This window comes from Mobula hypostoma, chromosome 21 (assembly GCF_963921235.1).
Source record: "Mobula hypostoma chromosome 21, sMobHyp1.1, whole genome shotgun sequence".
Lineage (NCBI taxonomy): Eukaryota > Metazoa > Chordata > Chondrichthyes > Myliobatiformes > Myliobatidae > Mobula > Mobula hypostoma.
The window spans coordinates 58,390,754-59,295,492 of record NC_086117.1 but is presented as its reverse complement, the minus strand read 5'-3'; the positions used below and the strand labels follow the sequence as shown (position 1 = coordinate 59,295,492).

General features: G+C 43.2%; 8 protein-coding genes and 2 long non-coding RNA genes across 19 annotated transcripts; 6 read left to right on the top strand and 4 right to left on the bottom strand.

Moving 5' to 3' along the window:
* Positions 1-357: 357 nt before the first annotated feature.
* Positions 358-82,563, top strand: dgcr8 (DGCR8 microprocessor complex subunit). Its single transcript, XM_063074115.1, has 14 exons — positions 358-437; positions 4,673-5,680; positions 7,069-7,231; positions 12,071-12,213; positions 14,554-14,899; positions 18,631-18,828; positions 25,512-25,613; positions 27,517-27,615; positions 29,323-29,405; positions 51,706-51,806; positions 65,809-65,915; positions 68,425-68,552; positions 70,150-70,263; positions 79,413-82,563. Exons 2-14 carry the CDS (start codon positions 4,967-4,969, stop codon positions 79,494-79,496), a joined length of 2,382 nt encoding a protein of 793 aa, XP_062930185.1. The 5' UTR covers positions 358-437; positions 4,673-4,966; the 3' UTR covers positions 79,497-82,563.
* Positions 82,564-91,816: 9,253 nt separating this feature from the next.
* Positions 91,817-155,349, bottom strand: trmt2a (tRNA methyltransferase 2 homolog A). Its single transcript, XM_063074114.1, has 12 exons — positions 155,283-155,349; positions 149,110-149,738; positions 140,609-140,717; positions 139,078-139,259; positions 137,798-137,912; positions 117,332-117,447; positions 112,010-112,121; positions 111,346-111,468; positions 108,621-108,696; positions 106,604-106,720; positions 105,424-105,520; positions 91,817-96,725 (listed from the first exon to the last, which is right to left on the bottom strand). Exons 1-12 carry the CDS (start codon positions 155,316-155,318, stop codon positions 96,596-96,598), a joined length of 1,842 nt encoding a protein of 613 aa, XP_062930184.1. The 5' UTR covers positions 155,319-155,349; the 3' UTR covers positions 91,817-96,595.
* Positions 155,350-155,532: 183 nt separating this feature from the next.
* ranbp1 (RAN binding protein 1) lies at positions 155,533-175,194 on the top strand. The gene is made up of 6 exons (XM_063074113.1): positions 155,533-155,688; positions 159,423-159,559; positions 166,936-167,093; positions 168,801-168,929; positions 172,737-172,793; positions 174,639-175,194. Exons 1-6 carry the CDS (start codon positions 155,674-155,676, stop codon positions 174,770-174,772), a joined length of 630 nt encoding a protein of 209 aa, XP_062930183.1. The 5' UTR covers positions 155,533-155,673; the 3' UTR covers positions 174,773-175,194.
* Positions 175,195-183,786: 8,592 nt separating this feature from the next.
* LOC134360051 (uncharacterized) lies at positions 183,787-203,822 on the bottom strand. Its single transcript, XR_010021239.1, has 4 exons — positions 203,749-203,822; positions 188,055-188,171; positions 186,352-186,601; positions 183,787-185,010 (listed from the first exon to the last, which is right to left on the bottom strand). It is a non-coding gene; the product is annotated as an uncharacterized LOC134360051 (long non-coding RNA).
* A 310-nt stretch (positions 203,823-204,132) lies between these two features.
* Positions 204,133-487,513, top strand: zdhhc8b (zinc finger DHHC-type palmitoyltransferase 8b). 2 transcript variants are annotated; one of them, XR_010021238.1, is made up of 12 exons: positions 204,133-204,404; positions 399,376-399,497; positions 426,039-426,196; positions 435,415-435,587; positions 439,721-439,823; positions 440,026-440,117; positions 442,717-442,849; positions 444,453-444,576; positions 448,916-449,034; positions 455,021-456,048; positions 461,711-462,994; positions 486,611-487,513. XR_010021238.1 is itself a non-coding variant. In XM_063074112.1 (11 exons), the coding sequence occupies exons 1-11, from the start codon at positions 204,307-204,309 to the stop codon at positions 461,892-461,894; spliced, it is 2,334 nt and encodes a 777-aa protein (XP_062930182.1). In that variant the 5' UTR covers positions 204,133-204,306; the 3' UTR covers positions 461,895-466,807. The 2 variants fall into 2 exon arrangements, 1 of the variants encoding a protein (XP_062930182.1); XM_063074112.1 differs by lacking the exon at positions 486,611-487,513 and having other exon boundaries at positions 461,711-466,807.
* A 23,064-nt stretch (positions 487,514-510,577) lies between these two features.
* On the top strand, positions 510,578-550,356 carry pgam5 (PGAM family member 5, serine/threonine protein phosphatase, mitochondrial). 2 transcript variants are annotated; one of them, XM_063074110.1, is made up of 6 exons: positions 510,578-510,804; positions 513,378-513,553; positions 521,964-522,089; positions 526,449-526,537; positions 543,066-543,199; positions 548,956-550,356. In XM_063074110.1, the coding sequence occupies exons 1-6, from the start codon at positions 510,641-510,643 to the stop codon at positions 549,101-549,103; spliced, it is 837 nt and encodes a 278-aa protein (XP_062930180.1). In that variant the 5' UTR covers positions 510,578-510,640; the 3' UTR covers positions 549,104-550,356. The 2 variants fall into 2 exon arrangements, with proteins under 2 accessions (XP_062930180.1, XP_062930181.1); XM_063074111.1 differs by having other exon boundaries at positions 510,581-510,804; positions 543,069-543,199; positions 548,956-550,354.
* A 182-nt stretch (positions 550,357-550,538) lies between these two features.
* On the bottom strand, positions 550,539-618,109 carry ankle2 (ankyrin repeat and LEM domain containing 2). 3 transcript variants are annotated; one of them, XM_063074106.1, is made up of 13 exons: positions 618,027-618,109; positions 600,630-601,123; positions 592,237-592,431; positions 587,808-588,001; positions 584,519-584,707; positions 580,943-581,065; positions 580,785-580,851; positions 573,937-574,118; positions 572,167-572,264; positions 570,257-570,450; positions 562,239-563,169; positions 558,567-558,698; positions 550,539-554,092 (listed from the first exon to the last, which is right to left on the bottom strand). In XM_063074106.1, exons 2-13 carry the CDS (start codon positions 601,111-601,113, stop codon positions 553,864-553,866), a joined length of 3,018 nt encoding a protein of 1,005 aa, XP_062930176.1. In that variant the 5' UTR covers positions 601,114-601,123; positions 618,027-618,109; the 3' UTR covers positions 550,539-553,863. The 3 variants fall into 3 exon arrangements, with proteins under 3 accessions (XP_062930176.1, XP_062930178.1, XP_062930179.1); XM_063074108.1 differs by having other exon boundaries at positions 592,318-592,431; XM_063074109.1 differs by having other exon boundaries at positions 553,918-554,092; positions 558,567-558,631.
* Positions 591,678-593,543, top strand: LOC134360048 (uncharacterized). Its single transcript, XR_010021237.1, has 3 exons — positions 591,678-591,726; positions 592,544-592,593; positions 593,032-593,543. It is a non-coding gene; the product is annotated as an uncharacterized LOC134360048 (long non-coding RNA).
* A 21,046-nt stretch (positions 618,110-639,155) lies between the features above and the next one.
* On the bottom strand, positions 639,156-738,839 carry golga3 (golgin A3). 5 transcript variants are annotated; one of them, XM_063074102.1, is made up of 24 exons: positions 738,802-738,839; positions 728,752-729,095; positions 714,636-715,025; positions 704,165-704,277; positions 699,598-700,298; positions 693,626-693,737; positions 687,770-688,076; positions 684,829-685,031; positions 683,436-683,573; positions 682,283-682,444; positions 676,511-676,879; positions 673,937-674,014; positions 672,108-672,371; positions 671,632-671,726; positions 666,152-666,368; positions 659,445-659,588; positions 658,205-658,402; positions 655,915-656,031; positions 653,358-653,497; positions 650,905-651,037; positions 648,874-648,996; positions 646,666-646,830; positions 643,889-644,052; positions 639,156-642,646 (listed from the first exon to the last, which is right to left on the bottom strand). In XM_063074102.1, exons 2-24 carry the CDS (start codon positions 728,885-728,887, stop codon positions 642,439-642,441), a joined length of 4,677 nt encoding a protein of 1,558 aa, XP_062930172.1. In that variant the 5' UTR covers positions 728,888-729,095; positions 738,802-738,839; the 3' UTR covers positions 639,156-642,438. The 5 variants fall into 5 exon arrangements, with proteins under 5 accessions (XP_062930172.1, XP_062930173.1, XP_062930171.1 ...); XM_063074103.1 differs by lacking the exon at positions 738,802-738,839 and adding an exon at positions 738,735-738,754; XM_063074101.1 differs by lacking the exon at positions 738,802-738,839 and adding an exon at positions 738,579-738,666.
* A 33,931-nt stretch (positions 738,840-772,770) lies between these two features.
* si:dkey-112e17.1 (uncharacterized) lies at positions 772,771-862,739 on the top strand. Of its 2 annotated transcripts, XM_063073217.1 has the most exons (8): positions 772,807-772,909; positions 810,434-810,510; positions 823,568-824,505; positions 833,060-833,111; positions 834,709-834,820; positions 836,203-836,336; positions 849,461-849,697; positions 860,743-862,739. In XM_063073217.1, exons 1-8 carry the CDS (start codon positions 772,837-772,839, stop codon positions 861,301-861,303), a joined length of 2,184 nt encoding a protein of 727 aa, XP_062929287.1. In that variant the 5' UTR covers positions 772,807-772,836; the 3' UTR covers positions 861,304-862,739. The 2 variants fall into 2 exon arrangements, with proteins under 2 accessions (XP_062929288.1, XP_062929287.1); XM_063073218.1 differs by lacking the exon at positions 810,434-810,510 and having other exon boundaries at positions 772,771-772,905.
* The last annotated feature ends 42,000 nt before the right edge of the window (positions 862,740-904,739 follow it).

Here is a 904,739-nt window from a genome sequence, read left to right as displayed (position 1 = left end):
TGTTTCTTTGTTTTGTTGGTTACCTGCAAGAAGATAAATCTCAGGCTTGCAAATGGTGTACATATTTGATAATAAATGTACTTTGAACTTTTAAACTTTGGTGGAGCTGAAAATCCCCGATACGCACGGCAATTGGTGAAGCGAACTGTCCATCATTCTAGCGAGTGGCGCAGTCGGCAAGGGCGGGTTAGAGCGCGACACTTACCCGCCGGACGATTGGAGCAGGTAGACATCGATCATCCGTCCTGGGCGTCGATTGGTGAAACCGTGAGAACGTACCCTTTGAGCAGCGCGTTTATTGACGGAGATGGAAATCAATCGTCAATTGTGGGTGGGCCTGGGTTGGAGCCGAGGCTGCGGCCGGTGCCGGGGCTTTGGGGGGGATGAGGGGGAGGCGATGAAATTTAATCACGTTAATAGCTGCGGCGGACACCACGGTAGGTTGGCCATGAGGTGTATTTAGAGGGGCATCTTATTTACCGGTGGTTGTGGTCGTGAGGTGGGGGGCAAGATGAGTAGTCTCTGCCAGTGTGGGTGAGCGGCCTACGTCTGCACTAGGCCTCGGGCCCTCGCCTATATCTTCTCTCCGTGGGTCAGGCAGGGCCATGGATCGTCTCACCGGCTCGGGCCTGCAAATTATGTACCTTTTCCCCGTCTAGTTGTTGAAACCTTTCTCTTCCGGACTCCCTGGGGCCCGCAGCAGCCTTTGGGTGCAAACTGTTAGTTCCTACTGGGCAGAATAAACTAGAAATGCGACACTTACTGCTCTAAAACCGGAGAAAAACTTACTTTAAGAATTTTCTTTAAGCATTTGGCTTTGTTGATATACTAGTATTTATTCCGCTAAATGTTTAACAAATTCAGATAATCATTGGGACGTCCTCAGGTCCTTACACAAAACTACTGGTGCAAACCAATTTGGGAGAATCGTTCAGTGTTTTAAATAGATTCTCTTAATAGAAGGGAAGGGAATCTGATCATTCTGTAAAACTTTTTCTGCATGAATTATCACTATGATAATTGCAGTGAACACTTTCTTTATTGATTTGAGCCTTTGCAGTTTAATTCTTTATTCCTCATTTGAAAATGAAATGGGATAAATTACATGTTACACACACACACACACACAAATGCTGGAGGAATTTAGCAAGTCAGGCAGCATCTATGGAAAAGAGCAAACAGTCGATGTGGAGCCCCTTCTTCGGGACTTGTTGACTGTTTGTTCCTCTCTATAGATGCGTCTGAGTTCCTCCAGCATTTTGTGTATGTTGCTTTGGATTTCCAGCATCTGATTTTCTCGTGTTTGTAAATTACAAGTTGTAAGTGTGGGTGATGTTGAGAAAAGTGTTGCCCAAATGGTAATAAATTAATTTGTGGTGGGGCTTTGCCTTTTTTTGCTATAATTGTTAAAGTTAGTTTCAAATAAAATTGGAGAGCAGTAGTGGACAAGCAAGGTAACTGGAAACCAAAATGACGCCAGTGAAAATCGGAGAGAAAAGAAAATTAAGATCAGAATTGGGTTTAATTTTACTGGCATATGTGTGAAATTTGTTGTCTTTGTGGCAGCAGTACATTGCAATGCATAATAAAACTGAATTGCAGTAAGTATATATTACATAGTTAAATATGTAGTGCAAGAAAAGAAATAATAAAGTAGTGAGGTAGTGTTCATGGGTTCAATGTCCATTCAGAAATCGGATGTCAGAGGGGAAGAGGTTGTTCCTGAATCATTTGAGTGTGTGTCTTCAGGCTCCTGTACCTCCTCCCTGATGGTAGCAATGAGAACAGGACATGACCTTGGTGATTGTGGGGGGGTTCCTTAGCGAAGGATGCTGCCTTCTGAGCCATCGCTCCTTGAAGGTGTTCTGGATACTACGGAGGCTATTGCCCATGATGGAGCTGACTGAGTTTACAACTCTCTGCAGTTTATTTCAATCCTGTGCAGTAGCATTTTTCACCCCCCCCAATCGATACCAGCTGGTGAATGTAAGGTGATGCATGCTGCCCACAGTATATCTGTGAATGTCTTTGGTGACACACAGAATCTCCTCGAACTCCGAATGAAATATCAATAACACACAAAGGCAATGAGGGGCAGGCAGCAAAAAAAGACATTTTTGGTGGAAAGTTTTATCTCATCCTTTAGGACCTTGGTGTTCAGGGATGATAAAGCACAAACTACTGCTTGCAATAAAATTTAAAATGCTTTAAGTTAATTCTGCTAGAAGATTATTGATGTGAATCTTTAACTGTCCCATTTCTCATTGGTTAGTGTCACATTTTAGAGCACCTGCTATAAGATCAGGGTTCAAATCCAGCCACTGTCAATAAGGAGTTTGTGTGTTCTTCATGTGACTGTGAGTTTCCTCCAGGTGGCCTGGTTTCTTCCTGCATTCCAAAGCTGTATTGTTAGCATTAGCAAGTTGTGGGCATGCTATATTGGTGCCAGACATGTGACCACGCTTGTGGACTGCCCAGCACAATCCTTACTGATCTGATTTGATCCAAACGATGCATTTGACTGTATTTTCCAGTGTACATGTGACAATCTAAAACTCTTTAATTTCCACTAATGCTGTCTGTGAGTTATCCCAATTTTGGGTATTTGGCTCCTGTTCTCTGCATCAACACCATTTTTGTTTCTAGAATGCAAAGAGCATGAATGGGATTGGGCAAATTTGTCCCCTGTCTAATGCTGTCAACTACATTAATGCATTTGTTCAAAATTTTTACCTTTCCCATTAAATTATTGTCCCATCAGCCAGGTCATCCCCTCTTCTTTTTGCTGCCTTCAGGAAGGAGGTACAGGTGCCTCAGGACCCACACCACAGGTTCAGGAACAGTTACTACCCCTCAACCATTAGGAAGGAGGTACAGGTGCCTCAGGACCCACACCACCAGGTTCAGGAACAGTTACTACCCCTCAACCATCAGGAAGGAGGTACAGGTGCCTCAGGACCCACACCACAGGTTCAGGAACAGTTACTACCCCTCAACCATCAGAAAGGAGGTACAGGAGCCTCAGGACTCAAACCACCAGGTTCAGGAACAGTTACTACCCCTCAACCATCAGGCTCTTGAACCAGTAGGGATAACTTCACTTGACCCATCGTTGAAACATTCCAACAACCCGTGGAATCGCTGTCATGTGGAACCAGCTCATGTTCTCAGTATTTTTGCTTGCTTATTATTTCACTGTATTTGCACAGTGTGTGTCTTTTGCACGCTGGTTGAACACCCAAGTTGGTGCGATCTATCATTGATTCTTTCTATTGTTATTATTCTATTACAGATTTATTGAGTATGCCCACCAGAAATTGGATCTCATATATGGTGGCATATTTGGACTTTGATAATTTACTTTTAGCCTTAGGCAAGCTGTCATCTTCAAATGCATTGGATAGTTATTTTAAAACATAAAGAGTTGTATGGCTTTGCGGAAAGAGTGGGGAAATTGTATTTGCTGTTACTTAGATCCAGTAAGGACTTGGTGATGCAAGTGGTTCCCTCCTTCACTATAACATATAAATCCTGGGAGTCTTGAACAAAGGTGGAAGGCAAATTTTACACTTAAGTAACTTTAGAACATTGTCTCTTTTGCAATTTTGGAAGGCAACAGCAGGTTTAAGCATAGCGAATGGTAACATCAATGATAACAATCAGTGGTTGCCAACTATATTTGAATGAACTGTTGTACACTTGTGTACTGGAAATGACCTTAAGCAATCTCGAATCTTGTAAAGTGGGATAAGTTCAGTAATCAGTAAAGTACACTTTTCTTCGTAAATTCATTCGTCAGTAATGTCCACTTTCCTTCGTAAATTCAGTTGTCAGTAACGTCCACTCACCTTTCCTTCGTAAATTCAGTGGTCAGTAACGTCCACTCTCCTTTCCTTCGTAAATTCAGTTGTCAGTAATGTCCACTCTTCTTCGTAAATTCAGTCGTCAGTAACGTCCACTCCCCTTTCCTTCATAAATTCAGTCGTCAGTAACGTCCACTCCCCTTTCCTTCGTAAATTCAGTCATCAGTAACGTCCACTCTCCTTTCCTTCGTAAATTCAGTCGTCAGTAACGTCCACTCTCCTTTCCTTCGTAAATTCAGTCGTCAGTAATGTCCACTCTCCTTTCCTTTGTAAATTCAGTCGTCAGTGAAGTTCCCAACCTTTTTTATTCAATGGACCAATGCCATTAAGTAAGGATCCCAGGTTGGGAATAATGGCTTTCTTTTGTTGCTTGTAAACTTTTGAACTAAATTATCTCAATGTTGATGAAGACAAATGTGCAGTTGGTATTCTGGCTGAAGCTGGTTTTGGGGAGACACCGGTATAATGTAATTACCAGTGCACAAGTGTAAAGGAGAACAAAATAAATGTTACTCTGGATCTGAAGACAATGTATCTCGCCTATCATCAGTGGGGCCTTATGTACGTAGAAGAGCTTCCCTTCTCTGTTTCGTTGTGATCTAGGAGGGCAGGTGGATCACTGATTATGGCCTTTCATAAAAGCTAAGCAGCGCTCACAAGTTACTGCACGAAACTTTTGTCAGATGGTCTTCAAGTCTCTGGATTGGACCTGCAAAGAGTGGGCAGAGATTTCAATTGAAACGGCAGAGCTATAATGACCAAGATTTTTTGGTGGAAATGATTAAAAGTATTTTGTTTTACCTCCACAGGTGATCAGGAGTAGAAGATGGTCTTGAGGACTCAAGATGATGAACTCTGTTTAATCTGAGACGTTGATTAAGCTGAATACATTGTGATTTTCAATAATTGAGACAGTGGTTCTAAAAGCTGTCTACTTTAATGAAAAGAGTAATGTAGTCAGCTTAACTGAATCAACTGTAAATTTTGATTAGTACCATAACATTTAAATAATTCACTTGGACTGCTATATGTTTAATTCCCCCTTAACAGGGGATTAAGTAAGAAATTATTTATAGAATTAGAATTAGAATTATTTTTTTTAAATGGAGATGTTCAGAAGCGTACCTCCTCTGGCCGACGAGCCTTCATTGCCACTGAATGTGGAGAATCAGCCGTGTCCCCCACCTCTTCCTCCAAGCGTGCCGCCGCCTCCACCACCTCCCCTGCAAACGTCCAGTGACGCAGAAGTTATGGACGTTGGCTCTGGTGGTGATGGACTTTCAGACACTCCCGCTGCGGACTGTAACACGTCCAGCCAAGACCAGCACCTTGCGATGGAATCCACTGTCTTTAACAACCAGTTGACAGCAGCATCGGGAAGCTGTCCTCTCAATCCGAGAACAGCGCGTCATGCACCAGCTGTTCCTAAGTTTGCCCCTGATATTAAGTTGCTCAAAGATGTTAAAATCAGGGTGGTTTTTTCAGATAACAGTAAAAATAAAGACAGACAGGTAGTATATGCTGGTGTTGGATCTGGTGAGAAAGGTACTGAACTTAGCAATAGCACGAATGGAGGTTTGCATGGCACTCCTTTTGATGGGAAGGGTGCAGTAGGGCCAGGCGGTTTTTGTAGTAAAAGTACTGATAGGCAAGAAGTCGAAGACAATCAAGAGAAAAAAGTGGAATTTGCGGTACTCGACGAAATAGACTTCCCTGAAAACTTCGAAACCGATGACATAGAAGCAACGGGTTTCAAATCTGAAATGATTATTCAGCAGGATCGCATCGATGAAGAAGCTCTGAGTTACTCGTTCGAGGTATGTGAGCAGGGTTCAAAATACTCACGTGCATATGAGACTGCGCGTGGATATATCCTCGTAAATACCAATGCCTTCCTGTTTTTTTCCCTCATATTTTGTCTCTTACATCAACCTGGTGCATGTAAACCTCTGTTAATCATTTTAAAAAGAGAGAGAATCAATGTTTAAACAACTAAGATTTGCAGGTCATGGTGAATATATTTAAAGGCTGTTTGCTCAACGTTTACATGCATCAGGTACCATGTATAGTATTTTGAACCCTGTATTTTGTCCGGTCCTTTGAGCAGCTGATCTTGCCCATTTATGCAACTTTTAAAGAATAAAAAAAACTTCATTTCCATCCACAGTTCAAAATTGTGTGTGGGTCTAAATAGGTAAGGAGAAAAGATTTGCATTATTGGTAAATAATGCACTGTTTAGTATTTCAATGTCTGTGTATCCTTCCAATACTATTTTCTGTGTTTGCAACTGGTCCTTCAATCTATAGAATGGATGAACAGATAACGAACCCCTGCACAGTTCTGATGCCAGCCCCCTGTCTATGCATTGGTCAGTCGGAGTTGTGTCCACCCATCTGTTGGTGTGTATGGATGAACCAACTCTGCAGACTGACCGAACAATAGATAAAGCTCAGTACAATGACAGCTTCGACCACAGGTTGGAACTCTAAACACTAACACTGGAATTGTGAAACATGTATCTTTTATATCCTCGTTATGTCATTTGTAAGTGTTTTGATTGAAGTGACTTGCCCAATTTATCAGTATTAAACTATTTATTTATGTGTTAAGCTATTTTCAGTATTTGAAAAATCGTCATGACAGAGGCATCAAATTGCATCAGTGGTCTCCATGTGATGTTTTACAGATCATCCAGATGTTTAGACAAGTCAGACTATTCCTTCAGATGTGTTACATTAACATTTGTTTTAAGAAGCATTTTGTGAAGCAGAACTATTTCTGTAGAAACTAATATTGCTTTTAAAAATTAATAGCATTTTCAAACACAATTTTATTAAGATTGTTAAATATTGTCTTGTTAAAAATTAAAATTATTAGGATAATTAATTCATAGTATGAGCTGAAACCATTGTATTTTGGAGAACAACAGATTTATAGTTGAAATAGAAATGACCTGGCAGACATTAAACTTTTTAAAGATAAATATATTTCTGTCATGTGTGCCACAGGAGGCCTACTGTACCTGGGGCATGTGATCTGTATTGTGGCCGTTCCTGTAGAATTCAGTGGGATTTGGGATCAGTTGAATTAGAGGAAACAAGAAAGTTGATACAATAGCAAGGTGCTGAAGTCAATGTTTTTAAATGGCACGATTAGAAATATTCAGTGTTACAGTAGGATGGCCTTTGATACTGTATTTTACAGGAAGACTTTGATCATGATGTTGATGCGCTCCTGGAGGCAGTGCTGCCTCCTCCCAAAAAGAGGAAGCGGGTTGAAGAGGATGTTACCGGTGACAGTGACCACCAAACAGATGAAGAAACCAGTGTGCAGCCCATGATGACCAAAATTAAAACTGTGTTAAAAAGTAAGTGAATCGACGGTTATTTGACAATGCTCAAAATGAACATTCTTCCTCGTCTGCTCTATCCAATACGGATGATTCCAGTCATTTTTACCCAGCAAATACTTAAAAAAATAAATGGCCGGTTTGTTTCTTTCATCTGGAACAAAAAAAGACCCTGTATTAAAATGTCTAAGTTACAGTAGTCTAGGGGTTCTGGATTTTCCAGACATCAAAAAATATCAATGAAGTTCCTTTTTATCTTATGTGGTTGACTGGGTTTGCAGGGACCCCTCCTCAATTTGGCTAGACATTGAAGCTTCACAAGCAAAATGCCCTCTTATTAATTTGCTTTTCCTCAATAAGATGAAACTAGTTAAGTATTGTCGCAATCCAATAACAATTAATACAGTCAGGGCTTGGAGGGCGGTGTGAAATGCAGCGAAAATATCACCCTTCACTCCAATAACTGGCAGTCCAGATTTTCAGCCTGGCATAATGGATTCTGGATTTAAACTTTGGATTTCTAAGGGTATTTTCCATCTAGGAGATTTGTTTGATGAAGCAAGGATGACGACTTTTAGTCAAATAGTACAGAAATTTAACATACCCAACAAGGATCTTTTTCGTTTCTTTCTGATAAGAGATTATATACAGAAAAAAAATCATCGTTAACTGATTTCTATAGTTCTGACCTAGAAAAGAGGGTGTTTTGTTCTAAGGGTGAAGTTTCCATTAGTACTTTGACAGCATCCTGAGGGAATGTTGTTGTGGAGAGGCTGAGCTGATGGGAAGGGTCTGGGAGGAAGAGCTGGGAGTAGAAATTACAGCTGAAACATGGGAAGATAACTGTGATAATGCAAAGAAAATTTAAGTTTGTAATAGAACTAAAGCACTGCAACTCAAAGTTCTCCATCACTGGCATATGTCATGAAACTTGATGTTTTGTGGCAGTGGTACATTGCAATACGTAATAATAACAAGAAACTATAAATTACAGGAAAGTAAGTGAATCAGACAGTGTGGGACGTCAGAATTCGGAGTTTCATTCCGGCGTCCTCTGTAGGGGGTCTCTGGAATACATGAGTTTTCCTCAGTGCTAATGTTTTCTCCCAATATGCTAAAAAGGACTTTCGGACCCCTCATCTACCTCATTGTGACTTTGCACTTTGCTGAGTGCCTGCAAGCACTTTCTCTGTACTATAACACTATTCTGCACTCTGTTATTATTTTAACTTGACAGTACTGAAATGTACTATTGTAATAAGTTGGTCTATATGAACTGTATAGTACTGTGCAAAAGTTTAAAAAAAATATTTAAATGTATCTAGCGTATGAGTACTGTAGTAATTTTATGTATTGCAATGTACTGCTGCAAAATTTATTCATGATGTGGGTGATGATAAATCTGATTCTGATATGGGTCTCTGTTGTGGACTGAGTGAGAAGAGGACAGGGAGAGCTCCAATGTTTCCTTTATTCTGTGGGCATTTTGTTTCGTGGGTGTCTGTGAAGAGTAAGAGTTTAAGATTGTATGCTGTACACATAACTCTGATATTAAATGAATTTAAATGAACTGAATTATATTTCAATATAAATTGCTGATAGTATTTGATAGTGATTTTGAGAAGAAGGGATTAGAGAATAAGACACAATTGCCTAATTTTACCTCGGCAGAAAGGCTTTGTTCAGAGATCTTTTGATGCAAGGGTATTAGTGGTTTTTTTTTAAAGGAGACCTTAAAATCAATATCATGTTCTTGGCATGCATGGGTGTCCTGCATGTTTCATTCGTGTCTTAAGTAAAACATGAACATGATCAGAAATGAGAACCTTCCTAGAAATTAGTTTGCCAGTGAGCTCACTTTTCATGCTGGTTTCTTACACCTCTTCCGGGCCAGTCATCCTCATGATCTTGTGTCAGATTTTAATTCAGATTCCCAGTTCCACCCTGACATGTCAGTCCATGGTCTCCTCTTGTGCCAAGAGGAGGCCACCCTCAGGAGGGAGGAACAACACCTTATATTTCGTCTGGCCTTTCGTATAAGCATTAATAGCGATTTCTCCTAGTAAACAAATCCTCCCCTCCTCCCCTTATTCCCCACTCTGACCTATTACTACTTTTCACCTGCCTATTACTTCCCCTGGGTCCTCACCTCCTTCCCTATCTCCGATGGTCCACTCTCCTCCACTCTCATCCTATCAGATTCCTTCTGTTCCACACTTTTATCTTTCCTACCCACTTGCTTTGCCTATCACCTACTAGCCATCCTCCTACCCCTCCCCCCCACCTATTTATTCTGGCGTGTTCCCCTTCCTTCCTTCTCAGTCCTGAAGAAGGGTGTTGGCCCGAAATGTCAACTGTTTATTCATTTCCAAAGATGCTGCCTGATCTGCTGAGTTCCTCAAGCCTTTTATGTGTTTTGCTTTGGATTTCCAGCATCTGCAGGATTACTAGTGTTTATAACTTGTGTCGGATTGTGCTCGCAGAAATAAAACAACGGTCATAAACTGTATATCTTGTACTTTGTTGGAAGCAAGCCCGAATGCAGAAATGTCTTTTGTTGCTTCATTTTACCTCAAAGACATATTTTTCTGCTCAATGATCCACTCTAAATGTAAATACTGAACGATACACTAATTTGTTTTATATTGTGTCTACCCTCAAACTTTACCAAATCCTCCTTGGACCCACCTCCCACTCTCATTTTCAGGTGCGGAGTGAAAATTTTGAACCATTTTTATTGAGATACAAATATCTCAAATAGGCCCTTTTGGCCCTTTGAGTGGAACTGCCCAGCAACCCCTGATGTAATCCTAGCATAATCACAGGACAATTTACGATGACCACTTATCCTACCAACCAGTGCATCTTTGGATTGTGGAAAGAAACTAGAGCACCCGGAGGAACCCACATGGTCATGAGGAGGACATGGAAGCTCCTTGCAGACCGTGACAGGAATTGAACCCTTGTTGCTAGTTCTGTGAAGTGTTGTGCTAACCTTTAGGCTACCGTGCCTCTAGAAACAGTGCGGATCTACAAGTTCTTTGTTCGTGCTCGTTCATTATTGTGTTGTGTTGCTGCATTGATGTGAGCAAATATGGTTTTTCCATGGCTCTTGACAAATTTTTCTACAGAAGTGGTTTTCCATTGCCTTCTTCAGGGCAGTGTCTTTACAAGAGGAGTGACCTTGATCATCATCAATACTCTTCAGAGATTGTCTGGCATCAGTGGTCACATAACCGGGTCTTGTGATCTGCACCAGCTGCTCATACGACCATCCACCACCACCACCCATGGGTTCACGTGATCCTGATCTGTGGGGGGGGGGGGCAAAGCAGGTGCTACACCTTGCCCAAGAGAGACCTGCAGGCTGGTGGAATAAAGGAGCTTCTTACACCTCTTTTGACAAACCGCTACCCCATTTGTTAGTGATGAGGAAGCAGAAACCTTAATCACTGAAGCTGTTGATTTCTAACCATATGTAAATATGAATACACTCTTGCATCTGGAAAAGAGCAGTCTTATGCGAGGAGGCAGTAAACGAAATAAGATGCTTCATTAGTATTTTGAAATTTGTGTGTCCTAAATTGGGACCATGTTTGGCTACAGCTTAAAAATGATTATAGTTTACAGGTTAGCTCTGCTATAATTAAGGATGCTAGTAGCTTGGGACATTCTGGAGTTCTGAGTTCAATTCCGGCACCGTCTGTAAGGAGTTTGTATGTTCCTCCAGGTACTCCGGTTTCCTCCCACAGTCCAAAGATGTATCGGTTAATTGTTCATGGCAAATTGTCCTTTGATTACTTGCTGCCCGTTATGCTGCTGGCATTTTGGTCAGCATTAAAGGTCTTCCATCTCTGGCAGTGTTCGGGGCTTCCTTCGTCGTGTCAGTAGCTTCCTCCCAGTTTTCACTACTGTCAGTCATGCAAGTCCCGATGGAGACTAAGGAGTACTGTTGCACTCAGACGTAGGAGAATTCTTCACTGCTGTTTCCATGACAATTTTGTTTTACTAGTCAGGGTTGTTAGCCCTGAGCTGAACCCCTGAACCTGGAGGACCTGTGGACCAGTCTTGGTCTGCCCTCTATCTTTTGACATTTTTTGCATGGGTGACCCTACCAAGCATCAAAGCATAAGACCCTGACTCCAGCAAACATAGCTCTCCAGGTCATTGAGGCTTGCAAGCTTCCAAATCATGACAAGGTTGTGGTTCTGTTAGAGGTCTACTGTGATTAGGGTAATGGGAAATAGGTGGGTTGCTGGGTGGTGTGGCTCATTGGACTGGAAGGGACTGTTCTGCACTGTACCTCCTAAATAAATAAACCAACCAGCCCACCCACCCACTCACTGGAAATACTCAGCAGGTCATGCTGCTGTTTCAGAACAATGGTGTTTCATAGAATCCAGAGGATAGTAGTCTCCTTTGTTGGAAAGGAAGAGAGAGTATTGCAGACATATTGAAATAAATAACTTCATTATGTTTACAACAGCTAATTTTGTTTTGAGTTATTTGAAAGTGCTGTGTTTGGATCTGTTGGATAAGGAGCGTACTTTTACAGTGTTGGTGTTGATGACCCTTGGGCTTGTCAGTAAATGTTATTAAATCAACACACACAATATGTTGGAGGAACTCCGCAGGCCAGGCAGCATCTATGGAAAAGAGTAAATAGTTGAAGTTTTGGGTGGAGGACTGGAGAAAGTGATCCATAGATGCTGCCTGGCCGACTGAGTTCCTCCAGCATCTGCAGATTTTCTCTTGTTTGTAATGTTAATAAATTTCATCTCTTGGTTTTTACTGTGCCACGAAACAATTTAGACATCTTGAGTAATAATTGGCATTAAAATATTTTAATTCCTGTAGATCGTGGGCGTCCACCAACTGAACCCCTTCCTGATGGCTGGATCATGACATTCCATAATTCTGGTATTCCAGTTTACCTGCACAGAGAAACCAGGGTAGTTACCTGGTCACGACCTTATTTTTTAGGAACAGGAAGCATCAGGGTAAGACATGAATAAATTAATCTTGTTTTGCTCAGGACAGTGACTCAATTTAAAAATAGTTCCATGAATCCAGGGAGGCTTCTTGAATTTTATTCTTTCTTACAAGACTGGCATCATTAAGGGAAAATTGGTACTAATGAGGCAGTGTTGAAGGATATTGTTAAACAGCTGCAGACTACAAGCTTAATTATTGAGTTCATTTGATGAGTTTTTGTGAGCTGTTCTTGGATGTTATGACTTTTGGTCAGAGGTTTTATTAAGCTTAATTTGATCCCCAGTTTTCTCTTCATTAATATAAGAATGCAAACATTAGAAGAGCAAAGGAGAAGGTACAAGTCAAGTTTATTGTTATTCGACTATGTACACATATGCCGTCAAACGTGACATTTCCATTCTCCAGACCAGGGTGTAAAGCACATTTAGTACACATGACACACGTATAAACACACAATAACTTAGCAAAGTCAAAATTAAATCTGCAAATGAATTACACATAGATGAAGTAAAATACATAAATCTAATTTTGTAGGGTACAGTACAAATTATCTGGTGTCACTTTGAATGTGATGCGGCAGGGAGTTCAGAAGCCTAATGGCTTGAGGGAAGAAGCTGTTTCCATCCTGACTGTTCTTGTGCTTTGGAGTCTCCTCTCTGATGGTAAAAAGTCAAAGAGGATACAGGATGGATGGGTGGGATCCTTGATAATACCAAGGGCCCTGCTAATGCAGTGCTCCTGATAGATATCTACCATAGACGGAAGGGAGACTACTGTGATGCTCTCAGCTGTTCTCACAATCCTTTGTAGGGACCTCCGGTCCGATGCTCGGCTGCTCCCATACCAGATGGAGATGCAACTTGTCAGGATGCTCTCAGTGATGTTCCTATAAAATTCAATTGAGGTGGGAGGAGGAATCCTCATTTACCTCAATCTCCTTAGGAAATGGAGGCGCTGCTGTGCCTTCTTGTTCTGGAAGGTAATATCAAGGGACCAGGTGAGGTCATCCGTGATGTGAACTCCCAGGATCTTGGTGTACTTAACTTCCTCTACAGAAAGGGGTGCTTCCACTGTACCTTCCTGAAATCCATCAAACTCTCCCACCTTCGGGGTTCTGAAGTTTCTATCGTTCATTCTATAGGGTGTCTTGTTTTGGGGATGTCTGTGAAGAGTAAGAGTTTCAAGTTGTATACTGTATACATTCCCTGATATTAAATTGAACCATTTGGACTCTGTGCCTGTTCCATACCCATCTCCCTCACTTTTCCTCTTCCACAACTTTTGTTTTGGGTTGACTATTGCATATTTTTAATCTTCATATTTGATTCTGTTTCCTTATAAAGCTGTAGGAATTTAAGTTTTTTTTATACCAGGTTGTGATATTCACATGCCCCGAGCTCCAACACTGGTGTTATGATAAATCTGTGCTGGAGAAGATGGAGTATTTCTCTTGTTTTCCCACCCTGCTAATGTGTACAAAATAAACTATGCAGAAGACTTTAATGATATTTGTTTTGTAGAATGTGGATTGATCTGTCAACAGCTAGGTAGAATGTAATGTATGCGTGCATCTTTGCTGTAACACCCTATTATCCTGTGTGCATTTGCTCATATCTGCTGGAATAATAGATTATACACCATGCATTTTTTTTAAACGGACGTGTTCCCAATCCAACTTTTTGTTTATATATCTCCAACACATTATTTCTGCACACCCATGCTAATTTTGTTTCCTGTTCTCTTTTTTCATCATTTCAAAACACATAATCTGCATTCGAAATTCACTTGTTACTCCTCGTGCTGTTCTGTTATAATTTGTTCAGATGAATGCCAGAGAAAATGTGAGGTAACACGTTTTGTGTGAAATCTGTCTGCAGGTCTTGGCTGTTAGCTGGATGTTGATAGATGTGCTGTCAGGATAGAATTGAAATGATGCCCAGTCTTGCTGTCTTCTCGGTATTTGACACCCTTGTCACTTATGAAATATCTCTTTCATAGCTTGAATGTAGTTGTAAACACAAGATTCTGCAGATGCTGGAAATCCAGAGCAACGTGCACAAAGTGCTGGAGGAACTCAGCAGGTCAGGCAGCATCTATGGACAGGAATAAACAGTTGGTGTTTTGGGCCAAGACCCTTTATCAGTACTGGAAAGGAAGGGGGGAAATTTTGGCTCCTTCCCCTTTCCTTCCAGTGCAGCCTGAGATGTTTACTGTGTATTCTTCTCCATAGATGCTGCCTGGCCTGCTGAGTTCCTCCAGCATTTCGTGTGTGTTGCCTTTACTTGTGTTTACCACATTTTCCTCTGTCAGCCTTGCAAGTCAGTGTTTCTTTTTGTTCCGTGCAGAAACATGATCCTCCGCAGAGTAGCATTCCCTGTCTGCACTATCAAAAAATGAAAGACCAAGAGAGAGAGCAGAATATGGCAGCAATCAATGGTGAGGTAACCAAAGTGACCATGAATGGAGATATGTCCCCAGAAAAAAATCAGAATGTTTCTGTAGACGGAAGTGAGGAACCAGACTACAATGCCTCTGAGCAAAATCTTGTCACTAATTCAGTATCTCTTAGTAGCTCAGGGGCAGTGAACTCTAAATCCCCGGAGGAAAGAGAAACTTTGGGTGGAATCGTTGCAGCGGGAGCCCTGGGGCAAGTGAAGGCTAAAGTTGAAGTATGCAAAGAAGAATCTATTGGTAAGATGGTGATTCTTATCTGAAAGGGATTGTGCTCATTAGACCTAGCTGTATAACTTTTTGTGTTCTGTCATGTTGAATTTCGTGTGTGTGTTTCTCCATGGTAACGGGGATTTGCTGCCGGGCCTTTCCTCAGGTTGCCTTAGAGATTGGGTTAACTTGGCCACTTTTTTGCTGCATGTTTTCAGCCTCTCCTGTAAATATTTAGTCTATAGATATTTAGTGTTGTCATACTGAAGTTGTTTAAGACATTGGTGAGGCCTAATTTGGAGTATTGTGTGCAGTTTTGGTCACCTACGTACAGGAGAGATGTAAATAAGGTTGAAATAGAAAATTCATAAGGACGAATTCAAAATTCAAGGAGCAGATAGGGACACAGATTCTGGAAAGGAGTAATAATAACAGGGTTGTTGTGGTGGGAGATTTTAATTTTCCAAATATTGTTTGGCATCTCCCAAGGGTGAGGGGTTTAGATGGGGTGGAGTTTGTTAGGTGTATTCAGGAAGGTTTCTTGACACAATATGTAGATAAACCTACAAGAGGAGAGGCTGTACTTGATCTGGTATTGGAAAATGAACCTGGTCAGGTGTCAGGTCTCTCGGTGGGAGAGCATTTTGGAGATAGTGATCACAATTCTATCTCCTTTACCATAGCATTGGAGAGGGATAGGAACAGACAAGTTAGGGAAAGGTTTAATTGGAGTAAAGGGAAATATGAGGCTTTCAGGCATAAATTGGAAACAGATGTTCTCAGGGAAATGTATGGAAGAAATATGGCAAATGTCAGGGGATATTTGCGTGGGGTTCTACATTGGGGTTCCAGTGAGACGGGGAAAGGTTGGTAAGGTACAGGAACCGTGTTGTACAAAGGCTGTTGTAAATCTAGTCAAGAAGAGCTTACGAAAGGTTCGAAAAACTAGGTAATGATAGAGATATAGAAGATTATAAGGCTAGCAGGAAGGAGTTTAAGGATGAAATTAGGAGAGCCAGAAGGGGCCATGAGAAGACCTTGGTGGACAGGATTAAGAAAAAGCCCAAGGCCTTGTACAAGTATGTGAAGAGCAAAAGGATAAGACATGAGAGAATAAGACCAATCAAGTGTGACAGTGGAAAAGTGTGTATGGAACCGGAGGAGATGGCAGAGGTACTTAATGAATACTTTGCTTTAGTATTCATTTCGGAAGACGATCTTGGCGATTGTAGGGATGACTTGCAGCGGACTGAAAATCTTGAGTATGTAGATATTAAGGAAGAGGATGTGCTAGAGCTTTTGTAAAGCATCAAGTTGGATAAGTCACCGGGACTGGATGGGATGTACCCCAGGCTACGGTGGGAAGCAAGTGAGATTACTGAGCCTTTGGCGATGATCTTTGCATCATTAATGAGGACAGGAGAGGTTCCGGAGGATTGGAGGGTTGTGGATATTGTTCCCTTATTCAAGAAAGGGAGTAGGGATAGCCCAGGAAATTATAGACCAGTGAGTCTTACTTCAGTGGTTGGTAAGTTGATGGAGAAGATCCTGAGAGACAGGATTTATGAACATTTAGAGAGGTATATTATGGTTAGGAATAATCAGCATGGTTTTGTCAAAGGCAGGTCGTGCCTTATGAGCCTGATTGAATTTTTTGAGGATGTGACTAAACACATTGATGAAAGTAGAGCTGTAGATGAAGTGTATATGGATCTTAGCAAGGCATTTGATAAGGTGCCCCATGCAAGGCTTATTGAGAAAGTAAGGAGGCATGGGATCCAAGGGGATATTGCTTTGTGGATCCAGAACTGGCTTGCCCACAGAAGGCAAAGAGTGGCTGGAGAACGGTCATACTCTGCATGGTGTTTGGTGACCAGTGGTGTGCCTCAGGGATCTGTTTTGGGACCCTTACTCTTTGTGATATTTATAAATGACCTGGATGAGAGAGTGCAGGGATGGGTTAGTAAATTTGCTGATGACTCCAGGGTTGGGAGTGTTGTAGATAGTGCAGAGGGCTGTCAGAGGTTACAGCGGGACATTGATAGGTTGCAAAACGGAGCTGAGAAGTGGCAGATGGAGTTCAACCCAGATCAGTGTGAGGTGATTCATTTTGGTCAAATATGATGGCAGAATATAGCATAAGTGGAAAGATTCTTGGCAGTATGGAGGATCAAAGGGATCTTGGTGTCAGAGTCCATAGGACACTCAAAGCAGCTGCGCAGGTTGACTTTGTGATTAATAAGGCATATGGTGCATTAGCCTTCATCAATCATGGAATTGAGTTTAAGAGCTGGGAGTATTGTTGCAGCTATATAGGACCCTGGTCAGACCCCACTTGAAGTACTGTGCTCAGTTCTGGTCGCCTCACTACAGGAAGGATGCGGAACCCCTAGAAAGGGTGCAGAGGAGATTTACAAGGATGTTGCCTGGATTGGGAAGCATGCCTTCTGAGAATAGGTTGAGTGAACTTGATCGTCTTGGAGCAACAGAGGATTAGAGGTGTTCAAGATAATGAGAGGCATTGATCGTATGGATAGTCAGAGGCTTTTTCCCAGGGCTGAAATGGCTTGCACAAGAGAACATAGTATTAAGGCTCTTGGAAGTAGGTACGGGGAGATGTCGGTAAGTTTTATACGCAGACAGTGGTGAGTGCGTGGAATGGGCTGCTGGCGGTGGCGGAGGCGGAAATCATAGGCTCTTTTAAGAGATTCATGGATGGATACATGGAGCTGCGAAAAATAGACGGCTATGGGTAAGCCTTGGTCCTTCTAAGGTAAGCACATGTTTGGCATAGCTTTGTGGGCCAAAGGGCCTGTATTGTGCTGTAGGTTTTCTATGTTTCTATGTTACCAGGTCTGGAAGACCAGAGTTATATGGAAAGATTGTAGATTAGGACTTTATTGTAGATTTGAGAGAGCTATACAAATTTGAGGTGTATAGATAGGGTAAATGCAAGCAGGCTTTTTTCTACTGGGGTTGTGTGGAACTACAACCAGAGCTCATGGATTAGGTGTGAAAGGTGAGAAGTTTAAAGGGAGTATGAGGGAGAACTTCAGTTAGAGGGTGGTGAGAGTGTGGAATGAGATGCCATCTCGGTTTCAATGTTTAAGAGAAGTTTGGATAGGCACGTGGAAGGGATATGGAGGGCTATGCTCCCGGTGCAGGTTGATGGGAGTCGGCAGTTTAAATGGTTCAGCGTGGACTAGATGGGCTGTTTCTGTGCTGTACTTTTCTATGACCCTATCAGACAGGTAAATTTAACAATGTTTAGTAATAATTTTAAGATTTTGACCTGTCTTGTGTTGAAATTTGTGTATTACTGCTGCTATAGTTAGTGTAATATTCTCTAGCATTCCCTTTTGAATCTAAGTAATAACATGTAAATTGCTTGTGCTTGCAATTTAAGTGTAGAACTTCTGTTATCTGATTTAATCATGATAAAAGCATGAAAGGTGGTTATTGTGCTCTCACTTGTGAATTATGTTCTTGTTTCAATAAGTTAATGCTGATTTCTTAAAGATGCTACAAAGCCGTGTTCATGATGCATATAGATATGTCGGTTTTATTGCTTTGGAATATTATCTCTTTCCTATACCAAGCAATCTTTAATTATCTCATTCAGAATCTTGAGGAATTTTATATGGTTTTATATTTTATGTGTTTCAAAGTTTGCATCTGGGGAGCCAGCAGTTTAGTTAAGTACACTTCTATTTTTTTTTATTATTGTTAATCCAATAATATAAACTCAACCGAATTTCCAGCCATTGATGAATTTAAAAAATACTTGGAGAAACGCTTTGATTTTGAACAAGTCACGGTGAAGAAATTCAGGACCTGGGCAGAGCGTCGCCAGTTTAATCGGGAGATGAAACGGAAGCAGGCCGAAGTGGAGCGGCCTATTCTGCCAGCCAATCAGAAGCTCATTACCCTCTCAGTTCAGGATGCACCTACTAAAAAAGGTAAAATAAATATTTCTGTTTTGAACTTTGGATATCTGTGACAGTTTTCAGAAAGTAAACTTCTGCAATGCGTGGTTGCCTTTATCCTTATTTGTTGTCATATAATAGGCAAAATTGCACATTGTAAAATGAAAATTATCTTACCATCGACCTGTACCCAGGGGTGATAGCAAAGAAAAGTGGGCATGTCCTGTGTGGTGAGGGATGTAGCCTGGGATGGACTGGTTCAGGTATGTGGAGAGACGAAAAGGGCTGTCCTCCAGAACAGGGGTCCCCAACCTTTATTTGCACTGCGGACTGGTTTAATATTGACCGGCCAGCTGGGGGGGTGGGGGTGGTGTTCAAGTAGGGTTCAGCTCACCTCAACATATCTTTTACAGTTAGGATTGCCAACTTTCTCACTCCCAAATAAGGGACAAAAGTAGCAGTCAAATCCCGGGACACTTGTGTTTACCCCGAGAAAGGCTACCATGACCATGAAGCCTTGCGTGGGCACCTCTGTGCACATGTGTGATGTGCGCATGTACGTATGTGTCGATTTTTTTTTCCCCACAAATTGGATTTGGCTTGATCTTCCTGACTATACTGTACATACATTATTTCTACTTTATATAAGCTGTGTATTTATCATATCATTCCTGCTTTTACTATATTTTAGTGTTAGTTTAGGTTTTATGTGTTATTTGGTATGATTTGGTAGGTTATTTATTTGGTCTCAAAAAGTTTTCCCATATAAATTAATGGCAATTGTTTCTGAGCTTTACGCCATTTCGGCATGAAAGGTTTCATAGGGTTGAGGTTCTGAACTGGAAGAAGGCAAAATTGAAGAAATGAGAAAGGATCTAAAAAGCATGGATTGGGACAGGTTGTTCTCTGGCAAAGATGTGATTGGTAGGTGGGAAGCCTTCAAAGGGGAAATTTTGAGAGTGCAGTGTTTGTATGTTCCTGTCAGGATTAAAGGCAAATTGAATAGGAATAAGGAACCTTGGTTCTCAAGGGATATTGCAACTCTGATAAAGAAGAAGAGGGAGTTGTATGAAATGTATAGGAAACAGGGGGTAAATCAGGTGCTTGAGGAGTATAAGAAGTGCAAGAAAATACTTAAGAAAGAAATCAGGAGGGCAAAAAGAAGACATGAGGTTGCCTTGGCAGTCAAAGTGAAGGATAATCCAAAGAGCTTTTACAAGTATGTTAAGAGCAAAAGGATTGTAAGGGATAAAATTGGTCCTCTTGAAGATCAGAGTGGTCGGCTTTGTGCGGAACCAAAGGAAATGGGGGAGATCTTAAATAGGTTTTTTGCGTCTGTATTTACTAAGGAAGCTGGCATGAAATCTATGGAATTGAGGGAATCAAGTAGTGAGACCATGGAAATTGTATAGATTGAAAAGGAGGAGGTGCTTGCTGTCTTGAGGAAAATTAAAGTGGATAAATCCCCGGGACCTGACAGAGTGTTCCCTCGGACCTTGAAGGAGACTAATGTTGAAATTGTGGGGGCCCTGGCAGAAATATTTAAAATGTCGCTGTCTACGGGTAAAGTGACGGAGGATTGGAGAGTGGCTCATGTTGTTCCGTTGTTTAAAAAAGGATCGAAAAGTAATCCGGGAAATTATAGGCCGGTGAGTTTAACGTCAGTAGTAGGTAAGTTATTGGAGGGAGTACTAAGAGACAGAATCTACAAGCATTTGGATAGACAGGGGCTTATTAGGGAGAGTCAACATGGCTTTGTGCGTGGTAGGTCATGTTTGACCAATCTGTTGGAGTTTTTCAAGGAGGTTACCAAGAAAGTGGATGAAGGGAAGGCAGTGGATATTGTCTACATGGACTTCAGTAAGGCCTTTGACAAGGTCCCGCATGGGAGGTTAGTTAGGAAAATTCAGTCGCTAGCTATACATGGAGAGGTGGTAAATTGGATTAGATGTTGGCTCGATGGAAGAAGCCAGAGAGTGGTGGTAGAGAATTGCTTCTCTGAGTGGAGGCCTGTGACTAGTGGTGTGCCACAGGGATCAGTGCTGGGTCCATTGTTATTTGTCATCTATATCAATGATCTGGATGATAATGTGGTAAATTGGATCAGCAAGTTTGCTGATGATACAAAGATTGGAGGTGTAGTAGACAGTGAGGAAGGTTTTCAGAGCCTGCAGAGGGACTCGGACCAGCTGGAAAAATGGGCTGAAAAATGGCAGATGGAGTTTAATACAGACAAGTGTGAGGTATTGCACGTTGGAAGGACAAACCAAGGTAGAACATACAGGGTTAATGGTAAGGCACTGAGGAGTGCAGTGGAACAGAGGGATCTGGGAATACAGATACAAAATTCCCTATAAGTGTCGTCACGGCTAGATAGGATCGTAAAGAGAGCTTTTGGTACATTGACCTTTATTAATCAAAGTATTGAGTATAAGAGCTGGAATGTTATGATGACGTTGTATAAGGCATTGGTGAGGCCGAATCTGGAGTATTGTGTTCAGTTTTGGTCACCAAATTACAGGAAGGATATAAATAAGGTTGAAAGAGTGCAGAGAAGGTTTACAAGGATGTTGCCGGGACTTGAGAAACTCAGTTACACAGAGACAATGGTAGTAGGATTGGATGCTGAGAAACTTTTGATTCGGTTAGTTGGGCATTCCTATACAGAGTGTTAGGAAGATTCGGCTTTCAAGAAAAGTTTATTAAAGTAATTCAGATTCTATATGACAGCCCTACAGCCTGAATTAAGATAAATGGGGACCTTTCTGACTCCTTCATCTTAGAGAGAGGCACTAGACAGGGATGCCCAATTTCTCCTCTCCTTTTTGCGCGATATATTGAACCACTTGCCCAACTAATAAGACAGAGCGAAATCGTAAAAGGTATCAAGGTGGCAGGGATTGAATAGAAAGTGGCGTTATTCGCAGATGATGTTTTGGTCTATCTGAGTGAACCAGAAAAATCACTTATAGGATTGTTTACACTGTTGGATGACTTTGGGAAAATATCAGGTTATAAAATAAATGTAAAGAAAACGCAGGTTATGTCCCTAAATTATACACCATCCAAAAAATTGCAGGATACATACGATCTTAAGTGGGAAGCTAGATCATTAAAATATTTAGGAATGACCCTGCCGAAGGATCTTTCAACACTGTCACAGGTAAATTATGGGCCATTAATCTCAGAGATAAAAGCAGATATGCATAGATGGAATCTTATCCCCTTTTTAAGTTTAAATTCAAGGATAAATACTATAAAAATGAATATTCTTCCTCGGTTATTGTATCTTTTCCATACTTTACCGGTGGAGGTGGATGATAATCAATTCAGGGAATGGGACAAATGGATTTCCCGCTTCATTTGGCAAGGAAAGAAACCTAGAATTCGATATAACACCTTACAGTTAGGGAAGGAAGGAGGAGGTATGGTTCTTCCTTGCCTAAGAAATTATTTTTATGCCTCACAGATAACCCCTCTGTTATATTGGTGTAATAGGGAATATAAGGCTAGATGGAAGGAAATAGAATTTGGATTAGTTGACAGTTTTCCTCTACAGGCCTGGATAGCTGACAAAGGATTGATGGCCCAGTTGGAAAAATTTAAAAACAGTTGGATAAATCTTACATTAAAAGTATGGCAGAAGGTGGTTAATTCATGTGGAATTAATAACATGTTAAAACTCTTTAGATGGTGTGCATATGATACCGAATTCCTTCCCAACAGAGGAGATAAAAGATTTGAGCTATGGATAAAGAAAGGTCTTACAACCTATCTCTCATTTATAGATAAATCCAAATCCTGCAGGACAAACATGGCCTAGAACACAATGACTTTTTTAGGTACCTTCAAGTACGAAACTATGTTAACCAGAGTTGTAGATATATAGACCTATCAACAATAGAATTAGAATTTTTCAACATTCTGAATTCGGCTTGCAGTTCAATACCTAGTAAATCACTTTCTCGCCTATATAATACACTCTCCCATGCTAAAAATGTAAATACACTGTATATTAAAGAGAAGTGGGAGAAAGAAGCAGGGTTGGTACTTTCAGAGGAGGCTTGGGGGAAAATCTGCAGCTTTCAATGGTCCTCGACTAATTCTTTGACTTGGAGAGAACATTGTTGGAAAAACATTATAAGATACTTCAAGACCCCATATCAGGAAAAATATAAAGATACAAATGTGACGCGTTGGAGAAGGTGCGGCTCCAAGGAGGCAAATCATTTTCATATTTTCTGGGATTGCCCTAAATTAAGTCTATATTGGGAAGGTATTCATAGAACATTAGTTAAGGTACTTAGGTCCCAGATACCTCTGAACTTTGAGATGCTCTATTTGGGGCATGTATTGTTTCTTGAACAGAAGGAAGATATAAAGTTGCTGCAGGCCCTCTTAGCGGCAAGTAAGAAATCAGTCACTAGAAAGTGGCTAAATCCAATACCACCTACATTAGAAGATTGGCACGGAATTATCTTGGAAATATTTAAAATGGAAAAGTTGACTTACTCCCTGAGAATTCATAAAGAAAAATTTGCTCCAATCTGGAATAAATGGAATGAATATATAACCCCAATGCGAGCAGACTTTAGATGACTCTCCTAATGATTTATACTGCTCTTCTCATCAACACAGTAATATTGCTAACGTAAGCACCCCTAGTCTAAATGTCTTTTTTTTTGTTTTCTTTTGGAAAATAGAGAATTAACACAAGTAAAGGGAAAGATTTGGGAAAGGGATAAAAAAATGAAAAAATTAAGTAAATAAGTACATAGGGATTGGATAATTATGTCTGCGGGCAGGAGCAAGCATGAACAAATTAGGATATAAACACCTACAATAGTTGTTACATGGGCTTACATACAACATTTTGGTCCAGTGGAAATGGTCTGGAAGAGTTATATGGAAACTATTATTACTATTTTTCTTAACAACTAATACCATTACTTAGCCTAATAGATTAGAATTACCACAGTACATAATTATCTATTTAAGTGTCTAATTTCCTTTTATATCATCTCAATGTGTACTTAAGAACGTATAAATAATTATTTTTGTACATATAAAAAAATGGAAAAGGTTATATGTGTGAAAAAAGTACATGATATTTGTGAATTCCTTATCCAAATAAAAATAAAATTTAAAAATAAGAAAAAAGAGAAACTCAGTTACAGAGAAAGGTTGAATAGGTTAGGACTTTATTCCCTGGAGCGTAGAAGAATGAGGGGAGATTTCATAGAGGTATATAAAATTATGATGGGTATAGATAGAGTGAATGCAAGCAGGCTTTTTCCACTGAGGCAAGGGGAGAAAAAAACCAGAGGACATGGGTTAAGGGTGAGGGGGGAAAAGTTTAAAGGGAACATTAGGGGGGGCTTCTTCACACAGAGAGTGGTGGGAGTATGGAATGAGCTGCCAGACGAGGTGGTAAATGCGGGTTCTTTTTTAACATTTAAGAATAAATTGGACAGATACATGGATGGGAGGTGTATGGAGGGATATGGTCCGTGTGCAGGTCAGTGGGACTAGGCAGAAAATGGTTCGGCACAGCCAAGAAGGGCCAAAGGGCCTGTTTCTGTGCTGTAGTTTCTATGGTTCTATGGAACGCTCTACTTTAGCGGGGGAAATACGGGACAAGGGCGGTCCTGTATGGGAGAAACCAATTTAGCCCAATATATGGGATGTCCCGGCAAATACGGGACAGTTGGTAACCCTATGTTCAAGTTCAACAGTGCGTGACAGGGAATGAGGAAAGGTGCAGCTGACTCGTATTGTTTCCTCGCGGGCCGGTAGCACATGCTTTGCAGCCCGGTGGTTGGGGACCGCTGCTCCAGAAGAAAGAGGGAGAGGGGGTGGGTTTCTCATTGAAACCTCCTGAATATTGAAAAGTCTAGATGGAGAGGATTTAGAGAGGATAGAGAAGATGTTTCCTATAGTGGGAGGGTCTAGGACCAGAGAGTGCAGCCTCAGAATTGAAGGACACCCCTTTAGAATGGCGACGAAGAGGAAATTTTTTTAGCCAGAGGGTGGTGAATGTGTGGAATTCATTGCCACAGATGTCTGTGCAGGCCAAGTCATTGAGTATTTTTAAAGCAAAGGTTGATAGGTTCCTGATTAGTAAGGGCGTCAAAGGTTGTAGGGAGAATGGGGTTGAGGGGGAATAATAGATCAGCCATAATCAAATGAATGGCAGAGCAGAGTTGATGGGCCAAATGGCCCAATTCTGCTCCTGTGCCATATGGTCTTATGATTTGCTTTGTGTTTGATTATCCTCTAGCTGCATCACAACATTCAATTTACGCCATTGACTGTTGCTTCACTGTAATTCCATATTATTACAAAGTAAGAAAAGCTGTGATCTGGAACACGAGATGTAAAGGATGACCTTCGGTGATGCAGCCAGATAATATATAATGAACCATTTATTAAAAAATAATATATGTATAATGTATGTATTTATATATTGCATTAATCATCATAACTGGTTGACCATTTAATGAAAATTTGATTGAGCAAGTATGAGGCATTTTTCATCAAGTGTATGATTTATTTCACAAGGGATAAATGATTAATTTAGTGTTGGTAGTTAATCTGGATATTGTATTTCATTTAATGAAATTTTACTATTTAGTATTCTGAACATAATTCATGAGGGCTTAAAACAGCTTGTAACTGAAGCTTTTGATTCAATATTCTTGTCATTTCTTTGTCAGAGTTTGTCATTAATCCAAATGGGAAATCAGAAGTTTGTATACTACATGAATATATGCAACGGGTCTTAAAGGTTCGCCCTGTTTACAATTTTTTTGAATGTGGTAAGTTTCTCATGATAAGCGTATTTTCCAAATTTTTGTTAAACATTATGCTCCATTTGCCTCTGCAATCAAATTTATTTATTGTGATACAATGTGGAACAGGCCCTTCAATCCATGCCACCCAGCAGTACTCCCCCGATGTAACCCTAGCCTGATCACAGACCAATTTACATTGACCAGTTAACCTACCAACCAGTGTGTCTTTGTACTGTGGGAAGAAATCAGAGCACCCAGACGAAACCAACTGTTATGGGGAGAATGTAAAAACTCCTTACAGGCAGTGTGGTGGGAATTGAACCTGGATCGTCTATACTGTAAAGCATTGTGCTAACCACTATGCTACCTTGCTGCTGCTTAATGCTGTGGCAAGAACACTTTCTCTATTGGAGTTCTTCAATTTGGGTCTCCTGGCACACGTTGCAATAAAATGTTTGTGAACCCTTTACAATTACCTGGTTTTCAGGTCATCCAAGCAATGATGAGAGGAGTCAAGGCACCTCCTCTAATGGAGTGCTCTCTGTCAAGTGAGATTATGGGATGTGTGCTTCACTGCAGAGGTCCCCAGCCTGGGTCCACGGACCCCCCTCGGTTATTGGAAGTGGCCCATGGCATAAAAATAAAGTTGGGAACCCCTGGTTCGGTGAGACCTTGGGGACAGGCAGAGAGAGGACCTAATGGGTTCTTGGAAATAGTGTTGTGGTGGCCTTTGTCACAGTGAGACCTCAGGAAGAGGGATGAAGTGATTTTTCAGCCTGACTAGTAAAAGTTGCTTTAAATATTAAAGAATCATTATTAAAAACAATAACTATATATACACTGTAATTAAAAAGTACATGATTTTCTCTTTCCACTCTATAATGTCCCTTGAATCCTGAATATTATCAAAAACATTTATTGATCCTCTTTAAAAGCAAGTAATGCATAGAACTTAGCCATCTGTTCTGATGTGGGGATGGATTGCAATAGTTGTAGCCCAAGGCAATTTTAAATTTAGCTTCCCTGCAATTTAAAGCCATTTTCAATTGATTTTACAAGTAATTTATTTATTATCGACTTTTAAAAGCCCTTATTCCAAGTTTTCCCTGTAACTAAGACTGATATTTATGTTCAGAGGGTGTTGTAAAGCATAGGGTGGTTTTGTAGTCTTTACTGGGAGTACCACAAACACAAGAAAATCTGCAGATGCTGGAAATTCAGAGCAACACACACAAAATGCTAGAGGATCTCAGCAGGTCAGGCTGCACCTATGGAAAAGAGTAAACAGTTTTATGTTTCAGGCCATGACCTTTCTTCAGAACATCGTATTTCGGGCTCTTGGCCTGAAAAGTCGACTGTTCACTCTTTTCCATTGATGCTGCCTGACCTACTCAGTTCCTCCAGTATTTTGTGTGTGTTGCTTTACTGTGAGTACATTGTCTTTGCTGAGCTCCAGAAAAGAGAGCAAGGGGATAATTGCATGCTTAATGACTGTAAGTACTTGTATTAAAGTTCACAACCGCAATCCAGCCCAGGATGCAAGCGCCTAAGAGGTCGATCAGTTGTAAAGCCAAACTGGGAGAAGCAATAAATCCAACTTTGCTGATCTGGTCTTCGTCCTGAGAACCATTTCCTGAAAGCACATTAAAACAACTGGTTGTTTAAACTGCTCTGTCATACAACAATGGATGTTCCACCCAGCAAGACATATATGGTTGTATTTCTGAGATTTAAATTGCACATTTGATGGTGACTTAAATGATGTACCTTTTGTTACCTAGCCTGCTTATTTCCAAATATAATTAAACAACTTTACTGCATTCATTTAAATAAAGGAGTCTAAATTTAGGCTCCAACTTAAAATTATTCTCGGAAGTTCTTTGGTTCACTGGTATCTTTTAACTTCTAGTTGTTGCATTTATTTCAGAAAATCCAAGTGACCCTTTTGGAGCCTCAGTGGTAATTGATGGAGTCACCTATGGTACCGGAACTGCCAGTAGTAAAAAGCTTGCAAAGAATAAGGCTGGTAATGGTTGTTTTGTTATAATTTAACTGCCAGTGGTGAGAGTGGAGGTAGTGCTGAGAAAGCTGACTATGTTTCAGTAATGATGGATTGGTGCATCTTTCACACTTTCACAGTTATTCATATTAATTCCCCAATACATTTTCCCCACTCTGACCTTTCACCTCACCTGCTGATTAAATCTCCAAGTCCCCTCCCTCTTCCCTTTCTCCCCTTGTCCACTTCTACCTCCTATCAGATTCCTTCTTCTCCAGCCCTTGACCTTTCGCACCCACATGGCTTCACCTATCACTTTCCAGTTAGCCTCCTTCCCCTCACCCACCCAATTCTGGCATCTCACCTTTCCCTCTCAGTCCCAAAGAAGGTCTTGGTCTGAAATGGCAACTGTTTCCTCTTTTCCATAGATGCTGTCTGAGCTGCTGACTTCCTCCAGCGTTTTCTATGTGTGACATTTTAAATTAGGTTTTTTTTATGGTAGTGTAATAAATTCCGCTGTGAACCCGGTTAGTTTCAGGACGAGAGCATGGGAACCGGGGATCCAGTGAAGTTCTGGTGAGCCAACTGCCAAACCATTATGATTCTCAGGTGGCAAGTTAATAGAGTTTTGCTAAAACAACAGGAATTCTGCAGATGCTGGAAATTCAAGCAACATACATCAAAGTTGCTGGTGAACGCAGCAGGCCAGGCAGCATCTATAGGAAGAGGCGCAGTCGACGTTTCAGGCCGAGACCCTTCGTCCTGACGAAGGGTCTCGGCCTGAAACGTCGACTGCGCCCCTTCCTATAGATGCTGCCTGGCCTGCTGCGTTCACCAGCAACTTTGATGTATGTTGCTAGAGTTTTGCTGTAATGTTTGAAAGAAAAGAATTGGAAGTTAGACATAACTTACTTACTCACTGCCCATTACACTGCTGCCATTTAGGACAGCAATGAAGGTACTCCCTCTCTGTCTGTCCATACCATTGCACTCAGATGTAGAAGGATTCTTCATTGCTGTTTGCACAACAATTTTGTTTTACCAGTCAGGTAAACTGAATCTGGAGGACCGGTGGACCACTCTTGGTCTGGCCTCTACCCTTTGACCTATTTGGCCTTGGTGACTCAACCAAGAGCCAAAGCGTAAAGCCCTGGCTCCAGCCTCTGAGTCATTGAGGCATGACAAGCCTCCAAACTCAACAGCAAGGTTGTGGTCCTCTTCAAGGGAGACAGTCATTAGAATGTGGGTCATTGGGACTAGGATTAAGGATCAGCTTTATTTGCCATATACATCTACATGTATTAGGAAATTGCTGTGGCGTGTTGGTGCAACATGTAACATAAAATGGGAACATTCATCAAAGAAATATCTTTAAAAAAAAAGGTAGAAGTACAGATATGAAGTAAAATATGCATAAATACCAACATTAATTTGACTAGATGGATTCTTTTCATGTAGAGCCAGTATGGATGACTCTCTCCTCGGCTGTGATTAGTACAAGGATTTCATTCTTGAGGATGCAAGCTCTTTCAAGAGGGGCATTTTCTAAGTCAGTGGCCTAAATTAGATCAAACTACTCCTCTACAACCATACTGGAATTGTCCATGTACAATGGTTTAGTTATTATTGTTGTTTATTTGTAGAGAGTAAACAGGTTTTTTATTTTATGGAGGTGCAGTTTAAAGCCTACTGTGCATAATTTCTACATTTCATATTCTCCTTTATCTTTGCTAGCCCGTGCTACACTGGAAATCCTCATTCCTGACTTTATCAAACAGACCTCTGATGAGAAGCCCAAAGACAGCGACGAACTTGAGGTAAATACGATGTGGTTTAAATCTCGTTTTGTGTTTTTTAAATCTGATTTTCTGTTTGCATTCTCTGTTAATCAATGGTCTTAAAAGCAGGGCGTTGTAAATGGCAATAGGCCATGAGAGTGTTTCTTCGTAAATTAAAATTGTAACTGATCTATTCTTGGCTCTCCACTCTAGCCATATTAATAGTTTGCAGAATAGCACTGTCTAATATTTTTCTTTGTTTTCTTGGAAGTATCCCAAGTCCTACTGTTGTTAGTTTAATTTTATTTAGAAATGGAACAAAATAGAACTTTATTGTCATAGCTCAGAACAACGAGATTGTGGTGCTACTTCAGTCCATGCAAAATAGATATTTACAACGCATGCAGTATGGCATAATTTTTTTTAAAAACTCATTTACATGCAGAAACTGACTTTTATAGTCTATAAAGGCCATTGGCAAGCTGGAATTCAGCTAGACAGCAACCCTTGGAAGAAGCCGTTTTTCAGTCTTGCTGTCTTGGCTATGATGTTTCTGTATCTCCTACCAGATGACAGGAGATTGAACAGACAGTGTCCGGGATGGGGATGTGTCTTTAATGATGTTACTAGCAGGCATCGAAAGTTATAGATTGTTTCCAGGTCCGGTAGTTGAGTACAGCACAGTAACAGAATCTTCTGCCCCAGTGAGCCCACTTTGCCCAATTACATCCACATGTAATTAACCTACTAACCCATACTGCTTTGGAAATTAGGAGGAAACTGGAGCACATGGAGGAAACCCATGCGGTCATGGGGAGAATGTACAAAATCCTTACAGATAGCAGAGACAATTGAACCCCAGTTGCTGGTACCGTAAAGCAATGTGTTAACCACTGTGCTACTGTGCCCAATATCAAGGCTGAAACAAAAACTCAATGAGTAGGGTTTTTTAATTTAAACCATGCCAGTTTGGACAGAAATGCTCGTATTTTTATTTTTTCAATAGAGGGGAAGGATTTGTGTACATGGTGAAACAATGTCGTTCTTATTCCTATTGACAATCTGCAGATTGTAACATCTGTATAGATAGTTGTGAATGTGATCTAAATCGTATACATCTTCAAAAAGGAGAGGCAAATGTGACTAGTAGCTACAGAGAGGTCTCCCTGCTCTGTGCCGTGGGGAAGGGTATCACCAAGGTGCCCGTCACCTGCTTCCTGATTTTTAGCTGCTCTCCACCACATGACAAATGCAGGGAGCAGTGTCAGCCACTGGCATTTTTTTCTACCTTGAGTAATTGGAGCCTGCCAACCGTGCCCCTCAGATTTAATTGTCTACAGAAACTCATCACTCTTTGCAACTGCTTCATGACTGCAGGCAAGCAGTGATCTACAAAGCAGCCAACTGCAGTGAAGACCAGTGTCAAAGATTAAGGATTAGCTTTATTTGTCGTAACGTACATCAAAAAGTACAGTGAAATGTGTCGTTTTGCACCAATGGCAAACATCGAACAGTACAGCCTAAGCACAAGCAACTCAGAAACACCAAACACTAATCCCCCCCCCTTCCCAAACATTGTCCATATCCCTCCATCTTCCTTACATCCATGTGCCTTTTCAAATATCTTAAAAGCCTCTAATGTATTTGCCTCTACCACCATACCAGGGAGTGCATTCCAGGCATCCACCACTCTGAGTTAAAAAAAAAAACTTGCCGCTCACACCCCCCTTGAACCTACCCCCTCTCACCTTCAATGCATGCCCTCTGGTATTAGTCTGATAGTGCTGACAGCAGCCCACAACTCACTAACCCTAGCCGTACTTCTTCAGAATGTGGCAGGAAACCCAGACAGTCATGGGGAGAACATAGAAACTGCTTACAGACAGTGGTGGGAGCTAAGCCCCAATTGGAGATCACTAGTGGTGTAAAGTACACCACCCATTGTCGACCCTGTAACAAGCCAAGAGTTAATGCCGACTGCATGGGAGAGGATATGGGACCATGGAAGAAAGGGATGGGGAGAAGCACCAGAGGGAGGTAATGAGCAGGTAAGAAGATTAGGTGAAAGGAAAACAGGAATGGGGAATGGTGAAGGGGGGGCATTTTCCAGAAGTTAGAGAAATTGATGTTCATGCCATCAGGTTGGAGGCTATCTAAACAAAATAAAAGATGTAACTCTGTACCAACCTAAATCCACTGCTCACTGCCCTCTGTCAGTGAAGGACACTTGCAAATTTCTAAAGAAGTACCATGGTGAGCATTCTATCTGGCTGCATTGTATGGGGGTGGGGTGGGGAGTTGGTGGCTACTGCACAGGATCAGAAGTAGCTGCAGAAAGTTGTGAACTCAGTCAGCTCCATCATAGGCACCAACTTCCGTAGCATCCAGGACATCTTCAAGGAGCGGCGCCTCAAAAAGACAGTGTCCATTATTAAGGATGACCATCACCCAGGACATGGCCTCTTATTGCTACCATTGAGGAGGAGGTATAGGAGCCTGAAAGTGCACACACAATGATTCAGGAACAGTTTCTTTCCCTCTGCCATCTGATTTCTGAATGGACATTGAACTAACATTAACATACTTAGATTTTATTATTATGTATTGCATTGTACTGCTGCCACGTAACAAATTTCACAACGTATACCAGTGATATTAAACCTGATTCTGATGCTAAAATCTTCAAAACAGTACCCATGATCACTTATGTTTACTTGAATTGGTGAAAGAGCGTTCTGCTCCATGCTTTGAAGAACTTTTAGCAAGCCCTACATATCTAGGCCTCAAACCGCGGTGGCGTCTCTTTACAGCTACCCAGGAGAGAGGTCTCGGAGCTTTTGTGCTTCACTGAACGCATTGTGGTGTGGCGTCCAAGCTGGAGTTGTTGCTGCTCTCCAGTGTTCGCTTGGCAGAAGACAAGCTATATTATGTTCGACTATAGGCTCCAGCAAATTTCATGGGGCTCGAGGTTGTAAATGGTGACATATACAGTTGCAAGAAAAAGTTTGTGAACCCTTTGCAATTACCTGGTTTTCTTCATTAATTACTCATAAAATGTCTGATCTTCAGCGACGTTACAATAATAGACAAACACAATCTGCCTAAACAATCGTCCGTCCATCCGTCTGTCCCTCCTTCCCTCCTTCCCTCCCTCCTTCCCTTTATTAGTTTCAACAACAAACACAATGCAAAAAGTAAGTACATAGTAATTGGGATTATGTTAATTGATAATAATTATTGAAGTTTACAGTCAGGTAACACATAGTTAGAAACATCCCAAAATCACACAGATGAACAACAAAATATATAAAGAGTATACATAAAATATAAAATATCATAAAAAAAAGAAAAAAAATCCCCTAAAAAAAAAAACAACTAATCTACCAAAACTAAAGAAAAACTATGGAAAAAAAAAGAAAAGAAAGGGCTATGTTGATACCTCAGAACCAATAGTGTCGCCACTTCCGCTCCTCTCCCCATATATTGAGATCACAAAATAGATTGGCAAGGGTCAAATTACATCATGTGAAAGTATTGAATAAATGGTCTCCAAGTCTCATCAAATTTAATAGACGGGTCAAAAATAACACTTCTAATTTTTTTCTAGATTTAAACAAGATATAGTTTGAGAAAACCAATGAAATGTTGTAGGAGGATTCATCTCTTTCCGATTCAATAGTATAGACCTTCTAGCCATTAAAGTAACAAAAGCAATCATCCGACAAACTGAAGGGGTCAAATGATGTTTTTCTATCATTGACAAACCAAATATGGCAGTAATAGGGTGAGGTTGTAAATCAATGTTCAAGACAGTGGAAATAATATCAAAAATATCGTCCAATATTTCTTCAATAAAGGGCAAGACCAAAACATATGAGTTAATGAAGCTATCTCAGAATGACATCTATCACGTATAGAGTTTATATTGAGAGTAATAACGAGCTAATTTATCCTTAGACATATAAGCCCTATGTACAACTTTAAACTGTATCAACGCATATTTAGCACAAATAGAGGAAGAATTAACTAATTGAAAAATTTTCTGCCATTTCTCAGTAGGTAAGGTAAGCTTAAATTCCCTTTCCCAGTCATTCTTAATTGTATTGGAAACATCTGGATTTATTTTCCTTATCATATTAGAAATAATTGCTATTGAACCTTTCTGAAAAAGGTTTAAATCCAAAACTGTTTCCAATATGTCAGTGGAATATGAAATCGGAAAGGTAGTAAGAACAGTATTTAAAAAGTTTCTGATCTGTAAATATCTAAAAAAAATGTGATCTAGATAAATTATATTTATTAGATAATTGTTCAAAAGACATAAAACAATTATCTGAAAACAAATCAGAAAAAACGTATTATACCCTTTGTTTTCCAAACCAGATATGCTTGATCCAAAAAAGGTTGAAAAAGAAAGTTAGATATAATAGGGCTAGTTAAAATGAATTGATTCAGTCCAAAAAATTTTCGAAACTGAAACCATATTTGAAGAGTATATTTAACTATTGGGTGATCCATTTGTTTGTCCAGTTTAGAAAAGTCAAAAGGAAGTGGGGTCCCAGTGAAGATCCTGAAACTGAATTGCATTCAAGATTGACCCATTGTGGACTTGGAACTGTATCCCAATTCCATGTCCAAAATTTTAAATTACGAATATTAATCCCCCAGTAGTAGAATCTAAAGTTTGGCAATGCTGAGCCACCTTCCTTTTTGGGCTTCTGTAAGTGTCTCTTACCTAATCTAGGATTTTTATTCTGCCATATGTATGAGGAAATTTTTGAATCAACATTATCAAAGAAGGATTTTGGAATAAAAATTGGCAACGCTTGAAATAAATATAGAAACTTAGGTAAAATAATCATCTTAACAGCGTTGATCCGACCAATTAATGACAAAAACATTGGTGACCATTTAGTTATCAAACCTTTAATCTGATCAAGTAAGGGTAAAAAATTAACCTTAAATAAATCCTTGTGCTTCTTAATAATTTTAACTCCTAAATAAATAAATTGATCAGTAAGTAATCTAAATGATAAATATTTATAAATTGGAACCATCATATTTAACGGAAAAAGTTCACTCTTATTAAGATTCAGTTTGTAACCAGAAAATTTGCTGAACTTATCCAACAAGGATGAAGTTGCAGGAATGGATTTTTCTGGGTCAGACATATATAATAGTAAATCATCTGCATATAATGATAACTTATGTATCTCCTTCCCACGAGTAATACCAAAAATGTTTGGTGAATCTTGAATTGCAATTGCTAAAGGTTCTAAAGCAATATCAAATAATAAAGGACTCAAAGGACAACCCTGTCTAGTGCCACGAAATAATCGAAAAAAGGGAGATCTTTGATTATTAGTCAAAACCGAAGCTAAGGGAGTATGATATATCAATTTAATCCAGGATATAAATATCGGGCTAAAAATGAACTTCTCAAGTGTAGTAAATAAATATGGCCATTCAACGCTGTCAAAAGCTTTCTCAGCATCTAATGAGATAACACATTCTGGAGTTCTCAGTGAAGGAGTACAAATAATATTTATTAATCTCTTAATATTAAAAGATGAGTAGCGAATTTTGATAAATCCAGTTTGATCCCCGGAAATAATTTGAGGTAATACCTTTTCTAACCTAGATGCTAGTATTTTAGAAAAAATTTTGGAATCAACATTCAATAAAGCTATCAATCTATATGATGCACATTCAGTAGGATCCTTTTTTTTAAATTAAGGAAATGGAAGCTTCATAAAATGATTGTGGCAGTTTACCTATAATGATTGCATCTCTAAAAACTCTGCACAACTGGGGAGAAAGAATAGAAGAGAAAAACTTTAAAAATTCTGCTGTATAACCATCTGGGCTGGGTGATTTACCAGAATTCATTGAAGAAATAGCACCCATTATTTCTTCATCTGTAATAAGTGTTTCTAACTTTAAAGGTTCGTCGGGTGTTAATTTCAGAAAGTTCAACTTCCTAAAAAAAATCTTGCATCTCCCCGGGATCATGAGGAAATTCTGACTGATATAAAGATGTATAAAATTCTTGAAAAGATTTATTAATCTCATCATGATCAAAAGTAACACAGTACTCTAATTGTAAGGATATAAATGCAACAGGTTAGCAATGATAAAACACACATGTACACAGAACTAGGGTAATAGGAATCAACCAAACTCTATGGCAGTCTAGGGGTAAAATGATCAGTCTTAAGTGGCGCAGAGTTCAGTTCAGCTTAGTGCAGTTCGCAGTAATCGCTGTTGTGCCATTGGGGAGAGAGAGATGCAAATTTTGATTCAAGCAGACCTTTGATGTTCTTCGCAGTTGGCTTTCGGGCGGACCCTTTTATTTCTTCTATCCCGCTGCGGTCACTGACTGTGACCCCTCCGTTCTGGATACGACTGTTCTTCCGCGGTGAACCCGGCACCCAGGCAAGGGCGGACACACACACCAGGTTCCCGCCGATCGTACCTTTTCACCCTGTGAGTCTATGGTCGGTTCCCTCGAACCAGACCTCCAAACTCCCACCAACTTGTGGGGGCACACCACTTTTCCAGGGTCTCATTATCTCATGATCTCGTGTGTGTGGTGCCTTAGCGAACCTGTTCTTTTTATCCCCCTGCTGGGGTATCGCCTGTCCATCAGACTTCAAACAGTTCAGGTTCAAAGCAACCATGTCTGTCAATATCTGAATTGCGTTTCTTCCTCGTTAATCTCTCTCTTCTCTCTTATTAGCGTTTTGAATGTTTCTCCATTGTCTCCCTTATCTCTCTCTCTCATTAACATCAATCTTCTGATAACTTGGTTTGTCGTCACAAAGTAAGTTGGAATTAAAACACCATTGTCTAGTATTAGAAGGTATATCCCATAACTTAATAGAGAGATTCAATGGTGCATGATCAGATATAGCAATGATATCATAGTTACACTTAATTACAGATGGAATTAGATGAGAGTCTATAAAAGGATAGTCAATCCTAGAATAAGTATGATGTATGTGTGAAAAGAAGGAAAATTCTTTATCCTTGGAATGTAGAAATCTCCAAATCTCAGAGATTCCAGAATCGATCAAAAATGAATTGATGAGAGAGGCCGACTTATTCGGTAGTGCCTGAGTTGGTACAGATTTATCCATCGAAGGATTTAAGCAACAATTAAAGTCACCCCCCCATTATCAACATATTATCACTTAAATTAGGAAACGAGGTAAATAATTGTTTAAAAAATTCAGGGTAATCCACGTTCGGGGCATAAACATTAACCATAACAACTTTCTTATTAAAAAGTAGACCAGTAATTAACAAGAATCTACCATTCGGGTCGGAAAACGTGTTGTGATGTACAAATGCAATTGAAGAATCTATGAAAATTGAGACTCCTCTCACTTTAGCTTTGGAGTTTGAGTGATACTGTTATTCCTTCCGAAACTTAAAAAAAATGCTGATTATCCTCTTTCCTCACGTGAGTTTCTTCGGCAAAAATAATATGGGCATTCATTCTGTGGAATACTTTAAAAATCTTTTTCCTTTTAATCGGTTGGTTTAGTCCATTCGTATTCCAAGAAACAAAGTTAATCCTCTGAGCCATGTTAACCATAAATCAGTCTCTTGTTATATAAAGGGTTAACCAGAGTATAAACCCATATAACCGGAAGAGGAACCAGCATTCGGAAAGGAAACGGAAGTTGCGACAAAGCAGACATTGTTGTAGTTCAGAATTAGCCTGATGGGGAAAAAAAAGACAAAGCACCCCCACCCACCCACCGCCCAAGAACCCTAAAACTAAGCCAAGAGAGACCGGAAAGCTAACTAAGTCTAAATCTACCCCCATTTCTCCAGAAGGCAGCTCCCAAATATATGTTGGTAAAAAGACCACCTAAGAAAAAACTACACTATAGCAGCAAAAAAAACAATAAACTTCACAAATACAGTAAAACAAAATACTTTAGCATTATAATCACTAACGTGCTTATAAAATAAAAAGAAAAGAGATACCAATACATATTATTCAATGTAAAATATTTGTAAGGCAAAACAGTTAAATATAAAAAAAGGCGTATCTGGGAAGAAAAGTATTATGGAGAGAAGAACCCAAAAAGATGGCGCTGTAAAAAACAATAAAGGTATAATGGAAAGAAGAAAACAAAATGCCATCATGGTTATACCACGGGAAAAAAAACATAATATTCCCCCATACAATATTAAAAAAATATAGAAAATAAACGATAATAACGGTAAAATTAAGTATAAAGAATACCAACACGACTGATCAAAACTAAATGTCTTATACTTATAAAAGTCAATCTTCAAAAATGAATCGTATGATAAATAGAATTTGAAAAAAAAACGAAAAGCCAATATCACAAGGATCGTATATTAATTAAACCGTGGCGGCTGATTCAAGTTCTTCCAGAAAGCTTTGAGCAGCACTTGTAGAGTTGAAAAAAAAGTCGCGGGCTGTTCGGAGGAGAAATTCTTAAGCGAGCAGGATATAGTAACGCTGGTTTAAGATCTTTCTGGTAGCATTCCATCATCAGAGCTTTGAAAGCCAATCGCGCTCTCATTAATTCAGGGCTAAAGTCCTCATACAGCCGGAATTGATGGTTTTCAAATTTAATCATTCCCTGCCATTGGGCTACTCGTATGAGTTGCTCTTTAACATGAACATAATTAAATCGGATAATTACTGGTCTTGGTTTAGCTTGAGAATCTGAATTATTCCAAAAAATACCGTGAGCGAGCATGGTCAAGCAATGGAGGGTCATCCGGGAATTCAGAGCTAAACGCAGTCTTTAAAAGTTTTGAGAAGAATACTGGAGGGTCTCCAGTCTTAGCTCCCTCGGGGAGACCAAGTAAACATAAGTTCTTTCTTCTGGATCGGTTTTCTAAATCAGAAATCTTAAAAATTTAAGACTCTCCAGCTGTTTATCTGTCGAAGAAACTTTTTGTTCCAAACTCTCAATTTTTTTTTCATCTTTCATGCATCTCCCTTCAGTTCAGTGATAGTGTTTTGTTGCTGTTGAACTTGATGGTCAAGTGCACCAAAAGTTTGCAAAATTGCCGTAATCTCTTCTTTAAAGCTTCGGCTTATTTCATCAGCATGATCTCGAAACAAGTTCATCAACACTTCATAAGTTATCTCAGGATGTTTAGGATCAGGTTTCTTTTTTCCGTCGCCATCGGCGTCTTTTGCAGGTTTAGCGTCTCGAACTTTTGGTTTTGTAGCTGGTTCTCTACTCATCTCTTCGAAGTTCAAAATCCAAACTTAAAAGTAAAATTAAATAAAGGTGATCATAGATATAAAATGAATAAGTAACGAAGCGAAGCGGAGAAGTGACCTCAGTGCGTTAGCGCCATCTGGAGAATGAACTTCTTCTTGTCAGTAAACCATTTGAACAATCTAAGTCTCGGTTCCAAAAGGTATGTGAACCTCTGTAATGCCTTCTGCAGATGCTATTTGGGGTCGGGTGTTCTAATCAATGAGATGAGATTGGAGGTGTGGGTTGTAGAGGTGCCCTGCCCTATTTTTAAAAAAAAAAGACACATGAAGTCAGGTTACTGTTGACTCTACTCTTTTCAAGTGTAGTGGTCTGTCACCTGAAGCTTAATAGAAGTTGGATGTTGTAACAAGACAATGATCTGAAACACAGGAGTAAATCAGCAATAGACTGGTTTAAAAAGCAGAAAATTTGTATTTTGGAATGGAATGGCACAGTTCAAGTCCAGACCTTAACCTAATTGAGAGTCTGTGGCATGACCTAAAGAGGGCTCTACATGCAAGGTATCCCGGAAATATTGATGAGGTAAAACAGTTTTGTATGGAGGAGTGGTCTAAAATTCCTCCTCACTGTTGTATCTGCAACTGCAGGAAACGTTTGGTTGAGGTTATTGCTGCTAAAAGAGGTTCTACCAGTTATTAATCACAAGGGGCAGATACATTTTCCAGCTTAGACTGTGAATAATTAATGTGTTCACTAAAAACGTGTATAATTGTTTGTGTGTTATTAGTTTTGGCAGGTTGTGTTTTTCTATTGTGAATTAGATGAAGATGAGACCACATTTTATGAGAAATTAGTGCAGAAAACCAGGTAATTGTAAAGGATTCACAAACTTTTCATTGCAACTGTGTATTTTTGTGTGAAAGTATTTCACTTGACATTTTACATGTATTTTCTATCTTATACATGCTATGTGTGACTGTTGGTACTGTGTTTTGCACCTTGGACTTGGAACGCTCTTTTGTTTGGTTGTGTTCGTGTATGGGTGAATGACGTTTAAACTTGAACTTGATGTGTATCAGAAGGAGTGCTGCAGCTTACAAAGTATCCACCTCTGCCATCAGGTTCCACTTGTAGATAAGTCTGCAGTTCTTATACTTGGCCCTGTCAGCCACCTCAGGTCCCACAAAGATGAGAAAATCTGCAAATGTAGGAAATCCAAACAACACACAGAATGCTGGAGGAACTCAGCAGGCCAGGTAGCATCTATTGAAAAGAGTGAACAGTTGATGTTTTGGGCTGAGACTCTTCATCAGAGCACAGTTTCTGCAGCATTTTGTGTGTATTGCTCAGGTCTCACAAAGCTGGAGTGAAAACAAGTCCTGGATCCCAGTGAGCTGAACACTTGGTCACTGAAAATAATAAGCACAGATTTATCAAACTGTGCCTGACTATGTAACATCTGCTGACCTTTATGCATCTATTTATTAACACAAAACTTTCCTGAAGGATTCCAACTCCAGTAATGAGCACCGCAGTGAGTTCCTGAGATCAGCTGCACAGCTGGTAAAAATCTCTTTGTAATTCCACCAGAGATTACTCTTTTCAGAACGAATGGTGGTGTTAATTCCTTTTGGACCTGTGATGCTTTAATCATGTAATTTCCATATGTCTACAGTACAATTGTGTAATTTTGAAATAAGATATATTATGTACTTGCAAAAAATTAGTCTTCACAAGCCAAGTCATAAATCACTACATGAGGCGGGAGGAAGAGATAGCAGCGTGCCGCGCGCGCAACCCTCCGGTGAAAATGATATCGTATCCGTTAAATAGGGGCCGTGGACAATTCTGATTTGATGGAGACAGACGTGAAAGCACAGAGGAACATCTGGAGAAATTTCTGAAACGCAGGTTCACTGCTGTTGTTACTGCGCGATCGAGAATCTTCCGGAGAGAAGGCCTCAAAATCCCTGGCTTTGCCTGCTGTTGGCGACCGAGATTGAGGTCGAATCGTTCGGATAGAGATGGTGCTTGGTACTCGGTGTCGGAGAGCTGATCGGAGGCTCGACGTTTTTGGACGACTCGGAGTCGGACTGTGGTCGGGCATGGCAGGGAGAGTTTTTCTTCCTTCTCCCGTCTGCGTGAGATGTGGGACATTTGAGAGACTTTGAACTTTTTACTGTGCCATGGACTGTTCTTCATCAAGTTATGGTATTGTTGCACTGTTGTAATTATGTGGTTTTGTTAGTTTTTTTCAGTCTTGGTCTGTCCTGTGTTTTGTGATCACACCGGAGGAAATATTGTATCATTTCTTAATTTAATTTCTCCACTACTAAATGACAATAAAGGAGGACTGCATGTCTTCATAATCTAAACCACAGAAAGGGGCCCATCAGCTCATCTAGTCCATGCTGAATCATTCATCTGCCTAGTCCCATCGACTTGCAACTGGACCATAGCCGTCTGTATCCCTCCCATCCACAATCAGTCAGGCATAATATCACCGACATATGTCATGAAATTTGTTAACTTTGTGGCAACAGTACAATGCAATACATTAAAGAGAAAAAAAGAATTAAGTATATAAAATAGTTAAATCTGTACAGCAAAAAAAAGGAAAAATGTGAGGTAGTGTTCATGTGTTCAACATCCATTTAGAAATCAGATGGCAGAGGGGAAGCAAGCTGTTCCTGAATCGTTCAGTGTGTGCCTTCAGGTTTCTGTACCTCCTCCCCGACGGTAGCAGTGAGAAGAGAACATGTCCTGGGTGATGGCAATCTTTAATGATGGATGCCACTTTTCTGCGGTAACACTCCTTGAAGATGTGCTACTAGTGCCCATAATGGAGCTGACAAATTTTACAACTCTCCAGCTTACTACAGTCCTGTGCTGTAGCCCCCTCTCCACTGCCAGACAGTGATGCAGCCAGTTAGAATGCTCTCTACAGTACATGTGTAGAAATTTGGGAATGAAATACAACTTCCCCCGGGATCAATAAAGTATGACGACGACTACTACTACTACTACTACTACTACTACTACTACTACTACTACCACCACCACCACCTGCCGTGCCTTCTTTATACAATAGCTGCTTTGATATATTGGGTCCAGGTTGGGTCCTCAGAGATATTGACACCCAGGAGCTTGAAATTGCTCACTCTCTCCACTTCTGATCCCTCTATAAAGAATGGTGTGTGTTTCATCGTCTTACCCTTTCGAAGTCCACAATCAGTTCTTATCCATGTGCTTCTCTAAATATTTCTTAAGTGTTACAATTGAACCCGCATCCACTGCTTGCGCTGGCAGCTCGTTTCACCCTCTCACCACCTAAGTGAAGAATTTCTCCCTCCCATATTTCATGTTTCACCCATTAATAAGTTTTTTTTAAATGTTTTTGTTCATTATTCTTGTTTTTGATGGTTAGTATTTACTGTTTAAAACGAAGCACAGAAATCATTGTGGACTTCAGGATGGTGCAGATGAATCGTTCCCCTCTGCAAATACAGAGAGTGAAGTGCACCAAGTTCCTGAGAGTTCACATTACGGATGGCCTCACCTGATCCCTTAATATTTCCTCCCTGAACAAGGAGGCACAGAGATCCTCCACTTTCTAAGGAGATTGAGACAAGCGAGGCTGCCCCCCCATCCACCTTAACTGAGTTTTTTAGGAGCATCATTGAGAGCGAACTGACAAGATGTATCCTCACCTGGTATGGGGGCAGCCTAGCATCAGACTGGAAGTCCCTACAAAGGACTGTGAGAATAGCCAAGAAGATCATTGGGGTCTCTCTGCCATCCGTCAAGGATGTTTATCAGGAGCGCTGTGTATTATGGGCCCTTCAGTGTTATTTAGGATTCCATCCATCCACCTCGTATCCTCTTTGATTTTCTACCATCAGACAGGAGACTCCGATGCATAAAGACAAGAATGGCCAGGATGGGAAACAGTTTCTTCTCTCAGGCTATTGGCTTCTGAATTCCCTGCCACATCACATTCGAAATGTCACCAGATAATTTCTACTGTAGAAACCATAGGAAAAAACTACAGCACAGAAACAGGCCTTTTGGCCCTTCTTGGCTGTGCCGAACCATTTTCTGCCTAGTCCCACTGACCTGCACACGGACCATATCTCTCCATACACCTCCCATCCATGTATCTGTCCAATTTATTCTTAAATGTTAAAAAAGAACCCTCATTTACCACCTCGTCTGGCAGCTCATTCCATACTCCGACCACTGTCTGTGTGAAGAAGCACCCCCCCAATGTTCCCTTTAAACTTTTCCCCCCTCACCCTTAACCCATGTCCTCTGATTTTTTTCTCCCCTTGCCTCAGTGGAAAAAGCCTGCTTGCATTCACTCTATCTATACCCATCATAATTTTATATACCTCTATCAGATCTCCCCTCATTCTTCTACGCTCCAGGGAATCAAGTCCTAACCTATTCAACCTTCCTCTGTAACTGTTTCTCAAGTCCCAGCAGCATCCTTGTAAACCTTCTCTGCACTCTTTCAACCTTATTTATATCCTTCCTGTAATTTGGTGACCAAAACTGAACTCCAATACTCCAGATTCGGCCTCACCAATGCCTTATACAACCTGATCAAACATTCCAGCTCTTATACTCAATGCTTTGATTAATAAAGGCCAATGTACCAAAAGCTCTCTTTACGTCCCTATCTACCTGTGACGACACTTTTAGGGAATTTTGTATCTGTATTCCCAGATCCCTCTGTTCTACTGCACTCCTCAGTGCCTTACCATTAACCCTGTATGTTCTACCTTGGTTTGTCCTTCCAACGTGCAATACCTCACACTTATCTGTATTAAACTCCATCTGCCATTTTTCAGCCCATTTTTTGAGCTGGTCTAAGTCCCTCTGCAGGCTCTGAAAACCTTCCTCACTGTCTACTACACCTCCAATCTTTGTATCATCAGCAAATTTGCTGATCCAATTTACCACATTATCATCCAAATCATTGATATAGATGACAAATAACAATGGACCCAGCACTGATCCCTGTGGCACACCACTAGTCACAGGCCTCCACTCGGAGAAGCAATTCTCTACTACCACTCTTTGGCTTCTTCCATTGAGCCAATGTCTAATCCAATTTACCACCTCTCCATGTATACCTAGCGACTGAATTTTTAACTAACCTCCCATGCGGGACCTTGTCAAAGGCCTTACTGAAGTCCATGTAGACAATATCCACTGCCTTCCCTTCATCTACTTTCCTGGTAACCTCCTCGAAAAACTCCAATAGATTGGTCAAACATGACCTACCACACACAAAGCCATGTTGACTCTCCCTAATAACTCTATCCAAATGCTTGTAGATTCTATCCCTTAGTACTCCCTCCAATAACTTACCTACTACCGACATTAAACTTACTGGCCTATAATTTCCCGGATTACTTTTCGATCCTTTTTTAAACAACGGAACAACATGAGCCACTCTCCAATCCTCCAGCACCTTACCTGTAGACAGCGACATTTTAAATATTTCTGCCAGGGCCCCTGCAATTTCAACACTAGTCTCCTTCAAGGTCCGAGGGAACACCCTGTCAGGTCCTGGGGATTTATCCACTTTAATTTTACTCAAGACGGCAAGCACCTCCTCCTTTTCAATCTTTCCCTTAATTCAATAGACTTCATGCCAGTTTCCTTAGTAAATACAGACGCAAAAAACCTATTTAAGATCTCCCCCATTTCCTTTGGTTCCGCACATAGCCGACCACTCTGATCTTCAAGAGGACCAATTTTATCCCTTACAATCCTTTTGCTCTTAATATACCTGTAAAAGCTCTTTGGATTATCCTTCACTTTGACCGCCAAGGCAACCTCATGTCTTCTTTTAACCCTCCTGATTTCTTTCTTAAGTATTTTCTTGCACTTCTTATACTCCTCAAGCACCTTATTTACTCCCTGTTTCCTATACATGTCATACAACTCCCTCTTCTTCTTTATCAGAGTTGCAATATCCCTTGAGAACCAAGGTTCCATATTCCTATTCATTTTGCCTTTAATCCTGACAGGAACATACAAACTCTGCACTCTCAAAAAATTTCTCCTTTGAAGGCTTCCCACCTACCGATCACATCTTTGCCAGAGAACAACCTGTCCCAATCCACGCTTTTTAGATCCTTTCTCATTTCTTCAAATTTGGCCGCCTTCCAGTTCAGAACCTCAACCCTAGGACTAGATCTATCCTTGTCCATGATCAAGTTGAAACTAATGGTGTTATGATCACCAAAGTGCTCCCCTACACAGACTTCCGTCACTTGTCCTAACTCGTTTCCTAACAGCAGATCCAATATTGCATCCCCTCTAGTTGGTCCCTCTATATATTGATTTAGAAAACTTTCCTGAACACATTTTACAAACTCTAAACCATCTGGACCCCTAACAGTATGGGAGTCCCAATCAATATATGGAAAATTAAAATCCCCTACCACCACAACTTTGTGTTTCCTGCAGTTGCCTGCTATTTCTCTGCAGATTTGCTCTTCCAATTCTCGTTGACTATTGGGTGGTCTGTAATACAATCCCACTAATGTGGCCATACCCTTCCTGTTTCTCAGCTCCACCCATAAGGACTCAGTAGACAAGCCCTCTAATCTGTCCTGCCTGAGCACTGCTGTAATATTTTCCCTAACAAGCAATGCTTCTACCCCACCTTTCATTCCTCTGCCTTGATCACATCTGAAACATCGGAACCCTGGAATATTAAGCTGCCAGTCCTGCCCCTCCTGTAGCCAAGTTTCACTAATTCCTATAACGTCATAATTCTACGTGTCAATCCACGCCCTCAACTCATCCACCTTCCCCGCAATACTCCTAGCATTGAAATATATACACCTCAGAAGATTTTTACCACCACTCACAACCTTTCTATTAGCGGATTTGCTTGAACTTTTAACATCATTTATTTTCACCCCAGCCACACTGTCAGCTCTGGCACTGGTTCCCATCCCCCTGCAAATCTAGTTTAAAGCCTCCCCAATAGCACTAACAAACCTCCCTGAGAGGATATTGGTCCCCCTGTAGTTCAAGTGTAACCCGTCTCTCTGGTACAGGTCCCACCTGCCCCAGAAGAGGTCCCAATGATCCTGAAATCTGAAACACTGCCCCCTACACCAGTTCCTCAGCCACTTGTTCATCCTCCAGAGCATCCTATTCTTACCCTCACTGGCATGTAGCACAGGTAGCAATCCTGAGATTACCACCCTTGAGGTCCTGCTTTTCAACTTCCTACCAAGCTCTCTCTACTCACTCTCCAGGACCTCCTCACTCTTCCTTGCTATGTCATTGGGACCGATGTGCACCACGACATCTGGCTGATCACCCTCCCGCTTCAGAATGTCATGCAATCGATCAGAGACATCCTTGACCCTGGCACCCGGGAGGCAACAAACCATCCTGGATTCTCTGTCACAACCACAGAACCTCCTATCTGCACCTCTAACTATCGGTTCCCCTATCACTACTGCTCTCCTCTTTTTCCACCCTCCCTTCTGCACTGCAGAACCAGACTCAGTGCCAGAGATCCAGCTACTGCAGCTTGTCCCAGGTAAGTCATCCCCCCCAACAGTATCCAATGCGGTATACTTGTTGAGGGGAATGGCCACAGGGGAACCCTGCTCTGCCTGTCCTTTACTCTTCCCTCGCCTGACAGTGACCCGATTTCCTGTCCTCTGCTCCTTTGGCATAACTAACTCCCTGTAGCTACTATCTATAATCTCCTCATTCTCCCGAATGATCTGGAGGTCATCCAGCTCCTGCTCCAGTTCCCTAACGCGGTTTGTTAGGAGCTGTAGCTGGATGCACTTCTTGCAGGAGTCATTGTCAGGGACACCGGAGGGCTCCCTGACTTCCCACATCCTGCAAGAGGAGCATTCCAACATCCTGCCTGGCATTCTCTCTACTCTAAACAATCTGAACAAAATACTTACCGGAACCTACCCTGGCCTCTGCCTGTTCTCACCGAAGCCTGTTGAGCCAAAGCCGTCCCACTCTGACTCAGTCCACTCTGTCGATGGCCGCTGTATATGGTTGTCTGCTTTTAAACCTTGGCGCACTATGTCACGCGCCTGCGCAGTGCAGACCCTTCTCCCCGAGCAGTGTTTTAAAAAAAACCGACTTTTTCTGCCCGATTTCTTCACTCCCTTCTTCTCAGCTGCTTGCTTCGACCCTATGATATTTAATTTGTGCACTTTATGCGTAATTCATCTGTAGATTTTATCCTGACTTTCCTAAGTTATTGTGTATTATATGCGTGCCATGTGTACTACCGTGCTGTACACCCTGGTTCAGAGAAACGTTGCCTCATTTGATGGTATACATGTGTATTGTTAACTAACAATGGACTTGACTTGTACTTGGCCAATTGTAAGGATTTTACACAATGAGTCCAAGGAATCCTGGATGGTAGGGATATTGAGAAATGAAGAGCAAAAAGGTACTTAACATTTAAATTAAGAGGGCAAAGGAAGAACTGTCAAAGTAGTACAGGCAAAGTTAGATTAAGGAAAATGAATCTAATTATTGAAACAGGATTAATCTACACTCAAAGACACATTAATCAAGGATGGCTTTAATAAGGGGAGATCCTGTTACAAAGTAGATGTTATTCTGTGGGTGTTAATGAGGCTAGTTAAATGAAATCTGCATGAATTTTAGTGAAGCTTTTGACAAGGTCCTACATGGGGAACAATGTCCAGAAAACAAGAGACCATGGCATCCTAGAAAACTCGACATCTTGGCTGTGAAATTGACAGTGATAAGGAAGGGCTGTTTTTGCAATTGGAAGTCAGTGACGAGCTAGATACCTGCAGAGCTGGTACTTTTGGTGTTTAATGACACTGGTATGCATGTCCAAGGAAGGCAGAATAAATACAGATAAAGGTTATTTAGGTTTTTCAGATACTTCCCTTCATTTGTCAGCACATGGAATACAAGATGATATATGATTTACAGCATTAGTTTGGCCACAGTAATGGTCAGCGCATTTTAGAAGAACGGAGATTGCATTGGAAAGGGTCCAGAGGTGTATTATGAGGATGTTAGCTGGGATGAAATGTCTTAACCTTAAGGAGAGACTTGGTTTGTTTTTTTCCCCTATAAGCAGACAATGTTGAGAATAGATCTGACAGGAATGCCAAGTCAGGATTGGTATAGATGAGGGAGATCCCCAAGCCATTGCCAAGCTCAGATTTGTGGTCAGTGATTGGATATTTAGAGTGGATTTGGGAAAGAGTTTTTCGTCCGGAGGTTGGTTGAAACCTGGAAAGCTGGAAAACACTGTCTTAATGGATAATGGAGGCAGCTTCCTAGAAGCATTTAGGTGGGTACTTGAAGCGCCACGTAATGGAAGGCTGGAAAATAGTTTTACTGTACATGGACGTGATGAGTTGAAGGGTCTCTTCATGCTGCATGGTTCTATGCAAATTAACATTTGCTTTGTTAGAAGTCAATTTGACTGAGACTATGATTGATAACTAGCTCCTGAAAATTGTTAAAAAGCTTCCTTCAGTTTTTGGAAGAAGAATGCTTGAATCTGAAGTCCTCTTTATGAATTCCTTCATCATTCAGCTTCCCGTAACCTCTCAGATCTCTTACCTATCAAAATATCAGCCTGTGCCCTGTAGTGTTCTTACTCAATCCAAGTAATCTTGGCTTCCTCTACAGATTCTTTTTCTGTAAATACATCTGTATTGCAATTTTTTTCTTTATTCTAGCTGTCTTCTGTTAATACTCAGCATTTACTAAATGTCACCAAATGTCTATTAAGCTCCTAAATTAAATGGAGGCAGTTCTGTGGCCTTTTTATTCCTATGGTCCTTTATCCTTCATAGCTTCCGTGAATAACAATGAAATGAACTATTTGTTTGTGTGCAGAATTTATCTTGTCATCTGGACATCTGACTTAAAGTATGTGAGTTTGAGAAGTGTGTATGTGGCTCTGGAGAACAGTGTGTTCCATCCCTTAATATCACTGTGTTTGCTATTGATAATTTTGACTTTTGGTTTAAATACTGCCATACGCTCAGTGGTACCTTTATTAGGTACAGCATTGGAACCCAGTGTGGTCTTCTGCTGCTTCGTCCATCCACTTCAAAGTTTGACGTGTGTGCATTCAGAGATGCTCTTCTGCACACCACAGTTGTAATGCATGGTTATTTGAGTTACTGTCACTTGTCAGTCAGCTTGAACCAGAATGGCCATTCTCCACTGACCTCTCTCATCAACAAGGCATTTTTCCCCACAGAATTGCTCACTGGATGTTTTTTTTTTGCATCATTCTCTGTAAACTCTGTAGAAGGGGTTCCCATCCTGGGGTCCATTGGCCCCTTTGCTTAATGGTATTGGTCCAGGGCATAAGAACAGTTGGGAGCCCCTGATCTGGAGAATGTGTGTGAAAATCCCAGAATCAGCATTTTCTGAGATACTCAAACCACCCTGTCTGGCACCAGCAATTACTCCATGGTCAAAGTCACTTAGATCATATTTCTTCCCCATTCTGATGTTTGGCCTAAACAACAACTGATCCTCATGACTATGTCTGCATGCTTTTATGCACTGAGTTACTGCCACATGATTGCCTGACTAGATATTTGTATTAAAGAGCAGGTGTACAAGTGTACATTATAAAGTGGTCACTGTAAGCATAAGATTTCTACTGCTTCACTAATGAACTCTAATACTTTATATCTTTTTAAATATTGTATGATGTATATATGGTTGTTATTTTGCCAGTAGGGAAGAATGTATTTAGATATTATGGTTTTGAAATTTTGAAGTCTTTGCTTAACACAAGCCAATCATGTCTTTTGATGAAATGTTGTTGAAGGGTATTAGCCCAAAATGTTCCCCTCCATTGGTGCTGCCTGAGTTGTTGTGCTCCCCTGGCATTTTGTGTGTTTTGCTCAATATTTCCAGCATTTGCAGAATCTTCTGTTTATGATAATCAGTGTTACATTGCCAATTATGAACAGTATAACACCACAGTGGTGTAATGGTTAGCGTGACAATGTTACAACTTGGGAAGAGCAATGGGGAAGTTCATTTCCAGTATCCTATAAACAATTTTGTACATTTCTTCCCATGTGCACGTGGGTTTCCTTCGGGTTTCCCAAAAGTCCAAAGACTTATTGGTTAGTAGGTTCATAAGAACATAAGAAATCCAGCCCATCGAGCCTGCCCTGCCATTCAATAAAATCATGGCTGATCTGTCCGTAAACTCAGCTCCATCTACCTGCCTTTTCCCCATAGCCCTTAATTCCCCTACTCTGTAAAAATCTTTATAACTGTATCTTAAATATATTTAGTGAAGAAGCCTGAACTGCTTCCCTGGGCAGAGAATTCCACAGATTCACCACTTTCTGGGAAAAACAGTTTCTCCTCATCTCCGTCCTAAATCTTCTCCCCTGAATCTTGAGGCAATGTCCCCTAGTTCTAGTCTCACCTACCAATGGAAACAACTTCGTCGTTGTAACTTGTCTCCTGATTAGGCTAGTGTTAAATAGGTAGGCTGCTGGGTGGTGTGACTCGAGGGGCTGGAAGGGCCTGATCTGCACTGTATCTTTAAATAAATATTTGTCCCCCTCCTAAGTATTGGTATTGAGTATTGGTATTCCCGTGCTTGGAACTTAACCCAAAAAGTCATTCATATGGACAGCAATCCATTTGAACTTCCTGACAGAAGTCATGAGATTCCTGTCGAGTAGAACCTGGCAGATTTTTCTTCCTTTTTGCCCTTGTACATTTGGAAGTTTGATAATGAAGACATTGTGACTGCTTAGATAACCTTTCAGGGAACAACGCAGAACAGAACCAAAGCTTACTGTCTCAGTGGTATACAAAACGTTATTAACAAGTTCGCCTTTGGCTCATGATGTCTGTTAAGACAATGAGCTGGTGCACAGCTGAGGGGGTACACACAGTATAATTTGCCCTCACTTTTTCTCATTTGTTTTCACACTGTTCACTTTGTTTTCTGGTCTCCCCCAACACTGAACTTCATTTGCTTTTTGGTCAATTTTATTTGTACTCTTGACACAGCTAGATACTGCCATCTAGTGTTAATGCTTAATATTGCACCTGAACGGGACAATGCTTAATCGATATACCACTGGACAACAAACTTTTTCAAAGGTTTTTCTTCCTCAGAATTTTTATTTGTTTAGGAATGACCGCTTTGATGCTGAACACGTATAATTTCAGACTACTTGTGTCACGTAGGAATTCAGAGAAACAAGAAATTAACTTTTATTGAATATGTGTTTAATTGCATAATGGTGCCGGTGTTTTGCAATAGTTCAATTAAGCTAAAAATGTTTTGTTGAAGATTCTCATTTGTTCTTAGTGCCTGAGGTTTATTGCTTCAGTGCCCAACAATAATCAGCCAGCATTGATGGATTCCAGTCGCACTGATACTGTTTCTCCATGATTGCAGTGTCATGCTCATCACTGACAGCACCAAGTCTAAATGAGAATGCTAAAATGAGTCTTTAGTGATATGTTGCCCTTCAGGTTTTGTATGGTTGAAGCATGTTGTCAACCAGCTGCATGTGGTTTGGTGCTCTGTAGTTCCCAAGAAACATTCTTGAATGCCTTCCGTGTGATTTTCTCCGGTTCTGTTAGAAGTTCTTTGAATTGCCTTTCATTTATGACCTGTTTTGATTTGAGGACTAACAAATATCCCTTCCTTCATCTTGACATCAGTTATTCTGGGAAACATCTGTCTTAAATATTGAAATTCTGCACGAAAATTTATAGCCATTTTAAATCTTGCCATGCAGCATCTACCCTGCCCAGGCATGCCTGGACAAGATAGAAAACTTTTCAGCTTATGTTGTGGGCAACATTTTAACTGGCTTGAATTATGAATTGAAATAACAAATATAGGTGATTTCAAAGAAAATGGTGTACATTAGGGAAATTTTATGGTGATTTTCATGATCAGCAGCCCAAAATCCATAAGGTACATCCAAAAGATTCAGGAAGCAAAATCTTCGTTCTCCAGCGTATTCAAAGCAAAACTCAAAATGAAAACAAAATAGCGAGGTTGTGTTTTGTGTATTATTAATGTGAATTTTATTTCATCGTAGTACTTCAACCATATTAGTATTGAGGACTCGAGGGTGTATGAACTGACGAATAAAGCCGGACTATTGTCACCATATCAAATTCTCCATGAGTGCCTTAAGAGGTAAGCTGTAAAATTGTATTTATATTTATTAATTTGATTGTCCACAGAATGTTTGCTTTCCATGTGTCACATTGCTTTTAACTCTGTGGCTACATATTCATTGCAAGTTCTTTCATTTCCATGCAAATTGTGACATCAGAATCAGAATCTGGTTTGGTATCACCGGCATACGTCATGAAATTTGTTATATGTATTTTATAGTTGAATAAAATAAGTAGTGCAAAGCAGAAATAAAACAAAACAGTGGCGTAGTAGTGTTCAGGGTTCAATATCCATTCAGAAATCGGATAGCAGAGGGGAAGAGGCTGTTCCTGAATCTTTGAGCGTGTGTCCTCAGGCTCCTGTACCTCCTTCCTGATGCTGGCAATGAGAACAAGGCTCCTGAGTGATGGGGGTCCTTAATGATGGATGCTACCTTTTTGAGGCATCACTCCTTGAAGTGGTACTGAATATTGTGGAGGCTAGTACCCAACATGGAGCTGATTAATTTTACAATTCTCTGCAGCTTACTTTGACCCTGTGCATAATAGTGTTATAATAGAATTTCTTCCAGGTAATTTTGTGCTAAACTGCTGTGCTAATTTATTACAACCAATTACATCGAAATCAAACATGTTTTAGCCATGTTTTCAGACTATAGCTGAAGTAGTATTACATTTAACAAAGTATACAACATTGGCACATTCATTATTTGTTCCATATTTCCTTTTAGTATGTTGTGCAGTGTCACTGTGACATGACTTGGGGTCAATCCTTGAGTCAGAGATTGTGGTTTCAAGACTTAGACCATAAGACAAAAGAGCAGAAGTAGGCCATTCGGCCCATCGAGTCTGCTCCGCCATTTTATCATGAGCTGATCCATTTTATTCTATTTAGTCCCACTGCCCCGCCTTCTCACCATAACCTTTGATGCCCTGGCTACTCAGATACCTATCAATCTCTGCCTTAAATACACCCAATGACTTGGCCTCCACTGCTGCCCGTGGCAACAAATTCCATAGATTCACCACCCTCTGACTAAAAAAATTTTTTTGCATTTCTGTTCTGAAAGGGCGCCCTTCAATCCTGAAGTCATGCCCTCTCGTACTAGACTCCCCCATCATGGGAAACAACTTTGCCACATCCACTCTGTCCATGCCTTTTAACATTCGAAATGTTTCTATGAGGTCTCCCCTCATTCTTCTAAACTCCTAGGAATACAGTCCAAGAGCGGACAAACGTTCCTCATATGTTAAACCTCTCATTCCCGGAATCATTCTAGTGAATCTTCTCTGTACCCTCTCCAACGTCAGCACATCCTTTCTTAAATAAGGAGACCAAAACTGCCCACAGTACTCCAAGTGAGGTCTCATCAGCGCCTTATAGAGCCTCAACATCACATCCCTGCTCCTATACTCTATTCCTCTAGAAATGAATGCCAACATTGCATTCGCCTTCTTCACTACCGACTCAACCTGGAGGTTAACTTTAAGGGAATCCTGTACGAGAACTCCCAAGTCCCGTTGCATCTCAGAACTTTGAATTCTTTCCCCATTTAAATAATAGTCTGCCCGTTTATTTTTTCTGCCAAAGTGCATAACCATACACTTTCCAACATTGTACTTCATTTGCCACTTCTCTGCCGATTCTTCCAATCTATCCAAGTCTCTCTGCAGACTCTCAGTTTCCTCAGAGCTACCGGCCCCTCCACCTATCTTCGTATCGTCAGCAAACTTAGCCACAAAGCCCTCTATTCCATAATCCAAATCGTTGATGTACAATGTAAAAAGAAGCGGCCCCAACACTGATCCTTGTGGAACACCACTGGTAACCGGCAGCCAACCAGAATAGGATCCCTCTATTCCCACTCTCTGTTTCCTGCCAATCAGCCAATGCTCTATCCACGTATGTAACTTTCCTGTAATTCCATGGGCTCTTATCTTGTTAAGCAGCCTCATGTGTGGCACCTTGTCAAAGGCCTTCTGAAAATCCAAATATACAACATCCACTGCATCTCCCTTGTCTAGCCTACTGGTAATTTCCTCAAAAAATTGTAATAGGTTTGTCAAGCAGGATTTTCCTTTAAGGAATCCATGCTGAGTTCTGCCTATCTTGTCATATGCCTCCAGGTACTCTGTAATCTCATCCTTGACAATCGACTCCCAACAACTTCCCAACCACCAACGTCAAGCTAACAGGTCTATAATTTTCTTTTTGCTTCCTTGCCCCCTTCTTAAATAGAGGAGTGACATTTGCAATCTTCCAGTCCTGCGGAACCATGCCAGAATCTATCGACTTTTGAAAGATCATCGCTAATGCCTCCGCAATCTCCACAGCTACTTCCTTCAGAACACGAGGGTGCATTCCATCTTGTCCAGGAGATTTATTGACCTTTGGCCTATTCAGCTTCCTGAGTACTTTCTCTGTCGTAATTGTGACTGCGCACACTTCTCTTCCCTGCCACCCTTGAGTGTCCGGTATCCTGCTGTCTTCCTCAGTGAAGACTGATGCAAAATACTTTTCAGTTCCTCTGCCATCTCCTCATCTCCCATTACAATTTCTCCAGTATCATTTTCTATCGGTCCTATATCTACTCTCACCTGTCTTTTACTCTTTATGTACTTGAAAAAGGGCTAACAACCCTGACTAGTCAAACAAAATTGTTATGGAAACAACAATGAAAAATCCTCTCTATCTGAGCGCAACAGTATTCCTGAGTCTCTATCTGGGACTTGTATGACTGAAAACCGAGAGGAAGCTACTGGCACAAAAGCCTCCAAACCACAACAAGGTTCTGGTCGTCTCGAAGGTAAATGGTGTCAGTTAGTATAGAAATACGGGTAGAGGTGTATAAGATGATGAGAGGCATTGATCTTGTGGATAGTCAGAGGCTTTTTCCCAGGGCTGAAATGGCTAACACGAGAGAGTTTTAAGGTGCTTGGAAGTAGGTACAGAGGAGATGTCAGGGGTAAGTTTTTTACTCAGAGAGTGGTGAGTGCGTGGAATGGGTTGCCAGCGATGGTGGTGGAGGTGGATACGATAGGGTCTTTTAAGAGACTCCTGGACAGGTACATGGAGCTTAGAAAAATAGAGGGCTATGGGTAACCCTAGGTAATTTCTAAGCTAAGGACATGTTTGGCACAGGTTTGTGGGGCGAAGGACCTTTATTGTGCTGTAGGTTTTCTGTGTTTCTAAATATGTAATAAGGGAGAATGGTTACTAGAACTGCCTTCTTTACAAGTTTTCCGTGTTTGACCCAAACCATAAAAGCTGTGCTAATTTTGGTTTCTTTCTATATTTTTGTCTTGAGATCACACTTTGCTCATTGCAACGGGTGAGGCTTTGCTGCCCTCTTCTGGATATTATGGGACTGGTCTAACATCCTGGCATCTTGTTTACTTTTTAAATTTCCCTTATTTGCTCTTTAAACAAATAAATGTAAATAATACAAGTGGAAACAAATAATCCTTAATCCTAAAACAATAAGAGAGAGGTTGTGTTCAACAGAGAAGTACAACTAATTCAAAGTGTTGAGAGTACAAAGCCATGTTAAGAGGCTGCAAGTTTCAGCGAATGAGTTTTTGATCTGATTCAGGTTAAACTTTCCAGATACAGTTAACAGACATGGCTGTGCAGATTTAAGAACTTCCTTGACATTTGGAAAAATCTGCAGTGATCTCTGACATGCCACTTACAATGAATGGTAGTTCGGTCAAAGCTTTTCTGATTGGATTCAGCCAATGCTGAAATCCAGGTGGCGCAGTAACCTGGCACTCACTATTGTGTGCTTTCCCCATGCCCAGTTTTATTTCAGATTATAGGAAAGTGACAAATTAACTTCAACATATTTCTGAATGTATATGGGGAGGTAGTACAACTACCACTCCTGTCAGGCTGGGTAATGATTTCTTCCTCTAGGTTGTTAAGACTTCTTAACACACCGCTTTCTCCCAGCACACAAGTACATTTGTTCGTTGCATGATGTAAGTGATCATGGTCTCAAGATCATGATTGTTGTTGGCAAATTTTTTGACAGAAATGGTTTGCCTTTGCCCTGGACAGTGTTTTTACAAGATGGGTGACCCCAGCCATGATCAATTCTCTTCAGAGGTTGTCTGCTTGGTGCCAGTGGTCACATAACCAGGACTTGTGATATGCACCAGCTGCTCAAACGACCATCCACCACCTGCTCCCGTGGCTTCCCCCTCCTCGATAAGGGTCATGTGGAGGGCTAAACAGTGCAACCCCTTGCTCAAGGGTGACCTGCAGGCTAGCAGACGGAAGGCGTGCCTTATACCTCCACCCCACCACTCACATATACTCCCTGTCTGAGAGCCCTGCTGCACCCCATTCTACTGCTCCCCAACACACAAGCTCTCATCCTGTACTGGTATCTGTTTATAGCTGCTGTCTCGCATATTTATGTTGCTTGTTTTACTATAATATTGCCAGTAACGTTACACTGTTTTGCATAAGCAGAGCACTTGAAAGGCTTACCATCTGAGGAGCGTTTGATGGCTCATGATCTGTACACACCAGAATTCAGAAGAATCATGGGGGGATCTCATTGAAACCTATTGAATATTGAAAGCCCTTAATAGAGTGGAATCAGAGAGGATATTTCCTATGGTGGGGGACTCCAAGACCAAAGAGAACTGCCTCAGAACAGAGGACGTCCATTTAGAATGTAGAAAAGGAGAAATTTCTTCAGCCAGAGAGTGATGAATCTGTGGATTTCATTGCCACAGACGGATGTGGAGGCCAAGTCATTGGGTATATTTAAGGCAGAAGTTGATAAATTCTTGATTGGTCAGGGCATGAAGGGATACAGGGAGAAGGAAGGAGACTGGGGCTGAGAGGAAAATGGATCAGTCATGAAATGGTAGAGCAGACTCTGGGCCAAATGGCTTAATTCTGCTCCTATATCTTATGGTCTCATGCTAATATTATTTTTGTGACTATATGAGCTGGATTGTAAAAGGATATTAAAAAGTATCTCCCCCCCCTCCCCCGGAAGTTTTCATGTTTTATTGTTTTACAGCATTGAATCACAGTGGATTTAATTTGGCTTTTTTGACGCTGATCAACAGAAAAGACTTCTTTGTGTCAAAGTAAGACCAAATTTCTACAAATTGGTCTAAATGTATTACAATTATTAAACAAAATAATTGGCTGCATAATTACTCAGCCCTTTCAAGTCAATCGATGCACCTTTGGCAGCAATTACAGCCTTGAGTCTGTGTAGATAGGTTTGCCCATCTGGACACTGCAATTTTCCCCATTCTTTACAAAACTGCTCAAACTCTTTCAGATTGCACGAGGATCGTGGGTGAACAGCCGTTTTCAAGTCCAGCCGCAAATCCTCAATTGGATTTTCCAGGACATTAACTTTGCTGTTTTTAAGCTATTCCTGGGTAGCTTTGGCTTTATACTTGGGGTCATTGTCTTGCTGGAAAACGAATCGTCTCCTAAGTTGCAGTTCTCTTGCAGACTACATCAGGTTTTTCTCCAGGATTTCCCTGTATTTTGCTGCATTCATTTTACCCTCTACCTTCAGAAGCCTTCCAGGGCCTGCTGCAGTGAAGCATCCCCACAGCATGATGCAGCCACCACCAGGCTTCACAGTAGAGATGGTGTGTTTTTGATGATGTGCGATGTTTGGCTTATGCATGACATTGCATTTAGTCTGATGGTCAGAAAGCTCAATTTTCCCAGACCAACGCCCTTGACCTGTCTGCGTGCGGTTCCATAATTTCGGTGATAAGCAAAGAGTGATGGAGGCTTCGAGACACTGAGGGACTGATGCCCAGGCTTTCATATATAAGGGATCTAGGCTTATGTTTCTTTCAAGAAGCGCAAGGAATTCGACCAGGTAAAGAAGCGGCTGAGAGAATCCGGAATTCAGTACTTTATGCTATACCCATTGGCGCTGCAAATCACCTACAACGGGGCCACCAAGATATTTGATTCTCCTGACAAAGTTAAAACTTTTGTGGGCACGTTGGGCTAAAGAATGTATATATTGTGTAGCCCTGGTTATGGGCAATAACATGCTCAATGGTCGCTTTATTTTACCTTTTCATTACTGGATGGCAAGATACCTTATAGGATGCGTAACGTGTTTGTTTTAATACAGTTTCATTATTTGTTTAAATTAGCGGTGCTGCTCCAGCCTGAAAGACCTTTCAGTGGATTGATAAATTATGCCCTGTTTTCATTTTTGACTATGTTAAATGCCATATTGGCAGTGGCGCAGAATATGGGGTGCTAGAAGGTTCAGATATCCCCATTAAGTGTGGGGTAAGTCCCCTTGTTCAGCGCTGTTGGCGCTTTGTTTTTTTTTTCGTGTGTGTTTTTTAATTTACTTATTGCTGCTCAGTTGATCTTAAGTTGGGTTTCTTCTCCGGAGTCAAATGATTATTATAAAGGGTTATGACCAGTATTATATTAAAATTGTGCATTTGGAACATTAAAGGGAGTTATTCATCAATCAAGAGAAAGGAAATCCTACTAAACCTTTAAAAGGAAAGGGTGGACATAGCCTTATTGCAGGAGACACGTTTAAATGATAAAGAACATCTAAAACTGCAACAGAGTGGATTTGATCAAGTCTATCTTTCATCTTTTAAAACCAAGAGTGGGGGGGGGGGTGGTGGCCATTTTAATTAGGAAGAACTTACCTTTTAAGTTATTAGACTGCATTAAGGATAAGTATGGGAGATTTGTGATTGTTAAGGCTTCAATATATGGAGAGGAATATGGTATTCTCAATGTTTACTGCCCTCCAGCTCATCCTCTCAAATTCCTAATAGATGCTTTTTCCAAACTTAAGCTTTTCAATTCAAAACATTTAGGTGGGGATTTTAATTGTCTCATGGACCCATTGATGGACAGAGTGCCTAGTGGTCCCCCAGTACTCTCCTCACAGTCCAGACAAATCATGGGCTTGTGTGGAGAACTAGGACTTGTGGATGTCTGGAGGTTGTTAGATCCCTCAGACAAAGACTTCACATTTTTTTCTAATTCACACAAGTGTTACACCAGAATAGACTTTTTTCTAACCCCCAAAACGTTCCTAGATTTAGTTGTATCCTGCACAATTGGAAATATCGCTATTTCTGACCATGCAGCAGCATATTTAAATATTAAGCCCAAAGATCATTCAGCACGATCTAGACATTGGAGGCTGAATCCGTTTATTCTAAAACATAATAAATGTATAGACTACTTTACTTCCGAATTCAAAACTTTCCTATCTATTAATTCCAAATCAGCTAGTAGTCCATCGACGCTCTGGGAAACAGCTAAGGCCTATGCAAGGGGATTAAATATCTCCAACTTTACTAGTGAGAAGTGACAAGCTGCAGAACAGCAGCACCTAGTGGAAGCAAGGCTTGCGGCAGCTGAAAAGAATTATATTAATGTCTTCTGCAGCCAAGTTACAGAATATCACAGCCCTATGCTGTACACTAAACTCTACTTACACAAGCAGGCTTACTTAGCTAGAAAGAAAAATGCCTCGCAGACTATTGCTTCAATCAGGGATGGGACAGGAGCCCTTACTAGTAATTCTAAAATGATTAATGTTGTGTTTAAGAATTTTTATTCTAAACTATATCAATCTGAGCAATGTAATGTTGGACAATCTAGGATGGAGTTCTTTTTCAGGAATTTAGATCCCCTAGGCATTTCTCCTGAACAAGAGTTCCTCCTCAATGCTCCGTTATCTATACATGAGATACAGGAAGCTGTGAGACAGCTCCAAAGTGGGAAGGCCCCTGGTCCTGATGGACTCACTAGTGAATTCTATAAAGAGTTCACAGGGTTATTATCAGAGCCTATGCTAAACATGTTCAGTCATGCATTTAATTGTGGACTCCTCCCACCATCATTGAGAGAAGCTAATATCTCCCTAATTCTTAAAAAAGGAAAGAGTCCTGAAGATTGTGCCTCCTACGGGCCTATTTAATTGTTAAATGTTGACTTTAAAATCTTATCTAAAACCTTAGCGTTGCGATTAGAAACTGTTATCTTTTATCATAAAAGAGGATCATACGGGTTTTGTAAAAAGCCGTAGATCATCTAACAATATCAGAAGATTACTTAATGTGATTCAGGCATGTCAGCAACAGGCAGTGGACGGCTTGGTGGTTTCCTTAGATGCAGAAAAGGCCTTTGATCGTGTCGAATGGCCGTATCTTTTTTTCACTTTAGAACGATTTGGTTTGGTCAATAATTTTATTAAGTGGGTGAAGATTCTTTATAATGACCCTTTGGCTACGACTCTCACTAATGGTATTAGGTCGGATAATTTTAGTATTCTGAGGGGCAGCCAGCAGGGCTGCCCTTTATCACCACTACTTTTCACACTAGTGATCGAGCCATTGGCTGGGGCTGTTTGGTGAGACACCAAAATATCTGCTCCAGACATAGGACTAAAGTGACATAAAGTTACATTGTTTGTGGATGATGTTCTAATTTTCTTATCAAACCCTGCTGTATCAGTGCACCACCTTATACAATGCATCAACTCATTTAGCGCCTTTTCAGGTTATAAAATAAACTTTACTAAATCAGAGGCTATACCTCTGGGGAATCTGCAGCAGGTACCTGACATTCAGGGTGTTTTCCCCTTTAAATGGTCGCAGACAGGTTTTGTTTACTTCAGCATATTTATCACACCTATGTTTGATCAATTGTTCAAAGTTAACTTTACACAGTTATTTGACAAAATCAAACAGGATCTTGAGCGAAGGAGCACTCTTCCCATTTCTTGGCTTGACTGAATATCCTTGCTCAAAATAAACATTCTTCCTCGTCTGCTCTACCCAATACGAATGATTCCAGTCATTTTTACCCAACAAATACTTGAAAATATATATGGCTAGTTTGTTTCTTTCATCTGGAACAAAAGAAGACCCTGTATTAAAATATCTAAGTTACAGCTTCCTAGTAGTCTAGAGGGTCTGGATTTTCCAGACATCAGAAAATATCAATGAAGTTCCTTTTTATCTTATGTGGTTGACTGGGTTTGCAGGGACCCCTCAATTTGGCTGGACGTTGAAGCTTCACAACCAAAATGTCCTCTTGCTAATTTGCTTTTCCTCAATAAGGTGAAACTAGTTAAGGAATATTGTCGCAATCCAATAACAATTAATACAGTCAGGGCTTGGAGGGTGGTGCGACAAACTGAGGGCAACGCAGTGAAAATATCACCCTTCACTCCAATAACTAGCAGTCCTGATTTTCAGCCTGGCATAATGGATTCTGGATTTAAACTTTGGATTTCTGAGGATATTTTCCATCTAGGAGGTTTGTTTGATGAAGGAATGATGATGTTTTTTAGTCAAATAGTACAGAAATTTAACATACCCAACAAGGATCTTTTTCATTTCTTTCAGATAAGAGATTTTATACAGAAAAAAACATCAATGTTAACTGATTTCTGTAGTTCTGACACAGAAAAGGTGTTTTCTTCTTAGGGTGAAGTCTCCATTAGTACTTTTTACAGCATCCTGAGGGAATGTTCTTGTGAAGAGGCTGAGCTGATGGGAAGGGTCTGGGAGTAGAAGTTACAGCTGAAACATGGGAAGACATCTGTGATAATGCAAAGAAAATTTCAGCGTGTAATAGAACTAAAGCATTGCAACTCAAAATTCTGCATTGAGCCCATCTGACTCCAGATCGTCTCTTGAAATTTAAGATGGGGTTTCTCCAGTGTGTTCTAAATATAAAGTAAATACTGGAACTTTCATCCACTGTTTTTGGACTTGTCCCAAACTTCAGGCATACTGGAGTGATATTTTGGGTGAAATGGAAAAGATTCTGAAGATGGAGCTTGAACTGGACCCAGTGTCTTTTCCCTTGGGCTTACCCAGCGGTCGTATTATTAATGCACATCAGAAAAAAACTTCTTAACATCCTGACTTCTTGTGCAAGGAAGAACATTTTACTTCGTTGGATATCTGATAAGGCCCCTGGACTTCTTGGTTGGCGTAAATTAATCATGGAATACATTCCTTTGGACTTTTTGACATGTATGGTACACTCAAAAACAAACAGTTTTCATAAAACATGGCAACCTTATCTGCAGTATGTAGATGTAAACCTGTCTGCTATACTAATAAGGGCTTTTGTATAGAATGTTGTGATGTCTATATTTTGATGGAAGTGTTTGATAGCTTATACCTGTGAGGGGAAGAAATGTAAATGTATCTGAAAATTGAAAGTTTTGTTATGCTGAGCAAAAAAAAATTTTTTTAAAGCTCGAATTTAGTTTCATCATACCATAGAACCTTCTTCCAGCTGATTTCAGTCTCCCACATATCTTCTGCCTAACTCCAGCAGAGATTTCATGGGAGTTTTTTTTCAACAATGGCTTTCTCTTTGCCTCTCCCCCATAAAGCTGCAACTGGTGAAGCACCTGGGCAACAGTTGTTGTGTGTGCAGTCTCTCCCATCGCAGCCACCGAACCTCCTCAAGATGGCATGCAACTTGGACAGCATCCTCTTTTCAGACACCACCGTCAGAGAGTCCAGTTCCATCTCCACAACATCACTGGCCTTACGAATGAGTTTGTTGATTCTGTTGGTGTCTGCTACCCTCAGCCTGCTGCCGCAGCATACAACAGCAAACATGATCGCACTGCCCACCACAGACTCGTAGAACATCCTCAGCATCGTCCGACAGATGTTAAAGGACCTCAGTCTCCTCAGGAAATAGAGACAGTTCTGACCCTTCTTGTAGACAGCCTCAGTATTCTTTGACCAGTCCAGTTTATTGCCAATTCGTATCCCCAGGTATTTGTAATCCTCCACCATGTCCACACTGACCCCTTGGATGGAAACGGGTCACTGGTACCTTAGCTCTTCTCAGGTCTACCACCAGCTCCTTAGTCTTTTTCACATTAAGCTGCAGATAATTCTGCTCACACCATGTGACAACTGTGCCATATTCTTTCCATTTCCAGATCATTGACTTAACTGTACTCCAAGGGATATTTGGTGACTTAGAAATTTTCTTCTATCCATCTCCTGACTTGTGCTCTTCAATAACTTTTTCACAGAGTTTCTTGGAGTGTTCTTTTTGTCTTCATGGTGTAGTTTTTGCCAGAATACTGACTCACCGGCAGTTGGATGTTCCAGATACAGGTGTATTTTTACTACAATGAATTGAAACACCTTGACTGCACACAGGTCTCCAAAAACAGATCTCCATTTAACTAATTATGTAACTTCTAAAACCAGTTGCCTGCACCACTGATGATTTGGTGTGTCATACTTATGCAATCAATTATTTTGTGTTTTATATTTGTAATTAACTTAGGTCGCTTTGTAGAGATCTGTATTTACTTTGACAGGAAAGAGTCTTATTGTGTTGATCAGTGTCAAAAATGCCAAATTAAGTCCACTGTGATTCAATGCTGCGAACAATAAAACATGAAAACTTCCGGGGGGGGGGCGGGTGAATACTTTTTATAGGGGTTGTATATGTGCTGTGAGTGAATATATATGTACTGTGTTTTGCACCTTGGCCCCAGAGAAACGATATTATAGTTCGCTGTATACATGTATATCATTGAATGACGATGAACTTGAACTGAGGAGCCCTGGAAAATGCTTGAAAGCCACTAGCCTTGTAAATTAAAAACAATAGGATGGGTATCTGTCACCTCTTATTCAAATGAATCTAGTATGAATTATTATTTTTGAACTTCACATCCTCAGCGAAGCTAGGAATGTGCATTCAATTAGTGCCTTGCAACTGTCACCCATTAAACAAAAACCAGTGGAACTTCTGAGCATTTCCAGTATATATTACCAGATGAACTCAATGCCTTCTGTACCTGCTTTGAAAGGGAAAACATAACTATAGCTGTGAAGATCTCTGCTGCACCTGATGACCCTGTGATCTGTCTCAGAGGCTGATGTTAGTTTGTCTTTAAAGAGAGTGAACCCTTGCAAGGCGGAAATTCCAGATGGAGTACCTCGTAAAGGTCTGAAAACCTGTGCCAACCAACTAGTGGGAGTATTCAAGAACATTTTCAACCTCTCACTGCTACGGGCGGAAGTTCCCACTTGCTTCAAAAAGGCAACAGTTATACCAGTGCCTAAGGAGAATAATGTGAGTGGCCTAAATGACTATCACCCAGTAGCACTCACATCAACAGTGATGAAATGCTTTGAGAGCTTGGTCTTGACTAGACTGAACTCCTGCCTCAGCAAGTACCTGGACCCATTGCAATTTGCCTATTGCCACAATAGATCAACAGCAGATGCAGTCTCAATGGCTCTTCCCACGGCCTTGGATCACCTGGACCACACAAAACACCTATGTCAGGATGCTGTTCATCGACTGTAACTCAGCATTTAATGCCATCATTTCCATAATCCTGATTGAGAAGTTGCAGAACCTGGGCCTCTATACTTCCCTCAGCTTCCTAACCAGAAGACCACAATCTGTGCAGACTGGTGATAACATATCCTCCTCTCTGACGATCAACACTGACGCACCTCGGGTGCGTGCTTAGCCCACTGCTCTACTCTCTGTGTACACATGACTGTGTGGCTAGGCATAGCTCAAGTACCAGCTATAAATTTACTGATGATACCACCATTGTTGGTAGAATCTCAGGTGGTGACGAGAGGGTGAGATATGCCAACTAGTGGAGTGGTGCCACAGCAACAACCTGACACTCAGCATCAGTAGACGAAAGAGCTGATTGTGGACTTCAGGAAGGGTAAGACAAAGGAACACCTAGCAATCCTCACAGAGGGATTAGAAGTGGAGAGAGTGAGCAGTTTCAAGTTTCTGGGTGTCAAGATCTCTTGAGGGTCTAACCTGGTCCCAATATATTGATGTAGTTATTACAGATTTTTGTCCCATGCTTTTTGCCAAAATAAACACCATATTTAGAAGTATTTATGCTAATAGTGGAGATTTAGTGTTAAAGATGCCATTGACAAAAAAAGATAATAAAATTCTGGTCATTGAGGGACAGGCTGAATAAATTGCGCAACTTGGTGTTATCATTTCAGAGGGCCTGTCCTGGGCCCAGTATGGAAGTGCAATTGTAAAGAAAACTTGGCAGCCCCTCTACTGCCTTAGAAGTTTACAAAGGTTCAACGTGACATTGAAAACTTTGACAAGCTTCTATAAATGAGTATATTGACTGGCTACATCACAGCCTGGTATGTGAATACCAATGCCCTTGAACATAAGATCCTACAAAAAGTAGTGGATACGGCCCAGTCCATCATGGGTAAAGCCCACCTCATCATTGAGCTCATCTACATGAAGTGTTGTTGCAGGAAAGCAGCATCCACCATCAGGGATACCCACCGGCCAGGACATTCTCTGCTCTCGCTGCTGCCATCAGGAAGAAGGTACAAGAGTGTCAGGACTTGCACTTCTCAGTTCAGGAACAGTTGCTACCACTCAACCGTCAGGTTCTTGAACCAAAGAGGATAATTCCACTCCACTTCACTTGCCCATCATTGAAATGATCCCTCAACTTATGGACTCACTTCCAAGGACTCTTTATCTCATGTTCTCGATATTTGTTCTTATTCATTTATTATTTCTTTCTTCCTGTATTTGCACTGTTTGTTGTACTTTGCACACCTGAGCATCCACGTTGGTGTGGTCTTTAATTGATTCTGTTATGCTTTGTATTCTATGGATTTATCGAGCGTACCTGCAAGCAAATGTATCTCAGGTTATATATGGTGACATATATGTACTTTAGTGATAAATTTACTTTGAACTTTGTTTGCAGAGGTATCATGCAGATTTCATGTTTGTATAGGATTGAAGTATCTTGAATTTTTAATGAATGGTCTCAGCCTAAAACACAAACTGTTTATTTCCGTCCATAGATGCTGCCTGACCCACTGAGTTCCTCCAGCTCTTTGAGTATGTTGTTGAAGATTTGCAGAAACACGTTTTTTTTACTTAGTGTGAAGTTAGTAGAATCTGTTTTAACTTGATTCCTTGGTACAGACTAAAATATTTTCATTTTCAGAAATCATGGAATGGGCGACACAAGCATTAAGTTTGAGGTAATTCCTGGTAAAAACCAGAAGAGTGAATATGTCATGACCTGTGGCAAACACACAGTGAGGGGCTGGTGTAAGTATAGGAACAATTGTTGATGCTAGGTCTGCTGTTTTTTTTATATAATATTTCATCCACAAAGCTATTAAAGAGTGTCAGATGTCTTTGTGTAATTTTGATTATTGAAATATTTATCAAATGCATGTCCATAATGGGTGTCCAAGTCATGTTACTGCTCTGTAGCCTTGAAGCATTACTCCAGCTCATTGAAAGACAGGGTTGGGGGGGTGTGGTTTAGAAGTGCTCCTTAACATTTCACAATAAGGTTGGGCATAGTTGGAGATGAAGGTTCTATTCCTACCCATTGGCTCCTTGGTGCTTGACGTCAGCATGACATGTCGGACCTAGACAATAGCATTGTTGGTCGGGTAGCTGAATGAAAATTGATCTTCCTTGGGTTCTATATGGTTCAACCCACATGGAAGGTTGGTTAGGAAGGTTCAATCATTAGGTATTAATATTGAAATAGTAAAATGGATTCAGCAGTGGCTAGATGGGAGACGCCAGAGAGTGGTGGTGGATGACTGTTTGTCAGATTGGAGGTCGGTGACTAATAGTGTGCCTCAGGGATCTGTACTGGCTCCAATGTTATTTGTTATATACATTAATGATCTGGATGATGGGGTGGTAAATTGGATGAGTAAGTATGCAGATGATATTAAGATAGGTGGAGTTGTAGATCATGAAGTAGGTTTTCAATGCTTGCAGAGAGATTTAGGCCGGTTAGAAGAGTGGGCTGAAAGATGGCAGATGGAATTTAATGCTGATAAATGTGAGGTGTTACATTTTGGTAGGACTAATCAAGATAGGACATACATGGTAAATGGTAGGGCATTGAAGAATGCAGTAGAACAGAGGGATCTAGGAATAATGGTGCATAGTTCCCTGAAGGTGGAATCTTATGTGGATAGGGCGGTGAAGAAAGCTTTTGGTATGCTGGCCTTTATAAATCAGAGCATTGAGTATAGGAGTTGGGATGTAATGTTGAAATTGTACAAGGCATTGGTGAGGCCAAATTTGGAGTATTGTGTATAGTTTTGGTCACCGAATTATAGGCAAGATGTCAACAAAACAGAGTACAGAGAAGATTTACTAGAATGTTACCTGGGTTTCATCTCCTAAGTTACAGAGAAAGGTTGAACAAGTTGGGTCTTTATTCTTTGGAACGAAGAAGGTTGAGGGGGGACTTGATAAAGGTGTTTAAAATTGTGAGGGGAATAGACAGTTGACGTGGATAGGCTTTTTCCATTGAGAGTAGGGGAGACTCAAACAAGTTGACATGAGTTGAGAGTTAAAGGGCAAAAGTTTAAGGGTAACATGAGGGGGAACTTCTTTACTCAGAGAGTGGTAGCTGTGTGGGATGAGCTTCCAGCAGAAATGGTTGAGGCAGGTTCGATGTTGTCGTTTAAAGTTAAGTTGGACAAGTATATGGACAGGAAAGGAATGGAGGGTTATGGGTTGAGTGCAGGTCGGTGGGACTAGGTGAGGGTAAGAGTTCGGCACGGACTAGAAGGGCCGAGATGGCCTGTTTCCGTGCTGTAATTGTTATGTAGTTATTTATTAAAGACTGTGACAGCATAGTTGCAACAGTTTTCTTTGAAATAGTTTTATTTTAACTGAGGCTTTATGAATTTGATGTGAGTACTTGTACTCCCATGATAAATCTCCCTGAATCAAAAATTGTGAAATTTTAGTAATTCAGGACTTCGAAGTTTTTGGCTGTGTTGTTTCTTGACGGCCTCGGAATGATGTTAATGACTTTCAGTTCTTTGTTAATGAAGTGGAACTATACAGTGGTTGAACTACTTTGAAGGCCAATTTAAATTTGCTTTTCTGTGCCTCTGTGAAATTGAGCTACCCGTTAAGTCTAATATACTGATTCTGGCATTTTTGCTTTCTTCTTTTGCATTGGTTTCTATCTATTCATTGGTCATAGTTATAATCATAGACCACTACAACACACCAAAAGAGGCCCTTTGGTCCATCTAGTCCCTCCATACGTTGCCCTTACATGTATTGACCAACTTTTTCTTAAATGCTGAAATTGACCCTGCATCCATCACTTCCATTGGCAGCTCGCTGCACACTCTTGCTACCCTTTGAGAAGATCCCCCATTTTCTCTCTTAAATATTTCACCTTTCACCTCTAGTTCTAGTTTCTTGCAACCTCAGTAGAAAAAGGCCTGCTTGTATTTACCCTATCTTTACCCCTCATAATTGTGTATACCTCTATTAAGTCTTCCCTTGTTCTTGTATTCTACAGCGAATAAAGTCCAAACCTATTCAGCCTTTGTAATTATGGTCAAGTCCTGGCAACATCCTTGTAAATGTTCTTTGTAGTCTTTTAATTGATAATTTCTGTGTGCTAGCTCAATAGTTTACACGTCATACTGAGCATTTACTTGAAGCTTACATTTGTATGTTCACCTGTCTGACTTGAATTGGCCTTTGGTGGATGGAAAATGAAATTGGGAGATAATTCCAATTTTACAACACTAATAAAAGGAAAAATTTAATTTCTCAGGTAAAAATAAGCGAGTTGGCAAGCAGCTGGCATCTCAGAAAATCCTACAGTTACTGCATCCTCATGTGAAGAACTGGGGGTCACTATTACGCATGTATGGCAGGGAAAGCAATAAAATGGTCAAGCAGGTAAATATAGTCTGAAATTAATGTTTGATTGTGATCTAAATGCCTCCGTTCTGGTAGGTTGTGGAGGGCAAAAAAGTATAATATAAACATTTAAATTACAGGGCAGCACTGTAATGTAGAGTTGAAATCTTGCCACTTACTTTGCTGCCCTTTAGGGCATCATTGGAGGTTCTCCATCTCTGGCGGTGTTTAGGGCCTCCTCCTTCATCATGTCAGTAGCTTCTCTCGGTTTTCACTACTGTTAGTCATGCAAATCTCGTGTGGAGACTCAGGAATACTGTCACACTCAGATGTAGAAGGAACCTTCATTGCTGTTTCCATAACAATTTTGTTTGACCAGTCAGAGTTGTTAGCCCTGAACTGAACCCCCGAACTTGACCATTGGTGGACCTCTCAGTCTGGCCTCTACCCTTTGACCTGTTTGGCACGGGTGACAGCCTACAAGTATCACTACACTTCCAGTACCAGTGTAGCATTCCCACAATTCACTAACCTTAACTTGTTCTGATTTGGACCATGGGAGGAAACTGGAGCACCTCGCGGTCATGGGAAGAACATGGGGATGCAAACTCCTTGTAGACAGCAACGGGAATCGAACCCTGATTTTAGTACCGTAAAACGTTGCACTAAATGATACACATACGTCTGAATAGACCACAACTACGTCGTAGGTTTGGAGGCTTGCATGCTTCAGTGATCCGGAGAACTCTGTTGGCTGGAGTCAGGGCTTTATGCTTTGGCTGTTGGTGGAGTCACCCGTGCCAAACAGGTCAAAGGGTAGAGATCTGATTCTACACATTATAAAAACACACAAAATAAAATAAAGAACACAATTGAAAAAACAACACAATGTATACGATGACCTGGTATTGGTTCTTGTTCTTGAGGCCTTCGCTGATAAGTGTTGACCGTGGATGTTGTGTCCGAGTCGTCTAGATAGGTAAGCCTGGACGGTACATTATGGAGAACAAGCTGTGCCCATGTAGCAGACTCCCCTCCTCCACGCATCTGATGAACCCAAAGGAACAGCAGAAACCAATACGATTTGGCACCAACAGCATTGCAGGTGTTGCCAGTCAGTGTTGAACTCAACGTAAGACTGCCTTGGGGACTCCAACTCTGGATTTTTCTTCCTCGGAGTTTACTCCTGCAGCCTTGCCCATGAGTTGGGTATGGCTGCAAGGCAGTGAAGGTTTGAGATCAAGCATTTTCCGCCTTCTAGGTGCGCTGCCAACCACGGCTGACGAGCCCCGTCTGCTTGAAGCAGTTCGTTTTAAGGTGCCCTTCTGCCCTTTCTTCTGTCAGTAGAAACAGTTCCACCGGGTTTCGTAGCTAAGCCACACTTGAAGGCCAGGAGCAGGACTTGTTTGTCAGGGGCTATTTGAGATCCACGGCATAGGGAGCATTTAGTCGTTAGTAGGAGCTTGGCCCCATTACCACCCCTTGTTATAGCAACCTTAAGGAAGCTGTTTCTTTTTTGGATATGGCATTTTAAATGACTTGCTGTTTCTTTTTTATTCCTATTGTGATGCCTATAAAAACCTATGGTTTTTGTCTGCCATTTTAATATGCACATCTCTCTATTATTTTCATGCAGGAAATGTCTGATAAAAGTGTGATTGAACTGCAGCAGTACGCCAAAAAGAACAAACCAAATCTGCATATTTTGAATAAGTTACGAGATGAGATGAGGAAGCTGGCACGGGACAGGGTAATTTTTTTAATTTTCCTTTTTACAGGGACTTGGTTCCTATCCTGACTGCTGTAAAAATAATTGATTCCAACAAATCCTGTCACTTATTTTCTATCCTGTATAAGTTCTCTTGTGTTGGGACATAGAAAAGTACAGCACAGGAGCAGGCCATTTGGCCCACAGTGTTGTTGCTGAACCAGCTAAAAATCAAATCAGAAACACCCAGACACTAATCCCTCCTACTGACGCCATGTCCGTATCCATCCATCTTTCTCACTTCCGTGTGCCTGAAAAAAAAGTCTCTTTAAAGTCTCCAGTGCATTTGCCTCTACCACCATACCAGGCAGCGCATTCCAGACATCCACCACTGGGTTAAAAAAAACTTACCCCACATAACCCCTGTTGAGCCTATCCCCTCTGGTATTAGACATTTCAGCCTTGGGAAACAACTACAGTCTGTCCACTATTTATGCCTCTCATAATCATAGAAACATCGAAAATAGGTGCAGGAGTAGGCCATTCGGCCCTTCGAGCCTGCACCGCTATTTATTATGATCATGGCTGATCATCCAACTCAGAACCCTGCACCAGTCTTCCCTCCATACCCCCTGATCCCCATAGCCACAAGGGCTACGTATAAATCCCTCCTATAATTGGGTGACCAGAACTGTATGCAATACTCCAGATATGGCCTAACCAGAGTTAAGTAAAATCTTAAGATATAGGAGCAGAATTGGGCCATTTGGCCCATTGAGTCTGCTCCGCGATTTCATCGTGACTGATCCATTTTCCCTCTAAGCTCCAACCTTCTGCTTTCTCCTTTATTCCTTCATGCCCTGACGAATCAAGAATTTATCAATCTGCGCCTTAAATATCCTCAATGACTTGGTCTCCACAGCCGCCTGTGGCAACGAATTACACAGATTCACCACTCTGGCTAAAGAACTTTCTCCTCATCTCCATTTTAAAAGGATGTCCCTTTATTCTGGGGCTGTGCCCTCTGGTCTTGGGCTTCCCCACCATAGGAAACATTCTCTCCACGTCCACTCTGTCAAGGCCTTTCAACATTCAACAGGTTTCAATGAGGTCACCCCTCCTGAATTCCAGTGAATAGAGGCCCAGAGCCAGCAATCGCTCCTCATATGATGAGCTTTTCAATTCCTGAGTCATTGAATGGGACAGTTTGCATTATGTTTTAATGGCTAGTTCTTTGTTCACACACCTCTTCCCCACCACCGCTGTTCCTTATAGTACCACGGCTACAAGGCATGACCAGTTTGTCCATTTTCCCATTTGTTAAGTATGAACCATGATCAGGAAACTATAATCCTAAAATGTATCTCTTCCTCCTCTGACTTCAAAAGGAAATTTGAAGATAAAAAGACTTGTAGCACAGGAAGCTACACTATCTGGAGAGAATGTACTTAACTAATCTTTCCCGCTCTCTGTCTCCAGCCTTGCAGATTCCAAAGTGCCAAGTGTTCTACTTTTCTTCAACTTGATGGTGATTTCAGCCTCTTCCATACTTTCAGGAAGTTCACCCCCATCCACACTGCACTGGCTGAGAAACAGATATTTTAATCCTCTGCATTACCTGAAATGTGTCCTCTCTTGTTGTTGAACCAGCTGAGGAAAAATAGTTTCCTTAGAGCTGGCATTCCCAACATGGGGTCCATGGACCCCTGAGTTAATGTTAGGGGTCCATGGTATAATAAAGGTTGGGAACCCCTGCTTTAGATGTGCCATTAAGATCTTCCTTAATTTTATAACTTCAAATTGTCTTCCCTTTGGCTGCTAACTTCTAATAAAACGCACTCTCTAGCATTGTAAGTATTCTCTGAACCTGTAAGAATACCATATTTTCACCACAATGAGTGTTCAGAGCCATCTGTGGGATGCAGCTCAAGATCCACTTGTTCCTCAGCGTTTCCCAATGACCTTTCAACTTATATTTTCTCTGATTTTGTTTGCTCTCCCAAAATGGTTTACCTCACACTGATTGAATGTCATCGTCCTTTTATGCCTGACTAACTGTGCCAACTTCAATGCAAACTGAGGCATTTTGTGTCCATTGGCAACCACACGAACTTAATCCCTTCCTCTCCCCCACAGTAAGTCTCCCTGTACACAATAGAAACTGAAAGACCTAAAATTGCATTTTTTGCAGAGCTGTATTGGAAACATCCTTTCTGTTGAAAATACAACACTATGCAAAAGTCTTAGGTACCATAGCTATACAGTTGAAAGAAAAAAGTTTGTGAACCCTTTGCAATTACCTGGTTTTCTGCATTACTTACTCATAAAATGTGGTCTGATCTTCATCTCAGTCACAATCATAGACAAACACAATCTGCCTAAACTAATAACACCAAACAATTGTATTTTTCATGTCATGTGATTAAACACATTGTTTAATCATTCACAGTCCAGGCTGGAAAAGGTACTTGAACTCTTGTATTAATAACTGGTAAAACCTCCTTTAGCAGCAATAACCTCACAAAATGTTTCCTGTAGCTGCTGATCAGACTTGCACAATGGCAAGGAAAAATTTTAGACCATTCCGCCATATAAAACTGTTTCAGTTCATCAATATTTGTGAGGTACCTTGCATGAACAGCCCTCTTCAGGTCACGCCACAGCCTCTCAATTGGGTTAGGGTCTGGACTCAGATTTGGCTGTTCCAAATTGCAAATTTTCTTCTTTTTAAACCATTCTGTTGATTTACTCTGGTCTTTCAGATCATTCCCTTGTTGCATCATCCAACTTCAATGAAGCTTCAGGTGACAGACCACTACCTTGACATTCTCCTGTAAAATGTCTTGATATAATCTTGAATTTATTGTTCCCTCAACGATCGCAAACTGTCCAGGCCCTGAGGCGGCAAAGCAGCCCCAAACCGTAACGCTCCTTCCACTACCCTTCACAGTTTTGGTGTTGGTGTGCAGAGCCCTTTTACCCTCCAAAGCTAGGGGTGTACATTTCTGCCAAAAAGTTCATGTTTTGTCTCATCAGTCCACAGACCATTGTCCCAGAAGCATTGTGGAACATCTAAGTGCTCTTTAGCAAAGTTGAGATGTGTAGCAATATTTTTTTTTGGAGAACAACAGTGTCCTTCCACGAACACCGTTTTGTTCAGTGTTTTTAGTGGACAGATGAACAGAGAACTTAGCAAGTTCAAGGGATTTCTGCAGATCTTTTGCTGTTACCCTTGTTCTTTCTCGTCTCCTTCAGCATTCATTGATTGGAACACCTGACTCCAAATAGCTTCTGCAGAAAGCATTATCCCAGAGGTTTACAGTTTTAAACCTAGACTGTGATTGTATAAGTGGTGTACTCAGTATTGATGAGAACAATTGTTCGTGTTAGTAGTTTAGGCAGATTGTGTTTGTGGGCTAATGTAACCCCACTTTTTGGCTAATGTAACCCCACTTTTTTAAAAAGGAGGGAGAGAGAAACCAGGGAATTAAGGGAGTTAGCCTAACATCAGTGGTGGGGAAACTGCTAGAGTCAGTTATCAAAGATGTGATAACAGCACATTTGGAAAGCGGTGAAATCATCGGACAAAGTCAGCATGGATTTGTGAAAGGAAAATTATGTCCGACGAGTCTCAAAGAATTTTTTGAGGTTGTAACTAATAGAGTGGATAGGGGAGAACCAGTGGATGTGATATATTTGGATTTTCAAAAGACAAGGTCCCACACAGGCGATTAGTGTGCAAACTTAAAGCACACAGTATTGGGGGTAAGGTATTGATGTGGACAGAGAATTGGTTGGCAGACAGGAAGCAAAGAGTGGGAATAAACAGGACCTTTTCAGAATGGCAGGCGGTGACTAGTGGGGTACCACAAGGCTCAGTGCTGGGACCCCAGTTGTTTACAATATATATTAATGACTTGGATGAGGGAATTAAATGCGGCATCTCCAAGTTTGCGGATGATACAAAGCTGGGCGGCAGTGTTAGCTGTGAGGAGGATGCTAAGAGGATGCAGGGTGACTTGGATAGGTTAGGTGAGTGGGCAAATTCATGGCAGATGCAATTTAATGTGGATAAATGTGAGGTTATCCACTTTGGTGGCAAAAACAGGAAAACAGATTATTATCTGAATGGTGGCCGATTAGGAAAAGGAGAGGTGCAATGAGACCTGGGTGTCATTATACACCAGTCATTGAAAGTGGGCATGCAGGTACAGCAGGCGGTGAAAAAGGTGAATGGTATGCTGACATTTATAGCAAGAGGATTCAAGTACAGGAGCAGGGAGGTACTACTGCAGTTGTACAAGGCCTTGGTGAGACCACACCTGGAGTATTGTGTGTAGTTTTGATCCCCTAATCTGAGGAAAGACATCCTTGCCATAGAGGGAGTACAAAGAAGGTTCACCAGATTGATTCCTGGGATGACAGGACTTTCATATGATGAAAGACTGGATGAACTAGGCTTATACTCGTTGGAATTTAGAAGATTGAGGGGGATCTGATTGAAACGTATAAAATCCTAAAGGGATTGGACAGGCTAGATGCAGGAAGATTGTTCCAGATGTTGGGGAAGTCCAGAACGAGGGGTCACAGTTTGAGGATAAAGCGGAAGCCTTTTAGGACCGAGATGAGGAAAAACTTCTTCACACAGAGAGTGGTGAATCTGTGGAATTCTCTGCCACAGGAAACAGTTGAGGCCAGTTCATTGGCTATATTTAAGAGGGAGTTAGATATGGCCCTTGTGGCTAAAGGGATCAGGGGGTATGGAGGGAAGGCTGGTGCAGGGTTCTGAGTTGGATGATCAGCCATGATCATACTGAATGGTGGTACAGGCTCGAAGGGCCGAATGGCCTACTCCTGCACCTATTTTCTATGTTTCTATGTTTATTATTGTGACTTAGATGAAGATCAGACCACATTTTATGAGTAATTAATGCAGAAAACCAGGTAATTGCCAAAGGTTCACAAATTTTTTCTTGCAACTGTATAGCTCGGGTGCCTAAGACTTGCACAGTACAGCATTTGTCAACCTGGAGCAGAGACAGTATTTGTGAATCTGGTGAGCAAAGGATGTTGGTGAGGGTGGTGTGGCATGGGAGGGGTGTGGGACAGATAGCAGAGAAGGAGTGGCAGAGGTGGAGGAGGGAGTGGCGTGGGTACAGACACACCCAGCTCTGAGATTTGATTCCAAACAATCGGTGTATTGATCATTACAGAACGTCTCGCTGGTGCTTCCCTGTCCCTCCTCTCTCCCTTCCCCTTTTCCCAAACATGATTCCCCTCTCCCTGCCCCCTTCCCACTCTCAGTCCACAATAGAGACCCTGATCAGAATCAGGTTTATCATCACTCACATATGTCATGAAATTTGTTTTTTTGTCACAGCAGCACAGTGCAATACACAAATTACTACAGTACTGTGCAAAAGTCTTAGACACGCTAGCTGTATATATGTGCCAAAGACTTTTGCACAGTACTGTACATATTTAAAGATAACTCCTTGCTTGCTGTCACTGAGCCAGGCTTTGGTTCAGCTTGCCATTTTTCCTTGCATGCTGTGAAATTTAACTTTCCTAAAGATTTTCTTTGGTCTGTAATTTTATCAAATGCCTTGCTAAAATCTTTGTTCATTGATACTCCTTTACCTAACTTGCATTCAGCCATTCTTGGCTTAATGATTTTATATCATTTAATATCCTTAAAAGATAATGAACATCACAACATTATTTTTTAAAAAAGGATGTAGTTAAAACACAGGTAACTATAAGCCAGTTAACTTAATGCCTGTAGTTGGGAAAATGTTTGAAGCTATCATTAAGGCAAGGCATTTGGATAGAAGATGTTCCATCTGGCAGGCATGGCATGGATCCATGAAGGGCCAGGCCCTTTTGACAAGCTTACAGGAATTCTTTGAGGATATAATGAGCACAGTTGATAAAGGGGTACAATTGGATATTGTATACTCGGTTTTCCAAAATGCCTTTTTAAAAAAAACTACCCAAAAAAATAAGTATGTCTGGATGCAGGTAATAGGGCAGAGAGTTGGGATAAATGGGTTGGTAGTCTCTGGTGAATGCAGTGTCACAGTGGTCAGTGCTGGGCACACAACTGTTTGTGATGGTGCATTAACAATGTGGAAGAGGGGACCAAGGGTGGTGTTTCCTAAGTGTGCTGATGGCACTAAATTGAATCAAAAAGCAAATTGTGCAGAGAATGTGGAGATTCTACAGGAAAATATAGATTACAAGAGTGGACAGGGTCTAGCAGATGGAGTACAACATTGGTGAAAGAGAGATCACCTACTTTGGAAGAAAAGTTAGACAATCAGATTATTTAAATTGTGAAATATTGCAGCGTGCTGTTCTGCAAAGGGACTTGGAGTGCTTGTGCATGATTGGTTTGCAAGTGCAACAGGTTATAGAAGAGTACAGAAAAAGGCCATTCAGCCCACTATGTGCCAAACCAACTGTAAAGCAAATCAAAAACACCCAAACACTAATCCGTATCCCTCCATCTTCCTTACATCCATGTGCCTATCCAAGCGCTGCTGAAAAGTCTCCAACCTGTTTTCCTTCTGTCACCATACCAGGTAACGCATTCCAGGCACCCACTCTCTGAATAAAATACTTGCCCCTCACTTTCCCCCTTGAACCTACCCCTTCTCACCTTCAATGCATGGCCTCTGGTATTATTCATTCAACCCTGGGAAACAGATACTCTCTGTCCGCTCAATCTATGCCTCTCATAATCTTATAAACCTCTGTCAGATCTCCCTTCAGCTTCCGGCACTGCAGAGAAAGGACCCAAGTTGATCCAGCCTCTCATCGTACCACATGCCCTGAAAACGAAGGCCAGTGAAATGTTGCCTTCATTGCAGAAGGGATTGAACTTAAGAGCTTGGAGGTTACGCTGCAGATGTACAGAGTACTTGTGAGGTTGCAAGTGAGTCACTGCAGGCAGTTTGCATCTCCTCACTTGAATAAAGCTATATTGGCTTTGGAAGTGGTGCAGAGGAGGACCAACAAGATTGATTCCCAAGTTGAGGCGATTAACCTATGAGGAGAGATTGAATTACCTGGGACTGTACTCACTGGAATTCAGTAGAATGAGAGGGGATCCAGAAGAATCATATAAAATTATGAAATACAGTGGCATGCAAAAGTTTGGGCACCCCGGTCAAAATTTCCATTACTGTAAGTAGCGAAGCGAGTAAAAGATGACCTAATTTCCAAAAGGCATAAAGTTAAAGATGATACATTTCTTTAATATTTTAAGTAAAATTACTGTATTCTATCTTTTACAGTTTCAAAATAACAAAAAAGGAAAAGGGCCCGAAGCAAAAGTTTGGGAACCCTGCATGGTCAGTACTTAGTAACACCCCCTTTGGCAAGAATCACAGCTTGTCAACGCTTTCAGTGGCCAGCTAAGAATTGTTCAATTCTTGTTTGGGGGATTTTCGCCCATTCTTCCTTGCAAAAGGCTTCTAGTTCTGTGAGATTCTTGGGCTGTCTTGCATGCACTGCTCTTTTGAGGTCTATCCACAGATTCTCGATGACGTTTAGGTCGAGGGACTGTGAGGGCCATGGCAAAACCTTCAGCTTGCGCCTCTTGAGGTAGTCCATTGTGGATTTTGAGGTGTATTTAAGGATCATTATCCTGTTGTAGAAGCCATCCTCTTTTCATCTTCAGCTTTTTTACAGACGGTTTGTTGTTTGCTTCCAGAAGTTGCTGGTATTTAATTGAATTCATTCAATAGACAATAGGTGCAGGAGTAGGCCGTTCAGCCCTTCGAGCCAGCACTGGTATTCTTCCCTCTACCAGTGAAATGTTCCCCGTGCTTAACAGTTGGGGAGGTGTTCTTTTCATGAAGTTCTGCACCCTTTTTTCTCCAAACGTACCTTTGCTCATTGCGGCCAAAAAATTCTATTTTAACTTCATCAGTCCACAGGACTTGTTTCCAAAATGCAACAGGCTTTTTTAGATGTTCCTTTGCAAACTTCTGATGCTGAATTTTGTGGTGAGGACACAGTAAAGGTTTTCTTCTGATGACTCTTCCATGAAGGTCATATTTGTGCAGGAGTCACTGCACAGTAGAACAGTGTACCACCACTCCAGAGTCTGCTCAATCTTCCTGCAGGTCTTTTGCAGTCAAACGGGGGTTTTGATTTACCTTTCTAGCAATCCTAAAGCAGTTCTCTCGGAAAGTTTTCTTGGTCGTTCAGACCTCGACTTGACCTCCACCATTCCTGTTAACTGCCATTTCTTAATTACATTAGGAACTGAGGAAACAGCTACCTGAAAACGCTTTGCTATCTTCTTATAGCCTTCTCCTGCTTTGTGGGCATCATTTATTTTAATTTTCAGAGTGCTAGACAGCTGCTTAGAGGAGCCCATGGCTGCTGATTGTTGGGACAAGGTTTGAGGAGTCAGGGTATTTATAAAGCTTTGAAATTTGCATAACCTGGCCTTTCCTAACAATGACTGTGAACAAGCCATAGCCTTAACAAGCTAATTAAGGTCTGAGAGCTTTGTAAAAGTTATCTGAGAGATCAAATCTCTTGGGGTGCCCAAACTTCTGCATGGTGCTCCTTTCCTTTTTTTCACTCTGAAATTGTACAAAACAAAAATAATACACTAATCTTGCTTAAAATGTTGAAAAGAATGTTTCATCTTTAACTTTATGACTGTTGGAGATCAGTTCATCTTCTACTCACTTAACTATTCACAGTAGCAGAAATTTTGACCGGGGTGCCCAAACTTTTGCATGCCACTGTTGATAGATAAAATAGAGGCAGGGAAGTTGTTTCCACTGGTAAGTGAGACTAGAAGTACGGGATATTGCCTCAAGATTCAAGGTAGTCAATTTAAGATGGAGATGAAGTGAAAATGTTTTTCCCAAAGAGCAGTGAATCTGTGGAATTCTCTGCCCAGGGAAGCAGTAGCGGCTATCTTGTTTAAGTATATTTAGGACTTGGAAAGATCGATATTTACATTGCAGGGGACTCGAGGGTTATGGGGAAAAGGCAGTTGGGTAGAGCTGAGTCTGCACCCAAATCACCCAAATGACGGAGCAGGCTCCATGAGCCCGATGGCCGACCTCTTCTTCTATTTTTAATGTCAAAGATTTGAAAATAATTTCAAGTAATTTTTTTTTCTTTCCATTTGTCTCCTCCACTGTTATCTCATCTCCATAAAGGAGGAAACGCGTAAGAAGCCGAAAATGACAATAATGGAATCAGCGCAGCCAGGCAGCGAACCTCTTTGTACTGTTGATGTGTAAAGCACTGCGATGTGGACAGCAATAACGCACTGGACAAATTCATCCTCGACAATTATCGCTGTAACCTTATTTTAAAAAAACTTTGGTTGCAAAATTTGTACAATTTTCAAAGTCTCCCCATCATAGGTTAACAGTGTATTCATTTACTTATGCATCACCATTACAACAGGCAATATATTATTGAACTTGAATCTTTACCTCTGTGATAGGAAAGGAAATGAGACTAAAGGTAGATTCAGAGAATGTTGGATATTACCTCAGAAAAGAACCTTTAGACCAGTGGATTTATAATTTGATTAATTAAATTGTAGGGGTCTTTTGAATTTCCTGCATTGGCCAGCTTTAGAATGGCGACTGAAATATTATGCACTGAGCTGTTGGTCAATTAACCCTTCTTATACTGAGGGGTAACTTACTGGAAGAAGTACTTTTCATTGTTTACATGTAACCTGGTGCCAGTGTGAGGTGGCTTTCAGTAGACACAATCTTAAGTTATTTCTTTTAATATGAACTACTTATTTTTGTTAGCAGGTTTTAAGCAACTTTATGAGTAAACTACATTTTGAAATGAAGTGACACTTAGCCATTACTGAAGAAACACAGTTTATACGTGAGATCGTTTGAGGAAAATGTTGTGGAGAAAATTGGGGGGTATTTTTTGGAAATATTAGAGCTTAAGGTACTGGCATTTTGACTAAATGGTTTTAATGGTGGCCTTTGTAGGATGTAATCATTCACAAATGGTTCTTAAATTGGAAAATAGTAACTACCGTGGTCTCTACTACATGGATACAATGGCATTTTCAACACATTTTGTAGCATTTGTGTTTTTGATTTCAATCTGTTAATATGCATTGTTTTTTAAATCTGGAAATGGTCATAAATCACATATAAGTAGCTATAATGCATGGTGAGACTGCAAGATACAGTTGAAGAGCTTGCGATGTTTGTCTTTCACTTACAACTCCTGTCGTTCGGGCATATAGAAAATGTGTCATTTTTGTGGCAGTACGTTAGTGCCATCAGCTTCGGAGTTTAGTATTAGAGCTGGAGTTACAGTTATGTGTCTTTATTTAAAGACCCTGTTTCTGATTTGCAGTATTGTTTTAAGCCCAGATCTTGCAAGTTTTAAATTCTAACTCACTCGCTCAATATCTTTTGTTGTCGATTTTTGTTTGTATTTGTGTTAGTGTGGCACTCTGTTTTAGTTGGAACAGATTATTAACATATGAGTGAATAGATTTGATTTGCCTACTGGCTGGAGAGTAGGTTATAAAATGTATCGTTTCTCCAACTACAATTTACATTATAACCAGGTATGCAAATTTGAGGTTTGAAATAGATGCTTGAAATAGTTCTCATTGTCTTATATTTAGTTTTCTTTAACAATTTAGCTTTTCTACTTCACTTGAACACAAACTAATAACCGGAAGGATACAAAGTACCATGACAAAGCTCCTGTGTACTCTTGGAAACGTGAACCAAAGCTTTATAATTGTGTCTTATGCAAACTGACAAGACTAATACATTTTTAATGCTTGCTGCAGGCTTCAACAGTGCCGTGGGGGTGGGGGGGAAGAAAAATGCAGTAACTGCTGGAACAAAACTTAGGTTGTGCACTGTTTTGTCAAGTTTTTTTGTGTGTTTTAAATGTTTACTACACTTGTGTTCATGCAACGTTTCTTGCCTTTGCACATAAGCACAAGAGCTGCTGTGAGAGAGTACTGACTGTGGTTTAGCAGAATAGCATTTGTGTGATCAACTTTATGAATCCTAAACAAATACAGTTGTCTTACCTTCCTAATTAATTTGTACGTTTAAACTTGGTATTTGTGTGAATGGATTGTGATTTGTAAGTACATATTCAATGTAGATGTTTCTTTTTAATTAAACACGTCGATTTATTTCTGTCTCAAAGGTAATCATGAAGTAAAGGATTGTAATTTGACCACCTTTTTTAATACATTGGAAACAAGACTTGTGATTATGGGTGTCTTTTGATTGGCTATAGTGCATTTTTCTGTTTTTTAAAAGCATGTCTTGTTGGTGTATTATTGTGTACATGCTGTTATAGGAAGGAATAACCAATTGGCCTGAAAGTATGTTAAACTTGTATCGAATGATAAAGATTTTTATGCACAACAAGGACTTAAAATTAAGAGGTCATTCAAAAATGGGAAAGCACTAACACTCCAAGAACAGTATTGAAGTCTTAACATTATGAAATTCGGGGTTTTTTTTTGTAAAATTGCATTTGATTTGTCCAGAAATTTGAAGACAACTTTATATGTGACTATTAATCAACTGTAGTTATTACTGGTATTGATGTCTGAATTTATTCCAGCAAAGCTTCTAATAACTAATCTATTGTATGTTCAAGAAGTTTTTAAATGTGATTCTTTACGAACTGTCAAGGAGCAAATGAATTCCAGTGAACAAAGAAAGCATTCATGGAAATCTGTATTCTGACATGAGTGCAAAGACAAATTCTTGGAAATTTGATATGTTTTTCTTGTGTTTACTTCCGGAATTGTACGAAACAAAGAAGACTGCAGATTCCCCAGCTTTATAAACTGGTTCTTTTTATAGTGACTTGGTCTTCATTCACTACCATGGTCCACACACTATTACCCTTCCCCAGTGACTGATTAATGAAGATTCTGGAATTGAAATTAATTTCTTTTAACTAAAGGAATGAAGACATTAGTAGAATTTTAAAGGACAAAGTTAGTTACCAGTGTTTTTATGTTTTTTTTCTCTGATTTAGCAAGAAATAATTATGAAGTTTTAAGAATCTGGTCTGTTGAACCCTTTAAAAAATAATATTTTGTGTCTGATGGGAACCTGAAGTACAAGTATGATACCGCACCTATGAATTATGTGCAGTTACTACAAGTGCTATTTTAAGTGGCTAATTTTAAAGGTTCACGTACATGTCCTTTTAGCCTATGCTTGCTGCACTGCAGAGCCATCTGGAAATTTGTGTGGTCCTTTTCAAATGTAATTTTTTTTGCGCTGTAGTTTGAAGCAATAAAGTTTGATAACTCATTATAAAATGTCTTGTCTGTATATAAGCACCCCTGAAACATCAACTGTTTATTCATTTCCATAGATGCTGCTTGACCTGCTAGGTTCCTTCAGCATTTTGTGTGTGTTACTGTAATTCCTTTCTGCTACCTTGTCGTGGTTTGGAGGCCTGTGTGCCTCAGTGACCTGGAGATCCATGTTGCCTGGAGTCGGGGCTTTATGCTTTGGCTCTTGGTAGGGTCAGCCATGTATAACAGGTCAAAGGGTAGAGGCCAGATTAAAAGTGATCCACTGGTCCTTCAAATTCAGGGGGTTCAACTCAGGGCTAACAACCCTGACTGGTAAAACAAAACTGCTACGGAAACAGCAATGAAGAATACTTCCACATCTGAATGTTTATCGTAGGGGAGGGGAGATCTGATGAGATCTATTGGAGGTTTATAGGATTGAAAGGCATTGAGTAGACAGAGTACCTGTTTCCCAGGGTAGAAATATCTAATACCAGAGGGCATGAATTGCAGGTGAGAGGAGTAAGTTCTAGGGAGATGTGAGGAGTAAGTATTTTACTAAGAGTGGTGGATGCCTGGAATGCTCCACCAGGTATGGTGGTAGAGGTAAAATATTAGAGGCTTTTAAGAGACATTTATTAGGCACATGGATGTGAGGAAGATGAGAAATATAAATGTGTAGGTAGGAGGGAGTAGTGTTCAGTGTTTTATGGTTTTGCTTTTTAGCTGGTTCAGCACAACATAGTGGGCTGAATGGCCTGTTTCTACACTGTACTTTTCTAAGTTTGGTGTTCTGTAAAATGGGAATTGTCCAAGGAGATGAAGTCTTAGGGATATAGGCAGGGTGAGTGTATAGACAAAAATGTGATAGGTGGGGGAAAATGTGGAGCGCAAAACAACAGAATATTTTAAAATGAAGCAAATTGTCTGAAATTGTTGAATTCAACATTGTGTGGAGAAAGCTGCAATGTGCCTCGATGGAAGATGAGGAACACTTTCTCGCGGGAAGCTGCAAAACGAAACTGATGGGCAACTCAACACCCAGTGGTCTGTAAGGTGGTCACTTAATCTAGATTGCCTAAGTGTGGAAATGTGGCTGAATCTTGTTCCAGGAAGTTGCTATAAACCTTGTACACAGTTGTAATGATATCTTTTAGGAATCTCTAGTCTTCCATTAACAAAAGAAACCCTATTGTCCAAACGAACTGATTTGTGCAATTCTTTGACAAGAGCTGAAGTGCTTTATATTTTACACTTCAATACTTGACTTTCCTAAATATATTGGGTAACAACAGGATCCTACTGAAGTGGTGGCAAGGTTTTTACAGTCTAATAATTGAATGGCTGGAATGTCAAACTATCAGAGAATTATAAATAATAATAATTTGTTGGTGTGTGGAATGCATTGCCTGAGTCAGTGGTGGAGGCAGATACATTAGTGAAATTTAATAGACTACTGGACAGGTATATGGAGGAATTTAAGGTGGGGGGGTATATGGGTGGCAGGGTTTAAGGGTGGACACAACATTGGGCCGAAGGGCCTGTACTGTGCTGTACTATTCTATGTTCTATAAGACGTAGGAGCAGAATTAGGCCATCTGGCCCATCGAGTCTGCTTTGCCATTCAATTTTGGCTTTTTTCCCCTCCTCAGCCCCAGTTCCTGGCTTTCTCCCCGAAAACCTTTGATGCCATGTCCAAACAAGAACCTATCAATCTCTGCCTTAAATATGCCCAATGACCTGGCCTCTACGGCTGCATGTGGCAACAAATTCACCACCCTTTGAAATTTCTCTGAAAGGGCGCCTCTATCCTGAGGCTGTGCCCTCTTGTCCTGGACTCTCCCACCATGGGAAACATCCTTTCTACATCTACTCTGTCTAGGCCTTTCAACATTCAAAAGGTTTCAATGAGATTCCCTCCTCATCCTTCTGAATTCCAGGGAGTACAGACCCAGAGCCATCAAACGTTCCTCATATGATGACACTTTCATTCCTGAAATCATCCTTGTGAACCTCCTGAACTTTCTCCAATGACAGCACACCCTTTCCAAGATGAGGGGCCCAAAACTGTTCACAATACTCGAGGTGAGGCCTCACTAGTGCCTTAAAGCCTCAGCATCACATCCTTGCTCTTGTATTCTAGACCTCTTGAAATGAATGCTAACATGGCATTTGCCTTCCTCACCACTGACTCAACCTGCAAGTTAACCTTTAGGGGGTTCTGTACAAGGACTCCCAAGTCCCTCTGCATCTCAGATTTTTGGATTTTCTCCCCACTTACAAAATAGTTTGCACATTTATTTCTACTATCAAAGTACATGACCATGCATTTTCCAACATTGGATTTATCTCATTTGCCACTTTCTTACCCATTCTCCTAATCTGTCTCAGTCCTTCTGCATCCTACCTTTTTCCTCAGCACTACCTGCCCCTCCAACAATCTTCATATCATCTGCAAGCTTGGCAACAAAGCTATCTATTCCATCATGTAAATCATTTATATACAGTCATAAGTTTAAACATTAAGTGAATTGGAAGAAAGTGATATATGGTTTGATAATGTTCCTCAGCCAGATTGGTAGGAAGCACCAGCTGCTGAGTGTTGAAGTTGTGGTTTAAGCAAGGATAGCCTGGGGTAATTGTGGTTAAGTATCAGACTGCCGGAGACTCCTCTGCTTACGGCAGATAAGATGGGCTGGGTTGTCTGCGGCAGTGTGTACTCAAGCCTAACAGGTGAGACTTAGGGGGTGCTGGAGACAGATAGCAGAAGGATGTGAAACATACCCAACAGCTAAGGCTCTATTGTCTTTACTAACTTCAAAATATTATTGACAGTCTCCTCAAAGTTTCAATTGACACCTCTTGTGAATGGAAACTGATCTTGCGAGTAAGGAATCCAAACATATATAATTTACAATGATGAATATCTGTAAGCGATTAGTACAGCCAATTCTGTACAAAAGTAGCAGTTTTCTGTTTAGACTTCAGAACAGTGTGGGTGACAGGCCCATGCTGTCCTCCTTGTGCAAAAGTAAAATAAAACTAATGCCTGAGACATAAAGTACAGGTGTTCTAGGCCCAGTTATCTTATTATCGGCGACAACAGTTACTTTCACTCTGAATCGTCTCCATGGACTCGAGTTCCATGACCACAGCTGGCATGCATTTCGATATGTTAAAGATCATCTAAATCTAAATAAAAAGACCCTATTCACTATTTAGAAAGCAAGGAAGATCTTCCAATGAGTTGGCTAACAAGTATTGCAAATTCTAATGTCGAGGCTTTAAGGCACTGGTGAGGCCTCACTTGAAAGTATCGTGAGCAGTTTTGTTCCCCTTACCTAAGAAAGGATGTGCTGGCATTGGAGAGAGCCCAAAGGAGATTCACGAAAATGATTCCAGGATTGAGGAGCATTTGCTGGTTCTGGGCCTGCACTTACTGGAATTCAGAAGAATGAAGGTGGATCTCATTGAAACCTATCAAATATTGAAACCCTCAAGAGTGGATATGTAGAGTGTGTTTCCTATGGTGGGGGAGTCTAGGACTAGAAGATGCAGCCTAATAGAGGGATGTTCAGTTAGAACAGAGATGATGAATTTCTTTAGCCAGAGAGTGGTGAATCTGTGGAATTTGTGACACAATGTAGCCCCCTGGTAAGCCTCAGACTTGCTCAGCTCGCTTTCATCTATGGGGAGCAGCCTTTGGCCCTGCCAAACTGGGTTAGATTAGATTAGATTATGAGGACACGCGGTCCTCTTTTATTGTCATTTAGTAATGCATGCATTAAGAAATGGTACAATTTGTTCCTCCAGAAAGATATCACAGAAACACAAGATAAACCAAGACTAAAAAAAACTGTCAAAAACCACATAATTATAACATATAATTACAACAGTGCGAAGTTACAACAAACCGTAATTTGATGAAGGAAAAAAAGTCTCAAAGTCTCTCGAAAGTCCCATCATCTCACGCAGACGGTTGAAGAGAGAAACTTTCCCTGCCATGAGCTTCCAGCACTGCAAACTTGCTGATGCAGCATCCTGGAAGCACCTGATCAGAGTCCGACTCTGAGTCCACCCGAAAACTTCGAGCCTCCGACACCGAGCACCATCGTTGCTGAACACTTCGACCCTGGCCCCGGCAACAGGCAATATGCAAAGCCATGGATTTGGGGCTTTCCCCTCCGGAGACTCTCGATTGCACAGTAGCAGCGGCAGCGAAGCGGGCATTTCAGAAGTTTCTCCAGATGTTCCTCTGTGCTTCTCACGTCCACTTCCATCAAATCAGGATTGTGCACGGCCCCTATTTAACAAATACGATTTCAGTTTGGAGCGGCCGCGTGTGCTGCGTTGCGCCGCCATCTTCTCCTCCCCTCCTTAGGTAAGCAAGTTTGTGTGGATGCTGTATGATGTACCCCACCCCGCCAAATAACAGACAATACACCATATGTGATTAAATGATTGCATTTTATAGATCTTACTGGAACTATGTAATTAATAGAGATAAAATATAAAAGGAAAGTAAAAGGCGCCAAGCTTATCAAAGTTTAACCACTTCATGCACAACAGTTGGAGCTCTAGTAATGGGGGTCATCTTTCCACCATTTGATCTCCTCCGACCAACTCGACCCACCGCCTAGGACCAACCACGGTGGTCGACCAGATGCTCCACACGAGTCTGTCTTCATCTCCCTTCCTCGCCGAAGACCCTTCAGACTCCTGCCCAGGGTCACAGCATCGTGTCTCCTCTTTCTGTCCCCATCATGCCTTCCACGCCAAAATCTTTGAAACACAATAGCTTACAGACACAGAAGAAAGAATAACATCTATCCCAATTGACGCAAACAACAGGAATTCTGCAGATGCTGGAAATTCAAGCAACATACATCAAAGTTGCTGGTGAACGCAGCAGGCCAGGCAGCATCTATAGGAAGAGGCGCAGTCAACATTTCAGGCCGAGACCCTTCGTCAGGACTAACTGAAGGAAGAGTGAGTAAGGGATTTGAAAGCTGGAGGGGGAGATGCAAAATGATAGGAGAAGACAGGAGGGGGAGGGATGGAGCCGAGAGCTGGACCAGTGATAGGCAGAAGGGGATACGAGAGGATCATGGGACAGGAGGTCCGGGAAGAAAGACGGGGGGGGGGGTGACCCAGAGGATGGGCAAGAGGTATATTCAGAGGGACAGAGGGAGAAAAAGGAGAGTGAGAGAAAGAATGTGTGCATTAAAAAGAGTAACAGATGGGGTACGAGGGGGAGGTGGGGCCTAGCGGAAGTTAGAGAAGTCAATGTTCATGCCATCAGGTTGGAGGCTACCCAGACGGAATATAAGGTGTTGTTCCTCCAACCTGAGTGTGGCTTCATCTTTACAGTAGAGGAGGCCGTGGATAGACATGTCAGAATGGGAATGGGATGTGGAATTAAAATGTGTGGCCACTGGGAGATCCTGCTTTCTCTGGCGGACAGAGCGTAGATGTTCAGCAAAGCGGTCTCCCAGTCTGCGTCGGGTCTCACCAATATATAAAAGGCCACATCGGGAGCACCGGACGCAGTATATCACCCCAGTCGACTCACAAGTGAAGTGATGCCTCACCTGGAAGGACTGTTTGGGGCCCTGAATGGTGGTAAGGGAGGAAGTGTAAGGGCATGTGTAGCACTTGTTCCGCTTACACGGATAAGTGCCAGGAGGGAGATCAGTGGGGAGGGATGGGGGGGACGAATGGACAAGGGAGTTGTGTAGGGAGCGATCCCTGCGGAATGCAGAGAGAGGCGGGGAGGGAAAGATATGCTTAGTGGTGGGATCCCGTTGGAGGTGGCGGAAGTTACGGAGAATAATATGTTGGACCCGGAGGCTGGTGGGGTGGTAGGTGAGGACCAGGGGAACCCTATTCCTAGTGGGGTGGTGGGAGGATGGAGTGAGAGCAGATGTACGTGAAATGGGGGAGATGCGTTTAAGAGCAGAGTTGATAGTGGAGGAAGGGAAGCCCCTTTCTTTAAAAAATGAAGACATCTCCCTCGTCCTAGAATGAAAAGCCTCATCCTGAGAGCAGATGCGGCGGAGACGGAGGAATTGCGAGAAGGGGATGGCGTTTTTGCAAGAGATAGGGTGAGAAGAGGAATAGTCCAGATAGTTGTGAGAGTCAGTAGGCTTATAGTAGACATCAGTGGATAAGCTGTCTCCAGAGACAGAGACAGAAAGATCTAGAAAGGGGAGGGAGGTGTCAGAAATGGACCAGGTAAACTTGAGGGCAGGGTGAAAGTTGGAGGCAAAGTTAATAAAGTTAACGAGTTCTGCATGCGTGCAGGAAGCAGCGCCAATGCAGTCGTCGATGTAGCGAAGGAAAAGTGGGGGACAGATACCAGAATAGGCACGGAACATAGATTGTTCCACAAACCCAACAAAAAGGCAGGCATAGCTAGGACTCATACGGGTGCCCATAGCTACACCTTTAGTTTAGAGGAAATGGGAGGAGCAAAAGGAGAAATTATTAAGAGTAAGGACTAATTCTGCTAGACGGAGCAGAGTGGTGGTAGAGGGGAACTGATTAGGTCTGGAATCCAAAAAGAAGCGTAGAGCTTTGAGCTTTGGTTCGTTCCTTCTCAATAATATAACCCAAACAAGCAGAGAGAGAGAGAACTCCTTACACACTCCCCCCACCAAATAAAGTCATGTCCTCATAACTTCTAAATAACCGCCAACCATTCGTGCAGACACAAAAACCCAATCCAGGTACAAACAGTCACATTGCTCCCCAAACAGTAGACCTTCTACATAGTTCCCCGGGCGCTATATAGGCCAACCTATCTGGGAGTTTCCTAATCCTCCGAGACCTCCATACCCCCTCACCTAAACCCTTCAGGCTCGGACACTACTGGGGATACCTCGGGTCTGTTTGCCAACTCCTCTCTCAATCTCTCACTCATGCCCCCACTGCACTTTGGAGCCCCGTGTCCCGTGTCTGGGGCCCCGCTTCTTTTCCCTCAGGGCCCTGCAGTAACCCAGGCTGCCCACAGCTAGCCCTCCCCACTACACCTGACTCAGTGGGAGAAGGGCCAAAAGTCTCTTCCTCAATCAAGGGGAAGTTAGCAAAAGGCAGCAGGTACCACACATCCTGCACATCATCCTTCGAATCCATATTCTTCCTCATTCCCTCGATCGGTAGCTGCTGTTTGATTTTCTCTAAACTGAAGCACTTGGCCTGGGCTGCTTCTTCAGCCTCCTGCAGTCGAGACGTCAGCTTCTCCTCTGACTCCTCCAACTCTCCCCGCAGTCTCAGCAGTTCTGACTCACGCTTCACGTCCATCTCCACCTGGGATGCAATTACACCACCAGCTTCTTCCGATCTGTTCTGGATCGATTTCTTGAGTTTCTGCTGATCCTTTCGAAGGTTGGTCATGGTTTCGTCTCTCTGGATTAATTCATCAGTACAAGACCGCAGTTTCAGCTCGGAATTACATTTTCCCGTCTCCACTTTGGTGAGCGTGAACTCCAATTCTTCAATGGTTGTCCCGGGCTCCGGCACACGTCTCACATCATCGTCCCCCAAGGCGAATCCAAACCCTAGGCGATCATCCACGTACGTCAAAACTCCAAACACCTCCACATCCCCCATGGTCTTCCCCCTGCCCCATGGGAAGGTTGCAGGGGCTCCGGATATGCCCTGTGGCATCTTTTCAGATCGGAAGAATCCTAGGGGACCTATAACGGCTGTCTTCTCCTTGTTGGCCTCACTCATTGGGATCTGGCAACATCCACTCCTCAGATCCAGCACATTAAACCATGTCTCACCATACAAACAGACCATAGCGTCTCCAGCCCTCAGGACCGTATTCTGGTCAATGACAGTGCCCTTGTTAAGAGTCCTATAATCCACACACACACTGCTATCGTCTTCCACAGCTACAGGGTCCAGTCGCCGCGACCTCTCTCTCTCACCGAGGTGTCTTCAGTGGTCAACTCCCCTCCCTCATGGTATTTCGGACCGTCTACTAAGAGGGTCTCACCCTCAGATACTTTCCCCAGGCCGTACCACAATCGGCTCTCGTTTAAATTCGGTACTGGCCCAAGGCTGCTACACACGTCCTCACAAGCAGCTCGAAACACTGGGTGCACAGACAATGTCCCCATCAACTCCAGTTTCACTGACAAATAATCATCTTCTGGATAATCACTGGCACTGGTACCCCAAAGCTCCAGTGCCCTTAATGTTGTCAAGGGTAAATGCTTCAGAAACCGGTTGTAAAACGAACTGTACAACAACTTGACCTGCGCCCCGGTGTCGAGGATGGCTTTAGCATAGCTTCCATCTATCCGTAACGATACACAGGGGTGTGGTCCCTCTAAGCCTTCAGGAATAGGGTCTTTTCCTTTCGGAAGTTCTTTGGAACATTGCTGGGAACGTGCTCCCCCAGAGACCCCAAGCCGTTCCCCCACTGGGCCTCCGCTAAGTTTCCCGACACCTCTCTGATCAGCTGAACAACTGAAGGAGGGGCTGATCCCCTGAAATGATCCCCCTGGCACTGCAAGCAATTTAGCTGCCCTCCTAGCCAGAGAAGATACACTGAAAGCTTTTCCCCAATCTCCTGACACAGGTATGGAAAGCCCCCCAGGCGCTGCATTTTACTTCCAGTCGAACCAGACCCATTCTTCCTTGCTTTCAGATAACTGGCAGCTGTCACTATGGGTAATTGACGCTGACATTTCTAACACCGTCAACAGCCCGCCTACTCAAACTTTCAACCAATCCCTGTCGCTCTCCCTCAACCGAGCACTGCCACTCATCTAACAACTGAGAGATCCGCTCCGCCCACATCTCATACGCCTCCGCTCCTTTAGGGGTGGACAATATCCCAAAAGCCAGGCGGAGCCTGCTACAGCTGGAACATTTATTCGCAGACACTACCTCCGAATCAGACCACTCTTTCCTCTCTCTCCCAACAGTATGGACAGCCCATGGTCCCGCCTCACCTGGGGCACCAATAGACACTGGCAGTCCCACCACCAACTCGTCAGCGCTATTCTGAACTTGAACAAATACCTCAGGGGTACCAACATCCACCCCACCCAACATGCATGCAGTAATAACCAGCAATCCCAGGTGAGCCCCCAGATGTAGCTCCCGGTAGGCCTCAGGCTCGCTCAACTCGCTTCCGTCTAGGGGGAGCAACCTTCGGCCCTGCCAAACTGGGTAATCAAGTTTGTGTGGATGTTGTGTGATGTACCCACCACGCCAAATAACAGACAATACACCATATGTGATTAAATGATTACACTTTATAGATCTTACTGGAACCATGTAATTAATAGAGATAAAATATAAAAGAAAAGTAAAAGTCGCCAAACTTATCAAAGTTCAACTACTTCGTGCACAACCGTTGGAGCTCAATTAACGGAGTCTTCTTTCCACCATTCGATCCCCTCCGACCACCTCGATCCCCCGCCTGGGACCAACCACGGTGGAGGGAGGAAGGGAGAGAGAGGGGGGGAGAGGGAGAGGGAGAGTGAGAGAGGGGAGGGGAGAGAGAGAGAGAGAGACAGACACATACACACACTCCTTACACAGGCAGCTGTCATTGGGTATATTTGAGGCTGAGGTTGATAGATTCTTGAATAGTCAGGGCATGAAGAGATACAGGGAGAAGTCAGGAGATTGGGGCAGAGAGGGAAATTGATTAGTCATGATGAAATCTATATCTTATGGTCTTGTGTTTTACTTCCATTTCATTATATATAGAGGGAGACAGAGTAGGAAGGCTTTGGCTCAACAGGACTTAGGCATTAACGGGTCGAGGTGAGGTAGGTTGCCTGTGTAGAAAACAGACAGGAAGAATGTGTATGAGGCCGGTTTTCTGTACTTGGTGTCAGATGTGGGCGGTCTGGGAGAATCCCAGCCTCCTGGAAGGCCATATTTGCGCCAGGTGCGTCGAGCTGTAGCTCCTTAGGGACCGTGTTGGAGAACTGGAGATACAGCACGATAACCTTCATCTGGTCAGGGTGAATGAGGATGTGATAGAGAGTGGCTATAGGTAGGTAGTCACACCGGCGCCTGGGGAGACAGGTAAGTGGGTAACAGTCAGGAGAGGGAAGGGCAGGAATCAGACACCAGAGAGTTCCCCTGTGGTTGTACCCCTTGACGATAAGTACTCCTGCTTGAGTACTGTAGGGGGGGGAACGGCCTACCTGAGGAAACAACAGTGGCTGCGCCTCTGGCACAGAGTCTGGCCCTGTGGCTCAGAAGGGTAGGGAAAGGAAGAGAGAATGGCAGTATTAGGGGACTCTAATAGTTAGGGGGTCAGACAGCAAAAGAAGCTCGGATGGTAGTTTGCCTCCCAGGTGCCAGGGTCTGGGAGGTTTCTGATCGCGTCCAAGATATCCTGAAGTGGGAAGGAAGACAGCCAGAGGTCGTGGTACATATTGGTACCAATGACATTGGCAGAAAAAGAGAGGAGGTCCTGAAAGAAGACCTGTTCAACACAACTTTGTGGGCCGAAGGGCCTGTATTGTGCTATAGGTTTTCTATGTTTCTATGTTTAAGACTACAAGGAGTTAGGAAGGAAGTTGAGAAGCAAAGGTAGTCATCTCGGGATTACTGCTTGTGCTACGCGACAGTGAGTATAGGAACAGAGTGAGGTGGAGGATAAATGCGTGGCTGAGAGATTGGAGCAGGGGGCAGGGATTCAGATTTCTCGATCATTGGGATCTTTTCTGGGGCAGGTGTGACCTGTACAAAAAGGGTCCTGGTGGGGAGGTTTGCTAATGCTATTGGGGAGAGTTTAAACTAGGATTGCTGGAAGGGGTGGGAATCAAAATGAAGAAACTGAGGAAGAGGCAAGTTGGCTCATAAATAGAGAAAGCTTGGAGACAGTGCAAGAGGGAGGATATGCAGGTGATCGAGAAGGGATGGGCTCGGACCAATGGTTTGATATATGTGTCTATTTTAATGCTAGGAGCATTATCAACAAAGCAGATGAGCTTAAAGCGTGGATCAGTACTTGTAGCTATGATGTTGTGGCCATTACAGAGACTTGGATGGCTCAGGGGCAGGAATGGTTACTTCGAGTGCCAGGCTTTTGATGTTTCAGAAAGGACAGGGAGAGAGGCAAAAGACGTGGGGGTGTGGCACTGTTGATCAGAGATAGTGTCACGGTCGTAAAGGAGGAAGACATGGAGGGATTGTCTACAGAGTTTCTGTGGGTGGAAGTTAGGAACAGGAAGGGGTCAATAACTCTACTGAGTATTTTTTATAGACCATCCAATAGTAACAGGGACATCAAGGAGCAGATAGAGAGACAGATTCTGCAAAGATGTAATAATAACAGGGTTGCCGTGGTGGGAGATTTTAATTTCCAAATTTTGATTGGCATGTCCCTGGAGCGAGGGGTTTAGATGGGGTGGAGTTTGTTAGGTGTGTTCAGGAAGGTTTCTTGACACAATATGTAGATACGCCTACAAGAGGAGAGGCTGTACTTGATCTGGTATTGGGAAATGAACCTGGTCAGGTGTCAGATCTCTCAGTGGAGGAGCATTTTGGAGATAGTGATCACAATTCTATCTCCTTTACCATAACATTGGAGAGGGATAGGAACAGACAAGTTAGGAAAGCATTTAATTGGAATAAGGGGAAATATGAGGCTATCAAGCAAGAACTTGGAAGCATTAATTGGAAACAGATATTCTCAGGGAAATGTACAGAAGAAATGTGGCAAATGTTCAGGCGATAGTTGCATGGAGTTCTGCATAGGTACATTGCAATGAGACAGGGAAAAGATGGTATGGTACAGGAACCGTGGTGCACAAAGGCTGTTATAAATCTAGTCAAGAAGAAAAGAAGAGCTTATGAAAGGTTCAAAAAGCTAGGTAATGATAGAAAGCTAGAAAATTATAATGCTAACAGGAAGGAGTTCAAGAAAGAAATTAGGAGGGCCAGAATGGGCCATGAGAAGGCCTTGGATTAAGGAAAACCCCAAGGCATTCTACAAGTATGTTAAGAGCCAGAGGATCAGACGTGAGAGACTAGGACCAATCAAGTGTGACAGTGGAAAAGTGTGTATGGAACTGGAGGAGATAGCACAGATACTTAGTGAGTACTTTACTTCAGTATTCACTATGGAAAAGGATCTTGGTGATTGTAGGGATGACTTACAGTGGACTGAGAAGCTTGAGCATGTAGATATTAAGAAAGAGGATGTGCAGGAGCTTTTGGAAAGCATCAAGTTGGCTAAGTCACCGGGACTGGACGAGATGTACCCCAGGCTACAGGCGAGGGAGTAGATTGCTGAGCCTCTGGCGATGATCTTTGTACCATCAATGGGAACGGGAGAGGTTCCAGTGGATTAGAAGGTTGCAGATGTTGTTCCATTATTCAAGAAAGGGAGTAGACATAGCCCAGGAAATTATAGACCAGTGAGTCTTACTTCAGTGGTTGGTAAGTTGATGGAGAAGATCCTGAGAAGCAGGATTTATGAACATTTGGAGAGGCATATGATTAGGAATAATCAGCATGGCTTTGTGAAAGGCGGGTCATGCCTTACGAGCCTCACTGAATTTCTTGAGGATGTGACTAGACACATTGATGAAGGTAGAGCTGTAGATGAAGTGTATATGGATTTCAGCAAGGCATTTGACAAGGTACCCCATTGTAAGGCTTATTGAGAAAGTAAGGAGGCATGGTATCCAAGGAGAAATTGCTTTGTGGATCCAGAACTGGCTTGCCCACAGAAGGCACAGAGTGGTTGTAAACAGGTCATATTCTGCATGGAGACCGGTGACCAGTGGTGTGCCTCAGGGATCTGTTCTGGGACCCCTACTCTTTGTGATTTTTATAAACAACCTGGATGAAGGAGTGAAGGGATGGGTTAGTAAATTTGCTGGTGACACAAAGGTTGGAGGTGTTGTGGATGGTGTGGAGGGCTGTTAAGAGGTTACAGTGGGACATCGATAGGATGCCAAACTGGATGAGAAGTGGTAGACAGAGTTCAACTCAGATAAGTGTGAGGTGGTTCATTTTGGTAGGTCAAATATGATGAAAGAATATAGTATTAATGGTAAGACTCTTGGCAGTATGGATGATCAGCGGGATCTTGGGGTCCAAGTCCATAGGTCACTCAAAGCTGCTGCATAGGTTGACTCTGTGGTTGAGAAAGCATACGATGCATTGCCCTTCATCAATCATGGGATTGAGTTTAGGAGCCAAGAGGTAATGTTGCAGCTATGTAGGACCCCAGTCAGACCCCACTTGAGTACTGTGCTCAGTTCTGGTCGCCTCACCACAGGAAGGATGTGGCAACCATAGAAAGGGTGCAGAGGAGATTTACAAGGATGTTGCCTGGATCGGGGAGCAGGCCTTATGAGAATAGGCTGGGTGAACTCGGCCTTATTTCCTTGGAGCGATGGAAGATGAGAGGTGACCTGATAGAGGTGTATAAGATGATGAGAGGCATTGATCGTGTGGATAGTCAGAGGCTTTTTCCCAGGGCGGAAATTTCTAGCACAAGAGGGCACAGTTTTAAGGTGCTTACAAGTAGGTACAGAGGAGATATCAGGGGTGAGTTTTTTTTTTCCGTAGAGAGTGGTGAGTGCATGGAATTGGCTGCTGGCGATGGTGGTGGAGGCGGATACGATAGGGTCTTTTAAGAGACTCCTGGATAGGTATATGGAGCTCAGAAAAATAGAGGGCTATGGGTAACCCTAGGTAATTTCTCATGTAAGGACATGTTCAGCACAGCTTTGTGGGCCGAAGGGCCTGTATTGTACTGTAAGATTTCTATGTTTCTAGGTCTATAATAGAAAACAAATTAAAATACAATCAAAACCGTGAAATACTGACCAGGCTTTATTGAGCTCCAATAAATTCACATGAGGAGGGAAATACATACCAAACAATTCCGAGAAAAATCCTAATTTGTTTTTTAATGATTGCAGTCACGTTACTGTTTTAGTTAAAACATTATGCACAATAAGTAATTAAAATACCAATACAAGAAATGCCATTTGAAATAATTCATACAATTCCCTGATTGTAGGGCTAAAACTACTGAATTCATATGAGCTTTAGCCTTGATCAGTTCTAACACACCACTCTCTCAAACAATATTAACAGCTCATAATACATTGTATGTGGAAAGAGATCGACAGCTAAGGCCTTAACAGGATGGAAAGGAGATCCCTTCACTCTGTGAGATGGGGCACGGCAAAGGCTGTGAGAAAAAAGCAAAAAAAATTCATAAAATATATTGGTCCTATTTATTAAAAACTTTGTTCATTTAGCCTGCAATATTGGAGCCAGAATCCCCAATCCCTGAGAAGGTAAAGATCCACTATTATTGAGTAGGTTAGCAACAGCAGAACAAAGGTCCAGATCAAGAAGTCAGTAGTGTAGCATAATGCTTTACAGTACAGGTGACCGGGTTCAATTCCCGCCATTGCCTGTGACTGCCTGTGTTTCCTCCAGCTCCGGTTTCCTCCCACAGTCCAAAGATGTACCGATTCGAGGGTTAATTGGTCATTGTAAATTGTTCCGTGATTAGTCTAGGGTTAAAGCAGGGGTTGCTGGGTGCCGCAGCTCAGAAGGCCGTAAGGGCCTGTTCTGCACTGCATCTCAATCAATCAATAAAATAAACAGAACACTTACATTTTTATCATAGCATCACAATTACTATTCTGCATTTTCAAAGAGCATGTGCTGATGAAATTATTACAATTATTTTAAATAACTTTACTATTTGTAAAACTCATGAACGCACAGATCCACATTTTCAAATAATCTGATTTCCTCCTACATTCGAAAGAGGTTAGTGAGATGCGGGCATGCTCTGTTGGTGCCAGAGCATGGTGACACTTGTAGGCTGCTGAGCACATCCTCACCGATTTGATGCAACCAATGCATTTCACTGTATGTTTTGATGTGCATGTGACAAAATAAAGCTAAACTCTTTAATCCCTGGACTGATTTGGATATTTTAATTGAATGTAATGTTCCCATTTTCATGATTTTTATGCCAGCATTTTCATAAGTCAGTGCATCAAATCTATCCAAATCCCTAGTTTTTAATCCTATTATATGAAGTATCACACTTCTATCCTGTTAACTGCGCTCTTCCTTCTGGGACACACTTCTTAATTACAAATCGAGCTTTGCAAAAAACTCAGCAACACCCTACAGCCATGAATAAATACCAACATGTGCAGATTGCATGTCCCCAGTCACACTGTGAGCTAGGTTTCAAGTTGTGGCGTATTCTGGAGATATGGGTTATAGCAAATATTAATTTCAACAGCAACCAGACTTCAGATCTGAATGTGGATTGTAGATTGAATTTAAAATGCAGCGCAGAATAACGGTCTTCCTGGAGCTGCAGACTGTAGTCAGATTGCAAACCGGGAAATACCTCATTGACCTGAAAGCAGACTACAGGGAGTCAGGAAGGAAGTTAAGAAGCAGAACTTCAAAGGGAGTAATCTCGGGATTAATGCCTGTGCCACGTGACTGTGAGTATAGGAATAGATTGAGGTGGAGGATAAATGCATGTCTGAGGAATTGGAACAGGGGACAGGGGTTCAGATTTCTGGATCACTGGGACCTCTTCTGGGGCAAGTGTGACCTGTACAAAAAGAACGGGTTGCACTTGAATCTGAGGGGGACCAATATCCTGGTGGGGAGGTTTGCAAAGGCTACTGGGGAGAGTTTAAACTAGAATTGCTGGGGGGCGGGAACCGAACTAAAGTGACAGAGGAAAGGGAGGTCGGCTCACAAATAGAGAAAGCTTGGAGGCAGTGCGAAAGGGAGGATAGACAGGTGATAGAGAAGGAATGCACTCAGACCGATGGTTTGAGATGGGTCTATTTTAATGTGAGGAGCATTATGAACAAAGTGGATGAGCTTAAAGCATCGATCAGCACTCGGAGCTATGATGTTCTGGCCATTACAGGATGGTGCAGGGGCAGGAATGGCTACTTCAAGTGCCAGGCTTTAAATGTTTCAGGAAGGACAGGGAGGGAGGCAAAAGAGGTGGGGGTGTGGCAGTGTTGATCAGAGGTAGTGTCATGACTGCAGAAAAGGAAGAAGTCATGGAGGGGTTGTCTAGGGAGTCTCTGTGGGTGGAATTTAGGAATAGAAGGGGCTTAATAACTCGACTGGGTGTTTTTTTTTTGTAGATCATCCAGTACCAACAGGGATATCAGGGAGCAGATAGGGAGACAGATTCTGGAAAGGAGTAATAATAACAGGGTTGTTGAGGTGGGAGATTTTAATTTCCCAAATATTGATTGGTATCTCCCTAGAGTGAGGGGTTTAGATGGGGTGGAGTTTGTTAGGTGTGTTCAGGAAGGTTTCTTGACACAATATGTTGATACGTCTACAAGAGGAGAGGCTGTACTTGATCTGGTATTGGGAAATGATCCTGGTTAGGTGTTAGGTCTCTCAGTGGGAGAGCATTTTGGAGATAGTGATCACAATTCTATCTCTTTTACCATAGCATTGGAGAGGGATAGGAACAGACAAATTAGGGAAACATTTAATTGGGGTAAAGGGAAATATGAGGCTATCAGGCAATCAGGCAGGAACTTGGAAGCATAAATTGGAAACGGATGTTCTCAAGGAAACATACAGAAGAAATGTGGCAAATGTTCAGGGGTTATTTGCGTGGGGTTCTGCATAGATACATTCCAATGAGACAAGGAAAGGATGGAAGGGTACAGGAACCATGGTGTACAAAGGCTGTTGCAAATCTAGTCAAGAAGAAGAGATTACAAAAGCTTCAAAAAACTAAGTAATGATAAAGATCTAGAAGATTATAAGGCTAGCAGGAAAGAGCTTAAGAATGAAATTAGGAGAGCCAGAAAGGGCCATGAGAAGGCCTTGGCGAGCAGAATTAAGGAAAACCCCAAGTATGTGAAAAGCAAGAGGAGAAGATGTGAGAGAAAGGACCAATCAAATGTGACAGTGGAAAAGTGTGTATGGAACCGGAGGAGATGGCAGAGGTACTTAATGAATACTTTGCTTCAGTATTCACTAGGGAAAAGGATCCTGGCGATTGTAGGGGATGACTTGCAGCGGACTGAAAAGCTTGATCATGTAGATATTAACAAAGAGGATGTGCTGCAGGTTTTGAAAAGCATCAGGTTGGATAAGTCATGGGGACCAGATGGGACGTACCCCAGGCTACTGTGGGAAGCAAATGAGGAGATTGCTGAGCCTCTGGCGATGATCTTTGCATCATCAAAGAGGACAGGAGAGGTTCTGGAGGATTGGAGGGTTGCGGATGTTGTTCCCTTATTCAAGAAAGAGAGCGGAGATAGCCCAGGAAATTAAAGACCAGTGGAGTCTTACTTCAGTGGTTGGTAACTGATGGAGAAGATTCTGAGAGGCAGGATTTATGAACATTTGGAGAGGCATAATATGATTAGGAGTAGTCAGCATGGCTTTGTCAAAGGCAGGTCATGCCTTACGAGCCTGATTGAATTTTTTGAGGATGTGACTAAACACATTGATGATGGTAGGGCAGGAGATGTAGTGTACAGGTGTCCCCCGCTTTTCGAACGTTCGCTTTAAGAAACCTCACTGTTATGAAAGACCTACATTAGTTCCCTGTTTTTGCTAACAGAAAGTGTTTTCACTGTTACGAAAAAAGGCAGCGCGCAGAAAAAGCAGCGTGCGAAAAAAAAACAGTGTGCGCTCCGAGCAGCAACTTTCCCCCGGATTCGGAACGGCATTCTCAGCGGCATTGCTTAAACACGTGCCTGTGGGCAGCCGTTAGCAAAATGAGTTCTAAGGTATCGGAAAAGCCTAAAAGAGCTCGTAAGGGTGTTACACTTAGCGTAAAACTAGACATAATTAAGTGTTTCGATCGTGGTGAATGAAGTAATGACAAAGTGAGTTTGGCTTGTGGAAGATGACGAAGATGATGTTGAAGAGGTTTTGGTATCCCATAACCAAGAACTGATAGATGAAGAGCTGATGCAATTGGAAGAGGAAAGGATAACAATCGAAACCGAATGAGTAATGATAAAGTACAACTTTAATTTTGGAAGGGTACGTCGGTTTAGGGCATATTTACAAGATGGTTTGAGACCTTACAAAGAACTGCATGATAGAAAAATGCGCGAGGCTCAGCAGTCAAGCAAGCCTTCCACATCAGCCACATCAGACGACGAACCTCGACCTTCGACATCGAGGCAGGCAGAGATAGGAGAAGATGAGCTGCCTGCCCTAATGGAAACAGACAACGATGAGATAACACCCCAGTGTTCCACCACCCCAAACCCCAGGCCGTGGACAGATACCGATTCGCGGAGTACAGCCGAAATAAACATGCTAATTAATTAGGTGCCGCCTGGCACGTAATTAATTAGCATGTTTGTTTCGGCTTTTTTCTTAAAGATGTGCTGTGTGCCTCCCGGCTACCGCTGTACCACTGCATGCTTCGCGGTTCGGTATCTGTCAGCGGCCCGGAGGGTGGGGGCCACTGCAGCACCCAAACTCCGACGACTCAGTCTAACACACCATCATCAGTGTGCTCAGCAAGCTGTCTTCCCAATTCCAGTAAGTGATACTACACTGTACATACATTATTTCTACTTCATATCGGCTGTGTATTTTTACGTTATTTGGTATGATTTGGCAGCTTCATAGCTTAAAGGTTACTGGAGAGCGCCTACGCCGTGTTTCTACAGAGAGCGCTTGCGTGAAATTTTTTCTACGGAGAACAGTTCAGTAATGATTGTGGAAAAGTATTTCCACTTTATATAGGCTGTGTATTTATCATATCATTCCTGCTTTTACTATATGTTACTGTTATTTTAGGTTTTATTTGTTATTTGGCATGATTTAGTAGGTTATTTTTGGGTCTGTGAACACTCAGAAAATTTTCCCATAAAAATAAATGGTAATTGCTTCTTCACTTTACGACATTCCGGCTTACGAACCGTTTCATTGGAATGTTCTTCCTTTAGATGGCGGGGGAAACCTGTATATGGATTTCAGCAAGGCTTATGGAGAAAGTAAGGAGGCTTGGGATCCAAGTGGATATTGTTTTGTGGATCCAAAACTGGCTTGCCCACAGAAGGCAAAGAGTGGCTGTAGACGGGTCATATTCTGCATGGAGGTCGGTCACCAGTGGTGTGCCTCAGGGATCTGTTCTGCGACCCTTACTCTTTGTGATTTTTATAAATGACCTGGATGAGGAAGTGGAGGGATGGGTTAGTAAATTTGCTGATAACACAAAGGTTGGTGGTGTTGTGGATAGTGTGGAGGGCTGTCAGAGGTTACAGTGGGACATTGATAGGATGCAAAGCTGGGCTGAGAAGTGGCAGATAGAGTTCAACCCAGATAAGTGTAAGGTGGTTCATTTTGGTAGGTCAAACATGATGGCAGAATATAGCATTAATGGTAAGACTCTTGGCGGTGTGGAGGATCAGAGGGATCTTGGGGTCTGAGTCCATAGGACACTCAAAGCTGCTACTCAGGTGGACTCTGTGGTTAAGGTGGCATACAGTGCACTGGCCTTCATCAATTGTGGGATTGAATTCAGGAGCCTAGAGGTAATGTTGCAGCTAATAAGGACCGTGGTCAGACCCCACTTGGAGTACTGTGCTCAATTCTGGTCACCTTACGACAGGAAGGATGTGGAAACCACAGAAAGGGTGCAAAGGAGATTTACGCAGATGTTGCCTGGATTGGAGAGCATGCCTTATGAGAATAGGTTGAGTGAACTCGGTCTTTTCTGCTTGGAGTGACGGAGGATAAGAGCTGACCTGATAGAGGTGTACAAGGTAATGAGAGGCATTAATCGTGCAGATAGTCAGAGGCTTTTTCCCAGGGCTGAAATGGCTAGCAAGAGAGGGCACAGTTTTAAGGTGCTTAGAAGTAGGTACAGGAGATGTCAGGGGTAAAGTTTTTCACAGAGAGTGGTGCGTGCATGGAATGGGCTGCTGGCGGCAGTGGTGGAGGCGGAAACGATAGGGTCTTTTAAGAGACTCCTGGACGGATACCTGGAGCTTAGAAAAATAGAGGGCTATGGGTAAGCCTAGGTAGTTCTAAGGTAAGGACATGTTTGGCACAGCTTTGTGGGCTGAAGGGCCTGTATTGTGCTGTAGGTTTTCTAATTTCTATGACCTGAGAGGTTTGCATTTGCATGAATCCAGCTAAGAGACAATGGTGATTGAATAACATTCAATCTAGGGTGGCTGGAGTGTTGGTGTGAAGATCTAAGTGCTTGAAAATTACATGTAACTCGAAATACATATCAAACTCACTGTCAACCGAAAGTATTGAAGCAAATGTCATCGTAACCATTGAAACAAGTTTAAGGGTATAAAAATGCGATATACTTGGAGTTTATGAGCCTCTTGCAAAAGAGTCTCCAAGTATGATGCCTGTTTTTTTTGGCTGAATAAAGATTTCAATATCCACAGATTCAGTGTCTCTCTGGTGACTTCGTTCACAGTCACAACACACTTTTTGAAACCATAATAGCAGAATTAGAGACTGAGCGATACGGCATGAAGACAGGCCCGCTGAATCCACACCTATTTTACTCAGAAGTAGGGTTATAATGATGTGATATTTGTTGTAGCAGCAGCACAGTGCAAACATGTAAAATTCCTTCAAATTACAAAGTGAATATATAGTGCAAAACAATAACAAAGTAGTGTACATGGGTTCATGAACCGTTCAGAATTCCGATGGTGGAGGGGAAGAGGCTGTTTTTGAATTGCTGAATGTGGGTTTTAAGGCTCCTGTACCTCCTCCCTGATGGCAGTAATGAGAAGAGAACATATTCTGGATGGTGAGGATCCTTAGTGATGGATCCTACCCTAACCCAGTTTGTATATTACTGTACAACATTTTTTTTAATATGGTGCCTAAGAATTTTGCACAGTTCTGTAGTAATTTTATGTATTGCACTGTACCACAGATGCAAAAAAAAATTAATGACATATAGGAGTGATGATAAACCTGACGCTGATATGGGTCCCAATTGTGGACTGAGAGTGGGAAGCACCAGAGAGACATTCTGTAATGATCAATAAACCAATAGGTTGGAATCAAATGGCCTTGCCTGGTGTCTCAGGGCTGGGTGTGTCTGCACCAGCGTCACCACCCACCCCTAGCACTCTGCCACCTGTCCCACACCCCTCCCACGGCTCTCCACCCTCACTTGTCCCAATTTCCTTTGCTCCCACCAGATTTATAAACTCCCTCTCTGTTCCACGTTGACAAACAGAGTGCTATGCAAAAAAGTCTTAGGCACCTAAGCTATATAAATGTGTCTAAGATTTTTGCAAAGTACTGTACATTTACACCTACACATGAGACAATTTGCAATGACCAATTAACTTACTAACCTTCCCATTGTTTGGGATGTGGTCATAGAGAATGTGCAAACACTACAGAGCAAGCAGAGAGCTCAGAACTGTATCTTGGTTACTCCAGTACCTGTGGCACTGTATGTAAATAGCTGTGAATTTAACCCCACCTTATGACGTTGCAGGCAACAGCTGATGCTATCTATCTGGTGTAAATGTAATGCTTAAGAATGCACACTCTGCAACAAGCCCTTTCTGACTGTCGTCAAAGACTCGAGCAGATTTGGACAGATATACTGTGGTGAGCATTCCGACTGGTTGCATCACTGAATGGTTTGGAGGGGCCAATGCACGGGATCACAAATAAGTAACAGAGGGTTGTAGACTCAGCCAGATCTATCATGGGCTCTAGCTTCCCCATCATAGACAACATCTTCAAAGGATGATATCTGAAGAAGGTGGCATCTATCATTATGCGCCCACGCCATCCAGGACATGCCCTTCTTCTCAATATTACCATCAGGGAGGACATACAGGCACATGAAGACACATACTTAAAGATTCAGAAACAGCTTCTCCCCCTCCACCATTACATTTCTGAATGGTCCATGGACCTTACCTGTTATTTTGTTCATTTTTACACTACTTATATATTTTACACATTTCTTACTGTAACTTAACAGTAATTTATTCTGTATTGCACTATACACCTGTCACAAATTTCACGACATGTCAGTGATAATGAACCTGATTCTGATTCTGAACCATGGGGAAATGAGGTGATGCCTAGCCCCATGTTGCAGTGCGAGTCGGTGGTGAGGAAGGAGGTGAAAAGTTAGCATTCATTTCGACAGGACTAGAAAATAAAAGCAAGAATATAATACTGAGGCTTTAGAAGGTACTGGTGAGGCATCACTTTTCTGTGAGCAGTTTTGGACCCCTATCCAGGAAAGGATGACTTTGGAGAGAGTTCAGATGAGGTTCATGAGAAAGATTCCAGGAATGAAAGCGTTATCACACGAGGAACGTTTGATGGCTTTGGAATTCAGAAGAATGAGGAACATCTCATTGAAACCTATCGAATGTTGAAAGGACCGGATGGAATGGATGTGGGTTAGATGTTTCCTATAGTGGGGGAGCTTAAGACCAAGAGGACACAGCCTCAGAACAGAGGGACATCCATTTAGAAGAGAGAGGAGGAACTTCTTTATGCAGAGGGTAGCAAAACTGTTGAACTTGTTGCCACAGGCGGCTGTGGAGGCTGAGTCAGTGTGTGTTCTTAAGGCAGAGGTTGAGAAGATTCTGATTAGCCAGGGCATGAGAGGTTACAGGGAGAAGGCAGAAGGCAGAGGATGAGGTTGAGGGGGAAATGGATCAGCCATGATGAAATGGTGAAGCAGATTCGACAGGCCGAATGGCCTAATTCTCCTATCTCTTATGGACTGATGTTAAGGATCTGTACAACATGCTCATGAGTGAGAAACTAATATGGCGAAAGGCCCAACCACAAAAGGCAGAGGGTACGTGAATTTCTTTAAAATTTTCACAACTGTATTTCTCTATTTAAAAAAACTAAAGTGCATAACTTACTCCACAAAATTGTTCATTGCCGCTCGAGCATTGCAAGCAACATAAATTAGCCGCTTCAAGTGTTCTGCTCTTCTTATTGCTAGCACGACTCTGGAATCTGCAAATGAGAAAAATCACTCAGTATCCACGTTATTAGGTATACCTGTATGCGTGCTCATTAATGTAAATATCTAATCAGCCAATTGTGGCAGAAACTCAATGCACAAAAGCACGCAGACATGGTCAAGAGGTTCAGTTGTTGTTCAGACCAAACATCAGAACGGGGAAGAAATATAATCTAAGTGACTTTGACCATGGAATGATTGTTGGTGCCAGACAGGGTGGTTTGAGTGTCTCAGAAACTGCTGATCTCCTGGGATTTTCATGCACAACATTCTCTCAAGCAGGGTTTCCCAACCTGGGGTAAATGGACCCCTTGCTTAATAGTATCGGTCAATGCATAAAAAAAGTCTACAGTTTAGTGAATGGTGCAAGAAACAAAAAAAAATCCAGTGACTTTCAGTTCTGTGGGCGAAAACACCTTGTTAGTGAGAAAGGTCAGAGTAGAATAGCCAGACTTGTTCAACCTGACAGGTAAGTGACAGTAACTCAAATAACCATGAGTTACAACAGTGGTGTGTAGAAGAGCATCTCTGAATGCACAACATGTGGAATCTTGATGTGTATGGGCTACAGCAGCGGAAGACCATGAATATAAACTCAGTGATCACTTTATCAGATAAAGCAGGTGGTCAATTTTGCATTGTACTCAATGGAAAAAAGAGAAATAGAAACATAGAAACCCTACAGCACAATAGAGGCCCTTCAGCCCATGATGCCGTGCTGAATATGCACTTATTTTAGAAATTAGTAGGGATACTCAGAGCCCTCTATTTTTCTAAGCTCCATGTACCTATCCAGGAGTCTTTTAAAAGACCCCATCATATCCACCTCTACCACTGTCACCGGCAGCCCATTCCATGCACTCACCACTCTCTGCATAAAAAAACTTGCCCCTGACATCTCCTCTGTACCTGCTTCCAAGCACCTTAAAACTTTGCCCTCTCATCTTAGCCATTTCAGCCCTGGGAAAAAGCCTCTGACTATCCACACGATCAATGCCTCTCATCATCTTATACACAGAAATCAGATAATCAGTCAGGAAAATTCATCAGAAGAGATCAGTGTCAGAAGTTCTTACGTAGTCCTGCTCTGGGTGGGTCCACAATAGCAACCAAGTTTTGTGACGTTAAAGAATTAATTACAGTCGGAAAGAGGTCTTCAGCTTTGCCACACAAGAATTCCACATTGGACAGACCTAAACAAAATCAAAGAATACACAGAACTTCAGCTAAATATATATCCAACTATCATTGAACAGGAACATAAAACAAATATTGGATTTCAGATTACACTGGTAATTCATTAATACTTGTTTCATTCAAGTCAGATCAGATCAGGAAGCTTTTCTAGAACCCAAGCACTGAGCACTTTCAGGTTGAAGACTCTTCATTAGTGTCAACAGTTTCACTTTCCAAAGTCAAAGTCCAAAGTAAATTTGTTATCAAAGTGCAGATATATCACCGTATACAACCCTGAGGTTTGTTTTCTTGTGGACATACACAATAAATACAAAGAAACACAATTGAATGAGTGAAAGACCACGCACAACAAGACAGACAACCAATATGCAAAAGACAACAAACCGTGAAAATACACAAAAAACAATAATAATTCTCGAGAATATGAGATGAAGAGTCCTTGAAAGTGAGCCCATACGTTGTTGGAACAGTTCAGTGTTGGGGAGAGTAAAGTTATCCACTCTGGGGGGAGGGGGTGGAAATCTCGGGGTGTGGATCCCGAAGCTTCTGAACCTTCTTCCCGATGGCAGCAGTGAGAAGAGAGCATGATCTGGGTAATGGGGGGTCCTTGATGATGGGTGCTGCTTTCCTGTGACAGCACTATGTGCAGATGTGCTCAACGGTGGGGAGGGCTTTGCCCATGATGGACGGCACATGCACATGTCTGTCCTGCAGAGTGTTTGCAGCATTTTCTCATGATCAAGCAGGAATCATTCTATCACTGGACGAGGCCATTTGCCTTATTTCCCCACTCTTTCACCAAGGACAGAAAGCTATTTTCCCTTATGTCCTTCTAATTCACTTTTGAAAAACCAGATTTTCCTTTCCAGCACACCTACAGACAGATTAATGGTTATATAAATCTCTCTACTTTGTTTCAAGGAAACAACTTCAGTTTTCCTGTCTAACCACGTTACTGAATTTCCTCAAACCTGGAGATTATTTTTATATTCAATAGGTTTCACTGTCTCTCTTTTCTGAGGCTATGTCCTCTACTCCTAGACTAAGTACAGGTAGCAGCCTCTCCACATCCACTTAACCCAGGCCTTTCAATATTCAACGTTTCAATAAGATACCCCACTCATTCTTCTAAATTCCAGCACGTACAGGCCCAGAGCTGTCAAACGCTCCTCACGTGTTGTATGAGTTGCTTGAAAACAAATCAAGATGGCTAAGAGACTGAGTACGGAAGTTGATACCGTATCATGCGTTTTCAAAGTAACTAAGTTCCAAGTAAAAAAAAATTGTTTCATCTTTTATTACGAAACCAGCAAAGACAAATGATCTTATAGCGATAAAAAAACTCACAAAACTAAATTAACCCTATAGCAAAAATAACAAGAAGTATCATTCACTGGTTGCCTCTCCATGAGATTAAACTAAACCAAGACAAAGGGCAAATACTCAATCACTTCTACCATGCCCCAACCCACATGACCAATTACCCATAATAAATGCACAACACAAAATACAATAGACAGAAAATAGATACATGACTCCTAAACACATTAACCCTTTCATAGCCTGGATTGTTCTTGTGAACCTAACACTTGTATCCTAAGAATTAATGACTGAGGAAGGTTTCTTGTAGTTTTGTTAATGGTAATTTTGAAAATATTCTTCATCTTCTCTACAACCATCCGTACCTTTCCTCAGGAGTGAATACTCCAGTTGTGATACAGCTTTGCCATCACCAGGGTCGGGGTGAGATCAAACTCTTGCTGTTCTGCTGGGGGCATCACAACAGAACAGAGTTTCAAATGAAACATGTGGACAGTAGGAAGAATTCGTGGTTGAGGGAGGAGGGCTCTGAACTCCACATTAATAGAACGTTCACCATAGATTATAAGTACTAACCATTTAGTCCTGTGTTCACTTTCGCATCCTCGATGGCTTCTTGGCACATCTCAATTCCAATGACTTTCTTCACATTCTGGGCAACATGATAAAGAAATCATCAATTTCAATCACGATATCTGATGCCAGAAGCCTTGCATCACTTGGCTGTCCCAACTAATTTTGGAATCAACCCCAACTCTTTACTTCACACCTTTCCCCTCTCCCCAGTTTCACCTCTCACCTGCCACCTTGTACTTCTTTCCCCCAAGTACATTGGAGGCTTTTAAGGGACATTTAGATAGGCACATGAATGTGAGGAAGATGGGAGGATATGGAGATGGTGTCGGTAGGAGGGATTAGTGTTAGGGTGTTTCTGATTTGCTTTTAGCTGGTATGGCACAACACTGTGGGCCAAAGGGCCTGTTCCTGTGCTGTACTCTTCTGTTCTATTATCATAAAATACAAATAGAAAGTGAATTTGACAGTGATAGGAATGCCAATTTATTTTATTTATTTAGAAATACAGCGTGGTTCAGACCTATCCAGCCCAGCGAGCACTTACCACTGAATTATACCCATGTGACCAATTCACCTACCAACTGGTATGTCTTTGGGATGTGGGAAAAAAAGAGCACCCGGGGGAAACCCACACAGCCCTGGGGACAATGTACAAACTCCTTACAGACGGCAGCAGGAATGGAATCTGGGTCGCTGGTACTGTAATAGCATTATGCAAACTACTATGCTACAGTGAACACATTATGCTTTATACTGAACTGTTGACTATATCAAGGTACAGGAGCTCCCAACATAAAACAAAATATTTTCAACTGGGGAAAGCAAATATATTGAGTTTGCAAGTATTAATAGGGCCATCAATGCAATTTTTGTGAATGCACTGCAAGTCATTGCTGTCCAAATTAATTGCTTGAGCTCTGGCTGGTACACTCTGAAACATACCCCACACCCCAAAATCCTCAAACATGGGAACTACTGAGTCTCCTCCTCCCGCTATTATCCAAAAACTAAACTTCACATCTTCCTATAATCTCCCAAATAATCTTCTCTTTGCAGCTCTTCGTTCTTAGTGGTGCTGAAAACTATCAAATATTGAAAGTCCTGAAGAAGGGTCTCAGCACAAAACATCAAATGTTTATTCTTTTCCATAGAGCTGCCTGACATGGTGAGTTCCTCCAGCATTTTGTGTGTCTGTTAATTTGGATTTCCAGCATCTGCAGACACTGTTAGTGAAAGACTGAGATAGAGTGGATGTGAAGATAGACCTAGGTCGAGTGGATGTGGAGACAGACCTAGGTCGAGTGGATGTGGAGATAACTTAGGTCGAGTGGATGTGGAGATAGACCTAGGTCGAGTGGATGTGGAGATAACCTAGGTCGAGTGGATGTGGAGAGAGACCTAGGTCGAGTGGATGTGGAGATAACTTAGGTCGAGTGGATGTGGAGATAACCTAGGTAGAGTGGATGTGGAGATAACCTAGGTCGAGTGGATGTGGAGATAACCTAGGTCGAGTGGATGTGGAGATAACCTAGGTCGAGTGGATGTGGAGATAGACCTAGGTCGAGTGGATGTGGAGAGAGACCTAGGTCGAGTGGATGTGGAGATAGACCTAGGTCGAGTGAATGTGGAGAGAGACCTAGGTCGAGTGGATGTGGAGATAACTTAGGTCGAGTGGATGTGGAGATAACCTAGGTCGAGTGGATGTGGAGACAGACCTAGGTCGAGTGGATGTGGAAACAGACCTAGGTCGAGTGGATGTGGAGATAACCTAGGTCGAGTGGATGTGGAGATAACCTAGGTAGAGTGGATGTGGAGACAGACCTAGGTCGAGTGGATATGGAGACAGACCTAGGTCGAGTGGATGTGGAGATAGACCTAGGTCGAGTAGATGTGGAGACAGACCTAGGTCGAGAGGATGTGGAGACAGACCGAGGTAGAGTGGATGTGGAGATAACCTAGGTCGAGTGGATGTGGAGATAACCTAGGTAGAGTGGATGTGGAGATAACCTAGGTAGAGTGGATGTGGAGACAGACCTAGGTCGAGTGGATGTGGAGACAGACCTAGGTCGAGTGGATGTGGAGACAGACCTAGGTCGAGTGGATGTGGAGACAGACCTAGGTCGAATGGATGTGGAGACAGACCTAGGTCGAGAGGATGTGGAGATAGACCTAGGTCGAGTGGATGTGGAGATAACCTAGGTCGAGTGGATGTGGAGATAACCTAGGTCGAGTGGATGTGGAGATAGACCTAGGTCGAGTGGATGTGGAGATAACCTAGGTCGAGTGGATGTGGAGATAACCTAGGTCGAGTGGATGTGGAGATAGACCTAGGTAGAGTGGATGTGGAGAAAGACCTAGGTAGAGTGGATGTGGAGAGCCTAGGACCATAGGGAACAGACTCAGAATACAATGACATCCCTTTAGAACAGAGATGAGGAAGAATTTCTTTAGCCAGAGGGTGGTGAATCTGTGGAATTCATTGTCACAGATGGCGGTAGAGGCCACGTCATTGGGTATATTTAAAGTGGAAGTTGATAGGCTCTTGATTAGTCAGGGCATCAAAACTACAAGAAGGCAGAAGAATAGGGTGGATAGGGATTATAAACAGTAATGATAGAATGTGGCAAAGGGCTGAATGGTCTTTTTCTGCTCTCACGTCTTAAGGTCTCTGTCCTACTGACTTTAGACCATTCAACATGTTTTCTCAACTTGACCTTTTACTTGCCTTTGCCAGAGAAAGCCCAATAGTTCCTGTGCCACAGCAAACATCCAACACGGTGCTGTCCTGATTAAGATCAGCCCAGTCTCCCACTGCGGAATAAAGCACTTCTGCAGCAAGGGTGTTCACCTAGATACAAAGATATTTATATTTAGAGAAATAATGTTTAATTATTTAACTACTTCAAAATAGTCCTTCCTGTATTTTGCAATGCAACTACATGTTTTTGTGATACTACTGAGAACTTATCCCGAACATCTGCAATCTGTCCTCCAAGAGAACCACAAACTTGTCACTGGGTTTAGAGGCTTGCGTGCCTCAATGACCCAGAGAGCTATGTTGGCTACAGTCAGGACTTTATGTTTTGGCTCTTGGTACGGTCACACAAAACTGTTACGGAAACAGTAATGAAGAATCCTTCTACATCTGAGTGAGACGGTATTCCTGAGACTCCACCCGGGACTTACATGACTGATAGTAGTGAAAACCGAAAGGAAGCTACTGACACAATGAAGGAAGCCCTGAACACCACCAGAGATGGAGGACTTTCTTTGCTGGCCTAAAGGTCAGTGGTGTAACAGGCAGTAAGTAAGTAAGTAATCTGCAATCTGCACAACAAAACAGTATGATTATATCCAGTTTTAAACTACTTAAGTACAATTCACTTCACCTGGAAAAATGCATGAGGGGAAATTCTGAAATTAAGTCCCAGGAGCTCTTCATATATGTACTTGTCTCCATGTACGTGGTCCAAAGGCAAATCTTCCAGGTTGGGGGATTTTCTGCAAATGTTCAAATCAAAGTTTATTAATTCAACAAATGCTCTTGACATCTGGTGTAACCTGAGAATGAAAGGGTTTCCAGATTTCTAAAATTCAAGTTGAAGTTTAATTGTCATTCAACCGTACATGAGTACGGCCTAATGTGGCAGCGTTTGTCCGGGGCTGAGGTGTAATGGTATGCTGGCATTTATAGCGAGAGGATTCGAGTACAGGAGCAGGGAGGTACTACTGCAGTTGTACAAGGCCTTGGTGAGACCACACCTGGAGTATTGTGTGCAGTTTTGATCCCCTAATCTGAGGAAAGACATCTTTGCCATAGAGGGAGTACAAAGAAGGTTCACCAGATTGATTCCTGGGATGGCAGGACTTTCATATGAAGAAAGACTGGATGAACTGGGCTTGTACTCGTTGGAATTTAGAAGATTGAGGGGGGATCTGATTGAAACGTATAAGATCCTAAAGGGATTGGACAGGCTAGATGCAGGAAGATTGTTCCTGATGTTGGGGAAGTCCAGAACGAGGGGTCACAGTTTAAGGATAGAGGGGAAGCCTTTTAGGACCGAGATTAGGAAAAACTTCTTCACACAGAGAGTGGTGAATCTGTGGAATTCTCTGCCACAGGAAACTGTTGAGGCCAGTTCATTGGCTATGTTTAAGAGGGAGTTAAATATGGCCCTTGTGGCTACGGGGGTCAGGGGGTATGGAGGGAAGGCTGGGGCGGGGTTCTGAGTTGGATGATCAGCCATGATCATAATAAATGGTGGTGCAGGCTCGAAGGGCCGAATGGCCTACTCCTGCACCTATTTTCTATGTTTCTATGTTTCTATGTAAAGCACTGCACTAACAGTCACACACAGCACAAGGCACATTTAAGATAACAGTAAACATACAGTTGCTGTACTTTTTTGCACCCTGTGGCGCATCAGGCAGTATGCCGGCTTGGTGCTCAACCCAGCATCAGGCAGCATTTTTGCCGTTTCCTTAGCATTTGCCTGTTTTTACAAGGCTGAGTTGCTAGCTCGATGCTCAACCCAGCATAGCAGGAAAGCGTCCAAGGAACCAACCAAATTTGCCTCCAAGTCCGGTGCTGATGCCACTACATCACCAGCTAGATAAACACAGTCACAAAAAAAGAAGTATAACACAAGTCCCTGAGTGTCAAGTCCTGTAGATTGATGGTTCGGCAAGAACAAGCATCATGCGCTAGTGCCGCAGATAAACACAATCCAGCCTGCATTCCTGGTGCGGCCTGACCCCAACTGCAGTGCACCCACTGCACTTCTCTCTCCCACGCCGCCTGTGGCGTCTCTCCCCAGGGCAGCTGCAACAGACGACCCTGCGGCATGAGGGCCTAGTCCACGCTACAACCAAGGCCACTCAGCTCCCCCTGCCATCAGTCAACAGATTCCCAGGGTGTCCCCTTGAAATGCAGCCTTCTGGGGAATTTGCAACCACATTATCCAAACGGCAATGGCTGCTTTCTGATGGAGTGGAGGAAGGTTAAATTTGACCAAGATAATTCAAGGTAAACACAGAGAGGGTGCATGAAGTTCTGTACCTACCTCATCCAGCTAACACTGATTTTATGTGATGTGGGCAGCACTGGCACGGCCAGTATTTGTTGTCCATCTCTATTTGCCCCTGAGGTTTCATAAGAATTGCCACTGGACTCCCTGGAATCCAGGACCAGAGGGTACCACTTCAGAATACATGGACGTCCATTCAGAACCAAGATGAGGAGGAATTTATTCAGCCAAAGGTGGTGAATCTGTAAAAATCTATTGCCACTGATGACTGTGGAGGCCAAGTCACTGGGTATATTTAAAGTGGAGGTAGATAGGTACTTAATTGGTAAGGGCAACAAAGCTTAAGGGGATAAGGCAGGAAAATGAGGTTGAGAGAGATCATAAATCAGGTATGATTGAATGATGAAGCAGACTCAATGGGTCAAATGGCCAAATTCTACTCCCACATCAGGAACCCAGCACATAAGTGCAATCACAAAGAGAGCACGGCAGCGCCTTTACCTAAGAGTCTGTGGATATTTGGCATGGTATCTTAAACTTTGATAAGCTACTATATTTGTGTCGTAGAAAGTACATTGACTGGCTGCATCACAGCCTGGTATGGAAACACCAATGCGTTTGAACGGAAAGTCTTACAAAAGCTAATGGATTCGGCCCTGTACATCACGGGTAAAGCCCTCACAACCATTTAGCAGGTCTATATGATTTGTTGCAGAAAGACAGTTTTCATCATCAGAGACCTTCACCACCCAGATTATGCTCTCCTCTCGTTACTGCCATCAGACAGAAGGTACAAGAGCCTCAGGACTCGCATCACCAGGTTGAAGAACAGTTACTACCCTTCAACTATCAGGCTCTTGAACAAAAGGGGATAACTATACTCACTTGCCTCATTATTGAAATGTTCCCACAACCAATGATCTCACTTTAAGAACTCTTTATCTCACATTCTTGTTATTTATTACTATTTACCTGTATTTGCATTTGCACAGTTTGTCTTCTGCACTCTGGTTGATCTTTCATTGATCATGTTATAGTTACAATTCTCTAGATATACTGAATATGCCCACAAGAAAATGAATCTCATTGTTGTATATGATGACATATAGATACTTTGACAATATTTACTTTGAAATTTACTTTGTACTTATGGCTTTAAAACAATGAAAAAACCAAGGTCGGCGAAACCCAGAATGATATCTGATTAAATCAGTTCCGTGAATAGGCTCCACAAAATAGCCACAGGAGAAATACCAGTGTAAGAGAGTCACGGACTCAGTCCACTGCATCGTGGACACGTCCTTCTCCATCATCAGCAGTAGCTGGAGGAGGCTCTGCCTCAAGAATGCAACATCAATCATCAAAGGTCCCCAACATCCAGGCACACCATCTTCTCCCAGCTACCGTCGGGCAGGAGATATAGAAGCCTTTAGTCTTGCATCACCAAAATGAAGAACAGCTACTTCCCTTCAACCATTCAGTTCTTGAAAGCACCCAGTACAACCCTAATCACTACAGTTCAGCAGCTACCACCATTTTCATCAGTTTGCACTAAATTTGACCTGTTTTGTTCTAATTGTGGTCATTCTTGTAAAGAATTGTGTACAAACTATGCTTGATTTAGGTTTTTCTTGTAAATGCTGCTTTTTAATTGTTCTGTGTGTGTGTGTGTGTGTGTGTGTGTGTGTGTGTGTTATAGGGGGTGGGGTGGGGAAGAGGATGGAGAGGGAAGGGGCAGGGGGAGGGAGAACGCTAGGGTGCCTGAGACTTCCACACAGTACTGTAGTAATTTGATGTATTGCACTGTACTACTGCCACAAAAATTTCATGACCTATGTGAGTGATGATAAACCTGATTCTGATATGGGTCTCTATTGTGGACTGAGAGCGGGAAGGGGGCAGGGAGAGGGGAATCATGGTTGGGAAAAGAGGAGGGAGAGGGGAGGGAGCGGGAAGCACTAGAGAGAGATTCTGTAATGATCGATAAATCAATTGTTTGGAATCATATCACCTTGCCTGGCACCTCTAAGCCTGGGTGTGTCTGCACCAGTGCCACCCCCCGCCCCCAACCCCAGCAGTCCTTCTCTGCTACGTGTCCCACACACCTCCCATGGGGCTCCACCCTTGCCATTCCCAACAGTTTTTGCTCCCGCCAGATTTACAAACTGGCTGTCCACTTCACATTGATGAATATAGTACTGTGCAAAAGTTTTAAGCACCCCAGCTATATATATAATACGCCTAAGACTTTTGCACAGTTCTGTACTAAGAGTCAGAATCAGGTTTAATATCACCATCATGTCATAAAATTTGCTGTTTTGCTGCAATACACAGTAATAAAAACTATAAATTATAATAACAAATAGATATTTTAAAAATAATTAAATTAAATAAATAGTGCAAAAAAAGAGGGGTTCATGGGTTCAATGTCCATTCAGAAATTAGATGGCAGAGGGGAAGAAGCTGTTCCATCATTGAGTGTGTGTCTTCAGACTTCTGTACCACCTCCCTGATGGTAACAATGAGAACAAGGCATGACCTGGGTGTTGGCGGTCCTTAAAGACCTAAAGGTACATAAGTTACGCGGACCAGATGAACTGTACCCTAGGATTCTGAAATAGGTAGTGGCATTAGAAATGATCTTTCAGAAATCACTGGACTCTGACATGGTGCCAGAGGACTGGAAAATTGCAAATGTCACGCCACTCTTTAAGAAAGTAGGAAGGCAGCAGGAAGGAAATTATAGACCAGTAAGCCTGACCTCATTGGTTGGGAAGATGTTAGAGTCAATTGTTAAGGTTGAAGTGATGGAGTACTTGGTGACACAGGACAAGACAATACAAAGTCAGCATGGTATCCTTCAGGAAAAATCCTGCCTGACAAACCTGTTGGAATTCTTTGAGGAGATGACAAGTAGGATAGATAAAAGGGATGAAGTGGATGTTGTATATTTGGACTTTTAGAAGGCTTTTGACAAGGTGCCACACATGAGGCTGCTTACCAAGTTAAGAGCCCATGGTATTACAGGAAAGTTACTAACAAGGTTAGAGCATTGGCTGACCGGTAGGAGCCAGTGAGTGGGAATAAAAGGATTCTTTTCTGGTTGGCTGCCAATGACCAGTGGAGTTCCGCAGAGGTCGGTGCTGTATATAAATGAATTAGATGATGGAATAGATGGCTTTGTTGCCAAGTTTGCAGGTGGTATGAAGATTGGTGGAGGAGCTGGCTGAGTCTGCAACTTTCTTCAGCTTTTTCTGATCCTGTGCAGTGGCCCCTCCATACCAAACACTGATATAACCAGTTAAAATGCTCTCTACAGTACATTTGTAGAAATTTGCTAGAGTCAAATACCAAAATACCAACTCTCCTCAAACTCCTAATGAAATATAGCCACTATTGTGCCTTCTTTGTAACTGCATCGATATGTTAGGCCCAGGATAGACCCTCAGAATTGCTGACACCCAGGAACTGTCAATATCCAGGAACTCAGTGACAATAAACTCAACTTTGCACTTTTGAAGTACTTTCCCTGTCTACAGGCAATTCTTCTATTGTAACTGAATGTAGACACAATCTGGTATTTATACCACTTGTAAAGGTCAGCCATCTTTTTAACTAACATTAAAAAGCTTAACAAACTTTAGAAACTAAAAGCACTTATAATCCCTTCCATGTATTCCTTACCTTTGACCTTCTTCTGCGAAGTAAAGTGATGTTACTCCACAATCTTTCCCTTCACCTTCTGTGAAATATTTGGCTAATTCGCCTTGCACCTCCATTAGTTCTGATTTCATTAATTTCTATAAATGGTGGAGAAGAAATTAAAAGTTGTAGAAAGTCACCAAATAATGAAGGAAGATACGTCAACCTGGGGACAAAGAGGCAAAAAATAACCCAGCTCCAAAAGCAAATATAATACACTATAAAATACGCTAGGTGGCCACTTTATTAGGTACCTCCAATGAGTGCAGGATTGTGATTTTCTGCCAGCTGGCACCAACTGTCAAAGTCACTTAGATCACATTTCTTCCCATTCTGATGTTTGGTCTAAACAACGACTGAACCTCTTGACCATGCCTGCATGTCTTTATGCATTGAGCTGCTGCCACGATTGGCTGATAAGGTATTTGTATTAGCAAGCAGGTGTAGAGGTGTACCTAATAAAGTAGCCACTGAGTGTATAGTTTTGGTTTTCTGGTGCTGTAGTCCATCCACTCAAGGTTCAACATGTTTGCTCAGAGATGCTCTTTTGCACACCACTGTTGTAATGCATGGCTATTTGAGTTACTGCCACCATCCTGTCAGCTTGAACCAGTCTGGCCATTCTCCTCTGACCTCTCTCACAACAAGCCCACAGAACTGCCACTCTGGATGTTTTTTGTTTTTGCACCATTTTCTGTAAACACTACACACTGTTGTGTGTGAAAATCCCAGGTTTCATCCCGAGCTTAGCTGCTTCATGTTGGAGTTTGTGAATTCTCTGTGACTGTGGGAGTTTCGTCCAGCTGATCTGGGGTCCTCACACACCCCAAAGCCATGTGATTTGGTGGTTGGCAGGAGAATGCTAAAGGGAATAGGTTCCAAGGATATAGGTGTGGGATTGGGCTAAGGTCATAGGAGCAGAATTGGGTCATTCAGCCCACTGAGTGCACTCTGACATTTCATCATGACTAATCCATTTTCCTCTCAACCCCAACTTTCTGCCTTCTCCCCAAACCTTTCCATGTCCTGACTAATCAAGAACCTATCAAACTTCGCCTTAATTACACCCATGACCTGGCCTCCACAGCCGCCTGTGGCAACAAATTCCACAGATTTACCACCTTACCATTTCGAGAGACTTTGAACTTTTTTACTGTGCCATGGCCTGTTCTTCATCAAGTTATGGTATTGTTGCACTGTTGTAACTATATGTTATAATTATGTGGTTTTTGTTAGTTTTTCAGTCTTGGTCTGTCTTGTGTTTCTGTGATATCACACTGGAGGAATATTGTATCATTTCTCAATGCATGCATTACTAAATGACAATAAAAGAGGACTGCGTGTCCTCATAATTTAATCTAATCCTGGCTAAAGAAATTCCTCCTCATCTCTGTCCAAAAAGGACTTCCACCTAATCTGAGGCTATGCTCTCTAGTCTTAGGCTCCCCTCTCACAGGAAACATTCTCTACACACCCACTCTATCTAAACCTTTCAACGTTTGATAGGTTTTAATGAAATCCCCCCTCATACTTCTGAATTCCAGCAAATAAAGGCCCAGAACCATCAATCATTCATCATACAATAAGCCCTTCATTCCCAGAATCACTCTCACGAACCTCTGCTGAACCCTCTCCAATGTCAGCACATAAGGGGCTTTTATATTCTAGTCCTCTTGAAATGAATGCTAACGTTGCATTTGCCTTCTTCACCACTGACTCAACCTGCAAACTAACCTTTAAGGCAGGAGTCCCCAATCTTTTTTGCTCCGCAGACCAGTTTAATATTGACAATATTCTTGTGGACCAACTGACCGGGGGGTGTTAATCACGACCGGAATATAGGTGTTAAGTGGCTAATACACTCAATTTCATTTCTAAAGGGGCTTATCTAACGAATTTAACATTAAACACACAGCGCATATTTTCCTCGCATGAATATAGTGATAAGTCAATTATAACAGTGGTCCCAAACCTCCGGGCTGTGGACTGATAATGGGCCACGAAGAATGTCGCCGTACAGCGGTAGCCAGAATGGACCCAGCACAGCTTTAAGAAAAAAGCTGAAATAAACAAGCTAATTAATTAGGTGCCGACTGGCACGTAAATGACGGCCCAGATCAGAGGCGACGCAATTGGCAATCGTCTCTGATCTGGGCCGACATTTATGTGCTGGGCGGCACCTAATTAATTAGCTTGTTTATTTCAGCTTTTTTCTTAAAGCTGTGCTGGGTCCGTTCCGGCTACCGCTGTACTGCTGCATTCCTCGCAGCCCAGAGGTTGGGGACCACTGAATTATAAGTCACTTATAAGTCAATAGCATCATAACATAATATCGCTGAATCAGTGGGAGCCCTGGGTTTGTTTTCCTGCAACAAGACGGTCCCATTGAGGGGTGATGGGAGACAGCGATATTCGAAGGGGGTTCCTTATGTCCAGTCTATTCCGCAATTTAGTTTTCCTTGCATTCATTGCAGAAAACTCCGCTTTGCAGCGATATGATGTTGGAAATGGAAGCAACGTTTTCAGTGCTTTCGTGGCTATCTCAGGATATTCAGCCTTGACTTTGATCCAGAATGCCGGCAGAGATGTTATGTCAAACATACTTTTCAGCCCACTGTCATTTGTAAGCTCGAGGAGTTGATCTTTTTCCCGCGCTGACATGGAAGATTCACCGGAAACATTCACAACTGGGTCACGGACCCATTCCTTTGCACATCTTGGGTCACTGATGACCTCACGTGTGTTAAAGTTCAACAGTGGGCGTGACAGGGAATGAGGAAAGGTGCAGCTGACTCATATCATTTCATATCGCCAAATCATATCGTTTCCTTGCGGCCCGGTAGCACATGTTTTGCAGCCCGGTGGTTGGGGACCACTGCTTTAAGGAATCCTGCACAAGGACTCCCAAGTCACTTTGCACCACGGATTTTTAAATTTTCTCCGTTTAGAAAATACTCTATGCTTTTATTCCTTCCCCAAACTGCATAACCATACACTTCCAAACACTGTATTCTGTGAATAAATTACTGTGAAAAAGGAGCATGTGATTCACAAATAAAAATTCCAAGTTAAATTGACCAAAATCACTGGTTGTAGTACTCATTTATCTGAGCAAAGGGTTGAGGGCTGAATACTTTTAGAAGACACTATATGTGAGCTTCACCAAAAGTGATAATGTTCCCAGCATCTCCCCAGGAATGGGACACTGTTTAGAGCAGGGATTCCCAACCTGGGACCATGGACCCCTCAGTTAATAGTGAGGCTCCATGGCATCAAAAAAGGTTGGGAATCCTTGGTGCTGATGGAAAGGACAAAGTTTGCAAGTGATCACTGAATGTAGTATGACATTTGTAAGTTGAGCGCTGTCATGCTGATGAAATGGACACTTACGAACTCACACTTGTCACTAAAACATATTTTATTTACTTATGCACAGCCCTTATCACCAAACTGTTCTGACAAATGTAATTTTTATATGGAATTGACCAGCAGTTATGGATATTGACCATTTGTCAAACGTGTATGTTCAAATTGCTGATTTGTAAGATCACCATTCACAATAGAAATATTAAAAGTCAATATTAACTACAAGCTTACAACCGATGATACTTTGAAGTTAGTAAAGTAATTGTCCCTTAGTTCATGTGTAGCTTGCATCCTTCAATCGCATCTTTATCTTGTCTCCTTATGCCACACACCGGGGCCATGGGAGGCAGACAAGTGGGTCACGGTTAGGAGGGGGAAGGGGAAGAGTCAGGTACTAGAGAGTACCCCCGTGGCTGTACCCCTTGACAATAAGTACTCCCATTTGAGTACTGTTGGGGGGGACTGCCTACCTGGGGGAAGCAACAGTGGCCGTGCCTCCAGCACAGAGTCTGGCCCTGTAGTTCAGAAGGGCAGGGAAAGGAAGAGGAGGGCAGTAGTAATAGGGAACTCGATAGTTAGGGGGTGAGACAGGTGATTCTGCGGACGCAGTCAGGAGACCCGGATGGTAGTTTGCCTCCCTGGTGCCAGGGTCCGGGATGTTTCTGATCGTGTCCAAGATATCCTGAAGCGGGAGAGTGAGGAGCCAGAGGTCGTGGTACATATAGGTACCAATGACATAGGTAGGAAAAGGGAAGAGGTCCTGAAAGGAGAATATAGGGAGTTAGGAAGGAAGTTGAGAAGAAGGACTGCAAAGGTAGTAATCTCGGGATTACTGCCTGTGCCACACGACAGTGAGAGTAGGAATGGAATGAGATGGAGGATAAATGAGTGGCTGAGGGATTGGAGTAGGGGGCAGGGATTCAAGTTTCTGGATCACTGGGACCTCTTTTGGGGCAGGTGTGACCTGTACAAAAAGGACGGGTTGCACTTGAATCCTAGGGGGACCAATATCCTGGCGGGGAGATTTGCAAAGGCTACTGGGGTAGAATTGTTGGGGGTAGGCATCAAATTGAAGAGACTAGGAGAGAGGAGGTTAGTTCACAAATACAGAAAGCTAGTAGACAGTGTGTGAAGGAGGATAGGCAGGTGACGGAGAAGGGGAGCGCTCAGACTGAAGATGTAGGGGAGAAGGAAGAAAAAGATAATAAAGTTGTTTGCACCATTAGGGATAAGCAGAGAGTAATAGGCGGAGAGTTTCTTAAATGCATCTATTTTAATGCTAGGAGCATTGTAAGAAAGATGGATGAGCTTTGAGCATGGATTGATACCTGGAAATATGATGTTGTAGCTATTAGTGAAACATGGTTGCAGGACCGGTGTGATTGGCAACTAAATATTCCTGGATTTCGTTGCTTGAGGTGTGATAGAATTGGAGGGGCAAGAGGGGGAGGTGTTGCATTGCTTGTCAGAGAAAATATTACAGCGGTGCTTTGGCAGGATAGATTAGAAGGCTTGTCTACGGAGGCTATTTGGGTGGAATTGAGGAATGGGAAAGGTGTAGTAATACTTATAGGGCTGTATTATAGACCACCTAATGGGAAGCGAGAATTGGAGGAGCAAGTTTGTAAGGAGATAGCAGATATTTGTAGTAAGTACAAGGTTGTGATTGCGGGAGATTTTAATTTTCCACACACAGACTGGGAAGCCCATTCTGTAAAAGGGCTGGATGGTTTGGAGTTTGTAAAATGTGTGCAAGATAGTTTTTTGCAGCAATACATAGAGGTACCAACTAGAGAAGGGGCAGTGTTGGATCTTCTGTTAGGGAATGAGATAGGTCAGGTAACAGAGGTATGTGTTGGGGAGCACTTCGGGTCCAGTGATCACAATGCCATTAGTTTCAATATAATTAAGGAGAACGATAGGACTGGACCCAGGGTTGAGATTTTTGATTGGAGAAAGGCTAACTTTCAGGAGATACGAAAGGATTTAGAAGGAGTGGATGGGACAATTTGTTTTATGGGAAGGATGTAATAGAGAAATGGAGGTCATTTAAAGGTGAAATTTTGAGGGTACAGTATCTTTATGTTCCTGTTAGGTTGAAAGGAAAGGTTAAAAGTTTGAGAGAGCCATGGTTTTCAAGGGATATTGGAAACTTGGCTCGGAAAAAGAGAGAGCTCTACAATGAATATAGGCAGCTTGGAGTAAATGAGGTTCTCGAGGAATATAAAGAATGTAAAAAGAATCTTAAGAAAGAAATTAGAAAAGCTAAAAGAAGATATGAGGTTGCTTTGGCAAGTAAGGTGAAAATAAATCCAAAGGGTTTCTACAGTTATATTAATAGCAAAAGGATAGTGAGGGATAAAATTGGTCCCTTAGAGAATTAGAGTGGACAGCTATGTGCACAGCCAAAAGAGATGGGGGGAGATTTTGATCAATTTCTTTTCTTCAGTATTCACTAAGGAGAAGGATATTAGATTAGATTAGATTATGAAGACACGCAGTCCTCTTTTATTGTCATTTAGTAATGCATGCATTAAGAAATGATACAATATTGAATTGTGTAAGGTAAGGACACAAGTAGGATAGTTATGGAAACTATGATGATTAAAGAAGAGGAAGTACTGGCACCTTTTAAGGAATATAAAAGTGGATAAGTCTCCGGGTCCTGACAGGATATTCCCTAGGACCTTGAAGGAAGTTAGTGTGGAAATAGCAGGGGCTCTGACAGAAATATTTCAAATGTCATTAGAAACGGGGATGGTGCCGGAGGATTGGTGTACTGCTCTTGTGGTTCCATTGTTTAGAAAGGGTTCTAAAGAGTAAACCTAGCAATTATCAGCCTGTAAGTTTGACGTCAGTGGTGGGTAAATTAAATGGAAAGTATTCTTAGAGATGGGATATATAATTATCTGGATAGACAGGGTCTGATTACGAACAGTCAACATGGATTTGTGCGTGGAAGGTCATGTTTGACAAACCTTATTGAGTTTTTTGAAGAGGTTACTAGGAAAATTGACGAGGGTAAAGCGGTGGATGTTGTCTATATGGACTTCAGTAAGGCCTTCGGCAAGGTTCCACACGGAAGATTAGTTAGGAAGGTTCAATCGTTAGGTTTTAATATTGAAGTAGTAAAATGGATTCAACAGTGGCTGGATGGGAGATGCCAGAGAGTAGTGGTGGATAACTATTTGTCAGGTTGGAGGCCGGTGACTAGTGGTGTGCCTCAGTGTTCTGTACTGGGTCCAATGTTGTTTGTCATATACAGTAATGATCTGGATGATGGGGTGGTAAATTGGATTAGTAAGTATGCAGATGATACTAAGATAGGTGGCGTTGTGGATAATGAAGTAGGTTTTCAAAGCTTGCAGAGAGATTTAGGCCAGATAGAAGAGTGGGCTGAAAGATGGCAGATGGAGTTTAATGCTAATAAATGTGAGGTGCTACATTTTGGTAGGACTAATCAAAATAGGGCATACATGGTAAATGGTAGGGCATTGAGGAATGTGGTGGAACAGAGTGATCTAGGAATAATGGTGCCTCGTTCCCTGAAGGTGGAATCTCATGTGGATAGGGTGGTGAAGAAAGCTTTTGGTATGCTGGTTTTTATAAATCAGAGCATTGAGTATAGGAGTTGGGATGTAATGTTGAAATTGTACAAGGCATTGGTGAGGCAAATTTGGAGTATTGTGTACAGTTCTGGTCACCGAATTATAGGAAAGATGTCAACAAAATAGAGAGTGTACAGAGGAGATTTACTAGAATGTTACCTGGGTTTCAGCACCTAAGTTACAGAGAAAGGTTGAACAAGTTAGGTCTTTATTCTTTGGAGCATAGAAGGTTGAGGGGGGGACTTGATAGAGGTATTTAAAATTATGAGGGGGATAGATAGAGTTGACGTGGATAGGCTTTTTCCATTGAGAGTATGGGAGATTCGAACAAGAGGACATGAGCTGAGAGTTAAGGGGCAAAAGTTTAGGGGTAACTTCTTTACTCAGAGAGTGGTAGCTGTGTGGAACGAGCTTCCAGTAGAAGTGGTTGAGGCAGGTTCGATTTTGTCATTTAAAAAGAAATTGGATAGGTATATAGACAGGAAAGGAATGGAGGGTTATGGACTGAGCGCAGGTAGATGGGACTAGGTGAGAGTAAGCGTTCGGCATGGACTAGAAGAGCCGAGATGGCCTGTTTCCGTGCTGTAATTGTTATATGGTTAAATGGTTCCATAATATCCAAAACACCTTCAAGGACTGATGCCTCAAAAAGGCGGTGTCCATTATTAAGGACCCTCATCACCCAGGACATGCCCCCTTCTCATTGTTACCATCAGGAAAGAGGTACAGAAGCCTAAAGGCACACACTCAACGATTCAGGAACAGCTTCTTTCCCTCTGCCATCTGATTTCTGAATGGATATTGAACCCATGAACTATTTTTTAATTTCTATTTTTGCACTACTTACTTAACGACTTACTGTAACTCAGTTTTTTTCTCTCTTTATTATTATGCATTGCATTTTTCTGCTGCCACTAAAGTAATAATTTTCACGACATAAGGCAGTGACAGTAAACCTGATTCTGATTCCCCCCCACCCTCGCCCTGTGCAAAGGGAAGCTGTGCTCTACAAAGACCTTTCTCGCCTGAACAGACTGCACTGCATCTATCCTTGCCTGGAGATTATGTTAACCCTTGCCTCATCTCAATTCCCACACTGGGACAGTGGGAGTGTTCGAGATAGGATGCCAGGAGCGGGATGTTGGTCACAGGAAAGGAAGCTGGTGACTAATATCAAAGAAGATAATAAAAACCTTTTTTTAAGTACATAAAGGGTAAAAAGGGAGTTGAGGGTAGATACAGGACCAATAGAAAATGACGCTGGAGAGACGCAGAGATGGTGTCATAAGGAGGTGGCTAGGAACGGACCCAAGTGCAAGACACAGACACTGAAGTACTAGGGACAGGACTAGGATACAGGGTGAGGGCAAGGACATGGACACGAAAACCAGGAACCCGGAACAGGACTGGACAAGAGAGCTAGGAACCCGGGCTTGGACTCCGAGCCAGAGACTGGACAAGGACCCAGTACCTGGGTCTTGCCTCTGGCTTGGACCCCAGAACTAGGCAAGGACAAGGCTTGGCTGGCAGGCAGGACGAGGCTGGAGTCTTAAGAGACTTGAGGTGAGGCTTGGCAGGAGGCTGGAGTCTTCAGGCTTGAGGCTAGGCAGGAGGCTGGAGTCTTCAGGCATGAGGCTAGGCAGGAGGCAGGAGGCTCCTCCTGGGCAGGGCGCGGTTCTCCTGGGCAGGGCGCGGTACTCCACCCGACGGAGGTAAGGGACAGGAAGGGACAGAACCAACTGCAGGTAATGGCAAGACGGCCTGACTTACCCAACGGAGGCTAGGGACAGGAAGGGACAGAACCAACCGTAGATAACGGCAATACGGCCTGGCTTACCCAATGGAGGTTAGGGACAGGAAGGGACAGAATCAACCACAGGGTAATGGCAAGACGGCCAGACTTACCCGGCAGAGGCAAGGGACAGGAAGGGAGCTAGCTATGGGATGGCTCCAGGACAAGGCTGCAGGCGAGAATTACCAGCAAGACCAGGCAAGGCTTCAGGCAATGTAAGGTGAAACGAGAACTTCAGGCGAGGCAACAGTGACCGGCAAGACAAGGCAAGGCTTCAGGCAATGCAAGGTGAAACGAGAACTTCAGGCGAGGCGAGAGTTACCGGCAAGTCTTCAGGCGAGGAAACAGAAGGCAGAGGAAGGGACACAAGGAGTAAGGACAAGAACAATCCAGCAGCCATGCCCTGGTCTCTGAAGGTATGTATGCAGCCAGCCCCAACGAGCATCAGCTGCCTCAATTAGAGCTCAACAAGAACAGAAACAGGGTAGACAGGAAAACCTGGAGCAAGGGTCCATGGACCGGACCATGAACCAGAATACGGACTTCACAGACTGGACCACGACAGATAGCAGAGGAACTGAATGCATATTTTGCATCAGTCTTCACAGTGAAAGACATCTGCAGTATACCGGATATTCAAGAATGTCAGGGAAGTGAAGTTTGTGCAGTGAAAATTACAACTGAGAAGGTGCTCAGGAAGCTGAATGGTCTGAGGGTGGATAAATCTCCTGGACCTGATGGAATGCACTCTCGGCTTCTGGAGGAAGTAGCTGGAAAGACTGCGGGGGCATTAACGATGATCTTTCAAGAATCGATAGATTCTGGCGTTGTACCGGATGGCTGGAAAATTGCAAATGTTACTCCGCTATTTAAGAAGGGTGGGAGGCAGCAGAAAAGGAAACTATAGACCTGTTAGCCTGACATCAGTGGTTGGGAAGTTGTTGGAATCGATTGTTAGGGAAGAGATTACGGTGTACCTGGAGGCACATAACAAGATAGGCCAAAGCCAGCATGGTTTCCTGAAAGGAAAATCCTGCCTCACTAACCTACTGCAATTTTTTGAGGAAATTACAAGCAGTGTAGACAAAGGAGATGCAGTAGATGTAGTGTACTTGGATTTTCAGAAAGCCTTTGACAAGGTGCTGCACATGAGGCTGCTTAGCAAGATAAGAACCCATGGAATTACAGTGGAATTACTAGCATGGGTGGAGCATTGGCTGATTGGCAGAAAACAGAAAGTGGGAATAAAGGGATCCTATTCTGGCTGACTGCCAGTTACCAGTGGAGTTCCACAGGAGTCGTTGTTGGGACCGCTGCTTTTTACAATGTATGTTAATGATTTGGACTATGGGATTAATGGATTTGTGGCGAAATTTGCCGATGGTACAAAGATAGGTGGAGGAGTGGGTAGTGTTGAGGAAACAGAGAGCCTGCCGAGAGACTTACATAGTTTAGGGGAATGGGCAAAGAAGTGGCAAATGAAATACAACGTTGTAAAGTGTATGGTCATGCACTTTGGTGGAAGAAATAAACGGGAAGACTATTACTTAGATGCAGAGAGAATTCAAAATGCAGAGATGCAAAGGCACTTGGGAGTCCTTATGTAGGATACCCTAAAGTTAACCTCCAGGTTGAGTCGGCGGTGAAGAAGGCAAATGCAATGTTGGCATTCATTTCTAGAGGTATAGTATATAAGAGCAGGGCTGTGATGTTGAGGCTCTATAAGGCACTCGTGAGACCACACTTGGAGTATTGTGTGCAGTTTTGGGCTCCTTATTTTAGAAAGGATATACTAACATTGGAGAGGGTTCAGAGAAGATTCACGAGAATGGTTCCAGGAATGAAAGGGTTACCGTATGAGGAACATCTGGCAGCTCTTGGGCTGTATTTCCCATGGTAGGGAGTCTAGGACAAGAGGGCATGACTTCAAGATTGAAGGATACCTATTTAGAACAGAGATGCAGAGAAATTTCTTTGGTCAGAGGGTGGTAAATCTGTGGAATTTGTTGCCATGAGCGACTGTGGAGGCCAAGTCATTGGATGCATTTAAGGCAGAGATAGATAGGTTCTTGATTAGCCAGGATATCAAAGGGTATAGGGGGAAGGCAGGGGAGTGAGGTGACTGGGAGAATTGGATCAGCCCATGATTGAATGGCGGAGCAGACTCGATGTGCTGAATGGCCCACCTCTGCTCCTATATCTTACCGTCTTATAGGAAGCTTCTGTGAGAATGTATTCAAGGATCCAGCAAGGAGTGGGGCAGTGTTCGCAGAAGGCTTTCAGTAACATCACTGTTTTCCAGGGGACGGCAGGCAATTCATACGTTATTTTCATGATTCATTTCTGTTTCTCCCTGCAATATTTCACTTTATTTCCCAATTCCTTCAAGTTAAATTAAACTGGAAAGAATAATTCAAAATATTTTGTGCAATGTCTTAGCCATTTCCTTGTTCCCAAGCAACATTTTAGCACTGTCACTCCCTTAACCCAGAGAGGGGCGCAGGGAGAATGCACAATCTCACCTCTACCATTCCCAAGGTCACCGATCCAGGGTTACCATGGAAACCAGTTACTCTTTCCATCTTCAGCATATCATTGTAACCCAGCCTATGACCAGGATTTTTACTAAATATGCAGATGTTGAGGTTTGATCACTCAGGGAGATGTCAAATCCTGGCACCACAAGGCCACTGTCAGACCAATGGGACATATCACAATGAGATGCAGCATCACATCAGATATCAAACTCTGGTCACCTGGACCCCAGATGCAAATCAACTCCTCAACACAGCTGGAGGCCAGTTTGCTGTTCTAAAGGCTGGTGTAGGCATGATACATTGAAATGCCTGGTTCTGGGCTGCAGATTTTGCTGATCCTCAGACAGCGATTTTGCAATTTGCCTGGTCTCCAAGTGACAAATCTGGTCATTGGATCTTCCTGCTTACTGGTGTTGCCAAGGAATGGCACAGATCAAATTGGGGCCTGATAAATATGAACTTACAACCTAGTAACACCACAATGGGCGAATGATCTCATCCTGGACACCAGAATGCTTATTTTAAGTGGGATTTCATTGTTACCTCAACTACTTTTCCCAAACCGCACCTTCCATATCAGAAGGCTAACACTGGAGTGGATGTGAGCGAACACTGTGTCGAGGCCCCTGAGAGAGGAAGAGATGGGAATGGGGAAGAAGAGAACAGAGGAGGACATGAAGGATCTGTGGAGCATTCTTTGTAACAGAACCAAAATAGGACCAAAGACCTCTCATTGAGATTCAGGATCCTGGTCCTTAGTGGAATTTCATCCATACCTTGATGGACTTTCCTAGACTAAATCTTCCACATTCAAGCTCTGAAGAAAAGAGAGATAGACGTGGATAATAGGGTAAGAAAGAAATGCACAAAATAGAGAGACTCCCCTAGAGAGAAAACTCCTGTAATAGTGAGACAAAGTACCTATTCCTTCCATTCCTTTGGGGGGAGGGGGCAATGATTCAAATGATTGTCTTTTGAAGGGTTGATAAATAAGTTGTTGTGGCTTGGGGGTCAGCACAGGGTAAATACAACTAATTACTGTTTTGGGTCAATAGTCCTTGTTGCTCCCAGGCTATTGCAAAGGAGCTGGTCCCAGGGTGATGTCAACAAAAGCCCTTCAGTGAATTCAAACACTCCCATTGGGCTGTCTGAAATTGGTACCCATTGTCCAATTGCAGACCAGGGAACTCATACATTTAATGGTCAGGCAGTGTTTCACCCTCCATCAGAATCAAAAAGTGAAAACTGTCCCGTAGTTGTCTTGCTTTAAACTGTTGTCACATATTAATCACTTGGAGGAGAATGTAGGTCAAACAATTAGAACATAAGAACATAAGAAATAGGAGCAGGAGCGGGCCATCTGGCCCATCGAGCCTACCCCGCCATTCAATAAGATCATGGCTGATCTGTCTGTAAACTCAGCTCCATCTACCTGCCTTATCCCCATAACCCTAAATTCCCTTACTATGTAAAAACTTATCTAATTGTTTCTTAAACATATTTAGTGAGGAAGTCTCAATTGCTTTCCCGGGCAGAGAATTCCACAGTTTCACTTCTCTCTGGGAAAAACAGTTTCTCCTCATCTCCGTCCTAAATCTTCTCCCCTGAATCTTCAGGCTATGTCCCCTACTCGTTCCAATGGAAACAACTTTCCTACTTCTATCTTATCTATCCCTTTCAAAATTTTACATATTTCTATAAGATCCCCTCTCATTCTTCTGAACTCCAGAGAGTATAGTCCCAGGCGATTCAACCTCTCAATTAATTAGTGAATTAATGGATGATATCAGAACTGATGAGTGGTAAAAGTGAGGGCTGTCTATGGTTACAAAGGGATGAAGACCAGCTGAGGAAGTGGACCAAGAAACGGCAGGTGTAACGCACTGTAAGGATTCACTGCTAATATAATGGCTTTTCTGTAATATTTCACTGCTAAGGCTAATGAAATGGCTTCTCTGTAACGTTCACTGCTGAGGTAACGGTTTCTCTATAGCAGTAATGTTTCGGTTATGGCTGGCGATAACAGGACTACGGTTATGCATGTTAGCCAATCAGGATTTTGCTTCTCTGTCTTGTGAATCCAGCAGATTTTTCACGGGCTTTTGGCGAGGAGAGCCCCTTTAGGTGATTCTGAAGGTCCTTCTGATCCCCTGGCGGGATCTATCATTTCCACCAACCATGCACCTCCTTTGCTGTCTTTACCAGTCCTTGCAGGTGGTTAAGCATGAACTCATACGCCTCCTGGTTGCTATTGGTTGTACAGCAGTGATGTTTTCACATTCATCCTCTGCTGCTTGTAGTGCTGTGAGCAATTCAATATTTCCAAAGTTGGTCCAAAGAGTCTCCTGGATTAGGCTTCTGACCTCCTTTAGTTTCAACTCACACTCCTTTGCCATCTTTGCCAGGTTGGCTTTTTGCTGTCCAGTTAACACAGCTACTTCCTCTGTGTTCAGCTCCACCTCCAGTTCTGCAATGAGTCCAGCCTCCACATCATCATTGGCTTCCATGACTTTCTCGGCTTCTGAGTTTATTGAAACTGACTCTGAGCTCCTCTCCAGACATGTCTTCATAGGTGCTGGTAATACTGTTGATCAGACGAGAAAATAATCTTTTTGCTGTTGTTCGCTCTACCTTGAGTTGCTCAACTGATTTCCCAATAGCTTGATCAGCCATGTTTGATTTCCTCTGCAGGCTGTTCACAGGTGAGAAGGTAAGTACAACTTTTTAATGATGCTTTGATGTTGTTTTATCTTAACTTGATTTTCTTCCTTTTTCAGGAATTGCTCCTGCTTTTTTAGTTCAAAGCCCAGATTTGTTTCCTGGTCCTCCAGTTTCCCGGTCAACCATTTTTCACTGTCAAGTCGGATTTCTTTTTGTTCTTTGAACATGTGCAGCTTTCCCACTTGAAAGGGATTGAATGCGTCTACCTGAAAGTTTTTTTAACTGGTTTCCACTCAATGACCAAACAACTTTTCCTTTTTCCTCCTTTTATTTTTCGCAAGTGCGGCAGTTTGATAATTCCGTTAGTTCCATCAACCATTTGCCATTAGACATTAGTCACTAGTCATTAGACATTAGTCACTAGACACTAGTCATAAGTCATAAGACAAGTCATTAGGTGAAAAACTGGCTACCTCTGCGGACTTTGTAGATGGATTCCGACCTGCACCCCTCCGCTCCCTCATACACCGTTATGTTTTCAAACCAGGCGGCCCTTCCCGAAGGTTCCCGAGCTCTTCTTAAATCTCGCGCCATTTCCCAGAAGCACCTGTGTGGGATCATCCCCGTGATGTGAAGCGAGCGCTAACCCAAAACGCAGTGACAGCAGTGCTCTTCTTTTCATGAAACAGTCTCTCAAGTTATTTAAAGTTCAGCATCTTACTGCAGATTCCAACGCTGCTCTCGGACTGCTGCCGTGATGCTGCCGGGTCCCCCCAATGTTCCAGGCAGAAGCAGCACTCAGGCAGTGGATTCTTGCTATTACTTTTAAATTTTATTTTCTTTTGCCTCTAGGTCCCAACACTTTCTAGAAACTCTAGTTTGACTTGACACCTATATTAAGCCACTAGCCAAAGCTTGAGTTACAATTGTGGGGGCTACATTCGGGATTGATTCCGTTGGATGCTGTGTGATTACCCTGAGCAATGAAACAGTGGGGCAGATGTTTGTACTCCAGATGGATTGTTAATCCCACTGTTAAGTACTGTTGAAGTTGCGATTGTGGACGGAGCTTTGATAAAATGGCTGGCACGGCTCTCATTTTAATGCAGACCAGCGCTGAGGTCGCGGTAGCTGGGGGCAGAGATTTCAAAGATAGGGGTTCTCTCGTTTCTGAGGAGTGAGGGGTAAGAGTGGTCAGATTTGGAATGTCTAATTAGACCACGTCCTCCGGTGAAGAAACTGGTGAATTCTAAGTTAGTATCCACCCTTACTTTTCTGGCGAATAAATGGAAAAATCAGGTTCGAAGTCCCAGCTATGGCAGGCTCTGCCTATTCTCTGGAATAATGCCCACCACTAAAGGGGAGGAGGAATATGAAACTTGGGCAGAGCGGACTCTCAGTTGTTAGATGAATGGCAGTGCTCTGATGATGAAAAGCAACAGAGATTGGTTGAAAGTTTGAATGGGTGGGCCGCTGATGTTGTGAGAACCGTCAAAGTGCAGTCTCCAGTAGCGACAGCTGCCAATTATCTGCAAGCACTGAATAATGCTTTTGGTCTGACTGGAAGCCCGATGGAGCTCATGGCGGGGTTTCAGAACATGCATCAGGAGAAGGGGGAGAAGGTTTCTGCTTTTATTTTTCGGCTAGAGAGGCAGCTAAATTGCTTGCAGCGCAGAGGGGTCATTCAGGCGGCTGAGGTGGATCAGTTAAGAATGGACCAGATAGCCAGGGGCGCCCAGCCCCATGACCTGATTACTTGGGGTCTCTGACAATCTCGTAAGATGTGCCCCCCTCCATCTTTTGTTGAGCTGATCAGAGAGGTATGGGGAGCAGAACGTGGCGGAGGCGCGGGAGGACTCTGTCAGCAGGGTACAGTCCTCAGTAGTAGTCCCCTGCGGTGAAGTGACCACAGATAGTCTACCCCAGGGAGCGGTAGAGGAGATTGTGATTGTGGCAGAGTTGAGAACAGAGATATGTCGGTTGTTATCAGCGGGTGGGACCCCCTCCCCCCGTATGATGGAGCTGATGTTGTGGGGGGGGGGCGGCTTCCCCAAGGGGACGAACAATGTGGAGGGCTGCTGGCAGCAGGTGTCACACCTAAAGGAGAGTGAGCCCCTGGGTACCTCAGCAGGGGAAGTCATTGGGAAAACCTAGAGAAGACCCAGTGAGGGAACAGCCTGGTGTCTCAGCAATGTACCAAGGAACCCCCGAAAGCGAAAGGCCCAGTTCCTGAAGGCTTAGTAGGTCCATGCTCCAGTGTGTTGCTATGAATAGAGGGTACTTATGCTAAAGCCGTACTCGACACCAGGTCGCAGGTCATATTGCTGTACCGTTTGTTTTATAACCGGTATCTGAAGCATTTACCATTGACACAATTCAGGGCACTGGAGATCTGGGGGCTTAGTGCTAGTGATTATCCACACGACAGTTTTTTGTCAGTGAAGTTGGAGTTCTTGGAGGCCGATGTGGGAGTGTCTGAGGTCCTTGATACATTGGTGCTGGTTTGTCCGGACTCTGTTGAGAAAGGCGGCGTTTCAATTCTGGTGGGGACCAACACCTCTCTTGAGAAGAGGCAAGAACGCTGGTGAGAGCTTTCTGGGAACATTGTCTGTGCACCTGGGGTTTTGAGTTACTTTTGAGGAAGTGCATGGCAGCATTGGGCCAGATACCGAATTTAAACGAGGGACTGTGTGGTTCACCCAGTCAAAGCCAATGGTGGTACAGCCCAGGGAAGTAGCAAGAGTGATGGGGACTCACAAATTTCCCAGAGTGCCTAAGGGCGAAGCCCCCGTAGTGGACGCTCCGGAAGACCACGAGGGGGAGTCAGAATTTCCTGCTGGGGTACTGGTGAGGCCCAAATTGCAGAAGCCCTCCATTGTACAGGAACACTACGAAGAGGGAGGTCACCTTCCAGCAGGGGATGCCCCTGGCGCATTTGTTCCCGGTGACTGTAATGTCTAATTTCCCTGTGAGACACACTGGGGAGAAACTACTGGAAAAGGGGGGGGGAAAGTTGACCGCTGAGTCATTCAACTTCGGGGATTCCCTGGTTCCTGCGGGTTGGAAGAGGAGGCTGGTAGAGAAGATGTTGAAGCTGGAAGATGTCTTTTCCACTGATGAGTTTGATGTGGGTTGTTCCAAGAGCACGCGTCACACTATCCAGGTGACTGAGGATACCCTGTTCAGAGAAAGGTTGCGGCGACTGGTCCCTGCAGAGGTGGAGGATGTTCGGCAGCATCTGTGTAAGCTGAAGGAAGCTGGGATCATCACCTGGTCCCGAAGCCCTTATGCGTCCCCAATAGTGGTAGCCCGAAAGAAAAATGGGAAGGTACGGATGTGTGTGGACTATAGGACTCTGAACAGGCACACCATCCCTGACCAGTATACTGTCCCAAGGATTGAAGTCGCACTGGCCTGCCTGAGTGGTGCAAAGTGGTTCAGTGTGCTGGACTTGAGAAGTGGATATTACCAGATCCCCATGAGTGAGGCCGACAAAGAGAAAATGGCATTTATACGTCCCCTGGGATTTCTCCAGTTCAAAAGGATGCCCCAGAGCATCTCGGGAGCTCCTGCAACCTCCTGGAGGCTGCTGAAGGTGCTGGGCTGCCTGAAAGCTGAAGGGTTAAAACTTTCCCTGGACAAGTGCCAGTTCTGCCAAATGTCTGTTAGCTATGTTGGGCACATAGTCTCATGGTGGGGTAGCTACAGACCCAGCTAAGATTGAGGCGGTTACCACTTGGCCAAGACCCCAGATTGTGAGCGCTTTGTGCTTGTTCCTCGGGTTCTGTGGTTACTATCGAGGGTTTGTGAAAGGCTACGCGAAAGTGAGTCACCCTTTGAATCAGCTTCTGTGCGGTTACCCTCCCTTGGGGTAGAAAGGACAGGAGGGTGGAGAGTATCTTAGCCCGTCGGAACCCTTTGGACTGAGGTGGGATGCAAAATGCGAGGAGGCCTTTCAGTCACTGAAGGAGCTGCTGACCCAGGCACAGGTGATGGCTTTTGCTGACCCCTGATTACCATACGTACTGCACACAGATGCCAGCCGAGAGGGTTTAGGGGGCGTCCTGTATCAGGATCAGGGCTCTGGATTGAGGCCCGTTGCGCTTGTCAGCTGGAGTCTGTCGCCTTCCGAGTAAAACTATCCCCCGCGCAAGTTGGAATTTCTGGCATTGAAATGGGCTGTGGTGGATAAACTGAATGACTACCTTTATGGGGCCAGGCTTGAGGTGAGGACAGACAACAACCTTCTAACTTACATCCTGGCCTCAGTGAAACTGGATGCCACAGGCGGCGGCGGCGTTGTCTATGATTTCAGCCTGACGTACTGGCCGGGAAGCAGGAAAGTTGATGCTGATGCTTTGTCCCGATGGGCGCATGAGGGACCGGTCAGGGATGAGGAGTGGGAGAGCGTTCCTGCCCTGTGTCAGTTTGCCATCACCTCTGTGTCAGAGGAAAAGGAGGGACAGGAGCGAGCGGTGGATCAACTAGGGGCTTCTGATGACGCCATCCCCCAAGTTTATTGTAACCTGACTGCTCTGAAGACAAATCAGCTGCCGGAATTGAGTTCTGGGGAAGTGGCTGCTGCTTAGCGAGATGACCCGGGCATTGGTACCCTTTGGCCAGTGGTTGAAAAGGGAGACATGGCTCAGGCGAAGAGGATGAAACATTGTTACATAACATTCACATGCACAAAAATAAAAAGCAAAATATTAGTATTGGTTGATTACTGTCACATGTACACGTACTAATGTCACGTAGGAGATTGGCTTATTTTCCAGTCGAAAGCCACTTCCACTGTGTCGGTCATTGATTGGCCCATTTTTAAAGTTGCAGCCACTCTTTCCTATAGGTTGGCTTGCACACCAGGGCACCAATATCCAGTTCCAAGCGCCTCAGGGGTTCTAAGAAAGGGGGGCGCAGTCACTTTCTTCCATCCCCACAGCCCACTTCAAGCTGAGGTCGCAAGCAGCGCTGAAGGACTATTAAGAAAGGGAATTGCAAACATAGACAGGCCCCCATGTTTGTTTAGTGAAGTATTCATTTGCAGCTGGCTTGGTTCTTCAGTTTTATAATTTGGGGAGATTTAACAGAGTACCCATTAAATTAAAGGGTAACTGAATGTCCAGCAGTGTACACAAACACTTGTTTAGCTAAATGCTCAGTTTAATGTTTTGCTGTTTATTTTTAACTAAATACTTAACGTGCCCATTTTAAATCTGTGTCTTCTGTTTCACTCTGGATCCTCAAAAATGCCTCCACATTATAACTATTACATTCGCTGGGCAACAGGAACTATGGCAGGCCCCGAAAGAGGTTCACAGACTGCATGAAACCTAATGCTGCACACGCTAGACTTCTACCAAAACGTCAGGAACAGTGTGCACAAGACCAGAGTGGCCAGCAAGCCTCACAACAACCTGGCGGAGAGATGCCAAGCAGCATTAATCGCTGCCTGACACAGAAAGAAAGCAATACCAGCGGCTCCAATTCCAGATCCAGACACACACAAATTTCTACAGATGTACCCTGGAGAGCATCCTAACTGGCTGCATCAGCGTCTGGTATAGGTCGACTGCTTATTCCCCCTCCATAGATGCTGCCTGACTTGCTGAGTTCCTCCAGCATTTTGTGAGTGCATTGCTCTGGATTTCCAACATCTACTGAATCTCTTGTGTTTATCATCTGCTGTTACATATTGCTTAATGAACAACTTATCAGCAGATTCCCAGAAGCAAAATTTTTTGTGACACCCTTTTTGATCGTGAGGTAGTGAATAGGACAAGACCCCTGGCTGGGAGTCTCGTTTCAAGATGCAGGCTACTGGAATCATTCCATCCAAATTTCCACTTCCTGGCCATCACAAACAAGCACATGGAAGACACAAACTCACAAAGGGGCAAAAAAAAACACTGTTGGATCTCTGTTTAATTTCTGATCCCTCAGGTTCGTCTGGGAGTCAAAAGGGCAAGCAGTCTTAGCTCCAAGATTTGTTTATTACAAACAAACATGCAAATACGAAGCAAACTAAATAAAGAGCCGAGAAATGATGCTAAAAGGAGAATTAATGCTAAGACTAAAGAATAAAAATGACTTTTCTGAAAAATCTATCACTTTTATGGATAAGGAAAATTCCTTAAATAGAAATGAATTGATTAATAGGCCACGTAATTAAACCAATTACATCACATGGGTAATGTGCTAATACTTAGCCAATGAAAAATGAAAAAGGTGATAAACCGTTAATTTAGTTGCTATACCACTTTCTGCGAGTGTGAAAACTACGTGTGCAAATAAGTACAAATCTTATGAAAAGTGTAATTAAAAATAAAACAGTGGTTTCCAGCACCACCATGTGCAAATAACTAAATCACTTTCCCATAACAACTTAGATAAACACAACATTATTAATTACAATAGGGCAGCCCTTGTGCCTTGACTGACACCAAAATACAAAATTACAAGAAGAGGAATTATCCAACAGTACCTGAGGGTTGAAGTAAACGATGGCCATAATTTGCTTGGCTCTGGAAATGCGTACAGTCAACTGCTTCCAGTGACCTTCATAAGTTTCTGGATTATACACACAATAAGGAGATGACCTGCAAACAAAAATAAAATCGGACTCAATAGGAGACAAGGTGAAGAACATGGCGGGGGGGTGGGGTTGCTTTTCTTTACTGGCGGCTTCAACATAATATTCCCCCCCCCCACCCCCATTTAGTCCAAACTTACCTTTTCAATGACATGGGTAACTAAACTAGCTAATAGGTTAACACCGGATGGTGCATATTTGGAATGAGTTTCTGTATCAGTTCTGTCTGTGTGTGGTATTAGCTGGAGAATATCCCTAACAAATTGTTTTTGTTCTTGTGTAGCCACATTAATCACTGTTCAAATACAACTACTAAACCATTTAAGAAGAAAGCTTTTGATGAATGTCTTTTAAACTGCATTGAGGCTTACAAGAAGAAGTGTTGCTTTGTAGCATCTTCCAAGTGGCACAAAAATGCTGGGCTGATACTACGATCAGCAGTAAGTAGGCACAAAAGTTGGAATCTTACCCTAGAATGTCTTTCCTTTGGCGGTATTTCATCAGAATGTCCGGAACAGGACCTGCCCTCACTAATGGCGGTTGTCCCATTGATAGGAAACCTGTGCGGGAGGATTTTTAAAGTGGAAAAGATGTTGCACTGGGGCAGTTCCACTCTCTCAACCTTATGTCTGGGTTCCCTAAAAACATACTTCAAACCAGAACTAATGGGCGTGGCCAGGTATGCTTGGACAGGCTAATTTCTAAGGCTGCATTACGTCGGGTATGGGATAGGGGAGGGGGCCGGATCAAAGTAAGCTGAAGAGATTGTAAGCTTAGTCAGTTACATCATGGGCACTAGCCTCTAGAGTATCTAGGATGTCTTCAAGGAGCGATGTCTCAAAAACATGGCATCTATCATTTAAGACCCCCATCACCCAGGTCATGTCTTAATCTCATTATTACCATCAGGGGGGAGGTACAGGAGCCTGAAGGCAAACACTCAACAATTCAGGAACAGCTTCCCTTCTCCCATCCAGTTTCTGAATGGACATTGAACCCATGAACACTACCTCGCTACTTTTTTATTTCCAATTTTTGACATAAGCCGATGATATTAAACCAGATTGAAATAGTAGACATCATTTCCATACAGAAGAATATAAGAGCTGATGTGAAAAAATGCAGCTAATAATACAATATAATCATCCATTGAAATAATGGCTTTTAATAACCTTAGGTACTTCTGAAATGCCTTGACAACTTCCTTTATTTGGGCTGGAATATGAACGGTATCAAACGGCTCTACAACAGCGCATGATCCTCCCTTGTATTTACCCAAGCGACATCCAACAGTTTTATCTTCTCCATTTGCTCCAACGCCAATTAGAAACTCACACTTGTTGCGGTATTCACTCTGAAACAGAAAATTGCAATGCTGGAAATCAGCTGGGGTGGCTGAACCCATAATTAAATACAAACACCAACTTTGCACTACTGTAGCTCCCATGTTTGACTGATTGAATTTGACTAATATCTCAGTAAGTATTCATGCAAGGTAAGTAACAATTCAGAAGATGTGAGGAGAGTGTATGTTCACATGTACAAGTTGAAATAAGGCAATCAGCCAAAACGGGAATCACTGAATCAGCTATAAATCACAGTAGATCCAAACCACTCCTCTTGCTGTGTTGAGGAGATTTACCAGGATGTTCCTTGGATTGGAGAACTTTGTCTTACGAGGATCGGTTGAGTGAGCTAGGACTTTTCTCTTTGGAGCGAAGGATGATGAGAAGTGACTTGACAGAGATGTACATGATGATATGAGACACAGATCAAGTGGACAGCATGAGACTTTTTCCCATGGCTAATACCAGGGGATACCTCCAAGAGCACCACAACCTTGTCACTGGTTTGGAGGCTTGCATGTCTCAAACACCTGGTGAGCTATGTTGGCTGGAGTCAGGGCCTTGTGATTTGGCTCCTGGTAGGGTCATCCAAGCCAAACAAGTCAAAGGGCACAGGCCAGACTCAGAGTAGTCCACTGGTCATCCAAGTTCAGGGGTTCAGCTCAGGGCTAATAACACTGACTGGTCAAATTTTGTTTTATTATTACGGAAACAGCAATGAAGAACCCTCCATCTGTGTGTGATGGTATGGACAAAGATGGAGGACCTTCATTGCTGCCCGAAACCCCAGTGGTGTAAAGGGCAGTTAGTAAGCAATATCACAGGAAATAGTTTTAAGATAATGGGAGGAAATGGCACATACATCAGGGCCATTTAAGAGGCTCTTAGATAGGCACATGGATGAAATAAAAAAGAAGGGCTACTTGACGGGAAGGGTTAGATTGAGAAGTTGGCATAACATCATAGGCCAAAGGTCCTGTACTATGCTGTAATGTTCTATATTGTTAAAGGCTGAGTTGTCAATTGTACATTTTCAATATGCATCATTACAACGCCTGTGTGAAAATATTTCCACACCCAAGACAAGTGATGAAAGAGTCTGTAGATCACTGTGGCATTTTGCTCTTCAATCTGCATCTACCAAACAGGATCTAATTGCATTCAGAAGTGGATATCAATTGCTCAAAGCCAATGCCAGAAGAACAGATATTCTGTACATTTACAGTTACATATTAGAACTTCACCTCAATCAGATTCACCATGGTTCTGCTCACTCAAGACTTAGGAAAGATTCTGACTCTGGGAAACAGATATAACAAACTGACAGAGTCACGTCAAATACGGAACATTAACATACCTGCACTGGCGATGGCTTCACTCCCTCTAAAGGGCAACAGATTCCACCATGCGTTTTTTTCTGTTGAAAAACCCACGGCACAAAAGCTCGATTGTGGGCTACTATTTCCCTAATAATTTGAAAAAAAGAGAGAAACAATTACTCTGAGGTAAATTATGTTAAGAACATAAATAGCAGCTGGAACAAGCCATACAGACCCTTGGGTCTGCTCTGCGACATGTGGATTTTTCAATGGTTCCATTTAATATCAGAAAATGTATACAGTATACAACCTGAAATTCTTATTCTTTGCAAACATCTACGAAAAAGAGAAAAAATCCCAAAGAATGAATGACAGAAAAATGTTAGAACCCAAAGCTCCTCCCTCCCGTGCACAAGCAGCAGCAAAGCATCATCGCTACATCCCATTTGTTCCAAACGGAAGCATCAGTGCCCACTCCCACCAAGCAAGCAATAGCAAAGCCCCCAAAGAGAGACCGTGATCTGGAGTCCAACAAAATCTATTGTTCACTTGATAATTGCACATGCCACGGGCTCTCTTGCTCACTAACAAGTGACAAAGAGGTGTCACCCCCTTCCACAGTGAGAGAGGAGATTAACAAATGGCTCACTGTTACAATATTACAGACTGAAACACTGCTTTTATTCTGAGTTTCTCCAACTTCAGAATCAGGGGAGAGGGGGAGGGAGGAAAGGGAGAGGGGGATAAGGGATCACCGAATACAGAGGCTTCCAACAGCCGCATCAGCTGTCACGATGTTCTGTTCTCCTGTGATGCCTCAGTGGGCAGCATTATCATGAAATCAGTTTATACACGGAGCCCGTAATATCTATCAATCAATCAATTCTGACTTGAATATATTTAGCACTGGAACCTCCACAACGTCTTGTGCAGGGAATTCTAATATTTCTTTCCCGCTTAGCTGAAAAAAAATTCTCCTCATTTGCTTCCCAAGTGAATAACGCTCAATTTCACATACCCTGGAGAGGGGAAGTGTTATCCTTGTATACACCCAGTCAAGCACAGAAAGTTTTTGAGCATTTCAATGGGATCACCTTTCATTCTTCTCGCTCTAAAGAGCATATGCCCAGTCTGCTTCAATTTGTAAGACAAATCCTCTATACTTCTTCACTTGGACCTCATACCTACCAATTTGGAAATTCTAAACATAAATATTCATGATATTTTTCTTTTGGCATAGGATCCAGGTTAGAAAAGTACACTCTGTTGGTTATCTTTAAATAAACTGCTTAACTTTCAGATTGAAATAAATGTTGCATGATTGATTTATTTTCCTTATGGCTCTTCTTGTCCTTGAGTTGATAACTGAAACTTACAGATCTGATATTGGGTAGCTCTCTTGACTGGTTCATGAGTTGAATGAACAACTTCTCTTCATTAAATTTCCTACTTTCTGAGTTAAATATTGTTTTCAAAATTGGAACACAAATAAAATGGATAACTGTTGCACCAAAATGAGCAAGTTTGTGTCAGACAAGAAGGTAAAAATTCACATATTTCAGTACCGAATCTGAGCTGCCTGAAAAGACATTATTCAGATTTTAATTTTTATTTTTACTCATAGTGTTGCAGGATAAATGATCTTATCTGTGTCCCAATGTTATCATTGGCAAGCTGGGTTACCCAGGCCTTGGTAAACAAGACAGTTAAAGTCAAGAATTTCTCAATGAAACCACCCTGGGCACACTCTCTTCTCGCTGCTACCATCAGAGTCTCAGGAACCACGCCACCAGGTTCAGGAACAGTTATTACCCCTCAACCATCAAGTTCTTGAACTAAAGCGGATAACCTAACTTGACTTGCCCTATCGCTGAACTGTTCCCACAACCCACAGACTCACTTTCAAGCACTCTTCACCTCATGTTCTCGATATTTATTGCTTATTATTGTTATTATTTCCTATTTTTCCCCTTTTGTATTTACACTCTTTGTTGTCTTCTGCACATTGGTTGTTTGTCCGCCCTGTTGGATGTGGTTTTTCATTGGAGTCTATTATGGTTCTTGGATTTACTGAGTACTGTACGCCCGCAAGAAAACAAATCTCAGGGTTGTATATGGTGACATATGTGTACTTCGATAATTATTTATAATCATAATTATGATTTTTTTAAATAGATAATTATAATTTAATTTCTTTGACTTTGAACTTCTCTACCCCAAAGGTAACACACACAAAATGATGGAGGAATTCAGCAGATCAAGCGGAATCAATGAACAGTAGAGTTTCAGACTGACACCCTTCATCAGGAATGGAAAGCAAGTGGGCAGAGGTCAGAATAAGAAGGTGGGGGGGTGGCAAAAGGGAGGAGAACAAGGTGGCAGGTGACAGATGAGACCAGGTGAGGGGTAAGTGGGGGAAGGAGGAATGAAGTAAGAAGCTGGGAGATGATAGGTGTAAAAGGTAAAAGGCTGAAGAAGAACGAATCTGATAGCAGAGGAGAGTGGTCTACGGGAGAAAGAGAAGGAGGAGGGGAACCAGAGGGAGGTGATCGGCAGATGAGAAGGTGTGAGAGATTAACCAGAATGGAGAATGGAAAAAGAAAGGAGTAAAAGGATGAAATTATCAGAAGTTGGAGAAATCAATGTTCATGCCATCAGGTTGGAGACTACCCAGGCAGAATATGAAGTGTTGCTCCTCTAACCTGAGTGAGGCCTCATAATAGCAGTTGAAGAAGCCGTGGAGAGACATGTCTCCTTTTCCATTCCCCAATCTGGCTCCCAGGACACCCAAATGCTTGATGCCTGGAAGCTGGGTGCTGGGAAATGTGCAGATGCCGTGCTGCCCTGCAACCCCTGATTTAACCCGAGCCTAATCACAGGACTATTTACAATGAATGGTTAACCTACTACGTCTTTGAACTGTGGGTGGAATCCAGAGCACCCAAAGGAAACCCACGCGGTCAGGGGGAGAGCGTACAAACCCCTTACAGGCAGCAGTAGGAATTTAACTTGGGTCGCTGGCACTGTAAAACATTGAGCTAATCACTACACTACCGTACTGCCGTGCATGTGTGGTGAGTCCTTTGATATTTTTTGTACCTGTCAACTTGAAAGCATTGCACTCATCGAAACCCCAATTTCCATCAGTTAATCAATCGTTGCATGATGCTCATCTATTGCCATTACTCCCTTGACCATCTACTTGCTAATAAAGGATTAAACACATTTTTTGACTTTGTGGAACATCATTATTATTGCATCAATTGGAGGAAGCGTCATACAAGGAAAACAATCCATGCTAGGTCGCCAGCCGTGGCAATTGGTTTGTTAGAATTAATTGGCTGCTGCACAATCCTTAACTTCTCTCGTGATCAAATAGGATATACTTCTACTGGGAAATATAATTCTGTCTACCACTGTAAGATTTTTAATAGAGGTGAAAGGGAGTGGAGTTGGAGAAAAGTAAAGCAATTCCAAAATACAAAGTGAAGTCAATTGGAAATATTTCAGTCAACAGTGGTCAATGTTTTAAAAAAATCAGAGGGGAAAAGATGTCATGGAATTGTGGTAGGTCATTGCCACTGACTGAACACAAACAAATGTTATATATTTCAGGTACTGAGGACAAGGAATCAGAAGAGGGTATCAAGAATAATAATAATAATAGTTGGAATGGAAGTTGGATAGTACCCAAATCTAACTGATAGTACTTACATTTGTTCTATATTCTATAAGGTTAGATCGATCCTGGAGCAGGTTTAAAAGATTGGCAAAACATTGTGAGCTGAAATGCCCATACAGTGCTGCACTATTCAATGTTCTATTTAATGAAAAAGTCAGCAAGACATTGCACACCACACATTTAGGGTATTATGGTCTATTGCACTTTCTATTTCAATGTACATGATAAATATATAATCGAAATCAAAACCAATTTGCTGACTTCATGAGATTTGAGGTAGCTACTGTGGAAATATAACTGTAACAATAGAACAATAGAAAGTTTTTGACAAGAAGAGGCCATTGGTCCAACAAAGTTAGCCAAATTCCCATTCATATAGTGTGTTGAAATAACTACTGAGTTCAGATTTGAAAGTCTCTAAGGTACCACTCTCATCTACACAACTAGGTAGTTTGTTCTATGTGTCCGCAACTTGCTGTGTAAAGACTTCCTGATGTTAGCCTGAAATCTCTCTTTAACCAGTCTCCATCTATGGCCCTGTGCCCTTGATGATGGATTAATTTTCAAGTAGTAGTTGACATCCACCTTACTTATACCCTTAATGATTTTGGACACTTCTCTCATGTCCCCTCTCATATGTCTACTTAGGCTAAAAAGATTTAATTCTTTCAATCTTTCTTTTTAACTCATACTCTGCAGACCTGGAATGAGTATAGTTGCCCTTCTCTAAATTCTCTTCAGTGCCTTCACATCCCTCACAAAATATGGAGACCAAAATTGTACACCATACTCAAGGTGTGGCCTCACAAGCGATTTATATAGCTTAAGGAGAATGTCTCTAGACTTGAACTCCACTGAGTGCCTTATATAGCCCAACATTCTATTAGCCTTCCTAATCACATTGTCTGGATGTTGAGAGTGATGAGTCTATTGGGCCACTCAAATCCTCATACAGCGCACTTTCTAACTCAAGACCTCCCCCCGCCCCCCATTGTATATTTGGATCTAATATTTTTACTTCCCATATGTAATACTTCACATTTACATTACATTAAATTTCATCTGCCATTTATCTGCCCACATCTGTATTGATTCTGCTGCCTGAATGTTATCAGCCACCCCCCCTCAATTTTGTGTCATCTACAAACATTACTAGTTTATTTGTAATGTGCTTAACCAAATCATTAATGTAAATTAAAAACAGCAGCGGCCCCAAAACTGATCCCTGCGGAATCCCACCTTTAACATCTACTAGGTGTGAAAGTGATCCTCTCACCATAACTCGTTGTTTTCTGTTTTTGAGCCAATTCTGCACCCATTCGCACACATTACCCTGAATCCCTACCTCTTGTAATCTGATTATTTACCTCTTGTGAGGTAACTTGTCGAAAGCCTTCTGAAAGTCCGAATAAATTATATCAACTGCTCTATTGCTATCATAAATTTAAGTTACCTCTTCACAGGGCTCCAGCATATTAGATAAACATCAATTTCCCTTTCTGAATCCATGCTGGCTTTCTGCTAACATGCCTGTTCTTATCAGCTGCTTTTCCATCTCATTCTTTATTATTGTTTCTGTTATCTTACCTATGATACACGTTCAGCTTACTGGTCTATTGTTACCAGGGTAAGTGTGGTCACCTTCTTGTATACCAGGACAATGTTAGCCCATTTCCAGTCCTTAGGGATTCCACTAGTCTTCAATGACTTATGAAATAATACATGCTAGGGGTTTGTATATATAATCACAGACCTCTTGGATATACGTTGTCTGGCCCTGAAGATTTATTAACTTCCAGCCTTTTCAGCTAAAGCAGGACTTCACTTCCTAAGATCTCTAAGTCACTTAAAACAACCTTATTTCCTCTACACTTACTGGCACATTGCTAACATCTTAGCAAGTGAATACTTCAGTAAAATATGAATATCCACTATGTCCTTCTCTACATAACTTAACACCTCACTATTAGTCCTAATACACTGATCCTCCTCCTTGACTTTTCTTTTACTAGTAAAGTATTGAAAAAATCTTTTGCAGTCAATCTTAGCATTATCAGCAATTTCCTTCTCAACCTGCCTTTTGGCAATTTGAATTTTCCTCTCCTATTTTCATATGCCCTACAGTTCTACTGTTTTTCTGCATTCCTTATAGCTCTCTTTTTTCCAGTAATTTTTTAGTATACCTTTATTCATCCGTGTAGTTGATCTGATGTTTTTATTGCTTCTCCCAACCTTGGGTATGAACATCCCCTGCACTGCATCCATTACCTCTTTAAATCAGCCTCATTGTTCCCCAACTGACTCAACATCAAGCAGTTCCTTCTAGTTTATCTTCTGAAGTCTTTGCCGTATCTGCACAAACTTTGCTTTTCTGAAATTCAATTTAATGGCTTTGATTTTAACTGATATTTCTCTCAAAAAACTTTGAGACTAACAATGTTATGATCAATTGTCCCTAAAGACTCAATATCTTCCATACCCAAAATTCTATCCCGATTATTAGGGAGTAACAAATCTAGACTGGCCTTCCCTGTTGTTGGTGCATTACCATGCTGGGTCAAAAAACAATCATTCAATAACTCAATGAATTCACTTTCCTGTAGTCCAATAGTCTCCCACTAAATATTTGGGAAATTAAAGTCATCCATAACTACAATATTACCCTAAGAATTGTTTTTTTAATATTCTAATGGAATTGTTGATTAAAATCACTATCTGCATTTGGGGGTCTAACATATGACTAATGTTCTTCCTTTATCCTTATAGCTTTCAATTCTCACCCAGATATCTTCACTAAGCCTTGATTTATCTCCTATCATCAGCAGCCTCACGTTTAACCCTGAAGTCTTTATCAACTTATAACTTTTGTGAAATGTAATTGGCAAAATGGAACCTATGTGATCCAGAGTACTTTGCTGGTTTAGGTGGAGACTTACAAGAAGTGTGTGTGTGTTCTATAACATAGGGTGTGTTTATAGCAGGGAATGTTCTGACAACCAAGAGAAACAAGACATAGCTGTCATGGGAGGAAGAAGCCTCAAAAGGCAAATGGACTGATTAAAGACAAATGTGATGGATACAGATAAACATGGAATACCATAATGGGATGAAATGACCTCAAAGACATGAAGTTGATGAATTACTGGTGTGGACTATGCCTGTAAAGAGGGAGAGGGCCAGGGAGAGGGAGAGGGAGAGGGAGAGACTGAATACAGCATTACGAAAAGCAGCTGTCTTCTACTGCTAACTGACTGAGTTGCTATAGAGAGAGAGGAGGAGTTACATGATGGACAGCTGGAGTTCAGCGTGTGTGTGTTCAGCAAGGTCAACAGTCTTTTTCGCAGCCGCACAGAGGCTGGTGACGAAAGAGTCTCTGAATGAGCTCTTCGAGTGCCCACGAGGGTGGGTTGAGGGTCGATTTCCAATTTCCCAATTTCTCCCGGGATCAATAAAGTATGACTATGACTATGATTAAGAGAGATCGATCAGTGGCTAACACAGTGCGTGTAAGGGTGACCCTGTGGAAATTACTGGTGTGTCTAACCCTTGCCTGGGTTGGTAGTTTTACCACTTGAAGAGGGTCCCCTTAGTGTAGTCACATTTGGCTCACTTGAAGGATTCAGGGGACAGCGGGAAGATCGACCACACCTGTTTATTTGGATCACAAATACCTCTCTCTCACCTCAATTCTGTGGATTGAACTGAACTTTCTTACATACCATCGTAAGACTGTAAATCTTGCCACCTGAGCTTGAATGAGTTTGGGAACTTTATTTATACTGATATATGCATAATACTGCTAACTCTTGGTTTACCTGGTTTAAGTTACTATATTACGTAGTTACTAATAAAGTAGTAGTTTTTAACATCAAAACCAGACTCCAGGTGTTGCTGCTGGTACTTTTACAGAGTTGTGTGTGCTTAACACTGGATAAAAATGGTTTGTCTTGTGCTGCAAGATTGAAGCTACCTTCCAGTGACTTAACGTATGGAGGAAGACTTTCCCTTAAAAGTAATAAAAGCGCTTATAATTTGATCCACTCTAATTTTTTGTAGTTTGTTACTGTATATTAGGAGACCTAGCTAAACGGTACACGACACTACCCACAGGCACTACTCTTGGGCCCCCTTTTGCACAAAGGGACACAAAATCCTTATCTGAGTAAAGATATAGAAGATGAGTCGATATAAGTAATTCTTGGAAATTTGTCTACATACTACTATTTATTCACACTGTTATTAGACTGAATATAGGACAGAGAACAGTACAGCATAGTACAGGTCCTTTTAATCTAGGGTGTATCTAACCTTTCCCTTCTAAATAGCTGTCCATTTTTCTATCATTCATGTGCCTATTGAAAAACTTCTTAAATACCCCTAATGTACCTGCCTCTCTACCATCACCCATAACACGGTGTTCCATGCAATTACCAAACTCTGTGGAACTTGTCTCTAATACCCCCCCCCCACCCTTCACTTTCCTCTAATCACCTTAAACTTATGCCTTTTCATTTTTGTCATTTCTGCCCTGGGAAAAAGTCACTGGCTATCCATTCGATCTATGCCTATTACCATCTATCAAGTCACCTCTCGTCCTCCTTTGCACCAAAGAGAAATGCCCTAGCTCACTCAATTTATCTTCATAAGACAAATTCATAAAAGCTAGTGCATATTACTGTACGACCGGATCAAGTTCAGTTTTTATACCTGCAGTTAATATTAGATTTTTTTTAAAACTACCCACTTGCAAATCCAGTGATGTCTGTGTTTGCATGTGGCTATTTATATACATAATAAAACTTAATACTTCTTGCTTTATCATCACATTCAGAATCCCAAGGGGGATAACGTACATACGTGGTCAACATTCCCAAGACTTGCAAGACATTTTGCTCTTTCTTTTTCAATTGCTCTTCGTATGGAATGTTCCACAAAGGTGTCACAACATCTGCAATCTGTTCACTTAACGGTCTATCTGAAACTTCCACTGGAGCAGGACGTTTCAGCTCAGGATCACCATTCTCAGTCCCCTCCTGCTTTCGTTTTTTGGCAATTGGATCTGCTTTTGGCTTAGCTAATCGGACATGCAAGTTCTTGTTTTTCCACACTTGACCCTGAAGAACTTCCATGGCTCGATCTCGATCTTTCTCTTCTTTAAAAGTCACAAATGCAAAAGGTTGTTTACCAAACAGTTTAATTTTATGAGGAACCAGATTATTTCTGCTGAGGAATTTTCGCAAATCACTGAAGCTTACAAACTTTGGGAGGTTTTGAATTTCTATCTTGTAAATCTCAGATGTAAAAAGATCACCCTTGATGTATCGATACACATCAGTCCCAGGCTCACCCGTTTCCACCTGAGTGTCAGTTGAGGGACTGGACTTTTCATTTTCCTCTGTCACACTTAAATCAGTTAGGTCACTCGTTTCTCTTTGATCAGCTCCAGGAGATACACTAGCTCCTTCTTCAGCCATGTTGCCAAGACTCTAAAACATGAACAACATCATCATTACTCTTCTGCCCAGCATACCTGGCTAACACATAATACTTCAGAATCAGAATCACTGATATCACTGGCATATGTCGTGAAATTTGTTGTCCTTGCAGCAGCAGTACAATGTAATATAGAATAATAGGAAAAAGACCATAGAAAAATAAAATTGTTAAATTACCATAAATTCCAGTGTACAAGCCGAGAATTTGGCACCAAACTTTGGTCCTAAAATTAGGGGGTTGGCTTATACAGAGGGTGTCAACTTTGGGAAAACGAATACACGGAAGACAGGTCGTATTTATTGGCTGTTTTTGAGTAAAATTCGTTCCACTGTCGACGCATGATTTCTTTGAATAGTTTGTTTAAACTCACATCTAGTGGCTGGAGCACGGACATCAAACCACTGGGGATGACTGCAATGTCCGTATTTTCAGCTTTCAATACTGCTTTTGTCTCACCTGACAAGTGCACTTTGAACATGTCCCAGACAAGTAGCGACTTTTCCTTCCCGAAACCTTCGGGACATCGACACCACACCTCTTTAACCCACTTCAAGCAACCTGCTTCGTCCACCCAGCAGCGTTTTTGGACGCAAACAACACCCTGCGGGTATTTTCTGAGCAATCTTTGCTTTTTGTCTCAACACAAGATCACGTCTATTCAAAAGTCGGGTGCAACTTCGTGTAGCTTTGAAATTTACGCTGACCTCATGGTGTTTTTTCGTTCCATTTCAACGCTTGAACTCGAATAATTTCTCTGGTAACAATGTATCCAGATGATCGCTGGTGATTCACCCACTCTAAAACTTTTTCTTCCAGTTCTGGCCACTGGCATGTTTTCTTGCGGTTTGCACAGTTCGTCTTTGGCATTTCCCTCAGCGTGTCCCCTGCCTTTCTCCACTCTCTCACTTGTTTCTCATTTACACTAAACTTCTTAGCAGCTGCAGAATTATTCATTCCTTTAGCAAAATCAACAACCTTCAGCCTGAAGCCAGCATCATATCACATTCATTTTAATCTTTTGTACATCGTGGTCGCAAACTCAATACTGAGTGCACGTCCTGATCCTGCCACCCCGTGTTATGTTTTAACGAGATTACGATGGGCGCTAAGTGGTTTCACGGGGGTTACATTCCAGAGGATTCTTTACCATTGGAGATCTAATGCAAAATTTCCCTCCCTGATTTATTTATTAAGAATTTGCTTATAACGCTCTACAATGTGTAGGCCTGTTTTCTTAGCAGGTACTGGTTCACAAAATTTCCTGGTTCCGGATCTGGCAAAGCTGAGTACCGGCACGTGAGATCTTCTGATCTTTTCTGGTTAAATCAAAAACCTCTACAAACGAGGTCAGCTTATACAAAGGTAACATGAAAAAGTCACTTTTTAAACCTTGAAAATGGAGGGGGGGGTCAGCTTATACTCCAGAATATACGCTAAATAAGGAGTGCAAAAAATAGAAATTAAATAATTGTGAGGTAGTGTTCACGAGTTCAATGTCCATTCAGAAATCAGACAGCAGAAGGGAAGAATCTGTTCCTGAATCATTGAGCTTGTGCCTTCAGGTTCTTGAATTTCTGATGGTGGCAATGAGAACAAGGCATGATCTGGGCCCTTAATGATGAATGCCCCTTTTTTGAGGTATTACTCCTTAAAGATATCCTGGATACTAGAGGCTAGTGCCCATGATGGAGCTGACTAGGTTTACAACTGTCTCCAGCTTATTCCAATTCTGTGCAGTAGCGACCTCCCCCACCTCCCATACCAGATGGTGATGTAGCCACTTAGAATGTTCTCCACAGTACATCTGCAGAAATTTGCTAGTGTCTTTGATGACGTTCCAAATCTTCTTAAATTCCTAATGAAATATAGTCTTCTTTATATAAGCATTAACACAAAACAGAACAAAGAACATTACAGCACAAGAACAGGTCATTCAGACCACAGTGCTGTGCCGAACCAGCCAAAAAGCAAATCAAAGACACCTAAACACTAATCAACCCTACCTACACAATGTCTACATCCCTCTATCTTCCTTAAATCAATGTGCCTATCCAAGCGTCTCTTAAAAGCCTCTAATGTATTTGCCTCTGCCACCATAGCAGGCAGCATATTCTAGGCACCTGAGTAAAAAACTTACCCTTCACATCCCCTTGAACTTACCCCCTCTCACCTTCAATGCATGCCCTCTGGTCTTAGACATTTTCACCCTGGGAAAGATATTTTCTGCCCACTCTATCTGTGCCTCTCATAATCTTGTAAACCTCTATCAGACCTCCCTCAGTCTCCAGCACTCCAGAGAAAACAACCTCCAGTTTATCCAGCCTCTCATGATAGCACATGCCCTCATGGCAAACCTCTTCTGCACCCTCTCCAAAGCCTCAACATCCTACCAATAGCGGGGCGACCAAGATTGTATGCAATGCTCTAGATGTGGCTTAACCAGTTTTATAAAGTTGCAACATACCCTCCTGACTTTTGAACTCAATGCCTTGACTAATAAAAGCAAGCATTCCATAAGCCTTCTTAACCTCCATATTGACCTGTGTAAGCACTTCCAAAGAGCTATGAACTCGGATTTGCTTTCTAGCTGGTTCAGCACAACACTTTTGTCTGAATGGCCTGTTTCTGTGCTGTACTCTTTTAATGTTCTATCTGTTAAAGAGCAAGGCCAGAGTGGTCACAGGGATGAGTTGACAGGACTCTCTAGCCAAATGGAGGCAGGTAGAAGGTGACAATAGAAAATATAATGGATTAGTAATATCAAAGCTGTGGAACTTGCTCAGCAGGACAGACTGTATTATTAGAGAAAGAAAGCTGAGACAATATGACAGATGGATGGCTTACAGCAAAAAGAGCAACTTCTTTATCTGTATTATCTTCCTCCAAGTGCCCTCATTAATCCACTTGACAGACAGACCAAAGGGAACAACATTAGCCGTATCCTATCACAGGAGGGTGGGAAGGTCTTCCCACTTCTTTTCTGGTCCCGAAGAAGAGTCTCAGCCTGTATCATTGAATGTTTGTTCATTTCCATGAATGCTCCCTGACCTGCTGAGTTCCTCCAGCAATTTGTGTGTTCCTATCATACTTATTCCATAGACACAAGAAAATCTGCAGCTGCTGGAAATCCAAAGCAACACACACATAATGCTGGAGGAACTCAGGCGGCCAGGCAGCATCTACAGAAAAGAGTAAGCAGTCAACATTTCAGGCCGAGACCTTTCATCAGGACTGGGAGGGAAGGGGGAAGGAGTCAGGGTAAGATGGAGGGAGAGGAGGAAGAAGTACAGGGTAGCAGGTAACAGGTGAAACCGGGAGAAGGGAAGGGGGGGGTGAAGTAAAGAACAGGGAAGGTGATTGGTGAAAGAGATAAAAGTCTGGAGAAGGGGGAAACTGATATTAGAGGACAGAAAACCATGGAATTATTCCATTGCTTCTACTCGTATCCTCACCACATTCTCAGAAAATTACACTTTTTTAAAACCATAAGAGCTAACTTTTCAGAGAGGCATTCCATCAGTTGAGTTTTTCCAACATTTTCTTTTTATTTTCGTATAATGGGGTCTTTTACATACTGCTGAGAGCTATCAGAGTGTGAGGATATCATTCAAAACTATAATGCTATTTGACGGGAAGAAGGGAAGGTCTTTGTAACCTTCATTTGCTTTTCAACCAATAAAAGAGGTTGAACATCCTGTAAGTTAAATTTCCACCTCTGTGGTGCCATCCCTACAAATTTGGAAATATAGTCTGCCTTCAGTTAGTCACAAAAATTTTGTAACTTCCATCTGTCATTCACTTTCAAACTTTACACTTTTAGAAGATGCCACAGAGATTTAATACAAAATAAAACAAAAAATGCATTAAATACGTAGCAATCAGGCAACTGAAAGGTTGGCATATTTACAGTTTTAACTCTTTACATACTTTATCAAAACAACACAAAGTGCTGGAGGAACTCAGTATGCCAGGCAGTATCTAAGTAAAAGAGTAAACAATCGACGTTTCAGGCCAAGACCCACCCTTCATCAGACTTTCTCATGTTTGCTCTCGTCAATTTATTAAATTAGGTTTTTATTTCTAAATGTTAAAATCCATGTTTAATTCTAACTGCATTCTCACTGGCTACATCACTACCTGGTATGGGCGGTGATGGGGCTTCAGCACAGGATTGAAGTAAGCTGCAGAGAGTTGTAAAATTAGTCAGCTTCATCACAGGCACTAGCCTCTGTAGTATCCAGGACATCTTTAAAGGACAGTGCCTCAAAAAGGCAGCGTCCATCATTAAGGACCCCCACCGCCCAGGTCATGCCCTCTTCTCATTGCTATCACCAGGGAGGAGGTACAGAAGCCTGAAGGCACACACTCAATGATTAAGGAACAACTTTTTCTCCCTCAGCTATCTGATTTCTGGACATTGAACCCATGAATACTACTTCGCTACTTATTTATTTCTGAATTTGCTTGTCTTAATTAATTTAACTAGTTAAAATAAGTATTCTTTCCCCTATAATTATACAGCATATGGTGGTGATAGTAAACCTAATTCTGAATAACTTGCCACTTAAATGACAAAATAATTCAGTATCCAATGCTCTACTACACAAGAGTTAAAAAGTATACTTCATTTCAAAAACAATACATATCAATAAACTGTTATACATTAGAATCCAAAGTTTACAACTGAGATGATCTGTATGGATGGCATCCACCAGAACAATTTTTACTGCATCTTTTGGTAGGTACATGACATTAATAAATCAATTACACAATGTATCCAGCTGTTTCTTATCTGCAATTACATTTGGGTGAAATATTAGGTAGCAATTACAGTTGAATAAGATGGGGGGGGAATCACCTGGGAATATTTGTATACTGTATTGTAGTCGGAGACATATTACATCTATTTAAATAAAAAGTGGATACTACAAGCTTTAAATGCAGTAATTAAAACATAGATTATTGCAAGAGTGGTTAAGGTCAGCAGTACAAAAACAGGATAAAAACTAAAAAGCGACATGAATTCTGAGGAGAAATAAAGACAGGAGAGTGTACAAATGAGGGAAATCTGGAAGAACGCACGCAAAATGCTGGAGGATCTCAGCGGCTCTGGTAACGTCTGTGGAGGTAAATGGAGCAGTTGATTTTTTTTCGGGCCGAGAAAATTAGGAATCAAGGGGTCTCAGACTGAAACGTCAACTGACTGTTCACTTCCCTCTACAGAGACTGTCTGAACCGGTGAGTTCCTCCAGCATTTTTGCGTGTATTGATTCTGACTCGGAGTCCCCGATTTCCTTCCACAGACTGTAACAAAAGAGGTTCGAAATAAACCACCGATATTCTTCTCACGATGAGAGTTAGAGAGATGTGAGGCAAACAAATGAGGGCATATGGGTGAGATTAGAACCTTGATCGGCGCGGGAACATTGGTCTGTTCCCATGCAATATGGACCTTATGAGTGAGAATACATAAATGCACAACTTTTACAACATAATCTTTACAACATAAAAGACACACTATCGAACCTACTCACACCTGACAAGAATTTAAGTGACTCTCTAAACACCATCTGCCGTCGAGGCCGCCGCCATTTAACAGAGGCAACCCCGCGGAGGATTGTGGGATTAACCAGTCCCATGCCTGAAAAACTGAGGTAATGCCTTCAGAAAAACAGTTTGTATTTTATATTTTCCACTGGCAAAAAAACAGAAAACAGATTTTTTGAATAGAAAAAAATGTGAATGTGTTTTGATTATGATGCTTTAAGTATGGCTTGCTTGTGATTTTTGGAGGCCAGCCTCCGGTTGCTAGGGAGGCCATATTGGACCGGGGTGAAGTGGGAGCAAAATCAAGCGCGAAAGTAAAAGAGCCGGAGCAGCTTTTTGTTGTTTGTCATCTACAATCTCACACCATCCTCCCTTAAAATGGCAGATGAGAGAGTAAGTATCCTCACCACTTCAAGCTCAGTGACTCCTTTTTTGATCCAAGTTATTATTTCTTTTATGCGCTTGACATCTTAACGTTTTTTTAAAAGTGTACCAAAGTCACGATTATGCTGGGGCTGCGGTTTTATTTATTGGAGAGGCCTCCGTTATTCGTATCGACGGTTAAGATTAATAGTACACTGGTATTTAGTCAATTACAATTTGCTCTAGTTAGTTTAAATATTTCTATACCTGTAAAATTATATATCTTGAGGCTCTTAATCTTTAATCTCGTCCAATCTCTGCAGTAAAATCCATTCCTGGTTTGGTCCACCGGTGGCCTAAATGAAGGTGAATCATTTAAAAGCCAATTAATTAAGTTTGTCGTGTCATTTTATTTTTTTTAAAAGTCATTTAGTTTTTTCCCCCGCATTTATGGAATTAGTGGGGGTCGAATACTATGCGACAGAGGTGATTTATAAGGTCTTTCTCTCCAGTTAGTCTTATAGCCCTGATGAGGTAACGTTTACTGTATGTATTAAGAGAAAAATGTGCTTCTCTCGACTTAAGAGGGCCTTTGAAAATTAAAAAATTGCAAATCTTCCCATGAGACCACACTGCCTTTTTATGTGGTGGTCTTTTTTTTAAAATAAGTGCACTTATCACTTGTGTATACGTAAAGTCGTTATGTCATCTGTGGCAGTTAAATTTCTTTCACCAGCTAATAAATAAATGTAATTTTTTAATGTAGTTAGTATCAGTGTTTTAATTTAGGGAGCTGTTGGTTTTACCAGATAATACTGAGAAATTTTCAAATCACTCTTTTTAAGCATTCTTGAATTTTGCATTTTTTTTTACCAAAGATATTGAGGGTGGTGGTACAAAACTGTGTGCATAAACTAATCTCGGCCTTGCTTCATTGAATGGGGGCATGAATTCAAAGATGTACATGCCTATTACTTCCTGTTGCTGCCTTTATATATTCCTGCCTCTTTTTTTAAAACATGTAACTTTCCGTTACATGTTTCTGCCTCATTCCATCCAGAGAAGGAAAACTACATCCTCATTAATGTTATGAGATAAGGAAGTTTAAAGGTTTTTCTTTCACTTTTTGTGTTCTTTACTACTGATGTACCTTTGTTCAAATAAAGGTCCCCTTTTAAATAGGCAGTTTTTAAGTTTCTGAATCAGGTTCACTGGCATATAGACCTTAAGACATAGGAGTAGAAGTAGGCCATTTGGCCCATCAAGTCTGCTCTGCCATTCAATCATGACTGATCCTTTCTCCCCCTCCTCAGCCCCAATCTCTGGCCTTCTCCCCTTAACGTTGATGCCGTGGCCAATCAAGAGCCTATCAATCTCTGCATTAACAAATTCCACAATTTCATCGCCCTCTGACTAAAGAAATTTCTCCACATTTCAGTTTTAAATGGACACCCCTCTATCCTGAGACTGTACCTTCTTGTCCTAGCCTCCCCCATGTTGGGAAACATCCTTTCCACATCTACTCTGTCAAAGCCTTTCACATTCAAAAGGTTGAGATGCCCCCCCCCCTAAATTTCAGTGAGTACGTGCCATTGGCCATCAAACGGTCTTCATGTGTTAACCCTTTCATTCCCAGAATGAACCTTGTGAACCTCCTCTGAATCCTTTCCAATGTCTTTCCTTTGATAAGGAGCTTAAAACTGCATACGATACTCAAGGTGAGGCCTTACCACTGCTTTATAAAGTCTCAGCATCACATCCATTGCTTTACCATGGACTCAAACTCAAACTGCTTGTTAACCTTTAAGGTTTTCCGTACAGTGACTGCACATACAGAACAATATAGCACAGGAACAGGCCCTTTGGCTCACAGTGTTGTGCTGAACCAGCTCAAAGACAAAACAAAAACACCCATTAATTCCTCCTCCATTCGCACAATATCCGTATCCCTCCATCTTCCTCACATCCATGTGCCTGCCTCTTAAAAGCTTCTAATGTATTTTGTTTCTACCACCGTACCAGGCAGCACATTCCATTCATCCATGATTCTGAGTAAAAAAAACTTGCCCGTCACATTCTCTAGGTCATGAAATTTGTTGTCTTTGCGGCAGTACAGTGCAATAATAATAAAAAAATAACAATTACACTATATTAAATAAGTAATGCAAAAAAGTAGCGAGGTAATGTTCATGGGGTTCAAATCAGAAATCGAGTGGCAGAGGGGCAGAATCATTAAGTGTGTGCCTTCAGGCTCCTGTATCTCCTTCCTGATGGTAACAATGAGAATATGGCACAACCTATTCTCCACTTAAGCCTCCTTTCCCCTGTAAATGATATTTTATTGTACAGTCTTTCTAGTAGCAAAAAGGTGTTTTTAAATTTTGGCCTTTTCAGTGCGTTCATAGATTGCTAGGTGCACCAGACTTTTTCTATGTTTTAATTGTGTTTAAGTTCCCAATCCTTGCCTAAATTGGTAGCGGTGTCATCCCATCAGTAGTTCGGAATGAGGGCAGTCTTTGTTTATTTGAACAGGTATAATGTTTGAAAATAAAACACAAATATTTGCGTACCTGGCTGTGCTCCTAAGTGATCAGAAAAGTAGTTGTTGATTCAAATTACATTTATTGTCAAAAGTATGTATGCAGTGTACAGCCCTGAGATTTGTCTTTCCACAGACAACCGTGAAACAAAGAAATACCATGGAATCTGTTCGAAGAAAACATCAAACACCCAACACGCAAAAGCAAAGAACAAATTGCGCAAACAGCAAAAAAAAGTGAAAAGCACACTGGGATTTTAAAAAGAGAAGGAAAGGTTCTGTGAAACAGCTGGTGGTAGACCAGCAATCCAGTGATCGGTGATGAGTGAAAATAAAAATTAGTCCTATAAGATCAACTGTAGAAGATCAGGGTTCAATACCCACTGCTGTCTGTAAGGGGTTTGTGCATTCTCCCCGTGATTGTGGGGGTTTTCTCTGAGTGCTCCACTTTCCTCCCACATTCCAGAGACTTGGAGTTGGTTGTGGGCATGCTATATTGGTGCTGGAAGCATCGCAACACTTGGCTGCCTCTAGCACATCCTTCGATTGTGATACAAAGCTGCATATTTCACTGAAGGTTTGGATGTACATGAGATAAAGTTCAAAGTACGTGTATGTCACCATATACAACCCTGAGATTAATTTTCTTGTGGGAATATTCAATAAATACTTGGAATAATAAACATTAAAGAATCAAGACCACACCATTCTTTAATAATGACTCCAACATTGGGAGAAATTGGTGCTTGCAGTTTTTCAAAATGTGGTAAATTGGCAGGAATCATGTGTTCTTGCCTACACATTACTGTTTTAACCGATATCAAAATTCCAAGATAGGAAGGTTGGAATTTACAACTTTTGTGTGTTATTCTTGGGATCATTACAAGGTAGTGTCCTGTAAATGTAGAGTTAAATGTTTCTGGCAACACCAGATTATTAATGCATTGTATAACAATAAATTGGATTAGATGATTAAAATTTAAAAACTGCAGATGCTTGGAGTTGCAAAATAAAAATGGAACAAGGCTGAAGAAGGGTGTCAGCCCAAACTTTCCACTGTTTATTTTTCATAGATGCTGCCTGACCTGCTGAGTTCCTCCAGTGTTTTATGTGTGTTGCTCTGGATTTCCAGCATCTGCAGACTTTCTATTGTTTATGACAAGGGTCTTTAAGTTTCGGTTTAGAAAAGAAGGCCTGTTTCAGTTATCCGTTGTATCTATTCCAGGAAGCAGGTGACCATGATGCTTCTACAGAGAACGTGAATGAAGATGCTAATCATGATCCCCACTTTGAACCAATTGTCTCTCTCCCTGAGCAAGAGGTGAAAACATTGGAAGAAGATGAAGAAGAACTTTTCAGGATGTAAGTAACTAAAACAGTAAGTTTGCATATTGTGCCTGCAACCACCTCAATATGATTTGTACAGGTAGCAGTTTCTTGCTTTCGTAGCATGGTGTCTTGTGCTGTGTAGGTGGTTTAATTTGCCTACTTCTGGACTTCATTGGAAAGGTAGATTCACTTCTTTTGTGCCCTACTTTTCTTCTAGTCTTGATTTCCAGGTGCCTTCCTGTTTTCCTCAGACAAGTGTTTGATCTTGAATCATAATTTTGGTTTGTGACAGTATGAAAATGGTAGCTTAAAATACTTGAACCACTTTTTGAAAATGTAATCACTGCTGTTTCTATTTTGAAACCTTAAAGGCCAATGTGTACATAGCAAGATCCTACAAAAACTGAGAAGAATAATTCATCAATTTGTTTTAATAGGATTTTTTAAAAATCAAATTGAATTTAATTCTAATCATTCAAACATTCATGAATACAGCCGAACAAAACTGTGTTCCTTTGGGGCCAAGGTGCAAAACATACACAGCACATACAAAATAGCGAGCAAAAAGAAATCAGATATACAGCCCAAGTCCCTGAGCGTTTGTACAGTTCTGGGCAGTGTGCAAAAGAGGGAAACAGGCCTGTGGTTTTATTATTATGGTTAATAAAGTACTTGGTAATAACGTGGTAAATATAATGGCCAAGGCCCTGGGTGAGCACCCTACTCTTTGTAGAGAGGACCTCACTTCATAGATCAACCAAACATTGGCATTGTTCGTTCACCTGTAGAGTGTATTAACTGTGTGCTGTTTGGCTCTAAATTGGATTATAGCTTTAAGCCAAAATCTACTTGATTTTCGGTGAAAGTTGCCACTGAGCTAAGGCAAAGGAGTAAAGGAAAATTCTTGAGGACTCACTGACTTTTTGATTTTTTTAGCTGGAGATTAGTCTTAATTTAAGACCACATCTCACTAATGCATTATCTAATTGTATTATAAATGTGAGAAAATCTGCAGTGCTGGAAATTCAAAATAGCACACACAAAGTGCTTGAGGAACTCAGCAGTTCGTGTAACATCTGTAGAAAAGAAGAAGGGTCTTGGCCTGAAGCATCTATTGTTTACTCTTTTCCAAAGATGCTGCCTGACCTGCTGAGGGTTCTTGCCTAACTGCATCCTGTGTACAGTTGTGAGTGCTTCTTAATAATACGTAAGGAACAGGTAATGCTACAACATATATTTCTGGATAAGTTTTGTGGGTATGTGGGTATCATAGTAGGTTAGACATTGCAGGGTGAGGGATGCATGCAAGTAGGTGAATTTTAAATGTAAAGACTGGTGAATCTTCCCAATGTTGGCTAACATGTAACATACTTATTAACTGTCCATTACGCTGCTGGCGTTTAGCACTGAAGGTAAAGGACCAGTGGACTCCTCTCAGTCTGGCCTCTACCCTTTGACCTGTTTGGCATGGGTGACCCTACCAAGAGCCAAAGCATAAAGCCCTAACTCGAGCCAACATAGCTCTCAGGGTCATTGAGGCACACAAGCCTCCAAATTGTACAACAAGCTTGTGGTCCTCTTGGAGGAACATATGACTGATGGGTAAATGAGTTGTTGGGGTTGGGATACGGGTAAGAGCTGAGAGCTTTGGATGATCTTCAGGATGTATAAATTGTTGAGTTACTGAGTAGCCAATGTCAGCAGCTGTCTTCAGGAAGGTGGTTTATGAGCTTAAAGAACATCATTCAGAATTGCAAAGAATGATGTGATTCCAAACTGTCTTGGGCAGTGGCTGAGAAAGAGGATGAAATCTGTGGATAGAGACAGATTTTGTTATGGTGGGGTGAGATCAAAGGTGACTGGTGGTCTGATGTAGCCGTTGGTCTTCCTAACATTTAAATGGAGGAAATTTTAAATTTGAATAAGCACAGGCGCCATTGAATCTCTGGATTTGTTGAATACAGATAGATTTGGGGTTGCATGATTTAGGATGATGCTGAGTCATTGGTTTAGGATAGTATTGTAAATCATCGGTAATGGAGCAGGAAGAGATAGCTTTTTATAATCTTCTCCAGCTGACTGGATAACATTCGAGCCATTTGAATGTTGGATAGGAGCTGTTGAAGGATAATGATGTCACTTTGCAGTAAAGGATGATCTGACATGTGAAGGGTCAAAATTTATTGGGGGCACAAAAGTTAGTGATTATATAAAGTTTAAAGAAAATAGATATAGGAACAGATGCTTAGTTCTTCTGATAGGTGATTTCCTATGTGACTGATACCTGAGTCCTGATGAAGGGTCTCTGCTTCAAACACCGGCTATTTACTCCCCTTTCTGTAGATGCTGTCTGCCCTGCTGAGTTCCTCCAGCATTTTGTGTGTTGCTCTGGATTTTCAGCACCTGTAGACTTTTTTCGTGCCCGCAAATTATTTTGAGGCACCGTTTTATTTGCATTTGTTGAATGATCCACGGGTGTATTCTTGTGCCTTAAACCTGAGTTTGGCTCTTTACATTTCCAATGATGTGTCATGTTAATGAAACAATGCTTCTCTTCCTTCAGAAGTGGAATAATTTGCTGCTGCTTTTGTTTTCTTGAGCTTTTTGTAAACGATTCTGTAATGTTCTTGACAGAACATTTGAATACACTGGGGGGGGGGCTTCTACACAAGATCGAAGTAAGTTGCAGAAACTTGTAAAGTTAGTCAGCTAGAATCTGCAGTATCCAAGACACCTTCAAGGAGTGGTGCCTTAGGAAGGCGTCCATCATCAAGGACCCCCACCACCCAGGAAAAGCCCTCTTCTCATTGTTACCATCGGGAACAAGGTACAGAAGTGTGAAGACACACTCAATGATTCAGGAACAGCTTCCTCCCTCTGCCATCTGATTTCCAAATGGAGATTGAACCCATGAACACTATTTATTTAGTTTAATAGATGTATGTTTTCTGTCATTCAGTTTTTTTCTCCTATTTATTATGTATTGCATTGTGTTGCTGCCGAAAGTTAACGAATTTCACATTGTATGTGAGTAATACTAAACCTGATTGGGTTGCAGTACCTAACAACAAATTATTATTGTACTGACTGGTTATGTAGATACAATGGATGCTGTAACTAAAGTTTAAAAGTACTCTGATTCTAAGTACTCATTTCTTATCAAGGCCTGTGTACAAATGTCAAATGTCATACAAATCTATTTTTGAGTAATTGTTTTCAATGTCTGCTGGATGAAAGGTCTCCTTTGCAGCTGAGAGCTATTGTTCTGAAGCACGAAAGAGATTGAGTCAAAAAGTGTAGGTCGTGATCACTTTGGTGGGGAAAGTGCTCTTAATATCAATTCGTGAACTGCTATGAATTTGACAAAAAGGTCCTGTTCAGTTTCAATGTTCCCATTATCTTTTGCAGTTCTGATTAGTGTAGTTACCAGTCTTGTTTGCTGTGGTATTGTCAAGCGGTTATACAGTATTTGCCTATTCCAAGTGGTTATCCAGAAAAATAAAGGACTGTGTCTGATGCAGTTGGCAATTGAGATTCTTCAGGAGAAACACTTCCATATAATAGCACAGGCCTTTGCAGTCATAAACTGGTACTTTCCTCTACACATCCAGTTAATAATTTGCTTTCAAGTTCCCATTTCCTCTGAAATATACAGTAACATTCCTGAATGTGTGGTTTTGTTCATGTTTGTTCCAGCCCACCAATAGTTTTGGTGCTGGTATAACTGGGAGAAACAAGCTGGACTTACACTTGTGTGATAGTTCTCAGGCTCAGAATCCTGATCTTCCACAGTTGATCTTGTGTGACTAGTTTTTAGGGGCACCGGCACGATAGCTTTACAGTACTGGCAACTCGGGTTCAATTCCCACTGCTGCCTGTAAGGAGTTTATATGTTCTCCCCATAATGCATGGGTTTCCTCCCAAAGACATAGCGGTTAGTAGATTGATTGATCATTGTAAATTGTCCTGTGATTAAGTTGGATTAAATCGGAGGATTGCTGTGTGGCATGGCTTGAAAGGCCAGAAGGCCTATTCTGTGCTGTATTTCAATAAATAAATAAAATTCCAAAGTACTTTACAGCCAATGGGGTACTTTTGAAGTTGGTGTTGTAATTTAGGAAGTTCAGCAAAGAGCTACGTCCAACTTTCTCCCAAGAACAGCAGTAATCATTTTCTTTTTGTGTTTTATTAGTTTATTGAGTAATATCAGTGATGATACCCGTGATAATTCTTTTAAAAAAAAAAGTCCCTTTCCACCTCCATTGAACCTGCCCTCGCCTACATCTGTTTCTCACGCCTCTGCCCTCATAACAGGGATAGGAATCCCCTTGTCCTTACCTACCATTCTACGAGCCTCCATATCCAGCATGTCATTCTGTGTAAAATCCACCATCTCCAACAGCATCCCACAGTTATGCCCATTTCCCCCACCCCCTCAAACTCTGCTTTCCATAGGGATTGCTCTCTGTGACTCCTTTGTCCACACGTCCCTTTCTACTGATCTCCCTCCTGGCACTTAGCCCTGTGACAAGTGCTATGTTTCCCCTATACCTCCTCTTCCACTAGCATTCAGCAACCCAAGCAGTCCTTCCAGGTGAAGTGACACTTCCCCTTCAAGTCACTCAGTTATCTATTATATCAGGTGCTCCCCGTGAAGCCTCTATGTCAGCGAGACCTGATGCAGATTGAGGGACCACTTTGAGTACCGTAGCTGTCTGCCACAAAAGCCAGGAACTCCAGGTGACTACCCATTTCAATTCAACTTCCAATTCCCATTCTGACATGTCTATCCATGGCCTCTTTTACTGTCATGATGAGGCCAAACACAGGCTGGGTGAGTAACATCTCATTCTGTCTGGGTAGTCTCCAATCTTATGGCATTTCTCTGACTTCTGATTGTTTCTCACCTCCCTCTGGTTCTCTTCCTCTTTCCCTTCCTTCCATAGTCCACTCCTATTGGATCCCTCCCTTTTCTTACATAAATTTTGCTTTGTGTGTTTATTTTTGTCTAATGCATTAGTGTCAACAGAAAGGAGCAAATTTTAAATTCCCAAACATTAATTTTCCCCCAAAAATTATATATTACAGAGAAATGTTTGTATTTAGAATAACATTAAGTAATAACCACTTTTCAAATAAAAACTTGATTACTTTGTAGATATGTAGCCTACTGCATGATTAAACAAAAATAACAAGCAGGATGCTAATAAACCAATGACATAACAGGTTGAATGAACTAAACTGGTTAACTGAAGCAGAAGCAGGTGTAGCAGGAAACAAACTGAGCAAAGGACAATAAAACTAAAAGGTGAAGGTGAGCCAGATGTGACAGTTTAACCTTCAAATGATCGATTCTTACACCATGACAAGAGTGAACACAGCAACAAGACACGAGGTGGTCATCCTGCATCAGCAAGGTCACTCCCAAGCAGAAATAATTCAGCAGATAGGGGTTTCAAGATATGCTGCCCAAGCTCAGAAGCACAAAGAAACAGGCAAGTTTGAGGACCAGAAGCGCAATGGTTGCCCACGGAAACTGAGTTCAAGACGAAAGGCACCAAACTAGTGTCCCTTCTAAAGGAAGAAGTCCAGCGCTACTGTCAGCTCTAAACTCACAGAAACCGGTGGAAGCCAAATACACTGCTCAGTCCGGAGAAATCTTGTCAGAAGTCATCTTCATGGAAGAGTTGCTGCAAAAAGCCATTCCTCAAGTGGAAACAAAGCCAAGAGACTTGCCTGTGCACAAAACACAGACTGGGGTGCTGAACAGTGGCAGCAGGTGCTCCGGACTGATGAGTCAAAATTTAGAATTTTTGCCTCAAACAGGTCTGTAGAAGAGCTGGAGGGTGCAACATAAATGAGTCTGCAGCCAACAGTGAAGCACAGCAGAGGTTCCGTGTAGGTTGAGAGCTGCATTTCTACATATGGAGTTGATCTGGTCAAAATTAATGGAATCGTAATTGCTGAGAAATACAAGCATTGCCATCAGGGAGGTGTCAGATGGTCCTATCTTCATTCTGCAGCAGGACAATGACCCTCAACACATGGCCAATGTCATAAAGAATTGTTCTGCATAGTGTGGTCTCCAGAGCCCTGATCTCAACATCATTAAAGCTGTCTGGGATTACCTGGAGAGGCAGAAGCAAGCAGGACTGCCAAAGTCTGCAGAAGAACTGTGGCTGGTTCTCCAGGATGCTTGGAACAGCCTACCAGCCAGTTTTCTTAAAAAACTGCACAACACTTTACTGAAAAGAATTGATGCGGTTTTAAATGCAAGGGGTGGTCACAATGTGCCCAAAGCTTTTACACAGTACTATATTCCCTCCCAACTTCTTACTTCAGATTCCCCACCTTATTATTTTGGCTTCTTCCCCCTTCCTTTCCAGTCCTGATGAAGGGTCACATGGACTGTATTCCCTCTCTAGATGCTGCCTGGCTTGCTGAGCTCCACCGTTTTGCATTTTATGTGTTGCTCATGATTTCCGGCATCTGCTGAATCTGTTGTGTCTGTGCCACCAGGGATCAACCTTCCTCATGGTCAAATATTTCCCTGCAACTCATGGACCTGACAGGGTAATTGATCTTATTTAGGTAGTGAGCTTCTGTATTGTTTCAGTACAGATTTTTCTAAAGTGCTGCTTAAATCCACAGCTATCTGATGAGGAGATATGGGCATTAACTCCTAATCATTTAAAGATTAAAATATATGTATTTAGATATTTGGGTTTTAAACTGTAAGACTTCTGGGCAAGCTATCCAAGTTTTATCTTTAATTGCCTTCAAATATTCTGTATCAAAATGGAAATAGTGTGAAACCAAGAAATTCAAATGCCTTGCGTTCCAAATATTCAAGTCAGCTATGTTGAACTGACCAAGACTTACTCCCTTTTGTCTTGGCATCCACCAAACATACATTTCCTTGGGAATTTTCTGTTCTTGTTTGTTAGGAGCCCATCAGACTCATTGCACTGAACACTTTTACCAAATTGCAGTCGATCTGGGGGGGCAATTTGCTGATGTTTTACTTGCGTTGTTGTGGCTGAAGTCACCAGGGGACACTGAAGCTGGTGATTGATACAAAGGTCTTTATTCTGCACAACAAGCAGGCCTGCTGATACAATATTACATCACATTTTATGTTAAAGAACAATGTTAAGAACGGGACAATTTCTAAGTTACAATGCATTCATAATGCTTCCTTTGAATTGCACATAATTTCAAACATCTTCACACCAACACACCCAAAGTGAGTGTTAATCACTGCTGTCACTGAGCTGCATTCATGCTATGTTGCATAACTCCAGAATATGCCCTAACAATGTCTTTCATGAAGTAGATGTGACTGCTAAGTGTTTGAAAAAGCTGGAAGCAGGATTTAAAATGTCCTAATTTTGTTTTTATTTCACCAGGCGTGCAAAACTCTTTAGATATGCCTCTGAGAATGACCCCCCTGAATGGAAAGAACGAGGAACTGGGGATGTGAAGTTGCTGAAGCACAAGGAAAGGGGAACAATACGCCTCCTCATGAGAAGAGATAAAACTCTCAAAATCTGTGCAAACCATTATCGTACGTTACACAAATTTCATGTGTTTGCCCTTAGCAGTTGTAAATCATTTAAATTTTTCTTGGAAATTTAGATTTCTTCCTATGCTAGTATTTCATCCTTGCAAATATTTGTTCAATGAGTTGATTAACCCTGTGAGGCACTCGTATCTTGTGCGTGTTGTGAATTTGAGGGGCTGTTTACTTTCGCTCTTGAAGAAGAGTTACTTCTCTTGTTGGTTTTACTTAGATAGTATTAATCACGTCCATGGATCCCACAAAGTTGCAGTGCAAATTGATATGGTGTGGTGTATTGACAAGGTCAACACTTAGCCAGATTTATGCAGTTTCCTATTGCCTTCTGATTGCACTTGAAAGCATGCATGACTCAAATGAAAACCAGATTATTTTAAACACAAAATACTCTGCAGATGCTGGGGTCAAAGCAACACTCACAACACGCTGGAGGAACTCAGCAGGTGGGGCAGCATCCGTGGAAACGATCAGTCGATGTTTCGGGCCGGAACCCTTTGTCAGGACTGAAGAGGGAAGGGGCAGAGGCCCTATAAAGAAGGTGGGGGGGAGAGGGGGGGAAGGAGAAGGCTGGTAGGTTCAACTATTCCTTCTTCACCTTTCCTGCCTATCACATCCCTGCTTCCCCTCCTCCACCCCTTTATCTTTCCCCTTACTGGTTTTTCACCCGGAACACACCAGCCTTCTCCTTCCCACCCTCCCCCCACCTTTATAGGGCCTCTGCCCCTTCCCTCTTCAGTCCTGACGAAGGGTTCGGGCCCGAAACATTGACTGATCGTTTCCACAGATGCTGCCTGACCCGCTGAGTTCCTCCAGCGTGTTGTGAGATTATTTTAAATTATGCTGGATTTAACAGTTGAACGTCTGCAAAGTTTTCCACATTGATACATTTTAAAATGGCGCACGCAATTGGGGCAATAAGATCTCTGGTGGAACAAAGCGCTGGCTCGAATTGAGAAGCCGTTATTTAAAAGTGGGTTATTTACCTCTTTACACTTTGCTGTCTAAAATTGAGGAATTCTCCTTTGGACTAAAATGAAGTCTGCTGCTCTGGCATGACTTATTTTTTATTTATTTTTAACATTTACAGCAAAAAAAAAATTGTTCAGCTAGTTCAAGTAGTGGCTCCCAGTTACGCCGTTGGTGCTTCGGGCAACAGTGAAGGTCCTCCATCTCTCTCTCTGTCCTTGGGCATCTTCTCTATTGTGCCCAGGTGTGGTTCAGCCTGTACAGTATGGCGCCAAATTGTCTTTTGTCTCCCACAATTCATCTGCCCTTCAGGAGTCCAATGAAGTGCTTTCTTGTTGGTTGAGTTGGCCTCTCTTCTCGTCACATGCCCAGTCCATCTCCACAGTTTCCTCATGATGATTGTGATGTGTCCTCTTGATGACACTGAAGGAGTAGGGCGTTGTTGGAGATTTTCCTTGGCCAGAAAATTACAGAGGATTTTTTGGAGGCTCATAGTATGGAATGACAATAGCTTGGCAAGGTCATTCTGTATCATGCGCCAGCATTCTGACCCATACAAGAGTGTGGACAGAACACAGTTCTGGTACATCTTCATCTTGGTGTAGACCCTTTAGTTGGTTGATCCCCATTTGTTGCCCGTGATAAGATAACTGCCAAATGAGGTTTTCTTTTTGTGTGTGTGAGACAAGCAAGTTGTTCTAATGTATTTTCATTGATTTTTATTCCTAGTTACACCTTCCATGGAGCTAAGGCCTAATGTTGGTAGTGACCGGGCATGGGTGTGGAATGCTCCCGCTGACTTTGCAGATGAGGAACCCAAACCTGAGCTTCTGGCAATCCGATTCTTGAATAAGGAAAGTAAGTATTAGATTTTACTGTCTCTATGAATTTTAAACCTGTAACACAACTGTTAATCAACAATGTAGATTCGGTTTTATTTATCACACATGCATCAAAACATGCCGTGATAGACATCTTTGTGTCAACAACCAAACATGGTCTGAATCTATGCTGGGGACAACTTGCAAAGTCGCCATGCTTCAGGCACCAACGTAACATGCCCACTACTTAGTAACCCATCTGTATTTGGAATGTGGGAGGAAACTGCAGCACACAGAGAAAGCCCATGTGATCTCAGGACAAATATCACCATCATTATGTGCTTTGTCGTATCAGGTGCGTGAACGTGGTCCATAACCATGATTTTTCTTGGCAAATTTTTTAACTGAAGTGGTTTGCCATTGCCGCCTCCTGGGCAGTGTATTTGCAAGATGGGTATTATCAATATTTATTGATAATTACCCAGCCATTATCAGTATTCTTAAGAGATTATTTGGCGTCTGTGGTCGCATAAGCAGGACTTGTGCTATGCACCAGCTGCTCATACGACCATCCAGCACCTGCTCCATGGCTTCACATGACCCTGATCCAGGAGGGTGGGGGTGGGGAGGGTGGCTAACCAGGTGCTACACCTTGCCCAAGGGTGACTTGTAGGCTAGGGGAGGGAAGAGGCACCTTATACCTCCTTTGGTAGAGATGCATTTCTACCCTGCCACTCGGCGAATATAGAAATTCCTCAAAGATGGCAGTGGGAATTGACCCCTAATCATTGGCACTGTAAAGCACAGCATTAACTGCTATGCCACCATGCCTTTCTTCTCCCCCCCGCCCCCCAAACAGAGAGAATGTGCTGGGGACAGACAGCCCACAAGTGTTACCACATATTATGGCTCCAACATAGCACACCCACAATGTTCCATAGAACAACAGAGATGGCAACGACAACAAATACAAAATAAAATGAAAACAACCCCCTTTCTCATCCCTCCTGCACACATTCAAGCAAGAAAATACGACCAGTCCTGCACACCGCTATACAGCACCAGTGGTGGTGCAGCATTTCCCTTACTGGGCTAGTAACTTAGAGTTCTGGACAAATAGTCCACAGAGTTTTGAGTTTACATTCTGTTGCTAAGTTTGGTTAATAATTATGAAGCTTTAAAAAATCAAATTGGTGATGATCTGAGGTGCAAAGGGACTTGGGAGACCAATGCAGGATACTTGTATATGGAACAATATAGGACAAAGCCAGCATGGTTTCCTTAAGGGAAAACCTTGCTTGAGAGGAGATTACAGGTAGGATGGATAAAGGGGATGCAGTGGATGTTGTATATTTGGACTTTCAGGAGACCTTTGACAAGTTGCCACACATGAGACTGCTTACCAAGTTAAGAACCCATGTCATTACAGGAAAGTTGCTGGCATAGTTAGAGCATTGGCTGATTAGTAGGAGACAGTGAGTGGGAATAAAAGGATCCTTTTCTGGTTGGCTGCCAGTGACTAGTGGTGTTCCACAGAGGTCAGTGTTGGGACCACTTCTTTATGATGGAATAGATGGCTTTGTTGCCAAGTTTACAGATGATACAAAGATTGGTGGAAGGGCAGGTATGTTGCAGAAGGACTCAACCAGATTAGGAGAATAGCAAATGAAATACAATGTTGGAAAATGCATGGTCATGCACTTCGGTAGTAGAAATAAATTATTTCTACTATTTTCTCAATGGGGGATCTCCAAAAATCTGGGATGCAGAGGGACTTGGGAGTCATTGTGCAGAACACCTTAAAGGTTAACTTGCAGATTGAGTCGGTGGTGAAGAAGGCAAATGCAATGTTAGCATTAATTTCAAGAGGTCTAGAATACGAGGGCAGGAGTGTGATGCTAAGGCTTTATAAGGTACTGGTGAGGCCTCACCTTGAGTATTGTGAATGGTTTTGGGCTCCTCATCTAAGGAAAGATGTGCTGCCATTGGAGAGAGTTCAGAGAAGGTTCACAAGGATGGCCCCAGGAACAAAAGGGTTATCGTACGAGGAACATTTGATGGCTCTCAGTCTATACCCACTGGAATTTAGAAGGGTGAGGAGTTTCTCGTTGAAACCTTTTGAATGTTGAAAGGCCTAGACAGAGTAGATGTGGAAGGATTATTCCGATGAGGGCGTCTAGGACAAGAGGGCACAGTCTCAGGATAGAGGGGCATCCATTTAAAACAGGTGCTGAGAAACTTCTTTTAGCCAGAGTGTGGTGAATTTGTGGAATTTATTACCACAGGTGGCTGTGGAGGCCAGGTCGTTGAGTATATTTGAGACAGCTTGATGGGTTCTTGACTGGACAAGGTATCAAAGATTATGGGGAGAAAGCTGAGGAGGGAAAAAAATTATCAGGCATGATTGAATGGCAGAACAGATTTGATGGGCCAGATGGCCTAATTCTGCTATGTCATATTGTGTTAAGTGATGTTCATATTGGTTTACTATTGTCACGTGTACCAAGGTACAGTGAAAAGCTTGTCAAAGTATCAGTCTGTATGCCATGCACAACCCAGAGTGTGTCTTCCCTACAGACAACCACGAAACAAAACCCTTCAGAGAAAATAATTAAATCCCATGCGCAAAAAGAACACATTGCGCAAACAGCAACAAAAAATGAGCAAATAACACAAAATCAAGAGTCCATGCATATTCAGTTCAGCTCGGTTCATATCTGCAGGCTACCCCCATCCAAAATACCCCATAATAGCAAAATAGTGTTGCATACCGTTTATGCAGATCAAATTATTAACAGTATTTTCAGCTGGAATAAGGTAAAACAATAACAATGCAGAGTAAGTGTCATTGTTACCTATACCATTTTAAGCAGCATGTCAATCTATAGATGTCAACAAAGCATGACTTGTGTTATGTGCTCAATCTTGGGCAGAAACACTGTTTATTAACTAATCATCACATTGTAAATATAAAGAAATTTAAAATGAGATTTCACTGAGCTGATGGTAAACAGTGGAAACAGAGAAAGCTGCAGACTTTGAAGTTCAAGCAGTTGGTCTTTGATCTGAGTAACTTCCTTAGGAAAATAGTTAATCACAAGACACAAGAGCAGAATTAGGGCCATCGAGTCTGCTCTGCCATTTCATCATGGCTGATCCATTTTCCCCCTCAGCCCCAGTCTCCTGCCTTCTCCCCGTGTCCCTTCATGCCCTGACTATTCAAGGGTCTGTTTGCATCTGCCTTAAATTATACCCAATGGCCTATCCACATCTGCTTATAGCAATGAATTCCACAGATTCACTGCCCTCTGGCTAAAGTTCTTCCTCATTTCTATTCTAAATGGATGCCCTTCTATTGAGGCTGTGTCCTCTCTCTGGTCTTAAACCCCCTCACTGTAGGAAACATCTCCACACCCACTCTATCGAGGCCTTTCAATATACGATAGGTTTCATTGAGGTCACCCATCATTCTTCTGAATTCCAGTGAGATGAGGCCCAGAGCCACCAAACACTTCTCAAAAGACAAGTCTTTCAATCCCTGAACCACTTTCATGAACCTCCTTTGAATCCTCTCCAGTGTCAGCACATCTTTTCTTGGAGAAGGAAGTTAACACCATCAAGATTTTTGAATTGACTGGAAACTTTCTGAATTCAGCAAATCAGTGGTGCTTTAAAAATTCTTACTTGGGTGTTGGTGAGTTTCCAGGAAGTGCTACTCGGTAATGAGACTCCTGCAGTACATTGTTAATCTTTATACTGTATATGTTACCTACTTAATATATTTCAAAAGTTTATTGCTTTAAACAAAAGCTTTGCACTGTAGATTTCTTTTTTCATTTATTAGATGCGCAGAAGTTTAAGGCAAAGTTTGAAGAATGCAAAGAGAAGATGAAACTAAAGGGTAATACACCTTTTTAATTGCAACATGTGCAATATATTTATTAGCCATAAATTATGCATTGAGAACTTAAAGATTTATTAAAAGTGTTGACAGTTTTCATTTAAATTGAACTTTCACAAAATCAAATGTTTAATCTTATTAATTTGTTTTGAAGTTGTGATTTATAACATTTATAAGCGTGAATGTATGGTTGGACAAGATTCCAAGGTCCCTTATCGTGTTGTATTTGTTGTAAATTTCATAATCTTGGAATGATCTGTCTGGGGAGCGGGGAGCAAAAGAAAACAGAAAATGGGAATCTAATATAAAAACCAAAAATACCCAGCAGATTGGCAGCATCTGTGGAAAGAGAAATGGTCCTAAAATTTCTGGTCATCTCTTTAAAATTGCCACACACTTTTCCGTGTCTGATCAGAAATGAATTAACTTTGAATCGTACTTTCTATCATTCTAGAACTTAAGTTAATGCACATTGTAATCTAAAAGGTAAATCTGGTTTTGAAAGTGTGTTGAGACTGTTACTAAGATAAAATTGAAATACACAGATATTATTCCAATTTGACTATTTGCAGGTTTCTGTCCTTATTGATATAAAGATAGTCTTTCAATGTTTCAAACAGTGCAATTTAAAGACTTTTAATTGGTCATTTTAAGTGACATACTTCACTAGCTCTTTATCCTTGTGCCAATTTTATAATCTGTAATTTCCTATGTGCTCATGGGGAGTGATATTTTTCTTCCTCTTCTGCACCCGCTCACACTTCGCCATTTTGTAAATTAAAATTGAAAACAATGAACTAGTGCTTTTTTAAGAAAATCCAGGCTTTTCTGTAGCCAAAAGAACAGTGACTGCTTACTGTATTCAGGGGTTTGGAATAAAGGAGCCAGTGGATCTGGGAGATGGGTATGCACAAGTTTGTTGAAGATTATCAACAAACCTGAGAAAGTCTGCAAATGCTGGAGGAACTCGGTAGGTCAGGCAGCACCTATGGAAAGGAATAAACAGTTGGTGCTGTGGGCTGAAACCCTGCATCAGTTTGCCCAGTGACTCATTTTGTCTGGGTAGCCTCCAACCTGGCAGCATGAACATCAATTTCTCTAACTTCCAGTGATTTATTGTCCGTCCCCCGTCCCCCCCATTCCCTATACTGGCTCCCCTCTTAATCCTTCTCTTTTCATATGCTCATCACCTCCCTCTAGTGTTTCTCTCCCTTCCCCTACCCCCCAGCTTATTCTGACTCCTGCCTTCTTCCTTTCCAGTCCTAATGAAGGATTTCAGCTCAAAACATCGACTGCTTATTCATTTCCATAGTTGCTGCCTGACCTGAGATCCTCCAGCATTTTGTATTTGTTGCTCTATCGAAATTACATCGTTCCTGTAGTCGTGATATCCATAAATGCTTCACAGCCTGTGAATGACTTGAAAAGTAGTTCATCTGTGAGCAAACAAGATAACCATTGGCCTTCCTCTCTGCTTTTGTGCTGTCTAGTTATGCAGAGGCACATACTTTCTGTTTAGTAATCTTACTGTATCCACCAGTTATTACCTCTCAACCATCAGGCTCTTGAACCAGAGGGGATAGCTTCACTCACCCCAACATTGAACTGCCACACAATGTATAGACTCTTCCTCTCATGTTCTCGATGGTTTTTTTTTTATTTGCAGTGTTATCTTTTACACATTGGTTATTTGTCCATCTTGAGAGCAGTCTTTCATTGATTCTCTGTGTTTATTTGTATTTACTGAATGCCCACAAGAAAAATTAATCTCTGGGTCGTATATGGTGATGTACCTGTACTTTTACTTTGAACTTTGAGCAACCAATTTTCATTGTTTCTTATTAGGTAACAATGAAAGTGCAGATAAAGTTGCTGAAAAGCTAGAAGAATTGTCCGTTAAGGAGGATAACAAAGAATCTACCAAAGAGGAAGAACGTGAGAAGAAGGAAGGGACCAGTGAAAAAACTGAAGCAAATTAATTAATCCTGGTCCTTGTTTTCCCTTTCCTTTTTTTTACAGCAGACTGTAATGAACTGGGTTTGGACACAGGTGAGCCCTTTACCAGGCTCTTGCCCTGTGGTCCCAAATTGGTTATGAAGACACAGTACCTTCAGAGAAAGTCATTCCTCAGTCATCAACCACCATTAATGTGCTAATGTATTCCTCGGTGAAAATTTTTGGAGTGTTAACTACTGCCTTATCTATTTACAGTCTTCTGAGAGGATAATTTAAATCTATTGCTTTAATTCCTGAAAATTGGTGACCATAACATGCTTTACAGTGTATGACTGACTTTAAAAAAAAAAAAATTTGTTTTGTGAATGAGACTTAATGTCAGAATTCCCGCATCGGGTAGCAGATGGTTTATAACCAAATAAAATTCAGTTAAGTTGTACATGGAAAAAAAAAGAACTCTTTAGGTTTTTTATTATTATTTTTACCCGGTAATGGTTCTGGGCCAAGTATGCCACCAATGCTGTAAGATTACATTTAAGATTTTTTTAAATTTTTACTCTTTTTGTTCCCCATCTAAATTGGTAACTGACAGATTACACAATAGAAAGATTAGTGGCAAGTTCATTTCGATATAGTTTTGTATCCTGAGAACTAGAGGAGAATCTTAGACATTTCCCTCGTAACTTAACCGTGCTTGGTTAGAGTATGCCAATGAGAGAGTGGTGAAGCTGCAGGAAACCATTACCGTGCCAACATCCATTGGTTGGATTTGGTTTTTTTGCCAGTGACATCCCAAGGTGTGTGGGGGGGTGGGGGAAGGAGTTGTAAACTAGTACAGGTCCAATGCTATCAGATCTTAAAAACTGACACCAAATCTTGTCTGATGGTAATAATATAATGCACAAGTAATGTAAGTGAAGAGGAGTGATGCTGGTAGTTTCAGTGGCCAACTTTTTATCTTCCTGCTGGCTACAGCTAAGCTGTTGGTACGTAGCAGAATCTATAATACTAGCCGTACAATTGGCATGCACATCGTTAGTAACACAGGCTTTACCTACAGAAAAGATTGTTCAATTTGAAAGAGCTTGTTCTGATAAGTATGCATTTGCTTGCCATGGACCACAAACATTTGTGTATAATCCTGTTACTGCTGGAATGAACAAACCATCTTAATCTACTGTTTTGTAATGGGGAAACTTATAAATTGTTGAAAATTGATACTCTCGTTAGGAAATTTGCAATAAAGGTTTTTGCGAACAGCATGCAGTGCAAAGATGTTTTATAGGTTGCTTCAGTTTTTTTGTTTGCTTCCACCATCAAGCTACATTTTCAGGGAGAGTTTTTCCCATTGCTCGTGATCTTTGGCTTTTTTAACATTTAAGCCTACTTGGGTTTTCCCAATATTGATTGATTGTATCTCACTGTCAGAGGACAAATCAGAGCTACACTCAGTGGCCACTTTATTAGGTACCGGAGTGCTGCTGTAGCCCACCCACTAGTTCGACATAGTGTGCATTCAGAGATGCTCTTCTACACACTGCTGTTGTAACGTGATTATTTGAGTTACTGTGAGTCAGCCTAGCCATTTTTCTCTGACCTCTTTCATTCACTAACAAGGCATTTTCACCCATAGAGTGGCCACTCACTGGATGACTTTTATTTATCGCACCTTTCTGTGTAAACTAAAGATTTGTGCATAGAAACCCCAGGAAGTCAGCAGTTTCTGGGATTCTCAAACCACCTCATTCGGCATCAACAATCATTGCGTGGTCAAAGTCATGTAGGCCACATTTCTTCCCCTTTCTGATGTTTGATCTGAATAACTGAACCTCTTAACCATGGCTGTATGCTTTTATGCATTGAGTTGCTGCAGTATAATTGGCTGATCAGATTTTACATTAACGAGCAGGTGTACCCAACAGTGACTATTGAATGCAGGTCTTCATTCTTCAGTCCTGCTGGTGAAAAGTAGGACCATTACCTGTTAATTTGTATATGTTTGCATAAAAATTTCTGTTGTTAACATTTTCAGCATTACTCAAATACATTGGCCTGCTTCGCACAGCTTCTCTGAAATATCTTCAGTTCTTAGTGGTGTCCAATCACCTGCATCTAAGTAGTAGATGGACTCCATTTAAAAGGAATGTGAAGAGCCAGCTGCATCCTGCTGGGAAATTAATTAAGGAGTTCTGTATGAATTTAAGAATGTCTTCAAGCTTTAGATGTTTAAACAGCATTATGGTTAGAGTTTCAGGCTACAGTGATCAGAATCAAGTTTAATATCACCAGCATATGTCATGAAATTTAACTTTGTGGCAGCAGTACAATGCAATACTTGATAAATGCTGAGCAAACTTGTGGGCCTGAAGATGGATAAGTCCCCTGGTCCTGATGGAATGTATTTCAGGGTACTGGAAAAAATGGCAGAAGTTATAGTTGAGGCTTCGGTGGTAACTTACCTGGATTTTGGGCAGGTCCCAGCAGATTGGAAGATGGCAAATGTTATGCCACTGTTCAAAAAGGATGTAGGCAAAAGGCAGGTAACTGCGCCAGTTAATTTAACATCTGTGTTGGGAAAATGCTTGAAGCGATCATTGAAGAAGAAATAGCATGGCATCTGGAAAGAAATGGATCCATCAGGCAGATGCAGCATGGGTTCAGCAAAGGTAAGTCCTGTTTGACAAACTTACTGGAGTTCTTTGAGGATATAACAAGCACAGCAGATAGAGGAGAACAGATAGATGTTATTTACTTGGATTTCCAGAGGGCATTCAATAAGGTGTTGTGTAAAAGACAACCATAAATATAAAGGTATATAGAGCATGGATAGAGGATTGGTTAACTAATAGAAAGTTGAGTTGGGATACATGGGTGTAATCAGTGGTGAGCGGAGTGCTGCAGGGGTCGATGCTGGGCAACTATTCATGACATGTTAACGATCTGGAAGAGGGGCCTGAGTGTAGTGTATCTAAAACAAACAACAGGAATTCTGCAGATGCTGGAAATTCAAGCAACATACATCAAAGTTGCTGGTGAACGCAGCAGGCCAAGCAGCATCTATAGAAAGAGGTGCAGTCGACGTTTCAGGCCAAGACCCTTCGTCAGGACTAACTGAAGGAAGAGTTAGTAAGAGATTTGAAAGTGGGAGGGGGAGGGGGAGATCCAAAATGATAGAAGACAGGAGGGGTAGGGATGGAGCCAAGAGCTGGACAGGTGATAGGCAAAAGGGGATAAGAGAGGATCATGGGACAGGAGGTCCAGGAAGAAAGACGGGGGGGGGGGGACCTAGAGGATGGGCAAGAGGTATATTCAGAGGGACAGAGGGAGAAAAAGAGTGAGAGAAAGAATGTGTGCATAAAAATGAGTAACAGATGGGGTACGAGGGGGAGGTGGGGCCTTAGCGGAAGTTAGAGAAGTTGATGTTCATGCCATCAGGTTGGAGGCTACCCAGACGGAATATAAGGTGTTGTTCCTCCAACCTGAGTGTGGCTTCATCTCCACAGTAGAGGAGGCCGTGGACAGACATGTCAGAATGGGAATGGGACGTGGAATTAAAATGTGTGGCTACTGGGAGATCCTGCTTTCTCTGGCGGACAGAGTGTAGATGTTCAGCAAAGCGGTCTCCCAGTCTGCGTCGGGTCTCACCAATATATAAAAGGCCACATCGGGAGCACCGGACGCAGTATATCACCCCAGTCGACTCACAGGTGAAGTGATGCCTCACCTGGAAGGACTGTTTGGGGCCCTGAATGGTGGTAAGGGCATGTGTAGCACTTGTTCCGCTTACACGGATAAGTGCCAGGAGGGAGATCAGTGGGGAGGGATGGGGGGACGAATGGACAAGGGAGTTGTGTAGGGAGCGATCCCAGTGGAATGCAGGGGGGGGGAGGGAAAGATGTGCTTAGTGGTGGGATCCCGTTGGAGGTGGCGGAAGTTACGGAGAATAATATGTTGGACCCAGAGGCTGGTGGGGCTCTCAGGATGAGGCTTTTCATTCTAGGACGAGGGAGGTGTCTTCCTTTTTTAAAGAAAGGGGCTTCCCTTCCTCCACTATCAACTCTGCTCTTAAACGTATCTCCCCCATTTCACGTACATCTGCTCTCACTCCATCCTCCCACCACCCCACTAGGAATAGGGTTCCCCTGGTCCTCACCTACCACCCCACCAGCCTCCGGGTCCAACATATTATTCTCCGTAACTTCCGCCACCTCCAACGGGATCCCACCACTAAGCACATCTTTCCCTCCCCCTCTCTCTCTGCATTCCGCAGGGATCGCTCCCTACACAACTCCCTTGTCCATTCGTCCCCCCCATCCCTCCCCACTGATCTCCCTCCTGGCACTTATCCGTGTAAGCGGAACAAGTGCTACACATGCCCTTACACTTCCTCCCTTACCACCATTCAGGGCCCCAAACAGTCCTTCCAGGTGAGGCATCACTTCACCTGTGAGTCGACTGGGGTGATATACTGCGTCCGGTGCTCCCGATGTGGCCTTTTATATATTGGTGAGACCCGACGCAGACTGGGAGACCGCTTTGCTGAACATCTACGCTCCGTCCGCCAGAGAAAGCAGGATCTCCCAGTGGCCACACATTTTAATTCCACATCCCATTCCCATTCTGACATGTCTGTCCACGGCCTCCTCTACTGTGGAGATGAAGCCACACTCAGGTTGGAGGAACAACACCTTATATTCCGTCTGGGTAGCCTCCAACCTGATGGCATGAACATCGACTTCTCTAACTTCCGCTAAGGCCCCACCTCCCCCTCGTACCCCATCTGTTACTCATTTTTATGCACACATTCTTTCTCTCACTCTCTTTCTCCCTCTGTCCCTCTGAATATACCTCTTGCCCATCCTCTGGGTCACCCCCCCCCTTGTCTTTCTTCCCAGACCTCCTGTCCCATGATCCTCTCGTATCCCCTTCTGCCGATCACCTGTCCAGCTCTCGGCTCTATCCCTCCCCCTCCTGTCTTCTCCTATCATTTTGCATCTCCCCCTCCCCCTCCAGCTTTCAAATCTCTTACTAGCTCTTCCTTCAGGTAGTCCTGACGAAGGGTCTCGGCCTGAAACGTCGACTGCACCTCTTTCTATAGATGCTGCTTGGCCTGCTGCGTTCACCAGCAACTTTGATGTATGTTGTAGTGTATCTAAGTTTCCTGATGATACTAAATTGAGTGGAAAAGCAAATTGTGCAGAAGATGCGGATAGTCTGCAGAGAGGTATAGATAGGTTAAGCGAGTGGGCGAGGGTCTGGCAGATGGAATACAATATTGGTAAATGCAAGGTCATCCACTTGGAAGGAAAAATGAAAAAGCAAAGTATTTAAATGGTAAAATTTTGCAGCATGATGCTGTGCAGAGGGACTTGGGAGCACATTGCATTAATCACAAAGGGTTGGTTTGTAGGTTTAGCAGGCTATCAAAAAGGCAAATAGAATGTTGGCCTTCGTTGCTAGATTGATTGAATTTAAGAGCAGGGAGGTTATGTTGCAACTGTACAGGACACTGGTAAGGCCACACCTGGAGTACTGAATGCAGTTCTGATCTCCTTACTTGAGGAAGGATATCCTGGCTTTGGAGGTGGTACAGAGTAGGTTCACCAGGTTGTTTCCAGAGATGAGGGGTTAGACTATGAGAAGAGATTGAATCGCCTGGGACTGTACTCACTGGAATTCAGAAGAATGAGAGATTTTATAGAAACAGATTATGAAAGGGATAAATAAGATAGAGGCAGAAAAGTTGTTTCCACTGGTAGGTGAGACTAGATCTAGGGGACATAATAGCCTCAAGATTCAGGGGAGTAGATTGAGGACAGAGATGAAGAGGAACTACTTTTCCCAGAGAGTGGTGTGTGGAATTCTCTGCCCCATGAAGCAGTGGAGGCTATCTCAGTAAATATATTTAAGACAAGTTTGGATAGATATTTGTGTAGTAGGGGAATTGAGGGTTTTGGGGAAAAGGCAGGTAGGTGGAGGTAAGCCCACGGCCAGATCAGCCAAGATATTATTGAATGGCAGAGCAAACTCGACAGGCCAAATATACCCTGCTCCTATTTCTTATATTCTTATTAATATAGGATAAAACAATTAGAGAAAACATACATGTATATTAAATAGATAAAATCAGTGGTGCAAAAACAAAATTAAAAAAAGATGGTGAAGTAGTGTTCAGGGTTCAATGTCCATTTAGAAATCTGATCACAGAGGGGAAGATTGGTAGCAGTGAGATGAAGGCACGTCCTGGGTGGTGGGGTCCTTAAAGACAGATGCTGCCTTTCTGAGGTACTGTTCCTTGACGATGTCTTGGATACTATGGAGGCTGGTATCCATGATGGAGCTGACTAATTATATAACTTTCTGCAGCTTGCTGCATTCCTGTGCAGTAACCCCTCCATACCAGATGGAGATGCAACCAGTCAGAATGCTCTCCATGGTACATCAGTAGAAGTTTGTCTGTTTTATGTGACAAACCAAATCTCAAACTTCTAATATTCTTTTTCTCTCTCTCCTTTTTCTCCCTCTGTCCCTCTCACTATACTCCTTGCCCATCCTCTGGGCTTCACCCCTCCCCCTTTCTTTCTCCTTAGGCCTCCCATCCTGTGATCCTCTCGTATCCCTTTTGCTAATCAACTGTCCAGCTCTTGGCTCCATCCCTCCCCCTCCTGTCTTCTATCATTTTGGATCTCCCCCTCCCCCTCCCACTTTCAAATCTCTTACTAACTCTTCCTTCAGTTAGTCCTGACGAATGGTCTCGGCCTGAAACGTCGACTGTACCTCTTCCTAGAGATGCTGCCTGGCCTGCTGCGTTCACCAGCAACTTTTATGTATGTTGCTCAATATGTTGGGACCAGGTTAGGTTATCCAAGATATTGACACGCAGGAACTCGAAATTGCTCACTCCACTTCTGAACCCTCGGAGGACTGGTTTTAACCTTTCTGCAGTCCACACTCAGCTCTTTGGTCTGACTAATGTCAAGTGCAAGGTTGTTGCTATGACACCACTCAACTAGCTGGGATATCTCACTTCTATACACCCTTTCTTCACCATCTGACATTCTGCCAGTGATGGTTGTATCATCAGCAAATTTATAGATGGTATTTGAGCTATGCCTAGCCACACATTCGTGGGTGTAGACAGAGTAGCACAGTGGGCTAAGCACAGCGCTCTGAGGTGTGTCAGTGTTGACTGTCAGTGATTGACTTTAACTAGCATTTGATGTCTATACCAGCTAGCTTGCAATATAATTATACAATGAAATGCTCCAAGGAGCAATGGGCCTCTACTCACTGGAATTCAGAAAAATGGTGGGGGAGGGGTTGACCTCACTAAAACCTATTGAGTGTTGAAAGGCTTCGATAGAGTGGACATGGAGAGGATGTCTCCTATGGTGGGGGAGTCTGACACCAAAAGGAACAGACAGCCTCAGAATAGAGGGATGTCCATTTAGAATAGAGATTAAGTGGAACTTCTTAAACCAGAGAGTGGTGAATCTGTGGAATTCATTACAGCAGGAATCTGGAGGCCAAGTTATTCAATATGTTTAAGGTAGAGGTTGATAGATTCCTATTTAGTCAGAGCATGAAGGGTGTGGAGAAGACTCGAGGGGCCAAATGGCCTAATTCTGTCTCTATACCTTATGGATATGTAGAGAAAGCAGGAGCTGAGAGGGAGAACGGATCGGCCTTGATGAAATGACAGAACAGACTAGATGGGCCAAATAGCCAAATTCCTACTCCTATATCTTATGGTATTAGGTGATCCTTAAGGTTCAATTACCTCTGGTGGCAACTGGATATGAAGACTTTACCTTCTGGGCATTGTAGGGCTGTTATCTCCAACCCTACATTTTTTTTCTGCACACTTCTAGTTTTTAATCACTTATCCAATTTCTCCCATTCATGTTTGCCTTTAGCTGTCTAATCTCAAAGGTTCAGTTATTATCAGAGTATGTATACAGTATACAACTGAGATTCATCTTCTCCAGATAGCCATGAAGAAGTCAGTCAAAGAGAAACACCAACCCCCACCCCCACACAAAAAGCTAACAAATTGAGGCAACTGGCGAAAAATAGCAACACAATTATCAACAGCTCCCCCACCATGCAAAAAAAAATTGCACAAGGCAACAAGAACATCAACCCCCCCATGCAGAAAAATAAATCATGCAAAGTGCAAGAACATCAAACCCCCACCCCCACACACAAAAAAATGGCTCAAAGAGCAACAAGAAAGAACGGATGAAAACACAGAAAATGAAACGTAAATCACAGAACTTTGGTTTACATTATCCAAAGGCCTCGAGGGAGAGCAGTAAGCCATCTCACAGAGACATCTGTTGAATTCCTCCCTTTAACCACTCCACCTCTGCTTTCAATTTGCTTCTTTTAATCCACAAACTGAAATCTGAGGGTGTTAATTCTATGAAGTGGTTGGGAATGTGCTGTGAAAATAATGAAAAGTTCAATTGTTATTTCCTTTTCGTTGTCCTGTTTCAACTATCTGATGCACATCAGAATCAGGTTTAATAGCATTGGTATATGTCATGAAACTTGTTGTTTTGCAGCGGCAGTACAATGCAATACATACCTATTTAAAAACTACAATATGACAGTGATTCAATTAGTTACGTGCTGTGTCTGTGACATGGGTGATCACAGTCTTTCCATGACCATGATTGTTCTTGGTAAATTTTCCTACGGAAGTGCTTTGCCATTGCTTTCTTCTGGGCAGTGTCTTTACAAGACGGGGTGACCCCAGCCATTATCAATACTCTTCAGAGATTGCCTGGAGTCAGTGGTCCCATAACCAGGACTTAACATATGCACCAGCTACTCAAACAAATATCCACCATCTGCTCTAATGGCTTCACATGACCCTGATTTGGTGGGGGTGGGGGGGAGGGACGGAGAGGGACTAAGAAGGTGCTACACTTTGCCAAGGGTGACCTGCAGGCTAGCGAAGGAAAGGAATGCCTTACACCTCCTTTAGTAAAAACATATCTCCACCTCACCACCCTTACAATAAGATTATATATATATATACTGTATATCAATATTAAATTAGTGGTGCAAAAAAAAATAGGAGTGAGATAGTGTACATGGGTTCAATGTCCTTTCAGAAATCAGGAGGAAGTTGTACCTGAAATGTTGACTGTGTGTCGTCATGCTCGTGTACCTCCTACCTGATGGTAACAATGAGAAGAGGGAATGACCTGGGTAATTTGGGTCCTTTATGATGGATGACACCTTTTGAAGATATCCTCGATGCAGGAGAGGCTGGTGCCCATGATGGAGCGGACTAAGTTTACAACTCTCTGCAGCTTATTTCAACCCTGTGCAGTAGTCCCCTGCCCCCCATACCAGATGGTGATGCAGCTACTTAGAATGCTCTCCATGGTACTCCTGTAGGAATTTGTGGGTGTTTGGATCTGAGAGAGGAGCTGCTGCTATTGGTACATCTCTAGAAATTTTCGAGCGTTTTCGGCAACAAACCTCAAACTCCTAATGAAATATAGATTTTAAGCAAATATGGCAACAAAAAAAAGCAAAGAGAGTTGCAAAGAACAAAAGATCTTGTGAGAATCAGAATGATCAAATGAAAAACAAGATATAGAAAACCTACAGCACAATACAGGCCCTTCGGCCCACAAAGCTGTGCCAAACATGTCCTTACCTTAGAACTTACCTAGGCTTTACCCATTGCCCTCTATTTTTCTAAGCTCCATGTACCCATCCAGGAGTCTCTTAAAAGACCCTATCGTTTCCACCGCTGCCGGCAGCCCATTCCACACACTCACCGCTTACCCCTGACATCTCCTCTGTACCTACTTCCAAGCACCTTAAAACTATGTCCTCTCATGCTAGCCATTTCAGCCCTGGGGAAAAGCCTCTGACTATCCACATGATCAATGCTTCTCATTATCTTGTACATGTCCCAGCATGTGAAGACAGACTCCAGTGGATTGAGCGGACAAGACCAATGGAAGGTCCAACGGTCAAGAAGGCGGTTTCTGCAAGCATCGTGGAACGTGTAGAGCAGGACAAGACACAGAAGATGTCCTGGTTATCCATTGCGCCTAGTCCCATCTCCAGCTGTCTCAACTCTGTCTTGCCACTGGATCCAGATGGGAATTGGGAAGAGAGAGTGAGGCTGACGCTGCGCAACTCTCCCTCACTTAAATCCAAATCATGCGCTAGTCTTGACACCATCAATGGTGTTGAGGTCTTCATCAATGACGGCGATGGACGAACCACACCTCTATCAAGTAGAAAGAAAATGGTATCAGCAAATAAAGAAACTGGGGTTCCCAATCTTTCCTACCCTTAACCAAGGAGTCTGTGGATCCCAGGTTGGGAATCCCTGAAAGAAACAAAAGATCTGTCTAAAGGCAGTATAAATCATCAGACCATGATTCACATCTATTGTACAGAATTACAGAGCAGACTCAATGGGCAAAATGGCCTAATTCTGCTGCTATATTTTATCTCTGATGGTCTTAAGCAGATTGATACTGCATTAAGGAATTAATTAGGTATTTCAGAAGAAAATGTTGCTGATCTCTTATTTTGACCACCCTCTCTGAATAAACAGCACAGGAATAGGCCCTTCTCAAAATGATGTGCTAAACTGATTAAATTCACAATCACAATAACGAAACGAATCCCTCCTGCCCATGTCCTGCACAGTTGTGTGCCTATCTAAGAGCCTCTTGAATCGTTATGCTTCCGCCACCATCCCAGGGAGTGCATTTTTGGAACCCACCATTCTGGAAAAAAAAACTCGCCCCACACATTTACTTTGAACTCACCCCCTCTGCAATTAGAACTTTCAGCCTGTATCTTTTCCCCAGATTCTCCATATACTGTATGCCTTTCATACTCTTAGATCTCTATCAGATCTCTCCTCAGTCTCCGCTGCTACAGAAAAGAGAATGCAAACTTGTCTGACCTCTCCTGATAGCACGTGCCCTCTCACCTAGGCAACTCTCTCCAAAGCTTCCATATCTTCCTGTACTGCGGTAACCAGAACTGAAAGCAATACTCCAGATGCAGCTGAGCTAGAGTTCTATAAAATAGCATCATAACTTCTGACTCTTGAACTGACTTCAATAGTTCAATAATTCCATTTAATATCAGAGAGTGCGTACAATACACAACCTGAAATTCTTGCTCTTGCAGTCATCCACGAAAACAGAAGACAGTAGAAAACATTAGAACTGCAAAGCCCCCCCACGCCCCCTCCCCCTCCCATGCACAAGCAGTAGCAAAGCATCAACCCTCCCCCTCCCTCACTTATCTCAGCAAAAAGCATCAGCCCCACCACCACCCACCAAGCCAGCAATAGCAAAGCCCCCAAAGGGAGACGGTGATCTGGAGTCCAACAAAAGTTAATTGTTCACCCGACAATTATACATGCCACAGGCTCCCCCTCTTCCCAATAAAAGGCAAGAGAGGTGTTACACAGTGAGACAGGAGATCAACAAACACAAACAACTTGCTGATTTATGGAGTTAAAGTTCTGAGTCCTCTGATTCAAAAATCGACTGCAACTCTTCCCCACCAATGAGAAGAGAGAGAGAGATTCAGTGAGTACAGAGACCTCTGACAGCTGATCCACTGTCCCTGATATTCCGTTTCCTCCTGTGTCACTTCAGTTGGTGGTTTAGAATAGGCTTGTCCACAGGGCTGCAAAGCCTCGGGACCCCAAAGGCATGCTCATCTTCTTGGCCGCGCCTTTGGGATATCCAAAAATGGCTAGTTGGTGAGTCCCGGGAACAGGAAATGTCACCATAATGAACCACAGATTGAGTGCAGCTGTAGATCAGGGACTCCGACAGAACCCCATCCACCTTGAAAAGGATAAAAAGAGACATCAAAGGACGAAAATGGTACCAAAAATAAAGAAACCAGGGGTTCACAACCTTTTTTATGCCACGGAGTCCTACCATTAGCCGAGGGATCTGTGGACCCCAGGTTGGGAAGCTCTGAAAGAAACAAAATCATCAGAGCCATTATTCACACCTATTGTTAAGCAGATTGATTCTGGATTAAGGAGTTAATTGGGCATCTTGGAAGAAAATGTTGCTGATCTCTTTTTTGACCAACCTCTCTCACCGTATATACTACAGCACAGAAACAGGCCCTTCACAAAATGACGTGCTGAACTGATTAAATTCATAAGCAAATGAATAACTAAATGAGTCCCTTCTGCCCAAACAATGTCCATTTCCTGCACAGTTATGTGCCTTTCTAAAAACCTTTTCAATCCCTCTGCTTCCACTATTCTGGGGGGAAAAAACTTGCCCTGCACACACCTCCTTTGAACTTGCCTCCAACATATACCTTCAATATATACCCTCTGGTATTAGGAATTTCAGCCAGTATCTTTTCCCCAGTTCTCCACCTACCGTATGTCTTTCTTAATTTTAAACCGCTATCAAATTTCCTCTCAGTCTTTGTTGCTGCAGAAAAAAAAAAGACAAGAATTTGTTCGACCTGTCCTGATAGCACATGCCCTCTCGTCCAAAGCTTCCACACCCTTCCTATACTGCGGTAACCAGAACTGAAAACAATACACCAGACACAGCTGAGATAGAGTTTTACAAATCTGCATCATAACCTCTGACTCTTGAACTCACTTCCTTAACTGCTGTATGCCTTCTTTACCACCCTACCTACCAATGTAGCTGCTGTCAGAGAGTTACGGTCTTGGATTCCAAGGTCCCCCTGCACATCAACACTGTTAAGGGTCTTGTCAGTAACAGCGTGCTCTTTACATCTGATCAAAGACAGAAAATGTTAGAACCCCAAAGACCCTCCCCCTCCCCCCACGCACAAGCAGCAGCAGAAACATCGCCCCTCCCCCCACCTGCTCCAGCGAAACCCTCAGCGCCCCCACCCACCATGCAAGTAATAGCAAAGCCCCCAGAGACCATGGTTTAGAGCCCATCAGAAGCCACTGTCCATCCCAACACTTCAACGTCTCAGACAGACTCCTTCTTACCAGTGAGGCAAGGAGAGAGAGATATCACTCCTGCACCAAAGAGAGGAGTAGCCAACAGCTCACTGTTCCGATTTTACAACCTTCCATGTCACCTGCTCGAATTCCTCAAGTCGAGGACCAACACTCTCACTCACCATCGAAAGAGAGAGAGAGAGAGAGAGAGAGACAGTGTGTGCTAGGGCCTCCTGACAGCAGCATACATCCCCTGCTGTCTCGATGTTACATCCCCCCACGATGCTTCGGTCACCAACATCGGCCAGGGCCGGGTTGTTCACCGGGCCACACCCTGCAGGACGCACCTGGAGATACTGAAACGCCAGGCCTCAGGGCAAGTCCGAGAACGAGCATGCACTGCTTGTGGAAAACTGTAGTTTGAGCTGCAGCTGTAGATCACAGGCTCCACAGGACCCCAGCTACTTTGAAAAGAAAAGAGAGACATGAAAAAAGAAGAAGAAGAAACTGTTTCGCAGGTGAACTGGAAGAAGTTGCCTTGCGTCTGCAAAGACCTCTGGGGCCATCTTTAGCTCCTCCCTCTCCATGTTGCCAATTGATCTATATCCTGCAATATTTTTTCCCAGTCTCCTATGCTGTCCACAACACCACCAATCTTTGTATTGTCTGCAGACTTGCCTACATTTTCATTGAGTTATCTCACAGATAGCAGAAGTCCCAGAACGGATCCCTGTGGATCAGCACTCGTCACAGACCTCCAGGCAGAGTAAGTCCCATCAAACCCCACCCTATCCCTCTCCATTACTACCTTGAAACTTACAAAATGATGGCAATTGATTCCAAAGAATCAGAATCAGAATCAAGTTGAATACCACTGCGATTTGTTGTGAAATTTGTTGTAACATGGCAGCAGTACATTGCAATACATAATAATGAAAACTGTAAAGTACGGTAAGTATTTAGAAGATTAAATAGGTAGTGCAAAAAGAGAAAAAAGAAGTAATGAAGTAGTGCTCATCGGTTCACTGTCCGTTCAGAAATCAGATGACAGAGGGAAGAAGCTGTTCCTGAATCGTTGAGAGTGTGTCTTCAGGCTCCTGTACCTCCTCCCTAGTGTCCACAATTGACGTTTTTGCCACCTGTCCAGTTTCATTTCCTAGGATAAGGCCAGGTACAGGCCCATCACTTGTTATTCCATCTACATATTGCCTCAAAAAACTAACTTGGATGTACTTAACAAGTTCCACCCCATCTATGCCTTTACACCAGGGTGATCCCAGTCAATATTGGGAAGACTGTTGGGTTGGAACCTGTGCAGGAACAGACAGTCTGGGAAATTCTCGCACAAAATTGGTGTTCTGAAGGGGTCAGTGTTGGGACCACTTCTTTTCACATTATATGTCAATGGTTTTGATGATGGAATTGATGGCTTTGTGGCCACTGTTTCAGATGATACAAAGATAGGTGGAGGACAGGTAATGTTGAGCAAGCAGGGAGGCTGGAGAAAGATCTAGACCGATTAGTAGAATGGGCAAAGAAGTAGCAGATGGAATACAATGTCAGGAAGTGTATGGCCAAGCACTTTGGTAGAAGGAAAAAAAGTGTAGACTATTTTCTAAATGGGCAGAAAATACAAAAATCTGAGGTGAAAAGGAACTTGTGAGTCCTCATGCAGGATTCCCTGAAGGTTAACTTGCAGGTTGAGTCAGTGGTGAGGAAGGTAAATGTGATGTTGGCATTCATTTTGAGAGGACTAGAATATAAAAGCAAGGACGAAATGCTGAGACTTTTTAAGACACTGGTGAGGTCTCACCTTGAGTATTGTGACCAGTTTTGAGCCCCTGAAAAGGATATGCTGAGATTGGAGAGGGTCCAGAGGAGATTCACGAGAATGATTCCAGGAATGAAAGGGTTATCCAGTGAGGAGCATTTGATAGCTCTGGGCCTGTACTAGTTGGGATTAAGGAAGAATGAGGGGGGATCTCATTGAAACCTATCGAATATTGAAAGGTCTAGATAGAATGGATGTGGGAGAGAATATTTCCTATGGTGGGAGAGTCTAGGACCAGAGGGCATGCCCTCAGGATAGAGGGGCGTCCATTGTATTGTAGATATGAGGAGTATTTCTTTAGCCAGAGGGTAGTGAATCCGTGGAATTTGTTAACACAGATGGCTGTGGAGGCCAGGTCATTGGGTGTATCCAAGCTGGAGATTGGTAGATTCATGATTAGTCGGAGCACAAAACATTCTGGTGAGAAGGCAGGAGAATGGAGTTGAGATGGAAAATGGATCAGCTCTGATGAAATGGTAGAACAGACTTGATGGGGCAAATTGCCTAATTGTGCTCCTATATCTTATGGTCTAATATCCATTTTAACTATCTGGATCACATGCAGCCTTGTTGCACTTTTCACAAATCTCATTGCTTTGTAATTTATTGTTTGAACAGCAGAGGACGCAAGAGGATTAATTTTCTGTTACACAGGAACTTCCACCCCAAGATTATTGAATAGCCAGTGTTATAATGAGCCAGAGTCCATACTCAGCGTTGTAGTGACGGTATGAGTTTATAACAGGGATTTGAGTGATGATGTGTACAGAAGCTCTTCCTATTTGGCAAAGGATCTCTGAACGGTCCATGAACACTAACTATGCTCCTCTTCTGCACTCTTCTGTGATATCGGAACAGTGAGTTGCTGGTCTCCCACTCTCCTCGTTCCAGGGGCACGACCTCTGTCTCCCCCTCGCTGGACAGAGAGAGCCTGTCTGAGATACTGAACTGCTGGGTTGTGGGGACTCTAGTTCTGATGGGCTGCAGATCAAGGTCTCTTTGTGGGGTAGGATGGGGGAGTGCTTTTGCTATTGCTTGCATGATGGAGGGGTGGGGGCTGGGGGCTTCTGCAGGTGCCTATTCGATAGAAGAGGGGAGGGGAGTTTGGGGGTTCTGATCTTTCCATTATTCACTGAATGGGGTTTCCCGTTTCATGGATGTCTGTGAAGAGTAGGAATTTCAGATTGTATACTGTATACATTCTCTGATATTAAATTGAAACATTTAGTTTTAGATCAACTTCACCTGTTGTATACATCAACATGTAGCAGGAATTTGCTGTGGTGTGTTGGTCGGGGTGTGACATGTGACATGCAACAAAAACAACAAGACTCAACAACTGCGTATGTAAAAAAAGGAATTATATAAAAATGTCAGAGGTTAAAGTACGGACATTGAATAAAATGTGTATAAGTACATAAATACCAGCACATACAATATTGTGCAGAAGTCCTTGGCACACATATATACAGGTTTCCCCCGCCATCCGAAGGTAGAGCGTACCTATGAAACGGTTCATAAGCCGGAATGTCGTAAAGTGAAGAAGCAATTACGTGGAACCACTGGCCTAGGAACCAATACATGGAAAGGAAGGAATTAATTGTTGCATGGAAGTGTCATGTCATGGAAGTGAGCCTTAATTAGAATTCTGAGTTCTTATCTCTAACTCTGTGATGAATACATCTATGATACCAACATTAAAAAGTTCAGGGACTCAAAAGATGCTGGAAATCTTGAGCACAGGCACACAAAAATTGCCGGAGGAACTCAGCGGGTCAGGCAGCATCTAGGAAGGGAAACGAACAGCAGAAGTTTTGGGCTGTGACCCTTCATCAGGATCATGAGTTCTGGTTCCTGGCATAGCTGGGACTTGATCTTCATATTAAGATGCACATAACAAACAACAGATTGTTATGTGCAAATTTTATAATGTGGTCTTGAAGTACTTAGTACAATAAAGTTCAAAGTTCGAAGTAAATTTATTATCACAGTACATAAATTTCACCAATACAACCCTGAGATTCATTTTCCTGTAGGCATACTCAATAAATGGTTCTTTAAGATTGTTATAGCCGGGGGTGGTAATGGGGACAAGCTCCCACTACCTATTAAATGCTCCCAATGGCATGTGTCTCCAAATAGCATCTGACAACCAAGTCCAGTTCCTGGCCTCCACATGTGGTTTAGCTAATAAGCCCAGTGGAATTGTTTCTGCTGTGAGGAGAAGGGACAAAGGTGGGTTACTGGCGTAAGACATGGTTGGCAGCTTGTCTAGGAGAAGGAAAACTTGGATCTCATACCTCTGCTTTACCCACTCATGGGGAAGGCTTTGGGAGTAAACCCTGAGGGAAAACCCAAAGCTGGAGTCCCTAAGGCAGTCCGACATTGAGTTCAACACTGACTGGCAACTCTTGTGGTGTCAAACTGTATTGGTCTTTGCTGTTCCATTCAGTTCATCAGATGCATGGAGAGGGGGAGCTTGCTACGTGGACATCAGCTTGCTCTCCAGGTTGGATAGGCCTGGCTTTGTGTATCTAGAAAGCTAAGATGCAACATCCAAGGTCAACCCTGATCCACGGAGGCCTCACTCAATAACTCCATACTAGAATAATAACCATAACTGAATCAATAAAAGACTGCACCAATTGGACGTATAACCAGTGTGCAAAAAGAAATAAATAATAATAATAAATAAGCAATAAATATCAGGAACATGAGATGAAGAGTCCTTGAGTCCATAGGTTTAAAGAACATTTCACTAAAAGGGCAAGTGAAGTTGTCCCATTTTGTTCAAGAACCTGATGGTTGAGGGGTAGTAACTGTTCCTGAACCTGATGCTGTGAGTCCTGAGACTCCTGTACCTTCTTCCTGATGGCAGCAGTGAGAAGAGAGCATGTCCTGGGTGGAGGGGGACCCTGATGTTGGAAGCTGCTTTCCTGCGACAACACTTTGTGTGGACGTGCTCAATGGAGGGGAGGGCTTTACTTACCCGCAATGGACTCGTTTATTGTTGCTGATTGTCTGATTATAGGATTTGATTCAAAGGTTAATTCCTTTGATCCCTCTTTAGATGCTGCTGTTGACAAAGACTGTCTGCATTTTCTGCAGCTTGTTTTACACACACTACAACAGAGTGCTGCCTGTGAAACCTACAGTAGGAGATGGACAACCAGAAACATTTTCCCTAGGGCAGAAATGGCTACTACGAGAGGACATCATTTTAACCCTATTGGGGAAAGTGTAGGGGGAATGTCTCACAACAGAGTGGTGAGGTGTACAGGAGCGAGACAGATCAGCTGGTTGAGTTGTGTTGCAGCAAAAACCTTCCACTCAATGTCAGTAAAACCAAAGAACTGATTGACTTCAGAAAGGGTAAGAGGAGGGAACACAAACCAGTCCTCTTAGTGGAAAGAGTGAGCAGTTCCTGGGTGTCAACGTCTCTGAGGATCTCACCTGGGTCCAAATATCGATGCAGTTACAAAGAAAGCACATCACCGGCTATATTTCATCTGGATTTTGAGGAGATTTTTGGTATGTCACCAAAGATACTCGGAAATTTCTACAGACAGCAAGCATTCTAACTGTTTGCATCACCATCAGTATGGGGGGGGGGCACTGCACAGGATCAAAGGAAGCTGCAGAGAGTTGTAAATTAGTCAGCTCCATCACAGGCACTAGCCTCCGTAGTATCCACGGCATCTTCAAAGAGTGGTGCCTCAAAAAGGGGGTATTCAGCATTAAGGACCCCCATCACCCAGGTCATGCCCTCTTCTCATTGCTACCATCAGGAAGGAGGTACAGAAGCCTGAAGACACACACTCAACAATTCAGGAACAGGTTCCTCCCCTCTGCCATCTGATTTCTGAATGGACACTGAACCCATAAACACTACCTCACTATTTTTTTAATCTTTTCATACAACTTAATTATATATATATATATTTTACTGTAGTTCACAGTTCTTATTATTATGCATTGCATTGTACTGCTGCCATGACGACAACATATGCTGGTGATATTAAACCCGATTCTGAATCTGTATGTGCTGCTGGGGTGATGGAACAGGCAGATACATTAGGGACATTTAAGAGACTCTTAGATTGGCACATGGTTGAAAAAAAATAGGTGTGGGCTATGGGAATGGGAAAGGTTAGTTTGATCTTAAACTAGGGTAAAAGATCGGCACATCATGGGCCAAACAGCCTGTAATGAAGATAATAATTCATTACAACTGCAGCAGCTGGTCAGGTTTTGTTCATTAAATAAATTTGGAAGTTCCAAAAATGAAATCTATAGAAGTACTTTTCCCTCTGTGGCCTATGTGTGACCCTAGTCCTAGAATCATTGTTGGATGTTCTGGTAGCCCACCTTTGCTGCTCACTTCCTATGGGTATTGCAAACTTTAAAATGCATCTCTGGTGATGATGAGCCATTTTCTTCAGGTTATGCAAGAAATTTGACTAAAAACATACCTAATAACTCCTTTCCTGAAGTAAATTGTGGTAAATCATCATCGCAAACAATGAAGGTGCGAGTGAATTCGATGGATGAACTGTCTGGAAAGATGTGCGAATGCAGCTGCCTCTCGGGGGCTAACCAAAGGTGCTTTTTTCTTTGTAAAATTATTTTTTTTACCATCCAAAGACAATTCTACTCCAGAAGATCGGGTACAGGTACTGCAGGGCTACTCATCAGTGAGCTGCTCATTGATCAGTGTCTGGACTGGTGTCGGCAGGGTAGCAGAGCTGGCTGAGGCTGGGATATCGGAGGAGCTGGATGAAGGGTCCAAGAGGTCAGCTGAGGTGTTGAAGGAGCCAACTGGGATGTCGAAGGAGCCTGTCGGGATATTGAAGCAGCCCACCAATCTGTCGGAGGAGCCAGTTTGGGTTCAGAGGGGCTGACCTGGCTGCGGACCATGTTGCTGCCTACGACACAGAAGCATCGGAGTTGGTGCAGTATAACCATGGGAGATTGTCTCAAACATTTCACTTGCAAATGCAATACTCTGTCGGACAGTGACCCCTGTCTGGTGGAAGGACAGCCGACATGGGAGCTGTGTAGACTCAGATCTAGCAAGAACTAGGCCTCAAGCCTTGGGCTTGCCTGCTGCTTCAGACCAGTGAGAGACGCAGAAGCGCTACAGTGTGGTTGAGCTTGGCTGGGGCCTGGCCTTTCCCATTGGTGCTGTCCTCCCATGTTCCAGCAGTGGAATAACAGGCTGAATTGTGTGCATTGTGTACTGCTAGACACAATGTAAAATCAATTGCTGGACATTGTCACTCAGGGTCCTGGACTATATGTTTTTTTTGTTCCAAGTGAATATGCTTCTTTGCTCAATATTTTGAATTATGTTACTTGCTGTTTTTGAAGGCTTGCTTGCAATTTTGAATGTTTTGCACCTTGGCCCCACAGAAACGCAGTCTTGTTCAGCTGTAAATATCTATGGTTTGAATGATTATTAAACTTGATTTGATTTGATTGCTGGTACATTGCACAATCAATGCAGGTGGAGTGAGCCATTCAGAGAAAAGTCCAGGCAGAGGAGTTTCAATGCCTGTACAACTGGCCCGGCTGCAAGGTTGGATCGCTCTGGGTACTGAGCTCATTTGCAGAAATCGAGAACTGGGTGGTGAAACCTGGGCCTGCAGCAAGTCACTGAGTGGTGTGTCTAGGCCCAAAGCCTTTTGCTGCAGTGGTGCCATATGCTGTTTGGACAATTTAAACATCGGCCCAGATAGACTGGAGAAACAGGGTGTTGGGATTGGAGCCAAGAGCCGATTTCGCTCACTCTCCTACGATGTTCACTCCTCTCTCCATAGCGCTGAGGCTGTAAAGACCGCCCCTGGCTGCTGTGCTCCGTGCCTGCTAATATGATACCGAGGCTTTGGGCCTACTCCGGGATTCGGAATGTTGCTGCTTCCTTCAGTTTTACTGCGTGACCTTCGCTTTTTCCTTTTCTCTGTGCATTGGGTGTTGGTCTTTATTTTGTTTATTCTAATTGTGTTCTTTCGGGTTTCTCGCTTTGTGGCTGCCTGTAAGTAAACAAATCTCACTGTTGACAACAAATGCACTTTGAAACTTTGAAATATAGGTGATTTAAAAAAATGGTGTGTGATAGCGAAATTTCAAGGCATTTTTCGTGATCCGCAGCCCAAAATCCATAAGGTACACTCAAAAGTACTCAGGAAGCAAAATCTTTGTTGTCCAGTGTAATTAATGAACCATTTGGGTTTTTAAATTTAACACACTACACATTGGCCACTGTTTTGTTGGCCCATCTTTGCCAAATTGATTCCATTGTATTTCTTTGTTCTATTGTGAATGCCTGCAAGAAAAATAAATCTCGGGGTTGTACATGCTGATGTATATGTACTTTGATAGTAAATTTATTTTGACCTTTCCATGCATTTCACCTTTGGAACTAATTTCTTAATTCCAAATGTATTTAATGAACAGAATCCTACCATCTACCACAGTGGATTTTGAATTCATATCTCCAGTGAACTACCTTTCATAATGAGAGAAGCAGAGAGGTTTACAGAGTCAATTTCAGAGCTGAGGGGCTGGGTTCTGATGATCACCAGCGGAAAGGTTTTGATACACAGTGATGCTCTAAAAGCCAAAATGATTGAACAGCAGGGAAGCTTTAGCAAAAAGGTAGATTAGGAATGAGGAAGGGATTTGAAGACGACACGACATAATAAATTATTGCAAAGGTTTAATCTTAGCATTTTTTCCAATCTAACTTCCCAATAATCCATCCTGGAGCAAATAATTAAAGCACGAAATAGAATGTTTGTAATGACTGTTCTTCATTCTAAGTCTGACTGTTGTTAACAAAATAATTACACCAGCACAGTAGCACAGTGGCTAGCACAACACCTTACAGTACAGGTGATCCGGGTTCAATTCCTACCACTGTCTGCAAGGAGTTTGCACATTCTCCCTTGACTCCAAAGAGTTAGGGTTAGTAAGTTGTGGGTACATTACATTGGTGCTAGAACCAAGGCGACACTTGCACATCAATTGCAGACTGCGTTGGTCTTTGACGCAAGTAATGTATTTCACTGTAGGTTTCAATGTCTTACTGTACATGTGATAATTAAAGCAAACCTTTAACTCACTCTTTAGTTTTATTCCTACCTGCTTTACCAAATTTCTTGGGAGTCCTCATGCAGGATTCGCGAAAGGTTAATTTGCAGGTTGAGTTGTAGGTGAGGAAGGCAAAGGTGATGTTAGCATTCATTTTGAGAAAACTAGAATACAGGCTGACCACCAATTTTCCAGAAACTGATGGTTTCGACGGTCTTTTAATTCAGATGAAATTACGACATGTAGTTTACTGGGCGGCCACCAGATGGCACTGTGTGCAGTGCATGCAGTGCCATCTGTGGCAAGACTCATTTTGACAAAAGCATGCTATTTTTATTATTTACATTACACCTGTTGGTGGTAGTCCCAATATTTTGTGCTAATTTTACATAAATTTAACCCTAGCTATGGATCCTAAGGTAAGTGCAAGCACCAGTGGTGGTGTCAAAAAGTAAACATCAGTCCATATCAATCCAAGAAAATGTTGAAATGTTGAAATGTTGAAATGTTGAAAAAACTGGACCAAGGTGTTTCTGTGCGTGAGCTGTGTGACTTATATGGCATTGGTTCGCTAACAAAACACCAAAGAGAAAATAATTTGCAATTTTATGCAAACAGTGATTCACTAAAACAAATGAGCATGAAAAAAGACTATGAAAGTTGGTAAGAGCACTGAGCATGAACGAGAGATGGTTTTGTCAGCGTCAGCGTGATGGGGTCGACTTGTTGGGCAGTATGATAATGAAGCAAGCTAAGCTGTTCCATAAAGAACTGAAATTAGAACATACATGTGACTATAGTGAAGGATGGCTTCAAACGTTTAAGAAGCACCATGCACAACGCGCGTGGAGAAAAACAGCCTGTCAACCATGAAGAAGCTATGGAGTCCATGGACGAATCTGCAAAGCTCATGGCTGACAAAACCCTCAGTCCTGAGCGGGTGCATAATGCAGATGAAACTGGCGATGCACACCTTGGAAAACATTAGCAACAGAAGATGAAGAAGATCCCACAGGATTCAAACAATCTAAGGACAGAGTTATCATTTTAGGGTGCTCCAACACAGCAGGTACTCACAGATGTAAACCACTGGTGATCAGAAATAGTAAGTGCCCTCGGGATTTGAAAGTTGATAAAATTTACCCAATAACATATGCAAATAGAAGTGGATGGATTATGTTAGAGTGGTTTGAAATATATTTTGTGCCAGAAGCCAGAGGATATTGCATACCTGTAGGGCTACCCGAAGATTGCAAAATTCTTCTGATTTTGGATAACTGTTCAGCTCACCCCAAAGCTGTGTAAGAATGATGTTTTACAGCATAATAACCACCAAATTGTACATCGCTTATCCAACCCCCAAGACCAAGGAATAGTGCGTTCTCTAAAGGCCAAATATTGCTCACTTTTCATGTTAGATGAGGTGAATGCTGGCAATTCTGTACAGACATTTACTAAAGAATTTAGCATGAAGAACGTTCTTTGGTTCATTGCTCAAAGGTACAAGTTGTGGCCTGCCTTGATGTTATGCCTGAGGAAAAGCTTGACAGTGACTTTACAGGATTTCATGTATCAAAGGAGAAAGTAGTTGTTCATGACTTACATGGGGTGGAGTTTGTTAGGTGTATTCAAGAAGGTTTCTTGACACAATATGTAGATAAACCTACAAGAGGAGAGGCTGTACTTGATCTGTTATTGGGAAATGAACCTGGTCAGGTGTCAGATCTCTCAGTGGCAGGTTTTGGAGATAGTGATCACAATTCTATCTCCTTTACCATAGCATTGGAGAGGGATGGGAACAGACAAGTTAGGAAAGCGTTTAATTGGAATAAGGGGAAATACGAGGCTATCAGGCAGGAACTTGGAAGCATAAATTGGGAACCGATGTTCTCAGGGAAATGTACAGAAGAAATGTGACAAATATTCAGGGGATATTTACCTGGAGTTCTGCATAGGTACATTCCAATGAGACAGGGAAAGGATGGTATGGTACAGGAATTGTGGTGGACAAAGGCTGTTGTAAATCTAGCCAAGAAAAAAAGAAGAGCTTATGACAGGTTCAAAAAACTAGGTAATGTTAGAGGTCTAGAAGATTATAAGGCTAGCAGGAAGGAGCTTAAGAAAGAAATTAGGAGAGCCAGAAGGGGCCATGAGAAGGCTTTAGCAGACAGGATTAAGGAAAACCCCAAGTATGTTAAGAACAAGAGGATAAGACGTGAGAGAATAGGACCAATCAAGTGTGACGGTGGAAAAGGATCTTGGCGATTGTAGGGATGACTTACAGCAGACTGAAAAGCTTGAGCATGTAGATATGAAGAAAGAGGATGTGCTGGAGCTTTAGGAAAGCATCAAGTTGGATAAGTCGCCGGGATCGGACGAGATGTACCCCAGGCTACTGTGGGAGGCGAGGGAGGAGATTGCTGAGCCTCTGGCGATGATCTTTGCATCATCAGTGGGGACGGGAGAGGTTCCAGAGGATTGGAGGGTTGTGGATGTTGTTCCATTATTCAGGAAAGGGAGTAGAGATAGCCCAGGAAATTATAGACCAGTGAATCTTACTTCAGTGGTTGGTAAATTAATGGAAAAGATCCTGAGAGGCAGGATTTATGAACACTTGGAGAGGTATAATATGATTAGGAATAGTCAGCACAGCTTTGTCAAAGGCAGGTCGTGCTTTACAAGCCTGATTGAATTTTTTGAGGATGTGACTAAACATATTGATGAAGGTAGAGCAGTAGATGTAGTGCATATGAATTTCAGCAAGGCATTTGACAAGGTACCCTATGCAAGGCTTATAGAGAAAGTAAGGAGGAATGGGATCCAAGGAGACATTGCTTTGCAGATCCAGAACTGGCTTGCCCACAGAAAGCAAAGAGTGGTTGTAAATGGGTCATATTCTGCATGGAGATCAGTCACCAGTGGAGTGCCTCAGGGATCTGTTCTGGGACCCCTGCTCTTCGTGATTTTTATAAATGACCTGGATGAAGAAGCAGGGGGATGGGTTAGTAAATTTGCTGATGAAACAAAGGTTGAGGGTGTTGTGGATAGTGTGGAGGGCTGTCAGAAATTACAGCGGGGCATTGATAGGATGCAAAATGGGGCTGAGAAGTGACAGATAGAGTTCAACCCAGATAAGTGTGAGGTGGTTCATTTTGGTCGGTCAAATATGATGGCAGAATATAGTCTTAATTGTAAGACCCTTGGTAGCGTGGAGGATCAGAGGGATCTTGGGGTCCGAGTCCATAGGACACTGAAAGCTGCTACGCAGGTTGACTCTGTGGTTAACAAAGCATACGGTGCATTGGCCTTCATCAATCACGGGATTGAGTTTAGGAGCTGAGAGGTAATGTTGCAGCTATAGAGGACCCTGGTCAGACCCCGCTTGGAGTACTGTGCTCAGAAGGATGTGGAAACCATAGAAAGGGTGCAGAGGAGATTTACGAGGATGTTGCCTGGATTGGGAAGCATGCCTTATGAGAATAGGTTGAGTGAACTTGGCCTTTTTTCCTTGGAGCAACGGAGGATGAGAGGTGACCTGATAGAGGTGTATAAGATTATGACAGGCATTGATCGTGTGGATAGTCAGAGGCTTTTTCCCAGGGTTGGAATGGCTAGCATGAGATGCCACAGTTTTAAGGTGCTTGGAAGTAGGTACAGAGGAGATGTCAGGGGTAAGTTTTTTTATGCAGAGATTGGTGAGTGCGGGAATGGGCTGCCGGCAATGGTGGTAGAGGCAGATACGATAGGGTCTTTTAAGAGATTCCTGAACAGGTATATGGAGCTCAGAAAAATAGAGGGCTATGGGTAACCCTAGGTAATTTCTAGACAGCTTTGTGGGCCAAAAGGCCTGTATTGTGCTGTAGGTTTTCTATGTTTCTATGATTTGCTTGTGTATGCAAAAGATGTTACTGGACATGCTTTCAAAGATATAGCTAGTAGTCTTAATGAAGAAAATCTACATGAGTGGATAGTTGTCGACGAGGAAACACCTGTTGTGCATCACCTTACAGACTTGGAAATTATAGACAGAGTTCTGAATGCTGATTAAAAACACCGTAACTGATTTAATCAACAGGTTAGAGAAATGTACCTTTGTGATGGAACAAGAGCTAATGAATTTTTATTTGATGCAAGAAAAATTAGACAGGGAGAGATCAAAACACATGAGACAACTTTGCTGGGATGGAATGTTTAAAAAGATAACTGAGAAGCAACGTTCTTTGTAAGCACAGTAATTAATAAATTTACATTTAAATTTTGTTTAGTAAAATAATCCTTTTCAAGATTCTACAGTCCATTTTTGCCATTAATATCGCATGACCTCTTTTAAGCTGGCAAGGCTCAGGAGCCAAGGGTGCTGGAAAATCAGTGGTCAACCTGTATAAGAGCAAGGATATAATGTTGAGGCTTTATAAAGCACTGGTGAGGTCTCACTTGGAGTATTGTGAACAGTTTTGGGTCCCTTGTCTAAGAAAAGATGTGATATTAAAAGGAGGTTCACAAAAATGATTCTGGGATTGAAAGGCTTGTCACATGAAGAGTGTTTGATGGCTCTGGGCCTGAACTCACTGGAATTCAGAAGAATGAGGGGTGGCCTCACTGAGACCTATGGATCGCTGAAAGTTCTCAATAGAGTGGATGTGGGAGGATATTTCCTGTGGGGGGGCAGGGGAATCTAAGACCAGAGAAAACAGCCTCAGAATAGAAGGGTGTGCTTTTAGAACAGAGATGAGGAGGAATTTCTTTAGCCACAGAGAAGTGAATCTGTGGAATTTGTTGCCAAAGGTGGCTGTGGAGGCCAAGTCATTGGATATACTTAAGGCAGAGGTTGATAGGTTCTTGATTAGTCAGGCAATGAAGGGGTACAGGGAGAAGGCAGGAGACTGGGGCTGAGAGGGAAATAGATCAGCTATAATGAAATAGTGGAGTAGATTCGATGGGCCAAATGGCCTAATTTTGCTCCTATATCTTATAATCTTATGGTCTTATATGTTGTGATAACTAAACGAGTTTCCCCTATAGAATATATTTGCACATTTTCTTTCTAAAATAACTTACTTACTGCCTGTAATGCACTGGCATTTAGGGCAGCAGTGAAGGACCTTCATCTCTGGCAGTGCTCCGGGCTTCCCTCATCAAGAGCTTCCTCTTGGTTTACGCCACTCTCAGTCATGCAAGTCCCAGGTGGAGACTCAGGAATAGCATCGCACTCAGGTGTAGAAGGATTCTTCATTGCTGTTTCTGTAACAACTTTGTTTTTGATCAGTTAGGGTTGCTAGCCCTGAGCTGAACCCTTGAACCTGGAGAACTGGTGGACCACTCTTTATCTGGCCTCTACCCTTTGACCTGTTTGGTACAGGTGACCCTACCAAAAGCCAAAGCATAAAGCCAACATAGCTCCCTGAGTCATCAAGGCACCATTAGTGCTGCCCTCCAGTGTTCGATTGGTGGAATGACAGACTGTATTGTGGGTGTCTGCACTCTGCTGCAGACCGTACCTTCAATTGGCAGGACATATTGCTCAGGGTCTTGGGCAATACATGGTTTTTTTTGCTCACTATTTTTAATGTGCTGTATATGTTTTACATCCTGCCCCCAGAGGAACTCTGTTTCATCTGGCTGTATTCATGTATGGTTGAATGATAATTAGACTTAAATTGGATTCAAAGTCTCCGAACCCAACAACAAGGTGTAGGTCCTCTCCGAGCGTCTAAAATAATTGGGTTAAGAAAATGGTTTGTATCCAACGCAGTACTCCTGAATAGCAGTTACAATCTAATGTATGGAGCACCAAAGACTAAGTTGCACAGAAAGGCCCAACAAATAGTTAGTCAAAGAGGAGATGAAAGTTGAAAGATAAATACTGGCCAGGTTCAAATGTTCATTTATCATCAAAGTATGTATGCACTATGAAATTCTGAGATTCATCTTCTCCAGATGGCCACGAAGCACAGAAAACCAAGTAAATCATTCAAAGAAAAATATCAAAACCAACCCCCCAGTGCAAAAACAATGGCAACATGACTGTCAAACCCCCCAACACCCTCCCCAGACCAAAAAAAATTGTGTCAAATGGCAACAAGAATGGGCAGAAGCACAGAATATAAAAATCATAAAACTGAAAGTTCACAGTTCAATGAGAGTGAGTGAATGAGAGAAACACAGAACTGAGGAAGAAGTGCCCAATCTTTCTGCCTAGAACAAAAAAAAGCAAAGTCCATTTTAGATCAAAGTGCTCATAGTTTTTGCTAAATTCTAGGGTTTGGGATTGAGCCGGTTCCATTGCTCCTCTTAATTGTGTCTCAGCACTGTGGTGGAAGATGCATTTGTTAGGGAGAATGTTGGGGTTAGGACTTACAGCAAACATTAACTTCAGCAACCAACCTTTAGATCTGAATATGGATCGTAGATTAAATTTAAAATGCAGCTCGGAACAGGAAACATCCGATTGACTGGTATATGTCTGCATATTCATGAATGCAATCAACAGACAACATAGAGTAAATTGTCCATACAGGAGACACTTGACTGAGATGTCTGCATATGCATGTATACAACAGTAATGAACATTTCTTTTGGGTGTGTTTGTGGGAAGATCTAGGCATTTGAAACCTATACCTTACTCAAAAGAAGTATTATGAGAGCATTATAACTACAGAAATCGTTCTGTTACCTTTATGCTTTTACTTATAAAAATGTACTGTAATGTTGGGATTAGGAAGTCTCTCCCTGAGCCTTTCACTCGAGTGACTCCAAAGACTGTCAGCTTATTTGTGTGTGTATCGATTACAAGACTACGTTATATAGTTACCAGCTGCGTCTCTCCGGTGATTTTGTTCACAACAGACAGACGGTTCTGCGGCAATCTGTTCATCTCCGTTGATGCTGCGTGGCCTAATGAGTTCTGTTTAAGCATTCACTGTTTAACTGTTTGCCCAGAAGGCGGCAATGGCAAACCACTTCGGTGGAAACTTTTGCCAAGAACAATCATGGTCATGGAAAGATCATGATCACCCACGGCATACAACGAATGAACTATTTCACTTAATCCAGGAAAAATACCTCAGACAAGGCAAAATCTCTAATAGCATAACGACTTTCAAAAGAAAACGAGATACCTGACTTGAATGGGAGAATTTGGAAGCGTTTTATGGGGAACAGACGCTTCCCTTCACATGAAGCTGCTGGTCCCACGCACTCCGCATGAATGGAACACGACGCGTGGGCGCGACCCGCCCCTCTCTTCAGCGCAGCCAATGAGAAAACAATCGCCCTGAAACCGAGCCACCAATTAGAGTGAGGGATCCTTGATCTATGCAAATTTCATGCAAACTAGGATGGGCTTCCCGGCAGGTGGGCGGAGGTTCCGTAGTGTCCAATGAAAAGGTGGTAGAGGGGGCGGAGCGGGAGTGACTGACGTCAGCCGCGCTGCCCCTCCTCCTCTCCGGCGGACCCCTCCTCCTGTTCGCGCTCGGGCTCGGTTGCTAGGGGGCTTCTTTCCCCGCCCCTCCCCCTCCCGGCCTCGGCCCTCGGCCCCTTAGTCCCCCGGTCCCCCGGTCCCCGTGCTCTGCCGGCCGGCTCATCTCGCCGTGCGAGTCCGTTCCGTAGTTGTCGGTTTTGCGCGCGGCTCGGCCCATCACTCTCCTTCCCTCTCGGGACTATGTGGGAATTACAGGATGCCCAGTGGAAAGAAATTTAAGCCGACCAAATACATCCCGGTCTCGACAGCCGCCGCCTTGCTGGTGGGAGCCACCACCTTGTTCTTCGCATTCACGTAAGTCCCGGGGGAAGAGGGGTGGGTATGCGGCGGCCAGAGGGGCGAGGTGGGACGAGAGTGGTGGGTTGACAGGAGCCGCAGGCCCCCGCTGCTGCTGATCCTGCTCCATTGTATTTATGCACCAAACAATATCACAGAGAAATCGGATTGCATTGCAAATTACATCTCAGGTTTCAATGTGCACTGGGCGTAATTTATTTCACAGATTTCCGATACTGATTATTATATGTGGTTTGCAAGTGTGTTGTACAGTATATCGATGCGTAGTGTATGATGACATGTACATGATAAATGTGTTTTCCTGCTACATGTCTGCATAGAGATATACTCGTCTTGCGTATGCACAAAGTGCGAGTGTTGTATGGTAAAAATATGCGATGTGTATGTTATCTCTGGTGGCTTATGCATATATTTAGATATACTGAGTGTGTGTCTGTGAATTATATGATACCTTGAGTTGAAGGACAGTACTCTGGATACCAGTTGTTGCAAATTGCTTTTTAAAATCTTTAGCAATACAGGCAGACACAAATATTACTGATGTATAAGAAGATATGACATTGGAGTTGTAATTCTTTTAATCACAGGAAAGGTGCCTTTAGTTGGTGAGAATTGGGAAGCTTTCTACTGGCTTTTAAATTGTTGCTAATATGATGAAAAGAATTTTCAGTGTTTAACAAAAATGGCAAACACGTTTATTTCTGCCTATTAAGATTTGGAAACCAGGATTTTTTTTATTACATGACTTTGGTTTTGTAAGTACTAATTCATGTTATAAAATTTGTATTGATCTAAATGTTTATGGATTTTTAATAACATGCTGGTTCTTAGGGAAATCAAATCTGAAATCTAATTTTGACAGTATTAACTTTGTGAAATACGAAGTATTGTATTAAAGTTTGTACTTCATTTAGCAAGGAGGTGCCAATCCAATATTAATGTAATTATATTTCTGCAATAATTATGCTGGAGGTTTTGATCAGTTTGGTTCTATACTTACTCCCCATTACGTTGTTGGCATTTAGGGCAGCAATGAAGGTGCTGGTCTCTGGTCCTGTTCGCAGCTTGCTTTGTCGTGTCAGTAGCTTCCTCTCGGTTTTCACTACTGCCAGTCGTGCAAGTCCCTGGTGGAGACTGATGAGGCTGAAATGGCTAATGTGAGAGGGCACAGTTTTAAGGTGGTTGGAAGTATTTACAGAGGAGATGTCAGGGGTGCGCGGAATGGGCTGCCGGCGATGGTACCGGAGGCGGATATGATGGGGTCTTTTAAGAGACTCTTGGATAGGCACATGGAGCCTAGAAAAATAGAGGGCTGTGGGTAACCCTAGGTAATTTCTAAAGTAAGTACATGTTTGGCACAACAGCATGGGTTGAAGGGCCTGTATTGTGCTGTAGGCTTTTCGATGTTTCTACAAGACTCAGGAATACTGTCACACACAGAATCGAAGGACTCTTCATTGCTGTTTTCGTAACAACTTTGAGCTGAGATCATTAACCTTGAGCTGAACCCCTGAACCTGGAGGACTAGTGGACCACTCTTTAGTCTGGCCTCTACCCTTTGCCCCTGTTTTATATGGGTGACCCTACCAAGAGCCAAAGTATAAAGCCCTGACTCCAGCCAACATAGCTCTCCGGGTCATTGAGGCACACAAACCTCCAAACCAGGAGTTGAATTTATAGTCTGTGCATTAGTATAAAATCAAGTTAACAATACAAACAATTATTTTGATTTCATTCAGGATTTTCTTTCTCAGATTGACAAGTGGCCTGTAGTTGAAAAGTTAACCCAAACTCTGTTTTCCCCTCAGTTTCCTTGTCACTGAAACTTCTTGTTCTGGTTTATGTTTGATTCTCTGCCGCCACTCTTTCTGTGCTACGAGAGGCAGCCTTTCCCATTTTGAGTGTGATTTTGCGTGCTTTAACCATCCCGGATGGCCTCACTATATGCGTCTCAATTTTAGAATAGATTTATTATTAATTTATCTATCTATTGAGATATGGCACAGAATAGGCTCTGTCCAGCCACCCTAGCCTAGTCACGGGGCAATTTACAATGACCAATTAACCTACCTGTCACTGCATCTTTGGACCGTGGGAAAAATCATTGTGTCATGGGGTGAACGTACAAACTGCTTATAGACAGTGGCAGGAATTGAACCCGGGTCACTGGGTACTGTAAACCGTTGTGCTAACCGCTACACTACCGTGTGATGGGAATTGAACCCGGGTCACTGGTACTGTAAAGTGTTGTGCTAACCACTACACTACCGTGCGATGGGAATTGAACCCGGGTCACTGGTACTGTAAAGCGTTGTGCTAACCACTACACTACCGTGTGATGGGAATTGAACCCGGGTCACTGGTACTGTAAAGCGTTGTGCTAACCACTACACTACCGTGCGATGGGAATTGAACCCGGGTCACTGGTACTGTAAAGTGTTGTGCTAACCACTACACTACCGTGCGATGGGAATTGAACCCGGGTCACTGGTACTGTAAAACGTTGTGCTAACCACTACACCACTGTGGATCACACCTCTTCAAGTTTTTGGAGGAAGTACAGTAGCCTGAAGAGAGATGGTTAACGATCACTTAACACTTTAGGAACAGCTTCTTCCCCACTGTCATCAGTTTTCTGAATGGTCTATACACCCTACAACACTAGCTTGCTCTCTTTAAGCACTATCTATTTTTTTATATTTCAAATTCAAGTTTAATTATCATTCAATTATACATGAATACTGCCAAACGAAACAACTCTTCTCCAGACCCAAGGTGAAAACCACAGTACTGATAGTCACCCACAGCACAGGGCACATAAGATAGCAGTTAACCTACAGTCACACCAAACAAAATGTAGCCCAAGTCCCTGAGAGTCATGTCCTGTAGATTGGTGCACGGATGTTGTTGATAAGACTAAGCCTTCAGCAGCCTGCAGACGAACACAATCTAGCTTGTCTTCCACTGAATGAACACTGTATAGAGAGGGGCCAGGCCCCAATCCAGCATGGATGACAAGCCACACTACTTCCGACATCTCCTCTCCTGGGTGGCTGCTACAGGTGACCCCGCGGCATGAGGCCCTGTCCGCACTAAAACTGAGGCCACACACCTCCTCTGCCTTCGGTCTTGCCAATGAACCAGTGAACCAGACGCAGTATTCTACATTACCAATGTCCCACAGGATCTTGCGATCACAAGAAAAAATGTCCAGGACGATCACAACCAAGAGAAAATCTGCAGATGCTGGAAATCCAAGCGACACACAAAATGCTGGAGAAACACGTTGGGTCAGGCAACATCTATGGAAAAAAGTAAATAGTCGATATTTTGGGCAGAGACCCTTCATCATTTTGTTTGTGTTTCCAAGACAATCATTCACTTTTAGACTGCTTTTTAAAAATTGTCTTGCTGTTATTTTAAAAATGTCCTTGCAATTGCACACAGAATTCTGCCCTGTACATTTACAGTACTTCAGTAATATGTCTGAACGGAAGAGTCCCAGTATTTAAATGTAGTTTGACAGGAAAAGGATTAATTGTGCTGTGGCTGCAAGAAATTCTGCTGCATGACATTTGAAATTGGGTTTGGAAAACCTGTTTGGCAGGTCATTCTGTCCACATCAATATTGTTTTCAGATATTGAAAGAAAATGCAATAGAAGTGGACAGATAGATTTTGTTGTTGTTTTTTGAAGTTACGATTGTCGACTAGAAGGTCTGTTGTCTGAGTCTGGGTCCAAGGACTCCAGCGGTGGACTGTCATGAGGTTGGAGGCCTGTCTGTGTGTATAAGTAAGCGAGAGGGAGGAAAGAGGCTCGTTTTGCTGCTTGAGTTGTTTTACTGAACATTGTGCGAATGCTACGTTGGCGACACTTGTGGGCTGCCCCCAGCTCATCCTTAGCTTGTGTTGGTTGTTAACACGAATGACGCATTTCATTGTATGTTTCGATGTTCATGTGGAGTCTGCAGAGATTCAGCAAGACATCTAAAATTTTGACAAACTTATATAGATGTGTAATGGAGAGTGTATTGACTGGCTGCATCACAGCCTGGTATGGGAACACCAATGCCTTTGAATGGAAAGTTCTACAAAAGGTAGTGGATTCGGCCCAGTGCATCATGGGTAAAGCCCTCCCAACTAATTGAGCACATCCCCATGAAACACTGTCGCAGAAAAGCAGCATCCATCATCAGAGATCCTCACCAGCCAGGCCATGCTCTTTTCTCACTGCTGCCATCAGGCAGAAGGTACAAGAGCCTCAGGACTCACACCACCAGCTTCAAGAACAGTACTACCCCTCAACCATCAGGCTCTTGAACAAAGGGGATAACTGCACTCACTTGCCCATCATTAAGATGTTTCTACAACTAATGATCTCACTTTAAGGACTCCTTATCGTATTATTTCATGTTCTCGATATTTATTGCTATTTATTTATATTTGCATTTGCACAGTTTGTTGTCTTCTGCACTCTGATTGATCTTTCAGTGATCCTGTTATAGTTACTATTCTATTGATTGGCTAAGTATGCCCACAGGAAAATGAATCTCAGGGTTGTACATGTGACAGATATGTACTTTGATAATAACATTTACTTTGAACTTTGTGATAAATAAATGAATTTGTTTCCTGTAAAGATTTTATTCTGGTGATGTAGGATGGTTTATATTGTGCAGTATTAACACTGGACATCGTCTGCTTCCTCTGAACTGTTTTTTTTTATGATAGACTGCATGAAGGTGAAAATAAATACAATTTCAGATTACTTGTATCACATTGGAATTTGGAGAAACAAGAACTTAACTTTTATTGAATATAATACCTTTAATTTCATAACAGTGCTGATGCTTTGCAATAGTTCAACTAAGCTAACATTGCTTTGTTGACTATTTTCGTTTGTTCTCAGTGTCTGAGGCTTCTTGCTTAAGTGTCCACAATAATCAACCAGCATAGATGGATTTCTGTTGCCCTGATACTGTTTCTTCATGAGCGCAATGTCTTGGTGAAACCTTTCATCAAACTCGTCATTGACAGCGCTAAGATTTGCAGGGAAGAGATCTAAATGGGAATGCTGAAGAATGAGTCTTTAGTGACTTGTACTTAATGGGTTTGTATGCATGAAGCATGTTGTCAACCAGCTGCATGTAGTTAGTTGCCAAGAAAAATTTTAGCAACATCATCAAATGCCTTCCATGTGATTTTCTCCGGTCCAACCAGAAGTTCTTCAAATTGCTGGTTGTTGATGACCTGTTTGGTTTGTGGACCAACAAAAATACCTTTCTTAATCTTGGAAACAACAGGAATTCTGCAGATGCTGGAAATTCAAGCAACACACATAAAAGTTGCTGGTGAACGCAGCAGGCCAAGCAGCATCTCTAGGAAGAGGTTTTCAGTTTTGAGTCCTGACGAAGGGTCTCGGCCTGAAACGTCGACTGCACCTCTTCCTAGAGATGCTGCCTGGCCTGCTGCGTTCACCAGCAACTTTTATGTGTGTTCCTTAATCTTGGCATCAGTTATTCTGACTTGAATAATGAATTAAAATTAATATGTGCGTTTTGGTTTTTTAAAAGGTGTGTTATGGGTAAATTTCATAGTGATTTTCATGACAGCAGCCCAAAATCCATAAGATGCACCTAAAAGTATTCAGGAAGCAAAATCTTTGTTGTCTAGTGCCATGCAAATTAGCTGCCATTTTTCCCTTTTTATCCTGTTATTTTAAATGTGGGATTCTAAGGCCGTAACATGTTTCCCGACCTTTCCCTGTACTTGTGTCAAATGCTCAGACTATGAAACTGGACACTAGGTCCCTTTCTTGATTGCTGCTTTCCAATTTAGTGCATGAGGTGTTTGCTTGCTGAAGGAAGAATTGAGTGGTAATACTACTGTGGCTGAAATAGGGGACTGCAAAATTTCAGCTTTAAAAACTTACTGCTGTGTTGGCCCAGCAATGTTTTGCATTTGTCTTGCTTTGAGTTGCATATGTGGATGGAAGTCTCTGATTCTGTGCCAAAGCAAAGGTCCTCTTTTTTTTTTCCAGTCCTGCTGAAGGATTTTGGCCGGAAGCATCAACTGTTCTTTTTTCCATAGATGCTGCTTGGCCTGCTGAGTTCCTCCAGCATATTGTGTGTTGAATTTATACTGGTGATGTCACAGCTAAAACTTCTAGAAGTAGATGGCGTGGAACTTCCAATATTTCAAATTTTAATTATTTTCTAACTCCCCTTCCGTAAAGCCTAATTTGTTTACCATAGTTGAAAATTCAACTCTCTCATTTAATAGAAGAAAACGCAGATCCCTGCATTAGGTCTTTGTATAACTGATGTTGCAATCATTTTTTTTTTATTCCTCTTGTGCACAAATAGAACATCTAAGTATTTGGTAGTTGTAATGGGCTTCATAGGTAATTTACCTCTCTTCCCTCTCATTCATGCTATTCAAACTGTGAGGTGGAATCTGGGAAAATGTCCACTTGGATCTTGGTCCCACACCACCAAGTTCAGGAACAGTTATTGCCCTTCAACCATCCGTCTCTTGAACCAGTGTGGATAACTTCACTCACCCCAACACTGAACTGATCACTGAACACAACCTATGGATTCACTTTCAAGGACTGTACAACTCCCGTTCTCAGGATTCTGTGCCTGTGCCTCTGTGTCTCTCTGTCTCCCTGTGTCTGTATTTGCATCGTTTGTTGTCATTTGCACATGGGTTGTTCGACAGTCTTTGTGTGTAGTTCTTCATTTATTCTGTTTTACTACTTTGTCCTTCTGTGAATGCCTGCAAGAAATGAATCTCAAAGTAGTATTGGGTGACATATACATAGTTTTATTATATGAATTTACTTCGAACTTTTCATTTGCCAGGGGTTCTCATCTGGGGGTCCACAGACCCCTTGCTGAAAGGTAATGGTCCATGGCATAAAAAAGTTGAGAACCTCTGGCAACTGTGAATCTTGATGAATTGTAAGCAGATGAGCAAAATTGCTGTTTGGGCAAATTTGGAACTTAAACCTTGTAATCTTTTTGGGTGCATGTTAGTTTTGAGGTAAAAGGCACTTTCGTATTACTGGAATTCAATGAAGGAATGATGTCTATACACTAAGTTCCCCGTTTGCTCTTGCTGCTGTTTTATAAAATTATAAATGTGGAAACCAACGACAGTCTGTGGGATCCACTTTAAAAAAAGGTACAGCTTTGATATTATGGGTCTGTCTCCAGAATATCAGTGAGGAAGACTGTGGATTGCATGAGTTGCCATCTGTGAGTTTATTTTATTCTAACATTGCCGGGGTTTGTCCTTGTTCAGTATGTTCATTGTAATATTTTCAGCTTTGAAGTCTATGACATATCTATACCCACCTCATTCTACAGGTGCGCAGTAGAGAGCATTCCAACAAGCTGCATCACTGCATGGTACGGAAACTGTACTGTGGGGCAGACAGGAAAGCTCTACAATGGGTACAAACTGCCTTGGGCATTACCAGCTCCAGCCTACTCGTTCTGAAGGACATTTACAGAAAAGGGCCAGTAACATCATGAAGGATGCCACCCACCCCGTTCATGGACCACCAGAATGAGGTGTAATGTCACTGGCATATGTCATGAAGTTTGCAGCAGCAGTACAATGCACTACATAATAATAGAGCAAAAACTGAATGACAGTGTGTATACACATATTAAATATGTGGTGCAAAATTAGAAAAAAAAGTAGTGATGTAGTGTTCGTGAGTTCAAAGTCCGTTGAGAAATCAGATGGCGGAGAGGAAGAAGCTGTTCCTGAATCACTGAGCGTGTGCCTTCAGGCTCCTGTACCTCCTCTCTGATGGTAGCAATGAGAAGAGGGCATGTCCTGGGTGATGGGAGCTACTTAATAATGGATGTCATCTTTCTGAGGCATCACTTCTTGATGTTCTAGATACTATGGAGGCTAGCGCCCATGATGTAGCTCAGGGGTCCCCAACCTTTTTTGTACTGTGGACCGGTTTAATATTAACAATATTCTTGCAGACCAGCCGCCCCGGGGGAGCGGGGGGAGTAGCGTTGCCAGCGGAAAAGAGTAGCAGTCAAATACGTTGAAAGACTACAATGACCATGAAGCCTTGCGCGGGCACCAGTGCGCATGCGTGTACGTGCCGATTTTTTTTCTGCAAATTGTTTTTGCCGATTCTGTTCGGGGTGGGGGGGGTGTTAATCACAACCGGAATATAGGTGATAAGCGGCTAATACACTCAGTTTCGTTTCTAAAAGGGTTTATCTAACGAATTTAATATTAAACACAGTGCATATTTTCCTCGCATGAATATAGTAATAAGTCAATTATCAGGGGAGTTCAGGGGAGCTTGAAGTAAGTGTTGAATGAACTTCCAGTAGAAGTGGCAGAAGCAGGTTCGATATTATCATTTAAAGAAAAATTGGATAGGTACATGGACAAGAAAGGAATGGAGGGTTACGGGCCGAGTGTAGGTCGGTGGGACTAAGTGAGAGTAGCGTTCGGCATGGACTAGAAGGGCAGAGATGGCCTGTTTCCGTGCTGTAATTGTTATATGTTTAAATAAGTAAGTCAATAGTATCATAACATTTTAAGTAACATTTGGATATTAAACACACAGCACATATTTTCCCCGTATGAACATATAAAATCATTGCAACACACCAATATTGCTGAATCAGTGGGAGCCCTGGGCTTGTTTTCCTGCAACAAGACGGTCCTATCGAGGGGTGGTGGGAGACAGCGATACTCGAAGGGGGTTCCTTATGTCCAGTTTATTCCGCAATTTAGTTTTCGTTGCATTCATTGCAGAAAATTCCGCTTCGCAGAAAAATGTTGGAAAAGGAAACAATGTTTTCAGTGCTTTCGTGGCTGTCTCAGGATATTGAGTCATGACTTTGATCCAGAATGCTGGCAGAGATGTTATGCCAAACATGCTTTTCAGCCCACCGTCATTTGCAAGCTCGAGGAGTTGATCTTCTTCCCGCGCTGACATGGCTGACGTGCGGGTAATGACCTCGTGTGCATTCAAGCTCAACGGTGACCGTGATAGGGAATGAGGAAAGGTGCAGCTGACTCATATCACCAAATCATATCGTTTCCTCGCGGCCCAGTAGCATGCTTTGCGGCCCGGCACCAGTCCGCAGCCTGGTGGTTGGGGACCGCTGATGTAGCTGACTAAGTGTACAACTGTCTGCAGCTTGCTTCGATCCTGTGCAGTAGCCTCCCATATCAGCCAGTTAGAATGCTGTCCAGCTACAGTCACTTTCCTCAAACAGTAAGGCTGATGGACACCTCCACCCACCAACCCACCCCTCCACAACCCCAACCACCACTATTTTATCATTTCCTGTCAGTCACCTTATGTACAGACACTCTTGTGCCTAGTGTCACTCTATGGATCAATCTATGTATATAAGCTATTTTATTTATATTTATTATGTTTTTATTATTTTCTTTATCTTTTTGTGTGTATTGGATCGGAGTAACAGTTATTTCGTTCTCCTTATACTGGGGTACTGGAAATTTCATTGAACAATCTTGAACAAATGCAGTGTGGTAGGCAAGTTTTCTGCATAAACATTTTTAAACTAAATCCCTCCTGATCTTTAGCTCATCTCCCAGCTATGGAAGGTTGTTGGCCAACTGCATTGTTTAATCAGTTGTAGGGAGGTTCCTTGTTCTATTCCTCCAACAAAAACAAATGTGCATTTTCATAGGAACTTTAACATGCTGAAAATCTGAAGGCACTCAGATGCTGACAACAAAACATTGGCAATGTGCCCCCTAAAGGAGGTACTGACCTGGGTGCCAAAGCTTGACAAGAGAAATCTTCAGCCATGAAAGTGGAGAGATTTAATGTTGCAAATTCCAGAGCAATTGAAATTAGAGATAAGACTTTGGGAACACAATTGGAGGAATGCAGATACCGAAGACAAGGATGTATCCAAAATAATGAGAAATGAGACCACAAAGAAATTTGAAAGCAAGTACTGTATGAGATTTATGGATAGTGTTGGACTAGCCAATATTGAATCAGCTGTTATCTATGTAATAAACCCTACAGATTGTATAAAGTGTCTGGACTGATTTGCAGAGAATGACCAGTTGCTGACATGGATTGGAAGTTTCATCTTTCCTTCAGTTTAATATAAAAACAAACAGGTCTACAGACAGCAGAAGTTTGAGGTCCACAGAAAAATCATGACATAAAGAACATGTTGGGTGGAAAGAGTGCCAGAGATTCATTAACTGCCATGCCTGTAAGCAGTTTTTATGTTCTCCTGTGACCACGTGGGTTTCCTCTGGATACTTCTGTGTCCTCCCACCATCCAATAGCAAACCAGTTGATAGGTTAATTCGTCATTCTAAATTGTCCCTTGTTTAGGCTAGGATTAAATCGGGGTGGGGGGGGAGGGAATTGCTGGGTGGTGTGGCTCAATAAATAAGGGAATAACTTGCCAACAATGGTGATGCATGGCACAAACATTCCAAAGGCCCCTACTGCTGAGAGCCAAGAATGGAGTGAGCTTATCAAGCTCAGAGAGGCACTTAGTACCAGTTGGAAGGGACAGTTTGAAGAGTTGCTTCTTCTGTTGATGTCAGTGCCCTTGACTCTCAATGTATAGCAAACTGCTTGGTGTAGCATCGCTGCTATCCCAGGCCAACAAAAGGCCATATGCTAGCTGAAAACAATGCTTCTTACTGATGTCCAAGTCTTAAGTTACAAATTCACAGCCTAATCTCCTACAATTTAGAGTACAATATGCCAGGCGGTTGGGCCCTGGCTGTTTGCCACTTGTTGGTGTCTGTTTTGTTGTGTTCTGTGTAGTTCTGCTGAGCATGGCGGGCATGATGACTCAAAGGTTGGAGGTGTCGTGGATAGTATGAAGGGCTGTCAGAGGTTGCAGCGGGACATTGATAGGATGCAAAAATGGGCTGAGAAGTGGAAAGTGGAGTTCAACCCAGCTAAATGTGAAGTGGTTCATTTTGGTAGGTCAAATATGATGGCTGAATATAGTATTAATGGTAAGACACTTGGCAGTGTGGAGGATCAGAGGGATCTTGGGGTCCAAGTCCATAGGACACTCAAAGCAGCTGCACGGGTTGACTCTGTGGTTAAGAAGGCATACGGTGTATTGGCCTTCATTAATCGTGGAATTGAATTTAGGAGCCGAGAGGTAATGTTGTAGCTATGTAGGACCCTGGTCAGACCCCACTTGGAGTACTGTGCTCAGTTCTGGTTGCCTCACTACAGGAAGGATGTGGAAATCATAGAAAGGATGCAGAGGAGATTTGCAAGGATGTTGTCTGGATTGGGGAGCATATCTTATGAAAACAGGTTGAGTGAACTTGGCCTTTTCGCCTTGGAGCGACGGAGGATGAGAGGTGACCTGATAGAGGTGTATAAGATGAATAGAGGCATTGATCGTGTGGATAGTCAGAGGCTTTTTCCCAGGGCTGAAGTGGCTGCCACAAGAGGGCACAGGTTTAAGGTGCTTGGAAGTAGGTACAGAGGAGATGTTGCGATAAGTTTTTTACGCAGAGAGTGGTGAGTGCGTGGAATGGGCTGCCGGCAACGGTGGTGGAGGTGGATATGATGGGGTATTTTAAGAGACTTTTGGATAGGTACATGGAGCTTAGAAAAATAGAGGGCTATGGGTAACCCTAGTAATTTGTAAGGTAGGGACATATTCGGCACAACTTTGTGGGCTGAAGGGCCTGTATTGTGCTGTAGGTTTTCTATGTTTCTGTTTCTACTATGTTGGCGTCGGAATGTGTGGTGCTGCTGGAGGGCTGTGTTCGGCACATCCCTGGAATGTGTTGGTCATTGATGTAAACGATGCCTTTCACTGTATGTTTTGATGTGGATATTATGAATAAAACTAATCTCTTTAAAAATCTTAATCTTTGCTTTCTCCCAAACTATCTACTTGTTCCACTGATTGGGCATCTCCTTCCTCACTGGTGGTAGTCTGCAAGTCCAGCATTAGTCTCATCAGTCAGCTCATAATCTACATGACTGGAGTGGAATAGGAGCAAAGTCATTGTAAACACTGAGAGACTGCCAAAGAATTTTTCAGTCTGTGGTGGGTGTATGAGGTGTACAGGGAGGGGTAGCACCTCTGGTGAAGGGGCTTATTATGTCCATTCTGGGGCAGCTCTCTCACCTTCGGTCCGCACTGGACACTTGGCTCTAACCTGCGGCTCTAGGTAGCTGTTTGCACGTGACAGCGACTACACTCCAGTACACAGCTTCGAAGGTCAGCCTAAACCAGATGAGGGTAGCTGGCAGCCTCACGCCCCAGTAAGATAGGGACACGCCTGTCCTAGCACGCAATATCAGTTCTGGTGTGCTGGTTAGATGAGATCTACTGTGAAATCCAATGGCCAGGAAGATGGCACTGCAATACGCTGTGGAGATCAAAGGGCATGACAAGGCACTGAAGATGTCATGGTTATCCATTGTAACCAAGGAAGACCCCGGTTTGTGATACTTGTTTGTAATAACTAAATTAGATAAGTAGTGCAAAAATAAAAAAAGTAGTGAGGTAGTGTTCATGGGTTCACTGCCCATGCAGAAATTGGATGGCAGAGGGGAAGAAGCTGTTCCTGAATCACTGAGTGTGTGTCTTCAGGCTCCTGTACCTCCTCCCTGATGGTAGCAATGAGAAGAGGTTTCCTGTCGTTGTCGACACAATGGACAACCACCACCACTGTGGCTGTTCAGTGAGTGCAGGGCTGATGCGTGAATGAACCTTGGTTTGGACAGCAAAATTATTGAAGCTATAAGGAGAGAGGTCAGTTAGGAAAGCATTGGAATAGTTTGCAAGTAATAATGACCTAGTTGAAGGTTATAGTAATGATGGAAAAAGGTGAGTCATGTTTGTGGAATTTGGCAGTATTGTGTTATGGAGGATACACTGTTGCTTTTCTTTTAACTCTTACTCTCCCTACTGACTGCAGCCGAGGTTTAGGAGCTTACCATATGGAGAATCGTGAACAGCAGTATATAAAATTTTCCCACTCTTTGTATCATACTTTAGGTATGATGTATGTTAAATATATTACTAACACCACGAGCTCTTCCAGCTTTTTGCAGCTTGCTAATTTTTCACAGGTTTTTAAATAGTACATGTTTTATCAGCAAATTTGTTCATTGCCTCTGGGCCACATACTGCGTACTTGGCTTATATAACTGTCTTTGATTTTTTAAAATCTCTTTTTGTTTATTGTTCTCTTGGAGTAGACTTGTAATTTGAACATTAGTTCTGGGGATATTGGATGAAATAAAAACAAAAGATGGTACTGGATGGACTCAGCAGGTTGGAGAGTAGCTGTGGAAGGAGAAACAGAGATAATAGTTCTGGTTAAAGATTTTCTGTATTTGGTTGAGATTAGTTTGTCCCAAGGCCCATTCATTAAGGCTAGGGTTAAATAAAGGGTTGCTGGCAGTGTGACTTAAAGTGCCAGAAGGGCCATTTTTAAAAATATTGCATTCATGCTAGCATGCCTCCTCGGCATTAGAATGCTAAATTTAACATTGCTATAATTCATTTTGTTGAAATTCTTTCATTTTTGCAGGAATGGGACTTTATACCACTACCTTGATATTTAATTTCATGGTACCTTTTGTTATTTGCTTGCAAGGTTTTGTAGTTATGACAGTATGACTTCTTGTCGGCAGAAGATTCCAATTTGCTGGTACATCTGTTCCCAGTTGTCCATTTTTCATGTCTCCTGTTGGCTATAAACACCTTTTCAATTCAGAATGTGTAAGGCTTCCGGAGCCTTGCTAAAAATGATGGCTTCCCAGGTGTCTCTGGAGATTGCAGCATTTGCAAGGGCAATGTTAATAGGATCCATACCTGGTGTTAAAAGCTGTATATAGCCTTCTGGCAGTTCTCAGCAACTCATTCTGCCCACGCAGACCAGAGAAGTACTTGGATGGTTTTAAAGTAATTCTACAATGTCTTTAGGCCCTTAACCTGGAGTTCTGCACGCCTGCCCGCCGTCATCTGGAGGTCCCATCGCTACAAGAACTGGAGGGGTTCACGGAGACGGGCTGTCATCACCACTTCTGGTTACTAAGAGATAGTCATTCTTGCCAATGTTGCTGATGTGCTGAGAACTAATATGAAACAAAATGGCCCATTGCCATTGGGATCTAAAACTATTCTGCAGCATAGGGAAGCCTTTGAATTTTCAGTTAAGTTCAGACTGTTCTGTTCAATAACTTAAGAAATGAAAGTACAAAATATACTTGGTATATTTAGGCTTTATATATTTTATACTTAGTTTTTAAGTAATTGTAAAATAAATGTATTATCAAAGTGCATATACATCACTATGTAAAACCTTGAAATTCATTTTTCTTGTGGACATACTGAATAAATCTATAGAATAATAACCATAACAGAATCAATGAAAGACTGTCCAACTTGAACATTCGACAAGAGTGCAGAAGACAACGAACTCCAAATAAACAAAGAATTATACATAAGCAATAAATATCGAGGTCAGGAAATGTAGAGTCTGTTGATTATGGGAACATTTCAATGATGGAGCAAGTGAAGTTGAGTTTGATTCAAGAGCTTGATGGTTGAGAGGTAACAACTTCCTGAACTTGGTGGTGTGAGTCCTGAGGCTCCTGTACCACCTTCCTGATGGCAGCAGTGAGAAGAGAGCATGTCCTGTGTGGTGGTGCTCGTTGTTGATGATGGATGCTGCTTTCCTGCGACAGCGTTTCATGTAGGTGTGCTTAGTGGTGGGGAGGGGTTTCCCCTTAATGGACTGGGCCGTATCTACTACCTTTTGTAAGATTTTCCATTGAATGGAATTGGTGTTTCCTATCAGGTTATGATGTAGCCAGTCAATTTACTCTCCACTACACATCTATAGAAGTTGTTAAACATCTGTTAACACATAGTATTTAGTGTTCAATATCTTCAAGGATAAATGTTTAATTTATATAAATGTGCCTGCATAGCCTCACTGTACACTTATAACACTTCTGCAGTATTTTGGTGTGTATAAAGGTGCTGTATAATTGGAAGTTGTTGATAGGCCTTCTAATTATCTTTGAAGTGAAATTAGATCTCACCCAAACAAAAGATTTTTAATGTATTTTCACTGTACATATGACAATACTAAACTAATACAGAACTATGAACATTATTGTCTGTATTCTATTGTTAATGTTATATCTTGCATTGAAGGGCCTGTTAAAAAGATGAAACTTTATTCTGTTAACAAAGATGCACCCTGTCGGTCAAGGGTGACCATGGATGTTGAGTCCAAGCTGTCTACGTGATACGTAAGCCAGGGCAGTGTAATTTGGAGAGCAAGCTGTTCCTCGTGTAGCAGTTTACCCCTCTCCACGTAGCTGATGAATCCAAAGGAACAGCAGAGACCGATGTAGTTTGGCACCAGCAGCGTCGGAGGAGTTGCCAGCCCACGTTTAACTCAACACAGGGATTGCCTTGGGGACCCCAACTCTGGATTTATCCTCTCGGTTTACTCCCGAAGCCTTCCCCATGTGTAGCTATAGCTGCAAGGCAAGGCAGCAGAGGTTTGAGGTCAGAGTTGTCCTTCTCCTAGATGAGCTGCCAGCCATGAGCTATAAGCCCCATCTGCCTGAAGCGACTGGTTTTACCCCTTCTGTCAGTAGAAACAGTTCCACTGGGCTTAGTAGCTAAGCCACATGTGAAGGCCAGGAACTTGATGTTTAACAATTTACGAATAAAAGCCTTTGATATGTATTTCTAGAGTTTATAAATATGGTCAGTTGTAATAATTGTTATGCCTGTTTTCTGATTATCTTGGAAACCTGTAATTCCCATGTTATACCGTACAAGATTGATATTTCATTTTTAAATGCATTCCTTATTTCTAGTTGTGTTCTGTTAGTTGGTCTAAGTAAGGCTTGGCTACAAATTTTCCTAATCAACCCTTTATTGGGGGGAGATTGAATAGGATTCAATTTGCTATAAAACTGTGGTAGTTGTCCATCCTGTCCAATGATATGATCTATGTGGCAGAGTTTTTAAAAGTGGAAAAACGATTGCACTGGGTCAGTTCCACTCTCTTGACCTCAGAAGTCTGGGTCCAGTGGTACGAACAAGCGTTGCAAACTGGGGTCTTCCTTGGTTGCAGTAGATGATCATAACACGCTGTCATGTGCTTCGCTCTCCATGGAATGTTGCAGTACTGCTTTCCTAGCCATTGGATCTTCTTGTAGATCTCATCTGCTCATGCTAAGACAGGTGCATCTCTGCCTCACTTCAACTGGTTTAGCCCACCCGTCAAAGTGGTGTACATTTATAGTATTGGACTATGTGTATGTGTGTGTATGGTGTTGACTTTTGAGTTGTGCTTAGAGGATTAAGGTATGATAAACTTAATAGAGTCAATTCTGACACAGCAGATTCGGTAGAAGCCAGCAGTTAGCTACCCAGCAGGCTGTATTTGCAAGGTTAATTGCCATTTCCAGCCCTGAAAAGGATAGATTTTTGGTAAATGTGGGTAAATAAAGTTGTCTTATTGAATAGACCTGGAAGTTTGAATGGGTACTTTTTTTCTGAAATGTGGACATATTGATCTGTGGCTTCCTCTTGTGTCAAGAAGAGGCTGCCGTCAGGGTGGAGGAGCAACATCTTGTATTCCGTTGGATACCCTCCAGCATGTTATCTCCTTCCGGTTTAAAAATACCCCCTTTCTCTATTTCCCACTCTGGCCTTTATCTCTTCTCACTTGCCTATCACCTCCCCCGGATCCCCTCCTCTTTCCCATTCTTCTATGGTCCACTCTGCTCTCCTATCGGATTCCATTTTCTCCAAACCTTTCTCTTTCTCACCCACCTAGCTTCACTTTTCACCTTCCAGCTATCCTCCTTCCCCCCGCCCTCCAGTTTTTCTTCCCCCTTCCTTTCTAGTCCTGAAGAAGGGTCTTGGGCCGAAATGACTGTTTATTCATTTCATAGAACATAGAATAGTACAGCACAGTACAGGCCCTTCGGCCCACAATGTTGTGCCGACCCTCAAACCCTGCCTTCCATATAAGCCCCCACCCTTAAATTCCTCCATATACTTGTCTAGTAGTCTCTTAAACTTCACTAGTGTATCTGCCTCCACTACTGACTCAGGCAGTGCATTCCACACACCAACCACTCTCTGAGTAAAAAACCTTCCTCTAATATCCCCCTTGAACTTCCCACCCCTTACCTTAAAGCCATGTCCTCTTGTATTGAGCAGTGATGCCCTGGGGAAGAGGCGCTGGCTATCCACTATCTATTCCTCTTATTGTACACCTCTATCATGTCTCCTCTCATCCTCCTTCTCTCCAAAGAGTAAAGCCCTAGCTCCCTTAATCTCTGATCATAATGCATACTCTCTAAACCAGGCAGCATCCTGGTAAATCTCCTCTGTACCCTTTCCAATGCTTCCACATCCTTCCTATAGTGAGGTGACCAGAACTGGACACAGTACTCCAAGTGTGGCCTAACCAGAGTTTTATAGAGCTGCATCATTACATCGCGACTCTTAAACTCTATCCCTCGACTTATGAAAGCTAACACTCCATAAGCTTTCTTAACTACCCTATCCACCTGTGAGGCAACTTGCAGGGATCTGTGGACATGTACCCCGAGATCCCTCTGCTCCTCCACACTACCAAGTATCCTGCCATTTACTTTGTACTCTGCCTTGGAGTTTGTCCTTCCAAAGTGTACCACCTCACACTTCTCCGGGTTAAACTCCATCTGCCACTTCTCAGCCCACTTTCCATAGATGTTGCCTGAGTTCTTCCAGCATTTTGTGTGTGTTTCTTTTTTCTATTGTCTATTGGGCAGAATTATTTTTTTCTTGTATGTGGTTCTTGCAGTTGAAAAGCCAAGCTGTCAAATTTTGGACCTACATAGTTGGAGAAAAGGTACCTGAAGAATACTGCTCTTAATGTTATTGTATTCTCCCCAGGATTTGATGGTTTCAGGGGTTTGAGGGAAAAAGTTAGCAGAGAAGGAACTTAAATCATCAAACCCATTGCTGTGCCTTTGGGAAAGGATGGAGAATATTGCTCTAAATGGAAAGCAAGAGAATCATCGGGATCATTTTTATTTTAAAACATCCCAATGGCTGCTTGCTCAGATTCAGTTTCATTTATCAAAACATACAGTAAAATGTGTTGTTTACATTAACCATCAAAATAATATGCTGCATCACTGCATGGCATGGGGACTGCACTACGGTGGACAGGAAAGTTCTACAATGGGTAGAAATTGCCCAATGCATCACCTGGCACCAGCCTCCTGATCATCAAGGATATATACACTTGTGTACTGGAAATGATATTAAGCAATCTTGAATCTTAAACCTAAGGATGTACTGGGGGCAGCACATCCCGGCCCTAACATAGCATAACCCATAATGTTATTTCTCTGATACCTGCAGAGAAGGGGTGACATTTTCCTCTTTGACTATCATTGCTGGGTTGTTGTCTGTAATAACAGAGGGGAAGATGCACTACTGAGTGAAAGCCAATGGCATTTCTCATGACATTTCCATTTTCCTATGGGCTAAAACAATCTAAACATGTTTTCAGTTTCAGAGTTAAAAGCAAAACTCTAATTTACTGTACTCATTGTGACTTGAGATTTGTGGGTGCAGTGCTTTTCCATAAGACAAAGGAGCAGAAGTCGGCCATTCGGCCCATCGAGCCTGCTCTGCCATTTTATCATGAGCTGATCCATTCTCCCATTTAATCCCACTCCCCGCCTTCTCACCATAACCTTTGATGCCCTGGCTACTCAGATACCTATCAATCTCTGCCTATTAAATACACCCAATGACTTAACCTCCACTGCCGCCAGTGGCAACAAATTCCATAGATTCACCACCCTCTGGATAAAAAAATTTCTTCGCATTTCTGTTCTGAATGGGCCCCCTTCAATCCTTAAGTCATTCCCTCTCGTACTAGACTCCCCCATCATGGGAAACAACTTTGCCACATCCACCCTGTCCATGCCTTTCAACATTCGAAATGTTTCTATATGAGGTCTCCCCTCATTCTTCTAAACTCCAAAGACTGTTCAAGACTGTTCTACAAAACATATTGAATCTGAGATAGTCATAGAGCACTACAGCATAGAAACGGGCCTTTCGGCCCATTTAGTCCATGTCAGCCTGATTTTCTGCCTAGTCGCATTGACCTGCCTCCAGACCACAGCCCTCCATGCCCCTCCTGTCATTGTACAAACCCAAGCTTCCCATAACTGCTGCAATTGTACCCTCAACCACCAGACTCTCACCACACCAGGTGAAGAAGTTTCCCCTTCAGTATTTCACCTTTCATCCTTAACCCATGATCTCAAGGTCTAGTCTCACTCAACCTTTGATCACTGGCGGAAGGCAGAGTGCAACAGAGGAGCTGGCAAAATAGATTAGGAGAAAGTGTTTGCAGGTAGAACGGATCTAACACATAGGAATCTTTTACAAGAGTTGAGAAGAGTTTAGAGCAAATGTGTTCCAGTAAGGGCGAAAGACAAAGAGGGCAACTCTGTGCAACCCTGTAACCCTGTACAACCCATGATAGAGTCACAGAAAAGTTCAGCACAGAAACAGGCCCTGTGGCCCATCTAGTCAGTGCTGAACCATTTAAATTGCCTAGTCCTGTCAACCTGCACCCGGACCATAGCCCTCCAAACCCCTTGCATCCATTTGCCCATTCAAACTTCTCTTAAAAGTTGGAATTGAACTCGCATGCACCACTTGCGTTGACAGTTCATTCCACTCTCTCACAACCCTCTGAGTGAAGGAGTTTCCCTTCAAGTTCCCCTTAAACTTTTCACCTTTCACCTTAACCTATGACCTCTAGTTGTAGTCCCACCTAACTTAAGTGGAAAAAGCCTTCTTGCGTTTACCCTATCTATAGCTCTCATTATTTGGTATACCTCTATCAAATCTCCTCTCAATCTTCTATGCTCCATCGAAAAAAATACTTTCCCTTTCACTCAGGTCCTGGCAACATCCTTGTAAGTTTTCACTATAGTCTTTCAATCATATGAATATCTTTCCTATAGGTACATTTACAAATAATATATATTTCTAGTTCTTGCTTGCTCTTCATCTAATTTATCCAGTCGATCCTTTTTACCTGGGTAAAGCCCCGGATAATAATTTCCAGAAAAATCGAGGTTGTCTCTCATTCTGCCATTGAGCCAGTTTTCACTTTTTGACACCTTGCTAGACTTCCTTGATCCAAACTGCACAATTATTTTCTAATTGCTGCAGGTTTCATAGAATAAAATAACAAATTAATGACTTATAATTTCATAGACAGTTTCATAACAATGGGCAAGTATTTTGCCCTTAGGTTATTCAACATTAAGTTGGAAGCTTGTTGTCCCAGCAATTGGCCACAGATGCACCAACCACTCCACTTGCAATCTGCTCCCTCTGCCACAATGCTGAGTTGCTGTGAAATCCAAATCCATCACGGGTAAAGCCCTCCCCAACATTGAGCACATCGACATGAAACACTGTTGGAGGAAAGCAGCATCCATCATCAGAGATCCTCACCATCCAGAACATGCTCTCTTCTCGCTGCTGCCATCAGGTAGAACGTACAGGAATCTCAAGACTCTCATCACCACGTTTAGGAACAGTTATTAGCTCCCAACCATCAGGCTCTTGAACCAAAGGGGATATCTTCACTTGGGCACTCTTCATCTCATTTTCTGAATATTTATTGCTTATTTATTATAGTTATTTCTTTTTGTATTTGTACAGTTTGATGTCTTTTGCACTCTAGTTGAATGCCCAAGTTGATGCAGTCTTTCATTGATTCTGTTATCAATTTATTGAGTATGCCCACAAGAAAAAGAATCTCACGGTTGTAAGTGGTGACTTTTATAATAAATTTACATTGAATTTTGAAATTTAATGATCATAGTTGATAGATGAAGTGTCTGGTACAGTTTTATTTTGTTTTGTATTCTCTGTAAAAATTGTGAATAATTTGTTTTTTTTGTGAATGCTGTTTATGAGCCTATTTGTCTTCTGACACAGCTGCAAGTAAGTTTTTCATTGTACGTATGCATATTGCAGTAAACTTTGGCTTAACAGTAATACTGCATTTTTAAAAACAAAACTTCGTACATTGTTTTAGAAAGCACAATGGATATATGCCTTGGTTATTTGAATTTTAAGTCTAATGAGTGCAGTGCTTCAATTACATTCCACCGAAGGTCTTTTTGTATTGTAGCTTGACTCACTGTGCCGGTTAAGCCACTGGCATTTAGGGCAGCAATGAAGGTCCTCCCTCTCTGGTGGTATTCAGGGCTTCCTTTCACAACGTCAGTAGATTCCTCTCGGTTTTCACTACTGTCAGCCAAGCAAGTCCCAGGTGGAGACTCAGGAATACTGTCGTACTCAGTAGAAGGATTCTTCATTGCTGTTTTCATAACAGATTTGTTTTACCAGTCAGGGTTGTTAACCCTGAGCTGAACGCCCAAACTTAGAGGACAGTGGACCGCTGTTAGTCTGTTCTCTACCTGTGGACCTGTTTGGCATGGGTGACCCTACCAAGAGCCAAAGCATAAGACGTTGACTCCAGCCAACATAGCTGTCTGGGTCATTGAGGCACACAAGCCTCCCAACCCAATGACAAGGTTATGGTCCTCTTGGAGGAACTTGACTAGCTTCCACTTCACAACTGTCAAATAACTCAATGGCTTGAATTTATAGAGATGTATATGGTGGTTCAGATTAATATGACTGAGGAATAAAGCTTGTTTAAAATTTTCACCTTCTATTCCATCTTCTGCTACTAACTCTGCTATAATAAGGAATGAGATTGGATCATTCTTGGCTCATACAGTAACTGGGAGGCATTAAAGTTCAGTTGCTCATGCCCGAACCATTTCTGTGTTCCTGCTTTTCTTCCACTGCTTCAGTCTGATTTCTGCTCTACATTTGGGGATATCTGTGTAAAAATGGAAAAAAGAAGTGCTGCCAGTTAAGAATTGCTAAATTTGACATTCAGTCTCATGAGTCCAAATTCTATTTTGCAGCACTTACGTAATTAGTTTTGCAAATTATAATCTCACTTTCAGTGTATTAATTGCAGCTTCTCTTCTTTCTGGTCGTTGAGGTATATCTGTGGGTGTGGAACATGGCTTCCCAACCTGGGGTCCACGGACACCTTGGTTAATGATAGGGGTCCGTGGCATAAAAAGAGTTGGAAACCCCTTGTATAGAAGGATGACTTACAATAGAGAAGGGATGGTGACAACTTTTTCATATTTACTAATTTCTTTCAGATGTGGGTGTCACTAGAATGTTTGTGTTTATTGTCCATCCCTCATTGCTCTTGAGAAGGTGGGGGGAATCCTACTTTCTTAGACTGGTGTAATCTGCTGAGGATATTCCTGCATCACCATCCTTGGATTTAGACGCAAAGGATGGTAGTAGACACCCGGATCAGGATAGGGTAGGACTTGCAAAATGGTGGTCCCATGTGCAGGCTCTCCTTCAAGGTGGTCTTGGTAGTAGAGGTCACTATGTTCTCAGAGTAGCCAGTGTGCTCACTTGCAGTGCATTTGGCAGGTTGTCCTGTCTTGAGCCATATTGGTAATGGAGAATACATTCCACCCTTGCTTGTCTTGTGAACTTGGAATCAATCAGGTTGAGACAATCCCTTCTTGCTGTTGACACCATTGTTAATTTTCACGTCATCAAACCAGCTACAGTGGTTGTTCTGAACATGTAGCCCAAGGGTTGCAGATAACCTGATCAGCACTCCACCTGAGCCAAGGCGACATGCCATTGATAATATGCATATTAAATAGGTGCCTGAGAAATACAATATGTGGGGGTGTCCTATTTTTACACCTCACAGACTGTAAAAGTTATAGCTCCTGAGTTGGAGACCAACAATTTGTAAGGTGGCACCTTTGAAGCCAGTGTGTTGCAATATCCAGGGTATTGCCTTTGAATATGTGTTGATATTCATGAGTGATATTTCTGTCTCCTTCACTGGTGAGAGAGAGCCTGTCTGAGATGTCGATGTGTTGCGATGGACAGTAGTTTTTGATGGACTCTAGATCGTGGTCTTTGGGGGGGCTTCACTTTTACTTGCATGGTGGGTGGTAGGGAGTTGATGCTGAAACAAATGGAGGAGGGTTGATGCTTTTGCTGGCTGTTTGTGAGGGGGAAGGGTTTTAACATTTTCTGTCATTCATTCTTTGGGGTTTTTTTCTGTTTCATGGATATCTGTGAAGAGTAAGAATTTCAGGTTGTATACTGTATACATACTCTAGCATTAAATTGAGCCATTGATTATCTTCTTTATCCTGAATTTCCACTCTAGAATTGCATTAGGGGTCTTTGGTGAAAGTACTATCTCTACACTCATGACTGTATGGCTAAGCACATCTTAGATGTCATATATAGATTTGCCGATAATATCCCTGTTGTTGACAGGATCTCAGATGTTGAGGAGGCTGTCAGAAGTGAGATAGATCAGCTGGTTGAGTAGTGCTGCAACAACATTCTCACACTTGAAGCTACCAAGTCAAAGGAACTAATTGTAGAGTTTCAGGAAAGGGAGTTGAGTTATTGATTGTGCAAAATGCAGTCATGTCCCAGCTAGATGGTGACAGAAGCTTCTTATAATGTGTATTTTGCACTGAAATATTGCAAATTTCCATAATCTATCTTCTGCATCAGTAATTGTATTATAATCTAGCTGCTTGATCATTTGAAATGTTGTTCTTTGTTTTGGTTGGACAACCTGCAGTTAATGGCACTGTAATTAGATCATGATGAAATGAAAACTCTGTGAGGGTGATTTTGAGGTTAGGACATGTAGCAACTAACTTCAGCCACAAATCTTCAGATCTGAATATGGACTGTAGATTAGTTTTAAAATGCAGCTCTGGACAAAGGACCCCTAGAGCTACGAAAGTAACAGTTGATTGAAGGACCAGACAATGTTGATTAACTTTGTCTGGAATGTGGGTGCGAAGAAGGTGATGTGAATGTTCTGTGTAATTCAAAGGAAACATTGTAAGTGCATTGTAAATATAGAATAGTCCTTTGATCTTTACCATATAAAATGTCATGTAGTGTTAGGTCAAACAGGCCTCTTCTTCTGAAAGGGTATCAATATGATGCCTGCTATGTCCCATTTTGTTGAATAAAGGCTGCTTCATATCTACCAGTGCTTCTCTTGGTGACTGTGTTCACGTGACAGCAGACTCCAGGGGTACAGTTTCAATTGTAATTTGCTTTTTATTTCAGTAGTAGGTGATTCAGGAATACTACAATACTACATTTTGGAGTGAGACATGTTTAACATTTTGCTTTAAAAAAATGCCTAGCTAGATAATCGACAGAATGATGGAAATTGATTGATAAGCTGTAACTTTGGCCAAGAGATTCTTGAGCAGAATATTACCAAAAATAATTTGATTTGGAATGGAAAAAGGTGGGAGTAAGGTCCTTGAAGCCTGAAGGCACACACTTACTGATTCAGCAACAGCTTCTTCTCCTCTGCCATCTGATTTCTGAATGGATACTGAACCCATGAACACCACCTCACTACTTTTTTTTGGCCCTACTTATTTAACTATTTAATATATGTGTATATAAATTTACTGTAATTCATGTTATTTCTTCTATTGTTATGTATTGCACTGCTGCAAAGACAACAAATTTGATGACATATGCCAGTAATATTAAATTTGATCCTGATTCTGATTATGGAGCACACATTTCAAATTCAGTCTGTTGGAAGACATTTCATATCTGTGCTCTAATTTTCCGATAATCTCATGGTGACCCATGAAAAGGGATATTTTTCTTTGCCTATCACATCCAATTAATTTTACACTGTGAGGTGCTCAAAGTATGAGCAGATAACTACAGTTTTGACAGGACTAAGTTTTCATCCTTAACTAATAGCATTTATGGATTTGAACGGTTCGGAAAACTATGTACTGGTAGTCACATCTGATTATTTAAATTGGTGAACTCAGCAGGTCAGGCTACATCTATGGAAATAAATAAACAGTCAATGTTTAGGGCCAAGGCCCTTCATCAGGGCTGGAAAGGAAGGGGGAAGAAGCCAGAATATTCTTTGGAACGTAGAAGGTTGAAGAGGGACTTGATAGAGGTATTTAAAATTATGAGGGGGATTGATAGAGTTGACGTGGATAGGCTTTTTCCATTGAGAGTGGGGGAGATTCAAGCAAGAGGACATGAGTTGAGAGTTAAAGGGCAAAAGTTTAGGGGTAACATGAGAGGGAACTTCTTTATTCAGAGAGTGGTAGCTGTGTGGAACGAGCTTCCAGCAGAAGTGGTTGAGACAGGTTCGATGTTGTCATTTAAAGTTAAATTGGACAGCTATGTGGACAGGAAAGGAATGGAGGGTTATGGGCTGAGTACAGGTCTGTGGCACTAGGTGAGAGTAAGAGTTCAGCAGAGACTAGAAGGGCCGAGATGGCCTGTTTCCGTGCTGTAATTGTTATATGGTTACTATTCAAACCATGTTTATAATTACATGCAGGAAAATGTATAGTTCTGAGTTTCCATACTTACAGAATATGACACCGTGACTATTATAAGACAATGTCATTAAGTCGTTAATTATCAGTCATTAATTATTTGCTAATTCATGGTGTTTGGGAACTGAAGGCAGCTGTAACCTTTATGGGAAAGTTATATGTCAATCAATTTTAATGGTCTTTTTGCAGAAGTGAAATTTCAGTTTTTAGATTGACTTCTGACAGTTCTGCCTTAATAACAGCAAAACAATCTGTTGGAAGAACTCAGCGGGTTGAGGAGCATCTTTGGGGGAAGAAGAACTTTATACGTTTTGGGTAGAATTCCGGCGTCAAGATCTGGGTGATGTAGGATTTCAACCTGAAACAACATTGGTATTCCTCTCTCCCCCAAAGTGCTGCTGAACCTATGAGTTCATATAGCAGATAGTTCTACAGATTCCGGTATCTTGTGTCTGTTTTTCTTACTAAACTTGGAAATATTTTTTGCTAATTTAAGCTCTTCTCCCCCCGCTTGCTACTTAATTTTTCTCAAATTGAGAGTGATTAATTGAAGTTTACATGTATAACATCTTGAATGCAATAGATCAAACTAAGTCATTTAAAAGAGTACATTTAAGTTTGACCTTCGACTATGTAGAGATATTAGGGCAACTGGCCAGAGAGGTAGGTAGTTGATTAATTTCTAGAAGGAGTAGGGAGCCTGAAGTTTTGCAGGTCTAGTGTCCTCGTAGCTGCTGAAAATGGAGCAATCAGAATTAGAGATGCTCCTTTAAAAACATACCTGGAACCTCACTGAACAACATTGACTCCCAAGTCCAGCAAAGTTTTCATTTTTAAAATCTTCATTTTTCTTTACAAATCTTTCTTTGCCTTGCCTTTCAGTTTCTGAACTTCAAGACCTAAATTCCTGTTCTGGGTTGCTGTTCTGAGGCCCCCGTTGGTCAGGGTTGACCAAGGATTCGGGTCCTAGCCATCTAGATGCACAAGCTCGGGCAGTACGATATGGAGAGCAAGCTGTTGCCCTTGTAGCAAGCTCCCCCTTTTCAAGCATCTGATGAACCCAAAGGAATAGCAGAGACTGATACTGTGTGGTATCAGCAGCGTAGCTGGAGTTGCTAGTCAGTGTTGAACTCAATGTAGGCATGCCCTAAGAATTCCAGTTCATTCATGGTTCATGAGCCCCATCTGCCCAATGTGACTGGTTTTAAGCAGCCAGTAATCCACCTTTGGCCCTTCTCCTGTTAGTAGAAACGGTTCTGCCAGGCTGAGTAGCTAAACCAGAGGTGAAGTCCAGGAGCTGTACTTGGTTGTCAGATGCTACTTGAGACGCATGCTGTTGGGAGCATTTAATAGGTAGTGGGAGCCTATCCTCATTACCACTCTTGGCTGTTACAACCCTAAGGAACCTGGGTTTCTGTATGTCCCTTAATTTTAGGTTGTGCCTTCAGCTGCAAAGACACTAGTTCACCAAAATCTCCTTGCTGGAGTATGAGCTCAGATAGTCACGAGGCATCAGCGTACTCCAGGAATATCCTGTACCCTTTTGCCAGTCTGTTTGTCTTCCAACAGAGGCCAGGCATATTGGTATTCTCTCCGTGTTCCTTATCTCATCATTACCTTTGTGACTGGGTGACTCAATAAAAACCAACCATCTCCTGCATATTTAGCTCAATGATAAACCATTTGACATTGGACAAACATTGTTTAATCTTGGTCAATTTTCCAAGTTTCAGTAGATTTTTGTTGATAATTAGATAAAACCGGTTTACTAGTTAGTTCATGTATAATTAAAATTGGAAGGAAAATTGAGCTTGTTAGATTCAAAAGTTCATTTATTACCCAAGTATGTATGTAGTGTACAATTCTGAGATTCCCCTTCTCCAGATATCCACAAAACAAAGAAAACCATGGAAGTCATTCAAAGAAAAGTATCAAACCCAACCCCCTAACAAAAAAGAACAGTAACATAATTATCAACGCCAACCCTCCACAAAAAGCCTAACAAATCACACCAAATGGCAGCAAGTACGTTACCCCCCCCCCCCGCCCAAACCCTCTCCCTTTGTATAAAGAAACTTAACAAATCATGTCAAATGGCAACAAGGACATCAATTCCCCTGTCCAAACCTCCTTTCCTCATAAAAACTAACAAGTCATGACAAATGACTAAAAGAACATCAAGCACCCTCCCCGTACAAAAAAAAACAAATTGTGCCAAAGGACAGCAAGAAAGAACGGGTAAAAGCACAGAATATAAAAACCATAAAACTGAAGGAGTCCATGGACCAATCCATAAATCACAGAACTTTGTGCGGGGGGGGCAGGGGAGGGGGCGAAGAACCTTGAATGCACAGGCCTTCCCTACGGAACTGCGAACAATAGGCTGCCACACAGACTCCTTCACTTTGTCTTATAAGCTGTTCTAACTGAAATACCATAGCTGTTTAATAATGTAACCAGGTTTATAATGTAAACTGGATGACTCCTCTGTGACAAGTAAGGTGTTTGCTTTCTCCAGTGTAAATACTGTAAAGTGCATGTGGATGAAAAGATGCTGAGAAGCAACCCTCTTGTACAAAGAGCCCTGTAAATGCACTCAGCTTGTACGTTGACTGTATCAAAAATAGAATGGCAACTTATCAGTACATTGAGGTGATTTTTAACTTTTGTTTTGGATAAGGTGGAATGACGGAGTTGGAGGTACGTCTCTACCAAAGAAGGTGTAAGGTGCTCCTTCCCTCCGCTAGTCTGCAGGTCAGCCTTAGGCAAGGTGTAGCACCTGCTCAGCTCCCTGATCAGGGTCAGGTAAAGCCATGGGAGCAGGTTGTATGAGCAGCTGATGTATATGACAGGTCCTGGATATGTGACCACTGATGCCAGGCAGGCAATCTCTGAAAAGTATAGATAATGGCTGGGGTTGCCCATCTTGTAAAGACACTGCCCAGAAGAAGTCAATGGCAAAACACTTGTGTAGAATAAAATATGACAACAGTCATGGTCATGAGACTATGATCGCCCATGTCATACAACATCGGCACATGATGAATATGGAATTATTAAAATGCTGTGGTAATTGTTGGATTTCTAAGACATTGCTAAGAGTTATATGTTGCCCTTGGGGAGTCATATTTAGCAGCTGTCTACTCAAATGGCTTGTGGACAGATTTGGTAGACGAGGGTGGGGAAGTTTCAAGTCTCGATATGCAGTGTGCTGCTTTGTTGTCTGTGGTTTTCATTGGTTCAACTGTGAATGCCTACTGCAAAACGAATCTCAAGGTAATATATGGTTCTTTGATAATAAATTTACTTTGAACTATGTATAAAGTTACTGCAAGCAAAATTGCATTTAAATCACATTTAGAGATTTTCTGCTGTGGTTATAAACCTGGGACTTAATCTGCCTCTTGGCATAATTTTGTAAAACTAGCAGATTTGAATAAAATTTTTAGCTTTTTTTGGATTATAGTTTGTCCCTGGATATGTTATAATCTTTACAAAGAATAGTAAACAATGTTCTCAAATATGATTTACTGATAGCTGTGAAGTCTGCTCTAGACAACCATGAACCATCTGAAATTATTCAACTTGTGGACATGATTATGCTTGAACGAGCTTATGCTTGGGATTGCTGTGCTCGTGGCCCTGAACAGCTGAATAAGTTATGTGTGTTTTGCGAACTACTGTGCTTTACACCCTGGTTTGGAGAAATTATCTAGTTTGACAGTATACATGTATATAGCTAAATGACAATAAATTTGACTAGACTTGACAGCTGATGTTGGAGAACTGGGAGACCAGAGTCTCCTGGAGAACTACATCTACATGAAGTGCATCCAGTTGCAGCTCCTTGAAGACAGTGGGGATCTGGAGCAGCATCTGGATGACCTTTGGCTTGTACAGGAGAGCAAGGATATAATTGATCAAAGTTACAGGGAAGTAGTCACCCCGAAGTTGCAGGACCCGAGTAGCTGGGTGACTGTCAGGAGAAATGGAAATGGGCAGTTAGACCCCTGTGGCCATTCCCCTCAAAAACAAGTATACCGCTTTGGATACTTTTGTGGGGGATGACCTCCCAGGAGAATGCCACAGTGACTGGGTTACAGGCACTGATCAGTTCCCTGTCACTACCACTCCGTTCTTCTCTCTCTTTCCTTTCTGCAACATTCTCAGTCCTGAAGTTAAGTCTCAGATGGAGGGACACCATTTACAACAGAGATGAGGAGGAATTTCTTTAGCCAGAGAGGGGTGAATCTGTGGAATTTGTTGCCATTGGTGGCTGTGATGGCCAAGACATTGGATATATTTAAGGCAGAAGTTGATGATGGATTCTTGATTAGTCAGGGCATGATGTGTTATGGGGCGAAGGCAGGAGATTGGGGCTGCGAGGGAAATGGATCAGCCATGATGAAATGGTACAAGAGACTCAGGGGACTCAATGGCCTAATTCTGCTCTTTTATCTTATGGTCTTATTAATGAAGTAGAAGATGATGCTTGGTTAGGTTAAGAGCCTCTATCCCATTTAAGTTTGAAATCCAACCGATTTTGGGTCTTGCGCCTAAACGTTTACTGTTTACTCTTGTTCCATAGATGCTGCCTCACCTGCTGCATTCCTCCAGTGTTTTCTGCAAGTTGCTTTTATTTTGAAGTTATCCCAAAGGTGTAAACTATTTGGATAAAGCTGTAGGAAGAGTTTTGATTTGATCAAATGTTTGACAGCAGAGCTTAACATAATAAATACTTGATGGAGCTCCATAAAACTTTTTTTAAAAAGTGAAAAATTCTGCTCTATTCAATATAGATTCTGTAAAATTCAGTGGTGGGGGTTGGGGGTGGAATCAGTTCTAGAATCCTGTAGTTCCTTAAGATTTTGTGCTACCATCAAATGGTTCAATACCAAGTGAGAGTTTGGAATCCATTTTGCGCTAGAACACTAAGATAACTGATGCATGCCACTTTTTGTGAAGAAAAGTATGAGCTGAGGAAGGATCTAGTGCTTCCCTGAAGAAGATGGCAGAGTTTGTCATCAGAACATTGGTTATAATCGATACCTGTACCAGGCTGAAAGCCTGAGAAGAGTTTATTTTTAAAAATTGCTTGATCTTGTGATTTATTCATCTGTGTTGCTGTGTTTCAAGCTGCCTGTGTGAATTAATTTATTCTGATTACGGCCAGTAAATGTTATGTAATTTAAATCAGTTAATTGCACCGCTTAGAAATTCTGTCAAAAGAATTTGCAAACACGTGTGAAAAATGACCTGGCAATAATCCTTTTTTTTTATGCTTTTGGTAACCAGCATCCTTGATTAGAAAGAAGGTAGCGATCCTCAGCGTACGCTTTCTTGTGTTGCTTTTCTTTATTGGTTTAATTGCCAATTTAAAATATATTTGTAAGTTTTTATTATCTGTGAGCTTGCTCTGCACTGTGTAAAACCAGTTGAGCTGGATTGCCTCCACTACCATATGGGTTAGAGAATACTAAGGCCATAGAGTCATAGGAAAGTACAGCACAGAAACAGACCCTTCAGCCCATCTAGCCCATGCCAAACCATTTAAATTCTGTACTGTTCTGCACTGATCTGCAGCAAGACCAAACCTCTACCATCCATGTACTTACCTAAACTTCTGTTAAACATTGAAATCGAGCTCACATGCTCCACTTGTGCTGGAAACTTGTTCCATACTCTCTCAACCCTCTGAGTAAAGACGTTTCTCCTCATGTTCTCCTTCAACTTTTACGTTTCATCCTTAACCCATGATCTCTGGTTGTAGTCCCCTCCCCCCCAAAAAAGAACCTCAGTGAAAAAAGCTTGCTCACATTTACCCTATCTATATCTCTCCAGAATTTTGTATATTCCTTTCAAATCTCCTCTTAACCTTTCAAATTCCAAGGAATAGAATCGTAACCTATTCAATCTTTCCTTTAACTCCGGTCCTTCAGACCTCATAAAACTTCCTCATAAATTTTCACTGTACTCTTTCAACCTTACTTACATCTTTCCTGTAGGTAGGTGACCAGAACTGCACGGAATACTTCAAAATAGGCCTCACCAGTGTAATGCGTTAGTGGGGGGGCATTATTTTGTCCCTGAATGGCTAACCACCTACCCTGTACCTCCTGCCATCTCTGGTCTGAAGAAATATATGATTAACATGTAAACATAGATGTCAAATGAAGGTGCCATCATCTCACAAATTTAATCTAATAGTAAAATATTCTTAAATATATTAATGCAATAAATCACCAACATAACCTTTAATCAAAAGAGAAAATCAAGTCAAGTCACGTTTTATTGTCATTTCAACCATAACTGCTGGTACAGTACATAATTAAAATGAGATGTTTTTCAGGACCATGCTGCTACATGAAACAATACAAAAACTACACTGAACTACGTAAAACAACACAAAAACTACACTCGACTACAGAACCTACCCAGGACTGCATAAAGTGCACAAAACAGTGCAGGCATTACAATAAATAATAAACAAGACAATAGGCACAGTAGAGGGCAGAAGGTTGGTGTCAGTCCAGGCTCTGGGTATTGAGGAGTCTGATGGCTTGGGGGAAGAAACTGTTACATAGTCTGGTTGTGAGAGCCTGAATGCTTCGGTGCCTTTTGCCAGATGGCAGGAGGGAGAAGAGTTTGTATGAGGGGTGCTTAGAGTCCTTCATAATGCTGTTTGCTCTACGGATGCAGCGTGTGGTGTAAATGTCTGTAATGGCGGGAAGAGAGACCCTGATGATCTTCTCAGCTACCTCACTATCCGCTGCAGGGTCTTGGATCCGAGATGGTGTAATTTCCGAACCAGGCAGTGATGAAGCTGCTCAGGATGCTCTCAATACAACCTCTGTAGCATGTGGTGAGGATGGGGGTGTGGGAGATGGACTTTTCTCAGCCTTCACAGAAAGTAGAGATGCTACTGGGCTTTCTTGGCTATGGAGCTGGTGTTGAGGGACCAGGTGAGATTCTCTGCCAGGTGAACACCAAGAAATTTGGTGCTCTTAATGACCTCTACAGAGGAGTCGTCGATGTTCAGCGGAGAGTGGTCGGTCCGTGTCCTCCTGAAGTCAACAACCATCTCTTTTGTTTTGTTCACATTCAGAGACAGGTTGTTGGCTCCGCACCAGTCCGCTAGCCACTGCACCTCCTGTATGCTGACTCGTCGTTCTTGCTGATGAGACCCACCATGGTGGTGTCATCGGTGAACTTGATGATGTGGTTTGAGCTGTGTGTTGCAGCACAGTCGTGGGTCAGCAGAGTGAACAGCAGTGGACTGAGCACACAGACCTGGGGGCCCCCCGATCAGTGTGATGGTCTTGGAGATGCTGCTTTCAATCGGGACTGACTGAGGTAATAAATGAGATAACTTAAAAACGATTCTTGAATGTTGTGTTTTTGAGCTGTTGCAATGCCAGCCCCTTCCTCCCGGTAAGTCCTTTATCTTGTATTTCCAGAATTAGAATTGGGTTTAGTATCACCGGCATATGTCGTGAAATTTGTTGTCTTTGTGGCCATAGTACAATTCAGTTTAATAATAGGAAAAAATCATGAATTACAGTAAGCATGTATGTGTGTGTATATATGTATATAAAATAGTTCAATTAAATAAGTAGTGCAAGAATAGAAAAGGTGTTTATGGGTTCAGTATCCATTCAGAAATTGAACAATGGAGGGGAAGAAGCTGTTCCTGAATCGTTGAGTGTGTGGCTTCAGGCTTCTGTACCCTCTTCCTGATGGTAGCAAAAAGAACAAGGCTAATTCTTCAGTAATTTTAATACTTGTTACAGTGCTAAACTTGGTGTTTAAATCGGAGGACTTGTTCATCTTGATCTGTCCAATTAGAGATGACTGGAACTTTTGCAAAGAGCAGATAACAAATAGTGAACTGAATAAAGCCTTACACTCAAGTCATCTCTTGCTGAACAATAGAGAAGACAAAGCCAGTGAGTAATACAAAGTGGCCCTGCTGTACTTCATTGCTGAATGATAATGTTTTAGCCTTCAACTGGATTACTACCTTCATTCCCATTGACTGAATGTTACATCTCCGTTCGTCTGCCAGGATGTCTGTTGGCTGCCTTTTATTTATTAAGAGATATTGCGAGGAACAGGTGCTTCTGGGGCAACTAGCTGCACTGCTCAACAACCGACCTATTTAACCCTAGCCTAATCATGGGGCAATTTACAATGACCAATTACCCTGCCAACCGATATGTCTTGAGAATGTGGGAGGAAGCAACAGTGTATGCTGTTGTTGAAGTAAGTGACTGTAACATTGAAATGGGCTATTGGCCTCCCCTCTCGCTGTGGCAGGAATGATACCTCTCCCTCCCTTGTTAGTGAGATGAACAGTTTGTAATGCACTCTAGATCATGGTCTCTTTGGGGTTTTGCTATTGCTTGCGTGGCAGGTGGTGGGGCTGATTCTTTTGCGAAGGCAGGTGGTGGAGGGGGTGCAGAGAGGGTTAATTCTTTTGCTGCTGTTTGTGCATGGGAGGGGGAGAGGGGCTTTGGGGTTCTAACGTTTTTCTGTCATTCAGTCTTTGGGGTTTTTCTTCTGTTTCATGGATGTCTGCCCCTGCCCATCCCCCACATGAGCCATCTGTTGTCGGCCCCCAACCAACACATATTCCACTCTCCCCTCCTACCCCTCCTCACAGTCCCCCACCCTACTCTCATGACTACACCCCTTCCCCACACGAAACCACTATGGTGGGCTTCACAGCTGAACAGGTGAGAAGACAGCTGAAACGACTCAACCCAAGCAAGGCTGCAGGACTGGATGGTGTCAGTACCAGGGTGCTCAAAGCCTGTGCCCCTCAGCTATGTGGAGTACTTCGCCATGTCTTCAACCTGAGCCTGAGGCTCCAGAGGGTTCCTGTATTGTGGAAGACGTCCTGCCTCGTCCCTGTGCCGAAGACGCCGTGCCCCAGTGGCCTCCATGACTACAGACCAGTGGCGTTGACCTCCCACATCATGAAGACCCTGGAGAGACTTGTTCTGGAACTGCTCCGGCCTATGATCAAGCCACACTTAGATCCCCTCCAGTTCGCCTACCAGCCCTGATTAGGAGTTGAGGATGCCATCGTCTACCTGCTGAGCCATGTCTACGCCCACCTGGTCAAGCCACCGAGCACTGTGAGGGTCATGTTTTTTGACTTCTCCAGTGTGTTCAACACCATCTGCTCTGCTGTGCTGGGGGAGAAGCTGACAGCGATGCAGGTGGATGCTTCCCTGGTATCATGGATTCTTGATTGCCTGACTGGCAGACCACAGTACGTGTGCTTGCAACACTGTGTGTCCGACAGAGTGATCAGCAACACTGGGGCTCCACAGGGGACTGTCTTGTCTCCCTTTCTCTTCACCATTTACACCTCGGACTTCAACTACTGTACAGAGTCTTGTCATCTTCAGAAGTTTTCTGATGACTCTGCCATAGTTGGATGCATCAGCAAGGGAGGTGAGGCTGAGTACAGGGCTATGATAGGAAACTTTGTCACATGATGTGAGCAGAATTATCTGCAGCTTAATGTGAAAAAGACTAAGGAGCTGGTGGTAGACCTGAGGAGAGCTAAGGTACCGGTGACTCCTGTTTCCATCCGGGGGGTCAGTGTGGACATGGTGGAGGATTACAAATACCTGGGGATACAAATTGACAATAAACTAGACTGATCTAAGAACACTGAGGCTGTCTACAAGAAGGGTCAGAGCCGTCTCTATTTCCTGAGGAGACTGAGGTCCTTTAACATCTGCCGGACGATGCTGAGGATGTTCTACGAGTCTGTGGTGGGCAGTGCGATCATGTTTGCTGTTGTGTGCTGGGGCAGCAGGCTGAGGGTAGCAGACACCAACGGGATCAACAAACTCATTCGTAAGGCCAGTGATGTTGTGGGGATGGAACTGGACTCTCTGACGGTGGTGTCTGAAAAGAGGATGCTGTCTAAGTTGCATGCCATCTTGGACAATGTCTCCCATCCACTACATAATGTACTGGGTGGGCACAGGAGTACATTCAGCCAGAGACTCATTCCACCGAGATGTAGCACAGAGCGTCATAGGAAGTCATTCCTCCCTGTGGCCATCAAACTTTACAACTCCTCCCTTGGAGGGTCAGACACTCTGAGCCAATAGGCTGGTCCTGGACTTGTTTCCTGGCATAATTTACATATTACTTTTTAACTGTTTATGGTTTTATTACTATTTATTATTTATGGTGCAACTGTAACGAAAACCAATTTCCCCCGGGATCAATAAAGTATGACTGTGACTATGACTATGTCTGTGAAGAGTAAGAACTTCAGGTTGTATACTTTATATATTCTCTGATATTAAATGGGACTATTGAAATGGAACACCCGGAAGAAGCCCACATGCTTACAGGAAGGAGGTACTGTACAAACTTAGAAACAGCATCAGAATTGTGAACTTCGAATTCCCAACACCCCGAGCTGTAAAAGCGTCTTGCTAGCCACTATACTACCGTGGTGCCATGAGCTTCTTAATACAATTGTTGCAAAATGTAGGTTGGAAATGTGCAGATCTAGAAGATCATTTAATATATGAATAAATATAATGCAATTTGTGTAGATTTTAGAACTTTTTGGCGGGAATGTTGAAATTATAATGGATGTTCCTTAAAGTTATGCCAGTTCTTGAATTATTGCTTCATTTAAGGGATGAATGATAATATTTTTAACTCTTGTTTTTAAATTTAATTCATTAATCCTTACAGTAATTTGCAAGGCCAGTTGGGGATTCGTATGGAAAATTATGCCTAGAGTTATTGTGATGTAAATGGATGTGTTGATCAAATATTTTCACTGGGTTTGGGCCTAAGAGATTAAAGTATACCTTTTATAAATTGGGAAAAAATGTACCATTATTGGTCTAGATATCACCACTGGAATTTTAGTGAAGGTGGTTCATTAATTATTCTCCCAACACCTCTAATCTTAACTGCACCCCTACCCCATCTTAACTTCTTAACTGTATTTTATAGGAACACCATTGTCACCGTCCTGACAATTTGCATCTCCATCTGGTATGGGAACAGCCGAGCTTCGGACAAGAAGATCCCACCTTGACTTGGAGGTGGGATCAGAGCATTGTTTTTTACTAGAAGTAAAACGTGCCTTGTTGGTTAAATTTAGCAGCACACTGCTGTTGCTATTCCAGTTTCGACTTGAAATTATGAAACTTCTATAGTAATAATTTGGAGAAATTGAAAAGAGAGAGTGCAAGTATCTTTGTGGTGTATTATGAAAGTTTTGAATCATTGTTTGTTTGCACCATTATCCTTTCTCACTCACTGCACCCTGAGACACGAGCGTGGAAAATATCATCATAGAACAGAAACAGAATGTGGGACTATGGAATGGACTCCCAACAGGAGGGAGAATGAAGGAGGTGCTGTCAAGATAGTACTGTGAGACACTGGGGTCATAATGAATATTGGTCACTAACCTATCCCTGAGATGAGATGGTGATGCTAAGGAAGGGAGGTCAGATACATTGTGTGTGAGAGCTGGGTAGAAATTAGCCTTTCTTCTTCCTTGTTACTCTCCCTGCTACCATTGTTCATAAGATTTCAGTCATGTCGCCACCATTTCCCACACGTGCTCTCCTTCCAGTCAGATCAAGAATACAGTTCCCTTTTCTTCAAGCTTGCGAGCCTTCACATTTAACAGTTGCTGCTACATGCAATGGGATTCTACCACCTGACAGATCTTCCTTTTGCAGAACTCCTCCATTCAATCCACTTGGGCGTTCAACCAGTGTGCAAAAGACAACAAACTCTGCAAATAAAAAAAGAAAGAAATAATAATAAAATAAATAAGCAATAAATATTGAGAGCGTGAGTTGAAGAGTCCTTGAAGGTGAGTTCATAGGTTTTGAGAACATTTCAATGATGCGGCCAATGAAGTTAAGTGAAGTTATTCCCTTTGGTTCAGTCAAGAACGTGATGGGTAAGGGGTAATAACTGTTCCTGAAACTGGTGGTGTGAGTCCTGAGGCTGCTGTACCTTTTTCCTGATGGCAACAGCGAGACGAGAGCATGACCTGGGTGTTTTGGGGTCTCTGATATAAGGATGCTGCTTTCCTGCAACAGTGTTTCATGTAGGTGTGCTCGATGGTAAAGAGGGTTTTACCTGTAATGTACTGGGCTGAATCCATTACTTTTTGTAGGATTTTTCGTTCACCGTTCAAGGGCATTGATGTTTCCACACCAGACTTTGATACAGACAGTCAATATACTGTCCACCGCACATCTATAGAAGTTTGTCAGAGTTTCACTGGTTATGCTGAATCTCTGCAAACTCGTAAAGAAGTAGAGTTGCTGCTTTGCTTTCTTTGTAATTGCGCCTATGTGCAGGGCCCAGGACAGGTCCCCTGAAATGATAACAGCAAGGCATTTAAAGTGGCTGACTCTGTCCACCTCCGATCCTCCAATGAAGACTGGGTCATGGACCTCTATGTCTCACTTAGGCCAGGTTGTCAAAACTTTATCCCATTTCATAAATCAGTTTTAATAGTGATGCCAATTCGGAACAACTATATTTAAAATAATACCACCAAGTGGATATACTTTTGTCTTTGTGACTTGACTGATTGACAACATTTTATTCCCAATTGTTTAGATCTGGAATTGTGCTGCTGAATTTATCCCATTCTTACTTTATTTTGTATCTGTTCTGGAATTGCCACATAGATTTTATGGTTGAATTAATGGCATTCTCTATATTGAGCTATCTCAAGAAACTGTCAGTCCATGGCCGCCTCTACTGCCAATATGAAGTCACACTCAGGCAATTTGGACTGTGGGAGGAATCCGGAGCACCCGGAGGAAACTCACGCAGTCACAAGGAGAACGTACATACTCCTTACAGACAGTGGCAGGAATTGAAACCAGTTCACTGGTACTATAAATTGTTGTACAAACCACTATGCTACTATAGCATAATGTCATAATCAAGAGGCTATAATTTTTTCTTGGGTGGTTACAAGGGCTTTTGTTTATTTGAGGCTCTGAAGTCAGTAATTTGATTGAAAGTGCTTGAAGAAGGCTTAACTCATTGTAAAAGTATCTGGGTGCAGGATTAGTTTGACTGTACATTATGCCCTGAGGGAGGTTGCTTTATACAGTGTTTTGTGAGTACGAAGTTGACTATTATATTTGATTAGTTCTCTGGTGTTTATGGTTTGTTTTGCTTTTGAGATGTGCAAAAGGATGGATAATGCAAATGGAGCTATGTCCTTCACTGAATAAAAGGAATGACTTCCAAGTTAATCCTTTCCAAATCCTGGCAAGTCGCACAGTACAGTTTGCTATGATCATTAACATTCTATTATCAGTTGTGCCACTGTAGAGACACGTGGACTGATTGCTTCCCACAGGAACAGTTTATTTTTCTTGGAAGTTGGACATTGACAGCAACGGTTCCCAACATGGGTGCAACGTTCATTAAGGGAGACTGGGTGTGGGGATGAGGAGGGAAGGTTTGGTGCCAAAGATCACAAGGGGTCTGTGAGTCTCTTAACAATATTGATATAGTGAGAAAGCTCACAAAAGAGTAAAAGTAAATAATGTACACTTGGAATGCTGACTGCCTAGGCTCTAGGCTGCCGGCAAACTCCTGAACTACTCCAAACTCCTTATAAGGATTGGCCAAAGGATTAAACATTTATCTTGGCAGTACAATTTACTGACTAAGGACAACAGGGGCTTTCATTCAAAAAAGACTAGAATCAATTAGGTTACAGTTAAAAGTTTTAAAGTTAATAAACCAGTATCAAGAGTAATGTCCATACAGTGGGTTTAGAGGACCCCAACCTTTTAGTAAGGTTTGGAGGCTTGTGTGCCTCAGTGACCCAGAGAGCTATGTTGCCTGGAGTTGGGGCTTTATGCTTTGGCTCTTGGTAGGGTCACCCATGCATAACAGGTCAAAGGGTTGAGGCCAGACTAAGAGTGGTCCACCGGCCCTCCAGGTTTGGGTGTTCAGCATAGGGCTAACAACCCTGACTGGTGAAACAAAATTGTTATGGAAACAGCAGTGAAGAATCCTTCTATATCTGAGTGTGACGGTATTCCTGAGTCTGCATCTCCGGGACTTGCATGACTGTCAACCGTGAAAACAGAGAGGAAGCTTTGACACCACCAGAGATGGAGGACCTTCATCGCTGCCCTAAATACGTCTAGGGGTTGAGGCTCAATGGTCAAAACATCTGGGTCAGCATGTCTGGAAGTTGGAGGCTCAATGCCTGCGAATCCGGCCTAGGGACTGGAAGTTGGAGCCCGAAGGCTGCCAGTGGGTGTGATGTGAGTGGATGGGAGGGAGGTAAGAACCTTGTTTTGCTGTTTTTTTTGTAGCTGCTGTTATTGCTGTTTGTGTTATCCTACTGAACATTGTAGGCATACTATTTTGGTGCCAGAATGTGTGGCAGCATTTGCAGGCTGCCCTCAATGCATCCTTTGTTATGTCACCAAAGACACTCAAATTTCTATAGGTGTACCATGGAGAGCGTTCTAACTGGCTGCATCACTGTCTGGTATTGGCGGGGGGGGGGGGGGTTCCTGTGCTGGATGGAAAGAAGTTGCAGAGAATTGTAAACTTTGTCTGCTCATTCATGGGTACTAGTCTCCAAAGTATCCAGGACATCTTCAAGGAGCAATGCCTTAATAAGGTGGCATCCATCATGAAGGACCCCCACCACCCAGGACATGCTCTCTTGTCCTTGTTACCATCAGGAAGGAGGTACAGGAGTCTGAAGGCACACACTCGGTGATTCAGGAACAGCTTCGTCCCTTTTGCCAACCGATTTCTAAATGAACACTGAACCCATGAACACTACCTCAATACTTTTTTATTTCTATTTTTGCACTACTTATTTAATTAAGTGTGTGTGTGTATGTATATATGTGTGTATTGGTGTTTATATGTATTTATATTTACTGTAATTCACAGTTTTTATTTCTATTATGCCTTGCATTGTGCTGCTGCTGCAAAGACAACAAATTTCACGATAAATGCTGATGATAAATCTGATTCTTACAAGCTCAAGACACACATTGATGTGGCCTAGCCAATGTAACATACAAAGAATAACGAGCTGAATGCTGCAAATGATTGCTTGGGACAGAGCACTGAAAGGATAATAAAAATTAATTCAGTGAATTTAGAAGGTTCCTGATGTCCCCCCCCCCCCGCCAGTATCTTAAGCTGCCTGTTTATATAGGAAGACTGGGTCATACATACAGAAGGGCAGGGATCACTGTTGCCAAATAGAACATGTTTTGTACCAGGTCTGATGTGACCCCACAGAAGTTGTCAAGGTCCATAAGGGAAGATGCAACGCACTCAAAATTGCAGTCTCATTTCATTTCTGTTTGCATTTTAGAGCTTTCTTCAACTGTTAATTTCATCAGAGCTATTGAGCAAGGCTGATGTCAAACAGTCCTCTCTTGGATCAATTATTACCAATACCATTCCCCGAAAAGTCAGAATCGGGTTTAATGTCTCTGGCATAAGTTGTGAAATTTGTTGTCATTGTAACAGTAGAGGAAAAAAAAACTGAATTACAGTAAGAATATATAGATATAGAGGGGGAGAGGAATCCTAGGTTCAGCGTCCATTCAGAAATTAGATGTCAGAGGGGAAGAAACTGTTCCTGAATTGTTGAATGTGTGCGTTCAGGCTCCTGTACCTCTTCCCTAATTGTGACAATGAGAAGAGGGCATGACATTGGTGATGGGGTTCTTAATGATGGACGCTACCTTTATGAGACATGTTAGAAGATGTCCTGGATACTACGGAGACTAGTGCCCATGATGGAGCTGACTGAGTTTACAATTCTCTGCAGTCTATTTCGATTCTGCAAGTAGCCACCCGCATCCCCAATACGGTAATCCAACCAGTTAGAATGTTCTGCACGGTACCTCTGCAGAAATTTGTGAGTGTTTTAGGTGACATACCAAATCTTCTCCAACTCCTAAGAGTATACAGCAGCTGTGTTGTCGCCTTTGTAGCTGCATTGATATGTTGGGTCCAGGATAGATCCTCAAAATATCTCGACCGATAACAGTAAAGAGTTACAAGAGTAAGCTTAAATGCATAGAGAACAGTATGGGCAGTCCAAATCAAAATAGTGTTAATGTAAACAATTAAAAATTAAACTAAAAGACTGCAGAATGAGTACATTGGATTGACCATGGATATTGTGTCCTAACTGTCTACTTGATACACAAGCCAAGGGAATACAATATAGAGGGCAAGCTGTTGCCCATGCTGCAGGCTCCCCCTCTTTGTGCAGCTGATGAATCAAAAGGAATGGCAGAGGCCAATACAGCTCGGACCAGCAGCATTGGAGGAGTTGCCAGTCAGCAGTAAACTCAATGTAGGACTGCCTTAGGCACTCCAGCTCCATATTTTTTCATCAGGATTTATTCACGAAACTGTCCCCATGAGTGTGGTTAGCTGTAAGGTAGCGGATGTTTCAGATCAGTGTTTTCCTTCTCCTGGATGAGCTGCCAACCACGGCTGACAAGTCCCATCTGCCTGAAGCGACAGGGTTTTAAGGTGCCAGTAGCCTGCTTTTGCCCCTTCTCCTGTCGTAGAAACAGTTCCGCCACATGTTAAGGCCAGGAGATGGACTTGGTTGTCAGAGGCTGTTTGAGGCACACACCATTGGGAGCACTTAATAGGTGGTTGCTTATCCCCACTACCTCCCTTGGCTATGACAACCTTATGAAGCATGATTGGAGTTGATCTGACTTAAATAGAGTACAGGAGGATGAGAATGCCAGTTGAGGTTAAATTACATGACCAGGAATAAAGAAGCAGTCAACACCCCACCCACCCACACTAGACATCATTCACATGTTCACAAATCTCCATCACCTTAGACATTCTCTTTTCTCCCCTCACCCATTGGGCAGAAGATTGAAAAACCTGAAAGTATGTACCATCTGTTTAAGGAAATATCGTATCCCACTGTTCCAAAGGTCTCAAAGGTACATTTAATGTCAGAGAAATGTATACAGTATACATCCTGAAATGCTTTTTCTTTGCAACCATCCACAAAAAGGTTGTTATAAATTTAAAAGTAAATTTTATTGTCAAAGTACTTATGTCATCACATATAACCCTGAGATTTTCCCGCGGGGATAGTCAGCAAATCTATAGAAAAGTAACTATAACACAATCAATGAAAGATCAACCAGAGTGCAGAAGACGACAAACTGTGCAAATGCAAATATAAATAAATAGCAATAAATAATGAGAACATGAGATGAAGAGGTAGAGTCCTTAAAGTGAGATCATCAGTTGTAGGACATCTTAATGGATGGGCAAGTGAGTATAATTATCACCTTTTGTTCAAGAGCCTGATGTCTGAGGGATAGTAACTGTTCTTGAACTTGATGATGTGAGTCCTGAGGCTCTTGTACCTTCTACCTGATGGCAGCAGCGAGAAAAGAGCATGGCCTGGGTGGTGGGGTGACTATTGAACCTGTTGAGCTCATTATAGCCTTGCACCTTATTGTCTGTCTGCACGTACTTTCTCTGTAACTCAGGGGTCCCCAACCTTTTTTGTACCGCAGACCGGTTTATTATTGACAATATTCTTGTGGACCGGCCGACCCGGGGCGGGGGTAGGGTTGCCAACGGACAAGAGCAGCAGTCAAATACGTTGTGTTTACCTCGAGAAACACTACAATGACCATGAAGCCTTGTGCGGGCACCTGTGTGTGCATGCGTGTATGTGTGGATTTTTTTTCTACAAATCGTTTTTGGCGATTCTGTTCCGGGGGGGCGGGGTGTTAATCACGACCAGAATATACTTGTTAAGTGGCTAATGCACTGAATTTCATTTCTAAAAGGGTTTATCTAATGAATTTAATATTAAACACACAGCACATATTTTCCTCGCATGAATATAGTGATAAGTCAATTATCAGGGGAGGACAGGGGAGCTTGAAGTAAGTGTTGGACGAACTTCCACTTGAAGTGGTACAGGCAGGTTCGATATTATCATTTAAAGAAAAATTAGATAGATATATGGACAGGAAAGGAATGGAGGGTTATGGGCTGAGTGCAGGTCGGTGGGACTAGGTGAGAGTAGCATTCGGCACGGACTAGAAGGGCAGAGATCGCCTGTTTCCGTGCTGTAATTGTTATATTGTTATGTAAGTCACTTATAAGTCAATAGCATCATAACATTTTAAGTAACGTTTGGATATTAAACACACAGCACATATTTTCCCCGTATGAACATATAAAATTATTGCAACACATCAATATCGCTGAATCAGTGGGAGCCCTGAGCTTGTTTTCCTGCAACAACACGGTGCCATCGAGGGTTGATGGGAGACAGCGATACTCGAAGGGGGTTCCTTATGTCCAGTCTATTCTGCAATTTAGTTTTTGTTGCATTCATTGCAGATATATGTTGGAAATGGAAGCAACATTTTCAGTGCTTCGTGGCTATCTCGGGATATTTAGCCCTGACTTTGATCCAGAATGCTGGCAGAGATGTTATGTCAAACATACTTTTCAGCCTGCCATTATTTGCAAGCTCGAGGAGTTGATCTCCTTCCCGCGCTGACATGGATGACGCGTGCGTAATGACCTCGCGTGCGTTCAAGCTCAACAGTGGGCGTGACAGGGAATGAGGAAAGGTGCAGCTGACTCATATCACCAAATCATATTGTTTCCTCGCGGCCCGGTAGAACATGCTTTGCGGCCCGGTAGTGGTCCGCGGCCTGGTGGTTGGGGACTGCTGCTGTAACTGTTAGCAATGTACCTCCCTCAACAGGACAATAATAAATCAATTTACCAATTTAACAAAATTGTCCACCAGTGCCCAAATTTTTGATGTACAGTGTGTTTGACCTTAATTTGGGGTAGAAGTTTGGATCTTTACAATTAACATATCCATGGAAATCTGCGCAATGATCCTATTATATTTATACAACAACTGGTTTTGTATAGCACCCTTGACACAACCAAGTTCCAAGAGGTTCTATAGCAGCTGAATCAAACAAAAGTGGACACTGTGCCACCTAATTATGACAGGAGACTGCTGCAGAATAGTTTCTAATTAGTGTCAGTCACATGCACTTGTGAAGGCTGTTAGACACTACACTATAATTGGGGCAAACAGTTTTTGAATAGCATCAGTTGAATGTGTAATGGTGTTCAAAAAGCAGTGATTTTTGTTATTGAGAGTTGGCAAGAAATAAGCAGTAAGACAATTCAGAACTATTTTGCTCACTGCGATTTCAAGCATTCAGGCTCAGTGATGCCAGAAACAGCTGGGAGTGAAAATGAAACTTTCTCACTGCTAAAACAGGTTAGGAACTATGAAGAATTTGAAGATATCGACAATCACCTTGAATGTTATAATGAAAATGAAGATTTTGAGGATGCAGTGGTTGATAGCTTGTATGAAAGTAGGCAGTTATCTGCACTGATTTTGTTAACTTAGTCTATCAAAAGAACACAGCGCATATGTACACTGAATTCCTCAAGTGAAAACAATTGTGAACTAATACACAATTTAATAGTATACAGTGTTCTAATTTGTTCTGTATTTCATTTCAATACATAATTTGTTGCTCAGTTTGTCTTATACTTAATGATTTCCACAAAAGTGGTTGTGTTGCAACTTTATAAAACTCTGGTTAGATAACATCTGGAGAACTGCATACAGTTCTGGTCACCCCACTATAGGAAGGATGTTGAGGCTTTGTAGAGGGTGCAGAAGAGGTTTACCAGGATACTGCCTGGTTTAGAGGGCATATGCTATCACAAGAGGCTGGATAAACTTGTGATGTTTTCTGTAGAGCGTTGGAGTCTGAGGGGAGATGGGATAGAGGTTTGTTTGATTATGAGAGGCATAGATAGAGTGGACAGAATCTGTTTCCCAGGGCTGATGTGTGTTAGAGTGAATTTTTTTGGATAGATGATTTGTTTACACTTAAATGACTTTGGCCACCAACTTCTATTTTAACTGTTTGACAATGCACTTCCTAAAAGGGTGTGAATACCAGATGCTTCTGGCGCCTGATGCTGTAGTTTCGAAGACAGTATTATCTATACATTATAAATATTAATTGTCTTCTATGTTAGCATGGGAAATGCCAAATAAATGTATTGTAGATTTAACTTACATTCCTAAAGGCTGTGGATACCAACCCAGACATGTTGGTGTCGGAAGGAAAGGATGGTGTGATATTTTGTATGTAGCTTCAATAGGAAGCATTGTCTATGACTTTTAAGTAGTCATTGCCTTTGTGCTTAGCATATAAATATCGAGCCCACATTGAGCTAAAGGACCTTTCTGCGGAAAGCGTCTCCGTCCGTAAGATGCCTGCTGTACCTTGTTGTGTCGAATAAAGAAGCTGCTTTGTACCTACCAGTGACTCTGTCTCTCCGGTAATGTGAGGGGTGAGTTTTTTACTCAGAGTGGTGGATGCAGGTACTGTGCCTGGTACGGTGGTCGAGGCAAATGCATTAGAGGCTTTTGAGAGATGCTTGAATAGACACATGGATTTAAAGAAGATGGAGGGATTATGGGCATTATTTAGATAGGAGGAGTGTTTGGGTGTTTTTGATTTGCTTTTTAGCTGGTTTGGCACAACATTGTGGGCCGAAGAGCCTGTTCCTGTGCTGTACTCTTCTATGTTCAATCAAACTTAAGCTAATTAGGGCAGAAGCTTAACTGGGCCAAAATATACTTGTCCCTATGCGTCTCAATTAACTGGAATCCATTGTTTATGCAAGTATGATATTTTGTAAAGATTCCATGCACATAAACAGCAAGTTTCCAATTGCTTTCTTTTGGCATCAAGTTGTGCTGCTGAGCTAAGATAGAGATATAAAATACAGCCTAAAATGTTCTGGCCCTTAATTTTAGTGGAAAGAAAATTATAGGCTGTGCACGCACAATTACTACATGTGCTTTGGCAAGAATGTACATTTGGGTGATTTACTCCATAGTTCCTACTGGTGTAGGTAATGATTCTGATTTAATGTGTTCCAGAAGATTGGACATGCTTGCTTTGTTTGCCTTAGAAATAACACAAAAAAGTGGTGTAAGAACACAGGTTGAACTAGGAATGAGTTTTTCAAAGTCAAAGTAAGCCACAGAGTTGTAAGCTCAGTCATCTCCATCATAGGCAGTAGCCTTTGTAGTATCCAGGAAATCTTCAAGGAACAGTTCCTTGAAAAGGTGGTGTCCATCATTAAGGACCCCCGTCACCTAGGACATGCCTCCTTCACTTTGCTGTCATCAGGAAGGAGGTACCCACTCAACAATCCAGAAACAGCTTCTTCCCCTCTGTTGTCAGATTTCTGAATGGACATTGAACCCATGAATAGTACCTTAATACCTTTTTACAAACAAATCTCATGATATATGCTGCTGATATTAAACTTGATTCTGATTCTCACATATATGTCACCATATACAACCCTGAGGTTCATTTTCCTGCAGGCGTACTCAGCAAATCTATAGAATATTAACTATGACAGAATCAATGAAAGATCAACCAGAGTGCAGAAGAAAACAAACTGCTCAAATACAAGTATAAAAACAAGAACAAGAGATAACAGTGAGATTGTTCATTGTGCGAACATCTCAATGGATGGGCAAGTGAGTGTAGTTATCCCCTTCTGTTCAAGAGCCTGATTGTTGTGGGGTTCTTGAACCTGGTGGTGTGAGAACTGGGGCTCTTTTACTTTCTACCTGATGGCAGCAACGAGAAAAGAGCATGTTCTGGGTGGTGGCGATCTCTAACGGATGCTGCTTTCCCACAAATGTGTCTTATGTAGATGTGCTCAGTGGTTGGAAGGGCTTTACTGGGACAAATCCACTACTCTTTTGTAGAATTTTCATTCAGCCTGATACATCTATTTCACTGTTCAATAAGGTGATGTCTGATCTTCTTTCTCAGCAACACTTTCCTGCACCATATCCCTCGATTCATTTATCATCTTAAAAAGCTATTGATTTGTATTTGAACGTACTCCATGATGCAATATCCATGCCTTGTGTAAAACAAAATGTCCAAAGCTTCCTGAATCTATTTCTTCCCAGTGCAGTCCTGATTAGAACAGAAAAACACAGGAACAGATCCTCGCTTGCTCTCTTTGTCAAGCACCTGGATCACTAAGGCACATTTTAACAAGATGCATCACGAGCCTCACCCAGGGGCGGTACACTTGGCGGCATAACCAAGTTCTCAGACAGCTGGCATCAATCTTGGAACAGAGGTGAATCACCACAAATGCTCTCCCACAAACATCGGCAGGAAATGACCACATCACACGATTTGTACCAGCAGGCCAACCTCCAGAGCACCATATAACATCAAAAGATGTAAGCATTCTGCAGGTTGCTTGGGATTGGAAAATGGACGTGGACTTGGAAAAAAGCTTGTGTTTCCCCCAGACATTGAGGCTACAACACTCCAGCCAGACATGGTCCTGTGGTCCACAACAGCCAAGCTGTCATATGTTGTGGAATTGACAGTACCATGGGAAGATGTTGTTGAAGAAGCTTATGAGAGGAAAAAGACCAAGTACTCTGAACTGGCAGCTGAAGCTGCCCAGAATGGCTGGAAGACCAAGATTTTCCCTGTAGAAGTGGGAGGCAGGGGATTCGTTGCTACATCTATGACCAGTCTATTGAAGAAGATGGGGGTGAGGGGTCACTCCCTCCAACAAGCAGTCAAGTCCTTGTCAAACGGAGCAGAAGAAAGTAGCAATTGGATTTGGATTAAAAGGAAAGACAACAACTGGGCTGCAAAATGAAGACAGGAGGGTATGGAACTGAGGGGGGTGTATCTGGGATGCCAGGTAGCACCGTTGAGCCCTCTGGAGATGTCGTGGGCTTATCCAAGAAACGTCAAAGAAGGAGGGTGCCCACCTGATGACCCCGATGATGTACCTACCCTCCCTCCTTGTCACCACTCCAAGCCCACTGCTAACGTCGAGAGTGCTGACTTACCATAGGGATTGAAACATTAAATTTTAGTAGCTTACCTACCTTTGGTTCAAGATGTCTGTGCTGAACATGATGCAAATTAAATTAATAGCTTCTGACCTAATAGCTAAATAACTGACCTTTTACTTTGAGACTGTGATCCTTTGTCCTGAGCAGATAAGCAGGAGAATAATTAGTCCTGCTCTTTCTTTGCCAAACGCAAGAATAATTTTGTATATTAATAAGATTATCTCTATTGTTCTACATAGTACTGTGCAAAAGTCTTGGGTACGTGTACATAGGGTGGGCACGTGTACATAGCGTGGGCACGTGTACATAGCGTGGGCACGTGTACATAGCGTGGGTACGTGTACATAGCATGGGTACCTAAGAGTTTTGCACAGTACTGTACTTCTCAACATGGAGAGAAAGTGAATTTGTAAATCTGGAGGGAGCAAAGGATGTTGGGAATGGCGAGGGTGGAGCACCATGGGTGGGGTGTGGGACAGGTGGCAGAGAAGGAGTGCTGGAGGAAGGGTGTGGGACAGCTGGCAGAGAAGGAGTGCTGGAGGAAGGGTGTGGGACAGCTGGCAGAAGAGCAGTGCTGGAGGAAGGGTGTGGGACAGCTGGCAGAGAAGGAGTGCCAGGGGTGGGGTGTGGGACAGGTGGCAGAGAAGTGCCAGGGGAGGAGTGTGGGACAGCTGGCAGAGAAGGAGTGCCATGGGAGGGGTGTGGGACAGCTGGCAGAGAAGGGGTGCCATGGGAGGGGTGTGGGACAGCTGGCAGAGAAGGGGTGCCATGGGAGGGGTGTTGGGACAGCTGGCAGAGGAGTGCCAGGGGAGGAGTGTGGGGCAGCTGGCAGAGAAGGAGTGCCAGGGGAGGGGTGTGCGACAGCTGGCAGAGGAGTGCCATGGGAAGGGTGTGGGACAGCTAGCAGAGGAGTGCCATGGGAAGGGTGTGGGACAGCTGGCAGAGTGCCATGGGAAGGGTGTGGGACAGCTGGCAGAGGAGTGCCAGGGGAGGGGTGTGCGACAGCTGGCAGAGGAGTGCCATGGGAAGGGTGTGGGACAGCTGGCAGAGAAGGAGTGCCATGGGAAGGGTGTGGGACAGCTGGCAGAGGAGTGTCAGGGGAGGGGTGTGCGACAGCTAGCAGAGAAGGAGTGCCATGGGAAGGGTGTGGGACAGCTGGCAGAGAAGGAGTGCCATGGGAAGGGTGTGGGACAGCTGGCAGAGAAGGGGTGCCATGGGGAGGGTGTGGGACAGCTGGCAGAGAAGGAGTGCCAGGGGTGGGATGGGATGGTGTGGCATGGGTGTAGACACACCCAGCCCTGAGACATCAGGCAAGGTAATTTGATTCTAAATAATTGGTTTATTGATCACTACAGAATGTCTCTCTGGGCCTTCCAGAGATGCTGCTTGACTTGCTGAATTCTTCCAGCTTTTTGTTTTTATTCTAGTTTCCAAGATTTGCAGGCTCATTGTTTTCTGTCTTGATTATATCAGTCTAAATAGTCTATAGTTCATTATGTATCATGTAGTTTGACGTGGCTGATTTCCATAACCATGATGGTTCTTGGCAAATTTTTCTACAGAAATAGTTTGCCACTGCCTTCTTCTGGGCAATGTCTTTACAAGACCAGTGACCCCAGCCGTTAGCAATACTCTTAAGAGCTTGCCTGCCTGGCATCAGTGGTCACATAACCAGAACTTGTGATATGTACCAGCTGCTCGTAGGACAAACACCACCTGCTCCCATGGCTTCACGTGACCCTAATCGGGGGGTGGGGCGAAGGCTAAGCAGGTGCTACACCTTGCCCAGAGGTATAGGCTCGTGGAGGGACGGAGTGTCTTACACCTCCTTTGATAGAGATGTATCTTTCCACTCTGCCATCCATATATAGTCTATAGTTTATTATAGATTATATAGACAAGATTATTACCATGTTACACAAACTCAGGCTGCATCTTCCAAAATCAGTCACAGGTCATCACAGGTCTCAACAGAATAATGGTAATCAGCTCGTGTTTTTGTGAGGAGCTGTATTTTTCAGGGCAATGAAAGATGTAAACAGAATTCTGAAAAAATCTAATAGTACTGCAACCTAATATTAAAATGTTATATGAGTTAGTTTTTAAAATTAGAACTGAAGCAAATAAAAAAAACAGATCTATATGTCCTTGTCTAAACTCAGACTCGATGTGCTGAATGGCCCAGTTCTGTTCCTATGTCTTGTGGTCTCAAAGTAAATGAGTTTGGTCTTATTTTCTTTTTTTTATATATTTTACATATCTTAATGGCATTAGGCTCGTACAGCCCTGCTCTGTTTTCTGCTTCCTGCAAGCTTATGTAACTTCATGGATTATTTAATTCAGATCATTTTATTTTTCCTTCTCCCCCTGAGCACAACTTATTCTGTCTTCATCTCCACAGTTTTCTGAAGTATTCTTTTGTTATTTGATATGTTCACAAGCTCATAATACTTCGGAAAAACTTGGAATTGTTGTGTTCTTGTTGTTAAATTTTATAAAACTAGGAGGAACAGGAGAAGGCTTAAGTATGGAGATCTGATGGAGGTTCATAAGCCTGAGACGTTCAGAAGGAGTAGAGAGGGAGTACCTTTTCCCAGGGTAGAAATGTCTAATTCCAGAGGACATGCATTGAAAGTGAGAAGGGGTTGGTTCAAAAAGGATGTGACTTACTGCCCAATACGTTGCTGGCATTTAGAGTAGCAATGAAGGTCCTTCATCTCTGGTGGAGTTCAGGTCTTCCTTTATCATGTCAGTAGTTTTCTCTTGGTTTTCGCTGCTGTCAGATATGCAGATCACAGGTGGAGACTCGGGAATAGCATCGCACTTGGGTGTATTGCATTGACATTATTTCTTGCATCCTTCACATACATGAGTAAAAACCTTTACGTTATGTCTGTGTGTGAATGTGCAATTTGCAATCATTGTGATTTATAATAAATAGAGTAGTCAATGTAACATAGAAATACACTCAGATCAGCGTGAGTTAATCAGTTTGATGGCCTGGTGGAAGAAGCTGTCCTGGAGCCTGTTGGTCTTGGCTTTTATGCTACAGTACCATTTCCTGGATGGTAGCAGCTGAAATAGATCGTGGTTGGGGTGACTCGGATCCCCTGTGATCCTTTGGGCCTTTTTTTCACACCTGTCTTTGCAAATGTTGTGAATCATGGGAAGTTCACAACTACAGATGCACTGGGCTGTCTGCACCACTCTCTGCAGAATCCTGCATTTAAGGGAGGTACAGTTCCACTCCTAGGCAGTGATACAGCCAGTCAGGATGCTCTTAATTGTGCCCCTGTAGAAAATTCTTAGGATTTGGGGGCCCATACCAAACTTCCTGAACTGTCTGAGGTGAAAGAGGCGCTGTTGTGCCTTTTTCACCACGCAGCCAATATGTACAGACCATGTGAGATCCTCGGTGATGTTTATGCTGAGGAACTTAAAGCTGTTTACCCTCTCAACCCCAGAATCATTGATGTCAATAGGAATCTTCATTCCAAAGAAGGAATCTTCATTGCTATTTCCATAAGAATTTTGTTTTACCAGTCAGGGTTGTTAGCCCTGAGCTGAACCTCCGAACCTGGAGGACCGGTGGACCACTCTTAGTGTGACCTCTACCCTTTGACCTGTTTGGCATGGGTGACCCTCCCAAGAGCCAAAAACCCTTTACCCTGAGACTACCACTATTTCTGACTCAAGTCAACATAGTTCTCTGGGTCACTGAGGCCTACAAGCCTCCAATCTCTGCAACAAGGTTGTGATCCTCTTGGAGGAAAGGGGATGTGAGGGGTAAGTTTTTTACTCAGAGTGGTGGATACCTTTAATGTGCTGCTTGGTATGGTGGTAGAGACAAATACATCAGAGGTTTTTAAGCAATGTTCAGATACGCACATGAACATGGGGAATATGGAGGGATATGGACACTGTATAACCAGGAGTGATTAGTTTCTTGGGTGGTTTTGATTTACTTTTTAACTGGTATGGCACAACATTGTGGGCCAAAGGGCCTGTTCCCGTGCTGTATTGTTCGATGTTCATGGAATAACATTCAAAAAGATCACAGCCAATTAACATTCCTGCCCTGTCTAATAATCTATCAACCTCAATTTGACCCTATGTTACAGAGTTACTCTGGAGCTCAAAAAAGTCACCTGGGCTGGATGGACTACACCCTAGAGTTCGAAAGAAGTAGCTGAAGGGATTGTGGAGGCATTAGTAGTGATATTACAAGAATCACTAGACTTGGAAATAGTTCCAGAGTAATGGAAAATCACTAATGTCAATCCACACATTAAGAAGTTGGAAGGCAAAAGACAAGAAACTATAGGCCTGTTAGCCTGACCTCAGTGATTGGGAAGATTTTAGAGTCCATTATTAAGGATGAGATTTTAGGGTACTTAGAGGCACATGGTAAAATTGTCCAAAATCAACATTGTTCTCTTCAGAGGAGATCTTGCCTGACAAATGTTTTGAATTCTTAGAGGAAATGACAGGCAGGATAGACAAAGGAGAGTCAGTATATGTTGTTTACTAAGATTTTCAGAAGGCCTTTGACATGGTTCCGGCTATGAGGCTTCTAAACGAGATAAAAGTCCATGATATTACAGAAAAGATGCTAGCATGAACAGAAGATTGGCTGACTGGAAGAAGGCAATGGCTGGAAATAAAGGGGATCTTTTTCTAGTTGGTTGACGGTGACTAGTGTTTTTCAGTAGGGATCGATGTTGGGTCTGCAACTTTTCACATTATATCCTAAGGATCTGGATGATGGAATAGATGGCCAAGTTTGTGGACTGTGGAAACTTAGGTGGGTATTTCAGGAAGTAGGAAGACTTCAGAAGGACTTGGATAGGTTGAGAGAATGGGCAAAGAAGTGGTTTATGGAATACCGTGTAGGGAATCTTATGTTCATGCACTTTGGTGGAAAGAATAAATGCATAGACTGTTTTATAAATGGGGAGAGAATTCAGTAATTGGAGGTACAAAGGGACTTAGGAGTTCTGGTGCAGAATTCTCTTAAGGGTTAACTTGCAGAAGGAATTGGTCATAAGGAATACAATGCTAGCGTTCATTTTGACAAGACCAGAATATAAAAGCTAGGATCTGAGAATTTTTAAGATGTTTGTCAGATCACATTTGGAATATTGTGAGCATTTTTCCTGACCACCATCAAAGGAAAGATTTATTGGCGTCGATGAAGGATTGAAAGAGTTTTGTATGTGAGGAATGTTTGTCTCTGGGCCTGTACTCGCTGAAGTTCAGAAGGCTGAGGGGAGATTTCATTGAAACCTACCTTATATTGAAAGATATTGGCTACAGTGGAAGTGGAGACCACGTGTAGTAATGGGAGAGTCTAGCACCAGAGACTGCAACCTCAATAAAAGGATGCCCCTTTAGAACGTAAGGAGGAATTTCTTCAGCCAGAGGGTGGTGCATCTGTGGAATTCGTTGCCACAGAGGGCTTGGGAACCCGAGTCATTGGGTATATTTAAAGCATAGGTTGATAAGTTCCTCATGAGCGAAGGTGTCAAAGGTTATGGGAGAGAAGGCAAGAGAATGGGGTTGAAAGGAAAAATTAAATCAGGCCTGATTGAATGGTGGAACTTCTCAGTGGGCTGAATGGCCTAATTCTTCTCCAATGTTTTGTGGTCTAATACACAAACTTCCACATTGCTTGCTAAAGAACCCACCTCCCCCCCAAAAAAAGTCACAATTCTCAAAAGATATCTGTAATTTCACTCTAAGAGCCCTTTATCTTGAAACTATCACCATGTCTAAATCATCTTGAGGAGGAAATGATCTCACATGATCTACCCTTTCAGTTCTTCTTAGAAGTACTGTTTTAATTCAAGCAGCTTTCATTTCTCAAAACTTCAGCATTGGTCTCTATTCTATCAACTCACTCTCTTCATAAGTCGCCCTTGTTAACTCCAGGAATAAATTGCTTTGAGTTTTCCTTGCTCTGTTTCGAAAGGGAAACAAATCATTTCCTGGGTACAGAAAACTATACAGGCACTCCAGATGCAAAAGCCTGAGAGCACATATCACCACCCTCAAGGAGTTGGAGCAAATTTGGAATGTCACTTAAAACACTTAAATTTCTACAGGTGTACCGTGGAGAGCACTTGAACTGGCTACACAGCTCTATCATAGGCACTAGTCTCCATGGTATTCAGGACGTTTTCAAGGACTGATGCCTCAAAAAGGGTGGTGTCCATCATTAAGGACCACCACCACCCAGGACATGCCCTCTTCTCGTTGCTACTGTCAGGAAGAAAATACAGAAGCCTGAACACACACACTCAATGATTCAGAAACAGTCAAGTCAAGTCACTTTTTATTGTCATTTTGACCATAACTGCTGGTACAGTACACGGTAAAAACGAGACAACATTTTTCAGGACCATGGTGCTACATGAAACAATACAAAAACTACACTGAACTACGTAAAACAACACAAAAACTACACTAAGCTACAGACCTACCCGGGACTGCATAAAGTACACAGAACAGTGCAGGCGTTACAATAAATAATAAACAAGACAATAGGCACAGCGGAGGGCAGTAGGTTGGTAGTCCGATGGCTTGGGGGAAAAACTGTTACATAAATAAACAGCTGAACGGCAGTGTCCGGGATCACGTCCGTTTCTGTACTTCCGCCAAGTATTTCGTTGGAGTCGGATGTAGTCCAGTTTAATGTCCATTGGAGAGCAGAATGGACGGGAGAGCCGGCCAGCTTGCTTTTTTCCTGGCATGGACTTCTGCCCGCTCGCCTCGCTTCTGCTTCCTCACACACTGCTTACGACGTCCCCACCTCCGGCCATTGGCATCAGGCGACTGCGGGCCCGATTTCCTCAGCAAGCAGACATTGGAGAGCAGAATGGATGGGAGAGCCGGCTGGCTCGGGCTTGCTTTTTTTCCTGGCACAGACTCCTGCCCGCTTCTTCCCCTCTGCCCTCAGATTTCTGAATGGACATTCAACTCATGAACACCACCTCACTACTTTTTTAAAAATTTCTGTTTTTGTGCTACTTAATTTAAAAAAATAGTATATTGTTATTTCATGTTCTGGTTATTTATTGCTATTTATTTGTGTTTGCATTTGCACTTCTGTACTTGATCTTTCATTGATCCTGTTATAGTTACTATTCTATAGATTTGCTGAGTAAACATAGAAAACCTACAGCACAATACAGGCCCAGTATTCCCACAGGAAAATGAATCTCAGGGTTGTATGTGGTGGCATATTTGTACTCTGATAACAAAATCTACTTTGTTTCTTTGTTTCAAACTACCTCATCATTGCCTTGTATCTTATTGTCTACCTGCACTGTACCTTTTTGTAGCTGTAATATTTAATCCTGCATTCTGCTATTGTTTTTCCTTGTCCTACTTCAATGCACCATTGAAATTATCCATATCAAACAGTTTTTTTACTGTATCGTGGAGAATTTGACAATAATGAACCAGTTCACCAATTTATGAGGTCAGAATCAGATTCAGGTTTAATATCACCAGCATATGTTGTGAAATTTGTCTTTGTGGCAGCAGCGCAAAGCAATACATAATAATAGCGAAAAGAAACTGAATTGCAGTAAGTGTGCATGTATACGTATGTGTGTATGAATAAATAAATATATTTATATAAATTAGTGAAGTTAAATAAGTATTGCAAAATAGGAAATAAAAAAGTAGTGTGGTAGCATTCATGGGTTCAATGTCCTTTCAGAAATCGGATGGCAGAAGGGAACAAGCTGTTCCTGAATCGCTGTGTGTGTGTGTGTGTGTGTGTGTGTGTGTGTGTGTGTGTCTGTCTGTCTGTCTGTCTGTCTGTCTGTCTGTCTTCAGGCTCCTGTACCTCCTCCCTGAGGGTAGCAATGAGAACAAGGCATGACCTGGGTGATGGGAATCTATGATGATGGATGCCCCCTTTTTGTTTTGAGACATCGCTCCTTGAAGATGTCCTGGATACTGCGGAGGCTAGTACTATTATGCTCAACTTGATGGAAAAGATGTTAGAATTTTGTTAAGTTTTTTAGAAAATGCAATTTCCGAAGTGCAGCTGATGGAATGCCTTTGACAAACAATCAAACGAGGAAGGCTTTTAACAAGTGATCTCCACAACAAAACACCCAAATGCTTATCTAGGCTGTGAAGTAATTATTAACTTGTTTTGATACGGTCAATAATGCTTCTAAACATAAATGGCATAGACCAAATTACGTTTCTATATGGTGTGCATAAATCAGGATATCCTTTTTCAGTGAGCTTCCCACATTTATTCTCTGCCCAAGATGATGAGATCTGAAATGTTGCCAAGCACGCTGTGCAACTTCCATGCAGTTTGACTGATTTATTGTTCCTATGAATGTGATTTTTATCGAACAACAATGTACCCTTTCATTAACAATATGTCAATTGATTCTCTTTGCTTTTCATCTGTGGAGATAATTTATTGAACTTGCATGTAGTTACAAGTAATGAAAAATGTAAGATTTAGATCTGAGCTTCGCCAGTTCTTTGAAGATTGGAGATGCCTTGCATTTTCTACTTATCTATTTTTTGGTTGTAAGATGCCACTTTACCATCCTGAATCTATAACATTTGTTAAATTTTAGTATAAGGCAATTGTACTAGGGTCTCAATCCTGTGCATGCCGCTGGAGCAGTGGGGTCCATAACCCACACCTCTTGATCCATATCCATCTAGTGGGTTGCTCAGCAGCCTCTGTGACGGTCCTGTTGACTGCCAAGGAGGGATTAAGATCTGTATAGCAAGCAGCCAGCAAAACCTCTACACACAACCCCTATAGGCTCGCATTGTGCTCTCCACTCTGTCTCTGGCGCTGCTCTACCTGCTTCTGGTATTTGGCTTTCTTGTGTTCAAATGCCTCCTCAATTTGGTCTTCCCAAGGAACTATCAGTTCTACCTTGACCACCTGCTTTGAGGATTTTGACAGACTGGCCACGTCAGGCCTCAGTGATGATGATGTGATAAAATCAGGGAACTTCAATTGCTTGCCAAGGTTGACTTTCATTTGCCAGTTAGATGCTTGTTCTGATGGTGATCTGGGCTGAGGCTGTAGTTGGTCTCCATCTTTGACAAAGGTTATGGGCTTTCAGGGTTGTTGGAGGTGCCTACTGTTGTGAATGGTCGAGAAGATGTTTTCTCCCTTTGGCACCTGGTTGTGGCACCAGTGGTAACAACCTTCTCCCAGGCTTTTGGGCAATACTGTCTGCCTGCACTGCACTTTTTCTGTAACTGTAACACCACTCTGCATTCAGTTATTGTTTTTTCTTGTGGTTGGCATGCAAAACCAAGTTTTTTTTTATTATACCTCACTACATATGACTATAATAAACTTAAGTTAAAGTCATTTGATATACGTTTACTCTGATTTCATTGTCTGAACTAATATTTTAATCAAGTGCAGTTTATTATAACTATATCAACGGCATTGTACTCTGTTACCCAAATTGTTCTGCACACAGGTGTCTCCTCCTTGCAGGTTTGTCTCCTATCTACCTATCAGATTCACGCAACATATTTACTTTCTCTGGTCTCAAGCTATATCCCTCTATTAATTTAACCTAAGATGCTGATGTATTTTTGTGGAATCAAATATATCACTTGAAATATTTCACACTATTCTTGAGTTATGTTTGACTGCGCAAGTGAGGTACTGTTTAGTTGTTGGTTTTTACTATATCATGAAGCTGGGCGAAGAACATATTTGGTCTGTTTTCTATTTCTGTTTGATTTATAGTTTTTATTGTGACAGAAATTATCACTCAGATCCTGCAGAGGTTTTTTTTCATTGTCTATATTTTTTTTAATTTAGAGGTACAGTACAGAATAGGCCCTTCCAGCCCATCAAGTTGCACTGCCCAGCAACTCACCCTAGCCGAATCACAGGACAATTAACCATGACCAATTAACCTACTAACCAATGCTTCTTTGGAATGTGGGAGGACACTGGAGCACCCACAGGTAGCCCACGAATTTACGAGGAGGTCATGCAAATTATTTACTGATGGCATTGGAAATGAACTTCGAACTCTAAGCCCAAGCTGTAATAGCATTGCACTAACTGGGGCACCCCAAAAATTATAGTTTCAGAGGTCAGGATTTTAATTTACAGATTGGGAGTTAAACTATGCTGGTTTGCAGAAAACTGGAAAAATTTCAGTCATGTTCCAGAATATTGAAAGTTTATAGCACTGTAATGAGTTATGCCTTGGAATCATGTCAGTATATTAAATTTAGTGTTTATTTATGCCGATAAGTATTTATAAAACTGATGAGGTATTTCTCCCTTGAGGTCTAATAGATCAGATACACATTGGCAAAAATTGGTGCATGGTATTTTGTATTTTTAAAGTAACCTGCTGTTTATGGACTGGATTAGGATTGTAGATCTTCTGCTTCTATTGATATATAGTAAACTTCTATAAATATGTCGTGGAAATTTTGTTGATTGCATCACTACCTGGTATGGAAACACCAATGGTCTTGAACAAAAATTCTTACAAAAAGTAGTGGGTAGGGCCCAGTCCATCGCGGGTAAATCCCACCCCACCTTTGAGCACACCTACATGAAACTTTGTCGCAGGAAAGCAGCATCCATTATCAAGGACCCCCATCACCCAGGTCATGCTCATGCTCTCGCTCTCCAGGTCAGGACTCACACAGCAGGTTCAGTAACAGTTATTACCCCTCAGCCATCAGGTTCAGTAACAGTTATTACCCCTCAGCCATCAGGTTCAGTAACAGTAATTACCCCTCAGCCATCAGGTTCAGTAACAGTTATTACCCCTCAGCCAACAGGCTCTTGAGCAAGTGGGAACAACTTCATTCAACTTCACGTGTCCCGTCACTGAATTGTTTCCACTCCCAATGGACTCACTTTCAAGCACACTTCATCTCATGTTCTTGATACTTATTGCTTTTTTCCCCTTTTGTATTTGCATATTTTGTTGTCTTTTGCACACTGGTTGCCACCTATTGGATGTGGTCTTTCATTGATCCTAATCTGGTTTTTGAATTTACTGAGTATGCCCGCAGGAAAATGAATCTGAGTTGTTTATGGGACATATCTGTACTTTGATAATAAATTTACTTTGAATGATTGTAGAATGATGTTCATTTCAGATCCCACCGACAGAAATTAAGAAACTGAATTTGCAAAGTTTATGTGATTATAGATCATATGTTCTTGACATTTATTGTTTATTCATTATTATTTCTTTCTTTTTGTATTTGCAAAGCCTCTTGCCTTTTGCACACTGGTTGAACACCCATTGCAGTCTTCAATTGATTCTTTTATGATTATTATACTTTGGTAATAAACTTACTTTGAACTTTGCCTGGAAAATATACATGAAAGCTGTAAGAATAGAGCTGTTTCATGAGCTTGCCTTCAGGTAACGAACTGAGCACCCCGTGAGCTCGACCCTGAGCTTTGGTGTTGGCCTTGTCCCAGTGATGATACTTAGCTAAATCGATGCTGTGTGTGTGTTTTATGAATGTTTGTGTTTGAAGTGCACAAGAGAGGTGGAGTTATAAATATGAGAAAGTCTGCAGATGCTGGAAATCCAGAGGAATGTGCACAAAATGCTGCAGAAACTCAGCAGGTCAGGCAGCATCTATGGAAATGAATAAACAGCCGACATTTTGGGTTGAGATCCTTCTTCAGGACTGAGAAGGAAGGGAGAGGGTGCCAGAATAAAAAGGTGGAGGTGGAGGGGAAAGAGGCTAGCTGGAAGGTGATAGGTGAAGCCAGGTGGGTGGGAAAGGTCAAGGGCTGGGGATGAAGGAATCAGATAAGAGAGGAATTTCAGATGGGATAAGACCCAGTTGGTGACATTAGTGTTTTACAAACACTGGTAGATTGCGACCAGTTGACTGAAGTGTAAAATAGTGGGTGACATTGTGGAATCAATTATAAATTTAAACCAACTTTTGAACATTGCTGAGCCATGTCTACATTGGAGTCAAAAAGTTTGAACAGGAGAATTTAGAACTAGTTGTGCAGATGATGTTTCTTTTGATCATGAACACACTTAGTCTCTATAGTATTTGTACTTCATCTCAAAAGTTCAAAGTACATTTTATTTTCAACATACATGCGTCACCATATACAGCCCCCAGATTCATTTTCCTAGAGGCATACTCAGCAAATCTATAGAAAAATAAATATAACAGGATCAATGAAAGATCACCCAGAGTGCAGAAGACAACAAACTGTGCAAATGCAAATATAAATAAATAGCAATAAATAATGAAAACATGAAATAACAAGATAAAGAATCCGTAAAGTGAGATTATTGGTTGTGGAAATATCTCAATTGATGGGCAAGTGAGTGTGGTTTTCCTCTTTATTTCAAGAGCCTGATGGTTGAGGGTGGTAATTGTTCTTGAACCTGGTGGTGCACGTCTTGAAGCTCTTGTATCTTCTGCCTGATGGCAGCAGTGAGAAAAGAGCATGGTCTGGGTGGTGGCGATCTCTGGCGATTCCTGCGACAGTGCTTCATACAGATGTGCTCAATGGTTGAGAAGGCTTTATCCATGATGTATTGGGCCTAATCCATTAAGAACTTGAATCCACATCACAGCACAGCAAGTGAGTATTCTGCAATCATTGCATTTGTTTACTTGCTTAAGTATATCTGCATATCTGGCATGAACATTGATTTCTTAAACTTCTGGTTAAGCCCCATCCTCTCCTTCACCATTCCCACTCCTGTTTCCCACTCTGCCCTTATCTCCTTATCTGCCCATCACTTCCCTCTGGTACTCCTTCTCTTTCCGCTTCTTCCATGGTTTATTTTACCCTCTCCTATCAGATTCCCCCTTCTCCAGCCTTTTATCTCTTCCACCAATCAACGTACCAGCTCTTCATCCCCTCCCCTCTCCCAGTTTCACTGATCAATTGCCACTTTGTACTTCTTCCTCCCCTCCCCCCACCTTCTTATTCTGACTTCTCCCCTAACTTTCCAGTTGTGATGAAGAGTCTTGACCCAAAACGTCAACTCTGTTCCATCGATCCTGCTTAGCCTGCTGAGTTCCTCCAGCATCTTCCGTGTGTGTTGGTCTGCGAAACCCTATCAGGAGGTTAAATTCGATGAGGCAGAATCCTATTAGCAGTCCAAAGTATCTTTAACAAGGTATCTCAAGGTATATAACCTTGAGATTCATCATCTTGCAGGCAGCCACAAACCAAAGAAACATCATAGAACCCATTTAAAGAAAACTCCCACACAAGAAGATCATCATATGCAAAAAAAGAACAAAAGTTCAAATGACAAAAAGCAAATAATACACAGACTGTTAAACATCAAATTGCAGAAATCCCCAAAAGTGAGTCCACAGCCACAAGCCACTAAGACAAGTGCAGCCAGTCTGGGAGCCAGTGGCCGTGGCTGCAGCCACTGAGTCATTCAGTTCCGTGCTGTGTCATTTTGCTTTTTCTATTTCAGGATCTCCTCGGCTTTTACACATTGACATTAACAGTTATCTAGAGGTGAATGTCACAGGAGCAAATGGAGGGCACATGCTTTCTGGTGTCTCTTCCACCAGTCAATTAGATCAGAGCTGCTCAATCGGATATCCAAATCCTGATGATAGTCACCAGTTTTCTTTCTGTATTGCTCTGTTTTGAAATGTGCATGTGTGATGTGAAATTTTCTTATCTTTTTACTGTGATCTACTTGTTTTATACTAAATGGTGCTTAGTATGAGACATTAGTATTAATATGAGACACCTATTGATACTTTCAGAGTTGGTTTTCTTAATTCAGTCAAAAGACATGTTTGTTGCCTATTTTAGCTTCTGTGATGAATTAACTCCTAGTTCCTTTGTTAATGTTTATGTTCATGGCCTCCTCTTGTGCCTAGATGAGGCCACTCTCAGGGTGGAAGAGCAACTCCTTATATTTCATCTGGATAATGTCCAACCTAATGACATGAATTTTGGCTTCTCCTTCCAGTTAAATATTCCCCACTCTGGCCTCTTGCCTCTTCTCACCTGCCTATCACCTCCCCTGGTCACCACTTCCTTCCCTTTCTCTTATGTTCCACTCTCCTCTCCTGTCAGATTCCTTCCTCTCCAGCCCTTCCTCTTTTCCACTCACCTGGCTTCACCTATCACCTCCTAGCTATCCTCCTTTCTCTCCCCCTATCTTTTTATTCTTTCCAGTACTGAAGAGAAGGGTTTTGGCCTGAAATATCAACTGTTTATTTATTTCCTTAGATGCTGCCTGACCTGCTGAGTTCCTCCAGCCTCTTTTGTGTGTTGCTCTGTATTTCCAGCATCTGCAGAATCTTGTGTTTATTCTTTATGTCAAGGTGCTTGGCAACTCTCTTGGGAACTCGCATGTTTTTTGTTTATGGATATAGTAACTTACTTTTTAACTATAACTGTTAATACTCTTGTTTCTTCCTATTTTTGAGATTGTTCTTTAAGTTTCCATTAGCAGTAGGTGTGGGTATCTCTTCAATATACTTGATTTTATTTTAGTTACTGATTTAACTTACTAAGTACTTTTGCAGCATTTTCACAACAAACACATCTTATGGTTGGTTTTTAATTGATTTGTAAATTCCAGATGAAAATCATACAAGAGAAACTAAAAAATTCTGACTTTTTCCTGGAACGTAGAAGATTGGTTCTAGATTTGATCAAGGTATACAAAATTATGAGGGGTATAGATAGGGTAAATGCAAGCAGGCCTTTTCCACTGAGGTTGTGTTAAGGGTGAAAGGTGAAAAGTTTAAGGGAAACAGGAGGGGAAACTCTTCTCTCATAGGGTTGTGAGAGTGTGGAATGAGTTGCTAGCGCAAGTGGTCCATGCGAGCTTGATTCCAACTTTTAAAGAGAAATTTGGATAGCTATGTGGATGGTAGAGGGATGGAGGGCTATGGTCTCGTTACAGGTCGATGGGAGAAGGAGGTTTAAATGGATCCACATGGACTGGATGGGCTGAAGGACCAGTTTCTGTGCTGTATTTTTCTATGACTCTGAGTTTGTTTATACTAGATTAGATTATGAGGACATGCAGTCCTCTTTTATTGTCATTTAGTAATGCATGCATTAAGAAATGATACAGTTTGCTCCTCCAGAATGATATCACAGAAACACAAGACAAACCAAGACTAAAAAAAAACTGACAAAAACCACATAATTATAACATATAGTTATCACAGTGCAAAGCAATACCGTAATTTGATGAAGAACAGACCATGGGCATGGTAAAAAAAAAAGTCTCAAAGTCTCTCGAAAGTCCAGTCATCTCACACAGACGGTTGAAGGGAGAAACTCTCCCTGCCATGAGCTTCCAGCGCCGCAAACTTGCCGATGTAGCATTCTGGAAGCACCCAATCACAGTCCGACTCTGAGTCCATCCGAAAACTTTGAGCCTCTGATCTGCCCTTCGACACTGAGACCATCGTTGCTGAGCGCTTTGACCCCGGCCCCAGCAACAGGCAGTAGGCAAAGCCATGGATTTGGGGCTTTCCCCTCTGGATCTCGATTGCACAGTAGCAGCGGCAGTGAAGCAGGCATTTCAGAAGTTTCTCCAGATGTTCCTCCGTGCTTCTCACGTCCATCTCCATCAAATCAGGATTGTGCACGACCCCTATTTAACAAATACAATATCAGTTTGGAGCGGCCGTGCATGTTGTGTCGCGTTGCCATCTTCTCCTCCCCGCCCATATTTAATTCAATATTAAATGTTACAGATGTGTTAAATACAAACTGTTTCAGAGATATATGGTACAGGGTCTCAAGAAATTAGACAATTTACTGCATTATCATAACAATGCTTGAACAATACTTTCACTGGTTGCATATTCAGCCCTAAGATGCTCCAATTGTTGCTATTTGAAACAGAGTTTGAGGCAATGGGCTGTTACAGGTTTGTTTGAAATTTTTTACCTAAGTTTAAATCCAATGTTGCCTTTTCAAGTCAAGTTTATTGTCATTTAACTCTATACATGTATGCTGTGAAACAAGACAACATCTTTCTGAACCACGGTGTAAAGCACAGTAAGTAGTACACATGACACGCAAATACCACAAAATAACTTGGGAAAGTAAGGATAAAATCCACAGATGGATTATGTATAAATAAGCAAAATAAGTGTTGGCGCATGACCAAGTGGTTAAGGCGTCGGTCTAGTGATCTGAAGGTCACTAGTTCGAGCCTCAGCTGAGGCAACATGTTGTGTCCTTGAGCAAGGCACTTAAGCACACATTGCTCTGCGACGACACCGGTGCCAAGCTGTATCGGCCCTAGTGCCCTTCCCTTGGACAACATCGGTGGCATGGAGAGGGGAGACTAATGCAGCATGGGTAACTGCCGGTCTTCCATACAACCTTGCCCAGGCCTGCGCCCTGGAAACCTTCCAAGGCGCAAATGCATGGTCCCACAAGTCTAACGGATGCCTATTAAAAAGCAAAGTAAAGTGCATAAGTTAAATGTAGCAGGGTACAGAACAGACTATCCAGTGACTTGAATGCAATGTGGCAGGGAGTTCAGAACCTAATGGCCTGAGGGAAGAATGCCGTGGGGATGGGACCCAAGTCTGAACACGGTCTACTCACATTACATATGCAGTTTATGTACAGCTGGTGTGAAGCACAGAGTGAGCAGTCCGCAGCCAGAGCACAATCTGGCATCACAGAGCTGGTTCTTCCACAGGCAGTAGGAGTTGAATGACCACTCCTGAATGCATCTATTACTGGTTTCCAGCACTGCGATTGGCTTCATATCCACCAATGACTTCAAACAGCTGCCCGTTCCACTGCAACCATGACAGGAGGTTGAGGGTTAGTTTTATATAATGTTTTTAATAATTTTGTACATGAAAGAATTATCTTCAATTTTCAGTTTGTTGTGATAGATCTTAGCTTGTTTTATGATGAGCATACTGTTAAATGGCAAAATTTCAGTCCAATGTTGACGAATCCACTCTTTCAGTATATGCTCGAGATCTTCATTTCTCGTTTTCTGAACTCTCTGTGGTGCACAGAGACCCGCACGTCACCTGGGAATTTTCTCAGGCGCCTTGTGGGATTTTCTGTTTGTCATGTTGGTGCTCAAAAAAAGTTCAGATTTCAAAAGGTTTTGGATTTTGCTATTTTATATAAGGGGTAGTCAACCTGTAGTGGTGAAGCTGAAAAGAACCCCAAAAGTGTCTGTATTTGTTCAGAATCAGTTTAATATTACCCACCTATGTCATGAAATTTGTTGTCTTTATGGCAGCAATACAATGCAAAACATAATCATAGAAAAAAACATGAATTACAGTTGATATAATATTTATACATAAAATAGTTAAAAGAGAAATAAAAGAAGTAGTGGGGTAGTGTCCAAAGATTCAATGTCCATTCAAAAATCGGATGGTAGAGGGGAAGAAGCTGTTCCTGAATTGTTAAGTGTGTGCCTTCAGGCTTCTGTACCTGCTTCCTGATGGCAGCAATGAGAAGAGGGTATGTCCTGGGTGATAAGGATACTTAATGATGGATGCCACTTTTTTGTGGCATTGCTCCTTGAAAATGTCCTGGCTACCATGGTAGCTAGTGTCTGTGTTGGAGCTTTCTAAGTTTACAACTCTCTACGGCTTACTTTGATCCCGTGCAGTAGCCCCCACCCCCATACCAGATGGTGATGCAGCCAGTTGGAATCCTCTCCACGGTACATCTGTAAAAATTTCCGAGTGTTTTTGATGATATACCAAGTTCACTCCTAATGAAATCTATCTGCTATCTTGCCTTCTTTGTAGATGTATCGATATGTTGGGTCCAGGATAGGTCCTTGGAGATGTTGACACCCAAGAACTTGAAGTTGCTCACTCTTTCCACATCTGATCTCTTTATGACTAGTGTGTATTTCTGTGTCTTACCCTTTCTGAAGTCTACAATCAGCTTTTTTTGTCATACTGATGTTGAGTGCAAGGCTCTGTAAGATTATCACACTTAACATCTTATTTAAATTACATCCTTGTCATGTTTTTGTGATCCCTTGTTGTTTACCTTTTCAATAAAATCATACAGTCAAGATTTGATGACTGTGTAATTTAAGTGATTTTATAGAGAGTACTTAAACTAATATCTTGAGCAAAAAGCCAACAGAAGTTTTCCTTTTGGAAAAACTATGAAGGCAGTAAATGTGATTGTGTGTGTGTGTGTATGTGTCTACGTTGCCTGAATATTTTTCTGTTGTGCTCAAACATTAAGCCTCTTGGAAGACCATTGAATGTTGCTTCTTCAGGAATACAAAAAAAAACTTTTTAGCCCACACTTTTAATACGGGTTTCACTTGAGCTACATTTTTAAAATATTTATTTCAGTATCAGATTTAATCTAGCTCAGTCCTGAAGGTCGACCGTTTATTCTTTTCCATAGATACTGTGTGACATACTGGATTCCTCCAGCATTTTGGGTGTTTTTGTAAAATTTGTTGTTTTGTAGCACAGTAGTAAAAACTGTTTTAAATAAATTCCAATTAGTGTTGCTGAGGAGAAAAACCGTGGGATCCAAGTTCACAGCTCCTTGAAAGTGGCTACACAGTTTCGATAAGGTGGTTAAGAAGGTTTATGAATGCTTACTTTTATTAGTCAAAGCATTAACTTCAAAAGTCAGGCGGTTATGTTGTAACTTTATAAAACTCTGGTTAGGCCATATTTGGAGTATTGTGTACAATTCTGGTCTATAGGAAGGATGACGGGGCTGTGGAGAGAGTGCAGAAGAGGCTTACCAGGATGTTGCCTGGATTTGAGGGCATGTGCTTTTGCGAGAGGCTGGGTAAATGGTTTCTTTGGAGCAGTGGAACCCGAGGGGAGATCTGATAAAGATTTGTAAGATTGAAAGGCATAGGTAGAGTGGACAGAAAATACCTGTTTTCCAGGGTAGAAACATCAAATACCAGAGGGCATGCATTGAAGGTGAGAGGGGTTGTGACGGGTAAGTATTTTATTCAGAGAGTGATGGATGCCTGGGATGCACTGCATGGTATGGTGGTAGAGGCAAATATGTTAGAGGCTTTTAAGAGACGCTTGGATAGGCACATGGGTGTAAGGAAGATGGCAGGATATGGACATTGTGTAGGTAGGAAAGATTAGTGTTTGGATGTTTTTGATTTGATTTTTAGCTGGTTTGGCACAACATTGTAGGCTGAAAGGACTGTTCCAGTTCTATGTTCTAATAAATTAAGAAAGTAGTGCAAAGAGAGGGGAAAATAATGAGGAAATGTTCTTGGGTTCATTGTCCATTCAGAGATCCGATGGTGGAAAGGAAGAAGCTATTCAGCATTAACTGTACTATTCAACAGTACTGGCAGGTTTCTTTCAACCATTCTTTGTGAGTGGGAAACCAACATACACTGCAGCAGGTGTAGAGGTGACTCTGATTTGAATTGAATTGTGCTTTTTCTTCTTTATTGGCCAGTGATTCCTCTATTTAAAAAATGTTAGGTCTCTTGTCAATGTTGTTGATCCCTTTAAACTGTCGGAGATGATATGAAAGTTTGGCAGAGTGAAATTTAAGATGACATTTAAATTGAATCTATAAATAAGATTGTTGCCAGGGGATTCCCGATCTCAAATTCCAAAGGAAGCAGCTGATGTAGTTTTGGGAAAATTGCTGTTGATGTTGAACTTTAATAATGTATGTTATTTCTCATATGATTTGAAAATTGAACAGAAGTTTTCTGTGTAGAAAAGCTAGGCAGGCAGTAATTGGGAGTGCGGCTTTTAGTTTCTGCAATGTTTGAGTTCTTCCTCTGCTGTGCTCGAACTTTATGCCTCTTGGAAGACCATCTAATGTTGTTTCAGGGACACAGTAAAATACATTCCTGGTGTTTACCATAGGCATTGCAACATCACTGTGGGCAAACCACAGTAGGTTCCAGTTATTTGGGACAAATTGGGACTTGTACATTTGGGTCCAATAAAGCAGCTGAAGTTTCACGGAAGTAGTTAAAAAGGTATTTGTAAAAAAACACAATCAACCATTTAACTGTGACAAATTATGTATTTAAATGAAATACAGAACAAATTAGAACACTACTAGTACCTCTACAATACTATAAAACTGTATTAGTTCCTAATAGTTATTGACAGTAGAGTGCATCCAGTGTATGGACTAGTGTGTTCTTCTGCTTGACTGTAAATGAACAAAATCAGTGCAGATAATGGACTGCCTTAATACAATGTTTTAGGCAATTGCATCCTCCAAATCTTCATTTTCTTTGTAACATTCAAGATGATTGTCAATACCTTCAGATTCTTCATAATGCCTAACTTGTTGAAGTAGTGAAATCATTTCATTTTTGCTTCCAGCCTTTCCTGGCATCTCTGAGCCTGAATGCTTGAAACCAAAGTGAGCAAAGCAGTTCTGAATTGTCCTTACTGGTTATTTATCACCAACTATCAGTGACAAAAGATAGCTGCTTTTTGAACGCAAACACAAGCAACTGAAGCTATTTAAAAACTGTTCACTCTGAGCACTGTGTAGTGTCTAACAGCCATGCAAGTGCATAAGTCTGATGCTAGTTAAAAACTGTTCAGCAACAGTCTCCTGACCTGATAAAGTGATGTTATGCCCTAAATAAACTAAGGGAATCTTGGCTATTTTGTTGATTCGTTTTTGTTCTTTAGGAGATGTCCCTAATAAATGGTTGCCCCAATTCACCTATGACCCAATTAACTGAAATCCACTGTATATGCTGTAACTTCTGAGGCAGCTGTTCTCAGCTATTATGAAGGGTGTGGTCATGACAATTTCAGTTATGTGGCAAAGTAATCTGAACTCTTGCATACTACACAATGATTTTGAGCAATATCAGGGAGATAGGAATCTGAAGCTACGAACCGATTTCTTTTGGGCTTTTTTTTTCAATTTTACACAAGCTTACAAAGTGCAATGACATTAGATGTTAAATGACAGCCCAGTTCAACTCTTACATGGTCTTAAATGATACTATGGTTCGTTTGTTCATTCATTATGTGTCATGTCATATGACGTGGGTGATTATGATCTTTCCATGACCATGATTGTTCTTGGCAAATTTTTCTACTGTAGTGGTCTGCTACTGTCTTCTGGTCAGTGTCTTTACAAGACAGGTGACCCCAGCCATTATCGATGCTCTTCAGAGATTGCCTGTCTGTTGCCAGTGGTCACGTAACCAGGACTTGTGATCTGCAACAGCTGCTCATACTTCCATGGCTTGACGTGACCCTGATCAAGAGCTAAGCATGTGTTACACCTTGCCCAAGGGTGACCTGCAGGCTAGCAGAGGGAAGGAGGGCCTTACACCTCCTTTGTTAGAGATGCATGTTATTTCCACCCTGTCATCCAGATACTGGAGTACTTTTTTAAAAGAAAAATGGAGCCCAGGCCAATATATAATCTTCAACTCTTATCATTTAATACAGATTTTCTGGCCATCCTTTTCTCTTGGTGGAATAGAATAGAACTTTATTGTCATTGCTCTAGACAACAAGATTGAGGAGATTGGTACATAAGAGGATCTCATTAAGTAATCTGAGCAGTTTCCCATGTAACAGTATGTAGTTGAATGTCTTAACATGTAGTTCAAGGTCATGACAGCTATTAATTTACTCTTTCCCAAACCCCCAGCCTCTTCCTCTCATTTCCTTTCTATTCCTAGTTATAATAAGACTTGTCAAAATAATGCCAGCACTATTTATGACCAGCGTCATATTCTGTTGGCACAACAGTAATCTCGTATTTATCCCAATCTCACCTTGATTGGGAAATAACACCGACAACCAAATATGATATTTGAAGTTTCAGTAATGACTCCTCCCCCAGTGAAGCAAAGACCAAAAGAAATGCTGCTTTGCTGTGAAAGGCCAGGCCAAGAGACAAGGGTTGGGAAGGTTCTGCTCGCTGCTCTGCACTGAACTGAGGCTGTGGCTGCTCCGGACTCTGTGTCTTAGGGGCCACAACATTTACTCAGCTCTACACTGAACTGAGGCTGTGGCCTGCTCTGGGCTTTGTGTCTATAGACTCACTTTTGTTCTGAATACTATTTGCCAACTTTTATTGTTTGCACAATTCGTTTTTTTTCTCTCTGCTCATTGCCCTTCTGTTCTAAGCGATGAATGAAACTAGTCTGTAACCAGTTAAAGATAATTGCCATCTAAAAGGAATATAAGTGAGTTTTGTAAAGGCAGTATAAAAGTAGAAATACACATTTGAAAGTTCACCTTGGTATTTTTAGTTACACTATCAGTGATGATATTGCCCTGAACAATGGAATCATTAGTAAATGAGCTTCTTTTCATTGTAGAGAGGATTTTTCAGTGGTGGGGGAGTCTAAGATCAGAGGACACAGCCTCAGAATAAAGAGACATCCACTTAGAATGGAGATGAGGAGGAATTTCATTTGCCAGAGTATGGTGAATCTGTTGTATATGATGGCTGTGGAAGCCAAGTCCTTGGGTATATTTAAGGCAGAGGTTGGTTTGTTCTTGCTGAGTCAGGGCATCAAGGGTTACGGGGAGAAGGCAAGAGATTGGGTCTGAGAGGGAAATGGATCAGCCATGACAGAATGGCAGAACTGACTAAATGGCCTAATGCTCCTCCGTCTTCTGGTCTTCTTCCCAAGTCCATCACCCCTTCTGGGCCATAGGCTGCCAACAAGCAGCTCACCAGACTCTGCCTGGGCCAGTCTTTCAGCCTTTTAAGGTGCAGCCCATCAAAGATCCTTTCTCTTCCATGGATGAGGTCTTTGGAGCCTATGACATTTCTATAGCACTCTTTTTTTAATATATGTATATACAGAATGGGGTTGCTTGCTCCATGTCCAACCCTCCTCATTTCACAGTGGGACTTGGGGCTGTCCATAGCAGAGTTAGTAAATGAGCTGATGTTGCAAAATGCTGTACTCTGTCCACATGATTGCTAAGGTGTAGGTCATACAGTCATAGAGTACTGCAACCCAGTAACAGGCCGCTCAGTCCATCTAGTATCTATTGAACTGTTATCCTGCCTAGTACCATCAGCCCATACCTCAACCATAGCCCTCCGTACCCCGCCCATCCATGTACTTAACCAAACTACTCAAGTTTTGCAGTCAAACCTACAAACATCATCTCCACTAGCAGCTTGTTCCGCACTCGCACCGCGCTGTGTGTGAAGAAGTTCCACCTCCGTTTCCCCTTCAATATTTTACATTTCACTTTAACCCGTGACCTCTAGTGCTGGTCTCACCCATCCTCAGTGAAAGAGCCCGCTTGCATTTACTCTACCTATATCTCTTGTAATTTTGTATACTTTAAATCTCCTCTCATTCTCCTATGCTTCCGGGGAAAAAAGCCCTAACCTATTCAACCTTTCCCTGTGACTCAGGTCCTATTCCACTATTCTGTTCCCATCACTGTCGTACTGAGATTAATCAGAGGTAAGATTGGCTTTATTTTGTCACATCCAGATTGAAAATTGAAACACAGGGTGAAATTTTGCTTCAATGACCAGCACAATCTAGGGATTGTATTGGGAGTAGCCTGCTGCTGTCACCGTACTTGCAATGCCAACATAGCATGCCCTCAACTTGTTAATCCTCACTGGTACATCTTTGGACTGTGGGAGGAAACTGGAGTACCTGGAGAAAATCCACACGGTCACGGGAAGAACGTGCAAACACCTTACAGAGTGAATGAGGAATTCCCTCAGTGGTGGGAATTGATCCCTGATTGGTGATCGCTGGTGCTGTAAGCGGTTGCACTAACCACTAGGCTATAGTGTCACACCTCTCCTTTCATGTCTTCCTCATCTAGGGACCCAATCAGTCTTTCCAGGTGAAGCAATGATTCTCTTCAACTCCTTGTAATCAAGTGCACTGTATTTAGTGTTCAAAATGTGGTCTTGTCTACGGTGGACCCATGCTAATTTTCTAGGTATGACTCCTGAGTTTTCTGGTTGGATGCCACATCAATTCTCCATCACAGTCCCAGTCTGTCCTATATATGTGTGGCCTCCTACACAGTAACTGGCTCAGTGCAAGTTTGAGGAACAACACCACATCTTTTGTCCAGGCATCCATTTGCAATTTAGTTCAATTTTTCCTCTGGTAACAAACCTGGCATATTGGGCAGGCCCATACAATTAGTGACACCAAACACAAACAAAGAGGAATTATCTGCATCTAACTCCCAGGTTTACCCATTTAGTTTCTTTGTATCAGTTACGTTTTTTGTAGAGATGATACTCTGGAAGGATTAAAGGATGGTGCTGAAGGAATCATCTTCATTAGTACTCTGTGCCTGGAAATTTGATGAAATTTATGACTGAATTTTGTATTCAGCAGTGAAATAAGAGTTGATAGCTATCTACAGAGTTTACAGTAGCTTTGAGGTGAATACCTGCTGTAATCCGGCTTTTGCTATCCTCAAGATTCAAATTTATTATCAAAGTATGTATGTCACCAAATAATACCTTGAGATTCATTTTCTTCAGACATTCACAGTAAAACAAAGAAGTTAAATAGAATCAATAAAAAACTACACACAAGACTGACAAACTATGCAAATACAAAAAGAAACAAGTGATAATAAGTAAGTAAATTAATATGGATATTAAGTGGGAGGGTGAGCATGTCGGTTCCAATGACTTAGCTGGGAGAAGTGACGGTGTCCTGCAAAGTGGGTTCAGGGAGTTAGGTGCTAAGTTAAAGGACGGGGCCTCCAGGGTAGTGACCTCAAGATTGCTGCCCATGCCATGTACCAGTGAGGCCAGAAATAGGAAGGTCATACAGTTTAATGTGTGGCCAAGGAGTGGTCCAATATCTACTCTCGCCTCTTTTAAGTGTTTATATATCTGAGAAAACTTCTGGTATCCTCTTTAATATTATTGGCTAGCTTACCTTCATATTTCATCTTTTCCCTCCTATAAGACCATAAGACAAAGGAGCAGAAGTAGGCCATTTGGCCCATCGAGTCTGCTCCACCATTTTATCATGAGCTGATCCATTCTCCTATTTAGTCCCACTCCTTCGCCTTCTCACCATAACCTTTGATGCCCTCGCTACTCAGATACCTATCAATCTCTGTCTTAAATACACCCAATGACTTGGCCTCCACTGCTGCCCGTGGCAACAAATTCCATAGATTCACCACCCTCTGACTAAAAAAATTTCTTCGCATTTCTGTTCTGAATGGGCACCCTTCAATCCTTAAGTCATGCCCTCTCGTTCTAGACTCCCCCATCATGGGAAACAACTTTGCCACATCCACTCTGTCCATGCCTTTTAACATTCGAAATGTTTCTGAGGTCTCCCCTCATTCTTCTAAACTCCAAGGAATACAGTCCAAGAGCGGACAAACGTTCCTCATATGTTAACCCTCTCATTCCCGGAATCATTCTAGTGAATCTTCTCTGTAACCTCTCCAGCGTCAGCACATCCTTTCTTAAATAAGGAGACCAAAACTGCCCACAGTACTCCAAGTGAGGTCTCACCAGCACCTTATAGAGCCTCAACATCACATCCCTGCTCCTATACTCTATTCCTCTAGAAATGAATGCCAACATTGCATTCGCCTTCTTCGCTACTGACTCAACCTGGAGGTTAACTTTAAGGGTATCCTGTATGAGGACTCCCAAGTCCTGTTGCATCTCAGAACTTTGAATTCTTTCCCCATTTAAATAATAGTCTGCCCATTTATTTTTTCTGCCAAAGTGCATAACCATACACTTTCCAACATTGTACTTCATTTGCCACTTCTCTGCCCATTCTTCCAATCTATCCAAGTCTCTCTGCAGACTCTCAGTTTCCTCAGAACTACCGGCCCCTCCACCTATCTTCGTATCGTCAGCAAACTTAGCCACAAAGCCCTCTATTCCATAATCCAAATCGTTGATGTACAATGTAAAAAGAAGCGGTCCTTATGGCTTTTTTGTTGTTGTTGCCTTCTATTGGTTTTTAAAAGCGTCCCAATCCTCTAACTTTCACTAATTTTTGCTCTATTACATGCCCTCTCATGATTTTTGTGTTGTTTTGACTTCACTTGTCGGCTACGGTGGTACCATCCTACCTTTAGAATACTCTTTGGAGCCACATATATACAAGTATTTGCATAGACAGGAACTGATGGGGATAGTCCATGTGGCTTTGTGTGTAGTAAGTTTTGCCTAAGCAATCTTATAGAACTTTTCTGAAGAAGTTGCCAGGAAAGCTGATGAAGGCAAGGGAGTGGATGTTCTCCACATGGACTTAAGTAAGTCCTTTGGCCAGGTCCTGTATAGGAGGTTGGTCAAGAAGGTTCAGTCACTTACCATTCAAGATGCGATTAGACACTGGCTTTATGGGAGAAGCTGGAGAGTGGTAATAGATGAGGCCTGTGACTTTTGATGTGCCGCAGGGATCAGTGCTGGGTCCTTTGTTGTCTGTCATCTTTATCAATGATCTAGATGATGATGTGATTAACTGGATCAGCAATTATGTGGATGACACCAAGATTGGGGGTGTAGTTGACAGTAAGGAAGACAAAGCTTGCAGTGGGATCTGGACCAGCAGGAACAATGAGCTGGAAAGTGGCATCGCAGGTAGGGAGGGTCATAAGGAAAGCTTTTGGCCCATTAGCCTTTATAAATCAAGGTTCTGAGTTCAGGAGTTGGGATGTTATATGAAATTGTATACAATGTTGGTGAGGCCTAACTTGGAGTATTGTGTGTAGTTTTGGTCACCTGCCTACAAGAAAGATGTAAATAAGATTGAAAGAGTACAGAGAAAATTTACAAGGATGTTGCTGGGTCTGGAAGACCCAAGTTATAAGGAAAGATTGAGTAGGTTAGGACTTTATTCCTTGGAACATAGAAGATTGAGGGGAGATTTGATAGAGGTGTTAAAAAATTATGAGGGGTGTAGATAGAGTAAAATACAAGCAGGCTTTATCCACTGAGGTTGGATGAGATGACAATTAGAGGTCATGGGTTAAGGGTTAAAGGTGAAATGTTTCAGGGAAACATGAGAGGGTGGTGAGAGTGTGGACCGAGCTGCCAGCAGAAGTTGTGGATGTGGGGCCGGTTTAAACATTTAAGACATTTTGTTAGGTACATGGTTGGGAAGGGCATGGGTGCAAGTCAATGGGACTAGGCAGATTAATGGTTTAGCAAGGACCAGATGGACCGAAGAGTCAGTTTCAGTGCTGTGGTGTTGTATGACTAAATTACTCTAACGTGTTTTTTGCCAGTCCTGTGTGGTTCTTTACAATGCTTCCTCATTTTCTTTTATTGATTCCTATTCTTCAGAAAGGGAAATTAAACTTATTACAGTGGCAGCAACCACAGATTGTGGTTCGATACGTGCCACTGTCTCTAAAGAATTTGCACGTTCTCCACCTGAATGTGTAGGTCTCCCCCCTCCCACATGCCAAAGATGTACTGTTAGGGTTAAAGTTAGTGAATTGTGGGCAACCAAGTATTGGTGCCAGAAGCGTGGCAACACTTGCAGGCTGACTCCCAACGAAATCCGCAGACTGTCGGTCATTGACGTAAATGACACATTTTCACTGTATGTTTCGACATTCATGTGACAAATAAAACTAATCTTTCTTTCATTTCTCAGTGTAGTGATCTTACAAGAACAGCGAAGTTATTTGAAAGGAGGAACAAACTATTGCAACTTAGATACAAAATGTGTGTTTTAGAGGATTGTTTTAGTGTTCTAATGATCACACATCTTGTTTAAAATGTCTCAATTTCTAATTAGCCATACAAATGTAAGTGAGTCATAATTTAACCTGTTAGTTTCCTCAACTGGTTTTCTAACATGAGTTTGAAAACTTGCTGACAAATCATTTCCTGCTCACATGCAACAAAACTTTGCCACTGTTAATGCCTCCAGTTGCTCTCTTCATGGTTATGGTGTTTAAAAGAATACTCATTCTGTAGCCAGCGAATGGTGAGTCTGTGGAATCCGTTGCCACAGATGGTTGTGGAGGCCAGGTCTCTGGGTATATTTAAGGCAGACGTTGATAGGTTCTTGATTAGTCAGGGCATGAGGGGATACGGGGAGAACACTATGCCATGGACCATTACCACTAAGCAAGAGTCTGTGGACCCCAGGTTGGGAACCTTCGATGTATGGTATCAGTATTAAGGGAGTTGCATTGGGGAGTGGGGTGGAATCTGAGCAAGTTGGAGCTAAATTTTTAGAAAAAGTTAGGATATAAGGAAATCCAGATAGAGATCTTGAAAACAGTATTATGAATAAAGTGATGGGAGATATAGAATCCTAAAGCTAGGATCTAATGATGGCAGATAATTTGTATTAAGTGTGATAGATCAAGATCACCTCAAGGTTACATCAGAACAAACCTTCTCACCATATATAGTCCCATGGTTGTTGCAAGGATCTTCTGACCTACATGAGTGGTTCTGTGAGGTGGCTGCGGAAGTCAAGTCATTGGGCATATTTAAGGCAGAGCTTGATAGATTCTTAATTAATCAGGGCATGAAGAGTTACAGGTTGAAAGCAGGAGATTGGGCCTGAGAGAAGTAGATTAGCCCTGATGAAATGACAGAGCAGACTCAATAGGCCAAATGGCCTAATTCTGCTCTGATGTCTTTTCGTCATTCGAGGATATAGGTTTTACAGGTTGAGTCATCGTTTACTTGTCTGTCTCCAGATGCCGTGTTGCCGCCTTAACCGCTGTAGTCCTTGAGATGTGGGTACACCCACAATGCTGTTTTGACACAGTTTTCACACCAAATGTAAAGGAATCTGAATCAGAATCACCGGCATATGTTGTGAAATTTGTCGCATAATTTATACATTCATTGATAATAAATGTACTTTAAATATCAAATAGCTAAATTAAGTTAGTAGTATAAAAATAGAAATAATTAAGTGTGAGGTAGTGTTCATGGGTTCGATGTCCATTCAGAAATTGGATGGTGGAGGGGAAGAAACTGTTCCTGAATCGTTGAGTGCGTGCCTTCAAGCTTCTGTATCTCCTTCCTGATGGTAACAATGAGAACAGGGCATGTCCTGGGTGATGGGAGTCCTTAATTGTTGAAGCTGACCTTTTTGAGGCATCGCTCCTTGAAGATGTCTTGTATACTTCGGAGTCTAGTGCCCATGATTTGTGCTAACCAAGTTTACAACTCTCTGCAACTTATTTTGATCATGTGTAGCAGCATTCTCCACCCCCCACCCCCCCATACCAGACAGTGATGCAACCAGTTAAAATGCTGTCCACGGTATATCTGTAGAAATCTGCAAGTGTTTTTGGTGACATACCAAATCTCCTCAAACACCTAATGAAATATAGCCACTGCTGTCCTTTCTTTGTAACTGCAAAGACATGTTGGGTCCAGGATAGATCCTCTGAGAAATTGACAGCCAGGAACTTGAAGTTGCTCACTCTATTAGTTATGTTGCATATCTTGAGATGCCTTGTATCAAATGCAGTTATCTAGATCAGAGCTATATGAGTGCATTTCCCTCTGTGCATTTAGGTAATTAGTAATAAATGGGAGTATTGGGTGTATGTAGTTAGGTTTTATTTTTGACCTTAAAAGGTATTCATCAGTGGGGCCCATGCTCTGATTGACACATCAGAATATGCAATTTCAGTGTGCTAAAATTATGAATTGAAATGGCTCCCAAGATATATCTGTGTATTTACTTATAGAGATACAACATGGAGCGGAACCTTCCGGCCCTTTGAGCCTCGTTCAGCGATCCCCCGATTTAATCCCAGCCTAATCACAGGACAATTTGCAATGATCAATTAATCTTTGGACTGTGGGAGGAGTCCAGAGCACCCGGAGGAAACCTGGGTCACGGGGGGAATGCACAAACTCTTTACGGACAGCAGAGGGAATTGAGCCTGGGTTGCTTGTGCTAACCATTATGCCACCATGTATGTGTGGCGAGTCTTTATCCCTCCACCTTCCTCTCCTTCAGTCTGCTCTTTAAAACTACCGCTTTCCTGTCTCTATACCACTGTATGTGATTTATTGCCAGTTGTTTGAAACCTATCGAGTGTTGAAAGGCTTACATAAATTATATAATAGAGGAGGATGTTTCCTATAGTGGGAGGGTCTAGGACCTGAGGGCACAGCCTCAGAATAGAGAAACTTCTATTTAGAACTGAGATGAGAAGAAATTTCTTTGGTCAGAGGGTAGTGAATCCGTGGAACTTACTGCCACAGGCTGCTCTGGCGGTGGGGGGGGTGCGGGTGGCTAGTCATTGGGTGTATTTACAGCAGAGGTGATGGGTTCTTGGGGATCTTGATTAATCAGGCTTAAAATATGATTGGAAGAAAGCAGGAGAATGGGGTTGAGAGGGATAATAAATCAATCAGCCATGATGAAATTGCACAGCAGACGCAAAGGGCTGAGTTGCCGAATTCTGCTGTGATGTCCTGTGGTCTTATATTTTGATATGTTGTTGTAAAACTAACTAGAGTGAGATTTATTTCTTTTGATTAGAAATAATCTATAATAAAATGCAGTTATTTCTTAATAGGTTCGTGAAAATTGAAGCCTGAGGGAACAAAGAGATATTGGCCTGGCTTTTGCCGGCAGTTGCAACAGGGACAGTTGGCTGATTAAATGAAAGTCATTGGAGGGAAATTTGTTTGGCAGGCAGGAGTAGGCATGATAAACTTAAAGGCACATCATTACAGAAAGTCGGGATGAAAAGCTGTGACCTGGTAGCGGCATACTGATACTGTTGGTAGCGTGGCAATTTCATAGCTCCAGCAACCTTGAATTTAATTCTGACCCCTTTGTGGAGTTTGCACCATCCCCTTGTCACTACCAGTTTCCTCAGATGCTCCTTGTCTCGTATACTGTATCTAGAAAGGCATGCTGGTGGTTACATTCAAAGTTCAAAGTAAATTTATTATCAAGTACATGTATTTTACCAGATTCAATCCTGAGATTCATTTTCTTGTGGGCATACTCAGCAAATCTATAAAATAATGACTATAACAAGATTAACGAAGATCAGCCAGAGGTCAGAAAACAACAAACTGTGCAAATGTAAATATAAATTATGAGATAGACCTTGAAAGTGAGATCACTGGTTGTGGGAACATCTCAATGATGGGGCAAGTGAATGTAGTTATCTGCTTTTATTAAAAAGCCTCATGGCTGGGGGGTAGCAACTGTGCTTGAACCTGGTATTGCAAGTTATTTATGTGAATTTACACTAAAACATTAAAGTTCATGTAGCGGCAAAATATTTATTCAAATTCAGACAAAACAATTGCCGCCAGCCTGTGACCTTACGGACTTGCTTGACACACCCACAGCTCTAGTGATTGCTCCAAAGAGTTGAATTCTTTATTTCGATCCTTTATTAGTAATTATCAAACATACAATTAAGCATTATTGAGCATTATCTCAGCAGCTGGCAAAGATATGACTCTGCGGGTCTCAAGCTGCAAACTGCCATGAAATGATCATGAATGCGTAACTTATTCCCTTTGCTTTTACCACACCCACACTGATGTGACTAGTTACCATTATACACATTATAAACCTGTAACACAATATACATGGCTCCTACGGTACACTTATTCTCAAAGTTTGTATACAGCCTGAGATTCATCATAACTATATTAACTCATAAAAAACTTCTTGTTTGAACTGTGTTGATGTTGATTACATGCAACTTTCTACAGCTTTCGACACGCTCAACTCTCTACAGCTGTACCATGGAGAGCATTCTAACTGACTAAATCGCCGTCTGGTATGGGGGGGGGGGCTACTGCACAGGATCGAAGTAAGCTCCAGAGATTTGAAAATTTAGTCAGCTCCATCATGGGATATACTTGCTGTAATTTGTTTTTTTTCTCTCTATTATGTATTGTGCTGCTATTGGAAAGTCAACAGATTTCACAACATATGCTGGTGATATTAAATCTGATTCTGATAATTTGTTGTATTTGATTACATTTCTGACACAATGTTTTGTGGACAGATGAGACAAAATTTGAACTTTTTGGCAGAAATGCACATTGCTACGTTTGGTGGACAAAGTTGCACACCAACACCAAAACCTCATCCCAACTTTGAAGCATGATGGAAGGAACAGCATGGTGTGGAGCTGCTTTGCTACTTCTGGGTCTGGACAACTTGCAACCATTGAGGGAGCAATGAATTCAAAATTGTAACGAGACATTTTACAGGAGAATGTCAGGGTAGTGGTCCATCACCTGAAGCTTAATGGAAGTTGATTCATGTAACAGGAATATGATCCGAAACACAAGAGTAAATCAACAACAGAATGGTTTACAGTGGTGCTAGAAAGTTTGTGAACCCTGTAGAATTTTCTGCATAGATATAACCTAAAATGTGATCAGATCTTCATGCAAGTCCTAAAACTAGATAAAGAAGTCCAGGTTCAGTGGTACAAACAAGCGTCACAAACTGGACCCTTCCTTGGTTGCAGTGAATGGCCAGGACATGTGCTTCACTCTCCACAGAGGGTTGCAGAGCTGACTTCCTAGCCATTGGATCTCGCTGTAGATCTCATCTGCCAAGTTTGCTGGAGCTGACTTCGCATACTAGGACAGGCCCTTTCTCACTGGAGTATGAGGCCCACCAGTTACCCTCACCTGGTTTAACCTGCCTGTTGAAACTGTGTACTGCTGTTGCATGCAGTTACTTGGAGCCACAGGTGAGAGCAGAGTGTCCAGTAAGGACCAAAGGTGAGTGAGCTGCCCTGGAATGGTCATGACAAACCCCTCCACCAGAGGTACTACATCTTTTCTGGACACCTCATCCACCTCATCACACTATGCTGCTGCAGCAAAATAACAAATATTGTGTCAAATGTCAATAACAATGACCCCAATTCTGATTCTAAAGGAGATATCGGGGCAGGTGACAGCGTTTGGTCATTTATGGACAAACTGAATCTGGCTAATCTGCCACATCAGAAAGTGAATCACTTCGTCAAGTCAAGTTTATTGTCATTTAACTATATACATGTATACTGTCAAATGAGACAACATTTCTCTGGACCAGGGTGTAAAGCACAAGGGTACACAAAACGCACAATAATTGAGGAAAGTGAGGATAGAATCTACAGATGAAGTAACGTGCATAAATTAAATATTGTAGGGTACAGAACAGACAAACTGCTGACACTTCGAATGTGATGTGGCAGGGAGTTCAGAAGTCTAATAGCCTGAGGAATGAAGCTGTTACCCATCCTGACTGTTCTTTATTTTATGCATCGGCATCTCCTGCCTGATGATAGAAAGTCAGAGGATGCTGGATGAATGAGTGGGATCCTTAATAATGCTAAGGGTCCTGCATATGCAGCACTCCTGATAAATGTCCCTCATAGGTGGTAGAGAGACATGTTTTGAGAATATGACTATGAAAATGGACATGGGAAAGCCAGTGGATGTAGTGTACCTGGACTTTCAGAAAGCCTTTGATAAGGTCCCACATAGGAGGTTAGTGTGCAACATTAGAGCAAATAGTATTGGGGGTAGGGTACTGACATGGCTAGAAAATTGGTTGGCAGACAGGAAACAAAGAGTAGGGATTAACGGGTCCTTTTCAGAATGGCAGGCAGTGACTAGTGGGGTAATGCAAGGCTCGGTGCTGGGACCGCAGCTATTTACAAAATACATTAATGATTTAGATGAAGGGATTAAAAGTAACATTAGCAAATTTGCGGATGACACAAAGCTGGGTGGCAGTGTGAAATGTGAGGAGGATGTTATGAGAATGCAGGGTGACTTGGACAGGTTGGGTGAGTGGGCAGATGCATGGCAGATGCAGTTTAATGTGGATAAATGTGAGGTTATCCACTTTGGTGGCAAGAATAGGAAGGCAGATTACTATCTGAATGGTGTCAAGTTAGGAAAAGGGGAAGTACAACGAGATCTAGGTGTCCTTGTTCATCAGTCACTGAAAGTAAGCATGCAGGTACAGCAGGCAGTGAAGAAAGCTAATGGCATGCTGGCCTTCATAACAAGGGGAATTGAGTATAGGAGCAAAGAGATCCTTCTGCAGTTGTACAGGGCCCTGGTGAGACCACACCTGGAATATTGTGTACAGTGTTGGTCTCCAAATTTGAGGAAGGACATTCTAGCTATTGAGGGAGTGCAGTGTAGGTTCACGAGGTTAATTCCCGGAATGGTGGGACTGTCATATGTTGAAGGATTGGAGCAACTGGGGTTGTATACACTGGAATTTAGAAGGATGAGAGGGGATCTGATTGAAACATTTAAGATTATTAGGGGATTGGACACGCTAGAGGCAGGAAACATGTTCCCGATGTTGGGGGAGTCCAGAACCAGAGGCCACAGTTTAAGAATAAGGGGTAGACAATTTAGAACGGAGTTAAGGAAAAACTTTTTTACACAGAGGGCTGTGGTTTTGTGGAATACTCTGCCTCAGAAGGCAGTGGAGGCCAATTCTCCGGATTCTTTCAAAAAAGAGTTAGATAGAGCTCTTAAAGATAGTGAAGTGAAGGGATATGGGGAGAAGGGAGGAAAAGGGTACTGATTGTGGATGATCAGCCATGATCACAGTGAATGGTGGTGCTGGCTTGAAGGGCTGAATGGCCTACTCCTGCACCTATTGTCTATTGTTTATTGAGACCCGTATGGTACTCTCCGCCATTCTCACAGTCCTTTATAGGGACTTCTGGTCCAATGCTTACCCTTGTTGTTTAATGGTATCAACTTCACTAAGTTGTCTCCCAGAATCGCTCTTGACCAAAAAACTCAACTATAAAATCACATTCAAATCAAAGATCAAATTATCGAAGGTTTATTTATTGTCAAAGTGTACAACTGAGATTCTTCTCCTCCGGATAGCCACAAAACCAAGAAAAAAAAGAACGACAACACAATCATCAACCCCAAAACCCGTCTCCCCCAGACAAAATGCAACAAGAACATCGGCCCCCAAATACTCCTCTCCCCACACAAAAGAAACAAATATGTAACAAGAACATTGACCCCCAAACCCCTTTCCCCCAAATGAAATGCAAAAAGAATATCAGCCTTCTATTTCAATTTTCCAGCGATTACTGCACCTTTATTCAGTTGTTGGGATGGAGCATTCTGGATCAGAATACATTGTATGTTTCAACTAATATGAACACATCCATCTGTGTTAAGCTTATTTCAACACTTCTTCATCCTGCTTGTTTTATACAGCCCAAAAGGCCAGAAGAAGAATTATTGAGCAATGTAGTTAAATATTGGCACAAATTCAAGTAAGTATAAAATTCTGTCTGGTTTTCCTACTGGCAAAATGAATCCTTTTGCTATCAGTGTTGTTGGTTAGACATGTCAAAAGATGAAGTGGAAAAACTAGCATTTTCATCTGCCTTTGGGTTTATATTAGTTCATGAGTCAAGAGCAATATTTTTCTTTGATTATAATAATTAGTTGGCACTTCACTAAATTGAGCTGTTGATGGATGATCACCAGTAGTGAACCATATCAACCATATCATGATCTTATAGAAACTCAAAAGAAAAACTCCTGATATTCCATCTGGATGGCCTCCAACCTGATGGCGTGAACATGAATTTCTTGGATTTCCAGTAATTGCTCTTTTCCCTCTTCCATAGATGCTGCTTGACCTGCTGAGTTTCTTCAGCATTTTCTGTGTGTTGCTTTGGATTTCCAGCATCTGCAGATTTTCTCATGTTTATTAATACTGATAAATACTGTAATTGGTTTGTGTGCCCCATATTTTTGCACTGAATGAGAATTACCACTGTGAATTGTGATTGAACTCTTCATCATATGATTTTCTAGCATCAATCTCCTGCCCCCACTTTCCCTCCTTTGATTTCACAACAAACGTGTCTATGCTTGCTGTGCCTGACTTCCCACAGCAGCTGGAAGGTGAAATAACTTGAGCAGATGATCTTTGATAGTCTTTTATCCTTGCATACAATAATTGTAAAATTAATACTGCAAGAAAATTTTAAAAGTCACTTATGGGGAAGACAATGAGATGCTCTGGTTTTCTTCTATAGTCCAAAGATGCACTGGTTAATTGGTCATTGTAAATGTCTTGTGATCAGGCTAGAGTTAAATCAATGGTTTGCCTGATCCTCACTGTATCTCTAAATAAATAAAATAAACATCTTCAGTGTTTTTGTGATTTTAACCCCCCCCCCCCACCGCCCCCGGATGCACAGAACAATGATGTGAAGATTAATTTTCAATATCTGGAAGCTCCAGGATAGTCTTTGAGGATTGGGAGCCCTACATGAAGTCCAGATTCTGTAAATGTTTCTCATTAATGCTAATTTAATTTTAATTAGTATCTGTCTCTTTGGCATACTTTATCAAAGGAGGTCATGTTGAAGTTGCTTGGATACCTTGATCTGTTTTAGAAATAATAAATAATTTGTGTTGTCCTTGTTAATGCTTTATGGAAGTCTTTTGTTCTGTATATGATGTCCAGCTGCCAAGTGAATTTCCAGATTTTCCTCCATGCAACATTTTTATCTGAACCTAGAAAACTCCTCAGCTATTTAGTGTGTTCCATCATCACCCATCTCTCCTATTGATTTACTATCATAGATTGAAATTTGCCTGGCACACAAAAGATAATTCTGTTTTCTGTTCATTGTCAATAAAATACAGATCGTAAGAATGACTTTTGCCTATTGTAAGAGCCATGCATCTGTTCTCTATCTGCTTTGTATTGTGTTGTGCTTTTATTATGGTAACTAGTAACATGGGTCTGGGCATGGTAAAAGCAAAGGGCACAAGTTATTTCTTCATGCTTATTTTGTTGCAGTTTGGAAGCTGGGGGTTGGCAGAGGTTGCATCTTTTGCTGACTGCTCAGTAAGGTTTAGCTTACACTTGGGTCTGCTTAAGTTTCATCGCTTCAAGATTGTATGTTTGCTAATTGCTAATAAAGGATCGAATGCATATTGACTTTTAGGGCGACAATTTTGGAGTGAGGGTGCATCATGTAAGTATAACAAATCTGTAGGATCGCTGGTAGCAGCAATTGTTTTGGTTTGGCCACAGCAAGTACATTAGCTAACTGGTTTGTTCAGTACATGTTTGAATATGAAAGATGTTTTTTTAAAAAATGACTTATTTTAATGGCAAGGCAGATTTACCATCAATGACAAGACACAAAATTTGTTTTGTGGCTGCAGTACAAGACAAAAACATAATGCATACCAGCTTAATTTCAACGTTTGAGAAGTTTGGATCGGTACATGGATGGTAGAGGTATGGAGGACTATGGGCCCAGTGCAGATCAATGGGAGCAGGCTGTTTAAATGGTTTGGCACAGACCAGGTGGGTGGAAGACTTGTTTCTGTGCTGTACTTTTCTATAACTATAAATCAATAAGTTACAAAAATAGTGCAAAAAAAAAGGAATAGCGAGGTAGTGTTCGTGGGTTCGTAGGTTGTTCAGAAATCTAATGATGGAGAAGAAGGTGAATAGATTAGAACTTTATTCCTTAGAACATAGAAGATTGAGAAGAGATTTGATGGAGGTACTCAAATTATGAGGAGCACATAGAGGGTAAATGTAAGCAGACATCTTTCACTGAGGTTGGGTGTGACTACAACTAGAAGACATGGGTTAGGGTGAAAAGTAAAAAGTAAAAAGTTTAAGAGGAAGCTGAGGGGGGAGTCACTTCCCTCAGAGTGTGGAACAAACAACCAGCACAAATGGTGGATGCAGTTTTGACTTCAACACTTAAGAGAAGTTTGTGTAGGTAGATGGTTGGGAGGGGTATGGAGGGCTGTGGTCCGGGTACGGGTCAATGGGACTACACAGCTTAAATGGTTCAGCATAGACTAGATGGGCCAAAGGTGCTGTGGTTATCAATGACTATTTAATTCTATAATGTTCCTAAGTTATTACGTATGGGGCTTCAGGCTCCTGCAGTCTTGCTCTGGCATCTTCAATTTTATTTTCCAGAGACAGTTCATTAACCAAGACAATGATTGGGGGAGGGAGTGGTGCTTTAGGACTTTCATTTCATTTTTCCCTGGTAGCCACAATTTCTGAGACAATAGAGATGTTCCTTGAGCTTTTGACTGCTGCACTTACTGCTGGATGGTCTGTAGCTCTTAAGATCACCAGTTCAAAGGTCAAGTTTTATGTCAGAGAAATGTATGCAATATGCATCCTGAAATGCTTTTACTTTGCAAAACATCCACGAAAACATGCTGCTGCAAAGTTAACAAATTTCCCTACATATGCTGGTGATATTAATTCTGATTCTGTATATACACATGCTGAGACATGCAAGCAGCAGAATAGGCAGACGAGCTACGTAAACATGCGGTCAGAGGCATGCATGTGTTGGTTAATGCGTAGATATGTTGACAGATTGATTGAGACAAATTGTTAATTGAAAGTGATATTTATCGTACCCAATAATTAGCTGAAGCATTGCTGTGCGAGTATCTCAGACATGAAAAAGTCCGCAGATGCTGAAAATCTGAAGCAACATGCAAAATGTTGGAGAAGCTCAGCGGGTCAAACAGCATCTGTGGAAAAAATAAATAGTTAAAGTTTCGAGCTGAGACCCTTTATCAGGACTGAAAAGAAAGGGGGAAAATGCCAGAATTAAAAGGTGAGGGGAGGGGAAAGAGGCTAGTTGGGAGATGATAGGTGAAGCCAGATGGGCGGAGAGAAGCGGAAGGAATCCAATAGGACAGTGGGCCTTAGGAGGTAGGGAAGGAGACAAATACAGGTGTCCCCCGCTTTTCGAACGTTCGCTTTACGAAACCTCACTGTTACGAAAGACCTACATTAGTACCCTGTTTTCGCTAACAGAAGGTGTTTTCACTGTTACGAAAAAATCAGCGCGTGCCCAGAGCAGCTGCTCTCCCCCGGATTCGGAACTGCATTCTCGCCGGCATTGCTTAAACGCGTGTCTGTGAGCAGCCGTTTGCAAGATGAGTTCTAAGGTATCGGAAAAGCCTGAAAGAGCTCGTAGGGGTAAAATTAGACATGATTAAGCGTTTCGATCGTGGTGAACGAAGTAAGGACTAAGTGAGTTTGGCTTGTGGAAATTGACGAAGATGATGTTGAAGAGGTTTTGGCATCCCATGACCAAGAACTGATAGATGAAGAGCTGATGCAATTGGAAGAGGAAAGGATAACAATCGAAACTGAATGCAGTAGCGAACGGACCGAAAGTGTCCAGGAACTGAACGTGAAGCAACTGCGTGAGATTTTCGCTGCAATTGACAACAATGATTGCAGAAAAGTACGACAGTGATGAAGCCTGCCAGAAAGCTCTCCACGGTACGTCTATAGAAGTTTTTGAGTGTTGACATGTCAAATCTCTTCAAACTCCTAACAAAGTATAGTCTTTGTCTTGCCTTCTTTATAGCTGCATCAATATGTTGGGACCAGGTTAGGTTCTCAGAGATCTTGACACCCAGGCATTAGGCGTTGACTGATGTTGAGTGCAAGGTTGTTGCTACAACACTGCTCCTGTACGCACTCTCGTCTCCATCTGAGATTCTACCAACAATGGTTGTATCATCAGAAAATTTGTAGATGGTATTCGAGCTATGCCTAGCCACACAGTCATAGGTATAGAGAAGGAGTAGAGCAGTGGGCTAAGCACACATCCCTGAGGTGCACCAGTGTTGATTGTCAGCAAGGAGGAGATATTATCACCAATCTGCACTGATTGTGGTCTTCTAGTTAGGAAGTTGAGGATCCAATTGCAGAGGGACGTACAGAGGCATAGGCTCTGTAACTTGTCTTATCAGGATTGTGGGAATGATGGTGTTAAATGCTGAGCTATATTCGATGAACAGCATCCTGACATAGCTGTTTGTATTGTCCAGGTGGTCTAAAGCTTTGTGGAGAGCCATTAAGATTGCGTCTGCTGTTGACCTTTTGTGGTGATAGGCAAATTGTAGTAAGTCCAGGTCTTTGCTGAGGCAGGAGTTCAGTCTAGTCATAACCAACCTCCAAAGCATTTCATCCTGTAGATGTGAGTGCTACTGGGCGATGGTCATTAAGGCAGCTCCCATTATTCTTCTTGGGCACTGGTTATAATTGTTGCCTTGTATACATATTTTGATAATAAAATTTACTTTGAACTTATGAACTTTGAAACATACAGTGACATCCATCGTTTGCCTCAAATCAAATCAACGAGGATTGTGCTAGGCAGCCTGCAAATCTTGTCACACTCCTGACACCAACATAGCAAACCCACAATGCGCTCACCCTAAACTTAACTGTACGTTTTTGGAAAGTGAGAGAAAATCGGAGCACCTGGAGAAATCCCAGGTGGTCATGGGGAAAACGTACAAACTTCTTACAGACAACAGCGGGAATCAAATCCAGATCGGTGATCACTGGTACTGTGAAGCAATTGTGCTAAACGCTACGCTGCCTTGGTTAGATCAAATTTGAGGTCTATAGGACCTCAGTCTGAAAATTGATCTTGTGCTGCTTTTCAACCCTGTAATCTTAACATCAGAATTGTTGAAGTTGTCTGATAGCAGCCAAGGTTGATTTTCCCTTCAATATTATTCATTCTCCTTTCCACCTCCTCTTCCCATTGGCCTACCCTACTAAAAACAACTGAGACAGCGAAACAGAGTTTCGGGTGCATTCTTCCAAGGTTGGCTGAAAATAACTCCTGAGTTACTGCATGACATTGTGTCAGCTTTTGTAGGACGACTTGTGGAATTAAAAATTGTACCAATGCAAGTAGAGCATTTACTTTATTATGAACTTCTGAATGGCTTTGTTCTGTTTGTGGAAGGAGACCAAATACCGGTCATTTAAACATTTTTCTGTCTTGTTCAGATGTTTGGATAGGGTAACAGTGGTTGATAATGGATAAGTCTGAAAGGCAAGATTCCAGGCATCAAGGGATCTGTCAGCAATGATTTTTATTTGATAGCTTTAACAACTAATTCATTCTTTGGGGATTTATTATCTTAGCTTTTAGCAGTGATCTTAAAATCAGATACAAGTTTAATATCACTATCATATGTCATGAAATTTGTTAACTTTGCGGCAGGTATACATAATGGCAAAAAAACTGAATTACAGTAAATATATATATTAGTTAAATTAAAATAAGTGGTGCAAAAATAGAAATAAAAAGTAGTGAGGTAGGGTTCAATGTCCATTTCGAAATTGGATGGCAGAGGGGAAGCAGGAGTTCCGGATCACTGAGTGTGTGCCTTCAGGCTTCTGTACCTGCTCCCTGATGGTAGCAGTGAGAAGGGGGCATGTCCTGGGTGATGGGGGTCTTTAATGATGGACACTGGATTTTTGAGGCATCAGGTTTTGAAGATGTCCTGGATACTACGGAGGCTAGTACCCATGATGAGCCGACTAATTTTACAACTCCCTGCAGCTTACTTTGATCCTGTGTAGTAGCCGCCCCCCCCCCCCCCGCCATACCAGATGGTGCTGCAGCCTTTTTTACGGTACATCTGTAAACATTTTCAAATGTTTTAGTTGATGTACCAAATGTCCTTCAGCTCCTAATGAAATATAGCTGCTGACTTGTTTTCTTTATAGCTGCATCGATATGTTGGGACACGTATTTGAATTTTGAAATCTTTGAATAACTATCAACCACATAAGTACTTCATAGAAGCTGTAATCAGACATTTGCTACTTTTTTCCTGAAATATTTGTTATTTAATTGAGTGACCTTAATATGATGAATTCTGTAATGGTGTATAGTTTGTCCAACTACAATATAGCATTTATTCGCTAATTATATTCATTTATCACTAATGTAAGTTCAAACTTCTTAAATTGTAATTGTAGTGTGTTCACTTGATGTGGAATTGCTTCTGATTCTGGACACACTGATCTGTAGGCTTACAGCATGAGTATTTTCAGATATTATAACAAGGGCAATTTAGCTGTAATAAACATGAGAAAGTCTGCAGATGCTGGAAATCCAGAACAACACACACAAAATACTGGAGAAACTAGCATGTCAGGCAGCATCGATGGAAGTTAATAAACAATCGATGTTTCGGACCAAAACCTTTCTTCAGGGTGGAGAAGGGAGTGAAAAGACACCAGAATAAGAAAAATGAGCAGAGGGGAGAAAGGCTATCTGGAAGGTCATAGGTGAAGCCAGGTGCATGGGAAAGGTTAAAGGCTGGAGAAAAGAGAATCTGATACGGCAGTAGAGTGGACCACAGGGGAAAAGGAAGGAAGAGGGGACCCAAGGGGAAGTATAAGGCAGAGGAGAGTGTGGAGGAAGGGGGGCGGGTGGGGGAGGGAAGAATTTGTTTCCTGTAAGGAGAGATGATCAATGTTCATGCCATCAGGTTGGAGGCTACCCAGACAGAATGAGGTGTTGCTCTTCCACACTGAGATTGGCCTCTTCTTGGCAAAAGAAGCCATGGACCAACACGTCGGAATGGGAATGGGAATTTAAATGACAGCTGTAATATTGGGGCAGCAGAAGTCCTCTGTGTGGAATGGGGCACATTGAGTTAATTTATCAGGACTTACTTTTTCCAGAAACATTCACTTCCTCATTGATACTGAGGTGTCCCTTGTATACCATGCGCTCATCATCATCATCATCATCATCATCAGGTGCCGTGCCCAGTTTGAGCTTTGACTGCCATGGCCCACACACTCCTGTTTCGGGTCAAGTGGATCAATTCATTGGTATTCATTTCCAGTTCTCTGGCTGCTGTCTCCATCATCATTTGTCTTTGTCTTCCTCTTGCTTTCTTCCCTTCAATCTTTCCTATAATTACGGTGCATTCTAACCCCTCTTTCCTAATCACATGTCCAATGAAGTTATGTTGCCTTTTCATGATCTCATACATTATTTCTCTTTTTGTGTTTGCTTTGTTCATGACATCCTCGTTAGATATTTGTTTTGTCCACGATACTCTTTGCATCCTCCTCAAAAACCACATCTCTGCTGCTACAATTCGTTTCCTCATGCTACTAGGTATTGTCCAACATTCTGAGCCATATAACATAACTGGATAAATGTAACATTTCAGTACTCTGAGGCGGGTTGTCATGCCTAGTTTGGTATTGGTTAGTATTCCCTTCATTCTCGTAAAGGTGTCTTTTGCCATCCTTATTCTTCTTTTAATGTCCAAGTCGCACCTGCCATCTGATGTCACCCAGCTTCCTAAGTACCAAAAGTTCTGTACTTGTTTTATGTCTTCCCCGTTTATTCTCAGCCTGCAGATAGGATTCTCCTTCTTTTTGGATATCACCATACATTCTGTCTTTTTGCAATTGATAACCCAATTTTTGCACTTTCTTCAACAATTATATCAATTAAGTTTTGTAGTTCTTCCTCTGTACTTGCAATTAACACAGTGTTTGCTACCATTTCCTAAAGCCATGATCCCTTTCATCTGGAAGGACAAGGCCAGCAGTCGGATGAGAAAAGGACCATACCCAACATCATATCTGAAACACATTGCATCTTGACTTGGAAGTACAGTGCATCACTATTCCTTCTTTGCCACTGCATGAAAATTCTGGAACTTCCTAACTCCGATATCATAGGAGTACCAAGGGCATATCATCATCATGTGGTGTGTCGGATGACATGCATGATCATGATCATGGTCTTGGTCTTGATCATGATTGTTCCTGGCAAATTTTTCATCGGATGGAAGTGGTTTGCCATTGCCTGCTTCTGGGAAGTGTCTACCCCAGCCATTATCAATATTCTTCAGAGATTGTCTGCCTGGCGTCAGTGGTCGTTTAACCAAGACTTATGATATCCACCACCTGCACCTATGGCTTCATGTGACCCTGATCTGGGGCAAATGGGGCTAAGTAGGTGCTACACCTTGCCCAAGGGTAACCTGCAAGGGTAAGGGAGGAGATCTGCACCTCCTTTGGTAGAGACTTATCTCCACCCTGCCACCCTGCAGGGAATGTAGTGTTTTAATGAATAAATGTACATTTATTAGCAAATTCTGTATGCTATTTATAAACTAGAGATTTGTCTCCCTGCAAAACCTGTGGTTTTAGGCAGCCACAGAACCAAGAAACCCAGTGGAACCCATTAAAAAAGAAACGTTTTGGCCTAAAACATCAGCTGTTTATTCTTTTCCATAGGTACTTCCTGACCTGCTATATCTTAAAAAAAACTGTACCCAAGTCTGTTTTTCATTAATATAATTTTCCAGCAGAATTCATTGGTAGTTGGTAACAGGGAGTCTCTCTGATGTCCTCTGTCCTTTCATTCTCTGAACACACTTTATTGTAAGTCACTTTACACCCCTAGTATAATTCTATTTTAAACCACATTAGGAACTGGGCCTGGTTTTATCTAACCAATTGGAATGAAATGGACTTTATTTTCTTAAAGCAAATACTGTTCTTTCTTGCAAAATATGTGTTTAATGCATTTATTTTTTTGCGAATGCTGCTTATCTGATGCTATGTGCCTTTGCTGCTGCAAGTAAACTGCACAATAAACCTGTGCATACAGTGGCATGTAAAAGTTTGGGCACCCCGGTCAAAACTTCTGTTACTGTGAATAGCTAAACGAGTAAAAGATGACCTGATTTCCAAAAGGCATAAAGTTAAAGATGACACATTTCTTCAATATTTTAAGCAAGATTACTTTTTTATTTCCATCTTTTACAGTTTCAAAATAGCAAAAAAGGAAAAGGGCCCAAAGCAAATGTTTGGGCACCCTGCATGGCAGTACCCAGTAACACCCCCTTTGGCAAGTATCACAGCTTGTAAATGCTTTCTGTAGCCAGCTAAGAGTCCTTCAATTCTTGTTTGGGGGATTTTCACCCATTCTTCCTTGCAAAAGGCTTCTAGTTCTGTGAGATTCTTTGGCCATCTTGCATGCACTGCTCTTTTGAGGCCTATCCACAGATATCTGATGATGTTTAGGTTGGGGGACTGTGAGGGCCATGGCAAAACCTTCAGCTTGCACCTCTTGAGGTAGTCCATTGTGGATTTTGAGGTGTGTTTAGGATCATTATCCTGTTGTAGAAGCCATCCTCTTTTCATCTTCAGCTTTTTTACAGATGGTGTGATGTTTGATCCAGAATTTGCTGGTATTTACTTGAATTCATTCTTCCCTCTACCAGTGAAATGTTCCCGGTGCCACTGGCTGCAACATAAGCCCAAAGCATGATCGATCCACCCCCGTGCTTAACAGTTGGAGAGGTGTTCTTTTCATGAAATTCTGCACCCTTTTTTCTCCAAACTCTCATTGCGGCCAAAAAGTTCTATTTTAATTTCGTCAGTCCACAGGACTTGTTTCCAAAATGCATCAGGCTTGTGTAGATGTTCCTTTGCAAACTTCTGATGCTGAATTTTGTGGTGAGGATGCAGGAAAGGTTTTCTTCTGATGACTCTTCCATGAAGGTCATATTTGTGCAGATGTTGCTGCACAGTAGAACAGTGCACCACCACTCTAGAGTCTGTTAAATCTTCCTGAAGGTCTTTTGCAGTCAAACGGGGGTTTTGATTTGCCTTTCTAGCAATTCTACGAGCAGTGCTCTCGGAAAGTTTTCTTGGTCTTCCAGGCCTCAACTTGACCACCACCGTTCCTGTTAACTGCCATTTCTTAATTACATTATGAACTGAGGAAACAGCTACCTGAAAACACTTTGCTATCTTCTTATAGCCTTCTCCTGCTTTGTGGGCATCATTTATTTTAATTTTCAGAGTGCTAGGCAGCTGCTTAGAGGAGCCCATGGCTGCTGACTGTTGAGACAAGGTTTGAGGAGTCAGGGTATTTATAAAGCTTTGAAATTTGCATCACCTGGCCTTTCCTAACGATGACTGTGAACAAGCCATAGCCCTAACAAGCTAACTAAGGTCTGAGACCTTGGTAAAAGCTCAAATCTCTTGGGGTGCCCAAACTTTTGCATGGTGCTTCTTTCCTTTTTTTTTTCACTCTAAAATTGTACAAAACAAAAATAATACACTAATCTTGCTTAAAATGTTGAAAATAATGTCTCATCTTTAACTTTATGACTTTTGGAGATCAGTTCATCTTCTATGCACTTAACTATTCACAGTAACAGAAATTTTGCATGCCACTGTACATGTATACAACATTTGGATAAATTTAGACAAACCCAATCCCCCACACATCTCCAACTTCATCTCTAACTCATTACTTATAAAAATTTTACAGCTCTGGAATGTATCTCCAGTTTCATTAATATAAAAGTGACTCCACATACCCTTCCCATTTCTGTTGCTCTTCATTATTTACATCTGTGTGAAGTGCATCCAGCTGCAACTCCTTGAAGACTGTGTTAGGGAACTGGAGCAGCAGGTGGATGACCTTCGGCTTGTACGAGGGAGTGAGAAGACAGTTGATGAGAGTTACAGGGAAGTAATCACCCCTAAGCTGCAGGTTGTGAGTAGCTGGGTGACTGTCAGGAGAAATGGAAATTTAAATAGCGCAGAGCACCCTGTGGCCATTCCCCTCAATAATAAGTATACCATTTTGGATACTGTTCTGGGAGGTGATCTCCCAGGGAAATGCCATGGAAGTTGGGTCACTGGCACTGAACTGGTGCAGAAGGGAACGGGGAGAAGCGGGGCGCAGTGCTGATAGGGGACTCTTATCAGGGGAATAGACAGGAGATTCTGTGGACGTGAATGGGACCTTGTATGTTGCCTCCCAGGTGCCAGGGTCAGGGACATCTCGGATCACAGCATTTTGGAGGGGGAGAGAGAGCAACCAGATGTCTTGGTACATACTGGTACCAATGATACAGTATAGGAAGGAAAAACAAAGGGGTCCTGAAGAGAGAATTTAGAGAGCTAGGCAGAAAGCGGAGAAGTAAGACCTTCCGGGTAGTAATTTCTGGATTGCTACCTGTGCCATGTGCCCGTGAGGGTAGAAACAGGATGATTTGGCAGATAAATGCGTGGTTGAGAAGCTGGTGCAGGGCACAGGGCTTCAGGTTCTTGGATCATTGAGATCTTTTCTGGGGGAGACTGGTTGCACCCGAACCTGAGGGGGACCAGTATTCTTGCGGGTAAGTTTGTTAGAGCTGTTGGGGAGGGTTTAAACTAATTTGGCAGGGGGAGGGGAACTGGAGTGAAGGGACTCAGGATAGGACAGGTGGTAAAAAAGCAAAGATAGCGTGCAGTCAGACTGTCAGGAAGGGCAGGCAGACGATAGGACGTAATTGCAGCCAGCAGTTGAGTATCCATGCATTAGTGATGCAGAGTCAAAAAGGGTAGCAAATACAGTATGCAAAGTGTTATATCTCAATACACGGAGTATAAGAAATAAGGTGGATAATCTTGTGTAGTATTACAGATTGTCAGGTATGATGTTGTGGCCATCACTGAATTGTGGCTGCAGGATGGTTGTAGTTGGGAGCTGAATGTTCAAGGTTACATGTTGTATCAGAGGGATAGGAAGGTAGGCAGAGGGGGTGGTGTGGCTCTGCTGGTAAAGAATGGCATCAAATCAGTAGAAAGATGTGACATAGGATTGGAAGAAGTTGAATCCTTGTGGGTGAGTTAAGAAATTGTAAGGGTAAAAGGATCCTGATGGCAGTAACATACAGGCCTCCCAACAATAGCTGGGATATAAATCACAGATTACAACAGGAAATAGAAAAGGCATGTTAAAAGGGCAATGTTATGATAGTCATGGGAGATTTCAACGTGCAGGTCGACTGAGAAAATCAGGTTGGTAATGGATCTCAAGAGAGTGAGTTTGTTGAATGCCTATGAGATGGCCTTTTAGAGCAATTTGTCATTGAGCCTACTAGGGGATCAGCTATACTGGATTGAGTGTTATGTAATGAACTGGAGATGATTAGGGGGGTGATTATTACTCCAGATCTGATGCAGCACAAAAATAAAGCACAATAACATGAAGAATTTAATTTTTTTTATCTTTTTGTACTACTTATTTAAATTAACATATATATTTACTGTAATTTAGTTTTTATTATATATTGCAAGGTACTGCCACGTAACAAATTTAACGACAGAGGCCAATGATATCAAACCTGATTCTAATTTTTAAAAAACACAATAAGTGTAAGTATATAAGATAGCTTATATACATTGATTGTATATGCATAAATTGACTCTAGGAGTGTCTGCACATGAGGTGAATAACAGGAAATGATAAAAAAAAGTGGTGCTAGGGGTCATGGAGGGGTGGGTTAGTGCAGCGGTCCCCAACCACCAGGCTGCGGACCAGTACCGGGCCGCAAAGCATGTGCTACCGGCCTGCGAGGAAACGATATGAGTCAGCTGCACCTTTCCTCATTCCCTGTCACGCAGTGTTGAACTTGAACATAGGATTTCCAACTGTCCCGTATTTGCCGGGACATCCCATATTTGGGCTAAATTGGTTTGTCCCATACAGGGCTGCCCTTGCCCCATATTTCCCCCACTAAGGTAGAGCATTCCTATGAAACCTTTCGTGCTGAAATGGCGTAAAGCGAAGAACCAATTACCATTAATTTATATGGGAAAAATTTTTGAGCATTCCCAGACCCAAAAAATAACCTACCAAATCATACCACATAACACATAAAACCTAAAATAACACTAACATATAGTAAAAGCATTAATGTTATGATAAATACACAGCGTATATAAAGTAGAAATAATGTATGTACAGTGTAGTCGGGAAGATTAAACTGAAACGGATTTGTGGGAAAAAAATCGGCACGTATGCGCATGCGCATGTCACATATGTGAATGTCACGCATGCGCACACAGGAGCCCGCGCAAGGCTTCATGGTAGTCTTTCTCGGAGTGAACACAAGTGTCTTGTCAACACGCACCAAAAATGCTGGTGAACGCAGCAAGCCAGGCAGCATCTATAGGAAGAGGTTTCGGGCTGGGACCCTTCGTCAGGATTTGACTGCTACTTTTGTCCCTTATTTGGGAGTGAGAAAGTTGGCAACCCTGACTGTAAAAGACATGTTGAGGTGAGTGTAACCCTACTTGAACACCCCCTCCCCCCCCCACCGGTCGGCCGGTCCGCGGTGCACCTGGGTTAGTGGGTGGAGGTGTTGATCAGCATTGTAGCTTGGGGAAAATAACTGTTTTTGAGTCTGCTGGTCCCAGTGTGGATGCTATGTAGCCTCCTCCCTGATGGGAGAGGGACAAACAGTCCATGAGCAGGCTGGGTGGGAGCCTTCATGATGTTACTGGCCCTTTTCTGGCACCTTTCTGTGTATAGGTCCTTGGTGGCAGGTGTGATGATGGTGTCAGTGATGTGTTGGCCAGTTTTGACTACCTGTTGTAGAGCCTCAGTGCAGTTTCCGTACCATGCAGTGATGCAGCTTGTTAGGATCTAAGTGAACAGGTCACTTGTTCAGCTCTGCAGTCTTAACAAATCCAGAAAAAATGATCAGAGTACAGGCATTTATTTTATGATTGTGAATTTGAAATTTATGTAAACTGATTAGATTGCGCAGAATGCATTATTTACTGCCTATTACACCCTGGTGTTTAGGACAGCATTGAAGGTTCTCCCCCTCTGGTGGTGTTCAGGGCTTCCTTCATCATGTCAGTTGCTTCCTCTTGGTTTTCGCTACTGTCAGCCATGAAAACGGGGTTGAGACTCAGGAATACAGTCGCACTTGGACGTAGAAGGATTCTTCATTGCTGTTTCCATTATAATTTTGTTTGACCAGCCCTGAGCTGAACCCCCAAGCCTGGAGGACCAGTGGACCACTCTAAGTCTGGCTTCTATCTTTGACCTGTTCCTGTTTGTCATGGGTAACCCTACCAAGAACCAAAACACAAAGCCCTGACTCCAGCCAACATAGTTCTCTTGATCATTGAGGCATGCAAGCCTCCAAACCTTACGTCACAAGGTTGTAGTTTTCTGTGTTCTGGCCATATTATTACATCAAGAGATGTAGAAGCATTCAGGAATATGCAAAAGCATTATGTAGCACAGGGGTTACCAACTTTTTTTTTATGCCATGGACCACTACCATTAAGCAAGGGGTCTATGGATCCCAGGTTGGAAACTCCTGATCTAGGGTATCAGTATTAAGAGAGCTGCATGGGTAGCGGGGGGTGGGGGGGGGCAGGTGTTGAATCTAAACAGGTTAGAGCTTTTTAGAAAAGTTAGGATATAAGGAAATCCGGATAGACATCTTGAAAACAGTATTATGAATAAAGTGATGGGAGATGAAGAATCCTAAAGCTAGGATGGCAAATAATTAGTATAAAGTGTGATATACCAAGATCACCACAAGTTACACCAGATCAAACCCAATCTCACTATAGTCCCATGATTGTTGCAAGGATCTTCTAACCTACGAGTAGGAGAATCTATCACCCTCTACCTTAAATATACCCAATGGCTTGGTCTCCACAGTTGTCTGTGGCAACGAATTCCACAGATTCACCACTCTCTGGCTAAAGAAATTCCTCCTCACCTCTATTCTAAATAGACGTCCCTCTATTTTGAGGCTGTGTCCTCTCGTCTTAGACTCCCCCACCATAGGAAACATACTCTCCACATCTACTCTAGCAGACCGGTGGTGTAGTGCCATCCACACTGGACTTTCAAGGTGAGTGGTCCTAGGTACGAATCCGACTGGCTGCTTGCATGCTTTCCGCCTGTGATGGGTTGAGCGTAGAGCTAGCAACGTCCTTGTAACAAAACAGAGCAATGCTAAAGAAACGATAAAGTTGCCACCTCATGTACCACAGGCATGGAGAAGAACAACATCATCCACTCTGTCAAGGCCTTTCAACATTTTATAGGTTTCAATGAGATCCCCTCTCATTCTTTTGAATTCCAGTGAGTACAGGCCCAGAGTCATCAAACGTTCTTAATATGATAAGCCTTTCAATCCTGGAATCATTTTCATGAACCCTCTCCAATGTCAGCACATCCCTTCTCAGATAATAGGCCAAAAACTGCTCACAATACTCCAAGTCAGGCCTCACCAGTGCCTGAAAATGATTAGTATTGTGAAATTTGTTTTTCAGCACATGTATTGTGTAAAGAAATAAAACTACTATAAATTACAAAATAAATTGTTTGGGGAAAAAAGGAATGATGAGGTAGTGTTCATGGTTCATGCACCGTTTCAAATTATGATTACAGAGGAAAAGAAGCTGTTATTCAATCATTGACTGGAAGTCTTCAGGCTCCTGTGCCATCTTTCTGGTGGTAGTGACAAAAATTCAAAATACATTTATTCTCAGAATATGTATAAATTATACAACCTTGAGATTCGTCTGCTTATAGATAACCACCAAGTAAGAAGCCCGAAGGAATTTTAAAGAAAAGCACCCAGCGCACAGAGAAAGAGGAAGAAAAACACAAATCGTGCAAACAATAAAAGCAAGCACCAGCATTCCGAACCAAATTGAGTCCATTGCCTGGAGCAGCTGGAGTAGGCCCAGAGTTTCAGTTCACCACGCCGTTGGGCAAATCGCTGCGAAGCTCACAGACACGAACCACGTGGCAGCCAGAGCAGCCTCAGCACCGCGGGGAGAGGAGTGAACATTGCAGAAGAGTGAGCGAAATTAGCCCGACCCCCTCCTCCAGTCCCAACATGCTGCCTTTCTAATCTATTTCAGTAGCGCCATCTTAAACTGCAAGGCCCTTAATGGTGGATGCCACCTTCTTGACGTACCATTTCTGAGTATTTGGCCTTACTAAGTCTAGCTCTGGAGATGCCAAGAACATCTTCAGTCATTATTTGGTAATAGTTCTAGGCAGTATCTATAGCAAACAAAATTCATGTCTTTGGTTTTAAAGCCCTCGCCTGCCCCTATGTAGCAGCAAAATTAAATCAAGATCAAAACAAAAAATTGCTGCTAGCCTGCATCTGCCACAGTTGTTATTTATACTTGCGTAATGCACCGTCAGCTCTAATGAGATGATTGTTCTAAAGAATCTAATCCTTTATTAGCAATTAGCAAACGTACAATTAAGCATTATTGAGCGTTATTTCAGTGATATTGTTATCTCAGTGATATTAAGTGGTCAGCAAAGATGTGGCTTTAACCAGTCCCTTAGCTTTTATCAGGCCTCCACTCAGAGTCTACTTACCAAAGTCAAAGCAAAGTAAAATTTGTTATCAGAGTACATGTCACCACATACAACCTTGAGATTCTTTTACTGCGGGCATGCCATAATAAATAAAATAAACGCACAACACAGAATATGTGGCTCCTACACCCTAATTATTGTAACTTTCTTTAGCCCTGCAGTCTAACAGGATCTTTGTGCTGCTGCAGTTGAGGTCATTGATACATTCCTGAATTTCATCGTTCCTCCATCTGCCAAGGCTTTTAGCTCTGAAACTTCTCCCTACACCACCCCCACACCTTTAAGTCACTTCTTTAAACCCACTTCAATGACCAGCTATCCTAAGGTGACTTTAATTTGTGTGGGGCAGGGGAACATTTTGCCAGAGAACACTCCTATTGCAATCTGTTGCAATATAAAAGGTGCTGTAGTTCTCTGTTCTTTGAACATTGCCTTCAATTTGTAAAGGCTTGGCAATACTTGGAAATCCAAAAATGTGACTGCACATTTTTGTAGTCTTTATTTATTAGATAATTACAATAATTTTATGTCTTTGCATTGTACTGCTGCTGCAAAACAACAAATGTCACGTCATATAAGACGGTGACAATAAGCCCACTTTTGATTCTGGAACTTTATGAAGGCTGATTCGTTGTTGTACATTGTAGTGGCTGCTGCTTCATTATGCCAGCCTTCACAGCTGCTGAGCAAGATTTTGAACTCCTGCTGTGACTGCTGGAGTCTGAAAAGAGTAGTTTATTCTAAGCTTGGTCCCAGTCCCAGACAGACTTTAGTTGCTAAGCTCCCTGAATAATTGAGTTTGTTTATCCAATCTATTTTTGTTGGTGAAGTACTATATAAAGATTGCTTTATTCTTCTGAGATGTCTACTGAGCACAGCCAATAAGGGGCAAATACTATGGGCTATCTGGGCACCAATTCTGATCACTAGAAAGAAACAACTTTTGGCTGTCCTAACAAATATGTGCCAATCGATTTAAACTTTCCTTCATATAACTCCTAAATTTCCATGGGTATATATTTTCAGCGCATGCACCCACAAGCTCTGTGGTTTTGCCATTATTCCTACTAGACACAAAGACCGACAAACAATGTGCAAAAGAAGACAAACTGCAAACATAAATAAATAATAGAGGACATGAGCTCCTGTATTAAGTGTTAACAAGGTTTATTTTTGTTTAACATAATATCCATCTATCCACAGTACAGCATGGAATAAGCCCTTCTGGAACTTCGAGCACCCCCCCCCACCCCAGATTTAATCCTAGCTTAATCAAGGAACAATTTACAATGATCAATTAATCTCCCATCCGGTACATCTTTGGTCTGTGGGAGGAAACCTGAGCACCTGGAGGAAACCCACAGGGTCAAATTCCTTACAGGCAGTAGTGGGATTTAAACCCAGGTTGCTGGTTCTGTAAAGCATGTACTAACTACTATACTACCATATTCAAATTTGTTTTCTGGATGCGGATATATTTTAAATTTCTGAGAGACTACCAGTATACCAGCCATGACAAGTCCATCTGCAATAAGCAGGATTTCCTGGTGGCCAGTCAACCATATTCCCATTCCAATATGTCCGTCCATGGCCTCCTCTACTGCCATGATGAGCCTACAGTCAGGCTGGAGAAGCATCACCTCATATTCTGTCTGGGTAGCCTCCAACCTGATGGCGTGGACCTTGATTACTCTAATTTCCAGTAATTTTACCCCTCCCTCCTTCCCTCTTCTTCCATTCCCCACTCTAGCTCCCCTCTTATCTCTTCCCTTGATCTAACTGTCACCTCCCCTGGTGCCCCTCTTCCTCCCCTTTCTCCCATGCTCCACTCTCCTCTCCTATCAGATTCCTCCTTCAGCTCTTTGCCTTTTCCACCTATCACCTCCCAGCTTCTTACTTCAACCCCCCTCTCTTACCCACCGAGCTTCATCTTTCACCTAACTTGTGTTCCTTCCCCCCTCCCCCACCCCCCACTACCTTATTCAGGCTTTTTTCCCCTTCCTTTCCGTCCTGGTGAAGCCAGGTGAAACTGTTTATTCCTATGCCATGGATGCTGCCTGACCTGCTGAGTTCCTCTGGCATTTTGTATGAGTTACTTACATAGTTGTTTATATTTGAGAATAAAATTACTCTTGTAAGATTTCATCTATCTAGAAATAATTACTTTGGTTTTAAAAATTGCAAGTTGAGTATCGCATTCTCTTTAATTCCCAGCTTCCGAGCTAAAGTTTGCTCTTCATTTGCACCACAGCTGAGAACAAGAGCAAATGTAATTTTTTGTGCCCAAGCTATTTGTAATGGTGCATATTTGTGAAGTAACATGTTCTTTAGAAAAAAGTAAACGTATTGTAGTGTGTGATTTAAAATTTTGGAGTTCTCTTTCATAATAAGTTTCCATCTAAGGAAGTTTGCTTGAACACAATCTGCATTCAAAAATGTTTCCTTTTATACACTGTGGAAATATTCCCATGGTGAGGAATGTTTATGCTTGGATAAAACTGGCAGCCCTTGAATACATTTTCAGACGCATAAAAATCTGAAGGTTTGTTTTACTTTGGGAGAGATGGAGTTGTGGAATGGTTTTGGAGGGAGAATGTTCCGTAATCCTAGCTGTTCTATTACATTGTAATATGTTTGACTGCTTTTGTGAAGATGTGTAAATGTGTGTATTGTCACAGACCTGTCAGTGGCACTGAAGATATCTTTTACTAAGTTCAAAAAAGATTTGTTTCCTTTCTGAAATAATTTAATGTATTGTAAACATTTCAGTTGCCAAATGATTTTTCTTACGATTCCTTAGCATTTTCTTAATGAAACTTTTGTGCTATTTAGCATAATGTGCTTATTATGATTCAAAGATTAAAAGTACATTTATTATCAAATTATGTATGCAGTATGCAACCTGAGCAAGAGAGAGAGAGACTCACACACAGACACTTTTTCCAGCAGCAGAGAGCAAGAGGCTGGTAGATGGTGCTGAACACCTACTCGCCTTGATTTCAATCTTCCTTGGCACTTTAATCAGCAAGTTTGGCATTAAATGGAGCTTGGCATCGAAGCCTCATGGAACCCTCTTCAAGACATCTGAAAAGGACGTGGTCTCTGCAGATGAATAGAAGCAGATTAAATAAGTTTGCTGTCTCTGAGAGGGTTCCGTGAGGCTTCGAGGTCAAGAAGCCTGGAGACAGACCACAAGCCCATGATCAACTCCATTTAATCAATACAGTTTGAGGTTTGGACTCTGTAGTTTATGTTATGATGTGCTTCTGGTTGGTCCTTGTTTTTTGCTATTTTGGGCAACTTTGAATCGTGGTGGCCAACCGATAGCAAACACTAGGCTGAACTGAATATGTTGAAATCTTGTTTTTGTGTTTTGTATTCTGTGTTTCCTGCTTGTTTTTTTTTTGCCATTTGCATGATTTGTTTTTTTGTACATGGGGTGGTTGATGTTTTTTCTTTGAAGGGATTCCATGGTTTTCTTTGTTTTGAGGCTGTCTGTGCGGAAGACGAACCTCAGGGTTGTACTCTGCAGACATACGTTGATTGTAAGTGTACTTTGAATCAGAATATGATTAATAAACTGCAATATAGGGAAATGTGAAGTCTTCATTTGAGGCAGAATACAAAAGAAAGTGAACATTTAAATAAAAGTGAAACTTCCTTTGAATGTTGGCATTTCAGCAAGACGACACAGTAGAGCAGCCATTATAGCACCAGAGACCAGAGATCAATCCTTCCCTCGGGTGCTGCCTGTGTGGAAGTTTGAGCGTACTCCCTGTGACTGTGTGGGTGTCCTCTGTGTGCTCTGGTTTCCTGACACGTCCCAGAGGTATGCAGAATCTTGGGTATAATTGATCACTGTAAAATTGCCTCCAGTATATAGGCAAGCTGCAGAATCTGAGAGGTGTTGATGAGAATGTGAGGAGTCCCATATCACATTAATTTTGAGAATGTGGCAGGTTTGCCTGTGACTGATTGGTCAAGTGTTGAATCAATTGGGAGGGTTCCCTTTTCACACGCGCTTTCAAATAGACATGTTTTTCGTGTTGGAGGCTCCCGCACTATAAGCTGCCCAGGGTGTACAGTAGCTAATGTGACTCAGTAAAAACATTTCATCCTTCTGCTCTGCTGTCATTCTTGCTCTGCGCATACATAACAAGGGGAATGAAAATAGGATTAATGGAGGATTGGTTTAAATATCCTCCAAGAGGACCACAACCTCGTTGCTGGGTTTGGAGGCTTGCGTGTCCCAATAATCAGGAGATCTATATTGGCTGCAGTTAGGCAGGGCTTTGTGCTTTGGCTCTTGGTAAGGTCACCCACGCCAAACAGGTCAAAGGGGAGAGGCTGGACTAAAACTGGTCCACTGGTCCTCCGGATTCGGGGGTTCAGCTCAGAGCTAACAACCCTGACTGGTCAAACAAAATTGTTATGGAAACAGCAATGAAGAATCCTTCTACATCTGAGTGCAACAGTATTCCTGAGTCTCCACTGGGGACTTGCATGACTGACACGATGAAGGAAACCCTGAACACCGCCAGAGATTGAGGACCTTTCACCATTTCCAACGGTGTGGTCACTCTCTTTGTTTGTCCTTTATGTTAACCTTTAATCTCATTTGACGACCCTTCTGAGAAAGCATTCTTCAATGCTGTGATTGTTTCTTTAACCAATGTATATTTATTTGGAGATACAGTGCAGAACAGGCCTTTCCAGCCCTTCGAGCCACACTGCCCAGCAATCCACCTATTTAATCCTGGTCTAATCACAGGGCAATTTACGATGACCAATTAATCAACTAACTGGTATGTCTTTGGGATGTGGGAGGAATTTGGAGACCCTGGAGGAAACCCACACGCTCATAGGAAGGATGTACAAAACTTCTTAGAGGATGCCGAAATTGAACTCCGAACTACAATGCCCCAAGCTATAATAGCGCCCCAGAAAATGTCAACAGCATTTGTGTCCCTGATGTGTTCCGAACATACACCTTCTGATCTGAAGTCATACACGCAAGCGTTGCATCGAGATCTGATAGAGTACCACTCTTCCCTCATTTTTAAAAAAATTCTTGCTCTAACTTATTGAAAAACCCTATAACCTCTGTAAAATTTACATGTACCTCTTGTGTCTGTTATATAAGTAATGATTTAGTTTGGGAAAGAGAAATGGTTAATCCTGGAACACACATTTAATGTCTCAAGTTCCTAATCCCTTAGAAAAGTCATGGAAGGAAATTATGTTCCTTCCAAATAAAGTCATGAGTTGTAGGGTAATGTCCACTAAACTGTTTTGATTGAGGTTTTGGACCTGATGGTACTTTAGGTTTAATGTACATTTATTGGAAAATGTAGCCACTGTGCTTTGACATGTTGTCACACTGTTAGTAACATGTGCTCCGTGCCATATGGCACTATGTCGTCATAGAAACTTGGTCCCCTGTATTAGCTGTGACATTCTCAGGCTATAAATAGGACCTTCAAATGTTCCAAGGTAGTCCTAGTGGTGCAGAATGTATACCAAGTTATTTTGGTATGTTGAAAATTCAGCTGTTCTGTACTGCTGGCACAACAAAAATACTCACATCATTTGTTCATTTTTGGGCAGTCGCTATTTATTCGATGTTACAGCAAGTACTTGCATTCTTTTAATTCTGAGCTGTAGCATTCTAATTTTGAAAAAGACTTGGACCATAAGATATTGAAGCAGAATTGGGCTATTCGGCCCATCAAGTGTACTCCAGCATTTCATCATGGCTGATCCATTTTCCCTCTCGGCCCCAATCTCTTGCCTTTCCCCGTATCCCTTCATGCCCTGACTAATTAAGAATCTATCAACCTCTGCTTTAAATACACTCAATGTCTTGGCTTCCAAGGCCGCCTGTGGCAACAAATTCCACAGATTCACCACTATCTGGTGAAAGAAATTCCTCCTCATCATCATTCTAAAGGACGCCCCTCTATTCTGAGACTGTGTACTCTGGTCTTAGACTTCCCAACTATAGGAAACATCCTTTCGAGGCCTTTCAACATTCGATAGGTTTCAGTGAGGCCACTCCTCATTCTTCTGAATTCCAGTGAGTTCAGGCCCAGAGCCATGAAGCACTCCTCATATGACAAGCCTTTCAATCCCTGAATCATTTTTGTGAACCTCCCTTGAATCCTCTCCACTTGTTAAAAGAATTGTGATGAGAAGTTTTGAACTGATAATACAGAGAATGCATGAGCTAAAACATTTTTTATTCTCTCTCACCATAAAACAAAGCATTTAGAACATGAAACACAATACAGGCCCTTTAACAAACAATGTTGTGTTGTCCCTTTAACCTGCTCTAAGATCAAAGTTTAGTCTGATTTATTCTTCCTAAGTGAAATAAGTATCTGTATTCTTAGTAGATGTGGTCTTGGACCGTTTCATTGAGCACCTCTGCTCCATCAGCCAAAAGTGTGACTTCCCGGTGGCCAAACATTTTAATTCTGATTCCCACTCCTGTTTCGATATGTTGGTCCATGGCTGCCTTTTGTGCCACAATGAGGCCACCCTCAAGGTGGAGGAACAACACCTTTTATTCCATCTGGATAGCCTCCAACTTGATGCCATGAATATCGATTTCTCCTTTGGTAAAAATTTTTCATTCTCCCTCCCCTCTTCTAATCTCCACTCTGGCCTCTTGCCTCTCGTCACCTGCCTATTGCCTCCCCCTGGGATCCTTTCTCCTACGGTCCTCTCTCCTCTCCTATCAGATTCTTTCCTCTCCAACCCTTTACCTTTCCCACCCACCTGGCTTCACCTGTCACCTAGCTATTCTCCTTCCCCTCCTCCAACCTTTTTATTCTGGTCTCTTCCCCCTTCCTTTCCATCCCTGAAGAAGGGTTTTGGCCCAAAACATTGACTGTTCATTATTTTCCATAGATAATGCCTGACGAGTTCCTCCAGTATTTTGTGTGTGTTATTCAGGATTTCTAGCATCTGCAGACTTTCTTGAGTTTGGGTATAGAACTATTTAGCTCTACAAGACTTGTACAGTAATTTCAATATTACGCGTGTTAGACCTGAGGCTAAATGTTGGTAACCAATAAATATGTCATTACTTTTTCTTCCATTGTATTTGTTTCATTTAATTGTACCATGTTTGCCTTTGAGGGTCTAAATATGTAATGTATAGCGTCAGAGCTTGTAAATATTGTAAATTTTCCCCGCCTGTATCACTTCATCTGGCCGCTCGTTCCACATACTCACTGCCCTCTCTGGAAAAGCCTACCCCTCTTATCCCCTGTGAATCAGAATCAGGTTTAATATCACCAGCATATGTTGTGAAATTTTGTAGCAAGAGTACAATGTAATACTTCATAATAGAGAGAAAAAATAAAATAATTACAGGAAGATATATATATATATATATCTTTAAATAAGTGCAAAAAATAGGAAATTTTAAAAAAGCAGTGAGATTCAATATCCATTCAGAAATCAGATGGCAGAAGGAAAGAAGCCGTTGCTGAGTGTGTGCCTTCAGGCTCCTGTATCTCCCTTCTGATGGTATTCTTGAGAAGAGGGCATCTCCTGGGTGGTACTTCCTCAATATCAAATGCTCCACTTCAGTTATTCTGTAATCAGAAAATGTTCAAAGGAGTGCTGAAAGTTTCCTTGAAATCTGCAACATCTGTACTGGCTCTTGAGAATCCCTGGCCCTTTCTGCTTGGAAATGGGGAAGTATTTGGGATGATGATCCCAACCATGCTTTGAGAAGCTCTGGGAAGGAAGAGCATACCACCTCACAAGCAATGCACCCACATATCCTACTGGACTCCTCTTGGCCCCGTCTGTGGTTCCCTCACCGGCCTCATCCCAGAATACACAGACATTCATGGAATGTCATATTCAAAGCCAGCGTTGCTTGAGAAGACTGCACCAATGTTACAAGTGAAATTTGTGTTTGAGATACTATCATCTGAGCCTGTGCTGTTATCTGTTAAGAAATCATGTCAAAGCTATTACACTGTTTATAAGTTCTTAATCTACTTTTGAAAGTATTTTCTTGGAGCTCATTATAGCATCCATTACCCAGTCAGAATCTAGTTAATTGATTCTCCACAATAGACTTTATTGTGTAACCTAGATGAAGACTTTAATGCACTGCTAAGATATTCCAGAATTGTTGTACCAAGGGTTCTGCAGAGCTGCAGTTAAACCAGATAAGTTCCCAGCAACCACAACTCACTGGATTTGTGGTTTGGATGGTTGCAAAAGATCTCTATCTGATCTGAGTTTTGATGCCAAGACCAACATTATTCAGATACTAAAAAGGGATTAACTGATCAATAACTTGATTGTCATTTGCCAGTCTTGCTGTGAATAAATTGGTAGCATTTTGTATTTATTGATGGCGGCAAAGGTGAAAAGTACTAACTTTCAAGCATTTAGCATGTGGCTGTGCATCATATAAATATAATTGCAAAGAAAGCACAACGGCGCCTCTACATCGGCATGACATTGAAAACTTTGACAAACTTCTGTAGATGTGTATTGACTGGCTCTATCACAGCCTGGTATGGAAACACCAATACCTTTGAACAGAAAATTGTGCAGAAGGGAGTGGATTCAGCCCAGTACATTACAGGTAAAGCCCTCCCAACCATTAAGCACATCTACGTGAAATGCTGTTGCAGGAAAGCAGCATCCATCATCAAAGATTCTTACCACCCAGGCCATGCTCTCTTCTCCCTGTTGCCATCAGGTAGAAGGTACGAGAGCCTCAGGACGTGCACCACCAGGTTCAAGTACCGTTACTACCTCTCAAGCATCAGGCTCTTGAACAAAAGCAGATAACTACACTCACTTGCCATCAATTGAGATGTACCCACAACTTGAAAGATTCTTTATATTGTTATTTCATGCTCTTGCTATTTATTTATATTTGCATTTGCACAGTTCGTTATCTCCTACACTCTACTTGATCTTTCATTCATCCTGTTATAATTACTATTCTATAGATTTGTTCAGTATGCCTACAGGAAAAAGAATCTCAGGGTTGTATGTGGTGACATATATATATACTCTGATAATAAATCTTACTTTGAACTTAAGGTTCTTTAAGGTTGTTATATATGGGTACATAAATGGGGGCAAGCTCCCACTACCTATTAAATATTCCCAATGGCATGCACCTCAAATAACCTCTGACAACCAAGTCCAGTTCCTGGCCTTCATGTGTGGCTTAGCTACTAAGCCTGGTGGAACTGTTTCTATTGACAGGAGAACAGGCAAAGACAGGTTACCAGCACCTTAAAACCAGTCTCTTCAGGCAGAAGGGGCTTGTCAGCTGTGGTTGACAGCTCACCTAGGAGAAGGAAAACTCTGCTCTCAAACCACCACTGTCTTGTGGTAACCGCTCATGGGGACGGCTTCTGGAGTAAATCCTTTGGAAAAAGTCTGGAGCTAGAGTCCCTAAGCCAGTCCTACATTGAGTTCAACGCTAACTGGCAACTCCTACAGCGCCACTGGCACCAAACTGTGATAGTCTGTGCTGTTTCTTTGGATTCATCAGCTATGTGGAGAAGGGGAGCCTTCCACATGGGCAACAGCTTGCTCTCCACATCATACTGCCCTGGCTTGCATATCCTGTAACTTCCATGGTTGACCCTGATTAACGGAGAGCCTCAAAGTGCATTAAGTTAAATATTTGTTTCTGTGCATTAAAAACTAAATTTACATCAGGGAGGACTGGCCCTGCAGCTGGCAGGCAACGAGTGACAGCGTTAAATTGAATTGAACTAAACTGAACATTCCTAGACTGTTTCAATGACTCTGTGGTTTGATGTTTTATATTCTATTCTTCTTGCTCATTTTTGTTGTTAGCGAGATTTTTTTCTTTTTTTTGGGCGTTGGGAGTTTGATGTTTTCCTTGAATGGGCTCCATGGTTTTCTTTGTTTCATGGCTGTCTGGGAAGATGAATCTCAGGGTTGTATACTGCATGCATACTTTGATAATAAAAGTACTTTAAAAAAGATTACTTTTCAAAAATTTTGGCATTTTCTCATTAATAATTTTCTTGCATTTTAATCTAGATATTTGACAATGTATTTTCTCTTTCATAACAAGTAAATAAGCAGATTATATTTACTAATCACGTACTTCCAAAAGAGTGGGAGGCCCAGCTCTCAGAGTCTCGATTGTTTTTTTTTATACCAAAGATGAATGGAACTCATTACAACTACACTGGGAGAATTGTTTTTAATTCTGTAACAATGTCAGTACATCTACCAAAAATTCCCGTAAGTGCCTAATAGGTCAGATAGCATCTATGGAAGGAGAAGTAGTTACTGTTTCCAGTCAATAATCTTTCATCAGTATATAAATGTGTATTTTCCAGTGCTAGAATAACTAATGTGCACATTCAATATTCAGAATAAATTTTGACAATTTTTTTTTACTATAACCTACTAGTCAACTTACTGCTTGTTATTCTGCTGGCATTTAGGGCAGCAATGAAGATCCTCCATCTCTGTCTGTCCATACCGTTGCAAATAGGAAAAGGAGGATTCTCCATTGCTGATTCTGTGATAATTGTTGTTTTTTACCATTCAGGGTTGTTAGCCCTGAGCTGAACCTCTAAACCTGGAGCATTCTCCAGGACCACTCCTGGTCTGGCCTCTACCCTTTGACCTGTTTGGCATGAGTGACCCTACCATGAGCCAAAGCACAAGGTCCTGACACCAGCCAACATAGTTCTCCGGGTCACTGAGGCACGCAAGCCTCCAAACCCTACAATAAGGTTGTGATCCTCTTGGAGGGTACTAGTCAAGGAAATCGTTTATTGGAGAAGGATCACTTCTGTGTGAATTTCACTTTATTCTTCAAATTTTGGACCATGGAAAGTATGAAAGGCAAATCTTATTTGTTTTAAACGCAAGACACTCCACAAATGCTGCAAATCCAGACTCCACCTCCACCTCCTGCGACACCAACACCTACAGGAATTTAGCAGGTCAGAGAGGAATAAGCAATTAACATTTTGGGTTGAGGCCGAGTGACAACAATGGGTTTCCAGCTTCAGGCTACGTCCAGACTACGCCATATAATTTTGAAAACAAGCTTTTTCTCTTCGTTTTGACTCTCTATCCACACTAAAACAGCGTTTTCATCCCCCGAAAATGGAGATTTTCAGAAACGGTCTCCAGAGTGAATAAATCTGAAAACGCCTAATATCCGTTGCAGTGTGTACAGGGTAACCGGAGCTTTTTAGAACCACTGTCATGACGTTCCCAAACAGATGGCAGCAGCCCGGCATTATTTCTTCTTCTCCTCCTCCTCCTTGTCCTCATCCTCGTCCTCCTCCTCCTCTTTATTGTCGCCAAACAATTGATACTAGGGCTATCAGAGCAATATTTGATTCTGCGCTTCGCAGAACCTAACAATTTCAGAACAGACGGCAACGAGACTGAAGCCAGAAAAGTTAGAAATGTATTCACCAAATACTTTGACCCATAGCTTACTGAATAAATAAATATTCTCACTTTGCCCTGTTTTCTGTCCTTGCTTGTATGAAGGTGGTTTACCTATTTATGCAAGTACCTCTCTGACAATAGATGTGTAACAGCCTAATGTAACATTGTATGGAAATACAAGATAACACTGATGAAGACATGTTTTATACATTTAACAAGGTGCTTTATTAATGCAACAGAGTTAGTCAGTTTTTCAGTGTTCGTCGTCAGCTGGATCATACTGTCCGTGAACTCCCTGTCGGTTGCCTCCATACGCTCCAGTATTTGTGTTTTTTTTCAGTTTTAAGTCCTCCTGCGCGACAGCTAAGAGCAATTCCTTTTAAGTTTTCCTACTCTGTAACTGGACAAATGCACACACCAAGTACTGTATATAGTTTCCTCTTCGCTTGTTTTCTGCATGTCCTGCACATGCCCAGTAGGAGGAGATTTGCCCAAATATCCGTCTAATATGGACAGAGATATTTTGAAAAGCGCTTAGTGTGTATGCCTGTCGTTTTTACTCGAAGCCGGCGTTTTCAAAATTATCCAGCATAGTGTGGACGTAGCCTCAGTTTCCTCCCATGGCCCAAAGGCGTACCAGTTAGGTTAATTGGTCATTGTTTAATTATTATTCAGAATGTAAGTCATTATTCAGAACAACACAGAAAATGCTGGAGGAACTCAAGGACAGGCAGCATCTATGGAGAGTCAACGTTTCAGGCTGCTGGCATTTTTCTGGTTTGTTTGTTGGGCTTTTTCAGCAATCCTTCAATTCATTCATTAATATCTATTGTCATTTAACCTCAATCAAATCTGAACAGCTGTAGAGGTAGAAAAGGAAGTAGAAGATCAGCTTAAGTAAAGAATTTAATTAAATTTTGGCATTTTGTGATGCAAGTAGCACTTGATTAATTAGAAAAGCTGAACCGAAGCTTTAGTTTTATTCTACAAGTACACTCTTTAGTGTTGGTGTCGAAATGTTGTCCACTTGGTGCAGGGGAGGGGAGTAGGGATAGAATTGGAAGACAGTAGAAGGTGAAAGATGGAGGCAAAGAGAGAGAGAAAGATGCATGGAAAGGCAGATCCGATTCAATTCAATTCTAATTTAATTTTGACATACAGCAATACCCATGAATACAGCCAAATGAGACAACATTACTATGGGGCCAAGGTGAAAAACACAGTACCAACAGTCACACACAGCACAAAGCACACATAGCACATACAAGATAACAGGCACATGTAAGGTATCAGTAAAATATAGTGATTAAAAAAAAATAGTCCAAACCCCAAGTCCATTAATGCCACAGAAATTTGCAGTCAACCACAGTACAGGTTGTGTTCTGCTGAGTGAACAATGGGCGGGTGCAACACCGACTCCAGCCTGAATGCTGTGCCACACCAGCCCTGGTGCAGCTCACTGGCTCTGAAGCCTCTCTCCTGGCAGCTGTAAACAGGCAACACTGTGGCTTGAGGCCTGGTCCTCACTACGACTGAGGCCATGCAGATGGAGGAGGGATGGGGAAAACAAAAAGCTACCGGTGCTGGGGTCCAATAAATATAAGACATAGGAGCAGAATTAGGCCATTCAGCCCATCGAGTCAACACCACCATTCCATCATGGCTGATCCCGGATCCCACTCAACCCCATAGACCTGCCTTTTCGCCATATCCTTTGATGCCCTGACCGATCGGGAAATGATCAACTTCTGCCTTAACTTTGTCAGTCCACAGGACTTGTTTCCAAAATGTATCAGGTATGTTTGGACACAAAAGTGTGCAGAATTTCCTGCAAAGAACTGCTCCCCAATTGTTAAACAGGGGGGTGGATTGATTATGCTTTGGGCTTGTGTTGTAGCCGGTGGCACGAGGAACATTTACTGGTAGAGGGAAGAATGAATTCAATTAAGTACCAGCAAATTCTGGAAGCAAGCATCACACTGTCTGTAAAAAAAAAAGCCAAAGATGAAAAGAGGATGGCTTCTACAACAGGGTAATGATCCGAAACACACCTCAAAATCCGCAATGGACTACCTCAAGAGGTGCAAGCTGAAGGTTTTGCCATGGCCCTCACAGTCCCCTGACCTAAACATCATCGAGAATCTGTGGATAGACCTCAAAAGAGCAGTGCATGCAAGACGGCCCAAGAATCTCACAGAACTAGAAGCCTTTTGCAAGGAAGAATGGGTGAAAATCCCCCCAAAAAAACTGAAAGACTCTTAGCGGGCTACAGAAAGCATTTACAAGCTGTGATACTGGCCAAAGGGGGTGTTACTACTGCCACTGTATTCATGCCATTGGGTTGTAGACTATCCAGACAGAATATGAGGTGTCATTTCTCTAGTTTGCATCAGGCCTCATCCTGGTAGTAGAGAAGGCAGAGGATTGGCAGGTCATTGTGGGAATGGAAAGAACTGAAATGGCATGGAACTGGAAGTTCGGGATGGCCACTGTGGACCAAGCGTAGATGCCCAGTCTGCACCTGGCTACGTTTGAAAGAGAAGGCCACATCAGGAGCACTAAATGCATTAGACAAGGTTGGAGGAGGTGCATCTGAACCTTTGTTCACCTAGAAAGGCAGCCTTGATCCCTGGATGGCGATGAGGTAGCTGGTGTAAGGATAGGGGGAAATGCCAGGGGTCAGGGAGGAAGTGATCCTTGCAGAAGGTGGCAGTGGGTAGGAGGAGATGTGGCTGGTGTGGGAATCTCATCGCAGCTGAAAGAAATGATGAAAGATCATATGTTGGACATGGACTTTCAGAAACTTTTCTTTAGAGATTCGGCATTTTATGTAAATCAGCACGGTTCAAGGTGGAATCATGTAGCTTGTGTATGTAGGGTTTAAATGGTTCTGTGCAGTCAGTGGCCACTTCATTAAATAGACCTGTACAACTCACTAATGCAAATACCCAGTTGGCTAATCATGTGGTAGCAACCCAGTGCATGAAAGCATGCAGACATAGTCGAGCGGTTCAGTTGTTGTTCAGACCAAACATCAGAATGGGGAGGAAAGTAATCTCAGTGACCTTGACCATGGAATGATTGTTGGTGCTAGACAGGGTGGTTTGAGTATCTCAGAAACTATTGATCTCTTGCAATTTTCACACACAGCAGTCTCTAGAGTAGGGTTTCTGAACCTGAGGTCCACGGACCCCTCTGTTAATGGTTGGTCCATGGCATAAAAAAGGTTGGGACCCCCTGCTCTGGAGTTTACAGAGAATTGTGTGAGAAACAAAAAAAAAATCCAGTGAGTGGCAGTTCTGTGGGCAAAAATGCCTTGTTAATGAGAATGGCCAGACTGGCTCAAATTGTTAGGAAAGCGACAGTAACTCAGATAACCATGTGTTTAACAGTGGTGTGCAGAAGAACATCTCTAAATGCACAACACATTGAACCTTGAAGTGTTTGGGCTACAGCAGCAGAAGATCACGAACATGCTGCTTTATTAGGTACGGGAGGTATGTATTGAAGAGGCCACTGAGTGTACTTTACCTGTTAAGATTAGTAGTTAGAAACTTGTTTGCCTTCATGATTTACAGACAGTGACCTAGTTTAGGTGTTAACTAAGATTTGGCGTAATTTCAGGACTGTAGACTTTTAACCTGAATGGTGTTTGAAAAGGACAAGTCTCATTCTTTAAAATAATCGTTCTTCATGTCTAATCTGTCTTCCCCAATCAGACCATTTTAAACAGCTCTTTTGCAGATGGGTACACATTTCCTTTCTGAGAGCTGAATTATCAATACTGCTTTCAGTACGTTCTGATGGGACGTTCCATGTCTTAAAAGTTGAACAAATAATAACTTTTAACTAATAACTTATTCTTTTAAAAAAAGGGTAAATTTATATTATTTTCTTCTATCAAACTCCTCAGGTGCCATAAGGTGCCACAGCACCTCTCATCTTTGTTTGTTCCTCATGTTGTCTTATATTAACATCATTTCTCCCATTTAGTTTTCCCTTGTTCTGTTTTTTTTTCCCAAGTGCTATTTATGGATGCAGTCTTCCAGTTTTAATATAAAAAAAAAGCTCCACACCCAAGATCATTTATTTTATAGTGACAGATGCTGTCTCAGTTGTGGATTTCTTCCAGTGTCATTTTTGTTCTATGGTTTCCAGAATAGGCAAGTTGTTTTTACACCTTGTTCATAAATGTATGTCCTTGGAGCTTCTTTCTCTCTTCCTCCCCCACAACCGTTGAGGGAGCAGGTCAGGTGGATACCCTCTCCTTGTCCACTGAACTTGTCCCCTTCTTTCTCTCACCAACCTAGTCAGTGTAATTTTGCCTGATGCTTGGATAATTTTTCATTTCCAAAAAGAGCTTCCTTTTGAGGTTTTTGTCAATTTCAACAATTCAAAGTACATTTATTATCACAGTATGTATGCAGTATACAACCCTGAGATTTGTCTTCCCACAGACAGCCATGAAACAAAGAAAACCTTGGAACCCGGTCAAAGAAAAGCATCATATCCCCAACGCGCAAAAGAGGAACAAATTGTACAAATGGCAAAAAGAATGAGCAAAAAACACAGAATATAAAACTTCAAACCACAAAGTCGTTGAAACAGTCCAGAAATGTTGACATTGAGGGTATCCTGATAGTTCAAACTAAAATTAGAACCGTCACTCAAGTTTTTAATGAAATAACTTTAGTTAATTTTCCTTTTGCAGCTTTAGATGTGGTTTTTATTTATTCCTCAGAAAACACTGGCATGTTGAAATGCTGCTGTCTTTGCTGCAGAGCTGCCAACATTACTACTAAGGGATAACGCCTGTACCCGTGTATTAATCTGCCTAGTCCCTTTGTTGGGTGGTGGGGAGAAGATACATCTCTACCATAGGAGGTGTAAGATGCTCCTTCCTTCTGCTAGTCTGCAGGTCACCCTTGGACAACATGTAGCACCTGCTTAGCACCCCCCACCCCCACCTCCGATCAGGGTCATGTGAAGCCACGGGAGCAGGTGATGGATGGTTGTATGAGCAGCTGTGCAGATCACAAGTTCTAGTTGTGTGACAGAATTGGTTTGACACCAGGCAGATAATCTCTAAAGAATATTGATAATGGCAGGGGTCACCCATCTTGTGAAGGCACTGCCCAGAAGAAAACAATGGTAAACCAATTCTATAGAAGAATTTGCCAAGAACAATCATGGTCATGGGTGGAGGTTGATGGAAGACCTTGATCAGCAATGTCTTACAACATGGGACATCGTAATGAGTCCCATTGACCTCACCTGGACCATTGCCCTTCATACCCCTACCATCCATGCCCTATCCCAACTTCTCTTAAATGTTGAAATTGAACGCATATCCACTATTAGATAATGTAAATACTTTCTGATTAGACGCAGCCTTAGGTAAGAAATATTCCTGAATTACTGGCCAAGAAAGATCTCCAACCATGCCCTACTCCTTCAGTGTCATCAAGATGACATGGCCACAATCATCATGAGGATACATTGGAGATGGATTGGGCAGATGATGAGAAGAGAGGCCAACTCCATCATCAAGATGATGCTTCATTGGACCCCTGAAGGGCGGAGGAAATGAAAGAGACCAAAGTCAAATTGCTCCATGCCATACCGTAGCGATAGTAATGAGGACCCTGGGCAATGAAGACAATAGAGAAGATGGCCAAGGACAGACAGATGGAGGACCATCATTGTTGCCCTAAATGCCAACAGAGTAACAGGCAATAAGTAAATTGTACCTAATTAAGGTGCCAGTCAGGTCATTTGTGCTGGGATTATGAATTACAAATTCTGTGTTTAAAATGATGCATCTGTGTCCCATTTTTATGGAACACAGTGCAAAGTGCAGTTTTTATTATCGTTGTTAATTTTCAGCAAGAATATGAGCTGCAGCAGAGGGTACACCAATATTAATGCCAAGCTTAACCGAGATGCGAGTTTGATCCATGACTTCAGATTTGGTATCAAAGTTAATTCTGCTATGATGTGTGTAATTTGAATGGCTTGCTGGTTTGACGTGGTAAAAAAAACTTGAGAAAAGAATTAATGAGCCTCAACGACCCATAATTCAAAAGCACTGCAGGCTTGGAGTGAGTTAATCTATTTCACACAGGTAACAGAATGGAGTCCCCCTCCTGTCTTCTCCTATCATTTTGGATCTCCCCTTCCCCCTCCCACTTTCAAATCTCTTACTAGCTCTTCCTTCAGTTAGTCCTCACGAAGGGTCTCGGCCCGAAGCGTCGACTGTACCTCTTCCTAGAGATGCTGCCTGGCCTGCTGCGTTCACCAGCAACTTTTATGTGTGTTGCTTGAAATTCCAGCATCAGCAGAATTCATTGTGTTGGAGTCCTTGTTCCACCTCTTTCCCCCTCGTTCCTTCCAGTCCTGATGAGGGGGTGAGACATCGACTGCCCATTTCAAAGTTCAAAGTACATTTATTATCAAAGTATTTATAAGTTATACAACCTTGAGACTTGTCAGCTTACAGACAACCACTAAACAAGAAACCTGAAAGAACCCAATTTTAAAAAAAGACAACACTCAGTATAAAGAGAGAGAGAAAAATAAATTATGCAAACAATAAAGCAAGCGTTTAGAATGAAATTGAGTTGATAAACCTGAAGCTGGGAGCAGCCGGAGCAGGCCTTTGGCCTCAGTTCATCACACAACAGGGCAAATCACCACAAAGCTCACAGACACTAAACCCGGAACAGCTGGAGCACGACCCAGTCTCAGCGCTGAGGGGGACAGAGTAAACGTCGTGGAGCAGAACTGTTCCCCACCTTTGCCCTCCAGTCCCAACACTCTGTGTTTTCAGTCTAGCTGGCCCAGCGTTTAAATTGTCCAAGCACAGGGTGGTACCCCGCAGTAGGATCGGGCCTGCCACAGCAGTACACTCTGGGGAGGTTCTGGTCTGTACTGGAACTTTCCAAATCAGCGTGGAGCTTCGATGGATCTAACCTTGCTCCTGGTTTAGTGAATGGACTCCAACAAAACAACTCTGCTCCGCTCTCTCCAATTCTGTCTCTGTCTCCATTTCACACTGAGTGCCTCAACCCTCTGATCAGCCTCGCCTTCACTTGCCTCTTCATTGCTTGGTGATTATTTACTACAATTTTTCGCCTAAGAAGTGTTATTTAGTCATACCTTTTGCTTTGAAAACCGCCACTAGCTCTGTCTGAAACAGGAAGTTTTGGAAGATCCCTCCCTCCGTAGATGCTGCCTTACTTACAGCACTCCTCAAGCCTTTTATTTTGTTGAGCTACAGCATGGAATAAGCGGGAGATTGGGGCTGAGAGGGAAATGGATCAGCCATGATGAAATGGTGGAGCAGACTCAATGGGCCAAATGGCCTAATGCTGCCCTTTTAATAGTCTTATGGGTCAGGCCCTTGTGGCCCAACGATCTGCACTGGCCAGTGACCCCTGATTTAACTCCAACCTAATCACAGGACAATTTACAATGACCAATGTAACCTACCAACTGTTAAGTCTTTGGACTGTGGGAGGAAACCGGAACACCCGGAGGAAACCCATGCGGGTATGGGGAGAATTACAAACTCCTTACAGGTAGCGGCAGGATTTGTGGGTGTTGCTGCAGAAGAAAATGAGTCTTTTGAAATCTGGAAGCATGTTTTTCTTATTTTAAGATAAGTCAGTTGTTCCAGATCGTCATGAAAAAAGCCCATCTGGTCTGTCAAATGGTAAACTGCCATACGTAACCAAAATGACCTCAGTGTGACTCCATACCCACGGATGTGGCTGACTCTCGATTGAAATGGTCTAGCAAGCCATTCAAGTTTAAAGGCAATTAGAAATGGTCAATAAATAACAAATATTTGATACTGAAAAAAATATATATATTTAAAAAGATGTATTGTAATTTATAAATATATATTCTACAGTTTCCACCCTAAAATAGCAGAAAAAGAGGCTAGATATAATACAGCAGCAAGTAAAGAGTTAATTTGAACAATAGGTCAAGTATTTAAAATTGGAAACTTGTACATGATAAATGTCATCGATTTCAGTAATTGTATGTTTGAAGAAATATTTGTTCTTTATACAGTACATGTTTATAACTGCAATCTAATGATATACAGACAACGGAGGAGACTTGTAATCTGTGAGCAGATCCAAGCATTAGAAGGGTTGTGGGGCAGAAAACAGCCAAAGTCATTAGTCGATATTTTACTGAAGGAGATGGAATTTCTGACATGAAGTGGAAACTTCTGGAAATACTGTGGATAGAGATACTGGAATTAATGTTTAGGCAGAGGATCTTACATCAGAACACAATAGAATCTTGCTGAAAATAGTGGAAAAATCTGCAGATATGAAACATGATCCTTGTAGCAGTTTAAAACGAACCAAAACAGCACAGAGACAAAGCACGGGGTGGGTTGGTTTTGCTGTATGGCGTGTTCCACAAGTAACAAAGTATTAAATCCAAGAAAGTACATTCAAGCCTTTACTGAGAAACCAGCAAAGACTAACAATCTTATAACGATAAAACTAATAAGACTAAACTAGCGATAAACTAAAGTGCATAAATTAAATTAAATATCGTACGGTACAGACTAGATTAACCAGTTCAAGTATATTCCAACAGACTAATGACAGAAGTATGAAACTGTAATTATACCCTTCACTTCTACCACGCCCCAACCCACGGGAGAAATTACCCATAATAAACACACAAATACAATACAGACAGAAAATAAATACATAAAGAAATTCTTAAATGACTTGACAGGTTCCGTGCGGGGAGGATATTTCCCAAAATTGAGTGTAGACTTGAGGGCAGAGTTTCAAGAAAGGTGTAGTAGTGTTTAGAATGGAAATGGGGTGACATTTCTTGACTCAAAGGGTGCAGGGTCTCTGCAGTTCTCTACCACATGAAGGCTTGGTCATTTGTAATTTAAAGCAGCTCTGTAGATTTCTAGACATTGAGGGAATCAATGAATATAAGGATAGAAGAAGAAAATGCAGCTGAGGTAGAAGTTCGGCCTTGAGCATATCAAGTCAAGTTTATTGTCATTTAACTATATACATGTATACCATCAAACGAGACATTTTTCTCTGTTCCAGGGTGTAAAGCACCATAGCATACATAGCACATATATAACAGACAATAACTTAAAGTCAGGATGAAATCTACTGATGGATTACACGCAAATAAACAAACTAAAGTGCATAAATTAAATAGTATAAGGTGCAGATTAGATTAACCAGTGATATTTTGAATGCAATGCAGCAGGGAGTTCAGAAGCCTATTTGCTTGAAGGAAGAAATTGTTTCCCATTCTGACCATTCTTGTTTTTATGCTTCAGAGTCTCCTGCCAGATGGTAGAAAGTCAAAGAGGATGCTGGATGGATGGGTGGGATCCTTGATAATACTAAGGGCCCTGCAGTCCTGATAGATATCCCTGTTGGTTAGTGGGGAGACCCCTATGATCCTCTCAGTCCTTTGTAGGGACTTGTGGTCCAATGCTCGGTAGCTCTTATACCAGATGGAGATGTAACTTGTCAGAATGCTCTCAATGGTGCTCCTATAAAATGCAGTTAAGATTTGGGGTGTGGGGGAAGTATAGCTTTCCTCAGTCTCCTTAGGAAGTGGAGACACTGCGGTGTCTTCTTGTTCAGGGAGGTGATATTATGTATTGTTCATTGGACTATATGGACCACTTTTGCTCCTCTTTCTATGTTCTTATTAGCAATAGGTTTAAGAGGGATTTCACATACTGAGTTCAGAGCTAGAAATAGTCATTAAAGAAAAAAAATGTGGCAGATACCTTCTCAAACTTTGAAAGAAAGATGAAGAGGAGCAAGATGCAAATCTTGTCAGAGAGAAGCACAGAAAGTGGGTATACCTGGAAGAAAAGATATGAATTCAGCATTAAATGCTGGAAACATGAAAAAAAAATGCCCAAATGCCTAGGACAACCTGGGGTCCATGGACACCTTGCTTGATGGTATTAGTCCATGGCATAAAGAAGGTTAAAAAATTTGTAATATGTTTTGGAAGGCAGTGGTTCAAATAATTCACCCACTTCTGTCGTTCGTCATTTTTAAATAATATTTTAATTCCACAGAAGTTAAGTGAAATTTATTTATTCTCTATTTACATCACAAAATTGATCCTTCCAGCCCTTCAAGCTGCGCCTCCCAACAATCCCCTGATTTAATATGAGCCTAACTGTGGTACATTTTTGGACTGTGGGAGGAAGTCAGAGCACCTGGAGGAAACCCATGTAGTCACAGACAGAACGTGCAAACTCCTTACAGGTGGTGGCGGGAATTGAACCTGGATCGGCTCTACTGTAAAGTGTAGTGCTAACCACTGTCGTGCCACCCCCATATGAGAAAGTAAAGATGTGGGAAGTGTCCAGATGCGGATAGTGGCATGATTTGTGGCTAGGGAATGGAGCCAAGCAATAAAATTACTTGTGGTCGCCTTTCATCCAAATCCACTAATATAATGAGGCAGGGTTCTTTAATGCATTTGTAAACCAGAATGGATAATCGTCAGAGGTCAAGAGAAGTGTGGAGTTGTTTGACTGTACGATTGGATTACAGCCTGTAGTGTAGCACATTGACTTGTTTTTTTTTAAGCCAAGAGTATCTTAATACTTTACCAATCTATGCAGAATTGTGAAATAATCATGAGTCTGCTGGTTCTTAGGAAGTCCCATGGCCAGCCCTCCCTTCACCCTTGCTGATTCACTAAAGGCGTGTCAATTTTCTTCAAGTATTTCTTCAGTTCTATTTGGAAAGTCCTGTTGCATATGCTTCATCATCCCCACAGGCTTCGGACTCTTGACATGTACAAGCAGAATTACTGTTAATCTCTTTTCAATGTACAGATGAACTGCAAAATTCCCAACAGGCTTACTCTGAATTCAGAGTTAATCTTAGCCAATTTCCCTATGAGGCCTAACATGTAGATTTTGCTTTCCTGTAGAATTTCTGCATTGAAACTTTTTTGGGGGATTAGGCACTCTGGAAAAGGTGACTACTCCTTCAATGATCATCTGGCAAATAACCTTTCAAAGTCAAAGCGAATTTATTATCAAAGTATATATATTTTACCATATAGACTTTGTGGTCACTTTTTTAGGTACAGGAGTGGAACTTGCTGTGATCTTCTACTGCTGTAACCCATGCTCTTCTGTACACCACTATTGTAATGTGTGGTTATTTGAATTAGTCGCCTTCCTATCAGTTTGAGCAGGTCTGGCTATTCTCCTCTGACCCCCCTCATTAACAAAGCGTTTTCGCCCACAGAACTGCCGCTCACTGGATCCTTTTTGTTTCTCGCACCATTCTCTGTAAACTCTAGAGACTGTTGTGCATGAAAATCTCAGGAGTTCAGCAGTTTCTGACGTGCACAAACCACGTGTCTGTATATGTTTTTTGCATTTAGTTGCTGCCACATGATTGGTTGATTAGGTATTTGAACGAGCAGCTGTGCAGGTAAAACAAAGAAAGTGACTACTGAGTGTACTGCCTTGAGATTCATTTTCTTGCATAAAAAGACCAACAAGCAACCAGTGTGAAAAAGGGGAAGATAATTTTACAAGTAAAAAGTAAATAATAATGAGAACATGAGTTGTAGAGTTCTTGAAAGTGAGTCTAAGTTGTGAAAATAGTTCAGAGTTGTGGTATCAATTATATCATTGCTAGGCAATGTACAGAGAGCAGGAGCTCCCGATTTAGGAATAGATGGGACAAACTCCTGTCTATGCCATTGAGTTGCATCAGGGCATTTAATTTATAAGACCATAAAATATGTGAGCAGAATTAGGCCATTTAGCCCATTGAGTCTGCTCCACAATTTCATCATGACTGGTCCATTTTCCCTCTCAGTGGCAGTCTCCCACCTTCTCACTGTATCCCTTCATGCCTTGACTAATCAAGAATCTATCAACCTCTACCTTAAACGTGCACAATGACTTGGCCTCCACAGCCGTCTGGGGCAACAGATTCCACAGATTCACGGTGCTGTGTCTCTTGATGGCCCGACAAACTGATGAAAATAACGCTCTCAAATGCTCTACATAACTCCAGCATCCACAGTAGAGAAAAATCCAAACTTGCATGATGAGAGAGTAATTGACCACTGTCTTGACAAAGGAATGTGCAGACTTTGTGTGCCTCTTTGCAATTCAAACTTAGTAGTCACCCAGCCTTGAATCTACACCTCTTTTTCCCCGTATAGCCTCAGCTGTTTTTTTTGACATCTCTAAATATGTTTGTCAGGTGTGTCATGGATATTTCTCCCATCCTCCTTCATCCTGGGCTTTGGTCTCTGCCTCCCTTCATTTTCTCTTGACAGTCACTTGCCTCTGATCTAGTTCTCAGGTTTCTGAAGTGGCCAGTGTTTGACTTGCTGCCTGTCCCACAGATCGAGCTTAGGGGTACCTGATTGCATGAGTAGATTGGGTTGATTAGTGGTGTGACTTCTGAGGTTTTGTACCTTCTTAATGGTGGCAGCAGCGAGGAGAGAGGATGTCCTTGGTGGTGGGGGTCCCTGATGATGGATGCTGCTTTCCTGTGATAGTATTTCATATATATGTGCTCAGTGGTGTAGAGGGCTTTACCCATGATGAAGTTCACTGTATCCACTAATTTTTGTACGATTTTCCATTCAGGGGCATTGGTGTTTCCATTCCAGGCTGTGAAGCAGCCAGTCGGTACACTCTATAGAAGTTATTCAAAGTTTTTAGATGTCATGCCGAATCTTTGTAAACTCCTAAATAGAGGTGCTGTCATATTTTCTTTGTAGTTGCACCTATGTGCTGGGCCTAGGACAGGTCCTCTGAAATAATAACACCAAGTTGCTGTGTGTAGTTTTTTTCATTGATCCCATTGGGTAAGAAAATGAATCTCAGGGTAGGTTGAGAACCCCTGCATCAGAGGATTTACCATGTGGCCGCACAATAGCGTAATGGTTAGTCCAGTGCTTTACAGTACCAGTCACTCAGGTTCAAATCCCACCACTGCCTGTAAGGAGTTTGTACATTCTCCCCGTGACCAAGTGGATTTCCTCCAGGTTCTTGTTTTTCTCTCACAGTTCAATGACAGTTAATTGGTTACTGTAAATTGTCCCGTGATTAGGTTAGGGTTAAATTGGAGGATTATTGGGTGGTGCCGGAAGGGGCTATTCCACATTGTAAGTCAATAAATAAATGTAGGGACTTTGCAATGATTGTATTTGAAGTAGTATCTTTCCTTTTGTTAATTTTCCTTTAAAGAATGCCATTTTTGTTTAAATAACATTTGTTAGAAGAGAGTGTGATAGTACAGTAGTGAGTTGTCAAATGTATAAAATTGCTCTATAATTACTATGTAATTCCCATTAAAATATTGAAAAGTTCCATATTAGAACCTAACTAGCCTATTATTAACATGTTAATGTATTTTAAATATTCATTAGTTAATAAGATGGTCCTTGAATTTCAAGGTCCATAAAAAAAGTTGGCTTTTACAGTTTTGGTGCTGTAACGATCTGTTAAAATTGATCTTGAATGGAACTGTGTAAAATAGTAAACAGTTTAGCAAATGTATCAGTTTAAACTAAATCAGGGCAATGGGCAAAAAGGAAATGCTTCACACTTGTCAAAGGCAAGTGCAGTACTGGTGTGAACAGAAATTTCTTGTAATGATTGATATGTCAAATAGAGTTGCCTTTTGGCAGTGGCAAGTAGCCAGGGATCACTTTATGGTTGACTGCCATAATGAGAATTGATGGATTTCTATCTGGAATGGACCTTGTAAAATGGATTAAATGGGTTTCATTCATCTTTTGAACATGTAAATGCTTTCTCTGTTGTCTCTTGAGAATGAAAGCTTGTGCTAAAATGTAGCTACTTGCTAGAGGAAACTAGCTCAAGTGGGTGTAAATATGTTAAGTGTCAATTTGGTGAGAGGTGTTAATTAACTCTGAAGACCATCGCAGCTTTGTTTTATGGTCTTTATCTACACCCACTTATGATCTTTCCAACGGCAATCCACAGTACTTAAAATAAGAATCAAAAAATGCTTCAAATTCGGCAGGTCCAGTAGCAACTGCTTCTTCTTAATTTGTTATCTATCCACAGTGGACTGCAAAAGTTTGGGCACCCCTGGTCAAAATTTCTGTTACTGTAAATAGTTAAATGAGAAGATGAACTGATCTCCAAAAGTAATAAAGTTAAAGAGGGAACATTCTTTTCAACATTTTAAGCAAGATTAGTGTATTATTTTTGTTTTGTACAATTTCAGAGTGAAAAAAAGGAAAGGAGCACCATGCAGAAGTTTGGGCACCCCAAGAGATTTGAGCTCTCAGATAACTTTTACCAAGGTCTCAGACCTTAATTAGCTTGTTAAGGCTATGGCTTGTTCACAGTCATCGTTAGGAAAGGCCAGGTTATGCAAATTTCAAAGCTTTATAAATACCCTGACTCCTCAAACCTTGTCCCAACAACCAGCAACCATGGGCTCCTCTAAGCAGCTGTCTAGCACTCTGAAAATTAAAATAAATGATGCCCACAAAGTAGGAGAAGGCTATAAGAAGATAGCAAAGTGTTTTCAGGTAGCTGTTTCCTCGGTTCATAATGTAATTAAGAAATGATAGTTAACAGGAACGGTGGAGGTCAAGTTGAGGCCTGGAAGACCAAGAAAACTTTCTGGGAGAACTGCTCATAAGATGTGCTAGAAAGGCAAATCAAAACCCCTGTTTGACTGCAAAAGACCTTCAGGAAGATTTAGCAGACACTGGAGTGGTGGTGCACTGTTCTACTGTGCAGCGACACCTGCACAAATATGACCTTCATGGAAGAGTCACCAGAAGAAAACCTTTCCTGCATCCTCATCACAAAATTCAGGGTCAGAAGTTTGCAGAGGAACATCAAAACAAGCCTGATGCATTTTGGGAACAAGTCCTGTGGACTGATGAAGTTAAAATAGAACTTTTTGACCGCAATGAGCAAAGGTATGTTTGGAGAAAAAAGGGTGCAGAATTTCATGAAAAGAACACCTCTCCAACTGCTAAGCACGGAGGTGGATCGATCATGCTTTGGGCTTGTGTTGCAGCCAGTGACACGGGGAACATTTCACTGGTAGAGGGAAGAATAAATTCAATTAAATACCAGCAAATTCTGGAAGCAGACATCACACCATATGTAAAGAAAGCTGAAGATGAAAAGAGGATGGCTTCTACAACAGGATAATGATCCTAAACACACCTCAAAATCCACAAGGGACTACCTCAAGAGACGCAAGCTGAAGGTTTTGCCGTGGCCCTCACAGTCCCTCGACCTAAACATCATCGAGAATCTGTTGATAGACCTCAAAAGAGCAGTGCTTGCAAGACAGTCCAAGAATCTCACAGAACTAGAAGCCTTTTGCAAGGAAGAATGGGCAGAAATCCCCCAAACAAGAATTGAAAGACTCTTAGCTGGCTACAGAAAGCGTTCACAAGCTGTGATACTTGCCAAAGGGGGTGTTACTAAGTACTGACCATGCGGGGTGCTCAAACTTTTGCTTTAGGCCCATCTCCTTTTTTGTTATTTTGAAACTGTAAAAGATGGAAATAAAAAAAAGTTTTCTTGCTTAAAATATTAAGGAAATGTGTCATCTTTAACTTTATGCCTTTTGGAAATCAGTTCATCTTTTACTCGCTTCGCTATTCACAGTAACAGAAATGTTGACCGGGGTGCCCAAACTTTTGTCTCCCTCTCCCTCTCCCTCTCCCTCGGCGCCCCCCCCACCTATAGAATAAGCTCTTCGAGCCCTCTAAGCAACCCTGGATTTAACCCTAGCCTAATCGCAGAACAATTTACAATGACCCATTAACCTACTACACGGTATCCCTTTGGACTGTGGGAAGAAAATTAATGCTTTCACTAAAGTTACTTTTTTTCTATTCTAATTGTGTTTCCTTTTTAAAAAAATGTGTAAGATGTTTAATTTGTGTTTTCTGATGAGGGTTCAAAGGAGGTTTACAAAAATGATTCTGGGATTGAAAGGTTTATCATATGAGAGCATTGGATGGCTTTGGGCAGGTACTCACTGGAATTGAGAAGAATGGGGGTGGGGAATCTCAATGAAACCTTTGGAATGTTGAAAGGACTTGAGGGAGTGGATATAAAGGGTGAGGGAGTCAGCACAACCTCAGAATAGAGGGATGTCCATTTAGGACAGAGATGAGGAATTTCTTTAGCCAGAGGGTGGTGAATCCATGGAATTCATTGCCATAGGCAACTGTGGAAGCCAAGTCAGTAGGTATATTTAAAGCAGAGGTTGATAGGTTCTTGATTAGTCAGGGCACGAAGGATACGGGGAGAAGGGAGGAGACTGGGGTTGAGAAGGAAAAATGATCAGCTGTAATGAAATGGCAGAGCAGAAGGGTTCCAGCCCGAAACGTTGACTGATCGTTTCCACGGATGCTGCCCGACCTGCTGAGTTCCTCCAGCGTGTTGTGAGTGTTGCTTTGACCCCGCATCTGCAGAGTATTTTGTGTTTTCCATGGGCCAAATGGGTTAATTCTTGCTCCTGTATCTGATGGTCTTGTGGTTCTCTCTGTGACCATGTGGGTTTCCTCTGGATACTGTGATTCCGCACCCACCCAAGTCCAAAGATGTACAGGTTAGTAGGTTAATTGGACAGTGCAGACTTATTCGCCAGAAGAGCCTGTTACTATGCTATAATATCTAATTAAATAAATACAATGTGATTTAAATGTTAAGCCTGTGTTGCACGACCTGGTCTTCGGAGCAGACTCAATGGGTCAAAAGGGTCTAAATCTGCTCCTATATCTTATGATCGTGTTGGACCTCCTTGTCATGATGCCATATTACAATGTAAGAATACTAAGGTAATGGGAAATGCGCAGTGATAGTGGTAAATGAACAGTTAAAGTAAGTATGCTGCCTCTAGACACCCTGAGCCAATAGACTGGTCCTGGACTTATTTTCCATCCGGCATAGTTAGCATTTTGGTGTTTAATTGTTGGGGTTTTTTTGTATTGCTATATTACACTCTATTCTTGGTTGGTGCGGCTGTAACGAAACCAAATTTCCCTCGGGATTAATAAAGTATATCTATCTATCTATCTATCTAAGTACTTCCTCCTCGACATGCTTGTATCCATTTCACTGGTAGGAGCCCTAAACACAAATTGTTTGAAATGTTCAATAGATCTGGTTGTATTTGTGGAAAGGGAAATAACATTCTTGGTTGCAGACATTGCATTACATTTCCAAAAAGTGAATTTTTATTTTTGAAAAATTAGTCGTGGATTCTGGTGGTAATGGCAGAAATATTAAATTAAGTCTGCTTTCTGGTTGACTTTAACAATTTGGCTTCATAATTGATCAATTATTTTGCAGACAAATTGGAAAGAAAATCTTTTGGCTCTCTTTACACACAAACATCCAAAGTAGAACCGGGATTGGGCTATTCGGCCCCTCAAATTGGTCTACCTTTCAGTCATTCATTCAAGCAGAGGGAGTTGTAAACTCAGTCAGCTCCATCATGGGCTCTTGCCTCTGCATTTTCTAGGACATCTTCAAAGAGCGGTGCCTCAAAAAGGGGGCATCCATCATTAAGGACCCCCAGCACCCAAGACGTGCCCTCTTCCCATTACTGCCATCAGGAAGGAGGTGTGAAGACACATACTCAACAATTCAGGAACAGCTTCTTCCCCTCTGGCATCTGATTTCTGAATGGACATTGAACCCCTGAATACTACCTCACTACTTTGATGAAGGGTCTTAATGAAGTGTCTAGGCCCGAAACATTGACCATTATCACTGTCCATAGATGATATCTGACCTGCTGAGCTCCTCCAGCATTTTATGTAAAAGATTCAAGATTTCCTCTTCATTAGGACCCTTTATCAAAATAATGAGGTAGTATTCATGGGTTCAGTGTCCATTCAGAAATCAGATGGTAGAATTTAGCTGTTTCTGAATTGTTGAATGTGTAAACCTCTTGTATCTATTCATTACTTTTTTATTTCTATTTTTTGCACTACTTAATTCAACTATTTTATTTATGTGTGTGTGTGTTATTTATTTATTTTTATGTATTTATTATATATATATACACATATATACACACACACACACACACACACACACACACACACACACACTAAATCAAGTTTTCTCTATTATGTATTGCATTGTACTGGTGCTGCAAAGACAACACATTTTACAACATATGCCAGTGATATTAAAACTGATCTGGTTCATTTCGTCACTGATCTGATTGTGTTCTTACTCCACATTCCTGCCTATCCCTAATACTTTTCACTCTCTTGCATATCAAGAGTCACTGACACTGCTCTAAATATTCAAGCATTTCCCTTTGAGGAAGTGAGTTGCAAAGGCTTTTGAAAGATAAAACCCTCAAGTACACAGGAGACTTTTTCCTTCCCATTTATTCCCCAATTCACAATGACACTTTTCCATCCACCATTCCAACCCACCAACTCTTTATCTCTGCTTGAATCAGTTTTCAAATGTCTCTGACATTCAGACATTTGCTTCAATTTTAATCAAAGGATTCAAAGTACATTTATTATCAAGGTATGTATGCAGTATTCAATTCTGAGAGTCATCTTCCCCACAGACAGCCATGAAACAAAGAACCATGGAACCAACCTGTTCAAAGAAGAACATCAAACATCAACCCCCCCCATGTGCAAAATAAATTGTGCAAGCAGCAACAAAAAAAAACAAGTGAAAACACAGAACATAAAAACACAAAATCAAAAGGCATATTTCAGTTCAGTTCAGCTCAGTGTTCATTATCTGCAGGCCACCCCAACTCAAAGATCATCTGCAAGTAGTAACAAAAAACGCAAATAGAACTTGAAACTAGAACACAGGAAAAATCTGAATTGGTGTTCAAATCTATAATCCGCGTCAATTATGTCTTGCTCCATCACCATCCGCTGACAGCATTGAGGGAGAGAGAGATCACTCAGATGCAAGGACCTTCCCTTGGGAGCAGTGAGCAAGAGGGAGAGAGAGACCGCCACACCCAGACACCTTCTCCAGCAGCTGCGAGTGAGAGGCTGGTAAATGGCGCTAAACTCTTGCCCTCCACACCCATCTGGATGATTTCAATCTTCCTCAGTGCTTTAACCGCCGAGAGATGGAGTCGATCATGGGCTCTACTTTAATCAGTTTAAGCACTGTTGGCCTCATGGCACACGGTTTGATGCAGCCATGTGGAATCCTCTCGGAGACAGCAAAGCGCCTGATTGTGTAATCAGCCAGAAATCACCCTGCTAGAATGTAGATAACAGGCTCTAACAGAACCATATCTGAAATACAAACCCCATTTCCAGAAAAGTTGGGATATTTTCCAAAATGCAATAAAAACATCTGAAATACAAACCCCATTTCCAGAAAAGTTGGGATATTTTCCAAAATGCAATAAAAACAAAAATCTGTGATATGTTAATTCACATGAACCTTTATTTAACTGACAAAAGTACAAAGAAAAAATTTTCAGTAGTTTTACTGACCAACTTAATTGTATTTTGTAAACATACACAAATTTAGAATTTGATGGCTGCAACACACTCAACAAAAGTTGGGACAGAGGCATGTTTACCATTGTGTTACATCACCTTTCCTCTTAGTAACACTTTTTAATCGTTTTGGAACTGAGGATACTAATTGTAGTAGATTTGCAATTGGAAATTTTGTCCATTCTTGCTTGATATAAGACTTGAGCTGCTTAACCGTCCGTGGTCTCCGTTGTCTGATTCTCCTCTTCATGATGCGCCATACATTTTCAATAGGAGATAGATCTGAACTGGCAGCAGGCCAGTCAAGCACACGCACTCTGTGTCTACAAAGCCACGCTGTTGTAGCCCATGCTGAATGTTGTCTGGCATTGTCCTGCTGAAATAAGCATGGACGTCCCGGGAAGAGACGTCACCCTGATGGCAACATATGTCTCTCTAAAATCCTAATATACGCCTCAGAGTCAATGGTACCTTCACATACATGTAACTCACCTATGCCGTGGGCACTGATGCACCCCCATACCATCACAGATGCTGGCTTTTGCACCTTTCACAGATAACAATCTGGATGGTCGTTTTCATCTTTGGCACGGAGAACTCGACGCCCGTTTTTTCCGAAAACTAGCTGAAATGTGGACTCATCTGATCACAGCACACGGTTCCACAGTCTTTCGGTCCATCTGAGATGAGCTCGGGCCCAGAGAACTCACCGGCGTTTCTGCATAGAGTTGATGTATGACTTCCTCCTTGCGTAATACAGTTTCAAGTTGCATTTCTGGATGCAGCGACGGACTGTGTTGAGTGACAATGGTTTTCCGAAGTACTCCCGAGCCCAGGTGGCTATAATTGTCACAGTAGCATAACGGTTTCTTAGGCAGTGCCGCCTGAGGGCTCGAAAATCATGCGCATTCAACAGTGGTTTCCGTCCTTGCCCTTTACGCACTGAGATGTCTCTGAATTCTCTGAATCTTTTCACAATATTATGTACTGTAGATATTGAAAGACCTAAATTCTCTACAATCTTACATTGAGAAATGTTCCTTTTGAACTGACTAACAATTCTCTCACGAATTTTGGCACAAAGGGGTGAGCCACTACCCATCCTTGCTTGCAAAGACTGAGCCTTTGATGGACGCTACTTTTATACCCAGTCATGATACCTCACCTGCTACCAATTAGCCTGCTTAATGTGGAGTCTTCCAAACCAGTGTTACTTGAATATTCTGTGCACTTTTCAATCTTATTTTAACTCTGTCCCAACTTTTGTTGAGTGTGTTGCAGCTGTCAAATTCTAAATTTGTGTATATTTACAAAATACAATTAAGTTGGTCAGTAAAACTATTGAAAATCTTTTCTTTGTACTTTTGTCAGTTAAATAATGGTTCACGTGAATTAACATATCACAGGTTTTTGTTTTTATTGCATTTTGGAAAATATCCCAACTTTTCTGGAAATGAGGTTTGTAAAAAGATGTAAAAGTGAAAGGAACCAACTTGAAGATGTTGCCTTTGGTACCATTGTTCACTGGTGCCATCTTCCAAAAATAATTTTAGTGTTTTTTAAAAAAAAATAAGAGCACAAAAACACTGAAATAATTTAAAAGCATTTAACTGAATAAAAATATGTAACTAACTTGCCTTCCAATTTGCTTGCTAATGTGCTAGTTTAGAATCCCAGGTGCAATAATTGAGGTTCTTGGAAATGAGAGCTGATTTTCCCCAATATTGATGCTGAGGAGTACCAGCAAGACTTGGTTCCCTGAAGCTGAAATTCCCTGGATCATAGGACAATGCATTAGTTAAGGTCTCACCTTTGCTTTAATGGCTGATTAACACTAGTGGCAGTTTGCAATGAGAAAATAGTCTGCCACATTACTCATGTTATGACATAGCTCCACTTCAGAAGCACCACATTGGCTTTTCAGTATTCTGAAGGAGTTCAAAAGATGCTCTAGATAGAATTATCATTTTTCAAGTCTTTCTTTCAAGTGAAAGGGTGCCTAATACTTTTGCACAGTACTATATTTGTCCATGTGGAGTAGAGGGTGAGTTTGTAAATCTGGCAGGATGATGGGAATGGTGAGGGTGGACCACCGCAGGAGGGGTGGGGGACAGGTGACAGTGAAGTAGTACCAGGGGCGGGTGGTGGCAGTGTGGGTGCAGACACACCCAGCCCCGAGACACCAGGCAAGGTCATTTGATTCCAAACAATTGGTTTACTGATCATTACAGAATGTCTCTCTGGTGCTTCCCATTCTCTCCCCACTCCCTTCCCCTTTTACCGAACCATGATTCCCCTCTCCCTGTCCCTTTCCCACTCTCATTCCACAAAAGAGACCCATATCAATATCAAGTTTATCAGCACTCAAATATGTCATGAATTTTGTTGCTTTTTTGTAGTAGTAATACAGTGCAATGCATAAAATTACTGCAGTACTGTGCAAAAGTCTTGGGATTCCTACCTGTATATACAGTATGTTCCTAAGACTTTTGCACAGTACTGTACAGATACTCCTTGCTGTAAAAGTGAGAGTGTGGAGATTGTTAAGTCATATTCTGGAGTTGGCGTATATGGCAAATACAAATTTCAAAAGCCACCAATCTTCAAATTTGAATGAGGATTGTAGATTGAATTTAAAATGCAGACTGGGGTTGATTACAAACCAGGAAACACCCATTTTCTTGACGTTGGCATATGCATAAATCCAGAGAGGGAGAGACAATGCTGATTTACATTCATTTTGGGTGTCTGGAGTGTGGGTGTGAAAAAGGGGGTGTTTGAAAATTATATGTATTTCAAAGGAAGCATTGTAGATATATTGCAACAAAAGAATTGTTCTGCTGTTACCGTTGATCTTTAACATATAAAAATGTCATGTAATATTGGGTCAGGCAGGCCTCTTCTTCCAAGTGTGTCTCGAATAGCTGCTTGTTTTACTGAAAGAACACTTCTATATTCACTAGCTTCAGTGTCTCTCTGGTGCCTTTGCTCACAGTAACAAGAGAGAGACCAGTTTTGAAATCAGTGTTCAGAACTCCTCCCCTTGCCTTGAGGGTTCTATAGAAACTGGGGCTTCCATTACAGATCCTGTGCCTCTGGCAAAAGTTGGGCCCAGCGCTAAGAAAAACATCAGCAAAAACACAGAGCAATTTCTTAACTAAATATTAAAATATAACCACAGCTGTCAAATTGTAGGATGAGGCATCAGAATAAAATGCTTGCAGTTATAATTTACAGCTAACTAGACTGCTACTCACAGCATTATTTTAGGCATGTTTTGAGGGAGTCATGAATGTGATGACGACTCATCTTTCTGCCTGGTAAGTCAATAATTGTGCATCCTTGCACTGAAAAGAAGAAAACAGATCAGTAATACTTAATCATACTAGGAATAGCCTTTATGTGGCGTCAATTAGTGCTCCTGACTCGCTGCTTAATCAGCCTAGATTCTAAGGTTAAGGGTTAGCTTTACTTGTCACATGTACATTGAAGCATACAGTGAAATGAGTTGTTTTGCATCAATGACCAACACAGTCTGAATATGTGCTGAGGGTCCCCGCAAGTGTTGCATTGTTTCCGGCCCCAGCACAGCATGCCCACAGTGTGCTCATTTGTACTGATCTGTACGTTTTTGGAATATTGAAGGAAGCAGGAGCACGCAGTCACGGAGAAACCGAACAGACCCCTTACAGACAGTGTCGGGAATTGAACCACAATTGCTGGCGCTGTAAAGCACAGTGTTAACCACTGCGCCTCCTGCTGCCCTTAATTTGATCCTGATATCCTGTGCTGTTTGGGTGGAGTTTGTTCTTGTGATGGTGGGAAGATGCTGTGGTTCCTCTCGCATCCAAAAGACATCCTGGTGCAATAATTGGCCATTGAAAACTAAACTGCTGTGAAGAGCGTCAAGAGAATTGGATTGAGAGCTGGAGTTGATGTACATGAGTTTGAGAATTACTTAAAAGAAAATGGCATCATGCTCTACAGCACTGGCAATGGGAATTCAATTCCCATCCCCTCTCAATAAATAGTTCGTATATTCTCGCCGTGACCGTGTGGGTTTCCTCTGGGAGCTCTGGTTTCTTCCCACATTCCAAAGATTAGAGTTAGTGAGTTGTGGGCATGCTAGGTTGGTGCTGGAAGCATGGCAACAGTTGTGGGCTGCTCTGGATTGTGTAGGTTGTAGAGGTAGATGATGCATTTCACTGCATGTTTTAATGTACATGTGACAAATAAAGCTGATCCTTCTTTAATCTAACCTTCAGAATGAGAGCCAGCAAATGGCCAAAGGGCTGAACGGCTGCCTCTTTGTCAGAAATATGAGGCCGTGTATTCACTGTTTCTTGACTTTCAAACTGTAGGTTTCACTTAGTCTCAAAGCTATCACACTGGGTACAGCTGTCATGTTACAGTAGAGGAGCGATCTCATTATGTCATGTAATTGTTTAAAGAAAATCAAGAGAAATATCAATGGTTCAAAGGTTCAATTTATAATATCAGAAAAGGTAGGCAATATACAAGCCGAAATTCTTACTCTTCGGACATCCACAAAGCAGGATTTTTAAAAAACCCAAAGAATGAATGACAGAAAACGTTAGAACCTCAAAGTCGCCGCTGCTCCCTCCCATGCACAAGCAGCAGCAAAGTGTCAACCCTCCTCCCACTTGCTCCAGCAAAGGTATCAACTGCCTCCCCACCATGCAAGTGAAAGCACGTCTCCAAAGAGACCACGATCTAGAGCCAATCAAAAACTACTGTCCATTCCAACACTTCGACATCTCAGACAAGCTCTCTCTCTGAATTTTGTGCAATTTAGTTACATTTATACAAGTCAACACTTGTTAAAAAGGATTTCCGAAAGCTGATGAAATCCAGAGTAACACACACAAAATGCTGGAGGAACTCAGCAGGTCGGGGCGCATCTATGGAGAGGAATAAACAGTCGAAGTTTCGGACTGAAACCCTTAATCAGGATTTTGTATATGTTCTACAGAATCTCTTGTGTTTTTGATGAAATGTATTGAGGGCTTGCTCCATTCTGCACTGGTGCATGTTGTACTGCATACACTCATTGTCAAACAATATGAGTAAAAACAGGCCAAATTAAAGATGTGATATCTATCTGCAAGAAACCACTCAGATGTCCTCAGTTCATTGCAGAGACAAACAAACGACACAGACCCCTCAGACATAAGCCGGTCACAACCTCAACCTCCGTTCAGTGAAGAGTGGAGTAAAAGTCGCAGAGCAGTGAGTAGAAATGGCCAGACCCTTGTCTTTTGTGCTGACACCCTGTCTTTTCAATCCATCTGGCCCGGGGTTTAAATCGTCCAAACATTGGGTCGTTGCTCGCACTAGGATCTGGTCTCATTGATAGCTCTGTGCTCGTACCTGACCTTTCCAAATCCTGGCCTGGTGCTGATTTAAGAAAAAAAGAACTTTCAAGTAGTAAATGTTTGCTTTGAACAATACTTAAAAAGAAAAGTAGTGAGGTAATTAGAACTTTGGTGCAGCACTGAACAATTAATCTGTCTGGCCTGTTTCTGAATGATGTAAACATGTTTTGGATTTCTTGTCAAGACATTAAGATGTGAGCCAAGCCAACTAATTTGCTTATGTAAGATATTGTCTTGCTGTCAGAGTACACTTTAAGATAAAGTCCCACTAAACCTTAAAAACTCTATCTCTAAACACATTATCAGTGGAAAAAATATCCAGTACCTAATTTTCAAAATGCTGTTTTGATGTTTAAGTAAATAGCAGTCAGCTTTCTACATAATTGGTGGAAAGGTTAAGATTCCGCTTCAGGATTCAGTTTTCCATGATGTTCTCTCTAGTGTGAGCATTGTTCTTGGACTTTTTCCAGAGAGGAGGAAAGGAAATCTCATGAGAAGGAATTTCTAAAACTTTTCCTAAAAGGAAACAATATTGTTTCATATGTGGACTTTGATACCTGTGTTTTTTTTTGTATTGGCTTGTTATGACTGAATGAAATCACCGGGAGACACTAAAGGTGGTGATATAGAAGTCTTCATTCGGCACACAAGGAGCCATATTAGTGGAGACACTCTAAGAAGAAGAGGCCGCCTGACCCAATATAACTTCACACTTGTTATATGTTAAAAAACAAAAGTAACAACAGGACAATTTCTATAGTTACAGTGCATTTACAATGCTTCCTTTGAGTTGCACATAATTTCAAGTATCTAGATTTCACAGCAACACACCCAAAATGATAGTTACCTCTGTCTCTCTAGTTGCATTCATGCATATGCGGATATCTCGGGTATATGAGGTGTTTCTCGGTTTGCAATCAGCCCCAATCTGCAGCTCCAGGAATACCGCTGTTCTGAGCTGCATTTTAAATTCCGTCTGCAATCTTCATTCAAATCTGAAGACTGGGTTGCTGTTGAAATTAATATCTACTATATACCCTAACTCCAGAATACGCCCTAACAGGCTCATGAATGCAAAACAGTAAATGTTGTTATTTAATACGTGCCCAGTCTTGGCAGTGTATAATGGAAAATGTACTATATTGTAGTTTAGTATAATTTAATATCCTAATTGTTAAGGAGTAGAGAGCTGCCATCAGAGGGTCTTTAATTTATATAGGAACCAATGATGTCAGCAAGAACCCGCCTTCAAGCTACTTACAAGCAGTGATCTATTTCTGAATCCCAAGGTTGTAGCTGTGGAAACAAAGATTGCTGTATATTAAATTAACAGCTGGAATGACACAAAGCAGATAGCTACTTATTAGAAATTATCTGTGATCAATGGTAACAACGATTGGCTTCTCCTTTGCAAATAAAATGTATAAAATTTGATTTTCAGGGAGATTCTTCCCCTTGATTTCAGAATCAGGTTCACCAGCATACGTCGTGAAATTTGTTAACTTTGCAGCAGCAGTACAATGCATACATGATAATAAAGAGAAAAACTGTGAATTACAGTCTTTATTTAAATATAAATAATGTATACATACAGCCAAAAGAAACAACGTTCCTCTGGACCACAGTATGCTCACAAAACTTGGATCACACACAGCACAGAAAATATTACCAGAAATAAATTCATAAAATATAATTCAAAATGCATGTAGTGCACAGTACTGTAAACAGCATGCTGTCCTTGTGACAATCTGGGTTTTAGGGGCATACGATCCAGTGATTTGATCTTGCCATCCAAGTTTTTCAACAAGCTATATGTATAAATTGTGAGAACCTGCTCTGCTGTTTGTAGCTGATGAATTTCTGGATTTTTGGTTTAACTGGATCAGTTAATCTTGAACAACATTCAGTTTCATTTAAACTGTCAGCAAGCCTTTGTAACCAAAATGCCTCTTGTTCCTGGAACCTTTGCTTCCTTCAGCAAATAGTCCATTTTGTGCTAGTAATTGAACTATGGCTGAAATTGAACAGGGTCAAATCCAGTGTACACCACCTGGGGCAGTGTGGTGCAGCATCCTGGCCGGGGCCAGTGTTGCCCCCTCCCCAGTATTTGCACTCCACCGGGGGTGGTGTGGCATGTTGTCCAGGCTGGAGTCAGTGATGCCCTCCAGTGTTCACTTGGCAGAAAACAAACTGTATTGCGGTTGACTGCAAATTTCTGCAGCATTCATGGACTCAGGGTCTGGACTATTTTTTTCTTACGAAGCTGTATTTTACTAATATCGCACACGTACTTGCTATCTTGTACGAGGGGTGATTGATAAGTTTGTGACCTAAGGTAGAAAGAGTCAGTTTTGGAAAACCTAGCACATTTATTTTTCAACATAGTCCCCTCCTACATGTACACACTTAGTCCAGCGGTCTTGGAGCATATCCCATCCCTTCTTTGCAGAAGTGGTCCACAGCAGGGGTGGTTGATAAGTTCGTGGCCTAAGGTAGAAGGAGATGAGTTATTAACCTCAAACTTTCTGCATTATCACTCAAAGAGTTGAACTGCACGTGCATGTAACAAGAGCATCTTGGACCTCCAGGTGGTCGACAGCAGGGGTGATTGATAAGTTTGTGGCCTACAGTAGAAGGAGATGAGTTATACAGCTCTCGTTACATGCACATGCAGTTCAACTCTGAGTGAAAATACAGAAAGCTTGAAGTTTCTCCTCATCTTCTACTTTAGGCCACAAACTTATCAATCACTGCTGCTGTGGACCACTTCTGGAGGTCCAAGATGCCGACTTCTACAAAGAAGGGATCCGTATGCTCCACGACCACTGGAATGTGTAAATGTAGAAAAAATAAATGTGTTGGGTTTTCTAAAATTGACTCCTTCTACTTTAGGCCACAAACTTATCAATCACCCCTCGTATGTGCTGTGTGTGACTGTTGGTAATGTGTTTTGCACCTTGGCCCAGGAGTAACACTGTCTCATTTGGCTGCTTTCATGTACGGTTGAATGACAAATAAACTTGAATTGATATTTCAGTCAATCAACCTGAATTGATACTTCAATCTGAACAGCGCCTGAACTGGTGCTTCAGTCTTCTTTGGTTTTATTTTCAGTAACAGTAAGAATTTTAGTACTTTACATTTGAGTTTGTTGTCCGTTTGTGGTTGATGAAATTGTACAGCAAAAAGGTCTAGTTATAATAATTGAGTTAAGTTTGTCATTGAAATCTCAATAACTGATCTGTTTGCATTGATTATAAAATCTCTAAACAGTAGTTCAGTACAGTCACGGGGTCTTTTATCTATGAAAGAAAACCTCATTATATATCCTGATTCTTCTGAAAACAGTAACCCGAGATTGTCAAAACTAAATCTCCAGTTCATTTCATATATAGTTGTGAATTGTTCTGATCTTATTATAGATTAATTGTTTTTTTTTATTATTAAAGTCTTGTTTTGGAAGACAAAATATTGACTATGCTAGAAAACTTTACCTAGTGCGGAAATAAAACCAATCTCTTCTAATATGCAACTTTGTTAATTAGATGGGCACAATTGCATTACTTAGTACATCTCTTACATAAATGTAAAGTTTGCAGCGAAACTATTCATTTCAAAATTGGGTGAAGACAGAGGATTACCAGCGCACTCAGATGTAGACAGATTTTTCATTACTGCTTCCATAACAGTTTTGTTTGACCAGTCAGGGTTGTTAGCCCGGAGCTGAACCCCCGAACCTGGAGCATCAGAGGACCACGCTTAGTCTGGCCTCTACCCTTTGACCTGTTTGGCATGTGCGACCCTACCAAGTGTCAAAGCACAAGGCCATGATTCCAGACGGCATAGCTCTCTGGGTCATTGAGGCACACAACCTTCCAAACTCTGGTCCTCTTGGAAGAATATTATACTTACTGGAATGTTATTGTGATGCAAAATATCTTGAAGGTTACCAAAGATGATGTCATTACAGTTATATTCCCAGAAGTATAGAGCAGAATTATTTCTAAAATAACAAATAAAAAAATTTTGATTAATGCAACACCCTTCGTGATCCCCAGGTGGTTCAGAGCAATTTGCAGTGAAGTACTTCTGAAATATAGATGCTGCTGTAATTCAGGAAACCTCTCAGTGTACCACATACAGCAGCAATATGATGATAGTTTGACTTTTTTTTGTTCGTGATTATAAATAAACCACAAAGAAAATTTGGGAGGCAAGTGAGGGTTCAGTGCCAGTCACCTGCATCTCACTGTGCTGTGACGGACCTCTGCCGGATAAGGTGTCTGTTTGTGACTGCCTATCTCCTCACTACCCTGCCTCTGCGTTTGAGTTGTCCCCCTCTCCCTCAAGGCTGTCGGAGGATGTTACCCAAGTTCTGCGATTTAGGCACTCTTTTTTGGTTTTGTGTTTGCATCCTTGTTGCCATCTTTGCAACTTAATTTTGGGGCTTTGTTCTCGCAGTTTGCCCAACTTGTTTTTCTGCGCGGGGTGGGAGGGATGACGCTCCTGTTGTTGCAATTTAAATTTGGGGTTATTTGTAAGTTTTTTTTCTGTGCGGGGGAGGGCTTTGAATGACTTCCTTGGTTTTTCTTTGCTTTGTGGCTATCTGAAGAAGCCAAATCAGATTTGTGTACTGTATACGTAGTTTGATAATAAATTAACCTTTGAAACCCACTCACTTATTCGAATTTCTTCAAAGATTCTTAGCACATTTATTATCAAAGAATGTGTGAGCTATACACCTTGAGATTTGTTTGCTTACAGGCAGACACAAAGCAAGAAACCCGAATAACCCAATTTGAAAAAAGGCCAAAAACTACTGCGTAGAGAAAGAGAGAGATGGAAAGAAAACACAAATCATGCAAACAATAGAATTCTGTAATGCTATGGAAACATTTGATATCTACGTACCTTATTTAATTATCTCCCTGGCAATCCAGCATTCTCTCAGTACTGCCCTGGAATACCAAATTTAGAAGTACTGGTGCATGATTTTTGGTTTAATGACTCATTGAGATTCAATCTCTAACTCTTCATTATGAGTGGAGGATGTTTTAAATGCAGAGATACTGCAATTAGGAATATTTGGTATTTCCTAAGCTGGCAGTTTTTTTCCCCATTCATTTTGTTAAAATATCTGATTCATCATGTAGATAAGAGTACATTCAGCCAGAGACTCATTCTTCTAAGATGCAGTACAGAGCGTCATAGGAAGTCATTCCTACCTGTGGCCATCAAACTTTACAACTCCTCCCTTGAAGGGTCAGACACCCTGTGCCGATAGGCTGGTCCTGGACTTATTTCATAATTTACTGGCATAATTTACATATTACTATTTAACTATTTATGGTTCTATTACTATTTATTATTTATGGTGCAACTGTAACGAAAACCAATTTCCCCCGGGATCAATAAAGTATGACTATGACTATGAAGAGGCACCCTCACATGGTTCTCAGTTTTTGTGTTATTACACACCATAGAGGTGCTGATTGAAGCTGCGAATGCTGGAGAGTACTGTGAATCTCCATCAATGAATGACTCCTCTGTCATCGGATTTCAGAATGGGCAATGAACACTACCTCATGATTTTTTTCCTTCTTTTTGCACTCATTCATTACGTGCCGTGTTGTATGACCATATCCAAAATCACATCCTCAGCATAAAGCACCCTGTCTTGGAAATACAGTACATCACTGTTCCTTCTTTACCTGAAAATTTGGGAACTTTCCAACTCCAATGTCATAGGAGTACACAGGGAGTGTCATCATCTTCATTATGTGCCATGTTGTATGGTCTTTCCATGATCATGGTTATTCTTGGCAAATTTTTCTACAGAAGTAGTTTGCCATTGCCGCCTTCTAGACATGTCTTTACAAGACAGGTGAGCCCAGCCATTACCGATACTCTTCAGAGATCTGGCGTCAGTGGTCGCATAAACAGGACTTGCGATATGCACCAGCTACTCAGATGACCATCCACCACCTGATCCCATGGTTTCACGTGACCCTGATTGGGGGCAGTGGGGCCCCCGGGGGTGAGCTAAGCAGATGCTACACCTTGCCCAAGAAGAGTGACCTGCAGGCTAGTGAATGGAAGCAGCACCTCGCACCTCCTTTGGTAGAGACGTATGCTACCCTTGCACTACCTTAATTTATTTTTGTATCTACTTATTGTAATTTATAGCTTTTTAAAAAGTTATTTTGTATTGCAATGTACTGCTGCCACAAAACAACAAATTTCACAACTTATGCCAGTGATATTAAACGTGATTCTGGTTCAACAACTAGAGAGAAAGTTTGTGTTAATATTTAAAATCGGTATCTTCCCTTAGTATTCTGGTTTCTGATGCTTGAAGAATATATGATTAGCAACACACAGAAAATGTCATATGAAGATCATTTGATGGCTCAAATTCAGAAGAATGAGGGGTGATCTCATAGAAATCTATCAAATGTTGAAAAGTCTCAAACATGGAGAGGTTGTTTCCTATGTTCAGAGAGTGTAGGACCAGAGGACGCTGTCTCAGAATAGAGGGGCATCCTATTAGAATAGAGATGAAATTACTCTCCTACTGTTTGTCTCACCAACATAGTAATAGTGTTAACGTAAGCACCCTTGGCTCGAATGTTTACTGTTCTTATTTTTTTTGAAAATGTGGAATTAACACAAGTGAAGAAAAGATCTGGAGAAAGTTTGGACCAGAAGAGATACATGGAAATTAGTATTCAACCACTATTACTCATATTTTTTATAACAACTATTATCATTATTTTGTTTAATAGAGTGGAATTACATTTGCACATGAACATCTATTAGAGTGCCTAATTATTTTCTATATTATCTTAATGTGCACTTGTAAATGTACAAATTAATATAGATTTACTCACATAAAAAATGGAAAAGGTTATATATGTAAAAAAAAGTTTGTGTATTACTTGTGAATACCTTTTCCAAATAAAAATAAAATAAAAAAAAATAGAGATGAAGAGGAATCTCTTTAGCTAGAGAGTGCTAAATCTGCAGAATTCGCTGCCACAGGTGGCTGTGGAGTCCAAGTCTTTACATATATATAAGGCAGAGGTTGATAGATTCTTGATTGGTCAGGACATGAAGGGACACGAGGAGAAGGCTGCAGATTGGAGCTGAGAGGGAAATTGGATCAGCTGTGATGAAATGGCAGAGCACGCTCGATGGGCTAAATGGCCTAATTCTGCTCCTATGTCTTATGGTCTAACTCAGCAGCTCAGGCAGTCTGTATGGAAGTGAATTAACAGATGACATTTCAGGCTGAGACTCTTCATTAGAACTGGAAAGGAAGGGGGAAGACACCAGAATAAAACGGGGGAAGAGGGAGAAGAAGGGAAGGAGGATAGCTGGAAGGTGATGTGAAACCAGATGGGTAGGAAAGAATCTGATTGGAGAGGGGAATGGACCATAGGAGAAAGGAGAGGAGGAAGAGAGCCAGGGAGAGGTGATAGGCAGGTGAGAAGAGGTAAGAGGACAGAGTGGGGAATAGAAGAAGAAGGGAGGAGGAGGGAATTTTTTTTTTAACTGGAAAGGGAAATCGATATTCATGCCATCATGTTGGAGGCTACCTAGATGAAATCCATGGACCAAATGGCCTAATTCTACTTCTATGTCTTATGGTTTTAAGTTTCCATAGTGTACAATGACTACTTTTTTAAAAAGTCATTTATGGTAGTGTGGTCACTATTATAGCTCAGGGAGTTCGGAGTTCAATTCCGGTGCTGTGTGTAACGAGTTTGTACGTTCTCCTCGTAACTGTGTGGGTTTCCTCCCAAATTTCAAAGATGTACCAATTAGTAGGTTAATTGGTCATTGTACATTGTCTTGTGATGAGGCTCAGGTTAAATAGGTGGGTTGCCAAGTGATGCAGGCTCGTTGGGCCTGTTGGGTCCCTGGAGTTCTTCCAGGAGTCAAAATGGTGAGCAGTCTTAATTCCAAGATTTCTGTTTATTTTAGAGTACAAACAAATATACAAATACTGAAGAACTGAGAGACGATGTTGAGAGGTGAATGCAAAGACAGAAGAATAAAGAACCAAAAGAAGCAAAAATGCGACTCTGAAAAATCCATCACTTTTATGAATAAGAAATTCCTTAGATAGGGATAAACTAGTTAATAGTTTACATAATTAAAATAATTACATCACTTGGGTAATGTGCTAAATCTTAACCAATGAAAAATGAGAAAAATGATAAACTGTTAATATAGCTGCTATACAGCTTTCTACCACCACACACTATGAAAAATATGAGTACAAATCTTGTAAAAAGTATTTTTTTTTTTTAAATAGTGGTTTCCAACAGGCCAGAAGGGCCTGTTCTGTGCTGTATCTCTAAATAAATAAAAAATTATCTATAAAAATGGGGCAGCACTGTAGTGTAGTGGTTAGCACTACACTTTACAGTACTAGTGACCTGGGTTCAATTCCTGCCACTGCCTGTAAGGAGTTTGTATGTTCTCCCTGTGACTTCATGGGTTTCCACAGGGTGTTCTGGTTTCTTCCCAGAGTCCAAAGACGTACTGTTGGTATATTAATTGGTCATTGTAAATTGTCCTGTGATTAGGCTGAGGTTAAATCAGGGATTGCTGGGTGCAGCTCAAAGGGCCGGAATGGCCTGTTGCATGCTATAAATCAATTAATAAGTGCATACGTAAATAAAAAATTGGCACATTTCAGGTTGAACAGTGGATATAGTCTATATGGATTTCAGGAAGGCATTTGATAAGATTTCCCATGACAGGTTCATTTAGAAAGTAAGGATCCAAGGAGATCTTGCTTTGTGGATCCAGAATGGAAGACTGGTTTGGTTGCCGTGGTCAGTCAAGTGCTTAATCCAGTACTTGTTCTTTCTTTCAGTGAATTTTAAAAGCTAATCAATACTGTTGCCTTTTACCACTGACAGTGAATAATGATTGTCAGTAATTCACAGGTATCTCCATCTTTAAGGAGGAGGCAGCCTGTAAAAATATATGGAACATAAATCCATTTTACAGTTATGCTTTATATCTATTTATCGCAATAGTGTTGGATTTTCCATTGTCTGAAGATAGCGTGAAAAAGAGATTGTTCTGTTGAATGAAGTCACCAGAGAAAAGTACTGATAGATATGAAGTCATTAGTTGACAATACGAGATACTGCAGGCATCATATTGAGACCCTTTCGGTGGAAAAGGTATGCTTGGGCCAGCCCTACAAAACATTTCATGTGTTAAAAATCAAAGAAAAATTCAGACAATTCAAACAAATCTCTATTTACAATTCTTCCTTTGAACTACACACCCACTTCACACCTCCCTCCTTCACACGCATACTACGGACATCCAAGTACACAGAAATAACATATTTAAATCAGTATTGTCTTCTAATTGTTCATAGTTGCATTTTAGATTTAATCTTCAATACATATTCAGATCTGAAGGTTGCTTGCTGAAGTCAATATTCGCTTTATGTCCTAACTTCAAAATGCCCTGAGATTTTTAGCTTTATTGGTCATATATACATCAAAACACACAGTGAAGTGAGTCGTTTGCATCATATCAGTGAGGATTGTGCTCCCCTTACCTGCCCTCCCTCCGGTGCTCCACCCCCCTTCCCTTTCTTCCATGGTCTTCTGTACTCGCCTATCAGATTACCCCCTCGCCAATCAACTTCCCAGCTCTTTACTTCACCTCCTCTCCTTCTCCCCGTTTCATCTATCACCTACCACCTGGTACTTCTTCCTTCTCTCCTTTCTTTGACTTCTGCTCTTCCTTTCCAGTCCTGAAGAAGGGTCTTGGTCCGAAATGTCAACTGTTTACTCTTTTCCATAGATGTTGCCTATGGAAAAGAGTTCCTCCAGCATTCCGTGTGTCTTGCTGAGGACTGTGCTGAGTAACCCGCAAGTTTCACCACGGTTCCAGCACCAATGTAGCATGTGCACAACTCACTAGCCCTAACCTGAAGGAAGGAAACCCCTGCGTGCAGGGGAAAGAACATACACACTCCTTACGATAGCAGCGTGAATCGAACCTCTAGTGGTGATTACTGGTGCTGTAATGCGACTGAGTTAACTGCTATGCTACCTTACCCCTGGGTGTCTTCTGAAGTTCTTGGTCGCACTGAAAATCATTGGATCAAACCTACTCTGAGATCTGAACACATTGATACTTCCATGTATTATTGAGGCGGAGTGTTGTGCTGGCAGACCTGTCATATTTTAGATAAATTGTTAAATTGAGATACTGCCCATCCAGTTAGATAGTTTCAAAAGAGCGCAGGAAAGTTTTCCCAGGAATCCTAGCTCATGGAATTAACTCAGAAAATGTGGAGCCCGGGTGGTTGATGGTTGAGTTGTGTTGCTCTCCGACCTTGGTAATTTGCTTGCAAATGCTTTGTCACCATGTGAGGAGACATTCTTTTAGTACATTGTTGATTGTGGTGTGTTCTCCAACTGCTTGGCCTTTATATACTTATCAATTAGCTGATTGGTCATCAATTTGGAAACTCAGTTGTGATGAGGGGAGGTTGGAAAGTGGCATGACCTAGTCTCTACCCATGAAGATCGAGAGAGACTGGGCATCAGTGAAAGTCATGGCGCAAGCAAACACGTGGCATGCAAGAAAATTTTTGGAAGTATGGTTTTCCACAAACAATTCTATAAACAAACACTGGACCTGGATCCTGTTTATGAGCTGATGCGGGCAAAATTCCAGACCACAATGCACGAAGTTCGCCGTGCAACCAGTCAGCGACGAGATTTCGTCTCCACATCATAGTTGAGTTTCTGAAATAACGATCAACCAACTGATTGATAAGTATATAAAGGCTGAGCATTTGGAGGACACACCGCAATCAACAGCACACTGACGATGTATCCTCACATGGGGATGAAACGTTTGCAAATAAATTGCCGGGATCGGACAATAACTCAACCCAACGATCCTGGCTAATATTTAACTGCCAGCCATCATAACTGAACACAGATGATCCCATTGTTATTCCTTTACTGTTTGTGAAAGTTCGCTGTATACAAAGTGGTAAGCCAGTTTGCTAAATTACTGCTGCGAGTGTCCTAAAGGAAAATACCAAGGAACTGCCTAATGTTGTGAAAGCTTGTTCTTTCTTGTGTAGAAGTTTAATCATTATCAAAACCACCATGTGCTGCTTACTTACCAAACTGGAAAATGTTCTGAAGTGCTCTCTGTATATTCTTGCATTTAATCTCTATGCCAAGTCACTGGGTATATTTAAAGCAGAGATTGATTGGTTCTTGATTAGGAAGGGCATCGAAGGTTATGAAGAGAAGGCAAGAGAATGGAGTTGAGAGGGAAAAGAAATCAGCTTTGATGGAATGGTGTAGCAGGCTCAATGAGCCAAATGGCCTACTGCTGCTATATCTTATAGTGTTAATATAATATAACATATAAAGAATTGAGCAATTTTTTGTTCCACTTTCCTGTATACAATTGCATAATTATTACTGAGGCTCCGAAGACCATACGATGTAGGAGCAGAATTAGACCGTATAGCCCATCTGGTTTGCTCCACCATTTCATCATGGCTGACCCATTTTCCTGTCAGTAGCAATCTCCTGTTTTGTCCCTGTATCCTTTCATTCCCTGACTAATCAAGAATCTATCAACCTCTTCCTTAAATATACCCAACAACTTGGCCTCCACAGCTGCCTGCGGCAATGAATTCCACAGATTTATCGTGCTCTAGCTAAAGAAGTTCCTCCTCGTCTCTATTCTAAATAGAAATCTCTCCATTCTGAGGATGTGTCCTTTGGTCATAGACTCCCCCACCATAGGAAATATCTTCTCCACATCCACCCTATCAAGGCCTTTTAACATTCGATTGGCTTCATTGAGATCACCCCCATTCTTCTGAATTCCAGTGAGTACAGGTCCAGAGCCATCAAATGCCCCTCATATAATAAGCCTTTCAATCCTGGAATCATTTTTGTGAACCTCATTTGAACCCTCTCCAATGTCAGCACATCCTTTCCGAGATAAGGGGCCCAAAACCGCTCACAAAACTCCAAGTGAGGCCTCCCTAGTGCCTTATTAAGCCTCACCATTAAATCTTTGCTTTTATATTCTAGTTAAGGGACTGCTTAGGCAATCCCTTCCACACTGTGACCTTTACCAGTGAGAAAAAACAAACACAGTCAAAGCAGGGGAACAACATCAGCTGGAAATTGCCCTCCAAGCCACATAGTGTCCTGACTTGAAAATAATCGTCTGCTCTTCACTTTTGCTGGGTCATAATCCTGCATCTTTTTCCTCCTCAGTAGTATGGGGTGTACCCACACCTCATGGACTGCATAGTTCAGAAAGGCAGGTTGCCGCCACCTTTTCAAGAGCAATTAGAAATAGGGAACATAGAACATGCAGCAGTATAGCACAGGAACGGGCCCTTTGGCCTACAATATTTTGTGCCAAACCAATGAAATTAGTAATCAAATGGCCAGCTATAAACTAATCTCTTATGCCCTTACAATGTGCATATCCTTCCATTTTCTTCACATTCCAAATGTTTCCTAAAAGTCCCTAATGTATCTGTCACTGGCAGTGCATTCTAGGCACCCACCACTCTCTGTGTAAAAATAAATCTTGTCCTATGAAATTACCCCCTCACCTTAAATTGAATTAGACGTTTCAACCCGAGGCAAAGGACACTATTTACTCTATCTATGCCTGTCATAATCTGATAAACCTCTGATAAACAAGTGCAGAAGACAGCAAACTGTGCAAATACAAAAGGAAGAATAATTTTCAATAAATAAACAATAAATATCATTAAGTTTATTTAAAATTACATTGCTTCGAGGGAAATTACATGCTGCAGAGTTCAAATTGAGAATATTTCGTAGAGGTATATCTAAAAGTATTGTCTCCACAGAATATCTTTTCCTTAGATGCTCCAGCATTTTTTTTTGTGTTCTTGGATTTCCAGCATCTGCAGATTTTCTCTTGTTTGTGACAGAATCTCGCCGTAGTTTGCCGGGGTCGTCATTATGTCCACTGACTCTACTCTGTCTAGCCTGCTTAGCATTTTCCCAAAGAATTCCTCCACTTTCCTCCACAGTCCACTGTTCTCTCCTATTAGATTCCTCCTTCAGCCTTTTCTACCTATCACTTTCCAAATTCTTATTTCATTCCCCTCACCTATTAACTACTAGCTTGTACTTCTCCCCCTCTCCTCACCACCTTATTCTGTCTTCTGCCCTCTTTCCAATCCCAATGAAAGGTCTTGGCCCAAACATCAACTGTTTATTTTCTTGCATAGGTGCCTGACCTGCTGATTTCCTCCAATATTTTATGTGCGTTGATGTATTTGCTTTTAACTTCATTAATTTTTATTAAATGTTAGTTATTCTATAAAGCAAGTTTAATTATTTTATCAGAGTATAATCCAATTGAATATTATCAGCACAGGATTAATCCCAGTTAATTGCACAGATTTTGATAATTTGGACCTCAGCCATTTTCTGTTTCCAACATGAGTTGGGTGAAAAGCCACATAACAACAATATGAAAATATTTGTGTAGCTGGCAGAAAAGCACATTAAAATTAAACCGGAATATGAAGAAGAAGGAAGCCCTTAACTCCGGGTGGAGTCATCGGGACGCTGTTATGACGGCGTTTTTTTAAGCAGGCTTTCTTATTTTAAGAGGCCAAGTTGCTAGCTCAACGCTCAACCCAGCACGGATGGAGAGTGTGCAAGGGAGCTGGCTGGATTCGAACTCAGGAACCTTCACTCCAAAGTCCGGCGCTGATGCCACTCTGCCACCAGCCAGTTAAACCAGAATATAGATTCCTGAAAATTACAAGCAGAGCTGTAAGTAGTGTGTAGTTGAGGTGGTTTAAATTTTTATGAAGAATCTGGACTGTGCAACACCGAATGAATAAATAAATAAATACAGAAATTAGTTTTGCAATTCAGAAGGGTCTCATAAAATTTGCATATTTTATAGAGTCTGGCCATTAGTTTCCTTCTCAGTTTAAATGTGCACATTGTGAGCTGGTTTAAGGTGGTGTCACTGAAAGGGGTGTCAGTTTACTGGTGGTTTTCAAAGCAAGAAATTTGACTAAATATTCTATTAATTAAACTTTTTATATGGAAAATTGTGGTAACGATCACTGCAAACAATGAAGAGGTGTTCGAAGGCGAGGCTGATCTGAGGGTTGGGGCTTGCAAGACGGAGTCAGAGAAAGGTCAGGACATTTTCCAGAAGTTGGAGTGACTGCAGTGGAGGCGAGTTGACACGGAGCTGTTTTGGAGGCTGGCCATCTGAACTGGGAGCGAGGTTTGATCCATCTAAGCGCTACGCCAATTTTGAAATATTGAGTGCGGGCCAGAAGTGGCTCAGAACGTATTGCTGCAGTGGGGCCCAGGTCCAAGTGCGAGGGTTGACCAGGTGCTTGGACGATTTAGATGCTGGGTCAGAGGGACTGAAAAGGCAGGGTGTTGGGACTGGAGGTGAAGGTCGAGCTGGTTCTGCTCTGCGACGTTTTACTTAGCTCTCTTTGGTGCTGTGTGCTGTCATGCACCAGCTGCTCTGGGCTTGGTGGTTGCGAGCTTCACACTGTTTTGCCCCACTGTCTGATGAACGGAGACTGAGGCTATGGGCCTGTTCCGGCTGCTTTGGACCCTGGACTTATGAACTCAACTTCATTCTGAATGCCATTGCTTGCTTTATTGTTTGCATGATTTGTCTTTCTCTCTCTCTCTTTCTCTGCATATTGGATGTTGGTCTTTATTTTTTAAAATTGGGTTCTTTGTGGCTAACAAATGTAATTTGAACTTGAATTTTGAACTAATCTCTTTGTTGAAAGAGAGGAGAAAATACAATTTAGAAAGAAAGGTTGTTTATTTGTCATGTGTACGTTGAAATATTGAAAAATAGTGGAATGCGTGGTCTTGCGTCAGTGACTAAAAGAGTCTGAGGGTTTTGCTGGAGCGGCCTGTAAGTGTTGTCATGCTTTCAGTGCCAATGTAGCATCACACAGAAATTTCCAGAGGAACTCAGCAGGTCAGACAACATCTATGAAAAAGAAAAGACAGACTGAGACCCTTCATCAGAACCAAGAAAGAGGGGGAAGATGCCAGAATAAAAAGGTGGGGGGGGAGGGGAAAGAGGGTAGCTGGAAGGTGAAGGGTGAAGCCAAGTGGGTGGGAAAGGTGAAGGGCTAGAGAGGAAGGAATCCAATAGAAAAGGAGATTAGACCAGAGGAGAAGAGGAAGAAAGGAAGGAGGAGGGGACCCAGGGAGGTTAGGCAGGTGAGAAGAAGTAAAAGGTCAGAGTGAAGAATAGAGGAAGTGGGGGGGGGGAGGATTTGTTTACTGAAAGTAGAAATCGATATTTATGCCATTAGGCTGATGAGTACCCAGATGGAGTATAAAGTGTTGCTCCTCCACCCTGAGGGTGGCTTCATCGTGGCACAAGAGGAGACCATGGACAGGTACATCAGAACAGGAATGGGAATCAGACTTAAATGCTGACAACTAAATTACGCTATACATACTTTTTGGAATGTGGGAGAAAAGCAAAGCCCACCGGGCAGTGGTGGGGGGGGGAGGGCACGGAGAATTGCAAACTCCTTACAGACAATGGAAATTGAACCCCAATATCTGACCATTGGTGCCGAAAAATGATCATGCCAACCGCAATGCTATTGTGCTGACTTCACGGTATGGGGTTATATGTTACTATTATTTCTTTCAGACTTACTGCCCATTATGACACTGCTGTTTAGGGCAGCAATGAAGATCTTCATCGAGATGAGAAGGATTCTTCATTGCTGTTTCCGTAACAATTTTGTTTAACCAGTCAGGATCGTTAGCCTTGAGTTGAACCTCCAAACCTAGAGAACCAGTGGACCACTCTTAGTTTGGCCTCTGCCCTTTGACATGTTTGGTATGGGTGATTCTACCAAGAGCCAAAGCATAAAGCCCGGATTCCAGTCAAGATACCTTTCCGGGTCACTGAGACATGCAAGCCTCCAAACTCAACAACAAAGTTGTCCCTTTGTAAATCAGAAATAATACTGTTTCCATCATCATTTCGCCTATGTACCATTTTTTTTAACCAAGGCACTAGCAAGAACTGAAGCAAACTAGACACCAGGCAAAAGCAAGGTTGATGCAAATAGAGAACTGAGAAGTGCCTTTCAGGGCCTGTACTGACAGGGGAAGAAGGCCCCAATGTCAACAGTTTGGTCCAGCCATCATCTCCATAGTCTAGTCGGTCTTTTCCAATCTGTCAGTTTATCAGCTTCATTCAAGGCTGAGATCAAAAGTCTTTTAAGCACAAAGATATCAAGGAATTCAGAAGGGATTTACAAAGATGTTGCTGGAGCTGGAAAGTGGTAACTGAGGAAAGGTTTGATAAGTTACAGTTAACAAACCACTTTTGTAGGAAAATTTGCCAAGAACAATCATGGTTACCATGATTGCCCACATCATACAACGTGATGTGTGATGAAATTTGAGGGGCCAGGAAGGCACTATTTCCCTTAGCAAGGTGAGTCAAACTATGTGGGAAGTGCTTTGCCTATCATGAATTGGGTTGTATCCTCAACTTTTTGTAGACTTTTCTGTTCAAGGGCATTGGCATTTCCATACCAGGCCGTGATGCAGCCAGTGAATATCCTTCATTGCACATCCATAGAAGTCTGTCAAAGTTTTAGATGTCATGACAAATCTTCGCAGACTCCTAAGAAAGTAGGAACACTGCTGTGCTTGTTAACATGTTGAAAAAATGCAGAAGCCTGGTCCTCATTGTTATGTCCAAACTTGTAATGTAACTGTAGGTGAGAACAAAGATCGATAGGTGAGATCTGTCATATCAATCCACGTCAGCTTATTAAAATATACCAATTCTCCAATGATTGAGAAGTGATTATTCAGCTAGTTGAAATGGGAATGGGCAAAATGTGCATATGTAGTTTGGGTTTGATTACACTGAATTCATTTGACTGCTTCCCCCCCCCCCCCCCGATTTGCAAGAAATCTGTATTTATTTATTTATTGGCATGCAGCACGGAATAGGCCCTTCTGGTCCTTCGAGCCATGCCGTGCAGCACCCCACCAATTTAATCCTCACTTAATCCCAGGGCAAATTACAATAACCAATTAACCTACCAATTGGTGCGTCTTTGGACTGTGAGAGGAAACCAGAGCACCTGGAGAAAACTAACATGGTCATGGGGAGAATGTACAAACTGGCAGCTGTGGGAATTGAACCCGGGTCGCTGGTACTGTAAAGCATTGTGCTGGCCGCACACCACCATGCCACCCCAACTTGTTGGCATATCTGAGTAAAACATCATAAATGCAGGAGATTCTGAAGATGCTGGAAATCCAAAACAGCACAGAAAAAATGCTGAAGGAACTCATCAGCTGATAAGGTCTCATTAGCATATATGGAAATGAGTAAATAGACAAAGTTTTGGGCAGAGACCCTTTTAAGCCCAGTAAAAGCTGTTTTCTTGTGAACATTTTTGCTTCAAGTACTTGTGTGAGGGAGAGATTTGGGAGTTTGGAGTTTGACGTTCTAGCTGCTGTTTTCCATGTAGAGTGATCTGCTAGTTTTTTGTGCAGGGGGTTGTCTTTAAACGATTCCAGGTTTGTCTTTGTTTTGTGGATACCTGGAGAAGACGTATCTCAGAGTTGTATACTGCATACATACTTTGATAATAAATGAACCTTTGAATCTTTTGAAACATCAGAGTATTTTAACATTAACATAGGCAACGTCTCAGTCTAAAAGAAAATTGCCATTGTATTTTCCTGTGGTCTGTGCTATACACGAATGCAATGGACACAAATGATTTCAATGCAAGCTGCAGGTTTTTCAATTCCCTTGACTCTTGTCCATTCATCCCTCCCCATTAATTTCCCTCCTGGCACTTACTACCTGCAAGCAGCCTAAGTGCTATACCTGCCCATTCACCTCCTCCCTCACCTCCATTCAGGGCCCCAAACAGACCTACACTTCACCTGTTAATCTGCTTGGGTCATCCACTGTGTCCAGTGCTCCTGGTGTGGCCCCCTCTACATTGGCGAGGCCCATCGTAAACTGGGGGACCACTTTGTTGAGCACCTCTGCATCACCTGCCACAAATGGTCTTTCCGGTGGCCATTCCCCTTCTGAAATGTTGGTCCATATCCTCCTCTTGTGCCAAGGTGAGACCACCATCAGGATGGAGGAGCAACACTTGATATTCTGTCAGTGTAGTCTCCAACCTGATAGCATGAATACGTATTTCTCCTTCTGGTTTAAAAAAAAAATTCCCTGTCCCCTCTTTTTCCACTCTCCACTCTGGCCTCTTACCTCTTCTCACCTGTCTATCACTTCCCTCTGGGTCCCCTCCTCCTTCCTTTTCTTCTATAGTCCACTCTCCTCTCCTGTCAGATTTCTTCTTCTCTGGCCCTTTATCTTTCCTACCTACTTGGCTTCTCCTATCACCTTCCAACTATCTTCCTTCCCCTCCGCCCCACCTTGTTATTCTGGTATCTTCCCCTTTCCTGTCCAGTCCTGAAGAGAAGGGTTCGGCACGAAATGTTGACTATTAATATATTTCCTTAAAATGCTGTCTGACCTAGTGTTGCTCTAGGTTTTTCAATTATTAGTTTGACTTCTACACTAACTCATGAACCAAGATGTGAGATAGGAAGGAAGAGTTCAGTGCTTGGCAGAACGAAACACAAGAATAGAGTATTTTAAAAGTAACAACCTCATTCTGTCTAGTGTAATTAACAGAATTAGACAAATTAAAAATAAATTGGGCACAAAGCGGTGCTTTAAAATTTAACATTGCACCGAAGCCAAGTTTCTGACTTTAGACAGGTATCATTTTGCATTTTAATTTGGAAAATGGTAAAATAATGAGTCCCTTTGAGTTCTCATTGGAAAGATGATGTCTGTTCTGGTGCACAAGTGGCGTGTGTTTGGGAGGGACTGCGAAAAATAAAATTATTTCCTTTGGGTAGGTGGATAGTTTATCAGCTTTCCTATTTTTTAAGGCCATTGAGATGTGAAGCAAAGAGCTTCAAACTCTGGAAGTTTGAATCAATTTGCAGAGTGAAAAGGAAAGAAGGTGAGGAGAGGACTGAAACAAAAAGAAAGCAATTATTTTGAGAAAGGAAGAACATGTTGATAAGGAAATTAAGTCATAGTATCCTTTTCTTTATAATAGAGGCATTTTACACAGCATCAGTTTACAGCTCAGGGCGTCAGAGTTCAGAGTTAATTCTGATGTTGTCTATAAGTGAGTTTGTCCATTCTTTCCACTGTGCACTTAGATTTCCTCCAGCTGCTCTGGATTCCTCCCAGACGTGCCAGTTAGTAGGTTAATTGGTCATTGTAAATTGTCCCATGATTAGGCTGGCGTTGAATTGAGGGATTGCTGGGTGGTGTGGCTGGAAGAGCCTATCTGAGCTGTATCTCTGAATAAAAATGGAAAAATAAGTAATGTGAAATTCAGTTGAGTTTCAAGTGAAGTAATTATGTAGAGAGACCAGAGAAACTGTGCATAATCTTAAGGGCAGAAGAGGTTAAGGGAAGATTTAATGAACCTATTAAAACTATGAAAATCAAGAAAATAGAATTGGTAACTGGAGGACACACGTATGTTGAGGGAAAACATTTGTTGAACTTGTAGCTGCATTGTACCCACTAGCTTCGTAGTTTGGTTTTACTATTTGCATTTTCATTCATCCCTCCCCACTAATCTCCCTCCCAGCACTTATCCCTGCAAGTGGCCTAAGTGCTATCTCTGTCCATCAGCACCTCCATCCCCTCCATTCAGGCCCCCAAACTCTCCTTCTCCTGCAAGTCTGCTGGGGTCACCCATTGTGTCCGGTGCTCCCGATGTGGCTTCCTCTACACTGGTGTGACCTGTTGTAAATTTAGGTACCGTTTCATCGAGCACCTCCGCACCATCCCCCACCAGTGGGACTTCCTGATGGCCAAACATTTTAATTCTGAGCCCCATTCCCATTTTGCATGTCAATACATGGCCTCTTGTTGTGCCAAGATGAGGCCACCCTTGGGGTGGAGGAGCAGCACACTATACTTCGTCTGGATAGCCTCCAACCTGATGGCATGAATATTGATTTCTCCTTCTGATTTAAAAAAAAATTCCCTCCCCATCCCTTCCTCGATTATCCATTCTGACCTTTCATTTCTTTTGACCTGCCTCCTACTTTCCCCTGGGTCCCCTCCTCCTTCCCTTTCTCCTATTGTCCACTCTCCTCTCCTATCAGATCCCTTTTTCGCTAGTCCTTGACCTTTCCCACCCACCTTCCAGCTAGCTTCCTTCCCCTCCCCCCACCTTTGAATTCAGGCATTACTCCCCTTATTACCTAGTACTGAAGAAGGGTCTCAGTTCAAAAGGTTGCCTGTTTACTCTTTTCCATGGGTGTTGTCTGACCTCCTGAGTTCCTTCAGCATTTTGTGTGTGTTGCTTTGCATTTTGATTGGTTTGCAAACAACTGGTGTCCACGGCTCAAGGAAAACTATTGTTCAGAGCTGCACTTTGATTATAATCTACAATCCACATTCATGTCTGAAGATTTGTTGCTCGTGAAACTTCAGAATATGCCCTAACACTGTGTTGGCGCCAGAACTGTGCCGACACTTGCGGGCTGCCCCAGCACATCCTTGGACTGTGTTGGTTGTTGACACAAACGACACATTTCACTGTATGTTTCAGTGTTTCGATGTACATGTGACCAATAAAGCTAATATTGAGCAACACACACAAAGTGTTCAAGGAACTCAGCAGGTCAGGCAATATCAATGGAAAGGAATAAACAGTCAAGGTTTCAGGGCGAGATCCTTCATCAGGACTGGAAAGGTAGGGTGGAGAACCCCCTTCCTTTCCAGTAACTTAATGGAATCTTGTTGATACCACACAGCAAAAGAAAAACTTCTTTTATCTATCATGTATCAGGGACTTTGCAGATGTGCCTTTCAACTGGAAAATGTTTCAGCTAGGAGAGAAAAGAACATTATAAATTGTTCTCGGAAAACTTTTAGTTTTACTGCTGGTGGGCAAGGAGAAGGAAGAAGGATTTGAAAATACGACAAAGTTTCTGTCAAGAAAGGAACTGCTTACATGTAAAGATTAACCTGATGAGGTGTGGTATATGTGGTGTTGACAATGGAGCATTATGAAATCCAGGATAGTTGAGTAGAGAGTGCATAGACTATGGAGCAGATTAATGTACATCTGAAATGAAATACTTTGTATTCTATTTAGATCTATGACCTTATTGCCTGTATTTTGGTTATTGTTTATAATATCACTTTCAGATTTTATTTTATTGAGTCATCATGGACTTCAGGAAGGTGCAGATAAACCATCCCCCTCTGCAAATATATGGCTCCTTTGTAAAAAGCCAAGTGCACCAAGTTCCGAGGAGTTCACATCACAGATGACCTCACCTAGTCCCTTTATATCATCTCCTTGAACAAGAAGGCACAGCAATGCCTCCAGTTGCGAAGAAGATGGAGGCAAGCAAGGCCCCTCCCCCCCACCATCATAACTGCGTTTTACAGGAGCACCATTGAGAGCGGCCTGACAAGCTGCATCTCCATCTGGTCTGGGAGCAGCCAAACATTGGACCAGAAGCCCTTACAAAGGTCTATCAGAACAGCTGAGAGGATCATAGGGGTCTCTCTACCATCCATTTACCAGGAGCACTGCTTACTCAGGGCCCTTAGTATTATCAAGGATCCCACCTATTCATCCAGCACTCTCTTTGACTTTCTACGATGAGGCAAGAGGCTCTGATGCAGAGAAACAAGAACAGTCAGAATGGGAAACAGCTTCTTCCCTCAGACCATTAGGCTTCCGAACAGCCTGCTGCATTGCATTCAAAGTGTCACTGGTTAATCTGTTCAGTACCTTACAATATTCAATTTATGCACTTTAGTTTGTTATTTGTGCATGATTCATCTGTAGATTTTATCCTTGCCTTCATAAGTTATCACGTGTTATGTGTACTACTATGCTTTACACCCTGGTTCAGAAAAATGTTGTCTAATTTCAATATACATTATATGGTTATATACATTATAGACATGTACTGTTTATAGTTAAATGGCAATAAACTTTACTTGACTTATTGCCCTTCCAAAGATAACATGTCCAAGCCTCCTGTTTGAAATGAGTTGATTAGGTACATAGCACTTGTGTTCAAAGTTCAAAATAAATTTATTATTGAAGTACATACCTGTCACCCTGAGATTTGTTTTCTTGCAGTCATTCACAGTAAATATAAAGGAACAAAACAGAAAAAAACTAATAATAAATAAATAGCAATAGATATTTCCAACTACGCCCTACTCCTTCAGTATCACCAAGAGGACATGGCCTCAATCATCATGAGGAAACTTTGGAGATGGATTGGGGACATGATGAGAAGAGAAGCCAACTCCATCATCAAAACAGCACTTCTTTGGATCTCTGAAAGGCGGAGGAAACTGGAGACCAAAGACAACTTGGTGCTGTACCATTGAAGCAGAAACGAGGACCCTGAACCACACCTGGGCACAATAGAGAAGATGGCCAAGGATAGACAGAGATGGAGGACCTTCACTGCCTCCCTAAGTGCCAGTGACGTAGCAGGTATTTGATGATGATGAAGTAATAAATATCGAGAACATGAGATGAAGAGTCCTTGAAAGTGAGTCCATTGGTTGTGGGAACAGTTCATTGTTGAGGTGAGTGAAGTTATCCCCTTTGGTTCAAGAGCCTGGTGGCTGAGGGTAATATCTGTTCCTGAACCTGGTGGTGTGGGTCATGAAGCTCCTGTACCCTCTTCCTGATGGCAGCAGTGAGAAGAGAGCGAAAAAATCCATAGAATAATAGCCATAACAGAATCAATGAAAGACCGCATCAACTTGGATGTTCAACCGGAGAGCAGAAGGCAGAAATAAATAAATAATATTAATCATTATTATTAAATAATAGTTATTGACAATTAACTGTTAATCATTAATAAGCACTCAGTGTCAAGAACATGAGATGAAGAATCCTTGAAAGTGAGTCCATAGGTTGTTGGAATGTTTCAGTGATGGGGCAAATGAACTCATTCTCTTTGGTTCAAGAGCCTGATGGTTGAGGGGTAGTCGCAGTTCCTGCGCCTGGCGGTGTGGGTCCCAAGACTTCTGCACTTGTACCTCTGCAGAGTTTCAAACTGTGTTCTCACTCACTCGTTTGGTTCTCATTTTTCTCAGGCCAGCAATTGTTAGTATTCTATCAACAATTCTATCACCAACTAGTATACCAAGACAGTAACTGCATTCAACATGCCTGTAAGATCATTAAAAGTGAACAGCACAAATGAGCAAATTCAAATACTGTATATTGCCCAAGTTGTCCACTGCTCGACTCTCCCTGTACACCCGTGACTGCGTGGCAAGGCACAGCTCAAGCGCCATCTAGAAATTGGCTGATGTTACAAGCGTTGTTGGCAGAATCTCAGATGACAATGATAGGGCATACATGAAGGAGGTATACCGGCTAGTTGGTGTCACAGCAACAATATTGCACTCAACATCGAAAAGATCAAAGTGCTGATTGTGGACTTCAGATGAGGGAACACGCATCAGACCTTATTGAGGGATCAGAAATGGGGAACATTCTAATTGGCTGCAACACAATCTGGTATGGTGGAGGAGGGGGGGATACTGCACAGGATCAAAGTAAGCTGCAGAGTTGTAAAATTAGTCAGCTCATCATGGGCACTAGCCTCTGTAGTATCTAAGACATCTTCAAGGAGTGATGCCTCAAAAAGGCAGTGTCCATCATTAAGGACCCCCATCACCCAGGACATGCCCTCTTCTCATTGCTACCATCAGGTAGGAGGTACAGAAGCCTGAAGGCACACAATGATTTAGGAACAGCTTCTTCCCCTCTGCCATCCAATTTCTGAATGGGCACTGAATCCATGAACACTACTTCAGTCCATTTGTAAAAAATCCTATTTATTTTGCACTACTTATTTAATTTAACAATTTAATATACAGGTTTCCCCCGCCATCCGAAGGTAGAGCGTTCCTATGAAACGGTTTGTAAGCCGAAATGTCGTAAAGCGAAGAAGCAATTACCATTTATTTATATGGGAAAATTTTGTGAGCGTTCGCAGACCCAAAAATAACCTACCAAATCATGCCAAATAACACATAAAACCTAAAATAACAGTAACATATAGTAAAAGCAGGAATGATATGATAAATACACAGCCTATATAAAGTAGAAATACTTTTCCACAAACATTGCTGGCACAGATCTCCGTAGCGAAAATCTCACGTAAGTGCAGTCGGCAGAAAACCTCACGCAAGCGCTGTTGGCAAAAACACGGCGCAAGCACTCTCCAGTAATCTTTAAATTATGAAGCTGCCAAATCTACCAAATAACACGAAAAAATACACAGCCGATATAAAGTAGAAATAATGTATGTACAGTGCAGTATCTCTTACCGGCATCGGGACAGGGCAGAGCACACTGATGATGGTGTGTTAGGCTGAGTCGTCGCAGGCTGGGTGGTGCAGTGGCCCCCACCCTCCGGGCCACCAACCGATATATTGCCGCGAAGCACGCAGGGGTCCAGCAGTAGCCTGGACGCATCCAGCACATCTTTAAGCAAAAAACCGAAATAAACATGCTAATTAATTATGTGTGGGGCGGCACCTAATTAATTAGCATGTTTATTTCGGCTTTTTTCTTAAAGATATGCTATGTGCCTCCCTGCTACTGCTGCATTCTCCGCGAATTGGTACAGTATCTGTCCGGGGCCCGGGTGTTGGGGTGGTGGGACACAGGGGTGTCACCTCATCGTCGGTCAGGGCAGGCAGCTCATCTTCTCCTATGACTGCCGGCCTCGATGTCGAAGGTCGAGGTTCGTCGTCTGCTGTGGCTGATGTGGAAGGCTTGCTTGACTGCTGAGCCTCGCGCATTTTTCTATCATACAGTTCTTTGTAAGGACTCAAAGAATCTTGCAAATATCCCCTAAACCTACGTACCCTTTCAAAATTAAAGTCGTACTTTATCATTACTCATTCGGTTTCGATTGTTATCCTTTCCTCTTCCAATTGCATCAGCTCTTCATCTATCAGTTCTTGGTCATGGGATGCCAAAACCTCTTCAACATCATCTTCGTCATCTTCCACAAGCCAAACTCATTTTGTCCTTGCTTCGTTCACCACGATCGAAGCGCTTAATTATGTCTAGTTTTACGCTAAGTGTAACACCCTTACGAACTCTTTCAGGCTTTTCTGACACCTTAGAACTCATCTTGCAAACAGCTGCTCACAGGCTCGTGTTAAAGCAATGCTGGCAAGAATGGCGTTCGGAATCCAGGGAGAGTGGCTGCTTGGGGCGCGCGCTGTTTTTTATCACGCACTGAATTTTTTTCGTAACAGTGAAAACACCTGAAAGTGAAAACAGGGTACTAATGTAGGTCTTTCGTAACAGTGAGGTTTCGTAAAGCGAACGTTCGAAAAGCGGGGGACACCTGTACTTACTGTAATTGAGTTTTTTCTCTCTCTGTCATGTGTTGCATTGTATGCTCTTCTATTTCAAGACATGCTGGTGGGCATCTAGTTCAACATCTTTCATCTAATGTAGACCTTCACTTTTTTTTAGTTTGACGTCTGTTATGCATTGACATGCATTTCATCTAATGAACCATTTAGACTTCAACAATAACTCAGATGCTTTGGCAACAGAAAGAATTGGTCCAATATGGTACAAATTAAATGGGACGTGTGGCCAAATGTCATGATTCCAAAATGTTTTTTCTCACCATATGTTGTTCCTTAAAGAAAAAATATTCAGACATTTTTAGATAGCACTGATTTCACTGTTTCTAAACAATATTTAAAGTTCAAGGTAACTTTATTATCAAAGTACATATTTGTCACCCTGAGAATCGTTTTCTTACGGGCATACTCAGAAATTCCAAGAAGCCCAATAGAATAAATGAAAGACCACACCCAACAGGACAGACAAACAATCAATGTGCAAAGGGCATCAAGCTGTGCAAATATAAAAGAGAAAAGAAATAATAAATAAATAAGCAATAGATATTGAGAACATGAGATGAAGAGTCCTTGAAAGTGAGTTCATAGGTTGTGGGAATGGTTCATGTTGGGGTGAGTGAAGTCATACCACTATTTCAAGAGCCTGATGGTTAAGGGGTATTCACTGTTCCTGAACCTAGTGAACCACCTTCCGGAAGGCAGCAGCGAGAAAAAGTGGTGTGGGTCCCTGATGATGGATGCTGCTTTCATGTGACACTCTTCCACGTAGATATGCTCAATTGTTGGTAGGGCTTTACTTGTGATGGACTGGGCCACATCCTCATATAATGCTGAAGGAATTCAGCAGGCCGGGCAGCATCTATGAAAAAAATAGTCGATGTTTTCGGCCACGATCCGCAGATTTTCTTGTGCTTGGGCCATATCCACTACTTTTTACAGGATTTTCCATTCAAGGGCCTTGGTGTTTTCATATCACGCCGTGATGCAACCAGTCAATAATTAATATTTGGGTGGCTTTTGAAGACTGACTTTATAATGTTTCTTAGATTTCCTGTAGTGGGGCTCACAATCTGTTCGAGAATTACAGAATCATAGCATCATTCATTCAGAAAGAAATCGTTTGACCCTAAATGCTTTTGCCATCTTTTTTAAAAGAGCTGTTTAATTAATCCCAATCTGCTGTTCTTCCTGATAGCTATCCAACTCCCTTTTGAAAATTGCTGCTGTATCTACTTCCACCACAATTCACTGTAATTTGTCACCCTGCTTGCCGTTGCCCTTCTAGTTGCTAACAAACACAAAGGCTCCAGTTTTCTGACACAGGGAAGGGCAGTTCGAGACACTCTCCCAGTCCTGAATCACATTGTAGATTCTTTCCAGCACGATGACGTAAATTTCACTGTAACATCTATCGAGATAGATGCAAGAAGCAGAAACAACACTGTGTGGTCTTATTGACTTCAAAAAGTCTTTCATGCATCAACTGAGATTATAAAGAATCCTCAATTTTGCCATCCAGTGACATCCAGGCTGTGATTTTAATCAAGGGTCCATCACTGACTCATTTCCTGAAGAGTATGGAGTCTTGTTAATCAATCTCCCTCAAACTGCCCACTTGAGTGGAATAATCTACAACACTTCGGCCTATATCATTTCCACTTCACATCCAAAATCTCTCCACCCTTGCTCATCGAGCTCCAGTGCACAGAAGGTATTCACATATGTACCCGTTCAAAGCTCTGGGTCATTTATGTAGGTACTTTATTGAGCTATGGTGCGGAGCAGGCCCCAAGAGCCATGCAACCCAGATTTAACCCCAGCCTAATCATGAGACAATGTACAATGAACAATTAACCTATAACTGGTACTTCTTTGGACTGTGGGAGGAAACTGGAGCACCCGGAAGAAGCCCACGTAGTCACATAGTCATAGTCATACTTTATTGATCCCAGGGGAAATTGGTTTTCGGGGAGAACGTTCAAACTCCTTACAGACAGTGGTGTAATTGACATCAAAGTTGCTGGTGAACGCAGCAAGCCAGGCAGCATCTCTAGGAAGAGGTACAGTCGACGTTTCAGGCCGAGACCCATTGTCAGGACCTCTTCCTAGAGATGCTGCCTGGCTTGCTGCGTTCACCAGCAACTTTGATGTGTGTTGCTTGACTTTCCAGCATCTGCAGAATTCCTGTTGTTAGTGGTGTAATTGAGCCCACTTTCCTTGTAATGTAACATGTTTTACTAACCATTATGCTACCATGCCACCATTGTGGATATTTTCTTGAAAGCATGCTATAAAAACTAAAATTAAAACATGCTGAAAAAATTCAGCAGGCAAAAAGAGAAGTGCTTCATATACACAAAAGATTCTGCAGATGCTGGAAATTTTGAGTACACATGCAGAAAATGCTGCAGGAACTGTGCTGGTCAGGCATCATATATGGAGAGGAATAAATAGTTGATGTTTCGGACCAGATCAGAACTAGCTTTTATTCCACGTCATTCTTGTTCAAAGTTCAGACTAAATTTATTATCTAAGTACATATATGTCACCTTGTACAGCCCTGAGATTCATTTTCTTTCGACCATTCACAGTAAGTTCAAGAAACACAATAGAATCAATGAAAGACTGCCCCCAGCTTGATTGGCCAATCAGTGAATGTACAAAAGACTGCAAACAAAAAGAAAAAAAAATATAGACTCACTTTCCTTGAAAGTGAGTGCATAGGTTGTGGGACAGTTCAGTGATGGGATAGTGAAGTTGACTGAAGTTGTCCTCTTTAGTTCAAGACCCTGATGGTTAAGGGGTAATAACTGTTCCTGAACCTGGTGGTAAGGGTCTTGAGGCTTCTGTATCTTTTTTATGACAGTAGTGAGAAGAGAGCATGGCCTGGATAGTGTGGGTCCTTGATGCTGCTTTCCTGCAACAGTGTAGACGTGCTCAGAGGTTTGTGGGGGCTTTACCATAATGGACTGGGCTGATTATCCTACTTATTGTAGGATTTTCCGTTCAAGTACTTCGGTGTTTCCTTACCAGGCTGTGATGCAACCAGTCAATATACTCTCCTCCACAAGTCTATAGGAGTTTGTCAGGGTTTTAGACATGCCGAATCTTTGCAAACTTGTAATAAGAAGAAAACAACTTCTAAGAGGTGCTACCATGCTGTCTTGGATATATGGAATGCTGTGCCCCAGAATGCTGTGGAGGCTAAGTCTCTGGATGCTTTCAAGAAAGAGATGGATAGAGCTCTTAAAGATAGCGGAATCAAAGGTTATGGGGATAAGGCAGGAACTGGATACTGATTGTGGATGATCAGCCATGATCACAGTGAATGGCGGTGCTGGCCTGAACCTATTGTCTATTGTCTTTGTAATGGCACTTGCGTATTGGACCCAAGACAGATTCTCTGAAATGAAAGCACCGAGGAATTTAACATTGCCAACATTTTCTACCTCTGATCTCCCAATGAAAACTGGCTCACAGACCTCCTGTTTTCTCCTGAAGTCAATAAGCAGCTCCTTGGTCTTGCTGACATTAAGTGAGAGATTGTTGTTATGATACCGGTCAGCCAGATTTTCTATCTCCCTCCTATATGCTAATTCATCACCACCTTTAATTTGGCCTAAGAGAGTGGTGTCATCAGCAAACTTAAAGATGGCATTGGAATTGTGCTTAGCTTCACAATTGGAGCATAGAAGGTTGAGGGGGAACTTAATAGAGGTGTTTAAAATTATGAGGAGGATAGATAGAGTTGACCTGGATAGGCCTTTTTCCATTGAGAGTGGGGGAGATTCAAACAAGAGGACATGAGTTGAGAGTTAAAGGGCAAAAGTTTAGAACATAGAACATAGAATAGTACAGCACAGTACAGGCCCTTCGGCCCACAATGTTGTGCCGACCCTCAAACCCGGCCTCCCATATAAGCCCCCACAAATTCCTCCATATACCTGTCTAGTAGTCTCTTAAACTTCACTAGTGTATCTGCCTCCACCACTGACTCAGGCAGTGCATTCCACGCACCAACCACTCTGAGTAGAAAACCTTCCTCTAATATCCCCCTTGAACTTCCCACCCCTTGCCTTAAAGCCATGTCCTCTTGTATTGAGCAGTGGTACCCTGGGGAAGAGGCACTGGCTATCCTCTTATTATCTTGTACACCTCTATCATGTCTCCTTTCATCCTCCTTCTCTCCAAGGAGTAAAGCCCTAGCTCCCTTAATCTCTGATCATAATGCATACTTTCTAAACCAGGCAGCATCCTGGAAAATCTCCTCTGTACCCTTTCCAATGCTTCCACATCCTTCCTATAGTGAGGTGACCAGAACTGGACACAGTACTCCAAGTGTGGCCTAACCAGAGTTTTATAGAGCTGCATCATTACATCGCGACTCTTAAACTCTATCCCTCGACTTATGAAAGCTAATACCCCATAAGCTTTCTTAACTACCCTATCCACCTGTGAGGCAACTTTCAGGGATCTGTGAACATGTACCCCCAGATCCCTCTGCTCCTCCACGCTACCAAGTATCCTGCCATTTACTTTGTACTCTGCCTTGGAGTTTGTCCTTCCAAAGTGTACCACCTCACACTTCTCCGGGTTGAACTCCATCTGCCACTTCTCAGCCCACTCCTGCATCCTATCAATGTCTCTCTGCAATCTTTGACAATCCTCTACACTATCTACAACACCACCAACCTTTGTGTCGTCTGCAAACTTGCCAACCCACCCTTCTACCCCCGCATCCAGGTCGTTAATAAAAATCACGAAAAGTAGAGGTCCCAGAACAGATCCTTGTGGGACACCACTAGTCACAATCCTCCAATCTGAATGTACTCCCTCCGCCACCACCTTCTGCCTTCTGCAGGCAAGCCAATTCTGAATCCACCTGGCCAAACTTCCCTGGATCCCATGCCTTCTAACTTTCTGAATAAGCCTACCGTGTGGAACCTTGTCAAATGCCTTACTAAAATCCATGTAGATCACATCCACTGCACTACCCTCATCTATATGCCTGGTCACCTCCTCAAAGAACTTTATCAGGCTTGTTAGACACGATCTGCCCTTCACAAAGCCATGCTGACTGTCACTGATCAGACCATGATTCTCTAAATGCCTATAGATCCTATCTCTAAAAATCTTTTCCAACAGCTTTCCCACCACAGACGTAAGGCTCACTGGTCTATAATTACCCAGACTATCCCTACTACCTTTTTTGAACAAGGGGACAAAATTTGCCTCCCTCCAATCCTCCGGTACCATTCCCGTGGACAACGAGGATATAAAGGTCCTAGCCAGAGGCTCAGCAATCTCTTCTCTCGCCTCGTGGAGCAGCCTGGGGAATATTCCGTCAGGCCCCGGGGACTTATCTGTCCTAATGTATTTTAACAACTCCAACACCTCCTCTCCCTTAATATCAACATGCTCCAGAACATCAACCTCACTCATATTGTCCTCACCATCATCAAGTTCCCTCTCATTGGTGAATACCGAAGAGAAGTATTTTTTGAGGACCTCGCTCACTTCCACAGCCTCCAGGCACATCTTCCCACCTTTATCTCTAATCGGTCCTACCTTCACTTCTGTCATCCTTTTTTTCTTCACATAATTGAAGAATGCCTTGGGGTTTACCTTTACCCTACTCGCCAAGGCCTTCTCATGCCCCCTTCTTGCTCTTCTCAACCCCTTCTTAAGCTCCTTTCTTGCTTCCCTATATTCCTCAATAGACCCATCTGATCCTTGCTTCCTAAACCTCATGTATGCTGCCTTCTTCCACCTGACTAGATTTTCCACCTCACTTGTCACCCATGGTTCCTTCACCCTACCAGTCTTTATCTTCCTTACCGGGACAAATTTATCCCTAACATCCTGCAAGAGATCTCTAAACATCGACCACATGTCCATAGTACATTTCCCTGCAAAAACATCATCCCAGTTCACACCCGCAAGTTCTTGCCTTATAGCCTCATAATTTGTCTTTCCCCAATTAAAAATTTTCCTGTCCTCTCTGATTTTATTCTTTTCCATGATAATGCTAAAGGCCAGGGAGCGGTGGTCACTGTCCCCCAGATGCTCACCCACTGAGAGATCTGTGACCTGACTCGGTTCATTACCTAGTACTAGATCTAGTATGGCATTCCCCCCTGGTCAGCCTGTCCACGTACTGTGACAGGAATCCGTCCTGGACACACTTAACAAAATCTGCCCCATCTAAACCCTTGGAACTAATCAGGTGCCAATCAATATTAGGGAAGTTAAAGTCACCCATGATAACAACCCTGTTATTTTTGCACCTTTCCAAAATCTGCCTCCCAATCTGCTCCTCTGTATCTCTGCTGCTACCAGGGGGCCTATAGAACACCCCCAATAGAGTAACTGCTCCCTTCCTGTTCCTGACTTCCACCCATATTGACTCAAAATAGGATCCTGCTACATTACCCACCCTTTCTGTAGCTGTAATAGTATCCCTGACCAGTAATGCCACCCCTCCTCCCCTTTTTCTGCCCTTTCTATCCGTTTTAAAGCACTGAAATCCAGGAATATTGAGAATCCATTCCTGCCCTGGTGCTAACCAAGTCTCTGTAATGGCCACTACATCATAATTCCATATATGTATCTAAGCTCTCAGTTCATCACCTTTGTTCCTGATGCTTCTTGCATTGAGGTACACACATTTCAGCCCTTCTACCTTACTGTCTTAACACCGTTTATTCTGCTTCTCTTTCCTCAAAGCTTCTCTGTATGTTAGATCTGGCTTTACTCCATGCACTTCTTTCACTGCTCTATCGCTCTGGGTCCCATCCCCCTCGCAAATTAGTTTAAACCCTCCCAAACCATGCTAGCAAACCTCCCTGCAAGGATATTGCTCCCCTTCGAGTTCAGATGCAACCCATCCAATCTGTACAGGTCCCACCTTCCCCAGAAGAGATCCCAATGATCTAAAAATCTAAAACCCTGCTCTCTGTACCAACTCCTCAGCCACGCATTCAACTGCCATCTCCTCCAATTCTTACCATCTCTGTCACATAGCACTGGCAGCAATCCTGAGAACGCCACCCTTAAGGCCCTGTTCTTCAGCCTTCTGCCTAGTTACCCAAACTCACACTTCAGGACCTCATCCCTCTTCCTGCCTATGTTGTTGGTCCCAAAATGTATCACGACTTCTGGTTGCTTTCCCTCTCATACCAGGATGTCGTGCACCTGGTCAGAGACATCCCGGACCCTGGCACCCGGGAGGCAACAAACCATGCAGGTATCCTTCTCACATCCACAAAATCTCCTGTCTGCTCCCCTGGCTATAGAGTCTCCAATGACGACAGCTCTCCTCTTCTCCGTCCCACCCTTCTGCACCACAGGATCAGACTCAGTGCCAGAGGCCCTGCCACCGTGGTTCACACCTGGTCGGTCGTCCCCGCCAGCAGTATCCAGGATGGTAAACTTATTATTCAGGGGAATGACTACAGGGGTGCTCTGCACTACCTGTCTGCTCACCTTCACTTCCCCCCTCTGACTGTCACCCAACGACCTGCTTCCGACAGCCTAGGTGTGACTACCTCCCTGTAGCTCTCATCTATGACTGCCTCATTCTCCCTTATGAGTCGAAGGTCATCCAGCTGCTGCTCCAGATTCCTTACACAGTCTTCCAGATCGCCAAGCCGTATACACTTCTGGCAGATGTGACTCTGCGGGAGAGGGGAGTTCCCCCAGGACTGCCACATCTCACATGAGAGGCACATCACCGTCTCAGGAGACATTGTAAAAACTAACTGCGGGGTTTAGGGGTAACATGAGGGGGAACTTCTTTACTCAGAGAGTGGTAGCTGTGTGGAAAGAGCTTCCAGCAGAAGTGGTTGAGGCAGGTTCGATATTGTTGTTTAAAGTTAAATTGGATGGATATATGGACATGAAAGGGATGGAGGGTTATGGGCTGAGTGCAGGTCGGTGGGACTAGGTGAGAGTAAGAGTTTGGCACAGATTAGAAGGGCCGAGATGGCCTGTTTCCATGCTGTAATTGTTATATGGTTATAAGTGCAAAGTGAGTAGATTAGGGGACTACTCAGCTTTGTGGTACAGCTATGCTCATGGAGATTGAGGTGGAGATGTTGCCAATCTGAACTGACTGGGGTCAACAAGTGAGAAAACCGAGGATCCAGTTGTACAAGGAGGTATTGAGGCTAAGGTATTGAAGCTTATTGATTAGTTTTAAGAGGATGGTAGTATTGAATGCTGAGCTGTAATCAATGAAAAGTATCCTGATGTATGCATCTTCATGTCCAGATGTTCCAGGATTGAGTGAAGAATCAATTAAATGGCATCTGCTGTGGACCTGTTGTGATGGTAGGCAAATTGGATCGGATCCAATTTCTCAGGCAGGGTTGATATGTTCACCAAAGCATAGAATATAAAGGACCTTACAATAAATATCCATGAAACAAAACCCTTTACTAACTTCTCCACAGCATCAGCTCCTGACAGTAAAGATCCTGAAGTCTTCATCTCCCATTCGGGCATGTTCCTGCATTATGAACTTAATAACATTCCAATAGTTTGTTTTCTCCATACCAGCCTGATAGGAACACCAATGCCTTGAGCAGAAAATCCTACAAAAGCTAGTGGTTTTGGCCCAACACGTCATTGGTAAAGCCCTCTCAACCATTGAGCACATCTAAATGAAACGCTGTTGTAGGAAAGCAACATACATAATTAAAGATCCTCACCACCCAGGTCATGCTCTTTGCTCACTGTTGCTATCAGGTAGAAGGTACAAGAGCCTCAGGACTCTCACCACCAGGTTCAAGAACAGTTACTGCCCCTCAACCATCAGGCTTTTGAACAAAAGAGCACTCATCTGCCTATCCATTGAGATGTTCCCATATCCAATGATCTCACTTTAAGGACTCTTTATCTTGTTATTTCATGCTCTCTTAATTTATTGCCATTTATTTATATTTACATTTGCACAGTTTGGTGTTTTCTATGCTCTTGCTCTGTCATGGATCCTGTTTACTGTTACTGTTTTTTTTGGCGTGTGCATCTGTGTGTCCATGCGTGCGTGTGTGATGTTGGTGGGACGATGTCTTTTTCATGCCTTTTACAAGGCGCGGAGCGAGAGAGAGAGAGACTGTGTGGAGTGCCTCTCCTCACACAGACATTTTGCAGTATTTTTCCCTTTATTTTACGAGGTCGAGTTGCGATCTCAACACTCAACCCGGCACGGTTGGAAGGCGTACTCAGGAGCGGATCCAACTGGGAACCTCCATTCCAGAGTCCGGCGCTGATGTCGTTGCACCACCAGCTGGCCCATACTGTAACTGTTCTATAGATTTACTGAGTATGCCTGCAGGAAAAAGAGTCCCATGGTTGCATGTGGTGATATGTATGTACTCTGATAATAACTTTGAGAAGTTTTGTTATGATAATGGCTGTTTTTATTTCCATTCCTACCAGTATACTGTATCTTGACTTGTTTTTTGTGAGATCTCACCCTTCTGTCATTAACAACCCAGCACAGACATCTTTGCAACACACATCAAAGTTGCTGGTGAACGCAGCATGTCTAGGAAGAGGTACAGTCGATGTTTCAGGCCGAGACCCTTCGTCAGACCCTTCGTTCGGCCTGCTGCGTTCACCAGCAACTTTGATGTGTGTTGCTTGAATTTCCAGCATCTACAGAATTCCTGTTGTTTACAGAAATCTTTGTCTTAACCTATCACGGGCTACATTCCTTGTCTTATTCATTCTCCTCCAACCCCCATCTTCTCCGCAAATTAGCAACTTGTAAATGACTCACTTCCTGTACTGCATGTGGCCATTGCTGAAAAATCCCCATTGGCCTCATTAACGACCTTAAAACTAGAGTGGAAGCAAATCATTTTTGACTAACTATTTCTAACTAGCTAGTACCCCAAATGCTGAGGTCTGACTTCTTGCATGGGAGTCTCACTGGCTAGTACCCCAAATGCTGCGGTCTGACCAGTGGAATTTTGGCAGTAATTTTGGATGCAAAGATTATGCAGAATCAGGGTGCCCATGGCCTCCAAGAGAACTACAACCTTGTCGTTGGGTTCAGAGGCCTCAATGACTGGAATCAGGGCTTTATGCTTTGGCTCTTGGCAGGCCCACCCATGCTAACTGGTCAAAGGATAGATGCCAGTCTCAGAGTGGTCCACTGGTCCTTCAGGTTCAGGGCTAACAACCCTGACTGGTAAAACAAAATTGTTAAGGAACTGGCAATAAGAATCCTTCTACATCTGTGTATCCCTGAGTCTCCACCTGGGACTTGACTGACGGTAGTGAGAACCGAGAGAAAGGTACTAACATGAAGGAAGGAATATCACCAGAGATAGAGGACGTTTATTGCTGTTTTAAATGCCAGCAGAGCAATGGGCAGTAAGTAAGTGCACCCACAGAAATAGATGTCATTAAGCTCATACCCTAAATGGTCCCGCTGGACCAAATTTTCCCTTTATTGGATGCAGTCCATTAAATAGATTGTTTTGTATATAAATACCTGACCTGATTATCACAAAATAGTTATAGTATAGTGTGATCACTGGACTCAAGTATGATGTTCTCCGAAGGGGTTGCCTGTTGTGGGTCCTCAGGTGGCTGTAGAGGCTGATTCGGCATCCACATATTCTGGTGTAGTGCAGGCAAAAGTCATGGTTCCATGGTTCTGACCACATACGGTGATCCCCCTGGACACTGTGACTTGGGGCTTCCAGACCTCACAATCCTGCCCCCTTCGCTTCTTGCTGATTGCCACGGGATTTAATCCGGGATGTCGAGGTGGATTCCCTTAAAGGAAACACCTGTGTATAACTTTGTTTAACATGGGAAGGTAGCCACCACGCGATCATTGACATATCAGGGTCAGGGTCCAGTGGCTTGGAGTGCAAGATGACTGGTGACCCTTCACAGCTGCAGTCTTCCTCCACCTTCACGGCCATTCTGATATATCATCGTCTTCCCTCAGCTCCACCGTTGAGGTCTTGGGATCACTTTTTGTCTGGAACCTCACCCTTGATCTTACCGCCATGAATGACCCTTCCAGGAGCCAAAAGCCCGTTGCTAAATTGCAAAAGGCATTATCTCAGGATCTCTGAAACTCACGAGCCTCTCCACCATGACAAGTTGACAATCCTTGGAGAAGACAAAGTAGATACATCCATAATAGATCTGAAGATAGCTTATTAAAGATGAAGATGTCTAGAAGAAGAGCCTTGACCCGAAATGGCAACTGTCAAGGTTTACAGTTCAGAGTAAATTTTATAATTGAAGTACTGTAGATGTATGTCACCGTATACAACCCTGAGCTTCATTTTCCTGCGGGCACACTCAGCAAATCTATAGAATGGTAACTATAACAGGATCAATGAAAGATCAACCAGAGTGCAGAAGGCAACAAACTGTGCAAATGTAAATAAATAGGAATAAATAACAGGAACATGAGATAATGAGGCGAGGAGTCCTTAAAGTGAGATCAGTGGTTGTGGGAACATCTCAATAGAAGGGTGAGTCTGTACCCATCTCATGAGTAAATACAGATGGAAAGAATTCATTTAAGATCTCCCCCCATCTGTTTTGGTTCTACACATGGATTATCGTTCTGGTCTTCTGGAGTACCATTTTTGTCCCTTGAAATCTTTTTGCTTTTAACATATCTGTAGGATCCCTTAGGATTCACCTTCACCTTGTTCGCTAGAATAAGTTAATGCTTTCTTTTAGCCTTCCTGATCTCTTTCTTAAGCATTTCATATGTTCCTACCTGCCTATACTTGCTATGCACCTTCTTTTTCTCTTAACGAGGGCCTGAATATCTCTTGAAAACCAAGGTTCCCTACACTTGTTATCATTACCTTTTATTCTGACAAGGTGTAGCCCATTTTTTAAGTGTATCCTTCCTCTTCCAGGGATGAGGTCTTTGGAGATTCTGTTGGCATTTCTGGTTTTGTGAGGTGGGGTTTCTAGCCTCTAACCTCTTTCGCAGCTGGGTTCAGGCCGTCTGTAGTGGAGTTGCTATGCTAACATGCTGTTCTATAAATCTGCTAATTTGTGGGTTTGTAGTGTGACAAAACTGGCAATGAATATTATTAGAGAAAATTTATTTATCGCGATATAGCATGGAACAGATCCTTCTGGTCCTTTGAGCCATGCTGCCCAGCAATCCCCAAATTTAACCATAGCCAAATCACAGGACAATTTACAATGACCAATCAACCTATCAACTGGTATGTCTTTGGACTGTGGGAGGAAACTGGAACACCCGGAGGAAACCCACGTGGTCAGGGGGAGAATGTACAAACTCCTTGCAGACAGCAGCAGGAATTGAACCTGGGTCACCTGTACTGTAAAGCGTTGTGCTAACCCTTGGCTTGGGATCTTTGACATCCACCTGAACTGATATTTGCCAGTGGTTTTGTTTGAAGAGTGGTGTATCCCATAATGCAGCAGTCCTTCAATGAAATAGCAATCTGCATCTCAAACCATACATTATGGCATACATTATTACTTCAATATATCATCGTTCACAGCGTACATCGATCTCGACGTTTATAATGCACAACACCAGCAGAGCCACTTGAAAATTTAAGAACACTTAACAAGGCACTTGCATTATTATTGATCTGGAAATTGTAGGAAGTGTTGTTATTTAAGGTCATTAAAGACCACTTACCTGCCAATCCCTACCTGACTCATAAATAGTCCTACAGCTGTACCAATAGTTAATGAGTCAACAACATCCATTTAGCGGTGGTGTTGAGAACGCTATTTTACCAAAATTTAATTGTTCTTAGTTCAAAGTAAATTTTATTATCAAACTACATATAAGTTACAATATACAACCCTGAAACTTATTTTCTTGTGGGAACACTCAATAAATCTATAGAATAATAACCATAACAGAATCAATGAAAAACCGCCCAGACATGGTGTTCAACCAGAGTGCAGAAGACACCAAACTCTGCAAATACAAAAAGAAAATAATAATAATAAATAAATAGACATTACATATTGAGAACTTGAGATGAAGAGTCCTTGAAAGCGAGTCCATTCGTTGTGGGAACATTTGAACTATGGGGCAAGTGAAGTTATCCCCTTTGGTTTCCAGGGCCTGATGGTTGAGGGATAATAACTGTTCCTAACATAGTGGTGCGAGTCCTGATGCTCATGTAGGTGGGAATGTATGAGAGAATGTTACAAGGGAATAAATGGGATAAAGTATTGAAGGGTCTGCTCTGACAACTGGCATAGACTTGTTGCTCTGAATTCTTTCCTATGTCATGAGTAAAGCCCACAAATTTGCAAGAGCTCTAAAGTTTTCTCCATTGTATCAAACATCTTAATTCTTTATCCTGAGACAATGCCCCCTCCTCCTAGACTCTCACACAATGGAAAGATTTCTCCATGGCCAATCTGAATTCTCATCAGACTATTCGTGTGTCTCAGTGAGATCATCTCTCATTCCTTTAAACCAGGGGTTCCCAACTTTTCTTATGCCTTGGACCAATGCCATTAAGCAAGGGGTCCATAGACCCCAGGTTGGGAATGCCTGCTTTAAACCAAAGAATAAATTTATTCTTCTCAGTCTTTCCATAAGACCATAGGACATATGAGCAGAATTAGGCCATTCAGCCCATCAGGCAGAAAATGTTGTTGGGTAAACTGATGGGACTGAAGGCTGATAAATCCCCAGGGCCTGATAGTCTGCATCCCAGGGTACTTAAGGAGGTGGCTCTAGAAATCGTGGACACATTGGTAATCATTTTCCAATGTTCTGTAGATTCAGGATCAGTTCCTGCGGATTGGAGGGTAGCTAATGTTATCTCACTTTTTAAGAAAGGAGGGAGGGAGAAAACAGGCAATTATAGACCAGTTAGTCTGACATCAGTGGTGGGGAAGATGCTGGAGTCAATTATAAAAGATGAAATAGCGGCACATTTGGATAGCAGAAACAGGATCGGTCCGAGTCAGCATGGATTTACGAAGGGGAAATTATGCTTGACTAATCTTATGGAATTTTTTGAGGATGTAACTGTGAAAATGGACATGGATAAGCCAGTGGATGTGGTGTACCTAGACTTTCAGAAAGCCTTTGGTAAGGTCCCACGTAGGAGATTAGTGGGCAAAATTAGAGCACATGGTATTGGGGGTAGGGTACTGACATGGATAGAAAATTGGTTGGCAGACAAGAAACAAAGAGTAGGGATTAACGAGTCCTTTTCAGAATGGCAGGCAGTGACTAGTGGGGTACCGCAAGGCTCGGTGCTGGGACCGCAGCTATTTACAATATACGTTAATGATTTAGATGAAGGGATTAAAAGTAACATTAGCAAATTTGCAGATGACACAAAGCTGGGTGACAGTGTGAAATGTGAAGAGGATGTTATGAGAATGCAGGGTGACTTGGACAGGTTGGGTGAGTGGGCAGATGCATGGCAGATGCAGTTTAATGTGGATAAATGTGAGGTTATCCACTTTGGCAAGAGCAGGAAAGCAGATTACTATCTGAATATTGTCAAGTAGTGAAAAGGGGAAGTACAACAAGATCTGGGTGTCCTCGTTCATCATTCACTGAAAGTAAGCATACAGGTACAGCAGGCAGTGAAGAAAGCGAATGGTATGTTGGCCTTCATAACAAGGGGAGTTGAGTATAGGAGCAAAGAGGTTCTTCTGCAGCTGTACAGGGTCCTGGTGAGACCCCACCTGGAGTATTGTGTGCAGTTCTGGTCTCCAAATTTGAGGAAGGACATTCTTGCTATTGAGGGAGTGCAACGTAGGTACACTGGGTTAATCCCAGGGACGGCGGGAATGTCATATGTTGAAAGATTGGAGCAACTGGGCTTGTATACACTGGAATTTAGAAGGATGAGAGGGGATCTGATTGAAACATATAAGATTATTAAGGGATTGGACATGCTAAAGGCAGGAATCATGTTCCCGATGTTGGGGGAGTCGAGAACAAGAGGCCACAGTTTAAGAATAAGGGGTAGATCATTTACAACGGAGTTGAGGAAAAACTTTTTCACACAGAGGGTTGTGGATCTCTGGACTGTTCTGCTTCAGAAGGCAGTGGAGGCTAATTCTCTGGATTCTTTCAAGAATGATTTAGAGTTCTTAAAAGATAGTGGAGTCAAGGGATATGGGGAGAAGGCAGGATCAGGGTACTGATTGTGGATGATCAGCCATGATCACAGTGAATGGCGATGCTGGCTCGAAGGGCTGAATGGCGTACTCCTGTACCTATTGTCTATTGTAGCCTTCTCCATGTAACTTTGATGCCCTGACTAAATCAAGAACCTATCAACCCCCATTTTAAATATACTCAATTATTTGTCCCCATAACTGTCTGTGGCAGTGACTTCCACTGATTCACCATATGTCTAAGGAAAATTCTCTTCACCTGTCTCAGGCGATAGCCTCTTCAACTCAGGACTTGATCCTGGAAGAGTTTGTTGCAGTCCCGACCCTCCAAGCAGACCATTGCCTTTGTCAGAGCTGGGGAGCAGCCAGTACCTGCCATAAGAACATCTGCAGGCATTCTGACCTCTGCAAGGGACTGACAGCTGTTGGTGGATCTCGAAGGGCAGCTGAAGTTCCCCAACCATATCGCAGCCACCACCCTGCGACCAGACATTGTCCTAGTGTCTGAGTCAACTAAGCAAGTGGTGCTGTTGGAGCTGACAGTCCCATGGGAAGATAGCTTGGAAGAGGACTTTGAAAGGAAGCTCTCCAAGTACGCAGGACTGGTCAGCAACTGTCAGCAGGCTGGATGGAGAGCGAGGTGTCTCCCAGTGGAGGCTGGTTGTAGGGGATTTGTAGCCCGTTCTTTAGTAAGAGCCTTCAGCATTTTGGGCATCAAGCGAGAGAGGAAGAGGAGAGCCATCCGCAGTACCACCGATGCGGCAGAGAGGGCCTCAAGATGGCTGTGGCTCAGAAGAGGGGAACCATGGAGTCATAAGTAGCTAGCCGTCTGGACACAAGCTGGGGTCTGATCAGCCCTGGCTGGTTCACCTGGAGGAGGTTGTATGATGTTGAAAGACCTTAAACACCCGATGATTCCAGGAGCATCACTGAAGATGTGTCCAGAATCATCAGTCGATGTATGTACTGTCAACATGGCAAATACTTTCTTCATGAAGTAAAGTGACGAAAGCTGTAAACTGGTCAAGGTGTGGTCTCACCAGAACCCTGTAAGATTCAGCAAGATCAGTATGTTCCTTGTCTTCCCGCCCCCTTACAATAAAGGAAAACATGGTGCTTGATTTCCTAATTGTATCAATGCAAGAGATTCTGCAGTTGCTGGAAATCCAGAGCAACACAAAAATGCTGGAGGAACTTAGAAGGTCAGGCATCATCTATGGAAATAGATAAATGGGCCAAGACCCTTCATCAGGAAAGAAATGGGGAAAACACCAGAATAAAAAGGTGGGGGGCAAGGGAAGGAAGACTAGCTAGAAGATGATATATGGGGAAGTTCAAGGACTGGAGAAGAATGAATCTGATAGGAGAGGAAAGTGGACCATGGGACAAAGAGAAAAAGGAGGGACACAAGGGGGAGGTTGATAAGCGGTCAGTCGAACACAGGGACCTGGGATCTTCAGTGGTTCCAAACTGGGAGGCCTGAAAATGGAGCTGGAGGCCATGTGAACAAGATGGCAGTTATGATGATGTTCCCAAACCCCTAGCTTCACCTATCATCTAGCTGTCCTCCTTCCCCTCCCTCTACCTTGTTATTCTGGCATCTTTGCCCTTCCTTTCCAGTCCTGAAAGAGTCTCTCTCTGAAATGTCGACTGTTAATTCATTTCCAGCTGCCTGACCTGTAGTGTTCCTCCAGTGTTTTGTATATGTTCCTAATTGTATGCTTTGTCTAAATTCTGTGACTTTTCATATGGGAACGAGTTTCTCCGATTTTGAATAGTGTTATTCCCCAACAATTACAGTAAGAAACTAAAAAGGTTAAAATATTCAAACATGAGGAATTCTGCAGATGCTGGAAATTCAAGCAACACATATCAAAGTTGCTGACGAAGGGTCTCGGCCTGAAACGTCGACTGTACGTCTTCCTAGAGATGCTGCCTGGCCTGCTGCGTTCACCAGCAACTTTGATGTAGGTTAAAATATTCCTTTTTTTGCTAGTTTTCCTGGCTTTAACAGTTAAAGATGATGAGCTATTTTTATATTTTTTAATTTGTTCTTTTCAATGCAGCATCATAAATCTTTCTCAAATTGAAGGAATTGTTACTTGTGGATTACAACATTTGTAACTAGCAGACGTCTTCAAAATGATAGCCTTAGAGCAGCCCTGGTCTTCACACCGGAGCTATTGAAGCTCAGGAATTATATGGCATGTATTTAAGAATGTAGGATATTACACTAACATAAATCTAACCTTTCCGTCACATGCTGGTGATAATAAACCTTTCTACATTGCTCTCCATTTTTCTATCATCCATGTGCCTATCCAAGAGTGTCTTAAATGTCCCTAATGTATCTGCCTCTACCCCCACCCTCACCCTCAGCAGCACATTCCATGCACTCACTACTCTCTGTCAAAAACCAACCTCTCATCCCACCTTACATTTTACTCCAGTTATCTTGCAATTATACCCATCCGCCCAATTAGCCATTTCTGCTCTGTGAAAAAGGTCTCTGGCTGTCCACGTGATCTATGCCTCTTATCCTCTTGTACACATCTATCAAATCAGCCTCGGATCATCAGCATAATATAACCAATGAGGGATTCAAGGGACTTTCCATTTCCCTGAAAACATGCAACTCATGGTAACACAGAGTTTGTGGTTTTATAGAAAGAATGTGCTTCAGGGGCAGGCTGAATTTGACACTAAATGGAGTATGGGATAGCATCGGATGACCAAACCTACTCTAAGATCAATCCCTACCACGGCGTCCTCCATTTTCTTCATTTTCTTTTATCATCAATGTGCCTATCTAAGAGTTTCTTAAATGCCCCTAATGTATCTGCCTTTACCACCACCCCTGCAGGGTATTCCACGCATCTTCCATTCTCTGTGTAAAGAACTTAGCCCCTCCCCCCCCCACAGTATACTTCCCTCCAATCACCTCAAAATTATGCCCCCGTGTTAGTCATTTCCGACCTGCAAAAAGGTCTCTGTCTGTCCACTCAACCTATGCCTTTTATCATCTTGAATACCTTTATCAAGTCACCTCTCATCCTCTGCTCCAAAGAGAAAAGCTCTAGCGCACTCAACCTATCTCCATCAATATATGTCCTTTAGTCCAGGCAGCATCCTAGTGAATCTCCTCTGTACCCTCTCTAAAGCTTACACATCATTCCTGTAATGAGATGACCAAAACTGAACATAATATTCCAGGTCTGGTCTGACCAGAGTTTTATAGAGCTATAACGTTCCTGGCTCTAACTTTAGAGAGTTTGTGCGTTCTTCCTGTGACCGTATGGACATCGAGACCCTTCATTAAATAAATAAATTACTGCATGGCTCTTGAATTCAATGCTGACGATGCATTTCATGCTCATTATATTGTTTTATTCATAACTTCTATTTTTGGACGTTTAATGGAAAGTTTTGTAACGGGAGAATAATTTTTGCCTGACAGGAACTGAGATATCTCTCTATGAATCAAAGCATTAAACTTTGAGTAGCATTCGCTCAAGAATTTGAGCTAAGCATCCAAATAGTTTGGAAAGATAAAAAGGTTAGATGTAGCTGATGTGTATGATCGTGAAATAATGAGAGGAGTACTGTGGAGTGAAACAAATTAAACTGGAACTAAAATAATACAATAGAATTTATGAAAAACTGACGAACAACCAACGTGCAAAAAATTAATTGAAAGTAATTCCACTGATTGTGGAATCAGTTCAGTATTGAGGTGAGTGAAGTTATCCACACTGGTTCAGGAACCTGATAGCTGCAGGGTAGTAACTGTTCCTGAAGCTGGTGATGTGGGACCAAGGCCTTCTGTACTCCCTGCCCAATGGTAGTAGCATGTTTGTTTGTAGGGATTTTCGCTGAGCCTGAAGGTTAGGTCACAAATATTTCATCACCAGTTGAGGTGACATCATCAGTTGCAATTGAGTGTTGTTTCTGCTGAGTGCTCATGTTTATATTGGTCCAACCCCTTGTTCTGAATGGTTGGCTATTGTGCTGATAGCGAGGCTCTGCTGGCCCATATCCCTGGTTATCGGTCGTTGTAATGACCCCTTGGCCCCGATCCCGCGGATGTACTGAAGATATCACCTCAGCTGGTGACAAAACATTTGCGAACTAACTTCCAGACTCAGCGAGCAACCCAACAAACAAGCAGCCAACCCAAGCTACCAATCTCCTCTTTCATTTCAAAGTAGCTTGTTTATTCCCCTCCACAGATGATGTGGAACTTACTGACTTCCTCCAGCATGTGCATGTTGCTTCTAATAAACAAGATGTTCAACTTATAATTAGCACATTTATAGAGCAATAGGGTGTACATTTAATGGGAGTATCCATTTTACTCCACACTGAACAAACAATTCCATGCCAATATGATAGAGGCTTCACTAGTGACCTAGTGCCCTCTTTATAGTTACAGGGTCTGGGCAGTCTCTCACAACTGTTACCCACCACATGTAAATCTCTGATGGTGCTGCAAGACTGGAATAGGATGGAACACACATACTTTTGCACAGTACAGTGATAATTTGAAACTCTGAAATTGCAGTCACTTGGAATCTGAAGTATGTACAGTACAGTACAAAAGTATTAGGCACCAAGTGACTGCAATTTCAGTACAACTGACTGTAACTACTAAAGCAACAGTGACAGACAACAGTTGGTTTGAGCCTACTTCTGGTATTTTTGTGCCTAAGACTTTTGCACAGTACTGTATTTGTCAACGTGGAGTGGAGAAACGAGTTTGTGAATTTTGCGGAGCAAAGGATGTTCGGAATGGCAAGAGTGGAGTGCTGTGGGAAGGGTATGGGACAGGTGGCAGATAAGGAGTGCCAGGGGTATTGGGGGGGGGGGGGGTGGTGATGGTGCAGGTGCAGACACACCCAGCCGTGAGACACCAGACAAAGTCATTTGATTCCAAACAATTGGTTTGTTGTTCATTACAGAATGTCTCCCTGGTGCTTCCCACTCCCTCCCTTCTCCTTTCCCCTTTGGTGTCTTCATGAGGATTCCGGGAGGCAGTGAGCACGAGCCTCAAGGCAAAGAGGCTGATGTTTGATTCCATTTTTCTGATTAAAGCTTCGATTGCTCTCTGATTAAAGCGACAAGGGAGAGGGTGAATAAGGAGGGTGGGCGCTGGCAGCCTCCTTCTGTTCACTGGTGGAACCGCTCTGCTGTCAGAGAGGAGAGCCTGTGTGGTCTGCTGGTGTGCCCAGAGAGTAGGCCTCTGGGTTCTCTGTCTTTTAAGATGTTGAAGAGTGTAACCAACGTTTTTTATGTTTATGCATTTGGTCTATGGATTATGGACTTCTTTCAGTCTTGAGAGTTTTTATATTCGGTGTTTTCATCCATTCTTTTTTATTCTGCATGGGGAGGGCGATTTGGGAGTTGAAGTTCTTGTGGCATTTTGTGTATGGGGGGGGTTTGATGTTTTTGCATTTTTGTTAGTTTTTGTGTGGGGAGGGGGTTTGGGAGTTCATGATTGTATTCCTGTTCTTTTTTGTGTGGGAAAGTGTGGGTTTGCTGTCTCTCTCTAAATGACTTCCCTAGTTTTTCTTTGTTTCGTGGCTATCTGGAGAAGAAGAATCTCAGTATTGTATGCTGCATGCATATTTTGATAATAAATGAACCTTTGCACATTTGATCATCTATGGAGGGGAATGAACATGCTACCTTGAAATGAAAATGAAGGTTGGTGGCTGCTTGTTTGTAGGGTTGTTCACCGAGCCTGGAGTTTAGGTCGCAAACGTTTCATTAGCAGTCAGGGTGACATCGTCAGTGCGCCTGCAGGATCAGGACCGAGGGGTGAGCCACGGACACTCGAGTGACCGACACTCACAGTGTCTGTAACCAGGTGTACTGGCCAGCAGCAATCAATCAGTTATCTGGTTAGCTGGGACCCAGCAGAGACTAGCAGCCAACCAATCAGAATAAGTCGAACCAATATAAACACAAGCACTCAGCAGAAGCAACACTCAACTGCATGCTGATGATGTCACCTTGACTGGTGACAAGATGTTTGCGACCTAACCTCCAGCCCCGGTGAACAACTGTACAAACATGCTGCTAACATTGGACGGGGAGTACAGGAGGGTTATGTCCCACATCACCAGCTTCAGGAACAGTTACTACCCTGCAGCTATTAGGTTCCTGAACCAGCATGGATAACTTCACTCACCTCAACACTGAACTGATTCCACAACGTATGGACTCACTTTCAAGGACTACTACTCATATTCTCAGTATTATTTGTTTACTTTTAATTTGCACAATTCATCTTTTTTTTGCATGTTGTTTGTTTGTCAGTCTTCGTTTAACTGCAGATTTTCATAAATTCCATTGTATTTCATTATTCTGTAAATGCCCACAAGAAAATGAATATCAAGGTAGTATATGGTGACATATATGTACCTTGTTAAATAGGTTTACTTTGACTCTAATTTTGAAATTGTCAATGTCTTAGGCGAAGATCCTTCATCAGGACTGCAGGTTTCGGCCTGAAACGTCAACTGTTTATTTCTCTACATAGATGTCCATCCATTGAGATACCACACAAAATAGTCTCTTCCAGCCTTTTGAACCATACTGCCCTGCAACCCCCAATTTTACCTGAGCCTAATCACAGGACAATTTAGAATGAACAATTACTCTACCAGCTGGTACATCTTTGGACTGTGGGAAAAAACCAGAGTCCCCGGAGAAAATCCACATGGTCACGAGGAGGAACGTACAAACTCCATACAGGCAGCGGCGGAAATTGCTGAGTTCCTTCAGTACTTTATGTGTGTGTTGATCAAGATTTTCAGCATCTGTCAAATCTCTTGTGTTCAGTTTATTAAAATAATCTGTTTTTATCTTATGTCGTTTGGATTATTTGCAAAGCTGTAAGCAAAGTAGAAGTTTGCATTGATTGTACAAAGATGCAGCTTTGGAAATTCTAGTAGCCTTCCAATTTTACCATGTAATTATATTGTTTCTGTGATACAAAGGATTTTTCTCAGGCTAAGCAAAAACAAATCCTGCAATGAGCTCACTATGTTAACAGCTTGCATTTAATTGCTAATGTTAATGTAGTAGAGGCCCCGAGGCACTTCACTGAAGATTCAAAATTCAAGATTGTTTAATGTTATTTCCAGTACACAAGTGTAAAGGAGAATTAAATTATTGTTACTCCGGATCCAGTGCCACATCAAAAACAGGATAAAGAACACAATAATAATTTTAAATAACACAATAATTATGAATATGTAAGATAGCAACACTGGCACAACACAGGGATGTGTGCTTAGCCCACTCTCTCTACACTCATGACTGTGAAGCTAGGCACAGCTCTAGTGCCATCTATAAATTTGCTGACGATACAAATACTGGTGGCAGGAGTTCAGATGATGATGAGAGAGTGTACAGGAGCGAAATATATCAACTATTTGAGTGGTGTCGCAGCAATGGCTTTGCAGTGAACACCAGTAAGACTAAAGATCTGATTGTGGACTTCAGGAAGAGTAAGACAAGGGAGCACACACCAGTCCTCATTGAGGGATCAGAAATGGAGAGAGTGAACAATTTCTACTTCCAGGGTTTCAATATCTCTGAAGATCTATCCTGGATCCAACATATCGATGTAGCTACAAAGAAGGCACGACTGTGACTGTGTTTCATTAAGAGTTTGAGGAGATTTGGCATGTCACCTAAAACATACTCAGATTTCTACAGATGTAACATAGAAAGCACACTAACTGGCTGCATCACCATCTGGTATGGATTGAAGGGGGTGCTACTGCACAGGATCAAAGTAAGCTGCAGAGAGTTTTAAGCTTATTCAGCTCCATCACGGGCACTAGCCTCCACTGTCTCCAAGACATTTACAAGGAGCAATGGCTCAAAAAGGCATCCATCATTAAGGACCCTATCACCCAGAAAATGCCTTGTTCTCATTGCTACCATCAGGAAGGAGGTACAGAAGCCTGAAGACACACGCTCGAAAGTTCAAATTTACGAATAAAATTTATTATCAGAGTACATACATGTCACCACATACAACCCTGAGATTCTTTTTTTGCAGGCATACTCAGCAAATCGATAGAACAGTAACTGTAGACATCAGGAACTATAAACTGTAAACAAACTGTGCAAATGCAGACATAAATAAATAGCAATAAATAATGAGAGCGAATAACAATATTACCCAGTCCTTAAATCCCCTTTTGTTCAAGAGTCTGATGGTTGAGGGGTAACTGTTCTTGAATGGACATGGAACCCATGAACAAGTGGTACAAGTCCCGATGACAGCAGCAGGAAAAGAGCATGGTCTGGGTGGTGAGTATCTTTGATGATGGATGCTGCTTGCCTGCAGCTTTGTTTCATGTAGATGTGCTTAATAATTAAGGAACATCATCTTCCCCTCTGCCATCCGATTTCTGAATGGTCATTGAACCCATGAACAATACCTCACTACTTTTTTATTTCCATTTTCGCACTACTTATTTAATTTAACTAATTATACACACACACTTACTGTAATTCACAGTTTTTATCTGTTTGTTATCATGTATTGCATTGTACTGCTGTTGCAAAGTCAACAAATTTCATGACATATGCCGGTAATACTAAACCTGATTCTGATTATATAATTTGATTGTATGTCCACAAAGTGACGCTGAGCACAGGAGTGTCTGTACATAAGATGACTGACAGGAAATGATAAAGTAGTGGTGGTTGGGGGTGTGGAGGGGTGGGTTCTTGGGTAGAGGTGTTGATCAGCCTTACTGGAAGATAACTGTTTTCGAGTCTAGTTGTCTTGGAGTGGATACTACCTAGCCTCCTCCATGATGGGAAAGAGGCAAATGATCTGTGGGATCCTTGGATAAAATAAAAGCAAGAAATGTTAGAAGCACAAGGAATTCTGTAGCTGTTGGAGATCTTGTGCAACATACACAAAATGCTGGAGGAACTCAGCAAGGTGGCAGCAGCTATGGAGAGGAATAAACAGTCAAAGTTCCAGGGCAAATCTTGGCCCAAAACTACAGTCTTTCCCTCCTATAAGTGCTGCCTTAAATGGTTGGAAACACTCTGCAAAAAAGACAACTACCTGGGAAAGAAAAATAATTAACATTTCAGTCCCAAAATCTTAAGAGTTCCAGAACTGCTAAGTGTTTCCAAAATTTTCTATTTTAATTTCAGATTTTTTGCATTACAATTTTCTTTATTCTTATTATCTGGCCAAAGGTGCATTAAAAAAATTCTGCATCTGAGGTGTAGGGATGAGCCACCATAAAGCATAGTCAAAGATGAAGGTTTTAAAAAAGGCCTTTTATGAAAAGAAAGATGTTTCATGAGGGAATTGAAAGGGCTATGACGATCAAAGCATGGCGGACAATGGATGAGCAACAGAAATTATGGTCTCACATTTTCCTGGAACAATCCCCAAATGTGTTATATGCTTCGGATCTTCATGTTATGTAGATGACATTAATTAAAGGTAGAATACTCAATCTTAATAAGTTCTTGAAAACACTTCAATCATCATGGAACACACATCAAAGTTGCTGGTGAACGCAGCAGGCCAGGCCGCATCTCTAGGAAGAGGTACAGTCGACGTTTCAGGCCGAGACCCTTCGTCAGGACTCAGCCCAAAACGTCGATTGTACCTCTTCCTAGAGATGCTGCCTGGCCTGCTGCGTTCACCAGCAACTTTGATGTGTGTTGCTTGAATTTCCAGCATCTGCAGAATTCCTCATGTTTGTGTTTTCAATCATCATGGTATGGATTCGTGAGAAGGAAGTAAAAAGGCTTCAGGCAGGGTATATAGGCAGAGTAAGTAAATGGATGAGGATACAGCTGATCAAATGCAGAATCAGGATTAATATGTGTTGTGAAATTTGTTAACTTCGCGGCAGCACTGCAATGCAATACATTATAATAGGGAAAAAATTGAATTACAGTATGTACAGTATAGGCGTATATATTAAATAGTTAATTAGTGCAAAAATAAAAATAAAAAAGTAGCGAGGCAGTGTTCATGGGTTCCATGTCCATTCAGAAATCAGATGGCAGAGGGGAAGAAGCTGTTACTGAATCGTTGAGTGTGTGTCTTCATTTTTCTGTACCTTCTTCCTGATGGTAGCAATGAGAACAAGGCAAGACTTAGGTGATAGGGGTCCTGATGATCTGAGCAATGGGATCTACATGGATGAAACAACGTACCCTAACGCCTTCACCATCATTTTGGGAGATTTTAACCAGGCCAGTCTGAAAAAATCACTAAGCAACTACCATCAACTGATCACTTGCAACACCAGAGGAAATAACTCACTGGACCATTGCTACACCACCATCAAGAATGCCTACTCTGCTATTCCACGCCCTCACTTCGGGAAGTCTGATTACCTAGCTGTATTTCTACTCCCTGAGTATAGGCAGACTGAAGACTGCAGCACCAGTAGTGAGGACCAAGAAGGTTTGGACAAGAAAAGCACAGAAGTGCTTACAGGACTGCTTTGTATCGGTGGACTGGACTGTATTTAGGGATTCATCTTTGAACCTGGATGGGTATGCTGCAGTTGTTACCAACTTCATTAAAACTGTGTGGATGAGTGTGTGCTCACAAAGACTTACTGTACATTCCCAAACCAAAAGCCATGGATGAATCAGGAGGTACGTCGTCTGCTGAAAGCTAGATCTTGGCTTTCAAGTCTGGCGACCCAGGTCTGTAGCAGAAAACCAGGTATGATTTGTGGAGGGCTATTTCAAGGGCGAAGAGACAATTTTGAACGAGGTTGGAGGTGACATCGGATGCACGGCAACCCTGGCAAGGTCTGCAAGACATTACTTCCTACAAAGCGAAACCCAATAGCATGTATGGCAGCGATGCTACTCTACCAGATGAATTCAATGCCTTCTATGCACGCTTTAAAAGGAAGAACACAACTGCAACTGTGAAGATCCCTGCTGCACCTGATCACCCTGTGATCTCCGTCTCAGAGGCCGATGTTAGACTGCCTTTAAAGAGAGTGAACCCTCGCAAGGCAGAAGGTCCTGATGGAGTACCTGGTAAGGCTCTGAAAATCTGTGCCAACCAACTAGCAGGAGTATTCAAGGACATTTTCAACCTCTCACTGCTATGGGTAGAAATTCCCACTTGCTTCTAAAAGGCAACAATTATACCAGTACCTAAGGAGAACAATGTGAGCTGCCTTAATGATTATCACCTAGTAGCACTCACATCTACAGTGATGAAATGCTTTGAGAGGTTGGTCATGACTAGACTGAACTCCTGCCTCAGCAAGGACCTGGACCCATGCAATTTGCCTATCGCCACAATAGGTCAATGGCTCTCCACACGGCTTTAGACCAACTGGACAACACAAACACCCACATCAGGATGCTGTTCCTTGACTACAGCTCAGCATTTAATACCATCATTCCCACAATCCTGATTGAGAAGTTGCAGAACCTGGGCCTCTGTACCTCCATCTGCAATTGGATCCTCGACTTCCTAACCAGAAGACCACAGTCTGTGCAGATTGGTGATAACATATCATATAACCATATAACAATTACAGCACGGAAACAGGCCATCTCAGCCCTTATAGTCCGTGCCAAACTCTTACTCTCACCTAGTCCCACTGACCTGCACTCAGTGTCCATTCCTTTCCTGTCCATATATCTATCCAATTTAACTTTAAACGACAACATCGAACCTGCCTCAACCACTTCTGCTGGAAGCTCGTTCCACACAGCTACCACTCTCTGAGTAAGGAAGTTCCCCCTCATGTTACCCCTAAACTTTTGCCCTTTAACTCTCAACTCGTCCTCTTGTTTGTATCTCCCCCATTCTCAATGGAAAAAGTCTATCCATGTCAACTCTATCAATCCCCCTCATAATTTTAAATACCTCTATCAAGTCCCCCCTCAACCTTCTACGCTCCAAAGAATAAAGACCTAACTTGTTCAACCTCTCTCTGTAACTTAGGAGATGAAACCCAGGCAACATTTTAGTAAATCTCCTCTGTACTCTCTCAATTTTATTGACATCTTTCGTATAATTCGGTGACCAGAACTGTACGCAATACTCCAAATTTGGCCTTACCAATGCCTTATACAATTTCAACATTAAAACCCAACTTCTATACTCAATGCTCTGATTAATAAAGGCCAGCATACCAAAAGCTTTCTTCACCACCCTATTCATGTGAGATTCCACCTTCAGGGAACTATGCACCATTATTCCTAGATCTCTCTGTTCTACAGCATTCTTCAATGCCCTACCATTTACCATATATGTCCTATTTTGATTAGTCCTTCCAAAATGTAGCAACTCACATTTTTCAGCATTAAGCTCCATCTGCCATCTTTCAGCCCACTCTTCTAATTGGCCTAAATCTCTCTGCAAGCTTAGAAAACCTACCTCATTATCCACAACGCCACCTATCTTAGTACATCTGCATACTTACTAATCCAATTTACCACCCCATCATCCAGATCATTAATATATATGACAAACAATATTGGACCCAGTACAGATCCCTGAGGCACACCGCTACACACCGTCCTCCAATCTGACACACAGTTATCCATCACTGCTCTCTGGCGTCTCCCATCCAGCCACTGCTGAATCCATTTTACTACTTCGATATTATGCCTAACGATTGAACCTTCCTAACTAACCTCCTCGCTGACTATCAACACTGGCTCATCGCAGGGGTGTGTGCTTAGCCCACTGCACTACTCTCTTTAGACGTTACTGTGTGGCTAGGCATAGCTCAAATACCATCTATAAATTTGCTGACGATACCACCATTGTTGGTAGACTCTTAGATGGTGATGAGACAGCATACAGGAGTGAGGTATGCCAACTAGTGGAGTGGTGCCACAGCAACAACCTGGCACTCAACGTCAGTAAGATGAAAGAGTTGGTTGTGGACTTCAGGAAGAATAAGATGAAGGAACACATACCAATCCTCATAGAGGGATCAGAAACGGAGAGAATGAGCAGTTTCAAGTTCCTGGGTGTCAAGATCTCTGAGGATCTAACCTGGTCCCAACATATCAATGTAGTTATAAAGAAGGCAAGACAGCGGCTACACTTTATTGGGAGTTTGAAGAGATTTGGCATGTCAACAAGTACACTCAAAAACTTCTATAGATGTACCGTGGAGAGCATTCTGACAGGCTGCATCACTGTCTGGTATGGAGGGGCTACTGCACAAGACCAAAAGAAACTGCAGAAGTTTGTAAATCTAGTCAGCTCCATCTTGGGTACTAGCCTACAAAGTACCCAGGACATCTTCAGGGAGTGTTGTCTCAGAAATGCAGCGTCCATTATTAAGAACCTCCAGCACCCAGGGCATTCCCTTTTCTCACTGTTACCATCGAGTAGGAGGTACAGAAGCCTGAAGACACACACTCAGCGATTCAGGAACAGCTTCTTCCCCTCTGTCATCCGATTCCTAAATGGACATTGAATCTTTGGACACTACCTCACTTTTTTTTAATATGCAGTATTTCTGTTTTTGCATGTTTTTTAAAATCTATTCAATATACTGTAATTGATTTACTTGTTTATTTATTATTTTTAAAATTTTATTTATTTTTTTTTCTCTCTGTGCTAGATTATGTATTGCATTGAACTGCTGCTGCTAAGTTAGCAAATTTCACGTCACATGCTGGCAATAATAAACCTGATTCTGATTCTGATTCTAATGATTGATGCTGCCTTTTTGAGAATCCTTGAAGATGCCCCAGATACTACGGAGGCTAGTACTCATGTTGGAGGTGACTAATTTTATAACGCTCTGCAGCATGCCTCGATCCTGTGCAGTATATAGTCAAGCAGTGATGCAGCCAGTTAGAATGCTTTCCACAGTACTATAGACATTTTTGAGTGTTTTTGGAGACAGACCAAATCTTCCCAACTGCTAATGAAATGTAGCTGCTGTTTTGCCTTCTTTGTAGCTTCATTGATATGTTAGGCCCAGGATAGCTCCTCAGAGATACTGACACCAGAAACTTGAAATTGCTCACTCTCTCCACTTCTGAACCCCAGATGAGGACTGGTGGATTCCAATTAATTGGGCCATTGGTTAATTGAAGCAGCTGCTTATTTTGGATGTGTCGCTTAATTGGGACAGGAGACTGATGCTGAACAGCTTTTAACTAGTGTCAGTTGCGTACACTTGTGTGGCCGTTAGATACTACACCGCGCTTAGAGCGAACAGTTTGTAAATAGAGTCTGTTGCGCATGTTTGCATTCAAAAGAGCAGCGAGTTTGGTCACTGATAGCTGGTGAGAAGTAAGCAGTAAGACAATTTCAGAATTGTTTTGCTCACTGCGGCATCAAGTATTCAGGCTTGGAGATGCTAGAAATGGCTGGGGGTGGAAATTAAATAATTTCACTCCTTAAACAAGTTAGGAACTATGAAGAATGTGAAGGTATCGACAATCATTTTGAATGTTATGAGAAAATGAAGGTTTGGAGGATGCAATCATTGAAACACTGAATGGAGGTAGTTCATTAAATGCAATAGGTATCTGCATTGATTTTGTTCATTTATAGTCAATCAAAAGAACATAACAACATACCATTGATAACTATTAGGAACTAATAGTTTTATAGTACTGTAGTGGTATTGATAATGTTCTAGTTTGTTCTATATTTCATTTAATACACAATTTGTTACTCAGTTGAATTGTAGTTTGTCTTTTTAAAATCTTTTTAACTATTTCCACAAAACTTCGGCTAATTGAGACAGCTGCTTAATTGGGCCAAAATGTACTGGTCCCGATGTGTCCCAATTAACCAAAATACACTGTAATGTGAAAAATGAGAGGTAAAACTAAAGCTAAGTACTTTTGTTTAAATGGTGAGAGTTCGAAGGGTAGTGATGTTCAGAGGGATCTGGGTATCCTTGTACACAAGTTACTGATGCTTAAGACCATAAGACAAGGGAGCAGATTTACGCCATTCAGTCCATGAAGTCTGCTCAGCCATTCAATCATGGCTGATTTATTATCACCCTTGACACCCTTATTGATCAAGAACCTATCAACCTCTGCTTTAAATATACCCAATGACTTGGCCTCCACAGCCATTTGTGGCAATGAATTCCACAGATTCACCACCCTCTGGCTAAAGAAATTCCTCCCAGTCTCTATTCCAAAGGAAGGTCCTTTTATTCTGAGGCCATGCCCTCTGGTCCTTGACTCTCCCTCTATTGGAAACTTCCCCTCCATGTCCACAGATCGATCTAGAGCTTTCAGTATTCAATAGATTTCAGTGACGTCCCCCTCATTCTTCTAAGCTCCACTGAGTACAGGCCCAGAGCCATCAAATGCTCCTCATACATTAACCCTTTCATTCCTGGGATCATCTTAATATGGAGTTACAGAAAGGAAGGCATTAAGACTTAGGAATACGTGATGCTAGAGATTGTATCATCAAAACAGCTAGCTGTTGGCCTCCCCCTTCGCAGAGGCAGGAGAGAATTCTCATTCATTCATTCTCTCTCACTCTTTCACTCACACTCACACACACTCTCACTCTCTCTCTCTCTCTCACACACACACAGACAGCCTGTTGAGGTGTTCGGATGGACAGTAGTTTTTGATGATCTATAGATCATGGTCTCTGGGGCTTGGTGGGGGAGGGGCTGATATTTCTGCTGGAACAAAGGGGGGAGCGGAGGGTTGATTTTGCTGCTACTTTGGGGTTCTAATGTTTTCTGAGATTCTTTGGGGTATTCTTCTGTGGATGTCTGCGAAGAGTAAAAATTTCAGGTTGTACACGGTATACATCCTTCGATATTAAGCTGAACCTTTGAATGGTATATCAGCTCTTGCTTCAAGATCATTTGAGTACAAGAAAATACTGTCGATATCTTACCAGAGGTATATGGGGATTTGCAAAATATTTGTAAATCTCTCGTAGATAAAGGGCATCATTCCATGATGGAATAAATTGATTTATAGGTTTATGGGCAAATGGAGAGCCAAGCCAAACACACCAATTTGTCCCAATTGTTAATATTGAATGTTATGTGGCACTTTCTTTCAGCATTCTTTTATTACACTGGATGGTAAAGATTTTGCTTCCTGAATACTTATGTGTGTATCTTATGGGTTTAGGGCTGCTGATCATGAAAATCGCCATGAAATATCTCTAACACAGACCATTTTTTTAAATGGCCTGTATTTGTCATTTCAGTTCATAATTTAAATCAGCATCACTGATACGAACTTTAATGAAGGAATTTTTGTTGATCCACAAATCAAACAGGTTATCAATGACAGACAATTTGAAGAACTTCTAGTGGGACTGGAGAAATCACGTGGAAGGCATTCAAGGGTGTTGTTGAAAGTTCTCTTGTCAACGACAGAGCACCAAACTACGTGCAGCTGGTTGACAACATGCTTCAAGCATACAAAACCATGAAGTGCAACATGTCACTAAAGATTCATTTTCTGCATTCCCATTTAGACTTCTTTCCTGCAAATGTTGGCACTGTCAGTGACGAGCATGGTGAAAGGTTTTACCAGGACATTGCAGTCATGGAGAAACGGAATCAAGGCAACTGGAATCCATCAATGCAGGCTGATCATTTATTTTTATTTATTGAAGTACAGCACAGAATAGGCCCTTCAAACCACACCACCATGCAATCTCCCAATTTAATCCTAGCGTAATCCTGAGACAATTTACGATGACCAATCAACCTATCAACCGGTCCCTCTTTGGACCATGGGAGGAAAGCGTAGCACCCAGAGGAAACCCATGTGGTCATGGGGAGAATGTACAAACTCCTTACAGGCAGCAACGGGACACATAAGCAAGAAGCTTCGGATACTGAGTAGGAACGAAAATCATCAACGAAACATTTTTAGCTTCGTAGTTCTGCATCATTCTGCAATCAAACACATTATATTCAATCGAAGTTAATTTCTTATTTCCCCAGTTTCCTATGTGATACAAGTAGTTTGAAGTTACGTTTGTGTTTAGCTTCAAACTGTCTATCTTAAACAAAAAAAAACTTATGAGGAAGCAACACTTATGAAAAAATTTGTTGTCCAGTGTTACTGTTTAGTGCAGTCAGACACTGTTGTTTTTGTCCCTCTGCTGTTTCTTGTGTTTCAGGACAAGCGTCATAATTATATTCATCAGCAGTAGTATTTGTAGCGCTCTGGCACGCACTTGATACAATGCAGTAAGTGCAGAAGGCCGGTTAATCACTCGAGTAGCAATGACTTTATTGAAATCTAGAGCAAAGAACCTTGGTTGACTCCTTCCCTAATCTGCATGTTTCTTACTTTCCAATAGGTGCCCTTGGTTAACGAAAGAGATCTCTCCGGCAATTCCAGTCTACAATGGCCTCGTGTTTCTATTTGTTTTGGCAAACTTCAGCATGGCGACATTTATGGACCCGGGAATCTTTCCACGAGGTTAGTGTGCCAAGATGACGTGACCACAGTTTTCAAAATTAGAGTCATATAGTCATAGAAAAGTACAGCATAGAAACACAGATATCCCACCTCTCCCAGAAGTTCCGGGAGTCTCCCGCATATCGATAGTTGGTCCCTGACGCCCAGAAATTATATACAATATCCCAGAAATAGATTTTTTGGAGAGGGAGAGGGAGAGCAAGCATCCTGACTGGTCTCTCTTCATGCTAAGAGTGGTTCCCAACCACCGGGCCACGAGGAAACAATATGATTTGGCGATGTGAGTCAGCTGCACCTTTCCTCATTCCCTGTCACGCACTGTTGAATTTTAATGCACGCGAGGTCATCAGTGACCCAAGATGTGCAAAGGAATGGGTCCGTGACCCAATTGTGAATATCCCCGGTGAATCATCCATGTCAGCATGGGAAGAAGATCAACTCCTCGAGCTTGCAAATGACGGTGGGCTGAAAAGTATGTTTGACATAACATCTCTGCCAGCATTCTGGATCAAAGTCAAGGCTGAATATCCTGAGATAGCCACGAAAGCACTGAAAATATTGCTTCCATTTCCAACATATCTCTGCAATGAATGCAACAAAAACTAAATTGCAGAATAGACTGGACATAAGGAACCCCCTTCGAGTATCGCTGTCTCCCACCACCCCTCGATGGCACCGTGTTGTTGCAGGAAAACAAGCTCAGGGCTCCCACTGATTCAGCGATATTGGTGTGTTGCAATGATTTTATATGTTCATACGACGAAAATATGCACTGTGTGTTTAACATCCAAACATTACTTAAAATGTTATGATGCCATTGACTTATAAGTGACTTATAATTCAGTCGTTCCCAGCCTCCAGGCCGCGAAGAATGCAGCGGTGGCCGGAACGCACCCAGCACATCTTTAAGAAAAAAGCCGAAATAAAAAAACTAATTAATTAGGTGCCGCCCGGCACGTAGATGACGGCCCAGATCAGAGGCAATTGCTGATTGCGTCGTCTCTGATCTGGGCCAACGTTTACGTGCCGGGCAGCACCTAATCAATTAGCTTGTTTATTTTGGCTTTTTTCTTAAAGATGTGCTGGGTGCGTTCTGGCTACCACTGTACCGCTGCATTCTTCGCGGCCTGGAGGTTTGGGACCACTGTTATAATTGACTTATCACTACATTCATGCGAGGAAAATATGCACTGTGTATTTAATATTAAATTCGTTAGATAAACCCCTTTAACCCTTTAGAAACGAAATTGAGTGTATTAGCCACTTACAAGTGACTTGTGACTTATAGTTGACTTATCACCTATATTCCAGTCACGTTTAACCCCCGCCCCCCCCCCCCCCGGGTCGGCCAGTCCGCAAGAATATTGTCAATATTAAACCGGTCCACGGTGCAAAAAAGGTTGGGGACCCCTGCATTAAACTAGCTGGCTAGCTGCCGAGGAGCTACGCTATTGATGTCCTACGTCAGTGGTCCCCAACCACCGGGCCGCAGACCGGTACCAGGCCGCAAGGCGAGCGCTACCGGGCCGCGAGGAAACGATATGAATGGGCGATAGGAATCAGCTGCACCTTTCCTCACTCCCTGTTACACCTACTGTTGAGCTTGAACGCACGCGAGGTCATTACGCATGCGTCATCCATTTCAGCGCGGGAAGGAGATCAACTCCTCGAGCTTGCAAATGACGGCAGGCTGAAAAGTATGTTTGACATAACATCTCTGCCGGCATTCTGGGTCAAAGTCAAGGCTAAATATCCTGAGATAGTCAGGAAAGCACTGAAAACGTTGCTTCCATTTCCAACATATCTCTGCAATGAATTCAACGAAAACAAAATTGCGGAATAGACTGGACATAAGGAACCCCCTTCGGGTATCGCTGTCTCCCATCACCCCTCGATAGGACTGTCTCGTTGCAGGAAAACAAGCCCTGGGCTCCCACTGATTCAGCGATATTGGTGCATTGCAATGATTTTATATGTTCATATGGGGAAAATATGCGCTGTGTGTTTGACATCCAAACGTTACTTAAAATGTTATGATGCTATTATAAGTGACTTATATAACCATGTAACAATTACGGCATGGAAACAGGCGATCTCTGCCCTTCTAGTCTGTGCCGAACGCTGGTCTCACCTAGTCCCACTGAGCTGCGCTCAGCCCATAACCCTCCATTCCTTTCCTGTCCATATACCCATCCAAATTTTCTTTAAATGATTATATCGAACCTGCCTCTACCACTTCTACTGGAAGTTCATTCAACACTTCAAGCTCCCCTGTCCTCCCCGATAATTGTCTTATCGCTATATTCATGCGAGGAAAATATGCGGTGTGTTTAATATTAAATTCGTTAGATAAACCCTTTTAGAAACGAAATTGAGTGTATTAGCCACTTATCACCTATATTCCGGTCGTGATTAACACACCCCTCCGCCGCCGCCAACAGAATTGGCAAAAACAATTTTTAAGAAATTGGCATGCAAACGCATGCGCAAGTTATGCATGCGCAATGGTGCCCGCGCAAGGCTTCATGGTCATTGTAGTCTTTCTGGGGGTAAACCCAACGTATTTGACTGCTACTCTTGTACGTTGGCAACCCTACCACCACCCCCCCACCCCACCCCCCCCAGTCAGCCGGTCCACAAGAATATTGTCAATGTGAAACCGGTCCGCAATACGAAAAAGGTTGGGGACCCCTGTCCTATGTGATGAGGCCAAACCCCCTGTAGACTTGCTTAAAGTTGTAATAGAATAAACACGATAATATAATATAATATAAGTACATATTTTAATGTCACATTTGCTGCATATACCCAACTTGGTTTACAGATTAGACAAAATCACTAAACAAAGTATTACATACACCCTTGGAGGTCGACGGGGGGGCGGGGGGGGGATATGGGGTTGCGGGGGGTGGGGGTGCTACCTCCCTGAAATGAGTTTTTGCAGGGTGGGATGTCTGGAAACAGGTCCTTCAGTCCATCTAGTCCATGCCAAATGATTTAACTGCCTACACTCATCGACCTGCACTGGAATCATAACTCTCCATATCCCTCTCATCCATGTATCTACACAGACTTCACTTAAGTATTGAAATTCAGCTGATATGCACTGTTTGCGCTGGCAACTCACTCCATAATCTCACAACCCTCTGAGTGAAGAAGTTTCCCCTCATGATCACCTTAAACTTTTCACCTTCATGACCTCTGGTTGTTGTCCCACCCAACCTCAGTGGAAAAAGCCTGCTTGCATTTACCCTGTCTATGCTCCTCATAATTTTGTATACTTCTATCAAATCTTCCCTCAATCTTCTACATTCCAAGGAATAAAGTCCTAACCTATTTAATCTTTCCATATAACTCATATCCTCCAATCCCAGCAAAATCCTTGTAAATTTTCGCCGTGTTCTTTCAATCTTATTTGCATGTTTCCTATAGAAAGGTGACTGAAACTGTACAGAATTCTCCAAATTAGGCCTCACTAACATCCTATACAACTTCAACATAACATCCCATCTCCTGTACTCAAAACATTGATTTATGAAGGCCAAAAACTTTCTTTACAGCCCTATCTACCTGTGATTTCTCAGCATTTTTAGAAGAGTAGTCAGTAAATGCAGAAGCTGTGAATAACCAGTCATGTTACTTGGTAAAGAGACCCAAGAGACTGCAGATGCTGGAATTTGGAGCAAAACAACAAACTACTGAAGGAACTCAGTAGATCAGGCAGCATCTGTTGTGGGATTGAAGAGGAACTATTGACGGATCAGAATCGGAATCAGGTTTAATATCATCGGCAAATATGGAGAAATTTGTTAACTTTGCAGCAGCAGTATGTTGAAATACATGATAAATAAATATAGATAAAATGAGTTACATCAAGTACATCCTGTAGATGTATATTAAACAGTTAAGTTAAAATGAGTACTGCATAAACAGGAATAAAACCAGTGAGGTGGTGTTCATGGGTTCAATGTCCATTCAGAAATCGGATGGCAGAGGGGAAGAATCTGTCCCTGAATTGCTGAGTGTGTGCCTTCAGGCTGCTGTACCTCCTTCCCAACAGTAACAGTGTGAAGAGGATATGCCCTGGGTGATGGGAATCCTTAAAGATGGACGCGGCCTTCCTGAGGCACTGCTCCTTAAAGATGTCTTGGATACTACAGAGGCTAGTACCCATGATGGAGCTGACTAATTTTACAAGTTTCTGCAACTTCAGTCTTGTGCATTCGCCCCTCCCCCAGACCAGACGGTGATGCAGCCAGTCAGAACGCTCTCCACGGTACACTTGTAGAAGTTTTTGAGTGATCAAGTAGCGTCATTTGCAGAAAAATCTGCAGATAGCTCAGTGGCGTAATATTCAATGATTCACAGTACATTTATTATCAAAATTTCACTAGTGATTTGAATTGATTAAGGAAAAAAATGTGTATGATTCCATTCCAGTGGAAACATGACATACATAAAACGCAGAAAATACTTGCTGTAACTTACTTAACTGGGACAAGAATAATAGTACAGCACAAAGATGTCCACTTTGAAAGAGGAGTTGACAGCTGGATATTCCTTTATCAAAGATTTACATGATAAGTGGAGTCATTATGTGCTTAAGTAGAAGTGAAAATACAGTATATTTTCCTTTTTTTAGGGTTAAATAAACTCATGCAAACATACAGTGCCTATAAAAAGTATTCATCCCCCTCCCCTTGGAAGCTTTCATATTTTATTGTTTTACAACATTGAATCACAGTGGATTTAGTTTGGCTGAACAACAGAAAAAAAGACTCTTTTGTGTCAAAGTGAAAGCAGGTCTCTATAAAGTGATCTAAATTAATTACAAATATAAAACACAAAATAATTGATTGCATAATTATTCACCCTCTTCAAGTCAGTATTAAGTAGATGCACCTTTGGCAGCAATTACAGCCCTGAGTCTGTGTGGATAGGTCTCTTATCAGCTCTGCGATTCTGGACACTGCAATTTCTTCCCATTCTTCTTTACAAAATTGCTCAAGTTCTGTCAGGTTGCCCGGGGATTGTGAGTCAACAGTCCTTTTCAAGTCCAGCCTCAAATTCCCAACTGAATTGAGATCTGCATTCCAGAACATTAACCTTGTTTTTAGCTTTGGCTTTATGCTTGGGGTCATCGTCTTGCTGGAAAAAAAATCTCCCATGTCACAGTTCTCTTGCAGACTGTATCAGGGTTTCCTCCAGGATTTCCCTGTATTTTGCTGCATTCATTTTATCCTCTACCTTCACAAGCCTTCCAGGGTCTGCTACAGTGAAGCATTCCCACAGCATGATGTAGCCAGCACTGTGCTTCACTGTAGGAACGGTGTGTTTTCAGTGATGTGCTCTGTTTGGCTTACACTAATCATAGCATTTAGTTTGATGGCCAAAAGCTCAATTTAGGTTTCATCAAACCATAGAACCTTCTTCCAGCTGACTTCAGAGTCTCCCACATGCCTTCTGGCAAACTCTAGCCAGGATTTCATGAGAGTTTTTTTTTCAACAGTGGCTTTCTCTTTGCCACTCTCCCATAAAGCTGCAACTGGTGAAGCATCTGGGCAACAGTTGTCGGATGTTCAGTCTCTCCTATCTCAGCCACTGAAGCTCGTAGCTCCTCCAGTGTCGTCATCAGTCTCCTGGTAGCCTACCTCAGTAACCTTCTTCTTGCACGGTCACTCAGTTTTTGAGGATGGCCTGCCATAGGCAGATTACAGCTGTGCCATGCTCTTTCCATTTGTTGATTGACTTAACTGTATTCCAAGGGATAATCAGTGGAAATTTTCTTGTATCCATCTCTGGACTTGTGCTTTTCAGTAACCTTTTTGCGTAGTTACTTGGAGTGTTCTTTTGTCTTCATGGTGTAGTTTTTGCCAGGATACTGACTCACCAGCAGTTGGACCTTCCAGATCTAGGTGTATTTTTACTGCAATCAATTGAAACACCTTGACTGCACACAGTGATCTCCTTTTAACTAATTATATGACTTTTCAAACTAATTGGCTGCACCAGTGATGATTTGATGTGCCATATTAAAGAGGGGTGAATACATATATAATCAATTATTTTGTGTTTTATATTTGTAATTAATTTAGATCACTTTGAAATCTGTTCTCACTTTGACATGAAAGAGTCTTTTTCTGTTGATCAGGGTCATAAAAACCAAATTAAATCCACTGTGATTCAATGTTGTAAAACAATAAAACATAAAAACTTCCGGGGGTGGGGGGGAGAGTGAATACTTTTTATAGGCACTGTATTTACAAGCACACACACAGAACACATTCCTGGAAATGTAGTTCAGCTGTGAAAGTCAATGCATTTTTCTCCCCTGGAGGTTTCTCTCTGGGCAATTCATACCATTTTCATCGGAGCGGATGGTGGTGGGGGTGGGGGTGGGGTGTGTGGGGCTCAAAGCCGTGTCGGGGTTAAGTAGAAAGGCAAAACACATGGAAGTGACCAGCAGGTCTGCATCTTCTCACACAAGGTTAGTGCTTTGGGTAGGAGCAGAAACCTCAGGAAATCCCAAAGTGCTTTACAGACAACAAAATACTTCTGAAGTATAGTCACTGTTGCATCGATGTAAATGTGACAGACAATTATTACCCTTCAATCGTCAGGCTGCTGAACCAGTGTGGATAACTTCACTCACTTCAACACTGAACTGGTTCCACAACCTACGGACTCTCTTTCATGTTCTCAGCTTGTTTGTTATTATTTCCTTTCCTTCTTTTTGTATTTGCACAATTTGACTTCTCTTGTTTGTCAGTCTTTATGAGTCATTTTTAATTGATTCTTTTGTGTTTCTTTGTTCTACTGTGAATATCTGCAAGGAAATGAAATCTCGAAGTAGTGGCATGTCGAGGATGTTTCCAGTCTCTAGAACCAGAGGGCACAGCCTCAGAATAGGGGGGCGTCCATTTAGAACAGAGATGAGGAGGAATTTCTTTAGCCAGAGTGTGCTGAGTCTATGGAATCCACTGCCATCAGAGGCTCTGGAGGCCAAGCCATTGGGTATATTTAAAGCGGAGATTGATAGGTTTTTGATTAGTAAGGCCATCAAAGGTTATGGGGGGGGGAGAAGGAAGGAGAATGAGGTAAGAGGTTCAGCCATGTTGGAATGGCAGAACTGACTCAATGGTCAGGTGGCCTAATTCTTCTCCTACGCCTTATTGTTTTATAAATATTTCCATTCTTTATACACTTGTTTCCACAACTTTGTCTAGCTCCTTCTCCCATATCTTCTCTCCAGAGATCTAAGTGACTTCATCATGGTTCCTTCCTTCCCCCTTTTGTCCTCACTTGTGAAAGAGCTTTCAGATAACGTGACTTTTACTGATCAGGTTATCATGCCTCATTTTCCCAGCCGCTTACCTACACGTTCAGCCCTGTTGACAAAGCGCCTTTCTCCTATTGCCTCTGCGTGTCTCTTTTACAAAGAATCTCACAACATGATCACTAAATTAAGGGCAAGGGATTGCTCATCTCTAGAGTAGTTCCTATCTGTTAAGATAAGATATAGGAACAAAATAGGCCATTCGGGCCATCGAGTCAGCTCCAATATTTCATCAGGGATGATCCATTTCCCCATCAGCCCCAGTCTCCTGCCTACTGCCCATATCTCTTCATGCCCGGACTAATTGAGAACCTATCAGCATCTCCCCTAAATATACCAAATGACTTGGCCTCCACAGCCATCTGTGGCAATGAATTCCACAAATTCACCACTCTCTCACTAAAGAAATTCCTCCTCATCTCCATTGTAAAAGGATGCCTCTCTGTTCTAAGGCTGTGTCCTCTGGTCATAGACCCCCCCCCCCCCACCATAGGAATCATCCTCTTCACATCCACTCTATTGAGGCTTTTCAACATTTGATTGGTTTCAGTGAGATCCCTCCTCATTCTTCTAAATTCCAGTGAGTACAGGCTCAGAGCCATCAAGCACTCCTCATATGACAAGCCGCTCAATCCCAGAATCATTTTCATGAACGTCCTCTGAACCCTCTCCAATTTCAGCACCTTTCTTAGATAAGGAGCCCAAAACTGCTCGCGATACTCCAAGTGAAGCCTCACCAAGTACCTTATAAAGCCTTTCCTGTTGTTATAGTGATTTGTAACAAGCCTGCTGAAGGCAATAATTTAAACTGACCCACTGTTCATTTGTAAGTGGGGACAGTATAACTGCAATTAATACTGAGGTAACTGCATGCCCCTTGAGCACACAGCAGATTTTTGTGACAGATTTTTTGAAGATGTTCTGTTCTTTGAATTGAAAGCAAACAAATCCCAAGGCTGCAAATACAAAACTTTTCATTTATTTTGATTAACATTGCTACTTCAATTCTTTGTTCCATTTGACTTTTTAATTCAGTATTTACATCCAGCTGGTGCTAAAATATCATCATTATTACATGCCATGTAATATGACGTGGGCAATCATGGTCTTCCATCTGTCTTTGCCTGTGGGGAATACCTCCTTCCCACTGTTTTTATTCTTTTCTCTATCCTTTGACCATGATTGCTCTTGGCAAGTTTTTTTACAGGAGTAGTTTTCCATTGCTGCTTCCTGGGCAGTGTCTTTACAAGACAGGTGACCCCAGCCATTATCAATACTCTTCAGAGATTGTCTGCCTGGTGACAGTGGTCGCATAAGCAGGACTTGATAAGTAGGGGCATCTGCTACCTGCTCTCATGGCTTCACCTGACCCTGAGCAGGGGGAAGGGCTAAGCAGATGCTATACCTTGCCCAAGGGTGACCTGCAGGCTAGCGGAGGGGAGGAACGCCTTACACCTCCTTTGTCACCAGCCCGCCACCCAGAAGGGTACTGCTTGAAATTTTGCAAGCAAATTAAACTGTCACTAACCATTTTTATATACATAAATTTTGTATGAGTTATTGAGAGGGCTAAGACTACCTTTGTTTCCGGTAAAGATGGCGTTGGCAAGACACAATGCCACTTAACAGAAAAGGCGTGTGTTTCCTCCAAGTGTTTCGGTTTCCTCACATAGTCCAAAGGCATATTAGTTGCTGGGTTAATTGGCCATTGTATATTGTCCTGTGATCAGGCTAGAATGGATTGCTGGGCGGCCCGGCTTGTAGGGCCTATTCCGCGATGTATCTGAATAAATAAATATTCAGAATAAGAATCAGGTTTAATATCATTGGCATATGTCATGAAACCTGTTAACTTTGTGGCAGCACTACATTGCAATACATTTGAAGTTCAAAGTAAAATTTATTATCATAGTACATACATGTCACCACCTGAGATTTTTTTTCCGGGCATACTTGGCAAATCTATAGAACAGTAACGGTAAGCAGGATCAATGGGCAACAAACTTGGCAAATTCAGGAATGAATAAATAGCAACAAATAATGAGCATGAAATAACAAGATAAAGAGTCATTAAAGAGAGACCATTGGTTGTAGAATGAGTGTAGTTATCCACTTTTGTTCAAAAGCCTGATGACTGAGGGGTAGTAACTGTTCCTGAACCTGATGGTGTGCGTCCTGAGGTTCTTGTACCTTCTACCTGATGGCAGCGGTGAGAACAGAGCATGGCCTGGGTGGTGGTATCTGTGATGATCGAAGCTGTTCCTGAATCATTTGTGTGCTTTCAGGCTTCTGTACTTCCTACCTGATGGTAGCAATGAGAAGAGGGCATGTCCTGGGTGGTGGGGCTCCTTAATGATGAATACTGCCTTTCTAAGGCATCTCTCCTTAAAGATGTCCTGGATACTGCAGAGACTAGTGCCCCTGGTGGAGCTGACTAAGTTAACAACTCCCTGCAGCTTACTTCGACCCTGTGCAGTAGCACATCCCTCCCCCCCCCACCATACCAGACGGTGATGGAGCCAGTTAGAATGCTCTCCATGGTACACATTCCAAAGACATACCAGTTGGTAGGTTAATCAGTCATTGTAAATCATCCCGTGATCAGGCTGGAGATAAATCGGTGTGGCTCGAAGGACCTATTCAAAGCTGCATCTCAATAAACAAACAAATAAATCAATAAATAGATAGGTTTACAGAAAGAACAAAGTGCTACTACTACTACTATCTACTCTCTCACCCTGGCCATATTGAAGCAGCAGGACCTGGGCCCAAGAGCAAAACAAAACAAGCCAATGTCCGGCTATTGCTGGAGTGGACTTCAAGTTCAAGTTTTTGTCATCTGACATTGCATATACGAGGGGTGATTGATAAGTTAGTGGCCTAATGTAGAAGGAGATGAGTTATACAGCTCTCGTTACATGCAGATGCAGTTCAACTCTTGAGTGATAATGCAGAAAGTTTGAAGTTAATAACTCATCTCCTTCCACCTTAGGCCACAAACTTATCAATCACCCCTGCTGTGGACCACTTCTACAAAGAACAGATCCATATGCTCCACGACCACTGGACTGAGTGTGTAAATGTAGGAGGGGACAATGTTGAAAAATAAATGTGCTAGGTTTTCTAAAATTGACTCTTTCTACCCTAGGCCACGAACTTATCAATCACCCCTCGTATACAAGCAAACGAAAGTATGTCCCTCTAGACCACAGTGCTCCCATATAACATATATCATACACAGTACATAAGCCAAAATATTATTATAAATAAGTTGATAAAATATAATTCAAAATGCATGTAGTAAATTAGCACTGGTAAACGGTAAACATCTGACTGTCCTCGTGGTGAAACCTCTGTGGTGCAGGGTATTCATTAAAGCCAAGAACACTACCTCACTACTTTTTAATCTCTTTTTGCACCATATATTTAATTTAACTTTTTAAATATATATATATATCTACAGTAATTTACAGTTTTTTATTATTTTGTATTGCAATGTACTGCCGCCACATAATAACAAATTTCACAACATACGTTGGTGATGTTGAACCTGAACCTGATTCTGATTGTGATTCATTCCTCTCACAGGCTGAGGTACGAAGCTGTTACCCAGTCGTACAGTCCTACTCCTGATGCTTCTGTACCTCCTTCCTGACAATGGTGGATCAGAGTTATTGAGAAATGGGTGGTAAGGGATCCTCAACAATGCTTGGGGCCAGATCGAAACGGCGGGGCAAAAACCACACCACTGTTTGGCTGATTTAAGCGCTGGGCCAGATTAAAAATATCAAAGCATCAAGGCTGAGGGTGAAGGATGGACTGGTGTTCAGCTCGCTACTCCACGAGGTTTACTCGCCTTAGGGTTAAACTCTGAAGCTGTGGCCGGCAGTAATCTGCACTCGCCTCAGTGCTGAACTGTCTCCGTGGCTGTGGCCTGTAGCTCCCTGGACCAGCTTCATTTGCCTCCTCCAAGGCAGCAGACTCACTTTCACGGACTCTGCAGTTAACATTTTGTGTGTTATTTGTTTATATTTTTTATTTACATGATTTGTTCTCATTTTCGCACATTGGGTGTTTGACGGTCTTTGTTGTGTGGGTCTTTTGATGGGCTCTGTTGTGTTTGTATTGTGACTGTCTGCAAGAAGATGAATGTCTTGTAGATTCAAAGCACACTTATTAACAAATTATGTGCACTGCATACAACTCTGAAACCAAGTGAATCGCTGAGCTGGGCCCAGGGCCCTTCACGGCAGCAGTGCCTGGCTCCTGTTTAGACAATTTAAGCACCGGCTCAAATCAGAGGGGCGACCTGACCTCACTTGCTCTCTGCCATCTTCACTCCTCTCTCCAGGGTGCCGGAGACTTTCATTGTTCCATTATTGGCTCAATTTAAACGCCAGCCCACATAGATTGAAAAGACAGGGTGTCGGTCGGGACAAGAGCCGATTTCGCTCGATCTCTGTGATGGTCATCTTCATGGCACTGAGACTATGAAGACTGCCCTGGCTGCTGTGCTCCATGCCCGCTAATATGATGAACTGATAAACGAGACTTTGAGGTTGGCGTTGTGGATAATGAAGTAGTGTTCAAAGCTTGCAGAGGGATTTAGGCCAGTTAGAAGATTGGGCTGAAAGATGGCAGATGGAGTTTAACGCTGAAAAATGTAAGATGCTGCATTTTGGTAAGACTAATCAAAATAGGACATACATGGTAAATGGTAGGGCATTGAAGAATGCAGTACAACAGAGGGATCTAGGAATAATGGTGCATAGTTCCCTGAAGGTGGAATCTCATGTGGATAGGGTGGTGAAGAAAGCTTTTGGTATGCTGGCCTTTATTAATCAGAACATTGAGTATAGGAGTTGGGATGTAATGTTGAAATTGTATAAGGCATTGGTAAGGCCAAATTTGGAGTATTATGTACAGTTCTGGTCACCGAATTATAGGAAAGATGTCAATAAAATTGGGAGAGTACAGAGGAGATTTACTAAAATATTGCCTGGATTTCATTTCCTAAGTTACAGAGAAAGGTGGAACAAGTTAGGTCTTTATTCTTTGGAGCGTAGAAGGTTGAGGGGGGACTTGATAGAGGTGTTTAAAATTATGAGGGGGATTGATAGAGTTGACGTGGATAGGCTTTTTCCATTGAGAGTGGGGGAGATTCAAACAAGAGGACCTGAGTTGAGAGTTAAAGGGCAAAAGTTTAGAGGTAACATGAGGGGGAACTTCTTTACTCAGAGAGTGGTAGCTGTGTGGAACGAGATTCCAGCAGAAGTGGTTGAGGCAGGTTCGATGTTGTCGTTTAAAGTTAAATTGAATAGATATATGGACAGGAAAGGAATGGAGGGTTATTGGCTGAGTGCAGGTCGGTGGGACTAGGTGAGAGTAAGAGTTCGGCACAAACTAGAAGGGCCAAGATGGCCTGTTTCCGTGCTGTAATTGTTATATGTTATATATATGTTGCTCCGGGGTTCAGATCTGAGGACTCCATTTTGGTTCGGAATGCTGTTGTTCGTTTCCAAATCTTGACCTTAACCTGTAACCTGTGGTTTGGAGCAGAGATGCAAAACTGCAGATTCTGGAATTTGAAACAAGAACCCAATGGCTATAGAGGCTTATTGTGTCGTGAGGCAACTCTGGGGAGTGGTGGGGGGAAGACCCTTGAATCAAGACAGGAGACCCCCTGAACCAAGGCAGGAGACCCCCCCCCCCCAACCAAGACAGCAGACCCCCCTGAACCAAGACAGCAGACCCCCCTGAACCAAGACAGCAGACCCCCCTGAACCAAGGCAGGAGACCCCCGAACCATGACAGAAGACTCAAAAACTTTATCATTTTCTTTGGCGGAATGGTGTAATTGGATTACAGTGAGCAATTTCAAGTTCTTGGGTATCAATATCAATACCTAACATGGACCCAACATATTGATGCAGCTATAAAGAAGGCTATATTTCATAAGGAGTTTGAGGAGATTTGGTATGTCACCAAAAACACTTACAAATTTCTACAGATGTATTGTGGAGAGCATTCTAACTGGCTGTGTCACCATCTGGTATGGAAGGGTGGTACCTACTGCACGAGATCGAAGGAAGCTGCAGAGGGTTGTAAACTTAGTCGGCTATCGTGGGTACTAGCCTGTGTAGTATCCAGGGCATCTTCAAGGAACGGTGCCTCAAAAAGGCAGTGTCCATCATTAAGGACCCCCATCACCCAGATCGTGCCCTCTTCTCATTGCTACCATCAGGGAGGAGGTACAGAAGCCTGAAGACACACACTCAGTGATTCAGGAACAGCTTCTTCCCCTCTGCCATCCGATTTCTGAATAGACGTTGAACCAGTGAACACCACCTCACTACTTTTTTATTTCCTATTTTTGTGCACTAGTTGAAATTAACTACTACATCTATCTAGCTCTATATATATATATATTTATACACACACACACAATACTTAATGTAATTCACAGTTTTCTTTTTCCTCTCTATTATCATCATGTATTGCTTTGTACTGCTGCCACAAAGTTAATAAATTTCACAACATGTGCCGGTTATATTAATTCTGATTCTGACAATCTTCTCGACGTCTGTGCAAAGGTTCCCAATCTTTTTTATGCTGTGGACCCCTACCATTAACTGAGGGGTATGTGGATGGGAACCACTGCATTAGAACTTGAACAAACCAAGTAAAAAGCAAGATCCACTTGGCAGAAATAAGAGAGAGAATAACAAGCTGAAGAAATATTTAAAATTTTAGTCCTGGCAATTCTCCAATGTAAGCAGTTTGGTCATGTGATCTCTGGTCCACTATTCTTTATTGATTGAATAATATGAAAGTATGGTTTCATTATAATAATTTAAATCTTTTTACAATGTCCTTTATCAGCCAAGTTTCTGTCACCAGGTATGCTGATCTTTTGCTTTTCATTAGTTAGAGTTCTCATTGCAAATAGTGGATGGAATTTGTACATTGTGAAGCTTTTATAAAGCAGGGGCTCCTAACCTTCTTTATGCCATGGACCCCTGCCATTAACTGAGGGGCTTGTGGACCCCAGGTTGGGAACCCCTGTTGTAAAATGAGGAGCTTCCACTAGTAATGTGCATAGAAACTTGAAGAAATTTAGTAAAAGTGCCAGAAGTCAGATAAAGAATATTTTTTGCCCCTTCAATGAATTATGATATGCATGATGATGCCCAGAGAGGTGATAGAAGCAACTGCAATGATAACTTTCAAAAAGGAGTCGATGAACACTTGAAGGAGAGAACATTACACAGTTATGGCGAAACCACAATTGGTTTGACTGCACTGTATACACTTCTGTTCAAAGTTCAAAGTACATTTATTATCAAAGTGTGTATACATTATACAACCTTGAAATTTGTCTCCTTGCAGGCAGCCACAAAACGAGAAACCTAAAAGAACCCATTTTTAAAAAATCCGGCAAACACCCAATGCACAGAGAGAGCAAGAGAAACAAATCATGCAAACAATAAAATCAAGCAAACAGCATTCAGGACAAAAGTGTGTCCATAGACACAAAGCCCGGAGCAGTCAGAGCAGGCCCACAACCTCAGCCTCAGTTCCTTACAGTGGAGTCCACAGACACAAAGCTCGTTACACTGAATCGAATTGACTTTATCACTTACATCCTCCACATAAAGGAAAGGTACGTCGCATCCGGTTAGCGGACGATTTCCCTCCACGCCTCTCTGACGTAGTGGGGAACCGCGTACGAGGCAAGTTACAACCTGGCCTTCTGCCAGGTGAGTTTCCAAAGAGATCACCAACTTGTAACCCTGCACGGATGGAAAGCGTGCAGGGGAGCCGGCTGGATTTGAACTCAGGACCTGTCGTCCATAAGTCCGACACTGATGCCACTACGCCACCAGCCGGGTCCATGTACATGAGTAAAAATCTTTTTTACATCTCTGTCTAAATGTGCAATGTGCAATTTATAGTAATTTATAATAGATATTATGTACAACAAGATAGTCAGTATAACATAGAAATACAGCTGTGTCAGCATGGATTAAGCAGTCTGATGTCATGGTGGAAGAAGCTGTCCCAGAGCATGTTAGTCTTGGCTTTTATGCTGCGGTACCATTTCCTGGATGGTTGCAGCTGGAACAGTTTGTGGATGAGGTGACTCAGGTTCCCAGTGATCCTTTGGGCCCTTTTTACACACCTGTCTTTGTAAATGTCCTGAATAGTGGGAAGTTCTTATCTACAGATGCACTGTATTATCAGATTGGAGCTGTGGGTGGGGACACAGTCATGGCTATACAGAGAGTAAAGAAGGGGACTTAGTACACAGCCCTGAGGGGCACGTGTTGAGGATCAGAGGGGCAGAGGTGAGGGAGCCCACTCGTACCACCTGCCGACGATGTGACAGGAAGTCCAGGATCCAGCTACACAAGAAGTGGATTAAACAAGGAGACCCCCATGTCTTTCTTTCTTTTTAAATCTTTTTATTGAATAAGTATACAAAAAGTTAAGCCATAAAGGCACTAATACACTGTTAGAATATAATAAAATTACAGGAGATGTTAATACAAAAAAAAGATACAAACAATGTAATTTAAACATAACATACTAAGGTAACATAATAGTATACTAATTTTTATATATATATATATCAATAGAGAAAAGGAAAAAAAACCCAAAAAAAAACCCACCGTGCAACTAACTAAAAGCAAAGCAAAGCAATGGGCTAACTTGGAACCAAGCAGAGTTAAAAAACTTAAAATCACATCCTCAATCCCGACCTCCATTAAAAACAGTAAAAAAAACAAGAAGGGTATATAAATATGGAGCAAAAAAAGAGGAGAAAAAAAAATTACATTAAATGAAAATATTGAATAAAAGATCTCCAGATCTGTTCAAAGTTAAGTGAGGAATCATAAAGATTGCTTCTAATTTTCTCCAAATTCAAGCATAATATCGTCTGAGAAAACCAAAAAAAGGTAGTTGGAGCATTAAGCTCTTTCCAATGTTGTAAGATACATCTTTTCGCCATTAAAATAAGAAATGCAATCGTTCTACGGGCTGAAAGGGAAAGATTACTGGAAATTTTAGGTAGTCCAAAGATAGCAGTAATAGGCTGAGGAGAGATATCTATATTCAATACCTTGGAGATAATATTAAAAATGTCTCTCCAAAAAGTTTCCAGAGTAGGACAAGACCAAAACATATGAGTTAAAGAGGCTATCTGCCCCGGACATCTATCACAAAAAGGATTAATATGAGAATAAAAGCGAGCTAATTTATCTTTGGACATATGTGCTCTATGAACAACTTTAAATTGAATTAGGGAATGTTTAGCACAGATAGAGGAAGTATTGACTAATTGTAAAATCTGCCCCCAGTCATCCACGGAAATGATAGACCCCAGTTCCTGTTCCCAATCTACTCTAATCTCATCAAATGGAGCTTTCCTAAGTTTCATAATAATATTATAAATCATAGCCGATGCACCTTTCTGACATGGATTAAGGTTAATTATAGTATCTAAAATGTATGTAGGAGGAAGCATTGGAAAGGAAGAAGGTATAATACTTAGGAAATTTCTAACTTGTAGATATCTAAAAAAAAATGTATTCTTGATAAATTATATTTATTAGATAATTGTTCAAAAGACATAAGGGAACCATCTAAAAATAAATCCAAAAACCGTGAAATACCCTTAGTCTTCCAAATTTGAAAAGCACGATCCGTAAAAGAGGGAGGAAAAAATATGTTACCTAAAATAGGAATCGCTAGCCCAAATTGGTTAAGATCAAAAAATTTTCTGAATTGAAACCAAATACGTAAGGTATATTTAACTATCGGGTTAGATACCTGTTTGAGGCGTTTCAAATCAAAAGCAAGAGAGGAACCTAAAATAGAGCCAAGTGTATAGCCCTGAACAGATTGTAATTCCAATGCTACCCATTTAGGAATGGATAGTATATCCTGGTCAAGTAACCAAAATTTCATATGTCGAATATTAATTGCCCAATAATAAAATCTAAAGTTGGGTAATGCTAAACCTCCATCTCTCTTAGCTTTCTGTAAATGTATTTTACCCAGTCTCGGGTTTTTATTTTGCCAAATAAATGAAGAAATTTTTGAGTCAACTTTATCAAAAAAAAATTTTGGAACAAAGATTGGTAATGCCTGAAATATATATAAAAATTTTGGCAAAAAAAACATCTTAACTGCATTAATATGACCAATCAAAGTTAAATATAAAGGAAACCATTAGATGAAAGTTGAGTAATATGGTCAATTAAGGGTAAAAAGTTAATCTTAAATAAATCTTTGTATTTACAAGTAATTTTAATCCCAAGATATGAAAAATAATTATTAATCAATTTAAATGGAAAGTTATGATGTATGGGAAGTTGTTTATTAATTGGGAAAAGTTCACTCTTACTAAGATTTAATTTATAACTTGAAAAGAGACTAAATTGTGCTAATAACTCTAAAACAGCAGGGATGGATTTTTCAGGATTAGAAATATATAAAAGTAAGTCATCAGCATAGAGTGATATTTTATGGGACTTTAAGCCCAGAGTTATCCCAGTAATATTTGGAGATTCTCAAATGGCAATTGCAAGAGGTTCTAGTGCAATATCAAATAATAAAGGACTAAGAGGACAACCTTGTCGAGTGCCTCGAAAAAGAGGGAAAAAAGGTGAGCTTAGAGAGTTAGTACGGACCGAGGCCACAGGAGAATGATATAACAGTTTGATCCAGGATATAAATTTCGAGCTAAAATTAAACATTTCAAGCACCTTAAATAAGTAAGGCCATTCTACTCTATCAAAAGCTTTCTCAGCATCTAAAGAGATAACACACTCAGGAACATTTTGTGAGGGGGTATAAACAATATTTAACAGTGTGCGAATGTTATAAAAAGAGTAACGACCTTTAATAAAACCCGTTTGGTCTTCTGAAATAATAAAAGGAAGTACTTTTTCTAATCTGTTTGCTAATAACTTAGAAAAAACTTTAGAATCAACATTTAATAAAGATATTGGTCTATAAGATGCACATTGAGCAGGATCTTTATCCTTCTTTAATATTAGAGAGATTGACGCTCTATTGAAAGATTCGGGAAGTTTACCAAGTTTTAATGAAGCCTCGAAAACCCTACAGAACCAAGGGATTAATGAAGGTGCAAAACATTTATAAAATTCTACGGTAAACCCATCAGGGCCAGGAGCTTTCCCCAAATTCATAGAGGAAATAACATTCTTAATCTCATCAGTGGTAATGGGAGTATCTAACATAGAAGACTGTGAAATCTCAGGGAAGTCTAGGTTACCTAAAAAAATCATTCATATATTTAGAGTCTCGAGGAGACTCTGATTGATATAAGGAAGAATAAAAATCACAGAAGGTTTGATTAATCCCCGCATGATCAAGTATCAGTCGATTATTTTGATTATAAATCTGATTAATTTGAGATTTAGCATAATTAGACTTCAATTGGTTAGCCAGCAGTTTGCCAATTTTGTCACTATGTACATAAAATTCACTTCTTGTTTTCTTTAATTGGTTTACAATCGAGGACGAGAGTAATAAACTGTGTTCCATTTGAAGTTCAGTTCTTTGTTTATATAACTCCTCAGAAGGAGCCATAACATATTTCTTATCAATTTCCTTAATCTTGTCCACAATTACCAACTCCTCCTGCTTCAGCTTCTTCCTCAAAGCAGCAGAATATGAGATAATCTGACCACGAATATAAGCTTTAAAAGTATCCCAAAGAATGTTCACAGAAATATCCTCTGTATAGTTGATTGTAAAAAAAAGATCAATCTGTTCATTCATAAAGTTAACAAAGTCCGTGTCCTGAAGCAACAGCGAATTAAAACGCCATTGTCTATTATTTTGTGTATTGGCCTGAATTTTAATAGAAAGCTTAAGTGGAGCATGATCCAAAATGGTTATAGAGTCATAATCACATTTAATCACTGAAGAAATAAGACGAGAGTCAATAAAGAAATAATCAATTCTTGAATAGGAATGGTGAACATGTGAAAAAAAAGAAATATCTTTTTCCTGAGGATGCAAAAAACGCCAAATGTCCGTTGACCCAGAATCAGAAAGGAATAAATTAATCAAAGTTGCAGATTTATTAGGTAAGGTCCGTAAAGGAGCCGAACGGTCCAAAGCTGGAGATAAACAGGTATTAAGATCTCTGCCCCAGATCAATGAAAACTCATTCAAATTTGGGAACTGATTGAATAATGATTTATAAAATTCCGGACAGTCCATATTAGGAGCATAAACATTAACCAAAACTACCTTTTTATTAAATAGTAGACCACTAACCAGTAGAAATCTACCATTCGGATCAGAAATAATACCATATTGTATAAAAGTAACTGAGGAGTCTATAAAAATAGAGACGCCTCGAATCTTAGTGTTGGAGTTCGAATGAAACTGTTGTTCCTTCCAGAATTTAAAAAAAACGTAGTCTGTCCCCCCTCCGCACACGGGTCTCTTGTAAAAATAAAATTTGTGCTTTAAGTCTCTGGAACACTTTAAAAACTTTTTTCCTTTTAATAGGATGATTAAGACCATTAGTATTCCAGGAGACAAAATTAATAATGGACTCCATAAACCCTAAAGTCAACCTGCAACAAGGAGGATTGACGATAGGCTCGACCCATGAACCCGGAAAGGGAACAGAACAAATAAGAGATACCGGGAAGGAGAACGCAACCAATACTTCAATAGTGTACATAGCCCAAGAAGAAAGAAACTAAAACGTGAAGCCCCCCCCCACCACCCCCCACCCCATGACCCCAAGGTTAAATCTAACACAGACCAGCCAGAAAGAAGCAAGCACTAAAACTACCCCCATGACTTCCGGTATACGCTCCCTAAAAAAAGTGTAAATATAAAAAAGATCAGCTAATTATAAACCAGTAAAAAAATAAAAAAAGGTAAATCAATTAAAACAAACACTTAATATAACAGAGAAAAAGCCAGAAAATATAAAAAAAAACCGCAACAAACCCCAGACCCTATGAGTAAACAAAAAAAGAAATGAAATTATTAACATAAACTAGTTATGAAAACCTACAAAAAGAAGTAGATTTAAAAACTACAAAATTTAAGGCCTCAAAGGAAATACGTAGAATGACGGTGAGGGAATAACCACCCAGAATCCCCTGGGAAAAAGAAAGGAATGACACAGATAAAAAGAAAGTTTAGCAACCATATTAATTAATCAAAAATAAACTTTTCTGCCCATATAGGGCAAAAAAAAATTAAGACTGACAAATTCACAACCTCCGATCAAACAGAGATAGTTAAAAATTACGATTAAGATGTTGAAGGTGAAAATTGATCCAGATAACTCTGGGCATCCGATGGAGATTCAAAAAAACCGAGGGCTCCATCCAACGTACGAATCCTGAAATGTGCAGAGTAAAGCAGCGCTGGTTTTAAATCCATCTTGTAGAGTTTCCGACATCACAGATCTGTAACGAACCCGTTGATCCCGAATTGGTTTACTGAAATCCTCCACGAATCGGAACTTAAGATCCAAAAAATCAATGTAACCTTTAGATCGAACGAAACGAAACAGTTTCTCCTTGTCTTGAAAGTAATGAAAGCGTAAGATGACATGTCGAGGTTTATCTGACTTAGACGAGTATGATGGAACTCTGTGAACGCGATCCAATAACGGTGGTTGGTCAGGAAATACAGTAGGAAATGCATCTTTTAAAAGTTGAGAAAAATACTTCATAGGGTTATCAGATTCAACAGCTTCACGCACTCCAATCATTCGAAGATTCTGCCGTCGCATTCTGGATTCTAAGTCAGAGTTTTTAAAGGTCAGAAAGTCAAGTTTCTTCTTCATTACATTAATTGTTTCTTCGATTTTCTCCATCTTAAGTTCATTTTGTTGCGTGGATTTTTGAAGATCAGATATAGCTGACTGATATTCCGTAATAGATGTTTGTATCTTATCGATTGAATCGGCAATTTTCTGGAAATTAATTGAAATTTCCGCACGAATCAGTTCCGTAACAGAGGTTGAGATTTCCACACGAATCAGCTCCGTAACGGAGGTTGAAATTTCCACACGAATCAGCTCCGTAACAGAGGTTGAAATTTCCCTTTGAATTAGCTCCGATATAGCTTTCAAAGTCAACGGTGGTTCAGTCGGAGGAAAATCGGTACCTTTCGGTCTAACCGGAGGTTTGCCATCCTTCCCGTTTTTTCCATTCTTAGACATAGCAGACCTTAAACGCATCCGATTATCAAAGAGCCCAATTTATTTCAAAATATTGTAAAAATCGATGCCTTAATGGTTAATTAAAATATAGCTGATCATAAGAAGAAAAACTCAGAGGTAATGGAGCGAGTCAAGAACACGACTTCACTCCATGAGCTCTACTGGAAGTCCCCGAGACCCCCATGTCACCCATTCTATTTAACATTGCAGTGGACCCCTCTAATAAGTACATTGGAACAACGAGGAGGAGGAGTAGAAATTAGTATGGCGGAAGGAAGATCCAGGTGGAAGGCACTAGCATTCACCGATGAAATAGCCCTCCTCAGTGGCTCTCATAACGGGATGGTTGAAAACCTGACCGTTCTAAACACCTTTTGCAAGGCAACCATGTTGGAAGTCAATGTGAGGACAAGGAAAGGTTTTCACTTTGCCATCAAGGGAAAAACTCATATTATAAGTAAAATGCTGGCACGGAATGGAGCCTGGACGGAAGGAATGTGCATTCATTCCTCCGGGCAAGATTGAGAAGTAGCTAGGCTCGAGGATAGACACATGGTGCAGAATATCGGATGAAGGACGGAAAAATAAACTGGCTAAGTGGTTTAAAGGCTTGAAGGCAGCAAAGCTGAAGCCACTGCAGAAGATCGAGCCAATGATGACTTTCATGATAGCGAGAGTCTACTATCACCTAACGAAGTCTCGCAGAACACCTTGAAGGACCTGGATAGACTGATTTGGTCTACAGCAAAAGAGATTCTCCATCTTCCCCACGATACCACTGATGGGGTGTTACATGCCCGAAGGAAAGATGCCTACTGAAGTTGGAGTTACAGATTCCAATTGTGATATTAGAAAGGGGCTGGCACAGGAACCCTCAGAGAACAGAACCATCAGGGACTCATTCTACATGGCCAATGAGAACAACCAGGCCACAACTGAGAGATTAGCAAATCTCAATGTGCCAAAGGAGATAATGGACAGGAAGCTCCACCCGTCAGCATTCCTCACGAAAGAGATGCCCTCTGAGTGGGTCCTATAGACCGAGGAACTAATGGAGATCGAAGAGAACGGGCCCTCAAAGTTCGCTCTGGACTGGAGGTCGCAAAAGTTCAATAAATGGGTCAGATTGAAGCTACAAGGATCAGGAATCAGAGTTTTAAGAACAATGAGCTCTCGAATGGATGGCTGAAGGAACACAAGGGCTGGAAGGGGTACCAGCTAGTGAATACTCTGCTGTTGAAATGCAGCCAGTATGCCACAAGGTGCACGAGGAATAAAGGAAGGCCAGACAGGGTGAAAACCTGCAGGAGGTGTGGTATAGCCAATGAGACTCTGGTGCACATCTCGGGGTGTTGCCTTTCAGTCAAGAGCTGCCGAATTAAAAGACACAATAAGATCGTCGGCAAATTGAAGGAAAAAACTGGGAAGTATGGCTGGGAAGCGTTTGTTGAACCACATTTAAGAGCAGAGGATGGATCGCTGTGGAAACCTGACCTTATCTTTCTGAAGAGAGGCAGAGCAGTCATGGTCGACGTAACAATCAGGTACGAGGACAACCAACAGTCCCTCAAAAAGACTTGGAAAGGGGAGGAGGAGAAGTACAGGTACCTGACCCAGCAAATTAAGTGGTAACCGGAGCGAGAACGGTGGGGTATTTTGGTTTTGTGGTAGGAGCAAGAGGTCTGCTGGAGGAAGAGAATAACAGACTGATGGTGTGCCTGGGAATTAAGGGGTTCAAGATGTTTGCAAGGGACATTTGTAGTCTTACAATACAACCGACAATGGACATCCTGCAAATATTTATGGACTTTTAGGTTGCTATAGATGCCAGTTATAATATACCAGGGATAAGAAATAGACTGGTCACCTGGATGTCTGTTAAATAGATTTCATACCTCCATGGTTCATCCGGGGAGGCAGACACGCAGAGTAAAATTTACGAGAAGGAAACATTACCGTGTTCTTAGTCATGGCAATGTTAAAAGATCTATCTAACGCTCACATTCCCTCGTCCCATTCTATTGGACACTGCTTCACAGCCCACAAGATCGGTGATATTACAGATTAATAGCCCTCAAGATCGGTGTTATTACAAATTAATAATCCACAAGATCGGTGATATTACAAATTAATAACCCACAGGATCGGTGATATTACAAATTACACCTGAACTCGTCACTGGCAGCGGTGGGAATCAAATCCTGGTTGCCTGGTTCCCTGGATGGAGCAAGTCTACAATCCTCTGCAGCCTCACTCGCCCATGCGGAGGGCAGTGAATACCTGGAATGAGCAGCCTGAGGAGGCCGTGGAGGCAGATACAATTCATCATTATCATGTGCTGTGTCATATGATGTAGGTGATCATGGTCAACGACCATCCACCACCTGCTCCCATGGCTTCACGTGACCCTGATCTGCTGATCTGGGGGTTTTGCTGAGCAGGTACTCCACCTTGCCCAAGAGAGACTTGCAGGCTAGTGGAGGGAAGGAGTGCGTTACACCTCCTTTGGTATATACATATCTCTTCCTTGGCACCCAAGGTAAAATTACAACATTTTAAAAGTGATTTGAACAGGTTCTTGGATAGAAAAGGGACAGACGGGCACTGGCCCAAAGCAGATAAAGGGAATTAGCATAGATAGGCATCACAGGCAGTGTGGTCAAAGAGGAGCAGAGAGGGATGAGTCCAGTGCTGCATGATATTATGAACAAGTAAATTGTAATTGACTGGATGTCTCCTTGTAAGAACTGAAAAGTAGAGAGTGGATAAATATTCTCTTACTCTGTGATTTTGTTTTTGTTATTTCTACTCAAGGTGTTTGCAAAATATTCTACAATTAAAATGTTTTAATGTTCGTATGTCAAAGGATTGCTGATCTTTTTCAGAATCAGGTTTAATATCACCAACATATGTTGTCCTTGTGGCAGCAGTACAATGCAATACATAATAATAGAGAAAAAAACTGAATTACAGTAAGTATATATATTTTAAATAGTTAAATAAATAGTGCAAAAATAAAAAAGTAATGAGGTAGTGTTCATGGGTTCAATGTCCATTCGGAAATTGGATGTCAGAGGGGAAGAAGCTGTTCCTGAATTGTTGAATGTGTGTACCTCCTTCCTGACGGTAACAATGAGAAGAGGGCATGTCCAGGGTGAAGTGGGTCTTTAATGATGGATGCCACCTCATTGAAGATGTCCTGGATATTACGGAGACTAGTGTCCATGATGAAGATGACTAAGTTTACAACTCTCTGCAGCTTACTTTGATCTCCCCACCCCCCCCCCCCGCCATATCAGACGGTGATACGGTGATGCAGCTATTTGGAATGCTCTCCACGGTACACCTGTTGAAATTTTTGAGTATTTCTGGAGATATACCAAATCTTCTCAAACTCGAAATGAAATATATCTGCTGCCATGCTTTCTTTACAGCTGCATTGATACGATGTGTCCTCGGAAATATTGACACCCGGGAACTTGAAATTGCTCACTCTCTGTTCCCTCAGTGCGGGACAAATGTTCAGCAAGTTCTGTCATTCATATTGCTTTAGAATATTTCAGTGTCACATTTCTTGAAGCTGATGCACTATTTTAATGAGAGAGCACAACACAAAAAGCCCAGTTGCCCAAGAGTAGGGTGGCATAGTGGTCAGCGCAACGCTTTACAGTACAGGCAATGTGTGTTCAATTCCCACTGTTCTCCATGAGGAGTTTATACGTTCTCCCCATGACAATATGCATTTCCTCCAGGTGCTCTGGTTTCCTCCCACAGTCCAAAGGTTGTTAAGTTAATTGGTCATAGTAAATTGTCCCATGATTAGGCTAGAGTTAAATTGGGGTTGCTGGGCAGTGTGGCTTAAAGGGCCGGAAGGATTTCCTCAGCACTGTGTCTCAAAAATTAAAATTTTAAAGAATCTCTGAAAGAGATCACTCAAAATAGGAAGCTGGTGTCAAGGCATAAGTCCATTACAATCAGAGAGCAACTATAATGAAAATAATTAAAATTAGAAAACAGGTGCAAGTTTTTTAGGGGTTCAATGATTGAATTTAATATCAGAGAATGTATCCAGTATACAACCTGAAATTCTTATTCTTCACTGACATCCACAAAACAGAAGAACCCAAAGAATGAGTGACAGAAAAAGGTTAGAACCCCAAAGACACCATGATTTTGAGTCCATCAAAAACTGCAGTCCAAAACCCAGCACTTCAACATGGCATAGACTCTTTCTCTCTCCCTCACTAGCAAAATAGAGGTATCACCCCTTCCACAGCGAGAGGAAGACGAACAGCTTTCAATGTTACAGTCAACAGCACCATTTTTATTTGGATTTCTTTGACTTGAGAATCTTCGGCAAACTCTATCTTGCCATTGTGAGAGAGAGGGTAGGCAATCACTTGAGTGCAGGGGCCTCCAACAGCTGCTCCTGCTGTCTCGATGTTCCATCTCACATGGACACCTTTTTAAAACAGAGAATTTTAAAACTACCCCTTTTATTCACTACACATGGCAGATTGATCATTTTGAGGATTATTGCCATGTTGAGGTAATTCATCATTGCAAAGGATTCAGATTTATTCAACAAAAAATATGCAGTTATACAGCCACTCAAGGTAACAACACAGTACGCAACAATTAGCACAATGATTTACAGCGCGAGCGACCTGGGTTCAGTTCTGCTGTTGTCTGGAAGGAGTTTGTAACCGCGTGGGTTTCCTGTGGGTGCTCTGGTTTCCTCCCACATTCCAAAGGCATATGGGTTAGTGAGTTGGGGCCAGAAGCATGGCGCCATTTGCAGGCTGCATCCCAGCACATCTTTGGACTGTGTTGAGCGTTGCTACGAGCAATGCATTTGAATGTACATGTGACAAATAAAATTAGTCTTGAGTTTGAAATCTGTGTGATAGAGAAGATATTTCAAATTCTAATGTGAGCTCTGTTGGTAAAAATAATTGATTTCTTTCAGCTCATGAGGATGAGGATAAGGATGATGACTTCCGGGCTCCACTCTACAAGAATGTGGAAATCAAAGGAATCCAAGTACGGATGAAATGGTGTGCGACATGTCATTTTTATCGGCCACCCAGATGTTCTCATTGCAGTGTGTGTGATAACTGTGTTGAGGTAAGAAATGTGGTTGTTACAATTGCTTATTAAGGTGCTAACACAACAGCACATTAAACATCTTCCTTATTTGCCTCACCAGTTATTTTCTCCACCAGTTATTTTCCCCTCTCCAAGATCACTGACACATCAATGATTCAATTTAAAATCACAGAATTATACAATATACAACCTGAAATTCTTATTCTTCGCAGACATTTGTGAACAATAAAAACCTCAAAGAATAAATGACAGAAACATCAGGATCCCAAAGCTCCTCCGTCATGCCTTCCACGCACAAGCAGCAGCAGAGCATCGACCTTCCCCCTTCCCTCACTAACCAGCAAAAACACCAACCCTCCCCCTTCCCCCACTCACCAGCAAAATAATCAACCATACCCCTTCCCCCACTCACCAGCAAAAACACCAACCCTCCCCCTTCCCCCACTCACCAACAAAATCACCAACCCTCCCCCTTCCCCCTCTCACCAGCAAAAACACCAACCCTCCCCCTTCCCCCACTCACCAGCAAATTCTCCAAACCTCCCCCTACCCCCACTCACCAGCAAAATCACCAACCCTCCCCCTACCCCCACTCACCAGCAAAATCACCAACTCTCCCCCTTCCCCCACTCACCAGCAAAATCACCAAACCTCCCCCTTCCCCCACTCACCAGCAAAAACACCAACCCTCCCCCTTCCCCCACTCACCAACAAAATCACCAACCCTCCCCCTTCCCCCTCTCACCAGCAAAAACACCAACCCTCCCCCTTCCCCCACTCACCAGCAAAATCACCAACCCTCCCCCTTCCCCCACTCACCAGCAAAAACACCAACCCTCCCCCTTCCCCCACTCACCAACAAAATCACCAACCCTCCCCCTTCCCCCTCTCACCAGCAAAAACACCAACCCTCCCCCTTCCCCCACTCACCAGCAAATTCTCCAACCCTCCCCCTTCCCCCACTCACCAGCAAAATCACCAAACCTCCCCCTACCCCCACTCACCAGCAAAATCACCAAACCTCCCCCTACCCCCACTCACCAGCAAAATCACCAAACCTCCCCTTACCCCACTCACCAGCAAAAACACCAACCCTCCCCCTTCCCCCACTCACCAGCAAATTCTCCAAACCTCCCCCTACCCCCACTCACCAGCAAAATCACCAAACCTCCCCCTACCCCCACTCACCAGCAAAATCACCAAACCTCCCCCTTCCCCCACACACCAGCAAAAACACCAAACCTCCCCTTCCCCCACTCACCAGCAAAAACACCAACCCTCCCCCTTCCCCCACTCACCAGCAAAATCACCAAACCTCCCCCTTCCCCCACTCACCAGCAAAATCACCAACCCTCCCCCTTCCCCCACTCACCAGCAAAATCACCAACCCTCCCCCTTCCCCCACTCACCAGCAAAATCAACAACCCTCCCCCTTCCCCCACTCACCAGCAAAATCACCAACCCTCCCCCTTCCCCCACTCACCAGCAAAAACACCAACCCTCCCCCTTCCCCCACTCACCAGCAAAATAAACAACCCTCCCCCTTCCCCCACTCACCAGCAAAATCACCAACCCTCCCCCTTCCCCCACTCACCAGCAAAAACACCAACCCTCCCCTTCCCCCACTCACCAGCAAAATCATCAAACCTCCCCCTTCCCCCACTCACCAGCAAAATCACCAACCCTCCCCCTTCCCCCACTCACCAGCAAAATCACCAACCCTCCCCCTTCCCCCAATCACCAGCAAAATCACCAACCTTCCCCCTTCCCCCACTCACCAGCAAAATCACCGATCCCCTTCCCCCACTCACCAGCAAAATCACCAACCCTCCCCCTTCCCCCAATCACCAGCAAAATCACCAACCCTCACCCTTCCCCAACTCACCAGCAAAAACACCAACCCTCCCGTTCCCCCATTCACCAGCAAAATCACCGATCCCCTTCCCCCACTCACCAGCAAAATCACCAACCATCCCCTTCCCCCACTCACCAGCAAAATCACCAACCATCCCCTTCCCCCACTCACCAGCAAAATCACCAACCCTCCCCTTCCCCCACTCACCAGCAAAATCACCGATCCCTGTCCCCCACTCACCAGCAAAATCACCAACCCTCCCCCTTCCCCCACTCACCAGCAAAATCACCAACCCTCCCCCTTCCCCCACTCACCAGCAAAATCACCAACCATCTCCCTTCCCCCACTCACCAGCAAAATCACCAACCCTCCCCTTCCTCGACTCACCAGCAAAATCACCAACCCTCCCGCTTCCCCCACTCACCAGCAAAATCACCAACCATCCCCCTTTCCCCACTCATCAGCAAAATCACCAACCCTCCCCCTTCACCCACTCACCAGCAAAATCACCAACCCTCCCCCTTCCCCCACTCACCAGCAAAATCACCGATCCCCTTCCCCCACTCACCAGCAAAATCACCAAACCTCCCCTTCCCCCACTCACCAGCAAAATCACCAACCCTCCCCCTTCCCCCACTCACCAGCAAAATCACCGATCCCCTTCCCCCACTCACCAGCAAAATCACCGATCCCCTTCCCCCACTCACCAGCAAAATCACCAACCTTCCCGCTTCCCCCACTCACCAGCAAAATCACCAACCCTCCCCCTTCCCCCAATCACCAGCAAAATCACCAACCCTCACCCTTCCCCCACTCACCAGCAAAATCACCAACCCTCCCTCTTCCCCCATTCACCAGCAAAATCACCAAACCTCCCCATTCCCCCACTCACCAGCAAAATCACCAAACCTCCCCCTTCCCCCACTCACCAGCAAAATCACCAACTCTCCCCCTTCCCCCACTCACCAGCAAAATCTCCAAACCTCCCCCTACCCCCACTCACCAGCAAAATCACCGATCCCCTTCCCCCACTCAGCAGCAAAATCACCAACCATCCCCCTTCCCCCACTCACCAGCAAAATCACCAACCATCCCCTTCCCCCACTCACCAGCAAAATCACCGATCCCCTTCCCCCACTCACCAGCAAAATCACCAACCATCCCCCTTCCCCCACTCACCAGCAAAATCACCGATCCCTGTCCCCCACTCACCAGCAAAATCACCAACCCTCCCCCTTCCCCACTCACCAGCAAAATCACCAACCCTCCCCCTTCCCCCACTCACCAGCAAAATCACCAACCATCTCCCTTCCCCCACTCACCAGCAAAAACACCAACCCTCCCCCTTCCCCCACTCACCAGCAAAATCACCAACCCTCCCCCTTCCCCCAATCACCAGCAAAATCACCAACCCTCCCCCTTCCCCCAATCACCAGCAAAATCATCAACCCTCCCCCTTCCCCCACTCACCAGCAAAATCACCAACCATCTCCCTTCCCCCACTCACCAGCAAAATCACCAACCATCTCCCTTCCCCCACTCACCAGCAAAATCACCAACCCTCCCCCTTCCCCCACTCACCAGCAAAATCACCAACCCTCCCCCTTCCCCCAATCACCAGCAAAATCATCAACCCTCCCCCTTCCCCCACTCACCAGCAAAATCACCAAACCTCCCCCTTCCCCCACACACCAGCAAAAACACCAACCCTCCCCTTCCCCCACTCACCAGCAAAATCACCAACCCTCCCCCTTCCCCCAATCACCAGCAAAATCATCAACCCTCCCCTTCCCCCACTCACCAGCAAAATCACCAACTCTCCCCCTTCCCCCACTCACCAGCAAAATCACCAACCCTCCCCCTTCCCCCACTCACCAGCAAAATCACCAACCCTCCCCCTTCCCCCACTCACCAGCAAAATCACCAACCATCTCCCTTCCCCCACTCACCAGCAAAATCACCAACCTTCCCCCTTCCCCCACTCACCAGCAAAAACACCAACCCTCCCCTTCCCCCACTCACCAGCAAAATCACCAACCCTCCCCCTTCCCCCACTCACCAGCAAAATCACCAACCATCTCCCTTCCCCCACTCACCAGCAAAATCACCAACCCTCCCCCTTCCCCCACTCACCAGCAAAATCACCAACCCTCCCCCTTCCCCCACTCACCAGCAAAATCACCAACCCTCCCCCTTCCCCCACTCACCAGCAAAATCACCAACCCTCCCCCTTCCCCCACTCACCAGCAAAATCACCAACCCTCCCCCTTCCCCCACTCACCAGCAAAATCACCAACCTTCCCCCTTCCCCCACTCACCAGCAAAATCACCAACCCTCCCCCTTCCCCCAATCACCAGCAAAATCACCAACCCTCACCCTTCCCCAACTCACCAGCAAAAACACCAACCCTCCCGTTCCCCCATTCACCAGCAAAATCACCGATCCCCTTCCCCCACTCACCAGCAAAATCACCAACCATCCCCTTCCCCCACTCACCAGCAAAATCACCAACCATCCCCTTCCCCCACTCACCAGCAAAATCACCAACCCTCCCCCTTCCCCCACTCACCAGCAAAATCACCAACCCTCCCCTTCCCCCACTCACCAGCAAAATCACCAACCCTCCCCCTTCCCCCACTCACCAGCAAAATCACCAACCCTCCCCCTTCCCCCACTCACCAGCAAAATCACCAACCCTCCCCCTTCCCCCAATCACCAGCAAAATCACCAACCATCTCCCTTCCCCCACTCACCAGCAAAATCACCAACCTTCCCCCTTCCCCCAATCACCAGCAAAATCATCAACCCTCCCCTTCCCCCACTCACCAGCAAAATCACCAACTCTCCCCCTTCCCCCACTCACCAGCAAAATCACCAACCATCTCCCTTCCCCCACTCACCAGCAAAATCACCAACCTTCCCCCTTCCCCCACTCACCAGCATAAACACCAACCCCCCCTTCCCCCACTCACCAGCAAAATCACCAACCATCTCCCTTCATCCACTCACCAGCAAAATCACCAACCCCCCCTTCCCCCACTCACCAGCAAAATCACCAACCTTCCCCCTTTCCCCACTCACCAGCAAAATCACCAACCATCCCCCTTCCTCCACTCACCAGCAAAATCACCAACCTTCCCCCTTCCCCCACTCACCAGCAAAAACACCAACCCCCCCTTCCCCCACTCACCAGCAAAATCACCAACCTTCCCCCTTCCCCCACTCACCAGCATAAACACCAACCCCCCCTTCCCCCACTCACCAGCAAAATCACCAACCCTCCCCCTTCCGCCAATCACCAGCAAAATCACCAACCCTCCCCCTTTCCCCACTCACCAGCAAAGTCACCAACCCTCACCCTTCCCCCACTCACCAGCAAAATCACCAACCATCTCCCTTCCCCCACTCACCAGCAAAATCACCAACCCTCCCCTTCCCCCAATCACCAGCAAAATCATCAACCCTCCCCCTTCCCCCACTCACCAGCAAAATCACCAACCATCTCCCTTCACCCACTCACCAGCAAAATCACCAACCCTCCCCTTCCCCCACTCACCAGCAAAAACACCAACCCTCCCCCTTCCCCCACTCACCAGCAAAATCACCAACCCTCCCCCTTCCCCCAATCACCAGCAAAATCACCAACCCTCCCCCTTCCCCCACTCACCAGCAAAATCACCAACCCTCCCCTTCCCCCACTCACCAGCAAAATCACCAACCCTCCCCCTTCCCCCAATCACCAGCAAAATCACCAACCCTCCCCCTTCCCCCACTCACCAGCAAAATCACCAACCTTCCCCCTTCCCCCACTCACCAGCAAAATCACCAACCCTCCCCTTCCCCCACTCACCAGCAAAATCACCAACCCTCCCCCTTCCCCCACTCACCAGCAAAATCACCAACCCTCCCCCTTCCCCCACTCACCAGCAAAATCACCAACCTTCCCCCTTCCCCCACTCACCAGCAAAAACACCAACCCTCCCCCTTCCCCCACTCACCAGCAAAATCACCAACCCTCCCCCTTCCCCCACTCACCAGCAAAATCACCAACCCTCCCCCTTCCCCCACTCACCAGCAAAATCACCAACCATCTCCCTTCCCCCACTCACCAGCAAAATCACCAACCCTCCCCCTTCCCCCACTCACCAGCAAAATCACCAACCCTCCCCCTTCCCCCACTCACCAGCAAAATCACCAACCATCTCCCTTCCCCCACTCACCAGCAAAATCACCAACCCTCCCCCTTCCCCCACTCACCAGCAAAATAAACAACCCTCCGCCTTCCCCCACTCACCAGCAAAATCACCAACCCTCCCCCTTCCCCCACTCACCAGCAAAATCACCAACCCTCCCCCTTCCCCCACTCACCAGCAAAATCACCAACCCTCCCCCTTCCCCCACTCACCAGCAAAATCACCAACCCTCCCCCTTTCCCCACTCACCAGCAAAATCACCAACCCTCTCCCTTCCCCCACTCACCAGCAAAATCACCAACCCTCCCCCTTCCCCCACTCACCAGCAAAATCACCAACCCTCCCCCTTCTCCCAATCACCAGCAAAATCATCAACCCTCTCCCTTCCCCCACTCACCAGCAAAATCACCAAACCTCCCCCTTCCCCCAATCACCAGCAAAATCACCGATCCCCTTCCCCACCATGCAAGCAATAGCAAAGCCCCCAGAGAGATCTTTATCTAGAATTCATCGAAAAGCTACAGTCCGTAACCCAGCACTTCAGTGTCTCAGACAGGCTCTCTCCCACTGGCGATGGAGAGACAGAGATCGCTCCTGCAGCAAATTAGCGCGGGAGACCAGCAGCTCACTGTTTCGATGTTACAGTCTATTGCGACGCTTTCCCGAGGCCCCCAAGTCGAGGACAGACAGGCTCTCACCTTCGAGAGAGGGGTTGCTCAAGTACAGAGGCTCTCTTCCAAAAGTAGCATACCCTGCCTGCTGCCCCGATGTTCCAGTCTCCCATGACACTTCAGTTGGCAGCATTGGCGAGGAGCCTTTGCCTTTTCCTCTACTGACGCTGGAAACTTGTGAATACCTTGTTCAGGTAGCCATTACTCGTGTGTAAGTCACGGTAAACTGGTCATGCTGGCAAGGTTTAATCCTTCATTAGTCTTGTGATTCCAGTGAGGTCTATGAACAGTGATTAGAAGCCAGACCCCTCCCCGACAGCTTTATCGGATCCACTTCCAAAGGCTAAATAAGTGGATCAGCAATGCAGAGATCTGAACTAATATTTCAGAAGCATTGGTTTAAATCTATTGACATTTTATGTAATTTAATTAATATAGTAAAAACCTAGTGTCAATAATTGTGATAATAAAACTTTTGAATTTTTAAAAAAAGACATCTAATTCACTAATATCCTTTAAGACCACACAAGTAGGCAGGTAAAGAAGGCATTTTGCATGCTGACAAACATGAGAAGTTCTACATATGCTGGAAATCCAGAGCAACACACACACAAAATGCTGGAGGAACGCAGCAGGTCAGGCAGCATCTATGGAAAAGAGTAAAACAGTTGTTGTTTTGGGGCCAAGACCCCTCTTCGGGCTGTGTCCAAAACATTGACCATTTTGCATGCTGGCCTTCATTAGTCAGCTGATCAAGATTGGGAGTTGGGACATTACGTCGCAGTGACGTAAGTCTCTGGTATGACCGCACTTTGGAATATCACAAACACGGGAAAATCTGCAGATGCTCGTATTCCAAAGCAAAACACACAAAATGCTGAAGGAACTCAGCAGGTCAGGCAGCCTCCATGGAGAGGAATAAACAGTCGACGTTTCAGGCCAAGACCCTTCATCAGGACTGGAGAAAAGTAGAATTGAAATGGGTAGCTTCCCAGTTCTTTAATTGAACCACCTCCCCGTCTCCCGGCTTTACCTATCACTTATCACCTTGTACTTCTTCCTCCCCTCCCCCTGCCTTCTTATACTGACTTCTCATCTTTTATTCCAGACCTGATAAAGAGTCTCAGCCCAAAACGTCAACTGCTTCTTCCTTTCCATAGTTGCTGCCTGGCCTGATGAGTTCCTCCTGCATTTTGTGTGTGGTACACTTTTGAGTATCGTGTACAGTTTTGGTCACCCCGAGATGGGAAAGATGTCAAGCAGGAGAGGGTTGAGAAGAAGGTGCTGCCCAGATTTGAGGGTCTGAGTTATCGGGAGAGGTTGGCCACGCTGGATCTTTACTCCCTCGAGTGGAGGAACATGAGGAGTAACCTCACAAAAGAGTATAAACTCATGAGGGGTATGGATAAGGTGTAGGCTCATAGCTTTCTAGTGGAATTGGAAGCTAAAAACTAGAGGGCACAGATACTAGATAAAAGGGGAGAGTTTTTAAAGAAACCTGAGAGGTAACATTGTTAAACAACGGGATGAGTACCTTCTGTAAAACCATTTGTACCGTCTCGGATAAAATCCAAGCAATCTGAAGAAAGTTTGCACAGTTAATAGAATTGTAAACTTAACATCTCAGATTACAATTAGTTGAAAGTGGGATGGGGTCCATAAAGTATTTGAGTTGTGCAGAAACTGCACTTGTAATCAGCTGACCTTAGTACTATTCTCTTGTTCACGTGCTGTCCCAAGATATTCTCATTTCTCACATGTCAGGCTATGCCTCCTCTTGTGCCAAGATGAGGTTACCCTCAGGGTGGAGGGCAACACCTCATATTCCATCCAGGTAGCCTCCAACCTAATGACATGAATATCGATTTCCCCTTCTTATTAAAAAAAATCCCTCCTCCTTCCCTTTCTCCTATGGTCCACTTTCCCCTCCAATCAGATTCCTTCATCTCAAGCCCCTTACCTTTCCCACCCACCTGGCTTCACCTATCACATTCTTGCTAGTCCTTCCCTTCCCACCACCATTTTATTCTGGTGTCCTCCCGCTTCCTTTCCAGTCCTGAAGAAGGATCTCAGACCTTCTTAATAAACGTCAACTATTGATTTATTTCCATAGATGCTGCCTGACCTGCTGAGTTCCTCCAGCAATTTTTGTGTGTTGTTTTCTCAGTTATAGTTAATATCACCACCAAGTAATTGTTGAACATTTGTGAAAACAGTACAGGCCATGTATCACAACCTTATCAACTAAATTGGATCTCTAAGAAATCAAGAAGCTTTCAGCACTGCTTTGGGACTGAAGAACGGGACACCAGAGAGTGATTGGTTTGCATTTCCCTCCATCAATTCTCAGAATAACAAGGAACATTGCCAGGTCATAAGCGAAGAACATCTGTATGAATTACTTAAAAAAAAATGCAGCCTGCAATGGAAAAAAGTTTATATATCAAATGTTGACAATCCTTCACAATGAGAAAAAGCTGTTCCTGACTTCTTTGTCTTGCTTATTTGGTTTCCAGGACTTTGATCATCACTGTCCATGGGTGAACAACTGCATAGGACGAAGAAATTACCGCTACTTTTTCCTCTTCCTGCTCTCCCTAAGCACGCACATGGTTGGAGTGTTTATTTTTGGGCTGATCTACGTTTTAAATCATATTGAAGAGCTTTCTGCCCCACGCACTGCCATCACGTATCCTTTGCTGTTCTAGTTAATCCTTCATTCAGTTTTCAGTGACCTGTATTCAATTTAGGGCCCCCACCCAAGAAAGGATGTGCTGGCTTTGGCAAGGGTCCAGAGAAGGTTTACAAGGATGATTCCAAAAACGAAAGGGTTAATGTACGAGGAGCATTTGATAGCTCTGTACTCGCTGAAGGGGGACCTCATTGAAACCTACCAAATACCAGCATGGTAGCATTTGATGCTGCGCAGTGGTTAGCACAATGCATTACAGTACAGGCCTGGTTTCAATTCCCACAGCTGCCTGTTAGGAGTTTGTACATTCTCCATGTGACTTTGTGGGTTTCCTCCAAATACACTAGTCTCTTCCCACAGTCCAAAGTTGTACCAGTTGGTCGGTTAATTGGCCTTTATAAATTGCCCTGTGATTGGGCTAGAATCAAATTGGGCATTTCCGTGCTGTAGCCCACTAAATAAATAAATATTTAAAAACCTACATAGAGTGGATGTTTTCTATGGTGGGGGAGCCTCTGACCAGAGAGCACAGCCTCAGGATACAAGGACGTCCCTTTAGAACAGAGATGAGAAATTTCTTTAATCTGTGAAATTCATTGCCACATTCGGCTATGGAGGCATGCCATTGGGTATGTTTAAAGCAGAGGTTGGTCGGTTCATGTTTTGTAAGGGTGTCAAAGGTTTTGCAAATAATTCAAAGGAATTGGACTGAGAGGGATAATAAACCAACTATGATGCAACGGTGGAGCAGACTCCATGAGCCAAGTGGCTTAATTCTGCCCTATTGCTTATGGTTTTATGGACTCCCCTAAGCTCACCATTCAGAGCTATAAACTCCTTTACCTGTTCCTTGTGACAAGACATAGTCTCCACACACTCTTGCTTCCTCCATGTTGCCCCTATTAAGGCTTCCTGAGAAGGGTTGTGAGTATAGTTGTGGGGAACTGAAGGTAGAACAAAGCTCATTCCAGGCTGTCGAGTTCCCATGATCAAATACCATCATAACAAATTGAAGAGTGCCACAACGTATTAGTACTGAACATTTGGGTCAGAGAATGTGTGGAGTTCACGGGGCCCATGCACTATTAAAAATCAACTCAGAATATATGGAAAAATTAGATCTGAAATATTTTACCTGAAGTGCCCATGAAATCTGTTTATCTGATGTGAGTGACAATTTCACTAATAGTCAAAGTCCAAATACACTTATGACACAGGACAACAATTTTTTTTGAAATTGTTGCTTCCTGAGAATTTTTTTTGTTTATGATTGACAGCTTAAAGCGGAACACAAATGTAATTTCAAACTACTTGTATCACGTAGGAATTTGAGACACAAAAAATTAACTTTTATTGAATGTAATGTGTTTTTTTAGATTTTAGATTATGAGGACACTCAGTCCTCGTTTTTTGTCATTTAGAAATGCATGCATTAAAAAATGATACAATGTTCCTCCAGTATGATATCACAGAAACACAAGACAGACCAAGACTAAAACTGACAAAAACCACATAATTGTATCATATAGTTACAACAGTGCAAAGCAATACTGTAATTTGATAAGAGCAGACCATGGGCACGGTAAAAAAAAAGTCTCAAAGTCCCGATAGCCCCATCATCTCACACAGACAGTAGAAGGAAGAAACTCTCCCTGCCATGAGCTTCCAGCACCGCAAACCTGCCGATGCAGCATCCTGGAAGCACCCGACCACAGTCCGACTCTTGAGTCCATCCGAAAACTCTAAGCCTCCGTCCAGCCCTCTGACACCGAGCACCGAGCACCATCTCTGCCGAGCGCTTTGACCCTGCCCCGGCCGCCGAGCAACAAGCAAAGCCGAGGATTTGGGGCCTTCCCCTCCGGAGATTCTGGATCACACAGTAGTGGCGGCAGCAAAACAGGCATTTCAGAAGTTTCACCAGATGTTCCTCCGTGCTCTCACGTCTGCCTCCATCAAATCAGAATTGTGTATAGCATCCTACTTGACAGATAAGAGATATCATCACCGGAGAGGCCACGCGCGCTGTGTCGTGCCGCCATCTTCTCCTCCATAATGCTGCTGATGCTTTGCAATAGTTCAACTAAGCTAAAAATGTTTTGTTGATGATTTGTGTTTGTTCTCAGAGCCTGAAGCTGCTCGCTTAAGTGTCCAACAATAATCAGCCAGCACTGATGGATTCCAGTTGCCCTGATACAGTTTCTCTATGACCACAATGTCCTGGCGAAATCTTTCACCGTGCTCATCACCGACAGCGCCAGGATTGGCAGGGAAGAAGTCTAAATGGGAATGCAGAAAATGAATCTTTAGTGACACGTTGCACTTCATGGTTTTGTATGTTTGAAGCATGTTGTCAACCAGCTGCACACAGTTGGTGCTCTGTAGTTGCCAACAAAATTTTCAACAACAACCTTGAATGCCTTGCATGCAATTTTCTCCAGTCCCACTAGAAGTTCTTCAAATTGCTTGTCATTGATGACCTGTTTGATTTGTGGACCAACAAAAGTGCCTTCCTTAATCTTGGCATCAGTTATTCTGACATGAATTATGAGTTGAAACAACAGATATAGGCCATTTTTTAAAATTGTGTGATAGGGAAATTTCATGGCAGTTTTCATGATCAGCAGCCCAAAATCCATAAGGTACACCTAAAAATTATTCAGGAAGCAAAATCTTTGCTGTGCACTGTTATCAAAGTAATCATTAGTCAAAAGGAGGAATTCCACCAATCACAGCAAATTGAATTTCAAGCCTTAAGCTTTTAAAATTATTTTTCAAAAAATTTGGAAGTTCTAAGTAAACTTATTATCAAAGTGAATATGTGTCACTGTGTACTACCATGAGGTTCATTTTCTTGTGGGCATTCACAGTAGATACAAAAAATTCAGAATCAGGTTTAATATCACTGGCATATATCATGAAATTTGTTATGCAGCAGCCATCGATTGCAATATATAATAATAAAAATTGTAAATTGCAGTAAATATATACATATAGATTGATAGATATATAAATTATAAAGTTATAAAGTTAAATTAAGTAGCACAAAAAGAGAAAATTTAAAAAATAGGTAATGTTCAGGGGTTCTGTGCCAATTCAGAAACTCAAAGAAACACGGCAGAATCAATGAAAAACTGCACACAAAGGACAAACAGCCAATGTGCAAAATGTAACAAGTTGTGTAAATACACAAAGAAAATACAAAATAATAAATAAATAAATTGACTTTTGAGAATATTAGTTTAGAGTCCTTGAAACTAAGTCCATAGGTTGTGGAATTAGTTTAGTATTGGGGTGAGTGAAGTTATCCACTTATGGTGGAAGGGTAATAACTGTTCCTGAACCTAGTGGTGTGAAACCTAAGACTCCTGTACCTCCTTCCTGATAACAGCAGTGAGAAGAGAAGAATACTGTTTTATATGAAGCCAAAAACTGAAACAGTGCTGATAAATTTACCAATTGTCGCCTTTGGTAAAAGCAACACATTGAGTACATCTACTTGAAGCACTGACACAGGAAAGCAGCATCCATCATCAGGAACCCCCACCAGGAAGGACATGCTCTCTTCTTGCTGCTGCCGCCAGGTAGGAGGTACAGGAGCCTCAGGACTCACACCACCTTATTCAGGAACACCATCAGGCTTTTGAACCAAAGGGGATAACTTCACTTGCTCCATCATTGAAATGTTCCCACAAACTACAAACTATGAAGATATATTTATTATTATTATATCTTTCTTTTTGTATTTACACAATGTGCTGTCTTCTGCACCACGAACTACGAAAATATATTTATTATTATTATTATCTTTCTTTTTGTATTTATGTTGTCTTCTGCACTCTGGGTGAATGCCCAAGTTGAGCAGTCTTTCATTGATTCTGTTATGGTTATTAATTCTATAGATTTATTGAGTATGCCTGCAAAACAATGAATTTTGGGGTTGTGTATGGTGACATATATGAACTTCGATAATAAATTTACTTTGAATTTTGAACTTTATGTTTGGTTCAGAGATTATTTTGAATTGAAGTTGAGAAAAATTACAAATTTTAATGTTGCTTGCTGATTCTAGTCATTACAGAGTGAAATAAATTGCTTTTTAAAGCTTTCCTTGACCTACATAAAAAAAAAAGCATGGCTGTCATGTGTGTAGCAGGTCTTTTCTTCATTCCTGTTGTGGGTCTTACAGGATTCCACATGGTTTTAGTTGCGAGAGGGAGGACAACGAATGAACAGGTATGGTGATTAGACACTGTATGTATAATAGAGTATACATGTCACTTTTGTTTTGTTCACTGGGTACAATTAACAATGTATGGATCCAAAATAAAATTCCTATGAACACCTGTAATATTTAATTTTCTCATTGCCACCCAGGCTCGACAGTACTGGACCAGTGAATTAACTGTATACTAAATCCACATTGTACCTCACACAGGTAACAGGCAAATTTCGAGGTGGTGTAAACCCATTCACCCGTGGATGCTGTGGTAATGTGGAATACGTACTTTGTAGTCCTTTAGCTCCCAGGTAAGTTTTCTGTGGCATTTCTTTTGCTCAGATTAATCATTTTTAATGTGACAAATCCAATATCTGGCTTCTATAAATGGCATATTTAATCTTTTTTTATATCCTTTTATAAATTTTAAATGTTTGAAAAATGTGATGCAATAGGAGAAATATCTAAATTAAATTAGTAGGATAGTTCAAAGTAAATTTATTACCACAGTGCCTATATGTCGCTTTGTACTGCCTTGAGATTCATTTTCTTGTGGGCATTCATAGCAAATAGAAAGTGCCACAATACAATCGAAAAACTCCACACGACAGACAACAAGCTGTGCAAATGCAAAAATAAAATAATAAATAAGCAATAAATACCAAAAACACACATTGTAGTCCTTAAAAATGAGTCCATAGGTTGTGGACCAGGCTGGGTCTAAAAGCGTTCACCAGCAACTTTGATGTATGTTGCTTGAATTTCCAGCATCTGCAGAATTCCTGTTGTTTGCGTTAAATCCATAGGTTGTGGAATCAGTTCAGTATTCAAATAAGTGAAGTTAAAGTAAAGGTTTTACAATTACCACCAAGTTTATAATAAGGTTCCTCAACATTAAAGGCTGGCATCTTAAATTATAAAATATCCAACAGTGCTTCAACTTACACCAATTTATAGTTAATCCTGTTAATGTCTGGTTAGGATTCAAAACAAATTACTGTTCTGAATTCCTCACCTTAGACCTTTGCAAATCTGTATGGCTGTGATCATTTATATCTAATGCAGTACTCTCTTTTCCCTTCTGTAAAAAGTCCAATTCAATTCAGATTATTTGAGTTAACTTTAATATAACCATATAATTAATGTTTTATCAAGAAAAGCATTTAATTTGAAGTCTGCTTTTGTTTTGGCCAAGGTATATGAGAGGCATAGAGTAGACAGGGATGATCTTATTCCCAGCGTGGAAATGTCTAATACCAGAGGACGTGTATTGAAGGTGAGAGGGGGAGTAGGTTCAAAGGGGACATGAGGGGTAAGTTTTTTATTCAGAGAGTGGTAGATGCCTGGTCTGGTGGTAGAGGCAAATACATTAGAGGCTTTTAAGAGACATTTAGATAGGCACATGGAAGTGAGGAAGATGGAGGAGTATGAACATGGTGTAGGCAGGAGGGATTATTTTCTGGGTTTTTTAATTTATTTTTTAGCTGATTTGGCATAACATTGCGGGCAGAAGGGCTTATTCCTGTGCGGTACTGTTCTATATTCTATATAAAGGGATTATTGCTTTCTCCGTACTGTTAACAAATGGCTGAAGTTCTAGAAACTTTGCCAATGGGACAAGGCAGTTTAAATGGTTTGGCATGGACTAAATGGGCTGAAGGGCCTGTTCCTGTGCTGTACTTTTCCATGACTCTTATGAGCAGAATATAAACTCTGCTGGAACAGCTGAATAGATCAATCAATATCTGTGGGGGAAGCTGGGGGGGTGGGGGGGAGTGCACGGGGCTGAAGTTCTCCTAGCAGTTTATTTTTGCTCCAGATTCCAGAGCAAGGGCTCCAAACCCCTACCATTAACTGAGGTGTCCGTGGACCCCAGGTTGGGAACCCCTGAGAGTGTCTCCTCAAAATTTCTGAATCAGCTTGCAGTGGGACATCGTTAAGTCCTTTAGTCTGAAACAAACCCATCAATCCAGCAGTTCTATAAGTTGACTTAAAATTCCCTGCTTAGAAGTTGGAAGATGATACTGCTAAAGTACGAAGTGCAAATACATTCATGGACTTTTAAGACTATTTGATTTATCTTTTCTGTATATTGCATAATTTCAAAAGTTCAAAGTATGTTTATTATCGAAGTGCTGAGTGTATACATTATACAGCTTTGAGATTCATCTCCTAACAGGTAGCCACAAAGCCAAGAAACTCAAAAAGACCCATTTAAAAAAAAGAAGAGAAATAAAGCAAATCATACAAACAACAAACGCAAGCAAATAGTGTTCTGAACTCAAGTCCATAAAGTGTTCATCCACAGACCCTTAGCTCAGCACAGAGCTGAGCAACAAGCTGAACCAGCCTGACCTTCGCCTCCAGTCCTGACACTTTGACCTTTTCAGTCTGGCCCAGCGTCCAAACATCGGGGTCTGCCGCTTCAATACACTCTGGGCCTGAACCCCGCCACTTCCTTCAGCCTGTACCCGACCTTTCCAATTCGTCCCGGCTCTTAAGTCAATTGAGCCTTGGGTCTTCCTTGCTCTCGACCATGCCTCGGCTCTTCCTCGTCAAACTGCATCCAAGTCCAAAGGGAAGTTACAGATTATTGCTTGTGATGATTGTTTGCCAGGAGAAGTGTGATTAACAAATTGTTTAGTTGTTTTCCTTGTTTCGTTAGCCACCAGCCAGAAGTTGCTGAGATTCACCAGCACCATGTTAAATCTTCCTTGGGAAGAATTTCTTAATGAAATTTATCCATTGCTATATTTATGATAGTTATTGAACTTTTTGGTTTAAGTTATATAGTTGTTTTCCATCAGTATGTTTCAATAATAGTGATAATGATCTATTGTAATTTGAACTCTTCTCGGCATCATGTAAGTAATTACCCTCAGTACAATTCTATTTCAATCCTGCCTCTAGGTACATAGTTGACTACAAAAAGAAAGAATTGGTCATGGTGAAATCTCCTTTTGTTAGACTTCAGTTGTCTGAGAAACAAATTACACTCAAAATAAACGACAATGGAATTCAGGGCAGTTTGAATAGGACCAAGGTAAGAGACAGAAATTGTGATTTTAAAAAACATTTACATTTGTGTTACTATATCCATTTATTTAAATGATGATCTTTAAAACCTTTTAATACATTTGCACTTTGAGTTGACTGCCTAGGTTTCTAATATCATAACAAAAGAGTGCATTTGAATTTGTGTTTTTTAGTTCTAGATGTTCCCAGCATGTAGACCACATGTAAATCCAAGATTCCCGAGTCTTGTAGGTGGTTATGCAATCAGATTTTTAGGGTTGTAAATTGGTTCATTGCATAAACACAAGAAATTCTGCAGATGCTTGTGGAAATATATCTATAACCCTGAAGTCTTTATGAATTTATAATTTTTGTAAAATCTAATGTGTCAAAATGTGTGATCCCAGAATACTTTGCTGGTTTGCAAGCATGTATGTTTTATGTCAGGTAGTGTTTTGACAACAGAGAAAAACAGAATAGATGGGGGGGGTGTGGCAGGAGAAGTATTAAAAGACAAATGGACTAATTAAAGACAAGTTCAGATGGATACAAATAAGAAAGAAATGCAAATGTAGGAATGACCTCAAAAGCATGAAGCTGATGAATTACTGGGCTCTGTAAATGTATAAAATGGGTTGTTTTGAGCTGTGAGATTGAAGCTATCTACCATAGATTTAGCACATGGAGGTAGACTTTCCCTTGCAAGTAATAAACGTACTTATAATTTGTGTTGCTTTGGTTCATCTCATGCTTGGTACCTCAAGCATTCAGAGGTTGAGAACTTGCGAAATTTATCTGTTTCACCACTGAGGATATTATCCTCGTTTTGTCTTTTCTCAACTCTTTTGGTGAGAAGACAGAAGTTTGTAGCACATTTCTCTAATTTCCTTTGTGTATGTGTTAATATGCGGGTGTCTTAAATCATTTTTATTGATTAAAGTAGACATGATAGTTAAGATCCTGACAAAGGGTCTCGGCCCGAAACGTCAACTGTACTTCTTCCTATAGATGCTGTCTGGCCTGCTGTGTTCCACCAGCATTTTATGTGTGTTGCATGATAGTTAAGAGTTTGGGGATAGGGAGGTGGGAAAATTATAATTAAACAAGCTTGTCCAATTAAAAAGTTTAGTATAGTTATCAAAAGAATCCCATAAGCAAAGGGTGTTTTTTTTTGTTATGTTACCTGTTGCTTAAAGCAGGAATTCTAGCCTGATAAATGAATTTAAATGGGGGTATTAAGTAAAGCATTGTGAGCAGTCTAAACAAATTTTGATCGGTACACAGCCAATTTACATGCTGTCCCATAATGATCATTCTGTTGATCTTTCTTTGATGGCTTTGCACTGACTAGTATGATTTCCTATTGGAGGTTTGTTAATAGTGGACCAAATGCACATTTTCTTCGATCTTTTCACATTTGACTGTGAAAAACTCTCTTCTCTCCTTCATAAAATATACAAAGATTGTCATTTCTGATCTGAATCTGAGATTCAAAGTTACACGTTTTCAATAAAGTGCGTGTAAATATGATACAAAGAGAAATTTCTGATCTTGAAAATCCAGGAGTTAGAATGGTGACTGTGATGTTCCAAAATAAAACTTACCTTTTCTTTTCTGAATCATTCTTTTAGTCCAAAGGAAGTTTGGAGACTTTGGATGTTCAATCAACAGAAGTTGAGCCCCCTCTCCCACCCAAACTATGTCCAAGCAAATATGCAAACCTTAAAAACCAACTCGGTACTTCAGCTAACGAAGGTAATGCACTGAGGTGAAACACAACAAAATAATTCTGATAGAGAACGTACTTAACTAGACTATTATTTTCTTGATGCACAGACCTGTCCTTAAGAAATATTGTTATTTGATTCTGATATGTTTTAAGTGGACAATGCAGAGGGGCTTTCATAAGGATTTTACTTTCTTGAAATCACATACTTTTATTTCTTGCCATCCATGTGATGCAACTTATTTTAATTGTCTGAAAAGCAGAATGCTAGAAACGTTTGAAAAATCAGGTAGCATCTGTAGAGGGGGAAACATAATGCAGAGAAAATAAGCTGTGGAGCCCATTTAGCCTTTTGTGTTCCCTCTATGGTTGTTTACTTCATTTTCTGCTCTAATCTCATATTTCTTGATTCACTTACGGTAAGATTGATAAGATTAGTTTTGATTTGTCACATGTACAGTACTGTGTAAAAGTCTTAGTCACATATATTGTATATAGCTAGGGAGCCGAAGACTTTTGCACAGTACTGTCTTTGTCAACGTAGAGCGGAGAGCATGCCTTATAAATCTGGCCGGAGCAAAGGATATTGGGAATGACAAGGGTGGAGCACTGCGGGAGGGGTGTGGGTCAGGTGGCAGAGAAGGAATGCCAGGGCAGGGGAGGGAGTGGTTTTGGTGCAGACTCACCCTGCCCTGAGACACCAGGCAAGGTTATATGATTCCAAACAATTGGTATATTGATCATTACAGAATGTCTTTCTGGTGCTTCCCGCTCCCTCCCCTCTCCCTTCCCCTTTTCCCAACCATGACTCCCCTCTCCCTGTCCCCTTCCCACTCTCAGTCCACAACAGAGACCCATATCAGAATCAGGTTTATCATCACTCACATATGTCATGAAAATTTTTTTTTGTTTGCGGCAGCAGTACAGTGCAATAAAATTGCAACAGTATTGTGCAAAAGTCTTAAACACTCTAGCTCTATATATATATATATGCCTAAGACTTTTGCACAATACTGTATATCAAAACATTGGAACATACCATGAAATGCGTCATTTCAACCAATGCCCAGCATAGTCTGAGCATGTTTGGGGACAGTTAGCAAGTGTTGCCATGCTTCCAGTGCCATCATAGTATGCCCACAACTCACTAACCCTAACCTATACATCTTTAGCATGTGGGAAGAAGCTGAAGCATCCAGAGTGAAGAAGTTTATCTTCATATTCCTGTTAAACATTTTACCTTTCACCCTTCTAGTTGTAGTCCCACCCAACCTCAGTGGGAAAAAGACTTTGAGTGGAAAGCAAGAAATTGCTGAGTGAAGTTGTCCCATCAGACAGTTTATCTGGCCCATTTTGATCCTGATAATCAGCTCTAGTTGGAGTGAACTAAGACTTTCAGATGTGTGACACAGTAGACTTGAAAAAGATATTTTTAATTTTCAGCTAAATTTCAAGCATGGGGTAGCGGTATAAACAAGACTGGTTCAAGATGCTGGGAAATGATATTTGTTGTTCTGAATAGGGGTGACTGGTGAAATGCTTCATGGTGAAGTATTCTATTGAGAGAGATCCTGATCCATGAAAGTGTAGCTAGAAGGAAGTTAGAATAAAACCATGATTGAAATTCAACTGTTGTGAAATGTATTTTAGATTATATAAAATAAAAGTGATTAATTATAATAAAAACCAGTTTACACAGGATAAAAGTATTTCTGCCAAGTTCGGAGTGGCGGGGTGGAGAAACGTCTCTGCCATAGGAGATGTAGGCACTCCTTCCTTCCATGATCCTGCAGGTCACCCTTGGATAAGGTGTAGCACTTGATTAGCCCCAAGATCAGGATCACGTGCATGGCCGTCTGAGCAGCTGGTGTATATCACAAATCCTGATTATGTGACCATTGATGCCAGGCAGATAATCTCTGAGGAGTATTGGTAATGTCTGTGGGATTGCCCATCTTGTTAAGACACTGCCCAGTAGAAGGCAATGGCAAACCACTTCTGTAGGAAAATTTGCCAAGAACAATCACGGACATGTAGATCAGGTTCGCCCATGTCATACAACACGGCACATAATGATTATGACCAAGTTCGTCTAGCCTTGGCATCTGGTACATTGTTCTAATGGCTATAATAGTTTTGCAGGACGATTCACCAATGTACCTTACGTGAGTTATAATTAAAGCTCTGCTTCCAATTTGAAAATTTTTATTTATTATCTCCTCTTCTCCATTTCTTATCTGTCCCCACAAGGAAATGATTACTGATATCTTGGATAGTTCCATAGTTAGCATGGTAGCGTAGTGGTTAGCACAACGCTTTACGGTACCAGTGACCACTGCTGTCTGTAAAGAGTTTGTACGTTTTCCTCGTGACCACTAGGTGCTCTGGGTGCTGCTGTTTCCTCCCACAATCCAAAAACATACTGGTTAGTAGATTAATTGGTCATTGTAAATTGTCCCATGATTAGGCTGGGGTTTGCTGGGTGGTGCAGCTCGAAGGGCTGGAAGGGCCTATTCTGTACTGTACCTCAATAAATTTTAAAAAATAACTACATGAATTGCTATTTTACTCATTGGACATTCTTCAGCAAGTCCGAAGAGTGAATGTTAGGTAGAGCATAAGGAATTCATTGAAGCCAAACCTGTTCAACTTATATGTGAAAATCTACACATGATCACCAGCTGTTGATCATGACCAGGAATCCTGGTTGATTGTTCTCTGTCCCTCAGAACAGTGGTCAGAATCATAATCAGGTTTAATATCACCAGCATGTGTCATGAAATTTGTTGTCTTTGCAGCAGCAGTACAATGCAATACATAACAACAAAAAATGTGAATTACAGTAAGTATATACATTAAATAATTAAATTAAACAGGTAATGCAAAAATAGAAATAAAAAAGCAGTGAGGTAGTGTTCATGGGTTCAATGTCCATTCAGAAATCGATGGCAGAGGGGAAGAAGCTGTTCCTGAATCATTGAAGGAGTGTACCTCCTCCCTGATGGTAGCAATGAGAAGAGGGCATGACCTGGTTGATGGGGGTCCTTATTGATGGATGCACCTTTTTTGAGGCACTGCTCCTTGAAGATGTCCTGGATACTGCGGAGGCTGGTGCCCATGATGGACCTGACTCTCTGCAGCTTACTTTGATCCTGTGCAGCAGCCCCACACCCCCATTCCAGATGGTGATGCATCCAGTTAGAATGCTCTCCATGGTACATCTGTAGAAAATTGTGAGTGTCATACCAAATCTCCTCAAACTCCCGATGAAATACAGCAGCTGCCCATAATAAACCATAAGGATTACGTCATGACCCTGACTGAAATCATGTAGCCTAACTTCAATCCTGATGTACTCAACCTTGCTGCAAATTATGAATTCTCTGCCATAGGTGGCTGCTGCGGCCAAGTCTTTACATATATTTAAGGCAGAGGTTGATAGATTCTTCACTAGTCAGGGCATGAAGGATGCAGGGAGAAGGCAGGAGATTAGGGCTGAGAGGGAAAATGGATCAGCTATGATGAAATAGCAGAGCAGACTCGATGGGCCAAATGGCCTCATTCTGCTCCAATATCTGATGGTCTTAAGGTCTTATAATAAGTGTATTCTTCCATTCCAGTCGTATACTTTTAAAGTTTTAGAGTGCTTGAAGTAGGGTTAACTAAGTGTGTTTATTTTAAAACAATCGTGGTGAAAAGATTTACAGAAAAGGGAAGTCCACTTAAGTGTCTTTGTGCTGATGACGTGTTTGTAATTATCCGTAGACAATCTTACTTACTGTAAGTGTAAAAATGTTTATGCGGAAAGCTGAATCCATTGTGAAACATCTTACAGTTCAATTTACATAATAAACTCTTCGAATACTGAATTTTTACACACTATGAAAATGTTAACTTGCTGGGAGCAATAAATAATGTACTCAACTAGAGGCCTTTGTGGTGTAATATAGAAAAAAATTACAGACTGGCTAATATACCTTTACATTGGTGAAAATTTTCAATTGCTTGGTTACTTATTTACATTCTCTTAAACAAAACATAAATGATACCTCAGTATACAAAGGGTTTATTATTGTCTACCAATTTCCTCAGTACACTCCACCCTCATTATATTCCGATCTGTCATAAAGTTACGGCAGTTTTGCCTTCAATTTTCATGTTTATGCTCGGATTGGGATCAAAATGGGAGTTAAAATGCACATCTGGTTCGAAGGTGCTTAAACTCCTCAAGACTTTATAATAAGGATGGTGTGAATCCTAGATTCCTCGGCCGTTCCCGTTCCCCTCCTGTTTTTTTCAGTAGTTAGAGTGTACCTTTGTGTCTGAGTGTACTGCTGCCTGTACTACATTGTCATTGTCTTATTACAGATAGTGATCTCTCATCCAAGCCCATCAACCCACCCACTCCTGCCATGTTTAAGTATCGACCAGCACTCAGCAGTTCAGGTGCAAACCCCAAAGTTCTCTACCATGCTGCTAGTGAGAAGGTGAGGAAATGTAGGAATCGGTGCTAGACAAATAATCCTTGGTTATTGCTTTTTGTTGGGGCATTGTAGGTAACTTTGGTTAGGATGGAAAGACTTGAGTGGAGATGTAACTACAGTACTGTGTAAAAGTCTTAGGCACCCTAGATTTTTTATATGGTTAGATGGTATGGCCTTCAGAGCTTTGATCTCTACAACATAGAAGCTGTCTGAGATTACTTGGAGAGATAGAAGCAAGCGAGACAGCCAAAGTCTGAAGAAGAACTGTGGCAAGTTCTCCATGATGCTTGGAACAACCAGTCAGCTGATTTTCTTACAAAACTGCACGACCGTGTACCTAAGAGAATTGATGCAGTTTTAAAGGCAAACAGTGGCCACACCAAATATTAATTCGATTTAGTTTTAAACAGTTTACTGGTCTTTATAGTATTTAGAAACTTTGCATTTCATTATTTTTAAAAGCATCTTCATTTTACAGTATTTTTTTTACATGTGCCTAGGCCTTTTGCACCGTACTGTAAAAATTCTGAAGGAATACATCCATCACCCTCTACAAGCCATTACATTACTTCTCTGTGGAATGTCAAGAAGATTACCATTTATAGTTTTTAACAACTGATCTTTGATTGTTATAGCATGTGTATGTCATATTTAGATGAAGTAACTAAGTGAACCAGAGGGAACCATATTCTGTTTGCTCTCAAATTTCTTCTGACACTGAGTGTTTGAAAATATTTCAGAACTAGGGATATTTCTGTAACTGGACTCGATTCAGAATGTTCAGATATTCTTTTCAAAGAAAACTTGGTTCATCTTATAAGAGTATCATGTTGATTCAGTAATTTCACACGTTACATATGCGGATCATGCAGAATAAATGTCAATTAACACGTTGATGAAGGGAAAATATTGGAAAGAAGGAATCATTCAGTTGTTGCTGTTAATGGGGGGAGGGGACAAATTACCATAAAATATGGTGCACTAATTTGATCTTGAAGTGGAATTTTGGCGTAGATCGATTCTTGCTGAGCTTTTAAAGGTTCATTTATTATCAAAGTATGTATGCACTCTGCAACTCTGAGATTCATCTTCTCCAGATAGCCACAAAACACAGAAAACCATGGTAGTCATTCAAAGAGAAACATCAAACCCACCCCCTTGCACAAAAAAAAGGCAACACAATCATCAACTCCGAAACCCCCACACCTGCACAAAAAACTAACAAAACAACAAGAACATCAACCTCAAAACCCCCTCCTCATACAAAAAAAGAGAGAAAGGTTGGGCAAAAACACAGAATATAAAAGCCATAATAATATATAAGTCCACAGTCCATTGTCCAATCCATAAATACAGAACCTCAGTAATATCCCCCAACGTCATAAAAAGAGAGAAATGCTACTTGAATGTAGGGGCCTACCCTCCTGGCACAGCTGCCACACAGACTCCTGCTCTGGCAACAGTCTTGGTATCAAATATTATCTGTCTTGAAATGACCAGGCCCCTCAAAAAAAACCTTGACTAATATTCCGATGATTGGACAGAATGGCAACTTTCAATATTTCTGTGAAAGATAAGACAATATTGCAGTGTGGTCCATCTTTGGATAATGCTTGATTGCATTGGTGTTACATGCACAACCCTGCATATTGAATCAGACAACAGAGGCACATCCAACCAAAGTTCAAAGTAAATTCATTATCAAAATATATATACATTTGCAAGAAAAAGTTTGTGAACTCTTTGCATTTACCTGGTTTTCTGCATTAATTACTCAAAATGTGGTCTGATAGTCATCAAAGTTACAATAATAGACAAACACAATCTGCCTAAACTAATATCACACAAACAATTGTACTTCTTGTCAACACCATTTAAACAATCACAGTTTGGGTTCAAAAGGTGAACCTCTGGGGTAATGACTTCTGCAAAAGCTATTTGGAGTCAAGTGTTGCAGTCAATGAGATGAGATCAGAGGTGCGGGTTGTAGAGGTGCCCTGCCCTATAAAAAAGACACACAAAGTCAGGTTACCGACAGAGCCCGTTCTTCTCAAGAAAGATCTGTTTATGTGCACCATGCCCCCATCGAAACAACTTTCAGAGGACCTTAGAAGAAGAATTGTAGAGATGCATGATGCTGGAAAAGGCTGAAGCATTTCTAAAGACCTGACTGTTCAGTCCACAGTAAGAGAAGTTGTCTCCAAATGGAGTAAATTCAGTACTGTTACTACTCTCCCTAGGATCGGGTGTCGTGCAGAGACCTCACCAAAAACACAATGTGCAGTGCTGAAGGAGGTGAAAAAGAACCCCTAAAGGTAACAGCAGAAGACTTGCAGAAGTCTCTAGAACTTGCTAAAATTTCAGTTCATGTGTCCACTATGAGAAAAGCACTCAACAAGAATCGTGTTCATGGAGGAACACCATGGAGGAAACCACTGCTCTCCAACAAAAAAACACTGCTGCACGTCCAAGTTTGCAAAAGACCACCTGGATGTTCTACAGTGCTTCTGGTACAATGTTCTGCAGACGAATGAAACAAAAGTTGAACTTTTTACCAGAAATGTTCATTGCTATGCTTGGAGGGAAAGAGGCTCTGCACACCAACACCAAAACCTCATCTCAGCTGTGAAGAATAGTGGAAGGAGCATCATGGTTTGGGGCTGCTTTGCTGCCTCAGGGCCTGGACAACTTGCAGTCGTTGAGGGAACAATGAATTCAAATTGTAACAGGACATCTTACTGGAGAATGTCAGAGTAGCAGTCCGTCACCTGAAGTTTAATAGAAGTTGGATAATGCAGCAAGACAAAGATCCAAAAGACTAGTAGATTAACAACAGAACAGTACAAAAAGAAGAAAATTTTAGTTTTGGAATGGCCAACTCAGAGTGCAGATCTTAACCCAATTGAGATGCTGTGGCATGACCAGAAGAGGGCTGTTCATGCAATGTATCCCAGAAACATTGATGAACTGAAACAGTTTTGTGTGGAGGAATAATGTAAAATTCCTCCTCGCCATTGTACAACTCTGATCAGCAGCTACAGGAAACGTTTGGTGGAGGTTATTGCTGCTAAAAGAGGTTTTACCAGTTATTAAATACAAGGGCTCACATACTATTTCCAGCCTGGACTGTGAATGATTAAACAAAGTGTTCAATAAAGACCTGAAAAGTATAATTATTTGTGTGTTATTAGTTTAGGCAGATTGTGTTTGTCTATTATTGTGTCTTAGTTGAAGATCAGACCATATTTTATGAGTAATTAATGCAGAAAACCGAGTAATTGCAAAAAGTTTATAAACTTTTTCTTGCAGCTGTATGTCACCATATACAACCTTGAGATTCGTTCTCTTGTGGGCATCCTCAATAAATCTATGGAATAATAACCGTAACAGAATCAGAATCAGAATCAAGTTTAGTATCACCTGTTAACTTTGCGGCAGCAGTACTATGCAATACATAATAGTAGAAAATAAAACATGAATTACAATAAGTAGACATGAATCATTGAGTGTGAAGCATGGGCATTCAATTGCAGAAGACAATAAACTGTGCAAGTACAAAAAGAAAAGTAATAATAATCAATATGAACACATGGAAGTCTTGAGCGACACACACAAAATGCTGGGGGAGCTCAGTAAGTCCGGCAGCATCTATGGAAGGGAATAACCAGTTAATACTTTTAACCGATACCCTTCTTCGACTGTTTATTCCCCTCCATAGGTGCTGCCTGACTTGCTGAGTTCTTCCAGTGTTTTGTGTTGTTGTAATTAATATAACTGCATTTGTGTTGTGATTTTGCTATAAAGCAAGAGACATCATCAGAGAGAGCAATATTTTAGTCACATGACAGTCTTGAGTCACGTGACAGTCCATTTGCTAAATTTAAATGATTCTGTATCGCCTTTATGTGAAAAGATGAAAGACAGGTTAATGGAATGAGCCCTTCAACACAACACGTTCATGCCTACCATTGCTATGTGAACAAAGTCACTGCAGAGATACTGAAGCCAGTGGGTGTAGAAGTATTTCATTCAACAAAAATGAACATCAGACACCGTATTGAGACATTCTTAGACGAAGAGGCCTGCCAACCCAATATTAATGACATTTTTGTATGCTAAAAATCAAAGGTAACAGCAGCTTCCTTGAATTACATATAGTTTTCAGATGCCTCCTTCTTCACACCCACACTCCAGACACCCAAAATGAATATTAATCCTCCACTGACTCTAGGCTGCATTTATGCATATGCAGGCATCTGAGGTCTAATAGTTTAGAGCTGCATTTTTAATTCAATCTACATCCACATTCAAATCTGAAGATTGGTTACTGGTGAAATTAATGTGGGCTGTATACCCTAACTCCACAATACCCCCTAACAGCTACCATCAACAGCCATCACATTTTTATTCTTCCCTCATTCCCATGAACTCCTGCCAAATACCACCACTTATCTACACACTAGTGGCAATTTACAGTAGTTAATCAACCCACCAACCCGCAGGTCTGAGGGGTGTGGAAGGAAACCCACACAATCACAAGACTAAGGTGCAAGTTCCACACAAACAGCAACAAAAGTCACAATCAAACCCAGACCACAAGCTTTGGGGTCCAGCTCTGTGAGCCAAGCTACAAGACACATATATATCTTCAATGCTTTTCATGACCTCAGGCTACTCTGAAGCAGTCTTAAAGTCAATCAGAGTCAGAATTAGGTTTAATATCACTGGCATGTGTCATGAAATTTGTTGTCTTTGTGGCAGCAGCACAATGCAATACCTAGTAATAGAAAAAAGTGAATTATAGTAAAAATATATATACGTTAAATTAAGTAGTGCAAAAATAGAAATAAAAAAGTATTGAAGTAGTGTTCATGGGTTCAACGTCCATTCAGAAATCTGATGGAAGAGGGGAAGAAGATGTTCCTGAATAGTTGAGTGTGTGTCTTCAGGCTTCTGTACCTCCTTCCTGATGGTAGCAATGAGAAGAGGGCATGTCCTGGGTGATGGGGGTCCTTAATGATGGACACCACCTTTTTGAGGCATGGCTCCTTAAAGATACACCATGGATACCATGGAGACTAGTGCCCATGCTGGGGCTGACTGAGTTCACAACCCTCTGCAGCTTACTTTAATCCTGTGCAGTAGTTCCCAGCCCCCTCCCCATACCAGATGGTGAGGCAGCTAGTTAGAATGCTCTCTACGATCTAAGTGTGGAAATTTGCAATCTGGAATCTGAACTGAACTACTGCATTGGAGAAAGTGGAGAAGCCAATCTGTGTGGCAGAGCAGGCTCACAAACTACAGTGTGATATACTCAGTATGTTTTAAGTGATGCTGATCGAGGGATGAAATGAGCCAGGACAAATGAAGAGCTTTGCTGTTCTTACTCAGAGCTGTACTATTGGATTTTTTCTCTTGAGGGAGAGCTAATAGTGTCTTAGCCTGACATCTCATCTGAAAGCCACACTCCCTCACTGTGATGTTGGGATAGATTTTTGTGCTCAAGGCTCTGATAAGGATTCGAAGCTGCAGTCTTCAACTTCAGAAAGAAAAATAGAGATGAGGAGGAATTTCATTAGCCAGAGGGTGATGAATCTGTGGATTTCATTACCACAGATGGCTGTGAAGGTCAAGCCATTCGCGGAGGCTGATAGGTTCTTGATTAGTCAGAGTGTCAAAGGTTATGGGGAGAAGGCAGGAGAAAGAGGTTGAGAGGGAATAAATCAGCCGTGATCGGATGGTGGTGCAGACTTAATGGGCCAAATGGCCTAATTCTGCTCCTCTGTCTAAAGTGATACCAGTTGATCCACTACTGACATGTTCTTTTTTTGTTCAAATTTACAGTGTAAGTAAACTTACTTGCTGTCTTTAATTTGTGCAGGATCATATAGAATCAATCAACTGAATAAATTAATGTTAGCATTGACTGTGATTATTGACTGATGAAAATTGATCAATTTGGGTAATTGTCAAATCTCTTTTCTTGAAGATTTCCATGCAGGAAGGACGTAACGAGTCACCTTTCATTGAGGAGTGCAGCAGAGCCCATGATTACAGGTCTGAGCCGAACCTTGACATGCCAGACTACCGGTCGCCATCGCTTCACAAGACTTACCAGTCATCACCTTTTCAACTTGACTCACTCTCTAATGGTTCTCGCTCTCTCAGCCTGAAGTCTGCCCACAGGAGAGCAATCGACAAGGTTCAGTTGCACCAAATGAAGTCAGACTGCTCATCCCCCAACCAGTACAAGAATATTTTTGGTCTGAACTCGTTATCCAACAGAAACGGAAGCCTGTCCTACGATAGTTTGCTGAATCCCACCTCCACCCACCCGGGGGTGGAGTCCATGGCACAGGCTGGAATTCCATCTGTTGGGTACCACTCACCATACTTATCAGCCAAAATGTGCCAGATCCGAGGGGCTGATCTCCAGCGTCACACTGGCCATGGTTACAGCCCGATACACAGAGGCTCACCTCCACAGCAACGGGATCCGTCGCCAGTTCGCTATGACAACCTGTCGAAGCAAATCATGGCCTCCATTCAGGAGAGGAAGGCAATGGAAGAGCATGGAAAGCTCAGAGCTTCTCCTGATTCGGTGTTCCTAGACTCAGGGGCGTATGAAGCACCGGTCTCGTACGGCTTGCAACAAATGAACACTTTCTCAGAGGACTCGAGGAGGACAACCACTGGCATGTGTGGTTCTCGAGATAACCTTGTGTCTGCTGCGGCCTGCAGCGTGAGGAGCCCTCTGTTGCGTGCCTCTGCCTCCTCCTTGTCGAGGGTAGCAAGGACTTCTACCAGTTCTCTCCACGCAGACATTGCAAACAACAACGTGCAGTCCAACCACACTTTGCAAAGCAGATCTGTTGAGACCTCGTATAGGTCTCCAGGACATCAAATCCCACCCTCCTCATTGATTAGATCCCCTACTTACGGAAGCCAAAAGCCTCTATCCTTTGTCACTGCATTGGAAATGTCGGAAGGAGTTTCTCAGCCTCTGATGACCCCACGGTGGGTAGATTACTTCACTCTGAACCCTTGTAAAGCTGTAAAAATAGGCATTCACAATTCACAATTAGAATCAGAATGAGGTTTAATATCCCTGGCATGTGTTGTGAAATTTGTTAACTTTGCGATAGCAGTAAAGGGTGGTACATGATAAGAGTGAAAAAGAAAACTGTGAATTACAGTAAGTATATTAAATAGTTAAATAAGTAGTGACATGAATAGTAAATAATAAAAGCAGTGAGGTGGTGTTCATGGGTTCAATGTCCATTCAGAAATCGGATGGCAGAGGGGAAGAAGCTGTTCCTGAATCGCTGAGTGTGTGTCTTCAGGCTCCTGTACCTCCTTCCTGATGGTAGCAATGAGAAGAGGGCATGTCCTGGGTGACGGGGTCCTTACTCCTGGACACCACCTTGCAGAGGCATCGTTCCTTGAAGATGTCCTGGATACTATGGAGGCTAGAGCCCGTGATGGAGCTGACTGAGTTTACAACTCTCTGCAGCTTACTTTGATCCTGCGCAGTAGCCCCCCACCCCCACCCCCTGCCCCACCAGACCAGATGATGATGCATCAAGTCAGAACTTTTTTTTTACCAGGGTGAAAAGTATTAAGGGTACTTTTGTAAATTCAACTGGGCATCTCGTAGCATGAGTCACAGTTGCATTCCTTCTGTGACTTTTACATCCGACACACATGGGAACATTCTCAGAATCAGACTGATTTTAAATTTCCTTATCCAGAGGATGATGAATCTGTGGAATTGATTGCCACAGATGGCTGTGGAGCCAAGTCATTGGATGTACTTATATATTGAGTGTAGGTACTGTATGCAAGTCATTAGGCACCATAGTAACGTAGTGGTTAGTGTGACACTACTGCAGCTTGGGGCTTCAGGGTTCGGAGCTCAGTTCTGACACTGTCTGTATGTTCCTCCAGGTGCTCCATTTTCCTTCCACATTCCAAAGACATACCGATTAATAGGTTAACTTGTTACTGTAAATTGTCCCTTGATTAGGCTGCTGTTAAATCAGGGGTTGCTGGGCAGTGAGGCTCAAAGGGGCGGAAGAGATTATTCCACACAGTATATCTAAATAATTAAAATTAAATATTTAACACTGACGTTCAGAGTTTCTTGATTTGGAAGGGCATCAAAGTTTAGAGGGTGGAAGGAGAATGGGGATGAGAGAGATAATAAATCAGCCAAGATGAAATGCTGAAGCAGACGATAGACCAAATGTGCTCCTGTAGCCTTCATTATTACTGACACATGTCATGAACTTTGTTTACTGGCAACAGTACAAGTGCAAGACATAAAACTTACTATAGGAAAGCACTCAGAAATAGCTTCTACCTAACACAATAAATTGGACTCTTGCCTCACAATCTTCCATTGAACTTGCACCTTATTGTTTACCTGCACTGTGCTTTCTCTGTAGCTGTTACCCACCATTCTCTACCATTATTGTTTGACCTTGTTTTACTTCAATGCATCATGTATTTTATCTAATCAGGTTAGCACAACGCTTTACAATACCAACAACCCGGGTTCAATTCCCATCACACGGTAGTGTAGTGGTCAGCACAACGATTTACAGTACCAGTGATCCAGGTTCAATTCCCATCGCACGGTAGTGTAGTGGTTAACACAACGCTTTACAGTACCAGTGACCTGGGTTCAGTTCCTGCCGCTGTAGGGAGTTTGCATGTTCTCCCTATGACCATGTGGGTTTCCTCCTGATGCTCAAGGTGTTCCAGTTGGTAGGTTAAGTGGTCATTGTAAATTGTCCTGTGATTAGGCTGGGGTTAAACTGGGGAGGTTGCTGTGCAGTGTGGCTTGAAGGGCCAGAATGGCCTGTTCCATGCTCTCATCTCAATAATAATAAAAAGTAGCGTGAACAGTATGCAAGGAAAGCTTTTCACCATATCTCGTTACATGTGGCAATAAACCAATTCCGAAATAAATAGTGCAAAGGAGAAATAACAAGTTAGTGTTCATTGGCCATTCAGAAGAGAAGCCGATCTAAATCATTGAATGTAAGTCATTAAGCTCCTTTACCACCTCCCTGATAGTAGTAACTTGAAGAGGGCCTGGTGCGAATGGCGAGAGTCTTTAATGAGGGATACACCTTCTCAAACGACTGCCTCTTGAAGATGTCCTTGATAACCAGGAAGGTGGTGCCCCTGTGGAACATGATGGAAATGATTCCCTATGCACTATGTTTTAAGAACATAATTGAATTGAATTGACTTTATAATTTACATCCTTCATATACATGAGTAAAAATCTTTACATTACATCTCCATCTAAATGTGCAATTCCTATAATAAATAGTATGTACAACAGGACAGTCAGTATAACATAGAAATACAGTTGTGTCAGCAGTCTGATAGCCTGGTGGAAGAAGCTGCCCAGAGCCTGTTGGTTTTGGTTTTTATGCTGCGGTACCGTTTCCCAGATGGTAACAGCTGCAACAGCTTGTGGTTGGGATGACTCAGGTCCCCAGTGATCTTTCGGACACTTTTTACACACCTGTCTTTGTAAATGTCCTGAATAGTAGTACGTTCACATCTACAGATGCGCTGGACTGTCTGCACCACTCTCTGCAGAGTCCTGCGATTGAGGGAAGTACAGTTCCCATACCAGGCAGTGATGCAGCCAGTCAGGATGCTCTCAATTGTGCCCCTATAGAAAGTTCTTAGAATCTGGGGGCCCAAACCAAACCTCTTCAACCGTCTGAGGTGAAAGAGGCGTTGTTGTGCCTTTTTCACCACACAGCCAGTATGTACAGACCATGTGAAGATTTTGGTTATGTTTATGCTGAGGAACTTAAAGCTGTTTACCCTCTCAACCCCAGATCCACTGATGTCAATAGGGGTTAGTCTGTCTCTGTTTTTCCTGTAGTTCACAGCCTTTGTTTTCGTGATGTTGAAGGAGAGGTTGTTTTCTTGATGCCACTGTGTCGGGGTGATGACCTCTTCTCCGTAGGCTGCCTCATTGTTATTTGAGATAAGGCCAATCAATGTAGTGTTGTCAGCAAATTGAATTAGCAGATTGGAGCTGTGGGTGGCAACACAGTCATGGGTATACAGAGAGTAAAGGAGGGGGCTTAGTACACAGCCCTGAGGGGCTCCTGTGTTGAGTATCAGAGGGGCAGAGGTGAGGGAACCCACTCTTACCATCTGCTGGCGATCTGACAGGATCCAGCTACACAAGTCAGGGTGAAGGCTGAGGTCTCTGAACTTCTTGTCGAGACTGGAGGGAATTATGGTGTTAAATGTTGAACTGTAGTCCAAGAACAGCATTCTCACATAAGCATCCTTCTTCTCCAGATGTGTAAGGATGGTGTGTAGAGCAGTGGCTATTGTGAAATCTGTCGGATCAGTTGTGTTGGTAGGCGAATTGTAGGGGGTCCAGTGTGGGTGGTAGCAAGCTGCAAATGGAAAAGGAGCAGGAGTAGGCCATCAGGCCCATCAAGCCTGCTCTGTCATTCAATAAGATCTTGGCTGATCTGGCCATGGACTCATCTCCACCTACCTGCCTTTTCCCCATAGCCCTTAATTCCCCTACTATGCAAAAATCTTTCCAAACTTGTCTTAAATATATTTACTGAGGTAGCCTCCACTGCTTCATTGCACAGATTCACCACTCTCTGGGAAAAGTAGTTCCTCCTTATCTCTGCCCTAAATCTATTCCCCCAAATCTTGACGCTGTGTCTCCTGGTTCTAGTCTCACCTACCAGTGGAAACGACTTCCCTGTCTCTATCTTATCAATCCCTTTCATAATCTTAAATGTTTCTATGAGGTCTGCTGTCATTATTCTGAATTCCAGCGAGTACAGACCCAGGTGACTCTGCTCATAGACTAACCCCCCTCATTTCTGGAATCAACCTGGTGAACCTGCTCTGCATCATCTCCAACGCCAGTATATCCTTCAAGTAAGGAGACCAGATCTGCATGCAGTACTCCAGGCGCAGCCTCACCTGTACCCTGTACAGTTGCATCATAACCTCCTTGCTCTTAAATTCAATCCCTCTAGCAGTGAAGGCCAACATTCAATTTGCCTTCTTGATAGCCTGCTGCACCTGAAAACCAACCTTTGGTGATTCATGCCAAGCACTCCCAAGTCCCTCTGTACAGCAGCATGCTGCAATTTTTTACCATTTAAATAATAATCTGCTCTTTCATTTTTCCTTCCAAAGTGGATGACCTTGCATGCACCAACATTGTACTCCATCCGCCAGACCCTTGCCCACTCACTTAACCTTCTCCCTCCCTTCTCCCTCCCTTCTCCCTCCCTTCTCCCTCCCTTCTCCCTCCCTTCTCCCCACTTCCTTCCCCCTCCCTTTTCCATTCCCCCTCCCTCCTCCTTTCCCCCTCCCTCCTCCTTTCCCACTTTCTTCTCCTGACCTTGCCATAGTCCCGATTAGACCTGTGGGTAGTCTGCCCTGGGACTGGAGGCCTATCTGTGTATGTGTGTTTGAGTTAGTGGGTGAGAGGGTGGGAAAGGGGCTTGTTTAGTTGTTGTTGCTGTTTGTGTTGTTCTGCTGAACATTGCAGACATGCTATGTTTGTACCAGAATGTGTGGTGACACTTGCGGGCAACCTCCAGCACATCCTTGAGTGTGTTGGTTGTTAATGCAAATAACACAGTTCACTGTATGTTTTGAAGTACATGTAATAAAGGAATCTGAATCTCCCCTGTGGCCCCTGCCCCTTGTAATCTTGGTGCTGTTGTGTAAAGTACTAGAAAATGTAGGTGATTGTGTGTTCATAAGGAGCTTGGCTGCAGAGTCGACAGTATTAATTGACTTTTGTTTGTCATAAAGTCATAGAAATATACAGCACCGAAACAGGTACTTTGATCCATCTAGTCTGTGCTGAACCATTTAAACTGCCTACTCCCATCGACCTGCACCAGGACCACAGCCCTCCATATCTGTACCATCCATCCACCTATCCAAACTTCTCTTAAATGTTAAAATTGAGCTTGCATGCATCACTTGTGCTGGCAGCTTATTCCACACTCTCACAACCCTCGGAGTAGAGAAGTTTCCCCTCATGTTCCCCTTAAACATTTCATCTTTCATCCTTAATCCATGACCTTTGGTTCTAGTCCCACCCAACCTCAGTGGAAAAAGCCTGCTTGCATTTATCCTATCTATACCCTTCATAATTTTGTATACCTCGATCAAATCACCCCTCAATCTTCTACCTTCCAAGGATAAAGTCCTAACCTATTCAATCTTCAATAACTCGGGTCTTCCAGACGCAGCAACATCCTTGTAAATTTTCTCTGTACTCTTTCAATCTTATTTACATCTTTCCTGTAGGCTGATGACCAAAGCTGCACACAATACTCCAAACTAGGCCTCATCAATATCTTGTACAACTACAACATATCATCCCATCTCTGGTACTCATACTTTGATGCAGGCCTGTGAGCCAAAAGGTCTCTTTACGACCGTATCTACCTGCGACACCACTTTCAACAAATTACAGACCTGTATTCTCAGATGCATACCATTGCCCCTGTATAATAAAGTTGTTTATAATCTGAGCAACATTTTAATAGAGAAATTAACCTTGTGTGTTTCTGCCCCCCCACCAACACAAGGGAATATGTGTGGATTGAACAAATGCATCAATTTCCTTTTTTCTGTTTTACAGTGACGAGGTTCAAATGAAGACGGCTCACAACAAAATTAATGGACAGCCAAAGCGTTTATCCAGGATGGATAGCCGGCTAAGCTCAGCTTCTATTTCCCATGGTGCTACAGTCAGTCCCACCAGACAGTCGAACGTCAAAAAGGTGTCGGGTGTGGGCGGGACCACTTACGAGATCTCAGTGTGAACAGCCATCAGCCACGGCAGCTGGGAAGTGGGACGCGGGACGCACTGCGAAGACTGTCACAGCAGCTCTGTGTGTTCCTTGTTCAACCAGCCGCAGCCTTATTTCTCCAGAGGTAGTAAAATCAAATCAAACAAAAAAGTGGTTTCAATCCAGGGGCTGGCCCACCACAAACTTTTTTGCTTTTTATTTTTTTTGCTCTTCTGCACTGTCAAGTGACATTTTAGCATCTTGTAAAAGAGGTATGGTTTTTATTGAAACCACTATTGTGTACTTGCCTATCCATGGGAATCTTGTGTAAAAGTTTGTGCAGTGTTGGATTAGTATTAACCTGGACCTCTGCAATGATTTTCTGGTGAAGTTTGTCTGCCCTGCCATTCAAACTTTGACAAATACAGTTTGACGAATGAGAAATACCTTTTATTTTGTGTTAATGGATGTTGGCACAAATGCGAGGCTCAAAACTTGTCAATTTCTTTCCTTCGCTGGAAGGAAATGAAGCTCATACATCAGCCAAAAGATCTTTTGAAACTCTCATCTCGAATATGAGACTACATGACATTAGACAACTGTGTGGGTGTGGGTGTGTTTGCGTGTGTGTGTTTGTGTGCACCTGAATGTTTAGTAGGGCTTGTATGAAGTCCAAATGGGAGTGTATTTCTTCAGGGCACGAGACTCTCAAAGCTTTAAGGATAAGATTCTTTAATAATCGTATTACTTATCAGTAATCAAAAGTTGACATGGATGGCCTCTTAGATACCTACGAGAGGAGTGAGCACAGCTTCTGGTATAAAGATGAACGTTACCAGTTTTTTTCATGTACGTAACTCTGTCGATGGGTTAGGGTGTCAGAAATCAGGTCATCTCTGCACTGCCACTAACAGTTGAACATGGGGCTTGTGTACCTGTGATTCACCAACATGGCAAGTTTTTTGATTGTTGCCATGGTTTTAATGCGCCAGTGAGGTGAGCTGACTTCACCATACAGGCAGACAGAAGTCCAATTAGCCACGTATCCGTCCCTGTGTCTTGTGACGATGTCAATGCAAGACTGAGAACAAGGTTTCTTCTTCTTCTCCCTTCTTGTCTGGGATTGACTGGAGGTAGGTAACACCAATACAGGAGGAACCAATTAAATCCAGTGTCGCTTATTTCCTATGCAATGTCTTGCATATTATTTCTTGGTTGCCAGCAAGTAACTCAAATGTATGTTTGCTGGGCATTTTTATGCTGAAGTGACACATTGTGACATTAACCACTTAAGTGGACCTTGGTTTACCAATGCCAAAGGAACTTGCACCAACTTGCGGGTATTACGATTTTCTGTTTTTAATCCAGATTGGTATGATTTTTTTGATCGTTTTAACTTAATTACTAAAGCAGGTCTGAGATTGAACAATCAAAGGGTTTTTTTGTGTGGAATAAAATTGTAAGTGTGTCAGATTTTATTATTTTAGGTAAAATGCAGCCATTTTGTATTCTGGTATTATTTAATTCAATTAGGAAGCTCTGCAGTAGCCATTAGACTGAGTTTCCAAGACCCCTAAACTCAATATTAACAGTCTGTTCCCAGTAATCTTGAAGAAGGGACGAAAGGTTGATAAAGGGGCTTGAGGCTAATATGGTCACCTCCTGGGCATGTTCGACATTCAAGCCTACTTTAAGAGTGTGAGCACACAGATCTAGGTTGCCAGTCCACTACTGAGGGAGGGTGGCATTGTTAGAAGTACCATCAGCTATTAACCCAGCACTGTTGGATGTAAAAGGTCGAGTGGGATTATTTTGACCTAGTCCAGGAAAAATAATGCCCTGGGGGTACAGTCAATACGTACCTCGCACTCAACGTTACTTCCTGAACCAGTCAGCGTGCTATAGAGTCATAGAAAATTACAGCGCAGAAACAAACCCTTCGATCCATCTAGCCAATGCCGAACCATTTAAACTGCCTACTCCCACTGACTCGCACCACGACCATAGCCCTCCATATCCCTGCGTTCCACATACCTACCTACACTTCTCTTAAACATCGAAATTGAGCTGGCACGAACCAGTTGTGCTGGTGGCTCATTCCACACTCCAATCACCCTCTGAAGAAATTTCCCCTCATGTTCCGCTTAAACTTTTCACCTTTGACCTTTAACCCTTGACCTCTAGTTGTAAAGAAGTTTGATGCATTTGAGTCATTTCTAAACCATTTCAAAGTGTTTTTGGACATCGCATGAAAAGCAATATAGAAATTATTGTCTGAATTCAAAATTAACATTTAGCTGATAACGCTTCTTGTTAGAGACCCTAGAGACCCAAGTATCCACTCCACAATGGTTCATTTAAATCAGAGAATGTATTGAGTACACAACCTGAAATTCTTACTCTTCACAAACATCTATGAAAACAGAAGAGAACCCCAGAGAATGAATGACAGTAAAAGTTCAAACCCAAAACCCCCTCTCCCTTCTCCCATGCACAAGCAGCAGCAAAGCATCAACCCTCCCTCACAATCCCATTTCTCTAGTTCTTTATTGCAAAGCAAAATAGGGATTTCTTTTATAATATTTTGATGGCGTCAACTACAGTCCATAAATTCAAGTCTTAGTTTATCTTTCAGTTTCATCTCACTGATTTCTCTTGGTTTTTATTGTGTAACTGTTGCTCCTGTGGTTCCGTCTCTGGCTGCACTTAATCTTGGTTCCATCTCTGTAATTTTGGATAGGAATGGGAATAACCCTTTAGTCCCTAGGGCCTGTTTCATGGTTCATTGGATGATCTAACTCAGCTGACCCATATCCCTTGACCTGATGATAATCATTCTCCATAGAAGGGAGCACTGTATTGCTGCTACACACATTTCCTGTCTTCATTCACAAAAGACCCATCTTAATTTTGTACCCCCACTAATGAACATAGCTTCTACCAAATCTGCACCTTGCGGTATATAGAAAACTCATGAAATCCCCCTTTCTAAGTTCTAGCAAATACCACTTAATACTTTTATTAAGTAATCTCTCATCATTATTAAACTCTTGGTTTAGATATTGTTCTGGTAGATTTGTGCCACACTTCATCCAAGGCTAATTTCTTTTCATACTTACTTGCTTACTGCCCGTTACGCTGTGGCGTTTAGAGCAGCAATGAAAGTCCTCTAGCTCTGTATAGAAGGATTGCTGTTTCCATAACAAATTTTTTTGACTAGTCAGGGTTGTTAGCCCTGAGCTGAACCCCCAAACCTGGAGGACCAGAGGACCACTCTTAGTTTGGCCTGTACCCTTTGACCTGTTTGGCACGGGTGACCTTACCAAGAGCCAAACCATAAAGCGCTGACTCCAGCCAACATGGCTTTCAGGTCATTGAGGCACTCAGGCCTCCAAACCAAAAACAAGGTTGTGGTCCTCTTGGAGGTTTTTTCCAAAGTTGTGCTCATAATCACTCCAAACTGCACATTATATAGCTGTGGCCAAATTCGTGTATTCTTTTTCACAGATATGAAGACTAAAACAGAACATAGAACAGTACAGCACAGGACAGGCCATTCAGCCCATGAATCTGTGCCAATTTATACTAAATGTCCTCTTGTTTATCATGCATTTCCCTCCATTCCTTTCATGTTTATTTTATTTTGGGATACAGCACAGTAACAGGCTTTTCTGCCCCAGTGAACCCAATTACACCCATGTGACCAGTTAACCTACAAACACATTCTCTGTGGACTGTGGGAGGAAACCTGGGCACCTGGAGGAAACCCACGCAGTCATGGGGAGAACATGCAAACTGCTTACAGACAACATTGGGAATTGAGACTGTGTTACTGCTGCTATAGTAGTGTTACATTAATTATTGTCGTGTCTGTCTAAAAGCCTCTCAAATTCCACCAAATTGCATGCTTCCACTAACATCCCTGGCAATCCACTCCAGTCACCTACCACTCTCTGTAAATAAAACTTGCCCCTCACATCACCTTTAAATCCAACCCCCGCCACCCCCACACCCTCTAACTTCAAGAGCATGTCCTCTGGTGTTTGACTTTTGTACCCTGGAGAACAGATTTTGACTGTCTACCCCATCTATACCTCTCATGATTTAAAAAAAATAGCTCTATAACAGGGATTTCCAACCTTTTTTATGCCATGGACCAATACCATTATGCAAGGAGTCTGTGGACTCCACGTTGAGAACCCCTGCTCTATAAGGTCTCCTGTCAGCCTTTGATGGTCCAAGGAGAACAACCCAAGGTTGTCCAAACTGTCTGAAACCTCATACTCTCTGATTCAAGCAGGACCTGGTAACCTTTGTCAGAATTCTGGAGGATCTAAGCCCCAGCTACTGGGGTCAAACTTGGCCATCCCTTTGACACATGCAATTTCTGTATGGGAAGTTTGTTAACCTGTACGGCGTGGCGGCATTTTCAGCTGAATGTGACCATTGCCCATGTGAATCTTAGGACAAGGTCCCACAGCAGGGACTGATTTGGGTGGATCTGCCGGCCGAGGGGCGGCTTTTTCGGGCAGACTGCTTGTGCTTTGGCTGCCAAATCGGAACATTGCCCAAATGACTTTCAGCAAGTCGGAGAAAATCTATGGAAGTGAATAAACAGTCGACATTTCGGGCTGAGACCTTTCTTCAGGACTGGAGAGGAACTGGGAAGGTGCCGGGACGGCACAGTAGCGTAGTGGTTATCACAACATTTTACAGTACCAGTGACCTGGGTTCAATTCCTGTCTCTGTCTGTAAGAGTTTGTACATTCTCCCCGTGACAGCATGAGTTTTCTCCGGGTGCTCTGCTTTCCTTCCACAGTCCAAAGATGTACTGGCTGGCTGGTTCATTGAGCATTGTAATTAGACTAGGATTAAATCAGGGGCTCGAAGGGGCAGAAGGACCTATTCCATGCTGTATCTCAAGAAATAAATTAAAAAGATGAAAATGTGGGGGGTGGGGGAAGGTGGAGGACAAGGTAAAAGGTTATAGGTGAAGCCAGATGGGTGGGGGTGGGGGAGTGAAGTAAGAAGCCATCAGACCCAAATTGTCAACTGATTATTCATTTCCATCGATGCTGCCTGACCTGAGTTTCCCCCAGCATTTTGTGTGTGTGACTCTGGGTTTCCCGCAGAATCTCCTGTGTTTAAACTTTTTCAGAATCTGGTTTATTATCACTGACGTGCCTTACATTTGTTGTTTAGCAGCAGCAGCACGGTGCAATACATAAAAATCACTGCGAGTTAGAGTAAATATTATAAAATACGTAGCATGGGAAAAGAGAGCGAGAGGGTGAGGTGGTGTCACCTGTCAGCTTTTCCGTAATCCCCACGTCCGTCCTACTGACTCCTTCCGACTGACTCCTTCCAACTGACTCCTTCCGATTGACTCCTTCCTACTGACTCCTTCTGATTGACTCCTTCCTACTGACTCATTCCGATTGACTCCTTCTGACTGACTCCTTCTGATTGACTCCTTCCTACTGACTCCTTCCTACTGACTCCTTCTGATTGACTCCTTCCTACTGACTCCTTCCTACTGACTCCTTCTGATTGACTCCTTCCTACTGACTCCTTCTGACTGACTCCTTCCGATTGACTCCTTCCTACTGACTCCTTCTGATTGACTCCTTCCTACTGACTCATTCCGATTGACTCCTTCTGACTGACTCCTTCTGATTAACTCCTTCCTACTGACTCCTTCCTACTGACTCCTTCTGATTGACTCCTTCCTACTGACTCCTTCCTACTGACTCCTTCCGACTGACTCCTTCCTACTGACTCCTTCTGACTGACTCCTTCTGATTGACTCCTTCCTACTGACTCCTTCTGATTGACTCCTTCTGACTGACTCCTTCCTACTGACTCCTTCTGATTGACTCCTTCCTACTGACTCCTTCTGATTGACTCCTTCCTACTGACTCCTTCTGACTGACTCCTTCCTACTGACTCCTTCTGATTGACTCCTTCTGATTGACTCCTTCTGACTGACTCCTTCCGATTGACTCCTTCCTACTGACTCCTTCTGATTGACTCCTTCCTACTGACTCCTTCCTACTGACTCCTTCCTACTGACTCCTTCCGATTGACTCCTTCTGATTGACTCCTTCTGATTGACTCCTTCCGACTGACTCCTTCTGACTGACTCCTTCTGACTGACTCCTTCCTACTGACTCCTTCCTACTGACTCCTTCCGATTGACTCCTTCCTACTGACTCCTTCCGATTGACTCCTTCCTACTGACTCCTTCTGATTGACTCCTTCCTACTGACTCATTCCTACTGACTCCTTCCTACTGACTCCTTCCTACTGACCCCTTCTGATTGACTCCTTCCTACTGACTCCTGATTTACTCCTTCCGATTGACTCCTTCCGATTGACTCCTTCCGACTGACTCCTTCCGACTGACTCCTTCCTACTGACTCCTTCCTACTGACTCCTTCCTACTGACTCCTTCTGACTGACTCCTGATTGACTCCTTCCTATTGACTCCGTCCTACTGACTCCTTCTGATTGACTCCTTCTGACTGACTCCTTCCTACTGACTCCTTCTGACTGACTCCTTCCTACTGACTCCTTCTGACTGACTCCTTCCTACTGACTCCTGATTGACTCCTTCCGACTGACTCCTTCCGACTGACTCCTTCTGATTGACTCCTTCCTACTGACTCCTTCTGACTGACTCCTGATTGACTCCTTCCTATTGACTCCGTCCTACTGACTCCTTCTGATTGACTCCTTCCTACTGACTCCTTCTGACTGACTCCTTCCTACTGACTCCTTCTGACTGACTCCTTCTGACTGACTCCTTCCGACTGACTCCTTCCGACTGACTCCTTCCTATTGACTCCTTCCTACTGACTCCTTCTGATTGACTCCTTCTGATTGACTCCTTCCTACTGACTCCTTCTGACTGACTCCTTCCTATTGACTCCTTCCTACTGACTCCTTCCGACTGACTCATTCCTACTGACTCCTTCTGATTGTCGACTTCAGTTAGGGTAAGACAAGGGAGCACACAGCATTCCTCATCGAGGGATCAGAAGTGGAAAGAGCAAGCAATTTCAAATTCCTGGTGTCAACGTCTCTCAGAATTGAACCTAGTCCCAACATATCAATGCAGTTACAAAGAAGGCACAACAGCATCTATGTCTTGTTTGGAGTGGTATGTCATCAAAGACACTCACGTGTTTCTACAGATGTACTGTGGAGAGCATTCTGACTGGCTGCATCACTCTCTGGTATGGAGGGGCATTGCACAGGATCAAAATAAGTTGCAGAGAGTTAGAAAACTTAGTCAGCTCCATCATCACCATGCACTCAATGATTCAGGAACAGCTTTTATATATATATATACACACACACACACACACATTGTAATTCACAAGATTTTTACTGTTACGTATGACAATGTACTGCTGCCACAAGGACAACAAAATGTCACAGCATACACTGGTGATGTTAAACCTGAATCTGATAATAGGGCGACCAGTGCTGCATATATATTCCAAGTGTAGTCTGACTAAACTTTCATTTAGCTGCAAAGTGATTTCCTTAATGTTCCATTTACCACTGTTCATATTTTAGAAGTTTAATCTCTGCAGTGTCTGGCTCTTGTTTCAGAGGGTACACTGTTCATTTGGACGAGGCTCTAGTTTGCCTTTTTTTCTAGGATCAGAGTCATGGATCTGTCTTTGTAAGGTTGATCTTGAAGGCAGAGATTAATGACAGAATTGGGTTGACTTGTTCTCCGATCTTGGCAAGTTACTTGCAAACGTTTTGTCACCATGTGAGGAGACGTTGTCAGTGTGCTGTTGACTCAGCATTACACTGCACACTAACAACGTCTCTTTGCATGGTGACGAAATGTTTACAAGTAAATTACCAAGATCAGAGAACAACTCAGCCCAACCGTCAACCACCTGAGCTACACATCTTACAATTTATTTCCAATGGCAGTATTCTTAGCAGTCTGAAGGAACAGAGGGACCCTGGAGTCCACATCCATAGATCCCTCAAAGTTGCCACACAAGTTGATGGGGCGGTTAAGAAGGCTTGCAGTGTGTTTGCCTTCATTTGTTGGGGTAATGAGATCAAGAGCCATGAGGTAATGTTGCAGTTCCATAAAACTCTGGTTAGATCACACTTGGAGTATGGTGTTCAGTTCTGGATGTGGAAGCTTCAGAGAAAGTGCAGAGGAGAGTCACCAGAATGATTCCTGCATTAGAGAGCATTTCTTATGAGGAAAGGTTGAGTGAGCTAGGGCTTTTCTCTTTGGAGAGAAGGAGGATGAGAGGTGGCTTGATTGAGGTGTACAAGATGATAAGAGGCATAGATTGAGTGTCCAGCCAGAGACTTTTTCCCAGGGTAGAAATGGCTAATATAATGGGGCATAATATAAGTGGTAGGTTTTATGCACAGAGAGTGGTAGGCCCAAAAAGTTGACTGTATTTTTCTCCACTGATGCTTTCTAACTTGCATTTTGTGTGTGTTACTGTAGACATTGGACTCCCTTCACAAAGTAACTACATAATGTTACAAGATCTCATTCTATCACCTGAACATTGCAGCTCGGTTGAAAGTGTTACCATTGCTCTGCTTCATCTGTAAAGCTTGCTATATTACATCCCAGAACAGTGGCTTATGCAAAATCTCCTCCAACCTGAGTACCAGTCCTCATGAAAACCTCATTTAGACAGGGTGGTGTTCAAACCTCTTTATTGCTCCTCCCCTCCCAGGAAGCATGATAGCATAGAGGTTAGCGCAGCGCTTTACAGTACTGGCAACCCAGGTTCAGTTCCCACTACCGCCTGTTAAGGTGTTTGTGCATTCTTTGCGTGACCACATGGGTTTCTTCCAAGTGTTCCGGTTTCTTCCCACAGTCCAGGTAGGTTGGTAGGTTAATTGTCATTGTAAGTTGTCCCATGATCAGGCTAGGGTGAGATAGAGGGTAGCTGGGTGGGTCAGCTTGAAGGGCCAGAAGGGCCTATTTTACACTGTATACTGTATCAATTAATAATTCTCATCCAGTCCCGTAACCGTCTCGGTTTTCTGTGATCTTCCAGTTCTGGCTTTCGACTACTGTGCTGACCTCCTTTAACAGTATCTTACCAACTCTGTTAGTTATCTGTTGTGATAATGTCAAATTTTCTTTGATAATTATCACATGAAACTTGTACTCATTCCAAGCCTGTAGTGTCATAAAATAATCCTTGATGCTGTCCAAGTATTCGTAGTTGTTGAAAAGGTTTGGCATGCCCCAGGTTTGTAAGCAGTGCCTTGTTATTGAAATGGTCCATCTAAATGGGCAGCATGGTAATGTAGTGGTTAACACAACGCTATACAGTACCCGCCCCTGGGGTTCAATCCTCCCCTCCGGCCGTAAGCTGTTTTGTGCGTTCTCCCCGTGACCGTCTGGCTTCCTTCCAGGTGCTTCAATTTCCTCCCACAGTCCAAAGAAGAATTGGTTATTGTAAATTGTCCTGTGATTAAGCTCAGGTTAAATCGGGGGATTGCTGGGTGGCTCGGCTCAAAGGGCTGGAAGAACCAATTCCGTACTGGATCTTCATCAATAGATAGTTAAGTAGAAAGAAAAGAAATTGCCCAACAATTGGTCAGGCTACAGTCAGTCTTACAAGCAGATCAGTTCATACTGAGCTGATGTTATGACCAAATTTCTATGAGACACTTAATATTTTCAATGAATGAAGACGGGAGGAATATCATTACTGCTCCAGATATCAGGCAAGTCATCATTTTGCTAATTTTCCTACAATTACAAAAAAACATAATAGAACCAATTGAATTCACAGCCAGTGGATCAATCCACAGTCATGCCACATTCAATCATGAATAGTAGTGGATAATTAAACGGGGGTAGCAGCTACAATACGTTCCCTGTCCTCGAGAATGCATTCTTCTTTTTGCTAGATTTCTTCTTTGTCTCAACCTACTGCCAGCTACGCCGCAGGTGTTTAGGGCAGCAATGAAGGTCCTCCGTCTGTGGCAGCATTCATGGCTTCCTTTAAGTTTGCTGTCATGTAAATCCTGGGTGGAGACTCAGGAATTCCGTCACCATAAGACATAGGAACAGAATTAGGCCATTCGGCCATCATGGCCGATCCTGGATCCCACTCAATCCCCATACACCTGCCTTCTCGCCGTATCCTTTGATGATCAGGAAACTATTAACCTCAGCCTTAGATATACCCACGGACTTGGCCTCCACTGAGTCTGTGGCAGAGCAGATTCACTGCTCTCTGGCTAAAAAAAAATCCTCCATACCTCTGTTCTAAAAGGTTGCGCCGCAATTTTGAGACTGTGCCCTCTAGTTCAGGATACCCCCACCCTAGGAAACATCCTCTCCACATCCACCTTATCTAGTCCTTTCAACATTCAGTAGGTTTCAATGAGATTCCCCCCACCCCCGACATTCTTCAAAATTCCAGTGAGTACAGGCCTAAGGCTGTCAAACGCTCGCCATATGTTAACCCCTTCATTCCCAGAATCATCCTCCTGAACCTCCTCTGGACTCTCTCCGATGACAGTACATCCTTTCTGAGATATGGGGCCCAAAACTGTTGACAATACTCAAAGTGCGGCCTGATTATAAAGGCTCAGTATTATCTCCTTGCTTTTATACTCTTTTCACTTGAAATAAATGCCAACATTGCATTTGCCTTCTTTACCACAGACTCAACCTGTAAATTAACCTTCTGGGAGTCTTGCATGAAGACTCCTCAGTTCCTCTGCACCTCTGATGTTTGAACCTTTCCCCCATTTAAATAATAGTCCGCACTATTGTTCCTTTTACAAAAATGCATTTTCATACATTTCCCAACACTGTATTCCATTTGCCACTTTTTCCCTCATTCTTCCAATTTGTCTAAGTCCTACTGCAATCACATTGCTTCCTCAGCAGTACCTATCCTTCCACCTATCTTCATATCATCCACAAACTTTGCCACAACATCATCAGTTCCATTGTCCAAATCATTGACAAAAACAATGTCACACTTAGATATAGAAGGATTCTTCACTGCTGTTTCCGTAACAATTTTGTTTTACCAGCCAGGATTGTTAGCCCTGAGCTGAAATGCTGAACCTGGAGGACTAGTGGACCTCTCTTAGTCTGGCCTCTGCCCTTTGACCTGTTTGGCATGAGTGACCCTACCAAGAGCAAAAGCTTAAAGCCCTGATTCCAGCCAGCATAGCTCTCTGAGTCATTGAGATACGCAAGCCTCCAAACAATAAGAAGATTGTGGTCCTCTTGGAGGTTGGTGATGCATGTTCATACTAAAAACAAGAATAAAGCCTTTGCAGCCATGCTCCACCAGAAGAGCTGAACAGATAATCCATCTGAAATTCCTCCACATTACAGAAGCTGGTTTGCAGGCTGTTCGGGGTGATATCAGTACACCACTGTAGACAGCAAATGTTTTGCGACCAGACAACATTCCAGCTGAAATTAGGAAGATTTACGCTTCAGAATTAGCTATGTCTCTCTCGAAGCTATTCTGATGTAGTTATGATACTGCTATGAACTTGGCAATGTTGAAAAGAATTCCAAAGGGCGTTCTGTTCAAATCCCTTCCCACCGATTACTGGCTGATCAGGCCACTCTCAATCATCAGTAAAGTGATGATAGTTCACACAGCAATCACCCACTAATGGCCTGTTTGAGCTTCACCAACAGCACTGAGCTCCAGACCTCCTCCTAGGTGTGAACTGAGTCCTAGAAGTGAAGTAAAACTGGTGGCGCTTGATCCTAGAGGCAGAACTCGAAGAGGTGCAACATCGAGCTTAAAGTCAGTGGGCCTTAGTGAATACACTCCAATGGTTGGAGTTATTTCCTTGCAAAAGGGATAATGGCTGCAGTTCAAAGTAAATTTTATTATCAGAGTACATATATGTCACCATATACAACCTTGAGGTTCACTTTCTTATGGGCATACTCAACAAATCTATAGAATAGTAACTCTAAAAGAATCAATGAAAGACCATCCAACTAGGGCATCCAGCCAGAGTGCAGAATAAACTGCGCAAATGCAAATATAAATAAATAGCAATAAATATCGAGATCATGAGATGACGTGACCTTGAAAGTGAGCCCATTGATTATGGGATGTGTTCAATGGATGTCCAAGTGAGTGTAGTTATCCCCGTTTGTTCAAGAGCCTGATGGTTGAGGAGTAGTAACTGCTCCTGAACCTGAGGCTCCTGTACCTTCTTCCCGATGGCAGCAGTGAGAAGAGAGCACGTCCTGTGTGGTGGGGATCCCCGATGGTGAATGCTGCTTTCCTATGACTGCGTTTCATGTAGATGTTTTTGATAGTTGGGAGGGCTTTACCTGTGATGGACAGGGCCATATCTACTACTTTTTGTAGGATTAATATGCTGATATATGCTCTATACTGATTCATCACCACCTTTGATTCGGCCCACAAGAGTGGTGTCAACATCAAATAGCAAAGCAGGTGAGAGAGGTCAATCCCAGCCTTGGCATCACCATACAAATTTTTCTGAAGGGTGTCCTAAAGCCAACCATCTTTAGCTGTTTGATCAATGAATCTCCTCTCATCATTGGACCAGGAGTAGAGATACTTGTTGCACTATTTTCAATTCCATTGCAACTCCAGAGTGAATAAGACCATAAGACATAGGAGCAGATTTAGGCCATTCAGCCCATTTGAGTCTGCTTCACCATTCAATAATGGCTAATTTTTAATTTCCTTCTCAGACCCATTCTCCTGCCTTTTCTCCCCATGATAACCTTTGACATCCTTACTAATTAAGTACCTATTGACCCCTGCTTTAATATGCCCAGTGACTTGTGGCCTGCACACGTATCTATGGCAATGAATTCCACACATTCACTACTCTCTACCTAAAGAAATACCTCTTCACCTCTGTTCTAAAGGAACATCCTTCTATTCTGAGGCTGTGTCCTCTACTTCTAGACTCTTCCACTAATGGAAACATTCTTCGACCTTCCATTCTATCTAGGCCATTCATTATTTGATAGGTTTCAATGAGATCCCCCCCCCCCCCATTCTTCTAAGCTTCTGTTAGTGCAGGCCCTGAGCCATCAAACACACCTCAAACATTAATCCTTTCATTCCCAGGAATTTTCTTGTGAACCTCCTCCGTAGCCTCTCCAATGCCAGCACACCCTTTCTTAGATGTGGGATGAGGCAGCTCATATCAGCAAGTAGTAAGCTCTTTTAGACAGTGACCATCTTCAACAAGAGAGGGACTGTCTAAGTGCTTTTATTGTCAAACCTTTTACCATGTTCTTTCACCATCAACAATGAAGGTCCTCTATTTTTTGTGGTGTTCACTACTGTCAGTCATGCAAGTTCCAGGTGGAGAATCGGAAATACTGTCACACACAGATGTAGAAGGATTCTTCATTGCTGTTTCCGTAACAGTTTTATTTTACCAGTCAGGGTTGTTAGCCTAGAGCTGAACCCCTCCCCCCTCCCCAAACCTGGAGCACCGGTGGACCACTCTTACTCTGGCCTCTACCCTTTGACCTTTTTGGCATGGGTGACTCTACCAAGACCAAATCACAAGGCCCTGACTCCAGCCAATCTAGCTCTCTGAGTCACTGAGGCACACACATCTCCAAACCCAACGATAAGGTTGTGGTCCTCTTGGAAGTTCACAGTGCTTCAGAGACAGTTTATTCTCTGGAAAGGCTTTGGAATATTAGGAAATTGTCTCAGTTCCCAATATTCAAAAGCCTTTCATCCATATACAATCCAGGACTGTTACAGAATATCTGTATGAGCATAACTGCATAAGTTGTCAAGATGTTGTCCACAATAAGAATACCCATTTCATTGTCACCCTATCCAGCACCTTAGACGTTCATTCTCCTTGTCACCAACACGTCCTAACTGCAGTGTGGGACATCTGTTCCTCCTCACTTGGGCTGGCAGTGCCCCCCAAAGCCGCAGGCGTGTGCATGGCAATATTCCCACTCGTGCATCCTCCTCCAAATCACGCACCATCCCCAGAATCAGCTTTAGTATCACCAGCATATGTCATGAATTTTGTTAACTTTGTGGCAGCAGTAAAATGCAATACGTGATGAACATGTAAAAAAACTGAATTACAGTAATATATATGTATATTAAATAGTTAAGTTAAAATAATTAGTGCAAAAAACAAATAAATCTTAACAAGTATTGAGGGAGTGTTCATGGTTTCAATGTCCATCCAGAAATCAGATGGCAGAGGGGAAGAAGCTGTTCCTGAATCAATGAGTGTGTGTCTTCAGGCTCCTGTACCTCCTTCCTCACAGTAACAATGAGAAGAAGGCATGTCCTGGGTGATGGGGGTCTTTAATGATGGACGCTGTCTTTTTGAGTCTTCGCTCCTTGAAGATGTCCTGGATACTACGGAGGCTCGTGCCCGTGATGGAGCTGACTAAGTTTACAACTCTCTGCAGCTTATTTTGATCCTGTACAGTAGCCCCCCCATCCCCCATACCCCATACCAGATGGTGATGCAGCCAGTCAGAATGCTCTCCAGGGTACATCTTTAGAAGTTTTTGAATGTTTTAGGTGACAAACTAAATCTCCTCAAACTCCTAATGAAATATAGCTGCTGCCTTGCCTTCTTTATAGCTGCATCGCTATGTTGCAACCAGGTTGGGTCCTCTCAATCATATTGACACCTAGGAACTTGAAATTGCTCACTCTCCACTTCTAATCCCTCTATGAGGACTGATTTGTTTTCCCTCCTTCTACCCTTTCTGAACTTCACAGACAGCTCTATCATCTATGTTCTCTGACAGGAGAACATTGCATTGTTAGTCTGAAACATGGAACGTCCCACCCAACGTTGTGGGAGCACCTCCCCTGAAGGTCCAAAAGCCGACTCGTCTGCCGCTTCACGAGGGAATTATTGTTGGGGTCAAGAAATGCAGGCATCTGGGGGAAATTAATACATTAAAAAGTCCTCTTAAACATGTTTCTTTAAAAACACATGATCTCTGCAGTGCCCTTTTCTTCATGTGGCATTATATAATATGCCTATCACCAGTGTCCTAAATGTTTGAAATTCCTCCTTATTATGCATCTGGGTATCATTTTAAACTAAACTGCTCAAAGTTATTTTCAAATTTGCAATGCTCAGCAAATCATAGCCTTATTGAATTAACTGAGAGTCAAGCTATGATTAATATGCCTGTGTCTGAAGTACATTTATAGTACTGCTACTGCCTCCACTCCCCAATCACTACATTCCTGTCCCAGAACCAGCAGACAGCAAGGAATGTATTGCAAAACAATGCTTCAAATCGGCAATCTCACATCATAATTAAACCATTTCTCTGGATAGTGTGCGAAAGCCCGTAGGCTGAGAGCTGCCCACACAGTCTGTGGGCTCAGCATAACAAGCTAAATTTCCCACCCACCTATCATCTAGCTTTCCCCTCCCCCCCCCCCACCTTTTTACTCTCGCATCTTTCCCCTTTCTTTCCAGTCCTGATGAGCAGTCTTGGCCTGAAATCTTGACTGTTTATTTGTTTCCATAGATGTTGCCTGCCTGCTGAGTTCCTCCTGCATTTTCTGTGTGTTGCTCTAGAATTCCAGAATCTGCAGAACCTCTTGTGTTTAAACCAAATCTCTTCTTTTTGGAACATTGTCAAAATATCAAATAGTATTTTTCATTCTTGCATCTGTAGCTCTTTTTAGAAAATGGCACTACTCCAATCCTTGTGTATAAACAGCCACTTCAAATGCAGGAGTTTAGAGTCATTGAGGGCTACACAACAGAAACAGGCCATTCAGCCCATGGAGAATATTCTTCATGGTTTTATTGGCCTGCACCCAGACCATAGCCCTCCACACCCCTCACATCTAATGTACTTATCCAAACTTCTCTCAGAAGTTGCAAACCAGCCCCCATCCTCCATTTCCACGGCAGCTCGTTCCATACTCATACCACACTTTAAATGAAGAAGTTTCCTCAGGTTCCCCTTAAATATTTCACTTTTTACCCTTAACCTATGACCTCTAGTTTTAGTTTCACACAACCTTGGGGAAAAGCCTGCGTGCATTTATCTTATCTATACCCCACATAATTTTGTATACCTCTATCAAGTCTTCCTTCATTCTCCTAAACTCCATGGAATAAAGTCATAATCCATTCAGCCTTTCCCTATAACTCAGGTCCTCAAGTGCTGGCAACATCCTTGTAAATTTTCTCTGTAATCTTTCAATCTTATTGCTCTTTCCTGAAGGTAGGTGACCAAAACTGTACACAGTACTCCAAATTAGGCCTCACTGAATCTTATACAACTTTAGCATAACATCCCAACTCCTTCACTCATTACTTTGATTTAAGAAGGCCATTGTGCCAAAAGCCCTCTTTAGGACTATACAACACTTTATCCTTGTAATTTCTTTAAAAGTCTGCAAAGATGTAAGAAACTTCCTCTTATAAAGAATATTCCCCTGAAAAGTGTTCTATAGTTTTCCACTTTTGCACATTTTTCTAAGACCTTTGAGAACAATACACACCATTCCATAATGTACACACAACTTTAGGCTTTCTGTGTGGAAAGAGCTTGGGTTGATTGGTGTAGGTCCCCAGATGTGGAGAGGGATGGAGCACAAGCTTTGTTGCAGGAACTTGCAATTTGCAAATTTGCATATTTTCTTTTTGCTCTTGACTCCGAAAGCTTTTGCACAAGAAATCTTGAATTCTAGTTGATCTACATTTGTCCTGCTTATATATTTAGTAACCACTGAGTTAGCAAGCCGTAGGTTCCAATTGCACTACTATGCTTAGCACACAATAAAGACTGATACTCCAGATGTAACAGGGATACTGCCAAGGTCACCTTTGGGATAAGATGTTGAAACCCTTGAAAAATGATAGGGGACTGATGAGTACAGTACTTACTCTCTGTTACATCACTGGCGTTCAGGGCAGTAAAGGAGGTCCTCCATGTGGTGGTGTACAGGACATCCTTCATTGTGTCATGAGCTTCCTTTCAGTTTTCGTTACTGTCAGTCATGCAAGTCCCATGTGAAGACTCAGGAATACCGTCGCACTCAGATTTAGAAGGGTTCTTCATTGCTGTTTCAGTAACAGTTTTGTTTGACCAGTCAGGGTTGTTAGCTCTGAGCTGAACCCCCGAACCTGGAGAACGGGTGGACCACTGTTAGTCTGTCCTCTACCCTTTGACCTGTTATGCATGGGTGACCTTGCCAAGAGCCAAAGCATAAAGCCCTGACTCCAGCCAACATAGCTCTCCAGATCATTGAGGCACTCAAGCCTCCAAACCACGAGAAGGTTGTGGTCCTCTTGGAGGGACTGCGGTAGAACAAAGGGATCTGGGAATACAGGTCCATAATTCATTGAAAGTGGCATCACAGGTAGATAAGGTTGTAAAGAAAGCTTTGGGCACATTACGCTCCATTGATCAAAGTACTGAGTACAGAGGTGGGATGTTATGTTGAAGTTTTACAAGACATTGGTGAGGCCTAATTTGGAGTATTGAGTGCAGTTTTTGTCACCTACCTACAGGAAAGATGTAAATAAGGTTTAAAAAGTGCAGAGGAAATTTACAAGGATGTTGCTGGGTCTAGAGAACCTGAGTTATAAGGGAAGATTGAATAGATTAGGACTTTATTCCTTGGAATGTAGAAGACTGATGGGAGGTTTAATAGAGATAGACAAAATTCTGAGTGGTATTGATAGGGTTAATGCAAGCAGGCTTTTTCCTCTGAGGTTGGATGAGACTACAACTAGAGGTTATGGGTTAAGGGTGAAATGTTTAAGGGGAACATGAGGGGAAACAACTTCACTCAGAAGATGGTGAGAGTGTGGAACGAGCTGCCAGTGTAAATGGTGCCTGTGAGCTTGGTTTCAACAGTTAAGAGAAGTTTGGATGGGACCATGGATGGTAGGGGTATGAAGGGCTACGGTTTGGGTGCAGGTTGATGGGAGTAGGCAGCTTAAATCATCCGGTACACACTGATGGGCTGAAGAGCCTGTTTGTGGGCTGTAGTTTTCTATGACTCTGAGTGGGTTCCAAATGTCCTGATCGGTTTATCACCCTCAGTCAACGGTATTAGTACAGATTATATGTTTATTTAACTCATTAATATTTGTGGAGCGTTATTCTGTGTGAACTGGCAGCAAATTGTACAAATGAATATCCTTTAGAATTGTTTAATTTTCTGTAAAGAATTTCAGCTTACTCTGAGGTGCTTGAAGATTATTTGTACTTGTCACACATGCACCGAAACACACAGTGAATGCATCATTTGAGTTAATGACCAACACAGCCCGATGATCTGCTGGGCACAGCCCACAAGTGGTGCTACACTTCCAACGTCAACACAGCACGCCCTGGTCTCTGGAATGTGGGAGGAAAGCGGAACAGCTGGGAGAGACCCAGGCAGTGCAAACCTTACAGACAGCAGCAACAATTTATCCCTGACTGTGAAGCGTTGCACTAACTGCTTTGCTACTGTGCTGTAGTCTCCAACGTAAATAGAATTCAATAACCTTACAACCATCTGTCCAATTAAACTCTAACCTGAAGTGCCTTATTTGCTTCCCCCACATTTTATGTTTTATCTCAATCAATCAATGAATAAATTTTGTATTTGATGGTAGCACGTCATCTTGGATTGGAGGCCCGCTTAGACTATGTTTCTCAGCAGGGTGTAAGTAATTGAATGTCATAAACTGCAGTGTCAAAGTTCAGCTTGTTCAAATTACCTTAAGCAATTATAGTTTTCAGTTTGGATATTATTCTACACGTTCCTTTTGTCAGTGAGATTCATTTGACCTGAAGAGCAAGCATATTAGTTCAACAGAATCTGTCTACGGCAACCTGTTCCGTATTGATTGTTGCATTGGCCTGGACAGAAACCTTTCCAAAGAAATGTCTTATGTATTTAGTTGGGGAGGGGTGGTCACAGACCTATGAGGTGAGTGGATTTGTTTCTGTAATATCCTTTATCTGTTACCCTGACCCAGGTTGACTTAACTGCTCTGGCAGATGATGCAAGAGATTCTGCTGGAAATCCAGAGTAACACACACAACTTGCCGGAGAAACTCAGCAGGTCACAGGCAGCATCTATATAAATGAATAAACAGTCGACATAACAGGCCAAGACTCTTCTTCAGGAAGGGGGCCTGAAACGCGACCGTTTATTCCTTCGATGCTGCCTGACTTGCTGAGTTCCTCTAACATTTTGTGTGTGTTGGTCATGATACATATCTTATTGATAATGATAGACCAAGCATGTTGGGCTTCAAGGAGTAATGAAATCGCAAGTCCACATCAACATTTTCTGAAACAGTATTCTCCTCCACACTGTCACTAAGCTGGTCTCCTGCCCACCTCAGATCTCGAGACTCACTGTACCATGACAAGAATCCACAGAGGTTGAAAGGGACTATCTTAACAAAAATAAAAAATACAATGTGCCATGTTTAAATAGTAATGCTTTAGGCAGAGGTGCTTTTGGTGGTTCCCAAAGCCAAAGTTTCCAGGATGAGGGAATATATCACTTATGCCCTTGCGATTCTGGTCAGGGCATGAAGGGATACGGGGAAGGCAGGAGATTGGGGCTGAGAAGAAAATGGATCAGCCATGATGAAATGGCAGAGCAGACTCAATGGGCCAAATGGCCTAATTCTGCTCCTATATTTTATGGCTTCCTGTACAGTATCTATTAGAATTGATTTTAAAGTTCTCTTGCTTGTTTTTAAAGCTCTTTATTTTCTGGGATCAGAGCACATCACAGAATTATCTTCACTTTATAATCCCACACAAGCTTGCAGATCTTCTTCGGCCGGTCTCTTAAATTTAAGTAATCTCCCTCAAAAGATAATTGACAGGTCAGCTTGTTTGAACTACACTCCTGTACTATGGAATTCAATAGCTGAACCTATAAGGGATGCAGACTCCATTGACACCAGCTCGGAACCAATTTATTCATCCTTGCTTTTAACAAACATCTTTTTGTCTTTTATCTTCATGTTTGCACTTTATCCCATTGTAATGCAATTGGAACTACATCGCCTGTATGAAAAGTGCTCCATAAATAAACTTGTTTGTTTGTTATGTATGAGGTGGGTGATCATGGTCTCATGACCATGATTGTTAGCAAATTTTTCTACAGAAGTGGTTTGCCATTGCCTTCTTCTGGGCAGTGTCTTTACAAGCTGGGTGACCGCAGCCATTATCAATACTCTTCAGAGATTGTCTGCCTGGTGTCAGTGGTCACATGACCAGGACTTGTGATCTGCACCAGCTGCTCAAACGACCATCACCACCTGCTCCCATGGTCACCTGACCCTGATCCGGGGGCTAAATAGATGCGACACCTTGCCCAAGGGTGACCTGCGGGCTAGTGGGAGGAAAGAGTGCCTTGCACCTCCTTTGGTGAAGACGTATCTCCACCCCACCACCCTAGGGAACAAGGATGTTAAAAGAAATTTCTGAAGGGAGCCTACTCATTGGGAACTAAAATTGTAGACTGTTATCTTCCACTTTCCATCCAAAACCATGACCTCCACTCCTCTTCCAGATACGGAGATTGTTGGCACTGGATTCTGTGGTACTCTGACTTTTATTTGTTTGGTGATTATGGAAGGTCCAGCATATCTGATGAATGTACTTTCTACTTCTGCCCCAGCACTCAAATCTTTACCCAAATTTGAGGACCCATGGGGGATGGGATATGTGCTGGGGTAGAATGACAGTACATGTTGGGGCAACTGAGTTCCCACTCCACTGATGTCCAGAGCTCAAAATACCTGTACCTTTCACCCATTAAACATATTTCCTTCTGTAGTGCTGTTCTGCTGGGTGTAGGTGTCTCATTCAGTTGTAAAACTCTGTCCATTAATCAAAATCAGTTTCATTATCACTGACATACAGTATTGCATAAAGGGCTTAAGCACTATGTATGGCAAGGGGGCCTGAGACTTTTGCACAGTACTGCAGTAATTTGATGTATTACACTGCCACTGCTGCCATTAAAAAAAACAAATTTCATGCCATATGTGAGTGATGATAAACCTGATTCTGATCTGGGTCTCTGTTGTGGACTGAGAGTGGGAAGGGGGCAGGGAGAGGGGAATCATGGTTGGGAAAAGGGGAAGGGAGAGGGGAGGGAGTGGGAAGCACCAGAGAGACATTCTGTAATGATCAATAAACCAATAGTTCAGAATCAAATGACCTTGCCTGGTGTCTCAGGGCTGGGTGAGTCTGCACCAGCGCCACTCCCCACCCCGGCACTCCTTCTCTGCCCCCTGCCCCACACCCCTCCATTTCCACCCTTCACAAACTCGCTCCCCACTGCACGTTGACAAATACAGTTCTGTGCAAAAGACTTAGACACCCTAGCTATATATGTGTGCCTAAGACTTTTGCACAAACTGTATGTCATGATATATATTTTGCAGCAGCAATACAGTACAAGACATAAAGATACTGTAAATTAAAATAAAAAAATCAATAAAGTGCAAAAGGGGATTAGCAGGGTAGTGTTCACAAACCGTTCCAAGATCTGATGGCAGAGGGGAAGAAGCTGCTCCCAAAACATTGCATGTGTGTCTTCAGGCTCCTGTACCTCTTCCCCAACCTCTCACAGTTAGTAGGTTAATTGGTCATTGTAAGTTGTCCTGTGATTGGGCGAGGATTGAATCGGGGGGTTGTTAGGCCGTGCAGCTTGGAGGGCCAAAAGGGGCTGTTCCATGCTGTATCTCAATAAATAAAAAAATCAGATCCATGCTGCATCTCCCAACAGTGCCTGCAAACTGTCACTTGTGCATCTTGGCAGAGAGTCTTAAAACCCGTTGTTTGGGGGTTCAATGCACAGAACATCTAAGGTCCAATTTGTATATCAATTGCCACCTTTAAGTTATCAGTTCTACTGCAGTGTTAAACATCTAGTATTGTAAACACATTATACACCGCATAATACTCCTTCACAAATGGTGCTATGTTATCAAAGAGACTTGACTGATTCTTAATGGAATATCCTGACATTTATAAGACCATAAGGCCATAATATATAGGAGCATAATTAGGCCATTTCATCATGGTTGATCCATTTCCCTCAGCCCCAATCTCCTGACTTCTCCCTGTATAGCTTCATGCCCTGACTAATCAAGATTCTATCAGCCTCTGCCTTAAATATACCTAATGACTTGGCTTCCACAGCTGCCTATGGCAATGAATTCCACAGATTCACCACTCTCTGGCTACAGAAATTCCTCCTCGTCTCCATTCTAAAAAGTCTGCCCTCTTATCTGAGGCCTTGTCCTATAATAAAGATGTTTTAAATAGTATGGTTGTTCTGAAGAATAAGAAATGGCTGCTAGTCTCTTTAAGATAAATGTACTGTCTAGGATTCAGTAAAATCAGCAATAGATTCTCCAGATAATAGAAGTGAACAAAAATTTAAATCAGTGTCCTTTTTTTCACCTTAAAAAGAGATTACTTGTGTCAGAAACCTAAATAAGCAATTGAAAACTTCTGGTGTTTCCACATCCCAAAGAGGAAAGCTAGCCTGCAGATTGATGCTTTCTCCAGCTCTGACGGAGGCGTCAGTTTATACCTTGAAGTCAGAAAGGCCCAGGTGCAAATTCCACCACAGAGGTTCGAACACAAAGGTCATGGTCAGCACTCCAGTGCAGCACTATCAGTTAAAATGTTAAACCAAGACCCCAACCACCAGTTCAGGTTAGAAGCAAACATTATTTAGAAGAATGGTGTCCCCCGATCGCCCTGGTGTTTACCCATCAGCTATTGCACCACTTAAATGGTCTCTCTGACTCTTGTCAAAGTTCAAAGTAAATTTATTATCAGAGTACACATGTGCCGCCATGTACACCCTGAGATTCATTCTCTTATGGGCATTCACAGTAGAAAAAAGAAATACAATAGAATCGATGAAAAACAACCAATGAGGAAAATAAGTCAAACCGTGCAAAGACAAAAAAAATAAAATCACTGGACAACAAATTTTTTTGAAAGTGTTGCTTCCTCAGAAATTTATTTGTTTATGATGATAGACTACTTGAAATTGAACACAAATATAATTTCAGACTACTTGTATCACGTAGGAATTTGGCAACACAAGAAATTAACTTCTATTGAATATAATGTGTTTAATTGCATAACAGTGCTGACACTTTGCAATAGTTCAACTACACTAAAAAAGTTTTGTTGATGATTTTCGTTTGTACTTGGTATCTGAGGCTTCTCGCTTAAGTGTGCAATCCAGCATTGATGGATTCCAGTTGCCCTGATACCGTTTCTCCATGACCGCAGTGTCCTGGTGAAACCTTTCACCGTGCTCGTCACTGACAGCACCAAGATTGGCAGGGAAGAAGTCTAAATGGGAATGCAGAAAATGAATCTTTATTGACATGTTGCACTTCACGGTTTTGTATGCTTGAAGCATGTTGTCAACCAGCTGCAGACAGTTTGGTGCTCTGTAGTTGCCAAGAAAATTTTCAACTACATCCTTGAATGCCTTCCATGTGATTTTCTCCAGTCCCACTAGAAGTTCTCCTGTCAATGATGTTTGATTTGTGGACCAACAAAAATGCCTTCCTTCATCTTGGCATCAGTTACTCTGACTTGAATTATGAATTGAAATAACAAATATAGGTTTTTTTTAATGGTGGGTGATAAGGAAATTTCATGGTGATTTTTATGATCAGCAGCCCAAAATCCATAAGATAGATCCCAAACTACTCAGGAAGCAAAATCTTTGTTGTCCAGTGTAATTGGGTTAAAAAGTAAACAACTTAATAAATAGGTAAATAAATAATGTTGAGGACATAAGTTGCAGAGTCCTCGAATGTGAGTCCATAGGTTGTGCAATCAGTTCAGTGTTGGGGTGAGTGAAGTTACCCACACTGGTTCGGGAGCCTGACGGTTGAAGGGAAATAATTGTCTGTCACATTTACATCGATGCAACAGTGACTATACTTCAGAAGTATTTTGTTGTCTGTAAAGCACTTTGGGATTTCCTGAGGTTTCTGCTCCTACCCGAGGCACTAACCTTGTGTGAGAAGATGCAGACCTGCTGGTCTCTTCCATGTGTTTTGCCTTTCTACTTAATCCTGACACGGCTTTGAGCCCCACACACCCCACCCCCGCCCCCATCCGCTCCGATGAAAATGGTATGAATTGCCCAGAGAGAAACCTCCAGGGGAGAAAAATGCATCGACTTTCACAGACATTTCTGGGAATGTGTTCTGTGTGTGTGCTTGTAAATATGTTTGCATGAGTTTATTTAAATGTAAAAAAAAAGGAAAATTATTTATTTTCACTTGTATTTAAGCACAGAATGGCTACATTTATCTTGTAAATCTTTGATAAAGGAATATCCAGCTGTCAACTCCTCTTTCTAAGTGGACGTCTTTGTGCTGTACTGTTACTCCTGTCCCACTTAACTGAAATAAATGTTTTCTGTGTTTTATGTACATCCTGGAATGGAATAGCACACAGTTTTTTCCTTAATCAGTTCCAGTCATTAGTGAAATGAGCAAGATTTTTTTTTTCTTTCTGTAGACATTTGAATTGTTTTAACTGGGCAGGTAACGGGTTGGTCTTTAACCAGCGTTGTCCTGCTAACAACATTCTTAAATGTTAACAGTTGTATTTTAGTTTTTGTACTTGTCACAGGTAGACCAATGGATATTAACAGCCGTTAGTTAATGCTGTTGTCTCCCTTTCCTCCCACACCCGCAGCTCGTGCGTTTCCTCGTGACTTGGATGATGTGATTACAGACGGTTAGGCAGCCACCAAAGAGAGTTGCACTAATGTAGCAGTTTGTAACATTGTCAAAGAAAATACAAGTGGGGAAAAAATGAATTGCTACACTATTTATTTCCTATAGTCAGTATTCTGTAAAGCTAAGCAATTGGAAAATGTACTTTTTGGTTGAAGGTTGATGCTTGTTAGAGTATTTTATTATCCACTTAACCTGGTAGATATACTCTCACTAGATTTGGAAATCCTCTGCAGTTATCAGTGTCGATCAGGGCAGGGTCACTTATTAGACACCAGGCATAACCCTGGAGGGCCTGACCCTCCCCGGAATGGCTTTAGGACATTTGTCCCTGACTTCCTCATCTCTGGCCAGCGATGGGAGTGGGTTTGCAATGACTTTGGGCTGTGTTCAAATCGCTCACCATGTTTGAAGACAGGATCAAGTTGCTTGTATTCACGGTCAATTACCCCAGTGTCTACAAAAGGCAGGCATGGGGGGAAAAGGAATTCAGGCATTGACGCATTCTGCCTTCTCGAATGGCTGCTTGTTGCATTTCAATACTTGAGTTGCTAAAATCAAAGCTAGAATATCAAAAGAAAACCTATTGGGCCTGATCAGAGGGGAAAATTGGAACTAGTGAATGAGTGGATAATAAAAATACAATTTCAAGCCTTACTGTGTAATTTCATGTGGATGTTGCACTTAAAGCCAACTAGATACAGCTGGTGGGTTCCAATCAGCCTGGTATGCCTCCTTAACCACCTGAGTATTGTATTTAGCGGTAATATTAAAGTCTTGTTTTATTGTAGAAACCATTACAAAAGACAAGCCTATAAAATCTTTATATTTTCAGAACTTGCTTTTAAATAAATTTAACAGAAACCCAAATCATTTCAAATGACTTCTTCAAAGTAACACTCATATATGGCGGGTATAACTCCATTCAACATAAACATCAGCTGAAAGAGTATTACTGAGGTTTTTACAAAGATCACAAAGACACAAGTTCTTTACCCAGGTGCCTGGTCTTTCCATACAAACTGTATTATTGATTTCAGGAGAAGGAAGCCAGAGGTCCATGACCAGGCCTCATTGGAGGATCAGAGGTGAGGGTCAGCAACTTTCAATTCCTCGGTAATTATTTCAGCGGACCTATTCTGGGCCCAGCATGCGAGTGCAATTGCAAAGAAAGTCAGGAGCGCCTCTACTTCCCAAGGAGTTTCTGGAGATTCAGCATGACATCTAAAACTTTGTCAAACTTCTATAGATGTGTGGTGGAGAGTATACTGACTGGCTGCATCACAGCCTGGTGTGGAAGCACAATGCCCTTGAATGGAAAATCCTACAAAAAGTAGTGGATTTGGCCCAGTCCATCACAGATAAAGCCCTCCCCACCATTTGGTGCATCTACATGAAACACGATTGACGAAAAACATCATCAGGGACCCCCAGCAGCCAGGTCATGCTCTCTCCTCACTGCTGCTGTCAGGACACTGAACCTACTGGTGTGAAACGGTCATGACCCCTCAGCCATCAGGCTCCTGAACCAGTGGAAACTTCACTCAACTTCACGTGCCCCATCATTGGACTGTTCCCACTACCAATGGACTCACTTTCAAGGACTGCATCTCATGTTCTCCATATTTATTGCTTATTTATTTATTATTATTATTATTTCTTTCTTTTTGTTTTTGCATGGTTGTCATCTGCAGTCTGGTTGAACACCCTAGCTGGGTGGTCTTTCTTTGATTCTGCCATGGTTATTATTCTATAGATTTGTTGACTGAGCCCACAAGACTCAAGGTTGTACATGGTAACATATGTGTACTTTGATAATAAATTTACTTTCAACTTTGAAAACTATTTGATTCCAGGTTCCAAAGCAGACTTTTCAAGATTTCCCTTTAATTTTATGCAGTCATGTCGTAAAGTTCAAAGTAAATTATTATCAAAGTACATCACCATTTATTTCCTTCAGATTCATTTTCTCGCAGGCATTTGCAGTAGAACAAGTACAATGGAATCACTGAGAAACTACACACAAAGACTGACAAGCAACCAGTGTGCAAATATAAAAAAATACTGACAACATGAGCTCTCAGTCCTTGAAATGAGTCCAAAGGTTGTGAAATTCCTCTGTTCTCTTCCTCTTTCTCCCACAATCCTTCTGAACTTGACCACGGACCCAGACGTAATTAACTTTCTTCATGCTCTCTCCACAGACATAACTTGTTTAAGATAGATTCAGTTGGCCCCACAGCTTGGGTCAACCTTGCTGGTGATTTTCTGACTGATGTTTGAAGGGTAATAACTGTACCTGAACCTGGTGGTGTGGGAACTGAGGCTCCTGTACCTTCTTCCCGATGGCAGCAGTGAGAAGAGAGCATGTCCTGGGATGGTGGGGGTCCCTGATGATAGATGTCTGTAGGCAGCAGACACTAACAAGGAAACAAGCAATGCTTTGTCTTTTTTCATTTCCCTGATTTAGTCTTGCTGAACTCATCCAACCTTGACTCTAACTTTGTAAGTTTGAGAATTTCTGGTTTGTTTGCCAGCTAAGTTTCATGACTGGATATGGATGAAATCAAGTGTGAATGCAATTTGTAGCTTTCAAATCAGTGAAGGTGACTGATTTCATTGAGCCTTTAGAATCAGAATCCGGTTTAATATCACCGGCATATGTCGCGAAATTTGTTAACTTTGTGGCAGCAGTACAATAATGATAATAGAAGAAAAAGAAACTGTGAATTACAGTAAGTATATAAATAGTTAAATTAAATAAGTAGTACACAAACAGAACTGAAAGCTTAGTGAGGTGGTGTTCACTGGTTCAATGTCCATTCAGAAATCGGATGGCAGAGGGGAAAAGGCTCTTCCTGAATCACTGAGTGTGTGTCTTCAGGCTCCTGGACCTCCTCCCTGATGGTAGCAATGAGAAGAGGGCATGTCCTGGGTGATGGGGGTCCTAATGATGGATGCTGCCTTTTTGAGACATCGCTCCTTGGAGATGTCCTGGATACTACGGAGGCTGGTGCCCATGGTGGAGCTGACTGAGTTTACAACTCTCTGCAGCTTATGTCAGTCCCGTGCAGTGGCCCTCCTCCCCTCCCATACCAGATGGTGACGTAGCCAGTTAGAGTGCTCTCCATGGCACATCTGTAGAAATTTGCGAGTGTTTTAGGTGACGTACCAAATGTCCTCAAACTCTGAATGGAATGTAACCGCTGTCGTGCCTTCATTATAACCTTGTATTGCTCTGGCCCTCTTGGTTATCACAGTCATTGGGGTGGCATTACAGCACAGCAGTTAGAGCAACGCTTTATGGTGCCAACGACCAGGGTTCAATCGGAGTTTGTACATTCTCCCTGTGACCGCCTGGGTTTCCTCTGGGTGACCCACATTCCAAAGACGTACAGGTTAGTAGGTTCATTGGTCAATTGGGCGGCACAGAAGGGCCTGTAACTGCACTTTATCTCTGAATTAAGTAAAATAAAACTTATTTTCCATTTTCAAATGTGGCCACAAACACAAGCCAAGAAACAACAAACCTTATGAATTCTATCTTTTCAACAAACATCCAGATCATAGCACAAGATATTCTGCAGATGCTACAACTACAGGTCATGGGTTAAGGGTGAAGGGGGACATGAGGGTCATGAGAGTATGGAATGAGTGTCGGCGCAAGTGGTGGATGCAATTTTGATTTCAAAATTTAAGAGAAGTTTGGATAGGTACATGGTTCAATGCAGGTTGATGGGACTAGGCAGTTTAAATGATTTGGTATAGACTAGATGGGCCAAATGGCCTTTTTCTTTTCTGTGACTGCTGAAAATTTAGACCAACACACACAATCTGCTGGAAGAACTCAGCAGGTCAGGCAGTATCTACAGAGAGAAAATAAGCAGTTGATGTTCCGGGCTGAGACCCTTCATCGGGACTGAAAGGGAAGGAGACAAAAACCAGAATAAGAAGGTGGGGGGAGGGAAGGAGCTCAGGTGACAGGTGATAGGTGAGACCAGGTGATGGGGGAAGGTGGGTGGGTGGGAGAAGGGGGATGAAGTGAGAAGCTGGAAGATGATAGGTGGAAGAGGTAAAGGGCTGGAGAAGAAGGAATCTATAGATAGGACAATAGAGCATGGGAGAAAGGAAAGGAGGAGGGGCACCAGAGGGTGGTAATGGGCTGGAGAGGAGAAGAGAAGGGGTGAGAGGGTAATCGGAATGAGAATGCGGAATGAGAAAAACCAAGTTTGAGAAATTGATGTTCATGCTGTCGGGTTAGAGGCTACCCAGCTGGAATATGAGGGTTTCTGCACCCTGACATAACAGTAGAGGAGGCCATGGCCCAAATTATAATCAGAACAGTGTTGTGGAACAATGTGGGAAGTTCTGGAGACCACCATCGTTTGTAATGACTAAACCTGCAATAAGTGCATCTGACCGCAGCTCCTTACGGACCATGTTAGGAACTGGAGATGGATGTGGATGATCTTTGGTTCAAATGGCTTTGTTAGAGCTATTAGGGACAGAGGAGGCCTTGGCAGGTAGAATGAGGAGGTGATGGATGAGAGCTGCAGGAGGCAGGTAGCTAATGATTGTTAGGAGAGGGAAAGGGAATAGACTGACAGCACAGAGTACCCCGTGGCCGTTCCCCTCAATAATAAGTATGCTGCTGTGGAGACCATTGTGGGGGAAAGCTGCAGCAACCAGGTTGCTGGCACTGAGTCTTGCTCTGTGGCTCAGAAGAGAAGAGTGGAGAAGAGGAGAATGGTGGCGTTAGAGGAGCAGACAGGAGATTCTGTGGGCGTGAAAGAGACTGTGGTATGTCACCTCCTTAGTTACCAAGGTCAGGAACATCTTGGATTTCGTCCACAGCATTCTTAAGGGGGAGGGACAGCAGCCAGAAGCCGTGGTACACATTGATACCAATGAAAAGAGATGAGGTCCTGAAGAGAGAGCTGGATGGGAAGCTGAAAAGCAGGACCTCAGGGGTAGTAATCTCTGGATTGCTGCCTGTGTCACGTGCCAGTGGGGATAAGGATAGGATAATCTGGCAGATGAATGTGTGGCTGAAGAATTGGTGAAGAAAAGGTTTCAGATTTCTGGTTTATTGGGATCTCTCTTGGGGGAATGTAGGAAAAGGAGAGGTTACATCTGAAATAAAGAAGGACCCATTTCTTTGCAGGCAGGTTGGTTAGAACTATTAGGGTGGGTTTAAACAAGCTTGGCAGGAGGATAGGAAACAGGGATAGGGTAGAAGGCAGAGCGGTGGTGGAAAGGGAGATGTAATGTGCAGAGAGACTGTGAAGAAGGATGGGCATAAATGCAGGAAGTCTCAGGAACAAGGGTGATTAACTTAGAGCATGGATCTGTACATGGAACTATCATGTTGTGGCTGATACATGGACTTGTCTGTCACAAGGCGGGAATGGTTACTGGATGTCCCAGGGTTTGGATGTTTCTAACGGGACAGGGAGGGGGGTAAAAGAGGTGGGAGAGGTGGTCTCACAGCTACAGAAAGAGAGGACATTGTGGAGGGATCGTCTACTGAGTCAGCTTGGGTGGAAGTCAGAAACAGGAAGAGCAACCACTCTATTCTGTAGACCCCCAAGAGAGCAGAACAGATCAGCAGGCAGACCCCCAAGAGAGCAGAACAGATCAGCAGGCAGACCCCCAAGAGAGCAGAACAGATCAGCAGGCAGAGCCCCAAGAGAGCAGAACAGATCAGCAGGCAGATCCCCAAGAGAGCAGAACAGATCAGCAGGCAGAGCCCCAAGAGAGCAGAACAGATCAGCAGGCAGACCCCCAAGAGAGCAGAACAGATCAGCAGGCAGACCCCCAAGAGAGCAGAACAGATCAGCAGGCAGAGCCCCAAGAGAGCAGAACAGATCAGCAGGCAGATCCCCAAGAGAGCAGAACAGATCAGCAGGCAGATCCCCAAGAGAGCAGAACAGATCAGCAGGCAGAGCCCCAAGAGAGCAGAACAGATCAGCAGGCAGACCCCCAAGAGAGCAGAACAGATCAGCAGGCAGATCCCCAAGAGAGCAGAACAGATCAGCAGGCAGATCCCCAAGAGAGCAGAACAGATCAGCAGGCAGATCCCCAAGAGAGCAGAACAGATCAGCAGGCAGAGCCCCAAGAGAGCAGAACAGATCAGCAGGCAGAGCCCCAAGAGAGCAGAACAGATCAGCAGGCAGATCTTGGAAATGTACAAAACAAGGTGACTGCAACTTCCCTAATATTGATTGGCACCTCCTTAGTGCAAGTGGTTTAGAGGGGCAGAGTTTGTTGGGAACTATTCCTGACACAATTGGTAGACAATCTAACTAGAGGAGAGGCCATGCTGAATCAAGTGCTAGCCAATGAACGAGATCGGGTGAAAGATCTCTCACTGGGCGAGCTTTTCAATGACCATACCTCCCTGACCTTTAGCATAGGCTTGGACAAGTATAGGAGCAGACAGTATGGGAAAGTGCTTAATTGGGGAGAGCTAGTTATGATGCTATAAGGGAGGAACTTGTGAGCATAAATTGGGAACAGATGTTCTCAGGAAATGTATAGTGGAAATGTGGAGGCTGAGGGAGCGCTTGCATTGGGTTGGATAACTTTGTCTCTGAGGGAGGGAAAGGTTGGCAGGGTGAAGGAACCATGGTTGACGAGAGGTGGAAAACATTTAGTTAAGAAAAAGTAGGAAGCATACTTAAGGTTCAGGAAGCAAGGATCGGTGCGGAGAGTGGCACGGTAGTGTAGTGGTCAGCACAACGCTTTACAGTACCAGTGACCCGGGTTCAATTCCCATCACACGGTAGTGTAGTGGTTAGCACAACGCTTTACAGTACCAGTGACCCGGGTTCAATTCCCATCACACGGTAGTGTAGTGGTCAGCACAACGCTTTACAGTACCAGTGACCCGGGTTCAATTCCCATCACACGGTAGTGTAGTGGTTAGCACAACGTTTTACAGTACCAGTGACCCGGGTTCAATTCCCACTGCTGCCTGTAAGGAGTCTGCATGTTCTCCCCGTGACCACTTGCATTCCCTCGAGGTGCTCCTGTTTCCTCCTGCAGTCCAAAGATGTACCAGTGGTAAGTTAATCTGTCATTGTAATTGATCCTCTGATTAGGCTAGGATTAAATCGGGGCTTTGTTGGGTGTCGTGGCTCGAAGGGCCAGACGAACCTATTCTGTGGTGTATCTCAATAAGTATATAAATAATCAGACATAGAAACATAGAAACATAGAAAATAGGTGCAGGAGTAGGCCATTCGGCCCTTCGAGCCTGCACCGCCATTTATTATGATCATGGCTGATCATTCAACTCAGAACCCCGCCCCAGCCTTCCCTCCATACCCCCTGACCCCCGTAGCCACAAGGGCCATATCTAACTCCCTCTTAAACATAGCCAATGAACTGGCCTCAACAGTTTCCTGTGGCAGAGAATTCCACAGATTCACCACTCTCTGTGTGAAGAAGTTTTTCCTAATCTTGGTCCTAAAAGGCTTCCCCTCTATCCTCAAACTGTGACCCCTCGTTCTGGACTTCCCCAACATCGGGAACAATCTTCCTGCATCTAGCCTGTCCAATCCCTTTAGGATCTTATACGTTTCAATCAGATCCCCCCCTCAATCTTCTAAATTCCAACAAGTACAAGCCCAGTTCATCCAGTCTTTCTTCATATGAAAGTCCTGCCATCCCAGGAATCAATCTGGTGAACCTTCTTTGTACTCCCTCTATGGCAAAGATGTCTTTCCTCAGTTTAGGGGACCAAAACTGCACACAATACTCCAGGTGTGGTCTCACCAAGGCCTTGTACAACTGCAGTAGTACCTCCCTGCTCCTGTACTCGAATCCTCTCGCTATAAATGCCAGCATACCATGCGCCTTTTTCACCGCCTGCTGTACCTGCATGCCCACTTTCAATGACACCCAGGTCTCGTTGCACCTCCCCTTTTCCTAATCGGCCACCATTCAGATAATAATCTGTTTTCCTATTTTTGCCACCAAAGTGGATAACTTCACATTTATCCACATTAAATTGCATCTGCCATGAGTTTGCCCACTCACCCAACCTATCCAAGTCACCCTGCATCCTCTTAGCATCCTCCTCACTGCTAACACTGCCACCCAGCTTCGTGTCATCCGCAAACTTGGAGATGCTGCATTTAATTCCCTCATCCAAGTCATTAATATATATTGTAAACAACTGGGGTCCCAGCACTGAGCCTTGCGGTACCCCACTAGTCACCGCCTACCATTCTGAAAAGGTCCCGTTTATTCCCACTCTTTGCTTCCTGTCTGCTAACCAATTCTCCACCCACACCAATACCTTACCCCCAATACCGTGTGCTTTAAGTTTCCACACTAATCTCCTGTGTGGGACCTTGTCAAAAGTCTTTTGAAAATCCAAATATACCACATCCACTGGTTCTCCCCTATCCACTCTACTAGTTACATCCTCAAAAAATTCTATGAGATTCGTCAGACATGATTTTCCTTTCACAAATCCATGCTGACTTTGTCCGATCATTTCACCGCTTTCCAAATGTGCTGTTATCACATCCTTGATAACTGACTCCAGCAGTTTCCCCACCACCGACGTTAGGCTAACCGGTCTATAATTCCCCGGTTTCTCTCTCCCTCCTTTTTTAAAAAGTGGGGTTACATTAGCCACCCTCCAATCCTCAGGAACTAGTCCAGAATCTAACGAGTTTTGAAAAATTATCACTAATGCATCCACTATTTCTTGGGCTACTTCCTTAAGCACTCTAGGATGCAGACCATCTGGCCCTGGGGATTTATCTGCCTTCAATCCCTTCAATTTACCTAACACCACTTCCCTACTAACATTTATTTCACTCAGTTCCTCCATCTCACTGGACCCTCTGTCCCTTACTATTTCTGGAAGATTGTTTATGTCCTCAGTGAAGACAGAACCAAAGTAATTATTCAATTGGTCTGCCATGTCCTTGCTCCCCATAATCAATTCACCTGTTTCTGTCTGCAGGGGACCTACATTTGTCTTTACCAGTCTTTTCCTTTTTACATATCTATAAAAGCTTTTACAGTCCGTTTTTATGTTCCCCGCCAGTTTTCTCTCATAATCTTTTTTCCCCTTCCTAATTAAGCCCTTTGACCTCCTCTGCTGAACTCTGAATTTCTCCCAGTCCTCAGGTGAGCCACTTTCTCTGGCTAATTTGTATGCTTCTTCTTTGGAATTGATACTATCCCTAATTTTTCTTGTCAGCCACGGGTGCACTACCTTCCTTGATTTATTCTTTTGCCAAACTGGGATGAACAATTGTTGTAGTTCATCCATGCGATCTTTAAATGCTTGCCATTGCATATCCACCGTCAATCCTTTAAGTGTCATTTGCCAGTCTATCTTAGCTAATTCACGTCTCATACCTTCAAAGTTACCCTTCTTTAAGTTCAGAACCTTTGTTTCTGAATTAACTATGTCACTCTCCAACTTATTGAAGAATTCCACCATATTATGATCACACTTACCCAAGGGGCCTCTCATGACAAGATTGCTAATTAACCCTTCCTCATTGCTCAAAACCCAGTCCAGAATAGCCTGCTCTCTAGTTGGTTCCTCGACATGTTGGTTCAAAAAACCATCCCGCATACATTCCAAGAAATCTTCTTCCTCAGCACCTTTACCAATTTGGTTCACCCAGTCTACATGTAGATTGAAGTCACCCATTAGTTTCCTGTTTAATACCATCTCCGACCTCACTACTACTGTTAGGTGGCCTGTATACAACTCCCACCAGCATCTTCTGCCCCTTAGTGTTACGCAGCTCTACCCATATCGATTCCACATCTTCCCGGCTTATGTCCTTCCTTTCTATTGCGTTAATCTCTTCTTTAACCAGCAACGCCACCCCACCTCCCCTTCCTTCATGTCTATCCCTCCTGAATATTGAATATCCCTGAACGTTGAGCTCCCATCCCTGGTCACCCTGGAGCCATGTCTCTGTGATCCCAACTATATCATAATCATTAATAACAATCTGCACTTTCAATTCATCCACCTTATTACGAATGCTCCTTGCATTGACACATAAAGCCTTCAGGCGCTCTTTTACAACTCTCTTAGCCCTTATACAATTATGTTGAAAAGTGGCCCTTTTTAATGCTTGCCCTGGATTTGTCGGCCTGCCACTTTTACTTTTCTCCTTTGTACTTTTTGCTTCTACCCTCACTTTACACCCCTCTGTCTCTCTGCACTGGTTCCCATCCCTCTGTTGTGAACTAACCTCCTCACGCCTAGCCTCTTTAATTTGATTCCCACCCCCCAAACCATTCTCGTTTAAAGTCACCTCAGTAGCCCCCGCTAATCTCCCTGCCAGGATATTGGTCCCCCTAGGATTCAAGTGTAACCCGTCCTTTTTGTACAGGTCACGCCTGCGCCAAAAGAGGTCCCAATGATCCAAAAACTTGAATCCCTGCCCCCTGCTCCAATCCCTCAGCCACGCATTTATCCTCCACCTCATCGCATTCCTACTCTCACTGTCGTGTGCACATGACTCCTGCGAGTTATAAAGTATCCAGGAAGGAGCTTAATCAGTGAGTTAGGAGAGCTAGAAGGGAGCATGAGAAGGCCTTGGCAGGAAAGATTAAGGAAAAGCCTGAGGAGTTCCATGTGTAAGTGAAGAACAGGAGGATGACTCGAAGGAGGGTAAGACCGATCAGGATTAGGAGAGGAGACGTGTGCCTAGTGTTGGATGAGGTAGTGGAGGACTTAATGAATTTGTTTCAGTACTCATCAGTGAGAAGGACCTTGACAAATGCGAGGTCAGTGTAGCACAGGCTAACATGTTGGAACGTGTTGACGTTACGGAAGAGTATGTACAGGAATTCTTAACAAACACTAGGATAGTTAAATCCCCAGAGCTGGACAAGATATACTCCAGGTTATTACAAGAAGAGAGGGAAGAGATTGCTGTGATGTTGGTGATGATCTTTGCGCCTTCACTGGCCACAGGAGTAATACCAGAAGATTGGAGGACGGCAAATTTACTCCTTTGTTCAAAAATGGTAATAGGGATTATGGGCCGGCTGGTGGTGTAGTGGCATCAGCACTGGATTTCAAGGCAGATGGTCGTGAGATCGAACCCGGCCAGGAACTAACCTGGGCAGCAGCAGTATCTGTGCAGAAGAAAGGCCTGGCAATCGACTTCCATATCTTGCCGTGAAAACCCTACGGTCCACGACATCGTGAAGAGTCGGACTTGACTGAACGACTGAACTCACCCGTGAGTCTTACTTCAGTGGAAAGCATTCATTGAGACAGGATTTCCAAGCATTTGGAGAAGCAGAGTTCGGTTTGTGATAATCAACATGACTTTGTGAGAGGAGGGTTGTACCTCATGAGCGTAGTTGACCAATTCAAAGAAGTGACAAAACACATTAATGAAGGTAGAGTAATGAATCTGGATTTTCGTAAGGCGTTCAAGTCAAGTCAAGTTTATTGTCATTTAACTATATACATGTATACCATCAAACAAGGCAATGTTTCTCTGAACCAGGGTGTAAAATACAGTATTTCACATAACATATTATAACACAATAATTTAGGAAAGTCAGGATAAAATCTACAGATGGATTACTCATAAATAAACAAAGTGCATAGATTAAACATTGTAAGGTTCAGAACAGATTAACCAGGAACACTTTGAATGTGATGCGACAGGGAGTTCAGAAGCCTAACGGCCTGAGGGAAGAAACTGTTTCCCACCCTGACCGTTCCTGTCTTTATGTATCAGAGTCTCCTGCCTGATGGTAGAAAGTCAAAGAGGATGCTGGATGGATGGGTGGGATTGTTGATAATACTAAGGGCCCTGTGTACACAGTGCTCCTGATAATTGCCCCAATGGATGGTAGGGAGATCCCTATGATCTTCTTGGCTGTTTTCACAGTCCTTTGTAGGGACTTCCAGTCTGATGCTCGGCTGCTCCCATACCAGATGGAGATGCAACTTGTCAGTAAGCTCTCAGTGGTACTCCTATAAAAAATTCAGTTTTACAACATTTGATAACATTCCCCATAGTAGGCTGAATCAGAAAGGTGGATCCAAGGAAATTTGGCTGCGTGGATTCAGTATTGTGTTGCCTCCAGAGGCAGAGGTGGTAGCAGTGCAGCATATTCTGCCTGGAGGTTGGTGGCTAGTGGTGTTCCAGAGATCTGTTCTGGTAATCCTGCTCTTTGTCTCATTTGCAAACTTACTTACCCACCCTTCCAGTTATTAAAATCACAAAAGTTGGTGGTGGTGTGGATTGTGTAGAAGGTTGTCGTAGGTTGCAATGGGACATTGATAGGATGGAGAATGGGGCTGACGACAGTTCAATCTGGAAAAGTGTGAAGTAACTCACTTTTTAAGGTCAAACTTGCAGGCACAGTACAAAGTTAATGGTAGGATTCTGAGCTGTGTGGAGGAATAGAAGGATCGTTGGGCTGACGTCCATAGATCCCTCAAAGCTGCTGCTCAGGTTGATAGGGTGGTTAATAAGGCATATGGTGTGTTGGTCTTCATTAATCAGAGATTGAGTTCAATAGCCTCAAGGTGATGTTGCAGATCTATAAAACCCTGGTTAGACCAGACTCATTCAGGTCTGGTTATCTTATTATAGGAAGAATATGGAAGCTTTGGAGGGGGTGCAGAGGAGATTTACCAGGATGCTATTAGAGAGTATGTCTTATGAGGAAAGGTTGAAAAAGCTAGGGCTTTTCTCTTCAGAGAAAAGCAGGATGAGAGGTGACTTGATAGAGATGCACAAGATGATAAGAAGCATTGATAGAGTGGACAGCCAGCACCTTCTCCCCAAGGTGGAAATGGCGAATTTTAAGGTTATTGGAGGAAAGTACAGGGGTGATATCAGAGATAGATTTTGTACACAGAGACTGGTAGATGGGTGGAACACACTACCGGGGTGGTGATAGTAGCAGATACATCAGGGACATTTAAAAGATTCTTAGATAGGTATATGAATGAAAGAAAAATGGAGGGCTATGGGTGAGGAAAGGGGTGAATCAACTCACTTCCTATATTCTATAATTTCCTTTCCTGGATCCTCCTAACCCTGAAGAAAAGTTCAAAGTACATTTATTAATAAAGTATGTATGCTATATACAGCCTTGAAATTTATCTTCTTACAGGCAGCCACAAAACAGAGAAACCCAAAAGAACCCATTGAAACAAAAAAAAGACCATCAAACAACACTCAATGTGCAGAAAAAAGAGCACAAATTGCAAACAATAGAAAGTAAGAAAATAAGATTCAGAACTGAAGTTCATAAAAGTGAGTTCAGAGCCACTGCAGCTGGCCCAGGAGCTGTTGGTTGCAGACCACAGCCTCAGTTCAATGCAGAGACGAGTAAACCATGTTGAGCAGTGAGTGGAACTGAGGCACCACCCTCGCTCAAGTCGGCAGCTTTAACCCTCCCATTAAGTGAAATAGTCATAGTCATACTTTATTGATCCCGGGGGAAATTGGTTTTTGTTACAGTTGCACCATAAATAATAAATAATAATAAAACCATAAATAGTTAAATAGTAATATGTAAATTATGCCAGGAAATAAGTCCAGGACCAGCCTATCGGCTCAGGGTGTCTGACCCTCCAAGGGAGGAGTTGTAAAGTTTGATGGCCACAGGCAGGAATGACTTCCTATGACGCTCTGTGTTGCATCTCGGTGAAATGAGTCTCTGGCTGAATGTACTCCTGTGCCCACCCAGTACATTATGTAGTGGATGGGAGACATTGTCCAAGATGGCATGCAACTTGGACAGCATCCTCTTTTCAGACACCACCGTCAGAGAGTCCAGTTCCATCCCCACAACATCACTGGCCTTACGAATGAGTTTGCTGATTCTGTTGGTGTCTGCTGCCCTCAGCCTGCTGCCCCAGCACACAACAGCAAACATGATTGCACTGGCCACCACAGACTCGTAGAACATCCTCAGCATACATGATGGGAACCATACATGATTAACCATAATCTTGCACATTATTGTTTGTGGAATTCAGGTATTTTACAAAACCTTCATCATTATTGTGTCTTGGAGTAGACTTTACAAAGAGGGACAGCAGAGACCCTGTTGGTTTCCGGTTGAAATGAAATTTCTCAACCAGAATTATTGAAGAACAAATAGCCCATGCTTTCTGCTCTCTGCTCATCAAGCGGGAGGTACAGGAGCCTTAGGTCCCATGCCACCAGGTTCAGGTACAGTGATTATCCCTCAACCATCAGACTCCTGAACCAGAGGGATAACTTCATTCACCCCAACAATGAACTGTTCCCACAACCTATGGATTCATTTTCAAGGACTCTACAACTCATGTTCTCAATATCTCTTTGTCTGTCTACTTACCTGTTATCTCTATCTGTCTCTAAAGTTTTGAAAGTTTGTTTATTATCAAAGTATGTATACAGTATACAACTCTGAGATTTATCTTCTCCAGATAGCAACGAAACAAAGAAAACCATTGTTCAAAGAAAAATATCAACCCTACCCAGCACACAAAAAAAACCAAATTTTGCAAATGGCAACATGATCAACACCCCCACACAAAAAACATGCAAACAACGCAATCATCAACCCCCCACGCGCAAAAATATTACATGAACAGCAACAAGGACATCAAACCTCAAACCCCCAAACCCCTCCCAGCACAAAAAGGCTAGCAGATCATGCCAATGGCACCAAGAAAGAACAGGTGAAAACACAGAATATAAAAACAGAGCTGAAGTAGTCTTCAATCCAACCCATAAATTGTAGAACTTCAGTAACACCCTCTGACAGCATGGAGGGAGGGAGGGAGGGAGGGAGAGGGAGAGGGAGAGGGAGAGGACGAGAGAGCGAGAGAGAGAGAGGGAGAGAGAGAGAGAGAGAGAGAGAGAGGGAGAGAGAGAGAGAGGGAGAGGGAGAGAGGGAGAGGGAGAGGGGGAGGGGGAGAGGGAGAGGGAGAGAACGAGAGAGAGAACGAGAGAACGAGAGAGAGAGAGAGAGAGAGAGGGGGAGAGGGAGAGGAGAGAGAGAGAGAGAGAGAGAGAGAGAGAGAGAGAGAGGGAGAGGGAGAGAGAACGAGAGAGAGAGAACGAGAGAGAGAGAGAGAGAGAACTTGAATGCAGAGACCTTCCGAGTTCTGTCACACACAGACACCTTATCCGGCAGAAGCAAGAGATATTTATTTATTCACCTTTTCATAGATAGCCTTTTAGACATTAGTTCTTTGTCAGTTTTTATGTGTAGTTTTTCATTGATTCTATTGAATTTCTTTGTTCTACTGGGAATGCCTGCATGAGAATGAGAAACCTTGATAATAAGTTTATGGAACTAGCCATAAGCACAGTGCTCTCTCTAGCTGCTTGTTGTGTTTAATTTTGCTGCTACGTTCCCTGAACAGTGTCTGCACTTCAGAATCTGACTGATCACAGACATGTCGTGAAAGTTGTTGTTTTGTGGCAGCAGTACGATGTAACACATAACGAGTTATAAATAGGAATATACAAAGATACAAATAGTGACAGGCACGTATACGATAAGGTGGTTGGAGGGTATGGGGAGAGAGAAGGAAAGTGGCTTTGGGGCCAGATCTTGATGAATAATGGAGCAGATTTGAGGAACCAATTCCTTTTCTCATTTCAAGTTCAAGTTTATTGTCGTCTGACTGTACATATACAACCAAACAAAACAACGTTCCTCCAGACCACGGTACACCCACAAGACATATATCACACACACAACACATAAAATATTACCATAAATAAGTTAACTCAAAATGCATCTAGGGTGCAGCGCAGGTGGACAGTAATCAGCTCGCTGACGTAGTGACAAGACTTCGGTGGTGTCAGGGTATTCATTTGTGTCACAGCCTGAGGGAAGAAGCTGTTACCCAGTCTGGCAGTCTAGTCCTGATGCTCCTGTATCTTCTTCCTGACGACAGTGGGTCGAAGAGTTTGTGGGATGGGTGGTGCGGATCCTCAGCGATGCTTTGGGACCTTCGTCTGCAACAGTCCCGGTAAATGACACAAATAATGGGGAGGGAGACCCCAGTGATCCTCTTGTTTTCTATAAATTATCCTCTGTAGGGTCTTGTGGTCCAGTGTCTTGCAGCTTCCATTCCACACAATAGTCAGAGAGTGGTGAACCTGTGAAATTCGTTGCCACAGGCAGCTCTGGAGACCAAGTCTTGACAGAGTTTGATAGATTCTTGATCGGTCAGGGCATGAAGGGATGGGGCGGGGGGGAGGGAGGAGATTGGGGCTGAGAGGGAAAATGGATCAGCCCTGATGAAATGACAGAGCAGACTCGATGAGCCAAACGGCCTAATTCTGCTGCTATGTCTTATGGTCTTATAATGCAGCTTGTTCAGGCACATATCCCTGCTCCCACCACTGTCAACGATGTTGCATTTGGAAGGAATAACCAGAGTAGGACTTCCACGATAAGCAGCAAGGCACTGAGGAGTGCGGTGAAACGAGGGATCTGGGAACACAGATCCATAATTCCCTGAAAGTGGCATCATATCTAGATAGGGTACTAAAGTGAAATTTTGCCACAGGGTCTTCATAAATCAGGATACTGAGGACAGGAGATGGGATGTTATGTTGAAGTTGTATAAGATGTCGCTGAGGCCTAATTTGGAGTATTGTGTGCAGTTTTAGTCACCTACCTATAGGAAAGATATCAATAAGATTCAAAAAGTTTAGAGAAAATTTAAAGGGATGTTGCCAGGACTTGGGGACCTGAGTTAGAAGGAAAGATTGAATAGGTTAGGACTTATACCTTGGAATGTAGAAGATTGAGGGGAGATTTGATAGAGGTATAGAAATTTATGAGGGGTTTAGATAGGGTAAATGCAAGCAGATGTTTTCCACCGAGGTTGGGTGAGACTAGAACTCGAGGTCATGGGTGAAAGGTGAAATGTTTAAGGGGAACATGAGGGGGAACTTCTTCACTCAGAGGGTGGTGAGAGTGTGCAACGAGCTGCCCGTGTAAGAGGTGGATGTGGGTTCAATTTCAACATTAAAGAGAAGTTTGGATAGGTACACGGATGGTAGGGGTATGGAGGCCTATGGTCCGGGTGCAGGCCAAAGAGAGTAGGCAGCTTAAATGGTTCAGCACAGACTAGATGGGCCAAAGAGTCAGTTTGTGTACCCTAGTGTTCTATGATTCTATTATTATAAATTTATTATCAAAGTCGGTATACGTTATCTTGAGATTCATTTTCTTACAGGTATTCACTGGAAAAAAATACAATTTATGAAAAACTGCATTAAAAACAAAGACCAAGAAACAAGCAATTTGTAAAAGAAAACAAACTGCAAATTAATGACACTGAGAACATGAGTTGTAAAGAGTCCTTGGAAGTGAGTCTGAATCAGTTGAGAGCTGAGGTGTGTGAGGGTATACAGGATGGTTCAGGAACCTGATTATTGAAGGGTAACAACTGTTCCTGAACCTGGTGGTGTGGGGCCTGAGCCTTCTGATGGTAGTTGTGAGAAGATGGATGTTGTTTTGTCGTGGCAGTGGTCAGTGGTGGGGAAGGCTTTGCCTGTGGACTGTCTCTGACCTCTGTCACAACACACTGGCAACCATCACCTCCATCTTCCTGAATCGACTCCAGATGCCTCCAAAGACCTGGGAACTAAGAATGTAATCCCTCCATCGTGGGAAGGTGTGTTTTAGCGACTAAAACCACTAACTCTGGAACTACATCCCTCAATCTCTCTTAAATCCGATCTCTCTCACATCCTTGCATCTCCACTGTTGACCTGTTCTGATTTTTCCTCTCACTCGGGGCTTCCACAACGCCCTGCATTTGTTCCTTAAACCAAAATCAAACTTTGTTGCCTGAACCGTTGCTGGCATGAGTGACTGTACATTTATTCTGCGTTCTGTTGCTCTCTTTCCTGGGGCTACCTCAATGCAGAGTGTAATTGTTTTGGGAATGAAGTGATGCAGCTGATAGAAATGAATTAATCTCTTTATCCAAGAAAATGAGACACAGCAGGCATCATATTGCAACCCTTTCCCAGGCAGAGGCATGCTCGACCCATCATTACATGACATTTTATATGCTAACGGTCAAAGGACAATGCTATATTTACAATATTTCTAGAATGCTGCCTTTGAATTACATTTAATTTTCACACCTCCTTCTACTGACACCCAAAATGAATGTTACCTCAGCATTGTCTGGTTTTCCAGTTCACTACGATTCACGGCTCTTCAGAACCCATTCTCCAGAGCTGCTTTTTAAATTTAATCTACAGTCCATATTCAGATCTGAAGACTGGCGGCTGCAGTTAATAGTTAATATTTTTCTACGTGTCCTAACCCCAAAGACGCCCTATCAGTAATGAACTACTCAGTATGGTTGGCAGGCAAGACAAACTCATTCACCAGTTTTACATCCCTCTGAGCACAGGCAGGGGGTCTACGTTTTCAGTTAACATACTGGGGTGGGGAATGGTTGAGAGAATGTCAGTTTCAAACTCACGGGAGCGCACATCTCACAAGCCTCTCATACACATTCCACACCATCAGGAAAGCCCTGCATCATCTCTACTTTCCAAAGAGGCTGGATTATGAATATCCATTATAGATGTGGAGTAGAGAGCACCCAAACAAGCTGATCCTGTGCCTTGTAAGGGACAGGAAGGCTCTGTAACGGGTAGTCGAAACTCTCTCCCTCCCTCCCTCTCCACCCCTCTCTCCCTCCCTCCCCCTCCACCCCTCTCTCCCTCCCTCCCCGTCCACCCCTCTCTCCCTCCCTCCCCCTCCACCCCTCTCTCCCTCCCCCTCCACCCCTCTCTCCCTCCCTCCCCCTCCACCCCTCTCTCCCTCCCTCCCCCTCCACCCCTCTCTCCCTCCCTCCCCCTCCACCCCTCTCTCCCTCCCTCCCCCTCCACCCCTCCCTCCCTCCCCCTCCACCCCTCTCTCCCTCCCTCCCCCTCCACCCCTCTCTCCCTCCCTCCCCCTCCACCCCTCTCTCCCTCCCTCCCCCTCCACCCCTCTCTCCCTCCCCCTCCACCCCTCTCTCCTCCCTCCCCCTCCACCCCTCTCTCCCTCCCTCCCCCTCCACCCCTCTCTCCCTCCCTCCCCCTCCACCCCTCTCTCCCCCTCCCCCCTCCACCCCTCCCTCCCCGTCCACCCCTCTCCCCTCCCCCTCCACCCCTCTCTCCCTCCCTCCCCCTCCACCCCTCTCTCCCTCCCTCCCCCTCCACCCCTCTCTCCCTCCCTCCCCCTCCACCCCTCTCCCCTCCCTCCCCCTCCACCCCTCCCTCCCTCCCTCCCCCTCCACCCTCCCTCCCTCCCCTCCACCCCTCCCTCCCTCCCTCCCCTCCACCCCTCCCTCCCTCTCCCCCCACCCCTCCCTCTCTCCCCCTCCACCCCTCCCTCCCTCTCCTCCCTCCCTCCCTCCCTCCCTCCCTCTCTCCCTCCACCCCTCCCTCTCTCCCCTCCACCCCTCCCTCCCCTCCACCCCTCCCTCCCTCTCTCTCCCTCCACCCCTCCCTCTCTCCCCTCCCTCCCTCCCCCCCTCCACCCCTCCCTCCCTCTCTCCCCCTCCCTCCCTCTCTCCCCCTCCCTCCCTCCCTCTCTCCCCCTCCCTCCCTCCCTCTCTCCCCCTCCCTCCCTCTCTCCCCCTCCCCCGCTCACTCCCTCTCTCCCCCTCCCTCCCTCCCTCTCTCCCCCTCCCTCCCTCCCTCTCTCCCCCCTCCCTCCCTCCCTCTCTCCCCCTCCCTCCCTCCCTCCCTCCCTCTCTCCCCCTCCCTCCCTCCCTCCCTCTCTCCCCTCCACCCCTCCCTCTCCCCCTCCACCCCTCCCTCCCCTCCCACCCCTCCCTCCCTCCCCTCCACCCCTCCCTCCCTCCCCTCCACCCCTCCCTCCCCTCCCCTCCACCCCTCCCTCCCCTCCCCTCCACCCCTCCCTCCCTCCCTCCCCCCTCCCTCCCTCCCTCCCCCCTCCCTCCCCTCCACCCCTCCCTCCCTCCCTCCCCCCTCCCTCCCCTCCCCTCCACCCCTCCCTCCCTCCCCTCCACCCCTCCCTCCCCTCCACCCCTCCCTCCCTCCCCTCCACCCCTCCCTCCCCTCCCCTCCACCCCTCCCTCCCCTCCCCTCCACCCCTCCCTCCCTCCCTCCCCCCTCCCTCCCTCTCCCTCCACCCCTCCCTCCCTCTCTCCCTCCACCCCTCCCTCCCTCCTCCCCTCCACCCCTCCCTCCCTCCCTCCCCCCTCCCTCCCTCCCCTCCACCCCTCCCTCCCTCTCTCTCCCTCCACCCCTCCCTCCCTCTCTCTCCCCTCCACCCCTCCCTCCCTCCCTCTCTCCCCTCCACCCCTCCCTCCCTCCCTCTCTCCCCTCCACCCCTCCCTCCCTCCCTCTCTCCCCCTCCCTCCCTCCCTCTCTCCCCCTCCCTCCCTCCCTCCCCCTCCCTCCCTCCCTCTCTCCCCCTCCCTCCCTCCCTCTCTCCCCCTCCCTCCCTCCCTCTCTCCCCCTCCCTCCCTCCCTCTCTCCCCCTCCCTCCTTCCCTCTCTCCCCCTCCCTCCCTCCCTCTCTCCCTCTCTCCCCCTCCCTCCCTCCCTCTCTCCCCCTCCCTCCCTCCCTCCCCCTCCCTCCCTCCCTCCCCCTCCCTCCCTCCCTCCCCCTCCCTCCCTCCCTCTCTCCCCCTCCCTCCCTCTCTCCCCCTCCACCCCTCCCTCCCTCCCCTCCACCCCTCCCTCCCTCCCCTCCACCCCTCCCTCCCTCTCTCCCCTCCACCCCTCCCTCCCCTCCCTCCCTCCCACCCCTCCCTCCCTCCCACCCCTCCCTCCCTCTCCCCTCCACCCCTCCCTCCCTCCCCTCCACCCCTCCCTCCCTCCCCTCCACCCCTCCCTCCCTCCCCCCTCCACCCCTCCCTCCCTCCCTCCCTCCCTCCCTCCCCCCCCTCCCTCCCTCCCTCCCCCCTCCCTCCCTCCCTCTCTCCCCCTCCCTCCCTCTCCCCCTCCCTCCCTCCCTCTCTCCCCCTCCCTCCCTCCCTCTCTCCCCCTCCCTCCCTCCCTCTCTCCCCCTCCCTCCCTCCCTCTCTCCCCCTCCCTCCCTCCCTCTCTCCCCCTCCCTCCCTCCCTCTCTCCCCCTCCCTCCCTCTCTCCCCTCTCTCCCTCCCTCTCTCCCCCTCCCTCCCTCCCTCCCCCTCCCTCCCTCCCTCCCCCTCCCTCCCTCCCTCCCCCTCCCTCCCTCCCTCCCCCTCCCTCCCTCCCTCTCTCCCCCTCCCTCCCTCCCTCTCCCTCTCCCCCTCCCCCTCCCTCCCTCTCTCCCCCTCCCTCCCTCTCTCCCCCTCCCTCCCTCTCTCCCCCTCCCTCCCTCCCTCCCCCTCCCTCCCTCTCTCCCCCTCCCTCCCTCCCTCTCTCCCCCTCCCTCCCTCCCTCTCTCCCCTCCACCCCTCCCTCCCTCTCTCCCCTCCACCCCTCCCCCTCTCTCCCCTCCACCCCTCCCTCTCTCCCCTCCACCCCTCCCTCCCTCCCCTCCACCCCTCCCTCCCTCTCTCCCCTCCACCCCTCCCTCCCTCTCTCCCCTCCACCCCTCCCTCCCTCTCTCCCCTCCACCCCTCCCTCCCTCTCCCTCCCTCCACCCCTCCCTCCCTCTCTCCCCTCCACCCCTCCCTCCCCTCCCTCCCCTCCACCCCTCCCTCCCCTCCCTCCCTCCCACCCCTCCCTCCCTCCCTCCCTCCCTCCACCCACCCCTCCCTCCCTCCCTCTCTCCCCTCCCTCCCTCCCTCTCTCCCCCTCCCTCCCTCCCTCTCTCCCCCTCCCTCCCTCCCTCTCTCCCCCTCCCTCCCTCCCTCTCTCCCCCTCCCTCCCTCCCTCTCCTCCACCCCTCCCTCCCTCCCCTCCACCCCTCCCTCCCTCTCTCTCTCCCCCTCCCTCCCTCTCTCCCCCTCCCTCCCTCCCCTCCCTCTCTCCCCCTCCCTCCCTCCCTCCCCCTCCCTCCCTCTCTCCCCCTCCCTCCCTCCCTCCCCCTCCCTCCCTCCCTCCCTCTCTCCCCCTCCCTCCCTCTCTCCCCCTCCCTCCCTCCCCTCCCTCTCTCCCCCTCCCTCCCTCTCTCCCCCTCCCTCCCTCTCTCCCCCTCCCTCCCTCCCTCCCCCTCCCTCTCTCCCCCTCCCTCCCCCTCCCTCTCTCCCCCTCCCTCCTTCCCTCTCTCCCCCTCCCTCCTCCCTCTCTCCCCCTCCCTCCCTCCCTCTCCCTCCCTCCCTCCCTCCCTCCCCTCCCTCTCTCCCCCTCCCTCCCTCTCTCCCTCCCTCTCCCTCCACCCCTCTCTCCCTCCCTCTCCCTCCACCCCCCTCTCCCTCCTCCCTCCCTCCCTCCTCCCCTCCCTCCCCCCCTCCTCCCCTCCCTCCTCCCCTCCTCCCCTCCCTCCCTCCTCCCCCCTCTCTCCCTCCCCCCTCTCTCCCTCCCTCCCCCCCTCTCCCTCCCTCCCTCCCTCCCTCCCCCCCTCTCTCCCTCCCTCCCTCCCCCCTCTCTCCCTCCCTCCCCCTCCACCCCTCTCTCCCTCCCTCCCCCTCCACCCCTCTCTCCCTCCCTCCCCCTCCACCCCTCTCTCCCTCCCTCCCCCTCCACCCCTCTCTCCCTCCCTCCCCCCTCCACCCCTCTCTCCCCCCTCCACCCCTCTCTCCCCCCTCCACCCCTCTCTCCCCCTCCACCCCTCTCTCTCCCTCCACCCCTCTCTCTCCCTCCACCCCTCCCTCCCTCCCCTCCACCCCTCCCTCCCTCCCCTCCACCCCTCCCTCTCTCCCCTCCACCCCTCCCTCCCTCCCCTCCACCCCTCCACCCCTCCCTCCCTCTCTCCCCTCCACCCCTCCCTCCCACTCTCCCCTCCACCCCTCCCTCCCTCCCCTCCACCCCTCCCTCCCTCCCCTCCACCCCTCCCTCCCTCTCTCCCCTCCACCCCTCCCTCCCTCCCCTCCACCCCTCCCCTCCACCCCTCCCTCCCTCTCTCCCCTCCACCCCTCCCTCCCTCCCTCCCTCCCTCCCACCCCTCCCTCCCTCCCCTCCACCCCTCCCTCCCTCCCTCCCCTCCACCCCTCCCTCCCTCCCTCCCCTCCCTCCCCCCCTCCCCTCCCTCCCCTCCACCCCTCCCTCCCCTCCCTCCCTCCCTCCACCCCTCCCTCCCCTCCCTCCCTCCCTCCCTCCCCTCCACCCCTCCCTCCCTCCCTCCCCTCCACCCCTCCCTCCCTCCCTCCCTCCACCCCTCCACCCCTCCCTCCCCTCCACCCCTCCCTCCCTCCCTCCCCTCCACCCCTCCCTCCCCCCTCCCCCCTCCCTCCCTCCCCTCCCTCCCTCTCTCCCCCTCCACCCCTCCCTCCCTCTCTCCCCCTCCACCCCTCCCTCCCTCTCTCCCCCTCCACCCCTCCCTCCCTCTCTCCCCTCCACCCCTCTCTCCCTCTCTCCCCTCCACCCCTCTCTCCCTCCCCCTCCACCCCTCTCTCCCTCCCCCTCCACCCCTCTCTCCCTCCCCCTCCACCCCTCTCTCCCTCCCCCTCCACCCCTCTCTCCCTCTCTCCCTCCACCCCTCTCTCCCTCCCCCTCCACCCCTCTCTCCCTCCCCCTCCACCCCTCTCTCCCTCTCTCCCCTCCACCCCTCTCTCCCTCCCCCTCCACCCCTCTCTCCCTCCCCCTCCACCCCTCTCTCCCTCCCCCTCCACCCCTCTCTCCCTCCCCCTCCACCCCTCTCTCCCTCCCCCTCCACCCCTCTCTCCCTCCCCCTCCACCCCTCTCTCCCTCCCCCTCCACCCCTCTCTCCCTCCCCCTCCACCCCTCTCTCCACCCCTCTCTCCACCCCTCTCTCCACCCCTCTCTCCCTCTCTTCCCGCCCTTCGCCAGGATTTGAATTCACTTCTGACAAGAAGGAATCGGCGGCGCATCGTAATTGCCGTCCGATTGCATCCGGCTTCCGTACCGGAAGTCCCGTCCGAGAGCCTTTTGTCTTCCCTCGGTGCGAGGGGCCGGCCATTGGTTCCGCCGGCCATGGCCTTCCGTAAAGCGTTCCAGGTGGCGGCCTGCGGTCTCGCCGGCACCGCCGCCTTGGTGGTGGCTGCGGCCGCCTCACAGCGGCGTGGTGACAGCAGCGTGAAGGCGGCGACCGTCAGCTGGAGTCCTGCCACCGGAGGCTGGGACTCCAACTGGGACAAGTGAGTTGTGGGGGATAGGGCCGAGGGAGCGCGGCAAGGCAGAGTGTCGGCACTGAGGGAGCGTCGCGACTCGGGGTGGCGATGCCCAGCCGCGGGGGCTGGGGTGGCCTGAGGGCCGGGAGGAGTTTCACTGTGAAGTAGGAGGCTGGCGGCGGCGGGGAAGACGGGGATGCCCGGGGTGGGGGGGGGGGGAGAGCGGCCGGTTCTGGTGCGGAGAATCGCCGCCAACTAACAGACAACCGGCTAAGCTCAGCGGGTCGGGCAGCGTCTGTGGGGAGGAGAGGCACCATCGACGTTACAGGTCGAAACCTTGATTCAGGTGTCAGGGTCCACGGAGTCCAAATGGTATCAAAGCTACAGGACATGGGCCCAGATAAAAGAAGGGAGGGAATTAAAAGAGACTTGAGAGGCAACTCCTGTACGTGACATCCGCCCCTAAACTTTCCCCTAATCTCCTTAAAATTGTGTCCCCTCTATTACCCATCTGCTCTAGGATATCCCTCCAACTTCAGCACAGGCTGCCCGTGGGCCTCCGACCTCCAGTTCTTGGCCCTGGACTCTCACTTGCGGACATCAGGCCTCTGATCTCTGGACATGCCGCCAGACTTTGCCAGCCTCTGGGTGTTCACTGCAGGATTACCATTAGAATCATAGAGCACTGAACCAGGCTCTTCAGGCCATCTAGAGACTGCCAAAGTATAATTCTGCCAAGTCCCATCGACCAGCATCCCGGCCACAGCCCTCCATACCCCTTCCAACCATGTACCTATCCAGCCTTCTCTTAAATATTGAAGTGAAACCTGCATCTATCACTTCTGCTGGCAGCTCATTCCACCTTCTCAGCACTCTGTGTGAAGAAACTTACCCTCATTTCACCTTTCACCCTTCTCCCTTCTCTGGGTTTTTACCCATTGAGATATAGCGTGGAACAGACCCTTCCAACACTTCGAGCAGTGATGCCCAGCAACCTCTGATTGAACCATGCTCTAATCATGGGACAGTTTACTGTGACTGATTAACCGACCAACAGATGCATCCTTGGACTGTGGGAGGAAACCCACGTGGTCTCGGGGAGAACGTACAGACTCCTTACAGGCAGCGGCAAGAAATGAACCCAGGTCACCTGCTAACCCCCACACTACCGTCTTTTATCAGAGCAGGTATCGTTAGAAGGGGAGTGAAGTCGAGGGAAAAAGGTTGGGGAGCAAATTCGCAATCTAACCAAGTGGTCGCACCCAAGACTCCTTGTGTTACAGCTGTTTTAAAAAAAAAATTCACAGCTGCAGTGGAGCAAGAGAAGCGAGTTCAATCTTGTTCTCCTGCGCTGTCTGTGTGGAGTTTGCATGATCTCACTGTGATTGTGTAGATTACCTCAGACTGCCTGGTTTCCTCCCACACTCCAAAGCCATGCAGATTGGTAGGTTAGTGATTCCAGGATTGAAAGGTTTATCATATGAGGAGCGTTTGATAGCTCTGGGCCTGTACTCACTGGAATTCAGAAGAATGAGGGTGACCTCACTGAAACCTATTGAATGTTGAAAATCCTCAATAGAGTGGATGTAGAGAGGATGTTTCCTGTGGTGGGGGAGTCTAAGACCAGAGAGCACAGCCTCAGAATAGAGGGACATGCTTTTAGAACAGAGATGAAGAAGAATTTCTTTAGCCAGAGAGTGGTGAATCTGTGGAATTTTGCCACAGACTGGTGTGGAGGCTAAGTGATTGGGTATATTTAAGGCAGAGATTGATAGCTTCTTGATTAGTTAGGACATGAAGGGATATGGGGAGAAGGCAGGAGACTGGAACTGAGAGGGAAAATGGATCAGCCGTGATGAAATGGCAGAACGAACTCGATGGGCCACAATGGGTCACAGTTCATTGCTCCAAGTGTATAGGTGTGTGTTAAAGTCTGGGGAGAGTTAATAGGAATGTGGGAAGGATTTAAAAAGGGATTACTGTGGGATTATTATAAATAGGTAATAACACTTTTCATACAGATAATGTCGCTCAAAGTGGGATAAAAATTAAAATAAAAGAAATAGTGAAAATAAAAGACAAAATGATGTTAGTTAAAAGCAAGGTTAAATAAATAGGTTTTGAACTGGCATTTAAAGTGTCAACTGCGTCTGCATCTCTTGTAGTTTTAGGTGTTGAAATTCCCCAGTTTAGGGGAATTCAAAACTTATCTGTGAATTATCTTTGGAGGAAGATTGTTTAAGGGACCGACAGAAGGAGAAGAAGAGGGTAGTTGCTTTGAAATTGAGTGTTTGTGAATGGGGTGAGAACCAAAAACAACGCACAAGACAAAGACAGAAAGAGGCACTTTGGGTCTTGGAGTCTGTGCTAGTTTTAAAAATGAGAATGTCAGCTGAATTCTCCCTTGGTTCATTTGCCCACCTTCCACACAAAAGTTTCTCTCAAGCCTGTGGTCACACAGACAGGGTGCTGACGCAGGAAGTCAATGACTGTTGGGTGTTCAACCTGCTCAAGGCTGGGTTACCAGTCACCAATCTGTTTGTCAGTGGGACGTGGATTCATTGGCAAGATATAAATGTCTCTCTTGTGTTTTTTTTCAGACGTGAGCCTATTTCTCTTATTAAACCAAACCAGAGAAATAAAGAGACGTCTGAGGACTTCACCGCACAGCTAGAAAACTACAAGGTCAAAGCCACAAGGCACATCTTCCTCATCAGACATTCCCAGTACGAACTGTCGGCCTCAACAGACAAGGACAGAGTCCTGACATCACTGGGTCAGTACTTCCTTCGACTGCAAAGTTTTAGCAAGAAATTCTTTAGTATTTAGTATTTTCCTTTATTTTCCCATCAGCAGGTGCCCGCGAACAGCAAAGGCCACTCAGTCCCTGTTTTGTCAGGCATCTCTTTAAACCAGGGCTTCCCAACCTGGGGTCTACAGACTCCTCGGTTAATGGGGGAGAAAGGTTGGGATTTCCTGACTTGAACTCTTGGCTGTGGAAAGATGAGTCTTAAATGCCCTTTCATATTAGCCATTGCCACCTAGGAAAAAAGTGCCTGTTGTCCACACGCTCTCTGCTTCTTATCATCATGTGCTGTTCCATCAAGTCACGTCTAATTCTCCCTCACTCCAAAGAGAAAAGCCTAGCTTGCTCAGCCTTTCCTCAGAAGATACAGTCTCTAATACAGGCAGCATCCTAGTAAATTTCTTCTGCATCCTCTCCAAAGTTTCCACGAGTTTCCTATAATGAGGCGACCAGAACATAATATTCCAAGTGTGATCTAACCAGGGTTTTACAGACCTGCAACGTCACCTTGTGGCTCGGACTCGATCTCCTGACTAACGAAAGCCAAAACACCATACGCCGCCTTATATCACCCTATCAGTCTGCACAGTAACTGAGAGATCTGTGGCCGAGGGCTCTAATGATACACAGTAACTGAGAGATCTGTGGCCGAGGGTCCTAATGATACACAGTAACTGAAAGATCTGTAGACGAGGGCCCTAAGGTCCCACTATTCATCCACTCAGCTAAGAATCCTGCCAATGACCTTGTACCTTCATTGACCTTGTTCCTAAGTAGTATCACTTTACATTTTTTCTAAATTAAACTCCATCTGCCATTTTTCAGTTCAACTTGCATCCTGGCAATGTCCATAAGATATAGAAACAGAATTAGGCCATTTGGCCCAAAAAAAACCTGCTCCGCCATATCATTATGCCTGATTCATTTCCCTCTCAGCCCTAATCTCCTGCCTTCTCCCCGTATCCATTCAAGCCCTGACTAATCTATCAACCTCTGCCTTAAGTATACCCAGTGACTTGGCCTCCACAGCTGCCTGTGGCAATGAATTCCACAGGTTTACCACTCTCTGGCGAAAGAAATGCCTTTCAGCATTCAATAGGATTCAATTGGGATACCCCTCATTCTTCTGAATTTCAGTAAGTAGAGGCCCAGAGCCATCAAATGCTCTTCATATGACAAACCTTTAAATGCCAGAATCATTTTCATGAATGTCCTTTGAACCGTCTCGAATGTCAGCACATCTTTTCTTAGATAACGGGCCTGTTGTAACCTACAACACCCTTCTGCACTATCCGCAACACCACCAACCTTCGTGCTATCTGCAAACTTACTAACCCACCCTTCCACTTCCTCATCTGAGTCCCGAAGAGCAGGAATTCCCCGTGGAGCATCACTGGTCACCGATCTCCAGGCAGAATATGCTCCATCTGCGACCACCCTCTGCCTTCCGTGGACAAGCCGATTCTGAATCCACGCAGCCAAGTTTCCCTGGGTCCCACGCCTCCTGACTTTCTGGATGAACTTACCATGGGGAACCTTATCAAACGCCTTACTAAAGTTCATATTCACAGCATCCTCTGCTCTACCTTCATCAATGTGTTTAATCACTTCCTTGGGTAAGGCAATCAGGCTTGTGAGGCACAATCTGCCTCTCACAAAGCTTTGTTGATTATTCCTAATCAGACTTTGCTACTTCAAATGCTTGCAATTGTATCTTAAGAGTCTTCTCTAATAACTTGCCCACCACTGAAATAAGACTCACTAGTCTATAATTTGCAGATTATTCCTTTTACCTTTCTCGAACAAAGGAATAACATTTGCCATCCTTCAGTCTGCTGGAACTACTGCTATGTCCGATGAGGACGCAAATATTGCCTCTTCCCTCGCTTCCAATGGTATCCTGGGGTAAATCCCATCTAGCCCAGAGAACTTGCCTGTCCTAATGTTTTTCAAAAGTTCCATCACATCTTCTTTGTAACGTCAACATGCTCCAGCACGTTAGCCTGTTCTGTGCTCTCACTGAAGCAGAGGATTCATTAAGGAGCCCCACTACCCTGTCAGACTGCAGGCGCATGCTTCCTGTACTATCTCTGATCGGCCCTACCCTCACTCTCGTCATCCTCTCTTCTTCACTTAGGTGCAAATCCCTTAATTCTACTCACCAAGGCCTTCTCGTGCCCCTTTCTATCTCTCCTAAGCCATGTCTTAAGCTTCTTCCTGACTACTTTTATAACCCTCAAGAGCCCTGTCTGATTCTTGCTTTCTTTTTTCATAATTGAAATTTTTATTATTTATTCTTATTTTACAAAGCAGCACAGCATATCACAGAGCAGATAGAGTACAGCATATTTACACAGCCATCCCACGACAGGAAAACAAATAAAACTTAGAGACAGAAAGAAGTTCTAATTTAAATTTAAATTAACATACAGACAAAATTGATCCCACGCGTCTTGCACTTTTCCCTCACTGTTAACTCTTCCCAACATGTGTTCATATGATGAGATCTTAATCACTTCCTCAGTGCATTCCTTCACAGTGGGACGTCTGGGTTTTTTCCAGTTTTGCAATACAATTCTTGCAGCTGTGATGAGACCCACCTTTAAAATAACAAACTTGTCTTTGTTTACATTAGGTATCATTATCCTATCACCCAGGAGACAAAACCGTGGGCACAAGGGCAGTGTGGAACCCGACCAATTCCCCAACAGATCCAGAACTTTACACCAAAATGGACAAACCATGAAACACTCCCAAATCATGTGAAAATATGTGCCCACCTCATTTTTACATTTCCAGCATAAATTATTATCAACAATCCCCATTTCGTACAATCTAGTTGGTGTCCAATCATATCTGTGTACTATCTTATACTGAATAAGTTTCCCTCTCACTTCCCTAATATGTCTACCCACATTTGATAAAATATTTCACCACTCATTATCTTCAATATCATTTCCAAGATCCTTCTGCCACACTGCTTTGAGATTATTACACAATTCACCCACAGAGTGCCTGAACATCTTGTAAAACACTGATGCTTTATGAACTTCCTGTGGTAATGTAAAGTATTCAGTTAAAGAGTTACCTTATGAGTCACCGTTCTTAAATATGCCACTAATGCAATGTCTTATTTGTAAATACTTCCAAAAATTCCCTTTATCTACAAGTTATATTTCCTCTGCAAATGCACATATGACGTAACAATCCCATTCTCATAGAGATCACCGACTGTATTTACACCTTTCATCTTCCATTCTTTCCAGGACATCATTCTTTTCCCAATGCGTATCTCAGGGTTATTCCAGAGCGAGGAGTATAACTGCTTTAAATGTGACATTCTACAAGCTTTATGAATTGTACTCCGCACGCTCCTTGAGTGAGATAGTATAGGATTTAGATTAGTCTTGTTTTCCACATGTTGTGAGAGGATGTTCAGGGGAGAATGTGGTGCTGCCAGGCTCCGTTCTCTAATTACCCAATCTAAATCAACATCAGCCCCGTCCCAATGTTTAGCTCACTTGGTCATTTCAAAGGGTAATTTATATGTCCTGACGTCTGCTAGACTGAGCCCACCCATGTCCCTGGACATACATCTTACTCATTTTAATTCTGGGCTTCTTCGTATCCCATAGAAAATCACTGATAATTTTGTTGTATTGAATCTGTTATAGTTAAAGGATATAACAGATATCCTTTATATCTAGAAAGATAGTAGAAAGATAGTTAAACTGAGGTGCTATGATCATTTTAACTACATTGACTTTACCCCAGAGTGACACTCAGTGCCCCCCACTTATCCAGATTATTTCTTATCCTACTCAGATTCTTGCTTTCTAAACCTTAAGTAAGCTTCCTTCGTTTCCTTGACTAAATGTTTCCCACCTCTCTTTTCAACCATGCCTTAATGGGACAAATCTATCTAGGATCCCGTGCAAGTCAAGTGCCCGGTAAACAGCCTCCACATTTTAGTCATACGTTTCCCTAAGAACATCCGTTCCCAATTTACGCCCTCAAGTTTCTGCGTAAGAGCATCATTATGCCCCCTCTCCAATTTAAAAACTTTCCCATAATATCTGCTCCTATCACTATCACAAGACTATGCTGAAGGTCAGGGAGTTTTGGTCACTGTTTTCAGAATGCTTGTTTACTGTAAGATTTCTCATCTGATTAGGTTAATTGCCTAGTACTAGATCCAGAATGGCCACTCCTCTGGTTGGCCTGTCCACATTTTGTGCCAGGAGTCTTTCCTTTACACTCCTAACAATTCTATCCCACCCAAACCTTCTGGTCGGAGGAGAAACCCGTCAATGTTATGGAAGTTGAAGTCACCCACGACAACAATCCTGTTATTTTGCACCTTTCCAAAATCTGCTTGTCCGTGTCTCCGTTGCTCCCTTTCTGTTTCTGACTTCTACCCGCTCTAACTTGGTAGACAATCCCTTCATGATGTCCTCCCTTTCGGCAACTGTGATACTATCCCTGATTAGCAATGCCTCTCCCCCATCTTTTTTACCTCCCTTCCTGCCCCTTGTGAAACATCTAAACCCCAGAGCATCCAGTAGCCATTCCTTCCCATGTGACCACCAAGTCTCTGTATTGGCCACGACATCACCCTTGTTCCTGAGACTACTTGCATGAAACACAGTTCAGCTATCCAACTGACTGCCTTTATGCCCTCTCCACTGCCTGTTCTTCCTCACAATCTCTCTACACATTACATCTACCAACTGCCCCATTCTCTGTGTTATAACTGGTTCCCATCGCCCTGCCAGACCCTCCCTAACAGCTCTAACAAACCTGCCCACAAAGAAATGGGTTCTTCTCAAGTTCAGGTGAAACCAGTCTTTTTCATACATTCCCCAGAAGAAATCCCAGTGATTCAGAAATCTGAAATCCTGCCCCCTGCACCAATTCTTCAGCCACACATTCATCTGCCAGATTATCCTATCCTTATCCCCACTGGCACGTGGCACAGGCAGCAATCCAGAGATTACTACCCCTGAGGTCCTGCTTTTCTGCTTCCTATCTAACTCTTTCTGCAGGACCTCATCCCTTTTCATTGGTATCAATGTGTACCACGGCTTCTGGCTGCTGTCCCTCAGGAATGCTGTGGACCCAGTGTGAGGCGTTCTTGACCTTGGCAACTCAGGAGGTGACATACCATACAGGTGTCAGCTCCCACAGAATCTCCTGTCTGCTCCTGTAACACCACCATTCTCCTCTCCACTCTTCTGAGCCACAGAGCAAGACTGGGTGCCAGCGACCTGGTTGCTGCAGCTTTCCCCTGGTAGGTCCTCCCCCACAGTGGTCTCCACAGCAGTATACTTATCACTGAGGAGAACGACCCTATCCACTGCCTTGCCTTCCTCAGTCTGTCTTCACGCTGCAGCTACCTGCCCCATCCTCTTGACCTATCCCCTGGGTCACATCCCCCTGCCAAACTAAATTAACCTCTCCTGCCAGGATATTGGTCTCCTCTCAAGTTCATGTGTAGCCCATCCCTTTAGTACAGGTCATATGTTCCCCAGAAGAGATCACAATGATTCACAAGTCTGAAAGTCTGTCCTCTGCACCAATTCATCAGCCACACTTTTATCTGCCAGGTCTTCCTATTCTTATCCTCTCCAGTGTTAATTCCCTTTTTCAGTTCTAGTGAAGCAACTTCAACCTGAGTTGTCAACTGTTTCTCTTTCCATAGATCTTCCCTGACCTAAATTTTCCTGTATTTTCTGATTTTATTTGGAATTGGTGGTTGTCCGTCAGGTCCGATGTTAGGAAACCTGTGCAGGAGAGTTTTTAAAGTGGACATGCCGTTGCACTGGGGCAATTCCACTTTCTTGACCTCAAAAGTCGGGTCCAGTGGTATGAGTAGTCATCAGAAACTGGTCCTCCGTTGCAGCGGATGACCGTGACACCTTCTGTGCCTCGCCATGCCCTTCGCTCTCCACGGAGCATTGCAGAACCACCTTCCTGGCCATTGGATCTCTCAGTAGATCTCATCCGCCCAGTCTGCCGGAGTGGACTCCCATGCTAGGACAGGCATGTCCCTATCTCACCGGGGTATGAGGCCCAGCAGCCACCCCCACCTGGTGTAGCCTGCATGTCAAAGCGCTGTACTGGGGTGTGGCTGCTGTCACATGCAAACAGCTACTTGGAGCCACAGGTGAGAGTTGAGTGTCCGGTGGGGACCAAAGGTGAGTGAGCTGCCCCAGAATGGACATGACAAGCCCCTTCCCCAGAGGTGCTTCCCCTCCCTGGACAGCCCATACACCCTTTATTTGAAATAAGTACTATTTAATAGCCTGACAGCTTAGAGCAAGTCGTCCACAGCCGGAGAAACTCCAGAGAATTGGAATTGGTTTATTATTGTCACATGTACCAAGATACAGCAAAGAGCTTGTCTTGCACACTGTTTATACAGATCGGATTATTACACAGTGCATTCAGCTAGAACAAGGTAAAACAATAACAATGCAGAATAAAGTGTAATAGCTACAGATAATGTGTAAAAGCAGTACTGTTAAACAACAAAGTACAAGATCACAATGAGGTTGATTGTGAGGCTGAGAGTCCACCTTGTCGTACAAAAGGTCCATTTCAAGAGTCTGATAACAGTGGGACAGAAGCTATCCTCGGTCTGGTGGTACATGCTTTCCAGCTTTTGTATCTTCTGCTCAGTGGGATGGGGGAAACGAGAGTGTTTGGGGTGGGTGGAGTCTTTGATTACACTGAATTTATTTATTGAGAGAAAGTGCACAACAGATCCTTCCGGCCCTTCAAGATGCACCACCCAGCAGTTCCCTAATTTAACCCTAGCCTAATCACGGGACAATTTACAATGGCTAATTAACCAACCAACCAGTACGTCCTTGGACTGTGGGAGCGCCTGGAGGAACCCCACGAGGTTACGGGGATGACGTACAAAGTCCTTGCAGACAGCGGAATGGAACCTGTGTCGCGGGTACTATGAAGCGTTGTGCTAATCGCTCTGTCACTGTGCCACCGCTTTACTGAGGCAGCAGGAGGCTGATTCCTGCTCTCATTCCTCTCTCCCTGCGGTTTCTCGTAGTCATGTGCAGAGCAGTTGCTGTACCAATGAACCGTACTTTATGGGGTGCATTGATCAAAATTGGTAGCAGCCAGCAGGGACATGCCACATTTCTTTAGCCTCCTGAGAAAGGAGGGGCATTGGTGGTTAGACCAGGACAAACATTGGCTATGTTCACTCCGAGGAACTTGAAGCTCTCAACCCTTGCAACCTGACCTATTATCACTCCCCTAGTTTAACCAGAAGGGAATTATTAGAACATGGAACAGTACAATACAACAGCAGGCCATTCAGCCCACAATGTTGTGCCAACCCAGCTAAAAAGCAAATCAGAAACACCCAAACACTAATTCCCTCCTACTTGCATCGTGTTCATATCTCTGCATTTTCCTTACATGTGCCTATCCAAACGGCTCTTAAACCTCTAACTTATTTGCCTGTACCACTGTACCAGGCCGTGCATTCCAGGCATCCACCCCTCTCTGAGTAAAAAACCCTCACATCCCCTTTGAACTTACTCCCTCACCTTCAGTGCATGGCCTCTGGTATTAGATGTTTCTACCCTGGGAAACCGATATTCTCTGTACGCTCTATCTATGCCACTCTATCAGATCTCCCCTCAGCCCTCCACCACTCCAGAGAAAACAACCCAAGTTTATCCAGCCTCTTGAGAAGCACACGCTCTCTAAACCAGGCAGCATCCTGGTGAACCTCCTCTGCACCCTCTACAAAGCCTCAACATCCTCCCAAATATGGGGGCGACTAGAACTGTCGGCAATTCTCTAGGTGTGGAGTATTGTCAAATCCATGTAGACAACATCCACTGTCCTACCCTCAACCTCTCTCATCACCTTATCAAAAAACTCACTCAAGTTGGTAAGACATGACCTGCCCCACACAAAGCCATTGATTAATAGATAATTAAACCATGGATTTCCAAATGCTCATATGTCCTATCCCTAAGAATTTTTTCCAGCAATTTCCCTACAACTTCCCTAGCTTATGTACATTGATTGTCTGTCCATAAAGTGACACTAGGTACATAGGCTGACTGACAGGAAATGATAAAGTAGTGGTGGAGATGTTGATCAGCCTTACTGCTTGGGGGAAGTAACTGTTTTTGAGTCTGGTGGTCCTGGCGTGGATGCTACGTTGCCTCCTCCTGGACCTTTGGAACAGAGGATGTGATGTGTGTGCATCAACGGTCAGTAAATTCGTTGCCCTGTTGCAGTAGTTGAGGGAAGTCCTGTGCATATAATTGTGACTGGTTTGAAACTTCATTGTGATGCTCCGGCGTTAGCGGGTTGATGGAGTTCTATTTCTTTCTAGGTCGCGAACAAGCCGAACTGACGGGCCAGCGGCTGGCGAGTCTGGGATTGAACTACGACATCTTGATTCACTCCAGTATGACCAGGGCTAAAGAGACAGCGGCGATTATTCGTAAACATTTACCAGGTACGTGGGCTTCCCCCGTGCACTGCTGCGCTTTATCACATTCTCACTTTGTAGTTGGTTAGTGAAGCTCATCACAGGCCGCTGACGTGGGCCAAGGGTTTTCTGCTTTCATCGCTCAGCTTCATACGTCGGCTTGGCAAAGATTCTTCCTCTCCCAGGCATGAGGTGTCTGGAGCTTCTGGCATTTCTGCGGCTCTGTGTTTTCACGGGATGGGATTGCTAGCCCCGTGCCTAACCCTCCTCCTTTTGTAGCTGGGTCTGGGACCCATGGTGGAGTTACTCACTTGGCAGGTCGGTGCTCATTTACCATTTTGGGGTGGTTCTCATTGTAGTGTGTATCACAGGAGCTGTACCTGCTGGGAGTGACAAGCCTACTGATTTTACAGTCGTGCTTTCCTGCATTTAGGTAGAAGCTTTGTTTTGGGGTCGAGTGTGTTGAGGATTGTAGCACGTCCTAAGGCTCATTTAGCTCAGGAAGATGGTTTGGATTTCTGGTCTTCCGCCAGGGATTTCCTTACTCCGTAACAGGATCTGATGGAGATTTTGGGAATTGTTCACTAGCTCCGTCAGCAGGTCATAAGACACCGGAGAGAAATAGGCCACTCGGGCCGTCATAGCTGATTTATTATCCCCCTCAATGCCATTTGCCTGACTTCACCCCAAAACCATTGACCCCCTTTCTAATGAAGAACCTCTCTGGTAGTGTAGAGGTTAGCACAACACTTTACAGTACAAGCAACCCAGATTCAATGCCTGCTGCTCCCTGAAAGGAATTTGTATGTTCTCCCCATGACTGCGTGGGTTTCCTCCAAGTGCTTGGTTTCTCCCACAGTCCAAAGTCATACCAGTTAGCTGGTCATTGTAAATTGTCCCATGATTGAATCGGGGATTGATGGGTGGTGCAGCTTGAAGGGCTGGAAGGGCCTCTTCCGCACTGTATCTCAATAAATAAATATATCCAATGACTTGGCCTCCACAACTGTCCGTGGCAAGGAATTCCACCCATTCATCACCCTGTGGCTGAAGAAATTCCTCCTCATCTCTGTTCTAAAGGAGCGACCTTTAGAATGGAAGAGGCAGACGGTGTTTGTTCTACCAGACTGTTGTTCCAAGTGCACAAGTTTAAATTCCTCCAAAGCTGCTGTGAAAATTCTGTTCAAATGGTCAAAATGAGATTTAGATTAGATTAGCTTTATTTGTCAAAAGTTCAAAGTGACTTCATTATCAAAGTACATGTATGTCACTGTACTACCACCCTGAGATTCATTTTCCTGCGGGCATACACAGTAAATCCAAGAAATGTAATGGAATCAGTGAAAGACTGCACCCAACAGGACGGACAAACAACCAACGTGCAAAAGACAGCAAACTGCAAATGCAAAAGAGAAAAAAAAGATAATAAATAAAAAGCAATACATACAGAGGACATGAGATGAAGGGTTTTTGTAAGTGAGTCCCTAAGTTGTGGGAACATTTCAGTGAAGGGACAACTGAAGTGGTGAAGTTATTCCCTCTGGTTCAGGAGCCTGATGGTGAGGGGTAAGAACTGTTCCTGAACCTGGTGGTGTGAGTCCTGAGGCTCCTGTACCTTCTTCCTGAGGGCAGCAGTGAGAAGAGAGCTTGGCCTGGGTGATGGGAGACACTGATGATGGATGCTGCTTTCCTGTGACAGTGTTTCATATAGATATGCTCAGTGGTGAGGAGGGCTTTGCTCGTGATGGACTGGGCCGTATCAGTTATTTTTATAGAATTTCCCGTTAAAAGGCGTTGGTGTTTCCATACCAGGCCGTGATGCAGCCAGTCAATATACCCTCCACTGTACGGCTACAGAAGTTTGTGAAAAATGATCCTGTTAAACTGCTCAGAGCAATAAGAATAAAGATCTTTATAATGATTAGAGATTAGCTTTACTTGTCACGTACAGTACTGTGCAAAAGTCTTGGGCACATAAATATAGCCAGGGCGCCTAAGACTTTTACAGAACTGTATTTGTCAACGTGGAGCAGCGAGCGAGTTTGTAAATCTGGCAGGTGCAAGGGATGTTGGGAAGGGCGAGGGTGGAGTGCCACGGGAAGGATGTGGGACAGGTGGCAAAGAAAGAGTGCCAGGGCTGGGTAGGGTGGTGTAGGTGCAGACACACCCAGCCCTGAGACACCAGGCAAGGCCATTTGATTCCAAACAATTGGTTTATTGATCATTACAGAATGCCTCTCTGGGGCTTCCCTCTCCCTCCCCTCTCCCTTCCCCTTTTCCCCACCATGATTCCCCTCTCCCTGCCCCTTCCCACTCTCAGTCCACAATAGAGACCCAGATCAGAATCAGGTTTATCATCACTCACATATGTCATGAAATTTGTTTTTTTTTGTGGCAGTAGTACAGTGCAATTCATACAGTTACTACAGTACAGTGCAAAAGTCTTAGACACCCTAGCTTCAGGAGGAAACGAAAACCCAGAGGAAACCCACAATACAAACTGCTTACAGGCAGCAGTGGGAATTGAACCCGGGTCACCTGTACTGTAAAGCATTGTGCTAACCACTGTGCTACAGTGTCTCCCCTAATCGTTATCTTCTGTGTACTTTTCCTTGGGGCTGCCTGACCAGCCCTTGTACCTGTGGTATCTCCGCCTGGTGAGGGGCTTTGTTTAGGATGGCAAGGTGTTGAGGGTCCGGGACCAGGCAGAGTAATGTTTCAGCATGGTGTAGATGGGCTGAAGGACTTGTTTCTGTGCTCCACGACTCTGAATTGCTCAGTGAACGCGATTTATGGGCTCACTGTCTAGCACTCTGCAACACAAGTTGTACAGACCTAGATATCGGGGGCATAGGTTCTCATTTTTCTGTTATTTATTAACTTCTTCTCTCAAAGACTGTACAGCTTATTGTTCTTTATTAACTTATTATTTGTTTTTTTTCTATTTGCTCAGTTTGTCATTTGTACACTGGCTATTTCTCAGTCTTTGTGGGTAGCGTTTCATTGATTCCTTTGTAGATCAAAGTCCAAAGTAAATTTATCAAAATCCATAGACGCCACCATTTACAACCCTGAGATTCACTTCCTTGTGGGCATACTGAATGAAGTCAAGTTAATTGTCATTTTACTCTGTACGTGTGTATAACGTGTACAGCCATATAATGTATATAGAAATGAGACAATGTTTCTCTGAACGGGGATGGAAAGCACAATAGATACATAACACACGATAACTTATGAAGACAAGGATAAAATCTAGATGAATCACCTAAATAACAAACTAAAGTGCATGAATTAAATATTGTAAGGTATAGAACAAACTACCCAGTGACACTTTGTATGCGATGCGGCAGGGAGTTCAGAAGCTTAACAGCCTTGAGGTAAAAACTTTCCAATCCTGACCGTTCTTGTTTTAATGCTTCGGAGCCTCCTGTCTGATGGTAGAGAGTCAAGAGGACGCTGGATGGGTGGGTGGGATCCTTGTTAATACTGAGGGTCCTACGTGTGCGGTGCTTCTGATAAGTGTCCCCGATGGATGGCAGGGAAACCCCTATCACTCTCTCAGCTACTCTCACTGTGGGGACCTCTGGTCAGAAGCTCAGACCAGGTAGAGATGCAGCTTGTCAGGCTGCTCCACTGGCTGAGGAGAGATCTGATGTAGGTTTATCAGAGGCACAGTGGAGTAGACAGGGAGTATCTGTCTCCCAGGGTGGAAACATTTAATACCAGAGGTCATGCATTGAAGGTGAGAGGGGGTAGGTTGAAAGGGGATGTGAGGGTTAAGTTTTTTACTCAGAGAGTGGTGGTTGCCTGGTATGGTAGAGGCAAATATATTGGAAGTTTTTAAGAGACGTTTGGATAGGCACATGGGTGTGAGGAAGATGGACGGATATGGACATTGTTTAGGTAGGAGGGATTAGTGTTTTGGTGTTCTTGATTCGCTTTTTAGCTGGTTCAGTACGACTTTGTGGGTGGGATGGCCTGTTCCTGTGATATACCCCACTCTTTGTTCTTTGTATCTACCGTGAATACTCCCAGGAAAATGAATCTCAGGTTGTATGTGGTGACATAGATGTACTTTGATAATAAATTTACTTTGAACTTTGACTTGTGAAATGCCTTGGGATCTTCTGCTGTGCTACCAAAGGGACGTAAATCCAAGTTGTTGGAATACTGGGATGTGGATGTAGATGTGTTTTGTGGTTCTATGTGGATTGTGGCATCTTCAACGTAAGCTGCATCTCTGAAGGAAATTCAAGAGCGTTGATCAGGGATATGTCAGCTGAAGAGAAACAGGGAGAGGTTTAACTATCGTGAAAAAGCAAGTTCTGTTTCTCAGTGGCAAGTTGGCTGTTCACACTGAGCGCATTCGTGCTGTGATTGCAGGTGTGGAAACGATGAGCTGTGACTTACTGAGAGAGGGTGCGCCGATTGAACCCGACCCACCTGTCAGCCACTGGAAGCCGGAGGCGATGGTAAGGAACGACGGGACAGCAGACGGGAAGGCCCAGCTGGTCCGCACCAACTGCGGTGGGATTGGGACTAGAACTGGTTTATTATCATCACTGCTAGCCTTGTGTACTGTCCACACAGATCCAGTCATTACACAGTGCTTTGAGCTAGAGCAATAACTGTGCAGAATAAAGTGTTGAAGGTGAGAGGGGGTAGGTTCAAAGGGAATGTGAGGGATAAGTTTTTTACAGAGTTGTGAATGCCTGGAATGTGCTGCCTGGTATGGTGGTAGAGACAAGCACATTAGAGGCATGTGGATATAAGGAAGATGGTGGGATGTGGACATGGTGTAGGTAGGAAGGATTAGTGTTTGGACATTTTTCATTTGCTTTTTAGCTGGTCCGGCATAACACTGTGGGCTGAATGGCCTGTCCCTGCACTGATCTGTTCTATGTTCTAGTATACAATGCAAAGTAATACAGTAAGATTGATCAACACCTCTTCCCTTAACCCACCCCTCACACCCCCAACCACCATTTCCTGTCGTACGGACTCCCCTGTGCCTAGCGTCACTTTATGGACATACAATCAATCTGTGTGTATAAGCTGTCTTATGTATTTATGTTTATTATGATTTTCATGGTTATTATATTCTTTATCTTGTTTGTTTTTTTTGTGTCTGCGTCAGATCTGGAGTAACAATTATTACATTCTGTTTTACACATTTGTACTGTAACCAGTCTTGACCAGTGACAAAGTTTAATGTAGACAGACAATAAGGTGCAAGATCATAATGAGGTAGGTTGTGAGATCAGGAGTCAATTTTATCGTTCTAGGGAACCATTTAATAGTTGTGGTTGTGTGACGGCAGGGTAGAAGCTGATGTTGGTTTGAACCAACCCCATCGGCCTGCATGTGGCCCAGATTCCTTCATTACCTATTTGTTTGTGTGTCTGTCTATTGTCGTATCTGCTTCCCCCACCTGAGCAACAGACACAAAATGCTTAAGGAACTCAGCCAGGTCAGAGAGCAGCTCTGTGAGTAAACAGTTAATGTTTTAGGCCAAGGTCTTTCATCAGGACTAGACCCAAGATTTAGTCTGACTTAGAGGCATGGAGAAGTACGGCACTGAAATAGGCCCGTCGACCCATCTGGTTTACCGAGCCATTTCAGCTTCCTCGTCTTGTTGACTGCCACCTGGACCATAGCTGTCTGTACCCCTGCCATCCATGTACCTATCCAAACTTCACTTAAATGTTGAAACTGAGCTCACATGCATTGCTGGTGCTGGAAGCTCGTTCTACAGTCTCAAGGCCCTCTGAGTGAAGAAGTTTCCCCTCATGTTCTCCTTAAACTTTTCAGCTTCATAACTTCCAGACTGCCAACTTAGTCCCACCCAACCTCAGTGGAAAAAGCCTGCTTGCATTTACCCGATTTATGCCCCTGATAATTTTGTATACCTCTATTTAATCTCCCCTCACTATTCTACATTCTAAGGAATAAAGTCCTAACCAATTCAATCTTTCCTTATAAGTCAGGTCCTCCTGTCCCAGCAACATCCTTGTAAATTTTCTCTGTACTCTTTGAACCTTATTTACATCTTTCCTGTAGGTAGGTGACCAAAATTGCACACAATTCTCCAAAAGAGGCCTCTCCAATGTCTTACACAACTCCAACATAACATCCCATCTCCTGTACTCAGTACTATGATTTAAGAAGGCCAATCTGCCAAAAGCTTTCTTCACAACCCTGCCTACCTGCTGAGTTCCTCCAGTAATTTTATGCATGTTACTCAAGAGTTATATCATGCAGACTGCCAAGATTCTGACTGTAATGGTAGAGGAGAAATAGTATTATTGTCACTGCCGCTGCTTAGAATATGGATTCCGCCCCCTATCTCCATGTGAACAGCAAAATATTCCTCTGTGCCCACCTCCCTCTTCACTTCTTAGAAAATCCTGATTATTTCAATTGGTAGACCTTGACTTCCTATGTTTTCTGGGAATGCAAGACAGATTTTTGTAATAGTTGTATTTATGGACCCAAGTAAAATTCTGGTGAATCTGCCCTGCTTGTCTTCATAGGCTGCTGTGTTTCTTTTTCTAACTGAAATTCAATCAGGGGATTTAGATACAGGTTTAGTGTCACTGATGTTGTCGTGGAATGTGTTGTTTTGTGACAGCTGTAACAAATTACTGTAGGTTACAATAAAAACTAAATGAAAATGAGCAATAGTGAGGGAGTGTTCACAGACCATTCAGAAATCTGATGGCAGACAGGAAGAAATCATTGCGTGGATGTGTGTGTCTTCAGGCTCCTGTCCTTCCTCCTTGATGGTAGTAGAGTCAGCACTACAGTACAGAAAAAGGCCCTTCAGCCCATCTAGTTCATGCCAAATTGCTAGTGTGCCTAGTCCCATCAACATGCATCTGGACCATACCCCTCCCATCCATGTACCTAACCAAACTTAAATGTGGCAATCAAGCCTGCAGCCGCCACCCCTGCTGGCAGCTCGGTTCACACTCTCACCACCCTCTGAGTGATGATGTTCCCCTTAAACATTTCACCTTTCACCCTTAACCCACGACCTCCAGTTCTTGTCTCACCCAACCTGAGGGGGGGAAGCCTGCTTGCATTTACCCTGTCTGTACTCCTCATCATTTTGTATACCTCTATCAAATCTCGCCTCAGTCTTTTACGCTGCAGGGAATAAAATCCTAACCTATTCAACCTTTCCCAATAACCCGGGTCCTCAATGTCCTTTGTCAATTTTCTGTGCAGTTTTTAAGCTTATTGACATCTTTCCTGTCGGTAGGTGACCAAAACTACACACGATACTCCAAATTAGACCTTACCAATGTCTAATACAACTTCAACATAACATCCCATCTCCTGTATTCAATAAACAGATTTGTGAAAGCCAATATGCCAAAAACCTCTCTTTACGACCCTACCTACTTCTGACACCGTGTTCAAGGAATAATGGATCTGTGTTCTCAGATCCCTATGTTCTACCACACTCCTCAGCGCCCTGTTGTTCACTGTAAGGTACAGTCAATGGTGCCAAGGGAGTGTAACAGTTAGTGTGACCCTATTCCGTCTGCAATTTCAGCCCATTTTTCCAGCTGGTCCAGATCCCACTGCAAGATTTGATAACCTTCCTTTCATAGTCCTGCTTGACAAACATTTCAGAGTGTTTTGAAGAGGTAATCATAAAGGTAGATGAGGGTAGGGTATTGGGTGTTGTCTGCAAGGCCTTTGACAAGGTTCCATATGATAGGATTGTCAGGAAGCTTAGGTCGCATGGAATCCAGAGAAAGCTGGGTTCAGAGAGTTGGGTTCAAATTTGGCTCGGAGATAGGAAACAGAGGGTGCTGGTTAAAGATTGTTGTTTGGACTGGAGGCTGGTATCTCGTGGCGTGCCACAGGGTCCATGTTTGGACCCTGTTTATTCGCTATTTATATAAGTGATTTGGACATGATTGCAGAAGGCTTGAACAGTAAGTTTGTGGGTCACATAAGATTAGGTAGTGGTGTTGACAGTGAAGAAGGTTATCAAAGATTACAGGGGGTTCTTCAGTAGGGGAAATAGATTGAGAAATGGCAGATTAATTAGGTGTGATGTGATGCATTTTGGAAAGATAGAGCAGTGTAGGATGTGTACTGTGAGTAACAGTGCACCTACCATTGGCTCCTTCAAGTTGTTATAGCCAGGGGGAGGTAGTGGGAATAAGCTTCCAATGGCGTGATCTCAAACAGCCTCTGACAACCAAGTCCAGCTCCTGGCCTCGATGTGTGGCTAGCTACTAATCTGGAGCCGGGCTCTCTAAGGCAGTCCCACACTGAGTTCAGTTCTTGTGATCACACTGATGCCAAACTGCATGGGTCTGCACTGGGCTACTGATCATTTCTCCTGACAAGAGAAAGGGTGAAGGTGGGTTCCTGGCATCTTAAAACCAGTCACTTTGGGCAGATGGTGCTGATCTAGGAGAAGGTAAACCCTGACCTCAAACCTCTGCTGCCTTGTGGCTGTACCCACTCGTGAGGAAGGCTTTGGGAGAAAACCCTGAGGAAAGATCCCTAGGGCAGTCGGACTTTGAGTTCAGTGCTGACTGCGACACCGCTGGCACCAAACTGTATCGGTCTCTGCCATTCCTTTGGATTCACCAAAGCCGCGTGGAGAGAGGGAGCCTGTTGCATGAGCAACAGCTTGTTCTCCATATGGTACTGCTCCAGCTTGTGTATCACACAGAGAGCAGGGACACAACATCCGTGGTTAACTCTGACCAACAGAGGGGCTCAAGGTGGGACACCGGGGAATGTAATGGAACAGAGGGACTTGGGTGTACATGTCAATTGTACATTGAAGGTGGCGTAACAGAGAGGATGGTGAGAAAAAAGCGTTTACCTTCACTGGTCAGGGAACTGAGTGTAGGACTTGGGACGTCATGTTGCAGCTGTATAAGTAATTGGTGAGGTCACACCTGGAGAACTGTGTACGCTTTTGGTCACCCTGTTATAGAAAGACATGGTTAAACTGGAGAGAGTGCAGAAAAAAATTTGTTGCCAGGACCAAAGGGCCTGAGTTATAGGGAAAGGTTGGCCAGCCTGGGTCTTCATCCTCTGGAATAAAGGATAAGAGGTGATCTTACAGAAACGTTTACAATTCTGAGAGGTTTAGATAAGGTAGATCCCAGGTAGAGGAATTCAAAACCTACAGAGCGTAGATTTAGGGCGAGAGGGGAAAGGTTTGAAGGGGACCTAAGGGGCAGAGGGTGCTGAGTATTTGGGCAAGCTTCCAGAGGTAGTGGTTGAGCCAGGTCCAATGGTATCATCTAAGAAGTACTTGGAGGGGCAGGGCTTGGAGAGATAGAGGCCTTGTTAGAGTGGATGTGGAAAGGATGTTTCCTGTGGTGGGAGAAGTCTTAATACCAGAGGACAGAGCCTCAGTAAAGAAGGACGTCCTTTTAGAAGGGAGATGAGGAGGAATGTCTTTAGCCAGAGAGTGGTGATTCTGTGGAATTCATTACTACAGGTTTGTGTGGAGGCGAAGTCATTGGGTATATTTGAGGCAGATGTTGATAGCTTCTTGATTAGTCAGGGCATGAAGGGATATGGGCAGGAGATTGGGGCTGAGGGGGAAATGGATCAGCCACGATGAAATGGCAGAGCAGATTTGATGGGCCAAATGGCCTAATTCTGCTCCTGTATCTTACGGTCTTATGGACCAAATGCAGGTAATTGGGATCAGCTGGGTGGATGCCCTGGTCTGCATGGATTTATTGGGCTGGAGAGTCTTTATCAGGCTGTTCCATGATGCTGAATAATTCTACAGAATTTATCAAAGGATTTGAGTGCATTCTAAGCCTTTGAATTATAATAAACACACACAAAATGCTGGAAGAACTCAGCAGCTATGGAAAAAAGAGTACAGTCAGTGTTTCGAGCCGAGACCCTTCATCAAGGCCTCATTGAGTCCTGATGAAGGGTCTTGGCCTGAAATGTCGACTGTACTCTTTCCCATAGATGCTGCCTGGCCTGCTGAGTTCCTCCAGCACTTTGTGTGTTGCTTGGAATTCCAGCATCTGCAGATTTTCTCTTGCCTCTTAACATTTAATCATTGGCTGTTTGTTAGCCACAGTGAATGAAATACAATGTTGGTGCAGAATTATCTGTATACATCTACTTTCACCTTGCAAATCTCTGTTGTTTTATTCTCAACGGAAGAAATTGTTTGGACAGAAAACCTATTTCCTTTATGACTGGCTGCTCTGACCCAGGGGCATTCAACTGAATGTTGTAAACAGTGTTTGCATATTTGCCATTAAATGGCTGACTTTTCACACTTATCAGATTAAAACTTCCTTCAATATTCACGAGTTGCCTTTAGAGAGTAGCAATCATAATTTGACCTTCCCTCGGCGATATTATGGGAGATCTACAGGGGATTTAGATGGAGTGGAGATTTTGTCTGTAACATAATGCCATTAATAACTGCTGCTGTTTCAGTGAGTCAGATAGCAGCTTCTGCACATCAGACGGGTCTCTGAGTCATAACAGTGATTGAGGAAGCAAAGGCATTTGTTTGCAAATGGTACAAAAACTCATTCATCTAAGCATAGAAATGGGCTTTTTGGTTGATCAAATCTGCAGACTGTAACACTGAAACGGTGACTGTTTGTCTCCCCTCTCGCTGTGGAAGGAGTGATATAACTCTCTCCCTTGTTACTGAGAGAAATGTCGAACTGTTGGGGTGGACAGTAGTTTTTGGTGTACTGCAGACCACGGTCTGTCTTTGGGGCTTTGTTGTTGTTTGCATGGTGGCTGGTGGCAGTCTTGGTGCTTTCTGCTGGAATAAATGGGGTGGGGTTTGCTGCTGATTTGCTGCTGCTTGTGTGTAGGAGGGGGTTGGGCCTTTGGGATTCTTAAATTTTTTTTTCTGTCATTCGTTATTTGGGGATTTTCTTCTGTTTCATTGTCTGTGAAGAGTTAGAATTTCAGGTTGTATACTGTATACATTCTCTGATATCAAATGGAACCATTGAATCAGAATCAGGTTTAATATTACATATTGTGAAATTTTGTGTGGGTATATGTAGGTATTTATATGTGTATTTAATCAAATTAAATTAGTGCAAAAAAGAGAGCAGAAAATATTGAGGCTGTTCTTGGGTTGTTTGAGTGTCCATTCAGAAATCTGGTGGTGGAGGGGAAGAACCTGCTCCTGAAATGATCTGATCTGTGCAGAATCAGGAAAAGGGGCTTTAAACTTGCCCTTTACTTCAGTAACATATGATCATGTGCCTACACGGTTGTAAAATGTGATGGAATGGAGCAGACACAAGGAAACCTGCAGATGCTGGAAATTCAAGCAACACACATAAAAAATACTGGTGAATGCAGCAGGCCAGGCAGCATCTATAGGAAGAGGTACAGTCGACGTTTCGGGCCGAGACCCTTCGTCAGGACTAACTGAAGGAAGAACTAGTAAGAGATTTGAAAGTGGGAGGGGGAGGGGGAGATCCAAAATGATAGGAGAAGACAGGAGGGGGAGGGATGGAGCCAAGAGCTGGACAGGTGATTGGCAAAGGGGATATGAGAGGATCATGGGACAGGAGGCCTAGGGAGAAAGAAAGTTGGGGGGGAGGGAGCCCAGAGGATGGGCAAGGAGTATAGTGAGAGGGACAGGGGGAGTAAAAGGAGAGAGAAAGAAAAAAAAATAATAATAAAAGATAAATAACAGATGGAGTACAAAGGGGAGGTGGGGCATTAGCGAAAGTTAGAGAAGTCAATGTTCATGCCATCAGGTTGGAGGCTACCCAGACGGAATATAAGGTGTTGTTCCTCCAACCTGAGTGTGGCTTCATCTTTACAGTAGAGGAGGCCGTAGATAGACATATCAGAATGGGAATGGGACGTGGAATTAAAATGTGTGGCCACTGGGAGATCCTGCTTTCTCTGGCGGACAGAGCGTAGATGTTCAGCAAAGCGGTCTCCCAGTCTGCGTCGGGTGTCACCAATATATAAAAGGCCACATCGGGAGCACCGGACGCAGTATATCACCCCAGCCGACTCACAGGTGAAGTGTCGCCTCACCTGGAAGGACTGTCTGGGGCCCTGAATGGTGTCCGGTGCTCCCGATGCTCCTGGCCTGCTACGTTCACCAGCAATTTTCATGTGTGTTGCAGTTGCATGGAATGGAGCAGATTTGATTGGTCATTTGTAAATCATCCCGCGATTAGTCCAGGGTTGCTGAGCTAACCAACAACCCTAGACTTAAAGGGCCTATCCCATACTATCTCAATAAATCCATTTTGAAGGGAAATGTATAGGAAGAGGCGCAGTCGACGTTTCAGGCCGAGACCCTTCGTCAGGACTAACTGAAGGAAGAGTGAGTAAGGGATTTGAAAGCTAGAGGGGGAGGGGGAGATCCAAAATGATAGGAGAAGACAGGAGGGGGAGGGATGGAGCCGAGAGCTGGACAGGTGATAGGCAAAAGGGAATACGAGAGGATCATGGGACAGGAGGTCGGGGAAGAAAGACGGGAGGGGGTGTGACCCAGAGGATGGGCAAGAGGTATATTCAGAGGGACAGAGGGAGAAAAAGGAGAGTGAGAGAAAGAATGTGTGCATAAAAATGAGTAACAGATGGGGTACGAGGGGGAGGTGGGGCCTAGCGGAAGTTAGAGAAGTCAATGTTCATGCCATCAGGTTGGAGGCTACCCAGACGGAATATAAGGTGTTGTTCCTCCAACCTGAGTGTGGCTTCATCTTTACAGTAGAGGAGGCCGTGGATAGACATGTCAGAATGGGAATGGGATGTGGAATTAAAATGTGTGGCCACTGGGAGATCCTGCTTTCTCTGGCGGACAGAGCGTAGATGTTCAGCAAAGCGGTCTCCCAGTCTGCGTCGGGTCTCACCAATATATATGTTCCGTGCCTATTCTGGTATCTGTCCCCCACTTTTCCTTCGCTACATCGACGACTGCATTGGCGCTGCTTCCTGCACGCATGCAGAACTCGTTGACTTTATTAACTTTGCCTCCAACTTTCACCCTGCCCTCAAGTTTACCTGGTCCATTTCCGACACCTCCCTCCCCTTTCTAGATCTTTCTGCCTCTGTCTCTGGAGACAGCTTATCCACTGATGTCTACTATAAGCCTACTGACTCTCACAGCTATCTGGACTATTCCTCTTCTCACCCTGTCTCTTGCAAAAACGCCATCCCCTTCTCGCAATTCCTCCGTCTCCGCCGCATTTGCTCTCAGGATGAGGCTTTTCATTCTAGGATGAGGGAGATGTCTTCATTTTTTAAAGAAAGGGGCTTCCCTTCCTCCACTATCAACTCTGCTCTTAAACGCATCTCCCCCATTTCACGTACATCTGCTCTCACTCCATCCTCCCACCACCCAACTAGGAATAGGGTTCCCCTGGTCCTCACCTACCACCCCACCAGCCTCCGGGTCCAACATATTATTCTCAGTAACTTCCGCCACCTCCAACGGGATCCCACCACTAAGCACATCTTTCCCTCCCCCCCCTCTGCATTCTGCAGGGATCGCTCCCTACACAACTCCCTTGTCCATTCGTCCCCCCCATCCCTCCCCACTGATCTCCCTCCTGGCACTTATCCGTGTAAGCGGAACAAGTGCTACACATGCCCTTACACTTCCTCCTTTACCACCATTCAGGGCCCCAAACAGTCCTTCCAGGTGAGGCATCACTTCACCTGTGAGTCGACTGGGGTGATATACTGCGTCCGGTGCTCCCGATGTGGCCTTTTATATATTGGTGACACCCGACGCAGACTGGGAGACCGCTTTGCTGAACATCTACGCTCTGTCCGCCAGAGAAAGCAGGATCTCCCAGTGGCCACAGATTTTAATTCCACATCCCATTCCCATTCTGACATGTCTATCCACGGCCTCCTCTACTGTAAAGATGAAGCCACACTCAGGTTGGAGGAACAACACCTTATATTCCGTCTGGGTAGCCTCCAACCTGATGGTATGAACATTGACTTCTCTAACTTCCGCTAGGCCCCACCTCCCCGTCGTACCCCATCTGTTACTCATTTTTATGCACACATTCTTTCTCTCACTCTCCTTTTTCTCCCTCTGTCCCTCTGAATATACCTCTTGCCCATCCTCTGGGTCACCCCCCCCCCGTCTTTCTTCCCGGACCTCCTGTCCCATGATCCTCTCGTATCCCCTTTTGCCTATCACCTGTCCAGCTCTCGGCTCTATCCCTCCCCCTCCTGTCTTCTCCTATCATTTTGCATCTCCCCCTCCCCCTCCAGCTTTCAAATCCCTTACTCACTCTTCCTTCAGTTAGTCCTGACGAAGGGTCTCGGCCTGAAACGTCGACTGCACCTCTTCCTATAGATGCTGCTTGGCCTGCTGCGTTCACCAGCAACTTTGATGTGTGTTGCTTGAATTTCCAGCATCTGCAGAATTCCTGTTGAAGGGAAATGTACTGGACTACGGAGCTCCGGAATTTCTTGGCCACTTTTCACCGACCTTGCTTTGATTGCTTAGATTTTAGGCTTCCCATGGGGCCCAGTGGTGAAGCACTATTGCTCAAGAACCTGCCTGTGGGACCTTGTTTGGGGTAGACCTGCTTCAGGGACATGGTTTCCATCGATTCCAATACTTACTCAGGGCCCATTGTGCCGCTGGTGTTTAGGACAACAATGAAGGTCCTCCATTTCTGGTGGTGTTCAGGGCTTCCTGCAGTGTCAGTAGCTCCCTCTCGCTTTCACTACTGTCAGTCATGCAAGTCCTGAGTAGAAACTCAGGAATACCGTCACACTCAGATATAGAAGGATTCTTCATTGCTGTTTCCATAACAATTTTGTTTGGCCAGTTAGGGTTGTTAGCCCTGAGCCCCTAAACCTGGAGGACTGGTGGACCAGTCTTAGTCTGGCCTCTACCCTTTGACCTGTTTGTCATGGGTGACCCTACCAAGAGCCAAAGCATAAAGCCCTGATTCCAGCTGACATAGCTCTCTGGGTCAATGAGGCACACAAGCTTTCAAACCCCACGACAAGTTTGTGGTCCTCTTGGAGGATTATTCCAAAGGAAAGCATCAGTTTCAAGGCAGCAATGCAAATATAACAATCTCATATTGTTTCAAAAAATTGATTTTTTTTGTGTTAATTTTTTATTTCTTAAAACATTTTTCTAATTGTTTTGGAGTTTTAGATATTCAGTGTTTGATTATGTTGACAGTTGGCAAAGCTAGGGATATCAGTTATTTTTTCAGATATATATACATACACACACACACACATACATACACACACATATATGGGCAGGGAAAACCTATTCACCCCTCCCCAATCCCCTTACTGAGGATTGAGATGATCTTGGTCCCCGGGGTAGGTTTTGATCTGCAAAAGGCTGGTTTGCACTCACCATATTAATCAGTGGCAAATATAGGCACTTATGGATGGAGATAAGTCTGTACCAAAGGAGGTGTAAGACGGTGGTGGATGATGCATACCGCAAGTCCACTGACACCAGGGGGACAGTCTCTGAAGAGTATTGATAATGACTGGGGTCATTGCCCACTGCCCAGAAGGTGGCAGTGGCAAACCACTTCTGTAGGAAGAATTTGCCAAGAACAACCATGGTCAAAGAGCATAATCACCCATGTCATACAACAGAGCCCATAATGTTAGGCGGGAAATTTTGAGTTTGTCTTTGTATAAAACAAAGACATTTGGAGGAGTATGTGGATGGGAGGCATATGGAGGGTTATGGTCCAGATGCATGTCAATGGGACTTGACAAAATAACACATCGACACATGGCTGTAGTGCTGGATGACTCTGGGACTTCCCACACACAAAGCCCTGCTGACCTTGAATATCCAAATGACTATCTGCATTTCTAATGAATGTCAGATGACACTAAGGTTGTTGGTGTTGTGGATAGTGTAGAAGGCTGCCATAAACTATCACGGGACATTGACAGGATGCAGAGCTGGTCTGAGAAGAGAAAGATAGACTTCAACCCAGGAAAGTGTGATATGATACACTTTGGAAGGTTGAACTTGAGGATTAATGCCAAGATTCTGAGCAGTGTTGAGGAACAGAGGGATCTTGGGGTCTAGGTCCACAGATCCCTCAAAGTTGCCACACTTTCACACTTTGATAGAGTGGTTAAGAAGGTGTATGGTGTGTTGGCCTTCATTACTGGGTGACTGAGTTCAAGAATGTAACTCTATAATACTTGGAGTTTTAAAACGGAAACAACAGGAATTCTGCAGATGCTGGAAATTCAAGCAGCACACATCAAAGTTGCTGGTGAACGCAGCAGGCCAAGCAGCATCTCTAGGAAGAGGTACAGTCGACGTTTCAGGCCGAGACCCTTCGCCAGTCCTGACGAAGAGTCTTGGCCTGAAACGTCAACTGTACCTCATCCTAGAGATGCTGCCTGGCCTGCTGCGTTCACCAGCAACTTTGTGTGTTGCTAATACTTGGAGTGTTGTGTTCAATTCTGGTCGCCTCATCATTGGGAGGATATGGCAGCTTTGAGAGGGCACAGAGATTTACCAGGATGCTGCCTGGATTAGAGAATATGTCTTATGAGGAAAGGTTGAACGAGCTATAGCTTTTCTCTTTAGAACGAAGGAAGATGAGAGAAGTCTTCACAGAGGTGCATTAGATCGCAGAATGGACAGCCAGAGAAATTTTTCCAGGGCAAACACAAGGGCAGACTTTTAAGGTGGTTAGAGGGAAGTATGGAGGGGGAATGTCAGAGGTAGTTTTTTTTTTAATAGATGCACTGCTAGGAGTGATGGTAGAGACGGATACATTAGGGACAGTTAAGAAACTCTTAGATGGTACATGTGTGATTGAAAAATGGAGGGCTATGTGGGAGGGAAGGATTAGATTGACCTTGGAGTAGGTTTAAAAAGTCTGCACATCATGGGCTGAAAGACCTGTACTGTGCTGTAATGTTCTTACTGATTGCATCACCGACTACATCAGCTTCTGTGTGGACGCTGTAATGCCACCAAGGACTGTTCCCTGCTTCCCTCTGGGTCACCAGTGACCTGAAGGCTCTTCTCCATCACAAAAAGTGAGCCCTTGGATCAGGAGAGAGGGAGGAATTGAAACGTGCAGAGGGAGCTAAAGGAGAAGATCAAGGTGGCTAAAGAGAAATGCGGGAGAGAGCTTGAGCAGAGTAGCACACGGGAGGTGTGGAGAGGCATGAGGAACAGCACTGAGCCTCAGAATTTCAGAATGCAGCTGTGAATGGGCTAATGAGTTAAACCAAAAATTGCCCTCCTGTTCACAACACCAACGTGCCCCCCTCCTCCAATTCAACATGTGGATGAATAAAACAGGCTACCACCGTCTACATCCCTTACTTGCCCTGCATCTACCATCCACACTCCACAGAAATTTGCTTGTAGGGAAGAAGGGTTGATGGCAGGGAACGACTGAAATACTGACTCCGTCCGAAACTTGGGTCCATGTCCATTGCCATTTGTGCCAAGTGTTCCGACTTCCACCATTCCCTCACCGTTGGTAAACTCCCGGGATTTTCAAAATCAGCTGTTGCTTGCAGCATCTGAGAGATAGTTCACCGTAAAAAAAATACGTACGCCTTGAATGTGGATTACACCTTGGTCGAGTGGTTGAATCAGCGATGTTGTGTTAGACGGCAGGAAATGCACTGTTATGTTAGAATGAATGCTGTCCAAATGTTTAGGATGGGCTGGCGCGTTGTCAAGTAACAAAAGAACTTTAAAGGCAAGATTCTTTTCTCGGCAGTAGCGTCCCAGAGCTGTGTTACCTTCAGCTGATGCTGCGCTGTTTATAATTTCCAACTTTTTTTCAAGTGTTAAAGTGGTTCTCTGCCGCTCGGCTGGCAGCCCAAGACATGACATCAGACGCTTAGGAAGCATAGTTAAATATTTCAAGCACAAATTCACTGCACCATCGGTAAAACCAACAAAAGTTTAAGATCGCACCTTGCCAAAACCAATGCGAGAGTGGCAGGAGAGAGACTGTGAGGCGCGCACACCTGACTTGTATTGGCGAGAAGGCAGTGCTCCTTGCATAACTGTGAATTTTGGACGCATACAACGAGACGTTGGTAGAAATAGGTTCCTCGCATAATTGTGAATCCGTATTGTCTGAAGACGCATATAACGAGGATAGGGTGTACCAACTGCTATCGTCTCAATCTTCACCTCTCCCAGACCCCACCTTCCACCAACTCCCCAATCATCGTGGACTCAACTTCACTGCTGAGCAGGTGAGAGGGGCTCTGGGGAAACTCTGACACGGCAAAGCATTGGGACCGGATGGTGTGAACCCCAGGGTCCTGACGAAGTGTGCTGAGCAGCTGTGGGGAGTTCAATCTGAGTCTCAGCCTGGAAAGTGTCCCAACTCTGGAAAGCTTTGTGTGTGGCCCCAGTACTCATGAAGGGTCAGCCGAAAGTCTTGAATGACTACCATCCAGTGGCCCTGACCTCACACATCGTGAAGACTCTAGAGAGGCTGGTCCTGGCTCACCTCTGACCCCTGGTCAGATCGGCCCTCGATCCCCTGAGGTTTGCCTACCAGGAGCACACTGGAGTTGACGATGCTGTCATCTACCTGCTGAACAGAGCCAGCTCCCATTTGGATAAGCAGGGCAGCACTGTGAGGATCATGTGTTTTTGATTTCTCAAGTGCCTTCAATAGAATACAGCCCTCATTGCTGGGGGAAAAGCTTCTTTCAATGCAGATTGACACTTCCATGGTATCCTGGGTAATGGACTACCTGACTGCAGACCACTGTTTGTGAGGCTTCAGATCTGTGTGTCAGACATGGCTGTAAGCAGCACCGGGGCCCCACAGGGGACTGTATTGGCTCCCTTCCAGTTTATCCTGTATACTCGGACTTTAGATACAACACTGAGTCATCTTATCTATAGAAGTTCTTTGATGACTCAGCAGTAGTTGGGTCTATAAAGAGAAGACAGGAGGATGAATACAAGGTGCTGGTGAAGGACTTTGTTGAATGGTGCTAGCTGGGTCATCAGCAGCTCAACATCAGTAAGACAAAGGAGATGGTGGACGCTTTAGGAAGCCTAAGCCTGCGCTGCTCCCTGTTACTATTGATGTTGCGGACCTACAAGTACCTGGGGGTGCACCTGGATGACAGACTTGAGTGGAGCACCAACACAGAGGCTGTGTACACGAAGGGCCAGAATCACCTCTACTTCCTGCGGATCTGAGATCCTTTGGAGTATGAAGGCCTCCCCTTCACATGTTCTACCAGTCTGTTGTCACCAGTACCATCTTCTATGTGGTGGTGTGCTGGGGCAATGGCATCAACATGGGTGATGCCAACATGATCAATGAACTGATTAGAAAAGCTGGTTCTGTTATAGCAATCAAACTGGCCATACTGGAGGCTGTGGTAGAACAAAGGATCTTGTGGAAAATCCTGGCAATTCTGGACAATGTTTCTCATCCTCTGCATGCCACCTTGGCTGAACAGAGGAGCACTTTTATTAATAGACTAAGACAACTGCGCGGCTCCAAAGAGCACTATTTGAGTTCATTCTTACCCTCGGCCATTGGGCTCTATAATGAGTCAACCTGTACAAGATAATATAATATACAAGTGCGTATAAGATGATGAGAGGCGTTGATCGTGTGGATAGTCAGAGGCTTTTTCCCAGGGCTGAAATGGCTAACACAAGAGGGCACAGTTTTAAGGTGCTTGGAAGTAGGCACAGAGGAGATATCAGGGATAAGTTTTTTACGCAGAGAGTGTTAAGAGCGTGGAATGGGCTGCCGGCAATGGTGGTGGGGGTGGATAAGTCACACTCACGTCCCCATCTACATCAACGGAACTGTAGTGGAGCGTGTATCAAGCTTCAAATTCCTTGGTGTCCACATTTCCGAGGATCTCACCTGGTCCCTGAACTGCTCCATCCTGATCAAAAAGGCACAACAGCACCTTTATTTCCTGTGGAGCATCAAGAAAGCTCACCTCTGTCCCAGGATACTGACGGACTTTTACCACTGTACCATTGAGAGCATCTCAGTGTGGTATGGCAATTGTCCCGTATCAGACCGCAAAGCACTCCAGCGTGTGGTGAAAACTGCCCAGTGGATTATCAGCACCCAATTGCCCACCATTGAGAACATCTACCGTAAACACTGCCCGTGCAGGGCGAGAAGCATCATCAGGGATGCATCTCACCCTAACCATGGACTTTTTACTCTCCTCCCATCCGGTAGGTGCTACAGGAGCCTCCGCTCCCGCACCAGCAGGCACAGGAAGAGCTTCTTCCCTGAGGCTGTGACCCTGCTGAACCTCACACCACAGCGCTAAGCAGTATTGCACCCATATTGTACTGTCTCAGTACTTTTATATTTGTGTGCTGTAGCACTTTTTTATTCGCAGTTATTTTGTAAATAAGATTATTCTTTGCATTTCTGGTCAGATGCTAAATGCATTTCATTGGCTTTGTATCTGTACTCAGCACAATGACAATAAAGTTGAATCTAATCTAAGATGGGGTCTTTTAAGAGACTCCTGGACAGGTACATGGATCTTCGAAAAATGGAGGGCTATGGGTAACCCTAGGTAATTTCTAAGGTAGGAACATGTTCGGCACAGCTTTGTGGGCCGAAGGGCCTGTATTGTGCTGTAGGTTTTCTATGTTCCTACAGCTGGGGAAGTGATGACTCTCTCTTAGACTGTGGTAATTTATTTTTATTGTTTCTACTTCTCTTCTAATATTTATACCTGGTGCACTTGTAATGCTACTGTGACACTAATTTCCTTTGGGATCGATAAGGTATATATATTTGAGATGTACTGTTAAAAGGCTGTTGAGATTCATATGTCTCAGCATAAGTTCATGTAATTTGGTGTGATGCAGGTAGAATTTATTCTGGGAAGTTATTGAGAGTGGACGGGGATGCGGTGGGGGGGCGTCGAATGTGGCTGAAATCTCCTTCCAGGATTTTCTGCGCATTACTGGCCGGTCTGAGTGTGTGTTTTAGTGGTTTACATGTGCCTACATGTCTTCAGCAGTATCATGAAGATGGTGCGAGGATTGAAGCTGCCTTCCGTCGCTATATCCACAGAGCTGACTTGAAGCAACAGAACGACAGTTATGAGATCATTGTCTGTCACGCAAATGTAATCCGCTATTTCGTTTGCAGGTAATTGATGTTCCGTGGTATTTGCTGAGAGAGAGTACAGACATTGTGCAAGGCTTGGAAATTAATGTTGAATGGAGTCCAGTTTAACAAATTGACACTCTTCAGATTTTGAAAATTATAATTTCTAAAGAAAAGCGGAGTGCTGTGTGGGAGGGAGGAGTTAGATTGACCTTGGAGTAGGTTAAGCTGTTACGATTGGGGGTGTCGGAGTTAGTTCAATCCCAGTGTCCTCTATGTAACTTGCATGTCCTCCCCGTGGAATGTGTGGGTTTCCTGCCACAGTCCAAAGATGTGTCGGTTGGTAGGTTGATTGATCACTGTAAATTGTCCTGTGATTAGGCTGTTAAATCGGGGGTTGCTGGGCAGCGTGGCTCGAAGGGCTGGGAGGGCACGTTCCGCATTGTATCTCAAAATAAAAATTGGCGTGTACCATTCAATGTACTGTTGAGATTCACACATGCCTCACAGCATAATAATGTGATTAAGTAAAATGAGTCTAATTTATCATTGCCTTTTTTTTTGCCATGCTTGCAATTTCTTAAACAAAAAATGCAAAGGTATCTGTTTTGTGGGAAAGTGGGAATTATTCACAGTGAACTTAATCTAAGTAATGGGAAAAATTGACAACATTTGAGCCTGTTCCAACATTTGATAAGGTCACACCTGATTTTCTCTGCTTTTTTTGTGTCTAGAAGTTTAATTCTTTGATATATTTGATGAAGTGACATCCACAACTTGCGGTCGAGAACCTGAACTAGGGATCTGCCTCCAACAGTAGTTTCCCATTCTGTCCCCATATCTGTTGTCCTTTAGTATCTAGTGTTGGCGGTGCAGGCTCGAAGGGCCGAATGGTCTACTTCTGCACCTATTGTTTATTATTAACACTTTAGAGAAGTGAGCTGCCACAGATTTCCAGGATAGAGAATTCCAATGAAACCAACCTCTGAACAGCTTTACCTCTTAAGTAGCTAGCCTTTTAGTTTGAAGCAGTTATATCCCCAGCTGTACTATTCAACCAGGAAAAATATCTTGCCTAAATCAACTGTACTAATTCTTACACATTTGTTTTAGTGAGTTCACTTCTCGTTCTTATCAGCTCTGGAGAGATGAGTGCAACCTACCCTACCCCATCTCTCCTGGTACACAACCCTGCTCAATTCACTGCAACTTCCTTAATTAAAGAGAGTTGAATTTCATTTGAAGAACAGCACCTACCAACCTCAAACAAGAGAATATCTGCAGATGCTGTAAATCCAAAGAACATTCAGGGAGGGAGGCAACAAAGGTGGGGGGGGGGGTGTCCCTGTTGATCAGAGAAAGTGTCACGGATGCAGAAAAAGAGGAAGTCCTGGAGGGGTTGTCCACGGATTTTCTATGTGTGGAAGTTAGGAACAGGAAGGGCTCAATAACTCTACTGGGTGTTTTTTATAGACCACCCAATAGTAACAGGGACATCGAGGAGCAGATAGGGAGACAGATTCTGGAAAGGAGTAATAATAACAGGGTTGTTGGGGTGGGAGATTTTAATTTCCCCAATAATTGATTGGCATTTCCCGAGAGTGAGGGGTTTAGATGGGGTGGAGTTTGTTAGGTGTGTTCAGGAAGGTTTCTTGACACAATATGTAGATAAGCCTACAAGAGGAGAGGCTGTACTTGATCTGGTATTGGAAAATGAACCTGGTCAGGTGTCAGGTCTCTCAGTGGGAGAGCATTTTGGAGATAGTGATCACAATTCTATCTCCTTCACCATAGCATTGGAGCGGAATAGGAACAGACAAGTTACGGAAACGTTTAACTGTAAGGGGAAATAGGCTATCAGGCAGGAACTTGGAAGCATAAATTGGAAACAGATGTTCTCAGGGAAACGCGTGGAAGAAATGTGGCAAATATTCAGGGGATATTTGCGTGGGGTTCTGTGTAGATACATTCCAATGAGACGGAAAGGATGATAGCGTACAGGAACCGTGGTGTACAAAGGCTGGTTTAAATCTAGTCAAGAAGAAGAGCTTACGAAAGGTTCAAAAAACTAGGTAATGATATAGATATATTAGATTATAAGGCTCACAGGAAGGAGCTCAAGAATGAAATTAGGAGAGCCAGAAGGGGCCATGAAAAGGCCTTGGCGGGCAGGATTAAGGAAAACCCCAAGGCATTCTACAAGTATGTGAAGAGCAAGAGGATAAGACATGAGAGAATAAGACCAATCAAGTGTGACAGGGGAAAAGTGTGTATGGCACCGGAGGAAATGGCAGAGTTACTTAATGAATACTTTGCTTCAGTGTTCACTACGGAAAAGGATCTTGGCGATTGTAGGAATGACTTGCAGCGGACTGATAAGCTTGAGCATGTAGATATTAAGGAAGAGGATGTGCTGGAGCTTTTAGAAAGCTTCTAGTTGGATAAATCACCGGGACCGGACGGGATGTACCCCAGGCTACTGTGGGAAGCAAGGGAGGAGATTGCTGAGCCTCTAGCGATGATCTTTGCATCATCAATGAGGATGGGAGAGGTTCTGGAGGATTGAAGGGTTGAGGATGTTGTTCCCTTAGTAAATTTGGCAAAAGAATAAATCAAGGAAGGTAGTGCACCCGTGGCTGACAAGAGAAATTAGGGATAGTATCAATTCCAAAGAAGTAGCATACAAATTAGCCAGAGAAAGTGGCTCACCTGAGGACTGGGAGAAATTCAGAGTTCAGCAGAGGAGGACAAAGGGCTTAATTAGGAAGGGGAAAAAAGATTATGAGAGAAAACTGGCAGTGAACATAAAAACGGACTGTAAAAGCTTTTATAGATATGTAAAAAGGAAAAGACTGATAAAGACAAATGTAGGTCCCCTGCAAACAGAAACAGGTGAATTGATTATGGGGAGCAAGGACATGGCAGACCAATTGAATAATTACTTTGGTTCTGTCTTCACTAAGGAGGACACAAATAATCTTCCAGAAATAGTAAGGGACAGAGGGTCCAGTGAGATGGAGGAACTGAGCGAAATACATGTTAGTAGGGAAGTGGTGTTAGGTAAATTGAAGGGATTGAAGGCAGATAAATCCCCAGGGCCAGATGGTCTGCATCCCAGAGTGCTTAAGGAAGTAGCCCAAGAAATAGTGGATGCATTAGTGATAATTTTTCAAAACTCGTTAGATTCTGGACTAGTTCCTGAGGATTGGAGGGTGGCTAATGTAACCCCACTTTTTAAAAAAGGAGGGAGAGAGAAACCGGGGAATTATAGGCCAGTTAGCCTAACGTCGGTGGTGGGGAAACTGCTGGAGTCAGTTATCAAGGATGTGGTAACAGCACATTTGGAAAGCGGTGAAATGATCGGACAAAGTCAGCATGGATTTGTGAAAGGAAAATCATGTCTGACGAATCTCATAGAATTTTTTGAGGATGTAACTAGTAGAGTGGATAGGGGAGAACCAGTGGATGTGGTATATTTGGATTTTCAAAAGGCTTTTGACAAGGTCCCACACAGGAGATTAGTGTGCAAACTTAAAGCACACGGTATTGGGGGTAAGGTATTGGTGTGGGTGGAGAATTGGTTAGCAGACAGGAAGCAAAGAGTGGGAATAAACGGGACCTTTTCAGAATGGCAGGCGGTGACTAGTGGGGTACCGCAAGGCTCAGTGCTGGGACCCCAGTTGTTTACAATATATATTAATGACTTGGATGAGGGAATTAAATGCAGCATCTCCAAGTTTGCGGATGACACGAAGCTGGGTGGCAGTGTTAGCAGTGAGGAGGATGCTAAGAGGATGCAGGGTGACTTGGATAGGTTGGGTGAGTGGGCAAACTCATGGCAGATGCAATTTAATGTGGATAAATGTGAAGTTATCCACTTTGGTGGCAAAAATAGGAAAACAGATTATTATCTGAATGGTGGCCGATTAGGAAAAGGGGAGGTGCAACGAGACCTGGGTGTCATTATACACCAGTCATTGAAAGTGGGCATGCAGGTACAGCAGGCGGTGAAAAAGGCGAATGGTATGCTGGCATTTATAGCGAGAGGATTCGAGTACAGGAGCAGGGAGGTACTACTGCAGTTGTACAAGGCCTTGGTGAGACCACACCTGGAGTATTGTGTGCAGTTTTGGTCCCCTAATCTGAGGAAAGACATCTTTGCCATAGAGGGAGTACAAAGAAGGTTCACCAGATTGATTCCTGGGATGGCAGGTCTTTCATATGAAGAAAGACTGGATGAACTGGGCTTGTACTCGTTGGAATTTAGAAGATTGAGGGGGGATCTGATTGAAACGTATAAGATCCTAAAGGGATTGGACAGGCTAGATGCGGGAAGATTGTTCCCGATGTTGGGGAGGTCCAGAACGAGGGGTCACAGTTTGAGGATAGAGGGGAAGCCTTTTAGGACCGAGATTAGGAAAAACTTCTTCACACAGAGAGTGGTGAATCTGTGGAATTCTCTGCCACAGCAAACTGTTGAGGCCAGTTCATTAGCTATGTTTAAAAGGAAGTTAGATATGGCCCTTGTGGCTACAGGGGTCAGGGGGTATGGAGGGAAGGCTGGGTTCTGAGTTGGATGATCAGCCATGATCATAATAAATGGCGGTGCAGGCTCGAAGGGCCGAATGGCCTACTCCTGCACCTATTTTCTATGTTTCTATGTTTCTATAAAATTTGCTGATGACACAAAGGTTGGGGGTGTTGTCGATAGTGTGGAGGGCTGTTAGAGGTTACAGCGGGACATTGATAGGATGCAAAACTGGGCTGAGGAGTGGCAGATGGAGTTCAATCCAGATAAGTGTGAGGTGGTTCATTTTGGTAGGTCAAATATGATGGCAGAATATAGCATTAATGGCAAGACTCTTGGCAGTGTGGAGGATCAGAGGGATCTTGGGGTCCGAGTCCATGGGACACTTAAAGCTACTACGCAGGTTGACTCTGTGGTTAAGAAGGCATATGGTGCATTGGCCTTAATCAATCATGGGATTGAGTTTAAGAGCCGAGAGGTAATGTTGCAGCTATATAGGACCCTGGTCAGACCCCATTTGGAGTACTGTGCTCAGTTCTGGTCGCCTCACTGTAGGAAGGACATGGAAACCACAGAAAGGGTGCAGAGGAGATTTACAAGGAAGTTGCCTGGATTGGGGAGCATTCCTTATGAGAATAGGTTGAGTGAACTCGGCCTTTTCTCCCTGAAGTGACAGAGGATAAGAGCTGACCTGATAGGGGTGTATAAGATGATGAGAGGCATTGATCGTGTGGATAGTCAGAGGCTTTTTCCCAGGGCTGAAATGGCTAACACAAGAGGGCACAGTTTTAAGGTGCTTGGAAGTAGGTACAGAGGAGATGTCAGGAGTAAGTTTTTACGCAGAGAGTGGTGAGTGCGTGGAATGGGCTGCCGGTGACGGTGGTGGAGGCAGATACAATAGGGTCTTTTAAGAGACTCCTGAATGGATACATGGAGCTTAGAAAAATAGAGGGCTATGGGTAAGCCTATTATTTTTAAGGTAAGGACATGTTTGGCACAGGTTTCTGAGCCGAAGGGCCTGTATTGTGCTGTAGGATTTGTGTTTCTATTCACAAAATGTTGGAGGATGCCGGGCAGCATCTATGGAAAAGAGTAAACAGTCGACTCAGTCCAAAACGTTGACTGTTCACTTTTTTCCATAGGTGGTGCCTGATCTGCGGACAGACCTACCTACCTCATTTGGTTTGTCTTTACTCTGCCTTGCTGTTGATATAACTATGGTTTTTTATAAACCCTTGGCTCAACTCTTGCCCTTCTCCCCTTTGCATAGAGCGTTGCAGTTCCCTCCGGAGGGGTGGCTGAGAATGTGTCTGAACAACGGCAGCATCACCTGGCTCACCATTCGGCCGAACGGAAGGGTGGCACTTCGAACGTTGGGGGATACGGGTTTCATGCCTCCCGACAAACTAACCCGTTAAAAGAAACTGTTGGGGGGAGGGGGAAACATGCATGCTTCACAGTGCAGAATATTTACCTCGTACTTGAAATGATGTCTGTGGCTGTTCTGTCGACTTGCAGCAATATTTACAGATTTTTATTTTTGTTTTCAGTTTTTAATTCACATTTTAGAATCATATTCTACCAGCAAAAGGGTGTGAGATGTAATCACTGTTCTTTGTCAGCTGATAATTGACGTAGTGAATGTGTTTGATTTGGCCATCTCCTGTAAGCTTGTTTATAAAAATATATGGGCCTTGTGGTATCTAAGTATTACCACCAATGTTTTTTAAAAAAAGTAAAAATTTTCCTAAAACGCCTGCTCCCCTCTAGTCCAATGCAATTAATCAGTGAGATGTGTTAACCTCGGGCAAAGATGGACTTGAGGAAGGGACTTGCTGTTTCTGGTGTTTAATGTTAGCTGACCTCAGCACACCTGGATTCGATGTTTAGTTACTGCAGGGCAGTCGGGTGGGATTTCCTTCCCTCCCGACCCCTTTCCCGTAATCCTCCAGCAGTAGTGGAGAAGACAGCAGTGCCCCTACTACTGAACCATCCCCAAAGCTCACAACATGTTAAAAGCCATGAAAAACATAGATAACCTGTAAAATACTTACTGTTACACCACTGGCATTTAAGGCAGCAATGAAGGGCCTCCATCTCTGGCTGTGTTCAGGGCTTCCTTCGTCGTGTCAGTAGCTTCCCCTCAGTTGACACTACTGTCAGTCACACAAGTCTTGGGTGGAGACTCAGGAATACCGTCACACTCAGATGTAGGATGACTCTTCGTTGCTGTTTCCATAACTATTTTTTTGACCAGACAGGGTTGTTAGTCCTAGCTGAACCCGGAGGACTGATGGACCACCCTTAGTCTGGCCTCTACCCTTTGACCTGTTAGGCTTGGGTGACCCTGTCTCCGGCCAACGTGGCTGTCCGGGTCACTGAGGCACAAACCCTATGACAAGGTTGTGGTCCTCTTCGAGGCTGTAAAATACAGCACCTTTATAATCCAAAGAGCTTCATAACTATTTTAAAAATAATTGTTATCAATATGCAAGGCCTAAATCCTTGGTCAGGATGATGTTGGGTGTGAATCCAGGTTATACGCAACGAGTTATCAGTGTTAACTTTAGTACCTGGTGATCACATTTGAAACTTGTATCATGTCACTGCATTAAGCAGTTTACCCGATTGTCACTTCTTTCCCGATGCAATATTCAAACGTTGAATACAGGGTCCCATGAATAAACTTTTTTTAAAAAATAAACACAAAATTGCAGCATTATTGTTATATATTTACAAGACATTTGATTGAGCAACTAGTGATTTTTACAGTGAATTCAGGTGTATAACACAGAAACAAGCCCTGCAGGCCAACTGATCCTCGACTGTTCCCATTTGGCTCATATTGTCAAAACCTTTCCCATTCATGTGCCTGTGCAAATGTAGTTTAAATATTGTAATTAAATTTGAACAAAACAGTGCAGCATACGACAAACCATTCAGCCCTCAGTGCCATGCCAAACCACTAAAACAAAAACAGCCAACCACTAATCTGCTACATTTTGGGGCGGGGGGGTTGGATTTACATTTCAGCTGGTTTAGCACAACATTGTAGGTCAAAGGGCCTGTTCCTGCACTGTACTGTTCTATGTTCTATCCTTCTGAATCTTAACTACACCCTCTAGCTTAATTGCATCCTTCCTATTCTCTAAATGCAATCTCGCCAAGTTCTTGTACAATTTTACACCAAATTGCTTAACCAATTCTTTGTCTTCCCTCCCATTTCACTATTTTTTGAAACATTTTTGCCAGGAGTCTTGTACAGTAATGAGACTGCTTGTCAATGATTTGAATGATGGAATTGATGGTTTTGTGGCCAAATTTGCAGACAACACAAAGATAGGTGGCAGGGCTGCACAGTGTATTGAGAGCAGTTTTGGGCCCCTTATCTAGGAGAAGATGTGGTGGTATTGGAGAGAGTTCAGAGGAGGTTCACATGAATGTCTCTGGGAATGGAAGGTTAATGTATGAGGAGCATTTGATAGGTCTGAGCCTGTACTCGCTGGAACCTAGAAGAACGAATGGGACCTCATTGAAACCCATCAAATATTGAAAGGCCTGATGGAGTGGATAAGAAGGGGATGTTTCCTATTGTGGACAAGTCTAGGCCCAGAGGGCACTGACTCAGACTAGGACATCCCCTCAGAAGAGGGATGAGAAAGAGGTGATTTATCTGTGGAATAAGTTACAAGTGGCTGTGCAGGCAAGGTCATTGAGTAGATTTAAAGCAGAGGCTGATAGGCTTTTGGTTAACCAGGGTGTGTCAAAGATTGTAGGAGAAGGGAGCTGAGAGAGGTAATAAATCAAACATGATGGAATGGTGGAGCAGACTTGATGGGCCAAGCTGCCAAATTCTGCTCCTATATGTTATGGCCCACTTCTAAATTCTTAAAATTTTTTAATAACACTTGTTCTTTGAAATATTTAAAATGTTAGTATTTGGAACATAGCACAGTACAGGCCCTCCAGCCCACGATGTTTCCCTAAACAGTGCAGTAGAACAACTATTTTACATAGCATTTACATTGTATTAGGTATTATAAGTAATCTAGAGATGATTTAAAGTATTCGGGAGGATGTGCGTAGGTTATCATGGATCGGGATCGAAAATAAAACGGAAGTTCTCTTACTAAGTAAGTCAGAACAAGTACATCCGGTATTATTTAGCGTCAGTTAGTCAAACGTTTGTCTTAGTATATAGTATATATTTTACCTTTCTATGCATATAAAACCCTTAAGAAACGTATGGTTCAGCACCTGGCTCGGGAACAAAAATTCCCGAGTTCGATCCAGTGACAAGACAGCTCCCAGGCGCTCTCCAACCATGCTGGGTTGATGTGAACGATCCAAAACCCAATAAATTAAACCACTGCGTTGCTTAGTAATAATTGTAGCTTTCACCGGGGCACGGATTTTCTCACTTTATCCTTTAAAACTGTTCCGATCATTGACCGACTGTAGCCTAACACTTTTCCAATGACAGATGGCGTTTCACCTCTTTCTGATTGCTTTATTATTTCCACTTTATTTTAAATCACGATCGTGATTATTTTCGTGAACAGAAACACTGCAGATTCAGAGCTCCGCTGCCAGGTCCTAATGTCCACCACACTGAGACAGGTTAAATAAGGTCTGGGGTTCCGCTGGGTCCTAAGGTCCACCGCATTTAGCCAGGTTGAATAAGGGACCTGAGCATCCGCGTTTTTTGGTATCTGCGAGGGGTCCCGGAACCAATCCCTCGCGGGTAAGGAGGGCCGACTGTACTTTGATCTGAGGTCATCACAAGTGAGAATTTAACAGGCACAACACTAACGTTGTTTGCGCTTCAGTTATGCAGGGCAAGCCACATCCGGCCAGATTTTTAACTAGTAATGGAAACATTCACCAATTAACAGAATGAAACAAGGCCGTTTGCACATTGAGACTTTTCAATACATCAGTCAAAGCCTCATAATGTGCAGAAACACAAACAATTAGCTTTCACTTTGTGCATTTTTTTCATTTATTCTTTTCTCAGCGGCTTATCGTTTCACATTGATGCAATAGATGTACCGTACATATCCCAGAAGTGCTGTGGGAAGGGCCAGAGTTGTTAGAACCACGTATGTTCACATACTTACATGAACCTTGCACAAGTGATCCAAGATGTGGCAGTGCAAAACACACTTTGTCCTTGGATTTAGAAAATTACTTCCAGAGTGAACAGTGCTCCCTATGTGTCTGCAGGACAACATGGATTTGACATTTGCTGGTATCCATCAACTAAACAGCCACCAAAAACCTGTACATGCTGATTTAATTACATTAAAGGCAACTAACTGTAAAGCTAGTTCACAGCTCAGTTAAAATGAATGTTTCCCCCAGTAAAGGCACTAAAAAGCTTGCAAAAGTCATCGATACAATTTTCCTACAACATAAATAATTTCTTTTAATAGATCTGACAAACCTACTGAGAATACCTTATGGCCAATGCAATCAAGGTGCCAAAAACAGATTTATCATTTATACACGTTATTTGTCTTTATTCTCCTACTAGGAGCATCCTGCACCCTTTTTGTAATCATTGTAGCACCTGACTTACGGACTTCACTTACAGTACAAGTTGTTTTTAAAACATGAACAATCCACATATATATTTCTCAACAATAACAGTGGCATTATTGACTAACATGCCTCCTTCCTATTATTCTCAGATCAATGGACTTTTACAGAAATTTCACAGAAATCATAATGAAAGACGTTACTGACATCATCAGTCTTGTTGCTGGGTTAGGATAAGGTTGAATTTTAATCCCTAGAACTAGTCTGCTTCCAAAGTCCTCTACTACCCCAACCTCCCACTACCTCCCCCCCCCCCCCACCACAGTCTGGGCTTCTTTTGGTAAAATCTACATATGAGACAGAATTTTATTGAAATGAAGTTTAAAAAGTTAAAATATATAAATTTCTGGATGGCAAGAGAAATCAGAATTAATATTAATTATACAACTGAACTTGAGACATTGCAGAAAGAGAAAATAAATGTAAAGTTGGTTCACATCAACAGAATCAAACAGCACACAGTATCCATTGTACATTGTAGACATATTTAAGAAACTACAATTTATTTTAAATATAAAACTGACTTCCCCCTCTAAAGTGGGGCAAAGGAACAGTATCACAACCCTAAATGTGAGCACTAAGAAGGTTCGTGGAAGTGCAGAAGCTGCCGCACGTGGACGTGGCTTGCATACGCTGGACTATAGCGCCCTGGGCTTCCAAACTCAGTGTAAGGAGAGCTCTCAAACCTCCCAGGACTATAGGCTTGTGGACTCGGTCTCCCAAGGACAGAGGTGCCAGGACTGCACGGAGAACTCGGCACGTTGGACTGCACTTTCAGTTTCCCTCTGAGAGAAGGGCTTGGCCAACTGCAGAAACAAACGCAAAGTTTATTAAAAATAATAGCATATACATTTATTTTGTCCTTTTGCCCAGGGAACTCCTAACACCATCTTGCTGATTAAACTCAAATTCTCTCCTACACAAACCACAAAAGACAACTAACTTTAAGGATCACAGTTACAATTTTTGTTAAAAAAAACCAGAACAATTGTAACCAGAACTGCAAGGTGCTAACTATCGGGAGCTTTGGTCAGCAATGCATTCGTATAAGGAAATAAGCCCCCTTTATCTAAAATACAAAAGCTTATCGTTGTGCTGGCCAGCAATGCAAAGACCAATGTGTGTAAATTAATATAAAAACCTGTACTCTTCACTGACTGTTTTAATCATTACCAGATGGAGTCCAATGACACAGTTTGCTTGTAACCAATGTTTCTACTAATATATTTTTTTAACATTTGCGCAGATCAACCATTGCTGAGTATGATTTTTTTTTAAACACTGCCTGAAACTGCAGCAGTTTTTTCAAATGTCATCGTTCAGTGGGCCGGCGGTTTATTAACAAATGAGCTACCGACTTTCATTCTGTATTTATTAGTTTTTTTTTAAACACTTACAATTAAATACTTTGAAGCTCTATAATGTTTCAAAACAAAGGTTGTGGTATCATATTCCATCTGGGTCAACTCCAACATGAAAGCGTGAAAACTGATTTCTCCTTTCAGTAAAAATTATTTTCACCCCCCCCCCCCCCATTCTTCAATTCCTCATTCTGGCCTCTTATCTCTTCTCAGCTACCTATCGCCACCCAGTGTCCCCTCCTCCTACGGTCCACTCTCCTCTCCTATCAGATTCCTTCCTCTCCAGCCCCTCACCTTCTCCACCTACCGCCTCTCAGCTTCTTACTTCATTTGTCCTCCCCCTCCCACCTAGCTTCACCTCCTTCCCCTCCACCCACCTTCTCGTTCTGGCATCCTCCCCCTTCCTTTCAGTCCCGATGAAGGGTCTTGGCCTGAAACACCGACCGTTTATTCCTCTCCATTGATGCTGTCTGACCTGCTGGGTTCCTCTAGCAGTTTGTGTGTTGCTTTGAGTATTTGCAGTTGAAATGCTGACTGTTTATTAATTTCCATGGACACTGCTGACGTGCTGTGTTCCTGCAGCATTTTGTGTGTGTATGTTGCTCCGGGAAAGTCCATGGGTTATGAGAAATGACATTGCAGTACTGGAAAAATATCTGAAGTTCTATTTGAAAATTGCCCCATGACAAGAAATAAAATCGAATTTAGTAAATCTGATCACTTGTGGGACAGCAGTACCAGTAGAACATAAAAGACCACGAAGGATGCCAGATAATAAAATTTTAAACACTTCACTGAACGCTGCCACCCAGCAGTGAGTGCTCTTCCCCCGTCCCCGCTCACGCCACATCTTGCCTGAAGTTCACCAAGCAACAGCCCATACTGTGTCGTTGGTTCATAATATCCTACTAAAGCCCAACACTTTACAGTACAGGCAACACAGGGTCAATTCCCACCGCTGTCTGTAAGGAGTTTGTACGTTCTCCCCGTGACCGCGTGGGTTTCCTCCCACAGTCCAAAGATGTACCAGTTGGTAGGTCTGGTTCATTGTAATTTGTCCCCGATTAGGCTACGGTTAAATTGGCGGATTGCTGGGCGGTACGACTCAAAGGGCCGGAAGGGCTTATACCACACTGTCCCTCAATAAATATATAAATAACTGCCACAGAGTTCACATTCACATAAAAGCAAGTCACGAGTTGCTGGGCTCACTCACATCCCAAGAACAAGATGCATTTTAATTAATGTTAATATTCTGTAAGTAGGTCAGGATAAGATCTTTCTGCTACTGAGAATTTTTAAAAAATTAGATACACAGCACAGTAACAAGCCAATGAGCCCACACTGCCCAATTATAACTCTGTGACCAAGTACACCCCTATGACCAATTATTCTACTAACCCGTACGTCTTTGGAATGTGGGAGGAAACTGGAGCACTTGGAGGAAGCCCACAAGCTCACAGGGAGAACATTCAGTACTGTGCCAAAGTCTTAGGCACATACAGTGGCATGCAAAAGTTTGGGCACTCCTGGTCAAAATTTCTGTTACTGTGAATAGCTAAGCGAGTAAAAGATGAACTGATTTCCAAAAGGCATAAAGTTAAAGATGACACATTTCTTTAATATTTTAAGCAAGATTACTTTTTTATTTCCATCTTTTACAGTTTCCAAATAACAAAAAAGGAAAAGGGCCTGAAGCAAAAGTTTGGGCACCCTGCATGTCAGTACTTAGTAACACCCCCTTTGACAAGTATCACAGCTTGTAAACGCTTTCTGTAGCCAGCTAAGAGTCTTTCAATTCTTGTTTGGGGGATTTTTACTCATTCTTCCTTGCAAAAGGCTTCTAGTTCTGTGAGATTCTTGGGCCGTCTTGCATGCACTGCTCTTTTGAGGTCTATCCACAGATTCTCGATGACGTTTAGGTCAGGGGACTGTGAGGGCCATGGCAAAACCTTCAGCTTGTACCTCTTGAGGTAGTCCATTATGGATTTTGAGGTGAGTTTAGGATCATTATCCTGTTGCAGAAGCCATCCTCTTTTCATCTTCAGCTTTTTTACAGATGGTGTAATGTTTGCTTCCAGAATTTGCTGGTATTTACTTGAATTCATTCTTCCCTCTACCAGTGAAATGTTCCCGGTGCCACTGGCTGCAACACAAGCCCAAAGCATGATCGATCTACCCCTGTGCTTAACAGTTGGAGAGGGGTTCTTTCCATGAAATTCTGCACCCTTTTTTCTCCAAACATACCTTTGCTTATTTTGGCCAAAAAGTTCTATTTTAACTTCATCAGTCCACAGGACTTGTTTCCAAAATGCATCAGGCTTGTTTAGATGTTCCTTTGCAAACGTCTGATGCTGAATTTTGTGGTGAGGATGCAGGAAAGGTTTTCTTCTGACGACTCTTCCATGAAGGTCATATTTGTGCAGGTGTCGCTGCACAGTAGAACAGTGCACCACCACTCCAGAGTCGCTAAATCTTCCTGAATGTCTTTTGCAGTCAAACGGGGGTTTTGATTTGCCTTTCTAGCAATCCTACGAGCAGTTCTCTCGGAAAGTTTTCTTGGTCTTCCAGACCTCAACTTGACCTCCACTGTTCCTGTTAACTGCCATTTCTTAATTATATTATGAACTGAGGAAACAGTTACCGAAAACGCTTTGCTATCTTCTTATAGCCTTCTCCTGCTTTGTGGGCATCATTTATTTTAATCTTCAGAGTGCTAGGCAGCTGCTTAAAGGAGCCCATGGTTGCTGGTTGTTGGGACAAGGTTTGAGGAGTCAGGGTATTTATAAAGCTTTGAAATTTGCATCACCTGGCCTTTCCTAACAATGACTGTGAACAAGCCATAGCCTTAACAAGCTAATTAAGGTCTGAGACTTTGGTAAAAGTTATCTGAGAGCTCAAATCTCTTGGGGTGCCCAAACTTCTGCATGGTGCTCCTTTCCTTTTTTTCACTCTGAAATTGTACAAAACAAAAATAATACACTAATCTTGCTTAAAATGTTGAAAAGAATGTTTCATCTTTAACTTTATGACTGTTGGAGATTAGTTCATCTTCTACTCACTTAACTATTCACAGTAACAGAAATTTTGACCAGGGGTGCCCAAACTTTTGCATGCCAATGTATATAGCTAGGGGGCCAAGACTTTTGCATAGTGTAGTAGTAATGTTATGGGTGCTAGTAACGCATTGTATTGCTGCTGCAGGAAAAAGACACATTTCATGACATGTGAGTGATGTTATGGGTCTATTGTGGACAGAGTGGGAAAGGGCAGGGAGAGGGGAATCATGGTTGGGAAAAGGGGAAGGGAGAGGGGAGGGAGTGGGAAGCACCAGAGAGACATTCTGTAATGATCGATAAACCAATTGTTTGGAATCAAATGACCTTGCCTGGTGTCTCAGAGCTGGGTGAGTCTGCACAGGGCCACCCCTCGCCTGGCACTCCTCTGCCACCTGTTCCACACCCCTCCTGCAGTGCCTCCACCCTCACCATTCCCAACATCCTTAGCTCCCACCAGATTTACAAACTCACTCTCTGCTCCACATTGACAAATACAGATCTGTGCAGAAGGCTAAGTACCCTAGTGATACAAGACTTTTGCATAGTAGTGTATAAACTCCTCACAGAAAGTGGTGGGATTGAATCAGGGTAACTAGCGCTGTAATAGCATTACACTAACTGCTACACTACTGTGCTGCCCTATACCAATGATGTTTATGATTATTACAGGTCTCAATGTTTTCTTTCCACTGCACCTCAGTGCAGTTAAACGAGTGCTAGCAAATTATTCAACTGTAAAGGTATTCCTACACAGTTCTATTTCCATTCATTCCCTCTCCAACATCATGGTACAGCAGTACCATAAAACAAATTCAGCACCAGCTATGAGTGTAGTGAATAATTTTGCTTTCAAAACTCACCTCTGCATTTCTGATACAGAGTACGACTGCACTTGGCTCTTCCATCGATGTAGGCATGGGAACTTCTGTGGGTCAATAACAACACCATTCAGTGCAGCCAGAACATCACTGTCAAGCTTAGATGGTTCATCTCTGGAATGGAGGAATGAAGGTTGTTTACACCTCAAGAACAAAACAAAGTCTTTAAATAAAACACACGAACTTACAAGCAAGAACATTATTACAGTATTCCCTCCTTCGAGCCATATTTCATCTCCTTCCCTCCAAACATGCCTCAACCAGTCAGTGAAGTTCTTCAACCCCGCATATCACTATATTCTGGAGTGATATCTGACGACAGCAGGAAGCAGAATTAAGGTTAATTTTCCTCCTTATAACCATCCCAAAGTGTAGGGGCCTGTCCAAGGAACTCAGTCAATTCAGGAGACAAGAAACTGCAGATGCTGGAATCTGGGCCTAAATTCTACATTAGGGCCAGTTGAAACCATGAAAGCAGACCGAATGATGCCGACTAACAACTGCAGATCGAGCTACAACATGGAATAATCCCTTCTGGCCCCTCGAGCCATGCCGCTCAGCAATCCCCTGATTTATCCCTAGCCTAATCACAGGACAATTTACAATGATCAGACCTACCAACCGGTACATCTTTGGACTGTGGGAGGAAACTAGAGCACCTGGAGGAAACCCAGGTGGTCACAGGAAGAATGTACAAACTCCTTACAGGCAGCAGTGGGAATTGAACCTGGGTCGCCTGTACTGTGAAGCGTTGTGCTAACCACTATGCTACCATGTCACCCAGGTGCAGCGTTTCAACACTGAAACACTGACAATACCGTTCCTCCCACAGATGCTGATGGATCTGCTAAGGTCCTCCAGCATATTGCATCACAACCTGGTATGGAAGTTGTCCAGTCCAAGACTAGAAGAAGCTGCAGAAGATCATGAACACAGCCCAGCACATCAAACAAACCAATCTTCTGTCCTTGGATTCAATTTAAACCGCACGCTGTCGGAGCAGTGCTGCCAGGATAATCAAGGACACGGCCCACCCAGCCAACACACTTTTCGTCCCTCTTCCCTCTGGAAGAAGGTTCAGGAGCTTGAAGACTCATACGGCCAGATTTGGGAACAGCTTTTTTCCAACTGTGGTAAGACTGCTGAACAGATCCTGACCCGGATCTGGGCCGTACCCACCAAATATCTGGACCTGCATCTCGGTTTTTTTGCACTACCTTACTTTCCCTTTTCTATTTATGATTATTCACCAGATTGATTCCTGGGATGGCAGGACTTTCATATGAAGAAAGACTGGATGAACTGGGCTTGTACTCGTTGGAATTTAGAAGATTGAGGGGGGATCTGATTGAAACGTATAAAATCCTAAAGGGATTGGACAGGCTAGATGCAGGAAGATTGTTCCCGATGTTGGGAAGTCCAGAACGAGGGGCCACAGTTTGAGGATAGAGGGGAAGCCTTTTACGACCAAGATTAGGAAAAACTTCTTCACACAGAGAGTGGTGAATCTGTGGAATTCTCTGCCACAGGGAACAGTTGAGGCCAGTTCATTGGCTATATTTAAGAGGGAGTTAGATATGGCCCTTGTGGCTACGGGGGTCAGGGGGTATGGAGGGAAGGCTGGGGTGGGGTTCTGAGTTGGATGATCAGCCATGATCATAATAGATGGCGGTGCAGGCTCGAAGGGCCGAATGGCCTACTCCTGCACCTATTTTCTATGTTTCTATGTTTATGATTTATAATTAAAATTTTTAATATTTACTATCGATTTGTAATCCAGGGAGCACGAAGTGCAGAATCAAATATTGCTGTGATGATTATACACTCTAGTTAATCAATCGTTTGGCAACAATAAAGTATTGTCCATTAAATTCAGATCTAACGTCATTACAGATTGGGTCAAGTGCCAAAAGGCGGAGGGGAATCTCAGCAAAATAAAATTGAAATTTTGTTTTTATCCACATTCAATATTTGGTGATAAGTTCACGAGAAGAAGAATGTAGATCATAAATATGCCTGAGGAAATATTCCAACAATTCAAAATAAACAATCTTTGAGATAGATTCTGGTAACTGGAACAATGGATTCAGACATTGAACACTAACAGTGGAACAGAGATTGGCACGTAACTCCAAGTAGACCATTCCCTTTCAATCACTGCCAGGTGTTTGATATTGTTAATTTAATCAGGATTATCAACATCAGTGACATTGAAGGGGAACAGTTCATTCACTTTAGCATCGTACACTCACCCCACAGAGGAAAACTTTGCCCAAACAAGATGCTTTAACTAATCTTCCACTAAAGGCTGACAGGCTGAGTGAGCCAGGGTGAAGGAGGATGAGAGGTGACTTGGTCAAGGTTTACAAGCTGATAAGAAGCGTTGATCGAGTGGACAACCAGAGACTTTCTCCCAAGACTGAAATCGCTGATACCAGGGGGCATAATTTAAATGTGATTTGGAGGAATGTATATGGGGGGTGTCAGAGGTAGGTGTTGTTTTCTTTTATTTACATAGAGAGTGGTACTTGCATGGGACGTGCTGCCAGGGGTGGTGGTATAGGCATATACATTAAGATACTCATTAGGTGACAGGGTGGAGGTGTAAGGCACTCCTTCCCTCTGCCAGCCTGCAGGTCACCCTTGGGCAAGGTGGAGCACCTGGTTAGCACCCCACCCCCACTGATCAAGAAGCCATGGGAGCAGGAGGTGGGTGGCCGTATGAGCAGTCGATAATGGCCGGGGTCACCTGTCTTGTAAAGAGATTGCCCAGAAGCAGGCAATGGCAAACCATTTCTGTAGAGAAATTTGCCAAGAACAATCACAGTCAAAGACCATGACTGCCCACGTCATACAACATGGTATAAATGGCTTTTCACTGAAGGTGAAAGGTGTTAGAGATTCAAAAAGTTAAGTGAAACAAAATGCTTATAGATTTAGAACAGTTTTATTGTTTTTTTTTAAATGAAATCTTTATGGAGCTAAATGAGCCGAAGGGCCTATTTCTATGCGGTGGAAGAAATAAAACCCTAAACTTAGTCCAACAGCTGAATCGTTACACATTAGTAGCAATGAGGACCACAATATTGTAGTTTGGAGGCTTGTGTGCCTCAATGATCCGGAGAACTATGTTGGCTGGAGTCAGGGCTTTACGCTTTGGCTCTTGGTAGGGTCACCCATGCCAAACAGGTCAAAGGGTAGAGGCCAGACCAAGAGTGGTCCACCGGCCCACCAGGTGTAGGGTTCAGCTCAGGGCTAACAACCCCTGACTGGTCAAACAAAATTGTTTCAGAAACAGAAATGAAGGATCGTTCTTTATCAGTGTGTGATGGTATTCCTGAGTCTCCACCCAGGACTTGCACAATCAACAACAGTGAAACCAAGAGGAAGCTAGTGACACGATGAAGGAAGCTCAGAACACCACCAGAGATGGAGGCCCTTCATTGCTGCCTAAGTGCTGGTGGTGTGACAGGCAGTAGAGAGAGTGGTAATGTATACCACAGGTTAGCATTCTGGCTAAGTAACTGAGAATAATGTGCCAGATTGCTATAATCCTTGCAAAAATGATAGAAGGAAGTTACATAATACCAAAGAGCAAGATGGATTGTAGGTGAGACACTCATACAAAACTAATTAAAGTACAGAGTTCCTTACCCAGACAGAAATATCCCCTTGGTAGTTCCTCTCCTTGAATACCCCAGACCGTGCCTTGGCAGCAGCTGCTGTCTATCCTCTGGCCACCTGCAGAAGTTTTCCAATTGCATATTGTACCTTTGGTTTAGTTTGATTTGAGTTGCAGAGGATTCCTGTGTTGGAAACTGTGCGGGGGCTTCCTTTGTCAAAGGTGGCAAGTGAACTGTCCTACAGGGCAGGCTGCTGTGCTGTGTGGAGTTCTTCTTGTTTTCAAGGTTTAAAGCTGCAATCTTTGATGTACATAATGATAGTGAATCCGTGATTTCGCCGCCACCTTCAACCACAGGCTTCTGGCTTGGCCTCGCCTCGAGTAATGAGGCATCCTCATTTTTCAATCCCATTTCAATCAACTCATCACTCTCAGCTTTTACATGCTCCGCACCCTGTTTAGAGACAAAGCCTTTGTCGTGAGATGCCAGACCTGTAGTGTCACCCTCCATTAGCTTTGCCATTACTTCAACCTCATGGCTCTCTGGAGATTCTATCAGCCTGTCAGAAAGCGAGTTTCTCTCTCTGTCGTCTAGCAGGGAAAGTCTTTCAAATTCAGCCATGAGATTGGAAATGGGGAAGAGATCACCTGCAGACCCAGGAATGGTGTATGAACGAGGACATCGTCCTTCAGGCTTTTCGTCAGCAGGAGAACAGACTCCATTTAAATTTGGCAAAATCTCTTTGTTGAGGTTACTTAGATTGTCCATGGAGTTAATGATGTCTGTTGTGCGCTGCACAGGAAGTATATGGCACTCATCTTCCTCAATGGCACCAAAGGTATTCCCGGGTAAAATTGCTGATTTGCTGACTTTTAGTGCAGCATTTTGTCTGTTTTTAATTTCTTCAAGACTATCCACAAAAGCACCGACAGAGACAGAGTTGCTGTATTTACTGCTTTTACCTACATTAAGGAGAAAAAAATTGGATTTGAATGCGTTTCCCCAATACAGCTACCTTAATAATTGCAGAACTTTAAAAATATTATTTTTCATAAGTTCTTTTCAATGTTGAGTGAGTTATGGACAAGATTTTGATTTATTGAGATGCTGCACTGAACAGGCCCTTCCAGCCACACAGCACAGCAGTCCCCCGATTTAATTCTAGCAAAATCACAGGGCAACCTACAATGACCAATTGACCTACCAACCAGTATGTCTTTGGATTGTGGGAGGAAACGGGAGCACCTGGGAGGATCTGGAGCACCCGGGGGTGGGGGGGGATCTGGAGCACCTGGGGGGGGGGAGAGGGATTTGGAGCACCCGGGGGGAACCCAAACAGTCACAGGGAGAACATACAAACTCCTTACAGGCAGTGGGAATTGAACCTGGGTCACCAAATACTGTAAAGTGTTAAGCTAATCACCACGCTTTTGTGTCAGTGTGCAAACATGACGACACTTGCTGTCCAAGTGTATTGGTTGTTGATGCAAAACGATGCATTTCACTGTTTCAATGTACACGTGACAAATAAAGCTAAACTAGGGTTAGACTCAGCGACTCAACCTTCAAACCCATTGTCTTTCATCAGATTCACGGCTGCTCACTTTTCCTTTACGATCCTCATATCCCGTGATTCGCTTATTATTCAGAAAAACATGCAAGGAGTTTGTATGTTATTAGGATAATTGGTAGTGTGGGCTTGTTGTTTGTATGTTATTAGGATAATTGGTGGTGTGGGCTTGTTGTTTTTATGTTAGTAGTATGTTAGTCCTGCTGAAGGGTCTCAGCCAGAAATGTTGAATGATTTCTATAGATACTGCCTGGCCTGCTGAGTTCCTCCAGTATTTTGTGTATGTTGCTTGGATTTCCAGCATCTGCAGGTTTTCTTGTTTGTTAGCAGGATAATTGGTGGTGCGGGCTTGTTGGCCTGGAAGAGCCTGTAACTGAGCTGTGACTCGACACGTTGACCTTCACAGTCGTCCGGGGTGGTAGATTCTTCACATTTCACATGAAGGAATCTTAAATTGCCTGAGCACTATTATGAGGCTGTAGGACTATTTACAGACTCCTGAAACAGAGAAAGCATCTACTCGGTATCCAGCTAGTAATAATCTTATAACTTTCAGTGAGATCAATCTCATTGAAACCTACTGACAAATACAGCAGATGTTTCCAATTGTGGGAAAGTCTAGGACACAGCCTGAGAATACAAGGGCCTTCCTTTAGAACAGAGATGAGGAGAAACTTCTTTAGCCAGAGGGTGGTGAATCTGTGGAATTCATTAGTACAGACAGCTGTGGAAGCCAGGTCATTGGGTGTATTTAAAGTGGAGGTTGACAGGTTCTTGATTAGTCAAAGTGTCAAAGGTTAAGGGAAAAAGGCAGGAGAGTGAGGCTGAGAGGGTTAATAAATCAGCCATGATCAAATAGCAGAGCAGACTCAAAGGGCTGAAAGGCCTTATTCAGCTTCTATGTTGTAGCATGAATGATATAATATTCATCTTGTTAACAACTTCTCCTCACAGAAGGGCATCCTTTTAGAACAGAGATGAGGATGAATTTCTTCAGCCAGAGAGTGGTGAATCTGTGGAATTTGCTGCCAAAGGCGGTTGTGGAGGCCAAGTCATTGGGGATATTAAGGCAGAGGTTGACAGATTCTTGACTGGTCAGGGCATGGAGAGATACGGGGAGAAGGCAAGAGAATGGGGCCGAGAGGAATAGTGGATCAGACATGATGAAATGGCAGAGCAGGAAAATGGCCTAATTCTGATCCTAAATCTTATGTTCTTACGGTTTTATAACAAATCTACCATCCCCTGGGGTTAGCCTGAGAAACCACTGCTGGTCCCCTCAATGCCAATTTTAGGTAAGGAGACTAGTGCTGTGCACATTCATCCATGTGCAACCTCACCAAGGCTCTAAATAAATGCAGTAAAACACCTTCATTTCAGTACTGAAGATGAAGATAAAGATGACTTTTATTTGTACAACGAAACATGCTGTGAAACGCGCCGGTTGCATCAATGACCAACACAGCCTGAGGATGTGCTGGGGGGCAGCCCGCACGTGTCGCCACACTTCCAGCACCGACGCAGCACGCCCACAACTTACTGACCCTGGCCTGTACGCACTTGGAACGTGGGTGCCAACTGGAGCACCCAGATGTCACAGAGAGAATGTACAAACTCAGACAGCAGCAGGGAATCGCTGGCACTATAGTTCAAGTGTAACTGTCATTCAACCCTACCCATGGATACAGCCAAACAAAAGAGTGCTCCTTCAGGGCCAAGGTGCAATCCACAGTACCAACAGACACACAGCACAAATAGTTACCAGAGCAGAAAAACAGTCAGATAGAAAGAGTTAACCATTATGCTACATACTGCCCCTTTACCTTCTAATCACTTGCTGTATCTGCATGTTGGTATTCAAATTTCCTTTATGACTAATTTTTTAAAAATACTCTACCTTTCCATTTTTTGCATTAAGTCGCATTTTCTTACTGTATCTGTATCCCTTTGAAATTTCTTTCTGTCCTCCTCAATCTGATCTTGATTGTAGCTAAGGAAAACAAGTGATTGGCACAACACAAACAAAATGCTACAGGAACTCAGCAGGTCAGGCAGCATCCATGGAGGGAAATGAACAGTTAACAGTTTCCGGCCGAGACTACCTGAATTGCTGAGATCCCTCCAGCATTTTCTGTGTGTAGCTCAAGATTTCCAGCATCTGCAGAATGTCTTAGGGTCACAGAAAAGTACTGCACAGAAACAGGCTCTTTGGTCCATCTAGTCCTCCAGACCCAGTAACATCCTTGCAAATTTTCTGTCTTCTTTCAACCTTGTTTACAACTTTCCTGTAGGTAGGTGACCTAAACCGCACACAATACTCCAAATTAGGCCTCACCAGTGTCTTATTCAACTTCAACATAACATCCCATCTCCTGTACTCAAAACATTGATTTATGAAACTTTCTTTACGATCCTGTCTACTGTGATGTTGCTTTCAATGAATTATGGGCCTGTATTCCCAGATCCCTTTGTTCTACCACACTGCTCAGTGCCCTACCCTTCACTGTGCAAGACCTACACTGGTTGGTGCTACCTTGCACTTGTCTGCATTAAATTCCATCTGCCATTTTTCAGTTCATTTTTCCAGCTGGTCCAGATCCTGCTGCAGGCCATGATAGTCTTCCTCACTGTCCACTACACTCCCAATCTTGGCGTCATTCACAATTTTTGCTGATCCACTTAACCACATTATCATCCAGATCACTGATACTGATGACAAACAACAGACCCAGCACTGCATTAGTCAGAGGCCTCCAGTCAGAGAGGCAACCACCTACCACCATTCTCTGGGTTCTCCCGCAAAGGCAATGTCCAATCCAACTCATTTAAAATGCCAAGCGACAGAGCTTTGTGTTTGGAGATCAAACAGTGAGTAGCATCAGCCACATCACTAGTACAGACTGTAAATTACTGCTTTCCAAGCACCCATAGTCATAGTCATACTTCATTGATCCTGGGGGAAATTGGTTTTCGTTACTCTTCACCATTTCCCCATACACTACTCGCCACAGCCCGTCTATTCTTTGACCACTAACCAATCCTCAGTCCATGACAATAATTCAACCCCAGCTCCACTGTTACGGTGTCAGGTATGAGAGTGCTGCATGGAATTTTAAAGCAATGGTGGAAAGAATGGTTCCACAAAATTTGAAATTTAAACAAAGGGCTGTTTATCACGAGAACAACCTCTTGCATATTCTGAGCAATTGGTACATTTGAGTATTGCAATATAAATAGCTAATGAGATGGGGATTATATCATTTACAATTTTATAATCTGCACTGGGGATTACAAAGGGCATTAGCATAATGTAGTAAAATTAAAAGAGCTAATGTAGAATTAAGGCTGACACTGGGGGCACAGTATTAACCAAACATCTTTGCAGAAAGTGCTGGTGCACAGAGCAGCACATGTTCTCCCCCACACCACCCCCACTCTCCCACCTCCCCACATACACAACTATTCAGAGTCATAGAAAATTACAGCACAGAAACAGGCCCCTCAGCCCATGCCGAATCAGTTAGACTGGCTGCCCCCATCGACCTGGAGTGAAACCATAGCCCTCCATACCCTTCCCATCCAAGTAATCATGAGCTGGTAGCTTGTTTCACACCCTCATAACCCTCTGAGTGAGGAAGTTTCCCCTCATGTTCTAATAGAAACACAGAAATCCTACAGCACAATTCAGGCCCTTCGATCCTACAGCTGTACCAAACATGTCCTTACCTGAGAAATTACCCAGGGTTACCCACAGCCCTGTTTTTCTGAACTCCATGTACCTGTCCAGGAGTCTCTTAAAAGACCCTTATTGTATTCGCCTCCACCACCATCACCGACAGCCCATTCCACGCACTCACCACTCTCTGCGTAAAAAACTTACACCTGATATCTCCTCTGTGCCTACTTCCAAGAACCTTAATACTGTGCCCTCTCATGCTAGCCACTTCAGCCCTGGGAAAAAGCATCTACGTTTTCTCCTTAAACTTTTCACCTTTCACCCCTAACCCATTACCTCTAATTGTAGCCGCACCCAACATCAGCGGAAAAAGCCTGCTTGCATTTACCCTATCTATACCATAGAACATTACAGCACAGAAACAGGCCTTTTGGCTCTTCTTAGCTGTGCCGACTATTCTTCTGCCTAGTCCCACTGACCTGCACCTCGACCATATCCCTCCATACACTTCTCATCCATGCACCTGTCCAAGTTTTTCTTAAATGTTAAAAGTGAGCCCGCATTTACCACTTCATCTGGCAGCTCATTCCATACTCCCACCACTCTCTGTGTGAAGAAGCCCCCCCTAATGTTCCCTTTAAACTTTCCCCCCTTCACCCTTAACCCATGTCCTCTGGTTTTTTTCTCCCCTAGTGTCAGTGGAAAAAGCCTGCTTGCATTCACTCTATCTATACCCATCATAATTTTATACACCTCTATCAAATCTCCCCTCAGTCTTCTACACTCCAGGGAATAAAGTCCTAACCTATTCAACCTTTCTCTGTGACTCAGTTTCTCAAGTCCCAGCAACATCCTTGTAAACCTTCTCTGCACTTTTTCAACCTTATTTATATCCTTCCTGTAATTTGGTGACCAAAACTGAACACAATACTCCAAATTCAGCCTCACCAATGCCTTATACAACCTCATCATAACATTCCAGCTCTTATACTCAATACCTTGATTAATAAAGGCCAATGTACCAAAAGCTCTCTTTACGACCCTATCTACCTGTGACGCCACTTTTAGGGAATTTTGTATCTGTATTCCCAGATCCCTCTGATCTACCGTACTCCTCAGTGCCTTACCATTTACCTTGTATATTCTACCTTGGTTTGTCCTTCCAAAGTGCAATACCTCACACTTGTCTGTATTAAACTCCATCTGTCATTATACCCTTCATAATTTTGTATACCTCTATCAAATTCCAATCTTCTACATCCTGAAGAATAAAGTTCTAACCCACTTAATCTTTTCTTATAACTCAGACCAGAAATACGCCTTGGCTCCAGATCCTGTGTTATACAAAAGACGTGTTGAAGTTAAAATTAAATACAACTTCAATGTAACATCCCAACTCCTGTACTCAATACTTTGATTTATGAAGGTCAATGTACCAAAAGATTTCTTTACAACCCCATCTATTTGTGCTACCACTTTCAATGAATCCTGGACCTGTATTCCCAGATCCCTTTGTTCTACTGCACTCCTCAGTGCTTACAGTTGATGTCATAATAACAGTGAAAACATTTGCAGTTTCTCTACTCCAAAGTTTGAAGTTCTGGTGCAGATATACCACATATAATCCACACTGACAGACCTTTGAAGCTTTTACCAGCAGTGACGATGTGAGATGTGCTGTTTTTAAATGATTGGCTGACCTTCTAAAGGACAGGAACCATGCTCTCTCTTTGTCCTACTTGAACAATTCATAACTGATTAGACTTGGGCTGTTGGTTAGAGATATTCCCACTGCATTCAAGTTGATCGCAATGCGTGCTACTCTCGCACTATGCAATGTTGCTGCAGCTTCTAGTGCACTGAACACAACTATGTCATGTGGCTACCAGCTAACATACTGGGCTATGAATAATGTATAACTTTTAAAAAAACTATGGAGGAATTTATATATGGAAGAAAACGTCAAACTCGAATGAGTCAAGAACAGTGGAAGTAGACAAACCAATTGTCTTTCCTCTTGCCATGAGGTCAAAGGAATGGAGGCTGCCATTTTGTGAAGCTGTTTTACATCTTCCATTTTGTGTACTGGAGTTGCTTGGATTTTGGTGTTTTAAAGTAGACACCATGATGCTCCAGGTAATCTGTTGGACAGGAGATTATTTCCAAATAAGAAGTTATTTGTGAGGTGTTTTTTTGTTCATGCAGGTTTGTGAATGGTGGGCTCTGTGTCTGCCCTGAGTGATTCAAGCTGATTTACTGGTTTGGTAACTGATTTAAAACAAACAGACATAAAGAGCCATGAGTTACCAGTTTTCACTTGCAGAAGAGGGCAATAATTGGATGCTGGCTTGGGCATGAGCCAATAAGGTGTTATAGGTCAGTCAGATGACCCATTCCCAATAACACTTAAATGCAACATTTGAACTGGTGAGGAATGAATATAAAAGCAGAGGTTTCAAATAAAAAGTAGTGACAACTTCAAAGATTCACCATCACAACGAAGAATCCCCACACCAAGTGCTGGGAGAAGGATTGATCGTCTAGCCAACAAGCAATCCCCCTTTTTCAGTGTTAAAAATAAAGGGTACAAAGGGAACAGCAGAATTCATCCTTGGTTGTTGGCCCAGGGTGAATATAGTTATGTTACTGTTTGTGCGGAGACAAATAAGTGCGAGCTTCAATTAATTTAGAGTTGTATGGTGACTTTCCTAACCAGATTCCATTGATGAATAGCCAACATATCATCCTAAGAAACAACACTAAGTTGATTCTTCCTCCGTGCAATATATATCTTGGTACTTACCTCCTGATGGAGAACTTTTGAATCTATTACAGATATAGATGTCTCCTCCTTCCTGTTCAGATCTTCCAGTCGATTCTTTTTTGCTCAAATATTCTTCAACTTTTCTGATTCCTTCTGGTGTTGCAAGGTCAATAAAACAGCCAAGAAATTCCCAGTATTCGGCCCATGGATGCCCCATTTCATGAGCTAAATCCCTGAAATGAGAAGTTACTGCATTGCACGTGTACTCATGGAATGAACCATGAAAGAATTTTTAAAACTTTTTCAAAGAAGAATATATCCATATGCTTTTCTGTAGCTGAGTGTCTGTAATTTAAATGGCAATAAAGGGGACAGAAATAAGTTACAAGCAAAGAAGACAAGGCAGTGGTTGAAGGGACTTATTCGAGCTGGAGGTCTGTAATCAGTTGTGTTCCACAGGAATCTATACTGGGACCTCTGCTGTTTGTGATGTATGTAAATGACCTGGATAAATGAGTGGGTTAGTAAGTTTGTGGATGATACCAAGATTGATGGAGTCCTGGATAGTATAGTAGGCTGGCAAAGAATACAGCACTATATAGATCAGTTGCATTTATGGGCAAAGAAATGGCAGATGGAGTTTAACCCAGATAAATGTGAGGTGTTGCACCTTGGTTGGGTAAATGCAAGGAGACAGTACACTATTAAGGGCAAGATCCTTAACAGTGTTGCTGAGCAGAGAGATCTTGGGGTCCAAGTTCATAGCTCCTTAAAAATGGTTACACAGGTTGAGAGGGTGGTCAAGAAAGCTTGCTTTTATAAGTCAAAGTACTGAGTTCAAAAATCAAGAAGTTATGTTGCAACTTTATAGAACTCATCTGGAGTACTGCATACAGTTCTGGTCGTCTCACTGTAGGAAGGATGCTGAGGCTTTGGAGAAGGTGCAGAAGACGTTTACCAGGGTTCTGCCTGGTTTAGAGAACATGTCCATGAGAGGCTGGATAAACTTGGGTTGTTTTTTCTGGAGCAGCAGAAGCTGAGGGGAGATCTGGTAGAGGTTTTATGAGAGGCATAGACAGAGTAGACAAGTTTCTCAGGGTTGACATATCTACTACCAGAAGGCATGCATTGAAGGTGAGAAGGGGTAGGTTCAACGGAGATGTGAGGGGTAAGTTTTTTGACTCAGAGAGTGGTGGATGCATGGAATACACTGCTTAGTATGGTGGCAGAGGCAAATATGTTACAGGCTTTTAAGAGACGTTTGGATAGGCACATGGACATGGTGTCGATAGGAGTGATTAGTTTTTTGGGGTTTCTTGATTTACTTTTTAGCTGCCTTGGCAATACATTGTGGACCGAAGGGGCTGTTCCTGTGCTGTACTGTTCTATGTTATGTTCAAGGACAAATTATACACGCTGTACATGTATGTGTAATACACGGGTTAATGTAGTAAATCTGCAACCACATTAGGGAGTTGAACGTGGCAAATAGCCCCCAATCTCTGAGCTCATCACTCTTCTGATGGCTTCATTTCTGTCATACTTACTATTTAATATGTACTGCCACGATCTTTTGGATAACTCACCACAGTTTACTGCCTCTGTCTCTTTAAAAACATTAAGAGCATCATCTAAGAAAGGATGTGCTGGCATTAGAGAGAGCTTAAAGAAGGTTCAAGAAAATGATTTCAGGATTGAAAGGCTTTTTTTGTGGCAGCAGTACAGTGCAATACATATAATTACTACAGTACTGCACACAAGTCTTAGGCAACCTAGTTATATACATGTGCCTAAGACTTAAGCGCAGTACTGTACAGTCATGGAGCACTACAGCACAGAAAAGGCCCTTCGTCCCATCTATTCCTTGCCAAACTATTATTCTGTCTAGTCCCAAGGACCTGCACCTGGACCATCGCCCCTACTGCAATCCTTCACAGTGTCATCTTTACCTTCCAACTCGTTCGTAACCTCGGTTCACATCCGCCTTTTTATATTGGCTTGTGTTCTCTCGGGATGGAGCTTTCCACACGCGACGAAATTCACTTGCCTAATTTGACACAAAGGGGAACATTGCAAGAGTGTTGAATCTGCTTGGAACTAAATAAAAATTTCCCTCCCTCTCAGTCCCCACATGAACCAATGATAAATTATGAAGGTTAGAGATCCGTGCTGGTATGATGGCCCTTCTTCAAACATGAAGATTCCTTTGAAGATTCCCTTCCTATACTAGTCCTAATTACATTCATAGAGCACACCAGAGAAACAGGCCATTCAGCCCATTCAGTCAGTGCTAAACTGTTATTCTGCTTGGTCCCATTGACCCGTTCCTAGATCATAGTCATCCATAACCCTCCCATCCATGTACTTATCCAAATTGTTCTTAAACATTGTAATTGAACCCACATCCACCACTTTTGCTGGCAGCTCATTCCACAGTCTCTCAACCCTCAGAGTGAAGAAGTTCCTCCTCATGTTCCCCTTAAACATTTCACCTATCAACCCTTAACCCATAACCTCTAGTTCTAATTTCACAATGGAAAAAGCTATCCATCTATCTGTTGATTGAGGGTCAACCATGGATGTGTCCTAGCTGGCTATCACTTCCACTGGCAGTCCTAGCTGTCTATCACTTCCACTGGCAGTCCTAGCTGGCTATCACTTCCACTGGCAGTCCTAGCTGTCTATCACTTCCACTGGCAGTCCTAGCTGTCTATCACTTCCACTGGCAGTCCTAGCTGTCTATCACTTCCACTGGCAGTCCTAGCTGGCTATCACTTCCACTGGCAGTCCTAGCTGTCTATCACTTCCACTGGCAGTCCTAGCTGTCTATCACTTCCACTGGCAGTCCTAGCTGGCTATCACTTCCACTGGCAGTCCTAGCTGTCTATCACTTCCACTGGCAGTCCTAGCTGTCTATCACTTCCACTGGCAGATCGTTCCACAATAGTGACATCCTCTGAGAGAAGAAGCTCTACCTTAGATTACCCTTAAGTATTTCACCTTTGACCCTTAACCCATAGCCTCTAGTACTAGTCTCACCTAACCCCAGTGGAAAAAGCCTGCTTGCCCATCTATACCCCTCACAGCTTGCATACTGCTATCAAATCTCCCCTCATTCTCCCACGCTTCAGGAAATAAAGTCCTAACCTATTCAACCTTTCCCTATAACTCAGGTCCTCGAAACCCTGCAATATCCTTGTAAATTTTTTCCGTAGTCTTTTAATCTTGTCATTCAAGTTTATTGTCATTTAATGACATTCAAGTACACAGTCAAACAAGACGTTTCCCTGAACCAAGGTAGAAAGCACAGTAGTACACCTAACACCACATAACACACAGTAACTTATGAAAGTAAGGATAAAATCTACAGATGAAATACGCATAAACAAACAAACTAAAGTGCATAAATTAATTATAGTAAGGTAGAAAATAGATTAACCAGTGACGCTTCAATGCGCCTCAGGAAACGTGCTGTAGGATAGGCAATCAGGGCTGTACAGAATACTCCAAATCTGGCCCAACATCTTATTCGTAAATGAGAAATAACTGCAAATGGCTGGTGAACATCATGCAAAGTTCATTATATATGGAAATCTCAGAAATACAATAGCTTCTTGTAAGTATAGATGAAGATCTATAAAATCTCATGTGAACCCCCAAGTAGTATCTTGTTTGGTCAAAATGTATTTGAACATGAGAAATGTAATTTAAAATATTACCTTGCAAGGGGACATGGGTCCTGCAAATGCCCTTACTGCCATGACTGGGTCCCTGGGATTCCCGGAGTGCTTGTACAAAGATGTGCAGAGGAGCTTATCTGCTGGGTCAGGCGACCAGGGGGGACCAATGACAGGCGGAGATGAGTTCTCAATATCTCTTAGCAATGGCACATAATATCGATCTGAAACAGAGCACTGGCACGTCAGTCCTGGCAGCAGTAACAAACTGCACCCGTTGTAAGCCAGACGGGAAGGCAGCTGATTTATTTATTTAGAGACAAGACACAGTAAGAGGCCCTTCCAATCCAATAAGCCATGCTGCCCAATTACACCTGTGGCCAATTAACCCACTAACAGGTACGTCTTTGGAGGAAACCAGGGCACCCAGAGGAAACCCACACGCTCGAGGGTAGAACCTACGAACTCTTTACAGACAGAAAATGGAAAACAGAAAGGGCAACAGATACATTATGGTTACTTTGTAGATCTTCACTCAAATTAATGGGTCATTTGTCTTTTTCGCTGTAAATCACCACTCCACAAAATGGCACAAACTTGATCATTAAAAGCCAACAGAGAAACAGATGGAAATGTATACTGGGACCTGCAAAAAATAGCACCACCTTCTGGGGTGATATCAGTATAACTGGATAGTATTTTGCTCATCACTGGCATCAGAGGTTCCCAACCTTTTTTTATACCACTAAGCAAGGGGTCCATGGACCCCAGGTTGGGAACTCCTGCTCCAACTGCTCATGCTGTCATACAGCAAAGTAGCAGGCAATTTCTACTTGACCATCAATGGTTCCTTTTAATATCAGAGAATATATGCAGCATACAACCTGAAATTCTTTCTCTTCAGAAATCCACAGAAATAGAAGAAAACCCCAAAGAATGAACGACAGTAAAATGTTAGAACCCCAAAGCCCCCTCTCTGCCCTCCTATGCACAAGTAGCAGCAAAGCATCAACTTCCCCCCCCACCCCCCACCACTTATTTCAGCAAAAAGCATCAGCACCCTCAACCAAGCAACAGGAAAGTCCCAAGAGAGAGACCATGACAATTATACATGCCACAAGCTCTCTCTCCCCAACAAAGGACAGTGAGGTATCGGCTCTTTTCCACACTGAGAGGGGAGACCAAAAGAACAACTTGCTGAGTACGACAGTACAGTCTGCCGTGACGCTTTCATAGAGAGAGACGGAAAGACAGGGAAATAGACGGACAGAGAGAGAGACAGAGAGGCGCAGAGACACGGTGGTGGGGGGGGGGGGAGAGAGAGAGACATCGCCCAAGTACAGAACTATGAGATTAAAGTTTCCATAGTTCACCAATTAAGCAACAAGGGAGATTGAAACGCCAGCTGCCTGCCATTTTATCACTGTTGAGATCGCTCTGCTACAGACAGGGGAGACTGCTTTTTATCGCCGGTATGATCTCTCTGCACAGAGAAGAGACTGCCTTTTTATCGTACTCTGTACGGAGAGGGGAGACTGCTTTTTATTGCTGGGGAAATCGCTCTGCATGGAGAGGGGAGACTGCCTACTTATTGCTGGGGAAATCGCTCTACATGGAGAGGGGAGACTGCCTACTTATTGCTGGGGAAATCGCTCTGCATGGAGAGGGGAGACTACCTTTTTAATCACTGGCCAGATCACTCTACTACGGACAGGGAGAATGTTGTCCAGGTTTTCTGTGTTTTAGATGTGGACTTGAACGGCAGACTTTTTTCAGTCCTATGATTTTTTTGGATTCTGTGTTTTTCACCCAATCTTTCCAGCCTTTTCTTGTGTGGGGAAGAGGTATATGGAGGTCGATATGCCTGTTCCATTTTTGTTCATTTTTCTGTGCAGAGAGGAAGGATTTGGGGACTGATGATTGTGCTGCCTTTCTTTTCTCTCTTGGTTTCATGGCTACCTGGAGAAGAATGTCAGAGTTGTATATTTTGATAATAAATGAAGCTTTGAACCTTTTTTTTACACGAAATAGTCATAAAACCTTTACAGGTGGAGTAAAGGGCTTCAGGGAGGGAACCTGCCAACCTTAATCAGGGAAATGTTTGCTAAGATCTGCTCTGTCAATGTGCCTCATAATTTTGTACAGCTTTATCATGCCTCCCACTGGCCTTCTCAGCTCCAAGTAAAAAAAAAAATGCCTATCCTCATAACTGAGAAGCTCCTTCCTAGGCAACATGCTGGTTAATCTTAAAGGATAAGATTGCTCAGGTATTCTTCAACACACAACTGTACTCACTTCTCAAAAAGTGGAGAAAGAAATAACTTGGGTGGGATGGTAGCATGAGTTGTCGTTCCTCTCCTCATCGGCGACAAGCTTATCAGTTCTTTAGCACTTGTCTGTTGTTTATGAGGCTGAGCTGCTAGCTTGACGCTCAATCCAGCACAGATGGAAAGCATGCAAGGAGCCGGCTAGAGTCGGACCAGGGGTCATTCGCCTCGTATCCGGTGTGATGCCATGGCACCACCAGCTGGCAAACACGAGTGAGTGAGGCCCACCCCTAGCCAACGCAGTATGATATGGAGAGCAAGCTGATGCCCTTCCAGCAGGCTCCTCCTCTCTATGCAGCTGATGAATCCAAAGGAATGGCAGAGACTGATACAGCTTGACACCAGCGACACCACAGGAGTTGCCAGTCAGCAATGAACTCAACATAGGGAATCTAGCTCTGGAATTTTCCTCTGGGTTTACTCCTGAAGTATTCTCCATGGCAGCAAAGGTTTGAGATCAGAGTTTTCCTTCTCCCAGATGAGCTGCCAACTATGGCTGACAAGGCCCATCTGCCTGAAGTGACTGGTTTTAAGGTGCCAGTAACCCAGCTTTGCCCCTTCTCCTGTCAGTAAAAACTGCTCCGCCGAGATTAGTAGCTGAGCCAAAAGTGAAGGCCAGGAGCTGGACTTGGTTGTCAGAAGCTATTTGAGATGTACGTCATTGGCAGCATTTAACAGGCAGTGAGAGCTTACCCCCATTACCACCCCCGGATATAACAACTTTAAGGAACCCACGGCAGCATACTAGTTAGCATAATGCTATTACAGTGCCAGAAACTGGGCTCAATTCCACTGCAGACTGTAAGGAGTTAATATGTTGTCCCATGACCACATCGGTTTCCTCCCATACTCCAAAGTAGTACAGGTTAGTGAGCGAAATGTGACCTGATGTAACTGGGCAGCATGGGCTTACTGGGACGCAAGGGGCTGTTACGTGTTGTATCTCTAAATCTAAACTGGTACCAGGTAAAGCTTGACAAAAAAGTGGCCCCAACATCAAGCCATTTGTTACTTCTCAGATTTCAAAAATAGATATTATTCAAAGGGCATAACTTTTAAGTATATAAATATTACATACTATAAATGTGTTGTATTTCTAAACCATCACACCGTTATGACTCCCTGTCCTCTGAAGTGATAGAGCCTTTCGCAGTTTGAGGAACTTCCCCACCTGTCTCAACCCCTCCATGTGTGGCAGCAGAAAGACCTTTTCTGTGGTTCTTCCCCACAGAGCCACAGGTCGCATCGAGCTTCAGCCTGATATGGCAACACCAATGCCTTTGAACAGAAAATTCAAAGTAGTGGATTTGGCCCAGTACATCAATGGGTAAAGCCTTCCCCACCATTGAGCACATCCACATGAACCGCTGTCATGGGAAAGCAGCATCCACCATCAGAGATCCTCACTACCCAGGCCATGCTCTCTTCTCAGGCAGAAAGTACAAGAGCCTCAGGACTTGCACCACCAGGTTCAAGAACAGTTACTACCCCTCAAACATCAGGCTCTTGAACAGAAGGAGATAACTACACTCACTTGCCCCACTGATGAAATGTTCCTACAACTAATGATCTCACTTTCAACGACTCAATCTCATTATCTCATGTTCTCATTATTTATTGCCATTTATTTATATTTGTATTTGCAGTTTGTTATCTTCTGCACTCTGGATGATCTTTCATTAATCCTGTTATAGTTACTATTCTATAGATTTGTTGAATATGTCCACAAGAAAGTGAATCTCAGGATTATATATGGTGACATTTGACAGTGTACCCCTCAGCATGTCCTCCTGCTACCTGGAATGTGCCAATCGGTACCATTCCCTTACACACCTTTTGCTGTGCTGGAAGACCCAACACATTTTGGGGGTTCCTCACCAAAATGATGACCTTCCAGTAACACTTGATGCCTGCCTCAGTGTTTGTCCCTTGAAACAAGCAGCCAGTGGATCTGAGAGCTTTCTTTTTACTGAACCAGGTCTGTCTCCATACCCTCTTAGTGAATCCAGATGGTGGGGGACTACTTCTTCTCTATCTCAGTCACTCCGGGGGCAGCGTGCATTGGGGATGATACGGGAAGAATCTGACTGGCAGGGTCTAGATCCTCTTCCTGCCATCCAAGCAAGGTCTCAGTGCATGTTGAAGAGTCCTGAAATGAGGCATCCTGCTGGATGATTTGGACAGTTTGGTTAAGGGAAGCACATCACAGTATCCATAGAGTCCCTGTCCTGCATTGACTACAGGATGTTTCATGCTGACCACTTCCAGATGGACGTGTTTCAGAATACAGAAGTGCCGGCCCTTTGGCCCAGGATGTCATGCCTATCTTTTAATCTACTCCAAGGTTAATCTAACCCTTCCCTCCCACAAAGACTCCCAAGTTTCTTTCAAACAAGTGTTTGTCTAAGAGGCTCTTAAATATCCCTCATGTCTTTGCCTCTACCACCACACCCAGCAGAACGTCCCATACACTCACTACTCTTCATGTAAAAAATACCAACCTCTGACACCCCCTATAATTTCCTCCAATGACCTTAAAATATGCCTCCCATATCAGCTGTTTCCACCCAGGGAAAAATAGTTTCTGGTTGCCCACTATATACATAATACCACCGAAAGGTCTTAGGCACCCTAGCTATACATACTATGTGTGCCCAAGACCTTTTGCACAATACTGTAGTAATTTTATGTATTGTTACAACACAAAAAAAAAACAAGTATCATGATATGTGAGTGATGATAAACCTGATTCTGATCTGGGTCTCTATTGTGGACTGAGAGTGGGAAGGGGGCAGGGAGAGGGAATCATGGTTGGGAAAAGGGGAAGGGAGTGGGAAGCACCAGAGAGACATCCTGTAATGATCAATAAACCAATTGTTTGGAATCAAATGACCTTGCCTGGAGTCTCGGGGCTGGGTGTGTCTGCACCTGCAACACACCCCTTGCCACTGGCACTCCTTCTCTGCCACCTGTCCCACACCCCTCCCGCACACTCCACCCTCACCGTTCCCAACATCCTTTGTTCCCGCCAAATTTACAAACTTGCTCTCTGCTCCACGTTGACGAATACAGTACTCTGCAAAAGCCTTACTAGGCACCCTGGTTTTTTAATTTTTTTATATATATACAAACACACACACACATATATATACACACACATACATACATACGTGTGTGTGTGTGTGTATATATATATATATATATATATATATATATATATATACACACACACACACACACACGTACAGATACATACATACATATATACACACACACACAACTTTTGCACAGTGCCGTATGCCTGTTGGAAAACTTTTACGTACATGGTCACCACATTCAGTAGTGTCACCCTATTAGTTTTTTTTATACCACAGCACCACTCCCACTCTTGGCCTCCTGGAGTGATACACCTCGTGTATGCATTGGACTTGTATTGTGAATAGGAATCTAGCGAAGGATGTCAATTTTGGTCTCCATCACTTCTATGAATCAGAATCGGGTTTAATATCACCAGCTTATGTTGTGAAATTTGTTGTTTTTGCAGCAGCAGTACAATACACAACAATTGAAAAAATGTGAATTACAGTAAATATACATACAGAGTTAAATTAAATAAAATAGAAATAAAAAAGTAGTGAGGTAGTGTCCATGGGTTCAATGTCCATTCAGAAATCAGATGGCAGAGGGGAAGAAGCTGTTTCTGAATCATTGAGTGTGTGCCTTCAGGCCCCTGTACCTCCTTGTTGAAGGTAGGTAGCAATAAGAACAAAACATGACCTGGGTGATGGACGTCACCCTTTTGGGGCATCGCTCCTTGAAGATGTCCTGGGTATTCCGGAGGCTCATGCCCGCGATGGAGTTGACTATGTTTACAACACTCTGCAGCTTACTTCAATACTGTGCAGTAGTCCCCACATAGTGATGCAGCCAGTTGGAATCCTCTCCATGGTACAAACGTAGAAATTTGCAAGTGTCTGTGCTGACATAGCAAATCTCCTCAAACTGCTAATGAAATATAGCTGCTGTCATGCCTTCTTCGTAGCTACATCGAGGTGTTGGGACCAGGATAGCTCCTCAGAGATACTGACACCCAGGAACCTGAAGTTGCTCACTCTCTCCACTTCTGAACCCTCAATGAGGACTGGTGTGTGCTCCCTCGTCTTACCCTTCCTGAAGTCCACAATCAGTTCTTTGGTTTTACTGATGCTGAGTGCAAGTTTGTTGCTGTGACACGGCTCAACCAGCTGACATATCTCGCTCCTGTACACCCTCTTGTCACCATCTGAAATTCTTCCAACAATAGTTGTATTGTCGGCAAATTTGTAGATGACATTTGGGCTGTGCCTAGCCACACAGTCATGGGTGTATGTTGCTCTCACAACTTGCGTTCCTGCAAACCCCTAAAAGAACTCCATCACTTTAACGGGCCAGGCTTTCAAGTTAGTGAGAGTGTACATCCAGAGCCATCCAACTAAATAATCCCCTTTGAGGACACAAAGACTATATTATTGGAATCATTGTTGATCACAGGCACAAACATTTGTTATATCAATGGTGACTAACCTTGTAAATATTCTCTGATCTTGTCCCTTAGCCCCTCAGATACAGTGTTATTCCGTTCACAAATAACCTGAGAGCAAAATAGAAATGATCAAACCAGAGACAATGAACTTAATGCTGAGCATTACTTAAAGAGTGAAAAAAAAACCCTGAAAGCTTACCTCCACAGGAGTAAACCCATATGCATTCTTCGAGACTTTGCAGATATCAGGATGAGAGCATAATACATTAACCACCTCTGCATGCCCAAACTTGCAGGCGAAGTGTAGTGGTGTGTCAAAGCCCTGAAAATAAGACCAGAGAATGCTTGGAAGTTTATTTTCCAATATTTGTTTGTGGAATGTGGATATTAGTGCTAATGTTATTCTTCATCTTAAACTGACAAAAATGTGTCTACAATCACACATTAGTAAAGTTGGCAGATTTCTACCTTGAAGACCACTATTGAACTAGTTAAAAGTATTATGACTATCTGGTAGTTCTGTGGTTACATATCATTAACTTAATTACTTATTGCCCGTTACATCGCTGGCATTTAGGGCAGCAATGAAGGTCCCCCATCTCTGGTGGTGTTCAGGGCTTCCTTCACTGTTCAGTAGCTTCCTCTTGGTTTCACTACTATCAGTCTCGCAAGTCCTGGTGGAGCCTCATGAATACCATCACACTTGGACATAGAAGGATACGTCACTGCCGTTTCCATTACAATTTTGTTTGAGCAGTCAGGGTTGTTAGCCCTGAGCTGAACCCCTGAACCTGGAGGACCGGTGGACCACTCTTAGTCTGGCCTCTACCCTTTGACCTAATTGGCATGGGTGACCCTACCAAGACCCAAAGCATGAAGCCCTTCCTCCAGCCAACGTAGCTCTCTGGGTCACTGAGTACACAAGCCTCTAAACCCTGCAACAAGGTTGTGGGACTCTTGGAGGTCCTATCATTAAGCTTTGGATTTACTTAATAACTTGATGGTGCCATGGCGGAACTTGGAAGCATGTCTCAATAGGTTAACTATTATGAAACTGCATTCTTGCATATTCAAAACCACATTCAAAACCTGTGAGTGAGTGTGGCTGATCAATGAATCCATTTTCAGCTTACAATATTTCTTGATTATTGATTTTAATTGGCTTTGTAGGATGAGCTATGGCTTTTCTTTTAATTAACTGAGCCGGTGTAGAACATTCCCTGACCATATTTCCACATAAACATGAACGTGACAATTTGCTGTAAGGATGCAATTAATAGTGGGAAGACTCTTTTCTCCAGTTCTTAGGGAGAATGAAAGTGCATCCAAAATGGTGTTAGATTGGGAACTCTTGGAATTTGATGTAATAACACCCTCACCACCCAGGAAGAAGGTACAGAAGCTTCAAGTCCCACACCACCAGGTTCAACAACAACTATTACCCTTGGCCATCAGGCTCTTGAACCAAAGGGGATAACTTCACTCCCCCCATTACTGAATGTTCCCACAACTTAGGGACTCAAATTTCAAGGACTCTTCAACTCATGTTCTCGACATTTAATGCTTACTTATTTATTATTATTATTATTATTATTTCCTTTTTGTATTTGCACAGTTTGCTTTCACAGTTGATGTGGTCTTTCATTGATTCTATTATGGTGATTATTCTATTATGGATTTACTGAGTATTCCCATAAGAAAATGAATCTCAGGGTTGCATATAGTGACATATGTATTTTGGTAATGAACTTACTTTGAACAAAGAACAAACAGAAATGCCAGAGGCAGAGGTATGAAACACCAAGGAGAACTTGGAAAGAAAGAAGCTCCAATGACAAACACTGCTCTTTCCTATCCTGTAAATCTATGAAGTTGAAGGCTGTATCCAAGTGATCTTGATGAATGCATTGCTAAATTATATTGTGCAGCCACATTGTAGGGCATTGATCAAGAAGACTACTTTTTCCTCATTGGTATACAGCATTGAAAACACTTACTACTATGATATGACTCAATTCCCCAAAGCTAGAACCCTTCCAATCAATGGAAAAGTGCCTGTAATATTTGTATGGACAGAGTCAAGTTTGACCATAAGGTACAATAGGTAGATTGCTAACAGCCAGGGAGTTTGGTGCTATACAGCAGATGAAAATTGACACCCTCGGGAAAAACTTTAAGTATAAAAGACCTTAAATTAATTATATCTACTAATTTGGGAATTCAGGAAAAAAACAAAAATTTGCTTTAAACAAAACTGTACAAGGTCCAACCCTACGTTCCCATCAAGAGAGGTGGAAACGGGTAAGGCTCTGGTGAAGCTGTATCAGACAATCCCCTGTACAGCGGATACAACAGATTACAGAAACACTGCTGGACTATGGAGACAGGAGATCATCGATGGTCTGTGCTCCCCTGGGAGCTCAGGGCCCAAGAAGGAGAAAACTGTACATGATGCTTCTTCATTTAGTAAAGATTATCATTACCCGACATTTTTATGTTCTGATGGTAATGTCAATAGTCTCTTGTAATTAAATGAGCATAGAGATTTACGCAATTAGTTCCAAAACTGACATTTAATTCAGGGTTCACCAGGTAATCTGTGGACCAACACAGAATCTGTGGACCTGCCAGTCCCACAACCTCTACCATCTCGAAGGAGGAGAACAGCAGGTACCTGGGAACACCACCACTTGGAAATCCCCATCTTGACTTGAAAACATTATCGCCGTTTCTTCATTGTCGCTGGGTCAAAATCATGGAATTCCCTCCCTAACAGCACTGCGGGTGTACCCACACCCCAGGGACTGCAGCGGTTCAAGAAGGCAGCTCATCACCGCCTTCGCAAGGGTAACTAGGTATGGGCAATAAATGCTGGCTTAGCTGGCGGCGCCCACATCCTGTACATGAATCAATAAAAAAGACTAGGGCACTGAAGGAAGTTCTTGCTTTTTATTTACGTTAATGACTGCAACCGAGATAAAGAAGATTTATTAACACAAATAGGGAGAACGATAAACCAGGAGGCTGCAGGACATTGACAGGTTACAGAGGTGGACACATGGCCGCCTGGTACACTTCGACACAAAAGGTATGAAAGGAGTACATTTTAGGTCCAGGTTTAGGTGGCAAATCCTTTATTTCTGGGTGGTAAGATGGACAAACGTCTCTACTAAAGGAGATGTAGCTGCTTCTATTCAGGCTGCTACATCAGGTAGAAGGTACAAGAGCCTCAGGATTCGCATCACCAGGTTCAAGATCAGGCTCTTGAACAAAACAGAATAACAACATCCACTTGCCCATCTATTGAGATGTTCCCACAACCAATGAAGTCACTGCGAGGACTCTGTGTTATTTCATGTTCTCATTATTTATTGCTATTTATTTATATTTACATTTGCACAGTTTGTTGTCTTCTGCACTCTGGTTGATCTTTCATTGATCCTGTTGTAGTTACTATTCTACAGATTTACTGCGTATGCCTGCAGGAAAATGAATCTCAGTGTTGTATGTAGTGGCATATGTACTCTGATAATAAACTTTACTGTGAACTAACTCAGCATGACGACAAGATTGCTTTGGAAGTAAAAGCCTTTTAGTATTTAACTCAACTTTTAAGAGCCAATGCTCCCAACTCAATGGAAACAAATTTAATCAGCCAGTGATTTTAGATATTTTGTTAACTGAACCATCAATATTCATTAATTACAATCAAAGAGGCTTTTGAAAAACAGCGGTCCTCACAACCATTCATTAAGAGAGGAGCTGTGATACCAACCCGTTTATCAGGTGTGTTGAGATAAAGGTCAACGATGTAGTTGATGCGTTTTTGCAGCATAACTTCATCATCATCTGGATACATAAGGAGCATAAATTCAGGACTCTCCAACGTCTCCAGCAGAAGCTGACAAATTTGTGGCTGATTCTCTTTGGCAGCCACATGCATAGCATTGTACCGACAACCTTCCTGCAATTTACAGAGAATCATTCGGTTACCATCAGGAATAATTTTTTCTCTCCCCCGCCATGCCTATAGCTATCATCTCACTGGTCACTGCAACGTCTCCTTTCCCAATACCATCTCAAATTAACACCCTTTCCTAACCCAGGTCTCATCTGAGTACGCAGATACTAAAGAACATTCCAAGCAGCCATGATCCTAAATTGTACAACCTGGCACCTTTACCCACCTCTGTTTTAAAACCTTATCCCTTTCTCAGGCATGCACACTTTGCTACAGAACTATGGAAAATAATTAACATTACCCCTGCCTCCCATCCAGAAAACAAGAGACTTAAAAGTGAATTAACACCCTGAAGGAAAAGCCTTCCCTTGTTACACAACATTCAGTAAACTCCATCGACTGGCAGATAAGCACTGGTGGCCCTCAAGAGGACCACAACCTTGTTGTAGGGTTTGGAGGCTTGCGTGCCTCAATGACCAGAGAGCTATGTTGTCTGGAGTCAGGGCCTTGTGCATTGCTCTTGGTGAAGTCACCCATGCTAAACAGGTCAAAGGGTACAGGCCAGAATAAGGGTGGCCCACTGGTTCTCCAGGTTTGGGGGTTCAGTTCAGGGCTAACAACCCTGACTGGGTCAAACAAAACTGTAACGGAAACAGCAATGAAGAATCCTTCTACATCTGTGTGAGACGGTATGGACAGACAGAGATGGAGGACCTTCACTGCTGCCCTAAATGCTAGCTGCATAATGGGCAGTAAATAAGTAAGGCACCTGCAGTCAACCTGAAATTATTCTGGGTACCAGCACGTGGAGAATGAAAAATGGAGGGCTGTGTAAGAGGGAAGGTTAGATTGATCTTAGAGTAGGTTCAAAGGTTGAAGAGCCTGCACTGTGCTGTACTGTTCTAGGTACCATCATGTCATGACTGTATTGACTGATTTCTGGGATGAAAAGATTGTCTTATAGTGAAAGAATGAACAGAATAGGCTTTTACACCCTGGAGTGTTATGGATGAAAGGTGAACTAACTGAAACGGAGCTGACTCCAGGAGGATATTGTCTGCTGGGAAGTCTGGAACTAAGGCAGAGACTCCAGGAAAGACTAACACCAGGAGGAATTGTTACTAAGAATAGTGAACCTTTGGAATTATCTATCCCAGAAAGCAGTGGAGGCCCATTCATTATGTTCAAGGCTGGATGCATTTTGTGGACTACAAGCAAATCAAGGGGTTCAGTCAAGAAAATAAAGTCAAAGATCACTAAGCCATCATCTGCTCCAGGGGTTCCCAGCCTGGGGTCCATGGAGTCCTTGTTAAATGGTATTAGTCATGGCATAAAAAGGTTGGGAATCCCTGATCTAGTCGCTAGTGGAGGAGGCTTAAAGGCTTGGTTGGAATAAACCTGTACCTATTATATTCCTTTATTTATATTTAGTGGTTCTTCAGAAGCAAGCCCTACTGATTATCCAGCTTGATTGAAAACTCTCTCGGTTGAGAGAATGAAAGACCAGTGGGCACTACTCCTTTCCTTTTTAGGGTGGTTGGGGTCTTGTCGGAGTCCGTGATCTACAGCTGCCCTCAGACAGTGCTTCTTCACAGTGGGGGGTTTCTGTTCTCGGAGGTCACCGAGCAGCCCAATGTTTTCAATATCTCCAGGAGCAGCCTGGAAGACGTGCATCGGGGGTGCAGCTCTGCTGCCCTGTAGATCACCAGGTTCATCGCAGGTGTCACTGAATGAAGCGTCGAGGTGGATCGGAACATCGAGAGAGCAGGGTACGCTGCTGTTGAAGTAAGCGACGCCGCAGACTGTAACATGGAAACAGCGAGCAGTTGGCCTCCCCTCTCGCTGTGGCAGGAGTGATACCTCTCTCCCCCTTGTTAGTGAGAGAGAACACCTGTGGCAGGTCGAAGTGTTGGGGTGAATAGTGGTTTTTCTGAGGGACTCTAGATCATGGTCTCCTTGGGGGCTTTGCTATTATTTACATGGTGGGTAATGCATTTTCTGGAGCAAGTGGGGGGAGGAGGAGGGCTGATGCTTTTGCTGCTGCTTGTGCGTGGGTGAGGGGAGGGGCTTTGGGGTTCCAACATTTTCTGTCATTCATTCTTTGGGGGTCTTCCCTGTTATGTGGCTGTCGGTGAAGAGTAAGAATTTCAGGTTGTATACATTCTCTGCCATTAAACTGAACCATTGAAATCACTAGGATCAAAGTCGGCCAGCCAAGGAAACCCACAGAAACCATAAAGCTTCAAGATCAGCCATTAAACCACAGTGACCAAGCTACAGGTGCTCTTGATACAATGTCAGATTCTTGTAAACACTGAACAAACTTGTTCTTTTCATTTACATTTATTAAAACAATTCCCTCTTAGAAATCATGAAAGTGGAAATAATTTCTTTCATGGTTCAGACCTCTCAATGATGAGGTCCAGTAATGATCAATAAAAGCAAGGATGTAATGTTGAGGCTTTATAAAGCACTGGTGAGGCCTCACTCACAGTATTGTGAGCAGTTTTCGGCCCCTTATCTTAGAAAGGATGTGCTGACATTGGAGAGGGTTCACAGAATTGATTCTGGGATTGAACGGCTTGTCTTGCAAAGAGTGTTTGATGGCTCTGGGCCTGTATTCACTGGAATTCAGGAGGATGAGGGTTGACCTCATTGACCCCTATCTAACGTTGAAAGGCCGTGATAAAGTGGATGTGGAGAAGATGTTTCCTATAGTGGGAGAATCTAAGACCAGAGGACACAGCCTCAGAATAGAGGGGCTTCCTTTCAGAACAGAGATAAGGAATTTCTTTAGCCAGAAAGTGGTGAATCTGTGGAATTCATTGCCACAGATGGTGTGGGGGCTAAGTCATTTGGGATATTTAAGGCAGAGGTTGATAGATTCTTGGTTAGTCAGGGCATGAAGGGATATGGGAGAAGGCAGGAGATTGAGGCTAAGAGGGAAAAATTGATTAGTCATGCTGAAATGGCGGAGCAGACTCAATGGGCCAATTAGCCTAATTCTGCTCCTGTACCTCATGGTCTTATAAGAAACTACGATCGAAGCAACAAAAATTAATCTGAATTGATCTAATGGTTCAGCTTCGCAAGACAGTCTAACCTGGAGAACTGTAGGGTTGTCTCCGGAACCAATGAGGTAACGTGGATTGCTCCACACAAGTTCAAGAAAGGTAGTTCTGTCTCCTTTTTCAACAGCCTTCCGCAGCTTGGATGTTAAATCCTGAGAGCGTGGACTTTTGTAACTGTTGGCTCGTTCCCTGTTGGTGCCTTCCATTTCCAGAGAACTCAGCCAATCTGACAGAACATTAAATTAAAGCAAATACAAGTCAAATATTTTACTTTGATTGGAGAAGGCTACTTCCAAAATGTTCAAAGCATTCCAGTAAGTCATCTGTGTCCCTCTATCCCATAGAATTCAGAAAGTATTTCTTTTCCACTAGTCTGTGTCCATCATTAGGGACCCCCAGCATCCAGGTCATGCATGCTCTCTTCTCGCTGCTGCCATCAGAAAGGAGATACAGGAGCCCCAGGACTCATACCACTAGGTTCAGGAATAGTTACTACCCCTCAACCATCAGGCTTTTGAACCAAAGGCATAACTAGATTCATCTTCACTTGCCCCATCATTCAAATGTTCCCACTATCTATGGATTAACTTCAAGGACTCTTCATCTCATGCTCCCAATATTTATTGCTTATTGGTTTTTTTTCTTTAGAATTTGCACAATTTGTTGTCTTTTGCACACCTGTTGTGTGGGGTCTTTCATTGATTTGGTTGTGGTTATTGGACTGACTATGCGCACAAGAAAACAAATCTTAGAGTTGTACATGGTGACATATACGTACATTGATAATAAACTCACTTTGAACTTTGCTGAGAAGATGCAGCTCAATGTCACAGACAAAAATTAAAGTCAAACTGTAGAACTGAATTTGAAGGGAGGCAAGATAGGTGTATGGGTATTAAGGGGATCGGCAAATTTAGAGAAGGTAGGAAACAAATATCCACATGGAATGTTAAAGCCAAATGTTGTACCATGCTGCATCTTTTTAATACTTTTATGGAATACTACTCTGCTGAAATGTTTATTATTTTCAGGGTGGCAGGTAGCGTAGTCATAGCAGAACTCTTTACAGCACAGACGAGCCAGGTTCAATTCCCGCCACTGCCTATAAGGAGTTTGAACGTTCTCTCCGTAAACTGTCCCGTGATTAGGCTAGGATTAAACCAGGGGAATACTGGGTGGCTCGGCTCAAAGGGCTGGATGGTCCTATTCCGTGTATCTCAATAAATAAACATGGTAGAGTGTCAGGAAGAGAAAACCTTGCAATACAAGACAGAACAAACAATAGTCTTTCAGGGAAATGTTCAGAACAGTATCCTGATGATTGCAAAGAGCAGAGTAATGGCAAGGCAGCCATTATTCTCTGTGGAAAACCTACTTTGTGGGAAGGGAGGGGAAAGAAGATTGTTATAGGGAACATACATCAAAGTTGCTGGTGAACGCAGCAGGCCAAGCAGCATCTATAGGAAGAGGCGCAGTCGACGTTTCAGGCCGAGACCCTTCGAAGGGTCTCGGCCTGAAACGTCGTCTGCGCCTCTTCCTATAGATGCTGCTTGGCCTGCTGCGTTCACCAGCAACTTTGATGTATTTTGCTTGAATTTCCAGCATCTGCAGAATTCCTGTTGTTTTTGTTATAGGGAACATTCCCTAAGCAGCAGACACAAACAACAAATGTGTGAAAAAGAAAAGGGAAAATAAGAATATCTGCAATTCTGCCTGACGTTCAGTTAGTGAACTTTCCTCTCTGGGAACAGAAATATTTTCCTATAAATGGAAGCAAACACATTATCAGGTTGCATTTCACTCCCTTCCAATTACAAAGGTAATTGTGTATTGGCAGACTGCTTCACTAAGCACCTCTACACCATCCGCCACAAGCTGTACTTCCCGGCGGCCAAACATTTTAATTCCTATTCCCATTGCAACGTGTCGATCCATGGCCTCCTCTTGTGCCAAGATGCCACTGTCAGAGTGGGGGAGCAACACCTTATATTCTGTATGGGTAGCCTCCAACCTGATGGTATGTATATTGATTTCTCCTTCTGGTGAACAAAATTCACCCCCCCCCCCCCACCATTCCCCACTCTGACTTTTAACTTCTCCTCACCTGTCTATTATTTCCCACTGGGTCCCCTCCTCCTTCCCTTTCTCCTATGGACCACTCTCCTCTCCCATCAGATTCTTTCTTCTCCAGCCTTTGACCTTTCCCAACCACCATGGCTTCACCTATCACCTTCCAGTCAGCCTCCTTCCCCTCTCCCCAGCTTTTTATTCTGATGTCTTCCTCCTTTCCCCTCAGTCCTGAAGAAGGGTCTCGATCTTCTCCATGTACGCCACCTGACCGCCTGAGTTCCTCTAGCATTTTGTGTGTGTTGCTTTGGATTTCCAGCATCTGCTGAATTTCTTGTGTTAGTGTATTTCCATAATTTTATCCTGAAGTTGCAAAATTTCTCCAAAAATGCAGAGTAAATATGAATATGATACAGTAGTTAATTTGTTTTTAATTATTTTATTCTATATCCTTACATTTATAATCTGCAGGAGCCAGAGATCTGTTCTCTATCTGCACTGCACTTTGTGCTGCACGTTTATTATAACTAGTCACACGAGTGGAGGGGACTTTGTAAAAGTGAAGGGAATAAGTCATCTACTTGTGCTTTGCTCTGTGCAGCATGCAGTTGGGGGCCAACTGATGTTGCATCATTTGTCGACCGTTCAGTTAGCTTACACTTGGGTACACTGAAGTTTCATTGCTTCAAGATTGCATATTTGCTAACTGCTAATAAAAGATCAAACACATAGCCTCGTCATTTGGAATAATCATTATTGGCGCTGAAAGTGTGCTCATACAAGAATAACAAAATATATCTTTGGGTTTAAAAATCTTTTATCAGTTAGTTCTTTAGGCTACTTCAATCAAGATCAGACTACAGGAGTGCAGTATGTAAACGGCACAAAAAAGTTTTCACATAAAATGCAGGAGGAACTCAGCAGGTCAGGCAGCATAGAAAGAGTAAAACAGTCGATGTTTCAGACCAAGATGACTTCAGTCTGAAATGTTGATTGTTTATTCATTTCTACAGAAATATAGAATTTCTGAGTTCCTTCAACATTTTGTGTGTGTTGCTCTAGATTTCCAGCATCTGCAGAGTTTCTCATGTTTGTGATTTACAAATAAGTTTTTCTTTGTTTCCCCATTCAAAAGCTAAACTGGGGAGGTGGGTATTAATCATTAACCAAACAGAAAACGGGCAATGAGATACAACCCTTTCTCTAATTTCCAAAGGCTTCCCCTCTCCTAGATCTCCGGTTGTTATAGCCAGTCTCAATCTCAAAGTTAAGATCACCATTGCCATGAGATTCATTTTGATGGCGAGGTCACTGCAGATAGGCTATACCCCACATTCATATTCTTACATCCCTCACACAAATCGCAAAAAAATACACAGGAAACTCAGCAGGTGTAGAAAATAAAAGGAGAAAGATAATCTTAATATTATACTTCTGCAATCTATAAAAACAGGACATGCATCTATTAATAATATTCTAAATAAAATATCATGCCAATTTATGAAACAGAGAACTTGAACAAGCGATGCTGCAATGAAACAGCAAGCTGTTGGCCTCCTCTCTCACTGTGGCGGAAGCGATATCTCTTTCTCTCTCACTAGTGAGTGAGAGAGCGCCTGTCTGAGATGTCGATGTGTATGTTGGTCAGTAGTTTTTGGTAGAATCAATCAATGGTCTCTGATGGGGCTTTGCTATTGCTTGCATGGTGGGTGGTGGGCGGTTGGTGCCTTTGCTGGAGCAAGGGGGGGGAGTGGGGAGGGTTTTGCACTTGCTTGTATATGGGAGGAGGGAGAGGGGGCTATGGGGTTCTAACTTTTTTTTTGTAATTTTTCAGGGTTTTTTCCTCTCTGTTTCATGGATGTCTGTGAAGAGTAAGGATTTCAGGTTGTATACTGTATCCATTCCCTGATATTAAATGAACCATTAACACATATTTAAAACATTTATTTAAAAGCCCAATTAATAAAAATCTGCTCGAAACGAATCAGAAACTTGCGATTTATCGAAAGAGAAACAGATAGAACACCCTGTCACGTGGATCTTGGTTCTGAGTACTAACAGTGTTTGACTTTCCACAGATGCTGCTTAATCTAAGTGCTTCCAGCATTATCTACTTTTATTTCAGATTTCCAGCATCTGTAGTCCTCTTGATTTTCAGAATTTAGGAGCATAATCCACCTAATCTATTGTCACTTCCTGATCTCAGAAATCTGTTTACGATGGTCAGTCCAGCGGAACAAATTGTCCTAAATAACATTTTTTTCTGATAATCAGAATCAGAATGATAAACACCAAACGCCATTATGTAAAAGCAAAGGTAAAATTTATGAAGTCACAGGGATAAAAACTCCAAAATTCCAGAACTTCTTGTGAAAGATGGTGAAAAAAATTTACCTCTGTTGTAGATCACACCGCCTTTCAGTGGCGATACACAGGCAGAGGATTTGGTCGGTGAAGGATAGTAGTCACAAATACCTTTGGCAAACTTCTCAGCCTCTTCCTTGTCGGTGAAAGCTTTGAACCGTGATCCTTTCATCATTTTTACAGCTTGGAGAGCTTCTTTTTTATCCAAGTATACATGCACTTTATCTATTTGGGGAGAAGAATAGAAAGCAATCTCAAAAGATTGACTAAACACCATGTTGAGCAGATAACAACCATAACAGCTCTGTCTCTCTGTCTCATTGTTATCGTTATCCAGGTGAGAATACTGGATCAGGAAACCATTTTCCATTTCAGGAATGCAAAATAGTAAGTGCACAAAGCTAAAATCTAAATTTTACATGTTGGCACCACATGAAGGTGTGTTCGGCATTTTTGGGGTTAGGACAAATAACTTCAGCCACCAATCTTCAGATCTGAATACAACTGTCGATTATATTTAAAATGTAGCTCTGGACAATGGGTTCCTCAAAGTTGTGAACCGCAGTTAATTGGAAAACCAGACAACGCTGATTAAAAATTCATTGGTGTGCCTGTAGCGTGGATGCGAATGAGGTGAGAAAGTTAAGCATAATTCAAAGAGGCATTGTAGATACATTGTGAATATAGAATTGTCCTTGATCTTTAGCATATCAAATGTCATGTAGTGTTGGATTGAACAGGCCTCTGCCTCTGAAAGGGTCTCAATATGATGCCTGCTATGTTTCATTTTGTCAAATAAAGACTCTGCTTCATTTCTACCAGCAGCATCACTCTGGTGACTTCATTCACACAACCAGGTGGCATTATGAATTGCACCTTTCCAGAAACCCCAAGTTGAAAACAAGACATGAATCTTGATAATCTCCTGTTCACTTCTGGACGACAACTGGAGAACTGATGCCTCTGGAGAACAAACAGCACAAGAACTACGATCTGACAATACGAGCAAACTTAACTGAAAATGATTCAGATGGTGATGAGAAGGCATCAGGAGCAAAATATATCAGCTCATCATCAGTAAGACCAAAGAATTGATTATGGACTTCAGGAAGGGTAGGACGAGGGAAAACACACCTGTCTTCATAGAGGGATCAGAAGTGAAGAAAGTGAGCAATTTCAAGTTCCTGGTCGTCAATATCTCTAAGGATCAAACTGGGCCCAACATATCGATGCAGTTACAACAAAGGTATGACAGCAGATATATTCCATTAGGAATTTGAGAACTGGTATGTCACCAAAACACTCACATATTTCTACAGATCTATCATGGAAAGCATTGTAACTGGCTGCATCACTAACTGGTATGGGGGGGGGGAGCACTGCACAAGATCAAATTTGTAAACAGAAAGTTGTAAACAGTTGGCTCCCCAGCATTCAGGATATCTGCCTCTCTGCCATCCAATTTCTGAATGGACATTCAACCCACGAACACTTCTTCACTACAGTTTTTATTATGTATTGCAATGTACTGCTGCCACATAACAATATCCTGCTGATATTAAACCTGATTCGGATTCTGAAAAATATCCACACATATCCATACCTGGACTCCATTTTGTCACCCATAGTTCAGTCCCTCCCCACCTACATCCGGGATACATCCCATGCCCTCCACCTCTTCAATAACTTCCAGTTCCCCAGTCCCGACCACTTCATTTTCACTATGGATGTCCAATCCTTATACACCTCCATTCCCCATCACGGCAGCCTCAAAGCCCTCCGCTACTTTCTGGACAATAGACCTCACCAGTTCCCCACCACCACTACCCTCCTTCGGTTGGCGGAACTGGTATTCACACTTAGTAACTTCTCTTTTGGCTCTTCCCACTTTCTTCAGACTAACGGTGTAGCTATGGGAACCCGCATGGGACCCAGCTACACCAGCCTCTCGTTGGTTATGTGGAACAGTCTGTGCTCCAAACCTATTCTGGCATTGCTCCCCAACTTTTCCTTCGGTACATTGACGACTACATTGGTGCTGCTTCCTGCACCCATGCTGAGCTCATCAATTTCATCGACTTTACTTCAAACTTCCACACAGCCCTCAAATTCACTTGGTCTATCTCGGACACTTCTCTCCCCTTTCTCGATCTCTCGGTCTCCATCTCTGGAGACAGACTGTCCACTGACATCTTCTACAAACCCACTGAATCTCATAACTACCTCGACTATACCTCTTCCCAGCCCGCTACATACAAAAATGCCATTCCCTATTTCCAGATCCTCCGTCTCCGCCGCATCTGCTCCCAGGATGAGGCTTTCCGTTCCAGGACATCTCTAATGTCCTCTTTCTTTAAGGATCGCGGTTTCCCTTCTGCCGTCATCAATGATGCCCTCACCCACATCTCCTCCATTTCCCGCACTTCAGCCCTCACCCCATCCTCCCGCCACAACAGGGACAGAATTCCCCTTGTCCTCACCTACCACACTACCAGCCTCCGGATCCAGCACATTATCCTCCGCAACTTCCGCCACCTTCAACAGGCCCCACCACTAAGCACATCCTTCCCTCTCCACCCCTCTCCGCAGAGATCGGTCCCTCCGTGACTCCCTGATCCACGCATCCCTCCCCACGGATCTCCCACCCAGCACTTATCCCTGTAAGCATAAGTGCTACACCTGCCCCTACACCTCCTCTCTTGCCACCATTCAGGGCCCCAAACAGTCCTTCCAGGTGAGGCAACACTTCACTTTTGAGTCTGTTGGGGTCATCTATTGCATCAGGTGCTCCCACTGCAGCCTCCTCTACATCGGTGAAACCCAACACAGACTGGAGGACCACTTCGTCAAGCACCTCCGCTCCGTCCGCCACAACAGACAGGATCTCCCGGTAGCCACCCACTTCAACTCTGCTTCCCATTCGGATATGTCCATACATGGCCTCCTCTACTGCCGTGATGAGGCTAAACTCAGGTTGGAGGAGCAACACCTCATATACTGTCTAGGTAGTCTCCAGCCCCTTGGTATGAACATTGAATTCTCCAACTTCCGGTAATTCCCTCCCCCTCCCTTCCCCTACCTCTATTTCACTCTACCCCCTCCCCCCAGCTGCCTATCACCTCCCTCATGGTTCCGCCTCCTTCTACTACCCATTGTGTTTTCCCCTATTCCTTCTTCACCTTTCCTGCCTATCACCTCCCTGCTTTCGATTCCCCACCCCTTTATCTTTCCCCTTACTGGTTTTTCACCTGGACCCTACCAGCCTTCTCCTTCCCACCCTCCCCCCAACTTCTTTATAGGGCCTCTGCCCCTTCCCTCTTCAGTCCTGACGAAGGGTTCCGGCCCGAAACGTTGACTGATCGTTTCCATGGATGCTGCCCGACCTGCTGAGTTCCTCCAGCGTGTTGTGAGGATAACTTCACTCACCTCAACACTAAACTGATTCAACTAACTATAGACTAACTTTCAAGGACTCTACAACGCATGTTCTGAGTTATTTATTTATTTATTATTTGCACAGTTTGTCTTTTCACATTGGTTTTTTGTCAGTTTTTCACTGATTCTATTGTATTTCTTGGTATTATTGTGAAAACAAATTTCTGCGGTGTTCATGGACTCAGGGCCTCAAGCCGCAGTGTCACCTGTTTACAGCCCCCAGGGAGAAGAGGAGTAAGTCATTCAGGCTGCAGTTGGTGCTGTCCTGCACCCCCCACCCCCTCCTCCAAGTGCTCACTCGGCAGAAGACAAGCTGTACTGTGGTTGACTGCAGATATCTGTGGCGTTCGTGGCCTCAGGATCTGGACTATTTTTCTGCATGGCTGTATTTTACTAATATCATACTTGTGCCTGCTATCTTGTATATGCTATGTGCTGTGAGTGACTGTTGCTACTGTGTTTTACACCTTGGCCCTGAGTAATGCTGTCTCATTCGGCTGTATTTATGGGCATTCATTTATGGTTGAATGTCAATTAAACTTGAACTGAATGCCTGCAAGAAAATTAATCTCAAGGTAGCATAAGATGACATACATGTACTTTGTTAATAAATTTATTTTGAATGCTGTGTGAAAGTTCATCACTGTACAGGATTCACTTGTCAATCTGCTCCAGAATGGCTGGAACTGATGATCATAATTGCCACAATGGCAGGCTAGTGATCATAGTTCCATTGAGAAATCTTTCCTATTATCACGACCTGAATTTGAACACAGATCCATACATGTTATGCATACAGTTCTGGTCACCCCACTATAGGAAGGATGTTGAGACTTTAGAATGGGTACAGAAGAGGTTTACCAGGCTGCTGCCTGGTTTAGAGGCCATGTGCTATTGCGAGAGGCTGAATAAACTCCAGTTGTTATCCCTGGAGCGGCGGGTAGAGGTTTATGTGTTATGAGTGGCATAGATAGAGTGGACATAGCATGCATAATACCAGAGGGCATGCATTGCAGGTGAGAGGGTGCAGTTTCCCCTCTGACATATGATCTCCAAATGGGCATTGAACCCAAGAACACTTATATATATAAAAAAAACTGTCATTCACAGTTTTTTTCCTATCATTATGTATTGCAATGTACTGCTGTTGCAAAGACAACAAATTTCACGACATAATGCGGGTGCTATTAAATCCGATTCTGATAGAGGTGTACAAGATGATAAGATTCATAGATCGGGTGGACAGCCAGACACACTTCCCCACGGTGGAAACGGCTAATACAAGGTGGGTGGGAATTATTTTTAGGTGACTGGAGGGAAGTATGGGGGGAGGGGGCAATGACAGAGGTAGGTGTGTTACAGAGAGTGGTGAGTGCTTAGAATGTGCTGCCAGGGGTGCTGGTACAGGCAGGTTCGTTAGGGACTTTTAAGATACTCTTGGTTAGGCACATGGATGAAAGAAAGATGGAGAGCCATATGGGAAGGAACAGCTAGATCAGGGGCTCCCAACCTTTTTTTTAATGCATGGACCCCTACCATTATCTGAGGGGACCCCAGGTTGGGAACACTTGCATTAGATTGATCTTGCAGTAGGTTGAGGGGTAGACACAATAGTGTGGGCAAAAGGGCTGGTACTGTGCTGTACGTTACATTACATTCTAATGCAATTCCTAATTCAGCTTTAAGTTCAGTTGATTGCCATTCAACCATATACATGTATATTGCCAAATGAAACGTTTCTCCAGGCCAAGGTGCACAACACAGTACATATAACTCAACACACACACACAACACATAAAGTAATATTACCACAAATAAATTAACAAATAATAAGGTGCATATACCATACGAATATTCAGGAGGGATAGACATGAAGGAAGGGGAGGTGGGGTGGCGTTGCTGGTTAAAGAAGAGATTAACGCAATAGAAAGGAAGGACATAAGCCGGGAAGATGTGAAATCGATATGGGTAGAGCTGCGTAACACTAAGGGACAGAAGACGCTGGTGGGAGTTGTGTACAGGCCACCTAACAGTAGTAGTGAGGTCGGAGATGGTATTAAACAGGAAATTAGAAATGTGTGCAATAAAGGAACAGCAGTTATAATGGGTGACTTCAATCTACATGTAGACTGGGTGAACCAAATTGGTAAAGGTGCTGAGGAAGAGGATTTCTTGGAATGTATGCGGGATGGTTTTTTGAACCAACATGTCGAGGAACCAACTAGAGAGCAGGCTATTCTGGACTGGGTTTTGAGCAATGAGGAAGGGTTAATTAGCGATCTTGTCGTGAGAGGCCCCTTGGGTAAGAGTGACCATAATATGGTGGAATTCTTCATTAAGATGGAGAGTGACAAAGATAATTCAGAAACAAAGGTTCTGAACTTAAAGAGGGGTAACTTTGAAGGTATGAGACGTGAATTAGCTAAGATAGACTGGCAAATGACACTTAAAGGATTGACGGTGGATATGCAATGGCAAGCATTTAAAGGTTGCATGGATGAACTACAACAATTGTTCATCCCAGTTTGGCAAAAGAATAAATCAAGGAAGGTAGTGCACCCGTGGCTGACAAGAGAAATTAGGGATAGTATCAATTCCAAAGAAGAAGCATACAAATTAGCCAGAGAAAGTGGCTCACCTGAGGACTGGGAGAAATTCAGAGTTCAGCAGAGGAGGACAAAGGGCTTAATTAGGAAGGGGGAAAAAAGATTATGAGAGAAAACTGGCAGGGAACATAAAAACGGACTGTAAAAGCTTTTATAGATATGTAAAAAGGAAAAGACTGGTAAAGACAAATGTAGGTTCCCTGCAGACAGAAACAGGTGAATTGATTATGGGGAGCAAGGACATGGCAGACCAATTGAATAGTTACTTTGGTTCTGTCTTCACTAAGGAGGACATAAATAATCTTCCAAAAATAGTAAGGGACAGAGGGTCCAGTGAGATGGAGGAACTGAGCGAAATACATGTTAGTAGGGAAGTGGTGTTAGGTAAATTGAAGGGATTGAAGGCAGATAAATCCCCAGGGCCAGATGGTCTGCATCCTAGAGTGCTTAAGGAAGTAGCCCAAGAAATAGTGGATGCATTAGTGATAATTTTTCAAAACTCGTTAGATTCTGGACTAGTTCCTGAGGATTGGAGGGTGGCTAATGTAACCCCACTTTTTAAAAAAGGAGGGAGAGAGAAACCGGGGAATTATAGACCGGTTAGCCTAACGTCGGTGGTGGGGAAACTGCTGGAGTCAGTTATCAAAGATGTGATAACAGCACATTTGGAAAGCGGTGAAATGATCGGACAAAGTCAGCATGGATTTGTGAAAGGAAAATCATGTCTGACGAATCTCATAGAATTTTTTGAGAATGTAACTAGTAGAGTGGATAGGGGAGAACCAGTGGATGTGGTATATTTGGATTTTCAAAAGGCTTTTGACAAGGTCCCACACAGGAGATTAGTGTGCAAACTTAAAGCACACGGTATTGGGGGTAAGGTATTGGTGTGGGTGGAGAATTGGTTAGCAGACAGGAAGCAAAGAGTGGGAATAAACGGGACCTTTTCAGAATGGCAGGCGGTGACTAGTGGGGTACCGCAAGGCTCAGTGCTGGGACCCCAGTTGTTTACAATATATATTAATGACTTGGATGAGGGAATTAAATGCAGCATCTCCAAGTTTGTGGATGACACGAAGCTGGGTGGCAGTGTTAGCAGTGAGGAGGATGCTAAGAGGATGCAGGGTGACTTGGATAGGTTGGGTGAGTGGGCAAATTCATGGCAGATGCAATTTAATGTGGATAAATGTGAAGTTATCCACTTTGGTGGCAAAAATAGGAAAACAGATTATTATCTGAATGGTGGCCGATTAGGAAAAGGGGAGGTGCAACGAGACCTGGGTGTCATTATACACCAGTCATTGAAAGAGGGCATGCAGGTACAGCAGGCGGTGAAAAAGGCGAATGGTATGCTGGCATTTATAGCGAGAGGATTCGAGTACAGGAGCAGGGAGGTACTACTGCAGTTGTACAAGGCCTTGGTGAGACCACACCTGGAGTATTGTGTGCAGTTTTGGTCCCCTAATCTGAGGAAAGACATCTTTGCCATAGAGGGAGTACAAAGAAGGTTCACCAGATTGATTCCTGGGATGGCAGGACTTTCATATGAAGAAAGACTGGATGAACTGGGCTTGTACTCGTTGGAATTTAGAAGATTGAGGGGGGATCTGATTGAAACGTATAAGATCCTAAAGGGATTGGACAGGCTAGATGCAGGAAGATTGTTCCCGATGTTGGGGAAGTCCAGAACGAGGGGTCACAGTTTGAGGATAGAGGGGAAGCCTTTTAGGACCGAGATTAGGAAAAACTTCTTCACACAGAGAGTGGTGAATCTGTGCAATTCTCTGCCACAGGAAACTGTTGAGGCCAGTTCATTGGCTATATCTAAGAGGGAGTTAGATATGGCCCTTGTGGCTACGGGGGTCAGGGGGTATGGAGGGAAGGCTGGGGCGGGGTTCTGAGTTGGATGATCAGCCATGATCATAATAAATGGCGGTGCAGGCTCGAAGGGCCAAATGGCCTACTCCTGCACCTATTTTCTATGTTTCTATGTTTCTATGAATTAAAAGTAATCAGTCTAACAAGACCTGGATGGTAGCCAAGAGGGATCGTTGACAATGCTTATGGCTCTGCACAGGCAGCGCTCTTGCTAAATATCTTTAATGGGTTAGAAGGGAGACCCTGATGATCCCCTCAGCAGTCCTCACAATCGTCTGGAGGGACTTGCAGTCATATGCCTTGCAACTCCCATACCAGACGGTGATGCAGCTGGTCAGGTCACTCTTGATGGTGCTCCTGCAAAAGTTGGTTAAATAGGAGGACCTCAATCTCCTCAGGAAGCGTTGACGCTGCTGTGCTTTCTCAACCAAAGGTAGTGGTGTTGAGGAATCAGGTGAGATATGATATGATTAAATTTTATACAATAAATAGTTAGAGCCTTACCATTTCTGGACAAAATGTCATCCCAGACCGGACAAACTCCATAATAAACTGTGGCAGAAGCATCTGATCTTTCTGAAATCTGTTCTGTGTTGTTCTGTAAACTACTGACATTTACAGCTTTTAGCAAATCTGACAATGGTGACTCATCTGGAGGGTTCACTCCTACATCATATCCAAAGTGGTCATCTTTGTCAGTACAGATATGGGTAGGTGAACGGGGAGTTTCGGATCTTGTTACGGAGCTGCTGTCAGATCCACTAGTGGAACTGCTTAACAAAGCAGAGCGGTCTTCAGGTTTTGCCGGCTCAGGCGGTCCGTCTGCTCCTGCTCCTCCCAGGCTTTCCAGCAAAGCCTGAGCTAATCTCTTCTCAAAAATTAGACGAGTTGTTGAAGTTATAGGTCCACAGTTCAGCCCTGCTCCAAGAATTTCTTGCCTGAGTTCAGCAGGGGTAAGTTGCCTCAGTCTACTCAAAATCACTTCCATCCTGCTTTACCTGAGGGAAAGACACACAAAGCAACTCCCATTAGATAAATAAATTTAATAGTGTCAGGTTTATTTTATAGAATATAGAACAGGCCCTTGTTGTGCTGATCTTTTAACCTACTCCACGATCAATCCAACCCTTCCCTCCTACTTAACCCTCCTTTTTCCTATCACCCATGTGCCTATCGCTAGTCGTCTCTACCAGCACCCCTGGCAGCACAATACATGCGCCAACCACTCTGTGTTTTAAAAAAACTTACCTTTTTCATCTCCCTATAAATGTTCCTATAACCACCTTAAAATTATGTGCATAATTAGCTCTTTCCACCCTGGGACAACTTCTCTGGCTGTCCACTCGATCTATCCCTCTTATCTCAGCCTCCTTCGCTCCAAAGTGAAAAGCCCTAGCTCATTCATAAGACACTCTCCTCTACTTCCTCAAGAGTTTCAGCATGACATCTGAAACTCTGACAAACCTCTATGGATGTGTGGGAGAGCGTATTGACCGGTTGCATCACATTTTGGCAAGGAAACACCAAAGTCCTTGAATGGAAAATCCTACAAAAAGTAGTGAATATAGCCCTCTCCATCACAGGTAAAGCCCTCAATGCCAATGAACACATCTACATGAAGTGTTGGCACAGGAAAGCAGCAACCATCATCAGGGACACCCAGCATCCAAGTCATATCCTCTTCTTGCTGCTGCCATCAGAAAAAAGATACAGGAGCCTCAGGACTCGCACCATCAGGTTCAGGAACAGTTATTACCCTCAAGCATCAGGCTCTCGAACCAAAGGGGATAACCTCACTTGCTCTGTCATTGAAGTGTTCCCACAAACTATGAACTCACTTTCAAGAACTCTTCATCTCAAGTTCTCAATATTTATTTATTAATTTATTTTTCTTTTTGTATTTGCACAGTTCGTGTCTTCTGCACACTGGTTGAACGCCCAAGATTCTGCCTTCGTTCATTGATTCTATTATGGATTTATTGAGTATGCCTGCAAAAACATGAATCTCTGGATTGTAAATGGTGACGTACACATACTTCAATAATAAATTTACTTTGAACACTACTCCAGGCAGGATTCTAGTAAAACACGTCTGCACCCTCATATAGGAATGATTGATTACAGTATAATTGTAAAACTCCTCCAAAATAACCACAACCTTGTCGTGGTTCAGAGGCATACGTGCCCCAGAGAGCTACATTGGCTGGAGTCAGGGCTTTACGCTTTGGCTCTTGTTAGGGTCACCCATGCCAAACAGGTCAAAGGGTAGAGGCCAGACTAAGAGTGAAGGTCCTCCAGGTTTGAGGGTTCAGCTCAGGGCTAACAACCCTGACTGGTCAAACAAAATTGTTACAGAAACAACAATGAAGAATTCTTCTACATCTGAGTACAATGGTATTCTGGGATTTGCATAACTGACAGTAGTAAAAACTGAGAGAAAGCTACTGATATGATGAAGGAAGCCCTAAATACCACCAGAGATGGAGGACCTTCATTGCTGCCCTAAATGCCTGCGACGGTATAGAGAGTAACACGTAACTATAAAACTACCAATTTTTTGCATAGCATAAAATAACCCCCAGTGGTAGTGGTTAGCATGATGCTATTACAGCTTGGGGCGTCAGAATCTTGAGGTTAATTCCAGCATCCTCTGTAAGTAAGATTGTGCATTGCTTCCCATGACCATGTGGGTTTCCTCTGGGTGCTCTGGTTTCCTCCCAAATCAAAGACATACCAGTTGGTAGGTTAATTAGTCATTGTAAGTTGTCCCGTGATTAGGCTAGGTTTAAATCGATGGATTGCTGGGCAGTGCGGCTCAAACAGCCGAAAGGGCCTATTCTGCGTTGTATTTCAATAAATAAACAAACAAAGGTAAATAATGCACCCTAAGCATGCTACAGCTGCAACCCTATCCACATTCCCAACCTCCAAAATTCCTGACTCCAATCACACCCCCTGTCAACATTGCACGCCATCTCTGGCCGTAATACTAGCCAAATATCAGTCTGTTACTTTAAGTTACCTTTAAAACACTGGTGGTTACAGGACTTGGGAATAAAATATACAGCAGATGTTATTTTACATGCATGTTAAGAATAAACATGGTAACTGGCAAAAGTAAAACCCATCGTGGTTCACAGCTCCAGCTGCACACTATTGAATCGTCATTAGTGTGAGACATCAAATGCAAGCTGTCTCATAGAAAACAGATTTCAGTTTACACCACAGGAGGGCCCTGAAGGAACACTGAATGTTTACCAATACCCGTGGCCGACCTGGCAAATATCCATGGATAACAAGTCAGCAGATAATGAGGGCTAGATACACTTTGTTGACCAGATGTTTGACAAGACAATTTAATTAATTACCTCCTGTTTCGTAATTGCCATAGTATGGCCCCTTACTGGAATTAACTCAGTCCATCATTCACCATCATTATGTGCCTTGACATATGACATGGGCAATCATGGTTCCATGACCATGTTTGTTCTTAGCAATCTTTTCTACAGAAGTAGTTTGCCATTGCCTTCTTCTGGGCAGTGTCTTTACAAGACAGGTAACCCCAGGATTTGATAGTGACCCCAACCAATACTCTTCAGAGATTGTTTGCCTGGTGTCACTCAGTGATCACATAACCAGGACCTGTGATATGTACCAGCTGCTCACATAACCTGCTCCCACAGCTACACGTGACCTTGATTGGAGTGGGATACACCCTGCCCAAGGGTGACCTACTGCCTAGCGGAGGGGAGGAAAGCCTTACATCTTCTTTGGGAGAGACATATCTCCATCCCACCAAAGTTCATCATTATACTACATTTTACATTAAAGAATGCCAAAAGAGGCACGTGCTTATTCTCAATTAATCTGAAACCAGAGACAGGCGTCCTCTAAGAGGGACCACAACCTTGTCATGATTTGGAGGCTTACATGTCTCAATGACCGGAGAGCTACAGTTGCAAGAAAAAGTTTGTGAACCCTTTGCAATTACCTGGTTAATTATTCATAAAATGTGGTCTAAGTCACTGTAATAGACAAACACAATCTGACTAAACTAATACCACACAGTTGTACATTTTATATCTTTATTGAACACATTGTTTAATAATTTGCAGTCCAGGCTGGAAAAAGAATGTAAATCTTTATATCTAATGACTAGTAGTACTTCCTGTAGCTGCTAATCAGAGTTGCACAACAGTGAGGAGGAATTTTAGACCATTTCTCCAAACAAAACTGCTTCAGTTCATCAATATTTCTGGGATACCTTGCACGAACAGCCTTCTTCAGGTCATGCAACAGCATTTCGATTGGGTTAAAGTCTAGACTCTGACTTGGCCATTTCAAAACACAATTTTTCTTCTTTTTAAATCATTCTCTTGTTGATTTACTCTTGTGTTTTGGATCATTGTCTTGCTGCATCATCTAACTTCTATTAAGCCTCAGATGATGGACTGTTAATTTGGCATTCTCCTGTAAAATATTTTGATACAATTTTGAATTAATTGCTCCCTCACTGGTTGCAAGCTGTCCAGGCCCTGATGCAAGAAAGCAGCTCCAAACCACGATGCTCCTTCCACCATGCTTCACTGTGGGGATGAGGTTTTGGTGTTGGTGTGCAGTGCCCTCTTTTCTCAAAACATAGCAGTGTGCATTTCTGCCAAAAATTTCAACTTTTGTCTCATTTGTTCACAGAAGTGCTATGGAACATCCAGGTAGTCTTTGGCAAACTGAGAACTCCCAGTTCTGACTTGCAAAGAAGCTTGTGAGACAGTGAAACTAATGACCACCCAAACATGTTCGACGTTTTTTATGGAGAGCAGTGGTTTCCTCCATGGTGTCCTTCCATGAACAGAGACTTTAGCAGGTTCTAGATATTTCTGCAGGTCTTTTGCTGTTACCCTTTTTCACCTCCTTCAGCATTGCACATTGTACTCTTGGTGTGATCTTTGCAGGACGCCTGCTATCAGGGAGAGTAGTAACAGTATTGAATTTCCTCCATTTGTAGACAATTTCTCTTACTGTGGACTGATGAACACTCAGGTCTTTAGAAATGCTTTGTAGCCTTCATGCATCTCTACAATTCTTCCAAGGTTCTCCGAAAGCTGTTTTGATGGAGGCATGTGTAACAGTCAGTAACCTGACTTTATCTGCCTTTTTTATAGGGCCGGGCACACAACCCACACTTCCAATCTCATCTCATCGATTGGAAAGCCTGACTCCAAGTAGCTTCTGTATAAGGCATTACCACAGAGGTTTACACATTTTTGAACCTAAATTGTAATTGTTTAAATGGTATACTCAGTATTGACGAGAAGTAGTACATAGTTTGTGTTATTAGTTTAAGCAGATTGTGTTTGTCTATTATTATGACTTAGATGAAGATCGGACCATATTTTATGAGTAAATAGTACAGAAAACCAGGTATTTACAAAAGGTTCACAAACTTTTTCTTGCAACTGTATGTTGGCTGGAGTTAGGGCCTTGTGGTTTGGTTCTTGGTAGGGTCACCCATGCCAATCAGGTCAAAGGTTAGAGGCCAGACTAAGTGTGGTTCACCAGTCTTCCAGGTTCGAGGGTTCAGCTCAGGGCTAACAAGCTTGACTGTTAAAACAAAACTGTTACAGAAAAAGCAATGAAGAATCCTTCTACCTCTGAGTGTAATTATATCACTGAGTCTCCACTTTGGCATGAGTGACTGACAGTAGTGAAAACCAAGAGGAAGCTACTGACTTGATGAAGGAAGCCCTGAACACCACCACAGATGCAGGACCTTCACTGCTGCCCTAAACACCAGCAGCATAACAGGCAGCAAGTCATAAGTACTGAGACAGGCTGAGAATTTTAATTCACACCATGCATCTCGCATATTATAAGACCATAAGACATAGGAGCAGAATTAGGCCACTTGGCCCAACATGGCTGATTCTTTTCTCCCCTCCTCAGCCCTACTCCCCAGCCCAGCCTTCTCCCCGTAACCTTTGATGCTGTGTCCAACCAAAAACCTACCAATCTCTGCCTTAAATACACCCAATGACCTGTCCTCCACAGCTGCCTGAGGTAACAAATTCCACAAATTCACCACCCTCTGGCTCAAGAAATTTCTCCGCATCTGTTTTACATGCATGCCCCTCTATCCTGAGGCTACGCCCTCTTGTCCTAGACTCCCCCACCATGGGAAACATCTTTTCCACATTTACTCTGTCTAGGCCTTTCAACATTCAAAAGGTTTCAATGAGATTCCCCCCTCATCCTTTTAAATTCCAGCAAGTACAGACTCAGAGCCATCAAAAGTAGCATTAATGGTAAGACCCTTGGCAGTGTGGAGGATCAGAGGGATCTTGGGGTCTGAGTCCACAGGACGCTCAAAACAGCTGCGCAGATTGACTCTGTGGTTAAGAAGGCATACGGTGTATTGACCTTCATTAATCATGGAATTGAATTTAGGAGCCAAGAGGTAATGTTGCAGCTACATAGGACCCTGGTCAGACCCCACTTGGAGTACTGTGCTCAGCTCCTGTGGAAACCATAGAAAGGGTGCAAAGGAGATTTACAAGGATGTTGCCAGGATTGGGGAGCGTGCCTTATGAGAACAGGTTGAGTGAACTCGGCCTTTTCTCCTTGGAGCGACGGAGCATGAGAGGTGACCTGATAGAGGTGTACAAGATGATGAGAGGCATTGATTGGATAGTCAGAGGCTTTTTCCTAGGGCTGAAATGGTTGCCACAAGAGGACACAGGTTTAAGGTGCTGGGAAGTAGGTACAGAGGAGATGTCGGGGTAAGTTTTTTTTTTACGCAGAGAGTGGTGAGTGCGTGGAATGGGCTGCCGGCAACAGTGGTGGAGGTGGATACGATAGGGTCTTTTAAGAGACTTTTGGATAGGTACATGGAGTTTAGAAAAATAGAGGGCTATGGGTAAGCCTAGTAATTTTTAAGGTAGGGACATGTTCGGCACAACTTTGTGGGCCGAAGGGCCTGTATTGTGCTGTAGGTTTTCTATGTTTCTAATCATTCCTTATATAACCCTTTCATTCACGGAATCATCCTTGTGAACCTCCTCTGAACCCTCTCCAATGCCAGCACATCTTTTCTTAGATGAGGAGCCCAAAACTGTTTACAATACTCAAGGTGAGGCTTCACTAGTGCCTTATCAAGCCTCAGCATCACATCCCTGCTCTTGTATTCTAGACCTCTTGAAATGAATGCTAATATTGTATTTACCTTTGTAACCACTGACTCTAACTGCAAGTTAACCTTTAGGGTATTCTGCACAAGGACTTCCAAGTCCCTTTGCATCTCAGATTTTTGGATTTTCTCCCTGTTTACTGCAAATTTATTTCTAATATCAAAGTGTTGTGACCATGCATTTTCCAACATTGTATTTCATTTGCCACTTTATTGACCATTCTCCAAATCTGTCTAAGTCCTTCTGTAGCCTGCCTGTTTCCTCAACACTACCTGCCCCTCCAGCAATCTTTGTATCATCTGCAAACTTGGCAACACAGCCATTCCATCATCTAAATCACTGATATACAGCATAAAAAGCAGACCCAACACCAATCTCTGTGGAACACCATTAGTCACTGGCAGTCAACCAGAATATTATACCCATTTCAAAAGTAAGTCTGTCTTGCACTTTTGGATCAGTTCCCTTTCAAAGCCTGCTACCCGCAGCGAGTATCAGTGAAAACCAATTCTTCCCTTGACATATCATTTTGCATTAAGCCATGGATCCGACATTCAATTTTGCTTTCTACTGTATTTGATAGAGGTATTAATTAAGTGTACTGTCTTGAGACCTGGAGAGGAATATGGGTAATTGCTCCCATTTCAGTTCACCGTCCAATAACTGCTATTCAAAGTCTGTGTACAAACCCTTTGTAAAGACATAACTGACCTCAGCTTTGGAATCTCCACTGTCAGCTAGACTAGAAAAGGCCCCTAAAGTCACAGTTGTTGGTGTGAGAAAGAACTAATTGCGCAAACTGCAAAGACGAATGAATAACACATAGAATATTAAACGTCAAACCAGAGTTTTGAAAGTCTAGGAATGTTCAGTTCAATTTAGCGATGTGTCATGTGTTGACTGCAGGCTGCAGAGCCAGCCTGTCCTGAGCAAAATCACACAAAACAGCAATAAAGGAGTAACCAGAAATCAGAAACACACATAACATGAACTACAGAGGCCTCTAAAACTGAGACCACATTCACAAACTGCGCTGATCAAACATTGCCCAAGACTCCTGCACCTTCTTCCGGCAGCAGTGAGAGTGAAAGAGAGACCAGGCAGACTGTACTGAACACCCGCTCGCCTCCCGCTCTTGTCCTCGTTGATTTCAATCTTGCTCAATGCTTTAATCGGCAAGTTGTTTGAGAAATGGAGCTATTCATGGGTTTGCGCATTGCCATTGAGTCGCACACTCTATTCCTAATCTTGTCAAATTCCCTCGGAGACAGTAAAAGCTCAGTCAGCCCAAAGCCACATGATCAAAATGTAAATTAAAGGCTCCAATCACACACAGATTAGTAGAGTATATTTAAAAGAAGTGGTAGTACTTTCATGAACTGGCTGCAAGCATCACCACTGGTCACTGGCACCATCTTTGCCAGTGACAAATAAAGCTAATCTCTATTCTTCTTATTGCTTGATGGAATCTTTTCCATCCATCTGATGGCGCTACAATTTAAAACCATAGACAACATTGCAAAAGCCCCTCATAAAGCTCTGAAGTGCTCCCCAGACTGTGTGCTTCAAACTGCTTATTGGGTGATCCAAGATACACATGAGAACAAGCATTACCTTGGATTCACTGGGGACTTACCAAGACCTTTACTTGTGACTGGCCTCCACCAGACCATCATGGGTAAAGCCCTCCCCACCAATGAGCACGTTGTCATAGGAAAGCAGCATCCATCATCAGGGAACCCCACTACCCAGGTCAAGCTCTCTTCTCACTGCTGCCATCAGGAGCAAGGTCCAGGAGCCTCAGGACACACACCACCTGGTTCAGGAACAGTAAGAGTTACTACCCCTCAACCATCAGGCTCGTGAACCAAAGGGGATAACTTCACTTGCCCCATCATTGAAATGTTCCCAGAAGCAATGGACCCACTTTCAAGGACTCTTCATCTCATGCTTTCGATGTTTATTGTTTATTTATTTCTTTTTGTATTTGTATAGTTTGTTATCTTTTGTACACCAGTTGAACACCCAAGTTGGTGTGGGTTTTTCATTGATTCTATTATGGGTTTACTGAGGATGCCCTCAAGAAAATGGACCTCAGGGTTGTATATGGTGACATGTATGTACTTTGAACTTACTGGGAATATGGATTTAAGAGAAGTTTGGATAAATACGTGCATGGTAGGGATAAGGTCCAGGTACAGGTCAATAAGACTAGGCACGGACTGGATGGGCCAAATGGCTTGCTTTTGTGCTGTAGTGCTGCGTGACCAACAATCTAAGAGAGAAGTTCAGGGCTCTGATCATTTGAACAAAGGCAAACAGCTTCAGAGGAAAGGAAATATCACAAAAGCTGGGGCTCATAAAGCAGTTGGAAAGCAGTAGACACAACTACACACACTCTGGCTGCATACACAAAATGCTGGAGGAACTCAGCAGACCAGGCAGCATCTATGGAAAAGAGTACAGTCAATGTTTCCAGCTGAAACCTTCCGGCAGGACTGGAGAAAAAAGGCAAGAAGTAGATTTAAAAGGTGGGAGAGAAGAGAGAGAAACACAAGCTGATGGGTGTAAATGGGAGGGAAGATGAAGTAAAGAGCTGGGGTTGATTGGTGAAAGAGATACAGGGCTGGAGAAGGAGGGGTAGTCTGATAGAAGAGGACAGAAGGCCATGGAAGAAATAAAAAGGGGGGAGTAGCACCAGGAGGAAGTGATAGGCGGGCAAAGAGATAAGGTGAGAGAGGGAAAAGAGGATGGGAAATGGTGAGGGAAGGTGGCGGGCGCATTACCAGAAGTTCGAGAAATTGATGTTCATGCTATTAAGTTGGAGTCTACCCAGACAGAATATAAGGTGTTATTCCTCCAACCTATCAGCTCGACAGTACAGGAGGCCGTGGGTAGATCTATCAGAATGGGAATGGGAAATGGAATTAAAATGGATGGCCACTGGGAGATCCCACTTTTTCTGGCGCACTGAGCTTAAATGCTCAGCAAAGCTGCCTCCCAATCTACATTGGTCTCACAGGAGGCCACACCAGGAGCATTGAACACAGTACATGACCTCAACAGACTCACAGGTAAAGTGTTGCCTCGCCTGGAAGGGGCTCCGAATGGTAGTGAGGGAGGTGTAGGGGCAGGGGAAGCACTTGTTCCACTTGCAAGGATAAGTATAATACTATCAGGTTATTGTGTGATGAATAAATTCAGTACAAAGTTCAAAGTAAATTTTATTATTGAAGTACATATATGTCACCATATAAATCCCTGAGATTCATTTTCCTGTGACCATACACAATAGATCTATAGAATGATAACTATAACAGGATCAGTGACAGATCAACCCGAGTGCCGAAGACAATGAACTGTGCAAACAGTTCTCATGAGATAATGAGATAGAGTCCTTAAAGTGACATCATCTCAATGGATGGGCAAGTAAGTGTAGTTATCCCCTTTTGTTCAAGAGTCTGAGGTTGAGTGGTGGTAACTGCTCCTGAACCTGGTGGTGTGAGTCCTGAGGCTCCTGTACCTTCTACCCGAAGGCAGCAATGAGAAAACAGCATGGCCTAGGTGGTGGGAATCTCTGATGATGGATGCTGCTTTCCTACAACAGTGTTTCATATAGATGTGCTCAATAGTTGGGAGGTCTTTATCTGTGATGTACTGGGTAGAATCTACTAACTTTTGTAAGGTTTTCCATTCAGTCTCCGTGATCTCACTATAAGTTCTCAAAGCTATTAATGGGATCAGATAGGCTTATGTTTAAAGGCACCTAGAGGCGACATGTTGATAAGAAAGGGAGTCAGTGTCAAGAAGGGAGCTGCTCCTTATCGGTATTCATTCAGGAAAGCTCACCATAAAAGAGGGACCAAAGTCCTTGCTAGAACTGTTGGGGAGGTTTTAAACTAGGTTGGCAGGGGTTGGGAAACACAGTGATAGGCCAGGTGATGGAGCAGTTGGTATAAAAGCAGTCAGTTGGATGGATTGGCATGTGTTTATTTTAACATGTGAAGTATCGAGAACAAGGGTGATGAACTTACAGTTTGGGCGGAGCTTTATAAAGGACTTAGGAGAGCTAGAATCAGATTTAATATTACCGCCATATGACATGAAATTTGTTAACTTTGCGGTAGCAGTACAATGCAATACATAATAGAAAAAAATCTGAATTATATGGTTAAATTAAATCAGTCATACAAAAATAGCAAATAAAAAAGTAGCGAGGTAGTGTTCATGGGTTCAATGTCTACTCTGAAATCCGAAGGCAGAGAGGAAGAAGCTGTTCCTGAATTATTGAGTGTGTGCCTTCAGGCTCCTGTACCTCTTCCCTGATGGTAGCAATGAGAAGAGGGCATGGTCTGGGTGATGGGGATCCTTAATGACAGATGCCACCTTTTTGAGACATCACTCAATGAAAATGTCCTGGATACCACAGAGGTTAGTGCCCATGATGGAGCTGACTAAGTTTACAACTCTCTACAGCTTACTTTGATCCTGTAAGTGGCACCCCCTCCAATACCAGGCGGAGATGCAGCCAATAAGAATCCTCTCCACATCTGCAGAAATTTGAGTGTGTTTTTGGTGACATACCAAATCTCCTCAAAGTCCAAATGAAGGGGTCACGAGAAGGCCTTGGTGAGTAGATTTAAGAAAAACCCCAAAACATTCTATGGCAGAGGCTGAGAGGAGATAGATGCAGAGTTAGGGTAGACGACAGCAGTATTTTCCAGGATTGAAATATCAAATACCCCCTTGAGATGGGGCAATTTCAAAGGAGATGTGAGCTGCGAGCTGCAGTTTTTTTTAAAACCGAGAGAGTGGTGTGTGTCTGGAATGGACTGACTGAGGTGGTGGTAGAGGTAGGCACACAAGGTTTTTAAGATAGTGTATGAATGTGAGGAAAATGGAAGGGTATGTACATTGTGTAGCAGAGGGGATTAGTCTATTTAGCCTTTTGATTACTGGGGCCTGCTCCTGCGCCGTGCTGTGCTGTTCTATGTACTTGAAGAACAGGAGGATGACTACAGTGAGAATAGAACCGATCAGGGATGAAAGAGGAAATGTGCCTGAAGATGATGGGGAATTCTTTAATGAATCCTTTGCTTCAGTATTCACCAGTGAGAGGGACCTTGATGAATGTGAGGTCAGCGTAGAACAGAGTAATATACTGGAACATATAGGACATAGAGCAGTACAGCACAGAACAGGCCATTCGGCCCACAATGTTGTGCCAAACCAGCTAAAAAGCAAAACAACATCTACATTAAGAGAGGATGGGTTGGAACTTTTGAAAAACATTAGGACAGGTAAATCCCCAAGGCTAGAAAGGATAGACCCCAGGTTACTAATAGGAAATGAGGGAAGCCATTTCATGCCACTGACAATGGTCTTTGAAACCTCCCTGGCCACAGGGAAGATGGCAAGTGTTATTCCTTTATTCATGAAAAGTAAAAGGGATAAACCTGGGAATTGTAGACCAGTAAGTTTTACATCTGTGGTGGACAAACTACTTGAGAGAATTCTTTGAGTCAGGATTTACAACCATTTAGAGAAACAAAGACTGATTAGAGCTGGTCAGCATGGTTTTGTGAGGGGCAGGTTACGCATCATAGACTTTTTTGAGGAAGTGACAAAAGTTGTTGATCGTGGAGCACTGCTTCTGATATATATGGATTTTAGTAATGCAATTAACAAGACTCATTTAGAAAGTCGGCAGGCATGGGATTCCAGGGGAAATTTGGCTGTGTAGATCCAGAACTAACTTACCCACAGAAGGTAGAGGGTGGTAGTAGATGAAGTATATTCTGCCTGGAGGTTTGTGATTAGTGGTATTCCATAAAGATCTGCTCTGAGACCCCTGCTCTTTGTGATCTAAGTGAGTTAGATGAGGAAATTGAAGAGTGGGTTATGTAAGCTTGCTGATGATGCAAAGGTTGGTGGTGCTGTGGATAGTGTTGAAGGTTGTCCCAGGTTACAACAGGGCACTGATAGGATTCAGCCAGCTCCATCATGGACATGACCCTCCACACCATTGAGGACATCCTTAAGAGGTAGTGCCTCAAGACGGAAGCATCATTAAAGGCCTTCACCATCAAGGACATGCCCCCTTCTCATTAACATTAGGAAGGACGTACATTTCTTTTATTTTGATCTACGTATTTAACTATTTAATATATATTCATACTGTAATTTAGCTTTTTGTTTCTCTATCATGTATTTCATTGTACTGCTGCTGCAAATTTAACAAATTTCACGACATATGCCGGTGATATTAAACCTGATACTGATTCTAAAGATCCACACTCAATGATTCAGAAAAAGCTTCTACACCTCCACCATCAGATTTCTGAATGGTTCATGAACCTATTATTCCCTTTTATTTTTGTAATATAGATGTTTGTGTATTTACACTATATTGTTGCTGCAAAACAACAGGTATCACATCATATGTCAGTAATAATATGTCTAATTCTAATATAGATCCCTAGGGTAGTTGATGGTTTAGACACGGTCATTCATGGCTGGGATCAGAAGATATTTCTTTACCCAGAAGTGTATGTTATGATATTCTTGAGCTTAATGAATACTGAGAATAATACCTTAAAGACAAAAATCTACACAAGATATAGAGTTGGCTGGGGGGAAAAAGATGTGGCTTTGGATCAGTCATTATGCTTTTGAAAAATAGGCCCTTTCCTTCCTTTTAAATTTGTTTGTGTTTTTGGGATTTTGCAAAGCCACCAAGATTCATCCAGCCCTCATTGTCCTTGAACTGAACACCTTTTCAGATAATTTCTGGAGACCATTTAGAAGCCAACCATGTTAAGAGACAGACCAGAGACATGAGAAAATCTGCAGATGTTGGAAATGCAAAGCAATAAAAACAAGAGTCCTGATGAAGGGTCTCAGTCCAAAACATCGACTGTTCGCGTTTTTTCCCAAAACATCGACTGTTTATTTTTTTTTACCATAGGTGCTGCCTGACCTGCTGAGTTCCTCCAGCATTTTTTGCATGTTAAGAGACCATTGGTTTAAATTGCTATTTGCAAATTCCCTTTTCATTATGCACTTTTTCCTTCTTAATTCGTATACTGTGAATTCCAGTTAATTGGGACAATCTGCCAAATTAAGCGGCTGCTCCAATTAGCCAAAGTTTCATAGAAATAGTTAAAAAGGCATTTAAGAAAACCACAAACTACTGTTAAACTGATACAAATTACATACTTGAATGAAATACAGACAAATTAGAACACTAATGATGCTACGGTATTATAAAACTATGTATTAGTTCCTAATAGTTATCAATGGAGGAATTCATCCACTGTAAGCTGCCATGTTCCTTTGATTGACAGTAAACGAAGAAGATCTGCACAGACACCCAGTGCAGATAACGGACTGCCTTCATACAAAGCTTTCAACAACTGCATTCTCCAAATCTCTATTGTTATTGTAAAATCCAAGATGATTGTCAATACCTTCAAATTCTTCATAATTCTTAAGTTGCTGAAGTAGTATTTTCACTCCCAGCCATTTTTGGCATCTCTAAGCTTGAATGCTTGAAATGGTAGTGAGCAGAATAGTTCTGAATTGTCTTACTGCTAATTTCTCACCAACTATCAGTGACAAAAATCATTGCTTCTTGAACAAAATCACACACAACTGATGCTATTTAAAAACCGTTCACTCGATGCACAGCGTAGTGTCTAATAGCCACACAAATGGATGTGATTGACGCTAGTTAGAAACTGGCAATGGTCTCCTGTCCCAACTAGGTGGCATAATGTCCCAAATAAATGAAGGGAACCGCAGCTATTTTCTCGATTAGTTTTTGTTCTTTAAGAGTTGTGCCCCAATTAATGGGAATCCTACCTGCAGAATGCTGATCACCCAATTAACAGGAATCTTAATACAATCATCCTAACTGCAGAATTTTGTTAGGCCACATGCCATGTATTCAAATAACAGTCTCTGCCATTACAGACTGCGTCATTGTTGAGGCAGTGAAAGGCATTGGTGTGAAATAAAACAGTAAGGAAACACATCTGATAGGTTCCCACACTCTTCATAAGATGTCGTATTTGATGTCAATAAGATTCTTTAAAGTTCTTTAAACAGAAAGGTTAATATGCACTGATTATGCTTAATATTCTACCAGAATCTTTTCTGTTTTCAGCACCTCCACAATTCTACTTACTGATTACAGATTCAGCTTTTGTGGCAGGTGTAAGTTACTTATTGAAAAAAAAAACAAGATTTTCAGAATCAGGTTTGGCAAATATTGTGAAATTTGTTACCTTTGCAGCAGCAGTACATTGCAACAGACAACAGAAAAAAATGTGAATTACAGTAAGTATATACTAAATAGTTAAATTAAATAAATAGTGCAACAATAGAAATAAAAAAGTAGTGAGGTAGCATTCATATGTTCATTGTCCATTCAGAAATCGGATGGCAGAGGGGAAGAAGCTGTTCCTGAATCGCTGAGTGTGTGCCTTCAGACTCCTGTACCTCCTCCCTGATGGTAACAGTGAGAAGAGGGCACGTCCTGGGTGGTGGGAGTCCTTAATAATGGATGTCACCTTTTTGAAACAATACTCCTTGAAGATGTTCTGGATACGACTGATGGAGCTGACTAAATTTACAACTCTCTGCAGCTTATTTTGATCCTGTACAGTGGCTCCACCCCCGCACCCCCCACCCCCGCCACACCAGACAGTGATGCAGCCAGTTAGAATGCTGTTCATGGTATATCTGTAGAAATTTGATTTCCTTTACAAACTAGGATGCGCTGAAAACTGGCCAAGAACCTGCAGCTTACAGAATACAAAAAAAGCACAGGAAACGCAAAACAACCAGGTCGTCATCTTGTCATAGCAACGGTACTGATAACTATTTAGTTATCTTATATATCACGTTTGGAAAATACTTAACATATTCAGCACAAAAGACACTACATTCTCTATACACATGATCAGAACCACTCCCCTAATTAAACGTTAGTGCAACTTTGTTGTGAAGACTTGTCACAGCATTAACTTTTATCCTCTTTTTTTTGGTCATGATTTTGTGGCGAATCAGACTGCCTAATTCTGCTGTTGTGCCTTATGGTCTTCCTGGAGCTGCATATAAAGAACTGTTGGGTTCAAGCTGAACTTCACTCCCCTGATGGTGTTTAGTCCCTCAGCATTTTTAAGTGAGAAGGTGAACAGCCAGAGGTCGTGGTCCACATAGGTACCAATGACATAGGTCATAGGTAGGAAGTATGACAAGTTTCTGCAAAGGGAATTCAGGGAGTTAGGTGCTAACAGATTGCATTGCCTCTGATCTGGGCCAACAATTACGTGTCGGGTGGCACCTAATTAATTAGCATGTTTATTTCGGCATTTTTCTTAAAGAAGTGCTGTGTGTCTCCCGGCTACTGCTGCATTCTCCGCGAATCAGTATCTGTCCGTGTCTCTCATTCGGTTTCGATTGTTATCCCTTCCTCTTCCAATTGCATCAGCTCTTCATCTACCAGTTCTTGGTCATGGGATGCCAAAACCTCTTCAACATCATCTTCGTCAGCTTCCGCAAGCCAAACTCACTTCGTTCTTACTTCGTTCACCACGATCAAAACACTTAATTATGTCTAGTTTTACGCTAAGTGTAACACCCTTACGAGCTCTTTCAGGCTTTTCCAATACCTTAGAACTCATCTTGCAAACGGCTGCTCACAGGCACGTGTTTAAGCAATGCCGGCAAGAATGCTGTTCCGAATCCGGGGGAGAGCAGCTGCTCGGGGCGCACGCTGCCTTTTATCGCGTGCTGATTTTTTTCGTAACAGTGAAACCACCTTCTGTCAGCAAAAACAGGGTACTAATGTAGGTCTTTCGTAACAGTGAGGTTTCATAAAGCGAACGCTCGAAAAGCGGGGGATACCTGTACCAGTCCCCGGGGTTCAATTCTCGCTGCTATCTGTAAGGAGTTTGTACCTTCTCCCCGTGTCTGCATGAGTCTCCTCCAGGTGCTCCGGTTTCCTCCCACAGTCCAAAGACTTACCGGTTAGTAGGTTAATTGGTCATTGTAAATTGTCCCATGATTAGGGTAGGATTAAATCAGGGGATGCTGGGCAACGCGACTTGGTGGGTGGCTGTGGGTGTGTGTGTATACCACACGCACGCACACACACATACACACATCGAGAGACAGACAGACAAACAAACATACATACATACATACATACACACACACAGACAAATAAGCGTTTAGTGATTCTATTGTTTTGCAATCAGACACGGTCAATATAATTATTGGGGCGAAGGGGGGGGCACTAAAGGTCAGGCTGCTGAAATGATTACTTGGATCCAGATGAAATGTTTTCGTGAATGATTCCAAATCTCGAAAGGAACCAGCATGAACATTATAATCTATTACCCGGTCATTGTTTACAGTACATTACCACCCCCCCCCCCCACACACACATCAACCCAGCCCCCAAAAGGAGTAGTGGAATGATCTTTCGGAAGAGTCGGTTTTGCAGCTTTTTTTTTGAAGTACATATCCAAATAATAAAGCTGAGAAAAGGAGAGGAGAAAAAAAAGCGAGGTGGGAAAGTCAGGCGTGTGCACTGCGGCCTGGCAGAGACTCTCCGTCAGGTTTGACCGGCCGGGGGACCACCATCCCTCCTCTTATGCTTCCACCTCCAAATGAAAAGAAATATAAAACGTAAAAAGCCGTCACCCACCTCAACAACATCCCGCCACTACCACAGCCCGCTCGGACATCAGCCGCCAGCTACCCCTCCCTGGCCAGCGTGAGCGACGCGACGCCTGCGCAAAGCAACGCATCCGGGGACCGGGCGAGGCCGGGGACGCGCATTACTCTTCCCACCAGCGGCGGCGCTGTCTCTGCCCTTCGCCCCGGCGGCTCTGAGTGCGCAGTGGGTTTCCAGTCCAGCTGAAGTTGCTATGATAACGTCGGCATTGCAGTAATTTGTGCCAAGTCTCGTAACTAGACTGTGACAACCAGATTATGTGCCTCAGTGACGTTACTGGAGGGAGGAAATAACAAGCACATGCTGTATGTCTGATGTTCCCAGCATACATGTCACCGCATACAACCCTGAAATCCTTTTTCCTGCGGGCATACTCAGCGAATCTACAGAACCAGTAGCTATAAACAGGATCAGTGATTCAGGAACAGCTTCTTCCCCTCTGCCATCAGATCTCTAAATGGAAATTGAAACCATGAACATTACCTCACTACTTTTTTTTTAATTTCTGTGTTTTTATACAACTTATTTAAACTTAACTATTTAATAGATTTATATACACTTATTGTAATTCAGTTTTTTTCTCTATATTTATTTATCCTGTATTTCATTGTACTGCTGCTGTAAAGTTAACAAATTCCATGATATGTGCCATGGGGTAGGAGGTACAGAAGCCTGAAGGCACACACTCGGCGATTCAGGAACAGCTTCTTCCCCTCTGCCATCTGATTCCTAACTGGACCTTGAATCCTTGGACACTACCTCACTTTTATTAATATATATTATTTCTGTTTGTTGCACAATTTTAATCTATTATTTAATTAATTACATATTAATTAATACATATACTATAATTGATTTGCTTATTTATTTTGTTTTTCTTCTTCTAGATTATGTATTGCATTGAACTGCTGCTGCTAAGTTAACAAATTTGACATCCAATGCCAGTGATATTAAATTTAATTCTGATTCTGATCAGTAGAAGAGAATAGAAGGCAACGAATTGTGTGAATGCAAATATAAATAAATAGCAATAAGTAACCAGAGCATGAAATAACAAGATGAAGATCCTTAAAGTGAGATCATTGGTTGAGGGAACATCTCAGTAGATGAGTGAAGATCCTGATGGTTGAGGGGTAGTAACTGTTCTTAAACCTGGTGGTGCAAGTCCTGAGGCTCTTGTACCTTCTACCTGATGGCAGCAGTGAGAAGAGAGCATGGCCTGGGTGATAGGGATCTCTGATGATGGATGCTGCTTTCCTATGACAGTGTTTCATGTAGATGTGCTCAATGGTTGGAAGGGCTTCACCGTGACATTCATATGCTGGGACCAGACAGATCCTTTGTGATGGTGTCACCCAGGAATTTAAAGTTACTGACTCTCTCCATCTCTGATCCTCCACTGAGGATTGACTCATGGACCTCTGGTTCCCCTCTCCTGAAGTCTACAATCAGTTCCTTGGTCTTGCTGTGTCTGTCCGTGTCTGTCACGTTGCTGCTGCAAGTTTTTCATTGCACCTGTGCATACGTGTACTTATGCATAAGACAATAAACTCAAAACCAAAGTAAATTTATTATTAAAGAACGCATGTTGTTACCATATACTGCTGTGAATTTAACTTCCTTGGAAAATGATGGAAAATTAGAGGTCCCCACCAACCAGGTCATGCTCTTTCCTTGCTGCTGCCATCAGGTAGAAGGTACAGGAGCCTCAGGACTCGCACCAACAGGTTCAAGAACAGTTACTACCCCTCAACCATCAGGCTCTTGAACAAAAGGGGATAAAACTACACTCTCTCACCCATCCATTGAGACATCCCCACAACCGATGATCTCACTTTAAGGACTCTTTATCTCATGATCTCGTTATTTATTGCTATTTATTTATATCTGCATTTGCACAGGTTGTTGTCTTCTGCACTCTGGTTGATCTTTCAATGATCCTGTTATAGTTACTATTCTATAGATTTGCAGAGTATGCCCACAGGAAGTGAATCTCAGGGTTGTATATGGTGCCATGTATGTACTTTGATAATAAAATTTACTTTGAGCTTTGAACTTTAATTATGAAAAACGATACAAGGTAAACTATAGAAGGTACAGGAGCCTCGGGACTCAGCACCAGATTCAGGAAGTTATTACCCCTCAACCAACAGGCTCTTGAACCCAAGGAGATAACTTCACTAAACTTCATTTGCCCCAGCATCCTTTAGCCAATAGACCCACTTTCAAGGACACTTCATCTCATGTTCTTGAAATTTATTGCTTATTTATTTTTTATTATTTATTTTCTTTATACAGTCTTCCCACAGTTTGCACAGTTCGTTGTCTTCTGCATTCTGGGTGAATATTTATTCAATCAATTATTTTGTGTTTTATATTTGTAATTAATTTAGATCACTTTGTAGAGATCTGTTTTCACTTTGACACGAAAGAGTCTTTTTCTGTTGATCAGTGTCAAAAAAAAACAAATTAAATCCACTGTGATTCAATGTTGTAAAACAATAAAACATGAACATTTCCAATGGGTTTGAGTGAATACCTCTCACAGGCTCTGTGTGAGTGTAGTCAGATGACAATAAACTTAAACTTGGAACAATAGGAGGAATTGGTCCCTTGAGTCTGCTCCATTGATCTGGCTTCAAAACCACTTTCCCTCTCTCCCTATGCCCTCCAACCACCTCATCCTGTCACCATTTATTTAATTTTTTATATATTCTTACTTAATTTATTGTTATTTTTATGTATGGCACTGTAATTCTGCTGCAAAACAACTAATGTCAGGACATGCATCAGTGAAAATAATCCTGATTCTGATTATAAACTTGAACTCGATTGGTCTGACAGTTTATAATGTTGTGGGGCAATAATGTTTCCTGCTCCAGTGCTGTGGCTGCCCAGTCTTTGATCACAATGAGACAATGTCAATTCCTGTTCAACATAGAACAGCGTAAACTGGCTTAACAACTATCGCCTAAGGTGATGAAATGCTTTGAAAGGTAGGTCGTGGCTCAAATCAACTCCCAGCTCAGTATGGACCTGGGCGCTCTGCAACTTGCAGTAATGTTGAACCAGATTCTGGAACTGGGTCTGGAACTGCACTGACTTCGAATAGGTATATTAATCATTTATTTACAAACAGTAAAAATTTAACCAGAAGTTCATGTTCCCCAACTTACAGACACTGCAAGCTAAATATTCAACAAACATGCGTACATACAAGAGACGTACTTAGTTAAAAGTTCACAGAGTAAGAGTATACCATCTCAATTGTTATGTGCGTCCTTGCCTTAAACAAAGGAAGAAGAGAGCCAGCCCTTTCCATATGCTAATTTATAAACTAGAAACTGTTTGAAACTGAACCCCAGGCATCTATCCAATAGGAAAAGCAGCTGCATTAGGGTTAGGGTTAGGGTTAACCAATCACAACGAAAGTGACTTACAATGATCAGAATAAGACAGGCTCCCACTGGACACTTGCCTATTGCCATAGTAGGCCTACAGCAGACGTGACCTCACTGGCTCCCCACACTGCCTTGGATCACCTGGACAATACAAATACTTACGTCAGGATGCTGTCTATTGACTATAGCTCAGCATTCAACATCATCGTTCCTACAGTTCTGATTGAAAAGCTATAGAACCTGGGCCTCTTTAGCTCCCTCTGCAACTGGATCCTTGATTTCGCAACCAGAAGACCACAATTTGTGCAGATTGAAAATAACATTTCACCTCACTGACGATCAATACTGGTGCACTACAGGGGTGTGTGCCTAACCCACTGTTCTACTCTCCCTACACCCATAACTGTGTGGCAAGGCACAGCTCAATTTGCTGATGATACAACTATTGCTGGCAGAATCTCAGATGGTGATGAGAGGGCGTACAGGAGTGAGATATACCAGCTAGTTGAGTGGTGTCACAGCAACAACCTTGTACTCAATATTATTATAACCAAAAAGCTGATTGTGGACTTCAGGAAGGATAGAAGAAGAGAACACAAACCAATCCTCGTTGAGAGATCAGAAGTGGAGAGTGGGCAATATCAAAATCTCTGAATATCTAACATGGTCGAAACATATTGGTACAGCTCTAAAGAAGGCAAGACTGTGGCTACAGTATATTTCATTAAGAGTTTGAAGAGACTTGGTTTGTCAACTAAAACAATCAAAAACTTCGACAGATGTACCTTGGAGAGCATTCTGACTGGCTACATCACCGTCTGCTATGGGGTGGGGAGGCTACTGCACAGGGTCAAAGTAAGCTGCAGAGAGTTGTAAAATTAGTCAGCTCCATCATGGGCACTAGCCTCCGTAGTATCCAGGACATCTTCATGGAGCGGTGCATCAGGAAGGCGGTGTCCATCATTAAAAACCCCCATCACCCAGGACATGCCCTCTTCTCATTGTCATCGTCAGGAAGGAGGTACAGGAGCCTGAAGGCACAGACTCAATGATTCAGGAACAGCTTCTTCCCCTCTGCCATCAGATTTCTGAATGGACATTGAACCCACCTCACTACTTTTTTTATATATTTCTGTTTTTTGCATTACTTACTTTAACTTAATATACATATATATACTTACTGTAATTCAGTTTTGTTTATATTTGTTATGTATTGCATTGTTCTGCTGCCACAAAGTTAACAAATTTCATGACATATGCCAGTGACATTACACCTGATTTTGATTCGATCCACGACCTCCTCTTGTGCCAAGGTGAGGCCACCCTCAGTGTGGAGGAGCAACACCTTATATTCCATCTGGGTAACCTCCAACCTGATGGCATAAATATTGATTTCCCCTTCCAGTGAATAAAACTCCCCCCACCCCTTTCCGCTATTCTCCACTCTGACCTTTTACTTCTTCTCACCTGCCTATTACTTCCCCCTGGGTCTCCTCCTCCTTCCCTTTCTCCTCTGGTCCACTCTCCTCTCCTCTCAAATTCCTTCTTCTCCCGTCCTTGACATTTTCCACACACCTAAATTCCCCTGTCACCTTCCAGCTAGCCTCTTTCCCCATCCACCACATTTTAATTTGGGTATCTCCCCCCCACCACCACCTCTTAGTCCTGATGAAGGGTCTCTGCCCAAAAAGTTCACTGTTTACTCTTTTCCATCAATGCATGCCCACTGGTATTAGACATTTCCACCCTGGGAAACAGATACTCTCTGTCTACTCTGTCGCTGCCTCTCATAATCTTATAAACCTCTATCAGATCTCCCCTCAGCCTCCGACGCTCCAGAAAAAAACAACCTCTAATGTTTATCTAGCTTCTCGTGATAGCACCTGCCCTCTAAGCCAGGCAGCATCCTGGTGAACCTCTTCTGTACCCTCTCCAAAGCCTCAACATCCTTCCTGTTGTGGAATGACCAGAACTGTACGCAATATTCCAGATGTGGCCTAACCAGAGTTTTATAAAGTTGCAACATGACCTCTTGACTTTTGAACTCAATGCCTTGATTCAGCTTCTCATTTCATCCCCCCCCACCCCCACCGACCTTCCTCCTCACCTGGTGTCACCTATCATCCGCCAACTTGTACTCCTCTCCCTCCCTCCCACGTTATTCTAGCTTCAATCCCCTTCCTCTCCACTCCTGACAAATGGTCTTGGCCCGAAAAGTCAACTGTTTATTCCCCTCCATAGACACTGCCTAACCTCCTGCATTCTTCCAGCAATGTGAGCGTGCTGCTCTAGATTCCCAGGATCTCCAAAATCTCTTGTGTATGTGTCTTTAAAAAGCATACTGCTTTGATCAAAACCAGCAGAACATGCAACAAGTCCCACCAGACTGAGCACATTTCTTTTCCTTGCAGTCCAGAATATTCAACAATTATTCTACTTGTCCTAGATTCTTCAGCCATTTGAAAGAATCTTCTCTCAATCTTTTAAACACTGGAACAGGGGTTCCCAGCCTTGGGTCCATGGACCCCTTGCTCAATTCAATTCAAGTTTAATTGTCATTCAACCATACGTGAATACCCATGAATACAGCCAAATGAAACAGCGTTACTCTGGCATCAAGGTACAAAACACAGTACCAACAGTCATACACAACACAAAGCACACATAACACATACAAGGTAGCAAGCAAATGTAAGACATCTATAAGATATAGCCATGCAATCAAAAAGTCAAGACTCGAGCCATCAATGCGGAAACCTGCAGTCTTCTGCCAAGTGAGCACTGTCAAGCCTAGTCCTTGCTATGAGCAAGACCACACAGCTCCCCTGCCGTCCGCCCCTGATCTCAGCCAATAAATCAGTGAATTGAACGTGCGGCATTCCACATTAACAACGTCCAAAGGGGTCTAGTGATCAAAAGGAAAGTGACCAAGGTACTCATTCGCTGTTAGACTGTACGGGATCTTAGACTCAGCAGCACGACATGCAGCTCCTTCATTTCCTCTGCCAGTGTATTGGTCTGTAGCATTAAAAAAGTTGGGAACTTTTGCCCTAGAAGAATCTGTCCAATTACTGACCATCTCCCACAATAGAGTGACCTCTATAGGTGAATTCAAGGGTTTGTGAGGCCCGTGTCCAGTAAATGCAGAATTCCACAGGAAGTAACAAAAATGTCAAAATGAGTGGTTACGTTAAAGCTCATTGTGACAAAGCCCTTAGTGAATGTAGAGATGGGGTATTGAGAGAATGTTTCCAATAGTAGGAGAGTCTAGAGCCAGAGGATTCAACCTCAGAATAGGGAAAAGTCCCTTTAGAACAGAGATGAGGAGCAATTTCTTTAGCCAGAGTGTGGCGAATCTATGGAATTCATTGCCACAGATGGCTGTGGAAGTCAAGTCATTTAGTATATTTAAAGCAGAGGTTGATGGGTTCTTGATTGGCAGGGGATCAAAGTTTACAGGTAGAAGGCAGGAGAATGGGGTTAAGATGGAAAATAAATCAGCCATGATTGGATGGTGGTGCAGACTTGATGGGCCAAATGGCCTAATTCTGCTCCTGTGTCGAAAGTGATGCCAATTGATCCACTACTAACATGTTCTTTTTTGTTTGAATTCACAGTGTCAGTAAAATTACTTGCTATCTTTAATTTGTGTAGAGACTCAATGGACTGAAAAAAGTTAATGTCAGCATTGGCTGTGATTATTGACTGACTGAAAACTGATCAATTTTGGTGACTCTCAAATCTCCTTTCTTAAAGATTTCCATGCAGGAGGGACATAAAGAGACACCCATTCAGGGAGAATGAAGAAGAATGGGTTTGAGAGGTGTAAAACACCAGCCATGATCAAATGGCAGAACACTCGATTGGCCAAATGGCCTAATTCAGTTCTTATGTCTCATGGTCTTATCGATGAATTAGTTTGGTGTTGGAATTCTTTAATTTGATTGTTAAGCTTCAAAGCACTCACTACTGAACATTTAAGTTCAGTTAGGAATATCTGTTCTCAAGAATAATCATCAGTCAGTAGCTACCCAAGTAACTTAAATTGTTTACTCCAGGGACCAGCTGATTGCACTTACGTTGACCGGTTTAGCGAACAGAGCAGTGGACACCCCGGCTGAAATCTGGAGGAAAACACATAGAGGATGCAGAGGGGGATCAAAAAGGCGAGGAAAGAGGACGGGGTCGAGACAACAGAGACTTATGGAGAAGAGAAGTTCTCCACTTGGACTGCATGTGGACATACCCGACCAAAACTTTTCCATGGACGGCTTCCAGACTGTTTGGGCTGACCAGAAGTGCACTGAGAGCGGTAAGCGTAAAGGAGTTGGGGGCTTGCTGTTCTGGTTAACAACGGATGGTGCAATCCTGTCATATTACGATCGAGGAATGTGTTTGTAGCCCGGATATTGAACTTTTTGCTGTTGGACTCCAGCCATATTCCACCAAGATACAACACTGGGCATCACGGGAGTTTGTTCCTGTCTGTGGCCATCGAACTTTGCAGCTCCTCCCGTGGAGGGTCAGACACCCTGAGCCAATAGGCTGGTCCTGGACTTACTTCCATCTGGCATAGTTTGCATATTGTTGTTTGTTTGTGGTTTTTGTATTTCTATATTTATGCTCTATTCTTGGTTGGTGCAGCTGTAACGAAACTCAATTTCCTTCGGGATCAATAAAGTATGTCTACGTCTATGTCTAAAAAATTCAATTCAATTCAAGTTTCGTTGTCATTCAACCATACATGAATACCCATGGAAAAAGCCACATGAGACAATGTTACTCTGGGGGCAAGGGGCAACACGCAGTATTAACAGTCACACACACAAGATAGCAAGCACACATGGTGTCACAATCGTGCAATAAAAGAGTCAAAAACTTGCACCATCAATCCACAGTTGACCACAATAGAGCCGTCCCCTGCCAAACGAACACTAGGGGGCAGCACTGACTCCAATGTGGACGCCGCACCACATCACCCCTCGGTGGAGCGCACCAGTCCCAGCACTGACAGTATCTTCTAGGGCAGGGGTTCCCGAGCTCTCTTAATGCCACGGACCAATATGTTGGCGGAGAAAATGAAGGAGCTGCGTATTGTGCTGCTGTCAGAGTTGAAGGAGGTGCAGAGTCTAACAGCGAGTGCATTTCTTTTGATTGCTAGGCCCTTTCGGAGATTGTTAATGAGGAATGCTGCAAGTTTCATTCACTGACCTATTGGTGAAGAGCAGGGGGACGGCAGGGCAGCTGCGTGGACTAGGCTCACTAGTCCTCACATATGGTATAAAAATATCATATGTCATTTCTTAAAATATTTCAGTAGGTAATATAATTTTAAACTCTCCACTGCTCCCCTCCCCACCCAAAACAAACCTCATTTCCAAGATTATAAATCAGGCTTTAAAGGTACACAAGATTACTTCAAAACAGTGAGGTTAAAATCAGATAAATTGTGTTGACCTTCATTAATCAGGGCATTGAGTTCAGTGCTTCAAGATAATGTTGCAGCTCTATAAAACTCTGGTTAGACCACAAATGAGAATATTGTGTTCAGTTCTGGTCTCTTCATTCTAGGAAGGATGTGGAAACTTCAGAGTGGGTGCAGAGGAGATTAACCAGGATGCTGCCTGGGTTAGAGAGCATGTCTAATGAGGACAGGTTTAGATCTAGGTTTTTCTCTCTGGAGCGAAGGAGGTTGAGAGCTGACTATGGAGATATACGAGCTGATAAGAGACATATTTCAAGTGGATAGCCAGAGACTGTTTTCCCTGGGAGGAAATTGCTAATGAGGGGTATAATTTTAAGGTACTTACTTAAATACTGCCTGTTACACCACTAGCTCTTTGGGCAGCGATGAAGCTCCTCCATCTGTCTATCCTTGGCCACCTTCTCTATTCTGCTCCAGGTGTGGTTCAGGGTCCTCATTTCTGTCTCTATGGTACGGCACCGGGCTGCCTTTGGTCTCCTGTGTTTCCTCCACCCTTCAGGGGTCCAGTGAAGGGCTGTCTTGATGATGGAGTCGGCCTCTCTTCTCATCATGTGCCCAATCAAACCCCAAAGTTTCCTTACGATGATTGTGACCATGTCCTCTTGGTGACACTGGAGGAGTAGGGTGTGGTTGGAGATCTTTCTTGGCCAGGAAACATGGAGGACCTTCCGGAGGCTCATGGTGTGGAATGATGACAGTTTGGCAAGATCGTTCTCTGTCACGTGCCAGCATTCTGACCTGTAATAATTTTAAGGTGATTGGAGGAAAATATAGAGGGGATATCAAAGTGGTGAGTGCATAGAATACGCTGCCAGGGCTGATGGCAGAGGCAGATGTGTTAGGGGCATTAAAAACCTTTTATATAGGCACATGGATAATGGAAAAATGGAGGGATATGTAGAAGGGTATCCAAGGGGACCACAACCTTATCGTGGGGTTTGAAGACTTGCATGCCTCATCTGTCCCAGAACAGATTCCTGTGGAACACCACTGGTCACCGTCCTCCATGCAGAATATGAACAATCCACAACCACCCTTCGCATTCTGTGGGCAAGGCAATTCTGGATCTACAAAGCAAGATCTCCTTAGATCCCATGCCTCCTTACTTTCTGAATGAGCCTTGCATGGAGAACCTTATCAAATGCCTTACTGAAATCCATATACACTACATCCACTGCTCTACCTTCATCAATGCATTTTGTTACTTCCTCAAAGAATTCAATTTGCCCTTGACAAAGCCATGCTGACTATCCCTAATTAGATTATGTCTCTCCAAATTCTCATAAATCCTGCCTGTCAGGGTCTTCTCCAACAACCTGCCCAGTACTAAAGTAAGACTCACTGGTCTATAATTTCCTGGGTTATCTCTACCCTCTTTCTTGAACAAGGGAACAACGTTGGCAATCCTCTAATCCTCTGGTACTTCTTCCATCCTTATTGATGATGCAAAGATCATTGCTATAGGCTCAGCAATTTCCTTCCTCTCTTACCATAGTAGCCTGGGGTATATCTTGTCCGGACCCAGCAACTTACCTAATGTAATGCTTTTCAAAAGTTCCGGCACATCCTCTTTTTTAATGTCTACATGCTCAAGCATTTCAGTCTGCTATAAGTCAACTCCACAATTGCCAGGGTCCTTTTCCCTGGTGAATACTGAGGCAAAGTATTCATTAAGTACTTCTGCTACCTCCTCTGACTCCATGCACACCTTTCCACTATCGCACTTAATTGGTCCTATTCTCACACGGCTCATTCTCTTGCTCTTCACATACTTGCAGGATGCCTTGGGGTTTTCCTTAATCCTGCCCGCCAAGGCCTTCTCATGGCCCCTTCTGGCTCTCCTAATTCCATTCTTAAGCTCCTTCCTAGCAGCCTTCTAATTTTCTGGAGCTCTAACAGTACCTAGTCTCTTGACCATTTCCTAAGCTTTTCTTTTCTTCTTAACTAGATTTTCCACATCCTTTGTACATCATGGTTCTTTTACTCTACCATCCTTTCCCTGTCTCGATGGAACATACTTATGCTGAACGCCATGCAAATATTCCTTGAGCATTTGCCACATTTCTGAGAACATCTGTTTCCAACTCATGCTCTCAAGTTTCTGCCTAATAGCATCATATTTCCCCCTACCCCAATTAAATATTTTCCCAAATTTTCTGCCCCTATCCCTCTCCAGCACTCTGGTAAAGGAGATAGAGTTGCGATCACTACCTCCTAAATGCTCTCCCACTGAGGGATCTGACACCTGACTAGGTTCATTTCCCAATACCAGATCAAGAACAGCCTCTCCTGGAACTGGCTTATCTACATACTGCATCAGGAAACCTTCCTGAACACACCTAACAAACTCCACCCCATCTAAACCCCTTGCTCCAAGGAGATGCCAGTCAATATTAGGAAAATTAAAATCACCCACCACAACAACCCTACTGTTATTGCACCGTTCCAGAATCTGACTCCCTATCTGCTCCTCAATGTCTCTGTTACCATTGGGGGGGGGGGAGGTGATTATAAAAAGCACCCAGTAGAGTTATTGCCCCCTTTCCTGTTTCTGACTTCCACCCACACTGACTCAGTAGACCATCCCTCCATGACTTCCTCCTTTTCTGCAGCCATGACACCATCCCTGATTAGCAATGCCACACCTCACCTCTTTAGCTTCCCTCCCTGTCCTTTTTGAGACATCTAAAGCCTGGCATTGGCGGCAGTGGAAGGCAGGCGGAGCACCGCCAAACGCAGTGAGCTCTTTCCCTCCTGCGTGGTGGTTTTTCTTATTTTTTTAAACCATAAAAGAGATAGGGTCCAGCGGAGCGGCCATCATCGGAGTGGGGGCTAGAGTCAGATGATGAAGGAAGGCCTAGCCACCACCAGAAGTGGAGAACCTTCATTGCGGCCCTAAACACCAGTGGCATTACGGGCAGCTCCTCTGCCCCCACACCCTCCTAGTGTAGAAAGGAAGGGTTAGATTGATATTAGAGTAGGTTCAAAGGTCGGCAAAACATGTTCTATGTTCTATATGAGGGGTTCCCAATCCTTTTTATGCCATGGACCCCTACCATTAACTGAGGTGTCTGTGGATCCCGGGTTGGGAACCCCTGTTCTGTGACATGGAGGATCTCTTGTCCTTTTATTGTTTAATAAAGTTTAGATAATAATTTAGGCTGGTTCAGTGCCTTCGAAGGTAAAACCATTAGATCCAAGGATTCATTGTTCATTCCACAGGCATATCACAAAGGAGACCTCGGAAATACTTTCCTAATTATACAATTACTCCTAAACCTGTTGAGACAATAAAAGAACCATAGCTCCTGCTGCAATAATAGCGGCCAAAACTTCCATTTAAATACAGGTTTCCCAGGAGTACTTCAACTGTTGCAGAGCATCGTTTAACCAGGAAATGTCAGATATCGCTAGAATTACGGCTTCCATTATGCAAAATGGAAAGATGATTTCATTAGGAAGGAAATACGTTTAAATCCCTGTGCACTCACCAGTGAAGTTCAGCTGATTCACAAATCATCCAGAGCAAAGAACAATTTCTCCAGCAAATGATCTTCACATCTTTTCCCACTGTGACTTAATTTCACCTGACTGCAGCACTTTATTAGACTCTGTGAGGATTACTAGCGAAATCAAGTGCAGGAATTACAGAGACTCTGATAATTCAAACAAAACTAAAGATTTATTACATAAATTAACCAGAAAAGCTAACAAGTGCTCGGGCAAGCCAGACAGAATCTTGATGAACAGAAATCACTGACGGTTCACGGAAGAGCTCGGTCTGAGTTTCACCCAACAAGTGTCACAACGACCCAACAAAGAGGGGGTTGGCATGTCCCCCCTGAAATACACCCGGGAGCAGGTAGGAATTCTGGCCATTGACATTACTGTGATTAAATTATCCCAAATTGAATACAAGTGATAAATACAAATAGAGTTTAACAATCCCTGTGATCCTAAATGAGACAACAGCAAATCAGAATCAGACTCAGGTTTATTCTCACCGGCATATGTCATGAAATTTGTTAACTTAGCAGCAGCAGTTCAATGCAATACATAATACAGAAGCAAAAAAAAAACAATAAATAAATAAATAACAGTATATGTATATTGAATAGATTAAAAATTGTTCAAAAAACAGAACTAATATATATTAAAGAAGTGATGTGATGTTTATGGGTTCAATGTCCATTTAGGAATCAGATGGCAGAGGGGAAGAAGCTGTTCCTGAATCGCTGAGTGTGTGCCTTCAGGCTCCTGTACCTCCTGTCTGATGGTAACAGTGAGAAAAGGGCAAGCCCAGAGTGCTGGAGGTCTTTAATAATGGACGCTGCCTTTCTGAAGACGTCCTGGGTACATAGTGAAAAACTGGAGCCGAGGTGCAAAAACAATTAGACATAAAAGGAACAGAATCCAAGGACAAAGTGTACACACGAGGCGATATTGAGAAAAATACACATACTGATTAAAATAAAACTTCTCTTATAAACGATCCCTGGTTGTGACAGAATCTAATACACGGGGGTGTACAGGGTGAAGGGGTTTGTTGTGTCCATTCTGGGGCAGCTCACTCATTTTGGTCCCCACCAGACACTCAACTCTCACCTGTGGCTCAAGCAGCTGTTTGCCTGTGACAGCGGCCACACTGTTTCGACAGGCGGGCTAAACCAGTTCCAGTTAGGCGGCAGCCTCACTCCCCGGTGAGCTAGGGACATGCTTATCCTGGCATGCAAAGTCAGCTCCAGCCAGCGGGATGGAAGAGATGTACAGTGAGATCCAACGGCCAGGAAGACAGTTCAGGAACGCTCCATGGAGGGCGAAAGGCAAGTTGGAGCAACACCTTATATTCCGTCTGGGTAGCCTCCAACCTGATGGCATGAACATCGACTTCTCTAACTTCCGCTAATGCCCTACCTCCCCCTCATACCCCATTGTTACTTATTTTTATACACACATTCTTTCTTTCACTCTCCTTTTTCTCCCTCTGTCCCTCTGAATATACCCCTTGCCCATCTTCTGGGTCCCCCCACCCCCTGTCTTTCTTCCCAGACCTCCTGTCCCATGATCCTCTCATATCCCTTTTGCCAATCACCTGTCCAGCTCTTGGCTCCATCCCTCCCCCTCCTGTCTTCTCCTATCATTTTGGATCTCCCCCTCCCCCTCCCAAATCTCTTACTAGCTCTTCCTTCAGTTAGTCCTGACGAAGGGTCTTGGCCTGAAACGTTGACTGCACCTCTTCCTAGAGATGCTGCCTGGCCTGCTGCGTTCACCAGCAACTTTTATGTGTGTTGCTTGAATTTCCAGCATCTACAGAATTCCTGTTGTTTGCATTGAAAAGATGAGTATGGTATCGACCAGATGGGAGAAGGCTATTGTTTTGGCCAGCTCTGCTGATAAGGTCTCTCCCTTAATCCCCAAACAAAGCGGCCCTTTAGAAGAGTTAATTAAATGGCTCGCACACGTGTGTTTGATTGTCCCGAGGCGATGCAAAGAACTGGGACGTTGGGTGGTGTTTGTCACGATAGGTCAGCCAAGTGAGCAACATCCCTATAGAATGAGTAATTCAGTGACGAAAGGGCTAACGAACACGGAAGTGTATACTGGCGATGTAATACGGCTGTCTGAAGCCAGCTTGATAGTGAACCTTGAGAAAAATGAGTTCAGCCACGCGAAGGTCACTTATCTGGGGTATGTGGTAGGACAGGGGCAGCTGGCTCCAATGCAGGCTAAGGTGCAGGCTATCTCGGAGGTCCCCAACCCGACAGACAAGAGAGCCCTGAGAAGGTTCTTGGGGATGGTGGGGTACTATAGGAAGTTTTGCAAAAACTTTGCAGATATTACCCTCCCTCTCACTAAGCTTTTGCCAAAGAATGCGAAGTTTGTGTGGAATGACCTTTGTCAACAAGCCTTCGAGAGTCTGAAGGCAATTCTGTGTCACCATCCTGTGCTAAATGCGCCTGATTTTTCAAAACCCTTCTCCCTAGCAACAGATGCTAGCGACGAAGCTGCCGGGGCGGTGCTGTTGCAGACAGACAAACAGGGGGTTGGGCACCCAGTTGCTTACTTTTCTAAGAAATTTAATATCCATCAGAGAAATTATTCCACTGTGGAAAAGGAGTTACTGGCCATCATACTAGCATTACAACATTTTGAAGTTTATATTTGCCTGGCACGGAAACCACTGTTAATTTACACTGACCACAACCCATTAGTGTTTTTGGCCACTATGAAAGATAAAAACAAAAGATTGCTAAGTTGGAGTCTGGTGCTACAGGAATTTGATATAAAAATTACACATGTAAAAGGAACGGAAAATGTGATTGCTGACTGTCTGTCAAGGTGTTGACAACTTAAAATTCTCTGTATTAGCCAAATAGCTAATGAAGATGTATATTTGTGTGTGTCTAATAATGTATTCATGTTTGTAATTTTTACCCCGGTAAAAATCCTTAAAGGTGAGGGGTGTGACAAAAGAGGGTTACAAAAAGTACACATAGACTAAGATGTTAACTGTCCTGTGCTGGCACCAGTGGGATCAGCAGTTGGTCTGCCACCTGTCTTCAGGAGAAAGAGAGATAAGGAAAACAATAGAGCAGCATTTGGAAATGTTAATGAAGAGACGAGAGAGTTTAACAGAAGGAGACACCGGTCTGAGAACTGTCAAGATCGGCTCCTTTTTGAACCCTGAACTGTTTGAAGTGTGATGGACAGGCGATACCCCAGCAGGGGGATAAAAAGGGACAGGTTTGCTAAGGCAGCACACACGACGACACCACGAGGTAACGAGACCCTGGAAGCGGTGCACCTCCCACAAGTCGGTGGGAGTTTTTGGAGGACGGATCGTGGGACCAAGGCATAGACGCACAGGGTGGAAAGGTACGATCGGCGGGAACCTGGTGTGTGTCCGCCCTTGCCTAGGTGCCAGGTTCACTGCAGAGGAACGATCGTATCTGAAACGGAGGAGTCACAGTCGGTGACCTCAGAAGACATTACAAAGGGCTCGCCCGAAAGCTGACTGTGAGGAATATTGAAGGTCTGTTTGGAATCTGATTTGAATGTTCATTCGCTCGCTCTCTCTCTCTCCCACAGCGACGGCGATTACCACGAACTGAACTAAACTGAACTCTGTCACTTTGAAACTGGTCATTTACCCCTAGACGACGATAGAGCTTGATTGATCCTATTATCCTAGTTCTGTGTACATGTGTTTATTCATTGTTAACCTGTTGCATCTATATCCTTACTATTAGAGTACAGTTTTGCTTATTTCTTTAATAAAACTTTCTTAGTTCCAGTAATCCAGACTCCAACTGAGTGATCCATTTCTGCTGGTTTGGCAACCCAGTTACAGGGTACGTAACACTGTGCTATAATGTTCTGTGCTGTGCTGTACTATACTGTTCCGTGTTGCTGTGCTATAATGTGCTGTACTGGACTGTTCTATGTTCCTGTGTTGGGCTGTGCTGCTCTGTGTTCCTGTGTTGGGCTGTGCTGGACTGGACTGTTGTGTTGCTGGGCTGTGCTGCTCTGTGTTTCTGTACTGTGTCCCTGTGCTATAATGTGCTCTGTTGTACTGTACCTGTTCCTGTGCTATAATGTTCTGTGCTGTACTGTTCCGTGTTCCTGTGCTCTGCTGTGCTGTACCGTACTGTTCTGTGTTCCTGTGCCGGGCTGTGCTGTACTGGACTGTTCTGTGTTCCTGTGTTGCGCTGTGCTGGACTGGACTGGACTGGACTGTTCTGTGTTGCTGGGTTGTGCTGCTCTGTGTTCCTGTACTATAATGTGCTGTACTGTACTGTACTGTCCTGCATTCCCATGCTGGGCTGTTCTGTTCTGCGTTTCTGTGCTGTGCTGTACTGGACTGTTCTGTGTTCCTGTGCTATAATGTGCTGTACATTATGTATAATGGCAGGCAGGTTTACCACTGTTACATGGGTGTGTTTAAACTAAGTAGTGGTGGGGGGGGGGGGGAGGAGAGGAAATATAAAGGAGGAGTTAAAGGGAAAGAGAGAATAAGAAAAGTTAAGAAAGACAACAGAAGTAACAGGGCAGAAAGCTCAGGAAGGGATCGGAGAGTATGGCCAGGTGCAATAGGAATCGATGTGAAAGGTGAGGGGAGTAATGGATTAAAAGTATTATATGTGAATGCACAGAGTATAAGAAATAAAGTGGATGAGCTTGAGGCTCAGTTGGAAATTGGCAAGTAGGATGTTGTGGGAATAACAGAGACATGGCTGCAAGAGGACCAGGGCTGGGAAATGAATATTCAAGGGTATATGTCCTATCGAAAGGACAGACAGGTTGGCAAAGGGGGTGGGGTGGCTCTGTTGATGAGGAATGAAATTCAGTCCCTTGCAAGGGGCGACACAGAATCAGGAGATGTAGAGTCAGTATGGATAGAACTGAGAAACTGTAAGGGCAAAAAGAACCCAATGGGAGTTACCTACAGGCCCCCAAACAGTAGCCCGGATATAGGGTGCAAGTTGAATCAAGAATTAAAATCGGCATGTCGCAAAGGTAATGCTACGGTTGTTATGGGGGATTTTAACATGCAGGTAGACTGGGAAAATCAAGTTGGTACTGGACCCCAAGAAAAGGAATTTGTGGAATGCCTCAGAGATGGATTCTTAGAGCAGCTTGTACTGGAACCTACCGGGGAGAAGGCAATTCTGGATTTAGTGTTGTGTGATGAACCAGATTTGATAAGGGAATTCGAGGTGAAGGAGCCATTTGGAGGTAGTGACCATAATATGATAAGTTTTAATCTATAATTTGAGAGGGAGAAGGGAAAATCAGAAGTGTCAGTATTGCAGTTGAACAAAGGGGACGATGGAGCCATAGGGAGGAGCTGGCCAAAGTTGACTGGAAAGATACCCTAGCAGGGATGACAGTGGAACAACAATGGCAGGTATTTCTGGGAATAATACAGAAGGTGTAGGATCAGTTCATTCCAAAGAGGAAAAAAGATTCTAAGGGGAGTAAGGGGTGACCGTGGCTGACAAGGGAAGTCAAGGAAGTATAAAAATAAAAGAGAAGTAGTATAACATAGCAAAGATGAGCGGGAAGCCAAAGGATTGGGAAATTTTTAAAGAGCAACAGAGGATAACTAAAGAGGCAATACGGGGAGAAAAGATGAGATACGAGGGCAAGCTGGCCAAGAATATAAAGGAGGATAGTAAAAGCTTCTTTAGGTATGTGAAGAGGAAAAAATTAGTTAAGACCAAAGTTGGGCCCTTGAAGACAGAAACGGGTGAATTTATTATGGGGAACAAGGAAATAGCAGACAAGCTGAACAGGTACTTTGGATCTGTCTTCACTAGGGAAGGCACAAACAATCTCCCAGATGTAATAGTGGCCAGAGGACCTAGGATAATGGAGGGACTGAAGGAGATTCACATCAGGCAGAAAATGGTGTTGGATAGACTGATGGGACTGAAGGCTGACAAATCTCCAGGGCCTGATGGTCTGCACCCCAGAGTACTTAAGGAGGTGGCTCTAGCAATCGTGGACGCATTGGTAATTATTTTCCAATGTTCTATAGATTCAGGATCAGTTCCTGAGGACTGGAGGGTAGCTAATGTTATCCCACTTTTTAAGGAAGGAGGGAGAGAGAAAACAGGGAATTATAGACCAAATGTTCCAGGATTGAGTGAAGAGCCAATTTTTCTGGTAGGCAAATTATTCAAAACATTAATGTTCAAAGTAAACTTATGATTGAAGTACATATACGTCATCGTGTACAATCCCTGAGATTCATTTTTTGCAGGCATTCACAATAATACAATAGAATCAATGAAAGACAAGATGGACAGCAAACTGCAAAAAGAAAAAAATAATAAATAAGCAAAATGAGATGAAGAGTACTTGAAAGTGAGTCCATAGACGTGGGAACAGTTCAGTGTTGGGGCGAGTGAAGTTATCTGCTCTAGTCCAAGAGTCTGATAGCTGAAGGGTGATAACTGTTCCGGAACCTGGCTGCTTAACAGGCTTTTCTCTCCTTTCTCAGTCTTCGACTTGAAATATCTCCGTTTCTCTTTCTCTGTCAATTGTTAAGGACAAGGTTATGCAGTGCTTGGTGACACTGGACAAGATAAGACAGAGTCAGCATGGTTTCCTTAAAGGAAAATCATGCCTGACAAACCTGTTGGAATTTTTTGAGGAGATTGCAAGTAGGATAGATAAAGGGGATGCAGTGGATGTTGTATATTTGGACTTTCAGAAGGCCTTTGACAAGGTGCCACACATAAGGCTGCTTACCAAGTTAAGAGCCCATGGTGTTACAGGAAAGTCACTAACATAGTTAGAGCATTGGCTGATTGGTAGGAGACAGTGAGTGGGAATAAAAGGATTCTTTTCTGGTTGTTTGCCAGTAACTAGTGGTGTTCCGCAGGGATCGGTGTTGGGACTGCTTCTTATGCTGTATATCAATTTTAGATGATGGAATAGATGGCTTTGTTGCCATGTTTGCAGATAATACAAAGATTGCTAGTGTTGAGGAAATAGGTAGGCTGCAAAAGGACTTAGATTAGGCGAATAGGCAAGAAAGTGACAAATGAAATACGATGTCCTCGTTGTTACCCAGACTATCCCTACTACTTTTTTTGAACAAGGGGACAACATTTGCCTCCTTCCAATCCTCCGGTACCATTCCCGTGGACAACGAGGACATAAAGATCCTAGCCAGAGGCTCAGCAATCTCTTCCCTCGCCTCATGGAGCAGCCTGGGGAATATTCCGTCAGGCCAATATTAAACTAATATCAGTAACTTCATTTCTGTTCTCACATATGCAGCCCGACTCTGCTGAGTGTTTTTGGCATTTTATAGTATTAGTTAAGACTTCTTCCATCCCCAGTTTTTTTTTATATAGGAAAGCCTTCTATCCATTCCATCAATATTTACTCTATTACAATATTTTCTGGAAGCCCTTCACATCTGTCATATATGAAGAAATTCTTTGGCAAAAGGAAAGCCACACTAGATTTTAAACATACTTTGTTTTACCACTCAGGAATAATGTGAAAGGTTATAATAGGAAGCTGCACGAGAATGACCTCCGCTCTGCCGCAGAGAGCGAATGGCAGCCACAAAATGAGAGACTGAACAACTAAAAGCCCCAAACACCATCACCAACCACCACTTACTCTTGCCTGCAATGCAACAGAATATGTGGATCCCAGATCAGCCTCTCCAGCCTCCTGAGGACCCAGCAACAGACAACCCCTTAGGATAGGGGTTCCCAACCCTTTTTATGCCATGAATCCGTGCTATTAACTGAGAGGTCTGTGGACCCTCGGTTGGGAACCCCTGCCTTAGGAGAACATCAGACTCGATGCAACACTCACCGGTTACACTGGACAATAACTTTTTTCAAAAGCATTGCTTCCACAGAATTCTTTGTTTATATTCTGCTTGAACACAAAATATAATTTCAGACTACTTATATCAAGTAGGAATTTGGAGAAACAAGAAAGTAACTTTTATTGAATATACTGCGTTTAATTATTTAACGGTTCAACTAAGCTAAAAATGTTTTGTTGATGATTTTCATTTGTACTCCATGTCTGAGGCTTCTTACTTAAATGTGCAACAATAATCAGCCAGCATTGATGGATTCCAGTTGCCCTGATACCATTTCTCCATGACTGTAATGTCCTGGTGAAACCTTTCACTATGCTCATCACTGACAGTGCCAAGATTTGCAGGGAAGAGGTCTAAATGGGAATGCAGAAAGTGAATCTTTAGTGACTTGTGGCACTTCATGGTTTTGTATGCTTGAAGCATATTATCAACCAGATGCATGTGGTTTGATGCTCTATGGTTGCCAAGAAAACTTTCAATGACATCCTGATTGCCTTCCATGCGATTTTCTCCAGTCTCACTGGAAGTTTCTTGAATTGCCTGTCATTGATGACCTGTTTGATTTGTAGACCAACAAAAATGCCTTCCTTGATCTCAGAGTCGGTTACTCCAACTTGAATTATGAAATCGAAATAACAAACATAGGTGATTTCAAAATCATGGTGTGTGAAAGGGAAATTTCATGGTGATTTTCATGATCAGCAAGAATCCGTAAGATACACCGAAAAGTATTCAGGAAGCAACATCTTTGTTGTGCAGTGTTATCTCTAAACATTCTGATTCTAAAGCACACAAACATCAGAAGGTGCAAAATTTTCATTACAGAACATTTTATTGAACAAAAGAAAGCCATAACCGCAGTAGCTATGTAATAGTTTTTAAAAACTCAAAGAATGTTCTTAAAAAAAAAACACAAATTCCAAGAAATATCAAACAAATTGCATATTCTCTGGGAGGTGAGGAATAATCTGTGCAGTGATGTCAACAAAGTTGACTGTAATAATTTTTAAATTATAAAGATTTAATTATAGGAAAGACATTCCTCCTGTCCAACATATATTAATTTTAATAGATTTTAAATTAAAATAAGAACATGTAGACACAAAAACAGTAATGTGTTTAAACCAGAGGCTTTATAGGGTTGTCATATCCTGTCAGTGTCTGGATAGTTGTATTATTTTAGAATATTTACATAATGGCCATAATTTCCTGACAAGTAATTACAGAACAAATTTGGTAACATTCAACAAACCTATAAAGGCAACATCTCAGCAAGGCCGTACACCTGTTGTCCAATGCAGGCCCGACTAACTGAATTGAAACATACTCCATAGTACAAAATTTAAAACACATGAAGAATAAAACTAAATTCATATATTTATATTTTTTAATTGTCTAGGATTCAAGCATCAACTTCAAGCAGCTGAAGATTTACCTTTGCTAATTGATGTTAAATGCTTCACAATTATTTCCTTTGGATCAATTATCCTCGCACAGGGATTATTTTCTGCACATCACTTAGCCACAAAGGGACATATTAGATTATAGTTACTTATGGGATTGCGGAATAAAAGTGAGGAGATGCAATTAATTATGTTATTCTTCAGCTTCAATTATGCTTTAAACAAAGCTGCATAGACAGTGGATTCCGGTTAATTGGACCATTAGTTAATTGGGACAGCTGTTTACTGTATTTGGAACAACTCTTAAAGAACAAAGACTAATCAAGAAAACAGCTGGGATTCCCTTCATTTACTTGGGCCACCATGGAGCTTATTTGGGAATGGAAGCTGTTGCCAAACAGTTTCTAACTAATGTCAGTAACGTGCACTTGTGTGGCCATTAGAAACCACACTGTGATTACAGCAGTCAGTTTTTAAAATAGCATCAGTTGTGTGTTTCTAATCAAAAAGCAGTGATTTTTTTGTCTCTGATAGTTGGTGAGAAATAAGCAAGACAATTCAGAATAGTTTTGCTCACTGCGGTTTCAAGCATTCAGGCTTGGAGATACCAGAAATAGCCCAGTGAAAATGAAACAATTCCACTACTGTACTTCAAATTAGGAACTATGAACAATTTGAAGGTATCAGCAATCATGTTGAATGTTACAATGAAAATGAAGATTTGGAAGATGCAATCGTTGAAAGCCAGTCCATTATCTGCACTAGATTTTGCTCATTTACAGCCAATCAAAAGAACATGGCAGCACACAGTGGATGAATTCCTCTGTTGATAACTATTAGGAACTAATACAGTTTTAATACTGTAGAGATATTGGTAGTGTTCTAATTTGTTCTGCATTTCATTTAAATACATAAATTGTTACTCAGTTAAATGGTAGCTTGTCTTTTTTTCAAACTACCTTTTAACTATTTCCATGGAACTTTGCCTAATTGGGGCAGCCTCTTAATGGGACAATATATACTGCCCCAATGTGTCCCAGTTAGCTGGAATCCACTGTATATCTATAAATTAATTCTGAAGATGACTGAGCAAGTTTATTCTGGATCTCACATGCATTGTGAAAATAAGTTGTACCGATAACTAAAAAGTAAATAAAAGTAAAGCATACAGGAAAAACAATTACCAAAAAATAGTTTATTGCACATTGCTCCTCAGCAATATAATGCACAGAGTTCCTCGACATGCTTATGGTGCTTTTGTACTGTACAAGATAGTCTGCAGTAAGCTGGTCTCCAGAGTAAAGGCAAAACAAAATGTAAAAATATGAAGCTGAAATTAAACTGAAGAGTGTTGTTAACCGAGCATACTATTTCAGCATTGCCAGACAGCAAGTTACTATGATAGAAACAATAATCGATGTAGTGAGCAAATGTTAATTATGGTTAAAGTAGCTCTGGTTAGCCTTTTCCATTACTCCAGCTCAACTTCTACCTACTGATAAGAAATAAAGGTGTTTCTAAGTTTATTTGAGAGTTGTATAATCATGCCTTCTCTTTATAACAAAGCAAAAAATGACTGGAATTTTGTATTACATATAAAGTTTTTTTTTTAAAAGCTGCAACCCAAGGTCCATACATATATAATATCTATTTCTCTTCAAGGCTGCCAGCTATGAAGCATTAAGTGACTAAGTACCAACTTGCAAATACTCCTAGGTGACAGGTAGTAAGTTTCTTTTATACTGTTCCAACCAGTGAACTGTCCCACCTAGAAAGGATGAGCAACATTTCTAATTTACTGAGCCCAAATGTGACCCTGGGGACAGGGTGTGCCATAAGTTTTTACCCAACCTTACTCCAAAGATGCCTTGTATGGATTCAAACCCAACATTTTCTTGAGAAATTCAAGCCTCTACCAATGTGTAAAGAAACATGGAAATGCTATATTTAGATGACTCCGTGTATTAGTGCGTTAACAGAAGCAAAGCCCAATACTTTCAAAAGGAGAACTTGTCACTGAGGTTGGATCGAGTTATATTGGCTTGCTCCACAACTTGGAGATTAAAAGGTGCAACATACATTTTTTTTAAACTACTTCTCCACCACCCCCAAGAAATAAAAGATTTTGTAATGTTCAGGTGAAAATGCACTGTACAAACCACACTATTGTTCTCAGTTAAACTTTCGACTTTTTTTTCGGCACCAACAAAATGCTGCTCAAGTCTTAAACTCTTAAATACACCTCCAACTTCAAGTTAAATTGACAACTTTCAGAACTCAAATACAAAAGTTACACCCAGTTAAATTTTTAATAAATTAGAATCAATATGTTTAACCTTTTAAGCCCTTCTTGAATAAAAGACATCTCACCTCATGCTCTTTACCCACATCTTGAACAAAGGCTTGGGATGATTAGAGATGAATATCTCCTATTTCAGTCCATACCATTTCATGGCCGATGATGGACTTGCCTCCACAAAGATAAATAAAGCTAATCTCTCCCCATCTCTTCTTCCCCTTCTCTTAGTAAGGCCCCTGTAGCCAATAAAAACCACACAAGGCCTGTTGGTTTAAACTACAGGTGTGAAGCCATGAAAGGATGGTGTAAAGGGGATCCTTAACTACTTGCCGATGGATTGGCAAGCAAAATCAGAATGTAAATGAATCTCAAGGAGGAATGGAAAAGCTTCGTACTCATCAGCATTGCCGAGTGTGGCAGTACAGAAATTGTTCCCTATTGAGTGCTCCCATCCATGTGGTCACTATTTGCACTATTGCTCAGGTCAGTTGCTAGATTAATGCTTGACTGTTCTGCTGTTGTAACAGGGCCGTCTGCAGTCAGTTCCATCAACTGCCCTTCGATCTGCGTCCATGATGACATTGACTGATGCACAGTTACCGTGTGCTCCTCCATTTGTCGCTGTAAACTGTCCATCTCTTGCCTTTGGATGGAAGCAGAAAATAAACTCTAAGTTATAAACGTTAATTTTCTGGCCGCTAGCGCAGGAATTAAACCCGTCCCACTGCCGCTGTGCCAGTGAGTTCATTATAAAACTATGTCACATGTTGGAAACCACTTTTAAAAACAAAATAAAACTTGTTATAAGATTTGTACTTTTTGACAAACGTGTTTTTCACTCACTGGGGCAACACAATCGAATCAACACATCACTTTACAGTACAGGCAACCTGGGGTCTTCCTGCTGCTGCCCACAAGGTGTTTGTACATACGCCCTATGCCCATGTGGATTTCCTCTGGGTGCTCTGGTTTCCTCCCACAGCCCAAAGACATACCAGCTGATTGGGCACTGTAAATTGTCCCATGATCAGGCTAAGATTAAATCGGGGGATTGCTGGGTGGTGTGGCTCGCAGGGCTATAAGGGCCTGTAGCTGTTCTCTATCTGCCATGTATTCTGTGTTATGTGTTTATAACGTGTATAATGGTAACTTGTCACATGAGGTGGGTGTGGTAAAAGCGAGGGGAATAAGTTCCATATTCATGCTTATTTCGGGGCAGTTTGAAGCCTGGGACCGGCGGAAGTCACATCTTTGCTGACAACTTAATATCACCGAGATAACACTAAATAATGCTTAATTGCATCTTTGCTCATTGCCAGTAAAGGATAGAATTAAAGGATTCGACTCTTTGGAACAATCATTTCACTGGAGTTGAGAGTGTGTCATGCAAGTATAATGGTGGTCGCAGGCTAGAGTCAATTACTTTGATTTTGGATTAGTTTTTGCCTCCACAGGGCGTATTCCGCACTGTGTCTCAATAAATCAATAAAATAATTTCATGCCTCATTCTTGACTTCTGGACCTCTGGAGTGCAAAAACACCAGGCTCCAACAAGGAACTACAGAGATATAGTGGTTAGCACAATGCTTTTACAACTTGAGGCATCAGTTTGAAGTTCAATACCAGTGCCTTCTGTAAGAAAGTTTGTACATTCTTCCCATGACCACGTGGGTTTCCTCCCACAGTCTAAAGGCGTACTGGTTAGTAGATTAATTGGTCATTGTAAATTGTCCTGTGATTAGTCTAGGGTTAAATTGGTGAGTTGCTGGGCAATGCGGCAGATTGGGACGGAAGGACCTGTTTCATGCTGCATCTCGAAATCAACAGAGTTAGGAAAAATTTAAGAAAAAAAGCAGCCAAAATCAGCTACTGATAAGGAGCTTACCTGAGTTGCTTTAAACAACTGTGTAGATTGTTCAGAGGCTCTTTACTCACAGCTGTTGGTGGCCTGAGTAATTCCTCAAGGAGGGCAGCAGGTACAGGGCAATCAGGGATCTTTACTGGAGTTACAGGATTTGATGAAACAGCATCTCCTTTCAATTCCACTCGCTGTTCAAAATAAAATTTAGTTATTTAAAACCAAGTACAAGATCAAGCCAGTAAGTCTGTCCTAAAGGTTTTGTCCCACAAGCTCCTCTCACCAAATATTTCTATTTCTTTCTAAATTTAACTTCTCTCCAAACGCATCAACATCTAATATAAAACAATGAATTACCATTAGTGCACAATGCACAAAAAGAATCCTCGCGATACATTTAAACAAGCGTCATGGTGTCCAAATAACAAAATACCTACTGTATGGAAATAACTCAGAAAATGTGTAGCTTGGGTGTGTGATGGTTGAGTTGAGCTTTTCTCCAATTTTGGTAATCCATTTGCAAAGGTTTCGTCACCACGTGAGGAGACATCGTCAGTGCGCTGTTCATCATGGTGTGTCCTCCGAATGCTTGGCGTTTATGTACTTATCAATCAGCTGATTGGTTGTCACCTCGGAAACTCAATTAGGATATAATTCCAGACCACAATACAGAGTTCGCCATGCAATCAATCAGCCACAAGACTACCTCCCTATGTCACAATTGAGTTTCCATAATGACGGCCAGACAGCTGATTGATAGGTATACAAAGGCCAAGCATTCAGAGGGTACACCACAAATTACAGTGCACTGATGTCTCCTCGTCTGGCGACAAAATGTTTACAAATGGATTGCCAAGATTGGAGAACAACACTACCCAAAACCTACTGTATATATAGGTAGTGTGCCTACGACTTTTGCACAGTATTGTATCGACTAAATGTTTATCAATATTCATCATCATCATGCACCATGTCAAATAATGATGATTTTTCCTGGTAGATTTCCTACAGAAGTGGTTTGCCATTGCCTTCTTCTGGGCAGTGTCTTTACAAGACAGATGACCCCAGCCATTATCAAGTCTTCAGAGATTATCTTCCTGGTATCAGTGGTCACATAACCAGGATTTGTGATATCACACACTGCTCATCTGACCATCCACCCCCTGCTCCCATGGCTTCACGTAACCCTGATCGGGGGGCTAAGCTGCTGCTACACCTTGCCCAAGGGTGACCTGAAGAGGTGCCTTACATCTCTTTTGGTAGAGACACATCTCCTCCCTGAGAATAACAACTCCTCACTAATAATCAACACAGACCTCTGTTCTACTCTCTCTATACCCAAGAGTGTGTGGCTAGGCAAAGCTCAAACGCCATTTATAAATATGATGATAACACAACTATTGTTGGCAGTATTTCAGATGATGACAAGATGGCGTACAACAGCATGATAGATCAGCTGGTTGAGTGGTGTCGCAGCAACAATCTTGCACTCAACGTATTAAGACCAAAGAATTGCTTATGGACTTCAGAAGGGTTAAAATGAGAGAACACACAACAGTCCTCAGAGGGATCAGAAGGGAAAATAGTAAACAATTCCAAGATTCTGGGAGTCAACATCTCTGAGGATTTATCCTGGGCCCAACATATCAATGCAGTTACAAAGGAGGCTTGACAGCAGCTATATTTCATTAGGAGTTTGAGGAGATTTGGTACGTCAGCAAAGACGCTCTCAAATTTGTACAGATATACTATGGAGAACATTCTAACTGGCTATGACACTGTCTGGTATGGGGGTGGGGCAATGCACAGGATCAAAATAAGCTGCAGAAAGTTGTTAACTCAGTCGGCTCCATCATGGGCACTAGCACCTGTAGTACCCAGGACATCTTCAAGGAGCAATGCCTCAAAAAAAAAGGCATCCATCATTTAAGGACCCCCCACCCACCCCCTCCCCAATCACACAGGATATGTCTTCTTCTCATTGCTACCATCAGGAAAGAGCTCCAAAAGCCTGAAGACACACACTCAACAATTCAGGAACAGCTTCTTCCCCTCTGCCATCCGATTTCTGAATGGACATTGAACCCATGAACGCTACCTCACTACATTCCCCCCCCCTCTTTTTGCACTACCTTTTCTATATTTTTTCTTACTGTGATTTATAGTTGTTATTATGTATTGCTGCCACATGATGACAAATTCCACAACATATGCTGGTGATATTAAATCTGATTCTGATTTAATTTGGCTCCTTAAATCTGCTCTGCCATTCAGTGGAAAAATAATTAATTTGTGACCCATCTCCACACCTTTAGCCATATTTACTACTACCTTTTGGTCTGTTCCAGTTCTAAAATTAGTATTAGCACTTTCACCCAGCCAGAGCTCTTAAATGAACCTCCTTAGGTAAGCAGGAGTTTTTTTTAGCCAGAGAGTAGTGAATTGGTGGAATGCCCTGCCACAGACTGTGGTGGAGGCCAAGTCCGTGGGTTTACTTAAGGCAGAGGTTGATCGTTTCCTCATTGGTCAGGGCATCAAAGGATATGGCAAGAAGGCATGTGCATGGGTTTGAGTGGGATCTGGGATCAGCCATGATAAAATGGCAGAGTAGACTTGATGGGCTGAATGGCCTAATTCTGCTCCTCTGTCTTATGGTCTAGTCATATGATTAACCATCGAATCCTTTAATCCAGGGGTTCCCAACCTTGATTCCACCAACCCCTTGATAAATGGTAGGTGTCCATGGCATAAAGAAGTTTGGGGATCCCTAGGCAGCATCCAGTAAACATTTTCTGCCCACTGACCTTGCGTGTTTTTCTCTGCTTGAGGTCCATCTTTAGCTGTTGGTTTTGCTGTAGTAACGTCTTCATGCTGTTTCTTAGTTCCATCACCTTAGTTTGGAGCATGAACTTATCCTTGCGGGTTGCTGAAAGTTCCTCCTGCAGTTCCTCCAGATTCATTTTAATACTCTGAAAAATATAAAGGATAATGTGCCTTCATTTACAATCACTGCCTACTAAGAATGCTGGAAATATGGCAAACATTGCCTAATAATAAATCATCATCAGTATGTGCCATGTTGTATGAGGTGGGCAATCATGGCCCTTCATCAGTCTTTAATTTACCTGTGGGGAAGATCCCGTTCACACTGTTGTTCTTGTTCTTTTCTCTATCCATGACCATGACTGCTCTTGGCCTGGTACTTGCAGGTCACAGCTTCAGTTCAGCACAGAGACAAGCAAACCTCACGAAACAGCAAGCTGAACACTCGCCTCCAGCCCCGATGCCCTGATCTTTTCAATCTGGCCCAGCATTTAAATCGGCCAAACAGCAGGCTGTTCCTTGCTCTCAGGCCTAGCACTTACCGCCTCAATTCAGCCCGTAACGAACCTTTCCAATTTGGCCGGTGCTCAAATCGGTCAAACCTTGGCCTGTTCACTGTTCTTGGGCTTGGACCCTGCCACTTCACCTCTGCCTCGCCACAGTTCTACCACTCTGAATCGCTTCCAAATACGCTCCAGTAGCCAAACACTGGCTTGTTCCCCACCCTCAGGCCTGGGCCCCGCTATCTTGATTTGGCCTGTACACACCACAACCATCCTGCGCCTTGGAAACTTCAGTTCACAACGCAGAATGGGTGGTCATACAGGCAGTCCAATAGCTCGACTCCGCAAGGGTGTAAAGCTCAGTGCGATGTCACTGACATTTCACACTGCTCTACAGCATAGGAACACAGTATCAGTACAGATTCTGCACCAAACACCTGCACGTTCTAGACACACTGCACTCAGCCATTTCCTCAAGTTCAGTCACGGAGACCGTTTCTTTGTGCTGAATTCTTCCTGCATATTCCATTGTTATTCCATTTTCTAAATCATCCATGTAATTAATTTTTTTAAAAACAAATGAATAAGGAATAAGCGACATGCACCAAGTGTAGGAGGAACTCACAAGTTAAGTAGCATCTATGGAGGAGAATAAACAAGGGCATCAGTTCTAATCGTCGACTGTTTATTCCCCTCCACAGATGCTGCCTGACTGCTGAGCTCCTCAGGGATTTTGTGTGTGTGTTGCTCTGGATTTCCAGCATCTGTAACAGACTGGTAAAGAATATAGCACTATATAGATCAGCTGCATAGATGGGCAGAGAAATGGTAGATGGAGTTTAAGCCAGATAAATGTGAGGTGTTGCACCTTGGTAGGGCAAATGCAAGGAGACAGTACACTGTTAAGGGCAAGATTTTTAAGTGTTGCTGAGCAGAGAGATCTTGTGATCCAAGTTCATAGCTCCTTGAAAGTGGCTACACAGGTCAATAAGGTGGTTAAAGACAGCTTGCTTTTATTAGCAAAGGCACTGAGTTCAAAAGTCAAGAGGTTATGTAAACTTTATAAAACTCTGGTTAGGCAACATCTGGAGTATTGTGTACATTTCTGGTTGCCCCACTGAAGGAAAGATGTTGAGCTGCAGAAGAGATTTACCAGGATGCTACCTGGTTTAGAGGACCATCTATCATGAGAGGCTGGACGTGATCTGATAGAGGTTTATAAGATTATGAGAGGCACAGATAGAGTACACAGAAAGGATCTGTTTCCGAGGGTTGAAATATCTAATACCGGAGGGCATGCACTGAAGGTGAGAGGGGGTAGGTTCAAAGGAGGATGTGAGGGTAAGATTTTTACTCAGTGGATGTCTGGAATGTGCTGTCTGGTATGGTGGTGGAGGCAAATACATTTAAGAGATGTATGGATAGGCACATGGATGTAAGGAAGACGGAGGGATATGGGCATTGTGTAGGTAGGTGGGACTAGTGTTTGGGTGGTTTTGATTTGCTTTTCAGCTGGTTTGGCAGCATGTTCCCATGCTGTCCTGTTCTACGTTCTATTTCTGTTTATGGTCAAGAAGTCTCTTTCAAATACTAAATATCTCAATTCATCCAGAAGGCAAGTTTCATGTGTCTAATATTTAGCCACAGAGACTCCTACACATAGATGTCCTTAATAACATCTCTCACCTGCAAGGCTTCCTGAAGTCCTTCCAGCTCTTTCTGACTTCGCTGCTCAGTCATTGAGATTTGCTGCCTTAAGGCTTGGAGCTCTCTTTCCTTCTGTTCAACTTCCCACTTCACGTCTTCCACCTGTAAAGAATTTTTACTTTTCATTAATCCACACATTGGAAGTGTGCCCCAAAGCAACTCCACTGCTGCCATCTGATTAGTACAGATGTCTCGCTGCATTTAATACTATCTGTAACTAATAGATTCAGTACCATAACATTATTGATGACAACAAAACACAAAATTTGAAATGGGGTGGGGAGGCAATATACCAAAGCGGAAACCGTACACTATGGGTGCCATGGTAGAGTATTGGTTAGCGCAACAGTATTGCAGCTTGGGACATTCTGGAGTTCAAAGTTCAATTCCGGTGTCATCTGTGAGGAGTACCTACATCTTCCCTGTGGAATGCCCCGAGGGCTTTCCTTGGGTGCTCTGGTTTTGTCCCATCAGACATAGCCTTTGCTGCCACAAAGCTGTAATTTTTTAATACAATTTTGAAATTCATGTTAATATAATTGTGAAATACTCTAAGTGTTAATGAATATAATCCACAAATTTTCTAAATACTAAACGTACAACCTTTACTTTCAAACATTTTAGAGCTTCAACGCATTTACATTGTGAGTGTTTCAACTTACAGCACTGTTATAAATTGTAACAATAAACACAGAATGGAAGTCAGTAGCTCATTGTTAATAAACTGCCAGCCTGCTGAACGCTGAGAGAAGAGAAAATGTTTATGAAACCTGGAAGATTTTCTTTGTTGGACTGTATTCCATGATAAATAATAGATTTATTATGAATATAATTTTATTAATTAATAAAATCAAAAGTATGTGTTTTTTTCCATTTTCATTCTAAATATTCATAGTATGCTTATTACAAAATATACATTTAATTGCTGCACAGTGTTCAGGCTATGTACAAATTTCCTGCTCAGAGCAGTGGTAGGTCTGCACAGCTGTGCAAAAAAATAATAATAATTGGAGGGAGTGCTGCCCCGAAGTCCAAAGACGTACCGGGTAGGTTAATTGGTCATTGTAAATTGTCTTGTGATTAGGTTAGAGTTAATCGGGTTTATTGGGGCTTGAGGGAGCAGCATGGTTCAAAGGGCCGGAAGGGCCTACTCTGGGCTGTATCACTAAATGAATGAATAAACAAACAAACAAATAAAATGGTATAAATTATGTCAATAAAGGCCTCAACTTCCTTGCATTGTGCTTGTTCATTTGATTGAACAGACCTTTCAAAAATGGAATTGTGTACGATTCCAGCAAGGATTCATTTTTTATATTCTTACTACATCTTAAATAAACAGGCAAGATGCTTTGTCCTCCTTTAGTGGACAGTGAGGAATAACATTTAGATGGACTACAGAAGTCAAAAGCTGTGCAAATAAGAAATTCACCAAGTACACTGGAGTATTTGGTGTTTGTGTGCATTGGTGGGACTTACACTAGGGAAGTTATGCTTAAAGGCAGAATAGAGGGTTAATGATAGGTGCCTTGCTGTGTGGGGGAATACAGGGATCCTGGGGTCCATGTTCATAGGTCCTTCAAGTTGGTTGGGTGGTTAAGGCGGTGTATGCTATGTTGGAGTCCATCAGCCACGAGGCAATGCTGCAATTGTATAAAACTCTGGTTAGATTTACCAGGATGCTGCCTAATTAGAGAGCATGGAGGATTGGAGGAAAGTATAGGGAGGTACGTTCTTTACATAGAGTGTGGTGGGTGCATGGGAACATGCTACCAGGGGCAGATACATTAGGAACATTTAAGAAATATTTAAGAAAGCCATGTGGATGAAAGAAAAATGGAGGGTGATATGGGAAGGAAGGGTTAGGTTGATCTTAAGAGTAGGTTAAAAGGTAGGCACAACATCGTGGGCTGAAAGGCCTGTACTGTGCTACACCGTTCAGAGTTCTATGTTCTAGATATCACAATGTCAATGTATAAACTGTAGCTTTAGGCTCAGGGAAGGACTTACCTCCTGGTTGACAGCAGCCGGTTTGTGGAGCTGCTCATTCAGCTGACTTTGCAGTATTTTCAGCTGAGAATGAGCTGCCGCCAATTCCTCCTGGAAACGAGCCACTTCCTGAGACTGCTCCTTATCCTGGGCTCTGCAGTACAGCACAAAGGAGCAGGGTCACGCTTACCCAATCATAACATTGTAGGGACTTGTGAAAAGTATTGAGATATAAATCAGTTAAGAGATACAACTTGTATCTAGTTCAAGAGATGTGGCAAACCTACAAGCAGTATTGTAGATACAAAGCATAAGACACAAGAGCACAGTTAGGCCATTTGGCCCATCAAGTCTGCACAATCATTCCATCATGGTTGTCTTATTATTCCTCTCAACCCCATTCTCCTGCCTTCTCTCTGTAACCTTTGACACCCTTACTAATCAAGAGCATAACACACTCCACTTTAAGTATACCCAATGACTTGGCAATGAATTCCACACATTCACAAACCTCTGACTAAAGAAATTCCTAGCCTCCATTCTAAATGCATGTCCCTTGATTTGGAGGCTATGCCCTCTGGTCCTAGACTCACCCATCATAGGAAACATCCTCTCCACATCCACTCTATCTAAACCTGGGGTCCACAGCCCCTTGCTTAATGGAATTGGTCCACTGCATTAAAAAAGGTTGGAAAACCCTGACCTCGATGTTTCAATATTCAATAGGGTTAAATGAGATCCTCCCCCTCCAAAGCCATCAAACGATTCTCATATGTTAACCCTTTCATTCCCAGAATCAGTCTCGTAACCTCCTTTGGACCCTCTTCAATACCAGCACATCCGTGAAACTGCTGTAAGTTCTTGTACCATTAAAGAAAACATTTCAAAAATTAACTGCACAAAACAACCGATTTCAAAATGTGGGACATTACTAGGAAATTATTTACTTCTTTTTAATCACTCAGAAAAATGATCGCAGCATTGAAGACCATTCAACCTATTGTGTCCAAGCTTGTTCTACAAGAACAATCCCAGCCAAACCCACACCCTCATCCTCTCCCCTTAGCACCAGAAATATCTTCCTTACAGGAATTTCCACTCGTCACTTTCAAGTCCTGCATTTGAATCTATTACTACTAGTACATTCATTACCAGTGCATTGAGAACCTAGGTAACCTCTTTTAAAACTGACTTGTTCAGACATCTGTACTCTGTGCCTCTATGCCAGGATCCCTTTAACCACTTTCTCAGTTTGTCCTGCTACTTTTAACATATCGTACACATAGACTTCCATGGCATTTTCCTATACCCCTTTCAAAATTATGCCCCTTTATTTTACTTGACTATTCCTACTAAAATGAACAGTTTAGTGTTCAGCATTAAAATTCATTAAGTGGTGCTGTAATGTTCTATCTTCTGCTGCAACACATGATGCTGTGCCAACCTTATAACCTGCTTCATGATCAATCTCCCTCTCCTCCCACAGAGTCCTCCATTTTTCTTTCATCCACGTGCCTATTTTACTTATTGATATACAGAGCGGGAGTAAGCCCAGCAACCCAGTTTAACCCTAGCCTAATCAGGGTCAATTTACAACGACCAATCAACCTACTAACTTTGGATTGCGGGAGGAAACTGGAACACTCGCAGAAAACTCATGCTGTTATGGGGTAGATTGTACAAACTCCTTACAGCCAATGGCAGGAAATGTCGACTTAAACGTCCCTAATGCATCTGTAAACCTGCTTTTACACCCACCACTCCCTATGCAAAAAAAACTTACCTCTGACATCCCACCTATACTTTCCCCCAATCACCTTAAAATTATGCCCCTTGCATTAGTTACTTCTGCCCTGGGGAAAAGGCACTGGCTGCCCACTCTACTTATGCTCATCATATATACCTCTATCAAGTCAACTCTCACTCTCCTTGCCCTAGAAAGCTCAACCTATCTTCATTAAGCTAACCTGGCAAAGATGGATAATTCCACGCCCACCCACAGACCGGATTTTTCAAAGCACATTGATCATTATCAACGCACGTATGCAGTATACAACTTTCAGATTCATCTTCCCCACAGACAGTGACGGCACAGAGAAAAGCTATGGAATCCATTCAAAAAAAAAACAAACACCTCCTCTCCCCCCATGTGTAAATAAAAACAAAACCACACAAAACAGCAACAAAAATAACGAGTGAAAACAGGATATAAAACACTAAATCAGAAGGCATATTTCAGTTCATCATCTGCAGGCAACCTTGATTCAAAATCACCCAAAATTAGCAAAAAGAAAGCGACTAGAAACCAGAACACATTTGAGGGCAGGGTTGAGAGCTGTGCTTGGAGAAATTCTGACAGAGACGCCAAGTGAAAGCTTTAACTTCAGTTTCAGTAATCTACCAGTTACAGAAATCAGATCAAACTCTAGATGCTGGAAGCCTCCACAAAATACACTGCCATGTTGCTGACTTACTGGAGTTTATCAGCTTCTGCCTGCAGAGCTTCTACCAGTTGCTCTTTGGCTTGCAGTTCCTTTTTCACCTCACTAAGTTCCAGGGCAGCTGCTCTGTAGTGACGACGATTATGTCCAGCCTCAGCTTTATTTGCAGAAACCTAGAAATAGTGTGAACAATATTTCAGCTTATTTGCAATACGTTCAGCTTACTTAGGGAGAAGAAAATTATATTCTTTCAGGATTTTCATGTCAGACATCCCTACTTATTTTTAACTCAGCAAATCTTTCTCATACACATTAACAAGTACAAGGTAAATTTATTATCAAAGTATGTATATGTTACCATATACTTCCCTAAAATAATTTTCTTGCAGGCATTCATAGTGGAACAAAGAAATACCATAGAATCAATGAAAAACGACAAAGATTGCAGAAGCTAACAAACTGCAAATACTAAAATTAAGTACGCAATTAAATAAATGTTCTGGCCTTTGGGCAATTCATTTATATTCTTTCATGTGATTAAGCACATTCAGCTTTTATTTAAATGAGCAGTTTCTGATCTGTATTACACGAGGAATTCTGCAGATGCTGGAAATTCAAGCAATACACATCAAAGTTGCTGGTGAACACAGCAGGCCAGGCAGCATCTCTAGGAAGAGGTACAGTCGACGTTTCGGGCCGAGACCCTTCGTCAGGACTAACTGAAGGAAGAGCTAGTAAGAGATTTGAGAGTGGGAGGGGGAGGGGGAGATCCAAAATGATAGGAGAAGACAGGAGGGGGAGGGATGGAGCCAAGAGCTGGACAGGTGATTGGCAAAAGGGGATATGAGAGGATCATGGGACAGGAGGTCCGGGAAGAAAGAAGGGGGGGGGGGAGAACCCAGAGGATGGGCAAGGGGTATAGTGAGAGGGACAGAGGGAGGAAAAGGAGAGAGAGAGAAAGAATGTGTGAATATAAATAACGGATGGGGTACGAGGGGGAGATGGGGCATTAGCAGAAGTTAGAGAAATCAATGTACATGCCATCAGGTTGGAGGCTACCCACATGCCATCAGGTTGGGGGTGCTCCCTACGCGACTCCCTTGTCCATTCATCCCCCCCCCATCCCTCCCCACTGATCTCTCTCCTGGCACTTATCCTTGTAAGCGGAACAAGTGCTACACTTGCCCTTACACTTCTTCCCTCACTACCATTCAGGGCCCCAAACAGTCCTTCCAGGTGAGGCATCACTTCACCTGTGAGTCGGCTGGGGTGATATATTGCGTCCGGTGCTCCCGATGCGGCCTTCTATATATTGGCGAGACCCGACGCAGACTGGGAGATCGTTTTGCTGAACACCTATGCTCTGTCCGCCAGAGAAAGCAGGATCTCCCAGTGGCCACACATTTTAATTCCACATCCCATTCCCATTCTGATACATCTCTCCACGGCCTCCTCTACTGTAAAGATGAAGCCACACTCAGGTTGGAGGAACAACACTTTATATTCCATCTGGGTAGCCTCCAACCTGATGGCATGAACATTGACTTCTCAAACTTCCACTAATGCCCCACCTCCCTCTCCTACCCCATCCATTATTTATTTATATACACACATTCTTTCTCTCTCTCTTCTTTTTCTCCCTCTGACTATACCCCTTGCCCATCCTCTGGGTCCCCCCCCCCCGTCTTTCTTCCTGGACCTCCTGCCCCATGATCCTCTCATATCCCCTTTGCCAATCACCTGTCCAGCTCTTGGCTCCATCCCTCCCCCTCCTGTCTTCTCCTATCATTTTGGATCTCCCCCTCCCCCTCCCACTTTCAAATCTCTTACTAGCTCTTCCTTCAGTTAGTCCTGATGAAGGGTCTCGGCCCGAAACGTCGACTGTACCTTTTCCTAGAGATGCTGCCTGGCCTGCTGTGTTCACCAGCAACTTTGATGTATGTTGCTCCAATCTGTCACTTCCAGTGCAGCCAGGAAGTAGTAAGTAGGAAAGCACATTGGCTGGCAGAGGTCAGAGGTTTATGTTAGAGGCAAAAGTAGTTTCTATCTAAAGCCATCCTGTTGTTTACCCAGCAGAAATATTGCTTTTTCACTACTCCCTTCATTGAGGTGCTGTAACATCAACTAGACATCAGCCGAACTCTATTCAACAATGATACGAGAGCCAGGGTGTAGCCTCCTAGCTCCTCATTCACTCTGCCATGCCACTGAGCCTACAATGAACCCAGGGAGCTAGGAAGCTATTCTTGATTAGTCAGGGTATGAAGGGACACGGGCAGAAGACAGGAGACAGGGGCTGAGAGGGAAAATGGATCAGCCATGATGAAATGGCAGAGCAGACTTGATGGGCCAAATGGCCTAATTCTGCTCCAAAATCTTATGGTCCGATTACAGTTTGTGTTTGAATTTAAAACAGATTTAACCTCTTGCATACTGTCTTTCCAGGCGAAATGAAGTGAACAGCCAGAGAATCAGACTGCTTCTCCTTTCACCACCACCCACCTCTTCAGATTACTGAAACAATTAACAAAATATCATTTAAAGTTTTTGACTGGTACCCATGAAATAGAGGCCTGAAGTCATCATTTACCTGCTGCTTCAGTTCATTGACATGCTCTTTCTCCTTTTCCAGTGCAATCTGCAAGGCTTGTATTAATTGCTTCATCTGCTGGTCCTCCTCTTCCTTTCGCTTTAGAACCGCTTGTACCTATGCCCCAGCCCAAGAAAAGAAGTCAGTAACAGAAATAGTTAGGACAATTTTGTTCCACAGGGTTAATGTTAGAGCAATAAAGCCACCTGTGACATCTCAAATGTTAATTAACTTGTTAGCCCACTTCTTTGTGTCAAAAAGGAGAAACACAGATATACTGTAGATAGAGGCGTACAAAATGATAAGAGGCATAGACAGAGTGGACTTTTCCCCAGGGTGAAATGGCTAATATCAGAGGCCATCCTTTTAAGGTGAGTACAGTCGGCCCTCCTTATCCGCGAGTTCCGCATGCGCGAATTCAACCAACCGCGAATCCAGAAAACCCAGAAGTGCTCTTCCAGCACTTGCTGTTCGTGCATGTACAGACTTTTTTTTCTTGTCATTATTCCCTAAGCAATGCAGTATAACAACTATTTACATAGCAATTACATTGTATTAGGTATTATAAGTAATCTAGAGATGATTTAAAGTATACGGGAGGATGTGCATGGGTTATCGTGGATCGGAATTGGGGAAAAAAAACAGAAGTTCTCTTACTAAGTAACTCGGAACAGGTACATCCAGTATTATTTAGTGTCAGTTAGTCAAACGTTTGTCTTAGTATATAGTATATATTTTACCTTTCTATGCATATAAAATACTTAAGAAACAGAAGTTCCCGAGTTCGATCCAGTGACAGATCGTTCCCGAGTTCGATCCAGTGTCAGATCGCTCCCAAGCACGCTGTCCATCCCTGCCGGGTTGATGTGAAGGATCAAAAACCCAAAACCCAATAATTAAACCACTGCAAACAACAGGAATTCTGCAGATGCTGGAAATTCAAGCATTGCTTAGTAATAATTGTAGCTTAAATCGGGCAGGGCCTTTCTCATTTTATCCTTTAAAACTGTTCCGATCGTTGACCGACTGTAGCCTAACGCTTTTCCAATGACCGATGGCGTTTCACCTCTTTCTGATCGCTTTATTATTTCCACTTTAAATCACGATCGTGATTACTTTTTTGAACAGAAACACTGCAGATTCAGAGCTCCACCGACGGGTCCTAATGCCCACCGCACTTAGACAGGTTAAATAAAGTTCGGGTTTCCGCTGGGTCCTAAGGTCCACCTCATTGGGACAGGTCGAATAAGGGACTTGAACATCTGTGTTTTTTGGTATCGTGAGGGGTCCCGGAACCAATCCCTCGCGGATAAGGAGGGCCGACTGTAGAGGAAAGTGTAGGAGATGTCAGACTGAGTTGTAAACTCAATCAGCTCCATCATAGGTACTAACCTCCCCCGAATCCAGGACACCTTCAATGGAGTGATGCCTCAAAAAGGGGGCATCCATCACTGAGGACCCCATCACCCAGGTCATGCCCTCTTCTCATTGTTACCATCAGGGAGGTGGTAGAGGAGTCTGAAGGCACACACTCAATGATTCAGGAACAGCTTCTTCCCCTCTGCTTAAGATTTCTGTATGGACACTGAACCCATGAACACCACTTCACCACATTTTTCCCCCCCTTTTTTGCACTACTTATTTAATTTAACTTCTTTTCTGCCCTAGGAAAAAGTTGTTGGCTGTCCACTCTATCTATGCCTCTGATTATCTTACACACCTTTATCACGTCACTTCTCATTCTTCACGTCAAACCCTAATTTACTCAACCTTTCCTCTTAAGACAGGCTTTCTAATCCTGACAATATCCTGGTAAATCTCCACTGCACCCTCAAAGTTCCCACTTCCTTCCTATAATGAAGCAATCTGAACTAAACAAAAAACTCCAAGTTTGGTCTAACCAGAATTACATTTATATATACTTTCTACCGTAATTAACTCTTTTCATTATGTACTGCCATGTCCTGCTGCCGCACAGCAACAAATTTCACAACACATCCCAGTGATACTAAATCTGATCCTGATTGTTGGTGTTTTTTTTTAAAAAAAGAGAACACAGAGCTGCCAGGGTAGTAGTAGAGGCAGTGACATGAGGGACATTTAAGAAACTCTCAGGTAGGCACATAGACAAAAGAAAAATGGAGGGCTATATGGGAGGGAAGGGTTAGATTGATCTTGGGGTAGGTTAAAAAGTTGACACAACATTGTGGGCCGGAGGGACTGAACTGTAATGTTCCAATTTCCATGATTCCTGAACTCAAAAGGAGCTCCTTCTGTACTGAGTTTATACCTGTAGGTTAAGCTGCACTAGATCTGCTTCTCTCTTGGACAGGGCAGTCTCCAAGATGTTGGTGTGCTCTTTCAGTGCAGCATGGGATTGATTCAGGCCAACCAGCTTCCCTCGTTCGTGCTCCAAGTCTAGAGTCAATTTCTTATTGGCTTCTTCCAACCGTCTGATCTTCTTCCTAAAACCTCTCGACTCCTGAAGCTTTGAGGGAGAGAGAGAAGCAAAACCATTATGGTGTATGCATAATACGTAGTAAAAAAAAACTTGTGTGTAGTGGTTTTACAAAGGTCAGACTCCCTTTCAAATTTACTTTTGCTATGCAGAAATCTCTTCAAGACTTTAGATCAGGGTTCCCAACATTTCTTATGCCATGGACCAATACTATCTAAAACCCTACTTTAGATAAGTAACAGTGAAAGCGCCCCCAACTATTTTTCTATGGTACGACACTAACTACATTGCAAGACCTCCAAGAGGACCACAACCTTGTTGTGGTTTGGAGGCTTGTGTGTCTCAATGACCCAGAGACCTATATTGGCCAGAGTCAGGGCTTTATACTTTGATTCTTGGTAGGGTCGTCCATGCCAAACAGGTCAAAGGGCAGAGGCCAGACTAAGAGTGGTCCACCAGTCCTCCAGAATCAGTGGTTCAGCTCAGGGCTAACAACCCCGACTGGTGAAAGGAAGTTGTTACAGAAACAGCAATGGAGAATCTTTCTACATCTGAGTGTGATGGTATTCCTGAGTCTCCACCTGAAACTTGCATGACTGACAATAGCAAAAATGAGAGGAAGCTACTGGCATGATGAAGGAAGCCCTGAACACCACCAGAGATGAAGGACCTTCATTGCTGTCCTAAAATGAGCAGCAAGTACATCGCAAGAATACTTATGTTTGATCCGAAGTGCTTTTGGGTGACACAGGTACTTTATAAAGAACAGACTTTCCAGGTTTCAATGTCAAGAGCTATCATACTACAGGGAGATGGAATGAAGTCTAGAAGTTGCTTACAAACTGAGGTCACATATTTTTGGTACTATGTGCATTATCACTTTGACTTTTCGAGGCGGCAGAGAAGAGAATACAAAGATCACAGAATTACTCAGCTGATCTTCATAGTACTTAATCACCTTGAAATAAAGGGAAATTAATTCACTATCTTGATAATATAAACCACATGAAACGTTCTCTCAGAGTTTGACTAAGAGTTATGCAAAATACTTTGTCGAAGATTTAATTTCTACCTCATCTTCCAGCTCCAAAACCTTTTCTCGGTAATCCTCCAATTCTTGACTGGTGAGGGAGATCACCTCCTGCAGTTCCTTCTCGAGCATGGATTTGCTGTGGTTCACTGCCTGCAGCTCCAGTTGCAAAGCCTGGATCTGCTCCTGTTGATGAATACACAAATGGGAAGAAGCCTTGCAGCACGATTCAAATAGAATTGCCGATCTATCCAGTTATGCAGCTATCCAGTTTAATATACCCATATTAAATTCACAAACACAAAAATCTGGAAACCCAGAGCAACACACAAGATGTTGGAGGAACTTGATCTATGGAAATGAATCAAGTGACCTTTTTGGGACAAGATCCTTCATAAGGAAGACTACTCCTACTCTTACATCTCTTCCAGGGATGCCTACCCTGAAGAAGTTTAAATCTTCAATAGGAGTCCAGTGAAACCCTCTCTCATTGCTCCCCATCTGTGATCTCTGCTACCCTCCGAGTCTTTGATCGTGTGCTCACCCAGACCTACTACCGCAGCCAGGTATCCTTCCTGGGAACTGGTCTTCTCCACCATCTTGTGCCACATGGCTCCCAGATCAGTTTTCAAGCTTCTTGGTTCCGACCACCGAGTACCCCAATTAATTGCTTCCCTCTCCACATTCTATGCACCACCCTTTCCACCATGAAGAGATACCTGGTGACCCTATATGACTTGCTGCCACAGCTTTGGGATTCTCTCTTCTCCGCATGCAATGGATTGTTTCCGTCTCACCTTATCTCCTTACCTGTCCATCACCTCCCTCTGGTGTTCCTTCCTCTTCCCTTTCTTCCATGTTCTTCTGTCCTCTATCAGATTCCCTCCCATCCAGCCTTTTATCTATTTCACTAATCAAATTCCCAGCTTCTTACTTCACTCCCTCCCCTTCTCCCAGTTTCACCAATTATCTGCCACCTTGTTCTTCTTTCCCTCCCTCCACCTTCTTATTCTGATTTCTCCCCTTCCTTTCCAGTCCTGATGAAGAGTCTTGGCCCAAAACGTTAACTATTCACTCTTTTCCATAGATGCTGCCTGGCCTACTGAGTTCCTCCAGCATTTTGTGTGTGTTGTCCCACGTTATAATTTAACATCTCTGCTTAAAAAGTAAACCTTACAGACAAGAGTGAGCTTGACAAATGTTGAATTTTGGCAGTTTAAACTCCACTCCAACCAAAAACAATACAAGGTATATGGAACTTTCAAGACCCACACTCAACATTTTAGCAGCAATTCTGCCATCATAGTCCGAAAAGTCCATGAACACTATCTCATTATTCCTCTTCTGCATTATTTATATTTTTATTGTAACCTATAGTCCGAATTTTATTGTTGTTGTGTTTGCTCGCCTTTAATTACTGATGCGACCCGAAGCCAGACAACAGAGCAAGCTGGAATTCAAGATAACACTTTTTTTGATAAAACTACAACAGTCTCAAAACTCAACTCAAACTCACACTCCCCAGGGTAGAAACCATGTTTTTGTTCTCTATCGGCATTGTATTCTGTGTTGCGCATTCCCTATGGTAACTAGTCTCTTAGTGGAGGTGTGGTAAAGGTGAAGGAAAACAAGTCACATTCTTGCAAACTTTGTGGTAGTTTGTAGTTTGGGACTACAGAGATTACAATTTTGCTAAGGTCTTGCTTTAAGACTATGTTTGCTAATTGCTATTAAAGGATTCGACTCTTTGGAACAATCATTTCACTGGAACTGATCGTGTGTCATGCAAGTATAACAACCCCATGGCAGTCTTAGGCTAGCGGCAATTTTTCATTTTGGATTAGTTTTGCCACTATACATAGTATGACTATCTGAATGGTTTATCTCAGAACAGTTAAGTCCTTGATTGGACAATGACCAATCACTGAAAGTCAGCCTGGATTTGGTTTCAGCTGACCAGTGGGTGGTGACCGTTTCCACTCGCTGTAACAATTTTATGCCTTGCATTGTATGGCTGTCACAAAACAACACACTTCACAATAACACATACAAAATGCTGGATGAACTCAGCAAGTCAGGCAGCATCTAAGGAGAGGAATAACCAGCTGACATTTGGGACCAAGACCCTGTATTAGGACTGGAAAGATAGGGAAATACGGTGGTGAGGTGAGGGGAAGGAGCACAAGCTCCAAGATGCTAGGTGAAGCGAGGTGGGCGGGGGGAGGGAATGAAGTAAGAAGCAAGGAGGTGATAGGTGAAAAAGGTAAAGGGCTGGAAAAGAAGGAATCTGATCAGAGAGGAGTATTGATCATGGGAGAAAGAGAATTTCAGAACATACAGTGCCTATAAAAAGTATTCACCCTCCCTTGGAAGTTTTCATGTTTTATTGCTTTACAACATTGAATCACTGTGGATTTAATTTGGCTTTTATGACACTGATCAACAGAAAAGACTCTTTCATATTGAAGTGAAAAGGAATTTCTACAAATTGGTCTAAATTTATTACAATTATTAAACTCGATATTCTACCGCATAATTACTCACCCCCTTCAAGTCAGTATTTAGTAGATGCATCTTTAATTACAGCCATGAGTCTGTGAGGATAGGTCTCTATCAGCTTTGTACATCTGGATACTGCAAATTCTCCCCATTCTTCTCTACAAAACTGCTCAAGCCCTCTCAGATTGCATGGAGATTGTGAGTGAACAGTCCTTTTCAAGTCCAGCCACAAACTCTCAATTGGACTGAGGTCTGAACTCTGACATAGCCACTCCAGGACATTAACTTTGTTGTTCTTAAGCCATTTCTGTGTAGCTTTGGCTTTATACTTGGGGTCATTGTCTTGCTGGAAAACAGATCTTCTCGCAAGTTGCAGTTCTCTTGCAGACTACATCAGGTTTTCCTGCAGGATTTCCCTGTATTTTGCTGCATTCATTTTACTCTCTACTTTCACAAGCCTTCCAGGGCCTGCTGCAGTGAAGCACCCCCACAGCATGATGCAGCTACCATCATGCTTCACAGTAGGAATGGTGTGTTTTTGATGATGTGCGGTGTTCGACTTACGCCAAACATAGCATTTAGTCTGATGGCTTAAAAGCTCAAATTTGGTTTCATTAGACCATAGAACCTTCTTCCAGTTGACTTCAGAGTCTCCCTCATGCCTTCTGGCAAACTCTAGCCAAGATTTCACATTTTTTGTTCAACAGTCCCTTTCTCTTTGTCACTCTCCCATAAAGCAGCGACTGGTGAAGCATCTGGGCAGCAGTTGGTGTATGTGCAGTCTCCCCCATCTCAGCCACTGAAGCTTGTAACTCCAGAGCTGCCATAGGTTTCATGGTGGTCTCCCTCACTAGTCCCCTTCTTGCACGGTCACTCACTCAGTTTCTGAGGACAGCCTGCTTTCAGCAGATTTACAGTGGTGCCAGATTCTTTCCATTTCTTGATGACTGACTTAATTGTACTTCAAAGGATATTCAGTGACTTGGAAATGTTCTTGTGTCCATCTCCTGACTTATGCTTTTCAATAACTTTTTTGTGGAGAGGCTTGGAGTGTTCTTTTGTCTTCATGGTGCAGTTTTTGCCAGGATACTGACTCACCAGCAATTGCACCTTCCAGATCCAGGTGTATTTTTACTGGTTTGACTGCGCACAGGTGATCTCCATTTAACTAACTATGTGACTTCTAAAACCAATTGGCTGCACCGGTGATGATTGGTGTGTTATATTAAAGGGGTGAATACTTATGCATTGATTATTTTGTGTTATATATTTTTAATTAATTTATATCACTTTTTAAATATCTGTTTTCACTTTAACACGGAAGTGTCTTTTTCTGTTGATCAGTGTCAAAAATGTCAAATTAAATCCATTGTGATTCAATTTTGGAAAACAATAAAACAGGAAAACTTCCGGGGTGGGGGTGGGGGTGGGGGTGAATACTTTTTATATGCACTGTACACCAGTGATAATAAGTCTGATTCTGAACTGAGACGACAGCTTCTGTCAATGCCCGAGTCAGAGGTACAAAAGGCCATTCTGCCAGAGATTATTTAATCTCACCTGCAATGTTAATATCTCCACTAAAAAAACATTCCAGGATCAAGTATTCAGCATGTGAGAGTGCATTAATGGAAACTTGCTCGGTCTTTCTTTCTCTAGTGTACTGGACCACTCATTAATATTGTTTTCAGCTAAATTCTGGGGCTCTACATTGAATGGCAATTCAAAGTTCAACATTTTAGTACACAGTGCGACTATATTGATGTGATGGTCACACTGGAAAGCTGACAGATATGATTGAACAGGTAGACTTTTATGGTGATGCAGCATATACAGTACAATTTGTTTAGTGAGATACAGCGCAGAACAGGCCCTCCCACCCTTTGAGCCATGCCACACAACAATTCTCCAGATTTAACCCAGGCCTGATCACAGGACAATTTACAATGACAATTAACTTACTAACAGATACACTTTTGGACTGAGAGGGGTAACCGGAGCACCCGGAGGAAACCCACATGGTCATGGGGAGAACGTACAAACTCCTGACAGGCAGCCGGCAGGAAATAAACCTGGATTATGGGTACTATAAAAAGTGCTGTGCAAGCCACTACGCTAGGGTGAAAGGTGAAACGTTTAAGGGGAACACAAGAGGAAACCTCTTCACTCAGAGGGTTGTGAGATTGTGGAATGAGCAGCCAGTGCAACTGGTGTATATGAACTCGATTTCAAAATTTAAGTGAGTTTTGGTAGGGGAGAATAGAACCAATCAAGTGTGAGAGTGGAGAAGTGTGTATGGAACCAGAGGAGATAGCAGAAGTAGTTAATACGTTGCTTCAGTATTCATTATGGAAAAGGATCTTGGTGATTGTAGGGATGACTTACAGCAGATTGAAAAGCTTGAGCATATAGATATTAAGAAAGAGAATGTGCTGGAGCTTTTGGAAAACTTCAAGTTGGATAAGTCTCCAGGACCGGACGGGATGTACCCCAGGCTACTATGGGAAGTGAGGGAGGAGATTGCTGAGTGTCTGGCAATGACCTTTCAATCAATGGGGACGGGAGAGGTTCCGGAGAATTGCAGGGTTGCGGATGTTGTTCCATTATTCAAGAAAGGGAGTAGACATAGCCCAGGAAATTATAGACCAGTGAGTCTTACTTCAGTGGTTGGCAAGTTGATGAAAAAGATCCTGACAGGCAGGATTTATGAACATTTGGAGAGTCATAATATGATTAGGAATAGTCAGCATGGCTTTGTGAAAGGCAGGTTGTGCCTTATGAGCCTGATAGAATTTTTTGAGGATGTGACTAAACGCATTGATGAAGGAAGAGCAGTAGATGCAGTGTATATGGATTTCAGCAAGGCATTTGATAAGGTACCCCACGCAAGGCTTATTGAGAAAGTAAGCAGGCATGGGATCCAAGAGGACATTGCTTTGTGGATCCAGATCTGGCTTGCTCACAGAAGGCTAAGAGTGGTTGTAGACAGGTCATATTCTGCATGGAGGTCAGTGACCAGTGGTGTGCCTCAGAGATCAGTTCTGGGACCCCTTCACTTCGCGATTTTTATAAATGACCTGGATGAGGAAGTTGAAGGATGGGTTAATAAATTTATTGATGACACAAAGGTTGGGGGTGTTGTGGATAGTATAGAGGGCTGTCAGAGGTTACAGCGGGACAGTGATAGGATGCAGAACTGGGCTGAGAAGTGCCAGATGGAGTTCAACCCAGATAAGTGTGAGGTGACTGATTTTAGTAGGTCAAATATGATGGCAGAATATAGTGCTAATGGTAAGACTCTTGGCAGTGTGGAGGATCAGAGGGATCTTGGGGTCCGAGTCCATAGGACACTCAAAGCTGCTGCGCAGGTTGACTCTGTGGTTAAGAAGGCATACAGTGCATTGGCCTTCATCAACCGTGGGATTGAGTTTAAGAGCCAAGAGGTAACGTTACAGCTATATAAGATCCTGGTCAGACCCCACTTGGAGTAATGTGCTCAGTTCCGGTTATCTCACTACAGGAAGGACGTGGGAACCATAGAAAAGGTGCAGAGGAGATTTACAAGGATGTTGCCTGGATTGGGGAGCCTGCCTTATGAGAATAGGTCAAGTGAACTCAGCCTTTTTCTCCTTGGAGTGATGGAGGATGAGAGGTGACCTGATAGAGGTGTATAAGATGATGAGAGGCATTGATCATGTGGATAGTCAGAGGCTTTTTCCCAGGGCTGAAATGGCTAACACGAGATGGCGCAGTTTTAAGGTGCTTGGAAGTAGGTACAGAGGAGATGTCAGGGACAAGTTGTTGTTGTTTTTTTTTATTAACGCAGAGGGTGCATGGAATGGGCTGCCGACAACAGTGGTGGAGGCGGATAAGATAAGGTCTTTTAAGAGATTCCTGGATAGGTACATAGAGCTTAGAAAAACAGAAGGCTATGGGTAACCCTAGGTAATTTCTAAAGTAAGTGCATATTCCACACAGCATTGTGGGCTGAAGGGCCTGTATTGTGCTGTAGGTTTTCTATGTTTCTAGTGGGATGGTCCCGGTGCAGTTCAATAGGAGTAGGCAGATTAAATGGTTCAGCACATACTAGATGGGCTGAAGGACCTGTTTCTGTGCTGTACTTTTCTACAACTATTTAATTTTTAAATTTCCTAATTTTCACTTCCTAACTTTGTTGCAAATATTAAACTGCAAATTAGTCTGTTAACATATTAGCAGAACAGAATATGCATTCAAAAACAGAAACATACTTGCAGAAAATTACTGCCCCCATCCTCTATGACCTGATCTTTCAGCTTGCTGAGCTCTGCCTCAGCAGACTCCTTTGCTGAAAGGGCCTCCTGAAGACGACGGCTCAAAATGCCAACAGCGTTTTCGTAAGCTTTGTGCTTGGCTTTCATTTCTTTCTGTGCAGTGGTGAGATCTGTGCCAAGTTTCTTCATTCGGTTCTTCTGTTCAGAGATACCCCTGGGGGAGGAGTTAACAAAGTTAAACATCAGGGGAGTGAAGTTCAGCTTGAACCCAACAGTTCTTTATATGCAGCTCCAGGAAGACCATAAGGCATAGGAGCAGAATTAGGCAGTCTGATTCGCCACAAAATCATGACCAAAAAAAAAGAATAAAAGTTCATACTGTGACAAGTCTTCATAACAAAGTCGCACTAAACTTACAGGTTGAAGATTATAGAGACTCTTTGTGATACACTATATATATTTGAAGTCATTGGTAAAAACTCTGGATGTAAAGGATTGTTTATATTAAAATGATATTCAGATGCATAAACAAAACTGTGAATAGAAATGACAGTCATAGAAAAGTACAGCACAGAAACTGAACCTTCACAGACCACTTATTCCACGCTGATTTACATCTTTCCTGTAGGTAGATGACCAAAACTGTACACAATTAGGCCTCACCAATGTCTTATGCAACTTCAACATAACATTCATAACTACCTTGACTATACCTCTTCCCACCCCGCCACATGCAAAAACGCCATCCCCTATTCCCAGTTCCTCCGTCTCCGCTGCATCTACTCCCAGGATGAGGCTTTCCGTTCCAGGACATCTCAAATGTCCTCTTTCTTTAAGGATCGTGGTTTCCCTTCTGCCGTCATCAATGATGCCCTCACCCGCATCTCCTCCATTTCCCGCACTTCGGCCCTCACTCCATCCTCCCGTAACAACAACAGGGACAGAGTTCCCCTTGTCCTCACCTACCACCCCACCAGCCTCCGGATCCAGCACATTATCCTCCGCAACTTCCGCCACCTTCAACAGGACCCCACCACTAAGCACATCTTTCCCTCTCCACCCCTCTCCGCAGAGATCGGTCCCTCCGTGACTCCCTGATCCACACATCCCTCCCCACGGATCTCCCACCTGGCACTTATCCCTGTAAGCGTAAGTGCTACACCTGTCCCTACACCTCCTCTCTTGCCACCATTCAGGGCCCCGAACAGTCCTTCCAGGTGAGGCAACACTTCACTTGTGAGTCTGTTGGGGTCATCTATTGCATCCGGTGCTCCTGGTGCGGCCTCCTCTACATCGGTGAAACCCGATGCAGATTGGGGGACCGCTTCGTCAAGCACCTCTGCTCCACCCGCCACAACAGACAAGATCTCCCGGTAGCCACCCACTTCAACTCTGCTTCCCACTCCCATTCGGATATGTCCATTAATGGCCTCCTCTACTGCCATGATGAGGCTAAACTCAGGTTGAAGAAGCAACACCAAATATACCATCTAGGTTGTCTCCAACCCCTTGGTATGAACATTGAATTCTCCAATTTCCAGTAATTCCCTCCCCCTCCCTTCCCCTATCTCTATTTCACTCTGCCCCCTTCCCCAGCTGTCTATCACCTCCCTCATGGTTCTGCCTCCTTCTACTACCCTATTCCTTCTTTACCTTTCCTGCCTGTCACCTCCCTGCTTCCCCTCCCCCACCCCTTTATCTTTCCCCTTACTGGTTTTTCACCTGGACCCTACCAGCCTTCTCCTTCCCACCCTCCCCCCACCTTCTTTATAGGGTCTCTGCCCCTTCCCTCTACAGTCCTGACGAAGGGTTCCGGCCTGAAACGTTGACTGATCGTTTCCTCGGATGCTGCCCAACCTGCTGAGTTCCTCCAGCGTGTTGAGTGTTGCTTTGACCCCAGCATCTGCAGAGTATTTTGAGTTCAACATAACATCCATCTCCTGTACTCAACATATTGATTTATGAAACTTTATGACCTTCTCTACCTGTGACGCCACTTTCAGCGAATTATGGACCTGTATTCCCAGATCCCTTTGTTCTACCACACTCCTCAGTGCCCTACCGCTCACTGTGTAAGACCAACCCTGGTTGGTCCTACCGAAGTGTAACACCTCACACTTGTCTGCATTAAACTCCATCTGCCATTTTTCAGCCCATTTTTCCAGCTGGTCCAGATCCTACTGCAAGCTCTGATAGTCTTCTACCAACCCCAACCTTGGTGTCATCTAGTGAATCACATCATCATCCAGACCATTGATTTAGACGACAACTAACAATGGACCCAGCACTGATCCCTGCAGCACACCATTAGTCACAGGCCCCCAGTCAGAAAGGCAACCATCTATTACCGCTCTCTGGCCTCTCCCACAAAGCCAATGTCTAATCCAATTTACTATCTCATCCAGAATGCCAAGTGACTGAACCTCCTTGACCAACCTCCCATGCTGGATCTTGTCAAAGGCTTTGCTTACGTTCATGCAGACAACATCCATTACCTTGCCTTCATCAACTTTCCTGGTAACTTCCTCAAAATCTCTATGATTAATTAGACACGACCTATCACACATGAAGCCGTGCTGACTACCTCTAATCAGTCTGTATCTATCCAAATACTTATATATCCGGCCGCTCAGAATCCCCCAATAACTTTCCCACTACTGATGTCAGGCTCACTGGTCTATAATTTCCTCTTAAACAGTGGAACAACATTAGCTGTCCTCCAATCCTCCTGTACCTCATCTGTTACTAAGGATGATTTAAATATCTCTGCTAGGGACCCTGCAACTTCTGCACTTGCCTCCCTCTGGGGCAGAGGAAACACCTTGTCCGGCCCTGGGGATTTATCCACCCTAATTTGCCTCAGGACAGGAAACACCTCCTCCTGTGTAATCAGTATAAGATTCATGACCTTTCTGATGCTTTGTAATCACTTCTATAGACTCTGGGTTCATCTCCAAAATAAATAGAGATACAAAAAATTCCTTTATGATCTCTCCCAATCTCTTTTGGCTCCACGCATCTGATCTTCCAGAGGACCAAATTTTGTCCTTTGCTCTGAACACATCTGTAGAAGCCCTGAAGGTTCTCCTTCACGTTGTCTGCTAGGGCAACCTCATACTTTCTTTTGGCATTCCTGATTTCTATCTGAAGTGTTCTCTTGCATTTCTTACACTCCATAAGCACCTCTTTTGTTCCTAATTGCCTATACCTGCTATGCACTTTTTTCCTTAACCAGGGCCCAATATCTCTTGAAAACCTGTAATCTTTACCTTTAATTTTAAGAGGCACATACAAGCTTTGTACTCAAAATTTCACTTAGAAGGCCTCCCACTTACCAAGTACACCTTTACCAGAAAACGGCCTGTCCCAATCCACACTTGTCAGATCAAAATTGGCCTTTCTAAAGTTTAGAATCTCAACCCGTGGACCAGACCCATCTTTTTCCATATTTACTTTGAAACTAATGGCATTATAATCAATAGATGTAAAGTGTTCCTCTACACAAACTTCTGTTACCAGCCCTGTTTCCTTCCTTAATAGCAGATCAAGTACACACAATCTCTCGTTGGGACATCTACATACTGATTAAGGAAACTTTCCTTTACACACTTGACAAACTCTATCCCATCCAGTGTCCTTTTACAATATGCGAGTCCCAATCAATACATGGAAAGTTAAACATCACCAATGTACTATAACAACCTTATGTTTCTTGGAACAGTCTGTGATCTCTCTACAAATTTGTTCCACCAAATCAATTGGACTGTTGGGTGGTCTATAATATAACCCCGTTAACATGGTCATACCTTTCTTATTCCTCAGTTTCACCTATAAAGCCTCACTGGACGAGTTCTCCAGTGTGTCTTGATTGAGCACTACCATAACTAGTAACGCCACCCCTCCCTCTTTAATCCCTCCCACTCTTGTTGTGTCTAAAACAACAAAACCCTGGAACACTGAGCTGCCAGTCCTGCCCCTCTTGCAACCAAATCTCATTAATGGCTACAATGTCACAATTCCAGGTGTTGATCATGCCCTGAGCTCGTCTGGCTTTCCTACAACACTTCTTGCATTGAAATCAACACAGATCAGGGCATTAGTCGCACCATGCCCAATGCTTGATTCCTGACTTTGTCTGAGGTCTTACCAACATCTGTCCCCATAACCTCTCCACTGCTCTGGCACTCTGGTTCCGTGCCCCTACAACTCTAGTTTAAATCACACAGTGCAGCATGAGCAAACCTTCCCCAAAGTGCCGCATTAGCAAACCTTCCCGCTGGATATTAGTCCCCCTCCAGTTTTGATGCAAACCGTCTCTCTTGTACTGTCCCACCTTCTCTAGAAGAGAGCCCAATGATCCGAAAATCTCATGCACTCCCTCCAACACCAAGTCCTTAGCCACATGTTAAACACTCTGATCTTCCTTTTTCTGGTCTCATTAGCATGTGGCACAGATAACAATCCTGAGATCACAGCCCTGGAGGTCCAGTCCTTTAACTTACCACCTAACTCCTTGGGCTTCCTTTGCAGAACTTCATCACTCTTCCCACGTATGTTGTTGGTACCTATATGGACCACAACCTCTGGCTGCCTTCCCACTTAAGAATGCCAAAGACTCGATCTGACATGTCCCAGACCCTGGTATCCGGTAGACAATGTACCACCTGGGAATCTCGTTCTCGTCCACAGAAGCTCCTTTCTCTTCCTCTAACTAACGAACTAACTAATTAACACCTCTTTCTCCCCCATTCCCTTCTGAGGAACAGTGCCAGACAGTGCCAGAGATCTGACTGCTGTGACTTTACTCTGCTAGGTCACACCACCCCCCCAAACAGTATCCAAAGTGGTATACCCGTTGTTGAAGAGTCACACTCAGATTTATTTTTCACATGTACACGTTAACACACAGTGAAATGTGGCATTTGCATTCACTACCAACACAAGCTAACGGTGTGCTGGAAGTAGCCCACAAGTGTTGCCACACATTCTGGTGCCAACATGGCACATCCACAATGCTTGTCAGAACACAAAGCAGAACATCACAAGTAACAAAACAACAAGTCCCTTTCCTCTCTCAAGTTTAATTATCATTCCACCATACATAAACATAGCTGAAAGAAACAGTGTTCCTCTGGGGCCAAAGTGCTAAATATACCCAACACATCAAGATTGTAAACAATCAAGATTGTAAACAAACAAGATTGTAAACAGCCGAAAAAGATTTATATATTTAATTCTGGAAACTGAATGCCAAGAGTGTAGTGAGAATGCTAGAGCAATGATGTATTTCTCACGTTGTCTGGGGCGGGGGGGGGGGGGAAACAGTTATACAAATAGAAATGTACATGATTTATTAGGAAGTCTAAAAGCAGAAAGTGTTAACTATCAGTATTGGACACTGCTGCCCCAAGTTAATTGCTGTATAACTAAATATATCAACAAGAACTGATCAAGTTTAAACAAAAGGCTTTTCTCACTTTTTAGTTTCTTCTTGCATCTCCTCCACTTGCTTCTTAAGCTCTTCATTCTCCTGGGAGAGCGACATTAGCTGGCTCCTGTCAAACTGCAACGACTATTAGAAAGTATAACAGAGAGTTTTAAAGGGCTGTTGGCAAAACTAAAATAATTCAATCTAATTCAAATTTAATTGTCATTCAACCATACATGAATACCTGTGAATACAGCCAAATGAAACAGCGTTACTCTGGGGTCAAGGTACAAAACACAGTACCAACAGTCACACACAGCACGAGCACACACAAGATAGCAAGAATAATATCACAATCGCGCAATAAGAATCAAAAACCCGTGCCACCAATTCACAGTCAACCACAATACAACCTGCCTCCACCAGCCTGGATGTCATGACATACTGACCCTGGTGAAGTGCACGTGCCCTGCTTCACCACCACCCCCCACTTCCAGGTTAGTTTAAAGGACCAAGACGTTGTACCTGAAGCTCTGTGTTCAATTCATCACGCTCTTCCTGTGCTGACTGAAGTTGGCTTTCCAGATCGGTCATTTGTTGGTGGACACGAGAAATTTCCTTCTGCAACCGCACATGTTCATTCTGAGAGGATTTCTTATCCGTTTGCAGTGCGACAATTTCTTGCTTCAACTCTTTCACTGCCGACTCCAGCTTCTTTTTCGCTGATTTCAACTCACTTATGAGTTGATCTTTTGCGTTTGCGTCGCGCCGATATGCCTCCACCATCACCTGAGGGAAAATGTGCCCAAACAGTGGACAGGTCACTACTCAGTAGCCAGTAAAGTTAAAACTCAACTTGAGGAACAGCTGTACATTGGGCCCCTTATCTAAGAAAGGATGTGGTGACATTGGAGAGAGTTCAAAGGAGGTTCACGATAATGATTCCAAATTGAAAGGTTTATCATACAAGGCTCTACCCACTGCAATTCAGAATGAGAGGTGATTTCATTGAAACCTATTGAATATTGAAAAAGCTCAATAGCGTGGATGTGGAGAGAATGTTTCCTATGGTACGGGAATCCAGGACTAGAGGGCACAGCCTTAGGGTAGAGGGGCATCCTTTGAGGAGGACACAAGAGGTACCACAAATGCTGGAAATCTAGAGCAGGACACACATCTGCTGTAGGAGCTCAGCTCTGCCGGACAGCATTTATGGATGGGAATAACAGTCAACGGTTCAGGCCAAAACCCTTCATCAGGACTCCTGGTGTAGGATCTCAGCCCAAAACATCGACTGTCTCATCCCTTCCATAGTTGGAGATGAGGAGGAATTTCTTTAGACAGAGAGTGGTGAATTCATTGCCACTTGTGGAAGCCAAGTCATTGGGTATATTTAAGGCAGAGGTTGAAAGATTCTTGATTAGTCAGGGCATGAAGGGCTATGGGGAGAAGGCAAGAGATTGGGGCTGAGGGAAATGGATCAGCCATGATGAAGTGGTGGAGCAGACTCGATCGGCTGAATGGCCGAATTCTGCTCCTATATCTTATGGACTTGCATATGATTCAGACTCATTTACCCCACGTGCATTCAAAACTGCATCGCTTGTGTTAAAAGCCAACACAATGAGGTGGTGCTGGGGGCAGTCCACAAGTGACACCAAACTTTCCAGCAGCAACATAGCATGCCCCCCCTCTCTCTTTCTGACAGTGAGTGAGAGCTGTTGGTCCTTGAGTCGGGGGACTTGGAGGAGCAATGTGGAAAATTGTAACATCGAAACAGCAGAGTCTGTGTCTCTCTCTCTCCGTGTCTCTCTCTCTCTGTGTCTCTCTCCCTCCCCTCCCCCTCCCCCCTCCCCCCCCCCCCCCCCCCCCCCCCCCCCCCCCCCCCCCCCCTCACTAGCGAGAGGGAGCCTGTAGTTTTTGGTGGAATCTAGATCAAGAGGGCTTGCTTGTAAAGTGGTGGGGGAGAGGGGAGGGGGTTGGTGCGTTTGCTGGTGCAAGTGGGGGGAGGGGAGGGTAAATGCTTTTGCTGCTGCTTGTGCATGGGGGGGGGGTTTAGAGTTCTGATCCCTCTGTCATTCATTCTTCATTTTGTTTTGTGGATATCTGTGAAGAGTAAGAATTTCAGGTTGTATACTACATACAATCTCTGATATTAAATTGAACCATATTCAGCAGAACATAAGCAACAATAATAACACAACTCCCACTCACTTACCCACCTACCTACTCGCCCACTCACACAGACAGACAGACCTAAGACGCATTAGGGCCTCCAGTGAACTCACAGACATTGGGCCTCTGACTTGCAGACTAGCCAGCTTCAAATGACCAGAGGTCAGTGAAACATTTACCTTCTGTTGAACGAGCTGGTCCTTCAGTTTCTGAGTCTGTTTCTTAAAGGTAGCATTCTCTTGTTGCATATTTTCCACCTATAAAGAGGAAATTAATGGTATAAACTGGTGTCTTGTGGAAAAATACTAAAAGAGACCATAATTCAAACTTTAGGAAGAAATTGAAAAGTTAAGCACGTTGCAGTGAAATATCTCCAACACAATCTGATTATTCATCTAGTCATCATCATTATGTGCCATGTCATATGACATGGGTGAACAGGGTCTCATAACCATGATTTTTCTTGGCAAATTCTACAGAAGTGGCTTGCCATTGCCTTCTTCTAGGCAGTGTCTTCACAAGGTGGGTCCCATTTTCACTTTCCCCCCCCTCCCCCAGCCATTAACAATACTCTTCAGAGACTGTCTGCCTGGCGTCAGTGGTTGCATATCTAGGACCTCTGACATGCACCAGCGGCTCAAATGACCATCCACCACCTGCTCCCATTTCTTCATGTGACCCTGACCAGGAAGGGGCGAAACAGGGGCTACACAATGTGCAAGGACAACCTGCTGGCTAGTGGAGGGAAAGAGCAAAGATGCACCTTACACATCCTTTGGTAGAGACCCATCTCCACTCCACCACCCAAGATTAATCTAGTATCGTTATTTATACAAATACCATATTTGATCTGCTTAAAACCTTCTAATATGAGCTAATACCATGATGAGCCTACTTGACAGTTTTTTGTACTCAAAATGAAAGATGTGGGAAATGGAACCCATTCCACCTTGCTTTTCTTTCATAGCATAAACTATTTTAGAATCTTCCTACAAGAATTCTACTCACTTTGCACTTGTGCCAAACCTTTGTGGAATCTGTGTCTCCAGGATCGAGGCAATTCAACAAATTCGCCTTACTCTGTTCCCATTCACCTTATGACTATGACACAGAATGGCCACTTCGGTCTCTCTCACATATCAGATCCCGTGTTGCTCAACCACTCATACATCGCTTGCCTCTCACAAAGCTGATGGGGTTGTTGTGTACCATTCAGCTGTGTCTTCTAATGTACAGCAACAAACTACAGCAAATTTACAGTGGATCAAATTATAAGCGCGTTTACTATTTACAAGGGAAAGTCTACCTCCATATGTTAAGTTGTTGGAAAGTAGCTTCAATCTCATGGGTCAAAACAAAGCACTACTATACTTTTACAGAGAACAGTAAATAGATTGTTTCGTCCCATAACTGCATTCTTCCATTATCTGGATCTGTGAATCTCTTCTTTCATCATTCCTTTTATCAGTCCATTTGTCTTTTGAGGCTTCTCTCCCCATGACAACTCTGTCATTTTTACCTCTGTTGTCAAAACACTACCTGCCATGAACATACATCCTGATATAACACAGAGACTTCTTGTAAGCCTCCTATTCAAACAAACCAACAAAACAAAGCACTCTGGGATCACACAGGTTTCATTCATGAAGACTTCAGGGTTATAGATATATATCCAGTGTTAGATCTCTCATGCTCCACTCCGAGTAAACCAGTTCATCCAACACTGTCAGGGTTCTGATCCACACCAGCTCAGACCTGCCTGTCACTAACAAGTCACCAAACACCTCTACACCAGTCCTCATTGAGGGATCAGAAGTGAGCAACTTCAAGTTCCTGGGTGTCAATATCTCTGAGGACCCAACACATTGACGCAACCAAAAAGGCAAGACAGTGGTATATATCACTAGGAGTTTGAGGAGATTTGGTATGTCACCAAAGACACTCACAAATTTCTACAGATGTACTGTGGAGAGCATTCTAACTGGCTGTGTCACCATCTGGTATGGGGGTGGGGAGAGGCTACTGCACAGGATCAAAGAAAGCTGCAGAGAGTTGTAAAATTAGTCAGTTCCTTCATGGACACTAGTTTCCATCGTATTCAGGACATCTTCAAGGAGCGGTCCCTCAAAAATAACCATCATTAAAGACCACCATGACCCAGAAAACACCCTCTTCTCGATGCTGCCACATATCGGATGGCTGAGGAGAAGAAGCTGTTCCTGAGTGCGTGCCTTCAGGCTCCTGTACCTCCTCCCTGATGGTAACAATGAGAGGAGGGCATGTCCTGGGTGGTGGAGGTCCTTAATGATGGATGGACGCTGCCTTTTGGAGGCATCGCTCCTTAGGGATGTCCTGGATACTGTGGAGGCTAGAGCCCATGATGAAGCTGACTAAGCTTATAAGTCTCTTACTTTGATCCTGTGCAGTGCCCCCCCCGCCCCCCCCATACCAGATGGCGATGCAGTCAGTTAGAATGCTCTCCATGGTACATCTGTTCCTAATGAAATATACCTGCTGTTGTATCTTCTTTACAGCTGCATCGATAACTTGGGACCAGGTTAGGTCCTCAGAGGTTTTAACACTCAGGACCATGATTGTTTCTGGCAATTGTTTCTCTATATTACCTCAGGCAAAAGATATCGCCTGTTAGCACATCAAATAGAAGGAGATAAAACTTGCTATTAAGTATTTTTAAAATCGAGATTAGATAAAATTCTTCCTGGCACCTTGCAGAGCTGTTAAATTTCTATTACCTGCCCGGTCTTGACAGCAATTTCCTGACGAAGTTGTTCTAGAACTTCAGACACCACTTCAGTTCCCTCCTCAAGCCGTTTAGCTCCTTCCTCCAGCGCACCTTTATCCATCTTTCCGGCTTGTAAGGCCACTTCCAGGACAATCTTCTCGTTTTGCAAGTACTGGATGGTATCTTCTTTGGCATTTGTTTCAGTTTGAATCTCTGTGAGGCGGGCCTCCAGTTCATCGTAACGGGCCTGCAGTTCATTCATGGACTGGTCTTTGGTGTGTAAAGCCTCCTGGGAGCTGGTGAGCTGCTTTAGAAGCTCCATTTGTTCCTGTTGCAGAGCTTCTAACTGGAGTTCGCGCTGATGTAAGGTTAACTTAACCTGAAGAGAAGACACAATTTCAGCACATTCATAAATGCAATAATAAATGCAACAATTAATAGATTACCATATGGGTACTGTTGGAATCAGTTGTGATTTTACACTTTTTAAAAAAAAAAGATAGTTTAATTAATGCAAAACTAAAATAGTACTTTTTGCTAACATTTTTAATGTATTTTTCACGCTTACTGGCAGAAGGCAGTGTAGCAGTTACATAACCCTTTTATCACCCTTTCCATTTTAATTGGCCAAATGTTACCTGTTTGTTATAATTGTGTAACCATTGATTGGATTTTCCTATCTAAAGAATTTCTGTTATCTGAATTATAAAGGTGATAGATTTTTCAAAAATAGCTGTATTGAATTTATTTAATTTTTCTTCTCTCATCTGACTTGTATCACCATTACTTTGTCTGCTTAGTATCTGTCCTTTATTTAAACTTTAAAAATAAACAATCGTGAAGAATCAATAAATGAAACTTTCTTACTCATTACTAAACTCCAAATAAAAACCCAGGGATCAAAAATAACAGTGACCTGACAGTACATCTGCCTTGCAGCAGTTAAGTTACCTGGCTAATAGTCTCCAAATTTGGGTATTACCAGTCTGATTGTCAATGCTGAGGGAGGTGATGTGATTGAGGTTTATATAAACGTACAACAGTTTAACTGATGGATCACTTGAGATGCAGTCATTGGTATATAGAGAAAATAGGAAAGGGGAGAAAAACACATCAGTGTTAGCTGTGCGGGACGTACAAATGTGCTCGCCTAGTCTCACATACTGCCCCGTCAGAGAAATTGGTGACCCACCTGCAGATGTGACCTGGTCTTGAGTTTTGAGTCAATGCATTTCTGAATTTTGGCTTCCCTACCAAATTATCTCCTGTATATCAATTCCAATCAAAGTTCTGTTGGAAACCACAGTTTTTTTTAAAAAAAAAACCTTTTATAAGATCTTTACCTTTTAACAAACTCATGTATTTTTCACAGTATGTGGTGGTTCATCCCCACTCACAGGCAGAAAGCGGTAAAACAGCTAAACTAATGGTTTATCACCTTTCTCATTTTTCATTGGCTATAACCCATGTGATGTAATTATTTTAATCATGTAGCCTATTAACTAGTTTATTCTCTATCTAAAGAATTTCACTTTTAGATTTTTCCAAAGGTGCCATCTTTATTCATTTGTCTTCGCATCAATACAACTCTTAGCATCGTTTCTCAGTTAGTTAGTTTGCTTAGTATTTGTATATTTGCTTGTACTCTAAAATAAACTGAAATCTGGGCATTAAGACTGCTCGTCTTTCCTGCCTCCTGGAAGAACCCCAAGGATCAGAAAATAAATAGTTTTTTTTTAAAAAACACACAGACTGAAAACAGCACAGCACAATCTACAAAAGAAAATTCCACAGGCGATGTGCAGGAGCATTTCAGTCACAGTACGGCTGTACACCCGTGCATCTTAGAGGGAATAGTGATTCTAATCTTTCTCTGAAGTGTGTATTGGTCCCATTACTCTGTCCTGGAACAAAATGCATCACTCTTTCCTAATCCCTAGTTAATTTGTTATAGTCAGGCACTCACAGTCATAGTCATCTTATCCTCTATTCCCCTCTCTGACCTTTCACTTCTTCTCACCTGCCAATTACTCCCCCTGGGTCATTCCCCCCCCCAACTTCCCTTCATCCAAAGATCCACTCTCCTCTCTTATCCTTGCTTTCCTATATGAAAGCAAACTAGCACACAATATCAAGTGGATAGTAAAAGCTTTTTTCAAGTATGTAAAAAAAAATAAGAGCGATGAGAGTGGATATAGGACTGCTAGAAAATGAGGCCAGAGAAATAATAATGGGGGACAAGTAGATGGCAGATGAACTAAACACATATTTTGCATCAGTCTTCACTGTGGAAGACCCTCAGTGTGCCAGATGTTGTAGTGTGTGAAGGAAGAGAGGAGAATGCAGTTACTATTACAAGGGAGAAGGTGCTCAAAAAACTGAAAGACCCAAGGGTACACAAGTCACCCAGACCAGATGAACTGCACCCGAGGGTTCTGAAAGGAGATAGCATTAGAAATTGCAGAGGCATTATTAATGATCTTTCAAAAATCATTGGACTGACATTTGCAATTTTCCAGTCCAATGGCACCATATAACTCTACTTTTTAAGAAAGGAAGAATGCAGCAGAAAGGAAATTATAGACCAGTTAGCCTGACCTTAGCGTTGGGAAGATGTTGGAAGTCAATTGTTAAGGATAAGGTTAGGGAGTACTATGTGACACAGGACAAAGTCAGCATGGTTTCTTAAGGGGAAATCTTGCCTGACAAACCTGTTGGAATTGTCTGAGGAGATTACAAGTAGGTTAGATCAAGGGGATGCAGTGGATGTTGTATATTTGGACTTTCAGACGGCCTTAGACAAGGTGCCACACATGAGGCTGCTCAAGAGCCCATGGTATTACAGGAAACTTACTAACATGGTTAGAGCATTGGCTGATTGGTAGGAGACAGTGAGTGGGAATAAAAGGATCCTTTTCTGGTTGGCTGCCAGTGACTACTGGTGTTCCGCAGGGATCTGAGTTGCGACCGCTTCTTTTAATGCTGTGTATCAATGATTTAGATGATGGAATAGATGGCTTTGTTGCCAAGTTTGCAGATGATACAAAGATTGGTGGAGGGGTAGTACTGTTAAGGAAACAGGTAGGTTGCAGAAGGACTTAGATCGATTAGGAGAATGAGCAAGAAAAGTGGCAAATGAAATACAATGTTGGAAAATGCATGGTCATACACTTTGGTAGTAGAAAGAACTGTGCAGACTATTTTCTAAATGGGAGAAAATCCAAAAATCTGAGATGCAAAGGGACTTGTGAGTCCTTGCACAGAACACCCTAAAGGTTAATGCAGATAGAGTCGGTGGTGAGGAAGGCAACTGCAATGTTAGTATTCATTTCAAGAGATCTAGAATACAAGAGAAGGGATGTGATGCTTTAGTTTTATAAGGCACTAGTGAGGCCTCACCTTGAGTATTGTGAACAGTTTTGGGCTCCTCATCTAAGGTTACGTCCACACTACGCCGGATAATTTTGAAAACGCCAGTTTCGAGTAAAAACGACAGGCGTACCAACTAAGCGTTTTTCAAAATATCTCTGTCCACACTAACACGGATATTTGGGTGAGTCTCCTCTACTGGGCACGCGCAGGACACACAGAAAACAAGCGAAGAGGAAACGGTATACTTAGTGTGCGTTTGCCCAGTTACAGAGTAGAAAAACTTAAAAGGAATTACTCTTGGCTCTCGCGCAGGAGGACTGAACTAAAAAAAAAACCAAATACTGGAGCGTATGGAGGCAACCGACAGGGAGTTCACGGACAGTATGACCCAGCTGACGACGAACATTGAAAAACTGACCAACTCTGTTACATTAATAAAGCACCTTGTTAAATGTATAAAACACGGCTGCATCAGTGTGATCTTGTATTTCCACACAATGTTACATTAGGCTGTTACACATCTATTGTCAAAGAAGTACTTGTGTTAGTAGATAAACCACCTTCATACAAGCAAGGACAGAAAACAGGGCAAAGTAAGTATACTTATTTATTCAGTAAGCTATGGGTCAAAGTATTTGGTGAGTACATTTCTAACTCTTCTGGCTTCAGTCTTGTTGCCGTCTGTTCTGAAATAGTTAGGTTCTGCGAAGCGCTGAATCAAATATTGCTGTGATGATTGTACAACGGGGGGGGGGGGTGGAGGGTGATGATGATGAAAATGAATAATAATGCCGGCAGCCGGCACATCATGACAGCGGTTTTAAAAAGCTCCGATTACCCCATAAACACTACAATGGATATTAGGCGTTTTCAGATTTATCCACTCTGGAGACCGTTTCTGAAAATCTCCGTTGTTGGGGGATGAAAACGCTGTTTTAGTGTGGACAGAGGGTCAAAACGAAGACAAAAAGCTTCATTTTCAAAATTATCTGGCGTAGTGTGGACATAGACTAAGAAAAAGATGTGCTGGCATTGGAAAGGGTTGAGAGGGGGTTCACAAGGATGAGTTCAGGAATGAAAGGGTTATCATACGAGGACCACTTGATGGCTCTGGGTATGTACTCATTCGAATTTTGAAGGATGAGGGGGTATCTCATTGAAACTTTTTGAATGTTGAAAGCCCTAGACAGAGTAGATGTGAAAAGGATACCTCCCATGGTGGGGGAGTCTAGGACAAGAGGGCACAATATCAACCTCTGCCTTAAATATACATAAAGACCTGGCCTCCACAGCCACCTGTGGCAAAGAATTTCACAGATTCACCGCTCTTTGGCTAAAGAAATTCCTCTCACTGTTCTAAAAGGACGCCCCTCAATTCTGAGGCTGTCCCTTTGGTCTTTGGACTCTCCCAGTGTAGGAAACATCCTCTTCACATACACTATTTCAAGGCATTTCACCATTTGATAGGTTTCAATTAGGTCATCCTTTCATTCTTCTGAATCCCAGTCAATACAGGCCCAGAGGCATCAAACACTCTTCATGTGACAAGCCATTCGATCCTGGCATCATTTCTGTGAACCTTCTTTGAACACTCTCCAGTTTAGCACAGCCTTTCTAACATAAGGGGCCCAAACAGCTCACAATAATCCAGGTGGGACCTCACCAGTGCTTTAAAAAGTCTTAAACATAACATCCTTGTTTTTATTTTCTAGTCCTCTTGAAATGAATTAACACCACATTTGCCTTCCTCACCCCAGACTCAACCTGCAAATGAACCTTTAGGGAATCCTGCACAAGGACTCCCATGTCTCCTTGTGCCTCAGGTTTTTTGTATCTTCTCTCCATTTAGAAAATAGACTACCCTTTCATTTCTTCTATCAAAGTGCATGACTGTACACTTCCTGACTGTATTCCATCTGCCATTCTCCTATTCTGTCTAAGTCCTTCTGTAGCCTCTCTACTTCCTCAAAACTACCTGCCCCTCCACCTACCTTCATATCATCTCAAACTTTGCAACAAAGACATCAATTCCATCATCCAAATCACTCACATATAACGTAAAAAGAAGTGGTCCCAACACAGACCCCTGAGAAACACCACTAGTCAGTGGTAGTCAACCAGAAAAGGTTCCCTTTATTCCCACTCTTTGCCTCCTGCTAATTAGCCACTACTTTACCTATGCTAGAATCTTTCCTGTGATACCATAACCTGCTGAGTTCCTCCAGTATTTTGTGTGCTGCTATTGTCAATTCAATCCTGCAAACTTTAATCCTGCGGTATATTACATGACACTTTGCCAAATGGCTTTTGTAGGTCAGTAGAAACAAAATTTCTGCCACCCTCATTGACATTGTTGGTTCAGAAAACACACACTGAAACAGGAAACTTTTATACAAGCACAGCACCTTACCTCCTCAAGATCCCGTTCCAAAGCTGAAGCAGAATTAGCCAATTTCTGAAGATGTTCACGCTCTTCCTCAAACTCCTCAAGTTTCCTTGACAAATCATCTTCCACCATTGCCTTTGCTTCCTGGATCTGATGAAAAGCCTTTTCCTGGTCCAACATGTCAACCTATCATGAAACAGATTGGTTTTAAACATCAAACTATATCAACAATCACCTGCTGCCTTAATCACACAGACTTGCTGGATCGTACTTCACTTAGAACTCTTATTAACTGAGATTCTAATAGAAAATTCACTCAAAAATAGTTCCTCCACAATGACCAAGACCAGACTCCAATCACCAGAAAGCCTGTAAAACAACAGGGAAACTGTTTCCTTAGAAGTTTGTGAAGATTCAGCATGACATCCAAAACTTTGACAAACTTCTATAGATGTGTGGTGGAGAGTATACTGACTGGCTGCAGCGCAGCCTGGTATGGAAACAACAATGCCCTTGAACAGGAATAATCCGACAGCCCAGTCCGTCATGGGTAAAGCCCTCCCTATGGAGCGCGGTCGCTGGAAAGCAGCATCCATCCCCACCTCTGCCATTACAGGATGTACAAGCATGTTGCTAGGACTGTATGACCTGTGTTATAAGGAAAGATTGAATAGGGTAGAACTTTATTCACTAGAATGTAGAAGATTGAGGGGAGATTTGATAGAGGTACACAGAATATTGTGGGGTATAGTTAGAGTAAATACAAGCAGGCTTTTTCCAATGTGGTTGGGTGAGACTATAACTAGAGGTCATGGATTAAGGGTGAAAGGTTAAGAGTATGGAACAAGCTGGCAGCGCAAGTGACAAGTGTGATTTTGATTTCAACGTTTAAGGTAAGTTTGGATAGGTACATGGATGGGAGGGGTATGGAGGGCTATGGTCCGGGTACGGGTCAATGGGACTATACAGCTTAAATTGTTCAGCACGGACTGGATAGGTCGAAGGGCCTGTTTCTGTGCTGTAATTTTCTATGACTTTATAAAAATAGCTACATTGAATCTTTCCACAGATCTAATGCATTCATTAAAAACAACAGAAGCAGGATCATACATAATCCTCAAGAGGTCACCCCCTTTGCAAATAACTGCATTCCTCAGTGATCACCTTTAATGATTACCTCGATATTTTGCAGATGGATTGCAATGCGCTCCTTCTCCTTGATGGATCTCTGCTGAGTGTCTGTAAGTTGTTGGGACAAAGATACATTCTCTATTTTCAGATGTTCCAGCATTGCTGTTTGAGTCATGTGACCAGCCTATGATTTAAAAAACTTTTTTAACAATGGTTCACATATTATGGAAAACAATAAACTTACCCCAGAATAAATAGTTTAAGGCATCCTTTACTTTGTTTCACACACAATAGTTTATTAGAGAAACTATTTTATAAGCATAAGAATTTTAATTTACATATATAACTCCGCTATGGACAGTCCCAAGCCCAGCTGCAAGAGGAGGGGGGTTCGGCACGGAGCTAGCAACCCCATCCTGTAAAAACCCAGTGCTACAGAAACACCAACAGAAGCTCCAAAGACAAGAAGACACAGCTTCAGAATAGAGGGACATCCATTTAGAACGGAGATGAGGAGGAATTTTTTTAGCCAAAGGGTGCTGGATCTGTGGAAGCCAAGTCAGTGGGCATATTTAAGACAGGGTTTTTGATTAGTCAAGGCATGAAGGCATATGGGGAGCAGACAGGAGATTGGGGCTGAGGACAAATGGATCAGCCATGATGAAATAGCAGAGCAGACTCAATGGGCCAAATGGTCTAATTCTGCTCCTATATCTTTGATATTTTGATATTAAATACTTTGATATTAAAGTAGAGACTGACAAGTTCGTGATTAGTAAAAGAGTAAAAGGTTATGGGGAGAAAGCAGGAGAATGGTGTTGACAGGAATACTAAATCAGCCATGATGGAATGGCAAACTCGATGGGCTGAATGGCCTACTGCTCCTATGTCTTACGGTGACTGGCGCAGCACTACCAACAGAGCTGTAAGGCGCTCCTTTCCTCTGTTAGGCTGCAGGTCTCCCCTGGGTGAGGTGTAGCACCTGCTTAGCCCAAACCCCTTGATCAGGGTCACAGAAGCCACGGGAGCAGGTGGTGAATGGTCGTATGAGCAGCTGGTACATATCACAAGTCCTGGTTATGTGACCAATGATGCAAGACAATCTCTGAACAGTAATAATAATGGCCGGAGTCACCCATCTTGTAATGACACTGCCCAGAAGGTAGTAATGGGCAAACTACTTCTGTAGAAAAATTTGCCAAGAACAATTATGGTCAAAGACCATGATTGCCCACGTCATATGAAGGTGTGTTATGGCCTTAAAGTCTAATTTGGGGGAGCGAAGAAATAGAGAATGGTGATGGCAAGAAAATACAGCTATGTTGTCAGAAAATACTTGGGAACTCTTGAGTCCCTATTTCTCTTAATGCTGTCCAGAAGCACCATTAAATTAAACACAGACGTTCCTTGTATTCTGTGAATATTCTGCGGTCTCATACCTGCACACTGGCCATTTCACTCTGTAACCGCACCCTTGCCTCTTGTGCCACTGTCAGCTGCTGCTGGTACCACTGCCTGACCTGCTGCAGAGAAGTTACTTCAGACTGGGAAGCCTTGAGCTGGCTCGTCAGTGTGGAACGATCCAACTGCACTTGCTGAAGCTGGCTCTGAAGAACTGCCATCTGCTGCCGAGCAGCTTGAACTGGAACAAAAAATGTACAAACACATATGTGATAATCTGTAGACAAGACAAGATATTTTGCGTATTCTTGCATGCAAATTACAGGAACCTAAGATCATAGGACAAAGGAGCAGAATTAAGCCATTTCGCCCTTCAGTTATGTTCCACCATTCCATCATTTTCATTTTGTGTCATGTCACGTGACATCATTATGTGTCATGTCACGTGACATCATTATGTGCCATGTCACGTGACATCATTATGTGCCATGTCCTACGACATGGGCAATCATGGTCTTTCCATGACACCTTGCCTAAAGATGACCTGCAGACTAGCAGAGGGAAGGAGTGCCTTACATCTCCTATGGTAGATATATTTCCACCCTATCACCCAACCACTCCATCATACTTAAGTTATTATCCCCCTCAACCACATTCTCCTGCCTTCTCCTCGTAACTTTTGATGCCCTGACTAATCAAGGACCCATCAATCTCCACTTTAAATATACCACATGACTTGGCATCCACAGCCAAGACCAATTTCACAGATTCACCACCCTGTGGCTAAACAAATTCGTCTTCATCTCAGTTATAAAGGAACACCTTTGTATTCTGAGGCTGTGCCCTCTAATCCTAGACTGACCCACTGTAGAAAACATCTTCTCCAAGTGAACTCTATCTGGGTTTTTCAGTACTTGATGAGTTTCAACTTTATTTGACCTAGCCAAGGGAAAAAAGACCGGTTACACAACTCTGAAAGAAAAATGAAAAAAAGTCATCGAGCTGAAACATCAACTGTTTCCCTCTCCTTAAAGGATGACTGACCTGCAGAATATTTCTAATAGCAGTTAGAAACTTACTGGCAAGTTTAACAAAACCCCGAGCACATTCATAAATTATTTATTAAAAGCATTCAGAATGCTTTCGTCAGTCAGGTTCACCAAAATGTACTACCCTTGTACTTAAGATCTGTACAAATGCAGGTTACACTAAAGCAAAGGTTCCGAACCTTTTGTATGTCGTGGGCCAATATCACGAAGAAAATGATCCTTGGACCACAGGTTGAGAACTCCTGCACTACAGATTCAAGATTCAAAGTACATTTATTATCAAAGAACGTAGAAATTATACAACCTTGAGATTTGTTTGCTTACAGGCAGCCACAAAGCAAGAATCCCAAAAGAACACAATTATAAAATAAAGACTAACACCCAGTGCGCAGAGAAAGATTTAAAAACACAAATCATGTAAACAATAAGTGAGTCGCTGCAAAGCTCGCAGACGTGAAGCACAGCAGCCTGAGCAGTTCACAGCTTCAGCACCGTTGACAGAAGAGTGCGAACATCGCATGGGAGTGAGCAAAAATCGGCCCCACTCTCATCTCTGGTCCCAACACCCTGCCTTTCCAGTCTTTCTGGGCTGGCATTTAATCATCCAAATGCCAGGTCACCCCCTGCACTAGGACCCAGGCCCTGCCGTAGCGATACGCTCTGGGCCTAGACCTCGCCGTACAGCCTGAAGCCGTTCTCAATTTCTCCAAATCGGCTCGGCGATTAGAGTGATCCAACCTCACACTTGGGTTAGTTGGACGGGCATCGAAACTCCTCTGCCTCTACTCCTCCTTTCCAAATCGCTCACTCCAACTCCATCTGGGTCGACATTGATACGTAGCCACCCGGCTCAAATCTCGAATTCGCTTCGCCTTTGCTTACCTCTTCATTGTTTGTAGTAATAATTTACCCTAATTTACTTCAGAAAAGGTGTTATTAATAATGCTATTAGTCAAATTTCTTGCCTTTTGAACTACCAGAAAGCTGTCACTCACCTTCACCATCTTAAACCTGAAGTCGAGAGACTGGACAAAGTTAATAAAAAGGTACCAAAAAATCATCCATAACTTAAAATAGATGGCATCTTAAAGCAAAGACTTGATTCACAAGTTTACAGCTGGATATCAGCCTACCCCAAATAAGGCAGCACTGTAGTGTATCAGTTAGCATAATGCCTGACAGTGCCAGCGATCTCAGTTCAATTCCTGCCACTGTCTGTACGAAGTTCTTACATTCTGCAAGTGACGGGGGGGGGGGGGGGAGGGAGTGGGTGGATGAGTTCCCCTAGATGGTCCAGTTTCCTCCCACATTGCAAAGATGTACAAATTAGGGTTAGTAAATTGAGGGCCTATGTTGGCGGCTAAAGTATGGAAACACTTGGTTGCTGCCCCAAGAACACCTTTGGACTGTGTTGCTGCTGATACACACAATGTATTTCACTATGTCTTTCTGTGTACTGTACACGTGACAAACAAAGGTCTAAGACAGGGGCTCCCAACCTTTTCTATGCCATGGACCAATACCATTAAGCAAAGGGGTTCATGGACCCCAGGTTGCGAATCTCTGGTTCAAGAGATGTGATCCCATAAGTTGCATCATGCACTCCGATACTTTTAAGTGACAATGGTTTAGGGACTGGAATGGGTACAAAGCAGGGAATGAAATGTAATGACTCCTAACTTCAGCGACTGGTCTGGTAAATGCAAAAGAAAAGTTTGTATCTCTTTGACACCCTTCACGTCAAATGGCTCCAAAAGATTGTCTAGGTTCACATGTTAAAGTGCAATTACAGATGGAATACTACTTGGTTTGTGTACCTGTGAAACTGTATCTTAGCGGGAATTAGAACATCAAGGTGGGAGAATACTACAAACAAAAAAAAACAGAAGTATTCTTTTCTGAGCAGATACAAACTATTCAAAGGACATACCCGAGTTATCTCTGCTCAATATCGCCTGCTGCATTTCCTCAACTTTCCCCAGCAGCCTCTGGTACTGCTCCTCGGCCACCTGGAGATCGTTGTTTAGCCCAGCTAAGCTGGCGTTCTTGGTCTCGAGGTTGCTCTGAAGCTCAGTCATGGCCTGTTCTAGACTGGAGCACGTCTGGCGCAAGGTGCTCACTTCTGAGGTCAACGTGCTTTGCCTTTGTTCACTAAGTACCTTCTGCTCATCCTGCGCCTGCAGTTGTGCATTTAAGGCTGCTAACTGAGCCTGCAGTTCAGTCTTCTCCTTCAAACCCTTATAAGTTAAAGAAAATGGCAACAATTATTTGTGCATTATTGACACCAAAATCAGAACTTATTATTTTATTGAGATACAGTGTGGAACAGGCCCTACTGACCCTTCGAGCCGTGCTGCCTAGCAACCCCCTGATTTAACCCCAGTCTAATCATGGGACAATTTACAACGACTAATTAACCTACCCCTCCAAGAGGGCAAGAACCTTGCTGTAGGGTTGCAGGCATGCATGCCTTAATGACCTGGAGAGCCATGTTGGCTGGAGTCAGGGCTTTATACTTTGGCTCTTAGCAGGGTCACCCATCACAAACAGGTCAAAGGGTAGAGGCCAGACTAAGAGTGGTCCACCAGTTCTCCAGGTCTGGGGGTTCAGCTCAGGAATAACAACCCTGACTGGTAAAACAAAATAGTTATAGAAACAGCAATGAAGTGTAAAGGTATTCCTGGGTCTCCACTTGGGACTTGCATGGCTGCCAGTAGTTAAAACTGAGTGGAAGCTACTGACATGATGAAGGGCCTTAGTCCCACACCACTCAGCAAACTCTTCATTTAACCCTAGCCTAATCACAGGACAATTTACAATAACCAATTACCTGACCAACCGGTACTTCCTTGGACTGTGGGAGGAAACCGGAGCACTGGAGGAAACCCACACGGTCACGGAGAGAACGTACAAACTCATTACAGGCAGCAGCAGGAATTGAAGTCGGGTCAGCTGTGCTAACCACTAAGCTACCGTGCTGTCCCCACTACGGCAGATGAGCCACAAGTTACTTAAAGATTTAAGAATGAATAATTATTTAACATAAGTGGGAGTTTTTGAATTTATACTTTGCATGTTGTAACCACAAAAGGTTCAAATTCAAGTTTATTGTTGTCTGATTATACATATATATAACCAAACGAAATAATGTTCTCGCAGACCACAGTGCACCCACAAAACATAACATACACGGTACGTAAACCAAAATATCATAAATTAAAATACAATTCAAAATTCATGCAGCACAGGCAAAAAGTAAACAACAGACCATACAGTAAACAGCTCACTTTCCTAATGACAAGACGCCAGTGGTGGCAGGGTAGTCATTAGTCTGACAGCCTGAGGGAAGAAACTGTTACCCAGTTTGGCAGTCCTAGTCCTGATGCTCCTGTACCTCCTTCCCGACAGGAGTGGGTCAGAGACTGAGGGATGGGTAGTAGGAATCCCCAGCAATGCTTTGAGCCCTTTGTCTGCAATACTCCCAGTAAATGTCACAAATAAGGGTAGGGAGATCCCATTGATCCTCTCAGCAGTTCGAGCCAAGCTCTGTAGGGCCTTGTGGTCTGATGCCTCCATACCACAGATTGATGCAGCCAGGCAGGACGCTCTTGATGGCGCTCCTGTAGAAAGTTGTTAGAATGGGGGTGGGAAGCCTTGCATGCCTCAGTCTCCTCAGAAAGTGTAGACACTACTGTGCCTTCTTGACTAGTGGGGAGGTGTTGTGCGTCCAGTTTAGATCGTCCATTATGTGCACACCAAGGAACTTTATGCTCTTCACCCTCTCCAAGGCAGAGCCATTAACATGCAATCCAAAATCATCATTTTTGTCTTGTCCATGTTGAGACTCAGATTGTTGTTTTCACACCATTTGACAAGCCTCTCTACCTCCTCTCTGTATGCCAACTCATCATTGTTGCTGATGAGGCCAGCCACTGTAGTATCATCAGTGAACCTGATGACATGGTTTGAGCTGGACCTGGCAGTGCAGTCTTGAATCAGCAGCAGGCTGAAGACACAACCCGGTGGGGGGGGGGGGGCACCAGTGCTCAGCGTGATGGAGCTTGAGATGTTGCCACCAACCCAGACAGACTGGGGTCTTTTCTTCGAGAAGTCCACGATCCAGTTACAGAGGGGTGCTGAATCCCAATGAGGAGAGCTTACCCAACAGCCTCTGAGGGATATTCATGTTAAATGCCAAACTGAGTCGATGAACAACATCCTGATGTACGAGGCATTGTTTTCTGGGTGAGACAAGACAGAGTGGAAGGCCAAGGCTGAGGTGTCTGTGGACTGGTTTGAGCAGTGGGTGCACTGGATTATGGCATTTTATATGACCCATTACCAGCCACTCAAAGCACTTCCATAATTGTTGAAGTCAGTGCCACTGGGCGGTAATCATTTAAGACAGTTACCATTGCTCTCTTGGGCATCAAGATGATGGTGGCTGCTTTGAAGCCAGCAGAGACAGTAGACTGTTTCAAAGAAATGTTAAAGATGTCCGTCAAGATCTCTATTAGCTGATCTGCACAATCCCTCGACATTTAACCAGGTACACCCCCACAGCCTTGCTTGGGTTTACCGTGGCACAGCTGCAGCCAGTCGGTGCCTGTATCTCAGGAAGTGAAGGGGCTTCCCTCAATGTCACGTCGTTCAATGCATCAAATTGTGCAGAGAAGGTAATCAGTCTTTCAGGAAGGGAGGCGTCACTGTTGTTGACATTTAGGGTGGACTTGTACTATGTTATGGTTTGAATACCATGCCACATGCACCACCTTTCCCTGTAGTCACAGAACAGCGTGGCTTTTGCTGACCTTAGAGACGTCCTGTCCCCCGATCCCTAAGCAGTGCACAAACCTCTGCAGTCAGCCATGGTTTCTGGTTTGCCCAGGCAGTGTAGTGTTTAATCACAGTACCATCATCAATGCATTTTCCTAATGTAGCCAGTCAGCAATCCCACATATTCGATGCTGACATGATGATCGTAGGTAGCCAACTCCTTGAATGTGCTCCAATCGCTGCTTCAGAAGCAGTCCTGTCACACTCAGGTGGCTCCTTCAGGCCAGGTCCTGATCTCCGTGAACTGGTCTGACTCATTTAACCAGTGGTCTGCATGTAGGATGAGTATCCAAGGTGAGGGTCAGGAACAGCCTTGTAGGCTTCACAAACATTGGTATAAATCAGGTCTAACATATTCTCTCCTGTGGTTGCGAAGTTGGCATGAAGGCAGAACTTTGGCAGGACTGATATTAGGTTGGCAAGATTGAAGTCACCTGTAATAATAAAGACACCATCAGGGTGAGTGGCTTCGAGGTCACAGGTGGTGCTGGAGAGCTCCTGCAGCACTTGCACAGGTGGGGGGCAGAGATGTAAGCAACAATAATCACAATGGCACGGAACTCTCTCGGTAAGGAGAAGGGCCTACATTTCACATTAAAAACTCTATTTGTGGTGAGCGGTGGACCATTGTTACCGAGGCGTTCACACACCAGTTCTTAATGATGTAGGTACACAGACCTCCTCCACGGATTTACCAGATGACGCAGCATTTCTGTTTGCCTGAAAGGAGATTAAGCCATCTAGTTGGATGCCCGAATCTGGAATGGTGTCTTGAAGCCACGTTTCTGTTCAGATGAGTGTGCAGCAGTCTCTCATCTCCTGCTGGTTGGTTTCGACGCAGGCGTAGGTAATCCAATTTACTTTCCAGCAATCAGACGTTAGCGAGTAGAATCGATGGGAACGTGGGCTTGCAGGGACCTGCTTTAAGACTCACTTTAACACCGTTGTGCTTACCACACGTGCATTCAACTGCACTGCTTCCCCAGTAGCTGTAGTAGGCTGTGGTGCGGAGCAGGAGCCTGCTCCTCAACTGCGCAGCACCTTAGTTAGTCTGCTCGCTAGTGAGATAGACCCACAGATCTTTAGTGTTCTTAATGCTCAGCAGTGTTTCTCAGCATTAGAAAAGCGGAATGGGACAAGAAATTTCACCGTTGGAGCTGGAGTGGCCGCTGTGTCCATATGCATTGCCATTTTGTGACTTCAGGTAGAAAGTACTGCCACAAATATTTCTACATTGACAAGTGCCTGGATTATTGGGACAGTGTGGTAGCGTAGTGGTTAGCACAATGCTTTACAGTACAGGCGACCCGGGTTCTATTCCTACAGCTGTCCTTAAGGAGTTTTACCTTCTCCCAATGACCGTGTGGGCTTCCTCTGGGTGCTCTGGTTTCCTCCCACAATCCAAAGATGTACTGGTTGGTAGGCTGATAGTTCATTGTAAATTGTTCTGATTTGGCAAGGGTGAAATCAGAGGATTGCCGGCAGCATGGCTCGAAGGGCCAGAAAGACCTATTCTGCGCAGTATCTCAATAAATAAATAATAAACAATGATACTCAAAATTAGATCACGTGGTCAGACAGAGACACAGATAGATGAAATTCTTTAGCTAGAGACTGATGAATCTGTGGAATTCACAGACGGATGTGGAGGCCAAGTCTTTGGGTATATTTAAAGCAGAGGTGGATCGATAAGTTCTTGATTTGTAAGTATGTCAAAGATTATGGTGAAAAGACAGGAGAACGGGATTGACTTACATACTGCCCATTACACTGCTGGCATTTAGGGCAGGAATGAGGGCCTCCATCTCTATCTGTCCATAGTGTCACACGCAGATGCAGAACGATTTTTCGTTGCTGTTTCCGTAATAATTTTTGTGACCAGTCAGGGCTGTTAGCCCCGAGTTGAACCCCTGAACCTGGAGGACCGGTTAGGCTGGCTTTTACCCTTTGACCTATTTGGCATGGGTGACCCTACCAAGAGCCAAAGCACAAGGCCCTGACTCTAACTGACATAGCTCTCTAGGTCACAGAGGCACACAAGCCTCCAAACCGGATGACAAGGTTGTGCTCCTCTTGGAGGGGAATAATAATCAGTCACGATTGAATGATAGAGCAGACTCGATAAGCTGAATGGCCTAGTTCTGCTCATATGTCTTATGCTCTGCTATTACAGGCTTTTGTGAATTTAACAAGTAGTATGACTTAGTGTTTGCATCGAAGTGTGCTTCACTCTAAAGAAACAAGGGCTTTCATAACCTGAAGTGCAGGTTTGCAAAGTTAAAAGAACCATAACTTCCACTTGTTTCTTTATTTTATTAGATTCAACAATAGATCAGATGGATTTAAGAAATCTAATTTTACCTTGTCCAACTGGTTTGTATTAATGATGCACCAAAGATAAGAAGCTCATTAGGAAACTGTGTGGAAAAAGTGACAAACACAAGAAAGTCTGCAGATGCTGAAAATCGAAAGCCAGCATTTTGTGTGTGTTGGGGTTTGATGTCTTTGTTACCGTTTTCCACTTAGAGCAATCTGTTAATTTCTTTTTTGTGTACAAGGGAGGGGGTTGGGGGTTTGTGGTTTGATGTTCCAGCTGCCGTTTTTCCACATGGAGCAATTTGTTAGTATTCTTGTGCTCTTGTGCAAGGGAAGGGGTTGGCGGGGGGGGGGGGTGGTTGCAAGATTTGTTTTTTTTTGTGCTGGGGCAAGAGGATGATATCTTTCTTTCAATGACCTTCCATGGAGTTTCCTTGCTTTGTGGCTATCTGGAGAAGATGAATCTCAGAGTTGTATACTGCATACCTACTTTGATAATTAATGAACCTTGTTTTGAATCTTTTAAATGAATCCAGGACTATATTTCTGTAATATATATACAGGCATAAACAACACCAACTACATTTTTCCTCTGCTCTCAATGCCAAACACAGATCAAAGTAAAAATATTCACCTCATTAGCTTCAGTGGAGAGAGCTTCCAACTGACCCTCAAGACGCATTTTTTCTTTAAGAATCTGCATGAGGTCCTCGTGGGATTCCAGCACGGAGCTTTCCATGGAAACACTGCAGAACAGAATTACGACACAGTTGACCTGAACACCCATACACAATCCAGTCATCAGTGAACAAACAGTAATCCATTTGGTCTATAATCCACACATAATCTGCAAAGTACATATACTAATTTGGGTTTTTTTTGTGTGGTAGATCAACTCATCACCCCCGTTAATGAAACTAAAAGTTGTATAGGACATTGGCGAGGCCTAATTTAGAATATTGAGTGTAGTTATTTATTTACTGAGCTACAGAGCAGAATAGCCCTCCCAACTCTGAGCTGCCCGGTGCAGCAACCCCCTGATTAACCCAAACCTACTCATGGGACAACCTACAATGATCAATTAACCTTTGGACTGCGGGAGGGTACTGGAGCACCCAGAGGAAACCCACACGTTCCATGGGGAAAGCATACAAACTTCTTACAGGCAGCGGTAGGAATCGAACCCGGGGTCACTACTAACCACTACACTACCATGCTGTCCCACTTACCTACAGGAAAGAGGTCAATAAAGTTTAGAGTGCACAGAAAGTTTACAAGGACGTTGCCGGGACTTGAGGACCTGAGTAACAGGGAAAGGTTGAATAGGTTTGGACATTATTCCCTAGAACAAGGGTTCCCAAACGCTGTTATGCCATGGACCAATATAATTTATGCAAGGGGTGCGTGGACCCCAGACTGGGACACCAGCCCTAGAGTGCAGAATGATGGGAGATTTGACAGAGGTATACTAAATTATGAGGGGTATAGATAGAATAAATGCAAGCAGGCTTTTTCCACTTAAGTGGAGTGAGACTGGAACTAGAGATCATGGGTTAAGGGTGAAAGGTGGAATGCTTAAGGAAAACAGGAAGGCAAACTTCCCTTCGCTCAGAGAGTGGTGAAAGAGTGGAATGAGTTGCCAGCACAAGCGGTGGACACGGGGTCGATTTCAACTTTTGAGAAGTTTGGACAGGTACATGGATGGGAGGGGTACGGAGGACTATGGTCTGGGTGCAGGGAGATGGGATGAGCACAGACTAGATGGGCCAAAGAGCCACCTTCTGGGCTGTAGTGTTCTATAACAATGACTCTAAAAAAAATGTTGTTATTAGTCATTCTCAAAGCAGTCATGTGAATATCAAAACTGACTGTAAGTACAAAGCCTCCCATTAGTGCTATCAGTAACAACAGTTGAGCCATTATTTCTCCAAGGTCTGACACAAATTTGCCATATGGTGACTCAATGTTATTTATCTTCCCCACCCTCCTTTACTCTGAGCGAGGCAAACCTCAAATCTTTTTATGAACAGGAAGCTTGGTTAAATTAGGGAGTTAACAGTGGATGTTTTTTCTTTGACAATGTTACAAGTAGAAAGTGTCTTATGGCTAGTTCTGTCACATTGGTATTATTAAAGGAATGACAGAGCGTTAATTTGCTTTTATTAGACAAGGCATTGAATTCAAAAGTCAAGAGATACGTAGAACGTTACTTGCAATTTATAAACCTCTGGTTAGGCCTCATCTGGAGTATTGCATACAGTTCTGTTTGCCCCTCTATAGGTGGCTTTGGAGAGGGTGCAGGAGAGGTTTACCACAGTGCTGCCTGGTTTAGAGGGCATGTGCTATCACGAGAGGCTGGATAAACTTGGGTTGTTTTCTCTGGAGCGCTGGAGGGAGATCTGATAGAGGTTTACAAGACTATGAAACGCATAGAGAGAGTGGACAGAGAGCATATGTTTCCCACAGTAGGGATGTCTAATACCAGAGGGCATACATTGAAGGTGAGAGGGGGTAGGGGGTAGGTTCAAGGGGGATGTGAGGGGTAAGTTTTTTACTCAGAGTGGTGGGTGCCTGGAATGCACTGCCTGGTCTGGCAGTAGAGGCTTTTAAGAGATGTTTGGACAGGCACACGGATGTGGGGAATGTGGAGGGATTAGTGTTTCGGTGTTTTTTTTAATGTTTTAGCTGGTTCGGCTCAACATCGTGGGCCAAATGGTCTGTTCCTGTGCTGTGCTTTTTAAATGTTCTATGTATGTTTATGTCATAGAAGTTCTGTGGTATTATTCTATGCCTCCCACCTAACAAACCTGAAGTGGACTGTCTAGATGGAAATACAAAATCAGTGAGAAATGAGTAAAATGATGGAGAGACAGACAGGCAGAACAGGTCAGCATGGACATCATCATCATCATCATCATCATCATGTGCCACATTGTATGACCAGGCAACCATGGTCTTTCGTTTGTCCTTGACCATGATTTGGTATTGTTATTACGTGCCATGTCATATCACATGGGCAATCATAGTCTTCCATTCCGTCTTTGACCATAATTTGGTACATCAAAGGCACTTTCTACAGTTGTACCATGGACAGCATCACTGCCTGGTATTTGGGTGGGGGGGGGGGGTTACTGCACAGAAGCAAGCTGCAGAGAGTTGTGAGCTCAGTCAGCTCCATCACGGGCACTAGCCTCCATAGTATCTGAGACACCTTCAAGGAGCGAAGACTCAAAAAAAGTGGCATCCATCATTAAGGACCCCCATCAGCCAGGCCATGCATTATTCTCAGTGTTACCATCAAGGAGACAGGAGCCTGAAGACACACACCCAACGATTCAGGAACAGCTTCTTCCCCTCTGCTATCCGATTTCTGAATGGACATTGAACCTATGAACACTACCTCACTACTTTTTTTATTTCTATTTTTGCACTATTTATTCAATTAATTTAACTATTTTATATATCTATTTACTGTAGTTCACATTTTTTCCCCTTTATTAATCTGTATTACATTGTACTGCTGTTGCAAAGACAACACATTTCACAACATGTGCCGATGATACTAAAACTGATTCTGGTTGTTCTTGGCAAAAAATTTCTACAGAAGTGATTGGCTTTTTTCTGGGCAGTATCTTTACAAGACAGGTGACCCCAACCATTATCAATTCCCTTCAGAGATTGTCTGCCTGGCATCAGTGGGCGCATCACCAGGACTTTTGATACGTACCAACCGCTCACACGACCGTCCGCCAGCTGCTCCCGTGGCTTCACGTGACCCTGATCGGGAGCTACGCAGGTGCTGCCCCTTGCCCAAGGGTGACCTTCAGGTTAGGAGAGGGAAGGAGCACCATACACCTCCTTTGATAGATATACATCTCCACCTGCCACCCACCGGCATGGACCAGATCGGCTGAAAGGCCTGTTTCTGTGCTGTGATATGACTGTGATATTATGGGCTTTGGCTGACCACGCTCTAAGTACTGCACTCCATACTACCTATCATGAATGCAAGGTAGATTTATAGAGTCATAGGGCACTACAGCACAGGAACAGGCCATTTGGCCTATCTAATCTGTGCCAACCTGGCCTTCTACCTAGTCCCATCTATCTCTCATCCATGTATTTATCCAAACTTCTCTTAAATGCTACAATTTACTTTGGAATAGATTCATGATTGGACACTGGGATAAGCAAATGCCCCACAAAGTCAACTGGCTTTTATGCACTTGAGTTTAGAAGAACGAGTGGTGATCACATCAAGTGGAACACGATTGTGAGAAGAAGACTATATTTAAAATTTATCTTTGTTGTATGTACATCGAAACATATGGTGAAATGAGGTTGTTGGCATCAAATCAGTGAGGATTATGCTGGGCCATGCTGCGGACACCAACATACTATAGCCACATCTCACTAACCCTAACCCATATGTCTCTGGAACGTGCGAGAAAACCAAAGCACACAGAGGAAAGCTACGCAGGCACGGGAGAATGTATTAACTCCTTGAAGACAGTGGCAGGAATCAAACATTAATCTTACACCTAGCGCTGCCACCCCAACAGTCAACATACAGGCCCGGGGCGGGGGGGGGGGGGGCGTGCACACAACTAGAGTGACATTCACAAAGAGGGGCAAACACTTCCGATACTTGGATGGCACGGTAGCGTAGTGGTTAGCATAATGTTTTATAGTACCAGCGACCTAGGTTCAATTCCCAGCACTGCCTGTAAGGAGTTTGTTAGTTCTCCCTGTGGCTGTGTGGGTTTCTTCTGGGTGCCCCAGTTTCCTCCCACATGCCAAAGGTGTCAGTTAATAGGTTAATTCGTTATTGTAAACTGTCCCATGATTAGGCTAGGGTTAAATTGGAGATTGCTGGGCAGTGCAGCTCAAAGGGCAGAAAGGGCCTATTCCAAGCTGTATCTCAACAAATAAAAAATACAATAAACAAATGTAAGAACATTCTAAAAAATAAAAATAATTTAAAGATAAACAATAAAATAAACAAAAACAAACAAATAGGGGTTTAGAGAAAATAAACTTCTGTGTAGAAGTCTGTAAATCTTTGAAACTTCCTATCTCAGCAGGTGCTGGTCTGCTGAATATATTCAAGACTGATCTCAGCACAAAGGCATCAAGGGATACGGAGAATGAAATGGAAATGTGAGCAAGGCACAGAACATGAATTAGATTTAACTAGATGTATAGCGTGATCCTGCTACTAATCCTAATGTGCACAGGCAATAAATCCGGTTCTCTGAAGCATTCCTTTTCCCTGATGTAGTTTTTCAACTCACATCCATAAAACCGTAAGATACAGGAGCAAAATTACACCATTTGGCCCATCGAATCTTCTCTGCCATTTCATCACGGCTGATCCAGTTTTCCACTCGGCCCCAATCTCCTGCCTTCTCCATGTATTCCTTCATGCCCTGACCAATCAAGAATCTATCAACCTCTGCCTTAAATGTACATGGACTTGGCCCCCACAGCTGCCTGTGGCAACAAGTTTCTCAAATTCACCACTCTGACTAAAGAAATTCATCTCCATTCTAAAAGGATGCCCCTCTATTCTGAGGCTGTGTGCTCTGGTCTTAGACTCTCCCACCATAGGAAACATGCTCGCCACATCCACTCTATCAAGGCAGTTAGAACACCATTCAACAGGTTTCAGATAGGTCACCCCTCATTCTTGCATTCTAATGAATACAGCCCAGACCATCAAACACTCTTCATATGACAAGCAATTCAATCATGGAATCATTTCGTAAATCTCCATTGTATTTCTCTTTCTACTGTAAATGCCTGCAAGAAAATGAATCTCAGGGTAGCAAATCATTAACGCAAGAGACTCTGCAGATGCTGGAGATCTAGAGAACACACACACAAAATGCTGAGGAACTCAGCAGGTCAGGCAGCATCTATGGAAATGATTAAACCGGCGACGTTTCAGGCTGAGATCTTTCTTCATGACCGGAAAGGAAGGGGGAAGAAGCCAGGATCAGAAGGTGGGGTGGGGGGAGGATAAGCTGGATGCTGATAGGTGAAGCCAGGTGGGTGAGAGAGGTGAGGGATAAGTACGAAGCTGGTAAGTGAGAGGTGGGAAAGGGAAAGGGCTGGAGAAGAAGTAATCTGATAGGAGAGGAGTGAACTATGGGAGAAAGGAAAGGAGGAGAGGCTTCTTACTTCATCCCCCACCTCCACCACCCACATGGATTCACTTATCACCTTGTGTTCCTCCCCTGTCCTCACAACTTCTTACTCTGGCTTCTGCCCCTTACTTTCCCAGTCCTGATGAAGGGTCTCAGCCTGAGAAGTCAACTGTTTATTCAGTTCCACAGATGCTGCCTGATCTTCTGAGTTCCTCCAGCACAGTCTGTGTGAATCCCAGGGTTGTATATGGTGACATATACAAACTTCGATAATAAATTTACTCTGATCTTTGATCTACTGCCATTATTGAAACAATGTATGCCACATCTGAGTTGCCATTGGACAAGACTGATTAAGACCAAAAACACCCAATAATGCAACAAAGACCAATCTCTGAATTTACTTTGAGCTGCTCAGATGTAAAACTATTTTAATTCCACTGAGAGATGTGCTTACCTGCTGGATAAACTGTCCCTTCGGCTCCGCACTGCCCCATTCACTTCCTGCAGCTCGGTTCGAAGTCCCGCTGTGGTGGCCGCGGCTGCCTCCAGCACCTCCCCGATGGAAGGGAAGTGCCCCATGTCATCAGGTGACATTTCTTGTCCGTCAACGGTGTATGTGGTTTTATGCCCAGCATCCAGTGAGGACATGGCCCCATAGATGCCAGTAGTAGATATACTGCTATATGAAGAGCTGTCGCTTTCATTCTCGTCTTGCCTTGCTGCAAACTCTATGGTGTCATTCTCGGAGCTGGTGTCCTCCATATGCAATGAAGTCTCCAATTTATCATTTTCTGATGTAAAGCCTATTTCAGATATGACCGAGGTAGACGATCCAGTCCGACTTTCTTTCAGGGATCCTAATGCTTCAGCACTGGAAGACCTTCCAATGCTACTTCCGGCATCTGAATTCGGAGTTCTGTAATCCGCAAGGGACCTTATTTTGCTGGATTTTGAACCCTTTGAACCCTTTTCAACTTTGGAAACGTTCGGAATTCCAAGACTACCAACTTTGGGTCCGCGGGGAACGCTGGTCCTCAAGAAAGTGTATTCTTTAGTCAATGCAAGGGTACTGGCACGGGGAAGGACATCCGGGTGGAACATCAGCTCTGGGTCCAAAGTACTGCAGCGTTGATTTTTTGGTGTTGACTGTTTTGACTGAAAAACAAAAATATGCTCTTCTACACAGCTGTTTCTCAACAGGATAGCATTTGTTATGCAAAACACACAAGTGAGGCTCATCAGACATCGTCTCTCACACTGTAATATGGAAACTTTAAAAATAATTGCAGTTAGAACATCAGAAGAAATATTAGAAGTCATATATAAATCACAAACACAAGAAATTCTGCAGTGACGGGAATCCAGAGCAACACACACAAAGTACTGGAGCAACTCAGCTGGCCAGGCAGCGTCTATGGAAATGAATAAACAGTGGATGTCCTAGATCCCTCCACGTCCTAAAGGCTTACTCAAACCCTGACTAGCTCCTCTGAATTGCCACTTAGTGCGTTAATGGTAGAAGAAACACCAACGCCCTTGAATGGAAAATCCTACAAAAAGTACTGGATAGGGCCCAGCCCATTATGGGTAAAACCCTCTCAACCATTGAACACATCTACGTGAAACACTGTTGCAGGAAAGCAGCATCCATCATCAGTGACTCCCATCACCCAGGACATGCTCTCTTCTTGCTGCTGCCATCAGGAAGGTGGTACAGGAGCCTCAGGACTCGCATCACCAGGTTCAGGAACAGTTACTACCCGTCAACCATCAGGCCATTGAACCAGAGGGGAAAACTTATTTTGCCTCATCACTGAAATGATCCCACAACCTAAGGAGTCACTTTCAAGGACGCTCGTTCTCAAGTACTTGATATTTATTGCTTAATTTGTTACTATTATTTCTTCTTTTTGTACTTGCACAGTTGGTTGCTGCAGCTGGTTGAACATTCAAGGTGGTGTAGTCTTTCATTGATTCTGTTATGGTTATTATTCTACAGTTTTGCTAAGTATGCCTGCAGGAAAATGAATCTCGGGGTTGAATATGGTGAGATATATGTACTTTGATACACATTTACTTTGCAAATGTCACCAAAGTGTCGCAAATTTCTACAGATGTACTGTGGACAGCATTCCAACTGCATCGTCATCTGGTATGGGGGGGTGGGTGGCTACTGCATCATCATCATCATCATCTGGATATGTTTTGCATTGAGTCACTGAGTTTCTAAATCTTTGGTTTATAGTAATAAAGTCAATTTGATTTCTAGTGTTATCACCTGGACTTTTACTGGCTACTGCACAGGATCGAAAATGCTGCAGAGTTGTAAACTTAGTCAGCTCCATCACAGGCAATAAACTCCATAGTATCCAGGACACAAGAAGGTGGCATCCATCATCAAGGACCCCCACCACCCAGGTCATGCCCCCTTCTCATGGCTACCATCAGGGAGGAGTTACAGGAGCCTGAAGACACACACTCAATGATTCAGGAACAGCTTCTTCCCCTCTGCCATCTGATTTCTGAATGGACATTGAACCCATGAACAATACCTCACTACTTTTTATTTCTATTTCACAATATTATGCCAGTGATATTAAACCTGATTCTGATTATTTACTTTGAGGAATCAAAGGGGAGTTAATGAAGAACGAGTTACAGGGGTAATGAGAAATAAGGAGAGAGGGACCTGACATGGACCTGTTGAGTCAAATGTCTCCATCCACAGTGTTCTATTACTGCCTTCACTTCTACCTTTGATGCCTTTATCCCAGCATTATTTCTGTTTTATAGTTTACTTCTGACATGGAAACCATTTCAAATCCTCTGCAGTGAATCTCTCAGTCCTCCAAGAGAAATTTAACAAATACTTTCCTTCAAAGCTTCTGGGATCCAGTAGAAGGCCAACTTAATGCGATAAAACTTAGGTATAGTTCAAATTACAACTTCTGGTGCATGGTCCAAAAGCCCTCTGGGGCAACAGGCTTTCCTCACTACCTCTCTGGTATGACAAATTAGTTAGTCTAACAACTCCCTAACTTAGCAACACACACGAAATTCTGGAGGAACTCAGCAGGTCAGGCAACATGGATGGAAATGAATAAAACATCAATGGTTCAAGCTGAGGCTCATTTTTTTTTTTAAAGACTGGGAAGGAAGGGGGGAGGACACCAGAATAAAGAAGGTGGGGGGGGGGAAAGGAGGATAGCTAGAAGGTGATTGGTGAAGGCAGGTGGGTGGGAAAGGTAAAGAGCCTGGAGAGGAAGGAATCTGACAGGAGAAGAGTGGAACATAAGAGAAAGGACAGGACAGGAGGAGGGGCACTAGGGGGAAGTGGTAGGCCAGTGAAGAGAAGAGATAAGAGGCCAGAGGGAGGAATAGAAGAGGGGAGGGGGAGGGAACTTTTTTTTTAACCAAAAGGAGAAATCCATATTCGTGCCATCAGGTTGGAGGCTACCCAGACTGAATATGAGGTGTTGCTCCTCCACTGAGGGTGGCCTCATTGTAGCACAAGAGGAGACCATGGACTGACATGTCAGAATAGGAATGGGAATGAGAATTAAAATGTTTAGCCACTGGGAAGTTCTGCTTTTGGCAAAAGAAGCAGAGGTGCTTGAGATGACTCCATAATTTGTTTCTTGTGACTGCCACAATAGTTGCAGTTGAACCAGCTGGACAATAGTCTTTCATTGCCCATCAATATTTGTCTCTTCAAGTTATTTCCTCCGTCCCCTTCATTACCAATGTGCATTTCTTCGGTTTATTTTAGTTATCTAAAGATTCTACATGGTAACAAGCCCACCCGCCCTAACTGCACTCATGTAACAATTCACCTACTAACCTGTACAGCTTTGGAACTTGGCAGGAAACCGGAGCAAACAAGGGAATCCCCATGCGGTTTTGGGGAGAACTTGCAAACTCCTTACAGACAGTGGAGGGAATTGAAGACCAGTTGCTCATATTCTAACCGCTATGCTACCGTGCCACCCCATTCTGCAATTTTTGATTAAAATTCTCTCAGGGCAACTTAGCCTCTTCTCATAATCTCTTTCAGCTTTCTGAGTTAACCATAGCTCCTTAAAAGTGGTTGATAAGGTGGTTAAGGCAGCTTATGGAATGCTTGTTTTTATTAGTTGAGGAATTGAGTTCAAAAGTCAAGAGGTTATGTTGCAGCTTTATAAAACTCTGGTTAAGCGACACCTGGAGTATTGCGTACAGTTCTGGTCACCCCACTATAGGAAGAATGTTAAGGCTTTGGAGAGGGTGCAGAAGTAGTTTACCAGGAGGGCTATCATAAGAGGCTGGATAAACTTGAGTTGTTTCCTCTGGAGCACCTGAGACCGAGAGGAGATCTGATGCAGGTTTATAAGATTATGAGAGGTATAGATAGTTTGGACAGGGAGTATCTGTTTCCCAGGATAGGAATGTCTAACACCAGAGGGCATGCATTGAAGGTGAGTGAGAGTAGATTCAAGGGGGTTGTGATGGGCAATTTTTTTAAAAACTCAGAGTTGTGGGTGCCCAGAATGTGCTGCCTGGTCTGGTGGTGGAGGCAAATACATCAGAGGCTTTTAAGAGACACTTGAATAGGCACATGGATGTAAGGAAGATGGAGGGATATTGTTTTGGTGTTTTTGATTTGCTTTTTAGCTGGTTTGGCACTACATTGTTGTCCAAAGGTCCTGTTTCTGTGCTGAACTGTTATTTATTCTATGTTCTAACCTAGATTGCACCACTCACTCTTGTGACTCCTTCCTTCTCCACTGAAGGGTGTCCAAGGATCTTGTAAAACCAGTCACCCAAATGGGACTTTTGATTATTGCACACAAGTGCACTGCTTCAAAATGTCTTAATGTCTTGATGTCATTGAGTGCTGTTACTGAACTAGATTAACACAATTTGCACCAGTCTTAAAGTAGAAACAAGAAGTTTATTCCTCCCCATAGATGCTGCCCAACCTGCTGAGCCCCTCCAAGATGCTGCACAAGATGTACCTCTCATCTCTCTGCAAAAGCACTTACTCTTTGCTGGTGTCTTTGGACTCTGTACTGTTTGAGTTGCTCATCAAGATGGCGTTGAGCCTTTGACCGTATTTGTTCTTCATTCTGCTCTTTCAAGGATGGGTCCACAGTACCTGAATTCAAAACAAAACCAACTTTAATTTTTATCAGTCTACCCAAATCTTTGACTTAACTTACAACAAAGACCAGGACAGAATTTACAATATGGTAAAAAAGATCTTTCTTCACACGACTTATAAGTATTTGCAAATAATCATTCAGTTATTAAAGACCCACCACCTGAAATATACTCTAGTGAGTCCTTTGCATTTAATGTTGCCATGGAAACTATTTCACAGTCTAGACTTCAAGAGCACACAAATACAACCTAGATAATTTTTAAAAATTATTTATTGAGATATAGCACAGAATAGGCCCTTTTGGCTCTTCAACCTGTGCTGCCCAGCATCCCCTGATTTAATCCTAGCCTAATTGGACAATTTACAATGACTAATTAACCTACCAACTGGCATGTCTTTGGACTGTGGGAGGAAACCAGAGCACCCTAAGGAAACCCACGCTGTCACAGGGAAAACGTACAAACTCCTTACAGGCAGCGGCAGGAATTGAACCTGGGTCACCTGGTACGATAAAGCATTGTGCTAACCACTATGCTACCATGCTGCCTGCTAAAGTAACCAATGTAATTACCCCAATTCATAATTCCCTCGATTAAAACAAACATTGTCCTTTTTTTTTGCTACTTAAAGCTGCAACTGCCAGATGTCAGGTCACCAACACCTTTGCAAAGGCAATTAGAGATAGGCAAGAAAACCAGAGGTAAACAAATATGAAAACAATTTTATGTACAAGTTATTATTTTTCTGGTACTTTTCTTCATTTAACAAACTCTCACACTGATGCCACAAGTTCTGGATCAGTCAAGATCAGGGGTTCCCAACCTGGGGTCCATGGGCCCCTTGCCTTATGTAATTGTTCCATGGCATAAAAAAGGAGCCCCTTATCTTGGAGTTGCAGTGCGATCTCTCAAGTTGAGTTTGATATTCTCCAAAGGGGTTGTCTGCTGGTGCATCCTCAGGTGGCAGTAGAAGCCAATCTGGATCCACATAACCGGGATGTTAGGGTGAACTCCACAATGGGGAATACTTGTGTGACTGTGTGGGGTGGCAGAGGCACAGAAAGCCACTACACAATCCTTGACAGATTGGGGTCAGGTTCCAGTGGCATGGAATGCAAGAAGACAGGGGACCCTTCACTGCTGCAGTCTTCCTCCACCTTCATGGCCATTGTGATGTGTCATCATCTTCCGCCAACCCCACCACTGAGGTCTTAGTTGGAACCCTCGTTGTCTGGAACCTCTCTCTTGATCTTACCACCATGGGTGACCCTACCAGGATCTAAGTGCCAGATAGCTAAACTCTAGATGGCATCACTCACAGCACCCGAGGAACTTACAAGCCTCTCCAACACACTAAGGTGACAACCCTTAGAGAAGATTGGTGACCAGAACTATCACTTGCAGCATCCATCCTCCAGCCAGGACAACCAAAAGTTCAAAGTAAAATTTTTCAAAGTACTTGAAACCATGTACAACCCTGAGATTAATTTTTTGGTGGGTATGCTCAGCAAATCTACAGAATAATAACTATAATAGAATCAATGGAAGACAGCCCAATTAGGATGCTCAACCAGAGTACAGAAGACAATGAACAGTGCAAATACAAAAATGAAGAAACAATAATAAATAAGCAATAAATATTGATTACATGAGATGAAGAATCCTTGAAAGCGAGGCTATAGGTTGTGGAAACATTTCAGTGATGGAGCAAGTGAAGTTGAGTGCAGTTAATCCCTTCGGTTCAAGAGTCTGATGGTTGAGGGGTAATAACTGTTCCTGAACCTGGTGGTGTGAGTCCTGAGACTCTTGTACCTTCTTTCTGATTGCAGCAGTGAGAAGAGAGCACGTCCTGTGTGGTGGGGGACCCTGACGACATAACTACAACAGCATTTCACGTAGTTGTGCTCAGTGGTAGGGAAGGCTTTACCAATGATGGCCTGGGCCATATTCACTAATTTTGCCATACAAGGGCATTGGTATTTCCATACCAGGCTATGATGCTGTCAATCAATGTACTCTCCACCACACATCTATAGAAGTTAGTTGAAGGTTTGGATGTCATGCCAAATCTCTGCAAAATCCTAAGGAAGTAGAGGCGCTGCCATGCTTTCTTCATTACATGACTCATTCTTTCACCTGTAGGTGAATTAACAACACTCCTCAGTAAATAATAACAAAACAATATTCTAAACTGAGACTGCAGCAAAAAAATAAATAACTCCCTGAAAGGCCTAGATCAGGGGTTTCCAATCTTTTTTATGCCATGGACCCCGATCATTAACTGAGGAGTTTGTGGACCGCAGGTTGGGAACCCCTGGCCTAGATAGAGTGGATGTGGTTTTCCAGTAGTGGTAAGTCTAGAATTAGAAGGCACAACCACTACAATCCAGATTTACAATTTTAAACAGACTTACAATCAACTGACATCTGTGGGGATCAAATGAGATGATGGTGGACTAATACCCATCACGAAAAAATTAGCTGGTTCTGATAACAAAGCTGTGTTGCGGGCAAGTAGCCACACATCCGTCCATATAACAAGGACTATAAATGGGATGCCAGTAACACCAGCAGAATCTATAATGCAGATGGAACCAGCCTGCTGGTAAACAAACACAACCTCTGTCTACACTGAGAGAGGCAAATTGAAAAGATTTGCAATGCACACAAAATGCTGGAGGAACTCAGCAGGTCAGGCATTGTCCATGAAAATAAACAAACAGTTGATTTTTCCAGCACAGACCCTTCATCAGCACTGGAACAGAAGGGGGAAAGAAGTCAGAACAAAAATATGTGGAGGGAGGAGGAGGAGAATCATCCTGAAGGTGATACGTGAAGCCAAGTGGGTAGGAAAGATAAAGGACTGGAGAGGAATTAATCTGTAAGGAGAGCAGAGTGGACTATAGGAGAAAGGGAAGGAGGAGGGGACCCGGGGGAGGTGATAGGCGAGAAGAGAAGGAGGCCAGTGTGGGGAAATAGAAGTGGGGGGGGAGAATTTTTTTTTAAAACCAGAAGGAGAAATGGAGGATAGACTGGAGATGTTCAATAAAAGTCCCCCAATTTACAATGGGTCTCACTAATGTAGAGGAGGCTGCATTGAGAGCATTGGACACTAAAAGGTAACCCCCGGCAGATTTGCAGATGAACTGTTACCCACCTTAAAAATAACTTCCCAAAGATGAAAGAAAGGTCATCATTTATCTCATATCCTGAGAAAGGGACAACTATAAAATTTAATCAGGAAACAAACAACTGCATAGACTGAAGTACTTCACTTCCTTTAAAAAAATACTCAGTTGCATCAATGGCTCAAAGTTCAAAGAATATTTATTATCGAAGTACATATATGTCACCATATACAACCCAGAGATCGGATGACAGAGGGGAAGAAGCTGTTCCTGAATCGCTGAGTGTGTGCCTTCAGGTATCTGTATCTCCTTCCTGATGGTAAACAGTGAGAAAAGGCCATGCCGTGGGTGCTGGAGGTCCTTAATAATGGACGCTGCCTTTCTGAGACACCGCTCCCTGAAGATGTCCTGGGTACTTTGTAGGCTAGTACCCAAGATGGAGCTGACTAGATTTACAACCTTCTGCAGCTTCTTTCAGTCCTGTGAAGTAGCCCCCCACCCCCCATACCAGACAGTGATGATGCCTGTCAGAATGCTCTCCACGGTACATCTATTTTAGTTTTTGAGTGTTTTTGTTGACATGCTAAATCTCTTCAAACTCCTAATAAAGTATAGCCACTGCCTTGCTTTCTTTACAACTACATCGATATGTTGGGACCAGGTTAGATCCTCAGAGATCTTGACACCCAGGAATTTGAAAATGCACACTCTCTCCACTTCTGATCCCTCTATGAGGATTGGTATGTGTTCCTTCGTCTTACCCTTCCTGAAGTCCACAATCAGCTCTTTTGTCTTACTGACGTTGAGTGCCAGGCTGTTGCTGCGGCACCATTCCACTAGTTGGCATATCTCACTCCTGTGTGCCCTCTCGTCACCATCTGAGATTATACCAACAATGGTTGTATTGTCAGCAAATTTATAGATGGTATTTGAGCCATGCCTAGCCACGCAGCTCGTTGGTCTTGCTGATATTGAGAGAGAAGTTGTTGTTATGCACCACTCAGGCAGAGTTTTAATCTCCCCTCCTATGGGTATCAATTACACTGTCCTTCCTTAGCCACCGTCAAGCCCCTGCTGTAGCCACTTTCCAACATGGTCAAGCAGCGATTAGAGTGCCTTATTGTGATACGGACAAATATCTCACCTTGGCTAGACTGAAGTTGACAACTAATTGGCTTCAGGCAAGCATGGCAGTAAAAAAAAAGATTCATTTTCCCTTGAGAGTGCCTTCTTCACTGACATATATAATACAGACGACCTCAGCATTACAGCTATTCCAGGAACAGAAACTTGTCCTGAAAGAATCGGGGAAGCACGGTAGCACAGCAGCTAGTGTGACACTTTACAGCACCAGCCATTCAAGTTCAATTCCTGCCACGGTCTGCAAGGAGTTTGTACACTCTCAGTCTCCTCCCACATTCCAAAAACATACAAGATTAATAAGTTATGAGCAGGCTATTTTGGCACCTAGTCAGACAGTGACGTGTGTTGTTTGTGTCAACAATCATCATTGTATGTTTCAATGTACATGTGGCAAATAAAGCTAATCTTTAAATTGCTACCAAAAAGATCCAGGATGCAGAATAAAAATTTACCCTTATGAAGTTTACATGGGGGAGGGGAGAAACATACATTTTAATTTTTCGTCTCAGTTCTTGACACATGCACTGATGACTCAGTTTAGCATAACAAAATGCACTCCTCCCGGCACCAGCGAACAATGCTACCACAGACAACACTTTCCAAATGGTCCACAAAACTGTTCTTTTTCTCTTCTTTTTCTTTTAAACGTGGTTCTGGTACTGTTGGAGCCTGTGATCTATGGCTTAATGGTGTGTTTACAAGCCAATTGAGTGACCTGCCGCCTTGCTGTCTCCGACAAGATTCCGGGAGATGAGCAGACTCAAGGCCAAGATGCTTACAGACATCATTGTCTCCATTTCACACTGATCGTGCCGATTTAAGCATCAAGGCAAGTGCAGAAGGTGAGCAACTGTTCAGCACTGTCAACCAGCCTCTTGCTTGTTAATGCCAGAGGAAGGTGTCTGCACGTGATGGTCCCTCTCTCCCTTGATGCTGTCAGAGAATGGCATCAGAGTTTTGGGTCTGTGGTTTGTGGATTGGACTGAGGTGCCTGGTCACTCGTTTTCCTGGTGCTCTTTTGGGTGACTGAATTGGGGCGGCCTGCGAATAAGGAACACTGCACTGAATTGAATATGGACTTTAAAAAAATTTTCTGTGTTTTCACTAGTTCTTTCTTGTTGGACTTTGTATGATTTGTTTTTCTTTTTGTGTGAAAAGGGAGTTGATGTTCTTGTTCTTACAGCGATTTGTTTTTTTTTCCTTCCACAATGGGGGCGGAGGGGCATTGATGCTCTTGTTTCCATTTGTGCAATTTTTATGCACAGGGGTGGGGTTGATGTCTTTCTCTGAACAGGTTCCATGGTGTTCTTTGTTTCGTGGCTGTCTGTGGGAAGACGAATCTCAGGGATGTATACTGCATAAATACTTTGATAGTAAATGTACTTCGAATCCTTTGAAAATGCAAAGCACATTTTGCAATCCTGGACCTGAACAAAGAAACTAAATCTAATCTTTAACTGTACTGCAATGGATTTAGTAATTCCACAGCTATATCATCAATCCATATGCACAATATTTTCATTAATACCAATATTACAAGCACTCTTACACAATTTTAGAGCACTGTGCAAAAGAACAGTGCAACAACATTAACAGTCTAGTGACCTTTATTAGAAAAAAATTAAAAACACTATATTTATGTTTCTTTTTAAATGCTTTGCTAATTCTACTTCCCTCACATGACCCTGAATGGCAGGCAAGCCGGTCCACAGTTCCCAGTTCCAGCCTGTAACCTGAAAAGGCAAAGGCGGTTATCCCTGCAGGGAAGAGGCGGTGGTCTTGGAAACCAACTTGCTTTCTGGGCTCTATAATGAAAGTTTACATGCCAGCGAGGGTTCCATGAAGAGCTCCACAAACTGCAAAAGACTAGTTTTTTTTAAATTGTAGGTAGAAATAACAAAACTACAGCCAATATCCAAATTTATTCTCCACATATTTAAGTTACATGTCAAATTTTAATTGCACACTTCACTTCATTAGACCATTAGACATGGAAGCAGAATTGGGCCGTTCCGCCCATCGAATCTGCCCCATTTCATCACGCCTCAACCCCATACTCCTGCCATCTCTCCATAACCTTTGATGCCCTGACTAATCAAGAACCTATCAACATCCACTTTAAATATACTCAAAGACTTAGCCTCCACAGCCGCCTGTGACAATGAATTCCACAGATTCATCACCATCTGGCTGAAAGAAATTCCTCATCTCTTTTCTATAGGGGCATTTTTCTATTTTGAGGCTGCATCCTCTGGTCCTAGACTCTCCCAACTATAGGAATTATTCTTTCCACGTCCTATCTATCTAGGACTTTCAATATTCAATAGGTTTCAATTAAATCACCCCCTCAGTAAGTACAGGCTCAGAGCCACATCAAACGCTACTCATACTCAAGCGCTATTCATGTGAACCTCCTCTGGACCCTCTCCAATGTCAGCACATCCTTTCTCAGATAAGGGTTACCAAAACAGCTCACAATACTCCAAGTGTTGTCTGACCATTGCCTTATCAAGCTTCAGCATTACATCCTTGTTTTTATCACTCTATTACTAAAATAAAACAGAACAGTCACAAGATACAGAACAATAATGCCCAAATCGCATATCAGCTCGCATTTGCCGGAAAAAAAAGTATAGAAAGTTCAAGTTCTTAATTAGTTTAATGCAGGTCATGATAGAGTTAAAAAAAAAACCCGAAGCATGTAAAAAATTTGCATTGTAAGAGATACAAGAGATTCTGCAGATGTTGTAAATCTTAGGCAACTCTCACAAAATGCTGCAGAAACTCTGCATCAGCAGGCCCTGATGAGTCAGAGAAAAGCACAGCACAGAAACAGGGTCTACGGCCTATCTAGTCTGTGCCAAATCATTTAAACTGCCTACTCTCATCAACCTGCGCCAGGACTAGAGCCCTCCATATCCCTACTATCCATGTACCTATCCCAACTTCTCTCTTCAACTTTGAAATTGAGCTCGCATGCACCACTTGAACTGGTAGCTCATTCCACACTCTCACCACCCTGCGCTCATCTTTCCCTTAAACATTTCACCTTTCACCCTTAACCCATGACCTCTGGTTGTAGTCCCACTCAACCCCAGTGGAAAAAGCCTGCTTGCATTTACCCTATCTATACCCCTCATAATTTAGTATAGCTCTATCAAATCCCCTCCCAATCTTCTACACTATAAAGAATAAAGTCCTAACCTATTCAATCTTTCCTTATAACTCAGGTCCTCCAAACCTGGCAACATCCTTGTAAATCTTCTCTGTACTCTTTCAGCCTTGTTTACATCTTTCCTGTTGGTAGGTGACCAAAACTGCACACAATACTCCAAATTAGGCCTCAGCAATGTCTTATACAGATGGCTGCTTTGAGGTCTCAGCTCAAAGCAATGACTTCATAGATAATGCCTGCCCTACTGAGTTCCTCCAGCATTTTGTGTGTGTGTGTGTGGATGTGCACATTGGACTCATAAGCCACTTGAGAGCCAATAAGTAGATCAACAGAATGAAGACCATCATCCTTGACCTCGAGGGATAGTCACGACGACGACATGCACATATGTATATGTGTGTGCGCACGTGCGCATGACTACAAACCTGAAATTGAAAGTTGTATGTATTGTAGCTATAATGCACCAAAACACAAACCCCAACTTATTTTAAATCTCTGCCCTCTTCATAATGACACAAAACTCCACCTCCTTACTTCATCAATCTAAATTTGTTCTCTGTGAGACAACAGACATAAATACAAAAACGAGAAAGTGGTCAGATGCTGGAAAGCCAGAGCAAGACACACAAAATGCTGGAGGGATTTGGCAGGTCAGGGAGCATCCATGGAAATGAATAACAGCCGATGTTTCGGGCTGAGACCCTTCTTCAGCACTCATTTAAGTATAAGATGTCCAGAAGCTCAGTCCATCAGTCTGTACTCTGCAGCATACCAACTCCAAATTCCTCCTGCAGCAAAGCAGTTCTCGAGGTGGAATGCCGGGGGGGGGGGGGGGCAGGTGGATACTAAAGATGTTTCTAGGTGGAAGCAAGGTCACAAGTTTGCCAAGTACTGAATGTAAACTAGCCACTGAGAAGTTAATTGTGCTGAATATGAGATTACTTAGCTGCTAAAATTGATAATCTCATTTTACAATGTAAACTACTTCACTATGCAACAGCTTCCAGAAGATTCACACCCATCCTGGTCACTGTCAGATATATGCTGACATTGGTTAACATCTTTTGTTGTTCTGCCTGCTAACATTTGGAATAAAAGCTTTAAATGTCCCAACTTTTTCTTGTAATACACCTGAAGATGACTTTCAATTATTCAATTGTTCCACTTAATACAGTGTAAGGGGGTTTCGATTTTTATGTTACTGCAGAGGCTAATTAAAATGGCGTCTTTGTTATGTTAATCTGGGGAATGCGGCTTTGTTGTCTTAAGCGCCGAGAAAGTTTGCGGTAGCAGCTTGTTGTGGTTTAGAGGGTGATAAGAAATCCGTTATTAACCAATTGGGATAGTTGTTATGGTTTTGGTGTATTTGAAGATACTGTTTGCGAGGGGGTTTTTGGGGGCAGAAGGCGGGAGAGCGAGACAGAGGATGGACGAGGTGCTGTGAGTCCGCTAACGGGGTCGGAACCCGAGCGGGACGTTCGGCAAGGAGACGGAGACGGATTCGTGTGGAGCGTCTGGTCGACCACCGTTGTTGGTCCCAGGCGGCCGGTCGAGGTGGTCCGAGGGGGGGGGGGGGGGTCGCAGGGTGAAGAAGGTGGTCCTTGAGCTCCAACGGGTTTTTTTTGTGCACGAAGAGATTGAACTTTGATAAGTGTGGCGCCTTTTATTTTCCTTTTATATTTCATTCTCTTTTAATTATATAGTTCCAGTAATATCTATAAACTGTAAATCATTTAATCGTATCTGGTGTATTGTCTGTTATTTGGGTGGGGTAGGGTACCTCACACAGCATCCACACAAACTAATTACCCAGTTTGGCGGGGCCGAGGCTGTTTCTCTAGACGACAGCGAGCCGAGCGACCCTGAGGGTGGCCAGGGGGGGCTACAACAGGGAATGTATACAACCTGAAATTCTTACTCTTCAAAGATATCCACAAAATAGAAGAACAATTCCCAAAGAATGAATGACAGGAAAACATTACAACCCCGAAGCCCCCCCCCCCATACACAAGCAGCAAAGCATCAATCCTCCTCCCATCTGCCACAGCAAAAGCATCAACCACCCCCCACCTCCCACCATGCAAGAAATAGCAAAGCCCCCAAACAGACCATTAAAATCCACTGCTCACCCAGCAGTTTGACATGCCACAGGCACTCTCTCTCTCACTAACAAGGGAGGGAGACGCATCACTCCTGCCACAGATGTGCAGTATAGAACATCCTGATATGCTGCATCACGACATTGTATGGAAATTTGCACTGCGGCAGGCAGGAAGGATCTACAATGAGCTGTTTTAACTACCCTATGTATCACCGGTGTCAGCCTACCCAGCATCAGGGAAAGGTGCCAGGAAAAGGAAAACAAGAGCATGAAGGATCCCACCCACACTGCTCATGGGCTATCCCTCTCCTTAAGTGAGGTAGAATCCACACCAGGACCACCAGACTCCAAAACAGTTACTTTCTCCAAGCAGTAAGGCTGATCAACACCTCCACACACTAACCCACCCCACAACTATTTTATCATTTCCTATCAGTCATCTCAAGTACAGACACTCCTGTACCTTACATCACTCCGTACATAGTACAATCAATGTATACAAGCTATTTTATGCATTTACTGTATATTTGTGTTTTTTTTAATTATCGCGTTCTTTATCTTAATGTGGATTTTTTGTGCTGCATCAGATCCAGAATAATAATTATTTCAATCTCCTTTACACTTACGTACTAGAAATCTTGATCCTTGATATTCTCTAAGAAAGCACATGCATAGAAAGAAGGAGACAGCACGCAAAAATTGCCGACTTGTTCAATTAAGCTGAGAAAGCAAGCTATCTTGGCAGAGAGGAAAGGTCAATAAAGAAAAGGCGGGTGGAAGGGCCACCTCGGTAAATTAATGCTTACGCAAATCGGTTTCTTGCATAGGAAGACTTAGAATGAGCGACTGCAAAGCTTCACTTTTTTGAACAAACATCTCAGATTTAGTTCCCTGAGACTTCCTTAAGTTGCCATGGAAACCATCCACACCTGGGGAAGGATCGTTCCTCTCATCTGATCTGCACTTTGGTGACAGGCTTTCCGGTGAGTCAGAGACAAACTGGGGAATGCCGGAAGGCCCAGTGGGCCTGGAAACGGACTTGGATCCAATCAGACAGCCATCTCCTTCACCAACAGCACTTTTAACACTGGAAGCATGATGCTGGTGAATCTTGCCCTCGTGTTTGCCTGTGACATTGCTGTTGTCCACTGCTGGTTCACTGTTTGGCACATTACCAGTACTGTTCACACAGGCACCTATGAAAAATGAAGGACAGTTAGCAACTAGAACCACCCTATTCTATAACTTAAAAAAACAGATCTACTCTTGTGTTAGACACCAGAAATTCTACAGATGCTGGAAATCCAAAGCACCAACACCAAATGCTGGAGGAACTCAGCAGGTCAGGCAGCATCAATGGAAGTGAATGCTTTACCCTTTACCAGGGACTTGATAAAGTGCTGACGAAGTGTCTTGGCCCGAAACATCGACTATTTATTCATTTCCATAGATGCTGCCTGACCTGCTGAGTTCTTCCAACAGTCTGTGTGTTTCTCTGGTTTTATTTTCTTAGATTTTGGGCCATTGGCCCTTTTGTTACATTAAGTCACTTTAGCAATATGAAGGAAACTGTCAAGAAAAAGTGGAAATGCTATCTGAAGGAAGCGAAACCTAATTTTTGTTTCGCTCTACACTCACTAAGCCACATTTAGTTCTGTTGTTTTGAAGATAAGGATTTTTAAAAAATTCCAATTGTCATTTATGAATAATACAGCTTTAAAAAATGTAGAATTTGAATAAATTTTGTTTTGCCTTGAAAGGTTCTTGTGCCATACACACACACACACACACAGAGGAAGGAAAGTGTTCCGGAATAAAAAGCAAGCCACGTTGAAACATCTATTTTATAGCAGTTCTGATTTTTCACTTTCCTCTTAGCTTGCAACACAGACGAACAAGTCCGTAACTTAATATTGGCTTTCAGTGCCAGCACTACTCAGAACTTCATCATAAAAACCACTGCTGCCAAAGGCTGCAACTACATTATTTTCAGCATTCATGCCACTACATTAGCCCAGAGTCATACATTCTTAACTAATTACGAATTGGTATGATAAATGTTGCCATCCCCCTTTGAGAAACACTGCCAGCCTTATAAAGTGTCAGAATTATGCTCTGAAACAATTCTTAAGGAATTTAAAAGTAACATGTTCACTGGTTGGCTGAGCTTGTGACCACACCCAATGTCAATAGTTCCATTTAATATCAGAAAATGTATACAATATATGGCCTGAAGTTCTATTCTCAGAAGAAAAACCCCAAAGAATTAATGACAGTAACCCAAAATACCCCCTTCTAAATTTTAACCTAACCACCTCTAACCCACCCCCTCCATTCCCCTATCATCCACTGCATGAACAGTGAATTTCCCACAATGAGGTAGCTGACGTCAGCATGAAGGAAAACTGCATGTGTGAATCCACCATTCAATGTAGGCACAAGTTCCAGAATGAATATTCACAAACACAGGGTATATGAGGTTCCAATACCACATCCTTTCTCCCCCAAACAACTCCACATTTTAGTGTAGTTTTTTGTCTTAGAACATAGAACAGTACAGCACAGGAACAGGCCCCTCTTCTCACAATGTTGTGTCGAACCAGCTAAAAAATAAATTTAAAAAAAAACTCAAAAACTCATCCCTCCTGCCCACACAATGACCATATCTCTCTATCTTCCTTACATCCATGTACCCGTCTAAACTCTAATGCATTTGCCACTACCACCATACCAGGCACATTCCAGGCATCCACCACGCTGAGTGAAAAACTTACCCTTCACATCCCCCTTGAATCTACCTCCTCTCACCTCTGGTATTAGACATTTCTACCCTGGGAAACAGATACTCCCTGTCTACTCTATCCAAGCCTCTCCAGATCTCCCCTCAGTCTCCGACACTCCAAGGAAAACAACCCAAGTTTGTTCACCCTCTTCATGATAGCCCATGCTCTCTAAACCAGGCAGCATCCTGGTGAACCTCTTCTGCACCCTCTCCAAACCCTCAACATCCTTCCTGTAGTGGGGCGACCAGAACTGTATGTAGTACTCCAGATGTGGCCTAACCAGAGTTTTATAAAGTTGCAAAATAACTTCTTGACTTTTGAGGTTAATGCCTTGACCAATAAAAGCAAGCATTCCATAAGCTGCCTTAACCACCTTATCGACCTGTGTAGCCACTTTCAAGAAGCTATGAACTTAGACCCCAAGGTCTCTCTGATTAGCAACACTGTTAAAGGGTCTTGCCCTTAACAATGTACTGTCAGCTGGCATTTGCCCTACCGGAGTGCAATACCTCGTATTGATGTAGGATTTCCAAATTTGTTTACTCTCAACAATGGCAGGCCATGGGGGCACCATGGCAGTACAGCGTTTAGTATGACATTATTATTGATCGGGGTTCAATTCTGGTGTCCACTGTAAGTAGTTTGTACGTCCTTCTCGGGTGCATGTGGGTTTCTTCTGTGTGCTCTAGTTTCCTCCTACGGAGTGGCTCGTTGGGCCGTAAGGTCCTGTTCCATGCTGTTTCTCTAAATAACTAAAATAAATAATAAACTTGTGTGCACTGGTCAACAGCCCAGTAACATTACCCTACTCTCCTCCATTCAGTGGACAAAAACCTAACCCTCCAACCAGCTTTTCCATCCATCAAATTACTGTGTATCAAAGGATAAAAATCACCAGAAGGAAAACAAAATCAATGCAGTTTATCATAAACACAAGAAATTCTGCAGATGCTGGAAATCCAGAGCAACACACAAAATGCTGGAGGAACTCAGTAGGTCAGGCAGCATCAGTGTACAAACTCCTTACAAGTAGCAGCAGGAACTGAACCCGGGTCACTGGTACTGTAAAGTATCACATTGGCCACTGCGCTACTGGGCCACCCCAATAATAAATTATGATTAGAGAAATAATTGAAGCAGATCAACAAGGAAATTGCCCCGCATCAAGTTAAAATAGTATCATAGGTTCATCCACACCCTCCTGAGGGAGAAGACAAAGCTTCCACATTAATATTTCATACAAAATCATCTACTACAATGGAATGCAAATAGACTGGTCACCCAAAACACTGTGCTCTAGTCTACTCTGATTCACATCAGAAAGGTACAGTACTATACAAAAGACTGAGGCACCCTTGCAATATACATGGTGCAGATACCATATTTGTCAACGTGGAATGGACAGCAAGTTTGTACATCTGGCAAGAGCAAAGGACGTTAAGAATGACAATGGTGGAACGCTGCGGGAGGGGTGTGGGACAGGTGGCAGAGAAGGACTGGGTGGCGGGGGGGAAGGTGGAGCAGATACAGTCAGGTAATTTGATTCCAATCAATTGGTTTATTGATCATTACAGTACGTCTCTGGTGCTTCCTGCTCTCTCCCCTCCCCTTTTCCCAACCATGACTCCTCTCTCCCTGTCCCCTTCCCGCTCTCAGTCCACAATAGAGACCCATATCAGAATCAGGTTTATCGTCACTTGCATATGTCAGAAATTTGTTTCTATTTCCATCCGCAGTACTGTGCAAGAGTCTCAGGCTCCCTAGATATATATATGTGCCTAAGATGTTTGCACAGTACTCTATGAGGGCATAATTTATACTTAGCTGTATTCATAGTTAAGACACAATTAAGAACTGGTCCAACCCATCCAGATGACTGAAACACCAAAACAAAAATTCAGCAGATATTAGATTAAAGCCTGCTCCCCTCCACAGAGCTCTGAAAGTCCACAGCCATGGTAAACTGACTGAGTATTGTGTACTCAGTGTGAGGGCAGGTTGCAAAGTAGCTGTAGCACAGCATGGTTCTGAGATCCGCCACTTTAAGAACACACCATCAGAAAAACAGGAGTGAGAATAGGTTTGCGATCATGGATGGTCTGCCACAGCCCCAAGTTCTGTTCTCAGCCAGTTCTCCATAGCCTTCAATTCCTAATCTTACAAAACTATCTTTCTGTAAGTAACTGCAATGAACCAGGATAGGGATAGAGAATTCCAGAGATTCACCGCCACCTTTGAAAGCACATTCCTTTGTTGCTAAAAATTTTTTTTAAAGTGTTCACCATCCTAAGCTAAGTTTTAAAATGGCTGCCATCCCATCTTTAAACAATATATACTCGTTTAAGATTCTTCCAGTAGTGGAAATTATTTCACCAGTGCTAAGAGTATAGAGTGAGAGGTGAACACAAAGAGACAGCATTTTTAACACTGCATTGCCTGCAATTTGAATAGATACATTCACTTCTTGCCATTTGTGCAATTTGTTCTTTTTTTCCCCCGTGCGTTGGGTGCTTGATGCTTTCTTCAACGCACTCCATGGTGTTTCTTTGTTTCGTGGCTGCATGTGGGAGGACGAATTCAGTTACATTCTGTATACATACTTCGATAATAGATGTACTTTGAATCTTTAATTTGCAGGTCTGATTATGTCATAATTTGCATTTTCTTCTATGATTCCCACAGATTGGAACGTGGCAATGTTTAAGAACAGAGGAAGACAGAAACAAGCAATTACTGACATAATAGTCTGAAATAAATAGTAGGAAACAATGGCAGTAAAGGAGCAATAAGAACACAGAAAGCCACAACAGTATTGTTAAAACAACATGATTTAAGAAGGGAAATTGTACTTGCTAACAGTTTTGTTTTGAGGTTATAATCAGTGGACTAGATAGACAAAAATCAGTTGATATGGTGCATTGGATTTTCAAATAGTCATCTATAAGATGCCACACAAGAGATCATTAAACTGAATAAAAGATAGAAGAGTAGGAGTAAGGTCCAGATAGATGGAAAGAGTTGGATCTCAGGTCTTCAGCAGCTGCCATTGCTGTTACACCATTGTCTCTGGGCATCACCACGTGACTCTCACCATCAATGTTGTCATTTGCTCCGTGATACATCATGCACACATCCTGCTGTCAATAAACTTCCTGCAATGGTCCCATGAAGGAGATCTGAGAGATCCAATGGTCTAGAACAGGGGTTCCCAACCCGGGGTCCATGGACTCCTCAGATAATGGTATTGGGAACCCCTGGTCTAGAGGAAGGAAACCTATTATAACTTACTGAATGAGTAAGTCTGCCAGAAAACCAAGCACCAGGCCTTTAAGCAGTTTGGATGAGGCAGAACGTAACATCTTTGCATTGCCTGAAGGCCAGCTGTGACCTCTTCAAAATGGAAAAATATCAAGTTGACATAACAGAACGATAATTATACCTACAATGTTCTGCCAACCTTTTAACCAACCTGAAGATCAATTTAACTCTTCCCTCCCCACAAAATTTTTCTATTATCCATTTGTCCAAGAATCTCTTAAATGTCTCGAATATATCCACATCTACCATCGCCCTCTCCCAAGCTTCCATATCCTTCCTGAGGGGACTAGAACTGAACACAATTCTCCAAGCGTGGCTGAACCAGAGTTTTATAGAACTGTAACATTATTCAAGGCTCTCGAACTCAATTGCCCAACTCACCATACGCCTTCTTAAACAGCCTATGAACTTTGAGGGATCTATGGAAGTGGATCTCAGGATACCTCTGTCCCTCCCCACAGCTAATAATCCTGCCATTAACCCTGTATTCTTCTATCAAGATCTACCTTCCAAAATGTATCACTTCACCAGGTTGAACTCCATCTGCCGCTTTTCAGCCCGGCACTGCATCCTATCAGTGTCCCGCTGCAACCTATGACAACCTTCTACACGAACCACAACACCATTATCTGACATCTGTCAGAAATGCGGACCTTCAAATGACATGCCTTTTTTGAAGCAGCATTTTTTTAAAAAATAGCAGCCAGTGCAACTGCACCACCTCCACTACAATCATTCTAAAATGGCTAAAGAAAAATATAGACATCATCAACTGAAATGTATGCACCCACTGTAACTATCAACCAAAATAGCAGGTTGAGTCGGTAATGAGGAAGGCAAATGCACTGGTAGCATCCAATTCAAGAGGACTAGATTTAAAGCAAGGATGTAATGTTGTGGCTTTATAAAGCACTGGCAAGGCCTCACATGGAGTATTGTGAGCAGTTTTGAAAACCTTATCTAAAAAAAGGATGCATTGACATTGGAGAGGGTTCAAAGTAGGTTCATAAAAATGATTCCAGGATTGAAAGGCTTGTCATATGGGAATGAATGGCTGTGAGCCTGTACTCACTGGATATTAGAAAAATGAGAGGTGACCTCAGTGAAATCTATTGAATGTTGAAAGGCCCTGACGGAGTGGATGTGGACAGGATGTGTTCTATGGTGGGGGAGTCCAGGGCCAAAGGACACAGCTTCAGATTAGAGTGATGCCCACTTAAAATAGGGATGAGGAGGAATTTCTTTACCAGAGAGTGGTGAACCTGTGGAATTTGTTGCCACAGGCGGTTATGGAGGCCAAGTCATTGGGTATATTTAAGGCAGAGGTTGATAGATTCTTGATTAGTCAGGGAGGATGTGAAGGGATACGGGGAGAAGGCAGGAGACTGGAGTTGACAGGGAAATGGATCAGCCATGATGAAATGGTGGAGCAGACTCAAAGGAACAAATGACCTAATTCTGCTCCTTCATCTTATGGTCTTATAGTTGGTACAATTTAAACCAATATTAAGTTCTGTTTGCTTCCATGAAGTTCTTCAGGATTATACAGTGCAGTGATTATACTGAAAACTAATCAGTAACTAAAAGTCAGAAGGCAGCACGGTAGTGTCAAGGTTAACACATCGCTTTGCAGCACCAGCTTCCACCAAACGGGGTTCAATTCCCACTGCTGCCTGCAAGGAGTTCATACCTTCTCCCCAAGACCTCATGGGTTTTCTCTGGGTGCTTTCGCTTCCTTCCACATTCCACAGAAGTACGGTTAAGGTTAGTGAGCTGTGGTATGCTATATTGGCATTGGAAGGGTGCGTTTGCATGGCCATTAGACACTACGCTGTGCTTAGAGTGAACAGTTTTTAAATAGCATTAGCTGTGTGTGGAAATATCAGAAATGGCCAGGAGTGGATAATGAAACGATTTCACTACTTCAACAAGTAAGGAACTACAATGAATTTGAAGATATTGACAATCATCTTAAATGTTACCTTTGGTCCCCACCGGACACTCAGCTCTCACCTATGGGTCTGAGTAGCTGTTTGCATGTGGCAGCAGCCACACCCCAGCACACCACTTCAACAGGCTGTTAAACCAAGTGACGGTAGTCGGTGGGCCTCGTACCCCAGTGAGATAGGGACATGCCTGTCCTAGCACGTGAATTCAGCTCTGTACACCACTTCAACAGGCTGTTAAACCAAGTGACGGTAGTCGGTGGGCCTCGTACCCCGGTGAGATAGGGATATGCCTGTCCTAGCATGTGAATTCAGATCCGGCGGACTGGGTGGTTGAGATCTACAGTGAGATCCGACAGCCAGGAAGGCCGTTCTGCAACACCACTTGGAGAAAGAAGGGCATGACGAAACACAGAAGTAGTCATGGTCATCCAGGGAACCAGGGAAGACCCCAATTGTGACATCTACTCATACCACTGGACCCAGATTTCTAATGTTGAGAGAGTGGAACTGCCCCTTCCTCTGTGCCTCTCCTTTCCTTTCTCCTATGGTCCACTCTCCTCTCCGATCTGACTCCTCCTTCTCCAGTCCTTTACCTTTCCCCCCCACATGGCTTCACCCAGCACTTTCTATCCTCCCGCCACCTTATTCTGGTATATTCCCCTCTTCCTTTTCAGTCCTGAAGGGTCTCAGCCTGAAATGTCATCTGTTCATTCATTTTCATGGATGCTCCCTGTCTTGCTGAGTTCCTCTAGCATTTTGTCTAGGTGTGTGTGTGCACACATGTGTCTTACTCTGGATTTCCAGCATCTGCACAATTTCATGTTTATAAGGTGGGATGACGTTTCAAACAGAAAATTCCAAAGAGTAAGCTCAGGTGGTTGAACCAACTGGAAATGGAGAAAGAGGCAGAAAGGAGACTATGGAAATATAGCAGAGTGAATCAAGGAGGATGCTAAATACAGAGCTGCTAAGTTTAATACAGCTGGAAAAAGGGAACGATGATCAGAAACGATGGGAACAATGAGGAACTACAACAGAGCACGTTCAGCTGAGCTTAGAACAAGCTGGAGTCAAGTCGTCAAGTACTGGAACAGAGAAGCCAACAATGAAGTGGAAATGGATGGCCTTTGATAAAAACTGATATGGAGTCTGAAATTTGGTATCTTGTACAACTGGAAGTTACTATATAAACAGTTTGGCTAGAAATACAAATTGAATCAGTGGCCAGGCTTGGAGCTTCTTTTAGGCAGCTAGAAATTAGAATTTAAAATAGATTAGCTTTATTTGTCACATGTATGTTTGGGTATATTCTGGAGTTAGGGTAGATCACAAATATTAATTTCACAAGCAACCAATCTTCAGACAATAGACAATAGGTGCAGGAGTAGGCTATTCAGCCCTTCGAGCCAGCACCGCCATTCACTGTGATCATGGCTGATCATCCACAATCAGTACCCTTTTCCTGCCTTCTCCTCATATCCCTTCACTCCGCTATCTTTAAGAGCTCTAACTCTTCCTTGAAAGAATCCTGAGAATTGGCCTCCACTGCCTTCTGAGGCAGAGCATTCCACAGAACCACAACCCTCTGTGTGAAAAAGTTTTTCCTCAACTCCGTTCTAAATGGTCTACCCCTTATTCTTAAACTGTGGCCTCTGGTTCTGGACTCCCCCAACATCGGGAACATGTTTCCTGCCTCTAGCATGTCCAATCCCTTAATAATCTTATATGTTTCAATCAGATCCCCTCTCATCCTTCTAAATTCCAGTATGTACAAGCCCAGTCGCTCCAATCTTTCAACATATGACAGTCCCGCCATCCCGGGAATTAACCTCGTGAATCTACGCTGCACTCCCTCAATAGTTAGAATGTCCTTCCTCAAATTTGGAGACCAAAACTTGGATTGTAGATCGAATGTAAAATGCAGCACGGAACAACATTATACCTGGAGCTACAGACTGGTGTTGACTACAAACCAGACAACGCTGAATAACATTCATTTTGGATGTCTGGAGTGTGGGTGTGAAGAAGCAAGAGTTTGAAAACTGTATGCAATTCAAAGGAAGCATTGTAGATACATTGTACTATATAATTGGCCTGCTGTTACTTTTGATCTTTAGCATATAAAATGTCATGTAGTATTGGGTCAAGCAGTCCTCTTCTTACAAGAAAATCTCAATATGATGCCTATTGCTCAGTTTTATTGAATAAACCACTTCTCTATCCAGCAGCTTCAGTGTCTCTCCGGTGATTTTGTTCACGTCACACCAACGTACATCCAAACATACAGTGAAATGACTCATTGCCATCAGCGACCAACACAGGCTTGGGATGAGTTTGGGGAAGCCCGCAAGTGTCACTAAGCTTCTGGTGCCAACATAGCACGCCTACAACTTACCAAACCGTATATTTTTGGAATGGGGAAGGAAACACAGAGTCACAGGAAAATATACAAACTCCTTACAGACAGCAGCGGGAATTGAACCCCAATCACCAGTGTTGTAATGTGTTACAATAACAACATCAAGCTGGCAACTGAAATAATTCACTTAACTCAAGCAGATTAACCAAAGTCCAACAGAGCCAGTGGAAGTGCAGGCTGGGGGTGCAAAAGCAGAGCTGGCTGCATCTCTGTGGATAACGTCGCACTGGATGTAGTTGAAGAGGGCAAAGGAGAGGAGAAAAAGGGAACAACATGCTAGTCTAAGATATTTAAGGACTAGGAAAGAAAACAACAGTGAATATCCCCTTCAACATTTAGCTCTCAAACAAGCAGGCTATCATGGATCTGCAACAGCTGGAAAAATGGGCTGAAAAATGGCAGATGGAATTTAATGCAGAAAAGTGCGAGGTGTTGCACTTCAGTAGGACCAACCAGGGTAGGTCTTACAGTGTAAGCGGTAGAATAAGGGGATCTGGGAATATAGGTCCTTAATTCGTTGAAAGTGGCGTCACAGGTAGAGAGGGTTGTAAACAGAGCTTGCGGCACATTGGCCTTCATAAATCAAAGTACTGAGCACAGAAGATGGGATGCTATGTTGAAGTTGTACAAGGCTTTGGTGAGGTCTAATTTGGAGAATTTTGCGCATTTTTTGTCATCTGCCTACAGGAAAGATACAAATAAGGTTGGAAGAGTATAAATAAAATTTGCAAGGATATTGCAGGGTCTGGAGGACCTAAGTTATAAGGAAAGGTTAAATAGGTTAGGACTTTATACCTTGGAGCGTAGGAGTTGGAGAGGGGATTTGATAGAGGTATAAAAAATAATGAGGGGTATAGATAGGGTAAATGCAGACAGGATATTTCCACTGAGGTTGGGTGGGACTGCAACCAGAGGTCATAGTTTAAGGGTGAAAAGTTTAAGGGGGACACAAGGGGAAACTTCTTCCCAAAACTGGTGCACGCAAGCTCGATTCCAATGTTTAAGACAAGTTTGGATAGGTACATGGATGGTAAGGGTATGGAGAGCTATGGTCCCAGTGCGGGTCAATGGGATCCATCATCATCATCAGGTGCCACGCCCAGATTGAGCTTTGACTGCCATGGCAGTTTTGGGTCAAGTGGATCAATTCACTGGTATTCATTTCTAGTTCTCTGGCTGCTGTCTCCATCATCATTCGTCTTTGCCTTCCTTTTGCTTTCTTCCCTTCAATCTTTCCCATAATTACCATGCATTCTAACTCCTCTTTCCTAATCACATCTCCAATGAAGTTACATTGCCTTTTCATGATCTCATACATTATTTCTCTTCTTGTGCTTGCACTGTTCATGATATCCTCGTTAAAGATATTCATTTCGTCCATGATATTCTTTACATCCTCCTCTATGGGATTAGGTAGCTTAAATGGTAGGGCATAGGCTAGATGGGCCAAATAACCTGATTCTCTGCTGTACTTTTCTATGGCTCTATAACATCACTGGTGTGCAAACCGGAAATGACATCTACACCCCTGTGGGCTGTTGACTAATTCCCCAAAGTTAATTTCATGTAATCACAGTGTTAGATTCTGCTTCTCATTAGCATCTGTCACATTTAGGACTGTCACAAAATATTAAGTCTTTTCAAATGTGGGAGGTTTTTGAATCTATATTTTAAAGAGTTGGAAATAGATATTCTCCATTTAGAACCGGATCAGGATCAGTTCCTGTGGATTTGGAGGGTGGCTAACGTTGTCCCTCTCTTCAAGAAGGGAGGAAGAGAGAAAACAGGGAATTATAGACCGGTTAGCCTGACGTCGGTGGTGGGAAAGATGCCGGAGTCAATTATAAAAGATGAAATTACAACACATCTGGATAGCAGTAACAGGATTGGTCCGAGTCAGCATGGATTTACGAAGGGGAAATCATGCTTGACTAATCTGGAATTTTTTGAGGATGTAACTATGAAAATGGACAAGGGAGAGCCAGTGGATGTAGTGTACCTAGACTTTCAGAAAGCCTTTGATAAAATCCCACATAGGAGATTAGTGGGCAAAATTAGAGCACATGGTATTGGGGGCCAAGTACTGACATGGATTGAAAATTGGCTGGCTGACAGAAAACAAAGAGTAGCGATTAACGGGTCCCTTTCGGAATGGCAGGTGGTGACCAGTGGGGTACCGCAGGGTTCAGTGCTGGGACCGCAGCTGTTTACAATATATATTAATGATTTAGATGAGGGAATTAAAAGTAACATTAGCAAATTTGCCGATGACACAAAGCTGGGAGGCAGTGTAAAATGTGAGGAGAATGTTATGAGAATGCAGTGTGACTTGGACAGGCTGGATGAGTGGGCAGACGCATGGCAGATGCAGTTTAATGTGGATAAATGTGAGGTTATCCACTTTGGTGGTAAGAACGGGAAGGTAGATTATTATCTAAATGGAGTCAAGTTAGGAAAAGGGGAAGCACAACGAGATCTAGGTGTTCTTGTGCATCAGTCACTGAAAGCAAGCATGCAAGTACAGCAGGCTGTGAAGAAAGCTAATGGCATGCTGGCCTTCATAACAAGGGGAATTGAGTATAAGAGCAAAGAGGTCCTTCTGCAGCTGTACAGGGCCCTGGTGAGACCACACCTGGGGTACTGTGTGCAATTCTGGTCTCCAAATTTGAGGAAGGACATTCTTGCTATTGAGGGAGTGCAGCGTAGGTTCACAAGGTTAATTCTCGGGATGGCGGGACTGTCATATGTCGAAAGATTGGAGCGACTGGGCTTGTATACTCTGGAATTTAGAAGGCTGAGAGGGGATCTTATTGAAACATATAAGATTATTAAGGGATTGCACACACTGCAGGCAGGAAGCATGTTCCCGCTGATGGGTGAGTCCAGAACTAGAGGTCACAGTTTAAGAATTAGGGGTAGGCCATTTAGAACGGAGTTGAGGAAAAACTTTTTCACCCAGAGAGTGGTGGATATATGGAATGCTCTGCCCCAGAAGGCTGTGGAGGCCAAGTCTCTGGATGCTTTCAAGAAAGAGATGGATAGAGTTCTTAAAGATAGCGGAATCAAAGATTATGGGGACAAGGCAGGAACTGGATACTGATAGTGGATGATCAGCTATGATCACAGTGAATGGCAGTGCTGGCTCGAAGGGCCGAATGGCCTACTCCTGCACCTATTGTCTAACCATCAGTCAAATACTATACTGTAACGTAAAGAGCAAAGCACGGAGAAAGCAGTGAATTCTAGACAAGAACTTTGAAACATATAGAACCATTTCGAAAGCAAGCAGCACTTTCAACCCATTGTTACATAGTGATGCAACAGGAGCTCTGACTCACCTCATTAGATTTATCACATGTACATCAAAACATACAGTGAAATGTGTTGTTTGTGTTAACAACCAACACAACAAGTGTACGAGTGCAAAGGAGGAAAGGGGCCTGTTTTGCTGTTCAAAGTAAGCTGTGCCATTAAACCTTCTCAGTTTACTAAGCTTGTAAACTTAGCTCCATCATGAGCTCCAGAGTCTGTAGTATCCAGGACATCTTCAAGGAGCGGTGCCTCAGAAAGGCAGTGTCCATCATTAACAATATGACCCCTTCTCATTGTTACCATCAGGAAGGAGGTACAGAAGCCTGAAGGCACACACTCAGCAATTCAGAAACAGCCTCTTCCCCTCTGCCATCCGATTTCTTAATGAACGCTGAACCCATGAACACTACCTCACCAGTTTTTATATTTCATATATTTTTGCACTACTTATTTAAATTATTGAATATATTTATACTTACTTTAACTCAGTATTTTCTTTTTTACTATTATGTATTGCATTGTACCGTAGACACAAAGTTAACAAATTTCACAACACATGCCGGTGATATTAAACCTGATTCTGATTCTGACAGGAAGGTGGACTGGATGGAGAATTCTGATTCTGAACCTCAGGGTGTACTGGGACTAGCTCACAAGCACTGCCACACCCACACATCCCAGGACAACGCAGCATGCCCACCACGCTCAGCAGAGCACAACCAGCAGCAAACAGGCCCCTTTCCTCCCTCCCACTCAAGTCTTCCAACCCCAGCACAGGCCATTTTAAAGAAAGTGGAAATAAAATACTATCAAGCTGGGAAATGTAATATTTATTCACTGAGATACAGCACGGGGTTGGCCCTTTGAGCCATGCAACCCAGCAACCCCCCAGTTTAGTCCTAGTCTAATCACGGGACAATTTACAATGACCAATTCACCTACCAACCGGTATGTCTGTGGACTGTGGGAGGAAACTGGAGCACCCAGAAGATCCCTGTGCAGTCACGGGGAGAACGTACAAACTCCTTGCAGGAAGCGGTGGGAATTGAACATGGGTCTCCTGTACTGTAAGCCACCGTACCACCCCAATACACTTTGAGAGATAATTTAAAGGAGTTTTAGGCCACTGCACGTTACTCACCATTTATATCAACTCCCATGATGGACCGCCCAGAGTCAGCTGCATCATCAGCAATATCCTCTTTGCTCTCAGCGGCCGTGGCATACGATGAGTTAACCAGCAAGACATCCTGTGTGTTAGACGTAGCTTCCATCATCTTACATTCACCGCAACACACAATGACACGTCACGGGGTTGCTTCTTGCCATTCAAATGCCTTCAGCTCGGTGAGTCACTCCGGAGGTTGTGTGACATCTGAAACGCAGCAGCATGACGCCAGCCCAAAGTCGCGGCACTTGGCAAACTCCCAACACGTCAAAGAGCGGGCCTGTCCGTCACAACCCGAGACCAAGAAATTACAGGCACTGTGGAAAGACAACGCATTAATTCCGGTTTGAGTGGCATCAGGATTTATGTCGTAACAGTCAGAAAAGAAGCGAGAGCAAGGATATTGGCCTGATTGTGGTCAACTTGCTGTCACCAGGCAGGAGTATGCATTACCGATGAGTGGTGGAAGGTAATCAAATGCATTCAAACCTAGCTAATTCTAAGCAGTGTCTAAATGCCGACATTGTGACAATAATAACAAATGCTGGGTCCAGGATCTGTCCCAGCACACAAGTGCAATTGCGAAGAACGCACGGCATCGCCTCCAATTCCTTAGGATTCTGCGGAGATTCAGTATAACAACTAAACTCTGTCAAGCTTGGAATCACATTTAATACATTGGTAAATTAAACTGTAGGAAATTATAACTTACTGACACAAAACAAGCTAAACCTGCAGTATCGTGCAAAAGACTTGGGCACATATATACAGCTAGGGTGCCTAAGACTTTTGCACAGGACTGTAGTAATTTCATGTATTACACTGTGCTGGTGCCCCAAAAAAAATTCATGACATATGTGAGCGATGATAAACCCGATTCTGATCTGGGTCTCTATTGTGGACTGAGAGTGGGAAGGGGGCAGGGAGAGGGGAATCATGGTTGGGAAAAGGGGAAGGGAGAGGGGAGGGAGCAGGAAGCACCAGAGAGACATTCTGTAATGATCAATAAATCAAATGACCTTGCCTGGTGTCTCAGGGCTGGGTGTGTCTGTACCTGTGCCAAACCCCTGGCACTCCTCCTCTGCCACCTGTCCCACACACCTCCCATAGCGCTCCACCCTTGCCATTCCCAACATCCTTTACTTCTGCCAGATTTACAAACTTGTTCTCCCCTCCACATTGACAAATACAGTACTGTGCAAAAGTCTTAGATACCCTAGCTATATAATGTGCCCAAGACTTTTGCAGAATACTGTGTACACTTCAATATTTAAATTATTTTGAAACATCAAAAGTGGTACAGGCACCAACAACTTATAAATTGTGGAGCAAAAATTATTTAACTGTTGGGTTTTTCATTTTGCTATAATACGTGGTTTCGTTTATGTAATAGTTAACAAACAGAAATCTGACATTGTTCAACGATGCATTTGAATAAGTACTTTGCATGCCGGCAAAGTCAAACTATGTTCTTTTTACATTAATGCTTTACATAGTAAAATGAACTGAGAAACTGCAAATGATCATTTTAAAAGATAAAATGCAAGAGATTCAGTTGATGCTGAAAATGCAGATCAACACACACATAAAATAAAACCATAAGACACAAGTACAGAATTAGGCCATTTGGCCGATCCAAACTACTCCGCCATTCACTCATGGCTGATCCTTTTTATCCCCTCCTCAGCCACACTCCCTGGCCTTCTCCCTGTAATCTCTGATGCCCTGTCCAATCAAGAACCTATCAATCTCTGCCTGAAATACACCCAACAACCTGGCCTCCACAGCTGCCTGTGGTAACAAATTCCACAAATTCACCACCCTCTGGCTCAAGAGATGTCTCCGCATCTATTTTAAATGGATACCCCTCTATGCTGAGGCTGTGCCCTCTTGTTCTAGACTCCCCTAACATAGGAAACATCCTTTCCACATCTGCTCTTACCTAGGCCTTTCAACATTCAAAAGGTTTCAATGAGAGACCCCCTCATCCTTCTGAATTCTGGTGAGCCCAGGCCCAGAGCCATCAAACGTTCCTCGTATGATAACCCTTTCATTCCCAGAATCATCCTTGTGAATCTCCTCTGGATCCTCTCCAATGCCAGCACATCTTTTCTTAGAGGAGCCCAAAACTTTACAATATTCAAGGTGAGGCCTCACCAGTGCCTTATAAAGCTTCGCATCACATCCCTGCTCTTGTATTCGAGACCTCTTGAAATGAATGCTAACGTTGAATTTGCCTTCCTCTACCTGCAAGTTAACCTTTTGGGTGTTCTACACAAGGACTCACAGGTCCCTTTGCATCTCAGATTTTTGGAGTTTCTCACCGTTTACAAAACAGTCTGCACATTTACTTCTGCTACAGATTCAAGGAGAACCTGATCATTAAATTTGCAGATGATACCACAGTGGTGGGGCTCATCAGCAAAAATGGTGAAACTATGTACAGGGAGGAGGTCAAACACCTATAGAGCTGGTGCAGGGATAACAACTTGATGCTTAATGTCACCAAAACCAAGGAGATGATCGTCGATTTCAGACGGTCTCAGCCTGAGCACACACCCCTCAGCATCAGTGGCTCCACAGTGGAGAGAGTGGAAAACATCAAGTTCCTTGGGGTGCAGATCTCGGACAATCTCACCTAGTCCAGGAACACCACTGGGATTGTGAAACGGGCCCAGCAGAGATTGTACTTTCTGAGGAAGCTTAAACAAGCATCACTCCCCACTAACATCGTAACTACATTCTACAGAGGCGTGGTTGAGAGTGTGCTGACCTTTTGCATCACAACCTCGTACTCCAGCTGCAGTGCTGTCGACAAAAAAGCCTTGCAGAGGGTGGTTAGGGGAGCAGAGAAGGTTATTAGGGTCTCCCTACCTTCTGTCCAAGACCTCTTTCAGAGTCAATGCCTCCAGAAGACACTCCATCATTAAAGACCCCTCACACCCTCTCCATGAACTGTTTGTTCTTCTGCCATCAGGCAAACATTACAGGAGCATCAAAACTAAAACCACAAGGCTACTAAACAGCTTCCTCCCACAGGCAGTCAGACTGCTAAATAGCTGCTCTACCTGACTCTGCTTTGGACACTTATAACTGATTTAACTGACATGTGGCTGTTGTGTTTTACTATTTATTGTTATGTTTATTATTTAGTGTTGCATTTGTTATGTTATGATTGCACTGCCCCTGAGGAACGCTGTCTCATTCTGCCCTGCAGAGCTGATGTATAAGTTTTGTGAATCTTAGAATCTTGAAAAAGTGCATGACCACGCATTTTCCAACATTGTATTTCATTTGCCACTTCCTTGCCCATTCTCCTAATCTGTCCAAGACCTTCTGCAGCCTACCTGTTTCCTCAACACTACCTGCCCCTCCACCAATATTTGCATCATCTGCAAACCTGGCAACAAAGCCATCTATTCCACATCCTAAGTAATTGATATACAGCATAAAAAGTGACCCCAATGCTGACCCCTGTGGATCACCACTAGTCACTGGCAGCCAACCAGAAAGAGGTCCTTTTATTCCCACTTGCTGTCTACTACCAATCAGCCAATGCTCTAACCATGCTAGTAGCTTTCCTGGAATACCATGGGCTCTTACCTTGGTAAGTAGCCTCATGTGTGGCACCTTGTCAAAGGTTTTCTGAAACTCCAAATATACATCAACCGTATCCCTTCTATCTATCCTAATTACAATCTCAAATAATTCCAACAGGTTCATTAGCAAGACTTTCCCTCAAGGAAACCATGCTGACTTTGTCCTATCTTGTCCTGTGTCACCAAGTACTCCATAACCTCATCCTTAACAATTGTCTCCAACATCTTCCCAACGACTGAGGTCAGGCTAATTGGTCTATAATTTCCTTTCTGTTGCCTTCCTCCCTTCTTAGAGTGGAGAGGCATTAATTTTCCAGTCCTCTGGCGCCATGCCAGAGTCCAATGATTTTTGAAAGATCATTACTAACGCCTCCACAAAAACTCTACCACTACCTCTTTCAGAACCCTAGGGGACAGTTTTTCTGGTCCTGTGACTTCTGTCGTCTTAGGTCTTTCAGTTTATTGAGCAACTTCTCCCTTGTAATAGTAACTGCACTCACTTCTCTTCCCTCACACCCTTCAACATTTGGCACACTACTAGTGAAGTCTGATGCAAAATACTCATTTAGTTCATCAGCCATCTTCTTGTCCCCTGTTATCATTTCTCCGGCCTCATTTTCTAGTGGTCCTATATCCAATCTTATCTCTCTCTCTCTTTCTTTTTTTTTTCATACTTAAAAAAATGCTGCAGGAACTATGGAGAGGAATAAACAGTCAACACTTTGGGACAAGACTCATCACCAAAATTTTTTAAAGATAATTTAATATGGATATGTGCAGTGAATTGTGGACTGTGCTATAGATGTGCAGTGGAGAGTATATTGACTAGTATGGAAACACCAATGCTCTTGGGTGGAAAATCCTACAACTCAAGGATATGGTCCAGTCCATCACAGGGAAAGCCCTTCCAACCACTGAGCACATCTATGTGAATTATTATCAGAAAGCAGCATCCATTAGGGACACACACCACCCAAGCCATGCTCGCTTCTCGCTGCTGCCATCAGAAAGGTGGTACAGGAGCCTCGGGACTCACACCACCAAGTTCAGGAACAGTTACTGGATAGGAGGCCAGCCAGAAGAGCACAAGCATTTGTAACTAAAGATGAAGGCTTCACAGAGGAGTTGAAATAGAGACAATTAGCTGCCAAACAGAACTGGTTTAATTTACATGAAATAACAGACTTTGTAGACTTCTTTCAAATGCTAACTGAAATTCATTAGCCTAAAGCACTGGTAAAAATAGGTTAGCACATCAGCAGCAGCAATTCAAACACTGCTGGCGACCTAGCACAGGGAGTTATCCTGCATTTATTTATTGCAATGCAACACAGAATAGGCCCTTTTGGCACTTCGAGCTGCTCCGCCCAGCAATCCCCCAATTTAACCCTAACCTAAACATGGGACAATTTACAACGACCAATTAAACTACCCACTGGTACGTCTTTCGATGGTCACGGGGAGGACGTACAAACTCCTTACAGGCAGTGGTGGGTCTGATGCGCCCTCTGATCAATCCAATAATAATGTCCAAAAAAATAGTACTCAATCCTTTATTAGCAACTAGAAAAACATTCAATCTTGAAGTGATGAAACATATGAAACTAAGACTAGCGAATATAAATGTACTTAAGCAAAGTTAAGCTATTTCAAATGGTAATTAAGTGAAGTTAAGTGGTCAAAAGGTATGACACCAGATGGTTGCCAGCTCAAACCAACCAGACTAAACATGAACAACAGGAATTCTGCAGATGCTGGAAATTCAAGCAACACACATCAAAGTTGCTGGTGAACGCAGCAGGCCAGGCAGCTTCTCTAGGAAGAGGTGCAGGTCCTGACGAAGGGTCTCGGCCTGAAACGTCGACTGCACCTCTTCCTAGAGATGCTGCCAGACTAAACATGAATACACTTATTCCCTTTGTCGTTACCATGCCCCCACCCATGTGACTAGGTACCATAATAAATGTACAACACAGAATACAATGTGGATAGAAAACAGATGCATAGTTCCTACAGTGTCCTGTGCCTTTTAAATCTATTGCATAGTGGGACATAGTTTAGAAGCTTGTTATGTGACATGGCATGTGCTTTTCATTGCAAGATAAAAACCCACAGACCAGTAATGGGAATGCAACAGGCAGACACGCCATCACTAAAGCTTATCCTTATAATTCAGTTATTTCTCTACTTACTGGAGAATTATGTCAACCACTTAAGATTGAGCAATTAAAAAAATTAAGACGGTTGAATATTGAAAAAATGAATCTTAGGACGACATTAATGGAAGAACCTTGAATCAAGGGCAGTATATAGCTTCTGTACAGGATGATGAGTTCAGTGGTATGGCCCCTTCAGTAGTTACAGTACTGTGCAAAAGTCTTGGGTACACATATATATATACAAAACTAGGGTGTCTACAACTTTTGCACACTACTATAGTAATTTTATGTATTGCACTGTACCACTGCCGCAAAAAAACCAAAACAGTTATGACATATGTGATGATAAACCTGATTTTGATATGGGTCTTGATTGTGGATTGAGAGTGGGAAGGGGGCAGGGAGAGGGGAGGGAGTGGCTGGGAAAAGGAGAAGGGAGAGGGGAGGGAGTGGTTGGGAAAAGGAGAAGGGAGAATGGAAAGGGGAGAGGGGAGGGAGCAGGAAGCACCGGAGGGACCTGGGCACTCATGTTCTAACCATGATCATGATTGCTTCTGGCAAATTTGTCTACAGAAATGGTTTGCCATTGCCCTCTTCTGGGCAGTGTCTTTACAAGACAGGTAACTTCAGTTTTACGTCACCCTAATCTGAGGGCTAAGCAGGTGCTACACCTTGTCCTAGGGTGACGTAGACTTGCAGAGAAAAGGAGCGACTTACACATCCTTCTGTAGAGACATACTGCCACCCTGCCATCCAACAATACTAATTGTAGTATGATTAAATTATAGGTTGGTTATTTTAATTTTAGGCAAGTTGTTTAGGAGCATAGTGTCCCTTCAAGAACATTTTTTTTCTAGAGACGTAGTACTGGCAGCCTGATCAGCAGTTGCATGGCTTCTGGAAGTAGTGACCAGAAACAGCACTGAAGGAAGGACAGGCTCACAGAGCTTCCAAGGGAGATCATTGACAGAGTCCAAATGATCAAAGGAGTTAAAACCAAAGGCCTAAGATTATTCTATTAAAGGACAAAACATGCCAGTTGATATGATCTCAGTGCTGGGTGGATCAGAAAAGATAAAGCTGGTAATGACCACCTAAATCATCAAGAGGGGAAATTAAGTTTGTTTGAAATCAAACTAAAGCAGAAAAAAAAATCAAGATATACAGCAAAAAAAAATAGCAACGGGCTTAACCTGCTTGGAAATTCGCTGAGACTGAAACCAATTCAGCATCAAGTTCACTTTCTTGTCCTGTCTGAATCACAATCACGCCAATTTTTACAACCCTTACATTTTTAGTAATCAAAGATGTTCAAATCTTGAACTCACTTAGCAATCAAACATCCAGAGACCCCAGAGAAAGAGAATTCCAAAGATTTTTTGAGAGTGAAATTTCCCTTCATCTCCGTCCTAATTGAATGACCTGTTTATCCTGAGGTTGTGGCCCCCATTTCTAGATTGGGTGGCAGGGTGGAGATACATCTCTAGCAAAGGAGGTGCAAGGCACTCCTTCCCTCCACTAGCCTGCAGGTCACGTCACCCTTGGGCAAGGTGTCGCACCAGCTTAGCCACCAACCCTCCCCCCCAATCAGGGTCATGTTTTTCTGTCATTCATTGGGGTTTTTCCCCCTCTCTGGTTTCATGGATGTCTGCGAAGAGCAAGGATTTCAGGTTGTATACTTTATACATTCTCCGATATTAAACTGAACCATTGGTTATGCGGTCATTAATGCCAGACAATCTCCGAAGAGTACCGATAATGGCTGGGATCACCTGTCTTGTAAAGAAACTGCCCAAAAGGCAGCAATGACAAACCACTTCTGCAAAAAATAATTGTTAAGAACAATCATGGTCATGGAAAGACCATGATCACCCATGTCGTATGACATGGCACAAAATGAATGAACAATTTCGAGACTATTCAGCAGGGGAAATTTCATTCAAATTGTACCTCGTTTCAAAACATCGTTCTCATTCTTCCAAGGGTATGTCCATCATAAACCATCATTTATCATTCTTTTCCAGGCTTGAAGGAGAGTCTTGGCCCAAAATGTCAACTTTTTACTCTTTTCCAGAGAAGCTGCTTGACCTGCTGAGTTCCTCTCGCATGCTGTGTGTGTTACATCACTTATTGTTGTTCAACCCAACTAAACGTCATGAGCCATCGCTGTTGCATGGTTTTGCCCTTAGAAACAAAGACCAAGTTAGGCACCATTTGCCTAACTTGCACACCGTATCTGTACACCAACTGTCCAAGATCCTGCTGTGCATTAGGTAACACATACACAAAACGCTGGAGGACTCAACAGGTCAGGCATCCTCTATGGAAATGAATAAACAGTCAATGTTTCAGGCCAAGACTCTTCTTCAGGACTGGAAAGAAAGAAGATAAGTCAAGAGTAAGAAGGTGGGAGGAGGAGAGGAAGTAGTACAAGGTGGTTGGTGACATGTGAAACTGGGAAAGGGGGAGGGGTGATGTAAAGAGTTGGGAAGTTGATTGGTGAAACAGTAAAGGGCGGGAGAAGGGGGAATCTGATAGAAGAGGACAGAAGACCATGGAAGAAAGGGAAGGGGGAGCACCAGAGAGGTGATGGGCAGGTAAGGAGAAAGAGGGAAACAGGAATGGAGAATGGTGAAAGGGAGGGGGATGGGCAATTACTGGAAATTCAATAACTTTCCAGTAATTCCCTTTCTGGGTTCTGCATTCCCACAGTTCACTTAATAGCATCCATACATTCCAAAAGAAAATGTAATACATCTGATTGATTACTAGCGATCAAAAGAGTACATCAGTGGATATTGTGGAAACATAGCTATAACCCTCATCTTTACGAATTTGTAACTTCTGTATAATGTAATGTGACAAAATGGAACCTGTGAGATCCCAGGGCACTTTGCTGGTTTGGATGGGAGGGTGTGTCTGTCATAGTGTGTAAAATGTATCTATAAATTGATCCACTCTGAATTTGTGGTAGTTTGTTACGATATATTAGAAGACCAGGCTGAATGGTACACAACAAAATCTGAGTACACTATATGATAACTAGACAATACACTAGATGAGGCAATAACTAAAAACAAAATTAACCAGCAATTTCATCCAAACAATTTTTTTAGTTCTTTAGAAGTCACTTAAGCACAATCATTAACTTTCTCCTAAAATTAACTATATATGAAACAAAGGGAATTTACAAAGCAGCAGCCGGGATAAGAAGTGCCAGTGAGGTAGAAATCCAAACAATGTAATCATTTACTAAAAACAGAGCTGATGATGATCATGGGAGTTTATGGGAACTTGCTATGCACAGTATCCTCCTGTTTCCTATGTTTCCACATATTTTGAAAAATCGTGAGAGGCTCACAAAGGGAACTTCAGGCGTGCAGTGGAGGCCCTTTTGTCACAACCGTCACAACACTTATTCCTTTCCAGTCTCAAGGGGAAGCTTAGAGTAACGATACCCAGAGGTTGGAAACATGATAGGGGCTGGGAAAGAGAACAAAACCCAGAGGGAGGAAGCAGAGGATGGAAGGAAAGGAAGATCTAGCAGGACGAGGAGCATTAGAAGATGGGAAGAAGTGACCCAGGAGAAAGGAAGGATGAGGAGGAAAAGCAAACTACGTCAGGGAGGAGAGGAGAAAAAAACTCAAGGGGTGAGAGGTGAGGATGAAGAGAGAAAGACCCATAAGGGGAGTGTCAGAGAAAGAGTGAAGAGAAGATGAAGACACAGGGAAGGAAGGAGTATTGACGACAAGGAGACCCGAGAGAGGGAGGGGATGGGAAGAGAGTGGGAGAGGGAGACTAGGGAGAGGAAAATCCGGGAGAAGGGAAATCGGGGAACGGAAAATGGGAGGAGGAGAGGGAGAGGAAAAAGGCGAGGAAGAAGAGGGTGAGGAGGACAAGGAGAGAGGGGAGGGGGCGCGGAAGGTCGGAGGGAGACGGTACACAGAACCCAGCCCACCCCCAGGCCCCGACCACCGCTCGAAAGCCAGGCCTCCCCCCCAAGGATGGAGGGATGTTGCCTCCACACCCCGCCGACATTTACCGTGAGGCCCGGGAGAGACAGCCCGCCGGCCATACGTGGCTTGTTTACTCCGTCAGCATCTTGCTTCCCCCCGGCCCCACGAGCCTCACGTCCGCCCCCTTCCTCCAAACCGCGCTCCCAACAAAACAATAACGCCAAAATTAAATCACCAGTTACCTGCCAGCACCGAGTTACAAAGCACGCTATCGTTTCATGAATCATTCTTCCCCCCCTCTACACTCACCTGAGAAATTCCAAGCAGCCCGGCTCGGTAAAAAGGACGGACCTTCCGGTTGGGAGGAGCAGTGATTGACGGAGATGGGCTGGGACCCAGATATTGACCTTCAATTGCAACAGTGCAATTACTTCTGAATGTTTGGCTACTTTAGCATACACACAAGGCACTTTGCGGTTAAATGAAACGCTTTTGAAATGTGCTCATTGGAAAAGCAGTAGCTTGCATCTACACAACAAGTTTGCATAAACTCTTAATATTTTCGTGCAAGAAGCAATCTGCTGGAAGATCATTGATTTCTCTAACTTCCGGCAATTTCCACCCTGCCTCCTTCCTTCTCTCTTTTTGCATTCCCCATTCTGGTTTCTCTCTCACCTGCTCGTCACCTCCTTCTGCTTCCCCTCCTCCTTCTCTTTCTCCCCATGGTCTACAGAATCAGGTTTAATATCACCGGCATATGTCGTGAAATTTGTTAACTTTGTGACAGCAGTATAATGCAATACATGATAATATAGAGAAAAAAGTTTGTGAACCCGTTGCAATTACCTGTTTTTTTATATTAATTACTCATAAAGTGTGGTCTGATCTTCATCTAAGTCACAATAATAGACAAACACAATCTGCTTAATGACACACGAACGATTATACTTCTTGTCAATATTGAGTATACTATTTAAATAATCACAGTCTAGGTTCAAAAAGGTATGTGAACCTCTGGGGTAATGCCTTCTACAAAAGCTAGTTGGAGTCAGGTGTTCCAATCAATGAGATGTGATTGGAGGTGTGGGTTGCAGAGGTGCCACAGAAAGACACACAAAGTCAGGTTACTGACAGAGATTGCTCTTCTCAAGAAAGATCTGTTTATGTGCGCCATGCCTCGATCAAATCAACTTTCCAAGGACCTTAGAAGAAGAACTGTAGAGATGCATGAAGCTGGAAAAGGCTGCAAAAGCATTTCTAGAGACCCGAGTGTTCAGTCCACAGTAAGAGAAATTGTCTACAAATGGAGGAAATTCAGTACTGTTAATACTCTCCCAGGGAGAGAACATCCTGCAAAGATCACACCAAGAGCACAATGTGCAATGCTGAAGGAGATGAAAAAGAACCCAAGAGTAACAGCAAAAGACCTGCAGAAATCTCTAGAATTTGCTATTCATTTTCATATTCTCTGTTCATGTGTCCACTATAAGAAAAAGACTGAACAAGAGTAGTGTTCATGGAAGGACACCACGAAGGAAACCACTGCTCTCCAGAAAAAAAAACATTCCTGCACGTCTCAAGTTTGCAAAAGTCCAATTGGATTTTCCACAACACTCCTGGGACAATGTTCTGTGGACAGAAGATACAAAAGTTGAACTTTCTGGCAGAAATGCACATTGCTATGTTTGGAGGAAAAAAGACACTGCACGCCAACACCAAAACCTCATCTCAACTGTGAAGCACGGTGGAAGGAACATCATGGTTTGGGGCTGCTTTGCTGCATCAGGGCCTGGACAGCTTTCAATTGTTGAGGGAACAGCAAATTCAAAATTTAATAAAGCCCGCTTACAGGAGAATATCAGGGTAGTGGTCCGTTACCTGAAGTTTAATAGAAGACGGATAATGCAACAAGACAATAACCTGAAAGACAAGAGTAAATCAACAACAGAACAGTACAAAAAAAGAAAATTTGAGTTTTGGAATGGCCAAGTCAGTGTCCAGACCTTAAACCTAATTGAGATGCTGTGGCATGACCTGAAGAGGGCTGTTCATGCAAAGTATCCCCGAAATATTGGTGAACTAGAATGGTTTTGTATGGAGGAATGGTCTAAAATTCCTCCTTGCCATTATGTAAGTCTAATCAGCAACTACAGGAAATGTTTGGTGGAGGTTATTCCTGCTAAAGGAGGTTCTACCAGTTATTAAATACAAATGTAAGGGGGTTTCGTCTTTTATATTACTGCGTAGGCTAATTAAAATGGCTTCTTTGTTATGTTATACTGGGGAATGCTTCTTTGTTATGTTAAACGCTGAGAAAGTTCTTGCGCTAGCAGCTTGTTTTGGGTTAGGCTGTGAAAAGAAGATGTTACGAACCAATTGGGATAGTTGTTATGCTTTTGTGCAGATTTGTGTGCGCGGGGTTTTGGAGGCAGAAGGTGGGAGAGAGAGACAGAGGATGGACCAGGTGCTGTGATGTCCGCTAATGGGGTGGGACCCTGAGCGGGGCATTCGGCGAGGAGAGGAGACGGAGACGGACTTGTGTGGAGCGTCTGATTGACCACCGCTGTTGGTCCCAGGCAGCCGGTCGAGGTGGTCCGAGGGGTCGCAGGATGAAGAAGAAGGGTCCTGAGCTCCAACTGTTTGTGCATGAAGAGATTGAAGTTTGATAAGTGTGATGCCTTTTATTTTCCTTTTATATTTTATTCTCTATTAATTATATAGTTCCAGTAATATCTATAAACTGTAAATCATTTAATCGTATCTGGTGTATTGTCTGTTATTTGGGCGGGGTGGGGTACATCACACAGCATCCACACAAACTATTACCCAGTTTGGCGGGGCTGAGGGCTATTTCCCTAGACGACAGTGAGCCGAGCGACCCTGAGGGTGGCCAGGGGGGCTACACAAGGGTTCACATACTTTTTCCAGCCTGGACTGTGAATGATGAAGCAATGTGTTCAATAAAGACATGAAAGGACAGATTGTGTTTGTCTATTATTGTGAATCAGATGAAGATCAGACCACATTTTATGAGTAATTAATGCAGAAAACCAGATAATTGCAAACGATTCACAAACTTTTTCTTACAACTATGTTAAATAGTTAAATAAGTAGTACAAAAATAGAAATAAAAAAGTAGTGAGGTAGTGTTTATGGATTATGCATCTGCAGATTATTTTGTGTTCATGGGTTCAATGTCCATTCAGAAATCAGATGGCAGAGGGGAAGAAGTTGTTCTTGAATGGTTGAGTTTGTGCCTTCGGGCTCCTGTACCTCCTCCCTGATGGTAACAATGAGAAGAGGGCATGTCCTGGGTGATGTGGTCCTTAATGATGGATGCCACCCTTTTGAGGCATCGCTTTCTGAAGATGTCCTGGATACTACTGTGGGCAGTGCCCATGATGGAGCTGACTAAGTTTACAACTCTCTGCAATTCTGCGCAGTAGCCCCAGCACCCCCCTCCCCCATACCAGACGGTGATGCAACCAGTCAGAAGGCTCTCCACGGTACACCTGTAGAAATTTGTGAGTGTTTTAGGTGATATACCAATTCTCCTCAAACTCGTAATGAAATATAGCCAATGCCTTGCCTTCTTTATGCTGCATGGATATGTCAGAGATTTTAGCACCCAGGTACTTGAAATTTCTCACTCTCTCCACTCCTGTTTCCTCTTTGAGAAGTGGTTCATGTTCCCTCATCTAACCCTTCCTGAAGTCCACAATCAGCTCTTTTGTCTTTTGTTGAGTGCCAGGTTGTTGCTGCGGAACCACTCCACTAGTTGGCATATCTCACTCCTATACACCCTCCCATCACTATCTGAGGTTCTGCCAATGACGTCTGTATCTTCAGCAAATTTATAGATGGCATTTGAGCTGTGCTTTGTCACACAGTCATGGGTGTGGAGAGAGTAGAGCAGTGGGCTAAGTACACATCCCTGTGGTGCGTTAGTGTTGATTGTCAGTGAAGTGGAGATGTTATTTCCAATCTGCACAGATAGTGGTCTTCCGGTTATGAAGTCGAGGATACAGTTGCAGAGGGAGGTACAGATGCCCAGGTTCTGTAGCTTTTTGATCAGGACTGTAGGAATGATGGTGTTAAACACTGAGCTATAGTCACTAAACAGCATCCTGAGATAAGAAGAAGAAAGCCCTTAACTCCGTGTGGAGTCATCAGGATGCCGTCATGATGGTGTTTTTTTAGCAGGCTTTCTTATTCTTACGAAGCCGAGTTGCTAGCTTGACGCTCAACCCAGCAGGGATAGAAAGCTAGCAAGGGAGCCAGCTGGATTCGAACTCGGGAGCCTTCGCTCTGAAGTCCAGCTGGCCAATCCTGACATAGGTAACACACACAAAATGCTGAAGGAATTTGATAGGACAGATGAAGGGCCTTGGCTCGTTACGTAGACGGTTTACTCTTTCCATAGATGCTGCCTGACCTGTTAAGTTCCTCCAGCATTTTGTGTGGGTTGCTTGGATTTCCAGCATCTGCAGATCTTCACATCCTGACGTAGGTATTGGTATTGTCCAGGTGATCCAAGTCCACATAGAGAGCCAATGGGAAAACGTCCACTATAGACCTATTGCGGTAATAAGCAAATTGAGTGGGTCCAGGTCCTTGCTGAGGCAGGAGTTGATTCAGGAAGTTGACTCTTGTGTCCGTCTGATATTTTAGTGACAGTGAATTGTGATATAGATGCTGCTCTGGTAATTCCCTTTGCTTCTTTAGAAGTGTTGCAATATCATTAGCAGGTACTTAAACAAAGACAAGGCCATGGTTAAACAGGTCGAACAAAAATTAGGGCAGCTCCCAAATCTCCCTCTGCTGTTCCAGCCTCACTCAGAGTTAGACCATTTGGCCCATCGAGTCTGCTCAACCATTCTATCATGGCTGATTTATTTTCCCACTCAAACCCATTCTCCTGCTTTAGAGTCACAGAAAAGAACAGAACAGAAACAGGCCCTTCAGGCCACTTAGTCCATGCCAAGCCATTTAAACTGCCTACTTCCATCAACCTGTACCGGGACCATGGCCTCCCTTAACCCTCTCATCCATGTACCTACCCAAACTTCTCTTAAATGTTGAAATCAAAATCGCATGCACCACCTGCTCTGGCACTCTCTCACTCTCTCTCACCACCCTCTGAGTGAAGAAGTTTCCCCTCATGTTCCCCTTAAACCTCACCTTTCACCCTTAACCCATGACCTCTAGTTGTAGCCCCACCCAACCTCTTCTCCTCATAACCATTGAGACCCACCCAACCTCTTCTCCTCATAACCATTGAGACCCTGATGTCAACCTCTGCTTTATATATACCTAGTGATTTGGCCTCCACAAACTGTCTGTAGCAATGAATTCCACAGATTCACCACTCTCTGGCTAAAGAAATTCCTCCTCATCTCTGTTGTAAATGAATGTCCCTCTATTCTGAGCTGTGCCTTTGGGGCCTAGACTCTCCACTACAGGAAGCAATCCTCTCCATGTACACTCTATCTAGGCCTTTTGTTTTTATATAAACCGGCAACTCATTTTCTCTCAGGTTTTCTTTTCCCCTTCCATTCTTCTGCCAATTACTTCATCTCTGTCAAGGGGTAGCACCGGACAAAAAATCTTTTTTGGAAGTGTTGTTTCCTCAGAATTTTTATTTGTTTATTTTAGACCATGAAACTGAACACAAATATAATTTCAGACTACTTGTGTCACATAGGAATTTGGAGAAACAAGAAATCAACCTTTATTGAATATAATGTGTTTAATTGCGTAATGGTGCTGATGCTTTACAATAATTCAACTAAGTTAAAAATGTTTTGGTGATGACTTTCATTTGTATTCCATGTCTGAGGCTTTGTGCTTAAGTGTCCAACAATAATCAGCAAACATTGATGGATTCCTTTTACCCTGATACCGTTTCTCCATGACTACAGTGTCCTGGTGAAACCTTTCACTGTGCTCGTCACTGACAGCACCAAGATTTGCAGGAAAGAAGTCTAAGTGGGAATGCAGAAAGTGAATCTTGAGTGATACGTTACACTTCATGGTTTTGTATGCTTGAAGCATGTTGTCAACCAGCTGCACATAGTTTGCTGCTCTGTAGTTGCCAAGAAAATTTTCAGCAACATCCTTGACTGCCTTCCATGTGATTTTCTCCGGTCCCACTAGAAAATCTTTGAATTGGCTGTCATTGATGACCTGTTTGATTTGAAGACCAACAAAAATGCCTTCCTTGATCTTGGCATCAGCTATTCTCACTTGAATTACCAATTGAAATAACTAATAAAGATGAGTTCAAAAACTGGTGTGTGATAGGGAAATTTCATGATGATTTTCATGGACAGCAGCCCAAAATCCATTAACTACACCCAAAAGTATTCAGGAAGCAAAATCTCTGTTGGCCAGTGTAATTTATGGAAGCTAATTAACCAAGCAGCATGGATGTGCTTAGAGTTCTACCACGGCACGCCATCAAGTCTGGTCTTCTATGCACTGTCCCAGCTGCTTTGGAGTAAGTCCGGAAGTAATGGTTTTGTGACCAAGTCGGCAGACGATACAAAGATATGATCTATTGCTTTCCTGGCATATATGACGCATTAACGCTTCTCGGGATTCCAGCCAGGTCCAGGTGTCAAGTTTAACTGACGTTTCGATGACAAACTCTGGCAGCTTATCAGGGATAATGCCTAGGCACATCTAGTCTGGTGGTATGTATACTCAACCCCCATCATCTGTTCCTCCTGATTGGTTAGCCCTCAACCAATCAGGTTTCCATTATCCCACTCTGCCCTCACTGCGAATGAGTGTGCTACTCAAGGCTTGGATTCCACAGCTATCTTCAGTTCACAGCAGATGAGCTACACAGAAACTACCATCATCGTCAGACATAATGAATGACTATTAGATATGTGGGATGTGGAGCACCCAGGAAAATCCCATTTAGTCACAGGGAAAACATGAAAACTCCATACTGATAGCACCCAAGGTGAGGACCAAACTAGGGCCACTGAGGTGCAAGGCATCAAAAATAACTTCTAAAGTATATAGAAATTTTTAAAAAGCTTCAAAGGTTCATTTATTATCAAAGTATGTCTGCAGTATAAAAATCTGAGATTTGTCTTCTCCAGCCAGCCATGAAACAAAGAAAACCACGGAAGTCATTGAAAGAAAGTTATAGAAAATAGGTGCAGGAGTAGGCCATTCGGCCCTTCGAGCCTGCACCGCCATTTATTATGATCATGGCTGATCATCCAACTCAGAACCCTGCACCAGCCTTCCCTCCATACCCCCTGATCCCTGTAGCCACAAGGGCCATGTCTAACTCCCTCTTAAATATAGCCAATGAACTGGCCTCAACTGTTTCCTGTGGCAGAGAATTCCACAGATTCACCACTCTCTGTGTGAAGAAGTTTTTCCTCATCTCGGTCCTAAAAGGCTTCCGCTTTATCCTCAAACTGTGACCCCTCGTTCTGGACTTCCCCAACATCTGGAACAATCTTCCTGCATCTAGCCTGTCCAATCCCTTTAGGATTTTATACGTTTCAATCAGATCCCCCCTCAATCTTCTAAATTCCAACGAGTATAAGCCTAGTTCATCCAGTCTTTCTTCATATGAAAGTCCTGCCATCCCAGGAATCAATCTGGTGAACCTTCTTTGTACTCCCTCTATGGCAAGGATGTCTTTCCTCAGATTAGGGGACCAAAACTGCACACAATACTCCAGGTGTGGTCTCACCAAGGCCTTGTACAACTGCAGTAGTACCTCCCTGCTCCTGTACTCGAATCCTCTCGCTATAAATGCCAGCATACCATTCGCCTTTTTCACCGCCTGCTGTACCTGCATGCCCACTTTCAATGACTGGTGTATAATGACACCCAGGTCTCGTTGCACCTCCCCTTTTCCTAATCGGCCACCATTCAGATAATAATCTGTTTTCCTATTTTTGCCACCAAAGTGGATAACTTCACATTTATCCACACTAAATTGCATCTGCCAATTATCAACCTGCCCCTCCCACAGAAAAAAGAAACAAAAGCTTGCAAACCCCCAACCCCCTCCCTTGCATAATAAAACCGAATGGATTGGCTAGACAGAAAAGCTGCAATAAAAACATCAAACCTCAAGCCCCAACCTCCCAGCTCTCTCCCTCCCACAAGAACTAACAGATCACTCCACACAGACAAGCTGCAACAAGAACATCAAACCAGAAACCCCCAAACCCTCTCTCGCACACAAAAAAAACTAACAGATCGCCCATCAAGGAAATACTAGAAACATTCAACAGTTAATAAAAATGTTCAACAGTTTTGACAGAATCTGTGGCAAGAGAAGGATTTTAGATCCCTCATAACATCAACTCTATTCCTCTTAACACGCACACTTCCTGTTCAACGTGATCTTCTTGATTATCTCCTCAAATATGCTTCTCCTTTCCTGCACACAAACTCAAAGTGAAGTTTGAAAGTAAACATATTCTCAAGGTACACCTGGGTCACCATATACAGCCCTGTGATTATTTTTCTTGCGTGCATTCGTGGTGGACACAAAGAAACATCTTTCCTCCAATAGGACCACCATTTTGTCGTAGGGTTTGGAGGCTTGCATACCTCAATGACTCAGAGAGCTATGTTGGCTGGAGTCAGGACTTTATGCTTTGGCTCTTGGTAGGGTCACCCATGTCAAACAGATCACGGGATAGAGGCCAGACTAAGAGTGGTCCACCAGTTCTCCAGGTCTGGTGGTTCAGCTCTAGGCTAACAACCTTAACTGGTCAAAAAAAACCTGTTGTGGAAACAGCAATGAAGAATCCTTCTATATCTGTGTAACCGAGGAGCCCTCAACCACACCTGGAGCACAGTAGAGAAGATGGCCAAGGACAGACAGAGATGGAGGAACTTCATTGCTGCCCTAAGCACAGCGGCGTAACGAGCAGGAAGCAAGTACAAAAAAAACCATAGAATCAATAAAAAACGCACACAAGACAGAAAAACAATGTGCAAAAGACAACAAATTCTGCAACTACAGATAAATAAATAACTAGATAGATAGACAGATAAACAAATAAATAAATTAACTGACAGATAAATAAATAAATAGACAAATAAACAAATAAATAAATATTGAGAACCTGAGATGAAGTAAAAATGAGTCTACAGGTTGTGGGGACATTTCAGTGATGGGGCAAGTGAAGTTGAGTGAAGTTACCCGCTTTGGTTAAAGAGCCTGACGGTTGAGGGGTAGGAACTGTTCCTGAACTAGGTGGTGAAAGTCCTGAGGCTCCTGTACCTTCTTCCTGACGGCTGCGACAAGAAGAGAGCAGGTCCTGGGTGGAGGAAGTCCCTGATGATAGATGCTGCTTTCTTGCAATATTGAGCATAGGTCTTCCCGTGCCTGATCTATTAATTTTAATAGGGGTGAAGGAACTCACACACAGGTAGCATGACTACATTAAATTAACATTCCGTTTGAATCTTTCAGTCTGGAGTTCACAAGGAGGAAGCTTTATTCACCTGCACTCCATCCCTTTTGCCAGCAGAGGTCGCTAATTCACCCTGCAATGTGATCTGGTGAAACAGTGAAGCGGCAAAACTGTCCCGATGAAGGGTCTCAGTATATACAGAATGGAACAGGCCTTCCCAGCCCAACCAGTCCCACCACCCAGCAACCCATCCATTTAACCCAATCCTAATCACGGGACAATTCACAATGACCAATTAACCTACTAACGGGTACATCTTTGGACTGTGGGAGGAAACCAGAGCACCCGGAGGAAACCCACACGGTCACGGGGAGAATGTACAAACTCCTTACAAGCAGAGGTGGGAATTGAACCCGGGTTGCTAGTACTGTAAAGCATTATGCTAACCACCACATTACAAACTCCTTACAGAGAATACCAGAATTGAACTCTGAACTCTGACACTCTGAGCTGTTAGTGTCATGCTAACCGCTACACTACAGTGGACGTAGTTTGTGTTAACAACCAACACGCCTGAGGGCCGCTCAGAAGGGTTGCCACGCATCTGGTGCCAACACAGCATATCCCACAATGCAGGGCAGAGCAACGCAGACCACAGCAAGCATTTCTTCCCACTCGCCTCCCCCAGCAGCAACAGTCAGAGGCTGGGTGGAGCTGAGAAAGCCGGGAGGAGCAAGCAGGCTCACCTGCTCACTCACCGAGTCAGTGAAACCAGCTGGTGGCTGCTCTCCCCACACTCCCTAACCCTCTGGTCCCGACCGTTCCCGGGATCCCCTCTTGTTCTTCTCCCTCAGTTCAGTTATGACCCTTAACGGTGTTGCTGAGCGGAGAGATCTTGGGGTCCAAGTTCATAGCTCCTTCAAAGTGCTTACACAGGTCAATAAAAAAAGGTTAAGAAGGTACATGGCATACTTGCTTTTATTAGTCGAGGCTTTGAGTTCAAAAGTCAAGAGGTTTATCTTGCAACTTCATAAAACTCTGGTTAGGCCACATCTGGAGAATTGCATACTGTTCTGGCTGCCCCACCATAGGAAGGATGTTGAGGCTTTGGAGAGGGTGCAGGCGAGGTTTACCAGGATACTGCCTGGTTTAGAGGGCATGTGCTACCATGAGAGTCTGGATAAACTTGGGTTGTTTTCTCTGGAGGGCTGGAGACCGAGGGGAGGTCTGATAGACGTTTACAAGACGATGAGAGGCATAGACAGAGTGGACAGAGAGTATCTGTTTCCCAGGATTGAAATCTTTAATACCAGAGGGTATGCATTGAAGGTGAGGGATTGTAGGTTCAAAGGGGATGTGAGAGGTAAGTTTTTTATTCAGAGTGGTGGATCCCTGGTCTGGTGGTAGAGGTAAGTACATTAGAGGCTTTTAAGAGATGTCTAGACAGACACATGGATGTGAGGAAGATGGAGGGATATGGACATGGTGTCGGTAGGAGGGATTAGTGATCGGGTGTTTTTGATTTGCTTTTTAGCTGGTTCAGCACAACGATGCGGGCTGAGGGGGCTGTTCTGTGCTGTACTCTTCTATGTTCTATCTTGGGAACGGGGCCTGAAATAATGTCCAGACATCTCCTGTAGTTTGGGAAATGGCCAATTGCCCCATTGGGTCCAGTCCATCACTCAGTGAGACTGTGGTAATCTTCCACCACAATATGTTCATGGTGTAGGTTGACGCAAATAAAACAAAGTGAGGCATTTTATGTTTAATGAAACTGATAACACATTTTATTGAAATCCAAAACCTACACAGCAAAGGCGCGCTAAAAAGCTTTTCTGTCATAACATCATCATGTCTGTTGAGCCTCTTATCGCGAAACCCTAAATCAATGTCGGCGGTTGTGAATCATGTGCATTTCCACCAATTAGGTTACCCTACACAGGCCCTCCCAGAATTCACTAAAACCGGCATTGTGAGCTAGCCTGGAGCTCGGACGAGCTGCCCGGCTCAGGCCCTGTGTTCCACAGGTGAAGGAACAGCGGGTGCCTCTGGCTCATCCTGAGCTACATTGACTCACTGATGGTCCTGTGACACCAGGGGCATTCTGCGGAATACTCCAAATCTTGGAGGGCCAGTTTAAGGCTATCTACTGAAATACTTTTAGGTTTACCCCTCTTATCTACTGAAATACTTTCAGGAAGGCCAGTTTAGGGCTATCTACTGAAATACTTCCAGGTTTATCCCTCTTATCTACGATGAAAGTCTTTTTCCCCATTCCAAATGCAGAACAGGGCATCCAAAGAGGGTCGAAGGGGATGTTGGTGTGTGTCGTGGTGTATGAAAACAAACGAGGTGGAATGTAGGTCAACGGGACCCAAGAGTGCTGTACGCCATGATGGGGAGGTAGGAATAGGTGCAAGTGAATTGAATTTACTGAGTAGGGTGGAACGCTGTTGAGTGGCCAACCTGGCAGTCGTGGCATCAGGAATCTAATCACCTGGCACTCGTAATGGCTGCCCATATGCCAACTCTACCACGGACAACTGCAGGTCCACTTTTGGAGCTGTTCTGAGCCCCAGCAGGACCTATGGGAGCTGATCAAGTCCTCAGAGCAGCCTTTAAAGAGCGGTGAAACCATTCGCATAAGCTATTGGACTGTGGGAGATGTGCGTATCTTAACACCAAGGTTCTGGGCCATTGCAGCCCAGAGGTCTGAACTGAATTGGGGACCGTGGTCAGAGGAAATATCAGATGGGGTGTCAAACCGAGCAACCCAGCTGCTGATTAATGCCCACGCCATGTCTGTGGCTGTCGTTGATTCTAGAGGGACAACCTCTGGCCACCTGGTGGTATGGCCCACCATAGTAAGATGGTGCGTGAAACCACAGGGTGGGGGGGGGCGGGGGGAAGAGGATCAACAAGATCCACATTGACATGGTCAAACCACCCGCTCAGGGACCTCAAAAGGTGACAATGGCACCTGAACATGATGGTTAATTTTTGCCCGCTGGCACTCCACACAGGCTGCAGTCCAAGCACGCACATCCTTTCTGAGGCCATGCCAAACATACTTCAGTGCAACCAGCTTCTGTGAGGACTTCCAGCCCGGCCGGATGGGAGAAGCCGTGGATGGAATCAAAAACAGTCCATCTCCAGTCTGTGGGCACAGCGGGGCGAGGGCAACCTTGTTGAGACATCACACAGGACAGAAGCCCCAGCAACGTGATGGCCAAGAAAGTCAATGGTTGACAACCCAGACTGGCATTTAGCAGGGTTACTATTAAACTCGTCTTGGCTTAAGTGCTCGAAAAGTGAGTGGAGATGAGATACATGTTCAGATTTGGGCACACTGGTGACAAATACGTCATTCAGGTAAACAAGAAAAAATCTAAGTCTTTTAATACACAGTCCATAAGCCATTGGAAAGTCTGTGCTGCATTTCTCAGTCCAAATGGCATGCACAAAAACTCGAACAGGCCAAAAGGGGCTGTCACAGCTGTTTGGGAATGTTCACAGGCACCTGATGGTAGCCCCTAACTAGATAGACTTCAGAAAAAATTAACTTTCTGCTAAACATGCTGAAAAGTCTTGGATGTGTGTAACGATCAGGGGTGGTGACCTCGTTAAGATGTCAGTAATCACCGCATGGGCAGAAACCACCATCAGGCTTACGGACCATGTGGAGGGTTGAAGTCCAGGGGCTATTTGACCAACATAGTCTTTCCATGTTGGCAAACTCAGCCTTCGCAGTTGCCAGCTTTTCTGGGTCCAGTCGACGCACGCAGGCACGGACTGATGGGCCATTTGTGGGAACGTGGTGCTTGAGACCATGTTTGTGACTCTAGTTGAGAATGTTGACTCTTGGTGAGGTCTGGGAATTTACCCAGCAGTTGAATAAACTCACGTGTGGTGGTGTTTGCACTTGACAGAGTGGTTGTGGGGAACTTACTGAGGGAGCAGGGTAACGACCCGAAGTCCTTGACATCCACAAGCCGGCAGCTCTTAAGACCAACTAATAGTCCATGGGCGCACAGGAAATCTGCACCGAGCAGAGGTCTAGCCACTTTTGCCAGGTCGAAGTCTCACGTGTAAAATCGTTCCCTGAAGCAGAGCGTCACCCGTTGTGTCCCATACGTCTGGATCCTGCTGCTGTTGGCGGCCTTAAGTGAGATTTTGTCACTCTTTGCCTTCTTGTCAGTAGGCAATTCTGGCAGTACACTCACTTGCCCGTAATGAACAGTAGACAACCCTGTCAGCTGGAACCCAAGATGCCCCAATGCACTGGTACTGTTGAAACTGTAAGGCAGTCGGCATTTCCTAGCGTTCGTACCAAAACAAGTGTGGTAAAAGTACAGGCCCGGCGTCATCTGTTTCGTAGCTGCGGGTGTCCTTACGTTGGGGGTCTTGCTGACCGGGTTATTGAGATAGAGAAAGGAGGGGGAATGATACATCGCTGCCTGGCTCAAAGTAGACTATCAGCCAGTTTAGCAAGCAATAGTGAGGGTTATGTGAACTTGATTTGGCATTTGCTGCATGAAGAGTTCTTTGAAAATAAAACAAGGATGGAAATTTCCCGGGAGAGGCAGCATGCGGTCTGTGAGTTCTGAAGGCTGACCATCGCTGAGAACAACTGTTTGCCGCTCTCCGACACTGATAGTCCAAAAGTCTATAAAAAGGTGAGTTTTCAGCGACTGGAATTTATCGTGTTCAGGTGGGCGTTCGAGCAGATTCACCACTCTCGCAGCATGGAATTGCTGAGTAATGATGTCACCACGTAACAGAATCTAATGTTGTCAGCGGAGATTTCTTGGAGGGTGAACTGGCCTCTGTTGTGTTCTTTATATTCATATGTACGGTGGGTTACTAATAAAGAACCATCTTCTGGAAGAAATAGAACTTTTATTTAACAACAACCACAATGTTTTTACATGTTTCTCGATCTTTCTATCATCCCTGCGCATGCTCAGAACTCTCTCCAATCACATTCTTACCTGTCATATCTGTCGTAAGGGGGGCATTGGTGGCGGACCCAAATGCAAGACATAGACACTGAAGAACAGGACTAGGTGTGTCAAGAAAGCAAGGGAAGTGAGCAAGAAACGATGCTGGACAAGACACAGGCCCTGGACGAGACTAGGATACAGGGCCTGGTCTAGGACTAGAGTAGGAAATCGGGACCTGAACGAGGAACTAGGAACTTGGAACCTGGACAAGGACTCCGAGCCAGAGACTGGACAGGGACCCGGAACCTGGGTCTTGACTCGGGCTCGGACTCCGGATCCAGGTGAGGATAAGACGTGGCAAGGCAACAGGACTGGACGAGGAACTCCTGCACAGAACGAGAACACAAAGCTTTGACTTGGACTTGGAACTGGGAACCTGGAACTCGGGACCCAGACATGGACTTGATACTTGAACCTCGGAGCTTGGACTTGAGAGACAGGAACATGGAACTCAGAGCGGCAAGGTGGCGGCAAACGGCCAGACCTACCTAGCGAAGGCATGGACACAGAGACAGTTCCCAACCCAAGGTAGCGGCCAACGACCGGACCTACCTAGCGAAGGTGTGGACACAGAGACAGTTCTAAACAGGTACAGTTCAGGTAATGAACGAGAACATCTGTTGAAGTATGTTTTCTGCTTTGCTTTGTGTTCTTCTTTCCATCTTTTCACTTGTTCACCCCCCTCTGTTCTCAGAAGGCTCTCATCAAGAGCTGAGCAGGTGAAAATCCACATTCAAGTGGAGTACTGTGATAGGCTAACAAAGCTTTATAAACATCACCTCCACTATCTTTTGCTTTGTGCATCAGTTTCTTGATAGTTCCTACCGACTTCTCAACTAATCCATTGAACTGAGGGAAAAATGGACTAGATGTTGTATGAACAAAACCCCATTCATGAACAAAACATCTCATACATTCACCATCGAATTGTGGTCCATTGTCTGTGAAAATTTCACCAGGTACACCATGTCTGGAAAAAACTGATTTCATGCATGTAATTACATTTTCTGCTGTTGTTCTGCTCAGTCCACACACTTCAGGAAACAATGAGTAATAATCTGCTATTAATAGATAATCTTTGTTGTCAGTTACAAAAAGATCAATGCCTACCTTCTGATAAGGTCTATGAGGACTAGGATGTGGATGCAGTGGCTCCTTAGGGTTGCTAGGTTGGTATTTAAAGCATATTTGACAAGAAGACACCAATTCTGCAATTTCTTGATTCATCCTGGGCTAAAACATCACTTCCCATGCCCTTCTCTTACATTTTTCAATACATAGGTGGCCTTCATGAATTTTCCCAAGCATTTCTTTTCGGAGATTTTTAGGAATCACAATTCTGCTACCTTTGTACAATATCCCATCCACAACAGAAAGTTCTGATCTGTGGTTCCAATATTCTTGCACTTCTGAGGTACAGTCATGATTATTATCTGGCCATCCGTCCATCACCACTTGTATTACCTGACTGGGAATTTTGTCCTTCTCTGTCTCAAGACGCAGCAGTTCCAACTTTTCAGCAGCAACAGGTACAGTCTCTATGATCATATCAACAAATGCCTGAACATCAACAGCGTCCCTGTGACTGTCTTTTGTTGTTGGATCCACAGCTCTGGAAAGTGTGTCAGCCATGTACATGAATTTCCCAGGTGTGTATGACACATTCAATGCATATCTTTGCAATTTGATCATCATTTGCTGAATTCACAAAGGATGGCCACTTAACAATGCAATCAGAGGCTTATGATCAGTTTCAACATCAATAGATGTCATGGTCCAGTCCGTGAAGTCCGCATTCCGGTTCACGGTCCTGTCTGTGGATTCAGGACTCCGGGTCTTCCAGCTGTCCCTTGTTTTTGACTGAGTTAATCATAGGCACCTGATTCCCATCTTGAGGCTTGGAATATAAGTAGCCTTGGGGTTGAGTATCTTGTCAGTTCTTCTGGGAGCAACCTGCTGGTGGAAGACTAGAGTAGTCACTTGTCATCTTTAGGCTGCATTGGTGAACCATTCCCTCATGGAGCCTTGCTGTCAGTAGTCTGAGCTGTCTTTGTGGTATGGATTTGGTTGTTTCCCAGGCCAGTTGAGTGGCTGCTAGCCACTCTGAGCTAGGTAGGGATCTGGCTGTTTCTGTAGCCAGCTGAGGTTGCTGGCTGAACTGAGACTTGGAGCTACCCTGAAGCAGAGATGGAACTGTCTGTGGTTCCTTGGTGTTTGTCTCTTCTTGTCCTCGCCTCTGTGGGGTAGTCAAGCTGTTCTGCTGTTGCCCTGTGGGGGAACTGTCTTGTCTTGCCTTTGCCTCTGTTGGGTAAGTCCGGCCATTCTGCTGTTACCCAATGGGTGGACCTGTCCCACCTTGGTGTGGAGATAACGTTGAGTCCTGGCTTGTTTAAGGATAAGTCCTGGCTCTATGTTTATGTACTGTCCAGTCTCATGTTAGTGTTGTGTTAAAGATGAGTCCTGGCTTTTTGAAGGATAAGTCCCAGCTCTATGTTGATGTACAGTTCCCAGTCTATCTCTGAGCTCTAGCCTCTGAGTTATCAGCTTCTGCATTTCAAGAGCCAAGACCCCTGCCTGCAGCCTCAAGAGCCAAGACCCCTGCCATGACCTGTCCGGTAGCCATGTCATGTCCTTGCCTGGTTCTGAAGTCTGAGCCGAAGGCAAGACCCAGGTCCTGGGTCCTTGTCCAGTCTCTGGCTTGGAGTCCAAGCCCAGGCTCCTAGTTCATAGTTCCTTGTGCAGGTTCCCTGTCCAGCCCTTCTCCTAGCCCAAGTCTATGTTCTTGTCCCTGCTCCTTGTCTGTATCCTGTCACATCCCTATGCTAGTCAATTCCTGTTCCTGGTACTTCAGTGTCTGTGTCTTGCATTTGGGTCTGTTCACAACGCCCTCATTGTGACAATAGATTGCCCTGACACAAACTGATGAAATCTCTTGCAAGCAAACATAATGCTGAGCAATTCTTTTTCAATTTGGACATACTTGTTTCTGGATCAGATAATGAACGAGATGCATATACCACTGGTAGCCATTCCTTATCATGTTTCTGGAGTAATGCTGCCCCTAAGCCTGCTTGAGTTGCATCACATGAGATTTTGATGGATTCCTCAGCATCATAGAATTTCAACACAGATTCTTTAGTGAGCACTTACTTGAGATTTTGCCATGCCTTCTCCTGTTCATGATTCCAGCTCCATTCATTTTTCTTTTGTTAGCTGCCCCAATGGAGCAAGGTGTTCTGAAAGATTGGGTATGAATTTTCCCATGTAGATGACTATTACCATGAACCTTTGAACATCCTTTTTACATTGTGGTCTTGGCATGTTCTCAATAGCAGAAACCTTCACTGGATCAGGACGCACACCCTCATTGCTGATGATATCACCCACAAAGTTAAGTTCAGTCACTCCTAGCTGACATTTGTCTTTATTCAACTTCAGGTTTGCCTTGCGTGTTGCCTCAAAGACTTGTCTGAGTCTGGTGTCATGCTCTTGTTTAGATGATCCCCAAACAATAATATTGTCCATGGATGTATCCACGCCCTCGATGTGCTCATATAGCATGTGAATGGTTTTATGGTGTATTTCAGGAGCTGATGCAATTCCAAACGGAAGCCAAAGAAAACAGTATCTGGCAAAAGGAGTGTTAAAGTTACACAACTTTGAACTCGGTTCATCTAGTTTAAGTTGCCAGAATCCAGAGGATGCATCTAATTTACTAAAGTACTTTGCATTAGCAAACTGTGACATAATTTCTTCACGAGTAGGCAATTTGAAATGCTCTCTTTTAATGGCTCGATTCAAGTCTCTTGGACCTAAGCAAATCCTCAGTTTTCCATTTTTCTTATCAACGATGACAAGCGAATTGACCCATTCAGTCGGTTCATCAATTTTTTTTTAAAGACTCCTAGCCGTTCCATTCTGTCAAGCTCTGTTTTCACAAACACAAAATCTGCAGATGCTGGCAATTCAAGCAACACACACAAAATGCTGGTGGAATGCAGCAGGCCAGGCAGCATCTATAGGAAGAAGTACAGTCAACGTTTCGGGCCAAGACCCTTCGTCAGGACTAACTGAAAGAAGAGATAGTAAGAGATTTGAAAGTGGGAGGGTGAGGGAGAGATCCGAAATGATAGGAGAAGATAAGAGGGGGAGGGATGGAGCTAAGAGCTGGAAAGTTGATTAACAAAAGGGATACAGAGCTGGATAAGGGGGAGGATTATGGGACAGGAGGCCTAAGGAGAAAGAAAGGGGGAGGGGAGCCCAGAGGAAGATGGAGAGCAGGCAAGGAGTGATTGTGAGAGGGACTGAGAGAGAAAGAAAAAAAAGGGGGAATAATGAATAAATAAATAAGGGATGGGGTAAGAAGGGCAGGAGGGGCATTAACAGAAGTTAGAGAAATCAATGTTCATGCCACCAGGTTGGAGGCTACCCAGACGGAATACCTGTATAAGGTGCTGTTCCTCCAACCTGAGTGTGGCTTCATCTTGACATATCAGAATGGGAATGGGATGTGGAATTAAAATGTGTGGCCACTGGGAGATCCTGCTTTCTCTGGTGGACAGAGCTTTGTTTTCAGTTGATGATGTAATGCAAAAGGCACTTTTCTACATGGATGAACTATGGGTGGCACAGTGTTGTCAATTTTAATCATGTGCTCCCCTGGAAGACAACCAAGCCCTTTGAACAAGTCCTCACACTCTTTCATCAAGTCACTGTATTCTGACTCTGTCACTGTCCAGGCCTAAGACTCTTCACCAAATCCAGTCTCTCACAGGCAGATAAACCCAGTACTGACTGTACATTCTTCTGCACCACCACAAATGATAGCCTGTGCACAATATTTTTGTGTGATACTTTTGTCACACATATTCCCTTAACTGGAATGTCTGCACCTGAATACCCAGTCACTTTTATATTTGTCTTATGTAACTTTGGTCTTGGCTTTAATGCATTAAACTCAGATTCTGCAAGAACATTTACTTGTGCTCCAGTATCAAGTTTAAACAGAATATTGTTTTGGTTCACTTGCAGTAGAATAGTCCAGTCATTCTTTCTTTCTTTGTTTTCACAAAGCACATCTATATAAAACTCCTCAAGTTCATTTTCAAGCACTGCATTTACTTGTTTTATTTTCTTTCTACTTCTGCAACAGCGTGAAAAATGATTACTCTTACCACAGTCGTTGCACAATTTCCCATACGCTAGACACTGTTTTGACCGATGCTGCCCCACAGCGATCACATAGCTTTTTTCTCTCAGATGATGTCTTGCTCTCTCAGTTTTGTTGTCGTTTTATTATTTTCTCTAATATGTTCGCACTTCCCCACAGTGTCTACATTGCAGCTCTCAATGAAAAGTTCTTTAGCCTGTGACGTCACGGTTTCCAAAGCTTTGCAGTGCATCAAAGCTTTTTCCGAGTCTAAGTCTTGTTCTCTTAACAGTCCTTCTCTCAGACCATTATCCAGAATGCCACAAACAATTCTGTCTTTAATGAGAGAGTCTGTCAGTTCTCCAAACTCGCATGTTTTACTCTGGTGTCTCAACTCAGTAACATATTGATCAATAGTTTCACCAGCTCTCTGCGTCCATGTAAAAAATCTATGCCGCTTGTACGTCACGTTACGCTTCGGTATACAAAATGCTTCAGATTTGTCTATTATCGATTTTAACTTTAAATTATCTCCATTTTCAAAAATAAAATGATTATATACCTCAATTGCGTCGTCACCCTATTACATGAAGTAGAAGCGCAGCTTTCATTTTTTCCGGTGTTCAGTCCCCAATTGATCGCCGATAAATAAAATTCAAAACGTTGCTTAAATTTTCTCCAGTTCTCAGTTACGTTCCCAGACAATTGAAGTGTCAATGGAGGCTGCAAACCTTCCATTTGTAAAACTGTTAGCAAACACCAAAACAGTTTGAACTCTTCTTTTAGAAAATTATCTTCGATTCTCCTGTGTTAGGAAACTTATTATTCTTCCAGACCAACTTCTGACACCATGTTGTGTTCTTTATATTCATACATACCGTGGGTTACTAATAAAGAATCATCTTCTGGAAGAAATAGAACTCTTATTTAACAACAACACGATGTTTTCACAACACCATGTTTCTCAATCTTTCTACCATCCTTGCGCATGCTCGGAACTCTCTCCAATCACATTCTTACATGTCATATCACCACAGCCTCAGCCTGTACAAACCAAGTGACGGCATTTTACTCCCAAAACTTTGGCAGTTTCAAAGTGACTGTGTTGGCCAACATATTCAATAATTCTGGAATCATCCTAGCGCATCAACCAATTTAGGTTGATGCAAATAAAACGAAGTGAGGCATTTTATGTTTAATGAAACCTGTATTATTGAACTCCCAAACCCATACACCAAAAGTGTGCTAAAAACCTTTTGTATCATAATGTCATCACATCAGACCAGCCTCTTAAAGCAAAACCCCAACTGAATGTTGGTGGTTGTGAATTATGTACACTTCTCCCAGTTATGTGACCCTACAATGGTGTATATTGCTGCACCGTTAGTGGAACCACTGCCTTTCAGCTCCAATGACCCAGGTCCCATCTCTGTGCTGTCTCTGTGGAGTCTGCTCATTCTCCCCTTGACCGCATAGATTTTCTCCCACATTCCAAAGACATGTGGGTTGTTCAGCTAACTATCCCATATGTGAAGATGAGGGTGGGGTGGGGGGAAGGTGGAGCAAAACTTGATGGGAATGTCCCCCATCACCCCTAAGACTGCCGACAGAAGCTCGCCAGAGTCCTCTGTCCTGGGCCACTCTTTCAAGTTGTTTCCAGGAGCAGCCCGTCGTCTGGTGTATCCTTCCTCTCCTGGGGACGAAGTCTTTGGAGCTTCTGTAGCTCTGGGTTTTTTACTGGATGGGGTTGCTAGACCCATGTCAACGATCCCCCTTTTGCAGCCGGGATTGGGGCCGTCCATGGTGGAGTTCGCTGGGAATGTAAGAAGAACAAAATAGGAAGAGTAGGTAGGTGCTTGATGGTCAGTACAGACTGGATGGGATGAAGAGTGTGCTGTGTGAATCTGCGCCTTTCCCAATCGAGCCCTTAGCATCTGAAAACGTAGACACCTAAGTCATTATTATAACCAATGAATATCAGCCATAGAGTCACATGGCTCAAAAACAGGCCCTTCAGCCCATCTTGTGCATGCCAAACATGATACAGTACTGTGCAAAAGTCTTAGGTGCATGTATATAGCTAAGGTATCGGACAGTATTTCACTTGCCACATCTTGGAAATGCTCCCACAGCCTAAGGACTCATTTCAAGGACTCTTCATCTCATGTTCTGTATATTTATTGCTTATTAATTATTATTATTATTGTATTTGCACAGTTTGCTGTTTCTGCACTCTGGTTGAATGACATAGTTGGGTGGTCCTTCACTGATTCTGTTATGATTGGTATTCTATAGATTTATTGAGTATGCCCACAAGAAAATGAATCTCAAAGTTGTAACATACATCAAAGTTGCTGGTGAATGCAGCAGGCCAGGCAGCATCTATAGGAAGAGGCGCAGTTGACGTTTCAGGCCGAGACCCAAAGTTGTATATGATGATGATATATATGTACTTCAATAACAAAATTTACTTTGAACTTTGAAAGTAAGTTTATGAATCTGTTGAGAGCAAAGGATGTGGGAATGGTGAGGATGGAGGGGTGTGGGACAGGTGCCAGAGAAGGAGTGTCATGATGAAGTTGAGGGTGGTGTGGGTGCAGACACACTCAGTCCTGAGACACCAGGCAAGGTCATCTGATTCCAAACAGTTGGTTTATTAATCATTACAGAATGTCTCTCTGGTGCTTCCTGCTCCCTCCCCTCTCCCTTCCCCTTTTCCCAACCATGATTCCCACTCCCTGGCCCCTTCCCACTCTCAGTCCACAATAGAGACCCAGATCAGAATCAGGTTTATCATCGCTCACATATGTCATGAAATTTGTTTTTTTTTTGCAGCAACAGTACAAAGTAATACATTAAATTACTACAGTATCGTGCAAAGGTCTTGAGCACCCTTGCCATATGTATGCATGTGCCTAAGGCTTTTGTACAGCATTGTGTCTGTTCAAGCAAGTCCCATTTACCTGTGTTTGTCCCATATCCAAACTGGGGTCCATGGATTACTCACTTCATGCTAAGTCCATGGCATGAAACAGGTTGGGAACCCCAGCTCCAAAATAAACACAGATGCTGAAAATGCAAAGCAACACACACAAAATTCTGGAGGAACTCAACAGCTTAGGCAGCATCTATGGAGAGGAATACGCAGTCAGCATCTCGGGCTTATATTCCTTCCCTCCCCCACCTTCCTATTCTGGCTTCTTCCCCCTTCCTTCCCAGTCTTGATGAAGGAACTTGTTGTGTATTTAATATTTCAATAATATTTGAGTAATCTTATATATAAGCCTTATTGTTTGTTTAAATAATTCATTACGGATCATGTGTCAAAGTATGTAAGTTGCATACTTCATCAAACTACCATGTGATACGTACACCTCACTTAAAGTAAATTCAAAGTTGGACCCGCATTTTGGACTCCCGTGTCTTCCTCTGAATTAATTTAATGTTTCGAAGTTACAAAACGTAACAGGACTGTTGAGTGAAAGGTTATTGTTTTTGTGGCAGCATTCAACCAGATTTTCCATCTGCCTCCTATATTCTAATTTGTCACCACTCTCAATTTGACTAACAGCCAGCAAACTTGAATATGGCTTTGGAACTGTGGAAGGATGTCATTAAGATGGAAAAGGTGCAGCAAGGCTTTACTGGGATGTTGTCAGGATGCGAGGTACATAAGGTTTGTTATACTAGGACTTTACTCCCTGGAGCAGAGGAGAGTGAGGGTGCAATCTGAAAGAGGCATATGAGAGGACAGCATGGTGGAGTAGTGGTTAGCACAATGCTTTATAGGTGACCTGGGTTCAATTCCCACCACTACCAGAGTTTGTACATTCTCCCTGTGACCGTGTGGAAACTGGAGGTTTCCTCTGGGTGCTCCAGTTTCCTCCCACAGTCCAAAGATGTACCAGTTGGTAGGTTAATTAGTCGTTATAAATTGTCCAACCCTGAGAATTAATTCTGGGGATTGCTGGGCAGTGTCTCAATAAATAAATAAAAGGAATCATATGGGGTGCAGATGGGGGTGCAAGCACGCAGTCTTTTTCCAAGGGTTATGGAATCGAGAACTGGAGAGGGGAGGGGAGAGATTTAATAGGAACCTGTGGGGCAACTTCTTCACAAAGCAGGCGGTATGAACGTGGAATAAACTGCCAGAGAGAGGCACAATAACAGCATCTAAAAACATTTGGACAGGTAAGGGGGCAGGAAGGATTTGAACTCAGGGGTTCCCAACCTGGACTCTTCGGTTAATGGTCCATGACATAGAAAAGGTTGGGAATCCCTGATTTAGAGGGATATGCGGCAAATGTTTTCACTCAACCCTGGAACATCAAGACAGCAAAGGTACATACATCAGAATGTTCTTTATTGATTACAATTCAGCACTTAATACCATTGTTGTCTGGAAATATCTTCACTGAGGCTAGTCACAGCAGACGAAAGACTCTAGTATCCCATTGGGTCCATATTGGCTCAATTGTACTGTGATGCAATAAATATACAGAACATGAGATGAACAGTCCTTGAAATGAGTCCTTAGATGCAACACAGAGCGTCATAGGAAGTCATTCCTGCCTGTGGCCATCAAACTTTACAACTCCTCCCTTGGAGGGTCAGACACCCTGAGCCAATAGGCTGGTCCTGGTCCTATTTCCTGGCATAATTTACATTATGGTTTTATTACTATTTAATTATTTATGGTGCAACTGTAACGAAAACCAATTTCCCTCGGGATCAATAAAGTATGACTATGATAGCACTGGCCACCACAGACTCGTAGAACATCCTCAGCATCGTCCGACAAATGTTAAAGGACCTTAGTCCTTTAATGTGGGAAGCTGATGCACGGGCAGCCATGGTCAGTAGCATGGAGTGCAAGGTGACTGGGCAGCAGCCTTCCTTCACTTTCAATGTCACTCTGATCCGTCGTCGTCTTCCCCCAACTCTACCGTCTTTGCCTGCAACCTCCCCCTTGACCTTTCTGCCACGGGTGACCTTACCCGCTGAGTGCCAGATGATTTGCTCTCCATATCTCAGGAACTCAATCCACCATGACAAGGTGATGATCCCACCCACTCATTAATGTCAATCTTACTGTCCCACTGTTGACATAACAATTAAAATTTTATACATCAGTTTTGAGAATTTATAACATATTTCTTAGTTGCCTGGTGGATTTATGGGAAAACAGATGAGAAAAAACATAATTGAAAACGAGTTACTGCAATTACAAGATAAGTCCTAAATTGCACCATCACATGTTTCTGTTACATGATCAGTTTAGGTTATCAGGTAATGAGAGATAATGAAATCTAAATTAACTTCTGTGCTTGGATGCTGATAATCAGATGAATAACATTTGTTCTTTATTAATTTTTCTATTTATTTAAAAAAACATAGATACAATCAAGAGGAGAATTAGTTTAAATATATATATCAGTAACCAAGATTAAAACAGACACTGTCAAAATCATAGATATTGTTAAACTAATATAAAATATATAATTAAAAAAATAACAATTCTCCTCTTACCAGTTAAAAGGAGAAAGGGGAAAAAAACATTGGGTTTTAAATAGAGAGAAAAAAACCCACTACACTATGAAAAAACAGAACAAACAAAACAAAATAAAAGGGACTGGGCAGTCCATTTTGAGGATACAACCAAAAAAAGAGGAAAGAAAAACTTTCTGATCAAATCTAAAACCTCAAAAAAAAACTTGAAAGAATAATAAATCAAATTAAATGAAAATATTGGATAAAAGGTCGCCATATTTGTTCAAATTTAAAGGATGTACCAAATGTCCGATGAATAACATTTGAATCCCCCCCAGTTATTTTTATGAAGAGATACAGGGCAAAGCAGGCCCTTTGAGTCACGCTGCCCAGCAACCCACCGATCTAATCCCAGCCTAATCACGGGACAATTTACAATGACCAATTAACCTTCCAACCAGTACGTCTTTGGACTGTGAGAGGAAACCGGAGCACCCGGAGGAAACCCATGTGCTCATGGGAAGGACGTACAAACTCCTTACAGATGGCGTCAGAGTTGAACTCTGAACTCTGATGCCCTGAACTGTAACTGCAGCACGCTAAACGCTACATTCCCATAAGCCAGCTGGGCCAGTTTATGGGAGGGGAGAGGTGTCATGGGCTGGTGCAGGACCTGCCAAGTCAAAATCTGCGTGTTGCTGTGAGTTCAGGATAACTGTTTATGGCCTAGTTGTTGTTTCAATTTAATTAAATTCAAGTTTAATTGTCATTCAACCATGCATGAATACTCATGAAAACAGTCAAACAAGACAGTGACACTCTGAGCCCAAAGTGCAAATCAAAACACAGTACCATCAGTCACATCACAAAGCACATACAGCACGTATAAAATAGCAGGTGCATAAAGATATCAGTAAGATACAGTCACACAAATAATTTTTCAAGATTAATAGAAGATGGAGCCAAGGATGTTAGAATTGATTATACAGAGATAGATGTCCTTCAGAGTTCAAAGTAAATTTATTTTCAAAATACACATATGTCACTATATACAAACCCTGAGATTCATTTTATTGTGGCCATCATCATCATCATGTGCTGTGCCATACGCCGTGGGCAACTGTGGTCTTCCATCCATCAAAGTTCTAATAAGCTGGGTTGAGTAGTTCTCCGATCTTGGCAATTTACTTGCAAATGCTTCGTCACCATGCAAGGGGACATCATCAGTGCGCTGTTGATTGTGGTGCTCTTCAAAACTTCTGCCTGTCCATGCCTAGACATAAATCATGACATACTCAGTAAATCCAAGAAACACAATAGAATCAATGAAAGATCGCACCCAACGGGATGGGCAAACAACTGAAATGCAAAAGACAACAAACCGTGCAATACAAAAGAAAAATAAGAAAGAACAACAATAAATAAATAAATAAGCAATAAATATCGAGAACATGAGATGAAGAGTCCTTGAAAGTGGCTTTTATAGATGCACAGTTGAGAGAATCCAAACCGGTTGCATCATAGCCTGTCACGAGAACACTAGTGCCCGAGAACAGAAAGTGCTACAAGAAGTAGTGGATACAGCCCAGTCCATCACAGGCAAAGCCCTCCCAACCATTGAAAACATTTGTATGGTTGCAGTGTGTAGTGAGACTATCAGGAAGGACAGGCAGATGATGGAGCAAAATTGCGGTAAAATTGAAAATAGTGATGAATACAGGACTGAATGTGTTATATTTGAACGCACACAGTATACAGAATAAGGTAGATGATCTTGTAGCACAGTTAGAGAATGGCAGGTGTGTCGTTGTGAGCATATCCGAGTTGTGACTGAAATAAGATGATAGCTGGAGCTTAACAGCCAAGGATGCACATCGTATCGAAAGGACATATAGGGAGGCAGAGAAGTTGGCGTGGCTCTGTTGGTAGAAAATGAAATCAAATCCTTAAAAAGAGGTAACATAGGATCAGAAGATGTAGAATCCTTCTGGGTAGAGTTAAGAAACTGCAAGGGTTAAAATACCCTGATGGGAATTATACAACAGCCTCTGAACAGTAGCCAGGATGTGGGCTAGAAATTACAATGGGAGGTAGTAAAGGCATGTGAAGAGGGTAATGTTACAACAGTTATGGGGGGCTTCAATAGGCAGGTAGATTGGGAAAGTCAGGTTGGTGCTGGATCCCAAGAGAAGGAACTTATAGATTGCCTACGAGATGGGATTTTAGAACAACATGGTTGAGCTCATTAGGTGAAAGGCTGTTTTGGATCGGTTTTGTGTAATGAAGATTTGATTAGGGAGCTTAAGGTAAAGGAATCCTTAGGGTAGCAGTGATCACGATATGATATAATTCACCCTGCAGTTTGAGAGAGAGAGAGAAGCTAAAGTCAGATGTATCAGTATTACAGTGGAGTAAAGGGAATTATAGAGGCATGAGAGAGGAGCTGGCTAAAGTTGATTGGAAGGGGACACAGGGATGACGGCAATGAAGTAAAGGCTGGTGTTTCTGGGAGTAATTCAGAAGGTGCAAGATAGGTTTGTACCTTCCAAGGAAGCAGGAGTATTCTAAAGGCAGGATGATGCAACCATGACTGACAACTGAAGTCAAAGCCAACATAAGTGCAAAAGAGAAGGCATATAACTGAGCAAAATATTAGTAGGAAGGTGGAGGATTGGTATGCTGTTAAAACCAAACAGAAGGCAACCAATAAGCCATAAGGAAGAAAGAGATGAAACACAGTCATAGTCATACTTTATTGATCCCGGGGGAAATTGGTTTTCGTTACAGTTGCACCATAAATAATAAATAGTAATAGAACCATAAATAGTTAAATAGTAATATGTAAATTATGCCAGTAAATTATGAAGTAAGTTCAGGACCAGCCTATCGGCTCAGGGTGTCTGACCCTTCAAGGGAGGAGTTGTAAAGTTTGATGGCCACAGGCAGGAATGACTTCCTATGACGCTCTGTGCTGCATCTCAGTGGAATGAGTCTCTGGCTGAATGTACTCCTGTGCCCACCCAGTACATTATGTAGTGGATGGGAGACATTGTCCAAGATGGCATGCAACTTGGACAGCATCCTCTTTTCAGACACCAACGTGAGAGAGTCCAGTTCCATCCCCACAACATCACTGGCCTTACGAATGAGTTTGTTGATTCTGTTGGTGTCTGCTACCCTCACAGATGGCTCACGTGGGGGATGGGCAGGGGTCACAATGTCAAATCTGTTAAAGAACAGGTTAAATTCGTTGGCCCTGTCCACACTGCCTTCAGCTCCTCTGTTGCTAGTTTGCCGGAACCCAGTGATGGTCCTCATCCCACTCCAGACCTTTCTCATGTTGTTCTGCTGGAGTTTCCACTCAAGCTTCCTCCTATACCTGTCTTTAGCCTCCCTGATTCTGGCTTTCAGGTCTCTCTGTATTGCCCTCAGCTCCTCCCTATTTCCATCTCTAAACGCCCTCTTTTTAGTGTTCAGGATGCCCTTAATGTCCTTTGTTACCCATGACTTGTTATTTGAATAACAAAGGACAGTCTTGTCGGAACATTGCAGTCCACACAGAAGTTATGCAGTGATACACTCTGTGAGCCCATCAATATCCTCTCCATGTGGCTCACAGAGTGCCTACCAGTCTGTCACCCCAAAACAAACATGAAGGTAAGCTAGCCAATAATATAAAAGAGTATATCAAAAGTTATCAGACAGATAAAGAATAAAAGAGAGAAGAGAGTGGGTATTGGACTTCTGGAAAATGACACTAGAGAGGTAGTACAGGGGGATGAGGAAATGGCGAGAAAACTTAAGTATTTTGCATCATTCTTTGCTGTGAAAGACACTAGCAGTATTTCAAGTGGATCGAGGGTAGAAGTGAGTGCAGTTGCTATTACGACGGAAAAGGTGCTTTGGAAGCTGAAAGATCTGAAGGAGGGTGTCACCTGGGCCAGATGGGCTACACCCCAGGGTTTCTGAAAGAGGCGGCTGAAGAGATTGTGGAGGTATTAGTAATGATCTTTCAAGAATCACTAGATTCTGACATGGTTCCAGAGGACTGGAAAATTGCAAATGTCACTTCACACTTCAAAAAGGAAGGAGACAGACAAAGAACACTATAGGCCAGCAAGCCTGACCTCAGCTTTTGGGAAGATATTGGAGTCGATGGTTAAGGTTGAGGTCTCAGGGTACTTGGAGGCACATGATAAAATAGACCGAAGTCAGCATCGTTTCCTCAAGACTGGTTTCCACAGACTGAAGACTGCAGCACCAGTAGTGAGGACAAAGAAGATATGGAGAAGGGAGCGCTTACAGGACTGCTTCGAATCGGTGGACTGGACTATATTCAGGGATTCATCTTCACGTCTGAATGATTTTGCCACAGATATCACTGGCTTCATTAAAACCTGTGTGGATGAGTGTACACCTATGAGAACTTACCCTACGTACCCTAATCAATAGCTGAGGATAAATCAGGAGGTTCATAGTCTGCTGAGGGCTAGGTCTATGGCATTCAAGTCTGGAGACCCAGCTCTGTTAAAGAATACCAGGTATGACTTGTGGAGGACTACTTCAAGGGCTAAAGAACAATTCAGAGCGAGGTTGGAGACGACATTGGGTGCACATCAATTCTGGCAGGGTTTGCAGGCCATTACTTCCTTCAAAGTGAAACCCAACATCATGAAAAGCAGATGAGCTCAACACCTTTTTATGCTCACTTTGAAAGGGAGAATAAAACTACGGCTATGAGGATTCCTGTAGCATCTGGTGACCCTGTGATCTCAGGCTTGGAGGCCCACGTCAGGATGTCTTTCAGAAGGGTGAACCCTCACAAGGCAGCAGGCCCCAGTGGAGTACCCAGTAAGGCTCTGTGCCAACCAACTGTTGGAGGTGTTCAAAGAGATTTTCAGTCTCTCATTGTATCATCGGAAGTTCCCACCTACTTCAAAAGGGCAACAGTTATAACAGTGCCCAAGTAGAGTGGCTTGAGTTGCCTCAGTGACTATTGTCCAGTGGCACTCACATCTATAGCGATGAAACGCTTTGCCTTGAGAGGTTGGTCATGACTAGAATCAACTCCTGCCTCGGAAAGGACCTGGACCCATCGCAATTTGCCTATCACCGCAATAGGTCTACGGCAGATGCGATTTCAATGGCACCACACAGCCTTGGATCACCTGGACAATATCTATGTCAGGATGCTGTTTATTGACTACAGCTCAGCATTTTACACCATCATTCCCACAGTCCTGATCAAAAAGCTACAGAACCTGAGCCTCTGTACCTCCCTCTGCAAATGGATCCTCGACTTCCTAACCGGAAAGCCACAATATGTGTGGATTGGTAATAACATCTTCTCCTCGTTGGCGATCAACACTAGTGCACCTCAAGAATGTGTGCTTAGCCCACTGCTCTACCCTCTCTATACCCATGACCGTGAGGCTAGGCACAGCTCCAATGCCATCTATGAATTTGCTGATAATGCAACCATTATTGGCAGAATCTCAGATGGTGATGAGAGGGTGTACAGGAGCAAGATATACTAGTTGAGTGATGTCTCAGCAACAATCTTGCATTCAACAAACGAGAGAAAATCTGTAGATGCTGGAAAATCCAAGCAGCACACACAAAATGCTGGAGGAACTCAGCAGGCCAGGCAGCATCTATGGAAGAAAATACAACCTAGGTTTCTGGCTGAGACCATTGCACTCAATATCAGTAAGACCAAAGAGCTGATTGTGGACTTCAGAAAGGGTAAGACAAGTGTACACAAACCAGTCCTCATAGAGGGATCAGAAGTGGAGAGAGTGAGCAATTTCAAGTTCTTGGGTGTTAATATCTTTGAGCACCTAACCTGGTCTCAACATATCGATGCAACAATAAAGAAGTCAAGACAGCGGCTATATTTCATTAGGAGTTTGAGGAGATTTGGTATGTTTCTTAAAATACTTGCAAATTTCTACGGATGTACCGCAGAGAGCATTCGAACTGGCTGCATCACCATCTGGTCTATGTGTGGGTAGGGGGAGGCTACTGCACAGGATCAAAATAAGCTGCAGAGAGTTATAAAATTAGTCAGCTCCATCATGGGCACTAGCCTCCATAGTATCCAGGACACCTTTGACGAGCAGTGCCTCAAAAAGGTGGTGTCCATCATTCAGGACCCCCATCACCCAGGACATGCCCCCTTCTCATTGCTACCATCAGGGAGGAGGTACCTCAAGGCACACAATTAATGATTCAGGAACAGCTTCTTCCCCTCTGCCATCGGATTTCTAAATGGACATTGAACCCGTGAACACCACCTCATTACATTTCCCCCATTTTGTACTACTTAATTAGGTTAATATATATATACTATCTATAATTCACAGTTTTTTCTATATTATCATGTATTGCACTGTATTGCTGCTGCAAAGTTAGTAAATTTTACAACATATGCGCATGATATTAAACTTGATTCTAATTAAGGGAAACTGTTGCCTGATAAACCTGTTGGAATTCTTTGAAGCAATAACAAGCAGGATAGACAAAGGAGGATGTTGTGTACTTAGATTTTTAGAAGGCTTTTTATATGAGGCTGCTAAACAAGAGCCTATGTGTGGAATTACAGGAAAAATACTAGCGTGGACTGTGAATTGGCTGATTGGCAGGAGTGGGAATAAAGAGAGCCTTTTCTGGTTGTCTGCTGGTGAGCAGTGGTGTTCCACAGGGTTCTGTGTTGGGACCGGTTCTTTGAACATTGCATGTCAATGATGTGAGTGAAGGAATTGATGGTTTTGTAGCCATTTTTGCAGGCGATACGAAGATTGATGAAGGGTCAGGGAGTGTTGAGGAAGCAGGGATATTGCAGAAGGTCTGAGACAGATTAGGAGAATGGACAAACAAGTAGCAGATGGGATACAGTGAAGGGAAGGGTATGATTATGCACTTTGGTAGAAGGAATAAAAGTGTAGTCTACTTTCCAAACAGGAAGAAAATATCACATTCTGAGCTATAAAGGGACTTGGGAGTCCTCAACAGCTGTACTGTAGAGCGTTGTGCTAGCCTCTACACCATTGTTATGCCTGCTGGTATTATCCATTTCCACCCTGGAAAAAGTCTCTGGCTAAACACTCAGTTTATGTCTCTTGTCATTTTGGGCACCACCATCAAGTCACCTCTCATCCTTCTTCTCTCCAAACAGAAAAGCTCCAGCTTGTTCAACCTCATGAGACACGCTCTCTAATCCAGGCAGCATCCGGGTAAATCTCCTCTGCACCCTCACTAAAGCTACCACATCCTTCCTGTAATGAGGCGACCAGAGCTGAACACAATAGTTGGCCGTGTCTAAATCCCAAAGCTCCCTCCAGTACAACACGGTGAGAGCAGCTTCACCTGGGTGTCTGCAGTGGTTCAATACTGCAGCTCTCCAAGGGTAAATGGGAGATGGTCAATACATTCTGGTCTTGCTATCAATACCATATTAACTGCAGATACCCTCTACTGGCATCAGGTAACTTAATAAACAGAATCAGAATCAGGTTTAAAACCACAGGCACATGTCATGATATTTAAAAACGCAAACAACAGGAATTCTGCAGATGCTGGAAATTCAAGCAACACACATCAAAGTTGCTGGTGAACGCAGCAGGCCAGGCAGCATCTCTAGGAAGAGGCGCAGTCGACGTTTCAGGCCGAGACCCTTCGTCAGGACTAACTGAAGGAAGAGTGAGTAGGAGATTTGAAAGTTGGAGGGGGAGGGGGAGATCCAAAATGATAGGAGAAGACAGGAGGGGGAGGGATGGAGCCAAGAGCTGGACAGGTGATTGGCAAAGGGGATATGAGAGGATCATGGGACAGGAGGTCCGGGAAGAAAGACAAGGGGGGGGAGGAACCCATGTCCCCCTCCCCCTCCAACTATCAAATCTCTTACTCACTCTTCCTTCAGTTAGTCCTGACGAAGGGTCTCGGCCTGAAACGTCGACTGCACCTCTTCCTAGAGATGCTGCCTGGCCTGCTGCGTTGGGTAGCCTACAACCTGATGGCATGAACATCGACTTCTCTAACTTCCGCTAATGCCCCACCTCCCCCTCGTACCCCATCTGTTACTTATTTTTATACACACATTCTTTCTCTCACTCTCCTTTTTCTCCCTCTGTCCCTCTGAATATACCCCTTGCCCATCCTCTGGGTTCCCCCCCACCCCTGTCTTTCTTCCCGGACCTCCTGTCCCATGATCCTCTCATATCCCTTTTGCCAATCACCTGTCCAGCTCTTGGCTGCATCCCTCCCCCTCCTGTCTTCTCCTATCATTTTGGATCTCCCCCTCCCCCTCCAACTTTCAAATCCCTTACTCACTCTTCCTTCAGTTAGTCCTGACGAAGGGTCTCGGCCTGAAACGTCGACTGCGCCTCTTCCTAGAGATGCTGCCTAGCCTGCTGCGTTCACCAGCAACTTTGATGTGCGTCATGATATTTGTTGTCTTTCTGGCAGCAGTACGATGTAATAGATTATAATAGAAAATAATGTGAATTACTACATATATAGCTAAGTTAAATAAACAGAGGAAAATAGAAATTAAAAAAGTAATTAAGTACTGTTCTTGGGTTCAATGTCCATTCAGAAATCGGATGGCAGGGGGAAGAAATTGTTCCTGAACCATTGAGTGTGTGTCTTCAGGCTCCTGCACCTCCTTCCTGATGGTATCATTGAGAAGAGGGCATGTCCTGGGTAGTGGGGGTTCTTAATGACAGGCACGCCTTGTTGAGGCATGGCTCCTTGAAGATGTCCTACATACCTGGAGGTTAGTACCCACAATGGAGCTAAGTTTACAACTCTCTGCACCTTACTTCCATCCTGTGCAGTAGCCCCTTCCCCTTCCCCGAGTTAGACTGCTCTCCACGGCATATCTGTAGAAATCTCAGAACAAGGTTAAGGCTGCTGGACACAATGTGACAGATTGTGAACAGTTTGTAACAATGAACACGGAGAGAAAGAATAGTGCATTTCTCCCAACTGCGGGAGAGAGAATGAAAAATCTCTTGAAATATGTGGGGACGCAAACTGCTCGCCAGTGTGAGGGTCCCTGACCAACCTCCCCGGCTCTTTTTAACACAGCTTATTTATGCAATTGCCCTTTTAAGAAAAGCCTCGCTAGAAGCGCGGCCCCGGACACCAAACACTCCGCCCTCCTTCCACCTCGCAGTGTGCGAGCGCTCGTGCGCGCGGGCTCCCGGGAACGCGCTTTCGTCCTCCTCACTCATACACAGGTGAATGAACTGGCGGAGGACACGCCAGTGAGAGGATTCTCTGCTCCGGGACGATGGCAGGGAGGCTGGTTCGAATCGCGGCGCTGGTGATAACCTGGAGTGTCGCGGCTGCAACCCGCACGGTAGGTGGGGGCAAAAGAAAAATACACGGGAGCTTTAGACAAAACCGTAACTCGGAATAATTATGTTTTTTTTAAGTACCCATCCCACACTCTTATGCACGGTTGCATAGCAGTTGAAATTGAGTTTATTTGTTTTGAAAGGCGCTGTTAAAACTTGAAACTTTACATTTAGCGGAGGGGGCTTTTCGTTTGTTGCAACTTTGATCGGCATTTTGGGAAAATGTTTTCGTCAATGAGTAAACGAAATCATGCTCGCGACTTTAGAGTTGTATGTTTACAAGGTTGCGCGTCGAGCACCTATGTATTGAATTGTGGAAAGATGATGTTCGAAACATTTGAAATAAAAAACACCTCGAATTTATTATTGATGTAATCTTCTGCCTTATATTTAAAATAAATCTCCTGAGGGTCTGGTGCATAATTTCCATTTAAAATCGGGGCTGCTTTTTGTCTTTAAGCGACTGTTTTGGTTCCTGAGGCGCCTTTTTTTCAGTCAGTACAAATAGCATCAGAGAGCGGGGACGGTTTCAAATATTCCCACAGATTGGCTCGTAGACCGTCTAACATCCGTAAACTGTCCAGGCTGCCTCTATAGTCCGTGACTGTGTTGACGATGATTGTTTTCACGGGGCTACGAGAAAATACACGCTCTGGCCTCTGGAGTGCCCGGTAATCCATTCCCTTTGTAAACCCGTCCTTCCCTGGCCGGGAGGGGAAATAAACTTTCCGGCTCTGGAGGTGTACATATCTGCCTGTCTTACTCCTTCATAAATGGAGGTTTTGTAACGCGTTTTAAAACGGGGGGTGCGGGGGAGTCAGCATATGAAATGACCCCCATTTTAATGGCCTTCTTTGCTCTTACCGTTTTAAACCACCTCCTCCTCCTCCCCCCCCCTAATTATATTGGCCGAAGGGGCTGCGATAAATGTTGCCTTTGTTTCAGTAACAGCGAGACCCGAGGGCTGTTTTTGATCACCCGTTCATCCGCCCCTCCCGTGTTGTATCCCCTATCGTGCGGGACACGTGGAAATGTCGATAGAGCACCGGGTGACAATATATCGGCATTAATATGAAGCCGCTGTTATGGAGACCCAGTTATTCCTCTCCCCCCCCCCCGGCTCCCCCACGCCGCCTACTTTAGGTAATATCTCTGCCTCTTCCCGCCCTGTTGTTTTTCTGAACTGATCTCATCAAAAAGTGAGAGCGTTAAATCTGTTCAGGCTGTGTCTAAGACTGTTCACAGCATTGTGTAGACGTGTACGGGTGTAAAATGGTCCATATACGCCTTTTTCTTTGTTCACAATGGCAGTGTTTGTTGTCTGTCCCTTAGCTGAGAACCCGTTAACAATAAGTCACCTGGTAGAGTTGAAGTCCCTTTCTGATCAGTCTGAATGAGGAGAGCAGATCAGAGTCAGGTCTGATATCACTGGCATATGTCGTGAAATGCATTGTTTTGTGGCATCAGAACATTGCAATACAGAATGAAAAATATAAATTACAATAAGAAATGTACATGCAGTACTCTGCAATATATGTTGTACAGTATTGACCAGATCAGAATCACTGTCATATGTCGTGAAATTTGTTTGGCAGCAGTATATTAATAAAAACTATAAATTATAACAAGAAATTTACATACAGTCTTAAGCACCCCAAGCTTTGCAAGATAGAAATTAAACATCTCATTGGTTAAACAAGAAAAGGTTCCATGATTTGCTTTTGTATTTACAGAACAGTGTAAGAACCTAAGGCATGGATAGCAAAGGTGTTTAAGACTTTTGCACTGTTGGAGTGGAGAGTGAGTTTGTTATCTTGTGGCAGCAAAGGATGTGGGAATGGTGAGGGTGGAGCACCGTGGGAGGGTTGTGGGACAGGTGGCAGAGAAGGAGTGCCAGGGGAGGGGTGACACGGCTGTGGATACACACAGCCCTGAGACAAGGTCATTTGATTCCAAACAACTGTTTTTTTGATCATTACAGAATGTCTCTCTGGTGCTTTCCACTCCCTCCCCTCTCCCTTCCCCTTTTCCCAACCACGATTCCCCTCTCACTGCCCCCTTCCCACTCTCAGTCCACAATAGAGACCCAGATCAGAATCAGGTTTATCATCACTCACATATGTCATTAAATTTGGTTTTTTTGTGTGGCAGCAGTACAGTGCAATACATAAAATTACTACAGTACTGTGTAAAAGTCTGGGCACCCCAGCTGTATATATGTGTGTGCCTAAGATGTTTGCACAGTACTATATAAATAAATAAATGCAAAAAGAAGGCAGTGTACTTGGGTTCATTGTCCATTCGGAAATCTATGGTGGTGGTGAAGAATTGTTCTTAAACATTGATTGCTTCCCTTGAAGAGCATTAATTAACCAGAGGGTTGTTTTTCTAAAATCTGCTGGCTTCAGGAGTAACATCTCCAGGATTGTATTTTTTAAAATATGCACTTTTTATGAAATAATCTTTTCAAATTTTTGTTTGAAACTATGGTTTTACTGTGGTGGATGTTGTTTTAAATGTTTCTGCAGTTTCTAAATGACACATTCCAGTCTTGGAAAGTTACCCAAAGTTAAAACAAGTAGTTTGTTAGTTCAGCCCATCCCTCCTACAGGGGCGTAAGCTGCTGACAACAGCTGCCAGGGTCCACTGTCCTGGGCCACTCTGGTGGTGGTCCTGGGTGACAGAAGGATGATTGGCCCTGTGGTGTCCACAGAATCGTGTCTTTCATCACATGACTTCATTTGCCTTCCAGGTGAAATTCTTTCCTCTCCCGGGGATGGGGTTGCTGACAAGCTCCCCTCCTCTCACATCCAGGCTTAGGTAGAATTTGTGAAGTATCAAAATGATGTTGACGTATCAGAATCAGATTTAATATCACCGGCATACATTGTGAGATATGTTAACTTTGTGGCAGCAGTATAATACAATACATGATACAGAGAAGAAATCTGAATTACAGTAAGTATATATATAATAGTTAAAATACGTAGTGCAGAAACAGAAATTAAAAAAAGTAATTGGGTAGTGTTTGTTCATAGCCTCAATGTCCATTCAAAGATTGGATGGCAGAGGGGAAGCAGCTGTTCCTGAGTGTGTGTCTTCAGGCTTCTGTACGTCCTCCCTAATGGTAACAATGAGAAGAGGCATGTCCTGGGTGATGGGGGTCCTTAATGATGGACGCTGCCTTTTTGAGGCATCGCTCCTTGAAGATGTCCTGGATACTACAGAGGCTAGTGCCCAGGATGCAGCTGAATAAGTTTACAACTCTTGCTTTGATCCTTTGCAGTAGCCCCTACCCCAAAACCCAACCCATACCAGACGGTGACATAGCCAGTTAGAATGTTGTTCATGGTACATCTGTAGAAATTTTTGAGTGTTTTAGGCAACAAACCAACTCTCCTCAAACTCCAAATGAAATATAACCACTGTCTTGCCTTCTTTATATCTGCATCGATATGTTGGGACCAGGTTGGGTCCTCAGAGGTAATAATACCCAGGAATTTGAAATTGCTCACTCGCTCCACTTCTGATCCCTCTACGAGGACTGGTGTGTGCTTCCTCATCTTGCCCTGCAAATTTACAAAGGAAGGGCTAATTCAAGATAATTGGAAGTGGAAAAACTTGTTTTGATCTGGGAATCGGTGCTTGCATGGGTTCTAAGTTAGCTGAACATATAGTCAGGAAGAAGACATCAGCCCAGCATTGTGGCAGGGAGGGGAACGTTATCAATTTGACCATTTTTCCCGTAGGTGTTTCAACAGATCCCTATTGTGCCTATATGTGGTTGGTCCCAGAGTGCACTGTGGTTGGGGAGAGGACCATTCCACTGCTGTTCAGTGCACACCCCTGGGCAGGGGGTGGGGGTGAGGCAAGGAACCAGTACTTTGTAGAACTGAAGACATGAGACGGCAAACTCAAGCTTGTTCAATGGTTACATTTAATTTCAGGGAATGTATACAGTATGCAACCTGAAATTCTTACTCTTCCCAGACACCCATGTGAAACCCTGTAGAATGAATAACAGAGAAATACAGAACCCCAAAGTCCCCCTCCTCCAGTTATTCCAGCAGAAAGCATCAGTCTCCCCCACCACACACCGTGCAAACAATAGCAAAAGCCCCCAAAGAGACCGTAATCTAGAGTTAGTTAACAACCCCTGTTCATCCCAAGAGTTCAACATCCCGGGGGGGGGGGGGGGTCTGTCTCTCTCTCTCTCTCTCTCCCTCTCCCTCTCCCGAGAGAGAGAAAGGAAGGTATCACTCCTTCCACATCAAGACAGGAGACATACAGCTCGCTGTTTCGATCACCGCAGGATCGCTTTAGAGTTCCCCCAACTTGAGAATCAGCAACAAGCTCTCTCTCACCATCTAGAGAGAGAGATCATTTGAGTGCAGAGGCACCCAATGGCCACACCCACTGCCTCGATGCTCTGATCCCCCACAACACTTCAGTTGGGCGACATCGGCAAGGTATCAGGTTGTTCCATGGACGCAGAGCAGCACGTCTTCCTGGAGGTATCGAAAACACTAGGCTGCTCGGTGAGCTGTGAGAGCAGGAACCTACTGCCGTGAAGAGCCGCAGTTTGAGTGCAGGTGCAGATTACGGGCTCTGACAGGACCCCTGCTACCTTGAAAAGGAGAGAAGAGACATTAAAGAGAATTTAAACAGTTTCGCAGATGAACTGAGGTCAGTCTCTGGCACCATCTTTAGCTCCTCCCCCTTCATTTAGCTCTTATTTCCAGTACACAAATAGAACATAGAACGTAGAATAGTACAGGCCCTTTGGCCCACAATGTTCTGCCAACCCTTAAACCCTGCCTCCCATATAACCCCCCCCCCACCTTAAATTCCTCCATATACCTGTCTAGTAGTCTCTTAAATTTCACTAGTGTATCTGCCTCCACCACTGACTCAGGCAGTGCATTCCACGCACCAACCACTCTCTGAGTAAAAAACCTTCCTCTAATATCCCCCTTGAACTTCCCACTCCTGACCTTAAAGCCATGTCCTCTTGTACTGAGTAGTGGTGCCCTGGGGAAGAGGCACTGGCTGTCCACTCTTAATATCTTGCATACCTCTTTCATGTCTCCTCTCATCCTCCTTCTCTCCAGAGAGTAAAGCCCTAGCTCCCTTAATCTTTGATCATAATCCATACTTTCTAAACCAGGCAGCATCCTGGAAAATCTCCTCTGTAGCCTTTCCAATGCTTTCACATCCTTCCTATAGTGAGGCGACCAGAACTGGACACAGTACTCCAAATATGGCCTAATCAGAGTTTTATAGAGCTGCATCATTACACCGTGACTCTTAAACTCTATCCCTCGACTTGTGAAAGCTAATAGCCCATAAGCTTTCTTAACTACCCTATCTACCTGTGAGGCAACTTTCAGGGATCTGTGAACATGTACCCCCAGATCCCTCTGCTCCTCCACACTACCAAGTATCCTGCCATTTACTTTGTACTCTGCCTTGGAGTTTGTCCTTCCAAAGTGTACCACCTCACACTTCTCCGGGTTGAACTCCATCTGCCACTTCTCAGCCCACTTCTGCATCCTATCGATGTCTCTCTGCAATCTTTGACAATCCTCTTCACTATCTACAACACCACCAACCTTTGTGTCATCTGCAAACTTGCCAACCCACCCTTCTACCCCCACATCCAAGTCGTTAATAAAAATCACGAAAAGTAGAGGTCCCAGAACCGATCCTTGTGGGACACCACTAGTCACAACCCTCCAATCTGAATGTACTCCCTCCGCCACCACCCTCTGCCTTCTGCAGGCAAGCCAATTCTGAATCCACCTGGCCAAACTTCCCTGGATCCCATGCCTTCTGACTTTCTGAATAAGCCTACCATGTGGAACCTTGTCAAATGCCTTACTAAAATCCATGTAGATCACATCCACTGCACTACCCTCATCTATATGCCTGGTCACCTCCTCAAAGAACTCTATCAGGCTTGTTAGACACGATCTGCCTATGTAAAGGAGAATGAAATAATTGTTATCTGGATCCTATGCAGCACAAAAAAAAATAAAAATGCCTTAAGAATTAGTACATAAACTGCAACTGCATAGTCCCTCCCCTCCCTCCAGATCAGAGTGTGAAGCCATGGGAGCAGGTGGTGGATGGTCGTATGAACAACTGGTACATACCACAAATCCTGGTTATGTGACCACTGATGCCAGGCAGACAATCTCTGCAGAGTATTGATAGTGGCTGCGATCACCATTCTTGTAAAGACACTGCCCAGAAGAAGGCGATGGCAAACCACTTCTGTTGGCCAAGAACAATCATGGTCATGGAAAGAGTGGGATCCGTTATTGATGTTGCTGGCTCTTTTCTGGCGACTTTGTGTGCATGTTCTTGATGGCGGATAGGCTGGTGCCTGTGATGCTTTGGGCAGTTTTGGCTACCCGTTGTGGAGCCTTCCTGTCTGCTGTAGTACGGTCTCTGTACCATGCAGTGATGCATCTTGTTCAGATACTCTAATGCTGGGATCTGGAGCAACAAGAAATCTGCCGCAGGACATCGGCAGGTTGAGCAGGGACCGTGTGGTGGGGCGGGAGCGGGGAGAGCAGAAAGGAAAGGAACGGTTGACATTTCAGGAGTGGTGCAACCATTTGACCCAAAGTATTGCTTGTCCCTCTTGGCCCAAGGATGCTGCTCGACCTGCTAAATTCCCCAGGTTAATGGTTCTTAGAACTGGCTTGGGTGTGAGGTGTTCAGTGATGTACTGCACCATGCAATTCTCTAACTCTAGTCGTAGAACAGGCCCTTCAGCCCATTATGTTGTGCCAAGGTTTTAACCTACTCCAAGATCAATACAGTGCTTTCCTTCCCCATATCTTTCCTTCCTCCTTTCTTTCATCCATGTACCTATCTACAAGTCTCTTAAATGTCCCTAACGTAGCTGCCTCTGGCAGGGCGTTCCATGTACCCCTGTTTAAAAAAAAACAACTACTACCTCTAATATTCCCCTCTGTACTTACCTCCAATCATAAGATTGTCTCCTTGTATTAGCCATTTTGCCCTGGGTAAAAGTCTCTGACTTTCCACTTGAATTATGCCCCTCATCGTCTTATATGCCTCTTTCAAGTCATCTCTCATCCTTCTTTGCTCCAAAGAGAAAGCCCTAGCTCACTCAGCCTTTCCTTATAAGACACGTTCTCTAATCCGGGCAACGTCCTCGCGAATCTCATCTGCGTCCTCTCTAAAGCTTCCGCATCAGATTAAGGAAATGTGTAGAGATAATAGGGTTGTTGTCATGGGGGATTTCAACTTTCCTGATATACACTGGGACCTTCTTAGTGCACGGGGTTTAGATGAGGCAGAATTTGTTAAGTGTTTCCATGAAGGTTTCTTAAATCAATGTGTGGACGGTCCAATGAGCGGAAGAGCCGTACTGGACCTGGTGTTGGGTAATGAGCCTGGCCAGGTGACTGACCTTTCAGTGGGTGAACAGTTAGGGAACAGTGACCACAGCTCCTTAACTGTTAGGATAGCTATAGATAAGACTTGGTATGGCACTTGTGAGAGAGTTTTAAATTGGAGTAAGGCAAATTATGAGGCCATTTGGCAGGAACTAAGCAGTGTTAATGGGGAACACTTTTTCTCTGGCAAGTCCACATCAGACATGTGGAAGGTGTTTAAAGGGCAATTACACAGAGTACAGGAAAGGCAGGTTCCTGTTACAAGGAAGGATGGGGATGGAAAGGTAAGAGAACCTCGGATGTCCCGAGAGACGATGAATTTAGTCAAAAAGAAAAAGGAAAAAGTATGTGAAGCTTTGGAAATTAGGATCAAACAGAGCACATGGGGATTGTAAAGAAGCCAGAAAAGAGCTAAAGGGAATTAGGAAAACCTGGAGGGGCCATGAAAAGTTTTTGGCAGTAGGATTAAGGTGAATCCCAATGCATTCTACACATACATCAAGAGCATGAGGCTAACTAGGGAGAGGGTGGGACCACTCGAATAAAGAGGGGATATTTGCTTAGGTGCAGAGAATGTGGGCAAGGTACTTAATGAGTACTTTGCTTCAGTATTTGCCAAGGAAAAGAACATGGAGGACCAGGAGTGTATAAGTAAGTTAGGGTGTTTGGAGGTCATCAAGGAGGAAGTGTTAGGCCTCCTAATGAGTATTAAAGTGGCTAAATCCCCCAGGCCTGATGGGATTTACCCCAGGTTTTTGAAGGAGGCAAGAGATGAGATTGCTGGGTCCCTGACCAGTATCTTCATGTCCTCTACAACCACAGGCGAAGTCTGGAGGACTGGCGAGTGGCTAATGTTGTACCTCTATTTAAAAAGGGAACAAGGGAAAATATTGGGAACTTTTCACCGTTGAGTTTTATATCGGTTGTAGGGAAATTGCTGGAGAAAATTCTTAGGGATAGGATATCTGAGCATTTGGAAATCCATGGTTTAATTATAGTCATAGTCATACTTTATTGATCCCGAGAGAAATTGGTTTTCGTTAGTTGCACCAACCAAGAATAGAGTATAAATAAAGCAATATAAAACCATAAATAATTAAATAGTAATATGTAAATGCCAGGAAATAAGTCCAGGACCAGCCTATTGGCTCAGGGTGTCTGACCATCCAAGGGAGGAGTTGTAAAGTTTGATGGCCACAGGCAGGAATGACTTGTGTTGCATCTCGGTGGGATGAGCATGGCTTTGTGTGGGGCAAGTCGTCCCTTACCAACTCGATTGAGTTTTTTGGCAAGGCAATGAGAGAGATTGAGGTTAAGATGGTGACAAATTCTCTCATGAGAGGCTAATCCAGAATGAAATGCAAGGGGTCTGCAGCAAATTGGCTGCTTGGACTCAGAACAGGATTGTGCGCAGAAGACAGAGGGTGGTCTTTGAAGGGATTTGTTCAAGCTGGAGGTCTGCAATTAGTGGAATTTTGCAGGAATCTCTGCTAAGAGCTCTGCTATTTGTGATGTATATATAGTGCCTATCAAAGTGTTCACCCCCCTGTGTTTTACAATATTGAATCACAGTGGACTTAATAAGTAAGTATTCACCCCCTTGCATCTATTAGTAGATGCAGCTCTGGCAGCAATTACTGCCTTGAGTCTGTGTGGATAGGTCTCTATCAGCTTTGCACATCTGGACACTGCAGTTTTTCCCATTCTCCTTTACAAAACTGCTCAAGCTCTGTCAGATTGCATGGGGATCATGAATGAACAGTCCTTTTCAAGTCCAGCCACAAATTCTCAATTGGATTGAAGTCTGGACTCTGACTTGACCACTCCAGGGCATTAACTTTGTTTTTAAGCCATTAAAAGCTTTGCCTTTATGCTTGGGGTCATTGCCTTGCTGGGAAACCAATCTTCTCCCACGTTGCAGTTAATACTTATGCAATCAATTATTTTGTTTTATATTTGTAATTAATTTAGATCACTTTGTAGAAATCTGTTTTCGCTTTGACACGAAAGTCTTTTCTGTTGATCAGTGTCAAAAAAAAAAGCCAAATGAATCCACTGAGATTCAATGTTGTAAAACAATAAAACATGAAAACTTTCAAGGGGAGTGAATACTTTTTATAGGCACTGTAAATTACCTGGATGAAAATATAGATGGGCGGGTTAGTAAATTTGCAGATGATGCCAAGATTGGTGGAGTTATGGGTAGTATTGAGGACTGGCAAAGAATATAGCATGATATTGATCAGTTGAAGATATGGGCCGAGAAATGGCAGATGGAGTTCAACCCAGATAAATGTGAGGTGTTGCACCTTGGAAGGGTAAATGCAAGGAGACAGTACACTGTTAAAGACAGTGTTGCTGAGCAGAGAGATCTTGGGATCCAAGTTCATATCTCCTTGAACGTGACTACACCAGTTGATAAAATGGTTAAGAACGCTTATGGAATGCTTGTTTTTATTAGTTAAGGCTTTGAGTTCAAAAGTCTGGAGGTTTTTTTGTAAATTTATAAAATTCTGGCTGGTTAGGTCACATCTGGAGTATTGTGTACAGTTCTGGTCACCCCACCATAGGAACGATGTTGAGGCTTTGAAGAGGTTTACCAGGAGGCTACCTGGTTTAGCGGGCATGTGCTATCACGAGAGGCTGGATAAACTTGGGTTGTTTTCTCTGGAGAGCTGGAGGATGTGGGGAGATCTGATGGAGATTTACAAGATCATGAGAAGCGTAGATAGAGTGGACAGGAAATATTTGTTTCCCAGGGGTGAAATATCTAATACCAGAGGGCATGCATTGAAGGTGAGAGGCAGTTGGTTTAAAGGGGGATGTGGGGGGTTAAGTATTTTTTACTCAGCGTGGTGAATGTCTGAAATGTGCTGCCTGATATGGTGGTAGAGGAAAATACATTGGAGGCTTTTAAGGGATGCTTGGATAGGCACACCGATGTAAGGAAGATGGAGGGATGTGGACATGGTGTCGGTAGGAGGGATTAGTGTCTGGGTGTTTTTGATTTGCTTTTTAGGTGGTTCAGCACAACACTGTGGGCCAAATGGCCTCTTCCTGTGCTGTAATGTTCTATGTTCTATCCTTCCTCTAGTGAGGGGACTACAATCAGAATCCAGTTCAGTATCACTGGCATATACCAGGGAATTTGTTGTTATGCGGCAGCAGTACAATGCAATACATAACAAAACTATACGTTATGATATATTTATATTTTAAAACAGTTAAATAAACTGCAAAAAGGGGAAACAGTAGTGAGGTAGTGTTCATGGGTTCAATGTCCATTTAGATATCTGTTGGCAGAGGGGAAGAAGCTGTTTCTGAACCACTGAGTGTGCCTTCAGACTCCTGCACCATCTCCCTCGTGGTAGCAGTGAGAGGAGGACATGTCCTGGATGGTGGGGGCCCTTAATGATGGCGGTAATACTCCAAGTGTGTTCTGACCAAGGTTTTATAGAGCTGCAACGTTACCTCACAGCCCTTGAACTCAATTCCACCGCTCTCCCCCCCCCCACCCTGACTGATGAAGGCCAACACAGCATAAGCTTTCTTAACCACCTATCAGATGGACCCCAAAATCCCTCTGTTCCTCCACAATGCTAAGAATCCTGCTGTTAATCAGGCTAACCTATTTGAGAGGGTGTTATAGAATTGAAGAATTTGGGGGTGGGGGAAATATCCCTGGAAAAGAAGTTGCTTGGGAATTACAATTCCCAGCCTTGAACGATTGCAGAAACATTGTCTTGAGATGCATCGGGTGGCTATACTCACTGGTTGGTAACTGGAGAGGTGGAGGCCTGTCCTCGAGCTGGAGGACTGTCTGCGTGTGAGGATGGATGGGAGAGAGGAACAGAGCTAGTCTGGCTGCCTTCGTTTCATTGCTTGTTGTCTTCTGTTTCTTCTTGTGATCCGTTTTGTTCTGCCGAGCATCGTGGGCGTGTTATATTGACATCGGAATGTGTGGCAACACTTCGGTATATTACAAACACAAAAGCTTCTGCAGGTGCTGGAAATCCAAAGCAATACAGACACAAAACGCTGGAGGAACTCAGCAGGGCAGGCAGCGTCGATGGCAGTGAATAAACAGTCGATGTTTCGGGCCGAGACCCTTCTTCAGGACCGGAAAGGATGGGGAAAGAAGCCAGGATAAGGAGGTGAGGGGAGGGGGAGGGAAGACAAGCTGGCAGGTGATAGGTGAAGCCAGGTGGGCGGGAAGGGGCTAAGAAATAAGAAGCAGGGAGGTGATAGGTGGAAAAGGTAAGACTGGAGAGGAAGGAATCTGATGGGAGAGGGGAGTGGACCACAGGAGAAAGGGAAGGAGGAGGGACACCAGGGGAGATGATGGGCAGCTGAGATGAGGTGAAAGGCGATCCAGAGTGGGGAATGGAACAAGAGGGAAGGGGGGAGTTAGAGAATCAGAATCGGGTTTAGTATTAATGGCGTATGTCGTGAATTTGTTGTTATGTGGCAACAATATAATAGATAATGATAAAAACTATAAATTACAGTTAAATAAGGAGCGCAAAAGGGGGGAAAAGTAGTTAGGTAGTGTTCTTGGGTTCAATGTCCATTCAGAAATCCAATGGCGGAGAAGGGGGATGGCTGGAAAGTGATAGGTGAAGCCAGGTGGGTGGGAAAGGTCGAGCTGGAGAGAGAATCTGATAGGAGAGGAGAAAGTGAAGGAGGAGGGGCAGGTGATAGGCAGGTGGGAAAAGGTAAGAGGCCAGAGTGGGGAAAAGAAGAAGAGGGGAGGGAGAAGAAAATTAATTTTACTGGAAGGAGAAATCGATATTCATGCCATCAGGTTGGAGGCTACCCAGACAGAATACAAGGTGTTGTTCCTCTACCCTTCAGTATATTGGTTGTTAATACAGAGGAATGTGTTTCACTGCATTTTTCGAAGTACATGTGTTAAATATATCTGATCTGGTTTGAAAGTCCTTCAGTTGGTAATGAATGGTTTCCCGGTTTCCTGCCTTGCATCGTTCGCTCTTAGCTTGTTACGAGGGGGCGACACACTGGGGTAATAAAGTAAAGATGTTAGCCAGCTGTAATAGTCCATCAGGAAAAACATACCAAGTCTTAAAGACACAATTAAATACATCTTGATTTAATCGAATGTTGCTCTCACAGACTCAAAAGTTCAAACTGAATTTATTATTAATGTACGTATATTGCCATTTACTACCTCGAGATTAATTTCCTTGCAGGTATCTACAGGAAAATAAAGAAATGTAATAGATTTTACAAAATCTCTACATAAAGGCTGATAAACAACCACTGTGCAAAAAAAAGACACATTGTGCAAATAAAAGGTAACTGAGAGCAAGTTGTAAAGAGCTCTCATCCATTTGTTTTGCCCGTTCCTGCCTCATCTTCTCCATTACTGAAAACAAATTAGTTTTTTCCCTTTCCCAGTCTTGGCAGATGATGCCAAACCTGGAACATTAGCTCTGTTTCTCGATGCATATACCTGACCTGCTGAATATTTCCCACGTGTTCTGTGTTTTGTTTCAGTATTCTATTATCTGTAGTTTTTAAAAATTTCCACGTTAGTTTGGCACCAGAGGTCCATGAGCCAGTCCTCATCAGAGGTGGAGAGGGTCTGCAACTTTAAATTCCTTGGTGTTTGCAATTCAGAGGACCTGTCCTGGGCCCAGTATGTAAGTGCGGAAATGAAGAAACTGTGGCAGTGCCTCTACTTCCTTAGGAGTTTGCGGAGAATTCGGCATGACATCTGAAACTTTGACAAAGTTCTGTAGATGTGTGGTGGAGAGTATGATGACTGGCTGCATCACAGCCTGGTATGGAAACACCAATGCCCTTGAACGGAAAATCCTGCTAAAAGTAGTGGATACGGCGCAGTCCATCACAGGTAAAGCCCTCCCCACCAATGAGCACATCTACACAGAGCACTGTTGCAGGAAAGCAGCATCCATCATCACGACAGGCTCTCTTCTCATTTCTGCCATCAGGAAGATGATACAAGAGCCTCAGGACTCACCTCCAGGTTCAGGAACAGTTATTACCCCTCAGTCACCAGGCTCTTGAGCCAAAGGGTTTAACTTCACTCAACTTCACTTACCCCATCATTGAAGTGTTTCCACAATCAGTTGGCTCTCTTTCTAGGGCTCTTTCTCTCTTGTTCTCAATATCTATCTGTATCTATTAATCATTTCTTTCTTTCTTTCTGTACTTGCACAGTTTGTTGTCTTCTGCACTCTAGTTGAATGCACAAGTTGGCTGGGCTTTTCATTGATTCTGTTATGGTTATTCCTCTATAAATTTATTGAGTATGCCCACAAGTAAATGAATCTCAAGATTGTATATGATGGCATTGATGTCCTTTAATAGTAAATTTACTTTGAACTTTGGGCCGTTATGAGATGATTGAACAGTCCCCTAGTATGATAAGATGGGCTCTTGACCTCACGATCTACCTCATTATGGGCCATGTGCATTATTTGTCTGCCTGAACTGCACTTCCGCTATAACTGTAACACTTATTCTGCATTCTGTTATTGTTTTCCTGTCTACTACTGATGTGATGAGATGATCTGTAAAGACGGCATGCAAAATCAAGTTTTTCACAGTACCTAGGTACATGTGACAATAATAAGACCAAAAGACATGGGCGTAGAAGTAATAATAAACCAGCTTTCCCACTGGTAACTATGGGAACAATCCCATAGCTCTAATTCATGTCTACCTACTGACCTGTACTCTTCAAATTATTCTCTCCCATCAACTGCCTTTTGATTCTTTATATCATTTACAGCAACCAGTTAACCTACCAGCACATGGTTCTGTTCCTTTGAAGAACCAAAGAGCTGCATGGAAACCCACAATCTCATTCACACAACATACAAATTCCTCAGAGACAACATGTGAGGTTGGGATCTGCCGTGAGACAGAAACACAAGCAGGTGCCTTTCTTTTTGCTCTCAGTGTGGTTCTTTCTTGTAGAATTTGTGAACGCTGCTTATCCAATAATCAGTATCTGGTTTAATATCACTGGCATATGTCGTGGTTTGTTTTCGTGGCAGTGGTACAATGTGTTACATGATACAGTATAGAGAAAACTGTGAATTACAATAAGTATATATTAACTAGTTAAAATAGAAATATTTTTGTGCAAAAATAGAAGTTAAAAAAAAGTAGTGAGGCAGTGTTCATGGGTTCACTGTCCATTTAGAAATTGATTCCTATGATGCTGCTGCAGGCAAGTTTTTCATTACACCTGTGCATACAGTCCTGTGCAAAAGTGCTTTATATATGTGTACACTATATGTGTGTGTGTGTGTATATATATATATAGCCAGAGAGCCTAAGATTTTTGCACAGTAGTGTAGTGCTGCTTCCAAACAAAAACATTTAAGACGTGAATGATGATGAACGTGATTCTGATCTGGGTCTCTATTGTGGACTGGGAGTGGGAAGGGGGCAGGGAGAGGGGAATCATGGTTGGGAAAAGGGGAAGGGAGAGGGGAGGGAGCAGGAAGCACCAGAGAGACGTTCTGTAATGACCAATAAACCAATTGTCTACAATCAAATGACTTTGCCTGGTGTCTCGGGGTGCGTCTGCACCCACGCTGCCATTGCCTGCCCCCTGGCACTCTTTCTCTGCCGCCTGTCCCACACCCCTACCACGGCACTACACCGTCACTATTTCCACACCCTTTGCTCTCAACAGATTTGCAAACTTGCTTTCTAAGTTCTAAGTAAAATTTATTATCAAAAGTACTTTATTATCAAAGTATTATCAAAGTCACCACATACAACCCTGAGATTCATTTTCCTGTGGGCATACTCTATAAATCTATAGAATAGTAACTATAACAGAATCAATGAAAGACCAGCCAACTAGGGTGTTCAACCAGAGTGCAGAAGACAACAAACTGTGCAAATATATAAAAAAAAGTAAATGAATATTGAGAACATGAGATGCAGAGTCCTTGAAAGTGAGTCGATAGGTAGTGGGAATATTTCTCTGCTGCCTGTTATACATCCCTCCTGTGTCGCTCCACCCTCGCCATTCCCGATATCCTTTGCTCCCACCAGATTTACGGACTTGCTTTCCATTCTGCATTGACAAATACAGTTTTGTGCAAAAGTCTTGGGCACCCGAGCGATAGATGTGCCCGAGATGCACAGTACTGTATGTGTATTAGAATCAGGACTGGCGTGAGTCATGAATTGTGACAGCAGTACAGTGCAATACACAATAAGGAATATATTTAAAAAATAAGTAATGCACAAAGAGCACAAATAGTGAGGTGCATTGTTGTAGCTCAGCAACTATTTATTGGCACCAAACAAGACAAAGGAAACAACTAAATACTTTATTTTAACACTTTTCCTGATAAATGATCACCACAAACAATAGCCTATAACTTCTCTTTGGACTTGGAGGCACTTCAATGTGGCAGAACTGAGGCGAGGTGGACTTGAGGTGAGCAGAGGCGAGGTGGAGCCTGGGCCGGGCCTGTCCCGTCCCCATTGGTGAGAAAGACCCGAGTTTCGATTTAAGCACCAGGCTGAATTGGGAAGGTCGGGTACGGGCCAAATCGAGGCAGTGGGATCAAGGCCACAGAGCATGTCGAAGTGACAGAGCTCGGGTCCAAGGAGGAGGAACCACTTGATGTTGGATGATTTAAGTGCCAAACCAGATTGAAGAGGTCAGGATGTTGGGGTCGGTGTGAGGCCCGGTCTGGTTTGCTGCTCCACGACGTTTACTCGCTTCTGCACCGAACCGAGGCCGTACACAGACTATCTTCAATAAACTTCAGTTCTGAATGCTATTTGTTTGCTTCTATTACTTGCACAATTTTTGCTTTTTCTCTCTGCACATTGGGTGTTTGACAGTTTTTAAATGTGTTCTTTTTGGCGTCTTTGTTTTGTGGCTGTCTGTAAATACTTTGATAATAAGTGTACTTTCGACTTTGAGGTAGTGTTCATGGATTCAGTGTCCATTCAGAAATCTGACAGAGGGGACGAAGTTGTCACTGAAATGTTGAGTGGGTGTCTCCTGGACTTAAGGGCTTGTGCAACCTGGACAAAGGAAAAGGGCTTCACACACAAAATGAAGGCAGCGTCTATGCAGAGGAAATAAGCAGCAGAGACCATTAATCAGGGCTGGCAAAGCGCTTGTAGTGAGAATAATCACAGTGCTGTTGCTTCCCCCAGAGATCGTGTTTCATTTAGTGTAGGATGTTGTACAATAGAGGGATTAAACAGAGGGGGGTGTGGAGAGTACTGATACCATGTAGAGATGAGGTTGGGGGTAGAAGAACTGCGAGCTCTGTGGTAGGCTGGGTGGATGATGTCGGAACAGGATGTGATGAAGCAGATGCAGTGTGGGCAGGCAGACGATCAGTTGGGCTGGGTCAGCGTGTAACCAAGTGAGGAGTCCCACAGAGAAGAGGGTGTTGGTATTCCTGGATCTCGTTGTTTCTCAAACTGAGTTGTTACTGGTTTGTTATTGTCACGTGTGACATGATGCAGTGAAAAGCTCGTCTTGCGTACAGTTAATCTGATCAACCATTCTAGTTAGCCACCCTACCCCTCTCTGTTACCTCAGTCACTGCAATGCACTGTAGATTCTTTGAACCACTGTTTAAAATGCTATTTACATTGTAAATACGTGCTGGTATTTGTTTTTATGCACATTTATTCCATATCTGTCCATTAACTTTATTTTTATATAATCCTTCATTCTTTATAATTGTTGAATGTTAAACACCAGAAAGACTGCAGATGCTGGAAATCCAAAGCAACAGACACAAAATGCTGGAGGAACTCAGCAGCTCAGGCAGCATTTGTGGAAATTAATGAGCAGTTGGCAGTTCGGCCCAAGACATTTCTTCAGGACCCCACCACTAAGCACATCTTTCCCTCTCCACCCCTCTCCACTTTCCGCAGGGATCGGTCCCTCCACGACTCCCTTATCCACACATCCCTCCCCACGGATCTCCCACCCAGCACTTATCCCTGTAAGCGTAAGTGCTACACCTGTCCCTACACCTCCTCTCTTGCCACCATTCAGGGCCCCGAACAGTCCTTCCAGGTGAGGCAACACTTCACTTGTGAGTCTGTTGGGGTCATCTATTGTATCCGGTGCTCCCGGTGCGGCCTCCTCTACATTGGTGAAACCCGACGCAGATTGGGGGACCGCTTCGTCAAGCACCTCCGCTCCATCCGCCAAAACAGACAGTATCTCCCGGTAGCCACCCAATTCTGCTTCCCATTCCCATTCGGATATGTCCATACATGGCCTCCTCTACTGCCATGATGAGGCTAAACTCAGGTTGGTGGAGCAACACCTCAAATACCGTCTAGGTAGTCTCCAGCCCCTTGGTATGAACATTGAATTCTCCAACTTCTGGTAGTTCCCTCCCCGTCCCTTCCTCTATCCCTATTTCACTCTGCCCTCTCCCTCAGCTGCCTATCACCTCCCTCATGATTCCGCCTCCTTCTACTACCCATTGTGTTTTCCCCTATTCCTTCTTCACCTTTCCTGTCTATCACCTCCCTGCTTCCCCTCCCCCACCCCTTTATCTTTCCCCTTACTGGTTTTTCACCTGGAGCCTACCAGCCTTCTCCTTCCCACCCTCCCCCCACCTTCTTTATAGGGCCTCTGCCCTTTCCCTCTTCAGTCCTGACGAAGAGCTCCGGCCCGAAACATTGACTGATCATTTCCACAGATGCTGCCCGACCTGCTGAGTTCCTCCAGCGTGTTGTGAGTGTTGCGTCATGATACTGTTCATCGACTACAGCTCAGCATTTAATACCATCATTCCCACAATCCTGAATGAGAAGTTGCAGAATCTGGGTCTCTCTACCTCCCTCTACAATTAGATCCTCGACTTCCTAACCGGAAGACCACAGTCTGTGCAGATTGGTGATAACATATCCTCCTCGCTGCCAATCAACACTGGTGCATCTCAGGGGTGTGTGCTTAGCCCACTGCTCTCCTCTCTGTATACACGTGGCTGTGTGGCTAGGCATAACTCAAATACCATCTATAAATTTGCTGATGATACAGTCATTCTTGATAGAATCTTAGGTGGTGACAAGAGGGCACACAGGAGTGAGATATGCCAACTAGTGGAATGGTGCCACAGCAACAACCTGGCACTCAATGTCAGTAAGACAAAAGAACCAATTGTGGACTTCAGGAAGAGTAAGACAAAGGAACACCTAGCAATCCTCATAGAGGTTATTTGTTCACATGCCAAATCTCTTCAAACTCCTAATAAAGTATAACCGCTGTCTTGCCTTCTTTATGACTACATCGATATGTTGGGACCAGGTTAGATCCTCAGAGATCCTGTCACCCAGGAACTTGCTCACTCTCTCCACTCTTGATCCAAAAACTTCCATAGTTGTATCGTGGAGAGCATTCTGACAGGCTGCATCACTGTCTGGTATGGAGGGGCTACTGCACAGGACTGGAAGAAGCTGCAGAAGGTTGTAAATCTAGTCAGCTCTATCTTGGGTACTAGCCTACAAAGTATCCAGGACATCTTTAGGGAGCGGTGTCTCAGATAGGCAGCATCTATTGTTAAGGACCCCCAGCGCCCAGGGCATGCCCTTTTCTCACTGTTACCATCAGGGAGGAGATACAGAAGCCTGAAGACACACACTCAGCGATTCAGGAACAGCTTCTTCCCCTCTGACATCCGATTCCTAAATGGACATAGAATCTTTGGCCACTACCTTACTTTTTTTCTGTTTTTGCTCGTTTTTTAAATCTATTCAATATACATAATTGATCTATTTGTTTATTTATTTTTTAGATTTTATTATTATTATTTTTTCTCTGCTAGATTATGTATTGCATTGAACTGCTGCTGCTAAGTTAACAAAATTCCCGTCACATGCCGGTGATAATAAACCTGATTCTGATTCTGAAATCGATGTTCACGCCATCGGGTTGGAGTGTGCCCAGACGGAATTTCAGGTGTTGCTCCTCCACGCTGAGGCGCAAGAGCAGGCCCTGGATTGATACGTCAGAACAGGAATGGGAATTAGAATGTTCGGCTATCGGGAATTCCTCCCACTTGTGGCGGATTGCGCTGGCTACTTGCTGCATAGAGGTGATGACTTTATGGCTGTATTCATTTGCCAAGTTTAAACGAGAATTGCTGGGGAGTGGGAACCAAATTGAAGAGATGGAGGAAGGTTGGGTTGGCTCACAAATAGAGAAAGCTTGTGGACTGTGAGAGGGAGGATAAGCAGGTGATAGAGAAGGGACGCGCTCAGACTGATGGTTTGAGATGTGTCCATTTTAATGCAAGGAGTATTACGAACAAAGCTGATGATCCATGCTCTAAGCTCAGTACTTGGAGCTATAATGTTGTGGGCATTACAGAGACTTGGATGGCTCAGGGGCAGGAATGGTTACTTTGAGTGCCAGGCTTTTGATGTTTCAGAAAGGACAGGGAGGGAGGCAAAAGAGGTGGGGGTGTGGGACTGTTGATCAGAGATAGTGTCACGGCTGTAGAAAAGGAGGAAGTCATGGAGTGTGACGAAAAATCAAGTTATCAGAAGATTGATGCTAATGAGAGAGATAAGTGAGACTATGGAGAAACATTCAAAATGTTAATGAGAGAGGAGGGAGAGATAACGGAAAGAGACACCAGTCCGAGTATTGACAGACCGATTGCTTTGAACCTGAACTGTTTGAAGTTTGATGGACAGGCGATACCCCAGCAGGGGGATAAAAAGAACAGGTTCGCTAAGGCACGACACACACCACGAGATAACGAGACCCTGGAACAGCAGTGTGCCCCCACATGTTGGTGGCAGTTTGGAGGTCGGATTGCGGGAACTGACCATAGACGCACAGGGTGAAAGGGTACGATCGGCAGGAACCTGGTGTGTGTGTCCGCCCTTGTCTGGGTGCCGGGTTCTCCGTGGAAGAACGGTCGTATCCGGAACGGAGGGGTCACAGTCGGTGACCACAGAAGACATAAAAGGGTTCGCCGGGAAGCTAACTGCGAAGAACAAAGGTCTGTGTGAATCAGAATTTGCATGTTATCTCTCTCTCTCTCTTTCTCTCCAACAGCACAACAGCGATTACTGTGAACTGTACTCAGCTGAACTGAACTCTGCGTCACTTGAGACTGATCATTTTACCCCTAGACTGCGATAGAGCGTGATTGATTCCTATTACCCTAGTTCTGTGTACACGTGTGTTTTATCATTGCTAATCTGTTGCGTTTATATTCTTACGATTAGAGTACTGTGTTACTTATTTCTTTAATAAAACTTTCTTAGTTCCAGTAATCCAGACTCCAACTAAATGGTCCATTTCTGCTGGTTTGGCAACCCAGTTACGGGGTACATAACAGGAGGGATTGTCTACTGAGTCTCAGTGGGTTGAAGTTAGGAACAGGAAGGGGTCAATAACTCAACTGGTGTTTTTTATAGACTACCCAATAGTAACAGGGACATCAAGGAGCAGATAAGGAGACATTCTGGAACGATGTGATAATAACGCGGTTGTTGTGGTGGGAGATTTTAATTTCCCAAATATTAGAAACACAGAAAACCTGCAACACAATACAGGCCCTTCGGCCCACAAAGCTGTGCTGAACATGTCCTTACCTTAGAAATTACCTAGGCTTACCCATGCCCTCTACTTTTCTAAGCTCCATGTACCTGTCCAGGAGTCTCTTAAAAGACCTTATCGTTTCTGCGTCCATCATCGTCACCGGCAGCCCATTCCATGCACTCACCACTCTGCGTTTAAGAAAAAACAACTAACTAACTTACCCCTGACATCTCCTCTGTACCTACTTCCAAGCACCTTAAAACTATGCCCTCTTGTGTTAGCCATTTCAGCCCTGGGTAAAAGCCTTTGACTATCCACACAATCAATGCCTCTCATCATCTTGTACACCTCTATCAGGTCCCCTCTCATCCTCCGTCGCTCCAAGGAGAAAAGGCCGAGTTCACTCAACCTATTCTCATAAGACATGCTCCCCAATCCAGGCAACATCCCTGTAAATCTCCTCTGCACCCTTTCTATGGTTTCCACGTCCTTCCTGTAGTGAGGCAACCAGAACTGAGCACAGTACTCCAAGTGGGGTCTGACCAGGGTCCAGTATAGCTGCAACATTACCTCTTGGCTCTTAAACTCAATCTCATGGTTGATGAAGGCCAATACACCATATGCCGCCTTAACCACAGAGTCAACCTGCGCAACAGCTTTGAGCGTCCTATGGACTCAGACCCCAAGATCCCTCTGATCCTCCACACTGCCAAGAGTCTTACCATTAATACTATATTCTGCCATCATATTTGACCGACCAAAATGAATCACCTCACACTTATCTGAGTTGAACTACATCTGCCCAGTTTTGCATCCTATTAATGTCCTGCTGTAACCTCTGACAGCCCTCCACACTATCCACAACACCCCCCAAATTTTGTGTCATCAGCAAACTTACTAACCCATCCCTGCACTTTCTCATCCAGGTCATTTATAAAAATCACGAAGAGTAGGGGTCCCAGAACAGATCCCTGAGGTACAACACTGGTCACCAACCTCCATGCAGAATATGACCCGTCTACATCCACAACTTTCAGATGTGATCGAGGCAGAGGAATGAAAGTTTAATTCGAAGAAGGAAGTCTGAGAGTCGGAGCGGGAGTGCGGAGGAAGACATTTTTGAAATTTTCGTTTTTTTTCCTCCATCGGCGTTCAGAGAGGCGGGACTGCGCAGGCGTGTGACGTTGTGCAGTGCAGCGCGGCAGATTTAAAAGGAACAGAACCTCATACAGCAGGCAGTGGAGTTTGCGGGCAGCAGAGTGAGCCGGGAGCAGAGTGAAGGCTTAAGGGCTTCGGCTCAACGGGCTTAGGCGGAAACGGGCGAGGCGAGGAAGGTTTGGTATTCATTTTCTGTTGTTATTTGAGGAGAGGGGCAGTATGAGTGTGAGGGCAGTTTGTTGTGCCTGGTGCCGGATGTGGGAGGTCGTGGAGTCTCCAAGCTTCCCGGACGTCCACATCTGCGCCAGGTGCGCCGAGATGCAGCTCCTAAGGGACCGCGTTACGGAACTGGAGCTGCAGCTCGATGACCTTCGTCTGGTCAGGGAGAGTGAGGAGTTGATAGAGAGGAGTTACAGGCAGGTGGTCACACCGGGGCCACGGGAGGCTGACAAGTGGTCACGGTTAGGAGGGGAGAGGGGAAGAGTCAGGTAATAGAGAGTATCCCGGTGGCTGTGCCCCTTAACAATAGGTACTCCTGTTTGAGTACTGTTGGGGGGGACAGTTTACCCGGGGGAAGCGACAGTGGCCGTACCTTCAGCACAGAGTCCGGCCCTGTAGCTCAGAAGGGTAGGGAAAGGAAGAGGAGGGCAGTTGTGATAGGGGACTCGATAGTAAGGGGTCAGATAGGCGATTCTGTGGACGCAGTCCAGAGACCCGGATGGTAGTTTGCCTCCCTGGTGCCAGGGTCCAGGATATTTCTGATCGTGTTCAAGATATCCTGAAGTGGGAGGATGAGGAGCCAGAGGTCGTGGTACATATAGATACATACAATGTACATATGTACATATATACATACAATGACATGGGTAGGAAAAGGGAAGAGGTCCTGAAAGGAGAATATAGGGAGCTAGGAAGGGAGTTGAGAAAAAGGACTGTAAAGGTAGTAATCTCGGGATTACTGCCTGTGCCACGCGACAGTGAGAGTAGGAATGCGATGAGGTGGAGGATAAATGTGTGGCTGAGGGATTGGAGCAGGAGGCAGGGATTCAAGTTTTTGGATCATTGGGACCTCTTTTGGCGCAGGCGTGACCTGTACAAAAAGGACGGCTTACACTTGAATCCTAGGGGGACCAATATCCTGGCAGGGAGATTAGTGAGGGCTACTGAGGTGACTTTAAACTAGAATGGTTGGGGGGTGGGAATCAAATTAAAGAGGCTAGGCGAGAGGAGGTTAGTTCACAACAGGGGGATGGGAACCAGTGCAGAGAGACAGAGGGGTGTAAAGTGAGGGTAGAAGCAGAAAGTAGTAAGGAGAAAAGTAAAAGTGGCAGGCCGACAAATCCAGGGCAAGCATCAAAAAGGGCCACTTTTCAACATAATTGTATAAGGGCTAAGAGGGTTGTAAAAGAGCGCCTGAAGGCTTTGTGTGTCAATGCAAGCAGCATTCGTAATAAGGTGGATGAATTGAAAGTGCAGATTGTTATTAATGATTATGATATAGTTGGGATCACAGAGACATGGCTCCAGGGTGACCAAGGATGGGAGCTCAACATTCAGAGATATTCAATATTCAGGAGGGATAGACATGAAAGAAAAGGAGGTGGGGTAGCATTGCTGGTTAAAGATGAGATTAACGCAATAGAAAGGAAAGACATAAGCCGGGAAGATATGGAATTGATATGGGTAGAGCTGCGTAAAACTAAGGGGCAGAAAACGCTGGTGGGAGTTGTGTACAGGCCACCTAACAGTAGTAGTGAGGTCGGAGATGGTATTAAACAGGAAATTAGAAATGTGTGCAATAAAGGAACAGCAGTTATAATGGGTGACTTCAATCTACATATAGATTGGGTGAACCAAATTGGTAAAGGTGCTGAGGAAGAGGATTTCTTGGAATGTATGCGGGATGGTTTTTTGAACCAACATGTCGAGGAACCAACTAGAGAGCAGGCTATTCTAGACTGGGTTTTGAGCAATGAGGAAGGGTTAATTAGCAATCTTGTCATGAGAGGCCCCTTGGGTAAGAGTGACCATAATGTGGTGGAATTCTTCATTAAGATGGAGAGTGACATAGTTAATTCAGAAACAAAGGTTCTGAACTTAAAGAGGGGTAACTTTGAAGGTATGAGACATGAATTAGCTAAGATAGACTGGCAAATGACACTTAAAGGATTGACGGTGGATATGCAATGGCAAGCATTTAAAGATTGCATGGATGAACTACAACAATTGTTCATCCCAGTTTGGCAAAAGAATAAATCAAGGAAGGTAGTGTACTCATGGCTAATAAGAGAAATTAGGGATAGTATCAATTCCAAAGAAGAAACATACAAATTAGCCAGAAAAAGTGGCTCACCTGAGGACTGGGAGAAATTCAGAGTTCAGCAGAGGAGGACAAAGGGCTTAATTAGGAAGGGGAAAAAAGATTATGAGAGAAAACTGGCAGGGAACATAAAAACTGACTGTAAAAGCTTTTATAGATATGTAAAAAGGAAAAGACTGGTAAAGACAAATGTAGGTCCCCTACAGACAGAAACAGGTGAATTGATTATGGGGAGCAAGGACATGGCAGACCAATTGAATAATTACTTTGGTTCTGTCTTCACTAAGGAAGACATAAATAATCTTCCAGAAATAGTAGGGGACAGAGGGTCCAGTGAGATGGAGGAACTGAGTGAAATACATGTTAGTAGGGAAGTGGTGTTAGGTAAATTGAAGGGATTAAAGGCAGATAAATCCCCAGGGCCAGATGGTCTGCATCCCAGAGTGCTTAAGGAAGTAGCTAAGAAATAGTGGATGCATTAGTGATAATTTTTCAAAACTCGTTAGATTCTGGACTAGTTCCTGAGGATTGGAGGGTGGCTAATGTAACCCCACTTTTTAAAAAAGGAGGGAGAGAGAAACTGGGGAATTATAGACCGGTTCGCCTAACGTCGGTGGTGGGGAAACTGCTGGAGTCAGTTATCAAAGATGTGATAACAGCACATTTGGAAAGCGGTGAAATGATCGGACAAAGTCAGCATGGATTTGTGAAAGGAAAATCATGTCTGACGAATCTCATAGAATTTTTTGAGGATGTAACTAGTAGAGTGGATAGGGGAGAACCAGTGGATGTGGTATATTTGGATTTTCAAAAGGCTTTTGACAAGGTCCCACACAGGAGATTCGTGTGCAAACTTAAAGCATATGGTATTGGAGGTAAGGTATTGATGTGGATAGAGAATTGGTTAGCAGACAGGAAGCAAAGAGTGGGAATAAACTGGACCTTTTCAGAATGGCAGGCAGTGACTAGTGGGGTACCGCAAGGCTCAGTGCTGGGACCCCAGTTGTTTACAATATATATTAATGACTTGGATGAGGGAATTAAATGCAGCATCTCCAAGTTTGCGGATGACACGAAGCTGGGCGGCAGTGTTAGCTGTGAGGAGGATGCTAAGAGGATGCAGGGTAACTTGGATAGGTTGGGTGAGTGGGCAAATTCATGGCAGATGCAATTTAATGTGGATAAATGTGAAGTTATCCACTTTGGTGGCAAAAATAGGAAAACAGATTATTATTTGAATGGTGGCTGATTAGGAAAAGGGGAGGTGCAAGGAGACCTGGGTGTCATTATACACCAGTCATTGAAAGTGGGCATGCAGGTACAGCAGGCGGTGAAAAAGGCGAATGGTATGCTGGCATTTATAGCGAGAGGATTCGAGTACAGGAGCAGGGAGGTACTACTGCAGTTGTACAAGGCCTTGGTGAGACCACACCTGGAGTATTGTGTGCAGTTTTGGTCCCCTAATCTGAGGAAAGACATCCTTGCCATAGAGGGAGTACAAAGAAGGTTCACCAGATTGATTCCTGGGATGGCAGGACTTTCATATGAAGAAAGACTGGATGAACTAGGCTTGTACTCGTTGGAATTTAGAAGATTCAGGGGGGATCTGATTGAAACGTATAAGATCCTAAAGGGATTGGACAGGCTAGATGCAGGAAGATTGTTCCCGATATTGGGGAAGTCCTGAACGAGGGGTCACAGTTTGAGGAAAAGGGGGAAGCCTTTTAGAACTGAGATTAGGAAAAACTTCTTCACACAGAGAGTGGTGAATCTGTGGAATTCTCTGCCACAGGAAACAGTTGAGGCCAGTTCATTGGCTATATTTAAGAGGGAGTTAGATATGGCCCTTGTGGCTACGGGGATCAGGGGGTATGGAGGGAAGGCTGGTGCAGGGTTCTGAGTTGGATGATCAGCCATGATCATAATAAATGGCAGTGCAGGCTCGAAGGGCCAAATGGCCTACTCCTGCACCTATTTTCTATGTTTCTATGAAAGGTGGGGGAGTAGCATTGTTTGTTAGGGAAAATATTACAACAGTGCTCAGGCAGGACAGATTAGGGGGCTTGTCTACTGAGTCCTTATGGGTGGAGCTGAGAAACAGGAAAGGTATGGCCATATTAGTGGGATTGTATTACAGACCACCCAATAGTCAACGAGAATTGGAAGAGCAAATCTGCAGAGCGATAGCAGGCAACTGCAGGAAACATAAAGTTGTGGTGGTAGGGGATTTTAATTTTCCATATATTGATTGGGACTCCCATACTGTTAGGGGTCTAGATGGTTTAGAGTTTGTAAAATGTGTTCAGGAACGTTTTCGAAATCAATATATAGAGGGACCAACTAGAGGGGATGCAATATTGGATCTCTTGTTAGGAAACGAGTTAGGACAAGTGACGAAAGTTTGTGTAGGGGAGCACTTTGGTTCCAGTGATCATAACACCATTAGTTTCAACTTGATCATGGACAAGGATAGATCTGGTCCTAGGGTTGAGGTTCTGAACTGGAAGAAGGCCAAATTTGAAGAAATGAGAAAGGATCTAAAAAGCATGGATTGGGACAGGTTGTTCTCTGGCAAAGATGTGATCGGTAGGTGGGAAGCCTTAAAAGGAGAAATTTTGAGAGTGCAGTGTTTGTATGTTCCTGTCAGGATTAAAGGCAAAGTGAATAGGAATAAGGAACCTTGGTTCTCAAGGGATATTGCAACTCTGATAAAGAAGAGGGAGTTGTATGACACGTATAGGAAACAGGGAGTAAATAAGGTGCTTGAGGAGTATAAGAAGTGCAAGAAAATACTTAAGAAAGAAATCAGGAGGGCTAAAAGAAGACATGAGGTTGACTTGGCAGTCAAAGTGAAGGATAATCCAAAGAGCTTTTACAGGTATATTAAGAGCAAAAGGATTGTAAGGGATAAAATTGGTCCTCTTGAAGATCAGGGTGGTCGGCTATGTGCGGAACCAAAGGAAATGGGGAAGATCTTAAATAGGTTTTTTGCGTCTGTATTTACTAAGGAAACTGGCATGAAGTCTATGGAATTAAGAGAAACAAGTAGTGAGACCATGGAAACTGTACAGGTTGAAAAGGAGGAGGTGCTTGCTGTCTTGAGGAAAATTAAAGTGGATAAATCCCCGGGACCTGACAGGGTGTTCCCTCAGACCTTGAAGGAGACTAGTGTTGAAATTGCAGGGGCCCTGGCAGAAATATTTAAAATGTCGCTGTCTACAGGTGAGGTGCTGGAGGATTGGAGAGTGGCTCATGTTGTTCCGTTGTTCAAAAGAGGATCGAAAAGTAATCCGGGAAATTATAGGCCGGTAAGTTTAACATCGGTAGGAGGTAAATTATTGGAGCGAGTTCCCAAGAGACAGAATCTACAAGCATTTGGATAGACAGGGACTTATTAGGGAGAGTCAACATGGCTTTGTGCATGGTAGGTCATGTTTGACCAATCTATTGGAGTTTTTCGAGGAGGTTACCAGGAAAGTGGATGAAGGGAAGGCAGTGGATATTGTCTACATGGACTTCAGTAAGGCCTTTGACAAGGTCTCGCATGGGAGGTTAGTTAGGAAAATTAGTCGCTAGGTATACATGGAGAGGTGTAAATTGGATTAGACATTGGCTCAATGGAAGAAGCCAAAGAGTGGTAGTAGAGAATTGCTTCTCCGAGTGGAGGCCTGTGACTAGTGGTGTGCCACAGGGATCAGTGCTGGGTCCATTGTTATTTGTCATCTATATCAATGATCTGGATGATAATGTGGTAAATTGGATCATCAAATTTGCTGATGATACAAAGATTGGAGGTGTAGTAGACAGTGAGGAAGGTTTTCAGAGCCTGCAGAGGGACTTGGACCAGCTGGAAAAATGGGCTGAAAAATGGCAGATGGAGTTTAATACGGACAAGTGTGAGGTATTGCACATTGGAAGGACAAACCAAGGTAGAACATACAGGGTTAATGGTAAGGCACTGAGGAGTGCAGTGGAACAGAGGGATCTGGGAATACAGATACAAAATTTCCTAAAGAGAGTTTTTGGTACATTGGCCTTTGTTAATCGAAGTATTGAGTATAAGAGCTGGAATGTTATGATGAGGTTGTATAAGGCATTGGTGAGGCTGAATCTGGAGTATTATGTTCAGTTTTGGTCACCAAATTACAGGAAGGATATAAATAAGGTTGAAAGAGTGCAGAGAAGGTTTACAAGGATGTTGCCGGGACTTGAGAAACAGTTACAGAGAAAGGTTGAATAGGTTAGGATTTGATTCCCTGGAGTGTGGAAGAATGAGGGGAGATTTGATAGAGATATATAAAATTATGATGGGTATAGATAGAGTGAATGCAAGCAGATTTTTTCCACTGAGGCAAAGGGAGGAAAAAAACCAGAGGACATGGGTTAAGGGTGAGGGGGGAAAAGTTAAAAGGGAACATTGGGGGGGGCTTCTTCACACGGAGAGTGGTGGGAGTATGGAATGAGCTGCCAGACAAGGTGGTAAATGCGGGTTCTTTTTTAACCTTTAAGAATAAATTGGATAGATACATGGATGGGAGGTGTATGGAGGGATATGGTCCGTGTGCAGGTCAGTGGGACTAGGCAGAAAATGGTTCGGCACAGCCAAGAAGGGCCAAAAGGCCTGTTTCTGTGCTGTAGTTTTTCTATGGTTTCTACGGTTTCTAACTTGCTTTCTGTGGGCAAGCCAGTTCTGGATCCACAAAGCAATATCCTCTGGGATCCCATGCCTGCTTACTTTCTCAATAAGCCTGGTATGGGGTACCTTATCAAAAGCCTTGTTGAAATCCATATACACTACATCTACTGCTCTACCTTCAATTTGTTTAGTCACATACTCAAAAAATTCAGTCAGGCTCGTAAGGCACGATCTGTCTTTGACAAAGCCATGCTGACTATTCCTAATCATATTATGCCTCTCCAAATGTTTATAAATCCTGCCTCTCAGGATCTTCTCCATCAACTTACCAACCACTGAAGTAAGTCTCACTGGTCTATAATTTCCTGGGCTATCTCTTCTCCCTTTTTTTGAATAATGGAACAACATCCACAACCCTCCAATCCTCCGGAACCTCTCCCGTCCTCATTGATGATGCAAAGATCATCGCCAGAGGCTCAGCAATCTCCTCCCTCGCTTCCCACAGTAGTCTGGGGTACATCCCGTCCAGTCTCAGTGACTTATCCAACTTGACGCTTTCCAAAAGCTCCAGCACATCCTCTTCCTTAATATCTACATGCTCAAGCTTTTCAGTCCACTGCAAGTCATCCCTACAATCTCCAAGATCCTTTTCCGTAGTGAATACTGAAGCAAAGCTTTCATTAACTACTTCTGTTATCTCCTCCGGTTCCATACACAGTTTTCCCCTGTCACACTTGATTGGTCCTGTTCTCCCATGTCTTATCCTCTTGCTCTTCACATACTTGTAGAATGCCTTGGGCTTTTCCTTAATCCTGTTCGCCAAGGCCTTCTCATGGCCCTTTCTGGCTCTCCTAATTTCTTTCTTAAGCTCCTTCCTGCTAGCCTTATAATCTTCTAAATCATTGTCATTACCTATTTTCATCAGATTCATTCTCCTCCAACCCTTGACCTTTCCCATCCACCTGCCTTCACCTATCACCTTCCAGCTAGCCTCCCTCCCCTCACCCACCTTTTTATTCAAGTGTCTATTCCCCCCCCCACCCCCAGTCCTGAAGAATGGTCTTGGCCTGAAATGTCAACTACTCACTCATTTCCATAGATGCTGCCTGACATGCTGAGTTCCTTCAGCATTGTGTGTGTGTGTCGCTTTATGGTTGTTGCTGGTTTCCTCCTGTACCTCAACCTTAGAGTGTATGCTCACAGAAATCTGTGTCACATCGCTGTTGGTGCTGGTCCTGACGCTGGCGATGTGTCAATACAGTGGAAGCCAGCCTTGTGGAACTGTGGTTTACTGAACATGGCACTTGCCCTCTTGAATTTTGCCGACATGTGCGTGCAACAGAAGGAATCTTTGTGTTGTTGTGTTCAGACAGCAACTTGAGCCCTTGGTCTGTGAGCCATCATTAAACGTTACTTCATGGCCTTTAAAACCAAGTAATCTGAACTACCCCTCTGCTGGCAAGCGCACTTCACTTCAGAGAGACAGATTTACTTTCAGTTATTAACGTGCAGAATTGCAGCCGCTGAATTTAATATCAGAAACAGAACACATCAAAGTGAGCACCTTTGACTGAAGTCTAGGATGAGGTTCTTTTATTTGTGTTTGTACTACCCTCAGTGAGGTGTTGTAACATCAACTGTCCAGCCAGCCAAGCCTCATTCGAAGGTGACATGAGAGTCAGGGTCAGGGTATAGGGTCCTGCCTCCTTGGGTTTACTGCGGACTCAATGGCTTTGGCATTGTGAGCAAGGAGTGAAAGACAACAAAATACCATGCTGTCACAGCGTTGTTCCATTCACACAAGTGAATAAACGCAGATAGGTAAGAACTTAGTTAAGTTTCCTGCAGGTAAATATAAGATTCTGACTAGTAAATGCTGCAGGTAAATAGTATGTATTGAGGCTGATTTATACTTCTGCGTCAAATGGACGCCATAACCTACGCAAGTGGCCTACGTGCATTGTGAGCATTTATACTTGTGCGTTGGTGTGTCTGCGTCGCTCTGCAATTCGGGCACGTTGCACACGCACACACACCTGCCCGTGCAAGGCTTCATGGTCATGGTAATCTTTCTCGGGGTAAACAAGTTTAAAGCGAGCGTCCTTTTTCGTAAAAGCGAAATGTGTCCTGCATAATCTCGGAGGTCTGTAAAGCTTTATGGAAAGCATTGCAGCCAGAGTTCCTTCCCTGCCCTTCAGTCACCCAATGGGAAGCTATTGCAGCGTCGGAGGAAATGCGATGCTACCAAGCGGACCAATCACAGTTGTTGCGGTCTGCGTTGCCGTGACGCGTAGTTACATTTTGGGAGAGGTGTGCATCAGGCTACGGCGTAGGGATCCGCGTAGGCTCTGTGTAGGGTTCACGGCTACACCGTAATAACGGCGTCAAATTGACACAGAAGTATAAATCAGCCTTAAATCTTAAGTATCTATGTTAGTATCTAATAAACTCAAAAATAATATTCTATTTCAACAAATAGAACAATTTAAGGATAGTCAGCATGGCTTCATGAGTGGTAGATCATTCTAAACAATCTTATAAAGTTTTCCGAGGAAGTTACCAGGAAAGTGGATGAAGGGAAGGCAATGGATGTTGTCTACATGGACTTTAACAAGGTATTTGAGAAGATCCCGCATGGGAGGTTGGTCAGAAAGGTTCAGTCGCTCCGCATTCAGGAATAGGTAGTAAATTGGATTAGACATTGGCTTTGTGGGAGATGATTACCTCTGACTGGAGACCTGTGACTAGTGTTGTGCCACAGGGATCAGTGCTGAGTTCTTTGTTTATCATCTGTATCAATGATCTGGATGATAATGTGGTCAACTAGATCAGTTGATAATGTGGTAAACTGAATTACACCCCATGATTGGTGTAGTGGACAACGAGGAAAGCAATCATGGCTTGCAGAGGATCTGCATCAGCTGGAAAAATGGTAGATGGAATTTAATGCAGACAAGAGTGAGGTTTTGCACTTTGATAGGACCCAACTAGGGTAGGTCTTTCACAGTGAAGGGTAGGGCATTGAGGACTGTGGTAGAACAAAGGGGTCTGAGAATATAGGTCCATGATTCATTGAAAGTGGTGTCACAGGTAGAGAGGGTCATAAAGAAAGTTTTTGGCACTTGGCCATTATAAATCCAAGTATTGAGTACAGGAGATGGATGTTATGTTGAAGCTGTATAAGACATTGGTGAAGCCTAGTTTGGAATATTGTGTGAAGTTTTGGTCACCTACCTACAGGGAAGATGTAAACAAGGTTGAAAGAGTACAGAGAAAATTTACAAGGGTGTTGCTGGGTCTGGAGCACCCGAGTTATAAGACAGGATTGAATAGGTTCTTTAGAATGTAGATGATTGAGAGGAGATTTGATAGAGCTATACGAAGTTATGAGGGATATAGATAGGGTAAATGAAAGCAGCCTTTTTCTACTGAGGTCGCGTGGGACTAGAACCAGATGTCATGGGTAAGGGGGAAAGATGAGAAGTTTAAGGGGAACAGGAGGGAAACTTCTTCACTCAGATGGTTGTGAGAGTGTGGAATGAATTGTTAGCACAAGTAGCGCATGTGAGCTCGATTACAGCTTTAAGAGAAGTTTGGATAGGTATGTGGATGGTAGGCTATGGAGGGCTATGGTCCTGGTGCAGGTCAGTGGGAGTAGGCAGTTTAAATGGTTTCAGCAAGGACTAGATGGGCAAAAGGTCTGTCTGTGCTGTACTTTTCTATGGCTGTATGACTAAAATCTTATTGGTACTTTTAGATTAACTTCTAAACAATATAACATCAACTTACAAGCAATGCTTCTGCTGGGGAAGCAACAGGAGATGACTTATTTAGCTCCTAACATAAACCTCTGGCCGTCTGCCAACTAATGTGCTTTCCAACTTGTTACTTTCTGACTGCGCAGTAAGTGACCTAATACAGATCTGAAACTGCTCATTTCTAAATAAAACCTGAATGTGCTTAATCACATAGTAAAAACAAACCAGTTGCCCAAAGGGCAGGACCATGCATGTTAGGTTGGCCCGGATTAAATTAATTAGAATTTAGGAATGCCTTGTGGGAGATTTATTTCTGAGTTCAGTTACAACCTACAGCTTAAAAACTCCAAGGCACAGCCAATAAGTATTGACCGAGCTGGCACCGCAGTGAAGTGGTTAGCTTAAAGCTATTACAACACCAGGGACTTGGGTTCAATTTCTGTTGTTGTCTTTAAGGAGTTTGCACACTCTCCCTGTGACTGCCTGGACTGCCCCTGAGTGCTCTGAAAAATCCTACGAAATGTAGTGGATTTGACCCAGTGCATCACGAGTAAAGTCCTTCCAACCATTGAGCACATCGACATGAAATGCTATCATAGGAAAGCAGCATTTGTCATCAAAGATCCTCACCATCCAGGCCATGCTCTTTTCTCACTGCTTCCATCAGGTAGAAGGTACAGGAGCCTCAGGACCCGCACTACCAGGTTCAGGAACAGTTACTACCCCTCAACCATCAGGCTCTTGAACCAAAGGGGATAACTTCTCTTGTCCCATCATTGAAATATTCCTACAACTAATGACCTCACTTTAAAGACTCTGTCTCTTTATCTCATGTTCTCATTATTTATTGCTATTTCTTTATATTTGCATTTGCACAGTTTGTTGTCTTCTGCACTCTGGGTGATCTGTCATTGATCCTGTTACAGTTACTATTCTGTAGATTTGTTGAGTGTGCTGCAGGGAAGTGAGTCTCAGGGTTGTATATGGAGACATAGATGTGCTTTGATAATAAAGTTTACTTTGAACTTTTCCTCTTGCATCCAAAGGATGTACAGGTTAGTAGGTTGATTGATTACATGGGTGTAATTGGCTGGTGCAGGCTTGTGGACTTAAGACCTATTATCATGTGTATCAGAATAGGTTTAATATCACCAGCATATGTTGTCAAATTTGTTATATTTGTGGCAGCAGTACAATGCAATTCATCAGAAATATAAAGAAACTGAATAAGTATATATGTATATTAAATAGTTAAAATAACTAGTACAAAAACAGAAATTTAAAAAAGTAGTGAGGTAATGTTCATGGGTTCGATGTCCATTCAGAAATCGGATGGCAGAGGGGAAGAAGCTGTTCCTGAATCGTTGAGTGTGTGTCTTCAGGCTCCTGTACCTCCTCCCTGATGGTAGCAATGAGAAGAGGGCATGACCTGGGTGGTGGGGGTCCTTAATGATGGACGCCACCTTTTTGAGGCACCGCTCCTTGAAGATGTTTTGGATACTTTGGGGGCTGGTACCCATGATGGAGCTGAGTAATTTTACAACTTCCTGCAGCTTCCATGCTGTGCGTTGCCCACTCCCCAATACCAGACGGTGATACAGCTATCAGAATGCTCTCCATGGTACATCTGTAGAAGTTAACACCCAGAAACTTGAAAACTGCTCACTCTTTCTACCTTTGATCCCTTTGAGTTCCCTCGCCTTGCCCGTTCTGAAGTCCACAATCAGCTCTTTGGTCTTGCTGACGTTGAGTGCCAGGTTGTTGCTGTGGCACCACCCAACTAGCTGGTATATCTCGCTCCTGTACACCCTCTCATCACCATCTTGAGATTCTGCCGATGATGACTGTATCATCAGCAAATTTATAGTTGTTGGCATTTGAACTGTGCCTTGCCACACAGTTTTGGCTGTAGGGAGAGTATCACTAAAGGTTGTATCTCTAAATACAATAAATAAAAGCCTCGAAGGTGAGGTGTGAGCAGCCACCTGGAACTACTGCAGTCTTCCCACTCTGTTCCTGGGGAGGGAGTACCAGAGCTGCCGTGAATAAAGGCTCTGTTCCTGGGGAGGGAGTACCAGAGCTGCCATGAATAAAGGAAGTGATACATTTCCTGAGTAGCTCCAGTAATCCAAAGATGTACCGATTAGTAGTTTAAATGGTCATGATAAATTTTCCCATGACTAGGCTCGGGTTAAATCGGGGGATTGTAAGTCAAAGAGCCCAAAGTGCCCATTCTGTGCTGTATCGTGATGGTTCAATTTAATATCACAGAATGTATACAGTATAGAATCTGAAATTCTTGCTCTTCACAGACATCCACGAAACAGTAAAAAAAAAGCCCCAAAGAATGAATGACAGAATAACATTAGAACCCCAATGTCCCCCCCCCCACACATACATAACTACAAAAGCATCAACCCCCAGCATCCACCACGCATGTAACAGCAGAGGCCATGATCTCAAGTCCATCAAAAACTGCTGTCCATCCCAACACTTCAACAGCTCAGACAGGCTGTCTCTCACTTGTGAGGCAGAGAGAGATGTCGCTCCTACAATAATGAGAGGGAGACCAACAGCTCGCTTTTCTGGTATTACAATCTGCTGCGTCGCTTGTCTGAGCCGCCTGACTGGAGGACCAATGGACTGTCGTTCACCATCGAAAGTGAAAGAGAGCAGGGACCTCCAACAGTCACACACACTCCCTGCTGTTGCAATGTTTCAATCTGCTGAGATGCTTCAGTCAGTAACATTGGCAAGGAATCGGTTCAATCACAGGGCCGCACTCCGAAGGCGCAGGATTTCCAGGCTGCACCTGGAGATACGGAGACGCCAGGCCACTCTGAGAGCGGGAACCCACTGTCTGCGAAGAACCGTAGTTGGAGCTACAGCTGTAGATCTTGGACTCCAACAGGACCCCAACCATCTTAAAAAGAAACAAAAACAGACTTGAGAAGAGAATAAATTAAACCATTTCGCGGACCAACTGGAAGAAGTCTCCCAGGTCCACAAAGACTTCTGGTACCATCTTTAGCTCCTCCCACTCCAATAAAATAAAATACAAATAGATTGTGCCATATATCTCGTCAGTACACCCAATACATGTCGGATGCCACAGCTGAATCTTGTTTAATATGTTTAGATTCAATGGAGGAAAGAAAACTCCTGTTACCCAGTCGGTTCAGCTTGTACTGGACTTGAACTTAATGCCAACTGTAACTTCAAGAACTGGAGTTTTTGACTTTCTCGTACTTGAGGCCTTCAAGCATCAAAGAGCACCGTATAGCCACCGAGTTCTGAGTGTAGCTTGGAGGTGAAGCTGTTGACCTCACAATCTACTTGGTTATGGTCCTTGCACCTATTGTTTGCCTGCACTGCACTTCCTCTGTACGTTATTCTGCATATATTTGTAGCCTTCTGTGGTATTGCCTCAATGCACAGTTGTGGAGTTAATCGGTATGGATGGCATGCAAAGCAAACTCTTTCACAGTACCTATGTTCACTCTTTCGTTACGTGTCATGTGACAGGGGCGATCTGGTCTTTCCTTGGCTATGATTGTTCTTGGTCAAATTTTCTTCTACAGAAGTGATTTGCCGTTGCCGCCTTCTGGGCAGTGTCTTCCAAGACGGGTGACCCCAGCCATTATCAATACTCTTCAGAGATTGTCCGCCTGGTGTCAGTGGTCACATGACCAGGACTTGTGATCTGCACCAGCTGCTCAAACGACTGTCACCACCTGCTCCCATGGTCACCTGACCCTGATCGGGGTGGGTGGGGGGGGCTAAGCAGGTGCTACACCTTGCCCCAGGGTGACCGGCAGGCTAGCGGAGGGAAAGAGTGGCTCACACCTCCTTTGGTAGAGATGTGCCTCCACCTCACCACCCATATTATTATCACAGTACCTATGTGTAATAATAATAAAATCAATGTACCAATTTAATTTATCAATTGAGGGCATAGTTACGTAGTAATAAACTATTAGACTAGTAACGCAGAGATCTGGTCAAAAAGCTCCATAATGGGCTTAATCCCAAAAGAGCAGTTGCAGAAACTTTTTCAATTGGTTGAGTTTTTTACACAGACACATCCACCTGGCTCCTGATGTCCTTTACGGAAGATGACTTGCTCTCCTGGCCCAGTCTGGTCTATGCGTGACTTCATATCATTACCTGTTGATTGAAAGCCGGATTTCCAAACTGGACCAAAAGCCACCCAGTGACATCAGACATCCAGTTGTTTACAGTCAAATGACCTTGCCTAGTTTCTCAGGGCTGGGTGTGTCTGCACCCCTGCCAACCTACCTGCACCCTGGCACTCCTCTGCCACCTGTCCCATACCCTTCGTCGTTTATTGATCATTACAGAATGTCTCTCTGGTGCTTCCCACTCCCTTCCTCTTTTCCCAACCATGATTCCCCTCTCCCTGTCCCCTTCCCACTCTCAGTCCACAATAGAGACTCATATCAGAATCAGGTTTATCATCACTCACACATGTCGTGAAATGTATTGTTTTTTTCGTGGCAGCAATACAGTGCAATACATAAAATGACTACAGTACTGTGCAAAAGTCTTAGGCAACCTAGCTATATATAGTCAAAGATTCAAAGTACATTTATTATCAAAGTATGTATACAGAATACAACTCTTGAGACTCATCCTTCCACAGGTAGCCACAAAACAAAGAAACACCATGGAGCGTGTTGAAGAAAACATTAAACACCCCAACGTGCGAAAAAACAAGCAAAAAGTGAGTGGACTGTACATAGAACATGCAGACAAGTGTGAGGTGTTGCACTTTGGTAGGACCAACCAGGGTAGGCCTTACACGGTGAACAGAAGGGTACTGAGGAGTGTGGTAGAATAAAGGGATCTGGAATACAGGTCCATATTTCATTGAAAGTGGCATCACAGGTAGACAGGGTTGGAAAGAAAGCTTTTGGCATATTGGCCTTCATATGTCAAAGTGTTGAGTACAGGAGATCGGATGTTAGTTGAAGTTTATAAGTCGTTGGTGAGGCCTAATTTGGATATTGTGTGCAGATTTACCTACAGGAAAGATGTAAATAAGGTTGAAAGGGTACGGAGAAAGTTTACAAGGTTGTTGCTGGGTCTGGAGCACTCGAGTTATATGGAAAGATTAAATAGGTTAGGGCTTTATTCCTTGGAACATAGAAGATAGAGAGGGGATTTGATAGAGGTATATAAAATTGAGGGGTATAGGTAGGGTAAATACAAGCAGGATTTTTCCATTGAGGTTTTGTGAGACCACAATTTGTGGTCATGGGTTAAGGGTGAAAGGTTAAAAGCGCAATGAGAACATGAGGGGAATTTGTTTTTGGTCAGGGCCGGGAGAGTGTGGACTGGCTGGTGGAAGGTAGTACGTGCAAGCTGGATCTCAGTGTTTAAGGAAAGGTACATGGATGGGAGGGGTGTGGAGAGCAGGTCAATGGGGTTGGGCAGTTTAAATGGCTCAGCACAGAGTAGATGGGCCGAAGGTGCTGGTTCTGTGCTGTACTTCTCTGTGACACTATGACTCTAAAATCAAACACCAGAACAAGAGACCAGTAGTGTTCAGTTCAGTGTGGTGTTGCTGGGCCACTGCAGGCTGAAGAACCATTCCTCACAGAAACGATTGTCTTGATCAAACTGCTCAAAAACGGGGTAAAAAAAAGAGTAACCAGCACCCTGGAACACATGCAACTTGAACCTCAACGTATAGTGCCTAAGACCTTAAACGAGAAAATCTGCAGATGCTGGAAGCCCGAGCAACACACACACAATGCTAGAGGAACTCAGCAGGCCAGGCAGCATCTATGGGAAAAAGTACAGTCGATGTTTCAGGCTGAAACTCATTTCCAGTCCTGCAGAAGGATTTCAGCCTGAAATGTCAAATGTACTTTTTCCCATAGATGCTGCCTGGCCTGCTGTTCATCCAACATTTTGTGTGTGTTGCCTAAGATCTTTGTAGACTCCTGTATTTATTGTGTTTTTATATTATATATGTGCTCTTTATCTTAAAATTGTTGTTGTGATGCGTCTAGTGTAGTAGTGTAGTGGGTATTGCTTGTCACTCTCACTTTCAGCTTCCACCGCTGGCTCGCAGTGTTGTGAAAGGGAGAGCTGAATGTGTAAATCTCTCCCTGCCAATACATAGCCTCTCCAACAGAGCCTCGTGAAGTGTCTCCTTGCTGGTGACACATGGAAAGTGAATTCCTCTTGGACTCAGGCTGAACTATAGAGGATGGCAGGAGGTCGGGCCCCGGCACACCGCACGCAGACCCACCGGTGTGTGGACATGCCCTGGTGCTTGTGAATCAGATCCCCAGCTATGGGTAATTTCCTTCACTGCCCTGTGGGCAGCCTCGGGAGCAACAAAGGCTCTGGGAATAAACCCAGTCAGCAAATCTGAAGTGGAGCCCCTTAAGGTGGTTGGACATTATTGAACATCCTTCCGGCAGTTCCTGCAGCCAAGCTGGTGCCAAACATATTGCTTCATAAACTTTCCTTTGGACTACACTGGTGAAGACGAGAGGGGGATCTTAATGACTGGGCATCTCAGGATTTCCATACTGACTCACAGGTGGATAGGGAAGTTAAGAAAGCTTATGGGTGTTAGCTTTCATAAGTTGAGGGATAGAGTTTAAGAGTGGTGATGTAATGATGCAGCTCTGTAAAACTCTGGTTAGGCCACACTTGGAGTACTGTGTCCAGTTCTGGTCACCTCACTATAGAAAGGATGTGGAAGCATTGGAAAGGGTACAGAGGAGATTTACCAGGATGCTGCCTGGTTTAGAGAGTATACATTATGATCTGAGATTAAGGGAGCTAGGGCTTTACTCTCTGGAGAGAAGGAGGATGAGAGGAGACATGACAGAGGTGTACAAGATAATAAGAGGAATAGCTAGAGTGGACAGCCAGCGCCTCTTCCCCAGGGCACCACTGCTCAATACAAGAGGACATGGCTTTAAGCTAAGGGGTGGGAAGTTCAAGGGGGATATTAGAGGAATGTTTTTTACTCAGAGAGTGGTTGGTGTGTGGAATGCACTGTCTGAGTCAGTGGTGGAGGCAGATACACTAGTGAAGTTTAAGAGACTACTGGACAGGTATATGGAGGAATTTAAGGTGGGGGCTTATATGGGAGGCAGGGTTTGAGGGTTGGCACAACATTGTGGGCTGAAGGGCCTGTACTGTCCTGTACTATTCTATGTTCTAATACCTTCCACCCAGACTTGTGATGATCATCATCACCCATTGTCCTTCGAGACAGATGGATACCAACCATCTTGGTGGGTGGGGGTGTGTGTGCGTGCGTGTGCGCATGTATGTGTATGTGTTGCATTGGATCCGGAGTAACAGTTATTTCATAATTGGTGGAGTTAAAGACCAGAGGACACCCCCTCAGAAAAGAGGGACATCCATTTAGAACAGAGATGAGGAATTTCTTAAGCCAATAGGTGGTGAGTCTGTGGAATTCGTTGCCACAGATGGTTGTGGAGGCCAAGTCATTTGGTGTATTTAACGCAGGTTGATATATTCTCGATTAGCCAGGGCATGAAGGGATACGGGGAGAAGGCAGGAGATTGGGGCCAAGAGGAAAATGGATCAGCCTTGATGAAATGGCAGAGCAGACTCGATGGGCCAAATGGCCTAATTCTGCTCCTATATCTTATGGTCTTATTGAGTATGCCCATAAAAAAGTGACTCTCGTACTTTGATAATGGTTTACTTTGAACGCTGAATTTTGAATGTATATACCGCTATGTTCCTGCAGTCCAGTGTGGAGGAGGGAAAGGAAAGGTCTAAGATGTGAATTTGTTCCCTGTGGGTGTTTGTGTGGGATAACATGACTCCTGGCTCATGGATATCGAGTTAAGAGAAGCTATAGTTGCTCAGACCCCATCCCAGGGTGGCCAGAACTTTTCAGTGGAGCCCATCGGTGTCCGGAGGAGAGTGGCCACAGCTACACCTCGAGGTCCTGGATTTTGAGGAGGATTGTTTCAAAGTTCAAGTTCAAAGTAAATAGGAGACCCAGTAGCATAGTGGTTAACACACCACTATTACAGCAACAGTAACCAGGGTTCAATTCCCGCTACTGCCTGTAAGGAGTTTGAACATTCTCCCTGTGTCCGTGTAGATTTCCTCCGGGTGCTTTGATTTCCTCCCACAGTCCAAAGACGTACTGGTTAATAAGCTAATTGAACTGGAATGGCCTATAACTGTGTTGTATCTAAATTAAAAAAATTAATTTGTTATCAGTGTACATATGTATTACCATGTACAACCATGAAATTCATTTGCTTGCAGGCATTTACAGGGAAAAAAGAAATACAATAGAATTCATGAAGAACTAGACGTTAACAAGGACTGACAAACAACCAGTCTGCAAAAGAGGACAAACTGTGAAAATAAAATTAATTCTGAGAGCATGAATTGTGGAGTCCTTGAAAATGAGTCCACAGGGTGATAGTCAGTTCAGTGTTGAGGTGTGATTCAGGAGCCTGATCTTTGAAGAGTAATAACTGGTTGTGTGGGACCAAAGGACTCTCTACCTCCTGCCTATGATAGTAACGGGAAGAGGGAATGGCCATCAGACTTCAATCTCTTTGGATGGGTGGTCTTCTGAGAGATGCCCCTAATGGTGAGGCACAGAGTAGTTTTCCTTTACACCAGGTAGCAGCTTGGTTTTTAAAATTTGCAACCTTATTTTCAAACCCCTCCACGACCCCTGCACAGGAACGCTGCCCCTCCCCACACACCTCATCTCTGCATCACCACTTCTGGTCCCTTTTGTATCCATGGTTTATCGTGCCCTGCTTTTGACAGCCATTCTTCACTTCCTGAGCTCTGGAATTCTCCCTAAACCCCTCTGTCTCTCCAGATACATCATCTGGATTACTGTGTGCATCTCAGTTTTTTTAAAAAAAGCGCTGTTTAAAGAAATTAGCTTTATTTGGTGCATGTATATTGAAAATGCATCATATACATCAACGACCAGCGCAGTGCTGGGGGCAAGCTTCTGTCACCAACATAGTGTGCCCACAACTTATTAACCCTAGCCCGTGTATCTTTGGAACTGGAACACCAGGAGGAAACCCATGGGGTCATGCTGAACACGTACAAATTCTTAACAGACAGTGGCGGGAATCGAACCCGGGTCACTGATACTGTAAAGTGTCAGCTGCTATGTTATCATACTAACTTTAATTTGGGTGAATCCCACTTCCCCTTTCCCTAAGGATAATGGGCTGCCGCCTTTTCCTCCTAATGTTCAAGGGAAAAAAAACCCGATCTCATTAACCCTGGTGTGACTCTGCCTGTTTGTTGGCTTGGTGAAGCAGTTAACTGGTTACTGTCACTGATTGGAGGTGATGTCCCTCCACACTTGACGTGTTGGACAGGTCTGGCGCAGGTAGACCACCCAGGACTTGTGCTCACTCTGGTTTGGCTGAGTGCCGACAGAGGACACACTGTTTCAGAAACAGTGGAATGTTTTTCAAGGCCTCTGCTGCTCGCAGATGAGAAACAGACCGAACTGATTTCTATTTGCTCAGCTTGTTTTCGAAATGTAGGATCGCCAGGGCTGATTATTATCTCGGCAAGATCAGAGAGCACATGAATTTCTCGTTGAAGTCAGCCGTTTTAATGTGGCGACAAATGGTTTAATTTAGAAGGAGACTTTGAAGGAACTCTGGCGTGCTTTAAGAGTGCAGATGAAAGTTGACATGCTGAGTTTTGGTCTTGTAGGTTTCCCACCACATCTGTCACATCTGGTAGTCGTAAACTCCTTAAGTACGGTGACATTTTTAAAATAACTTTTTTTTTGTGTGGTGAAATGTCAGTAGTTTCAAAATGGTTTGTCTTGCAGGTTTGTGTGAGTTTATACCTTTGCCTGTGTGGTAACAGAGCATTGCCCAGGTTACTGGCCGTGCATGAAGGGTGGCATTAGTGCGCATGCGCCAGTCGTGCATGCAGCCTGTTACAGTCGCTCCATCTAGTTTTCTTACTTTTCTTACTTTTTAAACTTTTTTAACTTAGGTTATTTATTGTATTTTTTTTCATGGTAACACGTTGAAGCTGCACCCTCTCTAACGTGCTGGTGGAGAGAGTTTTATTTGGGTTTTTAGTGCTGGAAATGGTTACATTCAGACACGTCTTATTAGCGGGGCAGGGGCAGCAGTATGGTCGCATTGTTTATTCCAGGGACCAGCTGACTGCGCTCATGCCCGCCGGTTTAGCGAACAGAGTGGCGGACACCCCTGCTGAAATCTGGAGGAAAACACACAGAGGGTGCAGAGGGGGATCAAAAAGGCGAGGGAAGAGGACCGGGTGGAGACAACAGAGGCTTATGGAGAAGAGAAGTTATAAGCCGTGTCTCCCCTCTCTCATTATGGGCAATGTGAGATCGCTGGGTAATAAAATAGACGAGTTGACAGTGCATGTCAGGAGTCAGAGAACATTTTGGGAGTGCAATGTTATGTGTTTTACTGAAACGTGGCTGCACGAGGACATACCCGATCAAAACGTTTCCATAGAGGGCTTCCAGACCGTTCGGGCTGACCGGAATTGCACTGAGAGCGGTAAGCGTAAAGGAGGGGGGCTTGCTGTTCTGGTAAACAACAGATGGTGCAATCCTGGTCATAGTACGATCAAGGAACGTGTTTGTAGCCCGGATACTGAACTTTTTGCTGTTGGTCTCCGGCCATATTATTCGCCAAGGGAAATCTCACATGCAATTGTGGTTGTTGTGTACATCCCTCCTTCTGCCAACCCGACGTCAGTGTGTAACATTATCTACACCGCCATAGCCAGATTACAAACCCAGCACCCGAATGCCCTCATTACCATCTCGGGTGACTTCAACCATGTTATCATGGCTAGAACACTGCCCAACTTCACGCAGTATGTGAGCTGTACAACCAGAGGGGAGAGGACTCTGGATTTGATGTACGCTAATGTTAAGGATGCATACAGCTCCTCTCCCCTCCCCCCACGGGGAAGGTCAGATCACAACCTGGTGCATCTAAAACCCTGCTACGTGCCTCTGGTGAAGAGTAAACCTGCAACCTCGAGGACAGTGAGGAAATGGTGGGAGGAGGCTTATGAGGCGCTCCAGGGTTGTTTTGAGGTGACAGACTGGCAGGCACTCTGTGAGCCACATGGAGAGGATATTGATGGGCTCACAGAGTGCATCACTGATTACATCAACTTCTGTGTGGACTGCAATGTTCCGACAAGAACTGTCCTTTGTTATTCAAATAACAAGCCATGGGGACAAAGGACATTAAGGGCATCCTGAACACTAAAAAGAAGGCGTTTAGAGATGGAAATAGGGAGGAGCTGAGGGCAATACAGAGGGACCTGAAAGCCAGGATCAGGGAGGCTAAAGACAGGTATAGGAGGAAGCTTGAGTGGAAACTCCAGCGGAACAACATGAGAGAGGTCTGGAGTGGGATGAGGACCATCACTGGGTTCCGGCAAACTAGCAACAGAGGAGCTGAGGGCAGTGTGGACAGGGCCAACGAACTTAACCTGTTCTTTAACAGATTTGACATTGTGGCCCCTGCCCATCCCCCACATGAGTCATCAGTTGTCAGCCCCCAACCTACACATATCCACTCTACCCTCCTACCCCTCCTCACAGTCCCCCACCCTGCTTTCATGACTATACCCCTCCCCCACACGAAACCACCACGGTGGGCTTCACGGCTGAACAGGTGAGAAGACAGCTGAAACGTCTCAACCCAAGCAAGGCTGCAGGACCAGATGGTGTCAGTACCAGGGTGCTCAAAGCCTGTGCCCCTCAGCTATGTGAAGTACTTCGCCATGTCTTCAACCTGAGCCTGAGGCTCCGGAGAGTTCCTGTGCTGTGGAAGACGTCCTGCCTCGTCCCTGTGCCGAAGATGCCACGCCCCAGCGGCCTCAATGACTACAGACCGGTGACATTGACCTCCCACATCATGAAGACCCTGGAGAGACTTGTTCTGGAGCTGCTCTGGCCTATGGTTAGGCCACACTTGGATCCCCTCCAGTTCACCTACCAGCCCCGACTAGGAGTTGAGGATGCCATCGTCTACCTGCTGAACCGTGTCTACGCTCACCTGGACAAGCCAGCGAGCACTGTGAAGATCATGTTTTTTGACTTCTCCAGTGCATTCAACACCATCCGCCCTGCTCTGCTGGGGGAGAAGCTGCAGCGATGCAGGTGGATGCTTTCCTGGTGTCATGGATTCTTGATTACCTGACTGGCAGACCACAGTACGTGTGCTTGCAACACTGTGTGTCCGACAGAGTGATCAGTAGCACTGGGGCTCTACAGGGGACTGTCTTGTCTCCCTTTCTCTTCACCATTTACACCTGGGACTTCAACTACTGCACAGAGTCTTGTCATCTTCAGAAGTTTTCGGATGACTCTGCCATAGTTAGATGCATCAGCAAGGGAGATGAGGCTGAGTACAGGGCTACGGTAGGAAACTTTGTCACATGGTGTGAACAGAATTATCTGCAGCATCTGCAGCTTAATGTGAAAAAGACTAAGGAGCTGGTGGTAGACCTGAGGAGAGCTAAGGTACCGGTGACCCGTTACCATCCAGGGGGTCAGTGTGGACATGGTGGAGGATTACAAATACCTGGGGATACGAATTGACAATAAACTGGACTGGTCAAAGAACACTGAGGCTGTCTACAAGAAGGGTCAGAGCCGTCTCTATTTCCTGAGGAGACTGAGGTCCTTTAACATCTGCCGGACGATGCTGAGGATGTTCTACGAGTCTGTGGTGGCCAGTGCGATCATGTTTGCTGTTGTGTGCTGGGGCAGCAGGCTGAGGGTAGCAGACACCAACAGAATCAACAAACTCATTCGTAAGGCCACTGATGTTGTGGGGATGGAACTGGACTCTCTGACGGTGGTGTCTGAAAAGAGGATGCTGTCCAAGTTGCATGCCATCTTGGACAATGTTTCCCATCCACTACATAATGTACTGGGTGGGCACAGGAGTACATTCAGCCAGAGACTCACTCCACCGAGATGCAACACAGAGCGTCATAGGAAGTCATTCCTGCCTGTGGCCATCAAACTTTACAACTCCTCCCTTGGAGGGTCAGACACCCTGAGCCAATGGGCTGGTCCTGGATTTATTTCCTGACATAATTTACATATTACTATTTAATTATTTATAATGCAACTGTAACGAAAACCAATTTCCCCCAGGATCAATAAAGTATGACTATGACTATGGTCGTGTAGTGGTTAGCACAACGCTTTGCAGTACCAACCATCCGGGTTCAATTCCCATCAGTGTCAGTAAGGAGTTTGTGTGTTCTCAAGCCCCAGAGGGGCTACTCTGCACTGTATCTCAAAAATAAAAATAAATCAAGGTGTGGTATCACAGTCACGACATGAATGCTCCTGTGGCTGTGAGCATATTTACACCCAACAAAGCGGGAACCGAGGGGTTTTCTTCTCTAGCTGTTAGGAGGGTCCTCCCCGACTTGTGTTACACACAAGCCACTGGACTCAAACAAGAGAGGTTCTGCAGATGCTGGAAATCCAGGGCAATGCACCCAAAATGGTGGAGGAACTCAGCAAGTCAGGTAGCGTCTATGAAGAGGAACAAGCGATCGACGTGTCAAGCCGAGACCCTCCTTCAGTTCTGGACAGGAAGGGGAAGCAGCCAGAATAAGAAGGTGGACTGGGAGGGGGAGGACAGCAAGCTGGTAGGTGAGGGGGGAGGATGTGATGAAGTAGGAAGCTGGGAGGTGATAGGTGGAAGAGATAAAGGACTGAAGTAGAAGGAATCTGAACCATGGCAGAAAGAGGAGGAGGAGGGACACCAGAGGGAGATTTTCCCCTCACTTGGTCTCACCCTTTGTGTGATTTTGATCAGGACAGACTGACCCTGCGGCCGGCAGTCAATGAACGACACGGCGCTAAACTGAACTGACCATTCCTAGACTGTTTCAACGACTCTGGTTTGATGTTTTATATTCTGTGTTTTTCACTCGTTTTTTTAACCATTTGTGCAATTTGTTCTTTTTGTTTGCATATTGGGTGTTGGAAGTTTTCATTGAACAGGGTTCCTTGGCATTTCTTTGTTTTGTGACTGTGAAGAAGATGAATCTCAGGGTTGTAAACTGGATGCATACTTTGATAATGGCATGATAGTGTAGTGGTTAGCACAACGTTTTACAGTACCAGTGACCCGGGTTCAATTCCCATCGCACGGTAGTGTAGTAGTTAGGGCAACGCTTTACAGTACCAGTGACCCGGGTTCAATTCCCATCACACGGTAGTGTAGTGGTCAGCACAACGTTTTACAGTACCAGTGACCCGAGTTCAATTCCTGCTGCTGCCTGTAAGAAGTTTGTACATTTTCTCTGTGACCACATGGGTTTCCTCCGGGTGCTCCAGTTTGCTCCCACGTTCCAAAGGCGTACTGGTTAGTAGGTTAATTGGTCATTGTACATTGTCCCATAATTAGGCTAGGATTAAATCGGGGGGGGGGTTTGCTGGGCGATGTGGCATGAAGGGCCTTTACCCCACTGTTTGCCAATCAATAAATAAACTTTGAACCTTGACTTGAACCTATCACCTGCCAGCTTGTTCACCTCCCCCTCCCTCTCCCGGCTTCTTCGCCCTACCTTTCCAGTCCTGATGAAGGGTCTTGGCCTGAAACGTCGACTGTTTATTCCTCTCCATAGATGCTGCCTGACCAGCACGTTATGTGTGTCCCTCAAGCCACTGGATGCTGGTCCTGTCCGAACTCTGGCCTCCAGCTGGTTCCACTTCACCCAGTTGAGAGAGCACTGGTGATGGAGGGAGTGAGCAGCTTGCTTTATCAGTTCTCTCGGTCTCATTACGTGTGCGTTACTGGTGGCAAGAGCTTTGGTGCGGGTAGAATCATTCCGTGAGGGGGCCAGTTCGAAAGGCAGACAAGGAACTTCAGGCACTCCACTGTCGAAGTTCAAAGTAAGTTTATTATCTGAGTGCGCCTATGTCACCAAATACTTCTCTGAGATTCATTTTCTTGCTGGCATTCACAGTAAATACAAAGAAATAGTTTAAAAAAAAAACAAAATAATAAAAATAAATGAGTAATAAATATTGGGACATGAGATGATGAGTGCTTGAAAGTGAGTCCGTAGGTTGTGGGAACAGTTCAGTGTTGAGGTGAGTGAAGTTATCCCCTTTGGTTCAACAGCCTGATGGTTGAGGGGTAGTAACTGTTCCTGAACCTGGTGGTGTGAGTCCTGAGGCTCCTGTACCTTCTTCCTGATGGCAGCAGTGAGAAGAGAGCTTGGCCTGGATGGTGGGGGTCTCTGATGGCTGCTGCTTTCCTGCTTACTAGCCAGAGTGGAGTTGGCTTTTGTTCTTTATTCTTTGCCGATTATTACACTTATCTCTACTCATCCCACTTGCCTGCATTAATTCCATATCCCTCTATACCAGTGGGTGGCATGGTAGGGATATGTCTCTACCAAAGCAGGTTTAAGGTGTTCCTTCCCTCTGCTAGCCTGCAGGTCACCCTTGGGCAAGGTGTAGCCCCTGCTCAGCCCCCCGATCAGGGTCAGGTGACCATGGGGGCAGGTGGTGACGGTCGTTTGAGCAGCTGGTGCAGATCACAAGTCCTGGTCATGTGACCACTGATGCCAGACAGACAATCTCTGAAGAGTATTGATAATGGCCGGGGTCACCCGTCACGTAAAGACGCCACGCGGAAGAAGGCAGTAGCAAACCATTTCTGTAGAAAAATTTGCCAGGAAAGACCAGGATCGCCCTTGTCATACAACACGACACATAACGATGATCTGTAACCAGGTCTGGGTTTGAAGCTGCCACACCACAGGGGAAAATAACAAACTCGGGAACGGTAATGACATTCGTTTTTTCGATCTGCCCACCCCCACCAGTCGGGTTAGTCATCAAATTGTTGTGTGTTAAGAGCAGTTCATGAAAGCGATCAGGTTACCTGTCTGCATAAGTTGGAGTGAATTGGCGCTGTGGGGGTGTAAATGCATCATGATGACACAACGGTTGGAGTCATGGGTAGTGTAGAAAGTTGACGTGGGTTACAATGGGACTACTCTCCTTGTTCTGCTGATAATTATTGAGTCTGTTCCTATGTTTACATTTATTTAATCAGAATCAGGTTTAATATCACTGGAATATGTTGTCAAATTCCTAACTTTGCGGCAGCAGTACAATGAAGTACGTGATAAATATGGAGAAAAAAAGCTTACATTATATGTCCAGTAAATAGTTAAGTTAAAATTAGTAATGCAAAAAACAAAAAATGAAAAAGTAGTGAGGTAGTGTTCATGGTTCAGTGTCCCATTCAGAAGTCGGATGGCAGAGGGGAAGAAGCTGTTCCTGAAATGCTGAGTGTGTATCTTCAGGCTTCTGTACCTCCTTCCTGATGGTAGCAATGAGAACAAGGAGTGTCCTGGGTGGTGGGGATCTTTAATAATGGATGCCGCCTTCCTAAGGCACCGATCCTAGAAAACGTCTTGGACACGACAGAAGCTGCTACCCAAGATGGAGCGGACTAATTTTATTAAATTGAATGACTAATTTAAGTTTGATTATTGACATTTGCACATGTGACCATTCTGCTAATTGTTGATTGCTCTTGGCTGTTTGCATGATTGTCTTGTAAATAAGTTTCTATTGTGTTGTCAGTTACTGCATTGTCCTGTGTTTTATGCTTGGTGCCGAACCGCAGTCGATTCTGGTACAAGACCATAAAATATAGGAGCAGAATTGGGCCATTTGGCCCATCGAGTCTGCTCCACCATTTCATCATGGCTGATCCATTTCCCTCTCAGCCCCAATCTCCTGCTTTCTCCCTGTATCCCTTCATGCCCTGACCAATCAAGAATCTATTAACTGCTGTCTTACATATGCTTAAAGACCGGGCCTCCAAAGTAGCCTGTGGCAATAAATTCCACAGATTCACCACTCTGGCTAGAGAAATTCACATATTGCCAATAAAGCGATTCTGACATGATGCAGAGTTGGGCTGAGAAATGGCAGATGGAATTCAGTCCGCAGTAGTGTGAAGCGATTCGCTTTTGAAGGCCAAGCTTGAAAATGGAAATCAGGATTAATGGCAGAATTCTTAGCAGTCTGGAGTAACAAGGGGCTTGGGGTCCACATTCGTAAATCCCTCAAAGTTTCTGTGAGAGATGATAGGGTAGTTCGGCGTGTTGGCCTTCGTTAGGGGATTGAGTTCAAGAGCTATGAGGTAATGTTACAGCTCTATAAAGTTCTGGTTAGAAGAACACCAAGTATTGTGCTCATTTCTGCATTTCTGGTCGCCTCATTTTGGAAAGGATATAGGAAAGGTGTAGAGAAGATTTACCAGGATACTGCTTGGATCAGAGAGCATGTCCTGTGATGAAAGGTTGTGTGAGTTAGAGCTTTTTCTCTTTGGAGCGAAGGAGGCTGAGAAGTGACTTCATAAAAAGTGTTAATGACAGTAAGAAACATTGATAAAGTGGATAGCCAGCACTTTGTTTCTGGGCCAGAAAGAGAGGGCACAATTTTAAGGTGATTGGGGAATGTTTTTTACATGGAGAGCGGTGGGTGAGTGTAACATACTGCCAGGGCTGTGGCAGAGGTAGATACATTAGGTACATTTAAGAGGCTCTCAGATGGGCACATGGATGGTAGAAAATGGAGGGGTGTATGGAAGGGAAGTGTTGGATTGGTTTTGGAGTCGGTTAAGAGGTTGACACAACATCATGAGCTGTGCTGCCCCATTCTGTGTGCATGTCCATGTCTAACTATTCCAATATTTTGCCTCTAGGTCTATTATTCTTGCGGTGCTGTGGTCAGTTCTGAGCCTGAAGGGATTATCCTGTCTCCTGGCTTTCCCATGAGGTACACCGCAGGCACGCACTGCGTCTGGCAGTTCTTCGTCCCGCCTGGAGCTCGTCTCGACTTGGAAGTTTTTGACTTTGACGTGTTTGAGGGCCCAGGCGATGAGGGCCGCCAAACCCCTGCGACAGAGAGTCAGGAGAAGGGAGACTCCAGTTCAGCTGAGGGTAGGGGTTCAGTGCGGGCCCAAGAGTCCCAGAAGCTGCATTCACCCATGAAGGACACCGGTCCTGGTGGGAGAGTCAAGATCTTGTTGAATGAGATAAATGCGTCAGAATCAAAAGGTTCAAAGGTCGACCTCCTAGGCTCTGCAGACAAACAGACACAGAAAGAGTTGGTCAAGGTGTTGCCCCAAATGAACAATTTCTCAGTGAGTGACTCTCCACTTGACGCTGATTTGGCGACGTCCGCCCTGAGTGTGGCCCCTGCTGATGTCTCAATGTCCAGTACTGAGCAGCAAGGTGGGGAGCAACTGGAAGTGGACCGTCTCGAGCTGCCTGAAGGGGAGGAATCCCCCGGGACAAACGTCCCAGCCTCCGAACCTCCCGAGGTGTGTCCGGACGACGTTCTGTATATTTCCGATCTGATAACTTTCTCCGTCCGTTTCTGCGGTGACAACTCACCGGTGAACAAGACGCTGACCTTCGGCTCTCCCCTGGAGATGGTGGAGGTGGTTGTGGAGCTGATCACCACCACGGACCAGGGCCGAGGCTTTCTGCTGCTCTACCACTTTGAAAATGACCTCGGCAATGACCTCCAGAACCCGCTGAAGGTCAGAGGCCACGACAACCTGATCCATTTCCTGGTCATTGGTGGCATTGCTTTGTTATTGGCCATTCTCCTGACTGCTGTCTGCCGCATCTGGAGGTGAGTCTATTAACTTCTTTTAAAGTTTGGAGATGCAGCATGGGACGGTTCACTTCAGCACAACGAGCTCCATCGCCCAGCAACCCACCTATTTAACCCCAGCCTAACCACAGGACGATTTACAATGACTGGTTAACCTACTAACTGGTACATCTTTGGACTGTGGGAGGAAACCGGAGCACCTGGAGGAAACCCACATGCTCATGGGTAGGGCGTACAAGCTCCTTACAGAAGATGCCAGAATTGAACTTTGAACTCCAACGCCCCGAGCTGTAATAGTGTTGCGCTAATCGTGTCATTACCGTAGTACTGCAGCCAGTAGACTTTGAATAAAGATAAATATTGTCATGCGATAGTTGGCATGGTACTATTACCGTGCTAGCGACCCATGTTCAATTCCCACTGGCGTCTTTAAGGAGTCCGAGCATTCTCCACAGGAATGTGTGGGTTTCCTCTGCATGCTCTGGTTTCCTCCCACTTTCCAAATTACATGGGTTAGTAGGTTACAGGGGTCTATTTGGGTGGCATGGGCTAGCTGGGCCAGAAGGGCATGTTACTGTACTGTATCTCCAAATGAGTAAATTGTTGGTGTTTAGCAGGGTCTCCTACAGTTTGGATTAGGGCTTTCAATCATATGATCTATATTTGTAATCAAAATTTGGAAAAGAAAAAGATCACTATCTAGAAATTAAATCAAATACGCTGTATTCTTAGACATTGAAGCAGGATTATGTGATTCGATCTCTTCTCGTTTCACGCTCACTGAATAGGGCCACGTTTTCATCAGATCTTTCACCGTGCCTCCAGTCTGCCGCACTAACCCACAACCCTCGATTCACTTCATGTCCTGTCGGCTGTCCTCAGTGACTGAGCCTCCGAGGCCCTCTCAGGAATTCAAAATGTTTGTTCTCTAGTGAACAAATTTCCTGACCTCTGCCCTGCTTGTCGAATCTCTTATTTCACGATTGTAACCCCTGCTTCCTGGCCCCTCAGCCAGGAGAGATGTTTACCCTGTCAACTCAACACGGTAGTGTAGTGGTCAGCACATCGGTTTACAGTACCAGTGACCCGGGTTCAATTCCCATCACACGGTAGTGTAGTGGTTAACACAACGCTTTACAGTACCAGTGACCCGGGTTCAATTCCCATCACACGGTAGTGTAGTGGTTAACACAACGCTTTACAGTACCAGTGACCCGAGTTCGATTCCCATCACATGGTACATTCCCCCTGTCACCACATGGGTTTCCTCTGGGTTCTCCGGCTTTTTCCGTATTCCAGAGGGGTACAGGGTAGTGGTAGAGTTGTGGTTTTTCCATATTCCGAAGGTGTACAGGGTAGTGGTAGTGAGTTGCGGGCGTGTTATGTTGGCACCAGAAGCCTGGCAACACTCGCGGGCTGCCCCCAGCACCACCTCGGGCTGCTAGATTGTGACACAAATGGCATATTTCACTGTCGTGTAGATAAGATTGAAAGAGCGCAGAGAGAATTTACAAGGATGTTGCCAGGATGTGAGGGCCTGAGTTATAGGGAGAGATTGAATAGGTTGGGGCTTTAGTCCCTGATTTGATCGAGGTATAGAAGATTGAGGGGCATAGATAGGGTAAATGCAAGCAGGCTTTTTCACTGAGTTTGGGTGGGATTACAACCACAGGCCATGGGTTATGTGTGAAAGGTGAAATGTTTATGGGGAACATAAGGGGGAGCTTCTTCACTCAGATGGTGGTGAGTGTGTGGAATGATCTGCCAGTGCCAGTGGTGGATGTGGGTTCAATTTCAACATTTAAGAGAAATTTGGAAAGGTACATGGATGGGGGAGGGGTGTGAATGGTTATGGTATGGGTGCAGGTTGATGGCCCTCGGGTAATTGATGGTCCAGCACAGACTGATGGGCCAAAGGGCCTGTTTTTCTGCTGTAGTGCTATATAAATAAAATTATTCTTTAATTTTGATTGGAATACCTAAAGTCAGTTGACAATAGACAATAGGTGCAGGAGTAGGCCATTCGGCCCTTCGAGCCAGCACCACCATTCACTGTGATCATGGCTGATCATCCACAATCAGTATCCAGTTCCTGCCTTATCCCCATAACCTTTGATTCTGCTATCTTTAAGAGCTCTATCCATCTGTTTCTTGAAAGCATTCAGAGAGTTGACCTCCACAGCCTTCTGGGGCAGAGCATTCCATATATCCACCACTCTCTGGGTGAAAAAGTTTTTCCTCAACTCCGTTCTAAATGGCCTACCCCTAATTCTTAAACTGTGGCCTCTGGTTTTGGACTCACCCATCAGCGGGAACATGCTTCCTGCCTGCAGCGTGTCCAATCCCTTAATAATCTTATATGTTTCAATAAGATCCCCTCTCAGCCTTCTAAATTCCAGAGTATACAAGCCCAGTCGCTCCAATCTTTCGACGTATGACAGTCCCGCCATCCCGAGAATTAACCTTGTGAACCTACGCTGCACTCCCTCAGTAGCAAGAATGTCCTTCCTCAAATTTGGAGACCAGAACTGCACACAGTACTCCAGGTATGGTCTCACCAGGGCCCTGTACAGCTGCAGAAGGACCTCTTTGCTCTTATACTCAATTCCCCTTGTTATGAAGGCCAGCATGCCATTAACTTTTTTCACTGCCTGCTGTACTTGCATGCTTGCTTTCAATGACTGATGTACAAGAACACCTAGATCTCGTTGTGCTTCCCCTTTTCCTAACTTGACTCCATTTAGATAATAATCCGCCTTCCCGTTCTTACCACCAAAGTGGATAACCTCACAATTATCCACATTAAACTGCATCTGCCATGCATCTGCCCACTCATCCAGCCTGTCCAAGTCATCCTGCATTCTCATAACATCCTCCTCACATTTCACACTGCCTCCGAACTTTGTGTCCGTTATGAGTCCGTTATCATTAGCGAAAGACTCTGTGACCTTATTAGGTCTAACCGAGTCCCTATTAACTGGTTGTTTCGTAATTGGCCTCTGGAACAGCCCATGAAGCCACTCGGTTCATGGACAATAAGGGCTTAGGAATAGAATTAGGCCATTCAGCCCATCGAGTCTGCTCTGTTCCATCATTGCCGATCTATTTTCCATCTCAATCACATTCTCCTGCCTTCTTCCCATGACATTTCCCCCCCCCCCCCAACTTACAAATCAGGAACCTATCAATTTCTGTCTTAAATGCACCCAATGGCTTGGCCTCATCGAACAACACCCCCATCCTGCTTATAAATATGAAGAGAAGGCTGGGAGGGCGTGAGAAATCTGACACAGGGATGCTTTGTCGCCAGTGGTGTCTCGCTGGCCTTTGCTTCTCTTGGCCTTTGGTCCTCCAGCCCACCCTGAACAAGCAGTTTCACATCAGAGACGGAGAGAAGAACCTCCTGCTGGAAATGGGATGTCTAGACCAGTTGTGCAACTCTTCCAGGGACTAATCGCGGTCAGCAATCTGAAAAATTAGCCCTTGGACAGGGGTTAACTGAATCCAGATGGAATCGCGTCCTGGCTACCATCGGGATTTGGGTTGGTGTTTATTTTGTAAAAATCCTCCTCCTCTCTCCAGCCCCAAAGAAAACATCACAGAGGTCACAGTCCCGTGTGAGCAGACACTGAATGTCACCGCTCGACAGGGTGGCTTCAGTAACATCCTTTGATCAGCAGCTTGGTTTCAAGATATAATTAAAATGGTGTCTCAATACAGAACTGAAACAAAACCCCCCTCTGTTCAGCAAACTGTGTATGTCTGTCTTCTCAACCAATTAAGAAAATTAGAACTGGGCGAGGCTATTTGGCCTCTTAAACCTTCAGTCAGATCACAGCTAACCTGTGTCCCATCTCTACCCTCTAGAATCTAGGATCAGGTTTAATATCACCAGCATGTGTCATGAAATTTGTTGTCTTTGTAGCAGCAGAACAATGCAACACAGAATAATAGAAAAAAAAACTGAATTACAGTATATATGTTGGGCCCAGGATAGCTCCTCAGAGATACTGACACCCAGGAACTTGAAGTTGCTCACTGTCTCCACTTCTGATCGCCCTTTGAGGACGGTGTGTGCTCTTTTGTCTTTCCAGTCAGAAAGGAGTAAGAAGAAGGGATGCCTGCTTGGTTGTGGTACCTCCATATCAAATATTGTTCCACATTGTGGGCAAACTCGGTTGGTGCTGGAAGCATGGTGACACTTACGGGTGCCCCCAGGTCACCCTTGGGTGATTCAGTTGTTAACACCAATGACATATCGTACCACCAAGACACTCTGCAGCTGCTGGCATTCCAGAGCAAGACACACAAAATGCTGGAGGAACTCAGCAGGTCAGGCAGCATCTATGGAAATGAATAAACAATCGACGTTTCAGGCCGAGACCCTTCATCAGGACTAGAAAGGAAGGGGACAAAAGCCAGGGAGGGGAGGAGGAGAAGCTGCCAGGAGATGGGTAAGACCAAGTGAGGGGGATGGTGGGTCTTCTTTCCATTCCCCATTCTCATTCCCCTCTCACCTCGTCTCTTCTCCTCACCTGTCTCTCACCTCCCTCTGGTACCCCTCCTCCTTCCATGGTCCTCTCTCCTCTTCTATCAGATTCCTTCTTCAGCCCTTTACCTTTTCCACATATCACCTCCAAAATTCTCATTTCATTCCCCCCACCACCTCCATCCACCCACCTTCCCCCTCACTTGGTCTCGCCTATCACTTGCCAACTAGTCCTCCTACCCCTCCCTCCCTCCCCACCACCTTATTTTGTCTTCTTCCCCCTTCCTTTCCAGTCCTGATGAAGGGTCTCGACCAGAAACGTCGACGGTTTATTAATTTCCGTAGATGCTGAGTTCCTTCCTTTAGCCTTTTGTGTTTGTTGTGACACATTTCACTATATCTTTCAATGAACATGTGATGCATAAATCCAAATAGATTTGGTTAGTGAAAGGCTTTGAGTTACACACACATCCCAGCCTAACCATGGGTCAATTTACAATGCCCAATCAACCTACCAACCAGTACATCTTTGATCTGTTGGAGAAAACCCACATGGTCCCGGGGAGAACGTACAAACTCCTTATAGGCAGTGGTGGGAATTGAACCAGGGTCGCTGGTACTGTTAAGCATTGTCCTAGTTACTGTGCCACTGCAGTGGAACGAGCTGCCAGAGGAAGTGGTTGAGGCAGGAACAATAACAACATTTGAAAGGCGTTTGAAGACGTGCATGGATAGAAAAGGTTCAGGGAGAAGTGGGCAAAGCACAGACAAATGGGATTTTAGTTTAGGTGGGTAACATGTTGGCCTGGATGAGTTGCAGAGTCACAGAGCAATACAGCACAGATTCAGGCCTTCGGCCCAAGCAGTCCATGCTGACCACAGTGTCCACCCAGCTCGTCCCAATTTACAGTGCTTGGACCCTAGACCTCAAAGCCCCTCCCAATGTCTACCTATCCCAATGCTGCTTGCATGATCCTGTTGTACTCTGGCAGCTCACCACCCTCCGTGCGGAAAAGGTTGCCCCTCTCTCTGAACCCCTTTAAATCTTTCCCCTCGGGTGGAAAAGGTTTCCCCTCTCTCTGGTCTCTTTCAAATCTTTCTCCTCTCCCCCTATACAGTATCTATGTCCCCTGATTGTGGACTCCCTTACCCTGGGGAAAGTACTGCTACCATCCCCCTTATGAATACTCTATGAAGTTAGACATTTCTGTAAGCTCACCCCTCATTCTCCTGTGTTCCAGGGAATAGAAAGTACAAACTTCTTACAGACGGAGGCAGGAATTGAACCCGGGTCACTGGCGCTGTCATAGCGTTGTGCTAACCACTGCAGTGCCGCCCACATTACTGTGATCAGAAACCAGCAAACCCATCAGCACCTGGCCCCTCAGCCTCGTCCATCGCTCAGAGAATCACGGCTGGCTTGACTGTAACCATCACTCTGCGTGTCCATCTGCTCCCTTTCACCTTTCACCTTTCACCTTGCTTACCAAGTATAAAACTGCCTCTGCCTTCTTCCACCACCCGTTGAGGAAGGGAGATTGCTGGATTATGTTCCATGGAAATTACTTGCTGTGTTTCCTACTTTTCAATTGGATTGCAGATGAAAGATTACTTCTTCCCTTGGGCTGTGGAGACTAATGAATACCCACTACTACGGAGTTCTCGTCACTCGGACAGCGAGCTGTTTACCGTTTATCTGAGCTGTGTACAACATGCACTTTTTGAATTGATTTTATTAACTTATGGTAATATTTTTATGTTCTTTGTGTGATACAGTACTGGGCAAAAGTTTTACACGCACATATATAACTACAGTGCCTAAGACTTCTGCACAGTTCTGTATTTGTCAACATGGAGCAGAGAGCGAGTTTGTAAATCTGGTGGGAACAAAGGATGTTGGGAATGGTGAGGGTGGAGTGCTGTGGGAGGGGTGTGGGACAGGTGGCAGAGAAGGAGTGTGAGGGTTGGGGGTGGTTGTTGTGGGTACAGACACACCCAGCCCTGAGACACCAGGTAAGGTCATTTGATTCCAAACAATTGATTTATTGATCATTACAGAATGTCTCTCTGGTGCTTCCCACTCCCTCCCCTCTCCCTTCCCCTTTTTCCAACCGTGATTCCCCTCTCACTGCCCCCTTCCCACTCTCAGTCCACAATAGAGACCCAGATCAGAATCAGGTTTATCTTCACTCACATATGTCATGATTTTCTCCTTGCTGCAGCAGTATAGTACATAAAATTACTACAGTACTGTGCAAAATTCTTGGGCACCCTCCCTATTTTGCTGGTGCACTGTAGTCTGGAGGAACATTTTCATTTGGTTGTATACAGTTGCAAGAAGTTTGTGAACCCTTTGTAATTACCTGGTTTTCTGGATTAATTACTCATAAAATGTGGTCTGATCTTCATCTAGGTTACAATAATAGACAAACACATTCTGCCTAAACTACTTTGTAATAAGACACGAACAATTTTACTACTTCTTGTCATTACTGAGTACACCATTTAAACAATCACAGTCGAGGCTCAACAAAGTATGTGAACCTTTGGGATAATATCTTCTACAAAAGCTATTTGGAGTCAGGTGTTACAATCAGTGAGATGAGATTTGAGGTGAGCGTTGTAGAGGTGCTCTGCTCTTTAAGAAAGACACACAAGGTCAGTTTATTGACAGAGTCTGCTCTTCTCAAGAAAGATCTGTTTATGTGCACCATGCCTCCATTAAAATATCTTTCAGAGGACCTTGGAAGAAGAATTCTAGAGATGCATGAAGCTGGAACAGGCTACAAAGCATTTCTAAAGACCTGAGTGTCGATCAGACCACAGGAAGGGGAATTGTCTACAAATGGAGTAAATTCAGTCGTTTTGCTACTCTCCCCAGGAGTGGGTGTCCTACAAAGATCTCACCAAGAGCACAATGTGCAATACTAAAAGAGGTGAAAAAGAACCCAAAGGTAACAGCAAAAGACCTGCAAAATCTCTGGGACTTGCTAAAGTCTCTGTTCATGTGTCCACTATGAGAAAAACCCTGAACAAGAATGGTGTTCCTGGAAGGACACCATGGAGGAAACCACTGCTCTCCAGAAAAAAAAAATTGCTGCATGTCTCAAGTTTGCAAAAGTCCACCTGGATGTTCTACAGTGCTACTGAGACAATGTTCTGTGGACAGATGGGACAGAAGTTGAACTTTTTGGCAGAATGCACACTGCTATGTTTGGAGGAAAAAGGGTTCTGTACACCAACACTGAAACCTCATCCCAGCTGTGAAGCAAGGTGGAAGGAGCATCAGGGCCTGAAGAGCTTGCAATCATTGAGGGAACAATGAATTCAAAATTGTATTCAGACATTTTACAGGAGAATGCCAGGGTAGCAGCCCGTCACCTGAAGCTTACTAGAAATTGGATGATGCAACAAGACAATGGTCCAAAACACAAGAGTAAATCAACAACAGAATGGTTTAAAAAGAAGAAAATTCACTTTTCAGAACGGCCAAGTCAGAGTCCAGACCTTAACCCAATTGAGATGCTGTGGCATGACCTGGAGAAGGCTGTTCATGCAAGGTATCCCAGAAATATTGATGTTTTGTAAGGAAGAATGGTCTAAAATTCTTCCAAGCTGATGTGCAGGACCGATCAACAGTTACCAGAAATGTTTGGTTGAAATTATTGATGTATAAGGGGGCCACACCAATTACTGAAAGCAAAGGTTCACATACTTTTTCCAACAAATACAGGTAATAGTGGATCATTTTTCTCAATAAAAACGTGAACAAGTATAACGTTTTTTTGTGTTATTTAATTGGGATCCCTTAATCTAGTTTTTGGACTTGCGTGGAGATCTGGTCACATTTTAGGTCAGATTTATGCAGAAATAGACAAAGTTCTAAAGGGTTCACAAACTTTCCAGCACCACTGTAGATGTACAGTCAGATGACAAACTGGAAATGTTCTGGGATGTGCTCCACAGTTGTAGGAGGTGTTATAGAAACTTGCCTGTGTTGTAAGAATCCTGTTTGCACACATTTCAGTGTCAGCTTTGAGAATGTGCGGGGTTGTTTACTGAAAATGTTTTCTCTTGCTTTAGGAGAAGGTCTCATTATAAAGGAAGGTGTTCCCACTGCTCAAGGAATCGCGAGGTAAAAGATGGTGCTTTAATTGAGTAGGATTTGGAAGCAGCTGCCTTTCAAAGGGAATCTGATTAAATCCTTGACAGCGGAAGATTGCTGGACTTCTGGGAGAACTTGGAGTGGGATTGACTGGATAATTCTGAGAGTGGACCACAGATTCAGATTTATCACATGTACATTGAGGCATAAAGTGAATTCTCTGAGGCTACCATAGCACCCCACACCTCTGTATTTGGTTAGCACAACGCTTTACCGGCTGACCCGGGTTCAATTCCCCCCACTGCCTGTAAGGAGTTTATACGTTCTCCTCGTGACTGTGTGAGTTTTCCCCAGGTGCTCTGGTTTCCTCCCACAGTCCAAAGACGTAGCGGTTGGTAGGTGAATTGGTCATTGTAAATTGTCCAGTGTTTAGGCTAGGGTTAAATCAGGGGAATTGCCGGACGGCACAGCTTGAAGTACCAGAACTGTCTGTTCTGCACTGTATCTCAATTTTTTAAAAATGTGCAGGTTAATTTAATGAGATCTAAAACTCTGGTTTCAGATGGAACTAAATTATTTTCCAACTTTACATAACCTATGATATAATGAACATTGTTTTCTAAAAACCTTTAGCTGCCAGATCTTTTCTCCTTTCACAATACTCAGATTCAGATTTATTTAATCAGGTACATTGAAACATACAGTGAACTGCATCGTTTGCATTGACAATCAATACACACAAGGCAGGCCACCAGTGTCACCACACAAACCAGTGCCAACATAGTTTGTCGACAGTGTTCGTCAGAACAATACAAACAACAGAACAAAATACGACAGCAAGAGCAAAGCAAACCCCTTTCCCACTCTCTCACGGACAGACAGGCCTCCAAACACAGGAGAGTCCGCCTCCAGTCCTCGGCCTCGGACTCTCAGAATCACAGACACTGGGTCTCCACCCACCTGTCCTTGGCCCAGACTCGCAAACATTGGGCTTCTGACTTCAGACTCAACAACAGTCTTTGTCCTTCAAGCTCACCGAGCTCTGGGTATGGACCCTGGTCCTTGCTAATCGGGCCGCAGCTCGCTCTATCATGAGGACAACTCTCCCTGTCATCAAAGACATCTTGCCTCACGAGGGTGACATCTATCATCAAAGACTCTCACCACTCGGGTCATGCCTTCTTCTCATTGCTACCATCAGGGAGGGGGTGCAGAAGCCTAAAGACCCACTATCAATGTTTTAGGAACATTTTCTTTCACTCAGCCATCAAATTTCTGAACAGACAATGAACCCATGAACACTACCTCATATTTTACTCTTTTTCAAGATCGTTTAATGTAATTTCCAGTACACAAGTGTAAAAGAGAATGAAATAATTGTTGCTCCAGGCTCGATGCAGCAAAAAGAACATAATAAGATAAAGAAATGATAAAGTAGTGGTGGTTGGGGGTGTGGAAGGGTGGGTTAGTGGGTGGAGGTGTTGATCAACCTTGCTGCTTGGGAAAAGTAACTTTTTTAGTTTGGTGGTCCTGGCACAGATGTCACAGCGTATGTCAATATATAATAAACCTGATTTGGATTCCGACTTTAATGTCATTGTTTCAATGTCCACCTTCACTTTCATAGGTCGGGATCCAGAATTCTGCGGCTGATATTGGGGAGATGCAGCTGGTACCCAATGGGACACATCAGGATGAAAATGAGAACAACAATCACAGCGTCAGCCTGGGACGACAGGGTCAGTGCTGGGTGGGCGTGGCTCCAGGTTCCTGCGGGTTAAAGAAAGGGTCTGCCCACCATCCGTGAATACAGTGTAAACACTCCCAAAGTTATTTTACAGTGTGTCCACCTTTTCCCATTGAACGTGGATCCCCTACACCCAAACCTTGCAAGACCACCTCCACCTGTACCCTGTCCCTAACCCCCCCCCCCAGTTAAATAAACCTCTGCTCGACTTCAGGTCCCAGCCACTGCTGGAAGAAGTCAAACCGCCCCCCCCCCCACCCCACCCAACCCTTTCTTTTTCCATTTGCCCTACTGGGAAAGTTTTAGAATTGTGGAAGATATTTTTAAGAAGTCCTTTGCTAATATTCTGGTCTTAAAGGAAAATAAAGAACAAATGTGTGAGTCTGCCACCTTTTAGATTTGACCTTGATTCATCTCATTTCTTTGTACTTGGTTTGAAGCTCTCGAAAGATAAGATCATAAAATTGTAAGAAATAGGAACAGAATTAGTCTATCGAGTCTGCTTTGCCATTCCATCATGGCTGATTTATTATCCCCCGCACCCCCATTTTCATGCCTTCTCTCCATAACCTTTGACACTCTGACTAATCAAGAACCTATCAACCTCCACTTTAAATATTCCCAATGACTTGGCCTCCACAGCCACCTGTGGCAAAAAATTCCACAGATTCACCACCCTCTAGCTAAAGAAATTCCTTTAATTCTGAGGCTGTGCCTGCTGTTCCTAGACTTTTCCAATATTGGAAAAATCCTCTCCACATCCACTCTTTCTAGGCCTTTCAAATTCAGTAGTTTTCAATCGATTCCTCCCTCAGTCTTCTAAACCACAGTAAGAACATCTAAGGGCAGCCCAGCACATCACAGGAACCAGCCTCTCCTCCATGGACTCTGTCTACACTTGTTGCTGCCTCAGTAAAGCAGCCAGCATAATCAAAGACCCTGAACATTCTCTCTTCTCCCCTCTTCCTTTGGGCCGAAGATGCAAAAACCTGTGTAGGAGATATTGGATTGGACCATAAGACATAGAACCATTGAGTTTGCTCTGCCATTCAATCATGGTTGATTTATTACCCTCTCAACCACGTTCTCCGTCCGAGATGCCACTCTCAGTGCTCACCTGACCTGATAGAGGTAATTCCCTCCGAGGGCCACTCTCAGTGCTCACCTGACCTGATAGAGGTAATTCCCTCCGAGGGCCACTCTCAGTACTCACCTGACCTGTTATGGGTAACTCCATACGAGATTCCACTCTCAGTGCTGTCCTGATGTACTATGGGTAACTCCGTAAGAGATTCCACTCTCAGTGCTGTCCTGATGTACTATAGGTAACTCCATACGAGATTCCACTCTCAGTGCTGTCCTGATCTGTTGCAGGTAATTCCCTCCAAGCCGAGATGGAAGTCGCCTCCACTGAGTCGGTGGTGACGGAGTCCGGGAGTGATGAGATCTTTGTGATTTCTGCTGGTCCCAGCGTGGGCACTTTGCATTTCTCCAGTTTTAAGACGAAGGTACATTGGGAACCTTGGCTATAACACGGGAGGGAGGAGGGGGGAAGTGCAGTGATTGGTAGAGAATTGTTTGATCTTGCAATCCAAATATTTCTTTCATATGTGTTCTTTTAAACCTGATTGTTTATTTATAGAGTCATAGAGCACTACATCACAGAGCCACGTCCTTCACCCATCTAGTCTATCCCAAACTGGTCTGCCTAATCCTTGCTTCCTGATACTGGTCCATGGCATAAAAAGATTGGGAGCCCCTGGGCCACGGCCCTCCAATCCCCTCCCAGCCACTTAACCAAACGTCTCCACAGTTGCAGCTGACCCACTTCCACCACTTTTAGCAGCTCGCTTCCCACTCGTACGACCCTCTGAGTGAAGGCTCCCCTTCAATATTGACCTTTCACCCATGACCTCAAATTCTAGTCTCATCCACCAACCTCAGTGGAAAAAGCCTGCTTGCATTTACCCTATCTATACCCCTTAATGTTGTATACCTCCATCAGATCTCCTCTCATTCCAGAGCATTCGAGATACCCTATCTTGCTGTTTCCAAAATGGATATTTACTACTGCAGTGGGAATGTTCTTTGGTCACCAGGACAGTAACCTAGATGTAGCTCAGCCCAGGCATATCTTCCAAAAGCCTGCAGGCGGATGTAATTCATCAGCATTCATCTGAATGTCCTCCTGCCTCTTGCCTAAGTTCATCCCCGGGATTTGGGAATTGAGAGAAAGGTTAGCTGTAATCGTCACATGTACGTCGAAACATGGAAGCATGCAGTGAAATGTGTTGTTTTTAGTCAACAATCGACACAGTCTGAGCAAAAGTGCTGGGGGCAGCCCACTAGTTTCCGAGGCCCACGCAACATACCCACAATATGGCACTAATCAGCTGCTGGGTCCGTTGTTGTTTGTCATCTCTATCAACAATCTGGATGATAATGTGGTTAACAGGATCAGCAAATTTGCAGATGACACTAAGATTGGGGGTGTAGTGGACAGTGAGGAAGACTATCAGAACTTGCAGCAAGATCTGGACCGGCTGAAAAATGGCAGCACAAGAGTGAGGTGTTGCACTTTGAGAGGACCGACTAGGGTAGGTCTTATAGTGGGCAGTAAGGCACCTCGGGGTGCAGTAGAGCAAAGGGATCTGGGAATACAGGTCCATAATTGGAAGTGGCGTCACAGATAGATGGGGTCATTAAGAAAGCTTTTGGCACATTGTCCTTCATTAAAGGAAGTATTGAGTACAGGAGACGGCTATTATGTTGAAGTTGTACAAGACATTGGTGAGGCCTGCTTTGGAGTGTTGTGGTCACCTGCCTACAGGAAAGATGTAATAAGATTGAACGAGTGCAGAGAAAATTTACAAGGATGTTACTGGGACCTGAGCTATAAGGAGAGATTGAATAGGTTACAACTTTATTCCCTAGAATGCAGAAGATTGAGGGGAGATTCAATGGAGGTATGCAAAATTATGAGGGGTAGAGACAGGGTAAATGCAAGCAGACTTTTTCCATTTTTACTTCTTCTTACCTGCCTATCACTTCCCCCTGGGTTCCCTCCTCTAGAGGCAATGGGTTAAGGGAGAAAAGTGAAATATTTAAGGGGAACGTGAGGGGAAACTTCACAGAGAGGGTGGTGAGAGTGTGGAATGAGCTGCCAGCGCAAATGGTGGATGCAAGCTCGATTTTAATGATTAAGAAAAGTTTGGATGGGAGGGGTTTGGGGGGCTATGGTCTGGGTGCAGGTCAATAGGACTAGGCAGCTTAAATGATTTGGTATGGACTAGATGTACTGAGGGGCCTGTTTCTGTGCTATGACTCCAACCCTAGAGTACGAGGGGAAACTGGAGCACACAGAGCAACTCCACACCTTCATGGGGAGAACATACTTACTGGGGTGGCAGGAATCGAACCACGATTGGTAACTGCTGGTGTTGAAAAGCGACTGCACTAACTGCTATGCTACTGTGATGCCCCAAAGAGCTGCCTTCTGAAATTGGCGTGAGAACTGACTGAGCTCTTGTTAAAATGTAACTGTGTTTGTGAATGAGCAACACATGCACCCTTCTTCCTGTTGCCATCATTATCTGTGAAGGGGTAAGGATGGCAGATTCCCTTCCCACTATCCAGGACATGCACCCTTCTTGCTGTTGCTATCAGAAAAGAGATAACCTTATGAACAGTCATTACCCTTGAGCCATTCGGCTCTGGAAGCAGAGGGGATAACTCCATCACGGAACTGTTCCCACAATCAGTAAACTCACTTTCAACGACTCTTCATCCCATGTTCTTGATGTTTTTTGCTTATTTATTCTTTTCTTTCTGTATTTCCACAGTTTGTTGTCTTTTGCACACTGATTGTATACCTTTGTGGTTTTTCATTGATTCTGTTGTGTTTCTTTGTATTTATTGATTCAAAATTAAAAGTACATTTATTATCAAAGTATGAATATATTATACAACCTTGAGATTTGTCTCCTTACAGGCAGCCGCTAAACAAAGAAACCCAAAAGAACCCCCAAAAATGTCTAATGTGCGGAGAGAGAAAAATAACAAATTGTGCAAACAACGGAAGTAAGCAAATAGCATTTAGAATGAAAGCGCAGGAATGCCTGCAAGAAAATGAATCTCAGGGTTGTATATGCAGATGTGTATATACTTTGATAATAAATTTACTTTGAACTTTGTGAGAATTCAATAGGTTTATGATTATTCTCAGCTTTGTACTTGCAACTTCAAAACCAATTTGTATTCTCAAATACAATTTAAGACCGTTCATCAGGTCCAGATGAAAAGTCTTGGCCTGGCACATGAGCTGTCCTTTTCCCTCTTTCACCATGGGTGCTGCCCCCCCCCCCCCACCCCCAGCTTAAACACTCTCAACTATGAAACCAGGTTTTAAAAAATTTAGATATAGAGCACAGTAATGGGTTCAGAAAAGCCTGCGCATCTCTGCTGCCCACGAACGGACTAACCCGTACGTGTGGGAATCCAGAGCACTCGCACGAAACCCACGCGGTCACAGGGAGAAGGGACAAGCTCCTTACAGTCAGGGGCGGAAATGAACCTGGCTGCAGCTACAAAGAAGGCACGACAACGGCTATATTTCATCAGGTGTTTGAGAAGATTTGGTACGTCACCAAAGACAGTGGCAAGTTTCTATGGACGTACCCTGGTGAGCATTTTGACTGGTAGTATGACTGTCTGGGTTGGGGGTGTGGGGGCTACTGTACAAGATTGAAATAAGCTGCAGAGACTTGTAAACTCGAAGCTGAACACAAATGTAATTTCAGACTACTTGTATCACATATGAATTTGGAGAAACGAAATTAACTTTTATTGAATTGAATGCATTTAATTGCATAACTGCTGATGCTTTGCAGTAGTTCAGCTAAGCTAAAAATGTTTTGTTGATGATTTTTGTTTATACTCAGTGTCTGCTTCTTCTTGCTTAAGGGTCCAACAATAATCAGCCCGTATTAATGGATTCCAGTTGCCCTGATACCGTTTCTCCATGACCACAGTGTCCTGGTGAAACCTTTCACCGTGCTCGTCACTGACAGCGCCAAGATTGGCGAAGGAGTCTAAATGGGAATGCAGAAAATGAATCTTTAGTGACATGTTACACTTCATGGTTTTGTACGCTTAAAGTATGTTGTCAACCAGCTGCGTGTAGTTTGGTGCTCTGTAGTCGCCAAGAAAATTTTCAACAATATCCTTGAATGCTTTACATGCAATTTTCTCCGTCCCACGAGAAGTTCTTCAAATTGCCTGTCATTGGTAACCTGTTTGATTTGTGGACCAACAAAAATGCCTTCCTTAATCTTGGCATCAGTTATTCTGGCTTGAATTATGAATTTAAATAACAAATATAGGTGAATTTGAAAAAAAAACTGATGGGCGATAGGGAAATTTCATGGCAATTTTCATGATCAGCCCCCCAAAATCCTTTCATTGGCATCCATCTGTCTTGAAGGACAATGAATAATCATCATCACAAGCCTGGGTGGAAGGTATGGAGACCCTGAGATGCCCAGTCGTTAAGACCCCCCTCTCAGCCTCACCAGTGTAGTCCAAAGGAAAGTTTATGAAGCGATACGTTTGGCACCAGCTTGGCTGCAGGAACTGTCGGAAGGATGTTCAATGACGTCCAGCTGCCCTAGGGTCTCCATTCCGGATTTTCTGTCTGAGTTTACTCCTGGAACCTTCACCTCTCCGAGGCTGCCCACAGGCAATGGGGCTATTTACCCATAGCTGGGGATCTGGTTCACGAGCACCAGGGGATGTCCACACATCGATGGGCCTGCGAGCTACGTTTGCAGGGGGCTAGACCCCCTTGCCCTCTGTAGTTCAGCCCGAGTCCGAAAGGAGTTCAGTTTCTGTGTGTCGTCAGCGAGGAGGCACTACATGAGGCTTGCTGTTGGGGAGGCTATGTACTGGCAGGGAGAGACTTGCACACTCAGTTTTCCTTTTTGTAAGACTGCTAGCCAGCGGTGGAAGCTGCAAGTGGGAGCGACAAGCGCTACCCACTGCACTACCACACTGGACGCAGCACAACAACCTTTTGACACCCAAGGTCCATGAGATGCACTCAAAAGTATTCAGGAAGTAAGATCTTTGTTGTCCAGTGTTATTGAAGTGCCTTTCTAAAGACAAGGCTGTATTTAAACTAGACATGAACTAGAAATTCTGGGAACTATTCATTGTGGTCAAAGTCTGGCTTGGTGTCTCGTTGCCTTGATATCAGTTCAAGCTGTGCATTAAAGTGTGGGGAGATTGTGAACTTGGCACAGTATAAAATTCCTGTTTTGGTTTGTAATGTTTGTCTAGACGAATAAGCTGCCGTCTTTACAGGGATTATTTTATTCTTCAGTGGGAAAACAAAAGCTTAACTATCAGTTTTCTGATTTAATCAAGAGCTGTGTAACAAATGGTGCAAAACAGCAAGAACAACAACATAAAGGACCAAATATACAATCCTGTGCAAAAGTCGAGCTATATCTATGTGCCTCAGAGGTAGAAGTGTACCCCAAACTGATTAACAAGAGTCACCATACAATGTAGTCAGATGTTTTATGGTCTCCGTTTGAAAAGATGGTTTAAGGCTGATTTATAAAAATAGATTTTAAAAGTGCAATATAAAGGAAAGAGAGGCTATAATATGGAAACATAGAACAATACAGTACAGGCCCTTTGGCCCACAACGTTGTGCTGACCCTTTAAACTACATTCAGATCAAACCTTTCCTCTCACTTAGCTCTTCATTTTTCTATTATCCATGTGCCTAAGAGTCTCTCAAATTTCCTAATAGGACCTCTGTCACCACCCCTGGAAGCACTAGTGGAATGGTGTTGCAGAAACAACTTGGCACTCGACGTCAGTAAGACGAAAGAGCTGATTGTGGACTTCTGGAAGGGTAAGACGAAGGACCACATACCAATCCTCATAGAGGGGTCAGAAGTGGAGAGAGTGAGCAGTTTCAAGTTCCTGGGTGTCAAGATCCTTGAGGACCTAAACTGGTCCCAACATATTGATGCAGTTATAAAGAAGGCAAGACAACGACTATACTTCGTTAGGAGTTTGAAGAGATTTAGCATGTCAACAAATACACTCAAAAACTTCTATATGTGTACCATGGAAAACATTCTGACAGGCTGCATCACTATGGTATCGGGGAGGGGGGGCTACTATACAGGACTGAAAGAAGCTGTAGAGGGTTGTAAATTTAGTCGGCTCCATCTTGGGTACTAGCCTACAAAGTACCCAGGACATCTTCAGGGAGCAGTGTCTCAGAAAGGCAGCGTCCATTATTAAGGACCTCCAGCACCCAGGACATTCCCTTTTCTCACTGTTACCATCAGGGAGAAGGTACAGAAGCCTGAAGACACACAATCAGCGATTCAGGAACAGCTTCTTCCCCTCTGCCATCCGATTCCTAAATGGACATTGAATTCTTGGACACTGTCTCACTTTTTATTTCTGTTTTTTTGCATGTTTTTTTTAATCTATTCAATATGTGTATACTGTAATTTATTTATTATTATTTTGTTTTGTTTTTTTCGTCTGTATCAGTGGTCCCCAACCACTGGGCCGCGAGGAAACCATATGAGTGAACGGCACCTTTCCTCATTCTCTGTCACGCCCGCTGTTGAACTTGAACGCATGCGAGGTCATTACTCACGCGTGGTTATCAGTCGGTCATTAACCTTCAACTACTTGATGAGTAAAAAAGAAACGTCGCTTGAGAGTTTCTTTGGAAGAGGTGGCAGGGGACATAAAAGGCCTAACAATGATGATAACGCAGAGACAGCTGAGGCCAAGACTGCAAAAAAAAAAGAGAAAGCTTCCTTCAACAGAAAATACCATGAGTCATACATAAAATATGGCTTTATTGTGACCGGTGACTCACACGCTCCAAGCCCCCTGTGTGTGTTATGTGGAGACAAGCTGTCTAATGAGGCAATGAAGCCCTCAAAACTGCTTCGGAACCTTGAGTCCAAGCACCCTGCACTTAAAGACAAATCTGTTGAGTTTTTTGAGTGGAAAAAACGTGAGCAAGCGAGACAGAAACAAGTGCTAGAGTCACCACCTCCACCAATGCTGCTGCTCTGACAGCATCGTACTTAGTGGCTGGCCGTATTGCTAAGGATAAGAAGCCTTTCACTGTTGGTGAAGAATTGATTCTGCCTGCTGCCAAGGACATGTGCCGTGAACTGTACAAGACGGCACAGGTTTCTCTTTCAGCTACCACAGTTTCAAGGGGAATCGATGACATAGCGGAGGACATCGAAGCACAGCTGTTGGAACGGCTGAACGAGTCTGGTTTCACTAGCCGAGTCAGAGGTTGCTCCTGAACGTCAGTCTACACACTGTGTCACACACAGGGAAATGCTGGCTAGCCGAAAAATGTCACCTGATCTTAACAGCATATTGAGTGATGTTGTTGAAGTCATCAATCACATCAAAGCAAAAGCCCTTAACTCACGACTGTTTGAGCAGCTTTGCAAGGAAATGGATGCAGAGCACAAACACCTTCTCTTACACATTGAAGTCAGGTGGCTATCAAGGGGGAGAGCCCTGACCAGGGTTTTTGAGTTAAGAGAGCAGCTACAGAGATTTCTTTCAGGAACAAAGTCACCACTGGCAGCACCCTTCAGTGACGAGGAGTGGATAGCAAAACTCGCTAATCTGTGTGACACCTTCAACCTGCTCAATTTGTCACTTCAGGGGAGAATGACAACTGTCATTCACCTAGTCAATGAGATCAGTAGACGGAAGAAGTCCCCATTAGGTCAAATAAGCGGTAAACCAGCAGAGGACCATGTCCTGACATGGTTTACCCACTTTAAGAACCTGCTGGGAAGCCCCCCAATGATCACGGAGGAAGAAGAAGAGGACATACCCACGAGACTAATGCAAGTCGACATCGATGACGACCCATTCACCATTGAGGAACTGAAGAAGGCCAAATATGTACTCAAACAGCACAGGAGCGCTGGACCAGATGGGATACCACCAGATGACCTGAAGAACTCGACATCTTGCTGGACATATGCAATACGGCACTGATGAAAGGCGACAAACCAGAACAGTGGTCACTCTCAAACATTATCCCAGCCCTCACGTCTGGATCCCTCACGAAGACAGATAACTACCGTGGTATCAGCTTGACCTGCATCTTAGCAAAGCTATACAATTGGATGATCTTGAACAGGATTTGCACCGCCATTGACCCTAAGGTAAGATTCAATCAGAATGGTTTTCAGCAGAAGCGTGCAACAGCAATGCAAATACTTGCTCTCCGTAGAATCATTGAGGAAGTCAAGAAGAACAACCTACCAGCCGTGCTCATTGATTTTCGCAAAGCTTTTGACTCCATTCACAGAGGTAAAATGCTGAAGATCCTGAAAGCTTACGGAGTGCCAGACCATCTACTGAGAGCAATAGAGTCCAGCTATACCAAAACCATGGTGAAAGTTGTATCACCAGACAGAGAAACAGCAGTGTTCGAGCTCCTAGCTGATGTGCTGCAAGGAAACACTCTGGCACCCTACATCTTTATAATCGTCCTTGATCACGCTCTGTGTCAAGCTACCAAAGATCATGACAAGCTTGGTTTTACCATAAAACCAGGACAAACCAAAAGGGTCAGGCCAGTTACACTCACAGATCTCGATTTTGCAGATGACATAGTCCTGCTCTCTGACCAGATGGAGGAAACACAGCAGCTACTGACAAAAGTGGAAATTGAGTGCAATAAAGTTGGACTTCACCTAAACGCTGAAAAGGCAGATTACATGGTGTTTAACTGCGACAAAGGTACTCTCAAGACCGTAAAGAATGATACCATTAAGAATGTCTTTGACTACAAGTACCTCGGGCCAAGAATGATGAGTTCGGAGAAGGACATAAAGATACGGAAGGCGCTGGCTTGGAGGGCTATGAACGACGTGAAAGAAATCTGGAAGTCGAACCTGACCAGAGGGCTTAAAAAGAGGATTTTCATAGCAGTCATAGAGTCTATTCTCATGTATGGATGTGAGACATGGACACTCACCAAGACTATGCGAAAGTCTCTAGGTGGTTGCTATACACGAATGCTCCGGATGGCTCTTGACATGAATTGGCAACAGCACATGACGAATGTTGAGCTCTATATAACAACCTACCGACGCTCACCACTAAAATCGAGGCGAGAAGACTGCAACTAGCGGGGCACTGTCTACGTCACCCCGAGCTACCTGCCAGCCTAGTCATCAAATGGGAGCCCAAGCACGGGAGGATGAACCCTGGGCACCCTCCCAAGACTATGGTCAACATGCTCCTAGAAGACAGCGGCGCGGCTGATGTAGATGAACTGAACACACTGATGAGAGAGAGGGAGAAATGGAGAGTCCGTCATCGTGTCTGACACCGGCACCCTAGACCTGAGTTGAAGTCGTAGTAGCAGTAGGTTTAATATTAAATTCATTAGATAAACCCTTTTAGAAACAAAATTGACTGTATTAGCCACTGGTAAGTGACTTACAACCTATATTCCGGTCGTGATTAACACCCCCCCCCCCACCCAATATTAAACCGGTCCGCGGTGCAAAAAAGGTTGGGGACCCCTGTTCTATATTATGTATTGCATTGAACTGCTGCTGCTAAGTTAACAAATTTCCCGACGCGTAATAAATCTGATTCTGATTTTCTACACATCCACCACTTTGTGTTTATAAAAAAAAACACTGACATTCACTTATCCTTTGCTCCATCTACCTTAAAATTATGTCCCCTCCTATCAGCCATTTCTGCCTGGGGAGTAGGGTGCTGGCTGTCCACTCTGTCTGTTCCTCTGTCAAGTCACCTGCCAACCTCCTTTACTCCAAAGCCTGATTTATGTTGGAGCTCACTGATCTCGAGGAGGCTGCAACAAAGATCTTCTTGTTTTTGTTAGAGATGCAATGTGGAACAGGCCCTTCCGGCCCAGTTCAGGAACAGCTTCCTTCCCTCTGCGATCCGATTTCTGAATGGACATTGAACACTGCTTCTTTAATTCTGTTTTTTGCTCTACTTATTTAATTTAATTATTTAATGTGCATGTATGTGTGTATGTATATATTTACTGTAATTCAGTTTTCTTTTTCTCTCTATTGTGTATTGCATTGTACTGCTGCCACAAAAGTTACAAATTTCATAATTAAACCTGATTCTGATGTACCAAAAACTTATTTGGGAAGAGAGATCTGTGTTCATACATTCAATGGCATGCAAAGAAATGTACTTCATATGCAGCTGGTAGTGGTGAAGTTTTATAAAAATACTGTTCACAGAAGCGGCAAGATAGTGCTGAACCAACAAACTCCCTGTACACAGCGTACAGCTCCATCACAAAATGCAGTGGATCTACACCACTGGTATTTCTTCTCATTTTTAAAAAAATGGGTATTTTCCTCTTACACACATCCCGTAGTGGATCAGTCAGTCATTCTGCTGTGGAAAAGCAGTCGCGTTTCAACGTGGGCAGTAATTTTATTTGTTTATTGGGAACAGCGCGGAATGGCCCCTTTGAGCCCAGCATTCCCCGATTTAATCTGAGCCAAATCACGGGACAATTTACAATGAACTATTAACCTAGTAACTGGTATGTCTTTGGACTGTGGGAGGAAACCCACGCCATCACTCCTTACAGGCAGCGGCGGGTATTGAACCCGTGTTGTTGGTACAGCAAAGCGTTGTGCTTTATACTACTATACTATACTATACTGGCACTACACTACCGTGTGATGGGAATTGAACCCCTGTCGCTGGTACTGTAAAGTGTTGTGCTAACCACTACACTACCGTGTGATGGGAATTGAACCCGGGTCACTGGTACTGTAAAGCGTTGTGCTGACCACTACATTACCGTGCGATGGGAATTGAACCCGGGTCACTGGTACTGTAAAGTGTTGTGCTAACCACTACACTACCGTGCGATGGGAATTGAACCCGGGTCACTGGTACTGTAAAGTGTTGTGCTAACCACTACACTACCGTGCGATGGGAATTGAACCCGGGTCACTGGTACTGTAAAGTGTTGTGCTAACCACTATGCTTCCATGCTGCCCTAAGGAGAGGAGGTTTCCCTCCCTTAAAAAGCTCAAGTGAACAGATGGTATTTTTTAGTCATTTTGAACTCCATTCAAATTCTCAAATTTCTCCTGACATTACCTCATGATTAGATGACCATAATGCTTGCTGGTGCCGTGGTGGATTGTCAGTTGCTTTTGAACAATTTTACTAGCCCTATTATGTTACTTATTGCAATGCATTGTGTTTTATAAAATTACTCTCAAGGATATTCTTGTTTTCCCAATCCCATTCCTTAAGCTGCCAAGTATTTGTGAGCATCTTCTTGGCCCAGCCCAGGACAGTCATCTCTTGTGAGGCGCTTGGATCTTTCCTATGGGAAAATTCTTCCAGTGACTTCAGCATGGAAGCAAACCATTGGAATGCCACATCACACCAAAATGAGATTCCAAACCACCTCAGAACTCTTAAGATCTGAACTTTAAAACATTTCTCCTGGGAATTAGTTCTAAAGGATTTTTACATACGAGTGTCCTATTAAGCCACAGCTAGTGCTTAGGCCTCATCTAGAGGGCACAGCCTAGAATACCAGGACATCCCTTTACAACAGAGATGAGGAAGAATTTGGGTGTATTTAAGGCAGAGATTGATAGGTATCTGAGTAGCCAGGGCATCAAAGGTTATGGTGAGAAGGCGGGGGAGTGGGACTAAATGGGAGAATGGATCAGCTCATGATAAAATGGCGGAGCAGACTCGATGGGCCGAATGGCCGACTTCTCCTCTGTCTTATGGTCTAATTTCTTTGGCCAGAGGCTGGTGAATCTGTGGAATCCATTGGCAGTGACAGCTGTGGAGGTCAATTCATTGGGTATATTTTGATAGGGTTCTTGATTATTTAGGGATGTCAAAGGTTATGGGGAGAAGACAGGAGAATGGGGTTGAGAGAGAAAATAAATCAGCCATGATAGAATGGCAGAGCAGACTCAATGGGCTAATTCTGCTCTATGTGTATAGCCTCTGTGTGCTATAGTCAGGAGAAATCTGAGAATTTGAATGGAGTTCAAAATGACTGAAAGATACCATCTGTTTGCTTGAGCTTTTTATGGAGGGAAAGCCTCCTCTCCTTAGGGTGGCACTACAGCGTAGTGGTTGGCAAAATGCTTCACAGTACCAGGATCTACTGGAAAGGCAGACTGGCATTTGTGTGGCACCATTCCCACCCCAGGGCCATTGTACAATGAGACAGGCAGTGAAGAGCTTTGGTTACCACTGGGGCAATGATGAAAATAGTCACCAATTCATGCACAGTAAGATTCCCACTGTCAGCTCTGTCCAGATAACAGAGACGCATTCTACAGGTGCTGGAAATCCAGAGCAACACACACAAGACACTGGAGGAACTCAGCAGATCAGGCAGCATCCATGGAAATGAATGAACAGTCAATGTTTTGGGCTGAGACCCTTTATCAGGACTGGAAAGGAAGATGCCCAAATAAGGTGGAGGGAGGGGAAGGTACACAAGCTAGAAGGTGATAGGTGAAGCCAGGTGGGTGGGGATGAAGTAAGAAACTTCTCCTCATTTTCTTTCTTTGATAGTTCACTCTTCTCTCCTATCAGATTCTTTCTTCTCCAGCCCTTTACCTGTTCCTGCATCGTTTGCTCCTGCCAGATATACAAACTCGCTCTGTGCTGCACGTTAAGTACAGTATTGTGCAGACGTCTGAGGTACCCCAGCTATATACATAAATGTGCTTAAGACTTTTGCACAGGACTTTATGTGTGATGAACAAATTTAAGACCAAGACTGCTTATCGGTAGCACATAAATCCAGAGTTGGAAAATGACGGTGACCAAAGCTATCTCATTAGATATTCCAAAATCTGAAACTCTTCCAGCCCCAAGCATTTTCGATAAGGGACACTCAACCTGTATTTTTCAACCTTCCCCCTAAAATATCAAAGAGACACAAGAGACTGGAGTGCAGAAGAAATGGGGGAAGGGGTCTCATTGAAACCTATCGAATATTGAAAAGCCTAGATAGAGTGGATGTGGAGAGGATGTTTCCTGTGGTGGGGTAGTCTAGACCAGAAGGCAGAGCCTCAGAATAGAGGGGCATCCTTTTAGAATGGAGATGGGGAGGAATTTCAGGAACCAGAGGAAATTGAATCTGTGGAATATATTGCTATGGATGACTGTGGAGGCCATTTCAATGGGTATGTTTAAAGCAGAGGTTGATATGTTCTTGATTCACTGGGGTGTGAAAGGGATTGAGAAGGATAATAACTCAGTCATGATGAAATGGCAGAGCAGACTTGATGGGCTGAATGGCCTAATTCTGGAGATGCTGGAATCTGGAGCCATAAGCAACCTGTTGGAAGAACTGAGCAGGTCCAACAGCGTCTGTGGGTGTTCTGATGATTAGAGCATTGACCTGAAATGTTGACAATTCCTTTTGTCCTACTAATCTGCCAAGTTGCTCCAGCCAATTAACTGTTGATCCAGTGGGCCCCACTACCTCTCTCTGCACACTTGGGGATTTTACCTGGCCTTTGACCAACTCTGTCATTCCTAGGTTTCCAAGAGGAGCTCGTCGAGCTCACCTACTGTCTGTGACTGGCTGGTGCCAGATCTCCCACCTTCTGAAGAGAAGAACCCAGCGGTGGATCGAGCAGGAGATGACAGAGAGGATTCTCCTTCCAGACAGCGAACGTGCTACACGCACAAACCCAGGGATGCTCAGGGGCCACTGCCGAGAGATTGGTATGGCTGGGCTTCAACAGGACCACTTACTAAGCTGGTGGAGAAGTGTGTGAGTATATCAAGCCAAGAGGGATACAGAGCACTGGAGAAATTGGTTGTTTTCACACTGTTGAGGGTAATTGCAGGTACATTCAGTGGAGGGAAAACAGTGTAAATGATCTCACTTCGAGAAAATGCACAGGTGTGTTCCATCCTTTTGGAAAGCACTTGTAGAGGGAGGAAGTCAAAGTCAAAGTGAATGTACCTTTGGGATCTGTGTGTTATGTGTACAACTTTACACCCTGGTTTGAAGAAACCTTGTCTCATATCTATATGCATTATATGGTTACAATGCCTATAAAAAGTATTCACCCCCACCCTTGGAAGTTTTCATGTTTTATTATTTGACGATATTGAATCACAGAGGATTTAATTTGGCTATTTTTGACACTGATCAACAGAAAAAGACTCTACCACAGGGATGGCCACCCTATGGTGCATGTGGCAAAAGTGGCGCATTGGATGATTAGAAGTGGCGCATTGCACCCTAGTGATAAGCCTACTCATCCAAAAAGTATTAACCAAAAACCGATTTGTAGAAAAGAAATCTATAACAGGAGCTCACGTAACATAGAGCTAGAGATGGGTTTTACTGAAAATAAATCTAAAACTTACTTTTAGCGATTTTATTATTTCGTGCACATCTTTTGGTGAATGTTATCTTTCACATTAATCTGTTTTCAATTAAAGAAAATATTCAATGAGTCAAACTAGGAAAGAAGGACGTTTGTTCTGCCGTCGTTCCATAACTGTACAATACACGTTTGATACTTGTTTGATCCTGAGGCGCCGGGCATCTGCACCAGTGGTGCGTCGCAGGTTTTTGCCAGTCAGTTTACAATTGACACTCGTGAGCTACGGAGTTGTGCTTTGTTGGTCCTTTGTGGACATTTGCAGTTTTGTACTTTTTCGAAAATTAAACCTTGTTTTTACATTCAGTTACCCATCACAGTGCAAAAGAAAAGCAGGAAGTGATAGTATGCGTGAATTCAATAACAGTGGGAAAATGAGTTCTTATTTATAGTGGGTCCGTCAGGAAAACCGTTGTGCATTGTTTGTGAAAACACTTTCTCACATAATAGGAGACATGATCTTAATAGACAGTATAAATCACAACATCAGACTGAAATAGAAGGAAAACTGAAGCTAGTGCTTGGGTCTGAGTTACAGAAAGAATATGTGATTAAGAAAACGGAAGAAATTAAAAGAAGACAAAATATATTTGTTAGAAGTCTCATAAGGTAAGTAATGTTTATCTTGCTTTTATATTAAATGCTAAATATGTCTATATTAACATTTTTACACATTTTTGGCCAGGTGGATTCAGAATTGGCTTGCCTGCAGAAAGCAGAGGGTGGTGGTGGAGGGAGTACGTTTGGATTGGAGGGTTGTGACTAGTGGGGTCTCACGAGGATAGGTTCTGGGACCTGTACTTTTCATGATTTTTATTAATGACCTGGATGTGGGGGTAGAAGGGTGGGTTGGCAAGTTTGCAGCAGACACAAAGGTTGGTGGTGTTGTGGATAGTGTAGAGGATTGTCAAAGATTGCAGAGAGACATTGATAGGATGCAGAAGTGGGCTGACAAGTGGCAGATGGAGTTCAACCCGGAGAAGTGTGAGGTGGTACACTTTGGAAGGACAAACTCCAAGGCAGAGTACAAAGTAAATGGCAGGATACTTGGTAGTGTGGAGAAGCAGAGGGATCTGGGGGCATATGTCCACAGATCCCTGAAAGTTGCCTCACAGGTAGATAGGGTAGTTATGAAAGCTTATGGGGTGTTAGCCTTCATAAGTCGAGGGATAGAGTTTAAAAGTCGTGAGGTAATGATGCAGCTCTATAAAACTCTGGTTAGGCCACACTTGGAGTACTGTAAGCACGGGGAAATCTGCAGATGCTGGAAATTCAAGCAACACACACAAAAAATGCGGGTGAACGCAGCAGGCCAGGCAGCATCTATAGGAAGAGGTAAAGTCGACATTTCAGGCCGAGACCCTCTGTCAGGACTCTGACAAAGTTCTATTTTAACTTCATCAGTCCACAGGACTTGTTTTCAAAATGCATCAGGCTTGTTTAGATGTTCCTTTGAACCTTGTGAATAGAACTTTTTGACGGTAATGAGCAAAGGTATGTTTGGAGAGAAAAGGGTGCAGGATTTCATGAAAAGAACACCTCTCCAACTGTTAAGCACAGGGGTGGATCGATCATGCTTTGGGCTTGTGTTGCAGCCAGTGGCACCGGGAACATTTCACTGTTAGAGGGAAGAATGAATTCAACTAAATACCAGCAAATTCTGGAAGCAAACATCACACCGTCTGTAAAAAAGCTGAAGATGAAAAGAGGATAGCTTCTACAACAGGATAACGATCCTAAACACACCTCAAAAACCACGATGGACTACCTCATGAGACACAAGCTGAAGGTTTTGCCATTGCCCTCACAGTCCCCCGACCTAAACATCATCGAGATTCTGTGGATAGACCTCAAAAGAGCAGTGCATGCAAGAGGGCCCAAGAATCTCACAGAACTGGAAGCCTTTTGCAAGGAAGAATGGGTGAAAATCCCCCAAACAAGAATTGAAGGACTCTTAGCTGGCTACAGAAAGCGTTTACAAGCTGTGATACTTGCCAAAGGGGGTGTTACTAAGTACTGACCATGCAGGGTGCCCAAACTTTTGCTTTGGGCCTTTTTCCTTTTTTGTTATTTTGAAACTGTAAAAGATGGAAATAAAAAAGTTTACTTAAAATATTAAAGAAATGTGTCAGCTTTAACTTTATGCCTTTTGGAAATCAGTTCATCTTTCACTGGCTTAGCTATTCACAGTAACAGAAATTTTGGTACCAGGGGTGCCCAAACTTTTGCATGCCACTGTATATTTAAGACAAGATTGCCCGGGTGCTTCACCAGTCACAGCTTTATGGGAGAGTAGCAAAGAGAAAACCACTGTTGGGGGAAAAGCTCACATGAAATCTTGGCTAGAGCTTGCCAGAAGGCATGTGGGAGGCTCTGAAGTTAGCTGGAAGAAGGTTCCAAGGTGTGATGAAACCAAAATTTATCTTTTTGGCCTTCAGACTAAATGCTATGTTTGGTGTAAGCCAAGCACTGCACATCATCAAAAACACACCATCCCTACCCTACAGCATAGTGGCGGCTGCATCATGCTGTGGGGATGTTTCACTGCAACAGGCCCTGGAAGGCTTGTGAAGGTAGAGGGTAAAATGAATGCAGCAAAATACAGGGAAATCCAGGAGGAAAACCTGATGCAGTCTGCAAGAGAACTGCAACTTGGGAGACGATTCATTTTCCAGCAAGACAAATGACCCCAAGCATAAAACCAAAGCTACACAGGAATGGATTAAAAACAACTAAGTTAATGTCCTGGAGTGGCTAAGTCAGAGTTCAGACCTCAAAGCAATTGAGAATTTGAGGCTGGACTTGAAAAGGACTGTTGACTCAATCCCCGGGCAACCTGACAGAGCTTGAGCAGTTATGTAAAGAATGAGGAAAAATTGCAGTGTCCAGATGCGCAGAGCTGATAGAGACCTATCCACACTGACTGAAAGCTGTAATTACTGTCAAAGGTGCATCTACTAAATACTAACTTGAAGGGGGCGAGTAATTATGCAATCAATTATTTTGTGTTTAGTAATTGTAATAAATTTAGATCAACTTGTGGAAATTTGTTTTCACTTTGACACGAAAGGAACTTTTCTGTTAATCAGTGTCAAAAACAAAAACAGATTAAATCCACTATGATTCAATGTTGTAAGACAATAAAGCATGAAAACTACCAAGGTGGGGGGGGGAATAATTTTTATGGGCACTGTATATATGTTATATATATGTGTACAGTTAAATGACAAACTTGATTAGTCAGGGCATGAGGGGATTTGGGTAGCAGGTAAGAGATTGGGGCTGAGAGGAAAAATGGATCAGCCATGATGAAATGTCAGAGCAGACTCGATGGGCCAAATGGCCTGATTCTGCTCCTGTATCTTAGTCAATTTTATGTCTCATTATACTACCTTGAGTTTAATTTTCTTGCAGACATTTACAGGAAAATAAAGATTACATTTATGAAAACTACATAAAGTTGAGGCCTCACTTGGAATATTGTGAACAGTTTTAGGCCCCTTATCTGAGAAACTTGTATTACGAGGAGCTGGTGCATATAGGACCGGAGGGCACAGCCTCAGAATAGAAGAATGTCCATTTAGAACGAAGATGAGAAGTTTCTTTAGCCAGAGAGTGGTGAATCTGTGGAATTAGTTGCCACAGGTGGCTGTGAATATATATAAGGCAGAGGTTGATAGATTCTTGATTAGTTAGGGCAAGAAGCGTTATGAGAAGGCAGAAAATTGGGCTGGTGGGAAATGGATCAGCCATGATGAAATGGCAGAGCAGACTTGATGGACAAATGGCCTAATTCTGTTCCTATATCACAAGTCCTGGTTATGAGACCAGTGATGCCAGGCAGACAATCTCTGTTGATAAAAGTTAGGGTCAACTGTCTTGCAAAGACACTGCCAAGGAGAAGACAATGGCAAACCTCCTGTGTAGAAAAATTTGCCAAGAACAATCGTGGTCGTGGGACCATGATCATCCACGTCATACAACACGGCACATGATATGATGTGCTGACATTGCAGAGGGTTGAGAGGGGGATCACGAAAGTGATTCATGGAATGAAAGGGTTGTCATATGAGGAGCATTTGATGGTTCCAGGCCTGTACACACTGGAATTCAGAAACATAAGGAGCAGACAATAGACAATAGGTGCGGAGAAGGCCATTCGGCCCTTCAAGCCAGCACTGCCATTCACTGTGATCATGGCTGATCATCCACAATCAGTACCCTGTTCCTGCCTTCTCCCCATAGCCCTTGACTCCACTATCTTTAAGAGCTCTATCTAACTCTTTCTTGAAAGAATCCAGAGAATTGACCTCCACTGCCTTCTGAGGCAGAGCTACAACCCTCTGTGTGAAAAAAAATTTCCTCAACTCTGTTCTAAATGGTTTACCCCTTATTCTTAAACTGTGGCCTCTGGTTCTGGACTCCCCCAACATCAGGAACATGTTTCCTGCCTCTAGCGTGTCCAATCCCTTAATAATCTTACATGTTTCAATCAGATCCCCTCTAATCCTTCCAAATTCCAGTGTAAACAAGCCCAGTCGCTCCAATCTTTCAACATATGACAGTCCCGCCATCCCGGGAATTAACCCAGTGAACTTACGCTGCACTCCCTCCATAGCAAGAATGTCCTTCCTCAAATTTGGAGACCAGAACTGCACACAATACTCCAGGTGTGGTCTCACCAGGGCTCTGTACAACTGCAGAAGGACCTCTTTGCTCCTGTACTCAATTCCCCTTGTTATGAAGGCCAGCATGCCATTAGCTTTCTTCACTGCCTGCTGTACCTGTATGCTTACTTTCAGTGACTGATGAACAAGGACACCCAGATCTCATTGTACTTCCCCTTTTCCTAACTTGACACCATTCAGATAGTAATCTGCCTTCCTGTTCTTGCCACCAAAGTGGATAATCTCACATTTATCCACATTAAACTGCATCTGCCCACTCACCCAACCTGTCCAAGTCACCCTGCATTCTCATAACATCCTCCTCACATTTCACACTGCCACCCAGCTTTGTGTCACCTGCAAATTTGCGAATGTTACTTTTAATCTCTTCATCTAAACCATTGATGTATATTGTAAATAGCTGCGGTCCCAGCACCAAGCCTTGCGGTACCCCACTAGTCACTGCCTGCCATTCTGAAAAGGACTCGTTAATCCCTACTCTTTGTTTCCTGTCTGCCAACCAATTTTCTATCCATGTCAGTACCCTACCCCCAATACCATGTGCTCTAATTTTGCCCACTGACCTCCTCTGTGGGACCTTATCAAAGGCTTTCTGAAAGTCTAGGTACACTACATCCACTGGCTTTCCCATGTCCATTTTCATAGTTACATCCTCAAAAAATTCCATAAGATTAGTCAAGCATGATTTCCCCTTCGTAAATCCATGCTGACTCGGACCTATCCTGCCACTGCTATCCAAATATGTCACTATTACGTCTTTTATAATTGATTCCAGTATCTTCCCCATCACTGATGTCAGACTAACTGGTCTATAATTGCCTGCTTTCTCTCTCCCTCCTTTCTTAAAAAGTGGGATAACATTAGCTACCCTCCAATCCGCAGGAACTGATCCTGAATCTATAGAACATTGTGTCCACGATTTCTAGAGCCACCTCCTTAAGTACCCTGGGATGCGGACCATCAGGCCCTGGGGATTTATCAGCCTTCAGTCCCATCAGTTTACCCAACACCATTTTCTGCCTAATGCAAATTTCCTCAGTTCCTCTGTTACCCTAGGTTCTCTGGCCACTATTACATCTGGAAGATTGTGTCTTCATTAGTGAAGACAGATCCAAAGTACCTGTTCAGCTCGTCTGCCATTTCCTTGTTCCCCATAATAATTTCAAACCTTTCTGTCTTCAAGGGCCCAGCTTTGGTCTTAACTAATTTTTTACTCTTCACATACCTAAAGAAGCTTGTACTATCCTCCTTTATATTCTTGGCTAGCTTACCTTCGTACCTCATTTTTCCCCTGTATTGTAATCTCATTGAAACCTATCAAATGTTAAAAGGCCCCAGTAGAGTGGATTTGAAGTGGATTTGAAGAGGATGTTTCCTATGGTGGGGGAGTCTTGGAGCAGAGGACACAGCCTCAGAATAGAGGGACGTTCATTTAGAACAGAGATGAGGAATTTCTTTATCCAGAGGGTAGTGAATCCGTGGAATTTGTTGCCACAAGCAATTGTGGAGGTCAAGTCATTTGGTGTATTTAAGGCAGAGAGATTGACAGGTTCTTGATTAGTCAGGGCCTGAAAGGTTACAGGGAGCAGACAGGAGAATGGGGTTGAGAGGGTAATAAATCAGCCATGATGGAATGGCAGAGCAGACTCGATGGGCCAAATGGCCTAACTGTGCTCCTATGTCTGATAAACAACCAATGTGCAAAAGACAAATTATCCAAATAAAAAATATATAAGACACAAGAAAATCTGCAGATGCTGGAAATCCAAAGTCAAGTCAAGTCACTTTTTATTGTCATTTCGACCATAAACTGCTGGTACAGTACACGGTAAAATGCAAAACAATATTCCTCCAGGACCATGGTGCTACATGCAACAACATAAAACTACACTAGACTAAATTAGACAACACAAGGCTACACTAGACTAGATAAGACAACACAAAAACTACACTAGACTACAGACCTACACAGGTCTACATGAAATGCACAAAACAGTGCAGGGCAGTACAATAAATAATAAACAAGACAACAGGCACAGTAGAGGACAAATTACAATATAATAATAAATGATGTAGATGTCAGTCTAGACTTTGGGTATTAAGGAGTCTGACGGCTTGGGGGAAGAAACCACTGCACAGTCTGGTCGTGAGAGCCCGAATGCTTCGGTACCTATTGCCAGATGGCAGGAGGGAGAAGAGTTTGTATGAGGGGTGCATGGGATCCTTCACAATACTGTTAGCTTTACGGGTGCAGTGGGTAGTGTAAATGTCTGTGATGGTGGGAAGAGAGACCCCGATGATCTTCTCAGCTACCTCACTATCCGCTGCAGGGTCTTGCGATCCAAGATGGTGCAATTTCTGAACCAGGCAGTGATACAGCTGCTCAGGATGCTCTCAATACAACCTCTGTAGAATGTGGTGAGGATGGGGGGTGGGAGATGGACTTTTCTCAGCCTTCGCAGAAAGTAGAGATGCTGCTGGGCTTTCTTGGCTATGGAGCTGGTGTTGAGGGACCAGGTGAGATTCTCTGCCAGGTGAACACCAAGAAATTTGCAACACACTGGAGGAACTCAGCAGGTCAGGTAGCATCTATAGAAATGAGTAAACAGTCGCTGTTTCGGGCTGAGATCCTTCATTGGGACTGAGAGGAAAGATGCCTGAATAAAATGGTGGAGGGAAGGGAAAGAGGCTAGTTGAAGGTGATAGGTGGGAAAGGTCAAAGGCTGGAGAAGAAAGAATCTGATAGAAGAGGAGAGTGGACCATGGGAGAAAGGGAAGGAGGAGGGGACCTAGGGGAAAGAAATAGGCAGGTGAGAGGAGGTAAAAGGTCAGAGTGGGGAATAGAGGAGGAGGTGGAATTTTTGTTTACTGGAAGGAGAAATGATATTCATGCCATCAGGTTGGAGTGTACCAGACAGAACAAAGTAATAATACTGAGAACAGAACACACTCAAAATGCCAGAGGGACCCAGCAGGTTCAAGAGTCTGATGGTTGAAGAGTATTACGTGTAGCAAAATCACATCAACTTTTAAAGATGGAAATGGGTGGCTCCTGCAGTGAAGAAGAAGGATGGACCTGTGTTACCATCACAAAGTTTCTCTTGAAGTACAATCACTTGTCAAGAATGGGACACAGACTCCCGGGAAGACTACAGCAGCAGACAGGTTGTGAAAAACTTGTAACTTCCACATAGCTTCAAAGCCAAATTTATAAAGATGTAGGAGGAAAATTATGCCATTGGGCCCCATTGGGTCTGCTGTGCCATTTGATTACGGCTGATTTATTTTCTACCTTTCAACACTATACTCCTGCCTTCTCCCCATAATCTTTAGCAACACACATACAATGCTGGAGAAACTCAGCAGGTCAGGTAGCAGCCATAGAAATGAATAAATAGTCGACGTTTTGGGCTGAGATGCTTTTTCAGGGCTTCTTTGATGCCTTTTCAAGACTCCTGAATGGACCTTTCCTACAATAATTATGAACCTAATCTCTCAGCATTCGACATTTTGGGCTGAGACCCTTCATCAGGACTGGAAGGAAAGAGGAGAAGTCAGAGTAAGAAGGTGGGAGGAGGGGAGGAAGAAGTACAAGGTGGCAGGTGAAAGGTGAAACCGGGAGGGGAGGAGGGGTTGAAGCAAAGAGCTGGGAAGTGATGGATGAAAAAGGTAAAAGAGTTGAAGAGAAGGGGAAGTATGGGAGAGGATGAAAGACCATGGAAGAAAGGAAAGGGAGAGGATCACCACAGGGAGGTGATAAGCAGGTGGGAAGAGAAGGTGTGAGAAGGAAACAGAAATAGGAATGGTGAAGGCGGGGGGGGAGGCTTTCAAAAAATTGATGTCAGGTTGGAGGCTACCCAGATGGAATACTGTACAAGGTGTGGCTCCAGCCTCAGCGTGGCCTCATTGCTGCAGTGGAGGAGGCCATGGTCTATCTATTCAGATCCTCAAATGCTGAGTTCCTCCAGCATTTTGTGTGTGTCAGAATCAGGTTTAATATCACCAGCATACATTGTGAAATTCGTTAACTTTGTGGCAGCAGTACAATGCAATGCATAATAACAGAGAAAAAAATAAAACTATGAATTACAGTAAGTATGTATGTGTATGTTAAATAGTGCAAAAAATATGAAGTTAAAAAGTATTGAGGTAGTGTTCATGATTCAATGTCCATTCAGAAATCGGATGGCAGAGGGGAGGAAGCTGTTCCTGAATTGCTGAGTGTGCACCTTCAGGCTTCTGTACCTCCCCCCGATGGTAACAGTGAGAAGAGGGCATGTCCTGGGTGATGGGGGTCCTTAATGATGTACGCTGCCTTTCTGAGGCACCGCTCCTTGAAGGTGTTCTGGATACTATGGAGGCTAGTGACCATGATGGAGCTGACTAAGTTTACAATCATATAACCGTATAACAATTACAGCACGGAAACAGGCTATCTCGGCCCTTCTAGTCCATGCCAAATGCTTACTCTCACCTAGTCTCGCCGACCTGCACTCAGCCCATAACCCTCCATTCCTTTCCTGACCAATTTAACTTTAAATGACAATATCGAACCTGCCTCAACCACTTCTGCTGGAAGCTCATTCCGCACAGCCACCACTCTCTGAGTAAAGAAGTTCCCCCTCATGTTACCCCTAAACTTTTGCCCTTTGACTCTCAACTCATGTCCTCTTGTTTGAATCTCCCCTACTCTCAATGGAAAAAGCCTATCCACGTCAACTGTCTATCCCCCTCATAATTTTAAATACCTCTATCAAGTCCCCCCTCAACCTTCTATGCTCCAAAGAATAAAGACCCAACTTGTTCAACCTTTCTCTGTAACTTAGGTGATGAAACCCAGGCAACATTTTAGTAAACCTCCTCTATACTCTCTCAATTTTATTGATGTCTTTCCTATAATTCGGTGACCAGAACTGTACACGATACTCCAAATTTGGCCTTACAATGCCTTGTACAATTTCAACATTACATCTCAACTCCTATACTCAATGCTCTGATTTATAAAGGCCAGCATACCAAAAGCTTTCTTCACCACCCTATCCACATGAGATTCCACCTTCAGGGAACTATGCACCATTATTCCTAGATCCCTCTGTTCTACTGCATTCCTCAATGCTCTACCATTTACCATGTATGTCCTATTTTGATTAGTCTTACCAAAATGTAGCACCTCACATTTTTCAGCATTAAACTCCATCTGCCATCTTTCAGCCCACTCTTCTAAGTGGTCTAAATCTCTCTGCAAGCTTTGAAAACCTACTTCATTATCCACAACTCCACCTATCTTAGTATCATCTGCATACTTACTCATCCAATTTACCACCCCATCATCCAGATCATTAATGTATATGACTCTGCAGCTTACTCCAATCCTGTGCACAAGTGGCTCCCGCACCCCTATCGCCCCGCACACCGGACAGTGATACAGCCAGTTAGAATGCTCTCTGTGGTGCATCTGTGGAGATTTGCCAGTGTCTTAGTGACATACCAAATCTCCTCAAGCTCCTAATGAAATATAGCCACTGTCGTACCACCGTTATTGCTGCATCGATATGTTGGCTCTGGGTGATGTCCTCAGAGACAGGTGAGGTTCTGAGTGTGTTGCCTCAGAATCAAACCGCACCGGATTCAGCGTTGTTAGGATGATTCAGCTGTGAATTAATAAAGAGGGTAAATGTTGTAACTAAAGCTCTCTTCCAGCTACTTCACTTCATCTTATTTTTTTACATATACAGACCCCGGGCAACCTACCGAGTGACCACCGCACTGAGAAGCAGCGGAAGGTTATGTCCGACATGCAGTTAGAGGCAGACTGGGAACAACTGTGCACGGACTCGTCAGCGGGTGCAGCATCGTACCCCCTCACCCGATCCGCCCAGAGTCAACGCCAGCTCGCCTCGCCCACCAATCTACGGCGGACCTGGTTTGGAAGTCCCTGCTTCGGCACCCGGCTGGGTGCCTCCCGACACGACTCCAGCGGGCCAAGGCAGGTGGCTCCGCGCGGTGTGGGCCCCAGGCCCCTGCTGGAGAGCGCCATGTCGAATGACATCATTCGGGGCTTCCAGATTGATGGGGCCAAAAGCAGGCACCGGGCACCTGAATCTGAGCGAATAAACCTGATCAAACCGGCCTTTGTCATTTCGGAGGCAAGTGAAGACCGCGAGCCTCTGGTCCGGGCTCCAGACACAGTCGGCCAATCTGGCAACTTCGGCCCTTTCGAGGAACTGAAGCCGAACACAAGCAATGCAGCTTCAGAGGGACAGGGGCTGACCCACGCTGTCCCCGGGGCATCTTAAATCGATGCAGTCCCAACGTCATGCATCGTTCCAATGAGGCACAACCAGTGCTTCCGGGAGACGAAGCGTCACCTCTGCACGTAGTGCACGACCACTACTCTGCACAGTCGCTGCAAACCCCACTTCACACGTCACCAGCCGTTGCTACACTGACCTACAGCGAGCCTCGTGGGCAAGTGGGAGTCCAAAGCATTACCTTGCTGCTGTTGACAAGGATTCGTTTCCCTGGGGCAGTGGTGCTGTGGGGAGAAGGCTCCAGTTTTTATTGGTAGCCAATTAGCTGGTTGTGCTACAAGGCTGCTTTGAAGCTCGTCAGAACAAAAGGCAACACATCCCAAGGATCAAGTGCCTCATAGCTAGAGACAAAACCTCCACTTAATGACTTCAGTGTCTTATTGAAAAGCAATACTACTGTTAATACTGTGGCTTAAGCTAATTGTATAAATTAGTAATTGATAGTGTTAAATTCACTAATATTGGTTCATTTAAGCAGAAAACACACCAAGTAGTTCTTTCAGTAAACGCCATGAGACTACAGGATATAGGTGCAGAATTAGGCCATTTGTCCCATCAAGTCTGCTCCACCATTTCATCGTGGCTGATCCCTTCACCCCATATCCCTTCATGCCCTGACCAATCCAAGAATCTATCAACCTCTGCCTTAAATATACCCAATGTCTTGGCCTCCACAGATTCACTATTCTCTGGCTAAAGAAATTCCTCCTCATCTCCTTTCTAAAGCTTGGCCCCTCTATTCTGAGGCTGTCCTTTGATTTGAGACTCCCCCACCATCCTCTCCACATCTACTCTATTGAGGCTTTCAACATGTGATTGGTTTCGGTCATCTACTGAATTCCAGTGAGTAGAGGCCCAGAGTCATCAAACGCTCCTCATATGACAAGCCTTTCAATCCCTGAATCATTATTTGTGAACCTCATTTGAAACCTCTCCAAATTCAGTACTTCCTTTCTTAGATAGGGGGCCCAAAACTGCTCACAATACGCCAAGTGAGGGCTCACCAGTGCTTTATAAAGTCTCAACATTACATCCTTGCTTTTATATTCTAGTCCTCTTGAAGGTGAGGAGAAAGGTACAACTCAAATGGGTTAGAAAAATCCACTATAATCTATTACAGTTTTGAAACAGTTGGGGACCAATAAGATGGTGGCCAAGAGATGAAATAATGTTTCATGTGTGTTTCTTGACAAAGGTTACTGACTGAGGAAGGCTTTGAAAAGTGCTCCATTGTGAAACATCGATCCCTTGTGTTGGCATACACTGCTGGGTAATCCAGTGTGTACTGGACCAGTTGGACGTCCAAACAGTGTTACAATAAGCAAGGTGAAAAACGCTGCAATGATGTGTTCCCACTGAAATTTCATTACAGATCTTTAACTATTTTAATGCTTTCTTCCTTTTCCCATGAATGAATTAAAATGGTGTGAAAACTTTTGTTGATGGCTGAAGTGTGAAATAATCAGATTGACGACACAAATAAGACCACAAGACATTGGAGCAGAATTAGGCCATTTGGACCATCTAGTCTGCTCTGCCATTTCATCACGGCTGATCCATTTTCCCTCTCAACCCCATTCTCCTGCCTTCCCTCCCCACAGCCTTTCATGGCCTGACCAATCAAGAATCTATCAACCTCTGCCTTAACTACACCCAATATGTCTTGGCCTCCACAGCCGCCTGTGGCAACAAATTCCACAAATTCACCACTCGCTGGCTAAAGAAATTCCACCTCATCTTGTGTTCTAAATGAATGTCCCACTATTCTGAGGCTGTGCCCTCTGGTCCAAGACTCCACCGCCATAGGAAACACCTTGCCACATCCACTGTATTGAGGCTTTTCAACATTCAATAGGTTTCAATGAGGTCGCCCTTCATCCTTCTGAATTCCAGTGAGCTATTAAATGCTCCTCATATGATAATCTGGTTCTTCACACAGTTGAAGATGAGCTTTTTGTCACGTTAGATTCTGGACTAGTTCCTGAGGATTGGAGGGTGGCTAATGTAACCCCACTTTTTAAAAAAGGAGGGAGAGAGAAACCGGGGAATTATAGACCGGTTAGCCTAACGTCGGTGGTGGGGAAACTGCTGGAGTCAGTTATCAAGGATGTGATAACAGCACATTTGGAAAGCGGTGAAATGATCGGACAAAGTCAGCATGGATTTGTGAAAGGAAAATCATGTCTGACGAATCTCATAGAATTTTTTGAGGATGTAACTAGTAGAGTGGATAGGGGAGAACCAGTGGATGTGGTATATTTGGATTTTCAAAAGGCTTTTGACAAGGTCCCACACAGGAGATTAGTGTGCAAACTTAAAGCACATGGTATTGGGGGTAAGGTATTGGTGTGGGTGGAGAATTGGTTAGCAGACAGGAAGCAAAGAGTGGGAATAAACGGGACCTTTTCAGAATGGCAGGCAGTGACTAGTGGGGTACCGCAAGGCTCAGTGCTGGGACCCCAGTTGTTTACAATATATAGTAATGACTTGGATGAGGGAATTAAATGCAGCATCTCCAAGTTTGCGGATGACACGAAGCTGGGTGGCAGTGTTAGCAGTGAGGAGGATGCTAAGAGGTTGCAGGGTGACTTGGAAAGTTGGGTGAGTGGGCAAATTCATGGCAGATGCAATTTAATGTGGATAAATGTGAAGTTATCCACTTTGGTGGCAAAAATAGGAAAACAGATTATTATCTGAATGGTGGCCGATTAGGAAAAGGGGAGGTGTAACGAGACCTGGGTGTCATTATACACCAGTCATTGAAAGTGGGCATGCAGGTACAGCAGGTGGTGAAAAAGGCGAATGGTATGCTGGCATTTATAGCGAGAGGATTCGAGTACAGGAGCAGGGATGTACTACTGCAGTTGTACAAGGCCTTGGTGAGACCACACCTGGAGTATTGTGTGCAGTTTTGGTCCCCTAATCTGAGGAAAGACATCTTTGCCATAGAGGGAGTACAAAGAAGGTTCACCAGATTGATTCCTGGGATGGCGGGACTTTCATATGAAGAAAGACTGGATGAATTGGGCTTGTACTCATTGGAATTTAGAAGATTGAGGGGGGATCTGATTGAAACGTATAAGATCCTAAAGGGATTGGACAGGCTAGATGCAGGAAGATTGTTCCCGATGTTGGGGAAGTCCAGAACGAGGGGTCACAGTTTGAGGATAGAGGGGAAGCCTTTTAGGACCGAGATTAGGAAAAACTTCTTCACACAGAGAGTGGTGAATCTGTGGAATTCTCTGCCACAGGAAACTGTTGAGGCCAGTTCATTGGCTATATTTAAGAGGGAGTTAGATATGGCCCTTGTGGCTATGGGGGTCAGGGGGTATGGAGGGAAGGCTGGGGTGGGGTTCTGAGTTGGATGATCAGCCATAATCATAATAAATGGCGGTGCAGGCTCGAAGGGCCGAATGGCCTACTCCTGCACCTATTTTCTATGTTTCTATGTACATTGAAACACAGTGAAACATACAGTCAAATCAGCGTGGACCTCTCGCCTGAAACGTCGACCGCGCCTCTTCCTATAGATGCTGCTTGGCCTGCTGCGTTCACCAGCAACTTTGATGTATGTTGCTTGAATTTCCAGCATCTGCAGAATTCCTGTTGTTTAGATTTTTATTTACCATATTTATTGAGATACAGCATGAAACAGGCCCTTCTGGCCCTTTGAGCCCTGCCATACCACTCAGCATTCCCCCCCACCCCCATTTACCCGATCTATACACCTCATAATTTCACATACCGCTATCAAATCTATGTTCCAAGGAATAACGTCCTAACCTATTCAACTTTCCCTATAACTCAGGTCCTCAAGTCCCATCAACATCCTTGTAAATTGTCTCTACTCTTTTAATCTTATTTACATCTTTCTATAGGTAGGTGACCGGCAATGCACACAATACTCCAAATTTGGTTCCACCAGTGCATCCCATCTCCTGCACTGAATACTCTGATTTATGAAGGCTAATCGGCCAAAATCTCACTTTACGATCCTGTCAATCAGTATCCGAATTAGCTCTGCTACCTGGGTCTCCTGTCCAAAAGCTGCTGCAGCATGACCTGTACCAACATGTTGTTTGTGTGCCATGTTAGTGTTGCAGTTAGCACAGCGCTGTTATGGCTTAGAGCGTTGAGAGTTCAGAGTTCAATTCCGGCATCCTCTGTAAGGAGCTTGCATGCCCTTTCTGTGAGCACACGGATTTCCTCTCACAGTCCGAAGACGTAAGACCATAAAGTATAGGAGCAGAATTTGGCCATCTAGCCCATCGACTAAGCTCTGACATTTCACCATAGCTGATTCATTTTCCCTCTCAGCCCCAGTCTCCTGCCTTCTCTCCGTATCCCTTCATGCCTGACCAATCAAGAGTACCAGTTGACATCCCAGTTAATTGATCATTGGAAATTGTCATGTGATTAGGCTAAGGATGTGTTGCTGGGTGGTGTGGCTCATTGGGCCAGAAGGGCCTGTTCCATACTGTGTCTCTAAATAGATAAACACCCAGACTCCATGAGCATTCTTGCTAATTTACTTACTCCCTGTTAGGCCGCTGGCGTTTAGGGCAGCAATGAAGGTCGTCCACCTCTGGCAGTGTTCAGCACTTCCTTCATTGTGTCAGCAGCTTCCACTCAGTCACGCAAGTCCTGCGAGGAGACTCAGGATGTTGTGCTCAGATAGAGAAGGACTCTTCATTGCTGTTTTTGGTCAATCAGGGTTGTTAGCCCTGAGCTGAACCCCTGAACCTGGAGAACCGATGGACCACTCTTCACCTGTTTGGCATGGGTGACCTTACCAAGGGCGAAAGCATAAAGCCCTGACTCCAGCCAACATGGCTCTCTGGATCATCGAGGCACGCAAGCCTCCAAACCCTACAAGTTTGTGGTCTTCTTGGAGACTCGAGCATTCACATCTACAGAATTTGCCCCTCAGAAAACGAGCCCTATAAAAATCAGGCATTACCTCCATCCCCTTTTTCACAATTCTCATTTATGGTTATCAGTTTCTCCCACCTTCACCTACTGGTTCCTTCAGACTTTGCACCAGAACTTTTTACTACACATTAGTCATTCTGCCACTCACCGCCTCCCCACCAGCCCCTCATTCAGACCTTCTATTATGATACCCTAACCTCTCCCCAACCCCAATCTGATATGTTCAGTAATTCCACCTTCACAGCTGTCCTGGATAGATGATGGAAGATTAATAATCCACAGAGAAGACGTGTCTGGTTGTAATGGATCTGAGGTGATGGAGCCACTATGACTTGGCTACCAAACCCGAGAGCCTGGAACATGGCTGTTGTTGGTGGCACGGCAGTGTAGTGGTTAGTACAACTCTCTGCAGTACAGCTGACCCAGGGTTCATTCTCACCTCTGCTGTAAGGAGTCCATGCGTTCTCCACGTGACCATGTGGGTTTCCTCTGGGTGCTCCAGTTTCCTCCTCACATGATGGGTTAATTGGTTATTGTAAATTGTCCCATGATTAGACTAGGGTTAAATCAGATTGCTAGGTGGCGTGGCTCGAAAAGCCGGAAGGGCCTATTCTATGCTTTATCTCAATGAATAAATTTTTAAAAATCAGGTGTTCCCAAGCTGGGGTCCTTGAAACCCTCGTTAACGGTAGGGGTCCATGGCATAACAAAGGATGGGAAGCCCTGTTCTAGATTCAATCAAGGGAGATATCAAAGATAGTGTCACGGCTGCAGAAAAGGAGGAAGTCATGGAGGGATTGTCTACGGAGTCTCTGTGGGTGGAAGTTAGGAACAGGAAGGGGTCAATAACTCTACTGGGTGTTTTTTATAGACCACCCAATAGTAACAGGAACATCGAGCGGCAGATAGGGAGACAGATTCTGAAAAGGTGTAATAATAACTGCGTTGTTGTGGTGGGAGATTTTAATTTCCCAAATATCAATAGACAATAGGTGCAGGAGTAGGCCATTCGGCCCTTCAAGCCAGCACTGCCATTCACTGTGATCATGGCTGATTATCCACAATCAGTACCCCGTTCCTGCCTTCTCCCCGTATCCCTTGATTCCAAGAGCTCTATCTAACTCTTTCTTGATAGCATCCAGAGAATTAGCCTCCACTGCCTTCTGAGACAGAGCCACAGAACCACAACCCTCTGTGTGAAAAGGTCTTTCCTCAACTCCATCCTAAATGGCCTACCCCTTATTCTTAAACTGTGGCCTCTGGTTCTGGACTCCCCCAACATCAGGAACATGATTCCTGCCTCTAGCATGTCGAATCCCTTAATAATCTTATATGTTTCAATCAGATACCTTCTCATCCTTCTAAATTCCAGTGTATACAAGCCCAGTCGCTCCAATCTTTCAATATATGACAGTCCCGCCATCCTAGGAATTAACCTCGTGAACCAACACTGCACTCCCTCAATAGCAAGAATGTCCTTCCTCAAATTTGGAGACCAAGACTGCACAGAATGCTCCAGGTATGGTCTCACCAGGGCCCTGTACAACTGCAGAAGGACCTCTTTACTCCTGTACTCAACTCCCCTTGTTATGAAGGCCAACATGCCATTAGCTTTCTTCACTGCCTGCTGTACCTGCATGCTTACTTTCAGTGACTGATGAACAAGGACACCTAGATCTAGTTGTACTTCCCCTTTTCCTAACTTGACACCATTCAGATAGTAATCTGCTTTCCTGTTCTTGCCACCAAAGTGGATAACCTCACATTTATCCACATTAAACTATCAATTAAAATTAAAATATTGATTGGCATGTCCCTAGAGCGAGGGGTTTAGATGGGGTGGAGTTTATTAGGTGTGTTCAGGAAGGTTTCTTGACGCAATATGTAGATAAGCCTACAAGAGGAGAGGCTGTACTTGATCTGGTATTGGGAAATGAACCTGGTCAGATGTCAGGTCTCTCAGTGGGAGAGCATTTTGGAGATAGTGATCACAATTCTATCTCTTTCACCATAGCTTTGGACAGGGATAGAAACAAACAAGTTAGGAAAGTGTTTAATTGGAGTAAGGGGAAATATGAGGCTATCAGGCAGGAACTTGGAAGCATAAATTGGGAATGTACGGAAGAAATTTGGCAAATGTTCAGGGGATATATGCGTGGAGTTCTGCATAGGTACGTTCCAAAGCACCAGGAAAAGGATGGTCGGGTACAGGAACCGAGGTGTACAAAGGCTGTTGTAAATCAAGTCAAGAAGAAAAGAAGAGCTTACGAAAGGTTCAAAAAACTAGGTAATATTAGAGATCTAGAAGATTATAAGGCTAGCAGGAAGGAGCTTAAGAATGAAATTAGGAGAACCAGAAGGGGCCATGAGAAGGCCTTGGCGGACAGGATTAAGGAAAACCTCAAGGTATTCTACAAGTATGTGGATAAGACGTGAGAGAATAGGACCAATCAAGTGTGATAGTGGAAAAGGGTGTATGGAACCGGAAGAGATAGCAGAGGTACTTAATGAATACTTTGCTTCAGTATTCACTTCAGAAAAGGATCTTGGTGATAATACGGATGACTTACAGCAGACTAAAAAGCTTGAGCATGTAGATATTAAGGAAGAGGATATGGTGGAGCTTTTGGAAAGCATCAAGTTGGATAAGTCACCAGGACTGGACGAGATGTACCCCAGGCTACTGTGGGAGGTGAGGGAGGAGATTGCTGAGCCTCTGGCAATGATCTTTGCATCATCAATGGGGATGGGAGAGATTCTGGAGGATTGGAGGGTTGCGAATGTTGTTCCATTATTTAAGAAAGGGAGTAGGGATAGCACAGGAAATTATAGACCAGTGAGTCTTATTTCAGTGGTTGGTAAGTTGATGGAGAAGATCCTGAGAGGCAGGATTTATGAACATTTGGAGAGACATAATATAATTAGGAATAGTCAGCATAGCTTTGTCAAAGGCAGGTCGTGCCTTATGAGCCTGATTGAATTTTTTGAGGATGTGACTAAACACATTGAAGAAGGTAGAGCTGTAGATGTAGTGTATATGGATTTGGGCAAGGCATTTGATAAGGTACCCCATATGCAAGGCTTATTGAGAAAGTAAGGAGGCATGGGATCCAAGGGGACATTGCTTGTATTGTGCTGTAGGTTTTCTATGTTTCTATTCTATCTTCATTATCTATCCTATCAACACCCATCCCAAAATCTTACAATAAAATTACTTCTCATTCTGTACTTGAGAGAATCCATGAAATTCAGTTTAATATCAGGTTTCATATCACTGGCACAGGTTGTGAATTTTGTTTTGTGGCAACAGTACATTGCAATACATAATAAAAGAAACCTATAAATTACAGTAAGAAATATATTTTAAAAATAAATAAATATTGCACAAATAGAGTGAAAAAAGGGGGAAAGTAGTGAGATAGTGTTTGTGGGTTCAATGTCCATTCAGCAATTGGATGGCAGAGGGGAAGAAGCTGTACGTGAATCGTTGAGTGTGGGCCTTCAGACTCCTGTACCTCCTCCCTGATGGTAGCAATGAGAAGAGGGCATGACCTGGGTCATCACGGGACAACCCTCTCATTCCAGCAATCCATTCTGTGAATCTTTTCTGAGCTTCCCTCTAGCTTCCTAAGGGTTCCCTTGCTTCCACTCCCATTCTCTGCATTCTGAGGTGGTATGAAGTAAATGTGAGCTGGACTTGGTCACTGTGTAACAGAATTTTGAAAAAAATATGTGAGCACACAAGAAACTGCAGATGCTGGAATCTGGAGTAACAAGTTTCACAGCTGGAACTCAGCAGGTCGAGAAGGGGCGAAGATATTGTTGGACATTTCAGGTGAAAACCCTGCATCAGGACTGTGTCATGGATGTACAGATGAATGGTGCCACAACTTTTCCATCTTTTTCCTCAGGACTGATGCAGGGATTTGACAATACATTCCCTCCCACAGATTCTTTATTTTTATTTTAGCGATGCAGAGTATGTCCTTCTGTCTCTTTGAGCCATGCTGCCCCAGCAACCCTCAACAAATCCAATCAACCCTAACCTAATCACGGGACAATTTACAGTGACCGATTAACCTAGCTGGTATGTCTTTGGACTGTGGGAGGAAACCAGAGCACCTGGGGAAAACTGAGAAAAGATGTAGAAGGTTGATCTGCACTTGGCTTTTACTGGATCCACCCTGATATAGATCAACCAGAGTAATCTTCCTCGCCCTGTACCCCACCTACTTTAAATATGAAAGCAGATTTGATATCTTTAAAAGGGAACTGTTTAAATACCGGAGGAATAAATGGTAGTTCCACGGGAACACATACAGAGACTCCTTACAGGACGGCACTGGAATTGAACTCGGAACTCCAGAATGCTAACCACTGACTACCGTGAGGCATGGCCTATGCTTGATAACAACGTTTGATAAGATTGTTTGTTGCTAAATAAAGAAATGTAAAATCATCCGGTGATCTGGCAGAAAGGAATCAGGATTCAGATTCATTTATTTATCACACGTACATCGAAGCACATGGTGAAATGCACCATTTGCATCAACAATCAACACAGCCTAATGATGTGCTGGAGGGAAGCACACAACTGTCACCACACGTTTGGTGACAGTGAATATATTTCATTAGGAGCTATAAAGAAGGCTATATTTCATTGGGAGTTTGAGGAGATTTGGTACGTTATCAAAGACACTTGCAAACTTCTACAGCTGTACCGTGAAGAGCATTCTATCTGGCTGCGCCACTGTCTGGTATGGGGGGTGGGGGGCTACTGCATAAGATCGAAGGAAGCTGCAGAGAGTTGTAAAATTAGTCAGCTCCATCATGGACACTAGCCTCCATAGTACCGGGACATCTTCAAGGAGCAGTGCCTCAAAAAGGCGGCGTCCATCATTAAGGACCCCCAACAGCCAGGTCATACCTTGTTCATCATTGCTACCATCAGGGAGGAGGCACAGGAGCCTGAAGACACACACTCAACGATTCAGGAACAGCTTCTTTCCCTCTGCCACCCAACTTCTGAATGGACATTGAACCCATGAACACTACCTCACTACTTTTTTATTTCTATTTTTGCACTACTTATCTAACTATTTTATATATACACACACACTATAGTTCACATTTTTTACTATTATGTATCGCATCGTACTGCTGCCGCAGAGACAACAAATTTCATGACGTATGCTCGTGATATTAAACCTGATTCTGAACTACTGAAACCCCAACTATCACATTCCCCTCAGAACTACAATTTATTCCTCAGGTATTTAAACAGTTCCCATTGAAAGATATCAAATCTGCTTTCAAATCCAAATTAGGTGGTGTACACAGCAACGAAGAACGCTCGAGACTTTCCCAGAAGGTTCCCGACCTGTTTTTAATGCCATGGACCAATACCATTAAGCAAGGAGTCCATGGGGTTGTGAACCTTGACTAGATGACCTACATCAGGATAGATCAAAGAAAAGCCAAGTGTAGACCAAAAGACCAGAAGATACAGGAGCAGAATTAGGCCATTTAGCCCATCAAGTCTGCTCCGCCATTTCATCATGGCTGATTCATTTTCCCTCTCAGCCCCAATCTCCTGCCCTCTCCTCATATCCCTTCATGCCCTGACAAATCAAAAATCTATCAACCTCTGCCTTAAAAATACCCACTAACTTTGCCTCCACAAATTCCACAGATTTACCACTGTGTCGATCAACCTTGCACACCATTCCTGATAAACCAGGGACCTGCTTCAGTGGTTCAAAGTTCAAAGTAAAATGTATTAACAGCATACATGCATGTCACCACATACAACCCTAAGATTTGTTTTCTGAGGGCATACTTAGCAAGTCCATAGAACAGTAACTGTAAACAGAATCAATGAACAACAAACTGTGCCAATATAGATCTAAGTAAATAGTAATAAATAGCAAACATGAAATAATATAACAGAGTCCTTAAATGAGTGTAGCTGTCCCCTTTAGTTCAGGAACCTGATGGTTGGGGGGTAGTAAGTGTTCCTGAATGTGGTGGTGTGAGTCTGAGGCTCCTGTACCTTCTACCTGATGGCAGCAGCAAGAAATGAGCATGGTCTGGGTGGTGAGGATCTCTGATGATGGATGCTCCTTTTCTAAAGCAACATTTCATGTAGATGTGCTCAATGGTTGGGAGGGTTTTACCCGTGATGTGCTGGGCCAAATCCACTACCTTTAGAAGGACTTTCTGCTCAGAGGCGTTGGCGTCCCTGTACCAGGCTGTAATGCAACCAGTCAGCACACTTTCCACCTCATATCTATTGAAGTTTGCCGAAGTTTTTGATGACCTGTCAAACCTCCGCAGACTCCTGAGGAAGTAGAGGTGCTGTCGAACCTTCTTCGCAATAATATTTATATGATGGGTCCAGGACAGGTCCTCTGAGATAGTGACACCTAAGAATTTAAAGTTACTGACCCTCTCCACCTCTGATGATTACTGGCTCATGGACCCGTGGTTAGCCTCTCCTGAAGCCTACTATCTGTTCCTTGGTCTTATTGACATGAGTGAGAGGTTGTTACTACACCACTCAGCCATATTTTCAATCTCCCTCCTGTATGCTGATTCTTCACCACCTTTGATACAGCCCACAACAGTGGCGTCATCAGCAAACTTGTATATGGTGTTGGAGCCATACAGTCATAGGTGTAACGTAAGTAGATCAGGGAGCTAACTACACATCCCTGAGGTGCTCCTGTGCTGATGGAGATTGTGGAGGAGATGTTTTTACCAATCCAAATTTACTGGGGTTACAAATGAGGAAATCCAGGATCAAATTACACTAGGGGGTATTGAGGCTCAGATCCTGGAGTTTACTAATTAGTTTTGAGGGGATGATGGTGTTAAATGCCGAGCTGTAATCGATAAAGAGCATTCTTTATCTTTGCTGTTGAGATGTTTCAGGGTTGTGTGAAGAGCCAAAGAGACCTGCTGTAGACCTGTTGCTTCAGTAGGCAAATCGAAGTCGATCCAGGTCACTATTCACACAGGAGCGGATGTATTTCAACACCAGCCTCTCACATCCACAGCGATGAAGTGTTTAAAGTGCCACTGGGAGATAGTCATTTAGACAGGTTACCACGCTCTCCTAGGCAGCGGTACGATGGGTACCACATGCTGCCAGAGCGAGAGGTTGAAGATATCCGTGAACACACCAGCCAGTTGGTTGGCACAGGTCTTCAGTACCCGGCCAGGTACTCAATCTGGACCGGATGCTTTCCTTGAGTTCACTCTCTTGAAGGCAGCCCACATGTCTTCTTCAGATACTGAGACCAAAGGACCTTCTGGAGACATGGGGGTGTGCGATGGTTCCTCCCTATTCTGGAGGTCAAAGTCAGCATAGAAGGCATTGAGCTCATCTGGAAGCGAAGCTCTGCTCTGCCACAAGATGTAGCTTTGTAAGAGGTTATGGCATTCAAACCTTGCCTCAGCTGTCAAGCATCCCTCGTTGATTCCAGTCCAGCCCGGAATCTACACTTCACCCGAGATCATACCTGCATCTCTTGTAGCATTTTTGATCTCCAATGGTCTTGTATTTCCAATCATTCATTTTAAAAAATGTTACTTAATCAATGAGAGTTAACCAGTTCTTCAACCACAGGATGTTTCCAATGTATTTTAACACCCAAGCACTTCAGAACTGCAGCTACTTCTAATGCAGGAATTGCAAGGGTTAATTTGTGCACAGCAAGCTCCCACAGAAGTGCAATCACCATCAGCAACCTGTCAAAAAACTAATCAATTAGTAATGAACCAAAGGGGATAATTTCACTCAACTTCACTTGCCCGGTAAAATATTCCCACAACCTGTGGACTCATTTTCAAGGACTCTTCATCTCATGTCCTCAATATTTATTGCTTAGTTATTTATTGTTATTATTTCTTTTTTTTCCTTCTGAATTGGCACAGTTTGCTGTCTTTTGCATTTCGGTTGTTTGTCCATCCTGTCGGGTGTAATCACTTTCAGGGACTCTTCATCTCATGTTCTCAATATTTAATCTTTATTATTTCTGTCTGTTTGTATTTTTTACAGTCTTCTGCACTCTAAATAAAACCCAAGATGGGGCAGTCTTTTATTGACTCTGTTATATGGATATTATTCTATAGATTTATTGAGTGTGCCCAGAAGAAAATAAATTTCAGGCTGTATGTGGTGACATATATGTACTTGGATAATAAAATTTTCTTTGAACTTTTTGACTGTTAAATGGAAAACAAAAGGCGTCTGAATTAGCTCATGCTGCTGGAGTGGGTCTCTGTGATTCAGGAACATGATGCCATTGATTGAGTCATAGCTGTACGGGTGAAGGCTGCAGTAACTGTTCCCTCCTTCTGAAAACAGTTTAATTCACAAATTACTTCCAGAGTGGGTCTTGAACCTACAGTCTGTGATTCAGAGACCAGATGCCACTGACTGAGTCATAGCTATACAGATGAAGGCTGCAGTAACTGTTCCATCCTTCCAAAACAGTTTAGTCCACCAATTATTTCAAGGCCGTGCAAATAATGGAATGTCTATTTCTGCAAGTACGTGGGGATTAGTAAATTATGCACTGAATAGAATCATTTAGTTCTGAATTATCAAATTGACAAAGTTTAGAAAAGAGGCACTCAACATATTGCATTGTTCACAACTTGATGTTGGGATATCAATGTGTAGATGAAACAAGAAAATTAAACTTGCATTAATGGAGTACTACATCACATCTCTGAAATTATGAAGCATCATAAATGCATAGAGTTGTGTTTCCAGCCACACAGTAAGTTAGGTGTTTGTGGCTTTGCAGCCCAGCAAGACAGACACTGCTGGTTTCTAAGATAAGAACAGATAATCTGTCTTTACGTGGGTGAGAGGGGAGGATGGGAGGGTGGAATACTTGCCTTGTAAATCTCTTGCAGCTTCAACCCCGCCCCCCCATCTTCACTTTGTGCCCTCGAGTATACATTTCCACCTGGGAAAAAGACAGACTATCTACCCTCTCCACAGCACTGTGCAAAAGTCTTACGCACATATATATCATTAGGGTGCCTAAGACTTTTGTACAGCACTTGTATTTGTCAACGTGGAGTTTGTGGAGAGTGAGTTTGTGAATCTGGCAGGATCAAAGGACATTGGGAATGACGAGTGTGGGGTGCCAAGGGAGGCATGTGGGACAGGTGGCAAAGAAAGTCAGCAGATGCTGGAAATCCAGAGCAACACACACAAAATGCCGGAGGAACCCAGCAGGTCAGGCAGCATCTATGGAAATAAATAAACAGTTGATGTTTCAGGCTGAGACCCCTCTGAGACCCAGTCCTGAAGAAGGGTCTGGGCCCGAAGTCACCTGTTTTATTCATTTCTATATATTTTATTTTATATATATATATATACACACACACACCGTTTCCTCTGTGGGTTCATTTTGATTTGATTTGAAGTATATAGTGGAAAGGTGTCTATTCCCATCCTCTATTTCCCCTTGAAACAGCAATATCTGTGTTAATGTTGGTGAACATTTATTAGACACAGATCAACAAAGCACTCCAACCAGTCATTAGGACAGCTCAGTACATCATTGGGACTCAACTACTGGACCTGGAGACAATCTACAACTCTCGATGCCTACAGCATGCTTGCAATATCGTTAAAGACAATATCTTTAAATACCATCCCAGACACTGCCTGTTCAATCCCCTGCCATCTGGTAGGAGATACAGAAACATCTTAGCCAAGACAGTAAGACTGAAAAACGGCTTCTTCCCGAGGGCTGTTGTGCAGCTGAATAATGCTACACCCCGGCTTGCCAATGGCCTTTGAATGTTATGGACTATCAAAGTCACTTGTTGCATGCAAATATGGATTTTTTTTAAAGTTACGCCATAGGGCAAATATCTGTCTTGCACAGACTGGATTGTACCGCAATCTCATTGACTTCAGCAATGACAAAAGAGTTCTATTCTATTCAGTACTGTGCAAAAGTCTTAGGCACCCTTGCTATATGAATGTTTAAGATATCTGAGCGGTACTGTACGCCTCTTTTTGTTTACATACCAACTTTATCAGGTCACCCCTAAGCCTTCAGTGCCCCCAGAGGAAACAATCCAAATTTGTACAACCTCTCCTTATTCAACCCAGACAGCATCTCAGTGAACCTCCACTGCACCCTCCTTCAAGCCTCCACAGTATGTCTGGACAGGCAAAACTGCACACAATACTCCAGAAGTATTTTTAAATGGGTTCTATTGGGTTTCTTTGTTTTGTGGCTACCTGCAAGAAGATGAAACACAAGGTCCTATTCCGCGCTGTATCTCAATAAATAAATCACTTTTACTGTCCATTTTCCTCCTGCATTTGACCTCTCAAAATGCAACAACTCACACTTACTCACATTAAACACCATCTACCATCTCTTCACTCAAATTTCCAACTGTTCTCTATCCTCAAAATGATGGGGGATCTCAGCGTCTGTGGAAATGGATAGATAGTCGACATTTCAAAGGATCTCAGCCTGAAACGTTGACTGTTTATTCATTACCACGGATGCTGCCTGATCTGCTGAGTTCCTCCAGTATTCTGTGTGCGTTGCTTTGGATTTCCAGCGTCTATAGAATCTCTCACGTTTATGATGTTTTATATACCCGTTGGAAACTTTGACACCCTTCTTCACTGTCCAAAACTACCAATTTTCATGTTATCTGCACTCAAAAAAAAAGTCCAGAATCTGAATCATGTTTAATATCACTGCCACATGTTGTAAAATTTGTTGTTTTGTGGCAGCACAGTGCAGTACATAAAAACTAAATTACGGTTTAATATCTACCCATCTGAAAAAAACATTAAATTAAATAAGTAGAGAAAAAAGCACGGAAGAAAGTAGTGGGTATAGTGTGCATTCAGAAATCTCGTGGCAGAGGGGAGGAAGCTGTTCCTTAACAATGGACACCACATTTTGAGGCATCACTCCTTGGAGATGTTCTGGGTGCTACAGAGGTTTGTACTCATGATGGGGCTGACTGAGTTTACAACTCTCTGCAGCTTATTTCGATCTTGTACAGTGCCTTCCCACCCCCACCCCCAACAGTTGTTGATGCAGCCAGACAGAAAGCTCTCCAATGTACATCTGTAGAAATTTGCAAATGTCTTTGGTGACGTTCCAAGTCTCCTCAAACTCCTGATAAGATATAGCTGCTGTCGTGTCTTCTTTGTAACTGCGTCGATATATTGGGACTAGGATGGATCCCCAGAGACATTGACACCCAGGAACAAAGTTCAAAGTAAATTTATTATCAAAGTACATGCTACCCTGGGATTCATTTTCTTGTGGGCATTCATAGCAAATTGGAAGAAACTCAGTAGAATCAATGAAGAGCCGCACACAGCAGAGACGGTCAAATCACCAATATGCAAATACAGAAAGAAAAGAAAATAATAATAAAAAATAAATAGGCAATAAATAAATAAGGCAGTGTGAGAGGGAGGATAGGCAGGTGATAGAGAAGGGACGCGCTCATACCGATGTTTTGAGATGTGTTTATTTTAATGAAAGAGTATTATGAACAAAGTGGATGAGCTTAGAGCGTGGATCAGCAATTGGAGCTATGATGTTGTGGATATTACAGAGACTTGGATGGCTCAGGGGCGGGAATGGTTACTTCAAGTGCCAGGCTTTAGATGTTTCAGAAAGGACAGGGAGGGAGGCAAAAGAGGTGGGGGCATGGCACTGTTGATCAGAGATAGTGTCACGGCTGCAGAAAAGGAGGAAGACATGGAGGGGTTGTCTACAGAGTTTCTGTGGGTGAAAGTTAGGAACAGAAAGGGGTCAAAAACTCTACTTGGGTGTTTTTTATAGACCACCCAATAGTAACAGGGACATCGAGGAGCAGATAGGGAGACAGATTCTGCAAAGGTGTAATAATAACAGGGTTGTCCAGGTGGGAGATTTTAATTTCCCAAATATTGATTGACATGTCCCTAGAGCGAGGGGTTTAGATGGGGTGGAGTTTGTTAGGTGTGTTCAGGAAGGTTTCTTGACACAATATGTAGATAAGCCTACAAGAGGAGCGGCTGTACTTGATCTGGTATTGGAAAATGAACCTGGTCAGGTGTCAGACCTCTCAGTGAGAGAGCATTTGGGAGATAGTGATCACAATTCTACCTCCTTTACCATAGCATTGGAGAGGAAAGCGTTTAATTGGAGTAAGGGGAAATATGAGGCCGTCTGGCAGGAAATTGGAAGCATAAATTGGAAACAGATGTTCTCAGGGAAATGTACGGAAGAAATGTGGCAAATGTTCAGAGGATGTTTACCTGGAGTTCTGCATAGGTACATTGCAATGAGACAGGGAAAGGATGGTCGGGTACAGGAACTGTGGTATACAAAAGCTGTTGTAAATCTAGTTAAGAAGAAAAGAAGAGCTTATGAAAGGTTCAAAAAACTAGGTAATGATAGAAATCTAGAAGATTATAAGGCTAGCAGGAAGGAGCTTAAGAAAGAAATTAGGAGAGCCAGAAGAAGCCATGAGAAGGTCTTGGCGGACAGGATTAAGGAAAACCCCAAGGCATTCTACAAGTATGTGAAGAACAAGAGGTTAACACATGAGAGAATAGGACCAATCAAGTGTGACAGTGGAAAGGTGTGTATGGAACTGGAGGAGATAGCAGAGGTAATTAATGAGTACTTTGCTTCAGTACTCACTATGGAAAAGGATCTTGGGGACTGTAGGGATGACTCACAGCGGACAGAAAAGTTTGAGCATCATCAATGGGGATGGGGAAGGTTCCGGAGGATTGGAGGGTTGCGGATGTTGTTCCATTATTCAAGAAAGGGAGTAGAGATAACCCAGGAAATTATAGACCAGTGGGTCTTACTTCAGTGGTTGGTAAGTTGATGGAGAAGATCCTGAGAGGCAGGACTTAGGAACAGTTGGAGAGGCATAATATGATTAAGAATAGTCAGCATGGCTTTGTGAAAGGCAGGTCATGCCTTACAGGCCTGAATGAATTTTTTGAAGATGTGACTAAACACATTGATGAAGGTAGAGGAGTAGATGTAGTGTATATGGATTTCAGCAAGGCATTTGATAAGGTACCCCATATGCAAGGCTTATTGAGAAAGTAAGGAGGAATGGGATCCAAAGGGACATTGCTTTGTGGATCCAGAACTGGCTTGCCCACAGAAGGCAAAGAGTGGTTGTAGACGGGTCATGTTCTGCATGGAGGTTGGTCACCAGTGGTGTGCCTCAGGGATCTGTTCTGGGACCCCTGCTCTTCATGATTTTTACAAATGACCTGGATGGAGAAGTTGTGGGATGGGTTAGTAAATTTGCTGATGACACAAAGGTTGGAGGTGTTGTGGATAGTGTGGAGGGCTGTCAGAGGTTACAGCGGGACATTGATAGGATGCAAAACTGAGCTGAGAAGTGGCAGATGGAGTTCAACCCAGATGAGTGTGAGGTGGTTAATTTTGGCAAATCAAATATGATGGCAGAATATAGTATTAATGGTAAGACTCTTGACAGTGTGGAGGATTAGAGAGATCTTGGGGTCCCAGTCCATAGGACACTCAAAGCTGCTGCACAGGTTGACTCTGTGGTAAGAAAGCATATGGTGCATTGGCCTTCATCAATCATGGGATTGAGTTTAGGAGCCAAGAGGTAATGTTGCATTTATATAGGACCCTGGTCAGTCCTCACTTGGAGTACTGTGCTCAGTTCTGGGGATGTGGAAACCATAGAAAGGGTGCAGAGGAGATTTACAAGGATGTTGTCTGGATTGGGGAGCATGCCTTATGAGAATAGGTTGAGTGAACTCGGCCTTTTTTCCTTGGAGCGACGGAGGATGAGAGGTGACCTGGTAGAGATGTTTAAGATGATGAGAGGCATTGATCGTGTGGATAGTCAGAGGCTTTTTTCCAGGGTTGAATTGGCTAACACGAGTGTTAAGGTGCTTGGAAGTAGGTACAGACGAGATGTCAGGAGTAAGTTTTTTTTTAATGCACAGAGTGGTGATTGCGTGGAATGGGCTGCCGGCAACGGTGGTTGAGGTGGATACAATAGGGTCTCTTAAGAGACTCCTGGATAGGTACATGGAGCTCAGAAAAATAGAGGGCTATGGGTAACCCTAGGTAATTTCTAAGGTAAGGACACAGCCTTGTGGGCCGAAAGGCCTGTATTGTGCTGTAGGTTTTCTATGTTTCTAAATATCAAGAACATAAGTTTAGAACCCTTAAAAGTTGTGGAATTAGTTCATTGCTGGGGTGAGTGAAGTTATCCCCTCCAGTTCAAGAGCCTGATGGTTGTGAGGTAGTAACTGCTCACTTACATTCCAGTCCACATCATTAGGATATATCACAAAGATGACCCAGTACTGAATGCTGGCAAACACCACTGGTCGCAGATATCCTTTCAGGAAAAAATGCCCTCAGCCATTACTCATGGCCCAGCTGGTTTTGGGACAAGTTTACAACTCACCATGGATGCCATGTAGCTGAATTTTCAGGATCAGGCTACCACAAAGGACTCTGTCAAATGCTTTTCCTGAATCTGCCCACTGGACTATCGTCAATTCATCTTTGACACTTTCTCAAAAAAACTCAGATTTGTAAGATTGAATTGGGGGAGGAGGGGGGAAGTCAGGAAGGAATAAAATGGGATGTGGGGCCAAAAATTCGATCAGACAGAATCTTATTGACTGGGAGAATAGGCTGAGAGTTCAAAATACATTTATTATCAATGTATACTGTATACAATCTTGAGATTAGTTTTCTTGCAGACAGCCATGAAATAAAGAAACACTATAGTGTCCTTTAAAATAAAACCCCCACACTGGACCGTCAGACATGGGAAAAATAGAACATATTATGCAAACAATAAAAAGCAAACAAATAACATTAAACATCAAAACAACAGAATCCCCCAAAATGAGACGACAGCCACGATCCGCTGAGGTGAGTAACAGGCAATGGGTGCGGCCACAGTTCGGTGCTGTGTCGATGGCTGCAGACCTCAAATTCCACAAATGGTAAAGCGTCTTCAGCACTGAGGACCTTAAGCATCAAACCGCAGCTGAATCCGAGTCCACAGCCACGAGCCACCGAGGGACCCAAGACTCCTGCACCTTAGGGCGACGGCAGCAAGAGAGAGTCTGGTCAAATGCAGGCAGGCGGCTCTGAACATCTGTACATTTTCCGCCCTCGCCTCGTCGATTTTAATCTTGCTCAAGGCTTTAATTGCCGCAGAATAATGGGGCCAATCACAGGTTTGTGTTCCGCCATTAAGAATCGGTGCAGAGTACACCCTCAGTGATGGCTGTGGTTGCATTCCACGCCGAATCCCCCAGCAGACTACTCAGTCAACCCAAAAATACATTCTTAAAATGCAATTTACAGGCTGCAATCAATCCCACTTCACAAGGGTATCCAGTCATTTTGTAAACTGTCTGCAAGATGTCGCCATCTTGCCAGGAGGTCAGACAGCTGCCTATTCCTATAACATATATACATAGAATAGTACAGCACAGTACAGGCCCTTTGGCCCACAGTGTTGTGTCGACCCTCAAACCCTGCCTCCCATATAAGCCCCCACCTTAAATTCCTCCATATACCTGTCCAGTAGTCTCTTAAACTTCACTAGTGTATCTGCCTCCACCACTGACTCAGGCAGTGCATTCCACGCACCAACCACTCCCTGAGTAAAAAACCTTCCTTTAATATCCCCCTTGAACTTCCCACCCCTTACCTTAAAGCCATGTCCTCTTGTATTGAGCAGTGGTGCCCTGGAGAAGAGGTGCTGGTTATCCACTCTATCTATTCCTCTTATTATCTTGTACACCTCTATCATGTCTCCTTTCATCCTCCTTCTCTCCAAAGAGTAAAGCCCTAGCTTCCTTAATCTCTGATCATAATGCATACTCTCTAAACCAGGCAGCATCCTGGTAAATCTCCTTTGTACCCTTTCCAATGCTTCCACATCCTTCCTATAGTGAGGTGACCAGAACTGGACACAGTACTCCAAGTGTGGCCTAACCAGAGTTTTATAGAGCTGCATCATTACATCGTGACTCTTAAACTCTATCCCTCGACTTATGAAAGCTAACACCCCATAAGCTTTCTTAACTACCCTATCCACCTGTGAGGCAACTTTCAGGGATCTGTGGACATAGAAACATAGAAAATAGGTGCAGGAGTAGGCCATTCGGCCCTTCGAGCCTGCGCCACCATTTATTATGATCATGGCTGATCATCCAACTCAGAACCCCGCCCCAGCCTTCCCTCCATACCCCCTGATCCCCGTAGCCACAAGGGCCATATCTAACTCCCTCTTAAATATAGCCAATGAACTGGCCTCAACTGTTTCCTGTGGCAGAGAATTCCACAGATTCACCACTCTCTGTGTGAAGAAGTTTTTCCTAATCTCGGTCCTAAAAGGCTTCCCCTTTATCCTCAAACTGTGACCCCTTGTTCTGGACTTCCCCAACATCGGGAACAATCTTCCTGCATCTAGCCTGTCCAATCCCTTTAGGATTTTATACGTTTCAATCAGATCCCCCCTCAATCTTCTAAATTCCAACGAGTACAAGCCCAGTTCATCCAGTCTTTCTTCATATGAAAGTCCTGCCATCCCAGGAATCAATCTGGTGAACCTTCTTTGTACTCCCTCTATGGCAAGGATGTCTTTCCTCAGATTAGGGGACCAAAACTGCACACAATACTCCAGGTGTGGTCTCACCAAGGCCTTGTACAACTGCAGTAGTACCTCCCTGCTCCTGTACTCGAATCCTCTCGCTATAAATGCCAGCATACCAGTCGCCTTTTTCACCGCCTGCTGTACCTGCATGCCCACATGTACCCCCAGATCCCTCTGCTCCTCCACACTACCAAGTATCCTGCCATTTACTTTGTACTCTGCCTTGGAGTTTGTCTTTCCAAAGTGTACCACCTCACACTTCTCCGGGTTGAACGCCATCTGCCACTTGTCAGCCCACTTCTGCATCCTATCAATGTCTCTCTGCAATCTTTGACAATCCTCTACACTATCTACAACACCACCAACCTTTGTGTCGTCTGCAAACTTGCCAACCCACCCTTCTACCCCAACATCCAGGTTGTTAATAAAAATCACAAAAAGTAGAGGTCCCAGAACCGATCTTTGTGGGACACCACTAGTCACAATCCTCCAATCTGAATGTACTCCCTCCACCACCACCCTCTGCCTTCTGCAGGCAAGCCAATTCTGAATCCACCTGGCCAAACTTACCTGGATCCCATGCCTTCTGACTTTCTGAATAAGCCTACCATGTGGAACCTTGTCAAATGCTGTACTAAAATCCATGTAGATCACATCCACTACACTACCCTCATCTATATGCCTGGTCACCTCCTAAAAGAACTCTATCAGGCTTGTTAGACACGATCTGCCCTTCACAAAGCCATGCTGACTGTGCCTGATCAGACCATGATTCTCTAAATGCCCATAAATCCTATCTCTAAGAATCTTTTCCAACAGCTTTCCCACCACAGATGTAAGGCTCACTGGTCTATAATTACTCGGACTATCCCTACTACCTTTTTTGAACAAGGGGACAACATTTGCCTCCCTTCAATCCTCCGGTACCATTCCCGTGGACAACAAGGACATAAAGATCCTAGCCAGAGGCTCAGCAATCTCTTCCCTCGCCTCATGGAGCAGCCTGGGGAATATTCCGTCAGGCCCCGGGGACTTATCCGTCCAAATGTATTTTAACAACTCTAACACCTCCTCTCCCTTAATATCAACATGCTCCAGAACATCAACCTCACTCATATTCATCAAGTTCCCTCTCATTGGTGAATACCGAAGAGAAGTATTCATTGAGGACCTCGCTCACTTCTTCTGCCTCCAGGCACATCTTCCCACCTTTATCTCTAATCGGTCCTACCTTCACTCCTGTCATCCTTTTGTTCTTCACATAATTGAAGAATGCCTTGGGGTTTTCCTTTACCCAACTTGCCAAGGCCTTCTCATGCCCCCTTCTTGCTCTTCTCAGCCCCTTCTTAAGCTCCTTTCTTGCTTCCCTATATTCCTCAATAGACCTATCTGATCCTTGCTTCCTAAACCTCATGTATGCTGCCTTCTTCCACCTGACTAGATTTTCCACCTCACTTGTCACCCATGGTTCCTTCACCCTACCATTCTTTATCTTCCTCACCGGGACAAATTTATCTCTAACATCCCGCAAGAGATCTCTGAACATCGACCACATGTCCATAGTCCATTTCTCTGCAAAAACATCATCCCAATTCACACCTGCAAATTCTAGCCTTATAGCCTCATAATTTGTCCTTCCCCAATTAAAAATTTTCCTGTCCTCTCTGATTCTATCCTTTTCCATGATAATGCTAAAGGCCAGGGAGCGGTGGTCACTGTCCCCCAGATGCTCACCCACTGAGAGATCTGTGACCTGACCCGGTTCATTACCTAGTACTAGATCTAGTATGGCATTCCCCCTGTTCGGCCTGTCCACATACTGTGACAGGGATCCATCCTGGACACACTTAACAAACTCTGTCCTATCTAAACCCTTGGAACTAATCAGGTGCCAATCAGTATTAGGGAAGTTAAAGTCATCCATGATAACAACCCTGTTATTTTTGCACCTTTCCAAAATCTGCCTCCCAGTCTGGTCCTCTGTATCTCTGCTGCTACCAGGGGGCCTATAGAATACCCTCAGTAGAGTAACTGCTCCCTTCCTGTTCCTGACTTCCACCCATACTGACTCAAAAGAGGATCCTGCTACATTACCCACCCTTTCTGTAGCTGTAATGGTATCCCTGACCAGTAATGCCACCCCTCCTCCCCTTTTTCCACCCTCTCTATCCCTTTTAAAGCACTGAAATCCAGGAATATTGAGAATCCATTCCTGCCCTGGTGCCAGCCAAGTCTCTGTAATGGCCACTACATCATAATTCCATGTATGTATCCAAGCTCTCAGTTCATCACCTTTGTTCCTGATGCTTCCTGCATTGAGGTACACACATTTCAGCCCTTCTACCTTACTGTCTTTACTCCGTTTATTCTGCTTCTCTTTCCTCAAAGCCTCTCTATATGTTAGATCTGGCTTTACTCCATGCACTTCTTTCACTGTTCCATCCCCCTCGCAAATTAGTTTAAACCCTCCCGAACCATGGTAGCAAACCTACCTGCAAGGATATTGCTCCCCCTCGAGTTCAGGTGCAACCCATCCAATCTGTACAGGTCCCACCTGTATACATACATATACAGACATATAATACAAGGCAGCAACATCCGTCATTATCAACCAGCACACGTCTCTTCTCATTGCTACCACTGGGATGTACAGGTGCCTGAAGACACTCACTCAGTGATTCAGGAACAGCATCTTCCCCTCTGCCATCCGATTTCTGAATGGACATTGAACACAACCCATTTTTTCTGCCCTCTTTTTGTACTACTTACTTAAGTGTTTTATTTCTTATTGTAATTTATAATTTTAAAAAAATTATGTATTGCAATGTACTGCTGCCACAAAAGCAAATTGCACAACTTAGGCTAGTGATATTAAAACTGATCCTTTCATCCATGTGGCTACTTAAGAGTCATTGGGTATATTTAAAGCAGAGGTTGATAGATTCCTGATTGGTCCGGGCATGAAGGCATACGGGGAGAAGGGGGTTAAGAGGGAAATGGATCAGCCGTGATGAAATGGTAGAGCAGACTTGATGGGCCAAATGGCCTAATTCTGCTTCTATATCTTATGGTCCTTAAATGTCCCTAATGTATCTGCCTCGATCACTAGCTTTGGTGGTCAGAGTTGTCATGTGTGGCACGGTACTGTAGTGGTTAGCACAACGCTTTACAGTACCAGTGACCCAGGTTCAATTCCCATCGCACGATAGTGTAGTGGTTAGCACAACGCTTTACAGTACCAGTGACCCGGGTTCAATTCCCATCACACGGTAGTGTAGTGGTCAGCACAACGCTTTACAGTACCAGTGACCCGGGTTCAATACCCATCGCACAGTGGTGTAGTGGTTAGCACAACGCTTTACAGTACCAGTGACCCTGGTTCCATTCCCATCACATGGTAGTGTAGTTGTTAGCACAACACTTTACAGTACCAGTGACCCGGGTTCAATTCCCGCCATTACCTGTAAGGAGTTTGCATGTTCTCCCCGTGACCGCGTGGGTTTCCTCCCACAGTCCAAAGACGTACCGGTTGGTAGGTTAATTGGTCATTGTAAATTGTTCCATGATTAGGTTACAATTAAATTGGGGGTTTTCTGGGTGACATGGTTCAAAGGGCCAGAAGAATAAATGAATCAATAAATAAATTTGTAGATCAAGTTTCAGACCAAATCCAATTGCTGGTTCTCTTCCAAAGTTTCCACAGAGAGGATTAGGCACATGTAACTGTGCCTCACCTGACAAAAATGGTCAGCAGCTGCCAGCGTCTGTGTTTATGCACACACTGGCCTGGTTTAATTAGCATGGCAGCAGGAGATAATTTACTGACAAAATAGGGATGGTGGTTCAAAAGGGCAGTAAAAACACAACAGTATTCCCAACTTCTGCAACCCCATTAAAAGGAAGTAATGTAAACAACCCTCCATAACAAGCGATCATTTGGCGGCACCGTTTAATAGAAATAGGCCCATTTGTTAACGCTGAAGTCCCAGTGAGAATTCTATTATCTTTGTGACCTCATTAAGTAATTCATGACCTACAACTAACAAGGAGATTTTGTTATCGAGGCCACATGATCACCAATTTGTTCTTCAATCCTTAAATGAATCATAATTTACAATCTAAACAAAAGACTTGCTAAGAATAAAAGGACACTCATCTAAATTGCTTGCGAGTAATTATCAGTCTTAAATAAATACTATTAGACAACTTAATTAACACACAGCTTAAACTGTTTCTCCCAAGTTCATAATGAGATTTCAAATTAGTGCTGCTGGGTGCTAGTTAATGGGTTTCTACAGAAAACTACTTGAAATTGATCTACAAACATTAACACTTCCCACCTCCCTATTCTGGCTCCTAACCCCTTCCTTTCCAGTCCTGATGAAGGCTCTCGGCGCTAAATGTCGACTGTTTATTCCTCTCCATAGATGCTGCCTGACCTGCTGAGTTCCTCCAGCATTTTGTGTGTGTTGCTCTGGATTTCTGGAGCCTATACTCACTGAAATTCAGATGAATGGGGTGGCAGGGGGTGGGGGGAGGAGAAGAGAATCTTACTGAACCCTATCAAATGTTGAAAGGCCTTGATTGAATAGTTGCAGAGAGGATACTCCCTACGCTGGGGGAAATCTAAGTCTGGAAGAATTTCTTAAGCTAGACAGTGGTGAACCTGTGGAATTAGTAGTAGTAGTAGTAGTAGTAGTAGTCATATTTTATTGGTCCCGGGGGAAATTGGTTTTCATTACAGTTGCACCATAAATAATAAATCGTAATAGAACCATAAATAGTTAAATAGTAGTATGTAAATTATGCCAGTAAATTATGAAATAAGTCCAGGACCAGCCTATTGGCTCAGGGTGTCTGACCCTCCAAGGGAGGAGTTGTAAAGTTTGATGGCCACAGGCAGGAATGACTTCCAATGACGCTCTGTGCTGCATCTCGGTGGAATGAGTCTCTGGCTGAATGTACTCCTGTGCCCAACCAGTACATTATGTAGTGGATGGGAGACATTGTCCAAGATGGCATGCAACTTGGACAGCATCCTCTTTCCAGACACCACCGTCAGAGAGTCCAGTTCCATCTCCACAACATCACTGGCCTTACGAATGAGTTTGTTGATTCTGTTGGTGTCTGCTATCCTCAGCCTGCTGCCCCAGCACACAACAGCAAACATGATCACACTGGCCACCACAGACTCATAGAACATCCTCAGCATCGTCCGGCAGATGTTAAAGGACCTCAGTCTCCTCAGGAAATAGAGACGGCTCTGACCCTTCTTGTAGACAGCCTCAGTGTTCTTAGACCAGTCCAGTTTATTGTTTACCAGTCGCCACAGGTGGTTGTGGAGGCCAAGTCATCGGGTATATTTAAGGCAGAGGTTCAGAGATTCTTGATTAGTCAGGTCATGAAGGGTTCCAGGAAAGCAAGAGATTGGGGCAGAGAGTGAAATGGCAGCGCAGAATCAATGGGCTAAATGGCCAAGTCCTAGTGAGGGTCTCAGCCTGAATCGTTGACTGTACTGTACTCTCTTCCATAGATGAGTTCCCCCAGTATTTTGTGCGTGGGGCTTGGATTTCCAGCATCTGCAGAATCTCTTGTGACCACAATAAACTGGGTCCTATTTGTCTCTCAATCCACAACACTGCAGATCTCAGGAAATTCCTCAAATCTGTATTCAGAATGAGAATCAGGTTTAATATCGTCAGCATATATCATAAAATCTGTTAACTTAGTGGCAGTGGTACAATGCAATACATAATATAGAAAAAATATAAATAAGTAAATCAACTGCAGTAAGTATATATATGTATATTAAATAGTTAAGTTAAAAATTGTGCAAAAACAGAAATAATTTTTTTTAAAAAGTGAGGTAATGTTTGTGAGTTCAGTGCCCACTTAGGAATCAGATGGAAGAGGGGAGGAGGCTGTTTCTGAATCATTGACTGTGTGTCTTCAGGCCTCTGTACCTCCTTCCTGATGGTAAAAGTGAGAAGAGGGCATGTCCTGGGTGATGGGGGTCAATGATGGATGCTGCCTTTCTGAAGCATCACTCCTTGAAGATGTTCTGGATACTTGGATAGATGGCACTGACTAGTTTTACAACTTCCTGTAGCTTCTTTCAAATCTGTGCAGTAACCTCCCCATACCAGACAGTGATGCAGCCTGTCAGAATGCTCTCCATGGTACATCTGTTGAAGTTTAAGTATTTTAGGTGACAAATAAAATCTTATCAAACTCCTAATGAAATATAGCCACTGTCCTGCCCTCTGTATAGCTGCATTGATATGTTGGGACCAGGTTATATCCTTAGAGATATTAACACCCAGGAACTTGGAATCGCTCATCCTCTCCATTTCTGATCCTCGATGAGGACTGCTTTGTGTTTCCCTGTCCAACTCTTTCTGAAGTTCACAATCAGCTCTGTGGTCTTACTGACACCGAGTGTAAGGTTGTTGCTGTGACACCATTCAAAACAAATCTGCCGCTTTGTGAAAATCCACATCTACTTCTGGCAGCTTTCTTCCACGCCTGCAGTTCAGCTGAAGCATTAATGCGCTAAGTGTGTATTTAATTTGGGAGTAATGGTGATGGCCAAAGCAATTAATATTTCCTGCAACAATAAGAATTCTTGTAATCCAATTGGAATTCAAGATAGCACTCTGTTGGGAGACGAATGCCCTCTGTTGGGTGGGGTCAACCATGGATGTGGCGTCCTAGCTGTCAAAATCGATACACAAGCCAGGGCAGTACGATATTGTTGCTAAATCAGCTGGTTCCCCCCACCACACTGCTGATGAATCTAAAGGAATGGCAGAGGTTGATAGTTTGGCAGGAGTTGCCAGTCAGCATTGAATTCAGTGTAGCCTTAGAGACTCCAGCTCTTTCCTCGGGGTTTACACCCAAAGTCTTCCCCATGGATGGGGAATACAAGGCAGCGGAGGTTTGAGATCAGAGTTTTTCTTCTCCTGGCTTTTTGAGCTAGTTAGAAAATGTCTAATTATCCCAGGGGTTCCCGACCTGGGGTCCTCAGTTAATGGTAGGGGGTCCTTGGCATTGAAAAAGGTTGGAAGCCCTTGTTTTATCCTCATATGGAGTATTGTGTGCAGTTCTGCTCACACACTTACAGGAAAGATGTCAATAAGATTGAAAGAGTTCAGAGAACATTTACGAGATTGTTGCCGGGATTTGAGGACTTGAATTATAAGGAAAGGTTGAATAGGTGAGGTATTTGTTGCTTGGAGCATGGAGGAATGAGGGGTGATTTGATAGAGTTGCGCAAGATTGAGGGGTACAAACAAGGTAAATAATGCAGGCAAGCTTTTTCTACTGACGTCATGTGAGACTAGAAATAGAGGTCATAGGTTAAGGGTGAAAGAAGAAATATTTGAGGAGAACCAGAGGGGAACTTCTTCACTGAGGGTTGTGAGAGTGTGGAATGAGCTGCTAGAAGTGGTGGATGTGGGATTGATTTCAACACTTAGAGAAATTTGTATAACCACACGATGGGAGAGCTGTGTTGGAGTATGATCCAGGTGTAGGTTGATGGGACGAGGCAGAATAAGTTCAGCACTGACTGGATGGGCCAAAGGGCCTGTTTCTGTGCTCGATGACTGTAATATTTCCTTTTTTTAAAAAACATAAATTAGCCATGAATCTCAAGATAAATGAGTATTTCCCAGCAAAGCTGCAGAAAATTGTTATCTACATTCTTCAACACACTCTACATTCCTTCCACTTACTGTTCTTGGCAGATTTAATGGAGATAATAACCTTAACAGAATTTAGCCTCATTAGCAGTTGTTTCAGGCCAATAAATTAATGCTGCCAAAATCTAGTAAACTGAGGAGGACATGGAACATTAAAAAGTACAGCACAGGAATAGGCCATTTGGCACACAACGTTGTGATGAACCAGCTAAAAAGCAAGTCAAAATCTTCCAAACCCTAATCCTGCCAATCTACACCATGTCCATATCCCTCCATCTTCCTCACATTCATGTGCCTGTCCAAAATCTCTTAAAAGCCTCTAATGTATTTGCCTCTACCTCCACACCAGGCAGCGCATTTCTCATTCCTCTTGAACCTTCCCCCTCTCACCTTCAATGCATGCCCTCTGGTATCTGTCTTCTGAAAAGCAAGGTAGTAATATTAATTTCATCTGCCATACCTTCCCAAAAACCACATGATGGAGCGAAAGTTTTGGTGAGGAACTGCTGCGTACTCTGCAGTCCCAGTTCCATAAACAAATACACCAATATGATCCACATTGGGAATATTAGTTAAAAGTACATTATCAAAGTGTGTATATATTGTATAGCCTTGAGATTTATTCCCTCACAGGTAGCCACAAAAAGAAACTCCAAAAGAACCCATTATATTAAAAAAAAGTCAAACATCCAATGCACAGACGGGGAAAAAGAGCAGACAAATTGTGCAAACGAAAGTAAGCAAACAGCACCCAGAACTCAAACACGAGGAAATCTACAGATGCTGGAATTTCAAGCAACCCACATAAAAATTGCTGGTGAACGCAGCAGGCCAGTCAGCATCTATAGGAAGAGGTACAGTCGACGTTTCGGGATGAGACACTTCGTCAGGACCCAGAACTGAAGTTTTATGAAAGACATGAAGCCAGGTGTCACCACAGCCGGAATAGATCACAGCTTGAGTTCAGCACAGAGCCGAGCAAACGTCATGGGACCACAGACGCCAGGTCAGGCATCACTGCAGTCAGGGGAGGCCCCAGCCTCAGTTCGGCACAGAGCTGAGTAAACATCACAGAACAGTGAGCTGAAATGGCCCGTCCCTCACCTCTGGTCCTGACACCCTGACCTTGTCAATCTGGCCCAGCGTTTAATTAATTCAAACATCAGGTTGTTCCTTGCTCTAGGACCACTCTGGGGCCTGGACCCTGTCGCCCATGACTCAGCCCATACCCGACCTTCCCAATTCAGCCCGGCACTTAAATCGATCAGCCTCGCTCCCACCTCCGCTCACCTCGTCTTCACCTTCTTGCTCCTTTGTTTGTGGTGATCGTTATTAATACAGTGTTTAGTAGTTTTCTTTGTTTTGCGTTTTGCTGTTGATAGGTAGTGCCATCTTAAACCAGAAGGGACATTTAAGAAATTCTTAGATAGGTATGTAAGGGGTTTCTTCTTTCATGTTATCTGCTAATAAAATGGTTCTTTGTTATGTTAACTGCTGAGTTAATGGTAGCAGCTTGTTTGGTTTATAATTACTGATAACGGGAATTGTATTCATTTGCTTATTCTTTCTTGTGTGTCTGTAAGCTATTGTTTTTGTGGGCTTTGAGCAGAAGGCGCGATGGGGACAGACAGAGGAGACGCGATGAGAGAGATGCTGTAAGCTGGGCGAGGATCGGACTCAAGAGGGAGTCTCAGGCCCAGGGCTTTTCGGGAAGAAAATCGAAGAGGAAGGACGTGCTGGATGTGCTCTGGTCGACCACTGTGCTTGGTCCCAGGCGGCGAGTCGAGGAGGTCGGAGGAGATCGAATGGTGAAAAAAGACTCCGTTAATTGAGCTTCCAACAGTTTTGCACGAAGTGGTTGAACTCTGCTAAGTTTGGCGCCTTTTATTTTCCTTTTATATTGTATCTTTTTTTAACTACCTAGTTCCAGTAAGATCTATAAAGAGTAATCTGTAAATCGTACATTGTGTGCTGTCTGTTAATTGGTGGTGTGGGGTACATCACACAACATCCACACAAACTTGCTTACCCCGTTTGGCAGGGCCAAAGGCTGCTCCCCGTAGACGAAAGCGAGCTGAGCGAGCCTGAGGCTGACCAGGAGGCTACAGGCACATCAATAATAGAAAAATGGAGGGCTATGAAGGAGGGTAGGGTTAGATTGATCTTGGAGTAGGTTAAAAGATCAGCACAACATTGTGGGCTGAAGGGCCTGTACTGCATTGTACTATTGTGATCCATTTTCTAAGACCATTCCAAAAAGTCAGCACGCCAGTGAGTCACTAAATTCACCATTATCTGCTTTCAATGAAGAGCCAACTGTAACTAATAGTGTTCAGATAAATGATTAAAACCACAAGACAAAGGAGCAGAATTAGGCCACTTGGCCCATCGAGTCGGCTCTGCCACTTCATCATGGCTGATGCATTTCCCCACTCAACCCCTTTCTCCAGCCTTCTTCACATAACCTTACACGCTCTGACTAATCAAGAACCTATCAACCTCCACCTTAAATACAACCATTGAATTGGCCTCCACAGTTGCCTATGGTAATAAATTCCAGATTCACTACCCTGTGGCTAAAGAAATTCCTCATCTCTGTTCTAAATGGACATCCCTCTATTCTGAGGCTGTGCCCTCTGGTCCTAGACTCCCCCACGATAGGAAACAACTTCTCCACATCCACACTAATTAGGCCTTTCAACATTTGATAGGATTCAATGCAATCACCCCTCATTCTTCTGAATTCCAGCGAGTATAGGCCCTGAGCCATCATACATTCTTCACAAAATAACCCTTTCATTCCCAAGATCAGTCTCATGAACCTCCTCTGGACACTCTCCAAGTGTCAGCACATCCTTTCTTAGATAAGGGACCTGAAACTGCTCACTATACTCCAAGTGAGGCCTCTCCAGTGCCTTACAGAGCATTGATCTGCATGACAATGTGGTTAACTGGGTCAGCAAATTTGCGGATGACACAAAGATTGGGGGTGTAGTAGACAGCGAGGAAGGCCATCAGAACTTGCTGTGGGATCTCACCCAGCTGGAAAAATATCAGATGGAATTTAATGTAGGCAAGTGTGAGGCATTGCACTTCAGTAAGACTAACTAGGTAGGTCTTAAGGCTGATTTATACTTGTGCATCAAATGTATGCCGTAGGTATCACGTACCCTACGCCATAGGGTGACGTGCACCTCCCCAAAAATGTAACTCATGCGTCGTGATGACGCAGACTGTAACAACTGTGATTGGTCCACTTGGTAGCATCGCATTTCCTCATACGCATTTCCGGTTGCTTTTCTCGCCATGACTGTACACTGATGCGAAATAAATGGTTGGAGACGATGAACGAAATCGTCAAATCTACCTGCCGGCATCCGAAAATATTTGAAATGCATTTCCTCGTCCATGTCTCTCACGAAGAAACTCAACACAGTGGCAAAGAAACCCCACTGTCAACTAGTGTTTTGGCAGTGAAGCGAAGAGCGACACAGACAACACTACACTTGCTCGCTATGGCGTAGGGTTACGCAAAAGTATAAATCAGGCCTATGGTGTAGCCTGTACACACAAGTATAAATCCGCCTTTACACAGTGAACGGTAGAACAAAGGGATCTGGGAATACAGGTCCATAATTCTTTGAATGTGGTGTCACAGGTAGATAGGGTCATAAAGAAAGCTTATCGCACATTAAACTTCATAAATCGAAGCATTGAGTACAGGAGCTGGGATGTTATGTTGAAGTTGTACAAGATGTCGGTGAGGCCTAATTTGGGGTATTGTGTGCAGTTTTGGTCACCTACCTGTAGGAAAGATGCAAGTAAGGTTGAAAGTGTATAGAGAAAACTTACAAGGATGTTGCTGGGACAGGACCTGAGTTGCAAGAAAAGATTGAATAGGTTGGGACTTTATTCCTTAAAACGTCTAAGATTGAGAAGAGATTTGATAGAAGTATACAAAATTATGAGGGGTGTAGATAGGGTAAATGAAGCAGCTTTTTCCACCGAGGCTGGGTGGGATTACAACCAGAGGTCATGGGTTAAGGATGAAAGGTGAGAAGTTCAAGGGGAACATGAGAGGAAACTTCTTCACTCAGAGGGTGGTGAGAGTGTGGAGTAAGTGTGGAGGGTGATGGTGCTGATGCAGGTTGATTGGAGTAGGCAGTTTAAATGGTTTGGCACAGACCAGATGGGCCAAAGGGCTTATTTCTGTGCTGTACTTTTCTATGACAACCCTGATTTAACCCTAACCTAATTTACAATAAGCGACTAAACTATCTGGTAGGTCTTTGGACTGTGGGAGGAAACTGGAGCACATGGAGAAAATCCAAGTGTTCCTTCCACAGGCAGGATATACAGATACATCTTGTAAGATTTGGTTATTGAATTGATTCTACCAGGTCAATGGCACAGACCAGGACATGGATACCCGTATAATTTTTTATAGTTCAGTTGATTTTTAAAAAAAAAACTTAATTGCAATGCCATTGTCTGTCCACTGATGATGCAAAAAATGTGTTTCACAGAACATCTCACTTGTTTATTTATTTATTTAATGAGATACAGCATGGAACAGGCCCTCTCAACCCCTCGAGCCACACCACCCAGCAATCCCACAATTTAATCCTAATTTACAATGACAATTAACCTACCAACCAGTACATTTTTGGACTGCAGGAGGAGGAAACCTAAGTGTTCATGGGAAGAACGTACAAACTTCTTACAGGCAGTGGCGGGGATTGAAGCCCTGTCTCCTATACTGTAAGGCGCTGTGCTACCCACTACACTACCATGGTCCTTGAAACTAAAAAATTTGAAAGTCACATACCAGGATCTATACGGTTCATTACCTATTCAGTTAAAAAAAAACACTAAGTTCTTCCTGTGCCTCATTTGGCTCACCATAAGACCATAAGATTTAGGAGCAGAAGTAGGCCATTCAGCCCATCAAGTCTGCTCCGCCATTCAATCATGGGCTTATCCACTTCAGCCAGTCATCCACACTCCCCTGCTTTCACCCCATACCCTTTGATGCCCTGGCTAATCAAGAATCTATCTATCTCTGCCTTAAATACATCCAATGACTTGGCCTCCACAGCTGCTCGTGGCAACAAATTCCACAGATTTACCACCTCTGACTAAAGTAATTTCTCCGCATCTCCATTCTAAAAGGACGCCCCTCAATCCTGAAGTCGTGTCCTCTTGTCCTAAAATCCCCTCCCATGAGAAATAACTTTGCCATATCTAATCTGTTCAGGCCTTTTAACATTTTGGAATGTTTCTATGAGATTTCCCCCCCCCCCCCCCACCATTCTCCTGAACTCCAGGGAATACAGCTCAAGAGCTGCCAGACATTCCTCATACAGTAACCCTCTCATTCCTGAAATCGTTCTTGTGAATCTTCTCTGAACCCTCTCCAATGTCAGTGCATCCTTTCTAAAATAAGGAGCCCAAAACTGCACACAATACTCAAAGTGTGGTCTCATGAGTGCCTTATAGAGCCTCAGCATCACATCCCTGCTCTTATATTCTATACCTCTAGAAATGAATGCCAACATTGCATTCGCCTTCTTCACCACCGACTCAACCTGGAGGTTAACCTTTAGGGTATCCTGCACAAGGACTCCCAAGTCCCTTTGCACCTCTGCATTTTGAAATCTCCCCACTCTGAATAATAGTCTGCCCATTTATTTCTTCCACCAAAGTGCATTACCATACACTTCCCAACATTGTATTTCATTTGCCACTTCTTTGCCCATTCCCCTGAACTATCTAAGTCTCTCTGCAGGCTGTTTCCTCAACACTACCTGCTCCTCCACCTACTTTTGTATTATCAGCAAATTTAGCCACAAATCCCCTAATACCATAGTCCAAACCATCGATATACATCATAAAAACTAACGGTCCCAACACCGACTCCTGTGGAACTCCACTAGTAACCAGCAGCCAGCCAGAAAAGGATCCCTTTATTCCCACTCTGTTTTATGCCGACCAGCCAATGCTCCACCCACACTAGTAACTCCCTTGTAACTCCATGGGATCTTACCTTGCTAAGCAGCCTCCTTTGCAGCACCTTGTCAAAGGCCTTCTGAAAATCCAAGTACACCATGTCTACTGCATCTCCTTTGTCTACCCTGCTTGTAAATTCCTTAAAGAATCGCAGTAGGTTTGTCAGGCAGGATCTTCCTTTCAGGAAACCATGCTGGCTTTGGCCTATCTTGTCATGTGCCTCCAGGTATGCTGTAATCTCATCCCTAGCAATCGATTCCAACAACTTCCCAACCACTGATGTCAGGCCAACAGGTCTATAGTTTCCTTTCTGTTGACTCCCACCCTTCTTAAATAGTGGAGTAACATTTGCAATTTTCCAGTCATCTAGTACAATGCCAGAACTTATCGATTCTTGAAAGATCATCGTTAACGCCTCCGCACTCAGACCATTAAGCTTCCTGAGCACCTTCTCAGTTGTAACTTCCACTGCACAAACCTCACTTTCCTGACACTCTTAAATGTCCGGTATACTGCAGATGTCTTCCACTGTGAAAACTGATGCAAAGTACGCGTTCTGTTTCTTTGCCATCTCTGCATTTTTCATTACAATATCTCTAGCGTCATTTAGTATTGCTCCTATATCTATCCTCAACTCTCTTTTACCCTTTATATACTTAAAAAAGCTTTTAGTATCTTCTTTGATATTAGTTGCCAGTTTCCTTTCATAATTCATCTTTGCCTTCCGAATGACCTTCTTAGTTTCCTTCTGAAAGTTTTAGACAATAGGTGCAGGAGTAGGCCATTCGACCCTTCAAGCCAGCACCGCCATTCACTGTGATCATGGCTGATCATCCACAATCAGTATCCAGTTCCTGCCTTATCTCCATAACCTTTGATTCCACTATCTTTAAGAGCTCTATCCATCTCTTTCTTGAAAACATCCAGAGACTTGGCCTCCACAGCCTTCTACGGCAGAGCATTCCATATATCCACCACTCTCTGGGTGAAAGAGTTTTTCCTCAACTCAGTTTTAAATGGCCTACCCCTTATTCTTAAACTGTGGCCTCTGGTTCTGGACTCAGCCATCGGTGAGAACATGCTTCCTGCCTCCAGCGTGTCCAATCCCTTAATAATCTTATATATGTTTCAATCAGATCCCCTCTCATCCTTCTAAATTCCAGTGTATACAAGCCCAGTCGCTCCAATCTTTCAACATATGACAGCCCCGCCATCCTGGGAATTAACCTCTTGAACCTATGCTGCACTCCCTCAATAGCAAGAATGTCCTTTCTCAAATTTGGAGACCAAAACTGCACACAATACTCCAGGTGTGGTCTCACCAGGGCCCTGTACAGCTGCAGAAGGACCTCTTTGCTCCTATACTCAATTCGCTTTCTTCACTGCCTGCTGTACCTGCATGCTTGCTTTCAGTGACTGATGTACAATACCTAGATTTCATTGTACTTCCCTTGGTCCTAACTTGACTCCATTTAGATAACAATCTGCCTTCCTGTTCTTACCACCAAAGTGGATAACCTCACAATTATCCACATTAAACTGCATCTGCCATGCATCTGCCCACTCATCCAGCCTGTTCAAGTCACCCTGCATTCTCATAACATCCTCCTCACATTCCACACTGCCACCCAGCTTTGTGTCATCTGCAAGTTTGCTAATGTTACTCTTAATCCCTTCATCTAAATCATTAATGTATATTGTAAACAGCTGCAGTCCCAGCACTGAACCCTGCGATACCCCACTGGTCACCGCCTGCCATTCTGAAAGGGTCCCGTTAATTGCTACTCTTTGTTTCCTGTCAGCCAGCCAATTTTCAATCCATGTCAGTACTCTGCCCCCAATACCATGTGCCCTAATTTTGCCCACTAATCTCCTATGTGGGACTTTATCAAAGGCTTTCTGAAAGTCCAGGTACACTACACCCACTGGCTCTCCCTTGTCCATTTTCATTGTTACATCCTCAAAAAATTCCAGAAGATTAGTCAAGCATGATCTCCCCTTCATAAATCCATGCTGACTTGCACTTATCCTGTTATTGCCATCCAAAATGTCGTAATTTCATCTTTTATAATTGACTCCAGCATCTTTCCCACCACTGATGTCAGGCTAACCGGTCTATAATTCCCTGTTTTCTCTCTCCCTCCCTTCTTGAAGACAGGGACAACATTAGCCACCGTCCAATCCACAGGAACTGATCCTGAATCTACAGAACATTGGAAAATGATTACCAAGGCACGCACAATTTCTAAAGCCACCTCCTTAAGTATCCTGGGATGCAGACCATCAGGTCCCGGGGACTTATCAGCCTTCAGACCTAACAGTCTATCCAACACTATTTCCTGCCTAATATAAATTTCCTTCAGTTCATCCATTACCCTAAGTCCTTCGGCCACTATAATATCTGGGAGATTGTTAAAAGCTCCCCAATCCTCTATCTTCCCATTACCTCTGGCTTTCTTGTATGCCCTCTCTTTTGCTTTTACCTTGGCTCGGACTTCACTTGTCAGCCACTGCGGTGTCCTTCTTCCCTTTGAAAATTTCTTATTTGGAATATATCTGTCTTGCAAGCAGCAACTTTGGTGATTTCTCTGTTTTATGAGGCCGAGTAACAAGTTAAATTGAATGATCAACCCAGCACAGGTGGAACTTGTACAAGGAGCTGGCTGGATCTGAATCCAGGACCTCTTTGCCAGAAGTCCAGTGTGGATGCCACTACACCACCAGCACAGACACTTACTCAGTAGCAAGTCAATACCTGGAATGGGTAAACCCCATAGCAGCTGAAGTAAAGGCAGGTTCAGAATCTCTCGTGAAGTTTACGGTCTTTATTTTATAAATGATTTCTGGTTTTGAGGAGCATTGTTTTGCAGGTACTTACAGAAATAGAAATCACTGACATTTTCAGTTGAAACAACAAGGACAATCTCATTTGCAAATAAATCACTGAACACATTTCACGTTACCAACAAAAAAAGTATAACTGTTATACAACACAATTTTCAGCTAGTTTGGAGTAACCAGTGAACTCTGGATCCATTTAAAAACCACACCATTTTGCTTTCTAAAAATAATTAATTTTTTTCCAGGATTTATTATTCTGGAATGATCTAATTTGTTGTCAAAATTCAACATCCATCTAATCCAGGGGGTTCCCAAGCACAGAGCCCTTGCTTAATGATATTGGTCCACGGTATATAAAAACAAAGAGTGGGAATCCCCCGATCTAATCCCACTCCGAAATCAGTGCCCTTATTTCTACTGTGCTTTAACTAAACAACAATGCATATTTTATTGCAGAAAGTTAACAGCTACATTTCTAGTTCAATTTCTGTTTCTACATGGCTGAGAAGATCAGGACATCACTGCCTGAATGTGTGCAACTATTTTGCCTTTATTAAAAAAAAAGAGGATTAAGTTATTTAATGCTATTTGCAAACACCCAGCGACCCAATTGTTTTTTTTAAAGGACTGATTACCATGCCAAATAGACTATATTAATGTGCCTTTGGAACAGTGTACTAGACTGACTGCAAAGGGAAAGAATGTGCCCTGAGATGCTCTAAGTAGTGAAGCCTTCAAAGAGTGCTTCCAGAGATTCCAGAAGCACACAGACAGCTTCCGATAACATTTCCAACACTACTTCCTTTGGTCCAAGAGTTTTTAAACAAACCAATCCAGGTTTCCAAAGTAATTAACATAGAACTATCCTGTAAATGTTACCTCGTAATAAATGTTCAACATAATATAGTGTTCCAATTTATTCTCTCTGGATCAGCTGGTATGTTAAGATTGCTTTGTTATAGGCAAAGTTACAGTGCAAGGATTTAAAGACCATCACCAAAAAAAAGTGTTAGGAAGAACCCCATCATTCAGATACAATGCTCACAACCCTAAAGAGAAGTCTGAATTTAAATTTGGGCTCAGAAAGCAATATTAGTGCGACTGCTTACAACCTGAATCAGGTTGGAACAAGACCCTTACACTTCCCTCCCAGGGTACCAGCCAGTGCTTTTATGGATACAGTGGATAAAGTGCAAGTCACATCCTGGTTTGTTTAACCAAACGATTTCATTCCCAGTCCAATGAAGACTATGAAGATTGCAATCATTAATGCCTGCTTGCCATGCACATATACAAATAAATCGAATTACACATCCCCCCACAGACACCAGTTAGAAAAGCCAAGGCCAAAATGCTACTTTAACCCCTGTAATAGAATTTTTTTTAAATGCCAACTTTGTTCAATAATCATTACATTGAAATAGAATGCAAAGTTTTAAAGGATTAGAATGTGGATGAAGATTTTAGCTCATACTTAAAACGTATTCCCAGTATTTATTTGGAAGCTAATTGTTATACACTATGATTAAATGTCGCTTAAAATGGACATTTCCTTCAGAAAGATGCACCACAGCTCCAATTGGAATTTAACCCTGATCTCCAGGCTGTGTGGAATTCCCCCAGTGATTCCATGGGTCTCCCCTAAGTGCTCCAGTTTCATTTTTCATTTATTTATTATCAAAGTATGTATTCATATACAACTCTGAAGTTTGTACTTCTCCGGATAGCTATGAAACAAGGAAAGAACATGAAAGTCATTCAGAGAGAAACATCAAATCCCCACCCCTGTACAAAAAAGAATGGTATCCCGATCAACTGCCCCCCCACCCCACCCAAAATGGAACAGGAACATCAACCCCCAAAAGACAACCTCTCCCCCACACAACAAAACAGAAAAGGAAAGGGTGATTAAAAAATATATATAAAAACCCCCGTCTGAAAAGGTCCACAGTCCATAAATGCAATAGTCCAATTCATAAACACAGAACCATGACACCATCCTATCAGAAGAGAGGGGCACCACATGAGGCAGAGAGGCCTATCCGCCTGACAGTGAGCCACACAGCCAAAGGCTTGTCACAGGCTCCTGCTCTGGCAGAGATCAAAAGGCAGGCTGCTGGTGTCAAACCTCTCACTTGCCTTCTGCATTCGACTTGATGTCTCAGTCTTCCTCGATGCTTTAAACAGTGAAAAGGAGTTGACCATCGGCCATACCCTGTCTCGAAGTTTCTCTGCATGGAGGCCACCCCAGTATGCGCTCCTTTCCCGAAATCTCGGAGTCAACAAAGCGCAGGATCACTCAAACGATCTCCAAGCTGTAAATCAGTCTCTAACAGTGCAGAAACATTTAAGGTGAAAAACAGACCTATAAGTAAAAAAATCTATTTTTGTTTGCTATCTGGAAGATGTCGACCAAAGGAGCATTGCACACTGGCACACCCTGACCGGAACTCCTTTCAAACATCAATAATGTGATGATTAGTTAATAGCTTGCCATAAGCTTCCCCTAGACTTCCTGCAGATCCTTTAAACCTGCAAGTTTAAATCTTCAAATCTCTACACTCTAATACACGTATTCATATAAAGGGATAAGAGTGACTACAAAAGTGCTCTGCTTAACTCCCAATAGAAACCCCGGACCATTTAATATCAACAGAAAGAAAGACCAGAGGACAGCCTCAGAATAGAGGGAAGTCCTCTTAGAACGGAGATGAGGAGGAATTTCTTTAGCCAGAGGGTGGTAAATCTGTGGAACTTTTTGCCATAGGCGGCCGTGGAGGCCAAGTCATTGGGTATATTCAAGGCAGAGGTTGATAGATTCTTGATGAGTCAGACATGAAGGGAATCGGGGGTGGGGGGAGGCAGGAGATGGGGGCCAAGAAGGAAAGTGAATCAGTCATGATGAAATGGCAGAGCAGACTCGATGAGCCATCTGGTCTAATTCTACTCCTATGTATAAATTGTGATCCTTTCATTTAACGGCTCTGGGTACAAACAACATCTGAGTTTTTGCATTTATTCTGAATTATTTCAGTTAAAAAAACTAACAAAAAATTGAAAATCTGGTTATGATGATTTGAACAATTAGTTCTTTTGTGACAGCTTAAGGATATTTCAAGGGGGTGGAGTATAAAAACCTCATCTAACTAGACAGCAACCTAAAATTATAATTGCGCACTGTTTCAAGACCCTCAAGCATATCTAGAGGACAAAATGCTAAATAGTTATCTATCACTAAGTTTCAGGTAGTCACAATTGCATAGGAAGTTACAATGTTGTTTCGTCTTCAAGTACTTTGAAATGAAGAGTGAAACAGCAAGTTAATATACACGGTAGCACATGGCAGCTAAGAGGCAAATAGCCAATGAATTCTGGAGCTTCCAAGTACAGTTTAAACCAGCCCAACTTGTTCCGAAGTCCCTCACAGCCGTGAATAATAATGCATTATCAATGCGATAATGAAAGAATCAGGATTTAAATCTCAAGACACTCAGTGACATGTCCGTAATTGTTTGAGTTGTTTTGCAGAGCCGAAGGCATTAATCAGTCTGCTGCTGTTGACTGCTGACACTGGAGGTTGGGAGGGTGCCTGGTACTGAAATACCACCGAAACAATGACTCCGAAGGGGAACGTCAGTTGATGCCAGGAACCAAGTACTGTCGCCTTCTGTGAACAATTTTATTTTCAGTACTATTGTGGACCGCAACGAATCAGCAGGGAGTACTCGCTCTGAATTTTAAAAAAATACACAACACTGTGTGGCCTTAGTCAACAGCAAGGGCTGCTTTGTATAACACTGCTTGTAGCATCAGGGGATGTAGCTGCTCCACACTGGAGTTTAACATTTAACCCCCATCTCTCCACAGGTTCTCTCCTGCAGTGCTCAGAGGATCCTTGAGAGGCTTTCGTTCCAAAGTATCTCCTGTTACACCGGTTTGCAATTCTTCAAACAGCATCATTCAAAAACTAACCGGTCAAGCATTTCATAGCCATCTGCCACGTCTGACCACACATTCTGAGATATTCATCAGTTGTAAAAGAACTTAGAAAGAAGAGAGGTGTCGCACTCTGTAGCGCTTTCCAGGATGAGGTGTGCACACCACACAGAATTCGATACAAAATCCATTTTTAGCATATTTAACCAACTTACATTTTGCTTCATAACATCATATTTCATAGTAGTTGATTTGGATTCTGATAGAGGAAAATTACCAAACCAAAAAAAAACAGAAAAAGATTCCCCAAAAGAGTGCAGCACCAACGAAAGGCAGTCAAATTTTCTTTGCAGAGTCAAGAAAGGTTTTAATGGCCAAAGGACCAAACCAGAACAAAAACATGATCCTAAACATCATACTTCCAGAACTCAGAGGTTCATTTATTATCAAAGTATACACGTCTGAAATTCTTCTTCTCCAGATAGCCACAAAACCAGGAAAGTACAGCAGCACCATCATCAACCCTAAACCCTTCCTCCCTGCACAAAAAAACAAAAATAGGACAGGTACGTTGTCCCCAAAATTCCTCTCTCCTTCTCCCGCACACAAAAACATGAGAAAGATCAGGCTAAAATCACAGTATAGTCTAAGTCCATATCTAAAACGCAGAAAACCTGGTAACATTCGCCAGGTACAGTGGCAGCCTCTCCCCTCTCCAGCAACAGAGCGATTACCCAGCAACCAAAAGGCAATCTCCCCTCTCCCCCTGAAAGCAGAGCGATCACCTAGTGATCAAAAGACAGGCAACCGGTGCTCGCCCTCCGCATTCACCTGGATGTTTCAATCTCCTTCGTTGCTTTAATCGGCAGGCAATGGAACCTTTAAGCAGCAAAATGGAGTTGAACATCGCTCATGCCCCTTCTTGTAGCCTTCTTGCCACCTAGAATCTTCTTGGAGAGTGCAGAGTGCTAGAACACCCAAATGATCTCCAAACTGCAAATACTGGCTTCAATAGTTCCAGAATCACATTCAAGATGAAAAGCAGAAGTAAAAGACCCATAAAAGTGGAATATATGGTTTCATGATCTGTCCAGATGTCCACCGAAGGAGCTTTGTACGCAGGCACCATCTTGACCAGAAACCCTTCAGTTTTCTTTGGGGAACTGTAGCTGTTATGATGCATCTTCTCCCTTTTGGCTTGAAGGTATCACTTTAGCAGTAAATTGTCTGATCTTTGTCTGATTTCACTGAACACACAGATTTTGCTTCCTGAATACTTTTGAGTGCTTCTTATGGATTTGTGGCTGC

What these genes read in the sequence shown, in the direction of transcription:
- si:dkey-112e17.1 (XM_063073217.1), top strand. Translation starts at nt 772,837, where the DNA reads ATGGCAGGGAGGCTGGTTCGAATCGCGGCGCTGGTGATAACCTGGAGT. An exon ending in GCTGTCTGCCGCATCTGGAG is followed by an intron (nt 824,506 to 833,059) that starts GTGAGTCTATTA and finishes CTCTTGCTTTAG; the next exon opens with GAGAAGGTCTCATTATAAAG. An exon ending in TCTCCAGTTTTAAGACGAAG is followed by an intron (nt 836,337 to 849,460) that starts GTACATTGGGAA and finishes TGTCATTCCTAG; the next exon opens with GTTTCCAAGAGGAGCTCGTC.
- golga3 (XM_063074102.1), bottom strand. Translation starts at nt 728,887, where the DNA reads ATGATGGAAGCTACGTCTAACACACAGGATGTCTTGCTGGTTAACTCA. An exon ending in ATGCAAGAAGAAACTAAAAA is followed by an intron (nt 666,369 to 671,631) that starts GTGAGAAAAGCC and finishes CTCCTCCCCCAG; the next exon opens with GGGTATCTCTGAACAGAAGA. An exon ending in AGTTGTTTAAAGCAACTCAG is followed by an intron (nt 642,647 to 643,888) that starts GTAAGCTCCTTA and finishes TTCCATCCAAAG; the next exon opens with GCAAGAGATGGACAGTTTAC.
- dgcr8 (XM_063074115.1), top strand. Translation starts at nt 4,967, where the DNA reads ATGGAGATGTTCAGAAGCGTACCTCCTCTGGCCGACGAGCCTTCATTG. An exon ending in GGATGCACCTACTAAAAAAG is followed by an intron (nt 18,829 to 25,511) that starts GTAAAATAAATA and finishes TTTCTTTGTCAG; the next exon opens with AGTTTGTCATTAATCCAAAT. An exon ending in GCTTGCAAAGAATAAGGCTG is followed by an intron (nt 27,616 to 29,322) that starts GTAATGGTTGTT and finishes TATCTTTGCTAG; the next exon opens with CCCGTGCTACACTGGAAATC.
- trmt2a (XM_063074114.1), bottom strand. Translation starts at nt 155,318, where the DNA reads ATGGTGTTTAGAGAGTCACTTAAATTCTTGTCAGGT. An exon ending in TCGTTTACTTCAACCCTCAG is followed by an intron (nt 117,448 to 137,797) that starts GTACTGTTGGAT and finishes CACCATTTATAG; the next exon opens with AAATTAATGAAATCAGAACT. An exon ending in TTCGCAGAAGAAGGTCAAAG is followed by an intron (nt 112,122 to 117,331) that starts GTAAGGAATACA and finishes GAACATTTGCAG; the next exon opens with AAAATCCCCCAACCTGGAAG.
- ranbp1 (XM_063074113.1), top strand. An exon ending in AATCTGTGCAAACCATTATC is followed by an intron (nt 167,094 to 168,800) that starts GTACGTTACACA and finishes TTTTATTCCTAG; the next exon opens with TTACACCTTCCATGGAGCTA. An exon ending in AGAGAAGATGAAACTAAAGG is followed by an intron (nt 172,794 to 174,638) that starts GTAATACACCTT and finishes GTTTCTTATTAG; the next exon opens with GTAACAATGAAAGTGCAGAT.
- ankle2 (XM_063074106.1), bottom strand. Translation starts at nt 601,113, where the DNA reads ATGGAAGTGATTTTGAGTAGACTGAGGCAACTTACCCCTGCTGAACTC. An exon ending in GATCAGAGAATATTTACAAG is followed by an intron (nt 574,119 to 580,784) that starts GTTAGTCACCAT and finishes GCTCTGTTTCAG; the next exon opens with ATCGATATTATGTGCCATTG. An exon ending in AAGGGGATATTTCTGTCTGG is followed by an intron (nt 558,699 to 562,238) that starts GTAAGGAACTCT and finishes CCTCCATTCCAG; the next exon opens with AGATGAACCATCTAAGCTTG.
- zdhhc8b (XM_063074112.1), top strand. Translation starts at nt 204,307, where the DNA reads ATGCCCAGTGGAAAGAAATTTAAGCCGACCAAATACATCCCGGTCTCG. An exon ending in ACCATGCTGCTAGTGAGAAG is followed by an intron (nt 449,035 to 455,020) that starts GTGAGGAAATGT and finishes CTTTTCTTGAAG; the next exon opens with ATTTCCATGCAGGAAGGACG. An exon ending in CAGCCTCTGATGACCCCACG is followed by an intron (nt 456,049 to 461,710) that starts GTGGGTAGATTA and finishes TCTGTTTTACAG; the next exon opens with TGACGAGGTTCAAATGAAGA.
- pgam5 (XM_063074110.1), top strand. Translation starts at nt 510,641, where the DNA reads ATGGCCTTCCGTAAAGCGTTCCAGGTGGCGGCCTGCGGTCTCGCCGGC. An exon ending in CAGAGTCCTGACATCACTGG is followed by an intron (nt 513,554 to 521,963) that starts GTCAGTACTTCC and finishes ATTTCTTTCTAG; the next exon opens with GTCGCGAACAAGCCGAACTG. An exon ending in TATTCGTAAACATTTACCAG is followed by an intron (nt 522,090 to 526,448) that starts GTACGTGGGCTT and finishes CTGTGATTGCAG; the next exon opens with GTGTGGAAACGATGAGCTGT.